This window comes from Chroicocephalus ridibundus, chromosome 7 (assembly GCF_963924245.1).
Source record: "Chroicocephalus ridibundus chromosome 7, bChrRid1.1, whole genome shotgun sequence".
Taxonomy (NCBI): domain Eukaryota; kingdom Metazoa; phylum Chordata; class Aves; order Charadriiformes; family Laridae; genus Chroicocephalus; species Chroicocephalus ridibundus.
The window spans coordinates 5,393,273-6,399,026 of NC_086290.1; the positions used below are offsets into that span (position 1 = coordinate 5,393,273).

Sequence of the window (1,005,754 nt, forward strand, 5' to 3'; positions counted from 1 at the left end):
TTGATCAACCAGAAAAGTCTGCGCATAACATGAGGAGAGAGCAGGACACGGCTTTCCAGCCGGCTCTCTTCCGTAACACAGGAGTTCAACTTTTTGATTATTCCTGGTGGTTTAAGGATGAACTTTGTTCTAAACTATTAATCCATAGCAGCGGGCTAAGCAGGTGATCCTTCTAATGGAAAATTGATTACGTAGCAGAGTTTGGTGCAGAACTGAAATGGTATGGGTATTAAATGGCTCTTACGCAAGGAAAAATGATTAGTCATTGAAAGTTCCAACTAAATTTGATTTGAAATAAAAGGTCACTATTTTTTTAGAAAATATTTCAACTTCATTGAAATACTGTTTTGACAAACATCTTTGAGAGTTTGGGATTTTTTGCTGTTAGAGGTTTAAAAGCAGAAAAGGAAAATTAGAAGCCAAAAACTTTTTCAAATACATTTAAATCAAAGCACTGAAAATATGGCTTTCCTACTTTTTGTTAGTTTGCTTTGTAAGAATTATGAAACAACTATATTCAAACGTGCAGGCTGTCAAATCCACACTTTGTCAAAGATTCCACAGAGAAACCCCCACACTACCATTTTTAATCGCTTTAGTGGCTTTTAGTGTATTTGAAAGGCTTTTTTTTTTATTAAGTTGTGCCCTACTCCCCAGCAGCATTTAAGGCCAATGCTGAGATATATGTGCCTGTACACAGACGGGCACATTTCTGCTCTGACCTGTTATCTTAGATAATTCCACTTTTCCAGGACTCAGACACCTCTTTGCTGTTACGCCTCAAGTAGTTACCTTAATTAAACCTGGTATTGCCGCCTGTCAGGCTCCCCTGACAGCAGCCATTAGCACAGTTCAATGAAACACTGCACTGACTACATGGAGTTTCCCCTCCTGAGCAGGGGTGCACAAGAAAACTTAGTTTTGTATTAGGTGCAAAACCCACACCACTTAGTGGCTGGACAAAAGGAGCTCAGTTTCCATCCGTCTTATGTCTTCCACCAGTGAAAAGCAAAAAAATCAGTCATGCAAGATGAGAAACAGCTATACCTACTGCTATATCATCCAGCAGAGGCAGCTTTGCACACTCAATGTCATCTAATTCATAAGGGTCTCCAGCAGAGCTCAAAGGCAAAGTAGACTAATAGAGAAGGTGGGGAGAAAGTGGAAAAACAGGGGGAAGAAAAAAAAACAAATGTTGCTGCATATAATCTGGAAAATGGACAAGATTAAAAAAGGGCGTCTCTCAGATACTCATTCAATAAACCTAAGTCTTACAACTATTCCAACATGCAAACAACACATAGGGCAGTGGCAAGTATTTACATCTTAACATTATTTAATGGAGATTCATGTTGCCCAATGCAGAGGGAACGACAGTCAAGCTCACAAAGAGCAGATTTCAATGCTTTTGCTCGAAGAGACCATAAAATAAGAAAACAGTATGTACAAGCACATTCCCACGCTGGGAGACAGAAGAGGAACAACACGGTAAGGCATCTTCCTGACCTAAGAGCCAGAAATCCAATTGTTTCATTTACTACAGGTAGCAGAGACCAGTAACGTCATCCAAAATACAACCTCATTTCCAATGGTGGTTTGACACACTAGAAGTATTTAATATTTGCCATTAACTTCATTATCTCAGTGGAAGCCAGCTAAGCAACTGTAGCCATTAGTAACTTTTGAGAATTACTGCATACCACAGAAATATAGGTGCATTTTTCCCCACTATGCAACACAAAGAAAGGGAAACTAAACAAATTCTACAAGCTATCAGAAGCTAAAAAGAAAAGAGCCTCCAAAACTCTGTTCATTAGGAAGGACAGAGGAAGAAAAGAGTCAAGGGTGGGATGCACCCGCTGATCATTGCAGGAAAGGGAGCAAAATGGGTTCCTTTGTGTACGGGCACTGAAGAATGAGCAACAGCATCCTTCAAAAGAGGCAAACAGAGCCCCCGTTTTGTTTGAGAAGGTCCCATATGGCCAACAATCATAACAGGTTAAATGGCTGCATCCAAGGACACTTTCCATCTCAATAAATGTACTCCCAAAGAAGTGTCAATATCTCACAGAGGACCAACAAGTTCAAGTGGTACTGAAATGCATCTCCAATGAATTGAGTGTAATGAACTCGGCTAATGGTTCGGTAAGTGTTTGAAATCGTGCTCGTTGTTATTGTTAAGCTTGGATGCAAGAAGAGCAATCAAACCGCTTTATCTGGGGGAATCTGGGGGCAAGTGGAACCAAGGCACTTAATGAATGCTGGTAAAACATCTTTGCCAAACAACTCTGAAAAACCACATGTATGCAAGAAGTCAGTTTGAGGTTTTCTACCTTGAAAAAGGAGTCTAGGAATTAAAGCATCATGAACTCTACTATTTGTATTGAAAAAAAACCCTGAAACGGGGTCTAGGTAAACCAGCAGAACATGTCCACCACAACACAGCTTCCAGGCTTGGCACTTAGGGCTTCAGAGAAGCAGAGACCACACACCTTTTGCCAGACAAATGGGACTGCCGAGAAGATTACTTGTTTCCGCAGCTTCAGAGACACTCTGCCTAATAGCTGTCAGTGTAGGTGAAAATGCCTTCTGGGGATGAGAAATCGCTTCTGTGGGAGTGCTTTTCCTCCTATTGCTGCCACCCCCGTGCAAGACACATGTGGCCCCCTGAATGCTGGCTTTGGGAAACACGACCTGAAGTGAACACTTTCCACACTGCACTTTTTCACTTGCGCTCACTAAATTGTGACTAATGACTCCAATACAGCGCTGCAGATCTTAAGCCATGAACAAAATGAGAAAACCCTCACTTTACTTGCCTAGCCAATATATTTCAAACTCCTGCATAATCAGTGCTATGCCTGGCTGTTGCCCAGGAGCCCTCTCAGAAAGGCTATACATTTCCAAAATCTCCTCTGCAACCACCAGTTAAAATGGGAAGTTTCGAACTGAGAAATAGTCAGTGTGGGTTTTATGAATTTTTTTTAAAAAGCGTATTTACCTCCTACCATTAAAGAGATATCATCCTGGTAAAAATAGATTCAAATTATGGCCAATAGTGTTGTTAAGCTTTCAGGAACCTTGCAAAAGTCAAGCGGAAGAAATACTTAGTAAAAGGAGAAAAGGTAAGAAGTCACTTTTACATTCTCCCTCATATATGGGGGGAAAAAATATTATATACCTTAATCATTGGCGCGCACACACCTATATACTTAGTTATATTTCTTGCTTACAGATCTCAAAGCCACACCGGAGCAGAGAGAGTTACTCGTGTTTTCTGAAAGACAACAGATCCTCCTATACAGCTTGGAAGGAGAAATTTTCATATTGTACTGTATGGTTGAACATTGAGCTCCTTTGAGATAATACCTGCCAAATATTAGTTTTGACTTTCCATAGAAGCCTCAGTACTAAGCTGCCAAAGAACTATTTATTCTTTGTACCACACGAGCTAAAGGGTCATCATCCACCACACAATATTGGGACAAAAGGGTACTTAAAGAGATAAAAGAAATATGAATTTTGCACTCTGGCATGAATATAATTTTTATCTAGCAATAAATAGGAATCTTAAAGTTAGTCTACTGATTTCCTGCAAATAATTTGGGACAAATACACACTGCAATTCAGTCACATGTGGATCTTGGACACCCCACATTAGAAGTTCTATGGTGTTTCTTAATGTTGTACATCACAAAGTAAGACCTGAACACAGCTCTCCATGGGAAAAAACTTTTGGCCTTTCATGCCGTTTCACACATATGTGGAGTGCCGTGTCATGTTATAGCTTGTGTATTCTCTCCTTCAGAGGTTAGGAGATGTAAACATTCCCTGTGGCTAAGTGCTTGTAATTAAATACAGTGCTGAAGCAGCTAATTAAAAAGTGTTTTGATGATAGCTGCATAATACTTAATAACCTTCATAGTAGAACAGCTGTGCAGAAAATACTAGGTTTGTTAACAATTTTAGGAGTGTTACATTAATACCATGTTTACATGACTGCAGGCACTAAGGGCCAGGGTAGACAAGCATTAACTTGGGTGGCTTTGGGGCTAATCACAGGGGCTGGGCATCACCTAATCTGGCCCCAGGACCCCAGGAGAACACTGCTCTGCCTCACTCCCTTCTGTGGGTACCGCTGCTGAGGCAGCATTTTAAATGCACAAACACCCCCAGGGTAAACTCTGGCTTGGGCATCTTGGGTGCAAATGTTACAGAAAAGCACCTATCCAGGCAAAAGTCTGCTTACCATCCCCTGGCGAAGAGCTTCCCTTTCATGATAGGAGAGTTTTGGGGGCTGCATGTGTGCTCTCTCCCCTTTGTTCTATAGGGGATTTCTGGATTCCGCTCTGGGGCCAGGAACTAAGAGGCAGAAGATACAACACACATAGTGACCATTTTCTTACTCAAAATGGCTCACACACCCCAGATTTAGCTACTTTCTTTTGTACAAAATCATCACACACACCCCCAACAGTTACTGGAACTCCGCAGCTCACTGAAACCAAGAACGGTCTCATAAGAAAAATCATTTTTTCCCCATGCCTCAGCAGCACAATCAGTTTTCACAAACCACAGAAGTCACAGACCACTGTAAGGGACAGATTGCAAACAAATATTTCATATGCAATGTGGAAAAAGGGGGACAAAGGAAAATCAATAGCAATATGCTTACTAATATGTGTTTTAGCCACAGGCTGCTGCATGGAATGCAATATACGCAACGTAAACATTTTCAGTGTAACGCTGTTCAATAAAATGATAGATATTCTAAAAATAAAATGTCCCCAAAGAAACAGAAAACATAATATCTCCCCTAAAAAAAGAAACTCCTTGTAGCCTCAGCAATCAGTATACAATGATACGGGATTTCAAGGCTAACTTTCTAGCAAAAGCACCTTTTTGAGAAAAAAGTAAAGTTTCTCATACGTTGCAGTCCTGCAGCTAGGCCAGGCACCCCAGAGACACTCAGTAGAAGGTGGTGATGAGCGACACTTGCATGGAGGTGTCCTGCTGGAGGGGCTGCAGTCAGGGCTGCCTTCCACAGACACTTCAGTAACCTCCCATGGCCGTAACGCACCGGGAGGAGAGGGTAGATCTGAAGAGAGTCCTACGGGCTCCGGCGTTGTGGCAACGAGCTTTCAAAGTGGAATAACATCTTCCTCGCAGCACAGTATCTTCCAAGAGTAAACAATGTGAGTGTAAAGTGGAAATTAACACTTTAAAAAGTGGAATTTCCATTTCCAAGAACTTTGGAAAGTCCTTGTTCCTCCTGCACTTCTCACCTCATCACCATGGGGCTAATTTCATACAACATTGCCAAGGTTTCATCCTATCACTGTATGAAAATAAAATACAAATCATTCTTCACTGTCTATTTCGCAATCATCTGCTTTTTAAAGCAATCCCCAAGTGCATGTGATTTGTAGGGGAGAATCTGAATTTGACAGCCACGTCTCACAATCCTGCAGATAAGTTAAAAAAAAAAAAACAACAAAACAACATCTCACAGACTTCTCAAACAAAATCTTCAAAACACTTAGCTGGACTTGTCGCATCAGAACAGGCCAGCTCCTTATCAACTATCTTCCTAACCAAAACTGATCTTCTTCATTTTTCCAGACTATTGCAAGAGTCAGATATTGGGAGGATAACAGAGGATGTGGGATTTTTTTAAACTTTCATTGTTTATACTGAGGAGCCCCAAAACATTGAATTATAGTCCACTTAAATGCAGGTGCTAAGGGTTTGGTGTAATTGCTCCTTTTTTCATCTTGCCAGGTTATTTGCTTTAATCCTATCACCACAGTGACTTCCACAACCTAATTATACCTTGAGAACCAAGTAAAAAACTCAAAGAGAAGGTGTCTGAGGTTTATTGAACACTGTCTTAAGTCATTGATAAAAATGAAAAATCATTTGAAAGAAACAATAGTTCTCCAACAAAAATAGAAAAAGCTGATTCTTCATGTGACTATTTTGCAAGAATAAGTATTTTTGTGGCAGAAGATTTTTATTGCCAAAGAATGTATTTTTGGGTGGCGAAAGTTTCTTGAACCTTGAATGACTGAGTACCATTTTTCATTATGTTAATTTAAGTGGTAAAAGGGTTTCCTGACTGACACTAATTGATGGTCCCTCCTGGGGCTTAATTGACATGAGTTTGTCTCTATAAACCTGTACTGTTAATCAGCTCCTTACACTTTGAAAAATGTTTGCAGCTGAAGAGTCAGTGGGGGTTACAGGCAGACAACATTGATTCTAAGCAAGGGTACTTCTGACTACTCTGGTTGTGGTATTTCATTAAATGATATTTTCCTAATCTCGCTCTAAAGTAGAATGATAGTGTCTTGGATTCATTTACTGCTGGATTTACTTTTTGTTGTTGTTTTCTAAGCATTTAATTCAGATGTTAAGTGTTTCCTTTTATCTATTGCAAATCATAAGGCTTAAATAACTTGATGTTAAATACTGTTTTAAAACATATAGAATTAGCTAAGATACCGAGCCATCCTGTTCCTCAATGAAAGAGTTGGTTTTTTGATTGCTACAGCCACAATATTCCTGTAGCGATACCATATTTAGGAAATACAAGAAAAAATCATGTTCCATTACAGTGATTGAGCCAATATCCTTTCTTCCAGTACAAAACCAGCATTAAATATTTTCTGAAGTTTTAGTCTACACCTAGAAAAGGACTATAAGAAAGATTTGTTTGCTTAAATCTTCCTGACATTAGGAATATTACATTTCTTCCAACATCTTAGAGGCATTTCTTCAGAGAATGCTTGGGTTTGGACTCTAATCCTCTGACAACATCATCACACTTATGCATCACACTGAATTACTCAAGTCCTGTGCCAGCATCTATAGGGACAGCATCCAATAGTAAAGAGTGTGAAATGTATAAAATAACGTAAAAATATTAATTAATGTGTTCATATATTTGTGTCAACTATTAAACTACACTAGAATGGAATTACCCCAACAACTTTGCCCTGGCTTAAAATCTTCCTATTTTGATTTAGAAAGTCCCTTTTAAAAGAGTGTTTACTATCCAAATTAGGCTATAAACATAGTCCTTTCTCCTATACCAGCTTCCAGTGCTATTTCCAGCTTCCCATTTTTAGCACATCTTTTACTTGCATCAATTCTCATTTCATTAGAATTCCTATGTACTCACAACATCAGTCATTACCCATTAATTATAGGGGTACAGTTACTATAAGCATCCAAGATGGGTGATAAATCTGAAGGTCTGAATTCCTATCATGCATATATAAAAAAAGAGGTGATTTCATAGCATTATTTCTCAGTAGAAAGTAGGGTGTCAAGATACCACTTTGTATTTGATTTACTTTGCTGATTGTAGTCTTTGTTCACTAACAGCATCAGAAAACTGGTCACAAACAGTTTTACAGAATGAAAAAGGCGATTTGTGAAGCATAACTAATTATTTTACTGCCCATTGCAGATGGCGAGGATGCTTGGCAGAAATAGGAACTGCTAAGCAACGGCATTGTAGGTGACTTACGCAGAAGCAGAGACCCTACTCTACATGTTAGAAGGACTCTTTCAGAGTTTAATTCTCAAAAGATGTTCTGGGAAGATAAAGCAAAACAGCTATAAATAACCTTAAATTTAAGTTATGCAGAACTAATCCACAAGATATTTTAGGGATGAGACTTTTCCTCTTGCCTCAAGGCCACGCTGCCAGCTCTTGGACCTCAGGCACAGCACCGCTTTCCCACAGCCCCAACGAAAGCAACCCTGCTCTACTGATCTTCATTCATAGCGATGACATAAAGAGCATTTTACTAACCCATCATGCTGCCTATACTGCTCCTCTTCATGCATCCCTCCCTAAAAGCATCGAACAGGTTATCTACTTCCGCAGCCCTTCGCAAAATAATGTCTGCTCTAGCATCCCTCCTGCCACGTCAGGAGCTCAGCCTTTCCCCGTTCACTCCACAACATTGGCTTCCATCACTCGGGTTTCTCAAACAAGCAACTTCATGCTATCTTTTACCCTTGGGAGGAACACTTTAGAAATACCTGGGAAGGTACTTCATTATTCCCCTTCAAAACTCTTCATAATTCAGCTGCTGTGAAGCACTTTGGAACAGTAACTAGATTTTGGAGAGGGTTTTGCCCTGTGTTTGTACAGTGTTCGCTATAAGGTCATAGGAGCTACAAGACAAGTTGATAATAATGGTAATATTTTGTATGTTCACAAAAATGCTGAACCACCTCCAATTCTATAATAGCTACCTGAGTGGGAAACACACAGCAGTAAACATGGCTAAAGCCATTTTTATAGACGTTTATGTAAATTATTGGGATAAACTCATCAAAAGCACAGCAGGTTAACTGATATACCCAGTGAAAAAAATCTGATGATGTCCTAAAAACAGCAATACAAGCATGGCCTTTAAATTGTTGAATTATTTGGACAGGGAAAATTATGTCCTTCAAGATAAGCATAGGATGCATAGTGAATAATTATTGCAGTTCAAGTTTTTGTTTCCTAAGAAGTCAAAGCTTGTGGGTTGCTTTGAATTTACCAGTCATAATGGGATGACCCAATTTAAGCGAGCACATTGCAAGTCCTCAGAACCATTTTTCACATCATTCATTCAACAGCTTTTTTTTTTTTCTGATGGCTGCATTGCTTAGCTGATCATATGTCAAAAGGTACCATGTGTTGTCAGGATGTTTTCTTGAAGTTACACCAAGGAAAAGAAAGATCGAAAAGATTTTAAGAAGGGCTCATGAAAACTTCCCATCATAAACCATTCCACAATACATAAATCACACAATTGTTCCGATACCAGCACTCGATGCATGATGGTGTACATCTGTTCAACAAGCAGCTGTTAGAGTTATTTCATATTTTCCTGTTCTGCTGTATCTGCCTTCTTGGTGATCTGTCCAGTGTTGTTTCTCTCTCCTTTTGCATGAAATGCAGTACACAAAATACAGGCACCTGGTTTGCTGTTACGTCAACTCCATTTTGCGAAAGTTGAGCACCACGCCACTGAGAAATAATAATTATTGACTATTCTTAAGTACAAGAACAGTGGTTATAAAGCAAATCCCAGACTGGATAGTGAGAGTCATGTGCTTACACTAGCAAGTTACAGTCATATAGTGAAAGCTGCTACTGTAAGATTCCTCTGGCAATAACACAAAAATCGTACCCAAGTTATCTATGCTTCTTAGTACAACACCCCAAGACATTTTACTATTAACACAAACAAGAAATTGTCCCTCCAAAGCATTCTCTGGCATACTCTGCTCCTACTGCTGTCTCCGAGATGCTGAATGCTGAGATAACACTAGCCAACACGCACTGTATTTTACAGTAATTAAATACATCGGTAGGCTCCAGCATAAGCATCTCTTGCATAGCTCCGTAGATGACTGGTCCAGCCTTACGGAGTTGTTCCTTGGCTGTGTTACCCAGCATGAACAGACACAAAAATCATTTCACCTAAAAATTTTGTAGCAAGCAGAAGTGCCTGCAGCAACTGAGAACATGCTATAGCTGAAAACAAAGCTCTGGAGTCAACCCTGACAAATTCCTCAAAATGCTTTTTCTAAGTAGATTACGTAAATTATTTACGGCTCTAGAAGAGCGGCTGTGTGGTATGTTTGCCAGAAATTAGCTCAGGAACTAAGGAAGGTTTTCCAAAGCCCCTTGGGAAACCCAGAGCTCGAACATTTTCCCTACTACCCTGGTGGTGTCGCGTGTCAGTGACTGTACACCAGTCACTGGGAACTGCTTCTTCCACTCCCGTGTTTGTGATACCAGCTCCTGAAGCATCCTCACATTAAGGAGGATCTCTTACCCGTTCTATAGCTACACACTGGCCTCAAATATTTTGCTCCTTAATACCAAGTACCTGAACACTCCAGAATTTGTTTGTTTCTACCTTAACAAGGCTTGGATAAAAGACAACGCAGACCTCTTTGCAAAGTCCAAACAAAAACAAAGGCTCAGAAGGATAAAAATGGGGAATACAGAAAGTCTCCTTTAATGCACGTACTCCAAGGTTAAGCAAAAAAGATCTTTCTGTTCCGAATCTAGCAGCCAAGCTTTAGACTCCTATTTAGTCTAAGAAGGCAGAAGCCTAGCTTTAATCCACATCCATTTCCCCAGGAATGTTTTCACAATCGGAAATCTGGGTTTGGGGGCATCACCCTCGGCCAGATTTGCTGTTTGCTTTGGGATTCACTCACACCTCATCTGTTCTAACCTCGGACTTGTTTAGAAAGGTATTTTTCCTTCAAAACTTCACATATTTGGAAACATAAACGTCACTTTGACAGTCCATTGTTTTTTATATTTAAGTGGCTGGAAAACTGGAAACCCATTGAGCCATAAAAGGCTCTCAGCTGTTAACACCATGCACAACTGAAGTGCTGAATGTTTTCAGTCAGCCAGGGACATAGTATGTATTTATATGCAGATAATCATGCTTTGAAAAAAAATCTATAAACTTTAATCCTACCTATATAAGTAATAATTGTTGACTTTGGGAAAAATGGATGATGCATAATCTTTGTCTTTGGATGTTACCAAACCAAAGAATTTAATTGCTGTAAGAAACCTAGCATGTGTAATAAGCTAGTAAGAGTTCTGACAGAATGGTAGTGTTTGCTAATTTACATGCCATGACCCACGCTGGCGGGCTCTGGGGATCTTTTTAAGCTAATAGCCTTTGGGGCAGACCAGAATGGGATTCCAGGTAAAAGTACACTTACAGGTCATAATCTAGTAACTGTCTGTAGTAAACACATCAAGAATTCAACTACAGAGAAGAGGAGCAAGAAATCCTTAAGCAAACTCTGGAGTGGTTTTAGGGTATTTTATACAAACCAAAAAACCCCTGACTTCATGCATTTGTTTATTCACATCATAGAGGTTTCACGCAGTAGTACAGCCTTCAAGCATGTATACGAGCTATCCACTCTTGATAAAGAACAGATTTCAGTGGGAAATTAAGCTCATTTCTGAAGAGTAACATTATCAAAACCAGATAAATTGGTGGCTCAAGTTTCAAGCAAGCCATTTCACCATGCAGCTCTAATATTAAATGTAGATTTTAAGCCTAGGAAAGGGTGCACATTTCCATTGGCTAAAAGTTACATACAGATCTACACTGCTTTTCTAGACAAACTGGTTTCTGCCAGAAGAGTTAGTTTACCAACTGGCTGGTCTAATTAATTTGCTCATTCTGCTCAGGTACTGTAATTGTCACAACTCAGTAATTAGGCACATGCAAACAGACTTGTTCTACGTCAGCATTTTCTGAATCAAAGGGTTGGTTTGACTATCAAAACTTTCTCAAGACAAACACTTAATGCATATATCCAAGTTACAAGTCAAACATCTAGGCTTGGTTCACTGAGCATACTCGTGGTATGTAATTGTAGCCTTGTGGTGGCATTTCAAGCCCATCGTGACATAATCAATAAACTATTCTCCACAGAGAACAAGTAGAGTATTGGAAATAAGCATCTGTGTCCCCAAGTCAAGTCATGCTTTCTTTTCCATTTGCTGCGCTGCATACATTTTTACAAGCACTTATTGCCCCTGAAGTTATGCTAACAAGAGGCAAATAAACCCTTACCAGTCAGCTCACATTACCAGCATGCTCTGAGAGAACTTTATTCTTCTGAGAAGGTGATGCTTTTATCAGTCAGAGACTGATTAAAGAGAGCCAAGGAATGGCTTTGCCCGTGCAGTTCCGCAGGTGCTCACTCAGGTTATCTCTGTCTTTTCTGCAGATTCCCCCTCATTGTATTTTCTTGGAGTCAAACTAGATAATACCCTTCCTGATCAACTGTTTGACCCTTCAGAGGTAACACCAGTCTTCTTGTGGATCTTTCTAGGAAGCTAATCATTTGGGGTGGGGGTGTTAGTGATACTGAGTAGGAAACTCTTATCTGTTTTGGCCCCCATCCTCCCTCCGTGGTTTTCCCTGCGTTTACACACAAGGAAGGGAATATGCAATATTTCAATAGATATCGCATGGTTCCCAGTTGAAAAGAAATCTCTTAAATTTAAAAGCCCGCAGAGAAAAGAAATAGAGAGCTAACATTAAGGGCTCTACACCAAGCTCTCCGTACACAATTACTGTGAAGTGTTGTGGGACAAAAGAGCATCCTTGCTAAACACCACTTTCAAACTGTCTCACCACATCACTTTTTGTATTGCGGCTTTTAAAATACAAGGAGTAACTCTTAACCCCATATACTTTTGCCTTTTCTTATGCTTTTGAAAGTGACAGCTGCAATCACTTCTTTTCTGATAACATTAGGAGTTGTCCATATAAAATGCTGCCAGGGAAGACTCATATACTTTATGGATTTTTTTATTTTATTTTTTAATAAAGAGGCCCTTTAGTCTAAAAGAAGCAATAAATTGGAGAACTACTCCAAATGCACTAATGAAAGAAACAAAACAAATCAAGGAGTTAAATTCTATCTGGGAGGTGAGTCTGTTTTCAGCAAGCGTAGCTTATGAATCTTTCAAGTTTAGGCAAACCATGCAAAAACCAGGCGATTTCTTTGTATCGGTGACCTAAGCCTAGAGCAGGTACAAGACAAGAAAATGGCAGGGGAGAGTGCAGTGAATTCTCAACCCTCATGGTGGACACACCAGCTGATGTTAACCCCAGCTCCTCAAGAAGCCACATCCTGGTAAAAACAGGCACAATCATTTTGCAAAGTGTACGTTAATAAAGAGGCATTTGTTTGGTTGGGTTTTTTTCAGCCAGTTGAAAACCAAGGCAGGAAGAATCACCTCGTGCAACCTGCAAGTTCACACGATGGTATTTTGAAACTCGCACTGAATAATATATATTTGGACACTCAGCAAAGTTTACCTTACATCGGCAATCACTCCTGCCACTGCACTAAACCACCACCCCTTTTTTGCACGCCTGGAAAACAGATTACCATCTTGGCTAAAAATTCTTGGGTTTACGATTCCTCTATCTAAAAAAAGTGCCTGCACAGTCCTTTAAAACACAGATTAAAAACAAACCTAGAGAAACTGCTTCACAAAACAGACCAGGCTCACCACCGCCACGGGAGGAGACCTTGGATGATCTGTTTAAGCCTAGACTTGATTACTTCTCACACAAAAGGTGTTCACACTGGGGAAAACTACTTTGCTTTAATATCAAGTTGCTGCTGGGCATCTCTATGATACTGTGCTGTGTCTGCAGTGCCTCCAATAAATATAATAAAAAGTAGTAATGCACTGCCATGCTATACTATGACCTCAGAAACGTAACAAACGGGGGCAAGAGCAGCAGAATCTTAGAAATGGGAAAAACAATGCAAGAAGGGAGTGGAGGAGAAGCGACTATAAGCATGTCAAGGCAATGAAAGGAAGTTAGAGAGGAAAAAAAATAAAATCAATGCACATTTAAAAAAAGCGAGGAGTTACTATTAGGGACACCTAGGCCAGATGAAGAAAGGTAGAATTTAGGTGTCTGCTTTTAGCCCCCCCAAGATGCTCTATACAGGGAAAGCTACTGAAGAGTCAGAGGAGTTTAGATTAATCAATTGACATTCAGTCACAAGCAGCCATTGCAACGATGCTACAAGAGAGATGTACGACCTGACTCTCTTAATGAAAGCTGGAGAAGTTACTCCTCGCACTGGGGAAGATTATACGTACTCTTCCTGAGCCTACTCAGCCTGTTTTCCCCACTCGTTTAGTTTATGTTGTATTCGTGTGCGTATTTACAGAGTGAGATTTTCACGGCGCTAAGCCACAAACATCGGAGGGAAGAATTTCTGTCCGTTCATAAACACCATGTCATAACTAAATAGGTGTCAAGGCTGCAATTTGACTGAGTATCAATAGCTGACACTGAATTGTGATAACAGAGGCAGAATTGCATAAAGGAAGTTCTCCTCACTCTTAAATTAGATTATTTCCCCTTTGTCTTATTCCAGGTTTTCTTCTTCATAAAAGGAAAAGAAAGCCTCAGAGTTCTGACTCATCTGACAAGTGATGAGGAAAATATGAACATGTTGGACTGAGGAAAAGGCGGCTTGTAACTCTGGCTCTGTCCCAGAAATCTGTACGAGCTGGAGCAGCCTCTGTTTCCCCTTGTGCTTTTAGGGAGCTGACTCCCCTCGCACATGTCCCAGACCAAGCAGCCGTATAAACGCTGCTATAAATAAAGTACATGACAAAAACTTCAAACTCCAAGTCCGTAAATACAGTTTGTGGCAACGCAAGTTATCCCACATCATTAGGTTTAAAACGAAAAATATCAAGAATAACATCCCAGGGATAGTATGAAAAATAGTGGCACCTATCCTAAAAAGGCACACCAAGCCTCTCAGAATACCATCTCGCTAGTATTTTTAACTCCACAACATAAAACTTCTGTACTTTTAACAGATTTTTTTTTAAAGCAATCAGACATTGGTTCTGCCAGTGAGAGCAACAATAAAATACAGCTTTCTGAAAAACAGGGAAATCTTATAATATTTCTGTGTTTTTTTCATATGCTCTTGAAAAACTTCCCTCAGTAATTATGCTTGTGCTGTTTCATATCTTCTGCATTGCTTTGCCTCCTTTGCCTGAGCCAGGTGTCTACATGAAGGGAACAGATCTTCAAAAGCGGTTAATACCTCAGCGCTTCACTTGATGAAGCTATAGCATCTCTGAAAGTCTGGTCTCCACAGTCGCATGGTTTACTGATGATTGCATTTAAAAAGAAACTAATGCAAAGACAAATAATGTACTCAGTCAAAAGCTACTCACACCTACAGAAGACCTGCTACTGTGACCAGGGGCATCCTGGAGACTCTCCATGAAGAGAGACTCTCCATTTCTTCCCCCCGCGCAAGGAGGAGTGTCACAGCTTATGAGAACCAGGCAGAGAACTTAGAAGAACTCCTGTGCCAAACACCCTAAGACACATCAGGTCTTTTTAAGTGAGGGACCTTTAGCTAAATGGGGACCAGCAAGAAAGAAAACTGAAAATATTTTCATTTCAGTTGGCAAGTTCTTGCCTGTACACCAAGAAATAAATTTGGAACTATTTAAAGGATAAAAAACACCTTTTTAAGGATTAATGAGGAATTTCAAAGGGCTCTTAAAGGATTTAAGCATTCGTCCAGCACCACAGGGAAACCAATAATTAGCTGTTCTCAGCCAATCTGTATTTTGGGCACTGGAAAATGGTGAAGTATGTTCCATCCACCTACGTCCACAAAGGAGGCAAAGTTTATCCTTATCACTATGACGCAAGTCCAGGTTCAGCTAGCCAGGCTGCAAGTGGCTGTAGGCTTCTGCTGATGTTAAGAAAAACACAGGCATTCATTTTGGGGGCATTTACTGTAAGATATACAGATCAACTAAGCCATCCTTAAACTTGTATACTTTGTGGAACAATTCATTCATTCAAACCGCCCTTATTGCATTAAACTAGCTAAACCAAGTTTTAGCACACACAAGCAGCCATAAACTGTTTCTCTGCTAAATAAAAACATGACAGAATAAACAGGTGTACATTTTGAAAGCTTTCTTCTTTTTTTATTTTAAAGTACCTCTAAAGGTAACATCAGGACCAGTGGGAGGCATCACGCAGCACAAGCTAAGCAGCATCTGCAGAGGTTTGCTTGGGCAAATTCATTATCGCCTGGCAAACTGGGCACTTTCCTCAGGAAAATTTTTGTCCTTTGGAGCTTTTGATTTAAACGTACTTCATTGATGCAGCTTCTTCATAACTCTCTCTTTCTTAAAAGCACCTCTGGCAGAAAGTAGAGGATAAAGGCAGAGCAGAGCCAAGTAACCAAGGACCTACACACAGCTGATGCCTGCGTGCAACAGCCCACTGCGTCCCAGCCGCTCCCCCCGGAGCCAAGGACAGGGCGAAGGGGAACACAACCTTGTCCGTAACACCTTCGGGCAGCCACACTTTGGAGGAGGGCCCACCTTACAGCAAGGGCAAAAACCACCAGGAGAGAGCCGTATTGCCAGTTTTTCCCCTAAACTAAAACAAAATCTGTGCAGCTTTTCCAGGGGGATCCCACTATCCCCAACCCAGCCACACGCACGTACCTGCCTCGCTGCTGGCCCCAGGCTTGCTCTCATCCCTCCTCCCAGCAATAGGCTCCCCTGTGGGCTCCCTTGCTCTTAAGTGCTCTTCCTTGCAATTAGACACGGAATTCCTCCCACCTGTATTACAGGGCAGCCTGGCTCACCCTCACCCTCTTAAAGGCCCATAACACGAATATATGCTATACTGCAAAAAGGCAGCATCTATCTCGGGCTGCCACTGCTTGCACCCTGACTGCAGGCTGGAAAGACGAGGCAGACCAGATGAAAGCCCTACGTATTTTCAATCATGAGTATCAAGTAATGAATAAAGTCTTGGATCTCTTCTAAGAATAAAGCTCATGGGAAAAGAAAGCAAATACTGGAAATTTCTTAACTGTGTTATACATTGTGTAAATCCATCTAGGTGAAGAAGATGAGCTTTCTAACTTGGATGTTTACGGAGCCAGGGTAGGTATGCAGACACCAGCACCTCATTAGCAGAGGAGACCTTGTTACCAGAGAGAAGTTATTGGATTTATCCCGGTGGCCACGTTGTGGTATCCATCCAATGCACTGAGAATTCACCCAGACCATGTAGTTCCTGGCTGTTTGCCGTGCGACGTTTGAGTCCGTGTCATTTTGAAAACAGTGTCCACATGGTAGGGGAAAACCCAGTGCTGCAAGTGGCGCATTAGAGCAACTCCGGCTCCAACCAGTGAAAGTCCTCAGGGCTGTCCCGGCTGCTGTCTGTCACAGTAGCATCTCATGGGGATCTGGAGGAGCAACATGTCACCTCCATGATCATGAGGGGCAATTTTGAAGTCAGCTGCACGTCACCAATACTATTTACGACGTCAAATCCTAGCAAGAGTCCTGAGCAACCCTGGGACGTCCGGTGTGCTCTTGGAGATGAAATAGGAGTTTGCTTTCTGCCAACTGTTGCCTGTGAGAGCATCTTGCAGGTCATAGTGACAGGAACGGAGGGTGGTGAGACACAGGAACAGGTTGCCCAGGGAGGTTGTGGCTGCCCCATCCCTGGAGGTGTTCAAGGCCAGGTTGGACAGGGCTTTGAGCAACCTGGTCTAGTGGGAGGTGTCCCTGCCCATGGCAGGGGGGTTGGAAATAGATGATCTTTAAGGGCCCTTGCAACCCAAACCATTCTGTGATTCTATGAAGTCCTCTCTCGTGGCTGCTGCCTGTAGTGACAGAGAGCCCGAACCTCTGCAGAGGCCCTAGGTATCTGGTCCACCGGCTTCTGGACAGCTGGCTCTGCAGAGCAGAACTGCATAGATTAGGTTGGGCAAAGAGCAGAAGCAAGAGCAGAAAGGGAAAGAGTTTATATGGCTTAGCTGAATGTGAATACCAGAGAGGTTGAAACTAAATATCAATATAACCTATTTCCTTCCAAGAATGTATTTCTTGGCCACTGACTGATCGGTTAATCCTCTTTTATATTCTCCTCCCTTCAGTAAAACTCCCAAGTTATTACAGGTGATATCCAGGGACACAATATTCATGATTCCACTGTAGTATGTTTTACTGCTCACAATAAAATTTGTACAAAGTTTACAGACTGAACTTGAATTGTGCCCTTACGGGAAGCAGCTTGAACCCCTTGGTTCTGCATTTTCATCCCGCAAGATGAAGATTATCCTCAGAACTATCTGAATGATAAATGAACCCCTTGCATCATTTCTCTTCCGTCTTCTTTTCATAATTTCTCCCTTATTTTTCTTTCTCCGTGTCCCAAGCCTGGCTTTTTATATATCTTTCAAAGTTCAGCATATGCATATACCTCAGTATGGGCCTGTCTTGAATTGCTAATATCATATGCTATACCTGCTTTCCATCTTGCTGGAGCAAATGCGGTAAGAGAACAGAATGCATTTTTTTAAGATGTCATGTAACCTAAGATATGCAAATTGTCTCTGATTGGGAAGAAGAGATTATTTTTCCTGTCAAATACACATGCTTTGTGTACACTGCTTGCTAGAACAATGTTCAACAAACATTCAATTTTTAAAGGCTAGAATATCCTGAAACTGAGTTTTGCATGTGAAATCTTCATCTATAAGAAGAAAAATGAAAGTGCTGCACAGCGTATTCTGTTATCAGGACTAAACACGGGTAACAAGAAGGGTCTGAGGAAAAGCGAGGAATGGAGACTGCCAAGTTTCTTGGTTTTGTCCTTTTTTTTTTAACTTGACCTATGTGGTGGGGTAAGTGGGGAGGGAAAATGCACGGCAGCGGTGCCAGCCGCAGTGCCAGCACTAAGAAAAGGGAGGGACCATCGTCGGCGTGCGGCGGCTCTGTGCAAGCTCTGTGATATCCATAGGATTTAGCCAATCTGTTCCTGCAGATGTCAGTTTTATGCATGATTTACCTGGCTTGACGCGGCTCCTGCTCCCGCGCCGGCGCTGCCAACTCGCAGGTCGGGAAGCCGCGGTGCCCCGCAGCCGCTGCGCTGCCAGGGCTGCGCAGAGCATCTCTTCAGCCCTCTGCTGCCCCAGAACAGGGAGGATAAGGCCTCCGTGATTTTGGTCTGCTTTGTTTTAAGGTTTCCCCTGAGCTTTTCTATATGTCTCTGAATTGCAGCAGAATTTTTGTCTTTTTTTTCTTTTTCTTTTTTTTTTTTCCCCAGGTGGGCTTCTACTAAAGATTACAAGTAAACAAAGGAAAACAGACCCAAAAAAAATGCTTTTTGAGCCAGACACTGGGACAGCACATACACTTGTCATCCCTCCATGAAGTCCTGGCTATTAAGGATGTAATATTTCTGCTATATCTCAATCGCAGTATAACAAGACTGACTCTGAGTGAGTGTATGCAGCTGACCTTCTGTGAGCATTTTCAATACACTTCAAAATATCATATTATTTACCAGTTGTGGGAAAGTGTTCTTTAGTAAGCAGTACAAAGCAATCACAGTGGCTTTGGAGATTTTAAAGATTTCCTAAGGAGCCACTAGTGTTTGTAAGATGCCCTTGGGGCTTCTGTTTTGCACTGTGATTGTGCAGTGTTTTATTTCTGTCATAAAATGCATAGAAAGGGAAAAGGAAAGAAGTAATCTTCTACAGCTGGAAACCAAATTACAGGACTGTCTTATAATAAGGAGAGATTTTCCCCAAAGTGACACAGTGGGACATTAAAGCTTTGAATTTGATCCTACCTAAATGAACAGGAAAAAATTCCATTGACTTTAGTGGTAGAGGATCAAACTCCAAAGGAGTTATTTAAAATGTTTTGAAGGTGTTTTATGGATGCGGTTTTATATATGTTCATTAAGGGTCCTCTTATCCCCCCCCTCCCTTCAGAAATACTGTAGAAATATTATCAAATCCTGTGATTACAGCTGTGTGGTGATACGGCAAAAGTATCTCTATGAACAGCATTTCTGTTGAGGTACTTACTCAGATGAGCTTTATATTAAGGCGGATTTATATTAACATGGATTCACAAATAAGGGTTTGTTATCTCGATTGTTGATAATTGTCAGTACACACTAAAGCATTTATAACCTTCACGCAATCAGCAAATAAAATACTACACCTCAGTGTCGAGAGTGTGTTGGTACATTCAGGATCCAAGCATTATCAGGAATTTGAGTTCTAGTTTCCTATCTAATCTGCCTTTTAGCGATACTTCCAGAAAAGAAGGAACAAAAATTGTGAGAAACCAGAGTTTCTGAAAAGGACTTTCTGGCATCTTAAATCCTTGAATTCTCTTTGGAGAAAAAAACTGTATGCATTGGTAAATTTAATGTTACATGCACCATACTGCATTGGCGGGACTCACATTTAAGAAATTTGGCTTCTGTGGACAATTTTACAGAAGTTTGTATTTCCAATTTTGCCTCTCCATAGATACCGCGTGAAACCCTAGAATTGAGCTCAACTTGAGAGCAAACAAGGATTTTATAATGATCATTTTAAGTGTAAAAATTGGTGTAGCTTAATATAATGAAATGAGAAAGTAGTTGTAATCCACCAAACTTTACCTTTTTTTGCCTGTACCAAGCTGTGAAGTTGCTTGCCTCTGGGTTACACTTAGGAGTATATTGGAAAGAAGGAAGGAGTATATTGGAAAGAAGGAATAACAGGTCACAAGGTCCAGTATCTCAATCTCATTCCAGTCAACCTGGTACCCTGAAAGGACTTGGATTTGGCTTGATGCTTCTTTAGCAGTAGGACAGTTAATGAATCACCAAAGTAGAATTCACCTCGTTGGGTTATTTTGGAAAGCCACAATTGTTTCGTTGTAAGGCTTGATCTACCAACTGCTGTCCATCTTCCCATTCACTACAACAGAATTTAGGAAATGTTTAATAGAAAGTCATAAAGTGTTATGAGAGCGATCATACCTTTGGTTGCTAACTGTTGAAAGAAGAAATGAGCTAAAACTGAGCTAAGGGCTTGCCCTGGGATAGTCTGAGAGAATTGTATCATCCTTAAATAAAAACTGTCAAGAATAGGTCTTCTAATTTTGTGATAGTCGCTCAAGTCAACAGAGTATCATCTTTGCTTTTCCCACAGAAAGTACATTTAGGTTATATATGTAGGGTATAAAATTGCAACGTGGGATAAAACAGTCAGCTTCAGGACAACAACTGGTGAAGCTAACTAACCTCTGAAAAAAATAAATAAAAAATAAGTCTTTTAAAAATGGTCTCTTGAACACCCAAAGAAGATAACGATTTTGTAATTCACTTAACAAATTCCTTGCTAATCCTTACATTAAGCTCAGAAGTGCCGCTTTCATTCAGGCAAGCAAGTCCAGACTTCCCAAACCTGAGCTGAGCCCTCCCAAACCCTAAGCATTTCCAAAAAAACCCAATAAGATCCCTAACAAAAGTCGCTGCAGTGGCTGTTTGTTTGACTGCTGGCGATTGCTGTATCACTCGCCTTCTCTTTCTGTTGTCGCCTTTCCGCGGCTGTGTGCGCATCCCTGCCAGGCTGGTGCGGGGCTCTCGGCCTGTTCTCTCTCCTACTTAGAAGTGTTTGAGCTCAGCGCTCTGGATCACTGCTGATGAGATTCTGTGTTATTTTAAAAAGAAACTAAAAGCTGTGGCTGCACTCAGGCTAACGCACTGCGATGCTTTGTTGCTCCCAGGTGGGGGGTCTTGTCTCCTCTGCCTTTCCCACCCCTGCCGTCCCTCGTCTCTCCTGCCAGCTCTGCCCTCACTGGGCTTGTCTGAGAGCCCAGTCATCTGTGTCACCTAGCAGGAACATATCTTTTTGCTGGGTGCGTTTTCCACCAGCTTATGTAGTGGAATTAGCTCACAGAGGGGTCTGACGGGCAGCAAAACTGGTGCAAAATACCCAGTCGGAGCAGGCAACAGGGAGCAGAGGATGGGGAGAGTGGGGTCTCCCCTTTCCAGTGGCAACAAGCTCTTATGTCAGCTCACCGCCCGGTGGAAATGCACCCGCAGGCATCTAATTGGTGCTGTAATATCTTTCCGTCTGCTCCTCTCTAAAGCAATGTTTCGTTAGGGTCGACAACAGCCAGCAAAGGGAGCAAGCTAAAATTGATATGCTCAGACTAGAGCTGCCAAGAGGGAGCAGCAGCACACGCCGAGCGCAGCCACTCAGGGCTGCCTTCAGCACGAGCCCCCTGTTTGCCGTCATTAATGTCACACACTCTTCTGCAGATACCTCAGCTGGATTCCTCCGGGAACGCAGCAACAGCTCACGTTATTTTTTTTTCATTAAAACCACAGACTGAGGCTAGAACGACACATCTTCCTAAAGAGAGCCGGGGCTACGGCAGTCCCCAAAAACGCAGAAGACACTTCCCGGTCCTGATGCCGTTCAGTCATTTTAATCACCTGCACGGCAGCATATAGCCTGGCCTCCACTCGGCGGTTACAGCCCCGTGCCCTAGTTTAGTCCTGTACGTGAATCTCTGCTGCAGGGGAATGATTATACAGCTTACACGATACTCCACTACATAAATAGCTGGTCTTTGAGGCAAGGACTACACACCAAGGTCCATTGCTCCTTGGCATCCAAACCACAAGCCTGCAAAAGCTTCTTTTGTGTTTTTTATCCTTCTCCCAGTATGCTTTGAAGTACTTTAAGCAGCCTGAGAAAGGGAGACGATAGGTGCCTTCAGCCCGCGTAGGCTGTAGGCTGGTGGCTGGTATGCGCTGCACAAAGAGGTGGGTTCGGGTCTTGCCAGGCAAAGTTGGGAATTCAGCATGTTCCTTCCACCTCAGGCAAGTGTTCTCCGTGGTAAACAATGAATGAGAGGGGATATGTAACCACCTGCTCTGAAAGAAAATAGGCAGAACTCCTATTTTATGCGAAGCTCCATTTTCCACGGAACATTAGTGGAATTATAAGGGCATGATGGGCACCAGGGAAGTTATAGCTCAGCTGAGATTAAAGAACTTTCTGCAGCCAGTCCTGATCGAAAAGGAGAAAGGGAAAATGCTGTAAAAGCTGTGCATTGCCACATGGTATTTTGGGTAAATATCTCGCTGAAATGGTGGCAGCAATTTCTGGAAAGCTATTGCACTCAGGTACTTTGTTAAGATTTGATTGCTTGATATGTTTTCTGTTCAGTAATTTGAAGCTGTAAATCACTGTTTAAGCCCCTAAAAATGAAGTGATCGTTAAGTAATTAAGAGTATAGTGCTCTCAGTGATGTCTGATCCTCTGAGACATTGGAAGAGTAACTTTCTTACACCACATAACGTGTCTTTAAGTATCTCTATGGAGATTGCGGGGAAGGAGTTGACTTTTTTTTTAAGCAGACCTTAGATTTAGAATTCCAGCAGTGCAAACCGCGAATACTATGTTCACAAGAATTATGATGGCCTGAAATCTAAATAGCTTTTATCTAGATTATTGGCCTTTTATAAAAAAACACAAGCAGTACCAGTTGAAGTTAGCTGAATTGAACCACTCATTTTACCCAGAAATGTTCAAAAAGCTGCCTTTTGAATACATATAGAATAGAAGTAGGAAGAGTAATCAATCAGTCAATGAGATTGGCCTGGACTAAGCAATAGGTTCGCCTTTCTGAGAAAGCATTATTTCAGTTTGAGATCTGACTTCTTAACAGAGCAGACCAGGTCCGTTTCCAAACAAGCATTCCGATCTAAGTTAGATACAGTAAGACCTAAGTAAAAAAAAAATTAAAATAAAAATTAGCCTAAGAACAGAATTTAAAACTCAAAACAGAATCAAAACAAGGAGTTTAGATATCTAAAGCCCATAAGAGTAATCTAGAAAACTTTTGCATTGTGTGGGGCATTACCAGGAGCTAGCTATTAGGAAATGCTAAACACATAACGGTATTGGAAGTCTTGGTCCTCTCTGGAGATTAAATGCCAGGCTGAATCAGATTGGAAAAAAGGCACTCCCTTTCCCTCCAGGCTCCACAGTCTGCAGTATATTCCCAAGGGTTTAAATCAAAAGTTTAAAAAAGTTTAACTTTGCAAAAGTCTCAACTTCACTGCAAAAGCCTAGCATAAGTGCCATGACTCAATTCCCTGCTCTGGGTAAGCAGATAAAACACGCGTTTTTCACCTCAGAGAACATTGCAGATAGGCAGTACATGCACAGCTGTGGGGTCACTGTACGGCAAAGGATGCAGGAGTTTCGGAGTCAGAAAGAATTAGCAAGATGGGATATAAAACTCAAGCAGTAGCGGATAGTCGGCACGTCAAGTAGCAGGAAACCTGGGTGCAAATCCATGCTTAGGCAGTAGTTTGTGCATTGTTCTTCATTATGATAATTGGATGCAGAAAGATAATAATGTTGGGGGTTGGAAAACGGGACTAATTGTCTCTGCTGAGGCTTTCAGCCTCTGCACATCCCTTCAGGTCATGCGTCACCTTGCTAACTAGGGAAACCCGGATTTTGAGCAAGGGGGCACTTTGACCCAGATCAACCTATAGGTTCATTTCTAGGTTGGAGTTTCAGACATAAGGGATGTCTGAGACACAAACTTTTTCTGGAAGGTCTTCTCCAGCTAAGGACGAGGTTGTCCCCATGCCCTGGCTAGCAGTTCCCACACTAGGGCCAGAAAACAACTGGTGCTCAGCAAATCACAGCAAGCCTAGCTCAAAGGGGTCTTGGTGGGTGGCTCATCTGCAGTCCCAGGGTAGTGCTACAGCCCATTTCCCAATAAACCAATTTTATTCCCTGGCACATGAAAACCTTTTATATTGCTTTTCAGCCTACAAGGAAATAAAAAGGCAGGGTGAGGGGTGTTCAAGATGAGGCAGGATGGGGCTTCAAGCAGCCTGGTCTAGTGGGAGGTATCCTTGTCCATGGCAAGGGGGTTGGAACTAGATGATCTTTAAGGTCCCTTCCAGCCTAAACCATTCTATGATACTATGATTTTGATCTGGAAATGATATAAAAGTCAGGGGAGGGGTTGGTTTTGCTTTGGTTGTTTGGTTGTTTGGTTTTTTTTACTTTAGGATGTCTCGTTTAAATATATAGTACTTGCTATCTTTTTTGAAGGGAAGACTTTCAGAACTAGAACTTAGCTGTGAAGCTTTGAAGTTTTATCAGAAAAATGAAGATTTAGCTGTAAGCTTGTTTTTGGCCATCCTTCGAGATTTTTAGTAAGGTTCGATTTCATGTAGTCATAACAATTTTATTTGTTTCCTATTGAGTGACAGGCTAGAGAGAAAAACATCTTTGAAGAACTGGGGGGTTTGCTGGATGTGAATGTAGGTCATTTTTTTTCTTTGGGTTCCTTAGGTAGAGCCTAAAATTCAGATCATTTTAAGGCAAATTTCTAATGGTAGCATCATAAGATTGCAAGAGAACAACTATTCTAGAGGTAATTTCTGCTATCGAGGACACAGATTTTTCCAGCAGAAGATGTACGTCGGCTGTGCACTGCAATTCTCATGACAGATCCTGGAGCTGCACGAGTCAAAGGCACTGTTTTCGATACATTGAACATGGATGATACAGCACTAGACCCTGGTTAGGAACACACACTTTAAAAATAATTATCTAATTACCTAACTACCTGAAAAAGGTAAAAAAAAATGGAAATGTATTTATGTTTTCCGTATCTCCTATTGAATCAATCTCTGGTCTTGTTAGGCAAGAAAAAAAAAATGCACCTGTCTTTGATAAGGTGAAATACTTCATCAGGTACAATTCTCTGGGCTTTTTGGAACTGGCATGGAAGGGTTTTATGCAATGTGTTGCTTGATTTAATTTCTAGCGTAATAATCTCTCTCCCTTGGTGGCATTTCAGCTGCTTGAGAAGAAGAAACATGATGGATTTGATCTCTGTGAGAAAATCTTTCTCAATGAAACAAACTGGCAATTTCATCTAATTCCAACTAGAATGAATCAACACCACAGAGATGTTATACAAAAACAAAAACAAAAACAGAAGTTTCAATTACATTTAAGTCTTGTGACAATTTTCATTGGGAAATACAATACTTTACTGAAAAAATATTAGGATCATCAGACAGCTTCATGCCCAGACTAGGGAGGAGATACTTAGAAGGCTTTCAATTACACTGAACCTTTAAGCTTATCCCTGCAGGTACCTGAACTGTGGACATGTTTAAGTCCTTCTCATTTATGGCTGAAACAATGAAATAATTTTTCCTAGAGCACAGCTCCACAAAGAGCATAGAGGAAATTTAAAATTTACCTATGAGCCTGTTTTATATTCCTTTTTGTTTCTCATTGAACCTCCTGCTCCTCCTCCTCCACTCCACTACAGATTTTATCCATAGTTTTCTCTGCACCTCAAGTCTGCAGGTCTGGGGTAGAAATTTGTATTTCTCACAAGCCTTCGTGGATCTGCAGCCGTTGATGTAGGTATAAAACTTTTATAACTTAAGAGATACTTTGCTTTCCATCTTTGTCATTGGCACAGAATCTCTTTGGATAAATGGACAAGCCCCAAAAATACTGTCATCTAACTAAAATGTTGGTTTTGCCCATTAGGAGGTACAACATAGGACAGCAAGTTTTTCTTTTTATCCCCTTTCACTTAGCAGCAAGATTGCTGCAGCTTATTATGCCTCATTATGTATTTAGCAAAATCAGCAAACAAGTTCAGCATCTGAATAACTAAAGAGGATCACACGCATGTGAAACTCTACAGGAGGAGACAGAAGTACAGAACTACAAGCTAAAAATCTTTGTAGGAAGAAGCAGCTCTCAGTGAAGTTCACCTGATCGTTGATCATGTAGAACACAGTGACCACCTGAGTGAGGGAACCGCTATTCAGTAGGGTAATTGTTTGAGCGATTATGGTATGAGTTGCCTAGATCTTATGCATGTTCTGCTAAATAAACGTTTGTCTCAACAGATCATAGAATCATAGGGTTGGAAGGGATCTCTGGAGATCATCTAGTCCAACCCCCCTGCCAGAGCAGGGTCACCTAGAGCAGGTTACACAGGAACATGTCCAGGCGGGTTTTGAATGTCTCCAGAGTTGGAGACTCCACCACCTCCCTGGGCAGCCTGTTCCAGTGCTCTGCCACCCTCAGGGTAAAGAAGTTCCTCCTCATGTTTAGGTGGAACTTCCTATGTTCAAGTTTGTGCCCATTGCCTCTTGTCCTGTCCCCGGGCACCACTGAAAAGAGCCTGGCCCCACACAGAGATGTGCCTCTTGGGAAGCTAAGAGGGCTCCTTCGGCACAGGGCAGAGAGCGTGGCACCTCGGTAGCCTCAGTGGTTCCTTTCCACTTCAATAAACTTCTTGAAGATGCTTAAAAACCCACTGAAAACAAAGAATAAGCAGATAAAAGATTGCTAAAAGCAGCCATCTCTCCTCCCTTCATAGTAGAAGTGATCTGGGATCTCTGTTCTGTCTTCCACCAGTGCTGCAAGTGCTGCCTGTGCACCCATACTCACCTCCTACAAGTACCTGGAAGTGGTTTTTGGTTTCATTCAAGCCATGCCTTATACAAAGACCAATTTCTCCCTTTTTACATTTTCAATGTTTCATAGACAATTTTAAACATCAGTGTTTCATTCTTTCAAAGACAATATTTAGACATATTGTCTGTGGAAAATACTTTCCAGACAAACACTGACAAGGACAGGCAAGAAATAATAAAGATTAGTAGGCTGAGTTTTGCTCTAAACCGATCTTTGTTCTATGCTGAATAAAACTTTAGCCAAATTCATTTCTCCCTTCCTCAGGTCCATTGTCTATAGAACAGGAATATCATCCTGCAACTGACGGTTACAGTCTCTTTTCTAGACTCCTAGGAAATCTTCCAATGTAAATATTAAAAATGTTTGAACAGTACCGATCTATAAAAGTTGATGGAAAGTCTTACTCGCTAAGATGTCTCTGCTGCCTAATGGCACCCCCAAGGGCTATCCATCATTCCGCAGGATAGGCTGCAATATCAAACGCGCCCACAAGTCAGAGGTTGAGGTCACTTCTGGAGTGTCCTGATTGCCTCTGCACTGCACTGAGACAGGTACCATCAACAGTTTGGTATGTGCTCCTGTAGACCCTTCCAGCCTCTTTGCTGCACCGTAAAGAGCTTGTGACCCACATCACCCCCTTTCTTTAAAAGACAGATGTTGGTGCTCTCCCTGTTATGAGCCTCAGCATTAAATGAAATCTCAGTGCCCAGACCCAACGTATCTCTACAGCTTTGGAGGAGGACATCAGCTAGGGGCCCACGTGGCTTTTCCATGAGGTAAGCAAATGCACCTGAAACTCCAGACTGGGGGCACTGCTGGGGCAGCCATACTGCCACAGACACTGGGCAGGATTGTCCCTTGCCTACTGCACCTTCATTTGTCAATTTTGTCAGGTAGTTTTCATCGTCATGTACAGCATGATTGCGGAGGAGTCCTGCCAGTGAATACAGACCCCATCCTTCTCCCTGGCATTCCCATCACCAGCAGGAGCACAAGCCACATGTAAACCAGTTGCCACTTGAGGAGCCCCGGCTGCACCAGCTCAGGTGGCGCTAATGGACGCACTCAGCCTGGTGGCCAGCATCTTCTCTGCCAGGGGAAGCCAGCCTAGGTCGCATCTGCACTAGGCTTTGGTGGAGGAGAGCCCCCAGCCAGCAATGCACCCCAGGAGCTGGTGTGCAGGTGGGCTGTTATGGAGCCCATGGCATGGAAAGAGCCACCTAACTCATCCCTTGCCTGGCCAGCTGCAGAGGCCACACTTCTTCCTGAACTCCAGTCAGCTCTGGCCTGCTGGAGATACCCAGGGCTGGTGTGGCTGGTGTGGCATGAGCAGGCCATGAGCAGTGTCACCCAGGCAGTAACACAAAAAAGGGAACAGGCTGTCAACATTCAGCAGCTGGATCTGGCAGTGGTGTTCAGGCACTTGCTGTGGCCTTTTCAGGAGTTTTCTTGGGAGCTTGTGTGGCTGGAAAATATGGGTCTGGTAAGCCTTAGGTCTCCCATGGTAGTTTCTGGCAGGCTTGAGATACTTCATGTTTTACAAGAAGTCAACACATAAATCTACTGGCATGCCCTTGTGTCAATTCCAGAGGTGGCCCTCTTAGCTGAAAAGTGTGAATAATCTGTGCCAATATCATGGATGGTCTCACAAATCAGGATAGGTTCTTCATCCTAATGGCGTTAAAAATCTGTGGTTGTGTAGGAACTGCAGAGGATACTTATCTACCTTAGGAAAACCAGCATATTAATGCACTTTTAAAATGTAAAGCACAGTTTCCACTAGGAAGCCACAATGAATCTGTAGAGAATCTGATAAAATTGATTATTGCATTATTGTTGGATAATTGCATTGCAAAAGTGCAGCTGTTTCCCTCCAACTTCTGTGTGGTAAAAGCTCCTCAAGTTTTCCGAAAGTAGGCAGGCATTTCCCTTACTGTGTCTTCATTTTCAATGTATTTTGATCCTACAGTGATATGTTGAGTGTAAGGTGGAAGATGTTTTTTTCTTTTCACAGAATCACAGAATCACAGAATCATAGGGGTTGGAAGGGACCTTTGGAGATCATCTAGTCCAACACCCCTGCCAGAGCAGGGTGACCTAAAGCAGGTTGGGCAGGAATGCATCCAGGCAGGTTTTAAATGTCTCCAGAGAAGGAGACTCCACAACCTCTCTGGGCAGCCTGTTCCAGTGCTTTGCCGCCCTCAAAGTTTTTCCTTATGTTGAGATGGAATTTCCTGTGTTCCAGTTTGTGCATGTTGCCCCTTGTCCTGTCTCCGGGCACCACTGAAAAAAGTCTGGTGCCATCCTTTTGACACCCGCCCTTTAGATATTAAGGAGCATTGATGAGGTCCTCTCTCAGTCTTCTCTTCTCTAGGCTAAGCAGGTCCTGGTCTCTCAGCCTTTCCTGATAAGAGAGGTGCTCCAGATCCCTGATCATCTTCATAGCCCTCCGGTGGACTCTCTCCAGTAGTTCCTTGTCTTTCTTGAACTGAGCAGCCCAGAACTGGACACAGCACTCCAGATGTGGCCTCACCAGGGCAGAGTAGAGGGGGAGGATGACCTCCCTCAGCCTGCTGGCCACACTCTTTTTAATGCACCCCAGGATGCCATTGGCCTTCTTGGCCACAAGGGCACATTGCTGGCTCATGGTCAACTTGTTGTCCACCAGGACTCCCAGGGCCCTCTCCGCAGAGCTGCTTTCCAGCAGGTCAACCCCTAGCCTATAGTGATGCGTGGGGTTATTCCTCCCTAGGTGCGGGACCCTACACTTGCCTGTAATACGTTAATTTTATCACTTGCCTGTAATACTGTAATTTTATCTGTAATACTTTCTGAATTCTCTAGGACTGCTGTGTCTCATCTTGCATAACACAGCAGATGGGAGAGAGAACAGAGTGGGGCAGAATCCAGTAACATCCTTTGGATGGTTGGACTGGCAGATTGCAGGAAACTGTGTTGATGGTACCTGCCAAGTCACCAATCAGTCTGAATCAATTAATTGTCAAACTGGCACGCAACTCCTAGCAGGAAGCTCCGTGCTCATTCCGGTTGGTCGTCTTTGTTTTTCTATTTTTATCAATCCAATGTCACATTTATTAAAAAAAAAATAGCTTCATTCTTTTGTATGAAGGTTCATCTTTTTGTTTACTGACATCTTGAGTATCCATTCTTCTTGTAATTCTGAAGATAATGCATCAAAGTCAGTGCAGCCTGATTTTCCTAGTGTTTAATGTTTTCTGGATAACAAATTGTTTTTAGAAAGTGAAAATATTATTCAAGGGAAGATATCAGATGTTTAAGATAGAAGTTAAAGCATCAGTGACAGTACTGGAAAAGAAAATATGTTTTATTTCTTCATTAGCAACATCCCCTCGCCACTACACTTAAAAGTTTTATTTTCTATTTTTGCATGTGTCTTTCTCCAGCAGTAATATTGCTGTTGGCTTCACATAAATGACCTTGTTTATGTCTTCATATTTATTCATAGCAACAAGCTATGATATAGTATACAAATGTAATATACACATGACTAACTGTGTTTAAATTAAATACGGTCTGCAGCAGAGGCAGCTCTTTCCTTGGGGGTAGTGAGGTGCATCTCACCACCCTTACTGCTGTTGGTACAATCTTTCTGAGCCTTATTTCCTCCAGGGCGGAGGACACACCAGCCCCACGCTGGCACGGGGGCAGTAGGCACACACAGAGCAGAAGATGCCCCATGCAGACCTTGTGGGCATCCCCACCACCTGGGAAGCGTTACAGCTACCCTTTATCTATCTATTATTTTAATCTGGCTTGTTTTCACACCAGATCTAGCTCTGACTCCCTTCCCTGCCTGCCCAAACGCCTGTAAAGATACGAAGCTCCAACCCCAGCAGGAGCAACGTTTCACAGCACAGTGGGAGCACCCCCTGACCTCATACCCGCCGTCACAAACTGTGGGGTAACATCGATTAAAGCTGCTGTGGTATGGACAGAATCTACCTGCCCGGCTGCACCAGCGCTCACAAAACCACCATATCCCCGGTAGTTTTGGGGCAAAATGTAGTGCCCTTCGTAAGCAGGTTGGGAGCTGCGATGCGATCTCTACACGAAGAGCTGCTCTTCAACAGACTCACTCGTCAAAAAAGTTTATTTTTCACAAGTATAACTTTCTTTAAGATATTTTTTTTTGTCAGTGTGTGTAAGACACGATACGCTTGCAGAAGTGGGGGCCTGGCCCGTAGGAAGCAGGTGTTCCCTTCTAGTCCTGCGTTGCCATCAACGGTCTCAAGACATATGTCATTGTGCATGGAAAGGTAGTCTGAGCTGGAGCAAGAACGCATATGTAACTAGATAAGTTTGTATCGAATGAAAAAGTGTTGCAAATGTTTCAGAAAAGAAATGAATGTTAAAGGAGAATGTTCTAGGAGAATCTCCTAACCTAAGATGGTCCCACAGGTTCAACACCGGGTGGCAAGGGCCAGATACACCCCTCATGTGACAAAGGACTCTGGGTCCTGCCAGTTTCAGACCTTCACAGACCTAATACTTGATCTTTGCACCAGATTTGACCTGGTGTCTCCATTGCTTTCAAAGTAACCACTGCACACAACATGGTTTTTCTGTCAGTGTTATGACACTGAAGGAAGACAAATATTGGTTGTCTCTGCATCCGATGATAGTGATGAGCACGGTGTCTCCTCATACAAAGTTAACCCATCAAAAAATTTCTGAACATATTTGGATCAGCCAAGTGGGTTCAGACCAGGCTGGTGCTCTGTATCATAGAATCATAGGGTCGGAAGGGACCTCTGGAGATCATCTGGTCCAACCCCCTGCCAGAGCAGGGTCACCCAGAGCAGGTGGCACAGGAACGCCTCCAGGCGGGTTTGGAATGTCTCCAGAGACGGAGACTCCACCACCTCTCTGGGCAGCCTGTGCCAGGGCTCTGCCACCCTCAGGGTAAAGAAGTTCCTCCTCATGTTTAGGTGGAACTTCCAATGCTCAAGTTTGTGCCCGTTACCCCTTGTCCCATCACTGGGCACCACTGAAAAGAGCCTGGCCCCGTCCTCCTGACACCCACTCTTTCAGTATTTATAGGCGTTGATAAGATCCCCCCTCAGCCGTCTTTTTTCCAGACTGAAGAGACCCAAATCCCTTCGCTTTTCTTCATAAGAGAGGTGTTCCAGTCCCCTCATCGTCTTGGTAGCCCTTTGCTGCACCCTCTCCAGCAGTTCCCTGTCCCTCTTGAACTGGGGAGCCCAGAACTGGACACAGGACTCCAGTATCATGTGGCCACAGTGGCTCTAACCTGGTCGCAGAAGCCCTGCCAGATGATGACCGAGCAGGGACCTTGGGTAGCCTGTGGTTTGTCATATACAGGGTCTCAGCCTTCTCCTAGACCGCAAACCTTACTCCCATTCATGCCAGAATGGAACTGCACTGGGGCAATGTTAACCCTGGATCTAGCAAGTCCAAGCACTAGGGAGAGCAAATGGCCAAAAATCAAGAAAAACAGCTGACATGATTTTCAGAAGTATAGATCCTCCGAAGACCAAAGGAGAAATGCAAGTGCACGTCGATCATGGAGGTGAAATCACTGTCTGCACACACAACTGGAGAATCTGAGTGCACGACTTTTCCCAGAGCTAAACACTCACATGCCCAAATATAGAACTGCATTTGAAATCTTAGTAAGTTTTAATGTGTTTTAATCCAGTCCTTAGGGTTTAGTTGGATACTTGCCACTCTCTTCCCACATCAGTGCATTATTCAATAATAAGTTAAACCTATTAAAAAGTTGCTTTGTGTTGGCTGGAGGATAGTGTTTGAATTGCAGTACAAAGGATTTTTCCACTGATGAACCTAGCATATGGTGACTCTGTCTACACTTGTCCAATTAATTTTCTTTCTACACTTGAAAAAAACCCCACACTTGTATCAGGATAGTTCCTGTTAAACTTCAATGTGATTTTGATTACATTATACTACAGAAGTAGCACTGGCCTTCCTTCAAGTCTAGGTGAGAAGCTAATTGGTTTCAAACTGTTTTAAATATGCTGAAGTTATAGTTGTCAATTATTTCTCTGGAACAATAATGATTTCTCAGATTGAACTCTGCTTTGTTAAAGAACTTTAAAAGCTAAAATAATTAAATAACTGACATTATTTTCCTTGTTTTCCTCTGCTTTCACATTTAGAATCCTTTGGTTCCTGACCTCCAGATCCTGTTAATTTTGATCAGCTTTCATTCTGAATTTAAGGAGTATGATGTGTTCTCTTCATTTAAATTAGTATTGCGTTAATATATTTTACATTGCTTAAAGTTACTTCAGGAGCTGGTGCCGAAGGAGACATGGCAATACCATTTAATTAGCTTGCTATTCATGCTTACTTTTAATGTCTTTTTACTGATCTAATCAATAATTTTAAAACAGCGTTGCAGCATCTTTGTAGCCATCTCTCATCTAACTGATTACAAATTCTTTTTAATAGATATTCAAGGCTAACGTGCCATTATAAAATTTAGCTATAGAGATGCAAGGGTGCTGAATGCACGCAGAATTGCCTTCAAAATTTCAGTTGAGAGTTACACAAAATTATGATCCGGTTTCCAAAAAGAGAAACGCTTCTGCGAACATTGCATTAGAGGGGTGTTTGCCGCTACACCGCATTCAAAACACACGTCTGGTTACTCACAGATACAGCAGTCTTTTAGTATTCTCTGGGTAACGTATTGTTGTCACAGAACACATACCACTTTTGATACATGATTATCTGTAAAACAGGGATTAGGATTTTGTTGGGTAAGGCCCAGCCGCATGTGAAATCAGAACAATGCCTTTTTATCTCTTCGGATGCTGGAACAATTACCATTTGGAAAGAAGGAGGACCAGGCATATTCCAAGGTGTTCGAGACATCTGTTTGCCTGGATCAGCATGCAAGAGAAAAAGGAAAATGAAAAATTAGCAGCTAATCCTCCTCAAAGGGACATAGCAAAGCCCATTGCAGGGAATGGAGCATGTGCTGGAGGCGGATGGGATGCTGATGGAGCAGAGTGACCAGATTTCCTGATGGAAGAAGGAGGATTTCCTTGGCTGTGTAGGGCCAGATCCATTTTTCCAGGTTTAGCACTCTGTTTTGGAAAGTGATTTAGGGTTTAACCAATAGAAATGAATAGATATTCTATTGAAGCCTGGGGGAGTGAGCTCTAGTTTTGGAGAGCTTTTACATGAAAAGCCAATGTACATTTTATGAGTATTGGGAATATAGGATTCACCTTGCCAGATCACATTAGTCTAGCGCAAGATCCGTCTATCAACAGTGGCCAATATTGATGTCTGATACCGCTCAAATAGTTCTTGGATATGTCTATAACAACTGCTCACCCTGACCCTGGGCAGCCAGATAACTTCTCTCCTGGTGCGCACGGATTTATGGCCCTCATATATCTCTAATCTCTCAGTATAACTGCAGACATTTTATTGGGGTATTTTTGTGTTATTTCAAATATTTTTTCTAATCTGCTTTGAATCTTTCTAAGCTTCCTTATTATTAGCTCTAAGGCTGAGCTGGTGTCACTGCAGCTCAGGATGCGTTAAAAGGGTGCATTAAAAAAGATGCTTAAAAAAGCCAGACGTACTTCTCTGAAAACCCGGAGCACAGACATCTGATCCTGCTCCCATAGACATCAGGGGAACTGCTGCCGGTGACGTACGTGGGAAGAAGAGGAGATCCTGCAGGTGTGGATTTTTACGGCTTTATGCTAGGTGCAATGAAGTCGTGATGAAAGCCGTGTAGTCTGAGGTGTGCGCAGCGCCGGTGAGCAAGATCTGAGCGCCTGCTGGAGCCTTTCCGAGACGGCGGGCTGACGCACGGTGGGCACAGATGAGGAGAGGCTTTGCAGTAGCTCCATATATCCTTTAAAGAACTGCTTGCTTCCCCTACCCGCTTGCGTTTGGTGCGGCATGCTCGTATTCCCACTTACCGGCTAGTTAAAGGGAACTGAAGCAGCAAGGGGACCCCCTGCCCTGCCCGCGGGAGCAGGCTTTCTGGAGCACACGGGTGCAAAAGGGAACTTCATTTTCTTGTCTTCTGATGACTTTACCCATGTAGAAACACTCCTGCAGAGTGTCGTGAAGCCAGGATAAATTTTATGAAGATCATAGAATCATCTAGGTTGGAAGGGACCTTTAAGATCATCAAGTCCTACCATAAACGTAACACTACCAAGACCACCACTAAACCATGTCCCTAAGCACCATGTCTACCCATCTAAAATGGACTAGATGATCACTGTAGGTCCCTTCCAACTGAAAATATTCTTTTCTATTCTATTCTATTCTATTCTATTCTATTCTATTCTATTCTATTCTATTCTATTCTATTCTACCCTACTCTAATTACCAAGTGCCCCCAAAAGAATGATCTGGCAGAAGGTACCTGCTAACATAAGGTGTGTTGCACTTGGGGGCTGGGGGGAAGATTGGTTTGGAATAGCTGTTTTTCTGTTCAGTTGAAAATGTACTTAGTGACTGCAGAGATCATGCTGCAAGACCCAGAAAACGGTTCTTTCTCCAGAGCGAGAGTACGAGCCGCAGCAGCAGGCTCTGCTTGTTCATTCTGCCAATGTGTCCCCGGCCCGATGAGGAGAGACCAAGTGTTGAGAAGTGCAAGTAACTCACTTTCCAAACCAATTCATTTTTTGGCTCCTTCACTAAGATTAATCTTTCTCTTTTGTATTTAATAGCACCTTTAACCAGCACAACAAAAACAGCTTTATGAATATCAGCAAACAAATCTCCAGCCAGGTTGCCAGCTACTATGGTGGGTTTGCAGGAGAGACATCTGTCCAATGGCAACTCGACCAAGACCACCAGCAGAGCAGCAGTTGCCATCCCCCGTGCCGACTTCAAGCTGGTAACCTCCAAGGGCTGAATGAAAAGTTGAGATTTTCTCAGTTCTGTTACCAGTGCTCTGAAATTCCCCGTCTGTTTCTAAAAAATGCCCTTTATTTCGCACTTTGCATAAGAAACACCCCAGAATGCAGCAGAAAGCTTTAAAAGCAAAATAGCCTGCTCTTCCTTCCCTGGAGTCTATGCACAGGCTTTTCTCCGAGGCCTCATTTTTGTTATCCAAAAGACACTGGGACAATTTTCAGCTCCCATCATAGTCAAAGCCTGAATGAAATTTAAATTTATCTGAATAAAATGAAATCCCAGCTAAGTTTATCCTGAAACTGGAACCTAGGGCTGAAGTGTAAATCCCTTGGATCAGAACACAAACCCACTTCTAAGCCCAAAACCACAATGGACCCATTCCTCAGTTAAGGCATGGTTGCATTCACATGAGAAAAGCTATTTTTGTAAAATTTTGGCTTTTGATGGCAGGAATCTTAGATCTAACCTCCACAATTTGAGGTGGAGCAGCTATAAAACATATGTTGTGAAATGCAGAATGGAGTATCTGACCCTTCACTCCAGCACTTCTCAGCCTCCTGCTCCTCGGCATCCTTTTCTGAGCCCTCGGGTCCCAGTTTGTGCACAAAGTGCCATCTTTTCCCTCCTTTCCGTGCCAGCCCCAATCTCAAGTCTGTTCTAAATACGGTTTTGGCAGTGGTTCTAGCGTTCGGTTGAAGTGCATGTGTGTTTTAAGCAGTACTGTTTTTCTGCGCGATCCCTTTACAGGAACATGCCAGACTGATTTGAAAGCGCCTGATACAGGAATGGCTTCGTTGCCTTCCCACCTGGGAACTGGGGTGCTCTTAAAAAGCACAATTACACTGGAATAACCGGATCTATGCCAATACAGGTAAAGTGGTGCAGCCTCCCCGCGCCCGCAACGCTTGTCTCCAGGTCGCAGCATCGCTCCTTCCCATGACAACTCTGTCTCTGCTTTTGTCACGTTTAGCATCTCTCGGTCCCCACGCCAGGATCTCAGGGCAGGGTGGAGAGTGCCCACTAACCCTCTTTTATAGTCTTTTTAAAAGAAAATATAATCAATAGCCCAACTTTGAGCTTCCAGCGTGCTCTGAAGCTGGCTGAGCGCATTCTTCCATCCTCAGTTTCTAATATGCCTATGTTTGTCCTTGTTGTACAAGTAGTTCTTGGCTAGACATAACTGTCAACTTTGCTGGAGACACAGTGTAAATATTTTGCACTTGTACAGCAGTGTACTTACTGAAGGAAATTGTGCCGCATACCAGTCTGTGCCGGGTTAACAGAAAAAGCAAGTTTTCTCATCTCTTTGGAGCCGCTCAATCTGTAGTGTGGTGCATGATTTAGCAGCATTTGTGATGTTTCCCTGATTAATTCTTAAACAGGTCTCCTAGCAACAGAGGATGGGAGACCACAAGTACTGTGCCATAGGAGAAACATCTTTGTATTTTTGCGTGGTGTCAAGTATTAGGATTCTTACTTTCCCATTTATGAATGTGCGCAGAGGTCTCTGGCACACAGTCACTTCTCCACGTATATATTCCTGAGATAAGGCACTGGGTTAGGGAAGCTTCTGTAGGCACGACAGAAATGAGAAAAGTAAGTAATTTTTTAAAATTCTAGCAACTGGATTTGAAATTGCTAGAAATTACTTGGTTAAAAGATTTCTTAAAGGATGCCAGGTTAAATTTTAAAGATTTTTAGAATACGTTCTCTTACCCTTCTAGGTAATTCACAGATGAAGCGCGTCAGAAAAGTAAGGCAAGACTTTTTGGGTTTTTTTTTTATTTCCCCACACAGAGCAACTGTATCAGCAAATTAATTTCCACTGTTACAGTAACTACGTGTAAATATGTGTTTGAGCTCCTGTCCAATGTGATCAGAAAATTTGATATTGGAACGTTACCCTTACGCATTTTTTTCTTTGTGAAACTGAAATAAGACCGCAATAGAATAAATGCACCATTCCCATAATTTCTTTCTACCTTCCAGCCTATAAAAGCCTCTTCCTTTAAAAATTAGGCACAGTGCCTACCGAAGAAAGTGTCATTAGCAAAAAAGCAGCATGTTTCCACTGAAACACAGAGTATCGGTAGAACTCAAATCTGTGATTTGAATTAAAATCGGACCGAAAGACTGCAGCACTTGTGCATCCTTCTGGAAAAACAAAGGTGGAGCCGCAATGGCAGATTTGTCTTTGTGCTCAAGGAAACCTCCCACTGGTGGTGCTGGGAGGAAAAGGCTGGTATTTTCCTAAGGGCAGTAAGACAACTAGTTAACCCAGGGAGAAGACAGTTGGATAATTGTAAGCTGTTAAATCCTTAATTAAAGACAGTACAAAGGGATCTCAGCAGACACACAGGCAAGGTATTTGTCGTCTCCCCAGCTCTAATAAAATTTTGTTTCAATGGATTTATTAATTGACTTCAGGATTAGATGTTTTCCTTAGATGTGCCTTCACGATCTGGCAGCAAAATTAACTCCACACCAGACTGCAGATCCAAAGTGAAAGAGGAGCTGAAGTGCTAAAGAACTGAGAAACGAGGATAAGTGCTTAGTTGAGGGGCTAGACCTCTTTAGGAGGTGAAACCTAACAACACAGATTTGCTTTCTTGTAAATTATATCTGGGGAAGCAGGACTTTATGGGAAATTAATCCCAACTTTAGAGTGAATATTCTGCTTGTGTAAAGACTTGCAAGACTGAGCTCTCAGCAGACATTCCTGGGTCATTACCCTTAAATTTAAGTCATGAAAGCTAACTACTGAGTTGCCGTCATTTCTGAAGACCCCAGGGTGAGTATTTGGGATGAGCAGGAAGGTGGGATGGGCACGTTTGGCTTCCCCTGTGCCGGGGAGCAGGGAGGAGATTATGAGGACTTCAGCCCCCCGACACGTGCGCAGGGATGCTGCTCCATCCTGCACCATCCTGCTTCCAGCTCCGCTTGTCCTCAGCTTAGGTGCCTTCTAGGGCAGATGCCTTCAGAAGTATGAAGCTTCCCTTATTTCCACTTCTCAGCTCTCCGCCCCTCTGCAGTGCGAGCAAGCAGTTCTCTACGCCGAGAAACAGCTTGACGGTTTAAAGACGCGTATAAGGCTATCCATCATTAATATGAAGCCTTGAAAGTATGTTTAATTTTGTTGTCTTCGAGAAGCCAGCAGACTAAAATTCCAGCTGCTCAAAATATGTCAGCGTTAACTGCAACTGCAGGGCTTGGAGAGTAAATCGTGGAAGCCACATGGATTTATACATCTGCCATTCATCCTGCCATTTATACAAACGCAGGGCGTTTCTGAAGGAGCTGCCGTCCTCAGAGGGGTTGAACGGCACCGGCACAACCCAGCTACGATTTTCTGATACCCCTCCAAAGAAACGCAGGGTGCAGCTCGTGCAGCCCAGCCCGCCTTTCCACACTGACACCCCCATTTTCTCACGGAAAGGTATTTCAGAAGAGAAAAGGTGGCGTGGTTTCCATATCCTTTCAGCAGATGGCATCAATTAATCCGTCTTCTAACTCAAAATGTTAATATTTTATAAGAATGAGAGAACATTTCACTTATTTTCTTCCCCTTCCCACAGGCATGCACTTAAAAAATGTTTCCTAACTTATCTTAATTCATATCTCCTATTTCATAATTACCATTTTACTATACTTTCTGCCCCTGTCATAGCTTGGTTGTGTTTTTTGAAATTTAATCAAATAATAATTAAATTCTGAGGGTAACACCTCTGGATATCTCTTCATAATTAAACTTTACTTTTTTCTTCAGAAATGTTTGAAAGGAAAAGGCAATTGCTTGTAAGAATGCATGCATATCATTTGCGTGTGAGTTTGATGACTGAAGTGACTTTGGCAGGGAATTCAGAGGAGATAGACTTAATGCATTCAGATACTGGCTTTTTGGTATATTTCCTTCTTTTCATTTGGGACTGGTTAGCTAGTTTCAGGAAGTCCCAAATACATGCCTAATACAAAACCCAAGAGGTTTGTGAGTCTTCTATCTTAAACATTGTTTTTGCTGAGCAAGGTAGGCAATACAAATTGTTCTCTTTTTTTACCTTGCCTCACAGGCAGAGTAAATCATGCTACTGTTTAACGTAACTCAAAATTCTTTCCTAGACGTGTTCAAGGGGGATCTACCAATATTTGCACAATGGGGCACTGGATTTTCCCTGAAAACCTAGGGCAAAATCCAGATCTCGCTTTGCTGAAGAGGAGCGAGGAGCGAGTGCTATTAGTACGGTGAGAGCCGTGCCCAGGCTACCATTCTGCTCAGGCAGCAATCTGTCTTTGCTTGAGGCAAGGGCTACTTGGCATCTGACATTCACAAAGGAAGAAAAAAGCTACACCATAACCCTGTCAATATTTCAGAGTTTACATTGACAAAATTGTTCTTCATATTTCATTGGACTATCTCCTCACTAGACGGCTTGAGGGTATTTTCCTCAAAATAAACAATGCTCACAAAGATCTAAAATACTAGCTTTTTATTCTATGGTTATTTACAGTCCCATGATTAAGTCATGAAACTGGAGAATATGCAAAGAGGTGATTATGATGTTGTCAGTGTCGAGCAAGGTGTCTGACAAGAGTTAGCCAGGCAAGTACATCCCCAGCTGTGACAGATGTGGCAGCGAGTGGAAAGAACGTAGTTTTAGTCTATCAGCAGTGGAAAGCGAGAAGTGAAAAGTGCTGCCGGAGATGAAGAGGGAAAATGATTATGATGACAGAGAAAGCGATGCAAGTTTCCCCAAAGCTGAACTTACAGCAGGGCGGAGGGAGGGAGCGGTAAATAACAATCAGTCCATATGTTACAGGCGGAATGATGTGCTTGTTCTTGGTTACGTGGAATAATTCTGCAAGTAAAATGCGCTGTTAAGTATTACACATCAAAGTTCCTTACCTTATTGGATTACAAGGTTTTACAGCAGTCTCTCAGAACCCGGTAACAGTTCAGAGTCCCTCTCCTTACACAAACCTTGACAACTATACAACATTTTAAATTTAATTACTTTAGCTGAAACTGTTCCTTGTACAAAGGTTGTTTTCAAATTAATTAATCTGCTTCCTCCATATGTCACAATTCTCTTTTGTATCCTTCATGATCTTTCAGACACGAACAAAACTCATCCAAGATCCATATGTCTATATATTTGCTGTTGTTCTGCATTTGTACCTGATTTTTTTTCTTTAACTTTTAATTGAAAAGCTGCTTTTAAAAATAATAAAAAACTTTTCAGAATGTCATCTAACGAAAATATACTTTTTTTAAATTATTTTTATGTGAGAATTTATCCCCGATATGAACACTAATCTCATTCGTATAACGACTACCTAAGGAAGCCACTGGGCGTTTGGCAACGCCCAATGCAACGCAAGAGCTGGAATAACTTAAGCCCATGGGTAACCGGCAGGAGCTCTGCAGATCACTGTCTAGTTGTCCACAGACCATACAGCTAGCTGCTAATATTCTAGAGCAGTTAACACCTAATCTAATTAGTTTCTGTGTGAAAAAAAAATAAAATAAAAAAAAAAGAGAGCACTATCTCCCTGGGTTTATAATGTCTGGTTTTTAATCCTATAATTAGCATTGCAGTGGCTTATCCTGGTAGCATGAGATATTCAAAGTTATCAGCTTTGCTACCCAAATTAGAACTCTTAGGCTCTCCCAGTTCAAACTATCTCAAAATAATTATTATAATAATAATTTTTATAAAAATGGACAGGAAGCTCACAGCTGTCTTCTGTCCTCATACAGTGCGTTTGCTGACAAAAACGAACACCTCATTATTTTACAGTGGTTCTCAGAGGCTGGGCTGGCAGAGGACACTCCTCAGGCATCCTCACATTTTTCGGTATAAAATCACAGTAAAAGTGCTCTGGGTCTCAGAAACTCCCGGGACCCTTGATCAAGGAAAGGCGGGTGCTGCCCAGGGAACGGGGAGTGCCTGAACCACTGCTGCTCCCAGCTGCAATAGTCTCAGCCATTCCCTTTCTGCGAAAGTTTAGAGGTCTCTGGACCAGCAAAATCTTCACTAATAACAGTCACAAGCATTAGAAATCTATGAACAGTTTCTGCCCAACTTTTTACAATCATGAGGTTTGCTATCAGAGAGCTGAAAAAAATGGATTCTTTTTCTCCACCTCAATTTTGTTACTCCTGAGGATAAAAAAAAAAAAACAACCAAACACCCATTGCCAAAATATCGACTTCTGATCTAGAGCCTTATGGAAATTCTTCGTAGTTTCAAGTTTGTTAAAAAAAACCCATCTACAATTAGGTGTGATGACTATCATCATTGGTCTGCCACAAGAAAGCCAAGAAATCTGAAACATTCTGCTGATCTTGTGACCTCTGTGCCATCAATGTCCTTTATTTTTGGATCAACTACTCTTGATTGCAAAGCTGCACTTTGCTTCACCTAGATTTGTTAATATAATGGTGAAAGTCTGGGATTCTGCTGAAGTTTGAAAGACTCCGGTCTTTAGGAGAAGTTGGCGAGGTAGGTAGAAGGGAGCTCTTGTTATGATAGCTTTGTCGGGGATCAATACATGAAGTCGGGATTTTTCGGGATCCTGCTTAATCTTTTTCCCATATTGCCAAAACCACGGAGCTCCATCTTCAGGGGATGCACTAGAGTATGGAAGGAGCAGAGCATTCATTAACAGTAACATACCAGATCTTGAGTTCAGTTACATTCTTAGGAATCCACTGTTTAAAAAATTATTAATTTGGTAGATTATCACAACATGGTAAGTGCTATATAAAAAAAGAAATAAAAAATGGACAATTTCTACTGTAAGCTTGGGGTTTTTTTCTTTTCTTCTTTCTTTTTCTTGCCAAATTAAAGACAGATAGAGAAAAGTATATGGTTTTCACTTCAGATTTTACCGTGTAATTCTGAGTACACCTTAAACCATGAAGGATGAGGTGTGGAATGCCAAGAATTATCCATGCTGCAGAAAAAAGGAGAAGTTACTAGCATAGTTTTGTCCACAGTTCTTTACAAACAACAGCAAACAGGGAGGAGGATGGCAAAATGAGAAGACGATGGTTCATTACTGGAAAAAGCTCCAAGTCTGGGGAGGCTGGCACAAGACTCAAAATGTGACATTTTAAATATATGAAATTTCAGAAGATTAGGAACACTGTTCTGAATGTCTTATTGAAACACGCTACACAATCATCTTCCACAAAAGTGGAGCCATTTAATTTTAAGGCAATTTTAAAATCAAAGTGAACACATCTCTCACTCAAAGTGAGTGAGAGTTGGCAGAGGAGAAGAGTTAAGCCCTGGTGCAGACTGTAAAGTTGTGGTTCACAGAGGCAGAAACTACAGAAGGGGAAAAAAATCCTTAACAACATCTATGACTGAGGGGAGAAATGTGCCCCCGAAAATCAGAAGGGAAATCAGAAGAGTCATTGGTGTGGGAATTTTTATCTCCAGATCAAAGGGTTTGGAGCAATACAGACTGTTTGTGTAAGAAAAACATCTTCAGAGCAGGGAGAAGAAAAAAAGATAACAAGCACATGGGAGTATTTGCTCTAAGAAGTCAATGAAAAATAAGTATTCATTACTGGAGAAGAAACATTTGCACAGTTCAGCAAAAAGCCAATGAGCAACAGAGGAAAAGGCAGAAAGCACAACAAATTTTGAGTGTGATCCCAAGAAATGAGTTTAGTAATCTTAAATTCACATATGATTGAATAGGTTTGTAGCTCAGTTTGGACCATCAATGTGAATGAGACAAATAATTTGATGTACAGAAAGAACCCAAGCTTAACTCTGCAAAAGTGCCTCGCGATCAAATCTATTAAGTTATTCAAGTGACTAAACATGTACAGAAGAATAAGCGTGGATTTTTCAAATGCATCCATATATCTCCACATACCCTTGGCCCCAACTCAAGGTTTTGAAATGACCTAGGGTCAGACTTGTGGATTTATTCAACAGTCTAAAATATATACATAAATACTAATGGGACCTGCATAATTGCTTAACTAATTCAATTGCCTGACTTCTGTTAAAAATCTCAATTAATATATTCCATTGGGCTTTGAAAAGGAATTGTAAATGCTGAGAATTTATTCATTGAATGTTCATCTTCATAATCTGGTGTGTGAGAATAACAATGTTAAATGCTCTTTGCTGGCATCAGATGTATCTTTTGACCACTTAAATCCAAGCAGTGTGAAGTTATCTTCTGTACTCTACATGAAGGGAGGTCGTAGACAGGTGGGGGTCGGTCTCTTCTCCCAAGTAACAAGTGATAGGACAAGAGGAAATGGCCTCAAGTTGTGCCAGGGGAGGTTTAGATTGGATATTAGGAAAAAATATTTCACTGAAAGGGCTGTCAAGCATTGGAACAGGCCGCCCAGGGAAGTGGTGAAATCATCATCCCTGGAGGTATTTAAAAGATGGGTAGATGTAGTGCTTAGCGACATGGTTTAGTGATGGTTTTTGTCAGTGTTAGGTCAATGGTTGGACTCAATGATCAGAAAGGTCCCTTCCAACCAGGGAAATTCTGTGATTCTATGACTTTATCAAACATGGCAAGGCAATTTCACTATTATTTCTCCTAGCATAAAATTTGAGTTTTATCTTCAGTTGTATCAATATGATTTTGGCTCCATCTGCGCTTGCTAAGTAAAACTAATTGGAATCACATTTACCGCAATCAAACTAAAATTTAATAAGATTATTAAACTGGAGACAATTTTTTTTCTGCTTTAGGTAGACTTAAAACGGAGATTTTTCCTATTCTATCCGGGCTGTGGAATTTTTTCTATCCACTCTTAAACCCAAAGAAATAGAAGGAATTCAGCATAATACTCTGCTTTTTCTTTTCTTTATTACCAGTTAAAAACACTATCCATGCAGTCCTTTTCATTTTAAAACCCCAACAGGAGAATTATAGACTCTTCTGTTTCCTAAAAAGGGTACCATTTTGAGAACATACAGGGAAAATGATTAATAAAAAATGGAGCACCGGCACTGATTGAACATTAGTGTATATGCCCAACCACTAAACCGGTCTGTGTAAGATGTGCTTTGTACTCAGAACATTGTGCGCACTGAGAATGAGAAAATGAATTTAAAACTATCTTGAGAACTTCTGAACTGCAGATTAAGTTCCATCGGCCTCTACAGAAAGGGAGAGCACTTGTCATCCGCTTGCTGCCAATACAATCCAGGAAAGGAACGTTTTGCCCTCTCTTCTTTATGTACATAGAAATGGCATGCAATTTTAATTTGTTTCTTGGTGGAGATCCTGAGGCTGTTTTCCTGTATTACCTCTAACTGTTTATTTTGTGTCCACTGACAAGACAGGAAGAGGAATAAAAAGTGAGTAAGAAAACCTTAAAAATATGTCAACATTTAATCTGCAGATCATCTCTGACCGGAGTGCTGTTTCCTAACCCTTGATATCCTACATTAAATTACACTTCTGATGGTTCTCTCTAACCTTGAGTTAAAGGTCTATCTTCCCCCCCTCCTCCATTTAAGCAAATTTTTCAGGCTGAACTCTTAAGACAGAAGATAGCAATATTATTTTCCACTTCGATTTTCAGAAGGCATTCAGTTTCTGAAATACTTTCAATTAGCAGAACATGGCAAAGGATGTCTAAGGCATCTTTCATTTCTGAAAAGAACACAAGCTTTCATCACGAACTTGTCAATGCATTTAGCCCTATTCTTGATCTGACACATTTCTCCAAAGCACTACCGTTCTGTTTATTGTCAAGGACCGCATATCTATGACAAACCTTTCAAAATGAGTGAAAAGGTTAAAAACATCTCCTCTGAGTTTGTGTTCAAACATTCTGCACATTCTCAAACATCCCCCTCCCCGGCTGATTTTCTGAGGTCATGTTTTTCATTCTTACGCTGAGGCTGTGGTTGCTGTGCCTTTAGATATTGTGATACCATATGAGAAAACCCTAAATAACAGTGTATTGTGAGTACTGATTTAGTAACTAACAAAACGAGAGCTTTACTGAACTGCACAAAAGATCCATGTTTCTTTACATTTAACAAACTGCTGAAAGACCTGTAATTTAGATAGCAGGAACTAAGAAGTTCTGTGCTCTAAATAGGGAAGAGATAAAGGGCTATAAGGCAGAGGAAGGGAAAAGATAAAGAGCATCACTGCGAGATCCATTTTTGATACTATCAATCCCTTTTAGCCATCCCTTTTAGCTAAAAGGTTTGTTTACGCCATCCTGGGTTTTTATTCCAAATGTCAAAGTGACAGAAATGATATGACAAGATTCATATCATGATTGCCCAAGCAATTGCCCAACTGCTATGTCCTCTGAGATAGAGAAGAGAGTTGCTTTATGAAGCCTTGGATGGAGGGAACATGATAGTCCTTTCATACTCCAGATTTCAAGCCAGCTGACTACAACAATACTGTGAAAACCCAGGATCTCCCTAAGTCCCTACTTGTGTTAATCAGCAATTGCTGCCTATGTTACACCAACTGCGTTAGTTCCTGGAGTTCCCTTCAATGGAGAGAAGGGAAAATTGCTTCTGTCTGTCTTGGCAGAACATGTCAAGGAGAGAGCTTTGATCTTCACGTCAACAGAGGTGGGTAACCTCACTCCCATCGTGTGCATTGCTATTGCTCCTTGGAGAAGACTGGCCAGGTCTAAACCATAGAGCGCTTGGTTTGCATTCCCATGGGTTGCATACGTCTCCTGCGACAAAGCAGGGGTCACAGGAAGAAACAAGGATGCATGCAACATGGACTGTCCAGAGAGCAGGACTTCAGGGCAAAGTGAGAAACAAGCCAGTGTAGGCTTGGATCCTTTTTAGGGGATGGCAAATAAGTATTTGCAAAAGCGTTCTGTGTTGCTAAAACCACCTTTACACTGTGGGCCAGCGTAAAACAGGGTTGTGTATATGGGATCATTATTTATGCAAGGAAATTGGCACTTCATTCTTGATGTGCAATAATATTTCACGCTACTTCGAAATGAAAAAAAAAAAGCTTTTACAAATTGGTGGGACTTTTTGGAGAAAGCGTTAAAAAAAAGACACTTTGCACAGCTGTATGTCATATTTTACATGCATGTGAAAACACCAACTCGTTCTTTACAGCATTGTCTCAGTACTAGATTTTGCAGCAACCCTACCCACGGAGACCTACTTATTTGGGAACACCAAACAATACCGATTGCTCCTCTTTTAGAGGTGCGGACTTAGTGTCTATGATCCTTGTTCACTGCAGGGAATGATTAAAGTAACCAAAGAGGTTGCATCCATATGGCAAATTTAGCCAAGGCACATCCATACAAGCGTAGCTACCAGGTTTTATTGTGTTCAAGTCAGTACTTGAGCTCACTGTGTGCATGTCCACACAGTTCAAGAAATAAGCTAAGCTCCAGAAGAGATCATAGGAGCAGAGCAGCATGCATGCATGCAGGGTGGGCAATCAAGAGCCCAGGACTTCACAATGGATTAGGAAGCAAACAACTTCTAAGCTATGGCTTGAGTGAAAATGAGGACTTTGGAATGGATTATCAGGATGGGTAATCCATCTGCTCTCTCTGTTCTTGCATGGAGGGACTGATGGCAGCTCGGAGACTTGTCTTAGTTTGGGCTGTGCCCTAAATTCCTAACGTTTCTAGCTGCAATGCAATGATTGACTGCGTAAGTGATACCTGTCCAGCTCAGTGCAAAGGTGAGCAGAACAGCTTAAACCATTCCTCAGCAGTCATTTAAACTAAACTGGATTGAATTAGGAGCAGCCCTTTACAGTCACACCACCTACAGCTGAGGAGAGCTTTAAAAAGCTGTCCTTGACACCTCTTAGGTTTTAGTTATTCTTATCTCCTTGTTTCTTTATGACTCTGTCATTCAATCCACCGTCCAAGCTGCATCTTGCTCGGAAACAGTTCAAGCCAATTCTCTCATTTTCAAGAAAAAAAATATGATAGCTAAAGAACAGAGAGTGTCTGAGGACCAAGGCACTTGGCAGGAAGGGTGGAGCAGGACCTCGGAAGAGTGGCAGTAGGGCTGGCTGTAGCTCTTCTTCCTCCTGCCCCTCTAGGGGCCTGATTCAGGGTTGAAAAATGCCATCTCTTTGGTCAAAGGCAGAAAGAGTAGCTCCCGGAGAGGGATAGCACCTCAAAATAGTCTGGCATTATGGTGAAAATTATTAACAGCTCTCCTGGCAACAATTATAAGAATTAGATTGACACTTTTCCTTCTAACTTTTGGCTGTTCACTCGTTTTTGTATGAATTAAGCATCACACAATCATCTTTCCTTTAGAAACATCTGCAACATTGGGGGTCTATCTGAAATAGACTTAGTAACATTTTGCATATATTCTGCCCCAAATTTAGATTCGGAGTTCTGTCTTAAATCAGTCTAAATCACTTTTTCATGAACCATAAATTCTCTCAATATACTTCACTGCAAACTACACAGTGATTACAGAGGGGCTCGATCCGCTGGTGCCCGTAACTGCGGGCGCACAGGAGCCATGCTCCTTCTGAGGGTCCAGCTGGGCACTCTCTGCTTCGGTGGCCGCACCTTGTACACATATACACTTCACCACCTCAGATTTACTCTGCAGTAATAATGTGTAATAAAAACCCACATAATTCCCTCTCCCAATATTATGAATGCATCAAGTTTGATCTGGTCTTATCTCAGTCTTGCTTGGGTCAAAGAGCTCACACATATCGCAGAGGAGCCGGGCTGGTGTGGTGCCCATGTTCTTGCTCCTCTTCCTCAAGCAACAGCGAAGCACCAGTGCAGCATCGATTAGAGCAAGACTTGATGGTCCCAGTGCACCCTCACACTGAAATTCAAGAAAGTGGAGCGGGATCAGCGAAAGCAATACTCAGATATCCTTTTTAATCAGGCGTTCCTCCCTAGCTTTCAAATCTTGAATGGGGGAATATGTAGAAGCAGCACAGGAGACACAACCCAATGCGTGCATAACATTAAAAAAGTGCAGGAGCATAATTAAAATGATAACAGAGGCAGAAAGGTAACCCGTCTTCAAAGGTGATTTGAGAAAGCACCAAGGCGAACATTAAGTTAGCTAGGGCTGGGCTTCCCTTACAAATTTAATACCTTTCTAGGTGTCCGACCTAATTTTTGTATTTATTAGGAGCTACACAGGTGAAAATCAGGCAGATCATTTTCATTGTGTCACACTTTCAAAACATTGCGATAGAAAATTTTACCCTAGAAAAATAATATTTTCATTTTAGAGCCTAATACTTATTTGATAGCTCAGTGCACTAATTCAGCATTTCCTTTTACATGAAATAATATGTATGCAACATGGTGATACAGAACGGTATTATGAAAAACATTCCACAAAATTCAGTTGCACATAATGGCTTATATTGCCTATGCACACGTGCATGCACAGTATAAGTTTTATTTCAGGAAAAAAATAAAAAAAAAGAGTGAAAATTTGCAGTATTTGTTACCCTTAGCAGACTAGAACACCTCTGAAAGGTTTCTTTTGAAAGACGTTTCTGTGTGACCAAAAGCAGTTAACAGTAGTTTCTTGTTGAAGACCTCAAGCTATCTTTCTATAAAAGACTGATACTGTAAAGTCACCTATATCTCTTTCTGCTACCGTCTACGAAAATCCAGTTGCGCCGCTGCAGGAGCAGCAGTTGTTCTTGTGCGGTTGGTTTTGTTTAGAAGGGCTATGCTCTGCATCTCGTCTGTGTTTTCGCAACAACCCACTATTGCTTAACAACGATCCATAATGTTCTAAAGATAATAAGCCTAGGTGGTCTGGAAAAATAGAAAATGGAAATCCTGTCACACTTTATCCAGAGGGAATTGATACATTTTGTTTTGCTCCATTCCCTAAAGGGTATAGCAGATGTACAGGTGCTAGACTAGAAATTGTTATAATTACAAAACCTGTATTCAGTTCCTCGGAGAGCTTTGAAATTTTCAACATAGAGTAGAAACTCGAGCTTTGAAGAGAAAAAAAAATAATCCATATGCCCGAAGAACAATAGAGTACAGGATGATTGCCTGAATTATTTACTGCAGCAAGCAGATCATTAAGAAATACAGCACAACAAACGAAACTCAGAACCAGCACTGTAAATCTAAACAATATCAAAAACAAAATTGCTGGCCCACAAAGGGGGTTTTTTATATATATATACAACTTCTGTTTTACACTTTCTGCACCTACGGAGTGGTTATATAAGAATCTATACAGACTGACATCACTCTTCTCCTCAACCTGTCTCTGTTGCCTGTGAATTGCAGCTATTTGTTTTCTGTGAAGGGAAAAATCTTTATTACTACGAACCCAGGAAAATAAGTTGAGTTCTGTATGTTCCTATGCAGCTAAAAAAAAAATAAACAATGAAAAAGATGCTCGCTCTGTTTTTGAAAATGGTCTCATTGGTGATGGCAACAGAAAAGAAAAGGAATAGAAGAGAAAAAGTTTTCAGGTCCTTGCCTACAATTGTGTTGCGCTATTGGGTTCCACGCTGTTCTCTTAAGTCCAAGAAGCCATGGATGAATCCTCTGGTTTCTTGGACGGCTCCAGAACTTACTGCCATCAGTATGAGGCTCATAGCCTTTCGTCAGTACTGCTGGGGCACAGGCACGTTCCTTCCAAATCAAGATATATAATTTATGGACACCTTCCGGAGACCAGGACATTTTATGTAGATCTGTCCCAATTATTTGACAATCTGTGTTGTTCAAATTTCATCCCTTCCTCATATCATTTGAAATTCATACGGAAATTGAAATGCACTGTAAGACGGTTTCAAATTTCTCCCGGGAGTTTGCCAAAAGTGGAGTTTCCTTGTGTTTAGCATTTTATCCCCCTGTTGTATTTACCTGCAGCCACTTTGCTGCAGGGGAAGGCAGCAGCCATCTCGGGGATGAGCGGGGAGAAGCTTAGCGTGGTTGGTGCCTAGAGCATTCGGTGACTGGCATAGCACCAAATTACTAATAGTGCGATAACAGCTTTAAATCAGGTCCTGTGATGTACGTCCTATTCCTTTTAATCGCTGAGCATTTTTCTGCTAGCCACTGTCACATTTTTCCTCCTATGTTTAGGAAATTGTGCTTAGGTAGGAAGAGGGAGGCGGGGGAAAGAAGGGACGAGTGATGCGGAGGGAGGAGGATGAGGGCAGAAGGCTCAAGGCAAGGGCTCAGAATGATTAACTGAGCCCAGGGCAGCCATCCCGACGCCCTGTGAGGAGACATGAACTCGTGCACTGGTACCCCCAAAGAGCATGAAGCAGCAACCGTGATTTTTCTATTTTTTCATTTTGATTTCTAGTCTGTTTGCAGATCAGGCGTTACGTGCTACGCCCTACTTGGTGTGGTTTACAAATAACAGCCTAATCTCAATCATTACTACAATTATTTGATAAATAATCTGTTACACTAGCAGAACTGCAGTCTCATTGAAAACCTGAAAGTTATTATACAATGGATTTTTGACAGCCTCACTGGAGCCCACTCTGATAAAAATCTATAGGGAAATCACTCCCTGCATTGCTGTTCTCATTACGCGGCTTTTTAGACAATAGGCTCACTTTTACTAAACAGAAAAGCTTTACTGCTTTTCCTCTGTACAAGAGCAACTTTTTCCTTTGCTGTTTTTCCACGTAAACCAAACCCAAACACCAACAAATAAAGGAATTACCATTTAGCTATTGCTGTCACTTCTGAGGGACCTTACAAAATAGGAACTTTCCATTCAGTTTCTGCAGCTGAGAAGGAGAAAGGTGTTTGTTCTTCTGCTCACCCTAAGGACAGCATCATGTTCGAATGGACTTCACAAGCTCAGCTCCATCAGAAGACACAGAAGGAACGCGATGTCACAGTTATTTCTGTGTGTGTTTTGAGTTGGCGCAGGTATTTCTGTTATGGAAATGTACCTTTCAAGTCTTCAAGATTTGTATTCTCCAGTATGGAATAGCATGAATTTAATAGCATTGTTTGCTCCCCGAGATATCCCGCGTCGACAAACAAAGCAGGAACCTGTCTTTTAGTCTTTAACATACCCAATGTATGAAATGGGAAGCTGAAAACCTCTGTAAGTAGCATCATTCTGTGAGCTTTATAGCATTCTTAAGTATGTAGTAAATTGTGTTAGTATGGCTGTTAAACAGAAGCATTTAAAAAAAGAGTATTTCAGTTTAAAAAAAAAAAAAATAAAAAAACCCCCAAACAACTGAAAAATAAGCCTCAGAGAATATGCTGGCACTTGGATTTCTCACAATTAAGCTCCAAGCGAGGGATTTTTCTCTACTTTGAAGGAAACTTTTGTAGCAACCTTTCCAAATTTTGAAAAAAAAAAAAAAAGAAAAAAAAAAGGAAAAGATGAACTAGAATGGCATTGCATTGTGTTTCATCTGGCACAGCTCGTCAAACTCTTCAATAATTTCTGGTGCCACAAAATGTCTTCATGTAACGTAGCAACAGCAACTGTGCAGATTTAGAATCACCAAAAACATTGTAGCTTGGTCTAATTCACCTGGATCCCTTCCCTATTCCCAGGATTCCCTGGATCCCTATTGGATCCCAAGATAGGGAAGATCTTGGGATCTTCCCTATCCCAAGATTGGCATCTTGGAAAGGAAAAACACTCCTTACTTAAGGGGCAGAAACCTCATTTCTTTCTGGATACTTAATAGCAATGCATTAATGATCAAAATAACCAGATAGCGGTAAATAAAGTGGAAGAGATAAAATGAAGAAAGATCTATCGCTTATGGGATGCGTGCTTTCTTATGCGATGCACTGAGCTTTAAAATAGCTTTTAAATAGGTACTCAGTGTACAAAGTTGTGTTACCAACGGGATACGGACAAACTGATCAAATTCAGAGAACATTCGGAAAAGTGCCAGAGCCTGGGATGTACTGATTCATGAGCAGTAGCTTACATACAGAGTGCATTTTAAACAGATTAAATAAACACTATAATAAGGCTTTAAGTATACTTGTAAGGTTACATATTTAAATAAGGAAATGCGTAGGATTAACTTGCCAAGGGGTTGGTTGGTTGGTTGAGGTTTTTTCCCAAAGCTATGTTACAGTGTAGTATATTTTCCAAAAAGGAACACTGCGAGTTGTTTAATATATTTTTGTTAAACTAGATTGAATAAAAACCTAGAAATTTACAGTTACCCAGAAAACCTAGTTCTTCCACCAGTCAACATGAAATGGCCTTTACGGTCTGGTCGGTCTTTGCCAGTGTATACATGTATTCTTATTGTGCTCTAGTTTGTTAAAGGACGCCTTCACGAGCGATCTTTGATCTGTGGAGCGGTGGCAGCTGATGGTCGGTGAGGGGTGCTAAGTGCTGCAGTTACATTTGTGTGTATATAAACGCTTATGTGTGCGTGTATAAAACATACGTGGGTGAATATAGCTTGACAGTGGAAATTCTACTCAGAAAGGAGACTTCTTTCTCACCATCTTTCTCTGTTATGTGCAAATAGGCTCCAAAATTATGACCGCAGGGAGTTTTTCTTCCTAGCAGAAACTCCACAATCAGAGCAGGGGAAAGGAGCAGCTACACCGTGGAACGGACCCCTCAGTGGGATGATGCATTAAATGTCTCTTGATCACACTGAGATAAAATCAAGGCTTCTAGAACATGAAATGAAGATCGTGCTGGTGTGAAAACACTGAAGAATGTTATTAAAACAGAAAAAAAAAAACATTCCTGCAGTTGAGTTTACAGACCTGAAGTTTAAAACGAGCATCCTTGCCTCAGGAGCATTCAATACGCAAGTAGCCCTGCACGTCTAGGTAGGACACTGCCCAGAGATGCCACCAGGCTCTGCTCCCACCCCAGGGAGAGGAGCGCTGTCTTCGCCTACGTGCTGAGCCGAGACGCACCTCGGAACCCTGCGCTGGGAATCGAGTTGAGCTGATGTTCACCTGGCCAAGGGGGAGCAAAAGCAGAGGGAGCTGGTGTACCACACAAACCAGCCTCCGGCAATAACCGTGGAGCACCGCGGTCCTGCTTTCACCCAGCTTCTCTCTCTCTGTCAGCTAGTATGGAAGACACGGGTTTAACATTTCAGTAGCCATTGAGATGCTCAGGACATGAGCTGCTGGTAACCAGGTGAGCGCTTAACTCCTTCTGAATATGCAGCTTCCAGAAAGATCTCATTTTCCCTCTCAGACAGCACATCCTAGAAAGAATGGTGAACTCAAAGATGGATGTGAACATTACAAGAGTTACATACTAAAAATACACTAGTGCTAACTGGCTTCATCTTTAGCAAACAGCACATTGTAAAAGTAGGAGAAAGTGTAGCCTAAATAATTTACTTTAAAAATAAATATACGATATTAGGGGAAATCTTGTCTTTAATGAAGTCCGTTAGGTCCTGCAATTAATCCCATTATAACCAGGTTTTCATGCAAATAGTTGCTAGCAGTATTAAGGCTGATAGTAACGCTTGCCACAGCTGGAGGTCATGAGAACTTAAGGGCATTTTCCAGCCCTCTTCCCTGAGCACCACTTTCGTAAGGAATAATTATGCAGACTGAAAGCTGATGGATTGTTCTGATATCAGTGAAGCCTTCATGTCTTTTCACCAGATGTAAAGTGTAATCAGAATTTTACAGAAGTACTTCTGAATGTCATTTTTACAGTTTTCTTGGCAGCTTTTTAGAATCCATTTCCTGTCATACACGGAGGTACAAAGAGGCAGAATTGTAAAAATGCTGCATTTCTTTTCCTCCTTTTTCTTAGGCAGGGGAAAGCTGATGACAAGAAATAGCGGATCGAATCGATATCAGATGTGTAACACTGTGGGAACTTCGGTAGCCCTGTAAGCTGGCTGTGCCTTTTTCCACAGTCGGAGAGTGCCAGGTTGCCTATTATCTCAACTTTTGTTTTGTAATTAAAATGTCTTTAGTCAGAAGTACCACTGCATTGCTCTGCTTACTGACTGAAAATTTCAGATCATCAGCATCCCTTGCCAAACGCCTCGTGCATGCTGCGCCTAGCACCTGGAACGTGTGGTTTACAGCAGCTTCCTATACGGCGAAGAGGAAATATTTGGATTGCAATTTGGGACTCGCAATGGCAAAGCAGAGCTGATACCGGAGTGTGGTGGTGTGCTGCTGTGCCAACGGCAACAGCAGATCGGAGCAGGGGAAGACCTCAGCAGAAGATTGCTCAATTATTTTTATAGACAATCTACCTACCTGGCCAAACCGCAGAGAAGTCTGTGGCCAGTCACCAACTTACTATCATTACTGAACCTTTAATTAAAGTCTATCACTCGTGATTGCTGATATTGCAGTTAATTTAGTGTTGGTAGATCAACTGTATGGACTGTTGTCATGGAAATTTGCGAGGCCGCAGTGCCAGGTCATAAAGGGATTGGCAGGACACAGCAATATTGAGAATCTTCCACCTGTAAAGCTGTCAAACCATAGATAGTGTGGGTATTCTTTGTCTTACAAAACAGATAAAGGGAAAGGTTTATCAACAGGAAAGGGTGGTGCCTGCCTGCCTGCTCCAGATTGAAAGGAAAGATCGTATTGGCAAGATCTTTATCAACTTAAGGTTGATTTCTCAAATCAGCAAGGGTATTTTTGCTTCTCAGGCTTCCTTCTGACTGCTACTTTGGGAGATTCAGCTTAGTCTTTGCTTCTCTTCTCTGTTTTGCTTCTCAGTGAACATTTGTACACTGTGAAATACACTTCTGACTGGACACACACGACAGCTGGGGGTTGTTTCAGATCTGAACGCACAGTGAGGGGACAAAACTCAAAAGCTCTTATCATTCCCAGTGTTGTACAATAAGTTATATTGTAGCCCAGATTTCTGAAATATCAAGGGAGAAAGTGTTGCTCAGAGAACAAAAAGCGCAGGCAGATGATGCGACACATCATGACCAGCTAGCGAAGGTGCGCCTGGAAAACATTTTGGTGAAATAAGGCCAGGAAAGTTAAATTTGTTTTTTACTTTGATGACGTGACTTCAGTAGCAAGGACATATTTGAAACTGTTTGGTTTTGATCTTGTCAGGAGTTAAATCAATGAGATGGTGACTGATTGCAGGAGCTGCAATCACACAGCATTGTTCTCCCATGAGGTCTTTTACACAAGAACAAAAGAATTGTCATATTGTGCATCACATGAGTAAAACCAGGAACAATGCAACTCAACATATCGACATAGTTGTTGGGTGGGAACAGTCCAAACAGTTTGCCTTTGGTGTAGTTAATTAGCCCCGTAAGGGCTTGCAAAATTATAGACTAAATGATGCTCTGCAGCTTTCGTTCAATCATCTGCATGATGGGGTTGTGCTGGAATATTATGCTTGAGCTTGGAAACAAATTCAGGCGAATCCAGCTTGTCTGCCTGTGCATCCTGTCCATAATGCAAGCTCCATGAGCTCTTTTTCGTGACTACTCACTTCTATCTGAGTCTGCTAAAATGCCCTTCCTGCTCCTTCTCTCTTTGTTATGGGCCTATTTTAAGACAGATTTGCCATTCCCTGAACCTTCTTATTTACCTTCTTTGGCTTTTCTCTCAAAGGTTTGGCAGCTTTCCACAGATAAGGTTGCTATCGAAGACATAATATTTCAATGCCAAAGTAGTCAGAAATAAATTTAACCAATCATTATCCAAATATTAGTATCCAGATAATGTTACTTTTATGACAACTTAGAATGCGTTTTCTAAAGCTGCTTTCCGATCTTCTTCAGAATGGTGAGATATTTTCCAGTACGCTGTGGTTTTGTACTGGGCTGCTGCACTGCTGGTACGTGGCTGGGAGGTAAACAGAGAATGTGAATATGAACAAGAAAGGTTAATAATTGAGCATAAATTACCACAAGTTATATTTAACCTGGGAGATGTTATGATTCCCAAGGTAAAGGACATAAGACATAGGGGTCTTGTATCAGCTAACGATCACGACATGCAATGCTGTCCCTAGCACTGTAAGAAAGTTTATTTCTATTCCTGTAATTTCAAGTGCGTCTTAAGTAGAACGCAAGTGTCTCTTATGTTTGCTATCTGCACAGCTGTGAATTTCATCGAGCTCTGATGTAGTTCTTCTGCATTTAAAAAAAGAGCTTCTAAAACAGCAAAGTAAGAGCTGGGCTCTCTCCAGAAATACAGCAAAAACAACTTCTCTAGGCATCACGTGTCTCCGACTCTGCTGCTTCTGGCTTTATGTGACACAGAGAATCCTAACCTTCTCCCGCATGCCCAAAAGAGGGGGTGCTTTGTTTTAAAGGACCCTTTTAACTTTTCTTTGCCGTCCCCAAGGTGCCTAAATAGCATAGTCAGGTCATCCAACCTTGAAGCCAACTTCTCCGCACCAATATGAAAAGAAATATTGTCTCAGAGTCAATATGTTTATGTATGCATTCAGGAAGATTTAAGTCTGTGTCAAACACAAGTACTTGCTTCCAGGTTTAGCTGAGTACAATCAAAACTCTTGTCAGATATGTCTTTAATTAGATTTTTTTTTTCCATGCTATTTCTACAGTAACATTTATACAACCTGTGAGAACTGGTAATATCATTCTCCTTGCGGCATATTTACACTCCGACAAGCTGCTGTTTCTCTAAATGCACCCAGAGACAGAGTGCATCAGTTGCCACCATTCCACTGCCAAGAGCCAAAACAGTAGAAAAAGGGCAAAGCTGTTAGTATATTTTTTCAAAAAACTAAAGAAAAAGAGTCAGTCATGAGAGCAAAATGATTGCCACTCTATGAGAGATAAGAAGATTTCAGCTGCAGAATGCAGAATAATTTCATTGACCTGTTATTGGTTTGAAAAGATAAAAGGCTTTCTCTAGAAGTGCTTTAAAAATGTAGATATAGACGCACGCGCATACATATGCACACGGGCAAGGTTAATAGAAAGCTAAAAAAGTTCAGCTGCAAGAAGTTACACCAGCAGGGCTATTATCTCTTCATGTGACCGTGGATGCATTGTGGTTGTCTCATTGCTTGTCAAGGAGTTTCTGAATGTCTGGAAAAAGACGAGAAATCCCTGTTAATTAAAGCTGAGAATGGGAGAAATGAATCAGTAAGAAATAAAGGGCGGGAGGTAATCAATGAGGAAGGAGGATCCTGCTGGTAGGATGCAATTAGACTTCAAGGAAAAGGACACTGTGCGATTGATCATATGATAGCTCCCTGGCTATGGTGAAATATATTGCTCCGCTCGCTGTGAGGACACACAAGTGGTAATTGTGTCAATCTTGCAGTCAAAGGTTTAAAACAACAGAAAGTTGACACAGATGACTGCATTGAATGAAAAAAACCCCACCAAACCACAGACAAGTATTGAGAATCACAGCATCCTTCCATTAGGTATTGGGAAAGAGAGAATAACGAACCTGCTGCACTGATGACAATTGGGTCTCAATAATTAACCCCGATACACAGAAATAAAAGCTGCACTGTCTAGGATGATCTTACGTAACAAAGCCCAGCAGAATTGTGGGCAAAAGCTTCTCCTTAGCAAGATAGGTAGCAGCAGGAAGTGTTTTTGATTAAAAGAATGAGTAAATAGGTAAAATAAAGAAAATCTGATAAGGAGCAGAGAATCAAGTGAGATTTCCTTTCCTGCAGGCACCACAAGACTGTAGGTGAGGTGGATGTCTCCCTTTGTGGCTGCTGCGGGAGGAGATCCTTTGAGACGGGTGTACCACGGAGTGAGGGATGGACCATCGTGAAAGTCTAGGTGAAATGTTTTCGACCCAAATCTCATCCTCTTGTGTAAATTCCCATTTTAATATTGAATTCTATTCTGCCCCTGGCAGGGTGTCAGGACACCACTGTGGCAATGCCTGTCAAAATCATATTAGATGGGGTGGTCTCAAGAGCTCATAACTAATTGTCAGCTTAGTTGTTTATTAGCAACTAATCCAAGCCCTGTATTTTTTTTGTAGAAAATTGGATTAATCTGGTTTACAACTGCCATCAGCCCAGCATGCCTTCCGGATTATTCTTCATGTAGGCCCCAGATTTTTAATTATTTTTTTTTTTCCATTCCTTCAACACCATATGACAAATGCCCCCAAAAGACAAACCATCAGGGGCACAGACTGGACTGGGGCAGGATATTACAGGACATAAATAGAAAGAAGCAGCTGTAAATTCTTAATGTGCTGACTACCTTCCTTACCGTCACCGCCGGGGCTCTCAGGATATATTGCTGCCATTGAGGAAGTCACCTCTGAAACCGAAATGGAGAAATGGCAAGTGCTGCGTTCTTCCTGCAAGGTGTTTTCTCGGAGGCCTTTATTTGTTTTCCTTTCTAGCAGGGAAGCCACAGCAGTTCATTCTGCTTTTCTTCTTCTGGAAATTAATGTTGTGAGCAAATGAAAAAAGTCACACCTAAAATAATTCCCCATCTGTAAAAATGGGGATAATCACGCCTTCTTCACAGGGGTGTTGTGCATCCCAATTAAGGGTTTGGCACTCTCTGAGCCATCTTCTCTCTCTCTGCATGGCTTGCTCAGCCCTCGCTCCCTCCCCTTGTCTTTGCACAGGAGTTGAGCCTCAGCAACACCTTAGATGGCTTGATTTTCTTTAAGGCTAGCGGCCTAAAGCTCATGGTCTTTAACACTGTAGATCTTGAGTTTTACTCTGATACAGACCTCAGAAGGAAATATCATACATGTTGGATGATCATTTAAGAGACTTCTTGTAATAATACGCCCTAAGCAATGTACAGCCTTTGGGTAGTGCTAGGTAACATCCCAGGGCTGGCCAAGGTAGAGAAGATACAACCCGAGCCCCTGGAGCTGAAGGACACACAGCCAGCCGATGCCCTACACACTGTGCCGTCTGCAGAACGGCATTTGTAACACAGCCACCCTGCACGCAACTTTATGGAAATTATTTGAAACAACTCTTTTTCTTTTCCTTCTACTTCCTCCAAGATTCGAGCTGATATGAATTTGGATATGGGTTTTTTTGCAGGTTGGGTTTTTCCTTTCCTACATGAAATGTGACATCTCTTGACAGCTGGGTGATAATTCTTTGACAGGAAGGGTTTTTTTTGGGGGGGGGAGAGGAATCAGATTTGGTGACCATGAAACACGTAACAATTTTGCATTGGTGTCTCTGAGTGGCTTGTGCTGAGCAAATTTCATAAAAAGCTGTTAGATTTGTGTTGTACTTTGCAATGTAAAAATAACATCATGACATCTTAGTGAGCACTACTATTGCGCAATGGAAGTGCGTATGGCTGAAAGATATTTAACGATAAGATGTTTTAAAGACACTAAACCTAGATTTAAAAAATCTTTTGTTCTTACAACACTCATCTCCTTGAAGAAGAATGCTTTCCTAAGAAAATGTTCATGTTGAAATATTCTCCACCATCAAGGTTTAGAGTGAGCTGCAGTTCAGGCTGAAAACAATTAAGAATTAGTGGGAATTAGCTGGAAATGGTACCCAAGACGGTAGAGATACAGGTTTCCTATTTTATAAACATCCTTCTTATTGAGGAATACTGTCTCTGCCATCCTTCGCTGGTGTAAATCCCAACTCCAGTAGGATACGCAGAGATGCTTTGGTGTAAAACCAGGCTACGGAAGGGAAGAATTAGACCCCTGTCTCTGAGGAGTTCCTGGTAACATGCTTTTGCCTGTGGCAATGGTTTACTTTTCAGGTCACCTTTCTACAAAATATCCTTTCAACAACTTTATGCTGTTTTCCAAGTATTTGGAATATATTTGCAGCAGTTCAGGGGAGTCAGGGCTCTGAAAAAGCAAGTGAGACACCCATGCTGTCTTTAAACATCAGCTTAAATATTCTTTTTTCTGCCTAGCTGCATATGTACATGCACTTTAAACAGGATATCTTTCTCACTAAACTTACACATTTTTCAAAATTAAACACTAGACCCAGTTTCATAACGCAGAGTCTAAAAGTGAGCGATACAAGTGGTAGCGGTGTAAGGAGACTTCACACCAGCCCGTCCTTCCCCTTCCAGAGGGTCCCAGTGCTGGGCTGAGACCCAGCTGCCGCCCTCCCACCGACCGCTGCTCCTGCCAGCGATGCCTAATTGCTGCCGCCAGCCCCTCTTTGCTGCGGGGTTCCTCCTCCTAACAAATGGGAGCGCCTCGGCGAACGTCAGGCCAACCCTGTCGGGACGAAAATCCTCAACAAAAAGATGATGATTACAGACTCATTAGGCAAACCTCTAGAGAAAGTGCTGTGACCAAATGTTCAGTACTTACAGTGCCATAAATTTTCCTAAATGGCAAAAGAGTGTTTTGAGCAGGCTCGCCGTTATTCTGGGTCAGGGTCATTAGGGGAGGATTCTCTCCTGCTTTAATTCATGTGGCAGAAACAGGGTTTGTATATTTTGGGGTTGCTTCAGTTTTACTTTTAAGAGATGGGCTCAAGCCAAAAGCCTGGGTCTGAACCCGAGCACTGAATCCAGGCTTGCGCTATCCAAGCGTCCCTCTAACAGGCAAGAGGAGTGGAACATGGGAAATGTTTCTTTTGCATTTGAATTTCAAACTTCCAGCTGAAAGATCTGGATCCTTGAGTTTTGGTCCACCAAAGATGCACAGTGTCTGGACACAGAACAAGAATTTTAGTTTCCACCTCTTTTATATTTGGGGAGCACAGATTGTTTTATAAAGAAAAAGAAGCCTCGCATATTCACAGCGGCAATTAATATTAAACATGCCGTATATATAATTGATGGTGATGATGACTGAGTAAATTAACTCTGGGTTTTATTTTTCTTGGAGGGCTTTCTGTGTTTCATCCAAAATTGATTAGTTGCCTTGCCTTGACTTTATCGCACCGCATTGAACTCGCTGGCACTGAACCCGCTGCACCTGTGTCTTTGTGGGAATGAGTAATGCAACCTCCAAAAGCGTCATACGAAGGAAGTAGCAATCTGGACAGAGAAACAGAGTTATTGATGTCTGTCTCGTAGTGAGGTAAAATGATGCTCGCTGCACCTTGCACCGGACCCTCCAGTACTGGAGCGTGTTGGACACCATTCAGATATTTTCTTGATGGAACATCCAAATGGAAATCTTAGCCTCCTACAAGAAACTGTAGATAATAAAATAGTCTTTGGGTACAATTCTACTACGATTAATAGTAGAAGTAGTGAAAATATTTTTAAAAGAGTCCACAGCAGACGTAGTGAAAATATTTTTTGTAATAGTCCATGGGGTTGCTAAGGTTGACACAAGTGTACCTGAATGTTAAATTGGGTCAATTTTTTCCTGTGTACTGCAGTTTTTCTCAGTTGTATCAGGAGTTATTGTTTGGCTCTGGTCACCAGAGGGATAGGCAAAACAAGCTGAGCAATAATAGAGAAGTTTGTGCGATTTCAACCACTCTTGCGTTTGCTGCTTTGAGTGACAAGTGGCAGGAAGCCAACTTTTAAGCTAGCGTTTGGAAAGAAGGGACGAGTTCATTGTACTCCTGTTCAAAGCATGCCCAGGGGTATCCGAATGGAACAGTTTACCACTGTTGAAAGGCTGAGAGGAGACATGATCTCCTTTCTGAATACAGCATGGAGCTTAATGCTGGGAAGGAAGAAGAACAATATTGGCACAAGAGTAAAACAAAAAGGATAAAATGCTCATAAATGAATGGAACTGGAAATAGGAAGGTTTTTAACCATTACAGGGGTGAAGTTATGGAAACATCTGGAGATTTAGGTCCACGTATCAGCAGAATCTCATTCCTAGAGATGACCACACAGTATTTATCTGGGTTCTTTCCTTCTCCTTCAAAGAAAATGAAAAAAATGACTCATAGAAACGCTCTATTGGCATGGTGTCAGTCCCATGAGCCTGCTATATTCTGCAGAGAACTAACTATAGCTCTACACTTATCCACCTGGATTTTACTGTTAGATTTACACATTTGCTCTCTCCTTTTTTTTTCTTTACTTACATTCCTGCATGCAATATCTTTCAGAGATTAAGTAAATTACTATTCAAAAGGCAACATTACAAATCTATTTATACTCCCAGGTTCTTCACTGAAACTCAGTACTACAGTGTAATTTCCAAAAGTGAATGTATTTGCTTTTTTGAAAAATACGTTAATATAGAAAGGCTTTTGAAGGAGAAGGAACTTCAAAGACTCTGTAATGCTCTATTATTCTCTAGTCCATAAAAAGGGCACTACAGTAGCTTACCTTGCTGACAGTGCATATGACGATCTATTTTTTTGGACTTTAGGACATATAGGGGGAAATGAATTAAACTATCAGTCATTCCACAAAATGGTCCTAGGGAAAGATTAAGCTTCACCTGTGAATTTTTCGGAAGTACGGTCATTTGTGCACACATATGAAGCAAAATGCACTTTTACGATATTTGGTCATTATATAGAACTGTTTTCCCCTAAGTAAACAGTCAGCAAACGAGCGTTTTTGCACCTTCGCTGTTTTTTTTTTTTTGCATGAAGGATCTTCTTAGTTACTCTTCTTCATACCCTGTGAATTATTACTTGACTGAAGGACCTGGGAGTTTGCGTAGGTATTTCATCTGGGGATGTTAAAAAGGAGTTCAGCGTCTTCCCGCTGCATTGCTGTCACTACAAAGCTTTCTGGGTCTGCTACAGCGCGCACAAGAGCCTAGAGCAGAATTTGGTCCCCCCAGTGGGCACTGCTGGATTTATTAGACTCGCACCCCTCTAACTGCCGCACATCTCTGGCGGATAGAGGAATACAGGGGGGATGGACCGCACAGAGGGGTAACAGTCTCAGCCCTCACATATATTACCACCAAATTCCCCTCTACCTCTGTCAACAAACATAATATCTTTTACATGCTTTAATCGCTGGGGAATTTTTCTTTAATGAACGATCTTTTTAAAAAAAAAAATTTAGACTCACACATACACATATATATACTGATATTAATCAGGCAAGATATTGCATATGCTCCGAGCCATGGAAACTTCTTAGTCTCCAAAGACAGTTACATGAATTGTAATCATTATTAAAGAAAAAAAAAAAAAAAAGAAAAAGAAAACAACAAGAACCTCAAACTGTCAAACCTTCAGAAAGAATTTTATGGAGATTTCTGGAGGTTTTTGAAAAGCAATGGGGAGCATTGCTTCCACAGCGTGCCCATCAGAGGAAACCCACAGCGCAGGATGCTGCACCGGGCAGGTTACTCTGCGCCACGCTCACGTGGCAGTAAATGACACCGAGGAGCAATAGCTGGCTACGTAAACCATTATCCCACTGAATTTCAACTACTCTTTTGCTTTGAAACAAAGGCTGAAAATATATGTTTAGAAACCTTTGCCACTGCCTTTTCCCAGAAGGTTATAGCACAAAACATCTCCGGATGGATCCTCTCTGGTCTGTATTTCATACACAAGACTGCAAGAAGGCAGAGCTTTGCACTGCAGGCAGGTGCCCACAGTGCTTCATCTTGGGGCCCAGCGGGGGGCAGGGGAGGCGTAGAACAAACTGGGGAAAAAAGTCACCCCTCTTCAATCCTCTTACCATGCCTTTGTTTTATTTCAAGAAAACTGCACGCTGCCAGAAATCAAGGCATGAGAAACATCTGTGTTTCTTCATTTTTGTAGCACGGTTATTCTTTGACTACCGCCTGATGCACATGCTACACTTATTTTTTCATATTTTACAGCTTTTTAATTAAAAATAATTTTTTTCTATCATTTTCTTTTAGAGTGCTGTTTACTTTTTCTGCCATTGTAAGGCTACTGAAATTTAGAGGAGGAAAAGCAGGAACCATGAGACCTTGAGGTGAGCGGGTGAACTAAACCATGGAAAGAGCCTGTAACAAGGTATTGCAACAGGAATAAGCATCGGACAGGTGTATCATCCCTGAGAAGTCAGTGAAAGCAGAGAAACGACAGGACAAATTAGGTTCTATAAATTAAAATGTAAAGAAACTCTGACTAAGCATCTTGAATGTCTCATGAAATAAGAGGTCACTAAAAGATTGCTCTTGCGTGTGTCAACAGAATCCCTTCAAAAAGAAACACCTGTCTTGTGCTGGTACACTGATATATCTGTTCCTCCGTTACTAACTTCTACATTTTTGCATCGCATCTCTGTCAAACGTTGAACACAGCATCTTTACTCATTACCTTATAAATCTACTGTAGCAACCTAGAAGTCATAAGATTGCCAGTGTGTATTTATGGAGCAGGTGTACTTTGTCAGGGCTTTTTCTTCCCTATCGTTTAGTGGTAGTAGACTGATACCTATTGAAATTCAGAAACATTTTGTATAAATAGATGTTTATTTAGCTGTTATTTAAATATATGAGACTGTACTATATGTGTGGCTCCTGATACTTACATGCAAATTTCTTTTAAAAAGATGACTAAGCCAATTTAAACTGCATGTAAAGAAAACATTTCTTTACCGAGACTTGCATGTCAAATTTCAGCCAGAGAGAATTTTAATACAGAACCCTTAGACTTACAAACCCCTCAGAAACAATATTTATAATGGAAATTTTGACAGCACCTTCAGTACAGCGGTGAAAATAACACCACCATAATGAAAAAGAAATGATGATAAACAGAATATATTATAAAGTAGGGTCTAACAAATTCATAGCCTTTACTTTTGTCAGCAAGCTGGCGACAGGCAGTGAAATACAAAACAAGCCTTAGCTTTTAAATAAGAACAGTCTGAACAACAAAAGGGCTTCTGTAAAATAGATTAAGAAAATATAATACCATCCTTACTGCATAAAGTACTATTTTCATTAGAAACCATAATTCACAAATTAACACTAAGAGCACTTAGAACGGAAGAGGTGAAAAATGTGGCTATCTGTCATTTTGGTAGCATATTTTCTTCAAAAAGACATTCTTATTACATTTCCCAGGCAGGTTCGTTAATGCCTTTTGTTTAAATATTCATACATGGGCTTTTGAGTCTGACTCCTGTGAAGAGAGACGGAGCCTGGGAGCTCCTCCTGAAGCTGCTTGGAGATGATGAGATCCATAGCACAACAGGGTGACAGCCACGGGTGGATGTACTGCCCTCCTTCCCACAGGCTCCTGGGGGCTGCCCCATGTCGGAACATACCTACCTGCCTACCTACCTGCCTACCTACCTACAAACAGGCTACTCGGGAGTCTGGTCCATGCTAGAATTTGCAAAACAAATACTGGGAACAATCCTCTTCCCATATTTTCTAACCACATTTCTGCATTGCAGCACCCACAGACAACAGCAGAGGACCGGTTCCAGTCAGCGGTGTGTTGTGGGGCTGGGGAAGGAGATCTTCCTAACGCGACACCAAATTGACATCTCCATATGGAGGCAAGATGGAAACACTCCCATGGAAACAAACGTGGCTTTTCATCAATTTTTTTTGGCATGAATACAACTGTGAGCCTACACAATGAGCCTGCCTTTGTAATACTATGTTAAACGTGGTACCAGCCATTCTTCCAGTGGTGGAAAAAACTATATTCAGTAAAAATGTACATCTACAACAGAATTTAGATTTTGTAAAAAAGATATAATCCAGCCACTACTTGGTTTCCATATTTAATCTGTCTAATGTAATGCAGTAGTTAAAAAATAAAATGAAAGATAAAAATTTCAGAACAATGACACCCTACCTCTCTACTTAGCATGTTCTACGTAAATCAGATAGTCCTGAATTTGCAATGTATTTAATTTTCCCTTCAAGACACATATCAAGATTAAACCACTATATATATATATTTTATCTGCTTCCACATGTCACTGCAAAGCATTGCCATTTGTTGGCTAATGTGAACTGAGTTCTTGAAAGCAAGGAAACCAGTAAGATCCTACATAATTTTGAAATGATGTTTGCAAGAGATGTGGTTACACGGGCACACTCAGATACAAGACACGTCTTTTCATGCATGTCTATTACGGTCTTCCATTCAATACCCCATTCCAGAGGCAAAGGTGTAATTTATCTGCTCTGCACGGAAGATCTCTCGCTTTTTAAAGGTTACTACAAACAGAGAAACCATGCCTACCACTTTGCTAGTTTAGCCTTGTGTCTCTCTCAGTATTACTCCTTTCAGGATCCAAGCCAGCAGGTATTCTTTCCATACCCGGCACAGTCACACAACTCATGGGAGCTACTTGCCGTGTCACCTCACCCCCTAATAGGCATATGAGGATGACAATCACGTGACAAAAACTATAATAATGAAATTACTTTATCCTGTGCATTACATGATTTGTCACTGTGTAAAAGATTAAACTAGACGGCAGGTTGTTTTCTTCTGTATCTGTCAGAGGTGGGCCTTAAGTCTCAATTGACATCTTGGAACACTTTACATCCATAAAAAGTGATAAATACTAATGGTTATTTAAACCTTGGTTTTCTTCTAAGATAGGATCCTATTTCATGTTCTTTACTTGGAAAATCCTTTGCACAAGTATCCTGTACGCACCAGTTTATTAGAAAATGGGATGCATAACATAAAGTGAGAAATTTTATCACCCATTCTTTTTACTTTGAAGAATAACATTTGCTCTTCACTTGAGGGCAGTCTATCTTGCATCTCAATTTCTATAATGCCTCTCTCTAGCGTGTTGGCAATGTATGTAGTAACAACAGAAGCCATCTTTAATCTCTCGATTAATTACCTCCTGAGGAGCGTCCTCTCTGCACTCACTACTCTGTCCTTCAGATTATCTGAATTTCATGCATGCTCCATACTATGTGGAATATCTATGGACTTGACCCCCAGCCTATAAGTCATTGCAACCTTGGCAAGGTGCTTCTAGCACTTCAAAGCGCTGCATCATCTCTCCTCTCCGTGGATTTAAATAAAATCACCTGCATTGCTATTTTTGGCCAAGACATGACAGCACAGAGGATGAGGCACGGGGGCAGTGATACTGGACCAAGGTCACATCCAGACTCCTGGAACCACATCCAGGCAGGTGAGAGGGACGAGCGCCTGCCCCTCAGGTTCAGCCCCTCTGGCTGCTTGCACAGAGATGGTGCCTTCTCTGCTCATGACACTGGGACCAGGTTGGGCCAAGCAGCAACCTCTGCAGCGATCTTACAACAAACCAGATGATAAGAAGAAAAAACTGGGCCTCTAAATCTCACTTTCCATGCTAACCCACTCAGCAGCTGACGAACGCAGCACCCATTTTTCAGGGTGTACCTGGGAAAAATCACACTCTTCTCATATTGGTTGCTGACAATTTCCTTTGGCATTATCCACATTAGCCACACGTTATGTCCCATCACTAATTTTCTATTAACACATAACACTTTCTGGCCTCAGATGACCTAACCTGGATACACACTTCATTTGAATAAAAAGCTTTCTTCCCCGTGAGCACCGTGGATGACACCATCATGCTGTCATTCCATCAGTTTCTAGCTCTTCTTCTAATCTTGCAGATATTTTCGGCTCAGCATGTCTAGTATGCTTAAGTTTTATAAATTTCAAAACAGCTAGAAATTAACCCAGCCTCTTTACATCATGAATTTCAGCTTCTGCAGTACTCTTTTCTTTGGCATTATCAATACATGCCTGCCTCGAGCAGAATACTGTTCTTAATCTTGCTCATATTACTCCTCCTGCTTCCTCTGCTGTGTCAAACACAAACTTCTAGTTTCCTCCTCCAAAGTCATGTTGTATCCCCACCTCCGACTGGATCATACTGCTAAACTCCATTTTTAAAATGTTCATTTTTCAAGTTGGCACTTTCATGCTTTCTCCCATACTATCACTCCCTCTTTGCAGGAGCTCCCCATAAACATAAGAAAAAATAACTACTCCTCCTCCAAAATGTCCCTCAAACCTCTCTTTTCTTGAAATGACTTTGTTTTTCATTGGCTATGGGCACACCGAGATGTACTACATACCATGTTAATCAATATTACCTCATTGCTTTCTCATATTCGGCCATTCTTTTTTATTTATTTCTACATTCTTGCCTGTCTCACTCTGAGATTAGAAAATCATCTTCTAGTCCTGCACGTTCACCTTATTTAGATAGCTGCCCACCCCTAAGATGAAGCCTCATAGGCAATATAGTGACACTAAAAATAAAGAGTTATAGGCATATAAAGATGTCTGCGAATCGGAAGCATTCTCCTAAAGGGAGCAGAGTGGAAATTTACTAGTGAACATTAAATCTCAACTGTTCTTTGATTTTAAAAAGATGATGCACCCAGACTTGGATGGAGACACAGCGGTGAGCAGCATGTGGTTTCTCATTAAGTACAGAGAGATACTTTGAGTTATAGCCATGCCTTGGCTCATTTTTTACAGGAGAAAGGTATAGATCCTCGGTAGGATTTACCTCTAGGTAAATATGCCTGCCAGTCTTTGTAAGACCAGCGTTTCGTAGTCTTCCCCAACAAGGGGTCGTTCTTTAGTGCTTATTTCTGGAAGCAGACAAGGAAGCAAATTATGACAATGATTTTTTTTTTTTCCCTCTTCTTCAGGATGGGTGTTTCCTGGTTCAATACTACCTATAATGTAGCACATGCACTTCAATATGCAGGAAAAAGTAATACAAGACTCCCCACCCCATAGCAGTTGCTGTCTGCTAACATTATGATGAAAAATGGTAGTTGTTTTCCCACCTTGCACTGTTCTTCATAATAACTAGCATAGGAGAGGTATGACAGGAAACACAGGATCCATCACTGTATTACTTTTTAGAGACATTAGATAAATTGTTGACTAAAATGCTCTTGAAATGGTGATGATGCCACCTCTTTTTTTTCTCTTAAGGACAAAAAAAGCGGTAAGCTCCAATATTTTTTAATAATCCTTTACATGTACGGATGGTGGAATGCCAAAGAAAATCATGCAAACAAAACCTTCATCAGCCTGTCCTGGAGGCCAGCCAGAGACTAGATAATTTGGACAAGACCATGATGGGTCGGATGAGTGAGTGGGAATGAGATACTGCTTCCAGGCTTTGTAAAACGTCTGTAGACAGTCTGTCCCTTTCTAAAATGTGCTTTCATTTTTATTTTTTTTTCCAAAGTAAAAAACAAAGCCCCACGTTTTTACCTAGTTCACTTGAAAAGAAAGTCTTGAGAAGATGGAGAGAAACCATGTTTTGCCGTAACGGTGCTGTCCGATTCAGTCATAAACTTCTGGTACAAAAAGTACACCACTTAAGAATCTGCTTTTTAAGAGCTGCCAGGATTTTTAACCTCTTCTCAAAATACATGAAGGACCTCTTAAATGTATTGCCTTAGCACGTTGCAAATCTATTCATTTAGCAATTGTATCAGATATATTTCTTTGTCAGCTACCCATTTAAGAAGGGATCATCTTAAAAGGCACTGACATAAATTGTTGTGCAGAAGATCGATTAGTTTAAAAGGTTTTTCCTTTTAACAGATCAGATAGCTATTATATCTCACCATTTGGTATATGGAATTTTCATTGAACAATTTCAGTATTTAATCACTTCTTTAAACACATATTCATTTTAAATGATTTCACCCAGATTCCATGATCATGAGTTACTCAAATGAATTTTCCACTTGTGTGCTGTATTGAATGGATGTGACCAAATGGCCAGGAAATTCTTCCGAAGAAACCAGCTTAATTAGCTAGAAGAGGCTTTTGGTGCAAAGGTAGGCATTATTCAGCTGAGGCAAGTAAAAGCAGCTTTTACGAGGTAGGTCATAAATTATCGAAATTTTGCGAAGTATTAGGGAGCATGCAGTGAGCATTGCACATCCCTAGCAGTCACGGCAGGGGCAGTTTGTTGGATCCCATCCTTCCCAGTGTAAATCATTGAATTAATTCCTACAGGTGTGTAAAGGAGTGCACATGACCTGTTGCTATTTGCTGTTCAGAAAATCACACTTTTTGACAGATACATAATTGCTATTGTTTTTTGAAATTAGTTCATAAGAAAGATGCTGAAAACAGCAATCTGGTAAATAACTTTAATTGAATTCTAAAGGCAAAATTCTGCCAATCATTATTCCCATTGGGTAACACTTTTCTCTGCAATTAGTCTATTGATTTTGTTGAGTTTACTGTTAAGGTTCACGTTAGGTACCACACAAGTAAATGACAGAGCAGAGCTTCACCTTAGCACCGAAACGTGGCAAGGATGCTTCCTTTCTCAGGGTCTTTCTAGGTTTTTTAGGCTGATGGACTCCATCCCCTATCCCTGGCCACCAGCGTTTATTCTATAGCCGAAATTGGACAGGTCTGATGGGGTAGTGCTGAGCATCTGTGTCAGTCATTTTGTTTCCTTCCTATCTGAAGAAAGCCTGGCAGCTAAAGTTAGAGTCCTTCTCACACCTATGAGATCACGGCCATGATCCATTTCTTCTCTGGAAGAAGAGCCTACAATGCCCATAGAGTCTTCCTGCTTTAAGACCGTCTTTGATAGTATAAATGGTGTATAACAGAAGCATAAAGTTTCTGTGATAGACGTGCCTTTTGCAGTTTCTTCTGTATGAATCCCAAAGATTCCTTTTTTTTTTCCTCGACCTGATAAAAAAAAAAAAATGTTTGACAGCTCCACAAACTTCAGACTCACTGAGGATTAAATAAACTAACTGCAGTACAACTATGATCTCATCAGCCTCCCACACATTTACTTTTGTGTTGTACTCATTTATATTGCATGCCTAATTAATCGGGGGACTTGACAATTACAAAACTAAACTACGAATAGATTTTCTTATGTTCTTAAAGCTTTGGAAAAAGAAGTAAAAACAAAAAGAAAGGATTACAAATCGGAAACTTGCTGGAAGTGGTATAATCACAATCCCTCATATTTAGAAATCATTCAGCTATCTTTTCACGCCCGCCAATGACTGTTCAGGCTAAATCTCACAGCAAACCCAGATTTATACCACTGCTGAGGGATTTTTTTATTATTTATAGTTTGTTCTCTTGTGAAAGCCATATATAGAGAAAAAAGCATTTCCATCTTTATTCCTTTTCTTAGCATACTTCCATAACCTCAACAGGAACAAGAAGATGTCACATTTCAGCTGAGTTTATACAGATTCATAGAGTTTTGGAGGCAAGAATATCTCCATATGAATGGCATTTCAAAACCGAATTCAAACATTATGCTGTAATTCCCTCTGAAGATTCTCGTTCACATACTACACATTGAATAATAACCTGAAAGGACTCCATGTTTCTAAAACTAAACTGTTGGGGTTTTTTTTTATTTTATTGTGATAACTATTTACAGAGAAGCTGCACACTCCACATAGAATACACTAACTTTCTGATTCCCCCTGAACCTCTTCTCTCTGCTAACCTGTGCTCTTGCTTAAGCTCTTTGTTGGCTGGTACAAATTCCTTTTTAGTGTTTGCTGTTTGTATTTCACACAAACGTCTGCTGGGGACAGAAGTTGTATAACTCAATGAAGATTCATTTTCTAAAGCCACTGACCTCCGAAGTGACAGAAGGGCCACTCGTGCCTAAAATCATTAGTTTCTTCTCTCTTGAAAATTCATTTTTGTACCTCTAACCTTTTTCAGGTTGCATCATTATGTGCATACAATAGTGTTTGTACCAAATCCATCTGGAGAGCAGGAAGGAACAAGACTCCTTTCATGCTTTTCTCTCTATTTTCTGGACTCTCAGTACAGCCCTTCAGAAGTCAGTCTCTCTATAGGAGACCTTTTTAAGAATCAAAAGAATTTCTTATTGTATTCCTATATTATATTCTTGTCTCCTCACAGTCAGAATGACACTAACCGTAGCTTGAACTACATGGGATGTAGAAGTCCTCCAAGCACAGAGCTTCTGCAAGAGCTCCTGGATCCCCTAGGCATGCATGCCGAAAGAGGCATCTTGAAAGATGCTGTCGAGTGGCTCCATGACTCTGGAAGATCAATATGTCAGAAGTCACCAAGCGCAAATACATTTATTCTGCATAGGTCAGACAGTCTGTCTGCTGCAGCTGATAATGAATAGTCATTTCTGTTTGCTCTTTGTTCAGTGATAGTGGATGAATTCAAACCCAACCTACCCACAGAAGTATCTGCTTTGCAAAACCTTCAATAAACATGTTTTGCCTTTCCTTGCTGGTTTCCAGCTTCCCTCCTGCTCACTTTTACTAGAATTGGTAGAAGCCTGTATTTCAGTTGTGTTTCAGGTTGCTCTTGGGAGGAAACTGAGGAGGGAAGTTTGTTGTTTCTAAGTCTTGCTTGCTCTCCAGGAGTAGCTGAAATAGCTGCGTACTTCGGTAGGCTCAGCAATAGGTTACTGCTTTCTCACGTTGAGAACTCTGTGGTGTATTCGATAAACTCCACACCTTACATTGTCCTATTGCCACACTGTTGAGTAGACACTACCCTTGTGCATCTACTTCAGGCAAACATGCGTGCAGATAAGCAGCATATATTACATTTGTTGGATGTTTCTGGGTAGCCTCAATTTTCTCACTAGTTTCAGAATATTTTTACTGTACATTACTACTACTTGGCCATATTTCTTCACGTTGCTTCTGGGATTATATTGTTTCTTGCTCTCCAGTACAGCTGGAATTAAATGTTTTGAGAGGAAGTAATTGCAAATAATGTCTCCAAATGCCTAGCAACCTTTTTTTCTACATTGTACTTATTACCTATGTCATTTATGACATTGTTTTTGTCAGTCCTTGCATTTTTTTTTTGCCTTTCATATTACTTTATGGAACGTATATACTCGACATGAGTATCTGTTAGTCTGTCTAGCTCTTCACTGAATATTCTAGCCATGAGCACAGAAAACAGCTTGCTGAAATATTTTCCAAATGTTCTCTTTCTGATTTTCTCTTGAAGTACCACTTACAAAAAATTAGAAAGAACCAAAAGCAATCTATCAGGAGAATGGACCAAATGCACTTGGACAGTAAAACCCCATGATTGGAGACATTTGTAACAGACTGTTGGGGCTTAAGTTATGGAACCAGGCAGAATACATGCCCTAATAAAGCAGATAAAGCAATGAGATTTTGAATTAGTTTGTTCAGGTAACAATTTTTATTGGCATGTGCAATGAGTTATGTGGTATTTCTTATGTACTAATGATGAACAGGACTTTCATGCACATAAACAAGGTACTTTTGCAAAACAGACTCATTGCACACATTGGGATTTGAGAATACAGCATTAGTGTTTCATCTCTAATCACGCTAAACCTACATTGTAGGACACGTTTCCAAAACGCACATTAGTGGCGTGTTATATATCCTCTCTGTGTACAAGCCAAAAGTAGGTAATAGTTCCTAACCACACAGAAAGAAGAATCTCCTGAATAATAAAAGGAGATTTGTGGCTGCTTAGTATTTCAGAGTTGTTTCTAACCTGGGGAGAGCACTAAGAGCCTCTCAGGTAAAGGTGGCATACTTTAATATACAGGCAAGATAAAGATCCATACCTGTTTTTAAATATATATAAGAACAACCATGGATAAAATAAGAATTCAAACATTTCCTGTATTATGCTTGAGGGCATTCAAGCTCTTAGCCGATAGGTATAACGAGAAACTTCCCACTTAGCTATTATATTGTTGTGCTGTATAGGGTTTTTCCACCTTTCTCTGAAATCATCTGGTGTGAGTTATTGTCAAAACCCTACTTTGAGCATCGCTTTGGCTTACCATAATAATTTCTATGCTCCTGTAACTGGGACATTCTAATTATCTTTCAACATTACAGTACTGTGCTACTAAACCCACTTTAATCTATAATAATAACAGAAAAGAATCATAAGCCAAAAGACTGTTTACAAGTTGACACAAATGACCTAATCTTTGCGAAGAGCCACAGTGGAAAAAGTGTGAAAAATGTACTTCACAGAAGCATCCTTGGCAGAAGAAGTGAATTCAGTGAAAAGGTTTAATACATTTTAACGAAAGCCTGAATTGGATGACAGAGCTATAAGAAGCATATCTTGTACCAGAAGAGTGGCCAGAAAAGATCTCAGAAAATATAGTACATATCTGCTACGTTACTGAACTCAGTTTAAAATAGAAAATATAACAAACAGACAAATGGCAAGAAAACACGCAAACACAACAAACTAACCTCTGCAAGATCCTTCACGACTTTATCCCCTTGTATATGGCCTGTGATTTGAATTTATGTCGATATTCTTCTAGCAGTTGTATGGGTCCATTAGCCAAATGCTATTCTTCGTAAGAAAACCATTATAAATATATAGCCTCAAAGTGCTTTTGGCCTGGGTCCAGCTGATCCCATATTTCAGCAAGTCCATTTCAATATAGGGAAAAGAGAAAGAAAAAAAGGAAATCTTTTTTTGAGCACGTCATATCTCCAAATCTAATAATGCGTAGTGGGACAGATCGGGCAGCTTTCTGCATTGTCCAAAAGTTATAAGTAAAAGCTGGGAGAGACTGTTTAATGAAGTATGAGTGCTACCTGGCTTCAGCTCAATATGAAACCCATGATGTTAACCTCAATGCTGCTGTACCAACAGCATTTAGCTTTCTCCGTGGAAAGAGAAGTGAGCTTGAAATCCTATACTCAAAGAAGAAATGGCCTGTAATACTGCAAACTAGAAGGAGACAAAGAAATAATTATTTTATAAAGCATTATCAATAATATTATTATTTTATTTTTATTTTATTTAAGAGAAGTGAGAAAAATTATTGTCGCATCACCCTGAAGTAAACCGTGCTTACAGCAGTGCTTAAAGCAAAGCCAACACAGTTCACCAATACTTTGTCTCCGAGAATTGATCTTTCTTAGCAAAATAAAGGAGAGGGCTGTCTCAAGCAGCATCTGTTATGGCACAAGCTTGTGCCATAAGTGCTGGAAGGAGAAAAGTTAATGTGGGTAAAGCAAAGGGCCAAGGCCACATTTTCTTGACTATCATTTCCCAGATTTATTGCTGTGCTTGGGTGCAGATTCCTTAATTTTTATTCTGTCGCAACTTCTACATCTCTAAACAAGGCATAATTTGCCCTAGCTGTCTTGTGTATTCAGTCTAATTCATTTGCACTGAGTACCCAGGGTACTTGGATGAGTACTATCAGCAGAAGCCTTCTCTACCTAGCTGATACCGTTTTGTCACTCGCTGTTGAATTTTTTTCTCATTTCCATAGGAATCACAAGCAGTCGAGCTGGTGAGCAAGTCTCAGACGTTGATCTGCAAGACAGCGTGAGCTTCTGCACACAGGGAGCAGCAGCTGACCACTTCTGGTGGCCTAATGGCAGCAAGACTGTTGGGTGTGAAAACCCTCTGCTTGTTTAAAAGAAATCTGACAATCAGATCCAGGCTAGGGAAAATATTTATTTTCTCATGTTAGCTAACATATGTTAACATTCTAGCATAAGGAGAACGTAATTTTGTGGACTCGTTAAAGGAAAATATATGTATATAGGATTTATTTGGTTGTTTTTTTCTTAGAACGCAAGGTACAATCTGAAATCAAGTCATTCCAGTAATGCTAATGGGATCATGAGCAATTAGCTGATCAACAGTTGGGATTTCGTGCACCCTGAGGGTGCCAGATGTAATATGGATTAAGGCAGAAAAGTGATAGCAAGATGCAAAGGCTCTTGACAGCATATAGATGCCATGTAATATAACGATAAACAAATGCAAACAAGCAATTAAAAATATGAGGAGATTAAAAATCAGGCATCCCTGTCCTTAGTGCCACAAAAATAAGACTTCTAAAAATGGAGAACTTCTTGGGAAGGGCTTGTCTTTCAAATTACTTGAAAACTCCCTAATTCCCTTTCTCTTTCCCTAGCCCCTATGTTTGTTCACCCTCCCCCCCAAGAAAGCTGAAAGAAGACCAATGCACGTACAAAAATATCCCCACAAAACCAAATAGCACAGACACAAAAAAAAGAAATAACTCGAGGGATTGAAATCTATCTTATATAGTTGGAGCAAAGCACAAATTCCATGATTCAGTACAGCAACAAAAGGCAGGTATCAGCGAGGGCTTAGCTAGCTCCATCCAAGACAAAGACACTTTAGCCAGAGGTCTCAGAATAATGAGAGATTCCACAAAAGCAATCACTGGAAGTAAACAAATATTTGAGCCTGTAGTAAAAGGGGCTTTGCATACATGCGTGACAAGAAATCCAATGAATAAACAAATTACACATAAACACTGCAAAAGCCCTCAGCTCTGCAGAAGTTCTGAAGCAATTTGTCGTTGCAAAAACATTTAGAGAGCGGGAGAGATTCAGGGCCAAGTCACCTTTCCCTGTCCCAGTTTGAAAGGTAGTTCGGCACTGGGAAAATAAGGTTCATGGAGGGTTAATCACACCCAGAGGTTACAGGTCAGCTGTCAGCTTGACCACAGGTCAATACCGTGGCAAACAAAGCCACAAAAGCCCTACCTGGAGCGTCAATGCACCAAGAAATTCCCTAACCTAGTCACTCCTCTGGACCAAGCTTTATGGTACTGGGCTTTACACAATGTAGACGCATCCTTTTCAAAGCTGACTTCTACCAAAAATAAAAACCAGGTGTGCTGGCACAAGGGCTCCAAACTGCCAAGCACCAAATCCCCACCATGTGCTGACAGAAAGCGTCAGGGTTTCAGGTGAAAGCCTGTTGTGACTGTCTGAACCATCAGGTTAGGGTTATCTCAGCAAGGCACTAACATATGAGGGACCTAGGAAAAGAATACGTATTCGTTTCAGTTCATGATTTTGCAATTTTTGATTTTAAAGATTTCTCATCAATAGCGTATTCCCTCATTTTTTCACTGTCTGAACTTGTCAGAGAGCTCTGACCCAAAGCCAGACCACACGTACCGTCTCAAATTAATGAAAAAGGTGAAATAAGAAAGTTCCATTTCCAGTAAGCCAAATAAGAAGGCTCTGTTGCAAGCAAAAGGAATCCACAAATAAAACCTAAGCAGGCTGAATGTGTTCTTAGCAGTTCTGAGAATTACATATTTTAAAGAAAAAGGCACAATTTTCAGAAAAAAACCATTTTAACCCTATTAAAAAAACCAACCACAAAAATGCTTTGGCTCTCAAGTCCCGTGCTGCATTGTGGTACATTGGGAAATTGTAGTTATGATTGTAAGTTCAGCTACGGTGACTCAGCCGTGTTGCAGCGACCAAGTGGGCCTCTACGCCAGCTGAAGATAAGGCTCAGTTCAAGAGAGGTTTATTTTTCCTTTATAAAATTGTGAAAATATGATACTTGGATTGAGACACTCATCTTGAGAATCAGCTCTTTCTTTTCAAATCTGCAAAAGTTATTTGGGTAGCGCATGCTTTCTGGTCCTTCATATTTAATGGCCACAATACTTCCATTGTAGGGTTGTCATTAAACATAACAGAGCCTTCTGACCTTTGAATCACCACTAGAAGCCACCATGAACAATTTATATGCCAATCTTGATTCCCAGAGAAGGTTCAAGCACAATTTTTTTGTAGCCTCTCCTTTTAAAATGTCCAGACATGCTTTGTATCGAAATAGAAAGTAATATACTTGTGAAGTACTTACTTACCATCGATTACAAATATCTGTTGCAAAATTAAGTTGGTGGAAGGTTCTTTTATGCCCAGAAACTTTAAAGAATTGCTAAAAGCTGAAATCTGTCAGATATTTTAAGTAGGTTTGTAACAGAATACAATATTTTTGGCTTTAGCATATCATGAGTATAAAACTAAATTGACAGAATTAAAGCTATTCATACTGGAAAAACCCACAGTGTAGTTATCAGACTCCAGGACTAATATGCATAATGAAAGAAGTCTTACGATCAGAAGGGAATTAAAGAAAAAAGTTTGAGGAAAAACTCATTAAAGGACTGATCCTCAATGTTGACACGTTATTAGCACATGTGGGTGTTCTGCACCTTTCCAGACCAAAGCCTAAAAACATTAGATGCTTCAAATGCCTTTTGTAATCAGATAAGAGTATTCCATATTTCACTATCTTGTATGAACCATTTGCTTTATGCAGGATTTTGATAGTGGGAAGTGTTAGGTGTTATTTTTAATAATTACCCTTTTAAGCCTTTAAAATTGCTCTTGTACTATTTGCAAAAGGTCTTTTTTTTTTTTTTTAATATTTCTTCTCCCATCCACCTACCAAACCACTTTTAATGCATCTATTCTAAAGAACAATGCAGTAATATCTTCTGTTTATATGAACAAGCATGGCTCTCTTAAGCATCTTGAGCTCTTGTACAGACTCCACACCTTATTCACCGAGCACCAGGAGAAGTGAGACGGGCATTGATGCATGTACATTAGGTACTACGCACTGCTTGCAGTATCCCTTTCAAATTAGGGGACCGTGAGACGGTCCCCACGGGCCCACGCTTTGAGACAGCACCGCATATGAGCATGAGAATAGAGTAGTTAGAAGAGCCAAAATGCCACTGTGCTCTGCATATTTTATGTGGTTTAATTGTATTATATTGATTTGAGTCCATTACAGCCTGGTTTGTTACTCTAATAAATTACATTGTTCTTTGAAACAATGATGGCTTAAGATTGAAATATTATATTAAATCTTATATCTGACTGGCGTGCTTCAAATTTGATATTTACCACCGGCTATGGAAAAAGTAATCCTTGGAAGGTTTTCACTCTTTGAACAAAATTAAATACGAACCTAGAAGTTTAAAAATGGTCTTTAAGCGTAGACGGGAGGTGAAGAGCAGAGGCAACAGCCTTTTTTCAAGCTGAGATTTACAAACAGGACGTGAGAAAAAGAAAAGGAATAACTTCTCATTTAGATCTGAGGAACAGAAAAGTTGTAGCTTTTAAACCCCAAATAAAGCTTTATTATAATAATTGATGTCCAATGCTAATGACTTTTTGTATATATCTTAAGTTGGGGCTTTGGAAGAATGAAAGAAAAACAACTTTCCGAAACCAAATCTGTATTAAATATGTCATTTTTTATTGATTGTATGCTTTATGTGGCAATTCATATGAAATCTGAAGCTAGAAGAGTTTCCATAAGACAGCATATAAACATGAATTATTTTTATGAATGGACTTATTTTTTATTAAAAATGCAGTCAAAAGTGAACGTTTTCAAAGTAAATACCAATACAAGATGGAGAAACAATATTTTTTAAAAAAACCTTCTAGGTAACATACATTCCACATATTCTACGTGTTTTTCTGGAAGTACAAAGCATTTTTAAGTGAAGTAAAAGGAAAATGGGGTATTGCTGGAATGGAAAACAGTGTAAACAGGAGCTCAGAGAAGATTAAAAAAAGAAATTTAGTGACATCATATGTCCTGATACCATGTGTTAAATACTGAAGGTGAGTCATCAACATGAGTTTCTTATCTTTTAAACCCCATTGGACTCCTCTTTGATGAGCAGCAGCACAGTCACTGCAGGTAGATGCATGTCGAGAGGCGAAGTGCTGCATTGCGCTAATTTGCTTTGTCAGAAATTCCCAGCGTAGCACTGAGGTGGTATTCTTGTGGGACTTAGCTCCTGGCATGCAGTAAGTCTGGTGATGTTCAGTTCAGCGGCAGAAATGGAAGTTGTCACTGAGTAAGGAAAGCGTCCTTTTACAGCCCAGACAAGTTACTGAACGCTACCCTCAGACATGCCGGATTTTAAACTTCATGCAAACTTATTCACAAAAATGAACTTCATTTAAAATACTCATGCACCTCTTTTTAAAATACCATGAAAAGGTGTAACTAACAGAAATTGGATTTTTGTAGTTGTGTTCAAATCTGTTTGTATTTTGCTGCTCAGTTTGAAAACGTATCTATAATCTACTTCATCTTGCCTTCTGATGAGTCTGACAAATACCCGTATCGCCTGCCAGCAGGTGTAAAAGCAACTCTACGTGCTGCCTCTCAGCTGGACAAATTGGGACTGGATTATTGCTCCAAGTGCCTCCACTTTGAACTGATGAAGCAGGACCGACGCCAAGGGAGTCCGATGTCCTGCGGTACGCAGAGAAGAGGAGCTGGTGGCCGTAGTCCCTCCCGGTCCCTCTCCCCGGCCGGGTCTGCAGACAACCGGGGTTTGGGGGGTTGTGCCATTGCTGGAATTACCACTGGGACTGACATTACAGAATTGGCCATTCATCATGTTTGACACCGGGGCTATTTCAGAAAGTACTGCTTTGGCACATTCAGGAATAATTATATCAAAGTTGGTGCTGCGCATTGCTTCAGAGGGAGGTCATGCAGACAATAATAATGCATCACTTTTTTCTCTATTGTAATGCTACCTATGTCTTATATATGTCTCTTGCTGCTCGTCTGTAACCTTCCGGTGCCGTGTGCCAGGGCTGTTTGCCTTCAGAGAGAGCCTGCACACAGGTATCAGTCAAAACGCATACAGCAATACAGATGAAAACAAGAAGAAACAAACAAACAAAAAAAAATCACTTGGAAAAAAATAGGATTCTTATACAAAATAATATATGTTAAATATATTCAAAAGAATGCATGAGAAAAGTCAATGTGACTTGCATAAACCCAAAACTTATAGAACAATATGCAAACTACCATTATGCGTTCAAAACAACATATTATGTTTCATTTATAAAGGCATATTTCACAGTCACAGAAATAGACACTACAAAATGACCTGATTTACACAAAGTAGAGTATACACAAACCAAATTATAAATATAAACCAGAATATTTTAAATGCAATGGAAAGGCCTATCTGTATACCTTTCGTACTAAGAGCAAAATTGTGTTTCCAGGAGGCATAAGATTGACTCATAATGGCCTGATCCCACCAATGTTACTTACCTTGGCATGGTCTGACGTCAGCCTTATGAATAATTCTACGGGTGTCAGGAAAGATGCAGCTGTTAAAATGGCAAGCCAGGCCTGATCATTAGATTAGACTGAAAATAGTGACTTAAAAAATGGGAGTTCTCACAATTGACTTCTGATGCTAAACCTTTAGGATCACAGAGACATCTTCCTCAAGCTTTTCTCCACCAAAATGTAAAATTGGGATTTCTTCTTCTTTCTTTCTCATTCTTTTCTCTTTTGAAAAGCTCAGTTTCATCACTAACTGTAGCTCATAAGGGAGATTTAAGGGGAATATCAACCGAGACAAAAACAACAATAAAAAGGCAAGAATCAGCAACATAGAGTTTGCAAGAGATCTCTTCATTTACCGAGTACTGTTTTAAGGAGACACAAACTGTTCAGTACCACATAAAAACCAATACTGTATCTTTTCATATAAGTACAAAGTCAACTTCAAGCTTCATCCGTCCAGTTATATCATGTCCTGTTCACAAAGATTATGTACTTGACAACCAAACCGGCAGAACCGAGACCATTTCAGTCCTTGCACGTACGCAGTACTTCGGTTTTAAGTCAGTGAGCATCACTGACAAACAGAACACCTAAAACACAGTTAATTACAGCTATTGCTGCGTGCTTCAGATCAGACAAAAATATAAATCTATTTATTAGGAAAGGCATTAGGGCTTTGACCTACTGGCAGTTTACACTGAAAACAAAGGATCAAACACCCCTGTAAACATTTAAAGATCAGGTTTTCTCATGTCAGGTAAGAGCAACATTAAAAGTGGCAGTTATTATTTATATTTTTATCTTCTTTGTAATGATGATGAAAACAGGACATGAAAATAGTTACAGAAAAAAAAAAAAACTAAAAAATATCCTTACCCATTCTATTTTTACAGCACTAGCTTACATATTGAACATTTCATCATTACTATCTTTGATTTCTTATACGCAAGGCACTCCTAGGAGTTAAACTGCACACAAAAACCTAACGACTGTACTTGTTTTCACTGCACTGGCAGGAATGCTTGAAGATTTTTTAAAGGATTGTTTTACCCTACAGAGTTATGGCTGAACATACCGTGCTGCAACATGAAGTTATGTTTTTACATTTTAACCACGACCAAAATACTCCTTTTCTGACAAAATATCCCTGAGAAACACAGAGAAGCAGCTGATAACGAGGATAATCCCTTTTTTGTAGGCACTAGCAGCTCCAAAAGAGGAGCTGCAAAGGTAGAGGTGTTAATGACCGCAGCAGACAGAACCAGGAGCAGGAGGAAAGGTTACGTCTGAGGATGAGGAAGGATTTAGTTTCCTGATTAGGCAACATAGGAAGTCAGAATTATGACTATACTTAGAGAAAAACATGAAGCTTGAAACCACGCAGTTAGGACGAACAAAACAATCCCTGTACCACATCTCAATCATTAACCTAAAAACAATCTCATCCTTAAAAAGGCACTTCTTCCCCATTTCTGGTGTCGAGAAGCAATCTGCCCAACTTGCTATCTGGCTCCACTGCTTCCAACTGACTGTAAGAGTCAGCTGAAGGTGTGCCTGCACCCATCTGTTCCTGACACTCATAAGACCCTATGTTGCTTTGACAAAATGGAAGGTTTTTCTTTTTTTCTTTTTTTCTTTTCTTCTTTTTTACCATTTTGGTGCAAAATTTTTTAGGATAATTGTCCTCAGATAAAGGAGGTGAAATTCGAATCCGTTCTCATGCTTCAAGGTTTAACACGTATTCCTAGGTATGGACTGTGGGATCGTACCTGCTGGCTGGCCACCCTAAACTGTATTACACGATAAATGTTCAGCACAGCAGCCATGATACTTGGCAGGGATCAGATTTCCAGCTGAAGTTACACATTCCAGAGCTTGTTAGAACCATGTAAAACTAAATCAAACACAACTGACTCAAGTATTATGTAAAAACCCTCCTAAATACTAAAACCCCTCCTAAAACACAAAAAATCGTACTATGTAAAATTTTCCTCTAAAACAAAGGTGATAATATTTTTTGCCTGTCCTTACCTACAAGGATAACCCAAAGCACACCCCAGATTTTCACTTTTGAAAATAAGCCCGTATCTTGAATGGAAACTTTGAGGAAAATGTTGATTAATAATTAGCAAGACAAGGAGTGCTTTTTAGGTAAATTATCTTTCTTCCCCGTAGCTATTAAGAAAGGCAAAGGAAAGTTTTTGGAATGTAAAGGATACCAAACCCCATTGTTTATACTACAAGTTTCCTTGGAACAAAAATGAAAGCTCTATGTTTGATGAGCAGAAGAAGCTTCAGTTTCTATGTGGCGTAGTTCTTTTCAACTCTCATGTCAAACAAACCAAAAAAACGAATTAATAATTTACACTTTTACGCTTTTAACTTATTCAAGAGGCACCAGGTAGAGAACCAGTGACTTTGCTGAAACTGGAAGAAATTAGTACATGTATTGAATAGTAATGCAAAGAAATAATTCCGATAAAATGCTAAAACTTTGATTAAGCATTGCCATATACAAGAAGGAATTTTTACGGATAGATTTGCTGGCTTGCACATTTGCCTGGAGTTACCATAAAGTACCAGCAAAATTGCATCCGTAGCCTGGAATTACCCTGTTTTACCCATGATATTACACTCACAAAATTAGAATATAATTTAAGATTTCTTGCCCTTATACTAATTGAACTGACACAGCTCTATTAAAATGCATGCAATCTAATAACAGCATTTCAATGCACGGGAAATACATTTGCTTGTTTTTCTTAAAAGACAAGAAGGGGGAAAAAGATATTTTTGGGTTGGCTAAGCATCTATTCCCAACCCATAATAAGGTTGTTATCAACCAGAAAAGCCTATTAAGCTAGAAAATGAATACTGAAAGCTTTCTAATTAAACACTTTCCACTTACATGATACTGAAAGAATAGAGTGGGAGATGGTGGTACCGATACTGTATTAGTCATTGTATCACTCATATCACGATGTTGTAATCAGCTTTCGGGACAGTGTACTTGAATAGCCCAGGTGCTCAAGCTGCGCTGCAATTTGTAATTGGAAATATCTTTGGATAATAGGTGTCTCATGAGTTGTTTTCTCTTCCTGTCATATTTTTTAATGTTATGTGACTTATAATCGAGTTTTTTATTAACTGTCATGGAATTGTTTTTTAAAACTTTGAGTCTGATCCTGCCAAGCTGCTCTGTGCAGATTTGTCCTGGGCTTGAGTGGAGTATCTCCGCGGAAATGGTACCGTATCGGTCCTGTCCCTCTGAAGCAGCCGGCAGGATTAGGGCTGCAAGCTTTTCATTCTTTGAGGGGGGATATTATTTTCATATCTATCCACAAAGATCCCCACAATGAGGTGAATACCCAGATATTGTCATTAAATTATTTTAATAACAACAAAACTAAACTCACAGCAGCATTCCCCTTCTCCAGATGGATATCTCATATCACTTCTCACCAAAATTCTATGTAGCAGAGGATGCCATGAGTTACAAAGATTTCATTACATTGAAAGAGTAACGCAGTATTCCAAAATGTTACTAACAAGAAGCTTAACTTTTGCCACATCTGCCAATAAGTTCATTATTCTGCACATCCGATTTGCTTAAAACGTAGTAATGACCTTTTTTGTGACGAGACTTCCAAGGAAGGGGGAGGATTTAGTGCCCAGCCTGATTTGAAAGAAGCTTGAGAAATGCAGAAATTAAATCTGTTCTGAGTGGAAAGTTAAAAATCATACCAGCTCAGCTACATGAAAACTCCTGGTATGTTGTAGATTCAAAACAGAGTCACAGTGAAACCCATAGTATTTCAATTTATATAATTTATTTCCTTCATATTTTTAATTAGGTATTTCCACAGATCTGCCATATGATGTTCACGCACATTACCAAGACACAGCACAAGTCTATACAACAAATAATCTTGATTGAAACACAAAAATGATGATTAGCTTTAATGTTCTCAAGTGTAAACCATTTCTAATATATATTCCTCTGTGCAGTCTAGTCAAGAGTTTTTAAATGGTGCGATAACTGGGGTACTACAGGTATGTCGGTAACAGCACAGATGTGAGAGGACTCAATGCAGCACTTTCACAGAGGTGAAGCAGATCAAAAAGTTGGATATAAATATCTGGTCAATCTATTAAAAGTGTATTATTTACAGTTCATTTTCAAGGGCTTAATGCTTTGTGAGAGAGCTTCCCCACTGTTGAGGTTCTTCCAAATTCCTTTCTGGGGTTTGTTCTTCATTTTTAGGAATGCGACTGTACTCAGTGGCTGTTTATCCTCTCGGCTTTCTCCCATAGTCGGTAGTAATTCTCCCAAGTACACATAATAAGGATAAACAGCACTCCTATAATAAGGATAAACAGCTCCTCTTTGGACGGAGAAGAAGTGGACTTGGCTGTGGTAATATGGGATTACGGTGAATGTTGAAATATTTTTGAAATTGTAGACAGTGGTTTGTTTTTGACCCAGGAGGAACAGTGGCTCTCTGGCGGTGCTGCCCTGCAGAGAAGGCTGTTTGTGTTACCAGCCTTCCTTGGCTGATCAGCTACAGGGTGATATGTAAAAATGCAGTCCAGGTTTTAACTGCACTCTCCTTTGGAGGAGATGACTGCAGACTGTTGAACACAAGCCTCATGGCTTCCTCACCCGGTTTTGCCGGCCGGGCTCCTTTGCTTCACTCCCCTCTATGTTTGGTTACACACAGAGATACATGTAATACTGCCTTACGCTGTACAGTGGCAGACACTGCCCAAAAAAATCATCCTCATGAGCCAAACAATTTCTGCGGGGCAATGTAGCTAATTCTTGTTCTAAATTCTACCATCATCACATCCAAGGTCGCTCTCTCCATCCCTGTGAGTCAATCTACAAGATGGGAACCAAAATATGTTGTGGTGGCCAAAAAAATTTAGATTTAAATTGTAAATGTGCAAGGAAAGCACCAGCTCAGTTATTTAATTGATGGTAAAATACAGAAACCTAAATTGTTTCCCTTAGATGCAAATTCTGCAGTGTTTGACGGTGCAAAAGGTTCCTTCCCTGGGAGTTTGGGAACTTAGTTAACCATGCAACCATGTGGTCATTTATTCTAATTAATAGGAATATATTTGCATTTGCAGATCTATCAGCTTTTGCAAGCCCAGAAACAGCCCACAGTGATTTTACTTGGTGCACACAGATGTGCCGGTAGAGCACAGGACACGCTGGTCAATGCAGAACGACTGTAGGTGCCCAGTGCTGGAAGCCCCAGACCTCCTCCTGCTGGTTGCAGATCAGCTCCATATCTTAGATACTGTAAAGGCAGGCAGTCTTGAGATTCATTGCACTCGTGTCATCTGCAGAATATAAAGGTGTAAAACACACATGCACTGCCCATCTGTTTGGCATACCGAAGAGCTTGGTGACCCTACAGCTCACTGCTCACACCAGTGGAGCTCTGGGCAGTGGCATCTCACCAAAAACACTCATCACAGCAGCAGAACTTGGGTCTTTAGTGGTGATGAAACTGATGTGACTGTTTATTAGTTCATTAATAGCTATGTATTTTATTTCTGGTCTGTTCATGGTGGAAAAAAAATTTAAATAGATTTGGAGATGAGTTGAAAGAACAAATGATAGACTAGAAGGGTGGTGGAAGGACAAACAGGGCAGTCGATTTCAAGAATGGGCACAGACTGGAAAGAAGCATTAGTGGACAGAAGCTGTAGTCTCAGAAGTTGAAGAGGAAGATTTTGTGCAATGTAGAAGCTTGAAATACCCTGTATAGGGCAGCAGACAGGAGACAAAAGCAGCCCTGTGAACAGTTACAACACCTGGCCATCCTTAAAAATCATAAATGAGGACAAGCTGGTAGTATGAATTTGATAAAAAAAATTGCATGTGTTGTTTATAATAAAATGGAGGTTCCTATGCACTTTCTATGCACTCTGTTCTCAGTAGATATTTCCCAACATCTTTGACCTGGAACTTACTGTGTAATGGTAGTGGAAACATTTCGTTCTGACAGAGACAGGTATAAGAAACTTGACATAATTCTTCACATTTAAAAAAAAAAATAAAAATCAAGCATGTAGATGAGCCTCCTTGAACCCGCATAAATTAGAGCTGGTTGATTCCTTTGTGCTTTGTTCCCCATTGCTGTTACTGTCTTCTACAGTCAAGATTTTATTTTGGAAGTCACAAGTTCTTAGTTAAAACAGGTTTAACTATTTAGCATCAGATTCACCCACCTACATAAAACTCTCCAACTGTTGAAGTTGTTAAAGGGACACTGTCAATTTGAAAACTGCACGTCTGTTTAAGAATCTTTTACCTTCTGTTGTTAGGAGTAAGCCCTAAGGTTGTACACTTGAAAGGCATTCGAGAGAAAATATCTCCTTTGACAGTATTTTGGGTATCAGTCATTTCACTGTTTTTTCTTGCCTAGGCCAGATCCTGCAATGACACGCACTGATGTCTCCATGTGGGACTCAGGCTGCAGTGTAATTGCTTTAGTTTTAAACAGATTTTTTTTCCTAAGTGATTGCCTATCGAGGTGATACTCCTCTGTTAGTTCAAATATGGGATAAACTACAGTGAAAACTTTCAATAGTGTCAGTTAAAAAGATCTGCAAGAGGCAAAGAGTTAACTTCAATATTGCACCCGTTGCATCATCCTGCATCCCCTCGGAGTCCCCACGGCTTGAACCCTGCCCTTGATCAACAACTCTACATCTTCTGGTACTTACAGAGAATTCATTCTTCCACTAGTACTGTGGGAGTTATATCAGAAAGGCAGGTATCTAACGAGACTGATGAGGCAGTGATTGAGAAGGTTATATGAGAGTGAGAGCGGTCAGCAAACATCCATGAGTTATCGGAGGCCATGAGACACAGGGTGGAGGATGAGAAAGTGGATGGGGTAGAGAGGGACAGGAGCGTGGGAGAGGAGATTTTGGTGGTTCAGGGATGTGGAAGAAATAAGGAGGGAAAAATAAAGGTGAATGAAGAAGTAAGAAGACTTAAGGACAGGTGAGATAAGGCAAAGGGAGATTAACACTGTGAAGGAGCGAGGGAGAGTTTCTGTGGAAAAAGGTATGAAAAGCTGTTATTAAAGATAGTATGTTTCATATGCAGAAGGAGGCTTAGTTTGAAGGGGTATGAGGCAGCAGTGTTTTTTATGGCATTTCCAAGCTTCTAAGTGTTTGATTTTGCTAACTTAACATTCTTGTAATGTATTTTTTTTATGTGTAATACAGACATTTTGGATGTTCTATTTTTTTGTGAATGTAACATATAATTGACTGATTCAGTTCTTAATTCAATTTCCTCTTCGTAGTTCAGATCAGAGGACTTAAATGGGGCCATACGATGTAAGTGAACTTCCTATCCTTTAACTGCAAAGGCATGGGAGACTTTGGTAAATAGAGCTTCCATACAGCTTTATCTCTGGCAGAATAACTGGAAAGAACAAGTCAGAAACACTGAGGAGACGCTGGCAGGTGGTCGAGGAGCACCCCACACCAACAATGCCGCAGGCTTCCCGGGCAGCACAGTGAGAAGCAGCCACTGGAGAAGCCAAAAGAAACTCCGAGGATAAACTCTCTCAAGGGCTCATCTCCATATCTTTGCATACCGATGCATGCTAAAGGGCAGAGAAAGTTTTGTTGCAGCCTTGAGAAGTCGAACTGGCTCCCAACGCATTTTAGATGTTGTGTAAATTACCTCCACAAACCCATGTTGTCCTCATGTGATCCTTTGGATGTTTCTAAATAAGCGAACCAATGTGTCTCAGCAGTTGCATTTTTGGAATGAAGTCTAAGTGGGTGCACATCATTGTGCTCCTAATCTGTAACAGAAGGTAGAATGTATATTCAGAAAAAGAGGAAAAAGGAGCATTTGGTTACTTTCTTGTCTTTCTAGGATGTTCTGTCTTTCTACAGTTTTGTATTTTTAAGCGTTGTAAATTGTAATAATGAAGACTAACACCTCTTCCACTTCCTAATTTTAACTACAGAAGATATGAGCAAACTAATATTGACTCTGATATATGACAGATGGATATAATGGCTATTTAGAGGGACGAGAGAGAGAAACAGACATAAACACATATTCACAATCACAGTTCACTATTTGTCAATCAAACTGCCTGAATAAATGCAAGCATTTCATGTGACTTCTGAGTAGAATTACTTTCCCTGTATAAATACCTGAAGAATAGGCATATCAGCTACCTGATATTTCTCTTCAAGAATACAATAAAGAATACTCATTCTGATTTCACTATCTGCGCCTACAAGATAGTAGGATTATTACCAATATCACGATGGGTTTTTTTTTAAAAGACCTAATTTTAAAGGTGAACGATGCGTACTAGAAATGCAGGGAAAAGGAAGGCTTAGTGTCTGTGTGAAGAACTTCTGCTCGTATTCAGGCATAAGCAAGATTATTAACAAATTTTCTGAATAAAGGAAAGAAGTTCTCTATTAGATGACATTCACTTTTCCAAAAGATATAACTGATTTACTTAATGCCTGATCTAAAGCCCCGTGAAATTTTACTCACTTCATTGTACTCCCATCTTCTCTGTGGAAGACATATTTGGTCAAACAGTTAACCATTAATTAAGTAAATTAAGTACTTTGGCCCCAACTTCTTTCCAGTAAGACTTGAGTAATAATAATGGTATCAGTGCATGACATATGTGCTATGAAGTCAGCATTTGACATAATGCTTCTAAAGAAAATTTCAGTGAAGTATGTACCATTAGTGATGATAAAGCTAAGAGAATAGGCTTAAAAATCACATTCTCTTACTTAGCAGTTCTGATCCTGATGATCACCGGAGTCTGTCAAATACACGTTTGACTTCAAAACATATGTGCCTCACAGTTGCCGGAAGGCAATAAAAAAATGTTTAATGGCATTATTTCGTAGTATATTTTCATAGGGACTTCAATGAGAATGAGGCAAATTTATGGGGACAGGGAAGTTAAGGAGTTATCATCACTTAAACATGCTACAGTTTTAGAGCAAAGGGAAAACAGAATCAAGCAGAAAAAAAACCCACAGAAGTCTCCAAGCACAACATACTGGAGTGACAGATATTTCAGATGAAAGAGAGAGAAAGAGATGGAGAAAAGTATTTTCTGAGCTACAATATGAATGAGAAATATTCTAAGCGGTCCAGAGAGAGCTGGAAAGAATTGTGTTGCTCTCGTTGTTGCCATTTTCACTCCAAGTAAGATTTGTTTATTTGTAAATTAAAATAGATTAAGTTAATTTTAATATTTTTCCCTGTTGTAGCTTTATGATGTTAGCTGTTTTACTAGTGAAAAAACTGAACCCGCTCTGGAGGCTTGCTTAAGAGCCCTGAGTGTATACGGTAATTTACAGCTACTCAAAACTATGCATTGAGTTACTAATTGATTGCTAATGTTGATACGCTCGATTGAATGTCAAGTTATGTGTAAAATGTATTGAAAATAATTTTGTTTCTTTCCTCTCTCTGCAACTACAGTCACTAAATCAAGACAGATATGCAGGGTAATTCATAGAATCATAGGATACTGTGGGTTGAAAGGGACTTTTAAAGATCACCTAGTCCAACCCCCTGCCGTGAGCAGGGACATCTTCAACTACATCAGGTTGCTCAGAGCCCCATCCAGCCTGACCTTGAATGTTTCCAGGGATGGGCCATCTACCACCTCTATGGGCAACCTGGGCCAGTGTCTCACCACCCTCATATCTTCCTTATATCTAGCCTAAATCTTCCCTCTTTTAGTTAAAAGCCATTACTCCTTGTCCTACCTCACAGGCCCTGCTAAAAACTCGTTATAGCTATCTCCTCAGGCCTGATCTTTTATAGAACCTCCCACCAGCTAAGACCTTTTCAGACTGTACAATCAGGATAATCTAAAATGTGTTACTAAGAATCAGCAAAATATAATGTTCTTGTGTCCTTTTTTCCTCCACTGTTTTTCACAAAGACATGAGAACAGTTGATAGCACTGAGTGCCAGAAGCACTATTCTGAGATTTCACATGATATTCAATTTAATAAAAGCATAATGAAAAGTCAACAAAATTATGAATTGTAACATGACCATTTCATATTCATTTTCCTTTTTTTTTCTTCTTGGATTTTAAAGTGAAAATAGAGAAAATGCGCTGAGCATTTAATTCAAAGACCCAATGTGCCGGCAGGGATTAATGAAAGGTGTCTAAGGTCTCTCTGGTAGGAGTTTCTGCAGTAAGAAACCCAGCAAACAGTACAGCTTTCGATTTTCTAAACTTCCATTGACCTGTCTTCAAGCTGCTTCATTACCCGTATGAGGAGGTTTAACCTACTGTGCTTTGAAATCAGCTGGAACATTAACTGTGATACTTCTCCTTCCTCCGCGAGTTGCTCGAAGTCCCCACAGTCTTTTAAACCAGGAGTTACAGGTGCAGAATTACCTGTGCGAGATGAAAGAGCGACAGGTCTGAACTCTGCCTGCCGCTCGGGAGGCAGAGAGTACGGCACCCCAGGGAAAAAGCAAATCTGAGAAGCATCAGTGCTGCGGATGTCACTCTGCTGCACTGTTCGCAAGAGGATGTTGCAAGATTTTTTGTTTTATTTTTTTTCCGTGAGGTGTATGTGCTTCAGGACGTGCTCAAAATGATCAACTGAGGAAAAAAATTTTCTAATCCCAAAAGAAATTGCAGCTATTAATGTGTATATGTTGACTCAACAGTTGGAAAGCTATCTCAAGATGAAAAAATCTGAAAGTTTACTTTCTCTCTAACTGGTGGGGGGGGGGGGTGGGGAGGGGAAGATATTTTCAGATAGTTTAGAGTAGAATTTATTTCAGTTTTTGAGCACTGAAATAGCACTACTACCCATCTAATGAAAGGAATAGTTTAAAAATGGCTGGACATTTTGCTCCCTGGCATGCTGGAAGGCAAAAGGATGGGAGAGGAGATAGGAGGGACTCAGTGCCTGGGATAAAGTTGATGCAGAAGCATCAACAACATTGTTTGCGTTCAAGACCTTAGAAATACTTCTGTGTGTATATTCATGGAACAAGGTACTTTTAATTCAGACGGACACAAATGTACAAGCCAAATTTGACAGTGTTTATAATACCTTTTTCCTTTCCTTTCCAAAGATGGGTTAGACAGAAGAGAACAACAAGAGAAGTTACGAGGGAGAAGTACATACTTGACCAGAGTGCCTTAAATAGTGCCTTCTTTTGGAGATGTGGGATGATCTAACCCATACTTTTGTTCTAAAGATTAACTGAAAAAATTATTTTTCAAAAGCATTAATATTACTAAGCATAAACAAAGCATTTCATAAAATCTATGACACAAGAATATTAATATTTCTTTCGGGGACTTTTTTTAATGCCCCTCCTGAGACAGCATCAGGTTGGGAGCACATATTCCCTGTTTTCACAGTAAATTTACACTTTTAACTGCTGAAGGTTGTGCCATATGTGCTATGCAGTTCCCTCTACAGCAGTGCAATCCGACAGCAACTCCACAGGGTAAAAGTTGAAGAGGTCTTGCAACACCAACCTACTTCCCGGGAGACCTCCCAAAGGAAAAAGCCAGACTGTCCTGTGGAGCCCAATTCAAGGCTTTCCATGAGTTTAAAATTTGTTTTATTTAAGGGATAAGTAATACACAATTGTATTGTAAAAGAGAGAAACTTTACAGAAGTAGAAACCATGTCTGTAATTTATTCTCTTTAAACAAATTGCAATACTTTAGATGGATATTTTGAATGAAACATTTTCCCAGTTATTGTTGCAGTATTTTGCTGTCTAAACATCCTATTCTGTACTGTCATCCTATTCATTTTTCAGCTTTCAATGGCAATGACATGCAAATAGCAAAATAGCGACATGTCCAAATTAGCTTCTATAATCACGAGTAAAGCAGAGTAAATAATTTAATAGGAACCATGTATCTGGAAAACCTAGCTATATTTTTTTGTGTTAAGAGTACATTTGAAAGAAGTTCAGAATTTACATGAATTAATTTGCATTGTGGTTTTGTATGGAGAATTTTTAGCTTGTAGTCTCGTCTGGAACACCTCTTCATTAGCTTTTAATAATCCATGTCTGAAAAGAAGGGTGCCCCAATGCTGAGCGCTGCTGCATGGGAACTGGGAGAAAAGCATCACATCGGGGGGGGATTTGGCCTTAATTTGTCTGTGCCTCTAACATCCACCTGAAAGATGATGAGAATATCACAGTCTCTTTCAGAAGTACGAAAGAAGCCTCTTCCCTTGCAAAACAAGGGAAATCCTATGAAAGTGACTGTCTATGCTTCGTATTCTTGGGTACCACCTAGTGGCACCAACTTGGTTAACGATGGATGTAACTAATTTACAGACCATTGAAGAGTTAGGTTATTGAGACTCTGAGATGAAGTTTATGTCCTTAATAACTGATCTTTTCAGTGTATATAGAAAGTGATGAAAAATAACTGCAGTAACCTACTGAAAAGAAATAGGGCAGACATTCACAGACTTTACATAGCAATATTTATTCCTGTCTAATCACAATAACCCATGTCCATCACTTCATTATAGTGGTCGCTGTGATTAGTCTAAGTCTTTTTCCTTAAATTGCAACCGATTTACTAGCAGCTGAATAACTTCAAGGTAGTTTGTATCAGTTTGCTGCTGCAGACATCTTATTATTCCCATGGAGAATAGCTTCTAACTAAACAGGAGAAGCATACCAGACACTTTCTGTTGGTTCAATGGTACATCCACCAGCAGTATAAACTATTTGCAGACAACGCAAAATGCCTTCATTTTATAGATTCCTTCCCCAGTGTCCTGAATGAAATGCATATCACTAACCTATTAAGTACAAATTGCTTAAAGATGTAAATTTTTTATGACTTGCTAAATGTTAATGTATGACTTGTAAAATGTTAAAGTAGTAAATAGCTTCTTTGAGCTCATACACACTAAATTTCACTTTGTAGCCCTAAGCATTTGAGGTAACAGTCACAGGGTATTAGTCAGAGAGATTTCCATAATCCTCACTGACTTTAATTTATTATTATTGAAAAAAAAAAAGGAAAAAAGATAATTAAGAGTTAATGTCAGTAGAATGGAAAAATAGGCCATTGTCAAAGGATAATGGTCTTCCACTAATAGGAGACTGCTGAGACATTCACTGAGAACAAATGTTATGAAATATGAAACACATAATACAATACCACAATGTGTAATTATAGCTATTTTATGTCAGCTGTTCTGAATGACTCCAGAAGACGTTATCAAAATCTGATTAATGTTTCCACATTTGATACTTCTTGATTTATTGATATAATAACCACCTGAGAAGAAGTCCTCGCAAACCCAATTTATTTAAAGTTTGCCATAGAAGCTCATATACACCCTGCTTTCCATCTGCTAGAATATTTCCTATATTTAGAATAATATACGTACATAAATGAAAGCCACCAAGTGGAATTTGTTCTGGGTGAAAATATCAGAGGCTGATATGGTTATTTGTTGAGAAGGGAGCAAGCCAGTTTCCAGAGAATATTGATGAATGGTCTCCAGATACACAGCAAAGAGCTAAATTCAGAGGTGTGAAATTAATGTGACTGCACCTGTGAAAACTAGCCAATGATTTGATCCAAAATGATATCTTATGAATATGTGGAGATAGCAAAGATATCCAGGGCCTTGGAGCAAATACTGTAGCAAATCACAGAGCATTAAAAAAAAATAAAAATAAAGAAGATATAGTTGCTCTTTATCCCCCGTTTGCTTAGCTATTTCAAAATTATCTAGATATTTAGTATCAAATTTTGATTTTGTCATTCATGGAATATTTAAATTTTCAGGGACTGTTTAGGAATTGGTTCTTGCTATCAGTACAGGTTTTCCCTTCAGGTCCCAAGCAAGTAGATATGCTAAATACTTTCATCTTCTAGAATAAAGATCATTCTGTTTCAATTTTAATAACATTTTGAGATCTAATCCAAACGTGATTCGTTTAAAGAAAAATCAATAGGTTTAGCCACTTCTTTTGAATCATTTTGAATCATTCAGGGCAGCATTTTTTCATTGTCTCTTCATCAGGGGCCAAATTCTGACCTGATTTATGCTCTGATTTACACTGCGGCCCGTTGACTTTAGAGGATTTGCACATTGTGTAAATTAGCAGAGATTTGACTCCAGGGATCTTTGGTAAGTGGCATAAATTAAGAACAGGGAAATTCTGCTCTCTTTTAAAACCCCATAAAGGTCAATACAAAATTGAGAACAAGATACAGCCCCAAGTCTCTTAGTTAAAATGTATTAAAAGGTTTCATGAAGCACTTTTATCCTCCCTACCACAATCTGCCCTCATTCTCCTGTCCCGCGGTGCCTCATTTCACACCCACCACGCCGGTATGCTGAGAATAATATGAGTCAGATTTTGCCCCCCAGAGAAGCATATTTCGCATACTGTGTTGACTTCTAAATTGGATGATAGCACCTGGCATGGGCTTAAGTAAAGGTGACTGTGGCTGAAACAATCTTTTTAATCGGCTGCGATCCCACAGGCGGAAACTTCCATCTGAGGAAAGGATTTATGCAATTGCTAATCTGAGCGTTTCATTATAAGTATTAATATTTGAGGACATCTGAGACTTTTTCTGCAAGACAGCTGCATAAAAAATTCAGCAGCACCAAGGAGCCTTATTTCTTCTGGGTTTTTTTGCAGGAAGGCTCCCTCCTGGCAAGAGCACCTTCTCTCTCCTGTACCATACGACACAGAGGGAAACAGATATTTGCGGCCAGTGCCTAACAAATGTTGTCCTCTCTCTGGATAATCAATCACTTCCCCTTGGTCACCAGCATAGTCAGGGCAGACTGCCCGCTGCCATTTGTGCTGACAGGGGCATTTTGGCAGAGGTAGGAAAGACACTGAAGAAGGTGAGATGTCCTTTTGAACTGCGCGGCACGTAACGCAGAATGAAAGCTGTGGAGAGCTGTTTTGGAATTATTTTGTTTTTTCTTAACGGGCATCAGCGCTGTTTCCTTGTCAGACGTCGGGTCTCTCTTACAAAGATCACCAACAGCCAAAGCAATGCTCAGCTGTAGAATATCCATTATTTTTATGAGAAACAGGGGCTAAAAGAATCGCTCTGCAGTTGTGATAGGCAGTAATCTCACGCAGCCTGCCTCATGACCGTGTCCTAAGTTTATGTGCCCTGTGAAAATATGTCCTACTAGAACATTGCACATGAAGCTGTAGGTTGTGCATTAGCTTCTTGTAAGATAAGCGATACCTTTCACCTTTTCTTTCTGAGTATGGAAGCGTGACTGCGGTGTATATCATGAGATTCCATCAATGGAATTAATGGGATGCAGAAAGTATTTTGGCCAGTATAATCTACGACTCATATAAAACAAGAACTAGGGGACCAGACATCAAATCTGAAATTAAAATTCAATTTACTCTCAAGGCTGCAGGGAACTAGACTTTCTGATGTGTGAACAAGCACAGCAAATAGTCCTGATGGACTGGTCTCTTTAATGTATGTAGACAGAGTTAATTATAGTGAGGTGAAGATATTTGTGCATTTGATGAATTCGGAGTGATGAATTCTTTTAGGTTTGCTAAGGAGAACTTTTGTTGCAGAGAAGCACAGGGCTTATTACTCACATGATAAGTGATGTAAATTAATGCAAATATTTTGTGTGGGCCATAATGGAGGGAATTTTACCTTTAAAGAATAAGATAAATTCCCTTTTAATTTCAGACATGCAGCTATGTTCAAGCATCCAAAGCACTCAGTATATTGAAAAATTCACAAATGCAAGACTCTGCAACAGCCCGTGTAGTTCACAAAAATTATCTCCAGACCTCCAAGTAATTAAGTTCAAATTTCAAATAAAACTGAGAATTTTTGTCCATTCCTGAATTGTGCTTAACACTTCACGCTGCCCGGCTTTGCAGGAATTAACCTTCAAAAATTATTTCAGAGGGTGCAGGTATCCATTGTAGCTATGGTTTCTAGCTACATTAAGTACCTCGTCCTTCTGTAAACACCAGTCAACAGTAAGAATTGCAAACGTCTTGCAGTAATACTTGAGTAGCGGATCTATGAAAACTGCATATTACATCTACATGTATATCAAACGCATTTGTAATGAGTATTGTCACTGCAGTGAATAGCAAAACAATGAACTGTGATTAACCTCTTCTTGTGAAATGTTGCCATTAATTTTGCCCTTTACTATGGAAATCCTTTTGAAATTTTACAGGAGATTTTAATAATTCTATTGATATTTTCATGGGCTTTTTTGGTTACCGAGAAATGAATTATCCGAACATTTTAAAATCATGAATATACAAGAGATGAGGAAAAGTGACAATATATATCAAAATGTTCTATCTTCTTCATTAAAATCAGCTTTAAGGCACAGGACATACGGAATTAAAAAGCTGGTCTAGCTAAACTATTTATAACTATCTGATACTCTTTCAATCACTTTAGTTAACATTAGGCTATTTTGACAAAGGCATAAAATAAAATCGTCATCACACTTAAATTCACTGACTTGAAAAGCTTTAAGATTTCAACTATATCCTGATATTTTTACGGAATGGAAATTGAGTGAAAGATAAATTAATTCATTCAAGTTCAGCTACTCAATTATAAAAATGCTCGTCTAGTTTCAGAGATTTCCCAGGCTTTCCATCTGGGTTCATTTTCTAAGGTGAAACTGGGATCAACCAGAGTGGACTTCAGAGGTCCCCCACTTACATGAATTAGACAATCATAAAAATTGGCCAGTGGATGAATGGGGTAAGGGTTCGGCTCACATGTTTACAAAATTCTGACATTTCTTATCTGCACTTAAAGATGGCATTAGGGCAAGAATTAAGTTCTTTGCTTCTAATTTGAATAAATATGAATTTCTAGAAGTTTATGCCTTATTGATGTATTTCAGAAAAAAAACCCAACCAAAACCAAAACCAAAACCAAAACCAACCAGTAAAAATACTCTTATCTAGAACATAATTCAAACAAAACAGGAGATTCCAGTGTCCTCAGAGATTAATATCATTTTGGGTGGGATGTTCAGATTAAATTTTTAGATAAATTAAATGATAATTCAATAGATTAGCTAGTTAGGAAGAAGCAACTCCTGACTTTGTCCTAAAGGCCACTGAGTAATAGGAAGTCTAGCTGTACTGATGTACTAGCAACTTTATTGAATTAATAAATCATCCTGAATTTTATACAGTAGTTTTCAAGTTAATACACAACATAAGGAAAACTATAGAAAGTTTAGAATAACTTTTAAAGAGTTGATAAGACGGGAAGTCAGAGGCATGAAATATTTGCAGTAGGCTGAGAGCATTTATTTAAAAAAAACCCCACCTTGTTTTTGACTTAAGGAAAACTCTCATCAAAAATACCTTTAGAAAGGTCAAGAAAAAAAATAATCATGGGGCTTAGTTAAAGAACACTGCACAGGAGATAATTAGAAAGAAAAAGATGTCCTTAAAAAAAGTCAAATCCAAATAAAAGAAATAGAAAACAGTATGAGCTCTGTCAATTTAAATGTGAAAGCACTGTCGGGCAAACCTGAGCAATACGAATGCCTTCTGCAAGGAGTAGTGAACGGATTTCACAGTGCTGAGTAACGGAGCAATAAAATAGCTAAAGAAATTATAGGTGTAGAAGTGTTGTGGAAAGTCAGTACTCACTCAAAGTCAGAAAAGCAAACAAAATGCCAGGACGTGTTAGGGACGGCACAGAAAGTGAAACGGCAAAGTCATACAGCACTGCGTCACTGCGCAAACCCATGGTACACGCACGTCCTCAACAAAGAGTGTAAAGGCAGAACAGAATGGAAGAGCTCAAAGAAGCTGACTAGAGATTTTTTAAAAATTGATATGGCTGCTATGTGAAGACCAACAAAATGGAATGGCACCTGTGATCTGGCCAAAAATTCTTCTTTTTTCCCTCTTCTTCTACTCATGGCAAAGGACAGAAGCATGTGTCCAGTCTCATTTGGAGCGTTGGCATTGTTATTTAATATTGCCTTGTGTGTGCGATGCCAAACCATTGATAATATAAAGCAGAGGTGATACGTGAGAATTTGCAATATTTCATATCATAGCTTGAGCAGAATTTAAATAGTCAATTTGCCTGATTCATGATTTAAGAAGCCCTTACATTATCAAGTGGCCTGTGGGGTTTGAATTTAAGCTTTTTCATAATTGCACCTCGCTGGTAAACAGTAAGATGTAGGTTTCCAACTTCTCTGTCTCGACCACTTTGAGATTAGATTCCCGCAAAGTGCTCCCCATGCACATGCACCTTGGATCTACTTGGTAATCGATTGAGTTGCAGAAGGCTCATGAGCTCCTAAGTGATACCAGTGTTGTACGAGTTTTTTGAATGGCTTATGGCTTGGATCTGGTGTGGAATTTGGTCATCTATTAATTCCTGAATGCCGCATGATCTTCCTCTAGGAAAGGCTGCATCTCCTCCTGACCAGTACCTCCTTGAAGATAGAACCCCCTCAAAAGTCATTTTAAGTGCTCACATTCAAATAAGAACATTCTAATAATTTCCATGTTTGTGAACATTTAATGTACCCAGATATTATTCTTCCCAGATACCAGAAAGCATGGCCTAACACTGATCCCCTTGATCAGTTTATAGTTGTCAAAGTAAGTAATGATGATACCAGAAAGACACTTCAGTTGATGTTTCATTCTCTCCTTCATTTACAAACCAGGATAGTCATGCCTAATGTCAATTAAATTGCAGGTTTCCCTGAAAAGATGATGAACGACTAATAGATTGAATATTTTATTTAACACCATCTATTCACTGAAAGAACAAACTTTTTCAAGCTGACCTCTAGCCTGTCCTTTGATTACAGATCCCCAGGTTCGTGTCATGCATTAGTGAGAGTTACGCTTGGACCGCGTTTGACCCTGATGCACAATATTGACGCACTGTGATTTCTTGTCATTTCAAACACGAAAGAGAAAAACCTGAATTTTAGTCGACCGGATATTTAATTGAAACAAGCAAAAAATTAGTAAACCCATCACTTTCTGAATAACATTAGGTAATCAAATGAGAAACAGAAACGATATAATTTAGTCAGAGAGGGCAACACTTTGCAAGCCACAAGTTTTTTCTTTTAATAGCTTTTATAAGGCTTCACTTTAATTTTGTTTCCAAAAAGCAATAAAGCAGAAGTTGTTTTCACAAAGCAGACAGAAAATTGATTCGCTAAATGTTGATCATTTTCCAAGGGTAGTTCAGAATTTCTAAACTCTTGCATATTTAATAGTAGTTTTGTTTTTATTTTAAATAAAACTCTCAATAAAAAGGTTAACAGTTAACCTGCTTATGATTTACGTATTGATATATGTTATTGTTTCTGGTACAATTATCCATTATGTTCTTCTATTTGCTCATATTTGAAAGTCAGACTTGGAACATTTTTGTCCTTTTTTACATTGATTGCTCTTTTTGCTCACCTCAAGTAAACTACTGTATAGCTGAAAATAAAAATCTGAATATAATAGCAAATTGCAAGCAATTTACTGCTTGTACTGCTCAGTTTAACTTTTCGCAATTTTTTGACGGGAATGCAATTTGCATTTTCTTATTAATACTGATAAGAAGCCGGACACTACAGTTATTGGAAACACAAGTCAATTTGGTTTGCCCTTCAAACAAAATACTCCTTTGTTACGAGATTTGGCAGCTCTGCGTTAAAAGATTGATAGGTCTGAATGCTGAATTCTTTGTAACTGAAAGGTTATCAGCAAAGACTATTTATACTAAAGCTCAGAGAGAATCTGCTGCTACCTGAAGGAAAGAAAGAATTAAAAAAATTATGAATATGAGTGTGTATTTTAATTCTAAGTATTTCTGAAACAAATGTGAATATTAACCAGTGCACTCAGTGTAAAAGAGAGTGTCATCTCAAAGGATTTATTAGAAAGATGCTGAAATAGAAAGTACAAATGCCTGAGCTACAAGAACAACACACAAAACCTGTTTAAGGGAAGGGGATTTTTTTAGGCAGTCCAGATTATAGGTTTTTTATAGCCAAGGTCACATAATTTTATAGATAATGAAACAAGTGCCAAGCAGATAATAGGCTGCTGTGCCGAGAATGTTTGTTCTTCAGAAAAATTTAAAGTGTAGTCGTTCCACTTCTCTTGCCAGCAAACTGGATATTTTATTTGATAAATTTTGTCAGAAAAAGGCACTTTTTATTTTTTTCATAGGAAGGCTTTCTCCTCAGTCCATATCTATGGACATAACTGGATTCAGAAGTAATAGTCACTTAAGTTTGTTAATGCTTTTTTTTTTAAATTGAAACCTAAAAAAATAATAATTTTATGTCTAAAAAACAGGTTGAGAGGGAAGGGGGAATAATGAAAGAGAGCACAAGAAAGAATAAGAGAAAACTGGAGCTGACCAGAAAAATATTTTTTCTTTGTCCTCTCCTTTTATTTTCATTATTATTATTTCTTCCACCTTAAACTTAGGTGCCTGAAATATTGGAAGGAATATTTAGAATAGATGTCTCTTTGCCCTTTCAAAACAACCCTCTGCTGCCCCATTCTTACTGTGTGCTTTCCATCCTCATAAAAAAACGTACCCATTTTCGGTTGTTTGGTTGTTTGTTGGGTTTTTTTCTGCATAAAAAGCAGGAGTAATAGAAGGAGTGGTCCAAGCCCATTTCCAGTAATAACACTGTGAGTTTTGCTGCTGAGTTCTTAGGATTGGTATTTCACAAGGCTGAATGCATGAGTTGTTTTTCTCTCGGTTGGAAGTATCACTCAGTGTAAGACGCAGGTGTGACAACTGAATGACTCAGGCTTTGCACTTGCTTACGACTTATGAGCAGGTCATTTACTAGAGTTTAGCCTGGGCTGTACATCACCATACGGAGAATACCTTTATTGATACAAAGATATTCTTTTTATTTAGATGCATGCCCCTGGCAAATGACAAAACAAAAAGAAGAGGCAGCACATAGTCCTTTGGTGCTTAAAATAGAGTTTGCTTCTAACTTTATAGAAACACATCAGGGCTTGGGGATCATATGACACCAATTTGATTTATATAAACTAGCTCCACTGTTTGCCTTTGCAGGTTGTACTAGACTTCAAGGACAGTTTTCATGTTGGAATGACAGAATGGCAGGATTCAAGTAAACAGAACAGTCAGGTTTTTTTCATTTTGTTCTCCTATTTAATATAATTGCTAGGTTTTTTTCTCAGAGTGACCCTGAAAGTCACCCCAGTGGTAATGAAATCGAGCTGCATAAACAAAGCTGTCTGATTTGAAAAAAAAATTAAGGTTCTAGTTTTTCACAGCTAAGGATCCCTTCGCAGACTGACTATTTGTTTTTAAATTGACCATCTCCAAGTGAATATATGCCTTTATCACAAAAAGCACTACTGTTTTCTTGATTAGTAGTTACAGAAGAGAGAAATATGTCTTGATCTACCATGTTTAGTTAACTTAAGACCTATACGCTCTCTCACTTCACCACTCCCCGTCATCCTCCAAGCCAGGCAAGCCAGGGCTGGTCCTATTCATTGATCAATGTAGTGATGCTCCCACTGCCTCCGTCCATAAGAATTAAAGGAGGTGTTGGAAGGATCTGAATCCACCAGGCTGTACATCCAACACCTATAAGGAACATTAATTGCTTTTTATGTATATATGTTGGACACAATAGGATTTACCTAGTTTGCCTGCTTTCTAATATATGCTCTATTTACCTAACAATGCTGGGCATGAGATTTATGCAGAGTAACAGTGATGGGAAGGTGGCTATATTCTTGCTAGGGTATTGACACTGATCCCTTTTAATTCTGCTTTTCATGAAAGAATATGGAGGGATCACCTAGGTCATTCCCTAACTATGACCACAAGGCACGGGAGTGAGAAAATACGCAGTTCAACCCTTAGTTAGCAAGTCTCCATGGGATAATCCTTTTGTAAGGGAGTTCAGAGTTCCCAAACAAGGAACCCTTGAGTCCACTCCAGAGAAGACCTTAAATAGGCACTAACTTGTACACTAGGTAGGGGAGTGTGTGACTAAAACAACACAAAAGGAGGAACTCACTAGAAAGATCATTTTGGTTCAATGTCTGAGCAACTAAGCAAAGCTTAAAGCCACCTCATCTCACAACCTGAGACCACATCCAGCGCAGGAGGTACAGGGACTTCTCTGACCAATCACAGACATCATCTTCTAAGGGCCCTGACTCTGTCTATCAAAGCTAAGTAGGCAAATTTACTGCTTCCCCTGAGTGCCCAAATGAGGTATTATGGGGAGCTGGGATGGCGGCTTATGTTTCCCTAGAGGTGTGGGCACGCTCAGCCGTCTCTTCAGCACATTTGAAACACCTTCATTCTCTGAAGTTGTTGCCCTCTGTGTGCTCCTAGACTGCCTTAAACACTAAAATATTTTCATATTGATAATTCCATCACATCTAAGGAACTGAGCCTGTTGCCAAGGATGCAAGTATTTGTATGATGATACGCCCTATTAGAGTTATAGGATGTAAATGGTATAGGCTACTCATTACACCCAATTTTTCTAACTTAGGAAAGGACTATGCCTCCCCCCAGCTTTGTTGCTGTTGTCTCTTTACAACACTTCAGAAGTATTCCTTATCTATCCTGTCATTCTTATATCTGAAATGTTAACAAACAGAAAGTTTGATGCTCTTCATATTGAAGCCAAGGGAAGCATCGCTGAGACCATAAAAATCAGCAGTAGGTAGATTTGTAGATTTTTTGCCTTGACTTTATCCTAGCATTAAGTTTCCATTAAGTTCTCTTAATTGAAACAGCTGAGTTTAAGTAAAACAGCCAGTTTGCTTTTGGGTGACTTTTCCAAATTCTGACAGTAGGTGCTACACATGCTGTCTCTTCAACACAACACCATATCCACCACTTACTTCTGTGTTAAGCTTCATCCAGTAATGATTTTTTTTCCAATATCAATCAGAACCGTAAAGCAGAATGGATAGCTAGAAGCAGGAGTCAAGATTTTGATTGACAGTGAATAGCAAACAATATTTCCAGCTCAATAAATGTCAGTGAGCTTTTGATAAGCAAGATAAACTATAATAATCTCCAGTGTAGAACATAGTACAAGAATAGTAAAAAAAAAAAACTAAAAAATTTAATTTCGGTGAAAGAAGCAAACCCAGCTATTTGAAATGTTGTCATCATTTCTGCAAACGTGGTTCACAATTCCATATGAACAGATGTATTTGGAAAAAGGAAAGGTAAAGAGCTTGTTGTCATTAATTCTGTAGATATAATGAAATTACCTAAAAGAAAGGCAGCAATATAAAGGAAAAAAAAAATGTGGTTAGTTTTCTATTTCAAAAATTAATGTTCACTTCTTATACCCAAACTATTAAAAAGGTAACTTTAATCACCACATATAGTATGTCTAACATGCATGTCTAAATACAAGTGTAATAAAGTACGTGGTAAGAATCTTTAAGGATTACTCTCAAAAGCTATACAGACGAAAACAAAATAAAAGAAACAATAGGAAACATTTCCAAACTGTGCATGAAACCCCTCTTTCTTTTTGTTTGGTGCAGCTGGCTAAGTTTATGGGTGGATATATTTGGGATCTCTGGACATTCATTTCCATTGTGCATATATTATATGTCTCCAAAAGTTGTTGGAGTTGAGTATTGTCATGTACATAACTTTTCTTTCCTTTTGGGGCGGGGGAGAGGGGAAACATATAGCATTGATTTCTTGTGCTTTGAAGTCATTGTGGCGTCTTCTCATTAATCAGGGATATGCCCAATCCTAGATGATTACAAATTTTGTAGTCCATCCTTATATTTTCAGTCTCTAGAGGTCTTTTCAGGGAGCATGGCAAACGAGCAGTCAATACTTGGACTTAGGTAGACCTAGATTAATAAACAGGATAACTCTTTGCTTTCTGAAACCCGTCATGCTCCACCACAACTTGCTTCGATAATCCAGCACAAAAAATTGAGCCACTTCAAAATTTTAAAGCGATTCTAAATCTTGAATTTCTACACGATTTCCTATACTTATTTAGTAAACCCTTGATTTAAGTAGTGAATTCACACCTTATTCTCAGCTGAACAACTGTTTATATTTTTCCCCAACATGCCATAACAGATTGCAGACAGGAAGGTTTCTGAGAATTTTCTGTGCCTATGAGGAGGTAGGAGGTAAGGTGCGTTTGACTGACAACCACTTTTTGATGTATAGTAACTTGTATAAATGTTTCAGGGATAGGAATACATTATTTATTTCCTGGTAGAATATTTTTGCACAGTGTAAACGACACTATGATTTATCTGCCTGGTCAAAGTCCAGTGGACATAAAAATCTATAATGAAACAATGCCAATTAGTCTTCTAATGGCGTATTATTATTTTGGTAGCTTCAGGATTGTGATGGATCTGGATCAAGGATTAAAAGGGTGTTTTGCTGTCATTTTTTTGTCAAATGTTTCTTTTTCTATAACAAAATGTCAATACTTCGGAAGTAAATTTTTCTGGGAGACACAGATTACAGCTATTTAGGAAGCTGAAGACCTTCTGAAATGTGAATATCTTCCTAAAATCTCAGCGGCTGTACGTGATCTTTACCCACATAAGTTGATGATGATGTGCCATAGAGTCACATCAGAGGCTTCTTTGCAGCCCCATTTGGTGTGTTGCTTTGGTCTGGTCCTTGTTTGTATTTAATCCTTTCAACATCTGTGTGAAACAAATGTGCGTTAAAGCCTTTGTCAAAAAATAGACTACGAAAGAGAAGATCTTCAACGTTGCTAAGTGTTCACTGATTTCTAGTGCCTCCATGTTGGGGGGAGGGATACGTGCTCATCAGAGACATCCAAAACTCGTTCAGAGATGTAAAAATTACTATAATCAGCCTCTACTCATAATCAGTTTCACTGAGTAAGTATTCAGCTAATCTAAAAATTGATCACAAGAGTTTCTCTAGCTGAATGTTCAAGTGGGACCCCGAATGAGTGAGCGCCCTTGGGACTCTGGGTGCACAGCCTGGCCAGGGCTGGCCACCGAGGCTTCAGCAGCCCTGGGCATTGACCTGCTCTACTCTGGCCTCATTCCACACCAAACCTCCACCTCAAATCACATTGATTTACATCAGCACCAACTCTTCCACTCTGGAGATCTGCTCCTGGTCATCCCTGCAGGCTATGCAGATACAGCCACTAAATGCATGAATAAATCTGGGGCGGGTAGCGCATTTACAATTGAGGTTCTGCACCCAGCACCAGGTATGTAGCCTGTTCCTTTTCATTTGGAGGGGGTAGGATGAACTAGATGGTCTTTTCCTCTAACCACATTATAAGAAATCTGATACTCCAACAAATGCTCGATATATTTTTTTTTCCCCACTTGTGGAAATGTTAGTTTTAACATACATACTAATATATTAACCAAATTACTATATTTGGTCTCTTATCTGTTCACCGTCATCTCCTTACCTCAAAATAAAATAAAGAAATCTAACAATTAGAATTCAAGGTCTGGGAACGATGTTGCCTTGACTGAGCACCCTGGAAATGGCTTTGTCATTTTACCACAAAACCAGCAACAATTTGTTCAGTGACACTGAACGGCCACCCAAACTCTTTTACCTCTCACAACGTTGATTTGATGAGATCCATCTCAAAGAGAGAGAAAGTAATTTTAGCTATGAAATTCTTGCCTTTTCCCTTTCTGCAAGGCTGGCCACCAGTGATTATTCGGTGTAAATGCCTCTCCATCATAACACAGGCTGTGAACATTAACGGAGAGCGTGGCGGATCACCTGAGATGGGGTAATACCAGTCACCTCTCAGCAGCAGAGGTGACCAGATTTGAACAAGACCTCAAGTGAATTGTACCTATATAGAATTGAACATGGATATCCATTTTAGGCTACTATTAATTTTTATTAAGGAAAGAAAAAAGAAAGAAAAAAGAAAGGAAAAAAAAAAAGACAAGTGTTGGAGTAACCAGAGTTTTGCCTTTCTTCTCATAAGTCATTCAAGTTGAAATTACCTAAAGCCTTTCTCTTAGCTATCAATTTGGCAGATTTCTTACATTTTAGGACATAGTCCATTGTAAATAAAAAGATGGAGACATCTGCTACAAGATTAAATACTTCTTATCCTGTTACCTATCCTCTCAACTATTAACTGCCTGCCCAGTTCCCTCAACAAGTGTCTCATACTTGCACTTTTCCCCTTACATACTGAATGACAACCCTGTATTGATCTGGCAAAAAAACTCTCCTAATTTAAATCCCCTTCAAGCCTTTCCTCTGTCGTGATGACTTTGGGAAATCATCCAAAAGACGGAAAATGATTTGGATGAGGAGAGGCATGAAAAAGTGTATCTTTAAAGATAAAAAGTGTATGTAAGCCTCATGTTCCTCCTCTTTTCTAACCTTATGCTGGTAAGCCAGCAGCAGAACTGCCTTATTTTCCATCCATTGGGAAAAAGGAAGGAAGAGGGCTATGAGGAGAGTAGTGAAGAATTTCTACCCAGAGCCAGCAGTTCCCGCGCTGCAGTGCTGTGGCTGTTCCGCCGCATGCACCCACTCCCGAGACAGATGCTGCAACATCTGCAGCTCACCATGGAGTGAGGAGCCGCAGCAGGCTTGGGGAGCAGAGTCCATCCTTTTTTCAGTAGCCATTCCCTGACTCCTGCCGGTCAAAAACGGCAAGCCAAAAGGGTCGCCCAGCCTGAGAGCCCTGAACGAGGCCAGCACTGCTATCGACAGCGCTGCATCTCTGATCCTCGGGAGCTGAATGCAATATGGTGCATCGATTGGACCAAATTAATCATTTCACAGACGCCTTTAATGTCATCGTTCAATCAATTCGGAGTTTGCTTACATTTTTAATGACTCCTGAGTAATTGCCAAAGTTATCTGGGGACAAAGGTTCACGTAAATAACATGGTGCACATAGCCCACTGATGGGGGTGGAAAGCTTCTCCCTTCCTGGAGTCTCCCACCATATGGAGTTCTGAGAAAAGAAAGCTTTTTTGTTGTGGTACTGTGCTGTAGAAGTTATTTGGGTTCCACTGAAAAAAAAAAAAAAAAAAAAAAAGGTGGGTTTTCTCTTCTTTCTCCCCTTTCATTCTCCATCCCAGAAGATGCTGGAGGCACATTCTTCTTAAAGGAATTGTTTCAGTTCCCTTGATCGTAACATGCTTCTCATGCTTCGCATGGTGTTGTTCTCAACTGGACCATTAAGTGCTAATATATTTTTCTTTTTTTATTCCTTTTTACCACAGTGACTCGAGGAAGAGTCAGATTCCAGAGGAATTATTTTAAATCTGACTTTAGAAGACCTTGGAAAGGATCCTGAATTTGAAATATATTGTCCTGCCATCTTAGAAACACATTTTGGCACTCCCTGTTTGAAGATATCATAAACGGCATATATAACCTTTTATTCATAATCTACTGTTGCAGCTGATACAGTGAGATTTAACTTTGGTTTTTCTTCATAGATAAATGCATTCTTTAAATAGCTTTGAATCTTTTTTATGTACATATGTACCATCCAATATATTGTAACAACTGGTTAATTAGACTAGATTTCTGGGGGTTTGTTTTTGAAGTTTTCCTTTCATGTGTATACTAACCTGTGAATCAAGTTTACTTTCCAGTATCAGTGATAACAAAAGCTAAAAAGCTATTCACAAAATCAGCTACCAAATTTTGTTGTAGAGGGTTTTTGTTGGGGTTTTCTTGCACTGGCTTGGCTACCATTTCTGATACATTAAAGAGAGAAATTTGTAACCATGCATATCAAAGAAATTCAACAAAACTGCTAGACTCATGCCGCCGCATGTATTTGATCTTCCATGTTTATTTGATCTTTGGTCTGCATTAGGCAGGAAGTCAGATTTTACCGACTGGCGAAGTCACAATCAATGGGACGCTGGTCAGCTCGGTGGCTGGCAGTGGGGGGCTGCAGCAGCCTGGGACGAGTTTTTGTTGCTCCCTGAATTCACTGATTTCCATGCTCTTCTCCATCCCCATCTGTGCACTCCTGCCCTTCCTCAGGCGACTTCTGATGCTCGCTGCAAACCATGATAAGGTTTGAGCTAAATTGCTGACTCTAACTACAGCCACAATGATGTAGACTGATGCTAAATTATTATAATAAATGTTATCCTTAAAATCTATGAATCTGTGGGAAAATTATGAGTTGTGAAAGCAGTTACATACATGAATAAGACAATTCATTTGATCAATCCCAATTTCAGTGCTATTGACTATATATTCCTTTGGAACAAGAAAATCCATATATCAATACTTGTCATCTCCAAAACCCACCAAATTGAATTAGTGTTAATTCACATTTCATTATAATATTATTTTTATCTATCATCTAGAGCTTGTTATATAACAAAGCCTACAGTATACAACAGAGAAAGAGGGCCAGGAAATTAAATCAGAAAAACTTACAAAATACATTATCTATATTAAACCTACGATTCTGCAGATATTTAAATTCAGCATAAAATTGATACACAATATTCCAGAAGGAAGAAGATTGCCTTTTGGCCAGAGAAGTACCCAGACCGGTCTCTTCTGTGTTATCATGACAGCTCTTATCTTCCTCTCCTTGCAAGTGGGAGGCACGAGGGATGACAGTAGATATATATGTTCCATATCTTCCTGAATACCTTTCAAAAGCAGAAGTGTGTTACCCAAAATAATAAGGAATTTCATACATTCTCAGAATTTGAGTATTTTGAATAATAATCATATATCATTAAATCCCAAAGGTCTTTCCATTTTTTCTCAGTATATAGCCAGACAAACTCCCATTCATACAGATATCCCCCAAGCCCATGAACTAGTAGTTGCAATTTCTTGCCTTTGACATATGGACCCTAGAAATGTCAATTGCCATTTCAATTTTTAAAAAGTTTCTATCTCCTTCTGTGTACAGTGATCACTACATTTCAAAGCAACTAACTGCACCTAAAATTAGCTCTCAAAAGTTTGTGGAATTTTGAAAAATATGACCTTACGTACCTTGATTTTCTGAGAGTATATCAGCTATGAGTCATTTCACCCCTGGTAAAAATTGGGGTGGGCATGAGCAGTCCCCGGTCTCCTCCTGTCTTCCTGGCTTCAGAAAGAAAAAGCTTGACGGGATTTCTGAGAGCATGAGTTAGAGAGGTGGGCGTTGAACTCAGGTCCTGTGCCTGAGCTCTTGCCTGGGAGAGAGTGGGGTCCCCACCTCCCAGTCCTGCTTTTATTTGTGCGGTCAGATGTACAAATCAAATGTGTAATTGCGCTCTTGAACTCTCTTTTTTATGATGAAGTTTTGTGATGGAAAACAAGTTCAGTAAATGCATTAGTGGATTCTGGTGCCTTCATGCACCGAGCACCAGCCCTCAGGGGGGATTTCACGGGCTGCCCCCAAAGCTGCAGAGATGGGCATGTGGCAACTCCATCTAACCACCAAAAGTGCTGCAGAGGACCATGTTACAGGGACATTTACAAAGAAATGTCTCCTTTTTCTGTTTTCCCAAATATAACTAAATATTTTTGTCTTGCTCAAATTATCTTGAAAATTAATCATTTAGAATGGCTTTGGTTTGTATAATACCGTTCTCTCAAACCTCCACTGCATGCACACAAATGCACACACACACGACCACTTTTTTTTTGCTAAGAACCCCACCAACTAAAAAGCATTAGAGCCACCGCTGCTGTGCACATAATCAAACACGTCTGAGTTATAGCAGTTTAACAGATTACACTTATTCGCTGACTGACTGTGGCTGACTTTGTACATAGTTTGGGCTTTTTTTTACAATGACAAGCGTAATACTTTAGCTTAAACCTCCGTGGAAGTGATTTAAGTAAGGTCTATTGCTTTATGATTTCAGCTTTGAAAGTGCCTTTCTATGGTCTTGGTCAAATAACTTATTTTTACCCCATGATGTCTCAACCACTTTCCTCTAAAGCAGGGAAAACAGTTGCTTGACATGAAGGACCACAAAATAATTAAATCTGTTTTGTTAACCGTTTATTTAAAATGCTAAAAGGAGATCAATATGGTGATTTGCATGAGCAGATATTGATTTGCATGAGAAGATATTTAAGAATGCGAGTAAAGTGTTAATGCTCTTTCCTAACTAATTAATAGCTGCAGAACGCTAAAAAAAAAGTATGACAATTCACTGAATATAGGAATATTCCAGGCCTGAAATTCCCTTCAGTTTATTCAGGCAATTACTGCCAACATTTTTTTTTTTAACAGTATAAAAGCTTCATCGTGATGGAGTCAATGCAGTTACCAGCCAGGACAGCCTAAAAACTATTCAATAATGGTATTTTGGGTCCAATTTGAAAAGTAGCCCAAGACAGGAAGTAATTTCCTCATCCCATAAAACATTTTCAGATTACAAAAGTCCTATGCTGAGGTGAGGTATAATGAAGAGGTCTCAGAAGTTTTGACCATAAAGCAAAATTATAAAAATTCCTTGCTGGAGGCATTCACCTAAGGTGGGCCCAAGCCAAGTTCAGCTCTTCCCCCTGGCTGGTTCAGGGACTTCAGTCTGGGGCTTCTCCTGGGGACTGGTGCCCATCACATATTCCTGTGCTGTCCTTCTCCTGGCTGAGAAATAAATAGTTTTTGAACAAGTAGAGGGGTAAGGGTGAGGAAAGGAGGCCAACCCACTACTTGACTCAAAACAATGACACAATCTTTTTTCAGATGGGGGCCATAACAAATTGTTCAGAAAGTTTTTATCACAACGGTTCATTTTTGTAAAAATGCTATTTTGGAATAGGAAAAAAAGAACGAGACTATACCTCAGTGGGGATACGTGCTCATATGGTATTTGGGGAAGGACGGGTTCAAGTCTCTAGTTTGCATCAGATAAAAACAGACGTTTATTTCAGAGGTAGGTTTCTCTCTGTAGTACCAGAATCAGAAGTTTCACCCTAATTTGTAAAACATTTGAGACAAAAGTTTTCTCAGAACTGATACTTTCCCATGAAAGACTTCTCTTTACTACAGCGAGTCAGAATTTCCCAATTAAACCACTCTCCTTAAAAAAAAAAAATAAAATTCCTGTCTGACTATACTGTAAACTTTTCCTTCCATCAGTAATGCTGTTGGTGGAATTTGGTGCATGCTCGAGTCAAGGTTAGAAAACCATTACCCATATGTAAAATAAGCCATTTAAGTATAAAGTCTGCTGCGTGCTGAGGTCATGGTGGACTGACTTGACTTATCTTCTCTGCAGAGAAGCAACAAACTATTATTTTTCCCACCTTCTGCTCAGTCAGCCATCTCAGCTCCTATTGATTTCAACAGAGATTCACTTGCTTTAAGGTTTGGTTTGTAAGTTATACATTTTGCATTTGACCTATTACCAAGATACATTTTTACACATTTTCTCCATTTCTATCCATGCATTTTAATCCAAACAGAATTTTACAAAGGAATAGAGCATCTAATTATATATACATATAAAATCCTTCTCTTTGAAAGCCAAATTAGAAAACATACAACTTTTAAAATGTTCGTAAAGACTCATAATTTTCTTTGACATATTCACCTTTTCTGTATCATGATCAGAAATGGAATGAAAATAATTATCCTTGCCTTCATAACTGAGAAGCATCTTTACCGAACAGAATAGGCTTCTAATTTTCTTCTTCCACTTATGGCATGATTTACTAAATTATTTGGTGTAATTGTGGACAAGATCAAAAAACGATGTAAGTGCCTGAAGTGTGACTTAGGTGAAATTGAAGCATCTAAGTCAAAGGTTTTGCTCAAAATGTCCTCCTGGCTGCTAGGTACCTCCCTGGGCATGTAGGGTTTGGCCTCCTTTAATGCCCACAGCTTCTCTCCTCTTGCCACGGTGGTGCCTGCTTCACCCGTCGGGCTGATTGGGACTCAGAAATCAGCCTTCTTTTCCCTAAATCTCTTGAGGAATTTGATCTAATAGCTGTTCACAGATCACAGCCAACAAACATGTGAAGAATACAGATGAAGTCACTTTATTTTTAAAACTTGGCCCTCGAGAGCATGATTGGTAGTAGTGCTTATGTGTTATATATGCTAGCTATTTCTTATAGCGTTTGCCCAAGAAATGGAGAATATATATTTAATTTCACCTTCTGCCAGAGAAAGTTAAAGCCCACATTTCCAGCCCCACAGTGTAGTTCTTTAACCATTGCACTACGTGCTACTGGTGGGTTTCTGATTTCAGGACCAGAGGTATTTTCTAAAGACAGTTTAATTGCTTCCGACTGGGAAGGGAGCTGCACTCCAAGCTTCTGCATCCGTACAAATGATCAAACCAGCTGGCTGTTTCACAAGTGCTGGACATGACTGCTGGCCCTTCCTAAAACAAACCATGAACCTCGGTTGGTCTGTGAAGGGATGGACATCAGATGGACAATTCATCCACCATGGCTGTCACCCTGCCAGCAGACAGCGAAGCCTGGATGGGGAAGCCCTCTCCATGCTCAGCATTTGCTACCACCGGGCACCTCATTGCCCTTACCAGGCTCCTTTCCTGAATAGCCTCTTGGAGACTATCGAAGTGGTGTGTTAATCACCCCAAAGATGTTTCATGCAAAACAAGAAAATTTCAATAAACTGCATTTATTGAAAGACTTCTCTCTGGATTTTTTTCCTTAGTTATTTAAATAGTACATTACTATAGCAACTAGTGCTTCACTATCTTTAATGTATTAAACTTCATTACACCATATGAGGCAAGGGAATATTATTATTTTACTTTACAAAGGTGGGAGCGAGATATAGATTCCAAATGGGTGTTTACACAGAAAAGCTAAGTTAGGATTTCAGCAAAGAAGGCCTACCCAGGTTAACTCTAATTTAGAAGTCACTGGTAACAACAGGAGCAAAGACAAACAATCTAGTATGGACTAGTGACAGGGAACCTGAAACTCCCAGCTCATACCGAAATCCACACTATCATCTGCCCCCTGCTCCCCTGCCACGGGTCCTCATGTCGGACAGAGGAAAGCCAGGGGAAACTCTCATTCGTGCACATTTTGCAGCCACATATTATTTGGCCCGGGTGATCAGGGGAGCGATTATGATGGGCATGAGCCTTCGTTTCAGGAGTCATAATACAGTATTTTGATCCTTACATTTCTGTATACAGGAACCCAGTTTTCGACAAAGCTGAAGCATCACTCAGCTAAGAGCCATAGCCCCAGCACCACGCTCCATCCCACGCCTGGGTCAATACTGTATTGAGTAGGCAAGCACTATATCACATGGGGCTTTGTGTGTGTGTGTGTGTGTGTGCATCGCATATCATACAGTACTATCCAATTTAAGACGTGTCACTTCTTGAAGTCAACAGTATTTAACCGAGAAAGCACATGAATTGATAGCACTTTATTAGCATTGCTGGCACATCACTCCTGTAAAGCAGAGTGGCAAACGAGGTCGCTCCCTCAAGTGAAGAAATGTGTTGTATTATTCCAATACTCATTTTGATCTTTAATTTATCTGCTTCATTTTAAAAACATCACTGACAGATATGTTGATTCAGAATGTCTACTAACACTAGTGCTCTGAGGCTTATCAAAGAAAGACATGTTTGAAAAGGAAGCTATATTTTGAAAAAAAAAGAAAAATCACAAGTCATATGTAACACAAAGGTATTTTCTCTTAAAATCATGTCTGAAAAATTATCCTCCAAGTTTTAACAGCAGCTGTTGCTTCAAACAGATTTTTTTTTCTCTTTTTACTTTTTCAATGAACTAAGTTTAGACTTAGATTTAACTTAACCAATAATTCAATAATTATCAAATATCAGGGGCCCTAGGACTAACATGAGGAGAAGCTGGCCACTCATACAGACAGCTAGTACAGACGGGCTTGAGGCAGTCTGCAGAAGTCATCTGAAGTCTCTTTACTGACTTTAGCAAGCTTCAAACAAAAGTATTGAATAGAATATTGCAAAGCCTGACTGTGCCCTGCACCAGAATTTGCATGGAAAACTGTTCTTCACTACAAAATAATTTTCTGGAGTCTCAGGTTATGGTTTTGAAATGCTCAGCTGCTATTTGTTATGGTTACAAAGAAAAGCTTGAAAAAGCGAAGTGAAGGGAAGACGCTACAAGAACATATCCCTGAGTTTTCAAAGTCTGAAATAGTGTTTGTGAGAAGCAGGAATGCAGCATTCATCTGAAAGGCTTGTTAAATCCCAGACCCTAGGGTAACAGCAGGCAGAGAATTGAATGTGTGGGGACCTAAAGAAACACTGAATTTCAAATCAATATAAAAATATATAACACAATTGTTACTGTAACTGAATGTTGTTCTTTTTTTCCCATTGAAACTCCACTTCCCCTTTGGCCATATTCCTGTTATTATTAGACTAAGCAGCAGAGATTTCATTAATTTCACTACCCCAGTAACTAACTAATCTATAACCTGAAGTGCTGCCACATACAAGATCAAAACTGGTGTTTAAAAATAGGTGCTTATTACTAGGTTTATGAAAAAAAGATTATTATAATTTGTGCAAGCATTTCTTTCAGCATTGCAAAGGAAAATAAAACATAAGTAACGAGGGAGAGTCGATGCGAATAGTAGGATAAGCCTCGGGATGTGCCTTGCATTACAGCACGCCGTAAGACACCGTCAGGGATGCGTTCTCTTTCTAAGGACGTCTGCGTGTGCTTCCCAGAGAGACAAACCCTCCTTTCACAGGCAGCAAGTCCTCTGCTGATTGTAAGGATGTAGGATGGCGGCGATTGCTGGCAGGTGGAGAAACACAGGAGAGTGTTCCTACAGCCCAGCTGGGAGGTGAAACAGATAAACCGTTTGTACTGTTTCTCCTAAGGGAAAAACTCAACACTAGTGAGCGTTATGTGAAAAGACCTTACTGCTCTTACGAAGCCTGGAAATAATCTTGTGAGATGTCTGGGGGCACCAGAAAGGAGCCCTGCTTGGAGAACAGGCTCTTGAGGTTGCAAAAACTGTTTCAGCTTTCTTTTTGTCACTTTAAAGTGTTTAAGCTGAGGGGCTATTATTGGTATGTTTGGGCATTTTTTTGAGTTTTTAAAAGGATTTTTTTGAGTTTTTAACACATTCAGAAGTCATCTTTAAAATATAAATGGGATTAAAAAAACCCCAATCTGATTGCCGGGTTTGCAGGGGAATTGCTGTAGGCAGTGTGGTATGGCACAAGCAGAACCTAAGGAGCTCCCATCCTTCTCACTCCTTTATTCACTTTATAACATGACCCAGCAAAGGCCAAGTGCCTGACATTCCTCTCACACTCCTCTTCCTCTTCCTCCACTCTGCTCTGGCCCTTTGAAATTGTCCGTTTACCTCTGTGCACTGCCTGGGTACTCCTTGTCCACTCTACCCATCTTTTGTTGCTCAATACGGAGCGATGTGAACTCTCATAGTCACTGGCTTAAAAGCCCCACTTTCAGGAATCATGTGAAAAGCATTTCTTTTAAAATGAAAAAAGTGAACAAAACATTTTTTTTTTGCCGTCAAGACTATAGTAAAAGCACGGAAATATGTGAAAGTAACTGGCTTATTGGTGCTGGAGGTGTCTACTTTGGATGGAATACAAAATCCATCCTCAAATATTTCAAGGCACATTTTATAACAGACATTTGACTATTGAAATAATAGTAAAAGCAAAAATAATGGAATAACCTTTTTTTTTTTTAATCAGGTTCTTTCTTCAATCTATAAAATATTCCAGTTAATGATTTAACCTATTATATAGTTCTGTTATATGCTAATAAACTTAATATAGTCCCACTTCAAAAGTGCTTTCCAAGATTACTGTATCAATTATTCTTATTAAAGTCCTCTGATGATCCTGTGGGGTGGATTGTTCAAATTCAAGGTATATTGTTATCACGCCTCCCTAACCTTTTAAAACACAGCTAGCGTAGATGCTACAGTTTGAGTGTTATTATACCGACATGTTTCTTTTGTGTATTACCAAACCCTTTCGCAATAACACTGTCAAAGGAAAGTAATGCCACGGTTAGCTGTACATTGAGCAAACTAATGGATCTGAAAGAAATTGCAATGTGGTAAATAATCTTCTGTCTACTATAATTAAGGATGTAGCTGAGAAGAGGAAGATTACTTATCTGCTAGCATGAAAGGAAAAGGCTGTGAATGAAAATAAATTGTGTGCAGCCCTCTCCAGCAAAGAGGACTGCCCCTAGGCACTCACTCCAGGAGATTTATGCATTTCTGCAGACGTTCCTGCATCTGCCCCCTCTCTGGCGTGGAGCAGGCAGCTGCTCCGGCAGCCGCTCCTGCAGGGCGTGAGTCCCGCAGGGCTAACAGGAGGATCGAGGGGAAACCTGCAACCCGATCGCTGCCACTGGTCCTCTTCCCTCTATGGCAGGAAAAGGTAATGCCAACGTCATCGTGGCACCAACCTCCTCATGCTGCAAGACTGACCTAACATCTAATTAAATGACATTAGCAAGTTATTCTCCATTCAGATGTTGCAAGTACTGACATGACATTTCTTTGGTTGATGTGACCTGGTGTACACCTATGTATATATCATGTCATATTGAACCATGGTAACTAAAAGCTCCTGAAAACTGGGAAATCTTTAAATGATTCAATAGCAAGCACCGTTTAACTACAACATGAGCTATCCACTTCCCCCCTGCCCTGCCCTTTAGAAGCGTTTATAGGATGTTCATTCCCCAGACCCCTGCTCGCAGCACATTAAGTTTGACAGCAAAACCAGCAGGTAGGTGGAGAAGAATTTCACCCGGGGATGATTTCACACAAGACTATTTGCAGGGAATGTAGCATGATGTATTTTGTAGAGCAGTGAATGACCCATCTACCCATGTGCAAGCCAAAGAGACTGTATCAATACAGTGCCAGTACCAGACTCAAACAAACATTGCATCTCCTCTCCTCTTCATTTGTGGGTTTCCTCCCATCTGCAAAGATGAGGTCCTGGCTATCTCTAGCGAGGGACATTGCTAGAGAGGAAAAAGCCAGGAGGAATAATTTTGGGAACAAAAGACCTGAATTCCATGTAATAGGAAATTATTCATATTCACAGGGGTTCAGGGACCCTGCGCAACATTGCTAATTACTTTGGATACAGAAAAAAATCAAATACACTTTTCTTATGTTTCAGGAGATGTAATCTCACTATGGACCTTGGCATGGTCAAAAAGGAATTTTCTTCTCTCCACACCTGCAAGAAAGACGCTAGGACACCACAAAAGGGACGACAAGGTTTCACAGAGATTTTTTTCTAACTCTAGCATGTGGCTCGCCAATTCCATGAAGTGTGAGCATCTTATGAAGTTGTTACTATATATTTGACGGTGGATGCTGTCTCCACAAGCCCTTATTCTTTAGAATCCCGACAGTGACTAACATTCCCTTGCAGAGGTTAATACTGTGAGAAGAAGGTGGGAGAGAAGATGTATAATTCTATGTTTTCTTACATGTTTGAAAGGAGAGAGCTTTCAGTTTTATTGAATGTTTTATCCCTTTTACATTAGGGAAGTTTATATGATCTCAGAGTTTACCTCCTGGTAAGTAATATACAGCACTTAGTATTTTATTTACTGCTTCCTTTTTTATCATTTCTGCAGAAGTTAAACCATCTTACTATTTTCTATCTATCCACATATAAAACCAAGATTATCTAAAGGTTTCTCTTTTTTACAATTTGCATCTTTGCTCAGTACATCCCTTTATTAGTGTTACACATTCTATGAAACAACCAAAATTGAAGACATAATTACAGGTGAGGCCATACCACTGAGATGATTTGTTGATACTGTAACCTCTCCAGTAGTAAAAAATGCAACAGAAAGATATCCTAGTATTTTGTTTGCCTTTCATTCTACCATTATTGCCAGATATAGTATTATACATTCCACTACGCAACTCAAAAAATTGGAGAGAATGAATTAAAATAGATATGTTTACTTTTACCAGCAACTGTAATGCTTTTAAGAGGTACTTTCTGATTAAAAGGTGCAGACTTAGTGGTTCTTTTTGTTCTTTTGCAATCATAGCATCACCTAAGCTGATAAGCATCTTGACTCTCACAGACCTTAGGAGTAGAAATACCGGCTCATAATCATTCTGAAAGCTCCTGGAGCAATCCAGAGGCCAAACTATATTACTCTGCATTGGGACAATATTGCTTCACAGGAGAACCTGAAGAAATGTAGTAATTTGAATGGATGGGAGTTCAGATGAAGGCTTTCATTGAATCTATTTTATCCAGAAAATCCAGGTGTATAAACCGTAACTCGTGACTCCATGAGCCAGTCTGGGGAACAAACATCGTCTTTGATTGCAAAGGATAAATTCCAGCTCGGTTTTCTCAACATTGCCTTTTCCTTTTCTCCTTGCAGGCTTGCAGACGTCTTACAGAGTGCCCCCTCATCACTGCTTTCTGGGAGAGCAGTGCAACACTAAAAAATGAGGCACACATCCTTTTTCTGCCTCCAACTTCTCACATTAGCTTGGCCAAGTTGGTCAAAATTCAGATCTTGTTTCTTATTTAAGGCTGTGCCAGTGTGTTTTTCTGCAAAGCACTGGCTGCATGAGGACCTACAAACTATACATATATACATACATATATATATAGAGAGAAAGAGAGAGGGAGTATATAGTGTCAGGTCCTCTAGCCATGCAGAAGCTATATAAATATCGCAGAAAGTTTCCCAAGAAGGTGAGCTCTTATTTTACCGAAAGTACCGAACTAGAGGTTTTTGCTGTTATTTTTCTTCTCGGTCTAATTTTGTTTACTTTCTTGATATGACCACTGACATCTGAGGAGAAGAGATTGCTGACTGCAAATATATCTCTCTTTGGCAGAGTCATCCCAGTAATTTGTGCTGACCGTATGAATATCTAGGTAGTTAATACAGCAAGGGAAGGTTTTAGTTTTTCAAAGCGGGGAAAAAAAGGTGTTGGGTGAAAATACGGGATCTCCTTGAACAATTCAGTTAGGAAGAACTTTTGAGCTCAAGTGAAAAATGCTTATTTTCAGTTACTTCATCGTACATTTAAAATTACTTTATTGAAGTAAGTGAATTTATTTTGTGTTACCTTGGGCTAAATGCTCAGAATTTAGCCACGCTGCACCACTATGCATTTTTCCCTACTAAAAAGGCAGGATAGCATAACTTATTTTTTAATGATGAAGAAGAAGGCATTAGCACCATATTTGAAGGGGAAGTTTGAGCTCCTGTGTCACACAAATGACAGGGAAATGTCACATATGAGCAAAGGACTACAGCCTGCATACCTCTGGCAGTAATTACTTTCCTGGCTTATAGTAGTTTGCTTGTGGTGCATTTCATTTAAAAGAAAGTCTTATCCATATAAATTTGGAAATATATATATTACATATGCATGTACATACATATATGCATGTGTGTGTATACTGGCAATGAGAAAAAGTGGTGTAGGAAATATGCAGCGTAAGTGTTATACCTCTAGTAAGGTCAAGAACAAGACTGAAGACAAGTCTAAGCACACTGAGAAAAAAACATCAACCCCCAAAATCATGAGACTTTCAGTGCGTGAATTAGTTAGCCTAAAGTCAACCCAATTACTGTCTCTCCAGTGTTGATTCTAATTCCTTCTGGATATTTTTATTCATTTCCTTGAGCTTCCCTCAGGCTGATTTCCGAGTTTTTAAGCTAATTTTTAGGTTTGGGGTTGTTTGTTTTGGAAACTTCATAATAGTTGTAGTTTTCATGAAACAGATATCATGGCTTAATGGAATAAGCCCACACCTCTATTTCACACTAAATGGAGGGAAAATAAAAATCTATTAACCACTTATTTTATAATAACTCCTAAATTATGTGAATTATATTTGGGAGTAAAAATAGAAAGGCTTTTAAAATCAAAACTAAGGAAGGAATCTCTGTGTATTCAGAACAGCTCTTAAATCAAATGATTGTTTTAGGTTTGAGTTTTTATCACTGTTGTTAACATTTTCAAAGAAAAAAATATGTAAAATCACCCAGTATTCCATTTAATATCTGACGAGTTTTAGAGAAGATCACTGGTTATTGGAAACAAATCTGATGTAACTCCAAATGTCCATTGCAGTGTGAATGCAAAATTACTAACCTAGCTAGTGAGATTATTCAGATTTGGAGTTTCTTCTAAAATCACTGCACACAGAAGGGAGTGGTAAAAGAAAATATCCTGAAATCTCTGCTTAATAGACAGGAAAAACAAGACAGGAAGGGGGAGAGAGAGAAGGATGGAGCTGATGGTAGATAAAAACCCCTATTGTCCTAACAGTCAACTTTGAAACAGTTCAAAGAAACAAAAAGTCTTTATAGAGAGAGCTTTAAAGACAAAGGGAATAAAAATGATCATTCTAAAATTGCTAGCATATTCACTTGTGGCTTTATTACTCCAGCAAGACACCCACAGCTTCCCTTCACGCCAAATGGAGCAGTGCACATGCATCAGCAGACTGACAAGACAAACTAACAACATTTTATGTAGGGAGCTATATTTGACATCACTCAGTACAGTCTTCTGTAATTCTATAAAACTACAGTTGTGGTTTTTCAAAATCACTGTAACCAAACCTATTTTCTTCATTTGCACATACTCATCCTGCCCAGGAAAGTACTAAAAATATGTGCAACGATTGTGGGTCCCTTTTTCCTGCTTCTAAATTTAACATTGTCCTACCAATATAATCCCATAATTTTGGTCCTGTCCTGAAATTCAGTTACATGTATTTAATGTTACTATTAATGGGCAACATCTATAAAGAACATAGTTGCTAGACCTTGCATAAATTTAAAATATGTCAATAAAATTGAATTCATGCTAATGAAGTAATAATTTGCTAACATTTTCGGGTTCTCTTAATGAGCAGAAGACAAAGGTGTAACTTGAATCATGACTGCATATCACTATTGCAATATTATTTCATTTTATTCCTTTAAACAAATTTTATCTACTTGAGTCAAGATGAGATTGCATCAGAAATGGGATGGAAGGAGCAGCAGCAGCTATTTTTCTGCAGCATAATCTCTTGCAATATATTTTTGCTGATAACTTTGGGGTGGGTTCTTTTTGTGCCGATGCACACAGTTTAAGCTCTCACCTTGATGTTAATTTTATACTGCAGTAGGCAGAGCAGCCATTATGTAGGAGCAGAATGAAATTCAGAGAAACTGGTTTCACGTGCAAACACACAGGACCAGTGAGTGCTCTTGAGTGCTGCTACAATGCAAAGGCCTGACTTCCCGAGATGGTGAGGGAGGATGGCTCAGCAGGAAGACACTCCTCTATGACCTGCAAGAATGCAAATGCATCTCACTAAACAGCCACAAGTCACTTAAGTCTAGAATTAAAAATGGTGAGAAGTATCAGGACTCAAAGCTCTAGGTATTAGAAACTTGGACTAAAAGTTGAATGCCTCAGAAGCACGGACAAAAAAAAATACCCAATGTGCTCAGCAGGGATGCACTCTGAGTTGCAACAAGAAATACCGATGACAGAGGTAAACCTAAAATCGCATTGCTGTCCTGAGCTCAGTTCCCTGAGCTCAGGCTGAGAGCCCAGTACCTGTGTTGCCTGGAAGGAAGCCCAGAGGCATCTTGGAATGGTCACTGCCCTTCCAGGGAGGGCTTTCTCCTTTTAAAACCCAGCTGGATGATGAAGCACTACTGACCCATACGTAATGTAGGCGTCTCTGTCCAAAAGACCCATTTCTAGACCCCCCCTTAGGAGATGTGCACTCCTCTTCCCTTGTGTCAGAGGTGCCTGGCTGGAGGGACACCTATTTCAACTTGACAGAGGATCAGAAGCGGGGAAGAACATGATCTTCTGAGTTTAACATTTAGGGCTCTCTGTTGGTAGAAAGGAGCTCTGGTTCCACGTCTTGCTCCCATACATCTTATTCTTCATACTATAAGTACTTATAGAACCATAGAATCTTCATGGTTGGAAAGAACCTTTGAGATCATCGAGTCCAACCAAACAACCTACAATCTCTGCCCTTCAGAGCATGCCCTGAAGTGCCACATCTAGACGTTTCTCAAACACCTCTAGGGATGGTGACTCAACCCCCTCCCTGGGCAGGCTGTTCCAGTGCCTGACCACTCTTTCAGTAAAGTAATTCTTCCTAATATCTAATCTAAACCTCCCCTGCTGCAACTTCAGACCATTTCCTCTGGTCCTGTCATTATTCACTTGGGAGAAGAGGCCAACACCCACCTCTCTCCAACCTCCTTTCAGGTAGTTGTAGAGGGCAATGAGGTCTCCCCTCAGCCTCCTCTTCTCCAAGCTAAACGTGCCCAGCTCCCTCAGCCTCTCCTCATATGACCTGGTCTCCAGACCCCTCACCAGCCTGGTCGCTCTCCTCTGGACACGCTCCAGCACTTCAATGTCCCTCTTGTACAGAGGGGCCCAGAACTGAACACAGCACTCGAGGTGAGGCCTCACCAGTGCCCAGTACAGAGGCATGATCACTCCCCTACTCCTGCTGGCCACGCTATTCCTGATACAAGCCAGGATGCTGTTGGCCTTCTTGGCCACCTGGGCACACTGCTGGCTCACGTTAAGCTGGCCGTCCACCAGCACCCCCAGGTCCTTTTCTGCTGGGTAGCTTTCCAGCCACTCTTCCCCAAGCCTGTAGCGTTGCTTGGGGTTGTTGTGACTGAAATGCAGGACCCGGCACTTGGCGTTATTAAACCTCATACAGTTGGCCTTGGCCCACGGATCCAGCCTGTCCAGGTCCCTCTGTAGAGCCTTCCTACCCTCCAGCAGATCAACACTCCCACCTAGTTTGGTGTCATCTGCAAACTTACTGAGGGTGCACTCAATCCCCTCATCCAGATCATTGATAAAGATATTAAACAAAACTGGCCCCAAAACTGAGCCCTGAGGGACACCACTGGTGACCGGCCACCAAGAAGATTTCACCCCATTAATCACAACCCTGTGGGCACGGCCATCCAGCCAGTTTTTAACCCAGCGAAGAGTACACTTGTCTATGCCATGATTCACCAGCTTCTCCAGGAGAATGCTATGGGGGATGGTGTCAAAGGCCTTACCAAAGTCCAGAGAGACAATGTCCACAGCCTTCCCCGCATCCAGAAGGCGGGTCACCTGGTCATAGAAAGAGATCAGGTTGGTTAAGCAGGACCTCCCTTTCCTAAACCCATGCTGGCTGGCCCTGATCCCTTGGCTGCCCTGCACTTGCAGTGAGAGCTCACTCAAGATGATCCTCTCCATGATCTTTCCTGGTATCGAGGTCAGGCTGACAGGCCTGGAGTTTCCCGGATCCTCCTTCCGACCCTTCTTGTAGATGGGCGTCACATTAGCCACCCTCCAGTCATCTGGTACCTGCCCTGTTGACCAGGATTGTTGATAAATGATGGAGAGAGGCTTGGTGAGCTCTCCTGCCAGCTCCCTGAGTACTCTTGGGTGAATCCCATCCGGCCCCATAGATTTATGTATGTCTAGGTGCAGAAGCAGATCACTGACTATTTCCTCCTGGATTATGGGTGGGTTGTTCTGCTCTCCATCCTTATCTTCCAGCTCAGGGGGCTGAACACCCTGGGGACAGCTGGTCTGACTATTGAAGATGGAGGCAAAGTCAGCATTAAGTATCTCAGCCTTCTCCTCGTCCTTGGTTGCAACTTTCCCCCCCGCATACAGTACGGGATGGAGATTCTCCCTGTCTCTCTTTTTGTTAATGTGTTTATAAAAGCTTTTTTTGTTGTCCTTAATGTTATCGGATTGTCCTTAATTATCAGATATACATGGAAATAACTCTGATTAACAGAATGTCATCAGAGATAACAGGGAAGAACACAACCATGAGAGAAAAAAACAACAAACCCAATACAAAATGAAAGCTGGCGTTTTGAGATGCCTAAGAGGCTTATTTTCTTCACGAATACTTGGGTACTGCAAGGTAAGTCTCTTACTTCTGCACGAATGGGGTAACTGATACCTGAGCACATTCTGCAGCACAGTATAAACTGGATAAATTCAGATTTGATCTGACAGTATTTCTTTTCTCTCCTCTGAATTTTCTTTTTTTTTTTTGTGAAGACAGGGAGGTGTTTAGGGGAAGAGAGAGACAGGGCTGTGGTGGTTCTAGTTTTTCACCTGGCATTTCTCAGGTGAGAGACAGGTGCTGGGAATTAATCAGAACTCCTGTGCTAAGGTTGCCATCTTTCTTCAAATAAAGCTACTTTTGCCAATATGCTCCTAATTCACAATGTTTACCTTGACCACAATTCAGTTTTAGATCTAGTAATTCTTAGGTCATCAGGTCCAAAGAAACCTACCATGCCAATTTTGACATAGACACAGATGCACCCCAATACTGGAGTGTGGATTACAGCTTTATTTGTCAGATTGAAGCTTTGACTGTAGAAGCTGTGAATAGGATGTTCTTGGCATTTCTGGTGGGCAGAGCAGAAATGAGTATTTATGTATAGGTGCTTCCTGACTGTGTTCCCCCACCCATAGCCTTTTACATAGTTTATTGCTTTTACTGGTATGGGAGTGGAGCAATACTATGTTGGGTAGCTGCCAAGATAAGGATGCTATTAAAACTGCATTTTAAGGTTTACATTTTGAGTGCTCTTTTATGCAACTTTAGATTTTGGCTGAAATGTTGTAATGCTGGAGAAATGTCTAAAAATAATACTTTATAATTGCAATGTATAAATCTTACATAATGCTGCCTTTCAGCTGAGACAGGTACATTTGCAATGGGAAACTGAAGCCCTTGGTGCTTCTGGCTACAGCAGAGCTTCAAATGGTGAGGAAAAAAAGAAAAAGCCTTGTTCTTTCCAGTAGACTTGTTCATTATTACTGTCAGTATTCATGTTCACGACTAACGTCACCTCAAGACCTGAACAAGATGCTAACTGTGGCACAAATACGGAGTACATGAATTTTCACAAAAGGACGTGGCAGACAGGACTGAGTAAGATGGCAGCAAATCTGTTAGGCCTGCAATCTTTTTTCTCTAGGCTTGAGTGAGGGTTGATCTAAGCAAGTAATGGGGATAGGCTGGGGCAGCTATAGGAAAATATGAAAATAGGTGCTAAGGTGAAGAGGCTGAAAGAAGTTGGCAGGATCCTTCCATTATAGGACAGGATTAACAGAAATTTTGCGTGTCTGAGCTATAAGCAATCAGTGCAAAGCATTTAGTAAGCAGCAGGCTCAAGTCTGGGACTCAGAATTTCCTTTTTCTCATCTTTCTGTTCATATCTTATATTAATTTCTCTGAAATTTAATATATGGTTGAAGTAAGGGAATTATAAGTTAACTAATAACCATTAGACCCAAAGTAGATAAGTTTTGTCTGTAAGAAGCTCCAAAATAAACCAAGTATATCTCTGAATATATAAGACATTTCAAACCACAGCTATTATTTAAGCCTCTTTAGACTTTAAACAGAAACAACGCTGTTCCTATTTAATTTGTTTGCAGTGTGAGATCAGTTTTACTCTTCTGGATCCACTTTTTTACACCCTTAACTTTTTAGTTTGGTAAATAAAAAACATGTAGTTGCCATAGCTATGGCTATATCTTTGCAATTTAAGGATCAGAACATGCAAATTCTATCTTGAAATTACTGGACATTTTAATCTTCTCATCTAAGGCCTTCAGTATACGACTGTACAGGTTTGTACTGACTTTCTAACAAGGTCCAAAATGCAAACCCCTCTCAGTAAACTGGTTTTTATTCAGCAAAGAAGTAAGACTAATAATTAAACCATTTTTTTTCTCACCATCATTAGGTGGGAGAGGAGAGAATACTGGGCAAGAATAAGACACCTGCTTATTTCATTGTAAGATATTTTCATATTTCCCTGTTGAGCATGTTATGAATAATGGCTTTTGATAAATTTCTCCAGCCTTATTCAAGGAAAAATTGTTGTCTTCATCAGCAGAGGCAAAAGAAATCTTTTTTTCCTTTTGCCCAGATCTCATATTTCTGTGGTTGCTATAGAAAGCTATTACTGGAACTCATACCTAATAAGTTTTCTTCTCCATCACCAAATAACCCTCTAATACTCACTATTGCTAGGTGTTTGTTTTAGATATTGTTCTCCATGATCTTTTTTTCTTTTTTTAACCTGTAAAAGTATCAAGGTTTTCTTTTCTCTTCAGACACCTTCTAATTTTAAAATTTCTGAATTTTATGTAATTTCTCCATTGTCAAGCAACAGACACCAATATATAGAGCAAAGCACTCTTACTTATTTTGCTTTTGCTTTGTTGTGAAGACGGCATTTCAGATGAGTGCTGAATAGTTCATGGTTCCTGCTGTAGCTGACAAGGACCTGCTTTGGTTGCCTGACATTTTCAGGTGGACGGATTTATGCAGGGTGGCAAGTCTTTGCATCTTTCTTCCAGAGTAGCAGGGATGCTGTTAGCCTCTGCTCAGCCAGCGGGAGCCAGGATGGGAATGGGAAGTGGGGTAGGCAGGAAGAGTTTAAAAAAAAATTTAAAAAAAAAAAAAAGAGGAAAAAAGTGTCAAAGCACAGAACTAATGTTTTTTCCACTTTCAGACAAAATAGCCATGGCAGCAGCCTTGCTTCTGAAAAGCAGATGTAACGTGGGTGACAGGAAAAGGATGAACTTAGAAGTCTTGAGAGTAGCTCTTGCAAAACATGCAGCACCCGTTTGTATGGGTGACTGGTAAAGATGCAGTTTTGCCTAGGGCAGCAGAGCCCCTCCAGTCTGACTGTGTGAAGGGATTATTCAGGAAAGCTGCTTTTCAGTCAGTGTCAGGTACATGCAGCAGATGATGCATAAGTTGATGATGCATCATTTATGCTATTGTCCTATGAGGGTTATGAATTACAAAATGTAAAAAGCACTGTATGACAGACATCTACTTTTTTCCACTCCCTTTAGTGAAATGCAGGAGTAAAGATGTACTAAAAGCAGAGATGTTAGCTGAATTATACCCCATCACAAGAGTTTTATATATCAAACAAAAAAGATTCATAGTTTTAATTATGCAGAGTGAAATGCAATAGTAAACTCAAAGACTTTTTTATCTTAATGCTTAAATGTTAAGCTAGATCTAAAAAGGATGCATAAATAAATGATAAATTGTTGATTACTTTGAAAGCTTATTTGAAATTTGTGTGCTGTGCTGCTGACAGTGAGCGTCCTGAATTGGCCTAACAGATGCAACTTAATGTAGAAAACACCACAACAGCATGTATATTCACCTGATAGCAAGGTGGGGGGTGTGTGTGTGGAGTAGGGTTCAAAGTTCTAAAGAGGTTCCGTCCACATAAAAATAAAGCCATTACACAATCTGCTACAACAACTTTGTGAGATTTTTAACCCAGTAACAGTGAGGGGGAAAAAAAATAACTCTAAATTCAGCCATTAAATCTGCCCTGGACTTGAAGTATGCACACAAAAAATATGACCTTGATTTCCCTGTGTTGAGTATTTCAGCGTAGCATAAATCTGTGTTTAGCTAGTTCCCCACTCCCTGCCTTCATTTCTACCAAACATTGCATTTGTACAGATGCATGCTCACACTTTGCCATATGTACACTCATTCCACAGCATCTTTTAAGGTCCCTAAAATTGGTATAGCAAGTGGCAGAGCATGGGTTTAATGGCCTGACTTCAAAATTATATCTATTCTTCATGCATTGTGCATTCTCCCACTTCAAAAAGGGAGATACGACCCTTAATCAATCCTTTTCTTCAAGTTGTCATCATGTCTTCTTCAATCTGTCCTGGTGTTCTTGCTCAGGTGTTGGCATTTATAGGCTCCTGGCAAGCTCACAAATCCTTTTTCTGCCACCCAACAACATGAGCATTGTCTTCAACAGCTGAGGGCGGGCAGGCGGGCAGGCAGGCAGGCAGGCAGGCAGGCAGGCAGGCAGGCAGGCAGGCAAGCAAGCAGGCAGGCAGGCAGGCAGGCAGGCAGGCAGGCAAGCAAGCAAGCAAGCAAGCAAGCAAGAAAGCAAGAGCTTGGCCCTTCTTTCTGCAGCCTGTGGATGGGTCAGGTGTTACTGAGGGTTAACACACCAAGGAGTGAGGTGTGAAGCTGGCATCTGAATCTCTGTCTGCTTTTACAACTCTCAGTTGTTTGATTAGAAAATCAGGGTTAGTCACTTCCCTTGGGAAAGTCCACTCCCCTCCAAGGAAACTGCTGTGCTTTGGAAGTCTACGTGAATATTGGCTTGTGATGCCGTTCTGGGGATATAGATATTTGTTAAAGTGGAAAAGGCTTTTGTGCATTGCATGGAAAAGCCAGAGGAACACACTATCACAGCCCTTTCCCTCCACAGCTATTTTATACAGCCACGCAGGCACTGAAATCAGCTGCTCTTTGAAAAAGCTCAGACAAATGGAGAGTATTTGATCCAGAGATGCATACTTTTCACTATATTAATTTCATGTCATTTAGACCTGTCCTGGAGGAACTGGTAAATAAGTGGGGCAACCAAGGGCAATGCCTGACAATTTTAGCACAAAGCCAGCATTCAGTGGAAGGGCAGGAACTTGCCCTATAGGTATTGCCCCATCCTCATTCCCCATTGAATGACCTTATCACTGGCAGTCTGGCTCCATCTCTGCTACAGCCTTAGTGGGTTTTGTGTTTCCTATCAGCGCTCTGCAAAATTAGGAAGCCAGTTTTACTTCTGTCTTGAATTTCCATAATTAAGATGCTTTTTGCATCTGATGCCTCTCTACATGCCGAACACAGATCACGTTTCCTGGATCGTCCCCTGCTTCTTCCCGTGCCATCCACCACCCACCTCTGCTTGCGCTGGCTGCCTTCTGCACTGCGCAGGGAAGGGCAACATATGCTCCATTATCAGGAGCATCTCCCCTCCAAAATTTGGGATGGATGGGTGGCCAGCCACAGTATGACAGGCGACAGAATGCAGCTTATGCGTAGGACCTGAGGGTAGGGAGAACAACACATGCCAAAATCTCCGAGGGCTGGGTGTGCTCCTGGCGGGTTTTGATGCTGGGCCAGACCTGCTGCCCCAGCTCCTTGGCTGCTCCATGCGCTCACTCCCCCAGTGGAAAATGCGGTGGGGTTGCATCTTTAGGAAACTCAGATGAGCCCCAAAGCTGGGGGTTTCACCTTGTGCTGCCCACCTCCTTGGAGAGGAGCATATGCTTCTTCCTGAAGTTGTAATGAGGAAGGCAGGTCCCAAGAAGTGGGATCACAGTGCCGAATGCCAGGGCTGACATCCTGCAGCCCTGGGAAGGAGGCCAGTGCGTCTCTTGAATCTGAATTTAAGGCCCTAGGCTGCCAGGATTTTGTTAAATAGATCTCATTCTCTATGCGCCAGACCAGATCTTGCACTTTGAGCGTATCACTCAAGCTGCTGACAACAGGGTTCAGTGAGCTGAACCTGCAGGTTCAAACTCTGCCCAGTACGTAAAGTCTGAGCTCAGGGAGCAGGCTGGGCTTTAAAGGAAGCAAATCTCATATTTATTCATGATTTAATTAAGAAAGATCAGGCTATCAGGCTTTTCAGTCTGTTTAGAATATACATGAAAACAAATATATAGATAAGGCTATCGTTCCTCCTATCAGCCCTATGCTTCTAAACAAAAGGTAGCAGTTCCACACATTCTGGATAGAGTGATTTAATCCATCACTGGGGTCAGACCCTTCTTTTCCCGTATAGGGATTTAGAGCGTGGTACTGCTAAAGGTTTGAATCCTGAACACCAAACAAAAGACACATGAAAAGCAAAAATCCCTCACTGAATTTTATTCAAGCCTTGTTTGAACACAAACCTCCCTGTGCTCTGGGTTTATTCATTAAAATAAAGCACACAAAATAACTCTCACCTACTATTATTAATCATAAGGATTTGCTCAGGAAAACAAATATACTTGGGCTTTCAGAACAAATCAATTCAGAGAAGGGGAATATTTTGGCTGCCATGGCAGCCCAGAAGAGGGTAAAAACAAACACCTTTGCTGCTGCTAGTTTGCAGCTGACTCTGAGATGGACTGTTGGTGATGTGTGATGCTATTTTTAAACAGCAATTGTTTAATCACTTCTGTTCCCCTGGGCTGAGACTAAAAATGATGCCTCCAGAGCACTTTGTCTACAACCAGGTAGAAATAATTTGATCACATCCTTTATGGCTGCAGCAGAGATGGAGCTGTATGAAGTATCGGCAACACGTCTCACAAAGAATCTAAATATTGAGCAGAAGTGAGAGTGTGTTGATCATGACATCTAAGTGGCGTAATGTCACCAAGTGATCTGCTATAAAACATATCATCTCCAACAGAAAAGAGAATAGCTCACTCTAAAATGGTATATTCTTTTCTGGCTTTTTTTGCTGCAGAGTTAACTCTTGGGGCTCACATACCCACTTTATATGAAAAGCATAGATTATTCTGAAGAACATATGTAATTGTATGTAAGCATTTCAAGTGTGGGTATTTCTGAAATTGTTTATTGGACTTGCTGTTGGCAAGCTCTAGTTGACAGCTCTATTGCAGACTTTTACCGAGGAAAGCAGAATTAAATACAGAGGAACTTGCCAGGAGGACAGTGTGACAGTGTCTCACCAACAAGGTCTGAACCGTAGCCTCCTTCTCATTCTTTACAAAAGAAAAGTGTTTCTGTATCTGGACTTTTACAGCACACCTGGATCTTAGTAAGAAACAATTCCTATTATTTATGTTAGAAGGAGTGACTTTTGCAGAAAAGCATTCATTTCAGCAAACTGGAGATACTTCCTCGGTCAAACTGTGATGTAACTGTGCAAATCAGCAGCGTTATGCAAGTGGGAAACTTGACCTAATAGATAGAGCAAACACTTAAACCTCCAGCACACAGAGTAATAGCCTGGTTTCACAGATGTCAATGGGAATTTTACTATTGACTTCCATAGGGCCAGGATCTCACCCATATCTGCATAGAAGATTAATAGCTCCCCTGCCTTTCAATATCCTCTCTGGCTAACAATAAATTATCTCTGCCAGTGATTACTTTTAAGATGTAGCTCATAAAAATGCTTGTGAAAAGCAAATAGTTTTGCCTTTGGGACAGACTATATTAAAGTAAGTGTTGGATATTTTTGAAATCTTCCCCAGATGGATTGCCATAGGGCACAAGATCTTCCTGTCTTCATTTCAAATAACCTCAGACGCTTGTCCTGCTATAGCATTACCCTTGTAGATTTTTTCAGAAAGAAGGAATTAAGCTTTCTATCAAAGTGCATTTAATATGAGTGTTTGTTAAATGGTTTTGCCTCCTTCCTTGTTTATGGGTTTGCAGAGATACTTTTGTTTACTTTGAGAAAAGACATTAGTACAATCCCTGGCATCTGGCTGTTGTTTTTTTTTGCATACACATGTACCCCTAAGAAATAGTGCTCAGTACAAGTTGATGGGGGGAATCTGTTATTGTAATTTTATTTTCATCGTTTTACAGTATTGGCCAAGTGCCAGCTTCGGAATGTACATCACTAGAAAGAAAAAGCCTTACTGACAAAGGAGTAAAAAACTCTAATTTTGAAAGCTGCAGGACCCCTTTATCCAATAATCTTCCTGTGGGTCACTAGCTATTTAACACCTCTTTCTGTCAGATAAGTCATTCCTATTCCTGCCTCTACTTCCCTTCTTTCTTGATCTGAATAGGCTTATAAGCTTATCAGCTGGAGAAGGCTTCCACCAGGACCACTCTTCCCAACTGGTATAGCTGCCAGCTAGTTTCTTGGGTTCATTACTTGGGTTACCCTTTCGGTCTTTTCAGGCTTCCTGTATCATTTACTCGCTCTTCTTCAGTCATCTCCTGCATTCTTATTCAGAGGAAGGGCACCAGGTTACTGGTGTACACAAGGCTTCTGCATGTATTAAGACAAGCAAAGTGTAAACCGCAATGTAAGTGATGTCTTCTTGGCCTGTATGTGATATTGCAGAAATAGTCAGTCTCCTTGGGGACTCCAGTAGTGACTTCCACTTTCTCCACTAGAGAAAATAACCATTTACTGCCACCCTTTGTTTCTCATCTGTTAGTTATTTATCCATGAAAGAAATTACTCTCTCATCCTGCTGCAATTTTATTTTAAGACTTCTTTGCCAGGAATCCTTCGAAATGAACATGCAGATGTTGAACTGCATCCCTCTTACACAAAGAAGAGCAGCTAAGCCCCAATTTTCTACATGTGGGGAGAAGAGCTGTCATGTTCTCATCAAGGAAAAACGGCTGGAGAACAACAGGTCCTTATTTATATGCTTGTGATTAGACCTGAAAGTGAAGTATCAGTATCTCAGGCCGGGTCCCTCACAGCTACAGACATACACGTGTTTTGAGATCACCTGCCTTCTTTTGCTGCTGTTCCAGTGTTGAACAAAAAATTTAGAGCGCTTGAAATTATTTTGCACATGTAACTGGCATTGGATCGTACCTAATATTGAGTGCCCTTTTATTTCTGCCTGAGTGCACAGCCTGCTGCTGCTTTCTCTTTCGACGGGCATGTAGCACACAGCCATGAAAGAGCTTCTCAGGTTATTGAAGTAAGTACCCGTATGAACTAGGATCACTGGAAAAAGGGATCAGTTTATCATAAAGGTCTTTCGTCTCGCTACTATTCTCTTCTCCTTTGCCTCCAGTACCGCCGTCTGTATCCTCATCCCAGCTAAAGAACATGGCAGAATTCGTACCGCCCAGAGGAGGAGGATACCCATCCTTTAGAGGAAGGAGGGAGGGAGGGAGAGGGGAAGAGGAGCAAATCAGCATTTTGAATCATAATCACATTTTCAGGAGGAATCTATCTAAAGCCCCAGGCAGTGATTGTAAAACTGTTGTCAATGAAGACCTACCTAGCAACTTGCTTAAGGAAACTTCTTCCAGATCTACACTACAGATCTTGGGAAGGGAAACAGGCTTCTGAGTCTCCCACTAGATCAGCCATGTCCAAGTGAGCAAATGTCCTCCCTGCAAGGGAAGGCTAACAGCAAATGAGTTAGACTTCAAACCGAGGAGAGTCAAAGTCATTCTATGGGAAGAGTCACTCTGCAGTTTTAGGACAGGGATTAAATTTAATGTCCAGGGCCATGCTATTCCCATTTGTGCACACGCATAGATAGCACATCTACCTGCTACAAGGAAGAAGAGTTATATAAAGATGAATGTGATCTTTGTTTAGACATTGGATTTGAATTTTCAATACCTTGAGTTGTTTCACTCAGCATCGTTCACTGTATTTTCTCATTTCTAGCTCTCCTTCTCCTCCATGTAGCAATTTCTGAGTTTCATTGTTATTCCATCTACTGACATGAAAGAGTAAATGCTGTGATTCCCTAACAGCATTAGCTGAATAGGCCTGGGGGAGTTAACCCCTCAGAGGGTTTCTGTTCCATTGTGAAGCACCTTGTAACATGTTTCACAATGACTGCACTTCTTGAACTTTTTTTTTTAATATCACAGTTGATTTTTTTCCCCAGTACTTTGCTTTGCCCCTTCTACCGCCTTCCCTCTTCGTGCTCCATAAGCTTATTTATGCAGACATAAGAGGCTCCAAAGGTAAGGAGCTATTTGACAAGGAGGTATTTGACACCCCCAAGGTCATATGCGTGATGTTTCATTAGCTACGAAGTGCAATATTTACTCTAACATCAACCAGCAGATAAAAGAGTAATATATTTTAATGTCCTACTAAAGATAAGTGGAAGGTAGTTATAAAAAGAGAGAATATTAACGCAACTTTAAAATTCCTGCTTTTTAAGTATGCATGATAATTAAATCATTTTTTCTAGTCTAATAGAATATATGAATTTATGTTAATTCTCTTATTTTGAGAACTATATCATTGCAAGTTACAACATCCTTTTGTACCTTTTATTCCTATAAGCCTTGAATTGTTTGTTAATTCTGTTGAAAAAGCAACTATTCTGCTTTTTTAAATACACTGTATCTGTGAGGGAAGACAATTTATCAGTTTAAATGGCCGCATTTCAATAAGTTACATTTATAATTAACTGAAACCTTAACCCCCCTAAACACACACAGTTCTCAATAAATAAAATATAATGTAAAGAATTATTTGCATTAGAGTTATGTCAACCACTTTAATTTTCCTTCGTGAGATACGTGTTGATTGGGGGGGAGCTGGTTTTTTTAAGGTTTTAGGCTCCTTTTCCCCAAGATTGAAAGATTTTCGGTTTTGTGCCCAGTTCAAAACAATTATTTGAGCAGTAGCCTATGGGGGGCACTCAAGTACTGCAAACAGATCCTACTCCTCCCAAACTAGTCAGATTGTGCTGCGATGGGATGGGGCAGACCCTGGGGCACATTTTCACATTACCTTTTATAGAGAGAACAAAAGTGAGTAAAATAAACTAAACCATTTTTTTGTCGCAGCCTTACTAGTCCCCGATGAAAGACAAAATTATATTAAAAGGTGCATTTAAATGACATTCAGAGCCTGATTATGCTAAAAGCGTAAAAGCATCGCACAGACTGTGCAGCTTGTCTGCATTTTTAAAATTCTAAACAAGGTACCTTGTACATTATGTTTCAATGGTAGATACAATTATTATTCGCCTACTGAGTTTTTGGTATTGTTTTAAACTTTAATGACAGTCACATGCTCTGTTCTTGATTTTATGGAGTGAAACAATTATTTATTCAAATTACTTTTGAAAATAATTTCTTTTTTTGGCCCTGAAGGAAAATTTTGCCCACTGTTGTAGTCGTGGCTGTTTGCCACAGCAGTCATTTGGACTGCTACCGTAAAGCCTTTATCTGATGGCAAAAACCTTGTACCAGATGTTCCTTTATTTGATCTGTTTTATGATTAATCAGATTTAGCCCCAAACCAGAATGAAAATCTTGCTATGGCACCTGGCTGCCATCACACAATAATTTGCTTTGAAGTGGGGGGGAAGGCTCATTTAATCTTTAAAATGGTGTGGTGCAGACCCATAAGTTTTCATTCAGATAGATTTTGGAGGGAGATACTGTAAAAGTGAATATAATAGCTGTCAGCAGGATAGTTTTCCAAACATCTCAAACTGGTAAATACTACTAATTTCTCCTAAAGGAAATATTAAAGCAAGTTTGGCTAGTAAACAGTTACGCACACAAGCTCTCGGGCCTGGCCAGGCGGCACTGATGCCGCTGCAGTGCAGTAGGGCTGGGGCGGAGGCGGGTGCGATGCACCAGTAGCCGTAGGGCTAAAACCCAGCTAAGTAAAAAAATTCAGCTTCTCTGTAGAATAAAAAGTTGTGCCAGAAGGAAAGTGTTCATACAGGCTTCTTCAGTAATGCATGTGTCCAACATTTATCAAGAAGGGCAAATTTTATGAGTTTATAACACTGTGGAACAACGTGGAGGTACGTTTGGGATGGAAAGGGAGCGCTTCCCTTGGGAAAAGCACCTCTAATATAACCCCACAACATCAGGAAATCTGAAGTGAAATCACTGCTTTGCTCCAAACCAAGATTTTTTTTGCATGTGGAGCTGATACACAACAGATAGTGGCAACTTTACTTTTTTTATAATAAATAAATTTATTATAATTGATTTTATTGTTGTGAGAAGTGATTTACGTATTTCTTAGGGCAGGCTAGACAACCAAGAGCCTCCCAGGCTTGTCGGTATAGGCACACCTATTTTGTGGTATACCATATTTTTCTTCGTGATATGCTGCACAACTGTGAATACGTGATTGATATATGCCATAATGGGATCCATTTACAATACTTTTTAAGTAGCATGAATTCTCTCCAATTTCAGTACCGCCAGATGTAAGTCTTAAAAAAATAGTTGTTTTTTCAATATTACTTCTAGTTTCTGTGCTTCTGGGAAACGGCAAATATATGCTCATGGAGAGCAGTAAAATATGGAAACCTAATAGAAACTCGTGGAAATGGATAATGACTTCTGTCAAATGACATTATACATTATGTATTATTATTATTTTAATCATTTGCTATCACTGAGAAAGATCCCACTAGGTTATTCCTGATGCCATATTTAGGAAATAAAAGAGGTAGATAAAGCCGTACACTTTACCTCACAACACTTACATGATGAAATTGAAAATTTCATAAATTAGTTGCATTGAGATCTAATAAAAGAAAGATGAGTTCTGTCCTTAGGCAATTTTCCTGTAGATTTCTGAATAGGTGCTGCGTGAATGTTATAAACTATGAAATTAATCCAAGGTTACTACTGGTAAGACTGGCTACATCTGCCACCCACCCCTTGGTAGCACTGCAGAGGTACTTAGGTGTCCGAATCTCAATCATTTCAGTAACATTTCAGGACTAATGATGTAGTACTTGAAGCATGTGCTCACAGGTATTTGTGACATGAACTCAAGGTGTCCACTACCTTGCAAAATTACATTTTATTAAACAAAGGTAATTTTATTATAGTACTCGGAGCTACAGAATATATTTATTTTGGGACAAACTGGAGAAAGTACTTTCAAGTGGTTAATATGCCACGTGGTCTGGACACAAATTTTACCAGGGGAGTTTGAAACAGATTTAACCAGCTATTTTTCTCTCTTTTTTCTACTTTTCATACTTTTTCTCGGCATCAGCCATAAACATTATTTTTTTGGACAAGGAGTTTCTACTCCAGTTATCGGAAATAAATTTGATCTCTCCCTGGACATTGGTGCAGCACCTCTGAGTACAGCAGGGTGCCAGGTGAGAAAGTTGGCCTGTTTTATATAAGAAACTTAATTTATCGGGTAATAAAATAATTTGAAAGAGATTTTTTTTTCGCAAAATTGTCCTTTAAACAGACTTCAAAAGGTGATGAGTTCTTTTCTGTTCTAATAACTTTTATGAGCCTATTTTTATGAGAAACAAACCTTGCAATCGGCATTAAGATCTCCCATTTATGTCTTCACTAAAGCATAACCAGTTAACTGCAAAATGTCACTTGTCCCAAGCAGATGTCTGGGTGCCATAAGCTGGCGTTTAGCTGCCTTGTCTTTAGCAGACATGCACCAGTTCATTGCATTTCCCCTGAACTGGCGTATGGTCCAGTACCACCTCTCAAGCATTTGCAAGCAAAATGATATAATGGAATTTCTTTACATTAGTTGGAAGATGGAGATTAGGAATAGCTCAAGATCACGGTTTCCAGATTTAGGATTTTGGGTTTTTCTTGCCCCATTTATTGTTGCCCTTATGAGGTAGGTCTTCACACTGATACATTTTTCATGTGTTTTTTAATAACTTCCAATTTATGTATTAAAGCCATGGCAAAACATCTCCAATGCCAGGCAGCAATTTCCATCCATGGCACTTGGAATGCAAATATACACATTACAGCTCACACATGAAGAACTTTTCCAGCAGCTGTTGAAGATGCACATTCAGAAAATCTTTAATAACGAAACCACTGTTGCACTGCAGTAATGAAAAATTCCTTCAGGGATGTTTTCTCCAGTAGGAACAGCTTGTAATGCAAACCCCTGAATTCAGATAGGGAGGGATTTTTTTTGTTCTTTTTTTAATCTTTGGTCTTTCTTCCCTTCTCGCTCCTCTCAAATACTGTCTTCCTTCTTTCTGCTCCTGTGTCAGCTGCTGCCTGGCAACTTTTCTCTATCTGGTGGGACAGGGCAGGGCACCCGACTGCCTTCAGACTGGCTGCCAGTGTTATTCCCTAGCAACCCGGCCGGGCGCCTGTGATGCTCTCCAAAGGGCCGCACACATAACCAGCAATCTTCAGACCCACTGCCCCGCATCTGCAGCATCCCCTCACTCACCCCCGACACATCGGGCAGCAGGGGAATCATCCATGCCACCATCCCTACCCACCTACGCGCCTACTCGAAGGCCATGGCTAATATACAATAAATAAGTCACGCCATAACACAATTTTCAGTGATGCAATCGAGGTAGTTTCATACTGACTAATGTCAGAATTACCTTTGGCCGATAATTAATATTCTTGTGTTGTGTTATACAGCGAGGATGAATGATTGGTTCTACTTTGTTTAATTTATCTCAATAAGAGATTTCATAATATTCTATAGCTTGATGAATTCATTTGTTTAACCTGTCAGTGTTAATAACTCTGATTAGGAGGAAGAAGTTAGAAAGCGCTGTAGGAGCAAACAGATCTCTAACAGCATTTTTAACTTTGAATTTTCTGTCCAGCAGTGCTTCACTCCAGTCTTCCATATAATTAAATTTTTTTGTCTGTAGCAAGGAAAAGACATTTCTACACACTCAATTCCTTTTTACCTCTCTCCTCCGTATCCGCTCTCAGTTCAACTCCCCAGTGCTTCCGGTTTGGTTCTTTCAAATGGGAGTGGCTGGAGACTTCAATAAATATTTGACAAACTGATCTGTTTCCTAACCTGTGTATCTGCCATCAGTCCTGTGTCTCTCAATTTCCACCCATCATGCAGAAACCTGAATGAAGTTGTGTGTATACAAACAACAGGAGGCTGAAAGTGCAGAAACTAGATCCAGCTAAACATGTCCATTTCCTTTAGTTTTTCTCAGGTATGAGGTATAGGAAATGTATGTTATACAACGGGTGATTGTTTAGAGTATGTGAATTATACTTTACATTTAGATACTGGCTTGGATTATGTCTCTGGTCACTTCAGCAAACATTTTTAGGTTTATTCATAGAAGATATACATTAAAACTTTCATACAGCTCCTGGTGCTGCCTTTTTTTGAGGTGGAAAGGAGATACGAGAATGCCAGTTACTTGTACGCATTTTTACTGTATTGTTGGAGTCAACCCATCCCATCATATACAGCTGTCCCATCCTCCCATCACTTCAAGTGAGTAACATTTAATGGAAATGAAGCCGAGAATGATTTATCAAAGGTCAACTTGTATTTGTTCGACCGCCTGTATTTTAAAACCAGGTTTCTATGATAATTATTGCCTCATAGCACTATCTTAAAGCAAGCTACATTTTTAGGCAGCAATTTGACAAATGATTACTTACACGTAATTGCATTTTTAGTCATAATTCTGACTGCATACTCCGTATTGACAGTTTATTTCCTGTAAACAAGGAGGCCATTGACTTTTATTATAAATATTATTTAAATATTTTAATAAGTTTAGGTGCATATGTGATCTGCAGTATTGAAAGCAAGATTAATTGATTCTTCAAAGACTCTCATAAATGCTAATGCCTAAAATGGGCAGTAAATTGCACCATATCATTAAATGAAATTATTCAAGAAGAGTAGTGAGCACTGTTGTTAAATAAATATGGAGTAAGACCGAAATGCAGCAAACTAGAAATAAAGCATCAGATGGTTGAAAACAGTATTTTAGTCAAGGTGGTTTTGTGAGAAGGCACAAAAGGGCAGCATGCTAATTAACAGACAGCATTTGGGGGGAAAGCATGACCACTTGTAACCTTGCAGACCTCGAGACTTTTGCAGAAGATGCAAGACGTCAAGATGAAAGAAGACTATTCCGTAAAGATAGCTCTGTATCCCAGGAATATAGGGACAGCATGTTCATTTGCAAATATGTGTTTCTTTATACCATGTGACAGTCCTGGCATGTGGGAAATGTCACTGATTTAAGCAGGAGTTCCTCAAAACTTGGAATTCCCTGGTTTTCCTTCACACATTTTCTCATTTGGCTCTCGCATCTACTTATTTTCATATTTGAAATGTAAAAGGTTGCTCAAATAAAATCATAATTAATGCGTAAGAGCCTTAAAGGTGGCTCTGGTGGCTTACAGAAGGACGCAAAGCCATCTCGCCTATAAATACGGTGGAATAATGTTTCCGTGTGACATTCAGCATGACTTCATTTTGGTTATAAAAGCAACTGATTTCCAAGACCATGGACACTGCCAAATTTTTTCACCTTAATTCAGATCTGCTCGTTTCTGTATTAGCAAAGGTTTTCTACACTGGGATCTATAATTCTGCTCAGTTATGGCCGTATAAATACTAATTGACTGTAGGGGAATTACACAGGCTTTACAGACAGTAGATAAATGCAGAATTTGGATTTTTTCCCCTCAGCTGTAAATTACTTGCAGTAATAAAGCTACCAGCAACCCCCTGTGAGTCCTGCCAGACCCTGACCCCAGAAGAATCCCTGGGACCAGGACTGGGCTTTGCAGTTCTTGGGTAACCTTATCATGCGGTCTTTCCCCCATTTTGACAGAAATAATCAAATATTTCATATTTCTCCTAGGTTGTGTATTACTCCATCCTTCAACACTGCTTGGTCTTTCTGCCCCTGGAAGTCTCTTGGCCATACTGCTTCATATAAAAGGTATTTAGGTTCCATGATGGGGAATATAAACACAAAGTTAAAAGGACTGAGGCTTTACCCTTGAAATGCAGAGGTCTCAGCAGTCGGGTTTTAGCACCTTGCCATCTCTGGAGAAAACTAGTACCTGAGGACGATGTAAAAGCTTTATCGCCTTTCATCTGTTAAAGGGCCTGTTTAAAAAAAAAAGAAGGAAAGAAAATGTGATAAGCAAACCATATTTGTGTCTGTGACAATTTCAAGGTAATACGCTTATGTAAAGCAAAAGTTATGTTTCAGCCGCGCGAAGCGGGGAACAAACACAAACCGTGAGGCCGCTGCCTGCTCAGATGCACTTCAAGAAGCACCATTAACCGCAGCCACCTTTGCCGAGAGCTGCTTTGGGAGTCAACTTTTCCTTCACAGAGAGGGGAACCAGGCAGCCTCCTCACAGAGGGCCCTCTCACCAGGCTTTGTGGGGCTTTTTCACCTGGTTTTGGTTTTTTGGGTTTTTTTTGTTTTTACTTTTCGCTGACTCACCCGCCGTGTCACCCTTCCTTTCCCGAGCTTTGCCGTGGTGAATTTTTAAAAAAAAATTACCTCAAATATTTTAAAAATAATAAAAAAAACCCCAAACAAACCCCAAAACCTGCGAGGAGAAGGCGCTTCCCGCCGGCCTCGCGCTGCGCGGTGGGCGGGGCGGTGGGCGGAGGGGGGGGGGGCGGGGGGCGGAGCGCGGCGCTGCCGGCCGCCGGCGCCCCGCGCTGCCCGCTGGCTGCGTGAGGCGAGGCGAGCCCAGCCGGGCTGAAAACCTGACGGGGCGGCGGCGGCTCCGGCTCCTGCTCCTGGCAGAGGCTCCGCACCCGCGGCCGGCCGGCTGTCTCCTTCCGACATGTCCGCCCTCCTCGTCCTGGCCCTGGCGACGCTCTGGGGATTACCGCCCGTCGCCGAGGCGCTGGCAGCGGGAGCCCGCGGAGGTAAGGCGCGGCGGGGCGCGGGAGACCTTGAGGCGGCGGCGGCGGCGCCCGCTCAACTTTCCGCCGGCGCCCGTTGGCTTCTTCCCCCCGGGGAAGTTTTGCCGACCCTCCGCGGAGCGAACCCCCCAGCAGGCGAATGGGGACGGGGGGGAGAAAGGGATGTGCCTCCCCCCTCGGCTGTGAATTACCGCTTCGCTGTAGGAAAGCAAGGCGGGCGTTAATTGCGGGGGTACAGCCCCCTCCCTGGCGTTAATTGTGGGGGTGCTGCCCTCCCTGGCAGGGGAAGTACCCGCTGCTGGCCGGTGCGGGGGAGCGGTGCCGGCCGGGGGGCTCCCCCGAGCGAGCCCCGGGGCTGGGGGCGGCGATCTACGGTGAACGCCCTCCGCTTTCCCCGGTGTTCCAAAAGTTCCTCGGCTTTAATTTTCCCAAGTTGTCACCCACTTAATGCCCGAGCCCGTATTTAGGCAGCGGGCGGGCGCCGAGCTCGGTGCCGCCGGTGAGGGAGAAGGAGCTCCGGACCCCCTCGCCGAGGCTTCAGAAGTTGCAACTCTTTTCTCCTCGGCACAAGTCTCTGATCGGAGCCGGTAGCGGTCTCCTCCCGCCGGAGTTCAGTCTCGGGGCTTCTCGTCGTATTTTGTGCCGTTACCAGACCTCTCTTACTTTCCCCGGAAGGTGTTTGAATTGAGTATTTTCTAAAGTGGAGGCGAAGTCCCCCTTCTGTGCCGCTCAGGTGCGGGAATGGCAGTCCGCCGCTCTGACTCAGGTTTTCTTACAGCTGTAGAGAACACTACTGAGAATAGCCTGTCGGCTTGTTTGTAGCCCCTTAGCTTCAAAACTGCGTGGTCTCATGAATGAGACTGCACTGAACGTTGTTGTACCCAGTCTGCGAGGATTTAGCTAGATTTCATAGAGATATAACTCTATAAAGCATTGAATTCACACTGTTAGACAGCCGGCTCCTCTCCATCACGTACACACTACCTACTGAATTGTTTACTAACTGCTTACAACTCGTTTGGATGAGTGCAGATGCCTCTAGATAGTCAGTCTAGGGTACGGATTTCTGCTTCAGTCGAACTGCCAAACCTCTCCGGTCGCTTTCCTGCCTAGCTATCAAAATTACTTAGGTGATTCATGCTGTAAAAATGAGAAATAACTACCTATCAAAGAGAAAAGTATTGCTGCAGCATCACAAACTTGCGTGTTTAAAACACTGCATCATAAGGTACAAGGATATTGCAAAGAAACGAGGGTAGTATTCAGTATAATGGTACCTGAACAGCGAGATGGGAAAGGTTCTTAGAAAATCTTTCAGTTTTATGAAGGGTACATATGCTTTTACTTTGATACATGAAGATTCGTGGTTGTGATGGTGCTTGTTTGATGGAAAATATTTCAAGAACTTTCCATGGTATTCACAAAATGGTCAGATTACATTTCAGCAGCTGTAGTGTGCATCTGATTTTATGAATAAAAATCAAACTTCCAAACATTTTGTGGAATTGTTCTGGAAACAGATTTGTCACTCTGTCTTCCTTGATGGAGATAAGCAGGTGCCAGTTATTCATGAATATTAATTTCTGGTCTTTAAATTTTTCTTCATTTTCCCTTTGTTTTGTTTTCATAGTTACCTTGTTCTGATTTAGTCTTTCACAAAAAAAAAAAAGTGCTGTCAGTTTACATGAAAATCAATCCCATCTTAAAAGGCAACATCCTTGTAAATCATACCAGCCCAAAAAGTGGGATAAATCAAATTTACTTAGAATCAACTAACTCATCATATCGTAATGTCATGTCTTATCAAAACCGAGTGGAGTACAAATTAGGACTTAAAAGGCATTTTGTTTAAAAAATGTCAAGTGGTCTCAACCTAAAAGGGATTCGGGATGAGGCATCCAGAAAGAGAATTACATTTGCACATCAGATAAACTTTATGATACACTGCAAAAATTATTGACCATACCAAGCTGATTTTCCTTTACAGGAGGAAATTCTGAGTCACTGGAGCATGCTAAGCTTAATGTATGTGAAAGGCACTGAAATTTCGAATGCACTGAGGCTCACCATTGGTAATAAGAGAATTGGGAAAATGTCATGGGCTGTGTTAATAGCAGTGTTGTGGTAGCCATGGTAATGTAAAATATTATTGAGGTGTTGTAGGGAGAGGTAGCACCTTCTATCAGATGAGTGGATAACATCAGGCAACAGATGACCCCACTGAAGTTTGAATTATCTAAACCTTTCCCTGGGTTTGAAATAGACTAGAAGAATTTTATTGTATCAGGTCTGTCCTCAGCCAGGTTACAACTCCTCTGATTTAATCTATCTATATATAAAATTGAGAAGAGAAGACGATGTGGAGAAAGGGGGCTGGAAATGAGATGGAAAAAGAGAAGAAGGGAATCCAGACAGGAGGGGAGATAGGATAAGGGAGAAGTCCTGCAGTTGAGGTTGTGCCATTTAAGCCATGATGAGGTATGATTTCCTTTTTTATGCTTCTTGGCCTCTTCTTGAGGAAGCTCATGGACCCAGTTACCCCACCTTAACCCACAGTTATTCTAGTGAAGAAGTTGCAACTGTTGCAATAAATGAATTTCAAGAGCCTGAGGAAAACCTCACTAACAGTTTAGGAAGCTGAGAAGACTACATTTGTTACCTGCTCCCCCTAAAGACATGCAAGGAACTTCACAGGTCCCATCTCCACCTCCTGAGTGCTTGAGCTGAAGGTGTTTGGTAGCTCTGGGGGGGTGTATTTCCTTCCCACAGTTCTCTCCAGCCTTGCAGCTTCACCTTGGCTTCATGCCTGGGCTCCGACACCCCTCTTTTGTCATACTTGTTTGGTTTTTGTGGCTCTGCTGCTGTGGAACGGCATTACATGAATCCACTGTACTAATTGATGTGATTACCTAGAGGTTATCCAAATTACATAGATGCCCCAGATAAGAGCAGCTGGATTTGGATAATCTTCACAAATGTGTGGTGTTGTCAGTGAAATGTATATCCACAGTAGTATTAATAAGTGCATGGCTTGTTATTAATTGACTTGCTGTCTGTGGTGAAGCTGCTGGTTGTGTTCGGTTTTGGGGGCAAACCATTCCAGTCAGTGGCACTGAAGTGTCATCTCCCTATGGACTCTTTCACATGCAGCTTTAGTGTTTCACATCTGTCCTTACAGTGCTGGTGTGATGAAACACCTCATCAGCAAAGTCTCACAAGAGGTACTGCTCTGAAGGTAGACTTTATACTGATTGGGAAAATGTAGACAGGGAATTTAAAATCCAGGTTCCCTGAGTGATGGCATATCACACATTCATTTTTTTCCTTTGGTAATTTTTAAGCTGTTTTAAAGAAGGAAAGACAAATTTTCATGAACATTACTCCTCTCTGGAGTCACAAACACTTCCAAAACTTCTGTCTTTATTCCACTTAGCAGGGAATTTATTGCTTTCACAGTGTCCTTTGACCATATTTAAGTGAAGGCTGGAAACAAATGACTTTGAAATGGAATTTTCAGGTTTAAGGTTCAGCTGATGTGAGTTTGGATTACTCACCCCGGCAGCAGAAACGCAAACCAGGTGAAATAAATCTGTCTCCTTGTGATGACTGCTGATGGCCTTCATTCCCTGGTAAGGTGTCACAGCAGCAGTGGGTACATCAGGAGGCTTTACAACTATCTCGTTATTAGTGGCTTAACGTTTGAAACCGGGTGTACCAAGCCCTGCTCGACTTCACCAGACTGAGCTGCAGCTTAGCCATGCATTGGAAAGGATTCTCAAAAAACCCCACAGAACTGTTTCTGTGCTGTATTACAGAGGTGTATGTTCTTATACTTAAGCTTGTTATGTCTTGAACCTAGATAATAAGTATTAGTATCTTGCATGCAAAAGAGATGCTTCCAAGGTCACAGTGACATTGTCATTTATTTATTTATTCCAAAGAACAGTATTACTTAAGAATTTACCTATGATTGGATAGGCAAAATTACAGAGGAGGGTGAAAATATATCAAGGAATTTAGGAGAGTGGTTAGAAGGATGTGTGATAAGAGGTAATTAAAAACAGAAATGGTGGGAGGTGCCCGCAAGTGCAATTTCAGTGACTGGTTTTATAGGCAGTCAGTGATGTATGTATGTCCTCAGTTGAGGATGTGACTGCACGCACAAAACCCTGGCACTTCTGGAGACCGAACATACTGTGTGCGTGGTTTTCTGTGAACTGACATGCATGTTCCTTCTTACCTGGATTGTTATTTTAAGTTCAGTTGTTTTGGAGAATCCCAATCCATTAGTGTAATAAAAGGAGAAGTGGTAGAAACACAAACTATTTAATAGAGTAATATGCATTTTGAAATTCAAAACTAGGTGTTAGGTGTGAAAAGACCTTTTTACTTTTACTTTTACTTACGTGCTTTTACTTCACGTAGTGGCTTTTTTGAAGTGTTACGTGACTTCATATGTCACATATGCCTCTATGTAAATTTGAGCATACGTCATACCTTTAAGTTTCATATGGACCTCAGTCTTTCTTCATTTAAAGAAAGTGGCAGAACACCCATGGACTTCAATGAAATAAGTCTGCAGCTTGGAAGTGTGTGTTCCTCTAGTGCCCTGTTACAGGCCCTTTAATCTGTTGTTTGCAGTTGAAGAAAATAGTTTTTTCTTTATTGTATTGACTCGAAAGGATGGATGTAATTTTAATTTGTGAATTTAAAATTATGACTATCTGTAGAAACGCTAGTAATTTAGCTAGTAGAACATTGTTTTTGTTACAGTAGCATATTTTGAGGCCCAGCGTGTTGTTGCTTTTCGCTAGTTTTTATGTATTAATCTGTTCTTTAATAGTCTTGTTCCTTCAAATGCAATTAAAAAATTTTGCTTAGAGAACTCATTTTAATTGCACTTACCCAAAACATTCTTAATGATGAACAGCGAAGATGAAAATATCAAACTTGACTATTTTTAGGCAACCCATGCAGACTATTGAGTCTGTATTTAGTGTGAGTTTGGGCTAAATGTAGACATTGTAGAACTAGGTCCTAAATTTGTAAGTGCAATTAGGAACTAATTGGATTTTTAAAATATAATTAATCAAATAATGACTATGCACCTTCTGTCCAACCCCCTAGTTTGTTTTTTAATTAAACAAGTTGATTTTTTGCCCTTAAACTTCATCTATTGAAAAGATGAAAATATTTGTAAATGTAGTTATATTACAGCTAGCTAGTCAGTTGTTCACCATAATGTGAAAAATTCCCAAGATGTATCAGAACTTCCTACTGCTGTAAAGCAGAATCTTCCTTTTTGGGTCATTGGTAAAGTGAAATAACCAGGACTTGTTACTGTAAAATCAGCCACCCAACCCAGCCCTGATCCCATGGCCAGGGTGCCTTTGCTTTGTGTGTGCGAGGATGCTCCAGAGCCTCTGTGAGCTGGGGAAGGGGCTGTTTCCCAGGGGTGCCGGGCTGTGTGCGAACAGGATAGGACCTCAGTAATGGAATTCCAATAAAACTCAGTCAGTGCCTTTTAATTAGATTTAATGGCAAGTGGGAAGGATCATTAGAGAGACAAACATGTGCTTTTGCCAGTAATATGTTCACTATGTTATTAATCTGATTTAATTTCTAAGATCCTCATAGCAGAAAAAAGATCTATCTACATACCTGGAAAGTGTTATATGGGTCTATTATATGTTGTTATTATATATGTCATTGCTTCCCAAGCAGGATGTAAATATAAAATTGGAATTGGGCTGTATGTATGGTGCTTATGAACCCTAACGATCTGAGGGTAGAATTGGCTTCTGGAAAGAAGGTTGTATGTCTCTTTAGCATCCACATTTTTATTGACCTTTTTGTAGTAAATAGCAATTGTGTATTAATAACAAAACACCGCAATATGTAGAGTGTACTACTAAGTAATAGGGCTTTTTAAAGATGATGTAATGCCAGTCTGGAAGTGAGGTACCCTTTGAGATTTTTTATTTCTATTCAGTTAGAAATGCAGTGTAATTCTCTGAGGTGGAAAAATAGAGATTACAGTATTACGTGTTCTAGATATGGTATGCTGAATCCTGAAATTCGCTTTCAACACCCGCCGGGTATTCCCAAACATCTTATGTGCTGCTTCCCACTGAAGGATGTGGCCTTCCAGGGAGCCAAACTGTTGAAACTGAGCGTCACTTCAGAAATAAGAATGTACCTATTTTTTTTTCTTGATAATATCAATGTATTTTGGATTATCTATTGCCTGATTTTTAGGAGGACATCCCTTGGTAACTTTTGTGTGTTGCATTATTGAATGACTCGTGCTTCAAGTGTATTGGATAAGTACTGTAAGATAAATGTTCAGCTTTGAGAATAAGAATAATATGTATAATTCCTCAAGGTTTTCACCACCATGGAGCTCTTTTTTAATAGCAGTTTATAAGCTTCACTATTGTTTTTCCTCGAAGGAACAAAGAAAACTTGGAGAATGAAAAGGTGCAGTTTTCTTTTTCAATGATATGTTGGAGGGGGAATAGACCATGTGCAAGACAAATGCTGATGCAATGCTTTGCAGATGCAGTATTTTTCATGTGAGGTGTTCTGTCAAGGAGAAAGACTGTTCTGTTAACGTGTACACACACTCCCACAGAACAAAAAGATACCCGTCCATCTTTCATATCATGTTTTATGATTTTAATTTAACTACCTGTAAACTAGCAAAAATACTCTTGTCAACAATTTTTAAAATACAATTCTGATATTGTCTAATAGTTTGTGCTGCTACTTGTACTATTCTCAGAGGCTGTGGTACGGTGGAGAGCACTTGGGTTTTCACCTGTAGATCCCTTAACATGCAGACAAGTATTTTTCCTCAAACGTAGCTCTTCTGAATAATTCAAAGGTACTAGAAGTACCACGGTGCTGGTGTTTCTGATACATCTTTGTTCAAATGTACCTTTTTGAAAAAATGCTGTAGTGTTGTGCAGTCATAAAAATACAAATTTTAAGAAGTTACACTAATGCAAGAAGATCATGAAAAATCACAGTAATTTTCTACATGATAGATAGGTTTCCCCAAAACACCTGCCTCTTTTTGCTTGCAAATACTGTGAAGATAAAAGAGGAGAGAGCGAAGTAAGATCATAGCTAGTTGGATGCTGTTTTGCATATGCAAACACACACTGATTTACCCAAAGTGTATTGGTATTTGTGTAAAACTGTGTGCTTATGAAATGAAAGTATGTCATTCACCAATGAAACTCTTTCTTCTCTGGAGAATAAGAGTTTTTATTTATGTTTGTGTGCTAACAAATAGATTACAGACCTGACTCTACACCATTGAAGTCAGTGGATTCTTTGTTTTGTCCTTGGTGTTTATATATGGTCAGGCTGCATAAGTGTAAGGGAACTTTGGACCACTTTATTAAAATGAAGTCTTGATTAGAAGACAGTTATAGTCTGCATTGTCCTATTGCTTTTATGCAGGAAATACATATTTCTTGCAATATTTTTATTCCAGGCTTTGATTCAGTTTTGCGTGAGTTCCTTATGTGGAACCCAGTTTTATATTTCCCACATCTAATTTTAAAATATATGTATCCAAGTCTTGATTGCTTTCCATTTCTCAGTTTGTAATATTCCTCTAGAAGATGACTTATTACATGAATTGTTTATTTTTAATAAATGATAAACTGATAATTTCTCATTTTAACAAATAATTTTTTGTGAAGAGACCACTCTCTCATGAGGCCAGAAAATTTCCAGACAGCTCCATATGGTAAGATGTGTATAGTCTACTACTTGCAAGTCACTACGTTAGTTTAACCTAGGTCTGTGGAATACACATGAAGCTGCTAGTTTTCTGGGTAGAGTGCTGCACTCTTCATCATGGGAAATTTGTCTTGCTTTTGATGATGTGGAAGGAATGTGAAGGTGGTACCTTCTCATGCGGCACGTTGCTTCCCTGTGACTCTTTGCAGACTTATCCAGGGATGAGGACACTTGATTTTCTTTTGAGAGCTACCTTAAAATAGCTATTTTCCCAGTAGTATTTCATAAAGCATAGCTAGGGATTGGTCAACCCTGTGTGTTCTCCAGTTCTGATACTCATGTACTGTCTGGAGGGAAACTGACCTGACTTCCAAGTTGATCAGAAACACTTGGTTTAAAATATGGTTATTTTGTGTAACTGTATTGAAGTTGGTTTTTGAGGGATGTTTGCAGGCAGTAGGAGTTAAGGACTGGAAGCAAGGGAAGAAGGCTGCAAAACTGAATTCATTCCTCTTGGGTCCCACATTCTGAGCTAAATGGTTTATTCTTATATTCAGATTACAAAAAGAACAGTGAATAGTGAACGGTTTCTTCATAGTATTGTCGTCTTATAGTTGTCTTAGGCAAAACACTTGAGGCTGCAATATTAAATCATATACGAGGGAGATGAAGCAAGTGGAGACTACAAAAGTGTGAAAACTAAAGCACTGTCCCATGCCTACAGCTTGTCGGGTGGAACTGCTTTTATGCCTTTGATAGAAACAAAGCCAGGCTATGTTGGAGCAAGAAGGTATTTTGCAGGCAGCGTCTTGGAGGCTAACCTGAGCTGCAGCAGTTAACCGTGTAGGGCTGCTATAAACCACTTCTGTGAGAATGTATTGCCCATATATACATGTGTATATAAAACCTTGGGTATATAGGGAGAGCCATGAAAGGTACTCTTGCTAAGTACAGCAAAGCCAGGAGTACCACGTTTCTTTTTGAGCAGACAAAATCTTATGCCCTGACCCAAGTGGCCCATTATCACATTTCTTCAAATTAGAGCAAGCTATTCAGGTCAGTGTGTATGTACAGACCCATCTGAATGATTCCTCGGCTTGCGCTTGCTGTGTTACATTTCTTTCTCTGGGTTTCGAATGGCTGTGACTTGAACAGAGTTGACAGTACACAATATTACCCATTTACTCTGTAGATTATACTCCTCTGGAGAATTGGTGTCAGCTAATCTGCCACTTCTACGTTTTTAGAGACCTGTGAACTGCATCTCCAGTAATACTGCAGGAGAGTGTCAGATCTAGGTTTCTGTAATTTTGTTATTTCTCCCAGATTTCTAGGCATGTACTTCCAGGTCTCCAGCCTTTGTCACTTACTTCGTCCTGTGAATAGTTTCCTTTCAGTGTAGAAATTCTGTCTGTCAATACTCAATTTTGGGCACTTTTAGTGCGGTAAGAAGTTTGAAGCAGATGGTTGTCAACAGATGATGACAAAATTCAGAAATACTGCTCCAATACAAACTGTGAGGCTCAGTATTTAAAGCACATTCAAGCGTATAAAACCTGCTTATATTTCTAATGTCGTTACTACCTTTGCTGTGGAATATTCTTGGTACAATTCATCCATTTCTGTGATAACAAATGGTTTCTTTTACTAAAAAAAGCAGAACTCCCTTAACCAATTAGCGGTATTCAGTAATGAGTAAAACACTATGAACCCTGTTATGATTTTATGTCAGTTAGAATCATTAAATGTTCCTCAATGAAACCGCACTGATTTACATTAATTGGTGGCCTATCTACTCACAATAGTGTCACACTGCGTCAAAAGTGCCTTGCAAGAAGTTGTAATACAACTGAACTAGCAGTGGTTGCCTGTGATTGCCGTTCTGTTGTTGACTGGTGAAAAACTTAAAAATGCAGGAGAAATTAATACATGGCTATGAATCTTTGGAGCATAACTGAGACCTTTTGTATAAAATAAGTGCTGAAGAGCTAGTAGGTACGGCACAACTTAGATTCTGCATTGCGTTTGCAAATCCAACAACTCACAATAATTTAAGCGCATTATAAAAGGCTGTTTATGTGTCTATGAAAAGCATGATGCAAATATGCAAATTTAAGAGTGTCTTCTGCAAGTTTATATATCTTAATGAAAAGTGTCAGAGTGTAATAGATCAACAATCTGCTTAGCCCCACAGTAGACATTTTTTTCCAAAGATAGGACAGCATGTCCTTGGTGGTCCTAGGAGTAAATTAATGCTGTGGAGAGCTTTCTCTTGAAGCCAGCTAATGACTCTGTCTCTGATTTTGAGGAGGAAATACCTGTCTGATGGGGATGGTCGTATTGAAGTGGTCACCACTGCCTGATCATTCATACACATAAGTAATTTCTCTTTACTAGTTTTAAAAAATCCCTGTATGTTCCATTCCATTTGCTATCCTGTTTTATGTTGAGTGGAAAAGTTGCCCCACCTAAGTGGAAGTCTTAGAATATTCGTATTTCATGTGACACTTCAAAAGCGTATGCTAGCCGTGATCTTTGTGTTCCTACTGTGGGCAAGCGGAGTGGTAATTCTACTTGTTCCCTCCTGATTTCACATTGGCACCTCGAGTAGGATATCTCATTGTGTTTTCTATCAAATTTACAAAATCTCATGCCTGGGAAAATCTCTTACAACTTCAGGTGACCAGGTGCTGCAGAACTTATCAGAGAGAAACAGCTTTTGACAATACAGGCACCTGTTGAATGCTGCTTTTATTTGGGATTGCAGCCTCAGGGAAACAAACAGACTAGAAGTGGATAATGGAAACAAAGAGAGGCAAGGAAGGTTACTGGTTAAATTACAGGATTATTTTATTTGGTAGGGAGCAAGAAAGGCCATGTCCAGTACAAAAAAACCACAACAGCTTCCACAGTGCTTCTGAACCAAAAAGAGCTTGTATTTCTGATTAGGTGAGGAGAGTCACAGCAACATTTGGCATGTGCAAGTATTGTCTTTTATAAGCCATGGGGAAATCAAGCTTTCTTCTTTCTTTCCTGAAAATACAGGAGCCTCCTTGAAGCACTTGCTTTTGGGAATGGATGTGTTAGTGAAGAATTCATGGATGATCTGGATCTAATTTTTATAGAAATGAATGGTAACACACTGTGGGACTTCAGGTCTGCATGTGTGTATTTTACATTTGCCTGCCATTATTCTGCACTTTGAGTTGTTTGTTTGGTTGTTTTTTTGCAACTGATAAGTAACTGAAGGTTTAAAGCAGCTCTTCCCAATAGAAATTGCTACTGTTGTAAAGAAAAAAAAAAAAAGTGTCAGCAGTAGTGCAGTGATGTTTTAATAACACAAAGTAATCCCCTCATACTTCAGTAATAAAGTTGCATGGGTTACAGTTAGCTTTCTTGTCAGCATTTTTCTATTGACATCTTTCTGTCAAAAAGATGAAGAGAAGACTAAAACTTAAGTCTGTTTTCTCTTATGTTAAATGTATTCTGCAAAGCTTTTGTGAAATACAAAGCATATGGACTTTGCAGATAGTGTTTGCATTTGGGACTTGTGGGGAAATTTATGTGAACTTTATGCTGTGGAAATCATTGCCCTTTAAAGCAACTGGTTATATTAAAAACAAGCACATCCCTCAAAACTGTATTTTGTAGAGTAGTCTAATCTTTACAGCTCTTGGTTTTTTTTAGGAGCAGGAGTGTATAATTATTGGTATAAACTGAGTTGTCAAAATTGGCTACTTAGAATGCATAGATAGACCTACTGTTTTTCCTGAGAAATTTGTGACTGTTTAAAACCAACAGACAAAAACTAAACCTTGGCAAACTAAGCCAGAGTACTTTGCATTTGTGGGCTCAAACTGTCTAATAACATAGTCCAAAGACTCATTAATATTGATCTTCTTAATTCTCTCAATAACCTGAACATTGTTTCTAATTACTGGAGGAATAAAAAGCAGACTAATATGTTCTTAGATGTCAAAGTCTGATGGACCACAAAACATCCAAAAGGATATCCTTCAAAAGCAGTAAGTAGGAGGTATGCGTATGAATTTCATTAGTTGGTAACATTATGCGTACCCATACTTGGGGGAAAAACACCACTTAAAATATGTACTTTCTGCTGGACCCGTGGGGCTCATATACTTCCCAAGGTTAGACCTTCTGCCTCCCCTTTGTAGGCTTTTCTGCAGAAGGGGCTGGGGCAAGCTTTTGCAAAACTGTTAAATATAGTTTTTAAAGGAAAGTACCTGAACAGATGAGAGTAGGTAAAGCACTGTAGGGAAGATTGGAGTTGGGTTCAGCTGTGCCTGTGCTGGTGGTGGAGCTGGGTTACTCATGGGCATGTTCTTCAAGTTTATAGTGTGATTGAGGCAGACATCAGGAACGGGGCTAGTCTGTTGAGCCAAGATAAGTCTGCGTTTAAATGCCTGCTCCTTAAGAAAAAAAATGAAGCATGGCAATACAGCTGTTGGGGCTAAAGTTGCTCTTCTTTCCACACTCTCATTGGGTGTGTGATGCTAAAGCTTGACCCCGCTTTTAAATTTCAGTGGCAGAGATTTGGAGAGGACTGGCTAGTAATAGAAAGGGGAGGAGAAACTGTGTCCAGAAAAGGCAAAAGTGTTGCTGAAGAAGGAAAACCCAAGGGATTTCCTTCCCTGAGCGAATGTTTGCAGCTGGTCTCTGCCCCGTATGGAGGAAGAAAAGGAAAGGCTCCATCAATCTCCCTCTTATTAAATTGGCATAGCTAATATATTCTGCTAAAATGTGTTCATCATGCTGTTTAAAACAGCCAGGTTAGATATCTACTGACAATAAATGAAGATTGATTGTTGTTGATGTCGTTGGGACACCTAATACGGGTTTGGAGTACTAACTGGAATTTGTGGAAGAGGGGGAAAAAAAGTGTCCCAGTGCCATTTAATTAACTATCTGGCCAATATTTCTTCCTTTTTATTGAAAAATCTGTAAGTTGCAACTGGCTTCAAGCTCACTCTTGTACAACTCTGCCAATAGTTAGCAAATAAACGCTTGTAAAAGTACAGAAAGGCTTGTACAGCTCCACGTTTACCAGATAAAATCATACCTTGAACTGCAGAGATGGTTTGTTGTAACAAACCAGAATATAATAATTGCATTTTGTAATGAAAAGAAACTGATTAGAAGACAATTAGTATTTTATTTTATAAGCATAGCAAGTCTATCTCTTGCTAAGTGTGTCTATGTGGGATAATTAAGAGATCAGTGCAAATATGAGTAGTGCTTTTTTTTAACTGGTAGCAAGTCACACTGTACAGACACTTTTGTTACTTATTCTCTGTATTATATTGTTATTCTAAGTGACACCATAAACTGTTATCAAAATACAGGAGCTGCAAGTCTTAAAAATTCTACAACAGTTTGAATCAAGCTTGTGGATTAGTGCCTTACAAGATTTAATGAAAAAACAAAATAAAATACAGTGTGTATTGTCTTTTTGGAGACCTGATTTAGATAAAGTCTCATATAATTTGTCCAAGCAATTTTGAGCGAGAGAGAACAGTATGAATTGTGAGTCCTAACTCTCTCTCTGGGATGCCCTAGAAGTTTAAACTGGAAGTTTCTGTGCTTTGCTGGTAGTGGTGCCTCTCCCGGCTTCCCTTGGGAGTGCTGCCGTGTGGGCTCCCGGGCTGCTGCAGCTCCCTGATCCTTGTGGAGGTTGCACCCGCTGTCTGGGGAACTGCTAACACAAAACAAAAATTCTGTATTTGTCACTCAAGGTCAAAGCACTGGTGTCAATTTTAGCTTAAAATGCTGCAGACTGCATTTTATGGGCACAGAATGTGTAAAGCTCACCTTTTCTCTAAGATCTACCAAAGGAGAAAAAAGTCTAAAGATGCCTGGTGACACATTAATGCCATGTCAAGCAGCTATTTTTTTGGGACATGGAGACCAAATTTGGAATAGTTCAAAAGAAACCTAAAAGAAATCTAAAACTACTGAATTAACTTCACATCTCTAGCAGCCGCTGGAGCTCTTGCAGTCCCTCTGGTCAGGCTTCCAGCGGTAGCTCTTGGGTTGAAAGGTTAACGACTCATTTACTAAGCGGTGCAGTTTCTTTCATTTTTCATTTACAATTATCTCTACTCCTTTAAAAACTGAAAGGCCCTTCCAAAATGCATTGTACTTAAGCGTTATTGCTGTCAATTAAACTTATTAAATCATAGATCTTTAAAAGTGAAATCCAAATATGCATTAATATATTCAGTCGCTGCATAGCCACTCTGTTATAGAAGTGCCAAGTATTGTATCGAGGCAGACATTGGCAGATGTTTCTTTCGAAGGATTGAAATGTTCATTTGAATGTCCATTTTGGGGGAAAGATGGACACAGAAGGATGAGCCTTGAGGATGGCAGAGTAGGGGAGCCGAGCAGATCCAGCTGCAGTGGTGGTTGTGGGTTGTGAGTTGCTTAGGGTGAGCAGATGAGATGGTGATGCCTTATATGTAGGGGTAATAAAAGATAAGAAAAGAAGGTCCACGTCTTGAGCCCTGGTTAGAAGGGTGTTGAGGAGGAAAGAGGAATCACCAATAATTTGCAAATTGTACGCCTACAAGACTGAAGTACTCATGGTGGTTTGACAGAATGGAAGATGACGAGGGCAAAAGCCAAATTTTTAGCAGCCGTTTGATACAGTATTCATGTTCATGCCCCTTTGTGAATTCCTTAAATTAGCAATTTCACTTTTCTGCAAGTCTACTGTAATTTGACTCTTAACTGAATTAAGTCCCATTATAAATGACATCTTTCCAACAGTCGGAATACAGGTTAGCGCTCCCAAGAGGGGTGCTTTAATGAGGTTGTTGCTATGACAGCTCAGCTTCAGGCGGCACACGTGCCACTTCGAAATACCCTCTCTACCCTCAAATATTACAGCACCTTCTGCGAGCAGATTTTAACTTCCCTTTTAGTGGAATTTATGACCAGCACTTTATATTTCTATTCTCCCAATAACACAGCTGAGGTTTTGATAGTCCGGGCTGTTTATTTCTGCTTTTATTTCTGAAATTTTAATAGCAATGCATGGTTTGACAAGTTAAAGAAACAGTAAAGTGTTAACTCTATGCCGATTTCAAAGGATGCTCTATGGACTAAGTCAACAGATTTACAGAAAGAACAGGCACATACACTACAGTGTTTACAGTGGAAATGTGCAGGACCTGTTTGTCTTAAATTTGTGTCAGAACTTCTCAGTGGACGGAAAATGTTTATTATATACTGGTAGGAATACAAGCATTCCCATTACAATGCAGCTGTGTAGGTGCATGCAACAGTTTGCCTCTTCAGAGGAGCTGGTTGTGATCCACAGCTGAGCTGCCTATAATGTCTCTATCTCATAGATGTTAAATCAGTTAAATTTTTCAGAGAGACTTTTGGTGTGTGAGAGGCGTTAACCAAATGGTACATGCCAGTGTGGGTGCTGTGTCTGCTGCCCCCGGTGCAGAAGGTGTCAGCCATGGGACTGCCTGGGCAGGCACTGAGGTTGTGTTTGCTTTACCGCTGCTGCCTGCCCAAGTCATGTAGGCTCCCCGGGTAGAAGAGAAAGAAGCCAGTCCTCTCAGAAACCAATTTACCCCATCCCTACCTTTTTCCGCTGGCTTTATTCTTGTCCAGTACCAACTTCTGCACAGGTTAAATGTGGGTGAGGTAGTTCCAAGCCCAAGGCTTTGAACCTCAATATGGTCCAGAATAACATTGATACTAGTATCTTTTCTTTTTTTTAAAAAAAAAAAAACAAAACAACAAACCTCCACCACTACTTAACAATGTTTTTCCATCAAAATGTTGGGCCAGTCTTTAGGAAGGATGGTGGCAGAGTCAGCAGTCAGTATTGTGAATGCGTCTCTGTTGTTGCTTTCCTATGAAATAGCGAAATGTCATGTTTAAACTCAAATGAGCAGCTCTAAAATGTATTTCTGCAGCCTCAGTGTTTTCCAGTTGCTTTGTAGACATGGGTAGCTTCATTGTTCAGTCTCCTCTTCCTTCTAAGCTTTGAATGTGAGTTTTTAAATGTATGACTTTGACGTACAGAAAGGAGCCATACTCAAATCTGACATGACCTATATAAATATTGCCTTAAAGATTGGCCTGGATGAAAAGTCTTGTTCCCTTCCAGTAAGTGTTCAGTTTGCTTGTCTGCTTAGCTGTGAATTGTTACAGTTGCTTCTCATCTGACATATGCCTCTACCTACCAGTGGGTGCTCTGCAACCTCACTACTTGTTGGAAACAAACTTCTTTATCACCACTCATCTCAGTGAAATTAAACCCAGGGAGATGCTCAGGAGCTCTGTATTCAACCCCAGGAAGCTTTGCCTTTTTGAAGTTAATTGGCTTAAAAGATTTTTTTTTTTTGTTTGCTGCTGCTGCTTTAGAAACAGTGCACTATAAAGATCTGGATTTTTTTTTGAGTATTTTATTGTAAGCTAAAATCCCTTGATACTAAAGAGTAAAAAGGCTGGCTATATAAATCAATGCTTCATTGTATTTATTATGCTATTTACCAGGCCTCCAAGTATACTAAATTTTTATAAATGCAAAATCATTCGGCTGTATCCAAATTGGTTCAAAAGATGCTGATGAGAACATTTAAGGTTTTTGCAGGTTCTGATAATACTGTTTGCCGTAACTGTGCTTGTCCCAGTTTCTTTCTACAAGTGAACTGAAAGTGCAATTTCTGTGTAATTTTAATGACCGGTAAATAGGTTCAAATATTCCACACATTATATTTTTTTTCCTATTCTCTGTTTGGCTTGCAGTCCTGGTTCCATTAGTGCCATTTATTCCCTGATCGTAATTTTGTCCTCTTTGGAAAGAAGGTGAGATGGAGATTAGCAGGTGTCCCCCCAAAAAAACCACCAAAAAACAAAAACACAGCAGGAAAAGCAAACCCAGCACCCAGGATGCATTGACAAAAGGAGACCAGATGCAGAGGGAAAGGCACATGGTACGGATTCTGGCTTCTCCCTGCAAAGATTGCTACAAGAACAGAAAACACGCTGTGATTTATTCTCGTGGCAAAAAAAACTGCAAATGGAACAAGAAGTACAGAAATCTCAATATGTTGTTGCTAATACAATTTACATTTAGAACAGTGTGTCCTCCTTCGCCATTATGCTCTGTTTAAACATAGCTAAATTAAACTAGTCTATAGGCAGAGCTTCTTGAACTGCAGTGAGAACTTTAGCTAAATGAACATCTAACACTTAATTTAATGGTAATTATACAGCTTCTCAAAAAATTTTTTCCTATGTATTATATTTGTTCAGTAGTTAACTCCATGTATAATAATATTAAATTATTATGCTGTCTCTCAAAGTTGTAAATCGTATCATTTTTACACAGACCAGAAAATGACTTGCACTTAAAGATATGTTTATCTGTATATACGTGGTAGATTTTAAATTGAACAGTTCCAGACATAATTTTCCTAATATTGGTTAATCCATCTTTAATTAAAATGTTAATTGCTAATCCAGATATTACACATAGAAAAATCGGCCTACAGTAAACTGTGCCTTATTTGCAGAGGGACAAAAAACGTGCAATTACATGGCAGTCTGCTCTTTGGAATTGCAATGTAGTCATCTTTCATCTGTGATAACCAACTGAAAACACATTGCTGAGTTATTGTACTAATTGTTTACCCCCCAAAAAAGGAAGGGAGGGGGGAGTTAATTTAGTGCCAGTTGAAAATTCCCACTTGGGTCAAAGTAGGGCCTGAAATATTCTTTTAGGGGAATTGTAGCCCAGAATGGGTTGTGCCAGTGCTGCTGCTGCAGCCGAAGTCTCCTCTGATGGTTCCTCAGCTAGAAAACACTGCTGAAATCATGTCTCCTACATAGTCCAGCACAAAACTCCCTCTGTGTCTGAGCGATGTATTTCAGAAGTCAGACCCAGTCAATCTTGTTTCCCAGCCAAGGGTTACAGAAGGTAAAGTTAGCTAGATGAAGGTTGTGCTTGTCGTGTAAAAAGTGCATTGAGGCTGCCAACTTGCTTCTTCGGAGGGCTGAGGTGAGGAAGACTCACTTTTGCTATTCATCGTTGAGATGCTGTCTGTGTGCAGCTCAGTTTACTGATTTATTTTATTTTTTTTAATACTCCGTGCAGAGTTAAGCAAGTGGAGCTTACAGCATTTCACACTTAGCAAATAATAATCATGTGATTCCTTGTGCAAAGTCACTCATATCACTGTGGCCAGTAAGTCTTTGTGGGGGCTTGAATTAACTGATCTTGTTAACAGAAGATAATTGCAATCCTAGTGTCTGAAAACTTGCTATTCATATAAAATATTATGAAAAACTTAATTGCTGAATGGAATGAAAACAGTGCTTTGTACCTCGGAAATCAGCTCATTCAGATCTTTTGGCTTGTATGTATCTTTTTCATCTGTCATTAATGGCATTGTTAAGGACAATACAATTTAAACACGTTTCATGCAACTTTTTTGGAGTAGTTCTATTAAAATTACAAACTCTTCAAGTCACACAAGATTTTTCAGTCAAAGCCATATATTAAATGAGGAAAATAGAGACTTGCCTATAGAGTGCCATCTGTTGATTTTTATTTAATTAGAAAATCATTTTCATAAATCTGTCTCACTTATACAAAGTGTATACTAATAGATAAGCTTTTAAAAATATTCTAATTTTTTTCCTAAAATCTGAAAGGAAAAACATTCCACCAAAATACATGTAAATCATTAACTATCATTACATAGTATTTAACAAAAATCATGTCTCTTAATTCCAGAAATCTCAACAATCTGTTCCTATTTGGGGTTTGTCTGAATACTGTTGGAAAGGCTTGAGCTTTTGGGTTTCGGATGTGCTTTTTTCATATTTTTTTAACCTGTTCATTTTTTCATCAAAGGAGGTCACCTCTTCACCTTTCTTTTAATCTTTCCTCCCTTTCATTCCCCTTATTCCAGTGTTCTTTCCAACTTGTGAAAGTCACTTAATCTCTGTTTGAAACTGTACCTATTTGCTCCAGCAGCACGGCTTCTCTTAGCAAGTTCATCCAAATGGATAAAGAGGAAGATGCCTTTGACATTTCTGCTGTACCAGGAGGATGCAGCCGCTCCTTGGCTAAGAGCTACAAAAGAGAGGTTATTTTAGGAATGGTATGGATTTGTGTGTATCGCTTTGGCTTGGTTTACAGTCACTCTGTCTTTGAGACGTGTTTGAATATCTGCTATTGATGCATGAATAATACTGCTATTTATAACTTGTTTTCGGGCAAGAAAACTGGCCACTGCCACCAGGAGAGGCAGTCTGCCTGCCTGCATGGAAATTGTGTTCGTTTTGGTTCTGTACAAGGCCAGAATAAATCTTAAAAATCCAAGCTCCACCACTTTTTCAAGGTGATGTGGTGTTTTTGAGCTGTTACTTGGCCAGGCAGAGCCCTCTCCAGAATAGCTTGTGCCAGCTGACCTGTCCAGGCAAACCCAAAGCCAGGCTCCTGGGGGAGCTCTCGTCTTTCCCTTTGCCGAGTCCTTAAACTGTCTTTAGTAATAAACGTGAAATTGTGCTATCTGCTGAAAACGTGCTATCTTACCACCTGGTATCCTTATTTCTGCAACCTGCTTGAAAACGGATCTTCTTCCCCGTGGTTTCCTAATGTCTGGTCTACTTAACGCAGGTGGGTAGCTGGGGCTCTAGAACAAGTTCACTTGTGCCTCAATTGCATTATTTCCTTTTGTTCTTAGCTGGACAGAGAGGATTAAGAATTACTTCCTTTTTCTCTTGCGTTGTAAGCTAGAACTAATAAAAACTAAAGACAAATCTGCCAATGCAGCTCTCGTCTATGAGGGAATGGGGTGAATAATAAGGTTCAGGACTGGCGGCTAATAGACACGTAAAACTGATCTTCACAAGATATTCCCAAAGTCATTATTCAGTGAATAATTTTATAAATGAGGGAGTTATATAACAATTGCATTCTCAAGAATAATACATTTTTCGCGTAATTTGCCTTTGCAAGCTGATTTTCCTTGAACCTGCAAAATTGAGTTCCTTCCGAGGTAGACCATTGGTTACCAAAAAAATTATGAAATGCATATCGGATGTATGTTGAGTCAGGGGTTATCTGGTATGGGAAAAAGGATGCATTTAGGAAGAGAGCATGGAGGTAAATCAAAGTTTCTCTTCAAAAGAGATCAGGAGACCCACTCCATGAATGTGAGGAACTGCCAGGCTTCAAATGCCACCTATTAACCGGTGATGAGGAGGGGAAGGAAAGGTGAAGCGACTGGAAAATAGTTTGAGTAGGTGCTTTTGAAAAAAAAATAATGTCTAAGTCTTCTCTTAGCATGATAAAAGGGAAGGATGGGTGGTCTAATTCAGGTGCTTTCAGTGTGTAAAGTGGCCAGAATAGTCCTTAAGTTTCGAAGCAAAAAAAAAAAGAGGGTGAGATAGGTGGTTCTGGGAAAGAAAAGGACAAATGAAAAGTGGGAGATGACCTTAATTTCTTGAGAATGTTTTCTTTTTTCCTTCCTTGTTCTACATTAGCAGGTTCACTCTGGGTCTGTAAAGTTCTCACGTTTATCTTGGAATAACCGTCCCCAGAGCTTCAACCTTTTTACTAAACTACCTTTAAAAAAAGCTCTAAGTGAAAGTTTAACAACCCCTCTCCTCCTATAAAGATTGTTCAATAAAATCATAACTCTGTATTTCTTGGCCCACATCCATGTATCTGATTCTGCATAGATGCAGGGCAAAACCTGCTGAAAGACAGATTTGCAGAAATCCACCAGATTTACTCTGTTTGTTTCTTCTTATTATTTTCTCTGCCTGCCCCCTCCCCCTCCCACACTTTTCCTTTATATGCTTTTGGTGCACCAGAAGTTTCTGAGACAGTACTGGTGTCTCTGGTGTATGAGCCCTATCTTCACATCTTCTTGCCATACATATTTTAAACCATCTTCAAAAGGATCCTTTTCTAATACAACAGCCATGGTTTTATGGTTGGAAAGCTCTGGGTGACCAAAACGTATTACTTATTTACTGTTGTACAGTTGCTCCTGGACCAGCCTGCCATCAGACTGAGTTGAGGCACCTCTTCTATCCCATGTGGTTCTCTGTGGTTAGCCATTTATTTCCCATTATAGTCTTTAAAAATCCTACTAGCTTTGTATTTAATATGCCATGCTTGTCGTCATCAATTTAGGATTTCCTTGCAAAGTAAGCACAACCCTTGTTTTGCTCAGGCAACACCTTAAGACCTAAAACTGTGAGTGCAGTTGTAGAAAATCATATAAGGGGAAAAAAGTCTCCCTTTAAAAATACATCTAATAACTGTGTTCATATTTCTTCAGCGGTATGGCAATAACTTCTAAGTGCCTTCCCACTGTGGTGATTTCTAGTTCACTTTCAAAAATCCAGCATATTGAAAATGTCACTATTAATAGCCTTCTGCTGGTACAATAAAAGATAATTCAATAGGATATCCCAGTTAAGCAGGGTACCTTGTTTACATTGGGTTTCTGCCCGGCAGCTGCTTATGCTAAAGTTCTACAAATAATACAGGAATTAATCAAGGTGTAACCATGGGGACAATTTTGTGTTGATATTCACCCCATGCAAGTGTAGTCACCATGATGTGACCTGTGAAGATGAATTACATAATTCATCTGCAGCTTGGTACGATCACAGGTAATAAGCTACCAATTTCTTGACCGCCTCGGGGATATGGTAATGCTGTTGTTGCTGATGCTTCCCAGAAGAGTTCAAGAAAATGTAAAACCAGTATTTATTGAATTAGGGCTCCATTTTTTTCTTAAAGGTGTGTCCATAAGGTGTGAAACTAGGTTGCACATCTGTGTGTGTGTATTTATCTCTATATATATCTATCTAGCAGCATGACTGTGTTTCTGGGTGCAAATTCCATGATAACTTCTGCATGTTTTCTGACTAAAAGGTGCAGAGAAAAACAACTGGTCAGTATTAGTGAGAATAAAGTAATTTAATTGGATTTTTCATATTTATTTTTAGCTTGCAAGATAATTGGCTCATTATGGGCAGTAGATTCTGATTTTATTATATCAGTGTTTATCAGAACTACATACAGTTCCCGGAAAGCTGTAACCAGTCACAAATTCCCTTTGGATGCTCAGAAATGGCTATTAAGAAAGGAATAGTTCAAATATATAAAGATGGGATATGTAGTGGAACAGCCAGTTTGGGGGGGAAGGATCATTACGCTTTTATGCTAAATTAAAAGTACAATTCCAGTTAACTTGGTCCTACATTTGGAGCTCATCAGGACACCCATGGGAATATATGAATTACTTTGTTTTAATGGCATTATTTAATTTGATTGTTTAAATTGCCTTTCTATTTTTACATGCAACCATTTTTTAGCAAAAACATTTTCTTATTTGGATTTGTGTGTGTGTGCTTGTTGTGTATGCTCACTACTTTGGTTCTCCTCCAAAGATCTTTTCTTTTCCCTCAGAAAAATAGTGAGAATTAACGTGTTGGCAAAATCCAGCCATGACTTCAGAGAGAGTTGTGAATAATGAATGCAGGATCTTTCTCTTTCACTGCAATGGCAGTAAAACATTAGCTGGCTTTTTATTAAAAATGCTGCATTTGTAATTATGCCCCAGAAAAGAACAATTCAAGTGCAGAAAACTCTTAGACCCGGATCTGCCAATATATTCTGTGTGAGTGGACAGATGGGGCCTGATTTGATGTAAACAGTTTTATGCTGGTTCAATCAGCTCTATGTACGTGCTGCTGGATCTGGGTTTAAATGTTCCTGGAGAAGAAACAAAGTTAGCTTCCAGCCCGGGCTGGTTAGAAGATAAACGTGGGGGGATGACACGAGGAAAACTTTCTGACTGTATGTTTCCTTCATCTTACAGCGTGAAGTCATGTAATTCTTGATGCCGTGTAATTCTTGATGCTGTTCTATGTCAGTCTATAAAACAAATTTATCAGACGTGGCGAATAATTGTTTAAATAGGATTCTGGCAAAATGCAGGCAAGAGTTTGGTTTGCGCAGCCTTAAGGGAATCTTCCTAAACCATCCTCTTGAAATCAATGGCAGCTTTGTCATTGACTTAAAGATTAAAGGGTTCAGTAAGGTGAATTGACTTAAATCAAAGTGATTTAGCTCTGAATTAAACCAACAAGCAGAAAACTTTTATTTAAATAATTGATTTTAGTCATATTGTGAATTTATAGTGTTAGCTGTTTTCTTGAGACAAATTACTTGACTGGTGTATCAGTTTAAATCTACTGATTTGTGGGCAAAGAGAAATTTAGCAGATATCTTTTTGGCCGAACAGTGAAACACGCCTCTCTTCCCAGTTACGTGGGTCTCTTCCTGACCAGGTCCATATTCAACCTTAACTATTCATAAATTTTTAGCTCCTGTTTGAAATGTGAATGGGTGGAATTAAATTCAGTGTCTATTAATTCTCAAGCCATGTATTAGTTTTTATATGCCTTTATTTTAAAACTGGATATGGCTTAGCTCTGATTCCATACACTTTATTTCATTTGGAGCGGATTTTTGTGGACACTAGAGGGAGCACATATTGTTTCACGAACTTAAAATTGTAGTCCTGTCAAACCAGGATGACCTAATCAGGCAACAATCTATAGTGCTATATATATATATGATATTAGTACTCAGTTTTTTTTATCTCAAGTTACTTGTCAAGGGGAAAACATACAAAACATACAAAGGATAAAGAACATTATTTTGAAAAACCTTCTAAAAAAATAATAAAGCATTTCTCAAATTTTCTAGGATGCAAGAATGGCACCTTACGTTTTCCAGCATAGTCTAGAATACAAATCAGGCTCAAAATGGTACAGCAATATTGGCAAATTTCAAGCATGTATTGCTTTTTTTAGTCAATACTGCTGCATGGTTGGATGTGAGAGGGGGGTACCGGCAACATCCGCCTGCCCTTCTGCCGAGCTGTCATTTCCCACAGGGCTCAATGTTTTCCTTGCCCCACAAAAACTGTAGTATCTAGGCAATACAGATATGATTTGGAAGATTTTTTTTTTTATGAGATTCATAAAATACATAGATAAATAAAAAGAGAAACTAAAACAAAAGAAAATGAAGTAGTGCAATGTTCTTCACACTTCATTCTTTTTGTGTTAAAATCTATTGTCTGACTAAAGTGAGATTGCTATGATCTAAAATATCTTCTGGTCAGGGACATGGAGTTGTTGACACTGCATTAATTGTACAAGATAAATGAGGTTAGAGTGTTTGGTGATGAAGAAATAGGAATATTCAGTTTTTTCTGATACACAGTAAGGGTTGGAGCACTGGTAGTAATGTTTTTGTCTGTTTTTTCTTTTCTTTAGCTTTTTAACCAGTTTTTAACTTTGCGTCCCAATGACTCTAGGTTGATTACAGTAATGTTACATATATTCCAGAAGAAATGTATTTGTTATAATAAGAATATTTTGTCTCAGATGTAATTTTATTGGCTTGTGTTAAAATGCATTGATTTTTTGGTTGAAATATTTGGGCTTCGGGGTAGATGCATTCTGGTTAGGAGTGCATTGGAGTCAGTAGAGCTCTTGTATTTCAGCAAATACATTTCCATTTAAAAGCAAATGTTAGATTTGAAAAGATTAAAGGGAAGTTAATTGGTCAGGCGGCATATTTTCAAACATGCCATTCTTTCTAACATGTAAAATATTATGACACTTGAAAGAATGCTTTTTAACTGTACTCTCTTAATCATATTTTTAATGTATGTAATTGTAAATATTCTATGTAATGTGATGCTTGCCTTACTAAAATATGTGTTTATATTAGTGATTTCTGTCTTAACTCAGAGATAATAAGGTTGGCTGACTAATGCCTATTTAATTTCTCCTACCTCTGCAATGTAATTGAAGTGAGATGTGAATGCAAAGTCTTTAACCTACCATCAAACAAGAGCCTTCAAGCTTCTGGTCTGAAGCAGTGCTATCAACATCATCCGTGATAGCAGGTAATCAGTTGCACCTATTGATTTGACACGGATTTCCATCACTTCTGCCAAGTGTGCTGTAACCTCTCCAAAGCCTCTGCTGGTCTAAAGTTACCGTTTTCTCTTCTGTGCCTCCTTTTCAGCATTTAAAATGGGGATACTTTCCTATCTTGCACGGCAAAGACTAACTAGTAATGTTTTAAAAGCATTATAATGTTCTAGAGCCTTCTGGCACTGTCAGAGTCTGAAACTCTGTCATCAGTACACAGAGTGAAGTTCACTGGTGCTGGTACTGGAAACCAATGCCCCTTGCATAAGAAACTACCACCTTTGAACCAGAATTGAGACCCAATATTGAAGCTCAAACCAATGCCTTTTCAAAGGAAATACTCTTCCTTCTGTACAGTTATTATGCAAACTCTTTGCTGTGGTCCTTAGTAAATTTATGTATAAAATATATATATGTTTAACATCTTTATCCGCGACATGGATAGTGGGACTGAATGTGCCCTCAGCAAATTTGCCAACGACAGCAAGCTGTGTGGAGCTGTCGACACAATGGGGGGAAGGGATGCCATCCAGAGGGACCTGGACAGGCTTGAGAGGTGGGGCTGTGCAAACCTCATGAAGTTCAATGAGGTCAAGTGCAAGGTCCTGCATGTGGGTTAGGGTAATGCCAAGCACAGATCCAGTCTGGGCAGAGAATGGATTGAGAGCAGCCCTGAGGAGAAGGATTTGGGAGTGTTCAACATAAGCTGGCAATGTGCGCTCGCAGCCCAAGCCAACTGCATCCTGGGCCATGTCACAAAAAGCATGGCCAGCAGGTTGAGGGAGGTGATTCTGCCCCTCTGCTCTGCTCTGGTGAGACCCCACCTGGAGTACTGCATCTAGCTCTGGGGCCCCCAGCATCAGAAGGACATGGACACATTGGAGCAAGTCCAGAGGAGGCCATGAAGATGATTAGAGGGCTGGAGCACCCCTCCTGTGAGAGGGAAGGCTGAGAGTTGGAGTTGTTCAGCCTGGAGAAGAGAAGGCTCTGGGAAGACCTTATAGCAGCCTTCCAGTACCTAAAAGGGGCCTACAGGAAAGATGGGGAGGGACTCTTTGTCAGGGACCATAGAGATAGGATAAGGGATAACAGTTTAAACTGAAAGAGGGGAGATTTAGATTAGATATTAGGAAGAAATTCTTCACTGTGAGGGTGGTGAGATGCACCCACAACCAGAAAAGCTGCGACTGCCCCATCCCTGGAGGTGTTCAAGGCCAGGCTGGATGAGGCTTTGAGCAACCTGGTCTAGTGGGAGGTGTCCCTGCCCAGGGCAGGCAGGCTTGAACTAATGTTCTTTAAGGTCCCTTCTAAACCAAACCATTCTGATTCTATGATTTTCCCTGCCAACACTGAAATCCATGGAAAAGGTTTTGACAAAAGAAATCTGCAGTTGTTTTGTGAGGAGCCTCTCCCCCCATTTTTTTTTTCTCCTTGTAATTCTCCACCAGTCTCCCATTGGGAAAAGTTGGTCTTGCTCCCTTCTCCATGACTACTCACTGGCTCAGATTTTTGACAGGTCTCTACCAGAGATGAAAGATCTGTGGAAATTATGAATGTGATAATTCCAGACGAGCTTTGGCTGAGTTTGTTGTACATGTCAGCAGATGGAGCTCCAGTGGACCTCAGCTCCATTGCCAACACTCAAATTGCCTCACTGACTGCCCAGTGCAGTTGTTGCTTAACGCCCGGCAGTCTGGTCCTGGGTTTGTAAATAAAATGCATTATTTGTTGTTCTCTTCCACAATGGATGTGACCAGCTATATATAACACGGATGGAACAAGCAGGCTATGATAGAATTGGCTTATAAAGCCATTACTTCTGTGAAAGAAATCTACCTGTGATGTGGCTGTAGACTGCTGTGGTCTGTGCTGTTTGGCCACGTTGGGGTGGGTGGAGAAGCCCTTCTCTTGCTTCCTTCCTCCTGCCAAGTACTCTTCCTCCTGATAAATCTGTTGCCAGAGTATGATGAGAATGACATGAGATTCAAAGATTGCTTAAAATGTGCATCATTAAGCCAACCACAACATTTTTACAAAAGTATGTGTCTAATATTAAGACTGAATACCTGTGAATAAGGTGCGCAACACATACCTGTTATGGAAATGTTGTTTTACCTCTGTATGTCTGTCTTGTGAACTTAACTGGTTTTTTCCATATTTGGCTGCTCAGCTAGCCCTAAATCTCATGCAAGTATTAGGTTCATATTCAAATTTTGTTATGGCTCCCTTTAATTCATATAAGTGTAAGACTATTTTTTTTTTTAAGGACTGAAAGAATCTAGCTACATACAGAAGTTCTGTCAACTCTAATGGTTGTTACTCAAAGTTAAGTAAAGGCAAATAGACTTTTATGTGTTTAAATCCAACTAGTATAGCTATCAACAAATTAATGACTTACAAACCCAAAAGTAATTCTGATACATTTAATATTCTCTAACTGCAAGCCAATGTATTATATATATTAATCAATTTGTCATAAATGAACGCCTATTTTGTATACAAGCAAATGAAATAGACATGCCACAACATATTTCATACCTATTGGTTTATGAATATAACAAAAAAGGACATAGATTGAATCTCTCCTTTTTTAAATAAAATATGCTTACCTCAATCTCTTTGTTATACAAATGTATATAACTTATATGAATCAAGACATGACATATGTAACCTATTTTTAACTCTGAAATGTTTGGTCCTTCATAATTACCTCATTTTAATGAAAAGTTCCTGGTTTTAAGACAGTCCTAGAAGCAACTCAGATTTTAATTAAAAGTTTTACCTTGGTTTTAAAAAGGTCATTTTAGCCAAGGGGAGATAATGTCCTTTTATAGTAGCACATCTTGCTTTTGCTCTTAATTGATGTTATTTGCTGGCTGCTGAAGAATAATTCATGCTGCTTTTAAGATGGGGGGGGAGGGGGGAAGGAATTCCAGTAATGTTGCAATTTTTTTTTAGAAGAATGTTTTTCACTGTCACAATGTTCATACTTTTTTCTTTGTCCTAGTAGATAAGTAGAGTTTAAAAAAGAAATGCATAACAATGTTCTTAATTGGTGGGAAAATGTGATATTTTACTAATGAAGTAAAAGTGACTGCCAGGATGTGTTTACTGATGAGATAGCAGTGTGCACTGTGGTCCACTGGAAAATTATATGTTGAAGGAAGTATCTGTCCTTTAGCTTCCAGCCCAGTCCTGGCATTTCTTATCTCACTTCTTTTCATTTTGGTTTGGGAAAGTATACTGTCTGTGATGTTCACTGTGGAGTATTTGCTCCAGCACTGTCTATGTATGATTACAGAAAACAACTGCTAGGTACCTTTAAAAACCTGCAGATTATTAAAACTAAAAAAACAAATAAAAGAACAATAGAATTTAACAGTTCAAAGACAACATGTAAAGCAAGAGCTGAGCATCATTCAAAGATCAAAATAGCTAGTCTTTAAACCCAACAATTTTTTTTCTGAAAAAATGTCCCCTCAATGCAAAACACTTTCTTTAGTAGACTAAAAACAAAGGGGATAAGTCATGGGAGGCAGATCAAAGAGAAGGCAAACAATAGATTGACAAAACCAATCAAGGGAACAGTAAGCAAAATGAGAAAAGTAAGGGGAATATTTTGGCATCTTGATCCTCCTAGTCATCCTGGTGTCTCTAAGAGTGGTCTTGCAGTTGTGGTGTGGTGCCTGTGTAACTCAAGGGAGACCCAGGGTTGGAGTAACAGGAACTTGAAGGCAAAAGCTGATCCTGCTGATGCTCATCTCCACTAGCCAGACTGTAGTTGACGAGGACAAAAAGGAGAACTTTTTGAGATGTTGTTTTTGGTTTGCTATGTGCATAGTTATGTGATGCTCAGCCCAAAGACGCTGAGGAATTTTTCAATATAATTCAAGAGACTCACGCATATGGCCGAATTTATTTAATTTGACCCTATCATTGCTTCATTACAAATAACCCTTGTGTTTAAGCCGCATGGTCCTAAAATGATAAAAAGAAAATTCTTTCATATTTATGGAAGAAATGTGGTGACTCCCTAGCTGTTATTTTCATAAGACTGTAATCACAAGGACTGAGCATTACAGTGACAGATGTACACGTAACTTTGTTATATTTTGAAAAGATAAATTTGCTAAAAAAAAGCTCAGACACCTTTTGTTAAGGCAGTTACAATTTAAGAGACAGATTTACAAATACTTGCTGTTGGATTGCTCTGAGAATCAAGGATCCTGCTGAGCACTAAGAATTATTGAAAATCAATGAACTCTTAGTATGCAGAAGGTCAGATTTGTTTCTAAAATACAGAGATGTACAATTAAAGTATTACAGTGCATATGCGCCTTGTTTAAGAGATCTCTTTATGACAGATTGTTACTCCCCTCAATCTATCAAGTAGTTAATTTTAAATCCTAAGGAAACACATAACCATATGTATGCTACTCCGGAAAGTTGTTATGTTACTTTGAGTGTAATAATGCATATTTCTGATGTTGCGTGTGCTTCTGTTTTCATGTCAAATGGCTTTCAGAGCCATTGTTATCTTTTATGCTAATTACAAAGTTATCCCCTTCGCTGATTTGTAGTACATCCCATGGAGTTTTAAATGTCAATCTTCCCACTCCCCCACCCCCACTAGACAGTATGGTGCTCTGTCTTTATGTCCCACGCCAGCATGACTGTTCCTGCATTAACGTAGATTATTGATTTAGTACCTGATTCACTTGATCTGGAGCCTGGATTTTCAGAAACCTACTCTAAAGGTTAGCATATGAATTCATGCTTAGGTACCAGAACAGATTATTTGATCATCAAAATTGCAGAGTTCCTTGTACTTCCCACAAAGTCAGACAAGAGCTGCTTATTAGTCAGGGAGGGTGAATTTAGCAGGCTTGGGGGGTGTTTCTGGTTTTAAAATCTTGGTCCAGCTTCTGACTTTTTGCCAGGCCAATAGAGTTAGTTTGTCTGTCTGTCTGCCTGTCTCAGAAGGTACTTGCAGTATCAGATGATGTTGACTGTTTGATCGTGAATTTTCAATGTGTTGTGGAACTGACTGCTGGCACTATGTAGTGTTTTGCAAAAGCTTGCAGTGTCTGTTCTTAATTTACATCGGCTGCATTAACAGTCATTCTACCACTGCGTGTCAATGCTCCTCAAATTATTTTAACTTCTGACTAATCAGTATAATAATCAGTAAAATGCTCATTTCAAAATAAATATTAGTTGAGTGAAGGGCTTTCCCAGTCTCCCTTAAAGATAGCAGCAGAGCAGAGATGGTTCATCCCAAAGCTCGTATCACCATAGTGCGGTTGGTAACCTGTGTCTGGTCTCATTTGTAAGAAAAAAAAATAAAAATGCAATAAGTGTGCATTAATCCCTCTATATCTAATTTGCATGTTTGTCTGAGAAATGAATTGCGGTGGTTTGAATGCTGCCTCTGAGCAGTTAGGGACTGGCTAGAGGAGTAGTGTTTCAATGCAATTGGTGGGAGAAGACTTTCTATGTTCTTGGTGGTGCACAGTGAAACGACATTAGGAAATGGGCATGAGTTGCAGCAAGGGAAACTCCAACTAGAGATAACAAAACTTCACCATGAGAGGATGTTTAGTGGTGGTACAGGTGCCCAGAGGGGCTGTGATATCTCCACTCTTAGAAATATTCAACAGTGTACTGGACAAGCTCCAGTGCAAGCTGATCTAACTGAATTTAATTCCTCTTTGAGCAAGAGAGTTGGATAAGGACCTTCAAAGGTCTGTTCCAACTTACAGTAGTGTATGATTTTCAAAATGGGAGAATTCAAACAGTATTATAGTCTTAAAAGATTTTGAACTACCTTCCCAGTTAAGCACTTAAAAAATAAAAGGTACATGTCAGCTATTGAAAAATGCAGGGGCTGTGAAATAAGCCTTTAAAACATACCTGAAAATTGTACCAAAATAGTAGGCTCCTTGAAGAGACAGTCCCATGGTTGAGGCCAGATATGCATGTATTTCCAGTTAGCTTAAATCATGGTTTATTTCAAAAAGACTTGTGAAAGCAGTGGTATTTGAGGAAACCATTATTGTAAGATAGCACAAAATATCAAAAGTTCAGGAAGGAGCCACTATGTAAATTTGCAAAGGAAATTTTCGGAATAGAAAAGGCTTTTCTTTGGAAAAGCTGTTTTGTCTATTAAAGTGCTTCTAACCAGTACAGTAACTGCTACAGGATATATGTAGGGTAGCTGATAATACAGTGATGGCATTGTAATATAATGTCAACCTCAGAGGTGCGTTTTCACTGAAAACTAGCTTTTGGGTTGAAAAACAGTTAAGATAGATACTCTAAGCAGCTTGATAAAGTGGAGAAAGACAGGTTTTGTCTTTCAATAGTGACATTGGTCATGCTTGGAAATTTTACAAAGAACTCTGAGTCTTGCTGACACAACAACTGGAAAAAAAAGACTGGCAAGAAAGGTTCGGCTTCAGAAATTTGGCTTCAGCGTGGGCTAGTGAAAAGCGTTGTTGATCCTCAAGTAAGAGTAGCCTTGACTTTGACTTGTCAAAACTATGAATGTGGAGTGGAGGAGAGGTGATTATTAAATTGTGTATTAAATTATTAAATTGTGATTATTAAAACTGTGTATTAAAGGCTGTATAGCAATGTTTATCTCATTGCCCTTGGATAACTCTGTAATAGTTGAGCCAATGCAATGGAAGTGTTATTTGAATAAGGCACCTAGAGCTTTTCATCCATAAGGGACCTTCTGAGTGGAAGACAGAAGTCCTTTGACTAATGCCAACTTTTGTTGGAAGACTGTCCTTCAGCGTAAAGTGCAAACAGCCACTAAACGTATTCAGAAACTCTGTGTTGATTTGGAAGTCAGCGTTTGGTGGAGCAGAGCTAGTCCCAGAGGCCTCCTCCACACTTGTAGTCATTCTTTCATGTGTTCATCTTGCTCTGTGAGGTGCAAATATTTTTTGGGAACTAATCTTCTGAAATAGTAGTATGCATTGATGGAGCTAGCTAGGACAAAAAACAAAATTGAAAAAATATCACATCTAAAAGCTAGCCATAAGCAGAGCTGAGAGGCATCATGACCCTAGATTGACTTTGAGGACTGAAATCCTTGATGTTGAAGTAGAAATCACTGTGCAGACGTACTGAAGAGACTGTGATAAGCCAAGTGACTTGTGGGTTATTTCCTGTTTTAATTATCAGTGACATGAGCATGGTGGGACAGAGGTATCCTGTTAGGAAGTAAGAGTCCTACTGAAACCAGAATTAAACTCAAGTCTTGCAGGCACGGAGCTCTTGCAGCGGTTATGAGCGCTGGAGATTGAGAGGTGTGAATTATGGGGGTTTAACACAGCAGTGAAGCCAATGCCTATGGGAGATCTAATAGGTGCCCTGAGCGAGTCCTAACGACTCCTTACAAAGGTTGCCGACAAATCCCACTTGTTCAGGAAGACGTTTGTTTTACAGGTGAAGGACATGTGTTTCCGTTACTGTGGTAGTAATCAGAAGTTGGTCGAAAAATGCATCTTGGAACTCTACAAATGCACCCAGTCTATGTTGCTGGCAGAGCAAATTATAGGAGCAACATGGAAAAATACAGGAAAAGTGAATTGTATATTGAAAAGGCAGGAGTAAAAGGGAAAGTTAAAGGGTCTCTCCAACTTTCCAGTTGGATCGGTGGTATTAATTAAGTTGAGGTTTAATGGGGGGAGAATAAAAAGAGAAATTTGAGAATAAAACCAAGCTATTCTGAAATAGTGCTTGGCAGGGTCAACAAACTGCTGTAATATACTCAAAAGCTGATAAATTACAGTTTTGCTTAGTTGCAAGGGCTGCTTTGGGGACCACAAGATTTGAGAGGAGGAAATGCTTCTTTGGGAACAGACAGTAACGTGGAAAAATGTCTGTAAACAATAACTCTCCTCCCAGGGCAAGAGAGCTAGTGGGAAGGGCAAATTTTAATAGATGTTTCTCTGTAAGTCTGTAGAGGTTAAGAAATACCAGCTTTATGTTCTTCTGGAATAGTCTGGCCGTAGCAGCAACCTTCTTGCTTTCTTCTTATTTTTTTTTAAAAAGATGAAAATTCATTTATGTCATAATTAATATGTCTAATTGCAGAATTTATCTGTTTGAAAGTTTTTTTTTTCTCTTGTTTAGACATCCCTATCATAATTTATTATTCTAATAGCCATGGAAAAATATCAAAATATAACCAGTGAAAATACAATTTGGTAATGGCTCTGATAATCTAAAATAATTGGATAAAATCGTGCTGTTTAATGGTGGCCTTACCCCACCCATATAGAAACCACTGTTCCTCTGGTTTCCACATTTTGGACCTGTAATCTCCCATGAACGGGTTTTATTTTCTTTTTGGCCATGAATGCAATACGGAAGTTCAGAAGAATGACACTTTTCATTAAATTGTTATGTTCATCTAAAAGATTAAAGAAGTTCAGGTTTTAAGTTTTTGACAGCACTTTGGGTCAGTTCCTGTTTTTAGCTAAATTGGTTCAGGCTTCCCAAGCTACACTAATACGAATTCCTGCACGCATAAAAAAAGCTTTGTGAAGCATAACATGTCTACGGACTTTTCTATAAATGTATCAAGGAAAATCAGACAAGATGGGTACATCAAGGGGAAAAATCCTGGCTAAGCAGTCAACTTGCAATAAAAATAAGAAACGTAAAGGCTGTGTAAATTAATGGCTGAAGTAGCACGCTATCCTTTTTGAAAGTGTAGAGGAGAAGTGTGAAGGACAAGAATGCCTCAGCTGAGATTTTGTAAATCGCAAACTTAAGGCATTCAGTTTCTTTTCAGATTCTGACATATCTACTAATCCCAACCAAACCATTGTTCATTCAATATTCATGAATGAAAAGTCATTTTGTTCTTAACTCTGCTTCAAAGAAAGTGTTCCCAGTACCGAGATCAGCCTTTGGAAGTGGAAAATTTTGGATGAACAGGTGAGTTTTGAGAGGTGGTAAAACAATAGAAAAATGAGTAAATGTCAACCCCAAACATAAGTGGAACAGTTTCCATAGGAACCCAGATGTGTGGCTCCTGTGCATGACATATTTAGCAATTTGATTGCATGTTTGTTCTGACCTTACAATTGAAAAAGGCCATTTGAGAATTCTAGCATTTGAGGATCCTAACAAGGGATCGTTATGGTAATGTCTTCTGAAATATCCCTAAACTCCTATGTTAAAGTTCATAGCTGTAAATGGCTCACAAAGAATCTGAAGCATAAGTCATTAAATGACTGAGTTCCACTTTACCCTCGGCAAAGTACTCTACTGACTGTTAGCACAAAGAAAATGTGTGTGGAAATGTTCTTTAATGTGTGTCATGGTGATCTTGAAAGCTGAAGTAGAAGTAACATTGAGCAGGAACCTTTATCCAGTAAGTAACCTGTTTTCATAGGTTGTCATTAGGGTAAATTTACCCAATGCTCGTTTTGTGGTAGCCCACCAGCAGTCTCACAAAGCCCTGCTGGGGGTCTGCAGCCTCTCCTGCCTCTGATACACGTTACTGCACTACACATTAAAAAAATGTCTCACAAGGCAAAAGCTGTATTTGTAGAGGTGTGTAACTCAGTAGAGACCTTTGGAAATATGATGGATTACAGATAACTTGTTGATTAGTGCAAATAATTTCAAAGTGTCCAATAATTTAGCTGTTTATGCTGAGCTTTGTAGAGCTTGCAAAATGAGTTGAGTCCACGTGAAACTTTCTAATCTGTATAAATTTTAGCCTTTACTGATTTGACACATAGAAATGTGAAAAGCTTTCCATGCTACCTCATGTGGCTTGGCATTTTTTTTTCTTATGTGCAGATTTCAAGTCACAACCTGAGCAGTGGCCCCTCTGTTGTGGCACTGTGCCCCAGCAGGTGCCGGGGACACTTAATCACCTCGAAGGCACTGTGCCATGACTTACTCACTGTGAAATTCTCTTATTTCTGCGGTACTTACAAGGGGTATCTAAATTGGAACATAAATTGTCTCTAGTTAATTATTCCATTAAATGAGCAATGTGGACTGCTAAGCATTATTATTCCCATTTTACAATTGAAGAAACGAAGTTAGCAATGTCTTAGTGATACGGATGTGAGTATTTAGTTGCATATCTGGACTCTCCTGAGTATCATAAATAATACCAAAATCTGGCATTCCTCAAGTGTCCTGGTCATTGAAAACACACTGATAATGAAGATAAATTTGTGCATTGTGCATATGCTGTACTTGCTGTGAATGGATAATTACAACTCATCTCTGCAAGAATCAAATGCAAGGTCTGAACTCTGGCTTCTGAATGCTCCAGGATAACTAGCAAGTCCAAAAAATTAATCCCCAAAATGGGATATAGAGAATCATAGAATCGTGGGATCGTTTGGGTTGGAAGGGACCTTAAAGATATCTTGTTCCAACCCCCTGCTCTGGGCAGGATCACCTCCCACTAGACCAGGTTGCTCCAAGCCCCATCCAGCCTGGCCTTGAACACCTCCAGGGCTGGGGCAGCCACAGCTTCTCTGGGCAACCTGTTCCAGTGTCTCACCACCCATTCTTCCTGATATCTAATCTAAATCTCCCCTCTTTCAGTTTAAAACCGTTACCCCTTGTCATATCACTTCACTCTCTGATAAAGAGTCACAGAATGGTTCGGCTTGGAAGGGACCTTAAAGATCATCTGGTTCCAACCCCCCTGCCCTGGGCAGGGACACCTCCCACTAGACCAGGTTGCTCAAAGTCTCATCCAGCCTGGTCTTGAACACTTCCAGGGATGGGGCAGCCACAGCTTCTCTGGGCAACCTGTTCCAGTGCCTCATCACCCTCACAGGAAAGAATTTCTTCCTGATATCCAATCTAAATCTCCCCTCTTTCAGTTTGAGGCCGTTACCCCCTGTCCTATCATTACACTCCCTGATAAAGAGTCCCTCTCGATCTTTCCTGTAGGTACTGTCAGGCTGCTATGAGGTCTCCCTGGAGCCTTCTTTTCTACAGGCTGAACAATTTGGATGGCCACGTTTCTTTTGATTTAGCCCAAGATGTGGGTGGCTTTCTGGGCAGCGAGCGCACATTGCCAGGTCATGCTGAGCTGCTCATCCACCAGCAACACCAAGTCTTTCTCCTCAGGGCTGCTCTCAATCTATTCTCCACCCAGCCTGGATTTGTGCTTGGGATTGCCCTGACCCATGTGCAGGACCTTGCACTTGGCCTTGTTGAACTTTGAGGTTTGCACCTCGTGAGTATAGCAATACTGCTGATCTGATTGTTGTAGGAAACTCAGGTGCTCTAACAGATCTCTACATTTAGATCCTCTCTTTCATCTGGAACATGATTTTTCTGGAGATAAGAATACACATTACAATCCAGTGGTATTTTTCAAGGATTTTTGTATGATTTATTTTTTTTAACTGAAAAAAATGCTTTGTTTTGTTGCAGATCACTTTTTTTAGCAAGGTGTATGTTACCTTTAAAAGCAGTGGGAGTATGTGATCTGACTGGGTGCTTGTAAGGATTTTCTTACATTGCCAGACATTTTCTTGTTAAGTCTTGACGATATATGAGTTTTAGAACTTATTGCAGTTAATCGGAGATGTCTGAATGGAGCATCAAGGACACTTAGCTCTCAGGTGGGTCTGTGGCTGCTCTTGGAATACTTGAGTTGTGAAAGAAAGAAATGGATTTCACCAGTTTTAACTTACGTGAGGAGGCTTATTAAAATACTTTATTTGGCTCATCAAATCACTTTGCCATGCAAGAAAAAAATGTAAATTACCAGTGCAAAATGGTCATTTTTTTCTTTTTCTCTGGTATACAATGTTTATCCAGATCCAAATTTTCTTTTAGGCATGCCAGTCTTAGGTGGAGTGGCATTGCCAAAATACCTACATGGGGTGTGCTTATCGTTTCTTTCTCTCGTACGGGTGGAGCAAACACAGAGCGTCCTATAGATTCAATGACTGTTTTCTCTGAAGGGTCATTGCCCACATAACATGATATTATTATTCATTGCAACAAATGATTATGTTATTAAAATACTCAAGGAGTAGAGTATTCGCGTAGAGCTTTTAGGCACACGTATGTTTTAGGGTTGTAATTAGATAGTTTTCCTTTATGTGACCTCCCTCCAGTGCTGGGGTACTTGAAGGACCTTGTAGGCAAATATAAGTGTTGTCGATTTGTAGAGAGCAGAGTTCCTTGGCGAGATGTATTTGTGAGATCCTGTGGGGAGCCGAGGAAATCTATGTTTCAAATACACCGTGCCCTGCAGTGAGAGCTTTCGTGTAGGCACTCACTGCAGATGTCGGAGAAAACGCTGAACTTTTAAGTGCTCACCAGTGTGTGTCTCATCCAGCCCAAGGGAAATAATTGGAAAGTGTTTATAAAATACAGCCTTGTCATCAGCATTCAGGAGGGGATGGGAGAAAAATTGGATCCCATGTTGTGGTAACTGTACTCGTTATTGTAATAAAACAACTAAAGTAAGAGGATTTATTGTAACTAGAGAGAAGATCAGGAGCTGCCATGTCTGCAGGCTTGTTGTGGAATGAATGAGGAATATTTGTATTTCTTATTTTATTATCATTACGCCAATCATTTAAAAACATTCCTGAAGAAGAGTGGCTCACTGTTAGGAAGACTTACAACTTTTCTGCAGTCAGTTTAGTTTGAATGTGGGATGTTTATTTCACATTATTGAAATGTTTGTTGTTTTACCTTCAAATCAGACATGACATGTATACATCTGCCTATTAACATATGACTTGCAAAATGGCATGCAAAAATGTGGTGATTATTTTTAATAGCGAGTGTCACATTTGCTGACAAAAATCTATCAATACTTTGTGACCAGCATAAGATGTTTTTGCTTTAGGGCAGTTGTGTTGCATGGGGTTGATAGAAATGTTATTTCTGATATAAATGTTATTTAACTGATGTTTCCAGGCACTGCATAAAGATGCAAGCTCTGACTTTCAAGCAGGTCGCTAGAGGGTGCAGGGTTTGCCCCGTGCCGTTTTGTGGGATGGGGTGTGGTGTTAGAGCAGGGGTAGTGTGAATCTTGTGTGTTCTCACACTTCAGATGTGAGAGCCAAGACAATTTCTCCAGAGTGAATCCTGCTTCTTCCTTCCCCAGGTGTAAATTAGGGGTAGCTCAAGGAAGCTGCAGGGTTTCACTGATGCACGACGAGTGCTTCTTTCCCTGAAATCTTCAGACTTCACAACTTCAGTAAAATTTTTCATGTAGCAATATTCACTCCTCTTCACGTTCCTGAAATAAAAATGCTCACAGTCTGGTGTCCTCAGACCAGCTCTGCTGACCGTGCTCAGAGTGGTGATTTTAATCACCACGGGAAGGATGCATGACAGAACAGAAAACATTTTTTCTTACCATTTTTTAGAAAGCCTTTCAAGAAAGACTTCTTCCTTTCAGGTGTCTGTAATTGCAGATATTGTTCAGTATCAGATGGGTCCAAGAAGGGGGTTCTGCGTGGTACCAAGAGTAGCTGCATCCTCTGAACATCTGGGAGGCTTCTGTATCTGACATGTGCAGGTCTTCACCCTGACAGCCGAAGTCTGTGCTATAGAAGCATGATTTCGAGGGCAAAGCGAACTCAGGAAAAAAAAAAGTTACACAGCTTTCTCCACTGTCTTTGCATCATGTTTCAAGCCTAAATAAGACAGGTATTATTAAGTCTTTGTAGCTGAATGGTGGGATTTTATTCTTTGGGTATTTGTTTCATCTACAGCGTCTATGGCCCAAGCAAAAAATGCTTGACAATAAAAACATCCCAGTGTACTAATGCTGCCTCCCACATATAGAATTTAGAGGCCAGTTTGGTTAAACCCCATTAACAGAACAGTAGTGGCTTAAGGCAAAGAAAATTAGATGGGAAAAGGCAATTTCTAAATAAACATTTTTCACACCCGCATGCGTTTGAAGTTTGGTATACCGATCAAAATGGTCTTTCCAAGGAAGCTGAACCTCCTCTTACACATGGGACAGTAGGCAGAGAAAGGATGTCATGGCTGGTTTGGATGACATGAAGCATCTTTGTATTTGCCAGAAGCCCTCTTGCTTCTTTCTCAGTGTATTGTGTTCACATGTCCAGGTTTTGGTACCGGCTGGCTACAGGGGTGGCTTCTGTCAGAAGCTGCTAGTAGCTTCCCCCATGTCCGATAGAGCCAATGCCAGCCAGCTGCAAGACAGACCCTCTGCTGGCCAAGGCCAAGCCTGTCAACAATGGTGGTAGCGCCTCTGGGATAACATAGTTAAGAAGTGTGTGGGGGGGGAAGTGTGCAAGGGCAACTGCAGCAGGACAGACACCAAGGTCAGTGAAGAAGGAGGGGGAGGAGGCACTCCAGGTGACAGAGCAGTGATTCCCTTGCAGCCTGTGGTGAAGACCATGGTAAGGCAGGCTGTCCCCCTGCAGCCCATGGAGGTCCATGGTGGAGCAGAATATCCACCTGCAGCCCATGGAGGACCCCACACCAGAACAGGTGGATGCCCAAAGGAGGCTGTGACTCCGTGGGAAGCCTGCGCTGAAGCAGGCTCCTGTCGGGACACATGGAGAGAGGAGCCCATGCTGGAGCAGTTCCTGAAGGGACTGCACCCCATGGAAGGGACCCATGCTGGAGCAGTTGGTGTAGAACTGCAGCCCGTGGAAGGACTCAGGTTGGAGAAGTTTGTGGACAACTGTCTCCCATGGGAGGGATGCCATGCTGGAGCAGGGGAAGATGTGAGGAGTCCTCCCCCTGAGGAGGAAGAAGCGGCAGAGACAAGGTGTGATGGACTGACCACAACCCCCATTCCCCATCCCTTTGCGCTGCTGGGGGAGGAGGGAGAGAAACTGGGAAGAAAGTTGAGCCTGGGGAGAAGGGAGGCGTGGGGGGAAGCTGTTTTAAGGATTAGTTTGACTTCTTATTATCCCAAGTTAAGTCTGTTTTGCCCGTGATGGTAATTGCAGAGTGATCTCCCTGTCCTTATCTCGACCCACAAGCCTTTCATTGTATTTTCTCTCCCCTGTCCAGCTGAGGAGGGGAGTGATAGAGCGGCTTTGGTGGGTACCTGGTCTCCAACCAGGGTTGACCCACCACACTCAGATCTGTGTCTGCTTCACTGTCAAGCGTTGGAATGTTTGAAAGTATTGACATCTAAAGAAAAAGGGTTGTGAGTATAAAAGGCAGCATTTTACAAACTCAGGAAGGTGCATCTTACTATATAATCATAGCCTCAAAATCACATATCCAAAAGTGTTTAGATTTTCTTCCTCTTTGCATACAAGTATGATAAAACAGAATTTCTTCAAAATTTATGTATGAAATTCCAGAAAAGGAGGCAAAGGTGATTGTTTTGTGGCTCTGTCAAAGTGTTTAAATAACACAAATTTGGCTTTCAGGATATTATCAATCAAATGCTTATTTTGGAGTTGTTGCTATTATCCAAGTCTAGGTTTGAAGATGAAATCAGAACAGACATTTCACAGACATTTCTCTCCATGGACCTCTCCTGTGTATATGGGTTTTTTGGTTCCAAGATAGATGGCTAGATTTTGAAAACCGTTCAGTACATAGCAGCTGCTAATGATCTCAAAGGGAAGATTTTTAAAGCCCCAAACAGGCACAGAGCAGCAATACCCTTCAGCAACTTTAGGAAAGTTCATTAAGTGCATGGGAATGACTCTGCTCAGGTAACCTGCTACCCTGGGTAGGTGCCTGGCACTCAGCTAATGTGTATTTTAAATGTTGTGGCCAGAATAATACTTTTGAAGTTAGTGAGACTCTGCTTTGAGCGTATTTGAAATTACAAGCATATGATCATTGGAAACATTTACTTGTGTCATAGAAAGAAAAATCCACCTTATTCAAAGAGAGAACAGGGCACAGATTAGAAAAATAACCCTTCTTTTCTCTGACATGTCTTATAGGTACGTTGTCATGGTGTTATTCCTTATCCAACTCCACATCCAGTTAAAAGAAATCTATTCCAAGTGTCGTTATATTTTATTCTTGAGTTTTTTAGAATGACTTTTAGACCATTTATAGTTCTGTTACTTCTTCAGTCTCTTTGGTGAATGCAGTAGCAGTATTTAAATTAATAGTGTGGCATTAAGTTGGCCTAGCATAAACCAATGCCAAATTATTTACTGCCATCGTATGCAAAGTACTGCATGTTCCCAGAGGCATGGTTTTTACATGTCTAAAAAAACCAAGTAGATGTTATGCTACAGTATCAACTGATACTGGGCTTAAAAGTATGTTCGTTTTGTCTCAAGTGAAATACCTTTCCTTTTGCAGTACAGAGGGAGGATGATCTTTTCTTGCAGTCCCTTCCCATAACACTGGAATGTAAAACTCGCTGCCAGCTAATGTACAAAGCAGCTGGCACTGAACAGAAACGACACAAAAGATTGACCAGAATTCAAACTACCACAAAATGAAATGAAAGTCATCTCCCATCAGAAGTATCTCAGAAGTATAGTTTCCTTTGAACAATGGAAACTAGCATTTAAATTATGTTACAGACCTGAACAGAAGCACAGAGCGTAAGAGGGAAATACATAACGCTCGGGTCAGCTGAGCTCCTCTGAGCTTTGCTTGCCTAAAAGGAAAGGCAATGGCAGATGAATGCATTCAAATACTGTAAAAAGTAATAATGCTTTCTGGTATTTAATGCCTTTCACTGGAAGATCTCCAGGTGTTTTTCTTTAAACAATAATTACGCATTGCAACTAATTTTAATATCCCATTAAGGGAGGCTTGATTATATCCCTTTGTAAGTGCTAGAAAGAGTTCTTTCCTCATTTATTCCAGGTTAGAAATATGGCAAATAGTAAATCTGGAAAGAAAATCAAGGTGTCCTAAGTAGAGCAATTGAATATTTTCACTCTGGTATGTGAAAACAGGATAAATTAATTTTCTTTCCCTTCAAGTTCAAACACTACAAATATCAGAGGCTGTCTGATCTCAGATTTATCTTGTCATTTCCCAAAAGGGCTGTTTCCCTCCCTGGTAGGTGAGTGCTTGCGCCAGGCTGCGCTGCTGCCCTTTCCTGCCTGGGGAGTGGTCTTCCTTTGGCAGAAGCCTAAATCTCCCAAAGAAAAGTTGTACTTAAATTCACTTGAATATATCAATCAATGAGTTCGAAAAATGGCCGTAATCTGGGTACCTGGTACCTTTAAAAATCATTAAACTGTATCATAGACAAAAGGAAATAAAAGAAAAATGAATTAGAAGGGAGGAAACTAGGTATTTTTTTCTCCTCTGATTTTTTTAACAAGTGAATTTAATGGAAGATCAATACTGCTGGCTAGGGTCAGCTTTGCTTATAGAAGGTAATAGGTGCAGTTCTCAACATGGTCTTCTACAGCATCTCAACCATGACCATCAATATCCTTTGATTCCAGTACGGCATCAGTTGGAAGCAAAAAATGTCAATCATGCTGTCTTGTGCAGTGATGTATGAGGAAATCAATAATAATGGAATCTAGTCATCAAAGCATGTTACAAGGTGGTGTACAAACATTAATTAACCTTTAAAAATAAGTATGAAAAAAGTCATATTGTTCCCGTTTCAGAGCTTGTGATAACTGGAATATGGGAAGATAAGCATGGCTGGGTTTTTCAGAAATTGCAAGGGTCTTATTGAAGGTGAAGGAGGGCCAAATCCTCTAATCCTGGGGTGCAATTTTTTGTGTACGACATCACTAGAAAATCTCAAATCATCTCTAAAGGTGTCTAGCTTCCCCCCCCCCCCCCCCGCCCCCGCCTAACATAGCAGTTACAGTGGAGCAGCACACGTTGTAGATGGCTGCAGAACCAGTGCTTTGCCTTTCCTGTGTTTGATGCAAGACCACATGGCAGCTAGCGGGCTGCACTTGTGGCAATGCATTTTAAAGGAGGTTTTGCTGGTAATGAGAGGTTTTTTTCAGGTTATTTTGTATACATGTTACTGGTGAGGATTTATGCTGGTGTCCAATGTGAAAACATGGAGACATGAATCCTGAAATAGAAGCTTTGCATGCTCCATCACAATGTGTTTTTATAAATTGTGGGTAGGTGCAACTCTCTCTGTGGCAGTGTCTCCTCTGGAACTGTGTGAACTCTCTTCTTTTTTCCTAGTATATAAAATAATTTGTCCTTGTGACATATTATAGGCTCTTTCATTAGATTTAATTTCTTCTCTTGTTTATTTTATTGCACTGACTTAAGAAAAATACGATACCATGCTTGTCATTGCCTTAGGGTTTTTTCCTATATAAATACTATCTTTTTGATGATTCCGAGAATTCTGAGGAAAAAAAATATTGATTTCTCTATGTCAAAAGGCTCTTCTGTATCTCATAAATATTCTTTTTGTCAAGATTTAATAATTCGTTGTCCAAGCCAGTGCTTAAGTGGGATAGATTTATGTTAATACAAACTTTCTTTGGTGTTAAGATGATCAATTTTTCAAGTGAGGAAAAAAGGGAAGGTGTCAGGAGCAACAAATGATCGTATGTACTATGGTTTACTTGTAATCTCAGGTTCAAACCAGATGATTTTGAGGAAGAGTTCACTGGGTAGATGTTAAAATGCATACAGGTAAAGAGGTACCTTTTGCATAGCTACCTGCAGGGGAAATAGTCATCACAGTCAACAGGTGTTGAGTTTAAATGTTTGTAAGATGGTTTTCCACACTTGTCATGGATAGCATCTGGGAACATGAAAATTAGAGGCAATATTTCAATTAAGGCTGAAAAACCCAATTCAATGAGTTTAAAAAGCAATGGGACAGTTTTCCATGTTGTTTTTACTGGGCTTTGGGGCAGGCTGCAGCCACGCACCTGCGGGGCAGGGAGGGACTTTCCATGGACTTGAGTCGGAGTCCCCTTCACCAGGGAAGAACCTCCCTTCTCTGTAGTAGAGGTAAGAGCAATTAGGTTTCAAACTGCTTCATGTAACAATGAAACCACAGTGATTCCAGTTAGAGCAGAGGAAAATGAGACAAGATACTCAGTTTTGTTAAGTATGATAAAAGCCAGTTTGGGACTGAGGAGATGAAGATGACTGGTATGGTATTAATCTTCTTGTGCTATTTGTACCTGTTAAAGAAAAGCACTTGATAAATGATGACTACATGCATGTAACAACTTGTATAGGATTACCTCTGACTGAAAAAGTTTAAAAAAAAAAAAAAAACAAAACCAAAACAAACACACAACAACAACAAAAAAAAAAAAGAAAAAAACAAAAACAAAAAAACCTGGGTCTGTTGTCTGCCTTCACTGACCTGCTTCATTAATGTGTTTTTTCTTACGGGTGTTCTCTCTAAGTGTGGGCTGAGTTTTGTTGCTAACCATGAGCAATACAACTTAGAAATAAATCAGCTCCTAATTTAATTACCTGGGCTTTGTTTTTAATTACATGCCTCTACTAATCGAACAACAAATTATGTAAAATTGAGAATGGAAAAATAAACTTGCAGGATATTTTTCTTTGCGGTTCTGGTGAGTCATTATGTTATGAAATCATACCTCGTCTGCGAACTGGGAAGGTAAACTAGAATGCAGATATTTTGTTACATGTGTACTGTTGTCTTGTATTTTAGTATGACTCAAAAGTTTGACTTGCTGCCTGATGAAAATAAGAGGGTTATATTTTTTTTCTGCAGCAAAGTTTCAGACCAATGAGCCTTCTGGCAGGATGATCAAAGTTGAGTTTCAGTGATGGCTGTACAGATTGCCAGATTATATTATACATAATTAGCATATGTTGTTCAAAATTCTTCTTGGTTATACCAGTGAGAAGCCATAAGTACTCTCCTGAGATCAATGCATTTTCTCTGCTATTTACACTGCTGAAATCACAGTTTAGCTCATTGTATGATTTTATAATATGTTGTACACGACTGTGAATACATATTTGATTATAATAGAAATGTGATTAAATTTCAGCTTTGTTCACTTCACCTGCTTTTGCTCACTATCTCTCTACTGAGATTTATTCCATCGTTCAAAACTCTTCAACTGCTTCAGATAGCTGCCAGAAAAATGAAAACAGCAAACAACAAACAAACAAAATCCCTTCTGCCAAGACCTTGATTCCTTTTCCTCCTACAAACACGGGTTTCATCTCTGCCGCCGTGGCAAATTTGTACATCGGATATTTCCTTTCTCTGTAATGACAGAAATAGAGGCTTGCAGCCAAACTGTAAGAAACAGATAGGTCTTCAAATACTAACTTTTAAATAGTGGCCCTTTTATGAACAGGCTAAGTATCATTTCCCGTATTTCATGCACAGTGGCTTGTTTTCCAAGAGGAAAAGTTAAAGTTATTCTAATAATTTTAACAACTTTGCAGTCCCTCAGAAGAGGCTTTCTGTAGCGTACGTAGTGGTACTGGAGTGCCTTATTGACGTGCACATGGGCTGCCCAGCGTGAATCTCAGCTTTGTCATTTACGAGGACTTCTGCAATCCCAAACACCAAGTAGCTCTACAATGATAAATAAAACTTTGCTGGTGTTATTGTCCTGTCTTTACATGTGAGAGGCAAGCTCTTGGGGTACATCGGCACTGTTGCTTTAATGCCTGTTGATAGAAGCTGGAGTTCTCTTGCTGCGATTTTTCCTTTAGTGTTCCATCCAGTTTTATGAAGTCAGCCTATGTTTATTATCAGCTTCTCTCCCTGTTGGAAGCAGAAAAATACAACGTATCTTTTCTGAAAAAGAAGGGCAGATATGGTCATGGAAGTTGCTTCTCTGTAGTGCTCTGAATTTGCATGACATAGTTTTCCTTTTTGTTGGAAACAGTGTGCCAGCCACTGGCTGGATCAATAAAAATTGATTTTTGAATAGTGAGTAGAAGCAAACAATTGCATAAAAGGGGAAGTAATCTTATGCTGAAAGCAATTGGATAATACACATTTTACCAGTAACTGATGGGTGCATAGAGATAAAAAATAAAGCAGGGCATTCATGACCTGGGAAAAAAAAAAAAAGAAGAGTTAAATGAGGTTTTAATTCTGATTTGTGATATTTTTATGACTGATATAGAACAAAGTATCTAATTTTATTCTAAGCAGGGTGGTTTGGTTCTTTTTTTTTCGTCTTCACTGGCGTATTTCTGTTTAGTTGTGAGAGAAGTGTGCTAAGTAGCCCCAGAAGGGCTTTCAAAGGATAGATTGCTATTGCTTTCGGTTGTACAAAAAGGTTAATTATGGAGGTTGGGAAAATGTTGCTGCTTTAATGATAAGGGACTACTATACAGAAATGACTAACTGAGCTAGTTATCATGGTCATCTTAATTTTAAAATAAATGACAAAACATCAGGCTCCTTGATCATTCTGAGCATTAAAAATGAAAGGTCCGACATGCATGAGAAAGACCTAATGACCAGAAAATCTGGGATAGGTGACAGAGGAAGAGATCAACCAAAAAATAATTCATTAGAATTTCTATGTAACATTATCTTTCTAAAAACTAATTTAAATAATGTACAAAACCAAAGTTGTAGAATTTTTGACAGAGTTTATAGACTGTCAAATAAAACAGAATTTGTAATAAATTAAACTTTAATTTTAACCCCTATTTTTATACTACTCTCCATGGATCTTATTCTGCCATTCAAGTCAATTAGGTACTGCAGGATTTGAAAAGAGAAAGGAATTGGGATTTTATTGTTGACATACTAAAGTTTATGTCATCGTCTTTGCTTTAGTGCTGGTCCCGTAATAGAAGTTTTCAAATAGAAAACATGTATTTCCCCCCATTTTGCACTAAGTGACTGAGAAAGAAAAAGGTCTGTTCAAGGTTTGTGCAGCATTTCTTTGCCAGGAATATGAAGACCTGTAAATTACAGCATTTACTAGAAAATACAAGACCATACCTGTCAAATTAGAGAATGATGGCTTAAGAGCATCATCCTTGAAAAGTGTGGAGACCAATGGTGGGTAAACCTCCATAGGTACCTGAAATTCATATTCTACTTAAATAAGTGTTCTTATATGAATTCATTGAGTCCAATAAAAATTGCTCTAGGCTAGCGAACCTCTAAGAAATCTCACAATAACCAGCTGGCTTCTGAGATTGTCTCAGGCAGGTGCCCTTGAGGATCACCTCTGTGAGCAGCACTAAATACGGGCTGTTGGGCTCCGGGGCTGTTCTGCCTTGGGGGTGGGTGGTGCTCTGCTACCAAGCCAGTCCTGGCAGAATTTCACAGCAGAGGGAAATCCTCTAGGGCTTCGATGCAATTTATTTTTTAATACCTTCTGTATCCATTACCTTATGGCTTTTGACTACTGTCATTATTTTAAGTCATCTGTTAGACTCTGGGTTATGTTTGAGGACCAAGATAATGCAGCCCAGGCTACAAGGAGTTTGAGTTTTCATGTTCCACTCTTAATTTGCATTGAATTTTGAAGACAGACATGCTTTATTCCAATTCCACCCTACACTTTACTGACTTGAATGAATTGAAACGCGTCCTCCATCTGCCTACTATGTGAACAGAATATCTGTAGGAAGTGACCAAGCAACGCTCTCATCAGTATTCCCAAGATACTTAATTTGGTTTTAATTCTTCAAAATCCAATACCTCAGTATTTAAAAAGTTTGTAATCCGAGCTTCTTGCTGTTGCAGTCAATGAAAAAATATATTGAAATAATGCAGAACTGCTAATACACTAGAAATTAGCAAAGGTAGATATATGGAAGTTATTGCATTAATTTGTAATTCATAAAATGAGTTTTGTATAAAAGTTAATATCTCAAAATACTTAGAATGAAAACAGTTATTAGAAGCATTATTAACATTGAAATTAAAAATGCTTTTCATAATAAGTTTTTGTGCATGTCTTTTGCAGTTTTGAAATATGTTTGTCTTACAAATTGTGATGACGCAGGAACAATAGTTGTGGAAGTTTAGTGGTACTGGGGCGGTGGTGAAATATGGGATCTCAGCAAAGCATTATCTATGTGAATTATTAATATTTGCATATTTGACTTCTGTTCGTTCCTTTATTGATTCATTAATATAAGTGAAAAAGGCAGTATTTTTCCAGTGTAGGTTTCAGTTCAGGTCAGCAGTGGCACTTGCCCCGTGGCATCACGCTGCTTCCAAGTGCAGGCACGGACTGAGCTTTAAACTGTAGCATGTTGTAGCTATTCCTTAAAATTGCATGTGTATTAAATAAATAGATATGTTTGTCAGCTTTTGTGCTTCTGCGGTTTCTTTTCCTGTCTTGTTGGTAAGAGTTACAAAACTTATTCCCAAAATTATGTAGAACATTGGCTTCCATAATCTACATCTAAACAGCAGAACTCTTGCTGGTTCCAAAGAGTCATTACTGAGCTCTTGGCAGAGACAAAATGTTGGGACGATGTGGAGTTAAAGAAAATACTGCTGGGGAAATAAAATGGGAAAGCTGGTCATAGAAGCTGATGGTCGTAGTGATGAGAGCAGGCTGGTGGATAGAAAGGGCCATTGCGAACTAAAATAGGTGGCATTGCAAAGTAAGGTAGGGAACTGAAAGGAAGCCAAAGACCTGGAGAAGGAAAGCATTTAGTAGGAAAGCACTGTGCTGAGCGATGGCTTTAGTAGCTTGTTGAGTTTGTGGTTTGTAGAGAATCTTGGATGCTGAGAGCAATAAAAATTACAAAGCACAAAAAATGAGAATTGTGGATATTGAGAGTCTAGAAAATTGTGGGGGTGAAAAAGACCAAAAGGAGGGATGGGGTGTGACTGTGTGTGCAGCAAATGGATCCAGCCATTGGTGAAGGCTCCCCACTGCTTGAGGTTTGCTTGGGGGAGTCAGTACAAATAGCTCTGCGCTCCAGACATCTCTTGGGCATCAGAGACCCCTGGCTCAGGCTGGCACTTAACTCCTTTCTGGTAGACTGCATTTCCCTTAATTTGTAAGTTTTTGCGCATATAAAAATGTAGTGTATATATAGTAAGTATATAAATGCAGTGTGACTTTTATTGAAATATCTTCCCCAGTAAATCTAAAGTATAAGCAGTTGGCTTTGTTTATTCTGAAACATGTAGTTTTGTTATGACAAATAGCTCCATTTGCTTTTGTTTCACATAAATACAGGAAATAAATATTTTCATTTACTGCAGTTATTCCTGACTAGCATATGTTAGTTTGCAGCATAAGCAGCATATGTACAGATTTAAGAGTTAACCAGGACTTAAGTGTAATTCCTCTTGAGCATTTAGCTATTATCTTCATGCAAGTAAAACCATTGACTTGCTTATTTAATGACTTATTTGTTTATATGGAAAATCAATTAGCACGGCCCCTGTGGTTTCCTTACCTTTTCCCTTCAAGGATTCGCGCCAGGAGAGGTACTGACACAGCGTGCTCTTGGCACCCACCAAGTCCCGCGGTTCGCAGGGGGCTCCTGTGGTGCGGGGATGTGCCAAGTCAGTGCATCAGAGCAGGGTGGGAGCTGGGGAGGGAGACTTCAGGGCCTTTAAACTTACTTTTAAAGGCTAACATTAATAAATACCAGCCTCGGGTATCCATGAGGAAGGTAATGTTAATGAAAAGGGAAACATCATTGTTTTATTCAAATAATTGGTGGCTCAAAAAGGCTTGGTTCCAACCTGTCCTGTGTGAGCAGTTGCAACTGTGTTTTATTTTTTTCACCATTTGTTAAGAGACTTTGTCTCCTTTAGGACACAAAGTCATTTACGTGCCAGGGGGGAAAGTGCTGGAATAGCACAGTGTGTGCACGGGGGTGGAGGCGAGAGGTGCTGGGCACATCTCTCTCATTTGCTGCCAATTCTGCCGGTTCTGGGCTGTGGGGCTTCCAGGTCTGGGTCTCCTTGGAGCAGGAGCAGCCAAGAGCCAGTGCTTCCAAGCTGTTTGCTGGGCCTTTCTGTCACTGCTTTGAAGCAGGCATGTATCCTCTCAGGAGTCTCTCTCGAAGCCTCCAGCATTTTTTGTGCTGGTGACGATGCCTAAATTGGCCCAGATTTACAAAGAGGTCCATATCTGCTTGCTACTCTGAGATAAATCAGTCTTTTTTTTCATGGAAAGTCAATTATATTCCCATTTATCTGCCTGCATATGGTTATTGATAGGACCCCTTCCAGTCCAGGAGAGCACAAAGCAAAAGCAGGCGATGGGCAGCGATCCCCACACCTTTCTTCTGGTGTTCACATACTGAATCGGCACCAGCATGCACCAAGATAGTGTCGGAGAGTGGGGCTGTTGACAGCAACACGTGCTTGTAGCTACCCAGTCCCAAATGAAAAACAAATGGCAGCAATAGCACAAGCGAGATAATGTGCTATTAATAGTATTGTTTTGATACAGCATACAAAGTAGTGGGAGCAGGTTTGGGTGAATAAAAGACAGGCGGAGCACCCACAAGGGCAGTCTTCGTCTGGCGCAATGGACTCTCTTGGCCACAACACTCAATTTCCAGTAGACATTCAAGAATACTTGATTTTAAATTCCAGATTTCCCTAAACCATCACAGCAAATAATAAAGGAAACTCAGGAGATGAGACAGCAATACCTGATCTTCTAAATTCTTTTCTATTTTAATCATTGGTATCATGGAGCTTCCTAAAGACCAGGAGATATTTTGATGGTTTTAATTAGCTTATTTGGAGTCTAAATCTTTAATGTTTTTATGGTAGAAATGGAGAGAGAACACTTATTTTTAAGAAGGCAGCTGTCGAACAGTCTGCTTTAGATAGCTTCTAATAAGTTTGGTGACTTAGAAGGAAACTGAAAAATAAGGAACATTTAATCCTGGTTGGAAATACTATGCCTCCAATCCTGGTTGGAAATACTGTGTCTCCATAAATTATTTATTTAAATAATTGTGCTCAATTTTGAAACTAAAAATTTTAAAAGGCAAAGAGATTATTATTCATAGAAAGGATGCCATGAGTCATTTCACAGTTTATTAACCCATGCTGCTTAGCAGAGGAAAGGCGGAGGAAATATCAGATCCCCGCTGAATAAAGTTTGATCATTGTGTTGGGTGCTGATGAACTGAAACAGTGACATTCAGCAAACAGGTTTTAAGGCTTTTGTGGCAGATATGAAATGGAGAGTAAATATTCCTAGTGGACTGTATAAGCTTATAGCATCAGTGTCTCCAATTGCCTCAGTCAATCATAACCCCCCCCGAGACAGTGCTGGAATTGGCCTTGTGTTACGCAGGCTCATTGACTTTTATTGTGTAATGTATTTTATCCTCTGCAGGAAGAAGACAGGGAAGCAAACAGTCTTTGCATTCAACTTGTTCTTAATTGCAAGGAAGGGAGTTTGTTGGAAAGGAAATCAGGACAACCACTTGCTCTTGGTAGAGGAGAAGGTGCTCTGACTATTGCAGGAGACATCATCAGCCTGAAATCCAATTAATTGATTATATTTTTACAATACTCCACACATACTTTCAGGTGTTACAGCTGTGCCCGGGGTGTCAACAATGTAATTTTTTCTACTTCTCTCAATTGTCACCTCTACAGCTCCATGAGAGCCTGACACGGACAAAAGGCAGCCAGACTGTTACTTTATTCTGCAGTCTGCCCCTGATGGGAATATGTGCCCAGTACCCATTAAAGTGAAGGGATTTCAGCACAGGAGCAGTGCTCTGCTTGGACACAGCTGGAAAAACTGCAGCTTAAAAATATTATTTCAGAACAGCAACTGTGAAGCTGGTGACTCACTGCAAAAATTGCTGACAGTATCTTACTATGCATGTATTTTTAACATACACAGTAACACATGTATAGAATACAGTTAAAAATATAGAGTATGGAATTGCCATTAAAAGAAAGTGCCATAATTACTGAGCTCAGAATTTCTCTAGGAAAAATTCAGGTTCTCAGAAGTCCCAGAAGGCAAATTAAATAGGTTATATCACTAATTCTTCTTTAAGCAGTGGAGATCCTGAGGTTGGAAATGGCTGCAAAAAGGTAAAAAAAAAAAAGAGAAATTTTAGAAGTACTTGAGAGGGCAAGATTGGAATAAGTGCTCAGAGTCAGAGGAGATCGATCATTTTGAGTACAAGACCGAGGGAAGCTGGTTGGTTGGGGTAGAGGAAAATAATTTTAGGGGAAACCCTTTTTTAAGTACTCTGTATGAAGATTCTTTGTGGTCTTTATTACAGAAAAGAGAGGTTATGCTCATAAATGAGTATGTTTCACGATGAAAATGCCTAATTCTGTGTTCTCAGCCTCTATGCCAAACGGGAGATAGACCTGTGAGGCCTGCTGGCAAAAGGATAACACATTTCCGTTTAATGGAAATTAAATGATGTCACATGTAAGAACTTGGGTGCAGTTGGCCAAGCAAAGTAGAAGTGGTAACGGATTATGTATCATTAAAGGCCATAAATCACCATGGTCGGATCTCTTTAGAGGGCAGTAGTGCCTCAGCTGGTTGGATGTCATCCCTGGTGCGCAGTAACTGCGTAATGGCATTCCTGTTAGGGCAAATTGAACCCAAGGCGAATTTTGTAACTGTTCCCAGTTAATTAAGATATTACCAGTTCGGCAAAAATAGTAAAACCATTAAAAAATGGAATAAGTGTAGATACAGTTAGCATGTTTTAATGGATTCGTTCTTTGATTATTTATCACCTGGTGAGCATTGCTTTCAAATACAGTAAAAATGGAAGAGATGTGGAGTGTAACGGGAATAAGCGTGGTTGTGAACTTCTCTAGGAGTGGTGCAGTGCCGTTGCTCTTGATCACCACTCACACCTACACACTGACACTTTAGCTGAAAGCACTTGCAATTAAAAAATGAATCCAGGTGCCTGTTGGTGTCGAGGAAAAGAGAGCGAGATGTTATATTTTCAAAATATCTGTAAACTTTAATATGATGCATCTGGCAGCAGGTGGAAAGACTTCCTACTTGAATTGTAGGAAGAAAATCTTATTTATATTAGCTCTCTTACCTTTCAGATGCTCTTAGAGAGGCTGAAATGTATATCTCAAAAGAAAAATATTCTGCTTGAAGCTAGGAAAAACAAAAAGTCAGGCCTGTTCCTCTTTCATCTTGCTACAATTAGAATACAACTGCAAACCATGTATTTAAAAAGCTGTTTATGAACCCACAGGTCTGAACTGAATAACCATCTGTAAAATTTTAAAAATTAAAATCCCTTTAGGAAATAGTGACCTTGCAGAGCTTAAATTGCTTATACAATTCTGAAGGCTGAATTAGTTAGGAATAGCGATGAACTAGATAAAAACTAAGTAAAAAAAAAAAAGTACAAGCTGTTCCTCTCCGTCTGTCCAAAGGGCTTGAAGAAAAACCTGACTTCTCAATGAACTATCTGTCTATGCTGTTTCTTCCAGTTTGCTTCTTATCGTATTTATGGTCAGACCCCAACAGCTTTAGCAAACGACTTGCACAGTAGCTCAGCTTGGAGCAATGAACTAAGTATCTCCTGCGACTGTGATCGATGCTGCCAGCAGGATGGACCAGCACGTGCCGGTGGGGAAGGACGAATGTAAAACGGTGCTTACACAACAGAAGCATTTCTTGCAAAGTGTAGGTCGAAGCCAAGTCTTGCAAACTCAGCTCTTTCAGTCGAGCCAAGGTAATGTTAAACCTACTCATCTGTGTGTTGCAGACCCTGCGCTGTTAGTAGTAATAGGGGTGTTGTCTTATCTCGGGTGGTGGTGGTCTGCTGCGGTGAGAAAGGTCTTGCTCTGCTCTTTTTTCTCTACCTTTGTGTCAAAGGTGATGCTCCTGAGGAAATTTTTGGTGGCAGTAGAAAAGTTCCCAGTGGTCAGACATCATAGATGTTTTATTAAATGGTAAATAAAAGATGTTATGGAAGGAAAGCCATAAAGAGAGAGATCTTGGCCAAAATACCATACTGCAAAATGGTCTATAAATTAACATGCTAGTTAACTCAAACACCAGCAGAAGCAAAGAAGCTTATATTGGCCATTATGGGGCACTTAGGGGTTTTTACAGCAGGCTGAACTTTCTGCCAGTTAATTTTTATGTTGTTTTTAAACTTGATCATCTTCACTACTGTTGTCCAAATGCCATTAATTTAAAGAACTGTCAATCAAAGCTGATTATTAGTATGCAGGGGTTGTGGTATGTGGCATATACAGCAGAATTCTTTGAAGGCTGAAATGCTTTAGTCCATTTTGGTTGTGTACAGGATGGAGATCAAATATGACAGTGGCTGTTAACAAAATGATGAAAAATCTCACAAAGTGCACAATGTATTTTAAATAGTACTTTGAAGTTGAATTTGGCGTTTTAAAATTCCATTATTTAATGTTTAACCATAAAAAAAAAAGTACTTTCTTAAGACCGGGTAGCAGTGACATGGTGTAGTCAACTTTTAAAAGGTTTTCTTTCAGATACAAACCAGAAGTTGCCGAATTAAGAGTTTAAATCTGTAATGGACAGAACTGTTGTTCCAGTGGTGCAAACATAATAATTAAATACCTGTAAGAATGAGCCTTACTGTAAATAGGGAATAAAATGCCCTGTAGAAAACAGCAAGATTATTCTACTAGTTGAAAACTTTTACTTGCTTTATCAGAGATCTGACAACTGGCTGAGCCGTGTTGGTTGCAAGTTAGGTCTGTTGACTTTCTGCTCTTTGTTATAGGTAGTGTCAGATTTGTACCTAAAACAGAGAAAGAAACAGTAATAAAACTTTGATATAACCAGCACAAAATCTCAATAGTGTACAAAATGTCACTTGGGAAACTCTTTGATGTTTGTGGAAACAGGGTGTTAGCTGTGTTTGTCAGTTCTTTCCATTTGCATTTCTGTGCTCTTTGCTTCCTGAGGAAATCTTTTTCCATTTAATTAGAAAGAAAGCCTAAGATACATACTTGTTAACAGGCTTAATTTGCAGTGCTATGCCAAAGGTTCTTTGCAAGTCTTCGTAGGGAATGTGAGAAGAGATGAGAGTTTCATATTGTTCCTGCTAAGCCCGAACGATAATGGGTTATTGCTGCTTTCATACCACTGTCTCTGTTATACTTGCTGCTGAGTTCCATGCTTTTTTGCTCTTAATCAAATTTTAAAAAGACCCTATTTCACTTGCCTCGCCACCCAAAGATGTGTATGTAACAACACCAATTCTAGGTGGTGTTAAACCTAGACTTTCAAAATCTCATAACTTTAGTCAGGCACATATATTATCAAAATCTGGGATATAATCTTGTGAAAATGAAATTTTTCAAAACTTGCTAAAATTTTAAATTCATTTAGGCTTACGGTAATCTCTCGCCTGTGTTGGCTTTTAGAACCACGCAGAATACAAGAAGGGTGAAATACTATGACATTAATTTCTCTTGTACAGAAAAATACATAAAATATGAACATCCTAATTTGCAGTTTTACAAATTTTCCTTTGTTTGTGGACTTTCTATACCAAACATGCCATGCTTGCAGCGTAATTTTTCATGCAAAGTAACTTTCTTTTGACAGTTCACATGTCCTTTTAAAAGGTGTTTTCTCTCTTTTTTTATACAGGTAGGTTACTTAGCAGTATTTTGCAAATAATGGTAAAAAAATCATTCCATCTATCAAGAAGGGTTAGGGAAGCTAGAGATTAACAATGACAGAGACAAAATTCTGTTCTCCTTTAAAAAAGAATTTATGAACCAAATTGAGTCCTGAATTTCAGTCAGTTTATTGATTAGTTCTCCAAAAAATACCAAATCGAGTGATGTAGAACGTTAATGTCCACGGAGGAATTGCCATATTGCATTATATGTGCAGAATGTCTCAGCCTGAGAAAGCTGCCCCATGTAATTCACAATATTCCACCTAACGAAGGACTAACTCTCAAAACCCCCACAAATCTCCACTAACACATGCCTGATGTAAGCAGTAGTTACTCGTAATGCCAAACACTTGTTGCCGAGCACATTTGTTACTTTAAACTAATCACCATGCTAAAGGAACAGCAGGGTAATCCCAAAAGGTGACTTCCTAATCATACAGATTTCCAACTGCTGGTAAAATGCAGCTGGGAATTTACTCACTTCGGGTGTTTTGCAGTAGCAGAAGATGACCAAATTGTCAGAATGGAAACATTTAGCAGCGATAATTTGATTTCAACAAAATGGTGATGGACTCGAGACAGAATTGATTGCTTTCTGCCAGCTTGCTCACAGATTTCCTTGCAGATCAGTTACTGGGAGCCTGGGCAGTCCCCCAGCATCACCCTTGCTTTTTCTGGCTTAGGGGAGGGAATAATTCATCAGATTTAGACAACAGGGTGATTAAATATCATAGTTTGTCTTCCAGAAAAAATTAATGACTTGCCAACCTGTCTGTGAGTTTTCCTAAAAGTTCTTTGTAGTTGCCATGCTGAAGGTTTGCGAAACAGCCCCTTACAAGTTTGAGGACCGAGGCAGGCAGCCCGCGGCGTGGTTCGTGTAGCAGCATCCAGCCCCACTCCTCCCTGCAGCACTTCTAGGTAGGATTAGTGTGCGGCTGTAAATTAATCTTAACACATTTCTGTGTTGTGTAATCCCTGGCATTTTCAATAAAGTGGATACATGGGCTATGTACAAGCTTGGAAGCAATTTAACTCTTTAATTACACATTTTATGTAATAGCAAGTCACTAAAGTACACGTAAGTAATTTAAACATCGAGCAGTATATTGCCCTCATCCTCTCTTCTTTTTAATACCCTTCTTAAAAACAACATCTGCAAGTTAACTTCTTTATAGGCAAAATCCTCATGTTTTCCAGGATTTGTTGAAAATAAATTGTGACTATTTAATTTTCTCCCTTTAGTTGGTTACTGCCTTTTCATACTCTTAAAGCAGTGATGTACACTGTGGTGCTTGAGACTTGTTTCACAGCAGTCGACTATGTCCACTTTTCCACTGAAATTCCTTGTGTTTCATGCAGGTAAGAGGGTCTCTGTCCCTGGAAACAGCTGCAAGACAGGGGTCTGGGTTTTCAGATCTTTAAATCACCAGATGATGGTTTATATTTTAAAGCACAATGTACATTTATAGTAGTGTCTACATGGTAAAGAACTTAGAATCCACACTGAATGTCCTGGAATATGCTAAATGAGAAAAGCTACCAAATGTAAGAACTGTAAAAAAAAAAAATTAAAGTCATTGTATCCCAAATAATTGGTATAACTAATAATAAGTAGGTTTTATGGATACTGGGAGTGGAATAGTTGAATTTATTTCGGTAGTGACCCTTGCACTGTGCACTGAAGCAGTTCTGGCTCACATTTCGGAGACCTGTGATTCAGGCTCAATCCTTGGTCTTCCACCTGTCCAGGGGCTTGGGTTCAGCATCTCTCCATCTAAACCTGAATACCTGCAAACTTGTGCACAATTTCAGAAACGAAGACAGGGAGTTCAGTTCCATTATTGCTGTTTTTTTGGTTGACTTTGAATAAAAACCTGTTACTCGTAGGCACGATTGGCAGACGGCCATGCGAGGTGGTACTAGTTAGATTTGCGCAGACTCGCAGTGCTCCATTCAGTCCTCTTGGGCTGCCTCAGCAAGACTTTAGGAAAGATGCTTGCACATTGTTAACATGCTGGTAGCTACAGAGAGGTTTAGGAGGCTATTTCGCAGCCTGGAGGAGTTGTCATGTGTTCCACATGAAAAGCTAATGTAGCCTTCTTTTAGAAATAACAGCTGGAAATCGCATTGCAGCAGGTAGGGCAAGCAATACTTGAACTGGTTTTGTAATGCCCAAGGGAAAATAAACAGAGCATCTATGCTGAGACCTGGGACCTACAGCTCCAGGAAAGAGGATTACAGGGCTTGAGTTCATGGGATGTCAAACTGCATGGGGAGAAGCAGAAATGCCAAGGGGACACCCACGTCCCAATCCACCCGGGAATGTTCAAAGAAGCCACCAAATAACCTTCACTGTGTCCATTCGCCACTGTCTCTGCTGGCTCAGTTAGGCTGTGTAAAGTTATCGCAGGTTGGGACACTATTTCAGATGCAAGTCATGGAAAGTTTTTCTGTTAGGCAATGCTGAAACATCCCATCTGATCATTTAAAAAAAAAAAAAGTTTCTGGATTTCAATTTGAAATTATTCTTGTTAAGTGGTTTATTTTGCATTTATAAGAAGGACAGGCCTGATTTAAAATAAATTATTTGTACCCATTTACTTTTTTTTTTTTTAGAATGTTCATTTATGCACATTTTGAAAATTTAGGGCTTGTCAAGAATTGGAACAAAAATAAGACCTCGAGTATCTGGGTTGTTAGTTATGTGCTTCATATCTGATTTGAATAAAATTACACTATGCTGAATCCAAATGATACCATGCCCCCCCCAACCAAGCAAGTTAATAAAACACTTTCATTATTATATATTTATAACACTGTACTGAATAAGCTATGTAAATTGAGGTTTTTTGATCAAGAAGAAGAAAAATCATTCATCATGTCTGACTTAGGTCAATACTCACTGTAGCATTTAGAGTTAGGACTGAATTACTACTTATTAAAAAACCAGAAGTATAGGAGTTTGTACATCTGACTACATTTCAGAACCTTCCTTTATTAGAAGTAAGAATCAATTATCTGCTTTATCTGGCAATATAGGATTTTAATTCCTGCTATCCTGTCAACCTGTACCATCACAAATTAGTCATGATTTATATGTGAGGCTACACACGACGAGTCATTAACAGTGGCAGTATATCCTACTATGTATGATGTCCATACACTGTACATATAAAACACACAAACCAAAATGCATACGTATATATACAAATGCACAGTTATAATAGCATATACATAAGGACATACTGAATCGGCTCCATCTGGAAAAGGATGACCTTCTGCAGTACCAAATGAATTACAAAATCTTTTCCAGCTACTTACAAGTGTATAGATCATATTCTTCGAGCACCCATAAAAGTCATAGTTACTGTCAATTTGAGAAATTTTAGCTCAGTGCCCCTGTTTCTCTTTTGCTGTCACAGGAGAAAAGGAATCCTTCTTATTAGAAGGACAAGATGTATTCCTGGATCGTACCTTGACAAATGACCTTTCCCTGCCTTTAATAGCTCCAGGATGGGTATCCTTGAAAACAGGCGGGTGTTTACACTTGCCATTTGAATGGGGGAGCATTGCATGTTTTGCTTGGTCTCTTTGGGTAACGTGGGTGGAAATCGCCTTTTGACATATTTATCCTATATGGTTCTCTGGTGCTAAGGAGCAGCCTGAGATTTGCTGCTTTTATTTTACTAAACTCTTCAGTTTCATAAAAACCGGATCCTGAATATCTCGAGGAAACAGATACGTGCGGTATTGCTTGTCGTAATGTTGCATTGTTGCATTAAGTGGAAAAAAGGTGCTATTGCAGCCTTTCACTAAGGAAGGACAAAATACATCCTTCCTTATTCATTAGACCCGTTTGGGCTGTGATCGTCCTGTCACAGCTGAGATGACAGGAGGCCATCCTTCACAGCCATGAACATGTCAGCCCGGCCTCTTCTCAACTGTCACTGCATCATTATGCATATGGCAGAGAAAAAAAGAAAAAAAAAAAGGGTTCAATTTGATTGAAACATGGATTTGTGCAGACATAAGGATCGTGGCTCGACAGATGTGATCCTTACGTTTGAAATAGGAATGAAAATACGAATCAGCCTTTATTAAAGTTTGCACAGCTGTCTCTTACTGCTGACGTGTTGGGTGAGAGGGGGTCTGGTTCTTCACCTTTCCTGCACGAAACATTTGCTTTTTGATACCATTCACTATTTGGTCACCCCAAAAAACAAACTCGTTTATTTTTAATAAGGCTTCAGCTATGTCTTACAGTGTTTGTAAAAACAGATACTGGTCCTAGCGCTAACCTTCACAATTTAAAGTAGGAATACCTAGTAAAGACTTTACTGAGTAGCTTGGTGCCTGTCTGAACCTTTAGAAAGCAAAGCTTTAAGTCATTCATGGTTGGAGGAGCTGTGGTCTCTAAGGGAAGGCTGCTGTACATCGCTGTGTGGAGTTGAATGTATAGTTTGCAGCAGCACCTTGAGTACATGGATAAATCTTAAGAATCTTTTAATAAGCACGACTCAGAAAATGCAAATTTTGTATTTTGTGTAAATAATACAAAGCAGCTCTACAAATACCTGAAATTAAAATCACTACTGCAGTTAGAAATCTGTACTATTCTTACTATTCTGCACCTACTGCTTTGACCCCACTGTTTATGTAGCTTCTTAGCTTATTAAATATACAGCCATCTAGAGAGAATCAAAGCATCCCATGCAGATTTCACAACTGCCTGGTGTCAGAAGAAGTGACGTTGAAAGCCATTATATTTGAAGTCTGGTTTAGGACGGGTTTTTCATGCAGCAAAATCATACATTGAATATACTGTCAATAAGTTATTTGAAAAAATGATGATAATGTGACAGAAGAAATATATGTGGAGACGTTGAGCTGTGTAGAAAATAAACTGTTGACGGAAAGTAAATCAGATGTAATGCCTGTAATGACCACATCAAAGCATTTGACAATATGAAGAGGAAACGCTATCTAGAGGAAGGGCAGAGGCGAGGAAGAACTGGAAGGATTTTAGAAAATATTTATAATTCTGACTTTATGCTTTCATATTAGACTGATTAAGGAAAAACAAAACCAAATCCAAACTCATGACTCATGAAATTCACATAATGTATTTAGTCTGTTTTGAGATTCAATAGTGATAAAACTTGCCGGAAGACCTAAGGGCTACCTGAGAAAAAGAAAAAAAAACGTGATTCAGTGTCCTGGCATAAACTTGATCTCATTTACTCTACTTACTGCAAATTAGTGGAAGCTAATTTAAGCCTTACTTACCGCAGAGGTGCTACCCTGGTCTAGAGAGTCAGGAGGGAAACGTGAACTCCAGCATCAGCCATCTGTACGGCGCTTTTTGTTGAGGCCCTGAAAAAACCTCATACTCAGGACTTTTTAAACTTACATAATGTGTTCCAGTCCCAATTGCTCTATCTATCTATTAACCTATATACGTCTATACTGGGAAAAAGAGTGCAAGTCTAAGATGCCATTTGCTATTTCAGTCTGTCCTTGAAACTTCAAATAAATCAGACAGAATAAGACCACTCTGATTTCTACCAGTGCCACACATAGTAAGGTTTCACAGGGAGTAAGTAGCGGGGCTCTCGCTGCAGTAATTCACTGTAGCTGCAATGTATTTACAGGGGTTTTTTTAATTATTTTCAGATGGAACTGTAGCAACAGTGATAATGCACTTCCTTGTAACCACACTCTAGGCAATAACACCTCTTTTGAAGTATGATCACTGCTGTATGCAAACCTCCTTTTTTTTAAAGAAATAGAAATGCTGAATATTTTTAACTATGACATGCTTTTAAAATACTACCCTCCACTGTCACTAAACTTTAATAAGGGCAAACATCACACAATAAAATCAAAGGTCATTTATGACAAGAATGTAAATATATGATAAATCCTTAGCAAAGATACGCCTTGAAGTTTGTTGGAGGAGTTCATTCCAGTCTAGCTTTCATAAGGGTAGAGTATCTTAAGCTATTTGTTTATCAACAAATATTGCTCTTCATGAATTTCATACTATGCTTAAGCCTTTCTTCCCTGTTTGCTTTGTCTGCAAAAACACCCTCTGTCTGTGGCGTCTTTAAGCTGATCCTGTGCAATCCCCAGCACAAGGGCAGCTGGTCCAGCTGGGTGGTGCTTTTTTGGGGAGGTTGGGGTTTTTAAATTTTTTATAATTTTTTTCAGGAGCACTTATTTCACTCAGTGAGTCAATACAAGCTATATTTGGGGGAAAAAAACCCAAAAGCAAAAACAAAAAAAAAGAAAAAATGGTCAGAAAAAACTAGGATAAGTTACATTGTTGTTCAGAGGCTTTACTAGCAGAGCTGGACCGCTGTAATTGCTGCTGACAAGTCTCTGCGGGATGAAGCTGGCCCAGGGCGGGAGCAAGGACACAGGAGCTGCACAGCTGCATTGTAAAGCCCTGAAAACTTGCCTACAGTCCCTCCCTCCCGCCGGCCTCAGGTATTCAGTCCTACCCCAGGGATTAATTACTTGGATTGACAACTAATAGGACAAAACCAGATTCAGATGCGCTGTTCCAGGTTTAAGAATTCCTGCTGTTACCTTGGCAGGTATGTATTCCCTCAAAGGCTTGGAAATTCATCTAAGTCGGAGCTAAACAAGAGATGGGACTAAGAAAAGCATAAATCAAAAGTAAGAAAATCATTGGGGTAAATCTGACCCTTCAAAGATTTACTTTGAATTCATTGAATTCATTTCATTCACTTCTGTGTGCCCCGATAGAGGACTTTGTTTGCTCTGTGCATATTAATAATATCACGCAGGGAGACTAATAAGGTGCAGTAAAAGTTTGGGGAGCAGGTAGCGTTATTCTTTTAATTCAGTTCAACAGCAGTTACTGTTTTTCTGCATTTTTGGTTCTATTCTAAGACTTTTTTTTTTTTAGAAGCGCTTAAATCCCAGTCTCATTTTTCACTTTTCTGTCGTTCTTTTTAAATAATAGAGGTTTTTATTTAAGGACAAGTAAGAGGTGCTGGGAGGGGTGGGCATCGTGATTGAACTGTGGGCTCCAAATTGAAAAGACTTTTAAAGTTGGGTGTTATTAAGAGCGCATTTAATCAGAGAAAGTGACAAACAATTTGTTGTAAGACACATAAATACTAGTGGGAAACTAATTTCAGTGGCATAAAAAACAATCAACTCTTGCATATAAAGTAAATGGAAAAAGAGTATACCCCTGGACGTTATTGCTCCTGCCGTGTACCACATTCATTTACAGCAATTACTTTCTTCTCTTGACCAAAACAGTCTTTTTTTTATCCACAGAGGAAAGCAGGGGCAGAAAAATATTCAGAAAGCACAGTAACATGCAAAACCAGCCATGGGATTTTCCTTTTTTTTCTTCTTAGTTGGTCATATTTAATAATCATAAACTGCCTTGTTGCTTAAGAGCCTGACCTTCTCTTAGCAAAGCTCGCACCTAAAAATCCTGCAAAGTTTCAATTTCTAAATGTCACAAAATATCAAATGGGTGCAGAAGACAGGAAGCAAGTCAATAAATGTTTGTATTCTTCTCTTGATGCTCTTTTGTATTTCATTTTATATGGAAAAAAAAAATTAACCCAAAGTTTAATCTCTCCTCCAAAGAAAAGAAGGAGCGAGCGCAGAGCCTGGGGTAACAGTCAGTTATTGATTACAGTGCATAGCAATTTACTGAAAAATAAATAAATAAACCCAGAAATGCCTTCAAACTATTTAGGAGAAAGCATACTGTTTCCTATGGTGGGAAGAAGTATAATTAAAAAGCTATCAACAGTCTGGGATTGTCAAAAGTACTTTGTCACCTGAAGCACATTCCTTGTAATTATCTTTTGGGCTTTAAGCTAGATCACCATTAACCTCTAAAGAAGAAGGGTTACTATGCTTTCTGGTGTGAGAAATTGTATCATCATGTAAATTAAACCCTGTTAGGTAGTCAAATTGGATTTGGGAAACGATTGAGTATTAAACCTAGTCATGTATATTATCAAGTGACACAAAGCACGAAATGCTAAGAGGGAAAGAAACAGAAAAATATTTTTTTTCCTTCCTTAAAAATGTAAACGTTCTGGTACAAAAAATATTATTTTTCAATGAAGGTAGAAACAAGAAAAGGAAGTAATATGTATATACATTTTGATTACATAATTATTTTTTTTTAAAATTTCCAGAGAATAGAAAATGAGACAACCCAGTGCTAGCTGATAATAATATAGCAGTACTCGAAATCACACTTATCTGTTACTCGGGATCTCATACCCTGACACATAATTACCAGGGCTGATAGGCAATGGCTCCTTCTACCCAAATGAATCCAGTTACCCGAATTTCCTGCTGCTGCCTCTGCGGCAATAGTGGCTGGATGGCAGGCAACTTTCTTCATCTCTGCAACTTAATCTACCTGATGTTATGGAACACATGAAAAACTTTTAACCAAATGCTGAAAAATTAATACTATTCTTGAGAAGATAGAAGGTATTATTTATGAAAAAAGAAAGGAAAAAAATGACTGAATTTTCTTTTTACTGTAGTCAATATATGCCTGAAGGATTTGTGTTTTGAGTCCGAGGAGAATAAATGCCTTTTAAGTATAGATTTTTTTTCTTGTTAGCTTTTCTAGCTGTGTTTACAAAGGTGCAGTATTTCAATGACCAGCATAAATTATAGGGTGGTTTCACTCTGCTTGATAACAAGTTAGTACTTGGAAGTGCTAGAGGTGAGCCTGCAAAGACGCCAAGTCTGTGGATAGCTTTAATGATTGCGTGTTCCTGCAGGTGTTTTAGATGGGCCAAGTTGAGGTCTGTTATCAAAATTTCAGGATTTCAGAATTGCTGGCGGTGGCAAACTTGTTCGTTGCCCTGTTTCATGCCGTCCCCTGGGTTTGCTGCCTGCTGGCTGAAATACCATGAGCTCTTCCAGAAATCTCAAGCTCATAATAAAAGTGTCTCCGTATACCAAGCCCCAGTGCGGTGATACGAGCTCAGCGTGTCCAGGAGATCTCCCAGCTCAGCACCGTGAGTGGCCACGGCCATGGTCGGGCTCAGTGGCCAACCTGTCGTTGAAGCCAACGCGGCGTGTTCAGGGAGCCCCTTGCAGCCATGCTTAACAAAGCTCCGGCTTGACATAGGCTTTTTCACATGTAAAAGAAAATCTTTTGCCTTTTGCAAAATATGGGGTGCAGAAAGGAGAGTGCTGAACTTCAGTTAATGGCCAGGGAAGAGCGGATAATATGTTTTCTCCGAAGCAGGAGTGAAACACGGAGTTTTGCAGGTTGCTAACACGCAGTTCCGTCATTAAGGAGCACGCACTGCTTTGTAGTTGCTAAATATAAAAATAATTTGCCAACAACCTCCAAAGCTTTCCGACAGTTTAATTTTTTTTTTTTTTTAATTTTGAAGAGAACCTTTTTTTTAAAAATTTTTCTGCCAAATTACCGCATGTTGACAATGGGCTGTATCCAGCATTTATAGTCTTTCTGCTTTCAACTTGTGGAAAGTGGGTAATTGAAGTGGTGTGCACAATAAATGAGAACATCCATTGGTTCCATATAAACCTTTTAAAAGCTTCGGAACAGAAAGTAAGGCAGGCTAATATGAATTGCAAAAGGACACAATTAATTTGTACATGAAAGAAGATTTTTAGTATGCCATTAGCCTCTGTAACAGCCAAAAATAAAAAGGCAATCATGTATAACCTTGCCAAAAGTATGACAAACTGCTTGTCATGAAAAAGTTTTGTATTTTAAGCAAATGCATAATGTTTTTATAAAAATTATTCTGTTAACTCTTACTTGCTGCCAATGAAATTAGGTTTAACAAACGGTATTAAAAGGCACGGTCATTTCAGAGTAGTCAAAAGAAATCAAGAGCATCTGCTAAAGCAAGTGGAAGTGCTGTTGTTGTTGTTTAGAAGACTTTTCAGGAAACCAATTGTTTCTCATTTCCTCTGTGTCCCTCCTCCTTTTCATATGCCTTATTAGTGGAAGCATCAGTTAAAAAAAATCATGAGGAAGTTGTGAATATCTGTTCTAGGTCCCATGTCTTTAAGAAGCTAGTTTTTCCCATCATTTGATTTTTTTAAAATGAAACTCTCTTCTCTTTTATTCCCCTTTCTTCTCCCTCAGTTACTTAATCTTTTTCAGCATATATTATCTGCATATTATATAGCATATATTCTATTTTTAGAAAAAGTATGTAAATTCTAACAAATTATTAAGCAGTTTTATTTCTAGATATAGCGAGCCAAGGTCATAAACTGCTCTTGAAGATTCCTGCTAACAATGAAAGTTAAATTACGCTACAGATATTAAAAAGACAAGATTGTGTGACTGATAAATTATTTTCTGCACACCGTGAAAAAAATGCATCATGGGATTTCAGTAGCCTGATTTAATCAATAACTCTGTAATTCCTAGTCAATCGTAGCTTACTTTTATCCATCATTACAAGGGTGCAATAATTACTAGTTATCCATGACAGTATCTGACAGCATTAAATAATAAAGGTAGAATAGGAGCACTTTTATGAAACAACAGGGAGCTGCTGGTTTGTCATCGATTGTGAGCAACCACCATTTATGTTAGTAACACTTAAAATATCACAGTAGCTGGAAGAGAGAATGCTGAATCTTACAGCAATAATAGGGATTACAACTTGTATCTACTGGAAATAAGGTGGGCGATACTTGCAGGAAAAATGTATTTCTCAAATATTGCATGATTTGCAATGTTTAGTATGTATTTATTTGAAAAAAAATCATTATGATAATTCATAGTACAATAAACTGCAGCATGGGTGAATTTTATAAGCCTTTCTCATATGCCCACTGAGGAAGAGTCTTATCGATTGTAAGTCTGATTTTTTTCAGCAGTGCAACTCGTTTGTAACTCCATTCAAAATCACTTGGTAGCAGGAGAAGGGACAGTTTCCCAATGCCCGTCGGCAATCGAGACAGTTTATCTCCAGACAGAAGTCTCCGTGCCACGTGAGTCGCAGTGCTCCGGTGGCAGCTCAGTAGCTTCTCTGCAGTGTCCTGGCTGATCTGAATCCGGTTCCCTTCTGGCTATCTACTCACCTTCATACTCTTCCTATGCAAAAGTTTTTATATTTCTTTTGGTATCTGTTTGGTTGTACATGTCTGCACAGGTGACTTCTTAAAAAGATCCAGTTAGGTCTCTTTGTGTTGGATAGATCTATGATTGCCTGTGATATCCCTTTAGTCTGGCATATTTTGCATACGAATACATATATATTTAGATTAATCATTAATTATGTCCTGTGTTTCCCTCTTAGTCTTCTTCTTTGATGCTGTAGATCTGTAGAAGACAGGACTGATGAGAGACTTGCAGGCAGTGCATGTTGTGTAGCAGAGAGTCTGTTTCTCACCATTACACCCAGGTTTTTCTTCTTCCTCTGTGATCCTTCTTTGCCATTTCTGACAAATTTCTCCACTCTGCCGTGTTTTATTTCTCTCATTTTTCCTTCTTCCTCTGGATAAATGCTGCCTTCCTCAGCCTCTCATATTTTCTCCAGTTGTGTACCACTCAAGGCTGTGCTCAGCCCCAGGCAGTATTTCTTTTATCCTGCTCTCCACTATGGTCTGTTCTCATTGCAGCCATGGCACAGATTTTGTGTTTCAGCTTTGTGGTAACTCACATTTTCTGCCACTTTTCCAGCTGTGGAAAATACCCGTCTTGATGAGCCAGCCTTTGCAATTAATGACAATTACAACCCCATTAAGGATTCCTCCTGTATGTTGGACATGTATGTTGGACTCAATGATCCCAAGGGTCTTTTCCAACCTAAATGATTCTATGATTCTATGATTCTATATCTATAGTGCTAACCCCAGGATGGGATTGAATGGTGGGGGCAAAGATCTACAACCTGATCTGACGTTGAAGTCAGCCCTTATATGGGCAGGGGGTTGGACCTCCTGAGGTCCTTACAACCTAAATTATTGTATGGTTCCAAATATAGCCTTTTTTTCCAAAGAATTCTTCAAAGAGACGTGTAAGACTCCCTAAGGATGCGTGAAGCATCTCCTCTTCTTCCCCATCTGGATTTCTGCACTTCATTTTGTCTCCCAAAGAATCCACACTTGAAAGCACAGCTGGGGTATTAGGCTTCTTTCCAAAAGAGGTAAAGAAATATCAAGTTTCAATTAGTCTTGAACTTCTTGATTTTTTTTTCTACTTAATGTTCTGAAATAGGGAAAATTAATAATGACTGCTCCCATATAGAAAACTGGGAATTAAATACAGAAGGATAATAATAGTAGTAATAACAATAATAATTCTGGATTTTACTTGAATCTTTCTTTACAGGCCACTTCAATTTGCTTGGCTTATTTATTTATAAAAAAACGTTAGGTGAAGGATTGCACCATTTGCACTATAAATTTTGAGAAGAAATGTGGAAAGGCAAAGACTCAGACTCACCCTGACATAATTTGATGAGTTTTGGTGAAGTTACATCAGGGACTAATTTGGCCTGAGAAGTTGGTAATCATGTACCACAGATGTTACAGTATTTGAAGGCAATGGTCCATAATAGCAGAAGAAACAATATTATGCCCCAAAGGGCTTATCAAGCGAATGAGATGTTTGAGAGTTTTTTTTACACAAACACTGAATTAATACTGGTTGCAAGATCCAAGTGTGCCTAAGAAAATGAACGACTTTACCGGATCTTAACATTTTAGATTAAGCCTGATGATGTCACAGAATCACAGACCGGCAGGGGTTGGAAGGGACCTCTGGAGATCATCTACTCCAACCCCCTGCCAGAGCAGGTGGCACAGGAACGCGTCCAGGCGGGTTTGGAATGTCTCCAGAGACGGAGACTCCACCACCTCTCTGGGCAGCCTGTGCCAGGGCTCTGCCACCCTCAAAGGAAAGAAGTTCCTCCTCACATTTAGGTGGAACTTCCTATGTTCAAGTTTGTGCCCATTACCTCCTGTCCTGTCTCTGGGCACCACTGAAAAGAGCCTGGCCCCATCCTCCTGACACCCACCCTTTCAGTATTTATAGGCGTTGATAAGATCCCCCCTCAGCCGTCTTTTTTCCAGACTGAAGAGACCCAAATCCCTCAGTCTTTCTTCATAAGAGAGGTGTTCTAATCCCTTAGTCTTTTTTAGAGCAACCAAAGGGCATTTTAATATCATCCCCTAATTGGCCTGAATGGACATGTCGATATGTAAATGGCATTTCGATTTCTTTACCAATAGTCTTAAAAATTTTGAAGTAGTGTCTTCGCGTGTAACTCAAAATCTTGTAAAATTTTTGTCTTAGTGTAAATGCTTAATGTAAGTTCTTAAAATATTTTCAAATATTTATTGTAAGTAAGTGTATGTGAAAATCTACAGACATTTATGTATTTTGAAAACCAGTTACATAGTTTATCATCTGGAGGATAGAGGTCAGAGACGTATTAGAAATAGAACAATTATGGTTTGTACTCTGTGATTAAATATCAGAAGCATTAACCAGCCACAGCATTACAGTCATAATATTAGAATAAAAATGACAGTTACTCTTGTAAAAGGCTAATGAGGTTGTATGTGTATATAGCTCTTCTGTAATTTAAAATCGGATACAGACCTGGGCATACTGATTCATTCCTCCCACTCAAAAAAAGAGGAGACTTCCCAAATCTTTCGTATGCCCCAAGGTAAACATTGAGTCCTTTGTTATAATCCAGCCAAACTCTGAATCACTGGTGGCTCACTCCCAGCACACCAGCAAGTTAAAACAGGCAGATCAATAGCTGTGTCCTTTTGGGTTTCCTTCACCAGGCAAATCATAAGGGACAAAGATGATGAACCTCAAAAGAAACTTTGGGTTTCCTTATGATTTCTTTAACTGACAGTGGAAAGAACTTCCTGGGCAGATGCAAGTATCCAGTAGAGTCCACTTACTTCTCCTGGTGACTGAATAATGAGGTGCTCTACGTTCTAAGAAAACGTCTTATGCACTTTCTCATTTCTTAGCGGTTTGGGGTTTTTTTTTTTGCTAGTTTGTTTGGTTTTTTCAGCGTTGCTCCCGAAAGGTCATGTGAGTCTCAAATTCTGCTCGTCTTGGCATCTGCTGCGGACTTCTCCGTTGTTGCTGGTTTGCTATGCGTGTGTTTTATTTAGATTAAAACGCAAAGTACATTCATTCAAGGCTTAGGCAGTTTAGCATAATTAATTGTACAATACAAATAATTTAATTAAGTTTAAACATTGCTAAATTGAAGTCCTCAGAAACCCCAGTTACCGTTTTTATACTGCCAGATGTACGGTCTTCGTCTTCACTGGAGATGATTATTTTCAGCGTACTCAGCACAAGGAAGTGGCAGGGAATAGGAACAGTCCAGAAAAGGCCCCACAGCCCAGTGAGGGCCCCTCGCGCTTACGAGAAGGGGGTCAAGTGCTCTTACTGTAGGACAAGTGGTTGCCCTTAGCTGTCGGATGGCCATCGCGTTGCAGAGGCTGAAATGATGCATGTGTGTGTCTGCCCCTTCAATCCCTCTCCTGGAAAGGTTGCCCTTGCCCTGTGTAACAACATATATTGTAATAACTGTGTTGCGTTTCACACGTTTCTGCCCTACAGAAAACGACTTGAGCGTGTCTGTCAGCCCCATGCGGTCTCCAGACAACTATGATTTCTTCATTACTCTTCCCATGATTGGATGTCAATTAGTGACTTAAAAATAAAATCTTCATCAAGTTAGCAATCCCTTGGGCTCATGAGTCTCCCAACACCTCAACCATTTTATCTAATTTATTATAGAGATAGAAATGAAGTGCTGCTGTCAGGTCGCGCTGGGGAGAGGGAGCAAATGAGCTCCTGCGTGCTGTGAGGTCTCAGAGACCCAACCTCCACCCAGAGGGGCCACGGCGTGTCCTCCGAGAGGCTCGTCCTTAAACCAACTCCCTCCTTTCAGCTCGGTAACTGTTTTCACCTACGTAATACGAACACTTCTAGATATGCCTAGCACTGCATATTTCTGCCTTTTTGCTACTCAAGAAAAAGGTTAAGAATGAAAATATCTGCCAACTAAGGTCTTTTCAACTGATTTTTCAAGATAGAGTCCAGCCGAAAGATTTTGTATTGACAGCTGGTGAAATGTTCATAGAAATGACATCTGCCCATTAAAAATATCCCTCTTACTTTTCCTTGTCCTCGGGGATTTCAAGACTGCAAATCATTTTCATGAGAGATGTAACCTTAGATCAAGTTATGTAAAAATATATCACTTCCATCAAGTGAAATAATCACAGTATGATACAGGAATATTAAACAACTGCCTTCCTGCATGGTATGCACAGGAATTTCCAGAGTTTTCCTCTCAGTGTCTTCGATTGTTATTTCATATTGTGACACCTGTAATTGTATATAGCAATCTAGATTTTAAAATCCTGACAAGGCTGCTATGGGTTCCACAGCACACATAAATCCATCACAGCGCACGAGATAGATTTTAAATTGATGGTACCACACCAAGCACTGAAATAAAAGCACTAGCAGCACTTATCCTTGTAGACTAATAGCTGCAAATGATTTTATGAATCATTAGTTCAGATCCTATAGTCCTACCCATTTTAAACCATTCCTAGATTAATGCTTTTTTGTCTGTGATACGATATTAATAGTCTACTGAAAAGCATGTAGTTTCCAGTGGTGTGTCATAGCAACATTTTAGTGATGGAAGGAAGTTTGTAGTATTGCAGTAACTGATTAATTGTTCTGCTTTAGGTAGCCGGAGCTTTTTCAAGAGAGCATCTCCCTAGAGCTAGCATCCTATGAACAGATCCAACTTCTGTGCACAGATTGCCTGCTGCTGAGTAGTTAAGCTTGGATGATAACATGGGACAAAAGCCCTTTCGGATTTCATGCCCCAAAAGCAGTCCAGCGGGAACCAGCAAAACATATTTCCTCGTTCCCCTGATTGTGCTTTGGGTTATGTCGGGAGAGCAAACTCGAGCATCAGTTGTTGCACAGTCTGTTGTTGCTCCTCTCCCTCTCTAACTTCAAGGCAACAGGGCCAGCTCATGGCAAACACAGCACCAGCACAACTGGATTTTACCTGGGGCTGATGGGTGGGAGCCAGGGAGGGATGGGACACAGGGACGGGTGTCGCTGCAGCAGCTCCCCACGTTTTTCTCCTGCGCCCTTTCCAAAATGGAGTCTTTCCCTTCTGAACCACATTCAGGACTTTCGGTATGTACCACAACATGAGATTTTTTCTTCTTCAGCGAGTAAATAAGACCATGAAATCTCAGTTTTGTGGAGGAAGTGTCATCTCAGACCTCTGCTCTTAAGTCTGCGAAACAGGTCCCGTTACACAAAGGTGGATATTTTTTCTGTACGGTTATTATGCATTTAACCACTCATTTTCTTGTTCAATTCAATTAGCTTTTTTCCAGTATTTCTCTAAACACCATGTGGTAAATGTCATCAGTGGTTTGCAGCAGTTAGCTGTGTAGCTCTCGCTAACGTGAGCTGTATCGTATTGGTGAACCCTGATCCTTTAAGTATTTAGCTGCTATTTTTTACCTATTCGTCTTTCAAAATGCCGTGAAATGTGATTGCTCTGAGTAGGTTTTTTCCCAACTAGTGTTTACTACTGATGACAGACATGATCCCTAGGTGATGGGTAGGGATCTGCTTTAAGGATAAAGTCAGCAGAAGGAAGGCTTTGTATTGGGATGCTGGAGGTTCATTGCCCAGCTTTAGGAAACTCTGGGTGCGTTTCCTTCCGGAGTGTTAGTTGCAAAATAAAGGGTGACAATTTAGAAAATCCATGTTTATTACACTTGTACTTTAATTTTTCCTGCAGCTGAAGAGGATAGCTCTGTGTCTTCCAATATGCCTTCCACCCTCCATATGAATGTCCTTTCCTTGGTGAGCGGCTGTGCCCCAGCAATGGCTGTCCTGGCCAGAGCTGTATGGGTTCATCTGCCTCCCACTCTCAGGGACAGTCACCACTTAGGGACGATGGAAAGGCCATGCATGCTACTACATCCCTAGGGCTTGCTGTAAGCTTGATAATCCACAGCAGTTTCAAATACAGCTCCGAAAGAGTAATTAATAATTACACAGAATGAGCAAAACTATGTAAGTGGTTATTTTAAAGTGGGTGAGTCTCAGCTCCTACCTTTTTGGTTTAATAGGTATTTAATATTAATGATGCTAAAGAAGTGGAATAGAATTGGGTAGCAAAATAAAAACCAGTGTGCCTGCTCCTGCTCAGGCAGGCAGAAAAACATTTGTATTTTCCACCTCTGTTGTCCTCCCTGGAGAAGTCGAGGCAACTGGCCTTTGGAGGAACCTCTCCACTCTCCGTTGAGTGTCCAGAGCTAATGAAACTAGGCTCTTCATCGTACGTATTTAGACAATGATGGTATGATGTCACATCTTGAATGCAATGGCAGAAAAAACCCCTATGGATCCATTCTTACTTAATTGGCTTGCTTTATTTTGCTGTTGAATCCAGGAGGATCAGAGGTTAGTAATAACAACGTGATATAAGGACCTGGAGTGCCAGAGGGCTGACACTTGAAAGGGATGCACTTTCTGTAAAGATAAGTTCTTGGAAACTGTTGCAGTTTTAATGTTGTTACTGCTGCATTTAATTTGCTTCTCCTTCTACAGTGGGTAGTAAATGATGTTGAATACATTTCCTTCTGTATCCCAGATGGGAGACTGACATCCATCTGTACCTCATTTGAAGTGAAAGTTAGAACTGTAACTTTCTTTTCCCTTTTCTTCTACTCTATTCTAAATTCATAAGCTATAGTATCTGGTTTACAGTACTAAAAATAATTGTAGAAGTCTGTGTATTTTCCAGATGTCTGTAAATAAAACATGCAGGGATGCCTGAGTTTTCAAGTCGCAGCGTATAGTGTTATCTTATATTAATAGGTGGAAAAGCCAGATTCTGCTATCAAAATGTTAACACTTGTCTTTTTAGGTAGATAGATAGGTAATTTCATATTTAGATCATGTTACCAGACACATTATTCAATCGCTGCACCGCAGACCTTGAACACACACAGGCTGACATTGATAGCTACCGAACCTGCTGCGGAGGTTACAGGAGAGTTATCTCTATCATTATGTGCCTCCGCATGTTTTAAATAAGCTGAAGGAATAAAAGAGGGAAGAAATGCAAGAACAAGATTTCTAGAGGATGACTGTGTAAACGTGGGAAGACGGATGGGTGTTACATCCAGCACACACGCTCGTGCAGGAGCCTCCTTCAGACCAGTGTGACCCACATTCTCGCTGGAGGAGAGGAGAACGGCACAAAGTCAACGTCGCTCCCCCTCTTCCTAAGTTTTGTTTGTTTGTTTGTTTGTTTCCCCCATTCAGGGTTAATCACTGAGGGATCTCATGTCATATAAATTAGGATAACCCATCAACTTCAGTAGCGCTACCGGGATTTCCACCAGCTGAGGCTCAGTCCTCAAGCCCTTCCAGAGGTTAGCAGGGGGTATGGCATACCTGAGTCAGCCTTCTCTGTCTACTTGCCTTAATCAATTCCTGAACGCTGTGCTCAAACATATCATGATATTCATCAATTCTCCTCTCCAAATAAGCAAGAAAAATTCCAGGAAGGTTTTTCTGTCATTACTGATGTTCGTAATGTAGTGAGATTGATGGATTGCACTAAAATCCTCGCTGTGGCAATGGCCCATTTTGAAATGCGTTGGAGAAGAAAACGGCTTTAGTGCAGAGGTATGCAAGAATATTTAAAGGTGTTTTGGTGAAATGTGCTGGATTTAGAAGGGATATGGGAATATTATGAAGAAACGTAAGCTTAAACAAATCTGTAAATCATGAGGTCAAAACTTGCTACTGAGGTTTAAAAAAACTGCATTTTTTTGCAAATGCATCCTTTTTATAATTTAATTTTTGTAATTTGTAATAAAATGTAGTGTTGTGGACAGTCTTTGGGAAAAACTGTGGTTCTCTAGCATGGAAAAACTTTTATGGGAGGTGTTAAAAGGCTTGTCTGTATATTTAAAAAACAGGGTTGTTTAGAAGTACTTGTAGTGAACATCATACATGCAGACGTTTTTGTAGAAGGAAGATAATTTTTATGTATAATTTGTATCTGAAACCGAGAAAGGAACAAAGCACGGGATCAAAGTGAATGAGCTTTTAGATCACGCAGCATGTTGGTGGCAAATGTAAAATTCACCGATATTATTCAGCTCCATATATTAATCAACTTGTTTGTGGAAAATGTGCATGTAGTCATAAAAAAAAATATCTTTACATTCAATCCACAAATGACCACCACACCACTGTCCAGTTTGCCTTTATTTATCACTAAAAGCAGTATAATTTCTTATACAGGAGAGAAAATCATGTCTTTACAAAGATAGAAGGCACAGATACTAAATCCCAGCAAACATCATCCCAAAACTAACCTGCCACTTTCATCCGAGAAACAGCATTTCACCTTGAAAACTATTTCTTGATCTTGAGCATTTGACACTCAGTCCGGCTGTCTCCTGTGCCAAACAAGATCGAGCTATGAGGGACTTCCATGTAAAAGGTCACACAAGGATATCAAGTCTGCTTTAGCCAAATCTGAACAATCACAGCAAATCAAACTCCTGAATCCTGTCTTGAAAACTTTAATTTTTGTCTTCAGGATCATATCTGCTCTATCTTATTTTTTCCAAAAATGCATCAAGCTTCTTTTCAAATCAATTTGCCTATACCCGCTTCTTTAGGAGGTCTGCAAATTGTCAGAAATCTCCTAAATTCCAGTCTAAATTTATTCATGAACAATTTATAGCCCCTCGGTCTTGTATGAGTATCAGCCTTTAAAGTTAAATAATTCTTCTCCCTCCCTGCTGTTTACTTCCAAATGTACCTATAAATAATAATTGTATCCCCTCTCAGACTTCATTTTTCTAGGCTAAACAGACCAAGCTCTTTTTAATTTTCTCCTCCTTGATCATCCCACCAGGACTTAACTGTACTTTTTCAAACCAAGGTGTGTAGAATGGTTGACAGTATTCTGCATTGCATCCTGCTAATGCTTTATGTTGTGGTCTTGTCTCTGCTTAAAACTTACCTTTATGAGTTATCAATTACAAAATTCTGCAAATAAGAGAATGTACTCACAAGTTAATTTCAAAAAACTTATTTCTTATTGGAGTCCGGAATTATCCGTTTGATGTCAATGGCTGTTACTGCCTAATTGCTTGGGTTGGACTCAGGCCTTTGCGTTCAGACATTCAAAAGCTTCTGAGAACCCTGATTTCTCTTCAAGAGAACATCTGTTGTTAGCCCAGCCTAAACCGTGACACTCTAACTAGTTTTATTGTTATGTGTTCAAGAAAGAGGCATCTTTGCTGCAGAGATGCAATTTTTAGGTTGAATCATAACTGCTCTAAAGCCATCCTAAGCAGGTGTCCACTTGCTGTAAACAGAATAAAAACTCAGGTACTGTCCTCCCTAATTTCATCAACTGTGGCATAGGACAAGTTCTTCAGCATGTGGTAAGATCCATAAACTCCCATTTTCACCTATGTGTTGCTTGTGTTGCAGTTTAGTCTCCTTTTGACACCTCACCTAGTTAATCAAATTAATTTAAATAGAGTTTTTCACTAATTGGGTGATTAGCCAACATTCACTGTAGTTCTTTTGTCCTCTGGAATTTTCACCCAGTGAAGGAAACTCATCGTTTATATAAATATTCGTGAATGTGTATTTAAATCTGAGATGTCAAGTACAGTGCATAATATCAGAAATGTGAAAAACCAGACTCGTAAATCTCCTTCCGTGATCTCATTTTGTGATCATTAGGTGACCTGCCAGCCAGGCAGACGGCCATTCAGAGATCTTATAATTTTCTGTCTGCTCCTGAAAGACCCAGCGGATAAGAGGCGAGTCTGTCTAGCAGTGGTGTGGACTCCGTTCCCAGGTCTGCCTGCCATGACCTGCCCAACCTCTCCATCACCGTAGCTATACATTTGGTAAATTACAGTTATCCATCCCTTGGTTATTAAGAATTATAAAGAGTAGAGAAATATTACAGTCAGTCAGTAGAAGATCTGAGATAATAACTCATGGTCTCTTCACCTGGACCTTGGTGCTCTTTGTGCCGAAGTCGAGGGTGTTGTGGCGAGTGGCTTTTGGAGCAAATGTGGATTTTATCAGTTTCCGCAGAAGCATGTTGCAGAGCTACAAAATTCATGATGCTCCCCCAAGGCACATGGCAGGTCTATATATAAGTGTCTTTGGGCTTCCAGCCCTGTGCTTTAACCTCTGTCCGTTCATCTTCTGGGGGCTCCGTTCCGGCTAAGACGAGGGTTCGAACGAGTGACCTCCAGGATTAGAAGAGTGAGTTGGTACCTCCCCTGTGTCAGGTTGGGCTTGGTGGTGGGCAGGCATGATTGACTGCCTGCCCCTATGTGCTGGGCTGGTGGGGACGTCAGAGCACGGGGTGGGAGTGAACCTGGCTGTGGACAGCCACAAGGTCACCCACGTGCTGGTGATGGTGGCTGAGTAAAGAGGTGGTACAGAAACATGGCATTATCCTGTGAGATGAGTGAGATGATTCTTCTTTTTCTCTGTTAGAGGTGGACGCTAAGTGAAGCTCTCCTTTGTATTCACACTCTTACAGATAGAAAGGACTCGTGAAATTATATCTATGTTTTCAAAAGCTAAATGCTGCTTTGTCAGAAATAAAATCTAAGCCCTTAGCATTTCATACTGGACCAGTACATCTCGATTAACATCAATACAGTATTGTACTAGTGAGATGCCACAGAAGATTGTGCTCATGAACTGTAAAATGTTGAGAACAGAGACATTTTCAACATCAAATCAGCATTCCCTCTCTACCTGGCGTGGACACCACTGTTAAGCCACTGGCCACTTCTGTATCTTTCCCTGTCATCTCTGCTATGCCCATGCACTGGTGGAAGGATGCTCACTAATTTCAGAAGGCTTCAGCTCGTCCTAAATGATCAGAAAGAAGCCACTTGCCTGTAATTCCTTTGTAGTAGATGCTATGAAGAAATTGAATCCATTCTTCATTATGAAATCTCCTCCTTTATTCACAATTCACTAGCTGAACAGAAGATGTAAGTGAGGGTGCTTTCTAAAACAGTGGATTTCATTTTGATAAAGCCAATCATGCAGTACACGCCTCAAAAATACCCAAACCAGACATTTAAGAAGTGTGAATTTCAAAAAGGATAATCAAACTAGGTTTGGAAACGCACAGCTTGATGGAATCACACCTCAAAAGAGCTGGTGGATTTTTAAGATTGGAAACAGTACTCTGCCATTGTCCAGGTATCGACAGAGCAGTTCTGCTCTTGGGAGGGGCCTTGTGCTCTCAATGATGTGCTACTGGAGAAGTTGTGGATGTCTGTGGATGTCAACACAGTTTTCCCACCTCCCATCAAACTGCATGTTGGACTTCTTCCCCAGGGTTTGTGAGAAGTTACCTGTGCAGGGGTACCTGCTTTTCCATAATATGCAGAAAACTTGACATTTGAAGACATTAGATGTCATCCCATTTGCTATGAATGCAGGGGATTAGGTGTTGGTTGAGCAAAGGCAGCTAGAAAGTTCCCTGTGAGAACCCAGACATGAAGGTGAGATATGTAAGAGATGGAAATCACCTTCTTCCACACTAGCCCCAGAGGCTACCCAGCTTGAGTCACTTGGTGGGTGGTTCTGTCTTCTGCAGTAGATGTGACATTTTTATGTGTGCAGGATAAGAGAATGGCTAGTATAGGTAAAGATTATGTCATTTATTTAAAACCAGTAAAACGTAGATTTCCCCCCTCAGATCATAATTGCAGGCCCTCGCAAAAGGCAAGCTGGAATCAACTCCCTGCAGATGCGTGTGGATGATCGTGTGATTTATACGTCTGAAGGCTGCATTGTGGAACTACAATTGGGAAAAATCTACAGAAAAGCATATATGCATTAAGTGCTAAAGCCTTCAGTCTGAAAGCAGCTTTTGCAAATACTTTTTTGAAAGACCCTATTGACAGGCTGAGTTCTAAGCAGAGTTACAGTGATTACACAGAATTATAGTCTCCTTTGGACTAAAACGCGCCACTATTAGATGGATTTTTAGTCAGGTGTTATGGGAGTCTCAGAGAATGACAACCCATATACTGGAGCAGTTAGGTTTTCTTTTCTATTATTAGTGGCAACTTTCTCCTGAATATTGAAAGAAGTGTGCATTTTCCACTGAAAACGGATAAAAGACATCAGATAGCAGGGGTTGGTGTGCCTGGAAGAAGACATCTTGATCCAGAGGAAAATGGGGTCACCAAATACCAACTGTTCATCTCTAAGGAGTTCTCTTACCACCCTTATGCTGTCATTGTCTGTCTTTTGCAACCATCTATGCCTTTAGTTATATATCATTGCCCACAAGGCTTAATCAATTGTTCTTAAAGCAGTTCACTCTTTTCTTGGCTGCTCTATAGAGCTCCTGCCACAATTAGACCTTCACACTCAGGTCCTTTCCTCACCTTGCCCCTGGTGTGGTGTTTGCAACATCCTCAGTAACAGCCATGTGTTTGCGTGCTGTAGATGCTGACTGTGGCGCTGATCATCATCATTTCGCTGTCATGGTGTGCGGCTTTAACCTTTTGTTGTACCCATCTGTTGTCTCTGCCTCACCTTATGCTTTGGTTATGAAATCGTTGTTGTGGGGATTGTCTGTCTGGAATCACTGTTTGTACAGCACTTAGCATACTCCAGTCGTAATCCCAAACCAGAGCTTTTAATTGTTGCTGCAATACAAATGCATTGACAATGTCAGGCCAGCTGTTTTAAAAATTAAAGCTACCTTTTGACTGTCTTCCTCTATGCCAGTGCCCTTCACTTACAGAGAGAAACACGATTTCTGTGCTCTCAGTTGTCCTCCATGTATCTCCAGTGCTTCAGCACTGCGGGCTTTTACCCACTTCTCTCTCCCATTTGGATTATTCCTGTAGTTTATTTCACAGAATCATAGAATGGTTTCGGTTGGAAGGGACCTTAAAGATCATCTTGTTCCAACCCCCCTGCCCTGGGCAGGGACACCTCCCACTAGACCAGGCTGCTCAAAGCCCCATCCAGCCTGGCCTTGAACACCTCCAGGGATGGGGCAGCCACAGCTTCTCTGGGCAACGTGTTCCAGTGTCTTACCACCCTCAGAGTGAAGAATTTCTTCCTAATATCTAATCTAAATCTCCCCTCTTTCAGTTTAAAACTGTTACCCCTCATCCTATCACTACACTCCCTGATCAAGAGTCCCTCCCCAGCTTTCCTGTAGGCCCCCTTCAAGTACTGTAAGGCCATTATAAGATCTCCCTGGAGCCTTCTCTTCTCCAGGCTGAACAACCCCAACTCCCTCAGCCTGCCTTCATAGGAGAGGTGCTCCAGCCCTCTGATCATCTTCGTGGCCCTCCTCTGGACCCATTCCAACGGATCCATGTCCTTCTTATGCTGAGACCTCTAAAGCTGGACACAGTACTCCAGGTGGGGTCTCACGAGAGTGGAGTAGAGGGGTAGAATCATCTCCCTCGACCTACTGGCCATGCTCCCATGTCTCCAAGCCAGGGAATATGTCTGAGATGTGGGGTGGTTCCTGCATGGCTCCTTGGGTACCACTTTGGGGTGCTTGTCTGAACTCTTACACGCCTTTGGAACGCCCCATGGAGATGTTGTGGACAGGCACAGCTGTGATGATGGATCTTCCTCCTGCCAGCGGTCATGGGTAAAGGATTCCTTTCCCTTTGTGCATCTGTGAGTGCCTAGCAACTGTTTTCCTCTGGGTTTTGAAGAATACTTTGCAGGCTACCATAATTTAAAAGGTTAGGTGAAATAGCTGGTGTATTTAAAACTGATAGCATTGTCTCATGTAATTTCTTTATGCTTGTTAATGAGCCTTCATCTCCTTCTGTTCATATTAGGGGGGTAAAACTGTAGTGGAAGTTGAGATACATAGAAAGGCTTTGACAAAAGCCAGTCTTCCATGAAATAGAATCTTAACTTTAAGGAAAAAATGACCCACTAATAAATTACGTTCCAAAACGTGTCTTCAAATAATGCATGAAGTCTGATTTACATAAAAACATGTCTGGGAGCCCTTAAGCTCTGGTTGTTCTGCAGCAAGCCAGGATCTCTTTCAGAAAGACAGACGAGAAGTGCCCCCACTTGCAACCTTAGCATAGAAAATGGATCCTTTTCCTGTGTCCCCCGTTCTGATGAAGTGGTTTTCCTAAGCTGAGTCTGTTGACAGACCAATGCAGAGGATGCTTGGGAATACTGGAGTCCAGATATGCTGTACACATCCCCCCAGTACTGAAGAAAATCCCAAGCACCTTTTGCCATGTGCGGTCACTGGTGGGGACCGCACACGAAGGATGAGTTTGAGCCCTTAGAGAAAAGAACAGGAGACTTTTCTCCCCAGAGGGATATCATAGACAGCAGAAGTAAGTAATGATGCCAGCTAATGCCAATTGTGATTAGGGTTCGTAGAAGAACACTCGTTACAGGATTAATCACGCTTCTCTTCGCTGCAAAGGACTCTGCCTGCCTTAAACCTGATATGTTTTCACTCAGCGTGCGCCCGGCTTTGGGCACACAGGTTAATTCCGGGGGAGCTCATCAGGCCTCCTACAGGCAGAATAGTCGATATTTAGAAAACTGTTCGTTTGAGGATCTACAGGCAATTCTGCTGAAGAGCAGCCTAGTGCGCGCCATTGCAGATGCCATGGAAGGTCATCATGTCCCATTTTTAGAGGGGCTCTTTTTGGGCTCTGCCCTGAGCAGAATTTCTCCCCATGGGCTCTGTAATGTGCAAATGGCACCAATTCCCTCAAAGCTCTGCTCATAGCCGGATTTCCATCAAGTCCGTATTGGTTGATTAGGCTCATTCTCTAGAAAATAGCAGTTATGGAAATATTGTGCACCCATAATGTATGTTAGTTACAGAAATATAAAAAAATCAACAAAAAGAAATGATTTCCTTTATTTTTATTCATGATTGTTCTTTCTGGTGGTAAAATGCTTTCAGAAAGAGGAGGGACAGCAGCTTAAGCAGGGAAATTCAGGTGAAACCTCAAATGAATTAGTATTCAGTCTTGGTTTCAGGGATTTGTTAATCCTTCCTTAGCCTAACGTCTCCCCAAAACAGTCTTATGAGAAAAGCAGACCAGGAAAAAAGGAGCTTATAACTGCAACTTACAGGTTTTCTCGAAGGTTAATTAATTGCAATTAATTGTGAAGTACTGTAGCAATGAAAAGTAGCTTTGAATTTGATAATGAAAACCAAAAAAGGAAAAAAAAAGAAAGAAACAAGGAAAAACCCATATGGAACAATCCTGAGCTTGCAGATGTGGTTTTTTCCTCCCTCTCAGCAGGTACAGTTTGCAAACCTAACTCAGACAATTTACAAATATAATTACAGCAGAGAATTAATTTAGGGGCTGTGCGGCGTGATGGAAAGAACAAAATGTTTTCATTAGGAAAGTTGAGACCAGCAATTCTGTGAAGGACTTGGTGAGACCGTACCCGTGCGCTTCGCAAAAAAGGGTATTCTTAGAGAAGTCCACCCCCTGATTTTGGGTCATTTCTATTTAGATTAAAATAGATATTGAATCTGTAGTGAAAAACAGGGAAAGCCCTTTTTTTTGCCTTCAGTTGGAGGGGAAGAATCTTCTTGGAAAATGAACTGGCTGACTTGGGTGGTTCCCCAGAAGGGTGTGCGTTGTGGAGCACAGAAACAGGACTGGGATAGTCACTGGGAGGGACTGGGGTCACAGCTTCCATCTTCTCCTTCTCTTTCCAGTTCAATGCTCTGAAGAGACTGTTATTTATTAGCATTAAAGTAGAGCCAAGAAGCTCCAACCAAAACTGCTGTGGGAAATGTTAGGAGACAGTTTCTAACCCAGACAGCACACAAGCAGCCAAGGTGAGGGATGGAGATGGTAGAAGATGAAATGATTTGTTCAAGGACAAGGTCAGTGGCAGAATTAAAACCAAACCCAGAACCCACTCCCTTCATATTGGTGTATTCCCTTTCTCTCTCTGCCTCTTGCCTACCATGATCGCAGTGCCTGGGCCGGTGGTTCAGCTGAAAGTCCCCATCAGGTAGCTTGTGAACATGTGGCCGGGAGCGCCGTGTCCCTGTCCTGCCACAGGGGATGCTTCCGTGATGAGCAGGCTCTGGCGCTGATGAGTCGGAGGAATTCCCGGCACAGCCTCCCAGCTCACCTTGGCCCGAAACAAGAGTCTCGCCGTGCAGGGGAATTCATTTCGCTTGCTTTCTCATCTGCTGAACTAATAGGCTAGATCAGTGGGGAAAGCAAAAATTACTTTCAAGTTTCCCAGCTCCCTAAGAAGGCTGCTCTCTGTGTGTGATGTGGTTACAGCTCCCAAACTGATGTATTTATTCTACGGCCGTAGCTCTTAGTGCACAGAGCGGGGTTACACAACACAAAAGTTTACAAAAAGAGATACCTAGAAAACCTAAAGCTAAAATAGCAGGGTGCGGGTACACTCGGAGATGTGTGAGATATAGCTGGTAATGTTTGTTCATAACAGTCTCCTCCTGTCATAATAAAGGATCCCTTGAGCCATCTCAAAGTCTTATTTCAAATTTTATTATGCTATTTAGCATATACAAGGTTAAGAAAATCAGCACCACAGCCAGATGGCTGGGGAATTGTATCATCCTGTTGCTCTCTTCCCTACTGCCAATAAATTTGGTGGCCAAGGCAGGGCACCAGATGCCAGATGCTGCCAACGGGGCCAGCTGTGGGAGTGAGCGCCTGGAGCTCCTGCATCCTGCTGCCGGTCCCCGGGGAATGCTGTTGGGCTTTGGCTGGATAGTCTCAGTCACATACGAAGTTACTGCTGCGAGAGGGGAGCGCAACAGGGATGGGATCACGGGAATCGGCACTTTATCCACCCATTAAAGAGGAGAAATATTAGCAGTGCCATGAGGTTGTTACGAACTGAATTAGATAAAGAAGAAAAGTCATATTCAATTAAATCATGCCCTTCTTCTCTCCTAGACAATGTGACACTGAGGCTATGCTTCACAGTTTATAGATTTGTATAGAAATTGGTGCTAATAGTTCAATTTTGTGTAATTATCCTGCTAGTAACGTTGAAAATGAAGAATCTGAGTAGACAGAGGAGGAGACAATGCTTCTATAAATAGTTAATATCCAGAGGAGGTAGACAGGGTAAAATCATATTTAGAGATAAAACTGGCAGCAAAGAACCTCTGCGATGTAATTCCAGCTCTGACCTGGAGTTTCTGTCCATCATGAGATGTCACTAAAGCTCTCCGGGTTTGGGTTATTTTTTTTTTTTTAAATCTTTTACATGAAGATAATACCTTGCTATCTCACTGGGGCTTTGTGACAATTCATGTCTGTATAACGCTTTGAAGCAGAGCTTGTAAAGTGCTAAGTATTATTAAGATGAGATGAGGAGAATCTCTTATCTCAAACATCAAGTTCTTCGGGGATGGGGAAGGAGGCAGTGATCTATTATCCATAATACTTCTCTTCAGACTAAGTTTGATCAGCCTTAGTGTGATTCAACAAAACCCTGTTCAACTGTGGACAAATGGACATCTCTATTATAAGTGATGAAATGGAAAGCTGTATAAAGGGAGAAACCGCCTGACTCTCTTTTTGATCATAATCTATCTGTGCCTCAAAGGAGAACATAATAATACAAACATATTTGCAGGAGAAAGCCAAAAATAACTCGTACTGTTGTTCTGCCTGCATAAAGCCATCAGGAATGTGCCGAGACAGTTGTTGTTGTTGTTGTCAGCGTTGTGCCGCGTTGCCGTGCCAGTTAAGAGGCTGCCAAGTAGCTCACTATGGGGGCCGTATTCGGGGATGTGATCCCTCTTTGCGGAATTTGTAAAGCACTTAAGCATCTTTCAAAAAGGAAATGAAGAATTATGATAAACTGTCACTCGGTAATCATAAACACCAGCTAGACAGTCTCTGGGTTAATTTAAAAAAAAATAAAGTCACGTTTTCAGGCAAAAGCTTATTGCAGAGAAGAAGACGGGACAGAAGCGGCTACGGGGGCAGATGGCAGCAGGATGGTTGTAGATAAGTTTTAAGTAGTAGCACAGATTCTCATCAAGTCTTTGAGGAGGAACAGGAGGGAGTAATTTTGTATGTAAAAATGCTCTCACCTGTCAATAACCCTGTTATGAAGCAGCCCAGAGACACACTCTAACATTCAGAGGCCGTGCTTTGCTCTTTCAGCAATTTGAGCTTTCTGGACATTATTTCAAGGTCACACGTCGCTGTCGCTCCTGTTGTCAATCAAATGAGCAGCATCTCGCTCACTACTCCTCACTCTCGCTGCCTGGCGCTCCATTCTGCATCCCCGTGCACAGGGTCAGCCTTTTATTTAAGGGCTGCCTTTCACTTAAAGGGTACGGTGGTTCAAAAAACAAATAAGACTTTGAATTCTTCTGCTTTGCAAATCTTTGTGTATTATGCTTTCCTTTTTAGGAAGAGTTTCCTTTAAATAAAAGACTGGGGAATAAGCGCAGATTCCTAAACTAGCTGTTATTCATTTGTTTTCCTTGTGGATCTGCAGCACCTTTCTGTGAGACATCAAACTTGATGAATATTGACACCGAAATAATGACTGCCCATTGCTACAGTGCCACTTGCGTTATCTGTTGGAGCCAATGCCTTCATTACTTAATAAAAATAAACTAATAAAATCTATTATATCCATTTGCAAGGTGACCTATAAATTGTACCATAAATTCATATCTTAAATAATAGTGTACTTCAAAGAGTGAGTGTGCTGATTGGAATAGAGTTTTCAGAGTATTTGTACTCCCCAAAGGACATATTCCAACCAGTTTTCATTAATAATTAATCATGACATACTGGTTCTAGAAGGTTAACAAGAACATAACAAGTATAATACTCCCAGAATTACAAGCTTCGGGTGAACATGGCATGATATGTTGGCATCATTTGCTGCTTTTATCTGCTGGGGCCACTACTTGGGGTGGGAATGAATAATGGACAAGTGTTTGTTCTCGGTCCTTTCCTGCTGCGTGTCTCATTCTTCCCAAAGTCATTTTTCCACGTCACTAATGATGGACTCACGTACGTGTTCATTTGTGAATCTCTACTTTATATATAGGAATATATATAGGAAATATGTATGGGAAATACCAGTAGGAGCATCTTTATTTGTGTTTTTACCTTTAAAGGTTTCACCTACTCTCTTCAGAACCATCCATCTCAGTGAGAGGTGGCATTTTTGTATTTTCTACCAGCACATTATTCCAGGACTGTCCTAATTGTGTGGGTCAGGTTTTGCCGTGCAGCCCGTGCGCCCCTCCGTGCTCACTGAGTAATCCTTTCAGGATAGCTAGGGTGCTCCTTGTTATTGATGTATTGTTTTTTCAATATGCTCTTTGGAAATTTCAACATACTAGAAGGTAAAATTGCATACTGTAGAAGCTCTTAAAAGTCAGATTTTGCCAACCACAGACTTGTCAAAGGCAAGTATATGAGGCTAATGAAGGAAGAGTAATGGTACCTCGAATCTCACAGTGCTTTATATTAATTGCTCACAAATGCTGACTGCTGGCAACTCTTCCACAGTCAAAGCATAATGGACTTGAGAGGCCAAACTTGCATTCCTGCAATGTAGCAATTTTTTATAATGCAGTCAAAATAATTGCAGAGGACATCTAAGTGCCTCTGCCCACCCAGCGTGGTTTGGGAGGGCTGCAGGAAGAGCAGCCTTCGTCTGAGGGCAGAAGAGGAGGAGCAGGGGAGGCGAGGAGTTACTCTGCAGGTGTCCTTTGGTGGTCCTGAAAACCAGCAATGGGCTACTTGCAGCCCGTTGGAGAAGTGACTGGTTCTGTGGGGTCAAAGCCTTCGTTTTCTCCTAGTCCTCACCTCACAGCAGTTATTTTTCAGACCCATAATGACACCACACCAGGCGTCTCTCTCGTTTGGGGCCTGTCAGTCATTAACACCTGCACTTGCCGGTTTTGAGAGTGTGAATTCCCGTGTTGGAATGTGGCAGAGTGAAAAAGCGTTAAATTCTTGGGAAGGTTTTAGTATTTTAAAATCCCGAGCTGCCAGAGTTCAGGTGAAGGAGAAGATAGACTGATGCTTTTTACCAGACAGACAGACTAAGGAAAACCAGGTCCAGCTGTTACAGTACTGGCTTGCTATTCAAGACTTAAAACGGAGCATTCATGCCTGTTTTCATACGATGACTTAAAATAGTTCCAATGGGTAAAACAAATATAGTCCGTGTTTTACATTTTTTCTGGGGGGGAAAGGGTTCGTATAAGGAACACTTTTATTCCGTTAAAATAAAAGGCTGTGTTACGTTTATACAAACACGAGATCATACAAATGATACATTATCAAGTCTAAAAAAAAAAAACCAAACAAAAAACAACAAATGCTTTTGATTTACTAGAAATAATAAAATAATTGTACAAAATGTAAAGGCACCTTACCTAGCATGTTATGTACACTTAAATTAGCTCTTACCACATTTTCAGATGCACTCCGCGGAGATGCACGATAAGGAAAAAGAAGGTCCAATATAATATCCCAGCCCTTCTGTTGGCTATTAAAGTAATTTGTCTCAATTTACCGGCATAGTCATAGATGATACTCACACAAAATATATTAGTTCAAAAACCAGAGCAGACGAATGGAGTTAAAATTCTAGACTTCAGCTACTCAAAATATATTGTCTGTCTTTTTCAGAAGAAAAAGTAAAAGATGTATTAAAGACAGGGAAACATTGGTTATCTAGTCTGAGAGATTAAAAAATGTTGGGAGACAAGGAGGGAAAAAGACACGCCGAGCACACGGAGCCTGTGAGAGCAGCAGTTTGGCTTTATTTGCCTCCTTTTTGTAAGACAGTTTCCAGATTTTCAGCAGTCTTCATTAAACGGAGGTGGTTTATCTTGTTTTGTACATCACAGTCTACTTTTATTCTTCCTTGCTCTTTCCTTGTACCCTGAAATGTATATCCTCCTACCTGTATAAACCAAGTGAATATGCAGAAGTGGAAAGGATAGGATGACACATTATATGCGTTCCTGACTTTTTCCCAGCTCAAAATGGTTTAATGTTTTGTCTGTAGAGGCATGTTTGCCGTTTTTTTGCATATGAAGCCTCAGGAGTTTTGAAGAGCTGCTAATGGACAACTTAAAAATAAAACAGCAACCATTAAGACTTTGGGGAGTATTCTGTTTATGAAACGTGTTTCCAGCATTTCCCTTAATTCACTGGGAAGCATTAGGACATTGTGAGTGTGTGTGATCCAAAAAGCTGATATTTACTTGTAGCCCTGTGCTGTGGAAATGATAATGAACGAGCAATCATAGCTTCTAATTAAAAGGCATGGGGAAAAGTATCAGGAACAATGAGGCTTTAGGAAACACAGCTCCTTTTTCTTGCACATGTCATTAGCAATGGAAGACAAAGGAGAAATTCATAATTACGGTAGATTACATTAAAACTTTGCTTCTCCCTTAGGTGTCAGCATAATTGGGTGGGTTATTAAATAAGTGAGTCGCCGGGGTGCTGGCAGCAGGGGGCTGGAGTGGCCACCACGGACCCACTGCGATTTGTTGTGTCCCCTGCACAGCTCAGTGAAAGTTTTCCAGTTTGACAGGCGAGTCGTTTGGCTGAAGCTGATCCCCCTTTGACAGATGTCCTCTGCTGCCAAATTGCTTCTTGTGCAATGCGAGCGTTTAATAACACTGCACCAAGACTTCGGGAAGATGTACAGGCTCGGAGGGCGCTTGTGCGGCATTGCTCGTGGCAGGCTTTCACCCATAAAAATCACTCGGTTGACATCGTAAGAGGTGTCCATGTTAATCAGCTCATGCTCATTTTTATGAACAAGCTTGACATAACTGTAAGCTCAAGGTTCGAGGCGCGGTTTCAATCAAAATACAGACCACAGTCATTTTTGTGGCCAGATCTGCACCCTGTGCTGTGACAGAGGAGCTGTCTCTACCTGTGGCATGGAGCATTCATAAAAGACCTTAAAAGCATCCTGCAGACCAAGGCAGACTGAATTGTGGCTCCTGCAGAACTTGCCAAAAGATGGATCGAGACAGTCTTGTGCTTTTCACCCTGCCCTGTGTACCCAGACCATCGCCCTTAAACAAGCTGGGTGGGCCCCCAGGCTTACCTGAAATTTAAATCTCCCCATAAATAACAGAAACCTACAACAATAATTATTTTTTTAAACATGGGAGATTTTTTTTTTCTCCCAAAACAGTTAAAGGTTTTCTTAAAAGTTGCTAGAAAATACTTGTAAAGTTAGTTTTACTTATACTAACAGTAAGTCAGCTCATGGTCAAACTAACTTGGAAAAAATCTGAGCTTTCCTGGAACGTTTCGTGTTGTTTTACCTAAAATATGTACACGAAACAGAAAGTAAATATTCCTTCCTTTTGTGTTTAGATAGAAACCAGGTAGGTTTCCACGTTAGGCAGCAGAGATTATAGCTCTAGCAGAGCGATGGAGATAAGCTCATTCAACCCAGCTGAAATGTTGTCATTTTCAATAACTTTTCTTATCCTGCATGAAGAAAATTATGTTGAAGTCTCAAAAAATTAAGCGAAATTACAGTTGCATAATGAAGCTAAGCTCTTTATAGCTGGTAATAGAGGAGCAAGAATTTAGAGTTTAGTAAATTCACAGTGGCTCGGAAATGTTATGACAGAAAGAGGGCAATGCAGAGACAATAACAGAACTTTCCATTCTATGACTTCATGCTTCCTATGAGCAGATTGCAAGTTCTGGCACAATCTGTAGCAGAAAACATAGCTATTTTTCATTTTGCAATTATCAGGAAGATCAACGGTTCCTATTTTTGTAGATTTTGCTGGGGGAATTTGGCTAAGTTGTTCAGAAGCTAATATAAATCGCGTGAGCCTTGTCGTGGCAGCCCTTTGCTCCGTGGGCAGCCTCATCCACGTTCGCAGTGAGAGGAGGACCTTCCCCACCAAGAAGGACCAGCAAAGTGTAGCTCAAGGCATTTCCATGCCTCACCCCAAGTTCCTTCCATGTCCTGGACTCCTCTCCGCCTCTGCCATCTAACTCACCTGCCTCCCCCACGTGCTGCAGCTGAGACTCACATGGTCATTTCATCCCTTCTGCTTCAAAATTGGGCTGAAAGGCATAAATAAAGAGAATAATGTTAATGGAGCTTTTTCTGACCAACAGGATACATGATTCTGGCAAAGAGTCGTGGGCTGTGAAGTACAAGTCACCAAGTTCATTTATTTGTTTCAATTTGCTTATGTATAATCTTGTCAAAATGATCCCCCCCCCATGGAGGGCTGTTTTGCGAATGGGAGCTTCAAAGTCAACAGTACAGAGAGCCAAACATGACTTGGTATATGCCGACTCATCTATATGCCGTAGCTCTTTCACACACAGAGGAGAAAATGAAAACAAATGAAAACATCCTTCAAAGATGGTGTTTCTTCTGCATCAAGATCACTGGCTGCGTGATACAAGGGATGATTTCTGAGATATATTCACAGAGAACAGCGAGAGCTTTGATACTGAACGTTCACGGGCTACAGTGATTTTAACACTGCAAGCGCGAAGGAAGCCACATACTTGGATTGTTCTCCGTTTTTTTTAAATTAAGGATTCATTATACTAATAAGCAAAACAGATGCATGGGGAAAGGTGTCCTGTAACGAATGTAGAAGGCTTTGTTATACATAACTTAGAAGAGCGTTTGAAATGCTCTTTGACTTTCCCTTTGTGGATGCTCAGCTCCTTAACGTCAGGCATTTTTATCCTCGCAAAACAAAGCTAGCTCTTCTGTGGTGCCTCTTGCCTTGGCGTTTAAGAGAAATGCAGCGTGACAGAAGGTTTCATATTTCTTACTTTCGTCTTAGCATGCTCGTAGTTGAACTGTGATTATCACAACTTGGGGACCGCTCTGATTTGCATCGAGTACCATCAGTCCCCGCTGCTTCTGCTGAGCGGGCACCAGCCACTCCATCCGTCTCCATCCTTTTTTCGGCAGGCTCTACGGAGATCAGGCAGCAGCTCCCGTGTCCTCCCTCCCAGCAGAGAGAACAATGGGCTGCCATAAGCATGAAGAGCACAGATGGTTTAGTTCTTAACAACTCCAGAACTTTTATTTTTAATTTTGTTTGGGCTAATGACAGAAAAGACAATTAACCTTTCATTGTGAAAAGAGTTTCCCTAATCTGAAATCCCCGGGCTGCCAACGTGACTTCAGGACAGCGAATGCCAACGTGCACAATACCCGACCCGTCCTGCACTGCTCTTCTTGTGAACTGTCGGGACGGGGGGTTCGTGGCTACAACGTCCAGCGCTGCAGTAAAACGGAGGCGAGCATTTCTTTGCTGGAGAGCATATTCTGGTTTTATCTTATGGAAATAAATGCAATAAAAGCTTTCTAACTGGAATTGTGTAGATTTGCAAAGAGGTTTTATCCCTAAAAAATAAAGTTCAGGACAAGCAGGAAGAGGTAATCTGCTTTACCTCTTTCGGGCCAAAAAGTGTTCATATTTGTGCTGAATGCAATTGCAGTATTTTTTCATGTGCCCAGGCCTCCAGATGGATGTAAGTTGTGGGAAAGTGGTGGGAGTTTTATTATTGCAAAGCACTGAGCGTCTGCATGCAGCCTCTAGTAAGCGGGTGGTACCATGATACCGCCTTCAGTATCTATCACCCATCCCCGGCCCGAAATACTGAAGCGCAGTGTTGTTAATAGTAATCTCTCTTTTAATTCTTTCTCTGTGCAGGTTCAAGCAGTATCTACTGCTTCTCTAAAACAAGGTGCTTGTAGGAAAGCTAAACCTCTGCTGTGTTTTCTGCAGAGCGTAAAACAGTATCTGCAACAAACTTCTTCAACGTTACCTGCCTGAAAGCCTGGAAACAAGTCGGCCCCGGGGCTAGCAATACAATCTCTCACCGTTCCTACTGCATGAAAATGTTTCTGTATCAATTCCTTCTGACTGCTCCGTGGCAGAGCTGCTCCCAAGGATTGCTTTTCCAGGTTAATTTTTGGCTCATGTCAGCTGGCGGCTTCATAAGAAACAGCACAGGAGCTCAGGGAACGAAGACTTAACCCCAAACAGGCAGGTAACCAGATGGAGAAAAACAGATAGTCCTCACCCAAAGTGTTCAGTCCCGCTATGTCTGATAGTCCTTTTCCTAATCCGCCCTGTCCCAAAGCCTGTGCTTCGTGTCCTGGCACGTGGGTCCTGCGGAGCCGTCCTCTCCTGCCACGGTGGCGGGGTGGCTGTGGCATCAACCTCTCTGCTGCCCGTGAAAACTAAGTGATATCTAAGCACATCAAAGAGAAAAAGTGGGGACGCTGTTATAAATAGGAATGCCAAATATGACAAGATATTGAAGAAATAAATACATTCCTTGCGAGTGGAAGGGGGCGCAGCCCTGCCGTGACGCAGATAGAAGAACTGGTACGAGCGCCGAGCCCGACTCGCAGCTTGTGACTTGTGAAAAAGTTTTGTCTAATGGGGAAAAAAGCTGAAGCAATCAGTGCTGCAAAGTGCTGACTGGAAGAATAAACATTAAAGAGATAAAGCAGACCAGAAGGCAAAAGCAATCAGATTTGTAAAAGAGAGCAGATTCTGATTTTATCTTATGGAAATAAATGCAATAAAAGCTTTCTAACTGGAGCTGTATAGAGTTGCAAATTTTTTTATGCAATAGGAGAAAAATTGATGCCAGTGGTTGTTTTAATATTTTATGGAAATGCTTCAGCAAATAAATTGAAGTGTTTTTTATTTGCAAACAGAAGGTAAATGGGAGAACTGAAGCTTTTTGCTAAATATATTTTTTCTATTAGACGAGTTCACCCTATGGTTGGGTAGTTCTTACAAATAGGTTTTAGATACCATTTAAACATCCCGAGCCAAGCCATCTCTGAACGTCCAGGACTGAAAGCGTCAGGGGCTAGAAATGCTCGCCTCCGTTTTACCGCAGCGCTGGACTTTGTAGCCATGAAAACCCCAACCCGACAGTTCACCAGAAGAGCAGTGCAGGACGGATCGGATATTTTGCATGTTGGCGTTTGCTGTCCTGAAATCATGTTGGAATCCCAGGGATTTCAGAGCCTCTCCAAGCACGCCGAGCGGGGACCATCAATCTGACCTAATGGCCAGCGTTCAGATCCTGTCTCGATGTTGCTAATGTAAAGCCTGTAGTATAATAAAACAGACGGCAAAACTGCAGCACATACAGACATACGTGGCTTTTCCTTTGAAAACGGAGCCAGCACAACGCATTAAAGCAGTCATTTCCTTTTATCTGATGCAGGGGGGGTGGAAATTAACCCAACTAAAAATAGTCAGGGCATTTTGCCCTATGATCTCTCTTCATCCTATGGATCAATATGTCCTGAGCTTGCATCCCATACATAAATAGCTTTCATGGGTGAGATGACCTTGCTATGGAATAGATGGATCTTTAATCAACAGACCCGTGGTACAGTAGTGTGGGAAGGGTGGAGGCTAACGCAGTTTATAAATAACTGAATTCAATTAATTTCAAACCAAGATAAATCAGAAAATATTCCCCTTAAACCTCAAGACTTAACGGTCATGGAGACGTCTGAGTGCCATGGGAAAACCTTGTTGACGGTAGTGGCACGTTGCCAAAACCTGGCAGTTCTTCTGTTCGGTGATTGTTGGGTTTTAGGAGGGGGGGCAGAAAAATGCACCCTCTTTTCCTAATTTACGTCTGACAGCTGGAAACCGGAGGGGCAGGAGAAGCGCAGAGCACGCAGGGATGGGGATGAAATAGGAAACTTTGGGCTGGCTGTTAAACGAGTCATCATACTAAAAACCTTTGTTATTTTAACGTGCAAGGAAGGTTTGGTTTGCACAGCTTTTATCCCTAAAATTAGCAAAAATTGATGACATCTCTCCCTCTCTGGAAAGTTGTGGTACTTTCATCAGTAAAGCGCTGGGCATGGTGTCCCTGATGAGTCATGAGAACATTGAGACTTAGCTACGTGATTTTGTGCTTTGGTCATTTGGTTGAATTCTGGGAGAACTGTGTTTATTTTTAAAGTTAAGAGAGAATTATTTTAATAATTCTGAGATTTTGTTGCTAAAATGCAGTCTAGGCCCTGTACTAACAGAACGAATAACCATTAATTTATTTTATTTATATTATTTCCTTGTCATTTATGTTGCTTCATAACTAGGAAATAATTTTCTTCGGTAACATAAATTAAGAAGTTCATAGGAACTGTAAAGTTCTGCGTTGAAGAAAGGGCAGAGGGCAGAGAGGACCGGCACGCTTGCGCATGTACGTAACGAGGCAAGGTACACATGGGGTACCCGCAGGAAAAAAAACGCTTTGTGCATTTTTCCTTCCTCTCTGCAGGACTCCACCAGGTTAATGCAGCCAGCAGCGAGGCAAGTAAAAAGCATTTGGAGTGGGGAAAACCTGAGAGTAATACATAGAAAAGCTCTGCAGCCAGTAACGTCAGACATGTTCAGTTCTAAATTACATCAGGAGTGCGCCGGGGCTGCTTTGTGAGAAAATACAGCTGGTTGAAAGAGGATAATATACTTCACACATTCAGACTGCACCAAAGCGTGCTACAGAAACGGTCCGAGAGTCCGCGGTTACATTGGTACTCCAGCATTCAGCACTGCCTTGAATTTTTATGATTTCCATGCTTTTGGTGAGTCACAGAGTCCTTGCGATTCACAGGGCGTGAGTCAGCCTGCCTGGGGAAGGGGGGAGCGGTAATTAACCTGGGCCATTAGGACAGCCAAATTCAGTCCAGTCAGACGGGTGTTCTGTCACACTTGATTTATTTAATTTCTGCCTTGATTAATATCAACTTTTATTAAAACTTCAATTTACAATTTTCATATCAGTTTTGAGCAAAGTTCAAGAAAAAGATGTAAAGAATTAGAATTAGGTGAAATCGTTCGTGTCCTGGTTTGATTTCTGCTGACAGGAGAGTTGCAATGGGGAGGAAACATCCATGGAAGTACAGAATGCAAATTGCTCAGCATGCAGCGAGCCCTGACACAAGCTGGGTGTTAATTTATTTAAAGCTCATGATATTGTAATGAATTCAGGATTTGCTGGGCTTTGAGGGAGAAATTGTGCATATATCAGGTAGCAGTAGGACAGAACGTCCAACTGGTTAGTCTGGCCGCTGCTATGGTGGGTAAAGCCCATGCTGCTTCTTCCTTCACCCTTTGAAAGCGGCGGCATGGCTCCGCAGGGGTCGGATCAAATCCTTGTAAAACTGCGCCCTGCAAGGAAGGAAAGAAGGAAAGAAGTCCATTACGCAGGTGAAACAACATCCTTTCGATATCGGGCATACCGTGTCTTTTCGTTCAGGTGAAACGCGAACTCGGTTGAAGAACGGCTGATCCATTTAAATTTTATAGCGATATAAATTATAGATAGAAATCACTTCTGGAATAGGGTGAATTACAATTGTCATGTTCAAACCGGCCGTTCAAATGGCCGCTGATGGTTAAGTTTTGCGAGATGGTGATCACTGGTAATAGTCGCTAGTAATAATTTTATTTAAATTTCAACAGTGTCCAGAGACTTCAATTGAGCTCAGAGCCACCACAGAAGTCTTTGCACAAACACTTCACAGCATTTTAGAGTAGGAGATAAGAATTGTTATTGTTATCATTTTAGAGATTTAGAGAGATCGAGCAATTTGGGAAACGGCTCCCGGGAAGTCTAAGGCAGAGCATTGCACTGCTGTTAGTAAGCAAAGAAATCCAGTCAATACTTTGTTGGCTGCAATTTAACTATTGTGCTTTTTTAAGCCAGGCCTTTTCTGCTTTTGCTTTTTGGAAATATTTGGTGTTAGAGCTCAACTAATGAAGAACTTCTGTTTAAGTCCTTTGACATGTTTTTTCTCATGGTTGCAAAATTCCATATATATTAGCCCATAACCCCTGTTCAAAGACAACTTTCTCTTACTTAATATGCCTGTATCATGGCTTTTGTTCCAGTGTTGTCTTTGAGTTCAGTACCTAAATTTTGAAGTTTTCCACCCCAAGTCAATATAAGCAGAACAGGAGAATAATAAATATAACGTTAAATTATGCATGGCCCAATAGCGTGTTAACCACTTTCATGTTCACCAAGTAAAATGGAGAAAAGCAATTTGTGTCTAAACAAGGGCAGCATTTTTACGTTGCAGAGGTCACTGGAACACATTGTACTCATTAGATGATGCACAGCAACCTCGGTAAGAAGTTGAATCCTAGATAAGCACAAGCAAACCTCTAATGGATAGTCTGCGAATATAGCAGCTGATTTGTAGATGTAAATGTTTTATGAGTAATAGGGTTTTAAAGCTGATTTTGATTAATGAAATGCAATCTACTTATTCCTTTAGCAGTCACCCTACAAGTATCTAACCAACTAATTAGTCCGTTTAGGTAAAGTATTAAATCTGCCTTTTGTTTAAAAACAGGAAAAAGAAAAACAGACTTGCTCTGGAAGGTAGGTGCAATGAGGAAAAAACTTCACTGGTGTGAATGACCTAATTAGAAAAGTACAATAATTATACGAAACTTTGCAAGGCTTTGTAGTTCTAAACATAATGAGTATTTCAATCACAGAAATGAAATTATTAAGTGGAAAAAATGGGGGAAACAAAAATGACGTCTTTATATTTTGCAGACTTTTGCAGACTAAGGCAAAAATGGATTTGTGAAATCGGGTGAGGTCACGAATGTCACGGTCACTTTAGTGGTCATTAAGGTGGACAAGTTCAGAAAGTCTAAGGAATCTTTTCTCATTTATTCTTTTAATTTGCATCCGTGCCCCAGATGCTGTAGTGTCTTCAGTTATGAGCGTTGCATGGTACAGCATTTGTGAACTGGATTCCTTGGATGGCATGCTGGAGAAGAGACTTCCAACTAGAACTTGTTGAAAGCCATTGACACAGATGTTATCCGTGTGGTACCACTGGTTTTGATGTTCATGATATTCTCAATGGAAAGCATTAAAATGGATTTGGCAGATTTTGTTTGTTCCAGTTTTACCATTCTGCCTAGTTTTGCTTTATCTTGGCTGTCCCATTAAAACAAGAAGACTAGTTCCAAACGCGTTCAGTTCCAGCATGTTCCTCTCATGAGGATACAGACACCAGACTGAAAACTGCAGGCGATTAACACCAATGCCGGAATCAACCACCTACCTTGGGCGCTTATTGTTTACAGGCCCTGATTAATAACAAAACAGTCTGAGGAAGAAGGGTGACACCGTACCTTCATCCTATACCAGTGTCCATCAAATACGGCAACTGGGGAGCGAAGAGACTTTAAAAGGCAGCGAGATGGTACCTTCGCAGGGTTAAGAGAAGGGAGAGTGGCAGAGGCAGTCTGGAGAAGACATGTGGAGGCTCACCTCACTCCCAAGAACTCTTTAGTTTTCTGAAACAACATACTGATGGGGCTGTTCCATGTCATTTCGTGACAATGTCCTCTCAACCAGAGCTTGTCATGGAGCCTGACATTAGGTGAGGCCAGATAAATGCATATTGGTGTTAATGAGATCATTCCCCAACACTCAAACAACGTTAGAGCTGTTGAAACACTTCAGAAACATTGCATTTCGTCTCATACACGTTTAGCCACTGATGATAAGTAATCGTTCTCCTACTTCACTGAACATTGGTCTTTGTATAATTCTGCTTTTACATTTATGTTTACTTACTGTACTGACTGCTGCTAGGGAGATGGTAAGTCTCACAAGACGCGATCTGGCGTGATAGCAATGTTTTACTAAACCGCAATGAAATTGTGCCTTCTCGACTAACTAAAGTCTCGTTTGGGTAGAGCTTAAACAAATGTACGAAAGCTCTGCTTTCTCTTTAGTCCAGTAAGTTCATCTGGGCGACAGCTCCGCTGCTGCGGAAGGAAGGGTCAGTCCTTCAGTAGCGGTAGAGACTTCGTCTGTTCAGAAATTCCTCTGATTCCATTTCACATCGTCTCTAAACTCATCTGATTTTTTTTTCTTTTTGTCGCAGAATATCTATTTTCTTTGTTAGTATTTCCTTTCTTTCAGCTAGATTTCAGATACATCTCTTTCCCTCTGCCCTCCCATTTCCCATTAGTTCTCATAATAACACGCGTTGATTGTTCTTTACTGGTAGTGCCAAGATCAGCCTGGCAGTACATCAACTATTTCCCTTAGGAAATTCATTACTTCTTCCAGGAAGAGAGGAAAGTAGGAAAAAAGAATTAGATTTCCATTATATTTCTAAAACAATCTAAATTATCTGCTTCAATACATGTGTAGACAGTGCAGCAGAACAGTCAGTCAAACCTGTTTTCTCCTGTTTCAGAAATTTTCCATTATTGCGCACCTTTAAGTGAAGAAACTTCTGCAAAATATGTCATACAAAATCCCTCTATTTCACCACTTTTTGTGATCGGAAAGATTTGATACATAAACAGCATTTCATCCTGGAACTGTACTAATCCACATATTATTAATTTAAGTGTTTCCTCAATCCTACTTAGGATGACTTTGGTAAAGATCCTCTGGCTGTTACTCAACACACTTATCCTGCTAGTATTTTCATGATTATCCCATTCTCTCTCTTTTGGATGAGAATTAGGATTTATTCTTCCACTACTCTGGAACCTTCTCACCCTTTCAAATATCCCAGGGGGATCTTTCATAATTCAGTTACTGTTCCTGCGCGGCTCTGGCTGTGAAAGCTCACGCAAAGCTGCTTAGCAAATAAGTGAGCTCACTTTAGAAAAAAATTGCTGGATTCACCAGCCTTTTATGTTTGACATATCAGTACCGCATGTCGTTTTACTGGGGTCTCCACTGACGCTTCATCTGCGTCAGCAAAAGTGGGTTGTCAACCAAAAAGTGACATAAACTATGTATTTTGCCCTTTTCTTTCTATTGATATATTTGTGAAGTGTTTTAGCGTGTTTCTGTTTTATTTCCTGCAAGATGCTTTTAGCACTTACCCTGTTTAATACCCTCTGAGCATTCTAACACAGCTTTACATCAGAAAAGGTTCAGAACTAAGTTCCAAGAAGTGAAATGTTGCCATCTTTCCCCGGTGGAGGGGCAAATCCCGGAAGTCCAGGACTTCTAGGACAACTCCTGGACACATGGAAGTGGGAAAACTGCTGCTTTTATTCCGAGTGTTCTGGAACAATGATATTATGAAGCCTCTGACCATTGCCCCAAGAACTACATCCTTTTAGCACTCTTTTTAAGTTCAAACAGTGCAACTGATGCTGCCCATAGAAGCAGTATCCTCCTTGGCAGATGCAGAAGTAAAGGAATCCCAAGAATATCCATGGAAACACAGAACAATTAAGGTCCATATGAAAATTGGATCCTAGCCAGCGCACCTCGGTTGGTGGAGAGCCCGTCTGAAACGTAGGGATGAAAAAGCACTAAAAGGCCATAGTTAGTTCATGTTGCTGGTTCATCACTAAAACTACTAAACACATTCGTCATCGGCATACATTTGTTTTAAAAAATGGACAAATGCTTTTCGCTGCGACGCCGTTAGACCATTTACAAAAGTCAAAATGGTTGTACAGTCTGTTAATGTGTTACTGGAATAAAATCGTGCTGCACATTTAGCGCTGGATTATGTGGAGAGCAGCCAATACTTGTAGCATTGATTACAAGGTCTATGCCTAAGTAGTTCTCTTCTTGATTTATGAGCAATGCATTATCATTCATTGAGTGACAGAGTAAGATACTAGATTTGTTAATTGGACAGTAAACCACACTTTCATTCCCGTGTTACGGCATTTTTCATTAAAAAAGAGACGTATCTAACATTTAATGAAATGCTTAAATAAATAAATGGATACAGAAGAGTTGAATATAGACCCTTTGCTTGTTTCAGCAGAAAGGAGTAATGTACAATGTGTTTATTAATTAGTCTGGCAAAACGTAATTAAAGGGCTGTAAACTCTGTGAGGAAGTTAACCAGCCTTGTAATAAATACCAATTTCTAGGAACAGTAGGTCAGCCAGCATTAAGTAAAGAGGTAACCTGCACAGAAACTCATTTTTAGCGTGGAGACAATATAAATAAGTTATCACCATGAAAAATACAGCTGACCTTGCAGATTCAAAGGCAGCAGATTGCAATGTTTTCACAAGTTCACGTAGTTTTTTATCTCCTAGCAACTGTATGTCATTTACATATTTTACCACATCGAACATCTTAAAGAGTTTTTCTGATGACTGTTGTCAGAAAAAAGTCATTGTAGTGTACTTCCTGGAAGACTGTTGTTTTTTATAACTGTGCTTAATGTCTTTATGGGAAGCTCTGAAGCTACATAAAAGATTTTGGTGTAGGAATTTGATATTACAAGCACTTTCAGTTATTTTGTGGTGTTTACAAAAACACTGGGGTCTGAGTTCAAGAACTGGCGCGGCTCTTGCTGACATCAGTCTGAGATGCACGAGCATAAAGTATACATTATATATATGTAAGATTATATATGCACTTTATATATACGTGTACGCTTTATACATATATATATAAAAATATATATATGCTCCTTATATATATATATAAGTATAAAATTTTTCTTTATTAGGATTTTTCTTCAGTAATCATCAGACTTCTGTTCATTAGTTATCTTACAGCTTGTGCAATAGCAGGGCTTCAATTAAGAGGTGGGGCTCCCAGCAATGGCAAGGGAAGGAGGGTAGGGCCGTGGTCTGACACACGTAATAGTGTTCCTCTCTGAAAGGTGAGATGTGAATTAGGCTGTACGCTTTCATTTGTGTAGGAAATCTTCCATTCTTGTACCACGTAATGGTAATAGATGCTGAAATTTCAGAAGACCGTGTTAAAAGCTTGCTTTTTTCCACGCCGAAGCCAAGAAAATCCTGGATCCAGATGCAGAGTTCATCCAAAATACATGAGGAGAACTGAAAGTTTGTTTCTATATCGTCCATCCAGTCTTCTCTTTCCTGTAGCTGAGAAGCAGAAAGACTCCTTACAGGACTTGAGCTGCTGTGGTGAAATAAGGGCAGGATAGACCCTCTCTTGCTGTAGCCTATGGAAAATCATTTGAGCTCATTTGAGCCTCATCACCCGAGCCCACGAAATCACAGGCACTCTGCTCAGTTAGAGCTAAATCTGACAAGAGCTGAACTCAATGGCTAAAAATCTCATTTGCTCACAGACAGAAATGTAAGGGAATTTAAAAGCAGATCTTGCGTTTGCAGAAGTTTGTCTGAGGATTGAGGGCTGGTACCTCCCGAGCAAAGGGAACAGGAGAGTAGAGATGCCGATAGCAAAGCTGGTATCAGGCCGGCATCCCTTGCAGAGCGCCAGGGAAACGAGTCGGGATTCAGCTTCATGGAACGAAACGCAGGCGTTGCCACGCCGAGCTCTGGCTTTTCCCTGCGATACGCACTGGAGAGCTGTGCCGTCCCGCTGGAAATTACCCCAGGCTGATCCGCCAGCACAGTCTATCCAGAATTACTTCTTACGTGATCTGTAACTTAATGGTGAGCCGAAGACATGAGTATTGTACCTGTCCCTGCCATTAGGAGTTTAGTTGTGGTTACTATAAATCGCTCTTCGGTCCCACCAATTTTCTATCAATGTAATTGATAGTGTGCTCGTTTCTCTATCCCAGCAATTTTGTGTAATCAATTATAGCACCCCGGTCAGAGCAGTTGCTTTGTGAAATTTGTGAGATGACACAGACCTCATGCAAGCTGTACAAAATTACCAATTATGGAACTACACAATCTTTTCTAGGATGCCATAAAGTGTCGTTATTTACCCTAGAAAGAGAATGTCTAAACAGATCGGTTTCTCATCAGATGCCATTGCTCAGGGATCTGAAAAATATGGAAATGCCTGAGTTTAAATCATCCGTATGCCTGAAACAGCATAAGAAATTAGTTTCTTGAGCTATTTTTATGTTTTTCTAGCTTACAGCTAAATCATGTATTATGGTGAATCATTAACTACTGACTTTTATAGCTAATCCTTATATAGCCCATTTTTAGCTTCGATGGTATTTTTGAAATACAAGATTTTATAGACTACAAATATGCATCAGACAATGCAATTATCTGTTTTCAACTTGTCTCCAAGTTTAGTCTTTCTCTGGAGAAAATACGGAGAGGCTGACCTTTATTTATAGTGTGCTTTGTACTGTTACTTTGATTCCTTCTACAGCCTCACCTTCATGGGGAGTGATTTTCCCATCATTTGGGAGAGATGCACAATTCAATTCCTGCTACACATAAAATCCCCACCGATTTGCCGCACGGACTGAAAATAGCCTACATCTGCAATACTGAGCGCTCTGCATTCACTCCCTGTCACCAGGGAGGGGACAAATCAGTTCAAACTGATTCCTGTCAGGATAAGATTGGAGGGACGTATCCATTTGCTTGCTACATTTCAATTGAGAATAAGTCAGGCCTTTAAACTCGAATGCGAGTTCTCCTGTAATTTCTTTGTACGGAAATGCGGATAATCAAATCTTTTTCTTGCCAGAGACAATGTAATTTTATGCTTTGATTTATTCTGAAGCATTCGATTTGTAGTTCTCCCAAGTCCCAAAGAGTCCTGTTGGAATTGAATAAAGCAGTGGATAACATCCCGACGAGAGTTTTCTGGAAGGAAATGAAATAAAATAAATAAAAGAAACGCCACCAGAAAGAGATCCTTGATGAAACCCGGGGCTCATACGTGTTTTAGCACACGTAACTGTTGGTGACAGTGACAAAATACAGATAAAACTGAGGATGTAAGTAGACAAGTGTGTGGGTTTAACTCCATATGTGTATAAACTCAAACTATGGAGAGATGCAGGAGCCTCAGTTGGGTCCACATGAGGTCCACAGACTGTGGGATCTCCTTATGCCGCGGGCAGAAAATGCTTGGCATGGCCAAAGGTTGAAGATTGTGTCTTCTGCTGAGAGCTGTTCTTTTGCAAAGCATACTGAAAGGCGTAGGAAAATAAATTAGGAAAAGAGTGAGGGAGAGCGGGAGTGAGAATGACGGTGCAGGTCATCTTCATCCCTGGGTGTGGGGAGCAAGGACAGCTGGGGACCTGCCTGCTCTCATGCTCCCAGAGCTTGGATTGCACTGGGACCGGTCTGAGCTGCAGGAGACACTTGATAAAATAAGAAAAATAACAATAAGGTGCTTTGTGGAAAGAGGTTCATGTTAAAAATGGACAACGTACTGGCCCTGCAGCAGAGCAGGGCAGCAACGAGGCACGGAGCGAAAGCTGGCAGGGCCACTGGTACTTTGCGAGATATAGACATCAGAGAGTCCATCCAACGGGATTTTATCCAAATCCTGATTAAATTTCTCTTTTGAATCTACCTTTCAGATAGGAAAATAAAAGGACCAATAAAAGTATGCTAAAAAATATGGTTTTGATTGCTCCGTTCTCAAGAACCTCTCAGCATTACTCACAGCTCAGTACCTTCTCTTCATTATATTTAGAAATGCTTCACAATATTTTATTTTTTAATGAAAATGAAAAGACCCCTTGGTGGTTCAGCCAGGTATACATTAATATTGAATGATTTGGTCTAGATTGACAAATTGAGATGCTTTGGTTAAACTTCAGCTGTCTGAAATAAAATTATTTCTTTCCATTTTTCAAGGAAACGATGGCAAAAATCGAATTCTAGGTAAACTTTATGTACCTGGAAACTTCACAAGTAGCTCTGCTTTCAGCTGAGTTTCTGGGGTTCACATCTAGGGTTTCTTCAGGATTAATCTAAGGCTGTACGTAGATGTACCTCCTTTGTACCTCCTTCTCTGTGCCAACGGCTCACAGCTACCACGGGCTCCTATGTGGTAGTCAAGGAACCGAGGAATCGATCTGTTTGAATCCATTAAAAAAAAAAAAGATAGAAAAAATCAGATTAAACAAAGAGGAAGTTTCAGCTTGGCCAGCAGCTGGATGCGGCTGAGGACGGGAACCTGGAGCTGGAGGCAGGGGCAATGCAGGGTCAGTGCAGCAGCCACAGGGATCGGGGTTGGCATGGGATGAAGGTCAAACTGTGTCCTCAAACTGGGAATGGGATGGAGGGCACAGGAGCTGTGTGAAAGGCGTGGTGTTCACGTCACTTGTGGTATGAGATGGTAAAGAGATGTATGTTGGTGCCCAGGTCTTGTTGGGCCAGTTCTCAAAAAGGTAATTCATGGGCCCGGGAACGATGAAAAGTTGACTCATGCTGAAGCTGAGGTTTTAATCTTTTTGAGGTGGTGGATCTGAAACTGATAGAAAGGGAGAGTTTTGAGCTTAATTTAAAGATAAGCCTCATCATAAGCACTTGTCCTGCCTCGTAAAGGTAAGGCAGGCAATTCATTCTCATATGCAGATGCACCAGCAAGGCGAGAGTATTATGCAGTAGACAGTGGGTAATGATGCTTTAAGGGAAAGAATATAACATTTTTGAATTTTTCAGAGCTCTTCTTTTTGTAGTTTGTGGTTAGGAAAGCAATCAGACCTATAAAGCTCTGTGATGAGGCAGTAGGATGGGCAGCGACATCTCAAATGCCTTTTCTCTCGGGGAGGTTAAAGCGTTGTGGGTAAACTTTTAAATAAACAGAAGATTTATTCACAGTAGTCGGGTGCCTTTCTTCCAAACTGAAGGCATCCTTTTAATAAAAATTATCCAGTTCCCCCTTCCCCTGCGGCCTCCGAGGGTGTGCGTCCGCAGGGGCGAGCACAGGGAGCGCGTTCCCGCTGGCTTTGGATGCCTCACAAGTCTTTCTGTGTGTGCCTTAATAGCCTTCTGAGGGAACTGAAGTCTCATTTTGTGCGACTCTGAATTTAAATCCAGGTCACAGAGACGTTAAATAGCAAATGACACATTTACTGTGCCACCCAGCTGCCTTCTGTAATGCAGCAGGAATGCTTTCTGAGCAGGGACGGTATGCCAATATTAACTTACATACAGGTTGTTTTGTTGTGGATGCTAATGTTAAAAAATAAGGAAAAAAAAAAAAAGAAAGGGATGCTGCTCACATTTAAATAGCTACTTATTCCCTTTGCACCTTCTCTCCTGAAGTGCTAATGCTCTTTCCTGACTGAAGAATTCCTAAAGCATTAGTTCTGTGCGGTTCAGACCTTTACATTTATGTTTATTATACCAAAAAAACCGATTCTGGTTTCCAGGTCACCAGAAATCAAGATTACTGTCAATATGCTATTCTAACTCCTGTGCTTAGTTAAAAACCCGAATTACCTCTTTGGATTATGATACTGTCTGTAATATTCTCCTTTTGTAAAGGCACATACTTTATTTCTCAGGGAGGAAAGCTGTTTGTCAGAGGGTGCTGCATTATTGCAGCCTTATGAGCAACTAATGAAGTTGGACACCTGCATTTTGTACAAAAAGGCTTTTATCAGGCAGATGGAGAATGTGCTCCAGGGCATCAAAAGGGCTCATCACAAGATAGAAAAGATGGGGATATTGGGCTATTCGCTACACAGATGTCCTTTCTGGAATAGTATTGCAAAAATACATAACCAAACAGCAGCTAAATTGACTTCTGACCAATAGATGGAGACAAAAAGTGTTTTTCTTCATTATCCTCTCCGGTTCATTCCTACTGAGTGGGTCGGTTTACCTGTAGTTCCCTCTCTGGTAGTGAGTTTGTTCAAAGCAGGTAGGTTTCTCTCTTATTTTTTTTTTTCTTCCCCAATAAATATTAGCAGATGAGGGATTTAGCTCTGCTGAGCGCTTTCTCAAGCGCCACGGCTTGTTTTCCCTGAGTTCATGATGCTGTTCTGATGCTATGGAACAGCTTTTCACATTCAGGACTTCAGGTTTGCTTCGATTTTTTAAACTTCATACAGACACTTGCTGAGCTTCAAGTATGGAAGCTGCCATCTTGCTAAACAGCAGGACGTTGTCTTTGCAAACCCCAGGACCCAAAGCATCTGTCTCAAAGAATCATGGAATGGTTTGGGTTGGAAGAGAACTTAAAGATCATCTAGTTTGAACCCACCTGCCCTGGACCACCTCCCACCAGACCAGGCTGCTCCAAGCCCCATCCAGCCTGGCCTTGAACACCTCCAGGGATGGGGCAGCCACAGCTTCTCTCGGCAACGTGTTCCAGTGTCTCACCACACTCAGAGTGAAAAATTTCTTCCTGATATCTAATCTAAATCTACCCTCTCTGAGTTCAAAACTGTTACTCCTCGTCTTATCACTATACTCCTTGATCCCCATCTTTCCTGTAGGCCCCCTTTAAGTACTGGAAGGCTGCTATGAGGGTTCCTGGAGCCAATCTCCAGTGCAAAAACAAATAAACAAAACCACACCTCTGCATCATTACAATCTGGGCTAAAGCATTGGGAGTATCAGTAGTAGCATCTCAGGACCTGACTGGAAGAGCTTTTCTTCTCCTGTGGCATTCACCTCTCTGTTGTATGTTACATAGAATCATAGAATGGTTCGGGTTGGAAGGGACCTGGAAGATCATCTAGTTCCAACCCCCCTGCCCTGGGCAGGGACACCTCTCACTAGACCAGGCTGCTCAAGACAGGGGAAGCCTTCAGCCCCTGGGTCCTGGGGCTGACCTCCAGAACGCTTTGGAGTACATTAGGGTCACCGTCACCCTCCCAGTTGCATACCCAAACCTCTTAGCCTAGAGCTTAGGCGATGAATAGAAAGCCATAATGACCTGGTATGGGCTGCTGGAGAAAACAGCCCTGACTTCATCTTACATCTTGTTAGGCACGTCTGGTTTATAGCACCTCATATTTGCTAGGAATTTCACAGGTGTTTATTCCTAAATATGGAACAACTCAGCCACCGAATCCGAGAACATGCCACATTTTTAAAGCACGCATTTGTTCCCGAATCCTTATTAAGCTCTGACACTGTTGTCTTATAAATCTAATGTAGATAAATGTGTGCTAAGAAAAAAAAAAACAACACACAAAAAACCCCAAACCCCACTAGTGTTCTGCCATCTGTTGATTATGTTTGCATATGCTGTAGTGAATCAGTACATATTTCGGATCCGTGAATCTAAACGTAAGTTCAGTTTAGCTTCGATTTCTCAAACCACAAACTACTTTCTTTAATTTATAAATTGCCTCTTACATATTCCGCTCATGGCCGGTGAATGTAATTAACATTTTCTTGCAAAAAACTTGTACCTATAAATATCAAGACCACGACACACATTATTAATTAAAAAAAATGATGGGTGTTGTTCATTTTGCAAATATATAAATAACTTTCCAAAAGCGTGTAATACATGTTCACATCACCTTTCTAATAAGTATAAATGCATTTATTTTATGTTTATTAGGAAGGGGATGTGAGAATACTGTAGTAGTATTTAAATATTGCGGCAGGATCAAATCAATGAGACCTGGAATCACTGCTCAGTACTAAACGCCCTTTCCCGTGCACACAGCCAGTTTCCCTCCTGAAGGAGGTGTGTGAGAAGTTTGCATTAAAATATAATTTCTATTGAAGCTTCAAGGCAGTCTGACATCTATACCTTTTCACTATTATTTACTTCTCCTTTGCAAAAAAAAATGCTCCGTTGCTCTCGAAACAATGTTTGTGTTTGGTGCCATTAGGAATAGTCTTTAAACTGAAATTTGTTGGGAGTTTTGAATCTTTTGAACGACAGTGAAGTGTAAATCCTCAGCGTCGGTCTGTCTCAAACAAACCATCAGAAGATGGGCTTTGATTAAAACCATACTATCCAGAGTTTGAATTTCAGTGCAATCTTCTGTCTTTTTACAGGCTGGAAAATAAACCAACTCACTTCCACCAATTTGAGACAGTAAAGCCAGAAATAATCTGTGCAGAATGGGTTATAATCCGGACCCTTCGAGGGAATTTGTGAAAAACTCTCTGTGACTGTGGTGCAAGCCAGCTGTTAGCGCTGCTCCTTTTCTCCAGCTGCTCCTGGTTTCTTTGGGTTTTTTAGGGTTGTCTTCTTGCCCTTTTTTCCAGGACTTTGATCGCAGTATCTATAGGAATTCCCTGGGCAGCCGATACGGGAAGTTTACCTCTTACTGCTCCTCTTTTCATAATTAAACTAACACAGAGACCCAATTTTGAAAACTCGTATACAAACAAGCAACAAAAGTCCCTTAAACACAAATGTTGATCTTCTCAGGCTTTGGTGGCGGTGCAGCAGCAACATGCTCTTCTGCCAGCTGAGGATGCAGGTTTGGGAGGATGAAGTGGTTTCAAGTGTCTGACTCCTGCTCCTGGAGCTGCATTTCCCCCTTTTCTCCCTGGGCGAGGAATTCTGATACAGATTTTCTTCTTTTCTTGGCTAGATGGCAGGTCCGTGAGACCTTTATTTTCTGGCATGCACAAACAAGGCTTTTCTTCAATATGAAATATTCATAGAATAAAACACTTTAGAAGATGTTAAAGGACAAATCACATTTAGTCCTGGTCCCAACCCTTCCACCAATTCATTTAACCCCATAAAGGTGAAATTCTGCTGGGAGTTAACGTAGAGCTGTGACTCAGAAATAAGGTAATGAGCATCAGAATGGGTTGGAGTAAGCATGCTGAGTATGAAGGTGCTCATAATTTAGCCCCAAGTACATAAGGGTTTTGTTTAAAAGTACTGCAGGTAAACATGATAGGCTGGGCTTGAGCAATGCGAAGTTTTAGGCTCGTTTTCTAATGTACCCAATTTTCTGCGTGTTATCATGCCAAACTAAATTTGGCCGTGAACAAGCCCAGATCAAGGGGGGATTTGATTAGGACAAGAAAATTAATTTTTACTGGGATTTAGGGTTTATTTGAACCCGCTAAGGAGAGGGTAGCCCTATATTTCACCTTGATTAAAGAAAAGAAATGCCTGGTATTATACAATTACACCAAAAGTGACATTATGATTTATTGTGTCAAACCTTTCCTCCTTCTTACAGCTCCACAAAGGTCAGTGACAAAACAAGTCTGCTGCATAAGATCGAGAAAGAACCTGGGAGTGTGAATAAAAGCCAGGAATGTAATTTTTAATTTCCAGCGTCCCTGCTTTTGTGGCGGGGAGCCAGACCGTAACACTTCACTGGCTCTTAAAAAAATTGTATGCAAGGCTTTTCTCAAAGGAGTCCAGTTGAACTCCCTGGAGAATTGGGGTCAGGGCTAAAGGTATAGTTAAGGGATGCTAGAAGAAATATTTGCAGGCTTTTATTTATGACATAACCTGTTCTGATGGGATTCCTAGTGATTAATTTTTTTATGCAGTTTTATGGCAAAAGGGGGAAAGAGGTTGCTTAAAAAAACTTGCAGCGGCACATGTTGGCAGTGCTCTGTTACGTCATGCAAATTGTTTCTAACTCTTCAAACTTCTGCAATTAGAAAGCAGAAAGAAAGGCAGACCTGAGCTGATAAATTTTGTAAATCAATATTATTTATAAATTAAGACTATAAATAGCAGAGGAAATAAACGGCAAACATCTAGAAGTCCAAGGTATTTGTGCATGCAGTGTATGCTGTTGAGTTTCTTCTGAACTGAATTGCTCAGTTGTCCTTAAGACTGTTGATGGTATGATTTTCATACAATCTTAGTGACGCTTTACAAAGGATTACAGGAGACTTTTGATCATTAAATAAGTTACTCGCTTTGATTACTTTTGTCCGTCTCGAATGGTAAATATGATTATCTTTAATGTGCAGACCCTCTGTCTTTGGGATGGGAGAGCAACTCAATACTCACACCTCTTTTTTCTAATCTTCCAAAGTGTTTTATAAAGTGGCGTCTTTGCAGGTTGGACGTTGGAGCGCCGTGAGCACATAGGCAACAGATCACTGAGGCTAATAGTGATTTTTCAGCTGACTGCAGTGATCTTTGATGTGGTTGGCAATATTTAAGTTTTCAAACGCCGTTATTCGTGCAGGTTAGGTTCAGAAACCGCAATGCAGAAAGACTGAAACTAGTCAAATAAACCGATTGTTCTATAAAGTGCTAGAAAATCCCATTTTGGCAAGAAAACACTCCAGCTTTGTTCTTCTGGTGTTATGATGTTATGAAGAGCCCTCAACAGAGCTATACATTTGTGTTACGTGAATGTTTATCTCGTGACCTTTATATACGTAGTGTATAATTTGAAACACCATCCATGCTCTTTTCTTGCACATTCATCGCTTTACCTCTCCTGGTCTCTTTTTACAGGAGGTCTCCATTTCATACGGGCTTAGGTGATTCAGATAAATTAAAACAAGCGTCTCTACAGACAGTGTTATTTCAGCTTATATGACATATTCCCCTTTACTGCAGATTGCTTGCCGTGCAGAAATCTGTTACTCATGGTAACGAGTTCCTGTGTCCAAGACTTTAATCTGTTTTTTTAAAATTGATTTAAACCACGTTAAAAATGGTTTATAAGGTTTACAAAGTCTTTGCACTAGTTTAGCTAGATTAATTTAAAATCATGCTAAGTCAAATAACAACTTGGGGTAGATAAGCCCTTACTCTTTCCCTATCTTTCTCTCTCACATGTCCCTTGTTCTTATAATCTCTTATGGCTATGTATATTACATGACAAGTTTTGGTATAATTTAACAACACAAACTTTTGAGCTCTTTCCCCAGCAGCTGCAGGAGATGGCCAGGTTTTTGAAAGAAGATAGTTGCAGCTCACTGTTATAAAAATAGTACTTCTTATAGTACCTAAAGATCATGGAAGCTAACCACATGCCCAGTCAGCTAAATGGCTAGGAAACATCTCAGTCTTTGAAAGCCAAAACACAGTGCTCTAAATTTTCTTCTTGTTATGGTAACTGGGTGTAACTGGATTAACTTCAGTAATAGCACATTTGGGAATGAAAATAGGTTGGCTCCGTAATAATATCATTACTCAGCTCCACCATCTGTGGGCAGAAACTTGATACACAAAGTTCACATTTCTGTGGATATTTGCACATGCATTTTATCAAGTCAGTGCATGTGTGATGGGAAGAATGTGTCTGCAATATAGATAATTACTGAAGCTTTCATATAGTGAAAATAAACTGATGAATACAAAATCATTGTGAATGGAGCTGAGCCAATTTCCAGCTAAGCGTTGAAAAAGCAGGTAATTTTGGAAGAAAACTTAATGTCAGGTAGTTGCACATAGTGGTATCAGTGCTGAAGAGAGCTGATCACCCCGTGCTCTGCTCGGGAAAAAGGCTTTCATTTAGCTCAGCCAGAAGCGCCAGGGACAGGGTTTGCCTCCCACCAATGTGTGAGTCCAACCAGCAGCTGGGTTCACGTCGCGAGGGATAGCTGAGAGATGCGTCATGGGCTTGAGAGTAGGTGCGAACCGTGGAGTGAAAGTAGGCAATAGCATGGATTCTGTAGGGAACGAGTGGGAAAATTGTCATGGAAGGCTGAATAGGTAAAATTGGTAATCCTGCATTACGTTGATTGTGTGGTACAGGTGAGTGGGACGGATCAGCATCCCTGGATTAGCATCCCTGTCTTCTTTTCGAGCTTCTAAAACCAGACCGCGATGCCCCTAGCGAAAACGAATACATGAATGGTATTACCCAAACACTCCTCCTGGATTCAAACACTATTCAAGTTAATACTGGGGGAAAAAAAGTTCAGAAAGATTCAGTGAAAAGAGTGGACTCTTTTCCAGGAAAAAAAACTTTTCAAAACTTCTTAAGTAGTGACTCAACTCCGGGCTCTTTCGGTGGGATTCAATACGAGACTAACTTAAATGTCAGTATCTACATGCAGCCAACGTGTCTCATCTGCTGTGCCAGTGGAGACCTGATCGATAAAGCCAATGAACCCTGGGGAGTGGCTGGGCTCGGGCTCCCCGTCACGTCGCTCTGCAAATTCCTCTGCCTGCACGCGCTGGATCTCCAGTGGCGATGGGATTTTAGGCATCGTATACCGGCATATGCATACTGGCACGGAAATTCAATCTTCTTGTACTTCGGCTTTCTTGCCATGACCTCAGACAGTCATGCTATTTTGGAGCTTATAAACTTTTAACTCCGTCTTAATGAAGTTGAGCTAGTAGAAGGTCCCATATAAATAATTAAATAATATGTCTGAATGAAATGACTGCTATCTAACTAGTAGAAATAACAGAAGTGATTAAATTAAACTCAATATACACATTAGCCACTGAACTACATAGCCATAAAAGAAAGAAGAGTGTGGTCTAAAGAGTTGTCTCTTTTCCTCCCACAGCTTTATAATTATATCTTCAGGGAAATGCCACAGCTCAGCATTTAACGATCTGCCATCAGAGACATTTATGAGGAGATTTTCAGGGAAGGAGAGAGTTGACGGTATCTTTTTCACAAAAAACCCAGTCATTGAATAGTCTGGCAATCGTCTGCTGAGGGGGTCATTGATCTATCTATTTACATATCATGTGAAGTTAATAATTCTAAGTTTTTCCCCCAAGAAAATCCACAACAAGGTCATGATCTCCCAGGAAATGTTTGGAAAATAGAGCATAAATCTTGGACACTGTCAATCTGTCACTGCCCTGGAGCAGATTAGCGTGGTTTGAAAGAGCACAGCTGGTCAATTCAGTGACTCTGAATGTTTTCCATGAGGGATGGCTTCGGCAAAACCCAGCCCCTTTGCAACGCGAAACCGTGGGGTATACTGGAAAAGGGGGAGACATTTGCAATGTAGGAAGGAGTGGAATGAAGTATTCGTGCAGAATTAACAGATGGCACAGACTAAACAAATGGAAAAATTAGCAAAATACTTTTCCTAGTGACAGACTGTAAATCAAAGTGAAATATCCTTTGTAGCTGTAGCTGGTACGTATATGCAGATACTAATTTTTTTGAGGTGAAAACTAGAAGTCTGGATGATGACTAATCTTTTAAGTTCTCAGCGTAAGTAACTTTCAACTTAAATACATATTTAATTTCCCAAATGGACAAGAAAAAGTCCAGGTTGTGGCTGTCAAGTGTTTCTTAGACATTTCAAAACATGGCTTGCGTAACTGCTCATCTCTCTGAGCAGATTAGATTGTCCAAACAGATTCTGAGATGCAGGAAAAGATCAAGTACCCTTAAGAAGAAAACAACAAACTTAAACAGATCTGTGAGTGCATTTATTTGACTGACTGAAAGACTCAATAAGAGTTGAAGAAGTCTCTTTAATTAAGTTACATGCGCTCCTAATCTAGTGAGACAGGGATTTCTGAGACTATATTGTCAGATTCCAAGTGAGGTACTAACCATATCTACTGCTTTGTCATTTATAGTGACCGTTTATCACTTGCATTTGTCCCAGCATAGGCGGTCAAATAGATAAATCACAATAATTTCTACTTTGAGCAAAAATCAAAATACTGTATACTATTACTTTTTATCCATTTTTAAATTGGTAGCTCCTACCGACCTCATTCATGGACTTGAACCTCACAGAGTAGTTCAGCTGTATGTGTGACAGTGACAATAACATGCTTTTTTCTTTTGGGCATCTTCTGCTGCAGCCCGTGAACAGGAGAGCCTGTCATCACTGCTGGGATTTTGCAAAGCAGGAAGTAACCAAAAAAGCTGGTTTAATTTCAGGCTCCGTTAGGCACAGTGTTTGCCAAATGGAAGAAGACCAAATTGGTTGGAAGTCTTGTCCTGAGACCTCTATTAAAAATCAGAAAGAGTAGGTAGTAATAAACAGAAATCAAATAATATGTCATCTGATTCGTTTACTTTGAAATCACTTTGAGTCTTTTAATGTTTGGTTTTGTTTTTTTCTTGTAGAAGTGTAATTACTCTGTGAATATTGATTACAGAACTGTAGTATTAACCTGGTTTTTCCACTACCAGGTTGTGAAGATCAGTATTTGAATAACTTAAAGACAATTAGACCATGTATGTGTACATATATATGTGTGTGTGTATATATATGTACACACACACTGTATGCACACACATAAACCTTCTTTCCTTTTCTTTATCCTTCTTTTAAAATGTTGCAAATGCATGTGTAGCACTGTACGATTTGAACACTGTAATTAGAGGAAGAAAACAGTGTGATTAATAAAGAGTAAAGCTGATTTTAATCCAGTCTATTATTTTTACCATGATGATTAGTTTGAGTGGCAAGATTTATCCTTCACTCAGTATACTGAAGGGCTTGTTTTCATGCAGAACTTTTCCCCAGGAAGCTGTACGTTCAGCTGTCATCAGATGCAGTGCCGTTGCGATGTTGATGTGTTAATTCTTCTGTTGTGTTATCACGGATCACAGAACCACAGGATCAATCATTTTGGTTGGAAGAGACCTTTAAGATCATCAAGTCCAACCGTTAACCCAGCACTGCCAAGTTACCGCTAAACCACGTCCCTCAGCACCACGTCTACACCTCTTTTAAATACCTCCCTGGGCTCCTGCCCACGGAGAGCCAGGTCCTGTTGAGTAGGTTGAACGATAGGTTTTACAATTTCACATTTTAAATGGTTTAAATGGTAAAGTCATACTCATTTTTTTAAGGTCAGAAGAAGTCACCAGAGTACCCTAAAAACAACATACAGGAAAATGCGGGCTACAGAAGGTCATCTGCTCACTTTGCGTCTAGCTCAAGTATTTGTAGGGGAGGTTCGGTCATTAATGTAAGAGAGATCTCACTGACTCTAATAAGAAGTGGGTCGGGCCTCTGCTTTGATGTATCGGTTCAATTGATTCAGCAGCCAGAATGATTGATACGGAGCTATTCGAACCCGGTCCTGCAATTTGGGCTGATAGTCATTAGCTGGGCGTGGGGGCCCTGGCCTGCCATTTGTAGGCCTGCCAAGCCGGTGAGTAGCTGTCGGGCACCTGAGCTGAACAGCTCTGTTCTCCATTTTTAAAATTTTCCCCTCGAGAGCTATTACCAGAGTTGCCAGCAGAAGGTAGTGTGAAATATTGAAACTATCCTTAGTTTGGAAAACAGGGACCCTCGCAAGGCGACAGGGACGTAGGCTCTCAAGTCACATCCCCGTGAGGCAGAGGGGGCTCGGGGCGCTGCCACAGGGGAGGCGGAGGAGGCGAGCGGGAGAATTAAACTGATTGGATGGGGCTGATTTAAGTTGAATCAAATTCAAAATGGATATATATTTGTGTGCTTGTTTGTTAGGAAAGATGGAATTGGTTCTCAAAGGCACCCTTGGGGGCTGCGCCGGCCGCCCACGCGCGGTGTTGATATGCAGCGCCGGCAGCAGGCTTCGGCGTCCCAGAGTGCTGGGGAGTGAATGTCAGCTCGTTTAATCTCTGTCAGCCTGGGCCTCCCTCACTTCATCCTCTGAAAAGAAAGTTTAAAAGGATGCATTTAAAGAAATGTTTTCAAGGCTCGCTCGAGGAAGTGTGCTTCTCGGTATCTCCCCGGTTTAGTTTAACCCGTTGCTTTCCAGGCAAGTGATTTCAGAGTCCCCTCCAATGCATTAGTTCTTATCGAAGCTCGTACTACAGTGATCGCTCTGTAACTCAGGAGGAAAATAGCTGTGTGTGTGCTGGGCACTGTTTCAAAATCAGTGTTCACCAGGAGGTAGCAAATCCTTGGGCTTGGTGTAGTTGGAGAAGGACCCGTCCTTGTCTGTCACTCAAATTTTGTATATATATATATATGTGTGATGTACGTGTATATATATATGTATGCCTGCATGTATGTATGTATGTATGTATCTATTTATCTGTATCTATCTATCTGTCTGTCTATCTATATCTATCTGTCTGTCTTTATCTGTCTATCTACATGTATATGAAGGTTGGTAAGGAAAGAAATTGGTATGGTTTCATATAAAGAACTTTGAAATAAGTATTTTCACATCCGAGTTTAGCATGAAACAAGCGATTCTCAAGACTTTAGTGCTTAAATTTTTAAGATCTGACTGTTTTGAGAATGGGCTGAATGTATCAGTGCGTTCGTGTTCGTTGAATCCTTTGGATGCTCTTTGTCGCTGCGGGAGGACAGGAGACTTTTACAGCCGGGAAAGAGCAGCTCGTATAGTCTTTCCTGCAGAAACCTTCTCTCCCATACCAGAGATTTCTACTTCCCAGGGAGCGGAAGACGGCACACACTGCTCGGCTTTATTGCAAGGCACTGCACCAGCTGAAGAAATGGATCCACTCATTCAGGACAAGTAAGCAAATTCAGCTGGCTGATGAAAGGAAGCCTAGACAACGGTGTTCAAACACTCGCTCCCATTTCCTCCCAACCCCCCCTTGTCGTCCCCCCCTACCCCCCCAGATGTCTGGTTTCAGTTTTAAAACATAATAACATTTCATTAAGGAGCCATAGCAACCCTTCACTAATTTGTGAAGAGTACATCGTGAGCTACATTCTGTACTTATCAACATTTGAGCACTTTAGATCTTGTTTCATCTCATTAGTGGATGTTTATGGGACCTGAGGGTTTCAGCACTCTCTGACTCATTAGTCAGCCTGTGGTGGTGCAGGTTAGATACTACAGGAAACGGTCTCCCCAGCCTTTAAATGCTCGCACAACCTTCAACAGAAGTTCCGTCGGAAATATTTTCTCACATTAAACCGTCAATCAGAAAGGAATGTGCAAAGGTGTGCTGGCTTTTTTCATATATAAAACCACCACTTAGTATAACACTGTGTGTATCAAAGTCAGATTGTGCTCGGTCGCAGACAGCTGCACCACTGAAGAGAGGTAATTTCAAAGGGCTGGATATTGAAATTGCTGGCTCTGGAAAATTTAGCCACGGCATAGCATTTACAGGAAACAGCAAATCAGAAGAATGTGTCGCGTTGGAAGTTGCTTGGTGTTAACATCAGAAAGAGTAGGAATCCTTGTTTTCCCACTCATTCACTGGACCAAAGCCTTTTTTTCCCCCCAAATGCTGCAATTAACGTAGGTTCATGCATGATCTAATTTGTATGAAAATAAATGTTCTTTTTCCTCTGCTAAATTTATTAAGCAGTGCACCATTTAGTAAACTGTCAGTAGCATCTGTTGGAGAAAGGCAAATAAAATACTGATGCAGGAGGAGGTAGTTTGTCCAGATTACTGGCATGTAGTTTCACGTACTGTGAAAAAATTCCCTGGGTGCAGAATTTAATAGGAAATAATCCACCAATCTGCTTTTTGTGGTTTTGTTTCTAATACCACTTTTCTTCCCCATCGTGATGTACTGTTTTCTCTGAAATACACTAACAAATAGGAAAAACAAATACAAGTGTGAATTAACAGTGTGATGTAAGTGACGGAGCAAGAAATGGCATCTTAAATTTGTTTACAATATGCTGCAAGTCAAAGCATAGGAAACTGCTTTATTAATAAGTAGTTGATAGTCACGTTAATTAGGAAATCACAGAAAAAAAAGTGCCACTTGCATGGTAATTGCCACATTAACACTGCGTAGACTGTATCCATTTTTTCAAGGATTAATGTGGAAGTCAGATTCACATGTTGTGCTTTAGTAAAGATAGTAGGGATTTGCTTCATTATAGGTGGAGCTCTGGTACTGTAATTGGGAGAAGATAACTGGTAAGGTCCTTAAAAATCTCTGACAAAATGGAAATGCGATGAAGATCAGCATCAGATCTTATCTGAATAAATATTCCTGAATTTTACAGTTGCTACGTGGCAAACTGTGCTTATGGAATAATAACTTTACAAATTGGAAATCTCTAGCCTCATTCATCAAGTATACCTACACAAGCATTGCATGAGTTTGCTGCCAATCTTTTATGCATGAGTCACTGTGCGCATTGTGGTTTTGATGGGAAATGAAAAACTCAGGGCTCATTGAGGGGACTTGGATTTGAAAGAAAAAAAGGCAATATTTTCTTTCAAAAGGCTGAAGCACAGATAGCAGCAACACCAATGCTTTTCTTTCATGCCAACGATGTGGCCAAACAGTTTGTAGAACAACAGGCTATTAAATTCCAGCACATCATCCTCCGGGAGCCTTGTGCTGCTGAAGTTGTCAGAGGACACAGCAAAACCCGCTGACGCGAGGCAGAAGCTGGCAGGGATGCTGCAGGAGGACGTGTTGCGGCTCCGGCACCGGGGCAGCACCAGCGGCTTTCCCCTCGCTCCTGTGAATCCAGAGTAATGGGCGGGCGCCGAATGGTTTACAAAAGGGTGAGACTCTTGCGCTTAGTCCATTTATACCATTTTCAGCAATTAATTCAAGATGATGCCGGTAGTTGTGATGTGAGGACTCTGCTAATTGAAAACAGCCCAATGAGGTACCTGTGCGCCCACCGGAGTGGCTGTGCTTCAGAACCAGATGGCACTCGAGAACATCTTCAAGCTCTAGTGCTTGTTCCATTTTATCCATATTTCTTGATTCATTTCTTCAGCTGCAGAAGTTTCTGTGCTTACACGGAGGGTAAAAGTTCGCAGAGTGTCTGGGAGCACAGCTTTCCAAGCTTGGGTTTTTTAAATGTTACTTGAAGCAAAGTGCTTGCTTTTCTGCCGTGCAGAATTGATGCCTCTGGAGCAGGATGGCACCACTTGCACACACCTGAGCTTACGCCATCGCTATATCATCTGTATTCAGGTATCCAGGCGGTGGGCTTGAGATCAGTTTAAGAGGTCCATGAGGAAACTTCTTGAATGGAAGCTGAAGGCTGGAGTCCTCTGGCAGGATTTGGGAATAAATGTGATTTTTCATGGTCAAGATGTACGCTTGATAGGATCAATTGCAGTTCTGCTTGGAAGCAAAGCCGCCTCTTCCCGTGGTTGGCTTGCAGCTTGATGGTAGGTCATGAGGCAAATGGGTCAAGGAAATAATGAGGGAAAGGGTTGTTGGGTTAGGAAAGGTTTTGGACACTGCTTTATCTTTAGACTTTTGCCCTGTGTTGCCACAAATTGTGCAATAGTATTTTCTTCCAGTACAGGACAATTTTGTCACTCTGACTTCATGGCCTGACATGAATCTTGTTTAGGTGACCAGCCTTGATGAACAGAGGGAAGATGTTCTTCTCCAAAGAGTTTAAGGGCAAGAGCATTCGCTGCAAGAGCATGATTAAGCTGGAGGATTTAAAGGGACTAAACATTAAATGTTGTCTTAAGCTTGCTCCTCTCTTGTTAAACTTCTTTCTCCGGGTCCTCGTGACGTAGTCATGGCTGTTTGTCAGGTATTTCCCGTAGTCCAGGACAAGTTAGTAGAGTTAATTCAGTTCTCTGTAAACTTATTATGCGCCTTTAGTTCCAGTGCACTGAGGCCCTGGAATTGCTGCTTTTAAAGGCTGTTTTGAGGACTTTGGCCAATACCCTGTGTGAATGGAGTCTTTAGTCCTGGGCAGCAGCCGCTGATTTTTGCTCTTTGTTTTGATAAGTTGTGTCACCTGATGACTCAACGGAGATCTTCTCTCTTCATCTGTGCTGGCTTCCTCTTCTCCTCCAAATGATACCTGTCTTCCCTGTGTTGCTCTTCTTGCTCTGTCCCTGCTGTGTACCCTCTGGAGTTTGGAACAGGTCTACAGTGCTCTCCAGAGGCCAAGGAGAATTTGACAACAGATGCCTGGAGGATCATAGCAGGAACATGCAGGACGTGCTCCAGATCTTTCATGCTGGTGGCTGTTGGGAGGACAGGGGCTATTCTGTCACCTTGAGGTGTCCAGGTGGGAGAAGCCAGTGGGCCATTCTGGGCCACGCTGGTAGTGAGCACCACCTCCCCTCCACAAAGAATCCCACTGCTAGACTTCCGCTAGGAAAGATTCATAATTCCTTCCAAAATATTAATAAAAAAAAAATCTTTGTAGGTAAATTCGCCACAAATTTCCACAATAAAAGCATGACTTCTAATCTAAAATCAACTTTAAATGTGCTTTTGCAAAGTCTACCTTCTTATGAAGCATTTGTCCTTGGCCGTGGTCCATCCACTGTAGCATCCTGGCTGTGGCCTCAGATTTGATTAAGTAGATTACTTACATCTTCTTTAGTATATAGTGACACGTCTGGACCGCAGCTCAGCAGACACTGAAGCGTTTTATTAAAGTCGGAGACACGTAAAAATGTATTGCTGAACTGCTGTAGACAAACTTCTTTGGTGAACTGGAAAATGAAGAGGAAGGAGTTGCCGCCGGCGTCTGATTCACCGCTCCACTCTGACTCAGTGAAATGACTGGAGTCACAGAGGTGTCAGACTGGGGTGGCGCGGTGCTGGAACTGGTCGCTTGCCTTGCACGTAGAAACACAGGCTCTGCATTTTCCAGTTGCTTTATGATTTTACCACGTCAATGCTGAGCAAGGGGAACGGGCGCAGATCTCATTTCCTGTTGTTATCAATAACGGTGACAGTTCATAACTCCCTGGTGAGTTAGATAATATTCGTGTTCATTTTTTACTTTTATATAAATGAACAAAAAGAACTAGCAATAAGCGCACGGTAGTCAAGAACATCCTGATGCTCACCACATGCAAAATTTATACGGTGATCGCCGTACTAAAAACAAGTGAATATTCCAGTTTAAATCCACTCTTTGCTTCGGTCTGGCTCACCTACATGGTGAAAAATACTTCTTCAAGATATGAGATAGATGGCACTTTTTATAAAGCTATAAGGAAAACCAGTAACTTTTCCAGTCAACGATGACATTTGTCATATCCCGTTTAGTGAACTCAATCTCTTTACCGGTTCAAAGTGTTGTTTGTGAAGCCCTGGATGTCTGACTCATTGATTTGTCCGTGTAAAAAGCAGAAATACCTAACATTTTCCAAAGAACAAAGTTTCCCAGCAGGTGTCCAAGCAGGAGGTCCTTCCGGGCCATATGATGAGACTTTTTTTAGCTGCAACCCAGAGGACACATAGAGGGGGACAGGGGAGGCTGCATTTTGGCCTCATCCATCCCAGGAACTGGGAACTGCTGCCAGGTTCCTGCATCAAAGCAAAGCCTTAGGGATTACGTCTGCTTCTTTCAGCATCAGCTCCCGTAGTCTCTTACTTACAGAGAACATTGTTTATATAAGGCGCTGTCTCTCAAGTTAAAAAAAAAAGCTAATATATTAATATTGGGATTTTGATTTAATAACATAACTGACACATTTGCTGTTTAATATCCTATTCCATGCTGCACAAAGTCCCGAGACTCATCATGTGCTGTTTATCTAAAGTAATAGCAAAATACATTATTTTCTGTTTTAAAGGTCTATAAAGCAGATATTAGCTGATTTTAAAATACATGTACTTCATGCTCTTGTGTAAAGAACTCATAGTCTTCCCAGTTCTGTTCGATTGTAATTCTACAGAACAATGTTTCTTTTGCTCAGATAATTTTTTTTCCTGTGAATTTTTAATCTGGGGATGTGATTTGACTTCTTTCACCGTTTAGGGCACTAGTACAAGTCATGCTGTGCAAAGTACATCTTACATGGTATTCTGCTTTCACAAAAAGCTAATGAACACGAGCATTTGGGATTCATTGGAAATGGTCTACTTAATGTGATGCTTCTGGAGCAGTTATAGTACTTTCCAAAAGTTACTGCTTCTCCAGTCCTTGCAGCTATTCCTATCAGATACACGGGGGAGCACTGGCAAGGACATGCAGTACACTGGCTTTTCTAGTGCCAAAATGACTCTTAATCGATCTTAATTCTTATTTATTCTTTGCACCAACATTCAGCAGGAAGACAAGCTCCAAATTTTGACTTGTGGCAGCATCTTCATTAAGACACAAATGAGGAATGCAGAGAACTTCAGTGCTTGGGACGCTTCTTAATAGACATTTCTGAACATTTCCATGTCAACAGGAGTCTAACCTTGACCTTATTCTTTCTGAAGCCCATGATGATTTTCCTATTAAGTGCACTTGGCTGGTAATAAAGGAAGAGGGAGAATGTCCTTAATACTAAACCTTTCAGCCCAGATCATTGTAAAAGTGGTGTTAGTGTGATTAAGAAGATCCAGGCCAAGACTATTTAACTGCTTAATCTTAGAAATGAGATAGCACAGATTGCAGTGCAAATGCCCGGGCTACCAGATCAGCACAAGGTGTGCTTTTAAAAATATGTATATGCGAAATTGGCTTGCCTGTCCATGAAAAACACTGGATGGATGTTTTGTCCCACCTCTGCGGTGAAGGCAGCAAGAATGAGGGAAGCCCTGCCGTCATGCCATGCAGAGAGAAACACCCAGCCATCCTCCGCTGGGAGGTTTTCTGGGCCCTGTCAGAGTGGGTCTGGGGGACAGAGGTAAAACTCAGCAGTTACATAGCTACTGTGCCTGACAAAGGGAGCAGACCACAGCAGTTCCTCTGCCCTCTTCAACCCATCATTTGTGGAAAATAGTTCAGTTTTAGTTTGGAGGCTTTGTTCACCCAGTCCCAATTTCCATCCGCTTTAGATACCAAAGCTGTGTGCTGCCAGCTCCCTAATGAATCCCTCCTTCTTTAATGTATCAATCTTGATAATTCCTCTGTGAAGTTAAGAAAAGCACAGAAATTTTAATTGTGGCATTAAGAGCCACCTAGATCCTTGTACTGAAATCCAAAGGTACCTGTGAGATTTCTAAAAAATCTCGTGTCGGGAAATCTGACAGGGAACTGAGTCTGCATCCTTTTCATTACAGACTCTTGCTGTAATGATTCAAGCATCTTTTCCTCATCAGGGACAGCGTATTTACCGTGCTATCCATTAGGGAGACAATTGCTCCTGGAAGATATGCCAAAACACCGCTTTTTTGATGTGTGAACGTTCACAGCCACCTGTATAAATAGCAGTGGGCTGCTAGAGAAAACTGTATTGATGCATTTGCCTTTGCTTCTGGGATTTGGTTTATTTGCCTTTCACGATCAGTGAGAATTTTGTAGCACTGCTTCCCCCGACCAATGTCTGTAAGGAGCAGGGGGGCAGTGGGCGAGCGCCGTGGTTCTGGGGGGGGGGCCGAGCTGTCAGTCGGAGCTGATACCTGTCTGAAACTCTGAGCTTCGTTTAAAAAAATACTCGGCGTCTGCAACGGGTTTTATTTCTAGACCCATAGAGGGGCCGTAGAGGCCCCCAAGAGGGGCAGGGATCTGAGAAGAGTTATCTGTTATTGTTGCCCCATACGCTGCTGCAGCAATAGATGCCAATAGATTTCCGGTAGATAATTCAATGGTAACTTTCTTCTGAGCACTGCAGCGTGGGAGCCTTTGAAAGAAAGAGGTTAAGAGACAACTAAGTAGGACTGGAGTGCTATTATTACAGCTATTTTTCTTTACTTCTAATACATGTCATCCTCTTTTATTAGGAGCTGACTGTTGAACCAGGAAAACCGATGCCACGGTGTAAAAATGATACGTAGGCAAGGAAGTATCATTGACAAGTGATCTGAATGGTACTGACCTTTCAGAAAAATTGAGTAAAAACATACATGCCTTGAGACTTTCAAAAGTAAAAGCTCACCTGCATCCTCTCATTGTGCACAGAGAGCATGAGTGCTTCTAGCAGTGACAAGGAAAACAAAGCCGCTGCGATCCCCACCTTAACCCGCCAGCTGCAGGAACTAGTACATCAGGCATTGTGTGTTGCTAAAATCACAGCTCTCCCCGCACCGGGGAGCTGAAAGAGAACTGAGAATACCAGAGATGTCAAATTTGAGCGAATGCTCTCCAAATCCCACTTGTACAACTGTTACACTCTCAATACGCTACTCAAATATCAATTAATTAATGTTTGCTATTGTGTGTGATTTAACCATATATTCAGGGCTCCTTTGTTCACTTAGCAGCAATAAGATGTCACTACAAGATCTACAGAGAGACTGAAGGGGAAAGTCAATTTTTAAGTGCAGCCTTGTGAGCTTTCAGTGATTTCCTGTAAATTTGTGCTGGCACTCTCCCAAGTTCACACTCTCATCTTTTCCTGGTTCTCCAGACCCATAGGTACCCAACCTTACTGTTTCAGATATGAGGTCACAGCATTTGTCTTAAACATTAATTTTTTTTTGTAAATGCGTTGTTTTATCCACCAGTCTGTTTATACGCATTTGATGTGAAACTGGCCTGCTTTCCTTTTCATCTCCAGAAACAAGGTTTGTGCATCGTGCTCTGCAGAGGCTGTTACTCTCAGCCTTCCAGGACTATGAACGGGGAGATTTTGGCTGACATGTCTTTTGGGGAGCTTCTGCCTGGCTGCAACAAAGAAAGACATTAGCCAGCTAATAGCAGCTTGCTACATCTCAGCTTTCTGGTGCCTTAGGAAAGAATTCTGTTTAGAGTAGAATTTGCAGCAGTGGAGGCATCCTAGACCAGCTGAATATTGCTGGAACAGAGGAAGTTTTAGTCATATGCATCCCATTCTCTAATGTACCCTAAATGTTTATCTATGGAAAGAAAATGTAGGTGATAGGCTGGGGATGAGCATAAAGAAACTTCTAAAGCTTTCATAATGTGTGGACATTATGGAAGTAGTGTATACAAGCCCATATAGATTCATCTATGTACACTTAGATAAGCTTTCCACTAAGGAATATAGCTAGGGAAGTTGGTCAAATACGGCCCATAAAGCAATCGGAGACGACTGATTGCTTTCTGCCTGCGTGTCAGCGCAGGGATACCTGCGCTCCGAGGGGCCTGGGGCTGGCTGAACGCTGGCATGGGGCTCCCCGAGGCACGAGGGATGACTTCAGGTAGAGACAAATAATGTACGCAGGAAGCAGCATTCCTCAAGAGACACATGGAAATGACAAAATAATAATTGGAGAGCTCTAGATCATCCAGACATGGATTTTCTTCTTCTAATGGTCAGTACCATTGGAGAACTTAAGAAGAGCTGATTTCCAGAGAGCGTGCAATGTAGTGTGCTGCCAGGTAACTTGGAGCTGCCTAATTTCCCCTTGCTGTTTTCTCCATTTCTTTGTTACATACATTATCCAAACAAATATTGAGAAACTGGGAACAAGGAGAGAAAGAAATAGCCCCAGTGTCACTTCTGAACTTGGCTATGCTATGGGCTTTGTGTTATGCTGATAAAAAATCAACCAACTGAAGCATTGAAAGATGGATTTTCTTTCAAATGAATTAGGTTGGATTTAGCTTGATGTTCCACATCACAGAACTGCCAGTCTTTCATCTGTGAACCTGGAAGCTCTTGGTCATATGGAAGTGAAGGTCATATGTATGTAAGGGTGGTGGGATTTTTGCCTTTTGTCCTTCAGCAGTTGTCCTCTGGGTAACAGAGAACAAAACTTTGAGGGCTTGGGGGTGGCCGAGGTCTTTGTCTCTGCTGGGATCTCTAAAATAAGGCCAAGAACCCTATTTTAGGGACCTGTTTTTTTCTAAGCAGGGGAAAAATGCTAGCAAGGAGACTGTGAGCTTAAGGGGAGCAGGTAAGAGGTAGGGAATGAAAGGAGAGCCAAGACGACTGCTGTCAGCTGACGCTTGAATGCAGCATTGACTTGGCCTGTCAAAGACAGTATGTCAGTCTTGGCCGGGGAATGGCTGGAGATCGCGGTGGGAATCTAACTTGATGGTTTTGGCCTGCTGTTTACAGACCATTCTGTCACTTTCTTGGGAAAAAAATTCCCTCACTTCCAGATTGCTAGTGAAGAAAAAATAAAAAATATTCTTTTCCTACCCAAACCCTTCCTATCAGGATATCGGGTCGGTGAAAATGACCTGGCAGCAGAGGTCTGGTGTAATGGCATTTCATAAGGCATTGGCTCCTTAATAAAGTTGAATTGAAAGCTGACTTAGGGAATCATCACGTAAAGAAGCAGCAGCAGAAGGTACTGACGCCTACACATGTGATGTAAAATGATTCCTTCCCAAGCTCTTCGTACAGAGGAGGTTTGCGAGCACCCTAGCAGTTGCCTTACTGCAGGTGTGAATGCAGGTGTTTAACAGCACGCTAAAAAGCAGAGGGAGAGAAACGGCAAAACACCAATTGCCTTTCTGGACACAGGCGTTCTCAGGAATACAAAAGTTAGCCAAGATATACCAATTCTGCTGGTAAACAGGAGACGATGGCAGTTGTGACTATTGCTCCAAGGCGGGGAAGGGTCTGACCATCCAGGTTCTCACCTCTCCTCCTGAGTCAGCCACACAAAAATGGAGCCTGTTAATTTACTTTAGAGATTGTAGTGTAAAATGAAGGGAGAAAGCCAAGCCTTTGGGCCAATTTTTTTTTAATCTTCAGGTTCAATTTAAATTGTTGCTTAAACTACGCACTGAAATAGTTTTATGTGAGTAATTAGCAGATTAATAGCTCACCATGTTGTGCAGGAATGTCAGCCCCGAGAAATGCCATGGCTATTTCTTTCCTAGCTTAACTTTTCATTTTTAGGCAAAGAATTTTGTCTCCACTGAGAATGTGCTGTCTTGTTGCTGAAAAATGGAACAATATTTATAAGAAGGTTAGAATTTCAGCATGTTAAAGGCAGCTTAATTGACACTTCATGTACATAAATACATTTTTTTGCCAAGTTGATGTTCTTCAGACTGCTGGAGGCAGGGGAGAGGTTTGTATCCCATCTCCTGCTGCCACAGCTCCTAGATGAAACAGAAGATCGTGGAGGTTTTCATAGAATCATAGAATGGTTTGGGTTGGAAGGGACCTTAAGTTCCAACCCCCTGCCGTGGGCAGGGACACCTCCCACTAGACCAGGTTGCTCAAAGCCCCATCCAGCCTGGTCTGAAACATCTCCAGGGATGGGCCTCCAGAACTTTTCTGGGCAACTGTTCCAGTGCCTCACCACCCTCACAGTAAAGAATTTCTTCCTAATATCTAATCTAAATCTTCCCTCTTTCAGTTTAAAACCGTTCCCCCTTTTCCTGTTGCTCCACTCCCTGATAAGGTCCCTCCCCATGTTTCCTGTAGGCCCTTTAGGTACTGGAAGTGGCTGTAAGTTCTCCCTGGAGCCTTCTCTTCTCCGGGCTGGCCAACCCCAACTCTCTGAGCCTGTCTTCACAGCAGGGGTGCTGCAGCACTCGGATCATCTTCGTTGTCTCCTCTGGACTCTCTCCAACAGGTCCATGTGCTTCTTATGTTGGGGGCCCCAGAGCTGGACGCAGTACTCCAAGTGGGTTCTCAAGAGAGCAGGGTAGAGGAGGAGAATCACCTGCCTTCCTTTTGATGCTTCAGCCATCCTCAGGATCTGAAGCACCCAGAGACGTGACTGGCACCTCGTGGAGAGACCCACTATCAGCCATCAGCCACGTCTGGGGCTGCATCAGGAGCAGGCAGCTTGCAGGAGTAAGCGATGGCCTTTATTCAGAGAGCTCACACATGGCATGTTCCCCGAGGTGACGAGGGTCCACCTGTTTGTTACACACTGTCAATCTTTTTTTTCCTTCAGCCATGCCCAGACAGCCTCTTTAAAAATAACGATGGGGACGGGGCAGCGCAGATACGGTAGCACCCATGAGTAATGCAGCACTTAGTGCCTTAAGTCAGTCAAGCGGCGCTGGGCTTGCGCAGCCCCATGGACACACGCGTGATGTATGTGTCGCCGTTCCGGGGAAAGAATTAGATCACCCAAAGGGCACGTCGCTGGGTTGACTCCGCCACTTGAAGAAGTAACAAGACATGTTATTCTCCTTTAAGCCACAGTAATGCATGTTATGGTTTGTGCTTCTCCATTACGTACTGCGCTCTGGGATGAAAAAGCTGCGGTTTGCTGTAGGAACCCAGTTGCAGAGCTGGGATAAACTGGGAAGGGATGTGAGCGTGGATCGGGTCCTCAGTTTCTGTAGAAATCTGCTTTAACTCCGTTGCAAAAGGCGTAGTGGAATCTGGTAACTCAGCAAGGAATTCAACTCTGTTACGAAGTGCGCAGCATTACACAAAAAGCTAATGGATAATGAAAATACTGTATTGCATGGCATTATACCTAGCAGTAAAAATGCAAAATGAGGCATGATTAGCCATACTGGTACCTGCCATTTAAAATTAGTTACCCCCCAGTTAGCATTCATTTTTGTTTGGCTGGATAATTAGAGGGCTATTCCGTCTTGTTAGAGCAAGTGCAACAAATTGATCACATTATTTTCAAAATGCTTTGTTTTCTTAGAAGTAATTGAAAAGCTGGGACCAGAACACCGCCATCAATACCCATATTTATCTAATTTAAAGTTTTATAGAAACTTTTCAGGAGGGGGAATGTATATTAAGATGACTTTTTGATGCTGATGAAAATAAAACTGGAGTTTTCTTTTGTGTGTTTTTTTAAGCTAAACCTCTTTGTTATATACGCACCTGTAAGAAGTATTTGAAGGTTACTATGAGATAAACACAAATGGTTGGTAACTCCTTTTTCAGTTGTTTTATCCTAATTAAAATCCAGAATGTTGTTTATTGCGTAATATTTATTTAATTGAGGTTTGCAAACCCCAAGTAACAATTTACTTTTATTGTTCCAGCAGTTCAGCTTAGTTTTATTTTGATCACAGAAGAGCTACCGAGTAAACAGTTCATCTGCATACCATAGATTATTATTTTTTTTTACTGGTGGGAATTTTTCCTAGAGGATTAACTCTTTCAATAGCGACTTTGACATTGCTGTAATTACACCTCATATATAACCTATCACATCAGTAGGAGGAAAAAATTAAGAGAAACAGCCATTAATTTTGTTCATTCAAATTGTGTTTGCTCGCAAGAAGACAGGCTATTATTTCTTCTTACAAAAGCCATAATGAGAAATTTTCTGAGCTGATTGTTCGGATCAAGGAAAGGGCAATGTGGATTTGATTAAAGTCCACCTGAAGCTAGGAGCCCAGGCGTATCGAATGGGAAAGCAAACTCGGTTTCTCAATCCTGGACTGGTTAGGTAGACCCTGTGCCGGAGTCAGTTGGGATTTTTTATCAGAAAAAAAAAATATTGTAGGGCTAGGTTGACTGGAAAAGTTAAAACCAAGTGAGAAAAACCCCCACGAAACTCAAGAAGATCTGTTGTGAGGACTTCATACCTTGAAAAGCGCTGTTGATAAGACCCAGATAAAATCTTTTCTTGCCTAGGGTAAATGCCACTTAGTTTTTGTAAGTTCATTTTATATTCACTTTTTAGAGATTATTTCCCTCCTGCATTGTTAATACCTCTGTTTCCTCACACGCAGCACCAGGAAAATAACAAGCAATATGAAATGTGTAAAAATATCAGTCAGTCTGATGCCCCGTACTAGATTATATCCGTAATCTCCCTGGGCAGACAGGCCTTTTCCCAGGATCTGATCAATAAGGTAGCAGCAGCAGTCTGCGAGCTCCGGCGGTGTGTTAATAAATCCCGCTTTTCCAGTGAGCTATATATGAACTCGCATTGAAGTCACTTGGAGTTTGGTGAGCTGATCAATGGCAGGACTGGACTCAAAAGCCTAATGAAGAGGGAGAAAAAAATATTCTGCCGCTCCAAGTATCATTGACATGAGGGATATAAGAAACTTTATATTTGTGTTGCAGGACTTGTGGCACAAATTACTTAAGCATCAACAGCAGAGTTTTGCTGATGCTGAAGTCTGTATGGAAGTCAGGGAGAATATGTTAAGGTGACACACATCAATCCCAAATGTCTACTGCCACTTACATTTGCAAAGAAAGAGGCAAAACATTTCACGTCGCAGTGCATCAGAGGAACTGCTCACCCCTGTCGGGTTACTGCTCTGTGTCCACCAAAGATGTTCTCGCGTGGACTTTTTTCCCCAGGAAGAAGCTACACACAGAAGCTGAGGGAAAGGGTGAATAAAACAGGATAGTTCTTCAATCCTGTCTTAGCTAGCACTCGTGTGGCCTTGCAGGGCTGCAGCTGTGCCGGGTGTTTGGCACAACGATGAGACCCTGCTCATCACACAGGGCTGTTGGGTAAGACCAGGGACAAGACCTCAAGAGGTAAATTGGTACAACTGGTACAACTCTAATGGTGGGATCATGAGCACCATTAGCCAGCCCAGTACCCTTCTATTTCATTTACTTTGCTCCCTTTACTTTGTCTTATCTACCCAATTAAGTCTACAAAAAATTAACCAATCTCTTACTAAAAAAACGCTGTTGGGACTCAGAATAATTATACTATATGTCTTTTCTAAAGAAAAAAAACCAAGGAAAACCTTTGCAAGGAAGCTGAAGTGTCAGATGGAGAACTGACAAGATTGTCCTCTCGAGTTAGAAACTTTCCCATCTATGAAAAGATGAAGGGGCCGGTCCAGAACTTGGGCTGGGTAGCTTAAAAGGAGTTGACTTTGCCATTTAGTGCAGAAGAAGTGGGTGAGTAGAAAGAGCAGCTACTGTAGCATCTACTTCATCAGAGAGTACTTTTTTTTTTTTTTTTTTTTTTTTTACATTTTTTCCCTGGTTCTGGTGCGTGCAGCCTGGGCAGGGGGTCTGCATTGGAGCTCTGATGGTGAGACAGGGTGCAAGGACGCATGCGAGCCCTGTTAGAGGTAAAGCAAGAATTTCACCATATTTTCTTTAATAATACCTGTTTTTAGATCATACAGCGTTGCAATGCTCGGGATTGAGCTACTGTGTTTAAAAAGGAGCGATGGAAATGCTTCCTCAGAGGGATTCCCATTGCAAAGAGAGGTGGGAATGAAAAGGGCTCAGCTTGGAGGACTTGCTTTGGGCTGATAGTTACACAATGTGATGCATCGTGTTTTCCAGGTAGTCTGTATCCTGGTGGACAAGTATATTCTTTTCAGCTTGACCTGCCTGCGACCATGATATTTCGCTTGTGGTTAATTGAATGATTTTTTTTTAGTTGATACTCTATTTGCTGAAAACCACAGTTTTTACCTATATAAAAATATTTGTGAAGAGAGTTGGATTCTTCTCATAATTCCAACTATTTCAGCATAAACAATTCTGTGTGCATGACAGGAAGTTTTGGAAATATTCATTAAAAAATCGTAATTGTCAGGTTTTCTGAAAATATCTCTGGCCTGATAACCAAAAAAGAGGGAGGACACAAAGTGTTGCGTCTAGTTGGGATTTCGACATAGGGCTTTGTCTCAAAGCTGTTACAGCATTTGGGACTGACCTGGCCATTTCCTTGTGCATTAACAGAAAAGATGAGAAATGTATGTCTAACTGCATCAGCCTTAATTTCTGCCCTGTGCCTTTTCTCAGTAGTATTCATTGCTCTGTAGTCTCTTCCCAGGGATTTTTTGTGAAGGAAGAAATAGAAATGTCGAGTGTTGTTGTACAGTGATATTTGAAACACCAGCAGCTTTACACGATGCACTGGCTCAGGTAGTATGTTCTAGTCTCTGGTTAGGTGAAGTCAAAGAAAGAACTTTTATTGATCTGACAGAGTTTATTATTAGGAGGAGATTATTATCAGGAGTTAGAGGAGTGAAAAAAATTAATAATTATTTTTGCATAAACATGATTATAAATCTAAAATTCATGTCCTAATGATATTCTATTCATATTCTGGGATATTAATTTTTAATTCACTGCTTCGGTGATTAATCTTGCCTTAAACAAATGTTTTAGAATATTGAAACCCAGGGAACACAAAGGGACAAGAATGGAGTCAAAAGAAACTCTTTTAACAATCTGGATAATTATAAAATTGTTACTGTTCTGGTATTTACCTAGCACTAGGTTTTTTTCATTCTAAATTTTTGTTTTGCCTTATTTTTAAACTTGCTGGTTGATTCATAAGTGAAGGCAATGGGAGGTTTTCCATTAACACCATTGAACTATGAAACAAGGCCGGGTGTCATTGCATACATCAACCCATCAGTTTAGTCTTAATGTCTTATTTTTTTGAATGAAACAAAATAATAACTCTGCAGGGCAGCTGATCACCTTATTATTTTCCATAAATCTACATTACTGTCACACACAAGAAGTGCCTCTCTGCCAGAGAAGAGATTCGATTAAAAGGCTGCCAGAACAAACGTACCTGCGCTGCATCCCAAAGTCGGACACATTTGGTTCCAACAAAATGCGAGAGCAGATTTCTCAGATGAGGGTCCTCCGCTTGAAATGTCTTGCCACCGTTTTTACAGAGTTTGCTTGAGGAATCGACAGCTGAAGTGTCTTTTTACTGCCCTGATGGATCCTAACTCACTTCTCTCTCTAGACAGAGATCATACCGTCATAGGACAGGGTTTTCACTACAGCTGTAATGTAGTTTGGCTTTGCCAACTATTTACAAAAAACTAGCTAAATGTGTTACCTCTTGTTTCGTAGTCCCTTATTACAAGATATCTTAATCCTAGATGAGATCATGGCAGACGATAATCCAAAAAATATAAAAAGTAAGTAGCTTTTTTCAGGAGCCACGTCGAAATAGGAAGGATTTGTTCGGGTGCCCTGTGCTTCCAACAAGGGTCCATTTCTAAGAGGTTGCTGTGGTCATACTTGGAAATAAAAACAAACAAACAGAACATCTAAATCAGAAATTCTTCATAAGCATTCCCCATATTAGTGATGGGGGGGATTATGTTTAAAGAGACTTGTACATTGTAATTAGGTACTGGCGGTATAATAAAACTGTGTTGAAGCCACATCTTTAAAAGCTTGTATTTAAAAAGAATTTCAACTTTCCATTTAATTATTTGTATGAGAGTTAAGTCTTTGCACCTGAAGTCAAAACATAGAAGACTGATCCGGGATGTGATTTTTTTACTTCTATTTGTTAATAAGTTGCCTTTTCCAGGGTTACAGACATCAGTCACCTCTTCCAGTAGCCTTTTGTTTCTTATGTGCAACCTCTAAGGGTAGCATAAATGCTCGTTGGAGTCTCACATTTAGTATATCACCTTGCTGTATTTAGTACGCTTTTCAATACTTAACTCTATTTTGTTGCCTTACAGCAACAAAAAAAAGTCATCGGTCATCTACTTTTTCCACGCTAAGAGGTTTCCTACTTTTTGATTCTCCTTAGCTATGTGCGTACGCATTTTCGGCTAAAATTTCTGGGATGCTCGTAGTGACCCGCTTCACTCAGATGTAGCATCATTATTATTCTCATTATTTCTTCTGGTGTGAGTTTATTATTGTTCAAGTTTGCTTGTTTTTAAAGTTGTTGGTGACAATGTAGAAGTACTTTAGTTTCTTTCTGATACAATGACTTGTCTTACTTTCCTGGCTTTTGGTGAATTTTCTAGGACAGCCATTGCCTTTTTTCGGTGTGTTAGAAGGTGTGGTTGGTAGGGAAATTAGTTGCATGCTGCTGTACCCTCTAGGTCATCAAATAAAGCTGCTGTTTAATAAGAAAATCTGCCTTCGTGGATTCATAGCAGATTCATATCAGTAGGGAGCTCATTCTGCACCCATTATCGGTGCAAGTGTCAGAGTACAAAAAGTGACAGGGGTTGGGAGGGATTGTCCAACTGAAATATAAAGAAAACCTGCAGATTAAAATAAATAAATAAATAATACTCACATCAGATGCATCTAGAATGAGGGTATTTAAAGGGAACGTGTTCTCTAATGTCCTACCTGAAGGAAAACTTAAGGAAATTGCTCTGCAGCAATGCGCATCGGCGTACAACAGAGTTTAACATCAAGAGATGCCAGTAATTGTGACATTACCTACGTGGCGTGACAGGCGATTTAAGGCTAAGCCCACATATTGCTGGTCTTTGCACGGGAGCTTCCCTTCCCTGGCTACCTTGGGGAACGACGAAGATGTGAGATCTATCCTAGCCACTTCCCTGAAACACTCTCCCTCTTGGGAGTAATTAAGCAGAGGGAGGCTTGGGGAGCCGTACAGACCTTTCTGCCCCCCTCTCCCTCCCAATCCACCCCCTCCACCAGCCTTTTCCTACGCGGACCCTCTGTGCACACAAATGATTTTGCGCTAATCAAAACACGGTGCCTAAGGAAGCCGTTGAGAGGTGGGGCTTCTAGCAGCGAAGTCGGCTTCAAGCCTTCCAGAAAGCCTGTGGACACAGCAGGTATTTTATAATATTTGCCAGCTATCTCATCTCCAAAGCTACAGCGGAATTGGAGGCACAGTTTGGGGAAAATCAGTTTGGTCCCAACAAGCCAATTTAAAATAATTTTCAGGGTACAAAGCAGCAAAGAGCCTGTGTTGATCCTGTTGTAAAAGGCGTTTATGTCATACCTGCCACGAGCTCCGCTAAGGTTTCATTTCTCTGAACTTTTGGAAGTAATTGTTGTTACACATAGAGTAAAAGAGCAGAAGAGCTCCCCTCAAGCAATATGCAGATACTTTTTGTCCCAGCAAATAACTAACAATACGAGGATTTCTTTGATGGCATGAAAGATTTATTTAAAATGGCTTTGTCCTTTGGTAGCCCATCTAAAGAAAAGTGATGCTGGTTGAGGTATACTGCATTTGAAGTCATTTTTTTTTTGCCTCCTAAAGTGCCGTTGCAGAGTGTGGGCATGAAGCTGGAGTGCTGCAACGTGCTCTATGTGCTGGACCTCAGCTACATGTAAAGCTGAGGGGATGGTTGCAACCGGGGTGTAGTCCACGAGTAAGTACTCCAAGTTCTCCGCTATTTTTTCCACCTTCCTAAAATAATCCAGAAAACGGGACAACAATATTTCAGAGTAACAGTGCATGGCAAACATGTGAAAGTGAGTACACTGGGGTCTCTTTGGAGGACGATCCTCTTTACAAGAAGATTGTGAAAAACACGAGCTTTGCCTCCATCCGAAATCTCATCTCCTGCGCGGGGGTTTCTCTGCCAGCGAGCTGCGACTCTGCCAACTGTTACAGAAACAAAAGCTCTTTCCAGTTCACTTCACCCAGAAATAGCCTGCTGTCTGAATTCCTTCCTAGCCTAGCTCTCCGCTCTCTATTTTAACATCCCCCCTCCCAATTCTGCGGGGAGGGTCCTAAACCTGCCAGGTATTGTTTCCTGCAGGTTTTGGCCCGGAGCCCCCTGGGGCTGGGCTGCAGGCTGCGGTGCCACGGCCTCCTTTGAAGGCACAGGGCACAGAGACTGCTGCAGAGAGGGGTCAGAGCACTTCATGGCAAGAGATCCAAGGGAAATGCAGCTTCATACGCTCTCAAAGACAAAATCTTGCAAAGGCTATCAGGGAAACGGATGTGTAATATCTCAATTCTATTTTAAAGCTGCCAGACAATAATATAACACTGAAATCTCTGGCCTGATAATCCCATTCCAACCAGAAGGAGACGGAGGAAAAATGCTTTTATTTCTCCGGAAAAAAGTCTTCATTATGCTGGTTGAACGCTGACATCCAGAAATCCTCAAAGAACAGCCAATGGACACTAGGGGGCAAAATGTTAGATCGCCCATTTAATTTACAGGTGGCCGGATTTAAAGCAAACAGCGATATGAAGTTCTACACGCCGGTGTATGCACAGTGCCGTGTGCTGGCAGGCTGCCTGAAGTATATTCTGCAACAAATAACTCGTGTGTATTGTCTTTGTGTTGTAGAGAGAACGGGGTGCCCAGGTTATGTGTCGCTCCTGGGTCTGGCTCAGCAAAACAGATGCAAGAATTTTCTTTGGTCAGGCCCACATTAATGGTGTAATCACTATTATCTGCTTTAATTAGAGTTTACATGGCAGCTAATGCATTATTGATTGATAGGAAAAATAGACGAATTGCTGAAAGTTACTTTAAAGTTTGAAACGTTATTTTATTTCAACTTCCTCTGATCAGAAGCAGAGCTTCTAGGTGGGTTTAATGCATTTTCAAATACCCCTTTACATCTTTCCCATTTAGTTTTAGCAACTAAATACATTCGTTCCACCAGAAGAGAATATATCTACCAGGTATGCCGAACCCCCGAGCTCCCCTCCCTCGTACATCGCCGGGAAACTGTGTGTGGGAAACTTGGAGATCACGAGTGACACTATTCCAGCTACCTACATCAAAATTTCTTGATTGCTTTACGGACTTGGCTTACTTTGCAAATCCTGCAAGTACATTTCAATCAAGCTTGAATTTGACTTAAAAATAAAACTATTTCATCCAAGAAATTGGAGTTTTCAATTTATTATAACTTTAAAAAAGATTCAAGCTAGTGTGGATGACCCAATGTAGTATGACTATGATGTTTTAAAAATCATCAAAGCAATACTTTCTTATCGTGTGAATTTGCTTGCGAGTTTGACCTTACTTGCTACATTTTCTCCATGTACTTCAGTGCTTTAACCACATGATTTCCAGTAATCTTTCATGGCTATAGCTCTGCTTAGAAAGTCAGATGGCTAATAGCATTTCAGTGATGTCACTTTTCTTTATATCAACTTAGTCTGAAAATTAAATACATTGAAATTACAGGGAAATTGAGGGTGAAGCAGAAGCTCTTTTTTCTTGAGGAGATGATTTTAAGATTTTTTGTACACATCTCTCACGCCTCTTAAAAGCTGCGGTGGGCAGAATGGCTTTCCTCTCTTCATCTGTGGAATTCAGGAAGCTGTAAATGATAGTTCTTATTTGTGTAACCTTAGTGGTGTTGTAAGGAAACGATTACGGTATGTTCTGTACGCGGTACCGCTCTGGCATTTCCTAGACTGATAAATCAAAATAAGGCTTTCCTCCACATTCAAGTGAGACTCGGAAGAACGGATAGAACGGACGACTGAACTTATTAAGACTGTGAATCAAGTTAGAAGGGGCCGTGATTCCACTAACATACAGAGGAGTGGTTCCTGAGGTTTCGGGGAAATTTTACTGCTTATTGATCAAAGCTCCAGAAACAAAGTAGAAAAATATAAAATCTAATATCTTTTTTTTTTTTTGCAAGGGTTTGGTCTCCTTGTCCTAAAATTATTCTTCTTATGCACCAGTCATTGTGTAGGACCCTAACACTGGTGGTGAAAGTCCTCCACTAATCAAAGGTCTTGCTTTTCAAAGCCATGATAAAGAATAGTAACGAGTGTGGCATCAGAAATTCAGATTAGCACAGCCTTTATCATCTTCTCAGATACTCTTCTCTCTTTTCCTGTGTCTTACTGGCACCGAGGTACAAAAAATACCAGTCTTTTGTAAAAGTCAGATGCAAAGTACAGTGATAAGTGCTAAATTCTCTGAATTAGGATGCTTAAAACCATGAGCTCTAGCAAACAGTCTACTCTCCGAACAGTATTTTATGCTTGCCATTTTTACTTAATGCATGGGTTTGGTGTTCTGAATAGTTTTAAGTGTTAAAATTACAACTCCCCTAAGTGCATTGTGCTTAAGGCCACAGCCCTTGAGCCATGGTACCTGTGAACCTGACGTTTGCAGAGGTTTTGACCCCATTAGCTGGGCAAACCTGAGTGCATTTGAGTCACAGCCGTGCTTTGGGGAAATCTTCATCTTATTCCAATATAATTAAGGAAATCCAGGGCACAGTGGTTCAATGTAGAGTGCTTTGTGCTCATTCAAGTAGCATTACAGGGGTCTGTTGAAGAGGCGTATTAAAATCTCTAGGATTGTAGTCTGTGATTTTGATTGCCAAGCAAAACACTGAGACGGTTACTTGATGTCTTGAAGGTCGCATTTTTCCACTTGTAAAGACTATATTGTCAAACGGGATAATTTACGCTTCTGCAAAAACAAGTTCTGTAAATATAGTTTGTATATAATATCTATTTAATACATCAAATCTTCCTCTACTGCATTTTCTTGGCAGTATAGCTGGGGCCGGAGGGATGGGCCAGCGGTGACTCTGCGACGTGAGCAGGCGGCTCCTGCATCGTGAGCAGCAGCACACGCGTTGGGCACCGGTAACACAAGTTGTGGGGGGACAGTCCACATCACGAGCTGGAGTTTTACTCTTTGGATCTTTGTGCAGCAAGAGAAGAGTGTAGTTTTGCACCATTTGCATGTCTCAGAGGACAGAACTGAAATTCCCACTAGAACAAGGTCAGAATGATAAAAGGGTCATGAAAGAGGGTCTTTTTAGAAGGATGTCATTGAAAAACTTGGGCTTTAGAAGGAAAAAATGTCTCAGGGAGTTGGTAATGGGATACGGATTATATTCCCTATAGGTCACTGTCTGTATTCCCACATAGATCAGTAGTAGCGGCTGACCATCATAACTAGCTAATAGCTGAGTTAGGCAGGCGATGTGAATGTACCGACTGTTTCGGTCTATTTTCTTGGGTGATTATTCACATCTCAAAAATGCCATCTTGAGTCTGAGTAACTGCTGTCCCCGTTAGCGCTGTAAACAAGGAGGTCAAGGACCAAACTGGAACAAAGGCCGGGCTATTGCCTCTTTTAAGGCTGGATTGAGCCTGGAAGTTCCCAGGGAAGATACAGACACTCTGTAGTGAGGTTTCCATCTGCAAGAGACTGTTCTTAAAGTGCTAAAATGTCCAGCTGTATTTTTGCCCTGACCTAAGGACTGATTAGTAACTAAACTAACGTGATGAATAGTTTCAGAAAGAGTAGTTCAAGCTCACACAGAGAGAACAAGGCAGGCAACTTTATACCTAAGGCAGAAGAATTGCAGCATTATTTTGAGTAACCTTTAAAAATTGTAGCCATATTTACATTTCTAATTTTGTACCTTTCTAATCCCATGCATTTCAATGAACATTATGCACTAAAATACGTTTAATCCCATTCTCTCCTCCCCAAACAGAACCTCTGCCTCAGGGCCCAAATGTTTCCCTGGTGGAGAAATGACCGACACCTTTTTAAGTGAGAACATCAGAAAAATCCCATGAATCTTCCAGTCTCTAAAGCTGTGTTTTATTAGAACACAAACCTAATATATCCAGAAAAAAGTAAATTCTGGTTTGGTGGATGATGCAAATTGCATGTTAAAATTAAAAAATAAAATAAAACTGGAGGGAACATCATCCCATTTATTTCCAGCCCAGTGCTATTAGTAGCCCTCCGGGCTGCTCCACCAGCACGTAGGCAAAGGAATGCGGAGGAAGTAAGGAGCTCCTCCTTTCTGTCCCCCAGTTGCACCCTGTTACTGAAACACAGAGTAAATGCTGCTTATCCGCTCAGCTCCGAGCAAGCAAATCAAATGCTTCTACCGCCCCTCCTCGACGGTGATATTATTTACCTCCCAGGGATGCCGATGAGGATATTGAGCACTGCAGAGGACCAACTATTAGGCCTTTGGCAAGGACCTGAGTGCTGCACAGCTCAGCGTGGCGGTAGCAAAGCACCCCACCATCTTTTAGTATCCACGGTCCCAGGGAAATGCTTGCCGGCCTTATCGATTGCCCGAGGAGAGTTAAGTGCTGGAAATGGAGTTGACGGTGCTGCCGCCTGCAGCGAGGGGCCGCGCTGCTCTCTTGGCCGAGGAATAAATGGGTACGTGAAGGCAAAGGTGTCAGCAGGCCCCTGCCACTTTGCAGATGTTATACAGTTAAAACAGGGCTCGGGGACTGAGTGCAGGGATCCCTACCTTGCTCAGTAATAAACTCGGGGATCACAATTAGCATTTTGTCTTCTTTATTGCTGGTAGCACTTCGTTTCTCAGCTGTCTTCTCTGTAGGTTCCAGATGTGCTCTGAAAAGGCATGCCAGGTCTACCTCTGGAGACAAGAATATCCATTTTATTAATGCATGTAGCTATCTGTAATTGTACCTGCGCAGTTGTAGATATTTTGGGCAGTTTCATATGAGAAATAAAACATGGGTTTAGGATTAGTTTGGACCCATTTGTGGATCTCGTTCACAGCTGATGTGGTGAGGGACGAAGCCGAGGGGGATGTGGGACAGGGGAGACCTTCATGGATCGTGGCATGACCACATAATCTCTTCATTAATTAATCTCTTTATTAATTAATCAAACTCCATTTTAAGATGACTGGGTTTATGGTGTACTTTTGTCTCTGCTGTCCTTCCTGGGAGGCTGTCCAAGAAGATGGTGGCTTGCAAGGAGCTGTCAACTTCTTAACCTTTGCTATTCCTGGAGAAAATATATAGTAACTTACTCCTTGGCAATGTCATCCTTAAACTTGAATACTCTTTCTTCGTGATGCCTGCTCCTTCTTCTCCCTGTCCCATCCAGCTTTGCCTTGGTGTTTAAAGATAGATGACATAAACCTGATTTTTTGCTTTCAGTGTAATTAGTAATATATTGGACCTTTTTTTTTTAAAAAAAAAAAAAGGAAACCTCAGGTAGGAAGTGTAATATCAACATAAAGTCTAATTTTTATGTCAGTGTTATTTTGGAGTGATTCAGTATATGTGTCTGCAATGTGACTAGAAGGTTGATAAAGTAATTACCGTTTTTATGAATCTTGGACTTATTATTCCCTTAGTACAAGCCCTTGTAACTTGTCAGCTTCAGAGGGAACATTCATCACCATTTTTTTTATGGTGACATGATATGAAAATGGCTTATGCAAGAAAATTCAGCTTACATGTTCTAATAACTGCTTTCAATTTGTTCTTCTCATCAGCACCATTAATATGCAAATATGATACAAAATTGTGATGTCACACCATAGACCTATTCACTATATTCTACTTCGTATATGATATTTGCTATTCTTCGTGAGAAATACAAAGTCTATGGAAAAAAAATAACGATGACCCTAATCATTGTTCACCATAACCATGACAACAGAAGGGTAGAAAAGGAAAAATTAATATTGGAAAAAAGAATTAAACCTCTGGGTCAGCCACTGGAATGCGTCCTTTTTAGATGACTGCAATGTATCGATAATGTCCTCGGAAAGCATTAGTTTATTATACATTGGTTTTCTGTTACATGAGGCAGAAGATCATATTGACAGTCAGATTTGTGATTTTGTCTGATTTGCTCTTTTGTACTATTTTGCAATGTATTTACGTAAAATTATTTTAGACAATAATATTCCTGTTCAGCTGCGGCAGTAATACATAAATATTCTGTTACGATATTTGTATTTATCTGTAAACTTTAACTTCTCAGTAAGTAAGGATCTTTTATAGAATTTAGATAAGTGCTGATTTAGTATCCATCTTTAATCAGTTAAAATAAATTTCAAGAAAACTGTACAGGATATGCACAGAATGAGTGCAGCCGGCACAGAATTAGCATGAAAACCAGAAAAAAATGTTTTTTCTGATGAAAAAAACCCAGAAAAATACAAAAAGAAGAAAGCAGCGTTTCCAACTGCTAATTTGAGACGACCGTCCCTGGTCTCTATGAATCCCCAGACTGTGGGGTAAAAATAATTTGTTGGAAATATCAATAGGCAGTAAGAAAAAGTGATGTAAAGAACAATACGGGCAGCCCAATCATTAACCATGGGTTCTAGCAACCTGCAGCTTTTTAAATTCTCCGGACCACGATACCCCATCCTGATGATGTGTAACTTGGGCACGTTACTTCAAAATGTTTTTCTTGGGCTAAGAAAAACAATGCCACAAAGGCAGCGCATTAGGTAGTACTACAGGACAGTTGCATGAACTTAGAATCAATTTTATTTTAAAACCCTTTATTAATATAATTTCCAGTTCTGTTTGTTTTGTTCTTTAATAGCCCCACTGGCAGGTGAGCCTGAAGGCATCTGTCATTTTCTTCTAAGCTTCATCTGATGGCAGTGATTATGGACTCCATCACTGGATCCTCCCTGCAAGACCTAGACACTAATGTGAGATTTATGAAGTATTTAAGTACTGGCTCTAGAACGGAGATCCAGCAACCACTCTTCATCTGCTGATTTTTTGGCTAAAGGTTACCCAGGCATCTAAAGATCTGCAGAAGCTCCTTGTTCTTCTGGAAAGAGGTGCCTGGCTCAAAGTGGATGTGAGCCTTCTCCACCATTTAGAAAACATGTGGGTACTGGGATCACACCATTATAAAACACACGGGTACTGGGATCATGCAGGCAACTTGTTTATTTGCCCTTTCTCCTTCCAGCAAGCCCCAAGGGCTGCTCCTGGCTGGGGTGAGGGAGCAGGGCAAGGAGGCACAGCATATTCTGAGCAAAACACTGCAAAATGTAATGATTTCCTCCAGCAGTCCCATAATCTAGAAGCACGTACCATTGCAATAGAGCTAATTAGTTCAATTTTTTTTTTTATTTCACGTGTATTTATGTTCTATCATACAGTTTTTAAAAGACTTGATAAAGTTCCATGGCATCCTACAGGACTTCAAATTTTTTTAAGGTGGTGAAAGGTCAGGTCAGGTGTGATTAAAGGGGAGCAGAGTTCAGGTCAGCTGCGCTTAATCAGCTGCCTCCTCGTGGGACTTGGTGGAAAACACCTGGACCCTCTAAAGACTCAGGAGGCAAGGATGGAAAGACAGAAGCAGCAGCTTTTATGGTGCTGTAAGAGGAAAGCAGCTTCTGGGATTTAACGTGGGAAGAATGAAAAATCAGAAATACAGAGCTGTGCAGAATGAACAAGGTGAGTGGTAGAAGTTTAATGATATTTAGAAAAAATGATAGAGTTTTGGGGGTGAAAGGAGAGAGCCATCCTAACTAAGGGTGGCTTAGGGTTCGGAAAGAGAGTGCTGTTTTTTATTATTGAGGGCAAAGCTCGTAAGGGTCTGGGAGGTGACGTGGGAAAGGACGCTTCTTGACAGAAACCTTGAGGCACTGAAAGAATAGCAAATTTTGTGAAGAGAGGTAAGGCAGGGGATGTTGTCTCTGGGGTAGGTCTCCAGCATTCATGCCCTAGGACCAAAAACCAGGGGAGCACCAGGGGTCTCGGGCATGAGAGCGGTTCTGCTGAGAATTTAATCTGCTGATACTGCCCATGTTATAAATAATTCTTGAAAGTAGGTCTTAGGCTGAACTCGGGGGAAGAGCAAAGCTTATTTTCAGTGTTCAAGAAAAGTAACTTGTTGTTCGGGTTTATTTTTATGGAAGACCCGTGGAAGCAAGTTTAAGTACAAAACAGAGAAACAGTCAATTTTTCTATTAATAGCTGTAGTCGAACGGTGACTTGTGAGTGCTGTGGGGAAGCGGCGGCACAACAGCACTAACAACCGGGGACACCTGAGTATGAAAAAGGAAAAACCTGCCCAGGTGTCACCGGGGAGTCTTAGACTAGAGCTGGTGTTGGCCCTGGTTTCTGTGTTGCCCAAAGCCTCGCAGAGCTGATGCGGTTTGCAACCTCGGAGATACTTCTTGGTAGTTAGTTTGAAGTTGGCTGTTAAAGCACGGGGGACTTTGTATGACATGGAGCCAGCTCTGAAGCTTACTCCTGCATTGATAAGGCTCCTTATGGGGGGGGGGGATAAAATACTGTCTTTCTGTCGTTCGAAGTAAACCGTGTAAAACATACATCATTTGTAGAGTGACTTGGATTGCAAAATACCCGTGTACGTTGTTCTGCAGTGTCAGAGCACTTCTGCCAAGCTAGACTGTATCCCTGGTCTAAGCAGAGGAGAATCATTTAGGTTCTTGGATATAAATGGATAGAGAAATGGGATTGACTGTCTACTTGAAAATGATTTGTGTGTCTGGGTTGTATCAATTCTCTGTTTCCTGGGGTTTGATGTAGCCACTTTGAAAAGCAAAGATAGCGTGTTTCTTAGCTCCAGGCACAGTACGCTGTATCCACGCACCTAGATAATAACTATACAAATTTCCAGCAAAGATCTTGCTCTTATTTAATTTTATTTTGGAGTAAGGGGTAAGCAAAGAGGATGCTGAAATAGCAACATTTGCTATTTGGAACACACTGGGGGCCTGATCCTGAATTTGGTTAGATAAGGGTAAATCATGTTGACCCCCATATTTGGGGGCTGAGTATTTTGGTTGATGGGTGAGCTGCTCTGATTTCCCTGTACTTCTGTATATATCCCTGCGTACTCAGTCTGGCTGTTGCGTAATATAAATTTTTTTTCAAGGTCAAACTTAAGTTTGCCTTGTCTACTTACTCCATTATATTAAAATGAAAGTTTCTGGCAATGTCAGCAAAACGTATCGGTCTAATCAGCATCACACAGTGGATCCCTTCTTAATGTGACTGGAAAAGCACTTTCTGGTGTTTGAGGCTGACTGGCAGCCGCGGTGCTACTGTGCAATTTAAAATCCCAGGGTTACGTCTCGGGATGCTGTAGCGTTCCAGAGTTGTAGAGTCCCAGAACTACCTAAATTGTTCTTCTCTTTTTTTCTGTTCTACCTGTGCCGTTCAGCACTGAGCTTTGTAGGCTGGGGCTAATCAAAACTGTGGTTGCCCAAGGGAGAAGGTGAGTTTTTGTATCGAGCACTTCCTTCCTTTTAAAGACGTTCAGCTGACTGATATCTATCTATCTAGATATATGTATATATTTAAACAGAAGTAATAGGGAATTTCTTCACCAAAATACTAGAAAACTTCTATGATGTTGCCATTTTGTGCACTGTTGACAAAGAAACATCCTTCAAATGTAGTCATGTCTTTATTTGAAAAATGGAAGTTTATCAGACTTTCAAAACCTAGTTTTCAGTAAATGGAAGCATAAATGTTGTTTAAATTTTAGGGGAAAAAACCCCAGCCTTTGCCATATACTTTAATTTGAAGTAACTTGATTTTTGGGCCACTTCTGACCTTACTTATCTGTCACCATTAATGTGAGTGGCATACCCAAGAAAGCCAGGGTGGAGGAATAAAAGTGAAAAAGGATCACTGCAATCTGTGCAAAACAGTTGTTGTAAAGGACATGATAACCATCTTAAAGATATCTAGAGATTATTGTGAGTCTCCAAGAGAAGGCTCATGTCTCTAATTAGCTGTTAATTAAAATCCTGATTATCTGGCCTGTATCCATTGGCATTTACAAACAGGACGATAACATGATGCGTGTGTAGTTTTGTTATGTTAGAAAACTTTAACTAGATTTCCTGCCAGCTGTTCTCACGTAGGTAAACTGCTAAAACCATTTCTTAAATTTATTTTCTGAAAGGCGGTTGTGAAAAGGCCAGGTGAAGTATGTTTTGAAAAAACAAGCTGAATGGATGAAATGGTCCCAAGATCGTTGTACCAACAGAATAGTTTTTTCTTTTGTCTCTGCTTCTGTTGGAGCTGTTTCTTCCTTGTGTGTAGCTCGTGTTTGAGCCTGGTAAGAGCCTATTAGCAAGTGAGAAACATCACGGTTTCGAGTGCAGAATGCTGAGGCTTCAGCTGCAGAGTAAATTTAACAGGAGGCTGGCAACAGGGAGTAGTCTGGACTCCCCATATATCGGACTTTATGATAATGCTGTGTTTTAAAATGCTGTTTCCCACCTCAAAACCTTTGTCCCTTAGTTGCGGAGCTGATGTGAGAGCTGCTTTAATGCAGCTTGTATAATGCAGCAGCTGCCAGCATCTCTCATCGTCTAGTCCCTGGGGAATATACCGTAGTACCGTGTTTCTGTTTGCTGGTTACAGCAGGCCCGATGTTACTACATAATCTGGACGTTGTTCTGAGGTGTTACGTGTTGCACGGGCTCTCCGTGATCATAAGCTGGAGGAGGCCGGTCAGCAGCGGGCTGCCATGAAGCCTGGGAGATCGTTTGCTAACAAAACTTGTTTCCCTGAGGGCTTAATTGTAAAGGAAAGTGACTTTTAATAAGGAGCAGAATAACTTCATAGACTCGTGGTCTTGGTCATGACGTGCCACCAGCTATTTTTAAGCCTAGGTAGGTTGTTGGTAGTTTTCAACTTAAGTTTCCTTTATGAGAACTTCCATGAGTGAAAGGTTAAAAAAAACAAACCACAAACAACAACAAAAAAAAATAATAAAAAAAAAACCAAAAACAAAACACCAAAAAAAAGCAAGCACATGTGTGCTTTTTTGAGTTTTATTTCATGATCATTAGCGATTGCTAATGTTTTACTGTCTGAAAGGACTAATTGAATATGTCTTTTTGCAAAAAGTCCATAAATTCCCTGCCCAAGTGGTTTGTTCCCTTCCATCTTTAACAGCAGACAGGGTTTTTTTGGCAATTAATTCTTGTTGATTTCTCAAGATAGATTTCGCAGGTTTATTGAACTTTTCCATTAACTTTTCTCAGGGAGGTTTGAGCATCCTCCTGGAAAGGTGATAAAGAGATTTAATTGGGAAAACAAGTTAGACTTTTCAAGGTAATAGTCATGTTGTTTTTATTGCTTTTCAGTAATTGTTCAATGCAAAATTGCCTGGGCCCTCCTAGAAATGGAGGGCCTGACACATGCTCTGATGGGCTCCTTGGTGCAAGTGCCCTCTCTCGCCTGTGGAAGCTTGTGTTGCCAGCTGCAGGGTGACGTGGTTTCAGAGGAAGAGTGTGGAGTCCCTAGCCAAAAGCCCCAGTTTGGTTGCTGTCCTGGAAGATGGAAACTTAGCGTCAACTGTCCTCCTTAGCTGAGGAGTTTTGAGATATATGTCAACTGCTTTGACAAAGACACTCTAACCATTTGGCTACTATAGAAATGGCCCTCCAGCATGGTTTGAAAGGAAATCAGTAACATAATTCTTATTATTTATCTAATGGACGTTGATACCAGCCTTGAGGAGAAGGCTCCAGTCTGCAACTCTTGTGTGGATGGAAGCACACACCCACATATTAAATCAGAAGTACCTGCTCTGGAAGGAGGAAGACTTCAAGCCCATATGGGCAGCATTTTTTGTTAACTTTAATCCTGGGCCAGTCTTTCTACAGTGTGCATCCTTCGGAGGACCAGTGCTGGGGTTGTTCAGGTGTCCCTGAATACAGACCTGCTCCATTAGCTGGGGGTTTCTGTCTCCACTGCTCCGGACCCTTTTTGCGGCATCCCTGATATTGCTAGCAGAGGCTGAGACTGCATAATGCAGCATCTGCTGGCTCTGGGCCTGACGTTGTTACTGGTTTGGCATGTTTTTTTTTTCTCTACAAGAGCTCTTGCATACATGGTGAGGGATGGATCCATTTGCTCTCTTCACCGCGGTTTTCTTGGGCATGTTCTAGTGCCCCTTTACAAGTAAAGCCACTGGAAACAGGACACTGCTCTTCTCGCACTGAAAGCTGGCAAGTGTTAATGTCATCTGGAGCAAAGCTCTTTGCTTAATTTATGCTAATCTCATGAAAGTTTTATAAAAGTAACAACTCTGTGGTTCTTTTTTATGTAATTTTGCTAAGGGGAACATCCCAACCCTTTTGAAGTTGGTGGCAAAATGCCATTGACTCGTTCAGCCTTTAAATCTTCATGTATCAACAAGACTGTACAAGTAAATAACCTTTTTCCGTTACTTTGACTAAACCTCAATACACACGCACAAGTTTTACAGAACATTAAAACCAGGCAAAATGCAGCACATGTACTATTGAAGGATTCCAATTTTCTTCAAAGCCGGATCTTCTGCAGTATCATGCAATTACTTTCACCTGCACTCATGCTTTTACTTCCAGAACTTGCCTTAAATGTGTTTAAAAGATAGGAAGGACTTTCTACCAGGAGATAGCATGAAAGATCAAATGTTTTCCCTGTCTTCATTTTCTTTATCTCTTTAGAAGGCTTAGAGACAGCAGCAGGTAATTTGGGGTCTACATTTTTGAAGAACTTCAGCCCCTAGCTGTTCCCATGGCTGAACCAAGCCTTCAGAAAAACGTGGTCACTTCATAAGGGTGTCTAACAAGAGCTGGCTTCTTTGGGGGCGGGGGGGGAAGGCTGTTCATTCTTAGCTTCTATGTAAATAAAAATTGAAATAACCCAAAAAGAGAAAAAGCAAAAAGGGAATAATATTCAGCAAACGTGGAATATATATGATAAGGGAAGTAGCCCCTCCGGTAGGATTAGCAAAGGGAGAGGAAAACATGTTTTTTGCCTGTCTTTGTCCTTGTGCGCTCGAGTAATTAAAAAGGGGCGGCAGGCTCGGGTTTGGCAAACGGGAGGAATGTTGCTGGCAGCGCTGGGGGGGGCTTAATCCTATTTTTAGAGTTTATAAAAGTTCTTTCCTGAGTCTAGTTGGAGAAACCATTACACGATCCCTTTGGTGGCTCGTGACAAATAGCTGCAATCGCAAACAGGTCATCAGTTGTTTAAAAACATGAAGTTTGCGTGGGGCAAAAATAGCGAGTGTCTGCTGGATTGTGAAAGTTGAATTTGGAGGAAAGTGAGGTTTTTCACTCTGAATGTGTTCTCACACTGAATTTGTCACATACCGCATTCCTCCTCTTCGTCCTCCCCTTCATCTCTTCTCTCAATGATATAACCAAAACACCATCAACATTTCTTAGAACTAAAATTGTTTGCTACCACTCTAACGTTTTACTGAAACAAGAAATGTGGTTTAGCTTCCTTAGATGGAGAACTTGTTTCCCTGCATGTGGCCTCTTACGTTTTCCTGTATTATCAAAAACCTATTAAAAATTAAGTAGGCCTTTTAAACAGGCAATCTAGCTTTTCATAGCTCTGTTCCCCAGATTCATCCTCTTGGCTCAGCAGCTCCCAGCTTTGCGTTGGTGGCACCCGGCGCTGCTAACCCCGGCTGCCTGGCTGCCCCCCCAGCCAAGGGACTGCTCAAATGGCTCCGCACCTCCCAGGCTGTGTGACTCTGCGTTAATTCGGAAAAGCAGGATAATAACCAGATTTAATTCCATTTTCTGTTTGTTTGAGCTTCAACTTGAGGAAATGGCCTCAAGTTGCGCCAGGGGAGGTTTAGATTAGATATTGGGAAGAATTTTTACACTGAAAGGGTTATCAAGCATTGGAACAGGCTGCCCAGGGAGGTGGTGGAATCGTCATCCCTGGAGGTATTTAAAAGATGAGTAGACTTAGTGCTTAGCGACGTGGTTTAGTGATGGTGTCAGAGTTGCGTTGATGGATGGACTCGGTGATCTGAAGGAAGATCCCTTCCAACCCGGGCAATTCTGTGATTCGATGATTCTATTTGTGTCTTTGTTATTTTCCCACATTGCTTTGTGTGCATAGTGTCTGCCCCATGAAGCGTAGTCCAATAAAACCATTAAATTCACTTACATTCACTGTGGATATTAAACGTGTAACTTTGAAGTTGGTGGGAGGAAGAGCGAGTGAGGTTGGACTTCTCTCCTCTTCTTTCTGAAATGGCACTACTGAAAATTTCCAGAAGGCTTAAGGAAGATGCTAATATTTTAATTGCCTTGTATTTCTCCAGCTGAGATTAATAGCGCTGTCAACGCTTGAGATGACACGAGGCTGAAATACACACAGGAAAATGCAAGGCAAGAAATATACAGCCTCGCTGCTGCGTTCTGAGGGGCCAGATCCTGCTCCTTTGAGTCCAGCCCAGGCTGTGCTCTATGGACATTCAGGGCCACCTGATCATGGTTATGTTGTACTGCAGTTGGACTAGATGGTCGTTGAAGGTCCCTTCCAACTGAACTATTTTATTCTATGTCTCCTACCCTCAGCTGTAATATAAATGCGTGCATAATACATAAATATAAGAACTTGCTCAGTAATTCCTAGTGGAAAATCCATAACTTCTGTGGAAGGAAAAGAGATTTATAACTGGGTCCCTGTGCTGGAGTCATGTGCCAGGGCACTGAGGGAAGGGGGAACCGCTGCTGGAGCTGGGTAGCAGGTACCTTCCGCTTTACTGAGGGGCTTTCAGGCGGGTTTGAAGCTAGCTGCTGGTTTCACTTGCAACCCTCCTTCTAAATCTGGTGCCTCCATGTCTTATACTGAATAATTCCCCCTTCTAATTATTGTTCTGCTAGCATCTATACGCATCGCTGCGTACGTTGTAAAGCTGAAGGACATCGCAACTAAGTGGAACACCTTCCGCTGGACCAGATTGCTCAAAGCCCCGTCCACCCTGGCCTTGAAATTCTTCATGTTGACTCTAAAGCTGTACACTAGGAATATATTAAAAAAAAAACAAAACAAAACAAAACAAAAAAAAAACAACAAAAAACCACAAAAACCAAAAAACACCACTGTATTTTAAGGGCAGAAATATTAATAACAGAAAAAGAAATATGAAAATTTGCTATCGTGTTTGCTCCTCTGCGTGCGTTTAAGGTTGTCAGCTGGCAGGGGGTGTTCAGCCCAAACAGATGTCCCTTTTCTCAATTGGAGACTGAATGCAGAAGGACGGACCGGATTTTTCATTGCTCGCATTCCTCAGGAGAGAGAATGTGATGTGAAACTTCGTTTTGGCGTTCCCAGAGAGACAACAGCTGTTTCTGTGAGCTTCGGCTTCCAGCCATCCTTCTGCTTAGCGCTGCCTCGAAGCCCTGCTGCCAGCGAGGGCCGGTGGCTGGTACCGCGGGGGCAGGAGGACGCTGCAGAAGGTGGGGGGAGTCTTGTAGCATCAGTACAGGGTATTAGATTTATCCGTGTGACTAATGTAAGTTGATACACTTGCTTATCTCAAAGTCTGTAGCAAGTATGTGTAAGAGGGTTGGGGTTTTTAGTAGTATGCACAACTAATTTGCATCTCTTATTCAGAGGTCTAAGCGGGCGTAAGATATGGTACAAGCATTTCCTATACTTGCTCTTGGAAATAGAGGTTGTCAAAGATCCCTTGGAAAAAGGAGGAAAAGATAGGCTACTTAGAAATAATAAAATATAGCTATGTTTCTATTTTATTTGTCATTTTAGGAGATGAAGGGATGAATCTGCGGAATAATGCACATTATTGTGAAGAAGTCCTGGTTATAGTCTCCTGTTCTCCTGCAGTAGGAGAGATGGATGTGAGCTTAGGCTCCTGGTTTTATTTACCCTGGTGAATTCCAGTCGCGATTCATTCTCTCTAATGAGATCAAAGCACAGAGTTCCCCTTGCACTAACACACTACCTTGGAGACATTAATTGCTTCTCCAAAATATATGTGTGTTGGCAAACCCACGGAACTTCATTTTGTTTTTGCAGGTGCTTAACCAGCCTTTGAGCTTGAAAAAAAAATATTATTTATTTTATTGCTCTTTATGCCAAATGAACCGGTGAGAGATTACTCTCCAGTTTAGCTGATGTGGAACAACCCCGGCAGGTGGGAGCTCTCGGCCGGTGTAGCCAAAGGTCAGTCCCAGGCTGGGTGTGGGACCTGTTGTAGGACATGCTGATAGAAATAAGGGTGATGAACTCTTATTTCCTAGCCTGAGAAATTGATAGGGCAGTAGAACTGATAGGATAGTAACGTAATGACTTTCTAAACGGCCTTAAATAGGATTGGCACTGAAAAGGTGTTGGCAGATTACGGCGTGTTCGCTTCCACTTCTGTGAAATGGATTCCAGTTCATCTAAATTGGTTTTGAAAGTTACCGTGAATCAGAAAGGTTGACCTATAGGGCAATTATTTTCTTTAACTTAAACAGTTCAGATTGTGCACAATGTTGTGCTTAAAATATTAAAAAAAAAAATAATTAATAAATCAGTAGGCTGGTCCAGTTGTCTCATAATGCAAGTTAAATTCCAGCAGATGTGTATCGCAGGTGTAGATGATCAACGCTTTATGACAATCCTGTTTCTAATTTTCCTCTAATTTCCTTGATTGCTTATGAGTTAATTGTGTGTGTGGTGATGGAAAGACTTCAGAATGCTGCTTCATCAGTTAATTAAGAATAAATCAACACATTTTAAAAGGTGGTAAAATAGTTTTAGACTTTCGTTTATGTTTTGTTGAGCGGTAACTACTATTTTAAATGTCTTTTTCTGAACTCAGTGCTCTGCGAACCTGTTGTGTAATTGCCGGTTGGCTATTGAATTGGAAGTTAACTGATTAAACAACCGTTAGCACGCTAATTGAGGGATACTTTTATATTTCTGAATCTCTCAAACACCTTTGCACTGCTTGTGTAAAGAACACTGAGACTGAGCGATGCTTTGGGTTTAGTTCACCAAGGAGTTTACACGAGTATAAATATAATTGCACCTCTTTTTGCCAATTGATTTTATTACAGCGCTTAATGGTTTGTTGAATAGTTTATAGGATAATGAATGTCATTTTCTTGTATTATACTATAAATAACTTGGCAAATTTTTAATTAGGATAATCATGGTAGCTTTCTCTACTGCTGTAATCAAGCTCTGCTTTTTGCATCCAGGAACTAATGTACGTCTATATCACGTTAGGCCAATTATGTTTTTCTAGAGAGTACAAGTTTTTGTTGATTATATGTTTGGGTTTGTTGTTTTTTTTTTTTTTTTAATAGCGCTTCCCTTCCTGAATCTTGGCTCTGCTTCTGTTGAAATGATAATTAGCTCCATTGGATGAGTTTTAATTACTTTAATATTCCGATTAGAAGAATGCAGAGGACACAGGTTTTGTTCCATGAAAGATTTTGAAGTTTGGCTTTCTGTAGCATTTGAAGAAAATCAGGCATTTCCTTCTCTGGTGTATAAAGGAATTTTTTTAAAAAAACAAAAAAAAAAAAAAAAAAAAAAAAAAAAAAAAAAAAAAACAAAAAAAACCAAAAAACCAAACCACTAGCAAAGTTAAATGCTTACTTTGGTTTCAGTTGTAAACTTAAAGCCTATTAACAGTTTTAGTAATTAAAAATACAGAAAAAGAGAAGGAATTCAAGCAAAAGTCTGAAGGCGTTGCAAGTAGCGCATGGAGTGGTCTCCTGTTTGGAGGAACCTGATGCGCAAGCCTGTATCTCCAGCACAGCTCGGAGGTGCCTGCGGGTCCCCAGCTCCTAAGGCTGGCAGGACGGCATGCCGTGCCCACAGACCCCCCCAGTGTCGTTATCCTGGCTTTGGAAAGCTTTTCCACAGCCACAACACCGTATAGTGGGAGGGAATAGTTTCCATTTGCTTCTTTGGCCACCTCCACTTTAAACTGTTTACTGCCTGTATAATATGTGGCTTGTAAGTGTATGACTTGCCTTTACAAAAAAGGATTGGTAGCGAGGTGGTGCTGTGGATCTTCCACTGACGGAAGAGTCACCCAGGTGGGAGTTGTGTCCCAGTAAATGCCACAGATTTACAGAGGCGCTTCATTTCATTTTTGTGTGGAATCATGGACTGTTCGGTTCAGAGGGATTCTCCTTTCAGGCCAGGATTTCAGTAGTGCGGTACAGGGCAGATCCGAACCCTGCAGCTGTACAGGTGAGTGGATGAAACCTTGAAGTCGGTGGGAGGTAATTTGCAGCTTCAGTTGATGTCTCAATTTCAGTTACTTTCTTCTGCTTTTATAGTTTGGAGATCAACCTGAAGATGACGAAAGTGCTCAGGGCTTCTTCAGTGCCTTGAAAATTACCTCTTTAGATAAGATTGTCAAGAGCTGAAAGCCCTAGAAAGCTGTGTTGTGATTTAAGAGTGAAATATTGTCCTGTGTTTGATGACTTGTTATCTTCTGGAGCTCTTATGGAGGGATGTTCTAATGAGCTGCACGTGAGACAGCAGGACAGATACTTGTAGTTATTGTTAAATCTCCCCTGCCCCGTGCCCATCTCATGCTGCTGTACCTTGAGCACGTTCTCTTTTGAGTGTTTCAGAAGTTGCTGGCTGGAAGTTTTTTCAATTAAGTGCACTTAATCAGAAAAATAGCCTGTTTGTCAAAAAGTGAAACATCTTGCGTGTCTATGGAAAAAACATACCACTTCTAGGGAAACTTTTAATGAAGAAGAGGGTCCTTGGCTTCCTGAAGGAATTCTTGGCGAGAAGATTCTAACTCTAATTTTGCTCTTTTGAGCAAGAAGCAGTTTTCTACCACCTACAACTTCATAAAACATTCATGAAGTTTCTGTCTTACCATACTGCTGTATTACAAACCATGATAGATCTACAGAAAGGCCAACTCCGCTTCTCCACAGAAACCAGCAACTTGGACAGATTCGAATTTACTGTTTCCTCTATTACTTTTGTAAAAGTAACCGAGGGACCTAGTTTATATTAAGGGCTGCCTGGTTTCATGCTTCTACTCTAGCTGACAACAGAAATACCTGTTTCTTGCTAAGATTTGGAAGTTGTTAATGTGGCTTTCGCTGCATTGCAGAAGGTTTCTTCAGCTCTGTGGCCACAACACAGCGAACATGCAGAGCTCTAGCTGCTCGCTCGCTGCAGTTTTGCAATTATGTCATCAAATACAAATCTAAACATATGGTCATTTCTATAAAATGCGGAGCCTGAGAAAGCTGGAGAGAGCAATGATGAGTCGGGAAAAAAAAAATCCAGTGGAAACAGAGAGTTAAATGTCAATGTCTGCATTGTGCCTAGTTAATATTTCACAGGAATGCCGTCAACTTGTTATAGAGCCCAAAGGATTTATACGTTTTTCTGACAGATGATCATGATTCCCATCAGTACACTTAATGCCAACATCTGTAGGGTTCCACCTAATTTGGGAAACAAATGTATTCTGTCCTCGTCAAGAAAGAATACTTTGTATGTTCCAGGAAATGCTTATTACTTTAGGGTCATTGCAATTAAGTGGAGGACAGAGATTTTTAAAGGGGTACAGCACGGTAACGTTATGCTTTCCTTTTGGCTGCTGTTTTTAAATGCACGGGTGTTGATGCCAGCTTTGGGTCTTCATAATGCAGGGAAAAAAGCTATTGATAATAGCTCCGAGTAAACACATTAAATTAAAGTGAAAACATGCTCATTAATACGGACTATGGAAAGTTTTGGTTATACCACCTGTGCTTTATGGATCCAGAAAGTTGGGAATGTATTATGTAAAATAGCTTTATATCCCATTCATAACTTTCTTTAAGCTCCGATGTAACTTTATTTTTTTATTTAATGCCTTTGTTGTTCCTTAGGGAAAGTCTCTCAAAATCTAGCTTTTCTACCCTTCTTTACAATAAATCATGGCTGGTTTAGATGCTGATGCACAAGGGCACCTATATAAACATTCCTTTTTCCCATGTCAATTCTAACATCTTCATAGATGGTGAAGATATTCCCTTAGGCTTTTGTTTCATTCTGCTAAATAAATAAATTTCACTTGATCTCTTCTCTTGGTGATCTTTATTCCCCAGGTCAGATTTCAGCAAGCTGGAATTCTTAATTATTGATGTGGGTGTACTAATACTCAAGGAAAAGTTATGCTTCATGTTGCGCGTGAATTAGTTTGGTATATACAAATAGAGTTGTATGATTCCAATGTTGCGTTGCTGAAAGTAGAAATATAGTTTAGTGCTCTTCATGTCGTTCTGTGGAAAGTACCCCAGAAAACTCAAGGAAGGCACGTCTGCCTGCGTTAATGATATAATTGTGTGCCTAGAGCAGGAAAAGCCTGACCAAGAATTATGAAAAATGATAACAGAATTTCTCAGGAGCTATTTGAAAAAGAATAGGAAGTGCAGAAGGTGGGAAATGTTAGCTTGCATCCGGTAAGACAAAAGAAATGCAATCTGAATTTATTTAAAGAGGCTGTTACTTTTGGAACAGTCATAAAATAACTTTCCTATAATCTGTGTAGTTCTGCAGATTTCTGTTATTCATCAGTTCTAAGTTATGTAAAGTAACTATCTAGGTTAAGTTCAGTGTTGCTGGATTTTAATTTCTGCAGTGCTTAAAGCAATTGCCTTCAGGGTTTGGGGGAAAAATAGGAATTTTTCATGAAGTGGTGGTCTCTTTTATGTTGGTGTTCTTTGACCAAACCATGATTAGAAAAATTCAGAAAGTTTTTTACCTGCCACAGGATGCTAGTTGGGATATTTTTTTAAATAAAATGTTTGCTTTTGAATGATGAATGTCCTATTTTGTATTGAAATGTCAGCTAGAGATTGTCTTGGTCTTGCGCTCTTTTGACAAGATGAGGAAGTGCAGCGGTGTCTATCGGTGAATCTGATCAGAATAAAAATGAACTTGTAAGCCAATAAAGTGAGTCCAAATCACTTTATTAGAAGCAGCATTGAGTTAAACAGGAGCGGTACTGCATTTGGTTTTGAATGATGAATAGGACTTTGGTTTCAAACGTTATTTTTCTGTCTACTTGATGTAAACTTAGTGTAGCACTGATGAAAGGGTCCTTCTGACTCACCTGATTCCTCTGCGGATCTCGGATGTGCAGAGGTCCAGTCTCGAAGTGTATAAAAGATGTTTCACACAAGCTAGTAACTCCTTGGGCTGCTCTTTGTTTTGTCTTCATCCTGATGACTTTAAATATTTTTTTAGTTGTTTCTGTTTTCATCTCGTTCTTATCTGCCTTATCTCCAACATCATTTCACCTCAGTTTTGCTTCCTTAACAACAGTCCCCCGGTACTGCTGGCCTTTTCCCTCTTCAAATGAGAGACTTCTTTTGTCCCAGTGGTTTTTCTGTGGCATCATTAAGTAATGTCACCTGGTAGGAATGAGAGAGGAGATGGTGTCCAGGGTGGTGTCTGGGCCAGCACAGAAAACCAGGAGGACCAAACAACACCTTTGTTGTCCTTGCTGATGTCGGGCACAGTAGTGGAGTGAAACCATGAAAAGCGGTTCTCATGCAAGTGTCGAATAAAAGCCTTAAAGGATCTGATTTTTCCAGTACCGAAATGGGGCCTACAGGAAAGCTGGGGAGGGACCCTCTACCAGGGAGTGGAGCGATAGGACAACGCGGAATGTTTTTACACTGAAAGAGGGGAGATTTAGATTGGATATCAGGAAGAAATTCTTTACTCTGAGGGTGGTGAGACACTGGAACAGGTTGCCCAGAGAAGCTGTGGCTGCCCCATCCCTGGAGGTGTTCAAGGCCAGGCTGGATGGGGCTTTGAGCAGCCTGGTCTAGTGGGAGGCGTCCCTGCCCAGGACAGGGGGTTGGAACAAGATGATCTTTAAGGTCCCTTCCAACCCAAACCATGATTCTATGATTTTTCTGGGGTAAAATCAGTGCAGTTTGGAAGGTTCTGTGGAAACATAGATTTGTAACTCATTCACCTTTGTAAAGCGTGAGAGATTTTACTTCTCCTCCCTAGTGCTCACAAATACACAACTATTTCTGCTGCAGAAGACAAAATTCATTTGGAACGGCGAATAAATCTCTGTGGGAGGTTAAACCAGTCACACATCTGCCAAAAGAGGGAAACTATGGACCCGACTCTACCTCCTCGCTCCTCAGACTGCGTTGTGTCATGCCCCTTTTAGCTGAAATGGATGCACAGTGTGATATTTCTGATTGAACAAAGGCAAGGGAAAGTGCTGCCTGAGGTCCGGGCTGGGGTAAAGTGATCTTCTGACGTGGATCTCCATCAGCACCGCGGGAGATGGAAGGAGGAAAAAGTGATCCCACTGGCAAATGTAAGCCAATGGCCAAGACGGTGTGAAAATTATTTCTGTAGTGAAGCATAACATCGATAGTTTGCATGTTTATGCCTCAGTCCATGGGGATGACAGGAACAGTGTGCAGAGATCTGAACAGAACCTTGAACCTTCAGCTACTCGGACCATGAGATACAACTGACCTGGTGTGTCCTCAGGAGGCCTCCTGCTGCCCCCTCCACTGACTGCTTAAAACACATTAGTGTTCCCAGCTGGAGATTTTGGGAGAGTCATGACCACCTATATTTGACTTACCATCTTCTCTGTCATATTCTAATAATAATGATAAAAAAGTCCTCGGTCCATTTAGCAAAGCAGTGGACAAAATGTTGTGCAACTAGAGCGTCTTATCCTACTTTTCTTCTGATTTTTCTCTTGGGTTTCAAAGTTTTGAATATTTTGATCAGCTGTTTGCAATACTACAATGTCATCTTCTTTCTATTTCCTCAAAATGCAGATTTCCAAAATACTTTAAAATATCCGGTCATTTTAATGTGTGTCTCAAGGTATCTTCGAAATAACTTTATACAGGTGGTGTGAGTTTAAAAAAAGTCTTCCCCGGTGTTTCCAGCTGCATTCATCACCTTTTGGTCGTCTTCAATATTCACGTCTTCTACCTGGAATGCTGTTTTTGTCCTTAGTGATAACATGTGATTTTCTTCAAAATGAAACATAAGGTTTATTTTTCTTGTCAAATTGCCCTTAAAATCTCTTCTGTTTGTTTTTTTGTTTGGTTGGTTTTGGTTTTTCTGGTTTGTGTTTCTTCCTGGGTTTGAATACTTGTTGCTTAAACTTTCTTTGTGTTTATGATAGTGATCGTTACTAAGTAGCAAATAATGGAAAAAAAATAAAATAAATTCTTTGTGCAGATACACAAAGCGGCTCTCAAAACATCCTGTCTATGTTGCTGGATCTTACCTAATGTTTCCTCCTAACCCATCATTAATTACTTCAGTCTCACAATGTGGTCTTCGGAAATATCTTTGAAACCATTGCTGTGGTTTTTGTTTGTGGTTTTTTTGTTAGTTTTTTTTTGTTTTTTCCTGTAAAGCCACTTCAGAAAATGAATCGAGGAAAAAGTTGTTTAAAAATGTGTACTTGAAACATAGAGTGGCATTGGAGGCGGGGGGTGGTGGGGATGGTGGAAATCCTTTATTGTTATCAGTGAAATAGAAAGGAAATGATGAAGAGTTATTAATTCCTAAGCCTCAGTTTAGTTAGGCTTGATCCAATCAATATGAGCCTCTGTAGTTTAAAGAAACTAGTAGCAAGGTGATAATTGCTCTTTATTCCATTCAGCCCACAATGGCTTCGTGAGAAATATGTTTGAAGATCTTAAAACAGTCGTAGGAACAAAAGTGGAAAGGTGTGTGAGGGAAAGCACGGACTTGTCCGAAGGTGAGAAGATTCATTTCTCTGCTGATCCCATAGTTCAGGTAGATGAAAGGCAGGGCTGAGCTCCTGCCAGCCGGGGGGGTCTCTAAGTGCGCTCACGGTGAAGTCATACAACGCGCTTAACACCAGTTCGACACGACTTCATGGGCTGATTTAATTGCAGTCTGTAAGTGATGGTGTAATAGGATCTCCACTTCAATTAAGGAACAAGAGTTTTACCACGCTTCTCATGTGGAAGTAAATACACAGGTCTTTGGGGCTGTCTTAGGAATTAGTGTGTCTTAGTTACCGGTGCTTGAACACATTTCAGTGAGCCATATCTATATTTTTTTTAACCTTTTTTTTTCTTAAGATAAAAAAGAATAGGTGCCACCAATTCTGCTACAGGTGCGCTTTCTGCGAAATGGCACTTTAAATCTACTTGAGCACCATTACTGAAGAGACTCAAACAGTTTAGATCTTAATTGATATTAATAGGAATAACCCTCAATGACGTGAACTTGGCAAGCCAGGAATTGCAGCTGTTCTCAGCAGTAGTGGCAGTAACAAAGATAATTAATTGTTTTTCCCTGGGAGATATATTTAGACTGTACAATCTAAATATTCCATTCCCTGACCCCTAATTCGGGCTTGTATTTGTTCTGCAAACACAGTAAGTGAAACTAAAGTTAATATTTTTTTGACTGTCACACCATAATATATGCTGTTGCACTTAATTTTAAGAAATCAAATATTTTAAATATGTATTACACAAGCATTCGAATAATGACTTAAACAGTTAATACTGTATGTAATTTTGTTAGCATAAAATAAATACTAATTGATTTTGGGGGGGGGGGAATTTGAAGAGTTGGTTTCTAAGAGCTGGTACTTGAACTGGCCCCAGAACTAATGTGCAAAGAGTATTGTGTTGATGTGGCCAAGCATGTGTTCCTGGTGGAGTTTTAGACAACAAATACTCTCAAGTGAGCACAGGTTCCTTTGCTAAGAACTCGCAGTTAGCATTATAATCCCTCTGGATTATTAAAGAATACATCAAGGTTCAGTCTTGATGTGTTAATGGCACCGTAAAATGTAAAGACCCATGGTGCGAGTGACCCCTGCCTGGGTTATTGATTGCCGGGCTTTAAATGCTTTATGTTTCACTTAAAGCATTGCTCTGAGTGGTGAGGATGCTTCATGGGTGCTTCCCCCAAAGATAACCCCAAATTGTGATACTGTTGAAGTGCTGGGGACCAGGGACAACGCGGCACCTGGGAGGGAGGGAGGGAGGGAGGGGACACCACAGCCGCCCTGCAGCAGGTGCCTCCTGCATCCCCTTCTTCAGGGCTGTGACATTGGAAGTGGGCTGTGTACTTGGGGAGTATTTACTTCTGGTCCTGGTTCTGGAAGCTGTAATAGATACACCCGCAAGAGTGTTTATTCATATGCTTTAAGTGTGTGGTTTTTATTAACACTTATTTTAATAGGGGTTGTAAAACTCATGCATTTGAATGCTGTTCTGTAAAGTGATGTCATTCTGAGCAAGGGTTTCTTTCACTGGTTATTTATTTCTACAATACGAAATCTGTAGTGTAGGTATAATTTTGCCTACGCCGATAACATCCACCCTGCAAACGCAACATGCACGGGATGCTGTATTGCTTGCTACAATTGTAATTTCCTATTACAGGTTTAAAATCTGTGTATCTCAAAAACCAGATAGCAGCCCCTGGGTGGGAGCTGCCGCCGTCTGTGCTGGGCTGGCGATGGAGGTGGCAGTGGGGGCTCTTACTGAGCAGAGCAGGTGTCCTCCAGCAGCTCCACAAACACCTCCCTGCATAGTCAACATAGGAGGCTTTATTTCCCCCTAAACTAATATGACACTAAACCACCGAACTAAACATTTACCTTTGTGATGTAAATATTTCCTAAGCTGAGCTTCTATCAACTCCTGTAGTTATTTGCGCTGCTTGGTGCGAGATACAGACTTTGCAGGAGGAAAATCTGTCCGTTGTGAATGGGACGAAGCTCTTTTTTTCACTCGCATCTTAAATGAAATCTAAATTACACATCATGCCTCGCATACAGCAAAAGTAAGAGGTACCATGAAAAAATGATGGCGTGTGATCAGTAGTAGTAGTGATGTGAATGTTTTGTCCTGTATCTTCAGCCTGCTGCCCAGAAAAACTGCTTCGTTAGCGTATAGAAAGAAATTACTTGAGTTCAACAACTTGAGTTACTTCAAAATCCCCTTTCTTTGGATCCCCCCGCGTTATTTTGACCATTAGATGGCTGGAATATCAGTTGCTTAGGATGCAATTGCACGATCAGGGTTGGCATTCAGTTCTGCATCTTTTCAACAACGGTGCATTTGAGACATCAAACTGCTTTTGCCGGTGTCCTGAAGTACAGCGGACTGCTCTTAATGAATACCCAGCTGGGGGGAACTTAGAAATATGGTGCTATAAATAAAAATATGTGTAAGCACCAAAACGTGTTGTTATCACTGTGATAACAGATCAGCCCAAACCAGCTCCTTCTGGAGCACGCGTACGCACGCACGTTTCCTCCGAAGTGTAAGGATTGAGTCTGCTTCAGTGACTTAGCCCAGCTGCTGAGATTCTGGAGAGCAGCCGCAAAGAACAACTAGGGCAGCACTGCAGAAAACAGCCTTCCCAGTAATTCCCTGACTCGAAATCACTTGCAAGCGAAATTGTTCTGCTGTGGAGCTCCAAAGCCCCTCTGTCTTCTAAGGAGAACTGCCTGGTTGTACAGTTCTGCATCTCTTTCTTTCCTGCTGCTAGAATATAATTAAAGTTGCTAAAAATACATGCTTCCTAATATTGTTTTTTCTGTGTAGGCATCAGCTATTATTTTATTCTCAAGGGAGGAGATGGTACAAGGTTGCATGCTACTTAACTCTATTAAGTGGTCCATGCTACATAGAAATATGAGAGCTCCTTATTGCGGCCTGATCCAAAGTCCCTTGAAGTTTTTAAATTATTAAAAAAACAATAAAAAAAAATCAGAGGAACCTGCTGGCTCTGTTAGTTTTACAGAAATATTTTTACCCGTCAAATGAGAAGAGACTTCTGAACTGTGAACTACCAGTTTCATGCTAGCCTGTGAGAATTCACGTTTTTAGTGCTAAGTAAACCAGTAGAACAAACGGGGGCATAATTACCGTGCTTTTACAATACTGACATCATACCTAATTATGGTTTAATCTACAGAACATACTGTTTGTTTAATAAGTCCCAGCAGAGATAGTTCAAGCATATGTTTTCATATCACCTGGAGGTAGCTGGGAACTACTGTGGCAACACTGTCAAGACAGTGACAGTTTACAAGATTTTGCGTATTTTATGGTACACGGCATGGCTCACCTTCGATATGCATGAAATCACTTCAAGGTAAGCAGGAATAAGTGTTGAGAGCCAAAGCGGCTCAATGCAAAGAGAGTCTTTGTTCCCCTTTATGTGTGGTAAAACCAAGGCATAATTTTTGTAGCGCAATCTCAGCAGCCAGCGAAGCTGGTAATAAAATCCTCAGCACCCCTCCTGCTGAAGTGAGGCCTGGTTATGGCTAACAAAGGTGAAACATCGATCATCCTTTTGACCTGCCCTAAAATGATGATATTTGCAGGTTTTATCCCGAGTTTACTACCTGAGGATGTCTTTTCTTGGTTTTTATTTAAAGCTGGCCAACTTTTCCTGAACGTGAAGCTCTTGGTTTCCTTTCCCGTCTCCTCAGCCATTGCTTGAATTTTAATTAATGTTCCCCACATGTGGAAAGTCTCTGAAGTAACTTAAAGTTTTTTTGGACAGAAGAGAGTGGGGACAAAGGGGAGCCTGAGTATGTATTTGTGATGGTTCTCCTCCAGCGGGGTTTTTGTTAGGTGGGCCCTTCCTCTGCGAGAGCTGTGGTGTTTTGTATTTATTCAGGTGCCCACTAACTCCTTACTCAGCACATCAGGCTTGTGAGCCCGATTTCCGTGGCTGCAGGGGAACTTTTGAAAAGTTAGGATTGCCTTGGCCACCCTTCAGATAGCACGGCAGTTTGAAGAAAGCTGTCATGCCAAAAATGAAATTATTTCATCTTTGGTTTCTGTACTACTAAAAATTTCAGCAGGTGTGGGGGATCCTGCATACCATCGTATCAGTTCTGTTCTTGATGCCGTCTTCAGTTTTCTAAATGGCTGTTTCCATCCTCTTGACCGTCCCGCGTGACACAAATAGCCTTAGGGACTGTGGGGATCTGAAAAGGCAATAGCAGATGTAAGGCTTCCCGTAGGAGCACTGCCTTTGAATTAAATGTTTCCTCCATAAGGACATGGGGCTTTTTGTTTGCCAAGTGACTATTTGGCAATAAACTTTTTGGTTTTTTTTTTTAGTCTCTCTACAACGTTACTTGGTAACACTGTATCAGACATTGTCTTTATTTCTCCTTATATCTATTTTCATAACTTTCTTTCTACAGTATTTAAAAAAAAAAAAACCAAACAAGTGAACATTTATGAAGGATAATAGAACTTTACCTTAGTAAGCCAAAGGAATAATCATCTAAACGTACAGTTCTTTGGTGTTGGCTTGTCTTTGAATAATTAAATACTGAATTTATGTATATTATTGATTTTTTTCAAACAAATATGCTAATGTTTCAAAGCATTTAATAAATACTTTTTTAAGATGATTTTTTTTTAAGTAACAAAATAGTTCCGAGTGATAGCACTTGCTTTTCGTTGCATGATGAACCGATGATAATCCTAGAATGCAACTTAAGACGAGAGCTCCTTCCCGCAAGAAAGTTCTCAGCAGAGATGGATGATTCCTACCTTGCTTTAAAAATAAAAGTTTTTGTAACCAGTCTGTACTTGAGGCCTGTGATGGTCTCTTCAGCCTTTTATCAACGCAACTCTTCTCCCTAGTGTCAAAACTCTGACTGTTTCCTTCTCGTTTCCGAGGAGCAAATGGGCATACGTGCTCATTAATCCTGCGAGTCGTTACTCAAGGCTCACATAACTCACCCAGCGCTGTTCCCGCTGTCCTGGGCGGGATAATAAATCCAAGCAGGGCTAGTTTCAAAACTTGTTTGTAGGTAGCAGGGTGACACTGTGCTGTTGTAGGTGATGCAATATGCATGTATGTTGGCTATATTTTTTTACAAAGCAAAAAGGTACTTCAGATATGAAGTCCATCCATTATTTTGATGTGATCCTTCTTTGTAACGTTGTCATTTTAGAAAGAATACAAGATGCCCTTGTAAATACCATTCGTTTCCCGGTAGTAGCTTTTTACTAAATATTACACCTTCTTACCTCTAAATAATATGTTTGCCTACTCAGATATTCACTTTGAAGGCATACTGACAGCAGCAGCTAAAATCACAATGTATTGTTCTCTAGTGGTGTGAAAATTATTATTCAACGAATATATTTTGAAATTACACCTTAAATTATCAGCCTTTGACCATGCTATCAAAAAAAGTAAGACCCAAACTGCAGAAGATCACAATTTTAACTACTTTCCCAACTGTTAAATTGCAATTAAGCCTATATCGGGCAACTCTTTGGTGTGCTATTGACTTAATTCCTGCAATTTAACTTGACACTGTTGATTGGAGTTATTTAAAATCATGGATACGACTTCAGTAGGGTCCAGCATGCATATGGAGTCATTTGTAGGATTGGAGTCAATTTTAAAATTATTTATATGAAAAATAGATTTATTTTTTTTTTGGTGTTGCAAGTTTCTAAGCGTTACTACCACACTTGCGATATTTTTTCTGAGCTTTTTTGATATTAAAGTTATGCAGAGTCTGATTTGAGTTGAATGCTTAACCCTGGTAGTAAGACTCTTCTTTTAGCTGTTCATGTAGACTGTATTTAGAAAGGAGTTTTAGCTTGGTTTTCTCCTAGTCCTTTCATCCTTCTAATCATTGAGTTTAGTATAAGGACATCTTACAGTCTTTAACCACATTTCCCTGTAGATTAATTATTCCATTATAAAATGAACATGCATTAAACATATGTAGTTGCTTATGGTAGCAGATTTGGCTGTTGCATTTCATATTAATCTCTTGTTGCACAAAACAAAACCTTCGCATTTAAGACTTCTCTGGTCATTAAAATTGAATTATGCAATAGGCTTCCATCTGCTATCGAAACCTGTTCATCATTATTTCATGTCATTTTAAGTGGGATCGTTCTGAGATACGTTAGTGGCAGCAGGCTTGCCGCTCCTGACTGTGACAGGATAGTAGGACAGGGCTTTCCTTCACAGATGTGAAAATATCTTAACGTTTACTGCCTTCTGATAAGGTTTTCTCCAAGAGTTTGGTTCTTACTTCTCCTGCCTTGCCATCCTCCATGTCATTATGTACTATTTTTGTGTACTTAAATTGCGTGCCAGTCGCAAATTCTTCCATACATCTCCCCCTTCCCGTTCCGTTAATCGCTGTGGGATAAAAACCAGCTTTGCCATCCGTCATGCTTGGCCACTATCTCCGTGCCACTGACCATGGTTAGCAGAGCAGTTAGCATTAAACGACTGGCAATGGAACGACAGAAGAGTGGGGAGAGAAGATGGATAGCCCCCTGTTGCTGCGCTTAAATGTGAGCTGTACGTGGCAGTTGAGAGCCGGGTAAATATTCTCCGATTGCTGTAATGACAGCCCGTTACGGCAAACGGCCTCTCGTAAGAGTAGCTGAGTACCGGAGTAGATGAGCTAAGACATTTCAGGGCAGGATTTAAGAACTGCGTTGATAACTGTGTGCTACATAGGTCTTAGGAAACGAGACTGGGCCGTACATTGAAGGAGCTGGACTGGGAAACCCGGCGTGTGTTTTGAGGTCCTCTGAAGCCGCCGGTGACTCCCCGTTGTTCCAAAGCACGCGGGTGGGAACGAAGGGCGAACAGCCCACTGAAATCCGAAAGAAGTAACAGAGCATATGAGCTCTTGGGATTCTTCTTGAACAAACTGCTTAGTTTAATCCTGAAATTGTACAGTCTTCCAGCAACTATCTGGTGCAATATTGAAAATGTAATTTTTGGCAAAAGGAACAAAATTTGTCCTAGAGCCCTAAAACAAGCAAAGAAGCAAACAGGCCACCAATGATAACACAGCCTCAACACCTCCTCCGGGGAAATAAAGGAGAAAGCAAAGAAGATGGTTTAGTTCAGTCCAGATACTTCATAGTTCCTTCCATACTGCTTTGGGTTTTTTCATCCTTTAAGATAAATCGCTGATTATAGTTCCTTTTCTGTTTTTTAAGTATAAATTTGTTTTCTCATTATACAGTCATCTGAGTAACCTACATCTTAACTAGCTCTATCTTTCCTTCATTAAGTTATCTGCGCTTTAAAAGAAAACTTAAAAAATTATTTTTATTCAAAGGGGTGATAAACAGAGCAGAATTTCTTTTTTTTTTATTCCCACAGTGTTCCTGGTATCTTCAAATATTGCAATAGTTTAGTATGTGATTTTCCTTCCTTGCTTGGGCAGATGTTGTTCTATTAGAGTTTAAAAAAAAAAAAAAAGGAAATGGTTTTGTTATGTTTTGCATGGTAATAAAACTACTGAATTAAAACAATGACATCATTGATTACCCTTTGATATATGAAATTTATCTAAATTAATTATCTTTCAGTATTTGCTAAAAATGTTAGTATGTGAAAATTCACAATGATAGAACATCTGCTCAACAGAGGACTTATCAAAGATATTGTAATAAGCTATGTAATGAATGTTTTCAGCTTTCAAAAGAGAAAATACCGTGTATGGCATTTATTTAAATAATTTGTCTCAAGTCGGGACTTGCATGCCACTTTAAGAAAAAGAAGTAATTTTGCCCTGAAAACATTACAATTAAATTTGGAAGCTTTACAACTAGTGAAGTTAAAAGTGTAACTTGGAAATACCTAAGTTAAAACAGTGAACACAGATCGCAGATGAAAAATATTCATTTGAAGTTCTGCTTAGAGGCACAGTAAGTGGCGCACTGCGTCAAATTGGGTTTGAAATGGGCTCAGGGTGACTTGTTCTCAGTCCCAATCCTTCTGCTCACTTCTTCTGCTTTTCAAGAGTTCATCTTTCAGACCTTTTTGAGATTTGATCCTGGGAGTAGCTGAAAGCCTTAGTCTTTTTTCCATTGAGCTTCCTGAAGAAGCAGCAAGCGTGTATGTGTGTACAAAACATGTATTATGCAAGTTTTCTCTCCTAGGATTTCCTTTGCATGTGAAAGTTTGTGTTGCTTATCAAGGTATATACCTGGACTGGGAAGCGCATAGTGTCCTGTGAAGGTTCCTGCCAAGTTCCTCACCGTTCCTTATGAAGACTAATTTTTTATCGATGTAAATATATGTTAAGTCTTCTGTTGCAACCATTTCCTCCTGACGAGGTGGCTTACACCAGAGCAAATGAACTGATAATATTATGAAGAGGTTATGATAATGCAGACCAAGGTGGAGAGGCTCAGAGATTTTCACATTCCATATAAATGGTTTCTTCAAAGATATTTTGTTGTTTGGCATGGAAAAGAGAAGACTCGTTGCAGTGGAAACCTTTGAGGGCTTTCCACAAATGAGAGCACTTTTGCTCGCGTTCACCCCGTCACCGTCTAGCTGTCAGCAGCTGAAAGGGCACGTTGACGACTCCGTTATGGGGCTTGTCATTCTTCATACAGAGGGGGATAAGTGATGGTCACTTTGACCCTTCATCCTGACATTAACATTCAGCCTAAGTCTGGCTGTTTGGAAGGAAGGACAACTTTCCCCTGGGGAACATGTTTGCATGTTTCCTCCAGTTTCCAAGGAGGCGGAAGATAATTGTGAAGAACTGGTTCGTAGTGAGCTTGTTGGGACTCCAGTTTCCTTTCTGTATGGGGCTACCTGGAGTAGGGATTGGCAAATAATAAGATTACAGGTAATGTTTTTCTATTAGTATATCTCCATTGTATTAAAGGAGGCATCTGGCTATTCTGTAGTATTTTTGTGTCATTAGAGAACATCACCATCATGTCGTTTCGTAGTTTGCTGAGATACGTATGATTGTGTGACCCTTTGCTGATTAGGTAAAAATTGACTCGGAAATATTTGGGTCTTTCTCATTATCTGAATATTTCTTAGATTTCTCTGTCCACAAAGTGTGCCAAATTAAGGCTGAATAATAATCTTCACATCCCCAGGAGGGGACTCAGGGTCAGCCCCCTTAATAGAAATACTTTTTTTTGTCAAAGGAAGAGCAAAACTGAGGGGAACGAGGCTGCCCCTAGACTTATCACTGGCCCACCTCCAAAAATACTTCAGGATTTGTATGAAGTAGTGCATATTCCTAATTGTCTTGTTAATACTGATCTCTAACAGCCTGATCCGTAAGTTATAGTAGTACTGACCAAGTCTGAAAAATATGAAGAATTATTACAGCTGTGTGGTGTAAATAAGGAATTTGAGCGTGAATATTTACAGAGTCGGTTATGGACTGAGAAGTAGGATGTCTGTTGTCAGTCAAAAGACTGACCAAACTCTAAACAAGATGAGCTCTGCCCATGGATAAAGCAATTAATTGATTAGTAAGTGCTGAGTAAGTGATAACTAATATGCCAGGATCGCATAAATGATATCTATTCCTGTTTAGGAATGCCATATACATATGAACATACACGCAGCTGAAGAGATACAAATCAGGGTCTGGTAGATCTTGAGAGAGATTTGTGGATCCTGTGAATAAAACTTTACTCTCTGACTTTGAACACAGCAATGTACTGAACTGGGTAGGACAGAAATAAAGCATAACATTTTTTTTTTTTTATACTCTGAATGTAAAACCCTGTTTACTGTTTTGCAAGACTCATTCCAAGGATTTTGTCTGTAGCTTCATGCAGACAAAACATAAATGTTTTACTGTATACTGGGCTCTAAAAATGTAGATTTAACTCAAAAGGTATAAAAGATTGGAAAAGGATTATATAAAAGTCTGAAAAGTCATAAGTAGGAAGTGCTGTGCATGCTCTTTCTTCCCATCTCCCTTTCAGTTACAGTAATTTAGGTCTTAGCATGTGATGAATTCTATCATAAATTACTACTGGAATATACTTTTCAACTTTTGACTAAATTTTGCAGAAATTAATCTGCAAACCCCTTTCCCTGTTTCAGTGAGAGATCAAAGAAAATCCCAAATGGAAAACATGCTTTTGAGAGGGGGGAAAAAAGTTCTCGCTTCTTAAGCTCTTGTAATGAAGATAACTTAATTAAAATCAAAGCAAAACTAATTACGAACTTAAAAGTGCAAGTTTTTGGTTGCATAATATCCCTGAAACATGGGAGAATGGGTTTATCATCATCAGTAGAAGTTCCTGGTCATGCAGACAGGTGATGCTGTCACCAGTGGATCCAAATGGAAACCATACAGCTGAGTTACGTTTTTTTTCTGACCACTCTTCCTGGCCTTTCCGCTCATAATCTTCCCGCTCTTTTGCTTCTGAAAAAAATTACCGTTTGGCAGGCAATTCCCCTCTTTGCTGGGAGTTTTCTCTGGGTATGCAGTTGTGGAAAAAACAGCTGAGCGCTTGTAAGTTCATGGTTTTCGTGGTTCTTTCCTTGATCTCGCTGTTCCCAAATTGCCAAGGAAAGCATGTTTACACACACATGCCCCTATTCTATGTGCATCTTTTCTAGCCCTTTTGCTTTCTTGAAAAAGGAGAGAAGACTGAAACTTCTGAAGTTGTTTGTTTCACTTGAACCACAGTAAAAATATCTTCTAATGAGTGCAAGAATACATTACATTGAAATGTAATGGAGAAAAGAAGGCTCCGAAGAGACCTTATCGTGGCCTACCAGTATCTTAAGGGGGCCTACAGAAAAGCTGGTGAGTGATGTTTTAGGATGTCGGGTTATGGTGGGACTAGAGGGAATGGATTAAAAGTAGAGATGGGTCGATTCAGACTGGATGTTAGGAAGAGGTTTTTCACCATGAGGGTGGTGAGACACTGGGATGGGTTGCCCGGAGAGGTGGTGGAAGCCCCGTCCCTGGAAGTGTTCAAGGCCAGGCTGGATGGGGCTTTGAGCAACCTGGTCTAGTGGGAGGTGTCCCTGCCCATGGCAGGGGGGTTGGAACTAGATGATCTTTAAGGTCGCTTCCAACCCAAACCATTCTATGAATTCATGAAACATTCTCACTCACTTCAAGTTAATCTTAAGCTATTTTTTGTGAAAGCTTTTAAAAATTATCCTTAAACATTCATTCATACGGTGCTATATCATATCATTCAAAAGCTTCTGTTTGAATGTGGTTTCTGGATTAGCTTGCACGTGTGGTTTTTATGAATATTTAGTGAAAGCCTAATGAGCATACTCCCTGCTAGAACAGATCAAGACTTTATTAGACTGAGTTTTGTTCACTTTGAAGAGTGTGGCCATATGGGAGATTTGTTTTTTCAGGCTCTCAGGTGCTCATAGCAGATGGAGATTGAAGTGCTCCGAAGATGGCCCACCAAGTGGTGGTGGGGTCTCCTAGACCATAGCGGAAGCCTGGCAGATCCACGGAGCGCTCAAAGAACGGACTTCCGAAAGCGGGGACAGGGCTGATTCCTGCACGGAAAAACAGTTCTAGAAATACAACGGCTTCTCTGTGCATCTGGTTCCTTGACGAAGGCAGATATTAATTAGATTCACAGTGAATCATTTACATTCTCATGCTAGAACTGAAGAAGCACTCAATTATATAAATGTTATCTCCTGTATAGTTCTTTTCAAGAATCCTGTTGACCTACTTCTCATAATTGCATTCCTTCAAATACGAAGGATGCAGATACCTTTGACCTCTACCCATCAATGTGATGACGGGCAGGAACCTTTATCCTTCATCATTTCAGAGCTCGAACGCATGTTTAGATAGGCAACTACGTTATTAAACGGGGAGCATTCCTGATGTAGGCAGACTTTGGCCACTGTCTTGTGTGCTGGGTTTCTTTAGTTTGTTTGTGTGCCTTTTTTTCTTTTTCCTTGTCTATTAACAGCATAATAGAATTTTGCTTTTCCAAGTTTAGCGTGATGGCATAAATTATAATTCTAATTAGTTTTCTAATGGAGATTTTGAGCTTTGCCCCCTTAAAAATATGCCAGTCATTTGGAGAAAAAAAATGCATTTTTGGCTCTAGAAACATTGACTTTAACACAAAAGCACCAGCTTTTTTGTGAAACTTTCCTTCTAAGAGGCATTGCCAGGTGTTTGCAACATAGGAAGGCATGCCATCCTTAGGGAGGCAAAGCTTTCATTTACCCATAGAGAGATGATTTCTAACCATCTGCTCTGTATCTCAAAGAATTGGTAAGTTAAAAATGTGAATTTTCTCATCCGCTGGGAGCCTGCCTATGCAGCGCACATAATACAGAAGGAAACATTCTGTACAAAAGAACTGTTTTTCACTTATAAAATAAGGCCATCTTAGATGACCATTTTTTAGGAAGTGTTTTTTTAAAAAAATAAACCCACTAATTAATGCATGTTTATGATTAACTGGCCCAATTAATTTGTAAAGGTAGCAGCTGAAAATAAAGATAATTCTATAGATAGGCAAAAGAAAACAGTTTGAAAAAGCAGTTTGAGCCAATAAAACCCTGAGATAATATTCGGCTTCTTTATTCTAAAAAAGATCTGTTTTTCAAAGTGTTCTGTAAGTTAGTGTTTTTTTCACTCTGATAGCTTTTCCTCAAGATAGAGAATATAAAAAAGCTTAGATCTCTGTAATTTCTGTACTGTTGCATAAAATAAACCCCAAGAATTTAATTGTATGGAAATAGCTAAATTATTTACATTTTTTAAAAGGTAGAAAATAAGCCTTTTTTCCAAGCACTGTGCTCAAAACTGAGGTATGCATGAAATAGTTTTCTTAAACTTGTTTATGTCTAGTTAGGCTATTTTCATAATTTTTGCCCAAAATATGAACAATGTAGGGTTTATTTGTGTAGATAGATGTGACCACCTGCAGCTTCAGAAGATCCTGGTGCAGTGAGAGGCAAGGGATAATCCCCTACGACAGTGCTTACTGAGTGCTCTATCAATGTTCCTCCTCAAAACAAAAAAAAAGGTTGATATCTTATTTCCCATCAGCAACCTACCTGTTTTTTGTGTCAGTCTCTCATTACCCTTGAGCACGGCGATAGGATCCTTCCCTGTTCCATATAGCTCCTTGTTTGAACGCCGTTTACTCAGGCGTGTATGGTGTCATGCAGAGGTTTCCGTCGGATTCCTCTTCATTACGGCTGGCAGCAGCAGTGCTCGGATGCGTTTCGACTGGCAGTTGACACTGAGGAGTGAAAAGGGATTTTATTACAGAGAAAAGGATAAAACAGAAGGGAATGCTGCAGAGGAGAAAGGTCTTTAAATTAATTGGTAGCCTGACTTCACTGGTTGTCTTTCGCTCTGCTTTAAATTTTGCATTTCCAAGGGAGCGATGTTACGGACTCTGTAGAAGGGGACCTGTCTCTTCCGCCCCGGCATCCTCCCTCGCTACTGGGGTCTCTGCAGGGACAGCCACAGGACTTAGGGACAGGGTTTGAGGCAGACGTTGCACCCAACATCTACAAAGGAACAGTTCTGCACATTTCATCGCAGTGATTTCATTGGCATCAAACTTGAATAAGTAGACGGAAATTCTTCATCGCATTCAAATGTGATTTTCATAACACTGGGCTCTGCTCGCTGCAGTATACAATTAGACTCGGAGTGTTACGTTGTGGCATAAATGACAGCATTGATTTCTCCTTTTACCCAATTGTCGACAGGACTTGGGAAAGAAACAAGATTGCTTTTTCGATAGGTATTTTGCATGTGTGTAACTGAGTAGGTTAGTGTTGAACCATTTGCTTGGGTAAAGTTGACTGCATACGTGTTTTCACTACTTTATATTTTTGTATTTATTCATTAATGTTCTTTTCACTTAACTACCAGTTTAGAAATCTATAAAAAATAAGCTTTAGAAAAATTGTAACTTGAAATAATTTAGTCTTATGAATCTTAATTTGTGCAACTTAGCCATTTCAATTTTTTTTTTCTTTGAGAAATATTTATATGCAAAAAGAAGAAAAAATATTGATACTGTGAGCACTTAAGTATTTCTGCTATGGTTCTGATACTTAAGATAAGGCCATCAAAAAAAAAAAGTTACTTAGTGGTATAAATAAGTGAACACAGTAGATAACTACTAGTTAAGTGCTAGTTTTGTGCTAGTTTTAATATTCCCAGGTCTATTATGAACAGTCAGGTAATACACAGAAAATGACGGTTCACACTGTGCTATAAGATTTCCGTAAGGGACCAGAAATTAATTGTGGATTTCAAAAATATTATAAAATCAAATATTAAAAAAGCCTCATACAGCTGTTGCCTGTACAGCTGTACATCTTTGAGATGCTGAAACTTGCCAAACTCCTTTCCTCTTTCTGACCGAAAGCTGGTTTTTCAGGAAGTGCCATCAAGGCAGGACCTTTAAGCATCTCCCTGAAAGATTTAAGCAAAGCCACTTCCCTGTGCATGTAAACTTACACTTTTAATTAGAGAGTCACTCTTTTTTTTTTTTTTTTTTTTTTTTTTTTTTTTTTTAGCGAACATAACTTAAATGACTGAGCGCTGTTTGCTGTTGCAGTAAAGACAAGGAATTAAAATATTAAAAAAATGCTTTGATTCCTACAGAATTATAGAAGCTGTGTTGTAGCTAGGCTAAGGAATATGAACAATAATTGCAACTTTGCCTGTAGCCATCTATAGCTTTAGAGACTGACCTTGAAAATGAGGTGTGCACATATGGAATGGTAGGTTACTTTTACGAAAGTGTTCCCATTGTTATTTCCTAGAGTACTAATATATAAATGTCCCCAAAACTGTGCCATAAGAGTTCTCCTTTGAAGCTCAGAGTCAGCTTTTCAATAACAACACAATATATGTGTAGCGTCTGCAAAATAGATATTTTGTTCAGAAGGCCAGCTGAGTTGTTCTTAGGAACAGCGTTTTTTCACTATTGTGGTAATTGCTAGTTGACATATCAGACTAAGAAATGAGTATCGTAACGCGTCCTGAAAAGTCAAAGCACTTAATCACAACGAAGGTCTTCCAAGCGAGCGCTCGGTTCAGCAGGCACTGAAGCTGGCGGTGTACAGGGCACCCTCTTACAGCGTGCTAATAGTGATAAGAAAAAAAATAACATTATCCATTGGCTGTTGGTATGAACTAACCCGATGGATAGATCGACACGTGGAATTGGGCTTAATTCTCTCCTTATTTATACCTGGTTTTCTGTCTTTGTAGCGGTATTGACTCCAGGGAAGTTTATTTCTCACTTGTAGCAGCGTAAGAACAATCAAGAAACCTTTTCCCAGCAATCTGCAATGTGGAAGGCACTACTGTAATTTATATATTGATAAAACGAATATAATATATTGCACAGAACTTTTGTGAGCTTTAATTAATGTTAGAATAGTTTCACATTAATTAATGATGGAATAGTCTTGAGTTAATTAACCCTAGATCTCAAGGACATCAGGCTTTGGTGGTCGAATCCAGCAGATAGTTTGGGTGTGCCAGGCTTCCAAGACTGCCCTCTTCTTAAGGCCGTTTTTTTCAGGGTGCCTCAGTGTTGACCTTAAATAACTAAACCCTTTGTTTGCAACTTTGTCACGTATCATTTTTATATAAGCCTGAGATGGGATTTGGCCTACGTTAAAATAAGTACCTAAAGAAATAGTAAGAACTATATAAGTTTATTTAAAAAGATCTTTGGCTGCTTACAAAAATATGTCCTTGAAAATTTGATTACTTGAAACAATACTTTGAAAATATTTTCTGGGGCAGGAGAGGAGAATGAGGAATCTCCCTGCTGATGATATGAAAGTAAAACTTGCTGATTTCTGTCTAGTGAACAAATTTACTTCATGGTGAAATAGAGAAAAATAGAATTTCTTAAAGTTTTATTTCATGCGGGTAGTTTTTGCTGATGCTGTTTGTGTCTGCTTGGAATGGTTATGGCCGAAACACTGCAGCTGGATGTTAGGGCTCTACAGCCTAAGTAAGGGCATTAGATACCTCATTACGTTATGACTTCACATTGTTTCCATTGCTCGCTTTGATTTCTGATTTCAGAATCACTGTATTTTCACCTTTCGTTTTCATTGTGCCACTTTATTTTCCTTCATTTTCACTCATTGCATTCTAACACATTCTCATTTTCAGAAGAACATCAGTTATGTGACGTAGGAGAGTTTCTGTGTCGTGATGGCGCGACTTGTGTCTCCCGCCACTGGCTGTGTGATGGCGAGCCTGATTGTCCTGATGATTCAGATGAGTCTTTAGACACATGTAAGTAAAGAAGGTGCCACTCTTATTTTATCTTCTTTTTAAGAGTAGCATTTATAGCTGCACTAACTATATAATTGAAAGGACTGATTCAATATTTTTTTTTTAATAACTCCTGAATAAATCTTCATATCATGGGGAACAGGTTACATTCGCTGTGTTAGGTGAGAGACAAAAGAAATGGAAGAGATGGAGGGTGTTTTGTTCATATGCCACTTTGTAATGAAGACTGTTGCCAGAGCATATGTTCCCTATGCTCTCACTGAGCTGTAGATGAGCTTGCAGAGGGCAGAGGCAAAGTCAGACCCAGGAAAAATGTATTCCTCTAAAACAGGGGGGAGGTGGAGTGGAAATGAATAGTGCAAAATGTTTTCAATAAAAGTATGAAAAGCATGCGAACATCAAAGGGAGGAATGAAAGGAGATGTAAAAACTACGAGGGAGAAAGAAGCAAAGAAAGAAAAATGAGGGAAAGCTTTAATAAAACATGGTTAATTATAATAAAAGACCTTGTTTTTTTTTAATGTGGCTAAGAGCTTCTGAAGACCGGAGTAGCAACCTTACAGACTTCTCTCTTATCAGCCTTGTAGACTACTGATGAGGTGATATTAAATCTTAATGTTCCCTTGTTTCCTGTGTTCTGAAGAAAATGAGGGAATTTCCTGATTTTATCCCCAGGATAATCACGTAACGTAAGAGAAGAACCATGTATTTTGTATCAAAGCAGTGCTGACAATCAGGAAGGCTAGAAATGTAGTTTACTGCTAAAAGAAAAGAAAATATCAAATGTCAGACAGTATTTAGGAGTCTAATCTTTACCGTGAGGGGCAGAAAGTAGAGATGTTGGGGAAACTGTTTCTGTCTGGTCAAACGCTACACCGATGACTGCAACCTTCCTGCTCCACCATTTGTTCCCTGGAACGGACAGGAACACTGCCTCTGGGGCTGTGGCGAGGGTGCTCTGATTAACCACCTTTGAAACACTTCGGGATTCTCAAAAACCAAATACTGTAGTTGGAAGCATCAGGTACAGTTAAGATTTTATTACCGCACTGATGATTGATTGCTGTCTTCTCTAATACAGTATTTTCAAGCATAGTATCTGCAGCTAAAAGTTTTTCTGGTAACTAATGAATATTTTGATGAGAGCACAACAATGGTCACACGCACAGGTTTTTAAATTGCCTCCTGTAATTTGGCACGTAGTTCCAGATCCAGCAGCTTGCTGGATGCCTAGATATTTTCGTCCCAAGAACTTCGCATGTTTATTGTACTGGTGCATAGGATCTGTGTTCAGTAATGCCATTCAGAGCCATGACATACTAAAAGCATAACCTTTGAAGTTTATTGATGGCTTGAAGAAAGGGGGATGAGGTAGGAAAGCTCTTCCTACAGCTTACGTAGCATTTTGCTGACGAACAGCTGGTTAATGAGATGCCTGGGCAACACTTGACTGTCCAGGCTGAGGTGGTAATCGTGTCGGGTTGATGCCCTGCCTCATCCCTCCAGTTCAACTCAGCCCAGGTCTCTGTGTGAGAAACAAGCGACAGCGCTGGGATAAACTTTCCTACATATTTGTTAATGATTATGTTTTGGTCTTGATGGTTCTGTATTTGTTTAGTTAGCATAATTTACTGTCAAACATAGTACTTCTCGAAATATGTGTATGTACTCTAGATTCATCGAGTTCTTTCTCATTAGAGATGAGTATAATGTTCCTGAATTTTCCTGCTGATGTTTTGCATCACAGTATATGTAAGGAGTTATAAACTACCTTAAAAATATTCTTATGCAATATTTAATGCGAGGGACACAGCACCTTCCAGTTTTACTGCACTGAGTCATGTGTCTGTTTGTTTACAGATGAACGCAGCCTCTATTTGTCAGCTCTTTGCTGACTTACCTACGATGAATTATTTGGTGCAGCCTGACAGATATTGCTAGTTGTTCCTATAGCCATAAACAAATGGAGTTTGATTGATTTTCTGTGGATTTGTGCCTAGTAATAGGGTTTTCTGGGTTCTAATAATGTGCAAGCATTGATCAAAGCTTTTCCTGCAAGTGGAAGTTCTTAACTTCTCTGCCGTGGGGATTTCGAGGTATCTAAAAGGAGAGAAATTCTCATGCTGCCACTCTTCCAGTGGTGAGAATATGAAAAGTCTTACTTTCATCTTACTCTCATCACTCAACCATCTATTTGCAGAAACATTCTAGGAGCTCAATATCTTTGTGGTCTCTCTCCTGGTGGCATCTTAACTGGGTTTTGCAATAGAACCTGAAAGTTATTAGGTTGTAAAAATACATATGGTATGAGTGTATCAACAGATTTCTTCAGGAATCCACTTGAAATCATACAAGTCAGTCCCTTTATTAGCATTATTAGAGATCTAGGATTGGACAGAGAGGAGATAAGGGTGGCATTCTTAGTTACAGTTGAATTTGGTCTCTGCATTGGCAAAGGTTGGGGCAGGGCTTTATGCAGGCACAGCTTCCGTAGGCTTTCGATGAGTGTGATGGAGGTGTCTTGTCACTGCCCATGCCCTTCTGAATCGACAGACAGCTTCCATCACCGCTCTGTTCCCCTTCTACTTCCCATCTGCCACTAAATGGTCTCACAAATAGCTTTGTAAAACCAGAAGTGAATTCCTACGGCACCTGTACCTGTGTTCTCTTCTGTTTCTCAGCAGCTGTAATTCTTTCTGCTCTCAGTGGAGCTGCTGCTTTTTATAGTACCAAGGAACCTGGTTCAGTAATTCGTAATGAATAATTTAGTGAACAAATTCTGTTGCTTTTCTGTTAGTGAATTGTTTGTGAGAAAATTGATTTAAAAAAAAATCGTATTAACAAAACTCTTGACCGAGTAATTTCTACCCTTTCTTGGGTGATAAGTCTCTAGGATGTTCATAAGGTTTTGTAAATAGTCAGGATTCAAAAATCAATTTACTTAACCTAATCGGATGATGCAAGGTTCTTCAGTAGGCTAAATCAGCAAGCTCGGTTGAAATCAATAGAACTCCATCAGACACCCCAGAATCTGGCCAGACGCGTTTGACTTTTACAGATAGCTGTTGGTCTGGAAGTTGATGCAAATGTTTAGAGGACTTCCTTACTGTAAAAAAGAAGGAAGAAAAAAAAAATGCTCTCTGTAGACTCATCTGCTGGACTATTTTGGTGGGACAATTATAAAGTCAAATATACTGTTAAAATGCAGAGAGTTTAAAAAACAAAAATAGTGACGACCTTTTCTTTCGCCCTAGTGTCTGTTCACTGTTGCCTGCTTTAGGTACTCAGTTTAATACTGTTTTTCTTGGAGGGGGGAGTTTGCATTTTGTGTTAGGTTTTTTTTGCTTGTTTTACATTCTTGCCACTAGTATTGGTCTTAGGATGAAGTGTTTGCCTATCTCAGCAGCTTTTTTTAGGGGCTGAAGTACGGAAGTTTACTAATTGTATCTCAAAGATCCAGTTTACAGCACGGTCATTTTGGGTTACCAGTTTGTGTTGCGTTCCACAGTCGTACCTCTGAATAACGTGTTCACCTCTAAATAAGCTATGTGGTTGCCCAAGGAATACCAATGGCTTCTGAAATCTGGACACTTGATTTGATGGACTATTACCTGGTTTCCTCCTCAACCTCCTACTAACAGGGTTGAGATCTATAATGTATATTGGGAAATGACTCCATCCATTTAGTACTTAAGGATCTTTTTTGTGTGTTTGCAGCTTCAGAACTTGTCTGGCTTGCATATTGTTTTCTAATCTTTAGTTCACAAACTCGTCTCTGTCAGAATGCGTTGTGCTAAGGCAAGGTGAAACAAAGGAGCGGGAAAAGAAATTGCTTATTTTCTGTAGCTTCTTTCTGGAACTGTACACATTGATTGTGTTTGGTTTTTGTAATGCTTGGTGCAGCAGCAGTTGCAGCAAGGGCTGGTTTATTGTTTCGTAGCCATGAAGTAGAGGAAGGTGCTATAACAATGCCTGGTACTTGCCTTGTGAAGAGAGACTTGGGGTCTGGCACAAGTACACCCTGAGCTCTTTTCATATCATTCTGTGGCATGTTGCAAGCAGCAGTGCTTTGTTACGGTACAGTTGCCCGTTAGAATCATCTATGACCCTAAGTATTGCTTGAATATCATGAATATCTTATGAGAGGGGAAAAAAACACAGTACAATATGAGATCTGCTGCCAAGACATGAAAATACTTGACACTCAGTTATTTTAGTAGCATCAAACTTCTGAAAACAATTCACTCTGTGCCGCCAGAGTGCAACTCTGTCTCTTGCATTGTCCGCAACTGCGCTTTCTTTGTTATCCTGGCACTGTTGTTGTATTTGAGCTTTCTTAAACAGTCACTGTTTGCCTGTATGCCACACACAGAGTTTATTTGTAGCTGACTGGTCCTGAATTGAAAGAACCCCAGTTTCCATTAGCAAATCATCAAATTTGAATGGTCCCCATCTCTAGAAGTTTGAGTAGATGTGGGCTTATCGTAAGATGTTGAAATTGTCTCTGATGATAATCTTTCTCTGGGATTTTGAGGGAATATCACCTTCTATAATCATGGTTAAACTGAAGTTGGAGGAGCAAAAGACAGGCAGCAACCAGAAATACCTTGTTTAAAAGCTTGAGTCTCACTTTGCTAAAATAGCTTCTTTCATTCTCTGGATGCTAATTGTGTGAGACTAGTTTCACAAGCTTAAAAATTGTTAATTGGGTACCTCGATTGTAGTTCTTTTGCCAGCAAAGGATAAGATAATTGGATGCCATGTTGTGCCTGTGGTATGAAACAATAGAGATAAAATTTCCTAAAGCTCCTAATTCTTTTATGAGTAGATTCATTGAAATTCGATAGAAGCCAGGTTCCCAAACCACTCTTAAGTAGCTTTGGAAAATCCCAGATCAATAAATAACTTGCATACATTGATGATAAGCTGCCACAAGGCTATTGAAGGTAAATGAAGAAAATGCTGGACATGAGGGGGAAAAAGGAGGACTTGTGTTTTCACTCCTTATAATTTTGCTGTATGTAGTTACTATTGAACGAGGAATCTACTACATAAAATACCTGCTTACACCTATTATTCAGCAAGATACTTGACCGTGTTGCTGGTCGTATTAATTTAAACTGCTTTGAGGTGATGAATGTGTACGCATTTTTTCTCTCTGAATCGGGAGCTTTCGTATCAGTAGTGCAAAACTTAACTTCTGAACCTCTTGTAGGAAATGAACCACAACAAAATGACAAATGTCAACAAATTCTGTGAAACTGATACTAGGTACATAAAATAAGTTAAATGCTTAATACAGCAATAAAATATTGACATGCTTTTATGTAAGCTGGTGAAAAGAAGCACTTCTGACAAAACAAGATGAATGTTTTGAAATGGGATTAACTGCCCTGATACCATTTTTACAGACCTTAAAGAAAACACACTTCCCCCTGAGGGTCTCCTTGGAGTTTACCCTGCAAGCTACTGTGGCTGATGACCACTGGTAAAGAAAAGATGTATAAAGACGTATTTATTGTGGCCGGTGTTTTTGCCATCCTATTTTCTGGCATACACCCTCTCAGGTCTGCTGTGCTTGATCCCATTCAGATAGTTTGCTGTTGTCTGCCCTCTTTCCCTGTGGTGACCACCTGCCTGTCTGCTACCCTGGGCTTCAGCTTCTGACCTCTGCTTTCTCCTTAATCTTCTTATGGAAGTTGCCATGCTCAGCTCCTCCAGGAAAGGTTATTTTGCTGGTGTGATGGGATTGCTGATGTTCTGGTAGTTAATGGAATATTAGAGTGAACAGTCTGGAAAGGATGAACGTCGATGGTGCTCGTGCACTCTAAGCCTTTAGGAAAGGTTATAGAGAAGCATCCTGGTGAGACAAACGCTGCGTGGCAGTTGATCTGGAGGAGTTCAGGTTGTACCAGGTTGTGGCCTTTGGGAGCAGTGTTGATGAGGCCCAGTTGTCTTCATACTTTGTGGATGTTCCTACATTTCTTACCACTCACTGTACTGTTCCCTCCGGGCCTCCCTGTCCTTGGGTGCAGGAGAGCACTTCTCTTGGGACAGGGAATAACCTTTACGTTTTCGTACTTACTTTCTGTCACAGCCAGCATATAAGCAAAGGTATTGAGGCCCTAGAGAACATCTAGAGGCGATTCCTTTTTATAATTTCCCAATGGACAGTAATACTACTTCTGAGACGTTGTCAAATCATGGGAATATGTGCGTTATCCTACTCTGAATCAAACTAGTTCATTCATTTTGTGTGAGTGACTTTGAATACTTGGTGTGCTTAAACACACAGCTGTGGTCCTACTATAGAATTTATTATTATTGTTATTATTTGGACCTGTACCGGGCGTGGGTGACTGGCTGTCGGCAGCCAGGGCTGTGGGGGCCGCTGTGAGGAGAGGCCAGGGCTGCCCCGTGCTGGACACAGCCGGTTGCACCGGAGAGGGCACAGCTGGGCCAGTCAGCAAGGCTGGCCGCACCTCTGGGTAAAATGTATTCACCAAGGGGCAAAACGCTGCCGGGCACGAGGAAGGAAATGGCCCTGTGATCAGCCAGGGCGGAGGAGGAGGAGGGAGCGGAGGTGCTGCAGGCCCGCGGGGAGGCCATGGAGGAGCAGGTGGATATTTCCTGAAGAAACTGCGGCCTGTGGAGAGGAGCCCACGCTGGAGCACGTTCTGTCAGGGACTGCAGTCTGGCTCTGAGCTGAATTAATCTTTCCAAACTCGAGGGTGTTCCACCTGTGACAGTAACTGGTGAGTGATCTCCTCGTCTTTACCTCGACTGATGAGCTTTGTCATCCTATTTTCTCCCACGGGCTGAGGTAGGGGAGCGAGTGAGTGGCTGGGTGGGTGTCTGGCAGCCGGCCACTGTCAGGCCACCACAGGACTACCCCTGTCCGAGCCCGTATTCCACGGGGCTGTGTCTGTACAGCCCATATACAGATCTAAACCTGCAGCGAATGAAAGCCAAGCGAATGTGCCGGCGTAACACTGAACGCTGCTATGGCGCTGAACACGAGCTGATGGTCCCACCAGAAGGTGGTTATATGGCTTTTGCCTGGAGCTGTATCACATTCTGCCATCTGACGCATGGAGTGCCTACGCTTGTGCCTGCTTTTATTTTTTTTTTTTAAATATATATATATATATTTTTAATAATAGAGGGTGGATCTGTGTGTCCATGATAACTGTGGGAACTGGAATAGGATAGGAAGATCAGATCCACAAGAGGGAATGTTTGAAAGGATAGATAACAAAATGCTTGAGGAATGTCATGGTACACTGAACACCTATTGTATGTATCATACACCCTGTCAGCCAGGTGACGCTGTGGGAACTAAAATTTACACCGTACTGAACACAAGGATCTTGCAAGAGCAAAGTGTGAGTCTGTCCCACTGGCATCAGAAGTCTAGTGAGTCTTGTTCCTGCTGACTTGTGGGGCACGGCTGCTTTGGTTTTGAAGGGTTAGCAACAGGGGCTTGGCTTCCAGCAGCGTCCATTTTTTAGGAGGCTGCAATTTCAATTTTGTGAATAAAAAATATCTTTTTCTTAAATAATTGCTTTGAAAGTGACATGCTACAGTCTGGTAAACATTGGAATTTGGCAGCGTATAGAATTGCTTGCTTCTGCTAATTATTATTTTTTTTAAATCATTTTAAAGACTAAAAGCATTCAATAACCTTTTTTTCTTTTTTTTAATAGTTATTTTCTCTTCTGTGTATACATTTCTACTCTGGTTTACAGTCTGAATGTTCTTTAACGTTGTCCTTTATATAGTCCATACACCCAGTCCTGTTTCAGCCAAACATAATTGCCTTAAAAGGTAGTTGAAGGCATTGCACTAGATTTTGATTATCATTCCAAAGTTAGTATAAGTGTTATATATGGAGATTTTTAAGCTACTATTTACAACTTAGCAATATAAACAGTTACATTAACTTCTATTATAGGCCCATAGGTTTTTGTAAGGCTAGCTTGTTTCTGGTTTACAAGTAACGATTCGTGCCTTGCAAATGTGTAGTGGGAGGTCTGTGTGGTGCGCAAAAAGTTTAAGAAAGAAGAATTCCTTTGTTTTATTAAATGCTTTGAGCTTGTAATATGAAAAGCTCTTTAGACGAGATTTTCCCTTGTACTCAGGAAAGTGCTAGAGTTTATGTGACCATCTGAGTACATAAAATGCAGCATTAGATTTCCTTTTGCCTTTCCACATAGGGCAAATTTTTCAAAAATGTTTATTTATGAATTTGGAGGGTGGTTGTACTGTCAAAATCACAGCATCTCCGATCTGTGTGAAAGATGAGAACTACATGAGGAATCACGATGTCGTTATTGCACAGAAATTCAGCATCCCTGGCAAGAGGTCCGGGTTCAATAGGTATAATTTTTTTAGCTCTCTGGCTGCATAATTTCTTTTGGAATAAAGTATGCAACAAGAAGTTCAGTATTGAAGGACTTAAAGGTCATTGTATCTCTCAGTGACGTGGTCATTAGAAATGCTACCTTTCTTTTTTTTTTTTTTTTTTTTTTTTTTTCTTTCTGTGGCTGATTGTCTTGTGCATGATTTTCCAAAAGTGGTTCATGGGGAATTCAATTAAATGATTGCTGACAAAATGAGCCTCTTTTAAGGTCTGTGGAAACATGTAGGTATAATACAAGGCCAGGATAGAGCCTTTGAAGGATGACGCCCAACACCTAAAACTCTGAAACAGCTCATTTATGGATTAATTGCTTGCTAAAATTGCGCTTCCTACACAGAAGCAGATCTAATGGGATATATACTCATAAGACAAGAAAATGAAAAGATCAATCTTTCGAAAAACCTATAAAAGTAATTCATACTTTGACCAAGACTTTGTTTTCAGGTTTTTAACCCAAAGCAATTTTATTTTCATAGCTAAGCGATAAATTACACCCAAAAAAAGTGCACGTGGCAAGAAGAGATGGAAAGACTTGGCACAGTTTCTCTTTCATAAGGTTGTGCTGGCTGTTAAGCCTAACCTAATGACTTTGGTTTTTTTTTCTTTCCCTTAAGCATTGACCTTCTTGACAGCATGTGGCCACAAGTAAGACCCATGTTTCAGTGTTAATCACGGTTTGGTCTTTCAGGTACAGAGGCAGTCCTCTCTGGTTTCACAGGAGGGATGTGTCTCCTGCACTGTCAGCGCAGGAGACCCCAGTGAGGAGCTAAACAATAGCACTGGGGTTGAAAGAAACTGCACCAGCGGGTCTCTAAGATGCACTGGGGTAAAAAAAAAAGCCTGTCTGCCTGCAACAGTGGGGCATAACTGATCATCAGGCAATTGACAGAGGGGAGGGATGTGAGGTTGCAGTGCGGGGATTGGGTTGTGTTTTTTTTTTTTTTTTTTAGAAGCTCTTCGTTTCATTTGATATGTACTTTATTTAGTTGGATGTGTACTGATTTGAGCTTTTTTCAATGATGTTTTTGTCCCCGTTTCCATACCTGTCTATCTGTAATCTGTTTAATTTGCATTCTCTTTTACCACGTATTAGTTTTATTACTTGCCTTCTTTTCTCCTCTTCCCTTTCATACCTATGTCCTTGCAATTCTTTCAGGGCCTTTTGTACTTCAGTTATACCTTTCACTCCAGCTCTGCACTTTCACGCAATTTTTTTGTTTAGCCCCGTCCTTGCTGTTTATTCATTATTTCCCCACTTTTCTTACTCTTTTTTCTTAGTTACGCTGACAAAACTACTAAACCAACTATGAAAACTATTTTTTTATCCTCTGTGTTCCTTTATTTTTCCTCTGCCATCATCCTAAACAGATTCCCTTTCCCCTCTCATAGGTCTCATCCTTTTCACTGATGTCCTAATTCTTATTCCTTCATTTTCTGTCTCAGTTTTTATCTTCCTGTCCTTTGCCTCCTGCTGTCTTGTCATGCTACTGCTGTTCAGCAGTCAGCATCAGGAAAAGAGAGTTGGGAAATAGGGAATGCACCTTAAGCAGTATAATTCAGCCAAATATCAAGATGATTGTGAGAGCATTGATTGTTAGGTTTGTCATTGCACTCTTTACCAGGAATAGCTTTGGTAAAAGGGAGGTAGAGAAATTACTGTATCATGGAATTGTCTATTGATTAGGCATTGATAAAATTTAAAAACATATTTAGAAAAAGAAGTAAGTACATAGCATCATCAAAAGCCTTTTGGGCTTTGCTAGTATAAGAAGGTAATTTTTGATAATGCAGGTTTTATACATTACAGCAATCTTATGTATGAAATTTTTTGTTGAAAGATTTTTATCTGAGGTGATGCTACTTCACTGTGGGCACCAATTGCACTGAGACTCATTACAAATGTTTATAATTATAATGATATGTCTGGCCTGTAGATCCTGTACTGGGAGAGATGTAGTGTATTTAAATAGTGGGCTGGATGGTATTCTTTATTGGTCACTTAAAAAGTGCTAAAGTCCAATAACCATTTTTCTTCTCAAAATTACTGATGAAAACAACTCTCATTAGCAAGCAGATGGCTTTCTGCAAGAAAAGTAAAATTGCTCTTTTTGAAAATAGGGCTGTGATTTAAAATAAAAGTTTGGATGTGTTATTAGAGATAAAATGCACAGTAGTTCTAATCAGCAAAGAGGACACTTTGCTATGGACGAAGAAGTAATGCAAAACAAAAACCTCTGCTGACAAAGAATACTGCAGAACTACGGCAAAGGAGCGTAACTCACTAGAGCCAGCAGTCTGGGTTCAGCTGTGCTACATTGTAGCCTTTTAATAAAGTAGAAAAGGAAATGATGGAAAAGATTTCCTTTCAAAAAGTATACTTTGGGATTTAGGTCCTCATGTTAATTTATGGACGTACAGATCTAATCCAGAAAGTCCATGTTTTAGCAGCTCTTACTCATACCCCAGTACTTCTGGGTGAAACTTAACTGTGCCAAATGAAACATTTTAAAAGTCTGTGTTGCTTAACGCCTTCATCTTACATTATTCAAAGATGCATCAACATCCATGTGCATCTACTTTGTAGGACTGGGAGCTGTGCCCTCAGAAATAGGTCTTAAATTGTATGTAGAACTTGGATATGCCCAATATGAAATAATTTCAAGTTAGTTCTACTTATGAGAACAGGCATTTATAGGATTAGACCCAAGTTTGTGTATATATTTCCCTTTGGAGAATGCTAAATTACTTTTTACCATCTGACATGTATAACCTCATTAAAGGCACAGCTTCTTAGATGGTATAGCTGTTAATGGGGTATTTGCAGTAACATGAGTGACTTCAAAGTAAAGATGTGGCAAACTTATTTTTCATTATTTAAGTTTTGAAACATTTAAAATCTAGGTGGAAAAAAATAATTGTGGGGTTTTTTCTTTCTTTTTTTTGCCCCCCCTCCATCTTATAATATAATTACCTTTACAGTGTTTCTTCTTTGCTTCATTTCTTAAGCATTCATAAGTATGCCAAGGCTACAAAGAGTGTCTCTCACTGCCTTTATGCTCAGGCTATAGAGAATAATGAGATGGCATTTTCTAACTCATTCTGACTTTTTCTGCTCTACTTCTATACTCAACTGTTTGATATTTTAGGTATTTTTTGAACTAGTTAATCTAAAGTTGTCTAAGGTAGATCTCTAAAGTGCTGCCATCTTTGGTTTTTTAGCTTCTTTTTGCAAGAGGTAATTTAGTTTACAAGTGTGCTCTGTAACCTAAAGCCAATGGTAAGTTTGAGTACAAAAAACAAGTACAAATAATGGGTACTATAAATAATAGAAGTCTGCTCTACTATTTAGAGAGAAATTATATAGTATAATACCTGTTCAGTACAATAGTAAAATAAAGATACATTATTCTTACTGAAATCTATCTTCTCTGACTATGTTTTCAGTAAAATAAAGAGCAGCTGTTGTTGACTTGCCTTTCAATGAATTTGTCTCCAACCTCCTCACCCCCTTCAATCCCTAGTGTTGCTGATGGCCATAGCTCGGCTTTCCGTCCCTGGGAAGTCCCGTACAGGAGAACACACAATGAGCTGGGATCCCAGGGGCAGCGCGTGCTTTATCCAGCATATAAAATTAATAAGGGAACCTACTCAGATGTTGGATTTTCCATAGTAACAAATACTTTTTCATTGATTTGTAATTCCCTGTTCAAAATGAGACAATTCAGTTTAGTAGCCGACCGATTTTCACAGTTGGGTTTTTATTCGGTAATGCAGTAGTAAGTTCTCTGTCCAAGATAGAGAACAGTCTTCTCTCTCTCCACCTTACCCACAGTTGGGGTTTTAGGTTTTTTTTATTTATTTCTGTGACCTGCATGCAGATGTAAGTGTACTGAAGGCTGACGGTTTTACTCATTAGGCCCCTATAAAGTCAAATCTCATTTCGCTTTGGCTGAACTGGAGATGTCTCGGAGGTCAGCCAGGTCAAAGCTGCAGTTGCTGCAAGTAACTATATAATTTCTTTCCTGCTAATAATCCTGGGGATTTGAATGTGTCTGATGAATAAGGTCAGTCGAACTGAACTATTTTTGTATTTACAAAATTATTTAATTTGCCTTGTTCTTATGTTCCTTTGCAGTGACTTTGGCCTGGCCTTCCACCCTAGTCACTTCTTGATACGTAGTGGATTTCACGCGTATCCTGACTATGTGACTTCATAGCAGGAGGAGGAAATTACAAGAAGATCATTAAAGTGTGAAATTAAATTCTTAAAGATGAAACATCTAAAATAGCTAAAACATTACCCCCAAAACAAACAGTGCAATTGATCCTACTTAATTACATGCTTAATAATTTTATACCAATGTAAAGCACATTGACGATGTACTAATCCATTTCATATTCACTGCCACCACAGATTTCCTCCTTCTTATTTGCTTTGAATCTCATCATTATCATGCACATAAAACTAGTATTCTTAGAATTTTTATAGTATTATTTCCATATAAAATGAGGAAAAGTCTAATATATGAATACTAAACAGCTCATTAACATGGTTTGTAATATATCTATTCATGATAAAAGCAGCTGAGAAATGCTGATATAAAATAGTACTTCAGTCCCAGAGTATATCTAAGATTAGAAGAATCATGCCTTGGATAATAAATACTTCAGGGAAAACAGGAAATCTTAAATACAAATAACATCAAATAAAGAGCTTTGTATGCTTAATTAAACACATTAACAGATGCATTTATTTCAGTTAAATAATTCATATATTACTAGTACTGGCAGCAAGAAATTTTTTGTGATTAAAAAAATAACCTGAAAAGGTTTCAATTTCAGGAGAAAAAATGCTGCCATTAAAAGGCATTAAGGACACTTTTGTCTGGAACTGACACAAAGATTGTTAATAATCGAATTACACAGCAAACAAAATGCTTGGAAGAAGAGCCTAATCTACCACGTCAAGAACCCTGATCTTTAAATTTGCTCTGTATGGGCAAGCCACTGTCTCCAGCCTAAGAAACAAGATTGGCTTTGAAACAGTTTAGGTGATGAACGGTTCCCTCTCTACCCATGTGTGTTAAGGTTTGGTCCTTGAAGTTACTGTCTCTGGCCTTTTAGCCGTGCTTCCTGCATCCAGGCCACAGGAACAGGCTGGTGTGAAGTACCTGTCCGAAACTCTCTGTAGGTTGTGTGGCAGAGAAAAATTCTGCATTCACGGTGAGCATTTGTTAGAGGTTGGAGCTCAAGTTTAGGAAGATATAGTGCAGGATGAAATTATGTATTTGGGATTTAAGTTATCATCAATTTATATTTTGGTATAGATTTAGCTATGTGCCTTTTCCCTTTCTGCAAGCTTTTTTGTACTGACCTAAACCAGAATAGCTTTGCTACTATTTAGTTGCAGTTGTGCCGTAACAATTCAGCTTAAGTTTCACATTCAAGCCCAGGATTCTCACCTATGAAGAAACACTGCTGACAGCTCTATAAAGGGGTCAGGTGTGGTCCTTAACCTTTACTCAGTTACCAAATTATACGAAATATAATTAAGATTGAGAGATAATAATGTTTGGTCATCTGAAATATCAATAAATTAAATATCCCACAAATTACTGATGTTAGAAAAGCACCTGGTATTGTTGACAAAATATTATGTAATACATTTTCTACACTTCTGAATATTGAGCCCCAAATTGGAAAACTCTCACTGATACTTCATTTTTTCAGATGAACAAGATTTTTCTCCTGCATTTTTCAGATTGGTTTATCAGGGACAAGTCACCAAAACAGGAAAAACAGTAGGTCACTCAGAGGGAGAGTGAATTCATGTATAAACAAGGTAAAACGTGTACCTGAGTAGAAGATCAGTACAAGGACTGTTTATAATGTCCCTTTTTGCTTGTGAAGGAGAGAGCGCAATCCTGGTGCTGGGTTTGGGCATAGGTCTGCCCTCCAAGTGACCCTTTCATTGTTCATGAGCATTGTTCACAATAACGGTGCAGATAAGCAAGAATATTAAAAGAAGCCATTTCATAGGGCTATACTTTAGCACAGAAGCGGATGCTGGAAGAAGCGACTTGGCTAATTTATTGTTTCTGTGAAGTATGGTGATATTGAGTTCCAGGATGTATATGGATTTAAACATTTTATTTAACATTCTTTTCTGTTTCTGTAGAAGTACTGGAAAAATGTGAAATAGATAAATGTAGAAACATAATAAGCTAGAACAAGGTTAACTTTGACTAAGCTAAGCTTGAAGAAAAAGAGCTTTGATGGTTGGCTTTTTTTGGAGCTGACGATAGGTTGAAATGATGCATATAATATTCCTTGACCTTTCAGACCTGGTCTCTTTGTTTTTTGGCTTGCCACTGTCAGGAATAGTACCCAGAAAGATGAGAGCACACAGTAGTTACACAGCCAGCATCTATAATGCAGCTTAGTAATGTAGGAAGCACAGCTAATGCTGGCGCAATGGTCTGCTGCAGCTGCCCATTTGAAAAGCCTCAGAAGGCTGCGTGGGACAAATGGCTAAGGAGCCCTTGGCCTTGCCAGGGGAAGCTGTAGATGGAGGAGCAACAGGATCTAATCAGTTCCCAAGTTTTCTAGCAGTCTACACAGGTCAGTGCAGACCGTGCAACCTTTACACCTCAGCCCGGATTACGAACGGCTGCTGCCAGACGGTGACACATGCAGTCTCGCACTCGTGATTCACCTGCCCCTACCCCCTCTGCCAGACGCTTAGTCAGAGTATTGCTGAGTGCTTTTCAGCTCCTTTTTGTGGTGTTTTTTTTTTTTTTTTTTTTTCTAGTCAACCAGCTTTATCTTGGGGTCCTGTCTGCAGTGTACAATTTTTTTAAAAACCAGTTAGATTTCAAAGTAATTGAAATACTTTGCTCTAATTGGGAACGATCCAAGGAATAGAAAATTGCAGTGATCCAGACATGTCAGTTGCTTTTCTATGGTACATCATAAAAGCATAAATCACGGTATGTTTATTCTGTTTTTCCATGACTCAGCTGTGTTTGTGGCCATGTTTTAGTTGCCAGCAGGCTTACAATTTTGAATACATAAAAAAAAAAAATAAATCTATTGTAAGATTCTTTGAGACTTTTACTTTTTTCAATCTGATTTTGGTATAATGATAAATAGCTGGAAAATGTCATGCACAGTCAAGGGGAAAGTTCCTTTTCCATCGTGGAGAAGAACACTAAGAGCTGTATAAAATTGCAACTGAGGAGTCAATTGTGTAGAAAAAGCAGTGGTGCAGCACCCGTAATTACCTCAAACTTTCTTTTTTTTTAATCTGGACTTGGACTCCTTGCATATACACTCATTGGAAGGGTTCGGTAACTTACTAAAAAAACAACCTCCTAGTGCTTGGAAAATCAATGTGAAAAGTTACTCATAGCAGAAGGAGGCGTTGGGTTTAAGGTTCTTCTCCATGGCTGTCTCTGTCTCTGCTGGGGAGCTCTGTTTGGTGATTGAGCCCTGTTTATATTTTTCTGACTGAGCAGGGCAGCACTACATCAGACCTACTTTTATTTATATTTCCATTCTCAGAGCAGTGCAAAAGAACTTTCTCATAAATGTGTGTGTGTGTTGGGGGGTGTATGTTGCTATAACAATCCACGTTGTAATTGTATATGGCACGTAAGGAGCTCCGTACTTGTAAAAGCACAGTTAAGTGCACGGATTCAGTTTAAGCCTGAAGGCAGATCTTTCGCTACTCTGGTGCAATGTTGGGCTGAATCCCATCTTTCGGAAGCGCATCTTACTATCTTGAGTAAAGCTATATGTGTACAGAAACCGTCTGTAGCGCCGCAGGTCAGTAGAGTAGTACCCACCTGGTTTTCTTCTAGTCTGGCACTGTCTGTACTTCTCAAGGCTGAGATCAGAGGTTTTGCCCGGGATAATGCTTTTTCAGCGCACGGGGGTAGGTAGGACTTCTTCTCAGGCACAGGCTTATTAGTGGTACAATTTAATGATACTGGGATGTTCTTTGTAGGGATTTTGTCTTATACCAAATGTATGCCTTAAGTTGATAGTAAGATCTCCTTTAGCAACTGAAATTGCTAGAATAAAATATATATGAAAAAACTCCAACCATTATTGGTATCGAAATATGCCAAGTATCAAAGCTAATTCCTCCCACCATGCAATGGCCTTGGTAAATGTATTACACTGTCACTTATTTATAATGACAGATTCGTTTCAGCAAGATGTTTTTAGCTTGTTAAAACTGCATTAGTTAGTCCGCAGCCAGCAGTAATACTTGGACAGTGATCCATGCCCGCCCCAATAAACCGCTCATGAGGCAGCAATCTTTGGTGTAGGCCTCTGTGCATGGTTGTGCTGAGCTCATTAAGACGTCTTTGCCTCCTAGAAGGTATCAGCTATATTAAGTACGGAGTTCTGGCAATAAAAGCAAATGCAGCATGGCGTGGAAATACATTAACATCCCCTGGTTCACTGCAGCATCGTGTTTTCGGGGAAACAAACAAAGGCGATACGATAAACTGAGCTGGCATCAGCCCAGTTACTCTCAGGGAGCTGTAATGGCTTTCACAGGGTTCAGGGTTGGGCCTTCTGCATCATTAATATTCCTCTAAAGGCATGCAGGATCTTTGTTGTTGAAATAAGAAGTGAATAAAATAAAAATTGGAAATCCTCGAAGGCTGTACAAGACCTTATGCTGGTGTATTACTGAGAGATGTTTAACAAAAGAAGAAGTTCGGAAGCAGTGTAGATGCATCTTCAGGTAGTGTTTAGGGCCTCCTCCAGCCACCCACAGCGCAGCCTGTCACTGATGCCGCTGCAGTGCTTACTGTGTTGCCACTACGTGTTATTATTGACTATTAAGACTTGAGTTGAAATCAGTCTCTTTTGCATGTCTGCTTTGCTCAGTGCCTAAGCTCTGAGTGCTCGGCATGTCTCGCTAATAAAATAAACTGAATAACAGCAGTTCTACGTGGCCAAACCATCTCAAAATAATAGTTCTCTGTCTTATGTTTTGCAAGACAAATGGAATGGTATATGGAAAAATCAGGAAGAGTGTGGCTAGTGCAAACTAATGATTTCTCATTAATCTACGTGGCACCTTTCGTTGCCACCTGGAAAGTGGATTTCGTCCTCTGCAGCAGCTTTGGCAACCACTGGCTGCTCTTTAGCTGGTGTTGGAAAAGATTTTTAGATATATGTAGAGTCTGCTTCCAGTTTCAGCTTCATGAATCCTTGTCTACAGAGCTCAAGTGCTCAATTTGATGTTTTTGAAGTTTGGTTTGTAAATCCTCTACTGGTAACTGTATTTTTTTTCTTATTTATTTTCTGTATCTCATCCTCCAGGGGGGTTTTTGCAAGGCTGTTTTAGGAAGGATGGTATGAGGCTGATTGTGAGGTGCAGATAATTCTGGCATCTTTCAAATATCAAAACAACACATTTGGGTTTTACACTAATGTGCTAAGGTCAGATTTACCTTTCTATCTTAATAGATAAGCATTTTGTCTTTGTTAATATCTACAACTTAAAAGCTGAAGGAAGAAAACAGAATTTTTAATACTGATATGTTGATGTTTCAGCTTACTCCTTTGAGGAAATCTTCTAAATACAAATCTAAAATAACAGAATAGCATTCTGGTATATGCCAGCTCATTTTGAGGGCTATGTATGAAGGTATTGTATGCTGCTTTCTGGCCCTGATACTGTAAAAGGGCTGGCCAGTGGTTTTCTTGGAGGTGTTCTTAGCTCTGTGCTGACTCTTATTTCAGGATTGTTGTCTCCAAACTGATTATTGAGATTGGAGTCTAATATCCATTGGACACTTCTAACAATAGCTTTTTCATATTGCTGACTCAGTTGGCATTATTCCCCCAGTATCATTGTATCTTGTTTACTTTATGTGTGCATCTATTTAGATTTCATACTCCCTCAGGGCATACAAGATCACTAATCTAAGTCCTCAGTTTTAGCTCACTACTTTCTTGTTCTGCAGTTTGATGAGCAGTATAAATATCATTGTTGCTTGAGCACTAATGTACAATTTAAAAACAATAAATACCCCATTTGCTGAAGGCTAATGGTCTATTCATTTTTGTGCTGTAGTATCACCTGTTACTTCTGTAAAGAATTTGTCTTCTGAGGAGGTGATTCTGTGATCTTTGCTATGCCATGCAAACTCTTGCAAAGTGATGCAATTTCAGTTCTTTCAACTCCTTTTTGGCAGCCTCAGCTGCCTACCTTTCCATGGATTTAGTCGGATTGCCAGAGTGCTACTGCATGCCAGGGCAACCACTCACCCCGGGGCAATGCTTTGAGTGGTGGAAACATGGTAAAACCTGACTCCAGCTCTGGAGGAATTGGTGCTAGTGCTCCCTGGACCCTGCTTAAGTGGAGGTTGTCTTAAGATAAAGGGTAACTGCATCCTTTGGTTACATCCTCAGGTGTAAAGCTTGGGACCCACAGGCTTTGCCTTGTATTCAGCATAGCTTGATTTAATGTTGTGTTACCTCCAACATGTAAATCAGTGCTGTCCGTCCACGTGAACTGTAGTCCTTAAGTCTGGCATTTATTTTTGTTCTATTTATTATTTAAGGGCTAATTCACTTATGAAGAGTGTGGTTCCCATTTTTAGTCTTGTGTTACCTTGAATCTCTTCCGTGTTTCTACTTTGTTTTTGTATTCTGTACCACAGGAGAAATAGCGCTCACTGTTCGTTCTTATTTAAGTGGAATGCAGTGGTCCTTGAGTCTCATTGTTTGTTTTTCTAATGTGAGTCAACTGGAAACTTTTTGCTGTTTTAACAGAATTTTCACCTCATATTTTAAGAGACAGAATAGCTTGTAACGGGCTCTATTTCAGCCATGTCATTAAAAAAAAAAGCTATACAGTTATAAATGTTATTCTCTAATGACTCAGCCATGAAGGGTCTGTAGAAAGGTTGGTTAGGTGCGGCCATAAAAATGTGACCAGTATATTGCAATATTAGCTTTGACATAAAATAACAACCACTTTCACACTCTTCACAGAGACTTTTAAATATACAGATTCTCACATGCTAAGGCCACTCTGAAAAGTTCCTGGGATTGTAAGAGAATAAGAAAGGTTTTAGCCCCGTCTTTAATAAGGATTCTCAGGTTCAATCTGTGAAGCACGTTGTAGCATGAATAGAAAATAAGAAATGTAAATAGGTGCAATAAAATAACCTGTACTTGTTTTTAAAATGCAAAGTGACACATGAAGAATATAGATCTATCTGGAAGGAAAATTTTTAAGATTAACAATACATGATATCTCATTGTTTCCAGGATTGTCTCTGCTCAATAGTGAGGGGGGGAAAAGTTCTTTATTTTTTTTTGTTTTTTTAAACAGTACAGTGAAATAAAGAATATCACAAGCTTTTCTGGTGAGTAGTGGTATAATCAGTTTATCAGCCCATCAGCACTTGATAAATATCTATTGCAGAAGATCTATGTATATGAAAATAATGTCACATTAACAAAACATACCTATATAACCTCTGTGGAGTTCTGTCTGTTAATAGATGTCATGGATATCACATGGTAGATGTATCTAAAAGATAAAGCATTTTAACTTCTTTTAAAGGTGATAAAGATTACATTTATATGCACACATGCACGAGACATGCATACAAAAAAATCTCTCTTGTAGTGGTAGGTTATTCTCAAGAGGTTTATAATGGTACCACAAGTGAAGTACATAGTGAACACTGTGGGGAGAGAAACACAAGATGCTTTGAATGGTATGTTAGCATAGTTCTAATAGAACACCAACAAGAACTCATGATGTGAAACCTGTGACGTTGCTGCATGGGGGAGTTAGAGAAGCTGAGCTACCACTGAGGTTAGAATGGTTTCTGAGCTTGAATCGGCAGACTAATAGCTTTGAGAACGGCTGTATCTCTTGGTGACCAGTTATTTTGCAAGTTAGTCACAATCACTTAGTTGTTTGAACAAATTAAATATTTGGGGATTTAAAAAAAGGTAATATTTGATTGCCCGTACCTATATCCTGAGTCAGCAGCATAACTATCAAGAGAGCACTGAAGTCTATGAGCCAAGACAGGGAAAAGCAGCAGTGAAAATGTGCTCTTGGCTAGACAAATGGGGACGGCTTCCATTCCTTGTACAAATGGACCTTGCTCCAATGCTGTCACTGTAAGCAGTACTATTCTTTAAGGCACGTGGGTTGTTTGTTGTTTTTTTTTTTTTCCCTTGAAAATGGAATAAGCAGAATTAGTAAAACAGTTGGCCAGTGTTTTTTCCAGTAAGTGTTTTTATTTCACGCTTCAAATTAAAACATTACAGTGATACTTACCTTATAAAATGGCCTGTAAAACAGTATTCAAAATGTTCCAAACGTAGAGAGGATAAGAACAAAGTATATTGAATGTCAGAAATAGTGGGCAGAAATAGAGCCTATGGTGACTTCATATTTGGCAGGTATCTATCCCATCTATATTTGTTTATGGGTTTACATAAACATGTTGGGTTTCTTTCTCTGGATTTAAAATCTGTGTTGATTCTGGATCAGCGTTTTGTTAGATGATGGCTTTGCAACAACTGCCAGGCTTCTCTCATGTTGATGACGGAATGATATGATAATTAAACTATTGATCATATTAGGAATTCAGTCATAATTTAATTAACTTTATTCAATAATATTCCAATCAACATATTTCAAAGACTCATAGAATAATTAGAGTTGGAAGGGACCTTAAAGATCATCCAGTTCCAACCCCCCTGCCATGGGCAGGGACACCTCCCACTAGACCAGGTTGCTCAAAGCCCCATCCAGCCTGGCCTTGAACACCTCCAGGGATGGGGCAGCCACAGCCCAGATCTGGGCAACCTGTTCCAGTGTCTCACCACCCTCAGAGTAAAGAATTTCTTCCTAATATCTAATCTAAATCTCCCCTCTTTCAGTTTAAAACTGTTACTCCTTGTCCTTTCACTACACTCCCTGATAAAGAGTCCCTCTCTGCCTTTCCTGTAGGCCCTGTTTAAGTACTGAAAGACTTAGGTGTTCTGTAAGACTGCTGTAAGAGCTTTCTCTTCTCCAGACTGAACAACCCCAACTCTCTCAACCTGTCTTCATAGGAGAGGTGCTCCAGCCTTCGGAGCATCTTTATGGCCCTCCTTTGGACTACCTTCAACAGGTCTATGCCCTCCTTATGTTGGAGGCCCCAGGGCTGGACACAGTACTCCAGACGGGGTCTCACGAGAGTGGAGTGGAGGGACAGAATCACCTCCCTCGACCTGCTGGCCATGCTTCTTTTGATACAGACCAGGATGCGGGTGGCTTTGTAAGCTGCGACCGCACGTTGTCGGCTCATGTTGAGCTTCTCAACCACCAGCACCCCCACGTCCTTCTCCTCAGGGCTGCTCTCAGTCCATTCTCTGCCCAGACTGGATTTGTGCTTGGGATTGCTATGACCCAGATGCAGGACCTTGCACTTGGCCTGGTTGAACTTCATGAGGTTTGCACAGCCCCACCTCTCAAGCCTGTCCAGGTCCCTCTGGATGGCATCCCTTCCCTCCAAGCGTGTCAACAGGAGCACGCAGCTTGGTGTCATCGGCAAACTTGCTGAGGGTGCACTCAGTCCCACTGTCCATGTCACTGACAAAGATGTGAAATAGTATTGGTTCCAGGACGGACCCTCAATGAACACCATTTCTTTCTCTCTTGTAATCGTTATGTACTTCAAGATTCATGTGACAGTTTTGGGGACTCAGGGTTGTTAAAACTGTCGGCTAAGAACCACTACTCTAATGAGATGGTTGGAAAACAGTTGCAGTTCGGAATAGGTAAGAAGTAAATTAATCTGCCTTCTAACTTGGACAATTCCTTACTTTCCATATCAGGAAAAAGGTGTCCCCCAACCTGAGGTGACCTACATGATATATTGCACAAGATATATTGAAAGAGTTGAAAAAACTTTTTTATTTCATGATGCATGATGTGTTAAAGTGGTATAGAGGATGAAGATAAAGATTGCTTAATAATAATGATTAATGATAATGATTTAATGATAATGGTTATTACTGGTGCACTTAAATTGCTAATGAACCAGGAATCACACTCTTCAGCTTCCTAAGCTTTTTAGAAAGCCTTTTATTTACAAGGTGGCAAATACAGATGCATGCATGCTGATTGTGGCAGCATAAAATTATTAAAAGAAGCTGTTGTGATATTTGTAGTGGCCTGCAGGCAAACTGATTTAAAACGATGCAAGACTTACGACATAGTCATTTGCCAAAAGAGAAAAATGCGAAGATGAGTTCTCATTTTGAAACCTACACAAGAAAAGCAGTGATGGATTTGAGCTTAGGAACGGGGAGGGAAGAGGAGGCCGAAGCTTTGATGGTGTCCCTTTAATCTGACTGGGGGAGTGTTTGTGGTTGTCTGAGCATTAGGAGTATTACAGCAGTGTTGTACAGAGCATATTGAATAGGCTTATCAGTACAGTTGTATATTTATCTTAATTTCCTCTTACATATGACAGCAAAGGACTTTTTCCGCAGCACGCCAGACCAAGACAATAGTGTACTTACACCTGTGTATCTCAGATAGACAGAATCTATAAAAACATATTTCAGAAAGAAAGCAAGGAGAATGTAGTTATTTATGGCATAGCTCAGTGATCATAACAACATTGAGCTTTCTTTAAAGGCTTCTCTAAAACCTTAAATATTTTCAATGTAAAATATAGTTTTGCTCTTTGTTTACTTTTTTAATTGCATTTTTCATACTAAACCTCTTAAATTCCCTTTCCATCTTTCTTCAGTAAAGTATCGCAAATAAAGTTGAAGACTTAATCTACAAATCCCTTTGTCATGTCCTATAATAAAAAGATGAGCAGAAGGTAGTTAAAGCTATTTATCACAGCATACTTGGCAAGTCTGGGATGTGTTAAGTTAGATAAATTGGCAACTACCTGTTCTCCATTCTTTATCTTAAAAGACAGAACTAAAACCAAATGAAGCATAGCGCCTTCTTGCCTTAGGAAGATACTGGAGGTTACTACTATATTTTTTATTTATTAAACTGAAACGGTTAAAGAGAACTTAGGACAGACACTATACCTTTGTTTCTATTAAAAATGATCTTCTGTATTGTACCTTTATTTAACAAGTACAATTTGCCTTTCAAAGTGATTTTTTTTTTTTAAAGTATGTCTGTCAGGAAATTATTGCACATACCTGGTCATTTCAACCACTTACAGTGCATGCTAAATACACTCAATAAGCATTTCATTTAGCATTAATGGGATAATTATTGTATGTGAAATACTGATTTATGATAAAAGACACATTTACTGGGATCTGACGTTTGTTCAATTCATTACTCATGTTAGATAGCAATTAAACTTTACAAGGTTATTTTAAATTGATCGGTATAGAATTTTTGTAACAATAGATACTATAATACATGTGCGGTGATACATCATCTACAGTTACAGCACCTTGTTACCCAAACATTAATTTTAATTCATGTCTACACACATTCAGCTGCTAGTTATAGCTACTCATTGTTTACAATAAGTTGTAGCATAGGAGGCTGAGCATTGTTAGTAGGTCTAATGGATATTTTGTCCAAGAAAGGTTTTGAACTAAATCCTGTTGAAAGCAGCGATGTGGTGCCTTTGGATCTCTTAATCATGTAGCAAACTGCACACAAAAGCTATGTGGTGAAATGGAAAATATATTAGAAATTTTGTTTCTCCAAATGACTGTGCAGAAGACATAAAGCCTGCTGTTTTTCGTGAAAGGCACTTCTAGCAACTCCAGCTTTACTCTTCTGTTTCCTTAATCTCCTGTACTTTTTGGAAGATCCTTGGGGAGTTACTGTTTCATGCTAAAATTCCTATTAAATAATGTATAAAGCCCCTCTCTGTCCCATGAAAAGTCAGAAAAAACACTAAGTTTCACTTTAAGAATAAGGGTGTGTGAGACAAGAAGCTGACCTTCCTGTCGATCACCGCCTTTGAATAGCGAAAGTTCTGCGCGTTCCTGTGGAGAAGAGCAATACTGCACTGGGAGCTGCAGTATTGAGCTCAGACAAGGGAGGCAAATGAGCAATTGTGTAGCTTGTATGGGACTCCCGAGCTGCCTCGATAGCTTCTGCCAAGATTTCATGTCGGCGAGCTCCCTGCGGCTGTTGAACATCTCGAAGGGAATGGGCGGCTTCGGGCTCCCTACCGCCACTGACTGCCCCGGCCAACGCTTACTCTTCCAACCAACAGCGACAACAGTTGGTCCTGAGTAGCTGAGGAGCCAAATACTAAAACTCTTCCACTTTTGGCTTGTTGCTTGCTACTTCTTTTCTTTCATGTGCTTAGTAGCTGTTGAAATTCCACTGCCGTATAGCTTTTTTTTATTCCCCCCCCCCAAAAAAAAAAAAAAAAAAATGAAAGGGAGGTATAAAAAGAACAGGATGCTGAAATGGGAGGATACTCTGGAGACTAGAAAAGAGAAAAAAAGAGACCTGGCTTTGAGAGGGACTTGAAAGAAAAAAAATCGTCAGCCCAGCATTAAGTTAGGGCTGTGAATTTAGAAGACTGCTATTTCCAAGGCTTTTAAGTCTGTTTTCTACCAAAGATGCCTTCCTTCTACCAAGATAATTGCTTTTTATTAGAGAGAAAAAGCACAAGAAGGATTTGCAGTATTTGGTTGAGGAACCAGAAATACACATTTCTGGGAAATGGTGTGGATAACCTTTAGTTAGATGGCAGCTCTGGTATCTAAAGGAAGTCTCTTTTACATACAGATTTTTAAGTTGGTATTATCCTGATTAATAGCAATGGTATGAGGCTACAAATTGGTGAAGCATTGAGGAAAATAGAAATAATTGGCAGGTTTTTTTTAATATTATGTTTTGATTTAAAAAGGGGGAAAAATCCCAACCTTTCTTTGGGCAATAAATTGGAGGAAGATGCTCACGTGTCAGCCCTAAGTATATAGAGAAGAACAGCAAAGTACATGTGTTTGTAAAAAAGTGGGTCTGGTAGAGCATCTTAGTGTAAAGCGCCCAAATTAATTCTGTATGTGAAAAGGGAGGATTGGGAATGAGTCATTGTCACTGGATTTTGATTTTTGGTGGTCAAACTTAGATTTTGAGATCAGTTCCTTTGACCACAATGCAGTCTCAGTTGTCCTGTTAGAATAATTTAACAAAATAAATAAGGCTAGATTCTTACATATAGTATGAACTCTTTATGGATACAAATAGTAACGTTTGCTGTAACACTTGGTTGTAATTTGTTGTAATCACAATGGTATCTCATAGATAAAGATAAAAAAACCAAACCACAAAAAGTTAAATGTGCATTTAACTCTACGTATTATACTTGCAATGATACTTACAGTGCAAATATTGACAAATTCTAAGCATTCCAAGTGTTTTTTGTTTTTTTTGTAAGTGATCATTTTCTTGATGCAGGGAACGAGTTGTATGCCCATGGTTTAGTGGGCTTTGGTATGCTGACTTTCTTGTATTATTAGAAGTTATTTGTCTTCTAAAATTTCCCAGGGGAAAAAAAAAAAAATCTTTTGTCAAAGTCAGGTGAGTTCACTCAACTACACGTATTAGGAAACTTCATCTTTTCAAGCCCTTGGAAATTGGAAAAAATTCTTGTAGAGAAGAACTCTCATCTCTTGCTCTGATTTATGTAACATATAAAGTGTATCCATTCTTTTAAAACTTCCAATTAAATAGATTCTCACTCATTGTTACGCTATTCCAAGGAGGAAAAAATTGAAATCCTATGAAAAAAGAAGAAAACCTTTTTTAAAAGAGGGACTTCCTACTGCTCTTAGAATTGGCAAGTTGGATTTTATGTAACAGCCAGTGACTGATACATCAGTTCAGAAATTAAAGCTCCTCTGTAGTTTTGAAATGTGTCATCAACTTCCCCATCACTTCTGGTTTCATGTTCTTGTCATTCCAGAAAGAAATGGAAAAAAAAAAAAATAAAATCACAAGAGCAGCACTGTAAATAATTTTATTTTTGTTTTTATCTCTGATGTAAACAGACAACCTAAATCACTTGTGTTGATAAAAAAAAAAAAACAACCAACAATAAAAAAACCCTGAACACCACTATTAGCTTTTAATTTTTTGTCCTTTTTTAATGTTTAATGCAGAAAAATGCTTAATGTTTCTTGAAAGTAAAAAGACAGAACACTTTGGATACAGCAAGATGAAACATCTCCGGTTTTAGGACTTTTTGGGGGGCCTGCCCCCCTTGAACTTGTGCATCAGATTCTACCTGGTGTTAAGTCCAGGCTGTGATTTTTCTTTTTTCCAAATATTTTTTTGCCTGAAACTCCTTTCGGTTGTCCAAATAGAACTTGTTCTCATCATTATTTTTGTCTCAGCAATATATTCCTCAGAAGTCCAAGTATTTGCAGAGTTTGTGCTGCTTAAGGTGCCTGCTCTATGCCACAGAAACTAAAAATGAGTGTATGTGGTCAGTATCCTGAGCCCATATGCTATTATGGGAGTAGATATTCTTAATATAAAGCCAAATCTAATTATGAACGTTTGATAAACAAAATGGAAAAACAGAACTGAGAAACCAGAGTAAAAAAGGACAGATACCTGCTTTTAGATTTTTTTTTTTCAGGTTTTCAGTACTTTGAGTAACTCTACACATATAGCATGTTTCAGTGGAATTAAAAGCAGCATTTCCTCTCTTATTTTCATCTTTTTAGCTTCCAAATTTTAGCTCATATGTCTGTAGAACTTCCTAACATAATATACTAGGATGAATTTTTGTAGCTATAGCATATTTGATTGCATAGATACTTTTGGAATAATTAGACTCTTTAAACAATTTTAAAAAATGAAGCATTAGTTAAATTAAAAAAAAAGGCATAATTCTGATTTTTTCTATTAGTCAATTGATTTGTTTAACTAAGTGGAGAGAAATAAAATGCCCCAAAGTATGCCTTTTACAGAGGATTACTCCCATAGCGTTATTTAATTTTGTGTATTTGCATGTATCCTATTGAAATTGCCTGTATGCTTGCTTTCTTTATTCCTGTTCATACATAAAGAATCTTATTAGCACATCAGTAATTTGCAATCTAAATTCCCTTGAGGGGACTGTATTTTTCCTGTACTTTTTATGCAGATCTCCCAGGTGTCGGTGTTCAAAGTATAATGAAGAAACCTCAGGTTCAGTAAAGAGATTCTCCTGTATCATCAAGGCACTCATTCTTTTTATATTGAAGAAATGCAAAGGATAATGTAATTGAAAAAGAAAGCTATTGCAGAAATTGCTTTCTCTCGCAAACTTGTGTCCTTGTTCCAGAAGTAATACCAGATTGAAATGGGAAAAGCAAAGTTTTACTTGCAGCACTAGGCCGTAACGGGTCGTAGGATCTAAGTGTCTTTACAGGTTTGCATTCCGTAACTTTACCTTCACATTTTTAGCACCTCTCTCTTTCTTATGCTGTGTTAATTAATAAGGTCCTTATCTCTCTGGTTATAAAAGGGAGCAGTGGGGAAAGCATTACCTCCACAGAAGAGCTCTTTGCCTTTTTTCCTACCAGAATTATCACTTGAGGCGCTCCTCTGCTTCTGGTAGAGACTGTCCTACCTCCTGAGGCACTTGCCCAAGTAGCCAGGATTCACTTTTATGTTGCGTACAGGTTAACAATTCAAACTGGCAGTGGAATTCTCTGACTATTTCATGCTTGGCATGCTGTGCTCCACGGTGTCATCCACAGCGCAGACTCCTCCTGTACCGCATTCGGTGGGAATCGCTGTGGTTGAGTAGGATATTTACATGGCCATTTTCTTGTCTGCTTGGGCTGCCGGGCACCGGAACAATTAAAGGCTACATCCACAGAGTTTAAGACAGACGCCTGTCACTTAAGAATTGTAAGTCCAGGCTTTAGGTCTTCAACAAGCAGCTCAGCTGCCACTCAAACTGGCAGTTTCCACCAGCCACTTAACGCTTTCCAAGGAATCGTGCTCTGCTATGCAGAGTGTGCGTGACGGATTTGGTTACGTAGGAAATCCTGGTGGCAGCTGTAGATTAAGTATTTGGCATTCGTTGGAGCAGGACTGCGAGTGAGGCTGTTGTCATTAGCTGAATGTCCTGACCGTCTGGTTCTTGAATATGATTTTTTGACTCAAAATGCTCTTTTGATGCTGACCCAATGAATATTCTATATGTAAAATGGAGCTGTGCCAGCAAACAGAATGAGATTGCCTGCTGCATCTTGCTCAAAGATGCTGTGTAGGGCAGAGTGTGGAGTAGGAGAAGCAGGAGATGCACATTTAGACCCTTCTGATGTGATCTGGGACAGTTTTTGAAAGCCAAGCTATCACGGAGGTGTGGTGTTAGGGCACTGAATTGTGATTGAAAGCGTTACATGCTTTCATCTTAATCCCGCGAAGTAAAGGACTGTATTTCGTATCTGCTTTTTTGTGTTTTAATTAAAGTCCTGGGAAGATGAAAAATATAAGATCTTATTAATCATAAATGGCCCTTCACCTGCTTCAGCACCTCAGTTCACTTTCTGCTATTCTTCTTTTAGGCTACGACAGATTTAGCATCTTTTAACTTAAACTAAGGTATCTCTTGATCCTGCCTTCCCCTTCATCCTGCCCTGCCAGGGTAAGGGGATGGGAGTGGACAAAGGGAGATTTGAAATTCAGTTTCCTAAGCGTCGCTTGGGCAGCCAAGCCACTGCTTGGGCCAGCAAGGCAGGGCCCCAGGGAGGCTGCTGTGCGCTGGAGACCCCAACACCATCTCCGCTGGGGGCCATTGGTGATGGTCAGCGTTTCCCAGCAGCTGCCATGCCTGTAGCCTCTGAGCCTGAAAGCCCAAGTCCTGCTCTCCTAATGACTGTGGGTGATAAATCATAGAATGGTTTGGGTTAGAAGGGACCTTAAAGATCATCTAGTTCCAACACCCTTGCCCTGGGCAGGGACACTTCCCACTAGACCAGGTTGCTCAAAGCCCCATCCAGCCTGGTCTTGAACACCTCCAGGGATGGTGATACAATTTGGAAAAAGATGGAGATAAAGTATAGCAGGTTCCACTCCCTGTTCTTTCTTAGCTGCAGTACACAGAGGCCTGGGAAAGCTTTAATGGTACTTGAAAATACTGTTAAAAAGCAAAGTAAAGCAGGGAAAGCTGTGGAGTAGCAGTAGGAAGGCTGAGGCAGCTTTCAAATGCAGAGATTTGGTACGCTGCACGTTAGGAACAGCCATCCTCGTGTTGGAATGTATTCAGAATTTGTGATTCACTGGGGAGCAAGACCTCAGAGACAGCGATGGAAATATGAAGAAGGGCGTGAAATCTTCAGTGGTTTTATTGTTTCCAGAAAAAGCTTATGTCTGCCTCTTTGCACTGGGGGCGGGGAAGGGAGAAGGGAATGTGCTGTGTTAGTGAGGGCTAGCAATGTGCCGATTTGCTCAAGAGCCTTCCCAACCCAGTGCCAGTTGGCAAACTGGGCCTGTGTTCAAGCATCAGTCAAGAGATTAGGGGATGAAATTGTTTTGCAAACAGTGTCTCTCCATATGATTTTAATGATAAGCCTACAACATCTGGCTGTGTCTGGCTATGGTTTTGGAATCAGAGCTCATACATTTGCATGCCCTGGTCCCTGCAGAAATTATTATGCTCTTGGAGGGTTAACAGTGGACTTTGTATAAACACTCCATCCATGGTTTATAATATTGCTTCTTTTGATTGTTTCTTAGCAGCCCAAAACAGATATTTTGAAATCACTTAGGAACATGTTAATTTTAAAAGAGTTTTCTGAAAATTTCTCTATTTAATTGTGCCTGGGGTTGGTTATTTTCTTCTTGTTGTTTTCCACTCCTTCCTAAGTTTCTTATCGTTGTTTCAACCAGTTCTGTTCCACCAAAACATGCGGCACCGCAGCCTGTTCTGTGCAAACCCGAGAGGGCAGGGACCGCGATCTATAGACCTGACCTGAAATAATGGACACAGAAGTTTGCATCTGGTATATACTGAGCTTCACAACTACCAATTCTGATAGAATTGAGATGTTTCTGTCAAAAAGACTTCGAATATACATCTAGTTTTCATGTTGAATTAATAGTGAGATATGAATATTTATTTTTTTTTAGTGTTACATTTTGGAGGTGATTTCATTATCTCAGTGTCACCATTAAGGATAATAACTGGAAGATGGGAGTAGAAGTAGTTGTAATTGTCTAAGAATAAACAGAGACAGAAAAAAGGAGGCAAATGCAGATAAAATATCCTAATGTTTTAGAACCTAAGTACACAGCAGTGTTATTGAACGCGCTGAATGAAATCACTGAAATTTATATGTAGCATGGGTGTATGTAGTATTTTATTTATAGGATATTTAAAAAAATATTCACAAAAATGTTGAGCTTTTTGATTTGATGTAGTGGTTAAATGAGTAAGATGTGCAGGATCTGCCGTAGGCAATTGAATGGAGATACATTTATACTTACCAACAACATGCTGTTGTATGAACTCCCTTTAACTTTCACCGGTGGTTCTGAGATGTGGTTTTCATGTTTCCATGGCAAAACAGAATGCTATTGCTGATACCTAATGAAATGCAGGGAAATGCTCTTTTTTTGTCCTGGAGTTTTATTATCAATAGCAAATTAGTTTGTGTGAGGATGTAGCATGGGGTATCAGAGCCTGCGACAGCTTAGCTCCACTGCCGTCCCATCCTGTCCCTCCTCTTGCCAGGACACTGGCCATGCACCCACTAATTATTTTGAACTCATCCCAATGCCTAACAAATGGCTCCATGAGCAAATTTAGCTTGCTGAATTGGGAGTAAATTTTTTTCTTTTTAAGAATGGGTATTTGCCTATGGGGCTTGCAAGTGAACTGATTCAGTGGAAGATCTGGCAAGTGCCAGTGTCTTGGTGGAAGGGAGGAGATAGAACCCTGAGGCCACAGCAGCAGAGGGAGAAGGAGATGGGCAGCAGGTGTCTGCTCTCCTCCTGGCAGCACTGAGCCACGTCCCATGAAAAAGCAGGCTCTGACCCTCTTAAACTCCACGTCCACACTATGGGAACAGAGACCACAAACTGGTTTCATTTCCTTTATCTTGTGAGTGAAAGAGATGGGAGTGTGCGCGGAGAAAGGTATGTAACTTCTTCAGGGAAGCCAGCTCCCACCAGTGTGTGTAGACTGCGGTGGTGGGCACAGGACCGTGAACCCAGCTATTCTGCCCCATGCATGATCTGAGTTGACAGGTCTCTGCATGGTGATCCACTTTTCGTGGCTTTACCAGCAGAGTCTCTGGTAGTTCAGAACTCCTTGCAGCACATTGACTCTGTATGGGTGACAGTGGTTCAGCTCAGAATGACTGTTGAGCAGTACTGGGGTTGTATTCTTTGTTTGCTCTTTTGAAATGTCTCTTTTCCCTGTTTTGAGTTTGCATCTGTGATAGTGTTTATTGCAACTTCTTTTTGTAGTGAAAGAAAATCTGAAACAGATAAACTGCAATGATACAGTAAAAATAATCCCCATCGATAGATGGAGCGCTAATAGACATAGAACACTCCTTTAATGACCAAAGTGCTTCCAGTGTCTCTGTATGCAAAGTGAAATATGTTTCTTGTCCGCTGCAGCGTTAACTTAACTTTAGTGTTAGTGGGCAGTTCCTAAAAGTCAGTGCTCAGTTTGTTTCCCTTTGGAGTTTAAAAGCCGGAGGCGTTCTTTAGAAGTGTAGTGGCTGACAGTCCTGCGGTGATGGCTCAATACATCTCCAGCTGCACCATAAATTGTCACCAGGAATGAAGTAAGAGGATAAAGTGGACTCACTGAGAGAGGCAACAAAAGCAACAAACTCATCCGTACAATGTGACTTCAATTCACAGGCAACCATGTGTTCAGAAAATAACTGGCTTTGAGTCACAGTCAAATCAACGCTTGTTAAAGGAGGAGCAAGAGATGGATCGTATAGTAATTATAATGGGGGAAAAAGTGTAACGGTTCTGGTAATAGGGCTAGAGGAGACTAATGTTTCCTTTATGAGTAGTCCTAAACTAAAACTATCAAGGGCATGCCGAGGTATGGGAGATCCAGAATAAAAATATATCATTTAAAAGGCACTTTTACTGTAATGGCCCATCTTCCATCAAAGGCAACTTCTGAATTTTTCTGTGTATCAGACCAATAAATCATTCCTTATTTACTGTGTCACCTCATTTTCTTTTTCTTTACGGTACCACAAATAGATTATTTTTTTTAAAATATTCTGTAGATTCTTCATTTAAAACTCCAACATGAATGCCATATCCCAGATTTGGCAGGAAGTTTGCAGCTCACAGTTCTGCGATTTTTACTAAATCAAACTACCAGGCATAAAGGACTACGCAGTGTGATACACGATGGGCGTATTTATGGTTGGCTTTCTACTGCTGCCATCACTCATTGCTTCGGCTGTACGAAGCAACCGTTGCCGGCCTGGGAGCTTTGGTGTGTGCCCTGAGAGCGGAAGCTACAATGGATGAGTTTTGCAGTTTGCTGTCACTGAAGTCAGTGGTAAAGAGTTCATTGATTCCAGTGGACGAGGATCAATTAGTCTTCAATTAGAACATGACCTTCATACTCTTTCTCTAATCAGCATTTCCCTATTACATGAGTGCTGCTTGGCACTGTCCTAGCTCTAGTTTGAGTAATTTTTGTTTCTATGGATCGACATTACTGCTTTTAGATTGAAGTAAAGTAAATTAAAGTAAATTTCCTCCTTTGCTTCATGCCTGTACCAATGTGAGTCTTTTACTTAATGCAACCCATTAGTTGTCTTTCTCTCTCATCTATTATCCATTATTTTATTTTTTTAATTTAGAAGCTCTAGATTTGCTTCATTAGTCTTCCAGTTTTGCTATAGATCCTATAGTAATTCTTTAAAAAAAGAAAAAAGGGGATCATATAAAGTGTACACAGGCAAATACACCAGTTGTTAATCACATGAAATTTATTTATTACCTTTTAAGAAACAGAACTGCACATTTCCATAAACTCTTTAAATATGCTAGTTAATTGGTGTGTGATCTTTCCTAAATGTGCCAGATCACTTCAGCCTGAGTGCCATTCAGTCTTGTAAATTTTGTTTTCTGACTTTTAATCGTTAGTGGTTATTCCCCAGATGATCTTATTAGCCTTGAGTACAAATACTGCATATATCCCACTGAATAACTAAAAGTCTGTGGAACTCCTTAAATATGCATGGATATCCAAAGATGTTTTTAGTCTTTTTTTTTTTTTTTCTTTACAGAAAGTAAAATGAAGCGACGCTGTCACTATATAACATCATCTTCACTAATTCTACTGTTATAAGGCTGAAGATTGTCATATTTTGTAGGGATAGGCAATGTCTATCATTTGATTGAAGTAGATGGAAAATACAAGCAAGCATTGTACATGCAAGCTGTCTGAAAAAGCTCTGTATCTTATTTGATTTTTTCGGTTTATTCCCCCCAAACTATGTTAACTAGTCCAGTAAAAGGTTCTGCATTTCTGTACAAATTTTATCTCTTTCAAGTCTTTAGACTGTAACATGTACTCTACCTTTTCAGTGCTGTTTTAGCAAGGGCCGAGTGTGGTCCAAGGACACTTTTTCTTTATTGATGACAGATAATAATACATAGCTATGTATTATATAGAAATGATAAATCAGAATGTACAAGTGTTGCTTTGATGCTACTTCTATATAGAGACTGCCATTTGAAAACTGAGGTGACTAGCTGCAGTTTTGATAGCACTTTTCTGTATTTCTTCTGTTTACTCTCAAATGTTCATCACTTCTTTTTGTGTAGTCTGTATGTGAAAATGGTTTAATCTTCTTTAGTGATCTTTCTTTGCAGGTTTTTCATCCTGCTGTCCTAGACTCTGCATTTCCAGGGACTCTGTGAATTGCTAGTATCATGATGGTAATTACAAACGTTACCTCTCCTTAGAGTTTGAGAGGAAAGTTGAAATTTCTTTGGCATTTATGTCTTTTTTCTTTTCTGGAGTTAGGATTGCATTACAAGGTGCTTATAAACTCTGCAACAGCTGCTGACTCTGACTGCTTGCATCAGCCTGCACAGATTGAACGCTCTTCTGGCTTTGGTTTTGGGTTGGTGGTGGTGGGGGGAGGGTTTTGTCTCTGTTTTTGGTCTTTTTTTGTGTGGAATGGTTTGTGGGTTTTGAGGTGTTTTTGTTCGTTTTGTTTTCTGATCTCCACCACCCCAGTTAGAGACCCTGGTGTTCTGGTTCACAAGGGTAAGGTTGGCTTCCACATAACTAAGTACAGCGTCAAGTATTCCGGTCACAGGCAAGATTATTCTGAGTTTTCATTATCCGGGTAAACATTGCTTTCTTTTTTATTGCTCTGTAACAGAGCAGAAAAATGGCTAAATCTGTGACCAGCTTGAACCAGTCTGCTTCTAATGGGACAGGGGACAGAATGGAGGAGCTGAGATGTGAGGCAAGAAAATAGCAGTAGGGATTTTATTAAAAGATGTAAGTGTAAGGTCACATCAGGGAAGGTGCAGTTTCTTCAGCTGTTTGTTTTAACTGCCAACCAGTTGCTTTTTCTCTAGCTTTCTGAGGTTTTCTAGACACTGAAGTCTCCCACTATACTTCAAAGTTTTATAAACACTTGTTATCCTTCCTTTTTGAGATGATACACTGAGGCACAAAGGGGTTATGTGGTTTCTCCAGTGAAAATGAGAATAACAGAACATTGGAATCCTGTCTTTTAGCACCAAATACATGTATAGTGTGTGTGTCTATATAGATATAGTGCTTATATATTTGTAGTGCTAAAAATATATATTTTTTATATATTATTTTTTCCCCAGCTGTCTTGTTTTGTTGGTGAAAGGTTTAAGTTGAATGTTTTTTCTTTTTTTAACCTACTTAAAACTTAGCCTTTCCTCAAGTATTGCCAAGTACTGTGCAACATTTGTAGCTGTCCTAATTCTGGCTCATAAGCCATGCTAAAAATTCCTCCTTCAATTGACAGCTTTCTTTGCCAGATTATAATATTCCCAGCTGATTAGTTATCTTAACCGCAGGGTTTTTTCTGAAAAGTACAATTAGCAGAATTTGTTTCAAGCTACTTCTAGCAGTTTGCTGTAGAATGTAATTTCTTTAATGTTTTCTGAGCGATGAATGCTATGTATGTATTTTTGAAAAATGTGTTGCTAAGAGTATATTTTCATCCTTTTCCTTTCTTTCCTCCTCCCTCAATGCCAAGAAATAAAAATTAAAGTTGTGATTAAATCTGGAACTAAGAACAGCCCTGGCATTTGACTGTGTGCGATTCTGGATATGCAGCAGTGGTTATTGTTAAAATATAACTATTTACGAAAATAGCGCCACGTAGAGAGGTAGCTGGGAGGAGAGGGGGAAAGCGGGAGGATCAGGAGCTTTCAGGAATGCGGAGTTGGGGGTTGCTGTACCTCGAGCAGGGTGTGCATCGCTGGGCTCATTTAGAAGAGGTTTCACTTCATAGGTGAAACTTGGGGGAGTCAGAAAATGAAGGTCGTGCCCTTTGCCAGCACGGACGTTTGATTTTCATTCATTAGGAAATTCGGAGACTGTAAGCTATAAAGCAGAAAGCAGTTGTTCTATATCTCTTTATTTGTCAGCACTGATTGAAAAGGCAGACAGCAATCTTGCATGTAGCTTTTATAGAACTTTATAAAGGTAAAAACCCTATAATATATCCTTCACTTCTACTACGGTAGCTGACGTTTGCTGAATGTCTGCTGAAATGTGATTAAGTTCTTGGAAATAAAAGTTACTGCAAGGACCTGTTAAAAAGCACTAGAAATGAATGCTGAAGACTGGATGTGTCTGGTTTCCGTCGTGGGCACAACGGTGTGATGGGAGGTAACTCACCAGATCTAAGCAGAAGAGAGAGGATGCGAGCGGAGAATAGAGCTAGTCCCAAATATCACACTGTCATAATCTGACTGTTTTGCAAAGGTTTTTTGGAAGTTGAACAAAAATTTGAAGAAGTGATATAGAACACACACCCACCCCACCCCCACCCCCCCCCGTCTCAATGTGCATTAAATACATCCCACGTATTTATAAATTGGAGCCATGGACTACTGCTGTGGTAAGGAAGATGTGAACAGGCTTTCTGTGGCTCAAAATTAGGAAGTCATAAACTCTGTCTCCTTCTGTTTATCCTTATTTCGCCTGACTTCATATTTCATTCAAACAGTGAGAAGGCTGAAATGCTACATAGGTACTTTAGAAAATGCCATGGATTGCTCTTTTAGCTGCATAGAAAATCTAGATTTTTTTTTTATTTAAAAAAAGCAATTGTGTGAATACAATTAAAGGATCTGAATCTACTGTTACTGTAAACTTTCCAGTTTCCAGATTCATTGAATTTAGTTATTGCAATAGACATTAAATTGGAAGCTGGACTGAGTATTTACAAGACATAGGTAGAATTTTCATAGAATAGGGGAAATATCAGTTGTGCACGTTGGACTATTAATGATCATTTTCGCATTTACCAATTAGTGGAAGGCAATATAGCTGTTTAAACTCAGGATAATATTTATTTTAAGTTGAATGGGTATTTACAGACTGAAGTCATAGGAGATTGCAGCCTGCTTCTCTCTTTGTTTATTTCTTTTCCTCCTTTTTGTTTGCTTTTAAAAAGAAATAGAAGACTAAAGAGACTTACGTTGGCCAGAGTTTAATTTGTATTGACATTTATATCTTACCTCTGAGGTTTAGAAAAAAATGGAATCAAATTAGGTCAGACACATACAAATGAGGAGATACTGCTTAGAGCTACATGAGCGCTGAAACACCTAAATCCAACTTAAACAGAAGTGAGCTGGAAGCTCAACCCGGCATGTGAGCCGTGGGCTGGGGGGCTGCAGAAATCTGTTTCACTGTGAGTATTTCCTGAAGGCATGAAACTCTGGGTTGGAGGGAAAGAATTCAGAATACCAAGTTTCTTTTAATAATAATCATCTCATCAACAATATTTGCATGGGAGAAAAATATCAGTTTTCAGATGATGAAGAACATACAAACAGAACTAGTTTGCAATAGTAATGCTGCAGGTCTTGGTCATCCCGTGCAATTTAGCGCACCGTGTGATCACAGGCACTTTATATTACAAAATAAACTTGCCTTTGGGGGAATATAACTTGTATATAGGACAGACATACCATCTAAGGCAGTCGTAAGACCGTACACTGAATTTTTTTCTGGTTCCAAATATATATATATATTTTTGGTAAAGTAGACACATAAATATGCCAAGATTTCCTCCACTGTCACCCTGCTATCTACCAATTGGTGGTGTATGTTCAGTGTTCGCAAAAGCTTTTTTTATGAACTTGCTTTGTGATTGTGTCTTGAGTACAAAACCATGGCTTTTTGCACAGTGTATGCTTAATGCGGACCAAAGGGAATATCAGCTGAGTTTTCAGTGTTAGAGAGAAATTTCAGAACTCAGCTTTCTGTTAATTATAAATTTCTATCCAGAGTCTTTTATTCCCAAGAACTTTGTGTTCATATCAAGTGGGATAAATGCTTTGCTATTTACATGTTAAAACTTCTGTGGTACCTGGTGTTAAGTAACAAAAGCTGCATCCTGCAGATTCTATCACAATGATGTTGCTGATCACATAATTATTACTATTACAGGGAAGTCCTGTAGAAGACTTAGTCAAAGGAGATGGTGTCAAAATCACCCTGTACATCCTGTCAATGAAATGGGTACTCTGAATATTTTCTGGTGACCCTGATGGCTGATGATATTTTAAAATCACTAATAAAAAGCTGGTTGTGATGCTAGGAGTTCTTGGCCAATGGGGAATTACCTGACCCTTTTAAGGCAAGCTGCACTGCCGTGGTGTATCAGCTGTCTGCAAAATGCACTGCTGGAAAACGATGAAGTTAGGTATGTTGCTGTGGAGATTTTTGTGAGATGAAAGCATACTTAAAGAAATCCATTTAAATTACTTGCATTTCTTTAATAGAAAGTATCTTGAATCAAATTCCTTACATTTCAGTATTAATGACCCTAAAAGTAAAATTACTTTTTTTTTTATGAGCGTTTATATCAATATAATTGAGAGCTTATCCAAAACCGCACAGCTCTGCAGTTTCCTGCACAATCAGGGAAACAACCTCGATGGAAAGCATCGTAATGTGCGAGCATTCGTCCTCTCCCTTCTCTCACTCATGTTTGAGCATAATAAAATGTGGCAGTATGACACATACCTTTTGGGAGCACTTAGCGCTTAAAATGGACTCTCGGTATTGCAATACTAAATTGTAGCGTTACTAGCATAAAACACCCCAAATAGATTTACATTGAAATTGTAACAGAACGAGGGAGATAATGTCACAACGAGGCACAAAAAGGGAAAGCAAATCCCAATATACATCAGCTCCTTATTTGGGTCTCCAGTTAGTCAGGAAGTTCGGAACTTAATTCTGAGTCACAGCTTGCCGAGAAATAAATAGATTAAATTGTTCCTCTGAAGCTCTTTAGCCTCGCAGATAAACTCTCTCCAGTGACAGCATGGACCAGGGTGAGGGGTTGGGACGAATCCTGGTTGCTCACTGCAGCGACTCCCAAAGCTCTTCCTTCTCCTCTCCTTCTCTCCACGTTGTTTAGACTCTTTACTTTTTGCAGTTGTCTATTATTCATTTTAAGACTTTTTTAATCCATGGTGGTATTTTTTTTTTCCTCTCTCCCTCTTACCTATACTTTTTCACCTATGGCCTGCATGCAATCTCTTCTTCTTGCTCCCAGAACTTTATTTCTTCAGGTTTTAGGAATAATCTAAGTGCAGCCTGGCTTCCTTGATACTGTGGGTGTATTAGTGTAAAAGTGGTGTGTAAACAACTGGTTCTTGAGAATAGGGGGTAGAATATATCTAATTTTTCCTCTGATCTATAGAACCACCGTGGATTAAGTCAACTTCTAACAGTGAAAGGAGCGATTGTGATTTTTCTGCAACCTGTCATTGTGACATGGAATAAATATTTAGAAACATCAGTGGAGCTTTTTTCCGAGTTCATTTCTGCTTAGACATTTAACTCGACGAGTAGGCTGGGGTTTGATCTCGGAAGTGTGAGGATGGATCTTCTCTTGATCCTTAAACAACTTGTATGTTAGTCAGACTTGTGCAGATAAATTCTGCTTTAGAAAAAAAGCTTGGCCTTCCTGCACTTGAAAAATCAACTTTTCCATTGCCTCACTTGGCGAATTTTCCCAAAGTCTACTTAATTCACCTGGAAAACTTTCTGCGTAGCTTGTGATTTATGAATGGGCTAAATTGTGCTTTTAATAGAAAAGTTTTTTTAATACTAAGAAAATAAAACACACATTTAAAAGGGGACTAGCTCGTAATCGTATTTTCTGTGACTTACATAAAATGTATTTGTCTTAATAAAAACATTGACTTTCTGGCTCTTATACCTACAAAAATAATTAAAAGCATGTCACTGAACTAAAGAGGGATGTTTCCTATTCACTCGAGAGCCAATTTAAATTACAAATGAAATAAGGAAAAAGTGCCCTAAAAACTGATGTGTACGTATTCGTACCACAGTGAACAGATAGCAATTAGCGATAAACGATTTGCCGCAAAGTTGCCTTGAATAGCACATGAGGCAAAGCTCAGTATATAGCAAATAAGTTTAGACTCGCTGGAGAGAAGACAGGGAAGTTAATCTTCTCCCCAGGGCAATAACGTTCCAGGTGATATATTTACAATGGATTTTGTCACATTGTGTTTTAACACTCCCAAACAATAGGTTTCTATTTCTTTTTTCCTTAGGAGATTCTTTCACAAATGATATATTTATCAAGGCTTAGGCTTCCCTTGGAAGCTTTTGTCTTTTCTTTCCAAATGAATCAATAGCATCAATTAGGATTGATTAGTAAGATCAAACTTGGTATCGCACCGGAAAAAGTATGTAACCAGAAACCAGGGAAGGTCGTGGCATGAGCGTACAGTATTGACTCATTCCGCTGTCTTAGTGGAGCATGAGAATTAAAAGCGATTGCTGCATCTGGAGACAACTAAAATATATGTTACATAGAAAACGTGTAAAAAAGCCAGTAACTGACCCAAAATTCAGTCCATCTGCATTGGAGACTCATAAGAAAGTGGTCTCTTCCCAACTGTTTATTGATAAAATAAATAATTTTCTAATTGCAATGTCTGTCTAACATAGCAATTTCTGTAACGAAGTCTCAGCTCTTTTGCTTCTACCAATATGTACAAATAATTAAAGTTATTTGCTGATTATAGATATTTTATTTTTAATATTGTTCTGTCAAATTTACCGTCCTTAGCGATGACAACGTTGAAATCTTTTAGGGATTCATATAGATGCCTAAACTTCTACTGTATTTTACTGTCTCAATTATGTTTCATGGCAGAGAATTATTTCATATATTTTTTATCGATCAGTTTTGAATTTGTTGTGCTTTATACTCTTCAGGTCTTTCTGAGTCTTTGTTTTGGTTTTGATTATTTGGTTTGCTTTCTGAAAATTGTATGGTACAATTTGACATTACCTGATAGAAATATGTTTGAAGGCAGATTATTTTTTTTTTCCCTGCATAGTAGTTTGGCAAAAGCAGGAATACTGCATGTCTGTACTTCCCCGAATATGTTTATTTTCCTGATGAATATCTGCTCTGGCTGAAGGGGAGAACTTCAGACTAGCCATACTGTAGTATTGTCATAGCCAGTGCTTTGGTTAGATTGGAAGAATCCAGGTCTGCTCTTGAACCACAGCGAGTCAACAGGTTTTGCTCTTGTGCTCCTCAATAAGCCCAAGCAGATAAGATGCACTGAATATGACATACATATAGGTAACCCAGGACAGAAATACATGACTCTTAATGACATGGTAAAAATATAAATAGCTGGGTGCCTTAAAGGATTATTTTCTATCAGGTCTGTCCTCAGAAGCAACTTTTATTCACCACGTTATTTATATGGCTGGTTTCTTTGATGTATTTCTTTCACAGAGAGGAAGACAGGGTGGTGGGGGCTCTTGGTAAGTCAGTTAAAATGTTGTGGGCAGTATATGGGTGACCGGTGTGTACATTACCCTTACGTTGCTGGCTGCCTCCTGGCGGAAGGCAGAGGCTTCCCTGTCCTCGCCGGCGTGGTACTGGCTTGGCAATCAGTCCTCTGTTTTCCAGTCAGCATCCCGTTTTATCCATCCACCTGAAATCAGTGGGGAAGTGCTGTGCAAAAAATTAATAGCAAGGTTATGTCTTCATACGAAACGGCAAACGTGAAAGAAACTTTAAAAAGTCAGAAAACCAGAGTATGGCTTTATTCCAGTTTGCATCTTATTACCGAAGGTCCTACAGGAAGCTGAAGGAGTCACTTGTGCAGCCGGCGCCAGCTCATTTGCAAATCAGCATGGCAAGTTTGAGCAACTTTATAAGCCCTTCCACCCCCTTCAGAGTCTACCGAGGGTATTTGCTGAATGCCAGATACGGACCGCCTCATTAAAACAGAAATTACTTGCGTTGATTTTGATGATGTTGGGCTTCATTTCAAAAGCTTGAGATGTTGCTCTAGTGTGGAAGTTGAATGAAAGGACTCCAAAATTAAAAAATAAAATCTCTGTAAAACTCCAGGAGTAAGCTGGCAATCAGAAAAGTACTGGCACCTTTCCATGATCTGTAGTCTTATTGGAATAAATGCAAATCATCTTTGGGCTGAAAGTTGCACATGTGAAAGCTTTTAATTTTGTTAAAATGAATTACTTACAATTATCTTGTTGTTATATGTAGACTACTAAAAAACATTGAATATTCACGGTAATTTACCATTAATCAAGGAAAAAAAATCTAGAAAGACAGGTTAAAATCACATTACTGCAAAAACAGCTTACATCTTACATTAGTAATTTGATGTGTAAAATTCAAAACAGAAATAACAGCAGCGTGTGAGGCTGTTTATTGACGAGGTTTATATGCAGGTGTTTCTTACAGCAAGAAGAGGTCAGATATGTACTTTACAAGCGAACAAAAAGTCAAAAAGAAACACTTGTCACAAAATGCCTGTAATCCAGAAGGCATATGTGAAAATTGGTTTTACGAAGATTTGTACCGCCTCTTGGGGCTGCTTGTTGTTCCCAAGGGGTGTGCGGTCTGTCTGTCCAGCAAGTTGATACCAAGTACTTAGAGGTGCTGTGGTGAAATGGGGGCTGTGCATCCATCTGCCCTCATTTGGGTGCCTTTCTTCCAAAGGGAAAGAGAACCAACACCGATCACTGGTGCGCCCAGTAGAGCGAGCACAGGTCGTACCCCTGCAGAGTCACGCAAAAGCGGAGTGGTGCGTCCTCAGCACGTGTTGCAGTGCCATGGCCGCCCCCATCTTTCACTCTAGGCTTAGTTCACACATTGATTTTATTTACATTTCTTCCTTCCTTTAACAGTGGATAGTCTGCACGTGGGCTGTACTTTGGCCACTGTGGTGCTGATGCTTAAAATGTTGTGTTTGTTGTGCTGTGTATAATCGGGTTAACCTTGGGATTTGAGCTATAATTACTACACAGAAAGGTGAAATGTTGCAAGGAGGGGTGACTGTATTCTAATGAGCACACTTCTGTGAATGTTCTGTTTATTCTTATTCTTGTGATTCATTAACAAACAAGACAAAGAACAATCTTAGAAACTCCTACAAGTAAAATTACAGCAAACACATTTCCTTGAAAAGCCAAAACTTCAAATTTTCTATTTTCAAACTGCAGAAGCCTTTCCAATGGATGTCATGAAGATACCCTATCTTTACCTGCCCCTTTACATCTCTGTTACTGCAAATGATGGTTGATACTTACCATAATAGTAATCCCTTGGGAGTTGCTTGGTGAACGCAGATGTGCTTCAAGTTTGTCATGTGCCGAAATAGGATTTTTGGATCAGGTTGTAAGTGAGAAGCGGGTGCAAATTCTTTAAGGTCCGGTGAGCCAATTTAAGCAAGATGATGATTATAGCACCGCTGCAAGAATGTGAGAGCATACCATTAGGGGGAAGGTGTTCCAAAAGCACCTTAGCACTGAAGACTTAACGGCTTGCATCATTAAAGAGCAAAGGTGTAGGCGCCTCAGTCTGCTGCTGCTCCTGTAGGCATTGCTGTATAAGCTGCTGTAACTTTAGATTGCCCCTAAACATTTTTCTCAACTTTATGTATTGCTTTGAAGCTTTGATCTTTGTAAGAAGCTGACAAGGGATGAGAAGGTTTCTGGAGTCATGGTCTGTTACTCTGTGGTTTATCTTGTCAGGTTAGCAGCAAAAGAACAAATACTCTGCTCTGTCAGATGGATTTTGCAGGTAGGATTTGGTTACTGTAGCAAACGCTGTTCTGTGATTTTGCCTTTGCCATTTCTCAAGTCCTTCAACATTTCTCATTGTACTGTTTTAAAAACAAAAGCAGAAACACGTTTTTTAATCTGATAATGTGCGGGAATGTTTCATAAATTATATATGAATGTCAGTGATAGATGAATGTGCATGCTAAACTGATGGAAGATCTTGAAATGTGCTACATGTTAGCACATAACATTATTCAGTTCTCATTTGTAGAGTTTCAGATTAGGTAACCACTTAAAGTTGTACTTCAAAACTGATTTAAAAATATTGTCATTAAGATAACTTATGTTTTTATTCACTATCAGTATATGGGAGCTGCCACGTACCAGAACCTTACATATATGGGATTTCAGAGGCTGGCCTACTGCTCTTTCATCTGAAGTCTTTAATAAATTTTCTTGTTGAGCTCAGTTAGGTCGATGCTGAGAGTTTATAAAAAATCCTTAGATTTTATTGTGTAACTAAAGGTAGAACATTGAAAAGTTAATTGATGGCAACCCTTTGGAAGGTTTCATCAGCATTACATACCACTGAATTAGGGAGGGACAATACGTACTATTTCATATACAGGCAAATATAGAGGTCACAACCTGAGCACGTTTATCAAAACAGAGTGGTAATGGAAAAGTTCTTGTCATCCCAATAACATGCTCAAATTTCTTGTCTTGCACAGCTTTATGTGTTGTCTTTTCTGTCCATCAAAATGAAATATTTTGAGGCTTGGGGATTTTATTAATCAAGTAGGCTCATCCAAATTAGTTTAATTTACTTGAAAAGCTCTGTCAAGACACATGAATTCATGTGATCTCACTGTTTTTAACCAGGAATGGAGAATCTAGATGAAAATAAAAACTGTGGCTCCAAAGTCTTGCTAATCCTTCTCTTAAAGATCAGAACAGAAAGCTAGGTTGCCCTCTGTGGTCACTGAAAGATGGGAAGCCAAAGAGGTAACCTGCTTCACAGTCAAAGGAGCAAAAGCTTTTTTTGTTTTATGCTATTTTCGTTTTGCTTTCACCCTTCCAGGTGTAATTTTTTTCCCCAATTTAGCATATTTCTCCTTATAAAAATACACTTTGTTAGAACATAGGGGTTACTGGCACCACAGCATGGCCTAGGAAAATTCAAAGAGATATAATTAATCAGAATGCTTGGAAACAGCATGTTCCCCAACCACAGTAAAATTCAAGATAATCACTTTATCCTAATTTGTTTCAACTGTTTTGAAGGAAAGTTGATTGTGAGAGCAGCTGGACCTTGAACTTTCCTCCTTAACACATTTTTGAGGATTTATTGTGGAAAATGAAGGAATGAAAATATAAATCAGTTATGTAGTTTAGTCTTGGGGAAATATATACGTCAAGACTGAAAGCATTCATGGGTATTGCACTCTATATTGTCTGCTTTATTGGCAAGCACTGACTTGTGTTGCTTATGCAGCTGACCATTCTAAGCAAGCACACAGATCAAAATTACTTCAAACAACTTTATAATTATTTTATTATTTATTGTGCCACATGGGTGTTTTGCTTAAAATTTATGTTTCAATTAGGCTTTATATTTAGGTGGAGGAGAGGCCACGCTCGCATAGTGAAATTTTGTTGTAGGTTTTAAAATAGATTAGTGTGGTGGTGTCCATTTTACACTGGCGTTAAATGTTTAGGAGTATCGGTGTTGTGTATCAGTTTGACTGGTTTTGAAGCATTTTCATTTTCTATTCACAAATGCAATTAATGTTAAACTACTTATTACCTTCTGTTGGACTCTAAGATGTTTCTATGAATTAGTAAATCAGTTCTTCCATTTCTCATACTGTTACTAGACAGTGGGGGGGGGGGAAAGTATTCCGTGTTTTTAAGAGGAGTCTTCCAGGTAAGAAGTCCAGTCAAACTCCCCATTTTCAAAAAAGCCTGGAATAATTCCTCAAATATCAGTCCAAATGAGGTATATAAGAGTAGGGTAGATTTCCCCTTTCCCCAAAATCCGTTTCTTCTCTCTTTTACTGTCCCATCTTCAGTGCCAAAACTATCTGATTTTTAAGGTATGGCCATGTAGCGTTTTTTTTCTTTCTTTTCCCCATTCTTTTTGGTTTTTCTCTTTATTGTTGTTGCTGATAAAATTGTAACATTTTGTCCAAGTTGGGATGGTTCCTCTCTTCAAAGCAATGCACTTGCAGGTTCACTTTATTGAAAGGCTTTTTTAGATGTAGACTGTAAAACTTAACAATGCTTTTGTTAGATTTTTATATAGAATATTGTTACAAAGAAAAGGAAAACAACAACAGAGAGTAAGAAAAGGAGCACAGGATGTGGTGGTTTTTTTTTTTTTTCATAGGCTCTATCCTGCTCTAAGAAGACTGACCTGTATTAAAGTAGAAAGACATTACAGTTTAGATCCTGTAGTCTGCTTATCACAACTGTTTTGTTCACAAGATTTGATAGCTTGCAGCAAACAGAAAGGAAATATTTTGAAATGTTTAAAAGGGAGACTATTTTCAGTATCAGGAGTGCATTCCCTGATCACATAGGAATGTCTTGAGTATGGGAATGCTTTTGTGTGGTATAAATCCAATTCCTACACCATTCTCACCAAACCTAATGGGAGTACAGTTGAATTTCATGTAGGATTATGATGATTTACACCAAATCTTTACTACAGTGGGTCTTCAGCTGTCGGTAAAATCTGCACTGACCAAGTAAAGGGCTGCGTGTAAGCTTAAACCACTCCTTTGTGGTCTGTTTTATTTCTTTCAGTTGTAAGCAATGTCAGGAATTTTAAGTGATATAATGTCCATGAGCCATGAACTGTTTCTACCATGCTAATAGTGACTCAGTGAGTTCCTAAAGTTGAGCTCTTAAAACTGACCTTTATATCAGGAGCCCGCTAGTATGAGAAAAAGTGGCCCAAGGGTGACCTGCTACCAAGACTATGGAGCTTCAGCTGTCATAACTATATTTATAGTTATTGGTAACTTAATATAGGAAATGATTCACCTATTAAATCTCTTAAGTCATTTCTTTGTGAGATACTGGCTAGCAAGGTTGTTGGCAGTAAAAATTGTCTGTTCCCTTTCCTTGGTAATGTAAGTAAAAAGGAGTTTGCCAAAACCCAGTTTCTTTCTCTATCCTTTGTCAGCATCTTTCGCTGGAGCCTTTTTGCCTTCCCAAAGTAGATCTTTCCCTAGAGCCCTTTGAGGGGGAAGTCTGTCCCCCTCTCTGACCCTTAGAGGCTTAAGCAGTTTAGGACTTACATGTGGTGCAGCAAAATGCACCAAAGAATCTTCAGGATTTTTGAAGTTTTGTAGACCCTCTTTTCATATGACTGGTTTCTTGACTTTGGCCGTGACTCTGCCAAATGGCTTCAGAAGTGGTGTTTATTGTGTCAGCAAGTTTCCTACCTCATTTCGCCACAAATGCTGCCTTTATTGCCTGGGAGAGAGCCGTGCTATTAATGAGTACCCACCTGCCTACCTTTCAGAGCCAAGCAGGACACAGCCTTTACTCTGCAGCTCCATGAGCTTCCACATAAATCCACCAGACAGAAGCTTTTATTCAGAGCCAGACCTCACTCTGATTCCTTGGGACTAAAATCCCCTTCTCAAAGCAAAGATTGGCCTGCCCAGAACCATTTCCCCCTTATCTGTTGTTCCCGTTGCTGAGTTTGTTCCTACCTTTTCAGTAAAGCTCTGGGATGTAATGACTCCAAGTAGCTGCAGAGGAGGCTGACTGCATCCTTTCACAGAACAATAGCTCTCATCTCTGTTCATTAAAGAAAAGGGTTTGCTGAATAGAAGGATCATAAAATAAAATGCTTATGTGTGGTACTCTTTGCCAGTGTTCTTCCTGAGACAGCTAAGCCTCAGCAAAGGGGAGCTTGCATGGAAAAAAAAAAAAAAAAAAGATAAAAATTGCTGGGCATTTCAATTGTTTTTACCTTCACTTTGTCTCTGGCCATAAGCAGAAGGATGCTGGTTTGTTGGGTGTTCAGTGGCCTCCTCTTCCCCTACTGTTATCCCCAAGATGGGCTACCCATGCGACCTGCCCCACTGGTTGGGGCAGATTCTGGCTTGATGTCTTAGGAAGAGTTATCCTGCTGTCCTCAGTTAAATAGTTGCTGAGGACCAGCCTCCAGTTGTTCATTTGTGGGTGCTGCTTGTGATCAGCTATAGTGGAAATGAGAGTGTGGACAGTCAGTCAAAGGGCAGCGGTGGTTGCTTGATTGTTCTCCAGGTGGAAAGTACAGGACAGGTTACTGTTTTCCTTACTGTGCCTGCCTCCTCCAGAGTAAAATCTAATTAAAGGACTAACTGGACATTGTCCCTTCAGCACCTGATCTGTGACGTGTTTGGGATATGCCACCAAATATAGATACTGCTCTAGGACCGGCCTAACACTTCTAAAAACAGCACAATTAATAGCAAGGCTTTCTGTAGAGATAAGATATTTTTGGTAAGGTATATATTATGAGCTGTTAAGTAACGACTATTGCCAGTAGCCGAGAATTTCAGTTATGGATAGAGTTATTGGCTAAGGCACAATATAGGGCTGTGGTGGAAATGAGTAGACCTCCCACCTGAATTTCATCATACACAAATGAAACGAGGAGGGGGAGATTATAATTACCAGCCCAAATCCAGGGTCAGGAAAATGTCTACCTTTCTGTTTAGGCCTGTGAAGCAGGTTTTCGTAAACATGAACTCTAGGTGTTATTGGTGATTAACAAAATGTCTCGTAGCATGCACATATGAGGTGTCTTTCTGACAATGGCTGATAAGTAGTAGAGGGCCGTGGGGTGAAGGAAGGACCAGTACATTTAACTTTATGCCAGGATGCTTAATCACTGGGTTAAGGGTTTACAGTTCAGGCCAGGCCCCTTGCGAGGCTGGCTGATCTCACTTGCTGCGGCAGGAAAAGCTACAGCCCCTTTTACAGAGCACAGGACATGCGGAAGGTCTTCTGGTTTGCTACTTTAGCTCTGAAGACCTGCTGGGAGAGGGGGTCAGGGGAGCTCAGAGAGGTCAGAGAGCTACTGCTTGCTTGCTGCTCCTCTCCGCGTTTTACTCTTGATGAGTGGGTGTGCAAGGCTCCATAAAATAGTTTGTATATGCGAATGAGCAAACAAGTGAATTATCAAGAACTATCAGTTGGGGAGGAAAAAAAAGTCAAGTGTCTTATCTTTCCTGGAGGCATATGCTACGACCAGATAAGCAGTTCATCTTCCCAGGTATGTTCCATTAAGTATATTATCCAATCAACTAAGATATATAAGACATATTGCAACTCTAATCTCCTCAGGCAAGTAGTATTCAATTATACTTACGATTTTAAAAAGAGAAATATCCTGAGCATTTAGAGTGCTTGCATTTTTGGCACTCAGTCTTGTTATGTGAAGGCTAATAAAGAACATTCCAACTAAGAAGGCACAGGACAGGCAGATGAAATATTGAAAAAAATCATATAAGTCCTGAAGTGGAAATGTTCACCATCCCTCAAAATGGTTTCCTGACATCTTATCTAATGTTTTGAAATCGGGTCACGAATGGAGAATGAGAGAGAATTGCCATCCATTTCTGTGCCTACAGTGTATGCTTTGTGTGTATAGTTATAATTAAAATAGACATGCTGCCGAATACTTTGTTTGCAAGTGCCCTTTCTGTTTTAAAAGTGCATTCAATGATGTACTTTGTTTTGATATGTAAATTGCTTTTTGGATTGAATACTGTTCAGACAGACCAATTTTCCTACAGTCTTCTAAGCAAATATTAGAGATGTCGGAAGTCTGTCTGTCCCAGCTCCTGCAGGACATCTTGAAGAGATGACGGCTCTGCCACGTAAGATGTAGCAAATCAGCAGATAAGTTCAGTCACAGACAGGTTCATAATGTGGTAGGAGACTACTACTTCTATTGGTTTGACTTGAAAAGAATCTAACATAATATCTTTGGAGGTTTATGGGAAAAACTTTGCTTTGTATGTGTTACTGGAAGAACTTGCAGCAGGGGTTACAGTTGAGGTTATTTACTGCCTTCCCTTATCAAACCCTATTTTCAGTTGTGTATCTTCCGCTAAGCTTTAAATATATTGGCAGAAATGTCAATGTCGGTTAGATGAGCTAAGCTATAAATACTAGGATATTTCAGCCTACAAAATATATCCAGTATTTAAGAGAAAGAGAGATTAAGGGAAAACATGTTGTTTGGCTGAGTATTCCAGATAAATGGTACAGCCTTTCACTGAGATGCTCTAAAGACTCGATGAAGAAGGGAAGCATTTCCTAAATTTCTGTATTCCTCCATCCGAAGTTCATCCGAAGTGACCCACAACCTTCTTCATTCAAACGGCCATTAAAAAATGTTGTTGTGAGTGTACATATTCTACTCTACCTCCTGCCGATGGAATACACCACCACTATCTTTATTCTTCGTATCTGTATTTGGCCAAGCTATAAACGTCTAAAAATTCATGCATATTTACTAGATATTTTCTTACATTTTAGCATCTACTTTCTTGAAAGGTCCTTTCCTTTTTGCACAGAGCATGTTCTACACACCCATGCATATGATTGCACATGCGATGTTATTTTCCCCCCTCTTTCCTTTATGTTCCCCATCGTTTCACCAGCACTCAACAGATGTCATCTCTGAACTGAGAAGAAGGAGCCAATTCTGTGCTCCTTCTTTCTCCTCTTGCATGTAGGTGCAGCACAAAAGGTGAGGCTGCTTGTGGCCAAACAGATTCTCCCCTATGTCCCCTCCTCTAAAGCCTTTTTTTTGCTCCTTTCTGGTGATCTGAGCAAAGGGAAGTAGTTGTTCATTAGCATAGATGGAGAGCCAGTGCCGGCAAGTGAATGGTGAGAAATATAAGCGTAGTCTATGTGTCATCCCAGGGAAGGTCACCTGGTAGAATGGGATTCTTCAGCCAAATCGATATGCATTAGTCTGCTTTTTAGATAGGCAGATTCAGCCTACAGATATTTAGTCTTCACATACGCCTTTCAGTGTGACTAGTCAGAGCTGAAACCTTGCAAAAGTTAACAAATCTTTAATTAGCCCTATGTGATCTGGAATTGAGCAATGCATAAGGTAATTGCACAAGAAATTAAATGTTTGCAATCACAGAGAGAAACTGAGATCTGTAGATAAGCTCAGAGAATGTGTTTGGCCAAGTTTGGTCTTAGATATTCTTAAAATACCTAGTATAACATCCATTTGCAGAAGAACTAAATTTATTAAGGTAAGTAGACAAGTTATTAAAGATATGTTCTTATTAATGGGAAGAAATATATGCACTTGAGCTGAAATTGGAAGCTGACATCAGAGCAGTATATTCCCCTCCGTACACTTCTCTGTACTCGATAGTTGTTTTCTACTCCATTTCTATTGTTCTCCGAGCAGTTCTAACCTAATCAAGCAGAATACTTCCCCCCCCCCCCTTTTTTTTTTTCTCCACTTCCCCCGCGCCCCCAGCTACAGCTCAAGGCTTTTTGTAAGTTATGGGTTTTGGAGACTGACTTTTCCCCTTGCTTACAGTTTCCCAACATAAAACCAAAATGAAAGAAAAACCCTAATGTGGTAAATAGGGCTTATTACTTAGCGATATTGCCTTCTATTTCCAACCTCGGGTTCCCAGTGGGTCCATACACTTCCTCGCCAGCTAACTTTGCAATGAACTGTTCATCTCTTTCAAAGAGAAATGGCTTTTCAGAAGATAAGCAGTTAAGACAGCATTAATAAAAACCTCTGTTGCAACGCTTACCTTCTGGTGGTCACTTGGGAAATGCTGCCTTCTTTTACATTACTTCTTTCCTGTATTATGCAGGAAAGAAAAGTATTTGTCTGGTTGTCCCCACAGCTTTTGCAGTCTAAATCAGGCCAGTCACAGATACTTAGGTCGTGCTATATGTTTCCTCCTGAATTCCAATTTTTAGAGAAGTTCAAGACTCCCAGCAGATGAAATTAATTGGGCAGTGAACTCTGAATCAGTTTCTTGACCTTCCTTCTCCCTTAGTCTTTGGTTTTTTTGTCCTTACTGAATAAATAGCTTGCAGCAATCCAAATGTCAGGAATTTCAAATGGCCAGTTTGTAAATAAGCACCCTACACTACCAAAAAATGCTACACACAGATTATTTCACTTTTTCTAGTAGTTTGATAGACCAAGAAGAGTAGCATTCCTGTTAAAATCTCTGATCTCTCTCTGAATGAGTTTTAGTGGAAGAGTCTGTTACATTACGTACAACGTGGCTGCTGTTACTCAAACTTGAGAACTACTGAAGGAGCAGCACGATTATTTGAAGTAAACAGATCTGAACTCGTTCTGTCACAAAACCAAAACTTTAATTAAACTTTCAAAACTAGATTTCATTCTTTGTTCATAGAATAATAGCTGTAATGATGGATCTGTTAGGTGGAAGCATTATGGAAAAATAAAGGAACTTTTCTCTTAATTTTTTTTTTCACCCTACATTTCTATTATATCTTCACCATATATATAGAAGATAAATACTGTATTGTATTGTTTGCCCTATGGCTTTACGACCAGAAGGCATTTTCAGATGACCTATATATAATGTCTCCTGCCTAAGTGGCAGTTTTTACCTTTGATAAGCTGGTACTGAACTGAAAGTCCATCTATTAATGAGACAATCAAATTTGTCAGAGTTAACACTTTCTACTAAAATCCATGTATGCGACAGTTTGGTACACTGTAGTGTGTAAAGAACACTACTGTCAGGAAGAGTAAGGCAGAAATAGCTAATAAGGGGAGTCTGATACAAGCTTGCAGCTGAAGGAAACCGTACCCTCTGCTGTGAGACTTGGTTACTCTATCAAGAGTACGTCCCTGTCACTATCTTGGCTAATTACCATTGTTGCAACTGAGGAAACGGCTATTTTGCAAATAATAATATCCCTTGATCACCCACAGTGCAGATCTGGCGTTATCTTTTAGCGCCTGTGTAAAACCTCAGTATAATTGGTTGTGACTAAATCTCCCATGACAAAATTCTGAAATGATTTTTCATCTTGGCATCTCAGATGCATACCCTGCGTGCCAAATTTTCAAGCATTAGTTCAAAAATTGCTTGAGGATAGCTTATAGGGTCACTAATGCACCTGAATGGCATTATTAGAAGTTTCATGAAAGATAAAAAATATTTGGGCCTAATGAATATTTAACCAGAAGTACATTAATGCTTTTTTATTATTCATCAAAGTTTATTGTTCATCATCAAAGTAGTCTGTCAGATTAAATTTTATATAGAATGGGGTATCCTTAACTATAGAGGCTTTTCTTTTTTTGGTTGATTATAGAATTTAGGAAATATTCACAGGTATCTCTGTAGGATATTTACTGAGCTTCATTATTATTTACTGTCACTTCAGACCTAAATCTCTAGGCTTTTTGTTTAAGGAAAAGAGGTATGATCTTGCACACTAAATACTTGTCTTCATTTCCATATTGCCTTAGCTAAATATCATTGATGTATGCCCTCAGCCCTCATCACTATTTTAAGGTGACGGAGGAAAATAAAGCATGGTGTGGTTTTGATTTCACCAGAAGCTGCTTCCTCCAGGAACAAGGTGCTGCTGTTGGGAGGTGACACCCTGCCTCTGTGAAAATGGTGATCAGTTCAAAGTAGCAGTTCCCTAGAAGTTTCTGCTGTGATTTGGAATGCAGGTATTTCCCTAATTAAAGGTAATGATAATGAGGATGTGTTACTGCTCAATATTTTAAAAATGAAGTGATAGCAGAGACAGTTTCGTGATCACCGCTACCAGCATTTCCGTCATCTTAATGATATCTTCTTTTTGAGGACTGTTGCTTATTTCATATTAATCTTGCAAACTCCTGAAATGAAGGGAATGATACTGTAGTTTCTTGCTCTATATAACTTCATACCAAGAGCTTTCTCTTTCAGTTTTTAGTGTGCGAAACCCAGGTGTATCTAATCCAGAACAAATACATTTAATAGAAAAGGAAGAAAAAGGCAGAGAAGTCAAAAGTAACATATGCAAAAATATTTGCTCTGTGGATTTTGCATAGATGCTCAGCAAGTGGAGGCTCTTTCACTTTCTGATTAGGTTTCTCATGTTCATGAGATATATGCTGTTTTAAGAAGTGATGGAGAATAGTGAGGAACGAAATTTGTTCTTTTCTCCTTTCCTCTTTCAGCAGCAGTTTTAATGATATATCAAATCAGCAAGCCTTTAGAAAATCTCTCTTTCTTTTTAGAGAAATAGAAAATCTTAACCTAAAGAATTCTGTGGAAATATTGCCCGGGGATATCAAATTTATTCTGCATTTTAATGAAATCACAAATGAGTCAATTTAAAAGTAGTATACCATAAGCTGTGCTTCCTTCCTACATCAGTTCATAAACATAGAAGGATGTATACCTAGGGGAACCTTGGTTCCTCTTACATGCAAGGAGCAAAAATTCTAACTAGGAATACATATTTTTCCGCACTCCCTGTGGGTAAACATCACAGAAGAAAACCTAGTTAAGTTTCATTTCTAAGACACAGAGCTTCTTGTCAATCATTGTTGTTAATAAGGTTTGGAGACAGAAGCGTGTCACTAGGTGTATCTGTGTAGTCTTGCAATTTGCACTGAGTTGCTGGAGCGTAACTCTTGCCTAACAAACCATACAAACCATAATATCAAAACATAAGACCAAGAAAAGTCTTATTGACTAACAGCTTGTTTAGCAGAAAGTTTCCAGGATTCTACGCAAACAGCAACTCTGCCTCTAAAGGAACCTTAAAAAGACCAAAATGAAACAAACTTTGAAGACATGTTTAGTAATCACATATAATTGAAATAGAGATGTGTAATTTCTGGGTCTTCTAAATGGACAGTTTTACAAGTTAGAAATGACACACGCTGGGAGGTTATAAACGAACCCTTGTGTAATCGTGGTTTGCTTTTGTCAAAACTAGATCCCCAAACTCTGCTGAACTGCCCTGTGTATGTAAGTATTTCTAAAATAGTATTTGTGCTAATTGACGTAATCAGGCATCAGTGGTTACACCTGACATCTTGGCTGTCATCCGTTAAGTCACACGATGATACCCTGCTTCGGTTGACCGTTTTGTTTAAAATGAGCAGGACATGATTAGGGTAATCTAATCCTCGTTTGCCAAAACTTGGGTCCTAAATCTTGTCTCTTTTGATAGCATCGACTGGTCATAGTCATATTTAGTGAACAGAAGGTATACTTTGACCATTGTTAACTTTTTTTTTTTTTTGATGACTCTGAGTACTATTGTGCTTACATTTCTCCTAAACCAACCATCCATATGACTTCAGAAAAGTCGAACTTACAGCAAGAACTGCAACTTTTTCATTCAGGTTAAGCAGTCACACCAGTAAGTCTGTCAATTTAAATGGAACTGTAGGTGCACTTAATAGACCTGGCATTACCTGTGCTCACAATAGAAACATTCTTTGAAAACCGTTACATTTATTCTCATTGATTCAAAACTGTTGCTTCATTGTATTATTAGAAGATTCCCTGGTTTTTTGTGCGGTGCAGCTTAGCATAGCGTGTGGTGTATGGACTTTGTATGCTCAAATTACATAAAGATGGTGCTTCATGAACCCAGCCACAAATATAATACAGCATGGGGTTTACGTTGCAGGAGCAATCTCGAGTAATTCTTCAATTGGGTAGTCAGTCTTGAGCGATCCTGAGTAATTCTTAAATTCATTTTTGTTCCTGAAATGGGGGAAGCAGTATAATTTTTGGAAGTGTAGAAGGAATAGTCCGACTTAAGAGTATGAAGGTGGACTTTAGCACTTACTGCATTTATTGCGGAAGTGTCTTGTCCCTAAATTATATATAGACTTAATTGGCCCATAAAGATACTGCTACGTTTCTCATTGCCGTGAGTAGCAGTAGAGAAATTAAGAGATCTGCCATCTGAAGTGCTGATCCACCATCATCACAACATGATTTCCAGAAGATGTTTTACAAACATTACCATGTAGTGGGAATGCTACAGTGATACATACTCTCGTTAATTCCTGTGAATTAATATTTTTTTTTTAGCATCTCTTAATTTCTGTGCTGAATCAGTTAGAAATGGTCACAATATTTTAACAGCTTTTCTTCTTCTAATATGACACTTCTGTTTGAGGTGAAAGTTGTGCTCTCCTCCATCTCTAATTAATTGTGCCAGCAGCCATAACATTTTATTATGTGATTCATACAGCTTTTATTTGGCATGAAATAGAAGTGAGGTGGCTTTGGGGTATGAGCTGTTCCAAGTGCAGAGCCTTTTATTTAATTCTCTTTAACAGCACCTTAGAACATATTTAAAAGATTCCTTTTAGTCTTGCTCCAGTATTTTTGCGGACCTTGGTTGTTGTTCTTTTCAGAAGTTGATAGCTGGCAGTTCAAAGACCAGCCATCCTGGTGATATCCCTTTTCTTCTGCACGGGCTGCGCGTCTCCAGCCCTGCAGTATGGTTTTGCCAGTTGGTATCTGCTCTCTGCTCACCATGGCATGATGACAGGACCTGCCAAGAGAGTCAGGATAAAACCAAGCTTAATCCACAAACCAGCCAGCTGTCATTCAGTGTTTCTCTTTTCTCAGCTCTAGGTCTGTAAATATGTTGCAGTGATATCAGTTGTGGCCAAAACACTTATCAAGGAAAGTAAACAGAAAGAGAAGAGCAGAACAGACTCTCTAGATCAGCTCCTTTCTCTCTGGCTTTCGTACAGGGTATTGACTCAAACCACAGTGTCATAGCGGATATACCTCTGCCAGGGCACCAAGGCAAAGGATAAGTTCCGATTACAGAGAGATAAAGAATTTAAGATTACAGTTTGCTTTCTTTCTAGCGGCAGCAGAGTCCTGGTTAGTCTTACATTATTGCACAACACCTTGAATATTGGTTTTAATTACAATTCAGATCATTGTGTTTAGTAATAATGTCGTATCGAAGATATCTCTATCCAAGATTAGAATAAATTTAGTTGAATGTTTTCCATGGTAGCAGCCTTTAACTCATCAAGACAGCTATATTAGATAAACAGGGTGATGACTTTTTGGTTCTACCGGTTGATTAGCGAAGGCTGGATCTATTTGGTTTAAACATAATATGAAGCAAGATGAAGGGGAGAAAAAAATATGTGATGGAATCATTTGACGTAGCGTCTTTAAATCTCTGCCTTCTACATAACATCGTGTTAGTTCAGTATTAAAAAATAAAAAAGGTTCAAAATGTAGATGGTGTTAAGTCACAGTAGTTGCTGAAAAAAATGGATGAAAGTGGAATAGCAACCCAGCATTTTAACATCTAGTAAAGCTGAGATCTTATTTCTGGTTCGTGGCAGGAGAACACAAACAATCAGGCAAAGCCTGGGAGTCTGGGTCGGCAGTGGTAAGAACTCATCTGTCCTGTCCGTGCGCTTCTGTAGCAACCAAAGGAAAGATTAATCTTCGGCTCCTGTGACATTGACACCTATATACAAAAAATAATTTCATTGGAGAATAGTTACTATTCACCCCTGTGGCCATTACATGAATATTTAGCATAAGATCAAAATGCTATAACCATGTTCTTGCTTCTGATTCAAAACACACTATCAGGAGTGATTTGCTGTTAATATCAGAGAGCCTCTAGGTGACAACTGCCTCTCAGAAACCAGCCTTCATAAAATGGCATTCAAATGCGGTCTGATTTGCAAATGCATAATTCTCCAGGGCTTTCTATACAATAACCTCAGATACTAAGTACAGTTTTGTCTTCCCAGAAGATGCTTTGGGAGGCTCTGTGCTTGAAGTTTATTTTATTCGTGTTTTGTAACTTACTGATATAATTCTTCAAAGCAAATTCCTTAGACCTTTTTCGTGTTTAAGATCTATTGATTTACCTAGAAACAACTTCAGAAAAAAAACAACCCCACAATCCAAACGGGCTGAAGTATTAAAACTGGATGGGGGGTGGAAGAACAAGTCTGGTAAACGTACTTTGAATTACAGTAGCACTTGCAAACTTAAGAGCTTTGAGCCAAGCATAATCTAACTTCCGTGTATACAGGCAGTTTCTGATTCTTTTCTTTCCAGAAAATTATGTAAAACCCTGATTCAAAATGCAGACTTTTCAGAAATCTCTGTCCTTCAGCAGATTCCAAAAGGTCAAAACTGTCATTCTGCTATTTATGGGGTACCATTCAAAACTGCAAGCTGGATCTTGTGCCCGTTTTCCTCTCTTCTGTGTATTTTCTCTTAAAGGTTGGTATTTATTGGGAAAATTAAGACTAATAGGATAACGTCACATCAGTATCAGTGTCTTTGGTGGAGGGCAACAAATCTTTTTTTTTAATCCAAACTAATTATCTCTCCAACAGACACACACAAACACATGAAGTAGAGTGTGGTTTACAAGTTGCCTTTCTATTTTGCTTCAGGTTTTCCAGAGCCAAGAGGGTTAGTGGCAAATAAATTTAACCATTTAGCTGTTAAATGTTAAACCTTATTCTAGTGAGAATTGCATTGTGGAGTGGACTGTAGAAATAGAGGAAAATTGCAACATTCGCTGTCAGTACAGAGTATCTCATACTTTACTTTCTTCTGTGAACTTCCCTATCTGTATAGTTTATTGTAATAGCTTTGAACATAGCAAAACTATTAACTCCGGAGAGAAGAGTTTATAACATGGAACAGGAAGAGGAATATTTTACAAGCATGGCAGTGATTTAAGTATTTTGTAGGCAATTTCCTTGCTTTTAAGCAAAACTGATGAGAATACACGCAGTTTCTCAAATGTATGCGTGCTTTCAGGTTTTTACGCAGAAATTCCTAAGTGCTCTTCTGAATGGGGGTCAGCGGCCTGCGCTGGGTGTGGGCACATCCTTAAATGTAAGCACACAGTTACGTGCTTTGCTGATTTGCCCTAAATATGCTGTGTTGCTAAATATTACTTAGTACTAAGGAAAGATTGCTAGGATAATGAAACATAAATGGTGCCTTTCCCAAGGGTATAGTGCCCTTTATAAGATATCTTAATGCATCTGTGTAACGATATATAGCTTTTTGCTTATTACAGTACATTTACCTTTGCCTCGGATTTGGATGGAACGTGTGCCATGCAGTATATTTGCACGGAGGTAAAATGAGGGAGAAAGTCTTGTCAAGAAATACTGTAGATCGTTAAATGAACAAAAAATGACTGCTAAAGTTTGTGGCCTGTATAAAGGAGTATGTAAACTCAAAAAAATCAGGTTTTTCCACGTAACAAAGTATGGTTTCTTATTCCAAATGAAATATTAATTGGTAGAAAAATCTCACACTAGCCATCAGTTTACAAGCTTTAACAAGAAAAGTAACCATTGGCTTGCTATATCCCCGAAAGCAGAAAATTGATATGGTTGGATATTCCTGTTCGAAGGAGGATTATCTTTCTTTGTTATCATCACTGAAGTATTTGCTGAGGGTTTGCCCCACGCCTGTCAGTGTTCAGGAGCTATTTGGACTCATGCCCTTAATAATGTGCTTTAACTTTTGGTCAGCCCTGGAGTGGTCGGGCAGTTGCACTTGATGATCATTTTAGGCCCCTTCCAACTGATCTACTCGAATGGACTCAACTTCAATCTATTCTCTTCTTTCTATTTTGACACTTAAAAATTGCCCCAGAGAGAAACAAGAAGATCAAAGATACGTGAAACAGTTGTAAGGAAATGTTGGAGAATATTTACAAAACCTTCGGTTCAAGTTGGGAATTACTTTTAGTGAAAGGCTCACATTGAATTCTCTTTTCATACTATTATTTCCTTATTTATAAAAAGAAAGTTTCTAATCACCACAGGAGTTAGGTTCTTGAACTGCCTTTGATAGAAAAAAAGGTAAAAAAAACTTGTCCCCTGTTACCCTGTCCCCTGTGCCTCCTGGCACCAGGAGCAGCAGAGGGGCTCCCTGTTCTCTTCCTGCAGCTGCTTTATGATCTCTGTGAATTCAGAATTATCTTGGTCTTGAAGGCTTCTGGATTATACCCACTTCTTTCTCCTGCCCGTGCCTTCAGAGGGAAGCTACTTGGTTAGTCCTTTTCTATCCATTGTAGAAAGTCTCCTAACTATGGGTTTTCTCAGGAACAGAATTCCAAAGGATTTAAATCAGCTGAGGCCAAACTATCTGTTATACCGCTCTGCCAAATCAGCTCCTGAGCTCTAGCATCCTCACTTGCTGCTTCTTGACCCTCCTAAGATGATGAGCGGAGGAGAGGTTGCTCTCTGGTGCTTCCTCCCCTAACTCCCTCCAGCTGGCAGAACCGTAGAGACTGGGAGCACCGGTGTATCGGTCTTGCACCTGGATACCAGGAGAGCCGAGCTGTGTATCCTGACCCGAAGACCACGTCTCACTTCACATTCATATTTCATAGTAAAAGAAGGTCACGACTGAGCTTAGTACTTCTCTCCAGAATATGATCTCCCATTGTTCTCTTAGAGTTGCTGTTAAAATGGAAAAACTGGGTTTGTTTTGCAGTTACTTTGGAATGACATTACTTGTGTTATGAAATGATTTTACAGTATGAATAGTTTAGCTCAACCTTGACCTCCTTTATAAAGAAAGGAAAAACAGAAGGCTGAAGTTAAATTGTCCTTTTACTTCTAAAAACCCCTCCATTATCTCTGCCCTGGCTTAGTTCTCTTGCTATCAGAATATATGCGTACATACATATAAACGTTAAAAATAGGTGAATAAATCACACTAACCTATGCACACAGAAGAAAAATGAATCCGAATTTCTGTCCTGTTTGCTTTATTGAACCTGCCTTTTTGTGTGGGAATAGAAGAAGAGTTCCAACCACGGATGCACAGAGGCAGGATCAAGAGTCTCACACCTGATGAGAAACAGGCATGGCAGGCGGAGGCTGTTACTGGTATTAGCTTGCTCAATTTGTTTAACAACAATTTGTTGACTAATGCTTGCACATGTTTAAAGTCAGCCTGTTCTCATCAAAGCAAACATTCTTAACTACTTTTACTGTAAGACTGAAACCAAGATTTGGGCTTCCATTTTCGTCTCCTTTCTTTTCCTCAATATGAGTATCGAGGCCTTTTCTGATTATATACGCGGGCAGACGACCTGCCGTCTTTTGTCATAAAGTTTTGTAATTTAGTTATTGAGAGGATTTTTTTTTTTTGTTCTAAGTAACAATTAAATTACCTCTAATTAATGTTTTAGTAAGAACACATTAGATTTATTACTGAAAATTGGAAATAATATTATTTTCTAATTATACTTAGTAAAATCATTTTGATATAATATCCTTTAGTTTTCAAAATAGGACTTGATTACTTCCTCTGGAGAAAATAAAGAGAGCAGGAAGCATAATCTTTCTTGATTTATTTTTAATTAAAAACCCCACCCATTTTCATTGATAGTGATGTACATCGAGATCCACCTCAGAAAAGCGGCTTGAAACAGTCCTCCATATGTGTATCAGGTTATTTGCCAATACTATACTGATACTATATTTGTTTTCAAATGTGCTTCAAATTTACTGTGTTATGTGTTGGACTACAGCCACGAAAATCTCAAAGAAGGGTATCATTAAAGCGATTTGCAAAGGACGACTCGAGGATTCCTATGGTCATGCGAAACTCTAATAACATTCTCCTTGTGCTAGCGATAGTTTGGTGGGACGCTTAGGGGTGTGCAAGGCAAAAGACGTTGCTGATACATTTCACTAATGAAAAAAATAAAGAAGTGGAATTTCAGTGAAAGATGAACAGAGACGGATAATAAATACACTTGTCAATATAGACAAGCTTTATTTATATACTGGTCCTGGCAATGATTTCTAACAGAAAATTGACCTTTTTTCTAGCTGGGTTTGAAAGGATAAGTGAGAGCACGCTGGCTTGCAATGGAGCACGTTCAGAGGTTGGACCCCTGTCCACCTCTGTGTTATGCCTACAATCGCACCTACCTGTTGCGGCTGCTGATTCTGTTTTTCACCAATTCCTGACTAAGCAGCAATTACCTTCAGTGCAGGACAGCAAGGGGTATACAGGGAAAGAAAGAACATTTTATACTCCTTGTAGATTCTGTAGACTTGCGCTTTTATTTCACTTGCTGGAAAGAAGCACAGACGATCAAACAGGCAGCATTAGGTTTTGATTTGGGTTTTCTTTTTTCCTTTGTTAATGTCCTGAGACACTAACGTTTTTCAGGCCGGGAGATTCAGGTTTCAAACACTTTTGTTTCAAGTGTCATTGCTTATCACTATGATAAAAAGACATCGCAACTGAGAGAAAGATAGTCATCTGTGTATATACTCAGCCCCTCTTTGCAGTGGATATTTTCAAACCCAAGATCCTGTTGAATTTGAAGTGCATGGAGGTTGATTGATGCCGTAATTGATTTAAAGCTGATTTCTCTTAGAATTGTCATTGGAAGACCAGAGGTGATAACACAGCTTTCACGATGAGCGCTGCATATGGTTTACTGATAAGGAAGTTGGAAAGGAAATACTATATTTAAAAACCTTCAGGATGGAAGGAAGAAAAAAAGCCCTGACTGTGCTAATGTTTCTGCTGGATCCTAACCAGCACAGAGGCCTGCGTAGAGGCCAAAAGGCTGTGAGCAGATCAAAGCAAAGCAAAAGAAGTTTTCAGAACAGCAGCACGCACTTAAGAAAAAAATGCATATAAACCTCCCCCCCAAAACGTACTGCTAAATTACTATAAGACTTAGATATTCCTCAACATACTGTGACAGATTCCTCTGATGTTACTGTCTAATTTACCTTCTACAGTCAGTTTAGCCCGGCTGATTTGAAACTCTGACACACAGATTTATAGATGCTTGTATGTGATTTTGCATTTTAAAAGGCATATTATTTTAGGCTTTGCTTTCTAGTTTTGATAGCTCTTTGAGTGCCTGAAAATGGCACTTTTCTGTAATTTTTTAATTCATTCACACCTCAAGAAGAGCTTGAAAAATACTTACCAGTCTGTTCTTGAAATGTTTCTGATACCCCGAATGGGAAAATTCACTAAAACCGGCAGGCACTTTTAGAAATCTTAAACTGATACATCATGCTAATAATAAAGAACTCATACAATGTAATTTGTTAATTTAATTTATGATCTTTATGTGGAAGATGAATAACCCTCCCAAGAGTTGTGCCTTGATTCGCTTATCTGTCGTAGAAACTGGGATTTTGGTTGTGTCATCTCCTTCCCAAGTGCAGTTGGACATATGTAGTGCCAGCAGGGGCTATTCTGCCTCCAAGCTTGTGATTCTTTATAGGTCTGCCAACACTTTGGAACCCTTATATAGAAACACATGAGGTAAGCAAATGTTATTTATAGCATTTAATATGTGTTAGGTTTTCTTGGTTTTAGTGGTGATATCTCTTGAAACTTGTTTGGCTATAAAATAAAAGAACAGTGACAATTAAGTCTATTTTATGCAAATGTAGGTAATGATCCATTAACCCATGGTATCAAAGCTATTTTCATATTCATCATTCAGTGACCTTCTAATAAGGGGAAAATAAATACAATTCCAGACTATTCTGTTGAACTAATTCATTTTCTAACAGTATAATAAGCTTGTAGTAAAATAATCAAATTTTGAAATCTGAATGAGGAATGAGGAGCTTAGTGTTGGACAGTCCCAGACACACTTTAAAGGAAAACAAAACAAAATCTTTAAAAGTGAAGTGTTTTGATTTTGGCACTTGGAGATCAGAGTGTAAAGAGCAGCAGTGAACGACAACTGTAACGGTGATAACAAAAAATCTGTTGTAAGCACAGTACATAGTATTAGGAGACAATGAAATTGGGGTCTCTCTTTTTTTAAACATTTTTCTGCCTGTCTGCATATCTTGAAAATACTTGTGACTGGAAAAGGTACCTGCATCTTCTGTTTTATCCATATGGTCCCATAGTAACAGATGCCTGAAATGGCTTAGGAAAGGTGTGACTCATACTATCTGCTGGATTTTTCCTGGCATTTTTTCCCTTGATTTGTCAAAATATTGCACAAAAGAATGTTCATTTATAGGATTACAGACTAAAACCTACATTTAGAAATGCTGTCATAAATGCCTGTGTGCAGTCTGGCTGTCTTTCCTGCCAAGGACTGTTAATGCTTAAATTAGCCACCTGATGGTCTGGTGCCTTGTTGTTCACAAATGTCAACGGCTCATGAAAGAAATACCAGTTTTTTTTCATCAATTCACAGAATAACATTCTGAGTGAGCTCATAAACCCCTCTAATTGCTGGCTAAAATGTGCGTGTACTTTCTTCTGCATTGTCTGGCGCTCCATTGTAGGTTAAATGGCAGCACATAGAGCTGCCCCCAAGACTGCAAGGGAGGACTCTTCAAACCTTGTCTCTTTGAATGAAAAAGTGCCGAGACAAGAAAGCAGCAAACTAGATCTCAGTCTTGTTTCTTTTTTTCTGGTTATAATTGTATATAATTCTTAGGTAAAGAATTCAAATTACAGGCTTTCCCCCTATACAGGGTTTATTCAGCAAAAGGCATATTAATTTTCTATGTTTTTCTTCCATTGAAGTGGACTTGGTGTTTAAGATGATTTTTTTTTTTTGTCTTTTCCATCTCCTCTTTGCCCTCTCCACTCCAGCTCTGAATTCCCCCAAATCCAAAACCCCTATCAAAGCCTAAATAAATGAAAAAATAAAATAAAATTAACTGTTTCTAATTTGGGAAGCCGTATTTAAGAAATTTCATCTTCTAATAACATTTTTCCTGAGTTGTCAAAAAACCCCAAAATCAAATTGTGACATGTTTCCTGTAATGCTATTTAATTTCTAAAATCACATTACCAAAATAGCTATTTAATTTGTACTTTTCAGCAACTTTAAACTACTCTTCTACTGTAGTCTTAGGAACTGTTCCTTGGAAGACATTTTACTTCAGACATAAAATTACCACGTCCTCAGTCTGATTGAAAATGTGATTTTTACAGCTCTCTACCAAAGTATTCTGACAACCAGTTAATCAGTTTGGGTAGCTACAAATACCTGGAATTGCCGTAGCTCACTAGCAGTTTATTCCACAGTAAGCAAATGGAACTGTTTTCAAAGAAATAGAGGCTTTAGTGGACAGCCTGAGAAAACAGAGTGCCCAGATGGAATATTGTCACCGTTGATGTGTTTGTGTCAAGCACGAAGATGAATTTTGCCTGTGTAGATCTCTGCCTGGCAGAGCCGCCGGAGATGTCCTTCAAATCTCTGCCTCCTCGTGACCTGGTCCAGAAAGGCTAGTCAGCATAAGCGAAAAAGAACGTTCTTAATACTAGTTTAACAGTATCACATATTCAAACTTTCAAATAATCAGAACGTGGGAAGAACATATGCCTAAAAAGAGGCAGCTGATTGGGATGGGACTTCTGAGGGGACAGAGTCTCTGTGGAGACAGGAAGTAACAGCAGTCCTTGGAGACTTGCTGTGCTTGCGGTGGGATTACGATTCCCAGAGCACCCTCACACAAGGGGAGGTAAAAGGGAATTTTTTATTAAATATCTAGTCTCTTGAACATCTTTATGTTTCCAAAATCTGCAGCAAATAAGACAAACAGCCTTTCTGATTCCTCCTCTCAAAGCCTCATCCCTAGGTTTGGTTTTGTCCTATTCTGTTTCCAACAAGGACAGGCCACCAGAAACGGGGAGACGACCAAGTGTGGCTGTTCCCAAGGTGCAGAAGGAACCCAGGGCAGGCTGTGAGGATTATTGCAATACAGTATGTTGTTGGAGAAAGAATATATTCATTGTTTTTCTTAACTGACAGTAAGCATTTAAAGCAGTTATTTTAATTGCCCAAACTGAATTTGACCAAGGTGGGCCACGCTTTTTAAAAAGGTAGGGAACCAGTTAGCCAAAGACAATAATTAACTATTCTGTTTTATTTCCTGCACGCTACGGGCGTGTGGGATGGTGAAGTGTCCTGCTTTCTGAGCGTGGGTGTACGTGAGCCAGCATTTGAAAATGCAGACGAGGGCACAAAGAGATCTGGTATTCACAGCAGGAACTTCAAACCTCGCGTCTGGCACGCGCTACTTACTTTTAATCGCTTGTGCTGTGAAAATCTGTTAAAAACTCGTTATGCTAGTTAAAACCAGGCAATAATGAGTCCACAAGTAACTGTTTGCTTTGGACCATAATGGAATATGGCAGTTTCCTGACTAGACTCAACCTGATGAAAATGTTGAAATATAGACGTTATGAACGCAGGAGGGTAACAGCTAAGGGTCGGCAATATCAACTAGTCACCCAACATGAACAGCATATAAAATGGCTGTACCAAAACATAACCGATTTGAGAGTTTTGCAGCATGTTTAATCTGTGTTTGAGCTTTTTTCTCAAGCCATATCGATTCCCTAAGCTTGTTAAAGTTGTAACTGATCATAATTAGAAGTAAGCTGTTGCAATAAGAGTACTTTCTTTTTAAAAGGCTACAGGACTTTGTATGTAAATTATATATAGGATTAGGATAGGCTTGGTTAACTTAAACTACACCAATGTTTCTAAGAAATGTGTTATACCTTTTTTGTTTTTATATGGATTTGATAAGAAGTTCCTAAGGCTTTCTGGAATAAATAATTCTCTCTTTTTTTTTTTTTGCCTCTTTCCTTGCCTGTATTTCTTTGTGGATAAAGATCAATTGTCTAGATGACTCATTTTGTTTCATTTTTTGATGTTGGGGTGTTTTTTGTGGTTTTGTTTGTTTGTGGTTTTTTGTTGTTGTTGTTTTTAACCCCACCCCTACATTCTAACCCTCTGAATTTATGTAATTTATTTTTTTTAAATTATATGAGAGAGCAGTGTCATCTAGACATGGCTTGAACTGATATTTTGGTTTGGAGGAAGGGTTGAGTTTTTTAAAAATTGATGAAGTATTTGTCTGTGGTTTGGTATCACACAAAAAATAGCTAGTCATCTCCGTGTTGGCTTGTGAAATCATCCTGCTTCTGCTACAGGACATCCATCGCATTCACTGTATTTAGATCAGTTGCTCTGCTCCAGCAGCGTACACTCTGAGAAACTGGCCGTTTCATTGTGCATTAAGAATTAATAGAAAAAAAGAGTTAACGTGAGGCTTCTGTGGAGAATCTTGATATTGTGATCTTTTGTTATGCATTATTTACGTATATTTGTTACAGTGGTGAGTGAAATGGGTAAGCATTTGGCATTTTAACACTGCATAGAGTACACTAATGTAGAAAAGAATTCAGGCGTGTTGAAATTGCTTCTTTGCCGCATACTCAATGAAATGCAAACATCTCATTGTCATTGTTATATAGGGTGGATGAAAGTGTTGGAGACATGCAGAATTTTCCTTTTTGATAGTATACAGAGTATTTCTTAGAAAATAAACAGAGTTCTGTTACTTTGAATGTGGTATCAGGGAGACCTCCAGCTCACCTCATGTTTCTTTGAGATTCTCTGAGCTGGAAAACACGTACAAGTTTCAAAGATGCTGAGTTCCTTGTGTCAGTGCAGAGCGTTATTTGTTGGGGTTGAATTACTCTACTGGTTTGCTGCTGTTCTCAGGGAACTGTCAATAAAAGAAATAATAAAAAATATAGGCACAGATTATCAGTAACTAAGAATATGGTTACTTTTAGTGGCAAAGTTAGAAAGGCAGTGAAGAGAAACTGCTCCTTTGGGTATTGTGTACTCTGGTTTACTAGCATTGCTGCTTCAAAAGCTTTGTAAAGAGGAAAAGGAAATCTGCTGGGCGCTGTACAGTCAAATGTTGTAAGCAAGTGGTATTGCTTGTTTTGAAAAATTAGCTGATAAAAGAACGATTGTAATTATGTCACTGATAATAACGTTTTAGCAGAAAACAGTTAAATAATTTGCACTGATTTGAAATACTGTATTGTTTGTGGAAGACGGTTTACCCCTCAGAAAGAAGTATTTCTGGGGGAAAAAAAAAAAAGTATTAAAAAGAGATATGAGTAGTAAAGCAGTTACACCTATTTCTATGCAATGTTTTTGACCAGAGTTTGAACTTTCCTTGAGATCTAAAACTTGTATTAGCTCCCATCTGTATCACTGCTGTCTTCAGTTACAGTAGGTTTACATAAGCTCCTCATTTTGTTTTGATAGTGTCAAAAGTTTTCATCTTGACATCTGCAACATTTCATTTTTGCTTCATAATTTTGATTCATTTTTCTAGATGTATAAACTATGCCAAATCTATATTGTAGCAACATCTATTATTTTAATAAGATACATGTTTTTTTATTCTACATCATGCAGTGCAGTATAATATCCAGAAGTAGAAGGAAAATGAAATGACATTTCATTTGTTTCAGAACTTACAATGCAATTTGTGTTCTACAGGGATGTCAATTTTTATTTCACTGCAGTCTTTATTTTTAAATATATAAATATATGTGTGTGCTTGTGTATGAATATATGAATATATATATATATATGAACAGGTTGCCCAGAGAAGCTGTGGCTGCCCCATCCCTGGAGGTGTTCAAGGCCAGGCTGGACGGGGCTCTGAGCAACCTGGTCTAGTGGGAGGTGTCCCTGCCCATGGCAGGGGTTTGGAACCAGATGATCTTGACGGTCCCTTTTAACTTAAACCATTCTATGAATATAGCTATACAAACATAGTCTAAGAAATTTTAGGAACTATTTCCTTCTGGATGCTTTTAATCAATAGCTTTCTATTACTATCTGCTCTGCAATAATTTTTGTCAATAGCTGATGCTGTGTTCTTCAATTAGCTATATTGTTCTTTAAAAGCCTCTTCTCGACCACTAGCTCACTGGCTGGAGCATGCCACCGAAATACAAATGGTGATAGAAGCAGGGCCCGGAGATGCAGCTCTTCCCTCCACCCACGCATTAGAATCAGGTTTACTTTTTTCCCTCTTTTCAGCTCAGTAACTACATACGTAATCCAGATAAAATGTGATAGTAGAAACAGATGGAGTTGCATAATACCCGACAGCATAACAGTTGGGAACCCTCCAAGGAGGTGTGAAAAAGGGATTAAAGTCTCCTCAGCTGGAGGAGGATGTGGACTGGGATCTCCCCTGGGGAGTGTTTTGTCAGCAGGGTAGGCAGTAGTAGGCAGGGGTGCACTTTTTTTTTTCTTTTTCCGGAAATAATCAGAGCTCATCTACATGATGAGCCCGATAAGAGAAAGAGCTGAATGTAGTCTTGCCCTGATGGGTCTTGACCATAAACTTGAACATTTTGAGACCTCATTTTTGTGCCTGCTCTGTAAGAGGAGCTCTGGGTACCCGTAAGTGCTAGAAAGTTTGATGTAGGCTCTTAATGTTCATGGATGTAGATGCCTAAGGCTTCTTGAAAATGTGTTCTGGAGTTTTATACCAAAAATGTCAAAGTTACTGTGGCAATGGTATTTTTGTTGTTTGTATAGAACTGTTCTTTGTAATAACTAACATAACTCATCTGGGGAAGGTACAGATGCCAGACAGAAGGATAATGTTGTGCCAATATTTAAAAAGAGTAACTGCAACGGTCCTGGTGATTGCTGGCCCGTTAACTTGATATTGATCCAGAGCAAAATAATGTAGTGGTTAATACAAGGCTTGCTTAATAGAAATTTAAGGAAGATAATGTAATTAATGCCTAACAGCATTAGCTGAGGGAAAATAGATCCTATCAAGCTACCTTGATATCGCTTTTGATGAGATTACAAGCTTGATTGTTAAAATAAAGATGTTGACATTAGTCATATGCCTTGGCAAAAACATCTGTAGCACATGGTGCCTTAAGAAGAACAGAAAAACAACGCGTTGCAGTAGATTAAAAATAAGCAACTAATATATTTTAGAACAATTTTGTTTAAAAAACTTTGGCATCACTGAGTAGATATGTTTTGAGGTTCTTTTTTTCTGTACTATTTAACACTTTTTATCACAAGTAATAAATATAAAAGGAGTACTCGTAATATTTTCAGATTAGACAGGGGTTGGGGATGCGGTTAGTGATGATAGTGACTGATCAGATTCAGAGTGGCCGGAATTTCTTGTGTGCAATCAAGCAGCATGCAAAAAAGCCCATGCCTTTATTAAAGCCATACTTTTCTGAAAGGAAGATGCTGCCTAGGAAGTCATTACTCTTGCAAGCGGTTATTTTGATGGAAATGAATTAAATATGAGTTCTTAGTGCCATCCCCTGGTATGTGTACACAAGGTGTATCAGGTAGGAATGGAAAAATGGTACCTCTGAGTTTTGTTCATTTATAAACACTGTCAGAAAGTCCCCTCTGTCCACAGTTCAAGGCATCTGTTGACAATTTAAACAATATTCGTAAAAGACTTCCTTCCAAGCAAAATGAGAAGTCTATATGCTTTCCCTGTAATGGAGAAGTGGGAGAAACTAAAAGATCTTAATTTGTCCAAATTGTGGAAGTGAAGGTTAAAGGCTGACTTTGTTTTTTGCATGGGGAACAGTAATTTGATAGAAATTTGGAGGGAAGGGGTACTTTACTGTCAATCAAATAATAGTAGCTAAAGGCTGAAACCATAGGTGTATGGTTTGGGCTGAATAGAGGAAAATTCAAACCATTTTTTTGCCATAGTTACAGAGGTGACTGGACTATCTCACTGCAGCAATCCTGTCCATTTTACACTGAGGGATCATCAGCATCATGGTGAGAACTGTGTATTTGTGAGGCCAGCTGAGCCACTTTCCAACAAAACATTCCAAAGGTATGGAGTCTGGAGCTTTGCTCGGTGAGGGCATCAAAACTTGGTCCAGCAAAAATTTCCAAGCACTGCCGTGTGGGTAAATATGCAACTCTCTCTTATAACATTTCTGCCTTAAAAGTAATGAAGTGGAAATTTCTGATAGCTAAAGACAAGTTACAAAATTCCATGCACAAACTGAAGAGTGGATAAATTTTGTCTATACTAATGCTGCCTATAAGATCAGGGAAAATGTCTATCAAGCTAAGGAATCAGCAATTGTCAAGAAAGAGCAATATATATATACCTCACTGGTATATATTATTTTGAGAAGCTTCAAGACAGAAATGACAGTAAGTGCATTTTTGGAAGGTGAGAAGAAATAGAAGATAGAACAAGCCCCATACCTGAGTTATGCAAGACAAATTCCCAATTCTATTTTTAGCAGGATAGAACAGTCATGGAGAATAGAGCAATATGCTATAAATGAAGAGTGCTGACAAAGCGTATGTTGTTAAAAACTGGGGAAGGATAATGAAATAGGACAGAGAAGGCTGAAATTTTGTCAGCATTCCATAACGCAAATGAAAAGAAGCCATTACAGTTGATCTTCCTTGAGGAAGTGGTCTACATTTATTCATTTCTTAAGTCAAAAAAGAGATTAAATGCTTCAATAAAAAAATCCTCATTTTTTACTTCAGTTTATTGTAAATATGCTCAGAGAGCTAGATTTAGAGTTCTACAACTAGAAGAGATGAAATGAGAATGATTCTCAGAGAAGTTTTTTTAAAATTATTATTATTTTGTGTTAAATTAAGAGGTCCTTTTTGGGAAAGGGGAGAAGTAGCGGTTGATCATATAGGGAGAAGAGGAGAAACTGGCATTAGGAAAGTAAGTGCTATTTTTGAATAGAGAATTGACTTAGAATTTCTATGCAAAATTCAGTTTTGTTTTAAGGGCTTAATTTAGTAAAATATGTCTCTGAAAGGATCCTAGACAATATTCTAAGTCTACTTTTTCGGCACACGTAAAATTGGCTTTCTTGTCTGCTGCTACCTTTGTGAGCACATAAAAATGAATAGCGTTCACTCACTGTTCATATGCTTAAACAATAAGCATTATAAATCTGTATTCAGGTATGTGCCCCTATGTGTAGTGCACATCCTCAAGATAGTCATGCTTTCGATATATATTTTTAAAATTATCTTATTGTTTAGTTTGCATTACTCTTATCAAGCTGGATAAGTTCTGATTGTCTTGAGAGTAGGCAGGGTAATAAAACAAAAACATTAGTAAACCCCAGACTACAATTTCAGGTAAGCCTGAAGTAAACATGGTTAAATGTTCCTAAATACCCATATTCTTAACATAGCAATAATATATTTCATTTTTACAGACCTGTGTACTTTTGGTGTATGACCCGGTTTTGGGGCGAGGAGGAAATTGCTGAAAATAATCTAAGGCAAGCTTTTCCTTGTGCTGATTAGAAGTATGAAGAATGCTATAAATCATTCATTGGAGGCAGCCTTCGGAGTTTCCGAAATCTTCTGTCTTAATAGGAGATTCTGTCGAACATCTGAAACACCAAGGACCTCCTCATAACTGAGCCTCAGGCTCAATTAACTCTGTCTCTTACTGGTATTGACCAAACATTTCGTTGAAAGCACTAGTATTTTTCAATTTTCCTCCATTCTTACTAAAAGAGTTTTTTTTAAAGTACAATAGGTTCCTGGTGATATCATATGGTCCCTATATTAATCTGGTTTTTTTCCATCCCTGTGGTGTAATTCATCATCAGAATGGCTTAAACACAAACACATACTCATCCTGCCTGGGCCTGGGATCCCTGTAATCCCCTGACCAGGCTGGCTAGCTGAACAAAAGGAAGCCTTAATTAAATTATTGCATAAATTCCCTTTGGAGAAGCTGAATAAAATTCAGTAGATGTAGGGTATCCAGCCCTGAGCAGATGTGAAAGGAAATCTGGAAGCCTAGTGAACCGGCAAAGAAATCCCAAATCTAAGCTATTGAAATCTGGTGCTTGGAGAGATGACTATTTTTGAAAGAGTTGCATCCCCTTTTGAAGCATTCTTGTTTTTTCTCAACCTAGCTGGTGGCTGGGAGGTTTGTTTGGATTTGATTAAATACATTGTACTTATGACGGACAGGCCAGTTGGTGCAGAAGAGGGGAGCAGCCGGGTGTGCTGCCTCCTTGCCATTGTGCAATGGACAAATGTGTCAGAAGAGCAGCAGAGAAAGGTAGATGTGTCTCTGAGATGACGGGGTGCTGGACAACAGCAGATATAAGTAGAGCTTGTGGGCTTTGTAAAGCCAAAGCATGTTGACAGGGATCTGTTAGTTTGATGGTTTGGGTGAAAAGGGGAAGGGGAAGAAGGACTTCCCAAGGTACTGTGTTAGTCAGAACTGTGCTGAAAACAGCTAAAAGGACTGTGTTTGAGTGCCCTGAATCAGGTGCTGGGAGAGACGGAGAACAGAACCTTCAGCGTGGTCTGTGATGGGCTGTGTTCTCCTCCCAAATACCATCTTACATACTTGTACGCTTCATGAAACCAAGGAGTGCAAGTAGAAGTTTGAAACAAGACATTTCAGCCTGCCAGTACTGCTCAGGACACTTCTATTTGTCTCAATTTAGAACAACCGTAGGTTTTGAAATACTAAAACTGCTGCGATAGAGCATTGCCACAGCCTTGCAAGGGTTTAATTGCCTGCCTGTGTTTGTGGCTTTCTGTCTAACAATAACTATGAAGTGAATGGATTTAGGATGTTATCGTTAACTGCGGTACCCCATGGCTTGGCAGGACTTTTGATGGAAGAGTCACCTCTTCCGTATCAGGATGGAGCTCTATAGCTCAAACTCGAATTGCTGCCTGAGTCAGGACCCCAGCCCACAAAAACGTACCAGAGATGACACGCATGAGGACCGACAGTGTTACGTCATATTTAGCTGTTGTATTATAATTAGCTGCCTGGCAGCTGGGATGTTCCTTAACAAGATGTAGTCTGGTAATAGTACTAACGCTACAAAATCTGACGTGACACGTTAACAATAGCATGTTCTTTCAGTTCTCCTATGCCCTCGTAACGCCTCTGCACAAGCAGAAGAGACAATTGCTCATTGACCAATTCAATTATTTTTATGTAGTTGGACAGGTCGCTAATGCTAATCAATTAGGATCTCCTTGTACTACTGGGAGGTCTTTACTTATCTTTGGGACTGAAAGCATTTTAAATCTCTTTAGAAAAATATCTTTCTAGAGAGAAGTGAATAATTACCTGAAAAGATGAGGAAACCTCCCACTTTCTTCTCTTTAGCAAGGACTTTTTTTCGGGGAAATAAGATGTTACGGAAGTCTAGGCTCTTTTTTTTATACTGAACAACAATAATAATAATGATAACGATAAAAAAATAGAGTGAATCAGACTATTTGCATATGGCTCCTCTAGCAGCAGTGTTTCTGTCGTATCCTTTTTTTGCTGTCACTTAAAATCTGTTCATCTGCACAGTGAGCGATGCTGGGAGCTGATCCGCCTGCAGACGATTCAGTTTTTTGATGGGTAGGGTTAGCTCTTACATGTTCCAGCTCTCTAAGCAGGCTTGGATTGTGCAAGTGCTGATGTTGGCACGCAGGAGGAGGACAGCCAAGCCTGGGGTATAGAGAAAGATCAGGAGCAGGTATTTTCAACTGCCAGGGGACTGCAATCCTGCTGTATTGTCTGCCTGAGGTGTGTCTTGAATGGGAGGAATTTAGCAATTTGCTGGGTAAGTTGTTGTTTTAGAGAAAAATACTGGATAATACTGCCCAGTGGCTTAAGCAGAATCTTTTTCTGTTGATTTCAGTCCTTGACCTTTGCCATGAAATTGTCCGTCACTTTTTGCAGTACAGCAAATTTTCAGCAAATTTTCAGCTCTCGGTTAGCTAATAGTTCTGCATGAGTAGGTTCACGCTGGTTTAAATGTTGTCTCACTGCTGACCTTGCGCAGGGTGCTCTCAACCCCCCCTTTGCACAGATACAAATTTTTGACACGGGGCGAGGAACACATTCCGTCTGTCACATTATGTAAAATGGAGTTTAAAGAACTTTTATTTTTTTGGAAAGCTATGAGAATGCCAAATCCAAAAATAAATGGTGGGGGGAAAAAAAAAAGGAAAGAGAGAAAACGTTTTGTATTGGGACATAGCTTTATAATGAACTCTTACCTCCTAGCTATTTCAGCTTGGTAAGATACCTCCAATCCAATAATAAATAAAATAGTAGCTAAATCAGAGTTCAGTTGGATCAGGTATACACTAATAATAAATAAGCTTAAGGATTCAGAAGCATAGCCCAGAAGCATAAACCCAGCTAAGCTGGTGATACCGAGTCCAACCAATTCAATAAAGTCTTTTAGAAAGTGGCCACTAGGGAAACATAAAACATAGAGGACAAATGGAGACGTACCCAACCTTGGGTAAAACCTCACAGGTTTTAACTGATGACTTGAGGAGAAAAGAAAGGCATTTCTTAGCTTGAATTTGTGTCTGTATATCATAACTGATAGGCAACGACAAACTCTGCCCCTGGCCTGGTTTGGGACCCATTGACTTCCATCAACTCCTACAACAGTGTCTTGCAAAAACTGTGGTTTTAAATTCTAGTTTTACAAGATTCTTTCTTTTTAAATTTATCCTGTTTGGTTTTTTTTTTTTTTTTTTTTTGTATGAAACACGTGAAATAATAATTTTTTTTTTCAGCTTCATCTTATGATTCATTATTTTACGTACTCAGGTCTTGTTCCTGTATCTTTAACAGACTAAAAAATTTTGCTCTGCTTGTGAGGTTTTTTTTCTTTTTATTATTTTTTTTTTCTATTTAGAAACTTCTGTACAGTGTATCTTAATTTTTTTGTACTTTTCTGTAGTTCTGCTCTAAGTCCTTCTTGAGGTAAGATGTCTAGGATTGCATGTGAAATTCCAGAGATGGCACATCATGAATTTATACAATGGCATGATGATGTTTTTGAGAAATTCTTAATAGTTTTCTATTTGCCTTTTTGAGTGCTGCTGAGCATTAAGCTGACACTTTTAGAGAGCTGTCTGACATGACACCAGATGTCTTGTACGCGTGGCAATGTATTATCTAGGGCCTATTATTGCGCTAGGTAGGGTTATTTTTACTTGCGCGCAGCTCGTTGCCATTGAGCTGTATCTACCATTTTATCACCAGACATTCTGTATTGTCCATGCCTTTTCAATCAAACTTATGTACCAACGTTCAAACTTGCCACATGATTTGCTTAAATGTTGAATATCACAGATCTGAGCACTGATCCTTGAAATAACCTACCTCTCCTATTATGAGAAAAAAAAAAAAAAAAAAAAAGAAGTAATCCTAGCATATCCTTTTTGTCTTTTAGGGAATCTTTAACTCACAAGATGACACCCTCTCTTATCTCATGATGATATAACTATTTTAAGATATTTAGGTAAAGGACACTAGCGGAAGAGGTTATCATATAGACATAGATTATATTAATTATTCTTTTCCAGAAGCTTCTTGTCTTTTCCATGGGCTTGTATAGACTTGAGAGGCACTTAAACCATATTTTAACTGTTTCTCTATGTATCCTATTAATTCTCTTATCTTATATGTCTGTTAGTTCTTTTTTTGATACGATTTCCACCTGTTTTCCAGGATTAGAAGTCTCATTTTCTATCTGTACCCACTTCTCTTTTATGTAGATACTAATAACAGACTAATTGCTGTAATACTGCACCTACTAGTAATACTTCAAGGGATATGAATATGATCTGTCACATTTAGGTTGTTCATTAATCCTATAAAGGGAAAGAAATGAAATACCGTGTTTTCTTGCAGTGCCTTGATTTTGCTTAAGGTGATGTAATTCCTTAAGAGCCAGGGAGGAGTTTATATTTGTGTTTACACGGGCACAGAGCCATGCATTTCTGCTGGAGACAGCCAAGGTCAAGCAAACGATTCATAGAATCATAGAATGGTTTGGGTTGGAAGGGACCTTGATGATCATCCAGTTCCAACCCCCTGCCCTGGGCAGGGACACCTCCCACCAGACCGGGCTGCTCAAAGACCCATCCAGCCTGGCCTTGAACACCTCCAGGGATGGGGCAGCCACAGCTTCTCTGGGCAACCTGTTCCAGTGTCTCACCACCCTCAGAGTGAGAAATTTCTTCCTAATATCTAATCTAAATCTCCCCTCTTTCAGTTTAAAACCATTACCCCTCATCCTATCACTACACTCCCCGATAAAGAGTCCCTCTCTATCTTTCTTGTAGGCCCACTTTAAGTACTGGAAGGCCACTGTAAGGTCTCTCTGGAGCCTTCTCTTCTCCGGGCTGAACAACCCCAACTCTCTCAGCCTGTCTTCACAGCAGAGGTGCTCCAGCCCTCTGATCATCTTCGTGACCTCCTCTGGACTCGCTCCAAGAGGTCCATGTTATTCTTATATTGGGGGCTCCAGAGCTGGATGCAGCACTCCTGGTGGGTCTCACCAGAGTGGAGTAGAGCGGCAGAATCGCCTGCCTTGACCTGCTGGCAATGCTTCTTGTGTTGCAGCGTGGGATGTGGGTGGCTTTCTGGGCTGTGACCGCACATTGCTGGCTCCTGTTGAGCTTCTCATCCACCAACACCTCCAAGTCCTTCTTCTCAGGGCTGCTCTCAATCCATTTTCCGCCCAGCCTGGATTTGTGCCTGGGATTGTCCCAACCCATGTGCAGGACCTTACCCTTGGCCTCAATATGCCTCAGTGGTTAACAGCACTTCATCCTGCTGAAAGGGACATGGAGACCCCTCTTACCTTGAAGACCCCCTCCCCACAATTTGTGATCTGAGTTAGACTCAGTCCTGTTGTTGAGGTACAAAATGCTGAAAATGGAGGCCACCAGAGATTTTGGAATACAGGCACAGAGGCATATTAAAGGACAGTTAAGGACAGATTAATAGTATTATAGAATGGAAATACCTGAACGGTTTTACTGTTTTATTCGCTCTTCTCTTCTCTTCTCTTCTCTTCTCTTCTCTTCTCTTCTCTTCTCTTCTCTTCTCTTCTCTTCTCTTCTCTTCTCTTCTCTTCTCTTCTCTTCTCTTCTCTCTTCTTTTTTCTCTTCTTCTTCTTTTTTTTTTTTTTTTTTTTTTTTTAAGGCAGAGTGACCAAGGTGATGATTTCTTTTAATCTGAAAACTAAGATAATTGTCTACACCCTGGAATACCGTACATACCTGGAAGTTTTGATGATTGTGGTTATTTATTTACATGAAGGGGAAAAAAAATGTTCCCTTAGCAGTTTTTTTAATCTGGATTTTTACTAAGCTGACAATATGAAAATGACTTGCCTCTGAAGAATTGTTCTACATAAATTTAGCCTTCATGATTAAATTTAGCAATATAGTGAAACAGAATTTAAACTCATTTAGAAAATCTTAATCCATCTCTTAATGATGTTTCCATAATCAATTTATGGGTGGTGGAGAAAATTAAGAAAATTCAATATTTAACAGTTAAAATGTGACACTGTGCAGACCCCAAGACACTAGGAAGACGAAAGTCCTGCTAGGCTTTCCTTTAAAGAACATTTTCCATTGTTGTCTAGAAGCTAATTGTCAAAGTTCATTTCCACCAGCAGAATAGTGCTGTGTTTTGAATAGCAAAATTTGATGCTTTCTGTTATTACTGTTAGAAAACTTACTCAGTTTAAGCTAAAACAGATGTTTTGATACATTGTCTTTCTCAAATAAGTTCCCAGCAGTATGAAATTACAGATTCGTGTCAAATGATGATCTCTGTCACTGCGATATGTTCTAAAGCAGCAGCTTTCCCGACACAAAGCTGTCTGGAGTGGCACTATGTGCTGCCTCAAAGACAGTGTGGATTCCCCAGTTGTTCCTGAGCAGATGTGAGGTGGGGGAATTAAGAACCTACACTGCTCTTTTTCTCTTTTTTCCTCCTTTTTTTCTCCATGTAAGTTCTGCAATAAAGCCAAAAAAATGAGATTTGGTATTAATAATGTTTCCTAACCTTCTGAATGATTAATATTTAGATGATGACTTAGTACGAATAAGATTATTGAGTTCTTCTGATTATAAGACTTAAATAGTGATAATGAACTCAAGGTTAAATAAAGCTTATATAGCACCTTTCGGTGGGGGGAGTTCAAATGTTATATACACATAATTAATTATCCTTTAGAAGATTACTATTATAACCATGTAAGTAATATTAAGGAAAAGCAAAAGTTAGCAAAACCAGTACTTTGTCCCGCGTTTTCATTGTGAGAGATGGGGCAGAACCCAGCAGTCCTGAGCTTCAGGTCCTCTCTTAATCATTGGACACAAACACTTTTTAATAAACCAAAGAAATAATAAACAATTTGTTAATAAACAAAACAAACCACATTAAAAATGAGGAAATAACAAACTCTGCACTCAAATTGCTGTGCTGTTAACTCCAATTAGCTGAATGTGGGGGAGGAGTGAGTAAACATGAGTAACATTTTGGGGGACGCAGATTTTTTTCGATCAGAAGTGCACTTCGGTGGCACTGTGTTGGGGACGTGTGATGGACACAAAGGGACTAAGAGACAGAGGACATTTAAATGCCAACAGAAGGTGAGGTTCCCACTCCAATAGAAAAGGGGGGCTGTTGAGGAGACCGAGAACTGGCTGTAACTTTGCTGTTCCAGTACATGACCAGGTCTCTGCTGTCTCAGGTTTCCCTGCAGCCGTTGCAGTCAGCCAGCCTTTAAATGTGAACAGACGGGTAGGGTTGGGGTCTTTATTTTATTTTATTTTATTTTATTTTATTTTATTTTATTTTATTTTATTTTATTTTATTTTATTTTATTTTATTTTATTTTATTTTATTTTATTTTATATTATTTTATTTTATTTTATTTTATTTTATTTTATTTTATTTTATTTATTTTATTTTATTTTTTCTTCAGAGCGTTATTAGTGAGTAGGATTTTAATTAGTCAAAACAGAAAAAAATACAGGTGTCCAGTTCGCAGCACGGATGCTCCTTCCCAAAAGCAAAAATAAATCTGAACTATAAAATATTTTTAATTACTTCTCTTCTTTTAGTGGATGCAGAACCTTTTGATTTGAATGTACGGGGGTTTTAAATTATTTTTTACGAGAAGTGGAGAAGAGAGGGGGCAGGCATGGAAGGCATTTCGCGCTTAGAGGAAGAGATAGGCACTGCCCAAAGTAATCAAGAGAGTCAAGTCCCAGTGAAGGTGTGTTTATGGGAGTCAATACCACAAAATGTTGCTGTTAACCCTTTTCCCCCAGAATGAGCTGTGAGGCGAGAAGTCAGCCAATGCCCACTCCGTCCTGGGACGGGGATCTGGGAGTCCATCAGGCTGAGGGTTTCACACCTCCGAGCTCTGGGAACCCCTTGCTCACACCTTCATGAACGAATCACCTTCCCTGGCTCTCGCGCGTAGCCCTGGCAGCAGGAGCTGAGGCGCGCGGGACACGCGTGCGCGGGGTCGCGGTGGGGCGTATTTACCGCCAGAGTGCGGGAGCTCGCCTGGGCTGGCGTCCCCGGGGTGAGCGGGGTGGTTTCTGCGCTCCTTAGTTAGCTGAGAAGCAGAACACATTCTGCTCTGGCAATTCAAAATGAGTGCAAATTAAGGTAAATTAGAAAATCATGAACTATTTAATCCTCCTATTTCCACATTATTTATTCAGAAGAAATTTCTATTAACAGTGCATTGGACTCACAGAGCAATTAACTCCATCCCTTTCACAGATCCCTCTACAGATACTCTGACATGCTCTGTAGGACAAAGGGTTCGATCTTTTGGGACTAAGATGCTGTTGTGTTGGGTTTTTTTCCATTTGCTTATCACTGTGTTAACATGTGAGGGAAAATGATTAGTTACGTTGCTGCCTTCTGTGAAGACGTAGAAGGTCAGGAAGATGTTTCCAGATCTCCATCCAGTTCAGAAATATTTTTGATTGCCAATGTTCAGAGCATCCAAAATGTTTGTCTCTTCTTCCTTCAAGTCTGCTTTGCCCTTTGCCGATTTCTGCGTTTAGTGCCTGACGGAGCTACAAAACACAGATAATGGTTCTTCTCAAAGAGGACAAGTGTTGTTAGATAAACTATCAAGTATTTCATTGACAGAAAGATGCATTCTTTCTCAGTTCCATGGGGTTCAAGAGTCAGTTCTGGGATGGTGGATGCCTTTATGCAAGATGGCTTATTTTCTACATAGCTCCTATAAATACACTAATGCTGAAGTAAATGCACACTTTAATTATTCTAAAACATAATTTATACATTAGTTTCCATAGTAACTTGTCATTGCTGTGGCGTGGTTGGAGCAAGTGACATTTGTGAGTGTAGAAAGTCAATTTATGCAATGATTTACAATGTAGCAATTGATTTCTCAAGTAAATATTGTTTTTGTTGGTTATGGCCAGCTGCATTTATATTGAAATTGTTGTATATTCCATAGGTACAAACTAGATGGGAAAATTAGTCAATGAGGTCACTGTATTTTAAGCATTAAGAACTGTAATTGAAATCTGTTTCTGCGGAAGGCTATATATTCAAAAATATACTGCTTCGACACATGGGAATATTGTTTCTTCAGGGCTTGCTCCACTGCTAAATAAAGATTTAAGTGTTGAGCTCTGAAGGAATCATCACTTTCAACCAGGGACAATTCACTGTGCCAATAAAAAGGTTGCGTACGATTTAGAAAGAACAAGAAAACAATGTTCTTGGCTCTAATTAGTTTTCTTGATATATAAGGTAATATATTTCCCAGAAGGATATAAATGATACTAACACTTTTATTTTGACATAATAAGGCTTCTGAAGAATTACTGAGGTTAAATGAAAAATACATACACTACTTGCAACCCTGTTTTCCGCTGTTGCGCTTGCAACTATTGTTGCATGTATCTGTACTTGGAGGAAATCTGTACATTGCCTAAACCATGAGCTATTGCTGCTCTAAACTTACTTTTTTTAATAGGCATCTTTAGTAGATTATGGAAATCTGCAGCAGTAGAACATCTTGGAGAAGAGCTGGTTCAACCCAGAATGGGTTTGCTGCTGTGGAAGAGAAGTGACACACAAATCTTGCCTCAATTCCAGAATCTGAGAGCTGCAAAACCCCAGTTAACCCAAGAATGGTTTGAGAAAAACACCATAGTTGACGCACATGGAATTGGAATCCCAAATATCCATGATGCAATGCAGGTTTATCTGCGATTAGTTGACATTGTCAATATAACTTGAGCTTTTCTGTACTGACCTCAAAGTCAGGGTACCATATGGTTAAAAGTTGAATTCTTCAAAGCTTTAAAGGTTTCTTTTGGTAGTAGGTTCACTAGATTATCTGCTAGTACACGGGATGAAAAATGGATGTATTGGAACAGTAGCTTCATATATGATTTTTTTGTTATAATGTCAGTTTTTAGAATGTAGATGACTAGTTATTCAGTTTGAGGAGGAAGAGCAGAACAAAAAATAAAGGCAAATGTGACTTACAAGTGTTTAAGCGAAGATAATGCAAACTAAGGAGGCGGGGAGTGTTTCTACTGTGCATGTACCCCAGTGAAAAGGCCTCTAAGGAGTTAACCGTGTTCTGACAGTAACACAGACAGCAATACCCGGGTACACAGTTAGAGGATTTTGTGTGCTCCCATAGGTGCCTTCACTGCTGTGCAGCTACAGGCCGTGCATTTGCAGTTCTCCAGCCTGCCTTCCGCTTTTAGCTGCGTAGCCTCTCGTGTCGCTGCTGCGGCTGTGCTTGCCAGGCCCCTGTGGCCGGGATGCACTGTGCTGCTGTTGTGCTGTGGGTTTGGGCCGGCGTCCCCATGGTCTTGTGTGTGCAAACCTGGGGGCGGTTCTCACGGGAAGCAACTGCTGCTGGGGTGAGAATCACCCTGCTCCTCCCCTCCTTTCGTAACTGTTTCCTGCCCCTTATTTTCTGCTTTCTGAATCATGGAGTGGTTTGAGTTGGAAGGGACCTTAAAGATCATCCAGTTTCAACCCCCCTGCCATGGGCAGGGGCACCTCCCACTAGACCAGGTTGCTCAAAGCCCCATCCAGCCTGGCCTGGAACACCTCCAGGGATGGGGCAGCCACAGCTTCTCTGGGCAACCTGTTCCAGTGTCTCACCACCCTCAGAGTAAAGAATTTCTTCCTAATATCTAATCTAAATCTCCCCTCTTTCAGTTTAAAACCGTTACTCCTTGTCCTTTCACTACACTCCCTGATAAAGAGTCCCTCCCCCTCCTTCCTGTAGTCCCTTTAAGTACTGGAAGGCCACAATAAGATCCCCCCTGAGCCTTCCCTTCTCCAGGCTGAACAACCCCACCTCTTCCAGCCTGTCTTCATAGCAGAGGTGCTCTAGCCCCCTGCAGTCATTTAAATATCTGATAATTGTTACCTAGCAGTACATGTGTAAAAAGGTGTAGTCACTAATCCTAACACCATGGTTGCACCTGATCAAGGACTCTCCAGTCGGCGGTAACAGCTTGAGAAGTGGTAACTACTGTTAGGGAGTTTGAGCCAGGTCCAGTGAAAAGTGTCTCAAACTGGGGGAAAGCATAGCAAAAAGTCCTTGCTGGCATCACTACCTGCTGCATCGCAGAAGCCTGTCTCAGCATCATCTCTGCCACAACTTCACGCTAAAATCAGCTCATCGGTAAATGACTACCTGAATTACAGAGCAGAAGTATTGTGATTGTAACTGTGCCCGGCTCACAAACAGGTGTTGTGTTGTAAAGGCGCAGGGCGGGAAGATGGAGCAGAGCAGATTATCAGAGAACATCCCTTCTCCTCTCCTGCCTGCCCGAGAAATGCTCATTGTTCGTTGCATCGATTGTTTTCATTCCCCTTTTCCTTCTCATTTGATGACGGAGGAATAAGAAATAGATTTGTTCCTAGGAGGTCAGTCGGAATGCTGATGGAGAAATAGATTGAGATTGCGTTTTGGAGGAAATTTTCTAAGGCATTTGAATGTGGCTTTCCTTTTTCTTGCTTCCCTCCCTTCCTCCCTCTGGTTACCAGAAGCAACTGGCCATTGGAAATTATAGAGAGACTGCTGGACTGCCACCAGCTGCAAATTAATTTGTATTTTTATATTTACGCATTTGATGTGTTTCCAGCTCCTGATGGAGGTAGTAAAAGGCTGAGCAGAGTGTTACAAAAATCTGCCCTGAAAAAGAATTAGGGTTGGGAGGGGTAAAATGTATGAATAAAATTGGAAAACAATAAAAAGTCACATCATTGTGAAGCTTCTCTAGTACCTGGCATGCTTTATTTTAGTAAACTTTCTTAATAATTTTATTTCCTACAAAAGATCTATGCATACATATATTGCAGCTATTGCAGTACAAAACAAATTGTAAAAATTAACTTGAAAAAGATGAAGTATGGAAGACTACTGAAGACTGGCTATATCTTGAAGACAGTGTGGAAACAGCAAGGGCAGATTAGAAATGAAAAGTCAGAAGTTTATCTGTCACCATTTCTCTATTTTACTGTGATGTCTCAGTTATCCTCATGCGTAAAATGAGGAGAATAGGATGTCTGTTGGGTGGACTGGTCTGAATACAGTGGCATAGACAAATTACAGTAGTTCAGGAAGTTATTGCTTGTCAAATGCACAGCAAAAAAGGTATGAATATTCCATCTTGTTTCAAAGTAAAATGTGATAGGTTAATCCATGTGCATTATACTTGGGAAATAGAGTGTATTTTATATACACACACACATTCACACACACAGAGTTAATGACTGTGATTGACAGATAAACTATAATTTAACTGTCATCACATGAACGTGACCAAGGATTTGTATGCAGAACTGTAAGGCTCCTCACCAGCTTTGTAATTCATGTTTTCTAAATATACAGACATCCACCATATGCGGATGTTCTTATGCCAGAGGAGAACGTTTAGGCTTGAGTACACAGACGCCGTTGCTAGTTAGTAGGTTTTATGCACATGCTTTTCATGCTGTTGTGGGAACTGCAGCCATTTGTCTAAGTGACTAAAATGTTTTCATTGTAGCCAGTTGCTTGAGATGTTTTCCTCCTTCACTCTGCTTTTGGTGAGGATGAACCTAGAGGAATCTAAGTATTTTGCTAGTATTCCATCATACTGCAAAAATATTTTGGTAAACTGGTGCGATGTACTTTTCCATACATTTTGACAGTAACTCTGTATCCATAGGCCAGAAGTTTGGGTGGCACGTATATGAAGCACTAGGAGAAAAGTTCCTTTTTCCAAACTAAAGCAAAGTTCCTCATTCCACCAGTAGCTTTGCTCTGTGCGTGGTCCCAGCCACCCTCGTGCAGTGGCTAAGGGAGGGTGAAGGCTCTTGAAACTTTCTGTACAGTCCTCTTTTTAATAGGAAGGTGTATCAGGCTTTGCTTTTCCGTGCATCCGAAACCCACCTTAGCTAGAGAAATTAAGGACCAACGCTCATCTAAGCTGGGCAGACCTAGTTCATAAGTAAGGCATGGTGAGAATTAAAACTTCAGGGACGTTTTATTAACTGAGAGTTGGAGGTACAAGAACTCATGGTGTTCCTGCCATCCCACTCAGCTATAATGGCTTAGTGGTCAGAGCGCTCTCTGGTCCCTTTTTTTTCCTGAAGGATTCATATCCATGCCTACACCATAGGCTGTGGACTAGGGGATTTAGTTTTGTTCCAGTCATCGTTTCCAATTAAAAGACGTCTAATACGTAGCCAGTGTTTTCCTGTGCCTCTCTGCTCCATGTGCATGTGTTCAGAAGATCCTTCGGGAGTGTCACATTTTGTACCATGGGGCGACTGAAGTGCTTATTTCTTGGTTGTGGATTCTCCACTGCTTTTAGGTCTGAGATTTATGAGAAGAAAAAGGAAAGTAAGGAAAAAAAACCTGAAGCAGTGGTTAAGCGTAAGAACGCAGTGCTTTAATGAGAGAGTAACAGCCAGCTCGAACTGACTCTCAGGGGATTGTCTCCTCTTCATCTCACCATCACAGGGAGAAGGACAAGGAGAATTTCCTCCCTAGTTTCTCATCATTTCGTATCCACAGTTGCAATATTCTTCTTCAGGTTTGGATTCTGAATTGTTTAGATTTGGATTTCTTAAGCTCTGGATTAGATTTTCCTTTCAGTGAATTGCATTGACATCAGTTTCCGTTACTGGGCAGTTCTTCTATGTACCTGATCCCCATTTCTGTATAAACATATATATATGTATACATATTTCTTCAGTTAATTTCTGAAGGGGTTATCAAAAGCATCCATTTGGTGACTGGAAGACTTCTGTATTTTAGACCTATTTTTAAAAATTCATGAAAGATAGCATGTGAAATGCTGCGCTCATGGATCACTGGATACCATAGAGAAGTTTGTAAAATATCGTTATTTCAGTTAATTGCAGCATTGTGAGTCTATACCGTTATCTGAAAAAAAAAAGAAAAAAGAAAAAAAGATTGAAAACCATGCAAGGATTTTAGTTGAGCAAAATAGTTATTGTGCTGTGATCAGTAAGATGAAGAGAATTTTAGTGCAGGTTTAGATCTCCATTGAAAAATTGGTGCAGCTTTGAAATGCATGCACAACGGAAACTAGTAGGTCTTCAGTCTTTTACCTGGTATGCATGTACATTAAAAACATATGTAGTCGTGAAAATCTTATCAATTTTCACCACATATATCTTTATACTGCCATGCTTTGCTGCATCATTTTTTCACTACGAAAAGTGGCATATGTAATTATAGGGGAAGGCACAATTACAAATTGCATGCAATTACATCCAAACAAGTAAACAAAATAAAACTACACTCAGCAAGCTAAGGAATAGCTGAAAGCCTTTTAATGGAGATGCCAAAGATGAGCTTTCGCAGCTCTACAATTTACCAGTCAAATTGTTGTCATTTAGGAGAACTTCCCCACAGAAGCTCAGAGTAGAGCAAATGATTGGCAAATTGTCTTTCTAAATTATTATATACTGTTCTGATTGGTTTTCCCCTATTATTCTTCGACAAGATCTTAATATTTTCAAAGTTGAGAACTTGCGTATTTGTCTTCAAAAACTGAACTTTCCTATTCTGCATGTCTAATGAAGTGAGATGCATTCACTGCGTGGGGCACATCTTGGGAAATAAGTCATGTTTTGAGGGTGTGATTGTAATAAAAAAGCTTTATGAGTTTTTAAAAAGATCACACACGAGAGGATAAATACTGTGTCTGTATTGTTCAGAAGTTGGTCACTGAAATAAGTTCTATCTTCTTGATCTAAATCAATGGGAGAAGTAAACAAAGCCGCAGAGATAAGGTCGTGTTCTCAGGTATGGACAGATCCTTGTCTAAAGAAATGAAATTTTGGTTGTAAACGACCGCTGAGAATTTCTTTGTTGTCTTGTATACAGTTCCTAGAGCTACGGGATAATTAATGCTGGTTAGCACTGCAGGACACACAGATCAAACGAGTGTCTTCTCTTACCTTTTCTACCGTGATATGCAACTGCCTTTCACACGGAGCTGAGCTGCCCTGGTGGAATTTCTGATGCTTTCTTCTGAAAAGGGACAGATTCCCATGCAGGGCACCATTTGGTTTATCATTTTTTGAAAGATTAAAAGATATTGAGGGGGTTGGATAAAAGGGAGAGCTGGCAGAGGGATTCTTCCATATTCCTTCAACAAAATAGAATAATAAAAAACCGTTCTTCAGCCTATCCAGACACAGTCAGATTATCTTCTGACATCATGGAATGCGTTCCGCAGCTGCATCCTCTTGACAAATAATCCTCCCTCTCCACCAACAGCATACTTCACGATAATTGGCTGAAATTTTCTTAGCAAATAATTATTTGACCAATTAAAGCTGTTAGTCTGCATAGTAATGAACTGTCAATAGATCTTTAATTCCTATGAAATCCTGCATTTTTACAAATGGAGGGAAGATAAAGAATATCTTAAAGTTGTTGAACAAATAATTTCATTCAAAAACACTGAAAAGATGCAAAAGTTTTTCTTTCTGCAAACATTTATGGAAACTGAACACTATTCAGATTGATGCTTAAGGCAAAAAAGCAGTTAAAGGAGAGGTCAATATAAAATTTACAGAGTTAGACAAGGTTTTTGAATCCTTTTTTGGTTTATTCACCCAGAATCATATAGCAAAAATTATCTGTAGAAGTCAAGACCTACATATAAGGGCCTGCCCTGTTCTGTGAAGAATTTTCCATTTAACTCTTACTATGTTCAAGCTACTTTAAAATATTATTCAATTAAATGATACGTCAAATAGAAACGACACATGGCGTATTTCTCCTGCACCTGTGCAACAAATAATCAAGCAATTTATATCACTATTAGATTAGCAGTCTGTGTTGGAGCTGTGGAGCGTGTCACCAACTCACTGCTTTCTCAACTCAGAAGAAACCAGCAACGGGGGTTATTTGAGGTGGAACATCTTTAAAAGGACCTTGTAATTGGGCAGTAATAGTCTCATACCTGAAATATTTTCCTTTATGTCATTTAAGCTGAGTGGGCGAGCTACTGCAGTGGCTTGGATTAAAAATGCTACTGGAAGCTAAGAAAAAAAATTAAGAAGCAGCCAGGAACTCTGGGGAGAAAACCTGCTTGCTTATATATTAAAGAAGAAAGCAGATAAGTAATAAATGTGGGTGGGAAAAAAAACCCAACATTAAATCTATGAGTAGATGACCAACCCAGTAAAATCTGAAAAAATAAAGAAGAGTGGGCAAAGAATTGTTATCAAAAGCAGCAGGAGCTAAAGGCTAAAGCCAAAGTATTTGAAGTGCAGGAGTGGAAAAAGTAGCTGAAAGCACAGTATTTATCAGCCTGAAACAATGGCACATTTGCACCATCGTGTTCTGAAGGAATTTGCCCGTAGGAAGGAAAAATATCTTGTTTTGAAATCAGATGTAAATTAAAATGCAGCACTCTCTCCCAGCTTCTTGTTTTAGGTAAGATTTTGACAGCTACCGAAGTCAGAAAAAGCTTCCTATCTTAGTGTCTGTAATTTGGGTTAAGAAAAATAAGCGAGAAGTAAGACTTTGATGAATCTTGTGTCAGTGTGTACACGGATATAGATTTGAGTTATCTGTTACTTTCTGGATAGTCTGCAGAGAAGTTGCTTAGATTTCAGTAGTATGAACTTCATTTAAACTAAAGGTAGTTAAAAATTTAAATGCATGAGAAAGTACAGATTTAAAATCAACATGCAATTTAGAATACTGTCAAAAATCTCATCTTGCTGCTTTTATTCAGTGGCACATTAAACAATTCAGCCTAAATTTTACGAAATGGAAAAAATTGTTTTATATTTGATTTCTGCATAACCCTCTGATGCTTCGGGTTGGAAGCGTTCACCAAATGGTCCCCAAAGACAATCCAGCTGAATCTCAGCGTTGGTTCTCCCAGGCTTCAAATTTGCACACTTTGAAAATATTTGCTCTGACCGCAAACTGTCCCAGCACTGCAATCGTTAGGAACGGTGTCACATGTCACGTGCACAACCTGTTAGGATTTTAGCTGATCCATTGTGGTACTGCTGTGATTCCTCCCTAAATGCCCCACCATCGCCATCTTCACACTGGTGTTTGCTCTCACTTGACCTCTCTGGGAGCTGACACATCTCGTTGTGGTTAAGACAAGAATTCATCTTTACAAATTTTGTTTTCCCTGTATTAGTTTTCTGCCCACTTTGCTCCATGGAGACAGCAGAGATTCCACCTCACTACCAGGCTGTCTCTACATTCGTGTTTTAGTTCAGCTCAGGGATGTGCACTTCCTACGTGAGTAAAGGAGATCTTCCAGTCTTCTGAACAAATTTTGTTGATTAACTATTAGCAATTTTTCAAGACTAGTTTTTTCTATTCTGGCAAATTTGTGTCCTTCTCATGTGCATTTGTTTAAATAGAGAGAAAACATGTTGAAATGGTGCAAGTTTTCTTGTTGCCTTAAGTTAATGATATTTTGTGATTATAACATGTAATAGGTTTTAAAAAATCTGGGAGGAAGGAACTGAAGTGGGGGTGCGAGGAAGACAGATATTTATTTATTTTTTCCTTTCATCTCCTCTTGTTGATGTGAATAGTAGCATACGGAATCGTTCTTCAATCTCAAACTCCAGGTTGATGTCAGGCTGTTTAACCCTGTTGTGGAACTACAGCGTGAACAACAAACAACGTAAGGAAGTTTGGAAGCCAGTTCATCCAGCAATACAAACTTTCTTTCACCCAGTCTGTACTCAGAGGCTGCGGCTTTAATTAGAACTGCAAGTAACCTTGATTTGATCTTTAGTTTAAGTAAAAATGTCATTATATATCAGCAATTAGACCAAACGAATATTGCAAAAAGGTATTTGCCAGTCCAATTTGCAGAAAAATCCATTAATTGTATTTTATTCACGGGGCCTTTTATTTTCTCCTTGCAAACTTTCATAAAAACATACTTTTATTCACAAAACTGCGCAAAGGAAATGATACACATACATCTGTGAACTGACGTTCGTAGCTGGCGTGGTTGAAGAGAGATCAGAGCAGGGAAGGAATGTAATTGGAATTCAGAAACCAGTCGTATAACACCACGAGATACATAAATAGTCAAATGGCTAGTAAGAAACTTATACTGGCCAATGTATTGCATAAATGATTAATCTGATTTTGAATGATGACTAAATATGATTGCTGTCAGGTAAAGCATTCTATATGTCTTGGATCTTTGTTCATGGGAAATAGTCCCCCTATCATCAATTCTTCCTACTTGAAAAGCAGCCATAATGAACCTTTATTCAGTGGGTTTAGTTCTCTTTATGTACATCTGCTTTATAGCCCTGTAATTGCCTTGATTTCTTTGTACTCTTGATTTATGTTGCTATAAATAAATAACTAAATATTAACTAGTATAGCCACACGATCTCCATGTAATTATATAGATGTTAGCTATGTTAGCTGTATTAGCCTCTTAACATCATACTTGAAAGCCTGGAATAAAGAACATCATCTGCCTTACAGAAAGGTTAGACAATATTAATAGCCCCAACTAGAAGAATTTCAATTATGGGTCTAATACACAAATTGCTCAAAAATATATTGTGCATGCATTTAGTAAGTAGTCAATTATGCATGATCTTGCATGCATTTTTTTGCTTTTTCTGTATATTCGATTACTTGAATTTAATAATTTACATACTGTCTCTCCATCAACATACCCTTGAGACCCTCATCTGATGTTTTTCGAATTAAAGCCTCATTGGTTATGTTAAATGGAGCTAAATGTATTTCTGAAAAAATGAGAAGGACATATCAATATTGACATCTCTTCCTGGAATTCAGGGACTGGATTGAAAATCATCTTGAAATCTTGATCTGAATCTTTTTTTTAAGATTCTTTTTTATAGGCAAGTGAGCTGTGGTTCTGCTAGTGTTCAGTTCTTGTCCGTGTGTTCCACATGTGTACGTGAATGATTTGTCTGGTAATTGTGTATGTTGTTTCAAACTGGGAATTTGTCATTTTAAACTTCTTTTAAATAGTTCTGAATCAATAGGATAATTAACCAGACCATTGCGCAGGTGGTGTGTGCAGGATTCCCAGCCTGGGCTTTACTTTCTGATGGCCATCCAGCCTGTCTCCCCGTATTACGCCTGAGCTCGCATGTGGAAGTGTTTATTTGGCGTGAATAATCAGTGTCATCCCTAATACATGTTGTGTGCTGCTCTTAACGTAGTAGTATTTCTGAGAACTGCATGTGAGGCTTTATGCTTTTGCGTTTTAGTGAAATAATTACCTGTTTCAGAAATAGTGTTATTGACAAGTACATCATCTAATACATCTAATTTGTGAAACCCTAGATACTTGGTGTGTCAGGGTTTTGTCTGTATTTTGTTGCCGTGTCTTCTACTTGCTACCACTATGGCTTTTTCGGATGTTTCATCTGATTTTTATTTTTATCCTTCTTTTTCCCAGCTAGTGACGTTTATCATTTGGTTACATGATCTGCTTGCTCAGATTCAAGATTTTGCTCACCACCAAATCCCCAGATCAGGTGTGTCTACACAAAATCATGAAAAAAATCAGTTACAAATACATGAAGAGCAGCAGAGCTGAGAATTAGTAACAGTTTTCAGAAAAGATTTCTCTGACTAAGAGTTGGTAGCACTTCATTAAAGGGTCAGCACCATAAAAGCAGCTGTTGCTCTTGAAGACATATTCACTGAAAGACCTATCAAACCCAGTGCTCTCAAAGCTTTTTTCTGTTATAAATGTAATTACTGTTCTTCATCCTTCTGTTCTTGCTGTTCGTTATCTTCTTAAAATGACTTCACATATATTATTTTGTGTCTTTTTACTGATATTTGCCTTTTTCTTTTTGAAGTCTCTCTGTCACTGTAAAATGGTGTTTTCGCAAGCTTTCTGTTTGCTTCATCTAATGCAGAAGGAGAAAAATCAATGATGGGTGTACTTCTCTATTCACTCTGTGCTCTCCTTTCCTTTCATAATGTTGGTTCTTCTGACATGAATTCAGATAATGTAAAAAATAAGCAAAATATCCCATCTATCTACCTACCTGCCTACCAGTCTGCCCACCTACTTATCTGCCTACATCCACCGGAATGGAAAAGATTCATTCCATGTCCTGAAACCCAACGCGACATCCTGGCCTTTGGTTTCACCTTGTAGTTTGCAAGGATCAACATTTGGCGTACTCATTCCATAGGGGATGGAGGATAATGAACTAAATCAGAATCAAATCTTGTGGTTCTGGGAGAATTTGGGAGAATTTGACTTTAAAAGTTTGATAAAATGCAGCTTATCTATAGAGTTCATTGGTGGTTTTTTAATTTACTTTAATTTATCTTTGTTGTTGGTCGGTTGGTTGGTGAGGGTGTAGGTTTTAGATTGAAGAGGGGGTAAGTATTTTATCCCCTTTGGCTTTTCTTTTAAGGTTGCTTTTGTATTAAGCACCAAAACAGCGTCAAAGCCTGATTGTTATGCTGACCTGAAGAATAAATGTCAGTGAGCTCATGTGCACCAGGGACTTGTTCTCCTGAGATTCTATCTCCGTTCAACAGCTCACTGAAGCTCTACAAAAGACCGATTACAGTCAGATCTGACAATCATTTGAATCTCTGTGCATGTCAACAACTGTCCTCAGATCAAGGGTGACGGAGAGATCTCTAGCTGTATGGAAACAGATGTCAAGTCACTCAAGCAGTCTTCCCAGTTGTTGAACATAGATAAGTTGTAAATCACTTTAGGTCAAGGGAAAAAAAACACTTGCAAGAAGGCACAGGGAGAGCTAGGTGAAAAAGTGAGATAACAGCTGGAAAAGCAGCTTGGAAAAGCAGCTTGTAAAAGCTTCAAGTCCTTCAAAGCATCAATAACTATAAAAGCATTTGGATATTCTACTTTAATTAATGCAGCTGCTTGCGACAATGCAGTCTTCAAACAAGCAGTCTGGCTTTAGAAATGTTCATCTAAGGGATTGAACTACTGGTTACAGCGTTACCACCAGAAAAAAAGATACGGGTTTGAAGGAGGGCATGCTTGGCTGAATAGGAGACACTTACAAGAATCAAAAGCGATAATCCATTTCTATAACATGCAGTGCACTGTTGCGTTCCAGGATGAATGTGATCAAACTTTGCTGTGCTCAAGGGATGCCTGAAATTGCGCTGGCGTCCCAGCATCACCACAATACTGGATTTTGGTCCTATCAAGTTCCGGTAAAATAAATCAGAACAGCAGTCATAGCGCATGCAAAATTGCATACAGGAGAGAAGGGGTTTAACTACCTACAGCTTTCTGCTGGGAAGCTCTTAGAAGACCTAACGAGCATTAAGGTGTTTGGCTGCCAGCTCTGTGAGTGCATACACGTACATACACTTTCAAGCAGTCTTTGACAGGGAGAACCATCCTTCTGTAAAACCCAGAGGGAGAGAGCAGAAAAAAAATATTTTTTGTTTTAAGTAATTTTCAAAACTTGGAAGAAAAAAAAAAAATACCCCTTTCTTTATAAGGTATTTTGCCAAGTTCAGTGCAGGCATAAAATCAATTTCTCCCCATTGAAAACTGCTTTTCATTTCACTGAATTGTACCGTGTGCGTGACGGGCCGGGGGGTGGAGTTGTCTGTCAAGGCTGAAATAACTCTTGCTGCGTCACTTGTCCTTGGTCTAGAAGTTGCCCGCCTGATGACATTACCCACAGTTCGTATGAGAAGCGATGGGAGGTAGCAGAAGGTTCCAAGCCCTCATGAAAATTATTTGTTTTCTTCAGTTCACGGGCATGCTGTATTTAAAATAAATTGTAAAGTAGTCCGTTAAAAGAAGATTATTTCCTGCAAATGAAGGTAAATATGGTTATAAACCAGGAAAGACTTGCAATGTAAAAAAAAACAGAGCCAAAGGATGAATGCGGCAATAACAACCAAGTCTCTTTCTGTAAGTGTTTGTCTGTCTGTGGCATGTGTCCAGCACGAACCAGATGGTCTCTGAAATGCTGAACAATTCAAGCTACGGGCTGAAGAAGTCTCAGCTTACCCATTAAAAACAAAGCAAAACAAAATTATTTTACTTACTGATCTTACTGATGTTGTCTAAGAGCTACAGTAATGGACTAATGCAGACACTTGGGGCATAGTCTCAAAAATATGAACTGGTGCAAGACAGAGTCACGTTGCTGTGTTAAGAGTTAGGTGGTCGTGTTGGAATATATGGACTTTGGTGAACAGGAGATGCTTATTGTTGAAACAGACACACTGCAGGGATGGCATCAGTTTTAATTAAACGTTATTGAGCAAGTTATGATATCGGAGAGCACAGAATAATCCAGTGGCTAGAGTATTCATCAAAGATGTGGAAAATTCAAGTTCATGTGTTTCTTCTGCTCCAGTTGAGAAATCTCAACAGCATGCTGGGCACCATTTTCACAAAACAAAACAATTTTCTTCTTTCTATTCCATTTCTATTTGGAAAGGAAAAAGCAAGCTCTAGCAAGACAGCTAATGAAGATTAGCAATAGAAAAACGAGGAAAATTCTCAAAAACATACAAATTAAAAAAGGCGTGAACTTCAATAAGTGACGAAAGTCTGCCCACATTTTGTTAAAATCTTCTTTGTTTACTGAGAGCTGTTGGGAAATCTGCTTCTCTAGATGAGAGGAAGATGGTAAAATGCACGGTCTCCCTGGAATTGCTATGGTGCAGGGACTAACTGAAGCTGATGAAAACGAAGATGCAAAAGTGTTCAGAAAAGTGAAATCTTGGTGCTAAACAGAGTTCTAGAAGTGAGATGAAATAGGAAGTCTGAAGGAAAAAAAAAAGTCTATTAATAGCATGTGGTTGGTGGACTAAGAAGACCGAGGCGCCATTGTGAATACACATCGAGAGGAAAAAACTGTATTTAGTTAACATTTAGCTTTCTTTCTTCAGATAGAAAAGGCCACTAATTGTATAATTTGCAGTTCGTGTTCAGAAAGGGAGAGATTTGCTGTGAACTAAAAGTCACGCTATGAAATAGCCGTGCGGGAGCGAAATTGGCAGTTCTGCACAATAGGCCAAGCGTGAATTCCATTACCGCTATGGCACGGGGGCTCTGAAAGCAAAGCTCGCGGTACACTACCCAGGAACCGGGTAAAAGTCAAACTGGGGAACGGCAACGAGGATGTTCAGTACAGCAATTAGTCATGAAATAACGTAAGGCCTCTGAAAAAGAAGCTGAATGATGAACAAAATGCTGTGCCTGTCTCGAAATCCACTTGTTAAACCAGTTAAAATCCTGGCAGGGGAAGTACAGAATTTCAATAGTCTGATAAACTGATTTGGTGGATGTAAAATTTTAAACTTTGAATAATTCATCGGGAACAAAGGATTTTTGGAAACTCAGAATGTCTCAGACTTTAAGTATCTGAAAAATAGGTTTCTGCTTTTAGGCACCTAAGTCTATGGACTTCTTTGCTCCGAAAGCATGGCAATTCCTCTGAGAGCTTAACTGGGAACGAAGGCAGTTACCTTAGACCTCTGATTGCAAATCTTTCAGGTAGTGGTTGGTTGTGTCTGCATGCCAGAAAATATACCAGGGAAACAATGCGAGGACTGACAAGGCTTTGGAAATTTTATGGAGCTTCCTCGTGTTTATCTTTCTACATATCAAGGTGCCTCCATGCCCGTGAATAAAGTTTCTATCTACTGATTTGTTAGACATACAAATATGTTTATTGAATATAGAGAGAGATATCTAAGACCTTATTTTTTCAACTCATTTGAATTTAGGAAGAAGCTATTTTCTCAGTCATCAATCAAAGTCTTTCAGCAAACATTGTAGGGCTTTAAGAAAAGGAGTGCTCAAAAATGTTACAGCAAATGTAGATCTTAATTACTTTTTTAATTTTTTTTTTTTTTTTCTTCCCCCACTTGCTGCATGCATCTGTTAATTTATTGTCTCTGATCCTGGGTAATACTTCCAGTGTTACTTTGACTATGCAGATACGTTTGTACTAATACCTTTTATTTTTTTATTTTCTTTTTTTTATTATTTTTAGTATCTATACTTACTGGTGGATTCTGTAGCTACTTTGTAGTCAGTGTGAGGGGAAGAAACTTTTTAAACTAATATTCACGTTCCAAGGCACATGTGAGCCACTGCCTGGAGCAAGGAGCCTCACAACTGTAATTTTATGAAAGTAAATGGGAAAACCACTTCTGTTTAACTGTAAAATAAAGTCCTTGAAATTTATTTGGATACTGGTTCATAGGCCGGGAGGTTTACTTGTTACTGTTCTTCTGATAAAAGAGAATTACCTTGAAGCAAACCTGAAACAAGCAAAGTTGAGGAATAACATTCCAGAGAACAGACCTGAAATTTAGGCGATGTCTTTGCAAGGAAAAATGGGGCCAATATTTTTACATTGTGATCTCAGCTTCAATACCTTTCTTTTAATGTGCAAAATAAACGCACCGGGGTAAAACCAGTGACTGTCAGAGAAAGGAATGTGAACAGCAGAAAATGAGTCAGGACAAAAGAAGCCCTTAAAAGTGGTATTTTTTTTTTTTTTTAATAAGAACTCGAAAAACAAAGACCACCAGGAGGCAAAGATAACAAAAGATGGGAGAAAGGTCCCCCAAATAGCATATTCAATTTTTTTTCACCATAAAAGCATCCACAGGACAATAGCCGAGAGAAAAGGAAACATCACCCTTCAAGAATTTGTTGTAGTTAAGGGTTCCAGAGGCTGAGACTGTTCTTCATGTTGTGGGCTTCTCTTTTTTAATCATCTCCAGCATAGGAAAAAGCAAAAAGCTGCTGTGAGAAAGAGCAAAAATAAAAGTTACATTTAAAATACTTCCCTCGAACTCCATTGTTTACTTATACTCTTTATAATTGAGACGCGTGGGTCAAAGATCAGGAAAAAAAGAAATTTCCTACATTCTTTTAAAACTGAAACGAATTTCAATAGCACAAGAATGAAATATAGTTTTTGAAACAGCAAAATGGGGATAAAAAGTCATCCCAGCTACTATGTTCTTAGCTGATCTTCTTGAATTTAGAAAGGCATCAAAAAATTCTCACACAATAGGCAAATCAACTGCCACAAATTGACTGTAAAACAAACAGTATCAGTTTTGGTCTCTGTTTTCAGTCAGAGAACAAACGCAGGTTTCGCTAGGGAGAGGTTGGGGCATTTTTTCTTTTTTACACAAGAATAACAAGGCAAAAATGGGTAGTTTGGCACAACATTGGATCCCGACAGGCTTTGTACTAAAATGTTATGCGTGTTCAACCACGTACCGTTGCAGAGTACTCGTGCAGCTCTCATAAAGATGACTGTTCTAATGTACCTACCTCCCTCTTTTTCCAGTAAAACACAAAAAAGACTACAAATTCTTCCATGTGTTAGCAACTCCCATCCTTCTTAAGCTAAAATTCAGTTCTTGGGCTAGGAAATAAGAAAGAATACTCAGTTTCCTCTTTGCCTTAGGGCTCTAAGAACCAGCATTCGTATAGTTGCAGCACTGAAAGCCCAGGTTGATCCCAGCTGGAGTTAATGATCAAGGTAAAGTAATTTAAATTAATTGAAAGTTTGTTTGTGGCAGCTGAGCTAGCATCTCTACCATGACACTTCAGTGTGCCGCGCAAACACCTCTGTTTTGAGCTGTCATCTCAGGTGTTACTACATAATGCCACTTGGAAGTGAAGCCGGGTGTCACTCACCGAGCTGAGCGGACTTTTCCAGTCTCAATATTGAACTTAGTTTTTCAAATTTCACCTAATTTCACTCCGCAAGCCTTACATGCTCTGGACCTAAACCCAGAACTTTGAAGGCATGGGAAGTAGTGAACAGACACAAAATTACACGTTTGCAAAATGTTTTTAAAGCAAAATACCTGTGGACACCATTGATTGCTTTACTTTGGAAAGAAACTGAACATTAAAAAAAATATGAACACGCGATAGCTGAAATCCCATCCTGCTCTTGTGGAAGTTGCTTCAGGTTAATAGGAGTTGAGCATGGATGAAGGCGAAGAAATGCTAAGAGAAGGAACACAATTCTGTTACTTTTTAGGTCCTAACCCAGAAATACACAGCGCAAAGGCAAACTGTTGAGATTAATAGGATACTATTGTCAGTGCTGCAGTCTGTAAATGGAGTGCTTTAAATATATATGTTCTTAAAGTCTTTAGGAGTGTATTCAGGTAAAACGTGGATTTTACAGTTTTTTCTCTCTGAGCTGCCTTCATCAGAATAAAGTGACTTTTGTGCTTCACCAGGTGCCAGAGCAAAGCAGATAGGTTCAGTAGCCACAAAAGGAATTTTTTGAAATTATATTCAAGTAAATGAACTACTTCTCCTATAATCTGCCTGTAAGGAGCGTAAATAATTCTGACAGCATTCAACCTCACCCGTGCATCTTCTGTAGTTATCAGATATATACTTTCTGTCATTATTTAGTCAACCATTAACCATTGTAGACTTTATTTTAAAAGCCACTGGTACACCAACAGTATCTGTTACGTCCTGTCACTTTCCTGGAAAATTTCCACTTTTTATTTAAAAAGAACAATAAATGTCCCTGCTCAGAAGCAGCACTTACTCAGAGCTGCAGTAAGCCTAATTCACTATTAGTATTTAGGAGCCATGTCTTAAGGATTTTGGCTTGTTTGTTTGTTTGTTTGTTTGTTTTAAATAATAGAAAAATAATCAGTTTGATGTTATTCTCACCACTGTTCTTGAAGGGCAGGATTCTGTGCCTATACACGTAAAGCACAGTGTAGAACTGGAGCTGGAAATACCAAGGTCGTACCAGAAAATTCCTGCATAGCAAAATGGCCTAGGTCTGTATTGTTATCGGTAAATCAATGGGATGGATAATATTTCTTTACTCAACACTTGGTAAAGGATTTTCTAATTTTTTTTAACCATCATGAAATTACAGGGACAATGGTAAGCTTTTCCTGTCTAAATCTGAAAAGATTTGTTTATAGATCTGTACAAGAACTTTAGATTGTTTGCTAAATATAGATCCAGTGTTAAATAATGGGGGGTTTACATTGAATTTTCCTGTAACTGTTGAGTCACAATGTATTAGGAGAAGACAGTAAAAAAGTTCTAGACAGCAACTCCACCTTTATTTTGACAGAGGAACATGTTCTAAAGTTTAGAATATTATATATAAACCCAGCATAATATACATCTTGTTTATAAAGCATTTTGACACTTTCTTGGGTTTGATGTTTGAAAACATTACAACTATTCACCTGAATATATTTTTAAATCTTGATTCTTGACAGTTAAAGCTCAATATTGGGGCAGATGGTCTTAAAAGCTATCATAAGTCCAGCTCAGCACACTCTGTTGTGATTAACTGGAAATCTCTTCACTCCTCTTGTGACAGAGATGAAATACTCTCAATAAACTGTTTTTAAGACTGTTAAAAATACAAGCATATCTTAATTTCTCTCTTCAACACACTTTTTTACCTAATTAGTTTATCACCATAAACTTCTAGTACAGATATATAAAACCTTTCTAAAAATAGCGTGCACAGATGTTAAGACAAATTGTGTTCTGTGTCCATTTTTCTTTGCAATTTTTTACCATTTCATATAGATTTACGTGGAACAGGTTTGATTTTATTTCATAATTTCATAACAAGAAGTTAGTCTGAGGTTTTATTTCATTCTGAATAGATTGGAAACCTAGGATTTTACTAATGGCTTGGATCCATTGAAATATATTGTTATACAAAACAAGAAGTTTTTTTCTCGTTTTGGAGTATAATTTTAAAAGACTTTTCAATGACACACACCTCTCTGCTAGTCCTTGATGAGTACCAATAAAGATTGGATTATTTAGTAAGCGTTCTTTCAAGCTCCCCTTGATGGAAGTGATTTCCTGAGTCACAAATGATCAATCTTGTGGCTTTACAACACTACTTTATTGAAGAGAAGAAAAAGAAGATTGAGAAGATCATAGAATCATGGAATTATAGAACAGTTTGGGGTAGAAGGGACCTTTAAAGGCCATCTAGTCCAATGCTGCTGCAATCAGCAGGGACGTCTTCAACTAGATCAGGTTGCTCAGAGCTCCTTCCAACCTGACCGTCAATGTTTCCAGGGATGGGGCATTTACCTTTATGAAGTACAAGGGGAAGTACAAACCCCAACTAGTTCTCTTTCCTCATTTAAGCTCCTTCCTGGGAGTTGGTGGCTTTCTTCTCTCTCCTCACAGAATGCCTTGCCAAGTAGGAAAGCCTTGAGTTAGTCACACCTGAGACTTGGAGGAGTAGCTCTTCCTCACGTTGGAGTGATCATTCACATTTGGGCATGGCAGGTTTTGGTCAGACTTTTCAGGTTGCGACTGTATCATTTCCTCAGTTTTATGGCATTCTTGCTTTTAGAAGTAATGCGGCCAGCTATGGAAAAGCTGAACGTATTTTGGGTTTCTGTCTCCCAGTGTTCAGTAGGTGTTAGCACTGGGGTGTTACCAGTCACTTCCCATTGCCTCTACCAATGTTCCCACGCTCCTGGACTCCCTTTCCTCTTGAGCCCTCTGAAGTCTTCAGCTCTTTGAGGACGTGGTGGAAGGCTCAAAATGCATTATAAGCAATGAAAAGTCTAAACATTCCATTCTGAAAAACTGTGTTATTGGCCCATGAGGGAGAAAAAGTCTCTGTAGCTCTCCTCGGGGCTGGAATTCAGCAGGCAAATAATATTTTTTTCCACTGTTTCTCCTCTGTATTTCACGTGAAATTGTTCTTCAGGCCGACCAGACTTTAGTGCCGTTGTCCCCTAATCTTGGTGAGGATTTTATTTCAAGCCGGGTACAGGTTCCTGGAAATTCCAGTGTGCTGGACTATTATTTCGGTCGCGAACTTTTGTTTCAAACAACATTGTTATACTGAATTACGCTGAAACTGACATTTTATCACGTTGGATAAACCATGAGCGCTTCAGCTCTGTGCAGGCTTGCCTGTGTGCCAGCAGGAGCCTCCCAGAGTTGCTGAGCAGGTGGATAAGGATCATGTCTCTGGGTGTTTGTGTTCGATCGCAGCTGAAGTGGCCTGGCCTTGAGTTCAGCAAAATCTTCTTTCAATGGGAATGGAGCTGAATGAGCTGGAACTTTCCCATGAATTTCATTAGTACATGTCCAATAACGGGGGAAGATCTGGCTTGAAAGGGCTGGAGGGTGGTGGCTTGTTCACTAAGATTTACCGCGGCTGTGTCTAACATGGGCTCTTTGTCTGCTTCCACCGGGCTGTTGTCTGAAGGCGCTTTGGGTTTTGTATTGTGAAAAAGATACAGCCAAGGCTGAATCCTGTTAAATAATGCCCCTTTAGAATTAGTCCAGGAGTACAAAAGTGGGCAGGGAAGGTTGTTCTGTTTTGTAGCTGGTAAAGATGCGAAACTAATTTTCTCTCTGAATTGTAGCACTTATCACACTGCAAAGCCTTTTAGAAGCCTCTGAGAACTACTAATTTAACATTTCCTATAAGTAATACAGGATTCTTTTAACAGCTGTTCTAATTTTTTTATCCATATGAGTTTTGGTTCACCTGCATTTGTTTCTAAGGAAGTAAGGACTTGGATTCGTTGTGAGAGATGGAAGCTTTACCTTGATATACGCTACTACGTTACTTTTTGTTTGAAATTAAAGGCATTCCAGGTCAGTTTATAGTTAAAAACCAATATTGAATCAAATAGGACCCTCAGTATCTATAGAATATGAAGCCCTATAATTTTTACCTTTTGACATAGCGTGTACTTCAACAAACCTGATTACATCCTTTATAGTGTTAAATTTTGTGCCTAGAACAATTAAAATTGTTCTCATCATTTTGGCGCGTGACTGCATAAGGAGAAACAAGTCACACAATGTTATTTTAATTAGATGTAATTTACATTTATGTGTCTGTGTACAAAATAAAAATGAATAACTTTATGATTGCAAACTATGTAGTTCAGTTTAAAAATGCATGAGATGTATTTCTAAGTTACTGCAGTAAAGCTGAATTGAACATATAAGATAATCTTTAAAATGAATAAGTAATGCAGATTTAATAACATTTTTTTAAAAAAAGCTCAAATACTTAGAAACTGTTGGCCCTCTGAGCTAGATTTTCATGTGGTTACAGAACCCAGTTACGTACTTTAATGGTGAATTTCTACCCCAAAATCATAAATAAAACATGCATGTTGATACTAACATCATCTACTAAAAAGTCTTAATGTATTGCAAACGAGACGCAAACTTCATTTTTTTGCTGTTTAAAATAAGAAGTTAAGGTATCGGTGTATGTTCTAGTCCTTTCTTGTTTTTAAAGCACTTGTGTCTTATGTTATAAATCTCATAGATCCTGTGAAATTTCACATTATTTGTGACTTGAGAACTATTTCTGGGTTTGGATTCCACTTATACTGGTGCAAACATGAACTTAGTAAATTCTGTCTCAATCCATAGACATTTTTGAGGTTGGTGTGTGTGCGTGTTCATAAATGTTCATAAGATATGGGCCATAGAAGGATTTCCATCAAAATTTCCAGAGCTTGTTACAGATATGGTCCAGTAAATAACTCCTACTATTCCCTTATTTTAATAGAATTTCTGCAGGCTAATGAGGAGCTGAGCTGGAACGGGATAGAATGGAATATATGTAGCTGGATGATGTGTGTAAATGTAGTCTAACATGTTTTTATAATGTCTAATAGAGCCAGTACGCTGCAGAGATTCAGATGTCGTATTCCGCCCTGTATCCAGCTGTTCTATGGCACCACTGTATTATTCTATGAAGAAGATCTACATGCATTTTTCCACTGACGTTTATACGCGTTGGATATGTATATATCTGTAAGGGTTGATGTGCTACAATATTGCTGGTATTAGGTACTTTAATTGTGGAAGTAATTAACACTTCTTTTGTTCACCTCATTATCATTTTTCTCAAGCTGCGGCTGTATTAGCAGCCCATTCCGGATTGCGCATAGACATCAAGTCATTACGACCGTTGACACAAGACCGCCTTGAGATGTGTGACACTAATTAAGGAAAAATCTCCAAATTAAAAATAGGTTCCTTGTAACTAATGAGGAATGACCATCTACATGAGACAATATTCATGTTTTACTTCAGTGATCATCAAGTATTGCTTTAGTGTGTTGTAGTAAATCACAAAAAAAAAATTCATTAACAAAGCTTTTCTGTCTCTGCAAGTACAAAGAATATAAATTATTTTTGCTTCCTGAAAACAGAGAATTTTTTTTCTTCTCTTCCTACAGTCTTCATTGACAAATGTTTGCAAACTCATTCTCCAAAAATAACCAGGGAATATAAATTTGCAATGTTTTTGCTTATGTATAGGTACATACAAGGACCTTCCTTTATATTCTCGCGCGTCCTACATGCAAGAGCATAGTAAAAGTGTGGTTTAGCTTTTAATTTTTAGGGACTGTGGCAAAGAACATAAATTATCTCTCTCTTGTTGTCTATGTGGTAAGTTTTACTGCACAAGTGGAAACTGCGGTCATTGAGCAAGTATATAAAAATACTAAAAGTCATTGATGTGTAACTATATTGTACTGGGCAGTTGTGATGGAAGATTATAATGGTGAGCATTATTTTATTGTTGTTTTTAATCAAACACTTCTGACACACTGAGTTTTTCAAGAAAAGATACAGATTTGATTTGTAAGAAAAGTTCATGCCACGTGTGTCCTCTTGTGGGTTCTTCATTCCTCTTGCTTCCAAACACCAACCCCTTTTCTCTACACCTAGATATTTTTATTAGTATTTTCTGACTGCAGAGAGGGGTTTTTTTATAGTTCGTGTAAGATAATGCATTTTCTTCCATACTGTGTAATTTTACGAGGTTACATTTTTCCATTTATGAAAAATTCAAATGAAAAATCTAAGGGTGAAATTTAGCAATATTTAAGAAGAGTCAGAGGTTTAACAACTGTGCAAGACCCATTTCTAATATTTATATTCATAACTCCAGGGTATTATAGAACAGGGAATGGGAAAGTGTGATTTACTGTATTAACTAGTAGTTAGTTAATAGTAGTTATAATAACAGTAGTTACTACTGTATGAACTAGTAGTTCATATATACCTTTTTTAAGGTACTATATATATATGTACATATGCATGTATTTCTAGAGTCCATAAAACAAAGATAATTGGTAATTCTGGGACAATGGAAGTCAGATAATGTGTACAAAAAGATGAGTTTTCCAGCATCTAATGAAGCAGTGGAGAGAACAGAAGGTTTTGCTTTATGCAATAGGCAAAAATTAGGATATTTACCTTAACTTTAGTAAAGGCCAGAGTTTTATCATCTGTTCTATAGGGATGGAAATGTCTTAGAAATGTGTGTTATGCAAAGTACACTCTGTTGCCTTATTGCATAAAGATGCAGCCCTGCTGGTGATATCAAGAGACATTTTCACTGACATCCAAAAAAATGCACGCCCAAAGGAAAAAAATCCCGTTAAAACGTATTTCTCTTTCGGTCTTTAGGTCCGTGTCAGTTCCTCTATAAAGTGCAGTTATGTACTGCATTACCCTCTCCTCTAAAGTAATTTTCAGTCTGATACAGTGTGGCAGTCTTTAAGTACTATATATTTATTAATTGATTTATTACGTTAATCTTCTGACACAGTGTATGAACTCTTTGGAAAGAATATTGGAACACTCCAGGCGACTCCAGTCTCGTTTCCTCTCCCCTTCTCTTTGCCTCTGCTGTCGTTTGTTCTTTGCTTTTTTTCTCTAACTAGAGAGGCTGCAGAAAAGTTGGTGGGCAGGTAAGGTTCGGTGTTCCCTTTGTGGCCATTGATTTCTCAGACCAACCGTAACCTTGTTTGAAAAAAAAAATAAAAAATAAATCACATTGTCATGCTATTCAATCCAGAAATAGTTAAATTTAGAGCAGTGAAAAATTACTCCAGTCTTGTCAAACTGTTTGATTAGATGGGTTTTGGCTGAGGAGGTGGTTTTTCTCCCTTTGGCCGGGGCAGTTTTCTATTTGAGGTAATTCTTAGATGCAAAATGTCCAACTGCATTTAGGAGTCTAGGTGGATTTTGCTGTTACGAGCTGATTTTACCATTATCAGCCCGATTACCTCCATGGCTTTTACAGCTTTAGTAGGTCGGTTTATGTTAGGCAAAACCCACTTTTAGTTCGGGTCCCGATTCCGGTGGCTGCTCTCACCGTGGTCACCCGGAGAGGTTGGTGGGTTCTGACTCCAGCCCTGTCCCGGCCCATGTCTGCCCGGAGGAATTTCTGGATAATGATCCAAAGCCGAACTGTTTTAGAAAAATTTCCTCTGCCTCTTTTTTGCCTCTTCGTCAGCCTCTGTTCAACCTTCAGTATAGTTATTCTGCTTCTCTCCAGTGGCTATCAGCTACATTACAGTAGAAAAGATGAGTCTTGTGGCTCCGTTAATTATTTACATCTGTGTAACACAGATGAGCAAGTGCCTGCCACACAGCAAGCAGTGATCAGAAAAAAGATAGCCAAAGGGAAAGGGTTTGCTGGAGAGCCATCTCAAACAGAGCTCCTGACAGAGTCGTAACGGCAGTAGGCAAACAATGTTCGTGTTTTTAAACGAAAGAGTATTTAAACAATTAAAGTTATTGTATAATATTAGATTTAGACTGTCTGCTGTTTGCTTTTTTCTAGTACTTACGAAAACACAGGGAGACAGAGGAAAAGGCAAGCAACGGTAGAGCATCATAAAGCCAATATCCATGTGCTGCGTTTTGCAGCTGTGAGTTCATTTGTGTGTAATACTGGTGCCGGTGGTAAAAGCCCATCACAGGAGTATAGAAATCGGAGTTTTGTGTGCCGCTACGAGGCTTGTTAAGCTTTACAGATAGATATAACCTTTTGAACTATTTTGTCTACTATAACAGGCAAAATTGGAAACCATCCTTCGGAACTGAATTTCAATGTGTTTGCTTTTTTAATTTTTTATTATGAATTTTTGACTAATTTTTTTATCAGCACTCTTAATACAGGCTAAGATCAATGCACATGCTTGATTGGATTTGGAAAAGTTTGGCTTGGATAGCTGTGGTTCTTCTCCCTGCACAAAGCCCAGTGAGGCAAAGCCTGCTCCTGAGAAGGGAGGGAGGTACCAGAGGGCTGATGGTGTCCACGTCCTCTGTTGATGAAGAGAGAGGAGAGACGAGGCACTTGGCGCTAGATGCGTAAGGGCTGTGGATTAGTGCAGATCGCTGATTTTCAAACTGTGATGACTCAAAGACATCTTTCGATTTCCAAAGTCCTGCATTTTTTTTTTTGTTGTTTTCTGTTTGTTTCAGGATTGCTTTCTGCAGTCTTTAGCAGTCTCCCCTCTTACGTTTGGCCATACGTTATGAGGACGCGCTATGAGTATGTTGATTCATTTGCACACTCACACTGGCTGCCACTGGTTTTATTCTACCATGTGAAATATTTTGGAGGCAGTGTGCTGGATCTGTGAGGTCAGAGATTACAGCTGTTGCTCTGCCATAAACAGCACAATACTTTGCCCGCTTTCCTCTTCTTTTCCGTTGTCCACATCTTCCTGTAAGTGTTTATTATTCTCCTTCTTTCATGGACATCTGAATACTTGATTTAATTGAAGGTGACTTCAAACTTATATTCATTATTAGTCTACATGGCTGAATAAAGCATATGGATAAAAGTAGGGATGAATGAGAGGTTACTTGTGATACATAAATCCTTATTAAACATGAAGGCCTTTCTTTGCATATATATAAGATACCAAAGCGTAAAGATTTTAAGTAATTTCCATAAATTTATCCCAGTGTCTCAAAGTCCTGATATTAAAAGTGTGCATCTAGTCTGTGTGAAAAATTACTTTTTTAAGCAACTATGATACCGTGGGATACGTAGTGTAGTATTCAACCTCTTGGAAGTTTTCAAAACTTCCAAAAAGTTTAAAAAAACCCCAAGAATTAATCATGGAAGTATAGTCTCTTTTCCCCATTAATCTCTGATTTTCCCTCAAAACCAACCTCTTCTAATGGCCATAATTTAGGCCTAAACCTTAAATTCCTTTATGATATAGCATGTCCTGTCTTGGCAGGGTCAGCAACATTACTTTAAGATGCTATGATTTCAAGTTCTATAAAAGATAAGCACTTTTAAAATCCCTGGTTATTGGTGATGAACTGGATAAAAAAATAGATTTAAAAAACCACCTGTGAGGAGGATGACTTCTCTCACTTTTAAAACTGTATCAGCTATTTTATGTTACTTTGCCGGCATGTGGCAGGTTGTTTCTTGTTGCCAAGACCTATGTTAAAGAAAAAATACTAAGTTTTTCAATCGATTCCTCAATCTTAAATATTTTATACCATGCTCTGAATGCACAGGGGTAGCGGCAACGCTGTGGAGGTGAGGTAACGGGGCGAAAGAGGTCTCACAGTCTCACGTGTGTGTTGGACAGGCCACATGCTCTATTGTACCATAGCGGACTATTTTCATTTAAGCCCATTTATCCAGAGAGATCCTAAAAATTGTGTGGATTATTCCTTCTTAAACTTTGGGCTAATTTGGCTTATTTACAGTCATTAATCAACTTCATTCGATAATGGCACAGAGAAGACCTAGGTAGTTGCTATACCAAAACTTCTCTAGAGGAATGTGTGCTGCAGTCAAAACAGTAAAAGACATTTTTTGACAACACTGTGATTTGCTTCAAAATTATCAATTTTGTCTTTGGGTCAGATTCCATCCACTGCTGTGTTAGTGCTTTTTTACCCGGAAAGGTACAAAATACCTTTTCCAGGGTTCCCATTGAACCAGTGGAATAAGGTTTTGTTGCGGGTGACTGCTCACCGTGGAGACGGTTGACTCCGTAAAGTCACTTAGGAGAGCGGGATGGGTCTGTGAGTCATTGATGTACAACACAAATGGGAATTTGTGAAGGCATCCCACAGTTTGGTGGAATTGTTTCTTGTGGCTGAGGACAGCCCAGGATTAGAGCTGCTAGAAAATTGCTGATCTTCAGGTAAATTGGATGCAGTGAAGTAAAAGGGATGTACCACATTTGGCTGCCGAGGCTCTTATTTGCCTTACTGACCTGAGAAGTTGAAAGAAAAAAAAAACGCTTTGTAAAAATTTAGCTGAGAAAGCCAAAGGTGAAAAAATAAACTCAGAAGTAGCAGCTTTGTTGCTTTTTTTGTAACAGTTGTCATATGTGAGCGTCTCCAAATGAGTTTGCAATAAGTCTGTGTGTTTTACTGTGATTTAATAACTTTCTGTGGTCCTTGAATTTGTGCTGGGCACTGTAGCATGTCTCCTTTTGTCTGGCTATCTCGACAATCTTTGCCAATATCTTTTATTAATGCTTTGTAACTCCTTGGTAAACTTTGCACGTGAAATTGTACCTTAATTTACATCAGATTAGGAGGAATGTTTCTGGAATAAGGAAATGTAAATAATGAAATAGTTTTCATCCATAATTTTTGTTAATAAACACTTTTATATTGCTTATGATAACAAAAACTAGCGGAAATAAGCAGCTCATAGATTCTCAGTGGCATTCTCTAGTTTGAAATTTAGTATAGCGTGAGCCTGAAGCGAGGCAGGTACAATTTTGATTAAGCAGAAATTCAAGACAAATACCATGTCAAAAGCGCACAGTAGAATGTCTCTGCTCGTTCTGACCGCAGCCTTTAATACTTTCTCACCATGCTTCTTTGGTGGGAAACCAGAGGTGGTTTGATCGATTCCATCGCGTCCTGCTGGAGGATATCACGAGGACTCTCTTACCTCTCCTCAACCCCCACTGAAGGACAGGCACTTTCTTTGAAGGGTCTTCAGCTGGATTCACTGTACACAGCACAGGTATTGCCAAAACACGGTGTGGTTTTCTTCCATGCTGGGAAAGTGCAGTGAGCCTTGACACACTGTGATCAAATCAGAAAGGGCCGTCCCAGGCAATTCAACAGCCAAAGAAATCTGGATCTGAAATGAATGGGTGTCCTCTTTTCAGCGTGTCTGCTCCTGGGCACAGCCCGCCTTCTGGAGGATTTGGAGAAAGCAGCAGTAATCTGCCCACCTGGCCCTGCCTGGCCATCCCAGGGCTGTGTCTAACCTTGGGAGCCTCACCAGGCTTGACCCTGACCCACACCCATGGGCAGACATCGTGGCTCAGCCCCATGGAGGTGCCTGATGTCCCAGGGCGGGGCTGCTCCAGACACCCACTGCCACCCTGGGGGAATCCCTCAGAGCCCCTGGCTCACCCTTCCGCAGCTCAGCTTTTTTAATGTTTCTCATTTAGCCATCTGTTAAGGGACAGTTGAACCATGGAGATGGATATTCCGCTTCCTGAGCCAGTCTCCTGGGGTGCACAGTATGAGCAACGCTGCTTCCATCCTCTTCGCCCTCCAAGCAGCATCCTCGTGTGAGCGTTTGAAACACCAAGATGGTGTATTACCCTAATAGCAGCCCGTACTTTTGACTATTTCTCCACGAACTGGCAAGTCTAGGAATTATTGTGGGTTTTGAAGGGAAGAAAAGACACCATTTGTCTTTTATATTCTTAGCATTCTTGTACTGATGTAAAATACACTCAGATTATTTTGAAGAAGAGCACTTTTAAATTCCTTTTCCCAAAGTTCACTTGATAACGCTGTCAGAAGTGGCTGTCTGTTAAAGGAAGAGGGAAGAGGAATAAACAAGATAAAAAGCTACTCATCTTTATTTGCATTAGACGTTTCAGAATGTGCAGCAGCTGGGTAGGAATCAGTGGGAAAAGCACGTGCTGCTTCAAAGGCATCGCAACATGCAGCTTTGTTTAGCTTAATTTTTTTATTCATGGAAGGTGGTGGGAATTGTGGGCAGGGCGGCCTTGGGACATGCTGGCTTGTTCCACTGGTGTTGTCGGATGGTTGAGACCTGTTACCTTTTCCAGTCATTTTGCAGACACAAGTCTTCTACAAAACAGATCCCAAGTCTTCTATAAAACAGGGCTTTTTTGGACTGAAGTTCGTCTTCATTAGTAAGTCAAGTTGCCTTCCGTAGCATCATGCTTGAAATGAAAAAGAAAGTACATATGAATTTATCTTAATCACAAAAATAAGGTGATCACTTCTCATCATAACCTTTCTGTTTTCACAAGTGATGCACAAAATTTCTCTTGAAAACAAAAGATTGTGAGTAATACTTCTTGGAGCGTAATTCAATTTTCCCTCATATACTGTTCCCTCTCCAAAAAAATCTAGCTTAGGAAGCCCCCCTACTACTGATTTTAAGTTAAGTAATGTATTTAAAATTGCGGTATGTTCGTGTCCTCAAAGGAATCTTGTATTTTAAAAGCAAGACGCATCAAATCAAAATTAAATCTCGAAATCTTTAGACAGGAGTATATCAGCCTAGTCCTATTGAGATTTTAAATGTTAATTCAGAGATTCATTCTTTTCACTCATTAAATTTAGAGGAGAAATATAGATGCTTATATATATTTCAGTTTTCTATTTGATACAGTATCGTGACAAAGTATTTCTGTGAACGCTGAAAGCCCTTCAGCAGTCGTGGGTTTCTATGTAAGTAATACAAGTACCATGGTTTACATACTTCATAGATCTAAGTGTTTTTAATGATTGTTCTCTGCTTCAGAAGAAAAGATCTTTTTTTACTCCTCACACTCTATTCAGAGTTGCTGTAACGCAATGAATAAACAAGCTATAAATGGCAAATCAGAAAATTAGTTTGATTTTGTTAAATCTTAGGTGCCTTCAAGTCCTGATGCAACTGAAGTTGGAATCATAGAATCATAGAACAGTTTGGATTGGAAGGGACCTTTAAAGACCATCTAGTCCAACCCCCCTGCCATGAGCAGGGACATCTTCAACTAGACCAGGTTGCTCAGAGCCCCGTCCAACCTGACCTTGAATGTTTCCAGGGATGAGGCATCTACCACCTCTCTGGGCAACCTGGGCCAGTGTCTCACCACCCTCCATCTTAAAAAATTTCTTCCTTATATCTAGTCTAAATCTTCCTTCTTTTAGTTTAAAACCATTATCCTTTGTCCTGTCACTCCGCTCCCTGATCCAGAGTCCCCCCCCATCTTTTCTGTAGGCCCCTTTAGGGACTGGAAGGGGCTCTAAGGTCTCCCCGGAGCCTTCTCTTCTCTGGGCTGAACCAACCCCAGCTCTCTCAGCCTGTCCTCACAGCAGAGGGGCTCCAGCCCTCTGGTTATCTTTGTGTCCCTTCTCTGAACCCACTCCAACAGGTCCATGTCTTTCCTGTGTTGAGGGCTCCAGAGCTGGACAAATCAAATGAAACCTTTCAGTTTTATACAACCTACCTGACACTGAGCACTTGGCTATCCTAAGACGTTATATTTAAATTCTTCTTTGAAAGCTCTGCAGAGTTAAGACAGTCCTGAAGGAACTCTGGGCACTGCCAGAGGTTTGAGGTACTGTAGTGAGCTTTTGGTACATGGGGTGCTTCATGGGATGGAGTGTCTTACCTCCAAGTAACAAAAAAACCCAGTAAAATTCCCAAAGCCCAGGCACAAAAACTCCATTCCCCCGCAGTGGCGATGCTGCCTGGGAAGGGCACAGAGCCACATTGCTCCCACCTCTTTTTTCCTTGCCCGGTGCAGGGGTCTCTGCCAGCACCAGGAGGTCACACCTCTCTCATTCTTAATACCATGGCGTTTAAATTCTAACATTTAGGTTAAGTTTTAATTACGTCTCAACGTTCTGTTGTTAATTTCTTCCTATATTTTACTGGAAAATAGAGGAAAGTTGTATTCTTTGTGAAGTGTTTCAATACCTGTATGTTTGCTAAGCACTTACTTAACCTAGAGCATAGTGAGAACAGTTGTTTCTTTTCTTTGTCTTCAAAAGGTATTTAGACTCCTTATCCTTAGCTTAGGAATGCGGTTTTCTTGAAAAATTGTATGTAGCATATGGCCATAATAAAAAAATAGGGGGCTTTTTTCATCCTGGAAGCACATAAACTGTTTGAGACAGAGTAAATTCATCCCCATATACATTGCCTTTTTATCCCTAGTACCATCCACAGTACGCTGTGTTTCATAGAATCATGGGATCGTTTTGGTTGGACTTTTCAGATCATCAAGTCCAACTGTTAACCCAGCACTGCCAAGTTACCACTGAACCACGTCCCTCAGCACCATGTCTACACCTCTTTTAAATACCTCCAGGGACGGTGACTCAGCCGCTTCCCTGGGCAGCCTGTTCCCATGCTTGACAACCCTTTTCCATTAATCAGTGATACATCAAGGATATAATTGGTGTCGCTCCATCGGTGCAAGGTGGGAAGGTGGAAAGGTCAGAGGAGGGACGCAGATGCCGCACCTCATCCTTGCTGTGCTTTGCGGGCGCCTGCTCTGCTTGGGGAAGGGGAGCGCCTGCCCGGTGCTAACGGGAGTTGCCTAAAAGAATACCCTTCTGCAGGCAAATGCATTGGAAACTGCTGAAAATTGGTATTTGTTGTGCCCATCCTAAAAGTTGGGCGGCTTCCTGACATGTAGCACGGCAGTGGAAATTTTTAAGTATGGAAATTTTTAATTAAAGTTTTCTAGTTGGGACAAGCGCTTTAAGTTTGTATTTTTATTTACATACAGGCTGTGGCTAACAACTATCTGTATTTGTTTGGAAATCGTAAATTCCCCCCAGAGCTCTCCTTTGCTTTGTCCTGCTGACTTCAAGAGACCAGATCTGCCAAAGCTGAGATTTCCCCACTTAGAAGGGAGCTTTCAGCTACTGTCTGTGATTTCTGTCCTTCCTCTTGGAGTTAGCGCCTGGGAGAAGGTGAAAGCATATTGCACTTGAGCACGGTGCGTCCTAGGGTGTATTTCCCTGGAGGACTGTTACAAGCTGTCAGACTTTAGCACAGACTCAAGGCTCCAACACATGCAATCAGGGAGCTTTAAGTTGTTTCCTGAAAAATTCCCACACCTTCAGTCTCTGTGTAGCTAATCATAGACCGTGTATAAATTATGATTCATCCTGTAAATGAGCTAAACCCTTCAGACCTCTAAATGTTCTTTGCAGTGCGTCAAAAATCTCAAAGTCTTTATCATGTGAAATTATGTTTGTTGGTTTTTTAATCACTCAGAACCCTCCCTAAGAGATAAACAAAAGAGATCCGCAAAAATCCCTGAACTTCCGCAAAAATCCCTTTACTTAACGCTTCAGAGATAAGGGGACACAGGGTGGTATCCCAAAGGGAGCAATCACAGCATCCTTATCCTCTCCCGACCATCCTGTGCTGCGCAGTTTCAGAGGCAGACTCCTGGGCTGGAGAAACACTTTCTCTGATCTAATGCAGCCATAAATATGTAACGTTTATATGTAATTCCATAAATATCTAAAATTATCTATATAGCACAACGACGCATGTAAATACTGGTACCTATTACTCTTTATATGACTCATGATATGATATTCATAAGGCAATTGAAAATTTTATGATACTTCTTAATGTTTGCAAAGCTTAATTTTAGCATCTGTAAAACACCTGTATTTTTGGGAAATAATCCTCTCTGACCCACTGATTTCCTTTTAATTGCACTGATCATTTCTTGATGATTTTAATTTGCCTAAATACAGCAATGATAATACACTGCAAATCTGCAAAACGGACTAATACGTTAAGTCTTGCCCGTAGCTTTAAAATGGAAATGCGATATAGAACTTTCTTTGCCTTGTTGTAGATATAAAAATACATAAAAGAAATTTTCTCTGTATTTTTTAGGTCCTGAAGAAGCAGATTTCCAGTGCCCCCTGAATTATGTCAGCTGCATCGGCACAAACAAGTGCATTCGCTTGTCCCAGCTCTGCAATGGTGTTTATGACTGTTCTGATGGGTATGACGAAGGAGTACATTGCCGGGGTGAGTAAATTTGCTGGGGAAATAATGCTTTAGCCTGAAGTCTCTGCTATATTGTTGTTTTTTTTTTTTTCTTGAGTTCAAAGAAAACCAGAACTTTCTTATTCTTGGGAATACATATAAAAGAAAAATGGATTGATAGAGGCATGTTTTAATGTATGTTTCAGGTTCATTTTAAAAATATTTTGTGTGAAGCAAATACATGTAAAAAGCCTGTGCAGGTTTTCAGACTTTGTCTTAAACGATGACTAACCATGTATGATGGAAATGGTTATACCAAAAGAAGGATGAGGAAGGCCTTTCTTGGGGAGCAAAGCCTGGGCAGCACACTGTTTGCCAGAATTTTTTTTTTTTTCCTTATAACTTTTGTTTAAACAAAAAAGCCAAGGAAAAACACTGAAAATACATCAGCTTTGCTGCGAGCATTATTTCGCATTGAGGACTTGCTTTTGCGGGGATTTTATTCTTACAATCTACTGTTTAAGAGTGCAGCTACCAAATTCTGGCAATGAGAAATCTTAATTAGAAACTGATGGAGGTCAACTTTTTTTATATCTCAGCTCTGCTTCTCAGAAGACTTATTAAGATCTGCCTTGGGGATAGTTATAAGGTTGCCATATTAAGCCCAAATCTTGGATACCATGAGACATTAACGTGTCAGTTATTCTCAATCTGACTTTTCTGCTAGGGAAATGATTGTTGATGACCCTCAACAGATCTCGTGTTCAAAACCAGAAACTCAGGGACAGGGCCCGGGACTTCTGCTACAACCCAGTGTGACAATATTCAGTAAAAAGATACAATTAATGCTATAGTTCAGAAAGTTAAATTAGAATTTAAAAGTTCAGGTGGACAGATTTCCAGAACTGTCGCAGTAAAATCTAAGCCCGCACCAAAAATAAGTCATATGGAAAAAAAGCCCAAAAACCACCCAAAGAAGAATGAAAAAAAATGCCAGCTGGAATTAATCAGTGTAATACTGCTGACTTCACAAAACTACAAATAGTTATTTTTATATAACCAGGTGAGGATACAGGCTGTCATAAAAGAAAATGACAATTCTTATTCACAGTGATAGGAATAATTTCTTTTCTTGAAGCCTCTACTTTTTTATAGTCCTTGTTCAATGAGCATTACACAAAATCAAAATTTGTGTCAGCATATTGATTTTAGCACAGGCCCCAGCATTTAAAAAACCCCAAATGTTAAACTGGCCGAAGCAGTATTTGGCCCATACTGAAGCTTTCTGAAGTTGCAGGTGAGTGTTTTTCAGAGAACTGTTTAAATGTGTATTCCTCAATAATTCATATTTTTATATAAATTTCTCTGGATTAAATGGCAGAGGATTAAAAACTTCCAGTGCTGAATAATTATTGTGGTATAACCGTCTTGTATTTTTCTTGTGTTTTAGTTCTTTAAATTAGGAGACTAATGGAACCAGAAAAAAAATAAATAGACTAAAAATAGAATCCTATGTTATTGTAAATTAAATATGTTTGGTTTTCATATGTAGCATTTTGTACATGTAGCCTATGCTTTAGAATGTGATAGCACATAAAATACCTGATCTTTATTCATACACTTTTAATTTATGCTCAAATACACCTTGTAAGGTTCATATTGATTCCCACTCCTTTCTTTATTATCATATATGAATATGAAAACTTCCCAATGGTAAAATTAATGTCTGCTCTAATAAATTACTATAGAATCTAGTAAAATATACTAAACAAACATTTGCTCTAAACCACACAGACACGTAGATAATGAAGTTCTTTTATATAATATTTTATTAAGAATTTAAAATTGTCTCCCAGTATCTCATCTAGTAAATGGTTAACAACTCATTAATATTGATTTTTTTAGCAATTACGTATTTTGACTTGCTTACTAGAGGCAGTTTTCTTGAAATTATCAGTGGACACATTTCTATCAACAAAGCCAAAGAATATAGAAAACAATAATTTTACATCATGATCATCTAGTTTGATGCTAACAGCTGCCAATAATGTGTCGTTATCATACATTCCTATGTATTAGATACTTGGTATGAATGCCGTATAGTTGGAATTATTCTCTCTCTATCTGTCTATATATTTGGGATTGGAACTAGATGATTAAGGTCCCTTCCAACTGGAACCATCCTATGATTCTATATGTCAGAACAACGCATGGGCAACCGTTGAGTCATTCTGTTGTACTTTATTCTAAGTCCTGAATATGCAAGTCATATATTTAGATCATCTCGGTGGCCAAAAGCTTCAAAGTTGCTTCAGAAACCTAGCCAAATACTTAGCTTTTTCTTGATGTTAGTAACAAAAATGGCATTCTCATAATTTAATTAACGTCGTTCATATGAGATTTTTGATTGAAGAAGATAATATCAGTTTTAAATATTTAATTGCAAACGACTCAGTTGGTCACAGAGCTGACTATGTTACAATAATCTATTGCGAGCGACACTGATAGTGCTGTGTAAATAAGTCACGGTCTGTGCCCCAGGAAAATAAGTTATGGTGAATTGTGGGGTGGGGTGTGTGCCCGTGGCAAAGAGCATCGCAGGCTACAGGGCACGACTCCACAGGACCGAAAGCTTCTAATAACGCTTACAAACCAATGGAGCATAAGCATTCAGTAACTGGAACTATTCTAATTTCTTTGTCTAAATTTAACATTCTTATGTTAATTCATTATATCATGACTTTTGAGAGATATAGTCAGGCCTGCACCTATCCCTGGGCAAGTGAAAATATGATCGTATCTGCAGTGTGAAATGGTAATGTATGTGAAATTTCAAGGAAATAGTAGTAAATACAATGACATTCCTGTCTCATCATCTTTTATTTCATGCACATATGCATTTTTGCTGGTGAATGTAATGCATAAATTCAGGAGGGGTTGTGGCAATATGAAATAAAAAATGTTTTATTATGTATGGTTGTTTCACATTATGCGTTTCAATGTCCTTCAGAGGAGAAGGGCTGCGTAGTTCACTGGAACTCAAACTCACAGCAGATAATAGTGAGAACATATCTGTATTTGGTCATTTTGGGTGCTTTGCTATTTTTTGACTACTTAAAGAATGCTTTAGGGAGGCTGCATGAGCAAGGGATCAAAGTATATACTAAACCCTCCTATAAAGCGTGGGCTGGGGCTCGTCAGCTTTCTGAGATTCACCACCTAATTTCACCCCCATCCGGGCCAGAGGAACGGGCGAGTTGGTGCCCGTCAGCTGTTTGGAGGCTTGATAAGACTCAGATAGAATTTTCCAATGCCAAAACCTGAACTTGAGTGGTTCTGGTAGAGGACTGACCCAGAACTGCTGTCGAGAATTAAGTTTCTTTAACACAGTTCTTCAGGTTTCTTTGGAGAGCCAGGGCTTTGTCTCAGTTGCATTTTCAGACACTTTAAAGCTCAGCCGTGCAATGAGCTGAGAAGTCTCCTGCCACAGGGGAGTCGCCGAATTAGTGCAAGCGGAACTGTTTAGCTCTAAGTCTTTCCTTCCCATGGTTCATCCCAGTCCGGCGGGGGCATTGCTGGTACGGGACTGGGGCTGAGTCTGGCTGTGGTCAGTCAAAGTAGATGTCATACGGCTCCAGCTTGCTCCAGCCTCTCGTTCTGTGGTCTTTTGAAGGTTAAAATACCTCGTATTGTTCTGAAGGCTTTAGGAACAGCTTAGACAAATATCCATTATGGATTAGACAGAGTTACCTGGCCTTGAGAAGGTAAAGAACGAGATATATCCTTAAGATAATTTCTAGAGAATTAGAATCACTGTGAATCTTGGAAAGGGGTTTTTGTAAGGCTGCAAAGGTGTTCTGGACAGTTTTATAAATCAGTACTTTACATGTTTATATATCTATATATGGCAAAAAATTAAAGGTGATGTGCCAAACTTAGTTTTTGGTCTGGCTCTAAATTAGAGCTATAGAAAACTAGAACTTTTACAAAATATAGAAATGTCTTTTTTCACTTAACAAACTTAAAGGATAAGTTATTATTATTAGCTGCAGGAATAGTTATGCTAAAACTCTGGATAATCCAGTCAGAAAATACTAAAAGAATACCGAAAAAAATGCTGCTGCAAATACTCTGCATATCTTTGGCTTATGCCAATTTGTCATAAAATGGAACATTTTTGGAACAATTACCAAGAAGCAAAATGGACACGGGATGAAGAGGCTCAGATAAGAGCCCGGTGAAGGCACTAATTACACACTGATGCTCTGACTTTAAAGTTGAAGTATATTTTGCATTATACTGCAGTATCCATTGCGTTTCTGTGGACTGTGTTATATTATGCAGTGGGAATACTGCAGCAAGTTTATCCATCATACTTGACAAGACAAAATAATAACAGCATTAATAGTCTGCATGTACACTTCGCCAATAGACACATTGACCATAAAATACATTAAGTAGCCTTCTGTCCCAGCCTTGAGATGGATTGTGCTCTGTGCTTCCTTGGCTTGAGGATAGACAAGGCAGGGCTTTGGGAAGGGGAAAGCAGGATGCTGTAGGGTTTCCCGGGAAGTCTACTTGCACTAACACCCTGAAGCACAGAGAGCTGAGCACGTTCTTGAGCACGCTTTTTCTCGTTCTAGTTGCTGCTACTGATTATCTACCAATGGTATCTAGACAGTATCCCAGCTCTGTGATATGCGGGAGTCACTGGACCAAGGCTCGGCAGAGCTCAGGACGTTGCTCTTCCTGGCTCTGAATCCCAGCAGCTCCCCACGGAAGATGGAGTTGCATGAAAAATGTGACTGTATCTTTTCCCATCTAAAATAGCGATTATTCAGGTTGCTTATACCATCTCATATTGAAATTAATCATAGTTGCAAGACTGCAACGTCCGTTAAAGGCCCTTGCTATTTGGAGAGTCGTTATACACAAGGTAATTGCCTGCATGTCTACCTCTGCCTACCTTGCACCGTAGACAAGATGAGCCTGGGCATACAGGAGAATCTGCATTACCTTTGGACGACTAAATATCTTATGAAAATAACTTCAAATTTTTGTTTGATATATTCACTAGATGTAACCCAACATCTTTTAGTAGGTTAATTAAGAGTAAGAAGATCTAGGAGAGATCACAGAGGTTACTTGAGATACTTTCTTTTTTTAATTAAAACTGAGATTTTGACTGAACATAACAGATCTTATAGAATCCTTCCAAGTCTTCAAATTATTTGTATCTTTGTTAATTGTGACCTGAACCATAATCTCTGGTTAATAAAATATACAAAGGCAAACTCTGGATCATTTAGTATTAAAAAAATGCAGAACACACATACAGAAGATCTGGCCGAATAATTGTTATGTTTATAGCAGCCTGTAATCAGAGTATTATTTTTCTGTTTAGGCTTTTTGAATGAATTGTTATCATAAGACGAAGATAAACGCTGCTGTTACTGAATCATGTTTTTGTTCTGGCACTTGTACAGCTGGAACACTGGGAAATTTTAAGTAGTGTTTACCAGAGGGGAAAATACAAATTTCAGAATTTTATGGAAACTTCAGGCCTTTCAAGAATGAGGCAAAATTAAAAAAAACGTGAAAGTTATGGAGCTGCATTTAGATCCTAGTCTTACTTTTTTTTTTCTTCCCCCCCCCCCATTCTCATGAAGTCATGTAACAAGGTAACAAAGAAAACCTAATTTAGTCTAGAATTATAAATGTTCCCACCCTTTTCTCATGAGAATGTTTATGGATGTAGTGCACACCTGCCAAAGGAATCCCTGTAAACTCATTTGGTTTATTCTGACAAGCTTTAAATCAATCATCCTCTAAGACGGCGATGTACAAAGTGTCACATCAGGTTACTGAATCCTTGAACCCCCAGGAAATCTCACAGTGCGCCTGAGGTACCATTGGGGCTGCTGAAACCATCAAGGAACATTCAAAAGGATTCCCTCTGCAACCGCTCTGGTTCTGCCTCAAGCTTTTTACTTGTGGGTATAAGACAGAGAAGAGAAAAACGTGTAGGCGCTAAACTAAGACGATTGTAGGAATTTTTGCTTTAGAACAGAGCTGTTAGTAAGTAACTACATTTGTCTGGGGAAAAGCTTATTTTTCTTTTTTTTTTTTTTGGTTTTATTGTATCTCCGTCTCATTTCACCATCCAAATATCCAATTTCTTGTATATTACTCTCTTTCCCATCTTTTTGCCTTAATAGAGCATGATGTGGCTCATTGAAATTAGTCAAGGTCATTTAGTCTATCCTGCTGTCAAGACAAAGAAGTCATGGGCTTCGTGATTTAATAACTTTCTATCACAAAATCCTATTGCAGCAAAGCAAATTAAAGGTGGCTGGCAGGGGATAGACATATGAGTGACGTGATTTCATCCCACTTTTCATGGGCTGTCGCTAAAAGAGGCCAGAACACACAAATGAACACCATTGTTAAGCTATCAGCATTGTCTAGGTGGCAAATTAAGTGTAGAACTTAAATGTTTGACTATATTTCATAATAATATATGATAACAGGTCATTATATAGTGTGTAGTTTGCGTAGAGCGTTATGATCTTGTCCACTGAAGGAGCGATGTGTGTCTTGTCTCCTCCCAATCGATATTTCCATTTTAAGTTGCAGTGTATGTTTTCCAGGGAGAAAATGTTGGATACCGTTCCTTATTGCACAAATCAAGTGTTGGTCAGTTCTGGCTTCCATGAATACAAATACTGATTATTTTTCCTATTTAGCACACATATTAAATACATAAACTTTCTTCAAGGTCATGGAAACCCTGTTTACACTGGGAAATGCAGCGTTGAATGGTTGCACCATGGAGTTCTTTTTAATCTTCCTTATGAGAGAGGGGAGTAAAGATTCTAGCTCCAAGATTTCAGTTTTCCTATGATTCAGTTGCCAAATAAAACGCACAAAGTGTAGTAAACGTTATTGCCATATTTTAAACAAGATGACGGTAGGGCTAGTTTTTAGGGCTTTTAAGCAAGACTAGGAGGGCCAGTTAGTCGTGGTGGTAGTTATCTGGCTCGTGTTAAGGGCTACACAAACCTGATGAAAACAGCTGCAGTCAGCGTTGTAGGGGACGCGATGGAATGATCTGAGAAAGCGTTGTTCTACTTTCCAGGGATTTAGGTTAAATGGTATTTATTGTTGCCTGCTGTTACTGTTTTGAGGCTGCCCTCTATTGAGAAAAGAAAACAAACATTTCAACTCTTACCATGAGCATCTCCTTTTCAGTTTTATTCAACAATTTTTATTTTCTTTCTGTTGATTAGTGTGTATAGTTACCTGGTTATTTTTCCCTGTTACAGCTAATGAAACTCTTTAAGGAATTATCTTATGTAAGACATGCGCGACGCTTTTTGTACAAATCAATTCCAAAGTACTTTTATGAAGATAAACACTCTGGGTATAATCTCAGTATCAGGAGCTCCTGGTATATTCACGTGGCAAAAAACCTGACACTCATAAACTCACCCCGCAAGCGGGAATCGGAGCTGCTGCCTGGCTCCCGTTAGTTCCCATCAGAGTATCTCTTAACTGCGTTTTCGATATGTAGGAGTTGGAGACAGCTTTTTAGTGAGGAGAAACTGAGGCCTGACACCAAGTGCTTTCAAAACACAAGTAACCTTGAGGTGGAGGGAGAATCGATAGCACAAGTTTTATCTATTGTCACCAATTTTCGGGGTGCGGGGATAGCTCAGACATACTGAAATCTTATTTAGAAGGAGTAATGCTTTTTTCGGTTTCCTTTTGAGCGTTTTTTCTTTTTCAGGCTATATAGGAACTTTTAAATTTAGACATACAACGTAGTAATTTGATTCATATTTCTTACATTAGCTAATAGTAAAACTACATCTGATGAGGAAAATGCACCTGAAGCACCCGTCCCTCAATAAAACATGTTATTAAATTTCAATGGCCTCTTACTCCAGTGACATTATTTGCCTGTTCATGGCTCATATCAACAGAGTTTTAAAATAATTGGGCAACCTGGTGTTTGAAATGAGGAAGAAAATTAAGTGCGAGGCACGTGTGCTGAAAAACGTGGTTTTGTTCCTCCTAAAGCTATTCGTAAAGTCGACCTAAATGTACAGAATTGTATCAAATTGAAGCGAGAAAAGAAGAAAGAAAAGAGCAAATTCCGGGGCCAGCATCACATAATTTGTCAGAAGTGCAGTTGTCAGTTTTCTGCCCCAGGAGTCCTCAGCCAAGCTAAATTATGAGACTGGGCTTCAAGTTCTTTCACTCCCTGCCTGAGGGGATTTGACTTCCCAGCTCCTCGTCTTCCCAAGGTGAATAAACAAACCAGCAACTACAAGATGTTCTGTGGGGGGGGGGGTGCTTTGGCTCCTCGTGGTGCTCTTCTTTGTGGAATAAACAGTTAAACATTTATTATAGCAAATACTTGAAGCTCCAGGAGTGTTCATTTGGCTTCTCGTGGCAAAGAGTCAATTCTGGTCTCTCGCTTGTTCCCGTCTCAGCAATTAGTTATGGATTGTTAACAGAATTCTGGGAGTAGGGTAGTCCCACCCGGAAGACATATGCGTCTACACAAAATCCACCTTCCTGGCCATGGCATGCATCGTATTTTGCCTTTTTACACAGTACAATTTCTAGCTGAAAATAAAAGAACTCATAAATTTTTCTTCTTTACACGGACTTCAATTTCTTACCACATCCTGCTTCTTGCATTTTGCAATTTTAAGCTCATGAAACTGTAAAATCAAAAAGTCTAAGTCATTTTCAAGTTGTGTAATATAGTTTAAAAATTAAGAGTTACCATCATTTCTTAGACTATGGTAAACAAGTCAAGATGTCACCAGCGATTGTAAGTGAGATTGATAGTGGTCGGTGGTGTGAAGAAGTTGGCTTTGACACTTTGAGAAATAACCCTTGGTCTTCCGCTCAGAAGCAAGAACATGCACAGAGCAAACAAAAACTGATTTTCAGAATTCATCCTCTCTGGAAGACTTCAGTCATCTTTTCTCCACAAAAAACGGTGCCAAGAAAGTCTTTAAGTCACAGGAATAATGCCTATAATTTGAGTTATCTGTGAAATGTACACATAAAACACTGCGAGGTGAAATGGAAAGAGTTAAAAACTGTGCGAGAAAGCAAAGAAAAAGAAGTGGTACCATGGGAAAGTACAGACAGTAAAAGGCAAGTAAAAAGAATCACTGGAAGCAATCAAGTAAGAACAAAAACTGGGAAAATACAGAGACCAGTCAATAACAAGGCTCGGTACAATCCTTTCTACGAGGGCTAGTAAAGCAGACCTGTCTTAAGTCACTGCTCTCTGTTTGGAAATGCGTGCATCGAAGGGTAGGGACGTGTTCCCCCTGCGCTGACTCAAATAAGAAGAGTTTACCAGGAGACTCCGTAGTCTAAGAATATCTTCTCTTTTGTGAAAGCAGGTGTATTGAAAGCATCATGGCTGTGCATGCAGCGCTGCCAATCTATATGGCTCGTCATTTCTTTCTTCATCTGAAACTGTGAAGTTCAGAAAATTTTCGTATGATGTAAAACGATACTGATATATGCTTCAATACTGTTCACTAAGTAAGTGTAAAATAATTGTAATGCATGTTGAACCACATCTTTACTGGTGGCATATAGCAGAATAGACAGATTAATAATTTCTACTAATGCTGTTTTTTAAACCCAACACATTATGCCAAGGAAATACAGAGCTAATTTACTGGTCTCTGTGCAGATGATGTCCTCTCAAGTTAAGTTCATTAACAACTCCTTCAAGTGTGAAGACACTTGTTAAAAAACTTTTAAAATAAGCAATGTGCAAGAATAACAAAAATATTAAATTAGTTAGGATGAGACTTGACTCCTAGTGGAACTAATGTCAACATTCCCATGATTTTAGGCTTACAGATTGGGCCTATCCAAAGCAAAAAAATGGGATTAATTTTTTTTTTTTTTTTGATCACCTGTATTCAGGTGCCGTTTAAGCATTTACATATGCAAAAGGATCTGGTGTTCTGTTTTGGTTATTTTTTTTTAAGACAGTCTAGGAAAATGCTACATCTGGAGAAGGATGAGCCGTATTTAAAGTTCAGGATGTGACTGTGATCCACTCTGTACCAAACAATAGTGTTTTCTGGCATGCCACTGTTGAATAAGGCTGCTGTAGTTGTACTGGCTGCTCTCCAAGCTTCTGTTTTTAACGGTGGGATATCATGTGGTAGAGCATAGTCTATGAAATCAAACTTTCTGAGACTATATTTAGTCTCAGAAATAATTTTTGTCCATCCAATCATTCTTAAAATCCCTTTCCATGTAGCAAAGTATTAAAAATGCTGTTTGGAAGATAAGATACCTTATTCGTGGGATGGATTAAGAGAACAATGGACCATTTTCAGCCTTCCCATTTTCTCAAAGGAAACGATGACCACTAAGATGAAAAAAGAGGGGGAATTAGTAGCAAACCAGATTATGATTCCAAAAATAGGTTTATTTGACGCACAGTGAGACTTTTCTGAGCCCTTCATGAGGCATCTTGGTTTCCACACTTGTGTGAGGTTCCGTAAGAGCTGATGTCACGTTCCCAGAGCCAGATCAGCCAGAGAGAAAATTTAAAATGAAAGACTCATTTATAGTAATTTAAGCCCCAAACACATCTCTTCGCCCTGCTATAGAAGGTCAAAATCCTCACTCATTAAGAACTATATGCGGTCTTTTAAACAAATGCACTTTTTAATTACCAGCAGGCAATTCAGCACAATTTGTTGCTGTCTGAGGTGCTTTTTATTTTGTAATGGTCCTGCATATTTGATAACCTCTTTCAAAATTATGCATCGGGTGTAGGACCTGCCACTTGTTTAATTGACTTTTTCCCTCTTTTAATGATGTGCGTCTCCTAGAATTTTAGCAGAAGTGAATCCAGCTACGCTTGGGAAAGGCAGCTCTTTCTATCAGTCGCATACACTTGTAACACGACTATAAAGGTGATGGGGGTCCCAGCCCCAGAGGATCTTTTTGGAATAGGGACACAGGAGCTGTGACCCGTGTGCTTTTGTCCAAGGGGATTTATAAGAGAGAAAATGCCCTCTGCTGAATGACAGGAACCGTTAGTTGCTCTGCCCTCTTTTCCTGGGGATCTGGAACCCACTCTGCCTATTCAGAAACTTTTCCTTGCAGGGTTTGGTTTTTTTCCTGCTTTCAGGGTAAAGCTCTGGTACTTGAAGGAACAATCTCAACCCATTTATTAATTTTAAACATGATAACAAGGTGCTGCCTCACTGTTATTCTAAGAGGATTTCAACAGCTGTCCTAAAGCTCGTGCCCTGGACTGGTTGTCTCATCGTTTTCATAGTCGTTTGTTTAGGTGCGTTCTTTGTTATTGACTCCTATAATTTATTTATTGAAAACAAACATCTTCACTTAATGAGCATTCAGATCTTGGTTTACTTGCCAAACTAAATTCTTGAACAAAAATAAAAACAATGAGAAGTCACATTTTATGTTCTATTTTCAAATATTTATGGTAGAACAGTTCCATCTGGGATCAAGGCTTTATTGAAGAAAGTGACACAGACTTACAGGTTAAAAAAAAAAAAAAAAAGAATAGTTCACAATTCTGAAGTAGCAAAACATTTAGTTGTTTTTTAGCAAATTTGAGCTTTTTTTCTGCATTGAAAGACAATGAAGTGATAGAAGAATGGCATGAAACATTTATGTGCAAGTAATTTTTAGGTTTCTACAGGGAAGCCATGAATATAGTTTTAAATTCTCAAACTAATGGCATGCGCTGGCATCAAAAAGATAAAACAGGATGGGAATAACCGTGGAGTGCTGTACAAGCCCTTCGGGGAAACCTGGGCTTGTTTCCTGCCCTTAACGTGGGAGCTGGATGCTGCGATTTTTGGAGAAGAGAAGAAAGCACAAACCCAATCCAAATCTCCTGGTGGTCGTAACGGCTGGTATTAGAGGAAAGGGTAAAACACAGTGATCTTCAAACTGTAATTTCTCCCTCTTGAGCTTAATGGAAAAATGCTTTAAATAGCAACATACCTTTTAGTGTGACGTGTTGCGGATTACTGTTCAGATGAAGCGAAACGGGGATCGTGGATGCTCCCTCTCTTACTGAAAAGGTTACTGGTTTCTACATATGTGTCCTATTTGGCTTTGCAAAGGAGAACTAGATGAAAGACAAAAACATGCCCTTACATGATCCCCACAGAAAATCAGGCTTTCTACTATTTGGAAACTTTTTGTTTTGAAGTCCACCAGGATGTGCCAGGTTTCTCAATATTGTCTTGAAACTATTGTAAGGAGATGAATCATTCCAGTGCTAAAACTATTCAATTTGTGGGATGTAAGAACTAACGTACGTTTCCTGTTAAACGCAGAAATTTGTAATCTCATGATTTACATCCCTTAAGAAGTCCATACATAACGTTTAATAAAAAAATCGTTCTGCCAGTCCAGGAAAGGTTTCCCTCCTGATGCCAAAAGGATCTACAGCTGGGAGGAGCTGTTGGCAAGATGCCTCAGTTTTTCGAAGACTCATCACAAAGTCAGAAAGAACCCTTGCTGCATACCTAAGGACATTGGTAATACGTATGATACACGCCTAAGGATGTACATAAATCATATGCAAATTCCCCGCGTGCAGCGGGAGAGAGAAGCTGGGTCTGGTGTACATTCACGCAGAGCTGCCCAGCACCTGGGCTGTTTTGGAGCTCAGCTCCACAGACGACCGTGTACACCCCAACATACTTATAAAAGGAACCTTAGTGCTTTCAAAGTATTTAGTCTTCTAGTGCTTGCATAAAGAAAGTCAGTCTGTTGATCTTAATAAAGCCGCTATCAGTATTCACTAAAGGATCCAGGAAGCTCTCTTCAATATATGGACTGTAAATGAAGTTGCAATTGCTGTTGGCTTGCGTTAGCACGAGTTACAGTCATCTTCCAAGTAAAAAGTGATGTGAATGAAATACAATTCTTGTTAACTGATACATCTGCAGGCCTTTGCTTCTAACTTCAGCTGTGAAAGTGCTTCTCACATCTTTCTTATTCCCCTAATGAAAGCACAGCTGTGCATTTAGGGACTTGACAAAGAGTGTGATTAGGAGTTCTAGGCTTCCAAAATAATTTATCTGCCTTCAGAAAGAGTTGTTATTAGCAACTAATTCTTGGTGAGATTTATTATTGTCTCGTTTCGTGGGCATTTTTGGTGGTAGAAGCATGGAAAAGCTGTAGCAGTAGTAAATCTTAGCATCTTCCAGAATTTATATGGTGCTTCAGTTTGATTTTGAGGTCTGCATGAACAAGTCACAGACTCTGTAGAATCTGAAAACATTTAGTTCAAATAGAAATTACTGGAGGTTTCTGTGTTGGGTTTTTTTGTTGTTGTTAGAGGGTTTTTTTGTTGTGTGGTTTGGGTTTTTTGGGGGGGCTGGGGGGAGTTGGCCATTTCTTGTTTATTGCTATGAGTTTTACTGCTTTTGGATTGCCATCACTGCCTCCTGTGGGACACATTTTTGGGGCTAGCTGGGTGATTGCTGCAAGGGAGAAATCTAAACAAGAGAACAAGAGCAGCGTTTAACTGTGCTCGTTCTCTCCCAGCTTGTACACTCGTCAGCTGGAGTTTTCTCATAGTCATACCCTACTCCTGACCACAGGAAAAGGTGAGCGGGCAACCACAAACCTGCTGACTTTCCCTTACCAGCTCTCAGCCTTGGTGGTGGTGTTTGCCCGATGGAGAGGTGGACTCTAGTCATCCATCCCATGCCAATTACAGCCAGAGAAGTTACTGTGCTGCGATCTTCTTTAGCTGGAATACATGTTCTATCCCGAGTTTCTGTTCGAGAGCTTGCCTCTCTGTGTGAAAGGATTATTAATGTAGACGAGAAGTCTGTTTGGGCTATGTAAAGTATGTCAGATATTTCCAAGGAGCTGACAATGCTGATGTTCAGCACTGTGAGTTCTGCTGGCAAGTCGCTTGGAAACGTTGATTGTAGTGCTAAACATACATCAAGAATGTATTTCGTGCTTTAGCTGTAACAGAGACTGTTTTCTATTCTAAGCTGACCTGGGCTATAGATAATGTAGTTTTAATTCTAAAAAGGCTACTAATCATTGTCTCTCACTCTGGGAAGTCCTGTCATACCTGAAAGTGTGACCATAACCAAAGCTTGCACATTTGCAATTCCAGTATTCGGGAAGAAACTATAATCAGAACAAACTTTAGCATTAGTAGTGAGCTGATAATTAGCATTTTATAGATTCTACTGCAGTTACACTATACATATTTCTAAAGACCTGATCATGTACGGAGTCGGTGTGATTAGACGCTGGGATTCAGCTGTGGGTCTGAGGCACAGCCCAAGTACTTACTCAGTTTTTACTTAGATTTTTCTCAGGTGAGCTACCAGTGAGCAGGACTCTTACATGGGCAGTTTTGGCGCAATAAGCGGTTTTCTTGAGCATAGCCGATGCAGGTATTTTTCATTTGTGGCATTTTGTTGCTAACTTTCTGGAGGAAGGTACTTGCATCTGAATTTTAAAAATGACATTTTTGTGGGCAAAAAAATATGTGTGGAAAAACAATAACATGATAACTGATTTTGTTCTTTCTTAATAGACATTAGCCAACAACTTGGGGAGTTTCGATTAAAAACTAATCAAAAGGGGGTTAAATTTTGCTGTATACAGGAGACTAAAATGATTGTAAATTAAAAAGTCAAAGGTGAATTCTTAAAACAATTTTATATCAGCTTTTTAGTAAAACATCACAGAAACTCTGCCCTTTTAAATACGAAGAATATAAGCTTTGGGTTTGTTTTTTTTTTTCCCATGCTGATGCATTTTAAGAAGAGAGTTGCAGAAACCTCCAAAGGAATCCATGCTGTACATAGAGATGTTTACTTTAGAGAAAGGTCAGACAACATAGTATAGAATTAGAATCTAGAATTTTGGAAAAATAGATTTTATTCCTTGTGATAAAGATTTAAAATAATCACCGGAAAGTAAGATCTCATAAAACATGAAGTATTTTAAGAATGTGAAGATTCCCTGCGATTGGATGAGTGGTGCCTTGTCTCTGTGATATTATTATGGTAACTCTTCTGTGCTACTTGCAAAGCTGAGTTAGTTGAACTTGGGAAAAATAACAGTTGATCAAGTCCATTCTGTCTGCGGAGGGAGTGGAGGAGGTGCTGGGATGTGGGAGACCTGTGGGTCCAGGCAGGAGAATGCCCAAGGGGAGGAGGAGAGCCCTGTGCTATCTGAAATCACAGAGTTCACGTGGGAATCTTCGTGCCGGTGCATCGTTATTCTTCCCGGGGTGTCCTCCCTGCGGTTGCTCAGGACAGACCGTTTAACCACGGATGCTGATATATGAGCATGACTGGTAGGAACCTTTCAAAGCACATCTAATGTTACCTGGAATAAATAGCCATGCCACGGTAAAAGAAGCTTACTAATTCTTTTTACCTCAATCCACATATGCTATTTTTAAAGAGATGTGTGTCACCAGCTGCAGTGTCATTTACTTTTAGAATATAGTGCTAAAATTTCTCTAGTCTCCTCAGAGAGTCATCTAAAGATGGATGTTTTCAGGGAAAAAAAGAGATGCGTAATCTAAACCACTGCAGGATAAAGCCTTTATTACTGTTTTGAAGTTAATTGGAATTCATAATATTCATTCCTATTTCTTGTCAGAAAGGTTTTAAAAAATCAAGTTTATTCTAAAAATTGTGGACACTTGATATCTTTTAAGAAAATCAAGAGATGCGCTGGTGTTCTGGAAAGACATGGAAAGGTCTAATTAGTCTGTACGAAATGGAGTCCTTGGCACATTAGGCAACTGGGTCTCATACCAGCCGTCGTATTTGCTGACATTCATGATTTCCCTATTTCCCTGCGTACCTGGTTTGTCCAGGATTGGGAGCTTTTGGTCACAGAGAAAACGCCGACTTGGTAGAGGGTACTGGTCTGTGGCTTGAACTCCTGGGTACTAAGGTAATAATTATTACCTTATAATAATTATAACTAGTCACTCCAGAGACAATTAGCACATGGGTAAGAATGCCTATAAGGGAAAACCAGTTGGTTATTACATGGAGTGAGGATCAATGACCCTGTAGGGTGCTATAGTATGAAGTACACTCAACAGGCCCTCCTAATCAAAAATCGCAGTAACAAGAGTAGGGAACGTGTTGCCCGCTGTGCCTCAATGAAAAAACAAAAGAGTTTCTGTGAAATTTGAAATTTGATTTGCAAACTACAAGAAAGTTCGAGGGGGAAAGCGTAGCACAGGCTCCACAAAATTGCTAACAGTGCTTAGCATTTAAGAAGAATCGTAAGTTAAGGAAGAGATTTTAAAGGAATAGTTTAAATGTTTGGTTTTTCTCCTTGCTTTAACAGTTTGTGTAATAAGAATCGATCGCTATTTGCCTTTTAAGTTCCCATAATCTCTTCACGGAATGGAAATTTCAGAATATGTTTCCCTGGTGCAGTCAAATGCTTTGTGGATTTATATTGATGAAGATCTGTAGCCTATTTGCAGCGGTGATATGTGCTCCTTTTAATCCATCCATCTTTCAACAGTGACAAAAGGTGGCTGTTCTCTTTTTACTCATAAAGTTAACTTCAAAAAGGAGATGTCAGTAAGTAAAAGAAAGTGATTTTCATCCTTTAATATCGCCACAAACCCATTTTTTATTGATAGGTGCCAAAAAAGGTTGCAATCATTTTGCATCGCTTTAAAGCAGTGTTAGCTTTACTTTGAGCACATTAAATCTGCACCGGTGACTTCAAGGAGGCAGCAATTACCACATGGCTGTTGTTACTCACAGAGAGAAAATGATGAATTCATAAGTGCAAGAGTTAGGTGTTTTAATCATTGACAGGAATACTTAAATCTATTAATCATTTTGTTGTTGTTTGACTAATGTTCCATTGTTGGGCTTGATTTGCCAATGCATTCATTTGTTGCTTGTTATTTTGTCAGTGAATTATAATTTCATTATTCTCTGACCTTGTTTGTCCTTTCCTCACGCAATTGCAATGTAAGGGTGGTTGGAACCATTTGGATAAAATAAAAAACAATCCAGACTTGTATTTTGCAATGAAACTGCGTGGAGCATAAATCTTAGTTAGGTTCAGCTGATTTTCTGCTGTGGTTGCCGCCGGGACTGCTGGCAAGGGACCAGGCACAGGGACACACTCCAACCTGGAGAGCTACCCGGGTGGACATCTCCAAAATGTCTGAGGGTCCATCATAAAAGCTCATAAACTGCAGTTTGGGAAGTGCCGGAATTGTAATTTGAACTGCTTTAAAATGAATAAGCCAGAGATGTTGTATATATGTATATTTTTGTATTTCTATTGTTGCTTCCGTAGTTATTTACAGCAAAATGGATTGGCTTTTCTTGAACTGCGGAATATCTGCAGCACCTTCCCTCTTCTAATTTGGGGCTATAGATAGAAAGTACAAGACTACTTTCATTTTAGAGTATTCCACGCACTAAAAAAAATAATATAGTACAGCAGCTATTCATGGGGGGAAGGGAACATTTTTATGCCCTAGTTTCCAGTACATAGGGAAAAGCTGATACAACAATTGGGAAACAAGGATTTGGTGTGCTCCAAAATGTTTGAATTCTATTCTTCCCTGGAGTTCACGGTTACTGTGGTGCATTGGTATAATTTTCACCCACTATTCATATTTTACACTGGTGTGGAGCCAGAAGTACTGGAATGCCTGCCTCGGAGAACTTCATCTTAAATTGCAAATTAAATTTCCTAAACGTTCCTATGTCAGCATGCGTATCTAAACCCAGACCGAACTAATCACTCTTTCTACCCATAAGTAATATTACGATAACAATAATTAATAAGATAATGGATCTAACATTTGTGTGATAAACTTCTCTTTGGGGTAACGGGACTGTTTAGAAAAAAGAAATAACAAAACCTTTTGCTTCTGAGGGATTTTTTATCATTTAAATTGGAATCACATGAGAGATTAGGAGAGGAGAGAGCCTGTCCTTCCCTGCTCCGATAGCCTCCCAGATAACACATTTTTATGACTACGGGATTCACCTGTTCACCAAGGTTAATAGCTGTTTGAAACAGTGGCTTCTCTTTGCTTTGTATCCTGTACTGCAGCAGGCGTGTTAATAAATGGCTCTGTCTCATAGCTCGATCTGGGCTTAAAGGCTTAAACGGAAGAGTCCATCCCCAACTGAAACAGCGCGTTTGTGCCTTTCTTATGGTGCGTGCTGGTGTTGTCACTAACGACCAGGACACTGACTCCAAGCCTTAAAATCTCCCGCCGCTCCTCACCTGAGATTTGGATTCAGCTCTAAGCCTGTGGTGGAGGGTGATTATTATTGTTGCTAGTTAACTGCCTTCTCCATCTGTGCATCAATTGAGGGGATATCCTCCCAAACGAAAACAAATCTGGCGGCTGCCTGGAAATTTCAAGCAGCTGTGTCCTATATAGGTACAGTTTTATGTGTGTTACTGCTGAGAGATCTGCAAAATACACCACCACTGAGACTATTCCCTTGCTCAGGGTGGATTGGGAATGTGGTCTGTTAAAGAGAAAATTAACGGCACAATGAAAGAAGAATGTTTGCTTTTAGCATCTCTTCTTTTATCTTCTTTTCAGCGCTTGTTTGTGCTTTATCTCCTTCATGTTATGGCAGAAGTTATGAATGCTGATGAGCCAATGCAGATCCTTAAGTACTTAGTCTAGGAACCGTTTACCTATTCATACAGTGGAAGCTTGAGTCAGATTCAGTCCATTTTACACGATTTATTTCCTAAAAGCTGTCTACAGAGTGCTTTGTGTAGCACGGAGGGCAATTTGGCTTGAACAGGATCATGCGTGTTCCAGTTTCAGCCTACGTGTAACTTGCATCAATGTCCTTGGTTGTAGAAAGGGCACCAAAATGGATGTTTTCGTAAATGGGAATGGGCTCAAGGGGAAAACGCAGTCTACTGGGAAGGTGGGTAAAAACAGAGGAGAATGGTCGTGCCAAAGGCCTCGGGAATACCCAAGTGATGGCCCGGCACTGCTCCTCCTGCCTCACAGGTACTCTGGATGTGTCGAAATCAGAACTAGACCTCCATGTCTCAGGTTAGGAAAGCACTCGGTTCCTGCCGTATTTTATTCCAAAGTCCAGGTGTGCCGTCTTCACTCTCTTGACTATATTCATTCTGTGAGATCTACGTAGACTTAACTTTCATTAGATACTGTATTTTACTTTATCTTGTTTTATCACTATTAGAAGGCGTAGGGCTGCTGTAACAGATTCCCTGCCTTCCATCCCAGACATGGATGCATTTCGGTTTGAGAACGACTCTTAGATAGCTTACAATTCCTTTATGATCCTTTTGCATGGAAGGTTGTCACTGTTCAGCACTGACCTGAATATTTTTCTTATGGGTTAATACAAGTGCTTGGCACTTGGAAGCAAAATAGAGGAATAAAAGCCTCACCTCCCACACCAAAAAGCTGTGGTATGAAGTTATAAGAAACAGTTATGAAATCCTAACGTCCTGCTCATAGTTTTTGATTTTTGGGAGGCTGATACATTGCCCAGCCGTAGGATTTGTGTGGGGTGGAAGCTGCTGTTCTCCTCCTGGCAGCCCTTGGCACGCGTAGGAGGGGGAAAGGCTCAGCATGGGGCCCTCTGAGATGGCTGCACCTCTCCTGCAGTGGCTTCTCAACAACAGTGTCTGCTCGCTCCTCATGCTTTTTCCCAAAACACATTTTAATCTTCTGCATGGAAATCAAATAGAAAAGAAATTACTTTCATTATGTTGGTTTTATTTGTTTTCTGACTTACTCTAATGCACAGGATTATTCTCGCCAAAATAAATTACACATTAGAAGCAGTACAACAAAGGTATGTACTGTTTCAATGGAAATAAGTTGATATCGGCAGAAGTGCATAAATATGAGAGAAGTCCAACTGTGCATTTTAAGAAGACAATAAATGAAAGTAGGTTGTTTTTACACATTTTTTTAACAAAATTGTTATTCATTACTGCACTGTCTGTGCTTTCGTCCCTTCTTCTTCTGCGTTCTTCACCACCTCCTCCTTGGTATTGACTTCTGGAAGAATAATAATATTCTTTGGAAGAGGGGTTCGTAATTTGTAATTTCAATTCACATGCTTCCTTAAGAACACTGCACCCTGTGAGAGCTGTGCCGCCCTGGCCTAGAGGTGGAAGCAGACTTTCTTGATCTTGCACCCCATTGAGCTGGGTAATGAAGGTAGTGGAGAGCAGCCAAGGCATCAAAGGCAGCCACCATCCACTCTGCTGTCAGATTTCCTGATTTTTTTATTCCTTTTTTAACGCAATACTCAGAAATAATCAAATGTATTGTTGTAAATATCAGCATGTTATTGCCGTGGATAAGTTGTACTGAAAAATCTATATTTCATGGAGTCTAAATTGTGCTGAATATCCAGAGGTATTCACGAGCTACTTCTACTGCTCCTGCTGTTTTTTTATGTACTTCAGGGAAGTCATTTATGATGCTTGAGTCACCAAAATTTAAGGTGACATGACAACCCATAAAAGCATTTCAGTCTCCCAGAGACATTTACGTGCCATAGGAAAAGCAGTTAAACAGCTGAGAATCTTGATGTTGATTTTGTCAATCTTCCTTACTGTCTACTTTCAAAAAGGGATCCACAATTCGGTATTTCACACTGACTAACCCCTCTTTGCCCCTGAACGACCAACATAATTGTGCAGTTCGCTCTGGCGCGGTGAAACCAGCAGGCAGCCACCGTCTGTCCCGCGCAGGAGTGTTAACCTTGTGAGTGACCCCTCTAGCACGAAGGCAAGAACAAATGGGGAATGTGCTGCTCTAATATTCCATACTGCACAAAATTAGAATCCATTTTAATGATGTTCCATTTTTCTTGTGTCCACCCCAACACTTACTCATATCAGATGTACTTTCTTTAAGGAGAAGCTGCAGGGTCTTTTCTGTTGCAAATTCTAACAGTTTTTTCTATGGAGCTGGAACTCTAGAAGGAAAATGAAAACTGTATCGCGACTGATTTTCCTCCTACATGGGAAATGTTGCTATCTGCTACTCATGCTAAGGGAAACTCATGGGAGCAAGGGCACGGGATAAAGTACACTATGAAGAGCACTCATTGGAGTATGCCTGTCTTCTTGCAGAGAGAACTGTTCTGTTACTACCGTATATACGCTGGCTTCATTTTCCAGAAAGAAGAGGTTTTTCCAGTCCGTGATCTCCAGTCTCAAGCTGGCCGTGACGCCAGCTGTTACTTTCACATTTCAGGCAGAGCCTACTGGGCGCTAACTGTCCGGCAGTTCTGGTTTGAAGTCTATTGGCCATCCTGCCAAACCCTGGTGAATAATATGTTTTTTCACAGTGAAAAATACCTTGTAATACATTGCGGTTTAAGTTTTCCAGCTGGTTAAAAAGCAGATTTGCGTACTTAAATCACAAGCAAACATCAGTGTCTCTCCTAGCCATGTGTTTCACCTGTGCATTCTTGTCATGTTCAGAAGTGACTTGCTTTAACCAGGTAGGGTGTGCACATGTGCCAAAATGCATACAACAACCTGTAAGTAGAGCTAGTTTTAACTGGGGGTTGTAGTCATTTCCACGGCACTACCCAGCGCCGCTTAGGCATGTACACTGCCCCATAACAGATGACTGCTTTCCTGCTAGCTTTAACACATAATTTTTATTGTCGGTTAAATCCAGGTCCACACAACAGACTTCTGATATTCGCCTCAATCTCTTCAACCATTGACATCCAAAGTGGATTTGACTAAACAGAGCCCATTTCTATATACTTTCATTTAGTCTTGACTGCATCGTTGATAGACAGTCTGCCCCGTACTCTTTATCTCTAATGTCATCTTCCTGGCACTTCTAGACACTTGAAGCTCTAGATACTTCAGTGCTATAGTCACCGTGACTATATATGGTTACAGTCACTTCTTTTACTATTAGTCACTATCCTATTACTCTTATTCCTTTAGTATCTCCTTTATCTCCTGGGAGAGTTCCAGTTTCAAGGTTTTCTTTTATTTTCTAACCCCTTACCGCAGTGTCCTAACACTTTTGACCTCTCCCAGATACATACCTAGGATGGGTGGGTTCCTTTATCCAGCCTGTCACCTAGGCAATTACTGCTTCTTTAATCAGTCCCATCACGAGTTCGTCACCTCTCCTTGTCGTTTGTAGTGGTACTCTTTGCTATATATCTTTAAAAAAGTATGTCCCTCGCAGTGTGTTCAAACTAGCACTGCAATTGCATGTGTTGTCATGTTTTCTAATGCATGTCCCCAACTTAAATAACCCCAAAGCTGTTTTGTTTACTTTCTCTTCTGTCTTTTAAGTGGGTCGTCCTCTTCTCTTACCACATTTCAAGTTCTTCTGCCTCTTTGCTGATGAGCTCTAATGTTTTGTAGCTCAGAAGCTTCCAGACTGTAACCATTGAAGGTTAAGTAATTACAGCTCTCTCTATTTAATCATCTTTGGAGTCTTCCTTCTTCTTAGATCATTCCCAGTAGTCTGTCATAAGAAACCACCAGTTTCTCTTCTGACTCTGTAAACTTGAAAAAGTTGTGAAAACAGCAGAATTCTTCCTATAAGCTGCCTTTTTCACTTCAAGGCAATTTCTAAACCTTTTGCCTTTGTTTTCTCTATTGCCGTTTCTAAAACTGCCGATGATTCTAATAAGAACTTCAGCCGTAGGTGAGACTTGCCGAGTAATGGCATAAAGGTGGCACTGAGAGCCTCTCATATATTTTCTGTCTTTCCTCCAGGTCCTATCCGTTGGTCTCTTTGCAAACACCTTTTCCTTCTAATTAAAGCTGAGTCGGGTGAGTTAGGGGGATGCATACAGATAATCATCAGAAACGTTCCTGACAACAGTGTATTTCTTCTGTTCGTGTCATGCACATGACAAGAGAACACTTCGTGTTAGTTTGTTGTATAAGTAAGAACAGAAGGACACACACACTTAGATGCACACAGGTAAATCACTCCTCGAGTCTTGAGCCTCCAGAGCATCGCAGTCAGTGGGATATCTGCTGGTTTATGTGAGCACCCATTTTCCTTAGCTTCTCATATCCTAGATCTGCTCAAAAAGCTTCCAGTCTTTCTGTTGGGTAGATCAGATGGACCTGAAGAAAAGGCTTTGACTGTCTTCTGGGGGGTGTGTGTTGTGTCACACGGAAATCTTCAGCCTAAAAAAGCTACGGAATTATTGCTAAACTGTTCTCTCTCGAGTTGGGGGTACGGGGCCGGATAAGGTGGTTACTTTCCCACTTGAAATACGTTACGTTTTCCAACTCGGCACAACATTTGAAAACTAGAAGTTATTTTTGCTGATGGTCTCGTGTGCGTGTATGAAGGCACGTCTCACGGTGCCGTGGTTAACAACCACCACTTGGGAGACTTTTTCTACTGTTCTTCCAAATCAGGTTTTTTTTTTATGTGAGAAAAGTTTTTAAACTTTTTTCTTGCAGATTTGCCTGGTTCCATACATTCCAATACTATTTCATTCTGCTCTGTTTTCCTCCTGATATATTTAGGGGTTTATTTTGATCAGCTTTGTTTGTTTCATGTTCCAGAATCTTTCTTGTCCATTTCAGTCAATTTCTGACACTGGAAGCTGATGAGAGCCAACAGTAGTGGTAAATTCATTTAAGGAAGGCAGGGCAGCAGGTATGTATTTAATGCAAATGTTAATGTTAAAAATCAGATTAAGTTTATATAGTTTGGTTGTGGAACCAAGGCTGAGGTACCTATAAAAAATCTCCATTTAAATTCTATTTTCATTCTCGTTAGTATGCAATAAATACCACATATTCAGTAAGGAAACTGACTGAACAAACAAAAAAGCCAAACCAAACCAAAAAAATCCTCCATAGAAATTTTCTACTTTAGCATCTCATTTTTTGGATTGTGCAGTTGGTGTTTTTCTTGTTTGGTTGGTTTGGGTTTTTTGTCTTTTTTTTTCCCCTAAATGCCGTTACAGGTATATAAACTAAATATAGTTCATTTCCAGAGCTTTAACAGATGTTACACTTTTGACAAGTATTCCCCAGCCAAAAGTCTGTGCATTTCAGTTATTTTAACGTAAAGGAAAATAATACAGACATCTCCTTTCAATCAATAGATTAAAATAGGCTTCTGTGTTCCTTCTTTCCTTTCCTTAGGTATTATAGTTTAGCCATGCACTGATGAAAAGAAATTACATACAGGATGACTCCAAGGGATAAAAATTAAATCTGTAACAGTCTCAATGATTCTTGAATTATATTAGAATTTAAATTCAAATTCTTGCCAACTTTGAATCAGTGTAATTCAATTGATTTCAGTCAGATTATTTGAATTGTAATTGGCAGAACTGGCTTCTGAACCTAACCGAACAAGCCTTTCTTAGATGAGTTCTGCAGTAAAATACAGTCCAATATACAAACTTGTGTCCTTGGTCATGCAAAGAGAGATGGACGGACTTTACAATGCGTTCTACAGTATGCAAGATATTAGCTCTAATTACTAAGAAAATAAATGTATAAATGTTTCAGACTGACAACAGAGCCTCTGAGTACCTTTATTTGAAAGATATTTTATTTATTGTCCTCGCTGAACCAATTTCTGGAGTTTTGTTACATGGTCAAGTGAACTGTAATATTCAGTTGATAGTATTTGCCATTTTTCTTTAAATTCTTGATGGAATCCCAGATGTAGGTAGACCAATTGTTGTAGCAAAGTTAAGTTTATGGCGAAGGAAATATACTTTTTTTTTTTTTTCTGAAGCACATCTGTGTTTAATATAAAAGGAGACAGCAAGTTCCAGAATACGGAAGGTATTAAGGTAATGTTATTTATATACTAATTGTATAGTGTAGAGACATCGGCAGTGCAAAAGGTCATGTTAATATTCTGATGCTACTTTTTGAGATTTCAGAAGGGTTTCTGCTTTATGTTAGAAGAGATTCAAGACTCTCGAGTTTTCCTCCCCACAAAACACAGGAAAATAGTGATATCCTAAAATACCCAAATGCCCGAATCAAACATTCTCGTGGGTATTGTCGTTGGCTAGAATGAGATTATAGTCAGACCATAGTTTCAAAAGACAACTAAAAAGGTGTCAGACAATGTTATTATTTCCGTTTTATAGATAAGGAGGAAACCCAAAAGAGTTTAAGTGACTTATCAGGAAGTCTGTTGCCTCACCAGGAAATAAAATGAAATTTCAAAGCACCTAAAACATGTGGTTATAGGTCCTCTCTGTATTATTATGGTGCTGTAAAAGGACTGTATTTGCTGACTTTCTTTTCAGTTGGTGCCAATGAAATTAATCACTGGGTTAATTCTAAATACAGTTTTGCTGACTCGCCCAAACTGTGCTGTCGTATATTATTATAACAATTTATACATGCTGATGGTTTTATACTCCTGTGGATGAAATTTTAAAAATACAGTATTATTTATACTAACGTGTTAAGTGACAAGAAAATTCACTGAATATAAAAGCATGGTCTAAAATTCCTCAAAGCTTTCCCTGCCTGAGTGACCAGCCAGTGAGATTTTATGTATGGTTTCAGGTCCAGTTAGAGAACTTGTCTTCATAAATCTCTTCAGCATCTCGCCAGCTGATAAAATTCATGTCAAACATGACTATGCTGTTTATCATTTTATGTGCAAGTTTGTACACATTCCCACTCCTTTCACTCCTGTTAGATCTAAGTAGACAAATATGATATATATATATCCTGTGTGCTGATCAATATATCTTCCAGTGCTTGAAAATAAAGATTTCAAGTTAACAAATTGATGGAACTCCACCGATCTTTGGGAAGAAGAAATCCTCGTTGTTGGGTAGATCGTGAATTTCCCCTGAGAACAGAGTAATACTGAGACGTTGTCAGTATGTTTTTTCCTAGACCATAAAGTATCAACGAGTATAAAGCATTGCCAAGAAGTTGCTGTCAAAGTATGTTCTCCTATTATTACAAAAGATTCCCAAATCTCTCCAGAAAAAAATATGGGGACTTGTAAGTGTGGGGAAAAATAGAAGGAAATCTTTATTAAGGAATGGGGGGACCCTCCCCACTTTCCCTTTCCAAGGTAAGTAATAATTTCCACCTTCTTGACAAGTGGTACCGAATATCAAAATTTTGTGGCTTGCTTCCAAATGAAAAAAAAAAACGAGCACTGCCCAACCAGAGCTTTATGCTCTTTGTGTAATGAGCATATTTTACCCTACATATGTTGGCCTTTGAAACAAAAAAGGCCAAAGCAGCCCGCATGGGCAGTTGCCTCTCATTGGAGAACTTAAACCAGAGATCTCAGATCACTCCTCCTCTCTTACTGATTCTAGTCAGAGAAACCAAGATGGACAGAAAACTTCCTAATTAATTGTCAGAGCTTCCTCAAAGATTCTCTATCCAAAAAGCAACACAGTAGCATCATCTTTTAAGACTAAAACCTCGCTCATCTGAAAAAAAATAAATCTTTATCAGTTAAATCTTTAAATGTTTAACAGTGCCATCTGGTGACCTTTGCCATAACAGCAGTATGTTTCAGAGCATCTTGCTTTTGAGGATCTGAAAGGACTGCACAAACAACTGCGCATTGCCAACTGAAAACCCTACTTAGGCAACTACTGAGACATTTCTTATTTCTGTTCGTCTTCCTTTACTCTACAGCTTCCAAAGCTGAGATAAGCTGGTTCATAAGCTCATATTTTCTTCTTAATAATAACAAAGCAATTTAAATAATACCTATGTAATATTTTATAGTTATAAAGCTAGCTGTAGAAGCATACATGTAATTATTGCTCGGTAACCAGACATCAACACAATTAGTAGTCCCTTGCTGAAAGATCCCTATGAAGTCTGGCGGGATTGCAGGCAGTGTCTAAAGGTGAGTCACTTAAATCACTGATAAGACCCTCACAGCCAGTTATGAACCTTAACTGTGACAGTTTTCTTTCTTTTCTCATCCAAATTGATATTTTTAGTGTTAGGGTTTATTGTAAACCTCTTTAACTTTCAATGCCATTTCCCCCCCATATTCGCAATCCTTGCCTCTTTTGGGCATTGACATTTGAAACACTGCAGGACAGTGACTGTACATGTGAGTTGTGGAATCTCACTGTTGATCTCTGGAGACTACTAGCAATAAAACAAACTGTTAGAAATATATTTGTTTTAATTTAAAAATTAAATTTGCATTTGAATTTAAATTTTGAAAATGGTTTAGGAAGAGTAGTGATTAAAAATGCCATTAAATGTTGTTCTTCCTTCACGGTTACAAAATCAGTGCAAGAATACTCCTCCCTTCCAAAGAAGAAAGAAGAAAATCAAGTAGTTCAAGTGGTTTAGAGAGTTGTCCTCAAGCATCTACTAAAGATGGCATAAGGAAGCTGTTCGTTGACTGTGGAGACAGTGGGAATACCTTTCTCAGACAAAGATGGAACACCTGCTGAGCTCAGGGACTTTCAGCATTCATTTGCACGCAGCGTGCTTTGACGTGTAGAATAGCTACAGGAAAATGAACAGAAATGGAAAAGCTACAAGCAGCTTAAAAGTGATATACGTGTCTTCTACCTAATCAAGATGCACGTGTCAGGTTACCGTTAACCTAATTAGAGGGAAAGCCAAAAGCTGAAAACCAGCCCCGTGCAATGGGAGACATGGCACTGCGCGTTTGCCTCGATGCAAACCCATTTCTCCACATCTCTTCTAGTGATAATATTTCTTCATTTTCTTACTTCAATTGACTCGTCACTTAGTAATTAATGCATATCCTGCTCGTTTCATCCATCAGTTCATTGTCAAACACTATTCAAAACTCAACTTTGACGTTTTATTCCCTTTCCGAATTTCAGATTTAACGCGTTGTTCAGGTCTGGAGATTGTGGGAGTGTGTTTGTTTGCTAACACACTTGGCTGCTGCCTTGCAAAATACATTGTGTGCAAACATTATGTTCCTGCGCCTGAAGAGAAATGCTGCACGTTACTGAGTTTTGTAAAGGTCGTAAGCATTGGAGGGAATAAATCTACCGAGTTGATTTGAATTTTAAGAAATAGTACTTTTTTTTCTGGAAAAGAAAGGTTGGTAACAGACTAGGAGTCGGTGAATGTTTTTGGCGACTTTGTAATGGACATTTCAGGTTTTACTGAGCAATGTGAAAGTGATGGTGAATTTTCATCAAATTTTCAGAACGTACTATCCTGAGATGCACAGAATTTTGGGGGAAGGGCCCTTGCTTTAACTAAAATATCTGTGCTTAAATCATTTCATCCAGGAAGCAGGAGACACTCTTTCAAACTCTGTTTGCTTGGGTGAACTTCTCCCTGCCTGGCTTAACACAGTCCACCACATCATCATGCTGCAAGGTGTTTTGGGTGGGCAGCTCCCAACCCCTGTTGACACTGATTTCTCATTAAATTACTGAGTTATCCTTCAGTGAAAAAATGGTGTATATGGCTAGGTGTATATTTCCGGAGGATGACTACTGACTTCTAGAGGAATCATCTTTTTTTATCTTTTTGTTTAAAAATGTATTTATATATATTCAACTTCTTGAAGTGGAACATGCTAACGAAGACTCTTCCCAGGAAGACACAATTTCAAGTCAGGCACGTGAGATCTCTGTTCCAGTCTCCCACAGACTGGGTATCAACGAGACTAGTTAGGGAATAGAAGACAGCTTCTTCCTGTCTGTTTTCATAATAAAAGTCTGAATTTGTCCTTAAGTTTTATTGGCTAACTTTACTAAAAACGCCCAAGATGATAGAAATAAAATACTTCGTGGAACTGGGGAGAAATTAGTGAACAGCAACTGGTTTTATTAAACAATGATGATGGAGTAACTTCTTTATTAGGAATAATGGAGCAAGCTAAGACTCTTCATCCTCAAAAATTGTTGTCCGTGCTGGAATATGTTAGGCGTCTGTAAAAGCATGAGTGATATGGGTAGGGATTGTCGTTCAGTATCTCTCTGTAACAAAAATTATGGGGCATCAGACAAAACCAGTGGGTGGCAGGTTTGAGAACAATCAATAGAAGGTATTTTTTCAACACGTTGGAGAAGAAACCTATGAAATTCTTCACCAAGAAGAGTTGTAAATGCGTGAGTGTACATGGGTGTAAGGGCAAACTGGTTAAGTGTATGGAAGAAAAATCCACTGAGGGTTACTGAACATATAGCAAATGTAGCTTCCTTAGAAAATCCCCGACCTGAATATACTTAGAGTCTGAGAGACTTGCAAGGGGGAGGTGTCACACACATGCCCTGTTCTTACCCTTCTGTGAGCATCAGGTGTGGTCATTGGTAGTAACTGTGCGGGACCCACCCCTGGCCTCATGTTTTATTATTTCTGAATTAGAAAATATCTGGGGTAAAGATTGTTCTGCCAAAAATAAATAAATCAATGCCTGTGAATATACATTTTTGGCTGAACCAGATGGTTTTTTTAATTCCTCTTTTTCAGTTTACTCAAGGGATTTGGCAAAGGAAATAGGATTAACATGATGTAGTCACATTTGCTTCATTTAAACTTATATACAGTCTTATTGGTTCCACATGCAGATGTCTATTCATGAATAAATAAGACATATTGATCACAGAAAAGATACATAATTTGATATGTATTTCCTTGTAAGAGTGGTCAGATCTAGGCCTTATTCCAACTACTGTATTTCTGTTTGCTTTTGTTGTTTGTTCTTTTCTTTTTGGTGTCATCCTTATTTTATCCTTGGATTAGCAATAAGTCTAATTTCTAGAAAGAAAATGGAGTGTACTCCACCATTTATCATTCCTAAATCTCAAAGTAAAAAGATCTCTCTTCTTTGAAACTTGTAAACCCATGCAGCGGAGACAGAGTTTGATACATACCAGTAGGAGCAATTATCTGTGTCCCAGAGGATCCTTCAGTTTGTGCTAACGCTGCTGCCTGGTTTTGTACACAGGTCATGAATGCTCTAATGACCACAATTCATGTTGCCATTTAGAGGCCAGGAGAGCACGCTGTGCCCCCCCTTGCTTTTACAAGACTAACTGACACAAACAATCAGGGCAAAATCAGAGGATATATGAAGTTACTTTTATCATATCAGCACAACTAACAATGCAACAATGAAATGCGTGTAAGCATTTCCATTATAAATACAATGCCTGGCATTTAAGGTCTCAGCTGTTAAAAATGTCACTAGATAAAACATAGTGTTTTCTACCTTGTTTAAAAAAAATAAAATAAAAATCAACGTGTATTAAAATAAAATACTCCACCTTAGTCAAACTTTCTTTTAAATGGGATTATGAAAAAAATTAATGTGCTAGGCCACCCGATCAACGATTTTAAATGTGACACTGCTTTATATTGTGTAATAAGTTGCATTCAAACATAAAATCAAGCCTAGGGGGGAGCAGCAATGTGTGCTGCGCCTTGTTTTGCCTGCAGAGATGCTCTGCAAGGAGGGTGTGAGGGGCAGCATCCTCCTGGTGTGTCTTTAAGGTGTGCCTCCGCTCCTGCGTTGAGGACAGGCTGGTTTGCACACAGGCATGGAAACTCCTTAATGGGAGTGCTGGGAAAAGGGGGTTTAGAACCAGCTGAGGTGGGCTCATGGAGGTGGGTCTGCGTGGGTCTGCCCAGTCCCACCCGGGCAGCAGCACAGCTCTCGCTGGTTGTCTCATCATCCTCATTCCCGCTCAGGGCAGCTCTAAGACATGTATCAGTACACAGTATATGTCGGTAGTTTTATGCGTCAATTTATGCCTTGCTCTCTTCTCTTTTCCCTATTTCCTGCAATTAGTGTTATTCACAAAATTAGTGCTGAACTTCATAGTAGTTTTAAATCTTCTAATTATAATATTGTTGTCTATTTTATCCCAAACTAGAGCACTGGGACCATAATTTTAGCAATTATAGATTCTTCCTTCTTATTCAGTCAAGCAGGAGCCCATCTTTGCTGAGTGTGTAGCTACGTTAATTGCAGAGTGGATTACATGGGACTTTTGTTAACAAGTTAGAAAATAGCACGTATGAAAGAGGTATATGAGCTGGGCATTATAACGTGTGTTTTCCAGGCAGTAATGTTTATGTAAATGTATTTGTCTGATCTAAGCTTTGGAAAGCTTTGATAAAGTATAATGCAAAACACTAATTGGTGAATGTATCAAGAGTAGAACCGGGAGGGACTTCAGTGGGTGAAGATATTGATGACAGATGGGTCTTCTGAGGGAAGACAGTGACTGAAGGGGTGTCTTCAGACAATGCAGTTTTCTTTTCTGCAGCATTTTATGTCTAAAGCGAACAATGCAGTGAGATGCCAGAGTCTGCTAATGACATTAAACAGTTGGGAGAAGTCAGTTCAAAGGAAATGGTAATGTTCCAAATTAGACAGCGAGATTAAGGGAATACAGAGATGTAATCAAGATACGGAAGAAAATTAATTCTGAAACTAAAGCAATCATCAGGTTGTAACAGTGGTGTAATGCCGTCCTGTAAATATCTACATTCTGTGCCATCAAATTTGTGGGCTTGAGTGATCAGTTGGCTTCTGTCTTCCCCGCACTCCTTTAGAAACTTAACAATCCTAGATATCTAAAACACTGCGACAGAGGGGCCAAAGACTGAGACCTTGCAACTGCTTCTGCAGCTTTGAGAGGTTTGCTCTAAAAATGTTCCTTTGAGCTAAGAGTTTCGGCTCCTTTGCTCTTTTGAGCTATTGCTGAAGAGTATCAACCCCACCTTGAGAATCAACCCCACCTTGAGAATCAACCCCAGCTTGAGTACCAACCCCAGCTTGAGTACCAACCCCAGCTTGAGAATCAACCCCAGCTTGAGTACCAACCCCAGCTTGAGAATCAACCCCAGCTTGAGAATCAACCCCAGCTTGAGTACCAACCCCAGCTTGAGAATCAACCCCAGCTTGAGAATCAACCCCAGCTTGAGAATCAACCCCAGCTTGAGTACCAACCCCAGCTTGAGAATCAACCCCAGCTTGAGTACCAACCCCAGCTTGAGAATCAACCCCAGCTTGAGAATCAACCCCAGCTTGAGTACCAACCCCAGCTTGAGAATCAACCCGAGCTTAGGTACCAATCACATTGATGGAAATGTAGTGTAGGAACTGAGTCATCGGTGCTAAGGAAACACTAAAAATAAAAGCTCTGTGTCAAAGCACGAGCTAGGAAGGAACTGAGATCACAGACAATTTTTTTTTTCTTTTTAGCTCTTTATTTATCCCTGTGGGTGACTGCAGGAATTCTAGAATAGGATTTTTAAAGCGTTAGGAAAAATGGTAAGGAATGCACAGTTTATAGTACACAAAGAGTTCATGAACATCAACTAAGTTTTTTTTGTTCCCCTTTATTTACTTTGCTTTTGACTATGAAAGATCTTTACCTGATCTTATATAATTATTAAATTAAGTCAGATATAATTATTCTTTATTTGAGGGAAATTCGGTTATCAGATTGAAACAAATTCCACTAAAATACTGTGCCTGTTGCTTTGCCTAAATTGCAATGAAAAAATAATGCCTGCTTTTGCAGTGTAGATTTGCATATACGAGGTTATGTCTCTATTAGCAAGAGTGGAGTTTTAGACCACTTCATTAAATGCAAAATTCTATATCATTTTATATATACACTGTATACATTCTGTAGTCTGCCAGAGAATCCATACGTCACTAAGACAGAGGTTCAGGGACTAAACATAAGGGTCCGATAGTTTTTGCATGTAGGATACCCACTCTTCAGCTGTTACTCCACATGAGTCTCCCACAGCTCCTTTGTCAGCTGTGCCCGCCCCATGCAAAGGCTGTAATTTGTTTTGGAGATACGCTGTTATTACAGGAATCATTTACCGTAAGGACCTGAAGTGCTTTATGTCTGTTGATCTGCAACTGATGTCCCTTCATCCACGGATTAGCGTGTGTAGCTCATTTATTTGATGAAATACTTTTATATTTGTGATATTACCTGATTTATGTAAGATTAAACATCCCCGTTTAAATATGTACATGCTATTTCTTTTCCTAAGAAGGAATGAACCTAAAAAAATTGAGTACCAGGTGCTGGTACAAGCTGTTTGAATGACTTGAACACATATGCCTTGGCTGACTTCAGATTTTGGCAGATAAAGAATGAAGATTTATGGTATTGGTAGTGGTAGTCCTTCTTGCCCCACCCTGAAAAATGCAAAGGATGTAAAACGAAGGAAACCACACCTAAATATGTCACATCAGCAAAGTTAGGTGAGAGCAAGTTTTCCTGTATATCTTTTTCTCACACATTCAATTTTTTTTTTTTGTAAATATTAAAATAGGTGAAGTATTTTGCTCTGTGGTATTCCTTAAAGCATTTAACAAAAATATTGGTCCGTTGTGACTGCACCTATTGCATTTTATTGTTCCATTAATTTTTGGTCGCAATACCTGACGCGCATGCATCATAGATCACACAATTGATATATGCTCCCATTCATCTCATGTGCCACATAAATCACTTCAGATAGGGATATAGTATTTTAAAGAATTGACAGAACCGGTTCAGCCAGAATTGTTTTTCTCTTCTCTTGCTGAGATGATTCGGTGGAAATAAAGTGTGGAAAGGTTCTTGGTAGGTCAAAATTTTATGATTCTTAGGAAAAGAAAAAGGTGCAAGTAATCATTGACTCTGCACATAATTGACCTTGACATTAAAATTGTTGAACGTAGGTGATCTGTCAATAGAAGCCATACAGAAAGACATGTTCATAGTGCTGGAACAGAGAAACTATGCTTAACCTAAGACTTCTCACAGCAAACAAAATAAGAATCAAATATATTGCATTCTAGAGAGCATTGTACGACTAAGTTGGACAGTACGTATTACCAGTCTGAAGGTATCTGAGATATCCTATGAAACGCCCAGCCAAACCTTTGAACAGATACTGAATAAGAAAGCTTCAGACAGCTCTTCTCTCTAACTCTGAATGCAGAAATTTTACAGGCTAATGATTTGACCTTTATGTTGTGTAAGAGAAGCACTTAATTTTTCAGGAGTGCACAATATAAATGAAATGCGATCTCCTTCACGAAATAGTATTTAGTCACCAGAACTCTCTTGAGAGCCTTGCTATATTAAATACATATTATAGGCCAGATACAGCTAAACTTTGGGAGTGGATGTGTATGTAGTTAAGCATTTTGTTTCGTTTATGCCAATGGAACATACAACATCTGAACTTAACGCTTTCAACATTTAGGACTTTACCCACTGGATTAAATACGCATTGTGAGCGCTCACTGGCTTCCAATCCTAACAGGGTCCACTGTGTCCTCCAAGGGAAAAAAATATCGTGTTTACTAGTAAGAAGTTTCCATCGGCTTTACTTTTTATTAATTTTTCATTTCTCCTTTTATTTGCCTTTCAAATATACTACACCTTCACCTATTTTATTTTAAGAACCGAGCCTTTCTTAATTGACCTTTTCATCATGTTTGGATTAGGCAGGTGAGATACTGCTCATCATCCTAGTAGCGCTGGGAATTTCTGTACGTTCAGCCGTTGCTATATATTTCTTAAAGTTATCAAATATAGCCTTTTTGGAAGAAAAAGTTGGGAATTTATAACCTTGCTAAATAACTCATGATAATAGCCATAAAAAACACTGTGTATAATTAAGCTGCAGAGGTTCCTAACCTGCCTGAGTGCCACATGGGAGGGAAGTGGCTCGTGACCTGGTCAGAAAAGAGCATTAATTCCCAGTGCAACTTCATAATAGATGTCCGCATTGGTGAGATTTAAGAATTGATAACCAGATCTTAGCTAAAAGCTGTAGTTCGGTTGGCTTCATCTTTCACTTACGGAGATCTAGAGAATCTGTCTTAACTGTGCAGTTTTAAAAAATTTGCGCTGCTGTTGCGCGTTCCTCCATTGGGAATTAGGATTCTGACAATACCTTTGTGTAATTTTAAGGCAGATTTTGTCATAATGCCAAAACTTTGCAGACTTGAAAATACAGTTATTGTCAGCACGTATAATATAAGGTTTATCTTAATCAAGAAATCAATAAATTAACATTTTCCTTTTGTTTTTTAAAGAGCGGAGTCAACACTCTGCAGCTGTGTCTGGCCATAGTTCTACAGTGTCTGCGTTTTCATGTATTGAGAGGAAATTCTCGCTCATGGCTTATGTTCACAGTGTAGGTTAGGTGGGTTTTTTTTTTATTCACACATCTTTCATACATTTCAAAGCTTTTAGCATGCAACAGAAAATAACTGTTGCCGAATACAACACACAAACTGATGGGGCAGGTCATGCACTGTCACCATTAGCTTAAATATGGCTGGGCTCAAAAGCCATGGCTTTAAATTACAACAGGCTTTGGCTGGCTCTGCATGCAATCTCTCCACCTTCTTTGGATCCACTTCCCCTTCCCAATACCTTCCTTTTATGTGGTGTGGAAAAAACGATTGAACTTTCTATTGCATCTAGGATGTTAGTGAATAACAGTCCTTTAAGATGATGTTGATCCTATTGAGATTTTTAACTTTGCAGAAATTCAAGCGGAGCAATTTAGATGCTTGAGAGACATAGTTAATTAGAAGTTTTCCTGCCTGCCCTAAGTGGATTGAACTGTGGGAATGCTGCTGTAAACAAGTCACTGTATAACCCAGAAAGGTGATTCAAATTGTTGGTCAGGAAATAAAACAAATGTAAGAAATTATGCGGATAAGTTAATAATACAAGAAGGATTGATACTGATTAGCATATATAAAAATGAATTACTCATATAAATTACATAATGTAATACATCAGTAAATATAGGTAAGAATTATTTAGGTACGGTCAATTATTAAGATCGACATGTAACGTCTGCTCCCTTGGAGCGTATCCTGAGTGAAGTTTGGGGGTTTTTTGGAACTGGGTGGAAGCTTACAAAATGGCCCAAGGCTCTCTCATACCTTTGATCAATGACCAAACAGCCTGCAAAGTCTCTTCCTTCTTTACTAAATGCTCAAGTAGAGCCTCATAGACATATTTCTTTCATTTTTTTTTCCAATTTCAGTTTAAGTTTGTCTTTATTGAACAGTGCCAAGTACTGTCCCAGACTGGAAAGTGTCTTAAAACTGGACTTGTCCATTCGAAGGGAAACACCACCTTCTTGTGATTTCTTCTCTCTCACTACTTACTAAGTCTTCTACTTCAGGTTTGCACCAGTTTTTCCTTCTTTACCGTTTTCTGCCAATTAAAACGTTCAGCAGGCAATGATAGGTACGGCATTCCTCCTCCAGACCCACAAGAACTTTAGCAGCTAATATTCCCCCAGGCTGTCTCAGCGTGTCTGATCTGATAACTATTAAGTTTCAGCAAATATCTGCTATTCCTGTACATAATTACATTGCTAACATTATTATTACTTTGCAATAAGCAAAGAAAAACAGAGGTCCAGAGGTAAACAGCACTTAGAGACTGGTGCTTGCAAGTTGTGTTGCCTCTTTTTCTCGCAACAGGAAAGTGACTTTCAACTCCTGTTTGGTTTATGTTTGGTGCTTGGTCTGCTGTATAACTGGACTTCTTAATCCTTGTGGTGCTTTGGGTTTTGTTGTCATTCTCTTCACAACTTTTTTACCCAGTTAACTACTCCCTGCAATTCTAAAAAATAAAACGTAGGTGCAGAAAAGGGATTAGTTCCATTCCTGGCAGTAATATCGATCAGTAGCTAGTATACCTCATACAGCCATCAGTGTGAGACGTTCGCCGGCCACTGGCTGTCGGTACCTGGGAAGATGAACCGGAGGAAAGATGACTCTGCACGTCTTGTTGGGAGTGTATTTCCCTAAGCATTTCCTTCTGGCAATTTACAGAAACAGGACACTGAGCTGATGGATTTTGTGAGGGAGCCACTATGGTATTACATATATCTCCCTGAGCTACTTTCCTCCGTTTTTTCACTACTTTTTGTTTTTCTTGTTTTACAAACTGGTGATATTTGTTCAGGAATGTCATGGAGCAGATGAGAACCCTCTGTTCCACGGACATCTTAGACATCAGGATGAATTGGGGACTATTGCAAACAGCTTATTTTCCCTGCCCTGGTAGATGCTTCCTCTCCTGGTTATCACTGCAAATTCCATGACAAATTTCACAGGAGATATAACGCGGGTCATTTCTGGTTTATCCTAGAAGCGATTAATCTGTTATGCCAAGAAGGCACGTCTCCCAAGCTCCTCTATCAGCTTGGATGGAGTTTCTTCTTTCTGTCTCCCTTTTGCTTTCAACCCATCACTGACAAAAGGTTGGAACGAAACTTTGCAAAATGACCAGGCGCTAAACTGGGATAACTGCACCACATCAGTGACAGAAGTTCTAAGCTATTTAGCACCATTGGGTGGGTGCTGGGAATAGGGTTGGGCTTTTTTGCTGTCAATATTCCCGATGTTACTAAATAAGCACTCTGCAATCTTTCTAGTCATCTCTCAGGTGCTTAGGTCCTTGCTGTGGTTCTTTTCTATTAAGAAATTGGAAGTTTCCTTTAACTTCTCTACTCTTTTACTATGAAAAATATTTTTGTCAGTAGTAATTGCATTACTAGTCACTTTGTCCTGCTTTGTCTTACCATTGTGAGACAAATGGGCTTCATAATCTGTCTAGACAGTCTGGTTGTTACTTTAACAGATGTTTGATCTCCAAAAGCAAGACATCCCTCAGCTGTTTTCTAGAAACCTTTCAGACACTGCTTTAATTCATTTTTGTGTGTCCAGCCCTTTTTTTAAATCATATTTTTCATTTTCTGAGACATCAGTGAGCTATGGAAGTACCTAAACTGTTTGTTCCATCATGGATCATCAGGAGGACCAATTCCTACCTACTTCCCTTGGAAACTGAATTCTATATGTAACATTTACGTTGCCCCATTTTCTTTGGAGCAGTTAACCGAATTCAGACTCTTGGAGTTTGTTTCAGGTAGGAAGAAAATATTATGCTGTAAGTAATTTATTATTTTTTATTTTTTTTTTAACACAATCCTTTTTAGTCACAAAGAACGTCCAAAGCTCTTTTGCCTTGGCCAGGAATTACGACACAGCTCTCCAGCATTCATCCCAGGAGCTTTCCTTCTTAGCTTTTAGATTTTTTTTTTAAGAACAGTGCTTCCAGAACCTCTTTGGCAGCGCCCCGCGCTTATTTGCAGCTTTTTTTTTTTTTTTTTTTGCTCTGCTTCAGTGGTCTTTCTACTTCTTTCTCATTAATAGAAAAACGGTCACAAAATAATACTCAGTGAAAGTCCTGTTCCCAAATGTCCTGTGTGTATCCTATCAAGCTGAATAGTGACGAAGGAAGTCTCAAATTGTTTCAGCTACCTGGTTGCACAAAGGAGCTTACCGGCTTCTTACCAGTATCTTTAATGAATTCGCACAGACAGCTAATTCTAAGACCTATCATCCACTCAAGAAGCAGAACATAGCAAGCTTAGAATCAAAGCAGCTCACTTTTGGATTATTGAGTATTTAACTCCACTATAAAGAGGCTGCAGAGAAAGAATTGTGCAAAGAAATTAGAGAAAGATTTAAGATAAGAGATTGTTATTTTGGAATGTTGAGAAGCCAAAAGAATTACTGAGCTTCATTCTTAATATATGTTTACCACAGATTTTTTTTAGCTATAGAAATGGCGAGAAAAGCTTGGGGTTTTTTATGAGGCTTCCTTTCATAACACTGTTTGTTCTCCAGAAGCATTTTGCTGTTTTTTCTTTGATGTGTTAGTATGTCTTTTTATTTCTGGGTATTTTTTCCCAATGAAAAAAAATGTATGCCTCCACATTTCTTTAACAGGAGCTGTGTACGTGAATATTTTTCTAATTCTTTTGATACGTGAATAGTTTTGCACAATTTCAGTTATCCAGCAATATTCATAAAATGTTCTGTTAGTAGATGGATATTTTTTTTAGTGGTATTGGGATGAGTTCAATATTGTGGACTTTGTAATTATACAGTTTGGAAAGAAGGATAGTCTCCAGTCAGCTATTTTTAATACTGCTGTATTGTGGTGTTTTAATAATTAAATATAGAGTTAATTAAGTATGGGTTAAATCCATTCATTGATAGCTCTTGCTTTCCAAGTTGAAAGCTCTCTGAACTTATATATGTGCATATTTTCTAATCTATACATGCCTCCATATCCACATCTTTATTTCCCTCTTATTTTCCTTGGTTTCTGGACACACTAAAGACTTGTGAAAAATATTAAAACCAGGAAGAATAATGTCTGAAACAGAGAGGCGCATGTGTTATTCATGTGGAGAGCTGTTTAGGTCCTGGCACAAACCCATTAAATATTCTATACGTTGTTAGCGAGGGATACTTGCTTTCGTTCCTTGTCAGTCCCGTATCTTTTTCTGTTCTTAACATAGTTCCTTGCTCCTCCCGACCGATCCCAGCTCTGGTTACTTGCGTATTGAGATTTTTCCCTTTTTACTTTCATTCAGACTGCAGATCTGAGACGGGTGTTTGACTCTCTTGCCCCCGAGGCTGGAAGAATACCAGAACAGAAGCGACCCTCCGTGCCTGCAATGATGTATCTATTTCATATCTTACTCTCCAACACCATTGCAGAAAGATTGCAAACCACTGTTAACACGCATAATTTTAGGAGTTGAAGTGAACATGCTTTTTGTTATGTTCAAACCGCCTAGTGGTTTTAGTGACACGAATGCTTATAGAAACTTCGTTTTTAAAATAACATTGCAGAAAATTTTTCTTTAGATGCAGAAATTGAATATTCACATCGGAAAATAATTATAGTTATTGCAGCCATCCAAATACATGACAGAAACGTAATATGTGATCTATGGTTTCAGACAATTATTTCAGCCTGTAAGTGCTGAATAACAAACGCCCCAAAGGGTCCTTTGCAAAACTGGAAACTACAGACCAAGAATTATTTACAGAAATAGTTCACAGGGTATTTCCAAAGGCCGTAATAAAAATATTTGCAAAAAATGACAATCTTCTTATGAGTAAAAATTGGATCTTAAATCATCTAGTAAATTGTTAATTATTTATCCGTCTCTACTTCGGAGTTCAAGTAAGTGTAATTGGTTGGTCCCTAATGAGATGCAGCGAAGATTCACATTTTCCCTGTTGAGTTGATAAATATCAAATTAGAAGAACCTCTGAATATGTCTGTCGATGTTGTGTATGCAGATAGGCTAATTTCAGCTGTGCTGGGGAAAGGTCTATAAGGGCAGCGGGAGAGGAAAAGAAGGTTGGGAGCAGGAGGAGGTGCTAAATTGGTGGCAATGTTCTCGTCTTTTTCTATTATGACAGAAATGCAAATTGGATGCTTACTATCTGAATTAATGGCTGGTCTCCAAACAGACAAAGCGCCATTGGTGTGTGCTAGCCAGTTTTTCAAAGTATCAGTAAAAAAACAAAACAAAACGACAAAAGTAGATTTAATCATTTGTGGAACTGGGAATACAAAAGTGCATTTCTACAGAAAAATAAAATGCGACACGAGATGGGAGCTATAGTCCAAAGTCGTGCATAAGAATTCAGCGTTATATCAGGGCGTACTTTTCCTTAGGTTGCTGTGCTTTGAGCCGATGCAAATTATCTGCATGCTGTGCTATAGGGAAAAAATAAAAAAAGCAGATAAATTTGCTTTTTTATTGCATTTGAATGATTTTCATTGTAACAAAATTGTACTGTTACAATGAATTTTTAAAACCTAAACTTTAAGGGCCTTGCGTCATTAATGTTTTGCACTGTATGCCTCAGAAGTGATATTCGCTAAGGGAATGTTACCTCTGTGTTTTCTTTCCCTTCTTCCATTGCTCTCCTTATCTTTAGCTCTTACAGCTTGTGTTTTGATGGCCATTACGGCCACAGTCACTACATAGTCTTTAGCAATACTTTCCTATTTCAAGTTTTTACGCTCATCTTTATTTCAGGGATTAAAATAAAATATTCATGTAACTCAACAGAAATAAGACGCACATTTCTAAAACGGCATTGCTGAAATGTAGAGTACTCAGTTTGTGATGTGTCAGTTTAATCCCAGACTGAATCGAGGAGGAAGGCCTGGCCAGGCCTTTAAAACGTCTTAAAATAGACATTCACAAAACCCTACAGGTGTGATTAATGGCTTGTGGTGAGCCACGAGCTGAAGTCTTTCTGCTCTCTGATTGACTTGCTGGTTACCCAGAGCTGCCCTCCATGCCCTGGCCATCTACCGATAGCCTGGGGTTACCTTCCCACCGACTTGCCCATCTGCTGCCCGTCCACTGCCCGCCTGCTCTCAGCGATCCTCCGCACCTCCCGGAAACTCACCTGGCCGGTGTATCGCATTCAGCCTCCTTTCTAAAAGTCCCAGGTTTGGAACAGGGAGTAGTGGCTTCCCAGATCTTGAGCCACACTGAAAGTAGAGTCAACAGGAGCAGCGCTCCTCTCTCCTTTCCCCCAGCTGTAGCTGTCTTCAGCAAATTTTCAAAACACTGATGGCAATAATAATAAACCCCGTCTCTCTGCATTTGTGACGTGAGGATTTAAATTTTAGTGCAAACAGCATGTCCTAGTGCGGATTCTCTGGTCTAACCACCCAGCCACAGCATTTCAAGGGTGCGTGCAAATCTCTCTCCAGAGGTTTAGATTTCAATTACGATGGGAGCTGCCAGATGGAAGAAATTAAAAGACCTCTTATGACACAGTCAAGAATGAGACTGTTCCCTACGGAAGGCTTCTGCCCCACATGCTGCCTGCTTGTGTATCTCAACACACCTGGTGAACATCTGATGAGAGAGCTCTGGCAGAGGCTTGAACAACGCCGGATTTTTATGAGCACGTTCAGCTACAAATCTGAGTGTTGCCTGCAATTGCATAAGCTATTTTTGTTCCAGATCTATAAGCTGTACTTAACAATTCCTTTATCAAAAGGCGTTTTGAAGCATTGAGCAACAAACAATGAGGACCCTGATTTCTTTATTTTTTTCGTGGAAATGTTTTGTTTTGGAGAGGTATGTGGAAATGCTTAGTTTTGTATTAAAAAATATAAATGACACATAGAAGACTGACATGTACAATGGAGTCTAAATTAACTTCATTCAAGAGGCACAGCATCAAAATATAAAGCATAAAACGAAATATTTTTTTTGTGTAACTTGGTATAAATCCAAAGAATGAATCTTGATTGATATCAATGTAAATTAATAGAATTTGACCAAAAGTCACTGTCGTCTTACAGTATTTGTTATTTTGCCCCTGATAAATGTATTAGGAGATATTTATCATTATGAAAGCTCTACTATAATTAGTGTCAAATTCAAGTAAATAAAAGATTATAGTTAACTGACAATAACAAGATTTATTTAGTTTGCTGTGGCCTTAAATTAAAGCTGTATTAGCTACATGGCCTTGTAGAAACACAGCAATCAGATCTGCTGCCTCTGAGAAAGATCACAGTCTACCTCACACATTTATTTTCCCAAATACATAAAAAAAAACAGTCCTCAGAGAATAAAATAATGGGGTATGTATGTATGGAGCACTTGTCACTAAATTTTATTCTTTAGCACAAATACTTGTCTACTGAAGGGAAGAACAGAGAGAACAAACGATTGAATTCCCTACTATAGTTTCTCCAAAAACAAGCTCCTTTTCTTACGTGTTTGTTGAATGTAAAAATTACTATCAGCTCCTACTCTTTTGTGCAATTAGGTTAACGATGCATTTGGCTAGAAAAACAGGCTACACTTAGGAGTTTGTTAGCAAGTTCATTTCAAATCTGGATACTTACTCAATGGGTCAAAATCCCAGTGCAAGTGAGGTCGGTGGGTTGTTTTTTCTTTGCACTTCATGTTTCGTAGCATCCTTTCATGAAGTTGTCTGCTATTGCATTATTTATTGTAGCATCAAAATGGATGGAAATTGAAGCTTCGAAAGCTTTTAGGGGGAAATGTATGGTATTTTCCCCAAGTATTGCCAGTCAGAGTGGGTCAGATCCTGCACAGCAGTAGTTGTAACTTCCACTGAAAGCAACTGGAAGGGCAAAGGGGAACTTTGGTGAATTTTAAGGGTGTGCTGCCAAGGCTTTTCAAAGGAGCTCTGATACAGTAAAGCCGCCTGGATGAGGTGATCTTGAATAAGAAAGGGAAATAGTTAGAACACAGCTTTTTCTCTTCTTGTAAAGTCAGCAAAGGTCCACCTTTTTCCCCCCCTGCATTCAAGAGAAATTCCTTCATTCTACCAACCAGTGAACATAAAAATACCCCGTCAGTCTTCCCGTCGTTAAGTACTAACAGTCTAATAAAAGTTGGATGGAGGATCCCACTTATTCAGGATTTCCTTTCATTTTTGTAAAATTTTTACCTAACTGTCATAATGTGGGTTTTTTTGCAAGATGACCGTGCAGTTTTAATAGTCAGTATATAAGATACCCGTTTTCAAATTGGTACTGAAAGTGTTCAGCTACGTCTGATTTTACCCTGTAACTGCAAGATCCACTGACTATAACCTTTTTATTCTTCGTTAGAACCAATCGTATATTGATATCTCTATTTCTTGCTTTACTTTGGCAGTAAGGCATTTTCATCAGCTCCTTTAAAGGGTACTAATAGTAGAGTCAAACTCATTTTCATCAAATTATGGGATTTTGGAAATACTGCTCGATAGTTCATCCGATAATAGCTCATCCATATGAAAAATGAATCTTGACCCTGCTCTGTATCAGAGATACCAGGTACTTAATGCTCGCGTTGTGTAACTGAGAGCTACAGATGGGGACATTATTTCCTCACTCCTATAACCTCCAATTAGATGTTCAGATTCGAACCTTTCAGCTTCAAGAGGTACCAGACTACTGTCCATCTGTCAAGGCAGAGATCCATTTAACGAAAAATGTGTAAGATCTGAGCAACCAAATCATAATTACCCAAATGACTTCCCTATCAATTAGCCATTCCTGTGATCAGCTGGCCGCTGCAGACTTGGGTGATCGGCGCGTCTCTCCCTGCAGCAGCCTTTCTGCTGCAATGCAGACAAACCCAAGGACCCTGCCTTGGTCTTCTTCACGTAGAAACCTTTGTGCCCCGTTGGATGCATGGGATGAGCCCTTTTAGCTACTTGATTGCTAACTTTGTTTGCTAATTTTGCTAAATATATGCTCATACGTAAGCTGTAGCAGTCTGATTGCTAAATTCAAACAAAACAAACATTCCTTGATTAACATACTAATGGACGTAAGCAGCACCTTGACTGCTTCCCTATTTCTCTTGTTTTCTATAAGCTTTTTCAGAGTTTCCATGGCTAAGATGTAAGTCTGTACGTCAGATGGGCAAAGATTCGGGCCTACGTTCAGCATCTACATAACATCTCTCTTGGGAGTAGTTTGCTCTTTCTTGATTCAGTTCAGAAAGTTTCAGCTAATCTGCATGCTGATATCTGGTATGCCACGAGGCTGAAATCTGTAATTGTCCTGTGTGCAGCAGAGGGAGATCTGTGCTGGTTTTTAGTTGTTTATGAAATATCAGGGATGCATGTAATTGGAGAAGGGAAATTTGGTTGGGCGGTGCCATTAGGATGTATGTAATATGGTGCTTAAACCATCATGAAAATACAATTCAAACAGATAATTTGGCCAAAATGCTACATTGCGTAGTTTTAGCTGTCATAAGAGGAATTCCCTACATTTAAGGCTCTGTAAGTTAATTAAAAATTAATGACCAAGTGGGAAACCACTGCAGAGTCGTAACACTAAAACTAGGTGTTCTGCACTGTTTAAGCGCCTGAAATGCCACTGTTTAAACAAGAACTGGACTAACAAACACACTGTTTTAAGTCGTGGGGCAAGGGGACGATTCTGTTTCGTGATGAACATCTGAGATGTCTTTCCTTAACGTGGTTTTGGATGCTGAGGATTGATTAGAAATTGTCGGCTCCGAGGGAAGGTGCTGCATTATGAAGAGCTCCTCGGAGCGGAAAGATACTGTTTCTTATGGATGGCGATGCGGCAGCTGGATGGCCACCAAGACAGGTTTTATATATTATCACAGCTAAGTTTAGGAGGTGATGGCACTTTGTCTTAATACATCAGCATTCTAACAAGACCTCACCATACGAAACAACAATGCTCATAGCAGACTATAAATCATTCTTAGCAGTACAATAAGTTTCCGTAGGGCGTCCTGATGGGTGTCAGATCTCAGCAGAATACTTCATACATCTGAGAGAGAAAGACTTAACTACCAGATTTCTTCATGTCTGTTTATGGGAAGTGATAAACGAAACGTAATAGCGTTTCTGACCAGCTTGTGTCACACGGAATTCATGTATGGAGTTTCAGTTTAAAGGCCCAGAATTTGCATTTTAATTGTAAACAGTATTTGTACTTTGTAGTCATTTCTGAGGCTTTTTTTTTTTCCTTGAAAAATATTGATAATAATCTGTCAACACAATTACCTTTTTTCTTTTAATTGGGTTTGGATTTGTGCTATACAACATAAGGAGAGATAAGAATTAACAGTTTTAAATAGGGAAAACCAGAACCATTTACTAAGAAGATTTCGCTAAAAGGGAACTGGTGAATGATAATAGGCTATCACAAAGAAGAAACGATTGTGACTCTTTTATAAAAGAGAGAAATTATGAGTAGCTGGAAAACAGGATTTTGGCATAATTCCCACTGATTTTCATGATAGCAAGGTTAATTCTTAGCATTTCATTTTCAAACGTTTTACAAGTATTAATCGAGCTGCACAACATCCTGCTGGAGTATCTGCACGTTAATAGCTTGCGTGAGCAGGTACTGCAGGTCTGCAGTTAAATCTCTGACATTCCTCATCTCCTCTTGGACTCGGAAAACAAGACTTTCCCCTTCATCGCCTGTACCTTCCTCAGAAGCACCGAGCCATTACCCTTCTACAAACTTTTCCTCACCTGTGTGGTTCGTTCAGTTTGATTTGCGGTTAATCTTTCCGCTCCGCTTCTCATGCTCATCGTAGGCATGGCGTGCGATGAGAGGCAATCCTGTAAGGGCTGTACAATTCTGAAACCTGACAGTTGTAATGGAAACACAACAAACTGTCACTCTTTAATAGCACCAGGTCTATTACTACAATTGCAGCAGAGCCTGTTCATAAAACAAGCTGATTTTCTTTATATACTCATGGTTAATACTGAGATATATGTGCTGTCAGTTGAAATACGGCTAATATTTTTAATGCTTCTTAGGTTTTTATCTTGCTGCAACAGTCTACAAGCAGAGACATATAGATCCCTGAACAAAGACAACCGTCAGAGACATCAAATCCACATTTGCCTTTTGGTATAGAAGAGAAATAACAGATTCCAAGCCGTTCGGGCTGAAGGAAATTGTATTCACTTTAACACCTCAAGACATTTTTAAAAGCAGTTGAAAAACAGCTGCAGGCTATTCAAGAAGTTTGATGACTGGCAAAGTCCTGGAGGTGGCTTTAAACTGCTGTTAGACAAAGAGACTGGGGGCACCATGTTGGTCCTGTCTTTCCTTTCATGCTACAGAAATAAAAGTAAGATGGAGAAGGAGAGGCAGGAAAACTGGACGCCTGCACTTTGGAGCAGATAGGAAAACACCTGGGATAGGTATTGTAGGAGGATGTGGGGGTAGGACTTTGAAAACCAGAGAGAGGAATATAAGATGTGAATCAAAGCACTGCGGGAGGACTGGAGGGATTAAAGGCAGGAGTCAGCGAGAAGAGCTGCTGCTGTAACGTAAGGCAGGAATGCAGCGTCCTCCGGGGGAAACGCAGGGTTCAACTATTGGAAACAGTGCAAAGACCAAGAAAGCAGTGCGTCAGAAAGTGAAAAAATCCTTATTCACCAAGACACGAAGAGTTGTTTCCTAATCACAAATTATATTAAAAAAAGGAATAATATCTTGCATCTTATCCACCCTCCCCAAAATGCCAGGTTGCTGTAATCTTCCCTGAACCCCACAAGTCTACCTTTCCCCTTCCTATGCTAACCCAGGCTTTCCTTCCAGACCTGCCTCTGCTGCCATCCTTCCCTCCACACGCTGCATTTCCCCTGCCTGCTCTCCAGCGCCTTGCCTGCCTCCCGGCGGTGGCCCCAAGCCCCTGCTTGTCCCCTCGCTGGTCCCCCCGGGGGGCAGCCCCGTCTGCTGGTCCTCCGCCACGCTCTCCCTGTGTGCGCTGGCAAGGCAGAGTGTGGGAGCCGATTGCCAAGACAAACCAGTAAGGGAGTTTTTTCGCAGCTTCCCTGTTAGCGGAGGCAGGGAAGTAAGTTTTTCACCTGCCAAGCTATCGATTTTCACAAATCTTGTCATAATTTAATGCCTTTGAAACTCCCAGCCTTCAGTTGGGTTGAAATAGGCCAACAGCATCCAAAATTGTAAACTGACTGTTCAAGTGGAAAAACACTTGAAAAATGTAGCTGTGTTTTGGAGAGGAATGCTCTTCTTTTTTTAACATTATTCTTAAATTCTTCATTATTGTGAGTGCATAACTGCACATACAATGTGTTCCTTTCAGGTTGAATTCCCACTCTGAATTATACATGAACAAAAAGGAACATCCGATGGCTTTGCTGTGAAAAGATGTCATGTCAAGTCCCAGCATTTCTCTTGCATATTTTTATATATGCCTTCTGATTTTGGAGCTCATGAGACACACAACATTTGCTGCGATAGCTGTATTATTAGAGAGGACAAGAGCATCTCTGCAGGACTCGGGGACGGGAGGTTAGCCTGAACTCGTGGATGAAGACAAAGCTGACTTTACGTCCCATAGAGATCAGTGCAAGATATATAGCGTATTTCTACGTATACCTATGTGTGCGTATATGTTAATGTGAATATATATAAGTTCAGTATCACTTAAAAGCCTGCCCAGCTGAACGGTGCAACTGGAGCAGATAAGCAAATTGAAGTCTGCATGGACTTTCTGTCTATTGACAGATTATTTTTAAACCACCCCCTCTATTCCCACAGCGCAGTTTAGTTTCACGGATACTTGCTGCACCTGCTAACAGACAGAGGAGCTGGATGCTGGTTGTTTTGCTGCTCCTCCTCTTAAGCACCACACATAATTATCTGTGTGGCTCCCGCATCCTTTATCAGTGCTGCTGCTGCCGCCTTCTCCTACGTGCCAGTGCCACCTGGTCCCATGGCGAGGTGACAGACAGTAACAGCCTGCCTAAGAGGAAAGGCAGGAGAGAGAAGGTGAACGTGAAAAAATGGGAAAGAAAGCTTAGAGCAAGATAGTCAGGCATATATGTACAGTCTTCTGGAGCATATTTGCGTTACAGCCCGAAAGGATAATATAACCACCTTTTTCCCCGTGGCTACGTACTTCTCCTGCGGTCTCTCCCATGTCTTTCAAACCTGCTAAGAAGGACAGGGAACAAGGTCACTTTTTTCTTGGCCAAGAGAAAAGCTGATGCACGGAGCTTCTCGCCTGCAGACAGAATACTCTAAATCTGCAGTGCCTGCACTTTCCCTTGGGATGGGAAACTTAACAACTGTTTTGCATTTGCAAACTATAATACAAGGCTTTAGCGAGATACACTGAATGTGACAATTCCAGAGCCCTGAATTACACAAAAGGAGTCTCAAGTCTATGTTCAGATCTGGGTGTAAATGGAATTATTTACTGAATTACTGCTGCCTACCTGTTTCCTAACAGAATCACAATGACAAAATAAATAAATAAAATAAATGCTGGAGTACTGCTGCTTTATCTCAGAGAAGATTTTAAAACCTGTTACTTTAAGTAGTCATTCCCGTTGAGCTGTTACAGAAGATGGATGGGCTTGGGGTTCTCTACAGAAGGTATCATTCCCTTGGGTGTAGATGTTGATACTGTACTCTTTATTTTGCTTTTACTAGAAGAAAATAACCTCCAGCAACCGGATCAATTCTAAATTGTAAATATGCAGAAGAAAAATACTAAATTCTGAGTAATTGTTGTACAAAAAAACATAAACCTTGTGCTAATAATATCCTTGGGATGTTTCTGATCAGAGAGGCCAAGAGTGGTGATGGCTTCAGCTGTTTTGGGTTGTTTCTTTATTTTGAAAAGCATTATCATTAGTACTCACACGGGACCAAAACCGAGCAGGAAACTGGAGACATACGGTGACGTTACTACTCTGTGAAGTTTTAGGATGTTTGTATTTCAAGAATCCTAGATGCTTTTCTGTTACATTACCAAAATAAAAATGAAGATAAATGTACTACTGAAAGGCATATTGGTTTTAAATGTAGGGTGGTGGATTCTCACATTCACCGAAGGTGGCAGAAGTAGCATTTGCTGTGCCTGAGCATCCCAGAATAAGCAATGGAAGAGGCTTTTTTCACAACTCTGTGGTCCTGCAGTTCATAGTACTTTCTTCTATTGCTACACAACTTGGTTTTGTTTATTAATAATCAAGTGACATAGCTGTTAAGTTCCTACTAATTGCACCCGCAGCTATTTATGTATTTATGTTTGTGTCTTTTTTGGCTTTTATTCAATGTTTCTAAGAACAAGCTTAATTATTCCTATAAGAAGATAAACATAAAAAGCAGTCTGCAAATACAGAACACATACCTGTGGTAATCGTTGTTCTCTTTTAATCCTTAGCACTGTGAATTTCCACCAGCACAGTCTGTAGGCATTTTGCTGGGAATTAGGTCTGTGTTACTCACAGGATTATTAGCAAAAACAGTGTTACATTAGGCCCACAGAGATCTACAGACTATGAATCAGTGATAGAATTTAAGGGAACAAAGTTAGGATAATTTTGGCTGGGTGATAAGATATTTTAAAGGATGGTGGCAACACTGTTCGGGATAGCTTGTTTGTTAGAATACAAACTGCAGCCTGCTGATGACTTTTTCACATCATCAATAAAACGTTACGCTTTCTCTCTGCTTCTCCGTCACACAAATATAAGTTATCTCGGTCTTTATAAGACACCCGGGAGAACTGCTTTTAGATGAAAGAATTAAAATATACCTCATTTGTTAAGGTTTATAAGCCACAGCGCTCGTTAGAAAACACACTGCCGTGCGATGGTAGTTGGATAGCCCCGTGCAGAAAGAACTCCGTTTTCAAATCAGGCTGTAAACTTGCTCAGAGCGCAGGAGCGGTGGCCATTTGTCATTCACGTCTCGTTCTGTTGTCTTCCCCATCGTTGGAATTCAGCCTAAATTCTTCTTCTACATACATTGTAAGAGCACGCGAGGGAATTGCATGCACTAACTTGGCCCGCTAGAGCAAATTATTTGATGCAGAATAACCGTTTTCAAATATCAATTGTGACATCTGAAGCTCATTTAATGAATGTAAGAGTTATAATGGAAGAATAAGAGAAAGTTATAGGAAATAATGACAAAACTAGAGAAGCCTTCCATGTTTGTGATTTTCTGAAAAATGCTGCGCAAATGATTCAGTGATTTTAGGAGTTATTTTCCTCCAAATAATTTGATTTACTTACGAATAAAAAACATTTCTTAAGTTGAAAATTTCAGAAGCATTTTAATACTGTGTTCAAATTATGACAAGTATCCATTTTTGCTGAATGAAGGATTGCGCTCCTTTTTTTTTTTTTTTTAAAAGCTGGTATGGTTGGCTTCTTTTCATCTGGCTACATCTGTTACTTTTTATAAATAAGCCTTCTCTCCCCTAAGAATCAAGCAGAACTTCTTCCAAGCCTTCTATTCTCAAGTGTAACTTTAGAAGTGCAGAAATAATAGCTTTAATACTTGGCCTTTATTGGCTAACTCGATAGCTTTATGTACTGTAACTGAGAAAGGTAAATGTAAGGGGGATTATAAGACAAAGGGAGAAGCTTTTTCTTGTAATTCCGACCCTAAAAAAACTTCTCTGCAAAGGTCCATCCGGCCAAGGATCTGGCCTCTGCGAGGAGCCAGGAATCAGTGCTAGGGAAAAATATGAGAAATGGGACTGGTGGAGAGACCAGGTGTGCGCGCCCTCTCTTTTGGGAAGATGAGCATCTTCCAGAGTCACATTGCATCTGGATTACCCTTTTCCGCCTAGTTTAATTAATTTCTTTCATCTGTTTTGAAACATTTTATATTTTTTCCTCCATAACAGTATGACCATGATCTTTTCAATTAGCCATTAGCTCCTAGTGATACAATCGATGGCGATAACAAGAACAGGCATAGAGGAGATCCTTATTAAATGTCTTTAACTTCTTCACAGCTGTGGAATCTCCAACCTCCATCAGACTTGGTGTATTAAGGCACGAGACTGCTCAACCTGATAGATGGAGTTTGATGAGCGAGATCAAGCCCCGTGCTCTGCTCTGGTGTCACCCCCGAGGTCGGGGAGGATTTGTGGAAGGCCCCAGAGGAGCTGGCACCAGCTCGCTCTGAGCCAGAGGGAAAATCCTCCTCCTCCATTTACCTTCTCTTTAGGTGGCATCACTTGTGAAGGCAGGGATTTTAGCAGTGTTAGAAGGATTGCTATCATAACTTATTACCGCTGTCTAATTCAGGGACTGACACAGGGTGGATCTGACTCTTTCCAACAAAGTAAGCAACAGCTGACAGCTGTTTTGACAGAGAGTCACATATTTTGCTATATTCCTTGAGATTTTTAGCAATAATGAGTGTCGTCCTAGGGTTAGCTGTAGTTTATCATATGGAAAAATATATAGTTTATTAATTTTAATTTTCCACTTACAAATTACTCCTGAAGGCTTAGTTAGTGGCACACATCTGGAGTGTATAATAGATAGCAATAGAAGTTCACTGGGGTTACACTGTAAAAAATCCTTCGGGAATGAATGGTGGTCATTATCAGTGACCTGAATTCTATGGCAATTTCAAAAATAAAAGTGCAATCTAACAAAACAATGATGTACTAATAAATGCCAATGTATCCACATTAGTTCCTTTCTTCAACAAGCACACTTACTCTTCCTGAGTGCTGTTTATGAAATCTCCGTAATGTAAAAGGTTTACAGTGAGGTCAGCGAAATGTGTCCATCAAGTTCAGGTCTTAACACAACGTTCTGAAACATGCAGGTTTTATTATTGGTTGTCAAACCCATTTTTCTCTGATTTTTTCAGGTAAAGTAGTTTATTGAATGAAATGGTCTAAGTCAGTTTCGAAACCATCTCTTTGCTTTATCCTTCTGTAATACTTATAGTCTTTTTATTTATTTATTTCACATGGCACAGAAAATATCTTTTTTTTGAAATATAATTTGAAGAACAGAATATTCTAGGGAAAATTCGGTCTCCCACTCATCCTAGAATTCATTTTTTTTTCCTCAAGTGCTGTCAAACCCGTCAGCCACTCACGTCAGTAATGTAATCCCGGATTTGGAATATGCTGGTGGTTGGACATATGTACAGCTCCGGTGGGAGTCCTGCTACTGCTCTGAACCCAAGGCTTCATTCTCTCTTTCTGGTCTCTGTTATTTTACTTTCCTTTAAGATGGTGTGAGATGATGATGATATGGAATGAGTTTTTGAAAGAGTAAATGTTTTGTTTCTACCCAGTAGAAACTTTTGCAATCACAGCTATGAAAGTGGCTGCAAAATGAGAGTGATTGTGACGATTCTAGCACTACAGATATGGCCCTCTTCACCGAATTCTTGTGTGCATAAGAAGCCTCATATCAATAAGGAAGAATATAATTCTAACACCTGTTCAAAATCTCATGATATGCAGAGTTAGAGTAAAAATCACGTAGGAACAGACTTCGGAGGGCAAATTCACAAAATGTTTTGGTTAGATCAGTCCAAAGAGCGTCCATCATTAACTGCTAGTGAAAACTGTGCATTGTTATTATTTTCTAGTGAATTATGTAGGGGAAGGAAACTGTAAGTTGATACTGTACATTAAAACAGATCTGTAAGGCTTTTAATTTATGATGATATGTATTGATCTAAGCAGTCTCAAATAGCTCTCTTCCCTAAGTAAACTACAACTTTCATCTTCATAGGTTCCGAAAAGTCTGGCTTTTTTGAGGTTTTCTTTCATATTCCAAGTGAGTTCAAATAGTGTCTTTTTTTTTATTGGAAGTAGGTCCTGTGCTTTGAAACTCCAGATGTATACTGAGCAACAGAGATGGCTATATATTAATGTTTGCGTTCTTTATTAGTTGAAGCTTGATGGAATTTCAGAGTGCCAAAATAAAAATGGAGAATTAATATGCATAGAAGTTGTAAATTTAATTAGCTGGTATTATCAATTAGGCACACTCGGTAGAACTCGAGTAGGAATTTTGATTTAGTATATCTGCTGAAGAGTTGGAGAAAATGCAAAATTAATATTCAATTAAAAATGAAATTGATCAAAAATTCAGGGTTTTCATCCAGTAGTCTACTAGACCCAGTACCATTAATTCACTGGAAAACTCAGAGTGGTAATGACCGGTTTGGAACAAGTAGGGCGTGATCCTGTAGTTCTCCCTCCCAATCGCTATTAAGTGTAAACCAATTTCTAGCCTTTCAGCTGGGGGTGGAGAACTTTTGACTATTATCTTGTGGGCACAGTGCTACTGAGCAGTCTGTTTGTCATTTATAAAGCACCCTTCTAACAATTACCATGATCGACTCTCAGAGTTATTTATCAATGCATCTAAGAAATTAGAGATGAAATATTTATGCTATATCTTCTGGTCATCCCTCTTTTGGTACAGGATTGCTCCCTGTAGTATAATTTTGATGAGCCTTCCACCATTTCCCTTTGAAAACGAAGCATCCATTAATGATATATTAAAAAAAACAAACACTTTTCCTTTAGATTGTAAAATACAGGCAGGAATTTTAGCAGCTGGAAGAGTGAACTTACTGAAGTGATTTCACTTTCCACTGCTTATTATGGGCCAAAGGTAAAAACAAGATGGTGTATACATTTCTATAGTCTTTAGCAAAGTTGGGGTTTTTTTATTTTTGAATATAGGAGAAGAACTTCCTAAAAAGTGTCATTAGACAGCCCTCTTCCAGTACAATGAAATGAAATTGAAATTTGCTCATTTGTCCCGACTTCAGATAGTCTCGTTACTCAGAAGTAATGCGTACCCTTTTCTTTGTTGTTGTGATTTCTTTTTATGTCACAATGGTTTTTCATGTAAATGGGAAGAAAGAAGAATAGAGGGAAAATAGGCACCTTGTCTCCTTTCCTATTACATTTTCTTCTGGTTGTGTTTCTTCCTGTTTTACTCCTTCACCTTTAGTCCTAACCACGTGGGGCTTTGGCCAAAGTTTTCAGTTTCTGGGCTCCAAACTAGAAAGGAACTTTGACTTTAAGTAACGTTTCAAAAAATGTAAGTAAGAAGAGGATAAGAAACTATGTTTTCTCACTAGATGTAAGCTACAAATTAAACTGGTATCAGACGTCTAGGCAAGAGGAGGGGCAATTTTAAAGTGTCGTTCTATTCTGTGTAGTGCTGTCAAGCATGATCCCAAAGCCGTCTCAAAGTCATTTTCTTTATTGCTAAGCCACTAGAATATTTATATTTCATTAGCATCACCTTTGTTAATTAGCACTTTAATACTTCCATTTTTGATAGATCCAATATGCATCATCAGATAGTACCAACTTAAAAAGAGGGTTGGTTCTAAAATTCAAGTCTGTAAAAAAAAAAAAAATCTGATTACACGTTAAATCTGCCCCCTACCTGCATTCAATACAGTCAAGAAAAAATACCTGCTGCTTTTTTTAATAGAGGCACATCTCTACTATTTTTTCAGTGCGAGCCAGTAAAAGAAATTGAGCCGTTCATGCATCACCAAGAAAACGGATAAATTACAGTTATAGGGAATTCTGCCCTCTGCTACTGGCAAAAAATAATAATTTGTATAATAAGGTTGTATTTATGTTGAGTAGCCACAGGGTAGAACACATTACACATTTTAAAATATTTACGGAATTAATTTGTGAAAGTGTTCATTGGTGTCCAAGTACAAACTAAAATTTAGAGAAATGCAGGTAACGAGTTATAATATTCCTTTGTAGGAGAATGTATTTTGTGCTGGTGAGGTTCCTACATTCACCACCACAGTATCTGAGACCTCGAAGTGAGGACCTTGAACTATGTGACCATCACAGCTCACATTTTATTAATTATTGAATCTCAAACCAAAATACCATCTCATAAGAAACGATGGTCGTCTTATTAGAAGATAACTGTTCTAGCGACAGTAGCAAGGAAAATATTTTACCACAAGGAAAAAGAAAAGCAAAATATTTTATAGTAAAAAGAGTTCTAAGATGATGTAGTAGTGTTTTAAAGAATGTTTCTGTGGGGCTTTTTAAGCTCAAATACCACTTAGCACAGGGCTGTACAATGAAGCTATCAAAATCGAACATAAAAAAAAAAAATATCCTTAATAATATTTAGTGATTTAACCTTCTTGGTTTGGAATCCCCCGACAAAGAGCACCCTGTATAGGCAGCAGGCCATAAAAGCCAGGTCTCAGCACCCGGCTCAGCTGGTTGGACCTCATTTTAGCAACTGCGCAGTGAGCAAGCAATTATTGCCTGACCTGGCTTAGCTTTGAAGTGCTCTACTATTATTGAGGCTTTTCTGTGTTAATTGTATAATTTAGATTAGTGGAGTTGGACAGATGGACCACTTGATGGATAAGGAACTGGCTGGATGGCCGCACTCAAAAAGTTGCGGTCTACAGCTCGATGTCCAAGTGGCAAGCAGTGATGAGTTGCGTTCATCAGGGGTCAATACGGGGACCGGTACTGTTTAACATCTTTGTTGGCAACAGGGACAGTGGGATCGAGTGGGATCAAGTTTGCTGATGACACCAAGCTGTGTGCTGCGGTCAACACACTGGAGGGAAGGGATGCCATCCAGAGGGACCTGGAGAGCCTGGAGGGGTGGGCCTGTCCAAACTTCCTGAAGTTTAACAAGGCCAAGTGCAAGGTCCTGCACGTGGGTCGGGGCAATCCCAGGCACAAATCCAGTCTGGGCAGAGAATGGATTGAGAGCAGCCCTGAGGAGAAGGAAGTGGGGGTGTTGGCGGATGAGAAGTTCAACATGTGCCGGCAACGTGCGCTCACTGCCCCAGAAAGCCACCCGCATCCTGGGCTGAATCAAAAGAAGCGTGGCCAGCAGAGAGTTGGGGTTGTTCAGCCTGGAGAAGAGAAGGCTCCAGGAGATCTTATAGTGGACTTCCAGTACCTAAAGGGGGCCTACAGGAAAGATGGGAAGGGACTTTTTATCAAGGAGTGTAGTGAAAGGACAAGGGAGATTTAGTAAGAATTTAGTAAGAAATTCTTTCCTGTGGGGGTGGTGAGACACTGGCCCAGGCTGCCCAGAGAAGCTGTGGCTGCCCCATCCCTGGAGGTGTTCAAGGCCAGGCTGGATGGGGTTTGGAGCAACCTGGTCTAGTGGGTGGTGTCCCTGTCCATGGAAGGGTGGTTGGAACTGGATGATCTTTAAAGTCCCTTCCAACTCTAACCATTCTAGGATTCTAGGACTTCTATTCTATAGACAAGAATTGGACTAACAATAAATTCTTTGTTCTGTGTATATGGTGTGGTCCCTTTTGCTCTGAACAAGACTTTGAGCGTGACCTGGCAAACCCTTCTGTCTGATTCCTGCGGACACGTCAGCAGCACATCCTGATCCGCTCGCTCGAGAACTGCTGGTAGAACTAATGTGTGGGCATGATGTTAGCAATTGCGCAGTAGACAACATTTTGATTTACTGCTCTTAAATCCTACAAACTAATCTTTCAAATTGTATAAACAGAATTAAATAACCTGGGGATATATTTGCCAGTTTTATTTTCCTGTCATTTTCTATAGTGTTTCAAAATTAGACTTGAAAGGTACTGTTTTCCCTCTTCCCTGGGTCAAAACGTAGATTTTGAACGATTTATAAATTATAGATGTGGTCAACATAGGGCTACCTGCGGTTTCTTGGGTCGGGCAGGTATTTTTATTTGTTCCAGGATTTCATGTATTGAGGGAGAAATATGAAAGTCCGTATTTAAAGAAATCTTACTCTGCATAAAAGGCACCTAATCAAAACTAAGCAAGTTTTTAGAAAAACAGGGTATGAGTCTAGGCCAGAGCCAATTGCACAAATGAAGAAAACAATGAAATGGGCAGAAAAGCATAAAGTTAGAAGGAGATCCTTAGAACAGTAGCGTGGCAGTAAAAGACTTGGCATTCAGCATGCCTGAAATACGCAGGGAAAAAACAATAACAGCTTGCAACCAGGAGCATAACAGTTCTCATCAAGATGAGTGACAATCATCAGCAAGATACAGAAAAGAGCCCCTCTGTCGGAATTGTGGTTTTTAGTTTAATTTGCATGATGCAACTTCTGTAGCTTTGCAGGTGGGCTCAGCACCAGCTCCTGTCCCTGCCAATTTGCTGCTCTCTCAAGGTTTTCCTTTTGCGCAGCTCCCAGAGGAATAAAGCTGTCGTACAGAGCATTCCTACTGTCCCCACACCTGAAAATCCTAAGAATGGAGATTCCGATGAGGATTCTCGGTGGTGTTTATGATCTGCTCGTGTCATCAGGAGGCACTCAGGCAAGTGTCAGTACACCATAGGGTACACAGCCATCACATGTATATATAGAACGTGTCCTTTGCCAGCTGCATTTTTTTCTGACTATTCAAGTTGTCCTTTCTGTCCTCTAGATCTCTTTTTCTGCCAGTCCTAATCCACCTCTCCCTCAACCTATCATATCCCTGCATTCCTGCATTTTCCATAGGCTTGTCCAGCTTCCCTTTTTTTTTTTGTAGGTTGTAACAATAGTCCAGTTGACACCAGCAGGTAGATGCTTTATTCCATTTTTCCACTCCAGCCGTGAAGGGTAGGGCGTTCTGACAGAAAACAAACCCCATAGTGCAATCTTAGTGGTAATTTCATAATATAATATTGAAATTACCACTGGTTTGGAAAATAAGTGAGCTGTCTGCCTTGCCTCATGAGATAGTTTGCAATCCAGAACCTTCAAAATCTCTGGTGTTAAAAGCTCGGGAGCCTGCAGACTTCCTAGCAGATGGAATGCACCGGCTGGGAAATCATATTTTTTATACTGCTGATTTAAAAACTCAATTGTACGGAGTTGTAGAGAAGTAGATGTATAGCGATAATAAAAGCTGATCTAACAATCAATTTGCCCAATAAGTGGCTGAAGAGTCACTGAAACAGTAGTTTTCACACTAGAACTCAATTTGTGTACTAGACCTCCCCAGAGAACAGCCTCTTTCTTTCTTCATCGCTAGTCCTGTGCCAGGACCACTATTGTCTCTTCAACAATAATTATTATTCTGTGGTATTGGGTAGCTTTTGTAACGTAATATTAGATAGATTTCACTAAATGATGTTCGAGCAAGCAAAGGAGAACTAAAGAAAAATTAGGAAGATCAAAAAGTGTGAAAGATGGGAGCACATGAACCAGCAAACGTGCACAGATTGTTACATTTGCAGGAAGAGATTTGAATTTTAATGGGACAGTTTTCGAATCCGTGGCCATGGGCAGATACACCGAGGTGAAACAGCTCTGATGGGGTTCGATGCTCTCGCACTCCACCAGCTGGCTCTGCTCTGGAGCAGATGAGCAGTGCTCCTGCATTCCATTGACTCCCCGGAGAGCAATACCAAAGAGGTGAAATAACGCTAGCCATCACTGGGCTAGCTGTTTGCTGTGTGAATGTGCCTCCACGCTCCAAAGAATTTGAACTTCTGCAGAGTCCTACATGTTTAACTGGATGGCAGCTGGTCATTACTGGTCCTAGTTTGACTTCAGTAAGTGAGCTGGACAAATGCATTCAATTTACTTAAAAGTTTTCTCTGATTTAGAAGCTTTTTTACCAGATGCAGTCATAGTCGTCATCTTTAAAAAGTATGTTCAATCCTAGATATCAGCACTAACATTATTTCTTCACATTGGCTTTCTGTATATTTTTGTCCTGATTTTCTTTGCTCACACAAAATTGTATGTGCATTTTTTGCAGCATGATTCAGATGTAAGAGAACAAAAATTCCTTAAAAGTTAAAAGTTATATGAAGAGAGTTTCATGAAGAGAGTTTCTTAGGGTTATCCAGTACTTTTGAAGATTTTTACCAGAGATTATATCTAAGTTTTAAAAAGAAATATGGGTGGGTTTTTTTTATTATTTCCTCCCCCCTGTAGTTAAGGAATAAATTGTTGAAAATAGTTGAGAGAGTTTAAAGTTGACAATTAAATATTGAAACATAGCATGGAAGAGGTGAGGGGTTTGGGTTTTTTATTTAAGGATGAAATACGGATCATGGTAGTTCTTCTATCAAAGTGTTGGATATAAGAAAGAGTGTCTGCACCTTACCCACACCCAGGTACCACATCCCTCTTGGTAAACATTTAGCACCAAAGACTCAGGTATTCCATCTAATCACACCATTTTTATATAAAACATCGCTTGTATCAAGAAGAAATAGTTTACAGTTCGAGTTAGTGTAATCAAGTAGAAATATCATGAAGTAATACCCAATGAAACAGTGGCTAGCGCTGAAGCGTGGGACTCTCGGTCAGCCTGGGAACTGGGTGGGCTGGGGGCTGCTCTCCATTCGGATGCCCTGGAGCTGTAAGAGTACATTTTAGAAGTGTCACCATTTACACAGAAGCAAAAATTGTGAAATAGATGAAAGCTGGGTTGGAGAAGGGAAAGAAAAAAAAAAAAAAGAGAGATTATTGCCCACAAAAATTCATCATGAAAAAGCAGAGGATGTTAAAGGAAAGGGCGTGCACACGGACAGCAGAACATAATTCATGATCCTGAAAAGAACAGTAGAGCATAAACCCACTGTCTTCCACGTTTTTCTGTTCTGAATCCATCATTCAGGAAGCCTCTAGGCCTTTCCAGCTCTTCGCGTGCTTTCTGTCTTCCTAAGTCTGATACCGTTCATTCTTGTTTGGTGTCACTGCTTGCTTTTCTTTTCATAGATATTCAGTGGTTTCCACTCAATCTCTTGTTCTGTTTTAATAACACTTTTTTTTGGTTTGTTTATTGGTCTAATTTAAGTGGATTTTGTTTATGTGATGCTTTTGTGGAATTCTTTACCACATTAATTCTTCTTTGATTTAGTTCAAATCAAAACTAAAAGTAGATTAATTCTGTAATTATTGCAACTCTTATTTGTTTGACATGTTGTTTTTTGGCACTGTTTGCTTTGGGATGCACAAAACACGGAGTTGTAGCTTTGTCAAAAATGCAGCATAGTTGGTTTATAAAAAAGATTTATGAACAAGCATAATAGAAATTCTTTAAAAACTCAGAAGATGTGGTAGCCAAAAAGACTTGACGATAAAAGGCTCAGAAAGTCAAAATAAAAGACTTAGAAGTTATGTTAGTAACTACAAAGCACTGAAGGTTAAAAGAAAAAAAAAATATTTACAAAGTTATGAAGGAAAGAATTATGGAATTAGAAAGCTGTCGAGAGAGGAGATAGAAACTGGCCACAGATTTTTTTCTTTATTAAATTGGAGGTGGGAAAGGAAAAAAAAAAAAGAACAGTTCGTTAACTAATTAGAATTAGAAAGTCGTCGGGACAAAATTTTTTTCTTTGTCTTTCTTTTTTTGATGGAGCTGCCTAAGAAATAACTAACTCTGCTGGTCCCTCTAGTGTTCGGAGTGCGTGACGGGGGGGAGGATACCACAGGGCGGGTGAAACTTGCAGTTGTGCAGTGGAAGAGCGGGATGGCAAAAGGCCAGGCAGATGTTCCGAGCTAGAAAGGAGCGTCGCCGGGGGAAGCGAGGGGGAGCTGTATGGGCAAGAGAGAAAGACGCTGAGATTTGAGACAGAACTTCCCTTGGTGACATTGAAAACCCTCCGTTAGGCATTGGGGAGTAATTCGCTGTATTGATTCTGTGCTCAGCGTGGAAATGATTATCGTGTTTGTGCACCAGCTACTGAACATGCTAAGCTGTTTTATCAGCGTCTTTTAGTTTTAATATTCTGAACGATAGCCTTTTGCCACTGTAGTCCCATGCAGAGAAAGGAATTCTAATCCCCCCTCGTACTTGATTTGATTTTATTAACACATTTCCTCTCAGACCGACAGGCTCCGTTCATTAGATTATGAAATCCCAAATTAACCCCAGGCTCTGTTTTCTGTGTCATTCCTTGTCAGGGTCAAGGGAAACTAGCCCAAATTATACCTTTGGCTTTTTTTCTTCTCCTTTTTTCCTTTGCAGATCTTATTATTTAAAACAAGTATTGAACTGTATCTCTCATCTGTTTGGAAATACTTTGATGGTTCATGACAAACAGCGTTTAACAGATCAAAATACAGGTTTATTAATAGTCGCTGTAGAAATAGGAATACTGGCCAGGTTGAGAAGAGCCCGTGGATATCCACACGGGTTAGTTTCCCGCCAAAGAGGTACCGAGTTCTCCTTATTTTGCACAATAAAACCGATACGGCCGTGAGGAGCTTCTGCAGCATTAGTGAGCCAATTTTGCAGCCTTTTCTATTCACAAGGAGGGAAAAAAGAATAAAAAATCCAACTTCTAAATTTTCTAAATGAGGTCTACCTCCCTTTCTTTGAAAGAAAATAGAAAGCTTGTTGCCTGGTAGAGCTCAGCTGGGGCCTGTTACCTGAGAGTGATTAGGAGAACATGCTTTCTGCCCACTCTTTTCTCAGTCAGGGAGCACTTCTCTCCTTTGGCAAAAAAAAGATGGGACAAAGCTATTGTTGCTGACCAGCATTTTTCAATCAGGTCATCTTCTCTCTTTTTAAAAATCTAAAGAAGAATATTGCAGCTGCTACCAGTTGTTCTTCTTGAAGGGCTTTTTGAATGTCATTTCATTAAAGAAAAAAAAAAAAAAGATTTTATCTAGGGATATAGTCATTCTTGTAAGAGATGGGAGATCATGAAAATACATTACCTTTGTATTTTTCAACTGTAATAGTGATCTTACCGGGTCTCTTAACTTGGGATTTTTGGTGTTCTACACTTCATTTTTTTCCATTTTTCAGTTGCTTTTCCACAGATTTTTATCAGTAGCCACCTCTTATATTTGCTGTCTCCATCTTTGAAGAACGAAATTAAATAATTTCATCTGAACTTAAATTAAATCACTTAAATATGGAATTAAATGATCAACATAGCTAATAAATGCTTGCTTATCAATGTACACGGGTTGTTTCCATTTAATTGGGGAAAATAAAGCCGAAGGTGAACTGATTACCGAAAGTCTGAGAGACATCAGTATCTTAAATATGGCTTTAATACATTTCTGGATTTTTTTTCAGTTTTGAATCGTGTTTTGGATATAAATAGCTATATTTTTATAGTCCATGTGATTCAGTAGTCCCTTGTATTAGTCCATTGACCTGCCTGACGCAGCAATACTTGGACCGTTGTGTCTTCTGTCTTACTCTTTCAATGACGGCAGGAGTATGGAGTTCAGTATAGCCTTCCCCATATGATTCTGCCTCCTTTGGTTAATTTACTCTGTGTGTGCTCTTTATGAGTTAAGTCAGCCATACGCCGGTTCTTGGAGTCCTGCTCTCCGACACCGAGTCCTAATGTGTTAGCGTCACTAGGAAGACATTTTTTATTTGAGCTGTTTTATACAGAAAGTTGGTAGTGAGTTCCTTGAATTTTTCAGAAACGCTTTCGAGAGTGACTATAAATTTTTCATATGTAGAAGATAAAATACACAGCAGACAACCATCCTGTAACAAATGGCACCATCTGAAAATGTGGAGTTATGATTGTCGTATTTTAAAGCGCGTGATTTTATGCTGAGTTGGAGGCTGCACAAATGGTGTGGGTGCGGGTGCGCGTTTGTGCTGCATCTCAGGTTGCTCATGGAAAGTTGTGACACTTTGCTCCGAAAGCTCCTTTAAGTCATCCTCCGGTTACATTGCAATGGCTGGGAAAGTGGGAATATAAAATGGGAATATACTGCAGCTGCAGGACCTGGGTGGAGCACAGGAGCATTCCAGTTTTTTAATAGCAGCAGTCTCCTATGCTAGAGATAAATTCTGCTAATGAAAAAGTCAAGGCGTTTGCATACTCTCTATTTTCTAAACAATCTTCCTTCTGCTGGCTTTACCAACGTGCCTAATGCTACGTAGACTTTGTGACCTTCCCGCGCTGCCTTCTTGATGTTTGACAATGCAGCTCCGAGTTCGTCAGACTGCCTGAGTCGTGGAGCAGCGGTAGCAAAAGAGCAACTCGACGCAGCGGTATCAGCCTCATTAGCAGCAATAATGGGCTCTTAGTGCAGTCTTGATTCTCGTATGATTTTAATGGCACAGCTTTCCCTGTCATTTTTTTCGTGTGGAGAAAGCATGAAGTCAGAGAACTTTTGTAGCCAATAAAATGTGGAGGGTTGCAGATACACATTTCTTATTCTCAAGGTGTAGTTCTCTTTGTTCTGAAGAGCAGACCATTGTCAATAAAAAATGTTTGATGGGAGATTTTCATTAGGAAACTCTGAATTTGAAATATTCAGGTCAGGAAGAGCACACTGTGATAGTCAGCATTTGGTTTGAACTTCTGAACGTTGGAAGGGTTTTTGGAGGTACTGCTTGAAAGAAAGTAAATCTCTGATCCTGTATGGTCTCTCAATTTATTAAAACCCTGAATGAACTAATAAAGGCACTTCAGAGAGTATTGTACATTGTAAAAAGTCAGTAAAAATAACACCGTTCCCTTAAAAGTTCTCCATACGAATTTTTGGAAATAGTTTTGGATGTAGTTGTATTTTTCTGATAGTTAAGCCTGGTAGGCAGCCGGGGTTGGCAGAACAATAGGATTTCTTACAGGTTGACACGTTGCTGGATTTTGCTGGTATAACTTTAATTGGGAGTCTTGTTAGTAGTCCTTACATCAGAGTCTAATCCCAGTTTTGCTCTCATTTGTATTGAAATAAAGATCTGGTTTTGCCTTTAAAAGATGAAGTCTGAATTTGGGCACAGCTCTGCGTGATACAGTGCCTCATTCTCACAAGGAAATTGACTTTTCTTCCCGTTTTTGTCCTTACTCCAAGGAGCCAATATTATTATAATGATTAGCAATTTGTTTAAATAGATTAGAGTGAATCCTAGAGGCCAACCAAGGTCTCCTCCCTTATCAACCGAGTGGGTCAGAATAGCCCAGTAACAAAGGGTAGCAGGGATGTGACTCTTCACAGTCCCAGTTTCCACGCCTGTGTAGCTATCATGCAACTCGCTACGCTTGTTAGAGACAAGAAGAGCTCTACAAAGAGAGAAGAACTGTAGGAATATTTGCCTCTGCACTAAAAATGGTGGGAGCCCAAACCTTTCCTGTCCTTTACCTATCCTTCAGTAAACTGATGAAGGGGAAGTGGCAGTCTGCTCCTGTGTGCATTTTGGGACAGAGAGCAGCTGACAACATCACATCCCCAGGTCCATAAAGCACATAAACTGCCCTCAGAGTGAGCAGACATAATTTTAATATCGTAGCACATCAGCGGAGTATGAAGATATATGCCTTTTCTCAATCAGTGGGATGTTTCTCCCTTCATCACTGCAGTGCTTGGGTCCCCTCAGAACAATCTGTGCATTTCATTTTTATACCAACCATGCCAAAAACAAAGAACTTGATTATCTCTAATTATAATCAACTTTAACATCAGAGTCAAGAGGATATGTATGAATCATACTTCAATCTTAGGTTATGAAATTATTATTTTTTTGCAAAAGGTAGCCATTATTAACTTCACTAAACTTAAATCAGTGTAGGAAAAAAAAAAAACAAACTTGCTAAGTTTGGCATTTTTAATAAAATGTTCCCATTACCTCCAAAAAAGAACTTTGTACTGGGGGGGGGGGGGGGTTCAATGAGGATCACAGTTGTGTTTTATTAATACAGCAAATTGTGTTTGAAGGAAAGCTAGAATTTCTGTTTGTTCAGTATTTTCTTCAAGCTTCTTCTTAAAATGTAGATTTTCCTTGGTTGTGCTAAAAGCTATTAAAAAAATTGTATTTTCCTCCCATAAAAAGAGTAGGGGGTGGGATTACACAACTCCTTTCTTATTAATGATTCAGGGTTGCTTTTTTCCCCGTGTTTTATAGTAATGGTCGTGTATGTGAAATGAATCCGAAGCATTATAGTAAAACCGTGGAAATATTTCTTATACCAATAGCTAACACCCTGCAGCTCATCTGCGTCCTGTGGCTGAATCACCTACTGCAGAGACAAGCAGAGCAAATGGAAGTGAAATGAAATACAAAATAAACGAAGCTATTCACTACAGTTGACAATATGACCTAAAATTAGCATCGCTTCTAGGTACCACAACAACCTTTATGTCATCTGAATAATAATGATAATTATTTTCTGTGTGAATATTCCATAGGATTTTATTTTTTTAGCGATAGCCACGTATGATTCCCCAAAATCTGAACCAGGTCTGGAGCCTCAGCTGGTCTAAGAAGTGTACAAGTCAGTGCAGCAACATACGGTCCTTGTACTGAAAAACCTGTTTGCAGGAGATGCTGCAATAAAGTCTCGTCATAGGGTTGAGACATTAAAAAATGTTTCTAAGCTGGCTTCAGGTTAGCTCACTAATGTGCTGGTATCCGTGTGCCTGGGCCAGAGGAAGGTCTCAGAAGCTGTGACCTGCCACAGCCACGTTTTCCTGGGCAGGTTTTGGTGTTGCGATGAGCTGCCGGGCTGTGCTCAGCCGGAGGATGGGTATTAGAGATGGGTATTGCCTGTGCTGCAATCCGTCAGCTTCCGGGGAATTTTCAGCAGGATTTGTTCCAGTCTGCTTTCACTCTCCCCCGTGTTCCAGTCTGTGTGCGAATGGTTTGGGGGAAGGCAGGCAGCTGGCGAGAAAACATTTCTACACCGCTCATCCAAAGACATACGTGCGTAAGGACACGTTGAAATAGTTCTACGTATTGTTCACCTGTAAAATATACATACGGTGAAAGCCTGTGCGTGAGTAGGTGTGCTAACATCTGTTTATTACACGCTTCACGTGAAGCTATGTGGGAAATGGTTATATTTTTGCTTCTTTTATTAAATTATATTTTTGGTTGGAATATTTGCATTCTTTGCCTTGTAAATCTCTTTGTTATGGAATAGCAGTGTGGTGTACAACACTGGTCTCTTGCTCTTTGATTTCCAGGTTCCTTTTTTTTTGGTCAAAAGCACTGTTTAGTAGGTATATTCCACATACCCTTAATAATAAGATTTTTCGAGCAAGCCCTGTGCATAACTGCGTGTACTTCAAAGTATTCTCCAAACCAAAAAACTTCATGTAAAATAGGAAGCAGAACATCAAATAGGAAAAGGAATACATGAAATAGATCTGCAAATTGTAGTAGCACTGTAGATATGGCTTATATACTCAGGCGGCTCTTGCTGCAACTTGTGACATCTTTCATAGAAGTGTCACCTTTAGGAGGCTATTTTTGGCGATGATGTTTCAGCATGGGATTTTAAGGGTAAGAGTGGGTATTGGATATATTCTCAAGAGATCACCTTCACATTCCCTCAAATATTTCTAGGCGTATTAAAACAGTGAGCAGTATATATTGCTGAATAGCTATGCACGCTTGTTTTATACTTTCTCATAAAACCAGATTCAGTAAAAACTTCACCAATATTATGGTATATTTTTCGACAGTATTCAAAACCACTACTTCCTTTGGATAAACAGCAGTTAGTACAAGTCTTAAATATGCATGTAGGAAAATATTCAGGCTCTATAACATTTGTCACTTGCAGAGCAGCCAAAGCAACAGAGATGCACAGCCTGAGCTAGAAAAATGTTAATGTAAACCTTTATACCCAGAGAGTGTGGAATTAGACACCTTTCACTTTCTTTAGCCATGAATAGGCAGAAGAGGAGACATTTATGAAACTTAACCGACTCTTAGTTTTTCTTCTTTTTTTCAAAGGGTATGAAATTGGGCTATGTTTTAGGAACCTGCAGGTTCCCGAGGACTTGCTGGGTAAGGGAGCTCTGCAAGCTCTGCCGGCAAAGGCTTTGACATTTTCATGGCTTGTAGAGAAGTCAGTCATTACAGAAAGGCTGCTAAATTATGGAAGCAGATTTTATCTTCCAGTTCTTTGCCACTCACTATTGCTTCCTATAAACTCGGAGGACATTTGAGGGAAAAGCATGGGTGCAGTCGGTTGGCTGAGTGGCTCCCCGAGTTACTTACAGCCCTTCATTTCTAGGCTGTTCACGGATTCCCTCTGTTGGCCTGCACCCTTTTTGGCCGGGCCAGCGGGTAGGCTGGTCTCCAGCTCACTTCCCAGCCAGTTCTAGGGGGCTGCAGAGAAAAGAAACCTTCTTTTGCCTTCCCTCCTGCCGAACCCGTTTTGAGGATTCCTTACAGAGCTCCGCAGTGCTCTCTGTGCACAGCCTCCAGTCATGGAGCAGATGAAAAAAGGCGGAGAGACAGAAAGAATTTTTAAAAAGGGGAGGCAAATGCTGTGACTTTCTGCTTTGCTGCCGCCTTGGTGTGTTCCCTGTCAGAATTTGACTTAGTAAATAAGTCTTTGAATCTATATTTAGAATGGGAAGTATTTTAGCAAGAAATAAGACTCAGCACAACCAAATCTATTTAAATGCAGCATAATTGAAATGTCAGCGTAGTCATGAAATGCCTCAAGGTGTTTCTTCGGTGAAGGCTGGGTATGACACAAAATAGATGTCTGAATACTGTGGTACAGAATAAAGCCTTTGTGTACTCCTCAAATCTAATCTCGCCCTCACCTTACCGAATGTGTGAAAGTGCTTGGCTGAAGCCTGACTGCTGCTACGGTCCCTGCTCTTCCCTTCTTTCAGGGAATCTTGAGAGTTGAGAGAAGGTTTTGATCTTGGAGGAGAGAGAAGTTCTCCAGCTCTCCGTGCTCGCAAGTGGGGAGCCTTTCCTGCGGGGACGCCCGGCATTAGCTTGGAGCTCCCGCCCCGCGTGGCACAACAGATCTCAGATCTCCTACCTTCGCAGGGAGTGCTGGCGAGCACGTTTCGCCTGGGAAATGTATTGGGAATCTTGTTTTTCCTCAAAGTGATGGTTGACTCTTCGTTCAACTGCTAATGGAGTGGCTTCAAAGAAGACAGCACTGTTTTTCACAAGGTGCAGTCCTCCACTTCTGGGAAGAGCCAGTAGTCCGCTAAGAACGGACAGTAGAAAGTACCATTAAAGCATCTTTTCATCTTTCATATTTTTGAAAATTAAGCAGTTACCATGTATTACTCTTTTCTTAGGAAAGTTCTCTGCTTGGTGACCCGTAACACGCCCCCTGAAGCATGCTGCCCTGTTGGCCTTTCAGTGGAAATAAAACCTTTGTGATAAACGGGAGTCACAAGCAGAAGTGTTGCCCTTCCTGCTCTCCCCCAGTCCCCCGGCTGGTGCTGCTGGCCGTGGTCACAGGGCTTGTTGTGGTTCTAATTATACAATTACACAATTTCATTTGTATGTCTGTCCTAGCCAGCACTCCGGCTCTAGATTTCAGTCTGCCTGTGCAACACATCTTTTTTGTAGCAGTTGATAGGCAGAGAAGATTAATCCATCCAACTCTTGCTTTATAAGGCAATAGAGGGTTTTTTTGAAGAGGTGAAGTTCAGCTAGACCTTTATAAGCAAACTGTGATTTCAGAAGGAAAATGAACTTGACAACTGTTTTAACAACCTGGGTGTTTATGTATGTCTTTGGTTAATGCCTAAAGCCAATATTTGTTAAGTCTGATTGATAAAAATGCGTGCCTTTCATCAAGGTCAAATTAATTTGTGGAAATTTGCTTTTGCTTACCATGCTGCTCTTGCACAGAATCCCTGACAGACTTTGCTAAAACTATGCAGGCGTTTTCTCATTTAAATTATGATTATCTCCACTGTGAACTTCCCAGTGCACACTGCCTCATTTGAATGTGTCTTTTTTAAAGGATGCCTCAGATTGGATTCCAATTCAGTCAGGTGATGAATTACCCGACTTGACCTAATTCATTAATTTTAATGGTATTTGAAGTCTTTATTTTATTCTGAGCTCCTCTGATAGACCCATCTTATAGACATCTTTATAATAATATCCATTTATCAGCTACTTAAAGGACATAACTTAAACTGGTTGTGACTCCTGGGATGCAGGCTGTCTACTGGTTTGGGTCGTTTTCTGGCTTAGGTTTTCGACGTAGGTTGCGGGTTCCATCAGGCAAATGTAAGGCTGACTTTGCGTTAGATAGTGAGGCTTGGAAAGGAGTTCTGAAACTGTATCTGTTAAATATGGATGGAGGTATTTATGTATATTCAAATGTTCATATAATGAAACTGTGTTTAAACTGCTGTTTTCACACAGAGCAACTACACCATATGTTGTACCACAGTTCTTAAGTTACACTATTTAGCGTAGTACAGGACTAAGTAAATGGCATAATTTTGTAACGGAGCTCATTAGCTTTATTGTATACAGAGATGGTGGATTTTTTTCTGATATTTTAGGTGTTATTACAAATATGAAAGCCATGCTATGCAATAATGAAGTTAAATCCGGAAAGGAAAAACCAACCAAACAACCCTCTGTTGCTGTCTTCTTCGTGCAGATTCATCTCCTGATCTACTGTACTCCCCTGATGTTTGTGTCTGTTATCAGTTTGGTTCCTATCACGTGTTTCTGAAAACGGTGCATGCCCGGATTATAGGATACAACTTTTGTGGGTTTTATATAACTAACTGTGGGGAAAAAACAGAAAGAAAGAACAGGTTCAGGGAAGGGAGACAACAAGACAAAGTTGAAAAAATAAGTTAACACCAGAACTGGAGTAAGAAACCTTTTTGATGCCATCCAGAGAATGCATTTTCTCTTACTAAAAGAAAGACGCGTACAACGAATAGTAATGCTACACCAAAGAAATCATCAAAGCTGCTTATGAACTGAAGCTTAACCACTGAAGGCTGCTTTAGCGAAGGAGTTGCCTTCTCCTTCGGAGTTTGGTGAGAGTTAGGGAGAGATGTGTGGAAGGACTGTGAAAGAACTGCTGGCGGAGGTGGCAGTTACTGCCTCCTCATCGCTCTGGAATGTTGCTGTCGCTTACATACAGAAAAGGTGTGATTAAGTTCACGAAAACGCTGTGCATTTGCAATGCTTCAGATGATGGCAGGATGGAACCACCTGGTGGTGGCCTGCCCTGGGGGGAGGTGGTGTCCAGAGCTGCTGGAGGGAGGCTGGCAGCAGGTACGGCTGGAGGTAAGGAGGGTCACTCACAATAGTCACTAAAGCATGAAATGGAAAAATACATTATAGACTTAACGTATACTAAATAGCTACTAATAACTGTGCTAAAAGGTACAGTTATAGTCAGATAACAGGGAGGAGCTTGCAGTAATGAATCACCTGCTCTGACTTGCCCTATAACCTCATGAACAGAAACAAGAAATTAAAAGTGCTGCAAAATAATACATTTTTGTCTTCTGAAACCTCTCTTTTAAATGCGATAGTAGAATTATTTTTCACGGTTGTGTAAGTATTGTATATTACTTTTTTAGTTGGAGAGACTGTGTCTGTTAGAAGAAGCGGTTGGAAAGTTTCTTGTCCTTCTGTTTCTAGTGTCCTTTGTTCTGTCTGCTGGGCTGGGGACAGGTAAACAGTTTGGGAGAAGTAGAAAATGGTGCTTTTTGGAGAACTCTTCAGCATGTTCAGAAAGCAGAACTTTTGGTAGTGTGCTGGTGGAAGAGACAATGAGGAATGGGCATCAAAATTAAAAACTTGGGAGAGATCAAAAAGAGGGCAAGAGTTGCTTACTGCAAGAGTAAGACCCAGAAACTTGGAAAGAAAAGAAAAAACCTCTCCTAGACAGGAATGTCAGAATTTATTCAACCCCAACGCCATTGAAAATTGATGTGTCTGCAAAATAACGCTGAATAAACGGACACTTCTTTCAGCAGACCTTATTTTTTGTTTAGAGATGGTAGCTAAATTAATCACTTAAATTCAGATTTAGATACACACATCAAATGTTTTCCTGCGATACGCTGAACTGCTATAGCTCCCATCGAGGCAATTCCTTCTAGCAGCTGGAGTTAAAAAAATGCTCAGTGCTTCTGAAATTCAACCAGTTAATTTACGAAATAGATTAAATGAAGGATTTACTTAGAAAAGAATAATTGTTTTCCTAACAAAATTTCAAACCCCTCAGGACTGTAAGTTTTGGGTTGTATCTTGCTCGGCAACTAACAGATCGTTGCTGAAAACAAGTAATAGCTGGCTCTGCGTTAGAAGTTGTATTTATAAGTTTTTAGACTCCATCTCCAATCCTGGCCTGAAAACATGGTCTGTCTATTGAAACACATACAGAAGAAAAGAGGTCCAGGTAATGTTCTCAAAGATCAATATAGAAATATAATATATAATACATAACGTGTAACATGTTATATATGTGATATATAATAATTGTCATATAATATTGTATTATCATGCTGTATAATGTAAATGTATAAGTATAACGAAGCTATCATAAATCAGTTACAGGGATGTCTTCATCAGCTGCAATGGGTAAATTAAGGGAAATTTGATGCTCAGCCAAAAGAAAGTCAGAGGAAAAGAATCCGTGAGCTATAAAAGTGCAGCAGGAAACTTGAGTTCAAAGAGCAGGGTTGAAGCTCAAACTGCTTTAGAGTTGATCTACTCAGAAGCAGTATTACAGAGTTACGTATCCTAGATAATAAACATCACTTTAGCCAAAGAAATTTGTGTGTGTTTTGGGAGGCTTTGCCAAGAAAGAAGGAAAGCAGAGAAATGCTGCTTTGCTGTTGCCGTAAAGCATCCCTGTCGGTTACCTGGCAGCAATGACAGACCGAACAGCTCTAAGACTTTCTGCATAGTATCAAAAAAAAACCAACAAAAAACCAAACACAAAAAAGAATTATTATATCCTGGTTGTTAGAAAAAGCGAAGGTGAACTGTAAACACATATCTAGTTGCTGCTGAAAATGCTTTCCCAATTTAAGTTTCAATTTCTGTTTTCTTCATGAAAAATTAAGTTATACGGCAAGTATTTTAAATCACTCCCTCTTTAATTGCCTTTTTATTTTCACGGTAATCTTCTATTCAGATGTTCTACTCTACAGATTGTACTGAAATTCATGTACTTAATGGCGTTTATTAAAAGTCACTAAATAAATATAGGACTTTATTTTATTTTATTTTTTTCTTCGCTACTTCAGTCTCATCTTTCAGTATACCACTTTTCCATTAGGCTTGGTAACAGGGAATAGCAAGAAGGTAATTAAGAGCCATTAAGAGCCACCAAGTTTGTTTCACTGGTGTTTTATAAATACATTTGTGCACGTCTCTTCACAGCAGTGCTATCACCAATATGGAAACAGTATAATTTTTCAGGCACAAGTCCGGTAGTAATAATACAAATATACTGTGGGCAAGATGTTTGTATCCTGTTTTTATTTCAATATGACTTTTCAAGGGGAAAAAAAAAAAAAAAAGTGATTCCATAACTGTGAATTTCTTGTAATTGCTGTTCAAACTCCTAACATGATTGAATTTTCTAGAAATTATGGGAGTGCTTATCTCTGTGGAGAAAAAGTCTCTTTGAAGTCTGAGCATCCTCTAAGAAGTTCTGCTACTAAGTCAAGCAAAAAGGACACCTAATCCCAACTAAAGATGTTCCACAGCTGTAAGAGGCTTCCTGCCCTCACAGAGCTCTTCCACTAAAAGATTTTTGTTCCTCTTGGCAGTGATAAAAGCTGCTCTAGGTTTCTTTCACGGCACAACTCGTGAACATACCGACAAGCAAACATGGTTCAGCAGAAAGGTTTGCTTCTTGTTCTTTGATCTGGGGAAGACTACAGAAAATAAATTGGTAATGAGACATTTTGTCCAATTTCAAAACCGTGTTTGATGACTCCATATTATCGTATTACTCGAAATTAACCGTATTACTCCTTATGAAAGTCTTCAAATGACAGGCAAAATTTACAGCATGCTTGAAACAGTCTCCTGCAAGAAGCATTTAGAGAGAAGTAAATGAATCTAGTCTTCATTTTCCCAAATGATAAAGTGCTTATCTTCTGATGTGTAACTTCTGATTGATAGTAGCAGACAGGAGAACCCTGTAACTTAGGGCTTCAGAAAATACTGTTAACTATATAGTGTACAGTATTTATTCTGTATTTCATTATGGAATATAATTAGAATGTATACATAATTAACAGTATTTTAACAATAACTTGACATTACTAATTTGTTACAAATAGTTAGAACTATTAAGTGTAACTTTTACTTATATACAATATAGAGATAAGTGTCGCGATAATGCTAATGTTATACTGTTATAATGAATAATTTTATTTCTGAGTAATCTAATCCTGCAAAAATCCGTTCTTGTGATGCAAAAAAAATAGCTACAAATATAAACTAAGGCGATGCATTTATTTATTAACTTCCTAATTTGGATGTAGGTGGCGCTGCTTGCTGAGTCCTCCGTAGCTGGAGCCTAATAGCTCTTTAATGAGAAAATAGTCAGGTTCTCTGCCAAACTTGGAGTGAGCCAAAAGCAACTAGAGTTACATCCATCTCCTGTGTTTCTACTTGAAGTTGTGAAAAGCTTCACTGAGAGATACTAGAATTTTGCTATACTTTGTGGAGAGAATATATCAAAATAGAGTTTGAGAGAGGCAGCGATCCCCAGCAAACCTGCCGCAATATCCATTGTCTTCAGCCAAGCGCTTGGCGCAGTTGGACTCTTCTCTAAAAAAATCAGAAGCTTTAGAAAAAGAAATGGGAGAAAAAAGAAACAGATGCTTTTTTTCTTCCCTTCCCCCCCGCCCCCCCCCCAGAAGCCAGGGAAGAGCCAGGTTAACTTCTAATGTGCCGGAACGTAGTAGCCAAATGTTGCAATAACACATGAAGCCCTTGTGTAAATACCATAGCAATTCCTTATTTATTCTCAGTAGCTAGAAATAGGGCTGATCTTTATGGTACAGTTTAACCTCTAAAGCATATCAGCCGAGTCGCTCATTTTCGGTCTTATCCTTTGCAGCTGTGCCTCTAATCATTGCAGGCTCTGGCGTGCTGAAATTGGCATTGAGAATTTTTACATCGTGTTCTATTAACTTCTTTATCAGCCTTTTTTGCTTATGCCCTGGAGAATGAAGCTAAAGGGGCAGGATACGAGGATGACAGTTATTTACACTGTCCCCACTAATAAAACGTGGCAGTGACATCTCCTGTGAAAAACTGCATTTTTATTTTCCTGTACATGCAAAGGTCGGTACAGCTACACAACAATATAACTCTTACCTAAGCGTAAAAGCTGCACGTGGCTGAAAAGCTTCATCACTGGAGTATGCTACTCACCAGATATTTGATTTATAGGATGCACTAAGGGAAGGGTTTCATTGGGGGCTCTAGAGGCTTGAAGTGCTTTGAAACAAAGCACTGAAACAACAGCCGGGGAACTCGCACTGAAAAATAACAAATGTTGTTGTCCTATGGAAAATATTCAGTAAAAATTAAGCTTTCCTATGTATTATTTGTGCCTGTGTCAGTAGCATGTGTGGGCATTAACGACGCAGAGTTTTGCGCCGTGGAGGTGCTGCGCTGGGTAGGTCTCTGACTTACAACTAAATGAAGCAATGAATGAAAAGCAATTCTTGTGCCTCTGTTGCTTTCAAACTCGGCACCACTGAATCAATTACACATTGCCAAAGGCTAAAGTCTCGTTAGCTGGGTGAAATATAAGAAAAGCAATGAGGAAAGATGAGTCATGGTAAAATGGCAGCAAATGTTACCGCACTTTACAGCGTTGTGGCTGATTTCATGTTTTCAGCTGGTGCTCTAAGTATGTTTAGGTCTTCCAGAAAAGTTACCACTAAACAATCCAAGCTGGATGCAAGGTGAGATGACAACAAATCACCAGACATACAATTGTGCATTTTCTCCCAGCCATCAGGAGAACAAGTTTGAATCACGGTGATTTTCTAGGCTTCGGGTTCCGTGGGTTCATATTTTCTGGCTTCTCTGAACATCTGCGTTTACGCACGCTAACATACACCTAGGAGACAAGACTCAGATTTGTAACACTCCGATAAGGAGCTGCTAAGAAAACCACTTGCAAGAGCATTTTGAGAATTGGCAATTGTCTTCGCAGACACTGGCAGCAATATACAACTCTTAAGTGGAATTTGTCATGAATTGTGCACCTCCAATGGGGCAAACACACTCCAGAAGCCAACTTGCCATCCAGCCCTGCTTGCTGCAGAGAAAGATTTAAACGTTCAGCCTCTTTAACTGGCAGACACTGTAAATGCTGCTTGTGAAAAAATGCACTACTTATTCTAGCCCCTGCCACAGTTCAGAAGTATGTCTGTCTCCCAGGAAAGAAAATAAATTAACAATTGAATAAGAATTTTGTTTCTCCAGTATAATTTTTCCTTGCTACTAGTTTTTAATTCTCTTCTAGCTTGAAGTCCTTTCTCTTATCCGTCACTGGGTTTAGTTGTGCACGTAAAAAAAGTCCAGTTTCTGAATCGCGGGTTTGGTTCTCTGGGATTCGTTGTTATTCAATCCCTTTATGTAATTGATTCTAAGTCCTTGGCTGAGTTTCCAGGAAGGCGCTGCCTCATGAGCCTGAGGTTTCTGCTCGGCAATTTTTTGAGGATTTTATCTGTCAAGTGAAGTTGTATTCATGAAGAGAAGCAATTTCTGAGGTACTACTTCCATGAAGAGGCATGAAATTGGACGTTGGAAAAAGCTATTATAGGTGCCTTTTATGATTTCAAAATGATTTAATTATGTTTTTCCACATAACTGAGAACTGAGCAAAGTAAATAAAGATGCTAGGGTTTTTTTTTTTTACTGGTATCGGGAAAAGAAAAGTAATAATCTTTTGGCCTCTCTGGAATGTTTTAAAACTCACACACCTTTCCCAGCTCTATTGCACCATTATATCTCCAGCTCTAGTTGAGACAACAGAAAAAAAACGGAGGCTGAACTTGTCATTTCTTCCTGCAAGCTGTCATTCCAGAAGAGGACCAAGACGTCTTGGTGCGCCACGTAAGGGGAGCATGGCATTGAACTGCCAGGCTGTATCTGCTTGAGGCACAAAGGAGATTATCAACAGAACTGACTGGGCGATCGGACTGGAGACTTGACATACATCAAGATATGAAAATACACAATTTCCTTGCTTTACATTGTCAGATGGCCCAGGGCTTTCTACGCATGACAGCTCCTACACTCCACAGAGCACTTGTGGCCATGCACAATACTCCCCAACGTTATTAAAGCTTGTGTGAAATGCCCTTTGGGTCCTGCTTTGCTCATGTAAGAGTCAGTCTGGCAACACTGCCATCCCGTTTTCTTGCAGTAGTGGATTAAAGTGCCAACTAACGGCCCTCTGCTCCTTGCATGCACCTTCTCCTGAATTGGGGACTCTTAGGGAGAGGCAGCCCTTGTGAATTCCGTCATTTCACAGCACTCTGTGTTCTGTGTAACAGTCTCACTGATTGTATTTTTAATAGAGGCTTGATATTTTAAAATATGTAAATTCTGATTCATAATACTGTGAAAGACTAAGCAGCAATTTACTGTGAAGACAGAATAGAGATGTAGGAGACGGGAGCAGAATATCTCCTCTTATCCAGATGGATTTAGAGCATGACAGAACGTGAACTGGACGTATGTTTGCGATACCTGAGCCCAGAGCTCTTGGGCTCCGCTGTTCAAAGGCATGTCTGCGCAGAATAACCTGGGATATTATCAATTCTGACCAGCGGTATTTTCTGCATTTCTGAATTATCTTTGAAAAACAACTCTGCTGAGGTTTTTTTCTAACCTATGCTGCTGACTTGCACAGCGTCTAATTTCCACAAAGTTTATTTGCTAATGAAGCTTGGTCACTTTGAAGCAAGTATACTGTAGTTAGATAATTGGAAAAGTAATTCTTCTTAAAATGTATTGCTTAATGGATATTTAATCTTTTTTTCTTAAGCTGAGTACCCAGCGGAACAAGCAAACTGAGTGCCCCCCAGCCCAAATGTATAACTGCGTCTTCAAGACACATCACTGCTATCCATATAGATTATGCTTTTGTAAATTGTGTCCCAGTAAAATAATATATGTACTAGTCTACTGCTGTCTGCCTGCATCGCACCACAGGTGATAGGAAAGTGATCAGCGATGGCTGAAAGGCTAAAAAGATGCCAAGGAGTATCAGGCAATTAACTTTGCCTGATCTAGGGGGAATCGATAGGCATTTGTGAAATTTGTTTTTTCTATGATGTGGGCAAAGGTGAGCCAGTCGAAACCTAAGAAGATTCATGTGACTTATGTTGACCTCGTATGTGGCTCTCAAGTTGTAGAAAACGTCAAAAATGTAACTTTCTTTGAACTTGTTGAATAGCTGAAATGTTAATGTCTGTAGAGATGAATCATAGAATCACGGAATGGTTAGAGTTGGAAGGGACCTTAAAGATCATCTAGTTCCACCCCCTGCCCTGGGCAGGGACACCTCCCACTAGACCAGGTTGCTCCAAGCCCCATCCAGCCTGGCCTTGAACACCTCCAGGGATGGGGCAGCCACAGCTTCTCTGGGCAACCTGTTGATGCTGTAAAGTCCAAGTCTAGCAGCCATGAGGACTGAAAGAAACACTTTCTGTTTATTTAATTATATAAAGATAGCAGCACTGAAAATTACAGTATTAAGAATTTCAGTGGAAGCATTTTGTTACAAGCAAATTGACTGAGGTTGGTTAACTGACAGCCCTTGTGATGACCTGGGCCTGTGGCTGTAGCACATAGTATCAGTGGCTATTGAAGTGCAGGAGAGGGATTCCTGCTTTGTAGTGTCTTTCCTTGGTCGCTGGATCTATATCAGTCTTGGGCCAGTTCAAGTGCGGCTCTTTACACCACACCGCAGGGGTCACTTGGGTCTGAGACATGTGGAGGTGATGCTGTGTAGCTGCTGCTTTGGGTTCACGAAGCAGGGAGAAAGGTTACTGATGTAGAGGGCATCCCATAATTTTGTTGTAATTAAAACATCAGTTAAAAACCTTCATAGTCATATTCTGGTCTATTTTATGATAAAACTCTGGTTGGTGTAAAATGGCAACGGACATTACTTTGGCAACAATGGTGTCAGTCATGAGTCTTTATTGATGAGATGTTAGAAAGTTTTAGTTTAGAGCCTTAATAAAAAGATTTTCATTCTTTTCCATGGGTTCTCAATAAATAATATTTCAAAACATAAATATTTCCCTTAAGTCAATAGGAAACTCTTATCTGTATTTCTTTCTGGACTATAAAAAGTGTTAAGATACGTAGTATGACTGGTCCTGAAGTACATTTCAACAAAGGAGATGTTTCTTAATTCTTATGTTATATGATGCTGTACAACAAATTCATATGAACTTTGTATGGCTTAATGTAGGTGGACATTGGAGACGTAATTGGTTTTGAACGAGGAGATCTGCGTGAGGAAGTCAGATGTTTCAGTCATCTGCAAGGGCCTGTTTTAAGAGAGACAGTGAACAGTGACGGTGACATACTGTGTGCTGGTTTCCCATTAAATAGAGCTGGAAAACATGTATAAAACTACAGTGACAGTCACACTTCTTCCACGTAGAAGTCCTTGTTATCCAGTGGCTCGATGTGCTAAGTGGAATCGTGTACAGGAGTGGGCATCGCGGGTGAACTGACACTAATTATGGAGTGCGTAACTATTACAACAGAACACTGTGGGGCTTCAATTATTAATTAATGTTTCCAGAGCACTCTGGGACTCACTCAGCAGTTTTCAGCTGGAGGTTGTTGTATTAAAAAACTGCTTAAAATTATTACTTCTGAGATGACTTCTTAAAATGTATTCAGTAAATGTTTGAAATTACTGACCTGTAGGTATGTTTACACATGTGTATATTTTTTTACAAACAAGCCAAAAGTATAAAGCATTATTAAAAAATGAATGCTGCAAAGATTCAAGAGGAGTGTGTTTGAGCATAATAAAAACCATCATCAGCAGAATGTGAAATAAGGCTCAGTATTTAAATATGAGAGTGAACAAGGTCATTGAAATACTTGACGGTCAAAGTAAGTGATATTTAAGAGGCTGAAGTGGAAGATGTTGTTTCATCAGAGGGAAAGCTTATGTATTACCTCTTCTAAAGAAGTCTCTGGAACTTAATTTGGTTGACTTCACACCAAAGTACAAGGAAGCTTCGTACAGCCCACTGTGATGTCCAGACCTTCCAATTGCTTTTGGTTTTAAAAAATAACCAATGCAAGGGCTCTATGAGTATGCCGTATGGGTCCTGCCAGTGTGTTGTTTCTGCTCCAAAATTTCATAGCTATTTTTCATATCCGAAGGTTAACCGTGCAGAGTCTTACAACAGCACTTGTACTATAGCAGAGAACAGCATCATGTGGGAGTTTACATTTGTGTGCCTGTCAATTAGGGAATTTCAATCCCTTTTATCCTTCATTTGCTGAATATAGTACGCATTTCCTATTCCCTAGTGTCTGACTTTGCTTTTCGCTGAATTAAGATACAAGAGCTGGCTCTATTTATTGCCTAAGTAGGTAGCTGACTAGTGCAAAAGTCTCAAAGGTGACATGCTGTACGCTTGGCCTGAAGACATGGAGATTTACTGTGCAAGGATGAACAGCCTCCTGTGTCCTGCCTGCTCTGGGCAGCTCTCGCTGCTGGAGGGGAGTTGGGGGTTAGAAGAGACATGGAAGAGGGAGGTGATAGCAGCTTCCACAGGGAGCAATACTGCCCAAGCTGCCTTCCCACCACCGTCTTGCCTGCAGGAGAAGGGAGAGGAAGAGAAAGCTCTTCCCCAGCTCCCCCTCTTGACCTTGTTCTCCTCCCATTGCCACCTGCCCTCTGCAGAGAGTATTTAATTGTGCCCCTTCCCTGTTGTAGGCTTCAGGCTGCTGCAGGATGAAGGGGTGGTAGCAGGTCTTTGCAAGGAAGGGACAGCCTGTAGGGTCCACAGATTCCCCGAGGTTGGCAGGGACCTCTGAAGACCATCTAGCTGATGAACTCTCTGCTTAGAGCAGGGTCACCTAGATAAGTTGCCCAGCACCATGCCCAGTCAGGTTTTAAATCTTTCCGAGGATGGAGGCCCATAACCTCGCTGGGCAACCTGTTCCTGTGTTCAGCCATCCTCACAGTGAAAAAGTGTTTTCTTATGTTCAGATGGAAATCCTAGAAAGATTTTTTTTGGTGGGAGGGGAATAGGGTTCATACCTTTAGAATTTGACTAATTAAGGACAAGTCTTAGGAAAGAGGCAGCCCAGGAGAGGGGTCCTGCCCCGTCAGGGACAGACTCCTCAACTGTATTTAGATTTCCAGAGCTCCCCTTGAGAGGTTTCCTAACATCCTTTACCTCTCCAAAATGTTAGTGAACCTTTTCCACACCAGAGCCTGCTCTGACCCTGCCACCAAGTTCCATTTTTCTCTCTAAGCATTCCTCAGGCACTGAAACGCAATTTACTTATAAGGCTGAGAAATGATGAGCTAACTCTGTAAATGCATTTTATATGACGAGGTCCGGACTCCTAAGCAGCCCAGGTGGTCTGCTCTTGTTGACTGCCGGTCAAAAAAACCTCTGTATTTTATCCTGTCTGCCAGTCGTTATCACCGTTCACACACTTTATTAGTCACTACTTTCACTTCTGGATTATTAATGAACATGTTCACTATTGTGAGGCTTCGTATCTCATTAGACACGGTTTAACAGTGATTCTCTGTAACTCAGTGAACCTGCTTCAGTATGTATTCAGTACTGTGAAAATACCTAAAACTAGAAACTGGTTTGTATAAACTTAAGTAAACAAGTGTGTTCTTCTCGTTTGAGGGATGTCTGTTTTTTAGATCTATGTCTTTTATCCAGATTAGTAACCGGATAAACGACTCTCTTCTCTTCAGTCATGAAATCACTTACCCAGTTTAAATTTTCCCATGTGAACTTCTCTTTAGTTTATGCTCGCGCTTGTGTGCGGCAGCCAAGGTATAACTAAAACAGCAAAAGGTCAGAATAATGAGCCATTTCCACCGGTGAAGCTAATATTTTACTACATGCCTACTACCTGCTGATCTCATCTTTTCAAGTGTTTTGTGATGCTATGGTTGAAGAACACCACATAAAACAAATTGTTTTGAAGCTCAGCCAAATACTGTAGGTCAAGATTTAGGCAGGAAGACATTTCAATAGTACATCCTTGAAAAATAAATTTATCCAGGAACATGGTAGGGAGATACTGTTAGGTAGTATTTTGGAGATGGATATACTGAGATCTGAAAAGGAGCGGTGACTGGCTTGGATTTGGAAGATGTGATTTGCTTATTTAAGCTTTGTTCTTCCTGCAACATTCCTTCTTCTTTCTGACTTCATTATGTTAGAAATGACAAATGAAAAGGATTTTTTACCTGTCTTTTTTAAGATACCTTGTTAATCACAATCAGCCTGAACTTACTCAGCAAGACGTGCCCATTTTCACTGAAGAGTAATCACAGTAAGACACTTCTGGCTTTGAGCAGACTGACAAGTGCATTAAACAAGATGTGTAATTTTCTTGTGATCATAAAACAGACAAATACATTTTAGTGTCTATTTAAAATAATATATTAACTTGTTCAGCAGCTGATTGCCAACAAATAGACAGTGATGTGTAGAAAGATCCAATAGAGGGTTGAGATACATCAGGTAGAATTTATGAAGTGCAATCTGTGTGCCACCATGCTCAGCAGTGCTTATCTTGAGCAGACACCGTCCCTATCTCAAGTAAAACTTTCTGCATCACTTGATGTTATGGACCAAAGGTTTCCCAGTGTGGAGGCACCTGCTGATGGGAGTGAGCTCAGATACGGTATAGTTAAGATGGCTTTTTCTTATAAATGAGAACTAATATGACAAAAGCTCGTGCTCAGCTTTTACATGACAGCTTTGTCCTTATAGCACTGACTTAGGAGGTGGGACCCAGGATAACCCAGGTGTGCCTTCAGCCTCAGGGGTGTTCACACCTCACACCCCATCAGCCATTCCCCCATAGGATGCACCAGTCACTACAGCTTGTGCAATATAAGGTGTTCTTGTCTTGAATCCGTACTGTTAGGAAAAAGGGAGTTTTGTGGGCTCAGAGAATGAACACTAGAGTATGACTCTCTTGCCTGATGATTATAGTAATGGCAAAGGGTGGAAATACAGCAATATGTTAATATGTTTTCTCCAGTAACTATTTAATGGAAGAAAATTCGGGAGCAGCCTGGTACCCAGGACAAAGCACCATTCTCAAGCATCATTTCTCTGCTGATGTCCTGGATATATTACTGTAACGCCCTGGCCTTAGGGAAAGATTTTGCACTCTGGAGTTTAAGCAAATGGAGTTACGTACCAGCAGACCAGGCTTAGATATCTAAGCACTGTGAAGGAAAAGGATTGCAGTTATACCCGGGACTTACAATTTGCTGTAACTTGCCATAGGCAGTGCAGGATGCAGGGTTTTCCAGTTGTCATTCTGGGTTATTGTTACCCAGTCTGTGCATTATATAGAAATCCCGTCCTGCCTAATGGATCCCTGGGGCCAGGCGGCTGGACCTGGCTTGCAGACCCCAACTGTAAATGTCTCCGTTTTTAATGCATCTAACTTTTAGATAATTCTTCTTTTATTTTAGCAACTAGGAAAAAAAACCCACAACTTTAATCCTGTGTTTTCCCAAGGCTCCTGACCGTGAGTCGGGAAGCAGCAGTGACCCGGCCGGTGCCCGGACGCAGAGGCTGCAGCTTGCCCTGCGCTGGCCATGGGAAACACAAAATAGGTGGAGGAAATGTTCACCTCAGCCCACATCTAAGGGCAAACAGAAATATTTTTTCCAGCCTAAGGTGTTGGTCCCTTTCTCTCCCCTCTATTTGTGTGTAATGGGGCACATCTGCCATATATTGCTATTTGTTTTTTTTTTTAATTTGGCTCCTTCTGCTTCTCTGCTGAACTTTGACTGAGGTCACCCCTAGTAGGAGTATGAGATTCTGAATCTGATCTCTGATTTCCATATCTCTTTTTCAGTGGAATATCTACCATAAGAGAGTTACAGGCCGAGGTGCGTGACAAAGATGATTACTTTCTAGGGTTTTTTTGTTTGTTTTTGTTTTTTATGGTACGGTAGTCAAAACTAATAAAATGACCAACAAATGTAAGATAAAAACTTGCTGCGTTATTTCAATCCAGCAACTGAGTTCTATCAATCAAGCTACCCTTTTCTGTCAGAGAAGCAAACCATAGAGCTTTATATTGCACATATAACATCAACAATAACAAGCAAACAAAAAACTTAGGGTAGATTACATTAAAGAGTCTAATCTGTAAAAGAACTGTACTTCAAAAACTCGGAAAATGAACTAGAAAAGAAAAATAAGGCTTACAGCATATGTGTGATAAGAGGAGTCTAGACATCACTGTATGAATATTGAATCACAAAAACGAATAACACTGATAACATCGAGTAAATTCATGAAGCACAAAGCTGCCAAAAAGAATACAAATATTTAAGAGAAATAAGAATATGTAAGGAGTACAATTAGAAGACTAATGCAGTAACAAGCTGCCCTAAGTTTTCCTTTGGGTATGTTCCAGAGACAAGGAAAAAAGGATTAATTTTAGTTCCATAATGTAAAATGATGTTTTAGCATAAGATAGTGCTTTGCTTGAGGAGTATAGTAATAGAAGGAACCTCCTGGGTCACAAACGCAGTTTCTGGTATTTCAGGGGCCTTTCCATATGCTGTCTTTCATGAATCTATCATGATCCATGTCAAAAGCATTTATGTATTTTCTGTCCCTGCTGTTCCCATTCAACAAGGAGTTCCAGAACCTGATTACGGTAATAGCTAAGAACCTTCTCATTTTCAGCCAGAATTTATTAATGGGCAATTTATACTCATTTGTACTTCTGCCAATAGCCCTTTAGCATAAATTGTCTCTTTCCCCACTGTTGATCCTCTGATATATTCATAGATAGCGGTCATAATTCCTCTTCGTTTTCGTCTCCTGGCACTAATCAACACAAAAAGTTGCAGTCTTCCCTCGGATTGCAGCTCTCCGTTCCCCTACTAATCCCTGAGGCCGTTCTCTGATCCTGCTCAAATCTGAGTTGATTCTCCAGGTGTCCATCGGGGTGACACAGCCACAGACAGCTGCACCCTGGACAAAAAGGACTCACGAACATCCTGGGCCTTGATATCAACACTTTCTCCATGGGAAATACTTATCCCAGCACTCTCTGTGATGCATTTCCCTTTTTCCCAGGCGCCGTTGCACTGGTAGCTCATAGTCATTCTCTGATGAGCTCTGACAAGGATCCTTTGTTGTTTCGAATCGTGAAATCCCGAACTGACAGCAGAAGCTCTGCTATTATTCCCTAAGCATATTATCTGGCACTTTGAACTATTAAACGTCAGCCAATTTCTTTTACTTCCTCCAGCTCTCTATCAATGATGATTATCAACGTTATCAGTAAATGTTAATTTACCGGGTACTGTAATGTTGTCTATACTCCCCAGCATATATTGTCATTGCAAAAAGAGCAGGGTTTATATATTATAAATGTACTTAGGAAGCATAATTGGGAACCCGCTACGGCCAAAAGGCCTTATCATCATCCAAGTGTCTCAAAAATAAAGGCTTCCAAATGCATTTTGCTGGGTGTAAATCTAGTCCTCTTTCATCCTTTCAGCAAGGGCAAAGCTAATCGAGGTATCTTCGTAAATCCACTCTGTTACTCGACAACCCCCAAGAGCCAAAAAAGTTTCCGGTATTAAGGAACTGCAAGCTGAACTGCTTCTCTTGTTAACAGAAACAGCCAAAACATTTACGTTTGAGAACCTGGTGTGAACCAGTTGTGAACCTCATGTCAGCTCAGGAGGAACTGACAAAAAGGACAGTCAGATCAATTGGTTAATCCCTTCATTAAAACACCATTCAAGAGATGATAGTCCCTGATATCCTTCATCTTGGATGAACTATGATAAGCAGTGTATTTCCTTGAACACAGGAGGAATAAATGAAGCCGGGATTCTATTAACTATGAAGTCCCGTGGGAGCAGTTTGTCCAAGAACCTTACGGCTCCCCTGAGTCGTTGTCAAAGGTATCTCCCTTTAGGGGAGATGAGATCAGCAGCGTCTTTGCCTGATTGACTGCTCTCCCATGGGACTAGATACCTGGGAGTTAGAGGAATATGAAAGTCGGGAAGCACACGATTGACGTGGGTGTCTTTGAGAAGGCAGGGTGGCTTTTGCGGTAGAGCTGGAGCACAACTTTAGAGAGGCTCGTTCGTGGGGATGCAGGGAGGAAAAAAAATGCTGCTCTTCATGTCTCCTGTGGAAGAAGGAAAACACTGAACAAAATGACCTAAGTCAGAGCTGGATGAATTGTCAGTTCTTCCTGGACTTGGAGAAAATAGATCATCCTAAAGGCACTGACAACTACTTCTGCTACGCGGTATTTCAGCACATCTCCCGCCTTGCTCTGCAGCTCCACGTCTTGAATTGTGGGTCTCCTTGCGAGCTATAAAGCTCTGTCCCTTTGCTTTCCCTCAGTGCAGCTTCTTCCTTTAAATCTTAGGGCAGAAATACCATGCTTTGACAAATTCTGAGGTTTCTGTAGCTGTGATAAAAGCGGAGAGCTCAGCGATGCTCATGCTTCACTGCCTATGTACTTTGTAAACCAATTCACGTTGAGAAAGGGAGACCAAAGGGTGCAGATTTTTACTCTGATCTGAAAGCAACGTAGGAAAGACAATAAATGAGGGTCCCTGGCTTTTATCTCTTTAAATTTCCTATCTGGAGCATTAAAAATACCAGTGTTCGCTGCTTCATGTTTTTTCTTTGCTCGCAAGAAGCCTGTTACAGATCTGACCAAACCATAAATGTATACACTGTCTTCCATAACTTGTCCTTCAATGCTTCAAACAGTTCCAGAGGCAAGTAGACTCCATTCTCTTCCAAAGGTTTTCCAGGATCAGTTATTTAAAATGAAGAAAACAAAAGAACTAGTAAGATAGAAGATACATCTGCTTAGCCTTGAAGTTGTTGTTGTATTTTGTGCTTTCCTGCTTGTGGCAGGTTTAGCAGATCAGCAACAGAGTAAAAATGTTCTGGGGCACGAAGGTGGCTCTCACCCAGGCAGTGAGAAAGCTCTTCACTGGACCTGCGAACGGGGGCAAATTACTGTTGTAATAATCTGATGGATAATTTGGAGGAGAGGATTGTTAGTTTGAAGTCGGAAACGTATGGCAGTCAACAGTGCTTCTTCAACGGATTTGTGGGACAGTCTGCTGTGTTTGAAGGATTCCCAGCTGGCCGCCTGGCCACCAGGCTCCCTCCAGGGAAGCTGGTAAAAGTCGTTGTAGTGTAAAACTTGAGGCAAGTGACAGGTTGCTTCTTTGCGTGGCCGCGTAAAATGAGAGATGAAATTTTGTTTTTCTCACATGGGCCAGTGGACATGTATTTTGAGGGGGGAAAATAAATAAATAAATAAATAAATGATCAATATTCACAAGAAAGTGAACGTAAGGACTTGCGTAAGAGAAGAAAGTATTAGTAGAATGCCTCCTCAGAGAAGCCCTTGCTCAAAGCGTAGCAGATGGAATGAGGACACCAACGAAGTTGTGAGAGACAGCGTGAAAAATAAAGAAGCGCAGAAAGAAGGAGGGTTGGGATGTGTGACAAGAAATGTTTTGGGGCAGAAATGGTCTATCCACAGCACTTCAGTTATGCTTACTGTAAGGACAACGCAACCGTTCTGTTGTTAAAACCCACCCACATGATACTGCAATGATTTAAAATCAGTGAAATGCAAGAGTTTTTTGTAAAAAATGTGAGCAGATAGACTGTTTTTATTAATTTATTAATTTTCCCTTAATGGATCTCACTTGCCAATTTATCGTTGCTGTTCTCCAGCAGCCTTCGCTGGCTGTGTGCGGGTCCCGCTGTTCAGGTTTAGGCTTCTGGCTGGCTGCATCCATTATGGAAAGAGGGCAAACAAGCCAAGTCCCGGTTGTGAGTCAAAGAGTCATCATGCGGTAAAAGCTCCTGGCTGTACAGCATCAGACAAATATTTGAGGAAGAAAATTATAGGTTTTAAAGGGTGTTTGATCCATGTTTGCTTAGAAACTGAAATGTATATGTTGATTTTGTTCAGATAGAAATGTTAAATAAACAGATACCACCTGATCAGCCTGGGTTCCAGCTCCACACCTCGGTGTGCAGCCCCGTTTTAGGGTACCTTTAGGGAAGTTTCCTGGTTTGCAGTCCGCGTGGGACTTGTTCTTGGAAAGGTGTGATGGATTCAAGGACTGGACTAGAGACAAAAACCAACGATGGAAGCTACGGCCAACAAATGTATTATCTTCATATTCACTAGGGCACAGAAGGCAGAGAAATAACCCGCAAACCACTTGGAAAATGGGCAGATTTAGAGAGTGGAGGGTTTATCAGGCTCTAGTCAGCCTGTGGATTGTGTGGATTACGGAATTCTAGGAAATGCCCTGTGGTAATTGTATGAAATCTCTCTTTTTTAGAATAGTTGCATTATAGTAAGTAGTAAGTTTGAGTGCCAGCCACATCCACTTTTCTCCCAAAATTGCAGCTCTATTTTGACACAGGCAGACATTCCAGAATGGAAGCTCCAGGGCTCAGACGCTGGTGCAGACTCCTCTTCACATTCATTTTCATTCTACTCCCAAGCAGAACCTGATGAATAATGATCAGACAGATTAAAACTGCCCACATATGAAAATACAGATTGCTCTTTTCTGTTAGGACATACCCCGTTACTTTCAGCCAGCCCTGTAACAGAACCTTTCTCTGTCCATTTGCAGGTTAGTTCCTGATCCACCTGCATATAGGCCTGAAAAACATCTTCAGATCAACCTTTAAGCTGTTTTCCTCAATCCCTTTCCTATCGTCCTGGAGGAAAAAATGCAGTTGCTCATTAATGTACTCTTTTTTCGATCAGCAAAATTATCGATACATGTCATACGTCTTAGGGCTGAGAAGTGTTTGACTTTTTTTTTTGGGTTTGTTTTCATGCTGTTTCAGTGTGGAAATCATTGCAGTCTATATTTCTGCAGTATTTCCTCTGGTTGTTAGCATCGTGCCTTGTGCTGATGGTATATATTTAAGCAATAGATCCGATGAAGGACTTCACCAGTAATGACATGTATAATGTCCACTGTTTATCCAACATTACGTGTCCAACGTTAAATTATTGAACCAGAATGTGTTCCCATTGATTGCCGTGAAGGTGATACGTGTATCAGTAAATCACAACAAGCTTTAAAAAGATAGAAAATCAATTGATATGAGGAATAGGGTAGACATAGATGTTTAAACCTATCTCATAACCTTGGCTGTTTTTTGTAACTATAATATAACTGTGTGAGCTTTGGTGTTTCGGGGTTTTTTTCCAAATCATTGCTTTGACTGCAAATGACTGATGTGCAAAAAATGGATGTCTAAGCAGAGCAACAGTACACCTCGGTAATAAACTTGTGAGCAACTTTTGATAGCAATAAAATGCTGATTTCTATTTATTAACTTGCTGAAATGCAATTTCCAAAGCAAGCATTTTGCAATGTATTATGTGTCATAAGTATATTTCCAGAAACAGCTAACGTAAATGGTGGTGGTGTTTCCTTCCTGAGACGCTCACTTAGATATATAAATATAAAAGTTTCTAAAGTTTGCAATTTAGGAATAATAAACATATCTAGTAATGTTTTACTCTAATTAATATTATTTCCAGAATTGCTGCCCAAATGCCAACAGATGAGTTGCCAATACAGATGTGCCATTACCAGGAACGGCACCAGGTGTTACTGTGGAGATGGGTATGAAACAAGCAGTGATGGAAGAAGCTGCGCAGGTAAACAAGACCTCGGCTGTAACATTAGCACCCGGGTATCCTCATGGTTCCCTGACGGCTGTGCGGGGCAGAGGGCTGGGGTTGGGATGATGAGCACAGCCGCTTCCTCGCCCATCTTCAAAGATGTTCCTCAGGAAGGAGCGTGGGCTTGGGGGGCAGGCAATGGGGAGAGAGTGCCCCCCCAAAACGAGAGTCAGGGTCTCCTCTTCGGTGCTTCCGTGCCCCAGTTATTCTGTAGTTACTGGGAGGAAAACATCCTCAGCCAGACTGGAGGAGGTGGGGAGCGTTTCCCCGGGCTGAGACAAGCTTACAGCTCATTTGTGCGAGCCGCTCTCCAGCCCTCACTGCCAGGAGACCCTGGAAAACTCGTAGCATTTCGCCTCACGCCCATAAAGTCACACCTAGATTAGAATTTGATAAATGAACACTCCCGGATCATACAACTTAGCTGGGAATGTTATTTCGGCATAATTAATTGTAGACTGAAATTGGTGTTCTTTTCCATTTTTGAAATATATGACTTCTTAATTCTCTGTCCAGGTATTTGTTTCTTGTTTTATTTTTTCTCTTTTTATAAGCAGATTGGAGTTCTGTTGCCTTATGTATGTGCTCGCTACCAATCACGCCTCTCGCCAAGTAATAGTGCTAAGCCAGATTCTACATAAATATAATTTATTATAAGTTCTTTAGCTCTATGGTTGTCATGTTTTCTGATTGAAAATATATCTGAGGAAATAATTTCAACAGCAGTTTTTAAAAATGTCAATTTATTACTTAAACCCTCAACCGCTGTTAAATAGCATATCTTGATTTTATGGTATTATGCCTATATACCCTAGTTGAGAAAATTGTTCTTTATATTTATTAGAGAAATATATAGGTTTTGATGTATTGGATGATGGTTTAATGTAGAAGTTGTGGCAGTTCATTTAAGGAACTAGAAGACATTGCCAGCATAAATAGGTTGAGAAGGATAATCAGTTATTTCCTGTCTTGAAACACTGCTTCATTCATCAACCCTGATAACTAGCGGTCTCTAGTACTAACAAGAACCTAAATGTCTCCCCAACACGCTGTAGACATTGGATCCTACTTGAACAAATGAACGTTTCATCTTTCAAATTTAATAGCTGTTATACTTGAAAACTCCCGGCTTTCTGTTTGGTTACTGGAATAACTTCAACAGCCAACATCTGTAATAATGCCATGGCTTGAGAAGAGGAAAACATAAAGCATCATACCATAATGACTTAATGACTAAACTTCTTCTCGCAGAATTCTGATTTACTGTTGAATAAATTATTTTTTTTTTCCCTAATCCTTAAACAAGATCTCATTCATGTCCCTGTAGATTTGAATGAATGCGACATGTATGGAAGCTGTAGCCAGATGTGTATAAATACAGATGGATCATACACTTGCAGTTGTGTGGAGGGTTATGTACTTCAGCCTGATAACAAGTCCTGCAAGGCCAAAAATGGTAAGTTTTAATATCTTTTTACCGTAATGAAAATATTTTGTGTTTTGGTCATATCTAGAGGATAGATATGAAAAGATAGACGGAGATGAACGCCAGAGAGATTGCCTTTCCTTCACTGTGCTACAAAGAGCCACACAACAACCACAGAACAACTTTTCACATATTACAACAATACTCCAAGGGAAATATTAGAAGTTATTATATCGTTATTATTAATTAAAGTGAAATGCTCAATTCAGCCAAGATTAGAACAGTTCCCAGCTTCCCTGTTCATAAATAAATCAAAGATTTTCCTCACACAAACCAAACAGGCTGTTTACTCTGGGAAGACAACGGAGATAGTGGGAAGGCAGAGGAAATGATCGTGAGGTAATTGTAGCCAGAGGATAAAAAAAGACATGAGATTGCTTTGTCCTTGCAATATCCCAAGAGGTGAATTTCATGATATGCATATTCAAACTAGGCTCTTTGTTACTTAGTGCATGTTTTCATTAGTAATAGTAAATTGGGTATTTGAGGAAATTAATGAATTGTGTTTAATGAAGTGATAATTGTACACAGTATTTTCTTACTCAGCATATTGAATTAACAATGCTTTTATATTAAAAAACCCAAAAAGTTCCTTCGGCGATTATTCAGCATGTACAATGATTCAGCACACAAGTATAAAGCCTTGTTTGTAATATATTTTTTGAGTCTTCCTTTTTGTAGTTATTTTGCTATCAGAAAATAGGAAGATCTACTGGATTGTTTGAGGCTTCCTCACGTAAAGAGCATTGCTAAATCTGTTCTGACTTGAGCGCCAGCAAGAGTTACAGAGTTTTTTACTGCTTGTACCAAGTTTTTTATTGATTTACACAAGCTGAGCAATTTTTTAAAAATCGACAGCGAAGTATTGTGAGATAAGAAAGTCCATACAAAGTAAAAATGTTTTAATATTCTTTTTCCTCCGCTACATGAAACTCAGTAACGCAATTCTAGACCAGGAAACCCGTGTGGTGCCAGTACTGGGCTTGAGTTGAGCCTTTGAGTTTCCCTTAGATCCAGCAGGCTGGGGAACAACTGAGTGTTGTAGGGAGCTGGCAGTATCGTGGTGGTGGTGATGAAATGAGTCAGATAAACAGAGAAGAACTACTCCTCTGTAGTTCATCATGTTTATTTTACTCCTCTGTACTTCATCGTGTTTATTTTATGGTAGTTTTGATCTTTTCTGTTATTTTCAGAAGGGAATCACTAGTCGTTAATCAGAGAAGTCACTGCAGGACAGTACAAATCAAGATCATGGTGCTGCAAAGAAATGAGTGTTACTCATTGCATTGAGTTTTTTTTGTGCAAACACAACTTTTCCTTGAATTAATGCCGGATTAAATTATCAATATTATGACTATTTGGGACAGATACTTCATAGGCCGCAGAGGTCAAAAAGACACCTGGCACAGTAACGAAGGTGCTTTTATTGCAGAGCTCTGCAAGAGCTGCAGTGACTTGTAAGAGCTTGTGTTGCTTCACTGGGCCCAGCTTACCGTGTGGGAAATTGTGAAGTTTCCATGTAGCGGCAGGTCGCTCTCCTACACCCTTACATTCGTAGCTTCATTGATTTTCTGTTTTTCACAAGTTCCTGCCTTGTAGGATAAGGTTTGAGCAGGGACAAAAGCAAAGTGTGGCCCTGAATAAATAGAGTGGTGACAAGTATCCAAAATGTGTAACGGATCACAAGTCAAAAATGAGTCAATGTTGTCCCATTGCATGGGGGAAGAGATACTACCCTGGTATGAGAGGGTATGATAGGACTAATGGCTTCAAACTGGAAGAGGGGAGATTTAGATTGGATATCAGGAAGAAATTTTTCACTGTGAGGGTGGTGAGCCCCTGGCCCAGGTTGCCCAGAGAAGCTGTGGCTGCCCCATCCCTGGAGGTGTTCAAGGCCAGGTTGGATGGGGCTTTGAGCAGCCCAGTCTGGTGGGAGGTGTCCCTGCCCATGGCAGGGGGGTTGGAACTCAATGATCTTTAAGGGCCCTTTCAACCAACCTGAAGCATGCTATGATTCTATGACTCTATGATTCTACATATAAGTAGAATCCAAGAAATACAAAGAAATCCTGCTACTTGCTCAATGCTGGGAAGTCTTCAGCTGGGATATGACATCCAGCAACGGGCATTGCACAAAGCGGATGTGGATCAGTAGAACAGAATCAAGAAAAAAAGGGGTCTTAAGGAAAAAAAAAAAAGGGCATTTAGAAAAATTATCAACTTTTTATTCCTTAAAAAGCCTAAAGAAAATAAGGATGGAAAGAGTAAGCTATCTGCTTTGTCTACATTTGACAAAAGTAGTTGTCAAATAGATAAAGAAAATGAGGTAAGGAATATTCTGTTCTGTGTGTAAAAGCTATGAAAGATAAGAAGCAGCAGTAGAGGTTTAGGTCAGGTTAGGCATTATGTAAAACTGTCAATGTTAATAACAGCAGATCTGCTAAGAATATGAATTTCCGTCCACGCTGAGATCCTAGATACAGTGCAATACGCATCAGCCCTTCGCCACATTTTAGTTGTCTCTGTAAAATGAGTGGGAGGTTTCTGAATATTTATGAGTAGAGACGTGGGGGACACGTTGGGAGGCCCCAGTTGCAGAAGGTGCCGAGCAGGTGACAGGTGTTTGTGAGCACGGGTCTGGAGGAGCCCTGTCCCGGTGCAGGGGACGGGTGCGGTGGCCGCTGGAGATCACCAGCAGCACTTGCACAACCATCTTTCTGCACGCGGTGTGGTACAATTAGCAAAGAAGTTCACAGAAGCTACTTTTTTCCTCCCCTTGAGGCAGCCAAATGCTTGGCTGTGAAGGTGGTAAGGTTTATCCCTCATTAAATTCTGCATTTTCTTCCTCAGCTCATTTAAATAACTTTGGAGCCGTAAACTGTTAGCTGCACGGTACCTTTGGGAAGGATGTTAAAATAGGTATCAAAACAGCTGGGGGCACGCCATGGTTTTTTTCCAGACTTCTTAACCACGTTGTCTTTTATGAATAAAGCAGCAATTAATGACTTCTTCTGAGGTGAAAATGAAACAAAATACAGCTCTGCTGAACAGAATTTTAGAACTTCTTTGTTTACCAAGTTTCTATGCCTGTATTGCAAGGCCTGCATTTGATGAAAAGAATATTTAAGGAAGCAAAATGAGAGAATTGGAAATCTTTAGCTGAGGAAAAAAACCCTCATCTTTCTTCCAAAAAGTTCCTGGTATGTTTTACATCTGCATAGCCTATCTAGAGAGAAATGCCATGCGATAACAAACATTTGTCATGTAGATAAAGCAGGATGAACTCCTAATGATTAAAGCAAAAAGTTTTTTCTGGTCTTTAGTAAACATTCATCGTTCTTAAATTGATTTCACAGCACAGTTTTCATGCAAAAACTCACAGAACTAAGTTTTGAGGATTTTAGAAATAAAGCAGCCCATTTGTGGGGCATTTCTTGGATAGACATTGATAATTAATTTCAGAGTAAAATTGGACTGCATTTTATTCAACGCTACTACGTATTTTTCAGACTCATACAATACATGTATTGCTAAGAGCAAAGTACTTATAATTTACAACGCATAGCTCAGGAGAAGGGGGTTTAAGCTGCTTGTAAACACTGAATTCTGATTTTTATTTTTTATTTTTTTTTATCCTTTTCATATCATTGCAGTGGAGGGAAAAAAAAAAAAAAGCTTGCATTTCTGAAGCTTTTCTTCCAGAGGAGAACTGTTGGCAGAGCAAAACGCCTTAGTTTCTGATTTGTTGTGACATCACTTATTGATCTGTATTTTAGACAAGATCAGGGAGGGGGGAAATGCGAGTCTTTCATCTTTTCCACTACTCTATCTTAAACATAATTCAAAGGAAGATGCTTTCATTTTAGTCAAGAGGGATGAATCATAAAACTTTCCCGGATTAGAGAGCTATTCACTTCTTATCTTTCCTATAAAATGAAAAAAAAAAAGAAAAAAAAAGAAAGAAAACTCATGAAAAAATGACACACATGATGTCCAGTTATTCGAAAAGCTGCTGTCAGCTCCCTGTAACTCATCCTAGATCTGCCCACTAAACTTTTAATCTTTGTGGATTCTGTTCTTGAGAAACAGACAAGCTGTTTTTGTGAGCGAGAAGACATGAGGTTTTTTCATCTTAGTTCTTGTTTTCATCTGCATTATACAGTACAGTAAGATGCTTTAATTTTTTTTTTATTTTTTGTAGGAACTTGTAATATTTTTTGTATAGTTTTATCATTAAAATAGTTTGACTCTTTCTTTAATAAGTAATTAAGAAATCAGCCTTTATCTGAGCAACACTGAAATAAGCAGGTTACCTACCCTACTGTGAAAAGACGTGATTAACTGATTCAATCCATTGAATTATTTCATGTACGGGCTGCTTGGAAAATATAATTTCAAGCTCGGTAATCTAGTTTCTGGATATGTTCTGTCAGAACGCAGATGTATTTTTAATGTTTAATAGTGCCTGCTGAGCAGAACCTCTTAGCAGTGCCACGGGTCCTTACCATTCCTTTGTCTGCAGCCAGGTTTGATTACAGCTGTTGCTCAGGAGGTTTGATGCTAATTCTTTTTCAGAATTCCCTTATGTCTTAGACATTAATACTAATATGCAACTTTTCTCCGGAGTTCAGTGAGGTATTAAATCCTCATTACAGTTTTCAATAGGTCGGTTCAAAACGGTGCAAGAAAGGATGTGGTTCTCTATCGCGACCTCGGACAGTTGAACTACGACGCTGGCTTTGTGACTGCAAACAGCTCCTGCGTAGCTGCCTCCTCTCGAAGGCTTTATAGATTGTAGACGGTGGAAATATCTTACTTAGCACAAAGAATAAGAGCAAAAATAATAACAGAGGATTTTTCACCCTGTTGCTGGTTGGGAAAGGAATGATTGAGTGCAGAATTAGGCAGCGGTATTCTTTTGTGGGAAGGGAGAAGCTGAGCACAGAGCTGTCAGATGGAAAAAGAATTCCAAAACTTAGTGGGATGGAGATGGAAACACACCTTTTGTACCAATCTGGAAACTCTCAGGGGTGAGTGGGTAACAGAGACAGAAGCTCTTAAGTCTGGCGCTCTTCTTCTGATGAGTAACAGAAGTTTATAAGAAGCGGGGTGGGGGGGGAAGAGATCTATATACACCAGCCACCTACTGACTGCAAAGGGAACTACCTGGCAGCTTTCAAATAAATTTGCTTACTAAGAACCCAACTGCCTTCTCTTTTGGAAAAAGCAAGACTAGGGAGCTTCACTTGTGGCTTATACCACAGGAGGTTGTTTCACAAATCAGTTCAGGCCCTTCAGCTGTTAGATATCTTCTGAAATTAAGAAAAAAAACTCTTATGCATGGGTATGACTGATGTATTGGCGGAAGTGAATGTGAGGCAGATGAGGAGGCAGTAAGCTCAGAAAGTAACGCTACAGAAGTGTGGTTTTGCAGATGTCAGTGTGGGATTTACTGGGGAGGGAAATGTCTGTTACAAGGTAGAATATACATTATGGAATGAGAAACAACAGGGAAAGAGTAAATGAGATCCACTTTAGGAAAAATACATGCTGATCTATTACAGCAAAGAACTTCTTTACATAACCAAAAAAGAAGTCAGCAAAAGAGATATTTAAATAAAAGCAGATACTGCCAAAGAATTTCACACCTACTTGTGTGGATTTGAGTGAGACCACTGAGACCGTATTCACTGAAGCATTTTTTCTCTTTAATCAGACTTGCTGATGAAGTATTATTTGTCAAATACTTTGATTTATGCAAATTTTTGTCTCCATTTAGACAGCTGGAATTGTTTGTAAAATTTTGAAAACTTTATTAAGTAGAATGACGTCGATTGAAAATACTACCTTTCAACACAGCATTTAAACATTGATTTATTCCTTTGAATACAAGCAGATTACATTGGGGTGAGAGCTCTTGACTTGGGAGCACAAGTATTTTTCCCGTAAGCTTGCCACTGCAGTGTGCGTGTCGAGTTTTAGCCCCAGCCAGCAACTAGGACCACGCAGCCGCTCGCTCACTTCCCCAGTTGAGATGGGGAAGAGAATCAGAAAAGTGAGAAAAAACTCGTGGGTTGAGATAATGACAGTTTAATAGGTAGAGCAAGAGCTGCGCACACAAGCAAAGCAAAACAAGGAATTCGTTCACTGCTTCCCATGGGCAGGGGGTGTTCAGCCATCTCCAGGAAAGCAGGGCTCCATCACGCGTAACGGTGACTTGGGAGGACAAACGCCATCACCCTGAACATCCTCCCCCAGCTCTATGCCCTGAGCGTGACGTCATATGGCATGGGATATCCCTTTGGTCAGTTGGGGTCAGCTGTCCTGGCTGTGTGTCCTCTCCCAGCCCCCAGTGCCCCCCCAGTCTACTCGCTGGCGGGGTGGCGTGAGGAGCAGAAAAGGCTCCAACTGCCCAGCAATAACCAAAACCACCAGTGCACCACCAACACCATTTCCCATCCCAAATCCAAAGGCAGCACTGCACCAGCTGCTAGCAAGAAAGTCAACTCCGTCCCAACTGAAACCACAACAGTGACTTTCTATGTTTTAGGGTAATTTTTTTAAATACAACATCCAAAAGTTTGCCCACTTGCCAACATTATTTAATTTAACAAATGAACTGGATGAATAGACATGTTGTAGTGGTGTTGACCATGTTGGCAAAGGACAGGTTTCCATTAAGTGATTCACATGAACATACCTCATTGCAAAATCAGATATCGCTGTTATTCCAGTTAAACCTCAAGCAATTTTTAGGGTCACCATATCTTCCTCTCTCAGAGAATCTTCTCGTAAGGTCCTGCATCACCTCAATCTCGGTTGGAGCAGGAGTCTGAATGCAGAACAACATCTAATAGGAAGGGGATTTTTCAGGAAACAGTTTCTCTCTTAAACACATACTTCTTTCTGATGTTTTTTTTTCCAGTCAATTCACATGATATTTTATGTCAACAGCAGTTCTTCGTTACAAATTGAAGCAGAGCAGTGTTGCCCTACTGTTTCTAATGAAGGAGTTCTTCCCAGGGAAAAAAAGAGAAACTGCTGGCATATGGGTTTGATATAGATGTGCCCCTGACAGTTCTGGATTAAGTGGGATCTTATTTCGGCTTGAAGTACTAGTCTAGATCTAGAACAAGATGCCATGCAATTTGAGCAGTGTATGAAATACACCACATGCAACAGACTCCTCATCCTACGGAGACGAATATTCATTTGCTGTTGACTAAGTCAGACGCATAATTACGAACCAGCCCTGGGTGTTGGAGACAGTAATGCAATTAAAGATACCCCTAAAGCAAGAACAGCTGCTTTTGTGTACCCAGTAGCGCGCATCGTAATGCTAAAAATACTTTGTCTCAATGAGAATTGTTTGTTCCTCTGTGTGGATAACTCAACTTTTTAAAGTTTTAAGTTGAACTGGAACATTTTGCATTTTAAGATACACATTCTTCACTATCGGGGTATTATTGTTTCCCTCATTATTCACATATTGCTCAAGTATTTTTTTAAATTACTAACGGGATTTCTAGGCAAAGTGATTCAGGTGAACGTGACAACACTTTAAGTTGCATGTAATATCTTAATGTGGATTGCTTCTTCGTATTTTTTTGTTTGCTTGTTTATTGTGACATTAAAGGTAACCCAATGGAAACTATGTGTTCTCGGTTCCCTTTTTGCTGTCAGGACACTTTCCCCTTTATAATGTACGGTGTTAGGCCCATCATCTGTATGATATAGCCAGGTTTTGCTTCACTGGGTTTTTTGTTAGGTTGTTTTTTATTTATTTTTAGCGGCACCCACTCCTCAGTTTTTGTCTTATTTTACAGACTCTAATATAAAAAGTACGTAACTATTTCATATGTACTCATGAGTTCTGCAGGGTTTCCTGGCCTTCATTCTTTTAGAAATGCCAGTAATCGGGATAGAAATAATTTGCATAACTTGTATTTCATTTTATGACTTAGGCATGAAAAATGTTGCAATAATGATACTTGGAATTAAACAGAAGCTGTGGGGCTAGGGTAATTAATTTTCTTTAATGATGTGAACCATTAGAACAGCGGGATAAAATAGACTAGTAATTTGGAATATATGATAGTTATGAAAATAAAAACAAAACCAATTTATTATATCTCTTAAAACATGCAGGTAAGAACATTAAAAACTACATTAAAGCTGAGCAGATAAATACGGTATACACACTCAGGTAACCCTTTAAATTCTCTTTACTTTGTTTTTAGAGCCTGCTGATAGACCTCCTCTTCTTCTGATTGCAAGCTCTGAAACAATTGAGGTGTTATACCTTAATGGAAGCAAAGTAACTGCCCGAACTCCCATCAAAGGATCAGCAGTTTTGACACTAGACTATAGCTACAAAGAGGACACACTTTGTTGGATTGAATCAAGAGATCTTTCAAGCCAGCTGAAGTGTACCAAGATAACAAAAGCTGGGGATTTAACAGACGAGTGGACAATAAACATCGCTCAGTATCTTCACAGTAAGTATTTGACAGTGTTTTAGCGAAACAGTGGCGTCCGCCTTGGCGAAATGTTGCTGGAACCTTCAGAGGTATTTTGGGGCTGGCCATTGAAAATTGTCTTAGACCATTAAATATTGCAACTCACACTGAAGCACTTTTATGTTTCTCACTCCTATATATATATATATATATATGTATTTTCAGTATGAGTTGCCATATTTATATCTAAGCAAAGTGCTTGAAGATATGCATTTTTATAGACGAAATACAATGTGCGGACGTGACAAGAACAGCAGTGCAACAGAAGTGGAAATGTAAAGTACTTTACTCTGGCAAAGCAGTGCTACGTAAAGCTTGACAATGATTCTGTGCTACTGGGACTATGTTTATGAATTGGAGAGACACATGCTTATCACATTGGCTGTCAGCTATCGTAGGTATGTTAGTTCTTGAAAATAACAAAATATTTCATGGCTTACCGGAAATAATTGTCTGGCGTTTTTTACAGTTAAGAAAAAAAAAATTTAAAAATACTTGAACTCATTTTGCTGAATTAGTCTCAGGCATTACAGCATTATTTCTCAATCAGCTTTTCAATTTGTGGAACGCTGTTATCTTCTGAAGGAGGTGTTCATCCACTTACACGTTCTCCTGTGAACAGACTGCAGAATAGCATGCAGTCAAAAAACCGCAATTTTCTTCATCTTGCCCAGAAGAGATGCCCACAGATCAGCTTAGAAACGGCAGCACTGAGGAGTGCGATGGTGCTGTTAATAACAGGCTTCTAAAAAGTCAAGACTGGAACCTAAGATTGGACCTAAGATTTTGAAAAGTCCTTTTATGGAGAGACGGGCATCAAAGAATAGCTCTGAACAGATCCCAAAGTCTCTGACCATCCAGTTCAGGAATATTCAAATCACAAATTTAATTATAACTCTTAAAGGTGCATGTCAAAGTGATAAATTCTTCATAGGGAGTGTGGTTTAGACTATCAAGATAGCTGTTGTAAGATGTGGTCATTTCGTCAGAGTAAAGTGGGGTTTTTTAAATCTAATTTCCTAATAATATATTTACTAGAATAGAAAATTAAATTTACAAGAAGAAAAAAAGGGCTTGGGTTTGGATTTCTTTGTTCACCACTTATTATGACTATTCTACTTTTAGAGGACTTTCTTATCCTAGATGTGCGGTGGTTGGATTGTTCTTTTTTTCCTTTTTCCTATTTTACTCAGGATTTTTTTAATTTTGTATTTTAGAGGGCTTTTCACACTCTAGATATCTAAGAGCCATAAAAATCTTGGTGGTAGTATTTGATTGTGCTTTTTTAATTCACTCTGTTATTGATATTTTGTTTTCTTCTCCTTTTAGTAGGTACAATCAAATTAATGACAGTCTTTAGCAAAATTTGTTTTGTACCGAACTGCATGCGTGTCTGTTCTGTCACTTACCTTCCTTCTCAGAGTGGACCGTAGCACTGTTTTGTGGTTCTCCACCAGTTCTCTCCCTTGTTCCTCTCCCTCCGTTCTCTGCGTGTGAAGAGAATTGCTAATCTCGGTGGTGTTCGGATCTGCATTAGTGCAGCTGTTTGCAAAATTAAGGCCGTGTGATGGGTTCGAAATGAATACAGTGCCTGGAATTAATGAGCTAATCATTTTTCATAGTGCTAGTACACATCAGCCTGGGGTCTCTAATATTTTCTCTGAAACTTGACTGTAATCGTTCAGTCTCGTTCAAAGGAAGAATAGAAATTCCCATGGACATGAATCGACTGCAGAGACTTGTTACAAGTTCTTCTTTAATTTTGATTTGGGAAATAGCGCTTGGAGGCGTAGAGAAACATTGCTTGTAGTCAAGTTCGGAGCTCTGACTGACAAAATCTAGCAGATTCAGCCGTGGTGGTGGTTTTTTTCCAGAGACACGCACCCCAGATGCTGTTCTTGGCTTGCTGCAGCGGAGCAGCGGCCGTCCCCGTGGTGTGAGCGTGCCTTCTCAGGGGAACAAGAAGTGTGAAAACTGCTTTTGTCCTGCTCCTGCTCATGACTCTGCAGTGAACAGTCTCAACAGACTGATTCACTGGGGCATCTGAGGCGCGAGACAGCACGGACAGCGTGCTGCTCCTTCTGGGAATAAGAACTTTCAACGGTTCAATCAAAACTCATCTGTTGCTGATTTCTTGGTTGGTTTTGTTTTTTTTTTTTTTTCCCCCAGTAGTCAATGCAGAAATTGTCTACCTGTGTTTATTAAGCTAGTTTCAGGCTTGTAAGTTTTATTATATCATGGATAGGTTTTGTTTGATAGGTTTAGCCTTTTAAATAAGGATCGGTTTCCGTAGGCATGGTAGTATCAGCACAGGCATTCTTGTCTTAGCCAAGGCCAGGCATTGGCTTCTTGTTTCATCTTTATCTTTTCAAGACCAAGAAGTTTTTGGAAGAGAAGCTGGAAAATTTCCTCTTGGAAGGATTTACACAGACAGTGTTGGAGCCAACTGGGCTTTCAGGGAAGATTCTCGTATAAGGCAGGCCCGTACAGCAAGACGCTCAGAACAGTCATTCATGTAAATTGCTACCTTTAGGACCAAATAGCAAAAAATCTTTTTAATGGCACGAAGGCGTAAAATCTCTCACAATTTTCTGCCCTTCCAAAGCCCTGATGTGCAACCTTATACTAATACTTTTTTGTGCTGGAGTGTGGGGGGTGGTGGCAAGAGTAGCATCTTCTGGATAACAGAATCTCCTTCTTCCTCATTTTAATAGGCATTTTTTGTCTTCATCATTACAAGTACTGAGCACCTTATGTGCTCTCCAAACAAGCACCAGCCAGAACAGCCTGGGCTTTAGCCACTATTCTTCTGTAGAATATAACAAAATCTCTTCTGGGATGGTGCTTCAGAGCATGATATTTTCTGCTTGGCTGATACTTGATTCGGGTTTTCTTGGCATTCAGTTATCACAGTACACCAGTACAAATCCTGGACTGCTTGTCTCTAGCTTTGCTACCTTGTGGTGTTTTATACCTCCAGACAGTCGATCCTACCTCGCCTTGGAAGGCTCACAGGCTTTTCTGTTGGGAGATGTGCTTGTACAGGACCAATCTGGATGAAAAGAAACCTGTTGCTTCTTCCATACTAGTTCAGTTTTCATCTAGGTTCCTTCCCTCGCCTGCCCTACCACTGCACGGGGGAAGAGTTGCTCTGAGGTTGAAACAGGTGATGGGCATGGAGGGCTGAGGTCTCCAGAGAGCAGAAGTATTTACCTCTCTGCTTGTAGAATCTATCACCTTCTACTTGCCCTCATCATCACAAGCCAAAGCTGACTTTTTGGCTCTCCCACTTCTTGGATGTGGTTGCTGTGAAGACCATCAGAAAGGGTGCCCAAAGGAATTGACCAGGATCCAATAGTATCTGGTTACATTCCTGTTTTCTTCCAAGGTTTTGGTCCCCCTAAATTGTCCTCCCCCACCCCCCGACCTAAAACACTTCTTAGTAGCAATTAACCACAGCTTCTAGTGCTACAGTCATTTAGCTTGGCACTGATGAGGCTCAATCATTGAAGGAAACATTAAGCTCTAGATGTGGTGCTTCTGTCAGCAACCTTCCTGTGAAGTTCCTCTGAATATTCATGAGAAATCAAAGTTTAGCTTACTCAGGAGGAGAACAACTGTGAAGATCTTGGGGGAGGTGTTTATTTCTACATAAAGTCAGCACCAAGCTTGTCTCCAGACAGGCGTTATAAGCTGTCATATAGTTGTAGAATGTGATTTTTCTTTTTCTTCCGTGATAGACAGCCCACGCTTACAGACCTCCTAGAAGATGAACAGAAATGAGAAGATTTCATGACAACGGTCATTTACACCTCAAACGGCGCTTTTGTAGCATTCAAAGTATCTGATACAGTAACGGGAGCAAGAATGGGATGTGAGAAGAGTATCATAAAGAAATATCACAGCATACTTGTCCTCTGTTTGGCATCCACTTAGCACTCTAGAGCCCTGACTAATCGGCATTGCTGTTCTTGCATTTCTGGGAAGACTGGACAAATGATGTTTCTGGGATAGTGCCATTTCTTACTTTGTCCAAAGGGTTTTGTTTTTTTGTTTTGTTTTATTTTGTTTGTTTGTTTTTTATAATGTCAATATCTCATGCGTAAGTGCTCTAGACAGAGCCATCATTAAATATACAAAATTAGGGTACTTTTCACATTAATTTCATGTTTATTCAGCTTGCATTTTCCATCTCCTTTTACTGCCCAGTCACTCAGTCTCCTGAAGTCCTGCAGTTCTTCAAAACGGACCCTCCTCTTTATTATTCTGGAAACCTTATTTTTATTATTGGATTTTGTCACCCTGTTATACATGTTGTCTTCTAGGTGACTTGCGAATGTTATCTCACATGGGTTCCAGCACAGACTACTGCTGTGGAACTTGGTGATGCTTCACGGGGAGCCAGATTTGGACCCCATCTTAGGTACATGCGTACATCACTGTCATATGTGTAAGACTAAATCTTTCCTGAGTCTTCCCTCATGTCTTCCTCAATGTCTCTTGGGATTTTCATATGTTTCCATGTTTATGTTTTATTTTACTTTTCCATATGCTTTTAGCTATTCCTCTTCAGAGCAGCCGCAAGGCCAAATCTCCAGTTGGATAACCTTCATACTCCATGGCCTGGTATGGGAAATGCTTTCTTTGCATCATCCTTGCATCTGTCCATACATTCCTTCCTCATTCTGGTGTACCCGGACTTACAGAACTTTTGATCCAGTATTTGATGGACAGTATGGACTTTTATTTAGTGCAGGAAACAATGTTATCTGATAACTGTCCTTTCACTTACAGTTTTTCTGCCCCCTGTCATGACAAGACTCCTTTGAGACTCAGGCCTGTCCAGAAACTTCCGTTTATCGGTATGCTCCTATCTTTAGCTCCTGGCTAGTCTTTTCCAATCATTGGTTATACATAGACTTTTTTATGATCATCAGGTTTACTAGAACAAAAAGGGTAGTTCACATCTTTTTGTTAAAAACATTCATTCAGCCTTTCTGTTGCAACAAGGACGATCAGTTGGATCTCATCCTTTCGCTGTGGTGGGTATGGCAAATCCATTATCTTGCTTTACGAATAGTATTCATGGATGTAGCGTGTATCTCAATGCTTGATGGTGTTTGCACAAAAGTTAAGATACAATCTGTGAGAACAGAGATCCTAAGAGGGCCTTGCATATATTAGGAGATTCTAAATGTTAGCTGTGAAGGATCTGTCTGCTTTTACTGCATCTTTTTGATTCAGTCCATTCAATTTTAGTTGAGGATTGTGCTACCAGCTTGAATAGCGTCCCTGTACCATTGCATTATGTCGTTTTGAGGCAGAAGCTTCCATGGCAGATGCGGTGAATTGGTGGCCTTTCCCTCCAAAGTAATCCCTTCTGACATAAGGACTATTTATTAACTGCTTATTAATTGCCAAGAATGGAATTTTTCAGTCATTCAAAATTATAATACTACTGTTTCTTCAAGCTTTGTTACTTATCCAGCTTCCACAATTGATCTTTCATTGACACCAGTCAAACCCCTGCTTCTCTTCGTCGCAAAGCTGGTGTGCTGTCTATTTGCTTTTTATGTGCTTTTCAGTAGTCGTGCCCTGGGTTGTTAATTCTCAGACTGAGCACAGAAAATAAAATGTCTTATCTCAATGGCATGGCTCAGTGCAAATTTGTGATTCCTTCTTTTTTTTTTTTTTTCCCTTCCTCTAAATTCCTGGGCTCCGCCTGGGACAGTCTCCTGACCGCTGTCTCTGCAAAGCCTACGTCTCTGCACGTCCTTACTCTCAGTTCTGCATTGCTGGATTCCCTCTTCCCCGATTTCTCAGCTTCCTAGCTGACCATTCTCAGAATTCCATCTACAGTGGGACACGACTGGATCTTTTCTTTTGTCTCCCTTACATCCCAACCTCTCCTTGATAGCAAAGGTCTTGTACCAGGGAGGAAATCCAAGAGCAAGGAGGCTATCTCCCGCAGCAGCAGCAGGATTTTATAAATAAAAAATGAACACTTTGTCATAGTATCGGTAACCATGCAAATTTATCTTTGTCAGGCATAATGCGGAGGGACTCTTCCTCTCTGTTAAATTGAATTATTATACTCCTTGTAGAACAGGAACATTTGTATTTTGTTAACAAGGTTTTGAAGACGGAATAAAATAATTGTGGGGGCTGTAAAGATCTAACGCATAGATAAATAGGTTGCCGCAAATATAAAATGCACAACTTTGTAGTGAATATTTTACAAATGCATTTATATCCCCAGATACAAGAATAATGAAAGGTCAGTAAAAAAAAGGCAACCCAGAAATGTTTTGGGTTTTGTTTGTTTTTTTTTTTTGTTTTGTTTTTTTTTATGAAATGTGGAATTTAATAATGCATGTTTTATGGGATTAGACACACATTTTCCCATAAGCCTTTGACATGTATATGCACCACGTTGGCTTCATTTTGTTTTTTACTTGGTAGCCACGGGAACGGTTCTTTGTAATATAATTTTCACAACAACTGAACTTGTTCTGCTTCTGTAAATCCACCGTGGACTTCCACAATGGGCAAATGTCCAGGGAGACGCAGACATTTGCATAGCACAGCCTTCTCACAGATCATCAGAGATCGTTCCTCTGATTCCAGCTCTGGCTGAGCAGTTTCTTTGATATCTGCTGAAACCAGAAAATGCTTTTTTTTTTTTTACTTTTGATAACTGCAATGAGGCTGGAAATGAAACAAGAAGAGAATGGCCTTGCCTTTTACAACCAAAACTTGTACCCCCTCCTGATCCCATGCAGGATCTAAGCAACTGTCTAGCTACAGCAATTTCCTACTCTTTATGCTACAGCTTTCATATATATGCTGTACAGCAAAGTCCCCTACTCTTTATGCTACAGCTTTCAGGCTCTTGAGATGGCCTCAGTATTCACAGAAGCTTGTCTTCTGCCTTTCTTCTCAGGAAGGAGATGTATATAGGAGATACATTGGAGGCATATACTAGTAACCTGCCCGTTTCAGTAAAGTTGGTTATGAACTTGAGGCTTCAGGTTCACACTCTTAGGAGCTACCTTCAATGGCAATAAAATATCCGATTAATGTTTTAGTATTATATACCATCAACTAATTGTATTTGCATGAAGTTTTTTTTCCCATTTTCTCCTGGTTCTTAACTATTTTATTTATAAGTTTCACATTTTTTAAGATATAGCTACTGGTTTTCATCCTAAGCTTCTTTGTAAATTCATGTCACGCACAACGCTAATCAAGTTTTCTTCAGTTAGACTAACTGTCAGCAAATTTGCCACTTACTTCCAGATATTAATTTCTTAATGCAAATATTTCATTCAGACTTTATCCAAAAAAAACCCACTAATGTCAAACTTTCTTTTTGCATAATGTACTTCAGATCATGTAGTTAAAATTAGTCCTTCTGCCCCCTAGAGACTTTTCCCTGAGACACAACTCATAGAACACAAGTTCCACGAACATTGCGATGAAATTAAAAAAAGAGAAGTCTCTGGATTCTTCAGAAGGGCTTTTGTCCTTATAGGAAAGAAGGGGCCATAAGAAAATCTATAAACCCAAAATACTGTCTGTTTACATCCAACGTGATAACTGGAACCTTATTTTGATACCAAAATATGGTACCACTTATGAAGCACTTGAGCAATTACAGACCAAAGTCCATCCAGACAGAGATTTCTCCAAGAGCTCAAAGCATAAGGAGACAGTACGTTTTCAGCAAAGAGCCTGAGAGGTTTCCGGAACGCCCCGTGCTGTATCTGCTACAAACAGAACTGAGTCTACAGGACATCAGTGAAGTGACCGACAGTGAGCGGGCACAACCCCTGTTAGCGTTAGCAGGGGCTCAGTCCCAGGTACTATGACTTTGCCCTTCTGTATCAGATGCACAGTAATACGAAAAACTCCGCCTGATGTATTATTCTAGGGAAGCTGCGGGCAGAAAAAAAATAAAAATCTGCTTACGTATCTTATGCAATGAAAAGAGCATCAGAATGAAAACACAAGTATTGGGAGCTGTGATCTAGCTGGTGGCCTTGACTAATTGTTGTGCTTTGCAGTTCATATTTCGATCTAATGCCTTGTATTGCTACAGGGTGAGGGGTAAATAAAGATCATGCTTTTCATAAATGAACAAGAAATTGCATTAATCCGAGTAAAGCTGAAACCAGAAGCTACTTATCTGATGAAATAAAAAACAGTTACAGCATCTTTGTCACTGCTTTTTAAGAAATTATATCAGCTGCGTGGCTTTGGGCTCTGGGCTCCTCTGCTTTCAGTCCTCACCGTGGCCTGGGTGTTTCTGGGCTGTGCTCCGGGCGGTGACGGAGCCACACCAAGGAATTCCTATGGGTCGGAGTAAAATAAAGGCCCTGCTCTTTTCTTAGCACTTTCTCAGGAGCTCTTACAGACAGAGGAGTTGCATGTTTGCAAAAGCCGATAAAGCTGTGATTATTATTTACACTGTGGTGGACATGACTAATTAAAACCACCATCTGATTTGGGGGTTTAATATATGATTGGGGTTTTTTTTTCAGTTTTTCACTTCTTTGAACGGCAGAAGCAATGAGTAGCTCAAAAAGTATTATCTCCTGTCCATAGAAATATTTTTGCCTCCTCAATCCACAGAATTTACATTGTGGGTTTCTACTTAGAATGAAGCAAGTTTGATTTAAAACTGTCTTTTGACTTCAGCTTTGGAGTAAAACTTGAAATGCTGAAAACCTTATGGATCATGTCAGCATTATGAAATAAATAAAATAGAAGAACAATTCCTATCCTTCTCGCTATTTGTCAGTTGGGTTGAATGAAACAAAATCTTGGGTTTGCTTTAAAATTCTTAACGGTCGTTTTAGTGGAGCACTTATTCTGAAATTGGAAAATTACACGTAACACATCTTTTAAGTGGACTAAATCACTTTTTCCAAAGTCAGGCTTAAGCTGTATAAATTTCTTAGTTCTGGAAAAAAGCATTTTGATCACTGTAAGTAATTAAATGAGAAGGACAGAATATGCAAAAGGCTTGGTTTGTTTGTGCAAAGCTGAAGCCCCGCATTTTATCAACATGTCAGCGAACAGCTGCGGTTTGATGTGTCGGGTTCGGCGTTCACCGTGACACTTCTCGAGCTGATGATAAAGTTTGGATAGTCTTTGCATGTGTAATTGCGTAAAATCTCTGTCACACTGTATAAGCAAAAATAATGAGCTGATTGAGGAGTGTGTGGGGATACCTGCCAGGACTTGCATTTCCGGAGCCTCTTGCTCTTTTTGGCATTGTTGGACTCGCTTGCACGTCATCCGTTGATATTTTACTGAAGTATATGATTCCATTTTTTAATACGGGGAAGTATTTTTTATGTTTATCTATAAGGAGATAAATATAATGTTCTAGTTAGGAATATCCTGAAAATATGTATTTTCATTTTAAGACTCTTTCAAGGATCTAACAATTAGTCATTGAGTCTGTTCAACTGGTTGCAAAATTCAGATTTGTTTTAAATAGTCGTAACCATTGCGTTTGCTTCAGAAACAAACCTATGGGGAAAAGGAGACTCAGGTAAGACGAAGTGCTGGGAAAACGTACTTTATAACCGTCTATGAACGCACTGTAATCCATGTTCTGTATCTTACGAAATAATTGGTCACAGTTTGAGTTTTTGGGGTTTTTCCTTTTGCAAACAGAATCATAGAATGGTTCGGGTTAGAAGGGACCTTAAAGATTGTCTAGTTCCAACCCCCAGCCCTGGGCAGGGACACCTCCCACCAGACAAGGTAAACCAGACTAAAAAACATACACATGGACAGACAATTATTCTTTCATAGACTGAGCAAAAAATAGATATTTGAAGATAGCGGCCCTGAGTAGAACTGAAACACTCTTCTGCGTGGACTGGAGAGCCTGGAGAGGGGAGTGCTGGCTGGAGGGGTGCTGGGCAAGGGGAAGGTGGAGCCTGGGCAGCAGCCGGTGCCCTCATCCTGCCCCTGCCCCGCTCTTAAACACGGGGAGAATTAACACCCTGCAGCCGGCTGCCTGTGGGAACACTCCCCGCCCGAGTAATTTAACATTAGGGCAGGCGAAAAATATTACTACGAGAAAGACACACATTGCAGAGGGGACCTAGGGGAGGGATGCAATGCATATTCGTGTCTCTCCTCTGTGCTTCCTTGCAAGTGGTGAGCCAAATTCTTTGTGCTGTTTATGTGAAAGGAGGGGTGATTTAGGAAGAAAAGCATAATGCTGGTAGTCAGGAGACCGCTGTTTTTCCCGAGACTTACAGGGTGACATTTAGCAAGTAATCTTGTCTTTTCCCCTCTAAATGTAAAATGAGAATAACAGCATTTCCATATGGCAGAGGGATGCCGTGAGGTTTAAAAACTGAAATGCTAAAATGATGGGGGATACACAAGGTAGAAGTAGTTAGCGCAAAGTACATAAGTTCTGTAGGGGAGAAGAGGTGGGATTATGGCCTCGTATCAATCTGAAGTGGTGAGTTTTGGAAAGGGCTGGAAGCTTTCTGAAAGCAAAGTTCAAGTTCTGCAAATATAAGAGCATTGAGTTTGAGCTGTATTACTGGAAGCAACAGCTATTTGAGTGGTTTGTGAGACTTTTTAATGGAGTCTGTGGTGGTATTCCATGTTAAGATAATGCACAGGGAGACCAGTACTTGGATCCCACCGCTATAGTGATAACGGTAGAAATAAATAAACAAACAAACAAAAAAAAGCAGCGTCATGATATCTGGATGAAAATGGATAGAAAAATAATTAATGCATAACTTTAAACCCATGTTTTATTTTTATTTCTTGCATTACTGGAAATAAGTTAGCAAGAAAAAATAACTTCTTTTTTTTTTTTTTTTTTTTTTTTTTTTTTAAATAAGTGCATCAACAATACCTGTATTTAAAGTCTGGGCAGTCGTCTGCTTTGTTGGTCAGGTCAAATATAATAAATAACAGTCTTCTCCTCAGAAGCTGCTATTTTGATATTGAAAAGATGTAATAAATGGATGAAAAATAGCAAAGATAGGAGGAAAGGGAGGGTGAGGTAGTGATTACACGAGCATGCATTTGTTATGGTCAGTTGGCAGTCAGCATTCAGGGACATGAGGGATTTTATTTGTTTGTTTTACTCAAACTATAATATGAGGGAAGTGACATTAGTGGGTGCCGTACCGTGGGTTTGGGTGCTTTGCAGAGGCACAAACACGCTGAAGGCATCAGGTGGTGACAGCAATTCCTCTGTGTTGCAGCAATGGGGGAAAAAATGAAGAAAACACCTTAATGTCCTTTAATATAAGAAGCAATTTCTTTTTCTTTCCTTAACAAGCCTAAAAAAGGAGGCTGTCTCCTGTAGTAAGGTACATGATATGGTTTTGTTTCAGAGATATTATGTGGAACAATGAGGTATATATCTGCTAACTGTGCAGGTTATAGGTTTTATAAAGCTATTTTAAAATTTTCTAGTATTCTCTAAGTAGTAATTCTCAAGCTAGATTTAAATTGGACTTCGTATGCAGATTTTAATTATATTATAAACAAATTCTGTAATAACATTTATTTTAGCAAAAAGAAAATTTTTGGAAGTATAAGGTCTTCGCCTTCTCCCTTAATATGTTTGAGATGAAGATAAAGACTTTTGTGCCCAATATGTTTATATCTATATATCAGAATGAAATACTCTATGGTCAGTATTACCTTCTGATTAAAACTGAATGTAATAATGCCCTCTGGGGAAAAGAAACAGATTGATTTGTACCACCAGGTCATGTCACATACTGCATATTCCTATTTCTAGACCATATATTGCTACTAGCCGTATGTAGTGGGCTCGGAATGAAATTATCCTACAAAATTATGATCTGCCTTTTACCTGCGAGAAACTACAGCATAGTCCAGCTCCTGTGAACCAGGGTTCACAAGCATTAGCTTCGACAAAAAACGTGCAATAGGAGTTTCCTTTGTTCCCTAACCCTTTCTTTAAGTGCTGACGAAGATAATTTACTTCTACATGATTGCCCCAAAAGTGTTCCTTAAAGCACCATTGCCTGCCTCTGGTATTAAATTGTTCAAAGTTTCTCTGGAAGTAATTTTCCTTAAATACTTTGTGTTGCGAAAGTAACTCCATATTTTATTGTCATAGCTCTAAAATTGTAAATAATCTACTGCTTAGCGCCTTTAATGGGAAAATGTTTAAGTGGCCTTATTTTTGTGTGACGGTAGGTTATGAAGTTCCTAATACGTGTGTCAGGCAGCCCTAGGAAGGTGGAAGGTTGTAGACTTTTGCGTTGACGGCAGGTGGTTGAACGAGGCAAGTGTTACAGCCTGATGTAGCCCCATCGTTTTCCCCGTGGCAGTTCTCAGTCCACGTGCTTGATGGGATGCCTATTGCGGCTGAATTATGCTTTAATTTTAACAGTGGATGACTTAACTGCTTTGAAGTAAATAACTAGGTTTGATTTACAGCCTCAGCAGATTTATAAGAAGCTTTTGAATGTGCAGTTGTAAAAAAAAAAAAAGAGACTGTTATAGCTATGTACCTCTATAAATCTGTCTTTATTGTTCAGCATGTACGCAGGCTACTGGGACCCCATCACAAGTTTACAAGCACTGGGCAATGTGTTTGAAGCTTGGTAATGCGGAATTAGAAACGTTATGGTTTTTGACTATTGTTACTCGTTTCTGACATGAGATTGGTGTCAGAAAATTCACTCCTTATAAAAATCATAATACTCAGGATTAATAGATAGGGCCATTCATAAGGCCTTTATTTCATTGTTTCACACTTTTTCTTTGCTCGTTCAATCTGTTGGCATCACAGCCAACGCTGTGACTCAAGACCCAACGACAGAAAATTTCACTCTTTTTACTCATTCCAGAAACTCGATGCATCGTGTGGTAGAATCGTTCTATAACACCCACCAGTGAAAGATGAAATATCCTAAAAAATTCAGAACCGGATTTTGCTACCCTGCTTTAAAATTCCTGGCAAAGGCACAGACCCAAGAATATCTGGGGTCCGCCATCATCATGGTTCCTCTGAATGTTCTGTAAACAGAGGGATTTGTTAGAAGCTGTGCTTGTTTCTTGTTACTGTTCTGTAGATCCCAGGGTTCCCAATGGGAGGAAGCAGTTTATCGTTAATCCCACATTTCTCTCTCGGTACCTGCTCGATGCTCAACCTCCGCCAATGTGCTATAGCGCATCTGTCTTAATAACACTCCATTGCCTGACTTCCACCTGTAGCAACATGCCTCATAGCGGCCTAAGAAAGCAAGCCAAACCCCTGAGAATCTCTAGCTTTTGTAGAAATTGAGGTGTACAACAGGACTATCGCAAGGCAAGGTGTAGGTAGAGCAGGGCCACCAGGTGGGCTAAGATTTGTGTTTTGAGCTGAGCAGCAAAATACATAGTTATCTGCTCTACTGCTTAAGAGACCCCAAGCTGGCTTCTGTGACCACATCTCGCCATCAGTGCTCGCATATTAAGTCAGAGATGTGAGGATTGACAGGGATCTTGTAGGCCAGACTGTGTCACGGTCTTCGTGGAGTCCTTTGAAAGGTATGGAACGGCTAATTATAAAAACGCCTAAATCATGTGAAGTTTCAGGCGTGGGATTTTCTCCTCTTCATACGTGAGCTGCATCCAGCAGAAGGATAAAAGTTTGACTTTATACAGAAAGAGAAGGGCTTATACGGAATAAATGCCCAAATGTGTTTTTTTCTGTACGTAGCTGGAAGCTGAACGCTTGAGTCTCGGAGTGACTGGATCGACTACGTCTCTGAGAGACTAGGTGTCTTCCTGAGCCATCAGGAGGCTTTCATTAAGTATTCATAATATTTAGATTAGGCTCATATTTTTGAAAACTCTTCAGCTTGGGGAAACCGCTGTTGTCTAAATGTTCACATTTATAGTTTTTTAAAGCGGTATCTTGTAATATCTTGTAGAGTTGGAAGAATACCAACTGTATTTTCGACAGTAACCCAATTTATTGAAATTTAAATTATGTTACTCAGCAAACAAGAGGAAAAGCTTTCTTTTCGAGGAACTTGAAGTCTCGATGCTTTAAAAGGCTTACTTAAATTTAGTATGTTTTAGGTTTTGCATTATACTCTTTAGAAATCTAAGAAGCCTGATGTAATTCAAAGGAATTAGATATTTGAGGATGAGTCATTTGAAAAAGATAGATGGATATTTGTCATTTGATTTTTCATTTTTAAACATATGCAATAATCACTCAGGACGTGGCTGTTAAAAGTTTAGACACCAGTGTGTCTAACTTATTGAATGGTGACATTTTTAATAAAAATCCTATTCCGTAAATGGCATTGCAGACATAATTACGGCAAATTGCTGTCAGGAGAAGGGGCACGGAAAAATCTATGCCACCTTAACTTTCCCCAGCCACAGTGTCGGTGTGAGGTTGTCTGGGCTGCTAATTAGGGACATTACTCTCAGAAGAGAGGCACAGCAAAGGCACTGCTTCTGCGGGATTTCACAAGCTGACATTTTTTAACTACCGTTTACCTGGTCTCACCATTACTGGCTATTTTAGAAAAAGAAAGGATTGCAGCTGTTTTTCTCGTTATTCAAAACTTGTCTTTTTACGCAGGTGGAGGCAAGAAGCCTATCCCAAACTTCCTTGCTATTGTTGTTTGGAATAAAATTTGTTTGTTTCTAAATAAACACTTTTTTTTTTTTTTTTTTTACAGAGATAGTAAATTAAACTAAGCGACTCTGGCCTTGCCTGACACTGTTATTATTTGGCTACCTTACACAGTTCACAAGGCCTCACCTGCTAAAATCTCAGCTTTCAGTCAAAAAATTAAAGCAGCTTTTCAGTTGTGGAGAAATAAAATGCATTTATGTGGGAAAAAATACACCCCGAAGTTGGGAAAACATAGGGAAAGGCAAAATGTCTCAAATATGTTGTTCTATTTTTACTTATTTTTATGTTATCTCATTTTTGATGGTTTTGGCTTCCAGATTAATCTTTTTTTTTTTTTTACCTGTGTTTCTTTCTCACCTCTTCGGACTCAGCAGGAAGCAGGAGATGCGTCCTTAGCCAAAATAGCGTGAAGGAAGCTCTTATTACTTGGGGCTGGTTTATGAAAGCGAGCCCCGGAGGCAAACACTTACTGCCATCCCAGGCTGTGGCGTGAGCGGGTGTGAAGACGCCTGGGAGATCTGCAGCTCCGTTCTCCCGGCCTTTGGGGGAAGGGGACCAGAAGGTGACTCCTCCTGGCACGAGGCCCTTGAGCACCGCCACCCTTGCGCTCCTCTATGGCACTGCCCTTGCGGGACTATTCGGACATCTTCCATGTGTTAGGATGCTCATTACAGAAATGTTAAGCTCCTGAAAGTTTTATTACAACAATCCTCTCTTGCTTCTCTGATGCATTTATTCCCCTAGCATATGGCCAACAGTCCAAACAACTGTTGCACAATCCTCAAAACCACCGCGTTTCTATTACAGAATAAATGAAACAAGTGTCTCCGTGCAGACCTGACGACCTGTGACAAGGCTGAGCTGCTCTCTGCAAAGTGGAAAGATTTCTAGAAAATTAACCCAACCCAAACTATTCTATGATTCGATGTTTTGGTGCAGTTAAGAGTAACGAATGCTTCGTGCCCCGCGACTGTGGTTTGGAGGCTGCAGCCATGGGGAATCAGGGTACCAGCCCATCCGTGCTCTTTTATTGAAGACACGACCACCACTTTTTAAACCACCTCCCCTTCTTTCATCTCCCCCAAGCAAGCCCAGAATACTTTCTGTGGGGAAGTCTGGATGTTACGTTCATTTAGAAGAGATGTATATGGGTTACAGAAGAAAAATTAGTATTTTTTTTCTGTAAAGTTTTTGTGAAAATCAAAATAATTCTTCCTTTAAGATCAACTTCTGCAAAAGAAAAAAAAATTGTGACAAAAATAGAGATTATTTTTAAGCATTTGCAAATATATACATTAATTTTAGGAAAATGCACGCAAGGAATCAATACTGAATTGTTGTACATATATAAAAAATAAATGTCCAAACCCATGCCCCTAAAGAGAGAATGAATCATGGTTCTAGTTTCCCATAGTCACTGTCAATGAAATCGTTGCACCTTGAGTCTTGAGGAGACTTCAGGTTCCTTTAGGCAGTCCTCATCGCAGTCGTGTTCAGAACGAGGGAAATTTTAAGTACATAAGGCAGTAGAAGCTAAGTTCTTTCCCTTAAAATAGAGGTTGTCTGTCTCTTTCATTACTAACCAGAAGCATAGGGAGAGCACACTGAGAATTTTTAATTATATTTCATCCAAAATCATTCCCTGGTTCACTCAGAAGTTTCTAAAAAAGACCCCAACTCCTATGAGTTCCACTGAGTAGTTTGCTTAGATCGTTTCTCACATTAAAAGCAAGGGATGCTTTTGCTGAAGCGTATAAATGGAGAAAGCTTGCTAAGTTTTCTCTTTCTAGTCTTTCTTCAACATCTGGAAAAAATGAAGTCTGTTAACATAATATTGATTTTTATAGGCAGTGCTTGTGCTGAATCCTCAATTACAACAGTATAAATAGAAGAATAAGGCACTGCTTTTCCCTCTCTTCCGCTAACTGAAGTCTTCTCAGGCAAGTCTTGGTTTGAAATGGAAATAAATGTAGTAACGCAGACACTACAAGATACATGTTTGAAAATTAAAGTGAAAGAAGACAGTCATTCAATACAGCTCCGATTTTCTATATTTTAGCCATAAGGTATATTTCCAGTACCCTTTGAAGATTTAGCCACCCTCATATGAAATTGCTATTTTCTCTAAAGGTATAATAATATCTGTGTGTTTAACAAAATAGAAAAAGTCTACTTCTAGCCACACTTTTGCTAGTGCCCATGTTCTATATAATGTCGTTAATTAGAGTAGAATTTAGACTATATGATGTCTTAACTATTCTTTATGAAGTCCTTAAGAGGAAATCCTAGTTTTTAGAAAGTAATAAAGGAAGGATGATCACATTTGGCAGAAATGCTCCAAGGAAGTTGTTATTAAAGTAGAAAAAACCCTCAAAAATATATGCTAGATTGCTCAGAATAAATATGTGTGCTTTCAGGGGGAGGCATTTCTTCTTAGGGGCTTTGGAAACTGTGAATGAGAGAAAAAAAGATTAATTACTTTGAAGATGTGAGTGGACTAGACATCTGTACGTACTGGGTTTTAATATATGAATCCAGAAATAGGCATGAAATGAATTCAGTAACTTCTTGAGTACAAAAATATATATTTTAAAAGTCCCCGGTGCAACCCGAACCTTATCTCTATGGTATAGAGAGACAACTTGTGCGATGAGTGGAGAGCCATTCAAAGCAGCGTAATGCATAGCTGCTAGCGAAAGCAGAGAGATTAAAAGTTTGATTCATAAAAACTGTTATCTGCCAGCTAAGGGGATTTTTCATGTAGAATGTAATTTTAGGGGGGAGTGGACTTGGACAATTCTTGATAAACTTCTTCTCTTGTGAGAAATCGGATGTTCCCAAATGGCTGCAGAGCACACGGTACAAAGAAGACAAACCCCAACCCAGATCGGTGGCATCTACAATACACAACGCGTCTGTAGCTGCTAAATGCAAATGTTACTGTGCCTTGAATGTTCAGGTTAATTACGAGATTCCAGTCATGTGCCGCCCCAGAAGGTCCATTTTTAAGAGAGGAGTTCTTTGCATATTGGGAGCTCTTTCCTCCATTTCATGCAGTAGACTTCTGAAGAAAAAATGTGAATTAGTGTGCCACTTTTTCTGGAAACTGTGACCAAGTCTTTCGGCATAGCATGCTCTGTACGGCACAGCTTTACAAGGAACGCAGCCGTAATGAGCCTCCCTCTTGCAAATAGCTCCGTGCTGCTGGTACCTCCATGCCCTTCCCAAAGACCACCTGCTGGGGAAGGGAAATCGGGTACATAGGTGTTGAGAGCTACCGATGCTTTTTGAAGGCTTTGACACAAAAGTTATGGTGTGAAATTGCTTCTGGATGTCGCACTTTTCCTGGATTGCTCAGCAACCTGAGTTTTAACTATTTGATGCAAATGGCTATCCCTAATATGACCGTCAATTAATTATCCTTGTTTTCCATATAAAATACCTGCCGTTTCTTGTGACATGTTAATAAATAGCTAAGGAAGAAATAGAGCCAACGTTTTAGAAATGTGAGTATTGTTATGTTAACAGAGCTAATAAGCTGTGTTTCAGGTACATGTCACATTTATGTGCAAATAGGTACTTTTCCCACGGGTTAAGAAGAAAAGAGTGCCCTCCTCCAGGGGGCTGCTACGTCAGCTTCTTCCTTTTCCCCCCCTTCCCAACGAATAGCAATCTTCCAGAGCGCTCGCTGCAGGAATGTAATTACTAGTTTCATTTCTACAACTATTTAAAATTGAATCCCTTTCGTAACTTTCATTCTTTATAAATGATATTTTCAGAAATGCTCCTCTTACATGGAGGCCTGTGTTCAGTTTTCAAAAGTCTCGTGGAATCGGTGAGCCGTAAACCTTTAATTCCACGAATCCAACTTCTGCAAATGGAAAGCAAGACATGTTGGAAATGCTTAAACTATTCCCGGTTTCCACAGAGTTTTTCTGGTGTTTTTAAAAGCGTGTCCTGTATTTTGTTTGGACGAGGGAAAAAAAATCCTTTTCCTCCCTGTTGTCTAAAACCTCTTAGTGCTCACGTACGCCTCATGGTGCACCTGACATTGGCCTCCTTGGGAGGTGGGATACTGGGATAAATGGAGCATTTCTTTATTCCGGCTCAGCATATCTTTGTAATAGGAGCTATCAGAAGGGAAGAGGTGTAATATTCGCTTTGAATTAAAAGGAAAATGAATAGCGGAAGGGGAGAGCTCTGAGACAGAAGAGACGGCAGTGAACTGTGTAATGGGATGGCTGAGACGGAATGCAGCTGGTGGCTCTTGCTGAGATCTTACTGAGTAAATCTTGTTTATGTCACCTGCGCTTTGAAGGACAATGCGTGAGTCTCCAGGTCTGTTTTAAGTATTTAGCAAATGCGTGACTCGTAAGCCCTCGGTTATTATCAAAAACTTAGTGACTGCAATTTTTTTCTGAGTTGTCCTTACTTTGGATTTGCCAGTGCAGCATGTATGTGACGGGAGCAACAGGTTCTGGTTGGAATGCGGAAAAAAACACTAAAAATTCATCTTCTGAAGGATGATAGAAATGCAGAAAACTAAGAGTTACCAAAAAAAACTTACTATGTGAAATGATGTTTTATCACATCTAGCTTCTCTTATAATGACATGAGTGCAACTCATGTTAACAGCACATTGAAACCACTGTAATGTAATGAATATATATTTTTTTTAAATAAAATAAAAAACCATTAATAGTTACCATTGAAAACATTTAACAGGAAATATTGTTATATTAATTGAGTTATTCTTAATTTAGGGATAACTCTGCCTTACAGGGTGCTATCAATGCAGTACTGTCAAGAAGAATAGGAAGTAATCTTATTTAAATGAAATTGATAGCTATGTTCTTTGCGCTTCCTTCTACTTTTGCTTACTGTAACACTAAGTCTCTATATGGACGGGTAGGTTGACTTGTAAGAAAAATGCAGGAGTTGGAGTGGTTCCGGGATTCCACAAAAAAGAAAAGGACTGACTGCTTTAAAACAGTTACGTTAGGGAGTTGTGAGGCTGCCTTAGCGTCCTGGGAAGGAAAAATCCCAGGTCATTTTTAAGAAACAGCTCTATATAAATATCACGTAGACAGCTACGTTATTGCTACTTATTGTGGCAGTTGAATCTGCAGCAGCCAGATTTCTGAGAACTATAAAAAAAAAGTAATTTAAACGAAAATGAGGGCATGCACACGCATGTCTGCCATTACATACAGTGGTTTTAGACATGTGTATCTACACTTTTTTTTGAATTTCTGTGAAGTATTTATTGCCTGGTTTTAGTCCCCTTTAAACATAATGAATAAATTCTTGTAAGCGTTATCAGCACAGCATCCCCACGGCGGGACAGACCTCCTAGAACGCTCACTTCGGAACTTGAGTGGTTTCGGAGGCTGCCTTCCCACGGCGACCTGCGACCGCCAGCGTTTCGCACCCCTGGTTCACGGCTGCACCGTCCCGCAGTGATGATGCTTCTCGATATACCATAAAAAAAAAAATCACAATGACGAACTTTATTATATTTAAGAGAACTACAAACAAGTGTGTATCTTTCATGCCCTTGAAATTGCAGTCAGACTTTTGTACTTAAAAAGGAAAAGCTCTCTCCAACCAGCATTTGTGTGTTGAGAAGTGGTTGCCTTATTATATACCATATAATGCCTGTAAAACCAGCTTGAGGTCTTTAACGGAGCAGAGCATCTGCGTGGTGAGGCAGCTAGCACTACAGTTATTTGTATTACAATCGCACTTATGAGCTTTTTTTTCTTTCTTTTCTTTTCTTTTTTTTTTTTTTTTGGCAGATGTACAGCAGATAGCAATCGACTGGATCACCGGAAATTTTTACTTTGTGGATCACGTCAGCGACAGGATCTTCGTTTGCAACCAGAACGGCTCGGTCTGCATCACCCTCATCGAGCTGGATCTCAGTAACCCTAAGGCCATAGCTGTTGATCCAACATCAGGGTAAGGTTATTTTTCTGCATTAGGATTTATTTTACATGATGTGTGCTTGTCTGTGACTGCGTATAGTATATCCGTTTCACTCAGGTGTTTTAAAAACTGTTTTTTCCGTGCTGTGTTGAGTTATTTGCATAGTTGCTCTAATAAAATAGTGACGTGTAATGAACTTGTAGCAAGTAGTTAACTATATTAGCTGCAACCTGTGCCGCCTTCTCAAAAATGGAATTGGAAATGAAGAAACAATATTATGCCTACCTGTCGGAAGATTTTCTTTTGCCTCTGTTTCTCTGTAAATTGTGTTTCTAACTAGAGAGCATGTGGAAAAGCAACTTTTGAGGGTTTTTTCTTACTGTATTCCCTCAGCTGCAGGAATATCGGAAATGGTTTTAAAAAGTTTCATTGCATAAAGAAGTGGAAGAATTTTTACTCTGCTTTAGAGGGCCAGCTATAATGGTAAAATTACGTTGTATTTGCTTTTTCTCTTCCATAGATACGTTCAGCGTCACTTGGGAATAAAGCCTAGCTTAAAATACAGGGTCCTAAAAGTCTTACATTCTGTAACAGCCACCAGCTGGGAAAAGTTTTCAAGAGAATGATGAAGTAAGAGCATAACTAAATATGAACAGGAATAGGATCAAGTTAATTTGAAAACTAAATTTTTGCAAGGATGTTAGAACAGGGATATTATCTTGGTTTTATTAGCCTGTAAGTAGTTTAGACTGAAATGCCTGGTGGAATATGTCCTAAACTGCCATAAGCCCCTTCTCAATAAATACAAAAATATTTACTGTAGAGCAGCTTGTCATCCATATGTGGACTTTTGTCACTCTATTTAAAGCCTGATTGAATATTAAGATGCGTTATCACAATGCCTTTAATTCTGACAAGAACAGCTTGCGTGTAAAGTTTACAAAGAAGTTTTATAATGTAATTCTTGAATATAGCTGTATTTCTGTCTGCAGCAGATGGTAAGCTGGACTTGATCTGACTGCAGAGTTGTTTTAAAAGAAAAATGAAATTTCATGTATAAATTGATTTCTCTGCAAGTTCTGATCTGAAAGAACTCTCAGCTTTCAAATTTGCCAGCAGCAGCCTTTTCTTTATACATTTGCTTGTATATTCTTTGCTGGATTTACCAGAGGAATCCAAAGCTTGTCATTAGCTAATCTTCTCTGTCAGGGATGTAAGAATTGTGGCCAAGCCTTTGATTCTGGGAGGAGGGGTGGAACGGAAGAAGAGAGGCCGGTTTTCCTTCGTTTGTTATCTGCTCGCTACAAACCATTCTTATTCAGCCAGTTGCCTTTTCCAGCGCTGTACGGGAGGGTAAGAGTGGCTGGTTCAGCGCAGCTCTGAGCGCTGGCCTGCGGGAAAGGCCAGAAGTGTTTATGGGAGTTCGGAGTGTGATTCTTCAGAGCTATACCAATTTGTCTCGGGACGGAAGCACTGGCTGGAAATTTTTCTCAGAATGCAGGTTTTGCATTTCGCCATGCATTTCTTTACTGGGTTGGTTGGCAATTTTCTTAATTGTCTGACATACGTTGTTCTGGTAACGGGATATCTAACATATATTTTAACTGATAAGCCCCACCTTATATATTAATTCTGCTTGTTTGTGAGTGGGTTTTGGTACAGAATGCAAACAGATAATCGAAAAACATTCTGGCCACTGAAAAATATTTTGTTCCTTTTGGGGTTTTTTTGGGTCTTCTTTGGCTTTCTTTTTACTCTTTCATGCTAATACTAGTTGAATCATATTTCTAAGTCAAAGTATTAGCATGGTACTGCTGTCTGGGTAACTTGCTGGTTTTATGTTATTTAAACAATCACAAAAACATCCATATTAAAAAAAAAACACGTTGCAAGTTGAGCACTGAATGAGTGGATTGTGTAAAAGCGTGTGTGCGATAGCTTCTTAAGGCAGCTATGTTTATACACTGTAAGCCTATGATTATAAATCACATTTTTGTGTTTTGTTTTGTTTTGTTTTGTTTTTTTTAATTTAAATGTGAACCCCAGGCTCTTCTGGGAGGCTTTATCTCCTGTAAGAATTACATATTCAGGTATTAAATGCAATTACACTGTAAGGCATTTGCTCCTGTAACATGCATTGCTGCCATAGTATGTTCCCTGGCCCCAGTGTTCTTCTACGAGCTGAAGGTCCCCTCGCAGAGACGAGACCGTTTCCATTGCTAAGGAATTCAGAGCTTGATCCCAAGCCTTTCTATCCATGATAAACGTCCTGCAGTAGCACAGGGTCAAGCCCTGCTATTCTTACATGTTCACGTCTGTGCTGTTATGCATTTAGTTGTTTCGTGAACCAGAAATTCTGCATTTATCAATAGAACAACTAAAGCACCGGTGGAAAATTTCTTAATTCCGAATGGTTCCCCTCGCTGCACTCAAGAATGTGTTTTCAGTATGATTAATTTTACATCTCTGTGCCTGCGAGTTGTGTTAGATGTTTAGTGATGATGGTTTTATATATTCTTCTATGGTCCCACAATGGAACTTGAGCTCCTAAGCTTATCTCATATCATACAATGAATGAAAGGGCTTTTGTTAGTCTTCTAAAACTGAACTTTAAATTGAGAGCAGACAGATTCTGTTGTTCACAAAGCTCTTAAACAAGCACGTTTGTTATGTTTCTAATCTAAGCATGTTACTTTGGTTTAGGATTTCAGCACTTTTGCCAGTCTGAACTGTTTCATGTTTTTGGTTATTCCAGACTATGTCTAATGGATGCCCACCTGAAAAATTCCCCTCCCAAGCAATGAACTAACAGTTTACCCAGGTAGAGATTTTGCAGGACTAATACTCATCTGTCGCATCAACTAATTTTCAGTTGCGAGTAGCACAGCATAAGTATCGGACCCGTGTTAGGGCCATCACCGACGGGAAGGGCTGTGTCTCCTCTCATCCCTGTGGGTGCTTCGGAGTCCAGACCTGTCAGTGAAACATGTATTGAAGAAAAAGCTAGAACAATGCGAGCAGGAAATAAAGTGAAAAGAAAATAGAAACAGAGAGGGAACAAATTGTTTGGGAACAATATGTTATCTATCAAATGCCTTTGAAGTAAGACGTTTGGCTCCGTATGTCTGTAGTTTATAGTTCTGATAAATTTTAATATGGGGTTTCTTTTCTTCCATGGTCAAGAAACAGAAGCTATTTGTTTTACTGGTCCTTGAAATTGGTGTAAAATTGATGATGGTGCTGATGACTGTCACATGAAACAAATATGAGCTGAGTTAGAATGATTTTGTCTCTCGCTAATGTCTTCCTTCAGTGCAGATCTGCTGTACTCGTGAGGAATGACTTTTTAAAGGATTCCAACTATTTTGGCAATCAGCATGCATATTCATGAGACTGTGATCACCGTACATATAAGATAGGGAGGGTAATACATTTAAAACTCACAAGAGGATAGATCAGATTTAGGTTCTCTCCCAGCTCTGCCACCGACCAGCTAAGTATCTGTAGACAGGGCATTTTATTTTTTCTTATGTCTCAGTATCTCCTTGCATTTAATAGGGAGCATAAAATGCACATTGTTTAAGTTCTCTGATATTTGGATTCATTCAGGACCACTAGGAATTAATATTGTAGAATGCACTGCTAACTGTGTACATCTACATATTTATACTGTAAATATGTATACTTAATTACCTCCAGCGTTCAAAGTAAATTGTTGCCTTCCTCTGCAGCGCGGCGGCAACGGAGAATGTATAATGACATTTTACAAAAGAAAAAAGGCATCTGGAGTTGGGAGATACTGCAGTTCCCTCCCAACAGCAGCAATTGAAATGGTCGTACTGCTTAGACATCTACCATACCTGGACTGATCTGTATATCAGAGTTACTTAATTTCTACTTGGACCCATTTTCCAATTTCTTTGGGAATGCCAGGAACCGGGGAAAGGCAGGAATAGCAGACAGGGCCTGTGGGATCAGAGCTACTCCAGCTTCCAGAAGTGTGCGACTTGTAACGATGGCTCCGATGCTGTTTGGAATGCCGATCATCATTTTCTACTATATTTCACCGGCCTATGGGAAAAGATGAATTTTAAGGAGAGTGTTTGAAACGCGGAGGGTATTGATCTAGCACCCACTTAGAAAACTGTTCCAAACATAAGGAGCTGTGCGGAGCAAGGGTGCGGAGGGCGAGGTGACAAAGAGGACGCGCAGAGCAAAGCCGGCGTGTGGGAGGATGCGCGGAGCCGAGCGAGGGGCGTGCTGGGAGAGGGGAGGGGCGCGAGGCGCCTCCCACAGCAACCACTATAGGGGCACAGCGTACTGGAGGGGGAGGAGAGGAGGAGGGAGAGGACTGGAGAGGATGCCCCATCAGAAGCTGAAGTCATTGACATGGGAGCTCGTAGCTACCATTTAAAAGTTGTACCAGTAACAACGGGGAGAAAAGACTTACTGCTAAAGAGATTTGTAAAAGGAGCAAGCTCACACTTTAATACTGCAAGAGTATGTGTCATGTAAATAGTTGAATAAATCTTTTAATCAGCTCTTCCTTCTGCTGTGCTGTAGAAATAAAAAAAAAAATCCACAGAAGCTCTGCTTATTTCTTTCACACAGCATTTGTAAATGCATACAGGAAGCGATTGTGATATGATGATGTTAAAAGAACAACATCTATTAGCATGCTACGGTGTTAAGTACCATTTCTTGGTAGTGTTAATAAGTCGGGGGAAAAAAGCCAAACAACTGCACAACAGAAAAAAAAAAAAAATCTGTTGCATTTTAAGTCTGTAATAGCATCATTTCATAGAATCGTAGAATCGTCTAGGTTGGAAGGGACCTTTAAGATCATCAAGTCCAACCACAAACCTAGCACTGCCAAAACCACCACTAAACCATTCCCCAGGCACCACGTTGGGACCTTTCTGACCCACAAAGGTGAACAAGGAAACAAAGGAAGAATTAATAGCTTCAGTTTTCCCCTTCCTCATCCCAGAAATTTGTTCTAAGGAAAAAATAAAAAAAAATATTATTCCATTTGTTTCTTCTTTGATTCTAAGGATTATAAGCAAAAGTTTTTCTATGGCTAAAATTAAAGCGGCAGTATGATACTACTACTACTACTACTACTACTACTACTACTACTACTACTACTACTGATATATAATGATATTTTTGAAACACAGTAGGGAAATTTGCCTCAGTCTAAAATTTCAGAAAAAAGGAGAAAGCAAGGGATAAGATGACACTCTGAAATGCCGCCTTCTGTATAAGGACAAAGTTGAGCAGCATCTTTAAAATACCGTATTTGAGAGATCTAGAAAAATCACAAGAAACAGTTGTTTCTGCCTTATAAAGTTTTTCTTTTTACTTGTAAATTTATTCCACATCTGAAATAATTCTGCTAGGTGTAAGAGGAAGAAGTTGGAGGTTGGTCATGTGAATCCTGTTATCATCCAGAGCGATTAGCTGCGGTTGCGTCTGTCCCTACTCAAGCTGCGCGTGATTATCCTCCTGCGACGCCTGCCTTCGTTGGGCAGATCGAAATGTAATGTAAGGTCCACTGAGCAGTTCACGCTGAAAAGCCAAGGGAATGGGAAAGGTTTCACACACCACTGAATCAAAAGGAGATAGTTCCTGGGGTATGGAAAAGCCATCCCAGAGGATGGAAAACAACCCTTAACAAGTGAAAGAGATTTTCTTTTCTTTCTCTCTTCCCCACCCCGTGAAGATATAAATAGAAAGTGTTTGGGGCTGACAATTCAACCTCTTTGGCAGCATGGGAAGACTGGTAAGCTAGGAAGAGCTATCCTACGTGGTGGGATGTTAGAAAAGAGCTAAGAGATAATTTTGCATGGGTAAAGTCTTTGATGGAGCATGAGACAGAGCCTGAGGCCAACCCTGAAATCCTGAATTATGAAACCTACGATAGCCAGAAAAGAGCAAGTCGGCTGATGAGGGGGTGGAGAGAGACCTTTCCGAATCAACTTTACTGAAAGTCATTTCATTTTTCTTCTTTTCTGTACCTATATCTTTCAGAAAAATAAACCATTTTAGGCACGATGAAGAGAGTTTCAATTTACCATTTATTTGCCTTGAGTAAAGCATAACGTAAGGTAAACGGATGGGTAACAAAACACTCTTGCAGAGTAAAGCGGGGTCCTGGGTGTCGCCAGGAGGCATTTTGGCGTTCCTGCGGATCCCCTTGTCCATTCAGAGGGTCCCCTCCTCCGGGACCCGGCGAGGAGGAGGACTGGGTGGCACTGGGCTGTCCACCTTGAGATTTTGGACCTCAGTGAGAGTATGAAAAATATCTTTATTTTACCCCCCTGCTTTTTCCTGTCTTTTTTAAAATTTTATTACAAACGATTTTTTTTGGAATCATTTCTCTGGTTTTGCCTGGCTAGTGAAGGGGTTCCCCGTGTCCAGGCTGTGGAGAGACATGGCCTTTAGCTTCTGGCCTGTTGTTAGACAGTAGCCGGAGACGGCGTGATGCCCGCGGGGTTGCTCGGCTAGGCAGGGAGGAAGAAAAAGCCTTCGGCCCGACCTGGCAGAATGCCCTGACAGCGCGATAAATGGCAATTGGATTTTGAGTGGTCTCTCGAACAAGGAAAAGGGAGAGGAAGTCGAGGAATTTGTTATCAATGCGGAGATTGAGTTTCTTACAGGGGAGGAAGAGAGCAGGAATGGAAAAAGCAGGGAAGGTCAAACCAGTATATATTTTTCTTTATTTGCTTCATTGTTATTTAGACAGGGGAGTCTTTCAGGGTAAAAATAAAACATCTACACTTACTGTCTGCTGCCTTTTTTATTCTCTTTTTACTCTCTTGTCTCTGAGCTTTTATAGCAGCCACAAGACTTGGGAGACATCTCTGAGTCTTAAAACTTTTTCTTTTTCCTCTCAGATTAGTCACCATTTTCTGCTGATCAAAGAGGAGTGTTATAATTGTTAAAGCTCACTTTTAAACCGCAAAATCTTTAGTATTTTAATAACATGCCATTATTAAAAGAGCTCAGTTCCTTTTCTCGTCACAAAGCAGTTTCAAAGAGCTGTAAGATACGTATAAGACACAGTAACTTCTAGAAAGTTTTAAAGGTGACCTGAAAAAGAATCTTCTTCATAAAAAACCCAACACATAAACACCCAAAAAAACTTTGTAATGACTAATAAAGAATCTTCTTCATAAAAACCCAACACAAAAACACCCCAAAAAACTTTGCAATAACTAATGATAATATGAAGGTTTTCATTAAGAATTCAGTTTTTTGTTGCTCATCCTCCCCCTACACAACCTCTTTCAGGCTGTGAACAGTTGGTAGTAGTATAATAGTGGAGCCAAAGCAACTGAGAGGAGAAAAGAAACTTAATCATTGTCTTTTAAAATTCTGTTTCCCTTTGTTGTCATCTCTTTAGCTCAAATGCTTGCTAAACATTTAGGAAAAAAAGATTTATTTTTTTTTTTGTCTGATACCAGGTATTCAGGATACTGCTTCCAGTTCTGTGCTATTCCATCTTTTAATTTTAATCGTTGCTAACTAAGCGGAGGCGTACAACTTTGTCACCTTTACGTTTCCCCCTGGAGCCCGTCTCCTTTGAAGGTCTGGCTCTGGTGCAGCGGCACAGACCCGCTCACCGGGAGACCCTCCTGCTCCTGCTGCGCTGAACAGCAAAAAGGAACTAGGGGTGACTTTCTGCTCGCTTTCCCACAGTAACACGATACCAGTTTGTCGTGTGCAAAGGAAAAAAAGAAGAAATAATGTTTTTTCTTCAATAAACTAAAAAAAAAAAAAAGGATTTATGAAAATAAAAAAAAAAAGCTTGTAGGAAAGTCAGCTAATACAGCTGGAAATATTCACAGTCACCGACAAAAATGAAAATATCAAGCACATACATAACTGCATCAAAAGGGCACTCATTAACAACACCAGAGTTGGATCAAAGGGACTACTATAATCAAGACAATATAAATAGAAAAAGCTTGAACGGGTTTGGTATATGCATATTTTCAAGCAATTATGTGAGTGCATTTGCTATTGTGCATATTTTTTAATTAAAAATATTACCGAAATTAATAATTGATGATGGCAATTAATATCCAGTCTTTTGTATATGTTTGAAGATGTACTGTACCGGGTACCTAAAACAAGTTACATTCAAAGAAAAACCGGGTACTAATAGCAATGATGACCTGTGAGTGATAAAGAATCTATTTTTCCAGTGATTGTAAAACTTAGTGAAGGAGTTGGCAAAACGAACGCTGGCAGCGTTATTAGAATCACTCAGTGCTGTTCTGAACGCTGGTATTATCTCATGAGGAGTACTGCTGCCTGGAGAATAAAAAGCTAACTAGCGTAATACTGACGAAGCATCCCTTACAGCATGAACTTCAGTAAGCTTTTTTCTTATGCAGCACATGCCCGGTAATGGATTTCATAGCTCTGTTGCTACCACTAAGAACAATATTTGAGTAGTGTCAATAATTATGGAAAAAATTCAGTGGGAATACAAAAACACTGATGAAATCACAAAATAGCTGTAGTTTGTAAAAAAAAAAACAGCAAAAAATAAAACCGCTTAGGAGTCAGTAAAACCTTTTCCACTTATGAAAAGTTGCCTTTCAGCCGGTTGGTGCAGAGGACCTGGCATGCGGGATCATGCCTTGCTCCCTTGGCTCAGCTTCTCCTGAACCCACCTGAAGAACTCAGCTGTCATCCGTCTGCAGCATCTTCGTTACCCAAACCTGCTTTTTGATGGGGCGTCCCTGCTGCTTTTGGCTACTAACCATTTGAACCGCCTCAACAAACCGGGCTGAACGCACCAGCAGCAACAGCACCAATAAAACTCCAGGAGTGGGACTGCTTGGGGCAATTCACAGCTGGTCCAACACGTGCCCTCTCGCTTTTGTTTTAAGCTGTCTCTGGGCAATTAGTGTAGTTACTCTTCTGCCTGTCCTCACATCCCTGTCTTTCAGTCCTTAGTTAATTAAGCTTCTGATCAAAACGCTTCTCTTTTACTGAAATTCCTGTGAATCTTTGAATTAGAATTTGTTACTGGTGAAGGAGAATGTTATTCTGCCTCGTCTGGAAGTCTTGAACTACTTTTTTTTTTTGGTTTTTTTTTTTTGTAACAACTGAAATGTCCAGGCAAAAGCTGCATGATTTAAGTCACCCTATCAATGATTTTCTTCAAGATTAAAGCAATTAAGCTAGAGAGAACTGAGGCCACTTTGTTTCTGAATAAGACTACAAATGGGAGTTTAAGGCTCCATAATGCATGTACATTATGTTCATGTCCATTTGAATTCTCTTTTTTTTTTTTTTTCATTACCTGATTGTCTTATTATCCAACCAGCTTCTGTAAGGTCATTTATGTTGAAGACGGGTTCTGACATGAATTAGAGCACTGCATGAGTTGAAGCACAGAAAAATAACTTTGAAAATAGCTGCTTAGGCCTCATCTTTTTTTTAAGATGTACTTTCATTATCGTGGACCTAGAGAATGTGTGTGTGTGTATATATATATTGAAAGAGACCTTTAAGTTTTTTCTATAAAATGAACAAAATGAAAAAAGTAATGAGAAGTTCACACTTAACCCAGATGCTGTATTATGATGTTCTAAAGTTTCCCAAATCTTTTTTTCTAGTGACGACCGCACATTTCTCGCGTTGTTTTTACATCAGTCGTTGTATTGTGACGGTACAAAATAGTGTAAACCGCCGGTTTCCTAATAAGCTACTGTCATAGCATTCATTTCCTTCTTCAATGATGATAAATCACCGCCTGTGTGTATGCAGTGCTTGTAGTATAAAAACATTGGCGTTACTCTTGTTCTGGATTAACCAGAGCTACCCACGCTCGCAAAAATGATGCAAGCCGTTCAGTTAATTCTCCGGCAGTATGGTGATCTCATCCTGAGGGCGACCGCTGTTCTCGCAGGGCTGCTGACATGGATAGTTAGTTTTTCATATTGTTTTTCCAAATGTTGTTTTCCTGAGGTTTCGTGCCTGTCAGTGCCCTCATTGCTCTGCTCAGCAGCGTGAACATGCCTTGCTAAAGCTCGGCTGAAATGAGACCCCTTTTGGTGGAAGGTGTAGAAAAGCTGAAGGAAAATCTGGAGATGATGATAAGAAATAAAAGATGTAAAAAAACCATCCTGGGTAAAACTTGTAGGAGCCGTGGTGATCTAATCTAGAAAAGAGAAAGTTGAGAAAATCCATAACTATTTTCTATAAAAGACTGGTTAAATAGAAAGGTGGTTTATTATTCTCCTTGTTAAAGAAAGGACAGGGGGATAAAAAAAAAATAATTAGCAGAGGCTTTGATAGATACAGGAAAAATTGACGAGGCTGAGGAGAAGTTAGCGTATGATTCACGTAGAAGTTGTAATCTCTGTCATTAGGGACGCTTAGGACTATTTCTGCCTGGCAGGGATATTCTAGCCCTGTGTTACGCTTCCTCACAATGGGAGGCTGTACCTGTCTGTAAGCTTAGAATGTCAAAGAAAGGGATAGTAGAAGAATAAATGTATTCCCTAACATTTCAGTACGGCTATTTTAAAAGCACAGCTGAAACATTACCAAGGTAACAGTTTGTTTTGTTTCTCCACTTGAAGGTATTGGAGAGAGTTTAAGGAAAAAGGGTCAAAAAAATAAATTTTAGGTTTCTTTTTTTTAATTCTTTTCTTTTCGAGGTGGTAGGATTTACTGCAAATGAAACTGAAAACTGGGTTTTAAAGGGATTTTGATGCCAAAATAAAAAACGTACAATGAAAGAGCTGCAAAAGTTCCTGTCCACAGGCTGCATCCTTGCCTTTTAAGAATTGCCTTGGTTTTAACAGAGAATGTGAATGAATTCTAAGTTTAAAAGTTGTATTTAGTTCTGTATCCCTAAAGCAGTATGAGCAGCTTTGCCCTGTTGCGGTTGAGACGGCTAATTACTGCGCGGGGCAGAGGGCTACCAACATTGTCAGTGACGAGCAGCTTTTCTTTGAAGATGAGTGTTTCCAAGTTACAAAATTTTATTTCCGCTGTTCGATCAGTTACGGAGCTGTTAAATAAGTTGTGTAAAGTTATCTATTGAAATACACAACTGTGTCAACCCACAGGGGAAGGAGAACCAAGTGCTGCTTTACCGTAGTGAAAACGATAGCACAATAACTGCAAGCGAGGGAGCACTGGCTTACTCTAGTTTTTGAAATGAATACACTCTGGTGCTAGAAACTGCCTTTTGACTTTGAGGTTGCTCACTACCAGTTAGCTTGAGCTAGATAATTCGTTTTCAGAGACAAGATAACACACGTGCGCGTGCGTGCACACACACACACACACACAAAATGTTGTCCAAGTTTGCAGTTGGCCTAAGGCTCGGTGTTTCAAAGCTACAGAATTGATGAGTTTGGACGGCGTCCAGGCTGGCACTTGAAAACATGCTTACCTGGAATCAATGGGTAATTGGCTCATTGAAGACACAAACTTCTCGCATAGAGAAGTCTAGAAGGAAGAAAAAAAAAAAGAAAAAAAGAAACAAGAAAAAAAGTGGTCTCGTTGAGTCTGCTTCCGCAGATCATTTTTATTCATTAGGAGTTGACAGCAAATGTACAAACCCCAAACAAAAATACTCAGGGATTTATATTTAACAGATTTTAAATGAGAAGATTATGTTAATAGTAGGATACTTGAAACTCACTGCCTTTTTTACCTGCTGAAAAATAACCACTTAGACTCTCACAGTTTTGTAAATTTTACAAATGTGCGCTTTGGCCTATAGACTTCTTCAGGCACAAGAGTTGTACGGCACCACCCCTCGGCTGCTCTTAGCCAGCAGCGCGATAATACGTGGGGCTTTCTGCCGGCACGGCTCATTTGGCTGAGCATAAGGAGAGGAGAATAAGCAAACTGCTTTTCCAGCGGGGATTACACTGGCTTCGACAGAAAATCAGACCTCTAACCAAAATATTTAAATTGGAACAGAAGATGGTTGACGACACCGAGCCAAGCTCTAGTTTGTATTCCTCAGTGTTTCACACCGTTTACTGCTGTGAAAGTGTTACAACTTCTGAAAGTTCAAGGATTTGTTTGTTTGTTTGTCTTTTATGTACGAGGCTCCCCCTGAAATGAATGCTTTGTTATTTGCCATGTAGACAGTTTTCTGAAGGTAATAATATTTTAGTATATCATAATACTTCAGTATATGCAGCTCACGTTTCAAAAACTGATGTGTATTCTAACATTTTCAGAAGCGAAATCTTAATATTGGCACTTCAGTGCATGTTTAAACATTCAATATACTGGCAGCTTTATCTTGAAAGATTTGAGTGCCTACAGGTCATACCCCATTCAGCCAGCAGCTGAGATTGTTCTGAGTTGGTTTTGTTAGGCTGCTTATATAGCGTACGTGTGTGTCTGTGTGATGTACACACAAACTACACGTGCCCGGGCGTTCATTTCTCCGACCACAGCTGGCTGGCACATTGTAGACCATAGCGACTTCTCAGCCTTAGTGGAGCTTTCCTCATTCATTATCTCCATTCGGTAGGAAGGACATGAATGAGGCAGGGAAAGCGTGAAGGAAGAGTAAATATATTTTTTCTTGGGAAAGAAAACTGAATTCTCCGTAGTATTTTGTCCCAGATTTTAGGAGAGGATTCCTGTCTGTTGTTAGTGAATTGTTTTAGCCAAATGTTCTACAAGACAGTAATGCTTATGTATTTGAGTTTATTTGAATAGCCAGCATGAGCCACCGGTGTCCTTGGTAGGCAGAAGTTTTGACTGTGTTCAGCTATCCGTGATTTGGAATACGGTTTTGGAAATATCTCAGCGTCAAAGGCGAAATCAGGCTGTGCAATATCAGGCTTAACATATTCTAAGTTGAGCAGTCATAATTAGCGGATAGGTTTGAAATTCTGGGTTTAAGTTCTGCGGGAGATTACTTCATTTAAGCCTGGGAGGATTTTGTGAAGAAGAATTCATTAATATGTGGGAAGCAGTAGGAGACAGTGGTGCGAACAGTGGAAAAGTGCCCGGTCGGAAATGAACAGCTTTGTATTCAGAGCAGGATTTGAACAAAATGCATTTCTGCCGAAGGGCACGAGGCTGCCCATAATGTAAGAAAGCAAGAGTCACTCTTCAGGGCAGGGTGTTTGGAAATAATTATATGCATGGATGCAATCAAAGAATTTTGATTGGTCGTATCACGAGATAATTTAAGACAACACAGGAATTGTAATACTTGCTAACATTTGAATGCTTGAATTTGCGCTTGTAACGTTTTTGATGCAAGTTTTTATTTTGTTCTTACTTCTGTCACAGCGTGGAGATAAGTTACATGAATCCACACCTGCTCTCCCTTTTCATGTCTGTATGGAAAAAGAGTAGAGATTAGAGTTCAAGGTTGAGGGGTCACCTATTTTATCTCCTTGTTTGGAGGCAGAACAAACAAGCCTGCAACATGCCTCAAGGAGGCCTTGTCTAACAGTTTCATAATATTCAGAGAACAGATTCTGTGAACCTATACGTTCCTTGCTTCTTACAACTTAAGGTTCTTACAACTTAAGGTTATTGCCTTGAATTATGCTGCGAGCTGACATGAAGAATAGTTTATTTCCTTCCTCTTGCGGTGACTTTTTAGATACTTCAGGACAACTGACAGACCTTCGCTTAATCTAGACTAAGAAAACTGGCTTCTTGCAACGTTTTTCCATATATTTCCCACTAGCAGCAACTGCTTCATCCAAATTTCTGATAATTTAGTGACTGCACTTTGTATAGTCTCCGTTTTGTCTCCATTTTCCTAGTAAGCTAAGGGAAGTAGGTAAGTTTGTCTTCTCATTGTAAAAGTATAATACTCGCTCTTTTTCTGGAGTTTTTCCTTAGCACTGTGAAGTAACTGACTTGGGGATAGATTCTGGGTTTGGCATTACCTCGGTAAAAGAGATTTAATTGTTCTGATTTCCCTCTTCCAGTTCGCTCTTATTCTTTCCGCGCTCTTCCAGCTGTCACTTCCTCAACTGAGGGAAGCCAACAGAGAGCAGCTGGTGTTGCCACGTTCGAAGGCAGACCTGTAGAAGAATCCAAAATAAACAAAAATCAGTTTTAAAACAATGCTTGAGCGTGGTCACAGCAGGAAGGGGCTTAGCAAAGCAGAGCGGGTGGGCAGCTGCCAGAGAAGACGCAATGCAGCGTGGGAGTACGACCGAGTCAAGCTACATCTGCTGCTGTCGAGAGAAGAGTAACAGGACTGGGACCTTTATGTTTGCTTTGAGATCCTCCCACCCTTTAGATCCTTTCCTGAAGACCTCTTGCTGAGCCAGGCGCCCCCGATCTTGTAGCTGTGTAGATGACCCACTATCGAAAAGAGGGTCGGGGGGATTTTGCGCAGGGGTGAGCCATGGGGTTGGTTCAGCTTCTGTTGAAATCCACGTGGACATACAGCTTTTCCTGTGCATCCTTACTCAACTGCATCCTATTTCAGTTGGAACAGTATGATGTCAACTTTTCTTCTCCATACTACTTGTCATCCCTTACTTTGTGCTGCTGTTTTTCGAAGCAGGATGTGTTCTATATTCTGTTACCCATTATTCTTAAAGGTAATTTTCTTCTACCCAGTGCAACTTCACAAAATTATTCCTACAGCCTTCCCACTTCCCTTTTTTTCAAGTGACATTGGAAGGTACAGAGAGGCACAGCTGCCGGAGCGCGGGGAGTGCGAGCTCCTGCTTGTCATCACCTTAACGTTACACTGCTTACAGCAGAGCGAAGTTGGCAGCGGCTGCCTGTCAGCATGATGGTGTGTGAGCTGGCTTTTGACCCTTCGGTGAAAAGGAAAAAAATAACCGCATACAGGATAATACTGGTTTTAGTAGGAGTACAGATGCTGGGAGATACAATGCAAAAGCTTTTTGACAAGAGATTTATTACTGTGAATATCCACACACAAACCACAGGACTGGATAAGGATATTCGTATCTTTCATCTAATGTACTCCTTAGAGATCTGGCTGTAGGATCGGTTCCCTGCTGCCTGTTAGTAACAGGAAATATTATTTGACTAAATTCTGTTAATAGTTTTCAGAAACATCAGCTTCAGAAATATTTCCGTTTAGTCCGTAGCTAGTTAATCGAGTCTATGTTCATCTGTCCGTACAAGCTGTAAAGGTTCTGCAATGAGCACCTAATTGTAATTAACATCACTGACCAGCTAGAAGGCGTGAGCAGTAACGTATCCACACCCACGAGTGAGTGCTCTGCGCTTGCTGACACTGCGAGTTACACCAGCTGGGGCCCCTGGTGCCTCCTGCGCCCCACGGCGCTTGCTCGCCTCTCTGTGTCAGATGGTGCTTTTGCTTTCTGGGACGTCATTATTACAACATGTTTTGGGGTTTTTTATTGTCCAAAGACCAACTAGCTATTCCACCTTGAAGGCATCAGCGTTAACAGATGAAGGTGGCAGGTGATCCTGCATATGAAAACTTTTTTTAAACATATTTTAACGTAAAGTTTTGCTTGCATCCTAGGATAGCAAGAGCACAGTTAAAAACATCAATAACAAAGTGACCGCGTACTCAGTGCAGGCGCTCCCAGGCAGGCTCCGGCCATCCCTCACAGCATTCTGCTCTTAAACATGGTCTTTTCTTCATGTCATTGCAAAACTATGCACAGTTGTTAACATCGCTTTAAATGTGGCGTGAATACATGTTGTGGTATTCAGCTGAAGACGTGTTGTTCGGCCCGAACAATTTCAGTAGTTCATAGGGTTGCAGGAGAGCGCAAGACCTGAAGTCAGGGGCTGAAGTGCCCCAGCTGTATTCCAGTCACCGACGTCAAGGCAGTGGTCTTGTGGGGCAAACATTGTCATGGAGACCACGAATGTGTCCCGTGGACAAGACAGTGTTGTGTTTTGACTGCCTGAATTTATACCTGTATCGCACCCCAGTCAGCAGTCTGCGTTCTGCTCCGGCTTCGCAGCCGTAGCTCTGACCTTTGGGCTCCTGCAAAGTAGAGCTCGGAATTCCACAAAGTTTAGGTACCCTGCGCACAAGCAAGGTCAAACTGGGATTTCAAGAAGCTGCCGGTTTTCTTTCTTTCTTTCTCGTTGGAGAACTGCAATACTGCTGTGCATATCGACACTTCTTTTCCTTTTGCCTCAGCTGGCTCCAACATCAGCTGGTTAAAAAATTGCGCACAAAGAAGTTTGGGCATTTGCATTCAAGTAAAGGTATGGATGACGGGGCTGTAGGACTGACTGTAATGCATAATAAGCTGCATAAAGCAAAACGGAGAAACAGCTGCAGTCCAAATCTCCAGAAAATTCTGCTATCAGCTTCTGCAACCGATTGAGAACATTGCAGAATAAACGTTCCTGGATTTTAATGTTCCGAGTAGCGCAACTAAACAAATACAACACGGATTATCCTCTAATATATTAAATGGCAAACGTTGTCTTGCATAAAGATGAATAAGTTAGGGTATTCTACAGAGAAGGATTGGAATCCCAGGCAGAAATACAAACTTACTTGCTTACACATACAAAAAGATGTTACGCCTCGGCAGCTGTTCAACATCTGTCCCTTGAAGGTACTGATATAAGCACATGACAAACAGCATGTAAATGTCTGGCAATTAATATTCTTGGAATCATAGTGTGGGGGAACAAATCTGAAATCAAGTTACTGCAGCGGGACCACATATATATGAGAGTATAAAACTCCCAAAATGACTCCAAAATCACAAGTTCAATCACAAGTTCATTCTGAGTCAGTGCCTGACCTGTGGGGTTTGCGTTGGTTGCACTGGCTTTTAAGCAGCAATCTGCAGAAATTTTTGGATTGCATCTGAGGGTTTGTAAAAGGTGAATGAGAAAAGCTCATATATAGATTATTGTACCATACGTAGATGGGGTTTTCTAAGACAGCTGCCTTAGAGGTCCAGTTTTCCAACGGGACAGAAAAAAAATGCACCTACAAATAAAACCCTAGAAGTATTACTATTAGTATCCTTCATAATAACACCCCCGGACCCACAATTCTCTTTGTATTAGATCTCATTTTAATAATTCCCAGGCCTAGAAAGCATACAGTTTGATTGCAGTTTGAATAACTCCTTTTCTATTTATCATTCGCATATTTAAATGCACTTTAAATGCTCGGCTAAATAAATACAATGCAGATTACCACTTAATATATTAAATGCCAAATACTATCTTGCCGAAAGCCAAATAAGCCATCTATTTCTGGTTTGGCTTACGTCCACATTCACACATACTGGGCCTTAATGATGGGTACTTTATTCTGTCATTTTATTTCTTTGCAGAGCTGTTTCAGGGGAAAAGAGACTGTAATAAAGATGTGAACTTCACAATTACAGAGTCTATGATCAAGTTTAAATACACGGTTTTTAGTGTCTCTAGGCCATTGCTTCTTCGGTTTTGGAACATCTTTGGAAAGCTCCAAGTCCTTTCTGTTACCATGTCTTGTAGAAAAGAAAGTACAATTTAGTGCTTAAAATGAGTACGGACAGATGTGGAAAAGACAATATAAAATACCAGGTTGTAGATAGTGCAGTAAAAATACTCTGAGCTCAGACAAGCAGATGCAAGTGAAGATGCAAAAGGAACAAATTGGGTGAGATGAGACAAAAGCATGTGAAGAGGATGTGGAGAACTTTATTTGGAGAAGAAAATCAGGAGGACAGCCAAGGGGAAGGAGGAAGACAGTGAAGCCAGCTTCAGGATGAGGACTAAAAATAGGATGTTGCAGATGGAGATGGCATATTAGAAAAAAGAATAGACATGATCCCACACATTCATAAAACATCATGCAATTTGTGGACTGTTCCCAGGGCACAGGTTTTGTTTTGATTTACAGTTTTTGGGATGAATTGGCCGCCGTTTGAACCCAGACTGGCTGCTGTGGAGAATCCCGCTCTCGGGATGGCCAGCCAGCCACCTCCTGGGATGTACAATTTCATTTCTCTGTGCTTTCTTTACTTGGATTTTACTCGTTAACAGTAAAGTACCACTGTAAAATCAGATAATGAAGTCTTACAGGCCTCTCAGAATAAAAAAATGTGACAGCTAGTAATAACCAGGGGCACCTGGGCTGTATTTTCTCCTCAGCATGTGGTGGGTTTGAGAGCTCGTCTTAACAGTTTGCCAGGGATGAGAAAGGTAATTTAGCCATTTTCTAACTGCTGAAAGAGATGTGGTGGATAGAAAAGCTATGACAGTGGCTTTCATATGTTTATGAAGTTGTAAGTTCTGTCTTACTGTCATGTAAGTAATTACGTGCAGTTATAAAATGTGTGTGTATTAAATAATCCTTGGTAACGTTTTCAGTATTCCAGGCAGCTAGAATGAATGCAACTATGGTCCTACGTAAATGGCATGTTTACCCAATGCCTTCCTGGTCACACGGTTTATATGTTCCTAAACGTGTGTCTATCCGAACACCCAAAGGAAAATGAAGGAAATATATTTCTGTTGTGGGAAAATATCTTCTCCGGTGCTGTGACATAAATCTCCATCTGCTAATCGTCTTTGGCTGAACTACATGCCCATTTAACTAACCTAACTTTTGTTTAGGTAAAGAGAAAATAAGAGCAGCGAATGGGCCACTTCATGTAAAACAGAATTTAAAAACATTGTAGAAGCTTCAATTTTCCCTCACCCTTGGATGGGACCCAAATCTTCCTTGACGAGGCAAATCCTAGCATTTTCACATCTGGTCTCCTGCTGGTGTGCTATTTTGCGGTGGTGATACTGCAGAGAAATAGAGCTCCTAATTTGCAATTCGAAATCCACAGGTGCTGATAGGAAGCTTTTGCCACTGCAAAGTAGTATAGATTTCTACAAGTGGGAAGAAAACCTCAAGATGAAGATTGCAGAGACTTCCTTTTCTAAGTGGAGATCTTACGGGCTTTGGAGATGATACTGCAGTTCAGTATTAAGAGTAATGACTGTCGCTGTCAGTGCTAAATTTCTGGGGAAAGATGTTTCTATTTGGGCTGGGAAAGATTGGGGAGAAAAGAAAGTATACATTATACTTCTCCGTCACTGCTTGTTTGCAACCAAAATGAATAAAATGAGAGCTGCTCAAGTACTTTTTCGAACAATAAAATGATTTACCTGTCTCCTGGAACCGGTACCATCATGGGATAGGTTTTTTCTGGGAAGCTGCAAGGAGGGTAATGCCAGCTGCTGTGAATTATGGAAGAGAAGGGAAGGTAAATGAGCTCTTAGGGTGTTCAGCAGCCCCTCTAGCCTGGGCAGTGCTGGCACTGTGTCTGGCTCTAACGGCATTACGTATACATCACTGAACTCAGTCTGATAGTTGCCATATTTTGTTTACCTCTCTGTGAAAGTAAATAGTGTCATTTTAAACCCAGTACCATCAAGTCCAATCTACCGAAGTGCTAAACAGAGTAGCGCTGTGGGTGTTAGAGCTACCCCTCCAGCTTCAAGGGATATTGATGGACCGTATTTTTTGCTTCCTCCATTTCCCTAATTTAATTGTCAGGCAAACTGCACTTCAGATCTCAGATTCTCTGTAGGATTAGGTGTTCTTGGAAGCTGCTTTGACAGGAATTAGGCTATAAAACCAGGGAAAAAAGGTAAGATGCTAAAGTTTTATCTGGGAGGTGGCTCTCACTAACCGTTAGATACATATTCTATCTTGTTTGTGGCTACAAATATAATTTTCTAACTAGGAAATCTCACGAAACTTTAGCCATACGTGCATAGCCCTATGACTTCATTCATTTATAGCAAAAAGTAGACTTAAAGAAACCTGGAAAATTCGCTGTGAAGAACCCTTCCTGTGTTGCTGCTGGGTCTAGACATGGCTTAGAAGGTTGTTCCAGTTCTGCTTTATGTGATTTTTTTTTTTTTACGCCTGTTTTCTGTTTCTAACACCACTCTCCCAAATAAAGCAGAGAAGCAAAGGTCAGAGTGCAGGTCTGTCGCGCCAGGGATGTTTTGGGGTGCGCTCGGCAGAGGACATTGGCTGACCATGCCCTGGCCTCTAGAGGTGACACTCTCTATGGAGCATGCACATTTGCATATATAGTACAGCTTAAAGAGAAAATTCATACACGGAATTTGTTATAAGATTGAAGTCTTCTCTAATTGTATTTTAAATCAGAAGATTGGTGACATTTACCTTTCATCGTGTCATTTTATTTTTCATTTTGTGCTTCAAGCCAGTGTTCCCCAAACTCAAGGCTGCTTAAAAATGCATAATCAAATAAAAATGCTTATTTTCCGTCATTGGATTTATAGCTACAGTCATGATAGATTAAAAAAAAAAAAACTTAAATAGCTTTGTGACAGAAATGAAGAAATATTCCTAATCATTATATGCATTTTAAAATTTATTGTGTGTTTAAAATACAGTGAATTTATCTACGTGCAGCATGAGTTCTTTTCAAGAATATGCAGTTATTCTATATTGAATGCCAAACTCAAAATCTCAAAAACAAGCTGAAAGACTTGAGCCTTTTATCTCCCAAATGGAGGCAGCTGAGACTGCTTAACCTTCATGGCTTTCAGGCACGGGGCAGGGCTTTAAAAGAGAGAGGAGAGGGACCTGGGTGAGCATCCAGTTGAGGGAGTGGGTGGTTTGGTGTTGGCCTGAAAGAACAGAGGGGCTGAGAGACTTGGGAAGAGGTGGGAATTTAGGCCAAAGAACAAATAAAGTGTGTCTTATTTTAGACTGGGAGTAGATATAAAGAAAGAATATGAAGAAACTCCATGATTTTGAAAAGAAGCCTCAGGTAGGTGGTACAATCTCAGTCTTTAACTTCAACTTACACACGCTCAAGGCTCACGGGGAGGCTGTGGTATGCCTGAGTGCGTACTGTAGCCAGCGAGGTAAAAATTGGTTGGTGGGAGAATCCCCAGAGAGTATGTGCATCTTCTTGATTCCTCAAGTGCGTGTCCTTGAAAGCTGAACTATGAATCCAGTGTGCAAAAAGTAACTGCATCTTGGCAAAAAAGAGTCTGAGGACCTGTGCGTATAAGGCGGTTTAGCTGCAAAATCTCGGTCCCTTGAAGTGAATCACCTGCACAGAAATGCGTCTAGGAAACTTGTCAGAGGCGCAGGGGAAACTGAAGAACGTATGTGCATTGTGTTGATAAAACTAAGCGTCGTGTCTTAGTCGCAGCAGCTGCCATTGCGGCTCCATAGCATTGTCTCTGGCAGAGGCCTCAAGCCTTTGGCGAGAAGGTAGGGAAGTTCTTAATGAAACCTTACCAAAAATCGTTTTGTAGCTGTGTGTTCAGGAGTATGCAGAACTGAGCGCTTAGTTTGTGTTTATAAACTTTTGGTGTGTGTCATGGCTGTGTAGAGTCCTCCTCTTCTTCTGTAGCGCATCAGATTAATTTTGCATGAGCCAAATCATACTATTTTGAGGTTTTATACTCAATGGATTTATAAACTATTTTACATCAATGAAGGGCTTGGGAAATGAAAGCAAATGTTTGCCATACCTAGCGAGCAAGGTAATGTGAACACGTCTCTGTCACTTGATGCTGTATTTAAGCTCTAGGCACGCTGCCTGATTGGGGTTTAGGAAAGACCCAACTATAAACAGATGGATAAAGCACAGGTGGAAGAGCTAAAAAAAGCCTTGAGTTTTTTCCCTGTTTTAATACTTGTCAATTGTGTGAGCTCACCGCTTTAACCTCAGCCTCAACACCTCTACAAATACCTTCCTTTTCCTGAGTGCTTTGAGAAGGATGAAAATCAATCAGTATTTGTTATGAATGACTGATTAGTGGCAGTACTTTTACTAGGAAAACTTGAAAAGAGGCTTAATAAATATCATCCTTTTCAGTGCTTTTACCCTGTGATTTTCTTAGCTTTCTTGGATCAGTGACTTCATTATGTGACATTAGAGAATGCATTCTAAAAACAACTGCTAATAAAACACGTGTGTATTCTGCTCTTATGCTTCCATTTCTGTACTTCAAACAGAATGCATTCCCATTCAAATTAGAACAAAGATTAATGAATATCTCACTAACAGTGGTCCGTTATGAGCATTGAACAGGCGTTATGTCCAGTTATTTTTCTTCTATAAATAGCTAGTGTTTTCATAAAGATGGGGTGGCGCTGTGCAGTTTAAAAAATACCGAGCACTGATTTGAAACAGCTTATCCGTTCCTGAATACGCGAATAGCTGGATATCGTTAACAGATAAGGGAAGCACCGAATATGTCAGTCAGACTCCTCCTGCTCTGCTGAGCTGCCCTCTTCGGTTCCGGCTGTGCCTCAACGTGATTCAAGGAGAGTATTTCGGAGTGAAGAATTACATGGTATCTAGGATTTCTGGCACCAAGATGGGTTGGGCTTTTTTTTTGTTTTATGGGTTTTTTTGTTTTGGTTTGTTTTTTTTTTGTTTTACTCTTTAGTTTTATGAACTTATTCCAGGGCACTTTCTGTGACACGGATGAGCAAATACAAAATAGCACTTTGTAACTTCTTCAGACACACGATCAGAAAGATGGAAACCTCTGTACTTTGGTACGTTTTGGGTTTCAGCTTTGCAGGATGCGTACTTCAGCAGTGTAGACATATGTGAAGAAAGTCTAACGGCTTTTATGTTTTAGTGTTTCAAAAGTAGAGCTGCTGGGGAAACTTTTTTTCTGTCCTGTGTTCTATATTGAGATGAACCCGGGAACTTTCAAAGTTACCATGAAATGAAAAATATCTTGAGAAAGCCACAAGCACGGGAAATACCTGAACCTGGAAGTCCCAGAATGATATGAGTATCTCCACTCCTCCAATAAACCAAACAAGTGTTTAGCCACCAGATATTCTCTCACTGAAGCTTTTTATCAATGTATAAATAAATAATTTTCATCAGAGCAAAGATGAGAATTTTTTCTCTTTCATGCACGCTCTTATTTTGTTCTGTATGTTTAATTAGTAATAGAAAGCACAAAAGCTTCAAAAGGAAACGCTGGGAGAGGTTCTCTGACACTGAAATGAGTGCGCACAGATTTGAAAAACCCACTACTCGGCAACAGGTGTAAGCCAGCCAGTGGGGCATCCCTTACAGCACGGCGCCTCTTGAACCGAAAACTTCCTGTGATGCCAAAAATCACTGCTTGATAAAATATCCAACCGAAATTCCTAATGAGGAATAACGTAACCAATAAACAAAAGAAATGCCCTGCCCTCTCCGATCTACACTTCCTTTTGATTTAATTTTTTCCTCGTCATTGGAATTGCCCTTAGATTGTCACCTGTTACATAAATAGCGAGATGAGCGCTACCTTTTCCAGGACATATTTAATAGCTTGCTGCTCAGATGGTAATTTATTTCCTGTTTACAGCTGTCTGCTACTTGCAGATTGGATGTTCTGGCCTGGACTTTGAGTGGCAGAGTTTCGAGAGCATGTTTTGAACATACCCTGACACGTTTAATTGAGTTCAGCACATAGGACAGCCTCAATTACTAGTTTAATTAAAAAATAAATAAATAAATAAACCCAACGATAACAGAAAGGATGTAGTTTGGCATTGTAATTGAATTCTATTGTACTGTGAATCCTAGTCCAAAGTGCTTCGCTCCCCTCTAGTTGCCGTGAAGGGACTTGGGTTTCGTAACTTGTGTTGTGAATTCTTGTTTGACTCTGACTTCCCCGGGATGAAGACGAGATTTCAAAGATGTTTAGACATGGAAAGAAAGCAATCAGGATATTCAAAGGCATCTGCACAACCAATTCCCAAGGGTTTATCCTTTATATTGCTGTGGGTTTCACTGGGACTTGGGTACCACATGATGGGCCGTGCTGATTGTCACCGCTGCGCTCTCTCCATTATGCTTTGACGAGTGAGCACATCCTTTGCCAGGTGCTATCAAGAAGCAGGCTATATCAAACAATTACTGCTTGCTGAACGCAGGAACACCTTTAAAGAATATAAAATAGTATCTTTACCGCTCCTTTCCCTCTTTTGGACTAAAAAGTGAAAAGCCCAGGAACGCATCTTTCAATGAGAAAGGCAATAACTGTTCTGCAGCAGGTGGTGGCTTGTACGTCCCAGCCCGGGCCATCGTCCACCTTGTCATAGTGAGCTGCAAGGAATTTGAGGGATTAAAATAGTGCCGGAGACTGTAAGATTACTTACTGGGGTTATGTTAGAGGAGGACAATTACGTCGAAATGAAGTGGGGGGGGGGGGAAAGCCTCAAGTTAATCTGTGCTCCCTTCACCTCAGGCTGATTAGAGTAAATTAACTGCTATTGCAATTAATATGCAAAGTAGATATTCATTATTTTTCTGATGGCAAATAAAATAATGTATAAATATAACAAAAATAGCCTTTAAATATGTTTTGTTAATCATGCCTGTAGACTATTGCTTTCATTTTGCAAAGCAAACCATCAGTCAGCCCCTTGCCCCCTGCTCCACAACACACACGGCTGTTTTCCGATCCGCTCCCCACTCGTGTCAGCGTGCATCAATTTTGTTTTAAAGTGAAGGTGTTAAACCTTCCTGACTTGCAGGCGCACCATGATGTGCTTTCAGACTTGAAGTGCTGCCTACTGGAAAGGGAATCTTCTCCTCAGGCTGTGTTTGTTGCTGTAATAAAAGATATCTCCAGTGATAAGTCTTGCTCTGGGACGCGTAGCTCCCTTCCCTGCACAGTGTTAGAAGAGGTGTTCGTTGGGTTTTATCTTGTTTCTTCTTTTTGTAAAATGATTAATAAAACTGATTAGTTAATTAGCTCTAAAAGGCAACTGTGTGCCCAGTGGCCTGGAGAGTGAGGGGAGGAGGGAGTCAGTGACCACTTACGCAGGTTGGGCGTGTAAAATCCTGTGAGACCAGGTGCCGTGCATCATAAATATGCCAGAATCCCATTTTTCATATATCTTTTAACGACATGAACTAAAACTGTCACTTCTTTGAATGTGAAAATTGACTTAGAATTGGTATTAAATTTTCCGAGGTAGGTTGGAGAGCTCAGCTATCAATGCATCTGTTCATGCTGGCATCATCTAATTACTTTGCACGAGTATAATCCTATACATAAAGTATTTTTATCTTATTTTGCTGCAATTCTTTCTTCTTTTTTTTTTGCAGTTTAGTCATTTTCAGAAATTGTCTTCCTGTCTAGTTCTACATAGGGTGGGCTGGTATTTGAAGGAATTATTACAGAAATGGTGTGTGCAGGTGTCACCAGGGTGTACTGGTTTCTCCTTCTTTCCCCTCGTTCTGCTGGGGAGTCAGTGCTGCTAATACATCTCTACATTTTCGGTGTTTCAGAAGAATAATTGGGAAGTAGATTTGTGCGTTTCCTTCAAAATTGCTTGTGAAATTTCTTATTTGAGTGTCAGAGCCGCTCCGCAGGTGGAGGTTTCCTTCCCTGGGGCAGGTCGTCTTCCGCCCACGAGGCTTCCTGGGTGCGGGCAGGCGCCAGGCTCCTGCATGGACCAGGGCAGGAGGGGAAGGGAAGTTGTAAAGTGGCCTTTAGCTTCCTGGTTTATTAATTGAGTAATGCTTTGGGACTTCCCGAAGTTCCTTCCGTGCTGATGATGCTGTTGTACTGTGCTTTTGCCCCTGAGAACAAGCAGGTGTGGAGCAGGAGTCACAATCTGATAGCTGAGGGTGTCTGCCAGATATAGATAGAGAGAGGTATATATAGATTTAGAGAGATAAATATATAAACTTGCCCACTATTTTCCTAAAATAGTCTGTTGTTGTTGTTGTTGTGACTTTTTCCCATGGCTGGTTGTTTTGTGGGCTCTTTGGGGGAGAGAGGGGGGGCTGGGATCTATTTTTGTTTTTATTCCAGCTAATCCCATCAATCACTTCTGTAAACAAAGATAAGGTATAACTTTGTGCTAATACATTTTATTAACATCTTTTTAAAAAACCATATAATTAAATAAGTGGTGTGTTTGGAGCAGAAGTGGATGCTATACCTCTGGATCAGCTGACAGCCTCTTTAATTCCGCGATTCCCAGGTTGTTTCCTGCAGTCTCTTGTTTAATTCATTACTTATGTTCAAAATTCTGTAGCAAGTACGGCAAGTGTATTACAGATACGGCTTTTCTATAAAGTACTTTGTCATGCCAGCACAGGTTTTCACTGCTCTTGAAATGAGACGAGCTTCAGGTGGAAAATAGCGGCAGATGATTCAGTAAATAAGGATTAGAATGATCCACTCAAATGAAATGGGAAATTTCAAGCCGATAACTCAAATAAATAAATGTATATATATAAGCAAAATCTTAGACCTTCCTAAGAAGAAAGATCTTTCAGATCTTTCAAATTTCAAATATGCCATGCCCTCACGGCAATTAACAGCTTCCAAACAATCTCAAACCAAATTCATTAATTCTGAGTACTAAGTTTCTCAGGCAAAACTTAGAAGAACAAAAGTAGCGTTTGTAGTGCTTAGGTAAGGTGAGAGAGCACAGGATGAGAAGTTGCCTGTGAATGCGAAGTGAATAAAAGCCACCAATTGGCTTTGCTGGTATTTTAAAATCACGGTACGTATTTATTAGCAACATCTTGGGTCATATGGTTTTGGTTGAGAATATTTTTGCAAAAATATCTGTTGGAATAACCACTAACACTGTATATTTCCAGACTATTTAAGCTGTAAGTACTGTTACAGCCATTTGTAAGACAGTCATCTTTGGAACAGTTGGAAATGGTTTTGAATCAATGGGAGATAGGAAAGGCCGCTAAGAGATGTAAAACAGGTTAATACCTGTTTGTCATGAACAATTCTTTATCAGATTTCCAACTATTCTAAGAATACGATTTGATTGTCCACGTGCCGTTCATTGAACAGCTATGAACACCAACAGAAATATTTAAAAAAAAAAAAAAAAAAAAAAAAACAAAAAAAATGGACCTTGACTGTCAGGTTCTGTGCCTGTGATTTGTAGATACTGGATCTTAATCAGCATTGTACTCAGAAAAAAACCCAGATTTTGTTTTCTTCCAGAGGGAAAATTGCCTTATTAAGCTTCTCATGTTTTCAGTTGATTATCTGAGTGAATGAAATTTAACTCTGGCTAGATGACACTAATACCAGTCCTGTGATAAGGTGTAATCTTGGATAAGGATTTAATACCCGCTGACCATATTTGACTTATAAATAAAGTCTATATAAATGGAGGACGATAAAGGTTTGTCATTCTTCCTATGAAATAATAAGAATTCGGCAGGACTGGAAGCCGTTGTACTTTTCCAGTACTGAAGTAAACGCTGTAGCTCAGCGTTTACAGATACATGAGTGAAACGTGAATATTCTGATCAATGTCCTGTTCATGTAAGGGGTCATTAGGGAATGAGCCTTGCCCTAGAGTCATTCAATAATTTGTATCACAATGTAGTTTATCTAATTGGTACCGATATGCTAGTTTTCTGAAGACGAGACTCAAGAAATATTAATCATGACTCATTTAATTTCCACTGACAATTGGCAGTGAAGACAACACGGTAAGCTGTTGAAAGCCAAGTGTATGTGACTGTAGACTTGTAGGAAAAAGTTGTTTGGGTTTTTTTATAGTCACTGTCACAGGCAATAAAGCTGTTTTTAATGAGAAGATAATGCCGCTTTCGGAAGTTAAGTGTATGTAGCCATTGCCATGAATTCGAAAGCATCAAAAAGCCTCAGGACCGAAAACGAGCATCTTAAAAATAACCTCTTATCAAAGCTTGGCTGAGCAGAAAAAAAAAAAAAAGTGGCAATACTGCAGATTCCAAGCAGCTGCATGAACTGCTGAGTTATGACTTAAATTTATGATTATGTGATGGTAAGTGTTAGTGAAACAGAAGGGTGTGGAAATACGCCTAAGTTCCCCCTTAGAAGTCCTGTAACTGCTACTTCCTGCTCTCCTGAGCAGGGGAATCCGCCTCTGCGTCAGCGCTCAGCTGGGGGAAGCCCTTCTCAGCTTGGCAGGAGGTAGGGACGTGTTTTGGAAGTACCCTCAAGAAACGAGGGGCTATGTGGTTGGACCATAGCACGCGGCTGCAAAAAGTGTTTATTGCCTCTTGTTTTCCTACTCTGGTGACTTCACTCGGACCATTTCTGACCCGCTTCTGGTGGTCATATCTATCTCTCAGTACCAAATAGTGGACAAGAGAATGACTCCATATGCAAAATCCCTTAACATAAAATGTTTTATTTCATATCTTGTCACTTGCCATCAAATATCAGAGTACTAGAACTGTTCCATCCTTTCACTAATATAGATGCGTGACTGCACCGTGTGCAATACCATGTTTCCGTGCCCCAGCTCAATTAAAATCACTTTGAGCATCAAAATACACAACCTCCATTAATCTATTGTTACGCTTACATGAGTACCTGCTGCTTATTAGATATTGCCGTGTGCAATTTTTTGTGCATTTTTTGTCTTTGTATTCTTCATAGCAGTAAAACTTCTTCAGTAAAACTTTGAGGAAAAGTTTATGGAAACATTTGAGAACTAGAGCAAACATTTTTGGGCAATTATTATTTGCATAACTTCTCTGACACAGTGGAAATATAACAAGTAATGTCACAGGTCATTGGTGGGCTCTTAATTGTGTCAACCTCTGGAAGTCAAAATTAAAATCCTTCTGTTGTTTATATATTTGTGTTTCAAATCAACATGCATTGGCTTTAAATCCGGCATATATACACCAGTCAGTTTTCTAGCAGTTTCATATTAGTTCTAGTGATTAGGCACTAATTATGAATAGTATTATGAATAATTCTGCCTTCCCACTAGGACTAGCTGCTGCAAATGAAAGGTTCAGAGACCAACAATAGAGTAACAACAGCAAGAACAGCAGAGCCTCCTCCATGGTGGAATCCAACCAATTTACTTGTCACTTAACCAAAATTGAGTTTTGTTTCCTAATGCCTTAAGAAAAAATGTCATAGAATCATATCAAAATATTGTAGAGTTGGAAGGGACCTTAAAGACCATCTAGTTCCAACCCCCCTGCCCTGGGCAGGGACACCTCCCACCAGCCCAGGTTGCTCAAAGCCCCATCCAACCTGGCCTTGAACACCTCCAGGGATGGGGCAGCCACAGCTTCTCTGGGCAACCTGTTCCAGTGTCTCACCACCCTCAGAGTAAAGAATTTCTTCCTGATATCTAATCTAAATCTCCCCTCTTTCAGTTTGAGGCCGTTACCCCGTGTCCTATCATTACACTCCTTCCAGGCATGGGGCAGCCACAGCCTCTCAAAGATTTAAAGTGTCTTTCATCTCAGAATAAATAAAATAATGCAAATGCAATATTTTCAATCTGATTTCAAATACTATGGTTTTGTATAAGTCATGTTTTGCTTTTTCTTTCTATTAACTTGGTTAATAGATCATTAAAAGGTCATTGTCTATGATCTCTGTTTCACACCAGACTTTGTTTTTTTTGGCGTTTGCTTTTATTTTTGTTGTTTTTTTAATTTAATTTGCAAGTACAGTTTTGGGGAGAAAAAGACTTGTTTAGTTGATAGTTAATGGGGAAGCAGAACTGCATATTTTTCTTTTCTTGCTGTCAAATGCCAAGCTGAGGCACGGCATCAAGTAATTTGGTTGTTGCTGACATTAAATAATGCTGCAGCTGGGACTCTGTAGCGGGGAGGTTAGGGGCTCTGCAGACCTGCGTAAAGATGTGCCGTTAACAAGCCTTGAGCAGACCAGCAGTGTCCGAACCAATCTTTCCGGCAGGAGAGATTTGATCGGAAACTCAGGATGAAGGGCAAGTTCTAATATTCGCTTCAGAATTATTACCTTACCAAAAAAACCCAAAACAACCCAACATCAAAGAAAGGAGATTTCTAATCAGGAACATGGAAGTGCTGGGTGAGAATCTTACTTTTATTTCACTTTGCATATTTCATTTATTATGGTTGAGGTAGATACATTTATGATTTACTTTTTTTCCTTGGTGAGCCCTGAGTACCTCCTCATAGGTGTTCACAGACTGGAATCCTCAATTACATTGCAGTAGTTCCCTAACCTGCAAAATTTACTGCTTCATCCCAAAGGAAAGCTGCACGTTGAGATAAAGATCAGCTCTGTCCATTGCCGTCAAATACAGGCTGTCGCTTTTCTATTCTACATGTGCACAATTTAAACTAACTTAAGGATTCATTGTGTTTACCTGTCTAGATCAAAATGAGATGTATTTGTTCCCCTTTGGCATAAAGTGAAATTATTAGCATGTGCAAAGTTTTCTTTAAAGTAGATTCTTAATATAAATTAATTTTTATATATATATATTTAAAATAGAAATTTGAAGTGTAGCTTTTGTCAAATTAGTTCTTCTACAGCAGAGCCTATGTCTTCATCCAAGATCACCCTCAGGTTTGATGTCACTGATTATATTTAATGACTTAAATCTAAGCCAAGAGCTCTGCGGAGAGTAGTACTGAAGCACATACCAGCACAGCTGTGACGTTGCATACCTGTAGCAAAATGAAATGATTAGATGAGAAAGTAAGACTAAAACAAGCATACAGGAGTAGTACCCACAGCAAACCCGTCAGCTTGCAGCGGTGTACAACATTGTGATTTTTCAAAGTTAGAAACATCATTGCATTTAATAGCCACCAATATATTCTTCCACGAATTTGCTGGAAAGAAGAAATCGCCATCCTTGCTGTTGACTAGTGATTCACCACGACTTTAAATTCTCGGGTTTCAAAACTGGGGTCTGAAGCTTTTGGGATCTAAAGACTACACCTCTAATTATAATCCTAGCCTTCCTTCAGGTCTGCCTGAGATTCCTAAAGCTTGCAAACTGTGGATTTTTGATTAGTTTAATATAATCCTATATAACGATGATTATTGTAGCATTTTCTGTATAAGATGGATGAGACAGGTTCTCAAATGCCAGCTATTACTGACATTTAATCTGGTATAGGTCATAAAATACCAAGGCGGAAGAACTGTTATAATTTATTTTTCACGTTAATAATAAATTTTAAATAAATGAATATCGCAAAAATGCTGCCTTTTTCATTCTCTGTAACTTTAAATAGAAAAAGTTGGTTGACAAATCACAAATTTGATGACAAAGCATTCTTATTTTAAAGTAGATATCTGTGTTGTGATAGATGTAGGTGATGCAGAAACCATGATTTTAAATCTGAAGAATTGAATGGGTACACTTCTTGCATTTCATGGTGCCAAACAGTCCATGTAACTAATGTTTCTCAAACTGGGTTGAAAGGGCCATGTCTCAAATTCTGGGAAAGAAAAGCCACTGGAGAAGTGGGGTTATGCTTGGGAAATAATAGCCTCCTGCGTCTAGAAACTTGCTTTTAAAAAGCGAGTGACTGCGAAGTGCTGTCCTGATTTGCTCCGTAGCTCTAGGACAAAAGTTAAACCCACCAAGCTCCAGACTGCTTTCCTGTTCGCCTGCGTTTCACCAGGCTGCGAGTCGGACACACTTTCAGGGTCTGTCTTCCCCCACCCCGAAGCACTGAACAATTAATGAAAATTTCCCCCCCCGCCCTGCCCCCAAAATCCTATTCTTAAAAAGTAATTTTTAAAATTGTCTCTTTTCAACTAAAGGAAAAAAGTTGTTTATCAAGTGGAAGAAAAAATAGACTCTGACTGCATGTACTAATATATTGTGAAAATTAAATAGCTTCAGGAAAAGTACTGTGTTTATTTTTTCTGTGAATGAGCTTCAGTACAATACTAATTAAATCTTTGAAAATAAGTCTTTGAATATGCGTAGTCTGCTATGTGCTTTGGTTCATGTAAATATTGCAAACGGTCAAGTGGCACCATGTTGTTGCTCCAGCAATCGTTCAAAGCAGAATAATAAAAAAATATTACATTAAAAATACATATCTCTAGTTGAGTTTGTATAGCATATACAAAAAGGAGAGCATATATGTCAAGACTCTGAGTGTCTGCTGAGGAAACAGAATTTCAATTTTCAATGGCAAAATTATCTCACTGCTTCTTGTATATTTGATAAAACATACAGTAGTTGAAATTAACCATCTAATCCTCAGAAATAATTACTCAGGGTAATCCAGGAGCTGCATTCATCATCATGCTTTCTCCAGGCTCAGAGTTACAGATTTAAGTATATCTAACAGCGTGTGCATGATTTGAATGTAAACACGCATTTTACAAATATATAAAAGTCTGTGAAATAGCATTATAAAGACTTCCTGGTACAATTTGTCTGTCAGGTTGAAAGTCTACTTAAGTGATGATATAAAAGCATGTTACATGATGGTTTGAGTGTCTTTATAAAATGAATTTTCTCAGTGGATCAACACAGCAATTTGGCACAGCTGGTTTGTGATAAACTGGGAATAATCAATGTTTCTTCAGTCTTATTCTAATTGAAGTGCTTGTAGTAACGCCCGGGGAAGTACACTTACAGTCTGAAAGGACTCTACTTCCAGATTTCCACATCTGATTTAAATCCAAAGCCATACATTTTCAGATGAATGCCAATAACTTGACAAATTAAATACTAATGTGCAGGGCCCTTAATGAATCCACTGAATCCACAAATACAACTGCAACGTGTCTTTTGATTAAAAATAACAGTTATTAAAACTTTGCGTATGTTTATGAAAAAAGTGACATAGAAGGTAAAATTTTATTGACTAAACTTTTGTATTGGGAATAAACTTCCAAAATTCAGACAACATCCTTTTGTTCAGAAGAAAGAGAAATACAGTGAAAAAGCACCATTGCTGCACAATATTACTCAAGGTAATTACACGGCTTTAATGAAAGAATATTGAATTGTATTTAGACAGAAAGCAGATTAAGCAAGTATAAATTTGATATATGCTAAGGGATGCAGTTTTTCAAGAGTATGTCTCAGCTGTAATCTTATTGTTGGTGGGGCCGGGAAAAAAAACACACTTAACTCTTATGATGATAATGCGTGTAAGACAAACTTTCCTTTCAGTTTTATCCTCTAGAAAAACCAATGAATTGGATTTTTGTTTCTATGGGTGTTTTGCTTTGAGTTATTGGCGTTATATTCCAGCCGTGCATTGTTTTAGCATGTACAGAAACTCTCACCTATTCGTAAGCGGAGCAAGAAAGGGAATGTGGTAGGGTTGATGTGGGTTTGCTACGTATTTACTCTGTGTGGGGAAGTAGAACTTCCGAGAGAAAACTGAAACTGTGAAAAGATATCAAAAGATAGAAAGTTAGCTGTGCATCTTACTACCGTGTGTTATTCCTGCTGCACCAAGGGATGGTAGACAGGCGCACTGGAGCGCCTTTTGCAGTTACCTCCCTGCAGAGGAGGCCTATTTGGGTGGAAAAGGGAGGGGACAAAACTTTTTAAGGGACATTATGACCTTTAAAAAGCTTTACTTTATGTATTGCCATTGCTAAGACAAAAGAAAGTGAAGGCTTTTATTCCCTCAGAAGTGGAAAGGATCTTGGCTCTATACTTGGCATATTTCTATAGATGGACAGTTTTAGTAGGGAAAAACAAGAAGGAAAAAAAAAAAAAAACAGTTGCAGGATTTTTCTCTTTTCCCCCATGTTGTGCTGCTCTGTTCAGTAAGAACTCCACAGATTATGACAATTTGTAGCTACTTTAGCAGTGAACCAGAATTGCTCTTTTTTTAATCCATCCTCCAAATTCACAGCTGTTTACCCCATTTGCTGCTCAGACTGCCGCCCGTGTGACTGCAAATGAGAAAAACTTTCTTTGAACCGGTGATTTCTGTGTAAAGAGAAAGGTGTTTTGTTAGAAATGTCCCCCTGAAGGCATTTGGGTTGAGCTTTTGCTGATTTTGCCCTTGTTCTGTGTGATTCGAGCTGGGCTGTGTGCGATGGGAATGAGTTCTCTAACTGGGTTTTACTTCTATCTGCAGCTCAGCTCTGGGCTGCTTCCCGCGTGGCACTGAATCTGCAGCTCTCCTTGAGAAGAAACTGTTATTATTTTACTCTTATGCACTCATCGTTAGGATTCCAAAATACTATGAACGCTTGAAACACATGGCCTCCCTCAGGTTGCAGAAATCATGGAGGAGCATTAATAGACTTTCAGTCCTATCTAGCACAAAACCCATCCGCTCAATATTTCCTTCCAAAACGAGTTACAAAAATTAAAGGCTCTGTGCTGGAGAGCCTGCTAGTGTTTACACCACCACCCGCCACTGTCCCCCTGCCCCCCCCCCCCCCCCCGAAATAGCATGGATTTGCAAGGGGAAATTATCCTCAAGGAGATGGGTGCTGCGTTGAGCTAGAAAGAAGCCAAAAGGGGGAAACCCAAATGCCCTAATCTAATGGCTTTACATTTCTGCCCTGGGGAAAAACTTGTCTTTGCCCCAATCCTGGCAATTTCTTTAAATGTGGGTGTGTTAGCAAGTAGAGCAAGTAGTACTCTTCAGGAACCGAAGATTTGTCTGGTACACTAAGGGCCATGGCTCATTTACTACCAAAAATGGGCTAAATCTGAGTGTGGCTGATTTCTTTTGCTTGAGATGCAGATGAAAAAGAAAACTGCTGAACCCAGAAATCAACTTAATCATCAACAGAGGGGAAAATGTTCCTGGACCGTGCTATAAAGCATGTTTTTAATTAAATGCAATGTAAATTAAATGAAATCACATTCATTTTGATTAAATGCAGTAGAAATCAGATACAGGACTGCATGGCAGTCCCCTTCTGAGAATCCAGTAAGTAAATCCACAAGTCGTAAGTAGATCCCGATACCATAAGATTGGATTTACAAGCAGAGTGTCCCACACAAGTTTTCACACAGTCTTTTTAATTAAGTGTTTTGATCACCTCCTCTGAAGAAGGTTCCCTGTTCACCACAGTCCCAATAATTTTAATTTCCTACAGTGGATCTTTCTGTGTTTACAATTTGTCCTGCAGTACATCTGGCTGGTGCCTCTCCATGCCAAGGGTCTTCTCATTAGGTTTTAAACCAATTAAATTGCACCTCATTTCTAGTACTCCAATTCAGAGGTTTTTCCCACACTGTAATCCCTCTTCTAAATTAGAAAAAAGCCCCCAACTTGTTGTCTCTCATTTTTTCCCAAAATCAGCAGGATATCCTTAGTGGCTCTCTGTCTCGATAATGATCCTTTCAGTGTAATTTCTGAAAATTAAATATTGCTCTTTCTTCTCTTAGCTCCTGTTGAGGTATGCTATCATCTAGTTTACTTTAATATGGGTAGTTCTGGTCCATGGCAGTAACTTTGTCTAAGAAAGCAGCCTTCTTTCTATCTATACTTTATTAATTTACCTCTGATGGTTGACTCTTCCCTGCAGTCTGCCAAGCTCTCTGTCATTCTTCCCTTCAAAGTCTGCCCCAGCAATTCCCACCTTCTTGAGATTAAGCTGGTGGACCTGTAACTACTTCAGAAGAACATTCTTTCTGGTTCTTCAACTTAAGTACAAGGTGCTACCCTTTAAATGTGTGTGTGCTTGTAATCCTTTTCCTACCAAGTAGCACTTACACTAACACATCTTTATCTCTGATAAGAGAAGACCAAAGGAAGAGAGAAATGGATGGAGAGGCAAAAGATGGCATTTTCCCTGGCATTGCTGTTTGACTGCCACGTGGCAGCTGGCACGGGTTGGGTCTCGTTGACGGTTGCCTTAATATATGATCTTCAGGTAACTCCATAGGATACCACATCTTCCTTCCACAGAATGAGGAGAGTGCGTGATTTGGATACGTCTGTGATTAAAGTGTCCTTTTAGCCTCCACTCTTCCATTTGCTCTTAAGCCACACATACTGTCAGATGTATGGTGGTTTATTTTGTGTACTTCTCTCTGGTTTGTGCATGCCTGAAACTGTGTTTTGCTGCTCCTCGTTGTGGATTGAGGTTACTGTGCCATAACACATTCCTCTTCTGTAGGTCCACCGAAGGAGCATTTGAGGTTTAAAAGCCAACCTGGGAATTAAAGGAGCAATAAGAGGTGGGAATAGGCTGGCTTGGGAGTTATACAGGGAACAGCTTAGAGTCCGAGGCCTGGCAGCTGAATAGATGAGCTTCTGGACATGGTGACAAGTGCACCTCTTCCCTAGTACGAAGAGTAACGAGAGACTGAGGAGGGAAATAAAAGTAACAATAGTGACGCATGAATATACTCAACTGTGAAGCACAATTGCATGTGTCAAGAAAAAAATTGAAAACTACTTAATGATACCTTATAATATTGTTCCATACATGGGGTTTTTTGCAGAATTTTGAAATTTTGCCCTGCAAATGTCTGATTTTCTGAAATCGAGAATTTTCAGTCATCCAAATGTAGCTTTACGAGGAAAACGTACTTCTTTCTCAGCTAATGAAATAGCTGGTTTGTCAACATGGTGACTGAGAGCTTGGAAAACAAAAGGGAGTGACAAGAGAGAAGTTGCTGTAAGAGAACAGTGGTGATGAGGGAGGCGTATAATGTTGGCAGCTGAACTGAGACAGAAACTGTCTGGGTTTGAAAGGAAGTTTCTATGGAGGGCAGATGTCTTCTGTCAGGAAAGAACCTTCTGAGGCCCTCCTAATGTGTTTTTGGGGCCTGATAATGAAGGAAAGATGAATCTGTGACTGGTATGAGAATAGGGACTGAGAAGTTCACTGTCACTTTTGTCTCGTGGTAGCATTCTGCTCCTCTGGAATTAGTTTTATTTGGTAAAATGACTTTATTGCTATTTGTAGTCAGTGGGTTTGTCAGATGAGGCTATTTTAAAACGTTACAGAGATTTCATTGCTCAGATGTGGAGGGAATATTCCCTGTGTTTCCCTAGTTGAAATCAAACTCTTGTTGGAAAAACTCCAACCATAACTTTTTAAGACTAAGTTGTTAAGTTATGAAACGGGTTGTATTTCATAGACTGGAGAAAGTCAGCTAAACCCTGGGAAATCAGCAGAGGGAGGAGAATGGCAGTAAATCAGCAGTGTAATAGAGCTGTGAAAATAGAAAGTGTCATGCAGTGAGGGCTGAATCTCCAGCTGATGCAGGGAGGTTGCAGTACAGACACTGGTGAACTCCTCTCTGGAACAGTGCATCCAGTGCTGACCATGCTTGTTCAATAGCATGACCGAAAATTGGAATAACTGCACAGAAGGGCAACATAAAGAGCCTGTCGTACGAGATTGACAAAGATTGACTTTCTTTGCTTGTCTCTAGCTGCTAGGAAGAGAGTGAAAGAATTTGACTGCCATCTAGAAATACCTTTGGAGGGCAAGACAGCTGAAAAGCACTGTTTAAGCCAAATAAGCGTGTTGCAGAAATGGGTAGGTATAATTTAGCCTTGAGAAGGTATCATCATTAGTTGTAAGATGTGGATTCCTAACTGTTGGAACAACAACGAAACCATTCTGGAAGAGCTTCTGGACGGAACATTGGGTCAAAACAACTAAATACTTTTACAAGTTGAAGATGTTTGAAAAAATAGCAGTATAGGATGCCTGCAAAGCACCTGGACTTGATGAAGAGGATGGCTCTCATTGTTCTTGATTTGTAATAGGGTTTCTACAGTTTCAAAGAGCCAGGAGAACATTCAGAATTTCTATGCATGAAGAGGTCTGTAGCTTTCAATAGGTAACAAGCCTTAATAATATTCAATTTAATGCCAAAATTTTTACTATTTTATAGCAACGTAAATTAGCATCCTCACTGGTAGTCTCAGGAAATAAAGGCTGTAATGAACACCACCCTCCCTGTCCCTGTCGGAGCTGGTCCCTCAAGGCCAGTACCCAACGCGTAGCGCTTGGGCTGTACAGGGTCAGTATTCCTGCTGGAATTGCTCTCTGAATTGATAAAAATTTCACCACCCTCTGCTGAAAATGGATAGGCAAATCCAGCATCATTTGTAAGCAGAAAAATTAGCCTTGAGCTGAAATAAATACTACTACAATATATCCTTGAGAACTCCCAAGGCAAAGGAAATACAGTGTAAGTGGGGGTCAGCTTCATGTCTTAAAAGTGCAATTCCAATTTAAACCTCATTCTAAAAATCTGCGTTAGTTTTTCAAATACAGAATTGCATTTCAAGATTACACGGTAAAGCATTTAATTTTCTTAATTTAATTTTCAGTACGCTTTGATCATACGGCAGCATTTAGGCAGCGACTTCCTTGTTCTGTCTTTTGCCTCTACATTAAAAGATAAAGTTTTATTATTGCCAGTCTCTAGGAGACTACATGTAACACTAACAACTTATTTTAAATGTATTAGGTGTTGGCCTTGTCATTGCTGATGAAAAATATATATATATATACACACGTGTGTGTGTTATATGCATCTATATGCACACAATTCTTTGGCTGTTTTTGTTCCAAGTTAAACATTTGCTTTGCAGACATAATTTTTACTTTGCACGTCATCTGTAGTATGCACGTTTTGATTTATATGGACCTGAATGTTAAGTATGTGTTTCTTAAAATGCTCTTAAAGTACACCTGGGACACAGAATTACAATGAAGGACAAGACAGGAATTCAAAATGATTTCGATAAATAGAAATCCCTGTCAGGAATGGAGTTATCCCTCAGGAATATTGTAGGTAAAGTTTATTCTGCCTTATGGCCTGGTGATGGACTACATGACGTTTCAAATTCTCCTCAAGCCCCATTTTATGATTCTGTGATCAATTCATTTTGGCATTTGACAGCTGCTGTACATATACCATAGATAATTCTACCACCTTAATACTTTTAATGATTTTTGAATTTATATAACTTGCACGCGAAACACTTTAACTACATTTAAAATGTATTCTTATTTATTTGAAGACAGTAATAATAAAGAATATAGGTCTCATTTGGCTCTTTAGCAAATGCATTCTTTCCAGCCTAAAACAAACTGCAATGCTGAATTTCTATGAGAAGTTTCTATGAGAAGCAAGACTCTGAATCTCTAAAGAGCAAGACTCTTTAACATAAAGCTATCTCAAGGTTTATATACTGTTGATCCAATGTTATCCCCATGTTATCCCCATTAGTGATAATAACTAGGAGATAATTCACTTCATTAGGAAAATGAAATCCTAATTCTCAAAGTAGTTTTAGTAACAGTCAGTCTGGAATCAGATTATTCTTTAGAGCATGTTAAAGTCATGGCAAGGTGGTCTTCAGATCGCGAGCATCATTTAGTCTCAGAAATAGGTAATCTTGTTAAAATATTGTCATGTTAATCAAAATTGATTTGTGTGTACTAGATCCGGTGAATGCTAATAAAGTATCAGGTTAGGAAGCTTTAGTAGCAATTTGAAGTCTTTGATAGTTTCCCGTTGTTCTTGGATGGAATGACTCATTGGATTGTGGAAACATTTTAAAGCCTGAACATCCTTCCAAGGCTGGATACTACTCCAGACTAAAGCATCTTCTTTAGAAATATATTTTCAAAAACATGACAGTGCGGATCGCTGTGTTTGTTATACCTCACACACAATGAATTGTTCTCCAAACCATGTAAGTGCTTTGTGGATTTGTCACTCTTTGGTATGTGTAAAGATCTTGCCATTTTTTATGAATAATGGTTAAAGCGATACTTAAGATTGTAATGTGAGCTCTGTATGTATGAATACCATCCGTTTAAAAGACGAGTATGTTCCATTTCAAAGAAAATTCTGTGTAATTGTGAATTTGTAAGAAGATAAGGTGATTTTTTTTTTTTTTGGTAATTATATGATTATCAATATGGAATATACGGGTTATGGGTAGATGAACCCCCTGAAATGGGAAGAACAAAAACTTCCCTTGCAAAGAGCCACCAGGAGCTTTGCACTCTGCTCACACCCTTTGAAACTTACAACATCTTATTTTCTTTCAACAGAAAGCTTTTCTTTACAGACTACGGGAATGCTGCCAAGGTTGAGCGATGTGACATGGATGGAATGAACAGGACGTGGATAGTAGACTCTAAAATTGAACAGCCAACTGCTCTTGCACTCGACCTCGTCAATAAATATGTGTACTGGGTTGACATATACCTGGATAGTGTGGAAGTTGTTGACTATCAAGGGAGAAAGAGGCATACGATAACTAAAGGAAGACAAGTAGGTATTTATTTGCAAATGAGTAAAAAGTAATGATATCAATAAATGAATGTACGTAATGTTAACAGTTACAGTAATTTCATATTTTTTTCTCTTTTTAGTTTGAATGTCTTAGACATTAAAAGATCCATCTGCATATTTTGTTTTATTTGCAATTTAGCCCATTTTGCAACCTATGGACAAGCTTCCATGCAGTGTCTCATTAACAATGCACCGTGTAGGTCACACTCCCCATCGCAAAAGGCTTCAGGAGGGAAAATATGGGTCGATGGAAAGATACTAGGGGATAAATTATTAATGACAAGGAGATGTCCATGCCAATTTGGGAAGAAGAGACTAACAGGCACAAGAATGTGAAAGAAACAGAAGAGCAAAAGCTATTCACCTGTTCAGACCAATCTGGATGCCCTTAAATCATATTTTGTTGATGGCAATGATGCTTTTCCCAGTTGATCCAGATGTTCGGTGTCATAAATACAAATGCTGAGACTGTATGAGTGTTTGAGCAGGAGTATATCAATGCGTTATTGTCACTTCAGCTTGGGGAGCAGGGTCGTAGGCAGCAGGGAAAGGAAGGGGTTCCCTGGCAGTCCTGAGGCTTGTAAATTGAGGGGAAATCAGCAGTGACCAAACTGGTCCTGGTTGCTACTTGGACTCCCAGAGCTGGTGTGGGTACCGTGTTCACATCTGCTTCTGCCTGAGCTTAAACACGTGCAGACAGAATAGACATTTTACCTATTCTGCTGTCATTCTTTGCTTGCTTCCAAGTAATCACTGTTTACCAAGAGGCAACTAGTATAACTACCATTTAAAAATAGGCAGAAAACGTGACAAAAACCAGTTTAGGTCACCTGACTAAATAGCAAACACCGTCCTATTTTTTTACCAAATTACTCCTAGTCTTTAGCCAGTTGTTCTGGAATAACAGGTCTTGGAAACTCTTTTTTTCAGGTAACATTTTGGAATAGATACTTAAAAAAAGAAAGCCATTTTCAGAAGCAACTAACAGATACTTTTACAGGCTTGTAACTGAGTTGTACTGGTGTCATGGGATAGATACTTTCTCTTCATTCTGAAATTTAGATGCAAAGAGGATTCTTGGTCAAGTTCAGAGGGATCCTTTCTTTTCTAAACTGCCTAAGAAAGGAGAAGGATGTCTGTTTCTTTACATATGGGTGAAGGTATTAAAAAGTTTGCCCTCTTGGTTGGTCACTGCTATCACAAAAGGAGAAGCATATTGGTTGTCTTTCCACTCAAATGAAGAAATTGGTAATTTCAGTAGGTTTTGTGCCTCCATTGGCCAGGATTTAGAACGACTGTTACTCCAAGTTACTCCTCATTAGTCCAAGGAAACAGCAGACCAGAAAACCATTTTCAAGAAATTTTAGGGATTAAAGTTTGTTTCATAAGTACAAGCATATCAAAAGACATGCTTTCGAAATGATATGGGCTTTTATGATTGATAGCCTGGGTGGCTTTCAAAGGACTGTTCTTTGTAGCAAGCAAGATTTCCATTCATGCATAAGATAGCTGGAAAGCTTCATGAGATGTAAGAAACAACAAATGCATAAATTAAATACAAATAATTAAGTCATTATAAAATGTGTTGTAAAAAGAGTCACATAGTTTTAATTGTGTAAATATAGAAAAGCTCTCATGGGGGTTAAATAATAAAGCTTTAAACTGAGTGCAATTGGAAATAGGGAAGAAAGGATTATAATGTAGAGAAGAACTCGACAATTTGGTGCAGATGCATCGTTATTTTCAAGGCTGTTTTCTTTTCCATCTTACTATAATTGGATTGAATTTCTATTGGGTCTTAATCAAACACTTTCATTGATCTCAATTATTTTTCTTTTTTTTTTTTTTCTTTTTTTTTCTTTTCTGGGCAAGGGGAGAATACAATGGCAAGATTTGGTCAACTGGGACGTAATTTCCAGAAAAGACTGAAATATTTGAAGCACGACAGGGATTTCTTGTTTGGGTATTTTTTGGGGGGGGGGGTTTCGTTGTTTTGGTTTGGGTTTTTTTTGGTGACGTATGTCTGAATTTGTGAGTAAATGAGCTAAGTAAATAGTCTGTGGTGAACAATTTATTGATTAAACTAAGATATTCAGTCTGTGAATATATGAGCATCTGCCAACAAATTCTCTTTAATTTGTTCAGCTTTCAAAATTGCCAATGAGCTATTTTACATTTTCTAAATCTATAAATCAATCACAACTGCTAGATTATCGAACAGTTCATGTTCGAGCTGTGATTGGCTAACTAACTAATGTTAGGTAATTTTTAATCAATGTACCCAGACACATCACAGATTAATACAATTTTAGAATTCACTTTTTGAGAAGCAAGCAGTACCGTGTGACCATAACCATATTCAAAGATGCCAACACAAGCATAGCTGAGGGAATTTATTTGTTTATTCATTTTTTTTTTACTTAAGGAAATATCCAGTGGGTATATCTTGCACTATTTGCCTTGCTTTGATTATAACATAATCAAAAAATACATCAATTCAACCTGTAAATTGTGTTTTAAATATCTATATTACTATATTATTAGTTAATGCTACTAAATATTAGTTAATTTATCTTAGTTATTATTAGCGAATTAATATTAGTTAATATTAAAATAAGCCATCGCACTTAAAGTATGAAGGAGTTTTACTTTAAAATACAGAAACTGGGAAATTGAGAGGATAAATTAATTTGGATTGCTAAATATTTTGAATTTTCTGTCTTGTAAAAAGGTTTTCTAATTATAAACTTCAGACTACAAGAATGTGAACTACACTTGTAGCGCAGTTTGTATTTATTATTTACAAACATTCATCAACATATTCAGAAATCCTTTTGTACAATTTAGCATGTGCAATTCACAATAGTCTTTGATGTTTACCAATCATAGACATACCTAAAATATCTAGCTATAATAATATAATTTTTTTCTTTTGCAGATTAGGCATCTTTGTGGTTTGGCAGTATTTGAAAACTATTTATATACAGTTAATTCAGATAACCTCAACATTTTACGAATAAACAGATATAATGGCACTGATGTTCAGTCTCTTGCTAGACTTGACAATGCCAAAGAGATCCGTGTATACCAGAAAAGAACTCAAACAGCAGGTAAGATCAAAATTCCTCTTTCTAGGAAACTTAAACCTAGATATTTCCATCTCAACATGACGGAAAAACTTCTTTATTTTGAGGGTGACAGAGCACTGGAACAGGCTGCCGATGGAGGTCTTGGAGTCTCCTTCTCTGGAGAGATTCAAAACCTGCCTGGATGCTTTCCTGTCCAACCTGCTCTACGTGACCCTGCTCTGGCAGGGGGTTGAACTAGATGATCGCCAACTTTCCAGCCCCCACTATCCTGTGATTCTGTGATATTAGGTGGATGTGTGGTTAAAATTGTTCTTCCAGAAAAATGTATCAGAAGATGCAGTGAAAAGTTGCTGCTTCTTCATCTGCCCTGTTTTCTATGTGCCTACTGCCAGTTTTCCTGTGTCTCTAAGCTCCTAACACAACTGCTTCCTGAGCACTCAGCTTGGAGAACTGCCAGAGAGCCCTGGTCTGCAAGTTTTCTGGCTTCACACACTCAACACTTTCAGAATTTAACACCTTCAAAATTGTTAGATGTCCAATACAGTCCCCACGATTGTGTCTCAGACCTCAGAGATTCCTGGTTCCTCTGGGCCTGCTTTGCAGACAGACGACAAACCTCAAGAGAGCCCCCGTTTTCGGGGTTGCCAAAAAAGCATGGAGATGTGGGCAGCTAGCCTGACTAACTGCCAGCACAGCACCTGGTGAGAGAGGAAATGGCTGTTAAGTTTTTCCTTGGTTTGTATAAATATCATCTTTGCCTTCTGTGAAAGAAATCTTCATTTTCCTCTAGAATGAAAAACTTCTTATAATCCCAGGATTTTTGGTAAAATAGCAATTTCTGAGGTCCACAGTCCCGTATGACTATAATTATGGCTCTGATGGCATGCTTTCTGCATGCAGAACAGGAGTGTGATTTGCGGGAACTTTGTGCAAAGATAGCAAGAGCCAAAATGTTTACAGCGGTGCTTTATGAGATTTATTTTTTTTTTTATATGGCTGATAGCAATAAATTGTTGCCATGACTGCTTGGACAGAAAAGCTAATGCATCAATTCTAGTGATCAACATCAATGTTATTAAACAGACTGACTGCTGTTAGAAAAGTTTCTGAAGCGGGAACAAACTCTAAATTGATGTAGACCGGGTGAACTAATTTTCACCCTATAGCTGAGAGCATTGATTTGCAGATGTCAGCATCTGAAGGAGGCTGCAAAGACTCTTTCCGTGCTCTAGGCCCCCTCTTGTACCCCTGAGGGAGGCAGAGAGGCTGAGTAGAGGAGAGACATGAGCACTGTGTAATCTTTTATTACATCCTGTGATTACTCTGTTCCTCTTGCCCTTTGTTCACTCTGCTATTTCTTTTGTTTTGAATGGACATCTTTGTTGCTTGTCAAGATTCGCTGTAAAAGCTGTCTCAGCTTGGTAGAGTTTCTGTATACCTTTAACAATATCGACCTTAAACCACTTGATTACTTTTTTTTTAAAACAACTAAAAAGCTTGAGGGAAAGAGGAAAGAAGAGAAAAACATTTTTTTGAGCTAAAATACCATTGGTCTGTTGTAAACCAGCTTAGTAAATGTAGGATAGCAAGGTAAAGTTTGTTTTCTCATTGGATTTACCTTAAAGAGTTTAAGAAAAATGAATTTGATATATTAGTCTACTAATTTAGAACCATGCATTTGAAAATATGAAGTCAAGGGAAAGGAATTCTTTGGCTTCTTCAGCTGGATTTATGTCCCAACTGTACAAATATGGAAAAATGCTACAAGGCTTGTTCTGTTCTTTAGTTTCTGCACAGGCATCTGCCCCAGAAAGGTGCTGTCTAATGGAGTTGAATGAATAGCAAACTGTGTTGGCATGGGATGCGCTCTGTTCTCAGAAAGCCAACCAACCAACCAGCTAAATGAACCAAAGCAACAAATAATAAAAGGGGAAAAGTGTCAGCAACCCCAGGGGAGTGTTGCCTGGCAAACGCTGTGCAGAAGCCTATTCAAAAAGGGGTGATCACATACAACGATGGGAATGGCTTGAAAGCCACAAGACGGTCCTTTGGATTACTTGTCTGGTTTGGGTATCATCTTAAAAAACCCCACCTTCTTCTGAAGTTATAGTCTGGCGAAAGATTTATTGTGACACAGATTTCCTCTTTTTCCCCGTCTAAACTTTCTACATGCCGATGCATATAATTATCTTGCTTTAAATGGGTTTCAATTGTGCTGTTTCTCACTCGTCGTAGTCAGAAGCCATGCATGTGAAGTGGACCCATATGGAATGCTGGGGGGATGTTCGCACATCTGTCTGCTCAGCAGCAACTACAAAGCACGGACTTGTCGCTGCAGGACTGGCTTCATCTTGGGGAGTGATGGCAGGTCATGCAAAAGTATGTTATCTAAATCAAAGAGTTTGCCGGTCAGTTGTATTTCAGGGTATACTTCTGGGTGTTATTTAACATGCTTATCAATAACAATAGAAATCACATGGGCTGCTTTCGGGTAAAATCTGTGACACGTACCTGACACTTTGTATATATACTCCTTTCATTCCCTTAAAATGATTTGATTTGGCTTAGTTCATAGAAGTAACAAATTAAACCCGGGATGCTGTTTAAAGAATTCTAAAAATTATCACAGGTTTTAAGTTAATCATTCTTACTCTTTCTTTATATATTATGCGTTTTCACAGCACAGAGGTACTGAAATGCTGTTAAATAGTTTGTCCCACCTCATTTCTACCCACACAATCAACTTATGACTCAGAAGCAGACCATTCATATGCATAAGTCAAGCAAGGTTTTTCTCATAATACTTTGTGAGAGCAAGTTTGATTTGTTTAACTACAGTTCTACCTAATATTAGGTACACACAATCCGTTGGTCACCTACAGCCAACAGGACAGTCCTGAAAGCGTTGGGGAAACACCTATTTTTGTCTGATTTCTTGATCAAATGGCATTGATTTAGTTCAGCTGAAATTTTAAGAGGTATATTGATAGTACTAAGGATCTAAAGATATTTACCTTTAAGGAAAGAAAATCACCTTACTAAGCTTCAGTTATTTGTAATTAACCTACTTGATTAAATTGTAAAAATCTCCTCAGAAATAGGAAATAATGGTATCCATGTTTTGTATCTCAGTATGAAAGAACACAATGTATGTTGATTTATTGTATTCCTTCCCATTTGAAAGAAATTTACTGTAATCTTTTGTCTTGTTTGTTTCTGAGAAACATCAGGTGAAAAAAATGGTGGTTTATATTTGCTGGGGTTTATGGTCTTGTTAGATTTAATGATTACTTCAGTCATGGTCTACATTACCCTGATAGATCCTAATGAATTGTAAAATTAAATGTCTACAAAGCTATATATGTCCATTTCACAATAGATGCAAAGTTATTCTGTGATCTAGCATTGCTTTTCAGGGTGAACTTTTATAGAAAAAAATAATTACATGTAAGCAGCTCACTGAAGTAATTTGTATTTTAATTAAGGTAATATAATTAGCGAGATTTCTTGAGTTTAGATACCTTCAGAATATTTGAAAGTTTAATTTTTGGTATTGAATAATGTTCCTGCTCCCCCACTAATTGTGCCAGTTAATTAAACAGTGACATTATGCACTGTAAAGAAGATTAGGCAGCATCAGTTGTTTATGTTTGTAATCTTTCTTTTGCAGGACCAAAGAATGAATTGTTTCTTTTTTACGGGAAGGGACGCCCAGGAATAATACGGGGAATGGACCTGAATACCAAAGTATCTGATGAATACATGATCCCTATAGAAAACTTGGTCAATCCTCGTGCTCTGGACTTCCATGCCGAAACCAATTACATTTACTTTGCCGATACTACCAGTTTCCTAATTGGACGACAAAAAATTGATGGCACAGAGCGAGAAACAATCCTCAAAGATGGTAGGCAACACTAACTGATAGTGACATTCAGAGAAACTCACTAAGGAGAAGGTGAACTGACATTTAACAGATAATTTAGAGCTTTATTTAAATCTCGTGGAAAACAGACCCAAACTAGGCCTTAACAAAGTTGGAGGTTGTTGGTTTTGTTGTTGGGTTTTTTGTGTTTGTTTTTTTTTTTTTATAACTTCCTGTTTATTTTTCCTGAGTGCGGAAATGTAAAGTTTGGTTAAGTTGCTCTATTGTGAATTCTTACTTTGTCCATTTAAGCTTATCTCTGCCAGTGAGTAACTTCTACATCTCCACTGTATTCTCTCATTTATTTATTTCTAATGGATCCATAATATAGTTCTTTGTAATCGTTCACGGAGCCATCCTGTACCCTTGTGGACTTTACAAGTCTTCTTCACTCCAACCTGAATCACAGTGTGGATTGTGGAGCTTATTCAAGTAGGTTGGCAGCATGAGACTTGCTGTAGTGCTTGCAAAGTCATTAGAAAAAAAGGTAATACAGGTGATTTAGCATTGTCTTTCCTGATGCATTTTTAGTTGTACATGTGGAAGCAACAGGAAGACCTAAACGTTCTTTAGAACCTTAATTAAGATGTTTGTACCATTTATTATAGCAATGAGAGAAAATACCAGCAGTTGTCTACTTTCCACCTTTCCCACCACACTTCACAGACTCTCCCTGGTCTAGAATCAGATCTTGTGATACTAAATGCTATTTCAGTGATAAAACCTCCAGTTTGTCAACTCATATTTCTTTTTCTTTTATGGACCTTTTCAATGAAAGACTGCTTCAGCAAGACGTAACAACTGCTTCATTTTCTAGTACTCAAGAAAATAAGCAGTATGAATATTCATCTTGGCCTTCAGAGAGCTTAATATCCGTATTTGTAAATTGAAGCTCAAGACAGTGAAAGTAACTAAAATACCATTGTTCTAGTACAGGGATTTTCATCGCTGTCATTTGGAACCCATGTTTTAATCCACCTGTCTCAGAGAAGTTATCTCCAGTTTGCAGTGATATGATGCTGTTTTGGTATAAGGTCTCTCCCCAGACCGCAGAGTCTGCACAAAGATCCCTTCAGTAGTAGTTGCAACGAATAGATGGCACTTTACGCAATATTGGTGATTGCTTAATAAAAGGCAGCTGGGTAAAAAATGCTCAACTGTCAATCTGGTAATTCTTCATTTCACTGCAAATATGGAAATGGATAATATACAATCACAGAACTTCCACTGCTGACCTCCTTTTACTAAACATCCCACCTTTCATTTTACAAAACAGTAATCCAAATGTGGAGTAGAGGAAGGAGCAGACAGTATGTAACTGTAAACATCATAAGGCAGCACCAACAAGCATCCTCACTGAAAGCTGTCAAACAGGTTGGGATTAGTCTAATCAAACACACAAACATGAATAAACTTTGTATATCAAACCAGCAAATCGAAGGGACTCCTTTAATCAGTATTTAACTGGAACTCTTTATAAGTACAACATAACAAAAATACCAATGCAACACCAAAAGAATTATGGATTATCCGACGATGTATTATTGGTGGTCCTAATACTTAGAAAGACACAAAAAATTTCACTGTCATTCTTCCCCTACACCTTCCCCTTACGTTGTTAGTTAGAGCTTGGTTAGGAGCTTACTTTGTTAGTTAGAACTTGGTCCAACTTCATAACTTTGAAGTATGTTTAAAGAACACTTGTTAATGTATTTTTCATGATTTAAAAAATTAATATGGCCCCCAGCCATACCACCTCAGCTTTTATTCTTGTCAGCTCGCAAGAACTCAGCAGGGACAGATTAAATCATTCCTTGGTGGAAGGCTACTAGAGAAAATCAGGTGTGTCAGGAGGTGGTTTAATATTCGTTCTGAACGGCATGCTGCCAAGGAGCTCTGTCTGTGGTAGGTGTCACTTCTCAGATTAGAAGCTGTCATTTTTTTCTGACTATCAGGTTTTGCAAGAACAGATATGCTAGCTCAAACAACACTGTAACTCAGATAATTACAGTTTGCCTACATGAGAGCCTGATCCTACAAGCTGTTGACTGGGAATTGAGAATGCTGAGCACCTAACACTGCTGGAGTTTGATTTCCCATATAGTTTTAGCTGTGATTTCTTATTCTTCACGTCAGGAGACAAACTGCTGTGTAGTACGGATAAATATTTGACGGCCCACAGCACGGCCTATCCTAGAGTTGGCGGCACAACTGCAATAGTAGTGTACTTTCACCAGCAACAGAAATTACTATAATTAAGGTTTCAAGCTTGCATGTCAAATGAGTTTTTGAATTTAAAAAAATTGGAACAAACCAGACATTTTTAAAGTGATTTAAATATTGTTCAGTTGAAGTAACATAAACACAAACTCTGGTTTTTTTCTACTTGTCTTTGTCACCCTTGTGTTGATTGTAAAATTCTGGTTGTATTTCCAGAATTACCAACTTTTCAATTATCAAATGAAGAATGATCAAAATGGTATTTTATTCGCATAATCCTTTTTATGTTGAAAGGGCTATGCTGTAGAAAGCCTGGCTTACTCTAGTCAAATCAAATTTTGTTTAACCAGAATGGCCATTATTTTGCAAGTTCACTCTTATTTTATTGATTTCTACAGCTGGGCATAGCAATGTGAACACAGAAATTGTGAAATGGAATTATAACGAGAGAGAAGAAAAGAATTCACTATTCTTCAGCTAAGTAGTCAAAAACCAAAGGAACACAAGAATACAGGGGTAGTCAGGCTTCAATTGCTCCCACATTCAAAGAATTACATGTTTAAAAATGGCAGCTGGAGATGTTATGTACATTTAATTCCTGTTACTGTTCAGGTCACTGCAGGTGGTAGATTGCGCTTTGCAGTACCTGGGTTAAAGAAAAAAAAAAACAACAACCAAAACCCCGAAAGTGTAAAATACATCACAGTTTTATGTACATACAAAGATACATAGGTCTCCATGAGTGTTTAATTGAACATAAGCAATATGCATGGGATAGGATGATTACACACTTGAAAATTATAGACAGTATTAAAGTTAGAAAGGATCCTGAACTACTCTAGACCTTGTTGATTTCTTCAAGACAAGTAAACTAATTTCTCGATTATTTTCTACGTTATTTTCAAAAATTTCTTTCCTTTTATGATTAAAAACCAAAAATCTCATTTGCATATTTATTCATCTGTGCTGTTTGTCCATTGCCATTGTGCCCACACAGAAAGTACTGCTAAAGGAAAAAGTAGCTTTAAAAACATTACATGGCTGTCATGCTTTCAGTAGGTACCAGCTTCCTTTATTTTTCTATTCTTAAACATTGAAAGCATACTGACTGAAGTATCTCTCTTAATCAGGGGTTCCTTGTTATTTTTAAATACCTTAACATTACATTCAAATGTGTTTTGCTTTATTTTAAAAGTAAATAGTTGTAAAAGTAACAAAAAATGAAACATTTTTCAATGACAAGGTATTTGAAAACATTATAGCTCTGTTAACTTGATGGGGAATATGGGGGTATTACAATGACTAAAAAACTTTATTCAACAAAACACTGTGAAGTAATTTATCATGTTCCAATGCTATTGAGGTTGTAACGGCACCTTTTATAGATGCCGTTATTGCATCCAGGTGTATAAAAAGCCTAATATTTCATTTATTGGGTAAAACTGTCATATTTTATCTTAGAGTATTGTTGATGACGTACCATATGTTATCTGTGGGTTACAGTAAGCAGAAAGTTTTCTGTACTGCACTAAGTTACGTGGTCTGGGATTCAGTCAAATAGCTTTGCATTCCTGTCCATCACAAAGCATTTTGCTGATCTCTTGTAAGGAATGAGATAGTTCATTAGAGCGATAGTCGGTAAAGTTATCTAAATAATATTATTAGTGAAGAGTTTGTCCCGAGGAAAATATGTCTGACGTGTTGCAAAATAAAATTTGTCGGTATGCTGAAGTTATGAATGTCAGTAGAGCTTTCCATTCGTACTTACTGATTGTATTATGGGGCGGCATCTTGTTGGAGAAATCGGAGGGAGCGTTTAGACGATGACAACACAGTGCCACTGCGCAATGCTGCTGCAGTAAAAATGACTCTGATAACAACTTAAAATGTCCCAAACCAGCACTTCAGGAGTTCAGAGGGAGCTGTTGTCTGGAAAGCTGACAGTTAAATTACATATGTCTGGCAGAACGGTTCAAATAGTAAACACTTGTGTTCAGTTTAGCAGATTTTCACATGCATATCTGGTGTAAGCAGGGTTTAAGTAGGATTTTCTCACATCAGCTTTTCTTAAAAAATGGTAATACATGCATTTTTTTGTACATTGTGATAAAAATCTCTCTGCATCATATTTGTTCAAAGAAAATCTTTCAAAAAAACTCATGTTGATCAGAAGGTGACGTCTACTCTGGTGAGAAAGAATGAATCTGATGAAAGCTTGGATCTAGATGGCATTACTAGTGTAAATGTGAACAGAAAAAGCAATTTTCGTTCCTTTTTTTTTTTAAAGTCCTGATGATTCCTGTTATGCAAATTGTACTGTAGGATTGTACAGCAGAGTGTGACAAACAAGTAATTCAATCCATAGCATTGCAGTAAGGAGGGGTTTTATTTTAGTGTGGTTTTTTTATTATTATTATTTTTGGGGTGTTTTGTGGTTTTATTTTTTACCTTTTCAGCCATACCGACCTTCATTTTTTATCACAGCAAAGAGAGGCAGCAGTTCAGTGCTGTGAGTTCTCAGCACTGGAAGCACTGGAGTCGTAGCTATTATGCTGTTACTCCATTACCTTTCTTTAATCCAGGTGACAAGATGCCAAAGAAGGTTAACAGTAAAACAAGCGTTTCCACCCCAAGTTTACCTCAGAGAGGATATTAAAGCAAGTAAATGGGGCGTCCTCAGCTCTGGGAAGGCGGTAGGAGGCAGCAGCCGGTAACCCGCCCCTCAGGCCCTCCAAGGCGCTGCTGCTGGGGGTGAGGCTTTGGCCGCCAACCGCCCCGAGCCGGTCAGAACCGGTCCCAGCTGCCTCTGAGGGAAGGGGCAGGCAAAGTGCTGGTGCCTGCGTTGGGGAGGGGTCTCTGTGGGCGGCGCGGGGCCAGGGCTGCCTAGGAGGCGGTAGTGGAACACAGCGGCTCCATCCTGCCCAGAGAAATACTCTGTGGAGGGACTGAGGAAAAGGGGGTATGCAAGTGGCAGGGCTGCTGGAGCGTGTTTAAAGGTGAGGGAGAGGGAACAGAAAAGATGGTGGTCACCAATGCCATGGCCCAAGCTCCATCATTCCCCCCAGCATTTACAGCCCTCAGGATTCCCTTGGCAAATGGTGGGCTCCTCCTGTAGCTGAGAATTGACTGTGCCGGCGGGAGCGTGCCAGAGGGCAGGCTTGTAAGATCAGCTGCTTGGCAAAGGGCGATGACTAAATTAGTGCCTCGACCTTCACAATGCTACAAAGGCCAGGGGAGAATGACTGGAAATTCTCCATATCCCCCACACACACACTTGGAGACCGATATCTTTCTGAAAGAAAAGGGGAAGGGTATGATGAAGAGAGGTGGAAAATTTTTTAGAGACCTTACGTTGTCAGTTAAGGAATTGGGATCATATGGGAGAGGGTAGAGCTCAGTTAATGTTACGGGGTGTTGGATAAGCTTGAGGGAGAACTTGTTGCTTGGGGAATTGTTTTATTATTTCTCAAATGTGGAGACCTCCACGCTGCATGGAATGAGCGTTGTTGACTCCTTTTGGTTCTGGATGGAGCCCTACCACTGTCAAACTCCTGAGCCCATCAGTACACCCAATGGTAGCATTGTTCTTGCTCATGTATCGCTTCCTGCGGTGATAGTTTGCTTATATACTTAGCTGTGGAGAATAACTGGGACTGTTGTGATGTTCTCACTTATGTGTTTTGCAGGGTCAAGGGACAATGGAACTAATGTAAATTAAATACCTGTTTTGCTTATTTTCTAATAGGAAAGAAATTTGTGACTTGGATAAAAGCTCCAGACTTTAGAGTACTGGAGCTGATCCTGGAAGCTGCTCTTGAGTGATATTGCTGTGTAGGGTTTGCCCAGGGCCAGCTATGGTTAACATATGAAGGCTTATAGTGCAATACGCAAGTTTTATGACCAGTCTTTGTCTTTTATAGGGTGTTTTCAGCAAAGACGAATTCTGACAGACACAGCAAATATAATTCAGATTGAAGGAAGTTTATAATTCAGGTTGAAGGAAATCTAATTTAGCTATATGGACCATGTATTGTCCATTGTTTATAATAACGGATAATGTTAGAACATAGACATATAATATTAATCTCTTACTACCGTCTTCTCTCTCTCTCAACAGATCTTGATAATGTAGAAGGCATCGCAGTGGACTGGATTGGAAATAATCTTTATTGGACAAACGATGGTCACAGGAAAACAATTGCTGTAGCCAGGCTGGAAAAAGCTGCTCAGAGTAGAAAAACTTTGTTGGAGGGAGACATGTCCCACCCTAGAGGAATTGTTGTTGATCCTGTCAATGGGTATGATGTAGACTATTTAATGTTGTTTAATGCACGTCTTTATAGCATAAATACGGGATTGAATTTTCCTTAGGTTGGGGTTTGTAGAGTCATGTAGTAGTTTGTAACTCTACAGTAGTTTACAATATTTGTAATTCCTGTCCAGCATTCTTGCCTGAAGCCTTCAGAAAAATGTGTATGCCCAGACACCATTGAACTAATGTCAAGTTAATTTGGATGTGATTCACCTACTTCTCAAACAAATTGAGTGTATCAGACCTGTATGTATTTTTAATACCAAGAGAACTTTATAATACTCTCCTTTATTTCTCTCTTTGTAAGTCTCAGTTTCTGAAGATAATTGTAACTATATCCTTGTACACATTGGTTTACAAAACTAAATGAGACAGGTGCTTTCCATTACTTACTGGCGTAATTAATTGTGATAGGCTGCATAATAAAAAGAACATTATATTAGTGTGGTATAGTTGTGTTTTACCTGAAAATTCACTGTAACGTTTATTCAGGGAATTGTCGCTGGAGAGTGATGTAGGCAAGTAATTCTAGTGTGGCTGAATTGATTGCTGTTTTCCTAGTAGTAGAATGTATTTACACTATCAGGTTTTCACTTTTGAGCTTGTCCTTTGAGGAATGGGAGTGACTGTGGAAAGGCTACAATTAATTAAAGTCAGATAGTGAGGATGTAAAATCAGACCACAAACCATAACCATACCTACAATTACTTTGTTAAATTTTCCAGCTCAGTAAATGCATGGCACAGGAAATACTGTATGAAGATGTATTGTCTGAAAAGGGCTATTATATAAAACACTTTTCTAATAAAATAGTGTGCCCTTCATGATTATAGTTCTCATGGAATCTTTTCCTGAGGGATAGCATTTATTATGGCATTTTAATTATGTTTAGAAAATATTAGTCTTGATTTAACCGATGTAGAAGCATTAACTGCATTTTGAGATACAATTAAAGCACATTAATGTAGATGTCTGTTACTCTAAGCATGTTTTAGCTTATGACATGATAACTAGGATAAGCACAGAGAAAAAGTTGATGGAGAAAGGCTCAGTAATTGCTGTTGAGCAGTCATGTAAATATTTGTAAAACATATTTTGTCTTTGAGTAAAATAAATACCATACTGACCTGCATCTCTGCCTGAGCTTTAGGGCATACGCAGGTTTTCTAACTCTGTGGTTAGACCTAGTGGTGTTTGAGTCAAACGTGCAATGGAGTTTATAAGCCTCATGGATCAAAAATTGATTGATGTTCTTAGCATATATTTATAAAACAACCTGGTGGGTGACTTGCAGGAGCCAGAAAAGAAACAAAAAAAGGTAGATTTGGCATCATTTACACAGATTTGATGGCAAAACTGTTTTTCACTTCAGTGTTTCATTCCTTTGTAAATTCAGTTTTTAAATTCCAGAACTTTATTCTTCAAATTATAGACAGGTTAAGTGGGTTAGGATCATACAAGTTATTTCAGAAATTTGTAGAATTTCAGAAACCTAAATATGGTGAAATCAAAGGTGAGGTCTATAAATACCAATTAAATCACAGCAACTTTAACAAGCAGGATACATTTAAGGTCCATATGATGTTTTTCCTCTATTTAATATGTAATAATTGAAATCCTAGATTTCACTTTAAAAGTAAATGTCTACTGTCTAGTAAATGTTTTCAGCATATTGATGTCACTGTGCATCATATGAGCTGAAAAACTGTTTAGACACTTCATAGATTACGGACAGATTTTATGTGTTTCTTCCCGTGAACCTCTTTTTCCTTTCGAGGGAAAAAGAACTCTAAGAAAAAAAAAAAAAAAAAAAACAAAAAGAGAAAAGTGGTGTTTCTTCGTATATTTGCTACCCTCTGCTTTTCTAAAAATTCAAGATGTATATTTTAAGTTGTTGAAATCAGACTTGTCGCGAGTAAATTCTGTAATAAAATATGATAATCAGATTATTCAAGAAGGAAAAAAAAAAAAAGAAACATCGGGTGTGTTCTTTACTGCCCAGGGGAGAATGGCTCAGCGAACTCATCTGAACTAATACTTTTAGATTAATTACTCCAATGCTTGCTTAACTTTTCCAAAGTAGAATAGGTACTTACTTTTCAGAGTTGTTTTGGTTATCTACATTGCCGCACCATAAACCATAAAACTATGCTAAAATTTCCTAGCAGCTATTTTTCAAATAATTTTTATAGCCATCTATCTTTCTAAACATTTTTGTGAGGGACGGAGTGCTCCTAATAGTTTTTTGAGTAATTTAGCTGCTTTCATGTGGGATGTGAAGTTCACAGAATGTCAAGGTTATCCTGTACCTATTAAACTAGAGTGCAATTAATTCATATATAGTAGTGGTTTTGGTAGTATTAAGCATAATGAAAAGCAGATTTGTATCATAACGGCAAATTAGACTTGGCCAAAAAAAAAAAAAAACCAAAAACAAACAAACAAACAAAAAAATAACCCTGAGAAAGTTTGAACTTTGTGACAAAGTCAATGAAATTGCTGGTTTAAAAAAAAAAAAAAAGAATTATAATTCCCATGTGATTAAATAAGATCTTAAACAATTATTCCACTTCTCATATGAGTTAGCTCATTTGATATTCATGTAATTCATTACAATATGAGCAAAGCAAAACCACCGTAAGTGTCAGTTCGGCAGCACCCAGTACACAGGGATAGTAAATATAGTCGTAGAAATAGCAGTGGAAAGAAACATGCAAAAGCCAAAGTTGCTCTGGCTTGTGGATGTACGGTTGTGAACTGCTGCTGAAAGTCTACAGTATAATTCAGGTGATTAAAACGGTATCTGAATGTTCATTTTTATAATTTCATAGCTGGATGTATTGGACAGACTGGGAAGAAGATGAAATAGATGACAGTGTGGGAAGAATTGAGAAGGCATGGATGGATGGCTACAGTCGGCAGATCTTTGTAACATCAAAGATGCTATGGCCAAATGGTTTAACTCTGGACTATCGTGCCAATGTATTATACTGGTGTGATGCCTATTATGATCACATTGAAAGGATATTTTTGAATGGAACTGACAGAAAGGTAAAAGAAAAATACTGCTGTTTTGCCACAGGCATGCTTTTTCTCTGGATTTTATTGTGTTATGTTAAAAATACTTTTCAAGCTTTTTAAAGGCTTCATAACCCCCCGGCACGTCCAGTGTCATCTCGGTTGAAACAAGCGATGTTGGCAGTCTCCTGTAAGAGACTATAACAGAGCTTAAAATTTTCATCTTTAAAAAGTGGCACAAAAGTTGATTTTATTTTTTTTAAAGGTATTTTTTCTCATGTGATAATGAGTTACATTCTGATTGAGCCACAAACCTACAAAGAGCTTTTCAGTAGGAAGAAAAAAACCAACTTCTTTTGGCTTTGCCAGAGAGGCTTTCACTTAACTTCACTGGATAAGCTGCTTTCGATGAATCTCAGTGCCCTGTTTGAGCGGTTGTGGTAATGCGTAGAGGGGAAGCTCTCAACAAGTGCTGTCAAAGATGGAAAGAGATTGTTTTAGCTGTTATGGCTATGCTAGCTAGATACAAATCTGTATAGAAGTTCTGTGCTGTTTTGTAGAAGGAACAAGCGCAGAACAGACATCTGGAAATCAGTTAAATCTTAGACAGGAGTCTGATAATTTGGGGAAGGTTTAGCATGTGCTTCATAAAATTAGTACCCTGACAACTGAAAGTTCACCATTAATTGAGAATGGCAAGCATTATGTCTGTGTGAGGATTTTGTCACAAAAAGTACATGTCTTGTGACGTCTTGTGTATCCTTTACTCATAACTCCTTTGTATGACGGGCTCAATAGGACCAATATATAGATTTCTAGTACTGAAGGTTGTAACTGTAGACACAGTCCTCCCTGGAACTCATCCCTGTACAAGCTCATATTGCTTTAATATTGCTTTTAAAACCCTTTATATTGAGTGATCTGTTGTTAAACCTGTACTAATGCTGTAGTGTTGCAGTTTGTCATAACGGCTATGTCAGGATTTACATTTAGCACTTCTGCTCCAAATCCATTATGGGCCTGTAATGGAGCAAGGGAGGGGGCTAAGCACATTGGCAGAAAGACATTTTTTAATTAGAGATCTTTGCCCACTACCAATGCTAGACTTCCCGAAAAAATCCATGACAGATGGGTCTAGGAAGGTTAAATGCAGCTGCTATGGATTACACATGGATTACTAGTGAGAACTGCTGGTTTTGCCGCCCACTAGAACTGGTGAATAACAAGAGCCACCTGTCTTTACAGGTTTTATTTTGAAGTGTGTCACGGAACAGTTCTGGGGTTTTTTGGAAAGCGTTTTTCTGTAATCCTGTGATTTAAATAAAATGCATAACTGTTCAAGTAAAATCTATGTAGCCAAAAATAACTAGAAGATACTTGCTTTTGATGCTGAATTATTTATGGTTAATTATAGAATCTTTTGGTCAAAATCTAACTGAATCAGTAGTGTCTTTAATTCTGTGTCAGTATAGTGAAGATTTTTGGGGGTAAGTCCTACAAGAATTCCACCAGTAGTTGGTGGATAATTGACTGATGGATTAATTTTGATCACAAGCAGTTAACTGAGATAAGGAGATTTGACCAAAAGAATTCCAAGCCCAAAGAGAAAATTTGAAGGGCAGAAGGGGATAATGTTTGTCACCTCAAAGTAGTTGTAATTTAGCTGGCTTTATCTCTTTGTTCTCTTGGGTTTGTGTCTCTAAATAGAGACAAGGTAGGGCATCTGATAAAAAGCTTCCTTCTTTCTAGAGGCAAGATAGAAATACACTCTTGGGCATTAGTTCAAGCTAAGACCCCAGCCAACAGGAGACAACTGGAACTTAGTCATTCCAAACTGCAGCTGCTATGTTAAAGTATAAATAAAGGCAGGGCTCCCAAAAGTAGATGATTTAGAGTTCTGCAGATTTCTGTGTCTTTTTAAAGTAGATCATTCTAATTACTGTAATTTACTTTATGGTAAACTTAGACTCTTTTTAAAGTTTTGTTTTCATTCTGTAGGGATTGAAAGTATTTTTAAACTATTCCTCTTTATCAATAGACATCTCTGGTGTAGCAGTAGTTGCATTTCTCGTGAAGGATTCCTGAGACTGGAGCTATAGCAAATGACACAGTTTTAGAACATTTCTGTGGCCAATAAAGTAAAGACAAGATTTGGGGGGTAATTTGTAGTTTTATGTATGAGTTAATAAACCAGAGGTAGAAGGTGCATGAAAGATTGTCTTATTTTGGGAACAAACTGTGTCGCTTTTTTTTGTTTATTTTTTTTTTTAACTTCTAACCCAAACTCGAGAGGAAGTTTACAGAAATGAATAAGCAATTTCTACTCTTACTTCACACTTTAACAAAAATGAACAACTCGTACACACTCTTCTTTACTTTAAAAGAAGCAGATATTTCATATACTTTACATACACTCAAAGTTATATGAAGAACCATGCTTCCTTGCTGGGGAAGAAGGTAGATATTTACTGAACGTGGTGATTGCATGGTTACCTACATTCCTCTGCATTACCTGAAAGGGAACGCTTAAAATCGATTTATTAAGTTCTGAAGTTACATATTAGAACAGCTTTACGCACTTTATTTTATTTTATTACATTAATTTGTTATGTTTGGGTACAGTGCTTCTCTTAGTATTCCTATTTCGTTCTTTATGTTCTCTGTAGTGTATGCTAAGAAAAATTAATAATTATTTTAACCTTGCAAATGCTTACCTACCACTAATTAATTGCAGGTAGTCTATAATGGAAAAGATTTGAATCATCCCTTTGGACTGTCACATCATGGAAATTATATTTACTGGACAGATTATATGAATGGGTCGATTTTCCAGTTGGATCTGGTTACGAGGAATGTGACACTGTTAAGAAGTGAGAGACCACCTTTGTTTGGGCTCCAGATTTATGATCCACGTAAACAGCAAGGTATTCAAAACATACAATTTCTTCAAAGATCTGTTATAAAAGGATATTGTAGTTTACAGTCTCCTGGTATTTTGAGGTGACTAGATGAACAACAATAGCAAAAAGAATAAACTTGTGGCATGAGAAAGATACTTTCCAATGTTTCAATCCATTGATGCTGAAATGGATCATCTCATACTTACTAAAAAGTGAATCGTTGTATTATACCTGTCTGGATTTTTTCCATGTATTTACACTGCCTTTATTGCCATTTTTCCTGTGTGTCAAAGAGATACTGTGTTGATAAAATACAATAGATAACATATACATATTGGCGCATAGACATAAAATATATTATTGCATTTGCCTTTTCTTAAATAAGATCATAGATCATGTCTGTCTTTTCCTCTTTGGAATTTCCTCTCCCATATTGGTCTACATCAGCACCGTATGACTTAATCTCCTGAAAGTACGTGTTACACGGAATCGGAGTAAGCGACCTTTGAGAGTAGTGGAAAAATACATAGTTGTTGCTACTTATATCAGTAGAGAAATGAGATAAAGGCCATAGGTTTGCATGGATGTAGTTTATGAAGTGCAATTGCTACTATACAGGGAAATTTACAAATATATTTTACTGAAGAAAACTTTGGAATCCATTTATGGCATACAGCATTAAGATGAGTTGTTGAATATTTGCTCTCTTTAATGAAAACATATTTCTGGTTGATGTCCAGTTAATGCCTGCCACCAAACATAAAATTGAACATCAGGAATTAGTCTACTAAAAATACCGTTTAAAAGATAATCATATTAAATATTAATGTCTGTAGATCATAATTTTTGACATGTAGAACATTTCCAGTTCAACAGTTCCTATAGAAAATCAGGCACTAAGGTGTTGGCAGTCCTGCTGCAATTGATCCTGTACATGAACCAGAAAAGTGACAACATGTAAATTTCACCATTTATCCGAATGCTACTTAGTACAGATACAACATTAAAATATGCTTGTTAAAACAGTGATTATTATTATTATTTTATTTTTTTTTAAGTTTACAGACTCTATTACGAGTACTTTGTCCCTGTGCATAAAGGCCAATTTTTTTTTCACAGTATTATGACCTTCAGATCTAGATGTGGGTACAGTGTCTTGTTCATGTCTATTCTTAGCACTTGGAAGATTTGACTATGTCTCTGTCGTTTGTAATCAATGAATGGCTTAGATAAAACTATTACAGAACGGAGAGAATCAAAACGTTAGCAAAAATATTTAGGAATCATAGGTAGAAAATATTTAGCCTTTATATTTGTTATAGGCATATATCTATATGTCTAGTGTGTGTATGTATATACACACACATTTGTCTGTATACAAAATTGATACATGTATATATGAAAATAAAGTATAGTGAGTATTTTCCCTACATATACTGGTTAAATATTTTGCATAGGTTTATTTCAGAGGTTTTACATACCATGCATACTAAATATTTCTTTATTGTTTTTCTTCTGTCTAGTCTTACCATTTTTTTTCCATCCCTCAATAAAACAACTGGTGATTTGCAAAGGGAAGAAACAGCTCTGTTTTCAAATTGATGCTAAAGTATAAAATGGGAAGTGCACATGTGTATGGGCAAAATACTTGGCATGTAATGTCTGCATGTATAGTGTTTGATTTTATGTTTCATTTTAAAATTTACTGGTTTTGAAGACTTAGATATGTAGTTAATATTCCTTGGAAAAGACAAAGACTTCTCTATCTAAAAGAAAGTCTTCCAGTTTACTTTTCTGTGGGAAAACCACTTTTTAAAATGTCTCACTTAACCATCTGAGGCCCTACTGAAAAGCTTAGTGATTTTCTTTATAACGGGTTAATGCAAAGTCTTCCCTTTCCTGCTGAATAATATTTTTATATGCCTAGCTAGGCTTTCTTAGGGAAAGCAATTGAGATTAATACTTGATTATGGAGAGCTGAGGTGCAGCCAGCCAACTTGTAATTGGTTTTATGAGTATGGAGGCAATGCTGACAGTTTCCATTTTCTGATATTGTAACATCTAAATTTTCAATACCTAAGGCAAACTGTAGTATGTGTAGTATTGTGCTGTGTCAAGGTCATTGTAACAGTGCATCTCTTACCACAGATGCTTTTCAGCTCTCTTACTTCTAGTGTCACGTGTGTTTGAGGTTTTTTGTTGTGTTTGGGGTTTTTTTGAAGGCAAAGTCTGCCCCCAAATCTACCCTCAAGGTCGCCAAATTTCAGAATGCTTTGAACTGTGTCTGCTAAGAGAGGATGTGGTCATTGCTTTAAAAATTTAGTACTTCTGCTGCTTTATTCAGTACTCAGAAAGTTTCTTTGTTTTTAGACAAAAAAAAAAATGGGGGTGGGGTGGGGAATTTAAAAATGAATGCAGTTGCTATTAGCGTCCAAATAAGCTAGCATCAGAGACAGAATACTAAAATATTACCTTTTAGACATTTTTACCTGAACGAGCTTAAATCTCGAGAAAGAGGATTTGGCTCATTAATGCATTCTTTGTTTGAAATTGCAATTGGAATTTTGTAAGTTAACTGCAGCCTTTAGGATCTTCCCTTTTTGTCACTCTCAGTGAGGTTGATCTTGCATTGTTCCCGAAGGAACAATAAGAGTTCATTTTAAAGAAAGTGACGCTAATTTTTTTTCTTTTTTCTTGTCTTTTCTTTTTTTTTTTTGGTGTGTTTCTTTTGAAAGAGCAAGATCAAAGCTGAATCATGTAGTACAGAGAAAACCATAGTAGTTCATCTTATGGTATGAGCTATATTTTATAGCTTATGCGCACGTGCCTTAAAAACATTTTGCTCTGCTATTTTTGAGATTACTGTTTTGATACTGCTGTTATTGTCACTGTCTTTACAAGCCGAAACCATGACAATTCATTTTGGCATATTTGAATTGAGAGTGGCATTCTTATTAGGAGGTCTTTTACAGGATACTTGACTGTGCCAATCCTGCTTTGCTTAGTACTATGGGTAGCAACATTAAGCTTCTTCTGGTATCTCCTTAAGAAGAGGTTGTTTTCACTGTATTTGTATCTCATGAGGCATGATCTTCTTGCAGGGGAACCTTTTTTTTTCTTGCTTTCAGGGATTAGAATTCATTTTACTTTTAGGCATTGTCCTTGTGTCTCTATGTGTCAGGAATATCTTAAAAATGGGTAGGTGGCAGGAAGAATAGTAATCATAGGAACTGGATTTACAGTCAGCATCTGAACCTGCCTAGGCCTAAGGGTATTTCCACTGCTATGAAAGGGGAGATTGCTATTGATATGTAAGTGATTCTTGTATAAGTCCATTTACAGCTGTTAAAATAGCTTTTTTGGAAATCAGTTGATATTTTAGCTCTTTAGATTGCAAAGAAGAGCTGCTTGAGCACCAGGCTGCTGCTCTTCATATGTGTAGTATGATCCTAAAAGTAGGCTTACACAACTTCAGCAGTACTTGAAGTTAGGTTTATGGGAAGGTACAAACATAAATGAATACTCATGAAAACACAGAAGTACAATGATTACTAAGCATCAATAAATACTTCAGTGTATCTTTTAAATGAGAATATTAAAAAATGTATATGGTTTCCATAATGTGGTGGGGTGGTTGTTTGTTTTTTTTTTTTTTTTTTCTGAGAATGATGACTAAGATGCAAGTATGTTGTTTTAGCTCTGGATTATTTAGAAAATTAAAATGGAATCAGCCTAATTTAATCATATGCAAGTAGCAGGACAGCAGCTGTTTCAAAAGCTGGAAAAATATGATAACAGCTTTGAAAGTAGTTTTAAAATTTGGGGAATATTTTAAGAACACCTATATAAAATAGCTGTTATGAACAGCAGTCAAGGAAATTTAATTTCATAAATACTTGGTAGCTAAACAAGTTCCATAGCTTAATCAATTAAGAAACTTAACCTGTTTGTTGCACTGCATTTCAGGAGACGTTTTGGCCCAGGAGTCTCTTCAGTGTGACTGATGGGCCTGAGCGGGACTGAAGGTCTCATTGCACCTTCAAGTTGAGGACTTCTTTAAAGCTCGCTTTATAAACCTTTTTATCTAGGATCTTGTTGCTTTAACTCTTGATGCTTGTATTTCCCTTGTCGTCATCCTCTCTTTTATCGCTTACTTAGCAAGTAACCTATTGTGCTGTAGTTTGTCATCACAATTATGAGGTTAAGTAGGAACTTTTCATCTTCAAGACCGACCAGTTGACTTTGATCTAGTGTTTTAATTTTGAGTTTATTTATTTTAAGCTTGCATTGGGCTTCACAATCATCATGGATTTTCAAAGTGTTTTCTATATTTGTCTTAAATAGTCTTTTTTTCTTTGGCCTTATTCTTTTTTAGTGATCTGACAAACTCATGTATATTCTTTAATGAAATCACTGCAAATTTCTTTGACTTGCGCTCTATCGTTTTGGATTCACTTTTGAAGATTATTTTGGTTTGTTTGTTTTGTCAGCTGCTTATATCTTCTGAAGTGTTTGATTTACGGGCATTCTTTGATTTGTATAATGGGTGGCCCTGTAAAGATGTAGAGAGTTTCAAGGCTACTTTTTCTGAGCGGTGTTGTACCTGAGGTTTTCCAAGGTTTAGATGCAAGTACATATCTTTTGTTTATGTTTGGGTTTTGGTGAGCATAGGTGTAATAAAGGAGTTGATTTTTGCACAAAGTTTTAGGACATAGTCTAAAACATGAAGTCAAGATCAATTGAAGTATTTTAAGTGCCCAGTCTAAGTTGGAACTGCTCTGTTTAAAATTGTGGTCCAGCCCTCATACTGCATAGAGACTTCCAGTTTTCCCTGTTTATACAGCCATGTTCTTGCCATCTCCCTCACACCCTGCCTAATGAAAGTACAATAACCACAGCAGCTTCCCACAGCATTCTGTATTAATTACTTTATATGAGTTTATTTGAAAGTTCAGTGGGATATTAATGGATTGTAGACACATTTGCTTCTAAAAAGTGATGTATGGTAGGTGGGACAAAATGTCTAGGAACAGGTTATTGTGAAATGCTCAAGGTCTGTATTTTAAGACCTATTGAGGCACATCATAAAATTTGAAAATGTTCCAAATCTTAAACTATTTGCTGGTTATCTGATATTTGTTTGATAATTTGAAAGTGTTTCCCTGAACATGCAGGTATGTCTCTGACAGGACAGTTTAATATGCATGTCCACAGCTACCTCAACGAGAACTTAATATTATATTTTCATAGAAAAAGAGAAGTGGTAGTGCTTTGAGGAGAGGGAATTGTGGGGAGTGTCTGTTTAAAGCCAGGAAGGTGGTGAATGCTTTGTACACCTGAACGTGAGGAGCAGAGGAGGGAACACCTGCTTTTTACTCGGACAGGAAGATGAAAAAAGTAGTTTTAAATTAAAGTTTCAGCAAACGTGAAGGTTTATAGCTTGTGTGATCATAGTCAGGTATCATCAACACGTGAAATTAACAGAGCTTTGATCATGAGAGGCATTTCATATAGAAGCAATTAGGTTGTGACCAAAGTGACGCAAAGGAAATTGTAACATTTGCTTCAGTGGGCTTCGGTTTTAAGTCTCCTTGCCTGAGGAATGAGGTAGTGAGGATGCAGCAGTCCTTGGTAGATGATTAAAACATCTGACAGCTGTCAGTATCTTCATGTGAACAGCATACAGCTTTTGGGAGGAAACAATAACGCAGAAAAAGAAGGCAGAGAAATAGCAGATGTGTTCATAAGAGAGTATTGGAATATCCGCCTTGTATTCTATCTGCCATAGATCTCATTATACTTTTAATTTCTGTTTCCTTTCTCTTTTTCCTGCATCTGCATTTGTAGTCACATTGTTTTAACATGTGCAGATGCCAATATAGTTCAGAACATTCCTTTATATACTGTTTAATTTCTTGTAACTACTATGTACATGTAGCTGTGTCATATTAAATATTTTGTAATATTTGTTCCCCTCATAAAAAAGGGAGATAGAGCGTCGTGAGCTGATTGTATAATTGTTTTTTCTATTCTTACAGGTTATTGTAATCTGTAACTAAAATTGTATATATATTATAACCTGTAGTAACAAAACTGTGAGAATAATGTGTCCCTAAAATGAGAGGAAAATAATTGTAAAATATTATTCATGTGCTTATATTCTAAAAAAGAAAATATCTTTTGTTCTAGCATGGCTGTTAGTTTTAAAGTTGCTTTTTTATTTTCACAGGTGATAATGCATGTCGTGTTAATAATGGAGGCTGCAGCACTCTTTGTTTAGCCATTCCTGGAGGTAGAGTTTGTGCCTGTGCTGATAATCAGCTTTTGGAGGAAAACAGTACAACCTGCTCAAGTAAGATTTTTAAAGAACATCTGAGTTGATGCTGCTGTTAAGGGATCAAGTCAAATCTGAAAATAAACCAAGAAAGTGCGGTCTCCTAGAGACTTTTTGTGGTTCTATAAGACAAAGAAATATTCCTTGAATGAAGATTCTAATTGAAGAGAGTTTATTAAATAAAATAAAGATTTTTCAAAAAATACAAAATATATAGTACACAACATTTGAGAATGAAATGCATTGGAAAATATTTCAGAATGTCTGATATGATAAAGCACTTAAATATTTCACTGACCTCTTTTAAAGAATATCAGAAATACCAGAAAATGTGATAAAATCTATATAAACTGGTTTCAGATTATTTTATATGGACTAAGTATCTTAAATTGAATTCCCACATAGAAAATGTTCGTGCTTTTCATAAAATATGTCAAGCAGATATATTTGTATATAATAGGTCCTGACACAGACTACACAAATTTTGCTGTCTTTTTCTTGAATCTCTTCCTTGGATATTTTCATTGAAATGCCAATTTAAAAAAAAAAAAAAAAAAAAAAAAAAGTGTTAATAATAAAATGTGGGATTGTCAATTAAAAAGAATAACTCATCAGATAATACAGGTATTTTTTAAAATGTTTAGACTTGGTATTTGTAACTTACTCAAAATTCTCTGCTTGTTTATGTTTTTTTATTTGTTTGTTTGTTTTAATCTCATTGATCATTTTCTTGAAGTGTGTAAAACTTTACACAGATCTCCAGCAATGAACCCAGTAGAGATAAGTAAAGCATAAGGATTATTTCATAACATGATGAAAATTATTTAGCTTGCGATTACCTTGAATTTGACCCAAATGCATGGCTGCCAGAGCCATCACTGTTGCTAAAGAAAACTTTTTTCTTTTTAGCAGAAAATACTGGAAGTTGGACTTCTCACTGGTAAGATGGAATGTAAGCATTAGGAAGAGAGGTTAGACACTTTCAGATCTGAATGAAGCAGGCTTCCTGCTTTTTGCCCAACACGCTTCATTGCCCAGCTTTTTCCAAGGACTTTGATGTTCCTCATAGGGTCATAGCGTGATTTGTGGTATTTACACATTAAGGATTCTGAACTTTATGCTGAGAAATGTATCTGTCTGGATTTATCAATAAGCTTGTAGCTTGCTACTTAATTCTACCTCAACAGAATTTTATCCTTTCTTCTTTGCCGAGTCTGTACCAGTGCATAATGCAGGTGTTTGAGTTGTTGCTTGGATACAAGAATGAGCTTTTCAGTAATCATTTTCTAGCCCTTTAACATGCACAAGAATTTGGTCTGTGTCTGTAAGAATATTTTCTTTTCACTGCTGATGAGGCATTGCAATACTATAAACTGATATTTTAACACTATCAACTACGCACCAGTTTAAAAAGCAGTTCGAGTGCCATCCTGTTCCGAGTTCTCCTGTTTATTAAAAATATACTGCCTCAACCATACACTCAGATATGCATGCTGCTACAGGCTTCAGGTGGAATTACCTCAAATACGCAAAGTTTACTAAAAAAATGTTCTGCAGGGTGATAACAAGAATCTGTATCTATTTATCTATTTATGTAGAGGTGGTATTGCATTCTGTATCAAGCTGATAAAATAGATGTGCTTCTTGGCTATTTTTCCTAGTTAAACATGGAGAAGTGGTGCCACAGTTGTGCCAAGCTGAACAGTTTCAGTGTAACAATAAGCGCTGTATCCAGGATCGCTGGCGCTGTGATGGGGATGATGACTGTCTGGATGGCAGTGATGAGCACTCTGAAATTTGCTGTATGTATGCTTTTACATTTTTACATATTTAACCCACAATTCATACTTCATTTTAAAAATGGGAAACAAAATAATGTAAGTCTAAGGGGAGTCGAACAAAAGTGATAATCCTTAGGTCATTCATGTAAATCTTTCCTTTTCTTCGTTTCCTGCTTATAATAATAGTAGTCCTTTTAAATGATGCTCATGTATTCATTTCATATCATAGTACAAGAGCAGTCATCTTTTGGTTTTGACATCATCACTTCTGATTCTTTAAACATTGGTATTTTTTGCTTTGTTTCCCACTATTGCACTGTTTTATATGGGTCACGGGCTTATTCAGGTTGGAAGGGGCCTCAGAATATCTCAAGTCCAACCTTCATAAAGCAGGGCCGGCCTTCCCTCAACCTCTAAGAAAGTGATGGAGCAATTAGTCCTGTAAGCCATTTCCAAACACATGAAGGACAAGAAAGCGATGGGGAGTAGTCAGCATGGGTTTATGAAGGGAAGTCATGCTTAGCCGACCTCATAGCCTTCTACAATGATGTGAATAGCTTGGTGGATAAGGGAAAATCAGTGGATATTGTTTATCTCAAGTTTAGTAAGGCGTTTGACACTGTCTGCCGTAACATCCTCATAACAAACTGACACAGGACGGGTTAGGTAAGTGGGCAGCAAGGTGGATTGGAAACTATCTAAACAGCCCAGCCAGACTTTGGGGCTTGTGATCAGTGGCACAATGTCCAGAGATAAGTCACTAGCAGTGTACACCAAGGGTTAATACTCGGGTCAGTAACCTCTTCATTAATGATTTGGACAGAGTGCAAACTTGGCAAGGTTGTGGACGATACCAACCTGGAAAGAGTGGCTCATACACCAGATGAGTGTGCTGCCATTCAGAGCAGCCTTGACAGGCTGGAGAATTGGACGGAGAGGAATATGGTAAAATTCAGCAACCAGAAATGCTTCTGGGGAGGAATAACTCCAGGCATCAGTGTATTCTGGGGATCACCCAGCTAGAAAGCAGCTTTGCCAACAAGGACCTTGGGGTCTTGGTGGGCAACAAGCTGACCATTAGCCAGCAATGCACCTCATGGCAAAGGCAGCCAGGAGCATCCTGTGCTGCTTTAGGAAGAGCATTGCCATCAGGTTGAGGGAGGTGATCCTTTCCCTCTACTCAGCCCTGACGAGGTCATGTCTGGAGAACTGTGTCCAGTTCTGAACTCCCCAGCATGAGAAAGAAAGGGACTTACTGAAGCGAGTCCAGGAAAGGATCACTAAGATGATTAAGGGACTGGCATATCTGTCCCAGAAGTTGGGAGTGCTGGGATTGTTCAGTCTGCAGGGAAGGGAGGCTCAGGAGGGATCTTACCAATATGCATAAATGCCTGATGGGGGGGAATGAAGAAGAGGGAGCCAGGCTCTTCTCACTATCAGGGGAAGAGCTAATTGTCACAAATTGAAAAGCATGGCATGTTATCTGAACCCAAGAAAACACTTTTTTATTGTGAGCATAGTCAAACACTAGAAAAGATTGCCCAGAGAGGTTGAGGAGTTTCTGTCTGTGGAGATACTTGAAATTCATATGGACATGGTCCTGGGAAACCTGCTGTAGTTGGCCCTGCTCGAGCAGGGGATTAGACTAGGTGATTTTAACAGGTCCCTTCCAACCGTAAACATTTCTGTAATTTTGTAATGTATTTCTTAAAAAAAAACCCCAAAAACAAAACCAAAAAAAAACACAAAACAAAACAAAAAAACCGCACAACCCACCACAGAAACTCCAGCAAAAAACCCAAATCAAAACAAAACCAGCAACAGCAGAGACTAACCTACCACCCCCATCCCCCAATTCCGCTTTTAAATTAGATATACTTTGTTTTTAAAAATACAGTTTTACTAGAGTTAGGTTGTTGGGGTTTTTCCCTTGTTGGGGTTTTTCCCATAGAGTGTTGGTGTTGAAATGAAAAAGAATAGAAAACACACCCATTATGTATCTGTGTCTTTCCTGGAAGATACTTAGATAGCCTGCTATAAAATTCGAGTTTCAGCAGTGAAAATTCCTTTTCTTACTCGGTTTGTCACAGTGCTTCCTATTTCTGTCATTACATCATTTCTCTAAATCAAATCTGCTTTACTGAAATGAAAATACATTTTTTTCCCTATCATTTGTAGACACGAAGAACTGATACACTCTTCTTCTGGGCAGCATTGTCCTATGTGTCTGAAAACTCTTATCATAGTCTCTCATTCTTATCGCTTTGAGACAAAACAACTCTAATCTGTTCCCTTTTCTTTTTTCCCCAGTACACTATGGTTTTTTTTAGATTTCATTGCTCTTTTCTGAACTTTGCGAGGTGATCCTTGGGGTTGGATGTCCAAAACTGGACATATATACGTCTGCTGAGGCCTTTGTAACGGTGATCAGACTGAGAGAACGCGTTTGCGAGGGTTGATAGTCCTGTTTATGCATCCTTGGGTAAATCTTGTCTGCGTCGCACTGGCCTGATGTTCCTGATACACACTGAGCTTGTGATCCTCTGTAGTGTCTAGGTCTTTTTCTGTATGGCTGTTACATAGCCAGTTTTTCTTTTTTCCTGCATTTATGTATTTTGATAGCTCCGTGTAGTAGTCATTACAGATTTCAGTCCTAATTATTTTCAAAACATTTGTCCAGTTCTGAATTCTAGTGCTTACTAATATTTTACTTTAATAACAGGGATTCTTACACTTAAATAAGGAGCTCAACTAATAAAGACAGTGAAAAAGAAAATCTTTTGGCAGAGTTGACTTGATTCTCATTTAAATTAGTGTAATTTAGACCCATTCATAGATCAAAGCTTGTAATTCTCAAAGGATTTATACAGATATAAATAATCTGGTCCCAAATCTGTATGTGATATATAGTTTAAGTGGCCAGTATGATAACAGTAATCTCTTTTCAGCAGTTGCTATAGTAACTTCAATAGTTCTTTTTGAGTTAGTCTGCAATATTTGTAATCATGAATAGCATACGCACACAACATATTAATAAATATATATGAGCAAAACCAAGCACCTTTAAAAACAATATTTATATCTAGTATCGAAGTCAATTTTTAAAAAAAGTGACTTTGATGTTTAACTTTATTACATGGATGTAATATTTTTGTTCTCCAGTCACATTGCAAACTAGGTTGCTTCATAATTATTACGAGACTTGAAATGCTGTTCTGCTCGGATTATTAATTAATCTTCCAATGTTCTTGCACCCTCCACACAAAGCACTCATGAAGGGTTCATGTGCTATTGATATCGCACTCGCTCTGTGTTGTTTTCAATAGGAAGAATAGGTAGAAAGGTCAAAGATAAAAGCTACTGAAATGTCAAGGATAAGCCTGGAAGACGTCCTTTCATTTTAAATACCATTTGTTTCCAGATATATGTTAAACTTTAAAAAGAGACTGTGGATGGCTGAATAGGTGGAAAATAGCTTGAGATTATTTTTAACCCAGCGTTTCAAAGTGTGTATAGTTTACTGCTCTTGCGTAGATCAAGATTAGCAAGACCTGCTAATAATAGATCCTGTTATTAGCATAAAAGAAGCAGAACATATATATTTACTACAGCTGCAAGAGCAGGCCAGTAGTATTTACATAATTTCATCCTTCCCGTGACGCTTGGTAGCTAGCAAAAACATGTTTGTGAGATACCTTGTTCACTCCTGAATACCAGATTTTTTTGTCAGTTTTACACTGTGTTGCATATTTCACTTTTTGACACCTACAATTTCATGGTAAGTAAACAGCAGATCTATGTGTGGCCATTGACAGTAATGTGCATCATTTTAGAAGCATTTTGGTACCTGCACAAATCCCTGCTCACTGTGGTATAATATTTTGCACTTTGCAACTTGCATCTGTTCCCTTTGGTGTTTTGTTTATATGCGCTTCAGTTTGCAAACCTCATCAGGTTGATAAAGTGTGATTGAGGATATTTTTCTTCAAGGAAATAGCAACGTTGTAAAATGCTGCTACCTTTTATCACCCAGTAGTTCATAGAAGAGGATCTCTATAGTGACAGTAGTATGATCAGAGAATCTTTACTATGTATTGTTTAATTTATGATCAAAGTACTGCAATATTTTTTAATTGACTGATTTGCTGAACAATTTTTGTGTCATGGTGATTATATATACAAGATAACCATACTAACTGCATTGTCAGGGAATACCATTTAGTGTATTATTTTCAGCTGATTTTCTTTGATTGTTTTCTTAGGAAAAAAAACCTCTCTTTTTTTTCTCCCTAGTCAATCATAGTTGTCCCGATGATCAGTTTAAATGCCAAAATAATCGCTGCATTCCCAAGAGGTGGCTTTGTGATGGAGCTAATGATTGTGGTAATAATGAAGACGAATCAAATAAAACCTGTGCAGGTAAAAATTTTACTTGGTTGTGCATACGAGTTCTCTAACTCCAGCTCTATAAACAGTTCAAGACTTCTCTGAAGTGAAGTGAACCAATCTGCTACTAGTAATCTGATTATTGCCATTTTAAATTAATTCGGATTTTGATGCCACTAAGGCTGGAAAATAAATTATATTTTACTTAATCTTTGTGCTTGACTGTGCTTTCCAAAGTAATTCAGCACTTAAGCTGTCCATGTGGGTTGGCTGTCAAAGCAGTGCTTGGGTACAAACTTGTCCCTGCTAAATCTTTTTTTAGCAGTTGGAATTTTGTTTGTTAACATGCTGTGATGAGTGCCGTATCACTAGTAAATTTTATTTTATGCTGACAAAAGCATAATTAGCTATTCAGCTTCCCCTTGGTAGCTTGAAATTGTTTTCATTTGTAAGTTATTAAGTGCATAGTGGATTTTTAAGGAAATACCAAGGTGGAGATTGTTTACTTATTCCACTGCAATAATTCATGGAGTTCCAAGTCTGTCCTTTGCATATATGGAAGTGATATTTAGTGCTTAGCAGTAGTGTACACTAAACAGTCATTAAATATCTGGTGTACAAAATATCAATAGACATCAATAAGCTGATGACGGTTTTAAACTGAAATGTAGTGACAGACAGCATACGTTGTGTATTAAAATATTCCCTGAAGTCATTTTTCTTGATTTAAATTTTCATGTGTGTAATAACCTGTCCACTTTGTTACTTGCGCGGTTTGGCTTAGAAGACCGCTGGTGCAAATGCAGACCTATAGTGTCCGTATCACCTCTTAGAATCCATATCACAGTATTCATATGGATTCTAATACATCTTGATATCCTTTAATATTCAACGGTTTGCTTGTAGGACAAGAGTCTGATTTGAAGAGCATATTTCCCTCCCTATGTCAGTTGGCGGTGGGTTGAATTTTGTATTCTTGTTGTTGCTTTTGGTCCTGCAGTGGCAAACACTATTCGTGTTTAAAAACCCACTACTTTGAAATATTTTAAACTCCTATTCTTCTATTGCATTTTGGGCTATTTTCAGCAAGAAAAAGGAAAATGGTAATTGAGAATAGCAAATGAAGGAATATTATTTTGATTATTGGGGTTTCTGTCATCTCAGTCATTTTTTTGAAGTATGGAATGACATATAGATGAACTCTAAAAGCTTAAATTTGGAATCAAAATCTGCGTCACTATCACTGGCATTGTAGTTATGGGTTCACATTTAGAATAAACAAAATTATTAAGTAATGTCAGTTTTATATGTTAGATTTTTATGGAAGTTTTACTGTTAATCAGGTCTCAAAGTAATTTATGTAGTTATATAGCGTGATTTCTTTTAGTGATCTTTATTTCTTCAGAAGACACACACCTTTTCCTTTAATGAGTCATTACAGTTGCATATTTGCAAAGGCAAAAGATTCTAAGAACAGTGAGGCCAGGCACGTCACACCCATACTATGGTACCATTTTTCTGGGTAAATACAAATCTCACTGGATCATTGTTCATGTTATGAAATACAACTCGTTAATATTCCAAGCTAGGCATTTTTAAGCCTTGATTTTTGTTTTTTTCAACTCTAGCACTAATGTTATTTTACCAAACATCAATGCTCTTTTACCACCTAGTTTTGTATAATTACATATAAAACTTTTTTTTCCTCATACGTTGAAGAAACCACTAAGAATTCTACATTGGAGGTAGAACACAGTCCTGCAGGTGACCTCAGCTTTCTCTGAAATGAAAGCAGGTGATGTTTAGTCAGATCAGGTACAATGAGCAGCAGGCCAGGAGATGCCCTCCAGACTTGAAACTTCTACAGACAAACGTGCACCGAGGCACCTAACAGGTTTAGTCCATTTCCCTTGCATTTTTGGAGTGTTTTGTCTTGACAGCAAGAACGTGTCAGGTTGACCAATTTTCTTGTGGGAATGGACGCTGTATTCCGACATCATGGCTATGTGACAGGGAGGATGACTGTGGAGATGAAACCGATGAAATGACATCCTGTGGTAAGTAAACTTTATTTTGGGGGAAAAAGTAAAATTATTCTATAAGAAGTTAAACAGATACGGATCTCATTTCACCTGAACTTTTGGATAGAATTATGAGGAGCCTTCTTGTTTTTATATGAACTGATAATATTCTTTCTGAAATTCCAAATATAATTTATTTGATTACTAAATAAACCCAAAGTAAAGGCTGCATTTTCTATTACTGAGTACCAAATATTCAGATCAGTCAACACGTTCCTAATTTACAGCCCGTTAGCAAATACTGTCACCCTCAGAAATTGATATTTATCTCAGCCACACACCTCATCACATGGGCCCCTTCAGCATATTCTAGATGTCAATAAAATGAGACTGTTTCAAGGCTGAACAGAAGGATGTTTTGATGTTGTATTTTGCAGAAAAAATTAGTCATTCTTGGTTGTATCATGAGACAGCATCAGCACCTCTGCTGATTGCTGCTTTTCTGAGATATGGCAAAGGGAGGTGCCTCTCTCTAATCAGCTGCTTCCAAACAATTAAGGTGTTTATGAGTCAGCGTGGCTGCCTTCATCTGTTTGGTAGGTCACAGGTAACTCGTGTGAGTCTGAGAGCAAAAGGGTCAATGAGCGGTCTGCGAACTATTGCATCAGGGTGTTCCCTGTTTACAAGGTAATGTTTGTGATATTTGAATTACTAATATGAATTAGTAAGTGTGTTGCAATATAATAGGATATGTTTCTGAAAGTACTTATCAAGAGTTTTCAAGAAAGAATGCTGACTGATTATTTTAGTAGCATCAGCCGTGTAAACATGAAGTGATAGGTTGTGCACAAAAGAAATTAAAACCTAAAGTGTACTTGTTAGGATACTTAGTAGTTAGACCTGTATTTTTCTCAGGCTGATATTCTAACTTGATTCACTTGTCATCAAAATATATTGTTTCTTAATCAAAATCAAACTATAAAAGCAATGTAGTTCATAAAACATTACCTTTTTTCTTTTTTTAAACTTCTTACTGCTGTAAACCCTTTCTGTAGTTATTAAAGTTCTACTGCTGATGACAGTTTGGTTTTTTGTTTTTTTTTTTCAAATATCTCTATGCCTATGAAGCACTTGCAGTGGAGAGCAGGGGAAAAAAAATAGAAAGTAAATGCATAAATAAAAGTCATGGGCTGACGCCATGATCATGTGCTGGTGCCATGATGCCCTGAGTTCCATAAACATAAATCTCCAGGACCTCAATTACCAGAGAATCTATGGAAGGCAACATGTAGGATCCCATCAGTAAATTATGTTTATACGTAATCCCTTAAGTTTGTTTAATTTTGAATTATTTTGATCCATTAGTTGAGTTTACATTGTTACTTTTTAAGTCCATGTGTAATTCTCAATATCTCCTTCTTCTGTAACTGCATTCAAGATTTTTACATGTAAATAGTTGTTCTATTTCCTGGAATATCCACCTGCTTTCTCTTGTCTTATTTGTTATTACTTTCTTCCTTTTTCTTCTATTAATGGTGATATAAACCAGAAAAAAAAGAAAGCTCACTTTATATTGACAGTAACTGATATTTGATCGGTTATTTCAAAATACATAACATTTAATAAAATCTGTATCAAAATAAAGTCATTATGTGACTACAAATGAGAGTGTTATTAAGGTAGATTTCTAATTGCCGTGCTTCAAATCAAGTAAGTTCTGTTGTGTAGGGAGGTAGAAAGGTGATCCCTGTGGACTCACTGTATTTTGCCAGCTCTAAAGTTACCACATTCTGTGTAGTGGTACACCATGATGCTTGGTGCTATAACAGTTTATCTGACTAACTGTACCTTGTGTTCTTAAACACCTTATCAATATGCAGATGTTAATGTCATCTTTGTAATTTTTTCCCATGTGTTTTGTTTGGTATCACAGACTGGCAGGGGTTGGAAGGGACCTCTGGAGATCATCTAGTCCCACCCCCTGCCAGAGCAGGGTCACCCACAGCAGGTGGCACAGGAACGCCTCCAGGCGGGTTTGGAATGTCTCCAGAGACGGAGACTCCACCGCCTCTCTGGGCAGCCTGTGCCAGGGCTCTGCCACCCTCACAGGAAAGAAGTTCCTTCTCATGTTTGGGTGGAACTTCCTATGCTCAAATTTGTGCCCGTTACTCCTTGTCCTGTCCCTGGGCACCACTGAAAAGAGCCTGGCCCCATCCTCCTGACACCCCCCCTTTCAGTATTTATAAGTGTTGATAAGGTCCCCCCTCAGCCGTCTTTTTTCCAGACTGAAGAGACCCAAATCCCTCAGCCTTTCTTCATAAGAGAGGTGTTCCAGTGCCCTCATCATCTTGGTAGTCCTTAATCATCTTGGTAGCCATGTCAGCTGGTCTGGAATATTTCTTCAGATCATTTAATCTGCATTTATTTCACCTCTTGTTTTTCAGTTTCGCCAAGCTTCAAGCATGTTTCATGTTTTAGAATCTTGTTTCTTTATCCTTGAGCACTGTGCAAATGTTGTGCAAATGTGTCAAATATTACATTTTTCATTCTGCTTATAATTTGATGGCTAATGGGCATGCTAATGGTATTCACTTAGCTGTTCTATTTAGTGTTACATATCTTCTTCTATGAAACATTTCAAAATTCTTCTTGTATTTGCAAATTTTTATATTAAAAGTAAAACCATGGTTTGCTTTTTGTTACCATTACAAATCTTTGATTTTTAGCTGCACCGGTCTTCAACTATGAATAGCTTTTGTCTCCTTTTGATTCAAGAACTTAAGCATACTTATAGTGGCATAGTGCTGGGGTGAGCAGGACTGGAAAGATAATGCTAGCATCATAACGCATACACTTTGTCATAAGATACAACCAGATTTACTAAGAAGCATGACATTTCTGAAGAAAATGTGAAAAGAGACCCTCTTTATTTTTCTGCTGCTTTCATAAAGGAAACAAGACCTGTGGTCACTTTTTGTGTCCATCTGTTTATCAGTTTGTTGTCATACCATTTGTAACAAAAGGGTGAAAGAAGTCTCAAAGAACCAGAGTTTTACAAAACAGCTGGATAGCAGAGAGAAACGAGATCGGTGTCTACACTGTGGAGAGACTTCCCTGTGAGCTCAAGAGGCACCATTCTTGCTTTCTTTGTCTGCAGGGCAATCAGCACAGGGATGGCTGTGAATCAGCTACAGGATGTTCGTCTATTTTCTGTGAAATATGAAAGGGAAGGAGTACTGGGGAGACCACAGGGACAAGGAGGGGAGGTATTGTGCCTGTCCTCTAGGATGTGAGAGGGAGCTGTGGATGATGGTGGAGGCTGGGGCTATGAGAAGCAAACACTGGAGATAGTGCAAAACATCCTTGGAAAGGCTGTGGTGGGCTGAGGGTAATCACAATTCATTTTAATTAGTTTCAGTCTCTTTATACAGGTCTTGTTGGGTAGACAGATGAACATTAAAAAAAATAAAGTCATGAAGACATTCATGTATGGTTAAGGGGAAAATTAGTTAAATTTGTGGGGAAATTATTGAACAGATAAAAAGCTAAATTAAAAATTGCTTTCAGCTTTGCTTGGAGCGTTTAAGGTACTTAAGTATCTAAGTACCATCGTAGTTGCACATCTCCATTATTTGTCTTGGAACAGATTTCTGTTCTCACTGTAATGCGTTCCTCCAGGAAAAACAGCTTTTTCTCTCTTTTGTTAAATTAAAAAAAACAAACAAAAAAACCCCAACAAACAAACAAACAAAAACAAACAAAAAAACCAAAACAAAACACAAACCAAAGCCCACAACCTTTTCTAGGCGTTATTGACAAAGTGTTGTCATAAGTGCTAACTTTTCTTCGCACCTTTTTCTGAGTTGAAGCAGAATAATCACTTCAGTCTTGGGATGTTCTTGGTGATCTCTAAATATTACTGTTTGATGTAGCTGGTATGATTTGGTGTTTCATGTGTCACTTTTTTAGGCCAAAACTTTCCCTGAGTTTCTGGTAAAAGAAAAAAAAAAAACACAAACAAAAAAACCCCAAAACCAAACAAACAAACAAAAAAACCCCAACAACTTTTGAATTAACTTTAAAATGTTATCTGCACCAAAGAGGGCAAGAGACAGCGAACCCAAGTCAGAAATTCATTGACTGTTTCAATTCTTGTCCTTAAGAAAAGTTGATGTGGCATGTTTTTAAAGTTTAGAAGAACTCTTCAGTACTAATTACATGGCCTAATTCTCAAAATCATTGTGAAGCTTAGCTTGGTAGTCTCAGTTGTGACAACACTAGAAGAACCCAATCTAGCTGGAGCAACTTAATGAGAAATACACTTGGAGATTTGTTCTAATCTTGGGCACTTTTGGTGTGGCTGACAGGACTACGCATGATTTTGGATGTTTCTTTCTGTTGCGTTTAGAATGTACTGTGCAGGAACTTCCAACCTGAAATCCTTCAGTGAAGGACAGACACCTTGAAGTAGCAGTTCAGGCAGATCGTTCACATTGTCGTCTTTGGTTTGCATTAGATATCAGTTACTGAGAGGTGTCTTATTCTCTTGATGGTCTGTATAGAGAATTTAGACTCTTTCTTATTCCTTTTGAATAAAGTTAGACTTTTAGATTGTTTCCTATGAAATGCTAGGTTTTGTAAAGTAGATTTTTCCAAACTGGGTGAGTGCAAGCGCTGTTTAAAATGTTAGTGGTATGAATACACGTGCCTAGCTATGTCATTGGTTTTAGAAGAAAAAGAAGTCTGAAAAAATTAGTTGTTCCATGCAGAAGCATATCAAACAATTATAAAAACAAATCTCTGATATAGAGGAGTCTCTATGAATGTTATTGGCTCGGTTTTCTACTGCTTTTACTGGAATGCTTGGAAGAAATGATTGTAAATACTGACATTTTACTTTTGGATTGTATTATGTCAGTGTACAGCAACTTTGTCTTGACTGTTCTGCTTTGTTCTTAGCCTTCTCATATTATAGTCTTCCATTTCCTGTCTTTTACTGTCAGTGTTATTGCAATTGGAGAACTTTTTTATATAAATAAACACATTGAAAATATGGTTTGTATCACTCATCAGGCTATAATATTTAGTTGTGATGTACAATATAGGTGTAAATATTAGCATGCTTGGTGGTAGAGACAACCGTGGTCTGATGGGAATATAGGATCATGTTGTATGACGCAGAGTAATGCATTTCAATGGTATGTGTTGAGAAAGGATAGGGTTTGGACTAATATTTACAGTTAAAAGCCTTTTTATCATCTTTTTTTGGTGTCTCACCTTTTTCTCCTCCCCAGATTAAATATCTGGCAGGTGCAAATGTTTAATACAATACACTTGTGTAATTTATGCATGTAGGAGAGTGGAAGAATTAAAGAGGATATACATTAAATAGTTCTTATTTCTTTTTGAACACTTTCGCAGAATTCCCAACGTGTGAGCCACTAACTCAATTTATATGCAAAAATGGAAGGTGCATTAGCAGCAAATGGCTATGTGATTCAGGCAAGTATCAAGCGTTCTATATCTGAAATGAATATGGGAGATGTTACATAAATATTGCTTTGATGCTCACTCTTTTCTTCTGAAACTGATATTGCTAGTTTGGCTTGTAAGTGGTCAGAGAATAAATACAGCGTTTTTAAATTACTGGCCTGGCCTAGAGAGCAGCAATAATAAGCTTTACATAAGGAATGATGCAGTGGATACGGTAATAGTTACAAATAGTATATTCTGTAGAAAGAAGTGTGGTGTAAACTTTCATTACTAAAAAAAAAAAAGGCAGCTAAGTTATTGCTTATGAAAGCTTTTTGTACTTTTAGAAAGCAAAATAGTTCCAGTGGCCAAAATATCTGATTTCTGTTTGTGGGCAAGTTCAAATTAATAAATAGCATCCTCAAGAGCAAAGCCTAGGAAGACTTTACAATGTAGTTATTTCTTTTGTCTGAAAGAGCACATATTTGAATGACAGCTGTTCAAATGAATCTTCTCTTGGAGCTTGTGATATGGGCGCGATGACACATCACTCCTAATAACGTTGGGTTGGTTCTACATCCACCGTAGCATTTCAATATTACCATAATCTTATGAGGCTGACAGGGATTCATAGCCGTAAATGGACAAATTCTCCAAATTGTCACAGTGTGCTTACTGAAATTCTGTGCAAGGAGACCCTACAGTGTTTACCTGACATATTTATCTTTTCCCTCCCTTGGTGATCACAATCAAATTACAGGAACTGCCTTAAGATTGTTGTAATGACTACAACATTAAAGTAATGAGAAACTACATTGCACCCTTATTTATGTGCTGTCGTTCTCCACCTTGCACTGTTGCAAGTACATGGAAACGACATTTGGAAAACTACTGAAAAGAAATTCTGACATCAGGTTTCCATTTTGGTTTCTGTGAAGCTCTGTGTGTGTGCGTGCTTAACTGTCTAAGTTAACTTAACGAATCACTGAGGATAAAGTAAAACCACTGTGTTTGAAAGCCTGTGTAGTTACATGACTAAAGAAATGAAGAGAATCTACAGCCTTCTCATGCTTACTGGTGTCTGTGATTGAATAAATGTGAATAAGTGTAAGGGGTTAGACTGTCCAACATGACGGAGAGCCAAGTGCTGTTGGTAAATTAGAGTTAAGGAGTTACTTCTATCAGAAATAATTTTACCATATGCCTGTGTCAGTAAACATACTAATTTTATTTACTGCATGTTATTTTTCTCTTGCCTTCTTGGAAATATCTTCTTCTCCTCGCATCTTTTATTCACATTTTTTACCTTTTAAAATAATAAAAATAATACTATTTGCAGATGACGACTGTGGTGATGGAAGTGATGAACTAGGCTGTATTCACTCGTGTTCTGCTGATCAGTTCAGATGTTATAATGGTAGATGTATCCCAAGTCATTGGGCGTGTGATGGTGACAATGACTGTGGAGATTTCAGTGATGAAACCAAAACAAACTGCAGCAAGGAAGGTTAGCGTTTTTTTTTCTTCCCACATTTTAATACTTATAGACACAGAGAGTGCTTTATGATAAATACAGAGGACCCGTCTTCAGTGAATGGAAAAAGAGAAAATGCTTTTAACCTTGGTAAAGGTTGGAATGGAAAATATGTCAAGCATAATATGATAATATAGAAGTGTATTATAGAAGAAGAAGGTATTTGAAAACAAAATGGGTATTATATTGAGATAAGTTTTGTAGTTTTACTATACTGAATTATGCTAAATGTGATGCTTTTCCTTTTACAGAGATGCATGCTGCCTAGATAAAGAGGTACTAAGCAGCATTCCTTAAGTTACTGTTTATATTTTCTGGGGTTTTTTATGCAGTAACACTAATTTTTGTCTGATGCATGTTGTTTTTTTCAAGTGTTACTAAAGCATAAAAATGTTTTAACAAACTACATTCCTGTTTAAATGCAACAGATGATTGTATTTATTTGGGTGGGGGGCGAAGGGGAGGATGCTTGTACCAAAGGATAAAGAATAATCAGATAAGAATGAGGGAATATTTTTATTTCATATTTTTCTCATAGTGATTTGTCCACAACAAAGTAAATTTACACAATTTTATTGGTTCTTTCTCATAAGTTTATATTCTAAGTCTAGCTGCAAACCTCATATAAATAGATGAATTAGCAGAATGCTGTGCAGGAGTAGTGTAAAGTCCTTATTTTTTTATATATTTAGGAAGGTTATTATTATTTTTTATCTGTATCAAAATAATTGTTCTGGACCTAAACTATTCACTTTCCTCCCTGTTCATGTCTATCTCAGAGCTTAAAGCCCTGCTCTATCTTTTTATACAATACCATGTTAAGTTGGGATGTGCAGCTGTCTCTGAAATAGCACAGTTATTGTCAGTTCGTACATCTTCTGTGTCCTGCTCTGCTACGTGACGTACACGTGTCCAGCACCTTGGCTTTCCTCTATTTACAATGGAATGCAAGAATGCAGAAAGTTTAGAGAAAAAGAAAAATACAGCAACTTTTAATAAAATAAACCATATATTTATAGACAGTCCTATAAGACTTTATTTAGATGCTTTTTGGTACAAACAGGAATGTATAGGTTTATCATTACTTTAAAATATATGTAATTGTCATTAGTAAGTTATGAAATGCTAGAAACGCTCACAGTGGTAATAGTTTGGGAAAAGGAGGGCAAGGATAAAATTGAAAAGGACACAATCTAGAAAATACTTAGAGAATTGACTATGTGATGAATAATTAAAATCATAATAATATAATAATCATCATAATAAAATCATAATAATTAAAACATAGTTTTTATGTTTTGAAACATTCAAGACTAATTTCATAGCTGCACTGAACTGAAGTTCACTGCTGTGGAATTCAGAAAGGCTACAACTAGTCTGTCAGTGCTGTCATAGCACAAGGCAGGCAGGTGTCGGAGCCAGAATTCTTGTGGCAGTAGAGCAAAGATGTGACCTTTCAAGTTTTGTGAAGTTGGAGATGGACCTTGTTGGAAAAAAGATGAGAATGAAGAAAGAGGAGGGAATGTAACTTGAAGGTGAGAGGCGGGGCTAACGAAGCACCAGGAAAACTTCATCAGCCTTGGTCCTCCTTACATCTCCAAATGAGTTCTTGTCTGAAAGCTATGCAAAAAAAAATAAAATAAAAATTGGTATTTACCTTGAAACTGTAGTGGAGGGGGGAAGTGGAGGGAGTGAGCAGGATAAGAAAGAGCTTATCTGAAGCTCTTGTTGGAGTGCTGGGTTAGAAAGGATTAATGAGCTTTGAGTGTTGTGCCTGTGACTCTGAATTTGGCTTTGATTAGGAAGGAGGATTCTAAGGCATTGTAGACTTGGAGTGGAAAAAACTCACGTGAGCAAGTTCTTCAATGTAATTCTTCTTTTTCTAAGAAACTCCCTCCCCTGGAAGATGCAATGGGAAGGAATTTCAGTGCAGTCCTGACGGGAACTGTGTTCCTGAGTTGTGGCGCTGTGATGGAGAAAAGGATTGTGAAGATGGTAGTGATGAAAAGGGCTGTAATGGAACTATACGACTTTGTGATGAAAAAACAAAGTTCTCCTGCAAGAGTACAGGTATGTGCTTGCAGATACATTTACTCAGTGTGTCTGTGTGTCTGTCTGTGTGATTTGATCACATATCTACTATTTGAATAATGCTTTTAATGTTTAATACTACTGAAGTGATGTTACTTACTGTACTTACACCAGGAAAAGAATATGAATATACTTCTCTTAACCCGTTTTCTCATTTACAATATAAAATTGATGGGGTTTGAGATTACTTAAAGCTGAAAGTGTTCTGTATGATAGTACCTCAAACCAAATACTTAATTGTAGCATTTACTAGCTTCAAAGTCCAAGTATTTTTGTCTGTTTTCCATCTTGGCCCTATAAGTAAGTTGGTTGAAATGGTATAAAGTAATTAGGTAGAAGACTTCAAAGAATTAGAACTACATCACTGGAAATTCGAACCACAATATCGTAAGAAAAATAAATTCTTTGAGAATGTTTAAAATAAAATTTTGCTAAGTATACTTTATTAAAAAATGTGGAAAGAATGTGAAAATCTTTACATGAGGATATTTTGCAAAATAATAGAACATTTTCTTCAGGGACAGTGTAGTTAAGGAAGAAATTAATATATGTCAGCATTGTATTAATCTTTTTACAATTTCTTCAAAGCTTAATCAAATACTGGAGGTAAAATAACCTTTAAAAGCAAAATTTAGTTCAGGATATAATAAGTAGTAATATCGTTGCCATTAGGCAACTATAATTATTACAGGAAAGGAGAATCCATTCTAATGCCTGTGTGCATAGCATTATCATGCGAGGCGTGATAAATGTTGCAGTCTAGTTACGAGCGCTCTGTCCAAAAGTATTTGTGAACGTGTATGGATACAGTAAAATACTTTATTCAAATCTATACTGTGAACTGAGAGTTCCTTTTTAATAAGTGAACTACTTTAGAACATGTTAGAAAAGCTTAGAAAAGGAGGTTTGTTACTACTTTGGTTTTAAAGTTAGAGAAATCATGATGTCCGGATAAACAAATAGGAAATACCGAACTTTGTCTAATCAAAACATTTCCTTTTGTGTTTTTACAGTTTCCATAAAGATGCATAGAACAAGTAGCAGTTAAACGAAATAGCTTCAATAACTAAAAAGGGATTATTCACTTTTAATAGAATGGTCCATTTCCTGAAATAGGCTGATAGAAACCCTGACACAGGAAATACTCTTCTTCCTGGTACTGTCTTTTTCCTAGTGCATAAATGGGGAAAAGGTCTTAAACTACGCTGCCTCATTATGCACTTACCTATGTTTACAGTCATATTGCAAGGAGGGCAGTATCTCAGTTTACAGGATGAAGGATGAAATGTGACTTCTCTAGCTGCATATATAAGTACAGAAAAAAAAATAGAATTTCATCAAACACTTGCTAAATTCAAAGGTATATGTCTTTGATTTAGAGGTAGATGCAATCATGCTTCTTGCTTCTTTGGAAACATCATTTTAGGAATCAGTTGTGACACTTTCATCCATAATTTTTTCTTTCACTATTTTCCTTCCATCAGTTCTGGAAGGAGCAAGATTGTTGGTCTGGGGGAGGCATGTTGGTAATGCATTGGAACAGAAAACAAAAAAAACAAATTTTTGTTTAGCTACTTTTCAATTTAATTCCATATGGTGGGACAAATGAGTAATGCGTTTATAAGAAATAGTTTCTGTCACAATCCGTTCAGTTTTCAGACTAAACATCCTATTCCCTGTGGATTATTCTAAAGAAATAATACTGTCTGGCGTCCACATTCATAAGAATTGGTCACATGAGGAGCAACTGGGTAATTCTCCCCTTATAGATTGCTAGGTGGTGACATCTGATTTCCTAATACAAAATAAGATGGGTCTGGGTAGGAATGTGTGTATGGGGGGAGGTGAAACAGCCGATACATCTTGAGGGACATGACAGTTGGTGAGAACAGTAATAGTGAAGTGTTACTGCCCACTTTTTTGCTTACGTCTTTTTTGTTTTATGGCTGTAAGTAGTAACTGCAAGGTCTTTCCATACTGTAGTTTTTGTTTGCTCTGGTTAATCTGTCACAATGCCACAGGCCTGAGTGTCGTGTTACAATTACAGCTTTTGTTAGCCTTCAGACAAAAGTGATTTTTCTGCTTAGAGGAATGTTGGTCTCAAGAACCCATCATATCCAGCCCCTTTTCTGATATGCACTTAAGAATATCCAATCAGAGGGTATTCTGTAACTTATATAGATAGCATTTTAATAATTTACCTCTAATAGTTGAACGTTTTTTTCCTAATAAGTCGTGTGAATCTTTGCTCCAAGCTTAGTTGATTGTCTTCATCTTTTCACTGGTGTAAAAATCTTTTGTGTATTGGAAGACTTCTGTCATATGTCTCCTTAACCACATTTTTTGTTAAATAAACAAATACTTTTCTTTTTCCCTCACATGTCTTCTATTTTTATTTTATATTTGTAAACCTTTAGTATTCTTGTTCATCTCACTGGAACTGTCCCGCCTCTGCAATTCGTGAGCTGTGGTATCCAAAGTCAACCAAAATGCTGCGGGGTATTTGAGTTAACAGATGTCACAATGACGTTTCTAGTTTCTTCAAAAACATCACGTGGTTGTTTGTGGTGATATGTGATGAAAAATATACTAGAGCTTCTGCAGCAGTAGGATATGACATGCAATAACTACCTGATTGAGATTGACCTGTTGGGCTGCTTCTAGGTAGTTATTCTCTGCTTTTAAATTAGATTAGACTTCTTTTAAATTAGACTAGACTAAATTAGATTAGACTAAGATCCAGCTTCCTACTTTAAATTCTGATTCTGTCCTCCAAAAATTATTACAGGCATGTACTTCAAATCACTTTTATGGGCTACATAAATCTATCCTTTTTATTACATTGTCCTACTTTGCAGTTAGTAGTACTGGGCCAAGAGCAGAATCTGTGCAATCTCACTTAAAAAGTCAACTAATTACTGTAATGATCATAATCAAGTACTAAGTACTTTTGTGAAGACAAATGCAAGAGAGCCATGAATACTTCAGTTTTGTAAGCAGTAGATCTGAACTGTATTGTGTATTTGTCATACTTACTGCTTTTTTTTTTATTTCTTTCAAGAAGCAGTTCATTTTGTATCTTACCATTTTAATGCTGCCCTATGGGCTATTATTTTGTACTTCTTTTTTCTCACATGTTAATAATATACTAGAGGGGGGGAAAATGAGGGAAGAAGTAAGATTTCTTTGGAATGGAAAATAAGGAATGTACATAGAGCAGAAATAAAGTCAAGGGGTGATTGCCGTAGTGATACTGGAATAGGGCAGTAGCGATAGCGCTGTCTGAATGGGGAGTGTAAGTCAAGATACAAGTATGTGACAAGTAGAGAAGAATGGAGAGATGTTAATACTGAGGAAGGCTGGGAAGGAAGGCTTTTCGAGAAAGAAGATGATGAAGAAATTGGTAGGGCTGCCCTACAGTTTATGTGAAGGCTGATGAGGAGGAAAGGGTGGAGATATGGCATGAGAAGAGTTTTGGAAGAGGAGAACACTCAGAACATCAGAATGGGAAGCATGGAGGAGTTCAAAGGGTGGGTGGAAAGGGTATCAGTTATAAGGTGGGTTTACCAGCGTTGCTTCCTCTTGTTCCCTCCCTGCTCCGTGTCCTCTCTCACTTTTAGATCTTTAGAGCTGCACATCTTGTACAACTACTTTAATAACCTTATGAAGATAATGATTGTTCAGAATGATGAAATTTCTGACTGGAGGGGTGAATTCTGTTGACATTAAAAATTTAAACTAAAAGAAACCACCAAAGCAAGTAAATTAGAAAATGGTATATGCTGTTCCAATACTGGTTTTATCCTCAGTTCATGTTATCGTTGTTTTCTGTGGTAACAGCTGTCTTTTTTTTAGGTGCAGAATTTTTTTCTTCTGTCTCATCCAAGAGACATTTATAAACACCTGCTTTCTACTAAAAGCTTTTAAATACCAGAAATTATTATGTTCTTGAAACAAAGTAGTTCAGTCTAAGTCTCAGGTTTGTCCTAAAAGACAAGCAAGATCATTGACCATCACAACATTTTATTAAATATGTCAGATTAGAACATTCTTTCATTTTGATAGAAATGAGATCAGGTCCATTCTGTAGGTTAGGAAGGCATTACAGCTTTAGGCAGTAAGAAATAAGTGTAAGAGGAAACTGAATGGAATTAACGCTCCACCAAAGTAGTTTTCCTATAATTGAATATATAATCTGTCGAAAAACTTCCTGGGCTCAATATCCCAACAAAGACTGAACGGTATACAAGAACTTAATTCTGTTATACTTGCTGGTATTTGTAAGAAATAAAAAAATGTTGGAGAAGCATTTGGATCTGGCTTGCCCACATACTTGTTGCTTCAGAACTTCTGATTCACTGCTTTACGTGTATATCTTCTGTGTTAACACAGAAGAGCTATGGAAAAGAACAGATATATCCATTGAGGCAATTAATTTGTGATGGAATCTTACTAAAAAGGTTCCTAGAAACCAAAAATGTGAATTTCAATAAGGGGCAATAAATAATATCAGTGAATTTTAAGTAATGATTTGAAGACAGTCATAATACTTCATTAAGTATATCTCTAGAATTTTGGCAAAGATTAATTCCTTGAAAGTATATTCTGCTTAAGAACATGTCATGGCTATCATAGTGGAAGATGAATCTTTTATTATAAAATATATCTTCATTAAGGTAAGAGAAAGGCAGGAAAACTGATTAGCGCTGTAAATATTTGTATGTATAAAAGATTAAAAAACAGATTAAGAGCTGTCCTGGAAGCAATGTCAGTTTACTCTGGGATCTGGTTAGCTTGCTTGATGGTGTTTTTCATTAGCATTCATTCTACTGCTGTGTTATAATATATAAAATCAATGATCATTTCAAGATAATAATGAATATGGACACTTTTTTGAAACACTTGTGATTGCATAAACTGCATGTAGATAATACAGACAGCTTTGCTTCCTTGTGTCAGTGCAATTCTGTCTTTTCAGTGTAGGATATTTGGGACATTGACCACTACAGAAAATGGCGAAAGCTTTTCAATCTAATTGACACCATTCCCTATTTAAGTTTTCCAGGTGATTTTTCACTGGTAAAATTATGTTGTGTTTGAAACTGCACTCACGGTAGATGAAGGTTCACTTCCTGCTTTTCTTCTCCAAAAGTGAAGGCAGTCTCACATTTGCCTTGTGAGACGTTGCAGAAATGTATTTTTTTCCATTGGTCTGGTTTCACTGTGTTTTATTCCACTGTCATTCTGTGAGGACGACGGCACCCTTCCCATTAAAAGAAGACGAAAATAGCAAACGGAAAGCATTACACTAATCTTAAGCAAATATTTGTTTTAAAGGAAATTGAAAACTACTACTATATTATGGCAGAGAGTAGAGTTATGGTTAGGGGAGAGTTGCTACATTGTGTGGACAACTGCACGGAATTGGAGGTGGTTTTATATTGAACCACGTCATGGGCGATACAGAGTAAAAGACAGCCTGTAGCAGATTTGACACTGAAGGTTTATTAAAGAACCAAGAAGATTAGAGTTTTACCCGAATTGATTATCTCACACGCTTACTTCCTTGCTTCCCCCATAAAGTCATAATCAGTCTCGATTTCTTACTGAGAAGATTGCTGCCAAACTGGGACGGTTGGGCACCAAGTTGTGTCAGATCATGCTGTGCAACAGTTTCAGTTATCAGTCTCAGGCATCACCAATTACTCATCCACCAGCATTGCTGTCAACAGATCCAAACGTTTCCAGGATCTCCAGTCTCCTGTCCCAGTCTGATTTTCCCTACCTAAATAGTTTATAGGCAGAAACACTGTGCAAGATCAGCTTCCTTAACTCATGGTTCTGCCTGTTGTGTCTTTATTAACTGGAGAATAAATGCCAGTTCTGAACATGCCACTTCTGTTCAGTCTAGGTGTTATCAAAATTTAGAAGTAGCCCCTACTGGTTGTAACTAGCAAGTCACAAGTTTATGCTTGAGAGCTGAAAAATTGTTTGGGACAGGAGCACACACAGACACATACCTGCATTGACAATCTTGGTTATTTTTCACCTATTAAAATCCCTGGCTTGGGTGATTCGAACTTAATACCTGTATGTTTTCTAAAGATCATAACTCCTTTCTCAGTCAAGAGATGTCTTGCATCTCTGAACAATGATGGTCAGCACAAAAGTGGAATTTTTTTTCCCCCTTTTAAGGAGTGAAGGAAATGATCTGGACCCTGGTTTGATAAAACTGAAATCATGTAAGAAGTTTCATCTGCTGTAGTTTTGTCTAAAAGCTGATCCTTTATCTGACATAATCTGGGAATGTATTGGGTATACTTCCTAGAAAGATTTTTGTTTCTCAAAGCCATGCTTATAAAGTCAGATGTTGAAACATTGCTCCTATGGAAGGCTGTTGGAGTAGACAGTAAAGAGAAAGAGATGAAGAAAAGCAGGAAAAAAAAAAGTTAAAACATTTTAGTATAATTTTGATATATTTAACAGATTATGAGGATATGTCCTGCCTGCGTGCAGTTCTGTTCAGTGTAGGAATGATTAGGATTGATGTTTTTTGGAAAATTAGACTGTCAACGCTGATGTGGATGATGCTTCAGAGTATAAGTACAAGTTGGTTTCTTTCTGCTCATCTAAGAGGAAAGTGCTATTAATAGAAAAGCATAATAAAAAAGAATATCTGTGTATTGTTACTGAAGGTTTTTTCTAAAGTGTGCTTCCAGTCTGATTTCCTGTGTTTATTGTCTCTTTTCTCCAAGGGAGATGCATTAGCAAAGCGTGGCTATGTGATGGCGATATTGATTGTGAGGATCAGTCTGATGAGGATAATTGCGAGGGCTATATGTGTGGACCACCAAAATACCCTTGTGCTAATGATACCTCCATCTGCCTACAGCCTGAGAAGCTCTGCAATGGGAGAAGAGATTGTCCTGATGGATCTGATGAAGGCGATCTTTGTGGTACTACTTTCAGACACATTTTCCTGATTATTCTTCATATTGTCTGTCACAATACTTACTATTGAAAAAACAGTTCTGACGTTAATCTGCCTGAAACTTTGTCACAGTGTAGCCTATGTGAGGATTTTTACTTAATTTAAAACATACTGGGTTGTGCTTTAAGTATTAGTTTTCTTCAAATAAGGGAAAACATAGTTCCTTAGGTAAGTTTTTAATTTCCTAACGCCTTAAAACTCTCCTGGAGGTAAACAATTTAAAAGGCTCTGGTATATATTAAAGGGTTTAAGCTAATTTGCAGTTCTCTCCAACTACAGAAGCTTGAGTTGGTAAAATCCTGGCTGTAGCTGTGTAGGAGTTTGTGAAGAAATGCATTGGGATGACTAGGAGGAGTTAACATGTCTCCCTGATGCTGGTGTTGAAAGGATTTCAGGGCATGTCAGATAATGTAGGTTATCTCAGCAAAATTATATTCAGTAAAAAATGTACAAAAGTAGTTTTATAAATCTAACAGAAATATAACAGATAACCTAATTGAATTATTCTAAAATATATGCAAAGATAAAATGAATAGATTTTAAAAGAGCTTATAATACTATAGCAGTAGTGGTGTACTATAGTGATGGTTTAGGGATAGAAGTGAAACGTGGTTTGTAGGAAAAACTTAAGTAATTTTATAATTCTTTTTTATTATATCAACAACTTGCCGCTCCTCACTGACCTTGCTTTGCATAAAATATTTTACGATCTCCAGCATTGCTACAAAGCATTTGGAGATGTTTGCAAGGTTTTTCACCCTCTAGGATCTATCTTTACTAGGAGCCCCTGCGCTGGGCTAAGCGCAGCTGCTCAGCACAGGAGGCAGAGTTCACTGGCTGGGCAACAGCTGCTGCAGGATGTGGCAGAGAGATCTTCACGCTGTCCCGCTCTCTTGGTCCGCGGACTACTGTGAGACGGGATCTTAAATTCACTGCTCCTCTGGAATATGTTAAGATTATGTTGTAGCCATAAGTCCTCTGAGAGCTACATATGGATCCCATGCTGGCTAGATTCCAGGGGAAAGAAATTATAGCATAAGGTCATTTATATTATTTCTATGCCATTTCGGTGCCCATTATGACATCTATATCCTGTTGAATACTGTACAGGGCCAAGCTTGGGTTTTCACGGTTATTTTCTAGATGCTGTGTTATTGGTCAACAGGTATCTCAGCAGTTATTAAGTATTTATTTTTAGTATTATTTAGTATTTATTTATTATTTAGTTTTTTTTAGTATTTTTTTTTAGTATTTAGTTTTAAAGCATACCTAAGCATAAACTGAAGGGCAAAATGTGGGATGCTGAGCAACACATTTGCATGTTAGACACATTAAGGAGCTTCATTCTTTCTGTGATGATAAAAAAAGCCCTGAAAAACCAAACCTGAAATCTGAACTGTTAGAAGGCCTTTTCTTTCCCTTTTTTTTTGAGTGGGAAGGAAATAGTTCTATGGAAAACTGTTGTATTTCTTACTTTCATCACAAGTGAGCAAGGCTTTCAGAGACTTCTTAGAATCAAACAAAATAACTACAGACACAAGTAGATTAAAAAATCAAAGTGAAGCCTAGTTTCCAGTGCAACAACAGACCAGTTTGGCCCTCCCATTGATTCCCTGGATATCGCTAGTACTATGAGGTAAGGAGTAGTTCTATGCTTTTTTGCTCCAGAGGTCACAAAATTTCTCATAGACACAATTATCATGCTTTTAACGCAGATGCTTTAAAGGTTTCACAAATCACCTTCAATTCATTTAGCAGAGCTTTGCAAATCAGTTACCTGCAGAATATAATGTGAGAGCACCGACACAGAGAATACAGAAGTACTGTCCACTAGCTGTTTTGGAAAAGGAGGAGAAAAAAATCCTGATATTTACTACATATTTGTACATGTTTCTTTGACAAGTTACTTGTGATGCAGACCTGTAGGACGTAAGAGTTGGAGCCTTGTCCCTGAAAGGTCAAGTGGCTGGAAGCAAGGGGGAAGTACTTGGGAAAGTATGCTTTCCCCAATGCACAGAGCATCCCAAATGATGCTCTGTGCATCAGTTTTTGATCACCATTGAAGATGGTTGAGCTATAATGGTCTTTGAACTGACTGTATGGACACTCTTTAATTATTAATGAATTAATAATATGCACGAAAGTCTGAAAATGTACATGCATTGTACATCTGCTATGCTGAAATCTTGAAAGGTTGCAGTAAAGCTACCACGCTGGATACTTACAAATTAGATAATTTAAAAATTAAATATAGAAAGCTGTTTAAAAAATTTAAAATTCAGCTTGCGTTTCTTGAGTAGCCTTTTATGCATTTTGGTTGACGTGGTGACTTTAAGAATATACAATATAACTGACAGCCCTTACAGACCTTAATGGGTTTTTTCCATGTTATTTCAGATGAATGTTCACTCAACAATGGTGGATGTAGCCATCAATGTTCTGTGGTTCCTGGAGGAAGAATTGTGTGCTCCTGCCCTGCAGGATTCAGTCTCAGTATAGACAACAAAACTTGTGAGATTATGGATTACTGTACCAAGCACCTGAAGTGTAGCCAAGTATGTGAACAGCATAAAAATACTGTCAAGTGCTCATGTTACGAAGGCTGGAAGCTCAGTAAGGATGGAGAAAATTGCATTAGTACTGGTAAGTTGAAATTCCGTCAATTTTCCATATTCCAGGTATTAATAGCTGTTATATCCATTTAGTGAGAGGTTATTTCCTTCCTTTATTTTTTAATAAGAAATGTAGGCTTGGGTTATCCAAGTGTGGGGCTGATGGCAATCTGAAGAACTCACTAAAACTGTCCCTATCCTTGATGCAGGATGAAGGGGTATTGCAATGTTAGTTCCTTGCTTATAAGACTTCCTAAGAATTTTAATACCAAATAATGTCTAAGCTGTTTGAAGTTTTATACAGTTTTCATGTATGTTTAATATGCGCGGAGATATATATGCAAGCGTGTGTATCTATATATGGAATATGAGGGAGGGATTTTCTATGTACTTTGAAGAAACGGATCAATCTGTGACGTCATGGTATTGGTCAGTTTTACTTGACGGTTCAGAAGTTTAATTTTGCAACTACGTGCACACACACGTAGTCAATTATCTACTGCCTGTTAGCATTCACAATTTAAGCTAATTTTTCACGTGTGACATTCTGTTACTTTTTTTGGCATCAGTAAGTCCGTTCAGCTCACTAATCAAGAAGAAAACCGACATAAGCCAAAATAGGAGAGAGGAACGCATTCCCCTCATTGCTCAGTACCGATATGGACTGAAGCACGATTTAGAAAACACGGGTCTTTTCAAGTGCAGTGTCAATGTGTGTGTAAACACAAACATGTATGTGCAGTATAGACTGGCATCACATCTTTACCTCCTGTGTAGGGATTTAAAAATATCATTGATTTTGCTGTCTTCATTTTCAAAATTTCCGTTTAAGATTCTTTGATATTTTTATTCTTTATTATTGTTATTCATTGATGGTATCTTATCAATTCTGAATAGAAATATCCCCCAACTTATTTGGATATTTCCTAATTCAATAGATATCATGATTAAGATATTCTTGATTTATTCCAGATACTCAGCATTTCCTCAGACAAATCACATGAAAAAACTCTGAATCAGTAAGCTAGAAATAAAAGCCCAAGTTTCCTATTCCTACTCACCTGAAATAATTTAGTAGTTAGTAGGCAACTTAATGGTCCATATTTCAGAAAAGGCAAATTCTGCTTTGACAATGTTTGAGCTAATTTACAAAACATTTTAGAACTTTGTTAGAGTAGTAATGAAGCCCATAATTTACTTATGGCCAAAATATCTATTGCATGTAATAAAAATAATGTTTCTTTTTGGGAAACAATGAATAATTAAAATTTAGTTTTATGTCATGGATGTTCTCTTAAATTACACATCTTGCCTTTGAGCTATTCTTTCAATTCATTAAGAATGTGGTTTGCATTAATCAGACTGGAATAACTTGTTATAATTTCCAGAATGGTCTCCCAATTGAGTCTTTGTGTCTCCATAATTGTTACTATCACATGTAAATAGTTACTACTTCAGCATGAGATCAGGAATCTATGCTGTTCAGTCATTACTGAGCTATGCTGATAGTCTCTCAAATCATCCTTCACTGGCATATTGCTGTGGTTCTGTATGTCTGAACCTTATTTTATTGCTGTTAAAATTCTTATTTTATGGCACTGCTTTAGTCTTATTCTCTTTGACTTTTGATTAATCTGATTTGTTTTATTATGGACATTTCCAGTAATTCAAAAAGTGCATTCTTACTGGATTACAGAAATGAAATGATTAAAAGCATTTAAAAAACGTTAGTAATGTAGTGGAGGAAAGCTTGAAAGAAGCTTTAAATTAAAGCAGATAGAAAAGTCTGGTATTTGGAAGGGAGAAAACCCCAAAGTGAAATATAGTCACTTGTACTGAAAAGTAAGGAAAGTGAGACTAGACTTTCTCAGGTTTTCTTAAGCGTGTGAGATAGTTCGGCTTAATGTTTACTGATGTTGGTGAGAAGCTGAAGTTACAAATTGATTTTTACAGACTTTCGCAAAGAATGTAGTATTTAATATATGATCTGAGACCAGTGATGTCAGCTGGTATAAAGAAAAAATGATACCTTTCTTTAAAAACTGTAAAGATACTATCCTAATACCATCAGAGCTGCAACAAAATTATTCCGTATTAAATATGACATATGCTTTTATAGCCACTAATACTCTTGACCCCTTTCAGTTTATTTCATTTGAAAGGCATGATAAATACTCTGAAGGACAGGTCCTCCGATACTTTAGTTATTGACTATGTGAACAGCATTTTAGTAAAGTGAGCACAATTTTGGTCTCATTTGTGAATCTGTTAGCCTCAAAATGTCCATACCATTTATGTCTCTCTGCATGAGATCTTAAATGAACATAAAATAAAGAAAAAAAGCTTTCAAGTACTATTACAAGTAGAGTTCAAAGTGATCTTACGAAGATAAACAGTCCGCCGAATGCCAAACTACTTCTTCAATAATACCGGTTGGTATAAAGTAATTCTTAGAAGAGCCATAGTGATTTAAAGTGCCTTGAACCGGGAGTAGATGTCTATTATATTAGAGCAGTAACTAATAATCATTTTTCCAGGAGAAAAAAAATTACTCAGAGGAGAATGATTACCTTGCCCTTACATACTTTTTTTTTTTTTTTTTTTGCTATCTAAAATAGCACTTCCCTATATGCAGTCAAACATTTCACTAGCAGGCAGCAATACCCTGTAAAGTTGGTATGCAACACTTCGCTTTTTCAAAATATTGTAAAAACATTTACTTGAGTGTCCATCAGAAATCTAATGGGAATATGAATACTTAAGATGCAGTAATGTATGGGATTTATTTTTTTTGTATGATGTGTTTGTCAGAGGAATCAAATAGCGTGTTTTTCAGAAGAGCCTAATGAATTACGAGAAAAATATAATGGAATGGAATAATACGGAAATAAATTGCTTGAATTAAGCAGTTCTTTTCTTTATAGTTTCTCTTTCAATGTTTCTTTCAATGTTTTTTCTCTTAGTTTTCCCTTACTTCTGCTTATGTTTTCTTCATTTTTTGAGGGTTTTAAGTGTTGAAGTGTTTTTCTCCTTCAGAGTTTCTTCACTTTCCTTATCTCTTGTTTTCATCTAGTTTTCTTGTTGCTGTTCTGGCACGTGTACTGTTACATTGCTGACTGCCCAAAGACTAAATCTTTCATTCACATTTAAATTTGTATTGATTGAACTAGAAGTATACTATAGAGCTCCATTAGTCAGATAGAAAGTCAATATAAATTATATATTTTCATACTCTTCTTCCTAGTTTCTGTTGGAACACATTTCAAAATAAGTTGTGCTGATACATTGCACTTGAACTCTTTTAGATGATAATAAGCATACAGAAAAAAAACCTGTTCTTGAAAGGTATTTAAATTCCATGTTTATGTTCAGCCTTTCAGAATTTGGTGTAATAAAAGTTAGATGAATTCAGAAACACTTAGCTTAGTATAGATTTAGTTAAAAATGACTGTCAACCTTTTCTAAGCTGTGGGAACTCTGCTATGTGACTCGATACGTGTATTCGGAAAAAAGCATGATGTATCTGTATGTTTGATCTGTTTTAGCTGGGTTTAAATTCAGTTTTGTTAGACTTTCCAGATAGCTTTCAATACTAAAATGGGGGTTGGGTGGTCCAGTCCTCTCTGAGCAATGTCAAACGTTTAATGATTATTTCTTTTTTGGACTCTTTATGAAGTTATCATTTTCCTTTGAGGTAAATTTCATAAAAGCCCAGTGTAGGTTGCTTGCTGTGTGACTGCTGTTACGCTAAGCTTCCATTAGCGTTTTTCCCAAGAAAGAATTTTAAATTAAAACCACTGGAGAAGGTGAAGCATTATTTTTTCTATACGATCTTTTTCGAGGGCATTGTTTAGGCAGTTTTCTTCTATCAGAATTTTTTCTTACAACTGTTAAAGCAGTTCATGCCTTATGTTTATGTCATATATTTTATACACTTACCTATATAGTGAAAAAGCTTGGTGCCTTCATGAAATCAGAAGGTACAGAAATGTATGATTTTTCTCTAATAAATTGTTAACAATTACTTTTCTTTTAAAAAAGTTTTAAAGAATGGAATCGATAACCATTATATTGAATTGAGTTAAAGTGAGATTTTATGAAAATACTCTTAATCAGTTGGTAAAATAAAAAGTGTTTGTGCTCAATTTCCAGAAAAGGAATCAAGGTGGGAAAATATCAAATTTTTGTTTTATACGGTGATGGAAGCATTACTGTAAATAAAATTGATTCGATTCAGTCTGAAAATTCTAAGTCACTATAATATAGTACATTTTATACAGTCATTGAATGATAAGTTCATGATAAGGAAGGAAGATCAAAGGCTATCTAATACTGCCGTTGTTTATCTGCTTCTATAGATCTTCAAGACACCTTCAGTGGTGAACTCCAAGTTTCCCAGGGGTGAGATGTTTCAGTGCCTCATTCTCCTGAAAAGCTTTTTTCTAGTCTTTTTGAGTCTTCCTACTCCAGTTTAAGCCCTTAATCCTTGGCCTACTTCTTATTTATATAGAAAACAATGGGTTTCCCATTTTCAATTCATCAGACTTTTATGTCTTTGGAGAATTTTATGTGCTTCCACTTATCATCTTATTCTGTTGTTTTTTAAACTGCGCAATTCCACTTTGCTCATTCTTTCCTTGCAGGCCATACTTTCTAGACCTCTTACAACGCTTCCTGATTTCCTCTTGCATTCCTGTAGTTGATTCACATCCTTCTTTATGAGCTGTGCTCAGAACAGGGTACAGTATTGTAGACTGCCTTCACCAAAGCTTAGAGGAGGAAGTGGAAGGGTTATGTCGTATTTATTTCAAGTGCAAACCTAATTTTCTAGATTCTTTCCAACAGATGTGATATCCCATCAGTTGTATACTCAATTTTATGCAGCTTATTATCCTTGAAACGTGGTACTTGGTACACATACAATAATACAATTCTAGACTCCAGTCATCCAGGCTACAGTGATTGATTGCTACGTTAGGTGAAGCAGAGTGGTGGCTGGACTCTGGCTCACAACTCAGCAGCCAGGCAATAATTACTGCTATCCGTTTGGTAATATTTAAATAGCCTTATCGTAGAGGAACCTATGTAAAACTGCTTTCTGTCTGCTTTCTGAATTCTTTCCAGAGAAATTTTGCAGTGCAATGCGTTGTCTTGTTTGTTGCATTATCAATCATCGTTTTGTTTTATGTAGTATCACATCTGTGACTTGACTGTATATCAGCCACAGTAACCAAGGATCTGAATTTACATCTTTGCATTAAGGGGGGGAGTAAGAAAGGTGTGTGGGGGGGGGAAGCAGCATATGACCTGCTTATTTAAACCAAAATGTCCAAATAAAGAAAATGGCGTTACTTTGCCTACACATATTTCTTACCCATTTCTTCTTGTTGATTTACATTCATAAGTATTATACCTTAAATTTGTCAAGATCCCATTGAACTCTAACCCTTTTCATCAGTGTACTTGAGAATTTGCACTGTAAGTTACGTGGCTTAAGCTAGACTTCCTCTACTTTGAATGAAAAAGTCCCTTCCAACATAGCACAGATTTATTAGATTTCTTTTTTCCGTTGTGGTGCTAATTACTGAGAAACATAAAAGAAGCTACTGGCGACGTTCATCATGTATGTTCTTATGCATTGGAGTTGCCCAAAAAACAGTATGTGAGTAGCTTGTGGTCTCCTGCGTAATAGCTGCCAATTTATCAGAAATTGGGAAGTGCCATTAAAGCGTTTCTCAGGTTCGGATAACTGGTACTTGTGAAATAGCTACAAACGTCAGTGATCCTGTTCTTTGTTAAATTATTAAACTACTGCAGAGCTTTGAAAAATTGGCTTTGCAGAAAGTAATTCATTGCTTTAACAAATAGGAGGATCATTTGGAAAGTCCAAGCCAGATTATGAACAAGTACTTCAAGAGCAGAAACATAGCTCTACTGAGGTACCTGCTTAATTTACATCATCACAGATAAAGTAATCTGTATGTGCCATGGTTATCGGGAGAAGACCATGAAATTAAACTCTTCCAAAAGAGGTGTATAAGCATCTTTCTATTTGGTGATAACTTGGGTGACATTTTCTTTGAATATTTTAGAAGAACAATGCAATATTGCCTATTGCCATAAACTGCCAATAATCTGTCTTCTATATAAAATGGAGGTTTAATTGTATAGAAAACAATACCCCCAGTATCATTTGTATTTCACTCCAGGAGAAAGAATTGGGGGGAGGAGGAGAAGATTGGTGTGAAAAACTTTCTGTATTAAAGTGGATATGCTGAGTTGATTCAACAGTTAAAGAATGCATTTTTTGTCTTTCTAGTTTGCTTTTGGTCAAACAGCTACTTGTTTGAAATTTTTTTCCTAATCTAATATATGCAAGAACGATAATAAAAAAAATCAATTTTGTAGTATGGTTGACATATGTAGAGAGCATTTAGAGATATTTATGTATAATTTACTATAAACTCACAGGCACAAATAATCTAGCATTCATTGAATAGCAAAGGAAAGAGAATTTTAGGAGTAGTTGTATTTGTGATGGGGTGTATCAATAATCATATAAAATGTTCATTTCCTTGCTTAGTAGTCTAGGGTGAGGGTTGTGGGTTTTTTTTTTAAGAAATTCAATTGAAAACAAAGGTATGTTAAATATATTTTAGTAAATTGTTTCAATTAACTGGCATTTGAAACAACGTATAATTTTGATGGATTAATTTTTTCTGAAACTTTTGAGAAAACAGATTCTGATTTTGTTAACGTGACTTTTTAAAGCTTTAATTATGGACTCCTTGTTGATAGAGCTACAAAACACAGTTCAGTTAGTTGAGTTTGATATTCTAGAATTTAATGTTTGATATTATCTGTAGTTGGGATCAAAGATAATGCTAGAAGGGAAAAATGAGAAGTCTGTGGGACTAAAAATGCATTTGAAAGACTCCTTATCAGAAGATGAATTGTTCTAATCATCTGTTTCTCCTCATAAAGTATTCTCTTGGTCTTATTCTACTTGTCGTTTATATCAATATGTAACAATATCTTTTTCATTATTTTGAAATGTATAATCTTCTGCTTCCAGATCCGTTTGAGGCTTTCATAATTTTTTCCATTCGACATGAGATCAGAAAAATCGATCTTCACAAACGTGACTACAGCCTCTTAGTTCCTGGTTTAAGAAATACAATAGCACTTGATTTTCATTTCAGTCAGAGTTTACTGTACTGGACTGATGTGGTAGAGGACAAAATTTACAGAGGCAAGCTCTCTGATACTGGAGGTATGAATTTAATCTATAATTTCTTAACAGTAAGAACAACTGCCATTACAGGATAGGCAATAGGCTATAGGAGGAAGAAAATGGCAAATGAAAAGGGCTGATATTTCTTCCTGGTCCAATGAGTGCAGTATTCTTTTTTGGTTTGGTTTGTTGTTTTTTTCATTTTTTTGTAGTTTACCTTCACCTTATTAAAAAGTATAAGAGTCTATAAGACATCTGATAAATTATCTCCTCTCACTAGGTGAAAGACTTTGCTTCAAAATTGTATTGCGTTCAGCAAGACTTGTACTTTGCCCTGATGACATAATTATGGCCTATACTTCAATATAATCTCATAATACGTACAAAACTGTTCTAAAACCTGTTCTTTGTTGAAGTGTATAATCAGCTGGTTTCATTCCTGCATGAGCTAACAGGCATAAGCATGTTTAACTTGCTTCTGTAAAAATTCACATATGCGTTCGCGCGTATGTTCTCAGACACATTTGGTTTTTTGTTTCCTTGGTTTTTTTCTTCTCCTTAGTAGATGGCATTTGTGGGTATTTTTATATCCACAGACCCAGACCATGAAAGAAATATCCTGCACTGCTAAGTATGTAAAGACAGCCAAAGATTTCCCACTTTCATTAATGGTTGTGGTGTTTGTATGAAACCAGTAAAGTAATCTATTGTCGTCTCGCTGTATTATAATCACACTGTACCAGAACCCAAGTGACTTCTGTGCTGGATTAAAACAAAACAATAATTTACTCCCTCAGTCTTGCAGCTGTCAAGAGCTAACTTGCAACTGCAAAAAGCAGCCTTCATGGAAGTCCTCAGGGCTAACAGAATGCTTCTGCAGTTGTCCTTTGTGTGAAAAACTTTGAGACCCTCCAGACATTCTGGAGGGGTCAGCTGTTTTTAGACAGTGACAGTATGAATTGTGCATGTGAATTCAAAGGAACAAAGTAAGGTGATTTGTTGTAGAGCTTTTAAATATATGTAGTCCAAACAGGGTTCTCCCTGCCATTTCTGTCTTCATCACAATCTTTCAGTTTTCTCTTTTTCTGATTGGGAAAGAACTGAAATAGAGCTGCATGAGTTTTATCTAGTACGTCTAGTCTCTGGGAGGCAAAGCATGAGCGTGTCTTTCACAGATGCTGCGGAAGAGGTCCCTGGTAATAAGGCACATGCACGTCTCCTGTCTTACTCTTCATGTGATCTCTGACCTTTATTGAAAGTTTCAGAGCTCTGGTTACTTACTAAAGCATCAAAGAACTAAAAATTTCTATTGCTGTGGAATGAAGTTGATTTGGATATTTGTATGTCCATGTTCACTATATCAGACTCTGCATTAGTTCTTTAAGACTCTCTCTTTCTCCCCCCTTCCCCCTTTCTTTTTTTTTTAAGGTGTTAGTGCCATTGAGGTCGTAGTACAACATGGCCTGGCCACACCTGAAGGTCTTACTGTAGATTGGATTGCAGGAAACATATATTGGATAGACAGCAATTTGGATCAAATTGAAGTAGCAAAACTAGATGGAACTTTGAGAACAACATTAATAGCAGGAGCTATGGAACACCCGAGGGCTATTGCTTTGGATCCCAGATACGGGTAATTAGAAAAAAGTTACTTTTTCGTGTTGCAAAGTATTTTAAAGACAGGTTTAAGTGTGGGATTTTGATTTCCTTTTCTCTGTGAGTTATAGTTCCTAATTTGTCTTTAACAGTTCTTGAAAGTCTATGTTGAGTGAAATACAATCCACTATTAGTGTGTTTTGCCCCAATGAAAAGGGTTAAGAAAAACTGTCAGTTCAATTCTGTATTGAAATACAAAAATTTTGTGGTTCTTGGAGTTAGAGCAGTGTTTTGAGGCTATATGAAACTACAAACTCATTACAGAAACCCCGTTACCCAATATTGCATGTAGCCATATCCTTTTAGAGTGACCAAAAGGTAATGGTCTATAGCTACATCCTCTTCTCATAATTATTATTCTTTCAGAGAATAAAATAAAAAAATTTAAAAAAAAAAAATGTGGCCAAAACCAATATAAATTACAATGAGTTTGCAGAATCAGCGTGTTTAACTTTCTTTAGGAACCGGCTATGGTCTAGCATTTGTCTTCACTGAATATTTATTTTGGAAACGCTGCTGTGGACGTAAAAATATAAGTAGGTAAAGGTCCCAGATTCTGGGACCTGGGGTCCCTCTGGGACCTAAAATTCTGAATTAGGAAGTACTTGCTTTAATGAAAGGACCATGCCCTCACAATTCAGGTGCTAGAAAGCTTATTTACAGAGTGCATCACTTATCTATAGAGATCTTTAAAAAGAGACATCCTGTTGGCAGAAGAATTGGCAGATAAGCTGTTCAAATTAAATGGTTGGGGGTGGGGGGGGAATCAAATCGCCACTCTTCCTGAAACTGAAGGCTTAATCTGCCTTTTGAAAAGCTAGAAGCAATTTTGTGCTACATTTTGTTAGAAGTGAGGAAGGAGTAGAATCTTTGAACGCAGATGGGAACAGCTCTTCAATCTTTTCACAAATAAATATGAATAAACAAACATTGATGATTCAAAGTAGATGGCGAGGCTGCCATAGCTCCATGCCTTTGATTCCAAGCTGCAGTGAGGCTGTATTCCCAGTCCCCACGCACACAGATGCACATATACATAAATGTGTGTACACATACACATGTCTGGCAACAAAGGTGACACTCTCAGCATTGACACAAACAAACAGCACCAGTGGTTTTATCCTGTTAACCTCTCTGGCTGTTAAGGATGAAGGTCTTTTAGTGGGAAATATATATGTATATATAAAATGGATTCTTCCAGGAGCTGGGTTTAGACAGTCAGCCTACCCAGCGGTTGGCCCCAGGATCGCTGGGCTGCCCCACCGCTGACTCCAGGACACATGAGCCCTTGAGGCTGCAGCCCCACACCAGCTGCTGGTGGGGATTCCACCACATGCGCTGCTGTAGCTGGGTGTAGGCACCCGGTCCTACCCAGCAGCTAGCCCTGGATCCTCGCTGTCCCCAGCTGCCACGCACACACAGACACATAAATGTCTCTCAGCCAGGTCCCAGACCTCATGGTCTCTCTGCCAGTTGGCCTGGACCCCCGGTCCCTCTGGTAACCAACTCCCCCAGGTGCCTTGCTCCCAAAGACACATGCATGCATCTGGCTGCCAAGCCACTTAACCCCTCCCAGCAGTTAGTCTGGCTTTGCCTTTGCCAGGGATCCCACGCTGACGTGCACACCCTCGCTCGCTCCGGTGGCTGGCACCCCGGAAGTACAGGCCCTAGGACCTGTTGTCTGGCTCCAGCTGCTGGCACACAGCTGTCTGTACACACAGTGCACACGGAGCAGAGACACGCACCCACGGAGACAGAAATGGAGTTTAGCAGGAAGACAGGCCTTTTTATACCCTTATCCCTTATTATTTAAATGTAGCATCTACTATTTGTTCCCAGGCACTACAGGAGAGGCCTTATTAGAATATGTGTTCAGGACTGAAGCTGCCCAGTGTTACTTGTCAGAAGTTTTCTTACAGTCTGACTCTGGGCAATTATCTCTTTACAGCTAATTAAAAGTTTTCGTGTCAAAAATATTCTTTTCCTGTAAAATATAAAAAAACCCCTCTGTCGTTGAAAACAAGCTAAGAACAGTTAGTGTATTTTTGGCCTTTTGGTGACACTGCTTCTGTTACTTAACAGGAAACTTCTTCGGTTATATAGGTGAAAGCTCTCCTTATTGGAAAATAGATTGGAGATAGTACATAACTGACAGAGCCTACCATACAACAAATATTTTCAGTTTTCTTAGAAAGACTAATCTGTATAAAATTCATTAGTGAAATGCCCAAATCTAGGGGTCTTTATTGGAATGCTCTTAATATCAAATGGAAATCTCCAGTTCGTCATGTTCCTTAATCCCTGCTACCTCAAATCACCTTTCTTACCTTTCTCCCCTCCCAATCCTCCTCATCTGTGGATTGCTTTCAAAGACTCTCATTATAATTTTTTGTAATGAGCTGGTTTTCTAATTATAGAAGGAAGACAAGACAAGCTGTTACTTGTATTAATGGACATGAAAAAGGGAATGCTATTAAACTCCTAGTTTTTCAAGAAACTTCTTGAGTTTCATGATTGTTCTGACACTAATGATGAAATATTACCTCAATGTTACCCTATTACTTCGTGGAATTTATGTAGTTGCCCAAATTTATCTGTTTATTTCTTTAATTTAAAACAAGTGAATGTTTGAAATTTTTTTCCAACTGTGTCTTATTGAAATATAATTTGAAATTATTCTGTGTGCTTTGATATTTTCTTATATCTCTTTTCTTTTCCCTTTCCTCTCACCAGAATTCTGTTTTGGACAGACTGGGATGCAAATTTTCCTCGCATCGAATCCGCTTCCATGAGCGGAGCGGAAAGAAAGATCATATATAAAGATATGGATACTGGAGCGTGGCCTAATGGCCTTACTGTAGATCACTTTGAAAAAAGAATAGTATGGACAGATGCCAGGTAAAGTGATAACAGTGATAACAGTATTCTTCTTATCTGTTTATAAATCCTTATTCTTACATAGAGAGATGTGAACTGCATTGTAAGAGGATTGTAGTTATGTACGTTATGTACATAAAGAGTCTTGTGTGCAAATGTACAGTATATATGTTTCTTTAATTCCATTACTATTTTATGTAATTTCTTCATGGTCTGTACCAACAGACCTTAATGGCCCTGACCAGGCTTCTCAGGGACCTCCCCTCAACACCCTGCTCGTGGTCCCAGGAGCCCATTTCAGCTCAGCCCTGGAACTCAGCCCCTGCCTGAGTGACACCACTGGAGCACAAGTCTCCAGCCCAGCACTGCCAGGCAGTGGGCCCTGTTGGTCCAGGCCCCAACCCCCAGGGCGGCTTCCTGGCCTGAGCCATCTCATCACCACAAACTTTTCTGCTGATTTGGACTCTTGGTTGAACCTGGCTACCTACCCTGGGGCCTGCCCTGCTCGCCTTGCTCAGGGACAGTGGGATGTGGGCCTGGACAGTGAAGCTTCTGCCCTACCAGCTGTGGTATCATCCATAGCTTCTGACTCCCTGTGCCTTACAGAGCAGCCGCCCCTTTGCATCCCTAGTTAAATTAATAATGTGAACTACGTCATCTCTGAAGTTAATGACTGCACTGTAAACATTCTTACCACCATGCAAGAGTAATGCTTTTATACATTTTGCACCAATCTTGTAATACTTGTGGGATTTTTATTTTAGCTTTATTTAATCTTAAATTTGGGGTTATCTTGTAGGTCAGATGCCATTTATTCTGCATTATATGATGGAACCGGCATGATCGAGATTATACGGGGTCATGAATATCTTTCTCACCCTTTCGCTGTTTCTTTGTATGGGAGTGAAGTATATTGGACAGATTGGCGGACCAATACACTTGCAAAAGCCAATAAATGGACTGGCCAAAACGTCAGTGTAATACAAAAAACAAGTGCTCAGCCTTTTGATCTTCAGATATATCATCCAAGTCGTCAACCACAAGGTGACTACTTATAGAATAATTAAATATTATTCCTATGAGGGGGAAAAAAGTATTCTTTTTATGTACAAATACCTGTATATGAATTTGCCTTCAACTGGCAATTATTAATTAAATGTCATATTCAACACTAGTGTTCCTTGGGTGGCAACAGAATCTTCATTCAAACCAGAAGCTTCTTGGGATCAGTGTCTGTGAATATTGCCCATTTGGACTCTTGTTCTTGATCTGTTACAAATATAGTGCTGAACCACACTTATTTAAAAGGCTTCCAACTAAATTATTTTTTTAACTGGAGTAACTAGTCTGACAAAAGTAAACCTAATAGTGTTAGCCCTCTTTCTCTTGCTTCTCTCTGGAGAAAGATGAACTTATCTGTAAAATAAACTGTGTATACAATTCTTAGGTTTAAATATTCACTTTGTGCTATAATTTGCCTTAATTTACTCGTTCACTTAGAATCATAGAATGTTTTGTGTTGGAAGTGGGACCTTAAAGATCATCTAGTTCCAAGCCCGGCCATGGGCAGGGACACCTCCCGCTAGACCAGGTTACTCAAAGCCCCAACCAACCTGGCCTTGAACACCTCCATGGATGGCGCATCCACAGCTTCTCTGGAAAACCTGTTCCAGTGCCTCACCACTAATAATTTCTTCCTAATACTGAATTTAAGTCTCCCCTCTTTCAGTTTAAAGACATTACCCCTTCTCCTATCACTATATACCCTTGTAAAGAGTCCGTCCACATCTTTCCTGTAGGCCCTTTTTAGGTACTGGAAGGGGCTATAAGATCTCCCCGGAGCCTTCTCTTTTCTGGGCTGAACAACCCCAACTCTCTCAGCCTGTCTTCGTAGGAGAAGTCCTCCAGCCCTCTGATCATCTTCGTGGCCCTCCTTGACTTCTCCATCTCTATTTACTTCTTAGTCGTCTTTTTCACTCTTAGGACTGCAGACTGCTAGTTTTCTACCTAAATAGCCCCAACTGGGTGTTGTCCATAAACTGACACATTTCCAAAGTGTATCCTATTCACTCAACAGCTTTTATCTGAAAATAACATTTACAATTTTAAATTTCAAATTAACATAGTATGTCCTTCATGGGAGAATTAACTCAACCTGCCGGAGGCATGAGTTGGAGTTCAAAACTTCACAAAGTACCAAAAAACTTAGTTTTGGCGCACATAACAATCAAAACTGAAAGGAAGTTCACAGTATATGCATTAATTAAAAAGTAGGAAATTCTTTAATTATATCTTGATACATTATTTTGTAACTTTAACGTCCCACTTTCATCTGTATAGAGGTTACCTCTTTGTGTGTGTGTATTTCCATTTCAATTTTACACCAGCTTTTATAGTATGACATCTATTTATAGCAGAGCAGTGCTGTATAATTATGGTAAGTGCATAGGCTTTGTCATTAGCTAGATAGTCCAACAGTAGTTGTGTATTTAGTAATCTTCAGCTACAATAACTAAAGATAAAACTGTATTCTTGAAAATGAAAAATGACCAGATTTTATCTGTCTGGTTTAATGAAATATTCTATTTAATTCCTAATGAAAAATGCAGCAACCTGTTAAAACTTAGCTCCTTGAGACAGATTTACAATGTGTCACATAGGTAAAAAGACTAATGATTTTCCTATAATTTCAGCTGAAGCTTCAAAAGATTTTATCACTGAATAGTGAATCTCTCATTCAGATGGTCCTAGGTGTGAAACTTCATGAGGACCAAGAAAGTAATCACAGAGTAGCCCATTAGTTGCATATCTAATATTTTTCTAGAGTCTAACTGTATTTATTACTTCTCTGAGAATTATGAGGATTAAAACCACAGGTATTATATTTAACTGGTGCAAAATTATTTTTCACTAAATTTTCTGGCTTCGGTTATGGCAATATATAGATTGTAAGATTGTATCTAAGCATGTTGCTAATAACATAAGCAATAATTAAATCCAAATTAATTATATAGGGACTTGTCACATTTTGCTGTGATTTCATCTTGAAACCTACCTGTTAGTAGCACTATCTGCTGCTGATCCAAACACGGCTTCCTGCATTCCCTCATACTTCCTTTTTTCCCCAGCTGCTCTCCAGTTGAGTATAGGTGAATCCAAGATACCAAGATACTTAGTACAATGCTGACAACTGGCAATATTCTTCTTCCTAACAGTTATGTCCACTTTTACCACCATTAAAAAAAAAAAAAAAACCAACAGAATTTTAATTGGGCTTTATAGTCCTTCCTTCTCTGAATTTTCAACCGTTGAGCTTTCAAAGTCCCTGTATCCCTGACTTGGGAGACCTAAATGTGAACGGAAATAGTTGGAAAGTGTTGTTACATGATCATTTACTAGGAGTCTTTGGATTTCTGAATCAGAGGCTTGACTTAATTCACTGTGAAATAATGGGGATGAGGTGGTTAGCTGAAGTAGTAATGAAAGGATATGATAGGATGCTGAGCAGAAGAAAATGATCCTCATTAAACTTTTTCAGTTATTTTGTTGGAAGGATACTTGGAGATCAGTTCTCTCAGCGTATCCCCATGTAAAATGAAGAATTAAATAAAGTGACATTTTTTGATATGACTATAGCTGCATTGAAGTTTAAAATAAATTTAAAGTTACAAAACCAAATATAGGACAGGAAGATATTATTATGATATTGCTGATAATTTCAAAACCCATTCTTGGAAAGAGATACATTAGAGTACTGATCAAAAAGAGAACAGAGCTCAGAACCTCTCAAGCACAGCTGAAATGCCAGCTTTCTCAAAATAATCCAACTCTTCAATATAGCTTTCCTGTACACACGTAGCAGCCATCGGAGGGAAGAATTAAGTCTCTGAAGGCTTTTTTTGTATTCTTATATGAATAACTCATGGGTTATTTGTAAGCAACAAAGCAGTTAATCAAGAACAGAACAAGTTATGATTAATGAATGAGGTGAGTTACTCTTTTATTGATTATATATATGTTTGAGTTTACTCCAGCAGCTATTCTTCTGCAGCGGTCTTACTGCCTCCCATTTGCCATAAGGTGTCCATTCTTCCCTAGTAACTTTACCGTCTCAAGTTCTCCATCACCTGTCTGAATTTCTGTAGGTTATTTAGTGTAAACGGCCTTAAGGATACAGGTAATCTAGGCTGTGAATAATACATGTTTTATAGATATCACATCTCTAATACTGCATAGTTATTGTGCGAGTATATACTTAAACATATACCTTTGTATATAATCTACTTCACATATGCAAATGTATGTGTACATTTTTCCCTTTATTTTTATAGATTTGAGTTTAATGTTACATTCTGACATGCTTGAGATAGGACCAGGTGTATTATCTACTAGTAAATTAGGTTCTGTTGTAATAGGACACATATGGGCCATATCTAGCTATTGAAGCTCTTTGGATGTGCCCTGGAAAATACCAATGCTGAAAAAAAGAATTGAATATGTGTTTTTATTGTGAGATATAACAAAGGACGGTGACTTAATTTATATGTAAATATATGAAAGTAAAAACTACTACTGGAAGATGACCACTAATTAGTTATAGAATGTTCCATGATCTCTGGATAAATTTAAACTCTTTTGCCAAAAAGTTGATGGTAGTGGAAACTGCTTTAAAATTCCTATCACGTATACTTGGGTTTTTTAATATTGAGAAATGATATTTTGTTTTTCTTTTCACCTAGGGTTGGTAGTGCTCGGTGAGCTATTCATACTTCTATGTTAGTAGGTTCTGAGCAATCTTGATTTGCATATATTAAATTCTGACAATTTTGTATGGCTTTGTAAATGTCTTAGAACATTAGTTATACATAGAGCACTCTGGATATAGTTCTAATGTAAATGAGTACCAGGAAGTAAAATTCTCCCTGCCCACTAGTAGTCAAAAGATTTGAAGAATTCTCTCTAATAGCATGCATTGAAAAAAGGAGAGCAACGACTACAATTCACCGTTAGTTCGGGAGTCTAAGCATGATGACAACTGCGGTAAGGACTCGCAATGATCAACTCCTAATCTACCTTGCAATATGTGACTTGCTGTCAGGATACATTTTTCTGATGGTTTTATTTTAAAATAAGTATGAACTTGGATTAAGGAAGAATGTTACTGTTTTTCAGTGGTCGTTAGGTTCCTTGAGCTTTCTACTTTTTGAAATAAGCCTCTTAAGAGAATTTAGTCTTCAGGCCAGGGTACTGTTCCAACAAAGCCTTCTGGACAAAAGAGTATGTATGCCCAGGATTTTAATTTATGGATGGAGTAAATATGTATCTCTGCACACTCTTTTAATGTAGTAGGTTTTGCTATTTTTTATAATTAATCACTTCTTGAACCTTAGGGTTTTGAGGAACCGTGTTCTATATTTGATGCTTTCACAGTAGCAGTAGAGTTCCCATTAGCCATTTCTTGCTGTCAGAAAAACTCAACTATTTTCTGTTTGGCCTGGGGCCAGGCAACGTCTTTAGAGAGAGACCGTAGCCGAGGGAGACATCAGTCAGTATTCCATAGTCACTGATACCTTGGCCTCAAGGCAAGGTATAAGGTGTAGAAGAGTTTTCAGCAGTTCTTTGCCAGAATCAAGAAGTTCAAATATCAAGTTGTGTAATTGCAGCTTTTATTTTATGATGTAGAAAACACCAGATTCCGGTTTATGATTGGCCTTCTGGGTTTGCTCTAAATTATTCTCTTGCAATGGAAGCAATTTCTTTCTGCAAATCTCCAGTATCTAGCTTTATTGGAGCTAGAGAAAAATGGTGATACTATGTGATTACTTCTTAATTTTTCCTTTGAATTTGTAGCAATTTTGCAATAAATGAAACAAGGTAGCATGCAGTTTAGAATCCCAAAATAAAATTAACGGTAGATTTACATTGCAGAACGTCAGTATAAATATATCTCTGAAGGACAAACATTTTTGTAGTCTCAGCTCCATAGGTATACATCTGGGTCACCTGTGTAGGTGAAAGGTTATTAGCTTTTAAAATATTTCATGCAACTTATTTTGATTGAAATACAGTAGAGCAGGGCTAAATGAATTCCTGTAGCCTAAAGCAATGCTATTTCAGTTAATCTAGGACAGGTGCTAATTTAAGGTAGTGAAGTTATACTGAGATGTTTGTGTGGACGAGGGGTTCATCTGTCAGTAAATCACAGGGTAATGTGGAAGGCTTCATGATCTAACGCAGAAGAATGTCATGTCTCAGGAATATGAGTTTGAGACCGACTTATCTTCACAGAATCAAAGCTGTGTTTCAGGATCACTATTAAGATAGCAAACACAGGTTTTCTAGGAAGAATGTTTTCTCAACTACCGTTATATTTTAAAAATTCACTTGCTGCAGGGAACAAGGTCTTCTATTTTAGGCACAAGAAGTTGTACTTGTACCATGAGGTGTACTACTGAGGATAGTGATGAGAGGAGTAAATATAGTGCATTGGAAGGATCACAGCTTGAAAACAGTTAGAAAGCTGTGAATTCCTTACACGTTCCCCAGTTTTCTGCGTTTCTCAAGGGTATTACTTTGAATTAAAAATAAGAAGAAAAAACCAACATGGGCGTGACATTATTTTTCTGTTTGCAGATTGAATTTTTATAGACTAAAAATCAGGACAAGCAGTATAATAACTGCTGAATATAAAATATATTGGTACTACTGGGCTCTTTTGTAATTAAAACATGAAAAACATTTAACTTCGTAGCACTGTTTCGTTACAATATTCTATTGAGGCCTGGATTGCCAGCTGTTTGAAATAAATAACTTTTTGCAGAAATGTAGCTTAAGATGCAGATGAGCAAAGTTTCGACTATTTTATTTGGGGGGGATTTAAAAAATTTTATTAGTTTGAGATTTTATCACAACCTTCTTGTGCACATTCTTTCTGCTGCAAAACCAGCAGCAAGATTTGTATAAGTATTATAAGTCATGCAAAACATGAACAGTCTTTCTGAACTTTCAATTGGATTCCTTTGTGCCTTGTGAAAGTTCCAGTTTTATTTTCGGAATTATGAAAGCAGTCTTTTCTGCCTGTGTCTTAACTCAGCATCCTGTCTTTGACAAGGGCCGATCAGTGCCTACAGGAAAGAGCGGAGCGGAGGGAAGATAACAGCCGTGCTCCTCCCGTACAGCCTGTCAGCATCCAGTAACCTGTAACTCAGTGACTGTTGAACCTAAAATGATATCTTTGTGCTTCAAAGGCTTTAAAGCCTTTGAGTGATTCTTCTTGCATGAACTTTACTAGTTGACTTTTGAACTTACACAAACTCTTCATGTCTACAATTTTTTGGGCAGATGGCTCTCGTGCGTAATTATGCTCTGTGTGAGAGAGGACCTTGTCTTGCTTGTTTGCACCCTAATACTTGATAATTCTGTTCAGCGTGTCCTAGTTCTTGTAACGAGAGGGGTATTGGATAGCCATTTCATAAGTATAAATATTATCTGTTGCTTCAGAAAAGGATCTTGGAGGTATGGATGCTATTTCAGTGCTCACCCTTGTGTACGTAACTTGAGATTGTTTTTTTTTCCCATGTGTATTACTATACATGTATTGAGTGTTATCATATGTTTTATTTCTCGGTCACTTTGTCATGTAACTCTTGCACAGCTTTTCGCGCTTGGATTTAATTTCATCCTTTGTTACCTCTTTTTTTTTTTACTTTAACAGTAAATTTCTGGTTTTTTGAAAGTTTTCTATAAAGCATACCACCTGCTCCTAAAACTAATCTTGCCTTTGGCCTTCCCTTGTGGTAATACCATAGCATTACAACATTTGTTATTCTTTTACGTCTGTGTTTCTTATCTGCCTAGTTTGTCAGCATATTTTTTAAAGTCAGACGTTCCAAGTAGCCCATGCTTAATTTTGGAGTTACATCATTTATTACATTTTTCTGTTTGTTTTGGTGGGGGTTTTTTGTTTTGTTTTGTTTTTTTGCAGTACCCTTTCATCTCAAACTGTACGCTTGGGGGGGATCACAGGGGGGACAGAGAATTATTAACAAGAGCTTTCAGAATTACTATAAAGCTATCATACCATATACAATAGAGTGTCATGAATAATTGTGCAAACTGTGAACTAATAATATTATTGTTTGTTTCATGGTGAATATGTAAATTTTTCTTAGGTGGTATACTGACTAATTCTTCAAGTGAATAATGAAAAACTGAAGTAGAAATAGTGAATACAGGCAATAAATATGTATTTTAGAACTAATACATTTTCTGATCAGTCCTAATTTGCAAATTCAAAGATTAATTGTAAGTCAGATATAATCAGGCAGTATAAAGATTTTAACTTGACTGAGTACAGCAGAAGAATCTTTGGCCCTATGGAAAGCAACACTACAGAAAGTGTTGACAGCGAGCAGAGGATTAGATCTATAATTGGTTTTAAATATGAGTGGGAATAGATTGTCAGCAATTTAAAGTATCCTTTTGATATAACTGTAGTGCATATATTTGAAGGTGTAGGCAGAATTTAATCATGTTGTGCACCATTCAAGTATAAGATTAAAATTTTGCCTAGCTAAAATCTGATGCCAAGAAGGGGTGGGTTTGGTATGAATTTCGCATGGAGGATAAGTTGGTCCATAGCGAATGCTTATTCAGGTGTTGTCAGAGTAACCGTTCATTTGTCAACTGGTGGTAGAATGTCTGAGGGGTTTTTTATGGGTTACTGGTCAAGAAAAATAAACATTCTGTTTAAATAATGTTTTAGAGAGCAGTCAAGAAGAAATATGATGCAAAAGAGTGACATAGGTATATCTGTGCACGGTACCATAAGAGAAATAGATTGACAAGCAATCAGCAGTGGAGATCAATTAGATAATGCAAAAGACTGGCCAGTTGGTAAAAATGCCAGTTCTGTGGGTTGCCATGATCAAAAGGAGAACAAATTGGTGGAAATGATTAGGAAAGGAATAAAGAACTGCAGGTAGTGAACTGTGATGGCTATATAAATCCATATCGCTCCCATATCTTGAATACTCTGTACACAGATGGGATAAAAGATGCCAAGAAAGCTTGACAGGCTGATAAAGAGTATGGGAAAGGTTTTTGTATGAGAACAGGTAAGCTGATGCTTCTTGAAATACAGCTCATCGACAGGCTTCTGTGTGATGCCAGGCTGTGAAATCATAAATGGCATGGAAAAAGTGAATAAGGAATGGTTAGGTGGGTATTCACAATAGAAATAGAAGAAAGTGTTAGAACTAGCTCAAGGAAATACAAGAACCAGATTTTTGAGAGTCAAAGCAATAGCATACCTATTTGCCTTCAAGAAAATTAGTTTTTATTAGAACATAAAAAATGTGCTTAGCTGTTATACAGTGAAAGCAGTATGACTATGAAAGGAATATATGTATATGTGTTGGTATAAGTAATTTCTAGGTTATGATGGTTTAATCTTCCAGTTGTGCGTGCATGTGGAAGCAAATATGCTTTATAACACTTCTTTCTTTTCCACCAATTTTGTATTCCATGATACACGAAGGGAATTGTGATATGGACATATAGTACAAAAATTGTACTGTCTCCTCTTTGTTGTGGCTCGTAGCATACTTTAACCACAACTCTTTCTTTAACATGACAGTTAACCAGCATGCCTTTTGGTTTTTCTTCTGTATGTTCTTCTATTTGAATTCCATACTCGAATAATAGCATTGGTAGAGAAGACCATAATGTTCTGCTTGCACCTAGGCCCGAAGCAGATCCTTGTCACACACAGTTGTATGCATATAAAGAGGCTGAGGTTCCACTGAAATTACTGGCTTCTGTTAGTGAATAAATTAAAGGAAATGCTTTTCACAAAATGTATGACTAAATTTTAAATCTCGCAGAAGCAGTGTTAAGAATGCCAAAATACGCAGGAAGCTGAATCACTAGGTGATCTCCTGGAATCCCTTACAACGATGATTCTGTGATCTTCACAATATTGTCAAAACCTGAAATTATGTTTCACTTGTGGTGTGCAGTTCATAGAGAGAGATGACCTGTATTTACTAATATTAATGGACCATTAGTAGTTGATTCTTATTTTGAAGGGCTTTTGGAACCTTCTTAACTTCATTCTCTTTTCTTCAGCTTCACATTTTTTATCTTCCATACAAAGTTGTGAACTTGTGAGAGATCACTCGATTTTTTCACATTGTTCCTACAGATTAAGAAAAGTGAGGAAGTTAAATAAATATCTCTGTTGTAATTTTTGAGAACGGCAGAATCAAATACAGCCATCACATAAGGATAAGAAGGTATTTACAGTCCATTAGCAGCCAAACAAGATATTAAGTCATTAACCAAGAAGAAATATCTTTAAGCTTATTGGGCCGGCTGATTTTTTTATTTATTTGTTTTTTATCAGAGATTTAAAATAGCTGACAGAGAGGATATGGGATGCTCCTTTTTAGTAAACCTTAGAATAGCGGGAGAAACTGCAGAGGCTGGGAGAGTGCTGAGTGGCCCCGGTGCTGCCAGAGTTTGAAAGGGGCAAATGGGACGACTTTACAGAAAACTGTAAAAGTCTGTGATTTTTTGATAGGAGGATGGAAGATGCTGGATAGAATTCCATTAACTGTTTATCCAAGGTTTTGAAAATTTCTTTCTTCCTGTAGTACTGGTCAGACAAGTAAGTAGTTAAAGGATACAGGAGTCGGTAGATATATCTAGGGAAAGCACGCATTGATTTAAAAGAGATGGCTCAATGAAGCAAGCCTTGAGTTTGTCTTCATATTTTAGGGCTTGAATTTGAGCTAAATTTTTGTCATGAAGAAATTCAAACATCAGGTTTCTCTAGTTATCTAATTACTTATATTGCAGGCTAGCACAGCGTTGGAGGAATATATTCTAAACTAATTGATTTCGTTAATTATAAGTTTGTCTTTATGAGTCAGTCATTCCCGCTTCCTTTTTTCAGCACTGTTAATTTTCTAAGATTTTTTTAGTAAATGGAAAAATCAACATTACTTTTTCTGTGTGTGTAATAATGAATGAAGATAGTAAGAACAGTTTCTAGGTTTTGTAAACTAAGTCTCTGGTCAGCTTGCTTTCTGCTTTTTATAGCAATTTTTGGCCATCTTGTTCAATCAGTGGAATATAGGAAGCTACTTGAAAAAAGCTACACTTAAGAGAGGTTTTTCTTTGAGAAGAGTAGAGATAGTTTGGCGTGGGTTTTTTTTCAAATTATCTTTGCATGTGAGATTTCCAACTATATTCCAGTAGGCAGATCAAATTGAGAAGGAACATCGAATCTGCCAAAATTTGTTGTATAATGTAAGCTTTGACCCTTCACAAAACAAAATTTGTTGTTCAGGTCCTCGTCATATTAACACTTTTTTTATCCCATGTGTCCTGGTTCGGAGTGTACAATTCTTTACATTTAAACATTATAAATAGACTGCAGAATTAATATCTCACTGGGAAAACTTTATCCAGTTGCTTCATGAAATTCGAATGATAAATTTTGTGGTTGTACTAAAAAAAAAAAAATAAATGCTTGGACAAGAGTTGAATGTGAGCCTATTAGCATAGAGAAAGCGATTAGAGTACAAGCTCAGTCAATCAATGAGGCTGGATTTGTCTTCAGACAGAATTTTCACCACTCTCTCACCAGTGTAGCTTATGCTAGTTTGACAAACCTTCATCCCAAAAGGTGTTTTAATATTTTGTGTATTTCATTATTCACTTTTAGCTTCCAATCCGTGCGCTGCTAATGAGGGCAGAGGTCCATGTTCTCACATGTGTCTGATCAATCACAACAGAAGTGCTGCGTGTGCATGTCCACATCTGATGAAGCTGTCTTTAGACAAGAAAACATGTTATGGTAAGTTTTCCTCCCAAAGCCTGACAGTTGTATTGATTTTAGAATCTTGAGCTGGAAAAATTAAAATACATACTCTTAAAAACAATCTCTACAGTGCATTTTAATGATATATTTTTAAAGGGACAGCTACTTTTTGAGAATTGATAACTTGTATCAATATACGAAGCGTGTGGAGCTTTGATATTGATTACCACAGCTATTTTTTCTGTTCCTCACATGTATAATATCTTAGTAAAACTTATCTCTGCAAAACAGAAAGATTTATACTGCAAAGTGTGTCATCAAAAAACAGTGAGTCAGGTAAGCTGAATAACAAATAGGTGCTTAATAGCTTAAATCTCTACCCGTTCTTCTACAATTTTCTTAGTTTCATTTTCAAGCATTAAAAAAATGAAATGAAGAGTAAATATTAGACATACAGCCTTGCAGGGGCGTTTTGTAAAAAGTTACAATAAACACTTTAAAGCTATAAAAGCCCTCAAAATGTCAAATAATAGTGTCTGTTATCTGTAAAATCTTGTACTACATTACTCTTTTCAGTGTTGATTAATAATATTTAGGAAATTAAAAAAAAAATATTTTGTTGTATAAAGGATATCGGGGGGGGGAAGCTACCTTTACTGTTCATTCACAGAAATTGACTCCAATAATTTACACTGTTGATATATTAAAAAAAAAAAAAAAAAAAAAAAGCTCTGTTTTGCCTTTAATGTATCGCCCTTTTTCATTAGTGGGTTTCTAAATTAGAAAAATTAATATGTTCTTTTTCTTCCGCCTATTTACTTTTCACCGCTTACACACCTGTTGTGCAATTCCTTCTGAGTTTTGTTGTTTGCAAAACTTCCCTGTAAAGTGATACTCTGTTTCCCTGAGATACCAAATGTTAATGTCTGTTACGATGTACAAACGAAATAGCATTTTTATGATTGGGAGAAGTGTGGTAAAATGTTTAAAATAGCATTTAACTTTTTTTCTGTAGACTTGCACAAGACCATTTCACTTTTGTGGTGTGGTTACATCTTGTCTTGTGTCCAGAATTAATATATTTTTCCTGCCATTTTTACACCTCCATAACATATGTTATTTCTCAGTTGTCACTAGGCTGCAGATTTTCTGGAGATATTAAATCATTTGTATAAACTTTATTTACACATTTGTAGAGTGATCTCAGATGAACGGCTGACTTCTGTTAAGGATGTTGTGAACAGGATGAGGAGTGATGTTTTCCTTTTTTCTAACAGAAAGGAAGAAATTTCTTCTTTATGCAAGGCGTTCAGAAATTAGAGGGGTGGACATAGAAAACCCATACTTCAACTTCATCACAGCCTTCACTGTTCCTGACATTGATGATGTGACGGTCATAGACTTTGATGCTGTTGAGGAACGCTTATACTGGACTGATGTGAAAACACAGACCATCAAGCGTGCTTTCATTAATGGGACTGGCTTAGAAACAATTATTTCAAGAGGTAAATAACGTAACATTCCAGTAAAAATAATTCATTATAGGTAAATGTGTGTTATAAGGATGCTAAAGTAGGAGTGTGCAAGTTCTTCTTAGGTATATCTTTCACTGGTACTGAATAATTGATCTAAACAATAAGAAAGCACAATTTTGTTTAGGATTCTAGTTCATTTTATTGATTCATAATTCATTTTTATTTAAATAAATTGGGATGTAATTGTAACATTGCTGTTATACAAGATTGAAATGTGTAGGAAACAATGGAAATAATGTCTCCTGGGGATGGTAGAAAGAAAAAAGATGAAAAGCAGAAAAAGAACAGCATCCTGATGTAGGTTTGCATTGAAAATTTTGTTGTGGATTTTTTACATCCTTTGGCTTTCTGTGCCAACCTAGCAAAGAAATTAGCTCCATCAGAGTTACTTTTTCTTTCTAGTCCATGTAGATCTTTCAGCTTTGGGGCACCATCAGTGAAATACATGCTATGGTGGCTTTGTAATTTTGGTGCTACTGATGTTAGGCATTTACCTGTTGTCGTCTTGCAACACGTGTCATATTCAAACTGATTGCCATCAGGCTGCTTGCAGTACTTGGCTGCCATGACAAAGTGGAGTCTTTTGATAACGTGTCTTTGAATCCTGTATACGTTTGTTCTGTCGTTGGTGCTTCAGTTGCCTAAAATACTACAATTGAGGTTTTCCTTTTTACTGAGCTTTTTCATTATAGGTAGGTTGGTTACAGCAATAAAAGGAAACAAAATATTGCAAATGGAAAATCATGACTGGCTGTTTTTTCTGCAGTTAACACCTTCATTGTTCTGACACTTTTGCTCTGTACTTTGAATACAGAAACTTAACGGAGTGTAAAGTCTATACCTGATTGCTTCAACCCTACGTCAGTCACTCTGGTACTACAGTGATGCCATTTGTTGTCCTCGCTAGTGGTGCGTTTTGTTTGGTAGTTTTTTTCCAACCACTGCCAGTTCCTCTCCTGGCAGCACGTGGTGTTCTTCTATTTTATAATGTAGCTGCCTGCTCGGAAATAGGAAAACCGTCTGACAGGGACTACGTGGAGGCAAATTTTGAAAACTCTGGTTCCTCAGCAATTAAATGTATGTTTGAAGGGGAAGAGGAGAAAAGAAGTAACTCACTTTTGTAAGATCAGATCTTTTCCAATTTTTGGGAACAGATAAAAAAAAAAAAACTGAAAATTTGATTATTTGGGACTTCAGAAAATTAATTAAAGCTCTGCCCCAGGTGTCGCTTTAGAAGAAATTTGTTCTGTATTAGCGTATTTTGGGAAATCATTGGATAAATATGGCAATATCCCTACTTGACTGTCTAGATTGATAAAGTAATTCTGTGTGGGTAGCTTTATTTTTCCACTGCTATCTCAAAGACAACTTTAATAACATTGGGAGACGTTTTTCAGTACCAGTAACAAGAACAAGATTTAGAGTGCATCATAGAGCATTTCATTACATCATGAATTGAGGTGCTCAAAAGAGAAAGATTTGTTAGTTTTTTGAATGGTAGTGGAATAAAACCATTGTTTTACTATGCAAAATATGTAATGAAAAATCACAAAACTTGCCAAGAAACTTAATGAAACTTAAAGAAACTTCCTATGTGGGAATGTTTCTGTTTATCCTGCATTCTCTCATATTCTTTTTATTATGGTAACTTCTGTGGTGGGCTTTTGTAGGGGGTATGTTGTGCCAGATGTAACTTATTATACGTAAAATTTGCAAAATTATAATGTTCTGGCACATCAAAATGTTATAAGGAGTACTTATTATGTGAAAATGATCTCATTTGTTTACAGTTATATTTTCATATTTCTTATAAGAAGCTTAGTAAACACATACTAGTGGGATTCTCCTTGGATGAAGGCTTATGCCAGCGTCACAAAGATGCCAAAGTCATACTTTAATCTTTTTAAGAGTATAAAATGCTTGTTTTCTAGTTCCTTCAACCCAAAAAAAACAAACTAAAAAGGCAGGGGATCAGTTTAAAATGGGTCAAGGATATGTATTTGCTATCCTCTGTTACATCCTCTAAAGCTGGCAAACTGCCCAATGCCCAATCACCGTTTGACCTTAGGTATATGCGAGCCAGTCTGCGGCCACATCCATGTTAGTTTGTCAATGACAATAATCCTGTCGGTGGAAGTAACCACATTAAGTTGACAAAGAGATAGTGTACAAACTATGAACTGCAATGAAATCATTAAATCACCCTTGGCCTGGTTCCTCATCTAAAAAGATGCAGGCCAATGTGAGCTATGCCAAGAGAGAGCAGCGTGTTGGTGTCTAGATCTTGAGCAATGATTTTATACCCATTATTTAAGGCAAGTATATATTAATATATATATTAACATTTTTTAAATTAGTGTCTTGCTAAGGAAGGCTACCGCATACAAAGACACTGATGAAGCTGCCAAATAAATCATATCTTACACACGTTTTGCTACCTCAGGTAACACTGGTGGTGTGGATTAACCCCTCGCACAGCTGCTCGCTCACTCCCCACAGTGGGGTGGGGAAGAGAATCAGAAGAGTAAAAGTGAGAAAGCTCATGGGTTGAGATAAAGACAGTTTAATAGGAAAAGCCAAAACTGCGTGTACAAGCAAAGCAAAATAAATGATTCATTCACTATTTCCCATTGGCTGACAGACGTTTAGCCATTTCCAGGCAAGCAGGGGAGTAAGCTGGAGTCTTCAAAATCTTCAGAAATAAAACCAAAAAACATCTTCAGTGATGTAACTACTTCCGTACTTATGTGCTGTATCTGTTTTAATTTCAGTATTCTGTATTGAGCCTTCTTGGTGCTAAAGAAGGAAGTAGGCTTTTAAACGTCAGCATAGTTTTCTTTTAGAAAGCCACTTAAGGTTCTATGTGTAAAGTATAACTCTCAACTAAAGAAGTATGAACCTTCCTCTTATGAGTAATTCTTTTGTTTCTTAAATATGATTATTGAACCTCTTAATGGAGGCTAACTCATTCTACGTCATCACCTCAAAAAAAACAAAAAAATGCAACCAAACCACAACAAACCACACTTTTTAATAGGACACTGAGTAATAGATGTTTTCTTAACTAGAAAATTACACTACAAAAATTCAGCGTTAGTCTGATTACTATTCTTGGACAATTGATTTTATGCTAATTTTTTGAGAAGTATTTATGGGGGATTTCCCGAATCTTCAGTGCAGTTTTCATGCTCTTATTGTAAGTGTATGAGGCTCCAGAAGAAAATTAATGATTACCAATTCTTGGCAACTAGTTTATAAACACATCTTAATGGAATATTGCACAATATTGTTAACAAACTGTAGCAGAAATTGTTGGGTTTTTTTCCACCAAGACTGAGAACGATCTAGAAAAAAATAATCAAAAGAACAACTACTTTCACTTTTTACAGATATTCAGAGTATCAGAGGTCTTGCAGTGGATTGGATATCACGTAATTTATATTGGATCAGCTCAGAATTTGATGAAACGCAAATTAACGTGGCACACTTAGATGGTTCCTTGAAAACCTCAATCATCCATGGAATTGATAAACCCCAGTGTCTTGCAGTTCACCCAGTAAAGGGGTAAGATGTCTGTTGGTTTATTAAATAAACTCAGAACATTTCTTCTTAGTTCAGGTTTTGAGTTTGCTCATTCTGTTTTCTTTCAAACTTAAAGTAAATGCATGCCTTTGAAAGATTTTATTCAGAATTTCTTAAATGAGTACTGCTTCCCTACCAAAGCTTACTGTTGATTAAATCATATAGCTCTCAGTTGTATATTTTGCCTGCTTCTAAACTTATGAATATTTTCAAGACCGATGCATTAAAAATACTGTCTACACAAAGCAACGTTATAAATATGTTCATTTCCTTCTTCAGTAAGCTCTACTGGACGGATGGAAACACAATTAACATGGCAAACATGGATGGCAGCAACAGCAAAATACTCTTTCAGAATCAAAAAGATCCTGTTGGTAAATACCTTTTTTCCTGTTTCTTTTTTATTTGTTAGTGCCTTATTATGGATGTTATGTTGAAATACTATTTAAGTATATCATGATTTTTTCATATCCTATATAACAGTGATAAGAACAGGCATAAAGACATGAAAAACGTGGATGTCCTTTTCTGTTTCACAATTTAAGATATTTTTGGCCCATTCTAATTGAAATCTCCTGTAGCGAGTTTAAGTATAGTATTATTAACTGCTAGGGTGTTGTGTAAATTGAAGGTGAAGGAGAACACATCTGTAGCTCTCAATCTTTAGATCATGGGTTAAAAAAAACCATAGAAAGCAGGATTTTAATAAGTTATGGATATATGTCAGAGGATGACTGGAAATGTAGAACCTTCCTCACCAGCTCCATGGTCAAAAGATAGTTTGGCTTATAACTTTTCACATACAGAAAAGAGCAACAGTTGAAGCATAGGTTTCATATAATGACTTAACCTCCGTTTTAGTATTTGAGAATTAATATAGTTGATAATAAATTATGGCACTTCTATGAAAAAAAAAGCTCTCTCTATAAGTATTATTTATTTATTTTGGACTCAGACTTCTTTCTTTTTGTAATTTCATTTTTTGGAGAGCTAAAGTGGTTACGTCAATTGTTGTTGCCTTATTAATGGTGCATCAATAGAGTGATTACATTTTAAAGCATTTATGGGTTTTTATAACTGAATGCATTAAGCAAGCAGAAGCAAAAATGACTTAGTTAAATAAGTCAATAAATATGACATTAGAGGAACACGACGTGCATTTTAGACCCTAAATTCAAAGGATTTTGCAGATGTTATTTGGTAACTCTTTTACTGTTGATTTGATTTTTTTTTTTATCTATGCTCTTGAAGAGACAGTTATCTATTTATCTGGAGAAAAAAAGAGTGGTAAACCCACTTAAAATTAGTGAAGCATAAACACATTCAATAATATTAAAACAATAGTAAGAAGTAAGGCCGTGTGCAAAATTTTGCACTGAATACCCTGTGATCATAGGTCACAAGGTCCTAAATTGCAGAATTGCAGTCCTTTTGTCTGTCATTGAGTTTGTTCTGAGTAACAGTAAAGCCACTGAGCCAAATACATGGTAGAACGGTAAGTGCTCCTTTTTTTTTTTTTTTTTTTTTCTTAAATGTAAGTATATCAGTACTGTCAACGGCTGCATGAGCAAATCCACGTGGGTTTTGTGATGTTTTTCTTCATGGATGTGTACGGTCTCACTGGTGCCAGATGGACTATTCATGCCGTTAAACATTCCTGTGAGCCATGTAGGAATGAATTCGACTAAGTTTATTTTGCTTCACCACAGAGTTGCAAGTGAGACAATTTGTTTTCTTGCTGTAGGATCACATAAATTTTTAACACCTTTGAGATCTGATAAGAATTACCTGTAATAGGTTATATTCCAGATTGAAGGTTCTTATTGCTTAATAATGAGACCTATTGCATAAAAAGGAGACCATAGAGATTTAATTGTTTTTCTCTTCTTGGCAGTCTGAAGACGTGCTTAATTGCAAAGTATGTAAAGTCTAGAATATGTAGTATGTAAAGAGCATGTGTATATATATACGTGCACGTATGTAAAAGGAAAATAAATCTTGGACCTGTTTATTGCTGGAAACGTTTTAATTGGTATACATCTTGGCTCAGTTTAATTGTCAGTTAGGATGGAAATGAAAGCAGATTCTGAGGAAAGCAGGTCTGAGGAAAAATGATCAGATACACTATAGATAAAGTGAGTATTAAATTTCCAATGTCAAACTCTAAGTTCAAATTTATGCAAAATGCTTGTTTTAATGGATAAGTTATTCTTACCATTAGCATAAGACGTGCTAATGGTAAGAACAAGAAAACACTGCTAAAGAGCCAGAGAGTAGCAGTCTTAAAACCTTAATTTAATATTTCATTTCTAACTGAGAAACTGTCTTTCTCCATAAGTGAAATTCTAGTTCATGCAGTGCTCATTTTGAGTATTTGAGGAGCAAGGTGAATGATCTAATAAGTGAGTTCACAGGGGAATTCCTCAAAAAGACAAATATATGGCCTATTAACATTGATGTCCTGATAACTGATGGGGTTTTTTAGTTTTCTTGGGACATAATTTCAGAATTTGAAGAACGAGCGAAAGTTTTCCAGTCTGTGACCTGAGGTATCCTGACGGATTCTTTTTTTCTGTTGGAGTTCTAGCAAAAGGAGACTATTTCAATTAAAATAATTTGTTTTAACACCAAGAGTATTTAGTTTGGAGATTTTGGAAACTGATAATCTTAGGATGACAGATTGTTTCTCTTCTTTTTATCTGAACTGGTACATACTAGATATGACTTGCTAGTCCATTCTGCAGTTCTAAAAGTCTCCCGTATAGCTCTGTTGAAAAAGGAACTAGTCCCTGGAGTCCCATTAAAACGCATTCTTAGGGATTCAGAATTAGTGTTGAATTTTATACGTTATGAGGCAGATCATTTGATCACTGGTGTCTTGAACTTATTTTCAGCTAAGCAGTTGTTTGTTATAAAACTCTAAATCTACAAACCATTCATCCGTTGGATTGTTTTTAAGGGTTGGTTGGGTTTGGTTTTGGTCCGCCCCCCCCCCCCCCCCTTTATGTATGTATTTATTTATTTATTTATAGATTTCAATCCTTACGAAGAAACTTAGAGTTCTCATTTTGCTCGTGATTATAGTACAGCCCTGTTTGCTGTTTAGCTCTTCTTGTTTCATTTCCTTGGCTGATTCTCTACTTTTGGATATCCCTTGCTAATTTGTTCTTTCTTTTGAATATATAGCATAATCTACAAACAGAATGGTTGCAGATGCGAACAAAAAATCTTCTTGAGACTGGCTCTTGAAGTTTTAGTCTTAAATGTATTTTGTTTGTTTTAAAACAGTTATTTCCTAAGTATGTATGTGCATTTAGCAGAGAAATAAACCTAAGGGTTTCTTAATTTTAAGCACTGTTTTTTCGCCTGAAATGTAATCTGCCATAAACAGTTAAAAAATCCTTTCTTTAGTCACTAAGGTGGTAAATGTGAACAAAAATTCCAAATGCTGTTCCTATTCATCTAAACTGTAATAACAGTGTCCAACATTTAATTGATTTAGGTAGTAAGAATCAATCCCATCTTTAATGTTCTTGGAACACACTGTTCCCTTAAGCATCCTCTGGTTTTTAGAGAACATTTGCACAGGTAAACATAAAGTTATGGGAACATTTATTATTTAAATAATAAGTATATGAAAAAAATACTATCAAGAGTCATTCCCTTGAACTTCACAGATGCGGGAAATTAAAACATCAAACTTGATTTTCTGGCAGTGGAAGCTAAGATCCTGTTACATCTATGGCTTTAAGTTTGGTACCTCTGTGTATTGCTGGGATAACCTTTGGGATATACTATTTAAATAGTACCGTATTTCTGGGAATTTGAGAAAGGAAATTGGAAAGTGCAGGTGAAAACATTGTGGCCTTAGTCATGGTAATATTTTATTTTTTTTTTAAACTCAACGGAATACTCTGAGAGCAGTATTTCACAATCCACATGCTAAGGTTGACTTTGGCAGCTGGGGCATAAGGTGTAAGCCAATCACCCACGTTAGAATGCATCAAGAGTGTCTGTTATGCTTATGGTTAGTAAGTCACCCATTTTCATTAGGAAAAACAGGACAATTCCTGAAAAAATCTAAATAAACATGCTCTGCCTACATAAGAAATAATATGTTTTCACAAAGGTTGGTAACAGGTGTAATGACACAACAGGAAAATACTTTGGGAAGAAAAATGTGGTAGACTTGGGTAGAAGGGGATAGGAATGTTATTTCTGTCAGTTGCTGCTGTGTTATTGGAATACTCATGTGTAGAAACACCAGTTTAATATCTGAAGTAGAAAACCTGACAAGATAACGTTGTAATGGCTGTGTAGATTGCATTCACAGCAACCCCATAAATAGATCCGTCTAGGTGAAATCGGTGAGCAGCTGACTGGTAGCAGTCAGGAGTTACAGGGAATAATAAGTGCCGTCTATCTTGGAGTCTATACTTCCATATTACCTCTGTAACGCAGAGCAAGGCTCATCCATATTGCCAGGAAAGTTTCCTGTGCTAGGCCTAAGTGCTGCTTCTCTCACCTGTGGCGCTGTCTTTGTGCTGTGGGCAATGCTTTTTGTACAAGCAAGAGAACACGTATGTGCAGAGAGACGCTGCAAGATCCATCTCTCCTGAAGGCACCGCTTGGTATCCTTATCCTTATCCTCTCTGGAGCGTGTGTTGCTTTTCTTCTGGGTGATATGCTTGCAGAGAGGGGAAAAAAAATATCATTAATTTTAAAGGAACTGGAAAGTTGATTTTGAAAAGCTTGGAAAGTGGATACCTTTTGGCCTACTATGTCAAATGTGCGTAAAGAAGTAGTGGCACGATGCCAGCTGTAAGTACTGCAGCACATGCCCCTGCTGTCTCCTGTCAGGACTGGGAAAATAGATCTGGTTTTCCACAGAGAAGCAGTTTACAGGATGGAAGAAGTACTGTACGATATCAAGGTTGACCTATGGACTGAAATACAGTGTTTTTTGGCAACTTGCTGCTGGACACCTAACATGAGTTCTGGGAAAAGTCTAGTATCCAAGCAAATTATTATGGCATGTATTGTCACCAAGCCAAGCGTATTTCATGATGGAAAATCTCCTGATACAATTATTTGAACATTTTTAAAGGGTTATAGAAGTCTGAAATACATTATCTCTTAGTTCTTTGCTCTTACTTCCAGGAAATTATATGCTTTGTTTGTTTAGTAGGCTATTTTGCAAGTATTTTTATTTCTACAGTTCTCTTGCTTCTAACTCCAAAGAACTGATTGTGAGGTCAGTTCACTATGAAGCGAAATTAAAATTAATACTGTAAATTTATTGATAAAATATTAAATTATTAATATTAGTATTAGCTTTTGGTATTTCAGCATTCTAAACAGCGGGCTGCGTGTGCAGGGAGAGAAGAGGCTTTTTATAGTTCTGAATCACAAAAAGGAGCTTGTTTTCGAAGGCTTTATGTATTCATAATTTTAGAACATAAATGATGGTTTCTGGTTCACATTTAGTAGCAGTTAATGACCTTGCTTAGGACCTCAGTTCATTCAAGTAATTGTTCATTGCCAGATAATATTCTTTCATCAGTCAGTCACTGATTGATTTCTGCAGATGTTGGGAGAAATAAAAGGCAGAAATCTTTTAAAAAGCCTGTTTTTTTCACTGTGAATGGCCAAGTTTGTTTGGTTTTCTCAATTGCTTTTTTCAAAGTTTGAGGGGATAGATAACATAATTGTGTGTGTATATTTCTTAAATACACTCTTATTATGAAAACAGCTTAACACTAAGTGTATATTATCTATTCAAGCCACAGTTAAAGTTATATGTGTTAATTACAGGTTTATCGATAGATTATGGGGAGAACAAACTTTACTGGATCAGTTCAGGAAATGGAACCATAAATAGATGTAACTTGGATGGTGGTAATCTTGAAATAATGGAGTCAATGAAAGAAGACTTAACAAAAGCCACAGCTTTAACTATTATGGGTAAGTCCAGTGGTAATAACTTAGTTTTTAAATTATTGGAAGCTAATTAATAATGAAATATCTAAAGCTTGGAGAAGCCATTGTTCCTTTAATGTAAATAATACATACAGTACATTCAATAATGAGAATGTTTTGTTTGTGAAAAACATTTTTATATTTCATTGAACAGACAGTTTACAATCTGTATTACAAGGATATGTTTCTAAATATAGTCTTGCATACATATACACAGGACGAAGGTAACCGACTGATGACTTTTATTACCTGTAGCTACTTGTAAAGCATGTTGGAAGGAGGTGTGTTATGCTGTTTATTTCAGAGAATTATCTATGACCTGTTTCTTCTGCTGCTCACTTTTCTAATAGAGAAATCATAGAATCATCTAGGTTGGAATGGACCTTTAAAATCATCTAGTCCCGCCATCAACCTAACACTGCCAAGTCCACCACTAAACCATGTCCCTCAGCACCACATCTACTTGTCTTTTAAATACCCCTAGGGATGGTGACTCTACCACTTCCCTGAGCAGCCTATTCAAATGTTTGAGAATCCTTTCGGTGAGGAAATTTTTCCTAATATCCGTCCTAAACCTCCCCTGGCACAACTTTAAGCCATTTCCTCTTGTCCTATTTTAGTTCAGGATAGCCCTAGTTAGTGGCATTATCTTGTGCTTTGTGAAGACTTCTTTGGGTTATGAGTTGATGATTGATGGTTTGGATTTTCTAAAATCCTATTTATTAAATCGGTTAAAAAAAAAAGTTCTGTTTTTTATACTCTGCACATTAGAAATGTTTAGAGTGTTTAAAAACGTATAAATTATCAAAATATCAAAAGAAGAATGGTAACATAAGGAAAAATTCCTAAAAAAAAATCAAGAAGCCTTTAAGTTGCAGATGGCTGAATATTATGAGAATATTGCTTCGAAATGACTGTTTCTCATATGTGTCTTCAGCTCTTGGCCCTTGCTGGAGCTAGGGTACAGCGTGTTAAGAAATTCCAGTCTGACTGAGAACTAGTGGTTTATATTATTCTAGAGATAGCTTTAGAGCTTTCCACATTTCCTCCAAATGCTTTGCTTGCCTCTGTTCTGGTTCAATTAAAAATTATTTGCATTTATCTTAGATGTTCCAAAAAACATTCAGTTGATAAGTAGACTTTTGTTGGGATAGTTGACTCATCAACTGCCAGAGTCTTTTTATATTTTATTTGATTGATTAATTACATAATGTACATATAGTTGGTGTGCTTGTGACAGTTATGCTAAATGAACTCCAAAGGTTTTATGCACATGGTGTAAATTAAGTCATATTTTAAAGTAGTAACTGCTACAACAGTTTTATTATACACATATTTGGCTAGTATTGAACTCCAAATGCTGTCAAAATCTGTCGGAGAGGGAATGCTTTTATATATGCATTCATAAACAAAAGCAAGTTTTGTGTCAGAAGGAGTCATGAATGTTAATTCAGAAAAATTGTCTTTCCTTGATTTGATTGTGCCTAGAAATAGAACGAATAGATGAACTTTCTTGAAGGAGCTATTGGAAGTCTTTAATATGAGATATTGTAAAGAGTGTTTGGCCATACTGTCGCTGAGACGCCTGTGGCATCAAGCCTTCATCTGTGAATCAGAGAAGCTACAACAGTGATGATCCATCTGGGATATTGAACAAAGAGTTTATAGCTATCACTGAAAGAAGAGTGTTTCATGCTTGTTTGCATGAAAGTAGTTGAATTTTTGCAGATGTGGAGGTGCGAGACTTTCTGTGTAGTTTTTAAACATATGTATACATCTAATATTCCTAGTTTGGGATGCTTTGTTTTTATGGGTGATGACAATTCTTCCTACTCAAAATTGATAAACAAAACTTACAATGTGTTTGGGGTTTTCTGTTTGTTTTGCTTTTGGGTTTTGTCTTTTGGAGCTATAAACTGCAATACGACATTGCAGTGTGATTCCGTATATAAATCTGTTGGAGAAAAGTGCAAGTAAATACAGTTTTATAAACAGTACTGTATGTGCTGATTGAAAAACATGAAAAGTTTCTGTATTCATTTTTCCTGTATGTTTTTATATTGTGGAACATATTGTAGCAACATAAATGCCATTTATTTTCCTGAAGTGCTGGTGGCTTTACATCAGCTTAAGTCAGGCTTTCGTGCATCTAAAATGGGTGAGAATGGAAAATCCAATGTGATACGAAGCAATATAAGAGATCTTTAATTGATAAATCATCATAACTAATAATATATAAATAAAGAAGAATGAAAAAATTTATTCTAATGTAAGATTTAATACAGTAGTGTGAGGAAAATTTAGTACCCCGGTTGATCTTTTTGCCTGCAAGTTTAGTAGGAATTCCAATGTTTATTGTGTCATTTTGGCTTATTTTATCTAAAAACATAGTAAATGCGTAAAATCCAAGATGAGCTGGAATGTTTCTTCTCTGTGTATATACGAAGCTAACTTTTTTTACCACTTAAATTCATCAGTGACTGAAAACAGATATGATATCTGCGCACAAATTCTTAACTGTTTTGTGGCATTTGGGTTCCACTCAGTGCTATGGAGTCCTATTGGCTTCTGATGTCTTTTCATTTTTCTGTCTTTCACATTTAGTGTCTCCTCAAGTAAAAGCAGCATTTTGGAGAGATGATATTTTTTGTTTCTTTATTTTAAGTATATGATCGTGTTGTATTGTTGGGTTATGTTTCCACTGGAGCAGAAAGAGGAGATGGAGTCGGGTATTTTGAGACTCCCCTTGTACAGTATTCTCACCAGGTCATACATGGGTCAATTGTTGTTGATCATCAGAACTTCTATTGATCTGTGTCCTGGTTTGAGCAACACTGGATTAATTTCTCTTTCAGTAATTTTAGTTTTCAGCAAGGTCTCTTCTATTGCTAGGGAAAACTGCATTTCTAGAAGACTCTAGTGTCTGAATTTGTGAAAATATGTAGTTTATAGCCAGCTATGGTATGCAGGTTTCAAGGTCTCAGTGTTTTCGAGCTCACCAGGTGCAGGGATGAGGAGGAGCGAGACCCGGGCACTTGACCCGAGCTGGCCAACAGGATTATTTCATACCACGAATGTCACATTTGATGTAAATTTCAAAGTTTGCTGAGGATTTTTTCTCTTCTGTGATGGCTGCGATCCTGAGAACTTTTTGCCTTGGTGTCGGATGCCTGAGCCCTTCTCTTCCTTCTGAAGCCATAGTGCTCGCAGTGTCCCACATTTGCTGTCCGCAAGCGTGCAGCTTCCTGCTGATAGAATGGGCTCAGTATAATCCTTGTATATTTTATATTGGTATCAGGATCAATACTGGCTCTTTAGTATTATTAATGTTAATTATTTAGTCTTATTCTATTTAATCTGTTTATATTTCAGCTCTTGGGTTTCCCTTTGTTTTCCCGATTTCCCTTCCAAGGTGGGGAGGGGTCACTGAGTGATAGAATAATTGCCTAAATGATAATAAATTGTTGTGGGGTATTCAAACCATAACAGGCTGAAGAGCTAAAACAAGGAAACGGTGGAGGGAACCTCAGTGGATTGAGGGGACGAAGTAATGTGATCCGAGATAGCCCCGGTTCCTATGACCCGTGCCCCCCCGCCAAGGGCAGGTGCACTAGGGGAGAAGCGATTGTCAGAAAAATTGCTGAATTTCTAATAAATTTATTCTAGCAGTGATCTCTTCTAGCACCTCAGTCCTTCTTGCTTCTGAAATTTTTTTTCACCGTTTGTAAAGCATCTCCTTACTAGCATCTTTCCCAGCCCTCAGAGTCTCCTTATCAGAAAGCACAAGCTCCTAGAGACACCTGGGGATAATCCAATAGTCTGCATGAGGAGCTAGTGTCTTCCATTCTTTGGCTGGGCAGCCTTTTGCACTGGAAACTGTCAGAAGATCTGTTAGTTTTCTGTGTTTTGTGCTGTATCTTAGAGTTTATGTTCCAGAAGATTTTTCAGAACTAATGACTGACAGAGGCTTGGCCGAAGACTGACTTCGTTCTTGCTTTGGTAACTTCTGTGCTGTTCTTATATCTCCGTATTATCCACATCTTTGATGCTGTTAATTTCAAAATGGGAAAAGAAAGGAGAAGCAGTTAGGCACTCCTTGGCTATGTTCTGTGATACGAACTCTGTAAATAACACTAGCTAAGTTAGTAAAGTTTTGTTTTGCTTTTTAATATAGTTTATGGAGTAGTTCAGAGCTTCACCAGGCAGTGCCAAATGCCACTTCCTTCTAGTACTACTCCTCAGTCTCCTCATTGTTTGTACTTCATTGTGTTCAGTCCCTCTACTTTAGTGTTGCAGTTTAGCTGTTGTAAACCGTTTGGAAGTTAGCACTACTCTTTCAGGTGTTTACTGTTGTTTAGTCCTTTCCGGACTCTGTTTAACATTTTCCTACAATCACATCCTTTAGTGGAAGCGTATAGAAGGTAATGATAACGTCAGCAAACAAGTTGGTGCCAAAGCAACTCTCAGGTTTATCCTTGAGGGAAATGGAAACAAGTTATACAATTTACATCTTTCTGTGTTTTGGTTCTTTAATTTATTGATTCTGTACTCAGTAGTGTCAGTCAACTTTCTTTTTTCATATGCTGAGCTCCAAAATTTCTAGTCTTTTGGTGCCTGCTTTTGCTACCTCTTTTTGAGCATGATATAGATGGGATGAAAATTATATTCCATTTGAAAATAAAACATTTGAATATGTACAAAATCACTATTTTTTCATGCCTACAGAAATTTATTTTTACTCTTGCCATTTGGTATTACAAAGATGTTGCTATAAATCCATGATGAAGTCACATTTGGTTTTCTACTCAGTTTTTCTCTCAGTTTTTCTTCAAATACACATTCACTGCCTGAAAAGTCAGTGAATGCAACATCAGTCATTTTTAGTTAGATTACCATTCAAAATTGCCCGTGAGTACTTTGCTTAGTACCTCCCACTGTTTATTGTCTTGCATTTGGTCAACGGTAGTTTTCTTCTGCTACTATGATAACTGTTCATTTTATTTTGTTCAAAAACCTCTGAATTTTCTTCTGGTCTTTTAAAAGCTTGTCTAATTCGCAGCACCCTATGCCATGCATAATTTTCAACACCCATTACTGATGCCATTTACAAATTGATAACAAATACAGCCACTGTTTTTGAAACTCAGGGTGTTCCATGTGACAGAACGGCTGATTTTCTTTTAGGGTAGAGAAATACTCTTTTCAACATTAAGAAAATGCTTCCTATATTTGTGTTCAGGTTTGAGTTTAATATATCATTTGAAGCATCTGATTTTAGCAGTTTTCCTGGTAGCCAGTGTCTGCATGTAATCAAATTATATAGAAGTATTTGGCATTCTGCATGAAGTCCCATTCCTGCCTTCCAAGATACTTAATGAAAATGATTCCTTGACTGCAACTGAAACTGGTTGTAAATTTACCTTCGTGGTGAGAACTAGATATATTTCTGGATTGGTGAGCAGAGCCATTCTATTACAAGATTTGTATTACAAAGGAATTTGCAGCAACATCTGATGTATTTCCAAACTGGTGTATTCTTTCTTGAATGACATGTGGCTCTGAGTCATAAACTAAGCACTGCCAGAAAAGTATTGATTAGTTATTGTACGTTTGTCGCTGAGAAGAAAAAGGTATTGAAGGCTCCTGTCAGCAGTTTTGGTGGAGGTATTGATTGGATTCTGTATGAGGTCCTCACATAAAAATGGTTTACACAAAATCACAAAATATTCAGCTACTTTGACTACAATACAGCAATATGATGTAGGTTGTATATAGTGAGGATGTAATTTGTTGTGCACTGGTGATTTTTTTTTAAAAAATCTCAAAGGAAATATTCCGTGATGCTAAGTAATACCATTTTCTAGTTGTTGTTTACTAGTATAAAATAGATTAACTTCATGAAGTGAATGAATCTGTGTATAAGTGCTATTTCTGTTGAAATTCAGGAAAAAAAAATACAATCGGCAATACAACAAAATCAGGCATATAATGAGGTTTTCGATGGGAGTGTAGATATTAGAACAATGTCTTTTGAACACAAACTGTATAGAATACTGCCATCAAGGTGTATTTTCAAAAAATCAAAATAGACAGTAACAATGGCAATATTTCATTTTAGACAGAAAATGTGGGTTCATATTACCAAAATATAGTCGTGATGCCATTTCCTTTCATCATGTGGCTAAATAATATATTGGTTATTTGATTTTTGTTTTATTCTCAATAAAGTTTCAAAATTAGCACTTCTAGTAACTCAAATGGTGGGAGCTTTGACTTTGCTGGATGTAATAATTGCGAAGTGAAGGGGGCTGCTTAGATCACGAAACTTCAAATACATACACCTTAATTTTCCAAGTCATCAGTCTTCTAATTGCCGTAACACCATTCATTATATTAGCATTAATATATGAAATATATCTAGGCAATTTGCCCAGTTCTAAGTACAGTACATAGTTGTCTTCCATAAATACTCAAACCACCATTAATGAAAACTAATGGCCCATCAAAATTTGCATTCAGAGTACTGCCTGAAATCTCCGAAGGACTGTCCACAATGCTAGTGTAGCAATTTGGGGCATTTGAAATTGCTGTTTCCCAATATGTTGCTGCGCTTAATGCTAATTACCCAACAAAATGGATAAATACAACAATTTTAATGTATATTATAACCCAGTTTCAGCAACAAGATTGTAATTAGTGATCGAACAACACTCTTGTTAGCATAATCGAGGAAAAATGATTTACCTTCAGGTAGATATTTAAAGGTTTCAGATAGTGTTATTTCTTCCCCAGGTTGTGAAAGTAAGTTTTCTTTACGCTACAGTCACGTCATTTTGTAAAATCACCTAGTATATTTTAAAATGAATATAGAAATGGATTAGTTCATCCTAATATTAGAAATCACAGATGAGTTATCTACTGAGAGAAATAGTCTAAAATTCTCCTTGGAATTGTGGTCAAAAATAGCAGTGTGACATGTTGGGGTTTTTCGGCGTGAGGCTGTGTTGTGGCATATATTGGCCACCCAGCAGTTTCTGAACAATTAAAACCTGTGTTCTTTAGGTCTTTGGGCATAACTGGCCAGCTGTGACCGTTTCATGGTTTGTGGCATGTATTCATAAGAGGTTTGTCCTCAAGATACCTGTACTTCAGAATTTGTGGGCTGGTTTTTTGGTTTGGTTTTCATTTTGTTTGGTTTTTGTTTGGGATTGTTTTTGTGTTTGGGGTTTTTTTTGGGTGGGGCTTTTTTGTGGGGCTTTTTTTCTTTTTTTTTGGTTAATATACCTGAATTGTCAGGATTTGCATGAGCTTCACCTTACTTAAATTTTCAGGTTGTGTTTCTCATTGAACTCTCCATACTGTATCCATATATCTTTCTAAAACTTGTAGTACACCATACAAAGCCTCCATGTAACAGAAGAACAAATACTAGTTCAGTAAGATTTTTGTAAGCTATATTTTTAATTAAATGTTTGTGCAGGTGCCATCTTAACAAGGATGGAAGAGGAAGTTAAAAGAGTCATTATGAAGTGCATTTTGAGTATTCACTAGTGATTTGTTCTTTTTGATCGTATAGGCGGCATAGGAAACTACCTCTGTATTCACAGTCAAGTACTTCAAGGACTTGTAACGAGTTTATGCTGTGATGATTTCGGTTTCTGGTGTTGTGAAGGGAGTGAAAGAAGAACTTCATTACCTGACATGCCTGACACCATTGATGGAAATTGTCTAGATACTGTTAACTGTATGTTAAAAGTAGCAATAGTCTCATTTAGTAGCTCAGTAAGCAAAAGAGCCACATGATGGGACATTCGGTTGGTTTTGTAGAAATAGTTTTGCTCTATACCAGTATTAAAGGGGAGAAAGAAGACTATTTGTGGTGTAGGTAATTGTTGGTTATTGAACTTCTTGATTTAAGCACACGCCATGCCTTCATCTGTCAGTAAAAGAATATGGAAAGTTGGTAATTTGGGGGTTTTGTTTATTTCCCTTCCCTAAAGAGACAGGCGGGTCAGCAGATTGCAGTTTTGGGAACTGTTGGAACCATAGCCAAGCATGAATTTTTGCACTAAATACTAAAGAAATGCCTCAAAGTTTTTGATTGCTGCTTTGAAGTGATGCAAAACACCAAAACTGTATGTGTTTTGCTTCCTTCCTCTAAATTTATGGATGAGTTTGGACATGTGAAATGTTAAGTTGCATTATGCTATGCACAAGACAGCAGTCATTACCAGAATTGTTTGATGGGCCATTCTGATTCATGATGAAATGGGTGATTTGAAGAATGAAATCACTTCTTCACATACAGTATTTTCTTTGAAAAAGTTATCCTAAACCTTTAGAATATATAATTCATAATTGTGGGTCATAATCTCACAGAAAAAAGAAAAAGAAGGCGAATTCCCATGATTTCACTAATGGATTATGCCACATAGTCACCTTTATATTCTTTTCTCACGTTTGTCTTTCTGTTATAATTCACACCATCAAAATTGAGCACAGGAATTCCTTGTTCTAAGGATTGTCTGATAAAAAGCATAATCAGATGCAAGCTACTATTAATTTAGCAGATTGATATCACAGGATGATCGTTTCACTCAGTTAATTCTGCCACCTTTAGGTGCATAGGATGATAGATTTCCTTTATATTTTACACAGATTTCACTGGAGAGTTCTATTTGTGTCTCCAAGTCTTTATATTCAGAATATTTTTGTTGTATAGATTGTTGTCTCATCATATACCTGTGAAGACTACTCAGTAAATGCTTTTTTTTTCCTTGATATTTTCAGAGTTTATTTTCTTTTGTGCAGTAACTCTTTACAGTTACTGCAATGGAAATTATTTTTCAAATCTGCAGCTTTCATCACGAAACACTCAACTGGCTGGCTCTATAAATCAGTTATTGAAATATTAAAACTACAGCATAGGCAACAATTAATTTAACTGAAAAGAAAATGAACTAGAAATTCAGCTAATATACAACATCTGTTGGAAAGGCAGTGTTCCTGAAGTTTAAGGTTTTTTTGATCTAGGGTTTTACTTACGGTTCATCTACAGTAATATTTTTTTCTGTCTGAAATGAAAATGCTGATGATGTTAAACTTGCAATTATACAGACTTGCCCCATTTGATTATTTCATTTAAGATGTATAGAAGATACATAACTATTTAGAGAAAAAAGGGAATTGTTCATACTTTTTTATTCATGTAGAACATTGCTGTGAGATTATATTTCACAGTAATTAATACTTTAAATGTAGTCATGAGTGACACATTAACTCACTGCAAAGCAATAGTTTCTTAGTAACCTAAGCATGTGCTACTGCCTCTATATAGCCATTTATATTGTTCCAGTTTGAAAATACATGTGACAAATTGAAGAAAAAGTTGAGATCAAATTGCTGCTATGATTTCTTTTCCTTTTTCTGTTGTTTTTCCTTCCATGGTTAAATTTAACATCCGCACCAAAACTACGTTGTGTTGCCCTTAAGACTGGTTGGTCAAAGCTAGGTCTGAGGTAACATGATATTAAAATGTTAGCTAATTCAGTTTGTTTAAAATAGTTACTTTTCCAAAAGACTGAGAGCAGGAGGGACTTGCTTGCACTTATTCTTATACTGCTCTGTTAACTGAGAGAATAGAACAGAGATGAGCCAATGAAACCTTGTTTCTTTACTGAGACTTCCTAGAAGGCTAGTACCAGAACTACATTTTATTTGATTGATTAAATTTTTCTAACAAAATAGCTTGACTTTCTTTATAATATAGGAATATAGGAGAAATCCTCAGAAGTGTAATTTTATATTTGTAACTTAAAAATCCATAGTGAAGTAGCAAGCTACAGAGCGTTGGCCAGTCACTAAGGTGATTGAGTTGACTAAGCCAGGAGGAATGGATAACCCACAATGAGCCAGGAGGAGGTCATCGTTCTGTTTAGATCTTGGGATTTAAGGGCTTAAGTCTTAAGGACTGAGGTAGGGTGTTCTGGCATTCAAGGAAAACGAGAAACGAGGCACTGTGAAGTGTGTTAACAACTGGGAAACTTATTTGTGCACCTGGAACACTGAGGCCATCCCATCATACATCTGTCTCTACTCTAGAGAGAGTGAGGACTGTGTTAAAGGCTTGAAATCAGAGGACTGGCTGTGGTTTCTGTGTCAGTGTTTGCCCATTAGTTCACTGAAGTTTGAGTTTGATATCAAAGCTGTTCAAAAATATATTCTGATGCATTGGGCAGTACAGGCTGATTTTCTTTTTTTTTTTTTTCCATGATTTCTTAGTTATTGATTATAATTTGTTTTTAATGAAAAATGTTTTTTATCATTACAAGCAATTTTCTTCACTTGTGAAAATGAATTTTCTTCCCTAGAGTAAAGTCAGTAGAATTTCCATATGTAACTAGGCATTTTAATTGAGAGTTTTCCATGGAAGTAGCCTCAAATCAGCAGTTGTTGCTGCAAAAGTAGAACTGGTGAAGACTGCTTTCAGGTCTCCTGCATCGTAGTAATACCGTTACTTCAGCTTCTCTCTATAACCTTCTCTCCATAATACCTCGAGCGCAATACCCCACGTCTTCTTTCACCCTAAGACCTCCCTCCAGTTTCTCCTCTGCACAACAGATGTCTCTACTGCAAGAATTTGTAGAGCCTGTCCCCATTCACAGTTCCACAATTTGCTATCAGAATACCTAGTTTTCTTCACATGTTCCTTAAATTTCCCTTTTTTCTCTCCACTCTGTTCCCCATCTTCTCTGTGTCAAAACAAAGCACAGGCTGTTGCCGCTCTGGAGCCTCACATGAAGCAAGGTGCCGGCCAGCACATGTGCTGCGTGGCCATCTGCCTGCCAGCAAACCGAAGGGATTCAACCAGTCAATCATTCCGCACTTTCGCAGTATGATGGGGCTCGGTCAGACAAGATTTTGTATGGGGTGGCTTTTGAGTTTGTCAAGGAAGCATGGCATATGCGTGTTCTCAGTTTCACTTCAAAAGGAAATCTGTATTTTGACAAAGGTTGTGCTAGCTCTGTACATTGTTTTTCTAGGAGAAGTATCTTATTCCTCTACTGTGAAAAATAGAATACGGGATGGTGTTGTTCCCATTATACTTGATAGAAATAGCTGGCAGTGCTTGGCATTGAATTTGTTTGTCTACAGCTAGAACCATCAGGAAGTTCTTCGCTGAAATAATGCTTTTATCAATGACAGAAGGATGTCATTAAGAGTTAGCATTGGCTAAGCGTTTTCTGTATGTTCGGTATGCTCTGTGTTTCAGTCTCACCCAGACAGGAAAGGACTGATTTGCTTTGCTTCCAGCAACCATTGAGACTGATGAATAATGGGAACAAGCTGGCTGAAATTAATTATGATAAACACGCAACTATTATATTATAAGGGGAAAAACAGCTGAAGGACTTTGCTTTGGTTAGGTAAGGAGCTCTTCACTGTGACATTCAGTCGCAATAAGTTAGCTGAGTTCTTGTTTTGGAAGCAAGTTTAAGTTCTCAAGTGTCTAGTGTTTAGTCTGTTAAAATTAGACAGTGAGCATCATTACTGTGCTTATTCTTTGGCATCTGACAAAAGTTTGCTTGCCTTTCAGAAAACCGCTCTTGCAATATCAGCGTATTCTTTAGTTGCCTCTAAACTGAACCATCGCCATGTACCTCATGGAAGTTATTTTTGTAGAATATGTTAGTTAGCATTAAGCAAATGACTCCACCTTGAGTGTTCAATGACAATGGTTGGACTAGATGATCTGAAAGGTCCCTTCCAACCTAGGTGATTCTATGACATTTAAAGGTTGGGGTTTTTTCAGTCTTGGCAAGTCACAAAAGCATGTTGTGGCTGATTGCGGTACCCTGATTCTTAAGTAGTGATAGTCTCAGATATGGCATAAGGGTGAGCAGTCCTTGGGCACCTCCGGTTCGTGACACTCGACTCTGGTCCCTGACAATATGGCCATTACAAGTAGCAGTGCCATACCATAGAGCTTTTCCATCGTCACCCTGGTGTCTTCATCCAAACACTGACAGGAAGTAGCTGGTGTAAAAAGCAGTTCAATGATCTTGATGTCATCCTTCAGAGCTACAGTAAAGCTAATAAATGTGGCCTTTTATATGCGCAGAATGAAATACCAAGAGAGTGAAAGGCGTTTGTAGATTTCTTCTGCTTTCCCCTCGTTTTAACCTATTCTGTCTTCCAAGCCTTAGCAATAGGGAATACAGATTTTCTATGAGAAGTGCTGGGAAGGCTTTCAAAAAAAGTATATTTAATATTCTTTTCTTCTGTTTGCTTTATTTCTTCTTGCTGTGTTTCCTGATAGGTCGTCCTTGCTTTTTCCTTTTAGCTTTGTGGTTTTTGTGACTTATTTTATAGCCCATTTGTACAATATCAAGTGATGGTATGAAACATGAAATATTCAAAACTTGGTAGGAATACCACCCCAATACAGATTTAAAGAAAAGTAGTAAAGATTATTACCTTACAAAATTGTAAACAATTGACATGGCGGCATCTTACTAGCTTTCATTAGATGAATAAAAGACTATCAAGCTCTTTAACTGAAGAGACTCATTAATTCCAGCAGGTAATGAGTCAAAGTCTCAAAATGACAAACTGATAAATAAGACTGATACGTGTTGTATATTTCTGAACAAAACTAAAGCAATCTCTAATGTTGATATTTAAATTACGTTAATGGGGCATCAAAAATAACATTTTCCTGAAGTGACGTGAGTGAAGTAGAGAATAAAGATCTCATGTATACCTTTCAGTTTCTTGAAATGTCTTTAAAATTGCTTGTCTTTGTACATTGTTGTTTAAATTGTTATGAAGTTTATCTTTACATTAATACTGACATTTCTGTCTCTTTTTTAATGAAAATTTACCATCCAGAGTAACCAATATGGCCACGGCAATGTGACCAAGCTTAGCATTTCTATCCTCATATCACTTAGAATCCTGGCTGAATTTAAGTGAAATCTTTATGACCAAGCCACCTGAAATCCCACCCTTGAAAAATATGTTCACATACTGCAATTGTGCAGCAAGTGAGAATTCTGTCGTAATTTTTTGACCGGTCCTGTGATTCAAGTATTCTGCAGGTGTGGAGAAGGATGGTTTGAAGTTTTATGTGCATAGCAGATCTCATGTTTTTTTCTATTCTTTTAAAATCTTATGTAAATTATGATGGAAAAAATTTTTATTGATGTAAGTTGGTAATTTTAATAATTTCTTTAAGACAGTAACAAGATCCTTAGTGATTTTTATGATAACTGTCATACTTATTAATTCAAACATTGAAATCAAGCAATGAAAACCTGGAACTGGAGTCCTTGTCATTTCTATGTATATAATGAACAGATAGAGCAAAGTTTGAGAACAATCCCAGTGTGGCAGTAGTTTATGATCTGTGAATAAGGTTTTGTAATTTTCTGAATTGGGAATTCAGTTTTTCCACTTAAAAATGTGCGAAAACCTATCACCTAAAGAGAAAAAAAAAATTTATAAATCCAAAATTTCTGTTTTTAAAATAAAAAAAAATTACATTATTTATTCTTTGAGCAACTTTCCTTTAAATTGATCTGAGAATTAACCTCAAAAGCTCTTTCCCGCCTTAGGTTGCAAACATATATAATTTGGTAGTGATCCTCTTAATTTTTATAACTTGAAAATTTGACAGATAAGAAGCTTTGGTGGGCAGACCAGAACTTAGCTCAGATCGGTACCTGTAACAAAAAAGATGGAAGAAACCCAACTGTCCTGCGAAACAAAACTTCAGGTGTTGTACATATGAAAGTGTACGATAAAGCAGCGCAGCAAGGTATGTTAAATTTTAAGCATGTTTAACCAGCTTTTAGACTGCCTGGTATCTTTTTGCATGTTATTCTCCAAATGTGGCTAGAACAAAAGAATATGTATTTCATTGTAATTCAGTGATAAAATAAAATATTTTATTATTGAATAAATTACTGAATATAATAGGGTAATTTATTTAGAATATCTGCCTGATATATTTTAATTTATAAGGTGTTTTCTGAATTTTAAACTATAGTGAAGTTTGAGATAATCTAAGTTTAAAATTTTTAGTCAAAAAAAAAAAACAGTTATTGTGTGAACCTCATCTCAAATTATTGAATTTTAAGTAAGTGAAGTATTATGAGAGAATTCATTAATATTCTTGGTGACAGTAGTATAAATCAAAAGTGAGACAGGAGAAAAATGGGGGAATATTGCTAATACAGGTAAAACTTAGTTGGGAAAGTGGGAGCTAAGATAATATGAAAAAGTGTAATTTGAGGTCATACACGCAGTTTTATGAATTTGGAGATCAGAGATGAAGACTTTTGGGAGATTCTTTAGAAAGAGATTATTTCTGATTCCAGCTATTTTCAAAGTATTGACGGTTGCCCTGAAAGGGATGAGGATGGGATCTACATTTTGCAGAGAGGCTTCTGAAAGAACACAGGACGGAGTTAAACTGCCTGATCTCTGGTGGACAATAAGTAGTCTTTGTACAGAGTACATTAATTCAGTTCCATATTGAGCACTGCTGGGAACACTTGCCATTTTACCTAATCTAGGAAACACCAAAGGTGCTCTGCCAGTCTTGCCTTTAGTTTTAAATGTGGTGGAACAGTAAGTAATAAAAATTTGGGCATCCAGTAATGTTTGCATCATTTTAAAATGCTTGAACTCCCTACCATGGAGACATACAGGTAGCCTCATGAGTGCCCAAACGTTAGCAATATCTCGTGTCTCAGGCATCAATACGCATCTTCCATTGTAAAATGTCAAGAAAAGGAACAGTTCTGTCTTTTTGTACTACTGAACTTTAACCATAACGAGAGCCCTGAAGTTGCGCGGTGAAATGTCACCTTGCTGATCTATATTTTGACAGAGCAATGTAAGGGTTTGGGATATAAGTATTAAACACTGTAGATGGGATTCAACTTTACACTTGCACTTTTTTTTTTTTTAAAGAGTCTTTGCATATTTTGTATGCATATTGCATTTCATTAGATCAAAGTGGCATGAGAGCAAATGTGAGGAGGGCACTCACAGATTTCTCTGTATACAAATCTGGCATCCTAGATTTCTATTATTTTTTTTTCACTCTACAATTTGTCCCTTTGAGGATACCTGAGGCTTTGAAACCTCACCTGTCTTTTCCATTTTTATGGTTGGATTGTTAGAAAACATTTATGATTTTAGATGAAGAAATGCTTTCTACTTCAAAATGAGGAATACAAAAAGAAATGTGACAAGTAGCACTCTGATTCATATGGACATGGTAACTTGCAATCAACTAATTCCTTGAATGTCTTAGTAGACTTAAATGTTTCTTCACGAAGCTTCAAATTTCTGAGATGTGTTTATTGTACTGTGTATAATGTTTATTACAAATCTTATTAAAAAGTGTTCATCTATTACTTAAAAGTGAATGTTATTTTAATTAAGAAGTAGGGGCGTGGATCTGTGAGATCACATCGGAGCATATCTGTGAAGCGTGGAAGAGTACATGACCAGTAGCTAACCTGAAATATTTTATGCATATCTCAATTTCTCAAAGACAGCTGAACAAAATTTGGTTTTGGTAATACTAACAAATGGATGCCAACGCTCATTTTTAGTCAGGATTGCGGTGTTCAAATTTTGTTTCCTCTTGTCTCTTGTCCCGTCATGTTATAGGTAGCAATTCCTGCCAGTTAAACAATGGTGGCTGCTCCCAGCTTTGTTTACCAACGTCAGAAACCACCAGGACTTGTGTGTGTACAGTAGGCTACAACCTTCAAAAAAACCGCATGGCGTGCAAAGGTAAAATGCCTTTTAATACTTGTTTTAACTAACTTCAGTTTTATGGAAACACCGTAATGAGTGAATAAACTTTCATTATTAATTTTAAGTTAAATAACCATCCTTAATATGCTTCATTAAAGCAGTAACAGAGACGTGTCTGTTTCAGTTAGGACAGACTTTAAATTTAGTGTTTGATTTCTTTATTTATATCTGCATAGCTCTTTATAGGAACTCTGAGGAATATTTTTGTTTTTTTTGTTTTTTTTTTTTATATAGGCAGAAAAGCAAACCATCTGAGCCATCGTTAATAGCAGTATAAATATGTAAAAGATCAAAACATAGCTTACATCCAAAGTCTTACTTTTTCCTTGAATAATACAAAACAGCCTTATGGTCAAGGTGCCTTAGAGTTGCATAAATTTAATATTTTTTATTCCTATGAGGGATTGCTACCTTATAATAATAGTAAAGTATACATGGAAGCAGAATTAAGCAACATAAATGTGGCTTTTCTTCTTCAGTGCTTTTCATATGTGATTTAATAACGTGTTCTTAACGGTTTTTTATTTGTTTTCAAAATAGTAATTTTTACTGTTACAATTACTTCTTCAGATATCTATAACTGTCAGTTGTGGGTTAAGGTAAAACAGGTGGAAGTTGTGTATTTGAAATGTATTCCTCCTTTATGTCTACTTATACTACTTTCTAGAACATAACATCTTTTTATGATTTAATTTTCCTTCAGTTAAAGAGAGGTCATGAGTCAAAAACATTTTTATTCTGTCTTGAAAACTCATGGAGAAAAGCTGACAAGTACTGTTCTGTACATACACTAGTTTAGCATTGTTCTTTTCAGTTGTGAGCTAGGTTTCTTCTGGCTTTGAAGAATAATTTCTAATTCTCTACCTGAAACTTTTTAGTCCCTATTCCTAGGGTTTTCTACTAGTTAGCTCCTTACAAAGAAAGCGTTTTTCAAAGAATTGGTGTGAAGAAAAAGCTTTTTTTTCTGAATGGTAGTTAAAATTCTTCAATAATATGACCGACTTCTTCAATAATATTGTCACGCTGCGTAATTTCCCTTAAACTTAGGAAATGTTATGATATAAGAAAGGATTAGGGCAACAAAGTATTTGTTCTAATTTCGGTTGTCAACAATTAGGTGTGATTCATCTCAACCAGGAATGACTACAGAGCAAGACTTGCAAGCACTAGAATTTCTTCCTACTTAATGGGAATAGGTGGATCTGGAGTGTGATTAATCTAACACAAAAGTAGACATTTAAAATGAATCAGCTGCATTGTTCTCTCTATTGTCTGGGAAGGAAGTGTGCATGACTAAATGCGGGGAGATAATTCCCATGCCTCAAAAGACAATTTACAGTCTTGAGTCCTTCTTTCCACAAGTTCTTTAAAATTGTCTCTTGCTGAATATGTTCAGAAAGTGCAAACATGCACTGAAAATATTCTTAAATTTCTCATAATTCAAAAACATTTTCTTCTCAAGTTTTAATTTTCGTTACTGCTAATTACTTAATTATAAGGTGATGCTTGAAATAGACAGTGATTCCTTTCTCTTTATAAGACTGCATTTATCGTTTACTTAGAAATACACCATAATAATTCATGGATGCTTTTTCAAAGAGGTGGAGTTACCATTCTGGAAACTATGGAGCAGTATTGGAAAAATATGTCTAGTACTTGTTAATTCCTCAAGACTTGTTAATTGGGGAAGTCTCTGCTTTGCTCTCATTGGCTATTTTATTTTTCCCATAGGCATTGAATCATTTCTTATGTATTCTGTTCATGAAGGAATTAGAGGAATTCCTCTTGATCCAAATGATAAAATGGATGCTTTAATGCCTATATCTGGAACTTCATTTGCTGTGGGCATAGACTTCCATGCAGGTAACTATTATGTATAGTTTATTGTATATATGGTAAATATTGTATACTATTCTTATAAATGAACTAAGTTCCCAGTTTTTAAACCTTCGAAGTAGTTACAACTACGTTTAAAGGAATTTGAAGTTGATTGTGTGTTACAGCGTTAACCTCCAGCTGTTTATTATTTACGGTAAGTAGAAAAATGTATTATGTATATGTAGCTCGCCTTAGCAGCACTATCTGCTGGTTTTCAGTGGAGACATCACTGAAAACTTGAGTAGGAAATGGGTGTTTTTACAGAAAGTGGTCACAAATCCATAGGAAAGCAGGTTTCATTAGTTCCATTTTCATAGAAAAAAGCTTGTTCCTGTCATGACATTTTTTCCCCTGAATTTTCTTAGTCCTATGAATTGTAGCTAGCAGGTGATTTTGAGAGCTGTGTGGGATTGTTTTCTTTCTGTCCAGTAAAGCTCAGCAACTTCACTGCAGCCTACAAGCCAACTCTCTATCTTTCTTCCTTTTAGTAGCGGATGCTCTAACAGCCTGAAGAACAGGCATTTCTATCTTAAGTGTACTATGTACCATTCCACTGGAGTGTACAGAATCACAGAATCGTAGAATCTGCATGATTGGAAAGGACCTTTGAGATCACTGAGTCCAACCATACACGTACAAAAAGAACCCTACAATCTCTGCCACTAGAGCATGCCGTGAAGTGCCAAATCTACACGGTTTTTATATACCTCTAGGGACATCTTGTATATCTCCATATTTTCAACCCATTGAGTCTTTGACCAGCCTTCCTTCTCAACAAATTTTCTCATGAGCTGTTTCTTTTTTACCCATTGAGTTTACAAACTAGCGGTTTAGAAATAAAATTTTAAGTTACCTATGTTATATACATATGGACACTGGCTGCCTGAAACATACAACTATTTTGTCATACTCCATTGGTTTTCACTTTGAAATAATTTCTCCCTGGGAATTCTGCATTGAGAGAGCCTAAGTCTTTGCTTAAGTATATGTTAATATATGGCTTCATATTGAAACCAGACCTTTTTATGCTTGTTTGTCTACTTCATCACACAAATATCGCTAAACTTTTATTAATGGGTTAGGAGTTAAATTCATTGAAGTCTTCTCTTCTTTTGGTCTCCGTTCTTCACTGATGCTCTTGCACCTCTACTCTGCCTAGCAAAATCTAAAGTTCACTCAACATTTAACAGTGCCTTCATACTTGTGTATTTTGCTTTCAAATCAGTGACAGCTAATGTTCAGAGCTTTCATGATATCCTAGGTATAGTTCAGTCACAGTCTACTGAGACATAAAAATCTCGTAAAAGCCAGTGCCTTTATACACATATCTTAGATGGGAAAGACTATGATGCAGCTGATTGCATCTGTTCCTGGAAAGATACAGGATGATAGAGAAGCGGTGGCTACGTCTGTTTGTGACAAAGAGTACTAAGACAATGCGATTGGGTTTCCAGGGATTATATTTTTTTATTATAGTATACTTACCTTAAAAAAAATACCATTTTTGAATTCAAGTCTTGCAAGCTTTACAAAGTTACGACATGCAGTACAGAAATCTAAAATTTGAACTTTTTGTTCTAAAATACTGATTCTAGGATTTTATTGGGGATTTTGCATCTTGCGTTTCCTTTGCTTTTGGGATTTTTTTAGTATAGTCTACTTATAGGATATGCTAGCTCCTACTTTAGACAGCTTTGTTTGGACTTCACTAGTCGATATCAAATTAATATTTTGGAAGGATAAGATGCATGTACTAAATTTTAGCTTTTTGGAAAAATGAGATTTGAGGAAGGATGAAGTCGAGTGAGGTTTGCCACTTGTGTGATGATCAGTACAGGGAACATGAATACGACTGACAGTGGCAAATGCATTGCTAAACATGAATCTAAATCTTCTGTAGCAGTGAAATCACGAGGGGATACTGTGTTATAAAAAGTTACAGTTCAGCTTTCAACAGTATTGCAGCTTAAAAAGCAATTGTTTTTCTCAGTTTGGTATTTTTTGAATTCATTCCTAAAACCTTTGATGAACAAATATGATTCAGAAGGCATGTGGACCTGATTTATTCTTGGGTTTTTTCACTTAGCGACTATTGGTTGCATTTCATTTTTAATCGTGAAACATTCCCACATTCTGATTTACTCTCAGTAATGTTTAGGTGTGCAGAGTGGCTAAAATACAGTAACATATTCTCATAGTACAGCGTATCATAGTTAAAAGACTTACAGCAATATTTTTTGCAGACATGAAAGAGCTAGGAGATAAATGCGCTAGGATAAATGCTAGGATAAAAAATGTCTTGGTACTTCTAAATTCTCATAAAAGAACTACAAGAGTAGTTTTGACCTTTGGACTTTTTTAGAAGTCGTTAGGGAATGGGGTTGCCAGTGTTATTTAAGATGTAGGTTTATAAAACTGAGTGTGATTCCAGTAGCCTTTCATTTCGCTATTGTTAAAGACAATGGCGTTGATTCTTCCCTGCTGCTGAAGACTTCTTCACAAATGCAAACGCCCATTGTTTTTTCCTGTCAACCTTGTTCCAGGAAGTTCATCATACTTTTTTCCTTAGTACCTGGTTTGTATTTGTTGTAACCATTATTTCACATGGTGGGAGGTACTCCGTACTTAAGCTTGGTCTGGTTGGAGGAGAATCTGCACGGCAGAGAGACACTACTGTATTTCAGACACCAAAGGCATTCTAAGTATTGAAGAAACGAGAGCATTGTGTTTATTTGCATCATCATCATTTGTTTATTTGTAATTTGATCGTCTTCAAATTGATGGGTAGAACTACTAAATCCAAAACGCAGCAGCTACTAGGAAGAAAATTAACTCCATCCCAGCTGAAGGCAGGACAGTCTCCAAGAAAGTGATCCTGTTCATCGGGAGACGCTATCTTAACTCCTACTAACTTAGAGGGTACAAACTACTTAATGAGTAGTAGCATTTTTGTCTTTTTAAAGTACAATGTGGAGTGATTACAGGAATGTTTTCGTTAGTGCCGAAAAGCCTCCATAAAGGTGGAGTAATAGCTAAAATTGCTGATAGTTTTGAAATAACAGTGTTATTGCTGAGCCCCTTTCAGTTCTGCAGCAGTTCATCGCAGAAACAGCTTAAGATTTGCAAGATTTTACCTCTTTGAAAAGCAGAGTCTTCCCATTCCCTTACTGAATTTTGCTGAACTTGGTGGGAGCTGGGAACCCAGAGGTGTTCTGTCACGTATTCTTCCACACTTTTGTCTCCATTTTCTGTCCCCCTCTTACTCATGTCTCATTGTGCCTCCAGGCATTGGTATCCATGGTGTACATACAGGTGTGTACTAGGTGGGAGGTATCTGTAAAATGAGAGGGGTTTCTTATTTGGATCATACAATCTGTATCCAAGTGTAAACTGAAACTCAGTAAATGCTGTATTTGAAACCCACAGGCATCTTTATTAGTTGGTGACAACTAATTGCTTGGATATTTTCACACTGTACAGAGAAAGAGTGTAGTGGTTTGGGTTTTTTTCTTAAGCTTCCATGAAGTACCTCAAAAAATCAAAACAATATTCTCCAGTGTAATGTCTAGAAAGAACATAATGTCTGAAAAGTTTTGCATTGCTGTGAATAAATAACCTTTATCAGTACTTCAGGGGGAAAAAAAAAAAGATTCCCCCCCCACCCCCTTGGAGCATCTTTGAACAATTACATCGAAATGTCATAGTCAATGCATTTTACAACTAAGTTTAACGAAGATTTAATTCAGGATACAAAATGTAGACAACTAAGACGTAGGACCATAAAAGAATATGAGAATTTTGAGGAAATGATGTGTTAGCTGAGGTTTAATATCAGTGTATGGTTGGGTAATTATTATCTTAGCATACTCAAGCTGTTAGCGTTTACTTTTAAGGATACTTTTCTAGAAGCAGTGAACTGCATGTGCTTTGAGAACTTCTTCAGCACAGCAAATATTGCTCGAGTTTCCCTGATTAGTTCCAGTCCCAACACTACTTACATAATTTTTGTTTGTAGAACAGATACATTCTACTTAAAAATTCTGGTCATTTTACAGGAACGCTACCAACTAAATAAAAATCCAATTTGACGGATGTTAAATTAGTTTTGCCTGTAATATTTATATTGAAGATGTGTTTTACTTCATTACTGGGAAGTGTTTTTACATCTCTGAAGTTACATCTGCACAGCTCCATGATTTTGTGTGTCCTCAGCATCCCTTTTTGTACGTCTACATTAGTTGCTTTGTACCTGTTTATATTCAGGTCAGGTATATTGTGTACTAAGGAAAAATGTTTATCATTAACAAAACAAAGCTGTGTCATAAACCACTGCATTTTACAGAAAGTAAATTAGTAATTTAGACTTTTAATGGTTGTTTTGTGTAATGACATATTTTAAAGGGAAATGTGATTTTTTTAAAATTTGTTTTATCTCTAACATCTGATTGTCTGGAAGCAAATCCAGGTAATCCAGTTGTTTGAATTTTTGGATTACTGAAAAAAACTCTTTTAAGAAAACAGCACTGCAAAGTCAGTTGTGCTATATACATTAAAATTTAGTCTTTGAAGTGAAAACACAGAGATCTCTGTGTTCTTATAATAGTTTCTAAGCTGTTATGTGGATTCTTGCTCACGTGGATGACTTAAATAGTCATAGTATGAATACAAAGTGGTTTATTCTTATGGAGGTGAATTAAAATGGAATATGAAGTACATAAAATTCACTTGTAGAATGTGTTATCCAGTTGGTAAACACGTTAGATAGAAATATTTTTTTATTAGCTACGTACTTTCAGATAAGACTTTGTCATAATTCTGTATATGTCATTTTCCTGTGAAGGCTATTTGGCATACACTTGCACACAATCATAGATCAGTGTCTTATTGTTGAATGTGTGTGCAGCTAGTATTAAGACCTGTGTAATCTTCGTACCCATTTGAAATAAGAAGCAAAATTCATGGCTCCCATATGTGATAATCAAACTATATGTTTGGGATACTTGAAGTCAGAATCTGTCATTCATTTTATTAGTGATGTGGCTAGGGTTCTTGAGCGTACCAAACTGGTTTGGTCTTGGAATTGACTGTTACCTGTGTAAGTTTTGTTTCTCTCTTTACATACAGACATACGTGTGTGTGTGTGTATATATGTGTGTGTCTGTACATGTAGTTATATAAATATTTATATATATTTATATATGTAATATGCCTGTATTTCTATATAGAAATATATATTATATATACATACGTGCTCTCTTTTATGGAAGCAGATATATAAAGTATGAAAAAATAAAGAAGGAACAAATATTATTTATCTCTGAGAAATGTCTTTCCCAGAGAAAATAGCTCACTCAGGAGGTCCCCAGCTGATGACTTTGAAACCAGAATGCGGGTTGCAGCATATCTGCGTTGCTAACTCGGAACTCTGTCAATGGAAATACAGAGCATTCTGCTTGAGGGACGTCGTCATTCTGTTTGCCCCATCTCTTTATCAAGGGTGCTTTGTGGCAGCAGAGAGGAGTGTGTGTCTGTGCTTTGGCCACTCCAAATTCTCGGCCTGGCTGATGAGTTTAAATGGTCAGTGAAAACAGGTTTGTATTCTAAGACTACGTAATGGTCCCTCTCTTCTGCCTTATGGACAGCCAACTGCAGCAGAACGGCAGGGTAGACAGCTGAAATGCCTTAAAACACCAAAAAAGTCTCTTAGTGAAAGCTTGTCAGGACATTTACAATAAAAGATTAATTGTGGCTAGGGTCAATTTTTTATTCTTTTATCAGTGTATCACCTTCAAATGTCACGCTTTTTTTTTCCTAGTTAAATTATTTTTATGCTGCCAAAATTCAATCTGTGTGATTACTGAAGGAAAAGACTGTACAGGCAGTTTTACACTGTAGTTTTTCAGACTCCTAAATATTGTGGAATGGTGATTTATAAACAAAATGATATGTTTTTCAAAGACTTATGCCTTTAGGAAAAAAAAGGACGATATATTTATTGTGATCTTCAACGGGGTAGTAGCTTTCGTCTTGTTCTCATGGCCCTATTGCGTTATATGTGCAGTACTAAACGACCACTAGAAAACCTAGAATTCTGATTTTATTATTTTAAATAAAATAAAAAAATAGGAAAAAGAATGAGGAATTAAAGATGATAGATTTGATACCATTCTTCTGTTTACTCTGAGACAAATTAATAAAGTTATAATTGTCAAGTTTTATAGTTACTGTTGTAGGTACTTGGACTGAAGTAATTGAATTAATCTAAGAATCATTGGTATGTATTTTATAGGAAATGATACAATCTATTGGACAGACATGGGTTTCAACAAAATTAGCAGATCTAAACGAGACCAGACATGGAAGGAAGACATTGTTACAAATGGTTTGGGAAGAGTTGAAGGCATTGCAGTGGACTGGATAGCAGGTAGGTCTTAACCTGCTTCAGGAATTGTCATGAGTTCTGACGGCACACTCTTGCATCTTCAGCTCAAGACTAAATAACTTGGTTTGCTTTTAGCTGTTATTTCTAATATCCATATGTATAGAATAGTTTACTTTGAATATACCACCAATGGTTTTTGCAGTTTTACTGCAGACAGAAAAATTATTTAAATATCTTGGACACTATTTCTTAGATGGACTGTCTCAACGGTGACAACCACGAACACGGGTTTGTATTTTAAAATGGAAGGCTGAATAGGACTAGAAATTACAAATAAGTATAAATACATATAAGTTAAAATACAGCAGTTAGGTTCTGGTCCTAACTTACGCACTTAAGATTTAAACACTTTGCAGTAGTCTTTTCTTTTTCCAGTAACTTCAAGGTATTTTTCCTAGGTAACCTATATTGGACGGATCATGGCTTCAACTTAATTGAAGTTGCCAGGCTCAACGGCTCATTCCGATATGTAATTATATCCCAGGGTTTGGACCAGCCAAGATCTATTGCGGTACACCCAGAAAAAGGGTAACATGTCCATGGCTACTTGCATTTCTTTTAAAGTTTGCATGCTAGCACTGAAGCTCTTAAGTAAATCAAGGCCTTTGTTCTAATAAATAAGCATTTAATAAAACCCCAAAGGATTGTATGTGAAACTATTGTACTGTAACTGAGCATGGGTGGAAGGAAGTGGTATTCTTATCATATGCTGAGGTTTTTCATTGGTCTCTGTATACGTGACATAATTAATGTACTTTCTTTGAAAAACAGTTTTCATTTTCTACCAAAATCATTTCAACTGAAGTTATAGACATTGCTTGGAAGCATGCTTAAATCTGTTCTTAAGTTTCCAGCAAACCCAAGGAAGTCACATTTAGCTAATGAAGACCTCAACATCATGATGAAATCATTTGGTTGTTATAAATTCTGGTAGCGTGTAACATCACACTACAACCACCAAGGAGATTGGCCGGGGTGGCTGAAAGTAACAGGAGATGAAGCGTGTGGGTAGCAGAGTAAGGGGTGTCAAAAATGACACCTGTATTCATCCAATTGTTTGTTGAGAGTAGGGACTACGCTGCAGCATTAACAGAGATAGAAAACCTTCTGTCCCCTTTCAGCTCCAAAGCTATTGTTAGCAGAGGTACAGCTAAAACAAAAGCAGTAAATTCTGCAAAGAATTCCCGTCTTTTTGTCAGGGGAGTATGAAATGTACTTTCTGAGGAAAAGGCATATAAGCAAGACTCAGTGGATTTAACTGCTACACATACCCTGCTAAAACCGAAGCGTGAAATGGCGTGTATCAAAATCTTAAAGAAGTATTTGAGCAACTACCTGCCCCCAAAGCCAGAGATGACACTGTAGCTCATTTCCCCCAGATTCAATCAACACAGTATCTCGCTATTTTCAGGAAAGCAGTCTCTGTACTCAGAGGAGTTTGCAGCCATAGTAATGAAGAATTCTGACTTCTCACTGAGGCCGGATTGATACCAGCGATGCAAAATGCCGTTTGGATCTTTGCCATGATTTCTTCTATGAGAATTTAGACATAGTGGTCTGTGTATTTTTCAGACTAGAATGAAGGTGGAAGCAATAACTGGTTTTATTTTCTGCATAATGTAATAGCTTTTGCCACAAATCATTACAGCTGTGTTCCTATAGCAGCACTGGTTGCTTGGCAGTATCTGCTCACAGTTGAGGATTAATGCTGTTCTTCAGGGTAGGATCTTCTCCCGATCCTGGTCAGGATCTGGTTGAATTAATTATTATATTTTTGTCTTTAATGTACCAGAATAGCTGTGGTCTTCTGTTAGGGAAAAAAAAAAAAAAATTAAAAAACTTTTGAAGGTAAATACGCAGAAGCCTGATAAAATTCTTCTGACCAGAAGGGTAGATCAAACTTCTTCAAAACAATAATTAATGTATAATGTAATTTTCCTCAATATGTATATAATGCATTTGCTGTACACATATACAGATAGGTTTTCACCCCTCACATCAAAGGAAAGGAAAAGCCCGCAGGAAGTCTGTGAGCCCTAAGTGCAGCAGACGTGGTTTTTCTGGAGAAAACTTAGATATTAAAGTAATATTAACTACATAAATCCATTATTTTCAGCTAGAAATGGTAAAAAGTGTAATCAATTCTTCTACAGTATTTAGAGAGGGAAGATGGACTGTAGCTGAGATACAGCATTTAACAATTGCTATAAGGAAGAGTAACTGTAGAACCCTTGGCAGAATAATATTTAATTCTGCTATTGACAGAAAAGTTGCTTTTTTACTAAAGTGCGGATTTTTTTATTTTAATGACAATATTTTCACATGATGCTTTCTGATTCAACAGTTCCTGGTTTTATTTTGCCAAAATGACAAGAGTGCACATAAGCAGGTGAAATAATAGCCAGCAATATTAACAAGATTCTTTGGAAAGAAACAGTTCCTGCTTTTAAGTTAATGCGTATTTAGAGATGCCACTGAACCATCTTCTTAGGTCTTAAAATAGTGTAATGCCACCAGAAAGCAGATGTTAATAGAATGTGGGTAAAAAGTAATTTGAAGGAGTTTAAATTATTGAACTTGAAAGAAAAAACAGTAATGAGGAGAAATGTTAAATGTAGAAATGAATTCAGTTGTGAAACATTCCTTAGATGTTTTGATTTGGTTGAGTTTTATAGTTAGTTTTCGGATGTGTTTAGAATACTTGAGAAATCATAGGAGGATGAGAGGACCACAGATTAGTAATTATTCTACGTGTCTGGTAGAATGGTGTATATCTTCTGTGAAGGTAGGTAAGCTTCATCTCTCTTTTTTTAATACTGTGCTGCCACAAAATGATATCTTGAGATGTCTCCGATCAAAGTTTCTTGAGGAGGACAGCAATGTTTTGCTAGTGAAGTACAGGCATACCTTTCTGTGGGAAGATTAAGGCCATTTTACCCTCTCCATTATTGTCATATCTCTTTCCCTTTATGAGGCAAAACTTTCAAAGATATTCTTCTCTCCCCTTGCCCTGACTTCACATTCTTCATTTCTCTTGGAGCTTGAGTTGACAGCTATAAGAATGGAGAGGAAAATAGCAGTTATTAGATCTCGTTGAATCTGACAGTTATACCAAGATATGAAGCAGCCAGCATTCAGCTGGTTGGTAACTTTATTTATTGTTACTAAGGAAAAAGTTAAGAATGTGTAGTCCTACAAAGGAGTGTCTTTGTCCCTTATCAGTTGTACTTATTCATACAACATGGCTGACTTTTTTTTTTTCCCAATTAAATAATAGTTTTCTGACCAAGCTCAGAACTGTAATCAAAATATGGAGTTAAGCTCATACTGAAATAATTCTTAGACTTTGAAGATGCCTCCTTGAAAAACATTCCAGGAATTTCATTTGTGTTTAGGGTTTGGGGGAGAGGGAGTTCAAACTCTTGATTTAATTTTTTCCAAAGAAGTTTTTTTTGGAAACTTGATTCTAGGCCAGCATGAAATTTCTGCCATTTGCATCTCCATGTCAACTATGTAAATTATATATGGGATAGTTCCAAAATAACTGGAGTCATAGTTATTCTAACATTGCAGTATATACACCAAACGTGTCAGTAGCGTATTGCTACCTACAAAGGTCCAGGAAACAAGTATTTTAGATGGTACTTCCCAGATCTTTTGGGAAGGTATGGGAAGATCAAGTTTTTCTATACTAATTAATAGTTTAGGTAAGTTTATATATCGATATATTTATAATCATTAATGCACTAAGATAAGTAACTTGCCTTACATTTTTGGCAGCTATTCAGGATTTTTTTTTTTTTGGGGGGGGGGTGGTTCTAGGTTCATTTAATGTGCTAATTATGGTTTTTAATTTAATTTTATTTTTTTTCTCAGAGTAACAAATCTAAGGAAAGAGCACGGAATGTTTAATTCAAGTATATTGAATGCCTACCTTTTGGCAGTCGACATTTAGTTGATGTCCTGTTTAGTTATGAAAGTACCTCTAACTAGGTGCCCAAAAGCAAGTTCAAATCTGTTTGGAGGGGCTGTTATTATTCTGGTTAAAGTTGTGTTAAACTTAAGCAGTGATTGCTGATATCCAGCTGGTTAATACTGTCTATTTTAACATTTCCAAAACATATTTTTAATTTAGCTAATGTAGAAGTTCAATTTCCTAATGTAGTATAAGTTTTATAGTTAGTATTCATAATATTGTTTGTTATGTCAAGGAGTATGAGATCAATTTAATTAATAAGCCCTATAATTAGAGCCAAAATAAGGTGGGCATTATTTCAGAAGATAAATTTGATGAGCTAATTATAGGATGCGTATTTTTTTCCCCTCTCCCATTTTTATCCCTCTTTATTTCACGTATCTGCAGTCATCCAATCCAATCTAACAACAGATTGGCATGATACCACCTGACTGAGGGACAGAATGGGTTAGTAACGCACAGAAGACTTTTGTGATCTTTAAAAACTGACCTCATTTTGTTATACCTAAAGCTACAGATTAAGAAGTAGGAGGTCAAGGCAGCAGTCTGACCTGGCATCTTACCCCGAGATAGTGATGTTACTAGGCCAGTAAGTGTACAGCAATATAAATTAGGTAAGGAAGATGCAGATTCTTCCCACGTGAATTGGAAGGAATAGTAAAACTATTTTCGTCCCAGATATAATCCCTTTGCTCTACCATTTCCCACAGTGCTCCTCACTGCTTCGTATTTAAGCCGTTTCTAAATTAGACATACATCTCTTGTATTATCACAACATTCATTAGTAATTAGATGCAAGTGCTTCTGTTCCAGTAATTTTTTTTTTGTAATTTGCTTTTATTTTCCCGAGTGCAAAGCTGAATTCTTTAAGGAATAGCATTGCGTATTGACTGATCAATTATAGCTTTAAGAATTGCTTCATATGTATCATTTCCAAAAAATCTCTCAACAAAGTGTTCTATGAAACAAGTATTATGATACATTTAATCTCTAAAGATTATTTAGAGACATGAGCTGTATCATGTTTTTTAAATACCTATTTAATGGTAATGGTGCATTTTGTTTGCAATTATAGTGTACGGTATTACGCATTTTCAACTCTTATTTTGATGGTATTTATATTGGCCATTTCTATAACATTTTAGGTATTTATTTTGGACGGAGTGGGGACAGAGCCCCTGCATAGGCAAGGCACACTTAGATGGGTCTGAGAAGGTTGTGCTTGTGAGCCTGGGGATTGCGTGGCCTAATGGGATTTCCATCGACTATGAGGTTAGTTCCTCTGTCTTCCAGCATATGTTAAAAAGTAGAGTATTTGTTACGTTTCATTAAAGCCAGCTGGTCTTCCACTTTGTAATCTTAATAACTCTTAATGAATACTTGGACAAGACTGTTGATACTTCCTTTAAAATTAATCCTTAGGAAAATAAATTATATTGGTGTGATGCTCGTACCGACAAGATAGAAAGAATTGACCTTGAGAGTGGAGGGAATCGGGAGATTGTGCTGTCAGGGAGCAATGTGGATATGTTTTCAGTCGCGGTGTTTGGAGCTTACATCTACTGGTCTGACAGGTAATTTATTTTTCATAAGTATTTGAGTCTCAAAATGTTATTTCAGTGCCAGGTGCTTCACCTTTCTAGGATTAGCCATTCCTTAGCAAGGTCACAGAAAGGATCGCAGAAAGCTATGCAATTTCCAAAGAAAGGGCATTTCTGATACTGAAAGCTAAAGCGTATCAGTGTCATAGATGAGAAAAGGTTTCTTTACCTTCTGTAAGGCGAACTCTCCGCTGCCCTTCAGTCATTTGTTTGGTGTTAATTAGTTGAGGATTGTTGATGAGACATCTTCAACTTTTTTGGCAGAGCACATGCAAATGGCTCTATTAGAAGAGGCCACAAGAATGAGGCCACGGATGCTGTGACCATGAGGACTGGCCTTGGAATAAACCTGAAGGAAGTGAAAGTCTTTAATAGAGCACGAGAGAAAGGTTGGCTGTTCTTAAGGATGCTATTAATTGTTTTAATATCACCTACTTTTTATGTATATTAAAGCATACCAAAAGTTAAGTAATCACTGATTTTATCTCCAGTCTTTACTTTTGAAGTATTTTTTTTAAGCTAAAAGTAATGTACTAGAGAAGACATATAGTACGAATTCTACTAAAATTCTTCTGAGTGTTTTAAGGAGAAAACCGAAAACCAAAACACTTCCTGTCATTCCCGGTTTGTTCGTTTTGGGTTTTGTTTGGTTGGGGTTTTTTTGGGTTGTTTTTTTTTTTTGTTTTTTTTTTTTAGAAAAAGAAAAAACAGTGTTAGGAATGAGAGTGACCTTGAACTGTGCATTTAAGAGCAATAATCTCTGGTAGTCTTGGATTTCTATTGGAAAGCAAACCAGTTTATTTTTTTTTTCACAGCTAGAAATTCCTAGCCTCCATGTCTCAAATATTTATTTTCTGAAATTACTTGGGTTTGAGTCTTAGGTTTTTTTGTGTGGGAAGAGACCTTATAAATTATCCAATTTCCATGATATTTAATTTATTTTGTGAATTCAAGAGACAAAACTTATCATATACTCTCAGTGATTTACAGTATTGATGGTTAAATTTTATTCTCTACTACCTGACTAAGAATAATCTTGCTTCTAGCTGTCTTTTACCTCCTAAATTTCTGGTTTTGGAGAGACCTTGAAAAACTTGTTTCGGTGGGCAAAGGTGGTTAGAAGTCTACCAAAAATGATGATGATTTCCTCAGAACAAACTGCTACCACTCAATCCAGACAAAATTTCCTATAAATGTCTTCAAAAGAGAGAAAAAGAAAATGCTTCTATAACAGAAGATAAATTTTTAATACAAATATATGTCTGGTGTTGGTAGTGCTCAAAAGTTGCTTTAATCACGGCATTACGTACCCAAAGATCCTGTTTGTTTTATGTACATCTTTCCTAAATAACCACATTAAATGTGACTTGTAAAAGAAATTTGCATTTTGAAAGAAAACATCTTTAACAATCAATAAGAAAAGCTATCTATTTTTTTTCTAAAGGAAATTTTAAATAGTTTTGAAAAAAAATCACGTTGCAAACATATGCATATTAATTTTGCTAAGAATTCCTGCATGTAATTTCAGAGTACTCTGGGCATCATATTTTGTGGATACAAATAAAATCCACACAAAAACCTATCAATTCTTTTAATTAGGCTACAAATAGTTAATGTCTGCTTGCTTGGAAGGGCTTTATTATAGAATTAGGAAAATAGAACAATTGGATAAAAAATGCTTCTTTGAATGTAATGATTTTGTTTATAGCTTTAAAGATTCGATCACATGAACAATAGAAGAAATGGTTACTGAGCCTACAAATCTTTTGATGTTAGTTTGAAAAACATTACTGAATGATTTTTTAATACGTTTTTCAAATTTTACTAGGGTACAAATGGTTAATGTCTTTGGGAGGGGCTGTCAGTGAGCCAGAAGGACAAAAGGGAAAAAACAGGTGAAAAATACTTTTGGAATGTTTTTCTATATCACACTATTATATATATTTTTTAAGTTAATCGAACTAGAAGTAGTTAACATTGTTTTAAAAACTTGTAATTAGCTAGCTTCCTGAACTTTTATTATTAGAACAAGCAGACAAAACCCCAAACAAAAAAACCAACCACCCAACCAAAACCCCAAGAACCTGTGCTGATTGTGATAAACGCTTTTTTTTCAAACACCTGTTTTACCCTTTCTGATGAGCCAGTCCTGCAGTGCTATTCACAAGCAGATTCCTATCTTTCAGTGCTATTTGCCGTGTGTGCGAGGATATGTCCTAAGTACACGGGGTTTAGAATTGGCAAGTTTTAAAGATTTTTACAGCTGGTGACCTGTGGAAGCATTGACGTTTTCAGAGAGATTTTAGAAGCTCGAGGTTCTCTTTCATGTATTTTCCCTTTCTCTTCTTGACCTCTCATCCTTCCAAACAGATATTAACTTTTCTAGCCTAATATAACTTTAAAAGAATCTTTAAAACAAACCAAATCCAAAAAATGTATCCAGCTAAATCTTCAAGTGTTTTTACATGACTATAGAGGAATGTGTCTCATGTATTTTTGCCTAGGAACACAAAAATGCAATGTTTCTAATTTTAACAGCAAGTTAACTCTCATCCCCCATTATTTTTTCTTAAAAGTGTCTTCAGCTTGAAAAGTAGCAGTTAGAAAATACAATCAATGGTACTTTCAGATACTACATATTCCCTGACAATTATTACGGTTTTCTACCTGAAAAAGTCTATTTAAAATATTTTCTTCTCCTTTACTATGTGGAAGACTTTCAGAAACAGGGAGATGGCTATGTTGAAAGAGCTGAGTTGTTACATGGAAAGTGCTGTCAGAAACAGAAAATAAATTATCTAAACAAACTATAATAATAGTTCATACGTAGTCCAAAAATGACAAAGGAAAATAGCTCCTAATTATTGACAATTACTATAATTTTAAATATTGCTTGCAACAAGTGTAGTTTAAGTCACTGTAGTTACTTATTTGGAAATGATTTCTTAATGGTATATGTTTTTCAGGGAGTGAGTTTTTAAAGTCAGGTTTTAAAGGAAATTAGAACAAAATGTTAGGGAAATGTCTTCATTAAAAACAGGGAACTGGATTGACACAGTTTTGTACCTGTCAAGATATATGTTTTCATTTTGATAGAAATTGTCTAAAAACAGTACTGTGTTCTCATGGTATCTAAATTAGACTTTTTTGACAGTAACAGGTGTTTTAAAAAAAAAAAAAAGAAAACTTTCGAAGCACTTGAAACAGTCTTTAGCTGATTATGGAGAAATAACCCATTTTACCACTTTCTATTAATAAAATATGCACTCTCATGGATTGGAAAGAACATTAACTATTTTTCCTCACTAACTGTATTCATTAAAATTGTCTTTGGGTTGTGGTTAAAGTTACGTTCTTAACTGTCTTGGCCGTTGTTTTATTGGGAATATTGTAGAAACAGTTTTAAGAGAAGAATTCTTAGAGTACATAAAATTTTGGTTTGATTTAAGTTAGCTAAATGTAATGTTACAAAAGATAGATTTATTTATTTTTCTGTACAGGTACTAATGTTTGTGCCAAGAATAATGGTGGATGTCATCAACTTTGCCTTTATCGAGGAAATGCACACAGAACATGTGCTTGTGCGCATGGCTATCTTGCAGAAGATGGAATTACTTGCCTGAGACATGACGGTTACCTGTTGTACTCGGGAAGGACAATACTTAAGAGTATACATCTTTCAGATGAAACCAACTTAAATTCCCCAGTAAGGCCATATGAAAATCCAGAGTACTTCAAAAATGTGATAGCTCTTGCTTTTGACTACAGTCTGAAAGGAAGAGGTACGAATCGCATATTCTTCAGCGATGCACACTTTGGAAATATACAAGTAATTAAAGACAACTGGGCTGGCAGAAAAGTGCTAATTGAAAGTAAGTAAAAAAAATTATTTCCCACAATACATATTTTATTTCAATAAAATTTATTAAGGGAAAAGTTGATGATTGCTTGACTTTATAAAGGAAAAAAGTCAATAAAGTTTTGCCGTGCTTAAGTATATGACACAATTATTGTAACTTATTTCTATAAGATACATTTAAACATTATTTTTAGAATTACAACTTCAAAATAATTGTTTTATAACAGTCTTACGATGTGTGAAGCACATTACTAGAAAATAGAAGCGATAATGACAGTGCTTAATTTTTATTACTGTGGTTTTAAGGAGCTTTACTGTCGAAACAAAACCTCATTGTGCAATACCTAGAAATGAAAAAAGTCTCCTTTTCCCACAGACCTACTGGTTGTTTATTTTTCTAGTTAGTGGGATAAGATACCTCTGCTGAGATAACAGTTCCTCAGTATGAAATATTAGCGTGTCCAGTTGACTCAACTTTCTTGTAAGGAGCACAAGAAAAGTGGCTTGTGCTGAGTGACAATCCATGGCAAATTTCAGCCCACAAAATTGTCTATTTTAAGAGAGGCTCACTCAGCAGCTTCGCGCGCTTACTATGCCTTCATTCGCCACACTAGTAGGAGGAGTTGTATGAAGCTTGACATTTTCTTAGCCTCTGAAAACTTGAAGCCTGACACTGCTATCAAGGAATTGACGCCAGTATCATCAGCAAAGTCTTCATGACAAGACACAAAACATATTTTGCAGCTCAGTAAAATCTTCTGAGGATTTGGCACTGAAATCTTTATCAACAAAGGCTAACATAACTTTAGGTGTACATAAAAAGTTATCATGGCTTGTCATGGTAAAATTAGAATTCAAGGAAAATCTGAATTGCGGATATGTAAGAAATATATCCTTAATTCTACACATCCCAAAATCCATGCTACAAAAATACGTATTCTAAAAACTTCTCCTATCTTTCATTTCTGTTCCAATTTAATTGTTCTTAAATAAGCAATAAACCTTATTCATCTGTAGTCAGATATCAGATGCACATATTTACTATGTTTCTTCTCTTCCTTGTAATTTTTGAGTACTGTCTGGTTTTTTGGGAGGCCACAGTTTGTTTCGGTAACTGTTTTCCAAAATGTCTGAAGGGCTGTATAGCTTTTGCTCCATACGTTGTGGGTAATTCCCATCTGAATTTCTGATGTCGTATGTCCTTCTGCCTATGGTAGTGCTACATTTAGCTATTGGTTAGGGTCAAACAGTTTAATAACAAGACCAAAGAAAATGATTAGGAAAAATGGAAGTACATTTGATGTGGGACATATCACCCTTTGCTGTTGCATGGTAATGGAAATATTTTCAGAGAAGAAGGAAGTTAAACAGCTGCAAACTGACGAAATATTATTCTACAACTGACAGTGATAATTGAATCATTGTGTACCTCTGCACTGTGCTTCTGGGAAGGTATTTGTGGTCATGAAAACTGTTGACAGTAATGAATGGAAAAGCATTTTTCAAATATGATACAAGGCTTTTTTTTTTTTTTTACTTTGAGTTTTTATGTGTGCATATTTTAGAGGAATTAATGATAATGTATTAAGATATGCTAAAGAGAAACTAAGCAATGTTGTCGGATGTTCGCATTGCTCCCAGGAAAGCATTAAAACCTAGGGATTCAGAGGTGATGTTAGCCACACAACAGACACAAACAGCTCCCAGAAATATGCAGTGGTGACATACAAGCACTATTTTAACTCTGGTGCTATAGGAAGAGATTAAAAGTATAATATGAAAAGCCACTGGAAATTTTTACATTTAAAACAGACAAAGAGAAGAAAGAAATACTGGTAAAGCACCAATGCAGATACAAATTGGTTTTTTTTAAAACAGAACAATAAAATATTCCTCATTACTTTATAATAGGTTGTTGTACAAGAGCTAAAGACGTTCCATAAAGCATAGTTGAGAATTATACTTTTAAAAAATTGTTAAGAAGTGTTTCTACTTGTACTCTTAATATGCCCGATTTCATTTTTCATTAGCAGAGTCAGCACTCTGAATAATTGAATGCCAGATGAAATTTTCTATCCTTGCAAAAAATTTACCGTATATGCTTGGGATGTGTATGTTAACAATGATGGTTTTTTCCTAGAAATGCTTCAGTTGTTTTTTCATTGTAAATGAGAAGGGATATCACATCCCAGTATGTGTTAGTTTATTGTTCTCCTTCATCTGTATTAAACCCCTTTTCTTTATGTTGAGTCATTCATTTTAAACTGGTATTTTTGTACTACATATCCTTCCTTTCCACAGCCTGCACATTATTTTCCTCTCACTGTAAACAGGAAACAGTTCATGAAGCTGCTTGGTATAATGGAAGTATTTGACCAACAGTGATACCTATAAAGGAAAAGGCCGTGGTAAGACTGGTTCACAGCAGTGATTCCATTCACTGGAAGGTGTAAAATTCTAAACTTTACTGATTTCAAAGTTAACTATATGTGATTACACAGAAATTAGGAAATGGAGTACAGCTGAGAGATTTTAGTAATAGTGTTTCATTGCAGGATTAAAAATTAACATCTTTGACATTCATTTTGCTATGTTTTCCTCCAAAATGATCAGTACACATCTGTAGCAAGTTTGTCTTTGTTAGGAAGAGTTTCAAAACCACAACGGAAAGATCTAATGTGGTTCTAAAAATTCTACAAACCCCTTTATACGTCATTAAGTTGAAGTCTACAAATCCTGTAAATCTTCACTCAGTATTTGACTCCAATAGTGAAAATGGAGTACTTTATATACAAGACGCTATTGTCCCAGACTTTTAGTTCACCGAGTGTAGATCTCATAAAGAATCCACTAGCTGATGGCTTTCTACCTCACTGAAATCAGATACGCCACTCAAATCTAACACATTATTGAACTTTTCTGCACACTAAAAACAGAGTTAAGATATGTAAAGAGCCCTTTATTAAACAGGTTTCCAGTTCACTAAAAACAGATTTACAACTCACAAGCAACCCATTATCTAATATGTTTTTAGCTCACTGAGAACAGATTTACTACCCAGAAACAACCCATTATCTAACATGTTTCCAGTTCACTGAAAACAGATTTACAACCCATACGCAAGCTATTATCTAACATAGTTCCGACTCACTGAATATTGATTTAGAATTCATAAACAACCCATTATCTGACAAATTTTCACCTCACTGAACAGATTTGCAACTCATAAACAACCCATTAGCTAACACATTTTCGGCTCAGGGAAAGTAGATTTACAGCATATAAACAACTTTATCTAACTTGTTCCAGTTCACTAAAAATGGATTCAAAACTCACCAAGAACCCAGTACCCGATAGGGTACTGTCTTCAGCAGGGACAAACAAGAACCAACAACAAAAAAACCCAGCGTAGCATGTGCATAGTAAGCCATAGCCTAAACCTTTATTTTTTGTGCAGTGTGGTTCTTTGCGGGGTGAAATCTTTCTTTGCCCTGAACTCTACTGGCGAAAAGAGCATTGTTTCCTTTGGTCACTCAGTAGGGGCTTTTTCTTTTGTATTTCTATAAGTAATTTTATGGGGTTAATCTTTCTTGATTGCCAATTTTTAAAAAATTTATGCTCTTCTTGGCTGTGATTTCCCACAAATATTCTTTTCGGTGATGAATTATCTAATCATTCGTTATCATTCATGATTTTGTTGCTATAGCATCATGCACAGTTTAATCCAGTCTGCAGACATTTTTAGAATTACCTTACCAATGTACCAATGCCTATTTTAAATATGTTGTGACATGACTACCATCTGTATCGGGTTTTGATCTCAGTCTTTCCTCACAAAAAGAGCGTAAGAGGTTATATTTTATTGTCTTTCTTGCTTTAAGTACACACTTAAGTATCAGGCTGTGTAGGAGTGAGTAGGTACTTACTGCGTGGTTCTGCCCACCCACTAATTCTGTTTTAACTTTCCACATTTTAGCTGTAAGCTGTAAAGGTCAGCCTTGCAGTTCACTTTGCATAGGTTAAACCGCATCTGCTTCTAACCTGTAACCTAAGCCAGCTGCACAGGTGTGTACTTCTGTACCCTGTCGTGTTGTAAAAGCTTCGTGAACCTGCTAAGGCAAAATATTTGAGAACCTTGATGATGTTGCTATTCTTCATTGTCAATGATAGTCCTTTGTACAACAAAAAGTCACAGGGATTATATTTGGAAAATTCATGCTATATATATGCGCTTTCTCTGCTCTTCCAGTTTCAGAGATCGTGCAGGATTCACTCTGCAAAAAGGAGTATTTTTTCATTTCACATAAGCTTTCTGGCGCTTTAGATTGCGAGAGCCAGCGCCTCGACAAACCAAATCCTAGGGCGGTATTCCAGACAAGATCCAGAGAAATTGCATACAGTTTGGAAGTTGTTTTTCATTTAATTTTAGTCCCTCATGACCTGTAGTCTTTGTAGAAAATAGAAAGAAGGCATTAAGTACAAAAGGAGATAGAGCAGGTAAAACATTTATATGGAAGTGACACTGAGTTTAAATCAATATATTGGGGTGGCCATCTCCAAATAATCTTTACAATTTCTGTTCAGCCCTCCCGGTAGTAGACCTTCTTACTGTTGCAAGTCTCTCCGGGAGAATTTGTTACTGAAAACCAAGGTTAAAATGAGGTAATGGAGCAGAACAGAAAGAATGAACAGGAATCGGTAGCAGTTAAAGGCAGAGGGTTATGTAGGGAGGTGTGTGGAAATTGTACGTGTTCAAAATTGCTACAGGTTACCGGTTCCATTTGGAACAACAGAGTCTATTCTACTCTCAGAGGCAGCCCAGGGGAGAATTTTATTCTTATTTTTCTTTGCCGTTAATTACTTCTGGACAGAACAACACTATCATTTCAAACTTCTGAACCAGTTTCTGTAGTATTCAAACTGGAAGCCATTTCAAAGGCACTCTGATAAGTATATATGATATAAAAAGATATATATATATGATATAAAAAGATCTGTATATCTCTTTTATCTATATAGAGAGATATAGAGATATAGATATATAGATATATATATAGATTATAGATAGATAAAAGATATATATATCTTTTATGGATCTAAATAGACCTATCTTCCATCTTCAAGTAATTTAAAAGTAGATTGAAACGCCTGGAATTCGAAATGTTGCAACAGAAGCAAGCATCTATTTGATATATGCGATTTTTAATATTATATGCTTATCCCCTCTCAGACCACATCTCCCATTGCCTGTTGTTTGTTTTGTCAACTGACAAACCGCGAGTTGACTTTATGTTTAATGATGTGATGATCTCAAGTGAGATTTCTTCTACAGGGAATTAGAGGTCTCAGTTTGACCCAGAGAAAGTCAGTGAAAGATAGTATATTATTCACAAAGTAGATTTTTTTATGTTATAATGGAGCAAGCAACTAATGGGAGCCTTAATTAAATTAAAATAAGGAAGACCAGCATGCTAAACTTCTTGTTTCCCATTACACGTAAGATGATTACTGCTGTGGATTGACCCGTTAAGCAAAACATATATTCTATTGGATGGGATAAACGTATGGTGTTTTTTCTTCTATGACATCCAAAATTAAGCCCTAATTTGCAAACCGTCTGCTAAACTTCTGCACTTTACTTTGACATCCTTCCTTCTCTGCCTGCCTACAAGCAGCGTGCCAGAGGAGCGTCTGTTTTCCTTCTTCCTTCCTGGTGAACATGACATTGTGGATCAGCAGCTCTGAAAAAGCCTAAAATTTCTGTCAACTGAGAACGGAGAGAAGACCATCTTAAACCATCTCTCTGATAAACCATCTGTGTGAGCTATCTTTCATCCCAGTAAAAATGCAAATTAAGATTAGCTTTAGACAGTGGACGATGTGCTAGTTGATGATTAATTTACAGTGGGAAACAAGATGCTTCCTCGTAGCATTTCTGGAGATTGCTTTTGGTTTTCCTAACTTGTTTAAAAGCTTACGTTTATGCAAGGAAGACTTTTTTTTTTTTTTTTTTTTAAACCGAGTCTCAGTTCCTGAGCTAATAGCGCGGTCTCCTTTTTTTATCACAGGTAGAAGTTTGAGGTAATATATTCATTAACCAAAGCCTGCCTCAGTCTATCTGTAGAAAAGCAGTGCAGCGTTCAAGGCGGTTTAATGTAGTGGCACAACACTAGAAAGGAGAGCAATTGAAGAAGTTAGAAACTTAAGAAGAGAGAAGGGAAGGGAAAAAAAAAACAAAGGAGGAGGAAAGGCAAAAGAAAGCAAAGGAGAAAAAGGAGAAAGCATTAAGATGAGGTGCTTTCAGTGAGCTGGTTTTCTTCCTAACTTTGTAAACAGTAGCACTGAGACATTTTGCCAGTGTCTTTCACAGCACAAAACGAAGTGTTATGTGGAAAAACGCTGCTTCTGTTTTGAACTTTAGGTGCTGGTGTCTACAGGAGGCAAAAATCTTTTCACTGCTAACGTAGTGTGTCAGATCCTGTGATGTATTGTAAGGCTTTTTACAGTCTGAATCTTTTAAAGGTGTTCCAATGTGCGCTACTATTCTTTCTAACTAAATGGGTCCAATTTAACTGTCAAAAAGGCATTTATGTTCCCATTTCTCTTACGGAGCATTAAATTTGGTATATTGTGTGAGGTCCCTTTAGTTTTGGAGCTTTCTTCTCCAGGAAAGAAATTTTTAATCTGTTAAAAATAAATACTTTAATGTTGTTGCTTTTCGTTTCATAAATGAATTAGATTCGTTATAACTGAGTGTGTTGGAATATAGGCCCCGTGGTTTTTAGATTCATTTTAATTGTGTTTGTTGGAATATAGGTCCAGTGATTTTTACTCTTTAAAGGAGGGAAAGTGAGAGGCTATTGTTAAGTCTAGGACACTTAAGTATTAAAAACCAAAATTTATAATTACAACTGCTGCCTTATGAGTGAAAACCAAACGGTCTGGTTTATCCTCTATTTATTTCTGGATGTGGCTGCATCTTATGATTAATGGATCAAGTTTATGAGCTGTTCAATAAATAACTGTTACTATAGGTGGATAAAGTTTACTAACTTTATATTAAGCAGTTGTTATTCTAGAAATGCGTGTTCCTGCGGATTTCACGCTTTGTTTAGCTGTTGCTGGTTTGAAACTCTGAAATGTATTCATGGCGGGAGCTGGCATCCTCTGATCTTTCCGTTCAGCGTGTCCCGAGCATTCTCAGCCTCAGTGTTCAGCAAAGGTGCTTCTGTCTGTTAAACTTGAGATTATTCATGAAGAATTAATATTGTTTGTGACTGCTTCAACTTTCCACGTTGCCCTTAAATTTTTATTGATGTAAATATCTGCTGAAGTAAGTTTTTACATCAGCAGCTGTGGCTTAGTTGCATAAAATGCAAAACTATTTGGTGACTTGTCAGGAAAAAGCTCTACAGAAGAACATTTCTTGACATTTCTCCTTTGTTTTATTCTAAAGAGGAATGTAATCCAGCAAATATTAATAGGTTATTAGGCTATTCTGCCCTTAATGTTTCTAATATCTCTATACTGTTTGGTTTTACTTTAACAATAATAAGAAAAATGTGTGATTATATGTATTTATTAGAAGACTGACTTAATCTTAGCGTAGGCACCCTAATGGTAATAGTAATTTGTATTGATTTAAAGGAGGTTTTTTTGAGAGTCTACATGTAAGGCATGAAAAGATAATGAGGGCTCTTGTAATTAGGAAAAAAATTCTTCCACGTTGTGGAATTCTTCAACTGTTGAGATTTTAAAAAACTTAATAAAAGGCTTCCATCTCTATGTGCTGCCTTCCCATTCTAAAAGTCTTTCTGCTTTTAAAGCCTCTTTTACATGGATACTTTTAACTATTTTGAACTTACGATATTATAACACCTGTTAACTAGTAATAATATATTGAACTATACTCAGAGGGTTACAGGTTACAGTTATACAAAATACTATTGTTTTTCTAATTTGTTGAGTTCCCTATATTTCCTTAAGTATATCATGTATCATTAATCCTTTGTTATGTTATTCCCCACTGACCGCGAGACAGTCCCTAAACCTAATCAAGGAGTAAATTATATCTAGGATAATAGAGGACAGAATATTGTAAATTTACATTTCTGTTGATGTGGGTTTCTTCAGCGAGCTGTCAGAGAATAACTACGGATGGGCTATATCCATTGTTGCAAAAAAAAAAAAAAAAAGTAATTGGAGGTAGATATAGATTTCCTCAAAGAAAGTTGCTGGCTATTTTTTCGCTCGTGAGGGAAAAAGGCGAAGTCATTATTTGAAGAAATATTATGGTCCACAAGAATGTAGACATAGGATTAAATACATAATTGCTGTATTTCGTAACATAAACCAGACTTGACTTTAAAAAGCTGATTATCACGGCAAATTATGATGATACTATCTACTACGGCTTGACTAGTCTGTTTTTTAAATGCTGTTAACTGGGAGCCAAAAATGCATATATATGCATATATGGGCAGGGCATAGTTCTGGAACAGGCTTACTGCTTTCAAAGTCACTTTTTCCCTCATTTGAACAAGTCAATTCCTTGTTCCGTGTATATTCAGGTAAAAAGGACCACAAAGGTAGTGGTGGTATTTCTGTTCTCTCACTGTGAGCTTCTGAGCTCATTTGTTTGATCCAGAAGTGAGCTAAGCTGCAAAGCGAAATGTACAAAAACCACCAGTGTGGATAGGTGACTGATTAAAAAAAAAAAAAAAAAAAAAACTAAAAACTAAAAAAAACCTAAAAAATCTAAAATTTGAAATGCTGCTATTAATTATCTCTTTCTTGGCATAAAAATTTTAGAGAGCTTTGCCTGAATAACTGAAAATTGTTATGAGAGTGAATAACGTATTTCTGTCAGTCTCCGTAATGACTTTGAAAACCAACAAAATGTTCCAGAAACACTGTACGACTTACTGATTGATCCTGTCAGGATCAGCTTTTCCTTCTGGTATCTCTGTCCTGTTTACATTATCGGCACTCTCTAAGTGACAACCTCCCACTGAGTGAGCGTGCAGGTATTCTCTCCGAGGCCCAGCTTCCCGTGCCTTGCCCGGCTCCAGAGTGGGCTGTACCAGGGCTGTCCCACGGGTGCGCTGGACCAGTAGCTAATGCACTTCACTGCACGGAAGTAGCATCCGTCTATCGTACGCTATTCAGTTGGGTGGTGAGTTCATGTAAGTGTGATTAAAGTCGTCGACCTTTGGGAAGAAGTGAGATTTCAGTATTGTACTTTCTAAAAAAAAAAAAAAGAAAGGGTGTTGTTTTTTTGTGGATTCTAAAATGAATTATCTCTTTAGATTGTTCCCAACGGATGTTCATGCTTTCCAATACTGGCTACCGCAGCGCGTTTGAAGGAATAATAAGGTTACATCCATGGAGATATTTATAGTGCCTTGAACTTAAGCTAGTTGTTGCCTTGAGGAACGCAAAGCCTTTGTTTATCCTATTTATTAAATTTAATAATTTTTAATGTGTAATAGCATAGAGCATGGTTTTATATGTAGGAGATACAGAAAATTATACAGATGTTTGCTGATTTATGGTATAATTTTAGCAAAATTTACATGTGCTCTAACATAAAATAATATTCTTAGGCTAAATATGGTAATAAAATAATTGTTTCTTACGGTTCAGAGTTGTTTATGCCATATTTGGTATTTAAGATTTCTCTTAGAATATACGATGGATTTGTTTTACATGTGACTGACAGAAGCAATTAAGAAATTAAATCGCCCTCTAATTTTTGAGACCAATGGAACTCGTTTTGCCTTTTTTTTTTTATTACAACTTATTATTGTTTTAGAACTTTTGTTAAGCAGAAAGACTTCCTGCTTTATGGCTACTTGAAGAGCAAAGTGGAAGAGTAAAGAATTATTTAAAGTTGTAATTGTGCAGTCAGTTAGAAATGTGAACTATAAACCCTTTTCTTCAGGTGCTTTATTGCTTGTGAGGCATTCTTTTCACCTCAGATCAAGTGGTGACCGCCTGTTATCTAGCACCATAATCGTCAACAAAGAGATTGACAGAAAGCACTGTCGTGTCCTGTGGCCGGTCTGGTGTACCAATTGACGGGTGGTATCCCGAAAGGTAAATTGGGAAAGCCAATCCACAGAATCAGTAAAGATCAAGCAGGTGTTTAATGTTACGTACTGAACATTAAAGCCAAAGTTCTGATATCAAAGTGCTGTTTATGCTCAATTTTATTACTTTGATGGCTTGTCAGTATTAAAAAAATTATGATGTTGACAGTTGTTCTCGCTTTACAACTTTGCTAAAGAAAAGGAGTGTGTAAAAATATGAAATTAAAGGGAAAAGGTAGCTGAACTGATGCAGTTCTTGTCAAAACCGGGGAAGTTTTGACTGTAAACTTTCCAGAGAATTTTAAAAGTAGACGATAGGAGATAAAAATCTTGGAAACGGAGAAATAATATATATGTTACATCATATATACATTACTTGGCAACAACTATTAGATAATTTAAGCTTTATGAATTTAGTATTTTTATTTTGTATTTGCAATAATGAGGGAGCTCTAATCTGCGTTCTTCAGTTATTGATTTGTTGCTTGTCTGTTCCCTGGGAAAGTCAGATGAAGATCAGCATGACAATATTTATAGGCTGCGTCTCATCTGTGGGATGCAATCCATCTTCGTTAAGTTCAGTAAAAGTGATAGATAGCATTTGGCAACGTAATGATGTGATCACTCTACCATTGCCTTTGTAAATCATAAGCTGTTGCATTCTCTTGTGTAGATATTTAATCAGTTATACACCCCATTACTGATTTAATTCAGAATGTCAGTGGCAGGTGAATAATGTGAGTATTTGTATATTAATATCATATTGTATTAATGTTCCTTTCATTTAAGTATGCTATTCATGTGAAAATCATAAACTGTTGCTTCATGGCTAGAATAAATTTAATCAGTGCTGTAGGCATCTAATGCCATCAGTGTTTTAATTCAGTATGTCAGTGAAACAAATGTGTTTCTTTTCATTTCCAGTTTCTTTATGCTTTACTAATTCAGAATATTATATGATGCTGTGAAACTATGAAGCTGAGAGTAAACAAATTGCTAATTTTCATCCTGTCAGTAGATTTTGGGACTGAATCCCCCAATTGTAGCACCAAATTGGATGAGTATATGTTTCTGATGTATTTTAAAGTAACTGAATATCTAACGAGAAATTAGCTTGGAAAAAAAAAATGCTCTAGAATATTCTTTAAGGATGTGTGAAATAAGTAAATATAAAATAATATCAATGCAAACTGGTAATGATATAATACTAGAATGCAGTTGCTTGGGGATCTTCTCCAGTGTCTTGTCTTTGGCAATACGAAGTTGCTAGAAGGTTTTAGTTTCAACGAACCACCTGAAAGTGGCTAGAGGACCATTTCTAGGTATGTTTGTGTCCTCAGTTGGCACCTGTATTAGCATTGATAAAAGGATTTATATGAATTTGGGGATTCTTCACTAACCTCAAAACCAGTTTATTGTAACCTAGAAACAATATAAACTAACAAAAAATATTCTATTAATATAATTTATTATACTGAAGATTTGCCTGAGTAGCGTAGTGGTGGTACTTCATCCAGCTCCTACTACATGCTAGTAAGAATAAAGTTAGCTGTAATTTCCGTTGTAAGAATTTATCTAAATCTTGGATCGCTGTAGCACCTTCTCTCTAGGTCTTATGCCATTGACTTTAAAACCACCTTACTCACAGATTTCTAGAAGTTCTAAATGATTCTCCTCTGTGTTGGTGGCGTTCTCAATTACATAAGTAAGGAACATGATAAAACTAAAGGGTTATTGGCAAATAAAAGAGTGTTTGGTGTTAATCCTTCAGAATTTATACTTTTGGTGCAGCTAAGCAGACACACTTGGTATGTGTTTGCAGCAGACAGTTTTATATTTAATTAGAGTTTTTTTCTTGTCTTACATCGAGGCAATTGAATTCCTCTGAAAGATTTTTTTTTGTTTAATAACAAAACACGTATCTTTTTACTCTGAATTTTTGTGTTTGTGGTGGTTACGAAACCATTATCATCCACAGGCTTGTAACCTGAACCTTTCGATAGTTTCAGATTTAATTTTCTTGAAGATGTGATCATCTAATAAGGAGCCCTCTCTTCTTCTTTGAAAAGCATATATACATCAAGCAGTTCCTGAAGTTTTATTTGTGATAAAACATTTCCCTAATTGGATATCAGATGTTTTCTTTCAGGCAGCTTTTACAGCCTGTTTCTGTTGCTGGGTTATTTTCAGATTATATGGGGGTTTTTTTTGTTTGGTTGGTTCTTTTTTTTTCTTTTCAGTCACAGTCTTAATCATTGAAATTTCCATTAAGATAGAGATTTCTTTTTTTTTTTTTATCCTAGCTTCTTTATTTTCTTTTAAAGTTGCTGCTGCTTTTCTGTTTTAAAGAAAATGTTTTATTGACTGCTTTGTTTCAGTTCTGCTCCACTCAGAACATAAGTATGTATGGCAAGGTTTTCCAAAACTGCACATTTTAGATATTTTGTTAAAACAAGAGGAAACTGCATTTTTCATCTGTATGCTAGAAGTTTGCTTGTCTCCATACATGGCATAACTTTCCATGACTCCGTTTTCTCAAAATTTAGAAATTTCCATTTTATAAATAGTAATTTTGAATGAAACCTTCTGTCACACGTTACAGACCCTGATAGGGAGTTGCAGTATGATGTGTTAATCCAGTTCAAGAATGTGAAGCTGTACTTTCTGATTCCTGTAGAAAAAAATGAGTTCTTCTCTTAAGTATAGAAATTACAAGTAAACCTACATCGTGTATTTGAAGAGCACTTTCATCGTTCCAGTTGTGTTCTAGTTCATCACATCTAGCTGTGGCAGGAACAACAAACAACATCATTATCTTTTGTCTACTACAGAAGAGTTTTAGGCGATGTTGTATAAACAGTTTGCTTTCAAATTTCTTGACAGATTCAGACAAGGAACAAAACTGAAGTTGATAAAAATTCAAGAGGTTACATGAGGGAATTGCAATTTATTTTTTTATAGTCATCTTTCAAATGAAGAGCAGCATTTGCAACAAATCTTAGCGAAATCCTCATGTCCGGAGGACTGTGTCTTTCACCACAAGACAAAGACTTGATGACATTTTTCTAAAAACTTCCATAATAAAGATGAGGAAACACTTGAAATTCACAGATATGAAAGGTAAAACCAGGGCAATAAATGCTCTGATGGCTTGTTCATTACAAACAAAGTGTAGAATTGGTCAGAAAATGTCAATACATCTTCTGTCATTTCTTAATAGAGTACCCTGAGCTGGAAGGGACCCACAAGGATCATTGAGACCAATTCCTGACTCCGCACAGGGAAGCCTAAGAGTTAAACCATATATCTAAGAGCTTTGTTCAAATTATATTCTAAGAGTGTTGATTTTAGTAAATTGGGATTCATCATATAATTAAAATAGAAATTAGTAGATTAAGTTAGAATTGTATTCCTGACTCTTTATTTTAACATTTATCACTCTTACTGAGTTTTCTTTTAATTTCACAGTTAGTGGAAGATTTGCAAGAAGTGTCCCAGACGTAGATCAGAGCCCATGTCTAAACTGCACAGATTTCTGCCCCTGGGAATGATCCGTGGGCCCAAACGAGGGAGGGGGGTGGTTCATGTACACAGTGCTTGGCCTGGTGCCACTAGGATGATTTGGGCTGTCTGGGTTTTCTTTGAATCCTATGCCGTGTTTCTCTGGCTCTGAGATATCATCATTTTTTTAGGATTTCTTCTGTCTCATGCTGCCTAAAATTGTGTGCTGGCTGTATGTCAGTCCTAAGGGTGATATTTTGATCATAGAGTCACAGAATGGTTTAGGTTGGAAGGAACCTTAAAGATCATCCAATTCCAACACCCTGCCCTGGGCAGGGACACCTCTCACTAGACCAGGCTGCTCAAAACCACATCCAGCTTTTTTGCATGTCCTGATGCATGGTGTGAGAAAGTTAAGGTGTGTTTGAGGTGTAGAGATTTTAGTATTTGGAAGGTCTCTGTAGGCTAAAGGAACAAAACCTCATGTGGTCTTGTTTATACTCCCAAAAGAAAATTTTTTTCTGAAAGAGCAGCAAATTTTTTGCCAGAAGAACACCTCCATTACATCTCAGGAGGAATTAGTTGTTTCATTCCAGAAGGTAGCCCTGGTGTAATGCAATGTTCATGTGGTGTGGGTGCTCGGGGGTGCAAGACCCAAGAATGAATTGATTTTCTCAGTTCGTAGTACAGACAGACATACCCAGAAGCTGCAGAAACCATAGCTGATAATGAGCCTGCGTTCAGACAGGTTCTAACTGGTTTTAAAATACTTCAGTAGGTGTTTGCCCATGTCTGTCATGGTGGTTGAAGGAACTGCTTATCTTTGATTTTTAGTTGGTGATTTCTGAAATAAAAAATAAAACCTTTGCGAAATCTCAATACATTTTTGTTGCTTCAAATTCAAAATAAACTAATAAGACAACTAAATATTGCATTTAAAGAAAGAATACTTATAACTCATTCACCTTTCTGAAAACTAGAATTCTTATCTGAAGGGTCATCTTTGCAACGGTCAGTAGAATTTTTTGAAATTTCAAGTTGCCTTCAATGCGACTTTAAAGTTAAACCCAGTCACTTTCTTGAGTTGCTTGTAAGTGAGCTGAATATGTCTTTTTTTCATAAATTCTCCTTTGTAAGCAGGAAAACCCATTTTTGATATATTCACCTCCCTTTAATTTATTTTTTTCTGTTCTTTCTTCTTTAAGACAAGTTACTGAGACTTTTCGACAGATATATCATGAAAATGTACTCAGAAGATCTCCAAATGCTTTAGAAAGAGAAATAGAAAAAGCTGATAAATAATTATTTGTCTTATAGTTTTGATTTATTGGCCTCACTTTTGATTTAGTGTTAGCACTTTCGGTGTGATCAAACATATTTCTCTTCTGTGTATATGAATTGCATGCTAAAAATTACATCTTCCAGCTAGCTGAATGTAAATTGTAATAACGAGCGTAGTGTAATCCTTATTATATTTCTAGGTTTTTGCCTTCTGTAGTTCATTAATAAGCTGCATGAACCTTCTGGTCCAAAAGTATTTGTTTCTAACAAAATAATAAGTGAAGTAATCAACGTACATTTCTGTAGTAATTCAAAAATAATGGTAGGACATAATTACTTCTATTTCTCACAGTCTGTCACTTTTATATATTGGAATCAGATTCAATTTATCTTTTCTGGACATTAAATATATGTTTTAGCTGCTTATTAATATTTGCCTTTGTTTCTAGCTCACAATTTTTCATAGAGAATGAAAGTGTGTGGTATTGTGGCTTATTAAAACGATGTATCGATGCTGAGACCTTCAGAGTTTGTCTTTTTTCAGTATTTTTCAGGCGTTTAAAAAAAATCAACTATAGTTAATAACAAAAGGACACCTTGATCCCTATTAATGTAATTTGTATCTGTGTTAGAAAATATATCGAAAGATAATGCTAAATAATACAAGTAATTAGAGAAAACATGCCTGAGACTTGGCTTACATGATGTTTGAAGTTGTGACTAAATTATTGCTGTCTTGAATAAATGGTTATTATTTCTAATGTATTATCTGGGGACGCTGTAGTAAAAATATTAATTTAATGAGCATTAGAGTTTACAAATATAGTCCAGGGTTATTAATGATGATCTTGCCCTCTATGGTTTTTTTTTATTTAAATTTATAAAAAACCAATAAGCCTTTTATTCCAATTAAAACCTAAACAGGTGAAATGATAAAAGAACTGACAGTCAATAGGCTGAATTACTCTGTGATTCTGCAGGATCAACTTCAAGGAAAAAGAAGAACAAATGTCTTGTTAGAAGGAGTTTTATTTGCTCTGTCCATAACCATGTCTTCCAGATGTTGGGTCAGTGGAGGGACTTGCTTACCATAGAGCTTGGGACACTCTCTATTGGACCAGTTCAACCACATCCTCCATCACAAGACACACTGTTGACCAGAGACGTCGAGGAGCTTTCAACCGGGAAGCAGTAATAACAATGTCTGAAGATGATCATCCACATGTGCTAGCTCTAGACGAATGTCAAAAGTATGTATTATATCTTTCTTACCAGATTTTAATTTTTGCCTGATGTCAAAGACACAGCACCACTTCTTTATTTCACAGTCAACTAATATTGTTGAACTCCGTGAAGGTTAAGTAGATTTCTTGGTTTAGGAGACAAATGTTAGTACTAACTTTTAAAAGCAATTGCAGAATTAAGATATTTTATATATGTTTTTATCAGCAGCCTGGTCTAGCGGGAGGTGTCCCTGCCCAGGGCAGGGGGGTTGGAACTAGATGATCTTGAAGGTCCCTTCCAACTGGAACCATTCTGTGATTCTGTGATATTTGAGATCAAATAATCATTATATTTTCATGGAATATTAAAAAAAATTTGTGCTTGTCTCAAGAAAAGTGAGCTAAATGTAGATTATAAAGAGCAATCAGTTTACTAATTTCTTTTGTCAGACATGTTACTCTCATTGTTTAAATAAAATCAAAATGAATTTAAGCCTTTATGAAGAGGAATCTGAGTTTCTTGTGTGGCAAACTGATAGGCCCATGTGTCTATCGCAAAGATCAGTGTTTTATAAAATTATATAACAAGAGATGTACATTTATGGAGCTTGTGGACAACATCCTGGAAAGCAGCCTAACTTAGTTCCCTTCTTGCCACTCTCAAGAAAACTGTATTTCCTAGTAAGCTTTATATTTCTACTTCAGCCTTTTGCTAATAAGCGTCTTAAAATTCAAGTTACTACTTCTTCCACTGTCGTCTTTGTTAATTCTGGAAGAAAAGCAACCTGATGTTTCTGCTTCTTTTAATTATCTCCCCTTTGGGAAGGCTAGGCTACATTTCTGCCTTATTATGTTCTATTTTTAATTTGTGATAGCTGAATGTACGATGTTGCATGGGTAGTCGAGGAGGTTATTTCCATGTGTGACTTCACGTACAGTTTATGCAAATGAGGAGTATATACTGTATTGTGAAATATGATTTATCTAGATGTCATAAATCAACTAAATACCGGTGAAGACTGCAGTGACAGAATGTGCGGGTTCTGATCAGTGTATAAATTACAGCCACAGCTCATTTTGTCCACCCTTGTTTAACCGTAGCAAGGGGCCGATTGTGCCTCTTGTAGAGCATATTAAGGTCACTTGATTCCCCATTATCATCCTTCTACGTACCACTCCTTTGGTCTGTATCACTGTTCTAATATGGGAAAAGCTGCAGTTTACTTTCACTGTTAGAAATTGCTAATAAACACATTAGCCGAATTAAGTTTATATTGCTAAGCATCTTATATCTATCTGTAATGGTATATTAGTGTAGAGACATGATCAGAATTGAACAGACCTGTGAAGAGCAAAAATATCTGTACTTGTGTACAAGTTAATGAAGTGTGATACTGCTAGATAATTTATAGGATGTTGGCTATCGCATTTTCTTATTCCACATTGATTATCACAATTACTTATAGATGCCATTTGCAATTGTCTACGAAGGCATATGTTTTTTCTGTTGCTCATTTCGTAGAGAATTAAATTATAAAATGTATCTCATGGTTTTGTTTGTTATTTTGATTTTAATACAGCTTAATGTTTTGGACTAACTGGAACGAGCAGCTTCCAAGCATCATGAGATCTACCCTCTCGGGCAAAAATGCACAGGTTATCATTAGTACAGATATTCTGACACCAAATGGACTTACCATTGATCATAGGGCGGAGAAACTTTACTTTTCAGATGGCAGCTTGGGAAAAATTGAGCGGTGTGAATACGATGGATCACAAAGATATGTAAGTAAAACAAAAATCCCAAACATATTCGTTGTAAATCTGCTTTTTTGCATTTTTTAGCATCTTTAAAATGAAAATGCTACAGAAAGATCATTAGTTCCCTGAGTTTCTCCTAATATTAGTTGTATATTAGATTTAAAACTGAAAACACTTCTGAGCTACAAGTAATGCTGCGTTAACACATTGCGGTTTCTGGATGGTCTGGAGATGCAGACCCTTACCACTAAATCTATTTCCCATGGGTTTTGAGCCTGAAGCATCACCGTCCTAAATGATCTGTATCAGCTTGAAAAAAGTCTAGAACTTCATTAGATGAGGTAGAGAAATGTTCTGCTTTACATAGGCTGATTATAATTTTCCTTCCAGCGCCAAACTTTTCTGAATGCACTAGAATTTCTTTGTGCAATGTTTGAGTGTTACTCTACAACTCTGTTTTTTTTTCTTTTCTACCTATTTGTTTTCAGATACATTCAACTGCACTCCATTACTCTTTTATCATAATACCTTTTGGTCCTTGAGTGCTCTCTTAGTTTCAGCTGGAGTAGACCTTTTGCTTGGCATATGCAGAAGGCATTTGATGTGTGCTCATGATTTTGTTGCATGTTTAGCTCTGTGTTTCTCATATTTCATGAAGTCTTCCTTTTGGGGATTTGGTACCTCCCAAAGTGCATGATAAAATAAATGAAGGACGTGTTCTGGCTTGTATTTTCAATAACCAGCTTTACAAGATAATGTTTAGTACATTAGGACACTTTCATAGCTATTAATGTTAAAAAAATTCCTTCATATACTGTATAAAAGCTTTGAAATCTTTCTGGATCTTAAATAGGAATTACGTGGGGGTTTTTTTGGAATCTTATTGCGGAGAAGTTCCCCATACTTTGTTTAAACAAAATTTCCTTATCAGAGCAAAATAAGAGAGCCAAGCTTGTAACGGCAGAAGTAAAATCAGCATGAAGAGGCATGTAGCTTTGGGTCGTTTCTTTTCTCCTTCGCTTTTAATTTGTGTAAATTAACCACAGCTCACTAATGTTTTCAGATGCAGTAACTATATCAGAACCTGGACAAACCAAAGCTACATAGATGCTAAAGTATACAATCTCTGACTATTTGCTGTGAAAATTGATGACTTTCTGAGTTTTTTTGTGAATCCACCTGTGTATCTGAGAATAATATACAGAAGGCAGTTTGGTGGTTTACTTTGGGTTTGATTTGTTTTTCTTTTATTTTATCACTTGGGAGATAAGAATGGAAGTACTATCTTCCCTTCTTTCATATTATTCCTTGGGTTTTATCCTTTAATTATATCGTGATTCCAAATGTTGTACAAAATCTGTACTTTTTATTTAAATTTGGGTCATACTTTCAGAGATGATTCATGTCAGTTAGATCTGTGTGTCCTTCAGTTATTGCTGCACCTTCTGTCAGGTAATGTAACAGAACGGCACGTGGTCTTCCAGACGTACGTGTGGTGGATCTGTATTGAACCGGGTAACAGCTCAGTAGTGTTTGCAGAATCGTTTATTATTCTCTCTCTTACATTAGTAAATATAAGCAGTCAAAAGTGTTAGCTGAGTTGTATGCAATGATCTTGGAGTTCCTACTTAAAATACAAAAGGATCTAACTAGTTTAAATGATCTCTGTTTAGTTTCTGCCATTTGATGTTTTTCTGAAATCCTGTTTCATTCATCAGTTCTCCTAAAATATATTCACTCTTATCTGTTCTTATTCCTGACTGATTTGAGTAATTATGTATCTGGAAGGTACCTCAGTTTGCTGTCTACCACATTAAAGTGTTTTTTCAAATGGAATCTTGAGGGACTTGTTGCCATATTAAAATACAGGTATAGGAAGTATAGGTAGAGGAAATTACCTGGTTTTCTCATACTCATCAGCTTTCTCAAGTATTTCCTTTGTAGGACTTTGATCACAATTTGAAAGTTCTATATTACGTTGTCCTCCTGTTGACTTCCTGGCCCCTTTATATTCTGTTTTGTTGTAATTTTTGAAGACTAACAGTATATTTGAGATTTTTTTTTTATATTATTCCATCACGCGATGTATTCATCTACATTATTATAATTGTAAATGACAAACTCCTGTCTTGAAGTACAGTTCATTGGTCAGTTAAAAACACCGACTTAAAAGACATGCAACTTTTCTTTCTTTCACAAGTAGGAACTTGTGCTAATACTCCATTGTGCTTGCCTGCAAGTTTCTTGCAGATTCAGACACTTATTCTTTAACTTAAGAATAAGTTACTAGAGCTTAAGGATGTACATAAATACTTATATTCATGCCATTTTATTCCAGTGATATGCTTTGTGATTTGATTTTTCTCTATCTACTAATTACATGTCACTGATATTTTTGTCATATTTATTAGGGAAAAGGAGGAAAAAAAAAATCTCATGTATTCTTTTTTTCCTCATCTAGTTCAACAGGGATTCTTAAACTAGTTTCTTATACTTTTTTCAGTTAGAATTAATTCTTTTTTCCTATTCAGTAGCAGTGCTTCAGCAGATTTACTTAGCGCCATGTAGATGCACTCTTACTGATACAAGAATGCCAGAATCCAACCATGAAATTGTATTATTGATCTGGTGAAAAAATATTTCCAGGGCAGCTGTTTTTATTCATTCGTTCATATGCTGTCCAGCTTGACGAGATCTCTGGTTTCTATAACTTTAGGATAATACAAGTAATAATCATTCCAACCTTCTGGTGATCTGAGATTTCTCAGGGTGTTTCAGCAAGGTCCTGCCATCAACCACCCCTCAAAAATAGTTAAATAGATCGTCCTTTTCCTCACTCGCTCTGCTCTGTTGCTTTCTGGTTTCACTTAGGTTAACAAAGGCAGAAATTGTATAGTAGAACATGAAATGCTAATGTAACGGATGTTCTTCCAGATAGCAGCTTCTTTCTTCATTCCACTTACCACAATAATCTAGTACAAGGAATGGGTAGAAAATAATTTAACAGTATTGAATTGACTCTTTTAAGTGGAATGTAAGAGTTTATTGATTTTGTGTTACGCTGATATTTTAATACTGGTATTGGCTGCTGGAATACTCTTTCGAGTTCGGAAATTTTTTTTAGTAACTTTTGTTCCTTTTTATTACTTAGAAGATACGCAGGGTACTGGGTTTTTCTAACACTTCTTGTTGTGCTCTGTCAGATCTTCCTGTTTAGAAAGCGAACGTGGCAATTGCTTCTTTCGCAATCCCTTTCCCATTTTCTTCCATGTTAGCTCCTGCCCTTCGTTGGATTTAATATTGTGGCCATAACTGGTTTTAGCTGCTTAGTGCTTTAATATTCTTTAATTACAACATTTTTTTCAGGAACAGAGAGATTGAGCCATCAGCAAATAAAGCTGATTTTGTGTTTTAGACTTATTTTTCCAATAAATCATGAGCTATTTTGATTTTTTCCTTTTCTTCAGTGTTGAGTATTTTGTAACATTTTACATATCAAGTATCTAGAAATATAGTTAATTTCCTGTAAACAGAAGTCTGTTTATTTTCTAACATGCAGGTTGGAATGTTTTGATATCAGTTGTGGTTTTGTTGGCCTACAGGTGTGATTGTTCAAAGCATTATGGTTCTAGAGGTGTCTCCAGTAATTATAACCTTTGTGTAATGGCAACCTCCCAGAAACTGTAATTTTTAATTTCTAGAATGTATGTTTTTATTCTGTTGGAATTGTGTATTTAAGCAATTAAACAAGTTCTGAAGTTGGTGTTCAATTTCCATTACCTTCAGTAACATTTTATCAGATCAGTTCTTCCAACTACTAAATGCAGAAATGGAAGTTGAAGGCTTGGCTGTGCATTTATGAAAAACTTGACTTTATGACTGACATCTAAAACTACTTTTCAGACATGTCATTATACTTATGTGTAGTACAAATATGATTGAGGACAGCAAAGTAATTTTGGTCAGCTTTTGGAAGGTATTCGCGATGACATCAATGTTACCTTGGGAAGTAGCTGAATAACTCACAAAGGCAGGATAGAAGCGAAATCAGCCAAGGTATCCAGCACGGAGACAAAGCATGCAAAATATTAACAATTAGAAATGTAGAATATCTAACCCCATTAAAATCAGAACGTGCTGAAAAATCTTAGAAAAGATTATCGCTAGATCTGAACGTGAGCAGTTACAAAAAGATGCAGGTCCTGAATGTGTTTCTGAGTTGAAGAATCACATTGCTGTATTCTCTATATACTAATAAATAGTCAGATGTGAAAACTAACCCGAAGGAAAATAATGTCAACTAGAACGCAGATATTTTAATAAACTTGGATGGTTGTCTAGAAATAAAATAAAATTGAGCCTACTCTCCACAGAGAAATTATTTCAGCAGTTTCTACTGCTTTCTTGTGATTTGGTGAAACTGCAGTAGAAGCAATAACAGTAGAGAAACAAGAAATGCTAGTAAAAATTTATACAGTTGGCACAACATGCACAGTTTACCACCTAGACATTTAAGTTCATCGTGTTTTGCCTCTCCTGTTGCCCCTATTATGTTAGTTTATTGTTAGGTTCCAGGCTTTTTAATCAATCCATTCTTTCTTTCTTTGAAAAGCGGCTCATGTGGTGTGGATAATCTTGGAAATTAATGGTACTAGAAGTGAAGTTGTGGTGAAATTTTTAATTTTTTCTGTTCAGCAGTATAAATACATTAGTTATAGCAGGAATATTCTCTTCTTGATTCTTTTCTCTTGTAAATCTGATCAAAAAGAATTGTTGTTTCTTAACTTTCCAAATGTCCATGTTTCGCATTAACATTGGTCGGAAAAAGTCCAGAACCAAAATAAAGGGTGAAACATTCCCCCTGCTTCTAGGGAGTTCACTCCATTGACGAGTTCCTTGTTCTGAAGTAGTTCTGTAAAGTCATTCTAAGATTGAACCTAACGAAAGTGATTCCCTAACCAATGGCAATAAAATCTTCTAATGCATTTGAGCTGGGTGGCTGGATGACACAAATACAACACTGTTGGTTTGGGACTGTTTGCTGAAATATCTTGATGTCCAGTGTTGGAAGCTGTCACATCCCACTCTCAGTAAAGAGGGGGGGGTAAGTGACTTCAGATTCATAAATTCTCAACGGTGCAGACTAAGGTGAGATAAATCTCAAGGTCCATATAGAAACATTTATTAGCTTACCAAAATGGTTAGTAGAGGTCTTAACAAGTCCACGATAATTAATTTGGTATATAACGAATTATGGCAAGTGGTGAGGTGTGCATTGTGTTACTTAACAACAGGTATAGGACAACTTATGGCAAGCGGTACTTAAGGTCGTTACTTAACAACTCTAACCGTTACTTAACAATTCTAAGAGAAAAGAGAAACTGAGGGATAGAGAAAGGAAAAGATGGAGAAAAAGACAGAGATAAAGAGATCACTGGTCCTGGTTCCAGCGTCTTTTTCAGGGAATCTTCCCAGGCATAATCTTCGTCTTTCTTGGGAAGAATCTTCCCAGGCGCAGTCGTCTTTCTTGGGAAGAATCTTCCCAGGCGCAGTCGTCTTCTATTGTTTCTTCTTTGTTCCCCCCTAGGGGCACTTATTTTCCCCTTTTATGTTTGCTGAATTAGCACAGTCCACCCCCGGTGCTGAGGACATCCTCATCTCAGGTTTCTCCCTTCTCCCTGGTGACCTGTAGCATGATTTGCGTGGAGAGACGAGTGACATAGTCATACATGTTTAGCGTGATCTCTATAATCTTCATTAGCATATGCAGGGTGCGCGCTTTCATATGCATTTCACAGATAATAAAGCAAAGGTCAGTCATGGGACACAATGGCCTTGAGAACTGAGAACTAGCAACCTCACCACACGAGTGGCAGAACTATCCTGTCTTCAGAAGACAGTTCTCCCACACTTTCAGGCGCCAGAAGTGTGAGCCTTATCAGTTCTTTGAAGGCCAGGCCTGCATTATTTATTTCCTTGTGAGTGTTTGAGGCATTCCATTGAAGTCTTGGAGGGCCTTCTACCCCTCGTCAGGGAATTTACAGCCCATCCCTTACAGTAGCCTGGTAAAAATTAACTGAAAGAAGGAATTAATGAAAAGATGAAAATAATCTCTAAGGCTATGAAGAATCAGATTATTTGTAATACTTCAGAATCCCACAAAATTCTAGAGGCAGAAATAAAGGTAACATTAGATTAAGTTCTCCATTGTCATTTATGATGTTGAAAATAAGTGTGTAAGTAGTAAGCGTGATTAATAAATATCTATTAACTGTAATTAATACACATGTAGTTGCAAAAAAACCTGGTTAATATAGTAAAAATTTACAGAGATGCATACTTTCCATTTGAATGGCACTGAAAAGTACAAGCCTGCTCTAAAGAGTTGCTTAATATATCGTTCAACCGAACTGCAAATCTAAGTAACAGCTGGAACGCTGCAAATTTAGCTTTGCCGTTTGGTTTTCTGTGTCTAGCACGGAGAAACAAAAATTAATTCTTGAAGAGGAAGCACTTCTGATTTTGTTGCATCTGACTTGGACAATTCTATGGAAACAGGATCTTAGTGTTCTTGGTAAATGTGGTATTCTGGTATGTCCTTTGTATCCTTTGCTATGTGATTGCACTTCAAGTTGTTATGAACGTATTTTTGAAGATACAATAAATGAAAAGAAAATCTATGCATTAAAGATATGACAACGATGAAAATATGGTCTTTATTCAGGCCAATCAACAAAAAGCATGATTATTTTTAGTAGGATATAACAGTGATTGGCACTGTTCTTCCACAAAACCCAACTTAAAACTAGACTAGAAATTTGTTTGATTTCTTTTATTTTATGTCTTCCTTTTGAAAGAATGAAATACGTTGGCTAATTTTAGATTAATGTTTTCTGTATAAGTTGGTTCTGTCAGGCTGAGTTTTCTGATATTCATCTAAAATGTTATTTATTTTTAGATTACTGATACTGCTTTATACTTGTGTAATGATTTTATTATGCAATAGACTTTAAATTCTCATTAACTTCAATCTTTTTAAGTGTAGTTTTCTGTACTAGCTTTGTCATTCTACTGTAGACAATCTGCAAAGAGATTTGGATATCTGTAGAAGAGCAAAAAGCCCTGAAAAAGCTTTTAAAAGCTTCAGTAGATGGCACTGCCCGTTTATTAAGCCATTTAGTAGAGTTAAAATACTTAAGATCAACTCGTATTTTAAGCTGATGCATTAACTTTATGCACTCATCTTTAAAAAAAACCCAACCCTGTCTTTCTCTAAAAGTGAAGTGTAGTCGTGGTAAGAATTGTTATGAATCTAATTCTTACTGAGACTTTAATAAGAGTTTTATATAAATCATTCAAATATTAGTATCCTGGCACAAATTCTTGTCCACCTAACGTGTGTACCCGACTGGCTTCTCCCCTTTTATAGTCATGTTCTTCTAGAGAAACTGCTACACGTACCTCAAATTTAGAGCAGCTGCATGTTAAAGCAGAAGCTATGTGGAGAACTTAAAAATCAGAACTTAAAAAAGAAAGGATTATAGTTAAAATTAAATTGCCCCGCTACTTGTGACATTCCTCCCCTAGCCCCCAGTCTCCTTGTCTCTTTCCAGGAAGCAGAGAAAACTTTTAATCTATTATTCAGAGTTCGAAGTACAGGCTGGAACTGAATGGTGGCGTCATTCAGTATTAAAACCCGTGGTGTGCTATTGGATGTGTCTGACTTCGCTGGTTCAGGTGGAGGGGATGGTAGGGCTGTCTTGTTCAGGTTTCCTTCATGTTTTAAAATTGTACGTATATTGTTGCAATTTTTAGTATCAACTTAGACTTATGATAAAATATGTCAAGACAGGATCTTTATATGATTGATTTTGTTTCATACTGTTAAGAACCTCGTTTAAAAAAAAAGTAGAAAAAAATAATCTGTTCAGTTCAGATCTTTGTAATGCAGAATGGCGATACATTCCTACATTCCTTTTTTTCCAATGTGTTCACATTCATTCAGTACCACATTTGCCTCCAAAAACATTGCTGATGACCATAATTATTCTTACTTTTCTCCTGTGCCACAGGGTGCATTTTGGCAGTTTCTGTCCTTCGTAGAAGAGGTCTTAAGTATTTTTACAGTTCTGCAATAGTTTGGGGGAGTGCATGAATGTGGCCTTTGTGAATTAAATTTCTCTGACATTGTGATCAATATTGTTCTGGACTAAATTTGATGGTTGAGGTTGTACTTTCTAGTTCTCTTTACCTGTATATTGTCTGCACGTGTTAGAAAGTTATTCCATGTATGGCACTCTGTGTAACATAGATGCTCAGTTTCTTATGGAACTGTTCTCCAAAAGTTCTTATGGAACTTTTCTCCTCTGACTCAGCATATACAACGGCTCTCCCATTTCAGCACTTTCTGCATCCTTAACTGAACAACAGGCAGCATAGACTGTAGTTGTGTGATTGCGCATTAACCGGGCATTATGTTTGTGTTGATAATGTGCTTCCAGATGGGGTACATAAAGGTTTTTGCCTGTATTATCGTAAGTGGGAGCACTGCTTTGTGTCATTTGTTGCTACCCAGCCACCACTTCATATAAAACTTGCTATAAGTTGATTATCTTGGAGTTTTTTACAGTTTGAAACCACAATTTTTCTTCTGGTTGAATGGTGATCACTGATTCTGCATTGAGTTTCCTCTCTGTTATGTATTTGAGTACATGCATTCCCTGAAAGACTGTGGCAGTTGTCTTATGTCTTGATCCAAAGCTTATCTGATTACTATCAATAACTCAGAGGAATAAATCTGCGAAGTGCTTGTATTGGCTTCCATCATTATTTTTGTCAGAGACAAGCAATCAGCAAGAAAAAAGGAAGCAGGGAGTATCGGGCAGACCCATTTATGCTTCTTACTCCTCCTGAGCCAGCCAGGTGGGGCCATCTGAGGAGGATTTCAGTATGGTCACAGTGTAGGAACCTGCACTTTCGTTACATGATCCTGCTGGTGAGTCTGCAGCTATCTCTGTCCAGAGCTACAGACACCGCTAGGAAAATGAACAAGCGAGCCGTACAGAATAGAAGATTTAGAAACATAGATAACTTACAACAGGTTTGATACACAGCAAATGTGCTTGACACTGAGTCCTTAGGAATTAAACGTGATTTGACAGGTAACCAAAGGATGAACAGACTTTTAAAGAAGACTTTCATTTTCAGTTACTTCTGATCATCCAGCAGCGCTATCAAGATTTAAAAAAAAAAGAATAAAAATTTGTCAGTCATTTTCAGCATTATTCTGTAAGGCAGAATGTTAAAAGGGTTGTAAAGTTGGCCAAAAGCGGGCAGAAATAGGAACTCTTTCTTTTGGATGCTAAAATAAAACCAGTGTCCTTGGATAGTGCTGTGACATTATAGATGAGACCCCGGAGAATGACATGCTCTGAGCATTAGTGAACAAATGTTCCTGGATGTTAGCTTTTGTGACCCCTTATTTGGATCTCAGATCTCCCAAGCTTGAACAACGATGACCAGTTCTGTAACGAATTTCCATTCCTTTGTTACAGTTTGAGAAAAATTACGACAGTGCTACAGAAGACAGAATGCTGAACGGAGTAGTGCCTTCTTTAGCATTGACTGTGACAATAAGATCCTTCAGGCTGGGATAGTTTTACAATTATCATGGAGAACAAATAGAGGGTTGCAAAATCCGCATGGCCAGATTTTGTACAGATCTTTTACAAACATATGTGATTGTTGTCTTTTTTTCTGAAATGTGTCTGAATATGAATAGCATAGGCTTTTAAGAGTGTGTTCTGAAAAGTATCTTACAGTAAATTGCAAAAGTGATTTTTTTTGCCACTAATACATTTCCATCTGTCTTTTAATACTTTTAATTTTGAAAAAAAGGTTGGCTAGAGAAAAGCTGTCCTCCTGGGACATTTATCACTGGAAAAAGTATTTGCTGGTTAAACCTTCTTCCAAATATGCAGAAATATATAATGTGCCTAGTGGTGCAGAATTTGTTATAATTATCTGATTAATAAGTAATTTTGTCATTATATCTGTAAGTGAATTTAAACTTGGCCAGGAATGCTTCTGTGCACTGGAATACAGTTATTTATGTGAGCAAATTGTCAAAATGTTCACATGTCTCAATTTTGCCTGTGACTGAGGAGATATTTTTTTTAAATTGGGAGACAATTACAAAGCATTTCTTGTCTTGGTTCTAATGTGATCATAGTGGTGAACAAGCTTCAGTTCTGAAACATGCTTCTGGCTTTGATTCATAAAGACTCGGAGTTTTTAGACTTTCAGGCATGCTACAGTACCTCTTTTTCTCTCTTCTGTTCAGGCTGTTAAGCAGGTAGTGTGCTGTGTAGATATTTTTACAAGCACATTTCGTTAAACTGTGATTTTTTTACTTAAGGAAATAGACGCCTGGATTTCTGAAACTTGGACGTATCGATAAATAGTAAATTAACACTCGTAGCATCCTTTTAACACATTTTTGGTGCTGCTGTCTCGTTTTTGCAGGTGCTGTAAATGTAGAAGAATTAAGTGTTTTGTCTATGGGTGATGTGAGTCAGTTTGCACTTTCAAAACGTCTTATTTGGCGACAACATTCCTTCTCACGTTTCTCCTCTCTACTTATGTATTTTAGGTAATTGTCAAATCTGGACCAGGTACCTTTCTCAGCCTGGCTGTATATGACGATTATATCTTCTGGTCAGACGGAGTGAGGAGAGCTATTCTGCGTTCCAGTAAATATACAGGAGGAGATACAAAAGTTCTTCGTTCTGATATCCCGCATCAGCCAATGGGCATTATTGCTGTTGCCAATGATACTAACAGTTGTAAGTTACACAGCAAGATACGCTATCTTGGTAATTCCAATATCGTTCATTTCAAGAATTTTACTTAGTCTTAACCAAGTTAAAATATTTCACGGTGTTTCATAAATTCTTTTTGTTGTAGGAACGGTTAATAAAAGATGGGATAAAACCTCTTCCCCAAGTAAATAAATGTTATCGAATGACCACTTTCTACTATGGACATTGTGCTCATTTGACAGCAGTTAAATCATTTCCTGTCAAATATCAGCAGTTTTGAATGTTGTGGGTTTTTAAATTTATTATATTCAAGGTAACTCCATTTGTTTATCTTTAGTATGCTAGCATCTGAGGCACGCTGACATTTTCATCTGGCTGATAAAACTTGAATCAATTGCCCATGAATCTGAGATATGGTGATCTTTGCTCTCTCAAAGACATTGGCCATTGAAGCAAATTTAATAAAGCAGAGTTCATCTTTTATCATTTGTTTTTCAGGTGAGTTATCTCCCTGTGCACAAATGAATGGAGGTTGTCATGATTTATGCCTTCTGACTCCTGACGGACGAGTGAACTGTTCGTGTAGAGGGGACAGAATACTGATAGATGATAACAGATGTGTGAGTAAGTAATACTAGCTGACACAATGCTTTTCTATGCTGTGATGCAGTTGGCTCTCATAAGCAAAGACAGTTGGCCCAAGCCATTAATTTTATTGCTTCCATATACTGTAAAAATTGATCTGGCAATTCAGCACATACCAGGCTTTCAACTCTTTTACGTCTTGTAAGGCTTTTGGGGGGTTAAAAAGCATTAATACTTATACTCTCCTTAAATTTCAGTTTGGGTAATTGTGTTGTACTGAAAATTTCATATTTGCAATTTGGTTTTTTTGTGCACAAATATTTTCATTCCATGGCCTTAGACATATAAAAATAATTGTAACTTATTAACCAGCAGTTGTATTTAATCATGTAGAATTGGCGTTTTAGTAATTGGGGAATGTACCACTTCAAGTTAGCAGACTCCTTGGATACTGGTTTTGTTGGAGAACATTCTGTACTGCACTGTTCTAAGTTCTCTTCTCACGTCTTCCCACACTTCCTCTGCACCAGTATGTCTCAGCACGTGATAAAGAAAATATAACTACTTCTTCATTGTTCAGAAGTGGTTTAGAATATATGGTCGTCCATTGCTGCTTCTTTAGATCACACTATCCCCGCACAGAATTGATGTTTATGAACATGGAAGTATGTGCTGGTAATTTGGAAGGGTGCGATGTATATACATACCCTGCAGTCTTCTGCTTTTCTAATCATTTGGAGAAAGTCCCTGTCATTTTGTAAATGCTATGCCTTAGCCTGAGTGGAAACTGGAAGGCTTTGGGCTGTTTCCTCAGGGATGATTCATAATGTGGAACATGACTTGGTGCTTCTCCCCTCAACAAGTGTAGCTGGCTCGATTTGGAATGGAAAGAAAGCTGGGGGGAAAGCATGCACTTCCTTACGTCTTTGTTAATGTCATTGTATTACAGCTCTTCTGTCACAGTTAGAGACCCCTTCTAAATTCTGGTGGTTTATTGGACCTTTACCTCTGTGGGGCAGAAATCCCACCTCTTAGACCAAGCTCTCCACTTCCATATCTGTCTGCCAAGCGTGCCAGTTCTGCTGCTTCAGTTTCATAGCTTTGACCCACCTGCCTTCTCTAAACCATTTTTGTTTTCAATCGTAACAGTAGAGAGACACTATAACATTCAAGAAAAAATATATATAGTTTTTGTATATGATTTAGCAAGACTTACCATCCTGCTAGAAGCTTGGACAGTTTACCTGCTTCAGACTCTTCTGTGGTAGCCTGTTGCTCCTCAAGAGCCTAATAAGGCATCTCCAGGAAAGCAGGGCTCCATCACACATAACGGTGACCTGGGAAGACAAACACCGTAACTCCAAATGTCTGCCCACCATCCTCCTCCCCAGCTCTATACATGCAGCATGACATCACACGGCATGGAACATTCCTTTGGTCAGTTGGGGTCAGCTGTCCTGGCTGTGTCCTTCCCAGTTTCTTTTGCACCCCCAGCCTACTCGCTGGTGGGGGGTGTGAGGGGCAGAAAAGGCCTTGACTCTATGTGAGCACTGCTCAGCAATAATGGAAACATCCCTGTGTTATCGACATTGTTTTCTGCACAAACCCAAAGCATAGACCCATACTAGCTGCTACGAAGAAAATTAACTCTATCCCAGCCAAAACCAGCACAATCATAAACATTTCAGCTTCCTAGATTAGTTAGAATCAGAGAAAATACAAAGAAGAGCTGGAATTGTCAATGTCTGGAGCAGTAAGGAGACAAATCTTTCACTGATCCTCATTTTACCTTCATTAAATATAATAGACAATATTAATTTCATGTAATGATTTAAACTTGCTGCATGAATGCAATAAAAGTCCTGGTTTGTTTGGTGGTGGGAGAGAAAGATGGCTTCTGACATCTCAAAGAGGTTGAAAAAACACAACCAAGGTGAAAAATGTAACTGCTATTGTGGTAGTGAGATTCCATCATTTATTTTATAATGTCATATGGCATTTATATTTTCCAAAATCATTAAAACTTAAAATTGCTGTTAGGTAAAACTATGTTTAAGTCCTCATCTAGGCCATGGTGTAAGATTCCATCTTCTAAGGTATTGTAGAAAGTTTGCAGGAAATATTGGTCTGAGTTATTAGTTTAAAAAAAAAAAAAAGACTTAAGACATTAAATGTTGGGGTTGACAAGCACAGGAAGGATGGAAACAACGTGGACTTTATAGTTTAGCTGGGAGATCAATAGTTTTCTTTCTTCGTATCGCAGTTGAAAGGGATACTCAATAAAATTGAAAGTTAGCAATTCCAACTGAGAAAAGGAATTAATTGTCCTTTCAAAGTGTAATTAGACTGTATAACTTACTGCCAGTCAAGATTCTTGAGCCAAAGCTTCAGTAAAATTCAGAGGGATTGGATGATTATATGGCTAATAAGACTACCCGGACTACTTATTTCTAATCAAAGAAACAGTTTTGAAAGGGATTAAAAGTCTTTGTTTCTGAAAGTTGGGGCTTGAAGGAATCTCCGCAAGGGTTTCCAGACTTTAACTGAGGGCAGATTATACTACACATACATTTTGATTCCCCCCTGCCCCCCATCTTTCTCTAAAGATTGCAGTCTAAGATGCTGAACTAGATGAACTACAAGTGTAACTGAGAATGACTTTTCCTAAGATCTAAGTTCTTGCTATGCTAAAAAATGGGGGGAAAAGAGAGAAAAAATAATTCCTGCAATAAACTTGATTAAAATTTAAAGGACTGTGTAAATCATATTCAAGATCAGATCCCACCTTTTGCGGAATATATATTTTCACATTTATATTTTTCTTCATGTTTGAATACAATCAAGAACTATTTTCAATTTGTATTGGCTTTACTTTTGCATATAGTGGACATTGGTTCTCCTGAATTTATCCTGAACTAATTCTAATGGAAATAAGAAAAAAGCATAATAATTAGGTATCTTTTCCCTATTCTTTCTCTTGAGTTGTCCTATATATTTCTCCTTTCTCTCTGATTTGATATTTTGTTTAGAAACATACACATGAAGCCAGCGTATGTACTATCATGAAGTTCATGACCAAATTTTTCTGTGTAAATTTTGTGATACTTTCTAACTGAACTAATAAAAAAATCTATATGCAAGAGAAATCAGGAGTAAAAAATTTAAATGTACATCTTGGTCTCTTCTAAAATAACAGATAAAACATCCACTCGGAGAAAGTGAGAACACAAAAAATTTACATGTCTTCCAGTGATTTTTTTTTGTGAATAAAAATAAGTAGAAACAGCAGGTTTTCTTCATCGGGTGTTAGGCTGTATCTTCAATGCTGGACGTGGTTCATTGATGCTGGGACCTGTGTACGCACTGAGCAGCTGCACAGTGCCACAAAACAGAGTTGAGAGTTCAAATTAACTGCTAAGTAAGTGGTAAGTGTTGTGTTGAAGGGATTTTTTTAAACATCTATTAAGGAACAGTTGCATACAATCTGGGGCCGTGGAGAGGCACGTAGAGGGTAGAGGACACCCGAGCACAGCAGTTACAAAGTCACCATCTCATCAGAATCACTGCCTTTAAGCTGCTTCACTGCGTGTTCCTTCAAGGATATTCGGCTGTGTATTTTTCTTTTACAGGCTCCCTTACCTTGGTCGGGAACTCCAACATAACATTGCTGAAAATCTTTTGGCTATTTAGATATCTGTCTTCAGTCCTGCATAATATCAACAAATGTACAGAGAAGCATAGCGCTCTTACAGGCCACCGCTCTCTAGAAGCTCTTAAATTCTGATGCCATGGTGGGATTTTTTTGTACTTAGGTTTTCAAAAACTCTGTAGGAAATATTTTAAATGCAGCCAACGTTTTTCTCATTTTCACTGAGTGTTGAAGGTATTAAAAATTACATGTTAATATGTTTTATTTTTAGCTAAAAATTCTACTTGCAACATTTATTCTGAGTTTGAATGTGGAAATGGTGAATGCATTGATTATCAGCTGACTTGTGATGGCGTTGCCCACTGTAAGGACAAGTCTGATGAGAAGCTTTTCTACTGTGGTAAGCATTTCCAGACTTTTCACCTTCACATTCCTATCTTGGTTATACGCGCTTACATTGGTTCCTCAGAGACTTTTCTACTTGTGTTCATACCAACTGCTCACCAAGACGCACAGCAAGAAAATGCCAACTTACACATTAAAAAAACCTTGACATTATATGGATAGAATGACTTATTTCCTTACAAACTTCATATATTAGCTGACTGATATTTTTAAAAAGCATCTTAAATATTCTCATATTTCTGTCTCTAAAACAAAACTACAAAACCCCACAGCTAGCTACTTTTTCAAAGATGAAAAATTGGTATTTTCAGCTTTAATTTAGCAATTTTGATTTAGTTTTCCATATTTAATAAGATTCTCTCTGATTGTGAATAGAAAACACCAAAATAGCAGTATTATAAAATGCAAAAATGGCTGTGTAATAGAAATCTTTCCACCCGGTTTTCTGTTTGTTTATAATATCATTATTCTTCACACCAATCAGTCTCCATCTTGCAACAAGTTAGACCCAAGGGTGTCTACTCTTTACTTTCACATTTTTCCCAAAAGATTCTATCTTTCTCTTTCTTTTTGACCTGATAATCACTAACTGCGTCACTTCCAGGTTTTTGGTGTCCAACTGAGTTTGCCTGCTGCAGTATCTAAAATGCTAGTGTTCAAATAATTTTCCTAAGTCACTGAGTCGCCTTAGAGAACTCACGTATCCTGCGTATTAAGTGAAATCTCCTTCTTGCCTGTGTGCCTGTAACTCTTGGCTTTTCCTTTTTTCTGGATATTCATATCGCAGCCTTGGTATCTCTTCTGTTTCCCATATGAACAATTTCACGTTGTTTCAAACCCACCTATTATGTTTATACCTGCCAGCTCGATAGTTTTATGAAACTGTCTACTTTAATTCCGGGAGTTTGCTTCTGCCATTTTAATAGAATCACGGACTATCTCAAATTGGAAGGGACCCATAAGGATCATGGAGTCCAACTACAAGGTTGATGCTGAAAAAAAAAGAAATGGAATAGCACTCTCCTTTTTTATTCCTTAAAGAAATTAACATCAACCCTCTGAGTATAGCAACTGATACTTCGTAATGTTTTTTTCTTCTTTCATCTTCAATTTATGCCCCATTAGCTTTCAAACTTCTATGTGATAATTGCTTTGATCGTGTCATGTAAAGCTAATAACAACATTCCATCAGATAATACATGTAGACAACTAAGGAGGTTTGTTTGTTTGAATCTGAAAAAACCCACGTCAGAAAAGGAAATAAGAATATGGAATATACAAAATACTTCTAGTTACCAGGGGGGAAAAGCCCTTGAATTACAAGTGACAGCTTTAAATCACTGAAAAGTAAATTACTTATGTCTGTGAATTCCTTCTTGGGTTTCCTTACTAAGTACGTCTACATATTTGTGTTTATGTGTGTATCTTGCTTAGACATAAGAGGTAATTTAAAAAAGCAAAAAACCACCACCAAAAAACCCCAGTCAGCTATGTTCTTATATGGATTAAACCTGTTTGTCTCTACTATTAATTTTAGTCATTTATTTCATTCACAGTTCATGTGAGAAAGATTAAGATTGCACGTAGTTTCTTTTACTTGGTTAGGAGAGGAGAGTAGGATGAAGGAATATAGAGAAAGCGATCTGGGAATAAATAAGAAAGTTGTAGCTGGTGAGGAATCTCAAAATACTCTTTCTTGTTATTGCAGAGAAGTTATCTGATATGTCAGTATAGGTTTGAGGTTTACTGAGCTGCTAAAACTATTTTAGACTTTATTCTACAGTACTGAAAAACCATAATTGCAAGATCCAACAATTTGCCTTTCCGTGGATTCGCCACATAATTTGATGAAGGTTATATTAATTTGTAGCGTGACAGTGTACATTTTGCCTGATTTAAATCAACCGTACTGAACTTTTGGCTACACATTGGAAAAAGCAGGAAGAACTGCGCTTCTGTCATGTACTAGGTCTTATACAGTCTGTTGTTTTCTGAATCTGATGAAGTACAGGATGCTGGACTCATTATTATTGATCAACTAATCCAATGAACATCATTCATTTATTATTGTGGCATGACTTCTACAGTGGTTAGGACTTTAATAAATAATTCCTTGATTTTCAAACATATCAACATATGTAAAATTCGTACATTCTTCAATCGTGTACCTACTTGAGCAAAACACTTGCAGAATTGGTATTCACAAATTCAGAAATTTTTCCAATAATATTTTTTGTTATTTTACTCTCCATTTATTCCTGACTTGGTTTAAGGCAAATTTGGTATGTTTCGTCCTCTTTGATAGAATTACTGATGCTATATGCAAAAATTGTCATATGCCTGACAAAAGTGTGTCTAAATAAGTGCATTTAAAGCACATGGGCCTTTTATACTATGAGATAATGCAAATTGGGGCTTAGGCTTTCCTTTTTCTTTTTTGTCGTTATTTCGTTCTTTCTCATTGTGCTTTCATTTATTATTCTCTATGTGTTTATCAGTCCCAAGTTCTTCTACTGGAGAATAAATGAACAATTTCTGAAGATTTTCCCGTAGCTTCAAAAGCATTTTCATTTCCAGTGTTTTTCTGGAATGTTTGTCTTGTTTTAATAAAAGTGTCTAAATGAAATTATATGCTTGTACTTCCCAGAAAACAGAGGCTGTCGGAAGGGTTTCAAGCCATGTTCTAATCGTCGCTGTGTTTCAAGTAACAAAGTATGTGATGGTGCAAATGACTGTGGTGATAACTCTGATGAATCTGACTGTAAAGGTAAATGCCAGTTACTTCCGAGGTGACTTCAGAATATTGCTCCGTAAATACTTAGTATCTAAATAGAAGTAGCTAGAAAAATGCATATAGCTTTGTTGGAATCACAGGTGCTGGGGTTTGTTCCGTTAGAATTCAAAAGCCAGCAGGTGCACCCCTATGTTGGGATTGCTATGAAGACCAGTTTTGGTTTGCACCTGCAGTCCTCTAGAAGGAGAGTGCTTTTGGCTATGGAAAACTCCAAAAACACACTTTCTGCTTCTTCTGTGAAGTAATGAGAATCTCTACTACAGATGGAAGGGTTAAAAGATGGGTGATTTCTTCTCTGCATCTGCTGCACCGTTTCTTCTTTGAAGCAGCTAGTGTTCTATTTCTTTGCTTCTCAGATGCATGGCAATGTTTGTGTCCTTTGCAAAACTTACCAGAATTGTTCTCCTTTTTATATCAGAATTGTTTTTCTTTTTATGTCTTAAAACATGAATATTTATATCTGTGCATCAGCCAGTGAATAAAGTCTAGCTAGTAGACAAAACAAATACTTCCTTACAATTCAGAAAGACCGGAGGGGAAATTATTCCACAATATATAGCTAAAACCTATGTAGCTGTAGTAACTAGCATTTTTTTGAAAGCATTGCATGGATTTTAATCATTTAGCTGAATATGAGTAGAGAAAAAAGCATACAGGCAAAAAACCCAACCTGCTGTTACGTGAAAGAAATATGAGAGATTCAAAGATGGTCCCAAAACTGTTTCCTCCTTCCTCACATGGTGATTATCTCAAATTGAGTTGAATTATCTAGACACACACTTTGGTCTCAAAAAATAATATTTTTTTCAAGTTGATTAGATCTTATGTTTCTACTGAATTTTTAACTATGGAAGGTACAGTGTGTTCTGAATACCTCATCCTAAAAAGGTAGAGGGTTTAAACACAATACATATAATATGCATCCGAAGAGTCTGTTTAGTACACAAATTTACATCTTTTATAACCATATGTTACAGATTCAACGTGCGCCTCAACAGAATTCCATTGTGCAGATGGGATTTGCATTGGAAAATCAGCACAGTGCAACCAGATCATTGATTGTGCAGATGCTTCCGATGAAAAGAATTGCAGTAAGTTTGTGTTTGTGCTTCTTTGTAGCATCTGTTCTGTGATTATTCCTTGTTATACAGCAGTTAATTCATACTCATTACTAGTTGGATACCAGCAGCTGCATGGTCTGTGCAAACTCAAGCTAAACCTGAAAACCAAACTCTAAGGCTCTCAGTCTGTATGAGGTGTCCTGTAGTCTTTTACTGTTTTATTTATTTATTTATTTATTTATTATTTACTGTCTCTTTCCAGATAATACAAACTGCGCTTATTTCTATAAACTTGGAATAAAATCTTCAGGATTTATTAGCTGTAATTCAACTTCCCTTTGTATACTGCCAGAATGGATATGTGATGGATCTAATGACTGTGGAGATTATACAGATGAACTAAAATGCCCAGGTAACTGTGAAAAAGAAAAAAAGAAAAAAATATTACGATTCTCAAAAAGTGTATTCTAGTATTTTTTGGTCTTTTTTCTAATTGTGTTGTAAAATATTTATTCAGGCAATACTATTTATTATATTATATTATTATTTTATTTATGGAGATAAATATAACACTGAATGCAGGTTTTTTCACCGCTCTTTATTTTGTATTTCATTAGATTACTCAAATTATTACAAACTACTAACGCATTTCTCTGAAGAAAACTGTAATGTCTGACTTTCTATTTCCTCAAGGTTGTGTCTGTCATCAATCATTTTTATTTAAGTAAAACATCAGTCATTAAAATGTCAAGCGCATCAAGCTTCAGCACAATCACTCGGGAACTTTTATTAGCTACTACTTTAGTGGATGGTATTCCTTTTCTTGTTTACTTTTTTAATGTTCTCTTTTATTTTGTTGAGGTACTTTGAGTAGGCTGACAGGGTAGAATCCAGGGTTATTGCTTGTGTGATTGTTCTGCTCTTCAGCCAGTACAAAGAGATCACGGTACACCTGAGTCCCAGCCCCAGTGCTGAGATTTCAGGCTTCCAGAAAAGGGAGAGGTATTTACAGATGGAGATTGTGTTGCTTTTCTAGGGTTCCCCTGTCTATTTCTGCTCTCCCATGGGAAACACATTACAGCCTCATGACATGTAGAAAAAAAAAATAAATAAAAAAATCACAAACTTAGTGTCTTGGAAAATGAATCATATGAAAAACTTATTAAAATAGAGATGGACAAAGAACCAATAACAAGAACAACTGAGGCAAATATCTTACGTGGAAGAAACAAGAGCAAACTTATTTGGCTTTTAAAGTTGGTTTTTTTGACTTCTTACCTGAGAGTTTTTCATGAGAAGGCACAATATTAACACATTGGAAATACACATTTTCAAGATACATGTGTGTATAAATTTGAAGGAAAGCCTCTACTTTCGTGAGAGTTTATGATGCAATTTTTATCAGAATGACGGGAGGAAGTGTTAACGAATTTCAGAAGATAACATAAAGTTTTTGAAGTTTAAACAGTTTTGCCTTCTGAGGCTATCTAGTAGCACTGAAGGGAGAGATCCCTGGTGCAGGGGTATTGTGCTTTTATGCAAGACTCTTCTGCAGTCTCAAGAAGTGCTCATTATCTCGTAATCACGGTTTTAGCATCTGCTTTCTGTTACTGCATAGGTTATTTGGGTTATCCTAAATTCTGAAGTGTTGTACAAAATCAAACTCTTAATGTTGAATAAGTATAAATATTTAGCTGTATTATGAATAAATACCTATTTTCTGATTTTGGGGGGGTTGTAGGATTTTTTTAGGGTTTATGCAATCCTTAACCCCAACCATTAAGACATTTAGTACCATATCTAATGTTAACCAATGAAATATTCACAATATTAAATTCTTACCTATGAAGGGTGGCATTTATGTGTTCGCTCCTTTATTACTCAGAACCTCTCATTTAAGTTTGAGAATATTAAGTACAATATGTAAACATGCCTATAAATAAAGAAGCGATAAACTGTATTTAGAATGAGAATACTTTAATGAACACAGGTTTATTGACACATATTTGTAGGGTTAGGCCCATCCTATGAAATTCTGATCAAAGTGAGAACAGTGCACTAGTGAAGAAACTCTGGGGATAACAAGTCCGTTATCTGCTTTCCTGCACCTCAGGCTTTTATGCAAAAATCTATAGAATTAAAAATTAGTGGTATTTTTTGCTCATAGTATTCCTGTTATTGCTATCATCTTCTAGAACTTCATTCACTCTCAATTTCTAGTCTATGTGTATTCCAGTTTACAGCTGGTCTTACGCTGAGAAGGACCTTGTCGTCCTTCAGTAATCATGTCCTTACTCTTTCCTTGCAATGGCAAATAAACCAAGGCATTTTAGAATTCCCGCTTTCAAGACAGGGATATCTGTCTGTGTCATCTTAGTCATCTCAACCTCTAGAATATTCTCTTGAATATACCGGAGCGCCATCCAGTATCTCAGATGAAGTCATACATATGCCTTACATCAGTGAAAATGCATTTTAATTTTTTTATGTTTGTTTTCATAATTGAATAGCTCTAGATTGTAATTATCTTCCTGTGACCAATACCTCTCACTTTCTTCTAAGAATTATTATTTAGCAAAAATAAATATTTACTAATTAATAAATTTGATTAATTAGTCAAAATAAAACTTTTAATTTTATGTTGTTAAATACCATCCTGTTTTCTACTAGCCTAGTAATTAACATCATCTGATTATTCCCATTTAATATTGTGTTTTTCTGTGTGATAAGACCATTGTGTGACCAAGAGGTGCTGTTAGAAGTCTCATACATTTTGTGCCAGCGTTATCGATGGAAGTATTACCAGGCTCCAGAAGGAACCTAGAACGTCAGCACTAACAACAGTCAACCTGACATTAAGAACTTTCATCCTCCCTATAAGCCAGATGCCTATTCGATTATAGTTTTCATACTAATTTCCATATTTTCCAGTTTATCTAATAATTCTTTAGAATTTGCTGTATATAAAGCTTCGCTGACCTCAAAACAGATTTACTGTATTTCCTTTTTTTATATGGGGACTTTTCATACCAAAGGAGATTCTGAGGGCAGTATGCTATAGCTTCAGTAAAGTAATGTTGCATAAGTAAACTAATGTTGCATTTTATTCCATAGTCCATTTATTTGTATTACTTTATTCTGCCTTTCAAATGTGTGCCAAAAAGTTTCATCATTTTAATGTGTGACTAATTGCCTGGATCATTCCTCCCTTTACTTGGAAGGAATGCTATTCCAATTCAACCTACATGTGATTTCCTTTGCCATTTCATTCAAAACTGACCAACTTCGGCACATTAAGTTTTTGAGAGTTGTTTGTATTATGAATATGATAATTCCCAGTAACAGTCTTTGTTCAGTGTCATTGTTCTTACAGAAAATTAAGGCAAAATATTAATTTTGGGATGGCTATACATAGACACTCTTTAATATCTACCCAGTCATCAGAGACATCCCACTTCTTTCTTTATTCTTTTTTTCTATTCATACAGTTGAAGCCATAAAAATGATGACTTTAACTTTCTTTTTAAGAGAGAGAGGAGGGGGGGAAACCAAAACCAGGGTGAATAGCCCCGGTACATTTAAGAAGTAATAGAAACCTTGGTAGAGAGCTTCAGTGATCTCCAGCGCTCACCACTAGTTTATATTCCCTGGGTTTTCCCAGGCAAAGACCTTGCTTGAGATTTTGAAAATAACCCGTGCCACTCACTAGATTAATATTTGCGCTTATGTCATGTGTTTTCTAAGCGTTCATAAAAGTCAAATTATAAATTACTTTCATGCTCTACAAAGAAAAAAGGCAAGGAAGAAGAACTTTTTCATTTGTGACAAAGTCTAATTTTTTGACCCCAGCACCGGTGGTGTAGCCAGTCAGTGCGTGATTTAGGATTGTGGTTTGTCTCAGTGAATAAGACAAAAAGACTGCCACATTCAGGTTATCTTGTCGATAGTGGCAGGTAGATCAGAAGGGCAATTTCTTCATCAGGTGTAAAAAAAACAAGCAAAGTTGACCTACCTGAGCTCAAAACCTGCAAACTGAACTACTTTTCTCTATAGGTCCTTTTAATTTAGTTTGAAGCTGTGCTCTGATTCTTCTCTAAGCAAGTGAAGTATTTCAGCTCCCTAAACTGCTTAGCTATCACTATTTTCTAATTTGTATGAACACAATTAAATAATATAAATAGTATTTTTTTGCCTTTTTAGACATAAACACTTTGCTGTCCATCAGTGTTCAGAAATTTAGCAGAAATGTGTTAGGCTCCTAATCATACTAGTAGAGACCATTTTACATTACATTCTTTATTTTATCACAGTTCAAAACAAACCCACATGTGAAGAAAATTATTTTGGTTGTCCTAGTGGAAGATGTATTCTGACCACCTGGCTTTGTGATGGGCAGAAAGACTGTGAGGATGGAGTAGATGAATTGCACTGTGGTGAGCGTTTTATCTTATTTGTATTTCTGTAATCACTAATGCACTTTAAAAACAGAAAGAAGCGTGCATTTATCTCACAGATTGAATATAGAGCTATATGAAAAGGTTTTTAATGCTACATTTCCAGATTCAACTCTCTAATACTTCACGCTGCCAATATTTTAAGCTCTCATCTTTTTTTTTTTTTTTTTTTCCTCTTCTCCTCCTAAAGATACATCTATATACAGACTTTTCTATTGCTTTAACATTTAACGATTTCACTAAGTCTTCATGATTCCTCGTTAGGAATTAGGTTCTTATCAATATCACAGAATCACAGAATCTTCATGGTTGGAAAGGACCCTTAAGATCGTCGAGTCCAACCAAACAACCTACAATCTCTGCCCTTCAGAGCATGCCCTGAAGTGCCACATCTAGACGTTTCTCAAACACCTCTAGGGATGGTGACTCAACCACCTCCCTGGGCAGGCTGTTCCAGTGCCTGACCACTCTTGCAGTAAAGTAATTCTTCCTGATATCTAATCTAAACCTCCCCTGCCGCAGCTTCAGACCATTTCCTCTGGTCCTGTCATTATTCACTTGGGAGAAGAGGCCAACACCCACCTCTCTACAACCTCCTTTCAGGTAGTTGTAGAGGGCAATGAGGTCTCCCCTCAGCCTCCTCTTCTCCAAGCTAAACGTGCCCAGCTCCCTCAGCCTCTCCTCATATGACCTGGTCTTCTGACCCCAACAGGAAGTAACCAAAACAGACCTTTTTGACATAAAAATAGACATTACTTTGCATCAGAGGCCATACAGGTATAATTATTTAAAGCAACAACAGAAGTGATGTGAACAAAATACAGCATAAACTGTGAACCAGGTTAAGAGTCCATTCCGTCTCAGATCTTTTCGCTTCTTAACTCTAGCTAGTTGAGGAGCCATGCAGGTTGGTTTTGCTCATAGTGAGAGCTGGTCTTTTAACTTAAATTTGTATGGATTAACTGAACGGATTATTTCTATAATTAAATTGTAGCAGAACAGCAAAAGGCAGCATCAAGTTTTCCTATTCCCTATTTAAATAAAACCTGAGATCTGTTTTGGGGTTTTTTTTGGTTTTTTTTTGCTTTACCACTTAACATGACTGAAAGTTATACATTACTCCCTTCATGACCCAGTTTCCATTAACATGCCTCCATGTTTGGTTTGCAGTTTACATTGTATTTATACATCTTACAACTTCAAATTTGGAACTGCTGTGCACCATGAGAATCAGAAGGTTTTGTGTTGACCACATTTATCAAGTGCGACTCAGTTTTTACATTTCCAGGTTTTGTTACACATACATACTTATAAGAAATATTTTAATACCTATTAGCTGTTATTTGTGGATTTATTGCTCTTACCCACTTTGAGGTGTTGTTACAATGCTACTTTTAAATTCAGACTGTATTACCCAAAATTCTTTTTGTTGATAATATAATGTTGTCATCAGTTAAAACAAAATGAATTTTATTCTTAAAGAAGTCTGGGAAAAGTGAATGATTTGAAGTTTTCAGGCGTAATAGTAGCACTTATTTAGAACAGTTGTGCAGACTGATTTTTGAAATGCAGAAGCGAGCCATCAATTTCAATGTGTACGAATCAAATAAACAGCATTTTTTCTTGTGAGAGAAAATAACGTGAAGTCTTTTAAAGATGCAATTAAATACTGCAATACCAACAGGAAGGCAGTGTTGGAAAATTTGGACCGTGCCATCTCTCCCCTACTACCAAAATAAAGCGGTTCGCTATAGTTATAACATCCACGTGAAATACAGAAACCAGATGTATGTTTTGAAAGTGTTTGTCCTCATCTCACTGGCAAATGGTTTAAAGATATTAGAATGTGTTTTGAATGTTTTGCTATTTATTTATGTATGTATTAAAATAAATAAATGGCTAAATGCAAACTCTTAGACAACCCGGTAACATCCTGAATGCCAAGATTAGGATTACACTGTATTTGAGTGTTTTAATACACAAAAAAATAGGGAGGACAGAAGGGAGCAGTGTGGAGGTTCCTAAACTGTGCTAGAAAACACAGGGAGCACAGTGCTGTTGTGAACCTAACAAACGCAGTGATTGGTATTATTCCTAGATTCATCTTGTTCATGGAACCAATTTGCTTGCTCTGCCAACAAATGCATCTCTAAGCAATGGACTTGTGATGGTGAGGATGACTGTGGAGATGGTTTAGATGAGAGTGACGCTATCTGTGGTAAGTAGAATGATTTTAGTTCTGTGTTGTGTCAGATCATACATACCGAAAGAGACCAAGCGATCCAAGAAGGTGGTGGAAAGGGAACAAGTACAGCATCTCCAAAGAGCATAAGCTTCAAGGAGAGGGTGTTAAGGGATATCTTCCCCCAGCCCCTCCAACCCACAGCTAGATACCTTTTTCATGGGGACTCTGTGATTTGTGTGTAGTCTGTCAGCAAAGATAGAAATGGCACACCAGCATGGGCAAGAGCAGAACCAAACTTTATCCAGTTCCCATCTTTGAGGTAGAACCCCTGTATCATCGCTATGGGAGTTCTACATTTCAGTGGTAGGTGCTTGAAGGTTCAAAAGTTGGTTTTGTTCCTCCAGCTTTTTCTCCTATTCCCTTTAAATTTTTGTATATACAGTCATAAGCATTATTGCGTATTAGTCCTCTCAAATTCCCAAACTCTTCAAATTGCATAAGAAATTGAAAATTTTACTTTCATTCTGGGGCTCAGTTGACTGGAAGTGTAAATTCTTTTTAAAAGAAAATCCCATTGTGTCAAGTCATACTGTCACAATGTCATGATACTTTGTGCATTGTTCCCATCCTTATCTGTGCTGTATTTCAAGACTTTCTTTTTATAATTTCAACTTCTAAATTAAATAAGAATAAAAGAGATCAAGATGACTTCAGATTTTTCAGTCTTTAAAAATCAATATTTATTTAACATCAAGTTTAACTTCAGAAGTATCAAAAAATGGCAAATGAGTATAAGGAAACAAATGTTGTCCCTGTTGTATAACTAGTACAAAAAAAATCAAATTTTTGAATTTGTTTTAGTATTTTATTAATTTCCAATGAAAATTAGTAGAAAATACATGGTCTCCTTTTTAGTGAAATGTATTTAACTTAAATAAGAGAATACATGGGTTGCACAAAAGTTTAGTTCCACACAGTGTAAAATTAATCCTAGGATAGAATATTCTTATCTGGAGAAATCCCAGTTAAAAAAAAAAAAAATCAGTCAAAGAAACGATAGGTTGAGATAGAACTGTCAGATATTTTCTTACTCCCACTGCTGTTGTTCTTGGTACACGTTGTTCTCTTCTACATGGGGCTGATTCATGCAAGGTTTGAATGCCTTTAGTCTCCTGGCGTAGGGTACAGTCATGCGAGGATCATACGAGGATGAGTTCTGTCAGTCCAAACAAGACCATAAAATTGGTTTGAAAAGTTAATTCTCTTGGATAGTTCTCACGAAGTAAGGTAAATTAAATTTCCTTGCAGAAAATTGTGACTTGAATAACTGGGAAGAATGAAATAAATAGTAGATTGTCAAAATTTTATTGTAAAATACAGTCTTAGCCAGTGTGTTTATCGTACTGTGCAGAACAAAATCTTCTTTCGGTTTTATTTTAAGATAAACCCCCCTTAGTTATTACCCATTACCTTAAAAAAAATAATAAATCCGTTAAAATGTGTTCAAGATGTTTTCAAAAAAACACAATTAATGTTTTTTTAGGTTCAGTGACCTGTGCAGCAGATACGTTCAGTTGCTTGGGCTCCCATGCCTGTGTTCCCCAGCACTGGCTTTGTGACGGAGAGAGAGATTGTCCCAATGGAAGTGATGAACTGTCCACAGCAGGCTGTGGTATGTTTGCATGTTAAATATGTATGGTGTTACTTTTCTTGGTGCTTTTGTCTTTACAATAGCCAGATGTTGTTTGTGTCTGTGGTATCATACCCTTATACTGTCAAGATTGTTCGTAAAGATTGATGGACCACATGTAAGTGTACGTACCAGGATCCTTCCATGTTTTAATCAGCCTAACATCTTCAGGTTTTGTTAATATATACTGAGGCACACCAGCTGAAGATCAGTCTGTGTGTCGTGTCATCGACATTATACAGCACGTTTACTCGTGAAAATTAGCACATTCGTGACCATGCAGTTTTTTTCCTCGTCCTGAAGAAACTGCTGCTGCATGTCAGGGAGGTTGTGCACCAAAAAGGGTGATACATTTCTGTCTCCAATTTATGCTGTCTAATTGTTCAGATCTTGACATCTGTTCCCTATGACCTGGTACTTACAGTCTTCTGAGATACGTTTCTATTAAAAGTGTCAGGAGTTCACTCGCAGTTTCACCAGGGGTTTTCTTTTATTAATGTATATAAAAATGGTATAGGTTAAAAATATTGAAATATGTTCTCTCCACTGAATGCATACTCTATCTCTTACCATTTTTAGGCTGAGTTATAATTTGAGTATTTATGGGTTTTAAAGAGCTTTTGTTCAGGAGCAGAGTAACATAGGAAGGATCTCTGCTTCCCAAATATTCTTTTCCTCAGGGGCAGACCTTAGGTTAGTTGTAGGCATCGTCAACTTCTGAAGCCTTTACGTCTTGGATTACACGAGATTTTAGCTATCTGTCTAGTGACGATTAGCTTTTTCTGCTGTTGAATTACGCAGTGCTTTTCGTATGACTCAGAAGTTATGGTTGTATCTGTTGAATCCACTCAGGCTAACTACTTCTCATTTCATCTTTCTGTAAGAAAATGGTTGTATATCTTACTGTTCTCAATTCCATTTATTTTTATGTACTGTATTTTCCTTAGCTCCTAATAACACTTGTGACGAGAATGCTTTCATGTGCCGTAACAAAGTCTGCATTCCCAAACAGTTTGTATGTGACCATGATGACGACTGTGGAGATGGATCGGATGAATCTCTGGAATGTGGCAAGTATAACAAAAGTAGAGTAAACAGAAAAATTTCAGACTGTTAACTGTAAGGCCTTCTGTGAGGTCTGTTAATTTAAATCACTATTCTGATTTGTGGTTAGCTTTTAAAAATTGTTTTAATGTTAACTTGTAAATTAAGCGTTTCTGAATACAGCTTGGTATCAAATTGGAGCTGGAGCTACAATGACAAATTGTTTGCTATAGTTGTGACTTACAGTTGATTGCTAATAACATTTAACAGAATTTAAAAATGTATAGTCTATAAACTCTTGTTCATTATGTATGTGTCTTTTATATATCTTTGTCTCTGTACGCATTTTTTTTCTATCAAATAATGAACCATCTCTGCCATGATTATCGCTGCAGTCAAAGGGTATCAACTAAAGCCAGACGTGAATGTTTAATTTTCACCATTCATAGGCATTTAGGGGTTCTTACATTACGTGAATGTCTGTAGGGTGCATCTAGGCCATACTCAGAAACATCCACCTATCTACATGGTATTTATAGAAAATACAGAGCAGACATTCTGTCCAAAAAGGCAAGTTGTTCGTGATCATGCCTGATTTTGTGCAGTTAAAATCTATATTGCTTATTTACTCGATGAAATGCTCTCAAGGGATGAGAACCCCAGCAGAAGACAGCTAGCTCTGTATTTTAGACATTTCCATTGTATGCACCACCTAAAGAGTGCATGTGCGTAAATGGTGCGATTAGACATCCAAAGACTGTAAGAAAAAGAATGTTTGGTATTTGCATTTAGTAAAATTTTTCATGTAAAGTTTGAGTCAAACGTGTAATGGAACATTGTAGGAAAATAATATAATGCAGCAAATAAGTACTTATTAGTTTGCTGGTTATGTAAAGAACAGGTTTCATCAGCATCACTTAGAACTGTATATGACATGGAAAAAATCTGTTCCTGTGATGAACTGGGCTGTCACCCAATTGTCCCTTTTCTCTCTGTGCTCACTGGAAGTAGGCTGGTACTTAAGAGGGAACAGCCATTCCTGCCACATCGACATTAAATGGGTCAGATCAGGAGAGCACCTTTGAAGCGAATCTCCCACTGCTCACATGGAGTAGTGTCGAAGCAAGTGAACTGATCGGGGAAAAAAAACCCACAAAAACCCTTCTAAAGCTGAGCCAGTTGATACACCTCGGGTAGTAGTGGCGTGAAGTCCACAAGACAAGAGCAGAGGAGAGCTAGTGTGAAATAAAATCCTGAAATTCATCTAGTGTGGCTATTGGGTTCTCCTTACCAGCTGTTTTGTTCTGCTGCTCCTCCCTTACTGCATCGTGCCACTCGCGAACGTAGACTTCCAGATCCTTGAAGAAAGAAGGGAACAAACACGCCTTGCCTTGCAAATTCCATTTGCTTTTCGCTTGTGTAAACTACACGGTGTTTTGAAAGGAGCAGTTTGCAACAATGAGCTCTTGTAGGGAAAAACTGCTTAGGTTGTGTAGTTTAAACCAAATCAGGATCGAAGCAGGTTATTGATTTATTAATGACAGATAACTCATTGGAAATCAGTGAACTGTGCATTCAATATCCATAGCAGCAATGCAATGGGTAACTCACACCTGCGAAGTGTTGATATATCTACTGCATTTTTAAACACCATTTTATAACACAGAGAGCAGAGCTACGTGCACCTTCTGCCCTCGCCCAGGACACGGGGTTCCAAGCACATGTTGCCCGCTAATCCTTAAAATACTGACAAATAAATAGTGATGGTTTGACAGACGTTTGGAAAAGACAGAAGGAAGAAATAGCAAGAGAAGCAGAGGATGTACAAACTCCTGATCTAATTGTAGTATGGACCTGCTTTCAGGCACTGGATCTATTGAATTTCTACTCAGTAAACTGAAATCTACAGCAACATTTGTTACATGTTGCACTGCTCCAATGCAATTTTTTATTAGCTGGTAATCAAATACACACCTTAGTATGTGACTAGTATGGTAAAAACAGTATAGTGTAATTTTAGGAAAGGGTTGCATTCTTTTACAAGAAGGGGAACTACTTGTAGAGAGTAGGAACCAATTCCAAAACAGACTTTTCAAGGTGTTGTTAGGCTGTAACCACCTAATTCACCAAGATTTTAAACATGTGATTTCTGATGTGACTGCAAACTCGATATCCTCTGTTAGATTCTAGAACTAGACCTTTGCATCTTGAATATATAAAAAAAAAAATTTAAAAAAACCCAAATCCATTTAAAAATCTAGATTTTTTTTTCCCATCTGTATCAATGAAAGGTATATTTTTTTGTTTGGTTTTTTTTTTTTCTAGAGCATTATTTAGATATGAGAATGGGTCTGGTGATTGGAGCAACCAGTATTTACTTGTTTACTTCTGTGTCAGAGTTTGCATCTGAACAGATTTTAAAAGTTCACAATCGTTCTAATCCTTGAAAATTTCTTTGATGAAAGTTTTGATAGTAGAATCCTGTCTTTCAAATGGAATTTTAATAATTAATTACTTGTAAAGAAAAAAAATAGCATGAGAACAAAATGCATTCTCTCTAAATTTCATCTCTTGCTGCTGTCAGAGACAGAATACTGAGCTAGGTGAGCCACTGTCTCATCCTGCATGTATTTCTTATGGTCTTGAAAATCTAGAAAAAGTTTTAGGGAGTCCATTCAAAAACAAGAAATTTCATCAAGAAGGTGAGATACTTGGCTTGTGTGGCTAATCAAAAGACCAATACAGGAATAGGAAGCATTTTCTGGTTTCAGTTTCCCGTTTCATTATGCCCTGCCATCCAGAGCAGAGGCAGCAGTAAGCAGAAACCCTCGTTCGACACATTTGTAATGACCTTTCTGATCATGACGTACTTGTGAAATGCTGCAGACCGGAGGTAAAGCTGGTGGCCTGTCACATCTTGCACGCCAAGGTGTCTCACGCAACCAAAAAGCTTCACCCTTTTTCTCTATCAAACCACCCTGTCTTCTTTCAAGCATGGTCTATGTAAAGAAGAGAAAAAAAACGCCTTCAGGAGACCACAGAATTATTTGAATTCCAAGTAATGTTTGTAACTGATGAAATAACATATTGCATGTTGAAAACAGTACATTAACACATTTCTAAATGATGACTAAAGATATACAAGAGGTTTAAAACTCTTGATGTAGATGGATATCTCATACCAGACGGTCAAATGTTATGTTTCCATCTGCTATCGGAAAAAAAACTATACGAGGTAGCAGGAAATAGAGCAATTAGAAAAAAAAGGACAAGTATTAACTTTTTACTTCTAGAGAGTAGAAAGTTATCAGTGCTCATTCCAGATGTTTACAGATTCAGGAGTTAAACCAAGGCTTTAGTAGTTACTACAATTTGGTTATATTTTTGAGCTTAAAATCTGCATTTTTTTTTTTCAAAAGTAAAGTGTGTTGAACATAATTCAATATAATTTAGATTTTTAATCAGAATGAGTGTTGCTACGTAATTCTTGCTTTATAGTCATATTTTTTTCCTTGAGTTTTAAACTAAACCAAGGCTTGCTTTCAAGGCGCTTTTAAAAGACTCTATTTGAGGCAGAATTTATACACATGGAATACAGGAACAGTTACACTTTTCTGTCCCAAACAGGACATTTGATTTCTCTCTTTGTTGGTATACACTCCTGTATAAGCATATAACGCTTTGCATCTCGTTACGGAACAAGAGACACTTTTACTTACATTGCCTTGTATATGCAAAATTGTATGTCAAAAATATGAGCAAAGTATGGAGTCGTTGATTGCTGTATTTCTAGGGTATCGTCACTGCCGCCCTGGAGAGTTCACTTGTGCTGATGGAAGATGCCTATTAAATTCCCAGTGGCAATGTGACGGTGATTTTGACTGCCCAGACCATTCTGATGAAGCACCTATAAACATAAAATGCAAAAGTTCAGGTTTGTATTTAATTTTTTGAATAACACGCGTGACCTTTCTTTTTGGAAAGCAATTGTTTAGGATTGTAGACAGGCGGATATAAAACCTCACAGCTTAAATCTCCAGTGCTTTCATGGTGATATTCCTTATGTCTTTCAAGGAGAATGTGTTGTCAGTCCTCAGCATCCAAAACCTCAATGCACAAAGTTCAAGCCATCAGTTCCTACAGCATAAGATGGCTGCTAGTTCGTTAAGGCATAAATTCTGTTAGCACTAAAATAAAATTATATTAACATAATTATTGTCAAAGTTTATAGCTTGCCCCAGAAATATTTAATGTATCTAATATACTCATCACACAGGAATAGATCATACAAAAGGAGATGTGAGGTTGTTCTTGCTATATTAAAACCGGGTCTATTTTTATTAGCAAATTACTGACCAAATGTGATTTGTTTTATTGATATTTTCTCCTGACATAAGTTTGCTGAGGTCTGACTGGTTTTTGAGTAGAAAATGAATCCTGGTGCGTATATCACATCCTATTCTGTGGCTTTTTGAAAGACCAATTCTTCTGTCTAGATCTTATGACTTTATTGTACAGTAGCCCAGTTCCTTACCAATTCTGATGGAAGTCACGCTTTTGCTTTGAGGTAAGGCAACATACCTGCTGTAACTGTAAGTATTCTGATTTGAAGAACTGAATGTAGCTGAGCTGATGTATTCAAGTTTTGCCAAACAGGAAAAAAACCATGTGTGCATGTCCTCAGAGACGGAATGTGTCAGAATTCAGTCAGTCGTGTTACTAAACACCTCAGCATCCACAGGGCAGAGAAGCCATGCCTTTTAAGTTTTGCAAACTATCAACTATATTTTCTGCAGAGATAATGTATTCTCAATTAAATGAAAACAAATCTGTAGGAGGGAATAAGTTGAAGTATTCACACATTTTCCAGGAGTGGAATAAAATTTTAAAGACACTGGAATGTAAAAAGGTATTATAATACTATCAATAAGAAATGAATACTCAGTTTGTACACAATTGTTCCATCTCACGTGCGCACATCGCAGCTGGTCCATGAGAAAATCCATTCGAAATACTAATAGACCACACAAAGTTGTGCTCTCTTTTTTTGTTTTCCAGAGCAGTCATGTAACAGCTCTTTTTTTATGTGTAAAAATGGCAAGTGTATTCCTCAAAGTGATGTTTGTGATAACAAAGAAGATTGTAGTGATGGATCTGACGAGAAAAGCTGCCACGTTAATGAATGCCTCAGTAAGAAAGTTAGCGGCTGTTCTCAAGATTGTCAGGATCTTCCTGTTGGATACAAGGTGAATAATTACAAACTGTGGTGTAACGTAATGCAAATCTTAACTGTTTCTTAACTTCTGTGTTGTGCTTTCTTGTCATGAAGTAGCTTACCTACCGTAGTAAGAACATTCAAAATTTTATTTCAAGCAAGCAAACCATAGCCAATTGTATAAAATAACCTGGTAAAATATATACTTTAAATCTATGGAAAAGAACATACAGTGCTTTAAATGTGACAAATCATACTGATGTATACAGAGCACTGAAAATCGGTTGTGAAAAAGGAAAACTCATAGGAATGAGTAGCAGGAATAACAGTTTTCTCCATTATTTTTTTTTTCCTAAGTCAAAGACACAGAAATATTGAAACAAACTATATTTGCCTTAGTTGCAGAATAAAACCATGGTCTGCATGTGGTGGTGTTTTCTGAATCGCCTGAATCTGCTCTTTGGCCTTGAGCCATAGAGAGGAATTGGATGTTGTGTAAACCCTCGCCACTGACTGCACTAACCTGTAAATAGAAGCTGGGAATAGAAGAGATTTTTTTTTTCAGGGTTTAACTATGAAGTAACCCCAACTGCACCCCCAAACTCTTCGTCTTTTAAATAGAATAGTACCTCACTGAGAACTAAATAAAATCTGTCCAACATGGCTTAGCTGTAAAGGTATTCAAACCTCTGAAACCATGTCCTAGTTAGGAGGTCATAGACTGGAGAGCTGGAGACTAGGTTGGGTACTGCAAAAACCTTGTTGAAGCAGCACTGGTGTGGAGAAAGCATGTCATGGGTCTCTGCAGAGAATGATAGAGAGGATCCAGGAGGGAACAGGACACAATTTTTTTTCCATTGATTAAACTATGCCTCTGTGTCAAACCCCCTCTACCCAGTTGTATTTTGCATCGCTCACGTTGCATGTGATGAGCTCGCCACCGTGATCATCTATCCCAATAAAAATCAGCTTCAAGAGTTCTCATTCACATTACTGTATCTGCTGCACAGAATGCTAGATGTTATCAATGCATCAAGAGAAATTATTAAAAACTGTCTATCTTTACCAAAAAGCACACGTGTACTTGAAAATAAAAAGTTCCAAAGGGTCCATCCATCATTAAATTAATGGAAGAATCCTTTCCATATTTGTGAGAAGATGTTATTTTACTTTTGCTTCAGTTAAAGAAGAAAGAATAATTACTCATTCTGCAGGATTATTTGGGAGGGAATTTTTCACAGGATCACAGCAGCAATAGTTGAAAAGAAATGTGGGTATGTCTGCCTGTAAACAGTATAAATAGCGATGTAATTAAGATGTTACTTGGAAAACCGAGGCTACGTGCAAAAGATTATAATGCTAACATATTCAGAAGAAAACACATAAGCTAACAAACAGAATCAATGAGTAATTCAAAGTTAATGTATTTCCTTTTCTTTCCCAGTGCCAATGCTGGCCTGGATTCCGGCTGAAGGATGATGGCAAAACGTGTATAGATATCGATGAATGTTCATCTGGATTTCCCTGTAGCCAGCAATGCATCAATACATACGGAACTTACAAATGCTTGTGTGCAGAGGGGTATGAAATACAGCCTGATAACCTAAATGGCTGCAAATCCCTTTCAGGTATCACTTTTTTTTTTTTTTTTTAATCCACAGCTTTATCCAAAATAATTTGTGAAATACCTTAGCTCCAAGGTCTGTGTTACCCTTTTATGCAAGATAAATAGAGTTACTTTGAAGCACGCTACACTTCAATAAACAGTTAAGAACATGATTTGATGTCTGAATGTAGTAATTTCTATTTTTAGTATCTATTATGCTCAAATCGTTTTCAGTGAATAGTTACAGTGGATTATGAAAGTTTGATTTAGTAACTGTATTAGAAAAAGTATGAGGAAACTTAAAATACATCACTTAATTCTACTTTTGAGTCACATGCTAATAGTATGTTTATGATAAGTTTTTAAAAGACTTCTGCTGGTTTATGTCATCAACTTTAGAATATTGGAATGTACTTCAAGCTCCTGGTATAAAAAAGAGGAACAGGAAAAAGCAATACAAGTTGCAAAATCCATTATTCCTGTAGCATATGAAATCCTCCAGTCTCACATGTAATACACAGTAAAGTTCAAGATATCTAAGAACATTGGTTATTTCCTAACCCCTCTGTCTATGGCACTGATAGTATTTTTATGTGTTTCAATGAGTAGGATTCTCTAGATCAGTAAAAGAAAGAGCAAACTTTTTTCAACAGGAAAAAAACAAAAATCTCATTACTGCGTTCTGCTGGATTTCCTTCATAGTGCAGGAGGCAATCTTCAGCTTGAGCAGACTCCTCCTTATTCCAGTCTTGCACAAAAGGGTTTTTTTGGTGTGTGTTTTGGTTTTAACTGTCAAAAAACTTTTTCTTTCTAAATGGCAAGAAGACTGGAACCTCTGTCTGCCTCATGTTCCTGTCTCAGCTTCTTCCCCAAGTAATCAGAGGAAACACGGGAGGGGGCAGAAATACAGTATCTGTTTTTTGCTTTACTCCTGTCTCATGCCTTGCAAGCCACCCGTACATTTAGAAGCCATAAACGAGAAGGGGGCTGGAACACATCATAGTACAGTTTGTTGGAGCAGTTCAAACTGTATGAACTGACCTCATACAGTTCGATGAAGTCTAATGCATCAGACTTCAAAAGTGATCACGACAGAGCTGTTTGTGCTGTGGCAAGGATGGTTGTGCTGCGAGGAGGAGGTGCCAACACGTCAATGTTTGGCCTAGTGCTAATTTCTTCCATCAGTTGCCTTGAACTCTTTACAACAGAGCAGAGCATTACAGCCGTTCTCCACAAAGCACTAACAGTCGGTGCTGAGGATGGTGCCTTGGATCGTTTAAGGACTGGAGAATGTCTTAAGAGTGGAGCAGAAAATGCAAGCGAAGCGGTACAGTGTATTCAGTGCAAGAGCAGAGTAGGCTGGACAACACAATACGTTCCAGAATGTATGAGCAGTAAATACAAGTCTTAAATACATTTTTAATTAGTAGTAGTAATAGTATTTTTTTCATTTTAGCTGAGCTCTCTGTTAATAGAGCTAAAATAAAGACAACTTTTTTTTTAAAAAGAATTTTTTAGTTTTGGTTTTTTTTCCTATTGTGTATGTCGGTGTCAGAGATGTTTCAAAGATGTCAAAGATGTTTTCATGTGATGGCATGAATTAAGTATCTAAAGGAATATTTTTTGATGAACTTAGAAAACCAGGGTTAAAAAAGCCAAATCTGGCTTCATTTCAGAATTAGAGAATCAAGGTTTCTCCAAACAGCTGTTTCTTTGTGGCTATACTGCTCAGAGTACTGAAATCTCAGAAAGCAATGGTCAAAACATTCTTGGCTTGCAACCACAACGAATAATAGTCTTAGTGATGATTTGAAAGTGAATGTTGAAATTAAAACAAGTGGTATGAAATATATTTCAAATTTAACTCTGACATTAAATTAGCATAAAATACAATATGGTTCCCATATTACAAAGGCAAAAAAATTAAATTACACTGAAAGATATACTAATTGATTGCTTTGTTCATTTTTATACTGCATCATTGATCTTTCTTGGAACATTTGAATGTTTTAAATATTTCTTTCATCCATAACATTGATCAGAGCATGTAACATTTATTTTTCAAACCATCTGTATTTCAGCATTGTATTCCTGATTTTCCATAAATTAACGTAAAAGCTAGTCTAATATATTCTTTCTCCCGGGGTTTAGATGAGGAACCTTTCTTAATTCTGGCTGATCATCATGAAATAAGAAAAATTAGCACTGATGGATCCAACTACACTTTGTTGAAACAGGTATAATCATAGTACCATGCTCTAAGTTTAACTCAATACGTTTATTCTTTTCTAAAGTGTGCAACTGACAGAAAGATCATCCTCCAATTGGCATTGTGTGCACCACAAAACAACTGCAGTATCCGGAGTTTTCTTAATATTTTAAATTGACTATTTTAGCTGAATTTGACGTGGTTAAAGCTCAGGCAGTTGTTTCGTCAGTCAGTCTGATGTACTAAAAAAATTATGTTATATGTGATCCTCTTCCATCACAATATATTTTGTGCAATTTGTATATTTCTGTTTAAAAAACAAAACAAAACCAAACAAATCAAAAAAAACCCCAAAACTATTCGGCCGTGTATTATTGGGCTACTTACTGTCATAATCCAAGTCTATTTTTTTGATTTAGACAGACAAATCCAAGACTTAAAATATTATAATACATGAACATATATATTGGCTAAATCTAATTTTTAAATAATTACTCTAAATTATGATTGCAGGGAAAAAACCCAAACCTTATTCGAAAAAAAACCTACAAAAATAGAAAGTCACCCAGTAAGTACAGAGCTGTCATTTTCTAGCAGTTTCTGCTCTGCTTCGATGCTTCACCTAAGTGTAGTTACCAGAGATTAGAGTTCCAAAATACGTTTTAATACGAACATCTATTTCCTTGAGTACTAATTAATGAATTGTAGGAAAACTAGAAAATCAGTTATTGCCAGTCAGTAGCATTAGGCTTTTTGTGACTTCTTGTGTCAGCGAGCTGTGCATCCTAATGTCACAAGGTGCTCAGGTCTCCACAGCAGTGATTACAAAATTAACCATCTTGCATTAAACATTGACTTTATTTAAGCATAGCAAGCATTATGTTAAAGTCTGTTTGTTCTTCTGAAATCCTTCTGACTACCTCTCATTCACATCTCACTGCCTCTCTCCTCTTTTGCTGGTATATCAATTAATCGAAGCCTGTGAAAAGAGGGGAGCAACAGTAAATTTTCGTTATGGTTGGTGCTGACAGGTTGACTCAGACCTTCATCAGTCTTGAATTTAATGGACTCCTCTTCAGTACGTTAGAGACCATGTAGCTCCAGCCATTGAAGAGAACCTGTGTTTTTCATATCACATTAATTCACTAGTCTAAAAAATATTGAACGTACTGGCCTTTGATCCTACAAATACGACATCCTAAAAAACATCCTGATTTGAAAGCAAAGGAGGGAGCTATACCAGCAGAACAGGTGGGCTGTTTTCCTCATAAGGACATTTTTTTGTCCTTGTAATGCTATGGTGGATCGGCTCTTTCTTAGACATCTACCAGATGAAGGCAAATACCAGCCTTCTCTGAGTATTTGAGCTGTTCTTTGCCATTCTAACAGTTCTTCATATAAACTCAGAGTAAAGGAGCTGAAAGTAGGAATTCATTCAGTCTTATCTGAGTTGTTACATACCAGCCTTTTCCTCTTTTTTTTTGAATATACATAAACAGTACAACTGTTTGAATTGTGTTTCATTTATGTTCTTTGCCTTCCATTTCTTTCACTCCTAGTCATCAAAATTCTTAGGGTGTCCATAGAGTAGATAGAGAGAATCTTCCTCCTCATTATTTGTGGGTTTTATCTGCGTTTTTTTAATTGGAGCACCAAGGCAACGCAAATCACGGCCTAGGATACCGTGTGCTGTGTGTAACAGAAACAAACAAAACCGCGGGTTTAAAATCAGAGACTAACGCAGCTGATGCCGTTTGAAAGCTTCCCTGTTCCTTCTAAAAGCAGATTACGTGAGAAAAGACAAAGAATTACGTTAGGAAGACTTAAAAGTGACATGTAGATCATGAAGAGGAGGTGTTGTCTGGGCAGAGAACTCTGTTGCGGGTCTACAGAAATAGTTTTACCTGCAGTTGTTGTTCTGATAAATATTGGAACTAAACTGACCCCAAAATAAAACACTTGAAACCAAAGACTTGCAGGCAGTCATTTCTCTTTATTAGTCTGGATACTTAAGAAATTTTTACAGTGTTGTAGAATATGTAGATATAAGGCTAATTTTTCATAAATTACTAACTTTGATTTCATGAATGTTATGAATTTTGGATGCTCTCTTGTATTCATTCATCTCTTGTCTCTTTGTTAAGAATTGGGGGGGGGGGTTTACTGTAGATGCATTTATACTAGTAGTAGAAAAAAAGACAGAAAAAGTGTTTTGCAGCATAGTTATCACTGACAGAGCTGCAGTTGGTTTTGTTAGAACACCGTGCATGGATACGTGAGTTTTGAAAATGAGAGTGGTCCTCCAACACTATTGTTTCGGGCTTTCTTTAATGACGGCTTGTGCAGCCGAATCACTCTTTTCCTCTACGTTTAGATCAAAAGATAGATTTACAGGATTACACTGCAGTAGTTGGCAGATGAGCCCTGTATCACTTTCTGTACAACTAAATATGGTTGTTCTTAGTCGTTTATTTCAGAGTTGGCTAGTCCAGCATGTCCCCTCTACAAGTATGAGTTACATTAACGAGGGAGGTTGCTGATCTACCTGAGAGTGGAATGGCATTGGGCTGATACGGGAATTGATTAACTGATCTTGCGGTTTTAAAAGGAGTGCGAACTGCATCCATTCTTTTTACCGCTGCTGCTCCATAGAATCATGGAGTGGTTAGAGTTGGAAGGGACCTTAAAGACCATCTAGTTCCACCCCCTGCCCTGGGCAGGGACACCTCCCACCAGACCAGGTTGCTCCAAGCCCCGTCCAGCCTGGCCTTGAACACCTCCAGGGATGGGGCAGCCACAGCTTCTCTGGGCATGTTTGATTAATAACAACATCTTTGTATATTAAGAATAGTTGTGATTTCACTGCATCTCAGAATGTTAAGCAGTTTATGGTGGAAGACTTCCCTAATCTCAGCTAAGGAAATAAGAGCTAGCCTCCGAGTGCAGTACCTATTTCTTATCTGCCATTTGGGATGAAAAGCCATTATTATATGACTTCTCTTTCCAACCCACAGGAGTACCTCAAATATGATCCACCACTCTTTCTTACAATGTATTGGCTTAGTAATTGGAGCCATAGGAGACTTCCAGATGCTTGCTGGATCTCCAGCTGTCACGTATATGGTTGTACAGAATACCTACGATATGGCATCTGAGATTTAAAACCTCCTTATTCAGGAACTAAAATTAATGCTTCTTTGAAGATCACAATTTTGAATTCCTGATTAATTTTTATTAATGAAAACATTTCACTATTAATATAGATAATAATTTTATGTTATTTCTGAGTTTATTGTTATAAAATGAATGTCATTTAGTTTGCCAAAGTAGTACAAAGGTAGTCATTAACAGGGAAATGTATATCCTGCTAAAGTTCATTTTAATAATAGGAAAGAAAAACGCAGAAGCTTTGTTTAGTTTCATACATCATCTGCATTTCTGAAGCGAGATAGTTCTTTGTCACCAAATTTATTTCTGTTACAATTTTTATCTTTTTCTGATTGTTTACAAGTTATGTGTGGAAAAATGAGAGCGGTACTTCAAAAATATGCAGTCAGTAAAATAAAGCATTTTGAATGTTGCATGCAATGTATTTTGCATTCTGAATGCTATTCAACAGTTTGTATTCAAACATTTGAATAAATGGACTTTTTTTTTTTTCTGTTTTTAGGGGCTGAACAATGTGATTGCGATAGACTTCGACTATAGAGAAGAGTTCATCTATTGGATTGATTCCAGCAGACCAAATGGCAGCCGCATAAACAGAATGTGTTTAAATGGAAGTGACATCAAGGTAATTGGGGGTTAATTATGTCACTACTAGAATTAAATTTTTTGAGTATTTTGGGAAATGCTCCTTCATGCTTTTAACCCAGATTGTGAGGTTTTTGTATATGCATACAAACACAGCAAGGGGTAGCCAGTCTAGTAAAATTTAGTTGTGTTTGTATCTTATTTGAAGTAGAGGTAGGGACTAAGAGAACTGTATTTATGATCTCAATTCCTTAAGACTTAAATTGACAGTTGACTGAATTGGCAGTTCAGTGTGGTTTACAGGATGCCAAAGGAAAAAAAAAGGTATAATTGGGTGTAAGTTGTGTATATACAATTTTCTATGGTCTTCAGTTTGCTTTTGTCTCACCTCCACTACACTGAGAGTGAAAATAACTCAATGTCTTTGCTGTGAATAATCTAGGGTAAAACTGTGCTCACGTTTCTGCACAACCTGTCTGTTTTGCCTCTGTAGTGGAATAATATTAAGTACGTTTGTTTACTTATGTGAACATTTTTCCAGAATGTGTGATGAGCAGTAAGGAATTCTTCGTTGCTTATTCTTTTATGTCTAACCTTCTTAAACATGGAACAAATGAGCAGGAACATATCCTGTGATTTTTTTTCTCTCATTGTACACCAGTAAATTATAGATTTCTATTTTTCATTTGCATCTTAGTGCATGGACCAGACACATCCTCAGAGCACACCGACTTTAGTCTTTTTGAGGGTTGTTTTGAAACTGACTGCCATCGGTGAACCTTCTTTACATCCCTCGCATGGAAATAATTGTTCTTAGAATTTAAAACAGATGTGGATGAGCATAAGTTATGGTGCTCTGATTCCACTGGGGTAAACCTAAAATCCAGCATGCACTAAAAAGTTCTAGCAAGTCCCTGCAAAGATTTTTTTTCCTGCAAAAAATAGGAGACAGGCAAGTGTAGGGTTCAAAATCCATTAAATCCTTGAGTTGTACTTATTGCCTTTAAACTTTTTACAAAGCATCCTATTCAGCTTCTTGTCCATTCTGGATGAGTTTGTATTTTCTTATTTTAGGGAATATTTTCAGGACTGGGGATTACCCCAGACTTTTTCTTTCTAATCTTAACTATTTCAAGAAGAATAAAGAATTTTTCCCAGTCAACAACTCGTAATTGCCAGGTGAGAGCAATTAACAACAAAAAAACTTCCTGTTGCTTTCTAATGACGTAGTAATTATTTCTTTTTTTAAGGAAATGTTGCATAAATTTGAACAAACATTAGAAGAAAATTAGGTTGGGGGTGTGGAGGGTATTTCTTTTGTCCTTCATTAATATTTTGCAATTTACAGAATGAGTGTCATGTTGATGGAGATTTTACTCAAATAGGATGCCATATTGAAATAAAAAATTATGAAAATAAGTGCATTTAATTTTCATGAGAGTATTTTATTTTTTCACTGAAAAAAATTGGCTCAGATTTGGCCTCTGAAAGCTAAAAATCTGTGCAAAAAATTATCAAGAATTATATATTGTAGCTGCCTGATGTTCTGTCAGTAATCTTTTATCCAGTGCCAAATCATAACTTTATGTCTCTTTGACTTAGATTTCAATTTGATGTTACAAATAATTAGTTTCCCAGCAAGCCTGTTTTAATTTTTATTTTTATTTTTTTTTGTCATGGAAGAGAGGTTGTATGGTTGACAACCTTTTCCCTTGAAGTATGACTTTCTTATTTTATTTCCTTCATACTTCTTGTTTTACTATTTACTATAAATAAATAGACTGTTAGTGTAAATGATACTATTTGATATATTACCTACGATTTCCCCTTTAGAAGGTAACATCTGTTCAGTATACCAACTCTAGCTTTCTTGCTCTGGGTGACCTGGTGGCATCTCATTTTTCTTCTACATCTGATCACGGAGGAGATGTTTATACAATTGAAGCAAGAACTTTTTCACATAAATGTGTTCAAACGTTAACACAGTTTTATGTATAGTATTGTAGATTCAAATGAAGTCAGTTATTGGAAAATGCTGTAGTAAGCTGGATTGTGTACGTTAAATGTCACACTGATGATCTCAGTGACTGGAACGAGCTTAAAGTGACTCTCCAAAGGAAAAGTCATCAGAAAAAAGAGGCTAATTACTTTGCTCGATGCTTCTAGATAGTGTAGCTAAATCACTATCTAAGTTTGCAGAGCTATCCGTTTCTACATGAAATGTCCCATGTCCCAGTGCAGCGGTTGCTGCAATTACATATTGATAAAACAGTGAAACTGGAAGTGTTAAGGTATGAGAAAATAAAGTATTTTATTCATATTAAAAAAAATGGGTGCGTGCCTGGATTTAATTTTAAAAAGATTTTATAAGGTGATAAATAACGTAATAACCTGAAAGAGTGCTTTTACATATTCATAACTATAAAATTAATTTAAAGTATCTCACAGTATCCCTTCTTATCTTGAAGGCTTTTCGGTTTCTTCAAATGGTAAATAAAATTAAAAATAACACGTTCCGTTATATATAATCAGGTTTACGTGTAATGTTTATACTCTATTGCACACGCTTTTAGTGCTGAAGACGACAATAAATTACAATGAACACTACAGTAATAAACCCATTGTTAGTACTTAAGAAATCTCAAATATTTTCAAGTATTGCTCTCTCTGATTTTTTTTTCTTGAGTTCTAGTTGCACAGACCTAATCAGGAATAGAATAAGTCAGAATAGACCTTATCAGAAATAGAATTTTTAAGCCTAGAAGAAGTTGGACTCTAATGATTGGGACTACTCAGATGTCACTCAACACTTAGCATGAAGTACTCCCAGCCAAGCAAGATTGAATCATACAATCACGATGAGATTTGTAATCATGTATAACTAGAGGCGTTTGTTCAAGTCTCAGAATTATTCTAGCCATCAAAAACCTTGAGAATAGCACATCCCTGTCACTAGAGCCTGGGCTTTCCAGTAGGTCACTAAATTGCTTCCGTCTCTTGGGTTTTTTATTAATAATGTAGTCCTTCTGAAATGTAACTAATTGTTAGAAAGTTCCTCTTTCTTCTGCCATGTGAATATTGGAAATAAGAGCACAGTATTTACTTTCCAACAAGGTAATCTTTCCCGGTTTGCTTGAGTTGAGTGCCTTTATGGTCAGTCTATCATGATGACATATGGCACTACTGCGATATTAAAATGAAATATATGCGGATGTAGATTGGGGAGAGGAGTGGTGAGCTAATGAGCAGATGTATTTGAGGGCGCACTATGGGGAGAGAAGCCTCGTCTCCATTTGGTTCTGTGAAAAATAAACAGAAAAATAAAGGGAAATAGTCCTTTTTTTCTTTTTTTTTTTTTTTAAATTAAGACAAAAGGAAAATTAGAAACTTAAAATGAGAAATGGAAGATAGAAAATTCTTCAAAGTTAGCACATAATGCAGGGAAGCTGGAAACTTGATCTTTACTACATCATGGTATTATCCATTCTGCCCTACTGTAAGGAAAGTGTAATATTGTCTTAGATACTTAAGAAGTGTCATTACTTCAGGAGTGTCAGTGTTTAGCAGGGAATAATACCTATTTTTCGCATGTTTTATGTTACTGTATCATATATCCAACCTCTCAATATTCTAGTATTAGTAACTCTCGAATTGTTGTTCCTTTTCCCGGTATTTAGACAAATAATTTATGTAATTTTTCCTTTTCTAGGTAGTCCACAATACGGCTGTTCCCAATGCACTGGCTGTTGACTGGATTGGGAAGAATCTCTATTGGTCTGATACTGAAAAGAGAATTATCGAGGTGTCTAAACTCAATGGTTTATACCCCACCGTCCTTGTGAGCAAAAGAGTGAAGTTTCCTAGAGATCTGTCCTTAGATCCTCAAGCTGGGTATGAAGCAGCCATTTTGCAGTAATTCATATTTAAACCTAATTTTATATTGAATTTTTTTTTTTATAAAAACAGAAGACAGGAAATACTAATTAGGTTTTTTATTATCTAAATTTCAGCTATACTGGATATCAGTAGTCTAAAAGGCATTACCAATGCTTACTATATCATCATTACATATAAAATTGGTATAATAGAAAGATGAATGCAGGTACTAAGCCATGTTTCGTTATATTTACTACTCTGTGAATGTCTTCTTTTGGTAGGCGGAAAGCAGATATTTAAAAAAAAATAGCCGTATCTTTTTTAAAGTGTGTTACTGAATAACAAAAAATTCCTATTACATGGAAGACAATTCTTACGTTTTATTTTGTTTATTCACTGAAGCAAACTGTCTTGTTAGCACTCTCTTCTGTGTTTACTAGTTTCCAAAATAATTTAAGCGACTCATCTACCATGTATATGAAGACTTTCTTCTGATAGTTTTAGCATGTTAATCAAAAAGTGAAAATGTTTAATCCTGCTTAATTTAAAGACAGCCTTTGCCTTTTTTACTCTATAAAATTAAAGTTTTGATTTTCACACATGTCTAATAACTGGACTGATTCATAATTAGGATACAAGGGTTTATTTTAGGTGACTTAGTTTCTAACTTTAGTTTCAGAAATTTGAAACGATCACTTTGCTTGAAAAATTTATTGCAACAACAGTGGTGAGAACTGACTAGTTATTTTAAGTAGTTTGTTAAGTAGTACTTTTAATTACTAATTTTATTAATTATTACATGTCTTATTTATTTATTAGTATAAGTCTGTGCTGGTATTCTGAGTGCAGTTTTGAGCACCACCACCATTTTTGATTTCTTGACTGGTGTGAGAGCTTTAGGAACTACGGACATTTTTTTTTTCACAGTTATAAGTTTAAAATATTATATTTTTTTCCCATAAAATGGATGTCCTTGAGAAAATCGACCAAATACAATGATTTTTAAAAAAGAAAAAAAGGAAAGAAATTTTTCCACTAAAAAATTTATTTAATATTTGATTTTCCCAGAATCACAGAATGGTTGAGGTTTGAGTGGAGTACTGAAGGTCATCTTGTCCAACCCTAAGAGATACAAGCCTTTTTTACTTTTTCTGTTTGTTTGGGCTTTGGGTTTGTTTTTTTTTAAACGAAACTTTCTAGCTATTGCTAGTTGATCAAAACCAAATGAGCATTAGGCAGGCTCAAATAAACCGTCTAACCATTTCATGCCAGCCTCTAATTCAGATGATAGAAGAAGAAAGATCTTATATTCTTGAAATAGAAAATGCAAATTCATTGAGGTACTTCCTGTTTGTGTGACTACATGTGTAACGCCACGGCCATGGGTCACTGGCTCTGTATGGCCCAATATGCAGTTTATGCCTCATAAACAGAGGCCTCTCGATTTGCCAGTAAACCATCGTCTGTATTAACACCCTCCACTAAAACTGCAGCGTACGTTTAATTGAAAGTCATTAAAACCTGGTGAATTTTGAACCAATTGTGTTATCTTAAATATAGATACTTATGCTGCTTATAATCTTTAAGAAAAATAATACTTCTGAATCATAATACTTAAATGATTATCTAGTCCTTGAATAAATGAAATATAGACTATGGAAAGTTTGCCATATGTCTTTTCAGATCTGAATTCCGTATGTAATGCTTCCTGTTTTATGGAACATTAGGCTATATCTGTGTAAATTGGATGAATAAAACTATTGTAGTGTCTTGTAACACTCTTATGGTATCATGGCAAATTAAGGATTCTTTTCTGTCTCTAAATCCTGTCTCAAGTAATCATCTCAAGTGTCAGTGACAGGAGAAAATTGTTGAGTTCCTCTGGACTCTGCCTGAATAAAGCAAAGCAGTGATTTCCTAGCTAAGAAATGTAACCTGTCTACTTTCCTATTTTTAAGAGAAAAGCCATTTTCTACTGGTTCTTAGAACTAGCATTGAATTTTCTTGTAACTGTACCCTTTCTTCCCTGTAAAATTTGGTAGGGAGGATGTGGACATTTGTTAAATGTATTGAAGAAACCAATACATGGCATCTCTCTCTGGTTGCCTGGACATCCAGGATATGTTCCCTGTGTGTGCAAAAATCAACTCTACAAAGCTTGTACAGAGTCACAGTCTTCTGGGAAGATTTAGATATACACAGGCATAAAATCCATGCCGTGCTCCAGCTCAGTGCACAGTATGTGCACAGACTTAGCTTTCCGACACCAAGCTCTCTTTCTTTTTCTTTTTTTTTTTTTTTTTTTTTTTTTTTTTTAAATATATAAATATGTTTGTTTGGTCATTTCTTTTTAATATGGAAAGTTGCTGGAAATAAAAACTGTGTTTGCATTTCGTGTTCAGACTTATTGTTGGAACTAGTATTAATTGTATCTTAGGGCTTTCTTCTCACAAATGAGAAATGCTAGATCAACGGTATTGCTGATGCCATACGATAGTAATGATATGTTTCCGAAGAAAAACTTTTCTGTTGGAGTCAATGGAAGAAGTTCCCTTTCTCTAGTGCCTCTGTGGAACAGGCTCAGTGCCAACGTATTGCTCCTGTGTTTTGTTGGATACCCGTAGCTCTTCTTAGGGCCACTATTTTCTCTGGCACACAAATGATTTTCCAGGTGCCTGTTAAGAATATGAACTGCATCTGGGTCTTTGAGAGCCTCTCCAAAACCTGAAGAGTAGGGGCATATCAGCTTCCCAACTGGAAGGCTCCATCCTGAGGTTCTAAGTAATGGCATACAGCAGGAGCAATGTGCATCCATGTACCAAATAATAGGCCTTTTTCTTTTTATTTGAAAAACATGCTCTGTATTGTGGCTCGATAGTATATTAAAGAGAAAATTGCTGCTCGCCTTTCCAACAGTCTTTCTCAGTGCTTTACCTATTTTTTAAGCCTTTTATGTGAGAAACTATTCTAACGTTTTGGAACTAGTACTTCTTGAAGTAATATAATTTGCCTCATACCACTGTTAGCAACAAAACAAGGTTTTGTAATATGTGCTAAAAAAAAATGCAATAATACAATATTTGTCGTAAGTTTAGCAGTGATGCAATTTTTGCAAGATAGGGGATTCACAAAGTCCAATGTGGGTGGTACTTCAAATTCTAAGGTATCAAATCTACGCAATTTAAATGCACTTTTCACTAGTCCGTAATGAATTTGATGAAATCACATCTAGCATGAGGGCTCTGCTATTCAAACGTTTCACATTTAGGACTCTCATTTACAGATAGGCCTAGAAAAATCCAAAAATCTATCTGGAAAGTGGTAGCATTACAGAATAATTATTGATATATTCTTGAGATCAACTAAACAAATTAATTTATTGTTATTATTTTTGCATCTCTAAACAAAGCAGCTGTTGTATTTTGTTTTGTAGATACTTGTACTGGATTGATTGCTGTGAGTATCCTCACATTGGCCGCGTTGGCATGGACGGCTCCAGTCAAACAGTTGTCATAGAAACCCAGATATCTCGACCGATGGCTCTTACGATAGATTATGTCAACCACAGACTGTATTGGGCTGATGAGAATCATATCGAGTTTTCTGACATGGATGGATCTCATAGACATAAAGGTCGGTTAACAGCTTTTTCTTTTTTTTTTTTTTTTTTTTAAAAATGTGCTTTTGTCTTTCTTTGATAATTTTTAAATTGAAGGTGCTTTCGCATGTTATGTGTAATTATGTAAAACTGTACTTTAAAACCTTTTGCAACCTTTATTGATACATTGGTTCCTTAGCAATATTTTAAAAGTTGTTTTTCATATTCCTTCTCTGCTATGACTATGAATAATTTTTAAGCATGCGATAATAGGTGTCCATGGAAAAAGTGTCAAATGAAACCAGAAACTCTGGGAACAGACTCAGGATATGCCGTGTGTCCAGGGATGTGCCCTGGGTGCCACGTGTCAGAACATGGCTAAAAGCAGCCTTTTCTGCAGCCTGAGAAAGCCTGGAAATGCCCCTCAGTCTGCTCAGCGTGAGCCAGTAAGAAGATCGCTATTGCAAATGTAATTTGGGGCTTTCCGGGTAGATGGATAAAATAATAACTTTTGAAATACATATGTAATGAAGTAATCTTTACCCCTGTGTTCTGCATCTCACCTGACAGATAATTAAAAAGCTAGTGTCTTCTATCTATAAAGTGTTAAAAAAAAAAAAAAAAGTTCTACACTATGACGAATAGTTCTCATATTCCAAGTGGTACAATTAAAGATCTTTCACTTTAATTTGAATATATGAAATACTCAGTATTGGTGTGTTGGGGTTTTGTGGGATTATTTTTGAGATGAAACAATGTTACTTGAGCTTCCTTCCGCAAGCTTTACCCAAACCTCAGAACAGCTGCTGTCCTGGTAAAACTTCATGCATTTGGGCTTTTTTAGGCTTTTACCTTACAGTGGGTGCCTCCAGGTTTTCTCCAAACCAGAGTTCATGAAAGAACTACTTTATTTTCAGATCGAAGCTTCGCTGTGAAACAAAACTAACCCAAGAGTTTTCTAGCCCTTCTATTTGCGAATAGTAAGTTATAAATAGATAATGAACAATTCAATGGCACTTGTTTGAGATGGTAGATTAGAGAGACTGCAGCAATAGCTATGAGAGCTGTAAACATTCCCGTTAATCTCAGCATTAAATTCCATGGGTTTTGTAGTGAGCACAGGACGGTGGTAACCTGCTCACCTAAGCAGTGCTTGCCCAGACGTACCCCGAGTGCCGGCAGGATTCCTGCTGACACTCTTTTTCTGGCAGATGAGGCAAAGCTCCGTATGACTCTTGGTGTTATTCCCTGCGCTGCTCTCCTGCTATTTTGTCCTCACAGTTATCCTCTTACTCTTCTTTCTGGATCTTTCAAAGGAAAGAAGTAATTAATAGCCAATGTGTGTCTCCTAGCCCTAACCTGAGTGCAGTGGTCAAACCTTCATCAATGTTCTCTTTCAACCTGAAAGTTTCAGAATTTCTCTTTCTCAGAAAATGTCCTCCTATCGCTAAATTTCAGAAGATACCTGCAAAATTCCAGTCATGCCGTCTTTGGTGTCCATTGCCTCGGTCTCCAGCCTCTGGATTTCTCTTGCCCAAGTGGGCAACATCAGCTTCAAATGCTTTTATATTCACGGAGTTAATGTCTTCCCTTGAGGATATGTGAACCAAGAGAAGCAGGAAATTTGTCACAAATCCCCAGCTGGTCCCAGTGAAGAGCAGTGTTTCCTACAACAAATTCTCTTTCTCATTCGACAGAGCCCCACCTCCGCTGGTTTGAAAGAGCCAAATGCATTCATGACTGTTTAAGGAGCATGTCTGTCTCTCTAGGTATTACAGTGTTAAAATCACGTATTACTGGACATTCTGTAGGCTTTCGTGCCTGATAGTTTTACCATTTCCATTTGTGAATGAAAATTTATAAAAATTTGGTACCAGTTATATATCTGAGGCAAGCTCCAGAAGTGACAGCGACTTTCTGCAGACCTGATATCACACTACTTTTGAGGACATGTCTGTTTTAAGTACAGGTCGTATATAAACATTCAAACAATAAAAAACTTTTGCTTTGGGAGAACGATCCTGATGTATTTAAATTATGCGGGAGGAAGATTTTCTTCTTAGCCAATGCTGTTTGTCACTTTCTGTTGTCAGGAGCTTCACTCAAAATATGATTATCACACCAAAATCAAGCTGTAGAAAAAGTTTCTGTGGATTTAACACAGAAGCGATAGAATTCTTGGTGTCAAACAGTTCAAACGTGCCTGTAGGTGCTCCAAAGGCTGCTTTGAGAATTTTGCGAAGTTCCTACATAATGATCAGTTTGTCTTTAATCAGAATCTTTTCCTTGCCTCCCCCTTTCTCCCGGAACAAATTACCAAATAAATTTTGCATGTCTTCATGTTTCAGCACAAGACTAGAAATATTTCTGGGAGAAAAAAACTAACTATTCAAATTAATTGTCTTAATAAGGGAAACTCGGGGAAGTTCATTGGTTGGAGTTTAGAGGAGGTGAAACTCTGATCCCTTCTAGCTGTCTGATATAAGAAACTCTAATCCACAGTGATAGGCACTTAAACGAGAAAGATCGGTTTCATATCTTGTGATAACTGTTTCTTGATCCGTTCACATGGATTCCATGTCCCATTTTCCTTTGTCATTTTGAGACACTTCCTATTGTCTAAGTTAATTAAGGGATGGTTGAGTTTATTCTGTCCTTTGTGTTTTCAAATGGAGAAGGATAAAGGCATAGATATGATCACCATCAAATAAATACTCATGGAGCAGAGAAAGAAGTCTAAATGGGAATCGTGAGTGAAGCAATCTGAAGTACTACTTAGCATAACCGGAGTATTTTTTTCACCTGTTTCTGTGGCCTTTGAGGATTAGGCTAGCTTGCTGTGAGGGTTTTTTCGGAGAATATTTTTTTGGGGATCCCAAATTACCTGTTACAAAATGTATCAGAAAATGCCACAGAGATTTCACAAGACCCAGCAAATAAGTATCTTGTCAGAATGTGTGATTCTTATATCGTAAAGAGATATTATTATATGAAGGAGACTGCAGTGTCCTCTGCTCTGCACTAGATACTTCTTGAGCACAGACAGAATAATCTTGGGCTAATTATTGGCATGCTGTACGTTAAACCAAGGAGTGTTTATTCCACGCAATGGGAGTTTACATGTACTTAGATCTTAATGTTAACACTTTTTGCAACGAGTTTTATTTTTTCTTTCTTTCTTACGAATCTTAAAGATTTTTCAGGAAAAGAGAACATCTGGTGCTTTCCTCTTGTAAAGTTCCTCTGCATTTCAATAGAGAAATAGGCTTTTATAAATACCAAGAGAGTCCTAGTAAGAACTTTGAAAACATGCTAACTAGGCCAGAAATCTTGCAGTGCTTGGGAGCTCTTTTGGCGCTAGGGGCAGCAATGACCTTGCTTCTCTATTTGAAGTTTAATGCTTGATTATGTAAACTGTCTTTAGAGCTTAGCCAATTTAGCACTGCAGCATTCACAAATGTTATGCACAATAAATGATTAAGCAAGCACTGAAGCACTAATCTGGCTAAGCACTAAGCTGGTTTACTTCTGTGAGCTTTTAAAAAAAGAAACCCACATTTAAGAATTTGTGAGACTTAACAGCTGCTTTTGGTTCCCACTGCCCAGAGGAGCTGCAAGCTTCGCAGATCCCTAGGTATCTGATTGCCTCATGCAGGTTTTCCTATCCTTCAGAGCTCTTAAAACCCAGGGGTGCCTACCATTTTCCCAGTTCGCTCTTTGAAGATGAAAATTTCAGTATATAATATAAAAGTAGAATCTGATAGTCCGGTTTAGGAAGTACAGAAGCTCCTCTGAGCTGAGGTTAGGCCTTGACTGCATCGAGTTCTTTGATGTTTTATACTGTAAAAACAAAAATTGAGCGCTTCGTTGCTTCATCTTAACAGCGGCATGAAAATTAAGCAATGAAAAAGTGTTGAACCTTAAATGAATTAAGTGTTCATAAATTAATACCTTAGCTACATATAGTTGTCAGAGAGAAACTTTCCTATAGTATCTCATTTTGAAAAAACCTTTTCCTCATAATTGGCTTCTGTCCAAGTGTTTACGAACCTCAAAATTGGTGTACATATATGCAGGTGTTAAAATACCAAGTATAAGGTCTTTGGAGATTATAAGCTTTTTTTTTTTCCATTTTTATCACGTAATTTCAAAAACTGCTAATTGTATGGGCTTTTTAGGTAGAGAGTATTTGTATCTAATTCTGATCTTTGACACCACAGTTTTATAAAACAGTAAATCCAGTTATTTATGAAATTGTCCTCATGTGAAATAAACAGTAGTTCTGATATTGCAACTCCTCAAAATCCCAACTTTTGAGGAGTCTGTAGATTTAGTCATTATAGCCACATCTGAGAGCACAGACTGACAGTTGCTTCCCCTCCAGTACTACATTCCAGATTCAGTTTTCATAATTGTTCAGATAAAATTCTCCAATTCATATGTCTTCCTAAATCTGGGGTTTTTTTTATTTTATTGTATTTTATCTCTTTTAAAGGATAATATTCAGGAAAAATACACATATTCCCCTATGTTAAAGGCAATTCACACAATTACTCTGAGGTTCCACAGTCTCCAGTTTATGGAGCTCAGTTTATGAAGTTTGCCAACAGGTTGGTTTCTGTATCTTCCACTGTTCTTGCGATAATATGCCCAGATTTATTTTCAGAAGCTTATAATCTAATTTTTCTATGCGCTCATTAAAAGCTTAGCAGACGTTCACGGTATATTTCTGTATGAGCTGGACATGCGCCATCACAAATTTTAGAGGACGGGCATTACTTTCCATTACTTACAGTTGCTCCTGTCAGAAAGCAACCAGAACAGAGAACATAAAATACAGTTTTTCTTGTGTCACAAGGTCTCCCCCTCCTCAAATCAATGCAGTCAAAACCAGGAGGTTTTTGATGAAGAAGGTTGCAGAGTGTTGAATGGCTCCTGCGGTTGCGGTAGAAGATAAATGAGATAAAGCAAAAGGGGCCGAGCAGTTTATGTTCTCAGCGCTGGGGGGTGGCAGGAGTATGGAAAGCAAAGATGAAGGAAGCAGCAGCTTGGGGGGCACAGCGGGCATCAGTATTGAAACCAGCAGCAAGACAAGAGTCTAAGGCATAGGGGCTGGTAGGCACGAAAGCGGTCTCTGGAAATCTGAAAAATAATTAAAGAGTCTTTGAAACTCATTAGCACGCTCTGAGTCGTTGTACTCGAGTAGTGACTTGTATATATGTGAGAACGATGTGATCACTGCTGTGACAGCATGCCGCTCTGTACTGCTACAGGGTAACTGGCGTATAACAACTGCTCACACTTAAATTAAAAAGGTAATAAAACATTTTAAAGTGGGATGATAAAATATTGCAGTCCCTAGATTTGATCAACTGATGTTATAGGCAGATTTTTGAAAATTTATTAGTCTCTTCTCATGGTATTGTTATAAGTCATATGTAATAGTCAGCTTCAATACTACAGATACATTTGTGCCTTAAGAAGTTTAGATTCAAGTCTAAATTTCCTGCCGCTTTTGTGACAGTAATTTTGGGATGCATAACAATTTTTGTGTGAGTTTATTATACTGAGATATTCTCAGTTTTCGCTATTTCAATTATGTTTTTTGACTGGCAAAATATCTTACCGCTTAATGGTAGGACTTGTATCTTCCATACTTACCCAGTATGGATGTGTGATGTATATTTTACCTTTGCAGAAAGAAATAGGTATGCATGCACATGTTGTTATTAAAAATATAAGTAATATCATCCTAAAGGTGTATTCATATTTATTTTTTTTTTCTGTGAAACTTGGCTTCAGTTACTAGAATTAATGTATATACTATATGAATTTTTTTTTTCCTGTTCATTGAGTTTGACAGGTTTGGTTTTTTTAAACAAAGTGTCAATTTAGTAAAAGTAATATTGATTTTGAAATGTCTCATCTTTTAAAAAAATTAGTGTTTTAATATAATCGAAATTACGTATTTTTTCACAGGCTTAATAGACATAATTTTATTGTCATTATTCATTATTAATTTCGTTGTGTAAGCACTTCAGAACCTTTATCAAAAGGAACAAGTACCAGGAGTAAGTACTATAAAGAAATAAAAAAAATATTGACTGTGTCTCAAAGAGGCCAGAAGTTGAAAGTAAAATGAGACGGAAATGGATATAAGGCAGTTCAAATGGAAAAGAGGACAGGATGGGGCAGTGGTTTCAGCACGGGAGAGGATCAGCAATTTCCAAGTTTTTTTTTATTTTGTAGGTGTAATGGTTATTTTCTTATTAAGTGTTGTTCTTCCTTGATGCGGTTTCTTTTTGGAAGATTCTTAATTCTTCCTAAGATTTTTATCACTGGTTCCATTTGGGTCAAGATGTCAGTAGGCTTTTTGTTTTAATTTTATTGCAGTTCCGGAAATCAAGAGTTTCAGAGTGGAATGCAAACTAATGCAGCCTTGTTTTTAAGCTTTGATCACCAATGTAAATCTTCTGTCTTTGGGTGCCATAATTCTTCAACAGAAACTGCTCTAATGCCACAGTGAGAGGAGGTGGTCATTTAAAACGTTGCATAACAACAACTAATTAACCTTTAGCGGTTACTTATCAGCACTGGAGCTCCAGTTGGGTGAGTGCATTTTTGGGAAGAGCATGGCAGGAATCTTTCACCCCTTCTCTTCTTGTACACTTGGCAAGGTTGCAATCCCTTCTGCTTGGGAAGGGACAGATCTTTTTCTAGCTTAGAACTGATCAACCGGCTTCGGCTTGGCCAGGAAGCGAATGCTAAAGAAATGTAGCCTTGTTGGGTATGGTAGAGTCCAGATATTCTTGTAGTGTCCATTGATTAGAAGTCAGCATTTGTTCTTTTTAAGGACCCTTCTTCTTGGGGAAGGGATTTGAAAAGCTGACGTTGAGACCTCTTTTTAGTGTTGACTTTAGTTGCAGTACTTGCCTTTACTTTTGAAAATCTTTGTGTTACAGTACGAGGTGGGTGGGACTGGGCTTATTCTGTGTGGCTTCTTCAATAAACGTATTTCATAGTTAGGAAATCCCAGTTGGCATGATTTTCACCCCTAAAATCAAATGAATATTTTTTATGCTTAAGTAGAGCTACTTAGAAAATATAAGGGAAGCAAAAGAAAAGTAGACATTTTTATCACAGATATGGTTTACAGCATATGAATTCTTGGATCAAAATTAGTACAAAATGCAGGGGAGAGAGAGAGACCTACATTTTAAGTCTGTGCTCACTTCTCCTATGTTCCTTTTTACGGAGTTATGTGGCTCTTCTTCCCTAAAGTTCATGCAGTACTTTATCTTTCTAATATGTTAGCTATTGTCATTTTTATTTGTCTTCAAGTATCTAATAATTTTTTATTTTCCACTGCTTCTGACCTGTTGAGAGCCTCCCCTTAAAACAGGGGGAACTTTTACTGCCCACCTTTATTTCTTCCTCCTGTTTTCTGCAGCTTTGTGGTAGGTCTGTGCATTCCTTCTCTTCTCTGCCTTGTCTTTTTTATCCCATTTCTCATCTTCTTGTTGCTTGGTCAAGCACTGTTTGGGATTAGCGTTCAGTGTAAGAGAATCCATGATCTATGTATAAAATTGAAACCGCAGTAGAGAGGTAGAGGCGGCAGTAGAAAGCCTGACAGAAAAGGGAGGGATTGCAAGCAACTCGCACATCTGTGGTTGGAGGAGGCTGTGGGAGGAAAAGGAGTCACAAAACCAAATTCTGGGTGCAGTTGTTCCTCAGAAATTACTTAAGGTGGTGATTTTGCGTTCCATGGTTTTTTTGTTGAGTAAGTTGTTGAATATGCTCCCCATAATGCATTTTATTGCACAAATAAGAGCAAGGTCTTGAAAATCAATGTAAGTATCAGTTTGAATTCATAAGATTCTGTTGTTGGCGCAACGTAAAGCTTTTTTTTATTCATATATGATACACAGGGTATGTTGCAGCGTATGAAAGCAGGCGTATATGTTCTGAGATGTACTGGGTCGTAAGCTGTAAGAAACCTGAGTCGCTGAAATAACTGTTTGGGACTGAGTGGAAGCAGTCAGCTGAGGAATGCTGTTCAGGCAAGGAGTTATGGAAGGGGCTGAAGGCACTTCTTGCCCCTGCCTTACGCCATAGCAGCTGGCCAGTGTGCCCCTCCATGCCGATGGAGTCCTGTGGTGGTTGGGCGATTATCCCTTTTCTGATTGAACTGCACTTCACTTGTAGGCGTTGAGTTTTCTTCATCTGAGAGAAAAGTAATATGCATAGGTTACAAAGGATTATTTAAGGTTTTGATGCTCTTAACAACGAGGGTAAAAAAACAGGTGTAGGAAGTACTGGTCTAGTAAAATACTTACGGACTGCTAGAACTGTGTCCAGTGGACTAATGGTCTGCAGGTGGGGCGTTTTATTACTTATTCTTGCAAAGTGTTTTGAGATACGGATTGGCTTCGGTTTACTTCAGCCGAATTTTTTAAGCTTTCATAGAGGCCATAGGGTGACAGTGTCATGAGAAACCTTAAAAGAAAATAATAATCTGTTGAATGCATAGGTAACTCTGGAAAGTCATTAATAGCAAGTGAGTGCAATTCTCATGGCTGTGTTAAAATGTGACTATTTAAATTCTCCATGAATTTGCTGGTGGAGATGTGACCCTTCTGTTGGTGTAATATAATTTTTTTTTGCTTAACAGAATATATTACTTTCTTACTAATGGATTGTCAAGTAGACGTCTTGATTAAATGTTTTCAAATAGGTGATGCAGGGTAAGCAGAGCTACTTATCAGTTATGACTAACCTGGCCTTACTTCGAATTTGTAGGAAGTAGTCCATTTTCACAGAACTTACCAAAGAAAGGAGAGCAATTAGTCTTGCTTTCCTTGTTTAAAACTGTGATTAAAAATGTATGCTGTGAGGTTAGCAATTAGTATTGCAACATATAACTAATGTATGTCATTTATAATGGTAGATCAGTAACGTGGCTAAGGTGTTCTCTTGAAGTTAAAGACTGAAGAAAGAAAGTGGGTATTTCTCCTAGTACATACATTTATGATAAATTAATAGCTGTCACTGCCTGAAATTTTGGAAAGCTGATGTCCTCAAAGGCAAAGAATAAAGAGCATGAGAGATGATTTTGCTGTTCCATCAGAAAATAAGACGTAGAAATTCCCTCATAGTTTTGTGTTCATTTTTTCTGGTCATTCATAGTTGATGTGATCTGTAGATTGTACAACATATTGCATCAACAGTTATGATGTTCCATTCTTTGCAATACACTAGAAGTTAAAGAAAAATAATATTCAGCTGTGATAGAACTATTGCTCTAACAGTGAAGTTAATCTTAAAGTTAATGGCAGTTAAGCTGCCATTGAATGCCTGGTTTTGGAAAACACTCTCAGTCTTTACAGGTGTACCAACTGGAAGAAAATACATTTTTTTTTATAGCCAGCTTAGAAAAAAATTGATAAGCTTTTTATATTTATGTAATTATTATTAATTCTTATTTTATAAGACTTTTTATATTTTTATGGTCAGCTTAGAATTTTTATAAGAAATACTTGCATCCATTGATACCATACTTATTTTCTGTGTGGTTTGGTTTACGTATATTTTTATTTACATTTATTTATTATTTGTACTATTTCGTTTAACACAGGCCGTTCATTGCTTCCTTGATTGAATTTTTTTTTTTTTTTTTTTTTTTTTAGAAATATCTCTAAGTTCCATAGTCATAACTATAAACAGTGCAAGCTTCTGAAAGACTCTGGATCAAGTTTGTGTTGAACATTACTTAATGTAAAGTTGACTTTAACATAGAAGCCCATTAAAATTACAAAGTTGCTCATAAATCAGAAATAGTGGCAGGATAACCTACAGTCCTAATCTGTGAGCGTTTAAACCGTTGACAGTTTCAACTTTTAACCAATGTGTGGTAGTAATGGAAAATTCAGTTTTTAGAAACAGGTACACTCGGTCATACTTCTTTTAAAGAAAATAAAAAAGAGAATATAATATTTGTTGCGTTGTGTTTGGTAAAGTAGTTTTGTTTTTAAGATAATTGGATGATTTGAGCTTCTAAACCTGGTGCTTACAAAATTTGCTTAAAATAAATCAAAGAAAAATGCAGTTGAGTCAACGGAAAGTTTTCTGAAATGCAGTTCTCTACCGGTTGTATTTAAGATTTTATGCCACATGCTTAACTTAGCTTCCCCATTAATAAGGTGTGATGAGACAACTCAAACAGTATGTGTTACTCTCCTGAATCTTCTTTAGTTCATGAATATAAAGTTTCATCTGGGTTCTGATGCATGCGTAATACACAGAAACAAAAGTAAGCATTTACTCATTCATCTATACTCAGGAGATGGTATTTACTTGCAATTACTGCATGGCAAAAAAACGACGACTGCTTGGCATATTTTTCCTTGGTGGGGAATAATAAAGATGACCAAATCAAATTAATTTTCCTATATAAATCCTTTTCATGTGCATTAAGGTTTTTACACACCCATTTATTCTCATTTTAATCTTAACTGTGATCAGAATAAGAGAAAATAGACAAAGAAAAAAGCACGTTTATTTTATTTAGAAAGACTGGAATGGTATCTTTGACATCTTTAATTTGATGTCAAAAGTAGCAGCAAGGGTCATAATTTATACGAACAGATATTTTTCTAGAAGTCAAGCAAAAGTGAAATAAATAGCTGTATGGATAGCTTCAGGGGTTTGCTCAGAGTAGCAGTTCTCCTTCTGCTGTTCCTTCCCGCTTCTTCTGTCAGCCCGCTTTGTATTTCTCATTAGAAACTGCCCTTTAAGATCTGTGGGGAATTTCCTGCAGTTTTGCAGATTTACCAAAAATTCCTGCTTGTCTTTTAATTTTTGTGCCGTGGCACAACCATATGACTTAGAGGTTACAAAAAAACTTTCAATAGCAACCGCTTATTATCTACCTAAAGTAAAAAAAGTGCTGAGTTTAATGTAACTAAGTCTTCATATATAAAGATGGCACAGTGGATTGTGCCCAGATGTACTCAAAATCCCATGGTAAATATAATAGCACAATAAAGCAGTTAAATGACTTAAATTCTAGGAAGTAACTGACTGGGGAGAGTGGCAACAGAGGAGGTAAGAATGAATCCAGTTTTTGCGGGATCTGATGGAATATTGGACAGTGATTCAAACCCAAAAGGTGTTTCCTTTGCAGAGCGTGCACGTACGCAGATTTTGATGAGCTGGTAATTCTGAAATAATTCAGAGTTATAATTTCCTTTTTCTGAATGACTTGAATGTGTAAATCCTATGCTTCCTTAATTAATTGCAGTAGTAAGCATATGATATGATAATTAGTATTCCCAATTAGTAATTATGCTAAGACATTTTAAAGATCAGTCACTTTTTGAAATTAACATTCAGGATACATGCCTTTTCTGGAACAGTGTTAAGTTGAATTCATCATTATCAAAGATGTATGCAGACCTTAAGGAATCTCTCAAGAAGGTCCAAGGAAAATCTCTCATGTTGAACAAAAGAATATTAAAAGAATACAGGTAATGACTGGCATTTGACTGCTTGGGCTCAGTTGTGACTCGGTGCAGGGTTTGTTTCACTGTTTGCGGTACCAGAGTTGCCCCATACTACGTTTAGAGTGAAGCTGGGTACTACTTGCCCCCCTAAGGGAATTATTAAGTTCACTCCAGAGCAGAGCGGGGATAAAATTAACATGCAAGAAGTTGATCGAATTAGGTGGTAGCACATACAGGTCTTCCAGTGGACACACAAACCCTGCTCTAGCCTTTGTTTTTTTTTCCTGAATCTAGGAGGTTTTTCTTCCAATTTATTCTGATAAATCCCGCGGTGAGAAAATACGGAAAAAGAGGAAAGAGGAAAAAGAATCAATATAATGGAAATACCTGTACTTATAGTTTCTGTATTCTTGTTTTGTTGTACTTGATTTGTTACTTTGGTGGCAAAACAGAAAGTAATGGTACTTCAAGAATTGTTCCCTTCCTTGCTGAGGAACAGGATAGCAACAATCACCATGGGGAGTAATTCACTTCCAGCTGGTACACCCCCTTTTCACAATGTGATTCTACAAATAAGGGAAATTATACAAGCTTTTCTTGGGGGTAGTATGCTAGGTAAGGAACGATGCCAAAGTTGACTATGTAATAAGTACGAAAATTAAGATTTCATTGCACTTTAACTAATTTCTTTGAAAATTTACGAAGCTCTTTAAAAGAATATCATACTGTTACTTCAGTACAATGGCTATGGAATATGTAAACATACAAGAAGGGAAAACAATTTCAGGTCTAAGAAGAAGGGTTTCCTTGACCAGAAGGCAACATGCCCTGCACTGGAGTTGACTATCAGCAAGGCTATTGAATACGAAATTGAATTTGCTAAGTTGTCATTCCATGTACATTCCAAGTCATCGGTTGCCAGTGAACTATGGAATGTTCCCACTAGAATTTGAAATTTGCCAATTCTATTTAAGCACATTCCAGGTAAAAAGATGAAGCTATTTTCATCTGAGAAAACAAGGTAAAGGTGTTAAGGGTGTGCTGGTTAAAAATGGCAGACTCAGCTGCTCTGATCTGCCTTTTCAGTTCTATCACTAATTAGAGTGATTCAGTGACAAAACATTTTAATTTACAAATTGACCATTGTGGTCAGATTTTATCCTGTGACATTTATGGTTACAGATAGGTATGTTAAAAGGGGAAAAAAAAAAAGTGGCATTCAGTTTATGTTTACCAAGAATAAATAGTTTGAGGGTACGGTAGGATAAAGAGCACTCCAAAGCTTTTTATCCCTTCTGTCCTTCCTTTTAAAAATTACGTTGGCTCATAGTTTTTTGATATTTTAACTATGGGGTATTATCATCACTCTGTGGGGTTTTTTTAATTGCGTGGTTGGTTATGCTGAGAGTAAGCAATAAGCCCTTTCACTGCTATGTTTATTTTAAGGTAAAACTTTTTTTTCCCCCTGTCTCTCTTGTCAGTGTATTTTGCCGCTATAAAATACTATGAATTGTCTTCAAGGGTGATAAACACAGCACATCTGGAGATGTGTACCTTACATTATGGTTGTTTTCTAATAATTCTTATTCCCCTAAACCAGCAAATGAATATTGGCCTTTTGTAAAGAGTAGGTTAAGTTATATCTGTGTTACGTACAACTTTAAAGCTTAACATGTCATTGGTTTAGAATCTGGAGGTGATTTTTTTTTTAACTGAAATTCTTTCGTTTCCTTAACACTGATTGGGCCAACTAATTCTAAGCAAGCAGAGCTCGTCCCCCATCCATCTTTATCGTAACTGGTAATAAAGAACCCTCTAGGCTTGACATATTGTCATGACAATTATTCTCAAGACATTATAGAGCAGTTGTATCTGTCAACCCATGCAGTATGGAATATTTTAACTGGCAGTCTTCCAAGAGCGAACATTAATCTTAGCATCTCTTCTTACAGTCCCTAATCAAGATATTCCAGGGGTGATTGCACTAACGTTGTTTGAAGACTACATCTACTGGACAGATGGGAAAACCAAATCACTCAGCCGTGCCCACAAAACCTCTGGATCAGACAGACTATCACTGATTAACTCATGGCATACCATAACAGACATCCAGGTGTATCATTCTTACCGGCAACCTGATGGTAATTATTCAGTCTATGCTTTCTGTACAGCACGTCGATGTCTTTCACTGAGTAGCCAGGTGCTGAGTTAATGGAAGCTCGTTTATCTGCAGTAATTTATTTTTATTTCTGTTTTGTTTCAAATTGTGGAAGTTTTCAAATTAGCATTTTTAAACATAAATCTGTGATTAATGTTGTAAGCATATCTGTAATTAAATAAATGTGATATGTCTTGTAGAGCGTCAAGATAACGTTTCGTCTGCTTAAAAATGAAGCCAGATACGGACTGAAAGTACAGAACTGTTAAGTTGCATTACAGTACAAGTTACCGGTTATCAAGATGGGAACAGTGTGTTATGAAAACATTTAACTTTGTGATACGAAAAGTAATAAAGTGTTAATAATACAGAAAAACACTTTTGTTTAGAAAGTTTTTGGACTGAGGGAATGTCAGAGAACGTAAGCGTTATGGTTGTGTCTGATCTCCTGATGTCCCTGCATTGGAATTATTAACGGGACACCATTTGGCACTTGACCTAGATAAGCTAATTTTTTGTCTCATTATAAAAAAAAACTCTAATGCTTTTTTCTCCCTCTCTTTCTTTCAGTATTGAATCTACATCCATAGTGATAATTAATTTTTGCATAGAACAGAGACTAGCTTAAAGGCAAAAGGAAAAAGTTGCCTCTTATAGGTTTTTGATTTGAGACATTCCATTGTAAAAATAGTATGTGTAATACATTCTTCTTCCTCTATAAAGCAGATATCCTGAAGTATACTGAAATAATAGGCTCTGATATTCTTTTCCTGTTCTATCCGCAGTGTCTAAACATCTGTGTACACTAAACAATGGCGGTTGCAGTCATTTATGCCTTCTAGCCCCTGGCAAGATGTATACTTGTGCCTGTCCCACTAACTTTTACCTCGCTGCGGATAACAAGACGTGCTTATCAAACTGCACTGCCAGTCAGGTGAGTGCGTACCTATGGAGGGGAGGACGTGCGGGGATTGTATTTTACTGGATTTCCGCTTTAAGTAGTGAATGTGGGTGCCTGTGAGACGTGGAAGCATCAGTCAAAGGAGCTGAAGACTAGGTAAGTCATGGTGCATTTAAAGCGTTTCATCTTCAAGGCTATTAGTTGAAAATAGACTTGCAAATGCCTTTTTTCCAGAGAATGCAGAGCTTTTTCCCTTTCAAATGTGGATGTTTCTGCCAGCCACTAGAACAAATACAGCTACTAAACCCATAAAAATTGCTTTGAAAAAACATTTGTATAAAATATGAAACATAAAAATACGAAGTGTATATAACAATGATTTGGGAGTATTCACGCATGAACGAACTTTACATTAATACAGGAAAACAAGCTCTGTCCAGTTAGCTAGGTAGGTAAACAATACAGTTACATTAAAAAACAATCCAGTAGCTGAAATGAAAACGGTAGAATATGCAATTAATTAACATAAATTAATTAAATTAATTAAACATCAATTAAAACATTGAATTCTTTATAGGAGGTGAATACCCTAGTACTTGAAAATAAATACTTGGTGATTTTTTTTTTTTTTTTTTAAATATAAGGTAGATTTATAAGAAATCAGTATCTTCTACTTGGAGAACCACATTGATAAGAGTCTTTGGACTGTTCTACCCAGACAATTAATTGGTTGATTGTAATAGTACATATGGCCTTTAAAATCTTTCTAATAGTCCGTCTTTTCTAGTATCCACTATTATTATATCTTTGCTAATGACCTCTTACAGTGTTCTACATCATGATGCATTTTGTCTGTATTCATTAAGGAAATTATTTCACTCTTAATTTTTAAAGAACAGTGGTCATCTTAATAAATGATGTAAAGTTTCGTTCAAGTAATATTGTTATTTAAGAAACCTTTCCACTGTCTTCCTCTGTTTCCTTTAAGGTAGTGTTTGGTGTGATTTTATTATGTTCATCATATCTTTTCTGTTTAGATTGTCTGCTTGTTACTTCCCATTAAGTGATGAACAAAAAGAAAGTGTAAACCACTTGTAAAATGAGCTATTTCTTACCTATTTTCCCCCCATATCTGGCTTCTCAAAATTGTTTGGTTAAAAAAACCACCATTTTTTTCTTTTTTCATTTTTAAAGTTTTCTTTAAATGGCACTGGAGGCTTATTTTACCATGAATTTATATGCTAACAGTTGATTGAATGGCTCCGTTCCTTCCTAAATAGTTCATTGGTAGTCTGAATTGAAGGATAGCATCACATCTTGGATCTTCCAGGAGCAATATTTTATCGCTTGTGGCTTCCATGGGTGGGAGAACAGGGTTAAATAGAAGAAGCTGCTTCAGGCAGATACAAGTTGACATTGGTTATTAGTCATTTTCTTCCAATTTTGAAATCTGTTTACTGTTTGATAAATCATCAATCTCATGGCATCAGATGCTGAGATCAGTGGCAAAAATATACTTTGCTACTTAAGATGTTCAGATGGTGCTGTAAAATCACAGCTGTTCCTACGATGTAATCGCTCTTGACGTCACACCCACTGTTAGCTATTTCTGATGAAAAGGAGTCGGATGGCCAATACGCTCTTCTTGCACATCTGCAGACATTCAGCTGTCTCTTGGACTTTTGTCTGCCTTTTGATGGCTAAACTAACGTGAGAAATTGTTTAGTACAAAACGCATCAGACTCTAGAGCACCAAAACTCAGGCCATTCCGGACACACCAATATGACTCTGACCCCTGATTTTGCAAAGTGGCTGGCCCCCCAGTTTAGGAGGGAACGCAAGCACTGTCATGCAGAGCATAGCAGCACCTACGAGTTACTACCTGTTTCCTGGAATTAAATTCATAATGTCATTTTAACAGCCTGAAGTCCTTTGTGCTGAGCAGAGCAAGGCTGGCACCTTAAAACAGTTGAGCAGCAGGATGGCTGGGCTAGCAAGCAGAAAATACTCAGAATGAGAATTCTCTGAGTTTCTGTTTGTCTTCTGTATTTGGAGGCCTTTTGCTGAGCTGCTCTGAGATGCGTACCTTTGTGCAACAGGTCAATAGTTTAGAATAGTTGCCTTTCAGACCCAGCCTGTTACACAGCACTTCCCTCAACGTGCTGCAAGAATGATGTAGCTCCAACTATAGGTCCTACTACATAAATGGCCATGAAACCCTACATTTTCTTGGCAGAAACCATAAAACTGAGCTAAGGCACCAAATTTAATATACCTTTTAAGTACAGATTTATTGAATAATCAATGATTTTTAAAATGTGAAGAAATGAAAAAATTATGTCTAGTCACAGAAAAGAAAACGTCTTGCGCTTCTAAACCTGTTTCCTTCCTTTCTGTGTCTGCATAGACGGCAGGTAGGAAACACGTTTCTTGAAAGTTGCTGATAATCTATCCAGATTCTTCTCCCTAGTATTAGCCACTCTGATTTTAGGTTTCGCCCTAGAAGATTGCATCAAGTCATTTCTACTCTTTATTTTATTTGCATTCCTCTTTCAGTCAGAAAAAACATACAGCGTTTCCTGAGCTCAGAGTCTCAGAGACGAGGTCTTGTAACGGATTTTTCTTTTTTGGATAAATATTTTATCCTTTGGAAGGGTTGGAAGGCCTAGCCTTCTGGCTTTCTCATTTAATTCAAACAATGCAAGCAATACTGTACACAAGTACAACGCTGCACGTTAAGGCCCTTTTCTGTAACTGTGGATGTCTTGGTTTATCTGGAAAAATTGTATGAAGTCTGATTCAACAGCCTGCAAAGACTATTTAAGAATTGGAGCGGTTTTGAATAAGATCTTAAAGGATCAAATCACAGAAATGCAATGCGTGGTTTATATCAGGGGCACTATAAGTCAGGGTGCCAATGTCCTTGAAACGACAATGATTTGTATTGGCGGAAGTCTCAGTGCAAAACGTCTCCAAAAAAAATATTTAAAAAATCAGTTTTACAAAATTAAGAGCCAGAGTTGATTAATGGAAGAATGACTTAAGCAGTGAATATGATTTTTCATAAACTGTACTATTTCTGTTTAAAAATAGATAAATATGCATATCAAAGCTTTTCTTCCTTCTTTCCTTCCCTTTACAGTTCCGTTGCAAAACTGACAAATGTATTCCGTTTTGGTGGAAATGTGACACTGTCGATGACTGCGGAGATGGCTCTGACGAGCCTGAGGAATGCCGTAAGTGCATTCTGAATTTGGAACGCAGTTTTGTCAGTAGGGTCCATATCAAATATAATGCTTTATAGATGTTAGGCGGAGGAATTTTTTGAACGCTTTTGTTTGCCATGCTGTTTTCTTTTCCTTGGTCTCTGTCAGATTTACAAAGAGCGCAGGCTCTTGTTTGTCACCCTGTAAAAGATTTTTATTAACTCTCATCTACTAAGCATCTTTTAAGGTCTTCAGAAAATTATAAGATGTTTTTCATGTTTTAAGCCTTTACTTGATCCCAGTTATGTTTTTGCTAAAGATTTTGATTTTAAAGCTATGTTCTGAGGTGGCTGATTTTTATATATAAATCCAAAAACCTGATAGATTTCTTTGGTTTATTTTTGTATATAATAGAAATGTGGAATTCTAAACTCATTTGCTTATGTTTCCTTGCAATTATACAAGTTTCACCACACATTATTATTTAGCACAATTTCCTGAATAACAACAGTGTTCTCCATGTGATTTCTACTAAGATTCTGTGTATTTTTCACGGTATGTTTTGTATAAATATTTCCACTTTATAGTCAAAGGAAACTTTGGAGAGCTAAATCTCACCCCTCCAGTGTGAAGAATTTTATGCAGTTAATATTTTTTCTGCATCCTGTGTAACTTTGACACTCTATCCTGAAGGTGGTGCAGACACAGCGTATTTCGCGATAGCCTCCCGTAGTCCAAATAGTAGGTTACTGGAGCATTCCCCCGTTGACTTGTAGTCAACTGGAAGTCGATTATGATGATGTTTTCAGCATCCCAAAGGATGGTTGCTGTGATGGTAGCTGACTGCAAGTTTACTTACTCGTTAGAAAAGTACCTTTATAGTGTACTGGATGCGTAAACAGTAATATCTGTTGATGATGCTATTTTTCAGTCCCAGTCAGTGACTAGTACTGTCTGATCTACATAAATCAAAAGATTTTTGCCTTCTTCCCTCAAGTTTATATACACAAAATGGTCTGCTATGTGTTCTACAGACTTCCAGTTAAGTAATGGTTTATTCGATATTTTTGTATTGAAATGTCTCCCCAGCATTTTTACAATTTTATAATTAGTTCCCTTTTTCTGCTGCAGAGGCCTTTGAAGAAAGCTTTAACATATGTAATCATTCTACATAAGATTACATTTTAAGCTACACTATGTTTATATAAAATATTACTGTAGAGGTACATAATTGCTCGTTCGCTCAAATGGCGGTGGCTGTGAGAAGGAACAATGTTAGAGCTTTCGTGGGAAATAGAATTAGAGGGGGACAGATTATAGTTTCTTAATATGCAGACCTGAACTCGAGTGTTTATATCCTAATTGCAAGTCTCTGTTGAGCTACTGGTAAGCGTCCATCTGTAGCGGGTCGCACACTGTATCATTAGTAAGGTAGAACTATAGTTATGCAAATTTAAAATCTCAGAATTTGAAATTAATTTTTCAATAGTACATGTACATTTTACTTCCTAAAATCTACTCAGATTGAGACCAAATAGGCAAATACAAAGGTTTATAAGTTCTTTTGATTAGTCAATAGAAGAAGAACAATGCTCTTGATACTTTAACTACTCCTCTGGTAGTATTGATAATCAGTTTTTGTTTTTCTCAGCTGAATTCAGATGTCAGCCAGGACGCTTTCAGTGTGGAACTGGACTTTGTGCTCTTCCAGCCTTTATCTGTGATGGAGAGAACGACTGTGGGGACAATTCTGATGAATTGAACTGTGGTAGGTGATTATATATATTGTAGACTTCAGAAACATGTTAAACTGATTTAAATGCCATGCTTTAAATCTTATCAGGAAACTCATTTATATTTTTAAATATCTCAATCTTTAACTTCTCGTCTTTTTAACTTGGTATTTTTTGTTCTTTTAACTTAGACACACATGTGTGTCTGTCAGGGCAGTTCAAGTGCACAAAGAATCAGAAGTGTATTCCAGTCAATCTGAGGTGCAATGGACAGGATGACTGTGGTGATGAGGAAGATGAAAGAGACTGTCGTAAGTTATATTTAGAGAATTTTGCTCTGAGAACTGTAGCTGGTTTTAAACAAGAAACTGAAGTGAAATATTTAAAATACTGTAAGTGTCCTCTATATAAATTAACGTGCAAAAGAGTTCATTAATGGGATTGTTTGATGTACAATGCTTCATATACAAAAGATCAAACTAAAACGTTGTTTATTAACGCTGTTGTTTTTAAAGTCATCTCAAGGAAGAGAGGTGTGTAAACAATTATTTTGAAGCATTCAGTCGGGTTTCTGGTTTAGGCTGAAACATCCATTTTACTCTTAAGCACCTCACAAATGACTCATCTTCCTGAGGCTTTCATCTGCCATGCCTTGCAGCAACACATTTCAATGGAAAAAGATATTTTTCTGTGTCTTCTATTGGAAAAGATGTAGATCCGTAGCTCCTTCCACATCCTTTTTCTTTGATGGTGTTCTTTGCCTTTTCTGTTCTGTTTCCTCTGGGGACTTCTTCATTAATTTTCCTGTGCAACTTTAGTTCCATTTACTCAGCTTTTAATACATCTTTCTTTTAATAAATTCATTTTTACTCCATATTTCTTAGGTATAAGTAGAGAAAATATTTTCAGATTTAGAATGGAAATGTGTTGAGTGGCTTGTGTCTTTGATCATTCTATAATGAAATGATGGTGCTCCCTTACAATCTCAGTCCTTCTCTTAGTCCATTATTCAGATCTACTGCTGATCTAAGGTGCTTTTTCCTATTTTCTGAATTAGCTTTCTCAAAGTTTGCATGTGATGCATTTCTGGAAAGAACGTGGCCTTCTCCAAGGGAAGGGTTGCTAAGGATACAAAGGCTTTGCTGATGGTCGTGTTTAATGGCCATCTTCCAAACAGCTCAGCAGAGCTGTAGCCTCTGACAGACAGTGTGATATGTTGGTTTGCATGTTACATTTCTGTAAAAACTGATTAAGTGGTGTCAGGTAAACTCCTCTGGAAGACAGAGGAAATTGTTTGGTTTTTTTCCTTATAAAGAACTGCACATGGTAGATGGAAGGTTCCCAAAACCTTGAGGTGTAGCTGAGAGAAATGAAATGAAATCAGAGCATCGGAGTCTGCAGCGCAGCAGTGCTCAGGGACCGTGGGAGGAATAGGGTCGGGATCAGCGGTGATGGAGTCGAAACTTCCTAGGGATTAGTGAGGAGACAGTCGGCTGTGACATAAAGCAAGCTTTTGGATTGTCTGAAATTCAGCCATCAACCCACCTGCAAAGACACAGTGGGGAGTGGGGGAGGTTAATTATATACATTTTTTATGTCTGTTCTGTTTTGCCTAGACTTTATTAGCTTCTAAGAAAGTTAAGTGTTCTAGCTTATATTTTAATAAAACCTTGCTTGTCGCTTCTGAAAACTCTTCAGTTGCCTTTGGGGAGATTACAAAAAGGGTGGGTTTTACGTAGGCGTACCACGAAGCTCGTATGACTTGGGCTCCTGTCACAAGGCAGAAAACAGATGAGATTATCTATTTCATTCTAATTTCACTGGACAGGGATTCGTAAGATACAGACCTTTTTCAGCTCTACCACTGTTACATTTTATATTTCAAGTGACCTTGAAAAAGTCACATTTTGTACTTAAGGCTTTCCATATGTAAAATGGAGGTAATTATGCTGGTCTTCCTTGTAAAGCACTTTGAAATCCCCTGGTGAGGTGTCCTAGCTGAGAATCACTGTTATTTTTTATAAGTAGAGTTAGCAGCATAGCCAAGTCTAAATGCTTTTTCATTCCAGCACTGTAAATTTATGTATGGAAATATGACAATAAAAGAAATAATACACTAACTTTTAACAAACCTAACATTTTTCATCTTGCCAAACCCAAGAAACAAGAATGATCATATCAAGGAGCAAATTGCTTTTCAACAGGAAAAACATTATGGAGTTCACGAGGTAAAAGTGAGACAAACATTCATGTGGGAAACCATAATAAAAAAAATAGGTCCGAATGTTTTCCACCTACGTTCAATTCAGTGTAGAACAATGTGGAGGTTCTTGTACTTATGCTTATCTCTGAAGAAATCCTTATGTGTCTGACCACAAATAGCTTGCTCGCAGTCTAGTCCAGATGTATGTCCTTTATTCATCTTGCCTATTTACTCTCAGTTATAACAGTTTAAGAAATAGTAAGATCTGGCATATATGTTTGCGAGGGAGTCGATGAGAATCACGTGAGTGCACTGAGGATCTTTTTTGTTGTCAAATGGCTGTTCTGAGGTTAAACCAGTTAAGCTTGAACTTAAAGCATCCTGAAAGAACAGGCTGAAGGTTAGCTGCATCTTTCTTTTGCTGTAGGATTCATTCAAAAAATTGTTCCGCTAAACTGATAAAACTAAATAATTTTCAAACTTTTCTCAGCACTTACCCATGGCCTCTTTTCACAGAGAGCCCAGAATTTCACCAAAATTGTACATACTTTTAATTGCCTTTTCAATCAAAGCATTGAGAGCTGCCTCAGTCCTTCAAACTAACTGACTTTCAGAATTGATAAGTGGTGTTTTAGGAAGTTAGAAAAAAAACCATCTCACTGCTTTTTACTTGAAGCGGTTTGATTATATCAATGTTAAGCCTATTTGTTGTTATAGACGGAATAGGCACTTTGCTTGTGAGATTTGTTTGACCTTACTGGTATACATAAAATAATATATAAAAAGAAGACAAAATTATAAACAATATAAACCTGAATGCTGTTTTCTTCCAGATGTTTCATAAGTTATGCTAGAGATATCCAGTTTCTGATTTTTTTCTTTAAAATGAATATTTTTAATATTAGCAGAAATTTCTAGTTTTAATTTGGAATCCTTTCATTTAAAGCTGAAAACAGCTGTTCTCCAGACCATTTCCAGTGCAAAACAACAAAACACTGCATTTCTAAACTGTGGGTATGTGATGAAGACCCAGATTGTGCTGATGGATCAGATGAAGCCAACTGCGGTGAGTACGGCAGTGGGGTTGAATATATTACTGTAGCTTGACATTTTGAAAAAAGTAGCAAAAGGAAATAATCATCCCACTTATAATATGTCCTCTTTCAATGTACAGTAATACCTTGCTGATATGATAGCTGTATCTGGCTCATACAGTTCGTGTTGAATGGTCATCTTCGTACGGGTAGTCTATAATCTTCATGTTATACTACTGCTCTATTGGTAGAAGCTGTAAATTAGTATCTCATTTTGAATATAGTGACGTTCTTGATTTTTCTCATGGTATCATCCCATTGCTGTCAATTTATTCTGCATACTTTGATGCTGCTGTAGTTAATAAATAGTGAAAAAAGTAATAATTTGCAAATTGTGTTAGTTAAGGCTGGCTGTGCAGAAGGGTCCAGAGCAGAATCCAACTTGATGTGACCAACTTTGCGTATCCCTCTGAGGTCCAGGGAGTTATGTGCCCTAACCCACCACTCCGCAAACTTTGCATCCCCACAGGACTCCTCCAAGAACCCCTGATACTTATGAGACTTCTGTACTTAAACCTCATAGTTTGAGGAGGCAGATACTCTATCAAGGATAGAATAAACCAAGCCCTAATTTCTGTTAGATTTTATACAGTATCCACAGTGTTCTTCCCCACTGAGGCAGATTTTTTAGAATCTAAGTAGTAGGTTTGAATCCAAGAATTTATTTCATTGCTTTTTTGAAGATTTATTGTCAGATCACAACTATAACTCTATAGCTTTTAGGATGTTTCTCATTGACAGAACAGATATATATATATCTGTTCTGTCATATATAATCAATTCATTGTTTATATTTCTGCAGAAACATTTAAAATGGTTTTATTAAGACAATACTCATAGAAAGTTGAAAATATATAAGCAGTTTTCACATTGGTCTATATGTGGTATTGTATACGCCTGCTATTCATCATCACTTGGAAAAGATCACACAATAGTAGTAGAAGCTGTTATCAGTCATTACTTGCATTGTTGGAAAGTATTGAGTCAGCTCTGAAAGAAAATCATAAATGCAGTATTCCACCCGGGAAATGACTTACAGATAATCAAAGTCAGAATAAGTGGATCGGTATTGTTGGAAAATCATGGATGTCAATTCAACCACTGCAATCACCAAGTGCAGAAATATGTCTAGGAAGTTGAACTCTTCCTCAACACTGACAATGCAAGACGATCCTTTGAATTGTCAAGAAGGGGAAACTAATTAATCATATCAAGTGGAGAGAAGTTACAGTCCAAAAAGCATTTGGGTTGAAGAAGCAGTGAATGCAAGGCTATAAAAGGAGACCTGTGTCAATAGAGTCTCTTGATATCCTGTTCTAAGCTATTCTGGAATTACGGCGGCACCGTTCACCTTCCGATCCACATCATGGGAGTTTTATCCTGCACTGTCCCCCATCACCTTGATCTCCAACCCGTCGTTTCCCTCCAATTTTGACAGCATTCCAAGCTTCTAAACTGTGGATTCATATTTTGAGTAACCCATACAAGCCCTACTGATATGGAACAAAGGGTCTTAAAAAAATTAGTCTAATAATATCTTCAAGACACAAAGTTTAAAAGCAAAGAGGATAAAAAAAAACCAAAACAACTCTGAACAGAAAAACACGTATTTATAATAGGTACTTCGTTGTGATTTGTCATTTTAGCCAATAGAAAGAATAAAGTCCAAATTACTCAAACAATTAAATCATATAGAGGTGCAATGCAGGCAGTCCCAAATCAAATAGGTATTTTCAGGCACAATATATACAACTGATTATGCTGGTGCGTGTCTAAGACAACACTTGCTTTTTATTCTGTCTCTGGCAGTGACTGAAAGCTAGTACCTAGGGAAGAATACGTGAGCAAAGCAGGCCCGGAATGAAACTTCCCTGGGAAACTCTTCCAGCCTCTAACAGTTTTTGAGAATCAGAGATCTTGTGAGTCAAATATGTCTCTGTATGCAATAACCCTCGATGGGTTTCACTCTCCTTTAACCTTTGTAAAGCTTTCACAACAGGCTGTAACAAGGAGTTCTGCAGCTTAATTACCCACCTCTCTGAAAAACCACCTCCATTTTTATTTTAAATGTTAGCTGCATATAATGGTCTTAGTTTTTGTGTTGGAGGAGACAGAACAATTTATCTGTATTCCCAATCTGTGTGCCACTCGCAGTTACGTACACTCATAGAACAGCTAAGCCTTGACAAGAACAGGGTTTAATCACATTTTAAAGTTTTCTGTAATTTTAGCATTTGAATTATGTTTAAATGACCTTATTATAGCAGTAGCTTGAACATGGTTTGGTCTTCTGCATTGGTTGTGTTTTTTTTTTTAATTTAAAGATGGTTATTTTTATGAACAAAATCTGATAGAATTAAATTATAAAGCTGCAAGCTGAGTATAATAAAGATCTGCCAGTATTGGTGCTAATGCTGACTTGTTATCGTTTATGGTTCATTTCTAAAATGCTTACAATGCAAAACTTGTATAAAGGATAATCTCTTTTTTCCTTAAGTGCTCCATAGTCATATATTTTGCATAGTCAACATTTGCCACTGTGTGTTATTGGAGATATTATATTGAGTAAATTTGTTAGAAGTAGACTGAATGTGTTCAGTCTTCTGTGGTTACTTTCAGACTCGGACAATTGAAGTGGAATTAGGAAATGTGTGCTTGTTAACGAGTGTACGGTGTTTATCCAAGAACAGTGGGTAGAGTTAATTCATGCTTTCTGTTCGGGCAATTAAAAAAAGCCTTTAGATTATGGTAATCCTTGCTCACAAGTTTAATAAAAGGCCCTGTTTGAGTTAGAATCTGAAGAAAGCTGTGTGCGGTCTTGGAAAGTTATTATAATCTGCTTTAAAGGTTATATGTATTTCAGGTCTTTATTAGCATAATGTGTCAACAGTAGTATGACTGCTTTCTGCTTCCTCACTTTTTTAATATTAATGTTATTTTTAGCCTAGTCAAAGTGGGGCGTTTTTTTCTGATGATGAAGAATATGTTCCTTGAGATATTTGAAGGATGCATTATATAAACTTAAACTTCCTTCAACAGGCTAATAATTTGCTGTATCCGGCATCAGTGACAGGCTGCCAAGCTCCAGAACAGCTAGCTGATTCTCGATCAAAAGCGAGTTTCTTTTCATTTTGGATTTTATTCCTCTCAGGCATGCACACACAAGCACACAAACATGCATGTATATGGAATTAAAATCCCCAAACGACAAGGTAGTGAAAGTAGTGGTAAAATAATGTTTTACTTCATAGAGATCGATATTTGAATAATACTTTAAGGGTGCATAGGTAATGTTTTGGGCTTTGGTTTGTTTTCCATTTAAGCTTTCATCCTATTTTCTTCATGCTCTTTTAGAATGACCTCTAAAATATAATCGTAGTTCAGTGTGCGCAAAAGGCGAACCCCAGCACACCCGCAGCTTTCTCGGGCAGCCACACAAATATCTGAAAAGGGCCCTTTGCCTGTTACAGTAGACCAGTGAATCTCGTGATAATAATTTGAAGAGAGAAATATTGAGTTATCAGTACTTACTTCTTTGTCTGTGTTCTGTTCCTCTCTGAACTTTCACATTTTAAGGTGGTCTCATTTTAACAAAAATGGAAAGCGATTTAGGGTTGAAGACAGCAATGACAACATGGGTGCGGGTCCGTGTGCGGTTTTCAGGGTTCAATGATTCAAAAAATAAGGTCTTGCACTATTTCCTTTGAGTTGAGTAAATCAGTCTTTCTCAAAGGTCGGATATTTGTTACACAACTTCCCCAAATCTTCCTCTGTTATATCTGAGTTATAGTATCCTCGTGTTTTCTTCAACTCTCATTACCGTGAAGAAGGAAATACAAGACAAGCAGATCTGGTTTGTAAGACATTGTCAAGTGTAAGCTGCTATGAGAGATCAGAGTAACCCAAAAGAAAAATAAAGATTTCAGATTTGTGAAGTGAAGAAGAGCGAGCCTTACAAACATGCAAAAGATTTTGTGTAATGAAACAATGATTTTTTTTTCTGATTTTGGTAAAAATAGAGTAAGAAGAGAAAGATTAATATTCAAGTGGTAATCACAAGGTTAGACTACACATGGATAAATTTAAAAAAAAATATCTTGCCTTTCTTCACAAGTGTAAAGAGGCAGTGCTAGAAAATAGATCTGGCATTCTTGAGAATTGGATAATTCTTTCTGAAGACTAAGAAAATATATATTGCATGTTCTCTTCATCCTAGCAGGCAGCTGAAATGAAGGGATGTCATCTCTGGCTTCTGTGTATTACTGCTTAGATCTTGGTATTGCTATTGAATGTGGAAGGATAAATAGAATATAATCTGTCATTAGTCTTTAGGACTCATTCAGGTATGTTAATGGGAAAGTGTAGACTTTACTAGAAGTATTTTAATAAATATAGGATGGATTTCTGGATTGAAACTATCTTTTGCCAAGCTACAGAAACAAAATACAATACTGTCTTAATTTAAGGTGGAGGAGGGTATTTTATGCTTTGTAATGTTAAATATTTTTTAAGTGCTTGCCAGTGGAAGCATTGGAAATGTCATGATTGAAATGTCATAGGCTGTCATCTTGAGAAACGTCATAGGAAAAAGTATTTTGGGAGAAAACTACTCACAATCACAATATTGGCAGAGAATAAGGAATAAATGCCAAAGGAAGTACTGTAATTACCAAATTTTTGAGTGTACAGAACTGAGCTGCAATGCCGTTTACCTCCACCTTCTTGGTATTCAAACGTAGTTGTGATTTACCACTCTAGGTTCAGAATCACACCTAAAACAAAGCACGCAAAGCAGCAGTTCGGGCCGTAGCATCAAATCTAATACGTCTAATTTGTGTTCCTTTCCATTTCACAGGCAGAGAAAGCAGGATGATTTAAGTTAGTGTTTCAGTCTTCCTTCATTCCGTCAGTTATTAGAACTCATCGAGTTGTTGTGATAGCAATATGAAGTCTGAACTGACACGCTATGAAATAGCCTAATGGAAATTAAAAAAAATTTCTATTGAAATACCCTCACAGTGACATGTAATTTTAAATATGTCATTGAGGCTTTTACAAATCAAACTTTTTTTCTTTTTTTCGAAGAAAACATCACTGATGACTTCTTAATTTAATTCATTTCATCTCAGTCCTTAGAACCTGAAAGAATTACTCGAGAAATAAAAAAATATAAATAAAACACAGAGGCAGCTCCTTCCTGCTGGAGGAGTTCAGGATGTTCATGCATCTCCAAGAGGCTTTGCCTACGATGCTACTCTGTAAACAGGGAGGCTCATTGAAAGTTTACTGCACAAAGAAAATTAATCTCAGCTTAGCATTATCTGCTTCATAATGTTTTACTTTGTGTAAGTAGACTTCCAATCCAAGACATCAGAAGATGAAAAAGTAAATCAAAATGCAGTTTTCTGTCAGCTATGATTAGTCTTAAATTATGATACGCAAACATAACTTTAGAGAAATGTATGTTTTGTACATTTTCAAATAAATACTCTTGTGGTTTACTGCGATCTGATCTTTTGTAAAGCAATCTTACAGATAAATTCAAGGAAAAGCCAGTGCAGCTGTTGCGGTTCCGTACGTCAATACCCTCTCTTCAAACTAATTTGTGATCACTTCTGAACTTAATTTTTTTTACTTTAAATGACAGTGTATACAGTCCATATTTTAATTTTATCATCAACTTTATGAGCATATTTCTTTTGGTATGGATGACTAAATAGAATCTGAAAGAATGTGGTATGAGAAATTATTTCCCAAAGTAGTATTTCAAGTATTATGGTTGCTCCTTAAATGTATCTAGCAATATTTTCATGTAACTGTTTAGCAGCAGTCTTTCCTATTTTGACTTTTTGTCCGCGGTGATGTAAATGATATTCATCTTAATTACAGATAAAAAAACTTGTGGCCCTCATGAATTCCAGTGCAAAAACAACAACTGTATTCCGGATCATTGGAGATGTGACAGCCAAAATGACTGTGGTGATAATTCTGATGAAGAAAACTGTAGTAAGTAACTTTTACTAAGTACGTGTTATAAGGAGTGGAGTCAATTTAGCAACATGCAAGAGAAGACTTTTCAGTTTTAATAAACTGCACGTGTATTATACAATGCCATCTGATCCATTGAAAATCAGTTGGCCAGGATTGAACATGTCCCTTGCTGAAATTCTCCAATTTTATTCATTGTTATAAGGAGCTGTAGTTCTGTATCAGCTATGCAGGAGTGCCTGACCTATGACTGCTCAATAATCTGATTAATGCAAAATAAATATTACAATTAGATTACCTTGGTCAATAAGTTACATATCGCGTTTCTTATTTCTAGATAAGAATCATAAAAACTTCTCAGTGATAAAGCAATAAACATTTGTTAACAATGAAGTGAGTTGAGAGTACCCAGACACAGCCAGTGCAGCCAACTGAAGGCCAGACGGGTGAACTGTAGTTTGTATTAGTTTTTTTCCATTTCATTTGCTTGTCAAATGCATACCTCACTTCTAACTGTTGACTCCCTTATTCTGCTGCTTAAATTAAGTACAGTAAGCTGACACAGTTGTAAAATTAAAAATCCTGGATGCATTAGGAAAATATATAATATTGTTCAGCTGTTTGAAATAGAAGTATAAAATTCTTTATATGCTGTCAAGCCCCTTATAGAATAATGAAACAAATACATATGACATTAGAACTTCAAAACAATTGGCAATATATATTACATTGCACATTATAATAAGTTGCTCATAGCATACAGGAATTTACAAAATGGCTTGTCAGGCAACTACATCAGAAAAGTTGTTGTTTCTCAAGAATGCAGAATGAATTCATTCAATTATAGAAATTCAGCTCAGGTATTCAAATTTCTCTCTGTAGTTTCTTCACATGCTCACACAGCATCCTGGTGAAGTTATCATTAGAGAACCAGAGTGCTTCTTTAAAACTATCACATATGGGTGTGAAAAAGTATTAGTGGTGTAATGCAAATAGTTGTGCCCATTATGTATTTGTTCTTTAACTGTATTTGTCTTGCTGTCTATTGCTGTTTAACTATATTTGTTTTACAATCTGTAGTGGGAACCGTCCTTCCTAGCTTATTTCTTTACTTTCGCTTCTTCTCTAACGTTTATATAGCTGAATGTAAATCTATTATTTGAAAGTTATTGGAGGAAATTACATTTTTCTCCCATGGCTTTGTGTCAGAAGCAGTCTGCTAGGAGCAGCTGACAGCAGAGGTGAAGGAGTCATGTTGATGGGCATCTAGGCAAGGCCTCATGGGAAGCAGAGTTTATTTTGGAGAGAGCAGTACTAATGGGATCTCAATGCTTGCTGTAAATACCATTGAGTGGCAGCTCAGTTTTCCAGTGAATATGTTCAAATTTGGAAGAACTCTTTAAAATATTAAACTAAATGAAGGTTGCCAAGTGTCATTTGGACCCTTCTCCATAAGTAAGAGTAATTAAGAAGGTTATAGATCCATACTGAGCACTAAGCAAAGTAGAACGCAGTTTTAACTCTTCTGAAGAGTTCTTTGTATCTTTTTAAGAGTTCTTAATATCTTTTTGGAGAGGGAAATTGCTTTTGGAGTTTATTTGGATTTCTTAGGGCAAAAATAGTATTTTCTCTTTCAGGGAACTTCAAAAATGGACGTCTCCATAGGAATGGCTATCTTATTCTTGCTCAAAAGAACACATCAGTACCGTTTTATTGAGTGTAATTAAAGAAAAAATAGTACACTGTAAACATTGAAGCAAAGCAAACATACTAGTGCTGTAGAAAGACATTAATTTAATCAGAGTAGAAATACTATGGTTGCTAGAGAATCTTCTCAGTGCTGTGTTGTTGCTCCTGCTGATGGGACGTAGTGAATGAATTATTATTTCACTTTGCTTGTCTGCACAGATTTGCTTTTCCTATTAAACTGTCTTTGTCTCAACCCACAAGTTTTTGAACCTTTACCCTTCTGAGTGGCTGTGTGTGGCTTAGCTGCCCTCCGGGGTTAACCCACAACATCCTGATAATACTGTTTCGCTGATGTTATGTGGATGCATCATACTGGATACTCTGGCTTGGCTTCTTGAAAGGTTTCAACTCCAACACAACCATCTAGTAGTAGATCCGATGAATGCTCATTCATCACAAGAAAGTGTGGCACAAGTAATTCCTTTAAATCTTTGTGATCTGCTTTCAAGTGCCAGGATGAATCAAGAGGTCAACGTAGGCTTCTAATTAATTTTGGTTGAGGTGCTTCTATCCCATGTTTGTATTGCTGTTGTTTGTTTTTCTATGTACAAGTTCAACCTTTTCTAATATACAAAGTTGACTTTGTAACAGCCATTGCAAGACATAGAATTCTCACAAGGAGTAAATATATTTAATCTGTACAAAGCCAGGTAAAAGAACACCATAAGTTTCAATTTCGTATCCTACTTTAAGAAAAAAATTATGTTTTATCCCTCTGACTGGTATATAAGTAATCAGTCTCCTAAAAATCTATTCAGTTCATGACTTAGTATAATATCTGTGGTAATTAAATGCAAGATTTAAACCCAAATACAAAATTGTTTTAAATGTTTTTCATTACATCCTTTTTTTGCTACTATTTAAGTTGATGACAAATGTCTGTTGGCTCTACAGATCATTTTCAGTCTTAAAAATGTGAAAGAAGTAGATCACCTTGTGTGCTGTGTTTCAAATAGAATACTTTCTAATAATTCAAAAATTATTTTCTCAGGAAGGAGTTTCAGAGTTTTTATAAAGCAGAAGCTGAACGATGCTGTCCTTCATTGGTTAGACAGAAGTCTATTAATACTTATTCCTTTCACTAACAATCTGAGCACTGATGGGAAAGTGCTCTTTTGTGTTCATATGTAAATCGCAGAGAGATATATTCCAGCAGCACAAGAAATACGTCCTGCAAACAGAGAATCGAGAAGTTAGCTCATTGTGTACATTTTTCCAGAACCGAATCTCTGTTTATAAATAATTCATTGGCAGTATAGAAAATGTATTTGCTTATATTTTGCAAATCGATATGGAAACATGACAAATGTGTATTTGCATGTGAATTTCTTTTTCCACAAATTATTTCCTTTACATAGTTTATCATATCTAGACCTTCCTCCTGCTGTCCTGTTGACAACAGAAACAATCAAATGTCAGCGATTTACTAATGTTTATACAATGAGCTTTTGCTATGAAGAAAATTAGAAGTAGTATGTATATAAACTAAGAATCCATATAAATGCTAACCTTTGATTTGCTTAAATATAGCATTTGTGGAGAACTGATGCAATTGCTGGAGATCTGCTTTTATTATGACTTTCCTGCAACTTCAAAATTAAAATTGTGCCTACCTGAAAAATGAAAATTCTCTTAAAAACTTTCAAACGGAGTCATTTTGAATTTTTTTTTTATGAAGTGAAGAAAAAAAAAAGAAGCTGAAAGGCTTATTTAAAACTGTTCATTTCTTGAAAAAAATTTTTATTTTTATAAATCCAGGAAAAAAAACTAAGTTCAACTTTACCTTAGATCTGTGCAGCTCACATATTTTATATTCTCATGCTGGTATTTGCAACATTGTTCTGAATTGGAAGCCTCAAATTTTGTGTTTGCTTTCCTCGATCACTTTTTTCCAAAGCATTCGTGTTTCCACCTGCCGTAACTAACTATGGAACCCTTTGGCATTGCCCAAGCCATTACTGTCCCTTGCCACTGTCTGCTCTCAGCCTCTCCTCTTTCTTTTTTACCCTTCCTCCATTGATTTACCTGAACTCTTTTCCCGTTTCTCAGTTGAAAAGGTCTTGCTAGTTAATCCTTATTCTTGATTTTACATTATTTACATAATGCAGTGTTTACTGTGATGGAAATAATCCCACAAATAAGGCGTGTTTGCTTTTTCACTCCAGCTTCCCCAAAGCTCTCTCTCTCTGACTGGCGAAGTCTAAATTGCACGTAGAGACTTGCTTAAATTCTCCTCAACCCCATTACTTCTCTATCTTTGCTTAACCTAATGGTCCAAAGTCCAGACATTAACTTCATTTTTTTCCAATGTCTTTTGTAATGGTCCTCGTTTTCAGGAGGAAAAGCAGGTAGTATTCTGCTGGGGCAATCTTTCCCGCTGGTCCCCTTGCCAGTGTTTTTGTGGCAGCAGCAGCGAAAACGCAGAGCTGTGCAAGACAGTGAAGTAAATAGGCTGAAACAGCCGATCTCACCTTCTCAGGATTACTCCATCGCTCCCTGCAGCCTGCTTCTCCTGTTTGCTTTGCCTGTACCTTGAATTAATTTTGTGGCTACTCTTCCCCTTTCTTGCGTCCACCTTCATAATGACTTCAGACCTCCCTGCGTTTTGTTTCTTCCCAGGGAGTAGAATAACATATCTATTTATCAAAAATATCCCACTCACCTTCCAGCCTTTACTGTTTCTTATCCATCTGTAAGATCTTTAGATTCTTCTTATCTGACATCTCCCTTCTGTTTCCCTAAATTACCTGAAAATTCCATCCTTACCCTTACTTTTTTTTTCCCCATTTCTGTGTTTTCTAACACATTGACAGTAGTGGTTTTTTATGAAAGTATACTGTCCGTTGGCTTTTGCAACTTGCTGCATTCTCATTCTGTTAAATCTCTCTGATAATTTTGTCAGTATTTAAGTCAGTGGATTATTGTTATGCTTCCTCCCATCCTTAATTTCTGGAAAACAGATTTTACTCGAAACTCCAAACCTTACCTCTTAGCCATTTCATTCGACAGAACTGAGATGAAAGTATTCTTATTACTGCTTTACTATACGTAAATTAAATTTAATTATAAAATGTTATGAAATGAAAAATCCTCATAGTTTGCAAGTGAGTGGTGTTGACTTTGGTATAGTCATTCATTGATTGGGGGGGTTTAGGTATAAAATATCATATGAAAATGCTAATAAACCCAGGGTTGTTACTCTTCTTTATTCAGAACCTCAAACATGCACTTTGAAAGACTTTCTTTGTGCAAATGGAGACTGTGTTTCAGCAAGATTCTGGTGTGATGGAGACTATGACTGCGCAGACGGCTCAGATGAGGTAGGCTTCTACCAGGAAAAATATTACTTTAGAAAATTAGTAGTTTTGCGTTGTTGGAGAATGGATTCCCATATATTAATATTTTTAAAAAGCAGCAATGGGAATTCTACGTATGAACCCATATATGCAAATATCTTTTTTAAATTAAAAATAAACGTATTGAAATAGTTATCTTAAAAAGAGAACATGCAAATAAAACCAAATCGTGTTTAACAATAGTCTACATCTTTTTGCCCCAGCAATGATCTTGACCTCTTCCCATCCTGGAAATGTTTATCTTGGTTGGGGAACCACTCCTTCTACGTATAGCAGTGGTTTGGTTTGGCTTGTGGGTTTGTTTGAGAAAACAATGTAGACTGTTTGCTGTGTAGCAGAAACTCCCTGGATAATGCTTTGCTGCTTTTCTGTTCTTTCCTGTCCCCTTTGGCCCTTCTCCTTTCCTGCTCAGGTGCTGCCCACCTACTTAGAGGGTGCAAGCCACCTTTCATGAATCATATCTACAAATGCATTTTATTTCACAAGGCATTACTATATTTCCTAGTGTGGAGGAGTGTAGGCTTTAACTTCTGTGATCAGCTCTGTGTTCACCAGTGTTTATATTAAACTCTTGATCCCGTATATATGTTGTTTTCATTGTACCAGAGGTATTGTGAAACAGGCTGTTCAAGAGATCAGTTCCAGTGTTCCAACGGTCAGTGCATATCGACGAAATGGAAATGTGATGGGCATGAAGACTGCAAACTTGGGGATGATGAGAAGAATTGTGAACCAGGTATTGTTTTAAATAATGCTGAGAAATAAAACGAAGCGAGGGATAAATCAGAATGAAATAAGGACAAAATAAATCAACAAACAGAAATTCCTTGGGCACTAGAAGTAGGGAGGAACGCAAAGAAATCTGAAATGCTTGAAATACTTTTGAATGTGTATCATTACGTCTTCCTACTTGCGTTTTGAAAATCCCACTTACGTACAGCTATGCAATATGAAGCTTGTTGGGGGAATGGTACTTTAATTATTTTGAAATATAGTTTGGTAATGTATACTCAGTGTATAAAATCCTGCTCTGAAAACAGCAGTAATTCTTGGCGTGTTACTAACACCACGTTGCTTTGTGGTGTTCATTCAAAGTTTACAGGTCCTTATGCAAAGGTTTTTTCTACCAAATTGTTATTTTTTTTGTTATTGTTGTATTCCCTTTTTTTACTGCCTTGGAAAATGCCGTTGTTTATTTTTGCAGGAATTTTCCTAAATTTTTTGCAAGCTTCATCTAGATGAATGCAACTGATAGAAGCCTATGACAAAACTCCCCTGATTTACAATGCAACAAAAATACCCATCTACATTTTAAATAAAACTAATATGTATTTATTTTAATTGTAATGATATATATTTTCTAAACCCATGGTTTCTTATAAATTTAGCTTATTTAATTATAAGCACTTACATAACTATAGCTAAACCCTAAGCCCATTTTAAAGAAGCCGATTTTATTAATATACTCATTCTATGAATATGTGGATGTGTGTAGTTACCATTGTTACCAAGCACAAGGAAAACGCAAACAAAAATTCTTAGCGATAAAACACAGATATCCTTTCACTATCGTTATACAGTTCACTTAGGATGCAACAATTCAGTTTTGTCAAATATTTCATTGTAGTTTACAAATGTTTGTAAAAGCTCTGGTCAGCTACAAATACATGTTTGCTCACTATGTTAACCGGATGAAAACATGAAATTGTAAAGCAACTTATCTGTGAATTGTCTTTTTCTCAATGCTAAAATATGTGTTTGTAACCAGCGTCTCCAACCTGCTCTTCAAGTGAGTACGTGTGTGCAAGTGGAGGCTGTATTTCGGCATCTTTGAAATGTAATGGAGAGTATGACTGTGCTGATGGATCTGATGAGGTAGCTGACAAATATCCTTTTTTTTTCTTTTCCCCCTGCTGTCTGACATGAAATTTGGTAACAGTTTTAGATCTGAACATAATTAAAAGGGCAAATGAGGGGTTTGGGTTTTTTTGCATCCATTGAACACTGTCAGATAACAGCCTCATGATTTTGGTTCCCTGGTAGTTGCACTGCAGTATGTTTGTTTGCTCTGTGGACACCTTTTGGAGCAGACACATTTGTTTCCCCTAAGTCAAAACCTCAGTGTGGTTCTGGGAGAGTTTGCTTCGGGGACTGCTTTGTACTGGCAGCGTGGACAAGTTTGTGTCACGTTTGGCTCCCTCTGGCCTCTAGATTGACCCAACACAACCCTGGCAGGCATCTCGCCCTCTGTGGGCCTTCATGCCATGCTCTTCCTACACGTTGCACTGTTGATATCTTTTTTAGAAATTACCACCTTCGTGAAAAACTTCAAGAAAAAAGACCAAAAATAGTCGTTATTTTTAGAGCCATAAAGGTGGCAGTTAGAGTATGAAAAGTGCCATAGCTGAATGGTACGTAGTGCACGTAAAGACAATCCAGTCTGGAGGTTCCTAGTCCTGGTGGACTGGTTCACTGGTGGAACCAGTTCCTGATGGACTGGTATGAACCAGTTTGCGCTAACTGGCCTTATGTCCGGGGTTGTTTCTTGTAGGGCAATTGACTTCAGAGGTGTATATGTAGCCATCGTTTCCGTTGCTAGTACTAAGCAATGTAAAGAAGTAATATCAGAACATATGTAACGAGGGGTTACAATTTCACTTGGACTTTAGCAACTATTTAAATTGCACATTCCGTTGTCAGGCACAACTTTATTGTATTAAATACTTAGGGCATTAAAAAACAGCGGTGGTAAATTCTGTTACGGTTGTATTTAAGGATGTTGTTTTGCTCATTCATTAATGCTGAGTTGATATCTGTGTTCACACAGATGGATTGTGTAACAGAATGTAAAGAAGATCAGTTTCGATGCAAAAATAAGGCCTACTGTATCCCTGTTAGATGGCTTTGTGATGGGATCCATGACTGTGTGGATGGCAGCGATGAAGAACACTGTGACCAAGGCGAGAGACGCTTTTCTTTTAAAAAGGCTCACTTTGTTGGTTTTTGTATTAACACATGTTGTAAGTTAGTGGTACCCTGCCCGTTCTGAGTGATGAAATGAAAGCTCTGTGACCTCTTTTGACAAAGACAATATAGCGGTTTCACAATCGATTTGCAGGACGAAGCAAAACTTACATTGTTTATAACACGGCTCATTGTTCCTTCTTTGTCTTTCCTTCCCCGAGGACCAAAAGGTTGTGTTATTACTGGAAGCATATTCTGTCCCATTGGAGAAATCAGTAATAAGTCCAGTTAATTTACGGTTTTATAGGCAACAATAAATTACAAAGCCATGCAATATAATGAAAAATTGCTAAATAAGTAATCTTAAGACCCCAGTTTTCTATTTATTTCCATGGAGATGAAATGTTGCAACTAACCAGAACCCATAAAACCACATTTTGAATTCTCACTCTCCTCAGAGAGCAGAACTATGCACATAAATTGATTCTCATGAAGCTAAACACTACGCTCAGACTTCCATGCTTATGATTAAGCTTCTAAATATGTTTTTGAGAAATATGTCTGTTGATCTAATTCTCATAGTTGCTGCTGATTTTATTTTTTTTTTAACTGGACCTTGCTTCAGCTACTAGGCAGCAGCAGTGTAACTCTGCACAAAATTCTTAGCAAGTGTAGTAATTCCAAAATTGTGACAAACAGACATTTCAACTCAAATTGAAGACTTTTTTTTTTTAAAGCAAAATGTTACTGAGCATTTTGTCAGCTTCCTGTTTTTTCCAGATTTTTCTTCTTTTCTTTAAAGTGAATAATTCTCTGTGTGTCATCTACAGTCACATGACATGGGTGTAACTTCAAAAGCATAAAGCAGTACAATTGTAAGTAATTAGAGATGAAGCAAGCAATTATGGAGTAATTCCTTATTTTGCCATAAGTCTATTTAGCAACACTTACTACTAGGGGAAAAAAAAAAAATTTATATGGAATGATTAAGTTTGAAAGAGAGACCAGAAAGTGAAGAAAATGGGAAGAATGTTCCAGAGATGTTTGTATGCAAAGATCAAAACATCGTATTTGGAAGTGTTGAAGAATGGGTTGTTTTAAGAAGACAGAGATAACAAAGTTTTAAAAATCTTCTAGCCCATTTTAAAACTGCTTTTAAAATATCTGGACTGTATCTCTTTACAAACCAATGAAGTGTAAGTAGCAACGCGCTTATTTTATCTGAAGCCCACATTATTCTTTGGCTAGCATAATGGGGCTTCTGTGAACTGCAAATTGCTCATAATGCAATAAGAAGTCTTTTGCCTAGTTGGTTATTGCTATAATACTTTGTATTCATGTCACAATTATGATTTCTGTTACAGAAATCTATTCTATAATGGAATTATGACAGGCAGAGCAATCACATGAAACAAATGCCAGTTTATCTCACTGATAACTAATTTTTTCCTCTTTGGAAATTCAGCAAACACAAATGGAGTTTTATTCTACAGCATTCTAAAACAATCTCCTAAATATTTATGTGTAGCCCACTGTGCATATTTATAAACATTGCTCTTTTCAATCTTATTGTACAACTAGAATTATGCTTTTATTGTGATTACACACACAATTATTTATATTCATGTCTTTTAATCATGAAGAATACTTGAATTTTTATATATTTTTCCTTGGATGATAGTAAAGATTATTTCTGTTAATGTTCATAAGTTATATTTGCAATGGGAGTGAATTGTATTTGGTAACATAGTGTGAGAGTTCCCCACTTCTTACACGGTGGGTATTTCATGCAAATTAATTTTCTGGAAAAAAAATTGAAGCCATTCTGAACCCTTTATAGCGAAAGAAAGCCTTCTGTTGATTTTAATGGGGTGTGAACAGGGCACTGAATGAATAAGTAAAAAGCCACTGGAGCCTGATCTAACTATTATCATGGGTGTAACGCACTGAGCTAAGCAACAGCGAGAGTTTTGGCGTTACCATATAAAATTTCAATGTTTCCTCCTCTGCAGATACACAGCTTTATTTCTTTTATACTCTACTCCTCTTAGGAAACTGAGAATCCAGTTGCCATAAAAATGCGTTATATGGAAAATTCATTTCAAGAAGTTTCCATAACTTTGTTGATTGGTAATGCTAAAATTTAGTCGTAATTTTGAAATAAAACGCCTTCTTACTGCTACACGTACTAAAACTGAATCCAACTTGAACCAGTTTTTAAAGCTTGAGTGCTCCAGCTTAAAACATTTTCTGTCCCCCTCTGTTCCATTTGGTTAGATGATTCAGAGTTCAATCAATACTGAAGTTACATGGAAGAATCTATTTGTGCTGCCTTCTGTGTTCAGTATGTGTTCAGTACATCCTAATGAGAAATTTCAGAAGTTACAAAAAGGAAGAGACTGTTAGAGGTCACCTAGTCTTATCTACTCTGTGCCTACATGGCTAGATCTTCCCTAATTACAGAGTTTATAGTTGATAGGGATGTGACAAGCCTCTTACTCCTCAGGAGAAGAAAAAGGTGGCACCTCATGGCTAAGGGACTGCAGTCACTTTGTCTCTTCTGAGCACAACGTGTGGCACACAGAGTGGGAGTAGGAATAGGTGGAGGATCAGATATTCGTGTAAGCAAACCTGGACTAAAGTGGCCTTTCACAAGTCGTATTCTGATGACCATATTCTGTCTTCTGGTTTGTACTGTTCTCTGGTAGTACAAATTACTGATGTACCCAGCCAAGTCTTTTCTGACAGGCAGCATCACCAATGGAAGTTACAGACAGAGAGACAGTTTAAGCATCTCCTGGCTAAAGGCAAGGGGAACGTGCCTAGCTGGTGAGTTGGCAGCATCTTTCTTTGGTGACTGCCCGTTCTAGTCAGGCCAAATAGGGAATTCCTAGATAAAAGTTATGAAAAGAAATGTATGGTCAAGGAAGAGATTTTTAAATGAGAATTTTCTCTGCCTCTCCTACCCTTTCATTTGGGATTTGTTAGTTTACTTATGCTATGGGTGTCATTCTCTGCAGATATTTTGTGATAAGCGGTTGTACTGGTTTTATCAATAATTGATGTTCTTTCTTTTACCTTTCTGTTTTCCTGGGGTTTTTTTCTGTCGTCTTTTCATCTTCCCAGGGGGAAATATATGTAGAGCTGATGAGTTTTTGTGCAACAATTCCCTCTGCAAACTACATTTTTGGGTTTGTGATGGCGAGGATGACTGTGGAGATAACTCTGATGAAGTTGCTGAAATGTGTGGTGAGACGTTACATTTTTCATTGCTTTTCATGTAGTAAAGCAATAAATGACATGTAACATACATAAATATACAAGGACATATGTGTCTAAGTTTTCTTTATGTTACTTTTAGAAGATTAGCTTGAAATGTGGTATATAGTTTTTTGTTGTTATTGCTATTCATGTAATTTCAGGTAAGATATTTGTGAGAAATTCATCTTTTTGTAGGAAATGCACAGATGAGAAAAGGTTACCTCCACATTGAAATATTGATCATCATTAAACTTCCTTCTTCCTTTGTTTTATTTCTGTCATATTTACTGAGTCTCCAACAGAAGTGTAATTACCCTTATCACACAAAATAATTTCATTCCCTAAATGAAGAACTTGCACTGTAAACATTGTTGACGTGTTATTCCATTAGGTACCAGAAGTTAAAATCAAGTACCGTTCATGTGTCAAGTACAGCTGCGTTCCCATGCCTGCTTATTGCTTTGATAAGGAGACAGTAAAGAAGGTTCAAGAATACTAGCTTGGTAATAGCTGATTTATTTTTTTTTTTTTATATATATATACAGTAAAGTTTCCATGCCCTCCAACAAGGCCGTACAGATGTAGAAACAACAGGGTTTGTCTGCGACCTGAGCAGATTTGCAATGAGGTTGATGACTGTGGTGATAACTCGGATGAAGATCACTGCGGTAGGTGATGTTACCTTTCAAGGCATTCAGATCAAAGAAAACAACTTGGCAAACTTTGTTACAAAGATCTGCTTGTCCTTCAGTAAAGCTTAACTGGAGGTTAGTAGATCAGAATTTGAAATTGAAAGAAATTAAGCTTGAAGTAATTTCCAGCTGCGTAATGCTTCATGGTCATTCCAATTTGTTTATGTCTAAAATAATCTAAGAATCTTAAATGCTGATTTATTTTTCTCTTATTAATTTGTAATTATATAGATAAAATCACGTATAAAGCAAGACCATGTAAAAAAGATGAGTTTGCTTGTAACGATAAGAAATGTATTCCAATGGAGCTGCAGTGCGATTGGTTTGATGACTGTGGAGATGGTTCGGATGAGCAAGACTGCAAAATAAGTGAGTCTGGCTGACAAGATATGTTTTCGTGATTGTAGCAGAAAAGAAATAATTAACTGAGACTTTCATCCATGCAAAATCTACTCAACGACACAGAAGCTAATTAAAGTTATTTTTTTTTAGTTAAAAAAAGTTAATTCTATTTGACATACCATAGGGAAGGCAGACTTTATATCAATTCAGGTCATAGTAGTTTTTTAGAATAGTTCTTGAGTTTTTGTAGTAGTTTAGGTATAAGGCGATTGTATTTTATGTCATACTTGCAACAAGATAAATTTTAGTATTAAATTCTTGATGTGAAATGAAGTATCTCAGTCAAATACTGTCAATTTATATGCATATGTAGGTAAATACTGTAATGTCATATATTTGTTTAAAATTTACCTGATACTCTTTTAACAGGAAGATAAATTTATTATTTGCTGTTGTTATTTTAGATCCCATTTTTAACAGTTTAAGCAAATCTATCCGCGGTTTTTTAGACACTTTGTTTATGTTTAGGTGTTGCTGAATATACGTGTGAAGATAATGTGAATCCTTGTGGAGACGATGCATACTGTAATCAAACAAAAACATCCCTCCTGTGTCAGTGTAAACCTGGATTTCAGAGAAACAAGAGGAATAGACAATGTGAAGGTACAGATCCTTCCATCATCCCTTGCTGTAAAGTGTTTAAAGTCAGCGGCATTGTCAGTTTTCTGTTCTGGAGAAGGAGATACATATCACATACTTTTTTTCTGCAGAGTAAAAAATCATTCATATTTATGGGAATAAGAAATCAAGAAAAACTGAAAGGATTTACAGGATGTAGATTTGTGCCTTTTAACTGGAGAGGTTATCAAAGATTAACTTTGGTGGTGAATGTCAAAAGGCTTAGCTCGAACCATAAATATTTTTATAATTCAAGGGGTAAATGGGTGATTTAAGGTTTAGTAGATTACTTAACTAAGCAATTGGGATTGGTGTTTAAATTGGTACACGAGAATATTTTGAGATGCTTAAAATAATGAAGATGCATAAAACAAAACTGAAAAGAAAATAAACAGATTGAAAGTAAAATTCCTTAGAAAATATAGTTTTAATATGTATGATGCCACAGTGGTCAGAAAAAAAGACATAGTTGTTATAATGAAAGAGTTGATCAGAAAGAGTGGGTTGTGAATTCATTTTCTTACTGGTGAGCAGTAACTTACAGAAAAAGTGGAGATGACGTCAGTGGGACTTTCAAAGTGAATATATACTTCCATACAAAAAACTTCATTGTTTGGCTCTCAAGAAAAATGTGTACGCAGGAGCTTTTCCAGGAGGGGATAATCACGTAGCTTTGACTGTAGGTATGTCGGAGATAATTGTAACAGACATTTCCATTCTCAAAGTTGATTTCAAGCTGTAATGATAATAGGTTGATATAGGAAGGATGAAGAAATAAGTTAAAAAAAAAAAAATCTTTCTGAGATATATTGATTGCAGCGGAAATAACATTAGTGGTAATTGCAGAAGGCTTCTTTTTACTGTTGCAAGATATGCCAATGCTTATGAGTTCCTTTTATTCATTTGCTTTGTTCCATGTTTTTTCTGAACATGTTAAATAATACTCTATTATACTGTAGGTATATAAATTACAATTCTTTTCTTCATAGATATCAATGAATGTATGGTATTCGGTGCCTGCTCCCAACACTGCAATAATATTAAGGGGTCATACAAATGTGCATGTGAGAAAAATTATAAGGAGAGGAATAACAGTTGCATAGCAAAAGGTAAGGCTATAAAAATCAAAATAGAGAGACAGTACTAAATCATTTGTCATCTACATAGGCGGTAGCACTAATGTGTTGCATATACGATTTATATTTAGATAAATATTTCTTGAATAGTGCACAGAAATAGTTCTCAAAACCACTCAGATTTACCTTTCATTTTGGAGAGCAGTAAATCCTCATCACTTCCCTGTAAATGAACATCCTTAATATGAAAGTCCATTTCCAACTCCAGCTTTCTCTATCTACAGAAAGATACACAAAAATAAGAAAAACAGAGATTATATATTAGCAAGCTTGTGAGCATTCTGGGGATGCCTTAGAAGGGTGAGGGAAGAATCAACTCTTTCATAGAAACATGTTTTAGAACTTTAGGAATAAATTAAGTAGTATTTGGAGTTAACATGTTTTGCTTTGTCTTGTTGAGAAATCTTATAGAAGTCATTTAAGTGGAGTTTTTCTGAGTATAGTCACCTAAGAGTACACTCCTCATAAATCAGCTGCCTCGATCTCGGTCCAGTGGAGATAAAGAGATATGGACACCTAGATGCTATTTCTGTCTTTCCTAAGGCAGGGTATTGCACAAAATGGAGGTAATAATGAGGTCTGGGCATTACGTAACTTTTAGATCATTTTAGAAATGAAACAAGCAATAATCCATCCGCCTGAGTGAAGTTAACATAACCTTTATGGATCTGCATCTGAATAACTGAAAGTATGATCATAGCATCTCACCTGCAATTTAGTGAGATTTTGGTGTGAATTTGACTAATATCTCCACTTGGAGCCTTCAGTGCAGAGTAAGCGTTGGCATCACAAGGTGTGGCTCCTTGTACCTCTCTGTCCGTACCTGGTGCACGATGGTGAGCAGTGCCTGCTCTGAACATTAGGGCCAGTACGCACATGCTGTGGACGTACACCCTAGAACCGTAACAGATTGGATCACGTTAATTCCAGTTCTTCCTTCTTTGTAGCACACCGGTCAGTAATATAGGTACCCCCATGCTGGGTAGTTAGATGGTGATAGTCAGGTTTCTCGCACGCTTCGTTCATATTTTCTTGAAGCAAATTTACCATGGGAGGACCATGTTATTGAGTCACTCGTAATTTCCTCTATGTGGAATGTGGACTCTTATCAGGATTTAGCATCGTTGCCTATTAGTGAAAAAGCAGTCGGATTATGGCATGGGAACAAACAAGGTTACCAATTGAGGAGAGTGGCTTGTTATTATAGAGACACAGACATAATTCTGAGGGCTTCTAACGTAAAAATCTGGAAGTCCTTATCCTACATCTGAATTTTTCACAAGCTTCATTTCCCTTGTAATACAGTTAATGTTTCCCTCATTGATACTTGCTTTAATGGAACTCCTTTTTCTTCTTGTGTTTAGCAGTAGCGAGGGAACAAATGGGTTTTGATATTTCATACTCAAATGTTTTGGAGAGACATTATGATAAGTTGCTTCTGTATGGATAAATGTGATATAAATTGGAAAACTAAGATATTGCAAATGCATTCTAATGTATCCGTCAAATTTGAGATTTTCTCAAAACTTAATGAATAGATAGCAGACAGCATTTTGTTATTAATAATGTACTTTACAACATCTGAACAAGATGGTAACTAGGTATCCGTAAATACCACCCATTCACAGGTATCCATGAATGTTCGCTGTCTGAAACGAGGAGATATAAGACACAACTGCACATGTTCTGTAGCAGCTTTGGCCCGGTTTGCTCATGTTGCAGTCTATTTCAAAACTTCACTGCCTTCAGTAAAGATAGGATCATTTCATTTCTAATTTCCAATTAAAAAATTTAAAATAATGCTTATTGGCAACTTTGTGTTCCTGTAATATATACGTTTGGGACCCTTTAGGCACAACACGCGTGTAAAAATATGTAACTTAAAAATATAAATATATAAATTATTTTAAATAAATATATAAATATAATTATATAAAAATAAAAATATGGGCTTAATGCATAATAGCCCCTATTTTTGTATACTGCTTAAAGTGTTCCAATTCTTATATTACATACGCCTTAAAATACAGTCTTAGGTGTCACAGTGTCAGCTTGGAGCGCATTGAGGTAATATATATTGGTATCAGAGAACGAAGAGTTGCATTTATTGCCCCGAGTGAGTGTTTTTGCAGTCTTCAACAATCAGAAAATAATTTTAACGTAAGAAATTGTGTCAGACAAACACCAAAAAGCTACTTGAGTAAAAACACTGATTTTGCATTAGTTGACATTTACCTTATTTTTGTTTCATTGTAATAATCCCTAGGCTCTGAAGATCAAGTTCTCTATGTTGCTAATGACACTGACATCCTGGGTTTTGCATATCCATTCAACTACAGTGATGTTCATCAGCAAATATCACATATTGAACATAATTCAAGGATAACTGGAATGGATGCGTATTTTCAAGGGGACATGATTGTTTGGAGTACTCAGTTTAACCCGGGAGGGATTTTCTACAGAAAACTTCACGAGCGAGAGAGAAGGCAAAGTAACAGTGGCTTGATAGTAAGTCATCAAAATCAAAGATTACATGATACAAATCTCTTGTCATTTACTTTTCTGTTCTGATTATCTGTAGTAACCTGTGCTGATTTAGTAAATTAAAATGTCTATCTGAGAATGATTTTATTCAAATGGTATATATGTCTACTAATGCCTTTCCGTTCAAGGCTCTGACAGACTCGGTCGAGTCCCTAAGAGAACACAACTATAGTATTTTAAAAAGTTTTGTGCAGAGAAATAACCAGTGTGTTAGAGGCTTGGAAAGATTGTATACCGTCAAGATTTCTGATTTTAAGAAAGAAAATAGACGATATAATAGATGTATATAAGCAACAGATGGTTTAAAGAAAGGCATGAATTTCAAATCCTTAGAAAACAGAAAATGTTGATAGGCCAAAGAGGAGCTTGATTTCTATAGTGGCCATATAAACAATAATACTGGCAAAGCTATGACAAACATTTTAAAATTGGAACAATAAGTATATGTTTCTTTGCGTTGAAAGACATACTATCTTCTTTTGAATAAGCATAAATGTAATTTTGCACTTTACAACAGAAATGTTGATTTTTATAACCTAGGGTAATTTCAAGTGCCCTTGACTTGAAAATAAAATAAACGCAGATCGATACTTATATTGCCTAATATATTTCTATGAGATTCTCAAGGAAGTGTTAGTGCTGAACTGAAGATAACAATGTGATCTTTCCACTGGTGTTTCTTATACTGCTGGAAATTCAGATTAATTTTTTTTTTTTTTTTTATTAAATGTGATGCCAGAGGAAGAGTTTTTAATTTTCTCTTGGCCAGTAAGAAATCAGGTTAGAAATAACACCTGTCTGGCTGTTTCCTTAAACTTAGGAGAGGTAACAGGGCTGGCCTTACATGCTTTTACGTACCCAGTAGAACAAAGGGCCGTAGCAACAGTAGGCTAATCTTTCATCTGTCCTTCAGCTCTTATGCATGTGAAACCACGTCTAAGTACCTTTCATCCGAGGATATTTCCTTTGCAAATGAATTACATTCCTGACCTTTGATGCCAGCAGGGCAAAAAGCCCGGGGATGTAGACGCTGGTGGACACTGAAGATACCTTCTGTCTGTGATGGCATATATACGGGAAGAGTGGTTAGAACCCCACAATTCCACCTGCCCAGCAGAGGAGAGAATAGATTTGGTTGGCAGAAAGTGTATATATGTAAAGTAGATCTAAAGTAGAAAATTATGCCTAGCATTTCTAGTAGGCCAGGTATGTGGTTTGAGTTTTGGGGAAGGCTACTTGGAGAACCTGAGCATGTACTGAAGGTGTGGAGTAATTCTACTGGGACATTTTTCTCATTTAAATGTGGCAGATACCTGTGCCTACGAAATCCTGATAGACGCGTCTCCGTATCGAGTTCGTTATTAGAAAATAACAAACTTGTAAAGTCTTGTGAAATTCAAGTGTTGGGAGGTTTTGTTTTATTTGTTTATTTTATTTCTTTTTGGTTAATATGCAGATGCCTTCTGCAAGGATAAGTGTAGTCGGCTGACCCATGACCTCTCTAGTGGATTTACACTTTCTTACAGGTCCATAAAATTGAACATAAGCTTCCTTGAGATTTCTCTGTAGTCCAGGGGTTGAAATTTTCATAGCTCATTTGACATCGTCTGCCTGTTTAAACTAATAAAGATAAAATGTTCTTAGGAGTACTATTATTTTTCCGAAGTACTGAAATACTTTTTTGTTTTTCTCACCTCTGTTTCACCATTATGCGAGAATACTTTCTAGGCACTTCCTCTTAATTCAAAAGTATTGGAAAAATTATATTTTTCTTTATACACTATTATTTTTCCCTGTTTCTGCAGTGCAGGTAGGTGCTCATGAAGATGCTTGATCCATGCGAAGCTTTTTTACAAATCTGTACGTGGAAAATTCACAGACTGTATCTGAATATATCTTGGACACATTTAATTTAGATTTGTGAAACACCTGCTTCTCATTGTGCTAAACTATTCAGAATATTTTCCCAGCATTATCTCATTAATACTCAAATATTATTGCCTTATATATAACTGATCAGTAGGTTAATTGGTTTTATAGTGTTGCTTTAATATTGTCACTCAAATCTGGTTTTGAAAAGCTTGAGAATTCCTTAAATTTAACCCAAGTTTTTTAATGGATAAGTTTTCAATGGTTACATTATAACTTTTCTATCTAGACTTTGATATGTAAATCAGGACCGTAAGCTTGAACAGAGTCACCTGCATTTTCAGGTAATTACATTAATGCAAAAATCCATCTCAGATGAAATTGCTCCATGGAATTAGCATATCAAGAGCCTTCCTCAGAGAATAGCTTTAAGTATCTCTTGTATTTTTCTGTGAAAAGAGGTTTAAGCTTGGTACAAATTGAAGCATTAAAGGAAATAGTAAATATCAACTCTTCAGAGTTTATTGACAGATGCAGAAGAGGACCGCGTTCCAATCAGGTTAAGACGGTGTAAGTGAATTGGTGATAACTGGTCCAGCTGTTTACTGGCATAATCCTTGGAGAGAGACGTATAAGTTATCTGAGGTGAATATTCAACACAGAGTGACTTGCCGCTTAAACTCAAGTGCTGTTTTTCATGGAAGAGGACACAAAGCTGAACACTAAAATAATTGTACCATATAGTAGGAAGAAAAACATAGGTTTTGTAATGTATCCAGTCAGTATATTAGCTGCTTGCTCCAGCCCCACTGTTCTGAGAGCTTAACAAGGACCCTTAACCACTCTTGTGATAGATCCACACAGATACTCCCGACGTTTGCCCCAGGGCCCAGTCAAATTCAGTGCATCGCTGTGGATGGAAACAATTTCTAGACTGTTTTCTCTAGTTACCATTAATTTATGGTTTTACTTTAAAGCTATATCTCTGTACGGATGAAGTTTATGTACTTAGGAGACCCTCTCTTCCAGGAATCAGCTGGTTGGGATTTTTAAGTGATCCTACTTGTGTGATACAAATGGTGGTTTGGTGAACCATTGCACCTGCTGGGCTGCTCCTCTGTCAAGGAACATTTTCTGTTTTGATGAGTAGAAGTCTAAAAGTTTCCTAGTATTAGCGTTTCTCATTTATTTTTTCTGTTCTAGCAATATTTCATTAGATCATTATTTTTTTAATGAAGATATTTTAAGCAACAATAAATCATTGATTTACTTTATTCTGCGGCAATGCCGTACCAAAACCATCTGTAAAGTAAATAGAGAAAATATTTCTTCCCATGTGCTTAGGATATAAATTAGATTTGTAATTTGGTCTTCCTGTGTTAAGACGCTAAGCAATGCAATGTAGTGGGTTCCTGCTGCATGTGTAACATATTGTCTTTTCAAAACTCAACTTTAGGGGTTGAAAATTTTTCTGTAATTTGCCATTATATCAAAATGGTTTCCAAATCCAAGCTGGTACTGCAGGGTTTATTTTGTTTGTTTTTTTTTTTTTTTTTCTTTTTTTTTTTTTACAATAGACGCAGTAATTCTGATCAAAAGTCATCGAGCTGACATGGTCTGTAGCTGTGCAGAGACTACCATACCATGAAAGGCGATTAGGCTTCAAACCCTAATTTTTCTAATAAGTTGTAGTATGTGGCATTTAGCATCAAAGTGGGCTAAAATGACTGTAGAAAATATTAATATGATTTTGTTCCTGTGTTTTCATCCTTATTTTGTATGCTAAATCATTCTTTAAAATTAACGTAATCCAAATAAACTATTTGGTAAAAGCGCATTTACAGTCATTTTCCTAGACAGCATGAGAAGATGTGTAAGACATCAGAAATACAACGTAGCTAGGCTGAAACTTAACGAACACAACCGAGAATTACACAGTCATAGCATCAGCTAGTGAGTTTTATTCTCTTTTTTTAATCTCTTGCATCAGGTGGCTGCTTTTCATTTCTTCTGGTTATCTCCTTGTTCATTTGATCTTTCGTACGCATCCCAGCATTACTGGAATTTTCCTTCTGTAGAGTTGAGAAGAATGAGAAAGGGTCAGTGTTAGTAAGCAACCCAACCTCATTCCAGAATCATTTTAGGACATCCCCTTTGTCTCATTCGCTTCTACTGCCGGGTTTTTGGGAGCCATCTCTCACCATGCGTGGTAACTCCCATCATGTGCTTACCAGCTTCCAAAAAATACAGTCTTACTGTAAACAATCCAAAGAAAGGCAAGGGACTTGCTGTCCATGACAGCCGATCTCCTCTTAAAAGAATATTTGATTCCAGCCTTGTAGGCCAATGCCATTAACCTTGCAGTCTCCAAAGTATTAACTGGAGACCTCCAGGTGCGAGAGGCTTCTTGACACGTGTGCCTGAATATTACCCAGAATTAAAAGGAGTTTGCATTAAAAATAAAATGACGCTTATCTGCAAATACCCATATTTTTGGCTGTCTTGTGCTTTACTTGAATGTTACTTGGGTACTGTAACAAAGAAGAAATGCAAATGCTACATTTTGAGGGGGGAGAAGTTTATTTTCGTGGTGTTTCTGGAAGCATATGCTGCCGGTATCATCATTTCTTAACAAAGAATTATGATACTTTATTTTGTTTCAGTTTAAAAAATTGACTGTGACCCTGTTTTTAAAGAAATACTGTTTTGTGAATGCAGTGATTGATTTTTCTGCTGTAATACTCATCTAAATAGAAAGTCAGGGTTCTCAGTAACTTTTGAACATGCATTCTATGACATTTTTGCAGAATTAAAGGTTTATGAACAATGAACTATCTAAATTCCCCCTTGTAGTCCTATTATTTCACCTAGAGAATAAAATGACCTTTATTTTACGATGAAAATAGTCTACAAATGTCTTGTGGTATTAGGGAACTCTGACATCTGAGGAAAACAAGTTATTTTAGGATTTTCTTTCCTGGCTTTTAGTTACGTAGCTTAGTATCACTCCATTACTGCATTTGTCAAGGAATAGACATTTTTTGTTCCTAATTTAACTTGATGTTATTATAGGTAAACAGGCAAAGAATTGCATATGTATTTAGTTCACGTGGGTCTTGAATTTTTTATGATAAGCTTGATATTTTTATTCATGTTAGAAATAGTTGGGGAGTCCTATTTTACAGATTTTACTCCTCTCTCTGGGAATTCTAGTAAACTTTAGAGAAACTTGTTCATATATATATATATCTCCTATTTGCAATATGAATTTCTATCCTTAGGACCATCTTTTTGGATCTAGGCCTTAATGATAATTGTGAAATGATTACAGAGATACTATAGTTTATAATTTTGAAGTTATAATCAGTCAAGCCTCTTTTACGTGTGAAGCTGAATATTGTATAACTCTAGTTTTAATCAGTGGAGCACAGGAACCGTTAGCGGCAAGGGAAGAAAAACATTTAAAAATTTCCTTACAATTGCATACTGGTACTGCTCAGAATACAGAGGTAATTTTCTGCAGTTTTCTAAATGCAGTGATTTTATGCCTCCTTGGCAGACCGCTGAGCAGCCATACCTCAGGATGGTCTGAAGCACCATTTTCACTGAGGGCTTTGGGATGGGACATCATACCATAGTTCTGCGTGGAGTATAATAGCTATACAATCTTAACGATTCCTTTTCCTTTCGAATTACAGTATGTAACATTTATTTGCTTCAGTATCAAGTAGTCCATGCCTAAGTGCCTTTTTGTTCATGTAGGTAGCCTTAGACTTGAGAAAACAGTTTTGAACCGTTGACTTGTTCTTCTGCACTGAATAGAACGGTTAACAGATCACATAGCACTTACCACCTACAGCTGGAATTTATGTCTTTCCACTGCAGTGTTTTTAAATATTTCAAAATATTAAAGGTAAAAGTTACTTTACTGTAAAAAGTTACATAAATCTGTGACTGTGCAGCTGCTGTGAAAGATCATTTCCATCAATCTGACTTTAACATCTGTTCCTTTTAGTGTCCAGAATTCAAAAGACCTAGGGGCATTGCTGTTGACTGGGTTGCTGGAAATATTTACTGGACTGATCATTCCAGAATGCATTGGTTCAGCTACTATACGACTCATTGGACTAGTCTGAGGTACTCCATCAACGTAGGTCAACTGAACGGACCGAACTGTACCAGGCTCCTTACAAGCATGGCAGGAGAACCATATGCAATTGCTGTAAATCCTAAAAAAGGGTATGTACGTTTCAACGTTACTCTGTTTTGGTAATTCAAACAAAAATGCAAAGCATAGTAAGAGAAATAAAATGATGTCTACAACTTTTCAAGTCATGTACTGAACATTCCTGCTCAATTTACCTGTGTATAAATCGGGATCAGTTATTTCCCATCTCTCAGGTAGGTTGGAAAGTTCACAAGAATTTAATATCGGTGAAGTGTTTTGAGGTTCTGTATAGGCATCCAGCTTATTTTTTATGTTTAATATTTTAGGATGATGTATTGGACAGTTATTGGGGATCGCTCTCACATAGAGGAATCATCTATGGATGGTACTCTGAGAAGGATATTGGTTCAAAAGAATTTACAAAGACCTACAGGTATACAGCTTATCCATTTTTCCTAATTCCATGGCACTTGCTAGCTCAGTGTGGATTTGTCGGCTGAATTCCAGTTTCTCAGTTTGCAAAAAAGTTATGTACTTTTTAAAATATGTATTCTGGTTATTCATATGCAGTTACTAGTCAGAATTCTCAGTTCTGTTTTCAAATGATACGCCTTAATATGACTTAAACTTTTGTAACAAAGCTTAACATGATGATTTTACAAAGCAGTACCAGAGGACTATATATAATCAGTTAAAATATGATTTCTTCAATAGCACTGAACAAGGAAAATCAATTAAGGGAACAGCAGTTAGAACGTTTTTTGAAGAATGCATATGAAATCTCACAGCCTATTCTAGTTACTTTCCTGAATACACTGCAAAATAGTATAAAACAAGGTTTAAGTATTCAAAGAAGCAACAACTTAATTATCTCAGTATTTTACAGAACTATTTTGAAGCTTGGCAGTACATATTAAGTTCTTGTGAATTACCATTAAGACTCCATTGGCAGGATAAAAGTAATTTTTATGACAAAGGAAATGATAAATCCAGAATGAAATGTGTCTCTTAAATAGCAACATCCTGTCTTGAAACCACAAATGATTTGTTCATGACCCATTTTCTCATGCAATATTTGATGTTTCTCCAGGCTTACAATGATAATTTGTTATTATTGCATTGCAAATTAGGGGTTGTCCAACTTTGGTACGCATATCTGTTGAAACATAGGCTTCTTTCGAGAGGATGCTATCTGAATATCTAAGCGTCTCAGAAGCTGCCGCTATCACAGCAACAAGTAATAATATTTTAACGGACTGTTAAGTCCCAAGCTAAGGTGGGCTTATGGTGTTGCGTATGTAAATTAGACTCATCCCTTAAAGGAAACACTCTATTGATATGATTAGATTTAAATATAGCAACTTAAGAAATTACTGATGTGATAAGGAAAGCTTTGAGGAGAGGTGGCTTATGGTCCTTAGGTAAGTAAGAAGCACAATAGTAATAATAAAAAATACAAAGGCAATAGTAAATTCAGTAAGAAGCTTCTGATTATACAGACTGAAAGACAACAGAATTTTATGTTTATTGGAGTGGTTGTATATTCTTTCCTGAACTTCTTAGATGAAACATTGTAAACAGCAGATACAGAAATGATTAGATTTAATTCTAATTTCTGGAATTGCGCTTTTTTTGTCTCTTATTATCGGTTGGGTTGATGGCCAAGGTTATGTGCTACGGAGCCAGTCACCACTTCCTTGGTCATTAAAGGGCATTTAAACCCTTTTTTGTTTTTTGGCCATTAGCATTGAATTAGTGAAATTATTGAGTTTTGTAGGTAGTAATGGTATCAAACTCATCTGAAAATGCAAGTATTTACTTATTCCTTGACAAGGAGCAGAACTTGCAAAAGGCTCATCTTCATAAAATTTTCCTTGATATATATAGAAAAGTTTCATATAAACATTTAACCAGACCTCTGTCTCCTTACGAGGATGAATAAAATGAAAATTAAGAAAATCAGCGGAATTGTCAAAAATGAACAGACTTTGCAAAGAGGGAATTTCACAAATACTTTGCCACAGTATGGCATTTTCCTGTCCCTACTGCTCGAAAACACTTTTGTGCCATCCTTCTGTGCTTTTCTTCCTTGACTTCATGGTAGGAAGTAGGCATTTATGGAGTCTTTTACTCTTTTGACAGATATTTCACACGGATCCATGACTTTGTGGAGAGAATGCAAAGTCAGAGTCCAAGCCTTTACTATTTCCTCCTAAATGAGACTTTACTACTATTGTTTCAATGAAGTTTAAGATTTTTCTAAGCATCGGTGTTCCACTACTCTTAGATTTATTACTAAACATGCCTTTCTTATTTCAAGTAAGAGAGCGCGAGTTTTGAGCATTTGGCCTTGACTTCACGGGATTTACATAAAAATGGCTATCACAGGATTGCTATATGCAAAACCCAAAAATAAGTACTCTCTTACATTGTGTTATCTCTGATACTGTGAAAGATACATTGAGAATGTTATTTATTTATTATTTGATATTTAAATACTCTTACTAAAGTGCAAAGAATAATTTAGAGCTAGAAACTGGGGACTGCTTCTAAAATATTCCCCCTTACAGGTAGCGTGTGTCAAACAGAGTTGAGACATTGTGATTATCTTTAACCAGAAATGATTCTCTTTACCGGTATGCCTGAATACCAGTGTTTCATTTAAAGAGGTGTTTTTGTTAACGGAGTTGCAAATGTAAATATATTTCATTGGTCTGTGCGTCAGACTTCCTCCACGTCCTCTCATCTATGTGTAGCTGATTAATTTATGACCTTAAGAGGAGAATTTTTGCTGTTATGTATAATTTCTTTTGATGTATTTTCTGACTTACCTACTTACATAAATAGGAAGAAAAATACTTTTTCCCATTCTTATTAAAAATACACCACAACTTCAAAAGCTTAGAATTAAATTATTTTATGGTTCAAATATTTTTTCAGGCTGAAGCTTTTGACATGACCCAAAATGGCACATTAGTCATTTAATCGTCCTCTATGAAACACGGACTGCTTGATTTAACTAGTTATTGCCTGGAGGCTGGGTAGTCACAACGTTATCTATCTTTTATTCTCAGTCATGCCCTCACTCCTGTGCTTTCTTTTCATGTGTATGCAAATATACACATCTGTCAATATTGCAGTTTAAGTCTTGTAACACTAATTTAATTAATGTCATCTGATTTTTAATTCTGTAATAATTAATTCCATGTGCAGTATTGGTGACAGCAAAAAAAAAAAAAGCACAGAATTATATACTTGTGGAACCAGGATAGGTTAGGAAGACTGTGAAATTTGAATGCCTTGTTCTTAACGCGTGGTCACGCTGGTGCTACTGCTTACAAATCTGTTGACATAATAGATTTACTTTTTTTGTTGGTAGAGCAAATTACAGGATTGGATTCTGTATTTAATTCCCACCAGGTATATATCCCTACCTGCTGAGGATAATGGGTTTGAAAAGGTACTGACCTTGGGAGAGTAAGCTAAAGAAAGTAAAAAAAACCCACATCTGCCTCAAGGGGAAGGTTTAAGCGGAAGGTGTTATATTTTATTCTCCTTGGTTTCCAGTCATGTTTTCACATTGTCACCATATTTTGTTTTCGCAAGAATATGAGCGATATAAAAATGTCCAGTTACATAAAAATATTACATTTTTTTCAGGTTTTATATACCTATTTGAACTTTATTTTCTTTGTAGGTCTCGTAGTTGATCAGTTCAGTCAGCGTTTGTTCTGGGCTGATTTTGAATTATCTGTTATTGGCAGCGTTCTTTTTGATGGTTCCGATTCAGTTGTGTCTGTGAGCACTAAACAAGGTATGGAGAGCTTTTCTGTAACGTGATTTATATTTTATTTTATATGGCTGAAGTTTCACTAATCAAAGAAACTATGTAAGCAAGAAGCAGTGATTATTAAGTAATACTTCTTGCTTTTGTTAGATAACACTTCAGATATTGTCTAAACAATAGTTATTTAAGATAATTTTAGCTTTTACATAATCTGATAAAGTTACTTTAGGGGAACAAAGATTCAGTGATAAGTGCAAATCTCCAAGATTGTTATCTAAACATTACCTTAGGTGTTATCAGATAACATTGTGATTAATATTTTTGCTTGGCCTCACTTGGACTGGTAAAAACAAGAGGACCTTGGCTAGTTAGAAGTTAGAGCTGTCTGCACAGCACAGGAGTTGTGTAGTTTATAGAACAGTTGACCTCAATCAGTTCTGGAAAAAATAATGGATTTGGCTTTCAGGTCAATAAGTAACGACAGAATTCTGCTCACAGAATGTGCATGAGGAAAGTTCCTTTTATAAGGAAAGAGATTCTGGTTAAACAAACTTTGGTTTTACAGAATTGCCCGTTGGCTTGTTAACAATTCGATAATACATGTAACAATTTATGCAATTTGAGTAAAGAGAGGAAACGTTAAAAAATAAATAATTTAAAAGCAGGCTTTTTGGGGGGATTACTTAGTGGGCAGTTGGTAGTGGAGCTTCATCAGGATAATGTTACATCTTGTGCTACTGGGCGTTTTAACCAATGATCTAGAGTTCGCTGGGGGAAACTGGAAGATACTAGGAAAAATCTCCAATAATCCAAATTTAGATTTACATAATCTTATGCAGGTTTAATAGCGGTTTATTTCACAATGTGGATCAATATACGTGGAAGCAGTCATCTCAAGAAGGATCACTTTGAGTGCAGGGATCTGACTGCGACCGCCTGTAACGTTGAACCAAAGCAGGCAGGTGCCTGACGCAAGATTTTAGAAGGCAGGAACTCCTCCTCGTCAAGTTGCTTGCACCTCCTTCGGTTAGAGTAGCTCATGGTGGCTAGGCTGTAATCTGTCACAGAATCCATACTCGGTGCTTATGCTAGTCCTTGTGGCTGGTACAAGGACTGACAGAGTAGCCTGGATTTGTTTTAATGTGTCTCAATAGTCATTTGTATTTTAAGAATAAACGTGAGGTTATTCTTCAAGAGAAAAAAAAAAAAAAGGCACAACATGGCTACAGACTAAAAGGCATATAAGGTGATGCGGTGACTTCCAAAATATTTTATAGCACAGACAGTCTATGTTAAACTGTGCCAACCCAGCAAATTTGGGGGTTATGAAGAGGAGAGTGTAATGTTGGGACCTTTTAAATTCCATATGTAAGATTTAATACTGAAATACAAGATCAGTAATGCAATACCACCTTTTGTCTCCTGTTGACAGTTTTAGTAACTGTGGAACAATTAGAGAAATAAGACCAAAAGAAAATTGGGAGAGCTTAGAAATTGCTTTGTAATCAGACTAAAAACTTTGACCCCTTTAATGAAACAAGTACAAAATAACGAATTCAAATTTCTAAATATTTGTATTGAAATAAAATACTGAGTAGCAATTATTGATGGAGCGGAAAAACAGCAGAAAGAAACTAAATAAACTACTATAAACCCAGTTTGCAGTAAGTGGGGATAGAAGGAGGAAGAAGGTATCGCAAGGAAGGATAGGTTCTGTTTCTTTATGACTTCAAATCACGAAGAGATGTATCTCTGGCAAAGAAGGTTTAGTCAGAAGCTATTGCCTCCTTGCAAGGGTAAATGTGTGAAATTCTACAGGCAGGTGTGTACAGGAAATCCAACGAGGTGATCGAATTGGCACTCGTAGCTCTTAAAAATGAGGAATTGGTAGAGGCTTAGCATTTCATTTTGTAATAATTTACTGTAATTATGACTTAAATTAAGTGTGGTATGAAAGGTGGCATTTCAAACATGTTAAGAGGGAGCTGAAGAAACATTTTGTCAGAATAGTTTCTTTTATGTACAGCAGAATAATGTTTCTTTATCGTCGCATACTTCTAGTTAAAGTATTGCAGCTAACTATGTTCTAATTAGCTAGTTGTTACTGTGGGATTTCCCTGCTTCTCAATATTGAACCAGTTTCTGAGGCTGAATTGTGTGGAAAGCTAATACAAAGCTAGAGATTTTAGTTGCTTGTAGTATGGAAAGTGTTCCTTTTAAAAAGATGCTTTTTAAAAGGCAAACTTTGTGGGTACAAAACAAGCTGTGAATAATAATAGCTTTAGGTGAGAAATGCAATAATGCAATTGAAGTTATTATTAAACCAAGGTTGTTTATTATTTGAATATAAATATATACTTGTATTTATTATTCATTTTTATTTCAGGTTTACTGCATCCGCATAGAATTGACGTTTTTGAGGATTACATATATGGAGCAGGTCCTAAAAATGGTGCATTTAGAGTACACAAATTTGGCAGGAGCCTTGTAGAGTATCTAAGTGTGGATGTTGATAAAGCAAAAAGTGCCTTGATTTTTCACCGCTACAAACAAATGGACTGTGAGTAAGCATAATTACTTTAAACTCAAGATTGAGCAAGTTCACCTCAGGGGGAAAAAAAGTGTAACCAAGTTGTACAAATACAAACCAGGGCCTGATTGTACAAGCTGAAAATAGATTTAGTCATATTTCTTTATACAAGTTTAATTTAGATTTTTTGGATGCGTTTTTCTCTCCTTTGAAAGGGCATTAGACAAATGCTTGCCTTATGTACTCGCACTGTAAATGAGGTATAAAAAATTAGAAGAGCGCTGAATACAAATGTCTCTAGCCACAACCAGAGGAGGGGTTTTACTGCATATTACCAGTAGATTTTTTTTTTTTGTTACTAGAATAAATTCTGTCCTGGTGTGAGTCTTGCAGTGCCATTTGAGTGAGTGTGTTCCCTGGCTTCAGGCTGTTGATATCCTGAAAACTGAAGTGTATATGAATTTTTATATTTGATTATTTATTTTTTTTCCTAGTTCTAGAACATGGTGTAATTCCAAAAGAAAAACAAAATCAATATTTTTAATACTCTATCTTTTTAAACAGTGCCTAATCCATGCTTGGACCTGACATGTGAGTTCATTTGTTTGCTCAACCCTTCTGGTGCGACGTGTGCTTGTCCAGAAGGAAAATCATTGGTGAACGGAACATGCGTTGATCAGAGCCTCTTAGGTAGGTATTGAAAACTGCATGAGAACCAGAATATGAACAGCTGGTTGGTTTTTGTCATTCTAAAAGGCTAGGCTGTCTGCAAGTCCAGAGTTTTGTGGTGATGTTCTATATACATATTACTTAGCTGAAATGGAAACGAAATACGAAGAAGCAACATCCCTGATTAAAAAAACCTGTTTATATTCATCAAAATGATAAATGAGCTTTCAGCTGAACTGATAGAAGATGGTATTTAAAAGCAAATGTGTATATATCGACCAAAATAAGTTGAAAAGCTCTGAAGCATTTCGGAGTCCAAATTAAACGTTAGCCATTCAGGAGAAAAAAAACAACACCTTAAAGACCATCGAGAAACACCTAAAGAGCTCTGCTTAGGCTGCAGCAATAGTCAAAAGGCAGTAAGTAAATAGCATGTAATAATGACTTTGAAGTAACAGGCAAAAAAAAAGGAAAAAACAACTGAAATATTTTTATCTAAAATTATATCTTTCAGTAATATCTATAATGACTAATATCAAGACTCAGGAAACCTGACTTCATGGCAAAAGAGCTATTAAGTTCTTGCTGTATTTTAGAGGGGAAAAAGTCTTCTTTTCCATAGAAGAAGATTACTAAGTATTCTAAAACTCTTCCCGCTCCAGTTGAGGCCAAATCTAAGGTGGTCAGACTGCTGGAATGAATTCTTAGCCAGCTTGAATCTTAAAAGGTTCTAGAAATCATAGAATAGGATTTCTTATGTGTACGAGAAGTCCAAATGTATGAGGATGTTTTTCTAATGTTTGATTACAGGCTCAGAAGTGTAAGCGATACATATTTTGGTGAGATCCTTAGTACTTAAAATGCTCAATTTAGCAATTAAATTAATTTGCCTGAAATGTCATCATTCTGTGGAGAAAATCTCACCTATTTATACCGCCTACTCTTTAAATATTGGATTAACACAACTGTGTTTTGGTGGTTTATGATGTGGTATTAATAACGCTATCCTGTCTGGCATCATTTCGCCTTCTGTATCAAAAAATTTAAGAATAATTTAGAGTAAAACATTATAAAACTCGTTCTAGATAACAAACCCATTCATTTTTTTTGCTTCTAAAGGCGTATATTGTATGCAATGTGTTTATAGTACCAACTTTGATACGTACTGCACCGTGCTTTAGCAAAAATACAGTAAATGAAAGCTTTATGACTGTCCCCCCTTGGCTGAATACCTATCAATGTGTATTTATATAATAGTTACACAACTATAAAATAGTGTATATTTGTTTTACAACAATTTTCACCGTTAGGGGAGAAGTAGATGTGTTAGAAACCAGAAATAGAATAGAAAACTGTACAACGTTTCTAACTCTTGAGGCGAATCAGTCTAAACACCCTTTGTCTTCACAGAGCATCCACCTTCCCTGCCCCTCCATGTGTCAGCTCTTTGTTCATCCCAGATGGATTCTTATCAAGATTTTCTGCTGATACAGTACCACCTAAAAACCATTTAAAATGACCCATAGTTACTACTTAGGTGTTGAAGAAAGGACACATAAAAGAATATTGGTTTTCTCTGGTGATTGGTAGTAATTTGAACCCGTAATTTCAGTAATGTTACAGTTTTGCTAGTGGGGAAAAGGATTATGCCGCAGTAGATTTTTCAGGAAGGTATGTTTTTATTAGAGAAAGAACTGAAGAGGCTTTTAAATTATTTCACTGCTGGTTGTAAATTTTTATGGATAGACAGAAAATGCCTAGAGAAGCATTTTTAATATATTGATAATTTTCAGTATCTTCCCACAACTGCAGTATCTGTTATGCCTTTTTAAAGGGCTGCTGAATAAGTGTTTCTTAGTTTTCTGATTACAATTATATTTCCAGTAATGCCTAGCATAGGCTTTTTTGTACATTTCTTCTTGTATGATAGTTTTGTAATAGTAGATTGCAGGTTTTGTAGCCTCGCAGATCATAAATTATGAATTGAAACAAGCCTCAGTGTCATAGCACACTAACAAGTGTATGTTTTTGCACTATTTTGATTTTTAAAAAAAGTATGAAGTGGATGTTAAAAGTTGTCTCATGCTGACACTCCACTTTGGCTTCCAAGGATCAGCAAAGATTCCGGGAAAGGTCAGAGTTGACCTCAAGATCAGCGTCTTGAATTAATACAGGTTTATAATTAATGGCTGGCTGACAACCCACATGCTGTTAATAGGTCATGAATAGTCTGCAAACAAAAGACATTGTGGAGTTTATCAGTAAATGTCTTTTCTTATTGGAAGTCAAGTTCTAAACCAGGTTTTTTTCCTGTAGGAAGTTATACAGTATGCAATAAAAAAAAAATAAATAGGAGCTGTAGTCTTCCTTTCCTTTTCTGATGAAGGGCTAGAAAATGTGTATGAAATATTCCAAACTGCATACATTCCGCTTGTTTAAATTTAGCATTGTGTTGTCTTCATTGTCTCGGAGCATTTTTGGCATAGTTATGGATGTCAGTAACCCAAAACAGCAATTCCTGCCTTACATAACTGTCAAAATATGTATATTGTAGAAGATTGACCTGATATAAATCCAAAGGGAGGTTATATAGTAATATTTTTTTTCGCTGGTTTGCAGTAAAATCCTGATTCAAAGTCAGTTGAAATATTCCAGTTGATTTTGGTAGTCTTCTGGTTTGTCCCTAAAAGATCGAAAACCAGAAGATTTTCATTTGAGACATGAGTATCTGTGAAACATTTTTTAATTGATGTATTCATTTGGTACTGTTACTGGTTAATTCACAACGTAATAGTTGTATAGTAAATAGGTTACAATGATTTACGTACATTATATTTTATGTGTTCAAAAATACACTACCGGTAATTTACGGATCTGAAAACTCAACTTTGTAAGTCTCTTTTAGTGGACATCATTCATGTAGCGATAGAAGCGAGGTGCACTGGTTATTTTGTATTTGCACAGAAGCCCTTTCAAGTCATCTAAGTCTTTTAGTTTCACAAATTAGTGGTAATTGTGGATATCAAGAACTAGTGTTACTAAACTGTTCTTTTGGAATAACATATAATTCAAGTTACAGTTGTAAAGAGTAGTATATTGAACATTCATAATACTTTTTAATGTCTTTGTTTTGGGTCTTTTAAAACGTAGTAAGGAAGCTAGTAGTAGATTTCCATAACTTGAGAGAGTCAAAATGGGACAGCCGTCTCCAGTTCCTGTCCGTCTTGACTACTGCTCCCAGGAGAGTCTCTGTTTGAAGATTCTGTTTTGACAATGCATGCGTGTCTATCCTTGTAAAAAATGCCTTTCAACAAATAATGAATATTTTCAACATTAGTATGCCATTCTTCATTTTGGTAGTTTTTTGCATGACTATTGCAAAGATGCCTCTCATGTCAGTCTACGGTAAGGCTGGTGACAGGGAGGTAATCTCTTTCTTGTGACAGTATCCCAAAAACTGACTTGGATTCTGGTTCATTGGATTGTTGTTTTGGTTTTGGATGTTTTTTTTAACAAAAGAAAATTGAGGTAAGTCTTGAAATTCTGTGTAATATTACGACTGGCTCAATCCATGGAGATGATTTTTCTTCATAAGTCCTATGTGAGGAATTCTACGTACTGAATCCTCAGCGGCTTTCTGTTAAGACTGAATCCAGATTGCTTCAGACAGCTGTTTCACCAGTGTCTCCCACAACTGATGAGAAAACAGCTTTTGGGTTTGATTTGGCTTTTTCAAGCTGGAGTTATTACAACATATGTGTGTTGTATCATTCAGAATGTGTTTTTATAACAAAATGAAAGCGAGTTCCTGTGTGTTCTTTGATAAGCTTCCATCTCATTTCTCCCTAGATGATTACGATTGACAGAGCACACTTCTTTTTGTGGTTTTTTATTTATTGACTATAGCGGGCCTGACTTCTTCAGTTTAGAAGCTACCCTTTAGTTTTCAAATGGGCGGAGTACAACTTCATTTTCCTAAAAGAGACCACTGGATTTGCATCCATTAGGTTTATTCTCTCTAATTGTCTGTAACACAATGAAGCTAAAAACATACCAAGAGGATGAAAATACAGAGACTTGCATTGGAGGAAGACTGCGTACCACAGCTGAATGAGCAAGAGTAATGAACACTTCCAAGGGTTCACTATTCTGGAGCTGCACGTTTATCACTTTCGTTTTAAGAAGGGAATACTTCTGCTCTCTTGGCTGGATGAAAAGCCTGAGAAAAATTACAAAGACTCGGATCTGACGTTGCTTCGGAACAGAGATGAAACATGTAATTTATCATGGTGTTTCCTTCAGCACATTTCTGTGGGGACTTGCCCACTGCACACGCATAGATTGCAGGCGGACCAAGCGCTCTGGCTGGGGATGTTGAGGTTAATCCCTCTATACCTTCTTTTTCACCCACAAAGTCTGCCTCAGGGAAATGTACTAGCAAAAGCTGTGGCAGTTCAATCCACGCCATCTTCTTGATTGCTGCCCTGCTTTCAGTGTTTTTAGCTATCAAACAGAACCAGGGTCAAATACAGAAAGCTACTTCTGGTTTGAGAGAAATCTTTTGTTTACAGCAATACCTTCTGTATTTACAAAGGGGTTACTTTTGGGCCTGATATTTCCCAGAATAACAGAAAATGGGTTGCATTACAACAGGTGTCCATTAGTTTTTTCCCACTGTGCATCCTTTTCTTAACCCTTGTCTGCCATTTATAATTGTACAGCGAATAGATTTTTAAACGAAAAAAAAAAAAATGTGAAGGGAAACCAAAGAGAGAGGGTCTGTCTTACAGCAATCAGGCAAAATTTGTAGATTACAACTTGTTCTCATAAATTTCAGTAAACAGAGAACCGGCAGATAGTAAGACCCTCATCTGGAAAGGGGCAGGAAGATTTATAAAACCTTACCACAAGATCAGAACTCTGCACTCTGTCTTTAATAGGTGCATTCAGCTCAGTAAAGGCTGAGCTACCCCCTTGACTGAAGGATCGGCCAGAACAAATACCTTTCTGTCCCATGAGATGAGTATTTGTACACTGGGGGGGGGGGCAGCTCTTCTTGTCCCAAAGAAGGTGGTTCATGAACCTTGTGCTCTATAGCATCATCTCCATTTAATTGCCTGGTCCGGAAATCAGTGGATATTTCAAAGGGAAAAAATAGCAAAAAAGTAAGAGGCATTTTTCTCAAGAAGGAAAGGGTTGTTATAGAAATGCCAATAAAAGATGTGTGTATATGTGTGTGTGACTGGGGGAGAGGCATGGAATATAAAAAAATCGAACGGGTGAAGGAAAAAATACCAGTAGAGTTCACAGAGCTTTGTTTTGCTGCTTTATCAGTGTTTCTTCTGTGTAATATTTTCCTTTTACTTTGAGTTAAAGGAAAGAGTCAAAGATGGAGCAACTACGCCATAGGTCCGTTAATGTTTGTGTCAAACAGTCATAGCAGGAAGAAAAACGTAAGAAAAACTGCAAATCAAATTTATTTGATGCTTTATTAAAGATATATTAAGATTGAAATGGAAAATCAAGGCAGCAGAAGACTCAAGAACCAGGCTACGAAAGAATATCTAAAATTACACGACCTTTCTTTTCTTTCATGTTAGAGAGCTCCGGTAGCTAGACTAGGAGTAGAATACCAAGTGAAATTATTTACTTCTGTCATTTCAGAAGTGGAAAAAAGCAGCTGAGAGGTCTTTTAGTCCAAGTTCCAGCAAGCTCAAGCCAGTATTGAATTGACTCCAGATAGAAACCTTTCTGGTTTTGTTGGTTTTTTTTTTTAAAAAAAACCAAAAAAACCCAACAAACTTTGTTCCAATAGAGGGTTCTTACTAGAGCTGTTCCCAGCTCTTCTTCAGAGGTCTTTATTCAGTAATTCAAATAAAGAGTATTCAGCTTTTTATATCAGTTCTTCTGTATTTCTCTCCTGTATTCTATGTCTTCCTGTCTTCTCCTGTGGGACCGTTCTGCTCCTGTCTCCCACACAAAGGCATCTGATCCCTTTTGTACTCAGTTGATGGGAATCAGCAAGAGTAATTTGATTCTTGTACTTACCCTCAGACAACAAAGCAGCAGCATTAAAACCCTATATTGTTAAAATCTAACGTAGTATTTTAAAACTGGCTTATCCATTACATCTTTCAGTCCTCTTTCTTAGCTTATTTAAAGTCCAAAATTGTTGTAGTAAGTTTTCTCTGTTTCATGTTAGATTTGTGTTGAAAGTCTTGAATTTAAAATGTTTTATAGAGAACAAAATCAGTAGTGAATTTTAATAATCCTAGGGTGTTACAACATAGTGCAAACTTTTATGTTTTTTTCAGGAACCTTCTCAGTTGACCATTGCATAAAGTTATAACATATATTGAATTTTATAAAGTATAAGACATGAGTGTCCCAATCTTTGAAAGACAATTGCATTAGAAAATCATTACTGCACACAATTTTTGGCTCAGTATATTTTCTTGGTATGGTTTGGGTAATTTTTGAGCTTGTAGTTCATGTTTTACAGTTCTAAATGTGCCTTTTGGTACTCTATTTTTCTCTTGAATTCATAGTCTGTCTTAATTTCCATGTTTTTTTCAAATTTTATATCTTAATTCTGCGGAATTGCTCTAGAAGAGAAATATAACATGTTTTTAATGTGCTATGAGAAAGGTTCATAAAAATGAGCACTTGTCTGTACTTTAGTGTTATTTATTCTGTTTTTTACCAAGTTCTGCTCTATAAACTCACGACTAATGACAAGTAAAACAGATAAGATAAGCAAAACAAAAATAGACCTTCTCTCCAATAAGATATGCTACATTATCCATTTAAACAACTTCTATAATGAGTAACTGAAGAATGGTTCATGGAACATCAAAGGATTTAATGAACCACCCAAATAAATAAAACACCGAGGCATCCTCCAACTCCCAAATACGAAGTAGCTTTGTTGCAGCAGATGTATGTGTCCAGGGTGGATAACAAAAAATTAAGTGTGCACAGTATTTCGTATTTTTAATGGGAAACAACTGAAATAATGATGTGCCAGTCAATCCCCCACGATAACTTTTAGATTTGTTTTCTAGTTTCAGCTTCATTTGAGAGGTGCAATTGCCTGAAAGATGATCAGTTCCCAGAAGTTTTGTTTAAGTAGGTTTGATCCCAGGTTAGGTGTCTGCACCATGTCAGCTCTGGCCGTGAAGGGAGGCAGCCAGACCCTGCCGAGGAGGGACGTACGTGGGCAGGAAAGGGTGCACCCAAAGCAAAGGCTGCTGCATAAGCACAGTTATATCACTGCGCTCCGCAGAGTCCGTGCTGGAGAGTACTATTCAGCTAAAGAATATCCGATATTCCTAAATGCTGCACTTACAACGCAATCTATTTATTTAAATGTCAAAAAAAAGGAGTTGGTGTGCCTTTGTCTGTCAATAGACCTCTTGATCAGGGAGTGTAGCAAGAGGACGAGGGGTAATGGTTTTAAACTGAAAGAGGGGAAATTTAGATTAGATATTAGGAAAAAAATCTTCACTGTGAGGGTGGTGAGACCCTGGCCCCGGTTGCCCAGAGAAGCTGTGGCTGCCCCATCCCTGGAGGTGTTCAAGGCCAGGCTGGATGGGGCTTGGAGCAGCCCGGTCTGGTGGGAGGTGTCCCTGCCCAGGGCAGGGGGCGGAACTATATGGTCTTTAAGGTCCCTTCCAACCCAAACCATTCTATGATTCTATGAAATGGGAACCTTGGCTCTTTTTCATTAGTTGTTTAACTACAATAGATTAATTCAGCGTAGCATCTGAAGAGTTCTCAGTGTTAGTGGTACCCCTCTTGTTAAAAGCCATGTAGTTTGAAATGCTGGATTAGTTAGGCAGCAGTCTAGCTTCACGGGATTTGTTTTGCTACGTAAGAAATGAAAGGTCTTATTGCTGAAAGCATGTTTTGGGCTGGAAAGGTGCTTGTCTGTTTCTTTAGGATTACAATTATTTGGATGTTTGAGCATTGTATGCGTGCTAGTCTGTAATTAATTTCTTGTTGGTATCATTGAATGATTTTATATCTTGTTCACTGAAATGAATAGAGATTTATTTTTCAAAGTGTTTCCAAGACAGGCACAACTCTAATTGCAAAACAGCTTTATAGAAAGAGTGAATCTGGCCTAATCAGAATTTGTAACACCTCGTACCTCACCGCTAAGACGGTGGCACTATTGCCGTAAGCACTCGATGAATGCAGAGCAGCAGGCAGTATCTCTTCTCAGTGATTTTACAGACTGAACAGATGAGAATAAGAATAAATCAGAAAACATGGTTTAGGAGCAAGAAGTTAGTATGCATATATCCATTTCTGAGGAGGATTTAAAGGCTGAGTAATTTCCTTTAAAGTATTTTGGATAGGGTTTGGTTGAGAAGTGTGTTAGTTAATAGAGAGAGTGGAAGAGACGTCCAAAAAATCAAACAGGAAAAGGCTGAAGTCACCCGAAAATGGCTGGGAAGTTTTCTGAGATTCCCCCAGGTGAAACCAAGATTCATTTTTTCATTGCTTAAACTAACTAGGAATGATAGTTTCAAGCAAGAACCCATACTGTCATTACTAACTTACATCCTAAGGAGGTCGACTTTCCTGTGGCATCATGTGGATGGAGCATAACTGCTGTGCAGAGCCCCCCGACTCGGTACGGTAGGAGCTCCCAGCCCTGCTCTACAGGCGAGCGCAGCCCCCACCACCTCTGCAGCTCTCACTGGGGGCTTATGGTCTCCTAAGTTTGTCATTTTTACCAGCACTGTAGAAACAGAAGTGATAGTTTACTTTCTCCATCTTGAAAAGTGATATTTTTTTCCCCCTCGTTGATAGAGATCTGTAGCTCCATTTAAGATACAAACAGGTTCTGTTTTGCCAGTTACAAGAAATGGAATTGTTGAAAAGAATTCTGTGTGTGCTCTTGCTGCAGATGATACCTGTAAATTAACCTGTGAAAATGGAGGAAAGTGCATTATTAACGAGAAGGGGGATCCTCGATGTCACTGCTGGCCCAGTTACTCCGGTGAAAGGTGCGAAACGAACCATTGCTACAACTACTGCCAGAATGGAGGAACCTGCGGAGCCTCTCTCCTCGGTAAATATTCCTCAGCGGCTGTATCTTACTATTATACCTGCCTTAATTTAAATGTTTTAATTTGTTCCTTGTCTGTGATATTTTTTCTCTTTGTAACTTATTTGCTTTGTCTGTACTTAAACGATGTACAATATAGCAGTGTATACCATATATATACTTTGTAATCAATAGTGCTTTTCATCCACGTATCTTGGTGTTTTAGCAGAATTAAGCTGCATCCCTGAAAAGGGAACGTGTAAGTACATATTCAGCATAGACGCACGTGTCGAGGTGTAGAAATGGAATTGTAAAGCGTAAGGTCCGGTCAAACTACACCAGGAACAACGTCACACACCTTGCGCTCTCTTTATCTCAATTCTCCCTCTTAAGTTTTTACACGCATATGCAGAGTTATTTCCTTAAATTACAGCGTTGTGTGACCTCAATCTTTCACCTTTGTCATACCGGAATTCACAAAATAGACATTTTACTCATCTAATTTTCAGGAAGATTTGGTTGATCGGAACTCAGATCCTTTTTTTTCCTGAAGGAATTTGAAATCACATCCCTTATCTTCAGGGAGATTATCCTAACTGTCAAAACAGTTGGGATATTTGGCAGTTATCTTTGTCCCTAACATGTAGGCTGTTGTAGCTTGTATAATGCTATTAGTGTTTGGGCTAGAGAGGGAAAGTGTGATAAGAAGTTGCCTGAAATTTAGTAATTATGTGAGAAAGGAGAAGTTGAATTCTATTTTCTGCTCCAAGGAATATTTAAATGTTTGATTCAAAGTCAGACAGCTGGAGAAGAGTTTGCCGTCTCATCTCAGAAGCTTATCAGCTGCTGAAGATGGTGTGTATCATTTTCTCCTACGTAATGAAACGACTAACGCCTTGATCTCTGTAAGAAAAGTACAGGCATCTGACTTTAGAACAGGAGTTTGACTTCAGCACAACCAGAGCGAGCTCCCTGCGATTCAGAATCACATATCTTAATCTCTGTGACAGAGGCGGTTTAGGTCCCCATGCCTTCCTCAGCACACCTTACTAATTAACTTTCGTTTATATAGTTTAGTAATTTAGCTTCACTTGCTGGCTTCTCTGGAGCCTCCTCTTATTTACTGAGGTGTGGTGGCAGAAATCCAAGTGAATGCAAACCCAGTAATCTGTTGTGTGCCAAACAGAGGATTTTTCGGTTATAAGTATTTGAGGGTTAATAATGTTGTTTGTGGTTAACATCACTAATAATGACTAAATGTTATGAAATGATAATTACTTGTACTTGAAGTTGATTAATTTTACTTGAAACTGCTTCTAACAGCCGATGGAGCTACTGACACAAATGATAAGCTGAGATTTTTATCAATGTGGTGAGATCAATACATGGTTAGTGAGAACATGCAAGTGAATGAAAGTAAGTCACGGGTGATTTAAATGATGTGCAGAACTTCCTTGTCATCCGCGCAGAGGATGTTTACTCCCACATCTTTACATGCCTGGCATTTAATTGATACTTCTATGGGGTTCAATGGCTTCATAAAATTAACAGCTCGGCTCCTAGAACTCAGCTCAGTTCTGAATCCTGCAGAGACCCCAGGGCTTTATTTGGTCCTTTTCTTTTGGCAGTAGCCGTAGGGCCCACTCACCTCCAGCAGCTCATGTTTGCTTTGCCGGGCAGCTCAAACTTGCTGTGCTCACACAGCTATGCTATCGCCTGGATTTTTTATCTTTTTTTCCTGATAAATCCAGCGTCTGAAACAGTGTGGTGGGTTTGGTCGCCAGTGAGCGAAGGAGAGATATGAACAGATTCTACAATGTTCTGCTAAATTGTTAATCATGGCCCCAGCCCCTACAGAGAGCCTGGAGATGCAGGCACAGCCTTACTTCTGCTTGGTCTCAAACAGGATAATGTGCCTGCACCGAAAATGCATCAGGAGAGACGGCATGGATGTCACCGCAGTCCACATCTCACTGTTCAACTGCCTGATTTTGGGGAATCCAAACCTTTAACGCCAACTAAAGTTATACCATACATGGCCAAAGTGTGCCAAGCCTTTATAAGCCAAGAGCAATGTACAGCTGGTTCTGACTGGGCAAACCTGCTAATAGGAATACTCTTCTGCTGTGCTGTCTCCGCTTTACCAGTTTAATTAAATTTTCATGATTGTATTTCAAGTTAAGAAGGTTTCCTACCTGCCGTTTCTAATTCATGAGGGTAGCCATGCCTTGAAGCCTGTGCCAGAACATTCATGTGCTGGAGACATGGAAAAAAAGACCGTATGTCTTTCTACATCAATGTGACCCTATCCGGCATTCCAGATAAAATTTTCAAATTGATCCACATCTCATCTTCCTTGCATGCCTAGCCCCTGGACCCTGTAAATATTCTATTAAGAAGAAATCTCTATTTCTTATCAGACTGTATTTCTTATCTATATCAGGCCATAAATCCTGTGTTTCTGAAACAAAGTAGCATGTCAGTGAGATGTCCCCTTATCCTCGTTTAATCTAATCCATGATATACTAAAGCCATTATGTATCTTACAGAGGGAAGCTGAACTCGATACCCCAAAAGTATTGAAAACTGTAATTAAGTCAAGAAAGCTTAATTCCTCAAGGGGTTTTTGCAACAACCGTTTCCTCTTTCCAGTCAAATACATCAGGGTGCAAAGCATGTCAGGCAGTCAGTGCATCAGCGAGGGCTGCACACACCGTTCCCGGTTTGGACTGGGGTGTGGAGTCCAGAGCAGCATTCACGCGCTTCCTTCTCCTTGTCTCAGCCTTCAAGGTGGAGTTGATCTGCTTTGTCAGGTTCATGTCAGTGTCTTTAGTGTACGTGTTACTTTATTCTTGCACATTGCTACATGCGGGAGTAAAAAAGTTCCCTATTACCAGGAATTGATCAGTTTTTTCTTAATGGTTGTAGAACTTAAGCATTACATTGTGTCTACATTTGTAATATTACATCCTACCAAATGGACCTGTCCGCCAGCAATAGGTACATGGCACGCTTTGGGGGGATTTTTTTGGTTTGGGTTTTTTGTGGGTTTTCTGGTAGAGAATTCTGTCACATTTCTGGAAAATGTAAAATTGTTATTTTGAAATGAATTCAGCTCAATATCATCTTAATTTCTTCTACTGCACTATTTCTGTCTGTGCATCCCTCCTCCCAGACTACGACGCTCACAACCAGTTCCTCAAAAAGCAGCATTTATATTTTTGATCCATTATACAATTGGCTCATCAAACAGTCCTGCCAAACCGATGCAATCAAGTTGTACGTATTTTCCCAATTTTCTCTTTTTTAAAAATGTATTTTTGTTCAAAACGATGCAGCTTTTTCTTCCGGAAGTTGCAGAAGTCTTATGTGTGCGAGTGCCAATCCAAATCCTATAAATGATCTGTGATAATTTCAGCTTGCTTGACTCTGCCTGCCTTAGAAGCTCTGATTGCCCTTATTGATTCTCGTCTATTATCCAACTCAAACAGCTTTGATGCAGTCGATCTAATGAGTGTCACTCTACACGCGTGCCCTTTGGAAAGCTTGGGGACGGCCAAGAACTTTAGCCTCACAGGGAGATGAGCTTCTGCAGGGTCCCCGCTGCTGGGAGGCTTCCCTAGGAGTCAGGGAATTTCCTTACTGTTGGCTTCTGGCTCAAAAATCGAGAAAGAGATATCCTGAAAACAAACCTTTCATCACGTTCTGATTGAAACAAAATGACTCAGCGTATAAAAATATTCTTCTAGTGAATGTGTGTGTCCTAGTGCATGTGTAAATCCCGTTCTCTTTCGCCGCCTAATATATAATAGAAATGTGATAACTAATTAAGTAAATTGCGGAGTATTACTCATTTTTTAAAACATGATTGTGCTAAATCGTTGCTGGATGTGGTAAGTTGTAGAACCTCATTATCTGCACACAAATGTTAATTTGTTAAACAAATCCCACTGGCAATTCAGGGATTATTCACTGTTGGTTTACTTACTGCTAAGCCTTTTGGCAAATTCCTATGTGAACGTTATATAGCTAGAGATTGGGGCAGCTTTAATTAAAATTTATAAGTTTATGACAGTTGTATTGAACTACAATAATTGAACAAAGAAAATGTCATCAGTTAATTAAAAGTACACATCTGAGACATGTAATTAAAAGTTTGGGTATAAGAATGAACACTTTCTAGTAAACCAAATTAATGGGAATTTGGAAAAAAATTAAATGTTACCATAAAAATGCACTTGCATTCTCCTTGCAGTTTAAAGTAAAAATGTTGGAGCAATAATTTACTAAATGTCTTGAACACATTAACTAGGTCTAAGTAGTTCACAAAATTAGATGAATACCTATTTGTACTATACTTACAGTACAAGAGTATGTCTAACCATATAGAATTGTGATGTTCGTATCAAAATGAGTAAAAAAAATTATGTCTTTCCACTAAATGAAAATTGATGAAATATTCTCCAAAAAAGAATTATATATAACGTAGATATTATTTTATATTATTTTTTTTTTTGCAAAACAAGTTGATTTTGGGACACAATGGTGCACACTGTCAGTGAAGAACCCGTTTACTTTGCTAACGTCATGTCAGTCCCAGTAGTCTCAAAGGGGGATGTTACAGCATCTTGTCACCGGGACGGGGAGCGTGGGAAGGGGAGGGGGGTGGTATTTAGCTCGATACAATGGTCCCAGCAGAACCACCACAAGCAGCCTTGGTGAGAGCAGCCTTTGGGGCCACTCTAATACATTTAGAGATTGTTCTTTTCTCCCTTTCTTTCACAACATGGAGAGAATGTGTATCTCTTGGGATTGATCCCAATCAGCTCACCTACTAATTATGTACGGTCATACATCATCTCTCCAGCCCCGTTGCTTCAGTAAAGCTAATTATGGTTCTTCAGCCGCAGAGAAATGAATTATTGTGATCCCACAGACTGCTGATAACTCCAGAAGACACAATATTACTTACAGTAGGCAGGCGTAGTGCCACGTTGGGCTCTTTAATAGTGACAGCAAGTGAAATATGCAAAGTAAATGTGTATATTCACATGTAACAACTTAAAAACACACAGTGCTGGTAGTGAATTTACCGTTGACTGGAAGAAATAAATAATCTGTGTCTTGGTGCAGGCATTCATCTGGATGATCTTGGTTTTCGAAACTTTCAGAAAGCTTACGAAAACAGTGCTATTTCCCTAAAATATATTTTTCTTTAAATTGCAAAATGCCTTTTGTGGTCATACAAAATACATAGTATTTCTCTGTTTCTTAGGCAATAGCATGAATCAAAGTTGATCTCCTTAGAGTTATGTTCATTACAAAATAAATGTAAATGGGAGTTAAAGCTATGAGTAGATTCCCAGAAGAAATCACCTAGATATTACAGAAATAGTGCAATAAAATATTTATTAGATATTTTTGAAGAGTATTTGAAAAGTTATTTGCTCTTATATACCAAATTAATTGGCAAACTAGGAGTAACTACAGTCTCTGTCATCAAAACCTAACTGAACATTGTAGGATTTTGATCCCTGTCATCTTCCTATGGATGATTCTCATGGATGAAAGAGGGAAACTGCATTTCATCTTCATGCCAAAAACTTCACGTATTTTGTTCATGTCCTACTGCCAAAAATAACTTCCTATGTCCTATGGTCCCCGTAAAGTATTATCCTTTAATTTAGTAATTTCTGTGCAAAACATTTGAAAAACATATGTGAGAATTTTATAAGTTTGTTTCAAATTCCATCAGTTCTAGAATTAAGATTAAAAAAAAAAAATCTGTAAATTATTATACTTACTTTATTAAGAGTGAGGCTACATAAAGAATCTTCAGAGACTAGTGACTTTCAAGTACATTGTTTCCCCAGAGAATTTTTGTTACTATTTTTGTTACTTGTTTTATATGTCTTACTAGGTGCACTTCAATGTATTCTGAGCAATTTATTTCTTTAGCATTTTTACTTAGAATTATTTTAAATACTCTCATCGATATAGGGACTACATGCATTATGTTTCGACTTGCTTATACCTGTAGTGAGAAATTCAGTGTATCCAAGAATTGCGTCAGAGATAGTAAATAGCAAAGTGGATGCGTATTCATTGCAAATCACTGAGTGGCGAAATCCTGAAACAAAAAAAAAAAAAAAAAAGAAAAAAAAAAAAGATGTGCTTCTTGCTCTCTAGATATTATTGTTATTGTGGTTTTGAAACTGGAACATTTACACAGGAGATGCTGAGAATGTGCTGCCGCCTTGTCCTCCTCGACATTTTGACAAACAACATTTTTCAGCATAGGTAAATGAAACGGGCAAGTTTTCTTGGGATTATTATGTTAGGGAATAGACTGAAGAAGGGGCATAAGGAAAGGTAGGATGCTAATCTGTAACAGGCAGAGGAAGAGAAGACAGTATTCTCATACAGTAAATCCAGCAGAGGGTTGCACTGAAGAAGGAAGAGCTCGAAACAGGGGAATTTTTATTGTTTTCTTCCAGAAAAATATTTTAGCACGTTTTTGCGTAAAATAAACCAAAAAGGTGGTTATCTGAATTTGAGGCATTTGGTATTCCATAAACCACTTTCCCGGTTAATGTTTTCTATACTGTAATGTGTTTTGAACCTTTCTGTGGTGGTGAAGGTTGGGAATTAAGAGGCAATTTTACCTCTGTCTCCGTACAGCTCTAATCCCGAAACTTCATGACTGGTGCAAATGCTGAAGTTCTCTGTGCATGAGATTGCCTTGACGCGCATGTGAGCTAGGATATGTGACATCTTGGTTAACGTGACTCTTTCCCTTGCAAACATAAATCAATATTCTGATTCTATGATACAAAAACTTCTGGCATTGTTTGTCGTTATTTAATACTGCGGTTTTATTGAACTGTTCTTGGAACTACTTTGTATCAGAAATAATGTATGAGAATAAGGCAGATTAAAATGTCATTATTAGTATTATTTTAGATGGCAACAGTCTGTGTATAAATAGGCAATAAACTATTAAGGTTACTAAAAGTCATGTTAAACTGAGTGACAGAAATGGGGTTTAGGCTATGCTTTCATGTAGCTGTCAGCAGTTTGGCATATTTATCAGCCCACATTAGCAAAGAATAGAATAATCTTTCCTACAAACTAGGGAAATATCATTGCTCCATCTTTTTAAAAAAGAGAGGAGTATTAATAATAAAAACTGATTTCAGACCTCCGGATCTATGTTCCATCACTATTTTATTTTAACTTTTTTATTGAAACACTGATTCAGATGAAGGATTATGTGAAAGCACCTGGCTTGGGGGAGAAATTTAAATACAAGTGTATACATGGGGAAAAACAAAAAGAGTCTGTGCTAACATCTGAGTTCAACATCTTTGATTTAATGTTTAGATCACAGGGGACAGATATGAATAACCAGGCTGATGCATATTAAACTAGTTGGAGCTATTTTTAAGTCAATGGTTTTGTTCCTGCTGTACTCATTAGAGGAAGAGACTAACTGATCTCATGGCCTTTAGGATGATTTGCAAAACACTTCAAATTAGCATGTCTGAAAATAGAAAATATAGAAAAGAATTACGTGAAGGGTTTCATGTAAGAAGAGTAAGAAGTAAGTGAAGGAAAAAGAATAAATAAATCATTCTGCATAAATCAGAGATGGTAGAAGAAATGAGGGCACTTCACTTGTGTTGAAAATTTCTCCAACGAATATGATCTTAAATGATTACATAGTATTAAAACAAAGGCAGACCAGAAGAAAATCAAAATTGTGGGATTTGTGGAATATTTAGTTTAGTCTACATTACTTTAATGAGACAGCCAACTAAATAGGGAAGAAACAAAAAAAAAAAAATAAGAAGGGTTGCACATTTCAGAGTTTTCGATGCAGCTGTGGTAAAAGACAGCAGGAGGCAAACGTGAAAGTAGTTGTGGATACCTACACCAGGCATTGTATTAAAACGAGGAAACGATGAATGAGACCAAAGCCAGCAAGGAAGGGACCTAGTCATAATCCATCAGCAAGTCAGGCAGCGGTAAGGACTTCTTGGCACATCAGTATGAAGATGAGAGATAATTATTATGGTAAAGTAACTCATAAATGTTTTTTCATTAGACTACTTGGGATTTTGGCTCTTGTGTATGTTTTAAACCAAGTCAGGCCCAAGTCAAGCAGAGTTTCTCTTGTATGCTCTCTAACCTCCCCCCTTCATGAAGTAGGACTGTTTATATGCGAGAAGTTTCTTTCTGCCCGATGGTGTTGGTATGAAGTCTTTCAAATGTAAATACAGGGAGTATGGAGTTTCTCATCGTTAACATATTCCCTGACTTTCTCTGATCTCTTTTGGGTTCCACGGTCATATCATTATCTTGACTTGGGCTTTCAATAATGAAATCTAATAGGCTGGGTTTCCTGTTTATGCCTGTAATTCCAGTCCAAAGGGCTTCTGCATCGCACATACAGTACATTACGTAGTTAACTTGCTAATCTGTTTGACTTTAACACTTCTTAACATGTAGCCCTATTCTATCTTGGGCAAAGACTAGATATTAAGGAAATGCGGATTGGTTTTACAACAGTCCATTAACTGCCTTCCTGCACCAAATTTGCTATAGCCAATGATATTGATGTTCCCATTCAGGACTGGACATTTTGGTTCTCCCATCTTAATTCTTAGACTTTTACCATTTATGTAAAGCACCCGTGTTACTGTTTTGGTTTTCTGTAGTCTACTTATGAGGCATTCCTTTTGTTCTGCCTGATACCTATTTACTCTCTGACTATTGCTTAGCCCATGCATGGTCCCTTACTCAGGGATATGGTATTTCTGTGACTTTACTCAAAGGGATGAGTCGTAGACTCATAGAATCATTGAATCGTTATGGTTGGAAGAGACCTTTAAGATCATTGAGTCCAACTGTTAACCCAGCACTGCCAAGTTACCACTAAACCCCGTCCCTCAGCACCACATCTACACCTCTTTTAAATACCTCCAGGGATGGCAACTCAGACATTTCCCTGGGCAGCCTGTTCCAATGCTTGACAACCCTTTCCATGGAGAAATTTTTCCTTATATCCAATCTAGTCCTGTATGTCAGCTATCACTTGCTCTGGAGTGACCCAGTCAAGCTCTTGATCGTACTTGCCACAGCAGATTGTGTTCCTTATCACTCAAAGAAAGACCATCTTGTCTTTATTTCAGAAGTGTCCTCAGGTCCTGATTAATCTTCGTCTCTTTCCTTACCCATCTTGGAAGCCAGGAAGAAGAAAAGTGTTAAACTCTGTCCCTTTTCCCTAAGTTTAAGAAACCCATAAAGGCAGAATGAAAGCAAATGGAAAGGAGGGTGGGGAAAAATAATGTTTTGCAAGAGATAAACAAGAATGAGAATAGGTTATTAGGAAGCGAGGAGGAAGATGGCAGGTTGGACACATCAGGTCATTTATTTGAAGAGAAGATTGCAAATGAGATATAAAAGCAAAGTCAGGAGATTGGAAAACATTTATGGGATCTAGAAGTTTGGTTTAAATAAGATAAGCCTTAAGGAAAAAAGTCAGGGAAAAGTGTAAGCATTTAATAAAATAATGGAATTGTAACAACGCTATTAATCCTTTAGACATGAGATTTAGATAAGGAAAAAAACTGGAAAAATTAAAATTGGTAAGAATCACAGGAGGAAAATGCATCAATGTTTAAAAACTATTTTAAAACCCTTTAAAAAGAAGCTATAGACGAGGAGTTCATTTTGTGCAAATGTTCATCAGTAGGTGCTCGCTACTTTTCAGACATTGAATATTGACCTTACAGGCATCTTTGGTTGGATGAAAGACAGCAATTTTTGTGTTACAGTGGACAACAAAACAGGCCCAGATATTTGTGGTTTAGTAAAAATTGTTATGTGAAGTTTGGCTATTAGCGCATTCGTAAATATTTGTATATTCATGTGATTATATGTAAAGTTTTGTAGATTTGAAAATAATGGAGTGTATTCTGAAGAGGAATCAATGTTGATTATACAAATATTTATCCTCTGCAACCGGAGGAATGCAGCCTGGCAGGATGATTTGAAGAGCGAAGTCATATCCTACATTCCTACTGAAGACCATCTTTTAAAAAAATTTCCAAATAAAGAGTCAATGACCGTACACATACAAGTGTCAAATGCATAGATGCACTTTTCGAGGTGTCCATATCTTGCAGTACTAGCTTTATATCTAAAAAGTTGTGAGATCAAGCAGTGTTTGCAAAGGCATGTTTAATTAGTGTCTAGAGAAATGTAGTTGGGCTCAGACATTAAAACTTGCTACTCTTATAGGCTTATCAATCTTTAAATTGCTGATTTTTATTTTAATGTTTATTTATTTTTATCATAAAATAGTTTTCCTTGTTTTGAATAGGGAGGCCTACCTGCAACTGTGCGCTGGGTTTTACGGGACCAAACTGCAATCAGACGGTCTGCGATCGCTTTTGCCAAAACGGAGGAACCTGCAGCGTCACTGCTGGGAATCAACCCTTTTGCAACTGCTTGCCTGAGTATACGGGAGACAGATGTCAGTACTGTAAGTAATCTTCACAAACTCCTAAATCTTGCTATAAAATACTCTTAAATCTGGCTTTTATAATAAAAGTTCTATAAAATGGAAGTTTAACATGATTTGAGTGATTTTTCAACGATGCACCTTGGTAAACTTAACTCTGCAATTATTCATGCTGCTAAGGCAATGGACTCTGATATATTCAAGTGATCTTTGAACGTACTTCTCCCGTATCCGCCTACCATGTGTAGGTGAAGAAAGAGCTTTTTTAGGAATTTTTTATTCTGGTATTTTCACGAATGAATACGTACAACGGAGTTGTACAAGACAGCTGACTGTCAGTAGAAATAAGATAATTATGTTAAAATTTTCTACTCCGGCTTCTCATAGTTGTTATCTTTTACTTGTGGAATACCTAAACATAGTGAATTGATGTAGCTGGTTAAAAAATTTGTCTGGTATCCCATATCTTTGCAGACCAACGCATGTGTCTTGAATCGCTACCTTGCCTTTTGTTTTTATTTCTAACCCCATTAAGCACTATATTCACAACTGCGTTGAGTATCTTGCCTCAATATTCCTTCATCTTGCTCAGTCAAAGATCTCCTTGATTATGGTTTCTGCCCCGTCCTGGTATTGAAAATCAGGATTTCTAAGCATTGCTCTTGTTTAATTCTCAGAGTTTAGGTTCTATCCTCTGCATCTCAAATTCCCCATAGTTTGTCATTCCACTGACCCATCAGTCTCTTCTTGTTGAGGTAATGTTTTCTACAGGTTTCTATGTCTTTAGAAAGGCTTTTCTCACTTCTTAGAACTTTCTCTAATCTTTTACTTCTTTTATAGATGAGGGGGGGAAGAAGATTATCAACCAATAGGCCTATTCTTACTCCATTTATCTTTCTTTTCTCTCCATGCTTTCTCCTAGCATGGGTCACCATTATTGGTTTTACAGTGACTCAAGACAATTGAATATAACTTTGAATTTCTTCTTTTGGTCACTCATTTCAAAATTAGAGTTTGTCTTCCTCATGTCTCTTCAACATGATGACTCACCAGCGACCCTAACCTAAAACTGATTATTTTTCTGAGATCAGAATTACTATTTTTAATCTTTTTTTCCTACTCCTGCTTTGCTTTGACTTTATCACTCTAAAATAGAGGACTGTCGTAGTGCTTGGTATAGAATTGAACATATAAATGTGAAAGCCATCATCTCTTTTGAACGTAATTCAGTGAATTTGCTGAAGAAAGCTAGATTTATCAAAATGGAAGGGAAATTAGCTGTTATAAAGTTCTGGTTTAGAATTATCTACAAGATGCAAAAAGTATTTAGTTTTAGTGAAAGGTCTGTCAAACAAGGAAAGGGTTAGTGTTTATCTTAAATAGAATTTGTACTGAAGTTAACTGAATGTATTTCCAGTTGGGAGACTATGAAATAAATTGAAACCTTTGAATGGAAAACCAGCAGTAATTGTGATTCTCTCCCACTTGGTATTAAACAAACTGCATGGATCCACAAATAACTATCTGCAAACACAATTGGGTATTTGAAAACAGTATAGTACATAAATCATGCACAGACAGACACACAGATTAAGAAAAAATATTTACTTGAGGCTTACCCAAAACCCAAACAAATTGTTTCTAGTTGAATGCTTCTGCAAACATCCTTTTTTTTTTTTTTTTTCTCTTTTTAAAGAATTAATTTAAATGTAAATCTAGGGGTACTTTTTAAACAGTGCTTATTATCAGATTTGGGTTGTCTGCTGACACTTTGGAAAAACGCCACAATACAGAGACTGGAACACATTTTAAAATACACAATAAAATTAAGCTTTTGTTCATTTAAACCTTAATATTTTTTAGGAAAAAAAGTCTTATAATCTTTTAGAGTATTTTTTTTGTGGCCAAAACCAGTTCTATGAAATTGTAGGGGTTTACAGTTAATAATGTGTATACAAATTCACATCTATGATTTTGTGCTTTATTCACGCGTATGTATGATTTTTTGCTTTATTAATCACATTCACTTTGTATGCCTGTTGGAATATATTAATGTAGCATTATTGCAAAGATTGGTTGCCTCTAAGATATCTTTTTCAGTCTTTCCATGATACGATTGAAACTACTTCATATGCAAAGGATGATACATGAGTGTGCATAGGTATTTTACTCATGCTCCCAAGCTGAAAATATTATTAGTGGGGTTTATGGCAGGGAGAAGACATTTACATGCAGTATTGCCAGATTGCAGAGACCTTATTTTCCTCATACTTATCGTCTCCAATTACCCAATGCAGAGTTTCTCCTGTGATTAGTTCGCATAAGGGCTAATAACCAAAATGTGTGCTCCATGTCAAGGCACTGGCACTGCTGAAATAAATTTAAGTGAATGAATTTACATAGAATTCTACTAACATTGTGCATGTTATTATATACACATGTATTTGATGTATTTGAATATAATTCTCTATTTTAAATTCCTGAAATAAGACATGCAGGCTAGTTAAAGTTCATTTCTTGTATCATTTAAGGCCCAAACAACCTAAAAAATAGAATGTGGTTTCATGCAGTTACAATCATTCAAAGTGGATATAGTGATCTCGCAAGCTGTTACTTTCCCTGAAACTGAAATTCCTTTCTTTAGGAAAAAAAAAAAAAAAAATTTGTGACATTTCAATCCAAATGTAGCATACACATTTTAGATATAGCAGAAGATTAAAGGTGTTTGTGACTACAGTCAATACTGAAACGAAATATTTTTTAGAGCATGAAATTCCTATGCCTAGGTTTTGGGTTCGGTTGGTTTTTTTTGTCCTAATGTACATTTAAATATTTCTCCCTTGCAACGCTTTTTTCATAAAATGTCTTTCAATATTATCTTTCAAACTATGGTAGTTTTTGTTCAAAAAACAGCCCTCCTGCTGCAAATTACCATTCTGTACCTTGAATTGGGGAACGGCAAACAATGAACTACTTCATTTAGTGTCTTTTAAGCCTCTCTGGTTGCTCAGTGGTGATTCCATAAGTAGATGAGTCTACAGCCTGCATAGACAGGTGGAGACATACAATGAATAATCAAACAGAAATAACCCCTCCGACAGTCAAGCTTTGTCCTTTAGCAGAAGTCTTCCAAACACTGAGATTCTGGAGCAAGTCCAGAGAAGGGCAACGCAGCTGGTGAGGGGTCTGGAGCACAAGTCTTGCGAGGAGCGGCTGAGGGAGCTGGGGGTGTTCAGCCTGGAGAAAAGGAGGCTGAGGGGAGACCTTCTCGCTCTCTACAACTACCTGAACGGAGGGGGTAGCCAGGTGGGGGTCGGTCTCTTCTCCCAAGTAACAGGCAATAGGACAAGAGGAAACAGCCTCAAGTTGCATCAGGGAAGGTTTAAATTGGATATTAGGAAACATTTCTTCACCGAAAGGGTTATCAAACATTGGAACAGGCTGCCCAGGGAAGTGGTGGAGTCCCCATCCCTAGAGGTATTTAAAAGAGGGGTAGACGTGGTGCTGAGGGACGTGGTTTAGAGGTGGACTTAGCAGTGTTAGGTTAATGGTTGGACTCGACGATTTGAAAGGTCCCTTCCAACCATAACGCTCCTGTGATTCTGTGGTGAGTATCAATGGTATGGCATTCAGGATAGTCTTCTCTGAGAGGGGCGGGGAAAACTGAGCCCAGAGAAGCATAAGCAAAACGTTCCCCACTTCATGAGGTACCCTCACAAATCATCTGTTTTAAATACACTCAGTAAAATATATCAATTTGAGGAGTCTCCAATGTGCTGCTTGCAGCGTGCCCCCAGTCAAACGGCAGCTTGAGAGTTCACACGGCCAGACTCAAGGCTGAAGTTGCCATTTGGCTGTGGTTTCACTCGCCAGTGAAGAGCCTGATAATGCCCTGCTTCTAGCTGCTGCTGGCTCACCCTCAGCCGCATCTTCTGCTTTAAAGGACGTGAATTTTTTAGTTTTGACAGAAAGGTATTATTTTATTAATATGGACCGGTTTAAGCTAATGCAGATGCATAGTTCAGAATTGATGCATCTTACGTATCAATTACTTCATCTGTCCATCAAGAACACCACCAAAAGGTCAACGCAAGATGCTAACTACACAGAACACATAAATAAAAATGAACCTAAATGTTAAGATAGCAGTGTTTTGTAGCTCTGGAAGCTTTTTCAGTCAGGCCGCTTGTTTTTTTTAAAGGGATGTGAAAAAAATGAGACAGTTACTGGTGCTTCTAAAGAGTTAAAGAATTCGCTACTTGAAATCTCAGTCCTGCTGGCATTTAAGCAGGTAAATAAGGTAATGGGGTCTCGCACAGTCTATAAAGATAAGCATGTATGTAGCTTTTTGTAGAACTTATGGATTATGTCTTTATGTATTATTATTAGAACTTCATGAAATTTTAATATGTGGATAAATGAAAATAAAACTTAATTATTTCAAAATACTGTTTCCATTTCAGTTTAGCATAATGCCGTTAATGCTAATGTGAATGTATCGAAAGGGTTTTATTCAGCCAATGTCCCATTAAATACATTAACATTACTCTGCTTTTCTCATCAGTAGCCTTTATATTATGTGGGATGATGCCATAAATGGTTAGACACCTAGAAGGGGAAAAAAAAAAACTCTTATGAGTTTATCCTTCTATTTCACTTCTCAAGACTACATCATTAACATATTATGTGTCTGTTTATGGGTTGTTCTTGATTCTTGTAGTTGCCACTGAGCCACCAGCTTCATTCATCATTTTGTTTTTGTTAGAGTACCTTTTAAAACATATAAAAATAACGTATTATTTTTATATGATACTCCTTAATCTCTTTTAGTAATAAGCTGTCGTGTTGCTCGCAGATGTTTGCCACCATTATTGTGTGAATTCTGAATCGTGTACTATTTCTGACGATGGGAGTGTCGAATGTGTCTGTCCGGTACGATTTGAAGGTCCAAAATGTGAAGTGGACAAGTGTGTCAGATGTCATGGGGGACACTGCATAATAACCAAGGACGGTAACGACGTAGTATGCAAGTAAGTGTGTGTTCAAATTTGTGTTCAAAATCATATATTTAATAATGATTTTATTGCATTATTGTTTAAATCTCTCATGCAGTGCCGAGCCTTGAACAGGTCACATTAGAACAGTTCCTTTGTGTGGCTCCTGCCTTTTCAAACCAACTTTTGGAGCACTCCTCACCACGGGGAGCATAATGTGTCAGGACACTGAATGGGTCCTCGCTTGGAAAAATTGGAATATTTAATAAAATTAACAGTCGAGTTCTACCACACTGTTCAAATCTGTTCATTCTGCAGTATCTGTGACAGTGATAGAGACACATTGTATGCTAATGAAAGTGTATGTAGTAAGATGTGCTGCTATATTGATCAGTAATTGTTTTCTAGAACAATAGTTTATTTTCATAAAAGGAAAGATTAAAAACATTTTGCATAATAAGCTCACTGACTGTGCTAGCTTCTCAAAGTGGAAGCCTAGAATTCTTGCAATCAGTAGATCTGATACATAAAATAAATATTTAATATGTAGATAATTATGAGGGAATTCACCAGATTTAATAAAATACTTATTGCTATTTGTAATTCTTTTTAACCGTGGCAGTTGCACTAACGGAAAGATTGCCTCCACCTGTCAGTTATGTGACGGCTACTGTTACAATGGTGGTACGTGTCAGCTGGACCCAGAGACAAATATTCCTGTCTGTCTGTGAGTATCCTGCATTAAAACCATTAAAATACCTGTGTGCCAACAAATAACAAAATTATTATGCACGTGCCTGTGTTTTTGATCTGTCTGGGATGTATAATGTGCTGGTTGCAGTCGTAACTTACAGTACTTTTTCTAGCAATTTCTGTAACCTGATACTTTGTCTACCTTTTTGTGATATTTGTATCGAAAAATATAACTTAAGATATATGTTGTGGATGCATATAGATACAAAGGTATATCTTTTGAGACTTCTAATAGTTTCAGGCCAGATCTAAAGTCCATTTAGGCATTTGTTCCGGAATGGAATCCGGAGGTACAGGATGGTTGCCTGCCCTCCTTCTCAAAGGTGGATTAAGTCTTTTTTCCTACAAAGATGGTCAGAGGTGGGGTGGTACACGCCTGTAAGGAACCCGATGGCTAGAGAATAGGAAGAATAACGTATCATTTATATACGTTATGGGTCGAGGATATGCTTGTGTATCTCGCGTTTCTTCCCCAGCCTTCACACTGCCCACAGTAGCTTGGCCGTCCTGTGGTGAGATTGCTCTCTCCCTCCTGCACCACTGTTGAGAGAATCATTCAGGATGCTTTTCTTAAGCCCAGATATCAAATACCAAAGGAAAGGTGATTCTGTAGTCTAGACAATGAAGAACTGTCTTAACAGGTAGAAAAGCCTACGTTTCTAGTCCTTTCTTGAGAGCTATGGTGTATCTTCTCTTTCAGCTGCTACAAAATACAGAAATAGTCATTGTAGAAAGAAATTAATTTCTTTCCTGCTCTCAGTTACACTGAGCTACCTAGTCATACTCCGGGTTTTTTTTTACGTTTGCCTAATAAATGATCCGATCTTTTCTGCACTGCAGAAAGGCTTCATTGTGGCTAGTCTTCCACTTCTCAGGACAATCTGGAGTCAAAGTATCCTCCAAGAACATATGAGGTGTTGGAAGAGAGGATTGGACTCGAGTGTCTCATTTCCAGGGTGACATAAGTAATTTATTGTCCCAAGGGATCTGGCATTACAATGTTGTAAATACAGATCCAGCCATCCCTTCATTTTGTTGATGCGTATGAGGTGGGTGATCTCAAAAGAGAGTGCCGGTTGTGTTCGGACTCCCATGGGAGTTACGAAGGGAAATGCCTAGATTTTGTAGTCTGACCAGTGTGAGACACGGACCCACTGCTCCTCCCTGGGAGACCTCAAGCACTTCAGAACGTGCAAAACTGTAGTTGGTGCACTACTGAAGAGAAGTTCTCAATAGATGTTTGCAGTTTAGGGGTTAGAAACAGAGGAATGCAGTTCTGCATGGTAGTCTTATTCAGCTGAAAATGCTTTAAGTGCCTATGTCTCTTGTTCTTTTTATTTTGATCCAGCCTTTTTTACCTGTTATTTTTACCTCCTTAAATGTCTTCAGTTGAGGTCTAGAGAGACTCATAAATCTCAGCAAAAGGAGAATATCACAGCTATAATATGTAAAGCCCAAATATGATGACTAAGTCTGGTGATTCATTTGCTTAAACACTTATAATGGCTATTTTGGAAGCTTGTGATTTTTCCTTTCTTTTTCCTTATAAAACTGGCTTCTTCCTTTTCAATTTCATATGGAACACCATAGCATCTCAAGGGAAAAAAAAAAGTTTCCTGCCTTAATTTGTGTAGGGATTTACAATACATAAATGCTGCAGCATATGCCAACAGTGTTAACAATGCTAAAAAAATGGTCATGAATATTTTAAAGGCCATTGCAATCTGGATCAATCAATACAAAGGTATAGTACATTTGACAAGAATACTTCGTTAAGAATGTTAGATTCCTGAACCCGTCAGTTAGCGTAGGCTTATTGTTTTAAAAGTGTTTGATCAACGCCCATGAGCAAACTTTTTGGTGTAGTCGGATTGGACCTTCCATGAAAAGCGAGTTTTAATTTTGTTATCTGTGGGTGTGTGCCTGTGTATGTGTGCGTGTCTTGCCATCATGATATATAATGCGTTTAAAATCTGTTCAGCAAAAGGCAGAATATTTATATAGGTCTATTTTACTGAAATTCTGCAGATGCTCTGTGGGGTTTAAAAGTCAGCGCTGTGACCAGAAAGTGAACCCTTGTGATTACTACTGTCAGAATGAGGGAATTTGCACTTTAACCGCGTTTAATGAACCGAGATGCAAGTAGGTTTAACCTTCCACTTAATGCCGCACATTCTGTGACATCATTTCAGGCCACAGTTCATTGGTTCAAGTCATGCACATTCACATACATTTCACAATATATACTTAATCTGGGGGCTCGTTTCTGTAATACACACTTACCCTTCGATAGTTGTGCTGGTGAGTGTATTTAAACATACTTTTGGAGTACCTGTATCATCGGAAGAAGAAATAAAAAACTTTATTTTTAATAAGTGAATTGAAAATATTGAAAATGCCAGTTGGCTTTAAATGTTCACGTTTTGAGGTATTTTACCGAGTTAATCCCACATAGCAAAAAGATTGGCAAACAGGGGCGTTGCTCAGGTTCTGTAGTCCAAACCTGACGTCCTGTGTCTCATCTGCACAGGGAAAGGAACAGAACAACTATTTAGGTACCACTTCAGGAGTTGAGATTGTATTCATAAGTCTCATTGTTAACTTTGTAGAAATAATGGTGTTAAATAGAAGCTGCTAAACAAAAATACGTGAGCTACATCATAACTTCGGTTTCTCCTGTGATAAAAAAAAAAATGTATAAACCAGATGCATTTGTATACTGTATTTCTCTGAAGGATTTTATGTTTATTTCTTAAAGAGAATGTTTTAATCCTCATCAGGGAAAGAAACAACTTTAGTCTTTGAAAATGCTGTAAGGCATTTTCAAAGAGAGATATGAAATACCAGTTTGATCGACAGAGCTTTACTCAACAGTTGTGATGCAAAAGTCAGAAGTGAAATCATAAGCCAAAGACCTAGACTTGGGATAAAGTCTGCAACTTGAACAGCTTTAATCTTATCTCATCTAACTGTCTGGTTTATGAAAACATAATACGCTGTGGGGATGTGATGCGGTTGTCTGGTGGGTAGCAATGACAGTGACTAGGTATGGTGAATTATCATCTAATTTTTTTGAAAAATATGATCCCAATTCCTTTGTCAGCGTTCTCAAGCAATGAAACTCTATGAGTTGAGCTATCACCAGTCCATTGGAAACCAGATTAGTGTTCTGACTACCACTTCTTAAACTTCGAGGAGTATGGAGCGGGTCTGTTGAACAGCATTTGTATGGGACGTTGTTCCTTGCAACAGTTTGTATCTCTGTGGATCATACTTGGGTTTTCAGAATAATGCAGCCCTAAGAGCAACTTGTTGCTCCCTGTAAGGTCGTGTATTGCAAGTACCTTTCCTCCTTTTCCTCTAAAATGCTCTCAAGAAGGCAACAGTGCAAAATTTCTTGTGGCACATTCTGATAGGTAAAACAGTCTAAAAATAAAGTATTGAGAATCTCTTCTGAATTTTACATACTCTCACAATTCTTAGAAATATTTTAACCATTTAAACTGTAAAATGTGGTGTTTTTTAAAATCTAATGATGGATTTTTACAGAAAAAATATGTAAAATAATTTTGTGGAGTTTTTTTAACATGAAATCTCATAGCCAATAAGGGTTAATTTCTGTTTCAGCTGGAGTCAAAACTAACATATACTGGCAGTAGGATTTTAGCCAAATTAATTGAATTAGGGACATCCTCAGTAGCATTGATATTTATTTTTGTGGCATTGCCTGTTCTCATGGTCTTTTGATCTCATTTAACTATATTTACTGTCAAAATGAGAAAAAGTATTAAAACCAAAGATTTTAAATCATGTTTGAATCTCTTACTTAGTCTTTGAATTGATAACATGAATTTTAACCTCTCAGAGCTTCTGTGTGAGGCCAGATGCCGACAACGGCAAGAATTCAGGCTAGCAACAAAAGGCCTCATAGGATCTACAGGCCCAGCAATCCTTTCTTCCCACTTTTCTAACTGTGTAGTTGAAAGAAGCGTGGAGACAGATTGCTAGAACAGGAACTATACTGAAAAGCTGTGCTGCCAAACCCTTCTTCCAGATAAATGAAGAATTTATTTTTCCATACGATACACTGTCCAGGACATGCATTGGTCAAAGGCTGGACTCATCTATAGAAAGTCATGAAACAGGCTTCAGAAATCCAAAGAAATGCGTTAGCTTTCTAGGACAAAGTGGGACTCTTCCTTTCTTTCTGAAATATATAATTATGGAAAAGTGGAAAAGAAAGGCTAAAAGAAGACAGAACAACAATGAAAAGCTGGGCTTGTGCAAAAGTGGTATTAGTCTCCATTTTCTTCCTTCCAAAAAGTGACACGCTGATACCCAAAGGACTATTTTGTTGATGAAAGCTGTGGGTCCTCCCTTTGGGAAGGTTGTGTTCCACAGAAAGGACGAGGAGCAAATTGCCACATTTTGAACATAGTGATTTGAGCCAGCAGTGTGCCCAGGTGGCCAAGAAGGCCAACAGCATTCTGGCTTGTATCAGGAATAGCGTGGCCAGCAGGAGCAGGGAAGTGATGGTGCCTCTGTACTGGGCACTGGTGAGGCCTCACCTCGAGTACTGTGTTCAGTTCTGGGCCCCTCTGTACGAGAGGGACATTGAGGTGCTGGAGCGGGTCCAGAGGAGAGCGACCAGGCTGGTGAGGGGTCTGGAGACCAGGGCATATGAGGAGAGGCTGAGGGAGCTGGGCACGTTTAGCTTGGAGAAGAGGAGGCTGAGGGGAGACCTCATTGCCCTCTACAACTCCTTGAAAGGAGGTTGGAGAGAGGTGGGTGTTGGCCTCTTCTCCCAGGTGAATAATGATAGGACCAGAGGAAATGGTCTGAAGTTGCAGCAGGGGAGGTTTAGATTAGATATCAGGAAGAATTACTTTACTGAAAGAGTGGTCAGGCACTGGAACAGCCTGCCCAGGGAGGTGGTTGAGTCACCATCCCTAGAGGTGTTTGAGAAACGTCTAGATGTGGCACTTCAGGGCATGCTCTGAAGGGCAGAGATTGTAGGTTGTTTGGTTGGACTCGATGATCTTAAGGGTCCTTTCCAACCATGAAGATTCTGTGATTCTGTGATTAACTTATTTTGTTTACTTATTATTTATTCTTACTATTCTGCTTTTATTAGGCACTTGTGCTATACAGTAGAGATAATAATCCAAGCTCAAGGAAAAAAAAAAAAGGCAGTAAAGCACAGCAGTAATACAATGAATTTTTGTGGAACTGAACTATCCTTTTGCTTTCAACTTGGCAGGGTATTTAAATATAGTTTTGGAAATTATTTTTTTTATTAAATGTATGTGTCCTGGTTTCAGCTGGGATAGAATCACAGAATCACAGATAGGGGTTCTGTGATTCTGTAGAGTTAATTTTCTTCCTAGTAGCTGTTATAGGCCTGTGGTTTGGACTTAGTATGAAAATAATGTTGATAAGGAAAGGCGGAAATGCGGAAGAAAAGAAGGGGGTAGAGAAAGGTTAAATTCAAGTTTCTCTTCAGTGTGGGGAAGGATTTCAGGCGAATTGGTAATCAGAAGTTAAAGTTTAAGTGAAACTTTAGTAGGTAATTCCCTTCACATTCAGAATATAAGTAGAGATAGAATTAGTGTTCTTGTTGTCTCTTTAGACTGATTGCTGGGTTAGTACGGCCGTGGCTGTCTGTGTCTAAGAGAATCTTCTAAATTGTTTCTTTCTTTACAAAGCCAAGGTGGCTTAGAGGAAGAGCAGCAAATAGTTGTTTGATGGAGTGGAAGACAGTTACAGTGATAGAGGGGAAGAAGCGTAACTCCATATGTCTCAGTTCTCCTTGCCAGCCTCAGTTCAAGCTCCAGTTGCTCCCAATATCTTGTGTTTTTCTGGCATCAAATTAGTTCTTAACTGGAGCTTGTTTATAGTTATATCAACCTGATACAGGCAAGTAGAGAACATCATGAAGGAATGAAGTAATCCCCTGCTTCACGAGAGTCATTGTGTCAGGGAAGAGGAGTCTCAAAGATTTTCTCTGTAAGTTCTGCTCCGTTGTTAGGGAAATGGCTTATCCCTCCAACCTTCATGTGTGGCCGTGCTATGTATGACATCTGTCTCTGAGAGACACTTATCTATGGGCTAAGGTTTTTCTTAACCGGTCTCTAATTCATGGCTGGCTGATTTTTAGAAGAAATAGGAAATGTCTGGGTTTATTGTCATTCAGCAGGAACTCCTCTCTCTCTCTCGCAGCCAGATCAGTTGAGAATGCAAACTTTATACCTAATCAAGCCCTTATTATCATTCAGTAAAGACAATAGAGAATAAGATTTATCTGTTCTAAAGGGCAATCTTAAAGCCATAATTATAAGGAGAACTATAAGACTGCAAGAACATACTCTCCTCTTACCAACCTGGACTGTTAGGGTACATTTTTATTTTATCTTCCTACCTGAAGGTTTTTTTAAACTTGAATGCACTAAATATTAGGTGCACGTTGGAAATAGAAGTCCTGATGTTCACCTAAGCAATTTAGGAATGAATTAAGGCCTTGCTGTGGCTGCATGTATGCCACCAAAAAGGGAAGTTTTTGTGAAGTTAGTCTCCAGTTTCAATGAATGCTCTGTCAGGTTTTAAAAGGTACAGAATATACTGTGTTTTTTCTTTGGATATAATGTCCTGCATAATCTAGATTATTAATTCTTAGCATTATTTTTATGCATATGAAGAACATTCTTCCCTTCCCCCACCCCCATTATTGTCCTTCTAGCTTAATAACGAAGATTGCGAGAGAATTTAATACAGAATGTTAAAACTTGAGGTACTGACCTTTTCTGAAAAATGTACCACGGAGGGTGTCTTTTAAAGAAGTGTTATCTTACATGCAGTTACTGTCTTTTTGGCATTCACGTACAAAGTTTTTTAAGGATATCTTTAGCACTAGTCACTGGTAGTTTGGGGGGCTGTGATGTGTATAATGTTAGAAACATATGAGAGATGTCTGAATTGCTCCAGTAACTTCACAGATCCGTTGAAAACAGAATAAAAAGGAGATCAGATTCAGACGTGAAATAATCAAGAAATGCTTTTTCTGTTTTTGTTTTTGTTTTGTTTTTTTTTTCACAAACTGTCAGTTCCATCTGTTTCATCAGTGTGTCTTCTATTTTAATGATTACCTTTATTTGCCTCTCTGTTTCCTTCTCACTAATAATCTAACTGCATATACATTCATGCAGGAGAAGCAAGGTTTAGAGAGAGATTACGCCTTGTCTGGTACCAATGACGAGAGTGGGGAAAAATTAAACCTTTCAAGTACACAATTTGGTCACAGGCTGTTACATGTTTCTTTAGTACAGAATATTGCCCTCTCTCACCTGTGTTTCTTTTATACCTTAACTGTAACAACAGGTTGCTATAATTCCATTTCTTTATTTGCATTACTATTATTATTTGAATCTGCATATAATGTGGTCTATTCTATTATTATTATTAGCATGTGCAAATGAATGTGATCAAATCATAACCCCCTTATACTAGGCATTCTAAAAATATAACGAAGGATAGTTTCTGTTATAAGTTTACAATCAAAACCGGTAGAAGATATAAATCATATTGATGCCTATCTAAAGCCAACTAAATTTAAAGAGAACTTTAAGTCCTCTAATGAGCTTTGGAGCAATGCTGCATGACTCTGGCTGAGGACTTTAAGGTGAAGATTATATTATGCTGGCTAATTAAGAGGATAGTAATTTAGTCATCCTTAGGTTACTTCCTGCATTAGAAGTGTGTGCAATTCTGCATGTCTGCAGTTTGTAACCTCTGTTTCCTAGGTGTCCTCAGAAACAGAGAAAGTCAGAGGACAGTGCACAGCATTGAACTAGTTGCCTGTGGCTAGATGGGTCGACTGTTCGGAGGGCTTCAAGTTGTGTGTGTTGTACTTCTACATTAGAACCAACATCAGTTCTTCTATAATGAAGAATAAGTCATCCTGGATAGTTTAATTGCTCGCAGTAAGCAGATGCATGATTTTGAGAGCAAATTAGATAGATAAATCATTGGTCTTTCAGCTTAATTAAAAGGCACATACCATACAGGAGCTTGAATGACAGCACGAGTTTGGCAACAGAGGAAACTGAAAAGTGAAGGGTGAAGAAATAACAAATTACTTTGTTTCTAAACTGAGAATTTTGGTGGAGTAATAGGTTAAAGACAACAGCAAACAAACGGGCAGAGAACAAGTTTTGGAATTGCTTAAAAGTGATAACAAGAAGCTTGAACTTGGAAGTGGAGACATGGATAAATTACAAAAATAATTCCTGCAGGACTGACATAAACAGAAGATGTGTCTTTGCCAGCTTTATGTCCAGTAGGCTGCAGAGAGACACTGTGTGTGGGCACACGTGTGTGTGTGTGTTTGTGATGGAAATCAGAAAGAAAAGAGTGCATTCCTCTTGATGGAGGAACTTCCCTCCAGCTCGTATTCCTGTGATGTTGCATCTTCCTCCGGACCTTCCTTTCGCCTTGAAAAATCTTCAAATAGGAACAGGTTTCATGTATGTCTTGTATAAATGCTCTAAGTACATGCAAGTTCGGAAGTAAATGTAAAACTCATAACTATGGCAAACGTCGGTTCCAAAAAAAAAAATAGGTTAAGGTACATCCATAGTCCGGTTGCGGACAAGAAAGAGGCTGTACCATGCACTCCCCTGACCGGCACTTTCTGAAGGTTGAGTAGAAAAAGCCACTGCAGCGTAGAACAATTGCAGCATTGAGAAGAGCGCCTGAGAGTAGAAGGCAGTTGTAACCGTGACAGACAGTATAAGTCAGAGAACAGGAAAATTTTATCAAGTATCTTGCAATAAGTGTTTTCCATATGATTTCCTGGGGTATATTTAATGAGCTCCCCAATTACGATAGGGATTTTACAGTATTACGCTAGTTCTTTGAGAATTTTCAACTGAAAATACCTTTGTTGCAGATGTCTTGAAGTTGAAACACAATCAGCAGGTTACAACTATATTATAGAAGATCTTTCATTCAGTTTGTATAGCAAACTAGTATTAGGTCAAGAATTAAATGCAAACAGATGCTTGAAGAGCGGTTGTCAAAGGAAGAAATGAGAAGACCTTCTAAAAGAGGAGTATGTCTGTTTTTCACTGAACGTTTACTAGCTAGGCTGTAGCGCAGATATCCTTTGTCCATGAGTTTAAAATTGTTTGGATAAAACTTGCGCAGTAGCTGCTGCTGTACATCACTGCTTACTTCGCCTCTGTGAGGAGGCAAAAATGTGGTTTGTCATATACCTATTGATCCAGTCATTTCTCATTCTTTTTTCTTTTTTTTTTACCATTTCAATCTCTTCTTTTCCTTTTGCTTTGTTGCTCAGTGTAATTTCAGCTACAGTCATAGTCATCTAGATATGCTTAATTTTTATATATTTACTCTATGTTAATAGTAATACTTGCGTAGCATACGTACGGTAGACATATTGCTAAAAGCACGGTGTTTAATGACCCTCAATTACTTCTTTTTCTTACCTTGGAATGATAGAGGCTGAGTTGTGTATGAAGGCTTGTTCCTTTGCAGTCAACACCGTGGAGCAGCTGTGAGTGATGATTTGTGTATAGTAATGCCATGCACAAATTAACATTCACGTTTAAAGTCACATTTTATTTTTTCATGTATGTTGTTACTAAATTTAAGATTCTTTGGGTTCCTCAAAAGTAAGTTTCTGCTGTTTTGCCTGCTTATGGATTATGTAATTTTCCTATTCTTAATTTATTGGATTGTAAGGTAACTTGTATTTCATTTTCAAGTAACATGGTGAAGTTTCTGTCCCTTGGCTTCTACATTGAATTCCTTCACTTTGTTTTCCTTATAAAAATACCAAGTGATGCTTATTAGAAAAAAAATACTAAAATGTGGTCTGTTCATGTATAAAATAATTATAGAAAATTTATTATTTGAAAATAATTAAGCCATACAATATAGGAGAAGGTACAGGATGTGCTATTGATCAAAGTTTTGGGTGGCTTTTTTGGTCTTTCATTAATATTAAAGTTCTTGGTAACTTTGAGGCTTTATCTTTGGGTATAACTCTATACTATCAGCTCCCTGTATGAAGTATCGCTAAATTTAGTGTAAGGAATAGTTTAGTGATTTGGTTTAGTGCAAGGATTTCGTCATCCTATGTCATCCTACAGAGTCTGGGGGAAAAAGGGGACTATTTTTATTTCCATATTTGAGTGCAATTTAATACAGATAGTAAATAACTATAATCCAGATGTTCTCTTCTCTCGTCTTACAAATGGTTTTAATATTAATGATAAGATGCATTCCAGTGAAATTTTAATGTAAGTGTTCTTAAAGTAATGAGGCTGGATACTTTCTTTAGGATGTTTTATTATACGTTCCTATCTATGCCAATGTAAAAAGAAAAGCAAAGTTAGAAAATGACTTTGTATAATGAAGAAGTATCATTTATAGGTAAGAAACACTTTCAATTCCCCTTCCACCTCTATTTTGTAATGACTGTTTCACAGATTCTGTTACACATCTAGACTAATCTTTCAATGCTGCTTTTGTCGGTTTTTTTGATACATGCTGGTATATTGAGTTGGAAAGCAGTTGTCTACAAAAGCACTTTTAGCTGCATATTAAGCCTGCTATATTATATTTTTATGACAATGCCTGTGGCACCAAAAAATATGGAAAAAAAAAAAGAGGAACAAAACAGAAAAAAATTACACACTGCCACCAAATTAGCCTTTTTACTAGGTTGTTCTGTTTGTTCAGACATTTCATAGTCAAATGGTTCCTTTTGGTCAAGTGCCCATATAATTGAGTTTAGAGTGTTTCAGTGCACTGACCTGTAAGGGTTATACAAAAATAGAGGAGAAAGACATTTTCTCTCATGAATAAATTCGGTAACAGCAGAGTGATCAATCTCTGAAATGTGAACATCTTAGTTCTAACTATTCCTCATTACAAGCGGGACACTTGTATAATTTCAACCGGTATAATTTCAGTTTAAAGTTTTTTAAAACATCTCTCCTGTAATACTCTTTCCTCGAAATAGACAAATCCTGTAGCGCAGGCATGCTGCATCTCAGAATGCGTATCCCAAGCAGCCATCTCTTTCTAAATGCAGAGATAAATTGTAACACAGAGAGCTGTAGCATATTTTTATGAATGACCTTGGCAGCAGACTGGATACAGCCTTTATTTATTACGTTCCCTTTCAGTTTTTATAGTGGCGTTCTCTCTGATATTGTTGCTCTTTGACCTGTTTGCCGATTCTGTTGGGAACTGGAGATTTCACCTTAAGACGTTCACTGTCGCGCCTTGCGCCACTCAACTGACTCCAGCCTGTCCTTCGCTGTCGGGCTCCCCATCTGTTTCCATCTGTATTTGTTTATGTGTATCTCAGATTAGACATTATCACTGTTCTTTCTTCACAGTTCTTGATGATATGAAAGTCTTCAACGAAACCACTGGCTTTATGCAGTTCTGCTTTGTTAATGCCTTTCTGTTTGTCCGTACTTCAAATGTCCTCTCTCTGACCACACAGCTATTGGCAATGCAACAGAACAAAAGCTCTGGGCACCAAACGATTTGAAGGAGGTACAAAGAACCGTGCTTCAAATTGAACCAGAAGTCAGTTCCCTGAGTCTGAGTTTAAGGGTCTTAATATCAGAAAATGTTATGATTAAGAACAATTTCTATCTACCATATCTGAAGACAATTGAAACTGGTTAAGACCGGCTCATTTCCCTTGTTCCGACAAGAACAGTTGTCCGTGTCCCAACCCCATCATTATTCACGTGCCTGCTCATGGCTAATTTTCTGTGTCAAATTCCCTTGCAGACAACATACCTTTCCCCTGGGCTTTATTTTTTTTTTCTATTCTGTCTGCCCAAGACAAGTCTTTAGGAGCTTGCTGAACCGTAAAAGGGCAATCATTTTACCTCTGAGCATAGAAGGAAATGACTGCCATCCTGTCAGCGTCAGTCCCTTTGGACTTTATTGGAGACAGCAAGCATTTGGAAAAAATGAAAACGAAGTGGTGACTAGCTATCGTGTTTTTATGAGACTTTTATCAAATGCCTCAGAAGTGTTTCAGTATTGCTGACTTTTACAATTAAAATGCCAAGATAAGTAAAGAACTGCTAATATTCTTACCTTAATTCGTTTCTGTGTTTACTACATATATAGCTGTAGGATTTCTGTCTTCACCAGCTGTTGTGGTGTCATATCTGCTGTAAGATTCTGAAGAGCATAATTGTACATTATACACAATTTTTTCATAAGCTTATACTTGCATGCTTCATAGTGATTCTTTTGCTAGTCTCACTATCTTACATACTTTAAACTCCCTTAAGACAGATTTATAATAATGATTCCCTTATACAGCAGAAGCATTCGAAACCTTCAATATAAGGATTTAGGTACAGAGTTAAGATATGTCTAACTCTCAAAGAAATATTTCTCTTTCAATCGTGTAGTACTAAATGAAAATTGCCTCTCATAACAAGCTTTAATCACATGAGCTGAATCCCCAGCAGCAATGATGCAAAACTTCCAGTAAGAAATACAAAGACTTTATTATTATACAAAGACTGTAAAAAAAAAAAATGGAACAGATCCGTATTCTAAAAGATGAAAATCATGTGTTCCAAAAGATGAAAATCATGTGTTCCATGTGACTTAGAGTGTGCTAAAATGGTGCTAAGCAGTAGGGGAAATGTCAGTTGGGTTCAGTTTAAAAAAATATTTTTGTGAACCATAATGTGTGTAATTAATTAGTAATTGGGCGGTTCCTTTGCAGTGAGGAAATTTAAGTGTGTATTTACCATGTTTATTTAAGTAAACAAATTTATTTCTGTAAACATGAAGAACTTCTAAATTATAGTGCAGTTTATCTATTGTGTGAAAAATTTTGAATCAGCTATCAATTAATAAGCATGTTTTTAAAGACCATCTGTGCCTTATCTCTGTAGAGTTCGAGTTAAGCACCTTCATAACATATCCTACCAGAAAGGAAATTAGTTCCCAGAAAAAAAGTTGAAACTTAATATGAAACCCAGTAAAGAGATTTATCTGAACGTTGGATTGTGCTGGAATAGGTTTAGGAGCAAAGAGAGAAACTACCCATTCCGCTGCAGTGAGCTGCAAAGACCAAGAGTCAAAGAGTCAAAACCACCACCAGCAAAGCTGGCTGGGGCTCTCCTGGAAGAATTCCACAATTTTTGCCTGGAATATTTTGTACCTTTCCAAACCTTTTTATATTCTAGAACAATGTCAGTTATTAAGCATGTCCGCTTCTAAACTTTGCAATTTGTTAAATCCTTAGAAAGGCATCAGGTAACAGTAGTTCTTAGAACTGCGTGGAAGGTAATGCTCTATTGCATTTTCCTAAAGATAACCCACATTGAAATTCATAAATAATTCAAAAACACTTAGAAAAAATATGATTCATTGCACAATATGCAACAGAGGCAGATGAAAAGTGACTATTTCCTGCTGTTTCCACAAGGAGAGTTTGAGGTTCTGTGGTAAACTTAATTATATTTACAGCAGGATGAATAAGCAATTGAATTTCATTCAGGTACTTGTTTCCACTTTTTGATGGATTTGCTGAGTCTGCACACATGGACTCCTTGTGTTTGCTTGCATGCATGGAGAGCATTCTGAATCCCAATTGAAGAAATATTTGCATATTGATATTCACACAAGGAAATTACAGCAGAATAGCGTTGTGCTCATCCAGGCACCTGGCTCATGAGGCGTATGTTCTGAACATAAACAGCTTTCAGGGCCCTCTGAAGCCAGTAGATCCTCGTGTTCCTTCAGGACAGCTCTTTATGCTTGCTTACACATACACATATATATATTTCTACAAATACATATCTAGTTATATAGTTCAAATTAAAAAAAAAAAAAAGATAAAGCCATTAAATTGTGGAATTTCCAGGAAAACGTTTGAATCTGAAAGCAAAGAAAAGGAGAACTTCAGTTAATTTGTGAATATTCGTCAAAGATAGGTCTTTGTTCAAGTAAATTGTTACAACCAGGTCTGTAAGAACTATTCTGTGGTAAACTTCGCATTATCCAGAGCAATGGGGGACAGCAGAACTGGGGAAGGGGCCAATTGATGTGGATACTGCAGGTCGCTGGACGCGTGTACCAGTTTATGTCCAGTCAGATGCTTTGTGCGATACGGACGTGGCTGTTAGAGCTTCTAGGTGAAAGCTGACCCTAAACCAACATGGTGCAAATAAAGTGCCTTAGCAAATAAGCCCTGCTGGACTGAGTTGGCTTGGCGTGGATCCACCTCAAGTTTTCCTTCGTTATTGCACTGTAGGCAGTAGTTGGTTTAATGGGATGCTAATATACCGTTGATTATGCCTGTTTTGTTATTCAAGAATTCTGGAAGAGGACTCTGGAATGAAGATTGTAATGATAATAACAGGAGCTGAAGATACAGAGCTGTAGTTTTAAACTAGAAACCTAGTCAGAATGTTGTAAGTGCCATGACGGAGTACTGCTGACTCCTTCCACAAAGCTTATGCTTTATTTTGGAGAATCACTGTTGCCATTCGCATAGCTCTTGAGAAGATGCTGGTGGTCGCTTTGGTAGGTTAGTGTGTTAACAGCTGACATCTATTAATTTTACCATCTTAATTGGCTCCTTTTAGATGTTCAGCCAACTGGTCAGGCACACAGTGTGAGAGGCCAGCTCCCAAAAGCAGCAAGTCTGACAATATCAGTACAAGTAAGTACTTCAAATAACTGCTATCGCTTGTCAAATTTGGCTCAGTTTAGAAATTTTAACCTGGTGATATTTTAGAATGTTATGAAACGTGCTGGGTACCTGTATTAAAAAATAAAATGAAATAAAATGTAGCTATCTCTTGGCTTTTTGATTGACATTTGGTGTTTCCTGAGATGGTTCGGATACAAGCCATGTGCTGTACATTCACTGCTTCAAGGGCTAGCCTACGCTTTTCCTAAAGAAAGTGTATCAAGTGGCAAGTGCTTGGTGCTATCGCTGCTGTGCAGAGAACTGGTATGAGACCTCTGACCATTTAAGTCCTACTGAAAGCATCAAAGATACAGTTATAAGTAGTGCATAACTTTTGCATTGGCTGTCTGCAGAGGTTTGAATTTTACCTACTGTGAAAATCATCCTGGAAGTAAGAATAGCTCCCGTTGTATTTTATTTTTTTTAAACATGTCTGTAAGCATAAAAGGATGGTATTGCTACGCTATTGGCAGTTTAAACTGGACAAGGTTCCCTGCAGTGCATTGAGTATGCTGATGGTACCCTGCTGTACATCTCTCCGTCACATTTAACCCAACCGGAGCAGTAAAACGGAGCCCACTATTCAGGTCAGCTTGAAGCTTAGATGAAATCTTCCTAGCGATCCAGACAAGTGAAATAACGCTTCAAGCTGGAAACAGGCAGAAAAGCAGCCAGAACCTAGATCAGTATTTCTCGTTGAGAGAATACCTGCTACGATGTAGGAAATGGGTGTCCACCTTGTGCCTGCTGCTAGACCCCACGTGGCACCACGGTCACCAGATGGCAATTCGTGCCTGGTGGGCTGGTTTTCAGTATTACTTTTTTTTCATGTTTACCTACCAAGACAAAATGAAACCTTTTATTTCTTTTTTTTTTCCTTCCTAAGTAGAAGATCCAGTTGTTTATCAAATGTCATCTTAAAATAGCATTGTTGTAATGTCCTTTATATGTGGAATCTTCATAAGCTGAAGTGAACTCAGGACGCTTCAAGTATTTATTCACTAGTACTTCATTTCAGGCCTCTGACATCCTGACTTGGCTTTCAGTAAGCCTTCAGGCAGAATTCAGTTCTTTGTTTACACTGTTTATTGTGGAGCAGAGACTGCCAACAGCCTTTTTTTTTTTTTTTTTTAGTTAATCAATAAATTTAACAATTTTCAATCAGTGAAACAACCAGCAATATTTTTGTTTTCCACCACTTAAGGATTGTCATATTAAAGGAAACGCACGACATTCCACATTGGCTTTATACTGGAGTCCTGTAGTTTATAAAGGCCATTTTTTTATAACATAAAAATTATTTGTTGCATGTATTTCTTTATTGCCAGGTACGTACATGAAAGCCAAGAAATTATTAGAAAGGTACAATTCCTGACCTTAATTTTGCAGGTAGTCTCATTTCAGTGAAGTTACCCACCAAAATAATGTTAAGCCCATTTTCTTCCCTGTTCCCTCCTCCTTTAGCATCGCTGTCTGATCTGTGCACTGTTTTTCTGCTACATTAAGCATTATTGTAGTTTCCTTGATTGCCTATATCAACATAACAAAATTATTGGCTCTCAAGTGCCATGCAGTAAAACGCAGGAATGCACCAACCATCTAGAAATGAATATTGCTTACTACTTTTCATTTTCCCCCAAATACGAGTTATAAATACATATAAATGCTAATAATGGAATCCTTCAATCAGAGCCATGCCTACTGGATATTTTAAATGAACAGTTGCGTGTCTTAAATAAACTACTGAGGATGATGGGGGCAGTTAAAGTCAGTGGCCGTGCCTCTCCAGTCCAAATAGTTCAGCAGTTCCACGCTCCCTCATACTGCAAATGGACGTCTCTCCCTCACGTTTAACCCAACCGGAGCACTAAAACGAAGCCCACTATTCAGGTCAGCCTGAAGCTTAGATGAAATCTTACTCCTTCATCACTGCAAATGAGGGCAGGGAATTAGTCCAAAGTACATTGGTATCCGGAAAGAGGAAGGTCCTGATCTGTTGATAAAAGTACTTGCGTGTACACCATTAACTGTAATGATATTATTTTTTTTTATTGATCCACATTAAAATCTCAAATCAGTGAAGCTCATCACATGAAATTCCATCTGTTGGTGAGGGAAATTATTCTTTTTAAATGAATTTAACTGTTTTACAGCTGTGAAGAAATTATTAGGTGTAGCTGTGAGTATTCAATGATGCTTCCTTTTCCTGTTTTAGGAAGCATCGCTATCATTGTTCCTCTTGTTTTACTGGTGACTTTGATCACTACTCTGGTAATTGGACTATTTCTTTGCAAAAGGAAACGAAGGTAAGTAATTTTATATTGGTGTACGAAGTAAAAAAGTAAATCTTTAAAGTATGTGCATCTTTTTGATATAAAACATTCACTTTATATATGTTTGAGAAGATATTAAAAAAACCCACTATAAACAACCCAAAACCTCTTTCTGGGTGCAGTGAGTTAGTTACGTTCTGCTTCTTGCTGGAGTAATCATGTCGATTATTTATACTTATATTCCACCTACACTAGTAAAGAAAATGTAGTTCTTTTCTTATCCAGTTTGCTCAATCCTGCCAAGGCCATATAAGTGTTAATAATTTTATCCAGAGACTTAGTAAACAGAATTAATGTATTTCATTGGAACCATGTAATTAATAGTGTTTATGGCTATACTTTCAGATAGAGCCTGTGCAGAATTTCCAGTTTCTAGTTACAGTTAAATTCATTTACGCTGATTAGTTCTTTTCAATTTTATGTAAGATATAGTGAAGATGGAAAGAGTGGTGAAAGCATCTACCGTAGAGTCCTAAGCCGTGTCATCATTGCTGTATTTCTTTAGTTCCTTGCACAGGAAGCCAAATTCCAGCATTAAACAGTGAATCTTTGGTTCTCTTGAATTTAGCTGCCTTCGAGCTGACAATGAATTTAGGGAGTGTAGTAGAGAGTTTGACTTTGGCCATTTCTTCCAAGGCCGTGGTGGGTGGCAGGGGAAGTAAGGGTGTTTCTGCTGTATGCAGACAACTGAGAGCTGCCACCTTTCTCGTGTTCAGATTTAACAAGGAAAGATTCCAAATAATAAGGATATGGCCAACTGGGGAAGACCTGGACTATTTCAGTCCTCTAGATTAAAAGAATCTTTTAAGGTACTATCATCTAGCACCATGCATAGCACCCCCCTTGCAAACTGTGGTGCTAAGTAGTAAGCATTAATTTTTAAATCCTTTTTGAAAAGCCAACAAGATAAATACATACCCTGACCATACTGTTAGTAACGTTGACCCTGCCAGGCTCCGTGGATGTCACCACGTGTTTATGTACCTAAAGACCAAATGTAGTGATAGCCAAATCCCCAAAACCAGTTGCTGGTCTGTAAATCTTTTAAGTGGAGCAAGTTCTTGAGAATAACTTGTTAAATAATAGAGCTTCAGGAGAGAAACAGAGCTAACCTCAATAAAGAACTTTTTTGCCTTAAAATTATATTTGAAAATGTATTTTAGCTTGGGGTTTTTTTTATCTCTTCAAAGACTGTCAAGTATTAAATTAGGTATAGGTGTTCAGCACTTGTACGCTACAGATAAGTGCTTATTTTAGGAAATGTTTTTTCTCTGCCATTTCTGAAAAACACAGATCTTTTAGTATCCTGGATTTCAGACGCTGACTGCATCTTTCTCAACCAAACAAAAGGACTTTACTACTATTGTCCTGAGTGTGACCTCCCTATTATTCCCTTGTAATTCTAGAGAACATATTGCATTGGGAAAAATTACCCTCTCGAGGTTATTTCAATTGCTCAGGCTAAAATCACCTCCTTACCTAAAAGAAATGAATCCAGCCACTAAAACAATTCAACTCAATAGCTTACCTTTACTGATAACCAACTCAAGGTTAAAAATAAGACTCTATCTTTTATTAAAGTTTGGAAAAATTCAAGTTGAACTTCAGCTTTCCAGTAACCACTGGCAGGGAATGCAAACTGGAACTATGAGAAGTTCATACATTTTCAATGCATCGTAATGAAACCATTTGCTTGTCTTCAGATTACAACTGACTTTGGGCAACTGATTTCAAACGGGAGTGAAATGAGTGAGCAAGGGAACATGACTCCTGTTCGCTCCATCTTCATTACTGCAGGGAATCTGCAATGAATTTGCAAGGCTCTCCTTGGGAAGCGAGGCAAATCTGGAAACAGTAGGGGAAGTCAGGGTTATAGACAACGGCTGAGCACTTTGTATGAATTCTTTCCGCTACAGCCAAACTGAGAAAAAGAACAAAAACTACTTCCAGCTTATGTGAGATCTACACACGAACTCAGATTGCACTTGGTTTGAAAAATGGAAGGATTTTCTGATTGTCTCTGCAGGAAACACTTTTTCATCCTGTTGGTATTAATGATTAAAGAGAAGTAAAATAAAATTTGTAGTATTAGAGGATGAAGCATCCAAGATGTTACTTGTCAAGTCACTGGCTTCTTTTTTGTGTGTGTTTTTATTTATTATAGGACAAAAACTATCAGAAGACAACCTATTATAAATGGAGGAATCAATGTAGAAATTGGCAATCCGTCATACAACATGTATGAGGTGGGCCATGATCACGGTGAAGGTGGTCTTTTAGCCTCAGATTTTACTGTAAATGCAGAAAAGGTAATTTTTTTTCTTTTTCTAATGGCAAAATCACTACCTGTTTTGTCCTACAAAGGTTTTGACTTTAAATGTACTTAATAGAAACAAAAAATAATGACATTTAGATTTAGCAATATAAAGGCAAGCTAGATTTCATTAGCATAAACTTCATGTATATATTAACAGTTGTTTTGCAGTCTGATGCTTGCTGATGGACAGTATTCCTAGTGCTTGCGTTTTACCAAAACAGAGTTAGAACTAAACTACAAAATGAGGTTTTTTTTCATAGACATATCTGCTTAAGTTGCCAAATTGTAACCTATCTTTTTAGTCTAGTTGCAAAAACTGAATGGAAATACATTGTCGTACAGTCTACCTTTTGAAGTGTGAAAGAGTGTATTTATATACGAAAACTTATTTCATATATGAAAACTTCCAAAAGCCTAAAGAATTCAGAGTCCTGGCTGGATAGATAGATTAAATGTTTACACAAAGCTAGTAAGTATTATCATTTTCTTGTAAAAGATGCTGTCACTTCTGCGGCACCACTCTTCAGTGATTGAACTCCCTGAGTGATGTGACATGGGATGAACCGAGTAATGCTGCGATATCTTTCCTAGAGCTCTGTAATCAGACATACACCAAAGGGCAGCCATCATTCTGTGGCATTTCTGACAAAGCAATAACCGGATTACTGTTAGCTCTAGGAATGACATCGCTGAATCACACAGTCAGTGTGCTGAATACAAGAGGTAAGCTGAAAATGGAGTTGCTCGCCGGAGGAAGGGTAACTGAGCCAACGCTTATTGTGAAGTCTGCCTCTAATCCTTCATGGAAAATGACTTTAAAATGCTGAATTTTATTCTTATTGAATACAAGAATTTTTCACGCTGAAGAATACCTGTAAGTAGATATATATTTTTTTTAACTGTAGGTCACTCTAAAACAATGTTTTTAATCAGTGCACTGTTTATTTAACAGTGTTGATAAGTACACGTGGAAGATGCTCTGTTAGCACAGAAACTAAAATTTTCTGTTTATACAGGCCAGATACATAGGGGGAGGGCCCACTGCATTCAAGCTTCCCCACACAGCTCCATCAATCTACCTAAACTCTGACTTGAAAGGACCACTATCAACAGGGGTGAGAAATGATGATTCAAATCCATTTCATTCCACCACAGCCCCTTTCTAAAGAAAGTTTGTCTGTCATTTCAGAATAGAGGCATTTTCTGTTTGGTTTTAATTTTGTTTTTCTTCTTTTAATGGCAAGAAGAATGACAGTAAATAATACATTTTCTATTTGGAACAAAGGGTTCCTCTCTGCATACAGAATTTCATCTGTACCTTTCATTGTAACATGATCTAAAACTGCAAACGTGTCGTTGCAAAGGAGTGCAAAACCAGTAGACAATGTGATGCTTTTCCATAGCATTATATGAGTTTAGCGTAGCATTCACAGCCATGTATCTTCATATATTTGCAGTTTATGCGTAATTACAGGCATTTAGTGAAGTTTTTCAAACTGAAGGAAGTTCCGAAATAAATGAAAACAAGTACTATTACTTTAGAGGAATTTGATACACACTAAAATGAACAATTTCCGTTAATATTTGCCATGCAATTACTGATTGTTCAGCTTTCAGTCAATTTTTATCGTAAAATAGTTACTTTTAATACATCAGAATTTGACTCCAATTTAGCATGATGTTTGCAAACATTGAAATTTAAAATGTTAAAAGGGGACATCAATATGACATTCATTTTCATGTGCCTCAGTATATATATATTCATCTTTTGTGCCATTGGTGTTCTTGCATGATTGCAACATGTGGTATTTGGAAGCTTAACAATTTATATAGGGTATATTTCTGATGGAGCGCAAAGCCATGGGTGAATAAAGCTAGGCTGTATGCCCATCTCTAACATTAACTCTTTCTGTTATTCAAGTCACTCCAGGTACTTTCTGTACCTCGCTGTACTGCATCGTGCTATCAGTACCCACTCAAAGTGGTATCATGAGACAGAGCCTACTATTATATATAATTTTAATAACTCCATAAGGCGCTCTATAGATGCCAAGTGTCTCTGTTCTGTTGTGGGTATCATTCTTAATAATGATTGTCAATGAAATAAAAAGCCCGGTCAATTGAGATAAAACTAAATTTCTGTTTGCCTAAATTTCTCATTATAATGATTGTGACAAATGTAAAGATCTCTAATTCAATGGGGACAGACGGCTATAACTGAGAGTTTGCTCTCAGAAATTGCTACAGCAGTTGATTGCGTATTTATGTGCCATTAATATAGAAAAGTAGCCGCTTCTTTCTTTCTTTTTTTTTAAATAAATGTGACTCACTTTTTTCTGCCTCCATTCCATGAAAGTGTGAAACACCAAGCAATCACTTTGTCATCTGTAATAAATGGAATAGGCAGCTTTTAAGTAACTAAATGAGTAGCCACCGCCGCTAGCCAGCCTAAGGAATATCTGAATCCTGGGTTCAGAAATGGTACGGACCAACAGGGAAAGGAAGAACGAAGATTCTAGGCATCTTTTATTCCTTGTTACCCTGGGTGTATTTGCAAGTCAAGAAAACCTACCCATTTCTGGTTTGGGTAATTTAAAGTTTAGCCACTTCTTAAGCACACCAAACAAATTAATTTACCTCTTTTATGGCTTATTGGTGTTCCACTCGGTTTGTGTGTAAGCAAAGCTGTGCTCTTTTGTTAGTTCCAAGGAAGGGGAATATTTTGCACCATACAGTACCCTTCCCAGTTATTATAGGTAAAAAGCTGAACGTCTAGTTGGATAGCAAAGGTCTTCTGGGAGACAGTAACGGCACAAAGTATAAGGGCATTGTTGGAGATGTTTACATGATAAAACGTGGCTAGCGCGTTCTCCTTAGCATGAGTGAGTTTTCACCCATGTTATACATCGCGCTCTGCTGTCAGAGTCAGGAGATTTCTCATATATTGAAGGGCTTTGCAGAATTAAAAATGGACTTGGCCTATACTGACGTACCACTCATTTCAGTGGAGTTTTTTATTACAGTCCAAACTGCCAAAACTGTTGAGAAAATACTTCTCAATCTGTAACTACTATGATATATTAAGAGTTATGCTGGTTTATTTTTAAAGTTTAATTTACATTACGGAAGTATTGAATTTTTGGTCAAATCATGTTGTATATTTGGGCCACAGAATTCGAAAACATGGTCAGCTATTGATGGGATGCTGATGTCTTAGAACAGGTAATACATGGAAACTGTTGGTTGCAGTTTTCTACTGTTAAACTTGTCACATGGTCTCACAGTGCACCTTCTCTATAAACTTCTTCATATCTATTCTGAAATCTTCCAGTGTGATAAGGTGGACAAGTCAACTTCAGAGACATTTTTCAAGTTTTTTTTTTTTAATTTTTATTATTTTTGTCATTGTTTTTACGGTCTTAATATCATAGCTGCATGTCATGTCATGTCATTGATTATTTCATGAGCATGTCTCATCCTGAATTTAATTTTTAACTAAATAATTAACTCATCAGGTTTGAAGAAGTCCAGGTTCTTAAATATGTCCAATTATATTTTATGTGTACTTGTTCTTGCTTTAACAAAACCATTTCCATTTCCATAAATGTTCGTTTTGGTTTAATCCGACTGATCTAATGTATGTTTAATTTCTCTGCAGACAACAAATTACGCCAATCCAGTATATGCAAAGTTATACATGGATGGACAAAACTGTCGAAACTCCTTAGCAAGTGTTGATGAAAGAAGAGAACTCCTTCCAAAGAAAATAGATATTGGGATAAGGGAGACTGTGGCATAATCTGCTGTAACCTTTTATACTCTGTATAAATGTATAAAATATAAGGATTACTTTTCTATGTACCAACAGTATTATAATTGTTTTGGCATCAGCATTACCTCTGTTTTTTGTTTGGTTGATTGTTTTCTGGGTTTTTCTTTTGCTGATGACTTTTGACTGACCATTTGTAAGGTATTTTTATGAAAAAGAAACTGCACTACGGTACAATTTACAACAATGCTGCTGAAATAACACACCTTTAAATTTGTTAAAATTGCAAACAACATATTCGTTTGTAGCGTGAAAATGAGCAATCTATTTTCTATGAACTTTTTTGGTTCTACTTAATCAATGAAGATGGTATCTGCACTTTTTCATTATGTAGTCTGGAAGCTGTAGTACAGTGTGTAATTTTGTTTATTTTAAATGGTGAAAGAATGATTGAATGGTCTACTCTCTTCTTTGTGCCCATTAGAATTTCTCTTCGGATCCTGATAAAGCTAGATAACTTTTCACAAACAAACATAACTTGCTTTTAAATTAGCTTTAGGTTGCCAAGAAGTAAGCAAGACTATAGAAATGAAACATCTAATGATCTGCATGAACACAATGATTATGTTTCAGAAATTCAGTGACTGTACATGATATACTAAACATATATACCATGTAAACAAGCTTTGTATTTATTAAAACCTTATAGAACATAGTAAAGATATATTCTTGGAAGCTGAAACCTTACTTGCTGTGGGACAAAGCATATGAACTCCAACAGTCCTGTAGGACAGTAGCCACCCTAGAGCACAAGAGGGCATTGCCTACACATGCATTATATGTTTATTCACTTAATCACATGCATTACTTAAGGATTAATAATTCCCCAACACATACCAAGCAGTAGGGAAAAAAAAAAACAAACAAACCCAACCCCCAAACCTTAAGCACACAGAGATGATCACAGCATTCAATTTTGACAATCACAAAAAGAGTCATACCTGTTTAGAGACATAAAAGAATACAAAACGCAGCAGTTTCTTTAAATGAATATAAACTGTGATGTTGCTGAGGTAAAACAGAATCAAATTGCATATTAGTGAAACCTTACCTGAGCCTGAGTTTCAGTAGTCTGGGTTAAATATCAAAATCCAATTATCGAAAGTGAAAAGCATCAGTATCGGTTTCCAGCACTTGCTCTGACCTGGTCTGCTTTCTGTTGTTGCTAAGAGGAAAAAATCTGACTCACCTTTTTTAATTTTGATGGAAATAAAGAATACAATTTCTTTCAGGTTTGAACTGAATCGAAATATTTTATACATAACTTTAAAGGCACAAAAGACTTATTCACACATATACTGTGGAGGACTCTTCCTTCCTCTGCTAGACATGACTGACTTTTAGCTATCATAATATATTAACCTAACAGATTAAATATGTTTGTGGTTGCTCTTTATTCCCTTTGTACAAGCATTACAAAAATAACTGCTGTTTTATAAAAGATTTTTGTTGTACTATTGTGCATGCATACTACCTATTTCTAAACTTTGCCATATTGGGGCCTTTATAAAACTCTTGATTTATGTAATACTAGTGCAATTTTGCTTGAACAATGTTATGCATATCATAAACTTTTTCAGGTTCTTGTTTAAGTACATTTTTTTAAATTGAACAGTATTTTTCATTTTGGTTATAATAGTCATTTTGCCTATGTTTCTACAATGAAGTGTTAAATACTTTATAAAAAAATTGTTGACTGATTTATTTAAATGAAAATCTACATACTTAATTCAGTGTGTTGACTAATTTTTAAATTTAACTTATGAAACGAAAGCTAAAGAGCGATTCGAAGGGAAAGAATATTACTTTGTACAAACCGCTAAATTCCTGTTCTTAATGACAATTTTTGCTTTTGATACAACTTCTATTTCAGTGTTTTTGCAGCTCTGCACATGTTTGGATAACTTAGGTGTATAGCTGTATATTATGTCAATAGAATTTTAAAACGATTTTATTTTCTATAAAAGTACTCTATTAAATAGTTTCATACCATACAGCTATGATTCCACAGGTTCTGCCTTTTTTCCGCTGACATCATCAGAGATGGATTTGGCCCTCAATTTTTGCATAATTACAGTTGTTACGAGGTGTAAGTAGTTGGTCTTTTCAGAAACATTACTGTTTGTTTTCTGGCAGATAATTTCATATCTTTGATAGTTGGGTAGAAGTAAATTGTAACTAGTGAGTATACAAACAACATGAGTTTGAAATCATGAAAACTTATATGGACCTGATGAAATCTATTTATTGTCATGTCTCACGTTCCTTTCAGTGAGACATTTTTATTTACTTCACACTGGCTTAAATGTAAACTAATTTTTTTAAAAAAATTAAATTTATTTATTGTCTTAGACATGCACAGTTGATGTCAGTGGAGCTATTAGGTATTATGTTAGATCAGAATCTGGTCTTAAGTTTATGGGCAGAATTTTGATGGAGATACTGAGCTCCAGCACTGCCCCGCCTCCAAGATGTTTAAGTCAGACAGCAGTGTAGTAATCCCCAATGGGTTGTTTGTTTGTTTGTTTTTTACTTTACCAAGGTTCTCCATAGGAACTGTTTCTCGCAATCCTTTAACAGCCCCAGAATCCCTAGGCTCTGCAGCTGTGTGAAACACACAAGGAGCGGGAGGGTGAAAGATCGAGAACCTGATCAATAACATATACGTGCGTTCTCATAAGTTCAGTAAAATAATTTTGGCCAGGAAATTCTATAAATTTTTATAAGGAACAAGAAAAATTTTTAACTTTCTACATTTCCATAGCCGCCTTGCTGTTGCTAATGCCACAGGTTCATGTGTGTTTTAAGTTCACACAAGCTAAGAAGAAAAAAAATGTGCCTGTATCACTGATTGAAACATCTGGCTTTTTGTGGTTGCTTTCCTGAAGATACTAATGACACTTCATGTGAAATGCTAGTTCTGTACTATGTCACTGTTTCACTATTTCACATCAGGGTAAAATTTTTCTACCACAGTACTAATAATTTTTCTTAGCGGCGTGAAGCAGTTTGTGAGTCCCATAAATATCAGGTATTAAAATTATTCAGGGAAATGGAAACCCTGATAAATCTAACCCTGAAATACACTGTTCGTTTACTTTTTACTCTTAGGCTAAGGAATGGTTCCAGGTTCCTGGGTGACCATGGTACAGCTCTATGTCTCTTTTTACTTTCATTACCCACATTTTAATTCAACAGAATAAAAAAAAAAAAAGGCACCCCCCCCCCAACAAACCAACCAACCAAAAACCCAAAAAACACGTAAGCTTGAAGGGTGATACGATGTGCTCCATCGCAAACTAGGTTCTTAAATTCTTTGCTGAATGGAGAAGATCGACGCAAAACACATGAAAACAATCCTTTATGTAGTTGTGTCTAATGGATTGTATTTTTTTTCCGCAGAGGTTACACTAGTGTATTTACAGGTAACAGCAGTGCAGTGGAGACTCTGCCTTGTGATAGAACCTCCTGTTCTGTGCAAGAGTTTGCATAAACACTAAATCATGACAACGAAAGTTCAAAATGACAAATTGAGATGGATGATGCTCGTGCTTCTTTGATTAGTCATTTCACACAACTAAGAGTGCCAACATGAATCCAGTCCTGTTGACAAACACACTAGGAAGCGCATTTGAGAATATTTATTTTGATGTGCATTTTTTAACTGGTCTTTCATTTCCAAGACAATCATGGTGTTTGATGTTTGCAGAAGGAAGCCTTTTATTGGAATGCCTTTAAAACTTTTACCTAATGTTATTATCTACCAGTAAGATTGTGGAGAAGGTCCTAATATAACAGTAATTATTTCATTTTTATCAAGCTCTTAGTGACCAGAATCAGTGCGGTCACATATGTGATAGAATTTTGTGTAAATGTATTTCAGATAATTTATTTTACATAAAAGTGCATAATGTATCAGAATAAAACCAACTATCTTCTCCTGCATCCCCCTTTTTGGAGGATGAGAAGATGATAAAGGAAAAAAATGTCAGTGATAATAAAAGGTCCTCCAGGTAATCAGCCTTAAAAATAAAGACATTTTTCACATGGAACAAGCAGAGCAACAGTGAATCTTGTCTGTCTAGCCCTGGGCATCTCTGCAAAGATATTGAGGCATTCGGAATTTTTCAATTCTTAGATGGGCAGAAGTATGGCTGATGGAGGGAATGGTAATTTATCATCCTAGTTCTCTAATTTATTGCGCTTACCATCTCCACATGTGTGAAATACAGATCCGATGAAAATAAAGGTTTCTAACTTAGTGCTTGTATTGTAAGATGGCAAAAAGGAGCACAGAAGCATAAAGCATCTTTTTGCTTCCCTACGCCAGCTGCACATCACTCAGTAGATGTTGTGACTCTCATGACCTCTGACAGTGGTCTACAAAGTAGTACTTGAATAGAGGGAACTGTCTGCTGGCCTCAGGGGGATGTTGAATGAGTTTTTCCCGGAAAGAAGATAATGATACTACTACCTCCACTACTGCTACTAAACCTAATAATGATCCATATTTGTCAAAAAAAAAAAAAAAAAAAAAGAGTCGTTTTTAAATATTAAGATTTGTACATATGCACAATACGTGTAGTATCAGAACTGATGTGTAGTCACGCTGAGTAAAAACTCATTTTCACAGGTGAGTAGAAAGGAAGGTCTGAGACTGCCATGGAAAGTCAGGGGATATATTAATTTAGGATTGCTGTTAAGGTCTTTAAAAGTCAGTGTTCAACCTGGAGAAAAAAAAAAAAAAAAGGATTATACAAGCTGGTCACTGAATTTTTTTTTGAATCTTAAATAAACAATTTTGAATGTTACAAGAGTTGGCACCTCAAAAGATTTCAGAAAAAAAGCTGTGTAGTCAAACAGTTTCTCACTTGGGTTTCGTGTCGGTAATGCCCAAGCAGCGATCTTGTGCCACAGAAGTAGGCGTTTAATGATTTGTTAGAGAGAAACAGAATAAGGTAAGCACGTGTAGATTCACGGCAGCGCTGACTGAAGAGATGATCTGCTCAACAGATCAGGGTTCAGCCACCTGAATAGCTCAAGAGGTTGGGAAGGGATCACACTGGAGCCTCGGGGAATGGGTTTCCACCTGCATCGGCAGCCTGGAAGCGCTGATGTCTAAACCTGGTGGCCTCTGTGTGTGTGAGCTCTGTAACAGGCCAACACCTAAATCAGGTGTTAAGATACAAGGTTTTAATTCTACTGATGACAGTAAGGTTTGGGCATCACCCACATGGCTGATAGGGTATCCCAGTCCTACGGGTGGTGGAGTCCTTGTCTATTAGAAAGGCAGGAATGGACCTTTGAAGAGCACATCGTTGCTGGGTGTGACAGCAGTCACACCTGATAGGAAAGTTGTAGCAGAGGGCACGTCAGATGGAGCTTTCTGTTTTCTGTCCAAGACCTCAAGTCCTACTGGTGGACATTATCATGCACTGCCTTTCTTTCATGGTGCTCAGAAAGAATAGTATCCATACCTCTGACCGAGAACTTGTGGCGTGTGCTGTCAGCTCGGAGACTGTTTCCCTGCATAATTGACTGTATCTGGGCTTGTGTCAGACTCGAGCAAAATGTGTTGGCTCCTGTCGTGGTTAGAGCAGCTGTTTGGAGCTCCATTCACGCTTCTCTTACTCCACCCAGGAGGATGCTCTTCCCCTTTGCTTTGGTGAGCAGTCTGCACCTTCCCCTGAGAAGCTGACAAAGATGTGGATGAACTCTGGTTTTTCTCTACGGCATGTTGTCTGTATGTATTTCACAGCCCCGGCCTTGTATTTTTCACTGCCAAGAAACAGGGTATGGAATAGGTTGTGACTTCATTTGAAAGTAAAAGAGAAGAATGTTTGCTTCTCTTTCCTTTCATGAAATCTTAAAAAATGCAGTAAACGACTTAGGCATGTACTTACGGATACCATTCCTGCAGTGTTTGCAGATAGACATCATCCTTCCAGTGTGAGCGTACGTATAGGCAAAGCATCTTAAAGAAGAGCAGTGCCAGGTAAGTGACCTTTCTTTGCAGCGAGAAACGATGTGGTTGTTCAGATACAATGAGCGTGTCCCGCCCTGCGTTTTGCTGGAACAAGTCTCTAAAGTGGTTTTCTGCCTGGGTATCTGAGGGGATCGTGATAATTTAATAGAGAGAGTTTTTCTGAGATACCATGGTGATCGCTGTTGTATGGTGTCTGACAGCAGCGTGATGATAAATCAGTTTAGGTGTCCTCTAAGGTTGGCAAATGACATTAGATAGGTCATAGGTGGCCCTTTTTACTGGGATACATGCTTCCTGGTGACTCATATGAGTCCTGAATTTCAAACAGTCGCTCCTACTGTTGGAAAGTGTGAAGCATAGCAAATCGATCTTTTCTGGAATTAGATGCTGATGCTGTGATCCTAAAATAGGAAAAAAAAAAAAACCAAACAAAAACCACAATATTTTTATCTGTTCATTCTGAAGCCTAGATCTTATTAAGAGCTTTGGTGTTAGTTGCGTAGCTGACGTACTTGTCCAGAACTTGCTGCCGTAGAGTTAGCAAACCTCATCTCCTGTGGGAGCTAGCTCCCATAGCCCACAGGAATTTGACAAATACTCTGGAAGCCTTGAAAAAGGTTGGAGGAAGGAGCTCAGTATCAATTTGGGAGTTGCCCAATGGCAATTCCTTAAGGCAGAATAGACTGGTGAGAATAAGGTGGGATGGGAGGTTGCTCTTGTGTATCAGGTTAAGGTTACCCTTCTCCTAGATCCTAACATCTCTCTTGTCCTCCTACACCACCCAAAAATGTAATGTGTGCATATCCTGCACTTGTAAGTGTGCGGGCTCGTAAATGCTCTACTTTAAAAATCTGATCGTATTTGCTGCTTTTCATAGTAAGAGGAGTGTAGCATCCAGGCAGTTTTAAGGCGGCCAGTGCATCCTCCACTGACCAGGGCCCATTGGTTGAAATAGCGTAAGGTATGAAAGTACGCAATGCTGCGCTGCTGTCCTTGCTGCAGGAGTCACAGTATTCCAATTATAAATCCCTGGTAGTCATCTGAGCTTCCTTTATGTAGTAAGGCTCCAGCAGGGTGCTTTGTAGAGCACAGTCAGAGTGGCTGTGCAGTGGGAGCCGTGCTGCGTCTGAGCTCCCCGAGGCTGGTGTGCGGCCCCTGCGTGCCCAGGCTGGAGATCCCGTGGTCTTTTGGTGGCCTTTCAGCTGGCTGCGGTGAGCTACGTTGGTTAAAAAAAACCCTCTATCCACCCTCTAGGGTTTCGTAGTTCAATAGGCAGTCTGAAAATAGTTCTGTCATAAACAGACAGCGACCTCCTCCAGGTTTTGTCTGTGGGTGCCTGATTGGGTTCGTACATTGTTACTGCCCTGATGCGTCTCATCTGGCACTTCAGAAGGTGTTAAGCCTTTGTGAAAGATGTGTGATGATTTTCTGCATGCATTTAGCTATTCTAAGCATCTTGAAATTCCTGAAGTCTTAATAGTTCATTGCCCTGAACAGTATTTTAATGTAAATCATTCTGCAATTGTAGCTTTAATTCATTTTTTCAGTTTGTTTCCTATATCGCAGAAACAGATATCTTTTTTCCCCTATTCTTAATGAACATGAATAAAATAAAGCATAATAAAAAGACTAATTTGAGATAGCTATTATATATACCACCAAAGTTGTGTCTGACAGTATCAGGTTGTCTTTTTCTGCTTAAAATTAAAACATTAATGTAGCTTTCAGTGATAGGTACTAAAACATCTTTATAAATATTTGAAAAGACGCTGTTCAATGAACTGTGCAAGACAGGAGGCTGACCTCGCACAACTAATTAATTATCCCAATCAGAGGAACTCCAGACAAAGTACCCTCTCCAGCAATTTGAAAGCTAATTAACATTCCTGTCTCGTAAAAGTCACTTGACTTCCAATTATGATTTAAATATGCAAGGTCGCTGGGACACAGCAAGTGGAAGAGCTGAAAGTAATCCCCCAGTAGTGTGGCGACAGTGAAGAAGTAACGTCAGGCACTGAAGGACTGTGTGAGAAATACGGATTACACGTCGCCGTGTCCCACCGTGCCGTATGAAGGACTGGTGGGGACACCACCACCCTCAATGTTTGTGGCCCCGCTTCTGTAGACCAGCAAAATGCTTAACCTTTTTTTTTTCCAAAGCTGAATCACGCTGGAAAGTTACGGCTCTCCCTAGGCCTAATCAAAATCTTGTCTACCCAATTTCAATAATATCTATCTGCCAAAATATACGATTGCTCTCACTGTGCATTTTACTATAAAATTAATAAGTGTTAGAGGATTGAACAGCATCTCTTGTGACTGAGTAGTCCTAATTAATCACGTCTGACTGGACCATAGTGCCAGAGGAATATCAAGGAATATCAAAATTGAAACAAACAATGTTCCGTTGCTTTTAAGGGACTATGATCAGCAGGGCAACCCCCTTTTTTCATGTTGAGAAGTTCATACATCCATTAGCATTTGCGTCTACTGCCATGAGTATTCTAAAATGTGAATAACATTTCAATATTTGACAATAACTGAGAAGATTTTTCATCTCATGTCTTATAAATTAGATTTTTTTAAAAAAATATATTTTTTTTGAAAAATGAGTATTTTAATGAAGGAATAAAATAATTTAGGTTAACAAGCACATTAATGCTAAATGAAATAGCAAAACATTGACCATAATGATAGTGGAATCAAAAAGCAGCAATTATATTGTCTGTTTAAATATCCATAGCCAATAAACACAGTATGACAGCCTGAATCTCGTCACGTGTTACTGTATCACATCCTATTTTCCTGGACATCGTTATTATCAGAACAATTGTTAGAGGCTACCAAAGAGAAAAACGTTGAGGTCAGTCACCCCACCCGCGTTGCCGCTCCAGTGTGGTTAACTGCTATCGCATCAGCTGGGAACAATAACCTGTGACCGCTGAAATTCTATTGAGATGCTGCATCAGGTGTGTTTATTTGTGCAGCGTGATGTAAAATATGAAAGTTGACTGAAGAGGACACTTCACACTGAGATGTGCCCGGTGACTCTCCAAAGGGGAGGGAGTAGGAAGCATTACCCTTCACTGGGACAAGGAGCAGTTAATTAGTCCATCAGGAAAGGAGATAGCTCTTGACCTAATAAAGCAACAGTTGTGTCTCAGAGGAAGTGAAACGATGCGCTTCTTAATTAAGAACACCACCTACACGATCTTGTAACAGCAAGTTTCAGAGAGCAAGATTAAATCTGGGACAAGCCTTTGGGGGACGTGCAAAATGTGCTGGGCTACGTGAGCAAGTGCTGTGCACTGAGAAGGGACGGTCTGCACAGGTGCCACTTCAGAGGTGGGCAAAAGGATGGAGACTCCAGGAGGCGCACGGGAGGCTTCAGTGCAAGTTACCTAAAATTACAAAACACAGGAGGAAGAATGAGGCTACGATTTTGTGGTTTTTTGTTTTATTTTGCTTTTTCATTTGCAACTACATGGTCTATTTTGAATGTCGATATTATGAAGAAATATGTGTGTTTAGATTTTTCCCTTCACTGGCTGGAGCTTTGCGGGAGGTCAAAAATACATGAAAGCAACCAGGCACTCCACACAGGAAGGTATGGCAAAACTGTAAATCAGACAAGTAATACTTCTTAACCACTGCCTTGGACTCCCAGAGTGTCCTTGAGAGGATCCACAGGGCACCTGAATAAACCTCCACTGGTGACACATGAGCCCTGTGAAGAGACTCCACGCACACGTCAAGAGAAGACAAAGTCTCCTTCACCCCGGTAGCAATCCAGAAGGTTTCACCAGCAGCTGAACAATAGCGGGGAGCGCACCCGAACCCTGAAGACCTCCAGGGACTCTTGTTACAGTGATTTTGTGATGTGTCGCTTAACTTTGTGCAAGGATCACCACCAGAAATACTGGCGTGCTACACAAGGGGGGCTTAGTCCAGAATTAGGTGTCCCAGATTCTGCTGCCTGAATATGAAAAATTCCAGTGCAGCAAGCGGGAACAGTGTTATACCCCAGTACTTACCTCTTTACTAGCCAGTTTTGGCTCACTGTAATGTTTCAAGTTCCTTGAATGATTTAAACAAGAAAAGGAGTCTAGCCAGTAAATCACGTTATATATTACATATATTAAAAGAATTAGATGAGAGTCTCTTAATTCTTCTTTTCACCTATTTTAGAGAGTACCTCTGTTCATCCAAAGTCTGCAGGACTCAGAGACCAGCAGCATCTTATTTGCTAAATTATTTTCAACCCTTTGTGGTTCATAGTCCAAAGTATTCAAATGCCTTTTTATTTCTTCATGTTTTCTTAGGGTTTTTTTACTTCCTACTCTCTATAAAGCAGTACACTGGCAGATTGAAAAAAAAAAAATCAGGGAAATTAACTGGATTTCCATGCATACAGTTAGTATGAAACAGAGTTCTTTGTACTCAACTGTTCTTTTCATTTGTACTTATTGTATTTCTAGAGTTTGAATCGCAATTTAAAAACTTGTGATGTTTTAGCAAGATTTGGATGATAGAAAGAGAGTCATACTCGCGACAGATGCAGAAGCCCTGTAGACAGCACTGAGGGAGGGAACTATTTAATTAAGAATTACAAACACAGCATCACAGTGCTTGACAGGACCTCAGGGGGGACACCTTGCCCTCTCTGTATCTCCCAAACAGCATCAGCTATAGCTAAACCAGCCTCTACAGGTATTTCTCCAGCATTTTTGAAGAGTGACAATGATGTCCTTAAACAACCAACTGCAGCACTTGCTCTTTGTCTCAATTTCCATCACTGAAGTTTGAAGCTGCTTGTCATATCCATTGCGGACAAACCATGCCTCTTTCTACAGCCTTTAAGAAAGTGTGGAGTTAAAAAGAGTTAAAATGAAGCAGAGAAGATGGCGCCATTGGGACATGCACATCTCGGTCCTGCTCCCCATCTCATGAGCACGGCGGACCCTGCTGGAATAGTATCTCCAACCAGACTATGGGTGGCAGCACGAAGACTAACAGTGTCACCTTGTCCTCTTTCACTCCAGCTCTGGACCCCGCTCTTGCTATCTGAAAACGTCCATGAGTGACATGGGACTCGTGGAGCCACTTTCCTTCCTGGCTCCTCCTTACTGCAGCCAAATGAACACAGAACTCTAAATTATCACTTCTTTGCTTATAAATCTTGCTCTGTAAATGAAGACATGCATTGATCCCTCGCTGATGCCAAGCACGATCTGTAAGAAACTAATCCTCAAACTAAGTGGCACTGTGAGCAAATATCTTCACATTTCAGGAGAAAAATACAAGGCTATATCCATATCAAAAAAAGGCAAGAGGTAATTTCTCCGCAAAGCTCTGGACATCAGAGAATCACGTAGACAGTATCTAACGTACCTAATATAGCAAATGTATCTAATTTCATTGTATCTATACCTATAATAACAAGACTTGGTCCTACAAAGAATTCCTAATAATTTCTGCCAGAGAAACCTTTGAGCTTCGTTACCTTGAAGGAAGGTCTCTGCTGACTCCCCTGCCCTGCCTTATTTCACAGGAGCGGGCTGAATCTCTGGAAGCACCAAGTCAGTAACGCAGATGATGATAATGAATCACTAACGCCAATTCTGCAACAAACTCCTAAGTAAGTGTAATAAATGGAAATACTAACTCTATGAGATTTAAGAGTATCTTGAACAGGGCTGCTGGAGGAAGGGCACGGCTAAGCTGTGGGACTGGGATGGGTCGTTGATAAAAAAACACCTGCGTCTTTGCAAACTTCTTACTACAAAGAACAGCTTAAGGGGTCCTTTGATTAGAGTCTACAGAGGCCTCCATGAGACAGGATAGAGGAGTCTGGATGAGTCTGGGATCCATGGGATTAATTTAGAATCAGGTGAGTGAAATTTGGCGATGTTCAGGATAGCAATCTATTTTTGTTTAGTTGTGAGGTTTTGGTTTCGATCAGTGAGGGTATTTACCTCACAATCAAATTACCAAGGGTCACTGATGCAATCTCCATTACTAGAAATCTTTAGATCAAAACAAAATGGTTTTTCGAAACAGATAATTCTGTTATTCAGCCAAGATTTAATTCAAGTGGGTCTTACGTTACACAAGGGTTCAGTCTAGAAGTTTGTGACATTCAGGCCACGGGGACTATGATTCTGTGGTCTCAACTGGAAAGCAATTCGTAAGTGGCTGAAAACTTCCTGACAGGTGCAACATTACACCACGGACTCCCCCCTACGCACCTGCAACGTTTTTAAATGAAAATAATGTTTTATTTAAAACCTGCCATTTCATTTTCTAGGATGAAAATTACAGTGGGAAGCTGCAAGTCACCTATTTTACACAGGTAACAGGCTGCACTTAATGGGCACAACATTATTCAACTGTATTTTAAATGCAGAGCCACAGGTACGCGCGTGATTAAGTTGTCTGATGGCACTCGTGGCATCAGCAAGAAAGCAATGATGTGCTCCATTTGTAGTTCCCGAGATGAGTGAGTCCATCAACAGTGTAGCACTAACGACTGACTGTAAGAAGTGCAACTGCGGATGGGCTGGCGGCAGAAAAGGCTCGGGCAGTGGGCTGAGGGGCACGGCTACTGCAGAAGGTAGGTGTCCACCTCCCACCGAGCTTCCACTCCATGCACTTTGCTTCCAAATCCATAGGTTTCCCCTTCAGCTGCCACCTCCCCTCTGCTACAATTAAGCCAAAAGATGAAAAAAAAAAAAAGGGAGAGAATAGTTAATGCCCGGACCAATGCAGATGTACTTTGGTAGAGATTCACCGTCAGGGAAAGCTGAGGAAGAACAACGCGTGGTATTTACCGAGCACACTGCTGGCGGTAGAAAGTCAACAAACACCCCAGGAGTTTGGTGCACAACTGAACTGTGCTTGGGGTTTTATATTTAGGAAATGGCTGAATGCTGCGAACCTTCAGGAAGAAAAATAGCATTGTGTTTGTACAATAAAAAAAAAAAAAGTATTTGTATTACTCCTCCTATACACCCAAGAATGACTAATTTTCCAGTGGATTCAGAGAGTCGGGCTATGAGGCAGCTGGAAGAAAGACCCATTTAACCATTTGGTTCAAATGGCTGGTGATTTGTCTTGTTCCCAGGTCTTCTAGTGAGGTGTTTCGGGTTTTCTGTTCTTGTTCTTTTGGGTTCATCCCCCAACTCCTCCTCAGCTTTTAAGCACATTCACTGCCTGGCAAAAAGAGGATTTCGGAGATCAGAAAAGAAGGCAAGAGAAGTGAATGTGGGTATGCAGAGCAACCCCAGGGATGCCCCGACCACACGTTTCCTTCATGAAGGGGGGAAAAAATGCTTCTGTGTAGACACTATTGTTGTATAAAGCATTAGGTCTGTTCTGTGTAATCGCAAGGATCACATCCTTTATCTCTCCAGCTGGTTTCGGGGACCCTTAACTTGCACTCCAGTCCCCTCCGCTCCCTCTTCACCCTCGCCACCACTCTGGCTGTTTTCCTGGCCCCGAGGAATTGAAATTCTGCCGTTTCTCATCCTGACGGCTCTCACCTTCGCTCTTGCTTCCACTTCGTGCTGACCTCCTCTGGGGATCAGGCACACGAGGATGGCTGGCTCGCTTCCCGCCTGAGGACCGGGCTGCCCACGCGCGTTGTGCAAAGATCCCCATTTGCTCCGAGGCAGTCAGGGGATCATGATAACCTCACAAAGTACTGGAGTTCCTGAGAAGTTATATTTCTAAAGAATACACAGGGAGATGGAAATTTATGATGATAAAGGCATCTTGCATCTTAGTTTTCATTGCTATGACTTCGTAGAAATTCTTTGTTTCCATTGAAAACTTTGTCTGCCCTAACCTGCAGCAGCCTTGCAAAGCAAAGTGTTCCATTAGCCTACCTTTTCTCCTGTAATTTCGGTTTTTAATGCTTTTAAGCTTTCTCCATACCCATTCTGCATGCCAAGCTGAGGGGAACTTGGCAGCGATCACCGCAGAGAGGGACCTGCCTTACTTGATACTGCTCGTGATGCTGCTCAGCTTTGTACTTGAGTATCGAAATGCACTTCTGTAAGTATTTCTTGTGTCAGTACGAGATGTGGCGACACTCATCTTTTTAGGAACTTTTAGGAATTTGGGGATATTTGGGGCTATCGTGCCACAGAAACATGTGGATGACTTCTAAAGTCCAGGCACGTGGGCAAAAAACAAAAAGCCTGGGTTTTATAGCCTGGTCTTGGGTAATTAAATTTCTAATAGGAAATGGCTATGTATATAACCTGCTCTTTATGAGTACTCTGAGTTCCAAGTTTGCCAGGAACTGAGCAGTTATTATGATATAAGTAACATGTATTCAGTGTACATAACACAGCTGTTCGTGGTGCTTGCCTTAGACTATGGCAAAGAAAAATGCCACCCATAGGACTAAACAGCTTTGCTCATAAAATATTGTAAGTGTGGAATTTTAATGTAATCTACTTAACTATTTTATCAACATGCTCTGAGCTGATTAAATCGGCTTCTTTATGCTCTAGGATTTAAAATCCTGTCTTTGGATGTTTCGTGTGTGAGCTTGGAGTTTATCATCCAACGTGTGTGAGAATGTACGGTGGAAATTAAAGACTGCTCAAAATTCTGCGTAGCAAACCCGCTTCTTAATGATAGGTGTTTTTTTTTAGGTTCACTGTGCAGTCAGGACACATGAGATTTTTTTTTTCTTCAGAACCAAGTTTACTGCTGAAGGTAGCAGTGTAGTTCGCACTAAAGCATAAATCTGCAGTCTGAAGCCCTTGCAAGAACATACAATATTGCTATGGAGAGTTCTCAAGTGAAAAAAAAGGAAAAATTATGTATTTTGAAGTGCTTGTAAAGCCCTGTTGCCCTATGGTTTGCATCTTGTTTACTTCCATTTTTCAACAACAATAATAATAATAATGCCACTGTAATGAACATTGTTTGGACGCTGCTGATGGGCATCTGGATGTGAATGGTCCTCACAAGCCAAAGGCCAAAAAGAGAGCAGGTCTTCTATCACCCTGTCAGCGGCACCATCTTCTCCACAAAGCCTGGAGAAAAACTGATTTCTTCCACTTACACCTTGGGACTCCCCCTTGATTTAATCCTGCAAGTAACAGTTTGGCCATTTTCTGGTCCCGTGGGCTCTTCTGTGCATTAATGGAGCTTTTTGCTGTCCCATACGTAGTATTACCCAAAGGGGAGAGACTGGCAATACCCCACCTCCCAGAGCACAGGCTGGTCTTGGTGAGGAACACTCCTATACAGACACCAAAATTTCACAGCAAAGAATTTCAAACTGATTCACACTGTGTCTACTATCCCATCTTCTTCATTCTAAATAGCTTCGGCTCGTGAGAATATTTTATACATTCAAAGTATATTCACTAGGAAAACCAGCTGATCTAAAGTAGATGCTTGGATTCAACCAAGAGTACAATATATAGTGTATATCTGCTGGAAGAAGGAAGAATTTAGCTCTTGGGAGACAGAGAGAATTTAATTAGCTTGTTACATCACTTACTGCCACATTCATGGATCCAAATTCAATCCTCTTTGACATACCTTTTAAAAAAATCCATTGTTATGAAAAGTAAAGTGCAGCTTCATTACTAAAGCTCATTTTGAGGTCCTGCTTTTCTCTGCTACTTTTAAGTTCAGTACGGATTTGACAGGGAGCCCTGCTTGGTTCCTGAGCCAGGAGAACTTGAGCTGTTGGCTAAAAGTGGCACAAGGCCATTAAAAATATGTCCCTTCCTTTCATAGAACCATAGAGTTGCTGAGGTTGGAAGGGACCTTTAAGATCATCAAGTCCAACCTTTAACCTACCCTGACAAAAGCCCACCCATCCTGCCCCCTTGCTCCTCCCAACGTAATCAGATGGGTTTTATCCTCCTTCAGCAATCCAGATCCTATACAAATAATAATGTTTTATACATATTATCCACTTATGAGGGGTAATTGGTTTTGATGAGCCCCTGTATCCAGCAACTTCTCTTGCGTTTGCTGTCAATCCTCTGACCCTAGTATGCAGCTTGCATTGCACTGCATTGCACTGCATTGCATTATATTATATTATGTTATATTTTGTTATATTATTTGCAGTTCCCAGACGATATTTTGAGTAGAATTCCTCTGATTTCATTTCCTACACGGTTTACCATGTAGATACAGCTGGGAAACACGGTGCTGTCGCTTAACAGAGAAAGAAAATGCGTAACGAAATTTTTGCCTTACCACCTTACTCTTTTTCGTCTGGGCTGCATACGCCCTATCCGTGCAAATATTCTGTAAGTGTGGGACTACGGTCACAAATCCTGGGCTGACAGCGTCACCGCTGGTTGTGACATAGCAGATGACAGAGCAGTGAAAAGCACAACTGGCGGCACCCTCACGTAGAGGGTTAATCATGCTTAATGAACCCCGTGAGGTGGAAAACAAAAATTCACCCACCCCTAGCTTTATGGCGCTGGTAAACTGTTCAGTAAAACTATTTGCTGAGGAATAAAGGCTGCAGGAGGCTGTTGTTAATGTCAGGGCATTGTGAAACGCACATAATGCTCCTCTTGCTTTTCTGTTGTTCTTCCTTTGTCTCTAAGACTAAGCTGGGGTAAGGCGCTGCGCTGTTGTGTACCCTGACTGCCACACCGCGCGTCTGGCTGTTGCTGAGGGTGATGGCTGAAAGCTGTGAACTACGAAAGCCAGGCGCTCGAAGAGCGAGCCTCTGCATTCCCAAACTCATTTTTCAGCTCTGGCACGTTTTTGTTTGTTTGTTTTTTTTTTTTTTCCCTCTGTCTGGAAACCAAGAGGAGCATTTGTGAAATGGAAGAGGAAAAACCAAACCACTGCAATGCAATGAGTGTCCGTTTCCAAACACTTTTACCCGCTTTCGGAGGTCTGGCTCGTCTCTGCTCCACGCGCCAGCCACTTCCCAACCTCGCTGGTGACCACGTCCAACCTCGTTGAGGCCTCGCCGTTGCAGGGCTGTGGTGACAATTTATGTGTCCCTACCTGTGCCGTCGCTGCTCCTGGCTTGGGGGAGGTAAGCTGAGCAGACTGTCCTGTTTGGAGCAGTAATACCTGTGACTCCGAGGTGTACTTACAGCAAATATCTCCTGTGCCAAATTAAAAGCCCCAGCCTTTCCTGTTTAATCAACTGCAAAAGCTGTTTATTGCTTTCCATATATGAGTGTCTCAACGCCGTGCTTTAATTAACTGTGTCGGGCTTGGCTGTCATTCGACACAGGTTTTATTGGAATAGAAGTTAAATCCTGTCTTTCATAACTGTCTTAAATGTATCTGTACTGAACTCTTTTAAGCAATAATTACTTTCCATCAGCTGTCTTCCACTTGTTTCACGTTTGCTCATGGGGAGCCCCACTGAAGTCCAGCACAGCTTTCTTACACGACACCTTCTCCCACCTCCTCAGCCGGGGCGGGGAAGCTCTGGCCCAAACTTGTTCGCTCCTCTGGCAGAGAGCGTGCCTGGGGCTGACCTGCACAAACCCACCCTTCTTTGGGGGTAACTGCAGCTCCCTAAAAGTCGTCTCGTGCCGAGGAGCCCTCCCCAGTGATGCCCATGGTGGTAGTGCAATGTCAACTCTGGGTCCACCCGAGAGCTTCCAAGTTTTTGCAAGTCTGTCTTGGTCTTGCAAAGCTACTTCTTGTTCCTCACCTTGACTGGAGATCCGTAGTCGTGTCCTCTGCTCCTTTGTCTCTTCCCTCTGTGCATGACCAAGGCAGGGCCTCATTGCCCGAGCGTGCAGGCTGCCGCAGCATCCTGGGAAAGCAGCAGGTTTTGCTTCCTGGCCACTTTGGGGCTCCGTGTGAGACCCAACGCTCCTCCCTCCCACTGGTATCTCCTCAGCTGCGCTTCATCACATGAAACGTAATTTTTCTGGCCTTCCAGCCTGATTTAACCAACCACTTACCCACCACCACAATATTTTTTATTCCTCTTTATAGGTGTCAGGTTAGACCTTTCTAATTTTACTGTTGTGGATCCTTGGAGAGTTTTTGGAAGGAAAAAGGATATATTTCTCTCTTGCTTTAGCCGGGGTTTTCAGCAGCAGCTAGCGAACTGGAGGTGATATATCCGCTCCCTTCTCCCCCAGCCTTGTCCTGAGGACAGGCGGTGCTCTCCGAGGAGCCCCCAAAATACCATTGCTCTTCACAGCCCACGGCACCATGCCCCGGGGGGCTCCAGTCCCACCTCCCACACAGAGCAAGGCCACTGATTTATCCCTTAACAAAGGTGCTTTTATGCATCCATTACCCCAGTGTTTGTTTTCCTTTCTTTTTCCCTTTCTGTTAGCATTTTAGAGACTCACTGTATTTGTCAGCTAATGCAGCCCGGCTGTTTGTAAGTTAAGCAAGGTGGCCAGATTTCCTCTTCACAGCTCTTTGTTAAATATTTAAGAGCATTTAGATACTAGCCCACTGCTTTCTTGTACGTGCACTAGGTCACTCCCAAATACCTGTTGGCTTCTGTAGAGTGTAGACCCAAAACCCTCCCCGCTTGACACCCGAGCCATCCACCCCAGCACTGCCCGCTCTGGAGTGGGAAGGTGTTCAGCTAACGGGGTAGGGGGAAAACAAAGACAAAAAAAAAGCAGCAGCACATTGTATCTGACCCACAACTGCTGCAGATTCTGGGTTTTTGTGCTTAGGGGTGAGGCTGAGTCAACGCGCACGTCTACGAATGTCCTCCAGGGCTTTCATCTCAGTGTGAATTCATAGTTTACGGGTTCAAGCTACCTTGACATTAAAGATCTCTAAATAAAGGATTGGAATTTATTGGAATAAATTTGCCCTCACAGGAGAGACCCAGATGGTAGGTCGTAAGGGGAATATTTAATGTGCAGAAATGAACGTTCCTGTGCACCATGATACTTTTGTAATTGCACTTGAATTTTTCTGATCATTTGTAAGTTCTTTCAGGAGATGTTATGAGACTCATCTTTCTGTATACGGATACTTATTGATGAAGCTGATTTGAACTACCTTGGAAGTGTCAGACGTTTATATTTAACATTTAATTATTTCTACTTTCTCAGGCCTTTGTGGAATCACCTATTTTGGCATTCCTACGACATCTACTTTGCACTTAGCTACTTTTGCTCATAATAGGAAAAACGGCAACAAAAAACCCCAGTCTTTCCTTTTTGTCTTTATTATTCTAGAAGTGTTGAAAACCATACAGCTGGTGGCTGCTTACGCTGAGGAGACATAATGCCAGACTGCCCCTAAGAGCTTACCTAGAAAGATGGTCGAGAAGCTGTCAAAATGGCTCATTTAGTGAGGAGACGAACTACTTGTGGGAAAACCTTGACGCTAAATGGTTACCTGTAAAATCCTAACGACAGATATGTGGGTGTTTGGCCTTACTCCAAGGGGTACACATCCTAGAGTCCGGACCAGGCACGTTTTTAGGCAACACGTTAATACCAATGGGAGGGTAGGGATGATATATTTTATATCCTTTCTGAAAAACAAATCTCTAGCCTAGGGGCAGGCTGCTGTTAAGAGAGGAGGAAATGATTTTTCTTCTTCTTTATATTTATGTAGGATGTCTGTCCCCTGTTCCAGTGACAGCAGAGCAAAATTTGCGAGTACCAGCTGTAACACCCTCACGGAGGTGCAGCCGCCGCCGCTGCCTGCCATCGCATCGCACAGTCTATGCTCGACAGGTGTGTACCGAGGAACGGTAATAGCGCTGAACACTGTCCTCTCTCTCACAGCTGAAATACATCAGTTTTCTGAGCTCTTCCTCCCTTGCCAGCATACATCATGTTTTCTTCCCCCACACTTACACTTCACTAATGCTATCAATAACATCCTCCTTCTTCCATATATTTCTTCTTTTCATTTCTTCTGAGGCATTCCTGGTATTTTATCAGCACTTGCTCCACAGTCACCTCCCTCCACCGCCAGTTGCCTTCTCCAGCCCAAGCATACTACAAAACCTGCCTAAACAGCAGCTCCCCACCGTATTCCCGGATGCGTCTGGGACCTAAGGATGCTAGGTAGGGTTGCCCTGGAGGGTGGCTCTTCCCTGCATGCTGCTTTTGCCCTGTCTCAATAGCAGCTCCCCCTCAGCCCTCCCTTGTACCCTCTACAGGGACTGCAAAGGGGAGAAAGCTCAGCAAGGGATGGGGCACCTTCTCCTCCTCCAGACACGGCATCCCTTCACTTGTCCATGCTGGTCTCCATCCAACAGCTCTTAAAGGACAAAAGAGAAATGTCTCCATTGAAAAAAGGGCAAAGTTTGGTTGTTAATGGAAGCTCATCTCTCCATCACTTGGAAACTGCAGGGAGGGATGTAGTAAATCTTCTTGAAGATAAAGGACCTTAACAGGCTTGAGAGGTGGGGCCATGCAAACCTCAACAAGACCAAGTGCAAGGTCCTGCACCTGGGTTGGGGCAATCCCAAGGAGAAATCCAGGCTGGGCAGAGAATGGATTGAAAGCTGGAGGAGAAGGACTTGGTGGTCTTGGTTGATGAGAAGCTCAACATGAGCCAGCAATGTGCGCTCGCAGCTCAGAAAGCCAGCCACATCCTGGGCTGCATCAAAAGCAGTGTGGCCAGCAGGTCGAGGGAGGGGATTCTGCTCCTCTACTGCACTTTTGTGAGACCCCACCTGGAGTCCTGCATGCAGCTCTGGAGCCCCCAATATAAGAAGAACATGGACCTGTTGGAATGAGTCCAGAGGAGGCCACAAAGATGAACAGAGGGCTGAAGCACCTCTGCTATGAAGACAGACTGAGAGAGTTGGGGTTGTTCAGCCTGGAGAAGAGAAGGCTCCGGGGATACCCTAGAGCCCCTTCCAGTACCTGAGGGACTCTTTATCAGGGAGTGTACTGATAGGACAAGGGTTAAGGGTTTTAAACTGAAAGGGGGGAGATTTAGATTCGATATTAGGAAAAAATTCTTCACTCTGAGGGCGGTGAGACACTGGCACAGGTTGCCCAGAGAAGCTGTGGCTGCCCCATCCCTGGAGGTGTTCAAGGCCAGGTTGGATGGGGCTTTGAGCAGCCTGGTCTGGTGGGAGGTGTCCCTGCCCATGGCAGGGGGGTTGGAACTAGATGATCTTTAAGGTCCCTTCCAGCTCTAACCATGCTATGATTGTATGATAAAGGTGGGGTAAAAGCTTTGCTGCTTTTCCATAAAATGGCGCCTATATCCTAGCTGTATGAGAAGGGATTTGTAACACGCATATCCCAGCAGTGGCCATTGGGGTACAGGCTGCGCTGCGGGCAAAGCTGCATTTGTGCTGACTGTGTGATTCTTCAAATCCACCTTTGCCTTCCTGCCTGGACTTTTACCCTCACTCCTATCCGCCTTGCAACTCCGAGCCCAGGTGGCAAGAGCCAGCTGCGAGGCCAACGCTGAATGTTTTGATCTATTTTCAGCAACTTCCGTGGAAGACGTAAATGCCCTTTTGGTGCACAACGCAGTGTATTAAGCAGCACCGAGCACTGCAAAAGCTCACAATTCACTTTGATCTAATCCCTTTGCAAAAGTAGAAAAATAGGTCCCTACCTGTGTGCAGAATGTTTGCTTTGATGACGGGGCCAGAGCCCAGCTCCATCCTGCCTCTTGCGGTGGGGCCGGAGGCGAGGTGGCCCACGCCAAGCCTCCTTGCCCGGCTTGGGCAAACCAAGCCATGGAGGGGGTTATTATTTTATCAAAGTGGGAGCTGGTGGATGGAGCCCAGAGCTCTCAGGAAACCATTTGCTTTTGTTCGGGGTAAAGCCCGTTTCTCCTCTTCCAGCAGCCGCTGCGGCTCTGGCCCGCGCCTCGGCTCAGCATCTCCCTGCTGCTGCTACGCCGCTATTTTGGGGGGGGGGTGTGTGGTTGGTTATTTCATTTCTTTTCCTGCAGCAGCCCAGCTGGAGACGTAAGATAATATCCAAAATAATTAAGCACTGCTCACAATGCAGCTCCAGCTCCAAGACATCTTCAAGGGGAGGTGTGCGAATGGGAGACCCGAGTGTCAGAAAGCTGACAGCCGAGGCGGACACGAGAAGAATTATAGGCATTCAACAAACATTAAAAGGACAATAACACACTGGCTTATGGCTATTTATTTTTTATGAGCGACTTTGGCAGTATTTTGTTTGAAGTTTTGATGGCCATATGTTTTCCAGGGAGGCACAGCGCTGTTTGTAAACTGTGCTATAATTGAAATTGAATTTTTATGAAATCTATGTGAAATATGATAACACATTAAAATACTCTCCTTTGGAGAGTTTCCTCATTGATTTTTGTTGCATTAAATCTGTTTACACATCAAAGGAAAATATTGCACTCTGCCTGTCTTCATTTCAGTCACACCCTTCCTTTTGTTTCCCAGAGACTACACATGGCAAAGCAAAGTCCCCTCTGTTCAGAGCTCTTCCAGCACTCACACTTCTTTTAGTGAAATGATGCTTTATGCTATAATTGGCCGCCTTTCGCCCATCTGCTTAGCAAACCAGGAACTTTACGACGCCCTTTTCTTCCTTCATCTTTTTGGCAATTCAACTAGATTTATACGCCGGGACCGATCCTGCCCTCCCGAAAATAGATGGGATTTGATGGCTGACTTTGCCAGGATGGGGAGCAGCCTGCAGAGGTATCTGATATGGACAAACTCTGTAGCTGGAGTGCACCCAGTCATGGCTCAGTTCACTTCAGAGGAGCTGTGCTGATTTATCTGAGCATCTGTCCCTGGAAAAGTTTTTTGTTATAGCAGAAAACATTTTAAATTCAACCGGCATATTTTATCTCGGGCTTCTCGGATCTCACTGTAAAGAAATGAGCTTTCTTAAATTTTTGTGTGTGAAAATGCCATTTTGTATATACGTATGTATGGGTCTATCAAACTATTTTGTCTGCTACAGAAATGGTGTGGGTGAACGGGAAGCATTAGCTTATTTTTAGCCTGGTACTAAGGAGAGACTTGCACAATGAATCCATCTTAATGACCAAACTAAAATGGAAGGTATTCTTAGGACTGATAACTCGATCTGTGATGATAAACATTCCCTTGCTTTGCTCACAAAGCTCCTTGTCAGAGCATCGGTGCCGCGATAAAGCTGGCTGTATTATCCAGCCCAGGTTGTGTGTGTGCGCAGCTAGGACAAAGGCACATTCCAGACACAAAGGAAATGATCTATTTTGATGTTTTTCTCTGTCACTGTAGGGATAATAGCTAAATACTATCACTATCGCCTGTTGGATTTGCCTCCCAGTTAAAACCAATCTCTAGCCAAATCTTATTTTCGTTTCTCCTCCGCTAGTTGTAAAATTGTCCTGTTTTTAATTCTCCTCCTTGCACTCGACTGACTTTGTTTTCCTCTGTTTTCAGAACATAAAACGTGCTGCACTTGGTTAGATCCTGGGCCCACCAAAGCCTCCCACCACTTTCAGGCCTCCTGCCCTGCAGAGGTCCAGAGGTTGGAGGTACCCGTAGCCGTCTGCGCTGCCCGGAGCATGGGACGGCGTTGCCTTTATTCTTTCCTTCCATGCTGTGGCTACAAATGCTTTTACTGGTGACTAAAATTATCTAACTGCTGTTAAAAGCATAGACCATCGTGGCCTTCTGGGTGGACACACTCCAAGCTGCCAGCAGGCTACTTGATGTGTTTTCTCTTTGTTTTTCTTTGCTGTGTCTTTGCTTTGGTTAATTTTTTCTGTGTAAAACCAAATAAGTTGGTTAAGACAAAGAGCATCCAGAGAAGAGGTGGCTGTGGTGTAGCTATGGGACTACCTTCTCTGGCCGAGGGAGGAACATCAGCTTGTGATGCAGTGATGATGGCTGGTAAGATAGAAAGTGAAATAAAAAACCCCACAACCATGTGTATTAGTATTTAGAGGCAGCACTCAGGTGCTGAGATCACCTCTAACGTGGCTGTCCAGGCCCTGAGAGAGAATAGCTCCCATTTTAAGGATAAGGTATATTTGCAATGAGAATAATCTCCCAAAATGTTAGAGACATTTAGTGCTGTGAAAGTTCCTTTAAGGAACAGCAAAGTTAACAAAGACACGTTTAATCGATTTATTTATATCAGGAATTAGTGTTCTAGGAGAACCTTTTAAGGTGGCAAGGTAAATTGATATTTATTTTCAAATCACCATGTCTTTAAAGCCTAAATTTGAACCTAGTGCCCTCCATGAATACCGTGCTGCACTGGCCCTGGCACTTTCTTCTTCCCTCTCCTCCTGCCCACGTGCATGGCAATGTGTCCGAGGTAAGAAAATTCAAGATTTGGGGTTGTCAAATATTGTGAAATTTGTTGCAGAGCCTGATGGAGTCAGTAGTGACAGCAGCCGACTGCTTTTTCTAGCCACGGGCTGCTGGTCCCAAAAGGGGGCAACTTCTCTGTGCGCCAGTGCGGAGAGATGCGAGGGTGATTGTCCCACACGTTATAAAGAAAAGGTGATGTCTGCTGCGCCTGGAAGAGTGGAAATAGAAGTGGGGAGTGTATATTAAAGCTAAGCTGTAGCTTTCACTAAATACAAGGTGAGTCATAGTGCCTCAGCCGAATATGTGAAAGTTGGAGGAATTTAAATTCCTAACCCTTAGGGGCATTTCAGTAAAAGAGAAATTTTGAATTCTTTTCTGAACTGACAAAACTGGGTGTCTTCCCCTGCTGTGTGTGCTAACCAGGGAACCAGCTCTGCCCATACCTGTCTGGGTCTCCCAGGGCAGATGTGATGGGACCCTGAACCAGCTCAGTCCGAGATGGGTCTGCGCTGGCCTTTTTCTGGCTCTGAGCTTCCAAGAAAGAAGAACGTGCTTTAAATTAAAAACAAACAAACAAACAAAAAAACCCCCAACCCAACCAACAAACAGAAAACAAATAAAAAAAAACTGCAAAAAAAATTATTCTTTCTCCTGAAGTTCAAATCTGCCTAGCTACGTTCTAAAAAAAAAAAACTACCAAAAAAAAAAAACCTCAAAGAAGTGAGCGGAGACAGAACAACATCAAAAAAGGGTTTCTGAGCATCTCCTCCTCCCTCCCCTGCCGCGCACTTGCAGGTCTGTACTGTGGGATTTCCTTCGGTTAATTCGGAGTTTCTGAGCTGCAGCAAATTGCAGTTCTCTCTCTCATCCCCGGGCAGGTTTATTTGCTCGTCTCCTCTGAGGCCAGGCTGTTGGCTCTCCGTGCTTTACTGCAGCTTCTCTCCTTGAGCTCCAGGCTCCCCGGCTGTAATTTTCCTCTTTCCTGCCCCTCCACCACGCGGCGTGTGGGGCAGGAGGCTCCAAGGCGCCAGCCCTTGTGCTGCCTGCCGGCCCCTGTGCACGTGGGGCCACTCGCCCCGCTCCCTCCTTTATTGGCCTCCAAATAAAACGGAAAAGAAACAAATCAAAACCGCAGCCTGGCAGAGTAGGTAGGAGGACATACGGTGAATTAAAGCTAACGAGGTGGTGTAGACAACAGGAAACAGAGATAAAACATGAGAGAATTATTAAAAAAAAAAAAAAAAAGGCAGGCGACAATGGTGTAAAAGGGCAGAGAAAATCCATAAAGCAGAACAGAAAGGCAGTTTTAGAAGAAGTTGTGGCGCCCCGGCTGTTGTGAGAGCAGGTAGACAGGCAGGTTTGTGATAAGTGCAAAACCACAACCTGCGTGTGCTGCGAGCAGAACTTTTAAACAGCTTCCCGTAGCGAAACGGCATGCACGGTTTGTATTAAAAATTAATAATAGTGCCTCCTCCTGTAACAAATTAATAAATAAAACATTAAGAATTGCTGGGGCTGAATAAACAGTGTACCATTTCACCCGTCTGTGTGTCAAGCCCCGTCGGTGCAGGGGATCAGGCTGCAAACCCCGTGCCGTCAAACCACACGGCGCCCGGGACGTGGAGATGCCTGCGGAAAGCAGCGAGCATCTTAGCACGGACGCCCTCCGTGCCCACACTCCGCTCCTCTGTTTTCCACGAATCGTGGAATCGTGGTGCCCTGTGGAAATGCGAATAATCTGTATTTCTGATGTGGGAGGGGGTCCGGCGGCACAGGCTGGAGGCTTTGCTGCCGTACAGATTGTATGTGTGCACCCGCACGTATAGATAAGTGTGCGTGAGTATGCAAATACATGCTATGCACATACAAATTAAAAATTTGTATAGCTATAAGTCTGTACACAGATTAACTGTATTAAATGTAAAGACAGACCTCCCGTTTACAAAAATCAGAGATGTTTATCTTTTCAGGGTTGCCTCCAGAGCACTCATTCCCATTTAGGAGGAGGTGGCAGCCCCAGGAAGGATTTGTCCTGCATATTTTTATGGTGTCCCGCATGGTTTCCAGCACACTGCCCTGGATGCTCTGCCTGCCCTGCACTCACCTGGAAGCTAGGTAAACCCTTGGGGGGCATGTCTGGGTGTTTGACGTTGGGCCATATTAGATGCATAAAGTATTTTGTCACGCTTAAGGTGAAAAAAATTACTTGATTGTATGCTGGCACCTACTTCTTACGAATATTGGCAAAATCAGTGGGTCTGATTCCGTGTAAAACACAGATGTGTTTTACAGTGCTTCAGATACCACAGGGGAGACTGCCATGGCATAAGAAATGTCCATTTTATAGAATAACAACTTGCTTATCCAATTACAGCTGTCCTAAGGGTAATCCACTGCTTTTGGTAATGTGCTTAAATTACAATTTGAAGTCCCAGCACGTGTGGGAAGCCAGGGATGGGGTTTGGGTGGGAATGGGAGCCCAACCTGTGGGTCAGTACGGACGTAGCCTGCACGGAAGCAGGACCAGGGCTGGGGACTAGGATGAGCAGAAATCAGTGCACTTCCTGCAGGAAACTTGGCATCCGTTAATTACGAAGTAGTGTTAGACTGAAGAGCCATGTAACAAAAATAGCAGCAGCATACAATTTAGGAAATAGTATTTCACAAGCGAATTAATTAGCTAGGCACATTGTGGATGATAGTAAATATACGGCTGGTTAGTTTTGGCATAATTCAAGGCAAATGTAGACGCTAATAAATAGTTATGCACTTCTGCCAAAACTTTGATGTTAATTGTAGATTGTGACATACTCATTAAAATGAAATCTATAATAGATGAGCTGTTTTTCTATTAAACATATTGCACAACATATTTATTATGTTATGTCTCTATTTACAAAGAGACTAAAATGCAATAGCTGACCAAAACATTCCCATTTTTTAAGGAAAGATGGAAATACTGGTCTATGCTATGAATACGTTGTCAAAATTATTATTTTAATACTCTTTCCTGTTAACGTTTCTAGGTATGTCTTAAGCTTTCAATTCTTTCTAGAACTATGTTCAAAATAATATTTAGCATAGAGAAAAACACTAAATATTTCATGGTATAATTAAATCTTATTAATGTAATTGTCTGTGTAGTTCATATTAAAAATTTACAAGGACCTCTTCTTTTTCATTAGAAGTTATAATTTCTCATGAACTTCCATCAACGTTTTGAGCTCAATACTCGGCTGTGGGAAGCATCAGAAGTTTTCTCATGATTTTATATTGAATGTAAGTTGCTTTACTCATATTTTTCTTTTAGCCCAGCCAGAAGCACTTTGCCATGGAATTAGTACTCACGTAATTAAGGTACAAAAGATTAAGTAGTGACTTTAGCAATTGTGGATCTAGACTCTGGCATTTAATGTTTTCTCACTTTTAGCATTCTATTTATTTGTTTTTGCGAGCAGAGTTTTTTAAGGACTGGATACATAATTTCTTATATTTCTGCACTGTGCTAGGCGCAAGGCACGCGCAGAACTATATACAATTTTAGCTTTAAAATAAATGCCTCTACGTGCCCAACAATTTTTTATAACCTGAGCCATTCCACGCAATCCCATGTTACTTGTAACGCCAAAGAAATTGTATGGCAGTCTATGGATACAGAGGAATAGCATGTAGTTACCATTCATCACAATGCATTGCTTTCCCTACTAGTATTTCGGAACACTTCATTCTCTACCTCAAGCCCCCTGCCCCAAATGTCCCTTCTGCTGCAGGCAGAATCAATATTTCAGTCCTTCCTTGAAGACTGACATTTCTATAGACACAGAGGCTGCATGCTCACTATGCCTTGTCTTAAAAAATTTCATGCTGTTGGATTGAAAAAACCCACCACGATTCTCTTTAAGCAGCGTGAAGAGAACGCGTTTCTGTCTCTCTCGAATTTCCAAGACCTTTCTTTTTAATGAAATTGAAATCCTTATGAAGTTGTCCTGAATCTGTCAAATGTCCATCCGAATGGTTCTGTTTATTGGCATCTCCACATTAGCATATTGGTCTGTTAAAATGCATGTAACCATCCATCTGCCTAGTGGCTCCACATCTAAGCAGACTTCTACTCAGCCGCTAGTACCATTAAAATCAGCTTTTTCACTTGAACTTGCTTTCATTTAAGCCACTGCTAACGTAGAAAGGAGCTCATTTACTGATGCTTTTTCACCTTTTAGGTTAACTCTGAATGCATCATTAACAGAAAGATGTTGACTAATTTGGAGGGAGTTTAGAGAAAAGCTATCAAAATGGTTAGCGGGTCGGCAAAGCATGCACCGTGCGGAAAGATAAAATGAGCTATCTATGTCTAGACTGGCTGGAAAATCATGATTAGAAATTTTTAAAGGATGTGAACATGAGTAGCAGAAGAATTCAGCGTGTTAAAACTATAATGAAGAGCTAACAGAAGTTATGTGGGGATAAAATAGAAAATCCCTCTTTAGATGTCTATGGTGGCCAGTTGGGGGTGGTGAGGACACCGCAGTGCCGGGGTACAGACCAAAGGATCTCAGGAGCTCCTGTCTAGTGCACATATATGTGTTTTAGTAGCTCAATAAGGAAAAATGCCACCAAGAAGCAAGAGAAAAAGCATGAATACAAGAAGTAGAGAATCACCATTTACTAGCGGCAACATTTTTTCTGGCAGGACATATATTAAGAGGTGGAAGTCTCCCTTCTGAGCTGCTGAGGGGGTTTGGCACACAGGGCTTTTGAGATCACAAAACAGTAATATGAAATAGGGGACAATCCCACATTTCCAGAAATTTTTGCTCCAGTTCCCCACAGTGAGGCAGCTCTAATAATAACTACCGCCACTTGACAGCATTACTCGATCAGAGCGACTCTGGGCGGTCTGAGATACTATCTACTTGCAATTTGTTGCCTATTTTATTTCGATTTGACTCACAGCTGTGCAAGTCAGGGACTCTGAATTTGCAATTTCAGTATCACTGCAGAGTGATGCACAACTTAGCGTCATGCAGGCTTTGGGTTATGTCAACTTTGCTTCATCTGGCCTTCATCCTCAGCAAGAGCAGGCTCTAAAGCAGGGCCAAAAAGGGCCTAAAGCGTGGTAGAATCCCATACAGGAACTGCTTTGCACAGTCACGAAATAGTATTATTTAACTTGTGGACAGACCGCATGAGCACTGGATGGTGGAGTTTAAAAAAGAAATTTAGCTTGGAAGAATTCAAATGAAATATCTTCTTCAGAGGGTAAACTCATTTGTATTCCAAAATGCAATTATAAAGTGGCCTCGGGAAACTCAGTACTCCTTCTGGTCAGCAATATCTTTGCACAGGATCATGGATAGGTTTAATTTCCAAAGAAGAAACTCACCAAGAGGAACACGAAAACCACTGTAAAGGTAAACATTTTATAAGCCAACTGACAACCACACTAGAAATATTAAACAAGCTTAGAAAACGTTACCGAGTTCACCTACAAATTGTAATGTGCTCGGAGAGAAAAATGTTAGCTGACTGCATCACAGGATCCAGTGATTAGGAACTGAATGAGACCTAAAGACCATATATTTCAGTAATCTGTCTCTGTCAGCGGTGAAACGCCTGAAAAAAACTAATGAAGCTCTTTCCCTAAATTCAGGATACAAAGATACAAAATGCAATCCAGCCCGCTAATACCTGAAACATAAATGTTTAAATTCCCCTCCAGCTTCTTTGGAGCTACTAATTATGTCTCTGGATACTTTGGATGTCTGGAGGATTATCTAGTCCCTTTGAAAATTCTTATCCTGTGGCAAATTTAATCTACAAGTAAGGCTATAATGTAGGGACCGCTCCTGCAAAGGGATTAAGTTCTTGTTTGACTTCAAGTAAGGGTCCTGCTCATTCGGTTATAACGAAGTTTCTGTGTAAGCTCACACAACATAGACCGATGGGCAAAACTAATAATCTTTATTTAAAAAAAAAAAACAACAAACAACCAAACTCCAAAACCAGAGGAGACGAGAAACTTTGTTGTGCAGTACCTACAGCCTTGGAAGCTGGACACCCCTCCCTCCTCGCTCCAGGAGGAGGAGGAGATGGGTGGCTTGCTGCCCTGATTTACATGGTGGATCAGGAGAATAACAGCAGTTACTTACAGCAGATTTCATGCAACGTGTGCTGCCAGAATAAGTGTTTGGCTGTAGCTTTCCATCGCCAATACATTACATGACAGAGGAAAGAAGCTGTTGAGTCTGGCTTGCCCTCAGTGTCCAGCCATCCCAAGCCAAAACCCGGCACCTTCATTCAGGTGATATTCAAAAAGGAATAAAGTGAAGTAGCTTTGCCCACTCCAGCAGTTGTCTATGCGTCTGTCTGTGGTTTATTGCTTTTTTTTTTCTGGAACCACTGACCACTGTATTCCTAAGGAAAATTTCCATAATGTAGTGGATTTTGCAGCAAATCCATAATACACACTACTGTTCCAAAGGGTATTAGAAGTGACATTTGATCCAAAGGCCAAAGCTTCCCTTATTAATCAGCAGAAAGGAGCATATACTTTCAAAGGAGTGATGTGTGTGGGGTAGAAACCATAATGTATTATCCTCTCCTGCAAGCTGGATTGACTCTGCTATGAGACGGGAACCCCGAGATTGCTTGTTGTGCTTAAAAAACTGGTGAAGCATGAGTTTAGCTTGAGGGAAATGCTGATGCAAAGGATACTCCAAGAGAAAAACGATGGGTAGAAAATGTAATTTATCTTGATCTTCCATCCTAATAGTTGCAATGCAAAAAAAAACCAAAAACCCAACCACCACCACCACCTGAAAAATCTCCAAAAAGCCAAAACATAACAGAACAAAAGTAAACACATGAGAAAAAGGACTCACTAAATGGCAGTAAGTAGCTCCTTGTGTTTTAAATACTAAGAGTAGCAAAAATAGCAAAATTTGAGGAGCAATTTTTTTGTTGCATTAAAAAGTTTTTGATATTTTATAGCAATATTCTAATGACAAATTCTCAAGCTATGGTTGGTCCTGATGAAAACCAGGGGTTTTTTTCTAGTAACATTTTTCTTTTCAATTTTTAATTTGGAAAAAATGCACTTTGGAGTCAAAACAGTCCAGAACATGGTCTGTCTATAAAAGACTTCAATATTTTCTGGAAAATGAGTCGTAAAGTACAATTTACCAAAAATTACTGAAAATTAGGCTGTCTCCCTTCAGTATACCAAAGTCCAGTGAAATCCAATGGAGGAACAAGCTATGCCAAAAGTAAAAAATGTCATTTCATTATTAAAAGCCTGAAGTACTGTCACTCCCAATGGTAAGGAGATAAGACATATTTATTCTTTCCAGTCCTTTTAGCGCTCTGCACACACGTATCATCATAACCAGTTTTTTTATAAAGTGCAACTCTTGCTCTTGCAAGCACATTTAAGGACCGTGTGTTAAAATCAGCTTGATATTTCTTGGCCGGAAATCAACAGAAATATATTGCAAGCATTTGATTTACACCTGTATAAGATCAATCTGGGATCAAGTGAAACACAAAACAGCATCCTCCATTTCAGCGCCTGATCTGCTCCTGTCCTTATCCCTGTCTCTTCTTTGCCTTTCAGATAACACCGGCAATGAGCAATTTCGCAGCCCCAATTAGCGAATTTACTGACAGCTCGCGGTAAGAGGGGGAATACAAGCACTCTCCTCTTTCTTTTAGCAGGCTTTTTAAACTTGACAGTGCTGGTGTCTAAACACATCCCGGATCTTCCCTGAGCGCTTCGGCAATGAGACATTCAGTGCACAGCTTTGTTTCATCTTTACACCCAAAGTGCTTTATAGGAGATCATGTCATCTCCTATTGATATGTATCCAGGTATCCAGCAGTAATAATGCAGTTCACAGGAAAGAAAAGAGAAAAAACAACCTTATTTTTCTGAAAGCGGTGAGGGATTTAGATTATGTCTACTTGCTGGGAATTGCCTGTGCTAGCTTTATTTCAGAGCTCTGCTTGGATTAGCTGGTGTGCTTGAGAAATGGGGAAAGCTGGGAGGAGCCGAGTGCTGCCGTGCCATGACCGCGGCACTCACACTATCTGGTGTAGCTCATATTATAATGCTATTATAATAGTTAAGATGATGGTATTGTGAGCAGGCCTTTTTTTTTTTTTTTTTTCTTCCAGGGAAGATGGTTTTATTTAGGTGCTGCAGTATTACGGTACTGCTAATGTAAACATCTAAATTAGATGGGATTAGCATCTGTTTTTCAAAGATTACCAGCATATGCTTTGGGAACAGAACGGTTAAGATTTGAGAAGCAAAATTCAGTTAAAAAGACACAGATGCAAAATCCCTTCTTCGAGTATCATGCCTTAGACTGAAGTGGCGGTGACTTGGAGGAAGAGCATCTGACCTCCAGGACCACGTGTCACAGAAATCTTCCACCCCAAGCGCTGCTGCTCCCAGAGTAACTTCTCTAAGGAGTTAAGAACTCGACGCAGCATCATGTAGGCAACACTTAGAGCTGCTAATATTATTAATAAGGATATTGTGACTTTCGGCAAACCAAAAACAAAGTATCAATGAACCCAACTGATGTTTGAAACTAAATATAGTTCACGTTAAATTTTAAAGCTTTGAATTACATGAAGAGCTTCACAAGTTCTAGTTCAATCAACAGTAATTGCAATTTGCCTTCAGCTACCGCGTCTCTGTGTTATTTTTCCTTGTTGGTGTGGGAGATAACAAATGTGTGAATGACATTTCAGCCTGGTAATTGGGCCATTTATAGTTCCTTGTTAGTTCTTGCTGGATAAGGGCTGTGGTGCTGATTTTACATAAGGATCAAGCACCTCATTAAAACCCCAGTGCTGAAAGCAAGCCTGCGATACCTGACTGCAAGACAAGTGTTGCCATGTAATACATGAAAAACAAGTGACTTTGTGCTCGCCATTTTCATTAAAAAATGGCACTTTTGACAACTAAGACAATCCCTTATTCTATATTGACCTCTCTTTTAGGGAAGGCTTTGTTGGTTCAAGTGGTGTTACCCCCTCCTTGTCCTGGCTTTGTTTTTTTTGCAGGAGCTGTGCCAGGGTGACCAGCTCACGGCCCCACACCAGCCCTGCTCCTCGCGCTTTGTTGGGGACAAGGCTGGTGCAAGGGGCCAGGCGATGTCGATGGTGCCTCTGTGCAAAGCCCTGACTGCATCTGTCTCAGCCTGGATCTGCCCATCGACACAGAGATTGCACAGTGCATTGTCTTCCTTGGGGTTTTTTCAGCATCTCCTATGGTATGGTTTGTTCCTCTTTATGTGTCACGTACATCCGTGGGTAGGTAAGCCAGGACAGAGAACTCCAGTCCTGTTTTCCTCCCCATCTTTCTTGGACAAATTTCACCCCAAAGGCTGTGGAGAAGTTCTGGATGTCGCTTTAGAGTGAGATTTTTTATTGGCTTCCTATGAGGGTTAGGGAATCCCTGGTATAGCTGGTGTGAATTAATTATAACTGGTTGTAGGAAGAAGACCAATTATTCGCAGTAGAGGAAAAAAAAAAAAAAAACCCAACAGATACTTTCAGACACATAACTTTTACCAGGGGCACAGAGCTGTCATTCTTCCAGCTACGTCAACTGGCTTAATAAAAGGTATTACCTCGCCCCCTGAAAACCTTGTTTCTCCTATATTGTAAGACCATCACAGCTATTACAATGCTACTATCATAATATTAGCAGGAAAATGTTAGCGGTATCTATTCAGCTGCAAGCCATTCCCTGATACCATCAGGGAATATGAATTTTTTACTTGGATATATAAAAGCAAGATGCTCAAGTTATCAATATGGCTTTTGTAGAAAAAGATATTTCCCCACAACTATCCACTGAAGGTTTGTAGCATAGTTTTATGTAGCATAGTTTGGTTTTGGCTGCATTGTTTCACTGCGGCAGCTGCTGGAATTTTTCAGTAGCAAAATGGGAAGAATTCAGTGAACATGTGGGAGAAAAAGTCTGTCTAGACTTGTCGAGATTGTCACTTAGGAAAAAACCTATGAGAAATACGGGTTGCATTTAGCACTACACTAGCAGTGACTCGGAACCCTCTTTATTATTAAATTCATGGTGTTCGCAGTGCTCAAAAGCGAGTGCAAAATGTGCCTGACTTCTCTAATGGGTTTTGGAATCAGAAAAATATGTAAATGCCTGAAGATCTTTCCAGTGATGTTGTCATCATCCATCCGCGTTACATTTTTGCCTTAAACTAGAAGATTCCTTCACAGTGAATAGGATGCTTAAAGGGGAGGCTTCTGTTGAATCTTTTATTGCTCATTAATGAAATCACAGTGCTCTCAGTCTGTTAAAGCTGCAGCCCTAAAATAAGGCTTGGCAGTGATAATTGCTTCTCATAAATCGTGAATATATTAAGAAGGGGAGATTTTCTGGAATATTTTATGATTTGTGGAAATTGTATAATAATCATTGCCTGATTTGCTGAGATTTGGAGTATTTGAAGCTTCTTAGGAGAATCAAATTTATTTCACGTTCCTTGAATTTCCAGGCATTGGGTCAGGAAGAGTTGCTGAAAAACCCCAACAGATAATGATGAAAAATGTGAGTGCACTGAAGACTCTTAGTAAAAGGACACTTTAGGAAGCCATTGTCTGGCTTAGTAGCTAAGAAAGCAGAGAGCAAGTGATTATAAAGAAACCATTTTGATTCCTGGACTGGGAGAAGCCCCCGGCTTGCACCGGGCTCAGCATGCAGGCGTATCTGTGGGCTCATCCCATGGACGTGCAGAGCAGATGTGGTCCACGTAGCCTCTTCTGTGCCTGTAGGGCATGTTCCCAACTAAGCTAAATCCCCCTGTGTGGGCCAACCCTGCAAAGCCTGAGATGTTTACAGTGTTTTCCATCTCAATTATGAAGTGATACTCATGGCCTTTTCATTACTTTGTTCAACTCATGAGAGTGCTCATGCCGCTGCATTCGAACAATGTAGTAGTGTGGTAGGTCTCATCTGAATGCTGGCCTCGTTGTAAGTTGAGGAATGTGCCTTAGCCACACACATTTCTTTGCTCTGTCTTAGCACGAGCCATCTATTCACGTCAATATTTTCTTTCGATAGGAAAGAAAAAATAAACAAAGTGGACATTATATCGGTTACCACCTCTTTCGTAAGAATCTTATTGCAGAGCTTTTGACAAAGATTGCAAATTTCCTGGTGGACCTGTGCTTGACCAGGCACGTGTCCTTAGAGAGACAAGGCTAGGATGTCCTATGCCCCAGAGTGTCTTTTTCTGGTGTTCCAGAGAAAACCAAAGTTGGTTACAAAGGGATAGAATAATTTCTTGTAAAGTTATGGGAACTATGCTTCATATAGTAAACCATTTTAAATAAACAATTTTAGAATTGGTCATAGCTGATTATTCAACTAAGTCCCGTGGGATCAAAGAAAATAATGAAAACAATTAATCAAGAGTTATTAGAGGAAGTGTTTTGGAACAGCCAAATAGGTTAAAATTTAAAATGGCAAATGGCATAGTGCTGTTTCTTAACATTTATCAAGATTAACCGTCCCCTCCTTTCTGGTTGTATAATCCCACCTCAAGTGTACAGGAGAAGTGTATGGTAGAGAAGCTGATGATATTTTGTCTTACAGCATCCTCTAATTATTCCATAAAAGCATTACAAGACAGGTTTGAATGTAACTCCTTGGCAGAGCTTTGGTTTGCTCAACCTCTTCCAAGCCAGCGAAAACAAAAAGCAGCTAAAAGAGCAGGGTGGTTTGGGTGAGGCTGTGTCCCGGCATCTCTGGGGGGGCTGACCGTGCTCTTCCCTTATCCACAGGGGCTTGTGCTCGCCTGGCATCACCACATATCACACAGCATGAGAAAACACTTCTACCAGGCACTGGCTGATAAAAATCCTCATTCCTTCCTTATAGTCATTTCCCCAGCGTTTCCATGGAATTACCATGCCAGCAGGATCGGGTCATGACTAGCTAATATGCTGCAACACATGCAGTTGGGTTATAATTTTTACTGAGCTTGGTGGTTGCATGTCCTTTGTCTGGGCAGAAATTACTGCATATTGTGAAAGTTTCCATTTTATTTTTTTCATGCAGGACATTTCTTGTGCTACACCTTTCATTTTTTGAAGGGTTTGAAAAGGAGCCGAAATGCTGTTTCAGGTCAGTTCATTCTTATTTGAACAAAGAAAGACTTCCAGCTTTAAGCATGTCTTCTTAAATTCAGTTCTCACAAAGGCTTTGCATGGAGGGATCACCAAAGCAGGTATTGTCTCTTTTTAAGTATCTTTGTAAGGATATTTCTTTCTAGTTTTGGCAAAGAAATTGCTTAAGAATTGCCAGATAATGACTGCCTAAAGAATATTAATGGTTTTTAGCTTTTTGACTCTGTAGTCAGTTAAAGGAAGATGAAAATGAGACAAAAATATAATTTTCAGAGCTATCATTTGAAAAGTTTTGTAATTTTGATTGCAGCAAAACATGAAACATCTGAAAATAGACACATCAGAAGAACACATCATTTGGGGGCTGTTAAGAAACGTATGTAAGTTTTCACCTTTAAGCAGGCAGATGGATTTAGCAGTAAGAAACTTTTTCTACAAAACATTTGTCAGTGGTAAATGTTCTTAACATTTGAGGAATTAAGAGTTTAGAAGGCTTATAAGAAGGATTAATTTTACTCAGAATTTTTCAAGCCCACGCAAAGGCTTCTAGAAGTGAGATCTTTTCCTACAAATGAGGATGAGAAAGGAGCCATAAGCATGCCGGTCTGGGGGTTTGTTCTTCTCCTGCTCTTGGAGCAGGAAGGACATCTTGAACTTCCAGCCACAGGCTGCTGGTGGCCATGCCGTGGCGGGTTAGAAGATACTGAGATAAGACCAGGGTAGCTGAGGAGCTGCAAAAGGCCTTCTGCTTTGTACAGCATAGATAAGACTCCCAGCGTCTGATTTTTCATGATGTACAGTGGAAGAATAAAGCATATGAATCAGAGACTCACCTCACCGTGCAACTTCAGCTTTATATATGCTCTCCTCTGAGATAGCAACGTCATCATCAGCGTACTCAGCCAGGGGCAGAAGCTCAACATATCTCACACAGGGCTATTTAGATTTTACACTTAAGAAGATCTTAAGCAGGTTTTGTTTGGGATTTTTTTTTTTTTGGTTGGTTGGTTGGTTGGGATTTTTTTGTGGATTTTTTTTCAAACCATCTCTCTCAAAGCTTTCACCATTCCCACCCATGAGACCAAGTCTGTCAAGTGAAGAATGATTTTACAGATCCGTTTTACATCCAAACCCAATGGAAAGGCCATGTGCCCTCTTCATCTAGTGGGTGGGAATAAAAGCCAAACAAACCAGTCCCCAAAGCCATACCTAGTTCTTTCTCTCTTTGACTTTCAGATGAAGAGCTTCACCTGTGTGTCTCCTGCCAGCTCTCACAGACATCACCTTCACCTTCTCCCGTCTCCTCTCCCTCAAAAGCACCTCTCAGAATTTCTGACTGCGACCATATATATTAGAAGTCCCAGACTGATGGAGGGTAACTACCCAGGCCGGGCTTTGGTCTTTTCCCACCTCTCCTGTCCTCTCCTTTCCCTCTTCTCATCATTAGTGCTGGATGGGTCTAATCACTCTCTGATCTCCTTCGGTCTCTTGTTGTCCCAGCTACCCTAGGCCAGGGCACTTCTGATGGCCCTCCAGGGTCAAGAGGAGAGAAAGCAGAAGGAAACGTACATGCTTAAAGCCCATCTCACACTACAAGGACGCAGGTAAAGAGCCTACCCCCTCACTGTATTTTTACAGTTCTCATCTTTAAAGGTCACCTTGAGCTTTGTCTGGCTAATTATGAGCCTTTCCAGAAAGCTGGGTAGAATTTTGCATATAAACTGTTAAAGATTTATGGCTTTGCTGTGTTTGCACAGTCTTCTATAACTTGGAGATTATTAAGTTACTATCAAATGTAGTATTCCAAGAGTATCACATCGCAATATTTGTTTTGCATATGTTATGCATGTAATGCTTCTTTTCATGGAATTTTCACAAAGATATGTAGAGTTAAATATTCTTATAGATAATCCCAATCTCCTTGTGTGCTTGTTAAAGATCGCTATCATTTAATTTAAGTACATAGGTTTCTTTTTCTAAAGCAAAACAAGATTTTCTAATTGATAAAAGGGATATATACAGCTAGCTGTGCTTTTCCTATATTTTACAATATCTTTCAGCAATAGTCTTCAGACTCAAGTAGTTATTATAATCAAATATGAAAAAAGTACTATAGATGTTGTCTGAGTCATCGAGACTTTGATTTAATACGTACTAAGTTGTTCGGGTTTCCAACTCTACTAAACTATAGTTCTCTGAGAACCAAATCCTTCAGGTTCCCTCGAAAATTTCTGGTCTTAAAACTTAGAATGAGTTTTTGTCAGAGCGAAGTTAATGCTTCATCTTTTCTAGGTTATTAAGTTTTAGTCTTACACTACCAGTAAGAACAGTGATAGGTACATAGAGAGGGCAATTGACTGTCTCAAAAGGTTAACCGTCTTCTGGCTGAAAATGAGTACAATTACTCACCAAAAAGCAAGTGACTAAAACCCTCATCTAAGGAGTTTTCAAATGCAACTGGAATAGACGCTGTGCAGCCGAGGAAGGATGGAATTTATAGAAAGAAATAAAAAATATCTCAAGAAATGAAAGATTAAAGTGATTCATGGTGCTGTTCCAAAACAATGTAGATTATTTTGGCTTTGGGAAGAGAGTACGCTATTTACTGTCCTTTATGAACTTGGTTGCCTTGAAGTTGTATTAATTTGTTTAGCTACATGGTGGAAGGTAGTGGAATAAGAGAAAGAAACAGGTCACTCCATGGATCAGTTCATCCCTGTTTGCAGTATCGCGAGAAAAGATTATTTACCAAATTGAACAGAACATTAGGTATTGTTCTTTTCGGGCCAAGCCTGGCTCTGTTAAAACCAGGACATAATTGCAGGGGATTGTGTGGGAGTGAGAGACGCAGAGACTGTCGACTAACTCCTGTGAATTAGCATAAAATAGTAAAAATGATGGAAACACAAAATAATTTGGACAATCAAGAGCGTTTAACTCAACCTAAAGTGGTAAGTCTTGTAGCATTTTCAAATTAGGATTTTTTTTTACCCTTTGATATTTTTTTTCTGATTGGAAAGAAAAATAGCGTCTTGTCCAAAACAAAACTTTTCTTTCTAAAGTATTGAAATGAAATATTTTCAAAATATTCCACAAGATTTAAAAAAAAAAAAAAAAAAAAAAAAAAGCCAAACCCCAGTTTATTAAATTTGAGTGAAAATTACAGAGGAGTTTTCTTCCCCAACTTCTGTGACTCTGTGCCCCAAAATCTCCAAAACCACCACGTACAAAAGCCTACTTTTCTTCCCTTTCTTTTCATTACACCCATGTTTTCTTTGGAGACATCTCATGTTCATAACTGTGGGGACATTGCACCACACTGGTGCTTGTCCTACAGCATTTGATTGTTATTGCTTAAAAGCAAAGAAAGTGGATAAAATAATCCACGTAGCTCTTCTGTCTTTTTGCCAGACAGACGGCAGAAGACATCCCATAAATATTTGTAAGTCATAGTAGTTGCTGGCCCTTCTCAGTAGCAACATTTTCTGGGTATGCAACTCGGCACCCTCTTGTGTGACCTGTAGAAATGCCGAGCATAGCAGATGCAGCTGATGAGAACAGGAGGGGTGCACTGCACGTACCCAATATGTCACATAATGCTGAGCGCTCTCAAAAATACAGATCCCAAAGGTCCCAGACTGGGCATCCAAAATTAGCAAACCGTTTTGACCTTCATCTGGTTGCACTTCAGTTTCCTACAACAAAAGTCGCAGGTTACCATCCTGTCATCGCGGTGCTGATGTGAAGATCAACCGGACGTTCCACACAAAATTGGGGAAATAATGAATGTGGTTTGAAAGTCAGCGAGGAGTTTAGCAGGTCGGTCCTCAGCACGATGTTTAAACAGTGCTGGTAAATATGATACCGCCACACAATTAACAGTGGGGCTGAAATAAAATATTGACTAGCTGTACTCATTAAAGGAGCCCTGGTTGATCCGTGCACCAAACGAGCCAAGGGTCCTACAGAAATAATAGCATGTCAAGGTGTAATTACAGATCGCATCAATATAGTGCACGAGAGAGCAAAAAAGAAGGTTGCCCAGACAACCTGGCTTATGAATGCTTGACTTTGCAGTATTAATGACAAATGTTAATAAATTATTAACATTTATATTTTGTGTGTGGTGGGCATGAAATGTCACAGAAAGCTTATCTAACCTTTCTGTCAGGTGTGGTTTGGCAAGGCACAGACCTGGTTCAATAGTTGAGACACACGCAAGTCGCATCCACCGAGGCTTTCTTGGGACCCTAAACTACCTCACCTGAGCTCCTACTAGGAACAGTTTTTCTCCTCCCACAGAAAACAAGCTGAGGGGTTTAAATCAAAGCAAGCTTTGCCAGGGGGAAAGGAAATCCAGAGAAATCGTAAGTTTGGAAAAAACCTCGAAGAAGATCATAGAATCATAGAATTGCCTAGGTTGGAAGGGACCTTTCAGATCATCTAGTTGATAGCAGATAAACCTACCCTGCCCTCAGGGACTGGGGTACCAATCCTGAACGCTGTGTTCCTCCTCATCAGGAGCTGTGAAAGCAGCCCCTTATAAGCTACTGCCCCTGGTTCCCTTGGCCTTGTAGTAATAAAATTGACAGTAACGGCCTATAGAGAGTTAAGAAAATGAAATGCTAACATCATTAAAAAATAGAAGATTATGTCAGGATATTGAAGGACAATAAGATATGTGGCTTCATCTCATGAAAACATGCTACCGCTCTGTGGGTGGTTGTCCAGAAATACATTTTGCAGGGCTAGACCACTTCCTCAGCCTGAAAACTAAGCGGAGAAGTTTTCTTCAAATTCCTTATAAATGCAAGTGCAATGGACAACCGGAGTTTTGTAGCCCCACAGCTCTCATGACCTGGAGGCCAGGTAACTGCATTGCTTGCGAAGCTCCACGCGCTGTCGGAGAGGACACGTCGTGACAGCGGTGGGTAACGTCGACAATGTGGACAATCTGCTGTGTATCAAGCTACTGAGCTCCAAGAGGTAGGGAATTGCTCATCCAGCTGGCTAGCATGAAATGTAAAGGGCTAAAACTTTTCATACTGAAAACTGTGTCTTCCAGTGAGCAGTAAGTAACTGAAGTTAAACATCTCCCAGTACTCAACTGGCAGCAGACAAAGCTTACTGGGTCTTCTGCGTGGAAAAAACAAGCTTCAAAGGTTGCACTGAGAAAAGGCATAGGCTAATTTCTCGCTTAGTTTTCAGACAAAATTCTGAATTTTTAGCGCTGTTTGCTTAAGCAACAATTGACTGCTGGTACAAATCCATAGGTTTTTGCTGGATTTAATTGATTTCACTTACGTAGGCATAAAGCGTGGCAGCTAGCTCTGGTATAAACCTGCGAGCTTCAGTTTCTTTCCTCTGAGACGTACGCAGCCTATTCTGTCCACCAGAGCCAGTGGGGGGTACCATCTGGATGAACGAAAGTCGCAGCTGATTTGGAGCTACACCTTTGTATCTTCTGGCTTTTAATAACAAAAAAGTTGTGACTTTTTCCTTTCTTTTTCCTTTCTGCTTTTGATTGATCTTAACTGACCCACAGCATTTCATACGGAACGCAAGCTTTTTCCTAAAGCTCTTCTGAGCATATGTCATGTTGTTTCCTAAACTCGTTAACAGCTCCATCTGTTTCGCAATCTTCATTTTCAAACATCATAAGATATTCAGGAATAGTAAAAGGTCATTTAGGCCTTGCAGCTTTGTTCTCTCTGTCTCTGAGAGTTTTGTACCCAGCCATTTTACATTCTGTCTGGTCTCTTGGGCAATATATTTTAATAAGCCTCTAATGCAGAGCTTAATTATCTGAATCTGAAAATCCAAGCTCCTAAAGCATCCTTTTCCTCCTCTTCTTCAGAAAGCCTCGAAAATACAGAGAAGCACATAATTTTCTTAATTACAATTTGTTTTCTTTCGGCCATTAGCTGAACTTTAGTAATGTGTTTAGAAGCGAGTCATTTTACAGTTTACGTGACCAGTATTAATTATTGCTAGGCGGTTGCTGCCCGCTCAGCGCTGCACCGGGGGGTTTTGCTGGTGGGATGTGATTGCGTTCTCCTGCCAGGGGCTCTGGAGCAGCCAGGATCGGAGCCACCCGCGGAGAGGCCTCTGTGTACAAGGGAATCTCAGGATATAAAACATAAACCCGACTGTGCTGGACTAGGCTATGACGGCGTCCGGTTCAGTATTTCGTCTCTGGCAGTGGCTATTAGCAAATGCCTAAGGAATAAGAGCACACCTGCAGTTTGGCACCTCTGCTCTCCCCCTCGCAGCTTAGCGGGGTCTGAGCCGGAGGTTGTATCCGCATCTTATGGAGGTTAGCCCCAGAAGTGCGTTTCTTCCTTTTATTAGTTTAATTGCCTTTGAACCTTTTTATGATTTTAGCATCTGTCACGCCCTATAATAATCAGTTCCACAGTTTAATCGTGGATGTGTGAAAAAAACTCTGCCCTTTGCCTGTTCTTAAATTACATACATTAATTTAGCGCACCCGCCCAAACTCTTCTGTGGTAAGAAATGGCAAATAATTGCTCCCTATTAACTTTTTCTATGTTGTTCATAGCTTTCCCTGTGACATCCCACCTCAGCCATCTCTTTCCCAAACAGATTGCATACCAAGCTGTTTAATCTCTCCCAACATGGAGGCTGCTCCCTATACCTAATAGTCTTTAGCTTTTTTCCATTCACCTTTCCTAGCACTACTATGTATCTCCCATTAAATAACTACCTACTTGGTTTCTAGTCTGGGACCGATCAGTTGAATTGTATGAAGTCAACTCTATGTAATACATGTGAGAAAAACTGTTCTAAACCCATGCTTTGATGTTACTTCAGATATAACTTTAGACTAGAGATCAAACTAAAGCACTGAACAGGGTCCCAGTGTGAATACATTCATTTCAGGGAGCAGTACTTAGGTTTCTTTTACGGAAGACGGTTCCACAATTCCTGTTTCAAATAAATCTGAGACGTGCAAGGTGCGAGCGAAATGAGAGCAGGACCCTTGAATTCTGTATTTGTTCCCTTTATATGAGAAAATACAGTCCTTTCCCTCGGTCGCTGCTCATTGTTATGCATTGGGCAACAGACCTTGCTGTGGCAGAAACCCCAGATCCCCGTAACCAGGAGCAAGTTACGCGATCATCCATGGCGCAGGAACGGGGGGTGACTCCTAAATTGCTTTCACAGAAACTAATTTCTGAGGAAGGCTTCTGAGGATTTGTACTAATTATATTTGAAACATTTACTTATACTTAAAGATAGTTCAAAATCTGATTTTATAAACCAGTCATCCCTTGACACCCAGATTTTAATTTAAAATGGGTTACACCTCTTGTGCAGCCCACTGAGAAGATGGTCGCAGGCTGTTCCTCTGGTACATTTGCAGCTGGTGGAGCAAGACTGTGAAGAATGCTGCTCACAGGCATGAGTGGTGTTGCTTGCAGACCAAACTTAGAAAAACAGTGGGTTTTGTTGTGTTGTGTGGCTAAAGGCTCAGCCCCACACACACTTGAAGGGACCCAGGGTACAACGGCGCAAGAGGTTTTGTGGGATGTTGAGGGATGAAACCAAAGGTGGGGGAAATCATAAGTCAGGGCTGGCTCTGGAGACCAGTGGGTCTGTGGGATGGCTGCTGAAGGCGTGGGGGTCCACATTGGCTACAGGCAAGATCAAAAGGTCTGGAGGCTGGCTGGGACACCTGCTTGTGTGCGTGTGTCTTTGTGTGAAGCAGCGTGAAGATAGGAGTATCCAGGACTAGCTACTGGGTGGACTAGGTGTCTAAGTCCAGCTGCTGGAGAGACCCACACCACGTATATGCATGTACTTCCCATGAATGGACCTTCATCCAGATCAGCCAGAGAAGGAGACAGGATGAGGCCGTTGGTCCCATCTGTGTTTACATGAGTGTTACTGTGTCAACTTGTACATGTGTGTTGTATACGTGTGTTTGTGGTGTGCCTGCCGGGAATACATGTTCGAGCCCACTGCTGGTTGGGTCTCAGGGCATGGAGCTGCAGCAGCCTCATCTCCACTTGTAAGCTTTCTACAGGGGAATTAGGAAAAATAGCTCGTAGACAGAAAATTGCTAATTGGCCCAATGAGAGCTCCTTTCGTCTGTGTGTGTATTCTGCTTTTAGCTGTTGGAATTCGCTTGGTTAAATCTAAGCACGTAGCTAATGCAGGTTCTTCAAGAGAGTGCTGATGGCTCAGGCTTCAGGTTCCTGGTAGATTTATTCAAGATTAAAGAAAATTCAATGACTTATTGTAGCTGCATTAGAAGTTAGGTCCAGTCTACTGAATTTGTACAGCTTTGATGGAATTGTCTATGATGTATCAGTTGGCCCAGTTACCAAAAATATTTTTTAAATGCAAGCACAGAGTTTTTCTTTGGCTTTGTTTCTTAGAGTCTATGGCTGTAAGTTTAAATGTACAAATCAGTATCTCCCCTAACCTTCCTCGGCATGTCCCCAGCTAACCTGCTTTAGCAGAATGATCAGCCTTGCTGTGATTATGTCAGAGATATGATAAGTAAATTACAGGCTGCATGTTACCTCTTACTTTTACCAAAAAAGAAACCTACAGCCAAGTGGTAGGTACCACACTGATTATCTCTACATTTTTGCTGCCTTAAAGGTGGTTAAATAATATGTTATACTTTCTTTTGAATAATAATAACAACATACTTCTGCCCTTCTACTCTGCACTGGTGAGACCCCACCTGGACTCCTGCATCCAGCTCTGGGGCCCCCAACATAAGAAGGACATGGACCTGTTGGAGCGGGTCCAGAGGAGGCCACAAAGATGATCAGAGGCTGGAGCACCTCTCTTATGAAGACAGGTTGAGAGAGTTGGAGTTGTTCAGTCTGGAGAAGAGAAGGCTCTGGGGAGACCTTATTGCTGCTTTTCAGTACTTAAAGGGGGTTTATAAGAAAGGTGGGGAAAAACTTTTTATCAGGGCCTGTTGCGATAGGACAAGGGGCAATGCGTTCAAACTAAAAGAGGTAAGATTTAGACTAGAGATAAGGAAGAAGTTTTTTACAATTACAGTGGCAAACCACTGGAACATGTTGCCCAGAGAGGTGGTAGATGCCCCATCCCTGGAAACATTCAGGGCCAGGTTGGATGAGGCTCTGAGCAACCTGTTCGAGTTGAAGATGTCCCTGGTCACTGCAGGGGAGGTTGGACTAGGTGACCTTTTAATGTCCCTTCCAACCCAAACTTTTCTATGATTCTATACTATAATATTTGTCCTTCACCTTAAGATCTGTCTCATGGGAATCAGTAGCCAATGTCATAATTTATGATGAAGGTCTGGCTGGGTAGGACATGAGCCACCAGTGCTAATGGTTCTCTGCTGAGAAAATTACTCCGAAAATGTAAATGCAAAAGAAGATGCATTTCAGATAATCTTAGAAAATGAAGGAGGAATAAACAAGCCAGCTGGGACTCAGTGGCATTTTCTGATTTGTGTAGGTCCTGTTCCCCTCTTGTTACCAGCATGTGTGCAAACAGTGGCCATGCATTTTGTACTGATTAGCCTGACGGTTTGAAAGATTAGCTTGGTTTGACGTGTAACAGTGAATGCAATTAGGAAAATAGGACCATATGTTATAAGGACCTTAGCTGGATAATGAGAATGGAGAGAGATGAAAAGTGTGTTCCAAAGTCTCAGTGAAGTGATACGTTTAGCAAACAGAGGCTGTCAAATCTCAACTGACTAGACAGAAGGGCTGTTGCATCTAGTTATTACTGCAGAGGATTTACAGAACGTGATGAGTTAATGGCAGATAATTTCACAAAGCAAAGACAAATAAGTTAACAAAGACAAAGTCATCAAGAGTCTGCTTGAACTGAAAACGACATTGTCACGGGCACTAATTTTCCTTAGCTACAACATTTAAAGTTAGAAATAACACGCAAAGAGAAAGCCAATCCACAAGATGATGGTGATTTATAAGTTATTTTGAAAATTAAGATCAAACCGATCTGAAGTTCGTGCACCAATTTTTCTGCAGTGGGTTAAGTTTTTCTTAATCAAGATATGTGGTTCTGCATATCAGACACACTGAGAAGGCTTCTTCCCTTTTCCTTTTCTTGGCAGCTTTTTTTGAGAAGTGCAAAAGCTGCAAAGAAACCCAAGAGCAACCTAGTGAGGTACTGTTAGAAAAACTTGTTCTCAGAATCAGTCTGATCTCAAACATTTTTGCCCTTGTCTTTATCTATGAAATCACTGCCTGTACCACTTTGTCATTTAGTTCAATGCCTCTTCTTTCCCCCAAATCAATGGTGGCAGCCGCGAGTACGTGCCTATGAGAGTTGCACATTTTGTAAACCTCGAATCATACTTTCTGCTCTTCTCAGACACGGTTGGTTGAGCTCTGTGTTTTTTTCTGATTTACAGAGTCCCTAACTAGGCGCTCTTCACCATCCTGTACTTCCTGCTGTATTCACAGTTGGTGTGGCCTCACCTTGAGCGCTGTGTGCAGTTCTGAGCCCCACAATCTAAAAAGGTGCGAAGGTCCTTGGATGCTTTTAGAGGAGGGCAACAAAGCTGGTGAAGGGGCTGGTAGGAATGTCCTATGAGGAGCAGCTGAGGAATTTGGGCTTGTCTATTTTGGAGAAAAGGAGGCTTGAGGGGGGACCTCATTGCTCTACAGCTTCCTGAGGAGGGGACAAGGAGAGGGAGGTTATGAGGTCCTATACCTGATATCCAGTGATAGGATGCGTGGGAATGGTTCAGAGCTGTGCCAGGGGAGGTTTAGACTCGACATGAGGAGACATTTCTTTACTGAGAGGGTGGTCAAATATAGGAACAGGCTTCCTGGACAAGTGGTCGATGCTCCAAGCCTGTCAGTGTTTAAGAGGCATTTGGACAATGCCCTGAATAATGTGCTTTAATTTTTGGTTGGCCCTGAATTGGTCAGGCAGTTGGACTAGATGATCATTGCAGGTGCCTTCCAACTGAAATAGTCTATTCTAGTCTATTTGTGCAGCTGATTGTTCCTACTTAAACTTGAAACTCTTTCCTATTGAACAGCATCTTTTTTTTCCTCCCCTCCCACCCAGATCAACTCCACAATTCATCAAGACCATTTTGAACTTTTTTTTTTTTATGTTCATGCTCCAGTGTGCTTGCAGTTCCCTTCTGCTCCATGTTAAGAGTAAATGTTATAAGTCTGTGCTCTGACCTTCACCGGTCACTGATGAAACATGGATTTGCAGGAGGCTGAGGATGCAGCAGCTCTCTCAGGAGCTGCTTGCCAAATCCTCCTCTTCTGACACCCGGGCGGCTCCTGGCTTCCTTCTCAATGTGGGTTTGCTGGCAGCTTTTCACTATCCACCCCAGCAAGCTCATCTAAGCCATGTTAGACTAAGAAAATTTCACGGAGGTAGGCACTATGCATCTTGCCTGGTGATAGAAGGAAATAGTTGACACAATTCTCAATGAAGAATGATGTCACGATAGTGACACAATTCTTGATGAAACTTGTGTTGGCTGTTACCCATTTCCCTATTATCTTCTGGCCATTTGCAATTACTTAATTTAACTATTTGTTCCAATATTTTCTGGTAAGAGGAGTTAAAATGACTGGATTGTAAATCTCTGGCTCTTCTTTCATTGTTGTTTGTTTTTTTCCTGGTTTTTTTTTTGTGGTTGTTTTTGTTTCCCAAGGGTGGGGTTTTTGTTCTGTTTTAAATATCTTTGACATTTTCCAGCCTTCCTTCTCCTCGTCCGTTTTCAATGTATCCTAGTTGACAGATTTGAAGTCAGAGCCACCTGTCATAAAAGGTTTTGCTGTAAAACATTTTCTAAAAGTGCACAATATATTTACAAATGTTCCTCAAAATCTACATGCTGCGTTTTTTAAAACATCGACAAAAAACCCCTCTGGGAACAGAGAAAAGCAAACACCAAGAGAACAGATGAAACCCACAGAAAACACTGGTGTGTTACAGTATTAACCTGGTGATCTTACAAAGGTTATCAAACGTTTGAAAGAGACCCGTTGCCTACTCCGAGTGATTGTATTTTTTTCTCCCGTGATGCTCTCATTCCTCTTACGCACAGAGAAGACAGGATTTTTTCTAATCTTTGCCTAATTAAAAACAAAAAAAAAAATCTCTAATAATATAATGACTACTACTTGGGGCCATCAGCTCTCCCAGCTAGTCATTAATCCCAAGGAAATGAGCCAGGCTTGATTGTTATTACTGAAATATATTGCTAATGTAATTTAGAGCTTCCTAGAAACAGATTTCTTGAATGTGTTCTAGTCCTCCTGGTCCACCTAAGAAAGCGAGCATGAATTTATCCATATACAAATTAAAATATGATTGCAATAAAGAAGTGTAAGGTGTTACTCAGAAAAGTAAGATAGTTAGAATTTAAAACAGCAATGGAAATGACAAATTTAATTTCAACATCTTTATATCAAGGTTGAGTGCCTGTCTGGAAGACAAGTGTTCAGTACATGTTACGGAAGGTCGGATACATCGATCCATAGTCCCTTCTGGTCTCAAAGAAAGAAAAAACAAAAAGGAAAACAATCATTAGGGAATAGTGGTGTGTGCAGAAAGCGGCTGCAACACGATCGGTGTGAAGGGTGCAATTATTTTGGCAACTTTTGGAAGGAGAAGAAGGAAACCAGAGGAAACAAGTGTGAGGTGATTTACAGATGACTAAGAGATGTCTAACATGAAAATATTATCCCCGGGATTGAAAAGGCACATTTTTGTGAACGCCTTTTTGGTGTACAAGCTGTGCAATCAGGGTATTTCCTTGGGTGACGACCATGCTGGGATGAGCAGGTGTTGGGGTGACATGACCCCCCGCACCAGCACGGTGCTCGGATGCGGTCCGTGCACAAACCTCCCCACGAGCGCGAGGGGAGCTGCTGCTGCTTGCTCCTGCTCATTTGGTCTCGCGGGTTAATCGGCACCTTTGGCTCCAGTCGGGGGGCGGTCAGGGCCATGACAAAGGGGTCATTCCGAGGAGAATGAATCTCCAGAGGAAGGGGGCAAGTTGTATTTGACACTTGAAAGCACCACTCTGAAGCCTTCTGTCTGTGCTACCCCCAGCTTCCAGGCAAGTTTTCTTCATGTGTCTGAAAGTTTGTGAGCAATTCCTCTCTCTTTTGTTTTTTTCCTTGGTTTTCCTTATGTGGATCTTAATTGCTTAATCACATTAATGTAGATGGCTAAAAAAAATCCAGCTATATAATGATATCGAGGATAGCTAATTACATAATCAATTCGGCCATTATTTATCCATTATTACTAAAAGATGTAGAAAGAAGTCCATCACAATCAATGAGACTTCTTACCTGTGAATGGCTATTGAACTTGGAGAGTTTAGTCTAAGATGAAATAAGAAATAATTAAAAAAAAATGCATATATACCAACCAATTTGCTCAGAAGTAACTGGTTTTCTCAATGCTTTTAAAGGTAGTGCAGGCTTCTAAATATTTCCCCATTTGCAAAGGGTAATATGAATAATGTTCTGGAAAGACAAGAACACCAAAACCGCCTCTTTGTAATCATTTGAAGACAGATGACAAATCGAAGCATTCGAGACCCGCTAAGTTCTTTAGTTTCAAACTGCAAAGTTTCAACGCTGGCTCCAGTCTCAGTTTAAACAGCGCAAGCGCAGAGCTCAATGAGCAACTGAGAGTGTGCCAGGCTGCGTAAATGGCAAAACAGGTACAGCAAACCATGATGTGAAAACATTTTATCTCAGTCTTCTGAGTGATGAGAAGATGCCTCTGTCTTCTCAGAGCTTTATTTTGTCAAGCTGGGAACAGGTCTAAAGAGATCAGGATTTAACAGATGGGTTGTGAAATTGATAATGTATGTACTGTGCCTCTGGTGGACTCTGATGCCCTTTCTTTCATGATTGCCACCTCCTAAATATGTGTGACAGCGGTAACCCTGAATTTGGCCTGTGTTTTGCAGCTGGAAATGCTGAGTTAAGAACAAACTTCGCAGCTTGGTGGAAGCTCTGACCTCGCTGTCATCCATGGTTTTGTTCTCAGTGACTTCACCAGCTCTCACTCTTCGACAGATAGAAAAAAAAAAAGGCAAATGACTTAAAACTCCTCAAAACCCTTTTTGGTCTCTAGACAGTAATCTCAAGCACATGGTATATATACAAAAAGATGTAGGTGTAGTGCCCTGGTGCCTTTCTTGTACTGGCACACCAGTGTTGGGGGGCTCTGCCCACCTCAGCCCCAGGTTTCAGTGGGACCCACAGGTGTCCACGCTGGGCCAGCAACACGGCACGACTGCCCGCAGGGCTCTCCAGACCCTTGTGCTGTCCAGGTTAAACAGGGTAAAAGTATGTTCTCTTTCTGATTAGCTTCTAAAGTTGCACTTTTATATCAGCAATATGTTTGTATCAGCGTAACTGCCTCCATAAACAACAGCGCTGTGTCGACAAGGTCCAAGGATTCCCATAAAAATTGGTTTTGCTCTATCCTTGATGCATTTCATATGCTGTAGTTCCTTTATTATTTTTCCTATCTCCAAAATGATAGCTTTTGGGTTCTTATGATACATATTTGATGATGTTGGCTGATTAGTTTGAACTTCTGTCGCTGATGTTCCCATGGATGTGCGATGGAGCTGATACCTCCCCTGTGCTCTCCCTCCGGCAAACAGCAAGGATATTTGACTATCAAGTCGCCAAATGATGAATGTAATGTGTCAGCCAGGAAAAGCTAATATTACAACAGGAAGACTGTGAATATAAGATCGCATCACAGCTACCTCAGGTTGAATGGAACAGACTGACTGGTGATTAGCAATCAATAAATAAGGAAAACACCCGTTTCTGTGCTAAAACCCAGCTGCCTCCGAGTTGTCATCTAGGAGCAATGCACAAATTATCCTTGCTATGCTGTCTGAATTCAGTATTTCTTGTATATTTTACAGAACTAACTTTGAAACGTGTTGCCGTAGCTATGTTGTCGCTGCACACGTGCGGCTGAGGAAGGCAGCTCGCAGGGCGGAGGAGGACGAGCAGCCATGCTGCCCCGCGTGAACTCCCCTGCTGCAGGACTCCCGCTTCACTCCTGGTTTTTGTGAGCCCCACTGCAAACGTCTGACCCCAAACACCCTGAAATTAAAGGAAACTCTTCTACGGGCTTCACTTAAATTTGTCCCTGGCCCTAGCAAAACAATTGAACAGTTTGCCGTTGAGGAAGGATGCGGTTTAGTTGTCGCGTTAAAGCACGCTTCATTACATTTGGTTTATTAATTTCGTTGCTTTGAATATGAAGTTACAGATTGATAAGTTACATTGTCTGCAGGGCCCCAGTGAAAAGAAAACACCTTAGAGAAATTTTGATTTGATGGTCGGAGTAATTGCTGGACGCTTCAGGCTACTGATGTACCCAGCACCTAGATCACATGGGAGATGGGGGATCTTTATACAGCGCAGTCCCATCTGCAATTAGTTAGTGACGGGGTATTGTTTTCTGCCTTTCTGGTATGTACAGAGTGATTTCTGCCTCGTTGATGACAGTAAACATTGTTCTGAGTACTATTTTATGATCCCTGTAGGAATAGCAATGTAAACAGCGTAATTATGTTCACCTTTGAGGCATATCTAGAAACTTTGTTCTTCCAGAAGAGTGATAACAGAAATGAATACTGCTGACAAGGTAAACAGAGAGACACCACAACCTGCTTGTTAGAGACAGCTAATGCTTGAGGGAACTACGCATTCAACACCATAAAAAATAGCATTATGTGTTTATCTTGTGCACATGTTGATATTTATTCATAAATGTATTACTACATGGGAAAAATGTCAAAAGCAATACGTTTTGAGATCTTTCTTCTTCTGAAGAACGCATGACGACTTTACTATCAGTAAACTGTATTTCTGTACATAGTTATTATGGGTACCACAGATCGCATGCATATTTGTGTCTATTTTTACCGACAATTTTGCAGCACTGGCAGGGCTCCTCCAGGGTAGATCTCTGGTGGGAAGACAGACACTAACTTCAAACTTCGGCTTTTCTTTGTGTAAACAGAGTCTAGCAAAGCATTCTGCTTTAGCCTCTTGGGTTGTTAGCTCTTCACAGCGAGGAAACCTGAGGAATATTTCCTATCCCTGGACTCCTTGGTGTAAGACAAATAGATCCTTTTTCACAACTGCAGGTATTTTCAAAGGGTTTTGATACTTAAGATAAATACATAGATATGGTTGGGGGTTACAGAGGATAATTTAACCATTGCTTTAGATTTAGCTGCCATAAAACAGTATTTTTTTTTTGTGTTCTGGCTGGAGACACCCGAAGGCTCTTGGCTCCTTGCACATAACTTTTATTCCATTGCTCACAGCTTCCCTCCTCCACAGCTCAGAGCTCAGCTGAACAGCAGAGACCGTACTGCAAAAGCGAGTTCCTTCCTCCAGTTCACGCCTCCTGAGAATCTTTTTTTGAAGCTGTCCTTTCCTTCTCAGACTTTTGGGAGAAGGGCTAACACCCGCCTCCTTTTTTACATGTGAGTCTCCCGCTCTGCAAATGTGAGTGCTTCGAAAAAAAAATTGGGAGGAACAGGTTTCTCAATTTTGTACGAAGGTATCATCCTAATTTGAATGGGAATCCTAATACCTTCACAAAATTCTATTATTATATTGATTTGAGTTAATTGCCTTTAGGTGACGCGTTCCTGTTGCCAGACCTGAGAACAAATGCTGGATGCTAAGCACACGGCGACATTCATGATGCAGTAGTTTCATAGCACTGAAGACAGTTTCATAACATAAGACAAATTCTACAAATAGATGCACCTGCTTATCTGCAGATGGAGAATATAAAGTGTGCTATTACAGTGGAACTTCTGAATGCAATTTATGTATTTGGCTTATTCATAAATTATATTCACAGTTTTCAAATAAACATCTTCAGCTTCCCACTGCAGAGAGAATGATTCTTAGCTCTTAAATACTGCTTTTCACCAGATTAGTCCTGGTTGTAAGATATCGTAAGGTAATAAAGGTACATTTTCCACCTAACTGCATTTGGGGATGGAAAATACCTAACGATAACAATAACAACAATTCTTGGCATTACTATAGCAACTTTCATCCAAAGATCTCCAAATGCTTTCCAATAAGTAATTAATTAGGCCTCACAGCACCCTGGAGAGTTAATTACAAATTATCAAGCATAATCTCAAACTGCTTCCATTGAAACTATTCTTGTACTCTTTCCAGAGGAAAACAAAATATACTCGCTATAATACTATGACCTTTTTCTCCCCTGCTTCATTTGGAAAACGTAATTAGATGAGAATTTGAATATATCCAGTTTTAGGGAAAGCTAATATAATTACTGCCTGACCACAAAACTCATTACAATTTTCAGCTTCTTCAGTGAGATGATACTTTTTAATCTAGCTCTGTTTAATAAAACAACAACAGCAACCACAAAAGAAAAACTGCTAAGTATTCCAGTGGAATTCCAGAGAGATTTTAATTTGTGGATGTCCATCTGTTCTTCTGTCACGAGGGTGTTTGGTGTTGAGGATGTTTGATCTAGGCTTTGTTTCTGACACAGCAAGAAGAGGAGGACATGTTTGTGCTGCCTCCAGACGGAATGTTCCTCCTGGGATGCAGCAAGCTCTGCTAATCCAAACAGCGTAATTTGGGTTTGAGGAGGTATTTGTCAGAGCGCGTTGTGTCCCGGGGAATATCAGAAGAGAGCAATAGCATTTCATCTCACGTTTTCAAAGTGGGCCAGAGAATATGAACTCAAACACATATATGGAGTGAGATGCTCAAAGCTGGCCTTCTAAAGAAATTAAATCCTAGCTCTTAGTAAAATAGCAATAAAAAATGCGAGGAGGCAGAGAAAAGGAAGGAAAATCCTGAAATCTAAAACAATACCCCAAAATAGCATAATTGGAAACATCCTGATTTCCACAAACAAGAAGTAGAAGGTGAGGTATAACTCCTGCCCATCAGAGACCTGAAGCTGTAATTTTGCCTTCATCTCATATAATCATAGGAGTAATTAAAAACCCTTTTATTTATGCTAGGTTATGTCTTTTGTTGCAACATAGTTATTGCTTGCTTTTGATATAAACTGAAACTAGTTTACTCAGGTAATTATCTGAGGGCAGAGTCTTCTCTCTTTTTATATACTAATTTTTGAAAAGGAAATAAAAAAGAAAATAATGATGCTCTTGTTTGCAAGGATAAAGCTTGTGGGCAATTTGCCACCTGAAAAAGTTCCAATATTTTAGCAGTAAAAATATAGTACACGTTCATGTTCATAACAAATATATACAAAAATCATACAGACATTTCAAAGGCTATTCTGCTTAATGTGTGAAATTAAGAGTGGAGTTCAATACTTCTTCCTCGAGTTAAAAGCAGAGCTGAGAGAAAACCTGGTACTGTGGAACCCAACTGAAAGGTTTGCTTCCCCATCAGCTGTAAGTGGTAAGATACATATGTGTAAGTAGTAAGTATTTGAACATGCATATGACATACCAAAATAGTAAAAAGTTAATGAGGTACCTTCCCTTTTTTGAAAATTTCAGAGAGAAGTCTTTAATAAGAAAATAAAAGACTTATGACATTTCACAAGAGCTAGCAGAGGGATTTACCCTCCTAGTAAATTTACAGACAACTAAAGATAGCCTTTGGGAAAATAATTGAGGGCTCTGAATTGTAAATATGTGTTTACAGTTGATTTTGTGCCACTGCTTTATCCCAGCAGAAAGGAGAGCTAATTTTCCGAAAGCGTTATTTTATTACGTATCCGATGATCTCGTTGTGTTCTATTTTCATATCTGCACATGCAATCCCACCGAAGTCAACAGCTCCATCCAGGTGTGAAAGATAATTTGATCCCAGAAGCGATTCCAAAGTATAATAGAAATGAATGTTATTTGTCTCTACAGTTTTTTAAGTGTAACCAAACTAATGAGAAAGAATACGGAGTATGAATTCAGTTTGATTAAAGCTCTAAGCATTGATTGGGCCAAGAAGATAATTTAGAGGCGCACACAGAGAAGTTTAGCGCTGGTGAAGGCATAATGAGAAGGAGAGAAAGCCCTAGGAAAAAGCTGAACTGATATAATTACATAAGGGAACAGTGTTTATGGTGTGTGCTATAAAGAGCCCATATGCAAATAAGCATATTAACAGCTCAGGCATTCTGTTTTTCAAACAAAAGAAGACGTATGGTAAGAAACAAGAATTTGTAATTGCACTGTGGGACAGAACTGAACTGAGGAATCTTCTTACAAACACTTACAAGAAACCATGGCTCTTAAGCAACCCTTACTAGCACAGGTTCATCCATCTCCTGGAAATGAATGCCTGATTGGCAGTCCTTCCTATCGAAATATTGAGCGAATAAAATCTGTCCGCTCAGCTGTATGTAGACGTCAGCAAAAGCTGCACAGGGAGAAGAAGGGTGTTTTTACCCGCTGTTCTGGGGGACAAATGTTCTATGTTTATTTGCAATGGATCAAGCCAATTAGAGCACCTTGAACAAAGTTTTCTCTGGTTTATGTTTACCATTACTTTTAATAAGAGTATCAATATTTTTCTGTATCAGCGATGGGCTAATGCTCGATGTTTAGGGGAGGCTTAGATGATGAATTCTCCTTTAATGTTAGTCTTGAAAAGAACACTAAAGTGGGTCAATACAGTGTTAATCTTTTGCCAGCAAAGCTCTTAATTTCTTTATAGAATTTAAGCCACTTTTCTTCCCTTTCCTGGAAGTTATCAGATAAAAAGGGGCGATTATTAATAATACGATGCGGATTCAATACAAAGCAAAATATCTACTATGGGAGCTCAAAAAGGAAGCTAAAATCTTGTACGTGCACTTTCAGGCAATCTAATAAAATTTAACAATTACACATCCTGCCAAGAGGAAATTAAAATAATAGTCATCGAATAACAATTTCAGTTTATTTTAAAAATATACATCAGCAGCATAAATTTATGTGAGGGTATTTAGGCTCTACCCATCATTAGAAGGCTGAAGTGAAATAAACGTCCATGTCTTATGCAGAGAACACAGGTCACAGGGAAAACAGGAGGCTCAGGGCAGGTCCCCAAGGTGGGAACACCAGAAGGACAGAGGGAGCTGCGGGATGGCTGGAAGAAGAGCGCTCGTGCCCAGAAGGTCCCCAACCAGCTTTCTTAGCGCTACGGAGAGGGAGTAAAGCAATATCTGGATAAGGTAAATAAATCTGAGCCCTAATGAGCCAGAGTGATAAGAAGTAAAAGTCAGTGACTTGTTGCAACTTGTGTCATCGTAATTTTGGATGTTTTAGTAATTTAACAATGAAAATAAAGGCCCACAGAAACCATATTTCTGCAGCCAAATTAATCTAGGTTTCTTCTGCACTCTTCTTTTTTCTTTTTTTTTATTTCTTTTTGTTTGAGGGGGCTGGAGGAATTAAGGGGAGGCCAAGGAAGCCTTTGCAGGTAGACTGTGAATATTAGGGTGTTAAGGTAACCTGTGAATGTTAAGGCTTTATTTGCTTCAGCAGTGATGCTGTCTAGGAAGGAGGTTGGACTAGTGACATTTTCCAGAACGTGGCTCTTCCTGAGACAGGTGGTGGTGACATTCAGCCAAGTTTTACTCTGTGTAATCCCTTGACATCAGCAAAAAGGCTAACTATATCAATCTAGGTGGGTTTCTGGGTTCATGTTAGTAGTTTGTTTTCTCCCTGGATCCTCATTAGATGGAGAAAAGTTGAATGCTAGTAGCTTTAACAGAAAAAGATTCTTCATGTAACAGCCATGGCAGAGTCTTTCCTTGAGCACGACCATGAGCATGACCAGGCAGAGGCAGAAGTGTGCAACTAAGGGCAGGATTTATCTCTGCTGGACTTGAGGGACAGCAAAAAGAATCTCATTTTCTTCTGCTTTCTACAGTATTTCTGAGTATTTCTGAACTTACAGTGTTTGAAACGTGAATAATGGGAAATATTGCTCCTTTTTCCTGATCAGTCTTTCCTGAAATGTTTCACGTCGTCAAAGATACATGGAGAAAGGAAGCTGGCTTGTCTGTTAATGTAATTATATGAGAAGAAAGGTAATCAACTGTTTTCATGCAATCTGATAACGAACTACAAGCTGTGCAAAATCTGCTTGCATAGTAATAAGAAAGATGCATAATAAGCACTGACTGTGATTAATTACGTGAGTACATTTGTATCCAATTTATCAGCAAAGAGTGACACGATCAGAATATTTGGTCTGTCTGGAGACCGGAACAGAAGTATGAATGGAAGAAACTCAAGTGCATTCTGGCAATTGCTGCACTTAATGTATTTGGTTTAGAATATAAAGCCTTGGAGGTAATTAGTAAATGTAGTCCTGATTGCAGTATGTGCATGTCTCCCATTATTGTTAATGGTGAACATGTGCTTAACACCCTGAGCGCTCTACCAAAACTTTATTGAAATAGTTTCAAAAGATGTCCAAAATGCTGCAGAGCCTGAAGTAAAACAGACTGCTAATGCCAACTAACATGTGCAATAAAATCCATGGCAGGAGAGCACACTGATGAGGTGGTGTTTTTCAGAATCTTTGGAGCATACTTACTACTCTTGAAATCTCAGTCAGCAGACACTACACTGTATAGAGTGTATCCTGCTCTGTGATATAATTAAATAAGTCCAAAGTACCTGCATACAAGTCATACTTCTACACCATGAGAGAATAGACTTCACTCATTTCTCAGAACAGAAGCATACTGATGCATTCTTGTCTAATTTGCATGCAATCAAAGTTTAAAATTCATCATCCTGTGATTTCTACTTTGTGCTATGGGCAAATCTTTTTGAAATCTAATTTATACTGTTGAAGAAGGTCAAAATTAAGAAATGGCAGAGCTCAGAGTCAAAATTTTGAAATCTGTGGGGAAGACGGTCAAGGGTTTTGCAATAATAACTACCATCAACTGTAGGATGAGACATGCTACATACCTACCTGTGTTAATTTGCCTGGCTTTCCAAGGGTGGGGTGTTTTGAGGGCTTCTGATGTCATATCTTTTTGAAACATAAATTATGATTGCCACTGCTTACACAGTGACATTTACCCTCTAATTTATTCTGCTACCTTAGGAGACCCCAGGCTGCTCCCCTGTCCTGGTAGGGGCTCACTCCTTCATCCCACGTCTTTGCGGTCCGAAGCTCAGTCAACGGGCAGCTCTCAGAAACGTGACAAGGTAACCATGGTGAACAGGCGCCCGAGGGAAGTCACAACCATTATTCTGTATCTTTGAAAGCAAAACCCCACAGAAACTATTTATTATGTTTTACTGAAAAAAAGCAGGCAGCAGAAAGAAGTTAGGATAAGAGAGGAATTATAACCAGAGTGGCTTTCATAATGGAGCATTCGATACTTGGAAGTATGGGTAGAAAAAACTACTCCGCTGTTCCTATTTATTTGCCCAGAACCCTACTATTTCAGAGATAGTCCTTATGATCAATACCTGCTTAAGGACACGCAGAGTAAATCCAGATGACTGGTGCTCAAAGTCTGGTTAAATGGTTGGTAATTTTTTTTCCCTGAAACCGGCTCTTCCTCAGCTTGCGAGCCAGGCTTTGCAGAGGCTGCGGCAGGAAGAGGAGTGATATATGCAGGGAATGACTGGGGCTCTGCACGCTATTGAACGGGAGATGAACAAGCAGAAAGCACAAAGAGAGGAAATTGGTTGTGCATGGGTGTAATGAATACGTGGCACAAAGAGGTAATTAAATGAAGAATGGTGTAGCGAAGGAATAAAAGTATAGTGTATATCTTCACGGAATAAAGGGGCAGGGGATTTGTATAAAGTTCACATCCCAGTGGACATCTACTTGTTACTTCTATGCAAAAATATGCACTAGAGTAAAATAACAAATACTAGAAGTGTGGTTTGTGAGTGCTCTCAGCTGTGGCCTGTATGTTTTTGAAAATAGATACTGTCACGGAGTAGCCAGCGTGCTCACCTCACGTGAGACTACCTAAAAGCTGCCTAAAGTAGATAACATGACCGAATAAAAATATTTCCAGGTTATAAAGCTGGAGTTCATTTTAAATGCTGAAACACCGTTAGTTAAGGAAATGGCAGTCTCTTTATATGCAAGAGGAAAGAAATAGTTTGGAGCAAGGATAAAGCTCTGCGAGATGCTTAGCAATTGTTTATTATCATTACAGGTGAACTGCATATAGATATGTAAATACTGCCAGAAAACATCCATCTGAAGTGTTCACACAGACACAATACACACAGACTAGGCACGCAAAGCAAAATATTTACCAAAAGTGCAAAGAGACTTTATAACTCGATGAGTTTCAGCATATTAACATTCAAAGAAAAGGTGTTTGTTTTAGTTGGAGGGCTGAGTATTTTAATAATGATGATTTATCCAATACTTATGCAACACTCCTGTGCATGTATCTTATTATGAATGGTTTATTAAACTGGTTAAAGTGGTCAACAGACACTGCAAATGCATTTACTTTAAATTTAATGTTGCACGTTACATTAGAAATGGCTGGATAAACATATCTAAGACATTTAGCAGTGTGAAGTGCAACCCTAAAATTCAAGTAAATGCGTTTTTAACAGTGGTTGATGTGCTATGACTATGCTGTGCCATAAATGTTATGCATACTATTTTTGAGGTATTTATATATTGCTGGATTCCCTCTATAGTACTCCTTTGTTGATTAAATTATATAAACAAACATTAAAATAAGTGTAACAGTCAAGTGTAAAGTTCCCTCGCAGATCTGCACGTAAGATACCAGTTTGGATGTTCCAGTGTTGTTAAATGTTCAGGACTCTCACTGAAAGAGCAGTACGATCAAAACTACGGTTCAAACAAGCTGTTGAAGTGTTGGCATCTTTATCTGAGTTCTGTTGATATGGAAATCAGAAATGGCAAATTTGCTTGTTTCCATACATTCTCAGTGAAATCAGATAAGGTAGAACTTAATATGTCAAGGCCAGTTCAAGAGGATTGCAAACCAGCTTATGCTGGAGTATTTCATTAGGTCTAGAATCCTTCATAAGCGGAATGGGAAGCGTCTCTATAGTGAGAAACACAATATGTTTAAGTTAAGGTTGCCTAACAGTTTCCATAATCAACCTCTAATTTTTCAGTTGCTTATAACTCTCTCCACACTTATGTTTGCTTTTGGCTACGTAATTTAAGCTACATTATTTTGGATTTGTCTCCAGCTATACCTACGAGAACATGTTATTTGGCAGCAGTGTCCTCTTGTATCAGAGGTGCCTTTTGGTGTCTTTGTAATAAAAACTTCCCCAAAGGGGAAACCTTTGCAAACCTCGGTCCCCCCAGGCTGGGGAGAGAGTTGTTGCAGAGCTTTGAGAACATCACACATGGTCTGTACACCCACTGCTCCTACCAGGGGGGTGACTTTGCCTGCTCATGGTGGGTTTCCAACTGTTGGAGCAGACATATCTTTTTGCATTTTGGGGTTTCTGTCACAACAAGTCTCGAACTGACAACAAAAAGGCTGTCTCACTTTTGCTTTTAGCCGTGCTAGTGCCAGAGGCGGGTAGGGGATAAGGTAACTTATCTGACTCATATGGTGAAGGGTAAGGACTGAGATGAGTGGAAAGGAGGGAAATGAAGGAGGAGACCAAATGAGGTCATAGGGAATGGATGGGATATGAGGTGAAAGTAAAAATAAGAACGGCGATGAGAATAGTAGGAGCCATAAAGAAGAAGGGAGAGAAGTGATGACGATGGTAAAGGGGGAACTTGAATTAACGAAAGAGCAAGAGTGGGGCAGGAGATAAAAAATAGCAGCAGGCAGAAGGAGCTAGAGGAAAGGGAATTAGAAGCGAGTTAGATCCACGTAATAACCTAAGCCAGCCGACCACTGACACACCCGGCTCAGCTGAGTTTATTGAATTGATCATTTACTACCTGGTGCACCGCTAGTAAGGGCCCTTCTGGTAAAATATGGTGCTGTACCTATATATTGTGTGCAGCTACGCAGTGGGTTGTAAAGCGCGTGCACAAAGAGGACACTGCAGTTCATAACTCCTTTAGTGTTTGACAGTCAATCTAAACGTGCTCTTGAGACACACAAACAAAGACACTTATGAAGTAGGTCGGTCACAAGATGTCCCGCTTAGATGTGTCCCAGTGGCTGTATGCCTATGCTTTTATGTGTCTGCAATGAAAAAGATGAATCTGGGTAATTCAATTCTGCAATGGATAAGTGTCAGAAAAAGGTCTGCACCTGTGCGAGGCACAGAAACCTGCAGTGAGCCCTGAAAGGGTGCCACTGATGGGGCAGGCTGGGACAAAGGACAGGACCCACCAGGTATCACCTGTGGGGTGATGCGCCCTGTGAGGCAGCAAGACCTGTTTCCCCTTCTGTTTTGTTTTTGTTTGTGTTTTTTTTTGGGGGGGCGGGCGGTGTTGGTGAAGGGGTAGTTTTTGGAAGCTCCCCCATTTCTCATTCCCATCTTGACAGCGATTGTGAAATGCTGAATTCACCACAATCCCCAGGCTACAAGCACACAGGCAAAGTGGTGTGCAGCGCACCACGCGGCTGAGATGGGGAGGTTTTATGCCTGTGATTGGGAGGGTCCAAAGTTCTCCATTGCATAAATGAGATAACAAATCTCCTTGTCTGGACAGAGCATAATCATTTTCATGACTTTACACATCGTAAAAGCTCTTACCGCATTGCCTACAGTCTGACTTTCCTTAAATGAAACTTTTATCTCAACAGCTTGTAATATTAGCAACCTGGGAGGAGACCCATGGAAAAATTAATATTAGAGCATTTCGACTCTGTCCACAGCTCTGTTTAGCTCTAAATGATACAATTCTTGAATTAACTACTGTCTGTTTCCAGTGGTTTTCCATTACAAGAGGTCAGGCACCAGAGGAAATAGTTTTCTAAATCAGAAAGGAATATTAAATGACACAGCTGATAAGTATGAACAGTGGTGCAGAAGATTTATTGAGTAATGTGTTAGGTTGATAAATGATAACATTTATTTGCAATTTGAGGATGTGACCCAAATGACACTCATTAGCTCAGCTTGTGTAGAACCGATTACTTTTGTAAATTTATTGTTTGTCTGGTGCTATTGGAAGAAGAGTCTGTTTTAATTGATTTGGAATCTGTTTTATTTCAGCGAATATTACGTATTCGGTTCTTAATTGTATTCCGTTGTTTCCTCCTGAATGTCAGGGATATTATAGTCTATTACTTGAGCAGGGGAGTGCTTGGCGTCTTGCTCAAAGGGTGTAGTGAATACATTAATCCATACATAGAAGGATGGTAATAAAGCAAGATTTCTATTACCCACTGGCCTTCTTAGGAGTACACTGGGAGTGAAATGAGGAAGCAGTTGGCTCATGGACAAGTTGCTCTCCTTCTGTTGGTGGAGCTTGAATAACGTGTTCAGTCTCCCAAAAAGGTTCATGTATTGAAGAGCACGATTCCAAAATACACAGGGTTTTTTTTGTCTGTGCCCATTGCCAGTGACAAATGAGGACACTGAGAAAATGTCACTGGCTCTCTTCTGGACCCCCAACAATAAAGTATGGGGCTTAGGAGAACCTGAGAAGAAACTGTTGTGTTTGGGGCTTTGCTGCAAAAGTCCATTGAATGTTAAACAATTACAATTTTCCACAGGTCTCTCTAACACAGAAAATGGAATAGAAAATAGTACTTTTGTTTTAGGAGGGTTCAAAACACCTAAAGTGAGAGGGTTTCCAGGAGTCAGTGTCCATGCAATAGTCTGAATTAGGAAAGAGCCTTGAAAGGTCTATTAATGAGAAACGGTGGCCTGTTGAAATCAGGAAAATGTTTGTTTCCACAAAGATATTGATGTAAAACTCTTCAGAGAGGAAGGCTTGCATGTTTCTGAAGTGTTCCATTGCAACCTTTTCTAAACCTATTTAAGTGTTTTCTGAAGGCTGAAAATTAGTTTTGTTTTGATACTTGTTATCCCTTACTGAAGTGTAAATATTAGAAGATCAAAACTGAAATGAAACGTGAGAAAAATAAAAACTTTGACTGGACCCACGAGAATTCCCTCAGCCTCACAGTCCTCTTGTAACAGGGGACGAGACTTCATCTCCTCACCCACACCTGGCAGCCACAAACATCCAAACCCACAAAAATTCTGGTGAGACCAGAAAACTATTTCTTGCCTAGTTAACGCAGAGCGGATAGTTGTTTCATTTAGTTTCAGATCATAGAATCATAGAATGTGTTGGGTTGGAAGGGACCTTTAAACGCCATCTAGTCCAACCCCCCTGCAGTCAGCAGGGACATCTTTAACCAGATCAGGTTGCTCAGAGCCTCATCAAGCCTGGCCTTGAATGTCTCCAGGGATGGGGCCTCCACCACCTCTCTGGGCAACCTGTTCCAGTGTTTCACCACCCTCATTGTAAAGAACTTTTCCTAACGTCTAATCTAAACCTGCCCTGCTCTAGTTTAAAGCCATTACCCCTGGTCCTATCACTACATGCCCTTGCAAACAGCCCCTCCCCAGCTTTCCTGTAGCCCCCTTCAGGGACTGGAAGGCCGTTATAAGGTCTCCCTGGAGCCTTCTCTTCTCCAGGCTGAACACCCCCAACTCTCTCAGCCTGTCTTTGTAGGAGAGGCGCTCCAGCCCTCTGATCATCCCAGTAGATGGGAAAGACCTAAGAAGGGTAGTAGCAGAGACTGGTGGGTGATGAGAAAATGCTTTATAGGACATATTAATTCCAGATTTCCACCCCCACCTTTTTTTTTTCTTCTTCTTAAAGACTAATACTTTTAATTGACTAGTTCCTTAATCTTCTAGAGGAAAGAAATTGGAAGCTAAAAGTGCAAGTTAACCTAGTAGAGGCAGCGACCCAAGAGTACAAATCCCCCAGGTAATTCCTGTTTCCTGCAAACTGTAACATAGTTGAGAGAAGAGACAAAGAAAGCTGTCCTTTTGATTCAATTGGTGCTTTGTTTACTGTATCATTAGGAAAGATGGCAATATTTCCTAAATTAAAAGCAAAGCAAAACAAAACAAAACAAAACCAGGATTTTTTTTTTCACGCTGCCCAGGTTTTCTAGGACACCACAGACTAACTTTAGAGTGAGGAAAACCTGCAAATGCACATGGTACAAGAAATATCATCAAATTCAATGGCTCCCGAGAAGAACGTCTCTGTCTGTTCACATTCAACCAAACTTGAAGAAACTTCTCCAACCTCAGACACATCTATTTCTTCATATCTGATTTCCCTGACTCTTCCTGTGCTTCCAAAGTATGGCTAAAAGTGTTCTGCTGAAAGGTATCAAACCAACACTGGATGGTGCTGTTTGAAGAAAGCATGAAGGAACAAGCACTTTCTTCCTAAAAAGAAGCATTTCCCTCATTAGAAGAATTTTCCCTTCCTAGGAAATATTGGGATTTAAATAATTTTCCTTGGGAAAGCTGAAGTCTGGCATTTGGAGGCAAAGGACACACACGCTCATGTCCTTGCACTGCCATTCCTCCGTCTTCCAAGAGCAAGCCCTCACCGTGGGGTTATTGGCCGCGGTGCAGAAAGGGGGTTTTTAGTTTCTTTTGTTTGAGGCACAGAGGTGTACTCATTGGAAATGGGACCTTTCCTCGCACATCCCTGTTGGCTGTCCTGGGTATCAGTTTGCTTCAGGGGAGGCATTTTTCATCCTGAACAGAACTTGCAGCTAAAAAGTATTTCCTGACAAAAGGGTTTGCTCAGCCAGTGTTTCTACCAAAAAAAAATTCAGCTATGATAAATTATTCTCCACTGGTGGCAATTCATTTTGTCAAAGAAATTCCCAAATGTGGCCGGCGCTGACACGGCCTCCTTCTTTGTTTGTGCAGTCAGTGCTCAAGGCTTGGTGACGGCAACCCGCTCCGTCTCAAGGCAGGACAGCTCGGCTCCTGCTGCAGTACCGAGGGAGCCTGTGCATGTACCTTTTCCTAATGTGTAACAAATACACCAACAGCCTGCTTTTGCACGCAAATAGCTATATAAATCTGTCCCGTAACTCTTTTTGGTTACCTTTGCTTCCTTCAAAATGGGTTTCAGACCCATCTTAGGGTGAGATACTAACATTTTCCTGTCTCTTCGTATTCTCGCATTATTCGCAGCCATTTTAGATCTTCATTTCCTGGGCGTGACTCTTATTTCCTTCAAAAATCACATCTTTCCTCCTGCCGCTGTGAGCGACTAAACCCGTGGAGCTCACTGCTGAATCAAGGCCGTTATTGCACGTGCTGCAAAAGGCAGCTGCACGGAGCCCTGAGGGCTTTCCACGCTTCCCGCTATGAATCCTGCCATCGGGGTTTGCAAAAACCAAAGTTTTGCTCAAGTAAAGCACTCACAGTCAAAACACATATGATCTCAGGAAATGTGGCCAGCGCTGCCATCTCCAGGGTGGGCTGCTTAAATTACATCTCTTGCCGCTTCAAGTCCTGGAGCAGAGACAGACAAGGCTTAAAGCTCATCTCTGCCCTAGCTATTTTCTTGGGTGTGAGAGATCTGTATTAAAAGCACAGCACAAGATGATACTTAAATGATGTTTTATTAATTAGCATAGCAACATATTTAATCCAGATTTAAATTTCCCGAAACAATTCTTTTCTGCTATTTTAAGCAAACACATCCATTACCGCAGGCAAATCTTTGGAGCAGAAAATGTTGTATGGCTTTGAATGAAAACATAAAACTCATAACTACAGAGCTGCTACTTGCACCTCCATAATGACATCATCCCTTTTGTTGTTCACACATTGTCATTTGCAGTACAAAATAAATATGCATGGTAAAACTGTTAATGAATGGCTCTTGGATGCAATTTCAGGAACAGATCTTAGGCATGCTTTGGAGGATGTGAGAAAGTGTAGCTCTGTGCTCATACAATCAGCCAAACTTGAGCAAATCAAGTCAATGACAGCATTTTTTTTCCCTGATAACTATCATCTTGGGCTAGTTCCAGTCTGACAATATTAAAAAAAATTGCTTGTAGTGGTTTACCTATTACACTGTCCTTTTCTGCTGAGCAAATTTTCCCATTTTTGTAAAAACACCGAAGAAGGACATACAGCAGCCAAGCAAAGCAGCTGCAGCTCATACATAAAATTACAGCTAGGAACAAATATTTTCAAGTGCTACGCGGTGCATGTCTATTGTGCTAGCCTCGCAGCACATGACAGCAACACAGTCATTAGCCCACTATCTTTCTTGCACTTGCATGACCTTGTCCTTGGCGTGGCTGCTGCCTGTCTTAGCTCCTGAGTGTCAAACTCCAATAGTCTTTCATGTGTCTGACAATTCCTGTCACAGTTACCTCCAAAATCAACATCAAAATGTTCTTATTTATACAACTACGGTAAATACCCTCCACCCCCAATTACTTTTTTTCCTTCCTTGCAAGCAGAACATATTATTATCTTTCCTTGGTACAAACCACACCAGCCCCATGAGACTGTAGACTGTACTGAAAAATAAATGCAGCGTTTCCTCTGGGTTCTCTACTTATGCTTTCCACATAACTCAGGGATACAGGAATTAATATTGCTAAAGACTGAGAGGAAGGCCATAGTCATTTCATCACTAGCCCAGAGAAAACACTAGAAGAATGGGTTATTATTATTTCATGTTGCAGCACAATCCCTGGGTTCAGTGATTCACAGTTTCTTCTCACTAATAAGTCTATAACAAATAAATACCTTTACAAGAGAGCATTAGGCATGTTTCAGACCAGACCTCGGGTTGTTTTGCTGAGGATTTACTCCATTTCCTACCAAGGCTCTGTGGTCTGCATGGCTTATAATAAAGGAGCAAGAATGCCTTGAGCCTTTATCCTTTCCTCTGTCTGATGGGCTGGATGCTGGTAAGGATAACCAGCAGGTCCCAGGATAACCAGCTGGAATAGCCAACACTTTTTGATTTTTTATGTTTTTCTTTTTCTTTTCTTTTTTCTTTTTTAGTGCTCCCAAATAGCAGCTTCTGTAACACTCAGCAGTGTTGTGGAGGCCAATATTTCTGCTTAAGAAAGGTGTAAGAACTGTACCTAAGCTGAACCCACCATATTTTTAAAATAATCCATTAACTCACAAGTACAGAGATTGAAATACCACCTACAGCTTTGACACTTTTGTCAGTTTTTAGAGCAGCACGGTAAAGGTAGGGAGTTAAATTTATGCCATAGATGAGAAAAAGACTCAAAAAGTGTAGCATATTTAGCCTAGAAGAAAAAGCAGACTGGATGATGATCTTATTACAGTGTCTAAATATATAAAAAGATTATAGAAGAATCTGGTCGTGACCTACCTAGCTGGACTCTGTGAAAATTAAGGGAAGATACATTGACCATGACGGACAATGAAATCTGCACAGAAATGAAACAGGGAAAGTCTTAATAATGCCCTTTGAGCTGGACTGGAGCACAAAGTCTCAAAACAGAAAATGCATATAAGAGAGTTCTGCGAATAACCCAAGCTGAGGTGAGAAGAGTAGAGGTACACATGTGAACATAGTATTCTTATTACTGTTTCTTAAAGTTTATTAATGTACTAAGCATTGCAAAAATTATCAAGACAGCCTGGAGGAACGTTCTTGTAGAAGCTGTGTTCTCATCACATGGCTGACATAGTAGAGGAGGACGCTTTAAAATATACAATCCATAGAAAATGGGAAAAGACTAGTATTTTGGGAAGAAACTTGCCAAAGCTAGCAACCTGACTCAGGGTTGTGTTTGTCTGGCCCATGCCCAACCCTTTTAATGAGTCCCTGCTATGTGTATAGTATGCTGTAAAAGTAAGGTTTCTTAAAACTTTTTCTGAACTTGCAGCTAGCATAAAAATGTGAAAAATGCTGCCCGCAGATCTTTTAGTAAATGAACTGCCATTAAAAACAAAGCAAAGCAAAACAAAACAAAACAACACAAAACAACAGTCTCTTTTGCTAGTGAGAAAAAATAAACAACCATAAAAATAATGCTCATATTGGTGAGGACTTGAACAACCAGAGCAGACAGCCATGTAACCTCAAAATTAGGAAATTAGGAGCAACGAGGGAGTTCACCCAGGCAGGGCTTTTTACTCAGGATGGAAAACACAAAGAGTAAGTTATCAAGTAAGGTCATAAAAGGCAATGGCATAAATGAATTTAAGAGACAGCTAGACATTTTTATGGAGAGAAGGGATGGAAGAATTCAGAGCCAGTGACAAATCAGGGAGATGGGGTTGAGATAAAATTAACAAGGACAGGCTTGCTGGTGGCCAGAGGCGTTTCACTGTCCAGCAATACCTTATGCCCTCTGTCATCACATCCTAATCTGACGCTGACATCTGAAGGTAGCATGAAATCTTTTAAACCTCTTAGTATATTAAAGAGGAGAAAGTGCTTTCAGAGTTTTCCCCCAGAGGGAAAAAAAATAATGTTGCTTATTCACTTTTCAACACATGCACATAGTTGTAGGGGATGCTGAGATGGCTCAGTCTCAGGCAGTACTTCTAAACTCAGGCAATGGTCCCTTGGTTGCTTTAAAATTCTCTGCAGAGGGGTTTCAGTCGTATCTCCTTCCATTTTTAAGCAAAATTTTGTTTATTTTTCTGTAGTTACTTCTTTGCAAAGACCGTGGAGAGGAACCGTAGATGCCCACAGCAGTGTCCTGCTTCTCCGGTGCAGGGTTAACTTGTCCTGCCGTTGCACCAGCTCTGCTGGTTGATGCATTGCCAGATGCTGCCGAGGATGTGGCAGACTTTGACAAGGTCCCTGGACCACCAGCAGCCAAGCTCTGCATCCAGACGTGTCTGATGACTTTTTTAGTCCCCAGACTCCAAAGGTTTGGTGCAAAAATCTGACCTTGAATAAAGCAGCTCATGCTGTTAATTTTATCCGGAATTGGAAGAGAGCGCTGAGTGCCAGTCAGGAAACCGTATGTATCCCGCACTGTTTAGGATTTAATGCTCATGAAAGGAAGATTGAAGGAAATGGGCCTTGACGTTTTAGAGAACGTCAATTTACATTAGTTCAGGCTTAAAAGTATAGAGGGCGAGTAGAAGGCATGGACAAGGACATCCAGGATAATAGGACATCTTCACAAACTGACATGAACAGCGATGCCATTGCCAGCAGGACGTGGGGTAGAAGGACTTTTCTGGGCAGTAGACAACCTCAGGTAACTCAGAAACCTTTCTGAGAACCTGTTGGCCACCTCTGGGATGCCAGATCTGCCTGGCAGTCCAAACCTTTCCCTGGCTCCAGGAGAGTTTTCCAAGGCCAGTGAGATCAAGCACCAAATAATGTGTATGCCATCCTCAAAAATTCATGCTAGTCTCTTGTAGCTGTGCTTTGGGGCAAATACGTGTCTGTGTTTCCAGTGTCTTATCTCAGCTTCTTCTTTGCAGGAAGGGCAGGAAAATGAGCCCAGCTCCTCCGGGGTGACCACGTTGAGAGGAGCACTCAGTGGTAAGGGACATGTGCCTCTGAATATGGGCGGTACTGACCCCAGACTCTGAGGCAACCTCAGGGGAGGTGAGCTTTGCGATATGCATATTCTGTAGAAAACACCCAGCTACAAAACATTTCCATCATGCCGACAGAACGCAGTGATGCTCCCTGCTTGGCAGAATCTTTTTCCTTCCTGCTAATAGCTTCATCTTATTCATATAAATTAAATTCACAAAAAAGCATGTGCGTTTTTTCCTTTCTAATCCTTTTCATGGATCTCTATAAGTATATGGCCCTTAGGCCCCTTTGTAGGGAAGCTTAAGAGATTTTTACGGTATGGCATTTAAAACAAAGCCTGGTTTGTGTAGGGTTTACTGTAACCAACTGCTTAATCTAAACTGCACTAATGAAGGCTAAACACAAATAATGCTAATTTGAAAAAAAACGTCTGCTGTGATTAGACTTCCGTTGAACACAGCAGCAAGACTAGAACGTATTTTCCTCCCTCTTTAGCTACTTCCACTCTAATCTGAATATCAAGATCTTAAATCCATCAGGAGCCCAGCAGGCAGCCCACCTTTATGAAGAACTTTCCCCTTAAAAATAGAATGAAAACGGCTGTTACGAGCCATTAGGGGACGGGCAGCCCTGCAGGCTCAGTGTGTTTAGCTAATATGGAACAGAAGGAGGTGGAAGTTCTTGGCTTTGTTTTTGTTTTAAACGGCCCCTCTGCTTCCCAAGGAGCTGTATTGATGGACTCTGAAAGAAAGCTGAGGTCAACTCTTTGTCTTTATGAGTTAGTGGAGAAATATTTAACTGGGGCCTTATGAAAACTACTTAACGGTAATAATAACATCAAATCGCTGTTAAATGTGTTTCAGGAACTGTCGTTAGCAACATAGCTATACAACCTAATTCTATTTGTTTAAATAAAGATCTCCTGAGGTCACATTATTCTAGTATAAATTTGAAAAGCTCGGCTGCTGAAAACAGAAAACTGCAGACAGAAAGCAGGGTTTGGATCATATCCAAGCTTTATCGTATCCATTCTTTAGCGTGGGCATGTGGGGACAGAGATCTCGATAGGGTTTTATGAGCTCTGTAAGCAGTAACACCGCATGATTCCTTTTTGCCATTCTGTGATGCAGCTGCAAAATGAAATCACCAGCTCCATCTTATCATGGGGATGCTGGCAGGAAATATTTATGATGGCGCAGGGGAAACTGTCCTTTTCTCTCTTCTTTCCTGGTGATCAGAGAACCACTCTTCAGTGAAGACAGGAAACTTACAAAAGCTGTTGCCCCAGGACAGGATGGGGAGCTACCAGTGCAAATTATGCCGAAGACTGAACCCATGAAAAAGAATATAATAGAGAATAGAGTATTTTCAGTTGGAAGGGACCTACAAGGATCATCTAGTCCAACTGAAAGAAAAAAGAAAAGAGAAAAAGAAAAAGTAGATTTCAGTTATTTGCATTCTATTCTTTCTCTAAAGTATCTGGGATCTGGGATCCAAAACTGTACAATAAGGAGTCTCAACTATTAAGGATCATCAACCATACCATTAAGGAGACGTTCATTTAAAAAAGTAAGTGGAAGACATAAAAAGAGGGAAGTCCCTTACACGCTGTCCCCACTGCAGCACAGGTCTCTCGCTTTGGACTGTGGAGACAAGCCGTCATCCACATGCATCTCACTTGAAAGTATTGAATGAAGAGAGGTATCTACTTGCTTGCTTTTGAAAAACTGGTGAAGGCTCACTTAAAAACAGCACCCTGGATAAATGTGTAACGGAACTTTTAGAAGAGAGGTAATCTTGCACTTTTTATTAGTAGACAGAGGTTATAAGAGTAGCCTGAGATGGAGCTGAAAGACCTCTTCAGGCAGAGGTGGGATCAAATTTACGTCGCTTTCTCAGCAGTTTTTGGTGAGGATGCAGCCACCATCCTTCCCTATAACTGTATTCCACATTTCAGAAGTGATATAAGGTTCATTAGTCCCGGAAAATTGAACATGCAGCCCAAAAAAGAACAAGGCCAGCTGCAAAGGAATCATCGTAAAGAGGACGCAGGAGAGAGACTTTATAAAGAAACGCAATTAAGACTAGTATTGATGGAGTGATTGATAACAGGGGAAAAAAACAGGTCAAAAGAGTCTTAAGCACCCACTTTCACCCAGCACTGGCTGGAGTGTCCCTCAGTGCACTCAAAGGCCCTGCAAGAAGCACTTTAGACCAATATATGCAAAAAGCACTTTTATTGAACCACTGAGAGGAGGAGATAAAAATGGTAAATACTGTAGCTATTATCTGAAATAATATACTTGAAGTGGAGAGATGAAAACCCAAAGGATCTTGAATGAACTGTCAGTATCCAAATGAAATGCTTACTAGGAAAATATTTTTTTCGGTCTGGAAATTATATTAGCCAGCTATGCCTCTCCTTCTGTGGGTGAAACTGAAAAAGGGTATTCTTAGGACCCATTAAAAAAAAATATAATTTGTGGATTATTGCTTCCAGTAAAATTCTTTGGCTAACCGATATTACATTTCTGTATCTAGTTTCCAAATTCCTTCACTCTGCACTCAGAATGAGAGCATACTGCAGATGACTGATGGTCTCTGAGCCTCCATTCAGAGCAGGATTGACCCATACGAACAGTTCTCTGAGCAAAGAAGGAGACATTGCCCAAAAAATTGCCAGAGCAGGATGTGGTCAAGGTCTGCTTTCAGTCAAACTGGTCCTGAAGTCAAAGACATTACTGTGGCTTTATCTGAAAGCAGAATTTGGTCTAAAATCTTCATTACATGTGAATTCTGCCAGGATATTGCATAGTTAAGGTCTCTGAACACATTTAGAATAATCCTCTTTTGCTTTATGCAATGAATAGAATAGATGGAATTGCTTTCCCAGACCTTCTGAGGAAATTGAAGCAATGTGTTAAAGATTTAACAGCTTTTATTTCTCTTTTCAGATCTTAACCCAATATCAAATATTAAAGTACTAATATATTTAAGGAAACCAGAAGTTGCTGTTATAATTAATTTCCTTTCTGAGAAAAAGTATTGCCAGCTTCTTTTGGAAAGAATGTGAGTAATCCTTTAAAAGAAAAACAGGGCAAATACGTGTGCATGTATGAAAGCCTTTTTCTTCTTTTCCCTAAATCTCAACAGTAAAGGTACATTGTTTATGTTGTACATCAAGGCAAAGACACATAATAAGAAATGAGCACATCATGTCACACCAGTAACATAAAAGTGAAAAATGGATTTAAAATAAAAAAAATTCAGCTCCTGCAAGACACATGCCTATAACTCTGTTGAGAAACAGGCAGAGGAGTAAAAACTGAGCAACTCTTAGCCCACTGACATTTCTACCAGATCTCCACCTTCCTGAATAGGAATGTAATTTCAGCACAGGTAACTAGGGGTTATGAATTGTGCTTAACAATGGGTTGGGAAGTATAGAGAAAGGGAGAGAAGGCTGGCTCCAAAATATCCAAATAACTATTTCACTTTTCTTTCCAATGCACTGTTAAATTTACAGGCTTGTACTAATCACCTGGAAGAGCACGCAATGGCTTCATGAAGCAGTGCTAGTGATATTCCATGTGTATGTCTTCATTACTCTCGCAGGTATGCCAAATGGTTTCTGTTTTCTTTCTAGCTGGAGACAAAGCAAAATGACCCTTGCCAAGTATCTAAAATAGCTTTTTAACTTTTTTTTTTTTTTTAGTTCTAGCTTCAATATTGTAAACAGCCATTTGTTTATTTTTAAAGTTTATGTATGGACTACTCAATAAAAGACTAATCATGCATTTTAACTCTCATGTAAAACATGTTGTCGCTATTTAACCTCAGCGGGCAACTAACCACCACGCAGCTGCTCACTCACTCCTCCCATGGTGGGATGGGGGAGAGAATCAGAAGAGTAAAAGTGAGAAAACTTGTGGGTTGACGTAAAGACAGTTTAATAGGTAAAGCAAAAACCAGAGATGCAAGCAAAGCAAAACAAGGAATTCATTCACAGCTTCCCATTGACAGGCAGGTGTTCAGCCATCTCCAGAAAAGCCAGGCTCCATCACACATAACAGTTACTTGGGAAGACAAATGCCATCGCTCTAAACATTCCCCCCTTTCTTCTTCTTCCCCCAGCTTTATATACTGAGCGTGACGTTGTATGGTATGGAATAGCCCTTTGGTTAGTTGGGGTCAGCTGCCCCAGCTGTGTCACATCCCAACTTCTGTTCATCCCCAGCCTACTCGCTGGTGGGGTAGTAAGAACAGCAGAAAAGGCCTGGAATGCTTAGCCAGAATGAAAACCACTAGTGTGCTATCAACACCATTCTCGTCCCAAATCTGAAACAGCGCTATACCAGCTGCTAGCAAGACAGTCAACTCTATCCCAGCTGAAACCATGACACCTGTGAACAAGGAAGGAAGAGGAAAAGGAAAATTTCAGAGGTGGGCAATAGAAATATTTTTAAACAACTATTTTTCCATACCGTTCTTATCACCAGAAGGGTTCACATTTGAAAAAAGGCAACATATCTTCTTATAGATACCCCTGGAAAAATGGACACCACGTTTGACACGTGGCTCACCAGCCCACTGGAGAAAGGGGTGAAGCGGGGTGAACTCTGGGCGTTTGTTCAGACTCCCTGGGGCAATGAGGCCCTCTTTGAAATATGGGCTGGAGAAATCCCTTGGGTGGTGCCAACAGCACAAATTCAGTGTCTGAGGTCCTGGGTGAAGATCATGGTTTGGGGTGGGCTGATGGCCCCACTTCTGCACTCACATGGCCTTGCTTTTTTCGGCACACACAGGCACCCAGCAGGATGGAGAGGGAATGCATTGGCTTCACTCCTTTTGAATAAGTAATCTTCAGTTCAGTGGACCCATACTTGTCATCAGCCACAAGAAGGTATGGCTTTGAGGGGGAGTTGTTTTGTGTTGGTGGGTTGAGGTGTTTGTTTTTTATTTTTTGCAGTATAGCATTTTGGAGTAAAAAATAAATCCCAAAGAACAGGACCATCCTTTATGTGTGCATTATATGAAGGGGTTTAAAAATGTTATTTTCTAGTTTGCTTGTTCATTCAAAAAGCCAATGGAGACATCTGGTGCTTTTGCAACTAGATGAGCATGCCAAAAATACAGTAATAATAAAAAAAACCCTGAACAAAAACTTCTTCAGGGCCACAGCTGGAAGGAAAATAATGTCTGACATAAAAGTGACTAAGCGTGTCACCTGTTTTCATTTACCCTTTGGTATGCTGCAAAATAAGTATGTGACAAGGTAAACCCATCTAGTGAAAAACAATGTATCTGGAATATATTGGTTAACTTGTTTTTTCCTCTCTCTTGTTCAACTTCATCAAAGATTCATTTAAAATACTAATGTTCTTCAGTCTATTATTTGAAGTTAAAAGAAGCATATGGTGCTTTGCAACAAAAGATAATTAGATTTTTTGTCTGCCTTCAGTATTATAGTTTGTTAATGCACTTTAATGGAGTTTACAAACAGAATAGGCAGAATAAATGATAGACTAGATTAAGAGGTTTAAAATGATGAGGTTTGATTTTCTGGGTTTGTTTATTGGAATATCACAACTGTCGTATGGCACATCTACTGCAGCATCCTTTGCTTCTTGAAGTGTTGCTTGATGTTTCAGAAGAAAGTACAAGAATACTGTTGGCGATGGAAAGACCCGATCATAACAGTAGTTTCCACCCAAACACACAGTTAACTGTTACAGCCTGAAGCACAAGGGCTCATAGCCCCTTCATTATGTCCTTAGTTGATGTTCAGTCAACATTCACTCCATCCATACCAATGGCCAACCATTCATTTGAATCGTTCTAAACTCCTTCCCGGTACAACGTCCGACAGCAGTGAGTTCAACAAATTGCATATGCATAGTCTAAAAAATAGTCCTTTCATTAGCTCAATTTTAGTTTGCATTTTTCGTGCTCAAAGTGATGCCAACCATGTAACTGAATGATAAGTTAAGGTCTTGAGAGTCTTGAATAATCTTATCTATTGACATGCAACTTCACACAAACATTGTCTAGACATTTTGATGTAGCCTTTTCAACCCCTACAAGGAGGCTTTGAGAAAAAAGGTTTGAGGCAAGACGTGAGACCACTGCTGTACATCTGCTAGGCTCACCTCCATCTCCATTTGGAATGAAAAAAATGCATATGAGGAAGTAGAGTAAAATGTTCCATAAATTTACTATACCACCACAATGTTTTTAGGCATTACAGAGTTTTGAAAAAAGGAAAAGGAAAAGTAAATGGATATCTCAGCTTTTTGGCTTTCAGCAAAATATCTGATTTGGTACGATATGGAAAATTATTAGTTCAGGTAGAGAAGATGGTGATGAAGTCATCAGTTTGATGATCAGTAAAAATATAACACATAGAATTCAGCTGCATGCTGCATGTGAGCTGCTCTGTAGGGCTGCCTCTTTCCAGAGAAGACAATGAAATATTTAGGTTACTGAATAAGACCCTGAAGTGAGTTGCCGTATACGTTGCCTGTTGTCCATCTTCAGATAAGGTGAACCCAGACTGGAACAGGTACAGAGAAGGGGTAAAGGATCAGCAGATGAGGGGTGCTTGTTTACAAAATGAGACTTATTTCTGCTAAAATGTTGAATGGGCAAGATACGGTTGCCCTTGATGATTTCATTTGCTGAGGTGACTAGTGCTATAGCCTTTTCAAATAATCCAAACTCAAGAATACATGGGTCACAGCAGCAAGGCTTGCATTCAAGAGGAACGGCTTTCATTTCCTACTAAAATGGCAGTGAAAAATAACATTCCTCTGTGTCACATGTGTTGCTAAGCTGTGGGAGTCAAATAAACTTCACTCCTCTCTAAAGGAAGGGAAAATATAGTCCTGCCTATCTAATGTCTTCCCTTAATGCAGCATGACCCCAGTCTAAATTGACCTAGTCATTCAAATAACATTGTATCATTTCTTGTCTAATTTCATTTTATGCTAAGGATTTTTCATATAATCATTATTTTTTGCATTGGCATACACTTCAAAGACAGTTTATTTTATTTCTTAAAATAAATTTATAAAATGAAACATTAGACCTCTGGCCTCTTTGGCTAACAGGACATAGGCAAAATAATTTTTTATACTTATGTAGTAATTTAGAATATTAAAAAGACATTGGCTATAAAGTTTTATGTGTCTTCTTATTTTTATGCAGACCCACAGCTGATACATTTACATTGCAGCATACTCTAGGTTATTTGATATTATTATTCTCCTATACCCTAATATGAAAGATACACATGACTCTTTTTTTTTACTCATTGAGGTTTACATAAATGCTTGCTACAGGGTCTTTGATTTTTAGTCATTAATGAATTCCAAGGTCTAGTTATGAGGCAGTATAAGTAAACAACCACTCATAAATGATAGAACTGCAGGATTTCATCCCTTCCTTGGAGAATACAGCATCATTTCAAGGCTGTCTGTGACCCATCTTGTCCATCTGTTTTTCTTCATTTAGGATGGAAAATAACAGGATTGGTCTAAAAAACTTCAGAAATGGGTAAAGTGAGAAGCAGACTGAGAAGCAACTAATAATAACACTGCGCTTAAGCTTTAAACTAGTACATCAACAGAAGAAGCTGCTGCATTCAGTGAGTCCTGAACTACGTACTTAAGATGAGATTTCCAGAACAGATGTGAGGATACATCTATTCAATGTTATTATTCTCCTATGCAATAGTACTAACAATATGTAGGATTTTAATTTCCTAATACTTACACAAACTCTAGCATTGAGTACTTTGACTGCTAGTCACTACTGATTCCCCAAGTTTTAAGTCCTTCCCAGACACTGACCCTCCAGCAGAAGGGGAGGCATGAGCACAAGGGAAGCGACTGTCCAATCTCCTGCAGAGCAAAGCCCTCAAATTCCCCTTCCAGAAAACAAAGAAGAAACCAGAAATTGGCAGGAAAAAAAAACCCCAGGGCTTAAAATGGCTGTTGTTGAAACCTGGCAACAAGGATCTTTTAAAACTTGATTAAAAAAAAAGGGAGAAAAGAAATGTAACCATCTCTTGCCAGCTCAGCAGCATGGAGGCCAGATTTGTTTAAGCTGAGAAATGGGCATGTTTGCCTTCAACTCTTTTGAAACAGGTGACAGATATTGTGCCAGAAATAATTTACTGACACAATTATTGTTTCTCCAAGTCAATGTTTGACCTAGACCTTGGGCTTTGTGTGTTTACTCTCCTAACATAATCTGAAGCCATTTTTTTCCCTAAAGGTGAGGAAGTTTACAGTGAGAAAAAGAATTAATGTGCACAGGCACACAGAAAGTTTACAAGTTGGTGGCAATCCAAAGCTAAAAATATTTGAAACACTGTGAAAGCACATGCACATACCTACTTGAGAGTCAGAGCCTGTTTGCAGAGCCAAAAACTTGTGTCCTAGCAGTCTGGTCTAGAAAAATCCTTCCTTCTGCTTCGGCTCCTTCTCAGCTGAGAGGCTGCATATAGATGCACTGTGACTGTCAAAGCAGATCAGGGTCTTCAACAACAATTAAAGTTAAGAAAATAGTTAGTGAGGTTATTTAAAAAAAAAAAAATCTTTTGAAAATGTGGAAGGAAGACGTGCAGATCTATAGGAAAGCAGATGTTGATTTCAGGATTTGATGAAATTGCAAATACATCTTTCCTCTGAAAAAGCCCTTTATGTAAAGTCTTTAACTTCTTTTTAAACTGTTTCTGTATTTGCAGAAGCCACTAAATATCCCAGTCCCTCTCTTTTTATTAGTTTAACATCCTCTTTCTCACTGTCTGCTCCTTTTGTTTGCTAACTGTCCCTTCTTTTCCTATGTACTTATTAAACTTCTGACCTTCTTTCATCCACCCATCTAGAAAAAGTGTGGTTAGAAAAAGTGTATGGAATGCTTTAAATTTGAGTAACAATTATGAAAGATATATACTCTTCAGGGGTAGGGACAATGTAGTTCTTGAAACATTTTCTACTTAAGTGAGTAATCCTAAATCTTCTCGCCATATCTCTTGCGTGATTTCACTTTGCATTAATAATTTCAAATGTAATTTGAAGCTCTATTAATCTTAGTTTACTTCTTCTTGAGCTATTTGATCAAAATGCCCTGGCTCTACTTTGTACTAATACCACTGTTCTCTCCTCCACTTTTTCCCTCTCCTTTGGTGGCTCTTTTCCCTCTCCTGTATATGAAAAAGGAGAGAATTAAGTATCCTTTTAGAAGACAGTCTTTATGCCGAAAATAAATAATCATCAGATACCTTTCTGATGTCAAGATGCACTGTAAGGCCACTGTAAGTGGCCTCTGTAAGGAATTTTTCTTCCTATAATAGCAGTAGTAGCTTGAGTTCAGTTAGATCAAAATTTACTCCAACAATTTCCCCATGTCTGCTAGTTTCATTCCAACCGTGCTCTTGAGAGAATTACAGGAGTCTGCTGAATAACTGGAGAGGATGCAAATTATACGTACTTCTCTGGATGCTCTGAGGTGTGCTGAAATAGTCAGGCCTTCGGTCAGAAATGCATTTACAGTATGACTCAGCCTTCTGACAATTGCTCCATTAGTAGATATTTAAAAAGAAAGAATAAAGATTCCCATCTGACCCACTCATTTATATTGCTCTGAACAAGTGAGGTGAAAATGTGCAGTGCTTTTGCACTCAGAAAATATTTAATTGTTTTGTGCACAGTCAAATTGTTATATTCCTCTGCAATCCAGACGTGTCCACCCTCACTGAAATCGTTAGAGTGAAATGAAAACAAAACCAAATTTAAAATTTTATAGTTTTCTTCCAAGATGGTCAGGAAAACCTGAGTCCTAAAGGATATCTAAAAGAGTAATTAAAACTTAGTGAGGAGCAATATGAGTGACAGATTTTCTGTCAAGATGCAGTGAAAGATGCAATGAAACTTTCTGCTGTAGTTTTTTATCTCGTGTAGACAGGAAACAACTTTCTTGGGAGAAAGCACTGTGACAAGCCCAAACCAGGAATAAACTCCAGAAGGAGCTAAGGTCAACAATTAACTAAATCACCACTTTGCAAGGGAAAAGTTAAATATTTCAACCTTGTTGTCTCAAATACAAATGCAGGCTAACATGAAAAGTATGTGGCTTGATGCAACGATTTGAAGCCTGTGTAGAACAGATGGACAACTCCATGCAACAGTTGAGCTCATTGATAATGAGCGGAGGAGAATACGAGAACAAATATTAAGGTGTTTAGAAGTCTGTATAATCCCTTATAAGACCTTCCAGCAAGAAATACATGGCACCAAGGATTCATAACCACTTACAAAACAGTTCTTGTACTATCTGAAGTGGTCAGTCATAGTGGTGGGCTGCTTTGTTGTGGGACTCGTTTTCCAAAAACACCCCTTACGGGGCACCATGACGTTGCTCTGCATGGAGTACAGGACTCTGCTGTGTCACAGATAGATCAAAAGCCTGGGTAATATTTAATGCCTATATGAAGCAAATCTATGAAACTTTTTTGAAAATGTGACTGTCAAGGGCAGCCAGCTCATTTTGCAGTGGGAAGATTTGAATAGCAAAACCCAGCTTGTCCCAGAAGAGCAATTATGATTCATTGATATAAGCATTTAAGAGAAGCTCAGTCATAAATCCTAGCTGTAGTCAATGATAGTGAGCCTAGATTTAAAGCCTGACTTCTCTGTTGTCAGGGTGAATAATCTGAGGGCCTGAGTTCATGGCAGCAACCTCAACTGGACCATCTCGATGTGATTGGGAACTGAACACAAATTTAGAACACGCATGTGTTTGGTGTTTTCCACAAGGTAAGGACAGAGAGTGTTTTATGGGTTCAAACTTGCAGATTTGTGAATACAAGAGCTGTGGGGCAGGGAAACAGAAAAACTGGAGACACAGTCTTACACTTGTGAGATCTGCCAGTTTCAGAGGTAAAGCAAAAAGATGCAGAGAAGATGTTTTCGAGACCTGGATGGAAGAGGGACTTCTTTTCTTCTGTTAAAATGTCTGATGTTAAACAGGAAACAAAAGAGAGGATTCGGATTACAATGAGACATATTGTGCCTGCGCCAAAGTAGGATCAAAGGAAAGCTTTAGGTTCTGGCAGTTGAATAAAGTGAATATTCTTCAAATAAGTTATTGGAAAAAAAAATTAAAATGCAGAATTTGAGCTTTATCTCATATGTGACCCAAGAATGTAGGTCTTTTACTTCTTATTCTAGATTAAATCCTGTTATATGGCTGCCTTTTGAAGGATTTAATTGCTCCAAGGATTCATGCTTATACAGCATTCTTCACCTCTTAAAACAGCCCGTCTTAGTGTAGCGGTGTTACCCTTTGATGGGAATATTTCATGGCCTGCGTAAAGTGGGTTAGGACTTTGTTCATTCCCTTGTCAACACATATGAATCCTGGCCAAAGTAAATGTCCTGACTTATTGGCAGGGACCACTAGAATAATCATAGTCCTACTGAGGGGTTTGCGAATGAAGGGCTTTTCCAGCTCCAGCAATGTTTTTATTCCAAAGACTGGAATATTTTGGAGCAAAATGTGGAGATCATGACAACAGTTATTGGCTGCTTCTGCCTATATTATGTCTGTTTTGTGGGTAAATAATAGCTCCAAATCTCTGCTTTGCAAATACGAAGATAAGTGTTGTCTTCTGCATTGGTGGTTGGTCAAGAGAATAGAGCCAGAAATGAGTTCACAATTTCCATGACAAATAAGTTGAAGGTTTCTGAGGGCTCACAGAGGTAATAATAAGAAAACAGGGCGAAACAAAAAGTGTTTGCAGTCTTCAAGGCCTTAATTTTTGGAGTGCTACATTTTTCACAAAGTGCTCGATTTTACTGCAGCGAGGGATTTTTGTGTTATACTATGGCTTCAATGGAGCTAAGATCACAGTGCAAAGGTTGTCAATGTAGTGGAAAACAGAAACGCAGGAATTGACATGGATTTCTCCCACTATTATGAAATATTTTCATAGTGAAAAATACATATTTTTTCACTTAGGTTTACTCTAAGTTTTTCTGCAAATTTATTACTTCTCTGTTCTGCTTTGGTTAACAAGTGATTCCATTTGCAGATCAGCCTGAAATGCATGAAATAAATGTGAACATCCAATTTTCTAAATTAACATTTTGAAAACATTCCATACTTCTTCTCAATAAAGTTTGAATCCATTATTTATTTTATTTTGTAAGACAAAGGTAATTTGTTATTTACTGTGAATTCATTTTCTGTTGAGCAGATTCAGTTCCATCTCAAACTGTCACTGAAATAAAGATTCAGTCATTACAATATCCATATTCTGAATATAATTATCTATGAAGCAAATTAAGAACAAGCGAAATGGGAGAGATACAGTGAATTCTTTCTCTGGATATCAAACTCTACCAAAAAGTCCATTTTTTTCCATGAAAAAAAGATGTATTTGCAGTTCCATAGAAGCAACTGCGTGACTAATAGAAATACATTTTGATATTGTAATTTTGATATTGTCAGGGTGCAATGACAGAGCTTTTATAATATTTATGAGTCAGTGACTGTACAGACCAGCACTTCCTATTGATTAATTGTATTAGACAATGATGTGAGCAGAGGTGAGAATGCTGCTGCTGAGAAAAACACAAGATAGCAATAAGAAATACAAAAGTAATAAATACCTAAGGATGAAGTGACACACCTAAAATCACAGAGGTGCCAATATACTTAATATCACTGATACCAATGTCAATGAGAAAGCATCAAAGAAGATAACGTGACTTTATATATAACAATTTGGGTAGGTGAGAAAATCAACATATTGTGTTGGTTTACAGACACTGAAATAAAAATCTCTCCCTCTAAAAATAGTGCAGAGATCATAAAGAAAGTTTAAAATTTGGCTAGATTTAAACTTTCAAAGGATATGTCCTTCAAATTTAAAATAAAATATACAGTAATAGATTCCTTTCAGTAGAATTTTTTTTTTTATCTTGCAAGTGACTCCAGTTAGTTCGAAAACCCTCTCAATTCAAGTTAATTGCAGAAAAGAACCTGAAATTTTCAATATGGCTAGTGGGCTGCTGCAAATAGGGAAATTAAATATTTTACTGCTGTGCACTGTCAATATGCTTAACGGTTTTTGAATATCTTAGGCCAAATTCCATCTTCAGACTAATATGTACTAAATCCAATTTTTACTTTGAAAATTTAGGTTAGTGTACTAAAGATATAATGTCATAGAATCATAGAATCATAAGATCTTCATGGTTGCAATGGACCTTTGAGATCATCGAGTCCAACCACACACACACACAAAAAAAACCCTACAACCTCTACTGGGCAGCTTTCTAGCCCCTCTTCCCCAAGCCTGTAGCGTTGCTTGGGGTTGTTGTGACCGAAATGCAGGACCCGGCACTTGGCCTTATTAAACCTCATACAGTTGGCCTTGGCCCACGGATCCAGCCTGTCCAGGTCCCTCTGTAGAGCCTTCCTACCCTCCAGCAGATCAACACTCACACCTAGTTTGGTGTCATCTGCAAACTTACTGAGGGTGTACTCAATCCCCTCATCCAGATCATTGATAAAGATATTAAACAAAACCGGCCCCAAAACTGAGCCCTGAGGGACACCACTGGTGACCGGCCACCAAGAAGATTTCACCCCATTAATCACAACCCTGTGGGCACGGCCATCCAGCCAGTTTTTAACCCAGCGAAGAGTACACTTGTCTATGCCATGATTCGCCAGCTTCTCCAGGAGAATGCTGTGGGGGACGGTGTCAAAGGCCTTACCAAAGCCCAGATAGACAACGTCCACAGCCTTCCCCGCATCCAGAAGGTGGGTCACATGGTCATAGAAGGAGATCAGGTTGGTTAAGCAGGACCTCCCTTTCCTAAACCCATGCTGGCTGGCCCTGATCCCTTGGCTGCCCTGCACTTGCAGTGAGAGCTCACTCAAGATGATCCTCTCCATGATCTTTCCTGTTATCGAGGTCAGGCTGACAGGCCTGGAGTTTCCCGGATCCTCCTTCCGACCCTTCTTGCAGATGGGCGTCACATTAGCCACCCTCCAGTCATCTGGTACCTGCCCTGTTGACCAGGATTGTTGATAAATGATGGAGAGAGGCTTGGTGAGCTCTCCCGCCAGCTCCCTGAGTACTCTTGTGTGAATCCCATCCGGCACCATAGACTTATGCATGTCTAGGTGCAGAAGCAGATCACTGGCTATTTCCTCCTGGATTATGGGTGGATTGTTCTGCTCTCCATCCTTATCTTCCAGCTCAGGAGGCTGAACACCCTGCTACTTTATTTGTTTATTTTACTTACATAAGCGCTTACACTTACCCACATATATTCACAGCTAACTTAGCAGGTAAATCTGTTTATGCAGGATTTATGAATTCTGGGTAAAGGTCTAAATTTGTTCCTTCATTGGATGCTTTGATATATACTGAGTCCTGTGCAATCTGCCATTAGCATAATTTTCTCTAGAAATAATAGAAAGTAGTTAAAGCTTGATGACCATTCAGGCACATGGACGACCATCAGACCTGAAACATAGCCACTGGTTTGGGACAAAATCACAGTGGAACACTTAACTCACCTGCTGAGAGTGACCTGGGAGGTTTTTTTAAATGTGTCTTGAAATTATAAAAGGGAAGATCCCTGTGAGAGGCATTTTTAAAAGGCTTAAATGGGAGAAAAAAAGAGAAGGGATATTTTAATAATAGATAGGTCCTGTTCAACTATGAGATCAGTAAGAGAAGAAGGAAACTCATAGGCCAGGGGAGATAGTGGATCCTTGCTTAGCAGAAGAGAAATGGGGTACAGGAAGGATTCTTAGGGTCAAGGTCTACGTGTAAAAGTAATGGGGAAAATTAAGAAAAGAAATACCTACAGGATTTTATTATTAAATCCAGATCGATATCTTTGTTACATCAGCCAAAGCACAGAGTGACTAATGAGCATGTAATAACAGATCTCCACTTTTGAAGTGCTGTGTGTCCATCTGCAGCCTTTCATTTCAGAGGAGTTACTTTACTTCGAAAAAAATCTGGTGTAAACATTCATCTTAAAGAAAGGTATCAATGCAAGGAGGGTTTCCCAGGCTTGGTTCCTAGGTGCTTTTAAGGGGAGCCCTGCAACAGCCATGCTGCATCCTGGTTTCCAAGGACGGGGGGGCCAATAGCAAGGAAAATCTGGTTCCAGCAAGGAAATCTGGTTCAGAGCAAAGGGGAGCTGCTCACCCACCTCTTTTTGATATAGAGAAGCTTGAAAACATTCATATTTGATGAGGTGAGACCCAAATGCTGCAAGCTAGCGATTGTCTACCTGGCTGAGTACTAGCAGTGCAATTTGAGATCCAAAATTGCCGGAAGGATTTCTTCTGGGCAGGAAAAGAGAGGGAATGGTCTCACAAGCTTCCTGCTAGTGCTTTGTCCATTATTGTTATTATCACCATCGTTGGTATTATTAAGCAGCGCATCAAACCACGTAGAATCTCATAACAATAAATGACACTTTTGGTATATTACCTGTTTAATACTACAGTAATTGCTTGTGATTAGATATAACTAATAAAAAGACTTCTTGCCAACACGATCTTTTTAATTAAGTATTTCATAGCTTCCAGTAAAAGCAAAATATGTTCTGAGTTGGTGTTATATTAGCTCAGAACACATCCCTGATGGTGTATTTTTTCCTAATTTTCTCAAAAGTTATCTTCTCATTTTGTTCCTCACAAGAACTATGGGCTACTGATGTCACTTTCTTTGAATAATTTTACTGACTCCTTTTTACTTTAGATGTAATAATTCAGATTTTGATGGTTTTCATGTTCCCCTTTGTGTTCCTTCTAAGGGTGTTCCCAGAGGAGCTTAGGATTCAACCAAGTGACTCCCACTGATTTCATGAGCAACAGCGTCAGACTTGCTTTTCTTCCAAATTCTTCAGGAAATGATCCGGAAAGCTTGAAGAATTTTGAGAAATACAGTCTTTCTCCACTTCTGAATTACATTGTACAATTGTTAACATACATGTTCAATATTAAATGGATTAACAGACACCAGGGCTCTGACACGAATATTGGCTTCTTTAGAGATTAAGGACGTAGGCAGAAAGTCCAACATTTCTGCCCAGCCTCCACAGTTCTCTGATACATGTGAGCTCTTACAGAAATGTTCCTAGTTTGCTTATCAAAAAACCAAGTTTCTTATTTCCCTTCCTTTCAATCCAAATCAGATCTTGAGGTTCAGATCTTCATCAAATATTAATACTTATTTGAATAAGGCTATATTTGATGACCTTCCTAACGTTTAGGAGGAGAATTTTCAAGAGCAAGGCTTCCCATTTTTGCTTCCTTTCAACACTGCCAGTTTTTATTCCCTCACTCTGTGTCTGCAGTCACTGATGAAGGCTTTTAGGGCCTAAACAACCAAAAACTTTCTGCTACTGCCTGCTTGGCACCTCCTATCTCCTAGCATAGCCCACCCTAATCCAGAGATGTGATCCTGCCTGCAGCAAAACCAGCTGTAAGCAACATAACCCAACCTGCATCCCTGAGGCTCTAATTAATTCCTCATATATATTACTGTGTCCCAGAGCAGGGATGTGGAATTACAATTTATTTTTTTTAAGGAGAAGGGTTGAGGATGGCAGCCTACCAAGAACCAACTGTAGACTGAAAATGCTCAACAAGATGTCAGCAGCAGGAGATGCTGCCCAGCTATCTCGTTAGAGTACCTGGGCTAATCAATCACTGAGACCCGTCCGTAGCTTGGGTGCTTGATCAAAATTTACAGATGTTCAATGGTTGCAAAGGAGCTGCAGGTTGACTTTTAGCCCATTTCTTATACTTATTTTGATTGTGCTGATTTTTCCAAGCTAAGATGAGAGAAACAAGCAAATCTTTCCCCATCTGTAGCAGTAGGAAGGAAACACTTCAAGTACACACATATCTTCCGAAAACTGCTTTTTTCACAGTTCTTAGGCTTTCGGTTTCTCAAATGATTCATTTCAAAGTTATGTTGACACGGGAAGTTGAGCAGATATTGTTTGCAGAAGGGAAAAAACAATCTTAATAGAAATGCTTGATTTTTCCAGGGTCACTTCATATACTTTTACAGTAGGGTTTCAGCCTCATGCTGGCCAGCAGAGACTCCTTCAGGGAGATATTTAGGATATTTGTAGATTATATGAGAGAAAAGAGATGAAGTATTTAATAGAAATAGTCTTGTAGTTAGACTATTTATTATTTTTAGCTGTAGACTGGTAGTAAATATGGCTTTTCTGGGATTGCTCCTGGCAAACAAACTAACTATAGAAATGCAAAGTTGTGGGTTTCCATTTCATTTCTTGCCTCATTAATTTCATTAACTTACAAATAGATGAATACATAAAATTAAAAAGTAATTTCCTTTTAATATTTTTAAATTACCCTCTCCGAGTATTCAAACCTTTTAATCTGTTCTTTTAAGGTCTTCATCTAATTGCTTTTACAGAGGCATAAATGAGCTTTTCTGAATCAGATATCAGTGTGATTGATTATAAGAAAGCTAATCAGAGGGTGCCATTCACAAGATAATTGCAATTGTTTCTAAAATATTTGCTTGCAGTCTGTAGCATTTCACTAACTTGGCAGCATGTATGAAATGATGTGTGGGTGGGGTGTGTGAAGGTGTGGATTTATGTGAGGAAATCAAATCTAGCCATGGAGGAAAGTCTATTTCTGCTTTTCTTCTTATACAAGGACAGATTGCATGGGAATTACACTGTTTCCCATTTAATAGAAGTAGCCTTCATTTTGATGTTTTTCACAACAGTGACAAATGGCAGCTAAAAAGAAAGGGGGAGAATGTAATCAATCTTTATACCTTTAAAAATAGTTGAAAACTAAGATGAAAACTAAACCATTTCAGAAGAAAAAATAAATAGTTTGAAACAAACAATTATCTGGAGGATAAGGAAAAAGCAGAGGATGATTTGGGGCTAAGTGCTGGGTCTTGGAGAAGGCAAAAACTGCAGTTCTGTTTTTCTTGCCTGTTTGGGGCTCCAGTTTCCATGGACACAGCACTGTAACACGTATGTCCAGAAAGGAGAATATTCCCCCAAAAGGCCACAGAGAGTCTGGGAGCAGAAAATGTGTAAGGGAGAAATTAGGAAGAAAAATTAAACTCTATGCCAAGAATTCCCAGTTATTGATGTTATGTAGCAGCAGTTCAGGTGTAGTTCAGACTAGAAATGATTTTGCTATTTAAAATGTATGTAATATTAATATTTTAATTATGCATTAACATAATGATAATAATTATTATTACGGGAAAAGGCATAAAAATTAAATTTCATCTCTTGATATTTGAGAGAGATTTCACAGATATTAGAATAAACTACAAAAACACATAAGGAAAAACTTCTGCTGTATCCTCAGGAATCCGTTCTAAAAGCTCATGTTATAAACAAAAGATGAAAATAGGCAGTCTTGAACATTTTGCTGAACTCAATGGAAATTAACTGCTGGGAGGATTAGATCAGACTGCTAGGTACGCTGTTGACGATGGAAGATTTGGAAGGGAAAAATCGGCACTTCTCAAATTATGTGAGTTGAGAAATGAACAGGTCAGAGTCGGAAAATGGTCACTTATTTATTCTGCTATTCAAATGACCCTCATACAGTTGTGGGCCTCAGCTGGTTTTGCAGACTTTATGTTAAGACATTCTTTATCGGGCTTGTTTTTGTGCCTGTAGAAAATGCCAACCAAATGGTTTCTCAGTGACACAGCTGAGGGTAGAAATTCTGTTACTGCAATGCATGGTTATTGGGAAAAAGAGATGTACAGATGCTGACACCTCTAAAGTTTTACAAAACTCACCATTCTTCCTTTTTAAATCAAGTCTTGATTTAGCCTGGGTTCAATGTGTTCTTTAAACTAATGCACCATAATGAAAAGTCATGGCAAGATTACTTAAGGATAAGTTTTTTAGATTCAGCTGAACTGCACTCTTTTCATAATTTTAACGAAGACGCTTCAGAGCATATTTTTCATGTAATGCCTGGCAGTAGTCCAATGCGATTCCCATCAAAATCACCTGGCCAGAAATTTAAGGCCCTGGTGTTTGAAAACTGTAATTTTCAAGTAACAAATTATTTTTTCTTAAGTAGAATTTAAAAAACCCAAATGTATCATTTATATATTTCGTATTTATTATGTCAGAATTGAATGTCGTTCTTGAAACAGGTGGTAGAAGAGGGTAACACAGGTCTATTTTTAATTTTTAGTGTAGGTGCAAAGGACAGGTTGGAACCTAAATTTTTGGATAACTGCACAAAAAAAGAAATAACAGCTAAAATATAGATTGATTTTAAGGATCTAGTTTTCATAATACTGTAAATAGTTGTGTCCTATGGATTTTTCACAGCCAAGGTTTTCTGCACATCCAGGCAGTTATTGATTATGTATACCTCACTTTTCATACTAATCTCATAACACAATTTTTAGTCATTTCCTAAGATCCTTTTATGATGGCATCTTGATATACCTGTCTAACCTAGGTTGGAACTTCCCCACGTGGAGTTTATTAAGACCTTTTCTTACACTTTTTTCTCGGATTGGGGATGAAGGAGTAATTGTTGCACCGTGCCTGAGCTATGTCCTTTGTTTCTGACTTTGCCTCTGGACTTGCCTACCGAAGACTCCAAAAAATCAGCAGTAGCATTTTCAGGAGAGCTATGCCACTAACAGATACTTGTGTTAGTGCCTTCATCATTATGCCTTTGCAGATGGTTGGAACATGACATGGCCTGGCAGCAGATTTGTCTTTCTGCTGCACCCAAATGCACCATGGAAGGTAAGTTCTCTTTATTTTTCCTTTGGGGAAGCTACTCTTGTTTCATCACCTGATTTCTAGTTTTCCCTCTTTGAGACACTGAAAACCTATAAACGTTTTACCACCCTCACTAACTTCCAAATATAGGCCGAGCTCTGATCATTCTTTTTGTGTGTGTCCTTCTCTAGCAACTTTCTTTCCTACATTTCAAGCATTACACTTATCTAACACAGACTTCATAAACTCATCATGCTCCGTTGCTTCTGACATCTTAATTTACTGCTCCACCTCTTTGGTCCACTTTTCACTCTGCACTTTTTCTGTGCTCTTGTACAGACTGTTCAAAAGGAGATAACATCTAGAGTTGCTCATGTTGGTGTTTCTTCTGCTGGTCCTTTCCCCAGCAGATCCTTCATAGGTTGAGTCCCTCAAATCACTATTTTGTACCTGCCAATCCCTGAACAGAGATTAAGGTGGTCAGTAATGGTGGCCCAAATTTCAAGGGACCATCCCTTTGAAATTTACTGGAAATACCTTCAAAAGTTTGGGTTGCTCTTGGAGAAGTCAGGACCTCAAGTGATTCATGAGAAAATACGAGCAGAGAGCCAATGCCCAAAGCAAAATTTAAAGGATACATGTTTCCCTCTCTGCTCCCTGATCCACCACTTTGAGATAAGAAAGGCAGCAACCAACAAGCGCTTGGAGTGCACAAGGTGACACTGGCAGCCAGAAAACATCTACAAGCGAGATGAAAATTCAGTTTGCTGGGAACATCTTTGTCAACATCGAGACTCTCAAAATAAAGCTAGAGTTCAGTGAGAGTCAGGGAGAAAAAGTAGTAAAATGCCAGCAAAATTGGGAAATTCTGTCAGGGCATCTGGCAAGCTCAGCAGATACCAGGATTGCCTCCCCAGTGAAGTTTAATTAAAAAGTCTATTGTTTCCATTATTGCTTAATGATTCCTTGAAAAGTAGAGCAAAAGTTTACTTTAGAGGTTAATTATTCCTGGATATTTTAAAGGGATATGAGAGTATATTCCTCTATCTCATTTGGTAACTGAACCATTAAGGAGAGTTAAGCAAATGGTGGTGTAAGAATTGGTGAAAACAATTTAAGTCACAGAGGAAGCATACCGTGTCAGATGTCAAGGTGCTGTTGTATGAAAACCAGTCTACTAGCAAATTAAAATAACTTTCTGTGCTGGAAAAAACTTGTCAATGACTTCTCCCCATTTGCTCCTGAATTCTAACTGAGACTCAGCGCGAGGAAATGGTGCAGTTGTTCTTGCAAGCAAAAGAGAAAATGCATCCAACGGGGCATAGTACTCATTGTGCTGCCCAGAAAGCTTGATTCTGCTCCCTCATACTTGCGTGTGCCCATTGCCATGCTGGGTTCTGTCATCTATCCAATAAGCCGTGCATCAAAACTTAAGACTCAACACTAAAATCTCATGCCAGTGGAAAAAAGAGGTATAAATGAATAATTTTTCAACACAGTGAATAGTGGAATAGATTACTGCATGTAGGGAACACATATTATTCAACATTAGGAAGAGAAAAGAGCTGAAGAAGTATTGTTACGCACAGGTCCCTATATCAGCTTAATTTTCTATCAACTGTATGTCTTCCAGAAGTACATTATTGAGTTTACTAACATCTGATGTGAAGTTTATTCCTTCTTATTCCTCTACCAAAAAATTAAGTGGCAGCATTTATAAATGCCAGGGAAGGCAGAATTTCCAAAAGTGCCAAAAAAAAGTCAGTAGGATTACTGCTTCCCAATTTTGTAGACTCAGATATTTAACCATGATTAGGCATCTTATTTCCTTCTTAAGGTATGTGCCATGACCTGAGCCACAAAAACTGATGCAGTTTAAAAACGTTACCCAGGTTATGCGACTCTAGGACATACTGAAAATTTCTCTGAGGTAATAAAGATACTTCAGTAATAATTTTACTAAAAGACAGTCACAGCAGTACAGAAAATGTAGCAATCCAAGTGTCTTGAAAAGACAATATTATAACCTACTCCGCAGCTAAAGGTATTTTGAGTGTTGCAGATAGTGTAAACATTGAATGAGTAGAAGAGAAAGACCCTGAAAAAGCACCATACTTTAACTTCCTGGGATTTCCTGGGTGTCTGTGCAGGTTTTTTCAAGTGTATGTTCAGTGGCATATCTGAAAGGAGTTAATTTTTCTTAGGCTAATATTTTTCATAGAATGTCTCTAGTAGTCATCTCTACTCCAGTCTAAGTGCCAACGGGGTTTGACTGTTTTGGCAAGCGTGTGCTCAACTGTGAGGTGCGATTGAGGTGCTGGCTGGATGACCTTGCAGTATATACTATTTTTATATCAAGAATTTTTATTTCATTTACATCTACTGCTCCCCTATCTATTTACTTCTCAGATCATCTTCTGAAGCATGCATCAATATCACATCTTGGTTTTATTTATTTTTATCACCATTTTCTACATACTATTGTTACTACGAGCGGTGCTCATTTTCCCACTCAAGTCTTACCTTCCGTATTTCCTGTGATACTGTGGCCATATTTATCATTAGAAGTAGGTTGCTTGAGTATACGAGAAATGTATTAACTCTATTTTTCGGTAGTTTTAAAAGGACATTCTTCATGTTTCATTGAAATTTTTACCAGGTACTCTTAGCTATTGCTGCTTATTTATCTTTTCCTTTTAAGTATACAGAGAGGACAGGGAAACTCTTTTAAAGCCTTGGGCTCTCAGTAACTTCAATCCTTTAACCTTTCTTACTCTTGCAGTTTTTTGAATGGGTTTGAACCAATGACCTGGTGGTGAAGGATCGTTTTCCATCAGGAACATTTGTCTTTCTGATACTGCCTTTATGGCTTTGCTCTACGTGGCATTTTCTTTTGCTCAGGCCCATCTGTGTATGTGTGAAGGTTAACTGTAGGAATCACTCTCTGGCTTCTTTCCTCTTGTTAGTGTGAACTACCAGTATCCAGCAACGATTTCTGACACAGCGGTGTCTTCATTCGTTCATTTACTGGCATCGAGGAAATTGATCTCCTCAGGAGAAGACGGCAGCATCTGACCTGCTAGAAAAGTGGAGATTTAATGTTCTGGGATGGGAATCAGAGCAGAGAGCCTGGGACCTGCACACAATTTGGCGCATCCTTCCCAACGACCTGCCAAAGCCAATCACGTCTTTCCTAAACGAGTAAAACTGTCAATATTGATAACCGAGTGAAAATGATTCCGGGGTGAAAAATAGAAGAACTCTTACTTAAACCATAGTCCACAGAAGCTGTAAGAAAATGGCTTCTGATTTTTTTCTGCTTTTCTGTCATAAGTGATTCTCTTTTGGGGACTTTAGATATCATAAAAGAACTGGAAAAGAGGAAGTCTCCTGAGGAGACACTAATGCAATATAATTCCTTTTTTTTAAGTCTTTCCCCAGTGGAGGAAGATACAGGCCGATGCTTTTGTAGTAAAAATGTATTATATCAAGCATCTTGCTGAAAACCAAACATTTAAGCTCTATTTTAAATTCATTTTACAAGAAGTTTTTTCAAGGAATGGATTTATTTTCCTTCCAGTGAAATCTTGATTTACTAGAAGTGGCAGAACTAGTAACAAAAGAAGCATTCCTGTAGGTGAGTCTGAAAAATCCCAATAATTTAGTTTATACAGACAGCCACATTTGGTTTATTATTTGCAATCTAACAATCTTCACGCTCAATCTAAACCCTTTAATTTTCTCTCTAATGTGTATCTCCATGAAAATGAACAGCTTGGAAGTCTTAGAAGCTACAGACATGATAGAGGACAATTAATCTTCAGTGCCTTTTTAAAAGCTCAATGTATCAGCCTTTTAAAAATTTTTAAGGTTTCACTTGAAAAGGAAATTATGTCAATGGGCATTAATCATTTTTGGAGGCTTCATATTGCCTCAGAGATATTTAGAGTGTTAACAAGATCGGCAATGTTAGGAACTAGTCTGTGTACCAAAAAGCTCATCTGCCGTGATAAGAGCAGAAAACAGAAACCATTTTCATGAAAGGACATTGTAGCATTCTAGGTTGTCTTCTATAGGCAATCTTGTGGGCATCATGACATCCAAATATGTCTAGCAAGATGTGTTATTTCACAAAGCATGGTGTCGGTGGGAAAAAGAGAGAAAGGTGAGATGTGCGTGTGTTTCTTTACGTTGTAAGTTATACAACAGCAGGTTTTTTTGCTTCCATCCACAGCTTTGTCGTGTTTGTTCTTCGCTTAACCAAATTGGGCAGCAATAGAGAGTTTAAAGTTCCTTGTGTTTATATGATTTCGGTGTTTTTGGTAAATTCTGGGGATAAAATAAAATAAACCAATTTCTGACCTATATGCTTTATTTTTTTCTAATGTAGGCAATTTTATTCCCAACTGTTTATAATGATAAATTATGTAAACCTTAAAAAAAAAAGGAGAGATACAATCAGAGAGAGAGAGAGACAAACTAAAACACTCGAAAGAGTAATGATTTATATAAATGATTTAAAGCTACCCAGACTTTTTGCTGTAGGGTTGTATGCTGTATGTGTGATGTTGAAATGATTGGTTGTGATCATGGTTGGTAAGCGGTTGAATGTGATCTTATTTATATTATTAGAGATCTCCTGTATAATGGCATTGTTGTCGAGGGTGATACAAGCCCTTTCAGGGTCTGCAGTCCCAGCAAATGGAGCCCGGCTACAAATAACTGATTTTCACCTACATAATTTCCTATTTTATCTTGTTGCCAGACCTCTGCTGCCAAAGCACTTTGGTACCTAAGCCCTCTGCGAGACATCCTGGTCTACAAAATACAGTCTAGCAGGTAACCAAGCACATCATTTCATCGAGGTCATGTTACCTAATTGGGCCCTAAATATAACTATTCACAGTTAAAACTCAACCATGCTTTTAGAAAGACGTTAAAAAAACGAAAAAAAGAGGAGTGCTTTTTGCGTATGTTTTCAGTATGTCATCATTCACTTCAAATATTTCTTAAAGTTTTCTAGAAATAACTTGCTCAAAACAAAAGAAAAAGAACAAGCATGGAAAAAGTTATGAAAAAGGGATAGCGTGCATGTGTGAGAAGAAAGTGAGGAGGAGAGAAAAAGAAATGGAGAAATAGAGAAAGAAAGAAAAAGAAAAAGAAAAAGAAAGAAAGAAAGAAACAAACATACGGTATTTGATAGCTGGAATTGCTGTGCTCTGTATAAAGGCTTCATTTTTTGATTAGAGACTTTAAGATAGTTACTACTGAAAACAGTATTTAAAATTCATTCTTTTCCTCCTTTTTCTTTGAATTCTTCATTATGTAAAATGTACTCCAGTGCTCTTGAAGTGTTTTGTTCTCTTCATTAAATTGCCCCATTTTTATTTTAATGACCCTGTAGTCTGGATATTCTCTATAAATGCCTGCCTATCTGCTAAGAACAAATATTCTTTCAGAGCCTGCTTCCCATTTCCTTTTTTACAATCCTTTTCTAAGCGAAAATGTAGTTTTGTTTGCCTGCCTTTTAAATACCTGCCTGCTTTTGTTTCTTAAGCAGATTTTGTACACCAGCACAGTGCCCATTAGTCAGGTTCACACTCACTTTACTTGCCCAAATCTGGCCAAAGGCGAGGGCAGTATGTGATTGCTACATATTATAGATGCGAAATTGAATAATCATGATTTCTATTTCATAAATATTTATTTTTATGCCCTTGCCTAAGGATCAAAAAATGAGAGTTTACAAGAATGTTAGTAAAGAAAACTTCACTTCTGCTGATATTTTTAAGTGCCAGATTGCTTAATCAGGATAATACATAGGTACAAGTTCCCAGGTTAATTTATCAAACTTCACCCACCCTTGGGCTTATGTTTTGTAAGACAGCAGAGGAAAGAAAGCCAGAGTAGCAGCTCAGACCACTGAAACTCGTGCCTTTCTGCTCCGTTCTGCTCCCCAAAGTGTGTTCAGCAAATGGCTACTTAGTTAGACAAGTTCTTTTGATATAGGCTTCACTTAAGGAAACATTTTTATTGAGGGAGAAAAGCCTCATGATGGTAGTTGTTTTTAGTGTGGGTTTCAGCATCGCAGGAGTTATGGACACCATCTAACCAGCACTAATGTGCAGAGGCAGTATCAGGCTGATATACGGAGCATCATTACTTACTGTGGACTTCTTAAGAAGTTAGAAATTGAAGGCTGAAATCTCAAGACAGTCTTCTCAGCAGTCCAAGGACTTGGGTTTAGTGCTATCCATAAATTTTGTTTATGTTTATCCAATAAGAACTTAGTCAGTGAATGCGGCAAAGAATCATTTACTTAAACATAAATGGGAATTAATTAGCCTATCGAATGAAAGTAAAGGAAATTGTGAGCCAGGGATGTGTTCATAGTCGCAGTAACACATCATCTCTTTGCTTGATGGGCCTAAAATTTCTTTTAAGGGTGGCTGCCAAATAATCTTGTTTCTTTTGTTTATTAGCCAATTTATACAAACATCTCACTGGAAATGGGAAAACTTCCAGCCTTTTCTATGTTACCTCTGACAGCCATTTCAGTGGTTGATTTCTTACTGGAAAATATTCCTCTGAAAAATACATTTTGCTGTTTATCGATTAACGATAATTTTTAGTGGAGCTGTTTTGTAAAGATTCGGTTATCAGGTGCGTTTCTTACCTCCCAGCCCCCTATTCAGCACATCAATTGGTGCGCTCATCAGTTTGCCAGTCCTGCAGTAAAAGAAATTAATGGACTATCCTACTTCATTTCATGGCATCCGGTTGATGGAGTACAGAAACCGCTATAAACACCGGGGTTCAGTGGGACTGCTGGCACGAGCAAGGTGTACAGCATTTGGCCCGCATTTTGCATCATCGTTGATCAGGCAGACTTAAAATTATCACAGCAGCCTGTCTTGTGTGGAGCAGAGAAAGAGCGGTGCAGGCTGTGCAGTCTCCTGACTATTACATTGACCCATTCTCTCTTTTATTTTTTCCTTAACTTAATTTTGTGCCATACTGAAATAAATGGGACTACTTATATTGTAAGAGGAAGGAGTGGTTAATCCGGCCGATGTAGCGTATTAAAATTATATGTATTCCACAGTTTATAATCAACTATGATGCTCTTCCCGAAATAAGCACTATCTGGCCATAGTGATAATCACCAATGGGTCAACTGGGTACTAGAGCACTGTGAATTCAGATGATGACTATGTGGAGATGCTGTGGATTTTTATTATATTTTTTTTCTTTTGCGTTATTTTAATAGAGAGAAAAGTCGGGCAAATAAGGGAAAATTTCCTCTAAGGTATATAAATAAAATCTCATTTAATTGCATCTTATAAATCTTATGCTAGTTAATGTTTTCTTAAAGCTTCAACACTTAGAATCACGTCCTTTAAAAGGGGATTTCCCTGAATGGCAAAACCGGCATTCTTCATAATGGGAAGAAAATATTGAAAAATGACACTAGAAGCTAAAAAAGCAGATGGAAAGAACAAAGAAAAGTAAAATATTTTGCTGCTGAAGCCTGGCTCATGAATTGAGAACACAAAGGCCAGCACTGCTGTTATATAGTCCCTATACCTCGACGAGGCTTCTCAGGATCCTCGTAGCCACAAGGAACAGGAGGTCAGGCTGGAAGCAAGTATTCTCTGAGTGACATCGGTATTTTTAGAGATATTGGGTGCTCACGAGCTACTTAGTCACAAGCCTAAGGATAAACATTAATACTTTTCTCCGCCCTTTTAGATGAAGCAAATGCAGCAGATCAGAGAATTTTGCACTGCAGAGAGAGAGTGATTCAGCATAATTACTTATTTATAGTCCACACCTTGTAAAAAAGAAAGAAGGAGGGACAGGGGTGAAATCACAGGGGGAGTGAGGTCAACGGAATAATGTCCTTAGAGCAAGACTTCATGCCAAAATTCAGCAGGAGATGGATTTCTGAGTTCTTGATCATCAATAGTGCTTGTTAAGTCAGTAGAAATTACAGGTGGGCACTCGATATTTTGAAACTCCCTTGGTACAATCCCTACTTTGAAACTCCCCTGGCATGTTTTTCTTCCTGTTCTATTTCTGTCAGTTTTTATTCCTCTATTGATTTTAATGGACTTCAATTAAGGTCTCTTGTCTCTGCATCTTTAGAGCTTTATTTATACAGAGTACAGACTACTAGATCACTAGTCTCATTTTTTTCCCCCTCAGACTCCTTAAAGCACTATTTTTTACGCTGGTCTATTATTTTAATTGGGCTAAATTTAGAAACTTTTAGATACCTTTCAAACCATCTGCAGTTTCACTGCTGTTTAATGACTTTGTCTTTATGGATGTATTGCGATAATTGACAATTACATCTTACGGCGTGCCATCCAACTCTGATGTTCTAAAAGCTCAGAATTGGTTAAATCTGTATTTTAGTCACAAAGTAAATTCACAAACCATTCCATCATTAGCTACAGCAAATGGTAAGAGAATTTTAGAGCGGGAGAACATTATTCCCTATTCATAAATTTAAATCACTTCCTCATCCTCATATTTCATGTTTACGGGAACGTAGCTTGAATTTTAAGTTGAGCAGCTCTGACTACTGGAGTGTGAACTGCCAGCTCCTCCCCTCACCTTTCCAACCACTGTAAATCTTCTGTACCCACTGCCAATGACACACAATATCAATTATTTACCAATAAACCCATGCAAACCCACTGCACGATTTCCTTCTTGGGGTACGGTAAAGCAAGAGCGATCGTAATCAGTGTCAGTAAACAAAAATCTTCAGAAGTGGATATTTTAATTCAGATTTATGCTTTCACTAATTGGCCAGACTTTCAATGCCGTTCTAATAAGTTACGTACATCTGAGGGCTGGAATTGCCCTTAGAGGCTCCGAGAGTGGCTCTCAGGGAGGAGAAATCAGTGAAGCAGAGTGTGGCTATAGTCTGAGTTTAACTTACTTTATACATATCCACATCAATCTCGTAATAGGAAAAAGTCATATGCAGGCAATCCATAATCCATTCTTCTGAAAACTTTAACCCTTGTACCATGGTTCAGTTCCCAGAAAGCTACTGTGTCCTGGAAACTGCCTTGAAAGATGGAGAATACAATGAAAGAACAACTTCTCAACTATCTGACAATTTCTCTCAAAGGACCGCTCTTTAGGAGAACAAAGAACAATATTGTGTTTTTTTCCACAATTCTGCTTTGCCCTCTCTTGGAAAAAAACAAAAAAACTTTAAGACTGTTGTTACCAAAATTGCCTGATGATTTCTGCCACAACATGATTCATCAGTGGCACTTTTCACAAAAATGACGGTGAGAACCCTGATTCCTGTAACCAAATTTCTACTTAGTAGTTAAAATCTGCTCTCTGACGTGCCAGTTAAAACTGGATAACCTGTTCTTCATGATACCCCAAAAGACTGAAGTGATTTGACGTACACAGGAAATTTCTCTTCTGTCACAGAAGTGAATTTCCTTTCCGTAAACTTACTGTGTAGGGAAACACCCCAAACAAATTTTAACTGTGTGTTCCTCGGTTTGGAAACCCACCCAGAAAAAAACATGTTGAAGTGCAATGTCAGCCTGGGATTAGACTTTGGCTTTGTTAATTTCTCCCTGTCTCGTGTCTGGGAAAAACTTTAACCTGAGACTCAGGTATGCTCTAAAAGACCTTAAAGAAAAAAAATCTAGTCTAAGGCAATGCCCCCTATTTCTTAGCCTGTGCCATTCAGTGCTGGGACTTCTGGAGAGAGGGTGAGGAGTGAGACGGCCTGTGGCCCTGATCTTATATCCTTAATTCTGTTCGTTCGTCCTCTACTCCCCATCGAGTGAAGCATGCCGTGCCAAGGTGAGCTCCACACCAACAAAGCAAGGGATACCCTTGGACCTGATCCACCAGGGATCGGGTGGACACCAGCACCAGCTCGTACGCCTTTCTGAGAGGTTCTTTGGTTTTTGGAAGTTGACTGTAGCAGCTCACTTTGGCAACAGGAGAAGCTTTTTGCGACAGCCTGCCTCAACACCACCTCTTCCCTCCCAGCAAGGCAAAGGCAGCTTTAAACGAGTCAGCCTTTTAGCAGCATAATGTATTTGCAGGAGCAATACCCCACATCTTTATTCCTGATGTGAATGATGATCTGAGCAGTAATAACGAAACAGGGTCATAAAGGTTCTCCGTTGTGAACTAGTATTAATCTAATTTCCTACAGGATGTTTATCTAAGTCAGAAAAAAAAGCAAGTGGTTCAAAACACTTTGGCAAGTCTCTGATGAAAAGAAGCCTGGGAAGTGCTAAGGGTTGCTGGAGAACGCTAAATTGCATTCAGTGGACTCTGCTGAGAAGGCTAAGCTGATTCTGGCAGAGTTTTGCCAGGATCTATCCAGTGCAAACTGGCTTCTTATTTTTATGAGTGTTAAGAGTGGTGCCACTTCCATATAGGTAGACCTGAGTCTTTCTAAGGGAAATACAAGTCCGTACACCTCCCTTTTCTGTTCCTAGCAATTTTTTGGCTGTCTTCCCCGCTGAGATTGCCTACCTTCTTGGGATGTATTCCAATGCTAATAAAGTTCAATTTAAGGTTTTTGATGGAAGTGGCAGAGCAGACACCTGCTTGGGCTTTCCTCCCTGATCCTGCACACACGCCAATGGGGTCTGGGCTCAGCCGGCTCCCCCGGCTCCTCATTGTAGCCCAAGTAGATGTGTTTTTGGTGCCTCAGTTGCACCTTTCTTCCCGTGAGCCATTCCCCAAGGACAGGCTAAGGGGAAGGATGCTTTGCTCTCCCGAGAGCGGGACTTTTTCTTTGGTGCAGCCCGAGCTGGCGCTGGCACCGGCACCGTCAGCTCTGCGGGGCTGGAAAGGCCGGGTGGTACAGCCACGACTGAACCGCGCCTGGGCACCCGACTCCTGAGGAAAGTCCTTTTTTCCATCCTTAGAAGTTAAAAGCAGGGATGACCCCCCCTCTCCCTTTGAGCGGTGCCAGTCTTTTCCGTGCCGGCATAGATGCAGCTGGAGAGTGTCTGGGAACCGGAGCTTCCATTTGAGAAGCAATTCCCTAAATCACAGCATGGGAATGTCTTACATGATGTGTAAAATGGCTTGGGTGAATTAGCGTATCTGACAGGCAAGGAATTTAACTAGCATTCAACCTCGTACTTAATGAATAGTCCATATGTCCAGAGAAGCAGGTAATTTATAGTCTAACATTTTCTTTTGATCTGTCGTTTGCTCTTTCTCTTTAGAATTAAATCACTTCAAAATGCACAAGGGAAGAAGGCAAAGGGAAGAAGTCTTTTTATTTTTAATTAGAATGTACTAAATGGTAATAAAGTAATGTGAATACAGTGGAGACCTCTTAAATCCATAACAGTAAATCTATTGCTGCAACAGGTCCATCCTTTATCTGGTGTTCATTTAAGAAGGTTTCACCTGAAGTGTAACAGTGACACGAACTGATGCTAATAGAGTAATATATTTAAAGAATTCAATAAAGCATCTGTTGTAGATTGCGATATGCCTTGTAATTTTATTGACAGAGGTTTGTTTTGTCCTGAGACATATAAAATGCTTGGTTAAATGGTTTGATTATATAGTACTTTTAAAAAATATGCACTCAACTGATTTCTTGTACTGTGCAGCTTGTCAGTGATTAGCCAAGATGATTTTTAAAATACAAATAATTGGATAGGCTCTTAAAAATTAGGATTTCACTCACTTGGGAAGGAATTCTCATATGTGTGGCAGAGGCAGTAATTCGAAAATTACATTCCTTTGTATGCAAGTGTTAAGGTATTAGGTAAAACAGCACAAAAGGATGCCTTAAAGCCATATACGTAGAATAAGAAAGAGATAATTTCTGAAATATAAATGCAACCAAAAAGTTATGATTTTTTTTCTTTACATGAAGCTTTTTTCCCCTCCATATATACATATATATATATATACACATCTTGCTTCTACTTGAGTAAAAGTGGATTTTGGATATGACTGTAAGCTTCTTTCACCTGAAAACAATTATCCCCACTTTGCGTATGCAATAGCCTATTCACTCAACCCTCTCTGGTCTGGAGAAGCTGAAAAAGGCCCTGGGACATGAGGCACTATCTGTACCATTTACTCCTCTGGCTGAGGGGACACACGCGGTGTTTGGACATGGTACAGATTAATATGGGAAGATTACTTTATTTCCAGGTTAGCAGGAGTCTGGTTTTTGGAAGCACTACTAATTTGTGTCTGCTTGGTTTGAAATGGGGCAATTTTCCTAAAACAACGATCTTCGCTGCTTCTTTTCTAAGCACTTGGTCCTGGGCCAGGGACTCCGGCAGCTGTTCTCTGCCCAGACTCGACACTGTCGAGTGGGTTTTGTTAACCATTCCTGTTCCCTATTTCTCCCACTTTCAGAGCAGGTATGTTTTCTTCTTGTCAGAAGAAGAATTTATGACTTCATGTTTCAGCATGCTTTGTGGAAAGGAAAGTAAATGATTTCTTGGAGGGATTATTTGTCCTTGAGGACAGGGCTTTGAGGCGCTTACAGGATGCGTGTGTAGACATATTGTGGCGCTCTTCTACTTAGTGTCTTGATTTATTTATTGTTGGTGCACTTTGTTCTTTTATTTTTAACTGAAATATTTTAAGAGATGTTGCTACTTTTGCTTTGGTAGAAACAAGCATGATTGCACACGTCGTAAGGTTTTGTACCGCCAGCTTTTTGCTTTAATCTTAAATGACAGCTACATCTGTTGGAAGTTTGTTCCTATCTCCTTTTTTTTTTTTTTTTTTAACTTGACAGGCTGCAGGAGCCCTTTTAATGACAGTCTTGGTAGTTGCAGATATTTTTTGAGATGCTCTTGCCAGGCTGTGAGCTGCTCAACAATGGTTTTGCTCTCTGGTAGAAGTTCCAAGTGACTCCAGATCTTTTGTACCAGCAGCCTCTGGGGGGAAAGGCAGAAGCAGTCATTTACTTAACTTACCTCGGTTGTTCCTTTGGATTCTGCAGACTGGGTTTTGCATCTTTTCACACCTGGGTTATACTTAGTGGACACTAATATGGGTTTAGGTGGTGGATCATGGCCCAAATCTGTCATACGTTACAGCAGCAGTTTCAGTCGGCACTGTTCCATTTTCCTTCTTCTGGAGCCAGGTTTTGTTTCGCTGTTGTAATTTGATGTCAGATTTTCACTGATTCTTTGCTGACGATCACCGGATCATGGGCCATGGTACCACAGATGTTACAGACATTGCACTTAAAGCTCAGTGATATGATAATTCTGTACTTAATATCTTTTTTGTAAGGACGTGGCATTGTTATCAAGGTTAGAAAGCATAAAACAGTGCCTGAGGTTTTTGTGTTTTGAAGCCCTTGAGGTTTACAGTGATGGGCAAAACATACCAGAGAAAACAGAAATAAAATGTTGGAAACAGAAAAAAAACTGTTGGAAAATATGTTCTCCTTGCAAAGACAGACGGTAGGTGCCGGATGCTACCTGAGCCTCCTCCGACAAGGAATTGCCAAAGGTACATGGAACACAAATCCACTTTTGGTATGCAGCTCCCCAATGGCCCTGCTGAAAGCTGAAACAACAAATGTGACTGGCCAGCTACAAAGGGCCACAAGCCTGTGTGAGAAGCAATGCTTGCTGCTCCTCCTTCAGTTCATAATTACAAAAAACTAGTCATCATTTGGCTTTTTGCGTGTTTTCTCCACCATATGTTTCAATATTTCCATCATGGTATTCTCATTTACTATTAGTTTAGTCAACTGGAGGCTGCAGTGGAAGCTACTTGTCCAATTATTTTGAAATTTTCTAGGTTTATTCATGTTGACACATTCATTTTTAGTGTGACACTCTTGATAAAATAACCGAGATGTCGCCCAGTGTTTATATTAAGCAGCAGAGAAACCCAACATTATTGTCGTGCATCCAATATTACACAAGTGCAAAGTCTAAATAAAACAAATCAAGAGGGTGCTTTAGATAGAAAAGAAATTATTTTCCATAAAATTAATTTTTTAGCTCAAAAATCCATATTTTGAGCTCACTTAAAACGTAAAAAAAAAAAAAAATCACTTAAACCTTCATTTTGCTGCAAAGACTTCCCAGAATCATTACAGACTTGCCTCCAGATATCTCAGTCCAAAGCATTTCTCTCCCAGCTAGTGGTATTGATCTAACAAGTTTTAGGGAAGACACTTCTACCATCTTTGAGATGCTTTCGATGTCCCAAGCGCCCCCCCTGCCGTAGGTTCGCTTGGGAGCTCCAGGTCCTGCATACCAGGAGGTGGAGACAAGACAGAATCCCAGGGTTTGCTGCAAGTGCATATGCAGAGCTCAGGTCAGAAAACACCTCCTGAAATTGTGCAAGCTAAAGCATTAAATTCCTGCTTCTTTTCTCTCTGCTATAGATTTTTTTCTAGTTCCAAAATATTTTCAGATGATACAGTAAAAATCAAAATATTATTGCGATAGCTACATCATAATAAAAATAGGCTGGGCTTTCAGCTAAACTTTTAATCTTTTTAAGCTGTTGTACAATCTCAGGTCATCAGCTCTAGATGAGGAACATTTAATTTCTCTTAAGCTTCTACTCTTAAGACTCAGCTAAGTGTCATTAAACCCAGGACATCGAAGAACCCAGAACAGCTCCATAGATGCAATTCACATCCTTATTTAACCACTAGCTATGACTACTCTAATTGTATAACTTCATTAGTATTCCTTTTCCCTATTTAAAAGTACTATGGAATCTTTAGGCAATTACAGTGACTAACTAACATTGTCCAGCAGTAACGCTAAGCCACTAAGATACTTTAAATGCAATCTGATAGTAGTTCAATGTGAAATTAAGAACAAATATTGCCACTAAAATACAACTTTTAGTGAAAATTGTTACCAAAGACGCTGTCGTATTAACCTATATTCAGCTAAAATGTATTTAGGTGTGGGTTAAAGTTGACCTTACTGCACTGAGCATAATTTCTTTCTGCCTTACTTGCAATGTGAGCCTTCACCAAAACACCATATTTCACATATAAGAAACTCTTCGTATTACTTCTGTATCAACAGTTACCTGAGGAACCTGACTAACATCTGCAGATTTTTTCAAAGATGTCGCTAGTTATATTTTACTTAGAGTACTCATTTCTTAAACATGAAATGTTTTTACAAATATCCGTATCGGTATATATATCTCTCAATATAAATGTTGATATCTATTTATGTCTGTCTGTCTGTCTGTCTGTCTATCTATCCATCCATCCATCCATCCATCCATCCATCTATCATCTATCTATATTATTATATATGTAGAAGTATACATGTATACATATGTAATATATAAAAGTAGCATAATAATATTCTATTTTGTAATAAGAAGAAATATGTACCAAACATTTTTTTGTTTGTAGTCTTTCTTCACGAAATATTTTATGAACTAAAGCAAGCAAAGAAATGCATCACAATACTAGAAATAAGGCATAGTTGTAGACTACTGCCACACAACATTAGATCAGTGCGCTGATCTCCAAGTTAATACACTTCTCTTCAAGTGGAAAAGCAACTTAAACGTTTCTACATTCTCCTGCCCCTTTCCCAGAGCACATGGCTACATACACCATGGGAAGAATGATAACATTTCCTAATTTTAATTGTTGGAAAGAGGTTGGATTTGTGGCTGAAAACACATGAAAGGCAACTGATTTTGCTTATGTTCCTTGATCTGTCCCATGACTCCAGTTTCCATGTGACTTCAGCTCCTGGTACAGTGCAAAACGCACTGTTTCCAATCCAGCTGAGGGCAGCTAAAAGAGCATTGGCAGCGGTGCTTCCCCCAGCTCCTCTTCCAGCATTTCTCCCTTTTGTATTTATTCTGGTTCCTGTTCAGGCCGTTTCAAGCTTCTCTGCTCTTTCAAGGAGTTCAGCATGCAAATATATAAGAAATGCAATCCGCTTTCACAATCGTATTACATTGGTTTCCTAACTATTTTACGAAACACAAAAAGGGTCTTCTAGTTGTGTGTGGCCATTAAATTATGCAACATGCAAGCCACAATGGCTAAGCCAACATTTCCTGCTGAGTTTTATTTTGGCAAGGTTTCCAAGCCGCAGTGCAAAAGCGGTGTCTCTGTGTGTGGCACACTCAAGTGCAGGTGGAATCAGAAAGCGTAACACGACGAGATGTACCGTAAACAAGGTACAAGGCTGTAAGTAACAGCTTTGATCACAGCAGTTTGAGGGGGGTGTGTTCAGTTTATCTCTATTTATAGAGTTCAAGTCAGGCTTGTCTTTAAGGATAGGCAGGTGCTGAACACAGAAGACAGTCAGGGTCAGCAAAGCATTCTCTGTTGGGATCCTGTACATGCAGATGCACCCAAGTGATGCCTCCACCTCAGTGTCTGTTCTCCTCTACGCTGGGGAGAAGGGGAGAGCAAAGCCAAGCTGGCCTTGCACCACCGCCACACAATGCTGAAGCCTGCCCTTGAACACTGAGCTGGGGATGCAGGGAAGAAGTGACAGCTTCTGATTTTCCAAGCCATTGCATGGGTCTTGAGTGACCAGACCATTCAGAGAAGATGGAAGCCAAAGCCGGAGAGATGGAGGGATTTGACTTGTTCCTGGTGAAGAGAGAGCTCTGCTGGATATGGTCAGAGAGAAGACGTGGAAAAAATGTCAAGACTACTTTTTCAAATGAATGAAAAAATTAATTGCAATTCATTTATCAAAGACAATTTACACAGAGGTGCATATGCTTAGTTAAGTACACTAAAAAAAACAAAAAAAAAGCTGTTTTATTTGGCTGTCTGCTTAACAGTGCTCTGCCACTTAGTCAAATCACTATGGCAGTGAACTTGGTGATACCCTTTAATGAAAGTGCCAACATGGGATCTTTGAACGTAAGAGAAGCAAAAATAGCCTGAGTATTTTCACAAGATGGTTTGGACAATCAGATGACCAGATGGAGGAGAGAGAGGCAAACACTTCGCTGCTGGCAGGCACCCAAAGCTTCTTGAACCTCATGTACTCTTCCCTAATAAATATGTCATTTCAATACCATCCATGGTAATGTAGTGATAACAGCAGGAGAATAACTCTCCTTATAATTGTGTGAGACATCCAGATATATTCCCCTGTCTCCCTGACTAATGTTTCCAACATGACTTGTTAGCTTCTGCAATGATCAAGCAGCTATTAAAGATAAAACTGTGTTAACCTTTTCAAAAATTAGAAGAGCATGACTGTAACTGGAACTACAATGGCTTCCCGGAGACTAGAGCAAAAGGGTCATCCTGCTGAGATCATCCTGCTGAGACATTAGTAATGGATGTATTATTTATTTAGGATGTCTGAAATGCATATGAAGAATGTGGCCCCATGCAAATGCCTCCTCCTCCTCTTCCTTCTGTGTAACTTCTCTAACCAATGTAGGTAGGTAGGTAGAAATAGGTAGAAAGATCCTCAATTGGTTTTTATAAGACAAGTAAATTATCTCTCTGTTTAGTTTCCCCTCCCTGACACATAGTTTAACAGATTAATCATAGAAAAAGAATTCTTGAAACTCTGAAATCAAACACATTTTTCTTAATTTTGAGTTTAAATTGGACTGCAAACCACAGTAATCCTAAGGAACTCGTGAGAACCAAGGTACCCATCACGGTTTGTCCCCATTTGTACCTTCAGTCACAGATCCATGAATTAGACACTAACATAACAGTAAATGCAACTAGACCCTCAACAATGACAACCAGGGTGACACGTCATTCCAAGAACTGACAAACTTGAGGTGCAGGATATTCAGAAATTGGCTTGTCTGATGTCAAATGTAAGTAAAAAATCATCCTTGACATGCATAGGCTATAATAAAAGACAGGCCTTTGTTTGCTGTTAAGTATAATCTGTAGACTACAAATGCCAAACAGGCAATAAATCCCAATGAGAAATAAGAATGACTGACAGTCCAAGACTACACTAACTTAGTCTACAACGAAAACCATTTTACATTTGTTTTCTTAAATAAACTTTTTACTGAAGTTATCAGAGCTGCTGATAGAATAAAGCCCATAATAAAAATAGATAATAGCAGTATGAAAATTGCAGAAATGTAATATACAATCCCAGGCACATGGAATATTTATAAGTTCTGACTTCTATTAAACTAGCATCTCAGTCGCATTTTTGAGATTTTAATATCTGCTAGTAATTCATTGTCTTCCCACAAGGACTGGTAAAAAGATCGTCTAAATGAGCGTGTCCAAATTAACTGTTTCCCTCTCTCAAGTCAGGTTAGCAAACATTGCGAACCATCCCTTTTGGAAACTGGGTCTGCTGCCTGCTTTTGTAGAACAAACTGGAAAAAGCAAAATCCATAAGGAAATCATGAAGCGCTAAGCTACCCTGTGTGAAAATGTTTCATAATCTAAGAGCTGTTGTTCTCTCAACAGAGCTAAAATACAGCCCATGAAAATTCAGGCAACAAAGGAGTGGGGTAGGCAATGATGATAAGTGCCTGATTTAGAGATAAAAGCAAGGTTTCTCTCTGAACTTGGATGTTGGTGGTAATTTCCAATATCAGAAGTTCATCCCGAATGGGGAGTTCAGCAATTGTTGACCTCCTCGCCCCGGTGCCTAAAAGAACGAATGACCCCGGAACTCATAGAAAATATAGGTAGTCTCCAAGAAGGAATGAATCTCCCGGCTGGCTCCTCCAGTGACCACAGAGCAAACAACGAGAGTGCAAGTAATTTCTCACCATTTCTCAGGTTATTCTTTTTATTTTATTAAGAAACTTAAAAACAGAACAAGCCTAAACCGTTAAACAGAACTCTTTTGAGATCTAGACAAGAGTACATTCTTCTTGCAGCATCTTCTTACTCCAGTTGCTCTCCCCATGTCTAGTCATTAGACAAATAAATGTGCATCTGCCATGTTACACACCTTTCTCATCTTACACTTCATGCAAGACTTCAAAACCGCGGGACAAAACAGCCTTCTCTCATATAAGCTTGAACAAGGCAGCCAGGGGTATTACATTTTGCATATCTTGTCTGATCCTGGAGTATCAGTCCCATCTGCTGAATAAAATGTTTGCCTATGAAAAGAAATGAAGGAAAAATAATCTCCCATTTTTCCTCATGGAGGATAAGTATTAACATGGTATTAACAAGTTAATGATTATTCTGAACTACGCTAATACAGAACAATGCTGTTTGCCCAAAGGAGGATGTGTTTTCCTTCACTCAATTCGTGTAGCTGAGAGGGATGATCACGTAAGGATGCATGAAACCTCAGCAACACCCAGACCATGCTCTGGGAGATTTAATGCCAGCAAGAGATGGAAAGGTAAAGTTTGCTGGAAAAGGAACGTGAATCTAATATTAAAAAACACTTGACAGCTGAAAGAAGTATCATAGCGTCTTTTCTCAGTAGGCCTGGTTCCACCTCCAATCTGAGCAGAGCTGTGAGAAGTTGGCGCGGAACCCGGGAAGCTCCGACCTCATTCCCAGCACTGTGTTTCAGCTGAAGGCTGAAATATTGCAGGCATAAAATTTCTATTGAGCTGGGACAAAAATGGAGTACTGTAATACTTGTATTTAAATTATTAGAGAATAAGAGGGCAATACTAAAGCCATCAACTAGAAAATTACTTTAGTACTGTAGCATATCATTTTTTTTCAAACATAAACTTTGTGAAGTCAGAGATATTAAGAAAAAAATTCTATAAATCCCTCTGGTAATAAGCAATGGAATTAAAATCCAGGCAAAATTAAATTCGAGAAGATTAATGTTCCTTTTTATATTTTGATGACAACTATAAACATAATGTAATTTTGTGAATTTACAGCTTTAAAATGCAAGCTGATACCCCACAATGGCGCAATTTAAGTCACAAAGCAAATAAAGTACCTTTTATTCTAATGTCCCCACAGATAAATTTTGCTGTAGTAATGAAATGGCTTTGAAATTCTTAACTACCATTTAAAATAATACAGAAAAAAGTAAGTAATTTATAATTGAAGCTCTGTCGTATTTAAAATATATGTAGCAGCACATTGATAATAGCTGCATATCATCAAGGTATGTGTCCCCGATGCCTAAATACAAAGTCTAGAGGTTTATTCTCCCAAAAGATTTGGTGAAGTTCTGTGGCTTAAACTGCATATTTCTTTTTCCCAGTCCTCTGAGATATAAGCACTTTAGTGGCAATAACCTTGTTAAGTCTTTTGAAAAATCATTAAATAACCTACAAGGACTCTGAGTTCACTGAAGAGTGGAAGAAAATGGAAATCCTGGTGGACCATTTGGAATACGATGTTCTGGAGCAAACAGGGGAGAACTGGAGGGCTCCTTCACAGAAAAAAGGAATATCTTGCATTATCTGTTTCTTATGCTGCACGTACCCCAACAACAATGCAAACACACGCACAAACACAATGAAAAAAGAGGGAAATTTCCAAAAGGAGTGAGGGGGAAGATCAGGTAACATAACCAGAGACAATTTTAAGAGACGGTGCAATGCGAAAGATGGGCTCAGATACTTTTGGAACTTCAACAGGAATCAAGTGGCAAGGGACAACTCATGCTGATTTCCTCAGTGCCGTGCCTGCAGTCACAGTAGTAGGGATTTTTCACAGTAAGGTTAAGTTTTACTCTTGTTGATTGATGACAAGAGTTCTGTACAAATAATAAAAAGGACATTCCTGCCTATTTTCACATTAAGGAATTGTGCTAAATTTGCCCTAGATGAAATTTTCCCTTTGGATTTCCTCTACAGAACATTTGGGGAAAATGGACGCCTTATCTCCACCGCGTCTCTAATTCTTTTTAAAATTCTAATTATGCTTTAAAAGGAACCTTAAAGATCAGATCTCTCCATTTCCAAAGTCAAAATTCTTCTGCTGTTATTAGATAAAATGCAAATAAAAAAGATCACCTAACTTTTTTCCATATGTAGTCAGCCTATGTGAAGAATGTAACGCTAAAAGGACATTTTAAATCTGTTTTCCTCAATGGTATTTTTTCAGAACTCGGTTCTCGCAAAGCACAAATGTGCATAATAATCCACTTGGATGAATAAGCAGTCAAAACAATTAGGAGTGAACAATGTCATGTCGTTGCCATAGAAGTGACATAGTCACGCTGCAGACGTAACAGGTTTCAGAAAACTCTTTAGGGGATTTTACAATTTAAGGTCCTGTTTCCACTAAAATTACAGCAAAACCTCCATTAACTTTGCAGAAGCGGGTCTGGCCCTACGCCAGCCGCGGAGTGGGTATGACAAGGAGAAGGGAGGAGACCAGGACAGCATGAGCTACCGAGGGCAGGGAGGAGAAAGAACCTTGGTGCCCACCACTTGCTTTCAATGAAATCCATAGAGTCTTGCGAGCAAAAGAGGGATTCTGCCGCATCTGGCAAAGAGAGATAACAGATTGGAAAAGGAGAGTCTGAGCAGCGGATCCAACATCGAAGCAGCTCTCTAGGGCTTGCCTCAAGGACAAGGATCACCCATGGGATGATGTAGAAGACTTTGGCCTGACCCAAGAGGGCTGGGTCTCAGCACTGCTGGGGCTTGCTCGTGCCTGAGCTGGTTTCCCCTTGCTTTGGCAATTCCCTCGCAGACAGCCTTGGCTAGCTTTTCTCCAGGGCTCCCTCACCATTCCTCTGGTTTCCAAACTAAGGAGCACATTGTTAGTCCCATCGAGAAGAAACACGTGCAGTACCCGCCACTGACATCCCTACAAAAATATTTTTAAATGCAGAATTATAAGAGCCATTAAATATTTAATATTAAGTAACCCGTGGGGATTTGAATGTATTATACTTGAAGGGAATACGTAAGGTAATAATAAAAAGGTGAAAAGAAATGCAATAGCTGGTTCATCTGAAAGCATGTAGCAATTTCAACTTGTATTTTATATATGAACCCATAAAATTTATATGGAAGAAATTAAATGTATAAAATGATTTATAGATGGATTAAAAAGGCTTGCAATTTTTTTAGTTTCATACATCTTCATGAAAACAGTTATAAATCTCTGTAACAAATTGCTTACCCAAGTTCTCCAGAAATGGCATAAACAGAGCAAGCAATTATCTGTAATAAACTTTTTCTTTAATATTGTGGCCTTCACCCTTTTGTAAAACTACATATCATAATTTATCTTTGCTGTATTAGAAAATCAGATTTTATTTTCTAGGCTCACATATTTTTTGCAGTTGTGCAGAAACTGTCATCTTCCTGGTAGGGTGATCCAGTCATTAAGTGTTAATAAAATAATAATGCAATATAATCTATACTTCTGCAAATTAATTTTAATATATATATATATATATCTCCCTCATACACCAAGAAGTCTCCTAACTGTGGAAAAATCCCTTTGTAAGTGGGCTTCTCAGAGTAGTTGAGAATTCAGGTTTCATTATAGCCAGTGCTGACATTTTAAATGATAATTTGAGCAGTGTTTGCTGGGGTTCAGGCATTGACTTTTACACTCAACAGAAGAGTTTGATGTTTTTTGTGGCAGCCATCTAAAAATGTTCAATTTGAAACAGCGTAAGCTGTGTTGACGAAAAGCTCCACAGTCATGGAAGATGTGGGATTTTTCAGAAAAGCAGCCTTAGCCCTCAATCTACACCCTAAAATACAAGTAAAGTGTTACCATTTCCTTGGAGTAATGCCTCGGATGGGGAATCGGGGCTATCTGAAGCACAGAACAAAACTCAGAGTAGAGGTGATCCAGGAGCAGAATGAGATCAATGCTTACCCGGTTTGGAAAGCAAAAACACTCAGATTAATTGCAATAGATGAAGAGTATATTGCTTGTATATTGTGGTATAAAAAAAAGACTCCAAAGTCTGCTTTGAATCAAGAAAAAGACAAGCTACAGAGATTTGTCTCATTATAGGAAGAGTTGTATTTAGGCTGTATGAGGGCTTAAGAAGAGAGGACGCTTGGAAGTGGGATGGAGATGTGCCAGCACTGTGGGTCAGGCCGTGAGCTGTGCAACCCTGATTTTCACCTCAGGAGGTACAGCCAGAAATACAATTTCAATTCAGCGGAACCGTCTCCTGGCATATTAATATATGTGGTGGTGTTTCTACACAGTGCTTGCTCGTTATCGTATTCCATGGCCTGAACTGTGTGTGTCAAACTTCACGCAAATTGCTCAGGTTTTGAGGTCGAGGTAGACAGTTTTGCCTTGGGTAACCGAAGCTTTGAGTCAGCTGCTTCACGGACACACGCCAAGTGGCTGCTGGCATGGATGGTATCGGAGGCAGACCCTGGAGCCTGCAGACTCCAAAAGGCAGCTCGTAAATGAGGATGTCTGATACTGTTATCGGTAGCTGTAGACAGCTTTTAATCTCTGTGGGCCTTCAGTAGCTCCGACATGTACAACCTGACTGCAGCCCACACAACGCTTCACCTTAGCCAATCAATGTTGGCTCTTGACATGAAGATGTCGGCATAACTGATGGCATAAATCTGTATGTGTAAATACCCAAACCACACATCTATTCAGTGTAGCGTTCTGCTACAGGGACATCAAGATTATAACAACAGCTATAAAAACATGCTGATTGGAATTTGCGCGTTTAGGCAATCTATGCACACCTAAACTGCACAGGCTGGCCTTTGGTCCGAGTTTGTGGGCAGCTCGACCTCAGACAGCAGCTGGATAGACTTTGTGCAGTCATTCTTGTGCTTCGCCACAAGACTGAGGCTTTGTAACCTGCGTTGCAAGAGGCTGAATTTCCCAGAGCCATGAGCTGTCTCCTTTGCCTTCATTGTCCGTGTCATGGGAATGTCGACCTGTCACCACCCGAGGCTACGTCTGCAATGAAGAAAACAAGACAAAATGTCTCTAGTTGATACTAAAAGAGCTGTCTCTCATACTTAAGAGATCCTATTGGTTCACAATTGGTTCATTTCTGCTTTGTACCCATGTCAAGACACCTCAGAGCAGCGGTAAGTTTCCCATGTTTCCTGAAAGCAAAAGGATCAACTGGACGTTCAGCCCAATTTGCTTTTATCCATCTAATTTAAAAAGAAAAGTGCATAACTTTTATTGCAAACATCTTCAATGCCTACTCGCCTTTAGATTTAATGTTTCAAATGCTACTGTTAGCAGCAAGGGCCAGATTCAAATAACAAGCTGATCTCTTTAAAAGAAAACTACTTCTGGCTTGAGCAGCCTCTGTGAATTCCGGGGATTAATAGTATTTTCCTAAGCCCTATGTACAAACAGTGAAATAATTGCACTTAAACTTGGAATGGTTACGCAGGTAAGGCAGCCGGTTTAAAGCTTCCTACCTTAGTGACCTCTGTTTTGCCACCAGTAAAGGCTGATCCGAGCCATCATAAAATATATCTGAAACTGGATAACCTCGATGGTTTCCATCCCCAGCTGGGGCTTCCCTGAGTCACCACCCCTTTGTAGGACTGCTGTAGACGACGTGACAGCTATTGAATTACCAATGTTTTCTGTCAAATGCATTAAGTTAATCCGATATCAGCCTCCCCTGAAGGTAAGTGACGTGAATTTTTCTCTGGAGGAGTGTCTTTGCTTTAACTGACTGGGAGATGGCTACAAGACAGCTAAATTTCAGTGATATAAAGCCCACCCTGATCCTGTGTACAAAACAGGGGAAACTTTCAGAGATAATAGAGAGTACTATTCGGAAGACAACAATGCCATGTGAATCACAATTCCTATCTTTTCCAGTGGAGAGACTCAAAACAGGTGTTCTGTTTTTAATCACTCAGAGCTGATCCTCACAGAAGACCCAGGAAAATACCTTCAAAAGAGAAGCCAGGAATTAAAAGCTTAGAAGCCAACTGATTAACACAAATCTGTAAAAGCTCTGGTTTTACAGTACGTTAGAATTTTCCTCTAACCCACTTTACAACACTGAGCACCTTCATATTTCACCCAAAGTAAGGTGATGGTCCCTGGCCCCTGTTGACAGCCCTCGCTGCACCAAGGTGCCGGCTCCCTTCTCTGCCACAAAGTGATTAACACAATTAGACTGAATTATGAGCTGTTGGGTCTGACCTACATTAGGTTGAATTTTGTTCTTCTTGTCAGACTGACAAAGGGACTCTGGCTTAAGAGTCTATCTGCTTTCTAATTATATTAGTTGGTTTAATACAGGATATTACCTTTCCTTATAAAAGTTATTTCTCTTAATGCTAAGTAATGCATTCACTCACAGAAACATTGTCAGTATTCCATTAACTCAATTCCCCCAAACCAAATGAAAAGCATATGGAAAAATGTTGCTTCGGATATCACCGCCCCCTCTTCTTCTTCCTCGGCTAAACTACATCCTTGCTTTGCTGCCAGGGAGTATTTTAATATCAGAGTTTGGGTGCAACCAGCTTGACCTGTCTTCCAGTCCATCTGCCGAGCCTAGCCCTCTCTCGAGGCACCTTAATCCAGCTCTAATGCCGTGAGTCACATTCAGCAGCTGACTTGGTGAGATCCCGCCGGCGTTGCTTCATCTCCCCTACCTGCTCCTGCACCTCAGTGAGATGCAGGCTTTCACCACCTCCCATCAAAGCATCCTCCCACCAACACAGAGGGGCCAGGAGCAGAGAAAAAGCTCCTTGACATAAAATAGCAGAAGCTCTTTTTGCTCCACTCCTCAGTCTATTCTGCACTTCTTTTAGGCAGGGCGAGTCCTGCCGTTTCACTGCGAATGCTCTCTATAGAAAGTATATGTACATTAAACCGTCTCTGTGACCATGTTTGACTTCCACTCTACAAATAAATGGGAGTCGGTAGCTTCTTTCCCTCAGGAACTCCTGTCTGCCGAAAACTGAGAATCGCTGGGATATGCAGATGAAACGGCTCTTTCTCTCCACCAAGATATGAAAGCAGAGAGCTCCTTACCCTTTCGAGTTTCAGGCCAAGGGGCTTCGACACACAGAGAGCAAATGGGAAGATATATGATTAGGTAACTTCCAAACTTCAGAAACATTTTCATTTCAAATTCTGACTTCCTGCCATGCACATATTCTTCTGTGACCAGACTCCGAGGCAATTTATTAACAACTCCAGAGAAGTGATATCTGCAGAATCTGTTTTTCAGCTTTTGACAGCTGAGCAGGGCTAATGTTACTGTTTCAGAGTGCCATCGCTGGAGTAATGTATATTCTGTATATTCAATGAAGAAGTGTCCTTTGAAGGTGCAAATGGAAGAGCTTATCTGAGGACAAAAGCTAAAAAACCGTTTTAATACTTTAGATCGTTTATCAGCACATAGGAAAAAAATGGGAGGAAATAAAAAATGGACCTTGTTTTCCAAAGAAAACTTTTAACCACAAATTATTGGAAGTTTTAAGCTGCATCTCTTTTTCACTCTACTTAGGAAGATATTTTAATAGAATGTACTGTATTTCAACAACAACAACAACAAAATCTAAGCTAAACACTTCCAGTATTTTATTTTTTAAAATAAAAAAGACGTGTTAACATCTGTCTGCAGTCCTGAAATCGAAAAAAAACCATCCAATGGCTCTGAAATGAGGGGTTTTAAAAATTCCCTGAAGTACTCTAAATATTATATGAAGAAAAGTTACGGAGGTGTTCAGCGAAGGAATAAAGGGAATTTTGACAACATTAGGGATTTAAAATGAAAGTGAATTCATGGAATTCTTAACATTGTTCTTGAACTTTCCCAGAACAGAGATCTTCCTTGGATGAATGTTACAAGGAGGGCGGAAGAAGGAGTTTGACTAAAGCAGGATTGACATACATGATGAATTACAGTTCATTAATCCAATTAATGAGTAATTCCAGAAGCTTTAATCCCAGATAAAGCTCTTTATTATAGCTCTGTTGGCTAGTGCTGCACTAACTAAGAGCCCGTCAGCAAATCCATTGTAAAACTCTATTTTATAAAGCCTGCCACTACTGCTATAGCTTTTTTGGTAACATTTTGTCTAAAAAAATAATGCGAAAACCAGAAAAGGTAGTGGTCCCTACCCTTATTTGACCGGATTCACATTACAAAAGAATTCAAGGTGCATTTAAAAAGACACAGGCCGGCTGAATGTAATTTCAAATATTTATAAGCACTCTTAGTTTAGAAGGCGAACGTGTGTTCCCGTTTCCAAAGTCATCTGTATGCATGATTTCTTCGTACACATCCTATTGACTCATGGGAGCAATAAAGTATACCAAGCTGGTTTTGAAAATAATCTCTGCTCCATTTTTACTCTATTTAATTTTTGGTAGCGCTACCTACGAGTGTGGTGCTTCCTGAACACTTCAGAAATGCAGTCCCTCCTCTGCAAACCTCCCGGGCAAAGAGGGATAAAGAGAGAGAATAAAGAGAAGGAATAATATAAGTTTACACACCGGTTGCCTCCATACACAGCCGATAGTACAGCAGGAGAGAGTGTATAAGAGGGAGTTAAGTGTGAGACAAGCATCTGAACTTCCAATGTGTGCCTAGGAAGGTCAAACCATGAATTAAAATCTATATGGCAGAAAGGACAGTATGTCAGGACTTCTAAGAAAACCAGGAAGACTGACCTCTAAAGAAACCAGTTAAAATTCCCATCTGACTGGTCCCCACCCAATATCCCTATCGTGACAGTCTTCTTCCTCCCAGCAGCTGGTCAGCTCGAATATTTGTTCACCCATTGGGATGGGACAAACAACAACTGGGCCTTACTGAGACCCTTCTGAAAACTGGCTGGTTGGCAACTCTGGGTACTGCTGCACAGTGACTTTGATTTGGTGAGCACTTGGCTACTCAGCACTGCCACCATAAATTCATGCATTTTAATAACAGAGAAGACCTGCAGTATCATGACAGCCTGTGCAATATGCTCAAAGGTTGCTCCTAACTTCTTTGAGCAGCTATGTCAAATTATTTTCCGCATTCTCAGTTAGCAAAAGCTGTATTACCAAGCTCCTTTCTGATGTTGCCGAAGTCTCTGTTGTGGGAGGATGGCAGTTCATACCCAATTATGCACTGTGATGGAGTCTTTTTTCTTGATCAATGACTTTGAAGCCTTCTGGAACAACATGGCACAATGACTCTTCATTTTAAAGACCAAATAAAATTATTAGTGACACGCAGAAAAAAGTCAGAATTTCATGCATGTCAGAACTAGTTTTAACCAGTCTCTGTCTGTAGCAGTGCTCCTGAACTGGAAGAAACTTCAGTCACTCCAGCACAGAGAGAGCTGCGTGATGGAAACAAGTCGCTGCAGAGATTATTAGAGCAGGAACACAATTGTCTCAGGAGGACTTCCATTTAGCAAAAGCAGCATCACCATTTGAAATCAAAGGCTAAATACTTGTGCACCTATTGATAGAACTTCAGATTTCTAGAGCTTGAAAATACAATGGAAAACATGAACTTGATGAAGACTCAGTGTACTTCAGAGTGGCAAGGCGTGTTATTACAGCCGAAAGGTTTTTACCTACCTGTTTGAATCAGGGTCACAAAAGAGTGTGGTATTTAAAACGGGCTTTTATACTACTAGAGCTATAAAGGCCTCTTGCTTAAACCCCTAAAAGTTTCTGCTAGATCATCCAAAGGGAATGTTATATCCTTCAGAAAACACAACAGTCTGTAGAACGGAAATGGACTTGGTCCACACGTCTTGGTCCTGCTGTGTAAATGTAATCATGACTGTACGACATCTATCCAGGAGAAACAGCATGTGAATCGATATTTGACTAAAGAGAACAATAATTCCTGTATTTGTTTTAATAACAACCATGTCTGCGAGCGTTCAGAAGCACCAGAGAGGTCATGTTGAAGATTGTTCAGCAGATTAGAAAACAAATTAAAATGAAAGTCGTCGTGAACTTCAGGGCCACTCACACCAGCGCTGTCTGCACACCGCTGCTAATGGGGTTCACACCAGATCCTCGATGCATTTGCACCTGGCCAATTCAACTCTCCAAAGGCCAGATCTGCCAGGTCATTTGGCTTTGCAAATTCCATAGGTTGAGCTGCGAATTGAGGCGCTTGTGATGCCCCACATTGTCTGTTGGGAAATGGAGGAGGGAGATGAGGGTCCCACCTCTGCAAAGCCACAAGGAAGAGCAGATGCTCCCTGGGAGCATTTCCGTGGAGCAGGAGCTGCCATTCGTGCTGGCAGATTTGCTGGGTCCCACCTTTCGCCCTCTTTCTGGGGGTGCCCGGGGCACTTCTGCTGCCATCAGAAGCTTTCACACCCGTGGCTCCTGGCCTCCCAGTGCAGCAGCAGCATCAGCGTTTTCAGGGACAGAAGAGGAATTACAAAACATATGGCAAGTCACAGGAACTGCAAGACTTTGACCTTGAGCGATAGAAGAGCCTTTGCACAGGCCAGCTGCAGTGCATTTCATACCTCGAGAGGGAGAGGGGAAGTGAGAGACGGTAAGTGTGTGCACTTAGAGGGGAAGAAATCGAAGAGAAGGTGAACAACTAAACCCAATAAAAGCACAAGATTAAGACAGAAACCGAAAGAAGGAAAGTCACCCAAAATGACCAAGCTCTTTAATGTGGGGAGAAGACAATCATGCTATCGTCTTCCAAATGCTTTTAAAGTGGAATAGGCATTTATATTTATTTTCTTGCACTTTTGAAACTTCAATGGTAGAAGCTGCAAACAGTTAATCTGAAAGAAGCAAAACAAATCCATCCTGCTCAGACCTTCTGATATGCTGCTGCTTGTGAACTTCCTTAAAACAGGTCTTTTGTAACTAAGAAACTTGCCACAAGTGCGCTGGTTTGTCAATGGGAAATTAAAGACAAGAAAGTCTGACTAAAGTAAGACTACTTCACATTTGCATTCAAAGCACTTTCCACGTATCAGTCAATTACCTCCACGAGCTTTCTTACCATCCCCAACCTGGCTGAAAAATGCAAGCTCACAACTTCCCTGCAAGACAGGTGTTATTAACCCATTTTTCATAGCTGGCAACAGAGACGTAGGATTGGTGGGTGACTCATCCTGGGTCACAGTGGTGCTAGTGGCAGAGCTGGAAATACACCTTTGGTCTAGGTTATAAGGCAAGATACGGGGCAGTTCAATTCAAGAGATGTTTCTACGTCAGAATTTTATAAACCTCTATCATATGGAATAATTGAAATTTCAATATCTCCAGTCACAAAAAGCTTCCTGCTACTCACAAAGCTCATTTTTCTTCTTATGCTAATTATAATATAAATATTTCTCCTTTATGAAATCCTACTTCTAGCTCCGTGTTTTCCCCTGTCACTGACTCTCCGCTGTGTCAGGTCAGGAATCTCTGTGTTCTCATAACTAGACTCCCATCTTTTTTAGGCAAGATTAAGATGAGCAGTGGGAGGACGGAGGTGTGGTCTGACGGTATTTATCAGTATCAGTTGTCAGCTTACGAAGCATTATGTGATGTACGTGTCCAGCTTTCACTGTTTGCTCTGCTGGCAGACTGTATGATTCCTCTTTATTGCCTTTTGGCTTTTTCCCTTAAAAACAAACAAACAAACAAACAATCTGCTGTTCCCCGGAGAAGGACAGGTAGTGGTTTTTTACACCCAATAACAAGCCAAAAAGGAAGCTATTCCAAGACATTCATTTTTACTCTGATGCTGATCATAACAACAATACTTCTCTTCTACAAGCAGTCATTCAGACTGCTGTTGCTACTAAAGCATTATATATGTTATTTGCTGTATATAGTTAAATCATATTTTATTTATGATATTTTTCCCAAAGACAGCTCACTTTGTGCCCAGGCAAAAAGTGTTTTGGAGTCAGAGGAAGATTTTTTTTGCATTTTTGCATTCATATACCTGCTTTGCATTCACTGTCAGTGGGAACTATACACTTTTTTCTCCCCACCTATGCAGGGAACAGCATCTAAGGAATATTTGGATCCCCCTGTACAAATGCCAGGCAAGTCACTTCTAATGAGAGGTTTTAAATAGTGAAATAAAAGGGATTTAGATTTTTCAGTCATTAGAGTATTTTGCAATATGTGGCACATCATTTTTTTCTTGAATACCATGGTGATGTGAGTCTCCTGTTAAAGACTAAGGATGAAATAATTAAAAATGGCTAAGTGACCTTGAAAGTCATGTCTTTCTGAGAGTCAATAGGGGCTGTGCACATTAATTAGTGTTTTTCAAATTCTACCCTTAATATTTACCAAAGCAGAAAAGCTTTCCCTCAGTCAGTCAAGGGCAGGACTGGCTACCCTGCGATTGTTGACATATTTGCCTTTGTCATTATTTT

General features: G+C 38.9%; 1 protein-coding gene across 1 annotated transcript; it reads left to right on the top strand.

Moving 5' to 3' along the window:
* Positions 1-142,700: 142,700 nt before the first annotated feature.
* LRP1B (LDL receptor related protein 1B) lies at positions 142,701-886,851 on the top strand. The gene is made up of 92 exons (XM_063341107.1): positions 142,701-142,834; positions 316,567-316,692; positions 430,429-430,566; positions 519,255-519,374; positions 520,726-520,854; positions 529,125-529,382; positions 549,873-550,035; positions 589,741-589,963; positions 592,923-593,094; positions 595,309-595,452; positions 596,744-596,980; positions 603,336-603,516; positions 606,362-606,581; positions 609,283-609,472; positions 615,678-615,800; positions 617,444-617,584; positions 621,857-621,982; positions 623,890-624,006; positions 629,392-629,472; positions 630,782-630,949; positions 632,864-633,046; positions 639,823-640,023; positions 642,456-642,701; positions 649,746-649,943; positions 651,333-651,537; positions 654,294-654,458; positions 655,237-655,481; positions 666,169-666,300; positions 667,542-667,769; positions 671,189-671,363; positions 671,661-671,755; positions 677,196-677,345; positions 691,039-691,179; positions 693,048-693,173; positions 694,929-695,060; positions 701,365-701,499; positions 701,916-702,045; positions 706,639-706,765; positions 706,916-707,067; positions 707,359-707,483; positions 710,595-710,966; positions 726,887-727,076; positions 728,630-728,834; positions 739,462-739,654; positions 740,129-740,254; positions 744,136-744,264; positions 746,917-747,036; positions 748,041-748,154; positions 748,387-748,536; positions 752,435-752,557; positions 754,677-754,796; positions 756,307-756,435; positions 757,401-757,523; positions 761,291-761,431; positions 762,556-762,743; positions 764,157-764,340; positions 766,470-766,555; positions 770,198-770,320; positions 773,990-774,171; positions 777,590-777,789; positions 791,208-791,396; positions 792,199-792,347; positions 795,458-795,551; positions 797,173-797,289; positions 797,446-797,565; positions 800,404-800,523; positions 806,441-806,557; positions 811,502-811,608; positions 812,251-812,380; positions 813,413-813,519; positions 814,472-814,604; positions 817,735-817,857; positions 818,415-818,537; positions 818,793-818,930; positions 819,432-819,566; positions 820,571-820,690; positions 822,984-823,225; positions 829,146-829,369; positions 829,625-829,731; positions 832,996-833,112; positions 835,472-835,645; positions 836,180-836,305; positions 845,202-845,366; positions 855,730-855,891; positions 860,726-860,900; positions 861,487-861,591; positions 863,646-863,759; positions 876,281-876,357; positions 878,603-878,693; positions 880,885-881,029; positions 882,054-882,152; positions 884,696-886,851. Exons 1-92 carry the CDS (start codon positions 142,750-142,752, stop codon positions 884,834-884,836), a joined length of 13,917 nt encoding a protein of 4,638 aa, XP_063197177.1. The 5' UTR covers positions 142,701-142,749; the 3' UTR covers positions 884,837-886,851.
* Positions 886,852-1,005,754: the final 118,903 nt, after the last annotated feature.

Coding starts and splice junctions, on each gene's coding strand:
- LRP1B (XM_063341107.1), top strand. CDS start 142,750: ATGTCCGCCCTCCTCGTCCTGGCCCTGGCGACGCTCTGGGGATTACCG. Junction 615,801..617,443: donor AAACAGTACAACCTGCTCAA/GTAAGATTTTTA, acceptor TATTTTTCCTAG/TTAAACATGGAGAAGTGGTG. Junction 752,558..754,676: donor AGTAGATGAATTGCACTGTG/GTGAGCGTTTTA, acceptor TATTATTCCTAG/ATTCATCTTGTTCATGGAAC.